A 1,153,433-nucleotide genomic window follows, 5' to 3' on the forward strand; every position below is an offset into this window, starting at 1 on the left:
GACATATGAAACATCTGTCCCAAGTATAATCTGTGGGACCGCCAAGTACCTGGGTTGGGCCTGGAGGTTAAGACGTAGGTTGCTCAAGGTGCATTATTTATAAGTACACCATCCACCTACTTGAATTCGCAACCTAATCTGTCTACATTACTAATGTTAGAGGACATGTGAACATAATATGAGCATATATGAACTCTTTTATCTTTTTTAACTTTGTATGAATTGAAGTCGTTTGTTGTAGTATGGTTTGTTTTAAACTGTCTTTTATATATATTGTGCTGAACTTTTATGACATTCTTGTCAATGTCGAATAAAGTACTACAACAACAACAACAACATATCTTTCATATTTTCGGGGCACATTCTAGGTACCAGATAAACTGGTCTAAATCCCAGATGTACTCCCTCTGGGGAGATCCCCCGCAAAGTCCTCGAGGATATGATATCCCGGTGGCGTCCCAGGGCTTTCGTTATTTAGGGATTTTTATAACTACCGATGTTGCACTATTTTTTTAACAGAACCTGTTGGGGCCGCTGGGGAGGTTTCGATCGGATGTCGCACACTGGAAGACGTTCCCCTTTACGTTGTTGGGACGTGCATCCTTATTCAAAATGCTTGCTCTACCACGCTTTCTTTATGCCCTGAAGAACTCTCCTAATCCCGTTCCGAACTCTTATTTTTTGCAGATTGAAGTGGCAGTGAGAGATTTATTGTGGGACAATAAGCCTCCTCGGATAGCCATAAACAAGCGAACTATGGGATGGTATGATGGGGGTATTGGGTTGCCAGATCAGCACCTCTATTATTAGGCCTTGCAACTCACGGCCATTAATCAATGGGTGTTCGGGCGACATGATAATCCCAGCTTCCGCCCCGACCATTGGCAAATGGGGAAAGGGGGCTATAACATAGCGTTATACACAAATCATAGGAAACTATGCCTGACCGGTCCCACGGCATGTACAGTGGAGGTATGGCATGGGGTGCAGTGGTGGATGGGCTGGCAGAGGCGCCTAACGAAGGCTACCCTTCTATGGGAACCAGACATTTTGGGACGACTCAGTGCCTATGCGGGGTTTGATAAATGAGATACGATTGGGATCTCCACGGTGGGATATATGTGGGTTAAGGGTAAGAGGGCAACGTTTACTGATCTCCAAGCTAAATATCAGCTAGCACCATCGGAAAGCTTCCGGTATCTCCAGATCAGTCATGCCATTGACTCCGCCCTCCCGCAGGATACCCCCCTTCCAGACTCCTCTCCTCTTGAGGACCGGCTTTTGCTGGATCCTATGGATCGCAAGGCCATTTCCCTCACATATAAAAAATGTGTCAATAATCGGACCGACCCAATGCTGAAATTGCGGGCGAGTTGGGAGGTTGACCTGGGAGAAATGGCCGATGAGGACTGGTTAGAGGCATTGGCCTCACCTCGAGAAGTTGCCATCCCGATGCGACTTAGATTGGTCCAACTTAAAATTCTCGATCAGGTGTATTTTGAAGCCACACTGCTGTGCCAGTTGGGTAGGAGACCTGATGCGCTTTGCCTCCGACACTGTAATCAGACTGGTACTTTCCTGTATATCTTGTGGGATTGCCCCCACATACAACAGTACTGGACGGACGTCACCAGACAATTAACTAGGACTTGTGAAAAACCTACACATCCAACTCCCACACTATGTCTCCTAAATATCTAGGAGGCAACGGACCTCACACAAGCCGAACAATCGTGGCTGCCATGGGGTGGACTATAGCGAAACAGAACATTGCTCAGAAGTGGGGCGTAGACAGCTTACCACAATTGAGAGACTGGGCGAAAGATATGGATCATGCTATGATTGCGGAGAAAGCAGTCTATAAAGGGAGGGGATGTCCACGTAAATGGGACCAGAAGTGGGGGCGATGGAATAAATATAGGGGGGATATATGTGTTTCTCCTACGGTGGAACTGAGAAGGGAGAGGCTTTTGGTGTTCCAGGGGGAAGATGATGAGATGATGGCGAATAACAAGGGCAATCAATGATTAGGGTAGACCGATGATGTTTCCTGACCTGGCGACATGGAAGCAACCATCATAAAGAATGTTAAGATGTTTCCTGGCTCCTGCTGGTTTGGTGTCTGGTAATGTAATGCTGCAATCTTATGTACACTGCCAAAGATGTCTATGTAATGTCGTTATTGCTGCAGTTTGTTTCTAATAAAAACTGTTTTAAAAAAAAAAGAAAACATTTACATCCTTGCATCATCAATCATTCTTGGGGATTCCTGTACCTTTTCTTTTTTAGGGGTGTGCTTTTTACATTCAAACATGTTATTTTTAGTGGGGTACTGGAAGGTGACCGCCAATTAAGGTGAGTACCTTTTTGAAGACAATGGATGTTTATTCATGGGTCGCCATAATTCTGGCTTTATGGGTCATCAGTTCTCCCCCCCTCACCATGACAGAAATTTATGTATTTTGTAAAGAAGTGGTTTTTGTGAGCCTGTGGATGGTTTTGGTTCTTTAACTAACTTCTTAAGCGTGTTGCTAAGCTTCTAATATCCTTCCTTCCCTAGTGAGGGAGTGCGGGTGTGCCTTTAAACCTACACATGCGGGAGTGACGTGTAAAGAGGAGCATGCTGAAATTAGGTGCTGAGGGTGATCGCAGAGTGCTCTGGGGTCACGTGTATACCGCTCTAGTCCCAGCACATGACTTGCAGTGGGCCCCACCCTGATGGCCCCAGGTGTCTTGACTACGCCTATGTCTAGCGGGTTTTTTTTAGGCTAGCTCTGGGCCTCTTTTTGGTGGGCTCTTGGATGTTTCCCTAGGCCCTCATGTGATTTGGTTATTTCTATTTTTGTGCACTGGAGGGGGTCAGAACGCTGTCCTGCGGCCCCCATGCGCTTCTGATGTGGCGGTGTCCAGGATTCGGCTGATTTGATTCCCTAGAAGGTGCATGTAAGGCCTTGTGTGTGTCAGTTTGATCGCCAGGTCGGATACAGTGTTGAGCCTTTTTCTGAATACCTTGCACAGAGATGTGATGGATTTTTGTGGGCTCTTTCCTTCGTGGCACCCCCTCTGCCAACCCAGGATTTTTAGGCCTGCTGTCCCCGGCTGTGGCCAAGGATGTCCAACCCGCAACACGTTACCTTCGTTGTTTTGGAGTGACATGGCCCGATGAGCAGGCTTTAGGTGTTTGGAGAACTTGGGAGGGAAATGAAGAGACAGAGTATTTGCCAAATGGAGAGTCCGGTGCGAGGCCAGACATCGCCAAATTTCAGCAAATAAGGATAATGGACTGGGACGATCCAATGTTCTGGTGAACATACCTGCTGACTCTGCACCATGCGGAAATTTTGTGACTGGTTTTGTGTGTGTGCTATTGACTTTATGGGGTCTTTTTCATCCCAAGTGTGCGGGACACCTGGCTCCTGACTCTGGAACATTGCTTCATTTTGCAACTGAGATGGGGCCTTCATTGGCCTGGAGGCTGTTGGTTGCAGTTGGGACCACATGGCATGAAGGAATTTTGGCCCTGGGCCAGAAGCCCGAGACTGGGATCCTTTTGATCTAGTAATTCGGGACCCTTCCCAACTGGACTTGGGTGGGGGGGCCAGGGTGCTTGCTTTTATGCACTGATTGGGGAGCCACCCTGAAACCTCTTTAGACTGCCCTCTCCTGGGGCATGGCCAGTCAACCCCACCCTGGGGGATCAGCAGCAGAGTGGGGTCTAGGCCACTGCAGGCACGTGAACGGCGGACTTTAGTGCGGATTCCTGATCAACACGATATACAGTAGAACTGAGTTTCCCAAACGTAAACAAAGATTAGAATTCCTAATGTTGTCTTAGTAGTCTTCATTTTGAAATGTGTTTTGAGGTGTGTGAGAAGTGCATAGGGGGTTTTGAACGTACTGCCTAGGTGGGTTACGCGATTGCGTAAAGGCTTTGCTTTCCCAGAGAGTTACCCCTCCCTGATGCAGTCCTTGCTGAGCTGGGGGTCCCTGTCTGTTGCTACTGTTGCCACGTATTCGACCAATCACCTGCTCTTTGCTGCGGTGGTGCAGTGGTGGTTTGACCTCCCTGCAGCTGAGCGTAAGGTGTATTCGGGTTACCTTGGACTTGGTATTGAGAATGAAGATTTTGCAAGGATTGGCCCACATTTTTAGATCTCTGCTTGTGAAGTGTTTTAAGCGGCATCAGTTGGCCATATGGCCTATTCAGTGGCAATCAAACATTCTCTGAGGTGCGGCTGTTGCCAACCTACCTGTCCTGTGACATTATAACTGGGCTGAAACCCTCTGGGGTTTTGCGGTGGTGCCCCCTTCAAGACTGATGCAATTTGTCCATTGGCGGCCAATGCAGCCTCCTCAAGGGTGTTTTTTTTCAATTTGTGTTGAACCAAATTGGCGGTGTCTCTCTGGGCTTGCTTTTGCCCCTTCCCAGTGGGCTGCTGTGTGGAGCATCCACGTGGCTGCCTACCCATCACAGACTCAAGGTCCCTCCACATGTGGTTGGTGGGGACACTTCCTTGGTGAGGTTTCCTATTTGCTCTATGTGCCGAATTTCCTACGGTGGTTATGCACCTGGGTGCTGCATTTAGCAGCAGGAAGAGAGCTTCAGGTGTGAGGAATGCACCACATAGTACCAGGCAACTTCGTCTGTGGCCCCTCTTTATGCGTGGAGGTGCCATGGTGGCGACAGGGGCTAAGTTAAGGGATCTCAGAGGTAAGTGTGCTGTGGCAGCCACTGTCATTGCCCCTATGCACCTTGGCCCTACGTCACACCCAAGTCTCGGGGGACCCAGCAGACATGTGCATGTGTGGTCCCAACTCTCTTTCTCCCTCCATACCCAGTTGGTCAGCAAGGTCCTCGTTCATTTGGCTGCTTCAACTAGGAGGTGAAGTGTGTATACCCCAGGACTGCCTCAGTGGAGGGGGTCTGATTGGCTGGGACTGTCGCTATCTGTGTACAAGCAGTGCGGGACTGCTTTGCTGGTCCAGGTTCTAGAGAAGAAGCTCCAAGGGAGGAGCAGGTTATAGTGCCAATGTCAGCAAACTGAACTGACATTTTTAGCTTAGTCATTAGGTCTCCCCCCTAACATATTAGTCAGGGATGAAGAAAGTATAATAGCTGTTCCCTCATTCTGTTCCCCCTATCTCCAGCTCAAGGGGTTCTGTGATGGATCCCAGCCACTGTAAACGAGCCTCCTTGAATAGTTGCAGTGTGTCCTGATATGAGGACTGTCCCTTCCAGTAGGCATGACCTAATTTCCCCCGTGTCCACCAGGAAATTGTATGATGTCTTGTTCATACGCACCGTGACCACGGGTCTTCCTCCGATCGGCCTGGGGTGTACAGTAGGATGTGATTGTGCTTTTGGGTATTTTGTTGGTTTCTGGCATAGGCTCCCTATTTTCTCCCTTGGTCTGCTGGGATGATCCTGTAGCTTCACTCTTGTGGTTGGATCACAGGGAACTGGGGCCATCCTCCTCTCTCTCACTAGTCGTATCACTGTTCAGACCCACTATAAATCTCCTTGTCATCCAAGTGTGTTCACCCGGACGAGTGGGAGTGCACGTTCTCCATGCTGATGGGGTTTGATGGGTTGAACGTGACAGACGGGGGTTGAGTTTCGGGGAGCTCCAGCACTTGGCTAGGGTGATGCTGGGATTGTCTGGGCCTGGTGTCCTGTTGGCCACCCTTGTCTGTATCTAGTAGTTTGTTCAGTGGGGGCCCTCCGGCTCCCTCGACTGGTGGATTGGTATAACCTAATGCAGGGATGGCAGGCATTGGAGAGAGCACCTCCATTCCCAACATATGGAGGGGGCGATATGGAAGCCTTACTTGCAGATTCTAGGACAGGATTGTTGGTCTGCGTCTCCTCAAAGATGGCCCATAGTTTTAACAGTGGTCTTCTTTTGCCCTACATATTTGGTTAGAAAGTTTGTTCTCGTGTGTATGATTATGTTAGTGTCGAAGGTTCCCTCCTCTGGCCAGGGGAATGCGTTTGACTTAGTGTGTGCGTGCCATTCATGGCAATATTTGCTACGTTTTTTAACCTGTGCGGGAACCTAGTTTGCATGTCCTTTAGTGGCAACTCCATGATAGCTGGGGACTTTTTAAGGGACTGATACTCTCTAGCTTCTCTGGATCAAATAAAATTAGATTCTACGCTGATTGTAGGGGAAATAAATACACAGGGATTACTGGTTAAAACTACTTCAATTAGCTCAACACTATATAGATGCATCAGAATAGACATTTCACAACACAAACAAAACATGCTTATGAAGGGTCACAACCTGAAAGAAAGCGCAGTTGTTAGTTCAAAACGTGAGACTTCAGCAGAAAAATAGCAGATATGGAAAAACAAATAAAAGAATTTGCAAAACACAACATTCAAGACAAAAATGCAGTTGGAACAATTTACCAACACAACAACGTCAAGAATGCACGTAAATGTCCAGTATTTGTAAAGCGCGCACAATTACCCAAGGGTGTCAAGCTGCTGGGGGCTGTCAGGAAGATTAAGCAAGCTATTGCCCAGAGTCACATGGTGCTTGGCTGATCTGCCTCCCGCACCGGGGTTCGAAACCATGAGCCCCCGGGTTCCGGAGTGAGTCGCCCTGGCCCCTGCGCCACACCTATTCCCTTTCCCATCAATTGATAACCACAGAGAAGAGACAAAAGAGAGAAAAAACTGACAGATAATAAATGATGACTTTGTCAAAAAATACCTTAGCCCGGACTGTAGCACGTGGTATCCGATGACGAGGAGAGGCTTTGCTAGGTTCACAGGACTAAGTGAGCCTGATAGTCAGTCAATATCAGCTTTGGGACAAAGATAACAACAATTTACACAGAAACGAGGAACAACTTGACAACCACAGGCCCACCTTGGCCAAGTATCACCTAATCTCTAAGGTCCATATGATCGCTAATGTTCAAATTACACCCTATATCACACCCTGGGCCTATGCGTGCCATTGGTATCACGCCCAGCAGTCCAAGTGTTAAGGCCTTGCTCCTGTATAACACCCAGGGGACAAGCGTACCATCTATTTCATGCCCAGTGGTCCAAGCGACTAACAACCTTCACCTTTCCAAGCAACCTGGCTATCGAAGAAAGGTGACCTCCGCTGGATCGCTTCCGAGTTCGCCTTTGCGACTACTCAGTTCAGACACATAAAATAGGTAATATGTCAGATTTCTGTCAGTGGCAGGATATTCAGGTTAAATATTTGTGCTTCTTCATAGTTTGTCATACACCAAATGCTGGGACTAAGGATCCAATGTAGTATCTTACCCACTGACAGCGAATTCAGGACGAACCTCCACCCTGGGGATTCAACAGAACTTTCAGTCAATTGTGGGGTCTGCTTACCTTCATAACTATACAGATGTGAATCCATCAGAAAGGAAAGGAGTCCTTTCCGTCAGCTTCAGTCGGGTTTGAAGCACCAATCTCTCCTATCTGGCTTGCCAAAATGTTGCTTGAATATGAATTTACCTTTTAAAAAACAAAGGCAAGAGGTGTGTGACAAAACAGGAACAGTTAGTTTAATTAAACACTGCGGCCAGCAATACTGCAAACAGGAACGTGTCTGAGGACTGACTCAAAGTATGTCTTCATATACATTTGTTTGAGCATCATAAAACAATTCATAGATACGGTTTAGGGAGAGGAATGTGGGCCTAGTCATATAACCATAAAAACTTCCACCAGATAGCAAATGCAGGTGGCTCTTGACCTTGCATGGACACAATGCGGCCCAGTAGGTAACATGTCCAGATGTCCAGCATGGGGAGTGCATGATCACTGCACGTGCTGTGTGTGCTATGTCCTGATTGCGAGAAGAGAGAGTACCCACTAGACTTGTATTTCTTCAACTGCGCTACTATATGCCATTTATACTGAGATATTTACATATAGGAGGTATTTCATAAGATCAGATTTATTGTGTTTTTGCAAAAAAAAATCCCAGATGTCTTATGTTTCATATAAGTTAATTAGAAAACAGCATGTTTATTTAGACAGTCTACAAATACATTTCAAAATGTTCTACTGTGGATTGTGACCTAGCTGTTATATCAACAACAACAAAAAAATTCATTTCTATAGAAACAGAATATCATCATTACAAAAAAGAAGAATCCAACTCCCCTTGTATCCAACCCTCTCACTCTAACATGCACTCAAAACTCAGACACTTACATACAAAACACTCATACTAACGTCCCAACATATCACACATACATCCTCAGCAAAGATAAGAAATGAATTGTTGTCCATTGTGGTGTTGTGGGCTGGGATCTATATTCCAACAATAGGTTGACATATGTTTCGGTGTGGGAATAGGATGCCACCTATCACCTTCTTCAGGACCACACAACAGTATTATAATTACATCCAGAGGTGGGTATGGAAGGAAGTTTATATTGGAGACAGTTAATGCATGTTCATGCTATGTCCTGATTGGCTGAATGTTCCTAACTTCATGTGGCATCTAACGCTATGGTGTTTTGGGAATGAGTACCCATCCGGCCTTGCGTGTTTCATTGGGGCCAATCTCCCCGGACCATTTTGGTGGTGCTGCCTATCTGTGTAATTAATCTGTGTTTTTCCTGTTCACGAGTTTGTTTAACTGGTTATGTGCCACACTACCTGTAATCTGTCAATCAATTGCCTCAGGCCTAGGTCGCAGGGCCTGCCTGATCACGTATTTCTGACTCGGGTTGATGAGGAGGTCATATCGGGTGATTTCGACAACAATGATTCGATTTCATTTTCTTGCACACATGTATCATTGCGTACATCAACATCAATATTAACAGTTTTAAGGACTTACATAAAGAATTATTAAGGTAAAATATATTGAATATATCAGTAAAGATAGCATCAAAACATACAAATCATAAGTCCGAATAACTCTGTAAAGTTCGATAGTAAATCTGGCATAGATTCGCTGTCTACGAGTAGGACTATGGGGTTTCGTTTAATTGAGGAAAAGCAGGTCCTTTTACAGGACTTTAAACAAAGTATTTCATACATTACTACACAAGTACATGGTTCTCAGGATGTGCACCAATGAAGAACAGGCAACAAGAAACATTTTGCTACAGAGTACATTTGAGGATTCTGTCATAATACTGATTCATTGAATTTAGAGCCTCTCAGTGTCTATTCAGGTGACAAGAATAGTAACAATATATATATAAAGCGATCTGGGACAACAAGGTTGTCCTTGGTTAGGTACATCTTAGTCTCAAAGAATTGGAAAACTCCAGTCTTTCCATTTAAGGCCCACAATTATTTATTAGAGCAAAGGCAACGACACAAACAGCAATGATCATGTGATGTTTTGTGATATAATTTTAAGGTAACCAGACAACCTGGATTTCCCTGGACCATCCAGTTTTTCAGAGTACTGTCCCAGTATCCCGACACTTTTCCTAATTTTCAATACATGTCCAGTTTTTGGGACAAATGTCAAGTCATTCTGCAAAGCAGAAATTAAACGTTGCTCTCCTTTCAAGATACACCTCTACAGTGATTTAATGTATTATCTCTTTCTTTCAGGCAGCAGCGGAGGAGGTTAGCTGCTTGCTCACAACAGAGAAAAAGAGAGGGGGGAGGAGGGCAAGGGGACACAGGGTTGAGGTCCTGCCATAATGAATGTGTTCATAACATAGCCTTGTAAATGCATAAATAAGCAAAGGCTGGGACAGGCGAGACATAAAAGTAACACTAAAGATGCAAGTCCTACTTTTATGTCTGACCTGTCCCGGTTTTTGCTTCTCAAAATCTAGTCACCCTACGTCATTTCATAATGGAAGACAGCACAGTTTTTATCTATGTTAGTGCATGCGCAACCTCAAACACATTAGAAGCTTAAAAAATAAAACAACATTCACAATAGTGCTTAAAATAGGCCAGGTACGGAATACCGTCCCTTTTTTTTAGGGCTTGCGCCTGCGTTGCAGTTCGAGGCACTGCTCGCGCAGAGCGAGTGCCCTTTTGTCTGGGGTTTTGAAAGCTGACCACACGTGTGATCATACTTTCGCCATCAGGCTTTGGCTTTTGCGTCTTTTTTTTTTTTTTAAACAGCATGCGATTGGGCAACAAAGGCGGGACAATGTCCCGCCTTTCAAACGCCTATTCCCGATGGTGGCCAGCACGCGCAGCAGCGTGCGTTCGCCTCGCTAACGCGCTCCCTACCCCCCTCTGTGGTGCGCGCAACGCGATCGCTTTCAGGGCCGCTTTTGATATAATCGCGGCACCCGCGCTTTACTTTTGATGTTATAAGTAAAGCGCGGGTGCCGCGATTATACCAAAAGTAGAGGAATAGAAAAAAACATTATTTCTTTACTTTTGCTATAATCGCGCCACCCGCGCTTTACTTTTAACATTAAAAGTAAAGCGCGGGTGCCGCAATTATACCAAAAGTAAAGAAATAGATTTTTTTTTCTATTTCTTTACTTTTGGTATAATTGTGGCACCCGCGCTTTACTTTTAATGTTATAAGTAAAGCGTGGGTAACGTGATTATACCAAAAGTAAAGAAGTAGAAAAAAACATGTATTTCTTTACTTTTGGTATAATCGCGGCACCTGCGCTTTACTTTTAACATTTAAAAGTAAAGCGTTGGTGCCGCGATGCTTGATGTGTCTGCGATGTCTCAAACTCTGTACATGCCGCCGCACCCCAAAAAAAATCATATTGCATGTTTATTAATCCCAGTCATCATTCAGTGGCTGTTCATTGTCATTTTGCTTATTGTGTTCAGTAAGTCGCAGCCCGGACCAGAGGCACCTAAAAAAACACGTCAGTAGCTCTTGTGAAATAGGTGCTGATTAATAAACTTTTCCCTCAGGTTAATTCAGCAGCTTAAACCGCCCAGTCTGTATTAATGTCACGTTTGAGGTTCTGCCTGTAGACGAGCCTCCCAGAGTCTACCACGCTATCGGGTCCCGCCCTGTATAGCTGGTCATTTGCTTGTGCAGGAGTTGGGCACATCTCAACGACTTCTGTCTGACTGGTGCTATCATCCTTTCCTACACCCTACCTCTGGTTGGGGTAGCTGCGTGGTGCGCTGAGAGGGCGGTGAGTGACCCTGGCTTGAAGGCTTGGGACTGTAACCCATACAAAATTCAAGGCAGAAGTGCTTGTATAGACAATAACTGATGTCATTCGGTAACCTCTGTTGTTCTGCTTTAGATCTGAAAGGACAGGTATGCTTTCGTTTTCCACCCACGTGTTTTTGGTGTTTAAGTACTGCTGTTTTCCCAGTCTTAAGCAAAGTAATTTCGGTCCTAGTTTTTCAAATTAATTTATTAAATCTATATGGTGTTTGTGCTGCACCCTCAGACGAAGCCTTCACGCCAGAGTCAAATTATCTGCCAGTCTCTTGGTACATGAGGTAAGGTTAGCTTTTTGACTGTAAATTGTTTTAAACTCCTAGCAAGATCAGAGTATCTACTGCAAGCTTCTCCAATGAGTAGCTCGTGAGCTAATAGTAGATCTCCAACTACTTGTAAGTAGCTCTCCTGTGTGCCCTCCCACCCTTCTAAATAAGAACATTTCTCTTGGTTGAATTAATGTATGTATATCAAAATTGTGTATTCTAGACAAAAATGTGTGCATTTTCAGAACTTATGAACTTATGTTTGGCGAAAAATGGTTGAATTTCAAAATATATTTAAAGCTGATTATTTCTGAGTGATAAATTACTTTCATGCCTGGGCTCTTTCATGACAATGGCTCTTTTGAAAATCAGACTGAATGACCCAGTGTGTAGTAATTGTATAGCTCTTCAGTCCCTGGCGGCACAGCACCCAGAACACTTATAAGGTCCTAAAAGCGAGACCTATTGGCTATGCCAATGCTTGTTTTATTTTGGAAGGGACAGTACCTATACTTCTCAAGAGAGATGTAATGCTTTTAATTGGACAGTAACAGCACTTCTCAGTAGCAAGCAGGTACTCTGGTACTGGGCAACTGCACTTCTATTTTTCCATTTTAAGGACTGCTTAGCACCTGGGAGAAGCACTAGCAGTCACATACATTCCAACATATTAGAAGAGGAAAGTGAGAGATAGATTTTAAGCAAATAATCATGCAAATGTATTTTTCCCACTGACCTCTATTGAGGCCTGAAGCAGCTATGTTATCATCTATGGGATTAGCAAGTGTGCTTACGTGTTTTCCCCTTACCTGTCAAAAGCACAGAGAAAGTGCTGGAAGAGATTGGAAAACATTGTGTGCACTGGCAAGATGGAGCATGTTATTGGCAGCTAGTGCATACTCCGAGTCACACAAGACTAGTTCCTATCAGCTGTAGCCCGTCGAGGAATCAGGTTTTTGAATGCAGGATTTGGGAAGAGGGAGACTAGCCTTGAAATCTGTAGTCTCCAGCCTGAATCGGGAGACTTAGCAACTATGCAGTCAATGGGTTACATGTGGCATTTATGTACTCTTTGCTGTGTAAGAGTAGGTAACATTTGCATATTTCAATAATATAAATATCATATTCCCTTTAAAATTGTCAGGAGAGCTGTCGTTGTATGTTCAAGAAGACTAGAAACTCTGCAAGATGTGCACAGGCTGTGTCGTCTTTAAGATTTTTGGGCCCCGGGCAAGACATATTTTGGGACTCCCTGTTCGGAGCAACTTTGAATTTTATTACCCATTTTCTTCTACTTGAAGCCCTCATGATGTCAAACAAACTGTCAGAAAGAGGGTTCACACAAAAGCAGTTGCAATAGGTCTTTACAGGCCCCCCAGAAATCCTTAAGATGCCACTAGGCAAAGAGAAATAGACTCAGAGGCAGACCTACTAGCTCACATGGTGCCATCAAGTGACACACGATATCGGCTCAGATCACACGGTCACCGAGGAGCTGATATCACACAGTGCCGGGGAAAACAAGCTGAAAACCACTGTATATGGTGGATTCCCAGCTCGTTTTCAGAGGCTTCGAACGGCCAACGTCCATTAAGGTGTGTGAAAACACTCCAGGACATCAGCACCAGCCTTAGCACCCTTTTCCAGGGGGTTTTAGAGTAGGGGGCTTGGGGCAGGCTGGGGGCAAAAGTGCCTCTTAGGTACTTCTCGGAATGAGGACCCACCACCTACAAGGCCCTGCCCCCTCCTCACACTGTGAGATTTTTAGGTCTAGCCTAGGCAGCGCATGCGCTGTCTCTTCGAGACATGCTGTATCTACAATGTGGGTTTCAAGCAACTCCCATATTTTTCACTATTTCCCTTCGTAAATGCCTGCTTTTGTTTGGTGAATATGCTTAGTAGTCCCTCTTTTTGGACTTTTGTAACCTCCCATGAGGACTGCCCCTGTTACATGTGTTCTTACTCTTTCTGTTATTTATGATACTCTATGAGAACTCTTTTTTCTATTTGCCTGCCTATGTAGTGAGAAGTGTTTGTGTTTTGTTTACTTCGTGCTCAGGCTTGTTATTATTTACATCAAGCATTTCTTAGAAGTGCCTGTGCCTTTAAATACTGGCTTCAGCGCTCTGCCCACTTTCCACAGCTCTTTAATTTACAGCCAAGTAATCCGACTGGAGCTGCGTGGTGAGGGGATGATTTTTCTGTGAGTGCCCTTGTTGCTCGTGTGGACTTTAACTTTGCTTATTTCAACTTGTGGTTTTTTTGCACTTTAGAAAATAACCAAAAGATGTGTGGATACTTTGACAGTGCTTCTTTACTTTAGAAACAGATGGTATGTTTCATACATTTTCCATCCCCAGCTCGTGGTATAGGACTATATTTAATTTGGCTTTTTTACATCAACAAGCTGCTGCATTACCCTCTCCTGATTCCAAGCTTGACCCGCCCTCCCCCACCCTCGTGCTGGTTGTTTCAGTGACTACATGCATTTATCTTGTTGTCTTTATTTCCTCCCTCAGGCTCTGGTGCCTGCTCATGGGAGGGGGAAGGGGTAGTGCGGGGACGCAGAGCAGGCTTGTTTTTCCCCTACCACTGCCTGGCTGTTAGAAAACAGCAAAACATAAACAAATGGCCATATTTATTTCTGGCTCTCCAACCCCACCCCCCGGGCCGCCATGTAATATAATGCAGCTTTTCATTTACTTTCAATCTGCATAAATGCCATACCTAAAACAATAAGAGCGCTCATTTTTCTCAATAAAGGTAGCTATAATGTCTTCTAATTTTAATATTTGTGTTTTTCTGGGCTTATTTTAATGAGCGTGGTGAACGTTGTGTACAGCGCCTGTGGGGCGCTTGCTTGCTTTATAAATCCCCCATGCGGCATTCATTCTCAAAGACAACCGCAGCTTCTCCTCCCCTGCAGAGATACAGCGGCGTGAGGCCATCCTAAGAGGCCCAGTGCCCCTCCCTGTTACCTGCACCTTGGGAAAGGTTTCCCCAAAATTAATGGCAGAGCACTAAGGTATTTACTTGAATGTATGATTGAAGAAAACTTTAGAATATTTCTAAAATTTAAATCGCAGTTGAAGCTCAAATGACTATTCAAATGTGTATGTCCTCACAGCCCTAAAATTTGCATTTCTCATTTTAAAGGAAGGGACGACGCACACAATTCTTGAAAGGCTAGCTGTTATGGCTGTGGAAAAAGCATTGATTGTAGGGCTTCGATAACTGTGGAGCTTACAGTCTGTAAGTTATAGGGCAGAGGTCGGAATCTTACCATTGATGACTCCACTGTTTTATCCTTCCGAGGTGAATAAAATAAATACTTTTGAGTTGGGTAATGTGGATATCAGAGCCATGACCCACGCCGGACGACACTCTGGTTCCCAGTACACTAACTAGGGTGGTTATTTGCCATCATAATGTGCCTGTTTCAATAGAATTTGCACGCTTTTTAATCCAGTTTTGGCTAGCATACCATTGGCTCTTCATTCTTGCTCGTAACTGGGCATAGGATTTTACCTACTTACCCTCATATCGCGTCTTGGATTAATACTCTACGGCAAGGACCAGATGCTTAGTCAAGAGAAATCTTAATATTAAGCTACAACCCATCGGATTGGTTGTCGCCTTTGATTGATAGTGCCCTGAAGAAGTCCTATATTTTAAAAGGACGAAACGCGTTGGCTGATGGTTTGTCTCAAGAACTTAATAAAGAAGAAAACTATACATATCCTATTGTTACAACTAGTTGCTTCATTGAATCCAGATTCCACAATTTACATGGACTATCATTTATGAACTCTTTTGACCAGTAGTGGTGCAGGTTGATAAGTAAGGGAAAAGCCGGGGACAGTGTAGGGCCTCCAATGTGGTTTTTATGTGGCAAATTGTACCAAGGGGATGACCCTGGCAGGTCCCCACTCAGTTGATTCACAATGCTTTTTAAGGGAATGAGTATGTCGTACTTCTGACTTAGGCCACTTAGTCCTGAATTTCTTGCTCTAAGATACTCACTTCCAGGAAAAGAAAGTCTTGTGTTTCGGTCTCAAATTTGTTCCTAAAATCATCTCCCCTCTCAGTTAGTCTGTTTTCAGTCTTGGTAATCTGATATATCTCCTGTTTCCATGCCTGTCAACTCACACGATGCCAGCTCACTTCACACGGTATCGGGATGAAGAGCTGATATCACACAATAAAACTGAGTCCAAGGCCAGCTGGAAAACCTTTCATGGAGTAGGTTTTCAGTTTGTTATAAAATTGCTCAAAATATGAATTCCATGCCTGGGTTTTCAAATTTCACCCAGCTGAGGCATAAAAAGCTGTCCTTTCTTTCATTAAATAACACGAAGGCTGTGTGTGTGTGGCTGTTCACCAGTGGCGCATAAAGTATCAGCATATGTTGTAGCACTCAGGATAACGTGCTACATGGCTAAATACTTATAAGGTCCCAAAGGTGAGATGTATTGGCTATGCCAATGCTTGTTGTTCAAGTTGACAGTCATGCTCAGAGGTAGGGGCAGGCTGAGAGAGGTTGAGACATTGGAATAGCCAGAGGTGAGCTAGAGAGAGTTAACATTTACTTTCCCCATGGAGCCTCTTGGAAGGTGGGGGTCCTCGGCAATTGCCCACTTTGTCCATGCCTTAAAACGTAGCACAGCCTACTCTACTGCTTCTTCGATTTCAAGGGAAGAAGAGCGTATAGCTTCATTACTTTCCTTCCCTTTCACTGGCACAACATTCCTTCCTATAGTCCTTTCTCTATTTCAACTGAGGTCGGGTTGGAAGGAATTACCTGTTGGACTTGCGTCACCAAGGGATCCGCCCTCTTCCCCGCCCCTGCCTTTTCACGTTGGAGTTGCTGCTGCCCAGCTTCGCTCTGACGGATAGGTAGTGCTTACGGCGCCATGTTGTAAGCGGAAGTTCCAAAACAGAAAAAAACGCAGCCAGCGAGAGGGAGGGAACACGTGCATTGCCCGGGCACGCGCGCTCTGTCCTGATTTGCCTATGTTTTTTCTCAGTTCCTTCTTCCTTCGCAAGAGCGTCTCGCACAGGAGGGGCTTGGCCGGTCTCTTGAAGAGTCGGGGGGAAGAAACCCTGCGCGTAGCTCCATTACCGGAGATTGTGTTCATCCTGTTTGGTTTAGAAGATGCCGCTGGCACAGCTTGCTGATCCCTGGCAGAAGATGGCCGTAGAGAACCTGGAGGGCAGTGAGGTGAGCCTCGACGTCACGCTCGAAGATAGACGTCACGCTCTGCAGTTGGCCTTTATAGGCGGCGGTACCCTTGCTGCGTGATGTTCTACTTGCGAGGCAGAACTTTCTCAATGTGCCTGCTTTTTATATTTAAATTGTTACATTGTGTTACTGCCGCACCCCGTCCGGTCTCCAGCAGTATTGGGGCGGTGGCATGGGAACTGTCCGCTTTTGGCTTGCTTCAATCGTCACTGAAAGGGAAACAAGTGCCCAACCCCGAAGTCGCTAATGACAGAAGTTCCCCGTAAACGATTCGTGTCACGTAAACTTGCTACTTGGACAATTTAGTTGTTCAGGGATGCCTCTGCTACAGGACCAAGTTGAAGCGTTCAGGTTGCATACCTGTCAGAAGTCCCCATAAAGTCAAGATCAATCCAATGAGCTATTTTTGTGTGTCAGCGTTTTAAAGTTAATATCAGTCAAGCGTGTTTAAGTGGCATACTTTTTCTCTTATGTTACATAACTTAAACTGCCCTCTTGAGCAATATATCCTGCATTCACTCACTTTTCAATGAAACTGTCAGCGTTTTTTCTGTAGCACGAACCAGTATGAAAGTGTTAGTTGGATCTGCTTTTCAGTGTCTGGGCTACTACTACCCATTATATGATTAAGTGCTGTTTATAACACTGGCAGCAGTTTCAGTTTACATAACGAGTGTACAGTTTAAGGAAGCATTTATAGAGGGGTACTTGCTTGTTCTCTGCCCCCCCAAAGCATAGAGAGCAATTTTCAATTTGAATAAATCCAGCTCGTAGTAAAACGAGTTGCGAAGACTGCTTGCTGACAAGGACATTGTGATGAACACGATCACACTATCGGAATGAAACCGTGCTTTCGCGACCTATTGCAAGCCCTCCGGGCAGGTAAGGCTGAAGCAAGCACTTGCAAACGTCCCGGCAGCCCCACATAAGGACCCTTCCTTATCGTTCTAAGCTGGTTGTTTACGCGAGGTATTTTCATCTGGTATGCTGACCAGGCTCTGCGTTCACTGACATGGCTTCTGGTGTTAGTCTTCATCAAGACCATGCCAGTGTCTCATCAGAAATTCGTGAGTGACAAATTGACAGTACTGTTTGAATGAACTGCCTGTTAATAGGTATTTCATCCATCTATACACATCAAAAGAAGAATGACTTAATGTGTATTTGAAAGAACATAAGTGTGGAGTGTGTGTACACTTTATATAATGCTTTAATTGTTAGATGTACTGAATACGCCTATAAATGTTCTGGTCTTAAGGTAGGCTTATATAGTGTACGTAAATTTCCATCTACAATTGAAAGAATAAATGCTGAGCCAGTGTTATAGGTGTGTCGCAGTATGCCGGTTGTGTACAGATTTCCGCTGCAGTACTTAAACCCTCGGCATTTTTTTCCTCATGCGTCTGATGCAGTTTGACAGCAGAGTGACACAGAACTTTAGATGCTTTGTGCTCGGGGATTTGATTGGGGTAGCAGTTATTGTGGGATTGGGGTTGGCGCATGGGTGTCAGTCACATGGGGTGTGGCGTATCATACAGTAGACGAGTAACATTTTTTTCAGTAAAGTGTCAGTTTTCCTGGAGGAACTTGTTTCCAGTGCTATGTTTGGGCGTCTGTTTCGTTGTACTGAGAAGTAATAACTTTCTTGTTCTGCTGGTCGTATAACATATCTGATGTGTGCATTCAGCAGAAACGTTGTGCTAACTGGAATTTCCACCAGGTTTTGCCCTCAATGCAAGCTCCCGGGCAACCTGCGTTTGCAGGCACACCCCCCTCAAATTTGTAGTCATGAAATAAAGCCCAGCATTAAGCTTTACTCCTAATCCCTCTGCCTTTTGATCTCTCAGGATAATGTGTGCAGTTAACAGCACAACTATCAAACTGCAGTGCTGTTTCTGTTGGAGGAAATCATTATAGAGTGATAAGATAGTTCTAAGAAAGACTGGTGGAGTACTTGGAGTATGCCGCTCCGAGTGGTGGGGCCTGATAATTTCAAAAACCTCTTTGGCAAGAGATGTTTCTAGCTGCTTTATTTAAGAAACCTTTTGCTTGGATTAGTGTTATATTTGTGATTTATGGTATTTGTTTTGAAGCACATTCGACACATCTGACAAATGTATCTATAAGTTGTAGTTTTTTCCCGCTTTTTTATTTGTGAGAGGCCCCATCCTTGTTTCATACATGTAGATCAGCACATACGTAGCTTCATCGGCATTTGTAAAGAGATTATTATCACAGCTTTGCCAATTTAGCTGCAGAGAGTGTGTTTCAAAGCTCAAGGTTTTTACTTTTAACATGTAATTACCATATCCTGGCTGTGCGAATATGGGCGCTTAAATGTATACTGTTATTTTAGATGCATGAGAATACAGCCTGCGTACACGTCTTTGCAAAGAGACAACAAGCTGGACGACTTTTGCACACCTCCACGATTTCTTGTTTAAGAAGAAATTATCTTTGCTTATACTCTGTTTCTACACGAGTAACGCAGCGTCTCAATTTTAAAGGGCGCGTGCTATGCACACTCATTCTTTCCAATATCTGTTTTATCAGTAAGCTGACAGATTGCGCCGATGCCGCATGACAGTCGGTATCTATGGCGTGCGAGTTTGGCGGCAAGCCCAGCGCATTTCCTTCCACACGGAGTCAGGGCGCGACCAGGTTTTGACAGCGGGGCGGGGACTCTTTTGTTCCGTCGGCAGATCTGTGAGCAAATCTGGATACTGTCTGGGAAGTCTCCCTGCATCCAGTTCTGCCTCCCGATGCTGGGATGTGACCTCATTCGGAAACCTTTTCGCTGAATGGAGGAATTAATCGATGGGCGAAAAATAGCACGGTACAAAAATAAAATGCCAAAAAGCGACATTGCAGTTTTCTATTTCTGTGTGGAATTGAACTGCGGTGTGTTAGATGTGCTTTGAGTGTGTATATATATATATTTTAATAGTCAGTTTCGCCCTTGGAAATCTATTCGTGTGACTCCTTTACTGACTACACTTCATAGATGAGATTGCATCAGTTTTCTTCATGACTTGGTCTCTGGCAGAACATTGATCCAGTTGGAACTTTCGTTTCTCCCTCCATGAGTGTTTTACAGTTGTAAGTGGTGGCAGTTTTTACAGTGTTTGGATTGGTGTAACCTGCAGATTGAGTGAGGAGCGTAGTCATTTAGCAACTAACTTTGGAATGTGAGCTTTATTGTGTGCAAAGCTTTCCTTTTCACACGCTTTCTGTTCGTGACTTCTGGAAGCCTTGAAGGATCACCTCCTCTTGTTCTACCTACAATAGAAGGCAACCCCACTGAAATGGCTTTCAAACAACCTTTCAGTTTTCTTGTAAATCTACATGTCTTTGAAGTGTGTTTCAAATCTTTGGACCCAGATGGCTGAATTTCCTGACGGCATGTAGCAGTTAAAACCTTTTTATCGACCTGATGGGTGAATTGGAGTTGTTTGACACCCATTCAGCCATGTCAGAAATTCCATGAGATCGTTTTTGCTAGTGTGCCATACCATACACTCATCAGTGCTTCCAACCTCGGAATTGTTTGGTGTATGAGCTGATTGTGGGAATCATGAAGGTTGGTTCGAAACGGATATAAATAGTCTTAGTGCATTGAAAATGAAGGTTGCACACCTTTAAGTCTTATTCGCTGGAAGGTGTACATCGTCCTCAATTTGAAATGTTTTTTTCATCTGAGCCACTGTAATGCGTTTCTTTTCTAAAGTAATGGTACATTGTGGTACCATTAAGACATTCGTAGTATTTTCTTTCACTGGTGTAATATTGGCTTGATGCGGTATGTCCAGATCCAAGAGGCTAAGTTATGTCTTATGTTTGTGGGCATGTTGGGCACTGCCTTGTGCAGGAAGAAACTGGTACATGTAGACAAAGTTGCAAGACTAGGATGTAGAATAGGGGGGGTACAAGTACTCTTCTGTTAAGAAGTCTGCCTTCTGAACAAAGATCATAAACTGAATTAGTTGGGTCACTTGGGAAGGGAGCATAACTCTGTGTATTGCTCAACAGGTGTATGTATCCCTTGGTTCTGCTTGAAGAATTGTCTACATACTGCCTTTCCTCACTCAGGCCAGGGGAATAAGGAGCTCCCTCCCTGCCACCCCACTTTCTGTGGATCAGCCCCTTGTCAGCGCTTTTAACAAATACATTAAAATGGTTGAGATGCAGGATCATGGCAATGTGAGTCTCCATACACAGCAGCACTCTTTCATTTAAAAACAAACCCTTTACCGGATAAAATTCAAAGTCGATATATGGGTTTATTCAGATTTCAGAGTCATTACAGACAATAAAAAGTAGTTTGTCAAATTCAAATCCGCTTCAATAATGCATTAAATAACACCCAATTGTGAGAGGTAACAGCACAATGTTGATCTTCAAAGCAAGTAAATAGCCAGAGCCAAAGTATAGTTCAGTAAATGACTAACATATATCTGCTCTGTTCAAAAGTCAAGGAAATCAAGCGCAAGTCTGACAGACAGACTTGCGCACATTATTCTTCCTTGGATGTAAGCAAATATGCCTGGCACATCTCACGCTACCGGCCTGTTTCAGACTGTAAAAGGCACACTCCCGATATGGTGAGAACTTGCATCATAGTGCTGTGCTGATAATTTTTCGTTCACATAAACCAATAGTAAACCAAGAAAATTATATACATCAAAAATACATTTAGGAACACCTACTTTCATGCTGAAGTCATAATGAGTACATAGCAAATGAGAAAATTAGTGTGACAACCAGTCACAGTGCACCTGCTTGGAGCTGGCCCGAGCAATGAGCCTAGACCGTTGTCAATATAGGAAAATACAGCACGTGTCTTCCTAGTCGAGGAACACAAGTTAATACATTTCAGCTCGGCAAAATGACCACCACAAAGTGAATCTTAATTTGCTTATTTTCTTGAAAAGCAAAAATAAACAAGAGAAACATGCACGTAGGAAAATCATTCAATTAATTTTAAAAGCCAGGTTTTCTCTGTTACAGCAAAACTAAATGTCCATGCAGGCTGACTTTGGCCTAGTCATGTCAATTGAAACCTGGTTATGCTAACGAAACATGTAAATTAAGCATAATTCTCAATTAATTAAAAATGCACTAACGCCATGATGTCATACAGCTTCAGCAGGCACTACAGTATGATAGAAAAGGTTACCTTGTATATTTTCAAATTCTGGTGTGCAGAGGCGCGGTAGCCCAATAAGAAATTCTCACATTTGACAAACTGTAGGTACTTTAGACTTCACCAATATGTGCCAATTCCTTTCCGAATCTTGCCAACTAGAGCCTTGATGCGGAAGTTGGGGGAGGTGCAAGCAGGAGGGAGGAGCAAGTGGCGGAGCACTGAGCGGCAGAGCGCTGAGTGCAAAGCCCCTCTGAGACATCAAATTAACACTGCCAACGGCGTCAATGCGGCAACTTGGCATCAACGTACAGGTAAGCCGCTACCGACCACCTAAGCTGGGGGACAGGAGGTGGGAGGTGAGGGGTTAGCGGTCCCTGCCCGATTTCGCATAGGCGGCCGACATTAGGACGGTGCGGCGTGAGAATCAGTGCTTTTTGAGGAGCATCAGTCACCTCACAATCACCTCGTAAACCCACCTGGTTCCAGAACAGGACAGTGGATACAGGATCCTGGCCTGATCTCGTCAAGCAGGAGAAGCAAGCCACTTGACAAACCCAGCAAAGCATAGCTGAGGCGTGCGGCAATTCCTGCTCCCACCTCAGCGCAAGCCCCAGACTCAGACCCGGTTGACCAGAACAGATTCTCATTTGCTGTAAGTGGAAGTGACGAACGGTCCGAGACGACCAAACAAAGTCTGATGTAAAGGCATTGTGCCTAACCGCAGCTGGGAAGTCAGCAGGAGGTGTGCATCTAGGAGTCGTTGCAGCGGAACGGCACTCAAATCACACCACTGAACCCCCGCCCCCCATCGAACCGCACCGCATTATAATTTCTGCTGCCAGTGGAGGTGAGGTCTGAGCTTACCAAGGAGAGGGGGAGTTGTAATCAGTTTCTTGTCAGCCGTCCTTTGTCAACGTTCTGCTCACGCTCCAGGCCCATCTTAGTTCTTGAAATATATAACATATATTGCCAGTAAACTGGAGAGACCCTGTGAAATTGTAATATTGTGAAATTCTGTTATTGAAAAGAGCATCTGTCAGACGTGCAGAGGAGAATTGGCCTCCTGAGAGCAGAGGAGTCCTCCATTTGTTGAGAGCTTGAGAGTGGGTGAGTGCGGGTGACATCAGGGGTGACAGGCTAGCGCTGTGCTTCCTTCAGCTAGCGCGGAGGTGGTCAGCGTTAGGCTGGTGCGGCTTGAGCAGAGGTTCGCTTCGCCCCCCGCTCTCCTATGTGCTTCTGCTCCACCATCACATGCCACATTGGGTTTGAACCTGGCTTTATCAACAGTATGAGGATTACATTTGACTGTGACTATAAAGCTCATTTATTGGAGGGGATAAAACTCGATTTGTGACTCTGCTTAATGGTTATCTTGTAGACTTTCAAGACTGTCTGTTTGTTCAGAGAAAACCAACAGACCAGCACAGTTAGTACCATCGTACCGCGCCACATTGGGATTGAGCCTGGCAGGCGGAGACCAGATAAGCCCGAAAAATCAGTGGTGCTCTGCCAGATAGTCATAGCTCTGGTCCGGCGCCATTTTCTGTTTGCAAATCCACAAACCAAATCATTCGCTGGTGATGCCCTCTAGTTGACTGCGATTAGGGCGCTCATTCGCTCCCTCAGGATCGCCAGTGTCCACATTAGGGCCAGCTAGTCACACCTCTGATCACACTAGCCCCTTCAAGTTACTCAAGACCATCAGGCGAAGGAGACCCTGAGGTCCCCTTTCATACCTGAAATCATATCCCGCTGTGATGTCGATGTTCGTGAGGGGCACAGTGGTAAAGGATAAGGTTTAGGGAGTGGCCTCCAGTGTAGCTTGTGAGGACGAGGTGGGTGCCTGCCCTGCTCCTTCTTAGTTGACCGTTCCACATTTCCCTAAGTTTTTCAATCAGGATATTGATGTAGTAACCTCAATATCTCCATTAACACAGGCCACTGATCAGTGTGCTTTACAAGTAGTGGCATAAGATATGGAAATGGACATGCCCGTGGAAAATGTTGAAGTTCTATCTGAAATAAATTCCACTGAAAAGGGGCTGTCTGTACCGGCAGGACCAGTAGCCTTAGTTGGTAAATCTAGCCCCTTGAGCAATGCTGAACAATAGCCCGGTTATCTCTCCCCTAAAATGACCTAACACGTCACAGACTCTAGACTGCAGCCTTGAACCTGGGGATTTGGGGTATTATACCATGCCGGACATTGCTATACTGTTAGAAAAAACACAAAGTTTTGGAAACCCACTTGAAGAACCCAATCTCCACAGAGCTGGTACAGAGACTATCATCGGATACTCGCGCTAGTTGCTCCCGTATGCCAACCCTGTACAGTAGCAACCCCTCTAGTGTGTACTGTGTGCACTCATTAGATTTGTCAAATCTGCAGGCGTCTGAGGCGGACAGTAGATTGGGGGTAGGGGCGATCTTGAGATATTTTATGTTTAAGAGAGGACTCTCTCATCAATTTTATCTTTGTTGGAGAAAACCACTATGAATTCTGATCATATACTGGACGTCCTTTCACCAATTTTAATTGGGGTTCAGAAGCTCAGTTCTGTGAATCCATGTCCAAGTAAGCATGCAAAGGGCACTGAAGTAAAATTCCCAGGCATGCCAGACATGCATAAGGGTGGCAGGTTTGGAAATCCAGGCTGAGGTTCCAGTAGTTAAGGGGGTTTCCTCCGCTTCACTGTTTAGAGTTAGTCCCACAGTAAGCTTTGCCTCACAAAAACATTGTACAGGGGATAGTTCGTACATCGGTTCTGGGGGTAGCATAAATGCAACTGTACCCACAAATCGTTACGGGTGTCCCCCTCTTCAAAAAAGGGAACACCAATACGTCTTGCACTACCTTATCACTAACCACCCCGCTCCCTGTTAAAGGGCCCATGGATAATTTAGCTGCTGTTCCCCCTGGGGAGGGTGCCCCTCCGAAAGAAAGTAAGGGATTAAAAGGTCTGAGGGAGAAGAACAGGATTCGGCACATTCCAAATTATAAGCCCAAAAAATTGAGGTTTCCTATGGTTCTTGAGGAGCCAGATATCTCAAACCTGCCCCATATTAGTAATGATTCCAGGCCTTCAGTGTCTGAGAACGGCCAAAACTTTGGGTGCTCGGAGATAAATCCACTTGCACATCCTACAATGGTAGTTGACCCTTCATGGAAGGCATTGAGGGAGTTGGAAGGGCAGGAAGATAGAGGGATTCCCATACTTAATGAGGGGGGAGCCGAAAATATATGGGGTAACTTTAAAGTACATATAGACGCGGATGCAGTGCACCGAGGAATCGGGAGTGACCATAATTCAGTGAACTTAACAGCACAAACCTAAACTGTTGTGCCGTATTTTAGACTAGCCATGGTTAACGTCCCCTCCAGCCTCCCTGGCCGGGGTACTCGTCTAGCACGGATTGATCTTGGCCAAGGGAGGTTCCTGGAAGGGGGTACTGACCTTAATTCTTGTACAAGGCAGATGTCTGTGTTGGGGTCTGTTCCAAAGTCGAGCGGTAAGTTATGTGCTGGACATAGCTCTGGGCAAATGACAAACATTTTGATCTTTGCTTCCTTGTTTGATACTGAATCAGTTCTATTCAATAGAAGCTCTTTCCTGCAGCTGATATCTGAAATAGAAGACCCAAGATTAATAATAAGCAAATATATTGAGCTGGTCTTTCTAGATTTTAGTAGTGGTTCCCCAAATACTAGCGTCCCATTTAGTTCAGGGATAATAGCAATGCTTGTGTTGGCGAATACTGATTATTTTAGGAAAAAAGGTATAGATGAGTTCCCATGGATGGCCCTGCTCGAATCCCACAGGAAAGACCGCCTGGAGGTAGGTAGTACATTTCCCAATACAAGGGGTGTCCTAAATCCGAAAGATATTAACATTTCGGTGGGTAGCTCGTCAGGAAAAAGAGAGGTTAGCATTAAAGGACCTGAGGTTCAAAGAGCCATCAAAGCCATAGGGGATGACAAGACAGCCCAGTGGAGTTGGGTAGATGGCTCGCTGAATGGCTTAAAAGAAAATGCAAAACTGCCCATGTTGCGGAGGAAGCCCATTGGAAAAAATCTTGTCTTGGAACCTAGCGGGTGTTTGAAATTCTAATCTTAATTTAAACACTTGATTAGAACATGATCCTAAAAGAATTTGTCTCCAGGAAACGTGGAGCTTCGTGGATTTCAGTTTTGAGAACTTTTAGTTTTTTATTGTGCAGCAAAACCGTCAACTAAATGTCATGCAAGTGGTGGCCTAGCTATTTTAATCAGCTGCACTATAAATTGGAATCCTGTGGTTGTTCCTCCATCCGTTTAAGCTTTGTATAGGGTTGAAACTTAAGTTGGGGAATGGTACACAAGGTCAGCCTGTATTCCTATTTTTTTGGTAAATGTATACATTCCACCAGGGAGAGCAACTGATTCACTGGTTGAATCTATGTTTTCCCTTTGTGCACAAGACCAGTATCTCCGAAGAGTGCACCTTGATATGGATGGTAGGTGATTTTAATGCTAAAATCCCTAATTGTTCCTCTATGGCTTACTCTAACCTTGATTTGGAGGATGTATGGTACATTCCGAATCCTTATTGCTTGGCCTTATTAGATCAGATATGCGTGGCTTGTCTCTATTGCATAATTCGTGCTATTGAATGGCAGATTCCCTGATGATTCTCCTGCCTCTTTTTTACCTTTCATGATCCACATGCATGGGCACTCAATGATTGACTATATGGTAGTATCCTATGAACCTTTTGTTGCATGCACGCAGTTCAAGGTACTGCCTACAAACATGAGCAATCATGGCGTTCTATCAGTGGATGTCCACTTGGAACTTGAGTTGCCGGAACCTGCGAGTCAAAGGAATGATGACATTTTATATAACGGGCTGTACACAACAAGGGAGCCTAAGTAAGGTCAGCCAGGGACCTTGGAAGATTAGCTTTTCTAAAGACTCAAGAGTGGACGTTTTATGCCCCTAGAGGAACCGGACATAGATTCACAATCTGTAGACGTCTCGCCTGGACTTCGGAGACTGGCAAAGCGGCTCCTTGACAAATCCCCACTGCCACTGCGGTGTCGCAACTGAACGTGAATTAGCCCTGTTGATCACCCATATCGCATGGATCTTCCATAAAGTTTCCGGGCATTCCAACACTCCCCCGCATACATCCAAAGCGGTTCGGTTCCCCCTTGGCTCCCTCTCCGTTCCAAACTTGGTCCTTCATCTTGCCATCGTGCACAGAGGTGGTTGCACCATTGCTGCTCCCCCTCATACCAGGTTTTGTGCATATGTATACAGGCATGCAATTTCTAATGTCCTGATGATGAACCTAGTATGTTCTTTATGGATTGAAACGCTGTCGACTTGTTATACACCTTATACACTCCCTTAACTTGCTATTTATGTGTAAAGATGTTTCCTTTATAATTTGTTTGTTATATCAAAAACGTGTCTCTTACAAACAATTAGTTCTGCCTGAGCCTTTCTCTGCCCCTCAGTGTGTCTTCCTCGTCAAAGTTGGATGCAGGCTTGTGTCCCACTTAAATAGTTTATGAATAAAATATTGAACATTAAACACCTGTCTGGCTGGACAGCGTTCTAAATATAGCACTGACCGGGTCTATATTCATTCCCTGCCTTCATTGACTTTTGCCTAGGGACCACTGTCTTTCGAAATCAGAACAAATGGGCGCACATTTGGTCTAATAAAAACCTCCCCATGTTTTAGTAGGATTGTTAAGAATGCGTATCCTGGCCCTAGTCAGGAAAATCCCATCTCCAGATTCAAGAGGATAGTGGCCATAATTGTATCGTGCGGCAGCAAAAAGCAAGTTGGCAACACTAATCCTTTAGTGGCTAAATCATGGGGAAAAAACAAATCTTGAGATTAATTCCTTATAAGGGAACAATTTAAGCAGTCGTCAGTGTCCAGACCAAGGGAAATCCATAGACTAAAACAGGCAAGAAAAAGAAAACTGGCATTGGAGTGTAGAGGGGTGGAAAATATGACTTGGATAAAATTAGGATCGGTTGCACAGTCCGGTGATGCATGTAAATATTGGGATTTAATAGCCACATTTTGTGATGGCAGAACCAAGACAAAACCCATTTTAATATCTGATGTAGATTGGACTATATACATCTCTAAGCTATATGCACTAAATTCCTTGGCTGGGTTGAATTCAGACTTTGTCTTTGATTCCTTGGTGGGGAGCGAATATAACCCCCGCCCCCCGCCCCCCCTCCCTCATGTAATGAAATAGAGGGTTTCATTAAAGGGGCAAGGTATTCAAGTGCGATGGGCCCTGATGACGAACCGATAGCTATAGTTCAACAGGATGACACAGCATGGGCACAATTTTTGTGTCCGGTATTTCTTATTGCTATGCACATGGGACTATTCCGTCATCCAGGAAGGGAAGTGTTGTGCTCCCTTATATATACAAGCATTGGCATAGCCAATAGGTCTCGCTTTTGGGACCTTTATAAGTATTTAGTTATGCAGCATAATATCCTTGGTGCAACAACATTAACTGTTGCATAGTTAAACACTTGTAAGGTCCCAAAGGCGAGACCTATTGGCTATGCCAATGCTAGTTTAAGTTCTTCCTATAAGTGAATACAGGGTTACTCTCTTTCAAAGTGTATTAGTATTTGAGACACATTTTAAATATGGGTTTTAAATGCAACGTATGGAATTACTGAATTTCTCAGACCATAGTAGTATTTGCACTGTATACTTCAATATACTTGAAAGGAAACCAAGATTTGCTTAGCTCCTCAATGTGCATTTGTATGGTCGACCCAGGTGTCAAACACAAGGGACACAGAATAACTTATTTCCTAAGAATGTAGTTGTGGTGACTGTTGTCATCAGAGCCACAAGGAGTGTTCGGTATTTACTAAATATGCACTTGTGAAGTCAACCCACATGTGATCCAGAAGTCACACAGATAGAGGGTATGTATTTGTTAGAACAGCTTGATTGTGTTTATTATGAATTCAATAACGTCTGAAAAGCAGCAGTTTAGAGTGAAGAGTGGAAGGTCCACTTTTTAAGAACTAAAGGAAGAAAAAGACTAAGATGGTAACGTAAGGGACTGGTTGTGCCATTGAAGTAAACCCAGGTGCAATTTAAAACTCCTTCACGGACTTCTTTGTTTCAGTGATGCTACCGTATATGTGTAACCCAACCTGACCCGCACTTAACTTAGGCATCTACTCCATTCTAGTGGAGGAGTGCTTCAGAGAGATCCATGAGGGTTCTTGGAAAAAAGTCATACGGTAAAGACGATTATTAGATTAGTTACAGCAATGGAGATGGACCTCATTGTAATTCTCCACTAGCTTCTGTCTGTTTAGAAGGAGTTTCTCCGCAAGAACTCCAATTAAACGTTTCTTTTATTATAATTTTTCCTCCCTTCGGCCGTGAAAGTGATGGCAGGAACGCGCTCAATGGTGGGGGAGGGGCAGAGCGAGGCGCTTGGGAGAGCAAGGCTTAATGAGCCATTTAAGCCACATGGCGGCTGCGCGCGTGCACGCGCTCGTGAACGCAAGCTTGAGGCCAGGAAAAGATTGTTGTAGCACTTTGAAAAGCCACTAACTAAATGTCTGGCAGTGCAGCGCATGCGCTGGCTCAGCGTGACCTAAAAAAGGGACCAAAAAACTTGCCGGGTTCCACAAACATACTGGCACCCTAGATAATTTAATTGCCGTGCAAACTTTAATTGAAATATTCCCAGTGAGCAAGGGTATGCCGTTGTATGCAGCCTTTATAGATTTCTCTACGGCTTTTGTACAGGTTGACTGGGGGACACTGGAGAAACGCTATGGGGCCTCCCATGCACCTGCTTAGATTATCGCATTGCACTCCTCCACTGGACTCTGGTCCTGATGGGAGGAACCCAGGGCCTGTCAAGTAAAATAGATACCCACAACGGGCTGAAGCAAGGGTGCCTACTGGCTGCTTTTCACTTTTCTCTTTATATTAATGACTTGCCAAGTAGGATATGGCTTTGCAAAGGGGACCCCTCCCCCCCCCCAAAACTATGAAGTTGAGCTGCCTGCTATATGCGGATGATGCTATTTTGTTAGACCCAACTCCATTGGGACTTCAAAAGCGACTTAGCAAGTTACTCAGATGATTACTTCTTAAAAATATTACAAAAAGTAAAGAATTGTGTTTTTTAGGTATCGTGGATGCAGAGTCAGGACAAATATGCACTGGTTCTTGGGGAATAATAAACTTGCTGCGGTGAGTTATGCCCATACCGTGGGAGAATTGTCACAAGTAAGTGCCCCAGTAGCAATCATATTGACCAATGTAAGGAAAGGCCATCTCCCAGGTTTGTGCAATTAGTAGACTTTATAAGCATTGTGGGAAAAGACACTTTGCACATTCTTTATCAGTTTCTAAAAGTAAAATTCCCCCAGCGCTGAGTTATGCCCACGAAACAGTAGATGAGCAGCAGTGGGATACTCTTGAGAAAGTAATGGGGCGTATTTGGCGACAAATGTGTAATCTGAATCGTGCAGCACCAATAGCGGCGATTCAGCTCTGATTCGGGCTACTCTCCACTTACGTGTTCTCTATGGTTGTCTGCTTAAGATGGAGCAATGTACTTCTAAACATTGTTGAGAACCCTTTATGAGTAGCAATGCGTGAGAAAATATGTTATATCCTGAAGGGAATAAGTGTTCTTTTTAGGAACTACCAGAAAACCGTAGATTTGCTTGATTTTTGAGAATAACTGTATGGGCGTTCTCCCTAAACAAGTTTTGAAAACTCGAATTAAACCCATTTACGTTGTATCTCATAAAAGAAATACGGCACTGTGCGCTGCGCGTTCCAATGATGACTATAGTGGGGAGTAGTATTTACAAAAAGCTACAACCTTATGTTATATGGAATCTCCGTACAGAGTGTGCAGAACACTCTTGTTGCTTCCGCTGAATTAACTTCCCTTAAGAATTTTAACGGGAGCTTGGGAGGGTCTACCTAGGCAGGAAAGACTCTGTCACCTATTTGGTACCTGTGTGCAGGACTTAAATCATGTCCTGTTCGTCTATCCTCTACTACAACCTTCACAACGTCGATATCTAAAATCTTTTTTTCCCTAAAGTATAATTTTGCCACAGCTGAGAAGGCCTGAAATTGTTTTCTGACGCCCCCCCCCCCCCCCTTCCGAGCCAGTCTGTTTCAAAATTCTTTTTTAAAACCATTTTTAAATATATTTTAGAGAATGCATAGGTTGTCCTTAGCCATAGTAGGTCGCATAGGTTCTCTTAAGCGCAACATTTAATTAATTTTTATAAGTAGTATTTTTGGGTTGTTTTTAGGTCTCGCTGAACCCAGCGCATGCGCTGGCTCAGAGAGCCATTTTGTAGGTGAGTTTTCAAAGAGCTGCTGGCTGGCCTAGCGCTTGTGTTCACGCGCGAACCGCCAGCCTTCGCACCACTTTGAAAACTTGTGCTTTAGCGTGTCATCGCGATCACTTTGATCGCGATCACTTTCGCTTTTACGGCCACGCGTTGTTACTTTTACTGCCGCGCGGCCAAAAAGTGATATATAGAAGTGTGGCTATTGTCCATAAGGGACACTGGTTTATAATGAATCACTTGTGATTTCCTCCTTTATATGAATTTACACTCCCCATCCCCATGTTTGTACGGTTGTGCAACTTATATTGAGCGCATTTCCGGTGCAGTCCCTGCCCTATTTTGAAGCACTTGGAAACCAGACAGACTGCAAATAAGCCCCTAACTGCGAGAAAGTACTATAACTCGAGCGAATATAGTTTACTAAAATATTTCTACATATACCTCGGAAATATTTGCTCTAAAATAATTAAATACTGTTGTGGACTCGTGCAGCATGTCTATGGTATCTGTTAACTTTCAAACAAAAATGGTGAATGACTTCTAGATCGAAACGTATAATATTAACTGGATAAACGGAAACTTCACAGCGCAGTCAACTTTTTCATGATCCGTGCATTCCCCCGGATTCCTTTCGGAAAGGGGCTTTCTTTAAACAAAGCACATGCCCTGTTGGACTTCCGCCATCATATCTATGAATAAGAAGCAGGGGCATGGCGTAGCATTGCAACACAGAAAGTGACGTAGCCTCCCGTTACAAACAGTGAGACCGCAATATATCACAGAAAGTGATGCAGCATTCCATTGAATATACTTTATACCAAAACACGTATCAGAAACCCGATCATGCCCAAACACACAGATATAGTAATGGTGAACCTCGTCTATGCTGCACATTTCTAGTACTGAGAGTTATTGCATGGTAGCAGGAGATACTTTCGCTACCTGAGAAAACAGAGGTTGGCAGAATTTCTTCACAAATAGTTGTGTACCACGTTAAACTCATGGGGGACTGCGAAAAATCCAGAGGCTGCTTGAAGGAGGCACACCCATTCTGAAGAGGGATTGGAAGGAACCATCTGGGAAGGGGCTTAATTTGTATATTTTTACAACATAACACTAACGGTGGTGTCCCAGGGTATTTGTTATACCCTACTTAATTGTTTAACATGTACTTCAGCCCTGTTGCCTCTAGCTGCTCAGCTAGAGTGTGAGATGGTCATGGAATGTTGGTGTGCCTGTGATGCGTGGAATGCCTGGGTGTCTGAGTGGATGAGTGTTGGCAGTTAGAGATGGGCTGAGCAGCTAGGCAGGGTGCTCCTGGTGGGGCTGGTACCACACTAGGCTGGCTGGGGTCAAGACAGATGTGACCTGTACTGGAGACTGAATAAAGAAGACCTAATAATACCCCCTGGCTCCAGGTGTCTATCTTCATAGATCACAACAGTATTGCCACCTATATGGAGCTAAATCACCACATAAATCAACTATTTGCTCAAACAAAAAAACACAACCACAGTTTTATTTGAGGAAACCAAGGCCTTAATTGATTTCCACAACGTGGAATGGTCTGATTTAAAGGTCATCGTGAAACTCTGGTTTCTCAAAAAGGATTGTAACGGTGTGAGCCAGCCTACTATAATATCCCCTCCTATAATTGAAATCATATTTGTCGAAATGTTCAGGAAGGAACTGATAACTCTTCTATCCAAAGGCCAAATGCCTCCTGACCCCCCCCCCTACATTGTGTTGCTCCTGCATAAAACGTAGACTTTCATATACATACGCCCTCTCTCCATCATATGTGAAATGTTCCTTTCCTCTGACTGCAAAGCATACCAAAAGTAGCAGAAATGAGAGGAGGGGGGGCACTTGGTATTGTTCCAATGATTGTGTAGAAACATTTGCACAGTCCTTCGAGGGAGGTGGAATAGTTCCAAGTTCTGAAATGAGAACACTTCCAGTATTGCCCCCAAGAAATCAGTTAATGCTGCACATTTTCCAACAGCAACTAAGGTAATTCTACGTTCTCTGCAGCTCCGAACCTTTTGAATGCTAATTAAAAACGTTTTGTATCCACTTTGTATAATTTCAGAAGTTGTTTTGTTCTGAAAGAATCAGAAAGAGCAGAAATAATGTTTACCACAACTATGATGCTAAGAAAGGCAGTAGCCATGAAGAAGTGTCCCTGTAAAATAAAACGTACAAGGCCTGTTTACCACATACATGCTAGCATCATACATGCTATGGATCTGAATGCAAGTACACACAGGGATGCTCTGAAATGAAAGCATATCAGTCAATAATGTACCTTCAAGCTGTGCTTCTCAGAATACTGGTCCAAGTAAGAACATCAAACTATTATACCAGATGCCAGTTTCAAGGAAGCAGAGTTTAATGATCTAATGTCATGCTTACTCTCTAGTGCGAGGGCTTTAACACTTCATGGTGACATGGCGGGAGGGGGAATGCCAAACATAATGTCATCTTGTGAAAAGGATATTGAGTGGAGGCAAGCAGCAGCCCCTGGGTTTGCCGCCTGCTTCATGTCCGACAGTGCGATTTAAGATTTCAATTTCACAGTGAAAACATTACAACTGTAGATCACATTGATACACATGGGTGCAAGTTTTCAGTTCTTTCATTTTGCAAAGAATTTGTACAATTGTTTTTTATTAGTGAGGAAAACAGAATTCAGTTATTTTTAGATGAAAGCCAACGACTCAACCTATAGTTGTCTGTCTATATAAGCAACCCCTAACATTTCCAAATACGTGCAAAGCAGTAGCTGCCCAGAGGCTCTGAAGTACAACTGCCTAATTGCCCCGACTGCCATTTAATCATAGTTGGTACCTGAAAATGTGCGGGGTGAGTATACTGTCAGGGCCGGCTTTAGCGCTGGTGGCGCCCTGTGCGACAATGTTTGTTGGTGCTCCCCATGGGCGCTCCCCACAGACTTCCTCACTACTATCCTTTAACAGCTCCCCCTCAAGTCTCCATAACCACTCTCTCTCAGATCTATTTAATAGCGCCACCTATAACAGTGAATGCTGTCAGAGCACTGTACATCACAAACACTACACAGAGACAATCCATCATAGGTGTGTAAATCAGTGTATAGGAAATGTTACATAATACAGAGGACTACAAGGTGTAGGAGTTGCTTGCTATCCATACCGGTAGACCGTAGAGTGCTTGGTCTGGATAAACACAGACTCGGAATTTAAAACAACACCCCATGGTTGGGGGTTAAATTTAATAATAAGGATTATTTCTTTTTTTACCAAAATGAACCCTTTTTGAAACATTTGAATAATAAGACAGAGGAAAACATCATAATGCTCTAATCTCTACCTTGCAGGTTGCATGCAGCTCTTTGACAGTTATGAGCTCACTGTTCCATGTTAGGATTTTACACTGCTAGTAACAAAAGGATCTCTCTGACAAAAGCATTGACCTATTTAAACTATATGCAGTTTGTGATCTTCATGGTACACATTCTTTGCAGGAGGCACATTAACCCTCTGTGTTACCATAAAATGAGTTAAAACTTCCACTTGACAAAACTCCTTCTCTCTCCAGGAAGAATATTAATCGCCTAGTTATCTTGACATTTTTATTTTTGTATGAAAATTGCCAGAGCCTAGCATGCAGCAGCAGGTGCTTTTAAAACAATAAAATACTTCCAAACACAGCGCCCCTCGAAGAGTCAGCACCCGGTGGGGTGGCACAGGTCGCACCGCCCTACAGCCGGCCCTATTGTCTGTGCATGCCACTTAAGTGTAATCTAAGTGTAATAGCAAATAGGTTTTGGACATCAGATTGGTTGGCAATTGTCTACTTATGTGGACTACCTGTAAAACGAACCCAGCGCATACAAAACGAGCATTGGCATAGCCAATGGGTCTCGCCTTTGGGACCTTATGAGTGTTTAGTTATCCAGCACAATATCCTTGGTGCAACAACATCAAGTGTTGCATGGCTAAACACTTATAAGGTCCCAAAGACAAGACCTATTGGCTATGTCAATGTTTGTTATTAAAAGGTTGTAAATGTGAGTTATTGGTGTGATATGTTATATATTATGTTATGGTCACGTTTTAAAGGGTTTTCTGAAATTGGTGCTATAGTCGTGCACTTGCACTTTTTTCCCCATGTATGCTGCTATGAATACTTTCATGTACAATTGAATATCTATCAACCAAGACTTTGGTATCTGTTATTATGTTCGAGCACTTGCACATTTTTGGACCCTTAATGCTGCTAGTCACTGCGTACTGTACACTGAATCTTAGAATTTTTTAATCCCTTTGTATCTTAATCCCTAATGGTTTAGTCAATTGTATTATTACAAATATATTTTAAGAATCCTCGCAAAAATATAGTCTCTAAGTCGTCGGAGGATCTAACGCTATAATTAGCCTTGTCCCGCCCTTGCTTGCTTTGCATTTGAAAGGACTCTGAAATTCTTTTTTTGTGCTTATATCACACCTCTCTAACTCACAATTATGAATTTTTTATAAACTGAATTTTTGATGCTTTGTAATTTTATTACCTTGTTTTTTAAGTGTTGGTTGATTTGATAAATTGGATATATGTTTTTATGTGGAACTCTTCGGAGCTCCGAATCATAATAAATAAATTGAAATGTGCCCATTCCCTTTTTTCAAATACTCCAAACTTCAGAGCTAATGCCTGTGCTTGGACATTGAAGCCCTCCACCATAGAAATCATAGTTTTGCTTGATTTCTCCCAACTGACTTACCTTGTCCACCTAGTTGTCTCCAGTACTTGGTGTGTTGCCACCATATTCTGTTTCTACAGACTTGTTTAGGCCGAAATGTTTTTTTTTTTCTTGGTTACAAACTATTGAATTACTATTTTGTTTCTTAGTAGCTTCCGTGGAGCCTCAGCACTTCTTTGCCATGCTACCAAAGGAAAATCTAGGGTATCTTTGGGTTGTCAAGGAGCCTGGATAGTTCACAGCAGAAATTCCCTCGCTTTTCTTTAAGTTAGTCCAGCCAAGTTCTAGCATTTTTAAATCGTTTTTAGATTGATATTCGTAAGACGACACAAAGCGCTTAAATCGCACGTTCATCGGTGGGCATCTTGGCGCTGAATAATAGATGTTTATAGTTAACCAACCCAGTGGTACTCATTTTATCAACCTCTCAAGGATTAAAGGCTGAGTGGACCCACCAAGATCAGAACCTGTGACCATGAGGTCAAACGTAGGCCCCCATCAGTGGATGCATTAGTCCACTAAGCCACCAGACCCGACATCAGCCAAATTACGTATAGTGCATGTATAGACATTACAATCTGTGAATGTCAACATGTTAATTTCCTTTGGTGTAATTCATGCTGCTGTTCTGGGAGTTTGATTTCCTCCACTCCCTCCTGTACCCATAAGGTGGTAGATCTTTTACAAAGCTAGAGTGGACTTGCAAGCTCTAGGAGCTATGCATGGTTTGGACAATCAGCCAATCAGAAATGTCAACGGACTGTTTTCCCAACTTGCCTCTGGACTTCACGTGAGGAACATGGGTACTGAATCTGCACTGTCCCACACTGAGCTGTTGTTGAGAAGGGGGGTTGAGCTGCTAACATGAATGAAAATCAGTTGAGTGAGATTTTGTTAACAGAGGCACCACATCCAACTATTTTCTAAACATTCTTCACTTAATTTAGTGGCTATTGCTGAATGTGACATTTCAGTTTCTGATAATGAATTTATTAAATGTGTCCAGGCCTGTTTCTTTCAGTGTTTTGTCTCCTTATTTTTGCCTTTTTTGGCAGAGCCTCCTTTTTGGGGGAGGTGGCTTTTTTCTTAATCAGGAGCTTAATAAAAGACGGGTGACCTCCTCCAACAAACTAGCTAAATGTTTCCTTTGGTCTTGATGAAGGCTCCCTAATTTATTGTTAAAGTGGAAATCATCCTCGACGACATCACTTAGCCTTGAATTGTATTCCTGCTACAGTAGACAGCCTTGCCATTCCTTTCTTTGTTATTTACTTTAACCTATGTTTCCCCTTTAACTGAATTTCGTCCTTCCCCTTTCTTTGCTCGTTATCAATCTCCTTGACGTTGAAAGCGTGTGTTGGACTGTTGAGAAGTACTTAATAGACTTCGCTCATCACATGTTGCAAAGTGACCTCATTCTATCGGGGCTTGCCTAACCATTAAGCAAAATAAGCATGTGCTTAGAGGATCAATGGAGTGTGTGGGGGGGGGGGGGGAATCGGGGGTTGGGGGGCGCACCACAAACCTTCCATTGCCGGATTTATCATGGACCATAGGGTGCAAAACTGCCATAATAAAGCGTAAGTTAAAAGGACATTAGGGCCTCTAAAGTTCTTAAACCGGCTCTGCTGTCTATACGTTTTTCGACTAGGTCTATGATTTTTTTTTTCTTTTAAGCAGATGCAAAATCTTCAACTGTTTTGTTATTTAAATACAGCAGGTGCTCCAATGTTAGCATACCCTCGGAATCTAAATGGTGTATCTGAGCCGTCTTCTGTAAAGTGCTTAAATGCGAACGGCGAACAAACAGCAGATAGCAGAAACAAGGGTGGGGTTGTAGGTTATTCCACACTTGCTTCTCTGTGTGTGTGATGCATTCAGGGCTGAGACAGAGCGAAGGTATAATCAACCTGTTAGATGCTGACTCTGCCCAAAACCCCAGTGCTGATTATCCCTTTCCTGTTTTATGGGGGCGGGAGGAATTTTGGTAATATTGCTATCCAATACAGCATGCATTTTTTATCTTTCTGAAAATGACATAAACAAAAGGCTTGTTGTGCTAAGATAACCATGTTCCCAGCGTTCAGGAACAAGCTGAGTTTAAAAAAATGTTTTGGGAGTTTTTCTGATTGGTAATTTATTTTACTCCCTATTTGTTTTGGATTTTAGCTACTTGTGGTTTGTAGTGAAATCCATGGGTGAACCTGTGAAACGATGCCTTTTTTTTTTTTAAGTAGACAGAATTAAGAATTTAAGGTTTATTTGCGTTTATGGTGCATGGTTTTCCCAAAGAGAATCCTCTTTGGAATAGAATATAAGTGGGGGGAAAAAAATCGAAATTGGTGATAGTGTCTTCGTCAGTAATTTGTTTGCCCTAGTGACTGGTTTGCAAAAGTAACGTACCATTGCGTCCTTTAGACAGATCTCATTGCATGGTATTTGGTGTGTTTGGTTAAAAAACATTCTTTACCTAGAGCCATCAAGTGATTTGCAATTTATAATCTTATTTCCCTGTGTACTGAGCATGCAGTAGTTAATTTGGTAAAATCTATGATGGAAAAATGTGTTTAAAGGAAATCTGTACATGTTTAAAAATGTGCCCAACATATTGCGATTATGAATAGAGGTTATACAACTCTGAATTTGGGGTTACTTGTACTGTCATGTTATACAAAGGACATTTTGCAATATGTGTTCTTTCTTACACACTTGCCTATGTTTAGAAGCCAAAAATGGAGCGAAATTTTATTGATAGTCGTAACAAATGTTTTACTTTTCTGTATTTCTATAATCCTCCCAATTTAAAAAAAAAAAAAAAAAAAAAGTAAACCTACAAAGTAGCAGCTACTTTTCAGTTGACCTGCTTTTCATCAGGTTGGACATATTTTATTTTCATTTCACGTTTCTGGGTCTCTTAATTAATTTTGGCATACATCCAAATCGTTTCTCTCATATCCTGCCTTCTCTTTTTCCAGAACCGTTCCATCTGGTATTCCTCATGGCTCCACTTTTGGCCACCTACTGCTTTATTTCTAAGTGCTGTCCTTTCTTGCCCCATCCAATTGGCTTTACCTTCTAAGACAATGCAGGCAAAACCCAGATTATCCTTCGACTTAAACAGCTTCCAGCAGCAACCCCTGACCTAGGACCAAGCTACTTCCCAGTCAATAATCTGGTCAGATGATCAGGAGCCACTGAAAACTCAAGTGTCAGCCAGATGGAAAGTCTGACCTGGGGCACTGGTTCTCATTTACTAATCTGTAAAGAGCCTCCCTGTGAGCTAACATGCAAACTTTCCTTAAACACCACAAATGAAATCAGGAAAATTCTTCTGTGTGACGTCTTGGCCAAATATTCCTTTTCCTAGGTTTCTCATGGGTGGTCAAGCTCCCCAGGGTTCTCCCTACGTGATTATGCCAGTGGATTCCACTTCATTGTCTTAACTACACATCTTGCACAGCTTTGAGGTGATAAAAAAATGTGGCTGCAAGACTAACAGAAACTATACCCTATGAACCACATAATGCAAGTTTTATATTGGCCCCACTGGCCATCTGCACTCTGCATATCCTTCAAGATGTTCTGCATTCCATGCCGTGATCAAAAGAGATTCCACAAAAAGCCTACAGGTGAAACTGTATTCCCACTAACCCAGCGGAGTTTCTATTCCATGTCTCCTGAAATACTTTATTCCCTATTTTCATAATGCTCATATTGGAGATTCATCTTGGTACAAATTTCCAATCTTTCTAACGCCCTGCCAGCAGACCTCTGAAGATATTATACCCTTTCATTCCAGAGGGACATTAAAATGTTGCTTTGCTCTTAACTCTTCAGACACCATTGAACTATTAGTTGACTTACTGTGCTCATCTACAATATACCACATAGACCATAATCTGGAGTCCCCTCTCTAAACGGAATCACAATTAATCTTGTGGCATTGATGGACAAGAGCTTCTCCTTACCTATTTACATCGTTCTTTTTGTGACCTGCATATCTGCAACACTATCCCAGTGTCTCTGTCTCAGGTCCTCTTTCAAGACACCCAACTTTTTTCATCTAAGAAATGGGAATATATAAGAACCATACCTGTCCCAGGCTATCCAACAATGTAATCTCTGTACTCTGTGTACCAGGATACTTTCGTGCTTGGCTCCAATGCCTAGATAAGTGCCACTTGACTGAAGCACTTTCCTGTCCCTCTTGCAGAACAGCCAATACTCCCATTATGAGATGCTCGATCCAAGAACCATTTTCACTTACGTCAACTCGGGCTTGAAATGCACTCAGAAAGAAAGGATAATAGACCTTTCAAACAACTATGGATCGTCTCCTCTCTCTTCCTGGATTAAGTGGAGAACAAACGTTGCAGTGTGCAGATCTCTGTCCCAGTAATTTCTTTATTTTCGTCTGTTTATTGAATTATTGATTTGTCTACAGCACGCCATCATTGACTACTTTGATTCTCATAGTCCATCGCTGTACTTCGGTGCAATTGATGCGCGAGATCTTCATAGATTTAAAAGATTCTGTTGTAGCAGTAACATTACACTGTCATCAGGCCACCTTCTACCTCTCTTAACACAACTGCATTTTTCTCTGCAGGGCACTTGCAGCAATCCTTCTTTAATCATCCCCCATCTGATTTTTAAAATCATGCTGCCTGATCTCTAAATTCATTTAAGCCAACATTGTTGCCCTCCTTTACTCTCCGGTAGCAGTAGTCTTCGTTGACCTCAATACTGTAATAATTTGCTGCCACGCTTCATTCATCATGCTGGGGAAGAGGGTTAATTTAAATCCCAGTCAAGTACTGAGCATCCTCTAGTCTCAGTTCCTCCTTGACCACACTTCATCTCTCATGTAATGCAGTGTAGTTCCTAAATCCCTGATAGGCTTTGCGCATTGGAATAACATACACTATAGATTTGACATAGGACCACGGTCAGTAAGTCTCTATCGAGTACATTAAACTTAATTGCTTGTGTGTGCCAGCTAACTCAGAGGTGACTAGAAACTTCTCGAATATACAAGAAGGGATTAGTCTCTGACAACCGTATAAACATGACAACTTTGTTTCTCTTTAGACTCTGAACAGTCTCAGAATCGTGGAAACAATAGATAAGTTTCACTCAGTCAATCATGCATGCTTCGTTTCTACAGAATTGCACAGAAATAGAGAGACTGGCGTTTTGAATAAAAAGGGTTTATTGAACAGTCTTATTTCTCGTGTAAGAGAGATGAATTGCTACAATCGTAAGACAGACTCCGATGTACAATATGTACGAGGTTAGCAGTAAGATAAAATAATACTGCAATAGCATGGTTTGTAGCTATGACATATATTAATCAAAATACATACAAAAATAACATAATGCTAAAATGTGATACTCATCTGATGCTTCTAAATTGTTCTACCCCAGTGTACCTAACCTAAGTGCAATACGAGGTTTGAAGTAGGTGCTATTTCTAAAGTATAGCTAGCTATATTTTAGTTTAGCCAAGAGTTGCCAAAAGTTTCTCTAAGTTCTAGTCTCCTCCATACCTTAGAACGAGAGGGGTTGGAATCTCTTTTCTGGACTCGATAGTCTAACCCCCTGCAAGGGAAGTCGGAGAGCACTGGAGCTGGATTCTCTGCAAGGAGGATGACCGCGTCAGGTCAGTGCATCAGGCTGGAACTCGCTCTCCTTCTGAACTTGCCGTGGCAAACCGCGTGGTCTAGGTTGGATCGAATCCTCCTGAAACTGCGATTTGCCAAGGCAAGTGCTGGTATATTTATACCTTGAAGGTGTCTAGGAATGCCAGTATTGATGTAAAAGTCGGGCAGAGGAACGTCATGAATGAACTCCTAAGGAATGGATGTTCATGCATACTTAATGAATTCTTGAAGAAATCAATATTCAAGCTGGGGGAAATGCCTTGAGGCTTAAGGGTCTGGTTTTCCAAGAAATCGCTGTGACGTGGATGGACGGATGTAGGTGGCCATGCCTGTATTTGGTTTGTACGGACAATGTCTAAATAAGGGCCGGATTTCTATGTCCAAATAAGGGCAATGTGAATTGTACCAATATAAGGGCATAAATCAGGATACCTATAAACAGAATCTAAATCTACACACACCTTCTCCAGTTTCATATGAACAATGTTACTAAATCCTAAACGTTCTAAAACCTATCTTAAAACAGAATATCGCATGGGTTTGCTAAAATAAGCTTAAAACATATGTTCTAAAAATACATTACAAAACCATTGCTATGCATAAAGGTTTGTACTTATAAACGGAAAATGTTTCATTCTAAGCATAGGATCACATTGGAGTGCTAAATGAATGAACCAAAATATATACATGTGCTGAAATGGCTTGTAAACACAGAAGAAACTAGCATTTGCAATGCAATAGGTCTCGCATTTGTGAGAGTTTAAGCTATTGGCATTGCAAATGACTGCGTTTTATTTATCTGTTTTGATAATTAACACCTAAATAAAAGGCATTGTCATTTAAAATTCCAATAGCTCAAACTCTTGAAAATACGTATGATTATTGTACTTAATTTCTTCATTATAGCGCCTCAAACGCTTCTGGCCACTTTGATGCTAGTGACAGGCAGTCACGCGCATCATTTGCGTTTATGGTTTAATAACGGTGCATATACCTTTGGTGGAACTGGGGTCCATAAGTGGCCAAGGAGCAGGAAACGTAAGCTGAGCCACAGACACTTTAAAATCATCAAACTAGTCCCCACTGAAATACACCTGGCCCTATGTGAATAACTGCATGTTTTGTTTATAATGTGTACTAGAGTTCAATTAGCATATTACAAACACAAGGAACGCGTTATATATTCAAGGAGTGACTGAGGCCAGAGCTGCCGACTTTGGAGTTGGGAACTAGGTTCAAGTCTCAGCGTCGGCTTAACATCCTGTGATTCTGGTCAAATCACTTCATCTCCCCGTGTCTACCATGAATCAATGTGTTTAACGTAACTGGTGCTCATGTCAAGCGCTCTGACACCTTCCGGTCGAGTTCGCACTAAAAAAACTGTAAAAAGGAAAAAAAGCACGTAATTGGCACACCATATTTGTGCACATACTCCAGTATACGTATGTAGGGATGGTGATGTGCCCGATATTTCGAGTGACAAAGTTTGGCAAAGATTAAGCTGCGGCGTGCCTTATGCAATCTCCGAGTTAACTTGTAAACCCAGATCAGAGTACACATTTTTCTAGGGAACTCAATTCAATTCAATAGTTCTTTATTCGGTGGTTAAAAACCATCATAAAAGAGTACATTATACAATTTTTTTTAAAAAGGCATTAAATCAATATACAAGAACATTGAATGAAACTATAAACATAAAATTTATTATCACTGTACAAACATCATAAAACCTAATCACAGTTGATGAGTGAGGAATCCTGTGAGAATCTTTAATAGAGCTATCCTCTAGTTGTCCTAAGTCTTAGTGCAAATTTCAAGAAACTAATAACAGAGCATAAAGTTAGCGGGTCACTGGCCCTTTGTAGAAAGATCAGTGCATCTTTAGCATGGGTGAACCTAGACTTTTTTAAAATCTCCTTTAAAAATCTGCGTCTAGGGGTTGCGTACCAGGGACATAAAAGTACAAAATGAAGGGTGTCCTGCGGAGACATATTGTCGCAGCCGCAGGCACCCTTCTGCTCAATTGAATGACTAAAACCAGCTGGTTCAGCTAGTAGAAATGGTAAAAAATTGAGCCTAAAACGTGACATTAAAAACCTGTCTTGGGCATTGTGCACAACACAAAGGTAAGGTTCAATCCCATCATTGGTTTCAAGTCTGCTGTAAATAATCACTGAGGGTTTAGCCCCTTCCACAATGGATCTGGCGCGAGCTCTTTGGTCCCAGAAATTTCTCTTTAGGGTCGTCTTGTCCTGTGGAGTAATCCTTAACGGGTTTAGGTCCATATCGTTTAGACCCATACTATCCAGACTAGATTTCACATAATTCAGCCATGGGATGTTTAGGCTTTTGTCCCTCCCTAGGCAATCTGTTAAGATCTGTCTGCTTAGTGCAGCTTCTGGATTACACCATATTTTTAACCACGCCAGGATTGGTCTGAGTTTAATCAGATCCTCTAGATAGGGTCTTCCCAATTCTCTGTGTGCTACATAGGCAGGTGTACAGTTGGGCACTTTTAAAATAGAGCGAAAAATTTTGTTTTCTTCCCTCTGCAGCGGGGTCAAGATTTATGAAACCCCATACTTCTGAGCCATACGTGACTCTGGAACAACACATCGAGCCATACAGGTTCATTGATTGTTCCGGGGACCATCGGCCAACTCTCCTCCCATATCCTGCTATTGCCCCGCTTGATGCCACCAATTTGCCGCATCTTTCCTGTATCAGTGGGGCAAATTTCAGGGACTCATCAAACAGCACACCTAGATATGAAAAAGATTGCGCCCTATCTAGCGTGTGATTCCCAATTTTGTAGGCAAAGCTGGTCCGTGGTTTATGACCTGCTGTCATCACATAGGATTTTTTTAGATTGACGGACCGGTCTAGCGCACTCATGAATTCAACAAACCCGTCAATTAAATTCTGTAGACTTTTGGGGGTGCGTGCCAAAAGGACCGCATCGTCTGCATACAATAGCACCGGGATGTTGCGTGTTCCTACCCTTGGACAGTCTGTTTTTAAATTAATTAAGAACTGTTCCAGACTATATATATAGAAAATAAAAAATGGGCCAGTATGCAACCCTGCCTGACGCCACTAGTACATTTAAAGGGATCGGTCAACCCCCTATCCATATTATAGCGCACTCTGGCAGAGGTCTCTCTATGCAATTCCCTCAGGGTGCAAATGATACCCGGGTCAACCCCTAGAGGACTCAGCATTAACCAGAGCTTGTTCCTATTTACGTGGTCAAATGCCACAGCCAAATCCATAAATCCCAAGTAAATGGGTTCTTTACTGGCCTTTGTGTATTTGGCGACCAACATATAAAGGTTCAAGCATTGATTAGTAGTGGACCTACCTGACCGAAAGCCATACTGGACATCCGAGATAACATTATTATCCTCAGCCCAATCGATCAGTCGGTTCAGTATGACTCTTCCTAGAATTTTAGCCGGGATGTCTATCAGGGAGATTGGCCGATAGCATTGGGGGTTATCTCTGTTGCCCTTCTTAAAAATGGGTACTATAATGGCTGACGACCAGGGTGAGTTCTAGGGAACTCATTTTGCACGAACTACGATTTCACAGAACTGAAATACTTATAAAAGATTTCCGCGATATGGAACAAAACTGTTGTTAAATCTTGTTAGTTTTCAAACCCGCGACGTCCAAATGCGAGAATTAGTGGCAGTGATTTAAAAAGTTCAAGCTAGATCTGAGCTTCGCCGAGTATGACAGGCTTACCACAAGAAACAAAAGCCTTTAATTCAGTCTCTCTGCCAAGTGATGACGTGTACACGGGCAAGTGGGGCAACCTTAGATGTAGAGAGGAACAGCTGCTCCGGCAATAGCTTTAATTTTCCTGGGTTAAAGTGCGTAGGGCTTTCATTTTCGTTTCATGTTGGAATCGCGTGCAGGGCTGCCCCCTAGAGGATCCGACTAGAACGCACCGCCGAAATGCAAGATAATAACACTACCCAGGACAGAAGGGAGGGAGCTTCTCCATGCCCCTTTTGAATGGAAAAATGGGGGAGGGGGAAGTAGAGGCACTTTATACCTAGGCTAAACAAGTTGAATACGACGAGTCGCCATTTTTAAAGTAAGAGCGCGCATGGAGCGCTGCAATTAACAAGGAAGACAAAAGTAGCGTGTGTCTTCCCGTGGGCGGTAACGCGGTCTTTGAAGCGGCAAGGGACGGGGGAGCGCATTCCAGGTGGGGGAGCGGACCCTTTGAAGCAGGTGCACGCGCCAGCGGGCTGAAGCGCTTCCCAAAAGTGGATTGCATGGCGGCACGATGCACGTGATTGTGCGCGCGTGATCGCCATGCAATCCACTTTTGGGAGCCCCTTACTAGAGTCTCGCATAGCGATTGCTACGCAATAGCTAGGCGAGACCTTAAATGGGCCGAAACCATTTCATATCCGGTTACATAAATCAAATTGTTATTCATGACAAGGTGGCATACTGTCCCTGGAAGTGTTATCAAATAATTCTGTTCTCTATGAATAGTTCTCCTATAAGCAGATTACTGTGACAAAAAATGCAAACAAATATACAAATTTGGAAAAAAAGTTAATCCTAGGAAAAAAGGTTCCAAAGTCAGTAGCATGTCTGAAAAAGAATGAAGGCCAAATTCAGAGTCTCTCCGGAACACTGTGTGCTTGATTCAAAAGTCAGTGTGTGGGGATGGAGAAAACATAACATTTTCTAAACTTGTAGACCAGTCATCTACCGTTGTGGGTGAGAGTTGGAATACCTTGTGTACAAGATCAACAGCACAGATATGTGAACCATCGCCTTCAGCATGGGAAGCATCAGCAATGTTCGGATTGGATATTACCTGCGCGCCTGGTGTTTCCTCTCGTACCTCTGCAGTAGCGTTTTGCGTCTGTGAGATCTCAATGAATGCCGCCATCAGGATTGGTTGCCGCTGGGGACAACACATAGCATGGGCCGTTATCAGGTGCAGCAGAGTATTGAAATCCGTAGGCATGACTGATGGGAGTGTCAGACAAATGTCCAGCACGCATTCTTCACCGCATAGTAGGCAGCGTAGAACAGGTAAGATGCAATCTTGCCAGATTGGTCGGAATGACAGGAACCAAGTGGTGTTTAATTCTCGTAGACGAGGTAAACCCAGAATTTGGGCGATGCGCTCACGACACCTCATCTCTAATAGAGTTCTTTTCATGGTGAACTGGGTATCGCTGGTGATTTGACTTGCCATATCGTAGCAGTAGGAGCAAAAATAGTATCCCTGCAATGAGTGCTAAAAGGAGCGGCAGTCTGCCAAACACAGAGTGCATGAAGTTTGGAAAAATTCCGAGGACTGCTTGACAAGGTGCTCACAGTCCTGCACACACGGTCTTAAATACATGTACAATACCGCTCGTATCCGACATGTTTATGATGCGACCTAACTTTTCTGAAAAATGCACAGGGCAGTTTGTATACAAAAGGGTATGTAACTCTGCTGAAGTCCTTGCGACTTGGAGGTCATAGGTTTCTTTAGCAGAGGTCAATGGCACCGTTTTTTGTAAAAGAATGACTTTCATTCGGCTTAGAGTATCAATTTGTACAGAAGAGATATTCAGTGAAGGCCATAAAGGGGATTCCCTGACTAGGTCTATTTGGGGAAACAAGACTTGCTTACAGCAAGTGACCCTGGAAGTAACCTTTACTAGATATGGGATACATGGCAGTATGCCACAGCAGCTGTTATCATTCAACATAATTTAACTCCCGTTTGAAAGTTGACCAAAGATTGGATTAATCACTGCTGCCGGTGAACCGTGCAGGTGGCAGGATAAGTTTGTAGTGGAACAGTCACAGGCCCCGTGTAACCTAATACCCTGACAAAGGAGAGAACCGCTTAGTGCGTGTTCAGTTTTCACCGCTAAGAAACACTTCACGTCCCCCACTCCAACATCTGTGTGTGTAAGGTAAATCCCAGGATGTCTTGATGTATTCTTTACCCAACCTTTCATATTTGCCTGCTGGTATATTTTTCAGGCAATACTGAAAATGGAAAGTCGTAACAGGCAGAGTAATCTTACCATGTATGATCCACTCAGTAGCAGGTTTTTCTGCCACTGTGAATGGTAATTTCTCCAGTTTTTCAAAGCTCAGCATCGTATAGTCTGTTCCCCCTTTGCGCCAGTTTGATCTGTCTGTCAGTGAGATTTAATTCCGCAAACAGTGACGTAGTATTGATTAAACGCCAAGGCACATAGCCAGAACTCAGGTTTTGGAGCGTCCAGCCTAATAGCATGATAAAACGTAACTGAGACTGGCCATGTTGCAACTTGACCAAGTCTTGTTCCATGATGTCTATGACAGAGCATACAATGCTGTACAAAGAATATATCCTGGACGACAGTCGTTAACCCTTTGTCTACTACAGAGAGATCTCTCTAAATTAATACGATCAATTTCTCGTATTTGTTCTGCAGTCTCTGCTTGGGTGACCTTCCATGCTTCATTATAAGCAGCGCAGATATCGGCATATATGAAACTTTTTTTAGACGCGGTTTTCTTGGTCCTAACAAGAATTCCCTAAGGTCTGCGCCTTCTTGAAGTAAAGTTAAGTGTTGTTTTACATCCTCTAGTGTAGCTTTCTGTGGCCAATCAAGGCAAAGTTTCCCTACACTGTAAGTTGTTACTACCCCCGGATGCTGTCTTTGGATATAACGTGGGTCTGGCCTATGAAAGGTAAAACCTTGTGTTTTATTCAGGAATCTATCTTGACAGTTGTTTGTGTCTAAGGGCCGGAGCAACCATTTTCTCCAATCAGGATCTGATCTGTTGTGATGCAAAATATTATGTACGTCGACCTCCCCCTTTGTAGTGCTTTCACTTGTAGGTGCCGGTATAGACGGTGTGTTCATGTCTTTTATCTTGGCTAATCCAAGGCATGATGTTTGTTGGACAGTGTCGTTCAAAAACATAATTAGCTCAGGGATGATACAGGCTCTAAACAAAGCTTTTATTCCCTGTACTTGCCAGTCTTTAGTACCCCAGACGGTTTTTGTCTCAATATTGTCTTTCCAAAAGTCGTAACCCTGTCTAGACAGTTGGGCAATAAAGGCTGCAAAATAAATCTGTTTGGTATTCGTTAATATACTTTTCATTCCTGTTTTATTGACCTTTTTAAAGTAAAATGATTCTGCATTTGACACGTTGAATCCTGAAAAATATGGAAATTTAATTGCAAATGTTTTCGAGCTACCATTTGGTGGCGTCGGACAATGTTCTCATTGGTTATACATAAATACATTTCTGGGCATTGCAGATTTATGCAGGAAGTGATAAGCATAGTGGTTATAGCAATACAGTTGTTGATAGTCTGATGAACCTTGTAAATATTCATTATTAGTAAATGCAGCTGACATTTCTAGATCAGACATCATATTATTAACAGTCTCGAAGTCCCAATCATTAGAAAAGGTACTGGAGGTAACAAAGTCACTTAATGAAGTTTTAAATAATTGTGGAATCTTCAAAAGCTCCGACAGACCAAAAATGTCATATTCGGTTTTGTCCCAAACTATACCATCAGGGAATAGGAATCGCTGTGATGTTCACTGCTGACAAGTCTCTTGCTTCACGATGGGATGATTTGTGTGGCTGGAGAAGTAAGTTCACTCTTGTACTTGCTGTGTCCATTTGAATATATCTTCCATTAATCGGCATACCCAGAGTTATTACCAGAGCTAACGAAAGTAGACAGAAGAATATTCCCAAAAAATCCATGGTGAAACCAAATATGTCTTTTTCAGGAGTTGAAAAAAGTCTGTCGCGTGTTCTTAGAAAGGTCTTTGTGCTGGCGTTGTTTCAGGCTAGCTGGGATCCTTAGAAAATGTATCAAAGTTCATGAAATAGCCAGAAGCAGTTCTGTCAATGGTTGGAATTGCATCAGGATTTTTTTTTTTTTTTTTTTTTTTTTGAAACCGTTTATTGCAATCTCAAATATATACAAGTATGGGCCTACAACCTTCCGGCCGGCCGCTAAAGTGACAGAAGCAAATGACATACATACAATAAGGCACCTGACTTTGCAGAGACGATAAAGCAGGAGGTATCAACAACGTGGGCCACATGACTCTGAGCCCACAATACGGTTTCGTTTTATACAACACAACAACATAAAACCACACCCGCAAGGCAACCCGCGATCGAAAATGACGACACGTGCTCCTCCAGTGGGGGACCCCAACCATCCAAAGAAATCCAGAGAGGGGAAGGGAAACAGATCCGGGACTGGGAGAACAATGTGCCCGGGGCTGAGGGAGGGGGTCAACTAGGGGGATGGAGCTGGTGAAGTGGGAGGCAACAACGGCGGCTCGCAAATACCCCCGCGGTAGGCGTTCCAGGGGCCCCATATCTTCACCCATGCCCCAGGCTTACCCCGCGCCACATACACCACCTTTTCTCGGAACATGCACCAATCCATGTGTTCTTTCCAGGCTGACACCGCCGGGGGCCTCTGGGATCCCCACAGTTGAGCAATGTCACGTTTAGCTATCATATATCCCAGAGTCACCCATCGCGTCTGCGGAACAGAGTAATCGGTCGGTTCCCACACATTCAGCAAGCATCTCCTCGCTTCAGGCAACAGCGCGACATGCGTAACCGCTCGCAGGACCTCATGCACACCACGCCAGAATCGCTCCACCCTCGGACATTCCCACAGAATGTGCAAAAAAGTCGCCAAAGCACCACACCCACGCTTACACAATCCATCCTCGGCATAGCCCATACGCAGAAGCCTTGGCCCAGTCATATACACCCGGTGGAGTATCTTAAGCTGGACGAAGCGAAGGCGAGCCGGGATAGCCACCTCCTTCGGAGAGGCCACCGCGGAAATCCAGTCCTCGTCGTCCAACTCCAGCCCATCGGCAACCCAAGCCTCGCGGAGGCCAGTCAGTAAGCCCGAGCGGTCATTTATCAATTTCTTGTAAATGAGGGAGATCGTGCTGTCCGGAACGTGGCCATCTAGCACTCTATCCTCCAGGGGGGAGGACTCCGGGATGGAGGCCACGTCTGGGAAGACGGAACCCAGTGCGTGACGGATCTGCAGGTAGCGAAAGTATTCACTGCCCTGCAGCTGAAACTCCGCCTGCAGCATCTCGAATGTTTTGAATCCTCCCCTCGTCCAGAGATCTCCCACTGTACTGATGCCTATCATGTCCCACCTCTCGAAGCCCTTCGAGGTCCACAAAGAGCCCAGCCTCTCCGACGCATACAACGGTGACGCTCGGGTCAAACGGTCCTTCCATCCCATAGCTGCATTAGCCGCGTGCCATACTCGCACCATGACACGCGCGGGTCCCGTCAAGCGGGAATCGGGCACGCTAGTGTAGAGCGCTCGATTGTAGTCGCCACCGGGCAGGAGCATTTTGTCCATTTCAAATGCCGGGTTTAGGGCGGGCCCATAGAAACCGTGATTAATTGCAGCTAACTGGGAGGCCCAGTAATACCGCTTAATATCCGGGAGGGCAATCCCTCCGTCGTACCACGGGAGCGTCAATTTTGCCAGAGCTATACGCGGCCTCCCGTCCCAAAACAGACGGCGCTGCAAGCTTTCCACCTCACGGAAGTAGCGCGCCGGGACCAAGTCCATAGTGTTCTGGAGAGCGTACAGAAAGCGCGGCAATGACATCATCTTGAACAATGCCGCCCGGCGAGAGCGGCAAGCGCCGCCAGCGCGCGACGTCCTCCTTCAAGCGCTGGAGGGGGGGAAGCAAATTTCGCTCGTAGCGGGCCACTGGGTCCAGCGTAATATAGACCCCCAGGTATCGAAATCCCTGCGAGGCAATCTGGATCGGACAACCCCGAAGGAGGACAGGAGCCTCCCCGGAAAGCACATAGACACAGGATTTAGCCCAGTTGATGACAAGGCCTGAATTACGGCCAAAGGAGCGCAAAACATCGACCAGGACAATCAGTGACTTGCGCGGGGAGGCTAAGTACAAAAGGATATCGTCAGCGTAGAGGGGCACGCGGTCCTCATACTCGGGGGTCCAACGGAGACCACGGATAGAAGGGTGCCACCGCAGCCACTCCGCCAGGGGTTCCAAGGCCAGTGCAAAAAGGAGCGGCGACAGGGGACAACCCTGTCGCGTGCCCCGTCCCAGCACGAATGGGGCCGAGACTCGACCATTCACCACCACCTGTGCCAATGGGTCCGAGTACAACAATTTGACCCAACTGATGAATCCCGGGCCAAATCCAAATTTCGCCAGCATCGCCCAGATGTAGGGCCATTCGAGCGTGTCGAACGCCATGGTGGCGTCTAAGGACGCCAAGATGGCCGGCTCCCGCACGAACGGAACACGCGCGAGCACCCCGTGCAAGCGCCGCAGATTAAGGGCCGTATTGCGATGGGGAATAAAGCCGGACTGGTCTTGGTGGACCAAATCGCCCACCACGCCGACCAGCCGGTTGGCGAGCACCTTGGCGAGGATTTTAGGCTCCGCGTTCAAGAGCGAGATAGGCCGGTAGGACGTGACCCGGTCTCGCGGTCTCCCCTCCTTGTGGATAACCACGATGGTAGCCAGACGCTGGTCCGGCGGGAGGGAGCCCCGCGAGTGGGCCGCAAGGAACATTGCGCGGAGATGGGGTGCCAGTACATCCGGTCGCAGTTTATACAACTCGATAGGAATGCCGTTCGGGCCCATGGCCTTGCCAGAAGCGACTGAGCGGATAGCGAGGGCAATTTCGTCCGAGGTGGGGGCGGCATCCATCAACTCCCTGTCCTCCATTGAGAGGGAGGGCAGCGCGATGTCACGCAGCAGGGCATGGGAATCCTCCTCCGGGCAGGGAGAAACTGGGGAATATACCTCGCGGAAATAATCTGCGAAGCAAGAGACAATGCCTTCCGGCTCAGTAACACGTACACCATCCATTCTCTCAATCAGCGGGACCACACGACTAGCTCTCTCCTTCTTATCCAACCACGCAATCAACTTGCCAGCCTTCTCACCCACATCATACAATCGCCCCTGTTGCTCTCTGCTGAGGCCCCTGGCCGCCTCCGTGACGAGGGACCTATAGGCCGCCTGCTTAAGGTGTAGAACGTGCAGCGCAGCGTCAGTCACCCCACTCCCCAGATCCCCCTCCAGTTCAGTAATTTCGGCCTCCACCCGGGTCACCTCCTCCTGTGCGCGCCTCCGGGCATGGGAAATAAAGGAGAGGGCCTCCCCTCTAAGCACTGTCTTGAAAGCCTCCCACAGGGAGATGGCCGACGAGACAGACCCCACATTCTCCTCAAAATACCGTTGCAAGGATTTAATCAAGTCCGCACGAATAGTGGGGTCGCGCAGGTACCAGGCATTGATTGGAGCTACCCTGCCCTCCCCCCTCGGGAAGACATCAAAGTGCAACAGGAGTGGGGAATGATCTGAAATACCCCGCGCCAAGTGGCGCACCTCCCCCACTCTCCCGGCATAGGCCGCAGGGACAAGGACATGATCAAGCCGCGAAAGGCTACCATGGGCCCCCGAATGGAAGGTGTATTGCAGCTGAGTGGGATGCTTTAGACGCCAACAGTCCACCAATCCCAGTGTGTCCAAAAGGCCAGACAGCCACGCTTGTGCCCGGGGGAGGTCCCTAGGGGGATAGCGATCCATAGTCCCAGAGGCCACCGCATTGAAGTCCCCCCCCCCCCCAACCACCAGAAGCCCCCCCGGAAGGTCAAGCAGGAGGCGTCCCAGGTCCGCAAAGGTGGTGGACTGTAACCCCGGTGGGACGTACACTGAGACAAAGACGACTACTTTGCCCTCCATTCTCCCCACCAAGACAGTGTAGCGTCCCCTCTCATCATGGCGCACCTCGTCTATTTCTAGCGGGAGCGAGGTCTTGACCATAATGCCCACCCCTCGTGAGCCTGATGTGAAGCCCGAGTGGGCCACCAAACGATAGCCACGCCGATTCATGGCACAAAAGGTGTTACCAATGAGGTGCGTCTCCTGCAAAAAGACCACATCAGGCGAAATCCGTTTCAGATATTGCAGGACCACACCCCGCTTAATCCCATCACCCAGTCCGTTAACGTTCCAGGACAACAAAGTCGGGTCCCTACCCCCCATCACATACAGAAGCCATCATTTGTCCCCCGGAGAGCATCTCAAAAACACCAATACAATGAAGGGTTTGCCTTGCGGTAGAAACGAACCACACCCCACCCCAACCCACCCATCCCAACAGAACTCCCCCCACCCTGCACCCCTGCATGAGCCCAAACAGCCCCCCCAAAGTGCAGTGTGCCTGTCGCCCCATAGAAAGAAAACTAACTAGTCCCCCAGAGGAGGAGGGAGATCCCCCAAGAGACCCCACACGACCCCCACAGGAGGGGAACTTACCCTAACAGTCAATGGTGACAATAACACAGTCCCGAGCAAGGCCTACCATTAGTCCCTCAGTCCTGATCCGGCGGGCCCTCCCCACCAACCGCTCCCCCCCCACCCCCCGGCCCCGATCTCCGGGCAAAGTGTCCAGCCAGTCCCCGGCCGCTTCGGGACGATCAAAAAAGTGCGTGCGGCCATCCACCTCCACCCTCAGCTTAGCCGGAAAAAGCATCGCATATTTGAGATTCAGGTCCCGTAGGCGACGTTTGACACCGAGAAAGCTCAGTCTCTGCTTTTGGACCGCCGGAGTAAAGTCAGGATAGAAATTTATATCCATATTATCAAGTCTGACCGGCCCTTGTAGCCTGGAAGTCTGCAGGATAGCGTCCCTGTCCCGAAAATTGAAAATCCGGGCGATGAGAGGCCTCGGAGGGGCTCCGGCCTTAGGCCTACCCCCGGGGACCCTGTGGGCACGTTCCACTGCAAAGAATTTACTCAGCCCCCGAGGCTGGAGATGGGTGAGGACCAAGTCCTCCACAAACAGATCCGCTGCCTCTGCCTCGCGTCCTTCCGGCACCCCGATAATGCGGACGCTGTTTCTCCGGGCCCGACCCTCGGAATCCTCCAGTCGACGATGCATCAGGGCGCTCGCCTGGCCAAGCCTGCGCACCTCCTGTTGGAGGGCCGCCACGTCAGATGTGAGGCCCGAGGTAGAGTGGGCCAAAGAATCGACCCGGTCATTTGTTTTTGACAGATCGGCTCTCACGAGGCCCACGTCCACGAGGACCGAGTCGATCTTCTGCGCCAGAGTGTCAAAGCGCTGGTCCACCGAGGCCTTCATCTCGGCGATGGCGTCCATGACGTCTCGGAGGGTCAGGTCCGTGGGCAGAGCAGGAGCATCAGTCGGGCCCGTAGGGGACCTACGCAGCGCCTCCGGAGACCCCTTCTGGAGGGTGTAGCGATCCATGTTGTTGGATTGATGGGCCGCGCCACGACGGGTCGACTTCACCTTAGCCCGGTCGCCATCTTGTTTTGTGGCCATGGTCGCGGTCCCCAAATCGAGCCAATCTCCTCAAAAAAGGGGGTAGACAATCCCGTTCAAGGGCTCTGGGGGGGGGGGCGACCACCGCTCCGCAGGACGGACCGCAGCCGGCGGGCCGGCAGGGCACCCCAACGAGGCCACACCACCGCACACCGCTTCGCGACCCTACCTCGCCTGGCAGCAAGGAGGGCGCAAAAGCGAAAGTGAAAGTGCGGGGTGCGCGAGTCGCCCGGCCTTGCCCGCCGCTGTTATTCACTTTGTCGCCGGATCGCCCCACAACTCCAGTACGGGGGGCCGGTGTGGAGAAGGCCGCAAACCTTAATCGGTGCTCCCGCCGGTGTCCGAAGTCCGAATTGAAAACGGAAAACGAGCGTCACCTCAGTTCGGGTTCACAAACACAGTCCCCTCATCTAGGACAGGATTCGGTCAGGATTTATGCAGGAGGTCGCGGAGGTCCTCGGGAGCCTCGCACCTACGCGGCCATCTTGGGTGCGCGCTAGGCTCCTCCGCATCAGGATTTGTTGAATTCACTGGAACCAGTTGATCACTTGTTACTTCGTTGTAGACTTGTGTATCCGGACGAACTGTTATTTGGGTCTCAAGAGGTACAAGGTCCATAGCATTTTTGCTTAGTCCTCTATTTCTTACTGTTGAGTCTTCGAAGGTGATGAATCTCTCAGTTTGAACCTCTTAGATTGTAGCTAGAGGAGTACGTCCGCTACATTGGCGGAGTCCACTTGGCCTACTATTCAGTATCGGCCACATAGTGTGGTTTGATCAGGTTGATGGACGCAAATCTTTTCTCCTTTTTACCAGCAAGGGGTGGCAAAAGTACTATTCTTGATCCGTGGATTGCTAGGACAGGTACTGGTTGTCTGTAAGAAGGCCCAAATTCCTTCTTGTCCGCGATCTTTTCTCTGACTAGATCCCCAAGCTTTGGGATCCAGACAGGCCTTGCTGGGACGGCCGGATTTTTCTGAGTCGTGGTTGGCTTCAGGACCACGTTGATTTGTTGCGCTCTTAAATGATTTAAGTCATGGAAAACAGCCAAACTATCTTTGATATCAAATTGTTTGTTTTCCACCACTGTGCCTTTCATATATAAGTCCGGAACCAACATTCTAGTCCCACAGGACCTCCTATGGAGTGAAACCCCCTAGAGAACGTCTTTGCAAGTTTAGTGATCGCTGGACCCCATATAGATGTTTGACCCACCCGTCACCTGAACCTAATACCCTAGCTGTTATAGACTGCTTTATGTCCCGGTTTTTTCTTTCCACAACATAATTTCCCTCCGGATGGAATGGAGAAGAATACCGCAATGCTACGCCCCGACTGGTCATGGCTTCTTTGTAAGCCCTAGAGCTAAACGCAGGACCCTGGGCTGAATGTAGTGTGCCTATTGCGTATGTGCCGATAAAGACTGGCAAATCTTTTATAACAGTTCAAGCGTTAGCCGAGCGCTGAGGCCATATCCATAGGAACCTAGACTTAGTGTTTCTGGGATTGCATTTGTCCAAGAGGACGCCTGCACGTAGATAGTCTAATGCTGTCTAACAATGGTGTCTGAACTGGGCTGTCTGTTATAGTCTGGTATCTGATGGCGTTCTGTACTGCGATCTCTATTACATGCTATACAGTTATTAATGAATACGTGCATGTGAGTATTTATCCCTGGCCACCAGTACATCTCTCTTAATTCTAATATCGTTTCAGAGATCCCTTGATCATTTGTAAATCAAAGCTGCACTACGTTCCCTGTTTGGAATTGCTCTCTCCCCCACTCCAGGGATTCGAGCAAACGGAACGCCATTTGCATCAATTATATATGAGTATTTGAGTGAAAACTTTATAGGTAATGCCGCACCGCTGCCTTTGCTTGTTGCATTGACAGCCAGCATTATTTCGCTGTCTATTTTCGTTTTTGAACAAGTGATTGTAGCTACGGAAACCTTTTGCACAGCCCCTTTCGCGGCTTCATCAGCCAATGAATTTCCTTCAACGTGAACGCCATCACGTTGGTGATTCAGCGTGTGTATCACGTGAGTGTTTTGTAGTCCATTTCGCAACTGAACTACTTGTTCCCAAAGCATTTTATGCTTGATTGTGCCACCTTTTGCATCTTTGAAACCGTTTTGAAGCCAATTCTGTAAATAGTCATTGTAAGATTGAACACAGTAAAAAGAATCGCACACTATTAGTGTGGGGAATTCGCGATCTTTATTTTCAAGTGCCATCTTAAATGCTTGTAGTTCAGCTCGTTTAACTGTACAATCTCCAGAGATTGGGTTTTTGTGACCATTGGTCTGAATTTGCCATCTCGCATGCGACCTTTAACGATAGCACACTCTGCACTGTAAACTTGTTTACTCTCCGTAGCGGGTTGTGCAGATCCGTCAGTATAAATTTGTTCTGGTCAAGAGGGAGAATTTCAGTGGGCAGAAGACATTCGTGTTCATATTGCAGGAATGCTTGTGTTTTCAAATATGGATCAAAAACGTATTCAACATCAGTAGCAGCAAGAGAATTAACCCATTGTATCCATCTTGGATGTAAAGCTTTTGCATTTTGAATGCTAGCCTTTGTCACTGCCTCTAAGGCTGGTACAGGAGTCACGACCATAATGTGTTTCTCCTGTGCTAGGGCTCTTTCTGTTGCTACAGCGTTTTGAACTGCTGTCAGAATGTTTTCTGTAGAAGCGAATTTCATTTCTGCTTGTGTATACAAATGTGATTTGTATGCAATGTGTACTTTTTCACCTTCGTTAAAAGTTAAGTAGGTGAATCCGCAGTGACCCGGAATTATTCGGATCACTAAGTTGCGTACGCTTACGTGTGTTTGCAAGTGTTTCGTTGCTAACGTGTCTGTTTGGAGTAAACGCAAAATTTCTGTGTGTTTTTGTGTCCAATGTGTGATTTTAAAGTCAGGTTTGATTAATTCGCAGAGAGGTTTTACCCTTTCTGCGTAATTTAAAATGTAAGTTCTTCCAAAATTTAGGAAACCTAGAATCTTCTGTAAATTCTTCATTTTTTTTGGAGGTTGGAGAAGCGCACATTTTTCTAATAAGTTGGCTGCCAGGCTTTTGCCTTCACTTGATAGTTCATATCCTAGGAATAGGACATTGAGGTGGGCAATTCTTGACTTTTTAAAGTTTAATTTGTAACCCTCTGAGGCGAAGCCCAATATTACGGTGCTCGCCCTGTTCAAGTGCCTATCAAGGTCATCGTCTGTCGCATATATATCATCGACATATGTTCTTGAATCCCTGGGGCAGTCGACAAAATTGACGCTGGGTTCCTATCGCGCAAGCGGTCAAATATCTGTTTTCTGGTGCAATATTTTGACAAAAGAAACCATTTGAAATGTTTTATATTTTTTACGCACAATGTTATTCATTAATGCTGTAATGTTTTGCAACAAGAATTGTCTGTAATCCAAAACTAGACGATATGTATTGTCTGGTTTGGAGACGGGAAACTAAGGATTGTTCATTGATGAGGTGCATATTTCAATCATCCCCTGATATTCAAGTTGATCTAAGATCTCCCTGACTTGTTGTTTAGCTTCTTGCTTAACTGAGTACTGCCTTTGTGCAGTTTGACTTTTTAACTTGATTTTATGGTGAGGTGAGTCCTCATTCCATCCTACATGATTTTTATACAGTGCTGGGGCTTGGGCTACTGCCCATTTCCTGGCTAATGTATATTTTAAATGATCTGGAATATGGTTGGAGAAGGCAGGCATAATAATGGCCTCGTCATGTGGGCACTCCCTGACAAATTCTGGTGGCCGGTCCTTTTCTGCTAGAAGTATATCATAACCCCTTGACAGATGCTCCGAAAATAGTGCTTTCACTTTTGTTGGTATGTCTCCCTCCATCCGGAGTGTTATTTCATATAACCTATGTGGAGAACTAACCCTGGTGTCTACAGTCTCAACTTGTATGTCTTCGTTCAAGTCCACCGTCTCCAGAAGTCCCTTCAGGTTCTGGCGAGCTATTGTAACTTCTGCTGCACTGTCCAACATGGTCTGGGCCCACTCTCCGTTCTGTAGTTGAGTTCTCAGTATTCTCGGCATGTCTGATTTTCAGACCTGCTACCTTTTTCTTGGAGAATTGAGGTTTTGCTTTATTTTTCTGAACGTGTCGATCGTCTTTGGACTTCACGCGGTCTTCCTTGTTTTTTGACCGTCCTCTTCTTTCGGATGTCTTTGACGATATCTGAAAGGTACGAGAGGAACGTGTATCATGATCTTGATATCTGTCAGGTTTTCTCAAATTATCCCTATTCCTGAGGTTGTACATCCTTGCAGAGGGCTCCTTCTGTGACGTAGACCTGCCTCGGGTATGAGAACGCTTCTCTTTGGAATTCTGTTTGCTATTTTCCCATTTCTTTTTAGAAGTGGTAGGAGTGTTTTTAGGAAAGACCTTATCCGGTCTTTCAGACAGTTGTGGTTTTACTGGTTTCCCTCCCAGACTGTCTCTGCCTAATTCCTCATAGGATTTTTAAATTATTCTGGCTAGTTCTTGAGGTTGTTCTGTTACATCAAATTCCCTTAGTTTCTGGTGGATCGCCACCGATGCTGCTTCTCCTTTAATATTATTGCTGATACCTGGTCGAAATTTTTAACTAACTTCATACCTAAATTCAGAGCAGGCTCTGCCCCGTATTGGTTTTGAATCTGTTTCAGGACATCAGGTGTTAACACATGGTGTTCCGTCAATGGTGGTTTTGTGTAGATTGCAGCAAAGACTGTGCCCCAAGAGGTGCAGTCTTCCAGATGTGGTGAGATCCCCATTGGTAAACAAATTGTTAAAATTATATGTTTTTCAAAAGGGGTAGTATTAGAAAATACTGCTTCGATTTGAGTAATTTTCTGAACTAACCAGAATGGAATTTGTTCGCGTTTTGCAGGTAATTTACCCATGACTGAATGATTAGTCTGTGGAGTAATTTTTAGTGTATTCCCCTGATAAGGGGCTGTATTTGGAATTGTTAATGATTGTTGGACTGTGAAAGTCCGCATGACATATTGAACCAATTGTCTATATATCTTGATCAACTCCTTGAGTTGAGCAAGTAAATCTATGTCTGACATAGTTTCAATGTCAGGATGAGCTGTTCAGTTGGCTAAAATCGGCCATGTTGCTCCTGGGCTACCTAGTGGACCGAGCCTGGTAATGTGATTGTAATGTTTTAGGGCACCTTTAAACCGAGTTCATGCTCCTGGTATGTGAGTGGAATTTCAATATCCTCGAAAGGAATATATTCCTCAGGTGGATCATCTTCTTTGTAGAAGTGAAACAAGTGTGTTACTGAATTTGATTCTTGGAATACTATCCATGAATAGAATACCTCGGTCTGGTGAGATTAATGTGCCTCTATCACGAAAACTGCTCTACCACCTCTTGGTGTTGGACCATGTTTTATAAGTTTTAAAGTGAAGGCTCTCCTTAAATTTGGTGGGATGTGTATAACACCCGCTTCGTTTTCATTTAAACCTGTAAGGGCAGCTGCACCATTGTCGACGACAGCATCTCCGGAGTCAGACATTGTTTAATGAAAAATTGCAGAGCAAGTTTCAAGGAAACAAAGATAAGGTGCACAATATTTTGGAACACTGTATCCTTCAACGTTGAACAAAACCAAATAGCTAATACATAGGACTTTCGTGCTACTCAGCTATGGCGGAAATTATCCCTACCCACTCCAGACGTCTTATGGAGTTTTATGAGTAGAGGGTCTCTGAGAAAAGCACGACTGAGTTACTTCAGTATCTAGCGTTAAGTTAGTGCCTTACCAAACCGTTGGGCGCCATGTTGTGTAGTTCCTATATCCCTGATAGGCCCTGCACATTGGAATAACATACACTATAGATTTGGCATAGGACTAAGGTCAGTATGTCTCTATCGAGTATATTAAACTTAATTACTTGTGTGTGCCAGCTAACTCAGAGGTCACTAGAAACGTCTCAAATATGCAAGAAGGTATTAGTCTCTGACAACCGCATAAACATGTCAACTTTGTTTCCCTTTAGAATCGGAACAGTCTCAGAATCGTGGAAACAATAGATACATTTCACTCAGTCAATCGTGCATGCTTCGTTTCTACAGAGTTGCACAGAAATAGAGACTGCCGTTTTCAATAAAAAAGGTTTATTTCTCGTGCAAGAGATCTGAATTGCTACCATCGTAAGACAGACTGCGATGTACAATATGTACGAGGTTAGCAGTAAGATAAAATACTGCAATAGCATGGCTTGTAGCTATGACATATATTAATCAAAATACATACATAAATAACATAATGCTAAAATGTGATACTCATCTGATGCTTCTAAATTGTTCTATCCCAGTGTACCTAACCTAAGTGCAGTACGAGGTTTGAAGTGGGTGCTATTTCTAAAGTATAGCTAGCTATGTTTTAGTTTAGCCAAGAGTTGCCAAAAGTTTCTCTAAGTTCTTGTCTGCTCCATACCTGAGAATGAGAGAAGTTGGAATCTCTTTTCTGGCCTCGATAGTCTAACCACCCGCAAGGGAAGTCAGAGCGCACTGGAGCTGGATTCTCTGCGAGGAGGATGACCGCGTCAGGTCAGTGCATCAGGCTGGAACTCGATCTCCTTCCGAACTTGCCGTGGCAAACCGCGTAGTCTAGGTTGGATCGAATCCTCCGAGAACCGCGATTTGTCAAAGTGCTGGTATATTTATACCATGAAGGTGTCTAGGAATGCCAGTATTGACGTAAAAGTCGGGCAGAAGAACATCATGAATGAACCCCTAAGGAATAGATGTTCATGCATACTTAATGAGTTCTTGGAGAAATCAATATTCAAGCTGGGGGAAATTTCTTAAGGCTCTGGTTTTCCAAAAAATCTTTGTGGCGTGGGTGGACGGATTAAGGTGGCCATGCCTGTATTTGGTTTGTAGGGACAATGTCTAAATAAGGGCCGGATTTCTATTTCCAAATAAGGGCAATGTGAATTGTACCTATATAAGGGCATAAATCGGGATACCTATAAACAGAATCTAAATCTACACCCAACAGCAGGGAAAACCCTGGGTTTACTAAAGATATCCAACACGGAGATCCATTCTACTTATTAACCTTTCTACCCTCAGCCATGTCATAAGATAAACTGTATTTATTGTTCCGTTTGACGCCCCCCATCACTTCATCACTATTTCTGAAAGAAAGCATTGTCCAGATTCTGTTTTCTAACCCACTTCTATATCCTTGGATATCCAGTAATAATGAAAACCAACGTGTGGGTTCCTATACAAATTGCGTAATAATAAGATTAGTAAGAATATTTCGAAGTACCCCAAAAATCCTGGCTTCATTATCCTTGATCACATGTGATCAAGACCTGTACAGGCCGAAATGTGTCATGGCAGAGCATTTGTCAATAAACCAGCATCAGTCCATTGGAGTCAGTGTTCTTTCATCCGCAGAAGGGATAGGAGCGAGCAAAGTTTTATGGAACATATATATTCGCCACAATGTGATCCCAATTGTTGATCCGCACAGCAGCGGGTGTGGAAGGAAGGGCCGGATCCAAGCCCTGACTTAATTTTGAAACAAAGCGCTGCACTCGGGAGTTTGAATTATTCAAGCTTTAATTCAGCAGCAATCCACCAAAAGCGTTTCAGCCTACACAAGGCTTTGCTCACGGTTAATGAGTCCCTTTTCTATTGCACTATTTGTACCCCACATGGCCTTAATGTGGCATTGTGGGTAATGTAGTGCCATTTACAACAAACTTTAATTACAAAAAAGAGAATTACTGTTGCTATTTGTGGCATAATTGTGTTAATAACACATTCCTATAGATTAGTGCTACAGTGTCTTATCATTTTCGTGCATTTTGATATTACTTGGATACAGTCTCCAATATTACCTTTTTGGCATCATTGTTTTGCAGCATTTGAAAAACAGTATATTCATTGGATATATTATCTTTGTTTGCGTGATGACCCTCATAGAATGTTAATATAGTAGTCTTATTTTTTGTGATGTCACTGCTGTTGTTGGTATAGTACCAATTTAGATTAATTTTTCAGCGTCTTCCAGGGCAATGGCTAAACATTCTGTAAGTATCTTTAATTTTAATTTAATCCAGATGTACAAACAGTTCTTCATCCTTGTTGATTACTTGTGGCGTCTTAGTTATCATTCTTATGTATCGTGTTTCCAGTCAGCGTAGTTTTTTCATTCTGTCTCCTCCGCGGTCCTTCGGTGTTATTGTATGGATACCAGAATAACTCATTGCTCTCCAGTTCCCATTTTGGCACTGTGCCATGTGTTTCGCAGTGGCATATGACATGTCTTTATTTATTACCGCTCTTATATGCTCATTCTTTTCTTTAACATGCAGATTGTACTCCCTATATAGCGTAATGCACAGTTACATTCAATGATGTATGTGACATATTGAGTAGTACAGGTAATGTTTTGGCCAATGTTCATGATTTTCCCTTAACGATCAGTAATGTTTCTCATATTTTTTCCGATTGTAATCTATTCCTTTACCTAGAGCTGTGGCAAATATTTCTTAGACTCTGGGAAAATTAAAGAAAGACGTCATTGTAGCTGCTTTTTACATTGTTGCTTGGGCATCTTGCAGTGCTCTTTTGGGTCAAAGCCATCTCAATGAATCTACATTGTAAGCTTGATGCACGTTGATTGATAGTCTTCTATTCCGATTTGCTGTTTTGGATCCTCCCATAGCTAAACAAAGCGTTAGTGGACAAAGCAACATAGTTATTGAAATGCCTTTTGCTTGCAAGTTCATCTTTGTTTTCAATGATGAACGAGACATCCTTAGTAATTTTACAGATGAATGGACGTAGAAGGAAAGCCTTGCTCTTGAAAGTTTCCAGATCCTGTAGTGCTATCCTCTGTGCAGCACTTCATAAACATGGTACGAAGTTATAAATGCTAATAGTATTGAGTGTTCACTGTGACCTAAAGTGTTTAAAAAAAAAAAAAAAAGAAAAAAAAAATTATTGTGAAGAGTCCACAAATAAGATTAGTCAGTTCATAGAATCCTTAATAATCACTTGGTAGTCATAATGTGTATAACACTCAGTACTGTGCTTTTCCAAATACACTGTGGCACAAATTGGCAAAAGCATGATTCAGTTGTTGTAGGCTTGAAAAAGCCCCCTGAAGTGTGCAGATCATGAATTCAACCAGTGAATCGGGGAATTGTAAAGTGTGCTACTCACCCGTGAGGGTCTCAATGAGCTGGAGGGGGTTGCAGCTCAGAGTCAGCCGAAGAGTTGGGTTTTAAAGCTATTCCTGAAGGTGTGCAGAGTGGGAGAGTCTGATGTTGATTGGGTTCTGCGGATTCGCGGGTTTTCTGCGAGGTTGACTGAGTGGAGGTTCCTCTGGTGTACGTGGAAGAAGACACTTTCATTCAGTTATTTGGGTCTGGTGTTGTGGCGGGATTTGTAGGCGTGGGTGATTAGCTTGAAGGTTACTCTTCTCGACGGGAAGCCAGTGGAGGTCTCGCAGGTGTTGGGTGATGTGTTCATGTCGTGGGATGCCGAGGACTAGTCTGGCCGCGTTGATCTGGAGTTTGAGCAGGAGGGATTTGTTGATTCCGGCTTAGAGGGCGTTTCTGTAGTCCAATCTGCTGTTCCATTGATCCATTTGAAGCTTTTGCGAAGGATGCATAGGGTGTTGTGTGGAAATATGGATTTTTCTGATCAGTTATGTCCCCTATCTTGGACCCCAACGGTTCTATGTGCATGTCACAAGTACATGTATGTTCCCTCCAGTTCCAGTTATGAAGACGCAAATACATGTGCGTCCACCGTCAACATGTCCTCTGTCAGATCCGCCATGAATAGGCCGGATATTCCATTCCTAAGTATGAAAGGCCACCGGCTTTGTATGGTTCACTTATGCCATTTTACAGTCCAGGCAAGTAGGCCCTGATTCTGTCATCAAACTCCTCTTGCCTTCTGCCTCTGAAAACTCGAGTCTGAGCCTGCATCTGTGACCATGAACTTTGTCTCATTCTCTGCGCGGCTCACGAAGCCTGACATCAGCCTATTCTCTGCCAAGAACTGTATTTCACCTTCGAATTATCTGCCTCACTCCTTAGCCGATGCATTCCTGTCTAGCAATTTAAGTAAACATTCTTCCAGCTACCGAGCAAAGGCTCGGCTTCTCTGTCCTCATGCAAGTAATTCATAGCCCCGTTACCATGGAATATTCCTACCCCCTCGCATTCAGTGTAGACACTTAGACGCTTGTACACGCACGCACAGTCAGTATAGAATAGATTCTGTCCGAGAGTCCTTCTTTTGTGGATAACATAGTTCTTTAAACATAGGATGTTAGATATGATTTGGGATTAGGTTGACTTGACCCCCCAGACTTTTTGTCTCCACATGTAGAGCTAAATGTCAAGTCCCCTTCACCCCCTAGTTTCACGTCAATTACACGTCATGCTGCTGCGCGCGCATCTATGCCAAGTATTATCTTATAGATCCACCTATATGTGACATCATAACCAATTATGTTCCTTTTTACTCCTTATTACACCCATTTTCGGTTACGCATATGAATCGTCATTTTCCTTATCAATTGTTATGCCTACTGCATTTGCTTCATTGTAATGTATGTTCTATAAAAATCATTTCTTGTCAATAAAGTATGTACTTCACTTCCTGAACCCCCGTGGTGATGGAACTTGGAGCAACCGATTATAATCGATCATTGGAATAAAGCCCATTCCGAACCTCTGATACCACGGATTCTGCCTCTTATTTTACTGAGCTATTTTATTATGTTTCTGTATCAAATTAAGTCCCGGTAAAGAATTTTATTTACCACATGAATGGCGCCCGAACAGGGACACTTTCTCATCTCACGCGCCGGCGGTGAGTTGCAGGCCCGGTCTCCTGCCACAGCTGGACGGACAATAACGCGTACCAGCAGGATTTCCTGTATCTCCCTCCGGTCAAGCGGGGGCGACTGAGGCTGCGATCAACACCCAGACGAGGCGGTGAGAAGTGCGAAGTATCCCGACCAGAGCCTAGCTGAGAGAGCAAGATCCGAGGTATACAGAGGCCCACCAGTTCGAAGTCGAGTCCAGTTTCCGACGAGTCGAGTCGAGTCCGGTTCAAGTTCAGTTGCCGAGGCCTTCCGTTTCCGAAGCTACCCGGTGAGTACCATTACTGGGGAGGCATTTCCGACGTGCACATAGGTTGTGCCGGTCAAGACGGGTTTGGGTACACAAATCCGGTCTGCACTGTTTTAGCAGTGTATATGTACTGTTTAGCAGTATATCAAGTATTCCGAAGTATCTAGTTATTGTCAAGAATTATGCTTGGTGATTAGTTATGCAGACGATCATCATTGTTGGTTATTTTAAAGGTTAAAAAAAAATGTTTAATGTTTAAATGTTTAATGTGTTAAACGTCCTGCATATTGTGGTATGAATGGTTGTTCATTATTGTGCTTTTGTATTAAGTGTGTTCAAGATTAAGTATCGGATCAGTTGTCAATATGCCGCTCTTTTCGAAATTAAGACAGATCACTACTAGAAAAGGGGTACTCGAAGAAGCCGTCCCTATTCCTCCTAGGGACACTCCAGGGCACTTCATGTATCACAAACATGGCTTAGACGCTATATTATTCCTTGATTTATGGGTAGACTACACCAAGGAATTACCAGAAAGTCAGAGGTGGCCCGCAGCGGGGACCTGGGATGCAGAGTGCATCATGAAAGTCGAGGAAGAGTTATGGAAAAGGAAAGTCAGACAGTCACAGAAAGACGCCGTTGAGTTATGGCGTAAAGAATCTCATAGACGCACAGAAAAAGCACTCCGACAGGAAGAAAAGAATAAAGAGAGTTCAAATAAAGTTCGAGAAAATCTATTAATTGAGGAAGGTATCCGAGTGAAATCAGAACAAGTAGATAGACAAAGAAATGCCCTTATGAATGGTATGTATCCCCTTCTAGCCGAAGGATTACCTAAGGCTACTCCAGAGATACCGAAAGACTTGCCACCCCCATTATTCCCAATAAAGGTACATCCTAAGGGGCATCCTAGAACCGCAGAAGATGTTTTTCTTTCCTCATATTTAGATGACGCAGCTCCCGAGTATGCTAATTCCGCCCCACATAGACCGCATACCAGGGAGGTCCAACGCCAAGATCCAGTACCCGTATCCCTACAGCAACAGATCGAGTCACAAGTTCCGGCAAGCACATCTGTTTCTGCATCTGTTCCTACAGCTACTTCTATAGCTGTGTCCACACCTATAGTTGCTGTGTCACGTTCAACGAATCCTTTCACACCCGACACCCCAGATGGGGCTACGGGAGGTGCTACCAATATTTTTTCTACGCCACCCAGAATAAATAAACTTACTTTTCAAGAGTCAGCACATTCACGTACACCCAAACTCATAAATGCCTGTACGCTTAAGGAACTTCTTGTAGATTGTAGATATGACCCTGTGCCCGGTAAAGAGGACGAAATGACCCTGGCATCATTGCGTATCAGACGAGCCGCAGTGTATTTAGGGAAGTTACCAGGAATGACTGCGCATCTAGATAAAATATATCATTTTGTCCAAACAGGGCGAGATCCAGAATGTATTACCAGAGCTATGGAATACCAGAAAGTGGAGATACAGGGGGAACTGTTATGTTTCCTCATAAATTGTGTGATCAGAAATCAAGACCGACCGGGGGTAGACCCGGAAGCAATGCAAATTCTTACCAGATGGAGCCAGAATATATCAGAAGGTAGACATGATAAGAAAAATTGTATAATAGCCATGTGCCGAAAGATCCGTAAAGAAATAGAACGCCTACACGAAGAAAGATTAGAGGTAGACGAGTTCGAACAAAGCGAGGAGGAAGGGTCAGGACTGCCCGCGGGACAGTCAGACACCATAGCCTATGTAGGTAGAGGAAGATCTTGTAATAGTAATAGATGTCTTACTGACCCGATACGTCCGATATGTCCAGATAATAACAGGAATTTCCAAATACCTATAATTAATATAAGGTCTAACGAGCATTCGTTCCAAGCCGCCGACAAACTACTCCGAGAACGAAGGGGTTATCATTTTCTCGATTCTATGGATGAACAAGATTTAGCCAGGGCAGCTGTCCATTGGGTGGACAGTCCCGGAAAATATAGTGATGATACAGTAGCACGCACATTTTTGAATCTCACCCCAGATGAACAGAGGTTAGCTGGGATTTATATGATTCAACAACTCATTATACTATATCGGAGTCAGCATTCGGACCCTGGTCCCTTACCTGACATATTGACTGAATTGCTTATGAATAAATGGAGAGGTTCAGGTACTAAATTAATTAAAGAAATTCTAGAATCAAGAAAGCAGTATATTCTTTTTGTATGCTCAGAGCATGTCTCATTGCCCGTCAAGGAAAGAACCACGTATTACATGGATAGACAGAATCCCTTACGAGAAGTGCACCCAATAAAAGGAGAGGACAACGAGTTTAAGCGCGTATTTGTATATACGCCCATATCGAAAATAGAATTGTTACAAATGAAGAAAGTGGTACCCAGTCATGACAAAGATCCAGCGGGTTTTCACCGAGAAATTAAAGACATGTTACTCATGGGAGAGTATACCTATCCCGACATTATGACAATATTAAAGGTATTGATGCCTGCTGGCATTTATGAGAAACTCAAGGAAAAAGAGTGGGAGGTAGGAGACCAAAAGATAGAATGGTCAGTGTTAGAAGCGGAAGAAAAGGCCCGAACTGCAGGAGCAGGACTTGGGGATAAAACTAAAGCGCTACCAGGTTTACTAGTACAGGTACTGCCACGTTTATTAACTACGAAAAAGGAAGATTGGGGTACAATTTCAGCCTGTAAGCAGAAGCAAGATGAAGACACTAGTGATTACTATGCCCGATTTGAAAAATGTTTTGGTATAAATAGTGGCCTAAAAGCAAGTAGCGAATCATACCCGCATCTGTTTGTAACAAAATTAGTAGAAAATGCCCTGCCCCAAGTAAAGAATAGAGTATTAAAATTCGAGAGTACCTGGCAAGGTAACACTCCATCACAAATGTTACAAATGTTACAGTACCATCACAATAGAATTAGAGAGGAACAAGAACATGAACACAGACGCATGAGACATGAAAATGCTAGTTTCCCAGACAGTTCCAGCTGAAGGACATAAAAAGGGTATGACACATTCCGATTCAGCAGGACCTGTAAAAGGGACATGCAATTATTGTAAAAAGCCAGGTCATTACGTACACGATTGTCCAGTTTTAAAACATAATATCGCCATAGGTAAAACACAAGAAAGACCACGGCCACTCAGACAAGATCAGAATGAACAAGGAGCTCCGCAGCATGCACAGGCCATGCCAGCCGCACAACAGCCAATACAGTTTGTGCCAGCTGCACCACCGTTGCCTGTTGCTGCCACACAGACAACAACACGACAAATGTATCAGACCGCACAGTATGAATATCCTGAGTATCAGCGTTACGCATGAAAAAGCCTAGAGAGGGAAGTTGACTTACCCCTTATTGAAATCCCAGTAGATCAAGAAGGACCTTATGTACATAGTGAATTATTAGGCCAAGATAGAAAATTTTTACTTGATACAGGGGCAAGTCGAACAACTATAAAACGTAGTGAAGTTCCAGGGGCACCCCTCTCAGGCTCTCAGAATATTTCCCTTGGTTTTTCAGGAAAACCTATTGTTAATGAAGTATCACAGCCTCTTCCACTTACGATAGGACCTTTGACCCGAACTACAGATTTATTGCTTACTAAATCATGTCCAGAAAACTTGTTAGGAATAAAAACACTGAAAGCTCTAGGAGCCATAATATGTTGTTCTCCGGAAGGAGTAAGGTTGTTTTTACGTGATTTTAAAGGGCACTATGTGTCTAGAGACATGGATCCCCGACTGCAGACTTTACCTACACATCTATGGGCACAAGGCCCTACTGATGTTGGTTGCATGAATATTACACCATATCGAGTCACATTAAAGGCAGGAGTGGTGCTACCACGAATGCGACAATACAAGTTACCACCAGATGCTGTAGTGGCTTTACTACAAATCATTGACGAGCTCATTGCCCAAGGAGTAGTTGTGGAAACAGACTCCAATGTATGTAATTCACCGATAATTCCGATTCTTAAACGAACAGATCCTAAGGCCCCGCCAGTATATCGATTGGTTATTGATCTGCGCGAATTAAACAAATGCATTGTGCCACAATTTCCTGTGGTCCCAGATATCTCGTCATTACTGACAGCTATTGATTCCGAAGCGACATTCTTTACTGTAATCGATCTCAAGAATGCCTTTTTCAGCGTCCCAATAGATCCGGAAAGCCAATATTTGTTCGGATTTAGTTTAAATGGACGTAGCTTTAAATTCTCACGCGCACCTCAAGGATTTACAGAAAGCCCCAGCATCTATAGCCAAGCACTGAAACGAGAACTAGATAGTATCCACATGCCAGTTAACACTGCTCTGCTCCAATACGTCGATGATCTGCTGATCACCGCGAGAAGCGAACCGGAATGTGAAAAAGCATCACTGACAGTTTTACAATTTCTAGCCGAAAAGGGGCACAAGGTGTCCCCTTCTAAGCTGCAATTCTGTGTCCAGCGAGTTATTTATCTTGGACACTCGCTGTCCAAGGAGGGAAGGCAGCTTACACCCGACCGCCTTCAGTTAATAGCTAACATGCCAATACCCAAGACACAAAAGGAGGTGCGGGCTTTCATAGGCCTCACGTCATATTGCAGGCAGTGGATCCCTCAGTATGCATTTCTAGCAAAACCACTCATTCAGTTGACAACACAGGAGGCAGCCACATCGACTGTTCTCCCTTGGACTCAGGAACATACACAAGCTTTTGAAAGCCTAAAGAAAGCTTTATGTCAAGCACCTGTTTTAGCAACGCCATGTTACAGAAAACAGTTTACACTTTTTGTTACAGAACGCGAAGGTACTGCCTTGTCAGTACTCACACAGGAACAAGCAGGAGCACACAAACCATGTGCTTATTTTTCTAGTACATTAGATCCCGTAGCTCAGGCTTTGCCTGCATGCCTAAAATCAGTGGCAGCGACAGCTTTAGCAATCAGACAAAGCAATGCCATAGTGTTAGGACATCCATTGACAGTTCAAGTACCACACGCAGTAGAGGTTCTTGTAAATAGAACGCAAACACAACACTTGACTATAGCGCGACTTACAGGGTACGAACTTACATTGTTTCAGCCACATATAGAAATCAGACGCTGTAACACATTGAATCCTGCCACACTGTTGCCAGTAACCGGAACAGACCCACTAGCTCATGACTGTATTGAAGTTATTACTATAACGACAAAACCCAGACAAGACTTAACCGATGTCCCATTGTCAGATCCAGACCTGACATTGTATGTAGATGGTTCATGCATGAGAACAAATACAGGAGAGTTAGTGGCTGCTTACGCAGTCACAACAGATACTGAAGTCATGGAAACTAATCGTATAAATACCTTGTCCGCTCAAGCAGCAGAGCTCATCGCTCTGACACAAGCCTGTATTCAAGCCACGAATAAAAAAGTCAACATATACACTGATTCACGTTATGCATTCGGAGTTGTACATGACTTCGGCGTGCTGTGGCGAGAGAGAGGTTATTTAACTTCCCACGGTGCCCACATTCAGCACGGACCCCTCATTCATGCCTTATTAGATGCAATACATCTACCCACTGCAATATCAATTATGAAATGTAAGGCTCATACGAAGGTTACTGATATCATTTCCCAAGGCAATGATCTAGCCGACAGAACAGCTAAACAGACTGCTCAAACTCAAACCCCCGACATGACAAAGACAATAGTCCCGATACCGACACATTGTATGACAGTTAAAGATCCTACTCTTGACGTAATTGACATACAGACACATGCTACACCAGACGAAATAAAGAAATGGACTGAATTAGGAGGGATCCAAACGGACCAAGGATGGATGATGAAGGAAAAGTCTGTATGGTTCCTTCCTGATTCAATGGTCCAAGTTATAATTAACACTATACATAGTCCAGCACATCTCGGAGAAAAAGCTATGCTAGACAGCATTCAACACATTTGGTTCAATAAACATTTACGAGCAGCAGCCAAACAAAAGGTCCGTACCTGTATGATTTGTTGTCAGTTTAACCCAGGAAAAAGCGTTCCCGTAGAACAGGGTGGATTTCATCCTCCTAATCACCCTTTTGAAGTACTCCAGATGGACTATATCCAGATGGAACGATGTCGAGGATTCAAATATGTTCTCGTAGTTGTCTGCGCTCTGTCCCGTTGGACAGAGGCATACCCGGTTTCAGATTACACTGCCCCGACTACTGCCAAACAGTTGGTTCGAGAATTCTTCCCACGATACGGTTTACCACGTGTTGTTCACTCAGATAACGGCCAGCCGTTCTCATCCGAATTAATGAAACATGTTTCACTTCTGTTAGGATATCAGTGGAAATTCCACTGTGTCCGACACCCCGAGGCAGCAGGTCTCGTAGAAAGACATAACCAGATACTGAAAATCAGATTGTCCAAAATATGCAGAGAGAAAGGTGTCGACTGGGTAGTAGCGTTACCAGTTACACTCTTTTACATGAGAATGGTAGCACACTCTCGAACAGGGCTATCCCCGTATGAGGTGATCTTCGGCAGACCACCAAATATGTGGGGGACGCCTATACCACGCAAAATAACTGATATTGACTGTAATATGCTGACAGATTACTTGGCTTCCTTGATGTCTGCACTACAATCTTGTCGTTCACAGGTAGCTGCAGCCTTTCCCGACAACACTGAGGTGAAACCCCATGACGTAGTTCCGGGGGACCTCGTCCTTGTGAGGAATTTCGACCGAAAGACTCAGCTGGAGCCCAGGTGGAAGTCACCCAAGTTGGTCCTGCTGACCACAAGAACAGCCGTGAAGATCGAAGGCAGAAAAGGCTGGATTCATTCAAGTCATATCAAGAAATTTCATGGACTACCAGCCGATGTGAATACCCCACCTCGTGTGACTTCACCCATTGACTCAAAACTTCCTTTTGTTGAACAGAGTAACTCTGAACACTATAAACTAAAGCTTAGGCCCAACCAGTCGAGCAATTTGATTGTTTAAGTCCTCTCCAAGGTGAAGCGGTTGAATTGTCTCTGACATGTATCCCTTGGACCTGAGTAGAGAAAACACCCGGAAAATGTTGAAACGACAGGCGTATTGTAAATCACTGCGTAGCCACTGCATAGTGACATTATTAATCTTGTTTTTCTTGAGTCTTTTGATAATTACTGCAAGTATATTGTTGCACATATATTACCCTATTTCTAGACACGTTTACAATGTTACTGCTGAACATTCTTTTAGTGACTTACCCCCGCATGAATTGTCTTATAGACTTGCGCTGCGCAATAACACTTTCATTAGTATGTTACATCATTCCCATCAGACTAGTAATGCTACTAATTGTTGGGTGTGTGGCCGGCTCCCTCCCTATCAGAATTATGAAGGAGTCCTGCCTTTCTTTCCACACCCATTTACACATAATGGCTCCTGTGGAGCATGGTTTAGTTTAATCAATTCCATAGACTCAGACACAGCAGTTTACCAAGATCATTGGGTATGGGGAAACCTGAACCTAGTTTTACTCAAGGTCTGCTACCCTGACAAGGAGGGTCGCCCCAAAAGAACAGGAACTGATCTAGAAAATGAAGTATATGGATTAGGTAATTTTACACCTAATCTCATGATTCTGAATGTCGAATCCGAAGTTGAACTAATTTTGCCCACCATGTCAGTATTCCCAGTAAAGGGTGAATTGTGTGTAAGAAAGGTTGGTTCCATACATATGGGCCATAGTAAATGCACTACTATAGTAGAATTCAGTGATCAAGGCAAATCTTCATTTAGAGCTTATCGCCACTCCTACTTTATATGTGGTCAGACTGCATATATGCGTCTACCTCTAGATTGGGATGGTACCTGCTACATTGCATTCCTTTTGCCACCTGTTTTCCTAGCTCCTCCTGATTATTATAGAAATATTCATTTAGTACACAATAGAGAGCGGAGAGATCTCCCAATTGTCGATTACACTGAGACGGCATGGGACAAGTATGTAGATTTTAATAAAGGCATCTTTCCCTATATAGGTACTGTTACTAATAGTAAGCTGATACGTAGATTAACTAGAACCCTTGAAGCAGTAGTGAATGAGACTATTTCCGCCTTAGGCAATTTAACAGAAGAGCAGTCTGCTATGCGGATTGTTGTGCTTCAAAATCGTCTTGTCCTTGACGTCATCCTAGCTGATAGGGGCGGAGCTTGTAGGGTCATCGGATCAAGCTGCTGCGTATTCATACCAGAAAATTCGCCATCTGTATATAAAGCCATCACTCGCCTTCATAAGATTGTAAACCAGATACACCAGAACCCAGGCACTTGGACTTGGTCCAGTTGGTTTTGGAGTGTGATATCAGCCTGGGGATGGAGAGTTTTATCCTTCCTAGGTATTGGCCTTCTCATACTATTCAGTTGCTGTCTATGTCTACAATGTGGACCAGCGATTTGTGGTCTGTGTGCCACATCGTGTATTCCACCACCAAGATTTCATTCGTCACGGAAGAAGAAAGAAGAACAAATGATGTTATATGAACAGATCAATGGATTGATGAAGATTGATATCTCTTAACGGGCAAGTAGGGGACAAGGAGGGAATGTGGAAATATGGATTTTTCTGATCAGTTATGTCCCCTATCTTGGACCCCAACGGTTCTATGTGCATGTCACAAGTACATGTATGTTCCCTCCAGTTCCAGTTATGAAGACGCAAATACATGTGCGTCCACCGTCAACATGTCCTCTGTCAGATCCGCCATGAATAGGCCGGATATTCCATTCCTAAGTATGAAAGGCCACCGGCTTTGTATGGTTCACTTATGCCATTTTACAGTCCAGGCAAGTAGGCCCTGATTCTGTCATCAAACTCCTCTTGCCTTCTGCCTCTGAAAACTCGAGTCTGAGCCTGCATCTGTGACCATGAACTTTGTCTCATTCTCTGCGCGGCTCACGAAGCCTGACATCAGCCTATTCTCTGCCAAGAACTGTATTTCACCTTCGAATTATCTGCCTCACTCCTTAGCCGATGCATTCCTGTCTAGCAATTTAAGTAAACATTCTTCAAGCTACCGAGCAAAGGCTCGGCTTCTCTGTCCTCATGCAAGTAATTCATAGCCCCGTTACCATGGAATATTCCTACCCCCTCGCATTCAGTGTAGACACTTAGACGCTTGTACACGCACGCACAGTCAGTATAGAATAGATTCTGTCCGAGAGTCCTTCTTTTGTGGATAACATAGTTCTTTAAACATAGGATGTTAGATATGATTTGGGATTAGGTTGACTTGACCCCCCAGACTTTTTGTCTCCATATGTAGAGCTAAATGTCAAGTCCCCTTCACCCCCTAGTTGCACGTCAATTACACGTCATGCTGCTGCGCGCGCATCTATGCCAAGTATTATCTTATAGATCCACCTATATGTGACATCATAACCAATTATGTTCCTTTTTACTCCTTATTACACCCATTTTCGGTTACGCATATGAATCGTCATTTTCCTTATCAATTGTTACGCCTACTGCATTTGCTTCATTGTAATGTATGTTCTATAAAAATCATTTCTTGTCAATAAAGTATGTACTTCACTTCCTGAACCCCCGTGGTGATGGAACTTGGAGCAACCGATTATAATCGATCATTGGAATAAAGCCCATTCCGAACCTCTGATACCACGGATTCTGCCTCTTATTTTACTGAGCTATTTTATTATGTTTCTGTATCAAATTAAGTCCCGGTAAAGAATTTTATTTACCACAGTTGAAGCAGGTGGATGCGACGGCGTTGATCTGGCGGGTCATGGTGAGGGAAGAGTAGAGTATGATGCCGAGCTGGTGGGTGTGGTCTGTGGGCCTGGGGGCGGTTGCTGAGGACAGCGGGCCACCAGGTGGGTCCGAGGATGAGGACTTCTGTCTTCTCAGAGTTGAGCTTGAGACAGCTGCTGCTCATCCAGGATGCAGCGTTTTTTATTCCTTCCAGGAAGCCAAGTCTGGTGGCGTCAGGTTTCTTTGTGAGGGAGAGGATGAGCTGGGTGTTGTCGGCATAGGATACTATGTTGAGACCATGCTGTCTGACGATGGTGGCAATGTATATGTTGAAGCTCGTGGGACTGAGCGACGATCCTTTGGGTACTCCGCAGTTGATCTCTGTGGGTTCGTAGAGGAAGGGCAGGATTTTGATCCTTGGGGTTCTGCCGGCAAGGAAGGAGTGGAGCCAGTCGAGGGTAGTTCCCTGTATGCCGGCGTCGTGGAGTCTGACGGTGAGAGTACGGTGGGAGACTGTGTCGAAGGCTGTGGAGAGGTCTAGTAGGATGAGGGCTGCGGTGTGGCCTTGGCCGAGGAGCGTGCGGATGTAGTCTGTGGTGGCAATGAGGGCGGTCTCTGTGCTGTGGTTGCTGCGGTATCCGCAATGGGAAGGGTCGAGGATGGTGTGCTCCTTGGTGAGGTTTGTTAGCTGGGCGTTGACCATCTTCTCAGTGACTTTGGCAGCAAAGGGGAGGAGAGAGATGGGTTGGTAGTTTTTCAGGTCCGTCGGGTCTGCAGAGGGTTTCCTGAGGAGGGGGTTGATTTCGGCACGTTTCCAGTCATCTGGTGGTGGTGGCTCTGTGGAAGATGTGCGGTGGGCAGGGGCCCATGGGGTCTCTTGAGTTGGTGCTCCTCATGGTTGTGGCGGTATCTTCAGTGGTGACCCGCGTCCAGGCTCTGATGGTAGGCTGGCTGTCGTCGCTGGGGGAGGGCGTGGTTTATCGAGTCTGCTCCCTGAACTTGTCGTCGAGGGCTTTGATTTTCAAATGGAAGTAGGAGCCGAGCTTGTTGCAGAGGTCCTGAGAGGGTGTGACGTCCGTGGCTTCGCTGGGGGGTTTGGTGAATTCCTGGATGATGCTGAAGAGTTCTTTTGCGTTGCTGGAGTTCGTGAGGATTTTGTCCTGGATGAAGGTCCTTTTGTTGGATCTGATGAGTTGGTGGTATTCTGTCATGGCGTTCTTGTAGGTGTTCTGGTCTTCAGAGGTTTTGCTGTTCCTCCATCGCTTCTCGAGACGTCTGCAGGGGTGTCTGGATTCTTGAGGGTCGGTGCTGAACCAGGTGGCCTTCATGGGGCGCTGTCTGTCGGGGTTGGGGAGGGAGGCGAGCTTGTCTGCGCAGTTAGTGATCCATCAGTGTAGTTCTTTGGCTGCAGAGTTGGCGTCGGTCGCGCAGGGAGCGGGATCGTGGTTGAGGGTGGAGTTGAGGTGCTGCTCTGTGACCTTGCTCCAGTTCCTTCACTGTGGCGAGGTGTTGGTTTGTGAGCGGTGGCTTTGTTGAAAGAGAAGTATACGCAGTGGTGGTCCGTCCAGTGGAGGTTGGGTGGTGTGGCTGAAGTGGATGTTGTGCCTTCCTGCGAAGATGGGGTCGAGGGTGTGTCCTGCCTTGTGGCTGGGGGTGGCGACTGGCTGTTTCAGTCCGAGGTTGGCAAGGTTGTCCAGAAGGGTGGCAGAGTTGGGGTTGCTGAGGTTGTCGTGGTAGAAGGTGAGGTCTCCGATGAGTATGTAGTCCATGGAGAAGATGGCGTGGGGCTCGATTAGGTTGGCGATGGTAGTTGTGAATGAAGCTAGATTTCCGGGGGGGATCTGTAGGCGAGTGTGCCGTGTAGGGTCGTTCTGGGGCTGGTCTGGATCTGGAAATCGAGGTGTTCGGTGGTGAATGGGAAGTCCCTCATGTTGGAGGTGGAGAGTCAGAGGGAGCTCTTGTGTGCGATGGCGAGTCTTCCACTTGGGTGGTTGGGGCGGTTCTTCTTCTGGATCTTGTATCCGTCGGTTATGGCGGTGGTGATATCTGGTGCGGAGGATGCATTGGTCCAGGTTCCGTGAAGAAGGCGACATCTGGCAAGAGGGTTTCGAGGAGGCCGCAGATCTCTATAGCATGTCTTTGCAGGGAGTGCACATTGAGGATGCACCTCAGGGTTTCGGGGTGCTCGCGTCCGACGTGAGTGCGGCGGCCGTAGGATTGCGGAGCATGGTGAAGCGTTGTCAGCAGGAGAACTGTCCGTGGGTGGTGTTTGGCTTAGACAGCTGGCAGTTCCTTCCTTGGTAGAGTGCGAGGAGGGCAGCTGAGTCGTAGTGGTGGGTGACCGGAGAACCAGGGTCCCTGGAGCTGGGTGCAGTCGGGTCGCGGGATGGTGCAGACTGGCTTGCTTATAGCGCGCCCACTGCACGGCTGCATAGCAGCCACCATTAAATAGGGGAGGGAAGCGCACCTGGGAGGCAGGAACCGGCAGGGGAGGGGCCGCGGGGGCAGCAGCGGCTGGAAGAGGATGGCGGAAAATGGTCTCGGAGGATAGAAATAAAGGGCACAGGCACAGAGACAAATACAATTAAAGGCGGAAAAATAAAAGCACAATATCAAGGAAATAAAACAGACATGCAAAAAAAACTGAGAAACTGGCACAAACACGAAGACTGACACCAGCGACTTAGTAGTAGAGCAAGGCTCTCCCACTGGTCCACCAGGGATGAGGCGCAGGCAGGAGCCTATGGGTGGAGGAGGGCCTCATACACCTACCTTCACAGAGAGGTGTAGGGGCAGTGGCACAACAACGGAGTTCCTGGGGCAGAGAGCAGAGTGTCTGACCAGGATCAAATAGGTTAGGAATGTTCTCACCCCTATAAACTGATATTGGTTAGCATATGTAAATATTGAAAATGTTTTTGGTGGCATAATTTCTGCTACTGTTAGCATGTGATATACATTCATAAAACATGTGTGAATTGTGTTTTGAGTACCCTCCTGTCACACATTAAACTAAAGTTAGTTTAGAAAGGCACTGTTTTTGTAGATTTCAGTTTCATGAGACTTGCCATTAACTGGGTAGCAGCAGGCCAGAGATGAGTTAGTGTAAGGCGGTGCCCCACTGTTTCTCTGCTAAGGGCCACATCACCCCCTTATGATTTTATGGTGGATGCACTCCTAATCAGAAGCCTGGGAGATATCAGAAGAATATTTTTTACTTCCGTTTTGGTGATCTTGGGAGGTACTTCCTCCTCTTGACATGCCTGGCATGTGTGGCTGATTTTATTCTGTGATTGACATCGATTTTGCAACTGCAATAGCTCAGTGGGTACATCTGAAGTTTCCTCTGGTGAACTTACTTTTTTCTACAGATCAAGAAAGGTTTTTTTCATTGTAATTTATGTTGATAGCAGGGTAGTAGTGATAACGGTGTATCCTGGTACTATTATCTAAGGATCCTTCATTTTGAAAGCTTTAATACTTTCTTTTGTAAAGTCAGTGCTTTTTATGAGGTGCCCAATTTTGGCAGACTCTTAGAGGATTTTGCTGCTGTGGATGAATACCCTAAATTATAATGCAAGTACGCGTACACTAGCAAACATGCTGCATCCTTTTTGTCACCTATCCGGTCCTTCTCTTCCCAAGACATTTAGAGCTAGTATATGAGACAAGCCTATTACAGTACCAACCCACATGTTAGTATGCTTCTCATAGCAGCTGCTTATGACGTTCTAATAGTAAACTGGATTTTTCACCTATCAACATAAGGTGGCTCCACTGAGAGACATGCTGCTGGAGACGATCGCTTTAGAATCATTCACTTTCCTCTACAGAAGGTTCAATATGTATGACACTTTTTCTTATTCCTGCTGCCTCAAGTTCCAGAATTAAATGAGCCCTTGTAAATTTCCTTAGCATGTGTTGGTGTTCTATTTAAAGTGTTTCCAGTCTGCGAAAATTGTGTCTGGCAGTTTTCACTGGGTTTTAAAATAGTATCTTCCTTTTTAGGTCTTATTAACAATGTTAATTATTTTATAATCTGCTTTAATGAACTCTTTGAATGTTGCAGTTCATTAGGTACACAGAAGTTCTTTTCATGAACAAATATATTTTTAAATATGATTTGTTATGTGCTTATTAATCTCTGGATAAAGTATTTTGAAGCCAATGCATATTCGTGCAGTGAGATGGCAACAACTGATGAGGTATTTGGGAGTAGAAGATGTTAAAAGGAAAGAAAACAATGTTGAAGCAGCAACTGCTTTGGAAGCTCTCACCTCATCATCCGAGCCTTAATCTATCAATTTTATATGTGAGATATGTCCATGAATATCTTCCTACACCCCATAAAAAAATCTACTTGTATACTTTTAAATGGAAGGAAAAAAAACATTTTGTCTACCAAAATGTTTTGTTAACATTAGGGAGATATCACGTAATCAAGAAGATTGGTAGCCTGAGTAAACTGCTGTGGAAAAGGGATTCTGCACTTGGGTGAGGACCGTTTTTGACTATTTTAGCCCCTTGAAAAGTATATCTGATAGACATCTAGCTGCAGATTCCTTAACTTAGAATATCTCCCCAGGCGTCAGACTGGATCCGGAAAATCTTTTTCCCCAGCAATACCTCTGCACGCCGGGAGGCGGCGTCGCCCGGCTCTGTCCTGACGTCGTCCACGGAAGTGACATCAATGGAGCCACATAAGCCCCTCCAGGCGTGCTGACTTCAGTTTTCTTCTTTTCCGCTTCCTAACGCGGATCCGGGAAAGTGATACCTCTGGCCTGTTTTTGTTACCTTGCGGCCTTTTCGATGCCTTTTTGCGTCAAGGAACAGTGTGTTGGATGCCCTTTTCGGGCTTCAAGCCGCGCTGGTCCTGCTCGCGACAGATGTCAGCGACGGACCCTCATGAAATCTGTATGTGGTGCTTGGGCGAGCACCATGACTCCATGGAGTGCGACGGTTGCCGCCAGCTGCGGCCGAAATCCCTGCGGTAACGCCGCATGAAGTTGCTGTCTGGCTGGATGTCCCGAATGGACCCCTCTCGACACAGGTCTCCTTCTCCAGCGGAGACGTCCATGCAGCGCCAGTCCTCACAGGAGGACGTTCCTGTTCCGGGCAGGTACCGGGACCATCGCTGTCATTCGCCTACCTCGGGTAAGCACAAACGGAAGTCTGCTTTGCGTCGACATCACGCCGGGGCCTGCTGCTCCTGGTCTCAGGAGTCGGGCCCGGCATATACCCAGTTTCCTGGTGCTGGGGTGTCTCGACCTCAGATGGAGGACTACTGCAAGGCCCTGCAGTCCTTTCTTGCTTTGTACCCCCCCCTCCCTGGCACACCTTTGGGCCCCACAGGGGGCGTAGGAACTCAAGTCGGGACACCGCCGGTGGGTTTACACTCGGCTCCGATAGAGTGCCCTTACTCCAACTCCGGAGTTGCCGCAACGTCTGGACGCGGCCCGGAGGGGCATCCCACGACATCCAGCCTTTCCACAGCGGCGTCGCACAGCCTTCCGAGGCTCCCTGCAGCGTCGCTGGAAGTGGCTGCGGCGCGATGCACGACACGGCTTTGGCGCACTCTCTCCCTGCAGATTTCCACCTTGGGGGATGTTGAGTCGATGGCGGCTCGACTCCGGCCGGTCGAGGCCTTTTTCGGAGGTCGCCGACGTCTCCTCGACGCTGGTACCATCTCTGGCTTTATTGGTGGAGGATGAGGTCCCAGTAGATTCTCCACCCCCTGGGTTCTTTCAACGCTCTCCGGAGCGGGCGCCAGTGGGGGCATTGGCCTATTCATCCTTTTGCTGAGCCTCAGTTGGGTGGCCGGATTAGCTTGCATCCGTCACCTACTGATGACTTGCTGTCACCGCCTCGCGGGGCCACGGAGGCTAGTTGGATGTTTGTCAGGGCTGTTTGCAGGGCTGCAGACGTTTTGAGGATGCAGCCACCCTCCGTCTCTAGACCTTTGGAGCCTTTGCTGGATCTTCTCCACCAGGGCACGGGGGATATGGAGCCATTTTGCCATTTGCGAAGTCATTATTTGACATCCTTCTCGGGATGTGGGCGAGGCCCTCTTCAGGGGACCCCGTGGATCGTCCTGTGGCACATCGCCATCGCCCGGCTCCCGATGACCCCGCCTGTTTGACCCTCCATCCTGGGGCTGGAGGGCTTGTGATTCAAGCAGCTCTCTACCACTCCTGTTCCGTTGCATCCTCCCACTCGGGAGTCTCGGTGGTTGGAGTCCTGTGGGTGCGATGTGTTTGCATCCAGCAGCTCGGGACTCCGTCCCTAAACACATTGTGTGTGTGTTTTTGCTCGGGCTACATTTGCCCTTTGCGACTCTGTTGAGCAGCTCCTTCCCTCCTTGCCGGAGAGCTCTCATGGCGATCTGGACCCCCCCCCCCCTCCCCCCCTCCCCCGATCCGTGATGGCCATGATATGGCGCATTTTTCGATTCGGTCTGCCATGGACACCACTGACTCCGTGGGTCGGGCTATGGCCAGGTCGGTTGTCATGCTCCGCCATGCGTGGTTGCGCGATGGCATTTTCCCAGAGCATGTTCAGGAGCGGCTTAGAGATCTACCATTTGATGGGGTCACTCTTTTTGACGCCCATGTTGATTCGGCGGTCAGGTGCCTCCTGACTTTGATTGTCTTCCCAGGTTTTAATCCTCGTGGAGGATTTTTGGTTTGACACGGTGCCGTCACTTTCTTTACTGTTACCTGTTATGGGTTACAAATGTGCTAGGTTGTGTGGCTGTTCAGCCATGTTATTTCCTTATTCTGGTGCAGCTGGTTAAGCTGTGTTTACCTTTCTTTTGAGCCTCTGCCTACGAGCTTATCTCAAGAGGGACCCTTTTGTAGGGTTGTGCCTCACCCTATGTGGGGTATTTGTTGGCTATTATATTGCTACCCTTCTTTACCAAGGAAGTTTTGCCACACGTTAACTTTTCCTATCGTTGTAGGATGTCTCCTCTGGTGAGATCCATGGGGTTGGTTCTCTCCGTGGGTTACAATTGGTTGTTTACCGTTGATCCGTAGTACATCCCGCCTCAGTAGAGGCGTCCTTCCCTGCTGTTTCGTTGGGGGTCTTGTCACGTCTATTTTTATCTGGCATGTTCTTGCAGCCTTGCTGTGCCCGATTTTGCCTGTCTACAGGTGGCCATGCGCCCCTGGGGGTCAAGTCCCTCTGTTCCGTTCCGGAACAGTCTCTTCTAAATTCTGTGAATACTTGCCGTATTGGTGCACACAGATTGTGCTCTACGTCTTTTCGTGTGGCTCAAGCACTGTCTGGGTTCTTGCCTAGGGCAAGGGGTGTTTCCACCGGCTCGGCTGTGTGTTGCCTCCTACCCCACTTCCCTAGCAGGGTCTCTGGTCCCTTGCTTCTTGCAGGACAGGGGGTCTGGTTTGTCCGCTCCTGCCCTGTGCATATTTCTTGGTTCTTAAAGGAGTGGCTCTTGAATATGACTTTTTGCCACCGATTCTGTGCTCCACCCTGGCTGTTTCTCGGGGTATGGGTTTCTACTAACATTTGTAGCACTGGTGATGGGCTCCCCACCAGCTGATTTTCTGGCTGTGAGTTCCTACTCCCATTCTGGCACAGTTGCTTCTTTAGGTAGCATTACTGTGCTTGTATTCTTCTCGACATTCTCCCTGTTGGTAGATGGTGTTGGTCTAGGGCGGTGTATGCTTTTTAGCGACCGGCTTCTGTCTGTGCCTCTCTTAATCCTTTACTGGCAGTATCGTAGTCTGTTTCCGCCTGCCTAACGGGAGACCAGGTTTCTTCCCCCTCGGGGTACTGTTGTTTTTTTATGCGTTCTGTGACTGTTATGCCGCACACCGGTACAGTGGTACTGTTTGAGCGACTCCCCTGTTTAGGGTTTTGTCACTACCTGTATGTGTGACAACATTCCTCTGTCTTTGTGTATATGTCGTAGGTGCTACATGCCACGGGGGTGCTCGCATACTAGGTTCTTTTTTGCCCTAGTATCAGGCCTTCTTGCTCACTCTCTCCCTCAGGATAGAGTTCTCGGTGTTCCTCGCTTTGCAGGTTATACCCTCACAGTGGTTCCTTTGGTACGTTTGGCTGCATGCCTACCCGCTTTTGCTCCATGGTGACTCTTTCTCTGTTAGCACTAGACTCTGGGCTCAGCCCTGCCACTGTTGTCACATGTTCCGGCTCCTGTTCTTAACCGGACAGTCTTCAGACTGTCCCCTGTTTTCATTTTGGCAGCCACTGTGGTGTATGTTTAGAGCATACCGCCTGTTGTTCTCATGTTGTTTTGCCCCTTTGGGGCTTCGTTCCTCATAGATCATAGGGACCAGTGCTGGAATCTTTCTTTGACAGAGTAACTGCATTGTTTCTTACGTTGGCAATCAATCATTTGTAGAGCGCACTATATACCCGCGAGGGTCTCAAGGCGCTGGGAGGTGGGGGGGGGGGGGGTGCTACTGGTCAAACAGCCAGGTCTTGGGTCTGTCTTGGGCTCAGTGGGAAGGTGTTGGGAGAAGGATCTCCCGCCGGTGGTTCTTCGGATGCGAGGGACGGTGGCGATTGCGAGGTTGGCTGAGTGCGAGGTCGGCGGAGCGGAGTTGGCGGTTGGGGATGTAGAAGGAAAGTCATCTGAGGTAGGCTGGGCCGGTCTTGTGGAGTGCCTTGTGTACGTGGATGAGGAGCTTGAAGGATATCCTCTTGTTGACGGGGAGCCAGTGCAGGTTTCTCAGGTGGGGGGTGATGTGGCTGTGGTGTGGTACGTCGAGGATCAGTCGTGCAGAGGCGTTTTGGATGCGTTGCAGTCGTTTGAGCTTGGTCGGGGCTCCTGCGTAGAGGGCGTTTCCGTAGTAGTCTGCTCCTGATGAGGGCCTGGGTGACTGTTCTTGTGTCTGTCGGGATCCACCTGTAGATCTTGCACAGCATGCGGAGGGTGTTTAAGCAGGAGGAGGAGACTGCGTTGATTTGCTTGGTCATGGAGAGCGTTGAGTCTAGGATGATTCCCAGGTTGCGTGCGTGGTCGGTGGGTGTCGGGGCTGCCCCCAGTGCCGCCGGCCACCAGGAGTAGTCGCAGGCTGAAGGGTTGGAGCCGAGGATGAGGACCTCCGTCTTGTCCGTGTTCAGCTTCAGTCGGCTGATCTTCATCCAGTCGGCGACGGCCTTCATTCCTTCGTGGAGGTTGGATTTGGCTGTGATGGGGTCCTTGGTGAGGGAGAGGATCAGTTGAGTGTCGTCGGCATAGGAGATTATGTTGAGGCCGTGCTGTCAGGCGACGTGTACGAGCGGGGCCATGTAGATGTTGAACAATGAGGGAAGATCCCTGGGGTACGCCGCAGATGAACTTTCTAGTTCTGAATTTCCTTTCGTCTGTGTCTGGACGAGAGAGGTCTCACACCATTCCTCGACGGATTTGGTGTCTTTGCCGTCCCTTGTTCAGGTTCCTTATGGAGTTTCCTGGGACTCATGTCAGTTGCCCTGGCATTGCGGTGCCCACTGTGTTTCGTCAGCCTCTTGACGTATATGTTCTCATGGAACTTGGTGGTTCCTTCGCAGACCCTCCTCCTATAGGGTATGGCTTTGGTATCTATTCTAAGTTAAGGAATCTGCGGCTAGATGTCTCTATCAGATGGAAGAGTTACTTACCTTCGGTAACGATATATCTGGTAGAGACCCGCGACAGGCAAAGGCCCAAAACAATTTGTGATAGGCAATTTTGATGTTGCCTCAATACGTTTTGGGCCCTTGCCTGTCGCGAGTACTTGGGCCTCCCACACGAGTGAGGCACCATTTTTATCAGGAGACCTGGGGGAACGCTGGGTGGTAGGAAATTTGTGTCAGCCCGGTGATGCCACAACTTTCCCACACACGTGTGAAAAAAAGTGATTTTCTTTTTTTTCCAGCTAAATTTCAGGTTTGCAGGGGATTCTGGGTAAGAAAAGGTTGGGGGATCCACGCAAGCCATACCTCCCTGGAAGCCCCAGGGTGTCTAGTTTTCAGAAATGTGTGGGTTTGGTAGGTTTCCCTAGGTGGCCGCCGAGCTCCAGGCCAAAAAGTCATGGGACCCCCCTTGCAAAACCAGGTTGGTTTGTGATAGGTCATTTTGATGTCTCCTCAATAGGTTTTGGGCCCTTGCCTGTCGCGGGTACTTGACCCACCCATGCCAGTAAGGTACCATTTGGGAACTCTGGGTGGATGGAAATTTGTGAATCCACACAGATTCCAGAATTTTCCTCCACAGACCTGTGAGGAAAATGTGTTTGACAATTGTTTTGGTTTGCAAGGCATTCTGGGTAACAGAACCTGGTGAGAGCCAGTCAAGTCACCCCATCCTTGATTCCCCTGGGTGTCTAGTTTAAAAAAATGTATAGGTTTGCTAGGCTTCCCTAGGTGCCGGAAGAGCTAGGGTTCAAAAACTACAGCTAGGCACTTTGCCAAAAAAGGGTCATTTTTCACTGTGAAATTCTAGTGTGTCCATGTTGCGTTTTGCGCCATTTTCTATCGTGGGCACTAGGCCTACCCACACAAGTGAGGTACCATTTTTATTGGGAGACTTCAGGTAATTCAGATTTGTAAAGCAAATTGACTTTCGATCCATTTCTGCCTTTCAATGAGAAAATTTTGAAAAATGACCGATAATTCTCATGCTAGTATGAGTATTCATAATTTCGGAAATGTGCAAATATCTACTGTTTCTAAACTCTATATTTTGTTCCCATTTCAGAAATAAATAGCTGTCTTTCATACCGATTTTTCAATGTATACATTTTCCCAGAATAATTGCTATATACCCGGTACATAATAAGAAACCATTGCAAGTCGCTGCTCAGTTTTTGGCTCTGGGTTCGTCGGGTTCTTGGTGAACCTACAAGTCCTATATATCCCCACAACCAGTAAGGTACAGCGGATGTAACGGTATATTGCTTTCAAAGAGCTGTCATAATTAGATGCAGTCACAGGTGAAAACGTTGACACAAAAGGTATTTCTTTTTCAAATAAATTTCAATTTTTCCTATATTTAACTGTAAGTTTCTATAAAGAAACCATGAAGGATCTACACAAATGACCCCTTGCTGAATTCGGAATTTTGTCTACTTTTCTAAAATTCCAGGATCCATTATTGCTTTCATACCCATTTCTACCATTAACTGGAAGGGTGTTGAAAGCACAAAAAATAGCAAAAATAGGCTATGTCCCAGAAAAATTCCCAAACTGTGTAAAATTTTGTTTTCTGACAAAAGTCTGTCATTCCCTAAAATATGGGAAAAGGGTGATTTCATCATCACAAATCTCTTTTTGATACCATTTGCAGGGAAACACCCAGACGCTTTCATTTGCAGCACTTTATTCCCATTCCCCCCCCCCCCCCCCCCCCCCCCCCCAAAAACAAAATTTAGCTGTATTTTGGCTAATTCCTGGGTCTCCTCTAGGGGAATCCACAAACCCTGTGCACCTTTAGAATCTCTATGATGTTGGAAAAAAAAGGACGCAAATTTGGCGTGAATACCTTATGTGGTCAAAAAGTTACAGGGGCCTAAGCGCGAACTACCCCAAATAGCCAAAAAAATTCTTAGCACAGGGGGGAGAAGGCCTAGCAGCGAAGGGGTTCAGTGAGTTAATTGTTTTTCTTCTCCGAATGCTCAAATGATCCTTCATCTCAGAGCCTGTGATACAGACTGTTATACAGCATAAGTAGATTTCTAATCTTTGGTGCTGGTGGCACAGGCAGGTGAGCCCCAGTGCAAAGTGATGGAGAAGCTCATGGAATCTTTCTTTTTCTTTTTTTAAATAAATGTAAATATTTCTGGCTGCAATGCTGGAGCTCATCAGGCAGTAGGGATTCATGAGATGCATCCCCAGTTGTTCCCTTGGAAAAGGGCTACAGTCCGTTTTCCGTCTAATTATTTTTCTCTGTGTGCGGCAACAGAATATTTGTGAGTGCCCTTTTCTCAGTTGTATGCAGAAGTAGGACTGTAGGTAGGATTGCAGAAAACAGTCCTCTTCATTGCTAGGGACTTGGCACATGCCCACAAGTAGGTGGCCATCCCTCAATGGTTTTTATAAGGCTTTAGTAATAAACATTTTAAATGCCTTTGTGTACACTTGCTTGTGCACACATGGGCAGCCATTTACTAATGGCTTTTGTAATGTTTTTACAAAACAAATTCTAAACAAGCATTGACAAAGCCACAGGGTATAAAGGCAACACCAAACCTACTGACTTTGGCATTGCTTGTTATTATCAGTATCACTCCACTACAATGAGTATTTTGGGAGATTGGTGGCTAATAGTGCATTTCAAAGAATAGTATGCATGAATATTGGTTGACACTAGGTAGAATGCTGCAGAGTTTTTTCCCCCCTTCAATTTTTTAGGAAATTTGAGACAAAGCATACAATGTGAATAAAGCACACTGCAGTAGTAATCTCTGGTGAAACACAATGACACTTAAAGACCACTTTACATGGAGTTTCTGGGCGCCTGCACTGGGAGTGTTGGGAATGAATTCTTTTTACTGTTTATACTGTTTTAAGGTGGGGCTTGGGCATTGTCTCCTAAAAATAAAAAATAAAATCTACTGGCGGTTGCCAGTAAATAGTTATAGTTAGGACCGAGTTCCCATAGGAAATCTGAAAATTCTATTTTGAATAACTTTGGCGCCGGTTGACGAATCCTCGCAAAATTTTCAAAACTAATGGGGCGCTCTGTTCAGCTCCTACCCTGAAAGTCTCGGGGTGATTCGTCAAGCAGGGGCCGAGAAAAAAGGGGGGGGTCCCAAAACGCGTTTTCCCCATGCATTTTTCCATAGGACCTTTAGTCGAAGGTACAGCCCGAACGGCTGAACAGAATTACTTGAAATTTGGCAGAGGTAGTCCTCAGGTCAGGGAAGTGCCTTTTGCAGGTCTGGTGTCAATCTGTTCAGTAGTTCCTGAGAAAATAGCATTTAAAAGCATATAAATATCTATAAGCGCGCACGGTGCGAGCACCCTAACGTGCGCGAGCGTAATTCTGATTGGTGGTATGTTAGTCAACGTTCGAATCGGTCGAAATCAGGAAGTGTCGGCCGCCATTTTGTTTGTTTTCAGTGCGAGAGTGAAAAAGGAAGGTGGCGAACGTGAAAAGGGGGCAGGGTAGAGAGTTCCCGACCCCCTAGCTTTTGTCAGGGGGTCCCTGAAGGACCCCGAAGGCAGAAAGAAAGATTTTAATTTTTATTTTTAAAAAACGCGGGGTTGCGCGCACGGTGAAACCCCCCCCCCCCAAAAAAAATTTAATACGTAGTTTATTGTAGAATAAATATATAAAAAAAAATAATACATAAATAAATTAGCATTTTAAAAAACGTAGAAATTCACTGGAAAAACCATAGGTTTCACACACATTATAGTTGGGAATTAGCATTTAAAATACCTTGCAAATTCACTTTAAAAAACCATAGGTTTCACACATGTTATAGTTAGGTGGATATTTCACTCGTAAAAAACCAATGAAATTCCCCCGTTATAGTTAGTTCAGATAACTATAACTCGCGCGACCGCCACTCTATCACAAGGATGTCATCAGTGATGTCATCAGTGATGTCATGAGTGATGTAATATGTGACGTCATGAGCAGTGGATTGCGGGCGCGCGAGTTATAGTTATCGTTATCTGAACTAACTATAACGGGGGAATTTCATTGGTTTTTTACGAGTGAAATATCCACCTAACTATAACATGTGTGAAACCTATGGTTTTTTAAGTGAATGAATATATATATATATATATATATATATATATATATATATATATATATATATATATATATATATATATATATATAATTTTTTTTTTTTTTTTTTTTTAACTCGTAGCATATTTAGTGGTTAATATTGGTCATAAGTGATTAGTTTTCAAGTTTAGCTCAACAGTGTGTAGGTAATAGCAGGATAGCAGGTTAAAAATCTTGTGATTTGGCAAGTAGTCCTCCCTGCCATTATTAATGTGTACTGGCAGAGCTGTGTATGATTTGTGTGCTGTGAAAGTGATTGAACTGCAGATGAGGGCTGAAGTACTATCGCAGAGGAGTGTGCTGTTTTAGGATGAAAATGCTGCATTTGGTGTGTCACGAGCAGGGAGCTGTGCCGATGTTGGCAGAGGTGGTACCAACCTTATAAAACCCATGTTGGACCTGGACATGTTGTTATAATGCAAACTAAGCACTGGTGCAAAACAATATACGCTTTTGTCCCCTCCACCTCCCAAATCGCTTGATGTGACTAGTTTGGAAGCATCTCCTTTCCCTCGAACACCTCTTTGTCTTCATTATATTTTAGGAAGGTGTAATGAAATTTTACTTAACACAATGTACAGAAGAGGAAAACTGTTTGAAAGACCCAAACTGATGATAATAAAACAACTGAAACATGATCATGCATTTTTGTGTAATGAGGAAACTGCTTTCCGGTCAAACCTCTTTACAAACCATCCAGCAACAGGAAGTGTTAATTTCAGAAATGAAAACACGTAAAGCTGATTTTAACTTGCGAGGGTCTTGAAGCTGCCTTTGTCTTCTTCAGTTCATGCACTTTGTTACTCTTTCAGTTAAAATAAAAGGAAAGCGAAGGGTTGGTCAGATTGTACAAACAAAAGCCTTTATAATTTTCTCAACGAGGAGTGTGCGCTCTGCATATGAGTCTGTGCGCAGCTTCAGATGAAAGATGAACAGCCGTGCAGGCTAGAGGTTCCAGTGGGAAGTTATGTGGTAGTAGGGACCCGAAGAAGGCAGTGCACCCACTTTCTACATACCAGGGCATTCTTTTGCTTTAAAGAAGTCGCTGTGCCTTCCCTTTGGGAAATTCTGCAATGATGTGTAACGAAGTGCATTTCTGTGAACACTAATTTTGTTTTAGCAGGGTAGAAGGGGATAACTTGGCCTTCCTGTACAACCAGCTGTCATTCGGTTAGAATTCCTTTCTATGAAGTGGCCTTAAAGCATTAAGGCCCAAATGCGAAAGTCGGGGGTGGTAGATGGGACCACATATGCAAAGTCCACATATGGCCCTTGAATGAGAAGTGTACCACAATTTTCGTCACATGCACATGACAAGAACTTGAGCTGCGATTTAGCTAGAGTGGAGACAAACTGCATGTTATGAGGTTGAAGGTGCAGCAAGTGTTGGGTAAGGACCGTTTTGGAAATTTTTAAATACACTGCCACAATCTTCTTCTTTTCTTTTTTTTTTTTTTTCTTTTTTTTTTTTTCTTTCTGAACCTCCACTCCAAGAACCGTTATGTTAGATGGTGGCAGTATTTAATGCATAGCTGAATGCTTGCTATTCAGAACCCTCCTTGTGACTCCCAGCACTTTTGAGACTCCTATAATGTTTAGGATTATCACTGCAAGTTTAGCCTCCTTCTGCGCCATTTTGGGGTCTGGCTCCACACAAGTAGATTTTTTTTGCAAACTGGACCAGAGCATTTGCAGATTTACCCTTAAATCTGATTCACATAGATAATCTCTAGTCCTGTTAGAAGTCTGACAGGAGGCCTGTCGTCTTCTGCTCCGTTATGTATGCTTTTGAGATACAAAAAAAAAAGTTGAGTAGCTCCTGCATCAGGTGTCTTTCAACAGTTAACAAGCATTGAAAATGTAGTAGGTCTCACCTTTGATTAAGTTAAAGCCATTCGCTTTGCTATACAATACCATTAGCAAAGCAAATGGCTTTAACTTAATCAAAGGCGAGGCCTATTGCATTTTCAATGCTTGTTCTTATTACAACTGTTGTGTAATATTACATAGATCCCAAACAATTGATAAGTCACCAACCACAACATATATTTTAACCTAGAATTGCAACATAATCACAGTCTAATGTAAAGAAGGAATACCACTTCATGTTGTCTACTAATTTGTTCTTTAAAGAAGGAAAATAAAAACTCCTCTCTGGGGTGGCAGAGTGGGCTAAAGAACGGTGATGGATTAAACCCAGATCAGTTGACTGAGGGTGAGTGCTTGCAATATTCAACACTCCGTCCATCATTTCCTTTGGTTTTTGTTTTGTTCGCCATAAGTTGGCAGGGTATGCTCAGACGCGAGTCCCTTGCTCACTTTGCCACTGGATTCAAGCAAGCCTGGCAGAAGACGGCTGAAACGCCAGATACCGGTCCTAGTAAGCTTGTTTCCGGTCCAGGGAAGACATGGCTTGGCAGTTCGGGCTGGACTGTTCCCATGAGGCACAGGGTCAGACTGATTTGCATATGGCCATGTCTGAACTGGGGTGGCAGAGTGGGCTAAAGAACGGTGATGGATTAAACCCAGATCAGTTGACTGGGGGTGAGTGCTTGCAATGTTCAACACTCCGTCCATCATTTCCTTTGGTTTTTGCTCTGTCTTAAATATGTTCACATATCTAACATTACTCCTTTTTAACTGATATATGGGCTGCTATTACAAACAGGCAAATGGAGACTACAGTATGTGAAAGCTTAAAAGGCAGCGTTTCATTGGCTTTGGCTAGAAAGATATTAAAAATCAAAACCTAAGTAGGCATAATAGATAAAAAGATGTACTGTTAGAGGTCATCAATACCTATGACTACAGAAAACAAATGTAAATGGCAATAAGCCCCCATTCACATACATTTCCATCAAATTGACGCCAGTGATCTAAACACAGCAAATGTGCAGTATTTTTAAATCTATTGGCCAGCATTCTTTTTAACATGTGTATTTACCAAATGTGTTTTTGGGGGCATTCAGCCAGGAACACTATACACCTCTATCAGCCATCCACTGATAATAGAACTTACAAGCCTCAAAATCAATGCGACGTCTTGGAACCGAGACACCGATATGGTCACTGAATTTACATACATAAATTACTCTTGAATGTTCAGCTCTTCTGTACAGTCTCACATTCAGAAAAGAGTTCCTCTGTATTACAGTGTATCCTCAGCATCTTCATAATGTGAACAACAATAAGTGAGAAACCAAAAGGTTGAGATGTAAATCTAGTATATATGCAACACATCTATTAAAATGTTATCGGTTTTTAAATGTGAATGCAACTCCCCCACCCATAAATTCATACGAAGGAAGGATAAATGTTTGATTTTCCTGTCTAAGTCGTCAGTCTTAATATCAATGTAAAACACACAAGATGATAGATGGAATGTTGCACTTTGGCAAGACATTCATTTCAGTCACAGATCTGGGTGTAATCCATTGTTGTTTTGCTCACCACGCCACCCCACGGAATCAAGCTATCCTGGCTGAAGAGGGATGAAACCCCGAAACCGGTCCTAGGATGCTTGTTTCAAGTCCAGGGAGGACCTGGCTTGGCAGTTCGGGCTGGACTGTTCCCATGAGGCACAGGGTCAAGACTGATTTGCATATGGCTGGGTTCAAACTGGAACTGCATGGTGAGCAAAAAAAACGATGGATTTAGGCTCAGATCTCTGTACTGGGGTAAATGTATGACATTGTTCTGCATTCTGTCCATCAACTGTTTCTGCATTTGTCACCCAGAGTGGGAAGGGTATGCCCAGATGTGGGTCCCGTGCTCTCCATGCCACTGGAATCAAGCTAGCCTGTCTGAAGAGGGGTGAACTGCAAAACCGGTCCTAGGATGCTTGTTTCCAGTCCAGGGAGGACCTGGCTTGGTAGTTCGGGGCTGGACTGTTTCCATGAGGCACAGGGTCAAGACTGATTTGCATATGACTGGGTTCAAACTGGAACAGCATGGTGAGCAAAATAAACGATGGATTTAGGCCCAGATCTTTGTACTGGGGTGAATTTATGACATTGTTCTGCATTCTGTCCATCAACTGTTTTTGCATTAATATCAATAACATTCTATACGAGTAAGCGCATCCACCATAATGGAAATGACTTCTTTAAACAAAGTGGATTTTAAGACGTTTGTAATGTATGCGAACCAATATTACATACTTTTGTGCTACTACCATATTCTGGACTATAGAAATGTCATTCCATATGTGTATCTCTCTACAGATCACAAAAAGTAATTTAGCAAGAGTATTAACACATTCAGGCCACTATCTTGTCAAGCTCCTATTGCCAGGAATTAAAGTGAGACTGAGGAATATTAAATATGGGGCATTTCTATTTTCACTAGAAGAGTTGAAGAGCCACAACTCGACGGAGACAGGTCGAAAAAGGCGTTGCAGAATTTTTTCTACTTCAGTGCCAAAAAGATCCTTCTCTTTTAGAGGCCAGGTATAAGATTGGGGAGTTAGCAAGCCTTTGCCAAACCAAGCTACACAGTCTATCAGGGCTATAAGATAATGATTTCGACTTGAGACATAAAGCAGCCAGACAGGCCCGTTTAAAGGGAACATTATATTCTGCAAGGCACTTTGGGCCTAAGAAGTATTTTTGTTTTTATTTAGGTGTTTTGTAGAGCGCCATTATGTCTCTTTAAGCTAGTCATCCGAAAGTGAACCGGTTTATCATGGGAATCTTGCAGAGTTATTCTTATGTTATAGTGCACTCAAATAGGCGCTTACTGTAATGGTAGTGTTGGTCCTAGATAGAAATGTTAACTAAAAAATGCTGGCCTTTATAATGGACACAGTCATAGGTCGTAGGGGAGGAAGTTCGGCACCCAGAATATAACTCTGGTTTTTGGCTCTAAACAACAAATTGAGGAATTTAACTTGACAGACAGGTGGCGAAACGTCCTGGATCAAAGAATATAGAAACTTTAAATCCCTAAATCCCTTGTTTAGTTCAAGATGGAGGAACAGCTTTCAACTCAAATATTGGAGTGTCTGGGCCACAGTGGAGTGTCTGGGCCACAGTGGGAGAGTCTGGGCCACAGTGGGAGAATGTTGTGGTGGACATAAGCATTACAGTGCAAGCACTACCATGGGATGCCTATTTTCTTACTGATAAAACTGCAGGGCTGTCAGGTGTCACAGAAAACTGGCGGTCACCCACAATACCTGGAAATTCCCAAGGTTTCCACCATAAAGCCGAACATGCACAGATTTGCAGCAGAGGAATTCTAGGTTTATAAGAGTAGGTCCCAGGTTTTCACCTTTTGCAGGGGACTGCGTGGGAACCCCAGGGAAGATAATTCCAGGAATTACTGGGGTGCACTAGACTACAGGGTGTGTGGACCTTTGTCTCCACCCATTGTCTGCACTCTGCTAGGGGTCTAGGGAATCCCCAGTGTTTTCTATAAAGAATACTATGTGTGTGCAGAAGACAGTAGAAATTCAATGACCCCTCTAAGCATTCGGGACAGGATCACTGGAACTAACACCAACGCAGATCTAGCTGGCCCCTACCTTCTCCGCAGCTATCCTGCCTGGCTAGATGGAATTAAACGGCGAGTACAGCCACAACAGACGTTTCAACATTGAAGACACTTTGTGGCAAACTGGCAAACATGAGAATGTCTCCATCCTCAACGCTAACCTGTTTATGTAACTGGTGGCCATGGACACAGGTAGCTAAACAGATGCCAAGTTCTAAATGAGAGACGGGGGTTCCAGATATGATGGTGGAAACACCTAATGGTGTCGGAAATCCTGCAAGTCCATATTGTTGAACTAGAGTGGAGAACACTAATTTCGCAACTTTAAATTCTATTTGACTGGAATGTGCTATACACATTAATGAATGCTGGATTGTCACGAGAAACATCTGCCACTGAACAATAAGGTGATATATTTCGTAACAAAAGTTGTAAATAAGTACAAAGGAGCAGCAAAGTAGAGTGCCACTCACTAGCGACTTGCCAGAGAATATCCCTTACCACGAGACCCTTCTCAGTTCAATGCTCTGTATCAAAACTTATACTCAATTGGACAACACTGGCAGTGGTACTAATATAATTGCCATTACTAACTCACGCAGGTATGATCAAGCCACGCTTTGTAGTTTAGGGATAGCCAAATGTAACCGCTTTGAGCTTCTATATTCTAAATAAATACTTTGGGACATATTGTGGGTGAACGCCTTGAAAATGAAAGGCTATTGATAATGGGTATAAGAAATGTATATTTCCTCGTAATACATTCGCTGTTAGACAATATAAAGCCATACGCCCAGAGGTTAGCTGTGTGACGTAAGACACTGTAGAGAAGACTAAATATTGTACAGCTGGATTGCTTTCACTATGAATATTTCCACTTTTTTTTTTGTCTGGTTTTAGAATTTGCTACATCCTTTACCAATGTAAGACTGCATGCAATGCGCACAAAATTCAAGCCATACCAGAGTAAAATACCTATTTTTTTTTTTCTTTTATGCGCAACATCGGTTAAATGTTTTGATAGCATTGCATTCATACCTGATGTGCTATTTCCACGTGCTTTAATATCTTCCAAAAACACGAACTACGTGGACAAAATAAAATGCATGATTTCAATGACCCATAAGGCGCCGATTACGTCACTGAGCTCTACAGTTTAATCGATTAGTTAGAAGTACCAATAAACTTCCCCTGTAGCCATGATGCAAGAGAACCCATGTGTCTGTTCCAATAACCATTTGATATACAGCTTTCCATTCAAGCTAAAACCTCCTGTGTGTCACTTTGAACACCCCACGGCTCTCTCCTTTTCCCTGTCTTGTCGGCCAATCCCCCACTCTGTCAGATAAATTGGTAGTGTTGAAAGTACCCGGGATTCAATACGTCCGCTTCCGGTACAAGACACTTCGAGTCTATCCGCACGCAAGAACAAATTCTGAATGATATAAAAGGGGCACAGTGACACCCCTAACAATAAAAACTCCTCCTCTGTACTCTTGAATCTGACATCTGTATGTTGTTCGAGTAGATGGGTGTGGGGAAGGGGACAGTGTCGCCAGGCTCATGCAAGGGCCCTCAAGGCCGGCGGAGGGGCATTACATCCTCCTACCCCAAAACAGGCGCCAGCTCCCTGGGGGCGCTCACCTCAGGACAGATAAATAGGAGTCTGCAGTGTCATTCACAGACAGGCCTGCGTCACTCACAGCGCGCAATTTGTCTCCATCCCAGACGCTCGCAACTTTCTTGTAAATAAGGGGTTATTTGTCTTTTTTTTTAAATATTTTATTTTAATATCTTTGTTTTAATACTTTGGTATACAACGGTATTTGTATTTCCATAGCACACATCTGTTATGGACATGTGGATCCAGGTATCGGCGGGAGGGGGGCTGTAGAATCTACTGATATGAGCCGTCTTTAACCATCCCCCCCACCCCCGGCCACCTCAGAACCTTATTCTGCACTTGTTGCTACGCATTACTCATTTATTTTACTAGAACATTTAAACAAACAGTTCAGTTGGGATTGATATTTGTTTGTGTCTCAGTTTAGTGTAAAATAATTTTTCACACCTGTGAAATTACGTTTTCAATTGGCGAGGTGGACCCAAACTGACTGCAAACACAACACCAGAGGTCTAAAAGGATTGTGCTACATATAAGCTCTTCATCACTGCGTTAGACACTATGGTGACCCTGAGAGTCTAAACAAACAAGCGGCTGCCCTTTGCGACCTGTCATTGGGACATTAACGGCTTTACAGGTCGGACAGAAGATGTGCACGCGGGGACTGCCTTTACTGGCGGCGAAAAAAAAAAGTCCCCAGTGTATCATGCCGCCAGTAAAGCAGCCAATCCCCGCGTGCACATCTTTTTCCTTGTTTGTCTCCCTGTGTGCACGCTGGAATCGTATCGATTCTAAAAGGTCCTCTGCATGTCAGAGCAGCACATGCGCTGCTTTTCGCCAGGTCGAGACCTAAAAACTTGTCCGAAACGCACGTTATACGATGATGGGGTGATGTATTGTGAGGGGACACATCCCAAAATAAATGAGACTCAAAACGTACTGTATGTTATGCTTTTGTTCTGTAGTGGCGCATGTACTAAAACGAATAAAGTTACTGTGCGTTTTGCAAGGACGGTTTTGAACATGTTAAAGAAGTGGGATTGCTTACAGCTTACCTGTAACATTTCACTCTCCTCTATAGTGGTGGTATAGTAATAGTTGTTCTCTTGTGCCTCTGCACTGTGGCTTATAATGCACGCTGTACTTTTCGGTTGTATTTGTCAGCTGTGCATAGTTTAGTGAGGTATCTGTAATAATCTCGTTTTATTTTAGTGATCTAATATATTTGATAGACGTTTCACTGGCTCAAAAGTTGGTTGCATTCTGAAAAACTTTAGATCCTTTAAGCTCACCAGCTTGTTGGATTTTAGTCCAGGGGAGTCGCCAGAGAGATAGCAAAGCTGGTACAGGATGTTCAGTAATAACCTAGTGGCTATTTCAAGGAAGAAGCCGCACTGCCAATCACAAGCTTGCAATTGTATTCCAGTTGTTGACTGGAAGGGTGAAATATTTCACCAAGACTTTACCTAGGGCCGTTTCCTTCGGGCCCTTTAGAAGGACGACCTACTGCAGGCTCTCAGTGAAGACTAAAGAATACACTAGCCTCGCTGTCTGTCCGGGGTAGGAGTACCTTGTTTTGTTTAGTTGCACTCTTTGAGAGCCTGTACTCTGCTCTCTTTAACCCCAGGACTCTCCCTCTCATGGCGTTATAAAATATTTGACCACTCGCACCAACATAAGTTGGATGACACCACACGCTGGGTACATCTGAGGAAGCTTTGGTACATATGGATTTTTGGCGAAAGCGTTGCCTGGTTGTTACTTGTACTAGAAGGTTCACAAATTAGTTTATGTATTTGATACTGATTTTAGTTGATGTATTTGATACTGATTTGATATTCTTAGCAAGACAGAAGTGTTTCCTTCAATTATAGTTAACGAACAGTCATGCGAGAAAACAATTAATGTCATATGTCATTCCTGTCAAGCAATTTTGTGTCCACACAATAAAATAGACAGCATTTTATTAAAGCGGAATGAGCCATCCAAAAAGGACTGTAGTTTAGAAAGCAAGTGACAAAAAGTAAGATGGCAAAATCATGTGCTCGGCACACAGGTGATTCACACTGCAAATTATAAAGTGAAAAAAGTCCCTATGACAAAAACATAATAATTCTTCAGTTGTACTGAAAATATTGAACCCCTTCAACGCAAAAAAATAATGAATCGGAAATAGTTCCTATCGGCATAGCCAATGATGCTTTGGACCTCTAGAAAGATGTGGGTCATAATCAGGACTGGAATATCGAAAGAAAACCAGAGTTGAGACTTTGAGGGAGTACCTAACTTCTCAAGGCTAGTAGTGTCCAGATAGTCTGCTACTGGTAAATAATAGAGCCAGAAGTCTACTTGAAACAGACTTTTCAAGCAGCCCCCCACCCCTGGACAGATGGTGTACCAAAATGTAAACCGGCACATCGCTGGGCACCGAAGAAACGAGTTGCCTGTTGTGCTGATTGGATTGGTGTACAAGAGTGAAGTCGTGGAGACACTAACATTAAATGTTGATAGGGATAGCTTGCATGACGCCAACAAGGGTTGAGTGGGCATCTGGCAAGGAAGGCAACGTAGAGAAGTACCTGGGGACCAGATTCTGTTAACGTTGAGTGTTCACGCTTCTAGGACAAATGAATATTGGGATTTGACCATTGGCAGTGCAAGGTTTCTATGTCCAGAATCTGGAAGGAAACCAGGATGCGCGCTGAACACGACAGAATAAGTAGTGCACCTCTGATCACAACAATCTTCCATAAGAGAACAGTGTGCTGGCCAAGCAAAGTGTGACTCCTGATCTCAGGCAAGATTTCTCAAGAGATTTTACATCACAGGGTGTTACCATAAAACTGGATCTGGCATGAGAAAAATAATCGGATCTGCGGAGTATGGAATCGGAGGGCTATTCGTCTTTAATTTCATGTTAAGTGCTTATGGGACTTGAGGTTCCTAATGCGTTAGTTGTGGCATTTAGCTGCGGCAGGCATAGCAGTAGGTGGACCGTGACTCACTATCACCAATCAGAATTTACTGCTTGTTTGGTAAACTAAATCTTTGAGAAAATGTACCTTCAAGCATTTTGTTTTGGAAGATGCATTCCAGGCAATCTGACCACAATGTTTTAAACATTTCAATGATGGAAATGGTTCGGGTCAAATGACTCAGTCTTTCAAAGATAATGATGCATAGGGAAGACCTCAAAGCGTCATATGATTGCATGGCCGACGTCATCTCAAGGTCAATGCAGTCCGGTATGTTGCGGTGCTACGTCTGTGCAAGAATGGAACAGATGGCCGGCCTTTAAACGGGTGAATAGAAAAAACGGAGGACTCTTATTACCTGGGGAACCGACCATGCTTGTTTGAAGGGGAATGGTTATTAATAAATCAGTCGACCGAGCCTCTCGAAACGTATGCATGCAAACCTCATTTTCAGTGGGATAAATAACTTTAAACAATTATGACCTAAAGCTAGAAAACATTAACTCTTCTGGGCAGTGACTGTGCTATTTATTTTTTTGCAAGTTTTATTGAAGGGCGTTTAGAGACAGACACCTGTTTGTTCTGACATTATTAAAAAGGTTTATCCTTCAGTGAAAAATATGATTTGTTGTCATAATATCGGTGTTTCAAAACGTTGTCTAACAAGCATTGGCTGTGCCGATAGGTCTGGCTTTCGAGTGAAAGTGCTTCCTCAGTTAGTGATGGTTTTAGGCATTCAACAAGTCGTCGTACAAGCACTGTCCATCCTCTGATCATCGTGCATCCTTTCGCCCATTGATTCATTCTTGCATCTATTCACTTTCACGACCACAATAAACTTGCACACAAACTCAACATATTTAGGGTAAATGAAAAGAATAAAAGTCGAACAGAAAACGTGCTGCCTGCTGCATACTGTATATATTTCAATGCAATTAAACATAGCCACAGGTAACTTGCAGTAGTATTGTACGTGGTGTTTCATTGTGTTGATGATCCTGCATGATTGACTCGTTTAGAACCGATGTGTTTGACCGTGGCCTGGTCACAGGATGCAGTGCACTGTGGGTGAAATGAACGGTAAGTAAGCATGTTGGCACCAGGCGCGCAACACCCATTGGACTCAAAGGGCTTCAGCCCCCCCCCGTCGTGTGTGGCAGCCCGGGATGAGACACCTTCCCGGGCAAAAAAGCAGCCGCACCCGAGCAGTTCACAGGTCTTTAAACGACCATTTGCATGTTAATGAGACCTCGCTGTTGTTTTACCCCTTGTAAGAGCCCCCTGCAGCTCCACTTTGCCTATTGATTAAAGTTCAGCCCCCCCCCGAAATTTTTGCTCAGCCCCCCCGAAATTTGGCTCTAGTTGCGCCTCTGGTTGGCACTGTCTGGGAAGCTGTACTAATCTGTAAAAATAATGAAAATAGACGAGAAGAAATGAGAGGGAAAAAATGGCAAAATAAATAACTGGGCCAAGAGTCTTAGCAAATGAAGCATACTAATTTTCCGGTGGATAGACACATAAGAAAAATGCAATCACTCATAAGGCAGTGGGGCCGAAGTCTGTGTCTGACCAATTTCCCTATGCTGAATGTTATCATGGATGCAAATGGAAACCATTGACTATTGCATTAGATTTTTTTGTGTTCAAATATTTTATTGTATTTGAGAAAAAGGGTATACAGTCAGATGATGTGATACAGCCAGGAATAATGCGGTACAAGGTAATGAGTACCATATAACAGTCACATTTGAATGTCGGACAAAAGAATAGGCGTAACCATGCCAAAGAGGTGAATTAAACCTTCCATATGATTGCTATGGAATACAACGTAGAGGCCCAAATAGTATCATGACATTTGTAGCCTGAAGTCAACCATGAGGTACCATACTACGAAGTGCGACAAAGTTTGTATCACCTGTTTGCTAAGATATACCGATCAGGAAAAAAGGGGTGGGGAATGAGGAAAGAAGAGGGGGGGTAGTGGTGGGATATCTGCTTCATGCACATTGTACTAAGTCCTCAGGAAGAGAAGCAAAAGAATGTTGAACTGCAATGCCTGAGAGCTTAGTTCCATGTATCGATCCAAGTAGCGCCATACAGTGCTGGAAATTGGAGGTGCATATTGCCTTCCCAAATGGAGTGTATGCACTCCTCGAAGATATGACAACCAAGCCCACCAGGTGTGTTAGGATAAACGTTGAAAAGATTTCCATTCTGTAAGTATGACTTTAACTGCGATGGTGAGGTCCAGTAGCGCCAGGTCAGTAGCTTTGAGGGGCAGAGTTGATGTTGCGGCCCAGGTGCCCTGCATAACCTCAGATTGAAAGGGTGATGGGTATATTAAAGATTGATAGATGCTTCTGTACAGGGACACAGTACGAGTCTAACAATTCGCACTTAAAGAACATGTGTTGGTATGTTCCAGGCTCTAAATTGCAGTTCCAACAAATGTCATTATTTTGTAGTTTTAGTTTGTGTAGGAGAGGGGGAGTCCAGTGTAAGATTCATCGGCAGTTTTATTACACAAAGGATTTCCTGATTAAATACCAAGCATCATGTGTAATGTGCTGAAAGACCACCTCATCGAAATGTTTTGACCATTTATAATTGGCACAGATAATTGAGGCCTGTGAGGAATGAGGATCAGGCAGTAGTTTGTAGGATTTTGGATGCTATATGTCCCGAGCGTTGCCAGAGGGCAAGATGCGTGATTAAGACAGTGTATGGAAGGAGAGAGTTTAGATAATCTAACTTAAATATTTAAGAATGTATTCGAAGTCAATGTTATTGAGATTGTATTTCCTAGATAGTCAGGGTTGAAAAAGGAAGTGGATCATGATTAGTATCATAAAGGTCTCTAATTAGTCTAATACCCTTGGAGGCCCACTCTGATGCGATGCAAGGATCGAGATCAGTAATGAGCTTAGGATTGAACCATATTGACGCCCGTCTGGATTTATGGATGGGTCTGGCAAGTTGTCTGTCAACGGTTTTCAACGCATGGGCCATATCAGAAAGAATACGGTGAGAGTGTGAAATAGTAAATTTCGACATTGTGATAAATGAGGATGTGCTACACGGAGAGCACATTTCACGTTTAATATATACCCATGGGGGAGTGTTTGGAGAATCTGGGAGAAACTAGGCAGCCCCTTGGACCGCTATTTTATGTGGTTATAACTTTGTATTGTACCTTGTATACTATTTATTACAGGATTCTTCCGAGATTTTCCTACCTATCTGGCCCTATTGCTTGCTTTCAGTTGCTGACTCCATCGCAAGGTGTTTGATACCCATCCCGCATGGCTGTTTTCTTACATGGCCGTTTGTCATGTATACTTACATGCTGTGATTCGATCGACTTCCATTTGCCCTCTAATATGTGGTGTATGGATGCGTAATCTCTTACTTTGATTATTGCATTGGATGTATTGCCTTGTGAGTGATTGCATTTTTTAAATCTATTTCCTTCACCTCTTTGTAGTTCATACTTTATTATTTGTAATCTTACAGAGTCTCTTTTTAGGCAAAGAGTTTGGCATGACAAACCTTAGGTGGTAGGCTTGCACGACATTCCGGTTTTCTCGCTAAAATCTTATTGGACGGTCTGACAGACTTGGCTGACAGGATCTTGTAATAATATTAAAATTATAAATGGATTACCCGGTGGCTTTTGCTACTGAGTAGGTAAAGTTAGGATTGTGTATCCATCGGAAGTGACTTTTTATTGTCGCTAATAACTTTGACGCCGCTTGACCAAGCTCCACAAAACTTTACAAAAATTTGCTATTTTTTAACTAGTTTGTGCCTGGAAAGTTTTGGGGTGATCCATCAAGTGGGGGCAGAGATAAAGGAAGGTTCCCGAAACGTGTTGTGTCTCCATTTTTTTTCATAGGCATTTTAGACACTACAGCGCAAACCGCTGAAGGAGTTTACACCAGATTTGTCAGAAACCTGGATCTTGCTCCAGAAAGAAGGCTTTTTGTGAGTTGGTGTAAATCAGTTTAGTAGCTTTGAGCAATTAATGCTCAAAAACATTGTATATCTAGGGAGGTGGAACCTCCTCAGATCCGACCGATCTCCTGCTGAGATATAATAGGCTGCCACCCACATCAATCAGGAAGTGGTGGCAGCCATCTTAAGACTAGGGACTCTGTCCTGAGTCCTAAAAAACACAAAAGACATAGGGTGAAGGCTAGGGATACCCTGACCCCCCCGACCCCCCCCCCCCCCCCCCCCCCCCCCTCCTAGGGCCAAAAGGCATCGTTAAAAATATATATATTTGGCAGGGAATTCAGAGATTTTGAGAATCTGTACACACGCACAGTGCATGCTCCACCCTTGTTTACATAACTGTAACCCACCACCTCCAGGGTGGACCAGAAAACTACCGTTTTATTTTGGGGAGGGGTGCCCTCCCTCCCAGACTCTCTGAGAAGCCCCGGGAACCCCATCCTGTGGGGGCAGAGGTGAAAATAGAGGGGGGCACGTGGCCTCCTCCATGAGCCTAAAAGACCCCTGGGACCTAATCTTTTGGGGCTGAGTAATTAAAGGAAGAGTGCACATGGCCTGCTCTTGGAGCGTAATTAGGCCCCGTGGACCCTATTCCCCCAGAGCCGAAATGTATATAAAAGAGACTGGTCCACAGTCGCCAGGGTTGTAACCGTACTTAATTTGAAGGGTGGCTGCTCTGCTCCTCTCCCTAAACCTTTATAGCCTCTGGGAAGGTCAACCCCCAGGGCCGGCTCAGTGACTGCATCCAGAGGAGCCCACCCAGGGACACCGTTTTCCTGCCCGCACCAGTGTGGGTAGGGAAACATATGTTTGCTCATAGCTGGCTGGACCTTTTATTTTTCTTTTTCTTTTTTTTTTTTTTGGTGCTCTCCTGCCATTAGCGAGCAAAAGTCTGTTCCCAGCTGGCATGAGAATTAAACATTTTCCCTCCGTCCTGGAGCTGACGTCTATTCTGGTTATCTGCCCACACTGCTGTGCAGCGTGGAGGGCTCAGTCTCCCCCCCCCCCCCCCCCCCCCCCCCGCTACTCCCACTTGGTACTGGTTGGGTACCGGGGTACCTAGCTATATTTTGCCAGGCCCAAGGGGATTGTCCCCAGGGCCATTATAGGCTTGTACCTTGTGTCGGCTCAACATTCTGTGATTCTGGGTTTTCAGTAACTTTCAATCGTGCTGAACAGCATATGTGCTCCTAGACAACATGGCTAAAGCACATTCACATTGACTTGGCCAATTAATAGCTCTGGCATTGCTGAGACCTATTGGCTTAGCCAATCCTTCGGTCCTGGGAGAAGGGGGGCCCAGAGCCTAATAAAGCTTGGAGGTGGCGGGGTATGCAGCCCCTCCCCTTTTCTATTGTATTTGGCCCAGTGGATGGGGTCACCTTGGCCCAAGAGGGCTTGGGGGTGGGGGGTCATGACCCCATCCCCTTTCTTGATTGACGCTGGGGGATGGGTCCCCAGGTCCTACTGATGCTTAGGGAGGGTGCTGCATGCCCTGCCCCTTAATATATGTTTTGGCCCCAGGGGCAGTGGTGGTGTCCATTTGGGGCACTGGGGCGTTGCCCCACAAGCCGCCCGCGCCGCAGCTCCCTCAGCGTCTTTGAACTTAAGTAAACTGACTCAGTTTATTTAAGTTCAGAGACGCCGAGGGAGAACTGACAATCATGTCAGTCAGCATAACGTCAGACCGCCCACCCCTTCAGAGTCTGAAGGGGGTGGGCGGTCTGGCGTCATGTTGACTGACATGCATGATGCATTGTTGGACCAGGGGCAGGCACCACCACAAGTGCGCATGACTGGTGAAGGTCGGTGAATTTTTCCGCCATGCCCAGTCATGCGCACTAGTGTATGCTCTGGCTGATGCCCATTAGGAGAGTGAGGGTTGATCAAAGGCTCAACCCTCGGTCTCCTAATGGGCAGGCGGGCGGCGAGTAACCCTGCTCTAAGCCAATCCTGAGCAGCGCCAGTATTGGCTGTGGGGTTGCCACTCCAGTGAAGGCACCAAGGGCTCAGCAGAGACTGCGCGGACCGGCGGTCAGGTAAGTTTTCTTTCGTTTTTTAAATTTTAATTCCCCGATTGCCAGGCCATCCATGCAGCCGCCTCTTCACCCAGAAAAACAGCCCACAGAAGGCCCAAGGGCACGGTCTGCAGCCCGCGAGTCATCCTCTTTAGAATGCAGACCTGGGCACGTTACTCAAAGGAAAGATGTCATTTGTGAAATGAGTTTGAATTAATTTGATTTCATTAAAAATATTTGCGTTTTAACCATTTCCTCCAGTGCTGGTTATCCTGTGCTGCTCCCATCTTCTCCCCCGCCCTAGAATGTAATGCTTCCCATCCCATTAGACTGTTATTACACAATCACTGGTGAAGTTATACTATCTGTAGGGTGACATGAGACTAACTTGGGGGAAAGAGAGCCCCCCTCTTACATATCTCCATGGAAAGTACATGCAAGTGGCACTTTCAAAGTAATAACACAAAGTGCACCCTCCCGGTCTCTTGAAATGCACCGAGCGTTCCTCCAGCACTGTAATGGACGCACGGGGGCCTGATCTGTATACATGTTAACCGCTAACGGGTTGGACAGGTGTGTGTTTAGTTAAGCTTCTGTAAAGGAAGACGCCAACCAGAAGTAGTAAGCTGAAGTATTTATTTCGTAGTTACCAACAACGGGTCCAGGGGGAAACCCTGGACGCAGAACAACGTGCAGGTGGCAGGGTGATCAGCTGTCAACTGTTAACGGCAGCTGACAGCTGGTGACCTCACTCACAGTACGGGTGCCCAGAGGTGACACCCTAGAGCGCACAATGATATTGTGTCCGCGCAGGGACGCAATAGTAAAACACAACACATCTTCCTCCTGTGGAAAAGGTGGGGGAGATGATGGGAGAAAATTGAAAGAACTGGTTACGTGCAAACAAAATCTCTAAACCTGGTAGGTGGCCCTAACAGTCTTCCAGACCTACTGGTTGTAACGGGGTCAACATTACATCGTTCTGGTAATGCAGGCAACATCCGTCTGACTCCTTCCTTGGTGGTGAGCAGTGTTTGTCTGTCAACATTTCCGGTACTCACTCTCTCTCCATGTCTACTAGCTGGTCTGTCCTCTGTTTTATCTTCACAATCCGTTTCCTCATCAGAAAAGCAAAGAGGTTTCTGTTCCTTTTCTCTTTTACTGTCATTTTTTCCATCCTGGAATGTGCTGGTAGTTGAGTCACTACTTTGGTGCTTGAATGGTGCAAGATTTGAGAAATGCTACACTCTACCATCACTGAGTAGAGCAGAGTTGCAGTAGACTTCTTGTACTGTTAACGGAGGTGTGAACTTGTCCTGTCCTTTGGCAACGTGCCCACTTCTCTTTAACCACATCTCCTTCCTTTAGACTTACAGGCTTACTCCCGTGTTTTTTTGTCATAATAGTCTTTAGCGGAAGCCTGCGACTGCCTGAGTTTTTGCAAAACCTGCGGAGCTGACCAGTCTATTCTCTTGCTTGTTCTTCTCCAACCTACATTGTCTCTTGACAATGGGGTCCTACCACGCATCATTACAAAAGGACTGAGGCCGGTGGATTCACACGGGGTTATTCTGTACGCCCAAACAGTCTTTAGGGTTTCCTGCTTCCAATCCAGATTGTTGCTGTTGGCTATCTGAATTACACCTTTTATGACTCTGTTAAATCGCTCCACTGCCCCGTTCCCGGCAGGATGATACACCGACGTGGTCTTATGGACATGCCATTTTTCTTGATGTAACTTTGAAACAGCTCAGAGGTAAATTGAGTGCCGTTATCGCTCACAATCTGCTTTGGTAAACCCTCCCGGGTGAAGGCCTCATCCAGGAACTTCACGATGTTCTTAGATATCGGATCCTTAGTGAATCTCACTTCAGGCCATTTTGTTAAATGATCAATCATGACCAACACATACCATTTTTCATGGTTGTCTTGAATGGGACCCATCACGTATATTCCCACTCTTTCCCATGGCATTCCTGGTATGGTTAATGGCCGCAAAGGTGGTCGGTAAGTCACTTGTGACTTGTCAGAGTTAACACACAAGGTACATTCCCTTACCGTTCTTTCTATGTCCAAATTTATGCCAGGCCACCAGTACATTTCTTTTACTCTTCCTTTAGTTTTTACAATTCCTAAATGTCCTTCATGACACAACTTCAGTATTTTACCCCTTATTGTGCAAGGTGGGACATATTTTCCACTTCTTAAAATGAACTTGTCTTCATATGATAATTCATTCTTTACTTCCCAGAACGCTTTGTACTCTTCAGAAAGTTTTGTTTTTTGCACCCAACCAGTCTTGATAATCTGTACAACGTTGCTCAGTATCTCGTCTTTCTCCTGCTCCTTTAACCATTCCTCCCTGGTTATTCCGCCTGCTTGATCCAATACGCCAGCAATGGCACTCTCCTCCATTTTTGTTTCTTCATCTTCACTTGCTTTACCTACAGGCATCCTACTCAAAAAATCGGCTACAACATTCTTAACTCCAGGGACGTATTCAACTTCGTACATGAAATCGAATAAACGCACCGATAGTCTTGCCAGTCTAGGGGACGCAGTATATAAACCCTTTGTTGTTAGCACTTTTGTCAAAGGTTTATGATCAGTGCATAATGTCACCTTCCTGCCCCACACGAAATGTCTGAAACGTTCCAAAGCCCACACACAAGCCAAGGCCTCTCGTTCGATGACTGAAAAGTTTTCCTCGGCAGGGGTGAGTGAACGTGAGGCAAATGCAACAGTATATTCCTTACCGCTGGTGTCTTTTTGGGTCAACACTGCCCCTAGACCCTTGCTGCTGGCATCTGTGGTTACGAAGTTTTTCAAGGTAGAGTCAAATCCCTGAAGGGGAAGTGCGGTACACAAGTCAACCTTCACACTCTTGAACTTTTCCTCACATTCTGCTGTCCACACAAACTTGTTTCTCATTTTAATGAGCTGTCTTAGTTCATGAGTTTTCTTTGAAAATTTTTTTATGAACTTGGAGTAAAACTCCACCATCCCCAAGAATGACCTCAGTTCATCCTTGTTGGTGGGGGTGGGTGACTCTTTTATCGCCATTAGCAGTTCTCTCTTTGGACTGATATCGTCCCCTGTAATGCAATGACCAAGGTAATTTACAGACGTACACGCAAATTTGCATTTTCGGTACTCCGCAGTTAAACCTTTGTCCTCCAAAATGCGGAGTACTTGATGCACTCTTCTGTCGTGTTCCACCTTAGTCCTTACCCATGACTAAGATGTTGTCCTGGAATATTAGGATGTCTGGCACACCTTCAAATATGTTGTTCATGAGCCTCTGGAACATCGCGGCTGCAGATGCGAGGCCAAAAGGAACACGCGTGAACCTATAACATCCAAATTGTGTAACAAATGTCGTTAGTTTCTTACTTTCACGGTGGAGTGGCACTTGGTGATAAGCCGACTTTAAGTCTATTGTCGAAAACCACTTTATACCTTTTGTCGTTGCTAACATTTCATTTATCTTTGGGAGTGGGTATTGTTCAACTACTATGCTTTTATTCAGGTCACGAAGGTCCACACATAGTCTCATTTTGCCATTGGCTCGTTTCGCAATCACCAAGGGTGCAACCCACTCTGACGCTTCCACTTTCTCAATTATACCTTCCCCAAGAAGTTTATCTAGTTGGTCTTTCACCTCTTTTCTTACGGTGAAGGGTATGTTTCTCACTTTATGCACCACCGGTATATTTATTGGCTTAAGTCTTATTCTGTGTTGGTATCCAACCAATGCACCTACTTTACCGCTGAGAATTTTTGGGTATTCTTTCTTTAGGGAACTTGCTGGGTCATTGAATTCCGTCACACTCAGTACTGGGTCACTCTTTGTTGGATCTAACATTATACCCAAATTTCCCTGGTCTTTCCACCCCAAGACTGGTGGACCAACCTTTGCAACATACAATTTTCCTGCGGTTTCTCTGCCTTTGAATTCAAATTTTAAGTCTCTGTATCCACAAACATCTATTCGCTCACCTGTGAAAGATTTTATGATTATATCTGGCCTCTTCAAGTGACCTCCAATTACATCTCTGAACTTTTCCAACCATACTTTCTCATTTATTATCGTGTAGGGCGACCCTGAGTCTGCAACGATGCTCATCTTTATTCCACCAATAGTCCTATTACAAATCGGTTTCTTCGTTTTCGTTGCATTTCCGTCATTTGTTCCTACGTCTTGTTCCTCATCAATATTTAAGATGAACATGTTCATGTTTTCTTCATTTGTTTCTTCATGTTCATACTCATCGGTACCGTCTACTATCCTTATTTGCTTAGACTTCCGCCTATTGCATGCTTTTGAAAAATGACCTCTGATGCCACAATTTGTGCATTTTGCATCTCGCGCCGGGCATTTCAAGTCATTCGCCAGGTGTGAACTACTGCCGCATCTGTAACATTGTCCCCACTTTTGTTTTTCATCTCTCCTGAACGGTGGCTTGGATTCTTTCTGTCTCCAATTCTGATTAGACTTCGTTTTTTGGTCGTAAACTCTGTTAATATTTTCACCATCCTTTTTGTCCTTATTTTCTGTTAGAACTGCCTTTGCGCAACGACCTGTTAGCTCTGCCTTGCGCGCTATATCGATTATATTCTGTAGTGGATACTCTCCCTTCGCCCATAAGTTGTCTTGAATATTCTCATTCGACCCTTGCATCACAATCTGGTCCCTTATAAACTCATCATGGAGCGCTCCGAATCTACAGTTTATCGCTAGATTTTTCAATACGGAGACATAGTCATCAATAGATTCTTCTTTACCCTGTTTGCGATGGAAGAACTTGTAACGATCCACTCCTACACATACCGTTGGTTTGTAGTATGTGTTCAGATCGTCAATAGCATTCAAGAATACATCTCCTTCATTTTCTGCTCTCACTTTTTTGTTTATTGAATTATAAACTTTTATGCCTCCTGCCCCAAATTATACCAAGACAATGCATTAACATCTTGTATTTCCTTTCAGGTTTCACTTAATCATCCTCCTCCAAGGTTGAGATATAATTTAAAAAATATTCTCTCCATTCCTCCCATTTTAGTGTTGGTTCTCCGCCACCACGTAGAAATGTTTCTGGAGGAGATAAATACCATATGCATCCTGTAGCCATTTTACTTCCTGAAAAGGTTTAAGTTTTTGCTTTTTATCGCTGTGCTGCCGGAACAACTTGAATGGAATTAGTAATAGTGGAATTGTGCTTTATAATAGTATTTTCTATTTGTAAAGGAAGTTCAGTATTATATATATTTTATTTTTTTACTTCACTAAGGTTCTCAAAGTTCTCATGCTGTTCAAACACATTGGTTTATTATTTATTATTATTATTTTTTTTAACAGCAGTAATGTGGCATTGTTATTAGCACCAGGTTACTTGTGTTTATCTCCGTGTAGGATCTCGTTCAGAATCAACGTGCACACTCCGGAATAACCACAATAGGAGATACACGCGCTACTCATGTACGCCTCGTTGCCATGGCTGTGCGCAATGTTTTCCTTCCTTAAAATGGCACTTACGTTCAGTGCGCGTACACTGGAACGCAGACTTCCCTTTTAAAATGGCCGCCACGTTGTAGATTGTACGTGATTTCGTCACAGGAACGACAGAGATGACGCGCTGTACAGCTGTTCAATGCGGCAGTTGACAGTTTGTTGACAGTTCGTTATTTATTTTTTATTTTTTTTATTTACCGTTGGCAGCATGAAGATTACTTTTTTCTCCTTTTCAGATGAATTCAGTAGTGTACGCACTCCGTTTCTTCACAAAAGTAACTTGCATAGACTACAGTCTTTTTAAAGAAATTCAACACATTCAGGCTTGAAACTCCGTATGACCTCAATTATTACGAAGATTTTCCTTAGAATAAATTACTCGAACCTGCCACGAAGAAGTGCACCGTTGTTTTCCGAATTTTTGCTGTCTATTGAAGACTCCGCTGGTTTGTTCAGAAATGTCTCATTTTCTAACCAAAATACACTCCGATAAACTTATCTCGTAAATTTAATACCGTTGCATGGGTGTTCCGTTGTTGGTCTTCGTCGCCACTTTGTAAAGGAAGACGCCAACCAGAAGTAGTAAGCTGAAGTATTTATTTCGTAGTTACCAACAACGGGTCCAGGGGAAACCCTGGACGCAGAACAACGTGCAGGTGGCAGGGTGATCAGCTGTCAACTGTCAACTGCAGCTGACAGCTGGTGACCTCACTCACGGTACGGGTGCCCAGAGGTGACACCCGAGAGCGCACAATGATACAGTGTCCGCGCAGGGACACAATAGTAAAACACAACAGCTTCCAATGTGCGTCTGCTTTGGTGTTAACATTTTTGAAGTCCCGGGCGAACACACTGCACCCACATCAACTTCCACCCGAAAGCGTTTCCTGCTTTGGGTAAACCTTCTTCACGCTTTACGGAGTTTGATGCGTCAGCCTGCTGAGTCTTTCTTCACGTAAACGTCTGCAGCTGGGCTGTGCTGCGAGAATTCTGTTAATGACAAACGCGTCATTTACGGTATTTCGGTTACTGGTGTCTTTATTTGTGTATTTATTTGATTTTTTTGCATAATTGTGCATCTTCTGCAAGCGCGATAAAAATACGCTAGGCTAGGGTGACCAGATCTTGAAAACCAAAAACCGGGACATTTGGGGGAAATAGAAAATGGACTACCATTTTTCATCCAGGGAATGGCGCAGAATGACAGCTGTCATCAACATAGGATCACAGAAGATGCATTAAGAAAGTAAATACAATGTAATTTCTACAATCAAAATCATACCTATTAATTAAATTGATTTCTTATCAATTTCTAACTAGCAAAGCTTTAGAACACCCAAAAAAGTGCCTCTCACTGTTTGTCAGCCCCTTCTAAAAACCGGGACATGAGACAAAATTGCCGAAATCTGCCCGGACAGCTGGTGAAAAACAGGGACTGTCCGGGCAAATCCGGGACGTCTGGTCACCCTATGCTAGGCGCTCAAAGCGAATGCAGCTGCTAGACACCCCATCAGCCATCTTCCGGCGACTCCTCCAATTTCGACTTTGAAACTCATCTAACCCACAACGCGTTTTCTAAATGCAGTTAATTGCTGTATATTACTTCTCATAAGGCTATTTCTCCTGCTCAAAAAAAAGGTTTACTTGGAAATAATTTTTACGAAATGACATTTTTTTTAAATTATAGTATTGTTTTGGATTGTAGTTGTTTATAGGGCACTTGAAACCTCTGAAGAGGGCATAGGTACATTTACAGACGGGAAGCAAGCTGCTGCATGGGAGTGCTATGGACGGAAGAGTGTGGGTCATGTTGGTTCTCTGATTAGGGTTTTGATGTTGAGTGGAAGGACCAGAGTTTTGCTCTTGTGTTTTTCTCTGTACCTATGCATAAATGTGAAGCAAAAGGAGTATGAAATGGGACATCTTTGGATTCAATTTAATGTAGGGATTGAGTACAATTTAGGCTATTTTAGAACTGCTTTAGTATAATGGATGTATGGCAGAGGCTGCTTAAACCGTGATGTAGCACAGGTGTAGCTGTGCCAATGCACTCTTGGCCCATCTAGAGATCTACTGTAATGGCAGAAATGTGCAGGGACTGAACTGCTGCACACTTAGGGCATTACCACTGATTTTAGTAATACTCTAATACTGCACTTTATTGCTGAAAGTCTGTGACATGGACCCTCTAGCAAAAAATGTGGAAATGTGTGTACAAAATTATCCCAATCCAGGGTTAATGCCACAGAGTATCATTGTTTCATAAGGAGAGTAACCCATACCACCTAAGAAGACAGGAGAGTGTATTTTAGATGTTATATAATTTTCTACATGGTTCCTAAAATACTTTTTTCCAGTGCTTTAAAAAGAAATAAAGAGTTGCAGGTACTCACTGTTTAGTAACTGTTTGCTCCTGAGAAGTACCGGTACTCTCCCATTAAATGTATTGCAGCACTGATGAGATGTGCAGGCAGTCTCCCTTCCAAATTAAAGAAGTGCAGGTACTGAGTACCGGACAGTACCTGTTATCTGAAAGCACTGTATTTTTTTAGAGCAAGGGATAGTGATTACAGCCGTGTCCAGGCGATAATCTCCTAGGATAAGAAGAAAACAATAAATTAAAACTATAGGGGAAAGGTCTGCTTTGAGCTCCAGATCAATAACACATAAAGGTTAAAGATTTCTGGTGCTAATTTCTAATGAAATAAAAGGCACGGTCTAGCTTTATTGGGATATTATTGTAAAAGGACACGTGATAGGCTGCCCCAACATGCTCATCTGCACATATTTCTATATGACTGGTTACAGCCAACAGCTGTGGGTGCTTCCCGAAGTCTGGTTAGAGCATATTTTTCAAATGTTATTGCTGCATGCAGTGCAAGACACTGGGCAAGCATACATTTTCAAGGGCAAAAGTTGTCATGCAGAACAATTTACATATTACAGTAACTATTGAACAAATTAATGCAAGAAGATACGGGGCAGTTTTTAATGTGTTTAATATTTCAAGACTATACGTTCCCACTGCTTAATAAGCCTTGCCTTATCGCTGCATTCATTTGCTTTAAAATGCACCATTTGCTAATCCTTTTTTAAATTTCTTTCTCAGGAGAGGGACTCTCCCTAGACCCCAGGTTTGTCCATTGAACTTGTTCACATCGCAAACTAGTGTTTTCTATTGGAAAGGGTAGAACCAAAGTAGTCTTGCATAGTACCCCTGCCCTCTTCAGAAGTCAGACTTGCTTGGCAACCCAGAAATTCTCTGAAATAATGTGAGTTTTCTTTTATGAATGCCTAGAAGAACTGAATTTTTAGTTAATTTATCACCGAAATAATGCTGAAAATCGCACCAAAAAGATGCCAATTTTTAAAACATTTCTTCACGGAGGGAGAACCCCCACCCCCCCCCGGACCCTCCTTATTGCCGTCTGGCTCGCTCGCATACATTGATTCGTTCTGCATACACCCACCAGTTTCAAATTCCACCAGCCGCCACTGCCCAGGGGATGGGGTTCCCGAGACCCGAAGGCCAACCATATGCCACATCTCCCAAAGGCTAAGTGTGGCAGGAGTTAGCTGGCTTTTGGTGGGCTGGCTGCCTTTGTGTGGGCTGGCCACAGGCGAAGCCCTGTGGCACATTCCTCACTGCATACGGATTGCAAGCCAGGCCCGGTGACCAACTCCCCTGATGCTCATGGCCATAGGGCGTGAACAGCATGGGGTTGGCTACCTGACGAGGGGGTTGGAAACAGATTTGGAGGCCTTCGTGTTTGGTAATAAAATATTACTTAACGTTAAAAAAACAAAACTAGAAATTCTCTGAAAAAACAAAGGTTAAAGTAATGTTCTAGTTAACTTAAATGTTCAGTAACCACATACCATTTTAAAAGAAAAAGAAAAAACACAAAATCACCAGTTATAGTTATCTCAAGTAACTATTACTCATGCCCGCCCTCACAATGCACTGCTAATTATGACCACATATTACATCACTCAACACATTTTCTATGATATTATTGAAAATTTCACTGCAAGATTTTCAATGAAATTATTGATGAGAAAACTGTGCATGAACATTTCACTTACCAACGTTAATTTAACCGTTGTTTTTATGATATATATATATAGATCTACTAGAAATTACAAAGATGTACATAATTAAAGTTGGCAAAACAGTATACAGCCTAACAAGGATTATCATAATTTACATTTTCTACCACCATGGTTTGTCACAGGGTATGACTAACTTGAACACCCTTGTCTACACCGGTAATCTAAGATTTCATGTAATAAAACACCTGTCTACAGCCTGCTAAACAGAATAACAATCCACTGTTGAGGACCTATTTGCTTTAACAGATACTGTCTAAGTAAGCTAAGCCCACTTTATCATAACATTTTATAATAGAGATCAGACCTATGGCATCGGTGTAACTATTACCAGTGAACCAACCAAGCCTGTAGCCTTTAACAATGGCTTGTCATATTCAACCCAGGCCTACTGTATGGCGTGTAAGCTTTCCAACAAGACCGCCATTTGGTAAGCAGTCACAAACTTAGAATTGTCCTAACTGAGTCTAAAAAGAATTTTCTCAGTGCAAATCTATTATTGCCATAGTTTGTCAGAGCGTAACCAGCACTAAAACAGTTGCCTATGGTAAATTTATTAGATTCCATATAACTAAATATCTCTCTGCACATTTTAATAGAAAAATAACAATCCACCCTCAAATGTCTAAGGATAACATCCTTTTCACAAATCAATAGCTGTACTCCGATGATCCTACATCTGGGTAAAGCCGGAGTTCCTTTGTATATTACTCCTGAAAGATTTTTTTGACCACATAAAGTCAGGTGACCGCTGCATTGTCAAGCCAGGCCTAAAAACGAGCAATTACTACTTGCTGATACTATCGTCGAAAGCCACCCTTTGAATGAATATAGTTTTTGAACTCTCATAAGTCAATTCATAATCCCTACAAATTTTCTGTGATTAATTCTTTGTAGATGGCTTCCATTTGACGGGAGATAGGACGCCTTTAGCCTGTCTTGGTACAAACTACATTTGGCATACTAAGAATGCAGTCGAGGATAACATGCCAGCATGGGCTGTTTTACTTCTATTTGATTACAGCACAAATAAAATATTGCTTTATTTATTAAGGCCTCTCTTTTTTAAATTCTCTCTCCTCTCTTTTTCAGAATGGGCAGCCGATAATGGATGAAGCCATGGTAGAAGAGGAGAACAACGATCAAAATGCAAGTTGTCTGCTATATTTGTTTTTCCCTATTTGTATGGAATCTCTGCTACTGTTAATTGGAAGTATTTAACGGTAGTGAAAGGAGATTTTGCCATAATGCATCGAACAGATGGCGTTCTCACCACTGAGCCGAATGTGGCTTCGGCATTTCATTAGTGCAGGGATAATGACTCTTCGTCCACACGGATACTACCACTGCAATCTTTTGAATCTACAAGAGTAGCTGAAGTGTTACTCTGTTCAACATTGCATTCTCACACCAGAGCTTCCAAGTTTCCCATTTCCATGGGTGAGCAGCTTGTCCACTCCAGAAATGTTTCCATGTATTCTGTTATGTGTAGTCCCTTTGATTTAATTCTAAAATGAGAATTACAAATCTAAGAATGCAGAAGAAAATTTGAACTGGATGCACTGTTAGAAATTGGGTCTCTAGTTGGCAGAGGTTTGCACCCTGTCCAAGTAGGGACCACAGTCCTAGTCAGGGTAAATTAGATACGAACTTTAAACTAACCTGTGCAAGCCCTCTAGGTGCTTGGCACAGAGCAGGCAGGCTTAACTTAAGAGACCATGTGCTGTAAAGTATTTGTGCAACACACACACAGTAACACAATGAAAACACCACAAAAAGACTCCACACAGGTTTAGAAACCTAGCGAATATTTATTTGAGTAAAACTCGACCAACACAACAAAAATCCAATAAGTAGATATCGAGATATGAATGTTTAAAGAAAATAAACCAAAATAGTGCTTAGAGATCACTAGCTGTCAAAAGGTTACTTGAGGTGGCGAGGGACCAGTACATATCCAAAGTTCAGGCCATACGTGATGGAGGTCAGGCCGGTTGCATGACCGGGACTGTTGTTGTCTAGCTCTATTGAATTAAATGCAATGTTCTGTCACCGAGCCACGCAGGCTGTGGTTTCTAGGTCGTTGAGCAGCCTCAGCGTCAAAGGGCGATGCTGCCAAATTTCTCACGCAGTCTGGGCAATGCATGGATGTTTGCAGAAACCAGCTGCAGAACCCACTTCTGAGGCCCAGGGCTGAAGGGGCACCTCAGGCAATGGTAGGACTCACTGATGGCAGAGGTCAGCATCACCAACAAGATTGCAGGAGGTCTTTTGTATCCAGAGACTTCAGGAGGCAAGCCAGCTATCCCTTGAAGTCACTATGGGTTCAAGTGAGATGGGTCCAGTTCTTGTCCTCAGCAGGCAACAGGGCAGCTCAGCAAAGCAGAGAAACAGTTCCTCAGAACAGTCAGTCAAGGCAGTGGGACGGTCCTTAAAGCACAGCAGTCCTTATTCCAGCAGAGTTCTTCCCAGGTGCAATAGTGTACTGATTTGGGAGGGTTGGAGCCCTACTACTTATACCAAAAAGTGCCTTTGCTGTAGAGGGGGTGACTTCAAAGGAGCCCTCTGAAGTTGACAGATGCTTTTCAACCCAGTCTTCTCTGCCAAGCTAACTGGGGGGTGAATCAATGCTTTGTGTGTGGACTGGACACTACCTATTGAAGTAGAAGTGGCAGCCTCTCCACTTCCTCCCTGCCCAGGAAGACCCTTCAGAGTGCCGATGGGGGCTCAGAATGCCGATGAGGGCTCAGAATGCCGATGAGGGCTCAGAATGCCGATGAGGGCTCAGAATGCAGATGAGGGCTCAGAATGCAGATGAGGGCTCAGAATGCAGATGAGCCTCACCTTCCTGTTTGTAGCTGTCTAGAGGAAATTCTGAAAGTGTAGCTTTCACCTGTCACCCAGCCCAGATGTGCATTGAAGACAGGCTGCAGGCACACAGCGGAGTTTAGAGCAGAGGAATGTCCACTTTCTAAAAGTGGCATTTATAAATTAATATCCAATCCAGCTGTACAACTAGAGGATTTGTCATTACCATTCCAAAGATAGAGACCTAGCTTAGCTACTCCTTTCTATTCCAGAATTACAGCTTAAAAAGTGTTATAAGGAATTCCCAATGCTAGCTTTTGAGAGGAGTAGGTCTCGCAGTAGTGAAAAGGTGAATTTAACCATTTGTTACTACCAGTACGTGCAAAACTTAAAAGTACATGTCCTACATTTTTTGTTACACAGCACCCTGCCCTTAGGGCTACCTAGGGCCTACCTTAGGGGTGACCTATCTGTAACAAGAGGGGAGCTTAAGGCTTGGAAAGTGGGTTTTAATTCCAAGTCAAAATGGCAGTAAACTGCACACATAGGCCTTGCTCTAGCAGGCCTGAGACTGGTTTGAAAGTTTACTTGTGTAGGTGGCACAAGCAGTGCTGCAGGCCCACTAGCAGCAGTTGGATTACAGGGCCTCAGTATATGGTATACCATTTCCCATGGGACTTATTGGTAAACTAAATATGTCAATCCGTTGTATACCTATGTCGCCATGTTTTAGGGGAGAAGCACATGCATTTTAGCTCTGGTCAGCAGTGGTAGAATGCTCAGAGTCCTAAGGCAAAAAAAAGATACAGGAAAAAGTGGCGGTATGATCACCCTTAGGATGACTGGTCTAACAACTTCACACATTGACACGATCAACTTGAGATCTGTGGGTAAACTGAGCAAGAGAATATTAGCTACCCTCTTAACACACAGTAAGAGTTACCAATCTGTCCTGCTCAAGGGACTGGCATGCCCACATGAGCAGGAGTTGCATAGCAAAGTAGTGCTTGACTTGTGCATCTTTTTGAGAACAATCTCCTTTTTGGGGGTGGGGGGGGGGGGGCTTTTGAGGGACAATGTTATGGGCATAGCTTTTCATTCTGTGTGGGATGCAACAGAATGGTCCTATTTACATTTCATTATTTGTGAGGGTTTTCTGTTTATTTTGTTGGAGTAAAGTGACAGTGGATGCCATCATATCCCAATAGACTAACACAGAAATAATATTTTTAAGAACCTCAATTTCACTAGAACACCCTTTATTCTAGGATCTACTATAATAATCTGTGCACTTTGCTCTCCATACAGCAATGAGCAGTGTCTTCCCCCCTACTCTGTCTTCAGCTCGTGTTGGGGCCTTCAAGTTTGGGAAGCCGGGATCAGTGCCTTTTTTTCCAGTACACCTGGTGTGCTTCCTGGTTTTTGTACTGTTTTAATCTGATTTAGATCAATTTGGTGGTCCAAAGGTGAAAGTGATAACCAAAGCTGAGAAGTTGGGGCGAGAAGAAAGAATGTGAACTATGGCCTTGTATGAATCTTGTGTAATTGATAGCGCTGCAGGTTTTGAATGTGTGATCGAATGATGTTTTATAGGTGCAGGATCAATTGTGGGCCAATCTGTTATCCATTGCTAACTTGAGTAGAATGAAAGATTCCAGGTCTCGGTGGAAAGGTTCAGACACTGTTTTCTCTTTGCAGCTCGCCACGGTTTTGGTTTTGAAACTCTAATTTATTTGAGCTCCATCCTCATCTGGGTTCTGACATCTTATCACCAAGAATGAAGATATAAGCCAAGGTTGAAAACTATGTCAAGTCTTATACCTTCTCTAGGATGTATCTTTGTGCCTCACCTACAGTGCTCAGATGGGCCTGCTATTGCCTGCACACTGACATTGATTTAGGTGTTTTCTCAGTCTTGTGCTCTTCTCGCTCCTGTGGCCTTACTTGTGGCGAAGAAGTGGGCTGTGCTTCCTGTTTTATGATGTATCCAATTTTCAAGCTACCCTCTAAATCCAAACCCTCGAATATTTGTCTTAAATTATCACTGTTGGTTCTCCTCTTTTTATATTCCTGTCCAGGTTTAGGCATTTTTAATTTGTAACACGCAGAAGCCAATTGTTAGCAGTATGTTCAGGGTGTCTATAATCAAGCCCTCAACAAATGCTATTCGATCACCTCTCTCCCACATCTCTATTCCCTACGCCCCCATGAAGAAACGGTCGCTGGCTCAAGATCGATTATGTAACCAACAAATTAATGTGGTTTTTGTTGCATGTAACCAGCAGCTTCCTGTGGTTAGAAATGTTCTCCCTTTTCATCCATCAGAGTCCCTTGCCACTTGATTTACATCTTACATCACTAGATTTTTACATCTGCTTTTGCCAAGGCCTCTGTGGTATCAGAGCTGTTGTACATGTTGTGCATGTGTCATGTTGTGCACATGCCTGCCAGATAGGTTTTATTTAAGCCTGCTGGTTTACGTTTGATAATGCGTTCTGTTGTTCAGAAGAACAAAACATTCTACAAATGAGGCTAGGGAGAAGCACACTATATGGTCTGGTAATGATTTAAAAAAGAATAGCGCAGCCCTACAGTGGACAAAATTATGGCTCTTTAAAATCGGTATAATGTACTTTTTCCTTTCTTTACGATAGTGACCACAAAAGAACAGTATATGAAGATCTGTTTGGGCAGAGGACTTGTCACAACAAGGACAGTTGATCAAGTCCGAATGGTTATAAGTTTTCAATGGGAACCCCAGCATTAGTGGGATCAAACTTAACCGAAATTGGAGTAATATAAATTTGTGGTGTGATATTATAACTTCCTCTAGGTAGGAGAATCCACCTGTCCGAGTAGAGAAAATTGGTTGGTAAACCAGAGAAGACTGCTTCCTGTGGTTGTTCTCCCTACGAATGTACTGGGCGTTCAGAATAAAAGTGTCAACCAGTCTCTGCTTGGGCATTAACCTGCAAGACAGCGGGTCTGTAAACAATACTTTCATCCCCAACTCCCTCAATTCTGGCTCGACATAGTTAATCCAACTGATTCTCTTATAATTGTCGAGGCTCAGGCAATCTTTTATTATACTCTGAGTTAAAGGGAGAGTTTTCCTTCGCCAAATTGAAAACCACAGAAGCAAATGAGCCAATCGAATTGAATCCGTAATATGGGGTAGGCTCAACTCAGTCTGAAGTATAAAATTGATGTTGTTTGGGGAAGGGAGACCAAGGATTTAAAAAACTTACCTTCAATGATTTGGAGTTGTTCGTGGTGTGCCAGACCCCTGCTCCATATGTGGCCGCAGATTTCGTTTTAGCTTGATAAATCTGCTTAACAGTGGCCAGAGGTTTCCTGCCCATCCTGGAGGTAAATGCTTTTAATGCTCCAAGACTCCTTTTCATTCCCATGGCCCTTGCGTCAATTATTGTATACCACGTTTGTTTCTTATCAAAATGCACCCTAGGATAGGGGAACAACTCCACCACCTCCACTTTCCCTGATTCTGTGTGAAGGTGTGATAGTTTTCCTCAAACAGGGCCCCCCCCCGCAATGATTTTGACTGGTTAACCTTCATGTCCAGGGAATCTATGAAGGCGGGATGAGTGGTGATTAGGCGACACAGCCCTATCCCTATCCCTGTTCTGGCGATAAGGACTGCGTCGTCTGCATACGCCAGAATTGGGAGCTGGATAGACTCAGACATGGGGAGATCAGGTGTTACACCCAGAAGGGCGTTCCCCACGCCGTTCGTATAGATGGAAAACCAGAACGGCGCCAGGACACAGCCCTGTCTTTACCCCCCTTAAGATCTTAAAGGGGCGGGTACATCCCCTCTTTTTCCCATATCTAACCGATGCTGATGCCTCCAAGTACAATTACCGGATAAAGTCAATTATTGGAGGGCCAATCCCCATCTCTTCCATGATATACCAGAGCTTTGGGTGGGAAAAGCAGTCAAATGCTGCTGAAAGGTCCATAAAGGCAAGATAGATTTTCCCACCCTTAGCCCTTGTATATTTATCAATAATCAGTGAAAGATTGAGGCACTGATCTACAGTGCCCCTACCCTGATCAAACCCATACTGGGCTTGCGATGATATATTATCAACTGCCCAATCCTCTAGTTTGGCTAAAAGCAGACGGCCCATGAGTTTCGCTGTAGTGTCTAAAAGGAAAATAGACCAGTCGCTTTTATTTTTTAAACAGATGTTATTTGTCAGAGAGATGCATACAATGCAGATCTGAGGCCCAGAGACAACTGCTGCATATAAGATACAAAAGTTGACTGACAATTTTACACCTGTGAGGTGCGGCTGGACTATATTGGAACAGACTGTGGCCACTGGGGGGGGGGGCCTCTACTGTTATTTCAGCGCTGCCTGGGACGTTGCTGTGGACACTGTGGTTCTGCACCTGGAGGTGCTGGCGGCGGGGACAAGGTTCTGGGCGGCAACTGCAATATTGCGGCGAGGATTCCATCTTGTCCCAATCGCATATGTGCAGTGGCGACCTCTAGTGCCCCCAACAAGAGCAGATGGAGTGTGATGCCAGAGACTGCTGAGGCATAGGTGCCGATTGTCCTGCGGTGTGTTGCGACTCCTGCCGCAGAGATCCCCCAGATGCCCTAGCGGCTGGATTGCGGACCTTGGTGGACAACGGTGTCGGAGTGGCTACTGCAGAGGCGGCGAGTCCCCTGCGACATGGGAAAGCGGTACTTTGTGCTGGGCCCAGTGGAGTTACCCCAGGACTCTCCCGCGCTGCGCTGAGGCCACCGTGCGTGGTGTTCTCACGGGAAAGTGCGCCAGAGCCCTGGAACTGGCAAGATGGGCAGGGTAGACAAGGCTCAACCTAAACTCTCTCATTTAGCCAAGCTAGATCCAAATCCAGTGATGCGGCCATGGAGGAGGGGCCCAGGGATCGTGAGCAGCCCGAAGCGGCGGCCGGACACGACCTGAGGGATCTGTTGCTTAATACGGAAAAGAATTTGCAGGGGAGCATCACGTCCCTTGGAAATAAGATTGATGCAATGTCCTACAGGATGGACCGCATGGCGGAACGCATAGACAAGCATGCGGAGAGGCTAGACATGTCAGAGCGACGGCTGACGGAGACTGAGGAGGCGCAGTCTACCCTAGACACTGATCATAAGCAGCTGGGCAAGGTTCTGAAAATCCTACAAGACAAAACACAGGATTTGGAGGTGCGCTCTCGGCGATGTAATTTGCGCATCACAGGACCTTCCGGAGAACACCCAAACGGGCAACATGGAGCTCTACGTTGAGCGGTTACTCAAATCTTTGCTGGGGGAGGCTTCCTTTTCGGATATGTTTGTGGTGGAGAGAGCGCACCGTTCACTGGGCCCGAGGCCCGCTCCTGGGGCTGTCCCAAGACCGATAATTGCTAAACTCCTCAACTATCTTGACAGGGACGTCGCGTTGAGACTGGCCCGCGAGTAACAACCGCTGAGGCATGAGAGGTCCACCATATCACTGTTTCCGGACTTCAAGGCCAGGGTCCAGGAGGCTAGGAAACTGTTCGCTCTACTTAAGAGACAACTCCGAGACCAAGGAGTGGACTACGCTATGCTTTACCTGGCACGACTCCGGGTTAATAGACTAGGTCGATCCCACTTCTTCTCTGATCTCAAGGCCCTGCAGTCGGCTATGAAGGGGTGGGCTAGACAGCAGCGACCTAGCCCGGCGAACCAACCAGCAGATGAGGAGCCGAGCGGCTTGATGGATGACCAGTTCTGACACCTTATAGTTACCCCTGATGTGTTAAGTACTGTATGATGGGTGGATGTGAGAGGGGTGGGGAGGGTGCTGGAGATTTTCATGAAGCATCAGATGTTTATGGGCAGGTGGGTAGGGACCGGCCGTGGTATTGGCTTGTACTGCGATGCTGATCTCTTGGTAGTGTGCTGGATGGAGTGCGGTTCTAAGATTGAGCGATTGGGTAAACACTCTGGGGCTGCATGCTTGTTCTCCGCTTGTCAAGAAAGAGGGCATGTGGCGATACCGCATTGGTAGAAAGACCTCTGGGTTCTAGATATTTGTTGGTTTGACACATGTTATGTTGCACTGCTCATTGGGGAATGCTTTTCCTGCAGCAATACGTCCCTATTAGGTGCTTGAGTGGATCTTCATTTCAGCTGCATTTTAGTGCTTTTCGTTTGAGCAACCTCCTCCCACGCGTGAATCACACTGGGGAATGTGTCTTTTGGTAGGAGGGTGGGGGCGGGAGGTTTTTGTGGGTCTGAGAAGTTCTGCCGCGACCAAGTTGGGGTTGGTCTGACGTGGGTGGGGGGTGTGGAGGGGTTGATTTCTGGATAGTCATTTTTTAAGGGTGTAAGCTACATTCCGAATGCTCTCCACTGGGTTTTGTTGTTTTTAGGCCAAGTTAGGTCTGATATGATTGGGGTTGGGGGGGGGGAACAGTTATGAGACTGACAAATGCAATGGTTTGTGTGATCATTTCTTGTGGTATGCAGCTCGGCAGGGTTGGAGATGTACTATGATGAGCGCCCAATTGACAACACATTTAGCGCACACATGACAGATAGTACTGAACACTGCGGGGTGACTGACCCAGATACACTGACGGTGCTCACGTGGAATGTCCGGGGTCTGAACGATTACCGGAAAACCCGGAAGGTGCTAAGCTACCTACATCGGCACAATGTTGACACAGCTCTTCTGCAGGAGACACATCTCCCAGTTGACAGCCCGGTTTTACGTACCAAGTGGCTACTCTGTCACATACACGCATCTGGTTTCACCACACATGCGAGGGGGGGTCCTGAAGTGGGCTAACCCTAAGAAGGCCATCCAACTGACTCCTCTGGCGACAGATAGCGAGGGGCGGTATGTGCTCAATAAATGCAGCGGCAAAGGATTTGACAAGTTCATCCTAAACGTTTATGTCCCTAATTACGACAATCCAGACTTCTACCGCAACCTTACTGACCTCGACGTCTCTCACCGACAACGCAGTTTCTGTGGGGAGGTGATTTTAATTTTGTTAGAAACCCGCTTGTTGATGGGTCGGATGCCCCGGACAGGCGTGTGTCTGCCTCGGCCGATGTGGTTGATTCTTCCCTGATTCGGTTGGATATGTGTGACGTGCGGCGCACTCGACATGCAGAGCAAGGGAGCTTCACGCATTATTCGGCGTACCATAACGTGCATACCAGAATAGATTACTGGTTTGCCTGTAGACAGTTGTTGCCGCGTATACAGTCCTGCTTGATCATGCCACGTACATTTTCCGACCATTCCCCCCTTCTGATGGCTTTATCTGCTCCTAAGGCGAGAATGCCCCCGTGACGTGCGGCGCACTCGACATGCAGAGCAAGGGGGTTTCACACATTATTCGGCGTACCATAACGTGCATACCAGAATAGATTACTGGTTTGCCTGGAGACAGTTGTTGCCGCGTATACAGCCCTGCTTGATCATGCCACGTACATTTTCCGACCATTCCCCCCCTTCTGAAGGCTTTATCTGCTCCCGTTCATGTGGCGCTCCCCCCCCCCCCCCCCCCCCCCCCAATACGCCCTACTATACACGGTTTTTAAAGACAAAATGGCCACAGCAATCAAGATATTCTTTGAGAAGAATGTCTGGTCGGTTGACAAATTTCAATCAGTATGGGAAGCTTTTAAAGTGTATATACCCGAGGGGTTGCTATATCTAAACATGCGGGGGTCCTTAAATCAATACGTAATAGGCTTTCAGAGTTGGCACGCACGAGTAAAAGGCTCGAGTCCTCTCTGCTTGACGATCCTGACGGCGACAGTCAAGCTGCGCTGGCGAAATCCTTACAAGACTATAATTAGGAGGCGGACGCGGAAGTTAAACATCTTGGGAAGTACGCCACTGCCCGTACCTACGGCGAGGGTGAAAGGCTGGGAGCGGTATTAGCACGGCTACAGCGGCAGAGCAGAAACGCCTCTACGATCCCGGAAATCAAGGAGCCCGATGGGGACACTTCTTACTGACGCCCAGGTAGAAGAGAAATTCATGGGTCATTACTCGGACTTATATTCTTCGAGAGGTTGCAGCCCAGATGAACAGATATTAGACTACCTGGAGCATATCAAGCTACCGTGGCTGTCTAATTGGCACCGGGAGTTTTTGATGAGACCGATTGAGCGCAATTAAATTCTGCTAGCGCTATCTGGTATGAGAGCAGGCAGCGCACCGGGCGGGGATGGCCTCACTGTTTCATTTTTATAAAGCGTTCATTGACTGGCTATTGCCGCACTTACTCTGTTCGAAGATATGTGCACTTCAGGTGTGATGCCCCCTTCGATGAATGAGGCTATCATAGTTGCTATCCTTAAGCCGGGTAAGACACCGGATGACTGCGCCTCATATAGGTCTCTATCTCTGCTCAACGTAGATACTGATCTCTTCGCGAAATTGCTTGCTAACCGACTGCTGCCCTTAGCTGCGACTTTGATGGCTCCGGAGCAGGCCGGCTTCGTGCCTAGTCAAAATTTGACATATAACCTACTTACTGTCTTTGCGGCCTTCCAACACACCAGATCGGAGGTGCCGGCGATAGCTGTGTTTTTAGATATGGAGAAGGTGTTTGACTCCGTTGAATGGCCCTTCTTACGGCACGTCCTTACTCGTATGGGGGTGGGTGAGGTCTTTTTACAATTTATCGCTGTTCTCTACCACTCTCCCACAGCGCGTATTAAAATAGGATCTGTAGTCACGGCTCCGATAAAGATATGCAGAGGCAGGAGACAGGGCTGCCCCTTATCTCCCATACTGTATGCGCTGGTGGCCGAGCCCCTGGTGTGCGCCCTCTGGGAATACCATAGTCACAGAGGGATACGCTTCCCGAATTATCATCTGATAGTATCTACCTACGCGGATGATACTTTGCTTTACGTCCGCAAGTCGGACACTAATCTCTCACCAATCTTGAGGGAGATAGTGCTCTATTGCTTCTTATCTGGGCTTCGGGTCAACGGGCATAAATCGGTCATGTTTCCCCTGACGCCAGCCACGACTCCTATTGAGCCCGAATATCCACTGCTGTGGACTACTGATGCGCTGCGCTATTTGGGATTTATGCTGCACACGGAGTCTGAGGTGGTGCTTAGGGAAAACTATGGGGTTGCAGTTTCTAAGTTGGAGGATGAGGTTGCGCGTTTGGTTAAACTCCCCCTGTCATTGATGGGTAGAGTGGCCTTAATGAAAATGGTTGTACTGCAGCGATTTCTTTTCCTGTTTGCAAACATACCCATGGTGCTGCCTTTCAGCGTCTACAAACCCTTTTGGTACACTTGGCATGGGCTGGTAAGCAACTGCGGGTAGCCTGGCACACGATGACACTGCCTTACTCGCTGGGAGGCTTGGGAGCGCCTGACTTGGAATTATACTACCGAGCTGCCCAAAGCTCCCAAGCCTATTACTGGATGCATGGCCCGGCAGACTTCTCCCATGTGCGCATAGAGACAATTGTTGCGGACCCTACACCGCTGCCGGCTTTGCTCTTCTCTATGTCAGATAGGCGTATGTGCATTTTACAATCTCTTAACTCAGTTGCACACGCCTGGCAGTATTTACTGTCTATGCAGGTGGGGAACATATTGTACTTGCCTGCGGCCCGACTGGAATGGTGCCACTGGCTGATGCCGTGTAGAGAGTTGACGCTGACATCTGACCCTCTGCTGGCACTTCTTAGGTACTCTAAACCCCTCCCCAAGGCTGCCCGACGTTTGCTGGACATGGCACTGCTACTGGCTAAGAGATGTGTGGCGATGTGCTGGCTTCGGGGCCCCACACCCACTATCACACAGTGGGCCAAAGACATGACCTTTTGCTGCACACAGACTGAAAACTATAGCGAGATGCTCCCACCTCGCAACCGCCCAAAGAACTTTTGGGCCCAATACAAGAGCGGGATAACACGCCTGGCTGCCTCTGACTCAGGTGCTGATGCTGTGGATCAGCGGTCGGTCCCATAAGGCCAGTCGATTACTGTAGTGACTGACCGAGGCCCTCAGTCCCCCCCCCCCCAACCTACTTACCTCTACCCCCCCCCCCCCCCCCCCCCCCCGCCCCCATCATCCGAGTTGGGTGAGACACGATGTGTATGGTCACGAATTCTTGTGTGCGTCACCTGTCCTGTTCTCTTCTTGCACGGACACTGCTGTAAGCTGTTGCATGTATTTGATCTACACTGTAATGCCACTGATCAGAATGATTTGTCACTGTCTCCGTTTGGTTATAATAAACTTTAATAAAGACATTTAAAAAATAAAAAAAACTGTGGAAAGCGGCCATTGTGCCACAATGGGTTCTCCCAAGTCAATTTATCCACCAGCCCATCCTCCAACGCCTGCCTCCAAAGCTGAAAAACAATCCGAGTGATAGATGGAAGGGGGCGCCTCAGCTAAGCCGAATAAAGAAGAACATGGAGGGGCTGATCGCCCATGGAGCGTCGCTCCACAGCATATGCCGGGTCCGCCCTATGCCCATACCACCACTCGTTTAAGACCAGTAGATGCGATGCTACGTAATAAGACCAAATATCGGAGGTGGCCAGCCCCCGCAATATGTGGATAGAAAACACGCCCGGATTGCCACCCTCACCGTGCCACCATCCCAAAGAAACTGTCCCAGGACAGAATTCACCTGCCGGAACCACCGTGGGGGAATTGGGGAGATAGGATTCTGTAATTGATACCAAAGGCGCAGGAGTGCTACCATCTTGAAAATGGCTGACGGGCCGTAGATGTTCAGGGGCATGTAGGACCAGGTCATAATATCCACACGCTCCCATACCGGCGCAAGATTCCGCTCCCATGCCATGGTGGGGGAGTCTGACAAGTACACCCCCAAATATTTCATGCCCCCATACACCACCTGTACGACTACCCAAGATCCGAGCTCGCCCCGAATTCCCAATACCCATAGGGTGGATTTCCAAGGGTTCATATAAAGACCCGATGTTTCTCCAAAAATCTACATGATTCATAACAAGTGGGGCCCCGTTCGGTCTAGGTTGGTAAGGAAAAACAAAACATCTGCATACAGGGCAATGCGATCCGAGAATCCGCATGCCCATTTAAAACCGCAAACCTGAGCGTCCATCCGCACCCATGCTGACAAGGGTTCCATTGCTAGAGCAAAAAGATACGGGGACAGTGGACACCCCTTTTTGAGTTCCCCGTCCAATGGAGAATGCAGAGGAGATGAAGCCCTCAACTCGCACCGAAGCCATCAAATCAGTGTATAACAGGGTCAAGTAGGACAAACACATTCCAAAGGCCTGTAGTTTTTAGGGCTACTCTTGTTCCCCTTTTTATGGATAGGAACAATTATATTTGTCTTGAGAGGGGGGGGGGGGTGTACTATTGCTATGTTGTAAAAAACATTGGTCAGTAAGGAACCCAAGGGTCATAGTTGTCCTGGAAGAAGTCTATTGGGACCCCATCCGTACCTGGGGCTCTTTCTGTACTGCATGACGATAGGGCACTCCTAACTTCAGTAAGCGAGAATTATAAGAATACCTTCCTATTATTCAGAGGGACAGATGGGCAATGGGCAGGGGGTCAGTGGGCGAGAAGACATTAGTAAAGTGTTCTATTGACGCCTCCTCTCCAACATGTGTATCTAGCGAAGGGTCCCTATGAGTCTTAAAATACAGTGAGTTGATTATGGCCCAAAACTCCCTACTGTCTCCTGCTATAGTAGCTTGAGTAAGCCTTTCCCAAATTTACTCCCTTAGTAGGCTCTCCCTTTTTAGGTCTCGCCTAGCTATTGCGAGTACGCAATCGCTATGCGAGACTCTAGTAAGAGGGGCATTTCAAAGTGCTCCCAAAAGTGGATTGCATGGCGAGCACGCGCACAATCACGTGCATCGTGCCGCCATGCAATCCGTTTGGGGAAGCGCTTCAGCCCACTGGCGCCCTCGGCATCATACTTCAAATGGTCCGCTCCCCCGCCTGGAATGCGCTCCCCCGCCAAGCGCGCGCGCCACGCTCCGCCACGACAAATTTGCTTTCACTTTCACGCGGCGGGCGCTCGCTCGCGTCCGGAGCACTTTAGAAGCCGGGCTTGTCTTGTTTTCTTCGTAATACGCATTTGTTCTCTACCTGGCTCCCCTCCTTTTCCTAGGCCTCTGTCTCTCTTTCGACCCCATTCCCTTTCGCTTATGCCTGTATTTACTGCTCTCTCTCTCTCTCTTCGCTTATGTCTGAATTTACTGCTCTTTGTCTCTCCCGCTCTCCCCATTCTATCCTGCTCTCTCTCACGAGCCTTCCATAATTTCCTATCTCTGACCTGTGGTCCCAGTCTACCTCGCTCCCTCTCCCCTCTTTGTGCCCGCTCCCTTTCTCGCGTCGCCACCTCTTCCATCATTGTACCTCACTGTCCCTGTCTAACCTGCAGTCCCTGTCTACCTCGCGCCCTCTCCCCTCTTTGTGCCCGCTCCGTCGCCACCTCTTCCATCATTGTACCTCGCTGTCCCTGTCTCTCGCGCCCCCCTCCCTTCCAGATCTGTGTCGCTGTGTCTCCTTCCCTGTCAGGCCTCTTCTTTCCTCCCGGTGTCTGACATTTGAGGGTCGCTAATGAGCGCCTCCGCAGTCCGGCTCTCACTGATCCCTCGGAGGCTGCCGGGGGTATGGGATCCGTAAGAGCCTAAAAGGCTTTCTGCTGCTACCGTGCTGCTTGGCGGCCATTAATATTATATCAGGGCCGGTGCTGTTGCTGTAGTGCAGTTTCATTAAAAATTTGATCTGTAGCTTTAAACATGCAGCTTTCCATGCAAAATTATGCCAAGTAATTCTTGGTCTGCAAACTCGTAATTGCGTACAGAGATTCCCGTCGGTACCGGAAATTCAGAACGTCTGGAACGGCTGCATATAGTTCCGCAATACTTTGTCCATTTCTACTAGTTGTGTTACATCAGCTTTTAAGAGTAGCGTTCGGGCCACTCCTCCCCTTCCCCCTGCCCCCCCCCCCCTCCCCTTCTTATCTAGTCTCCTTCTAGGCCTCTTTTTCCATTTTGCTTGGGCATTTGATCCTCGTCTTTTGGCTGCCTTTTTCTCTTCTTAATAAATATACTATAATATAATACTTGGATTTGTATAGTGCCGCTAATAACACATGAGGGTCTTTAGGCGCTGTCCGTAGGCAGGGGGGAAGTGATTTGCCCAGAATCACAGGAAGTTGAGCACGCGACGAGACTTAAACCTGGATCTCTCAGCGCCCCAGTCGGCTGCACTGGCCGTTAAGCCACACCCTCCCCCATCTGAACGTAGCATTTGGACCACTTCTTTGTCATTGACTCGACTCTGGAACACGTCCAGGACCGGACTAGTAATTTAAAACAGCCCTGTCAAAAAATATATAAACTTAAACCCCATGTGCACCAAGTGAGTAACCCCCAGCACATTGCTCAGTAGGATTTTATGTAGGATAATTTTGGAAAAGTTAAACCAAAAGGTGCATGTTAACTGCTCAATTTTTCAATTATATTTGCCACTTTTACTGACTGCTCCGAAAGGGATTCAAATAAAGATTCCAGTACATTAGTGTTTACCACAGTACCGCGAAGCGCTATTTCTACACAGCTTCTAATCATGCATGCCATGTGCCTGGTGAGAAAAAGGACCTATTTGTTGGTACAGTTATGAGAGGTTTTCTTAATGCTTCCATTCAAAAGTCTTTGAAGCTCATCTAACGAGCATTGAAAATGCAACAGGTCTCGCATTTACGCGAGGAAGCTATTGGCATTGTAAATGACAATGCCTTTTATTTTATGTTTTAAAAACCAAAACATAAATAAAAGGCATTGTCATTTACAATGCCAATAGCTCAAACTCCCGTAAATGCGAGACCTCTATTGCGTTGCAAATGCTAGTTCTTCTAGCCAATTTAAACTGGGTACGCAGTAGGGCGATCTGGGTTTGATTGCGTGGCCGAGTTTTAAGAGCATTAGTAAGGGCTTTCTTGGCTTTTGTACAGGTGGTGTCGAACCATCCCTTTTGGGTAGGACTCTTTCCATTGCTTTTACAGGTAAGGGCCGCCTTTATATGCATCAAGAGATCAGTGAATGAGTGGACCAGTGTTGAGGGTGCTATGGATAGGTCCAGACACCTTTCAATACTAGTTTGGGTGGTTTTTATTGTTTCAGAGAGAAATTTAAACCGATCAATTTGAGCCCATTTCAATTGATAAGTTTTTTGGGCCAATACAGGGCAATCAACTACCATATGCGTGTCCTTCTCATTGGAATTCAAAATTATTATACCAGTTAAAATAGCGTGATCGTTGAAGCTGTTAAATTTAGTGTCTATACTACTAATGATGCCCTCGACCATAGCAGAAACTAGTATAAAATCAATTGTTTACTCGTAGGCCTCCCGGGAAAAAGTTTTCATAGGGGAGCCCACTAAATTCCCCCCAATTAGCATAATAGACAAATTTCTACTAAACAAGGTCCTGTTAAGGCAATTACCGTGAATGCTATGGGCAAAATAGGGGGGCAGGATTACCCATCAAATCAACCAAACCGCATAGTATGTTTTGATTGTTTGCATGGATGGATGTTGGTCTCCCATCCAGATTATGGTAAATACCTCATCTTGGTTTTTGCAATTGGACATCTCCTTGATTGAGGTATTAACCTCATTTACAACCATGTACATTTTTGGGCCAAAGTTATTATTGTAAAAGTTTATCAGAATCCAAGTTCCCATTTTCGGAAATTCAAAAACAAGGAGATGGAAGAACGAGCTCCTGTCATCAAATTTCCTTATTTTTAATGATGTTGTATTAGGTATTCGAGTTAGGAGGCCCCCTTTCGATCTCCCGGCGGTTGATGGCAAAGCCATAGTTTGGAAAGAGCGGTACCCGTTAATGAAAATATGTTCGTAGCCCAGGTTTCCTGGAAGCAGATGATACCATTAGCCTGCCAAAGCTTTTGCCCGTGTGCGTTATCCAACTTTTTGCAGATTCCTGCCACATTCCAAGAGCTTATTTTAAATAGGTAACTGTTCTTTCCCTCAGGGTCATTCTGTCTGGGGGAAAGTGAGGAGGTAAAAGATAAGTGGTGCTCAGAGAGTCGAGACACTGTTGAGATTACTCTCACTCACTGACTCTCCAGAATTGGGTTAATCACACACATTTATGTTGCAATTACTGGCACTCACTGACTCTCCCATTTCACTATTCTCTGCCAGATCACTCCTCGTGTGAAACTGACTGTTCAGTGAATGTGCAGTAACGCACACAGGAGTATGGACCTCAGAATGACATCTGAAGTTAGTGGACACACATCCAGAAGTAGTTTAAAAAAAAAATCAAAACCAACCTTCCATGTATCACAACTATTCTGCTTATGATGAACTTTTCTCAGTCGGCTCCTTCTGGAGCAGTTATATATACAGCTGCTCCCTTGTTCCACCACCTGTGATCTTTAAGTAAAACAGCTGACTGTGTGACTCGTACAATTTGTGTTGGATCAGTGAAATTAGGCTCTCCGTTAACCACTTTCTTGGGTTTTTGTACCTACACCCAGTCCCCTATTTCAAACTTTTTTGAACTTCGAGGTGGCACAATTCCGAAATCACTCCGATAAAATTGTAATCGCTGATACAAAATGGCTTCAAACACAACCATCCACACTAGAGTGCATTTCAAAGCCTTTTCAATTAAATGTTGACCCGAAAAATCAACCCAACTGCGGGCAAGACTAGTTCTTGCATCTCTTCCTCCCAAGTAAGAAGAACGGTGAAAATTCTGTGATGGAATGAGTGGTATTAAGACGGCTCCAAACTTTCTTTTGTAAATACGTGCCTACATCTTATCTGGATGCTAATGCGATTTGTATTCCTAACATGAAAAATGTATCTCTCCGCTAATCCATTAGCTGCTGGAAAGTAAAGATGTGTTTTCTCATATTTGATACCCTACTTCTCCAAAACCGACACAATAGTCTTTGGGCACAAAATTAGTGCCATTGTCAGAAGCAAGTATTTCAGGAATTCCTTCACTAGTAAACACTTTTTCTAAAAACTCAAACAATTTTGGTAGAGAGCATGTAAACAAATTCATAAGATTCATGTAGAATAATTAGTCCACACCAGCAAAAATGTCATGTCCCATGGCAGCACTGAAAATTGTCCTGAAAAATCAATTGGCACTTTTAACCAAGGTTGTTCAGGTAAAAGATTAGTTCTAGTTTTCTGCTTTTTGAGTTTCCAGTGCTTATCAGATGCCAAGCATTCTGATCATTTATTCACAAACCGTTCAGCCCAAACATCGATGCCTGGCCACCAACAATACTTTCTAAGTAACTTCTTAGCGGCAGACATTCCAGGATGCCCTTCATGTGCTGCACACATTAACCTGTTCCTCATACTTCAGTTGGTATAAACAAAATCTATAATTGTCCATGAGGCAGGTTGCTTCATAAATCTACTTGTCCTGTAACAAAATCCACTTGTCCCTTTTGTGCTATGTAATGCAGCAACAAATTATGGCAGCTCTCATTATATAAGAGCTCTGAAATAGCCTCTCTGTTTTATGCCAGGGCTACTTCCATAGTAGGGTTTGAATACTAGCAATTCCTATATGTTGCCACGTTTCCGCTAATCTACATACTGGGGCTGAAGATAATATTAAGCAATTGTTCCAGGGTTGGAATGCCCTTTTGAGTCTGCAAACCTACTAACTTACATGATTTAAGGGTTTTCACCAACTCCTCTTTAATCTTTCCCCGTACTGAAAAAGGTTGGAAATTTACTCCTGACAATGGCAGACATAAAACTTCTTCCAGGGCTGGAAAAAAACGTTGTTTGAGGGTAAGTGAACTTGCAAACACTCAGATTTTCACATGAGCAAATCTACACATGCATGTTTGCTCATGCTAAAATTCAGTTCACAGATATTTTCTAGGTATGCTATTTCTTGGCTTACTTCTGTAAAGTCTTTTGTATTCATAAAATCTGTATATCTGCGCTTAATGCAAGGACATGGGTGCACTTTTGAGACTTAATTTAATAATTGGGCCCCTAATTAGGTCTGGCGTTAACCATGACTTTTTGTGTTTATTAAAATTCTGTCTGTCTTTGTCTATTTGCTGGCTTCACTGTGAGTGACAGCATTTGCTTCTTTTACAAGAAGCATATTGGCACAGAGTAGTTTTGTTCAGTGCCAGGGACTACTGTGGCAATGTGCTTTTTGAGACCCATTTTTTTTTTGCTTTTGCCAATGTTTGTTATAATGGTGACAGCCTGGGTCCTCCCACACCAATAAGGTTTTACAAAAACCATTCCAAAACAAGTCACGCTGACAAAAACAACAGGCTGAGCAACAATTTCAGACCTACTAGCTTTATCAATGCTTGTTTATTTTTGTGTCCCATATTCTTATTAAAACTGGTTACACTGATTTTTTTTTTTTTTATTATGAATCTTTTTGGAAAATACTATCATACAAACGCATTTTACAAAATGATGCTGCAAAAAAATGGTAGCTAAAACTTTACTGTAGTTTAGCAAAATATTTTTTCATCTTTTTAACATTTTAGTTTGACAGCAAAGAATTCTCAATTTTGCTTGCATCTAATCTGAGCATTCTGGGAGCATTATATATAGCCTCCTATTGCTAAACATTGAAAACGTGTGTACACATTTTTATACTGGAACCACTGTCAGTAGTGCAGTCTGAGCTTAGAACAGTTACAGCGCTCACCCTAATAATAAAGGCTTTGCATTAATGAACCACAAATACAAGTTTGAACAGTATTAACACATGGCCACAAATATTACCTTAGCTGCAGGCAATGCCTTTCTCTGATCCATAGTGTTGTCCTGTAAACTAGCAGGCAAAGGCTTTGTGATGGCGGGGGTTGGGGCCTACTTGTCCCAAGGACAAAATACACATGAAAACTTGTTGCCCTTGACCCAAAACAATATATCTCGGGCTATAGTAATTCCACATCCCTGCTGGTGACTTCTGAACCAAATAATAACCAGAGATTGCACACATGATTTACTGGCATGTGATCTAGTCGTATAGCTTTGGTTCAGCACAGAGATGGACCCAAGTTAGGATTTTGGTTGATCAGTTTTTGTCTTCTGTTCTCTTTTTTAAATTTTCTTTTTAGGGGGCCAGCCATTGTAAGGAAAAAACAGTTCTCTTCACCCAATCATGCATCACTAGCAATCATAACAGGCATTCTAGAACGTCGCTAAGGAACTCCTCATCTCACTACTTCAACACAAATTCAACACCATTTATAACTTCTTCATAACCCCTAACCTCTACACATTGCTAAGAACTATCTTCTCATCTCAGTCAAAGAGACAGGCAAGCTGGTATGCAGAACAACTCTGTCTTGCCATGTCCCATTACAAACGGCTGGAACACCAATAGCACCACCCCCATGACGACAAGACACCCCTACAGCCGTCTAGATCTACCACTAGTGACTCCGAGCCACTCAGAGGTCCGCAATCGGTAAACAGATTCAAAACCGCTCCAATTCCTTAAAATCTTTGCCATAGTGTAGATATTCAGGAGCACGACAGCCACCCTCTCAGGAAGACTGCATCGAACGCCCCTCTACTTCACCAACACAAATTCAACACCATCTACAACAGATTTAAAACCCCAACTGGACCTCTCCACCCTCGTTATCTTCCAGTCTGATCGCAAGACCATTTCAGAAACCACCCTGACCTGCTGGCCACCCAACACTTCTCTGGAAACCACTGCAACACCATGCTCTAAACCTAATCTGGAGCCCCTTCGGAACCCTACCCTCACTTTATTTTCAACAAAGGACTTGATCCCTTATGCACATCCCGAACAGCAATCCTCAATTACCACTGCCATGTTCCTGGACTCTTGGAAACACACCAACATGTTACTGCTCCTGAAGAAACACTCAGTGGACCCGAAGACACTGGCTAACAGACAATTTCCCTCATCCCCTACCTAGCGAAAGTACTCTAACATTTTAGCAACAGACTTGACAACCACTACCTGGACACCTTCCATTCTAAATTCAGACCTAACCACAGAACCGAGACTGCCTTCATCGCTGCCACAGACTAGATCTGCCTTATGGACAAGGGGGAGACAGCGGAGCTCATCCTACTCGACTATTGGCTGCCTTTCACAAGGTCTCCCACCTCATCCAACGCCTCCACAAGACCAGAATCCGCAGACAAGCACTCTGATGGATTAGTCCCTTCTTTTCATGAATCACTTGGTCACTTCAGCCCCATAATAACCCACTTCCTCCAACCTGATCTGCAGTTTCTCTCAAGGCTCCTCACTCAACCCTTTGCTATTCAACATCTACATGAACCCTCTCGCCAACTTCATCTGTGTTCACAGGCTTAGCATCATTTACTCCAATGACACCCAGCTCCTCATCTCCCTCTCTGAAGACACCTCTAACACTTGGGCAAATTTCATCAGCTGAATGTCCAAGGTTGGAAACCTTCTGAAAACCAGTTGCCTGAAAATGTTGTCATCATTCACCAGATGACCCCGTTCACAATCTGATGTATTCATCTTTTAATTGTGGTCATGCAACCTTTAAAATTGAGCAGTAGTATCCAGAGGGTAGCCACCAGAAGACTACGTTTCTTATGTCATCTAGTCAATTGATATAGATGTTAAAATATTTCTAAAGCGTTTATAGTTTCCTAGGCATTTTTGTTTTTCAGAACACAAGCTACTGGACTGAAACATATCTATTCAAACAGCTGTTTCCCCACACCCCACCTCAACCAAAGGTCATACGGTCACTGTCTGAAAAAGAGAAGAAGGTGGTTAGGTTGACACCCAACAAGTAACCAGCCACTCCTGTGAAACCAGTTAATATCCAGGATGATTAAAAAACTTTTTTTGCAGAAAGTGCTGTGCTAGCATATAGTTGAATTTCGGTTTTTTGAAATACCTACATCATAGTATTGCTTTGTGGACAGTGCACAAAGTATTCAAGTTCATTCTCTACTGTACTGGAAGCTAGCAGAGATCTTGAATTTTACGAGAGATGCTGTTTAGCTTCAAATCATCATTAGTTGCCATATTTAGAAAGAACTTAAGTTTCTTCAGCTCCTTCTCTAACTGGCCCACGTCCAGATCTGCAGAAGTCTACCTGAATTAAATCCATTAACTGCTGCAACCTGATGTGGAAAAGTGAGAAGATGGCGAAACTAAACAAGTATGGCTTACTGCTTGCGTGTGTGCTCAAAATCAAATATGAATCCAAGATCATCCTGAAGTTATGCATGTGCCCCAACTGGGTGAGGAAGCAAAATACACACAATTGATGGACGGAATGCAGAACAAATCAAAACATTCACCCCCAGTCAAGACATCTGGGTTAAATCCATCATTCTTTTGCTCACCTTGCCACCGCAGTTTAGACCGGTCCATATGCAGATCCGTCTTGACCCTGTGCCTCATGGGAACAGTGCAGTCCGTACTTCCAAGCCAAGCATCTTAGGACATGTTTCAGGGTTTCATCCCTCATCAGCCAGGATAGCTTGAATCCAATGACACAGATGCTTGTTTCCGGCGCAGGGAGGACCTGCCTTGATAGTTCAGTCTGGACTGTTCTCATGAGGCACAGGGTCAAGACTGATTTGCATATTGCTGGGTCTGAACTGGGGTGGCATGGTGAGCAAAAGAACCCAGATCTATTGACTGGGGGACCATGTTTGATTTGGCTCTGCATTCCGTCCATCATCTGTGTGTCTTTTGCTTTCCCACCAGGGTGATGCACAAGTCCATTGAATCGAACTAAAATCTATTTGCCACAGTACTGAGGCCTGACTCGCCAGAAGTATGTCTCTTTAAATTGTGCTACTTTCAATCCTTCTTTCTTGAGTAAATTTGGTTTCGTGAGGTGTCATTAATTGATTAAATATTATACTCGTACCCAGCTGCCAGGGTCAAGAAGGGCCACAGTATCTCAACCTTGTTCTTGATCCTTAGGGGCACTTTACTGGGATGCCCCTTTCTCCTCTGCTCTTGGCGCTCGCAATTGAACCCCTTGCAGAGTTGCTTTAGGGAGCACAGCGGACTGGGGAATCCGAGTGTTGGGCGTGAAGCAGGCAGTCTTGCTTTATGTGATGTGACTTGTTGATCTATATCGGGATGTTTTGGCTGACCTAGGCAGGATTGACTTTCTTGAAGCAATTTTACCATGCTTCAGGGCTTGAAATTAATTGAGACAGGTGGTGTGTATTTCCCTTTATCCCCAGAACCGTTCTGAGAATGCTTCATGAGGGACTGAATGTCTTGCGATGGACTCTGGACTGATTTAAATACATGGGAGTTAAGATTGATCACTAATGTGGACATCATAGCGTGCAATCTAGGCTCTGTGACGCTCTCACTGAAAGTGCAGACAAAAGTTTGAAGCACGTTGACTTTTTCAATAGCAGGACATGCAGCAAACTCCAAGATGGTTATACTGCCCAACAACTATATATTTTGTCAACCTATCTGTACTTTTGCCAAGATTGTTCTCTGCAGTGTTGGACCATCTTTTGGAAGATCTACTCAACAACCTACCCTCTAAGCCCCTGTCTGTCCGATAAATAGAAAGTAGTCGCTTCTTGAGATTGTAAGTCAAAATCGTTCTCCCTTCAGTGTGGAGTACCACAAAGAATCTTAGTCCCACACTTTTTAATGTATATGTTGCCCCCTTGGCCAATCTCATCTATTCCTGCGGTTTCTTTGTAGTTTAATATGCTGACGACGACACTGATAGTATATATCTTGTGTAACTTTAAGAAGGTGGCCAAACCGTTTAATAACTGTATGGTGACAATTGTTTGGATGAATGATGACTGTCTTAAGTTAAAAAGACTGAGGTACTTCTATTTTGTAATGACACCACCTTTTGGAATACCTCCTGGTGGCCTCAGAATCTCCACCCTCTTCCCTCTCCAGTGAAGAAAGTTAAAAATGCAGGAGTCCGTTTTGATGGCAAGCTGTTTCTCTGACCATATTAATCGGGTTACATCTGCCTGCCTCTCTTTGCTAAGAAGTTTGAAAAATATTTTCCCTTTCATCCCCTTAGAACTCCAGAAAACTGTCATGGTTGCACTGGTCTTTTCAAGGTTCGACTACTGCAATACTCTTTATGTTGGCATTCACGAACATCTTTTGAAGAAGCTTCAGACCCTTCAAATGCGGCAGCGCACCTACTAAATCTTGAAATCAGCCCAGTTTTGCATATCATTTCTAACCATCGTTGGCTTCCTGTCTTCGAGCTGGTTAAGTTTAAGGCTTTTTGCCTAGTCCATAAAGTACTTTACAAATTCTTCCCTGTTTATTTTCAAAAGATCCTTTGCTGGCACATTCCCAATCGTAACCTCCAGTCTAGGTCAGTTAAAGCAGTGACCATTCCCAGAATCAACATAGCTCGATGGGACAATTGGAGTTTTTCTTACTCTACTCTACTTGCAAACTGTGGAACTGGCTAAAACCCTGGCTTTTGTCTTGCCCTTCTGCTAAATAGGTTCTTATTGATGGATGGTCACCCTCTCGGATGCTAGCGTCAGGAGGCCTTTTACTTATTCTGGGGCTCAGGGAGAAGTTTGGCACTATCCAAGTTCAGGTTGCCTATTGACGGAAGGGCATTGGGAGTCCCAGATTTTGATAGTAATTATGTTGCAGCTGAATTACAATTTCCCCCTAGATGGTTAGTGAATTGCCCACTGATGGCAACTGCGCTCTCTCCGTCACATCTTACCTTTGTGGCACTACATGCTCTATTCCCTCACTGCCATCACGTACCTAGTTACCAAATCTGATGCCCTTGGCAGTTTCAGTACTGAAACGTTGACTTATGACCATGCAACTTCAGGAATATGATCCAGCCATACCGTTTGGTGCCGCCCCACTCCCCTCTAAGGTTCTAACCCATTGGTTCAACGTAAGCATTAAACAGGTTGGGTAACTGTTCAAGAATGACAACCTGAAGACTTTACAAGACCTGTTGAAACACAACATTTGAAAAGGGCAGTTCATAACAGACATATCGCTGCATTGTACCATACTCCATGGCATGCAGTACCGGTTATCGGACATATCAACCTGCAAAGCATTCATATTCCCAGGTTCTGCAGGCTTTCCTTGCGGGCAAAATTGTGAGAGGCTGACCAGACTGGGAAATACCCAAGTAGCGTTATATTGGTATACTTGCTGCAAAGGGCATCTGCACTAGTCTGAACTGAAAAATGAATGATTCTACCTACTTTAATGCCTTACCTCTGATTCTTGCAATATATTGTCTGTTAAGCAGGCTGTTGCGTAACACAATGTTGAAGGTCATAAACAAGAAAAATGGTTCCAGTGCATCACGATGTACCTCCACCTACCAACACACGCAGGTCCTCAAGAATAGTTAATTAAAGGAAGCATGATCTGTCAGGACCTATCCTTCCCTGAATTTCATCCAGTGTGCTGTTGTCCCATAGATGCAGGGGCTGACCAAAGACTGCTTTCTCCAGCAGTTGAGCTATGTGAAAATCAGTTGTGGTTTTTAAATGGCCAGGTCATTCTTTATTAATGTAGTCACATTGAACTTTAGACTTTATTCCTACTCACTCTGCTTCAGCTGTTCAGGTGCTATTCAAGCTGAAAAAAACTAGCTATTTCCTAGTAAGTTGTATAATTCAAGCTCTATTGGCTAATATTGTCTCCTTACAAAGTTCTTGTTTGGTTGGGATTTGAGAATGGGGTGATACGATTTTTTTCAGGAGGTCAAGGACTACCGAAACTGAGGATATACTTAATTTCCCGGCCTGTAAATTGTGGTTTATAATATCTTTTCTTAACTTAAAGGATCTAATTTTTGTAGCTGTTCAGTACTCTGCTCTGTTTTTTTGCCTTTAGGATAATGGCTTGCTTACAGTTCTACTGTTAAGTATCCCACTTTTGGGGTTGTCATGTAGCGTTCACTCTCTTCTTGTTAAATATCCAGGTAAGCAGCTACTTAAATCGGGCTGTATATATTGTTTCTGTGCTGTCCAGAGACCGGATCAAAACAATCCCTCTTTATTATCTTGCTGGATAAAAAATACTGTAAACTGTTAACCTGTCTCAAATTTCTCAAGTATATGTGAATTATATTGCCTTCTGAACTGTAATTTATCCTCCTTGAATACCATAAGGATCAGACCTTCCTTCCTCTTCTGGGCCCTCTTTTATTGTATTCTACATTTTTTCAAGTCGAGTACTTTTCATGGTGCAACTGTTTCTTAGCACAGTCCATTTCAGATTGGACAACATCCTAGTTAACAAAAGGCTATGTATTCTCTTTGTCCAATTGATAATTAATGTTTCAAGAACTTCTAGGTATTTATTGTGAATGCTTTCATCTCGTGAATGGTGCTGGTAAATTCTGTCATGCCTTGGAGGTTGGCGAGTCAAGCAAAGTATGAAAGCAGGAGCTATGTTTTTTTTTTCTTCTCCTGAACACCTGGCATTACCTATTACATCAAATTGAGAACCCTCCCATACAAGGTGTATCTATTTATAATGATCAACCCCACCATCTTGTTTCTCACCATTGGACTACGTTTAGGTGATAGTTGCTTGGAACCAAGTCAAAATGTCTAATCATTGCTAAGTAATTTCATTCTTCCCTATAGTCATATCATACAGAAATGTTTTATTAATCACCTGGTCTTTATTGATGTAGTTCCAATAACACACAATAAAAGAAAACAGTACAAACCTAAAGCTACAAGTATTACTTTAGTTGTACACTGCAACAGTTGCTTTTCGTGTGCTAACTGAACCTCCATAAAGGGTTTTCTGCAGTCAACAAAGCTGATCCATCTAGCATGTATTGAACCTTTTGCTGTGGACAGCGATACTTTGTCTTGGCTTTGTAAGAGGCGCTTCCTGGTTGTTACTGGTGCCTGATTGATTTGAAATAGTCTTTATAGAATACAAATACAAGCAATGTGATGGGTGCCTACTCCTCCTACATCAGACTTCCAAGGATTTTGGTATTTCTGTGTTTGTGTTGACACATAGGCTTCTTGCTTCAACCGTAAGTGATAACATGGTGGTAACATTGCTCATTTAGGGAGCATCAGCTAGAAATATGTGAGAGCTGCAGTCCCTCTTCTGGGACAAACTTAAAATAGTTCTTATGATCCGTCTTCGATAAGCATTAGGACCATCTTGGTGTAAGTAGTTTATAGCAAGTTTCTGCTCTGGTTACTGCTCCGTTCTGCTTGTTTTCAGAATTTTCTGATCGGAAGCATGGAGTGTGTTGCAAGAGAGAAATTGCCTAGGACGTGTAAGCAATTCATGTATGGCTTGTAACCTTTAGACTTTGAGAGCAGCACATTTTTTAGCTGCTATTGAAGCCTTTAAGCTCTTTGCAGATAATGGGATGCCACCTTGCTAGGTCTTGCGTACTTGTCAGTGCATGCTTTGACTTTTGCAAGACCTCTTATTGTTTCCAAGTGGACTAAGGGCACGGCCATTACTGACCATTGGTTAGCTTCGTCACTCTCAATTGCTTCCTCCTTATTCATCAGTTTGTGGCGATTTCCTTCCTCTTGTTTCTCCCTCCCTTGGAGCATGAATGCATTGCTTGTATCCTTTCACTGCTTGCTTACCAAGCACTACTTTTTTTGTTTATTTTTGTTCATGTATTCCATTAGAATGCATGTGTTTCACCTGTCTCCCTCATGGACGTCTTTCCCATGTCTTGCTCCATGTTCATCTTGCCTGCATGCCTTACTCCTTGTTGATTTTTCTTGCCCTTGTGATTCTCCTCGCCAGCTCCACGTCACACACTCACCAGTTTGCTTTTCTCCCAGCCATGCCCTCCATGTTGCTGTCTCCCCCTCACACTCCTTAATGCTTCTGCCCTGTGCCCTATGTAGTTTTATCCAACCCATGCCCTCCGTGTTGTTTCTGCCCTCTCACCTGTTTTTCGTCGCCCCCCCCCCCCGACCATCTCCATCTGGTAGCTTTCTGCCCATCCTCCCCCCAACCGCACGCCCAGATATGGGACTGCAGTAACCGCCCAGCTAACGGGAAGGCAGGTCTGTAAGCTCGCACGAGTAGGGCTCGATAGCGATACATCCAAAGCCACGGACTTCTCTGCATTCACCTTAAACCCGGCTGCTCGAGCAAACCCCTCCAGCTCCTTCCAGGCTGCCGGGAGAGAGGACAGAGGATCAGACAACGACAACAGGACATCATCCGCGTATAAGCTTATCGTGTGAACAAAACCCCCGAACCGAATCCCCGTGACCCCTGGGTTCTGTCGCAGCCTCTGTGCCAAGGGTTCCATATAGAGGGCAAAAAGGAGGGGGGACAGAGGACACCCCTGCCTCGTGCCTCTCTCAATGCGGAATCTAGAGGACGTGAAGCCATTCACTCGGACGACTGCGGTGGGAGACTGGTAGCAATTCAGAATGTGCGTGCGAAACCGTGCACCCAAACCCGCCCTCTCCAACACCTGTTCCAGGAATGGCCAGTGGACGCGGTCAAGCGCTTTTTCAGCGTCAATGGCCAACATCATAAATTCCCCCGGGACCCGAGTAGCCTTTTCAAGGAGATGCAGAATCCGTTTCGTGTTGTCTGCCGTTTGGCGTTCGGGTATAAAGCCAGAATCCCGGTGTATAATTTAAGATCCACATTAAGGAGGGATATTGGGCAATAAGATCCGCAGCGCGAGCAGTCTTTTCCAGGTTTTGGGATGACCGCAATCGAGGCCTCTAGGAGGTCGCCGGGAATAGCTCCCTGAGCGGCAAAAGAGTTAAACAGCCGAGTAAGGATCGGGGCCAACTGGGGGCAAAACTTCTTGTAAAAGATGGCCGAGTAGCCGTCGGGCCCCGGGGCTTTACCAACCTTGAGACGGGAAGTGGAGGAGATGACCTCCTCCAGCTGGATATTTCTATCTAAATGATCTGCTTGCGCTTTAGTGAGAGGCGGCAGTGTAACAGAGTCCAAAAAAGCTGTTCCGTCCCGACGGGCTAGGAGGGCCTCCGCATATAGTCTCATAGAACTCCCGAAACGCTTCTGCAATATCCCCGTCCTCTGTCGCCTCCACCCCGTCCGCCCGAGCGATCCTCTTGACTCCATGTCGTTGACGGGTCTCGCGGAGCTTGTGGGCCAACAGGCGGCCGCATTTGTCCCCCCCCCCCCGCATAATAAGCATGTCGTAACCGTAGCACTGCGAACTCCACCCTATCTTGATCAAGTGCCGTGAGCTGTTGGCGGGCGGCCTTAAGCTGCCTCCAAACTCTCGGGGCTCCCGTCCGCTGATGTATCCGCTCCAATTCCCGAACTTGCCCCATAAGCGCGCTCCGTTTACTCTCCCGCTCCTTATTGTCCGCCGCCGAGATGGAGATGAACTCCCCCCCGCAGTACCGCCTTCAGCGCCGACCACTGCGTGGCAGGCGTGGTGTCTGAGTTATCATTGTGCTTGAGGAAATCCCGAATCTGATGCTGTATTTTTGGGATCACTGCTTAGCTGACCTTTAAAGGCAAATTGAAAGAAGAGATAATGAACGTCAAGGGCATTTGTGAGCCAGGTTTGTAGTCTATTTGTATGTTTTAGGTCTTCAATGTGGAATGTGTATTAGGAGTGCTGGAAAACTCTCCCTAAAAACATAAAAGTTTACTCATGCATGTTAGATTAGTACTTGTGTTAGTATGACATAGGTAGTTTATGCGTTCCTGGCGAGGGTGGTTGTACTCTCCAACAAATAGGTGGTGCACGCATCCTATTCTTATAGTTTGTCGGATACTAATTTCTTCCATAGTATTTTAGGGATGTTTCATATTTGTTTTCTGTTTGTGTACAAACATGCATGTCTATTTATTCTGAAAACAGTTGCAGTAGATGTTCCGTGGAAGTGTGAATATAACATGCCAATCATGCGATAGCTATCGGTGTTTAGACTTTTTTTTATGTTTCAGCCTCAACTCAATTGGTTTTATTTTTTTCTTACCGTATATTGAGTTGATTTAATCATCCGATTTTTGGAGCACATTTTGTAAGGAGAAATTAAGTTATGTTGAGTAAACAAAGAATAGAAAATCAATATGTAACCTTTCAGTTTATGGTACTACCATTTTCTGGGCAGAGGTAAATCTCGGCAGTCTGAGATTTTGTGTCTTTTCATTAAGATGCCTGTATGTACCGTGTAAATGCTGAGACGGCAGTGGCTTGATGATAAAATAAAGTTTAACGATAATTGCCTGCCCATGGGGGAAATCCAGGTGAGTGCAGTAAGATCGAACACTTAGTGTGCACAATCAGGCACAGGGTCAATGCCACGCAAACAGTGCAAATATGTGAATGTGCCATGGGACAGTTTCAAAGTGGATTATGGTAATATCAAATTGGGTTCATCAAGATGTTTCCAGGGCAGATACTACAATAGTCAGGCTGCCGCTACCGTATTGTCTGAAATCTGTGTTGCCATGTGGATGTTGGCCTACACAGCCCGTAGTTTAATTACTGCTCTAATCAGAAAATCTCTTCAAAGCATATTTACCTGTAGATTCGTCACTCAGTGCCTTTCACCCTTTAGGTTTTTAATATGTATTGTGCCCTCTTACCAAGCATAATTCTTGATTAATCACATATCACTCTATGAACACGCTACTTTAGGTGTGTTGCATCTTTGTTTTATTCTCCAAAAAGAAAATATAAAGGATGTACAATTTTTAGGTCTGGCTTTAGTCAAAACCTTTTGATTTTACCAACAGTATGTAAAAAAAAAAATATATATATTTTTTTATAGGCTTTCATTCAACACTCTTCATCCATTGGTCAGTTAGTGTAATTCACCCTTTTTTTTTCCACCCGTTACAGCATGGGGTATTTGATCAGACCACTTGAGCCATTGGTCAACTTCACTCTGACCGCATTCTGCTCTTTCACAAGCAGCACAGCCACACAAGTTTAAGTGCCAGGGACGACTATGACAATGTGCGTTTTCGAGACAAAAAAAAAAAAATCTATCTGCTTTTAGCAATTTTTTTTAATGTATTTTGATGAGACCCTGGCAGTTCCTCCAACAATAACATTTTGCAGAACCTCACAACAAAAACAAGCATGGACCAATCTAAAAGGTTGCTAGCCAACACTAACATGATTTCCTGTAGACAGTCATGGCTCTTTAAATGCAAGTCTGGTTGTTTTTCTGCAGGTTATTTGGTTTTCTAGTCACAAATTGGAAGCATTGATGTGGGTTTCAGATTTAGAGATGTGTGTAGACTACATATGCACTATAACGATAGCAGTGCACTGTAATTTCTCTCATGTTCCCAAACTTGTAACCGTGTTGGTCATTCCTAATTTGTAGGTAAATAAAACCTATCCTCTGGTTGCCATTGCAACTGAAGGGAACTGGGCAAGTGGTAAGATAGGGTGGCATGGTGGAGGAGGGTGTGTGGGGAGGAAGAATCGAACTCTAGCATCTTTTATGGTAGATATGATGTTAGTGCTGTTATCTAGTCATTGAAGTAAGAAGTGCTAATGTAAATGGCACCTGAATCGAATTTGATAATATGCTCTTGGCTCCTTCATGAGGCTTTTTAAGTGAAGACTTGCAATAGCTGTAAACCAATGCGGTCATTAATAATTAGTGCTCCCGGTTGTATTGTATTTGTTTTTTTTTTTAACATGTCCATCTGTATGTCTCAATATTTATTTTTGGGCCATTCTATTGGTATTTATCCATATTTATTTTGTTTTGAGAATAAATGGAGTCGTAAAATGGTATATTTTCTCATTTATTTAACTGATAAACATGCACTCAGAATTTGGTGCCAGTCGCGTTTTAGCAAATTAAGCAGGCAAATAGAACTAAACACTACTACGACAGGTAAATATTACCATTATATACAAATATATATTAACGTGCCTGTATTTAAGCGAATCACATCCTGTTTTTAAATCCCCATGGTGTCTGTCTGCTTAGCAGTTGGGTTGGAGTTCATGAAGTACAACAAGGAAAGTCGCTCACAAGAAGCATCATTTTTGGTAGTTTTGCGTTTTTAAGAATAAATACAGGCAGGAAATTGTTTTCTGTCTATCTGTAAAAATCTGTTAAAACGGAAAATAGGAAGCATTATTAATACTGCAGGAGGCAATGTGATTCCAATATCGTTTACAATTACTGTACCTTCTGTAGGCGAGATGCTTTGGCTCGGTTTGCTGAATTTCCAATAATATCTAGTTTAAGGACTTTGCATAGGAGTTTCCTAGCTGGAAAATGCAAGGCTGATTGTACTTGGAGACCTGTTAAGTGAACATTGAAGTGCTCGGAGTCTTGTACTCTTTCAAGTTTGCAGTTCTAACCACTCTGGCACACAATTAAGAAAACTATATGCATAGAAGGGACATTTCCATGACTTATGGGAACCTTTAAACCTTTGATTCAACCTATGTCTGAAATTGTATCGTGTCCTTGCATTAAACCGGATGTCCCGTTTCCTATATTTCAGAACTAGAATGCTTTCCTTTCTTGGTTAATAATAAAACCACAACAACTTTGGTGGCTTTTTTTTTTTTTACAGAGGAATCTGGATCTAACGCCATCTGTGATGCAGTGTTTGGCATCTGCACATGTACTTTAGCTTCCTGTTTGACTTAATGCCATTGCTCCTAGGCATCATCCTCTTCTGTGTGTTTTTCCGGATCCGGAAAAGTAGATCCTGCTTCCTTTTTGTTTTTTTTATTACTTTAGTTTACTTCACTCGCAGGAAATGTTCTAATCGCCGGAACAGGTTTCAGGAGCGAGTACGGTATGGCTTCTGGTGCGGTGTGCGTCCTTTAACAAGAAAATCCTTTAGCAGCATGGTGCGGTGGTGGCAATGTTAAGGTTTTGGACTCAACGGATTCGATCTAGTCGTGTGAGTTAAAATTGTGATGTATTTTATTGACCTTTTCTTACCCATAATAGCTTTGCTTTTCCCATTAACGTGTTTTAAGGCAAAACTTTTGATTCTTTGCTTTGAAATGTTTTGTGATATGTTGGTTAGCGAGGAAAATCTTTGTATTTTGACGTTGGCTAGTAAATATATAGTGTAGTATAAATTATGGTGAGAGGAAAATAATTTGCTAACTCAAACGACTTCTTCCTACCAGCTTGCACTGATGATTCAGTCTTGTTAAATTCCTAGACATTTTTTTCGGTTCCCAAAAGGTTACCCGACTTCGTTCTTTTACGTGCAAGTTAACGCCACGTTAATTTAAAGGCTAATGTCTTGCGTCCCTGGTTAATTTTACTTGCCGTTTGAACGTGGGTCCCAAAATGCTATTAAGAGCACGGCCTTTATTTGGAAGAAAGTAAATAAGACCTGCGTTAATGTTTTGACATTTTTTGTAAACAGTTTGCATGCATCTACAAACGTGGGAACTACATTAGAGTCTGAAACTATCCAACAGGTCAATCGACTGTGTGCCTTTCAACTTTGACATACTGTTTTAGGTTATTACTGTATTAAGTTTATTTCGGTAAATTGATTCCATAAAACTTAGTTTAAACAAAATATATTTTGACTAGGTAAAGTTTAGGGTATTATAAAACCTCTTAAACGCCACCCGAGTTACACACACGTCTGTTATGCATCCACCAGTTTAACACAGAAGCACAAAATCATGTCATATGCACAGACTCCTTCCTTTGGCCAACACCGCCTCATTCACGCATGGAGCCAGACACCCATGCCCTGTATGTGTCAGGGAGCAGATAGAACTAGGTCAAACAAATATTCTTCCTTCCGGATACAATGTAGTTGTGCCATCCAGGATCCTGCCCCGATCATCTTTCAGAAGCCATATCAACATTTTTCTCCAGCCTGGAGTCCAGATTCCACTGTATTTCTGTGTTCAGCATGATGTCGTGGTGGGGCTCACACTAGTCGCGGATCTCGATTTTGGCTGTTGACAGTGGCACAGTTGTGTTATTGCCACGTACTCCACAATCTTGCACCGGTATTTCAAGAAAAGGGATTCCCTCGCAGCCAAGAGACTCGCCCCATCTTGTATTCGTCCCTTGCCGCTTTCAGTTTTCTTGTTTAAGGGGACTTCTATTCCTTGCGCCACTTCTTTGGCCTTCAGAGTAGCTATGGCAAACTCATTCTTTTGTGCATATAACAGCTGGGCTCAGCTGAGGAAAGGACCTACTAGTTCTGTGCTGTCTGAGAAGGTTGTGCCTCCTCCCAGCTGCCTGGCCAGATCTGCTCGTTCCTGTTCTCATATATTTGCCTGGAGCGCATAATCACTCGCAGCTCTACCAACTCTTGCTGTTCACCACCAGCAAGACTGTGTCTGTGTCCTGCGGCAGTAGAAGCAACGGGGTGCAGCGAGAACGCCTTTCAAGATATTCAGCCTACGGAGACCCTAGGTCGGTCCAGAACTCGCAACCACCAAGGAGTTTGGTTTCGTGCTTTGTGCACTAAAGAGGATGGAGAGCTGGCAGCCTTTATATTGTAGCAGTAATGTGAATGTAGGCACTCTTTGTGGATATGCAGTACAGTCTCTTACATGAGTCAGTGGGGTGCCAGTTTACTAAAAAGACATAAAATCATCAATGCGTGTGGAAAAGAGCTCCAGCTTACAACTTTGCCATCAAATGCTTAAAATACTTGCGCCTTTATGGTGTATGTTAGTATTGGAACATCGTAGACTCTCATGTAAAGGTGCAAGTTGCCTTGTATGGAGCACTATCTTGTGATGTCAGATCATGATTAAGACAGTAACTTGTATGAGAGTATGCATGGTGCAATTTAATTAATATAAAAGAAATGCCCGGAATATATTAAGGAAGGTACACGGTCACCGATATTCTAAGGAGATTACCTATCTCTTCAAGTATTTAAAGTTTCAGATCACCTTTTGAAAAAACGGGAAATTTAAAAAAACGGATATGGCTATCAGCCTACTTTTAAATATTTATACTTGATGGTAGAATAGATGGCTCTTTCATCCACTGCTGTTTTCCGTTCTCAGGCGGTGTGGTAAGCACCTAGGCCTGTTTAACCCCTACGCCGCGGCAGGAATTCCGCCGCGGCGCTGGGGGGGGGGGGGGGGGGGGGTTTGGGGGCACAGCGGCGGCGCCGTGCTCATGACGGAACCACTCCGTCATGAGTCACGGGCGAGCTGTGCTCATGACGGAGTGGTTCCGTCATGACTCCGCCCACGGCGCTAATCGCTCGCACAGGCGGGGAATTAGCGCCGCGTGGGCGGAGCGGCCGCCAACGGCCGCAGCATGACGGAACCACTCAGTCATGAGCACACTGCGCCCGTGGCTCATGACGGAGTGGTTCCGTCATGAGCACGGAGCGGGTTAATTAAGGCTGAGAGAAGTCATATGTGTTTCCGTCAACATTCTGTTAAATTAATAACATTTTCCTGAAATTATGCTTTTATAATTTGCTGGTATGTCTCGAATCAGTCTACACTAGTATTGTGCAAATCGTTTTAATGTCAACTGAGTACTCGGGCAAAACAATGTGTAAAATGCCTTAATAAATAGTTGAGAGATTTGATGGATTTCACATAACATGAAATCAAGGAATTTTGCTAGCGTAATTAAAATTTCAGAGGCCTAGTTACATTAATTAACCTCTGGCATACTGTGTGCTGTGTTGCTTGGTTGTTACTGCAGTTTGGCTGTTGTGTCCCAAATGTCTTAGTTATCCTGTGGCCGGTGTCCCTTTAACTCCGGAATTACGGTGTCCCTTTAACTCTGGAATTACGTGGCTGTGTGTTGATTGCCTTCATTCTGTGGAAAGCCTTCCCAATTTTTTCACTGTGGTCCGAGCTTTGATAAAATAGCTTCGGATCGCTAGAAAATATAATTGCTACACAACTGTAACTAATCGTGTTTTCTTTGGCGGCAATCACTATATCACATCTCTTTACTCATTTGCACTTGCTCACTACATTGTTGCAATGTTTATTATATAGTGCCACCATATTTTGTACATAAGAAATGAATATTTATATGCATATTTTCTGTGGCCCTTTCTTCCTTTTTTTTGTACAGAAAAATCTTTGGTGTAGAGTGTAATGCAACCCACTTGTCATTCGACATTTTATTCTCTTTTCTGTTTTGATGACTCCTGATATTCAGGTTTCGATTGCTGGAAACTGGTAACACTTGGGTCATAGATTGAACCAACACTAGACAACAAGCAGTTGTACCAGATATGTTGGTAATCTTTACCATTTTCAGAATAGCATGCTGAAATTCTTAGGGAAACTGTCTTGATCTCAACTCCTACCAGATACTTCGTAAACCATTATAGCAAGAAAGGTACGCAGCACAGACCACTACAAACTATGATCCTTAACCTTGAACTTAATGCCTACCCTCCCTTTCACGTGATTCACCAATGGCAATGCCAATCAAAGTCTGTAAACTAATGCAAAAATGTCCAGGCCCTGCCCAGCACCTATCTGAAATGACCCCTATAACAACGAGCCCCTGTTGCATAACTGTCCCAACAATGCAGCCCAAATAATGTATAAAAAGAATTCTGCTAAAACCCCTTGATCCCTCCCCAAAAGCCAACCCCTTGTGTTTTATAGTCCAAAATGGCAGTTCCTGGACTGCTCCACTCCCAAAAACTCAGTGGTCTGCTACCCCGTAGCCCCGATTGGAGAGGCGGGAGCAGCATAGAACACTGACCACTTCTGTTGTGTCAAAAAGACTGCATTATAGAAATAGGTGCACAGAACTTTACCTGGGCAATCCGACTAAAACAACTAAAACCTCACTATACATCAATTGAACTGTCCCACTCACATACCACACCCCTATCTAATTTGTATTGTAGTGCATTTCAATAGTTCGCAGTCTTAACTTTCCCCTACAGCCTATGACAGCATGTATTAACCTCTAAACAAGCAAACACCTATCCTTAACCTTGAACTACTTACTTACCCTCCCTTTCATGTCATTCACCAATTGCAGTGGCAAACCAACTTCTGTAAACTTATCCAAAACATTTATTTTCCCTGCCACCCAGAAAAAAAGCTGCTTCATCTAACTCTGTATACCATTCTTTATCTATGGAAGTTAAGAGTACTCCTCTCTGAGTTCCAACAAGTACAGCCCTATACTTTACTCTGGAAAGGTGAACACAGTCGCTCCTAAAAAGAAAATCCAAAAAATCATATTTGATGCCCCCATGCTTAATAAAATCCATTCCTCTCCCTATTGACCTTCCTGCGGGCCCGATCAGTCTTAGAGGGCTTGCTGCCCCCCCCCCAATTTCTCCTTGCCATAAACTCAGTCCAGAACACAAAGCAACCAGACCCCATTGCCTTCATTTGTACCAAGTAGTGTTTTATCGCCCTCAAAAGCACTACCCCTTTTTCCAACTCAAGGTAATTCTCCACCAAATGTAAAATCAAAACATCTGGTCATCTGCCGCCCAACAGCGTACTGATCAAACACCTCATCAACTAGCAACACCTCATACTCTCCTTTTGCTCGCCACATGATTGGAAACAACTGCCGCTCGAATCCCATATTCGCCACTTAACCCCTTTCCGTCGCTTGGCACTCCGCCCACTTGATAAATGAGTGGCCCGTGACCCAAATGAACACTAATTCTGAAATAGGAAAAGGTAGTAAATATTCACCCAAATCCCTGAAGTACTCCCTCTCTCTTACCCCCCCCCCCCCAAATCAGTGCACATGTATCTCCTAGAGCAGTCGGATGACCAACCCCCAAATTGCATGTTATTCTCCCGCACCCGGCTTCTATTGCCAGCCACCGTGTTAATGCAGAAAGAATGAGTCCCATACTTGGAAGAGCTTTGTGCAGCACTGAAAGGAGTTGAAATGCTGTTACCTGAACCCCGGGCCAGTGCCTAAAAAGCACCCTGCTGGCCTCATTGCAGCACGCTTCCCACCTATCTCCCCAGGTCACCGGGCAAGGACTGTGCTCTGGCAGAGCTTGTCATGCCACCCTCCTACCCTGCGCTCTCTGCTCAGTCTTGGAGCTACGTAACCAAACTTCCAAGCTGTACTCCCTTCTTGTGCCGTCCACCCATTGTATTCCTCCACAACCCCTGCAACCTAACAACTTAGAAACGTAAAGTGCTCCGAATAATATCCATGACCTAATGGTGGAAAATAGGCAAACCTCTTCACCACCCCACCTGACAAACCCCTGGCAGGTGCCCCAGAACCCTAAAAAAACAGCCATGTCAACTGGCTTCCTAAGTCTCTTGATTTCCTTCCCCCCCAGCTCTTTTAAAAAAAAATATTTTTATTAGAAACATTGGGCAACACCATTTTGCATGATCTATACAAAATTATCCTCTGGCAGCACCAGTACTTTTTTAAACTTGTGAAATCAATACTTGTACATGACTCCAAGAAACATCTCAGCAGCATTACAACATACCAACCCCGCCACTTTCCATCCAACACCCCTAATCTGACATTTGAACAGCTTCTGATCTTTGTGGTTCACAAATATACCCCCTGAATTTATTCCAATCTCCCCAGACTCTTGCCCATTTTTGGGGACATCCCAGATGCACATATACTGCCCTTTCTGCTTCCATGTCCCTACACCATTCCTGCAGCGTAGGTGACTCGTTCGACCCCCACCTCCTTGCAATATTTTTTTTAGCAACCATGATTCCCAGTGTTACCCAATCCTGCGCTGGGTGGGTTAGGTCAGTCGGCTCCCATATGTTTAATAAGCATCGTTTCGGTTCGGTTCTGGAAGCACTGATTCCTCCACAGTTTGAGACATCGTCCTCATTATCTTGACCCAATATGCCCTAATCTTCGGACACTCCCATATCGTATGATAGAAGGTACCCTCCTCCCCACAATCCCGCAGACAAAATTGGTGTGTAGCCATCCCTATTTTAAAGAGGGTCACTCTGGTGTAGTACGGTACGATGTATGTGTGTTCTTATATAGCGCTCGACTTACCCTTGGGCATCTCGGCGCTTGCATTGGGAACCCGTCCTGGCTTTTCCCTGTGAGATAACCCGTACTGGGCATCCCCAAGGTGAAAGCCAGGCATCCCGCCGCGGGGGGGCCGTAGTGGAGATTAAGCAAGCTATTGCCCAGAGTTGCAGTGTGTGAACCCATGATTTGAGTAGGCACCGAAGTGAGAATTATCGAGTCCGTGGACACTTGGGCTCAGACCCTGCCGCGTCGGGAATTGAACCCTGGTCCCGGGTCTGACCTCTGCTTCAGGGTATGCCTCCCCTAACTAGTGAGCCACACTTCTCCAATGAAGTACTTTCAGTTGTATCAACCGCAGGCGTGCCTGTATTGCCAGCTCCCGAGGGGACGACCGCGCCTCCTGCCACTCTTCATCATCCAACTCTCCTAAATCTACGGTCCATTTCCGTTTAAGTGCCAACATAGCGTCCGGCAGATTGTTTATCAACTTATGATAGGTGAAAGTGGCCATTTTATGCATATATTCAGTCAGCAATCTTTCCTCTAAGGGAGTGGCCTCAGCCAAGATGGTACCTGCAGGTATAGCTGCCCGTAGCGCGTGCTTCACCTGCATATATCTGTAGAATTCCGACGCGGCAAGTTCATACTTGGCCTGTAGGTGTTCAAAAGAGACTACCGCACCCTTTCTCCAGAGATCACCCACCGTCGATATGCGTATCACATCCCATTTATCAAAGCCTTTACTGTTCTTTAATCGCCCAAGGCGCTGAGATGTCCAGAGTGGTGTCATTTGTGTAATAGCCCCCCTCCAACCCAGCCTGGCATGCGCCTCGTACCATATATGAACCGTGTGCGCTGTTGGCCCAATCAGTTGTCTGGATTTAGCTCTATTATACAGCACCGATAGGACTACAGCTTCTCCTAGGCCCTGCCTATCCGCCTGAAACGCTGGGTCGGTATGAGGAGTGTGCATCCAGCTATTAATCACTTTTAATTGGGCTGCCCAGTAGTATATCTGTATATTAGCTTCTGACCAACTTATCCTGCCCGATGCGCGCCGGTTTACTCCCCCAGATCAGACCGGAAACCTCCGAAGCGATTGTTTTAAAATAGCTCAGTGGTACTCGAAACGGGGTATTCTTCAAAACATACAAAAAACGTGGGAGCGCCATCATTTTAAAAAGCGCCGCTCTTCCCAGCATTGATAACGGCAGACCGCGCCACACTAACGCATCGCGCTGAAACCGTCCCAGGGGAGGTCTAAGATTTCTCTGCAGGAATTCATCAGGTGTAGGTGTAATATGAATGCCTAAATATTTGAAGGTCGTCTCCGTGACCTGCAACGGGCAACCCCTGGGAAGCAACGGCGTCGGACCATGCAATACAAATAGGACCGATTTGGACCAGTTGATGGTGTATCCGGATACCCGACCGAATATTTCACAAATATTTAAGAGCGCCAGGATGGAGCGTTCGGGGGATGTCAGGTACAGTAGCACATCATCCGCATAAAGGGAAATGCGGTCTTCCCAGTGTGGTGTCCACAAATCATCGGCTCCCATCTGATCCACGCCGCCAGCGGCTCCAACACTAATGCGAAGAGCAGCGGGGATAGCGGACACCCCTGGCGCGTTCCCCTGCGCCAGCGGGAAGTCTCCGGATATATGTCCATTGGCCGCTACATGTGCTATTGGTTTAGCGTAGAGCAGCTGTATCCACGCACAAAACTTTGGGCCAAAGCCGAAATGCCTAAGGACTGCAAAAAGATACGGCCACTCTACCATATCAAACGCCATTCACGCATCAAGGGAAAGGATAACCGCCGGCTCCTGAATGTGGGACATGCGCGCTATTACTCCCTGAAACCGCCGCAAGTTAAGAGCAGTGCTCCTATTTGGCATAAACCCAGACTGATCTGGGTGAATTAAGGTTGCCAGATGGGGGGGGGTCAACCGTGCCGCCAATAGCTTGGCTAATATTTTGGCTTCAGCGTTAGTGATATCGGGCGGTAAGAGGCGCACTCTTCAGGGGGCTTTCCGGGTTTCGGCATCGTCACAATGGTGGCCATTCGTTGATCTCGCGGGCGCTACCCCGCCGCTAGGCTCCCGAGATACATATTTAAAAGATAAGGGGCAGTCATAGTGGCCGTCTTTTTATACAGTTCGATGGGCAAACCATTAGGACCCACCGCCTTCCCCGATTGTAGGGAACCGATAGCCAATTGCAATTCATCAACCGTTAGGTCAGCTTCCAGGATGAGGGCTTCTTCTGGGGATAGTTTAGGCAATTGAATATCTTTGATGTACGCCTGCGCCTCTATCGTTTCTGTAGTCGTCTGTGATTCATATACCTGCTTGAAATGCCGGGCTAATGTGTTCACTATTTACTCCGGCGCAGCCACCAACGAGCCATCTGGCGTCCGCAGCTGCGCTATCGTTCTCTGTGCTAGTTCCTTTTTATCAAGCCAGACTAAAAGTTTACTAGCCTTATCACCTATTTCGTATACTGTGTGCCGCGTGGCTTGGATCCGGGCCTTAGTCGTCTCCAGCTGGTATTCCCTAAATTCACATTGTTTGGTGCGCAGTGCTTGGGATGTCTCTTATGACGGATTCTGTGCGTGTTGATCTGTAGCAGTGCGCAGGTCAGACTCAATGGTATCTAAGTCGGCTTGCTTAGCCCTCTTGTGGCCTGCAACCGAGGAAATGACCTGCCCACGAATCACCGTTTTATATGCTTCCCAAAGAGTACCCGGGGACTGGACTGAGTAGGCGGTCTCTTGGAAGTAATGCCGTGTTGTTGTGATTATGTCTTCTGAGATCTTAGGGATTTGTAGATATCCCGGAAACACAGGATAGACACGCTTCCGCGCTTTGTGATGGTGCGTATATTTTAGCATTATGGGTGAGTGATCTGAGATACCCCTAGGGCGGATCTCAACATCCACCACATTCGTGAGATGTTCTGCGGCTGTAAAGAAATATTCAATACGTGACAGGCTATTATGCACCCCCGACTGAAATGTGAATTGCCTCGCCTCTGGGTGTCTGTATCTCCACGCATCTGTAAGCCCGAGATCCTCCACAAACCCCTCCAGACGCGCAGTGCCTGTCCTGTTCTGCCTGGGGGGTGCCTATCTCTAGTTCCATCAATAGCAGCATTGAAGTCCCCACCAATCATTATCATACCCTCTGGAAGACCCAGTAGAAATGTGCTAAGCGCCGGGAGAGCCACTGAGTGAAGGGCTGGGCGGATGTATACGGACACGATATTGAACAGTTTCCCTTCCCACTGACAGGAAATTGCTGCAAAGCGACCCTGGTCATCCGTTTGTGCATGTTGTATGATCAGCGGGAATTGTTTACGCACTAAAATCCCCACACCTCTTGAGCCTGAAGAGAACGCAGAGTGCACCACCATTTTGTATCCCCATCGATCCATAGCCCTGCAAGCCGAGCCCATCAAGTGCGTTTCCTGCAACAGGGCCACCGCCGGTGCACATCTCTTTAGATATTGTAGAACAAGACCTCTCTTTATTTTATCCCCCAGTCCATGCACGTTCCACGTAAGCAGCGTTAAGGGGATAACCGGGGACATCAAAGGTAACTGTGAATTTGACTCAGTTCGTGTCTGCGTCATCCCTTTCCCTCACGCACAATCTGCCCTCTCTCAGAATCATGTACATCGTGCATCCAGAAACTTTTCCTAATCACATACTGGAAGTGCGCCTTGCCGGCCCTTATACAAAACTGACCCAGGAACAGAAAATACCAACGTCTTGTTCTCCCCCCCCCCCCCCCCCATCCATCATCCTACCTCCCAGCTCACCCAAACCAAACTTCTCCTGATGAACGCATGGTTGTTATGGCATCGAGGTGGGTGTGCATGTATGCAGACGTTCAATGGTCCCTCTTGTAGGGTACATAACATATCCAGCAGTCGTTTTAACAAAGACCAGAACCAATGCATCTGCAATTGCATGTTCATCACAATTCGGTTAGCCCAAAAACAATAAAAAAAAAAACGTACCAAACCCAAAATGAAAAAGAACCCCCCTCCCTGCGTCCCTGCCAGACGGACCCCCAACTATCCGCCACCCCAACTTAGCAGAGTGCTTTACTCCCATTAACAGTACTTGCGTGCGGGGGAGGAGAAGTCCGTGGAACACCGCCGCTCATCCCCTCCTCAAAAATAGATTATCAGCAAGAGCGTGCCACAGCCCGTCGTTCAGTCTTGTCATTTTGGTTCTTTACCTACCACATTCGAGGGGGAGAATCATTTTGTGCATACTTGGGCCCATGTAGCAACTGCCTCCTTCATCTTGGTGAAGCCGTATAACATCTTATTATGAAGATGTGACTCAAGTAGGCCATGGTTCCCTACTTCATTCCTCGGTCGCAGTCTGTAGTGCACGGCCTTCCTCCTGCTCCCTTCTGTGGTCCCTGGAATAGTCATCTCTGCATTGCTGCTGCCACCTCTCCGTTCGTCCGGGTTTTTCCACACGCCGCCACCCCTCGAGCCACTCATGGGCCTCCTCCGGGCTCTCAAAAAAACAGGTTTTGCCATCCGCCACGACACGCAGCTTCGCCGGGAATAGCATGGAGTATGATAGTTCCCTGCGTCTAAGTTCTTTCTTTATTTCAAAAAAGCTCCTGCGACGTTTGGTTACTGCTGCCGTGTAGTCTGGGAAGAAGGACACCACAGAGTTTTGGATACGTAGCGGCGGAGCCACCCTCGCCGTTTGTAGTATAGCATCCCTATCCCAAAAATTGAAAATGCGAGCTAGGACTGGTCTAGGGGGAGCCCCTGGTTTGGGTCTACCCCCTGGCACTCTGTGCGCCCTTTCCACAGAGAAGAAATCCGAAAGTCCTCTGGGTTGGAGTCTGTTTTATGAGATCCTCAATGTACAGATCCATAGCTGGACTCCCTTCACTTTGGGGAATACCCACGATACGGACGTTGTTGCTCCGAGAGTGCCCCTCCTGGTCGTCCAGTTTCTCCACCATAAGTCTATTTTCTGCTTCCAACTGACCAACCCTTTGAAGCAGTGCAGTGGTGTCCTTCGACAGGGATTTTGTCACATGTTCAACCTCCGTTACCCTGGCCGTCATCTTCTGAAAGTCTTCCCTCAGGAAGGAGACATCAGTGGAGATGGACCCCACCGTTGATTGCACTTTATCGAGAGCCGCCATAATATCTTCCAGCGTCACTTTCGTTGCTCCCTCCAGATCGGAGCTTTTGGCAGGTACATCTTTGCGCTCAGGCGGAGCGGGAAGGTCTTTATTGTAGGCGTATGTATCCAGTTTGCCCTGTGAGTTCGTACGAGGGCCTCTGCCCCCCATTTTCGCCCAATCACGCACTGCGCCAGCCGGTAGTCGCCTGCCGCGGGAGCACACTCGCCACGCGGCCTGTCGGGTTTCCCACCGCGCTGGTAGCTGAAATTAGGCGGGGCCCTGGACCGTCGAAGCGTCTTCAGTAAATGCGCACGGATGCCTCGGAGCCAGCGCCACGGCCAATCTTACAGTCAATAGTGCTGCAGGCGCCGTTATTGGTATTAGCTGGGGTCCAGGGGCAAAGTTTGTGGGCTAGTTAAACACCTCTCCCCTGCAAGGGCAGTTTAGAGTGTTACTTTGCGCTCCAGATCAGTCAACACAGCAGGGATATTGCCCACCGCCACTTTTACCAGGCCTGCACCCGCAAGTCCCTTTTGATTCTTGTGGACCAGCCCACAGGCGTACTTCATAGGCGAGATGTGCAATTGTCTTTCGGTGCCCTGGCCCCTCTCCGCACCTGTGTCCATCCACCCGTGCTCTCCTGCACGGGTCGCGCTGTTCACCGTGGGCGCGCCCCAATCACCCTGCCACCGGCAAATGTGCTGCATACGCAGTCAACGTTATCAGCAGGGGTCCCGGGTCAGAGTTTGGGGGCTAGCGAAGCACCTCCCCTCAGCAAGGGCCTTATATAGTGGTACAGTGCGCCCCTGATCACTCAGCACAGCCGGGGTAGCACCTGCCGCCACTGCCGCCGGTCGCGCTTTTCTCCGTGAGCGCACTTCCTTTGTGCTTCACTTCTTGCCCCGTGGGCCGAGGCAGGCCCGTACGCGCCAGAGAGCGGGGAGGGGGGACGGGTGGGAGAGAAAGAATCTTCCGATGCGTCCGCTAGTTGTGTGCATGCACCATTTCCTGCAGCTGCCGTCCGCCAGCACGCCACTCGTTTTCCGCGCGGCCCCACCACTCTTGTTTGCCTCCGACGGTTCAAAGCTTACGCCAGTCCCCGGCTGCCTTCACGCGTCCAGGCCTCAATCTTTGGCGCGCACCCGCCAGCGTTTTTGCAGTCTGTTTTGACCGGGAAGCAGCGCCCCTCACTTCCGGCTTTCAAGAAATGGCTGTTGAGATAGGATTAATGTCCGGATTCTATGTCGGATTGCTTGGGGAACCGGTGTTTCCTTCGGAGCTCCTCTAGGTCGCGGCCATCTTGATCGGCTGCATCCTGTGCTGCCTACCGACCACAACTCCTGCAGCATGGGCATTTTGCAGCTGTCCGCTTCCTTGGCCAACCCATGGAATCCTTTCCACTGTGAACGAAACAAAGCATCTGCAATGCCCTTGTCCACTTCCGGAACATGCTGTGCCCTAAACGATATATCATGCTGCAAGCAGCCCAACACAAAAACACACTTCCGCTTCAATACCTGTGGATCCCTGGCAGATTTTCTATTCACAACCTGCACTACGGACATATTGGCCTCCCTGAGCAGCACCCTTCTGTTTGCCTACTCCGGCTGCCATAACGTGAAGGTAACCACCAAAGGGAAGAGTTCTAATAACTCCGTGCTCCATCCCGCTGCCTTCCAATGCTCAAGCTATTCCTCCGTGCACCAACTTTCTTTGCTAATAAAAACCAGAACCCAGACCCCCCAGCCGCATCCAAGAATATCTGCACATCGCAATCCAAATCTTCCCGCCTCACCAACAGAATCCCGTTAAAGGAATTCAAGAAAAAACTCCATCTTGTGATCCTCCTTGATCCCCGCTTACAAGCGCCCCTGATGTGTCAACATGACAACCAACCGAGCCAGACTGAGCTTCCTGCAAAATGCCCTTCCTGCTCAGACTGCCCTGCAAGCAAAGGTCAGGGGTCCCAGAAACACTTGAATCTACCTCACCTTCACATTCTCCCTGGTCTACGTGCCAACCAACAAAGCCTGCAATGCTACCTCCTTGTCCAGCGGTAATCTTGCTTCCATTTTATGCGAACCAATTTCAGTCCCCAAGAATCACAAAACCGCACTTGGGCCCATTGTCTTTTTGGGCGCCAAAGGAATCCCCAAGTTACCCATGAGCTCCTGGAAACTTACCAGCATCTGCTGGTAGTCCATCGAGCAGAGTGCTCCCACAAAAAACAAATTTTCTAGGTAATGTTGCACCAGGCTGTGACCAGTGTGCCATGAAAAAAGCAAATTTAGAAACTAGCTGAAGCCTTCAAACGGTGTGCACGATATTGAACAGCCCATCGCGTCCAATAGCTGAAAATCGTCTGGATGTACCGAAATCAGCAGAAAAGGTGACTTCACATCGCATTTTGCTATTATTGCCCCTGAGGCCCCGTCACTGAGGAATATGACACCGATGTAATGTCTTCTGAAATGAAATTAACTAAATCCTCCTCTGACCAGGAAAGGTGCTGGATCAACCGAAACTGCTGCTGTTCCTTCTTTAAAGCCACACCAATTGGCGATATAATCAAATGTTCCATTGGCCTTTCTTCAAAGGGACCTGCCATCCTCCCCTCCAAGACCTTGTCCAATTTGTCCGGTACTGCCTTCCTATGTTCCCTTGTGGATCGCTAATTGTCTGCCCATCTCTGAACCCTGGTGCTCTCATACCCCAATTGTAAACCCCATTTGAACCAGTCTTGCATACCCTTGTCTTTTGTGGTCAATCCTAAAAGACCAACTAGTACTCCAACCTGTCCACTTTAACCGGAGTATGAGCCTTTTGCACAAGATCCCTCCCTCTGCTCCATCTGTTGCCGTATGACTGCTGGTGCTCATGTGTCCCTTGACTGTTATTGTAGAGCTGACACTTTCCTGCACTCTGTTTTGGTACCCGCCCGCAGCCCCAAAACCATGTTTGAGGGTGTGCCTAGCCAAGCACTTGGAGCGCTCATTTCGAAACTTGAAGTCTTGCATACACAACTCCTTGTTATAGTCTCAACAAGAAACCCCTGCCCCACTCTGCCCTCCTTGTATGCAAGTCCCGCCCTTCTCTGGGTGGGGCGCTCCAGAGAGGACCGGTAAAGTGTCTGCAAACCACTGGATGTAAAAATAGTCTTCCTGGACTTTGCAGCTCCCATGGTATGTTGCCAAAGTTCTGTGTCCAGCTCCTCGGGATCCTAAACCAATCATGCCCTGACTTCCTCATCCTATTGGGCCCAGGTATAACCTCCCCCAGTAATATGAGCCTTACAGACCACGCCCATATACTTGAACATGACTACACAGCACGCCGGATACGCAGAATACTCTATCGTAAATTAAGAACTCCATGGTCCACTTTTCTATAGTGAAGGCACCCTCATTCTCTTTACCAGCTCATACTCTTCTTCCTTAGACCCCTCATTTGCGTGCACCTCCCTATGTAATAGCTTGAGCATTTTAACATCTTTCCCATTCCATATTTTTTCTTTTAGTCAACATCCAGTGCGCCCCCAAGGGCTTTGTTACGCCCATATAGAGCAACTGCTTAATCTTGAGCTCCTACCTCTCCAGTTGCTCATTTTCCTCTTTCCCTTCTGCACTCTCTCCACTGCCCTCAACTACATCTAACCCCACTACCTATTGATTCCGCTTCTTGCGCACTTCGCACGTTATCTGTAATGACTTCTGTACCTACCCATATGCCTGCTATATACCTGCCCTTACGTAGTCGCTCCCCAGGCCCCTGTGCTCAACCCCTGCGTACACACCCATGGACACCATGACTGGACCCATGCCAGCATTCTGGCCCTTACTTGCCTCCCAGGTCAGTGCCCATACAGGTACAGATGCATGCCGCCTCGCCAGTGGTGGCCTCTGATTCCCCAGCACTGAAATCTGCTGAGCCAACCTCGTCTGCAGCACAGACGATGACACATTATCGGTACCCCCTCCTGTGCATCAGCCCTGTGCCTCCACAGGCTCTTCACCGTCTGCACCTCGCCATCATCAAGGCTTGCCCCCTCATAATCCACAAGCAACACACCCATGGTGTCCTCTGCTTAGGCCCAGCTCAGACCTGCACTCCCACTCCACCGAGTTACCAATGACTTGGCCTTAGGTGTGGGCCGAGATGCAGCATCCAGGGAGCCTTAATAACCCCACCCCACTATACATTTCTGCTGACGCCACTCTTCTATCGATTGCGCCATAGCTGTTAGTTTGTCAGTGACCTTGCTGTGGGCGGAGGTGATGCAATTGTACCAAACCTACATCTGCCAGCTGCAATGAGGTCTCCTGAAGTCATCTGGTGAACCGCCCAGGGCCCTGCCATTTCTTCACCTCTGTACATGTGAGCCACACCAACCTCTATAGCGTCTGGAACCCAAAGATGCTCCTCTCTTTTGCCGAGCGTAGACAGAACTGGTGTACTGGCTCCCTCTGCCTTCCTGACCCAGACCTCCTCCACCCCTGGGACCCAGGGCCACTTATCTTGCTCTGCGCTGAGCCCCTCCCTCCTCCCCTTACCTGCCTCCTGAGACCTAGTTCCATCTCACCCCTGGACACCCCAGCCACCTGCTCTACAGCCTCTCCATCGTCCTCCCTACTCCACTCAAACATGAATACGACTAACGCAGGAGTGGGCCCTTGGCTGGCGAGGGACCCCTGCTACATCTGAATTTACCTGGCTTACCGCTGTCTCTGAATGGTGCTGCCCAGAACCCTGCTGTCCACACCCACCAAGGTCCCCCGCTACCCTGAATGATAGCTGCCCCAGTGAGGCCCTTTAGAGGCCGTCCCAGTGCCCCAACCAAGATTCCCTCTCCTCACTTGTGTGGGCATTAGCCATGTCCCCTATTATTATCTGATGCCATGGGCCTGAAACATTATGCCCTGAAACAATATTCGCTGTGGCCCCTCCCCTGCAACCTGTTCCCTTCCCTGCTGCCAATAAACTCGCAGAAGGCACTGCACCAGCCTTCCACATCAGCTGTCTCCCCTCCCTGTGGTAGTCTTCCCACCCCCCCATGCCCTATTGTTAGTCGCACAAACATCTAAAGCATTTTTCAATGCTCTGAATGTTCATGTTTAGATAGCTGAAACCTATCACCCAACTTATTGTTACTCATAAGTGAGCCTGAAAAGTCATGTCTTTAGGACCAAAAATCGTAAACCGTGAAGACTTCTTTTAAAAAAATAAAAAAATAAAAAATAAAAAAAAAAGTTTTTATTTAAGGTGGGAGTGCCAAGAAAATTTGAGTGCATAGATCTCAGGTTGCGAGTGGTGGTGTATTTTTGTATACGAGCAGAGATAAAGGTGGGACTGCCAGTCTGTAATGATGTAAAATAAGGCAATCAGCCTTGAAGATGGCGCGCTGTTCTACAGGCAGCCAGTGCAGTTTCCTAAGAAGGTGGGGGGTAATGTGACAATTCCGAGGTTGTTGGTACAGTAGCCTGGCTGCCTGATTTTTGACCAGTTGGAGGCTGCGATTCAGGCCCTTGGGGATGCCCAAGTAGAGAGAGTTGGCATAATCTAGGGTTTTGATGACCAAAGCAAGCATAACCTGAGTGATAGCCTCAAAGGAGAGTAGTTTGATGATCTTTCTGATTTTCCACAGTTGTAGAAAAGAGGAAGAAATTACAGTCTCTAATTGAGTTTCGATCAATATTCAGAGGCTCGTGACTGAATTATTTGGCAAAGAAGGAAAGCCCATAGTGGAAGGCCAGAATGTGGACCTCCACAGGTCATGTTTATTTCTGTGAATGACCATTTCAGTTTTGTCTGAGTTCAGTTTGTTGATTGTCCTTTATTCAGTCTCAGATAAACAGAATTGTGTTCTTTAAAGAAGTTTTGCATTCTGGGGAGTTGTCCATAGTGTAGATCAGTTGAGATCATCTGCATAATTGTAGACTTTGACATTTATTGGATTCAAGGCATGCACCAGTGGACGAATTTATAGATTAAAGAGGTAGGGTGGTGAGGAGGAACACCACAAGTCAGCATGACCTTGGGGGAGCAGAAGACCGAGCCTGACCACCTGGGACCAGTCCTTCAAAAATGAGGTAATCTACTTTCGAGCAGTGTCCTGGAAGCCTGCGGTCTCGACACGATCCGCGAGAATGTCATTGTCGACCATGTCAAAAGCCAACAAGACATTGAGAAGCCCCAGCATAGGGCTGGATCAGGGAAGCGAGAGAAGACTGTTTTGATGGCCTTAGGGGGCAGAGATCAGTTGGGGATCCTGATTTCACTTTACTCAGTAGTTCCATGAGTCTCTCCTTGCTAATAGTGGGCAGGTCAGACATGACAGAGTTGCAGTCTGTTGTAGATCTAGCTAGATGAGGACTGGAGAGGATACTGGCTTTAATGTTTGAAATGTTGTCAATAATGAAATCGTTAAGGTCCTCGCATAGATTTTGAGTGGGAGTAATAGTAGGAGTCACTCTATCCAGATTGGAAAATTCGGCCACAATTTTTAAGATCATCTTGGATTTATTATTTGAATTGTCTGAGGAAAAAAGTATAATTGACTTGTATGATGAGTCTTTTTTTTGCTTAAGAAGCGACTGGTAAGTTTCTTTTTTAACGGAGGAATAGTCTTTCTGCCTTTTGGCGCAGTTTAAGTTTTGCAAACTTTAAGTCATTGTAGAACCATTTAACTCTAACTCTCCGAAGAGGAGCATGTATGTCACTTTCTACTGCCAACCATTTCAAAATCCCTACCGCAGTATGGTCAGAGGTACCATTGCTGTCGGGCATAGAATTGACCAGGGAGCTACAAAAGTAATCTATTACACGAAATGTGGGCAGTGGACCAAAACTACATGCAGCACCCAATTGTTAGTCACCTATGTCATTTATGACCAAGAGAATGTCCCTGTGTGCAAATCTCCACATGTACCTCCTGCCCAGCAGTGCCTTCCTTCAACAGGGAGTATAGAACAGCACTACACAGTTATAGCTGCACCACATGCAGACACATATATAAACTAAGACAGTGTCAAAAAACAACAATGTGATATGACTCCTCCTTATACATAAGTGTCTGTACAGTCCATAGATTATCGTTAATTCCTTTATTTAATTGTTCAATTCATAAAAAACCATCAGCCAATGCGTTTCCTCCATTTAAACATTGGACTTCTTCAGCGCAGCTACAAAATCAAATGCCTATATTGATCAAAAAGGTATGAACCAAAGTTCCTAGCGAAATTCCAAATTTAGTTCGGAAATTAAGAATGTTTCAAATGGCAGTCCTAATCCTGAAGAATATTTATAGACTGGTTCCCAAACGGCGATGAATAGCAATAAAATGTATAGGCGTTGTCAGATTGAAGCGAATGGCATCAGTATGCAAAACACAATAAGAGGTGCACCATGTAGTGGAGAATTTATCCACCTATCCGTATGCACTGCAATGTTAGCGCGTCCCGTCGCATTAGCAACTCTCCGGTCACTTAATTTGAAATTGCGACCTGAACTTTGGTGCATACCTTTGTGATCAATATAGGCGTTTGACTTTTTAGCTGCCCTGAAGTAGTCCAATGTTTAAATGGACGAAACACGTTGGCTGATGGTTTTTTATGAAAACGCGTCATAGTTTTCTATGTGACTGGGGCCTATTTGTTTTTTTCTTTTACCAAGACTGTGACAGTCTATAAATTCAAATCTCCAGAATATTATAACACTGCATTGTAGATTATAACACTGCAGTGTAGCTTGTCAATTACAAATTGACACCATTCTAATGCTATACAGTTTCCCATAGAAACAACTCCATGGAAATTAAATGCGCCAAGTAACGTACCTCCTCTTTACAAAGGTAACTATGGAGGAAAAGGAAATAAGTGCTCTTCCCAGCTCCTGTACACTGGTTTAACTATCCATTACTTTTTTCCTAAACAGTGTTATTCGTAACAGAGTAGTGTTGTAGGGGTACTTGCTCTAAACCTGAACATGCGGCTATTTAGGCCCCTATAATGTTGACTCTCACTTTGTTTAGTTTTATTGTGTGGCTCGCTTATGTAACTCTTCCCAATGATCCTCCTACCATAGAGATAGTCTCCTTTCTCACACATCAATGAATGTACAGAGGAGGGTAGGTTTGAGGAGGGGGTCCAAGTTGCACAGATACAAACTTCTAGGTTTGCCTACATTTTTATTGTTATTGTGGACTTTACCTGTTTGGCGAGGGGTCTCACTGTGCTGGGGGCGTACTGCTAGTCTGTCCATGTAGCACAGGGACAATAGCACAGTGGGAGCCATTGAATACAAGTATGATGTGTTCCCTATGGTTTGGGTTTAAAATATGGTTGTTTCTGCAGAAATTCCAAACTGCTGCAACATCCCTAATACTGAGTCAATGGGCTCTCCAAATGGTGGTCCTTATTTTTTTTTTATTTTTTTACTTAACAGAAAAAACAATCCTTCATTGTTTCAAATGAAACCTGAATTTGTGTTAGTAAATAAAATCAATATGTTCGAGTGTCTAGCATTTTATTGACCTTGTTTGTGTTTGTTTGCTTGCAGGAAGAAGGCAGTATCAAGGAAATTGCCATCACTCACCATGTGAAGGAAGGACATGAAAAAGCAGATTCCTCGAATTTTGAGCTCCTCAAAGTACTAGGGCAGGGCTCTTTTGGAAAGGTGAGTGTATTTTATGCAGAATGTGTTTACTATTAGGTTAAGATATATATTCTCTTCCATTTTGAAGGAACGTGTCTGGAAAAACTTCAGTGGCACTGTGAAACGGTAATCTACCATTACTAAGCGGCCACTACTACGACTTTCCATTACTACACATTTTTTACTTAGCAGAATATTTTACTTTGCATTCTTTAAGTTTGCATGCTTTTACTTCGCATATACCGTTACTTAGCAAAGTCAATTACTTTGCTGACTATTCACATCGTTGTTTGGCAAAGGAAGCGCTTCCGTTTCCAAACAACGACGTGCAGCTCTGACGACACCTGAAGCAGGATTAGAGAGGAAGCACAGTGAAGCGGGAAACCACGAGGAGAGCGAGGTATGTGGGGCAGTGTAGTTTGTGTTTGTTGTGTAGAGTAGTGTATTTTGGGTTTAGGGTAGTGTTGTGGTTTTTGTGTAGTGTAGAGTAATGTTTTAGGGTAGTGTAGTGGTGTTTGGGTAGTGTAGGGTAATGTAGTGTAAAAGGGTAAGGGTAAAAGTCAAAAATGCGTAGAAGTTGTATAGTTAGTAATATACTGTGAAGTAAATGCATATGTAGTACTTTTAAATGTATTTGTGAACTAAAAGCATGGGCAGTTAAATTTTGCGTAGTAATGGTATTTGCGATGTAAAAACATCGTAGTAAAAACTTGCACAGTAATGGTCTGCTAAGTAACATCTTATATTCCTGTGAAACCGCTGTTGGCTCAACAACGTGTTTCTGCAGACTGATATTGTCTTGAAGGCGCAGAGAGCAGAGTAGGTTGGCAGGACTTAATAAGTGCAAGGGTTATAATGTGCAGAGTTGCCCAAGATAGTAGGATGTAGTAGAATGGGATGTGCTACCATACACAGGAGAGGTACTGCTGGAGATGGAAAAACACACCTAACTTGGGGCAACAGATGTAGACAACTTGCAACGAGAAGCCTGTTCTGATTTACGAAAAAAAAAAGTAAATATGTGGCAAGCATTCACTTATAAACTAGGAACTGCTGAACCTGCAGCAATTTATAAGAATTCTAGATTAAGATCCTTTACACTATTAAAACCATTGAGCCTTCAAATATATTTTGTATATATAGTTCTTATAAAGGGCTCTTAGCATTAATAATGGATTCTTAATCTGGATAGTCTCTGCTGTGATGTAGCAATAGTGCAAAACAAGTTTTTTCTCACTATTGCTGAATCATAAGGGAAAGTAATTGCTTCCCCTTGTGTTCTCCTTCCTCGTTTAGGTCTCCAGAGATTCGAGCAAAGTAGCTGAATGGAGGATCGCAGTTTCCTCTCGCTCTTCGTCCTCTCTTGTGTGTACGCAGATCTGTTAGAGGCTTGTGTATGTGGGCAGTGTACCTGGAGGGGGGGGGGGACTGACAAATTTCCTGGCACCATTGGGTGTGCTTTAACTCCCACTGACAGGGCTGTTGGACAGCCTGTTAGTGCACCACCCACTCCCTTCTTGCAGAGCAGAAAGCAAGGCTTCACTAAGGAGGGAGAGGGAAATGGTGGTGGTGGTGGGTGGCAGCAGGCCAAGTATTTTTATTTTAGCTTGAGGAGCGCTCCTCTGAGTATGGGAGTGATATGGTGGAACACCAGTTTTAAAAAAAATGTGTTTACATTTTTATTTTGGTAGAGTGATGAGTGTAAATGCGGATGGGGAAGCAGGAAACCCGTTTTGAGTATTTGGGATGTGCGGGAGGTGGATAATGGACTAGCGATCCACGATTGTAGGGTGCTTATACTTTTTCTTTCATTTAGGTAGTGAAGGAAAGACAGTAAGAGGGTAGGGGTTGTGGGTTAAATCACACCAGGTGTAAGACATGGCAGCGGACTGAAGCAGATGAAGGTGATGTTTGTATGGCTCCTATATGACTGTTCACAGTTGGTAACAGCATGGGGAGATAAAATTGGGTGCGGGGGTTTTGGGCATGTAGAACACAAATTTGTTTGAGTATCTTAATAACAGGATTGTTCACCTTGGAATTCCAAGTGGCACCTTAGAAAACACAAGCTTTCATTTTGTTTGTCACTCTAAACCCCTCAGTGAAGAACCCATTTATAATGCCGTGAACTTTAAAAAAATTTTTTTTTAGCAATTGTATTGCAGTATACATTAACAAAAAGAAAAAAGGCTACAGCCACAATTTACAGGGCAAGAAATACAAAGGGAGGTAAATCTTTGAGGCAGCACTTTCCTCCGAGATTGGTAATATATATTTTTTTATTTATTTATACATGGTCTTAATGTAATTTTTTTTTTAATGTCTTTTTATTAACATTCATAGACATAAGATATACAGTACACAGGAATCAGTACATTCTTACTTGGAGAAGACCATGAGTAGCAGCTCTTTGTGACATTACATGGGGAGGGGGGGGGTTTACGGGGTAGGGGAATCATCCTGATCAATGCTACGTGGCGGTCTGCATATATCCCCTTGGTAGGAGTTACACGGGTTCCAGATTCGGGACCATTTTTTAGATCAGCCCGGACTGTGTAAACAGTCTTTTCTCTATACATGCACCAGTCGAGGTCTTTTTCCCAGGCCTCTACAGAGTGATTGCGCCGCTCCCCACAGTTGTGCAATATTCCTCTTTGCCAACAATAATCCCAGTGTAGCCCACTGTGTATGGTAACTATTCACATCAGTAGGTTCCCATATATTCAGGAGGCACCTACATGCTTCTGGGTGGAGGACTAAGGCGAGTACGTCACTTAGTATGTCATGTATTTTTCGGCCAATAGGATTGTATGTGTTCGCATTCCCATATTATGTGCAAGAATGTGCCTACTTGGCCGCACTTTCGCCTACATTCTCCTCCCTCAGCCCTTCCCATTTGTACCAGTCGAGGCCCGGTAATATATACTCTGGAGAAATTTGAGCTGCACTAGCCTGAGTAGAGCTGAGATTGCCACCACTCTTGGTGAAGATACCGCCTCTTGCCATTCTTCATCGTCCAATTCGATGCCCTTACCCATTTCTCCCGCAGTGGCTGGAGTGGATCTGCCATATTATTGATCAATTATTTATATGTTAATTATATAGTTTTCTCGGGCAGGTGACCATCCAGCAATCAATCTTCCAACGGGGAGGATTTGGGGGGGGGGAGGAGCCTCTCGGGAGGTGTGATTGCAGTGCGTGGCGGACTTGTGTGTATCGAAATCGCTCTGTGTCAGCTAACTCTTGTTGTAGAGAGTGCTACGCAAACAAATGATAGACGGAATGCTGAATACATCATACGTTCACCCCAGTCAACAGATCTGGGTTAAATCCATTATTCTATTGCTCACCATGCCACCCCAGTTTAGACCTGGCCATATGCAAATCAGTCTTGACCCTGTGCCTCAACCGGTCCTAGGATGCTTGTTTCCAGTCCAGGGAGGACCTGGCTTGGCAGTTCGGGCTGGACTGTTTCCATGAGGCACAGGGTCAAGACTGATTTGCGTATGGCTGGGTTCCAACTGGAATGGCATAGTGAGCAAACAAACGATGGATTTAGGCCCAGATCTCTGTACTGGGGGGGAATGTATGATATTATTCTGCATTCTGTCCATCAACTGTTTTTGCAGTTGTTGTAGAGAGGCAAATGTCTTCACTTCACCCTTCTCCCACATATCTTTAATTTGCAAGATCCCAATGAGTTCCCACCTATCGAATCCCTTCGACTTCCATAGATTACCCAGCTTTTTCGGAGTCCCATAAGGGAGTTGCTAACGTAAGTTTCTACCCCCCGTCCTAGGGTTGTAGTGGCGGTATGCCAGATATGAACTGAGTGTTTAGTTTGGCCCGTCAGTGGGTATCAGTTAGGTTTTGACTAGAGTGCCCTGTTATAATTCCCCCTTGGAAGAGCCACCTGTCCATGATATACCCGGGATCATCGAGGCGACCATAGGTATCGTGATTGATGGCCGCAATATGCGCTGCCCAGTAGTATTTTTTGATATCTGAGGCCAATTCCCCCATCATACCAATTCAGTGTGAGCGTGTTCAGTGCAAAGCGAGGCTTCCCGTCCCATAACAAATCACTCTTGAGGTCCTCGATTTCTTTAAAATATGTAATCGGGACAGGGTCTAGAGAATTCTGCATGGCATACAAAAGACGGGGTAACAACATCATTTTGAAGAGCCGCTTTGCCCAGTAGTGAGAGAGAAAGCGTTTTCCAACTGGCTATATCTAATTTAAGCCTCTGTAGCGGAGGGAGAAGATTGTGATTGAAATGGAGTGTTTGGTCCAAGGAAATAAAGATTCCCAGATATTTGAAGCACACTGGGCTAGTTTGTATTGGGCAGTCTTGTGGTGGAGATGGAGGGTCTCCCTTGAGGACGTACAGGAGTGACTTATTCCAGTTGATGGAGAGCCCAGAGTATCTGCCAAAGATTGCCAGGATGTCCAGGACCGCCACCAGGGACTTCCTGGGGGAGGCCAGGTACAATAGTATGTCATCTGCGTAAAGTGAAATGCGGTCCTCCCAATCAGGGGACAAACGCAAACCTTGTACTACTGGGCCCCTCCTAATCCATGGTGCCAATGGTTCCAAAGCTAGGGCAAACATAAGAGGGGAAGCGGACACCCCTGACTGGTCCCGCGACTCAGTGTTAATGTATCTGATTTTTTTATCGTTGACCATGACCTGTACCATGGGTTCAGAATACAAGAGGCGCATCCACTGAGTGAAGCCCGGACCAAACCCCATTTTTGCGAGCACTGCCAAGAGATATGGCCATTTGATGGTATCAGATGCCATGGTCGCATCCAAAGATACAATTATAGCTGGTACTTGGATTATGGCTGCTCTTCCCAGACCCCATGGACTCTGCGCAAGTTCAGCGCTGTTTTTCGGTGTGGCATGATTGATCAGGGTGTACAAGACCCCCAATTACTTTGACTAGGCGATTGGCAAGGAGCTTGGCTAGAATATTGGGCTCTGTGTTTAGGAGTGAGATCAGTCTGTATGAGGCACAATCCGTTTTGGGTTTACCCTCTTTATGGATGTCTAATGTAGCCACCCCTTTGGTCCATTGGCAATGTCCTCAGCTCCTTGCTTTCATCAAACCTGGCTTTTAAACATGGGGCTAATTTGTCAGGCCTGAGTTTGTACAACTCGATGGGTATGCCATTGGGACCAAGGGCCTTCCCTGAGTGTAACGATCTAATGGCCTGCGCTATTTCGTCCGTAGTCCAATCACTTTCCAAAAAGTTACGGTCTTCTTCAGATTGTGTGTGTGTAGCGCTATGTCCCGTAGTTTCTCGTGAGAGTCCTCCTCAGTATAGGGTGCGACGGTTGTGTATACAGCACTTAAGTGGTTGGCAAACCAGTTTGCGATATCCTGTTGGTCAGTTATGGAAATACTACCCGTGCTCTTGAGTTCCGGTACCAGTCTACTTGCCCACTCCTTTTTATAGAGCCAAGCTTTTAGTTTCCCCGCCTTGTATCCCAGGTCATATATTCTGCCCATTTTTTCCCTCTCCAGACTTTTGGCCCTGTCAGTTACTAGTGCCTTGTATTGGTCTTGTTTGAGGCGTAGTGAGTGTAGTATCTCTGGTGTAATCTCAGTTTCCAATTCCCCTTCCAGCCGGTAGATCTCTGCCTCAGCTTCTGAGATCTCCTTCTGTCTATCTTTCTTCATCCCGGTTATTAGGAACAGGACTGGGCTCCGGATTACTGACTTAAAGGCTTCCCATAGAGTCTGGGAGGAGAGCACCGGCCCCTCGTTTTATTGAAATTAGTTATCTATGGCTTTGACTAGGTCTTTACGGATTACAGGGTCCCGGAGATACCACGGGCTAATGGTGGCAATTTTCCCCACCCTTGCTTGTCTAAGGACTATGTGCACCCACAGCGGGGAATGATCGGAGATGCCCCTGGCTAAGTGCCTGATTTCGCAGATGTGAGCGACTTGTGAGGGGAGGATTAGGATATAGTCTATGCGGGAAAGGCTGTGGTGGGCCCCGGAGCGGAAAGTGTGTTGAATTTTTTCTAGGTTGCTTGTCCTCCGCCCGTCAGCTAGCCCCAGAACCTCAAGGAAGTCTGGCAGCCAATGAGACGATGGTCCTATCTCACGTGGAGTGTGGCGGTCCAACGTGCCTGAGGCCACTGAGTTGAGGTCGCCTCCAAGCACTAGAAGGCATTCTGGTAGCGATAGTAAGATAGTGCCCAGGTCTTTAAATGTGGTATTCTGCAGGCCAGGTGGTATGTACACTGACATGAGTCAGTGTCCTTCCCATAGATCCGTGACTCTTATATATCTGCCACGATCGTCCGTCCATGTGGAACTCACAGTGAGGGTGAATGATTTTTTCATCATAATGCCAACGCCTTGTGAGCTAGTTGTGAACCCCGCGTGTGCCACCATTTTGTATCCCCATCTATGCATCCCCTTACAGGAGTTTCCCACCAGGTGTGTTTTCTGAAGCATGACAATGTCAGGGTCTTGCCGTTTTATATACTGCAGGACGACACTGCGTTTGATCTCATCCCGAGCCCTTTGACATTCCAGCATTTTAGCACTTTTGTCCCACTGTGCACTCATTGAGTCTAGAATAAGTCTGTGTCCTCTGTATCGATGCCAATGTGTCTTGTTGATGCTAAAACCATAACCTTAAACAACTGCGAACCCCCAACCCCACAACCCCCCTCCTTGCTTCCCTGCACTCTGGGCGTGAAACTGCCTATTTTGAACTAGAACCCCCCGATCACGGCTATGTGCTTTCCAAGAAGAGTCGTATCCCACTGGTCTAAATTTAAGTTACTGGGAGAAGACCCTCATCAGAGTTCAGCAATTATAGGTCCCAGGTACCTGTCCCAACACAGTCTAAGACTCAGTTCGGTCAGAAGAGGACCCATCTTCTTAGGCCCCCTCATCCCTTTGGCTGGGAGTCTGACTTGTCGCCAAGGTCACGATCGTTATAGTCTTGATCTGTCCGGCTCTCAAGCCAGTCGGAAGCCGCTTCCGGTTGTTCGAAGAACCAGGCCCGTCCTTCAGCCTCCACACGACGTCGCGCCGGGAACAGCATTGCATATTTAAACCCTCTCTCTGAGTCTTTTTAACCATCTGAAAGGTTCTCCTCTGCACCATCTGCGTGAAGTTTCGGCGTTGTCGTAGCGGAGTGGGGGAGCTGTTCTGGCGTTCTTTAGGATCACATCTCTGTCTCTGAAATTCAACACTCGCTAGAATCGGGCGTGGGGGAGCCCCTGGCTTTGGACGCCTTCCCAGGACCCGGTGCGCCCTTTCTATGACACAAAAAATGTTCTGAGTCCTTTGGCCTGCAGATGGTTCAGGATTAGATCCTCCACAAAGAGGTCCGATGCTTGCCCCTCTGCCCTCTCCTGCACCCCCAGTATGTTGTTCCGCCGAAGGCGCCCCTCATAATCGTCCAGCTTGTATTCCGCAAACTTGCGGAAGGTTTGTAGGTCATGAATATCCCCTTGGATTTGTGTGACATCATCCACTAAGCTCGCTGTAGGGTTTAACCTTTTCATTGATTTTGGTGAGGTCCGCTCGAATGAGGTTCACTTCGATCGAGATTGAGTCCATCTTATGCTCCAACGAGGTCTTGACCCCCGTTATTGCCTCCATGGTGTCTTTAAATGTCAGTTCCTGGCTCTCCCCTCCTGGTTCGCCTCCGGATTTGCCTTTGGCATGCAATTCTTGTAATGTGTCTTTAGGGAGGGTGTAGTGGTCTAGTTTGTTAGTTTGGACAGTTTTGGGGCCCTTCGTCCCTGTTTTGGTCTTCTCCATATTCTCTTCCCAGTATGGCCCAGGGCGCTGCGGCTTGCCTTTTTCTCTCCGACCCCCGATGGTTCTGAGTCTGAGCCACTCAACGGAGCCCAATTCTCCCTCGATCGACCTTCAGGGCCTCTCAGCAGTTATGGGCTCTGTCATACTCCGTTGGGCACCTTCTCCGTGGGAGGGAGTCCGTCACTAATTCTCCGCTGCTTTGATGTGGGTGAAGGCAGGGGTTGTCTTGTTCCCCCAACACCAACACTTTGCCCCTCCTCACACCCTCTCCAAGTCCGCACTGAAGGCCTGAGCACCGTGCCCCTCTCCCTCCGCATTTGTCGGCCTGGTACTGGCCAGGCTCCACTCGTGGCACTGTCTCTGCCACTCCGTCAGCCTTCGTGTCGTGTCACGGGTCTGCCGGGTGTCACTGGCCCTGATGATGTCACTGCTGAGCGCATTGGTCAAGACCCTGGGCCCGCAGTAGATTTTGGCTGCGCCTCCTAGCCCCCTCCGTGGCCTCAGCCGGCATGCCAGGCCCCGGCTTTGGTGAGGGTACAGGCCTCAGGTGAACGGGACCTGCAACTCTGGCTATGTGCGGCCACTGGACCTGGGAGTTCCTGGTTAGGGTTCCGCCCGCCTTCAGGTAAGCTTTTTTGCGTCTTGGGTGGCGGATTTGTGGGACGGATAGACGTGGGGGAGACAGTGCCGACGGAGCTACTGAATTAAGCGGCCATCTCGCTGCGCCACGTGGCTACGCCCCCCCCCCCTTAATGTAATTTTTATGTTTAGTATGTAGTTAAATGATGCGAAGAAAAAGAAGCACATGCCCCACTATGATCTGCTGTAAGGGATCCTCCATCTCATAAAATTCCCTATTCATCAATTCACTTTTTTTGCAAGTTCATCCATTTAAATTCTGAGCATTTGTATACTCTCAGCAATCACCTATTCTTGAACTTTTTTATACCGGGCTTCAAGTAGTCGATCCTTTAAGTAAACAATGTATTTTTTAGGTCTTGCCTAGGCAGCTCATGAGCTCTGTCTCTTCGAGGCATGCTGTATCTACAATATGGTCTTTGAGCACCACCCCTGTTTTTGATTGGTTACTCTTACTGTCCTTTGTAAATTCCGGCTTTTGTTTGGTGAATACGCTTACTAGTCTCCCTCCTTGTTGACTTTTGTAACATTCCATGAGGACTGCCCTTGTTACGTGTGCTCTTACTCTTACTGTAATTTATGACACCCCTTGAGCACTTATTTTTATAGTGGCTTGCCAGCTGCTCATTTTCGTTCCCTGACAAAAATTACCTTCACACTTATCTTGTTTAATATTTAGAGTTCTTTTTGTTCACCAGAAGGGAGTTCAACCATTATCGGCTTCTGTCCTTATTTTGAGTCTGTCTTTGTTTAATTTTATTATGATTGCATGTGCTTTGCGAATATCTTGCTTAGTTTTTAAAGGGAGTTCAACCATTGCCGGCTTCCGTCTGTACTGAAAGTCCGCCATTATTATTTTTTTGTTACAATCTGCATTTTTTTTGTAGGCACCGGGAGAGCCGAGACTTGAACATGGTTCCTTAGTCCCAAAGTCAGCAGCTCTGTTGCGCCAAATCCTTTCAGGCCGATAACTTGAAAAGTAAACATGTTTTATTTTATTGAAACATTGCCTTTAGTGACAGAATAACATTGTTTTGGGGATGGGCTTGTTTCTGGTTTCTTTTCCTGGGCTGGGCTTATTTTCAGCTTGTTTTTACAAACTCCTTGTCCTCAGCGTCTGTGTTTGCTGTATTAATTGCTGTGCCTACTAGCCAATTTTTTGCCTTAATTTAAAATCAAAATCAAATGATAAAGGTGTTGCAGTCCCTTACCTCTGTTAAGGCTGACAGCCAGTGTTGCAAAAATACTGAGATCAGAATCTGGGTGAATGCCTTGGAGGTGTCTCCGCCTGTCTCAGCTTTTAAGAGCTTTTTGAACTGAACCACCTGGACAGCTGCTCGTGACCCTGAAATACTGTCTAAGCTTACTCCGACTGACTGGCGCAGATTCCTAGTGGTGAACAGGGTGGATGATTACAGTGGTAGCCACTCACACTTGCTTGTCTCAGTTGGTGGAAGTAGTAAGGGTTGCGGTGCCACACCGGGCGCGAGTGTGTGGGGGGAGAGGAGGTAAAATGGCTACCTTTTCCGATTGTTTTTTTTCAGTTGCCGGCGCCGCCCTGTGGAGCTGATTACACATAGATGGTTTCTCTTGTGCCCAGGTATCTCTTGGGTCCAGGCTGTGATAGCTCATCGATAGTGACAGTTTGGCACCAAAGTCACCGGTGTTCACTCTAGTAAGTTCTGACCCCTGATCTCCAATCCTATCTCCCTGATTTTTTATCTTTGAGAGGCGGTCAATGTGCACCAAGACACACTGGTTCTGTTCCCTTTAGCCTGGTGCTGTACCCTGTGCTCTTGCTGCAGTCTTTTCCCTGCGGCCTGTTGGCTTATTCTCCAGTGCCCTCTGCTTCCTCCTCTCAGAGGCAGTATTGCTGAGCCTGTTCTCTTGTAGTGATTGGCGGGGCTGCGGGAGACCCTGGCCCGGTGCTCCAGCTTTTCCTGACTGGTAAACCCTGTGGCTTTAGGGCACCGACTGTTCTGTAGGCCGCATACTTCCTTGAGTTTGGCAAACTGCTGCTCTTATGGGAAGTGGGTAATGTTACTGGAGGCCAGACTCTCCACTCAGTGGTGGGAGTTTCATTTTCCCTCAACCAGTTTGGAAGTCTAATTGGGCCTTCACAGCAACTTGCTTCCCATTCGCCTTTCTGCACAAGGATAAAAAAACAGGCTCATTTTGAATTCTACTTACTAGGCCTAGTGGTGTGGGTGGGTCTACTGTGAGCCTTACACGCTATGAGCACACCACATGCTAATTGTGCTTTGAAATCATGGAAGAACTAAGTGTTTCAAATCATTGCTTACTGTCAGTGGTCTGGTTTTTATTTTGTAGATTAACCATTTTGCTCCATCAGTGATTGGTCTTGCGGTATAACCCACGCTAAAGTTAATGATAGAGGCTGCCACTTCTGTGTCTGCAAGCTTCCCTCGGCTGCACCTACACCACTTTAAGATACCTGTCACTACTCTCAATGCTGCGAGATTTCAAACATTCCCCACTTCTGCAAACTTTCCATAGCTTCACCAACACCACTTCAAGGTACCCTACACTTCTCCCAATGCTGCTAGCTTCTGCACATTCCCCACTTCGGCAAGCTTCCCTGGGCTTCTCCTACACCATTGCAAGTTGCTCTCTGGTCTCTGTTTGCCCTCCCATTTGTGAGATGAAGGAAAGACTGCTGCGGACATGAACTGTAATTGGGTTACCACCATATCTGATAGACATCTAGCCGCATATTCCTTACCTTAGAATTCTCCCCAGGCGCCAGACTGGATCGGAATTTTTCAGCACTGCGTACTGACTTCGTCCACGTATGCGACGTCACTGGAGTTCATATAAGCCCCTCCATGACACACTGACGTTTCTTATTTTCCATGATTACAACGTGGATCTATAGAAGCTGTTACCTCTGGCTGTTTTTGGCCTTCTTCGATGCCCTTTGTTGAAACTGTGTGCTTTTTCTGGTTTTGAATGTGATGTTTGGGAGAGCACCCTGACTGTGAGGAGTGCGACTCCTGTTGTCTACTGTGACCGAAGGCACTCCGGGACGTCTGATAACGCTCCTGTCTGTAAGGCTCTCGCAGTCACTGCATGGTCCATTTGCGGGCCCGGTTCTGGAGACGTTCCCGTGGACGTCACTCTCAATTGTCCCACGGTGAGTCTCGACACTGATGGTCGAAGTTGCGGCATTCCCCCAACTCACCATGCAGAGATTCCAACTTTCACGCTTCCTCCCACTTGCTGGTTGAGGACTCCATGCACTAGTTCACCTCGTGGCTCCTTGTCTACCCTGGAGCCAGGGTGTCTTTGATCCAGATGCGAGCATATTATTGCTCTCTACAAATGCCATTCTTGGGTCTTCACCTTCCCCTGAAGCTCCTTGGGCCCCAAGGAGGTGAGCGGTGCCTCAACTGTATCCACACTGGCAGATTCGCCTTTGGCATCAGTTAGGCCCTAGGGTTCAATTCTTGCCTCTGTCTCAGCGCTGGTGCACAGACCTTTAGGGTTCACACCTTCGGTGCTTGTATCAGATCAGACGATGCTGATCAACACCATGCCACTTCCCCTTTATATAGTAGAGTGTAGAGCAAATGGTGCCGCCTATCTCAAAAACCCTTCTTCCACTTTCTGTGGAGCCGTCCAATGTATTTCCTTCAGAGGAAAACTGTTTAGGAGATAATGAGGATTATTCGGAGCTTCTGGACCCCATACCTGATGCTGCTCAGCCTCTCCAGGAGCATAGCTGGCTAACTGAACTGGGAGAAGCTTGGGATTCGAGTCTCCCCCATCCCCGGGTCTTATTTCCCCTCCTGGTATTTCTATAGAGGCCATCTCCTCTTTAGCTAATATGTTAAGGCGTGTTGCTCAGATTTTGGATCTAACTCTTCCTTCTGTAGACATTTTCTTGGGAGCTGGGCTAAATCCAATACAGGGGCCCCTGAATCCGAGAACTGGGGAAAGGCATACATCCTCCCTGAATCCCATTCCTGCAAGAATGCATCTATCCCCTTCGCCTCCAGATCTGGCCTCCAACTGAAAAACTCTTTCAACTGTGTATTCAACCTGTCCGCAAACAATTCCACTTGAAGCGGACCCCATTTCTCATGTAACCTCAAACACATCCCTGTTCAATCTCCAGTTGCTCACATCCACCAGATACCTTGAACTCCAGTCTGCTTCCACATTGCTCTTCTCCGGAATATACTGTGCTTGCACCATGATCTGTCTGTCCATGCAGAACCTTCAGAACTCCTTTGCCAACTCTGCTAGACCCCTCGAACGAGGACCCCCCAATTTGTTGACATAAAAGACTGCAATTATGTTGTCCATTTTCAATAAAACACATTTCGCATGATCTTTCACGAAACTCCTGATCGCAAAAGAACCTACCAAAAGCTCTAGACAATGTATATGCATTCTCTTCTCCTCCAAAGACCCCCTGTTGCCACAGCGCCACATCTCGCTCCCCAACCTAATAGGTTTGCATCCGACTCGTATCACCATTTCTGGGCTCTCCCCAAAAATGGCTTTCCCATTCCAAGCCTCCAAATTCATCAACCACCACTGCAACTCCTCCTGAGTCTCTTTGTTCATTCTCACCCTTTAAGAGTACCTTGCTCCCATTCTCAAATGATACGCTTTAAATCTCTGCAACGCTCTGTAATGGAGAGGAGCCGGAAAGATTGCCTGTATTGAAGCTGACAACAGACCCAACAATCTTGCAAGCTGCCTCAAAGTTATCCAATCCGCCTCTTTCACTCTCTTCACTTCCTTGCGAATCTCCCTCACCTTGTCCATAGGCAACCTCAACACACATTCCAAGATCAAAATCTGAAAACCTAAAACTTGAATCTCCTGAGCAGGAATGACACTTGATTTCTCCCTGTTCACCACAAAGCCCAGTTCCCCTAATACTTTTATAGCAAATTCTGTCTGTTCCTGTGCCAAGGATTTCTCCTCTGCCATAATCAGAATGTCGTCCAGATATACTATTAACCGAATACCCCTTGATCTCAACCATGCTACAATTGGTCTCATCACCTTTGTAAAACACCGTGGAGCTGAAGTCAGGCCGAAAGGCAGACTCCTGAATCTCTATTGCCTGCCCCTCCACCTGAATTAGAGTAAATCCCTTTGCTCTACGCATACTGATATTGAAAGATGAGCATCTTTCAGATCCAACCTGGTCATCCAATCTCCTTTATTCAACACGTCCCTTAACAGATGAATTCCCTCCATCTGGAATTGGTTGTAACATACCCAATCGTTGAGCTCTCTCAAATTTATAACTGGCCTCATCTTCTTGTCTTTTTTCTTCACCAGAAAATTATTGCTCACGAAACAACCTTCGACATTCCCTGCAACCTCTATTGCACACTTCTCTTCCAGGGCCTTTACCTCTTGAGTCACCAACTCCTCTTAATCCCTTGCAAACCTTAAATTGCTCGGACACCTTTCTTGAATTGGTAACTCCTTGAAATCTATGTGATAACCTGTTACTGTTTGCAAGACCCATGGATCCTGAGTAATCTCTTTCCACCTCAAAACAAAATGGGCTAGTCTGCCGCCCAATTTTACATGGGTAGAAAAAAGGTCTTGGGTTTGTCTTAACTGAAGAACCTCTTCCTCTTCTATCAGATCGCATTCCTCGTGATATCGACCTCAGTCTCTGAGGGGAAAAAACTTCCCTGGTCTGAGCTTGAATTGAATCCGTATCCATAATTGTAGGGCCTGAAACCTCTGGTAAAAGAACCTCAGGTAATTCCCTGACCTCGGCCGGGGAAACGACCCCGTATTCTCCCGGCCGAGCCAAAAACCTTCCTTATATCCTTTTGCGCCTTTTGTAGGGAATTAAGTTCCAACCTATTTCCCCAAATCTCTCATGAACTCATCACCAAAGAGCATTCCCTCGCTCTTTTCACCAAATTCTTTTGAAGCTATATCCGCTAATTTGGGCCCTATTTTCATCAGTATAATTTTCCTCCTCTCCATGCACAAAGCCGCATTAGTATTGCCTAAAAGACAGATTGCTGTTTGCACCCATTGGTGCATTTCCAAAACGGCCACATTCGTGTTGCTCGAATGTGCTTCCTCGCACATATCAAACACTTTAGTGAGAGGCCCAAGAATGTCCAACAGTCTGTCCTGACATCCTTTGAGGCCCTTATCGAGACCTCTCCTTGGGTCGTGACCAGATTTATTCAGAAATTTCGTCATTTTCTGTTCTAGTTTGGGAGTATAAGTGACTTTGTTATCCAAACTATGCCTAGGACACTCAGACCTAAGGCGCGTTCTTGCATCTTTTGGGATTTCTCTGCAAATCCAGTAAGAGATGTATTTAGCTACATGATCAGCTGGCATCCACTGGGGCGATAACGGATGCTGAATCAAAGTAGGGTCAAACATTTCTTCCCCCTGGGGATCTAAAAATTCTTGTTTCCATTTTCACTTTACTTGCCTCAAATTTCTTTCTCTTTCTCACAATTTCTTCCTCATCCGTGTCATCAAAACTCACTGAACACATGATTTCCACATCCCCACTAGTGGATGATGAGTCACATACCACCACATTGTGGCTCCTTTTCCTCGCCTTTATAGCGACCCCTTTGGCCTTAATAGCCTTATTTTCCACATGAACCTTGCGTTCATTTCCTTTTTCATCAAGTCTTGGTTCAATATTTTTCCTCTTTTGAGCCTTTTTAACGCATCCTTTATTTGAACCACCCGCCACTATCTCCACTTCCTCAGTGGACCAGAAAACATGCTCCTCACGAGGATGATCCCTTTTACTTTTCTCAAATGTTTTTTCCACTGTACTCTCTATCTTTTTATCTATTATCATTGCCAATTCCCCAAACATTTTGTCCATGTACTGTCTGAATTTTTCATCCAAGCCTGATCCATCCTTCTGATCCATTTTTATGATTTACTCTCTTTTTCGATCGAAATTCCAACAAAAAAATTCCTCACTAAAAACTCACTTTTCCTTAGTTAATTTGATTTTAAAACAATCACACACCTTATATCTACCAAGCGGTCAATCCGATCTACTCTGACGAGCTCTGTACTTCATCAAACCGGTCAGATCTTCATCCCCAAAACATGGAAGACCCTATCTCCTTGTTAACCTAACTAACGATCCCAACCTATCAAGATGGCCGCCTCATGCAACGTCATGCATACGGCTGTCGACACCAGTCTGAAACAGAACTCTCAGCTGTTCCTAATGAAAAAACGCATTCCTCACGTGCCGGGCACGTCCCTCCGAACACTCCCTGCTCGCGTACAACAATTCCTCCTCACGAGTCCTACGCGCGCCCATGCACGCGCACAGCTCGTGAATTCAACAATGTATAAAAAACAACGCACCCTCACGAGGCTCCAAGTTCAAACGGCTTGCGCCAAACGGTAAGATCCCGTAATTAAAAACAAATACCACCTTTTAGCTAAAAATACACATGGAACCACTTCCTAGCGTTTACCCTGAAAGCGATCGTCCTACATTCATCAAAATGACCTGTAAAGTCCAATTCAAATGTTAACATATTTAACATAATCTTTAAAATTACTTGTTTTTTTTATGAAGTGGTGATATGACTACAACATTAGTCTTAATCAACCAAGCTAATTAAATTTAAACATCCATTAAGTTGATCTATCTCAATCAAACTGTTATACGCAGAAGTTCATACTGCACGTATCTCTTGTGTGAGCAGCAACAAAAGGAAGATGGCTGCCTGAGTTTGTATATTAGTTATGCATGTTCAGTGTTCTAGACTGTTGCTATTGTTCTAATTCTAAGCTGCTTGTTGTTGCTGTGTGAGAAAGCAATAAAGGAATATTGCATAATATTAGCCTTCGGGCCTTTGCCATAAAATCCACTAGTTTCAGTTTGTATGTGGGTCCTTGATTTCTCTCTCAATTGAGCATTCTATGGTGGTGTCCATGGTAGTCTATCCCACCTACTGATGACACCCAGTATGGTATTCCTTTTTCCTGCAGGTATTATTCTTATCCTTCTTACACTGTTGTTGATAGATTATGGATTGGTTATGACTACATGGGTTTAACGCCTGTTGCATAGGTTTTCTGTTTCTAAGGCTATGGACTCCCTGCCCAAGAGATTGTTTTCCGGTATCATTCTTTTCTAACATGGGGATAACTAATTCTGTTACAAGCTCTTTGGAGCACTTCTGTATGCTTACGCACTACTTATGTGAGCCACTTGCATCCTCACTGCTGAAACGTATTACAACCACACTTCACATTGATATATGATGTTTAGTATCCCTTATAGGGACCTTTCATTTTTCTTCCCCTGGGGGATTTTCCATATAGCTTGTTCCATGAGATTCATTTCTTGTGAATCTCTCATTTCTCCTTCATCTATACAGGGAGTACCCTTTATGCACCCCTTCTAGTTTAATTCTGTTTCACCAAAGGCTCTAACTTTCCACAGGAGCATTGGGGCACGTACGTACCCCCCCCCCCCCCCCCCTATTGTGTGTTTCACTTCTTTAACCCAGTTCTGGGTTTTCTTCACCCATATACCTTGGTATAATCAGGGCTGTAGGTGTGTTGCCCTTATACAGTGGTAGTTTGGTTGTCCCCAGTGCCCCCACACACTCTCCTGTGGGATTTGTTTTTCTTCCTCCAATCAACAATTGTTCTTTAGCTTGCATCTATTCTGTTGCTTAACTTTCATCGCTTGGTTCAATTTTGAGTTGTTGCCCTTGTGGGAATATAGTCCCTATGAGGCTGTGTTTTACTTTCGTTTGGTCTTCAGTCTGCTTCTGCTCTGTCAGATATGCCATATTGTTGGATGATGAGGTTCCGTACCTTTTTCTCGGCCTCCATGTGTTAGCCTCGTTCATTATGGCCTGCTTCCGGGCCTAGTTATAGTCTTGTTTTTCTCTCTCACCATTTTATGGTTGGTACTGTGTTGCGGATTACTCAGCCCATACCACTTCTGTTTCTCAGCGCGGTGATAGCTTCTACTATCATTGACATATATTTATATGCTTTGTGTGTGTTTATGTACCCTTCAGTCTTATCTTTTGTTCTCATCTTAGTCGATATGTATGCACTAGCTCTTCTTTCTGCCCCTATGGGTTCTTTGCATTGAATGATTTCATCGGTGTCTGACTGTCTCTGGGACTTTTTTCTTAACACAAGTGTTGCGCTTGTCGATACTTGTTCTTGTCTTTTCGTTTTTTTTCAGTGGTTGCGTTAATCCAAACTCTGCCAATGTGGATCTATTCTAAGGCTCTTTTCTCAGTGCCTCTAAGGACACGTTTGCCTCTAAAGCATTTGCTATTGCCTTTGGCCCTCCGAGACCCAGCTGGCCTTGCGTTTGGTTCTTGGGCCCATTTTCTCTGTATTTTGCGGTGTACGTTTGACTGACATAATGATTTTCTAAGTCAAGGCCCTGTAGCTTACTGACATTTGCTGTTGCCTTTGGGTTCCCAAGTCACAGCCAACACGTGTCTGGTCCCACCTTGGGAGCTACATAGTATTGTATTTATTTTGAATATTGTCTTCAGACACATTTCTGTTCCTCTTCCATGGGTCACTCTATTCCCATGTTTTTCTCCCTTTTTATGTGTTTACTTGCCTGTGGTTTTTGCCACAGTTCTTAGGGTGAAGTGTATGCTCTTATTCATCTACCTTCCTAAGAGTGACCAGTCTAGTCTGTCTTATTATAGACTGGTTCGCTCTATTCAAGGTTTTTACAACGATCAATTCACTAACCCTCCTCTGGGTATGGTATTGCTTGAGTATCTGTTCTAAGGTAGGGAATCTGCGGCTAGACGTCTCTATCAGATGAACAAGTTATTTACCTTTGGTTATGCCTTGTCTGATAGAGATAGTCTAGTTGCAGATTCCTTACCCGCCCACCCGTCCTCCCTGTTCTGTGAACTGTTTCCATTTTGTCTAAAAGATCCCTTGTTGATATTTGCATACCATGCATTTCGACTTTGTAATTGTGTGAGAAGTTGGCCTGGTATATGATGTTCACTAGTTAAAGTGACCACCTTGTACCATGCCAAGCAACCCTTATGGTGTGGTTGTAAGTCAACCTTTTCGGACTAGCTGCCCTAGTGGTAGCGTAGGCTAAGCAGTCTTTGAGGCTAAACTCGTGAAGCGTGTTAAGCCAGCTGTTTTACCAAATGCAACCCCCTTTTATACCAATGAAAGGAGACCACACAGATATATATTCAAAATATATATGTATTTATTTCTCAAAGTAACCCCTAGTCTCTTTATGAGCACAGGAGCACAAATCGTCAAACAAGATTACAGTAGAATACACAGAAGTTGCACTTTATATGGATAGGCCCTGGTGGCCGCTCAAACCATATACTAAAATAGTGGTATAAGTACCACGAACAAAAAAGGGAAAAGGCCTAGGGCCTCTAGAATCGCTGGGTCTACAAGGAGCTAACTTCAGTTAGTGACCAGGAGGTCCAAGGGTGGCGTGTGCAGAGCAAATAGTCACACGCGTGCTCCCATAGGTTTTCAATGGATGCGTACAAAGTTACTGCAAAAAGGATCTTCCGGATGGACTCTGAACTCAAGATTGGAAACACAGACACTAGAGATGATACTCTACACTTGGGCACCGGAGTGCCAGCTTTACCTCACCCACAGGAAGCGGGTGCATAGGCCTCGAAGTGCGTCGGGTTTCTTCTATCTGTTCAGTGGAGCCTGTGGACAAAGATGCTGCAGGCGGTCGGTCCGGAAGAGATGCGGTGGATCCAAGGGTGGATCGGAGTTGTAGAAGACCTGTAAGCAGAGGGGACAGTGTTCAGTCACTAGCCAGTGACCAGCGTGGCACCAGGTGGGTACCAGGCGATGTCGGGTGCAAACAGGAAGAAAGGTGTAGCTTGTCTCTGCAGCCACGTGGTCCCTGAAGGTCGACGACGTCCAGGAGTCGGTTCACGAGCTGTCCCACGCAGGCTCTCGCTGTTGGCGGTGTCGGCGACTTGATCGAAGCAAACAAGCCTTGGCAAAAGCAATTGTTGTGGAAAACGAAATAAGCTGATGGTTCTGACCAGCAAGGTCAGAGGGATTGCTCCTTTGGAGGGGAGCAAGGGCCAGTCTGGAGCAACCAGACCAGCGGTGTAGTTCTTGAAGTTCGTCGCCAAGATGGCCACTAGCCAGCGGGCCAGTAACCGGTTAGGCGCGTCGAGTGGCAAAATGCAGAAGGGCCCCACGCAGATCGTGGAGATGCTGGAGGGCTCACCTTTGGTGCAGATGCTGCTCGAGGGTTGGGCTTCTCAGATCCCAAAGCACAACTTGGAGGGAGCCTCGGTTGTTGCGCTTGCAGCTTGTCGTGGTCGTTTCAAGATGGCTGGCTCCACGTGTCTCGTTACCTCCACGGGTCTCCTCTTTTCAGGGACTGTGGATTGGGCGGTGAGAAGTCTGGAGGTCCAGGTCTTGTCAGTCTCTGGGCTCGGGCAGTCTCTGGGCTCGGGCTCCGGCGGGAGGCGGCGGCAAAGCAGACGTTGATTCACTGGATGGTGCTTGCGTTAGCAAGGTGGTCACTCCCTGACCACAGGGGAGATTTCCTTCAGTCTTCTGTGCAGCAGAATGTCGAAGTTCCCGTCTTCTTCTTAGTTTCAAGTTGATTCCAGGATGTCTGAAGTCTTGGGACACAGCTCCTACCTTTAAGCGGATTCTAGGGGCCGGACTACCTGCTAGGTCCCTCCCTAAGGGTGGGACCAGGAAGGGGGGTGGTTACACCCCCAATCCTTTGTCCAGCTCGCCCCAGGTCCAGGGCTGGTGTGCCCCAGGACCGGTTTGAACTGGCATATGCACAGAGGCTCCTTGTGAGCCTCAGGCATGTCTGGTTTCTTTCAAGCCCTACCTGACCATTACACAAAATCCTGTCTGGGGTGGTGCATGCACCTCCCCTGGCAGGAAACCCTTTGTCCACACCTCCCAAGCTGGAAGGACTCCCAGCAGCAGGAGGGCAGACTTGTGTCTGTGGTGGCAGCATCCATTTTGTGGAGCTGAGGCTATGTCTGATTTTACCCGGGTTTCAGGTACTGTACATGTCGTGTCCCTCTAGAAGGGTGGAATGCTAACCCCGTCGCCAGAATTGGCGAGGGGTTAGTATTCCAATTCGTATGACACCTTACTCGACATGTTTTGATAAAGCCAAACCAAAGATAGCATTTAACAGCGAGGTTCATAATGCACTTAAGAGTATATGGTATGACGATATCTGGAAACAGTAGAAGGAAGTTGTTCCGACCGCTGCAGACAGGCTCAGCTCATGCCAGAGCACCATCTCACATGGAACCAAGCACTCTGCCTTCAGGATTGTTGAGGCCTGCCATAGGAGTGACTTATAGGTTACCATGTGTCCCATTTAAGGTTAGGTATAGGTATACTACACCTAAGTAAGAGGTGGTTACACCAACTTACCCCAGCTGAGTGATCAGCCAGTTGTGTCAAATTTGTTAGGCCAAGCCTGGGGTGGCATAATACATGCTTCAGCCCCTGGCAGGCCTTAGATACACCAATGCCCTGGGTACCTAGTGTACACTGGTACAGGGGCTCACAGGGTGATCCACTTCCAATTGGTTATGCACCTAGGGTGCATAGTGTAAATTTAGTAGAGAGAACAGCAGGCTGGGGGTCTGATTGACAGGCCCACAGCCTCAATATGTCAAAAACCAGTGAAGCAAAAATTTGGGGTGACCATAGGATAGCAGACCCTACTCTCCTACAAATTGTCAATTCAAAGTGATATTTATCTTTTATGGAACACTGTTTCCCCGGACAGTTTCTATTTTGGCTCTGCATTCTTGGTGTGGTAAATAGTCCCAGAAGAAACTGACATCAGCGAGTCGGATAGAGGCTTATATGGACTCCAGTTACGTCGCATACTTGGACGACATAGGTAAGGAGTCGCACAACGCCCTCTATCGACCAACAGGGTTACTGCTGAAAAACTTTCCGGATCTAATCTGGCGCCTGGGGAAAATTCTGAGGTAAGGATTCTGCGGCTAGTCTGTCTCTACCAGATAAGGCATTACAGAAGGCAAGTAACTTGCTCATCACAAGCCCTCCGTAGGAGTAAACAAACGTAAATGTTTGGCTACATGTTTTGTTAATTGGATAGGCTGCGAGAGAGGGGTGGGGAGATAGGGGGCGGTTGGGGGCAGTATGCTACCACTTTCCTGACACTGCACCTAGGACGTGTCTGACAATGCTGGCGTTCTCCAAGTTGATTTGCCTTGGGTGATGACTAACCTTGTAAACTCCTGTTTTATGAGAGGTGAGTTGGGCTCGCAAGGCAGTTTTATCAGTGTTGGAAAATGCGGTGGATTACACTCAGAAAACACTGGTGTGTTTATTTCCCACGATCTCCAAAAGCGCATCGAGGCGCTGCAGTTTCTTCAATTCTACAGGGTTGTAGGTGTGCTGTATAACGTGTTTTAATTGTTTGCTTCCCCGCCTTAGCCAGGAAGTAACTTATACCAGGCTCTCTAATAAATAATCTGAGCCTCTCCATTTCGTGACTTGTTCTTCACTACTTTAACTGTTTTGGATGCCTTTCATGAATATCGACAGCCCTTTTTTTTACTCCAGTTTCCTACGTGCTGATGGGGGCACTTTGGGCACTGCCTACTTAGGATCGAAAGTTTGACATCTAGTATAGAAATGTATATTGGAAACTAATGTTCCATTAAAACAAGGAGTATTCCCTCTGACTTTATTAGTACTTTACATGAATCTCATTTTCTTTGGTTACAGTAAATATATGTGCATTCACTTATCAGTCACTATGCAGTAGTATGCTTCTATGTTACACCCTCTTTGAAATTATGATTTATTTTTTAATATACTATGGGTTTCAGTAGGTAACTTAAACTAAACTTGGAGATACTCCCAAGTTATTTTATTACCCGTTTTTTATTCCAAAACTTGTGATAAAACCGGTATAAAGGATCATTTTCTGTGGCTTGTTAAAGGAGGTCCGTGCTTGTTTCTATATGTGCGTTGTGATCCCTAGCGTAATTGGAAAGTGCTCTGTGACCGACACAAGACATTCATTCGCCATTTTACAAAAGCTGACTTGTGCCAGACTGACGGCATGTCTGCCTGGACATAGTAAGCAAAAATAATTCCCCAGGCTGATGTAATCTGTCAATACACATGTGGCTAGGAAACATGCTTACATACACTAAGGACATTAAAAACACTAGAGCTGCCTTCTTTGGACCTGGGAAAGCAGGTTTGACTCAGCATCACGGAGCATTTTATGATTCTGGGCAAATTGCTTTATCTCCCCGTGCCTATAAAAACAAATAAATATATATATATATATATCCTTGTGATAACACTTGTGTTTATGTGCTCCAATACCTTTTGGTGGAGTTCCCGCTATATAAAAAAGAAAAGTTACATCAAAAACATTATGTTCGAGGCATATGAGCTGCAGATTGTACACTTAGCATAGATCGCCATCTGGTGTTGGGCCCGGATGTTTGCAGTTTGTTTTTCTTCTTGGACAGTCTTTGGAAGTCACGAGTTCGGTGACTCCTCCCTCGGTCCGTACTGCGCATGGGCTTCGGCTCCATCCTCAGATTGTTTTTTTCCGCCATCGGGCTCGGATGTGATACTTCGTGCTCCGGCTTCGAACTTCTACGGTTCCAGCCTCGACGGAAAATCCTCGTTTCTTCATCATCTTCATCTCTCGAAGCGGCACTTTCTCCATCCCGTACATCGGCACCGGCCTTCGGGCCCTCCTCGACTCCGGTCCCGGCCGATGGAAAGGACTCCGTTCAAAAAGTGCCCAAAATGTGGGTCTAAATTTCCCCACACCGACCTCCATCAGGTGGGTAATCTTTGCCTCTCTCCAGAACACGAGGCCAGAGACTGCCCCGCCTGTAAGTCTTTTCGATCGAAGAAGACCATCCGGGATCGAAGAGCTCGACGCACCATGGCGCACTCATCGTCTGCAGCTCCACCGGACATCTTCGGAGACGGCGCCGAAGCTTCGGGGCAAACACACACCGAGCAGGAGGAAGACGTCGTCCGCGCTTCCGAGGCCGACGACTCCGACGTGGAGGACATCACACCGGCGCAGCGGGTCGTGAGTACTGTGCCCCCTCCCACCCCCGTGCCCAAAACCAAAGAGACTCAGGTTACACCCTCGCCTGCTGGCCCGGGCAAAACCAAGACCAAAGCTTCTATCACCCCACCTTCGGGCCCGGTGTCGAAGCCTCCAAAGTCTCACGGCAGCTCGGGATCGAGCCAGCCGACGCCCGGTGCCGAAAAACAGCATCCGTCACCGAAGAAAGTAATATCCAGCTCGACTCCGAAGCCACCGGTGCTGAAGCCTGGACTCTCGGCGCCGACCAAACACAAACACAAATCAGTCGGCACCGACGCTCCGGCGCCGAAAACTCCCTCGACGCCGAAAAAACCGGAGGCCCCAAAAAAGCATGGCGCACAGAAACCATCGAAGCCCTCGGTTCCGAAATCATCGGTGCCGACGGACGATTCGGCACCATTGGCTCTGTTTACACCAGACCCTTTACAAAAGACTCTGTCCAAAGATCCAAAGACTGGGCTATTGACTTTAATCATCAAGAAAAGACGCCTTGATACTCCGGCTCCTCCTCCACCGCCCAAACGGAAGGACTCTGCTACTTCTCCCCTCAGAGTGCCCTCCCCACTACCTCCTCCCCTGCCTCCTCCACCTCTTCCACCCCCTCCCCCTCCCAGGTCTCCACCACCTTTACCTCATTACTCTCCGACCCCGTCCCCAGATCCGGATGACGGGGACCCGGACAATTACCCGGCGGACGCCCCAATGGATCCCACTCCACCGGGGACCCCAGACCCATGGGAGGATTACAATAACCCTGATATACCCGATATACCTCAGGACGACCTATACCCATCCAGGCCGTCTCCTCCAGAGGACTCCTTAGGGTTTCATCATTTAGTGCAGAGAGCAGCACACTACCATGGGGTGGACATGCACAGTGAACCAGTGGAAGACGACTTCTTACTGGACACATTTGACTTACAGGACAAATCCACATCTATTTTACCCATGCTTAAGGGTGTCACCAAGCATGCCGCAGAGGTGTTCAAAGACCCTGTCAGGGCCAGGGTACTAAACCCTAGAATAGAGAAAGTACAAGGCGGCACCCACAGACCCTGCATACATTAAGGGCCCTGCTCCCTTAGATTCCCTAGTTGTCTCTACAGCTAGAAAGCGGGCTAACTCCCAGTCCTCAGGAGAAGCCCCACCGCCAGACAAGGAATCGAAACTCCTAGACGCGTCTGGCAAACGCACCGCCTCTCAAGCTGCAAACATGTGGCGCATTGCAAACACACAAGCGCTACTTGCGCGCTATGACAGAGCACACTACGACGAACTTGAGGCTCTTATGCAGCACCTTCCCGAGAAACACAAGCGTAGGGCTCATGAACTAATACAGGAGGGTAAACTAATTACAAACACCTCCATTAAGTGTTCCCTCAATGCAGCCGACACTGCTTCTAGAGCCATAAATACCAGTGTCCTGCTTCGTCGCCATACCTGGCTCAGGATCTCAGGGTTCAAGCCTGAAGTCCAGGCGTCCATACTCAATCACCCCTTTGACCAACAAACTCTCTTTGGGCCAAAGGTAGACGAAGCGTTGGAAAAGATGAAAAAGGACACAGACACAGCAAAGTCTATGGGGGCACTCCAAACACAAGCCTCTAAACGTTCCTTTCGACGCTCCTCCTTTCGTGGCACAGGCAGAGGCTTCTCCACCGATAGCGCCTCTACCTCCTACAAGTCCCCTCCTCAAAATACCTTTTCAAAGGGGTGGTTACAGAGGCAACAACAATAAGGGCAGGGGCAAAACTAACACCACCCGTTCTGCCACCCCGCCCACACAATGACTTCCCTCCGCTCCCCCCAGACCATCCCACTCCGGTCGGGGGCAGACTACAAAACTTTATCCACACATGGGAGTCCATAACATCGGACAAATGGGTGACCCAAATCATTCGGTCAGGGTACTGTCTCGAGCTAACATCTACCCCACCCAATATCCCACCAAGGCACCGTCCAATGTCTCAAGAACATTCCACACTGCTCAAACAGGAGGTACTCTCCCTCCTCCAAAAACACGCTATAGAGCAGGTCCTCGTCGATCAGCAAAATCTAGGGGTCTACTCCCTATATTTCCTAATACCAAAGAAAGACGGGACCCTCAGGCCCATTCTGGACCTCCGGCCTCTAAATGCCTACATACATTCAGACCATTTCCACATGGTCACCCTACAACAAGTCCTCCCGCTCCTCTGTCAGGGAGACTTTCTCACAACCTTGGATCTGAATGACGCATACTTTCACATTCCAATACACCCCTCTCACAGGAAATACCTCAGGTTCGTGGTGGACGGGCAACATTACCAATTCACGGTTCTCCCCTTCGGGGTCACCACTGCACCACGGGTGTTTACCAAATGCCTAGCGGTAGTAGCAGCACACCTCAGACTTCAACATATTCACGTCTTCCCTTAGACGACTGGCTGATAAAAGCCGCGTCCTACCATCAATGTGTGCAACATACAAACAGCACCATCCAACTGCTCCACCAGCTAGGCTTCACGGTGAACTACCAAAAGTCCCACCTCATACCGTCTCACACAAAGCAATATCTCGGGGCCACTATAGACACCTCCAAAGGTATTGTCTATCCAAACTCAGCCAGAATCACAAGCATTCAAGCCTTACGCAAAACATTCCTTCCCCAACACTCTCTTCCAGCAAGAGTGTTTATGAAGCTCATAGGAATGATGGCGTCTTGCATCTTCATAGTGCCCCATGCAAGACTCCACATGCGTCCACTTCAAGAGAGCCTAGCACAACAGTGGAACCAGGCCCAGGGTCAGCTGACGGATCTGGTGTTGGTGGACGGCCGCACACATTACTCTCTGCAGTGGTGGAACACCACAAACCTTTCCAAAGGGCGGCCGTTCCTGGACCCGGTTCCTCAGGTGATTCTAACAGCAGACGCATCGCTCTCCGGCTGGGGAGCGCACCTCCTACACCTCACAATGCAAGGTCTATGGACGCCACAGCAAAAATCGCTCCACATCAACCATCTGGAGCTCTTGGCGATCTTTCTAGCCCTAAAATCTTTCCAAAAACAGATTTCGGGCAAAGCAGTCCTCATTCGCACAGACAACATGACTGCAATGTATTATATCCAAAAACAGGGGGGGACACACTCTCCCCAGCTCTCTCGCTTAGCCCAGAGCATATGGAGATGGGCAATTCCCCAAAACATCTTTCTCCTGGCACAGCACGTTCCAGGCGTACAAAACACCATGGCAGATCTGCTCAGCAGACAAACGCAACAACTACACGAATGGGAACTGCATCCACAAGTTCTTCACCCATTCTTCCAACAGTGGGGGCATCCTCAGATAGACCTCTTCGCCACCCACGAAAACAAAAAATGCCCAAGCTTCGCCGCCAGATACCCACACCCATTGTCCAAGGGCAATGCGATATGGATGAACTGGTCAGGCAGATTTGCATACGCCTTTCCACCTCTCCCACTAATTCCATTAGTGGTAAGGAAGCTACAACAACACTCCCTCACACTCATTCTAGTAGCTCCGACGTGGGCCAGGCAGCCGTGGTACACCACGCTACTACAACTGTCAGTGGTACCACATCAAAAACTGCACCTATCCCCATGCCTCCTAACCCAGAACCATGGAGAAATCAGGCACCCGGACCCAGCTCAGCTCAACCTGGCGATCTGGCTCCTGAAATCTTAGAATTCGAATACCTTAACCTTCCCCCTGATTGCATGAACATCATCATGGAAGCCAGACGTCCTACCACTAGAGCATGCTATGCCGCAAAGTGGAAAAGATTTGTAATTTACTGCCGTAACAATACAATCAACCCTTTAGATGCATCCATACAGCACATTATATGCTATCTGCTCCATCTTCACAGGTGTAACCTGGCATATTCATCCATACACCTACACCTAGCAGCGATCGCTGCTTATCTACAAAACAGACAGCATTTATCACTCTTCAGAGTGCCCGCTATTAAAGCCTTCATGGAAGTCCTTAAACGAGTAATTCCTCCCAGGGCACCACCTTCCCCTGTATGGAATCTAAATTTAGTTCTTACACGACTAATGGGTCCGCCCTTCGAACCAATGCATAAATGCGAGCTACAGTTTCTCACCTGGAAAACAGCTTTTCTCGTAGCTATCACTTCCCTTAGAAGGGTTGGTGAAATACAAGCGTTCACTATACAGGAACCCTTCATACAAATACATCACAGCAAGGTCATACTTCGCACAAATCCGAAGTTTCTGCCCAAGGTCATTTCCCCCTTCCATCTCAATCAATCGGTGGAATTACCTGTCTTCTTCTCGCAACCTCAATCTGTTGCAGAAAGGGCCTTACACACACTCGATGTGAAAAGGGCTTTGCTATACTACATACAAAGAACGCAACCCTTCAGGAAGACTAAACAATTGTTCGTTTCCTTCTCTCCACCACATAAAGGCAACCCCATTTCTAAATCCGGGATAGCTAGGTGGATTGTAAAGTGCATACAAATTTGCTATCAAAAGGCAAAAAGAACATTATCTGTTCCGCCTAAAGCCCACTCTACAAGAAAGTTAGGGGCTTCTATGGCTTTTCTAGGGAATATACCCTTAGATGACATCTGCAAAGCAGCCACATGGTCTACACCGCACACCTTCACAAAACATTACTGTGTAGATGTGCATTCCAAGCAGCAAGCTAGGGTGGGCCAGGCTGTACTAAAGACACTTTTTCAAACCACTGCAACGGATACCGGTGGTCGCCGCTAAGGTTGGGTACTGCTATATAATCTATGCTAAGTGTACAATCTGCAGCTCATATGCCTCGAACGGAATATGCTACTTACCAGTATGCATCTGTTCTTGGCATGTAGAGCTGCAGAGTTGTACACGCCCACCCGCCTCCCCGGCTACCTGTATCCGTTCCAGTACATCTTATTTAGATACAACACACATGGGTTTCTCACTGTTATTACTACGCTCCATCATTTCCCTGTTGGCGAAAAACAATCTGAGGATGGAGCCGAAGCCCATGCGCAGTACGGACCGAGGGAGGAGTCACCGAACTCGTGACTTCCAAAGACTGTCCAAGAAGAAAAACAAACTGCAAACATCCGGGCCCAACACCAGATGGCGATCTATGCTAAGTGTACAACTCTGCAGCTCTACATGCCAAGAACAGATGCATACTGGTAAGTAGCATATTCCTTTCTCTTTAGTGTGCAGTAGCTTCCTCATACAGCCCTAATTATCTCTGTACTTGATTTTACATGAACACAGTGCTGGCTTTGGATGTAACATGGGCCTGCTAGTTCAGAACAACTTTTTATTATGGTTATTAAATCTTTTTAGCAAAGTTTGTGCCTGCCTGAAACTGGCTCCAGTAGAAAAATATCTTGCTGAAACCATAAAACAGTTTGTGAGGGATGAGACATTTTTGGCTCCAGTCTGGTATATCCTGTGGCGTCAGTAAAAGTAATATTTAGGCGATGGGTACAGATAAAAATGGCTAGGTCTCTTACAAAGGAATATTGTAAACTGTTTGCACGTATATGTGTAAACGCTTGCTTACGTTTGCTTAAAATGATTAAATCTGTCTTTCAATGCATCTGTGTGCACACATCTTCATATAAACATACACTGGCACATACAGAGGCCTAATTAAAAATTTTAACCAAATATGGGTACATATATTACATCAAACTATCAGTTGCTGCGTAGCCGTTAAAGGTAGTTTGACTAATTGTGTGTGGCAAGCAGCAGTATTTTTTTGTAAGTCTCCTCCAAGCAAATCCGACAACTGTGGTGGTGAGGCCCATGGGGAATGGTAGTCTCTCTCACTTCATCTCTCGCTCTCACGCACTGTTCCTGCCTCTCTCATATGGTTGACTTCACGTCTTGGGCACAGTTTTCCTCGTGCCTTTTCAAGGTTTACGTCGCTTAATTCCACCATACTCTCCTCTTCTTGGGGTGTCTTCTGTGTACACAGGCGCTCCATCTTTATGCGTCTGTCGCCAGTTCTCCCCTTTATCTTTCTCACACACTTTCTGCTCCTCGGTGTGGAGTTCATTCAGCACTTTGTGCAGAAACCACCTGTCCCTTTCTATCTTCTTGTCTATCTATTCTGTGGAGGAGAGCTCTATCTATCCACCCTGCCGCATAATTCTACTACATAAATTCACTCCACACCACACAGTTCCACAACTAACAATTCCAATTTAACTCTCATAATTTCACCCCACACCACATACATCCACTCCACTCCAAACCAAAACACATGGGTAAAAGACAGTCATTTACAATGCCAATAGCTCCAATATAGCAAATTCGAGACCTATTGGCATTGCTAATGCTTGTTCTAACCAGAAGTTTGCTACAAATCTATATCATTGGTTAGTTTTTCAGCTTTCTGCGTAAACCTAAAATACTGTTTCAAGGTCAAAGGAATTACTTTTCCGCTTCTCCTTACAACTAGTGTACCGCCTCTTCCCGGATTAACACTACAAGACCATAATCGTAGGGATAAAATCAGTGTGGGCACTATAAATCTACACACTTTTGCAATGTATGCTTTACATAGAGTACACTGTAGACTCTTGGCCTTAAGCACACAGAGCTAATTTTTTTTCTTTATGAAATGATTTTTCTCAATGAAGAGCTTTCCTCCCGTTTCAGAAAATGTAAACGTTTTGTTAGCTTTCACTTTAAATGAAGGCACCATTTTTTTTTCTACAGTAGACTGCTTTTGCCTTCCTTTTTCTTCAAGTTCACTCTGATCCCATAGTGCTTTTGTTGGAGGCATCTAAAGATGTGTGGTGATTGCAGCATGCAGAAAGGGCTTTTATTATAAAGCAAGTCAGTACAGGGAACAAGCAGCTGACAACGAACACACCTTTCCCCCAACAGTCTTCTCCTGTTCTTGTCGTTCTCCTTGTTCGTTCTTTCCGAACATTCCATTGGAAGGCATTAGCTGGAGAACACCCTTCCTAGACATAACATATCTACTTTTTTTCCACAACATAAGAAAAGCAAAAAAGAAGTAACAAAATTGAAAACAAAAGCACTTGTGATGTTGGAAAAAGATGGATAAACCAGTGCAGAACCTACTAATCCACCTAGACCGCCCCCCACCCCCTTACAGGACCTACTTGAAAAAATAAATTTAATCAGATACATCAAATAAGGTACACAGGCAACACAACTTAAAGTAGTAAATCCGTCAAGAACAAAATCTCTAAATTTTCTCCTGGTTATTTACAATTGGGTTTCCTGCGCGAATAGATGTTATCAGCTTTTATTAGTAAAAACAGAACCATCACTTTTCCATTACTCTGCATAACACCATCAGCACAATTGCACCATTTCGCCATTGCCCATTCACCTACTTCACAGCACAGCAGTCCTTACTAACCTCTACCACCTGACTAGGTGCACCAAATTTCACTCTATAGTCTATAGCTTTCTCCAGTAGTGGATTTTTACAGGAAAGCAACCTTATTTATTGATAAGTCGTGCTCCGACTGCCGGGCTACGAACCCGAAGTCTTTGTGGGAGCAGTCCCGAAAGCTTCTCGAGGCCCGGCAGGCTGCTCCATGCCGATCGAGGTCCCAGTCAAAAGGGAGGTTGCGGGACCGGTCCCGGAGCCATCACCACCACTCGTCGATGTCTTCGTCTTAGGGTAAGTCAAAGCACAAAAAGAAGGTGGTGAAGCATTGTCGCTCTTCGCGTTCTCCCCGTCCGTTGGCCGAAGTGACGCGGGTTGCGGAAGGTAGTTCCGAGCCACCCTTGTTTTCCGGGGCGACCCCTGCCCCACTTCATAGTTTTTATTAAGCCCTCCACTGGATCTTTGGGCAGCCCGAATCCGCTGGTGTGCCTTCGGGCCCCGCGGACTCGGCTGGGGGCTCTAGGCCTTCGATGCCGGTGGCTTCGGCTCCGCAGGGCCCCCAGGGATCCATGCCTTGATCCGGATTGGCGCCGGTTGACCTCGTGACTCCTCCAGCGCCGAATCCAGTGGTGACACCTCCGCCCCTCCTGCATTCGCTGGGCTTCACCATCAACTTGCCGAAGTCGCACCTGATTCCCTCTCAGAATCTCATTTTCATCTAAGCAGTTCTGGACACAGCGCAGTTTCCGGCTTATCCTCCTGAGCAGCGAGTCTGGGATATTTGGGCTATGATTCCGATCTTTCAGCCTCTATCCCGGGTTTCGGTCAGAATGACCCTGAGGCCACTGGGCCTCATTGCCTCCTGCATCCTGCTGGTGGACTATGCCAGGTGGCATATGCGGGCTCTGCAGTGTTGCCTGAAGTTCCAGTGGGCACAGCATCAGGGAGTCTTTCCGATTGTGTTCAGATCTCAGAGGGCACTGCACATCAATTTCAGTGGTGGCTAACAAACCAGGATTGGGTCAACGGCAGGTCCCTGTTCCTCTCCCGCTCCCTTCCCCAGCCAGAGTTCACAGTGGTGACAGATGCATCACTTCTGGGGTGGGGCTACCACATGGGAGAGGCGGCGATCAGAGGCCTCTGGTTTCCGGCGGAGTCCGGGCTCCACATCAACCTTCTGGAGCTGCGGGTGAGCTGTCTTGCACTAAAGGCATTCATTCCTTCTGTCAAAGGGAGAGTAGTGCAGGTGTTCACGGACAACACCACCGCCATGTGGTACCGCAACAAACGGGGCGGGGTGGGGTCGTGGACCCTATGTCTGGAGGCACTTTGTCACTGGAAGTGGCTGAAACATCAGGGCATGTCTCTGGTGGTTCAACACCTGGCAGGTTTTCTGAAGGCCAGAGCGGACGAGCTCAACCGCTGGTGCATGATGGATCATGAATGTCATCTTCACTCGGAGGTGGTGCAAGGTCTCTTTTAGCAGTGGGGAGAGCCTTGGTTAGATCTATTCGTCACCGACGAGAACACGCAATGTCAGCAGTTCTGCGCGCTATTTCCAAGGCGGCACTCGTTTGGCGATGCTTTTCGTCACAAGTGGAGTTGCGGTCTTCTGTGCATCTTTCTGCCTATACCACTTCTACCGAGAGTGCTGAAGATCAAGCGCGACCGGGCCCAAGTCATTCTTGTGGCCCCGGACTGGGCTCGAAGAGTATGGTATACCGAGCTCTTACACGTGGCCATCGATCCTCCGATCAGACTAGCCCTTCGGGAGGATCTTCTGTCGCAGCAGCAGGGGACGGTCCTCCACCCGAACCTGTCCAGTCTACACCTTCTTGCGTTAAGATTGAGCAGTGACAGTTGACAGCTTTCCACCTTCCTTCCGAAGTTTGTAACGCTATCTCGGCAGCCAGGCGTCCCTCCACCAAAACGGTATACGCCTGTTGAGGGAACAAGTTTGTGGCATGGTGCACAGCAAAGGCTGTGGATACCCTTTCTGACCCCCTTTCAGAGGTTCTCCTATTCCTCCTTTCTTTGGCCCTGCAGGGCTCTACTCTGGGCACTCTTAAAGGCTATCTTTCGGCCCTGTCGGTCTGCCTTTGGCTTCCTGACCAGCTTTCTCTTTTCAAGTCCCCTATTGTAAATTGCTTCCTTAAGGGCATTACCCACTTGTTTACTCCAATTCCTTTCGTAATGCCCCAGTGGGACTTGAACCTAGTTCTGACCTATCTTATGTGCGCACCTTTCTAGACGCTACATAACTGTCCTCTCAGACTTCTGACACTTAAAACTGCTTTTTTGACTGCCATCACCTCTGCTCGCAGGGTGAGTGAGCTTCAGCCTGTATCTACCAAACCTCCTTTTCTGGCTGTTCATACTGACAAAGTTGTTCTTCACACTAGGTCTTCTTTCCTCCCCAAAGTGGTTACCCCTTTCCACATAGGACAGACCATCACATTTTTCCCCCCTTCTTCCTGTCCCCGCATACTTTTAAAGAGGAAGAGAGTCTCCACCGCTGGATCTAAAACGTGCGCTTTCATTCTATCTGGATCGCACAAAACCATTCCGGGTGGATGACCAGCTCTTTGTTGGATATGTGGGCGCCAAGAAAGGTCGGGCCTTGCAAAAACGAACCATCTCCCGATGGGTCATTCTTTGCATCAAAATCTGTTATTTCTTAGAGAAAAAGGAACCTCCAGTGGGGTTGCGCACTCTGCTTTGGGACGTGGAGTCCCCCTTCATGATATCTGCCAGGCAGCTACGTTGGCTTCTTTGCACACGTTTACTAAACACTACTGCCTGGTCAGCAAAGTCCAGAGAGACCGCTTCTTTGGCCGTTCAGTTCTTCAGGACTTTCTGGTGTGAGCTTAGTAAGCAGACCCACCTCTGGGGTTGGCATTGCTGGGTTATCTATTCTAAAGTGAGGAATCCATAATTAATAGTATGTTTCAGATGAACAAGTTACTTTATTTTGTTAACGATATGTCTGTAAGAGACCTATATTAGTTATGGATTCCTCACCGCCCCACCCATCCTCCCCATCCTCCCCGTTCTGCGAACTGATTTCTAGGTTAAGGGGGGCCCTAGTTTTGAGCACCAGTTGTCAGTGTCTTGCATGGCTCTGCGCTTTTGGCGTGGAATGTCGTGTAAATAACGGACATCAGCACGCAGGGGCGACTTCTAAGTAGATACCACGACGTCATTCTGGCGACCACGATGCCAATGACTAACGCGGAGTTGACCAATGCCACCTACCGACATGCAGGGGTACTGCTGAAGAAAAATTCTCTGGATCCAGTCTGATGCCTGGGGGTAATTCTAAGGTGAGGAATCTATAACTCATATGTGTCTCTTACAGAAATATCTTTACAGAAGGTAAGTAACGTGTTCTTTTATACTAGAATGACACTGGTTCAATAAATACTCATTGAAAACGTCCCCATCGTTTATTCTGTATACCTCTCTCAGAACAAGTGAGCACAAGTGACTGAACGAAAAGTACTGTACTGTTTCCACGATCCCCGAGGAGTCAGGGTTGTGTTGTTCGATAGTTGCCAAAAACTATTCGCTCCTTGCTAAGGTTGTGGGGCTCGTAGTGGCACTGTAAGCTAGCTGGTCTACAGACTAGCATATCCCTTGGGGGTGTCTGGAATCCGTCTGGACACCAATCCCTTGTTTTATGTTGTCTAAACACACAGATCCTATATAGATTTGTAGGAACTACTCAACAGTATGTTGCAGTCCTGTCAGTCAATGTCAGCCAAATACTTGCAGCATGGAGCAGCTGCCTGAGAGACCACAGATGGGTAGAAACTTCGGTGAAATGATCAGATGCACAGCAGCAACCAAACAGTGAACCACTGGGGAAAGTGCACTACCTAATTATACCGGGCGAGTCTCCACCAACTGGTCGTCAGTGTTGAAAGCAAGCAAAGATGTGTTGTGATAGCAGCTTGCATAAAGGGCTTTTATTAAAAAGCAAGTCAGTACAGGAAACAGGCAGTTGACCACAAACCACCTTGCCCCCATCCGTTTTCTACTGCTTCGGTCGTACTTGCTCTCCACTGAATACTCTGAACATTCCATTGGAGGATAGGCGGCATGAGATGGAGAAGACCCTACCAAGACATAACCGGTTTCTCAGCCTAGATTGGCATATTGAACTTCAAATAGCAAGTAAACCTACCACTACTGTAATTTTTGTGGTAAAAAGTTAGAGATGGTGAATAGATATTGAGAGAGTGTTGTTGAATCCTCAAAGCGGGAAGACGTAGACCACAATGCTTTTGTTCCCTGATGGATATAAGGGAGTCCAGGATACAAAAAAATGGGAGGGAATATAAAGACTCCTGTTGTGTGATCTTCATCTGTTCCTTTTGGAGATTATGTAGAAGACGTCAAATTCCCTACCCTTGCCAGTAGTGGATGGATCCAGCGACACTATGCAGGACTAGTTGATACGCCAACTTTAATTTGAGAGTGTTAAGAGATAGTTTAATCACCTGTTGCTAAAAGGAAGCCATTCATATATTCAGCACCCTATTTATACGTGTTTTAATAGCCAAAAATAAATCCCGTCTGTTTTGAGATTCATGTTTCTTGATGAAGGTAATGAATAAGTGGTCAGATTTTACAGGTTTACTTTGTTAATGGAGCTTGAGCTGCAGTGTTCAAACATTTTAATCACATAGGTCTTCTGTGGTTCAAAAATGGCGATAACCTATTTCGCTATTTTTGTTTCTGGAAACAGGTATTTCTTGTAAGAAAAATCTCAGGACCTGATGGTGGACAATTATATGCTATGAAGGTGCTGAAAAAAGCTACACTTAAAGGTATGACGATTGCAACAATTGTAATGTGTAATGTTCAGAGTGGCAAACGTTTTGTTCTTTAATAGTTTAAAACTTAAATATAAGACAAACTAAAATATGGAACTTTAAACAAATCTGACTTTAAAATGGAGACTGCATAAGACGATCGGTGGCCAACCTAATCATTATAGCTTTAATATGCTAATGTATGCAAAGACAGACATGCACACAGCCTAGTGGGATGGTATTACTGCGCAAAATGCTGCTTCTGTGCCTCATGTCCAGAGACATCGTAAGGATTTTGGTGGTCCTGGGCCAAAATTTTGGGGACCCATATTCAGAACCGCTTTGAATTCATGATCCAATATCCGCTCTCATGTGCGCTCTTTGGCCAGGTCACTGACAGTGCACAGGCACACGCGACCCAATTCTAAATGTGTTTACATCTAATATTCAGAGATAGTGGTGTGTTTTGTTCCCTATTTTAACTCTGCAGCAGCTCTCTAATATTACTTCTAATAATCTCTGCGACACCCTCTCATTTCTCATAGCCGAGATCCTGTTTTGATCTAAAAAAAACTTTTTATTGATGTTGCATGAAACACCAACACACTTTCTCTGAAAAATGTCTGTAATAGACTTTCACACATCACCCTTATAAAAAAAAAAAATAAAGGAAAAGGAGATCTAAAATCTATTTAAGAATTATTAAAGTTTATCAGGGCAAGAATATCTGCAGAACAGATCTGCCTCTATCAGGAGTCCCCTGAAAGGCTGGGACCCTGGGCCTGAGCCCACTTTGTCCATGCCTTAAAATGTTTCTGCTTATGTCTGCACCTTTATTCCCCAAGCTTGTGGTTCTGCATGGCATCAGCACCGCAGTGTTAGAGTGAAGAAAAACAGGGCACAACCTTGGGAGGCACAAAAAGGCAGGTTGCACAGCTACACAAAACAATTAGTCTGTGCGCAATTGTGGTTTTGAATTTACACATTCAGGCCATTGTTATTTGCTTTGCCAATGCTTGTTAATGTTTGAGACCTTGTGTGTGTGTGACTTTTATAAAAGGCGTTTGTTTATGAAAATCTGAAATAAAAAACAAAATATGAAAATCAGGCCCATAGTAAACCCCTTATGTGTTGGGATAGTACATTATTGTGGTAGATTGGTGTCCTATTGGAAGCTTTTGAGGAGGGACACATTTTTTCTGGTCTGTCTTTCTGGTGAAGTTTGACATATTCCAGGAAAATCTGATCTGAGGCAGCCTTGATGTGATATTTGAAAGTATTATTGGGTTAAGGGAAATGTCTCAGGTTGCTTGCTCTGGTTTATGTTTGCTCTTAAGATTGTAGTACTAGGATTTGTTGTGTGATCACAGATCAGAGCGTTTGTGTGGTTGGGGTGCAAATGTTTGTGCAGGAACACTCTGCAGCATTGGAGTTGTTGTGTTAGTTAGGCTCTTCAGGAGTAGTTGTGGTGAGTGAGGTGTAACATGCGGGCAGTTACCTTAGAAGAACAGTTGCTGGAGTGATTGTGTCTGAAATGGAAAGTGTGGTTTGCAGATTTGATTTTGATTTCAAGCAGTTAATTTTGTAGAAGTGGATAGGTTTTCCCTCTATTCAGCAGAAAACCTGTAATGAAGTAATAAGCCTTTTCAAATGAATCCTGCTTATTGATGGTAATTCCTCCTGTGGAGAGTAAGTTTGTGTGATGTTGTGCGGGAGCCGGATTAGACCAGTGGATTGGTTATTAGAGGGAGGCGGATTCTTGAGGTGTGGTGCTGGCTACCAGGTGGTTTTTGGGTTTGGTCCTTGATAGGCATGTAATCATTAACCTCCCTAGTCATGATACAAGCTTTGAAGGCTGTAAGAGCATCAAATGTTGTGTAGGTTGTATGCAGACGGTTGGATAGTGACCATCCAATTTTCGTACAGCATGCTACGTATAGCAGACATTCTTAGATATGGTAACCTGAGATAGTTTGGTTTTTCCAGAATGAATATTCTACAGGTGCCTGGATGAATCTCTAGACTACCCCGCCCCCCAAGCAATGCCTCTCCAGTGTCTGGCGGTGCCCTGGACTCTATTTCCTGCTTCCCTTACTGAGGGTTTGCTTACATTATCTGTGGCGCCTTTTGGCACATTGGCGTTGGGTCCAGGTTTTGTACATCTTACAGACACTGGTCTGGAACTCTTCTTTGAACTTTACCATTCAAAATCCTCTGCAGACTTCACAGTGATTATGTAAAATGTGACCTCCTATGGTCTTGGGGTGTGAACTGCGCCAATGGCGTTGTATATAGATGTTATCAGATCCGCAATACACCAGCATATGGTGTCTGGGCTCTAATCACAACCCCTCGTTTTAACTCCTGTTATTTCATGCAACTAACGTTCATCTGGAAGTGGGATATCAAGTTATTTTTGGTAAGGTTCTGTAAACATATTGTGCTTTTGCACTTTCCCACTTTTCTAAGTAAATCTTCTCCCCAAGGTAAAGCTCCCCAGGCGATCCCTTCAGACGAGTGGGTTCTCCAAATTGTACATTGAGGCTATGCCCTTCCATGTCTTACTACCCACCGTGCATTCCACATCTGTTCAGGTGGCTGACATAGGACCATCTCTCCGTTTTGCATCCAGAAGTACAGGCCCTTTGGCTACAGAAAGGGTTCTGACCTTGGAACTAGGAACTGGTTGTTCCAGCTAACTTCTTGTGCAGAAGGCAAACAAAGAATTTGGTTCTATTTTGTATCGTCTCAACGCCTCTCTGCGAAAGGACATATTCAAGAAGCGCATTCCTGTCCAGGTCCTGTCTTTCCAAGACCCTGGAGACTGGATAGTAGCATTGGATCTGCATGACACTCATTTCTATATTCCTGTTCTTTAGGCCCGTAGGCGTTGCCTGCATTTCATAGTGGACCAGGAGCATTTTTAGTTTGTGCGGCTTCCTTTTGACCTCACCAGTCCTCTCTGGTGTTCACAAAAGTGATGGCTGTGGTCAACCTTCGAAGGTCAGTGGTACCAATCATCTCCTACCTCAATGACTGGCTGCTGAAGACTGGTGTGCACCAGGCAGTCGCCAGCCACCTCCAGATGAGGCCGAACCTCCTCCCATCATTGGGGTTCACGATCACTTTGTGGAAGTCCCACTTTACTCCTTTGCAGATGCTCTCCTTCACCAGAGGTATACATGATATGGTACATGAGCCTTTCCTACGGAGTCTAGAGTCCCGGACACTCCGGCTTTGATCCCTATGTTTCAGCCTCTGTCCTGGATCTCTGTGGTCTCTTTCATCCTGCTTGTCAAACAGAACCAGATGGCATATGTGGGCTGTGCAGTGGGACCTCGAGTCTAAGTGGGCACCGCATCAAGAGAATCTGTTGGATTGTATATAGATTTTAGAGGAGACTGCTAAATACCCGCAGTGGTGGCTGCTGAACCATGATTAGGTTGGTGGCAGAACCCTCTCCATACCCCACCCAAAGTTAACATTGGTGACTTACACATTGCTTGTGGGTTGAAGAGGCAGTCTGGGTGAGTTTGAGATTATAGGCCTCCGGTCTTCAGCTTAAACCCCACTCAACATCAATTTGTTGGAGTTTAGGGCCATTTGCTTATTTCTAAGCGCCATACTAAAAGGAGGCTGGTGTAGGTGCTCACGGACAACACTACCATTATCTGGTACTGCAACAAGTGGGGTGGGGGTCTTTTGCTCTATGAGAAGGATCTGCGCCTCTGAAAGTGGCTGGACCACCAAGGAATTTCTCTGGTGGTTGACCACCTTATGGGATATCTAAACGCCCGGGCATACTAACTCAGTTGCTGATGCTTAATGGATCACGAATGACAATTGCACATGTAGGCGGCACAGAGTGTCTTGTTTCAATGTGGAGAACACTGGCTTGATATTTTCGCCACTGCCGACAATGTGCAGTGTCTGCACTTTTGCGCTTTGAGTTTCCAAGACGGCTCTCTTGGAGACACCTTCCATCTAGAGTGGGTCTCATGATTCCTGTATGCCTTCCCACTGCTGCCTCACCTGTTGTAAGGTCTGAAGAAGATCAAAAACTACCAGGCCATATTCATCCAAGTGGCACTTGATTTGGCCAGGAGAGTGTGGTACCCAGAACTTCTGGGCATGCGCATCTGTCCTCTGATTAAGGTGCCACTTCAGCAAGATCTTCCGTTGCAGCAGGCCTGCACAATTTGCATCTCCATGCTTGTATATTGAATGGCAGCAGTTGACTCTATTCAACCTTCCTCCTGAGGTTATCTTAGCGGCAAGACATCACTCCACAAAATCAATGTACACCAGTCGTTGGGATACATTTGTGGCTTGGTGCAGCAACCACCATTTTGACCCACTGCAAGCATTTTGCAGGTTTTTTTTTTTTTTGGTCCCAGCCCCAGCGAGGTCTTTATTTGGGCACCGTTTAAGGCTTTGTATTGGCTGTTACAGGGTTTGTGCCGTTGACTCATCAGCCTTCTTTGTTCAGATCACCTGTCGTGATTACATTTCTTACGTTTGCACCATTTATTTCCACCAGCACCCTTTGTGATGCCACAGTCTGACTTTTACATTTAATGCTTGCTTTTTTTTATGTGCACCCCTTTTGAGCCATTGCACAGATGACCATTGACACTTAAGATATTGAAAATAGGTTTTCTCATCGTCCTAATATTGGCTAGGAATGTGAGTAAGCTGCAGGCTCGCTCTTTCTTAAAATCCATCTTGTAGAGCATTCTTCCCAGATAAGTTGGTGTTAAGGGCCTGAGCTGCTTTTCTGCAAAAAGTGAGCATTTGATGTCAGAAAGGCTATTGCTCTTCTAGCATTCTTTGCCTCAACTCCTCCACTAAGGAGGTGGAAACATATTTTGGACCCCAAGAGGGCACTAAGCTGTTATATTGATTGCACCAAAACACATTGGCTCGACTACCAACATTGTGGGCTTCTCTAGGGCAAAGAAGGGCAAGGCGGTGCAGAAGCAGACCATCTCCCAGTGGTCTATTGATCTGCTACTCTAACAAAGAAGCAGCCTCCAGAAGCTTTCGGGCCCCATCCACCTAGGACTGCTAACACTGCACTAGCACATGGAGTACCTGTCCTGGGCATTTGCTACTTGGCTATATTGGCATCTTTGCACATATTAGTTGAGCACTGCTGCTTTAACACTCCGGTTTGTCGAGGGGCATTTTGCCTGCTTGATACTGCAAAACCTTTTGGTTTGAGCCAGTACAGACTTACATCCTGGTGGAGGTACTCCCGTTGTATCTATTCAAAAGTTAAGGAATCTGCATGCAACAGTATCCATCAGAAGAAGAAGTTTCTTACCTTCAGTAATAATTTTACTGGTAGATGCTCTATCTAACTGCAGATTCCGCACGGACCTTCTTGCCTCCCCATTCTGTTAACTGGGATCTTTTTCATCTAAAAATGTCCAACTCTAGATATCTGTACATTGGTCATGTAAGTTTGCTAATGGCGCTGCGGCTGAAGGGGCGTACAGCTTTAGAAAGCAACTGATGTCACCATGCATGGGTGGTACTTATGTGGCCCGCTCCTCACAGTAGGAAAAATGCCAGTGCAGAGCCACATAATGCCACTTGTCAGCACGCCGGAGTACTGCTTTATAAGTTTCCAGATTTAGTCTTAAGCCTGAGGAATATGCAAATCTTATGTAGTCTGCAGTTAGAGATTCCGCCAGAAAGATCATTACTGAAGGTAAGTAACTGATGTATACTATATATCCCTGCAGATTCCTCTGTCCACATTCCGGTCTTGTTGAGTTAGTGCTGGTTTATATTATGTTCCCAAGGTGTGCAATTATAATGCTGGTTATAGTCCTTGTTGCAAAGCTTTTGGTTCCTCTCCCCAGGCCTTGATTAGGTGCATTGGTTGGGCAAGGAAGAATGCAAGAAATTGATATCTGCACCAGACTGCGCTATATATGGAGAAAAGTTGATCCATTGTGGTCGTGCAAAGCCACAATTAGTCACATGACACCAACTGACGGGATTAACCTGCTATTGGTGGATTAAACAAAAAAAGTCCAGATAGGCTGGCACCTGGAGTATAGTCTTTAAAGTGTGACCTGTGTAGGAAGGTGTAGTATCCACTAGAAATATAGTCATCTAAGGCAAGTAACGTTTTGTTTTGATTAAATATTAGTCAAGGAGTTTTGTAAACTTACTGAACAAGAGTCAGTCAATTTTAATGGAGCATTATTATGAGTTTGTAACGTGCTGCTTTAGATTGCATGTTGTCGTCTAGTGATCAGGCTGCACCTCCTGAGGTTTGAGCCGGGAGACTGCAGGCTGTTGCTCGCGTTATCATATTTGCACTTTTCTTGCTGCTTACTGGAGGTTTTGTTGCCGCTGTTTTTGAACAAGTGTTTTTTATAAATGTTTTGTTTTTAATTCCGGGCAGGAACCCTTTAAGACCTCCTTAATTCTTACCTGACATTCCACCTTCCCCAGAACAAAGACTCCACCTTAGATTGTTTTTTCCCGCTGATGGGTTTGAATGCTTATTTCAAGCTCCTGACCCGTTATGCTACAACTCATTGCTGTACAACTCCTGACAGTGGAAAGCTAACAGAGGGCAATGAACTACATATGTAGTATTACAGTTAATAAAATGATTGATAGTGTGTGTTTTAGCACTATTGTATTGAAATTTGATTGTCTTATTCATGGCAAAACAACATACACTGCACATGCCACATTTATAGAATCCCTTGGGGGTAGTGGGTAACCATGTACTAGTTCTCTTGGGTGGAATGTAACTCGGGCATAGCTCTTGCCTTAATGTTTTCCCCTTCTTAAATGTAATTGAGGGCTTGGTACCTATCTTCTCATGTAGGCTCCCATCTTATAGTAACAGATGCCAATGTTTATTTCAAATTCTATACAAGTCCGTGTTTATAGATGTATAGGGTGTAATGAATCTGATTTTTCTAACATTAGACACCTTTTTATTGCATCTGTGTTTAAGAAGTAAGTTCCTATCCCTTTTATTGACCTTTGCTCGAGCCTTCTCAATTACATCTTTGCCATCACTGCAGTTTCTCTTCGTTCTCACCATTTCCCCAAATGGGATTGAATTAATCTCTGAAATTGGATGTGAGCTTTCTGCATGTAAGAATTTTCTGTAGGGAACTTAAAGTAGTCTACCATTATCAACCATAATGGTGTTGTCTAGAAAGTTTATGCTAGAAGTACTTTGTTCCTTTGTAAAGCTCAGATTGAAAGAATGATCATTCATGTATTCAAAAAACTGGTCTAGTTCATCAAAAGTCCCTGCCTAGAACATTAGAATGTCATCAATGTATCTACCTAGATACAGAATGTTGTTCAATAGGTTCACAGGTCCCTTACGCCATGTATTTATTGGCTTAAAATACCCCATATAGAGGTTGGCCAGAGACGGGGAAAATTTTGCCCCCATGGCCACCCCTCTAATCTGGCGGAACCAGCTTCCATTATGCAAAAAGATGTTATTATTTGAAACCAGTTCAATCATTGGCAATAACAATGTGGAATGCTCATAAGTTTCTATCGGTCTTGTGTCCAAAAAATGTTGTTCTTCATCCAAGCCAAGTTTGCCTCGAATACTTGTATACAATGCACACACGTCCATTGTTACCAAGTAATGCCCAAGAACCCAATCAACACCTCAAATTTTATTCAGAACATCTCCAGTGTCCAAGATAAACGAAGGCAAGTTTGTAACTAGCGGCTGCAAAAAAAATCTATATATTCAGAGATTTTCTCAGTGGGAGATCCAACACCAGATATGATGGGTCTCCCCGGAGGAAACTCTCCACCCTTATACACTTTGGGTAGGCAATAGATACACGGATAAGTAGGCACATCATTAAACAAATTTCCAAATCAGAGATCAAACACTGTTCATTCCAAAGTTTCAGAAAACTATATATTCTCTCTTTAGTTTCTTTTATGGGATTGCCACTCAGTTTTATATATGTCATAGTATCACTGAGTTGTCTGTCTATTTCCGAGACATAGTCCAGATGATTCATCAGGACTATATTTCCACCCTTGTCAGCCTCTCGGATGACAAGGGAGTCCTTTTTCTTGAGGTTTGCCACAGCATTTCTTTCTTCCACAGTAATGTTCTGTCTGTAAAATTTGCGTTTAGTGTAAAATTTATCCTCCATTTTGTAGAGGTCAGACATAACATTCTGCTGGAATTTATCAATGTTATTGCCTCCCTGTAACTGGGGAGTGAATCTAGATTTAACTTTAAATCCACTATCAATTTTTGTATCTAAGCCTAAATCTGCAGCCACTGTTTGTAATGTTGGATCGTCTCCCTGGTCATCGAGACAGAGTACAAGATGTACATCCTTAATGTCTTTAATGGATGGATTGGAGTCACTCAAATGTGATGGTAAACATATATTGGTAATGTTAGGTCTATCTTGGAAATATTTGAAATTTCTAACAAATTTAAAACAACTGATATGGAACAATGAAAAATCCGGTATTGAGCTCGGACAAAAACCAAGTCCCTTGCTTAATATTTTTATTTCTGAGTTTGACAGTACATGTTCAGAAAGATTGACAATGTTGATATAATCACATAGTTCAATGTCATGGGGGTACTCTACATCTTTTGATTGCGAGCCACCGATCTTGTTGTTACCCCTACTTTCTCTTTTGGATCTAGTTCTTGATTGACCCCTCCGCGCTCTTTTGTAGTCATATCTTTTTTGAAGGCTTGTTTGTTGCCTTTCCTGAATCTTTGCAGTTCTAAAAAAAAAAAAAGGAGTCGGGACCCGTAGCCACTGCACCGCTATGTTAATTAATAGGGCTTCTGAATATCATGGAGTTCAGCTTCATAAAGAGTCACTTGAGGAGGATTTTATCTTTGAAACACTAAGCTCTTCCCAGAGATCCACTCATACACTGCCTCTGGTTAAGGGCATGCTAAAACATGCGGACAACATTTTTAAAGATCCCATTCGTGCGAGAATTCTTACACCAAGGGTAGATGAGAAATCTAAATCTGCACCAACAGATCCAGTTGATATCAAGGGTCAAATACCATTAATTGCCTAGTGGTTTCTAATGCCCGTAAACGGGCAAACTCACGAACCTCGGGGGATGCCCCTCCTCCAGACAAGGAATCTAAATTAATAGATGCCCTGGAAAAAGAGTAGCTGCACAGGCAGTCAATCACTGGCGTATTGCCAATACCCAGGCCCTCTTAGATAGATACGACAGAGCTCACTATGATGAATTGGAACAATTGCTCCAATTTCTACTTGATGAACATACGGCTAAGGCAAATAACCTAATTCAGAAAGGGACACTAATTTCAAACACTTCTATTAGGTGCGCTTTAGATGCCACTGAGACTGCTGCTCGTGCAATCAACACCAGTGTCTTGCTAAGGAGGCACACCTGGCTTGGAATTTCAGGGTTTAAACATGAAGTCCAGGCTTTTATCTTAAATCTACCTTTTGATAAAGAGCATCTATTTGGTCCTGTGGTACACACTTCCTTAGAGTAGATGAAGGACACAAGTTGCAAAATCTATGGGAGCCCTACAGTCCCCATCCATTCGGGGGTCTTTTCATTGCTCCTTCTACAGAGGGAGCTCCAAAGGCTTACCTACAGACAACACCTCAACATCATTTAGAGGCAACAGTCAGTCACCCTCTTCGAGTGGTTACTTTTGAGGCGGATTTAGAGGCAATAATGGCAAGGGAAGAGTTAAAGGTTACACATCCCGCAACTCCCTCTCAACAAACAGTGACTTATCTCCTCTTCCTACGATCATTCCACACCTGTCGGAGGACCTGTCTCTCAATTCCTTCCCGTCTGGCATACAATAACTTCAGACAGATGGGTCCTAGGAATTATCCAATCTGGTTATTGCCTGGAGCTTACCAACCATCCCCCAAACATTCCTCCACGTTCACACAAAATGTCACCAGAGCATCTACACCTCAAACAGGAGGTTCACTCACTTCTGCAAAAGGGAGCTATAGAGCCCGTACCATTACAATATCAAGGATCTGGCGTGTACTCCCTATACTTTCTAATACCCAAAATGGACGGCTCACTCAGGCCTATACTAGACCTCGGAGAGTTGAATCAATATATTCACTCTGATTACTTTCATAGTGACACTTCTACAAGTGTTCCTACTCCTACAGCAAGACTACTTTGTCTACTCTAGAATTAAAGGACGCATATTTCCATATTCCTATACATCCCGCTCATCACAAATATCTCAGTTTTGTGGTAGCGGGACAACACTACCAGTTCAGATTGCTTCCGTTCGGAGTTACCACTTCTCCCAGAGTATTCACCAAATGCCTGGCAGTATTCGCTGCTCACCTGCAAAGACAACATATTCATGTCTCCCCATACCTAGACGATTGGCTCATCAAAGCCAGTTCTTGCCCAAAGTGTCTCCAGCACACTCAAATAACAGTACACTTACTGCACGATCTCTGGTTCACAGTTAATGTGTTGAAGTCCCATCTTTAACCTTCCAACACGCAAACATACTTAGGAGCCACTCTCAATACGCAAAAAGCTCTAGCCTGTCCCAATGCAGCCAGAATCTGCAATATTCAGGCTCTAATTTCACAGTTTCAGCCCAACCAGTGTTTACCATCTAGAGTATATTTGCAACTACTGGGAATGAAGGCGTCTTGCATCATGATAGCTCCCCCATGCAAGACTTCAAATGCGTTCCCTTCAGGAATGCTTAGCACGTCAGTGGAATCCGTCTCAAGGTCTATTGTCAGATCTAATGTTGGTAGACGGCCACACCCATTGCTCTCTGCAGTGGTGGAATTCACAAAACCCATCTAAAGGGCGGCCCTTCATCCACCGATTTCCACAGACCATGCTAAAAGCAGACACATCGCTCACTGGTTGGGGAGCTCATCTCCAGACTCACAATTCAAGCTTTGTGGAGGCAAAAGCAACTTCATATAAATCTTTTAGAGCTCCTTGCAGTATTTCTAGCGCTCAAAGCCTTCCAGACTCACCTTGCAGGCAAAACTGTCCTGATTCGCACCGACAACATGACAGCCATGTATTACATACAGGAACAGGGGGGGACACACTCTCCAGCTGTCGTGCACGCACAAGCCATTTGGAGGTGGGCCATACATCACAAAATGTATCTCCTGGCAGGACGCCTCACAGGAGTAAACAATCAGATCGCAGATCTTCACAGCAGGCAGAGACAACAGATTCATGAGTGGGAACTTCACCCTCAAGTTCTCCTCCCATTCTTTCAAATGTGGGGTTTTCCACAGATAATCTGTTCACAACTCACCAAATCACAAAATGCCCAAACTTTGCCTCCACACCCGTTGTCCAAAGGCAATGCAGTATGGATGAACTGGTCAGGGATATTTGCCTGACCTTTTCTGCCTCTCCTACTCATTCCACTAGTAGTTCGGAAGCTCAGACAAACATCCCTCACACTGATCCTAGTAGCTCCCACATGGGCCCATCAACCTTGGTTCACTACCCTGTTGGAGTTCTCAGTAGTTCCTCATTAAAAACGACATCTCGCACCCAGTCTCCTCACACAGAGCCATGGAGAGATGAGACCTCCACATCCCAAAGATCTCAACCTAGCGATCTCGCACCTGAAATCATAGTTCGGTTAACTGAACCTTCCACCAGCCTGTATGAATAGCATTAAAGAGGCCAGAAGGCCTACTACAAGGGCTTGCTACGCAGCTAAATGGAAGTGGTTTGTTTTATATTGTAATAACCATATCAACCCGCTAGATGCTTCCATTCAAAATATCATTAGTTATTTACTACACTTACAGCACCCAGGTTTAGTTTACACATCCATATGCTTACATCTCACTGCAATAGCTGCATACCTTCAAAATAGACAGCATCTGTCGCTTTTCAGAGTACCCATTATCAAGGCTTTTATGGAAGGACTCCAGAGTTATTCCAACAAAACTTCCACCTGCTCCAGTGTGGATTCTTAACATTGTCCTTACCAGACTAATTGGTCCACCCTTCGAGCCATTGCACAAATGTGAACTTCAATTACTCACTTAGAAAGTTGCCTTCCTCGTTGCTATTACATCACTGAGGAGAGTGGGTGAGCTTCAGGCACTAACCATAGAGGAACCATTTTGTCAAGTCCATCAAAACAGAGGTCCTTCGCACTAACCCCAGATTTCTACTCAAAGTGGTATCTGTCTTTCACATCTATCAATCTGTTGAGTTGCCGGTGTTCTTTCCTCAACGAGATTTAGTGGCAGAACGAGCTCTACACACATCAGATGTTAAACGAGCATTATTGTATTACTTTGAAAGAACAAAACCATTTTGTAAAACTAAACAGCTCTTTGTGGCTTTTGCTCCACCACACAAAGGCAATCCTATTTCTAAATCAGGTATTGCTCCGTGGATAGTTAAATGTATTCGAACATGCTATGAAAAAGCAAAGAGGACTTTACCAATACCCCCTAGAGCGCATTCCACCTGCACACTAGGGGCTACTATGGCTTTCTTAGGAAACCTCCCCATAGCTGACATCTGTAAAGCTGCTAAATGGTCTCCACCGCACACATTCACCAAGCACCATTGTGTAGATGTGTTAGCGAGACAACAGGCTAATGTAGGCCAGGCAGTACTTAGAACACTTTCAGGCAAACGCTACAGGTTAGCCACCGCTTTGGGAGAATACTGCTGTATATTCTATGCAAAGCATCTGATCTACAGCTCACATGCCTCAAACGGATAATGTTACTTACCCAGTAAACATGTGTTCTTGGCATGTAGAGCTGTAAATTTACATGCGCCCACCTGCCTCCTCTCGTTCCTATACCTGTTGCAGTTCTCTCTTATTTTATATACATACGCATGGACATCTCTATTCTTAATAACTTCATTCTCACCCTCTACGGGAAACTATCTAAATGGAGTCAATGTCCTTGGGCACCATCACCGAAAGGAGAAGTCACCTACCTTGTGACTGGAAACACTTCTTCGAAGAAAAACAAAGTGCAAACATTTGAACCCAACACTAGATGGCAGGAGTGTGCAAAGCATGTGAATCTACAGCTCTACATGCGAAGAACAGAAGCTTACTGGGTAACTAACATTATCCTATCGGAATAAAACAAGACCAAAAATGACAAAAATCCAACATACACCAGTCAAGATATCATTTTTTAAAGTTTCACATAGTTCAGTTCACAGAAAACTATGGATGCGTCACTTTTATCACAAAATACCTGGGAAGCGTCGAAGACTAAAACTGGCACGGGGGAAATGAAGCGCCAGAAAAGCAAAGTGATGAGTCGATTCCTTACTGCCAGGGAAGGTGATGCGTCGATTCCTTACTGCAGCTCAAGGAAGGAGATGCGTCGGTTTCCGGACACGCGGCCTCGGTTCCTTACTGCTGGGCTACGTCAAAGAAGAATTTGGCGCACAGGTGGGATGCATCGAAAATCCAGACGCGCTAGGTCAATGTGGCAGCGGAACAGGCGATGTGTCGATTTCACAGCTGTGAAGCAGGATTTGTCTGTGTTTCCTCAGCTGCACAACAGGGCCTGTGTTTGAGCAGGAATGGGTGCCTCAGGACTATGGCAACGGTGGTCTTTCATCTGCACAGAAGGCGCTATGTTGATTCTTTGGCCGAGCAACGACGATGCATTGGTTTTTCAGTTGCACGGCTATGCTGCGTCGGAAAAAACAGGCGCTGAAGGTCAGTACATGGATTTTCTGGCTTCTGTGCAGCAACGGCTGCCTCCAAGGGTCCAGAAGTGAAATTGGCATCACTTGGCAGGTCAGAACTCCCAGCAGAGGAGTTCACGGGCTGTAGATGGAGTCTTTGGCCCTGAGACTTCTTAACAGAAGGCAAGCACACACAAGCCCTTGGAGAATATTGATTCCAAAGTAATTCACTCCTGTGCAGCTCATACCAATATTACTACTAACATACCCCCCCCCCCCCCTGAAAAAAATCACAGTTGACAATTTTTATCACCTGCATAAAATTCTCAAATTATGAATACATCGAGCTTTAATTCAGGGGAACTCTGGTATCCGAGCTTCTGCACATGGCCATCGATCCTCCGATCAGCCTGCCCCTTCCGGTGGGTCTTCTATCGCAGCAGAGGGCGGTCCTCCACCCGAACCTGTCTAGCCTCCACCTCCTTGCATGGAGATTCAGTGGCGACAGTTGACAATTTATAACCTTCCTCCCGAAGTCTGTAACGTTATCTTGGCAACCAGGAGTCCCTCCACCAAAACGGTATATGCCTGTAGATGGAACAAATCTGTGGCATGGTGCGCAGCAAAGGCTGTGTATTTCTCCGTTTCATTCTTTCTTTGGCCCAGCAAGGCTCTCTTCTGCGCCACTTCGGCTTCCTGATCAGCCTTCTTTTTTCAAGTCCCCTATTGTAAATCGCTTCCTTAAGTTCATTACTCACTTGTTTCCTCCAATTCCTTACGTAATGCCCCAGCGGGACTAGAACCTGGTTCTGACCGACCTCATGTGCGCTCCTTTCGAGCCAATGCATAACTGTCCTCTCACACTTTTGACTCTTAAAACTGCCATTTTGGTGGCCATCACCTCTGCTCGCAGGGTGAGTGAGCCTCAGGCTCTTTCTTCCAAACCTCCTTTCCTGGCTGTTCCTCCGGAGAAAGTTGTCCTTCGCACTAGGCCTTCTTTCCTACCCAAAGTGGTTTACTTTTTCCATATGGGACAGACCAATACTTTGCCCACCTTCTTCCCGCCCCTGCATCCTTTTAAAGGGGAGGAGAGGCTCCACTGTCTGGATGCAAAATGTGCACTTTCCTTCTATCTGGATCGCACAAAACTATTTTGGGTGGATTACCAGCTCTTTGTTGGCTATGTGGGTGCCAAGAAAGGTCGGGCCACGCAAAAGCCTGCCATCTCTCGATGGGTCGTTCTTTGCATCAAAATCTGTTATTCCTTGGCAAAGAACGAACTTCAAGTGGAGCTGCGCGCCCATTCCACCAGGGTGACGGCAGCCACTACTGCTTTGGGTCGTGGAGTCCCTCTTCATGACGTGCCAGGCAGCCACGTGGGCTTCATTGCACACCTTTACCAAACATAACTGCCTGGACAGCCAAGTCCGGAGAGAGTGCTTCTTTGGCCGTTCAGTTCTCTAGGACTTTCTGGTGTGAACTTAGTTCACAGACCTACCTCCTGGGTTGGTATTGCTGGGGTATCTATTTTAAGGTGAGGAATCCATAACTAATAGGCTCTTTCAGATAAACAAGCTACTTCCTTCGGTAACTATATTTCTTTAAGAGACGTATATTAGTTATGGATTCCTCCGCGCCCCAACCATCCTCCCTGTTCTGCGAACTGACTTCTAGGGTAAGGGACTCCCTTTCAGGGCCCTAGTTTTTGTGCACCAGTTGTCAGTGTCTTGCATGGCTCTGTGCTTTTGGCGTGGAATATCATGTGAAGAACTGACGTCCGCGCGCAGGAGAGGCTTCTAAGTAGATACCGCGATATCATTCCGGCGATTATGATGCCAACGACTAACGCGGAGTCGACTGACGCCACCTAACGACGAACAGGGGGAATGCTGATATCAAATTCTCCGGATCCAGTCTGACGCCTTGGGGTAATTCGAAGGTGAAGAATCCATAACTAATGTCTCTTACAGATATCGTTACCGAAGGTAAGTAACTTGTTCGTTAAAATGTCTTTGTGTACGTGTAGAGTAATTTATTTGTGTTACTTCACTAATGGTTCAAACTAATATCCTACACACACAGAGCAACCAGTATCTACAGCTGGTATTTTATAGGTGAGGCATGCTAATGCACATTTGGATGAGTCTCCTCTATAGCATGCTGAACTGCATTTCCTTTTCTTGCAGGATTTGCACCTGCTATAATATACTTCCTGTGTCTCAGTTGCCATCAAATAGTCCCTGCAGTCAGTTCATTGGAGGTTTGCTACATATTGAATGCAGTGGTTGCTTTGTTTACTCATAATGGCGCTTTCTGCAGTACCGACTACCCACTTATTCACTTAAATTTAGTAGGAAAGCTAAATATTCAATTTATCATTTTTTTGCTAGTGTGGTTTTAATTTATTTATTTTTCACAGTTCGTGATCGAGTTAGAACAAAAATGGAGCGTGATATTTTGGTGGAAGTCAATCATCCCTTTATTGTCAAATTGCATTATGGTGAGTGTGTTCTTTGAAACTAAATTAACAGAATAGTTGTACAGTAAATATTGTTTCAGAATGATGTAACAAAAATTATATATTTATGTGTAGCATTTCCGCCTTCCTGAAAGTGTTTTTTATTGAATTTTATAACTTTTTCCAGTTATACAGCTGCTGATGGTCCGTTTTCTTCAGACCAACATAAAGATTACACATTTGTTATTGGTTCTTATAAATTAGGCAGGTGGGCTCAGCCTGTTCATTATACAGTCATGTACAGGTCATTTTATGCATATTCTGGTAATCCAGCGTGAACCCAATAAATTGGTCCAGGATAAATATTCAAAAACATCTCATACTTTGGCCCATACACATTCACCCAAATCCCTGATGTGCAGGGGTCTAGTTTGTTAACTTTACTTCTATTTACTCTTATTACTCAGGCACAACATTTAAACATCCTGTACTTTTGCGTATTGTAAAAATTAATAATCGACTTCATCTAATTAGTTTAAGAGTTGATGGCAATGGTACTTCTCAGAAAAACATGAATCAATAACTGGTTAAAATAACCACAGAGACTCGGTGAGATTTAGTAATTTTATCTAGTAATAATGCTCATAGCACTCGCAGAATTTCGGCTATGATGTTTGCCGACGACACCCTTTTGGTTGCTAAATCAGCCATGGGGATACAAAAGGTTTTGGATAAATTCGAAGAGTTTTGTAGGGATCGTGGCTTAGAAATAAATCTTCAGAAAACAAAATTTATGGCATTTAATTGCCCAAAAAGCACACGTCCCAATCCATGCCTAAATGGGAAACCGCTCGAAAGGGTGTCATCTTTTGTGTATCTGGGACTTACAATTACTGAGACTATGGATTGGGGGGCACATCTTACAAAATCTACATTAAAACTAGCACAAACCTCAGGAGGGATTATGAAGGTTTTTAACAATTCCAGCAAAAGAAATGTTAGCTCAGCTGTGGAAATCTATAGGGCCCAGGCAAGGGGTGGAGCATTGTATGGTGCAGAATTATGGGGCCACCTAAACACGCTAAAATTATTACAGGTGGAGAACCAATATCCAAGACCATTATTTAGCTTGCCCCGTAGTACCCCTTTGGTCCCGTTACGCCTAGACACAGGCATAATGCCAATAGATGAAGTTGTAGGACTTAAACCTATTATGGCACAACATTTAAACATCCTGTACTTTTGCGTATTGTAAAAATTAATAATCGACTTCATCTAATTAGTTTAAGAGTTGATGGCAATGGTACTTCTCAGAAAAACATGAATCAATAACTGGTTAAAATAACCACAGAGACTCAGTGAGATTTAGTAATTTTATCTAGTAATAATAAATGCTCATAGCAATCACTTTCATAAATTCAAATACTGGTAACCTCATGAGAGAGAGAGCAACAATCTAATCATAGCAACAACGGATCTATCTTTTCAAATATACGCTGCAGAGAGACGGATAGATGAAGAGACATTAGAAGCAAGTAAAATATATCGATTTTAAAACCAACAATTCGGAGGGGATAGGTGAAGAGACAAAAGGTTCAAAGACTAGAATTCGACTGCAAAATAATTTCTGCAATGCGAAGTTAGATCAAATACAAACCCAAAATATCTGTAAGGGAAAAACCACCACCCAGGCATAGGTGGCAGTGGGGGACCCCTGAACCTAGAGTCCAGGATCAAAGAGTGAGGAACCAGACAAGGACAGGACAGGAACAGCTAGGCCTCTCCGCAAACCGACTAACAGCGACGCATCCCTCACTCCGACACCTTCAGCATAAGTGACCTCTCTCCTAAACCACACCCCTAAAGCACCTATTCTTATACCCTAAAAGTCATGTCTGTCCCACAATAGTTGCTAAATTCACAATACCTACCTAAAGGATTGGTTGAGTTCTAGGGGTGTGATGTCACACCACTATCAAATGATATTCTTTTGACTACACCATTGTTCTAAACATTTTGTTCACATAGTCATCAATACCCCTTCTCTCTCATGAGTACACATGCAACAATTCATTGTACATTTTAATAAATTCAACAACTACAGGTTCCGTTCCCACGATGACACTGGCGTTGGCTGCTTTTCAATGTTCTGTACCTCACCAGGTCAAGCCTTTTTAGCTTTGCACAGCAGTTCAGTCACGTGGTCACATGGTTCCTGCTCGCTCCTAATTCCACCCGCCCTTGGTTAGGCTAACTTTTAAAGGTAGAGTACTCGTCCAATACTAAAAGAAATGAAAACAGACATTTATTAATGATGTGATGATGCATTTTCACTGTTTACCACCCACCTTAACTCTACTTCATATTAACGGTTAGCCTAGCATAGCATAAGCAGGAAAGCTGCATTATTTGTTAGGATAAAGCAACACACGCCATGCTTTTTACAACATACATTTGCGGCCTTGCCATGCGAACCTTAATTCTTTCTAAACACAATATTATTACATTTCCGGTTATTTATGCATTAATTCTGATTAATTCATGCATTTTGCAAATCAAACTTCCCACGTGTAGTGTAATTGTGCACATTAGTCAATTTAAGACTACTTACTGTTAGTACGTATTACAGGGGTGTTCAATTGAGCAGGTTTCTTTCACGAAATCCTCCTCCATCAATGGTATCCAGTAGTTTTGATAACCATTTAAAAACAAACCTATTACACTGAGCAATGCTATCCAGCATTCATTTAGTGTTTGTACTATGTGCATACTCTCCCCTTCCACTGCTATGTAGGTTTTCTTCATATTTGTTGTGTATCATTACCCACATGCGTATTCGGTGTCTGTTAGTATCCCAGTGCACCATTCATATCAGAGGAACAGGGTCTCTGCATCCCCTTCCCTCTCACTGAGCGTGTCTAGTAGGTGCGCCCAATCATCATCTAATGTGTACCTTACAATCTTCTGCTCTCCTAGTGTTGCAGAGAGGATTGTTTAGCAATTGTCCATTTTATAAATCCCAACCCCCACCTGCTATGTGGGATCCTCTGCCATTTTCCAGTGCATCGCAATTGTCATCTTGGCCACTATGAGCTCCAGGTCTTCGAATCTAGTGTCTGCTTTTTGGGTCGTGGGATTAGTACTGACATACACCTTGGTAATTCTCCTATGTGTGTGCATCCTGTTATGTGCTCTAATTCTAGGGTGATCTTGGCCCTCAAAATCAACTCTTGTCGGGCAGCTCCACACCATATGCAACAAATTGGCATCTTCTCTCCTCATCTTGGACACGCTTTATCTTTATACTTGCTATGACATTCAGTTTGTGTGGGGTCAGGTATATGTAGTGTGGAGATCGTTAAGTTGTGTTTGAGTCATGTGTTCCTAGATACCCGACTGGTGTACTGTAACAAGGTGCTCCATTCTTTGTCAGGCATTTGTCTAGGGCTTCCTCCCAGGTTGTTCTAGCTTGATCCATGGGTGTCATGAGCATAGAGAGCAAAACTTTGTATAGCCATGAGGTTAGTTTGTGTTCCACCCTGAAAGTTAGTATCTGTAGGGTGTTGTGTTTCGGGGGGTTCTGCTAGTCCAGTCTTCCTTGTTGCGCATATTGCACCAGTTAGCGCCCAATAGGTTACAAATTGGATTGTGGCGGATGGTCCTTGTCCATTAGGTAAGTGTAGGTCCAGAATTTGTCTATCTATCTCTATCTCTCTCCTTCTCTCCTTCTCTCCTTCTCTCCCTCTCTCCCTCTCTCCTCTCTCCTCTCTCCTCTCCCCTCTCCCCTCTCCCCTCTCCCCTCTCCCCTCTCCCCTCTCCCCTCTCCCCTCTCCCCTCTCCCCTCTCCCCTCTCCCCTCTCCCCTCTCCCCTCTCCCCTCTCCCCTCTCCCCTCTCCCCTCTCCCCTCTCCCCTCTCCCCTCTCCCCTCTCTCCTCTCTCCTCCACACAGCGAGTATCCCCACCCAAGTCTCCATTGTCCAGGACATGAAGTACCCACCTCTCAGCATTGGTAATCCTACTAATGGCAGAGCTGGGACACATACAGACCTATTGTTTTCTTAACTATCCTATTCCAGATTCGAAATGCTACTGCCAGCAATTTTGGGCTTTGCACCACAGCCATCTTCCCACCCAGTGAAAGTTCCAAGAGAGGTCCATCATTCCCTCCCAACATGGGTCTCTGCAGGAGACTAAACAAGATATTCTGGCATTCCTCATCCCAGATCAGTTCACTCTGCATGCCTCTAAACCAGGACTTGGGTACCCACATTGGTAGTGTCGCAAAGAAATGAACTCTGGGCAGCAACACATTATTATCGCTGCAACTCTTGCCATTAGGGGGCGGTGCAGTGTGCGCAAGAATTTTAATGTGATCCTCAGTGACTGGAGTGCTGCCCGTAGGTTACAGTCACAAACTTCCTTGACCGTATGATACACTTTCACGTCTTAATATTTAAACATCTTCTGCTCCCATGAAATACCTTGTTTGGCCACCATTCATGGGGCAGTTTGCAGACTTCCACAACTTTACCTGTTCAACTGACTAGGTCTTAAATCAAGACTAATGCTCTAACTCCGACCACTCTATTACTATTCTCTGGCATGCTATTCAACACACATTACCTGTGCCTTCCCATTCAAGAATCATATGTCAAGGAAGAGCCACAGTGGAAGACTTCCAAAGGAGAACAAACTGCATGGTCTCTTTGTACCAGTCTCTAATAATACTCTTTTCCTCTTTTATCCTGCTTAGACTTTTGCCGACCATGCATGTGCCCTGTCCAGAAAGTATTTGACGCTCAATGGCATCGGGATTCTGGGAAGATGCTGTGTTTTGAAGCATGTGCAACATTGATAGCAACAGATATCCAACATCAAAGTGGGTCTGCCGTTCCATGGACCAGCACCACAGTTAATTATGGCATTCAAAACTTCCATGGAAGCATTCTTTCAGGAGTTAACTAGAGCTCTGTAGGTGGCTAACGGCAATCCTTTGCACCACAGTTTACTGGAACTTGGAGTGACCTGCCTGGGACTCCATAGTTTTCTCCCTCCGATTTAAAACTTTTTAGCAGAGGGGAGGATATCCAACACTACTACCTTCATGTTCCTCATAGACAGACATGTTCCCTCGGCTGAGCACTTGCCGGATCACAAGATGGCCTGACACTGTCACCCATAGGAGCACACTCCCAATTCAGAAAGTCTCCAGTGCTGGGGAGAACAGACACTGGCTCTTTATAAAGCACGTTCATTGCAAGCAGAAACCTTCAACCTGGGACATTTTTCAGCGAGTTGGTATGGATCAAGTGCCTACAAGGCGCCCCCCCCCCTCCAATATGCAGCATTTTCAGCAAGACCAAGAGAACAAAGAAGAATCATCCTATTAGCCCTGGCTTCACTAAGGCAATACTGTTAGATGTATCTATCACACCTGTCTTCCAAATCACAACTCTCTGCAGCCACTCAGACCTTCTTTCCACAGGAGAAGGGCAATTTCTGCACCATGACCAAGCCTCACTTCACTTGAAAGTCTGCACTTCATCATTTCACTTGTATGTGTGTGTGGGCTATCCAAAGCGTACTCAACAACCAGGAGATCCATTCTAAATAGAATTGTTTCTAAGTGTGGTGCTCTCAGCAGGAACTTCACAAGTTTTTGTCTATACTTTACAAATGCCTGCCTTATCCACAACACTTAGCTAATTCCAGCTTGTGATACAGCTCCATTAAAATGCATCATTAAATCATTTTAATACTTTGACCTACTTCTGATGCATAGTCACTTTTTCTCAACTTATAGCTAAAGATTTTCGGGTGGATTTTGTCTGAGCCTTTCCCATTGTGCAGTCGCAGCTCGAGGCGCCCTTTCAAACTTATTCTAAAAGCGTACTTAATCATGTTGTGGAATGGATACTCTGTCACTAAGTTACTCTGAGTGAAAGCATCCATAGAGCTAGGAAAAGGAAACCTCCTCACCTTTTCATTAATTCACAACTTTACACCGTGCTACTCATGCTGTCAGTCAAATAGTGTGAGATTAAGGTTCACCGCAAGACTCAACATAGCATTGAAGAGACCGTTCCTGGAATTTGATGCAGCACATCTGGAGGAGCAGTGACGTTTCTCCTTTTCTTGCCCAATATGTACATGTGTTTTATTGGCAGTGTCCAACAAGTTGTGAGTCTGAACATGAGAAACAGAATTGTATATTTTGTCTGCATTTGAAATGAACTCTTTCATCAATGTGGCCAGAGCATGTAGTACCTTGATTCTCTAACTTGGTGTTCGAGGCATATGAGCTGCAGATCACACACTATGCATAGATCGCCATCTGGTGTTGGCCCAGATGTTTGCACTTGTTTTTGTCTTGGAACAGTCTCTGGAAGTCACGAGATGAGTGACGACTCCTTTGGATCATAGTGCGCATGGACATCGGCTCCATCTTCAGATTGTTTTTTTCCACCATCGGGCTCGGATGTGTTTATCGCGCTCCAGTTCGGTGCCGTTACCTATCCAACTTTCGACTTGCAATCCTCACCCTTTGTCTGGTATTGTCTTGATCGCGATCCCTAGTCGTCGCGCATCTCCAATTTCGAAGTCTTCACATTCTCAACCTTCGGAACCTAAAAAACCATCAGAACCAAAAAATCATTGGAACCGAAAAAACAATTGGTTCCGCAAACTCCTGCAGAGACTAAAAAAGCTTGCGCTTCAAAGACTAAGGAGCACAAGTCTACTCCAGAATAGGTGCCACGTAAGCCTTCAGAACCGAAAAAAACGGTGCTGAAGCATCAGCCTCCCAACAGAAGAGCTTTCTAAACCAGATCCCACCCAAAAAACTCTTCTCAAAGACCGGCCAACTGACTCTCAGTTCTAAAAAGAGACCACTGGACACACCTCTCCACCAGCTCCAGCACCTAAGAAAAGAGACATTGCGACATCACCTCTGAGTCCCTTCTCCACCTCCTCTTCCACCTCCCCCACCACACCACTCTCCTACACCATCTCCTCCACCAGTGGACCATGATACCGCTGACACAGGGGAGGGGGCGGACGACGAACCACTAGGGGACACTAGTCCACCTTATACCCCAGACCCCTGGTCGATTACAACACGCCAGATGTCCCTAACTTACCACAGGACGACATCTACCTCTCTAGACCTTCCCCTCAGGAGGATACCATAGGTTTCACCCAGCTCGTTCACAGAGCTGCACAATACCACGGAGTTGCCTTACATACAGACCCTGTGGAAGAGGATTTCTTAATGGACACTTTTGATTCTTCACAAAAGTCCACCTCCGTCCTCCCTATGTTAAAATGGGTCATCAAACATGCACCTGAGGTCTTCAAAGATCCTGTTAGGACCAGGGTTATAAACCCCTGGATAGAGAAAAAATATAAAGCTGCCCCAGCAGACCCTATTTACATTAAAGGCCAGATACCCTTGGACTCCTTAGTGGTATCCAATGCCAGAAAAAGGGCTAACTCGCAAACCTCAGGTGACGCTCCACCTCCCAACAAGGAGTCAAAACTCTTAGACGCCTTTGGTAAACTTACGTCATCGCAAGTGGCTAATATATGGCGCATCGACAATACTCAAACTTTGTTAGCCAGATACAATAGAGCACACTATGGTGAGTTAGAGTCCCTATTGCAACACCTCCCTGATGAATACAAAACTAAGGCCAACGACTTCATACAGGAGGGTAAGATCATCACAAACACCGCCATTCATTGCGCACTAGACCTGGCAGACACCGCCTCCAGAGCCTTCAACACAAGTGTCCTCCTGCGTAGGCATGCACGACTACGCATTTCAGGTTTTAAACCTGAGGTACAGACTGCCATTCTTAACCAGCCATTTGACCAGGAGCATCTATTTGGGCCTGCCGTGGATTCATCTCTCAAAGATGAAAAAAGATAGACGGCTAAATCAATGGGAGCTTTGCAATTGCGAGCTCCCAGACGTTCCTTTTCTCACTCCTCTTACAGGGGCTCCTCAAGAGGCTACTCCTCTGACAATCCCTCCACGTCCTATAAAACTTCCACCCAGACCACATTCACCAGAGGTTATCTAAGAGGAGGGTACAGAGGCAATAACAACAAGGGTAGAGGCAAGACAAGTAATACCCGCTCTGCCACCACCCCTACCCGATGACTTCCCTCCACTACCCCCAGACCATTCCACTCCGGTCAGGGGAAGATTACTGCATTTCCTACCTGTCTGGAACAACATCACCACAGACAAGTGGGTGAGACAAATCGTTCAATCGGGTTACTGTCTAGAACTCACTTCTACCCCCAAACTTACCACCCAGACAGCGCCCAATGTCATCGGAACATTTATCAATCCTAAAGCAGGAGATAACCTCCCTCCTACACAAGTATGCAATAGAACCAAGTCCCCCTGCAACAGCAAAAAATAGGGGTTTACTCCCTGTACTTCCTCATTCTGAAGAAGGATGGCTCTCTAAGACCTATCCTAGAACTCAGACCCTTAAACCTGTACATACACTCAGACCATTTTCACATGGTCATGCTTCAACAGGTCCTTCCTCTTCTCTCACAAGGCGATTTCCTTGCCACTCTAGATCTCAAGGACACCTACTTTCATATTCCCATTCACACCTCTCACAGAAAATAGCTCCGGTATGTAGTGGACGGTCAGCATTACCAATTCAAGGTCCTCCCATTCAGAGTCACCACAGCACCCATGGTATTCACAAAGTGTCTGGCGGTAGTTGCAGCTTACCTAAGAAGACAGCACATCCACGTCTTCCAATACTTAAAAGCCAAGTCATACCATCAGTGTGTACATCACACTCGCACCACAATCCAACTACTCCCTGACTTAGGGTTTACTGTAAACCATACAAAGTCTCACCTACTGAGGAAATATGAATTTTGTGATCAGTTATGTCCCCTATCGTAGACCCCAACGGCTCCATGTACATGCTATAAGTACATGTATGTTCCCTCCTGCTCCAGTTTTGAAGACGCAAATATATGTGCGTCCACCGTCAACATGTCCTCTTTTAGATCCACCATGAATGGGTCAGATATTCCATTCCTAAGTATGAAAGGCCAACGACTTTATGTGGTTCACTTTCCACATTTTACAGATTCAGGCGAGTAGGCCCGAATTCTGTCATCAAGCCTTTTCCTGCCTTCTGCCTCTGAAAGCTCCAGTCTGAGCCTGCATCTGTGTCCATGAACTTTGTCCTACTCCCTGCGCGGCTAACGGTGCCTGATCCAGCCTGTCGCCTGCCAAAAACTGTATTTCACCTTCGAGATTATCTCCTCCGCTCCTCATCCGATGCATTCCTGTCTAGTAGTTTAGGTAAACATTCCTCCAGCTACCGCGCAAAGGGCCAGGCCTGGCTGTCCTCATGCAAGTAATTCATAGCCCTGTTACCATGGAATATTCCTACCCCCTCGCATCTAGTGTAGACACTTAGACGCTTGTACACGCACTAACAGTCAGTATAGTCAGTATAGAATGAGATTCTATCCTAAGAGACCTCTCTTTTTGGATAACAGTTATTTAAACATAGGATATTAGATATGATTTGGGATTAGGTTGACATAACCCCAGACTTCTGTCTCCACATGTAGAGCTAAATGTCAAGTCCCCTTCACCCTCTAGTTGCACGTCAATCACACGTCATGCGGCTGCGCGCGCATCTCTGCCAAATATTTCTGCTGACATTGCAGGATTCTCTTACGGATCCACCCACTTGTGACATCATGTATGATGACGTTTATTAAATTACGCCCATGTATACGCCTCTATTAGCTACGTATGCACAGTTTATCTGTATTATCAGCTGTTACGCCTCTTGCATCTGTTTCACTGTAATGTATTTTCTATAAAACTGCTTATCTGTCAATAAAGTATGCCCTTCCTTCCTGAACTTTCGTGGTGATGGAATAGAATGCCTACAATTCGAATTGTATTCCTTTGTATAGGAATAAAGCCTTTTAAAACCTCTAATACCACGGATTCTGCCTCTTATATTTACTGAGTTATTCTTAATAGACTTTACCGCATAAAAAATAGTACCGGTAACGAAATATTTACCACAGAAATTGGCGCCCGAACAGGGACACTTTCTCATCTCACGCGCCGGCGGTGCGTTGCAGGCCCGGTCTCCTGCCACAGCTGAACGGACAAAAACGCGTACCTGCAGGATTTCCTGTATCTCCCTCCGGCCAAGCGGGGACGACTGAGGCTGCGATCAACACCCAGACGAGGCGGTGAGAAGTGCGAAGTATCCCGACCAGAGCCTAGCTGAGAGAGCAAGATCCGAGGTATACAGAGACCCGCCAGGTTCCGAAGTTCCGAGTCCAGTCGAGTCGAGTCCAGTCCGGTCCAGTTTCAGTTCCGTTCCGAGGCCTTCCGTTCCGAGCTACCCGGTGAGTACCATTACCGGGGAGGCATTTAACGTGCACATAGTCTGTGCCGGTCAAGACGGGTTTGGGTACACAAATCCGGTCTGCACTGTTTTAGCAGTGTATCTGTACTGTTTAGCAGTATATATAGTATGTTTTGCATATAAATAAGTATAAATAAGTATTATCTAGTGTCAGTATTATGTCAATAACTAGTTTTCTATTAGTTATCATTGTTCGTAAAACTGTTAAGTGTTAAATGTTTTAAATACGTTCTATATATTGTGGTGTGAATGACTGTTCATTATTGTGTTTTCTTGTATAAAGTGTGTTCTAGTAATAAGGTCTAAAGATGCCGCTCTTTTCGAAACTAAGACAGATCAAAACTAGAAAAGGTGTACTCGAAGAAGCTGTTCCCATCCCACCTAGGGACACTCCAGGGTACTTTATGTATCATAAGCATGGCCTAGATGCCGTATTATTTCTTGATTTATGGGTGGACTACACCAAAGAATTACCAGAGAGTCAGAGATGGCCCGCAGCGGGGACCTGGGATGCAGATTGCATCATGAGAGTAGAAGAAGAATTATGGAAAAAGAAAGCCAGACAGTCACAGAAAGATGCCATTGAATTATGGCGTAAAGAATCATATAGACGTACAGAAAAAGCACTCAGACAGGAAGAGAAAGCTAGAGAGAATTCAAATAAAACCCGAGAAAATCTATTACTTGAGGAAGGTACCCGAGTAAAATCAGAACAAGTAGATAGACAAAGAAACGCTCTTATGAATGGTATGTATCCTCTTCTGGCCGAAGGGTTACCTAAGGCCACTCCGGAAATACCAAAAGACTTAACTCCTCCATTGCTCCCGATAAAAGCACATCCCAAAACACATCCCAAAACAGCAAAGGACGTTTTCCTTTCCTCCTATTTAGATGACGCAGCTCCAGAGTATGCTAATGCCATACCACCCACACCGCTTGCCGATGGTGTTCAACACCAAGAGCATCCTTCTGTGCCCCCGCAGCAACAAACTCCTATGCAAATCCCGTCCGTTTCTACAGTTTTTCCCGCGTCTACAATCTCTATCCTACGCCCAACGAATCCTTTTGTGCCTAGCACTTCAGAAGGTGCTACAGGAGGTACGACAGACATGTTTGCCACACCGCCGCGAAATAAACAGACCCTTAGAGATTTAGCACTCCAACGTACACCCCAACTAGCGACATCCGACATGTTTAAAGAACAGCTTGTGGATTGTAGATACGACCCAGTACCAGGTAGACAGGATAAATTGCTCATATCATCACTACGTATAAGACGAGCTACATTATATTTAATGACGATACCAGGAATGGGTGAACACCTAGACAATATATATCGCTTTGTCCAAACAGGGCAAGGTCCAGAAAGTATTAACGAAGCTATGGAATACCAGAAAGTGGATGTCCAAAGACAACTACTACGTTTTTTCATAAATTGTGTAATTAGGAATCAAGACAGACCTGGGGCAGATCACGATACCATGCAAAGACTTGCCAAATGGGGTCAGAACATATCAGAAGAGAAACATGATAGACAGGCGTGTATTATCGCCATGTGTCGAAAGATCCGCAAGGAAGTAGAACGAATACATAAAGAAAGACGAGAAACCGACAGAGTAGAATCAGAAGAAGAGGAGGAGCAAGAATCAGAGCAATTAGATACGATAGCTTATGTAGGTAGAGGAAGACCCCATAATAATACCAGAGGTTTTAATGACCCGATACGTCCAATACGTCCAGAATATAATAGACATTTTCCAAACCCTATGCAAAATACGAAATCCCCTGAACACCTATTCCAAGCCGCTGATAAATTACTCCGAGATCGAAGGGGGTACCACATGCTCGATTCCATGGACGAACAAGAATTAGCCAGGTCAGCAGTACAATGGGCTGACAGTCCCGGCGAATACAATGATGATGTACTTGCACACACGTTTCTGAATCTAGACCCATATGAACAGCGTTTAGCTAGTATATACATGATTCAACACCTCCTTATATTATATAAAAGCCAACACTCCGATCCAGGACCCTTACCTGACATATTGACAGAACTACTCACGAATATATGGAGAGGGTCAGGTACTGATTTGATTAAGGAAATTCTAGAATCCCGAAACCATTATTTAAATTTCGTATGCCCAGAACACGTTCCAGTTCCCATCATGGGAAGAAAAATGTATCACATAGATAGACAGAACCCGTTACGCGAAGTGCACCCAATTAGAGGTGCCGGTGATAATTTTACACGCGTGTTTGTGTACACGCCTATAACTAAATTGGAATTATTAGAAATGAAGAAAGTAGTACCCAGCCATGACAAGGACCCAGCAGGTTTCCACCGTGAGATAAAAGACATGTTACTCATGGGAGAGTATACCTACCCCGATATTATGAAAATATTAAAAGTCCTATTACCCGCCGGTGTTTACGAAAAACTCAAAGAAAAGGAATGGGAGGTGGGAGACCAAAAGATAGATTGGACAGCATTAGAAAACGAAGAAAAGGCCAAACGAAGAAAAGGCAGGAGCAGGGCTTGGGGAAAAGACTACAGCACTAGCAGGATTACTAATACAGGTACTGCCACGTTTATTAACCACGAAAAAGGAAGACTGGGGTGCAATCTCAGCCTGTAAACAAAAACCAGATGAAGACACTAGTGATTTCTATTCCCGATTTGAAAAATGTTTTAGTATAAATAGTGGCATAAAAGCCAGTAGTGAGTCATATCCACATCTGTTTGTGACAAAATTAGTTGAAAATTCTCTGCTGCAAGTCAAAAATAGAGTATTGAAATTTGAAAGTACCTGGCAGGGTAATACCCCATCACAGATGTTACAGATGTTACAATAGCACCACAATAGAATTGGAGAAGAACAAGAACACGAACAAAGACGTATGAAAGATACAAAAATGAAAATGCTTGTTGCACAGTCAGTTCCAGCCGATAGTCATCAAAAAGGTGATTCCGCAGGTCCTGCGAAAGGGACATTCAACTATTGTAAACAACCAGGTCATTATATACACGATTGTCCAGTCCTGAAACATAATATTGCCACAGGTAGAACGCATGAGAGACCACGTCCACCTAGACAGGATCAGAATCAACAACAAATCCCTCAGAATGCACAACCTAGGTTAGCTCCGCAACAACTAGCTCCGCAACAGGCAGCTCCACAACAGATCGTAGCACCACCACAAGCGCAGCCTATTGCTGCAACCCAAGCAACGACACAACAGATGTATCAGTATGCACAGACAGATTATCCCGATTATCAGCGATACTCATGAGATAGCCTAGAGAGGGAAGTTGGCTTACCCCTTATTGAGGTTCCTGTAGACCAAGAGGGACCTTATGTACATAGTGAACTATTAGGGGAAGACAGAAAGTTTTTACTTGATACAGGGGCAAGCAGAACAACTATAAGACGCAGTGAAGTTCCAGGGGCACCCCTCTCAGGCTCACAGAATATTTCCCTTGGATTCTCAGGAAAACCTATAATTAATGACGTAACACAACCTCTTCCACTTACAGTCGGTCCATTGACACGTACTACAGATTTATTGCTTACTAAATCATGTCCAGAAAACTTGTTAGGCATAAAAACATTGAAAGCTCTGGGAGCCATAATATGTTGTTCTCCGGAAGGAGTACGACTATTTTTACGTGACTTTAAAGGTCACTACGTGTCCAGAGACATGGATCACCGACTGCAGAATTTACCTACACATTTATGGGCACAAGGCCCCAATGATGTTGGTTGCATGAACATTACACCATATCGAGTTACACTGAAAACAGGAATAGTACTACCACGAATGCGACAATACAAGTTACCACCAGATGCTGTAGTGGCTTTACTGCAAATCATTGACGAGCTCATTGCACAAGGAGTGGTTGTTGAAACTGACTCCAATGTATGCAATTCCCCGATAATTCCGATTCTTAAAAGAACGGATCCAAAAGCACCACCAGTATATCGATTAGTTATTGATCTGCGCGAATTAAATAAATGTATTGTACCACAATACCCTGTGGTCCCAGATATCTCTTCATTACTCACAGCTATTGACTCAGAAGCAACGTTTTTCACTGTAATTGATCTCAAGAATGCTTTCTTTAGTGTCCCAATCGATCCGGAAAGTCAATATTTGTTCGGTTTTAGTTTAAATGGTCGAAGCTTTAAATTCACACGCGCACCTCAAGGATTTACAGAAAGCCCCAGCATCTATAGCCAAGCACTGAAACGAGAACTTGACAGTATCCACATGCCAGTTAACACTGCCTTGCTTCAATATGTCGATGATCTGCTGATCACCGCCCGAAGCGAACCTGAATGTGAGACACCGTCACTGACGGTTTTGAAATTTCTGGCTGACAAGGGGCACAAGGTGTCCCCTTCTAAGCTGCAATTCTGTGTCCAGCGAGTTGTTTACCTTGGGCACTCGCTGTCCAAGGAGGGAAGGCAGCTTACACCCGACCGCATCCAGTTAATTGCTAACATGCCACCACCCAAGACACAAAAGGAGGTGCGGGCTTTTATAGGCCTCACTTCATACTGTAGGCAGTGGATCCCTCAATATGCATTTCTAGCAAAACCACTCATCCAGTTGACAACACAGGAGGCAGCGACATCGACTGTCCTCCCTTGGACTCCAGAACATACACAAGCTTTTGAAGGCTTAAAGAAAGCCTTATGCCAAGCACCTGTCCTAGCAACACCATGTTACAGTAAACAGTTTACACTCTTTGTTACAGAACGCGAAGGTACTGCCTTGTCAGTACTCACTCAGGAACAAGCAGGATCACACAAACCATGTGCTTATTTCTCTAGTACATTAGATCCAGTAGCTCAGGCACTTCCAGCGTGCCTGAAATCGGTGGCAGCAACAGCTTTAGCAATCAGACAAAGCGATGCCATAGTGCTAGGACATCAATTGACAGTACAAGTACCACACGCAGTAGAGGTTCTCTTGAACCGCACACAAACACAACACTTGACTATAGCGAGACTCACCGGTTACGAATTAACATTGTTTCAGCCACATATAGAAATCAGACGTTGTAATACGTTAAATCCTGCCACACTGTTACCAGTAGGTGGAACAGATCCATTGGCACATGATTGTGTCGAAGTCATTACTATCACGACGAAACCCAGACAAGACTTGACAGATATCCCTTTGTCAGATCCAGACTTGACATTGTATGTAGATGGGTCATGTATGAGAACAAGTACAGGAGAGTTAGTGGCCGCTTACGCAGTCACAACAGACACTGAAGTCATTGAAACAAATTGTATTAACACTTTGTCAGCTCAAGCAGCAGAGCTCACCGCTCTGGCACAAGCCTGTATTCAAGCCACAAATAAGAAAGTCAACATATACACAGATTCACGTTATGCATTCGGAGTCGTCCATGACTTCGGCGTACTGTGGCGAGAGAGAGGTTATTTAACTTCTCACGGCGCCCACATCCAACACGGACCCCTCATTCAAGCCCTATTAGACGCGATTCATCTACCTACTGCAATATCGATTATGAAATGCAAAGCCCACACAAAAGTTACCGATATCATTTCTCAGGGTAATGACCTAGCTGACAGAACAGCTAAACAGACTGCTCAGAATCAGACTCACACAACTGATATGACAAAGACAATAGTTCCGACACCAACACATTGCATGACAGTTAAGGATCCCGCCCTTGATGTAATTGACATACAGACACATGCTACACCAGAAGAAATAAAGAAATGGACTGAATTAGGAGGGATCCAAACAGATCAAGGATGGATGACGAAGGAAAAATCTATATGGTTTCTTCCCGACTCAATGGTCCAAGTCATCATTAACACTATACATAGTCCAGCGCACCTAGGAGAAAAAGCTATGCTAGACAGCATTCAACACATTTGGTTCAACAAACATTTACGAGCCGCAGCTAAACAAAAAGTTCGTACCTGTATGATATGTTGTCAGTTTAATCCAGGTAAAAGCATCCCCGTAGAACAGGGTGGATTTCAAACTCCCGATCATGCTTTTGAAGTCCTCCAGATGGATTATATCCAGATGGAACGATGTCGAGGATTCAAATATGTTCTCGTAGTTGTCTGTGCTCTTTCCCGTTGGACAGAAGCATACCCGGTTTCAGATTACACTGCCCCGACTACTGCCAAACAGTTAGTTCGAGAATTCTTCCCACGGTACGGTTTACCACGTGTTGTCTACTCAGATAACGGCCAGCCGTTCTCATCCGAACTAATGAAACACGTTTCCCTTTTATTAGGCTACCAATGGAAATTCCACTGTGTCCGACATCCCGAGGCGGCAGGTCTCGTGGAACGTCATAATCAAACTCTGAAAATTAGATTGTCCAAAATATGTAGAGAAAAAGGAGTCGATTGGATAGTAGCTTTACCAGTTGCGCTCTTTTACATGAGAATGGTAGCACATTCTCGAACAGGGCTATCCCCGTATGAAGTGATCTTCGGTAGACCACCAAATATGTGGGGGACGCCTATACCTCGCAAAATCACTGATGTTGACTGTAATATGCTGACAGATTACCTGGCTTCCTTGATGTCTGCACTACAATCTTGTCGTTCACAGGTATCCGCAGCTTTTCCCGACAATACTGAGGTGAAGCCCCATGACGTGGTTCCTGGGGACCTGGTGCTGGTCAGGAATTTTGACCGGAAGACCCAACTGGATCCTAGGTGGAAGTCACCGAAGTTGGTTCTACTCACCACAAGGACAGCCGTGAAAATCGAGGGAAGGAAAGGGTGGTTGCACTCGAGTCATATCAAGAAATTTTATGGACTACCATCCAGTGTAGATACTCAACCCTGTATTCCCTCACAGACAGACTCAAAGCTCCCCTTGGCTGAATTAACAAAACCAGAACTTTACAAACTAAAATTGAGGTCTAGTAAGTCAGACAATTTGATTGTTTAAGTCCTCTCCAAGGTGAATCGGTTGAATTTATCTCTGACATGTATCCTCTAGACCGGAATAGAGAAAGAAATCATCAGATGCAGCTCAAGAAGCATGCGTATTGTAAATCATTTCGTAGTCACTGCACAGTAACGTTATTAATTTTGTTTTTCCTAAGTCTTCTGATCATCATTGTCAGCATACTATTGCACATGTATTGCCCTATTCCTAAGCGTGTTTACAATATAACTGCAGAACATTCTTTTAGTGAATTACCTCCGCATGAGTTGTCCTATAGATTTGCGCTGCGCAACAACACATTCATTAGTATGTTACATCATTCCCATCAAACCAGCAATGCCACAAATTGTTGGATATGTGGCCGACTCCCTCCCTATCAGAACTATAAGGGAGTTTTGCCCCTCTTTCCCTATCCGTTCACACACAATGGCTCCTGTGGAGCATGGTTTAGTTTGATTAATTCCCTGGATTCAAATTCCGCAGTTTATCAAGACAACTGGGTATGGGGAAACCTGAACTTAGTTTTGCTTAAAGTCTGCTACCCTAACAAGGAGGGACTTCCCAAAAGAACAGGAACTGATCTAGAAAATGAAGTATATGGATTAGGTAATTTTACACTTAACCTCATGATCCTGAACGTTGAATCTGAAGCTACACCAATCTTGCCCGCCATGTCAGTATTCCCAGTAAAAGGGGAATTATGTATAAGAAAGAATGGTTCCATACACATGGGCCATAGTAAATGCACCACTGTAATAAAATTCAGTGATCAAGGCAAGTCTACATTTAGAGCTTCTCGCCATTCCTACTTTATATGTGGCCAGACCGCATATATACGTCTACCTCTAGATTGGGATGGTACCTGTTACATAGCATTCCTTCTGACACCTGTTTTCCTAGCTCCTCCTGATTATCATAGAAATACCCATTTAGTACACAATAGACAGCAGAGAGATCTCCCAATTGTCGATTACACTGAAACAGCATGGGAAAAATACACAGATTTCAATAAAGGTTTCTTTCCCTATATAGGTACAGTCACTAATAGTAAGCTGATACGTAGATTAACCAGAACCCTTGAAGCAGTAGTGAACGAAACTATTTCCGCCTTACGCAATTTAACAGAAGAGCAGTCTGCTATGCGGATTGTTGTGCTTCAAAATCGTCTTGTCCTTGACGTCATCCTGGCCGATGGGGGCGGAGCTTGTAGGGTCATCGGATCAAGTTGCTGCATTTTCATACCAGAAAATTCGCCGTCAGTATATAAAGCCATAACTCGCCTTCATAAGATTGTAAGCCAGATACACCAGAGTCCAGGCACCTGGACTTGGTCCGGTTGGTTCTGGGGCGTGTTGTCAGCCTGGGGATGGAGAATCCTATCCTTCCTAGGTATTGGCTTTCTCATACTATTCAGTTGCTGCTTATGTCTACAATGTGGGCCAGCGATTTGTGGTCTGTGTGCCACCTCGTGTATCCCACATCCAAGTTTTCGCTCAAGATCCCGGAAGAAGAAAGAAGAACAAATGATGCTATATGAACAGATCGATGGATTGATGAAGATCGATATCTCCTGAGGGTCCGTAGGGAACAAGGAGGGAATGAGGAAATATGAATTTTGTGATCAGTTATGTCCCCTATCGTAGACCCCAACGGCTCCATGTACATGCTATAAGTACATGTATGTTCCCTCCTGCTCCAGTTTTGAAGACGCAAATATATGTGCGTCCACCGTCAACATGTCCTCTTTTAGATCCACCATGAATGGGTCAGATATTCCATTCCTAAGTATGAAAGGCCAACGACTTTATGTGGTTCACTTTCCACATTTTACAGATTCAGGCGAGTAGGCCCGAATTCTGTCATCAAGCCTTTTCCTGCCTTCTGCCTCTGAAAGCTCCAGTCTGAGCCTGCATCTGTGTCCATGAACTTTGTCCTACTCCCTGCGCGGCTAACGGTGCCTGATCCAGCCTGTCGCCTGCCAAAAACTGTATTTCACCTTCGAGATTATCTCCTCCGCTCCTCATCCGATGCATTCCTGTCTAGTAGTTTAGGTAAACATTCCTCCAGCTACCGCGCAAAGGGCCAGGCCTCGCTGTCCTCATGCAAGTAATTCATAGCCCTGTTACCATGGAATATTCCTACCCCCTCGCATCTAGTGTAGACACTTAGACGCTTGTACACGCACTAACAGTCAGTATAGTCAGTATAGAATGAGATTCTATCCTAAGAGACCTCTCTTTTTGGATAACACAGTTCTTTAAACATAGGATATTAGATATGATTTGGGATTAGGTTGACATAACCCCAGACTTCTGTCTCCACATGTAGAGCTAAATGTCAAGTCCCCTTCACCCTCTAGTTGCACGTCAATCACACGTCATGCGGCTGCGCGCGCATCTCTGCCAAATATTTCTGCTGACATTGCAGGATTCTCTTACGGATCCACCCACTTGTGACATCATGTATGATGACGTTTATTAAATTACGCCCATGTATACGCCTCTATTAGCTACGTATGCACAGTTTATCTGTATTATCAGCTGTTACGCCTCTTGCATCTGTTTCACTGTAATGTATTTTCTATAAAACTGCTTATCTGTCAATAAAGTATGCCCTTCCTTCCTGAACTTTCGTGGTGATGGAATAGAATGCCTACAATTCGAATTGTATTCCTTTGTATAGGAATAAAGCCTTTTAAAACCTCTAATACCACGGATTCTGCCTCTTATATTTACTGAGTTATTCTTAATAGACTTTACCGCATAAAAAATAGTACCGGTAACGAAATATTTACCACACTACAACCGTCCCACATACAACAGTACCTCGGTGCCACAATAAACACCTCAAAAGCACTTGCATATCCCAGCCCAGCCAGGATAGCAAGCATACAAAGCCCCAAAGCAACATTTCACCCACAACACTCTTTTCCAGCTCTAGTGTTTATGCAATTGATAGGGATGATGGCCTCTTGCATATTCATAGTACCTCACGCAAGATTCCAGATGCGTCCCCTGCAAGAATGTCTGGCACGTCAGTGGAACCAGGCGCTGGGTCAGCTGACAGATCTGGTGTTGGTGGACGGTCGCACTCACCGCTCTCTGCAGTGATGGAACACCAAAAACCATTCCAAAGGGCGACCGTTCATCGAACCGGTTCCACAGATTCTGTTAACAGCGGACGCATCGCTCTTCGGCTGGGGAGCTCATCTATTGCATCACACCATGCAGGGCAGGTGGATGCCTCAACAGAAGTTACTCCACATCAATCATCTAGCGTTACTAGCCATCTTCCTAGCCCTAAAAGCATTCCAGAAACAGATATCCGGCAAAGCTGTCCTAGTCCGCACCGACAACATGACAGCCATGTACTACATACAGAAACCAGGTGGGACACACACCCTACAGCTTTCTCATCTGCTCCATTCCAGGCGAGAAGGATTATGGTGCAAGCCCTTATACTGTCCCGCCTGGGTTACGGAATGCGCTGTATCTGGCCGCCCCTCAGTCCACAATCCAGAAACTACAAGTGATCTAGAATTGTGCGGCTCGCCAACTTCTCCAGATTCCTCGGAGACAATCAGCGAAACCTGCACTGAGGAATCTTCACTGGCTCCCAATTCGGGCTAGTATACATTTTAAGGGCATGTGCCTGGCCCATAGATCTATTTGGAAATCTGGCCCAGCCATAATTCAGTCCCTGGTCACCCCATACCAACCTTCCAGGAGTCTTCGTTCTAGCTCCGCTTTTCTCGCCACCCCAAGGAAAGTACGAAGATCTAGATGGGGTTGACACTTTCTCCCTGAATGCTTCCACTTTCTGGAATTCTCTCCCCCCTACTCTCCGAGGGGAACCAAACATACTGGCCTTCCGTAAACTTCTCAAAACCCATCTTTTCAGTACTTCGCACTAACATGACATGCCTATCTGTCTGCCCGCTCCGTAAGCGCTAGGAGGCCTCAGGGTAGCTACGCGCTATAGAAATTTAATTTCATTCATTCATTCAACTAGCACAAAGCATATGGAGATGGGCTATTCCTCAGAACATTTTTCTCCTAGCAAAATATGTCCCAGGAGTCCAGAACAACATAGCCGATCTATTAAGTCGTCTGAGGCAACAAATTCACGAGTGGGAACTTCATCCGCAAGTTCTTCAACCATTTTTCCACATGTGGGGGCAACCAGAGATAGACCTCTTCGACACACACCAAAACGCCAAATTCCCAAGCTTTGCCGCCAGATATCCACACCCGTTGTCCAAAGCAAATGTGATATGGATGAATTGGTCAGGCAAATTTGCGTACACTTTTCCGCCTCTCCCACTAATTCCACTGGTGGTGCGCAAACTACAACAACACTCAACTCTCATCCTAGTTGCTCCAACATGGGCCAGACAACCGTGGTACACCACATTGCTGGAACTAGCCGTAGTCCTGCACCAAAAACTACACCTCTCCCCACACCTTTTAACCCAGAGCCGTGGAGAGATCAGACACCCAGACCCAGCACAGCTTAACCTAGTGATCTGGCTCCTGAGGTCTTAGAGTTCGGATACCTTAACCTTCCCCTGACTGTATGAACATTATCAAAGAAGCTAGACGCCCCACCACTAGAGCCTGCTATGCAGCCAAGTGGAACCGATTTGTGACATATTGTCACAATAACACCATCAATCCTCTAGATGTGTTGAATAGACACATCATAGGTTATCTACTGCATCTCCAAAGGTGTAGCTTAGCATACACATCTATTGGGTTATATACCTTGCTGCCATTGCGGCCTACTTAAAAAATAGGCAACACTTGTCGCTGTTCAGGGTACCTGCCATCAAAGCATTTATGGAAGGCCTCAAAAGAATTCCCCCCAGAGTACCACCCTCACCTGTGTGGAATTTAAACATAGTTCTCACAAGACTAATGGGCCCTCCTTTTGAACCTCTGCACAAACGCGAACTGCAATTTCTAACATGGAAAGTCGCTTTCCTAGTGGCCATTACTTCCCTTAGTCAGTGAGCTACAGGCACTGACTATTCAAGAACCTTTTTTACAAGTCCATCATAACAAAGTGGTTCTAAGAACCAATCCAAAATTCCTCCCTGAGGTTATTTCTCCCTTCCACCTCAATCAGTCTGTGGAATTGCCAGTATTCTTCTCGCAACCACAAACCGTCGCAGAAAGAGCTCTTCACACACTAGATGTAAAAAGAGCACTGCTTTATTACATTGAAAGAACAAAAACTTTTTGTAACAGAAAACAACTTTTCGTGTCCTTCTCACCACCACATAAAGGCAACCCCATTTCAAAATCCAGGATAGCAAGGTGGATTGTCAAATGCATACAAATTTGCTCTCACAAAGCAAAACGTACATTGTCAGTTCCCCCTAAAGCCCACTCTACCCAAAAGATGGGGGCTTCAATGGCATTTTTAGGAAACTTTCCCTTAGATGACATCTGCAAAGCAGCTACATGGTCTACACCACACACATTCACAAAGCACTATTGTGTAGATGTGCAAACAAGACAACAAGCTAGTGTGGGCCAGGCTGTACTCAAAACATTATTTCAAACTACTGCAACAGATACTGGTGGTCACCGCTAAGGAGGGGTTCTGCTATACAATCTATGCATAGTGTGTGATCTGCAGCTCATATGCCTCAAACGGAAAATGCTACTTAACAGTATGCATCTGTTCTTGGCATGTAGAGCTGCAGATCCACACACGCCCACCCACCTCCCTGACTACCTTTATCTGTTCCGGTACTATCTTATTTAGATACAGCATACATGGGCATCTTATCTGTTTCTCACAAAACTCCCTTCATTTCCCTGCTGGCGAAAAACAATCTGAAGATGGAGCCGATGCCCATGTGCACTATCATCCAAAGGTGGAGTCGCCCATCTAGTGATGTCCAGAGACTTTTCCAAGACAAAAACAAGTGCAAACATCCGGGCCCAACACCAGATGGCGATCTATGCATAGTGTGTGGATCTGCAGCTCTACATGCCAAGAACAGATGCATACTGGTAAGTAGCATTTTCCTTTTCTAGCTTGTTTAGTAGAAACTAAGACTAAGGCAATCTATTGTGCCCGAGTTTGAGCAGTCTAGAATCACTTCAGAGCACTCTTCTTTTTAGCAATACGTTCTAGTAGCAATATTTGCTTATTGCAGTGACTTGAAGCATATGTACACCATCGTGCCTTGCTAACCATGCTATGGGGCCTTGTCTGTTCATTGTTCGACAGTTATTTTCAATGGAGCAAGACTGTAAAGTGCTTTTTGTTTTGTGAGGTCCATTTACATAATCTGTGGCTTGTTTATCACCTTGCTTCTAGATGCTCTTGTTTGTAAATTCAGAGCCTGCCTAAATGCAATATTCATTAAAACCACTTCTTCATATGCGATGCGTTGGAGGACAGACAGAGTGCCCTGTGAATATTTACCACTTTACTAAATGGTGTAGCTAATTTAAAGCTGAGTTACTGAGCGTTAGGGTGGTTTGTTCAATTCGAATAACTTTATTGTATGATTCTTTCAGCTTTTCAGACTGAGGGTAAGCTGTACCTTATATTGGACTTTCTCAGAGGAGGAGATTTGTTTACACGCTTATCCAAAGAGGTAAATGTTGTTAATTGAAATATGCTTTAAGAATTGCTTTGCGGTCAATGTTGATTCTAGTACATATTGAAAAGGAAAGTTTTCATTACTGCTCTGCTTTAAATTTTTTTTTGTAAAAGTATAAAAATTACTGCAAGCTCGGTAGGCGAGGGTCCTGCCCCTCAGTCTGTCTATACTCTCTACACCCCGGAGATCTGACTCTCAAGCGTCCAAGTTTCGCTTAAAAAATTGGTTCTCTCGTCGACTAGCTCATCGTCGCTTCCTCTGTCGACGAGGACTGCTGTCATCGCATCTAAGACGATGACTTCGACTTCTTCCTGTATGATGCCGGCTATGATCCTGTTGTCGTTGGTGTCAGTGAAGGTGAGGCCTCTGTTTTCTACGGTGCCTTTGACTTCATCGACTGCGACTCATAAGCAGATGAATCCTTTGTCAACACGCACTTCCTCGTCGACGAAAGGGTCAGCTTCGTCGACGGTGGCTTCGTCGTCGACGGTGGCTTCGTCGTCGACGGTGGCTTCGTTGACGGTGGCCCAACAATGACGGCAATATCTCTAGTCGACTGCGACAGCGTCGACGGCTGCGTCCATGGATCTGGTTCCTTTGAAATCTTCAGGTTCACTGCTTCAACGGCGACGGTCTTCTTTGGATACTTTGACAAAAATCCAAACTGCTTCGTATCCTCCAGAAGAGAACTGTTCTCTTCTGATGATGGTGACGATGATTCGGAGGAGGATGACTCATTTAGGGCTGCTCGCAGTCCCTCTCAGCTTCTGATCAAATGTCAGGATTTTGATGACGACCAGGAGTATGAGGACTTTTCAGACCGTGCCAACCAGCCTGCACCGGATCTTCCTATGGCGCAGATGCCTATGTCCCTTATTTCCAACCTTCAATTCATGCTGGATGACTATTACCGACGTTTTCCTAACTCAGTCCATGCTTCTCCAGCACCATAAGCGCCTCTACCACCTCCTACTTCGGCGTACAGGTTGCCACGCCAAGACGCTCCTCATGTCATTCAGGAAGATGATGAGGCTGATGTTGATGACAGAGAGGAGGGTGAGCTCAATGATAGATCCCTGTTCACGGAATGGGACTATTATCAGGTCCGAACACCTTCCCCCACCACTCCAGCCCCTCTTGATGCTCCGCCTGTTGACATAGGTGGTTTTCATGTCCTCATGGAAATGGCGGCAAAGTGATTTCTCCTCCCGATGGTCACTAGAGAGGAGGATTGTTTTTTATATGACTCCAAGGATCAGCCACAGAAACAAGTGCGTGCTATCCCCATCATAGATTTTATTTGGCAAGAGGGTCTCAAGCTCCTGCAACATCCTAATTCCATTCCTGCTGTCCTGCCACGGCTCGATTAAAAAGTACAAGGCCCCGGAAACTTCACCTGCTTGTCTTATTGCACAGCCGAAACCTGATTCCATTATTACTCAGGCAGCACAACGTCGTACCAGGAATCCCTCGTCTCCAGTATTGGCTCCTCCGGATCGTGAGGGGAGACGCCTTGACGCCATTGGTAAATCATTCTCCACTGTGGTGGAAACTACGGTCAGAGCGACCAATTCTCTAGCTATTCTCGGCCGCTATGACTGACAAATGTGGTCAGACATTGTGAGAAGTTGGCCTGATATATGCTGTCTACTAGTTATAGTGGGCATCTTGTATCAGTCCAAACAAACCCCTTATGGTGATAGGTTGAAGACCACCTTTATTGTAAGCTATCCTATTGGTAGCTATGGAGAGCAGCCTTCGGGCTAAGTCTTGAAGGAATGTAAAGCAGCTCATTTTACCAGCCTATAATCTCTTGAATGACCAAATGAAAGAACAACCACACCTGGTATATATTTAAAATATATGTAATTAAGATAAAACACACCCCTCTAGTCCCTGAGGCTGGAGTTCGAAGTACTTAAGTTACAAGTCAGTATTCAACAGTAAAAGCACAAATACACGTTTTGGCCCTAGGGGTGTACCAAACCACATACCAATAAAGTGGTATAAGAACCATGACTGAACTAGACACAAGGCCTAGTGCCCATAGAAGTGCTTGGACCACAAGGAACCACCCAAGGTAGTGACACAGGGGACCCACAGGGGACTTGTACAGTGTGAGAACACAGCCGCGAATCGCCGTTAACTTCTATGGGGAAAGTCTTGGTTGGAAATTTAAGAGTTTCAGGACACTTAGAGGATGACCACGAGCGAACCCTTTTGAACTTAGAGGTGTCTAGGGCCAACACTCACAGGATCACCGGAGTACTCTAGTTACCTCACCCAGGGAAGCCGGGTGCATAGGTGTCAAATGGTGTCGGGTCGCGTCGCTGTTTTCAACGGAAGCTGCTCAGGAAGTGCTGCTTCCGTGAAGAGAAGTGTCCGGAGAGATCCAAGCCTGGATCGAGGATGGAAGGAACCTGAAAGCATAGGGGACAGAGTCTGGGTCACTTACCAGGGACCAGGGGCCCGAAAGTCCAATGCCCACAGATGTCTGGTGCTTCAGGTGAGTTAACGGGTGTCTTGATTCTTCAGCCACAAGGTCCAGAAGGTGTCGACGACGACCAGGAGCTGGATTCGAGCTGTCCCACGAAGTCTGTCGAGTGCTGCGTAAAAGTAAAGGGTAGCCAAGTCAAGGTGGTTAACCTCTTGAGTGCCCATGACGAGATGGTCTCGTCATGGGCCGCGGTTGCGCTGTGCCCATGACGAGACTATTTCGTCATGAACCCCGCCCGCTAATGAAAGGGCCGGCACAGGGCGGGGAAAGGGCGGGGCACTCAAGGGGTTAAATTATATGACTCTCAGTGCACTGAAGGAACTTAGTACAGTATTGGCTTCACCTCTCTCAAACTTGTATAATAGCTTACTGTGAGCAAAGTGTAGTGCTTGAGCGCTCAATAAGGCAATGTCACTTCTAGAAAGCTATTGTTCTGGCAAGTATCTGTTTCCATTCAGTAAGGCACCAGTTGCACAATAGTCAAACATTTTTCTCCTTTTGTAGGTGATGTTCACCGAAGAAGATGTCAAATACTACCTGGCTGAACTTGCTCTTGCGTTAGATCATTTGCACAGTCTTGGAATAATCTACAGGGATCTAAAACCTGAGAAGTAAGAAATTAATGTACCTTTTTGATATATCCTTAAAACAGATCAGACAAATAGGTTACTGGCATTCTCAACTTTACCACTCCACAGCTCTCATATCTTATGTCAAAATGTGTTTTGTGTACATTTCCTGATATGTCTGCATAGCTTCCCAAATTATTTTGACCATATGTATTGTATGTGGCTCGTGCAGGTCTGGTATGGTTTGCAGCATATACTGCTGTGCATTACATGCTTTGCACATCCCTACTGTAAGGAAATGCCTCTTCCTGGTGTAGTCACTCCTAGGTTTTTGGACTGTGCAGCACTGGTTGTGCCGCCCTAGAGGTCCCCATGTAAAGACGATTCTCCCAGCCCGCCACTGTGGACTGGTAGAACAGTTGTGCACTGCTAGTCCGTCTTGGCCATTAAAGGCAGTGGCAAAGCCTCCACTTCCCTTGTGTATCTGTGTAAGTCGCCACTCTGGCAGGCCTACTGAATCTTATGGCAGGGTGCAACAAATGACACAGGCACGACATGTTTACATGTTCTGACAGTAAAAATGTGAAACTGCCATTTTTTACAGTGGAAAGGATTGTTTGCGCTATTGGCAAGTTCAGAATTACATGCTGACCCCTCCGCCATGCTATCTCCTGAACTGTGCGAATAAATATCAAACAACTCGTTACATTAAGCTCAACTTGAATCTCAAATCGAAGATCAATGTAACTTGTGGCAGTGTGCAGCGAGTACAAAGCTGCCACTTTGTAGTCTTTACAATTCTTGATCCGTCCTGAGCACACATGGAGCCATGTTTCACGAGACAAACAATAAGGGATTGCGGCCCAAGGAGGTGTTAACTCCCTCCTGCAGGAAGCCACATGGGTGTTGACCCCAAAAGGCAGGCTTCAAATATGAAACTGCCTTAGAAGGGCAAATGGTAAACACTAGGGTGGAGGGCTTCCCCATTTTTTTACACAGAAAAGCAGGCACCAGAAGGAGAGAGAGGAAACCAGTCGCCAAACCTGTTTCCCCAGGGGCGTGTAGTCCTGAAGTTGCCACACCCCAGGGGTGGGCTAGTGAGGTCCCCACAACTAGATAGGGGTATTCACCGTCTTGGAAGTGGGCAGAATAGTGCGCCCTGGGATATTTAGGTGCCACACACCACAGGAAGTTGTCGCCAGGCAGGAGGAAAACTGGTAGCCCATTGTCTATAACGGCATCCTGCCTTGGGGGCAGTTTCCGAGAATAAAGAATGCATCCGTGGCAAGCAGACCTCAGATCTCAACTGACCTGGAAGGAGGACTGCTCTGCTGCACCGAGGGACCAGCAAAGAGAAGCTGCACCATCAAGGACTTCACCTGCCGGCTAGCGAAGAGAGGGCCTGTGCCTGCTTTGTCCTGCTAAAGGATAAGTTATCACCAGAGCCCAGCTAAACCTAGAGACTCCAAGGGCTAGCCGACTGCCCTCCTATTAGCACAGAACACCACAGCTGAAGAAGCCTGCTGGAACAAAGTCTTCATGTCACTACCACCGCACCTTGCAGCACCTAGAACCAAAATCCGATGCACGGAGTCGCACCAGAGTTTGCTTAGTCAGGGAGTGCTGTTGGAGAGCTGCTAGGATCCTCAGAGGATGCGCTATTGAATTGGGAAGGATTGGCCGGTGACCAACACCAGGTGACTGGTAGTCCAGTGGCGTCTGGACTTGCCATCCTAGAGAGTACTTTGTGGAATGTCGACCCTGTGACCAGGATTGCCTTACCCAGCTCAGGGACAGAGGAGTAGTTGCAACAAGATCACCCTCAACTGCATCACATCCACAGCATCCTTAACACATCTTGAGCATCCTTCATCCCGTGCATCAGGATCACACGATAGGAATCAATTACAACACAAATAAAGTGCCTGGATCTGGCTTCTTCTGTGGAGGTTACCATTTCTGAGGACCTTGCTGGTCCCCCTGACTAGCTCCCTGTCGGAGTTGGTCGCCCAAGTAACTCTACCTGACCGCATTGGCACTTGGCACTTGACCAAGTTTTCCTTGAAAATGATTCCCTGGGTCAAATTTGTCGATCTTGCCAGTGCTTGTTCGTGGTTGAGTGAAATGCTTGGATCTTATTTCATGTAAAATCCGTATCTCTAGAAGCATCTGGTGAATCTTTTTCATTGTGCTGTCTAAATATTTATAAAAATAGTCAATTTTTATAAATTGGTGTTGGATATCTTGAGTGTCAGGTTGATTTCTTAAATTGTTTTGGTACTATTTACACTTGTTCCTCTTTGCATGCCTTGCTGCTCAGTGCCACAGCTACCCAGGATTGAGCTGAGGGTTTGACGAAACCTACTGGACCTAAAGGGGTTGGTAAGTGTATTACACGGTGTAGTCGCACAACTTCACTATATAATATACCCCATTTCCTCACACCTGCCAATCTGGTATTGGACATAGATGTGTCTAGTTTTTCGTTGAAGTAAGGGTTTCGGGGTGACTCACGGGTTCTGATGAATACTGCTAACCGCAGACTCCTCACCTTAGACTACTCCCCAGGGGCCAGGCTGGATCTGTAAGACTTTCCTTAGAGCGTTGCTCCCACGTGCTGCTAGAGGCTTACGCCTTGCTGCCTCAGAAGTGACTGAGCAGAGATGCATACCTCTGCCTCCCCTGCATGCTGATGTCCATTCCCTTCATTGCATGCCTTCTGACATGGAGCCGGAGTTTCATCCTTATCTTTGTCAGCGTATTCGATGACTTTGAAAATAATGGCACCAATGTGCCAGGTAATGGTGTCCCTTCCCAAAAGATCATGTTTCAGGTCCTGCTACAACTGCAGAAAGCAGTTTATGGTCACTGACCCAAATGATCTGTGCCTTTTAGTGTCTCTGATCTGGCCACAACTTTTAAATAGTGCGATAAGTGTGCCCTCATGCATCCCAGTGATATCAGAGACAGGCGAAGCTGCATGTCGCCTAACAAAAGATGTTGTGGTCTTAGCGTAGGTCCCAATTGAACTTGGTGTTGTCACCATTACTGATTCAAGTTGAAGTCACAGACTCTGCCCTTCAACTGCTCAAATTCACACTTGAAGTCCTCTGGTAAGTCAAAGCACAAACTTAAGAAAGTTAAGCAGGACTAAGCCCCATCCCAACACTTCATCGAAAGAGATGGTGTGAGGACATCCCAGTGTCACTCAGACCCCTTCGAGGTCTCTAGAAACGTATCCGATTCCTCAGCTGGTTCTAACGCATCCTGAATTTCCTCGGTTGTTGTCAACCCAGCAGCAGATTGAGGACTAGAAGAAGGCCAGTCTTCAAATTTTCTGATCATTTGCGGGTCCCTCTGGCATGCCTTGGCCCTCAAGAAACCGCAGGGCTCAGTTTGTTTACTGCTGGCGGGGGATCCATCCTTGACACCATTTATTCCCCTGGACCCGTTACTGGGCCTGTACCAACGGAATGCAAACTTATACCCTGGTCTCTGCTACGCCAGAGCAGATATTGACGTTTCCTGTCAACAGAAGGTCTTGGTGCCGAAGCCAATGTCGGACCCCGAATTGACTTTGGCATGAGTCGATAAATGCCGTGCTATGTAATAGCAAAAGTGCAACTGATCGTCTTGCAGTGTGACTCTAACCCAGTGCCACTGCCACGTGGCACTATGAGCAGAGTCTCCATTATCTTTGTGTTTCAGATTCTATGCCAGAGCAAGGGGTACCCAAAGATGATGGGAATGGCTATCTCCTCCTCACTTTACTGATGATGCTTTAAACATTGAATTACAGCATGCTAGTAGGCTTGTTACCTTACCTTGCCTGAGCCAGAGCTTCACTCTCCACATGGGCCACAAACAGAAAAGATGCCTTTTTTGTGGTGGTGGTCTGAAGGGCAGCTGAGGCACTAGAATTACAACTGCCCTCCTTTTGAGCTAAAAACAAATGTCCTCAAGGTGATCTTACAGCCTGTGCCAGCTGCTTATGGGCACTTGTATCCCTTTAATGATGTCTTCACTGATACTTTTACTGCTTCTTGGTCGAAGCCTTGTTCTTGCTCGCTTGTGAATCAGCAGGTGGCCTGTCAAACCAGTACCTAATGATTTTTTTACAAAGCACCCGATCTAGAGACCCTTCTCATGTAGGCCTTGACCAGTAAGGTGAATCCTAACTCCTTTCCAGCCACTAATCTGGAAAGAGAATCCAAGAGGATTGCGTCTTTTCATAAACCAGTTTTTTCTTCTGCTAGTCTAGCCTTCCAGTCTGTGAATTCGGTTTGTTTACTGGGTTGTTACACAAGCCCAGTTGGACAACACCAGCGAGATCTTACCAGCCCCAGGCAAGCTTGGGGTCTCTTTGGCTCATACAAGTCATGATGGACGAGATGTGCACTTTTCACGTGGGTCGCACTCCGCTGGTCTTACTAGCAAGTAGCCCCATAGGATTCTGGATGATAGAGTAACACCGGACGAGATGTGAGCAGATTCATTATCCGCACAGCTCTAGATGCTATGGATTGCCTGGAAAGGGCGGTATACACCAGTGCTCTAGTTTATTGACCTGTGTGGCTGCGTTCTTGAGGATTCTCTTACACTTTACAGGCCTCCTTTATGGATTTAATCTATGAAGGGTCCTGCCTTTTCAATGAGAAGGCAAGTTCTGTTTTAGAGTGCTTTAAGGACGCAAAAGTGATGGCGTTGGTTGCTGCACATCTTCTGAGGTTGAGTATATCAATATACCTATATCTTGACAACTGGATGTTGAAGGCAGACATACTAGTCATTCAGGGACCACTTCCAGAGAAAGGTAAACCTATTGACATTGTTGGGGTTCACCATCAAGGATCCAAAGTCACACCTGACTACTTTCTTTTCAGTGGCTTCCATTCATTGGAGTAATCCTAGACTCAGTGGATTTCAGTTCTTTTCCTTAAATGCCCAGGACATTCAGGGTTGTGATCCTGATGTTTAGGAGCCATCCTTGAATCACAGTGAGAATTGCTCTCTGGTGTCTTGGCTGTTAATCCTCCTGCATTCTCCTGTTGCCTTTGGATGATCGCACGTTCTCTAGCGGAATTTAAATTTTCTGTGGGCCCAACTTCAAGGCATTCTGACTGATGTGATCCAGATCTCGGAGGAGACTGTTTAAAGCTGCAGTGGTAGCTGCTCAAACGCAATATGGTCCAGTGGCAGGCCCCTCATCCTTTCACATACAGAGCTGACAATGGTGATGGATGCATCCATGGCAGGCTGAGGAGCTCACCTAGGGGAGGTGACATATCTTTATGCCATAGTCGAATGTGCAGTGTCGAAAGTTTTGCAGGGTTGAGTTTCCTCTAGAAAAGATGATGCATTCTGGCTGAAAAGGGATGGTAGACAACTGGACGCCTTCCCACCCCTGCCTCTCCAGCTCGCAAGTCTGAAAATGATCAGGAACAAGTGGGCCCAGGTCGTCTTCGTGGCTCCGGATTGCACCATGAGTGGTAACCCAGACCTTCAGTTCATGAAACTCTGTCCTTCAATCAGGCTGCCACTTTGCAAGGACCTCGTGACTGAGCAACAGGGCAAGGCTTTCCACCTGAATTTGCTCTTTCTAAATCTTCATGCATTGAAATTCAGCAGTGGCGAATTACTGTATTTTATCTGTTTCCTGAAGTGGTGAATGTCCTATTTACAGCCAGGCATCCTTCCACAAAATCAATTTTTGCCGGACGCCTGGGACAAATTTGTGGACTGGTACAGCATTCTCATTACTCTTTACAAGCAAAGCTATCGGGCACCCTTTTGTTTTGATTTTTTGCCATGGAAGGTCTTGCGGTGAGCAGTATTAAAGGTTATTTGTCTGCCCTTCTTGCCTTTCTACATTTTCTGAACCAACCGTCCTTGTTTAAATCACTTATTGTGATGATTTATTACAGGTCTGACACTCATACTTCCTCCCAAACCATTTGTAATGCCACAGTGTGACCTTAATTGCATTTTAACATTTCTCATGAGTGAGCCCTTCGAGCCAATGCTTAGCTTCTTGCTTTGCCTCTGGACTTTAAAAGCCATCTTCCTTTTTGCGATTGCATGGGTTCTTTGCAGCATTAATGGCTAAAGTCACGATTCACTTCCACATTGGACAATACATCACTCTGTCAGCATTCTTTGCGCCTCCTTATCCCTTCAAAGAGGCGAGGTTCCTGTGGACCAAAAAGGTATTAAACTTTTATATTGGTCGTACCAATACCAAGAACATTTGAGTAGACAACCAACTGTTTGGCGGGTCTCTGGAGCAAAGCAATGGAAGGCTGTGCAGAAAGACACCTGTCCAGGTGATAGTCCTCTGTATTAAGATTCTGAAAGAGACTTCTACCTCCAGATTCCTCACCTTAGAATATTCACCAGGCTGGATCCAGGAAACCTTGAAAAGTACCTCTGCGTGACAGTTCGTGGCGTTGACTGTCAGTGTCAGAAGTGACATTGCTGTGCCCTTAGAAGTGCCACCCTGGCGTCCTGATGTCCGTTCCTTTCATGGCTGCCTGCTGCGAGTGCAAGTAGATGCACCATAAGGCAATTTTCGAGCGGACAATAAAACTCCTGGAGGCACGACCGAAAAAGGCTCCACGCAGTTCTCTGTCCTGTTCCCATTTGCTGTGTGGGAGCCGTTTTCAGATCTATTCCCACAGATGGCAGTTATCTCGCTCAATGATCCCTTTCCCCAAAGCTTGTTAAGTCAAAAAAGCACAAGAAAAGATGGCCACCAAATCCCTCTGGCGCTCCTTTGGGCCGACTGAGGTGCCCCAGTAGGGTCACTTCCGGTGGGTCTGACGTCAACTGAGCCCTCGATCTGCTCCTGGATCCGAGCTGACAAGAGTGCCTTTTTCCACACAACTCCCTCAATTCTGGTGTTGCACAACGATAACTAGCCCATCCTTATCCCTGAATCTTAGCCAGCGTTGCTCCGATGCTGCTCAGCATTGTTGCCAGTGCCATCCAGGACCAACCAAATCCTGAGCTTTATGCCACTTGATAGTTCCTACCTTCCTGCTGGGGGCAATGAGGAGGAAAGTTTTTTTTGGTCCTATGAAGGAGGAGGACCCTGGTCCAGCTGAGAACTGGTACTGGGTGACGCAAGTGGGTTGGACACCTCCGCAGACTCTGGCATGATTTTCCCCACCAGATCCAGTTTTGTAGGAAGGCACATCCTTTGTCACTGTGATGTGCAGGGCAGCAGATGTCCTTGGCCTACAGCTGCTAGCAGTCAGTCGAGACCAGTGTTTCGACCAAAGTGCTTCACTCTGGAGCAGGCTCGGCTGAGCCCTTGCTTCTTTTGAATAAAGCCCTCACTGACATTCTCCTCTGGGCCTGGGCTAAACCTTGTGAAGGAAGGCCCCTGTGCACTGCATGATTGCCCTACATCATCTTCCCGACCCAGCCTTTCTCTCCCAGCGCCCCTCTCCTGAGTGCCTCATGGTGCAGCCCTCAGCCTCTAAGGTCAACCCAAATGCATTCCTGTCTACACAAATGGACCGGGAACCCAAGAGGCTGGACACCTTTGGGGAGTGCTTTTCTTCCAATAGCTTAGCATTGGGGATGTCCAGGCTTCACTTTTCAGCATGCCCTCCGACAGCCCTTGCCTATTTAGCGAGTATGGTGATTTGGCACTCGGGCGCTTTGAAGAGAGCCGGGTCCTTGCTAGAGCTCTTTATCTGCCTGATCTCATTAGTACTTTTGCCCCTACTGCTGATGTGGTTGGGAAACCTATGGACGTCAACTATCCCATCTGTACCTGCCAGTACAGCAACCTGCCCAGTGGATGGGGCTGAGGATCCCATAAAGGACCAGGGAGCCAGGCCCAGCAAGCTGTCCAGGACCCCACCCCTGCCATAGCATCTAATCCTCTTTTAATATACACTCCATCCCACACAGCCATCCCGTTGGTGACGTGATCATGCACCCCCTGCCCCAATCGCCTGCAGTCCCTTCAGCCAACTGGATGCTTCAGATTGTGCTGAAGGGTGTGCCTCCCATTCGCGGAAACCCTTATGCCTGTGTCACCATCTCAGAAATGACTGATGGAGGAGCCAACTCTAATTGCTTTGTCAGGAAGGCTGTTTTGGCCAAAGGAACCATCGAGAGGGTGCCTGCTCCAAAAGGTGATTATGGTTTCTATTCTCGCTACTTTCTGGTGCCAAAAAAGGACAAAGAAGTTCATCTCATCTTAGATCTGAGACCTCTCAACTACTTCCTGAGGGAAGAGATTCAAGATACTCATGTTAGCTCAGGTTCTGTCTGCACTGAACCCTGGAGATGGGATAAAGGTGCTGAAACTGCAGGCCGCATATTTACAGATTCCTTTTCTGCTGGCCCACAGGCGTTACATGTGGTTCACAGTGGGCCATGAACATTTTCAATTTGCTGTTCTCCCTTTTGGCCTTACCAGTGCTCCTCGGGTTTTCACAAAAGCGATGGATGTGGTTGCAGCCCCACAGCAGAAGTTGGGGGGGGTCCCAGTTTTCCCTTACATTGATTGGCTGCTGAAAGCAGACTGGCCCCAGTTGTCACACACCTTTGCTGGGGTTCACTATCCGCATGCTGTAGTCGCACCCGACTCTTCTGTAACCCTCCTTTTCATTGAAGCCATTCTGGAAACAGTGCGGTTCCTTGATCCAGATGTTTCAGCCTCAAATCTGGATTTCAGTGAGACAAGCTCTAAGTCTGCTGTGTCTGATTCTCCTGCAACCTGCTGGTAACGCATGCCAGGTGGCTTATGTGGCCTCTGTAGTGTTATTTGAAGTCCCAGTGGGCGCAACACCACGGTAATCTCTCCGACCTAGTCCAGATTTTAAAGGAGACTGCAAAATACCTGCAGTGGTGGCTGACTAATCTTAATTGGCCCAGCGGCAGATCTCTCTCTCGGTCTGTGTCTCTCGGTCTGTGTCTCTCGGTCTGTGTCTCTCGGTCTGTGTCTCTCGGTCTGTGTCTCTCGGTCTGTGTCTCTCGGTCTGTGTCTCTCGGTCTGTGTCTCTCGGTCTGTGTCTCTCGGTCTGTGTCTCTCGGTCTGTGTCTCTCGGTCTGTGTCTCTCGGTCTGTGTCTCTCGGTCTGTGTCTCTCGGTCTGTGTCTCTCGGTCTGTGTCTCTCGGTCTGTGTCTCTCGGTCTGTGTCTCTCGGTCTGTGTCTCTCGGTCTGTGTCTCTCGGTCTGTGTCTCTCGGTCTGTGTCTCTCGGTCTGTGTCTCTCGGTCTGTGTCTCTCGGTCTGTGTCTCTCGGTCTGGGTCTCTCTCGGTCTGGGTCTCTCTCGGTCTGGGTCTCTCTCGGTCTGGGTCTCTCTCGGTCTGGGTCTCTCTCGGTCTGGGTCTCTCTCGGTCTGGGTCTCTCTCGGTCTGGGTCTCTCTCGGTCTGGGTCTCTGTCTGTCTGGGTCTGTCTCGGTCTCTGTCTGTCTGGGTCTGTCTCGGTCTCTGTCTGTCTGGGTCTGTCTCGGTCTCTGTCTGTCTGGGTCTGTCTCGGTCTCTGTCTGTCTGGGTCTGTCTCGGTCTCTGTCTGTCTGGGTCTGTCTCGGTCTCTCTGGGTCTGTCTCGGTCTGTCTCGGTCTCTCTCTCCCCCTCTTCTCCCCCCCCTCTCCTTTCTCTCTCTGACAGTGGTGACCAATGCATCACTCTGGGATGGGGCGATCGGACGATTCTGGTCTCTGGCACAATCTCTGCTCCATATCAATCTTTTGCTGCTGAGAGCAGTCCACTTGCCATTTAAATACTTCCTTCCATCCATCAAAGAGAGGCTGGTTCAGGTGTTCACGGACAACACCACCTACTGAGATGCTTTCAATTTAGAATGGAACTTGGGACTTCTGCATGTTTTTCTTCCTAATCCACTCCTGCCCAGAGTTCTTAAGAAGCTAAGGACCGACTGGGCCCATGTCATCCTAGTGTCTTCGGATTGGACACAGAATATGGTCTCACGATCTCCTGAGCATGAGCTTTGGTCCTCTGATTAGGCTGCCCCTCCAGGAGGATCTTCTGTTGCAGCAGCATGGCAGGGTCTTGCACCCAAACCTGCCCACAGTCCACATTCATGCTTGGATATTGAGCGGTGCTAGTTTAGAGTATTTGATCTCCCTCCAGAGGTCTGTGATCTCATCTTGGCAGCCAGGCGTCCCTCCACCAAACTGTATTCTCCTGCTGTTGTGATAAGTCTGTGGCCTGGTGATCCTTACATCATGTGGACTTCCTTTCTGCATCTTTTCGGAGGTGCTGCTATTTGTTTTATCTTTAGCCTGGCAAGTCCTTGCCCTGGGCACTGTTCAGGATGACTTGTTAGCCATTTTGGCTTTCCTGAGGTGCCAGACCAACCTTCTCTGCTCAAATCACCTGTTGTGGCTCATTTCTTGAAAGGTTTACAGCACACTTTTTCTCCTTCCCCGTTGTGATACCCTAATGGGACCTCAATCTACTTCTCACATTTCTGATGTATTCTCACTTCAAACTGCACCCAGCTGTCCTCTGCTCTAGACCCAGAAAACTGTCTTCTTGGTGGCCATAAAATCGGACCGGAGGGGGTCCGTGAGATTCAAGCTCTGTCCATCGTCGTACACCAGCTTTTCACCTGACTAACTGGTTCTTCGTGCGCATGCTTCTTTCCTGCCGGACATCACTCACCTTTCATGTCAGCCCTAGTATCACTCGGCCTACCTTTTTTGTGCAGCCTCATCCTACCAAGAAAGAGGGGAGAGACTACATCGCCTGGACCTGAAGAGTGCTCTTTAGTTCTACATTGATCCCACCGAAGACCATTGGGTACAGGGTCAGCTCTTCATTGGGTTCACCGGAGTAAAGAAGGTCAAGGCTGTGCAGAAGCGGACCATCTTCCGATGGATTGTAGTCTGCATTGAAATCTGCTACGAGCTATCTAAAAAGCAGCCTACTTAATGCTGCAGGCTCCCTCCACCAGATCAAGGCCGCTACTGCTGTGTTAGCATGCGGTTACTTGTCCTGTCCAAGTGGTTATCAATTCACATATTTGTAAAGCACTACTGCTTGGATAGTCTTGTCCCGTGAGATGGGCATTTTGCCCTTTCTGTCCTCCAGGACTTTCTGGCTTAGACAGTTCACAGACCCACCTCTGAAGAGGTAGTGCATGGTTATCTATTCTAAGGTGAGGAATCTGCAGTTAGAAGTCTCTATCAGAAAAACACGTTACTTACCTTCATTAACGCTTTTCTTGCAGAGACTCTACCTGCAGATTCTGCACCGATACTGGATTCCCCCCGCATTCTGTGAACTGGGCTCTTCACCCAAAAGATCACATTAGAAACGTCACACTGGCCATAATGTTTGGTACATGGATCCACGTTTTTGTCATGGAAATAGTAATGAAAGAAACTGATGGCAATGCACCTGGGTGGCGTGTGCATGAGCACCGCATCATCGCTTTTGGCCTGGAGCCATTCAATGCCTCCCACTGGCGCTCAGAGGTATAGTGCTAATTATTTTTAGGATTAAGTCTGACGGCTTAGTAATGTTCTGCGGTTAGTCTCTACTTGAAAAGGGTTACAGAAGGTAAGTAACTTGTTCTTTGCTCTGCAATAGTCAAGAGGCAGCCTCCTGAAGGTCTGGGAGCCCATTCCACAAGGGCTAAGGCTGCTACCACTGCTTTGTCACATGAAGTGCCTGTCCTTACTGCCAGACTGCAACATGGAAATTCACGAAGCCCTAAGGGTATTTTTCCTGCTAGTTTCGGTAGAGCATTTTGATCTGAGTCCACACCACAGACCCTTCTCCTTGTAAGGTACTGCTTTCTTATCTGTTTTAATCTTTATCTGGTTTATATTTCTCACTGCACTCCCAACTACCTCTACTGTACCTTTCTCATATCCCAAAAAGTCCAAAGTTTGTATTCAGCACACTGGTGCAAACAAATTGTTCATGCTCTGCGTCTCAGGGTATGAAAAGGAGGTCGGAATGCACAGATGGTTCTTGTATGTGGCACATGGGAGTACCGCTACAGGAAAAAAATTCCAGGTCCAGTCTGGTGCCTTTGGAGTATTCTAAGGTGAGACATCTGTGGTTCGAGTATCCACCAAAAAGAGCATTACCAAAGATAAGTAGCAGGTTCATTTTCCCTAACCTCGCAATAAAACAAAAAATACTCTACATTAGATTTTTTTTATCATGTGTTTCATATGTAAAGACATCCTGCGACCTCCAATTGCTTTAGAAACTATTCAAACTGAAGATATTGTGTTCAAGTCATATAAGAATAGCTCAAGGGGAGGTTGGTTATGGAGAATACATCATTGCAATTTTGTCCTAATTTCAAAAACAAATTCCTGTGGTCAGATCAGCATGTGGTCTGAAACTTGTGTCTGCGGAGTCATTGATGTGTCTTGCCTACCGGGCCTTCAGTTGTAAAAAGACTGTTTAGTACGTAAAGGAAAGGTGGTAGGGGCTTAATGAGATTGTGCTGAGGCCCTCCTCAGCCATCCACTGCATCAGGAATCAAATACTTTGAGGTTGCTTATTTGGATGGCGAAAGGGAGGGCTGTCTGGTATGCTGCCCAAAAGGCCTCAGCGATCAACACCAATTCCTGCTCCGGAGATAATCCAACAGAGTCAAGCCATCTCCCCCCACTGATACCACATTTTACCACATAGTCGTCCTGTTTGTAATGGCCCATTGCAAGATGAAATGTCATGTAGTGGAAACCGAGGAGGACTTCATTGAAACCCTTTCCAAACCTGGTGATTTGTACAGTATCTGACCATGCAAAAAAGTATGCTTACATGCTCGGCTGAAAACTTTAAAGACCCTGTGCAAATCAGGGTTGCCATCGAGTATTGCAAGATTATAAAGGACCCAATATGTACTTCAGCCAGGCATCACCATATTCACTTAAGGTCCATACTGCTCAGAAGCACAGCTGGCTTATCTGAGGGTTCGGACGTTCAGTGTTGTATAGCCAATTCAGTTGGACTTCTGTTAAACTATGACTGAGACCACTGGGAGCAGATGGAGCAGTTAGAATATTTTCTGGAGGTTCTTAGAAATGCAGAAAGTAGCTCGTTCAGGAGGGAGGAGATCCTCTCCAATGAAACTTTAGGTGTATCTTGGACGGATCCAACACTGTCTACAGAAAAACCAGCATTCGTATTCTCCAATAGCACACCTGGTTGGGCATCGCAGGATTCTGACCTGAAGTCCATCAGCACCCCATCAGTGTACCTTTTGACGAAGAACACCCTTTGGACCTCGGACTCAGTGCTGGAGAAAATATAGAATGTGTACAGCCCCAGCTGAAGAGCACTCCAATCTTAATCTGTAAGGTCAGGGTTTCAAAGATAGCAAGTGCGAGCCTGTGCCAAGTGAGCAGCCACCTCAAAGTGCTTCTGTACCAACCACACAGTAGTTTTGCCCTTTGGTAGAGCCAGTCACTTAAGTACTACTCCCGGAGAGGCTTCAGAGGCATTAGCTGTTGCAAGGCCAAGGGTATTCCATATTCCAATACAGTGCCACAGCTGCAGGAAGAAGTGAAGGCATTGCTTCAAAAAGGATCTAACAAGAGGCTTGGCAAAGATGGGAGAGTAGTGAGTCGCATCCCGCCGTCACTGCTGTAAGCCAAACCGTTTCTTCTTGCTTCCAAGCTCTTCTGTGGGCAACACCATCACTGGCAATGGCCTGGAAGATATTGTGCGACCTCTGACGCAAGAACCGTGCTGCAGACTAGGGCGGTGAGCCAGGGCGGTGAGCCAGTGCGGCCGATGAGAACTGACACCCAGCTGCATGGACTTAGCCTCTATATGATCTAGGGTGGTCATGTGGTTAGTCCTGGAGAGCAGGAGGCTGGCACTGGTCCTGCAGCCCCCTTCCCGGAGTCATGCCCTGAGGGAATTCAGGCATGGCGTCTGTGGCACCAGGGGCTCAGAAGACCCTTGATTGTCAGTGTGAGTGCTGTGGCTAAGCATAGCCTCTAATCCAACTCCACAGTGGAGCAGCATATTAACATGGACCCTCGGACTCAGCGGGAGTGCAAACTGGGACAACCTGGGACTATCATTAGCAGCACCCACTGGTTGCTTCAACATAATGAGGGCCGAACCCAGAGAAGGGCTCCTCAAATCAAGTTGAAAGCCAAATTATTATCACAGACTGGTTTGAGGGATACTTGGGGGCTCCGCCTGTGCGCCTGCACTGTCCTGGATGAATCCAAGCAGCTGTGGTGGAACAGACTAGAGTATTTCCCCTGGTGCGGGCGGTCACTGTGCCTGGGTGGGACCACGCGACCCCCCCTAAGGGTGATGGCTGCGTCGAGGGCTCTTCTCTAATGCCCAGGTAGACTGACCCTGACTTGTTGTAATGGTTAGGCTATAACCGGCGACACTTCACAAGCACGTTCAAACTCCCCTTATTTTTTTGTCATTTTCCCGCAGTGTAAGAAGAGGCTGTCCATGCTCCCTTAAAAAAAATGTCCTGTTAAGGCAGCCTCCTTTCACATTTAGATAAACCCCAAGCACAACCTACCACTGTGCAGTCCACCATGTCACTCACCAAATCTGATGTGGTAGATAGCCTTCACATCGTTAAATTGGAGTTCAGAAATTAGCTGGGAAAGGACTTCACCACTGGTCTGACTGAGCTCCACTCAGACTTGAATACAAAAATAGTGAATTGTGCATGGATTTGGATGCAGTAGGACAATTGAGCCTTTGATGTGGAGGGGCGGCTAGAGGCTGTATTGACACCCCAAACTGACACAATGCCTAAATGCAACATGCTGGAAGAAAAATTAAGGAATCACTCAGTCTATGGCTCAGACCTTAGTTTAGAGATCCTGAGTGTAAATCGAGAACCCTTTGTGGTCCGGATGCTCCTAACTGTGTTAGATGAGGACCACCCTGAGATCTGTATTCACACAATCCACAAAGCTGGCATCTAGGAGGGTTATGAACCCGAAACCGGTCCCAGGATGCTTGTTTCCGGTCCAGGGAAGGCATGGCTTGGCAGTTCGGGCTGGACTGTTCCCATGAGGCACAGGGTCAGACTGATTTGCATATGGCCATGTCTGAACTGGGGTGGTGGAGTGAGCTAAAGAATGATGATGGATTAAACCCAGATCAGTTGACTGGGGGTGAGTGTTTGATTTGCTCAAACGCTCCGTCCATCATCCCCTTTGGTATCTGCATCTAGGAGACCATCCCAACAACGGAGAGCCAAAGATTTGCTAATCAAGTTCCACTATTTCTTCGAAAAGGAGGCAGTCCTAAAACACACTAGAAAGGTGGGAGAAGTGAGCTTTCTAGATTACTCTTGCACAGTCTACCAGGATGTCTCTCAGCCACGTTGCGACAGGCCGAGTTATGCCCAATCATGTGGAAGATCAGAGTAGATGCCGTCCACTACAGGTGAACAGACCCCTTCATTTTATCATTTGAAATTGGTGACCAGGGCCGCAAGTTCACGGAAGTGTGGAGGGTGGTGACCTGGGGGGTGGGGCCTCACCTTTGGTAATCTCCCTTAAGGTTTGCAATCAGGGTACCCCCTGGAAAAAGGACAGCTCTTGGCAGCACCCTTGCCTGTGCAGTCCGGTTCGAGGCTCTAAATCAGGGAGTGGTCAAGACCAACCATCTGAATTACTGCTTACTTTCAATCGAGAATCTAGTGCTACCCGAGAGGTCATGCTGTGGTGTGAAGATACTGGCCTAGGGGGATCAAGAAGGGCTTAGACTTCATCGCTGGCCAGCGTCCTCGGGGGACCATGGTGGAAATGATCTCTCTCGTGAAGGGCAAAGTTGTTTTGTCCAGAATTGATGTTCACGTGGTATGAACATGGAAGCTGCTTGATTGGGGGAGGGGGGGGGGGCCTTCCTGCCCTTGATGGAGGATTTACGAGGGCAGAGGTTGCCTTCGCCCACTGATCTCTGGAGGTGGTCCTCCTCCCCATTCTACTTTTGACATTGTTTTGGTTAAATCTTTTCTTCACTTTTATATTTTCTAGTTTGGGGATATGGGGAGGGAGGGAGTAGCAGAGTTCACCACAGCACACACATTGCGGCGACTGCTTTCTGCACACCTCGGCTCTCCTCTCTGATACTGCAACAATTCAGGTAGTCTCACTTAATGTGCAAGTGCTGAACTCGCCTAACAAACAAGGCGGTGGACTATTCGAAACTTCAACCTAGACATTATCTGACTCCAGGAGCCTCGTCTCCTTCGAAAAGGCCAGGGGAAGCTCAAGCACACCACATACCCCGTAACCTACCAATCCTCCGCTCCTGCTAAGCAGCGTGGAGTAGCGAGCCTCCTACTGCACAACCTCCCCCTGGCAGTTTCACATACTAACACTGATGGACAGCAGATCTATTATGCTGGTGGGAGCGCTGGAAGGATGGCCTATTATAATTGCTATTTTGTATGCACCAAATGCAGCGCAGCACTCCTTTCTCAGACCGGTCAGGGGTAGCTAGTGGGGAAAATGCCCTCACTAGAGACTTTAATATAGTCTGGTATCCCCACAGGGACAGAGAGGGAGTTGGTTTGGGCACAAACTAGAGCCTTCTCCAAGTGACTAAAGACTTTGGGTGACTTGGGCCTCCAGGATATTTGGCAAGAAAAGCATACAACAGCGCCTGGCTTCCCTTTTTACTCCCATCAGATACACTCCTGTATTGACTATATACTATTGAGCAACCGCCTTGTGGGACTGCATGCTGGTGATTAGACAGATTGCTGTTTCTGATCACGCTCCTATCCTGTTCTAGTTGGATATGGGGCAGCGTAAACACCCCAGAAACTGGCGGTTCCATCCCTCCTTACTGAGGGGCAAACATTTGTTTGGAAATTGGTAGTCTTATTGATGAATACTTTGAGCTTAATGAAGGGGAGAAAGTTACTGTCCCCGGGGTCTGAGACTTCTTTAAGGCTGTTATTGGGGGTCATTTTATAGCAGCAGCTGAACACATTGGACTCCGTAAGCCATAGGTCCAGCAGCTGGACACTGAGATCAAGAGACTACAACACCCTTCCCATAGTGCCATCCATGCCCTTATTACAGCTTAGGCCATCTACGCATGCACTACATGATTAAAGCCGATCTCACTGCCCAATTTTAGAAAGAGCTTGTATGTGTTTTGGAACAGGGTGGGAACCTAATTAGCACGTACCCTGTGGGGCAAAAAGGAATATATAATCAGGAAATCATCAAACACTGGGACCCCTATTATTAGAAGAGGTTCGAAAAGTCAATTAATTCTAACGCTTCTATAAGACTATTTAGAGGCTCCCTCCTCCAAACACAGGAAGCAGGTCCAGCTCCCAAAGCTTACTGAGATCCAGGGATTCCCTAGAGAACACCATTGTACTAGAAGAGGTCCGGCTAGTCCTACAATTCCCTAAATTTTATTAAACCCTGTGGCTACACAGCTCAGTGTTATAACATAAACTTGCCTTTAACGATGCTGTTGAACCATTGTGTGGTGTCTGGTGAAGTCGCTTAAACTATGGGGGAAGCGGTAGTGGCGGTCATACCAAAATTCGGCAAAGACCCATCTCGATGCGCATCTTTCTGCCCAATCGCCCTCCTTAATCTAGGCGCAAAACTTTTCACAGAAGACTTGACCATGCACCTGCCTCAGTGTGGTTCTCCCCATTCTGGTAAATCGAGACCAGAGTAGATTTATCAGGGTCAGCTCAAAAGCCACAACTTTAGGGAGAAGGGCTTTGCTTTTATTCTATGCAAAGCATGTAATCTACAGCAACCCATGTTTTAATGAGAAAAAGTCACTTTTATGTAATGAATACGACATTTTTAGTTGTAATTACGAAATATTTACATTACTCTAGTGCACATAAAAGGTCCTGCTTCACAAGGATCCATCTATTGACCCTCACCCGTGTGGTCAAATACACTTTAGGGTGGAGCGGGTCCTGGTGCATCGTGGGTTTGGGGCTGGTACCTACCACGAGCCACCTTGAGACAAACCTCTACTTTGAAGAAAAACTTAATGTCTGCGCCCAACACTAGATGGCAGGAGTTTGCAAAACATACCTACAGCACAATGAACTTCAAACTGATTATTACAGTTAAGTAATATTTTCCTTTTCCTACTTGGTTTGGCCATTTTATCCTTCACTAAGCTTGCATGGAACAGGCAGCTTAAGGATTTTCTTTTCGCTTATCTTGCAGAGTATCAAATTGTTTAATTGATGTAAAGATGAGTCATGGCCTCCGCACCTAAAATGCTCTGTTGCCATTGGTGTTTTTGTGCACCTCAGACAGTAAGGATATTGGAATATAGCGAGCCCTGCAGGCTAAAGCTGAGGTAGTTCCTTGTTAGTAGATGTTCTATGGACGGAGCAGGGTAGGGTCATTTGGACAAAACCATTGGGCACTCGTTTTGTGATCAATTGCCTCCCTTCCCAATGACCTAGCAGTCGCATTTTTTATTACTAACTCACAGCTTTAGTAAGGTGATGTTTTATTAGTTTAGTTTGATGGTTAGTGATTTATTGGCTTTCCTTTTAACCATTAAAAAAAGAAAAAGCTGAGAAACTTTCACAGTACCCTAAATTGGCAAAGCAGTTCGGAGACATATTGTTCCTTAATGTGTGATGACTCCTTGCAGTCTAACCTGCTTAGCTGTTGGACTACAAAAATCTAGATGGCCTCCTATTAGGTAATTCGACAAGGATTAGGCATGTCTCGTCATCAGAACTTGTATTTGGGGTTCCTTTTGAGGTAATTGATACCTGGATGATATTTTCTTTCATAATTGTGTTAAATGTTTTATCTTTGAATAACAATTCCTATTCTAGCTATTCGATTTTTTTGGAATGCAAAGCATGTAGATCTGTGATAGAAACAAAAGAACAATTGGACGAGCACTATGCAAACTTTCATTCTGGGTCTAGCAAAGGTTCCACCATCATTCACCCACCAGAATCTTGCTGTCACCTTTCAGCATTTGTAGGTCTGTTATATCTTAGTAAACTCGCTCTGCAAAAGCTCTTTCAGGTTAACTTATTACTGCAAATCTACTTTGTTTTTCCTGTTTTCATCCACATTGTATAAAGTCCGCCTTGTTTTTCCTATTTTCATACAAATAGTACAGTCTGGCCATGCCTCTTTGTTCGCAAAATTGCAGACCAGCTTGCCAATGATTTATTACTGTGTATGTATTTAATGGCATTCACATATTCCCAGACTGTCCGAGCCCAACCTGTAGTCTGTTAGGAGCCACCCCACTACTGTGTTACTTGAGTCTTTTAGGACAGGAAATTCACTTCCAAGCCCCCCAGCACATAGGGTATCCCAGATCGCAGAAACCTACTGATGTTTGACATGGGGTTATTCTACAGTATGCCACCCAGGAGTACTGGCAAACTCATCTGGACTCCCATAGTTCATTGCTTGTAATCACTCTGCGGTTTTAGGGCCAAGGGTCCTGCAGCATATGTGCCAGTTTCCAGGCCTCTGCCTAGTTGAAAGTCTTACTGATCCTGAAGGCTTCCACAGCTACTAGTATGGTAAAAGGTAGCCAAAATAGACAGTCAGTGAATTCGCATAGAGTTCTCCATACACCCTTTTTGCTTCTGCTGCAGGCGCTTCCATTGGCTGCCAGCCCACTGCTGCTCACGCGTACACCGGACATTCCTGATGGATATTTCAGTAAGCAGATTCCTCACCTTGTTTCTCCACAGGTGCCAGACTGATCCAGAAACTCTTGCAGTAAGCTACTTTGTGCTGGCAGGTGTTAATCTGCCCTCTGTCACCACTCCATCCCATATCCAGACATGATGGTACGTAGGACGTACCCGCACCGCCCCATGCACTGTCATCAGTACCTCTATTTCCATGCTGTTTAACATGGATCTGGAGCTCTATTTCCCATTTCAGTGATTACCAATGCCCTTATGGTTCAAATTATTTTGACTATATGCGAGGATGTCGCCCCAGAAGATGTTGGGCTTCAAACCATGTTTGAGTGCTGGAAGCAGATGTCTGTTGATGATCTGTATGGCTTCTGCTTGTGGGTCCTCGCACCAAACATGAGAAATTCCTTTGAAAAATGCTCCCTTTTGCATTTCAAAGCCGGTAGGGAGTGAGCAGCCAAGCTAATATGCCAAGCACAAGAAGTGATTTCAGTTCTCTTTCCTGGACTGGTCTGTTTCTAGATCATCTTTGTCAGGTAAATTGAAGGTGAAGTAGGACAAGTCAAAGAAACAAAGTTAACAAGGTCGGATTTGAAACTTTCTCTTTAACATCCAGATATCCACCTTCGCGGTAGAGGCCCCGTAGTCTGTGTTCCAGAAACCACATGCCAACTTTGCTGAATCAGAAGTAGATATACCTTGAGTTCCTGTCGGCCATACTCCGCTCCACAGCAGGTTGAGGCCTTCAATGAGTCCTTACTGCTGATCTTGAAATTAATTCCAGCTCCTTCTGGCACACCTTGTCTCACAAACCCGGCTGGGCCTCCAGTGGAAATTCCACCGGCTGACACTTCCCTCATGTTCACTCACCTCAAAGTCAGACCACTCAGTTTTGCTGCCGGGCTGTGCACTTTGAACTGGAGAGCATTGTTGTTTTCCGGGTTTGGATTCAGCCGCAGAATTGGATCCCTCTCCAGCTAGAGTTTTCTCTGTGTTGCTCTGTACCTTAACCAAGGCATAACCATTTGTGTAGAAAGACTTCCCTATCTTTCCTCTACAACAGTACTTACCTAATTGCCATACAAGGTCTTCAACATGCCTTTTGTGACCAAGATGATGAGGCGGCAAATAACTTGCTATCCACTAATTATAGTGATGATGGCTTATATCTTAAATTACAGAATGACAGTGATCTAGATATCACTCTAGAAAACTTTTGGGGGCTCCAACCGAAAAAAAGTTACTGTTTGTTGTACTCTGGACCGTCCACTCCAATCTGAGAGAACTTTAGGGTAACCTTCTTATAAGGAGTTTGCAACCTGGACATGATACTTCAGAGCCTCTATTGTCATTTAATGAAGCTCTGGTTGAATCAGTAATGGCAGCTTGGTAAGAACCAATTTATATGCTTGTGGTAAAGCAGCCCATGAGTACGCGTTTTAGACCAGCGCCTGGTAACTTTAAGTAACTACCTAGAGTTATGGTATAGGTTTTCCTTTGCAAGGAGAACCCTCATTCTTTTCCTTTAGCTCATCTGAGTTGGGTAGCTAAGCAAAAGGATGCAGTGAGCAGAATAATCTTTTCCTGTGGGCAGTCTGGGATTGTTCTCATTGAATATTGTCTGCCTATTGGGCACAGCATGCTTTCTGTCTTGGATGTGGCACATACGATTCATCCTGTGCTGTTTAAAGACATATGCCTTTGTGCAAATGGTTACCGATGGGCAAGACCAGTGATAAGCCGGTTCTACTTTCTGGTCTAGATATCACCTACTTAGTTTCTTGAGCAATGGACACCAGTGTCCTTATCAGTTGACCCATGTGGGTGCACTTTGAGACGCTCAAGAGTCATTGTCCATTCACCATGCCAGATGTCTTGGAGGAAAGGCTGCTGTGGCTCTGAAGCACTTTAGAAACAGCCGAGCTATTGCTTGCTCCTTTGGGTTCCCATCCCTGTGCTGCTAATTACACCAGCAGTACAGGAAGCTCGGAGGTTATTCTAGGGGCGTCACCTTTTGCCAGTCAAGCCATCACAACCCATTGGGAAGCCAGTTCTGACTTTGTGGCACTTGAGACGGTGCCAAAGTTTGAGAACAGCAGCCGTCAATCCCCTTACTAGTCTTTTGGCTGCATTGCTGGTATCTTGCACTCGGTAGTATGTGCGGGCCCAAGAGTGAAACCTGCATTTGTAGTGAGCCCTACATTGGGGGATACCTGTCCTACTAGATGCTTGTCAGACGATGCGGCTCAGGACCTTCAGTGGCGCATGACAAGCATCAGTTTGGCCTGAGGCAGACTATCCTCTCCCAGTTGGGGAAGTCACCTGGGCAATGTGGAGATTAGAGGCCTTGTGTCTCCAGTGGAACTTTCCCATGTCAGAAATCCTCTGCACCTACATGCCATCCGACTGGCTCTTACTTGCTTTTTGCCTTCCATAAAGGACAGGTGAATGCAAGTGCTGATGTACCACATGGCAGTCATGTCAGTCCTCATTTCACAATATAGGGAGAGCAGGAAGAAAGCTAGGACAGACACCTTCGATTATATATAAAATCAACACAAAAGAATGCTCATTGCTAAAAGTGTAAATACTCTGTAAAACGTATCAAGTTGTGGATTTTTTTTTAAAAATCTTTGCACTAAAAATTCATTTAAAATTTTGATTATTCTCCAGTTTTTAATGTCTTTTGTAATGATTTTAAGTAATCGCACAAATAAAATCTATGCATTTATTCATACTCTGTAGAACGTAGAAAAAGTCAACGTATTTAAGCTTTCTCGGTTTGTTTGAAGAACACAGGCAATGTCCTGTCTCCATCTGTGAGATGAGATGATATGAACATATACATTGTATTTGTACACCCCTGAAGGCTGGGGCTTCAACCGGGAGGATTTGCAAACAATAACTTGTAGCTCTGCTTGTAAATATTTCAATATTATTTTGGTATATATTCACTTAGCAGAGAGGGCTTCAGTGTCGTTAAGAATGCCCCCATACCTCCATTGCGGGCAACTTGGGTAGAAACATGTAGTCCTTTGTCAGTGAGTTGAATTAATCCCCTTCCCTTTTACTCCTACCATTGGGGACCCAATAAAAGACTCATTATCAACCAATAGATATTTTTAACATCTCATTCATACCTGTTCTCTTCTGCAAATTGGCTCTTTATCCCTTATATCCTAGATTCTCATCAAAAAGTATTCATCCTGTTAACAGCTCTTAAAACTCCTCCCGAAATCCCAAACACCATTGTAGTGCTTGGAGCTGGATCTTTCAGGCCAGTGCTATAAGGGGTCCAGTGATGAAGAATGCCGCCCATTGGATAGATAAGGGCTTCGATTCTCTAAAACATAACTACTTTCTGACCTTTTCTACAGTCTGTGGACTATTTACACTTTTTCAGATGGGAGTACTTCTTTGTGTGAATGTCGCCATGTTTTACAGCAACAAGCAGGGCTGCATGTGGCTCACAGGCTACCTGGAGGCATTGAGGTTTTGGAGCAGGCTGACATTTAGCTGATTGATAGTCATTCATTAGGGCAGACTAACTCAGGAGGCATCCTGCTTATGATCAGCGCCTACGCCAAGAGGTGGCACCTTTACCCATTGCTCTGACCAGTGGGGCGGGCCATTTGTAGACCTCTGCCTCCGAAAACAGTGTTTTGCCTTCAGAGGAAACTCTGAGACTGTCTGCCTTCAGTGGTACCTCTGCCTCATGTACACCTTCTCACCTCTGTCTCTGAACCTGCAGGTAATGAAGATAGTTAGGGGAGATCAAGCATGGTTCATATTGATAGCTGTGGACTGTACTCCCGACATTTCGGACTATGAAAACCGTCCACTTTGTCTGGTGACAGGATGGACAGTTATTGTACTGTTGGTTGAGTCTGTTGGTGTGAAGAATGTAAATGCAGTCCAGAAACAAACCCAATCATGATGGGTTGCTCTCTACATCGAACAAAATTATTCTTTTGACAAAAATAATTCTCCTGAGGGTTCTGGAGCTCATTCGACTTTCAAAAATTCCACCAGCCCTGGCTCTAGGTTTTCCTGTATTGGACATCTGCAGGCAGCAACATGGGCATTTATCCATACTGTCACCAGACACAACTGCATTGATTCTCAAGTCGCCAACTAGAGTAATTTTATGTGCTTGGTGCTGCAGAACTTGATGGTGCAGGTGCTCTCCTCATATCCCCTCCTTGGAGGGGGCATTGCTTTGGTACTGTTTCACAAAGTGAGAGATATACGGTTAGAAGTATACTTCAGGGGAATAACGTAATTCCCTTCTGTGATACTCTTTCTGGTGGACAATCTACTGCAGGTTCTTCACTGCCCGCCTTTTAGCTCAGTTTAATGGAAATTTTAGAGTAATAGGATCACCATATAGTTTTTTTGCATTCTTCTGTTAAAAACTCAATCTTGTCTGCAACACACTGAGGGCATGGGAAAAAAATGAGACCACTTAACATTGCTAGGTCGAGGTAATGCTGCTCAGTGACATGTCTGGAACTAAGTCATGACTAGCGCAGATGTTGCCTCCTGCAGATGCTCAGGAGCCAAGAGTGTCTGCATCCAGTCTGGCATCTGGGGACAGATACAAGTTGAGGAAACTGTGGTTGGAATATCCACAAAAAAGGCATTACTGAAGGTCTGTAACTTAGTTGTTTAGTTTTATCCTGTTTTATAGAATGGCTATCTGCTGCGCTTGGATTGCTGCAGTACTACTATAATCCACCCCAGTAGCCTTTACCCCAGGCCATGCCACCGGTGGAAGTGGTGCATAGGAAACGCTTTCACACTACCATTATGCTCTGGTTTGTAGTAACCAGGGTTGGTTTTCCTACACTATTGCAGGGAATGTGTTGTATTTTGGTGTTGATGAGTGCAAATTTGAACCAAAAAAAGCATTCTTTTGTTTTCAAATTTCTAATCGAATATATGAATTTAAATGGCAAGATTAAAAAAAAAAAAGAAATCGGAAAACTATAAAACAGCCTTTTTTTCCAATACTCTGCCTAATATTCTCTTATAGTGAAAAGAAAGCAAATGGAAACAATTATTAAATGTCCAAACACTTTACATAATACATTTGCAGAAGTATATCTAATATGACATCATACAGCGGAGTCATTGTCAACCTTGAAATCTTAACATAATGACCAGTGTATTCTACATATGGACTTGTATTGAAGCGAGAGAAAAGTTTCAGTATTCTTTGAACTCCAAAAGAATAACATATTAGATAGGTAAATAATATAGGATCTTTAATGGATGTTGAGGCATTGGGAAAGGAAGCTCTACTTATTCATGTGTTACAGCTAGCGCATAGATACACCTTCCATGCTAAGATATTCATAAGAGTGGGAAGTTCATCTGAAGCCGATATTCATTCTTATGGAGTATAACAACGAGCTTGAGATGCTACACAAGATAGTCTTACATTCGGTGGTAAAAGGCTTCTTGTCCTGTGTGAGCATACTCTAATAAAGGATTGTAATAACATTCACATTGGTTCCGAAGTACAACTAGAGCTCTCCGCATTTAGTAATGCATGTTATTGTCTAATCTTAGTCATTTGACAGATCTAATGGAATCCAAGATTCCATAATAGGACTGGATATCCTCTTAGATGTGGATTCCCTTTCTTATAGTACCCAATCCTGCTCCAAAACAAACAGAATGGATAGGTAGCAGTTAATGTAAATGTGCAGCTCCTTCTCTTGCCTCTTTCTTCCTACCCTTTCTGTCATTAATAGTCATGCCTTACTGAGTCTCCTCCCGTCCATCTCAGTCTCCCCCCCCCCCCCCCCCCCCCAACTTTTGTGACATAGAGCACTGCTGATAATCAGGGTCTCTCACTCTTCCACCGCATCTTTCACCTGATGATCCCAACACTCCCTGATGATGCTACACTTGCCGTAGTTATTTGCTTGGCCAAACCTTGTAGAATTGTGATACAAGCATTGCAAGAACATTTTGAAGACTTTCAATATGGCTTCCAAATTCCATGTTCCTAGACACAATAGGACAGCCATCTTGGAAAGTTATAGCATTATTTGGTATATTTGCTGTTCTACCGTTCCAAAAAATTGCTAGTGCTCATTGTCTGCAAGAATGAGGGAGAGCCAGCACATTGCAGTGTGGTGACATTGAATCTCCTAATTGTAAATGCTCTTCAGAAGTATAATGACAACAAATGCTTTCTAATGAGCCTAAAATATTTTCTTTCTTTTTTAAAGCATATTACTTGATGAAGAAGGCCATATCAAATTGACAGGTGCGTAAAATGCTAAAGCTGGAACATTTTTGTGAACATTTTATCTCCACTTTATGTAAATATTTTTGATGTCAGGCTTTTATTTAGTTTGCTGTGATTTTGCAATAAAAGAAGTTGTTTGTTTACCCTTTGGTTACAGTTATTCAGACCTTTTTTTAATAATCGTTTTATTTGATCATCATATGATTATATTTACTACTTAAGACTGTTTAATTCATACCTTTATTCTGCAGATACAATCAGCCATTAAGTACATTTCAACAACAGCATAATGATTAGTTAAAGATGCAGACATCCTAAATAATTGGTAAATGGCTTAATTAAAACAACATTAAAAGGTTCCATGATGATAGAATTTGCCTCCACTCCCCTCCCTTTAAAATGGCATCGCCTTCAATGGTTGCATGCCTTAAAAAGGCACCAATGGAAAAACAAAGAAACTGGTTGGACAATGACTGTAACAAAGTACAGATTGGCATTTAAAAAAGCCATATCATTTAAAAATTGGAACCAAATATTGATGAACAAGATGTCTAGATAATGTACAGCAAAAAGTAAAGTGCAGCAGTGATTGGGGTAAAGTTTCATCGCATGGGCATAGACTGAGAGATACAATATCATATTGGCCCAAGGGGAAAGACCGAGAGCAACTTATATTACCTACCCGAAACTGCACCAATAACCGTCTTTACCACTCCTTAACGAAAGTTAGGTGGGTCCTAGACAAGGGGAGGTCTGAAAGATTAAATACTCTTACACACTGGGTTTAACCATTTCCGTCCTAGCCTGATAACTCCCACCTACTCCCAGTAGTACTGCTTGACCCAATTAATATCTGCTTCTGTAATTTTGGACAGTTTAGAGTACAAATCTGGTCGCCCCAGTTTGTTAGATAACTGCCACATGTGCTTGATCCACTTGAGACATCAGACTGCATCTATGATGTTTCTTGAGACTGCAAATAACATATTACTATTATCCAATTCGGTTCTAATCTGCTTACGAACCTCCAAAAGTTTCAGGGCTCAGTCTGCCCTCATTTGATTTAAACTCATGACCTTGAAAACCATTGCAAATGTCAGCGACTAGCTTTTACTCAGTTTGCGTATCTGGGCCATCTGGATAAGCCCCAACACACACACACACACACACACACACACTCACACACACACACACACACTCACTCACTCACCACTCACACACACACACTCACACACTCACACACTCACACACTCTCACACACACTCACACACTCTCACACACTCTCACACACTCACACACACTCTCACACACTCTCACACACTCACACTCACACACTCTCACACACACTCACACACTCTCACACACTCTCACACACTCTCACACTCTCTCACACTCTCTCACACACACTCTCACACTCTCTCACACTCTCTCACACACACTCACACACACACTCTCACACACACCACACACACACTCTCACACACACTCACACACACTCTCACACACACTCTCACACACACTCTCACACACACTCTCACACACACTCTCACACACACTCTCACACATACTCACTCACTCACTCACTCACTCACTCACTCACTCACTCACTCACTCACTCACTCTCACACACTCTCACACACTCTCACACACTCTCACACACTCTCACACACTCTCACACACTCTCACACACTCTCACACACTCTCACACACACTCTCACACACTCTCACACTCTCACACACTCTCACACACTCTCACACTCTCTCACACTCTCTCACACTCTCTCACACTCTCTCACACTCTCTCACACTCTCTCACACTCTCTCACACTCTCTCACACTCTCTCACACTCTCACACTCTCCTCACACTCTCTCACACTCCCACTCTCCTCACACTCTCACACACTCTCACACACTCACACACACTCACACACTCTCACACACTATCACACACTATCACACACTCACACACACACTCACACACACACTCTCACACACACTCTCACACACACTCTCACACACACTCTCACACACACACTCTCACACACACACTTCCACACACACTCTCACACACACACTCTCACACACACACTCTCACACACACACTCTCACACACACTCTCACACACACACTCTCACACACACTCTCACACACTCTCACACACACACTCTCACACACTCTCACACACACTCTCACACACACTCTCACACACACACTCTCACACACACACTCTCACACACACACTCTCACACACACACTCTCACACACACTCTCACACACTCTCACACACACTTACACTTACACACACACTTTTGTGCTTTAGTTATGACTGAAATTAGTGCCCTTGTTATGACCATAAAAGATCTTATCCCGCTCCAACGGAAGCTCTTGTTTTCCATTTTCTGCCATCGCACTTTGATATTTGACTTTTAGGCCTATAACATTACTTTTAGTTCTACATCCTACTCCGCAGGTTTCTAAAACCTCAGTTTGCTGCCATACTTGGGTTAGTGTGAAGCTTTCTCTACAAGGTGGAAGTAGTATTCCTATTTCGGTCACCCCTTCATTATGATAGACCCAGATTCCTTTTAACTTCACCTGTGAGCTATGGCTGTCCTCCTCCTCAAAGCGGCATGGTGAAACAAATCTCTTTTTAGAGTGCACCTGAAAGGCAATCAGTATAAACTGCCTATTCACAGAATTGTAGCTTAATTTTCCCTGCATATACATTTTTTGTCTGCTTTCATTTTGTTGTTTACTTTTTTTACCATCAATACTTCTCGGGTGAGTTCACCTTTTATTTAACTCTGCGTTTCTTATCTAGTTCAAATAAACTTTATTCGGTCAAAAGGAGCATAAAAGCACATGATAAAAACAAATTGCTGAATTGCACATCAACATTGCCTTTCTGTGATGTCATAACTGAGTCACACTGCTTACTTATTTCTTAAACTCCTTCCTGAGTAATAAAATTCATTACTGCATAACAGATTGTTGGAGACTCAGTGTTGTCAAAACAGTAAAACTTCTTGGTGTGTTTTAAAACCTTTCCCTGCTAAAATTGGGCGTAAAAAACAGATTCTAAAGGCTGAAAATAAAGTTCAGAATAACAGTGCTTAATGGACTGTATGGACACTATCACATGGGCCGCGGGGAGATGAAGCGAACCAAGTCCCAGTAAAGCGGAAAGCCATCAAGAAGTGAATCCTATTTATTCGGAGGTGGGTTAACCCCTTCAGTGCCACGCCCTTTCCCCCTCCTGTGCCGGGCGTTGCACTAGTGGGTGGGGTTCATGACGAGATAGTCTCGTCATGGGCACAGCGCAACCGTGCTCCATGACGAGACTATCTCGTCATGGGCACTGAAGAGGTTAAATAAAATCTGTGTTTTGGTGCCTCTATCCATAATAGATAAGGCTCCACGCCTTCACAGGTTGACAAAGTGATATAGGCATGGACAATTACCATGTCTAGAACTTCTGAAGTCTCATCTTATCTCTATGGGCATGGTATGTGTCCTTTACCAATGCCTTCGTGCTGGAGCTAATCTCACTAGTAATCTCAAAAACACCAGTTAATGCTGAGTCTTAGAGTATTTTTTATGTACTTGATCCATTGGATGTCTAGCACATTAACCTGTTTCAGACAATCCTCTACTATTCCTTGAGTGAAGCTTCACTCTGGAGAGGACCAGATTTTAACCTGCAACAAGATAGGTGCGAAGCCCACTTTATCTTCTATAAAGATCAAAGCCCATTTCTTTGAGTAATGAAACTTGATGTGGATCTGGTAATTCCTAAAAGCCTTGCTAAAAACTTATTTTCTGGTACCTGGAGGGTTTTTACAGGTGTATGCCCCCAGACTCCTGCACCATATGTACCCACCGACCAACATTTACTTCTGTAGAGCATTCTCAATTCTTTGGGGGGATGGTACACTAAATTCTTTGCAAATCTAAACAGATTCAAAGGCCGCCTCTGTGGGTTGGGATTTTTTGAGAATCTTATCAAGATTTCCGTCCTTCCTTTCTGCTGCTGTTCACAGCAACAACCCCATTCAGGCTACTTTGACCTTTGTGTATACTAATATGAAAAGCAAAGATAGTATAAAGTTACCGCTGTCTCGCTTTCTTTTATAATATATTTCTGATGCCACTGTTTTCAGATAAGATGGATGGGAAACATTGGATAAAAACTTTTAGCTTATCAAACGGATGCTTGATGAGAAATGTAGATAGCTAGGTAAATGTGCTTTGAATTTGGCATACAAAGCTTCTTTTATCCTTCAGATATTGTCTCGCCTACTTCATTGTGGGGGTACTTTCAAAGATTCAGGGCAATGCGCTTTATCATGGTCTCTATATGCACTACCAAGTACTGAATAGCCTTTCTGAAATCTAGTGCCTATCGCTTTAGAAATGGACACATCCATGTCTTTAAGTCTGCAGTAAGACTGAACGCCACTTGGTTTTCCTGAAAAGCTTTGTTGCTGTAATGTGAATTTACCTTGAAAAAACAAAACTGGAAGAGTTGGTTTAATTAAAAGCTGCAGTGGGAAACAGTCAAACAGGTCTGAGGACTGTCTCAACATACATTCCTTCTGAGTGCCATTATATACAGTCTTTGGAGCACCATAAAACAATTTGGTTATTAACTTAGAAAAAGAAACGTGGGCTTAGTCAAGGGACTGTAAATCAGGCCACCCGATAGCGAATGCAAGTGGATTTCGACCTTGCAAGGACACAATGAGTGCCAGTGGGTGAAGTGTCCAGATGTCCAGCATGAGGAGCGCGTGATCACTGAGTGTACTGTGTGTGCGGTGTTCTGATTGGCGGAGTGTGCCTAATTTCATGTGGCATCTAACTTTATGGTATTTTGAGAACGTGCGCACCGCTCCGGCCATATGTGCTTTATTGGGGCCAGTCTCTGGGGACCATTGTGATGTTGCTGCCTATTTGTGGGACTAATCTGGGTTTTTCCTGTTCATTCATCTGTTCAGCTGGTTACGGGCTACCCCACCTATGATCTGTCAATTAGTAGCCTCCAGCTTAGGTCGTAGGGCCTGCCTAACCATGCATTTCTAACTCTGGGTTGATGGGGAAGTCGTCCTGGGAGACTTAGACAACATTGAACATACACGTATTGTTGCATATATCTACATCAACATTAACAGCTTGCATGTACTTTAAACGTCAAAATACATAATTTCCTTTGAGAGAGGTCAGCAATCACACAAACCGTAGGGAGGAAATAACAAGACTTGCACCCTTCTTACTAGACAAAAGTGTTTTGAAGAACCTATCCAGTTGTAAGTCACCCAGGCTTATGCTACATTCATACCAGCATCACCCTGGTATGAATGTAGGAGGGGTGGGGGTGGGGGGTGAGAGACACTTATCAGGAGGCGGAAAGAAGGTTAATATATTTTGAGTAATTTTAAAGAGTGCTTGTGATTGTAAAGCCCACTGTGCGTAATAGAAATTTAATGGTGCTAGCCACGTGAAGTAGCTGGTCCTACGATGCACAAAAGGATGAGAAATATAACTACAAATATTGTGTACACAGCAATAATGTTAGACATGGGCATTTTTTAGTAAATGGTTAACTGTGTGGTAACAAGGTATATTTCATACCTTGCGGTGGTGTTGGGTGGGCAGATATTGTCTAGGCCCTTTTTAAGGACCTAAAGAGTGGAGAATCAAACTATAAATATCTTGGGAGATGTCATGAAATGTATATTCACTGTATTATTAATGAAGGCTTGCGTCCTCTGTATGTGCCTTGTCTACAGTGACCTAAATTGAAGTCTGCTTCTGTTAGTACTTCTCTAGTGGTTTCACTGTTTCTTGGTGGTCACGGTCCTCTGGTTGCTTCTATGGATAGTGTGTATGCCCGGGGCCCGCCTGGAAGTTGCAAAATATTCCCAGGGCCTCTGTCCGGATTTATTTCTGGTTTCTCTTGGTGGGGTTACATATTACTTATCCTTTGTTTAGTTCACTAACTGACATCTGGATCAACTGGTGAGTAGGGTGTCGCCAGTAGTGTTTAACCTCTTAGCTGATGAGGCTTTTACTCATTAATGAGCCCTTTTTAGGTCACGCCTACCATACAGCCCAAGAGACATATGGTGGACTTGAAAAGAACATACAGGGGCTTGGAACCAGCCCATTGCTTACTATTGGTTGGCTTTCCTGTCACTCATTTGCCTGCTTCTTGTTTGTGTCCCAACTTGTCAATGTTTGTCCTTACCATGGAGCATAACCTCTTTACTAACTCTTTTTATTGACTGGTTTTTGTTTCACTGCTTGCTTTTCAAGCACCACTTTTTCCTTTTTGTTAAGCACCCTATTAAGGGTGCAGGCTTTCCAGTGGTCTCCCTTGAGTACTTCTCTCCCCCGCCACTCTGTTACTCTGTCACCCCTTGTGCTTTCCCCAGCCCCCCTGCATGTTGCGCTCGCTCTTTTGTACTTCCCGTCCATTGCTTTGTAGCCCATGTAGTTCTCCCCAGCACGCTGTTCCACCCGTTGCTTATTCTCAACACCCTCACCCTCCCTGTTGCTGCCATCTTCCCATCAACAAGCAATGTTGCAGTTTTTGAATTTTTCTAGGTGATAGTCAGTTCTCTTGTTTTTCTCAGTTTCTAACTGCTTGCAGTTTGTGGTGAAAACAAGTGAGAAACTAAAATGAAGTACAACTTGTAAAGGTACCCAAGTTGTTTGATATTCAACCAGTGACAGCAGGCTCCAGGCCTCTAGTTGGCAGGGATATGCTCCCTGTCCAAGAAGGGACCCTTTCTTTTAATCATGGTATGAAGGGACTTCAGGGAGAAGCAATGCATCGATTTTAAGGGATGACTTCTTTCTGGAGGCTATGTGTTGGAAACCTGGGTGCACAGGTCCAATGTGTGGAAATCCGACTGGGCTGGAGGTCGATGCAGCAGCAAAACAGACAGTGCGTCAGTTCTTTCTGCCGCGGACCAGCGATCCGTTGTGTTATTTATTTATTTTTTCTTTCAGCCGCATAGCAGGGACTGTGTCTGAGTCAGCGTGGGGCTCTCAGATGTCGGAAACATTGTGCGCCGGACTCGGGTTGCGGCAGTTCTTTCAGCCTCCGATAGGTGCTGCGCCGATTTGTTCATCCGCATGCAAGTGGTGTGTGGGAATTTCTTAGTCACTGCAGTGCTGTCGTAAAAAAACAGGTGCTGGAAGGGTGATGGATTGATTTGGGCCTTTTGTTGCAGGGACCACCTCCAAGGGCCCAGAACTGGAATCGGCACCACCACCTCCCAGCAGTGGAGTCCAGGGATGCTCCAGGTGAAGTCTTTGATGTCCCTGAGACTTCTAAACAGGAGGCAAGCACACAAACCCTTGGAGAATCTTCTTAAGCAGGATACCAAAGCAAAGTACAGTCTTTGTTCTCCCCAACTCAGAAGCAGTCACTGCAGACCAACACAGCAAAAGGGCAGTACTCTTCCTTATAGCACTCCAGCTCTTCCTCTTGGCTTGATCTCTTCTTGATCCAGAAGTGTTCTAAATTTCTAGGGTTATAGGTCCAATACTTGTACCCATTTTGGCCTTTGAAGTAGGCATACTTCAAAAGAAGATCTTTGTTTTCCACAAGATCCGGCCTTGGCTCCAGACACTCTATGGGGGGCGGAGACAGCATTGCTTTAGAGGCCAGGCACAGCCCTATTCGGGTGTCCAGTATTTTTTTAAATTTAGCATAGTTAATTAAAACCGTTGCTACAGAGTATATCATTTCATTCATAAGTTAACATTTTTAAAAAATATAAAACAATTTACTAAAAATCTGTGCAAATTATTTGTTTAGCAGCATCCGACTCTGTTCTTTATGGCTGAGGTTGTTCTGTCCAGTCGGATAAATGTGGCCCCTTTCTGGTTGGTGATTAGGCTGAATAATAGGGAAGGCGATCTTGTGCTGTTTGTCGGCTTCGGCGGTGAATCCAGCTTTAACCAGCAGTGTCTGCGTTGAGGGGCCTATGGTGCTGGGTTGTTGATTAGAGTCAGAGGCCAGCCCTTTTTTCTGCAAGCGATGCCATTGTATGAGTTATGCTCATTTCAGCTGGAGATAGTCGATTTGGAAGATCAGGCATTTCAGGCAATGTCAATCTAGAGAGGCGGGCAAAATCCTCCTTTTTAGAGATACATTTTTGATTTCGTCCCTTTCTTCTTTGGGCTTGCCTTTGTTTGGCGTTTGATGTTGTTCCTGGGACACCCGACTCTTCCATTAACTTCCGAGCAGATTCAGATACTGAGGCTTGTTGCCTCAGTAATACAGTGTAAGCACTATAAAAGGACACCACTCCAGTTTAGAAAAATATCCAATATTTTTATATACTTAAGACATGACCAAAAAAACGATAAAAATCCACAATACAGTACTTCAAAATCTTCACTTATCCAAAAATGCTTTAAAAATAGTTCCTTGATGTCATTGGCTCTGTCCGGGGCTGCCACGGCGTCATGACCCAACAAATCCAAACAGTTCTGGCTGACCGAGGCGTCGTGGGCCAGCTACGATGTCGGGAAGACCCGCAAACAGTACCTTTTAGAAATGCAGGGCGTCGATGACCTCTTTGACCTTCCGAAAACACGGTGTCTGCAGGCGTCTGTTCAGGGGATCGGTGCAGGAGTCACCGGGGCCCTCAGTCACACGCACTGCAGGTCGCTCTCCTCTCTGACGGAGTCGGGAGCGCTGGCGTCGGCATGCGTCATGTGCTGCGGTGCAAAGTGCGGCATGCGGAGCACTCTGGTCGCGGTGCGAGCAGCGGCTCGGTGGCGGCGTCAGATGGTGTCGTCGGTGAGACCAGGGTCGCGGTGCTGGATGAAAGCTGTGCTTGTCACGGTGCTGGCAGGTCACGGTGCAAGCAGCGGCGTCATCGTTGCTGAAGCGTTGTCATCGGCTGCCGAACTGGAGTAGATGGCGCCGTCGTCAGTAGGCCAAGGCGTCGTCGTGAAGGGAAGTCTGTGCAGAGTGCGGTGCCCACAGGTTGCCGTGCGTGCAGCGGCTCGGTGGCGTCAGCAGGCGGCGTCTGTGAGACCAGGGTCGCTGTGCGGCATTGCAGCGGTGCCCTATGCGGTGCCTTCGGGACACAGTCTGCAGCGGCGTCGTAGACGTCGAGTTGTTTTTCTTCTGTTGCAGCATAAAACACACAGGCTCCAGTGCTGAGGGCAGAAGAGCTTGAAGTCTTTGTTGTTCCTGAGACTTCTTGAAAGGGGGCAAGCTCTACCTCATGCCCTTGGAGAGACTCACAAAGTAGATTGCAGAAAGTCCAGTCCTTTCACTGTCCGAGACAGAAACAGCCACTGCAGGCCAACACAGCAAAGTAGTAGTTCCTCCTCACAGCTTCTCCAGCTCTTCTTCTTGGCAGTCTTCTTGATCCATAAGAGTTTTAAAGTTCAGGGGTCTGGGCCCCAATATTTATATTCCAAAATCCTTTGATCTCTTAGGCAGAGTGTGTCTGTGCCCAGCCAGAACCATTTATGCCTTCTCTGGTGTGAATTCCTGGCAGGAGGTGGAGATGGCATTGTCCGAGGCAGACAAGGCCCTTTGAGGTATAAACTGGTAGTTACAGGTAAGTAACATTTTCTAGACTGTCCCTTTATATTGCCTACAAATCCCCATTGCAGTATTATTTTTACTTGACACACTAATGCTCCAAAAGATGCATATTTTATTTTGTACTGCATTTGACTTGAATTAAGAGAACATTTAGTATTAGAAAAGCAGTTATTTTCATTTCCTGATTCAGTAGTTACTTTGATATAAAAGATATGTATATTTAAAAGAAAAAGCACAACGTGGAGCTGGAGTACGTAAGTGAAGAGAACCTTTTTTGTAGGTGACGACATTTTGCTTTGGCAGAATGTTGTCACTCATCAGAAAATGTTTACAGCTAATTATTTGAATGCACACAGTGCAAACTGTCGCCTCCCCAAAGTACAGTTACTTAATTTAAAACCATTTTCATTTTTTCCACTCCAGATTTTGGCTTGAGCAAAGAATCAATAGATCATGAAAAGAAAGCCTATTCTTTCTGCGGGACAGTGGAGTATATGGCACCAGAAGTGGTAAACAGGCGAGGTCACACACAGAGTGCTGACTGGTGGTCTTTTGGTGTTCTTATGGTAGGTGTTTTGTTACTGAAATAACTTTAATGTTTGTGAGGTGTGTATTGGAATTAAATTGATAGCATGTTTTTGTTAGACATTTTTTAGGTAGTGACTCATCTTTGTCTAATGACACCTGGGAGTTTATCATGTCCCTTTAATATCTTGTCATTTATTTTCTTACAAGCTCATTCTAGTGTCTCAGAGGGGCAGTAATAAGAAATACATTTGCTAGTCTCATGTAACCATTTATTACAAACGTGAACGAACCCAATGATATCCTTTTACGCCGTCACCACACAGCAGATCACAACTTCCATGAGTTTGTGTGATCGAAGATGGTACACAGACCCAGTTATCAGTTCACGGCTCACAGGTTAAAAGCAAACCAATAATGCGTGTGGGGCTCAGCTGCCTGCACACCACTTTGCCTCACATGTTAGGAAAGTCAAACACCAACACGGATAAGAGCTCCCATGGTATGCCAGTAAAGGTGGAACCCCTAAACTGAGGAAAAATAACATTCTGTTGTACCATATCTCTTTTCTTGGAATGTGTAGAGCTCTTGCAGTTAGTCTGTCTCTGAAAAGTAAACCTCTTCGGTGTCTTGCCCCTGCTTGAAGGAAGACAACAGCAGTTGAGCAGTTTTCCTCCCATCTCCGAGACAGCCCACTTTCAAATTTGAGCTTCTGCCGAAAATGTTAATGTCATTTGTGATGAGAAGGGGAGCGTGGAAGGAGTACTGGATTGTGTCCATTCTATAATGTAGAATTTCCTTGCTGACGTGAGGGAAAGCTTAAATTCTATTAAGGACATGGAGGCAAGGCTATGCTTTTCTTTCTCAATTGTTATTGCTCCACAGCCCACCTTTAGCTTTAACACCATAACTACTAATTGGACTGCCTTTCTCCTGAGTCCCGAAAACAAACAATAGTTTGCCAATAACTATTCCTTCCAATGTAAATCAGATAATCCACAAGCAAAAGCACTTTAACTTTCTTCCTGTAAATGCTGTCATTCCTGATCATTCACTAGTCTTGTTATTGTCCCATCGAAAGAAAAATGTGAAGAAAGCGATTTCCCTTCCAAATGCACATAATCCATTATTTAACATCCCGTTATACACCATCTCGAAACAGTAGTACTTGTAGCGAATGGTGTATGACTCCAGTTGTGCCCAGTGTGGGTGACGGGGTTAGCATACAGTCTCGGGTCGGATGATCTTGCCTCCATGTGCTTAACAGAATTGAAAATTTCCTTCACGTCAGCTATGAAATTTTACGTTCTAAGTCGGTAACAGAGGCTTCAGATTATACTAGTTCAAATGTTATTGATTACCAACAGTGCACCTCCATCACTGGTTTAAAATAATACGTTTTAAGAGTTGAGTGAGACGATCAGTCTGCTGCATTCAGGATATCCTCCAAGCGGCCACCCACAGAGAAAGCTTTGGATGCAGTGGCTGTCCCTTAAAGAACGTGCCCCAAATGTGGATGTCTGAATGCCTTCTTCATTCATGACCCATCTTGCTGGAATGGGAGATGAAACCAGTTTGAAGGGCTTGGTAATTGCAATCAATAATTGCCTTTTGCCTCCTGTCCTTAACTCTTTGGTCATTTCCTCATAGGCCCCAATGAATCTTACAACACCCAGCTTTGGGTTATCTGGAACACCTGGGCAGTACACCAGTGGTGTGAGACTTGTTGTGGCCTGTAAGTGAACCCTTCAGAGCTAAATCTTCTAGATGAAGCATTCAGTGCTCCTAAATCCTGAGATGAGGCATAGAAGCATTGCAATTTACCTGATAATTCCTTCCTAGACCAGAACTGGTTGTGCTGCCGCAGGTAATGCCCCAAGGTGCTCTGCCTAATCCTGCGCATTCCTTGTTGCGGTAGCATTGAGGTCAGCCAAACGCTGCATTATTGGAAATGTTCCTGGGGCAAAGCGAAGGATGAATGGCTAATCTGCGAAGTCGACTGCTTACTGGAATTTAATAGTGTATTATGATTGCCTTAGACTGTGTGAACACTGCCGGCTCCCACCCACAGTCGGGGATTCATGGTACTCTTCTCATGTTTATTGGTGGCAACTGCTGGTTGTGTTTGCTGGGCTGTTCCCACTACCTTGGTCTCTCGATCTAAGAGTATAATTTGTTTCATTATAAATAACGAAAATATACCAGTACAGAGGGATCAAGCAAGTTGTTCCTAAACGACAGTCTTTAATTCCCACGGTTTTCTTTACCAGTAAACCAGCTGAGATATAATGTATTTACTCTTTTTTTCATGTGTGCTTTTTACGCCATTTTTTGGGGGGGGGGGGCTACACGAAGGAAACCAGTTTGAAGGAATTGCCATTGTAACATTATAACACAGCTGTACATGGTTTTGCTAAAACTTCAATATTTTTGAGAAAGTGAAAGGTCTCCGTGTTGGCAGTCTGGCAGTGACTTTCATAACAGTTACAGTACTGCAGCATTGTAACAGGTTAGTGTTTAGTTCTCATGCCAACCTGGTAGCTGCCTGCTTTCCGCTAGCATCTGTGGAAAAAATCTCTGTGCTATCTTCATAAATAACTGCCACAACATAGCATCTCACAGAAAGCTCTGAGATATAAAGAGGTGTGAGTCGTCATTTGCTATCTGAACGAAGAGCTGGACAGCAGGAGGTATAGGCGTTTGAGGTACCAGGGGGGAAGGTGGGCTACTTTCATTTGAAAACGTTGACACTTGTTATATGAGGAAACTGTAAGGTGAATAACTCCTACTCTCTTGGTGTCTGACCGCACTACTGAATTAAGCTTTCCTCAGGCCCTGAATTGTAGTGGACTGTTGGGCTTTAGAGCTTGGAGATGGACTAGTTATAATTTTTACACCGAATTTCCTCACCTACTTTAAAATAGCATGCATGTCTTGGCAAACATTTCATTATATTTTGAACTTTAGTGCACTTGTATTTCAAACACTTCAATGCTATTGGCCCTTTCAAATATCAACATTGAGAGCGTGGAAGAATTCACAGTCAAACAGTGGGGAAAAGAAGGTGGTTGATCCACCTCAGGGAGTGGGTATGAAGTTGAAGACCGCGACACCAGCCGTGACTGGGGCAGTACGTCAAAGATGTTCTTGCTCCCACGCTGTTTTCGTTTTATGTTAATGATATTTTCAATTTCCTTCGTGATCATATTTACAGTTCCCTGAAGCTTGATGGTATATTGATACCACCAGCCCTTTTTTTCACTGATGATACTGCGCTTATTTCAAGAACGACAATGGGGCTGCAAAACCTGTTAAATTAGTTAAAGCTTTTTGTACGTTGAGGGTCTTGGAAGTAAATATCTGAAAAACAAAGTATGTGTTTTCAGATCTCAAAAATCCCTTGGAAGTAGCCTAAGGATAGAGGACATTGCTCTTGGAAAAAGTTGATAATTTTGATTACCTTGATATTAGGGTTGACAAATTATTAATACTGATCATCCAGGTTGAGAAGCGCAGGGTACTACTGCTGCACAGAGAATCTGCAGTTTTGAACCCGTGCTGACCAACACTACCTAGATCTGTGACTCCTACTCTAGAGGTTTACAAAGCAAAGGGCATTATTGACGGCTCTCTATGGAGAAGTTTGGGGCATGGTTCGTATTAATGCACATGCTATCAGGGAAACTCATTTGGTTAGGTTTTAATAAATCTACCACGAAGGACTACCATTCTTCTACTCTATTTAGATGCTTGTCTAAAAAAAATATGAAGGCCCCGCAATATTAAGAAGTTTGTCCTGGCATGCGCTACAGAAGCAAGATATCCTGTTTTTTTTTTTTTTTTTTTTGGGGGGGTCCTTCATGTATTTAGTCACAAACGTGACCATTTTTTCATCAATTTCCAGTGTCGGTGCCAGCTACTGTCTAGAGAAGGCCTTGGACATTCCACCTTTAAACTGCCCTTGACCTGTTCAGATAGGGATTTCTTAATCTGCTCCCCATGAATTGGGCTGCTTTGTAAGCCAGGACCCATTGCCTTGACCTCGGATGGTAAATATCCTCTAGGTCTTTCATTTCTTGTATTTCCTTGGGCCCCAACTCCCATGGTGGAGTTGTCCTCTATAGCCTGGAACGTTTGGGACACACTTCCAGTTTCCAAGGTCTGTTGGGACTCTGTTTGTCAGCTGAGTCTTCATCTGGTTCAGGATCTCCTGATTTTCCAGTCTTCGAGGTCTTCCAGGTATGGGCATCCTTAATCTTTTCTAAGGGTATTACCAGCCTGTCCATCCTCCTAAATCTCCTCTAGGGAATTCTTCCGCCTCTTTAAGAACATTTGCCTAAGTCTCTCACAGACGTCTGAGGGAGAGGTGGTGTCTGGGTGCTACACCTGTGGCTCACCACTCTGTCCACCCAGGCTCCACCATGGGCTGTTATCAGGGTAGAGCAGAATGCAGATGTTTCAACTCTGTAGGGTCTCCCACCCATGTGCTCGGGATTTAATTTTCCTGTGCAGTAGCAAGGTTATGGTTTGGCTCCTGTTGCACCAGTGAAATGTGCTGGTGCAACAACAATACCCTAAAACTAGCAATGCATTCTCTTACATACAATTGATAGGAATTTTTACAATTTTTCTCTGTCATAATCCCAACATTTAGTTGCAACAAAGATATGCGGACAAACTAAAACTACCCCCACACAATCCACAAGGAAAAGAACGTACCTGGCTGCTGAGCAGTGAAGAAAGAGGAAGGGCTTTTCCTTACTGATTTTCTTACGTACATTGGTAGCACTGCGATTAGTGGACTTTGTCTGTTAGTTGGATTCAGGGGAAATGTAGACCCATTAGTTGTTATGGTATTTTTGTTAAAGGTGAGCTGCTGATCAATAAATATAGAGAATGAAGATCATAATCCGAAGCCCCCGGTCCTGACATAGAATCGAAAGACCATATTGGCAAGAATGCTGGACCTGCAGGAGTTTGGCTTCTCTACCGTGGAGAACTGCGAGAATGTGTAGTCTAGGGCAGGTTCACAGCGAACTACTGATAACCGTTTCAATGTTAATTTTTTTTTAAATAAAGTGCAGGTGCATCAGCAGAAGGGTCAAATCAATCTACCACGGAAGTGGGTCTAAAGTTGGTTTAATCGGTCACACACCAACCAAGTACCATTTTGTAAAGTGCATAGGTACCCATTACAACCTTACCTTACAATGGCACGATTCTAGATTTTCTCGGTAAAAAGCTTGAGCTATTGCTGGGTAACCATCCGAAAATGATAATCATACCACATAGTGTCTAAAAGCCTAAACAAAACGGGTTGTTTTAAAAGAAATCCAGGCTGTCTTGTCTATTTTCAGAGTACTTCCTACTTCGGGTTCAGTCTCCATCACTGTGTATTCTCTATTAAACGTCTGCCTGAAATTAAAACGAATGCTTAGTTGGCACGTAAGGCACTTTCAAACTATTCATGTTCACTCCCCCCTGCAGGTTGGCACTGTACACTTTTTTGTTTAGAAAGAGATTTTTTTGTACAGAACGTAGTTAGTCACTACATGATCTTTCACAACTCTATCACGGATATGTCTTTTGTTTCTTGTTATGCCTTCTGTTTGGAAGCTAGTTATTGGGATAGAGTGATAGTAAAAAAATGTTTCACTATTTTTCCTGAACTGGGACATTAACATTCTTGCATGTCTGCTAATCAGAATACACTTCGGGTGCTCATTTTATCAAAATTCAGTTGCAAATGTAGACAGTTTTACTTCGCGTTCAGTGAAAATTGGTTGCTAATGTAGGAAGTCTATGCTAATAATGAGATAATGGACCAACAAACCGCGTTTATACTTCAACCATAATGCAACTAGCAGGGAGTTATTTTCAGATTAAATAGTTTGCAGTGGCATTGATGGTGAACAAAGCAGATCACACAAATGAAAATGGCAGCTCTTTTACTTTATGGAAGAATAAGTACAAATACAATTGTAATACGTCATATAAGCACCTCAAAGTAAAGGTTAGCCTCTTAAGCGGAATTGAAAGTGAATTGGCCTCTCAAAATTATTTTAAGGTCGTAGCTAAATTAAACACTTAAAAGAAAGTGTGAGGCTAATACCACATCAGAAACTGTGACACTACCGCACATTTGTTGTGGGAGAAGATTGATAATTCTGGACTATATCCAAGTTCTTTTTAATAACCGTTATAGATTTAAAACTAGTCTCTGACAAAGGCAACAATTTTCGGGAACTAGAACAGATGCGCATAGATATGTAACTACTGCTTTCTGCATACTCCTCAGTAATGAAGTCGAATTTGCTGTACCACTGAATTTGCCATCTTTCCTTTGCAGAAAGAGGAACAGTACTGCTTCCTTGTTCTTCTATTCAAACTGCTGGCGGTGCCACTCCTCCCTGCTGTATCTAGACAGAGCATTTCATTTTTATCAACTTCCCTCTGTGAGCCAGGTTTCCTACCAGATGAGCATGAGGCAGCCTCATGTTTCTCTACAAATAAAAAAAATAGACCATGCAAGCAGGAGAACCTTTTCTGTATAACATCTCCTACACAACGAAGTTATTTGAGCATGTAGTTCTTAACCAGCTGCAACACATTTCGAATAATCTCGATCGTGCGCAGACAGCCTTCTGAGTTTCCCCATGGTCTAGTCTGTTGCAGTGGCCACCTTGGATTTGCAAAATGCTACTGTGTTGGTGACTTAAATGAAAAGTTCTAGTGGGTGTACCAATGCTTTTTGCTCTAATAAGTGTCCACCTCCAGATGCCTGTAGATGACTGATTAGCTATTGAGTAGGAGTGCAGCATACAAATCTGCATTACATTTATCCCACAAACTGATGGCTTAACTTATCTGCAGCTATTGATTTAATGGTTGTTCCGGTGAAAATTCATATGAACCTTCCACATCCTCGGGCATTGCAACTAGAGGACATCACAGGGTACTTGTAAACGTGTTCACACAATGATGTGGTGTGGTAGGGATAAATCCTCTAACGTGGAGTCTTTGTCTCAATGCATTGTGGGCTTCAGGTTGACAAACTAGGAGAAAAAATAACTTCGCTATTCTGAACCAACCCTTTGATGGCAGGAGTATGTATGTGCTGCATATGAATCTGACGGAATACAATTTAGTGACGTTTTCTTCCTGCCAAGTAGATTGGTATTGAAGTGAATACGACGGAGTTCCTCCTTTTTTTCTTTGAAAGTTCAGAGTTGGAGCATTTAACCATGATTATGCATTTTCTTGAATTATTTTCCGAATTAAAAAAGTTGGTTTAGGACACTGCCTTTGTTGACGTAAGTATTCCACTCGCACATTTCTTCTTGCAGCCAATCTCAGAAACAGGAGTGAAAACATTTAATGAAAACATAAATTGCTGGAAGTGCAAACGCAAGTCGCATGTAAAGTTATCAATGATTTGAAGGACGTATATAGTTCTCTGCAGGATTGCTTTTTGACTAAAGCATTATGTAATAGCGCAGCAAATACATTTTACGATTATTATTGTATGCAGTATATCAAAACATTTTAATTGTTTTGATTTTGATTATTCTATATGCACTTTTATGGCTGTTTTTGATAGCCGAATAAAGTTATACTAAACGACTAACGTATTCTTACATCAAAACTTAGCCTACCAGACTGAAGTAGACCAGTTTACTTCTGGCTTTTTTTGAATGAATATTTTTTTTCTTTTCAGTTTGAAATGCTAACTGGTACTTTACCTTTCCAAGGGAAGGACAGGAAAGAAACCATGACGATGATTCTAAAGTGAGTATCTGCATTCCTGTGTAGATGCATACCATTTCTTTTTCTCCCCCTTCCTCATGGTTCATTTAACCTTAGTTTCATTTTCGCACACTGTCATTTCCTCATGTATACCATTTCTATATTGATGTATCCGCTCCTTTGCTTTTGAGTTTCTGTGCTTAGTTTTTGGTCACGTATTTTACCAGTTGAAGATGGCCGTATGTCATTTTCCAGTTCCAGAACCTACTCATGCAGAAGCGTCCCTCTTGAAATGATGTTCCCTTGAAAAATACACATTTCTTAGTGCCTACAAACACATTCTGAAGGCACGTTGCATTCACAGGCCATCTTGCAATGACGTTTCCTTAAAGAAACTCATTCCAAGATGACCACTGTAGCTTGACATTGCGGTCTAATGTCACACTGTATACACACACAACGACAACCATTTTCATAGCAAGGAAGCAAAGGTAAAACCAATAGCTTGTCAGTCGTCCCTGCTTGTTCCAAGAAGTAACACAGGCCACATCTTGCAGATGGAGAGTGAAGGGGGTGTTCATGTTCAAGCATCTGGGTTGTGTACCTGTGTGAAAGCCCTGAACTATCAATTCTGGAATTCGTTTGCAGAATAGCCACGAGTAGAGGGTTTCATGCGAGGGGATAATGACAACCTGCAGACTAAGAATAAGAATCAACTTAAAGGCATCTTTGAATTTTTTTTTTTAATCCGATTTCCCCTTTTGGTATAGTAAGCTATCGTTGTTGGATTACTGTGATATAGTGTGCCTGGAGTAACACAACTGATTGCGAAGATATAACGTTATTTTTTTTCTTTTCTTAGTCATATGTAACTTTCTTAAACCTTAATTCACTTTCGGATTGCCCTTTGCATGAAACCCGATAGTAATTATTTGTTAAAGTGCAAAAGGTTTTTTTTTTGGCTTCAAAACATTAATATTTTTTTTCTAAACAAAAGATAAAGAAAAAACAGTATAAAAGAGTAATCATATGTCACTGTAGGCGCTAATAAACCGAGCCAACAAAAGCATTTAATGCCACTAGCTATAATTGTACATACCATACTGTTCACATTTTTCTGTCCACATGGTGTATGGTCTTCATCTTCTCGTCACACGTTTGCCTCATATTTGCTCCTCCCGCCCCATTCCCCCTTCTGCTAACCCCAGCTGTTGAAGGATGAAACAACCGCCTTTGTCCACCTGCTAAATCCCAAAAGTTACTAGCAAGTATCCCTTTCATTCGTTATTCTAGGGCTCCCTCCCAGCAAATACAATGTACCTGGAGGAGTTGCGATCTCCCCTCTGTCAGTGAAATAGGTCTGGCACACTTCACCACAGGGGGGGAAGGCCATGCTGGGCATTCCCTCACTTAGACACCCAACCAGGGACTTCCACTTAAGTTCAAATGCCAAATGAGACCTCTGAATGTTGCTAGTTAGGCGCTTCATAGCGAGTATCGCCCAGAGGCATTGGTGCCACTGTAAAATAGGTGGCGTTTCTGCCCTTTTCCAGTAGTGCCCTTATTGTAAGTTTTTCCACTCCCAGACACTGCAGGCACACGTGCCATTCGTCATTAGTCAAGCGAGCCGGTTCAGCGTGTTTCATGCCCAGGAGCATCACCTCTGGAGTAGCTGGAATGGGAAAGTTCAAAATTATCTGAAGTAGTGCAGAAATCTCGCCCCCCAAAAAGGTCTAATAATTTTCCTCACCAGTACCCTCTCCCACTCAATGTTTCTCAATGTCTTTGGAGTCTCATGTGACAGAAGAAGCTGGTACAGCGCCAAGATCGTACCCCGTGTACCCACCAATTTGGGAAAACAGACTTCGAAAGGGATTTTGGCTTTAGTGGTTCCCGCGTATAGTACGCAAAAACCAATGTCAAACCTGTAAATACCACAGTCTCTCTGAATCTGGAAAGTCATGTGCTGTTGTGGAAATTTTGGGGCATAGCAGTCCTACATCTCAGCAATCAGTTTACAGCCCTCTCACACCAGTAGCGGAAGTAGCGATAATCAAGAGCAGGCAGAAAGGCCAGGTTAAAATGTTAAGGTGTGTAGGGCGATTGATAGGTCACCAGGCATTTATCCCACGTCCTTAACTTTGTTGCGACATGAGTACTAAAGTAAGTATGCAGAGGCATGCGACCACTCTCCAACCACACCAGATTCCACAGGGGCATGTGAGCTATGGCGTGGCACATCTGCCGCTAGTTTTTGTCAGATAGCTGCATAATCATGGGAAATACTAAGTTGTCAGTACCACCTGCTTGCCTGGGTTGAGTAGTATGTTTTTTGGGAGAGCCTTGTAACCCTACTTTCCAAAACGAGGTCATCAATTTGCTCTGGATGCGTTTTAGGGATAAAGGATATAGCCATATTGGAAGGGCTTGAAGTAAATAAATGAGGGGCCGGAGTATATTAGTTTTGACGGCATTAATTCTGCAAGACCAGGACAGCCTGAGGCTCCACCAGGATTGTAGAGCTTTGGTTATAGACAAAAGAGGGGGGGGGGGGCGATTTACCTCAAAAAGCTCAGAGACCTGGTGTATAAGTCGAACTTCGAGATATTGAATGGCAGGCCGCGTCCACTGAAAGATAAAGCAAGGAGACAGGGTGGCCACCTCCTCCTTTTCAAGAATTGAATTTAGAATTTCCTATTTGTCAAGAAAAACCTATCCTGCAGCCTTTTGAAAATCTTCGAAAATAGTCAATACGGCTGGGAGGGAAGTGCGAGATAAACCCAGTGTTAGAAGAATGTCATCAGCATAAGGGAAGTCTTAAATTCCCGGCAGCCAAATTTAATTCCTGTAACCACTGGTGTTTGACGTATGCAGCATAGAAAGTGTTCTATAAAGATGAGCAAAAAAGAGGGGTGATGAGGGGGCAACCCTCTCTGGTTCCCCTAAAATAATGAAAAGGCCCAGATAGATGTCCATTAAGGGTCACCCTAGCGCAGGGTTATCATAGTTAGAGAAGACCATCTGCAAGAATGCGGGACCTATGCCCATCTTACAGAGAACCATTCTCAGAAAATTCCAATCCACCCGGGCGAAGGCCTTCTCAGCATCAAGCGAGAGCAGTGTAGCCAGTATCTTTTTGAGGGTGACTTTCTCAACCATGTGGATAGCCCTCCATACATTATCATGGCCTGTCTGTCCTGAATAAAACTGCTTTGGTATAGGTATATCAAAGTGGGGAGCATGTCATTAAGACGAGTTGCCAGGATTTTTGTTTAGAGCTTCGCAGCAAATTTCTACAGGACGATCGGACGAAACGTAAGCATATTGTCTTTATTAGGTTTTGCTTTAACCATGACCAGAGCATCACTCATCGGAGTGACTGCTCTTGCGGTGGCCCAATGGCTAAACAAAGTTGTAAGGTTAAGAAACTGCCTAAGAACACAGTTTGTAAAATTGGGCAGTCAGGCTTTCCAGCCCTGGGGTCTTATTTGGCTTTAGAGTTTTAATGGCTTACTTGACCTCCTGGGAGGATCGAGCTTTCCAACAAGACTCATTGTTAGTAAGTTTGGAGAGGCGAATGCCCAGCAAAAGTCTACTGCTCACTCATTGGGTGGGTGGGGGGGGGGGAGACAGACAATCTCCGTAAAGGCTCATAATAGGAGCGGATCCTATTAGGGAGTTGCTCACCAATATGTAGTGATCTGAATGTGCGCGGTGTACATGAGAGTAAAAGGTGAAAGCTGCAAAGGCAGGATGTTGTTCCCGCCACACATTCTGGAAGCCCAGCTTGGTCAACACCCTTTTCAGTCTTTTGGAGAAAGCCCCTGAGTGGACAGTCGTGCTCCCCCCACCCTGGCCTAATGAGGGTCCCACACCAGATTGAAGTCTCCAGTCAGTATAATATTCCCCGTGCTACACATGCAAATTTCTTAAGGAAGTCAATAAGGTAAGAGTCTTAGGTAGAATAAGAAGCATACACTGTGTCTATTGTGAGAGGATGTCCCCACTAGGACCCCACCAAGATGAGGTAATGGCTTCCTTGCTGCATGGGAGTGATCCACAGAATAAGGGAGGTTGTCTCAAATACATTGCCACCCCAATATATTTGGCGTCAGTCGATTCACTATGCTGAGCATTATTCTGCCATCTAGTGGTTGGGTCGGGAATTGTAGTATTTCTTCTTCTTTTGTTTTCTTGTTGTTGTTTGGTGCCCTTCTGTGACGTTGACGGGCTTCCTCCAGAAGCTCCCACCTCTGGTAGCCATCTTCGTATTCTTTTTTTCCGCCGAAGAGAAGAATTGTGGAAAAACATAAGTAACATCAGTAGGACGATGTCTTTGACTTTCAATTTTCAAACAAAGACCGCAGTTTAACGAAGGGAGAAAAACAAGATCTTTGACGATCGGAGAATGCGTATTCAGGGGGGCTCCCTGTGCCCGGTAATGGACAAGACGCCGTTCAAGTTTTGTAAGAACTGTCACCAGAAGTATGCTCAGAAGGATCAGCACCTGGTCTGCAGCCTGTGCCTGCCGCTGGATCATCAGAGCGACAACTGTAACGCCTGTTCCGTCTTCACCCCGAAGACGTTGAGGGTGAGAGAGGCAGCGACGAGCCAACTACAGCATGCAAGGCCAAAGACCACTGCCATCGCTGCGAGACCTCGGCCACTCAAGTGAGGAGGAAGATAACATCCCCAAAGGGCCAGAAGGTGACGAGGACAGATGTTTTGATCGTGGAGGTCGAGAAGAGGACTACGAAGGAGGTAAGAGTCGTCGACCTTGAAAAAAACTAGAAGAGTCTCGAAAAACAGACTCTAGACATCCAAAGGGTCCTCAACGTTGAAGCATTCGGCGACTGCAGCTGCATCCAAACAAACACATACCGTAGGATCCTTAGATAAGGACTCCGGAACGGCAAAGGTCCACGAAAAGACAAAGATGTCGAAAGATAGTCTGGAAAAGGATGCCTTAGCCTCAAAAAGAGAAACCCAAACAAACATCGACGACCTGATCGGCGTTGACAGCCAAAAAACGGAAAGCCGATAATCTCGACGCCGAAACACACGTGGCTGAGATAGAGAAAAAGAGTCTCGAAGCCAAAATCGCTAATATCTTGCAACGGAAAAAAGACTAACGAAAGCTTGAAACTATTCAAGAGTCCGCCGAAAACAAAAAATACGGAAGGTGAAAAGGTAGTAACCAATTCCGCCAACAGCCCCCGAACTGGGCAAAGAACCATCATTCTTCTTCGGGGAAGACTTCGATGAAGTCGAACAAACATATGCGGAATTGGCGATCTCGGAGAATCAAGACCTCCAATGGCAAGATCTCTACGCCGAATCACCGGAGAAGGCTGTGGAATCATATCCTTCGAGGCAATCGCCTCCAGATGACATTGACATGTACAATCAAGTGATTATAAAAGCTTTAGAAACCTATGGGGTTTATCTAGCGGAAGAAAAACCACAGTCATGCTTTTTATTACAGACACTGATGCCTACCAAATCAATTCCTCCCAATGCTGCCAAGTTTATTAGACCGGGGAAAGAGGCATACAAAGAGCCTGCTACATGCAAGGCTGTGACACGAAGGGCAGAAAAGAAGTATAAACACTCCTCTAAAGACCCTATATACATCAGGGGATCAGTGCCAGCTGACTCTATCATTGCCTCAACAACAAGAAAAAGAACAAATGTACTAACTACAGTGGGACCACCTCCAGACAAGGAAAACAAAGAGGATGGACTTCGTAGGGAGGAAGGTGGTAGGAAGCGCAGCTAATCAATGGCGCATTGCCAATTAAAATGCATTGTTGAACAGACATGCTTACTAACATTTGGAGGAGGTAGGAGAATTGTTACAAAATCTACCAGAACAATTCCAAAAAAGAGCTAGCCAACTTGTAGAAGAGGGTAAAAGCATTGCAAATACATGTTTAAAATCAGCCCTCGATGCTGCTAAAACATCTATCAGGCAAATGATGATTGGCATCACGGAAAGGAGTAACGCATGGCTTAGAATCCCCGGCTTCAAGCCAGAAGTGCAACAGCAACATTAATTCACCATTCAATGGGGAGCAATTGTTTGGAAGTGTGGTTGATGAAAAGCTCAACTAAAAAAGGACAACGAAACTGCATGATCCATGGGGGGCTCTACAGTTCAGGGGCATGCGTAGAGGCACACCATCAAGGAGACCTGCGGGGAGAGGTACACACCAACCGGCTACCTCGCATCAGGGTTACCAGCAATCATACCAAGCAGGGAAACCAGGGCGTACAACAGGGACGGCAACAAAGTTAGCAATACCAAGGAAGAGGATCCTTTCGAGGGCGTCCCCGTGACAGGCCAGCCACAGTCGGACAAAAAACCTCTACAAAGAGAAGCAAACCAGTTTACAGTTCCTCCAACATACCACACCAGTAGGAGGCAGACTAAGATTTTCCCAGCAAAAATGGAAGGAAATCACCACAGACAAATCGATCTTAAACATAATACAGTACAGTTACTGCATAGAGTTAACAAAACAGCCTCCAAACAGGAGGCCAAAGCAAAGGACACATTCAAAAGAATTCTCACCTAGTCAGAGGTGCACGAGCTTCAGGGAAAACATGCAATAGAGCACTTCTCTTCCAGGGGATCCTCATCAATAGTCATAAGCACAGAATATTCCCGCCCATGTGCGGGGACCTCGGAAATAATAAAATCATATATGTAAAAAACATACATATATACAGCTCTGTATATGTATAAACATATATTATTTTTTCCACGCAAATGCAGACCCTAAAAAAGGCTAGGCAATGTATAAATACACATCCAATAATACATATAGGTATAATAAAACACCTAAATCTCTTTTTTTTTTTTTTAATGAGGTAAACACTCATGAGAAAGCAAAAAAGAGAAAACTGTGGGAAACACAGATCTACAACACATTGCTAGCCTGCATTGCAATACAATACCATAGAGACTGAAAAGCCCTGTATAGGTAAAAACTGGCACCGTGCCTTTAAGGCAGCCCTGGCTTCCATATCCCATCATGCCTCAGGGGTGACAGTTAGGTCAGTTGTTCTTTCCGGCTCCTTCAGTCAGGACCCTGGAATTCAGCTCTCTTCTTTTTGGCTTTTTAGTCAAGAATTATTTGCAGTTATAGTGATTTTTTGGACTTCCTCTTATTAATATCTGGGAAGAAGTCAGTATCCTGTATTTTTCTGACAGATTTTCTGCTATTTTTGTCAGAAAAATGCCTTCTTTATTTATCCCATGTCCATCTTGTGAGAAAAAGAAGGCTTCTTCAGACACACATGACGTGTGTATTGTCTGCCTGCCGGATTCTCACTCTCCAGCAACATGTCATCATTGTAAAGACCTTTCTAAAAGGACTTTAAAGGAGAGAGAGAGGATTAGACTCTACGGCTTGTCAGAACGGTCGACGTCGAGGCAGCTGGTCCCTGTTTGCTCCCCATCGGCGTCGGGCTCGGCGTCGAAGACTCCAGCGGCGGGATCGTCGCTGAGAGGTGAGGAGTCCAGGGGTAGTCATGCTGCAAAAAGAAAATCGTCGTCGACTTTAGATACAGCGGCGAAGCGGATGCGTTCGTCGTCGACGGCTTCGACGTCAAAGAGATCGGCGTTGAAGGATCGGCGTCACAGGTCGACGTCTAAGAGGCATCTTTCGACGTGAAGGGAAGATCGATCGACGTCGAAACAGACATCGTTCGACGTCGAAGGAAGGACATCATTCGACGTCGAGGAATGTGAGAGATCAGTCGACGTCGCAAGAGGTTCGTAGGCGTTTGACTCCGAAGTCGACGTCGAGACCAAGATCAGCGTCAAGACCAAGTTCGCCGTCGAGGAAAGATCGATCGTCGGCGAACAGAATGGCGACGTCGAGGCATTCGTCGTCGGAGCATTCGACGTCGAGGCAGGAGCCTCCGTCGGAGTCTACGTCGAGGCAGGAGCCTCCGTCGGAGTCTACGTCGAGGCAGGAGCCTCCGTCGGAGTCGACGTCGAGGCAGGTGCCTCCGTCCTTGCAGGTCTCCAAGGCTTTGGAGAAGTCCATAACATCGAGGCGAGATTCCCCGTCGGGGTCTAGACCTCTGTTCAGACCAAGTCCTCCGTCGACGACAAGATTCTCGATGTCGAGGCAAGAAAAATCTCCTCTGATCCTCGAGGAGTCAAATCCCACGTCTCCGGTGATAGGCCTATCGCCGTCGAGGCGCTCCTCTGCAGAGGGTACTCAGGAGGTGTCGCATGTTTGCCTTACGATCCGGCCAGTTTCAAGTCGCAAATCTCCTCATAGACTGGTATATACAACTTCGGAACATGAAATTAGTCCGCTGGAAGAGGGACATGCGGTACCTCAAAGTCCCGCAAGAGAGACACCTCAGGACTCGGCTATGTCTCATGCAGTCAAGGCCTCACTAACAAGGTTAAGAGACATGGACTTCCCAGCGAGACCGGTCAGATCACGTTCTCGGGTAAGAGATTCTCGACGTCGCTCTCGAACACCAAGGAGGCGATCCAGATCCTCCTCCCACAGGACAGAGCCGACCAGATCGGAGAGAAGGCGCCGTAGGACCCCTTCTTCCTCCCCATCATCTAGATCATCCAGAAGGGATTATTCACCGACACTCTCGGAGACACCACCCTCCAGTGTATCTCCGGTGGATGATATCTCTACTTTTCAGGAAGTGTTGTGTAGAGGAGCTACAAAATTAAATATCCCTATGCCGGTTCAGGAGATCACCTCCTCCATAATCTTTGAAACTCCATGAAAGAGCAGTGTCACGTCCACTGTTGCCGTTTTCCCTGGTTTGCTGCAACCAGTAATGGATATTTTTCTCACGCCAGCGTCCACCAAATCTGCACCGGCGGATTCTACAGAAGTACCGTCCTGCCCTGGAAGATCCTCTGTTCCTAAAATCAGATCCTCCACCGGACTCATCACCGCTGCTGCTAGAAAGACGCATGCAGTAGCGGGGTCTTCAACGGTGCCCCCAGATAAAGACAGTAAGACGCAAGACTCTTGGGGGAGGAGCGTTTGCGGTTCGGCATCTTCTAGCCTAAAGGTGGCCAGCGCTTCTGGGGCGCTATGATAGATCTTTGTGGGACTCTCTCCAGAGGTTCATTGAAAAAGTTCCATCAGAGGATAGACGGGACTTTGAAGAAATTTTGCACGAGGGGAGTCTGGTTTCTAACCAGGTCATAAGTGCAGCGGCAGATGGGGCAACACTAGCAGCACATTCATATGCCCATGGAATCACAGCCAGAGGATCCGCTTGGCTCAGATTGACGGCCTTGAAGCCGGAAGCGCAGGCGAGAATTCTAAATCTGCCTTTCTCGGGCAATTCACTTTTTGGGTCTCATGCGGATGAAGAAATGGCCCGTATGAAAGCAGAACTGGAGACCATGAAAGCCGTGGGGCTTGAAAAGAGGAAAGAGTTTCGACGCCGCAGGGTAAATGACAGGCGTAACTACCAACAGAGGGTTCAAACCCCTCAGTGGCAGAAGAACCAGGACCAGCAAGGTCAAAAGAAGCAGCAGTACCAGTCCCGCAGACCATCCAGGGGACGCGTTCACAACAGGCAGTCAAACGCTGGAAACAAGGCTCCAGGGAAGCAATGAGGAACCGCTTCCTCCGATGCTGTCCACCGCTCCGGTGGGAGGAAGTGTTGTGCATCATCTTCCAGAGTGGCAATCCATCACAAAGGACAAGTGGGTTCTCAATATACTGCGGCATGGGTACTCGCTTCGTTTCCGAAGCCACCCTCCATCGATTCCTCCTGTTCATTCGGCCCAGCATCTAACGCAGCTCAGAGAAGAGGTGGCGTCTCTTCTGCTCAAATCTGCAATAGAAAAAGTACCCAAAAACCAAAGAGGAAAGGGAGTTTACTCCAGATACTTTCTGATTCAAAAAAGGAGTGCGAAGGTAGAGTTCAGACCCATTTTGGATCTACGGATACTGAACAAACATATAAGAAAGGAAAAATTTTGCATGCTGGCGCTCCACCAAATATATCCTCATCTCCGGTTGGGCGATTGGATGTGTTCGCTGGACCTTCAGGACGCATATTTCCATATTCCCATCCAACGGAATCATCGGAAATTTCTCAGGTTTGCATTGGGGAACTCTCACTATCAGTTCAAGGTTCTTCCATTTGGCCTGAAGTCAGCTCCTCGAGTATTCACAAAATGCGTGGCAGTAGTAGCGGCTGCTCTGAGGCGGGCAGGAGTCTTCGTCTACCCCTACCTAGACGACTGGCTAATAAAGGGTCCATCGCCTCAGAGTGTTCGATCGCAGCTGTCGCTCTGCCTGAACTTATGTCGCAAGTTGGGTCTCAGAGTGAATGTCAAAAAGTCAAATTTTTCACCAACACAGAGGATCCACTACCTGGGTGCAACTATAGACTCCGTAGTAGGAAAAGTGTTTCCTTCGGAGGAAAGACAGTCATCCATTATCCTCAAAGGCAGGCAGATTCTATCCAACAATCTCTCGTCGGCAAGACAAATCTCATCTCTGCTAGGAGCCATGGCATCCTGCATTTTCCTAGTGCCCAATGCCAGGCTAAGGATGCGTCCTCTACAGCAAGATCTCGAGGACAAATGGGATCAAAGGAATTCCCTGTGGGAAGAAAAAGTTTGCTTTTCCTCAGCGGCCAGGCAGTCAGTCAAGTGGTGGCTGAAGCCACTTAATCTACAAGTGGGGATCCCCTTCCATCAAGAACCCCCAACTCAGACCTTAATCACCGACGCATCCCTTCAAGGCTGGGGTGCGCATTTCGGGTCTCTGCAAACTCAGGGATGGTGGTCCAGCAGCGAGCAGTTGTACCACATTAACATGCTGGAGCTCAGGGCAGTCCACCTAGCCCTCAAAGCGTTCCTGCGTGCGATCACGACGAGTACCATTCTAGCACAGACGGACAATACCACCACAATGTACTACCTGAACAAGCAGGGGGGTACTCGATCCAGGACGCTCTCGCTGGAAGCTCAGTCCCTGTGGCACTGGATCCTAGCAAGGAACATCTCATTGAAAGCGGTGCACCTACCAGGTGAACTCAATGTGCAAGCGGACTTGCTCAGTCGTCATTTTCAAGAACCAGAGGACTGGGTAATAAACGACGAGGTGTTGGACATCTTCGGGGAATGGGGGCGTCCGCAAGTGGACCTCTTCGCGGACAAGCACAACACAAAATGCCGAGGCTTCGCCTCAAGATTCCATCGACCAGGATCCCTAGGGAATGCCCTTTTGATAAATTGGTCAATGACATTTGTGTACGCTTTTCCGCCTCTCCCACTAATCCCCAAGGTGGTGACCAAGCTGCAGAATTCATCTGCCAAGATGATCCTCATAGCACCGGACTGGCCGAGGCAGTGGTGGTACACGGATCTCCTGCACATGTCGATCCGCCCCCACAAACGGCTGCCGTGCAGACCGGACTTGTTATCCAAGATGCAGGGGAAGATTTACCATCCCAGCCTTCCCTCGCTGAGCTTAACAGCATGGCTCCTGAAGTCCTCCAGTATGGACATCTGAACCTCCCTCAAGAGTGTATGTCCATACTTAAGGAAGCCAGGAGGCCTTCGACAAGACATTCCTACTTTTGTAAGTGGAAAAGATTTTACATTTGGTGTGCTCAGCATCATTATGATCCAACAAAATGCCAGGAGGATGTAATTTTGCCCTATCTTCTTCATTTAGCAAGGGCAGGGTTGAAATTTTCATCCATAAAGGTTCACCTAGCAGCCATAACAGCATACAGGCGTTCTCCATCGCAGCAGTCATTTTTTAAGTTACAGGTGGTGAAGGATTTCTTGCAAGGTCTCAAAGTCTATCCCCCTGTTAGACCTCCCTCTCCCTCTTGGGAGCTAAACTTGGTTCTTTCAAGGCTCATGGGTTCTCCCTTTGAGCCTATTCATAAGGCTAGCCTACAGCACCTCACATGGAAGACAGCCTTTTTAATAGCCATCACTTCAGCACGGAGGGTCAGTGAGATACAGGCCCTCTGTTCTAAAGAACCCTACACTACGTTTCATCTCAATAGGGTAGTGATGAGGACTCATCCTTCATTCCTGCCTAAGGTGGTATCGGACTTTCATGTAAATCAAGCCATCTCCTTGCCAACCTTTTTCCCCAACCCCTCCTCTCCGGCAGAGAGGGCGTTGCATTCTTTAGATGTCAAAAGGGTCCTAAAATTCTATCTAGATAGGACTAAGAATGTTAGGAAATCTGATCAACTGTTTGTGAACTACGGGGTTGTCCGTATGGGCTTTGCTGCTTCCAAACGTTCCATTGCTAGGTGGATTGTTTCAAGTATTACATTGGCCTACCAACTGGCTCAGAAACCATTGGGGGCGCGCCCTAGAGCACACTCTACAAGAGGAAAAGCGGCTACCGCTGCTTTTCTCAATAATGTCCCACTCTCCGAGATCTGTCCACACCTTTACCAGACACTATTGTCTGGATTCGGACACCAGAACAGACACTCAAGTAGGACAAGCCTCCTTGAGGAATCTGTTCCATACATAATCAGTTTCATGATCTTCTTATTCCATGTGTGGTACAATCTTTTTTTTCATTTGCCTGCAGGTGGAAGGTGAGCGTGCTACTCTATTCAGTGCTTATGACTATTGATGAGGATCCCCTGGAAGAGAAGGGTAAGTTACTTACCTGTAATCCTAGTTCTCTTCCAGGGGTATCCTCATCAGTCATAAGCAACCCACCCACCTCCCCAGGCAAATGAGAAGAAGTGTATTATTCATTATGGAAAGGATATATCTTTATGTTTAGGACTACGGTCCCGCAAAGAACAACTGACCTAACTGTCACCCCTGAGGCATGATGGGATATGGAAGCCAGGGCTGCCTTAAAGGCACGGTGCCAGTTTTTACCTATACAGGGCTTTTCAGTCTCTATGGTATTGTATTGCAATGCAGCCTGCAGGCTAGCAATGTGTTGTAGATCTGTGTTTCCCACAGTTTTCTCTTTTTTGCTTTCTCATGAGTGTTTACCTCATTAAAAAAAAAAGAGAGATTTAGGTGTTTTATTATACCTATATGTATTATTGGATGTGTATTTATACATTGCCTAGCCTTCTTTTTTAGGGGCTGCATTTGCGTGGAAAAAATAATATATGTTTATACATATACAGAGCTGTATATATGTATGTTTTTTACATATATGATTTTATTATTTCCGGGGTCCCCGCACATGGGCGGGAATATTCAGTGCTTATGACATTGATGAGGATACCCCTGGAAGAGAACTAGGATTACAGGTAAGTAACTTACCCTTACCACACAGAGAAAGAAACAACTGAGTATATTCAACATACTTCCTAATTCCAAAAGTGGACGGAACATTACGGCCAATATTGGACCCAAGGTTTCGAACCAATTTATAAAAAACACAAACATTTTAAATGACTATACTACAAGAGGTGCTACCTCAATTGCAAAAGGGAAATTACATGGCAACAATAGACTTAAAGGATGCGTATTTAAACATCCCAGTGAACAAAAAACACAAAATGTTAAGATTTGTCGTGGATAAACAACACTACCAATTCAAAGTACTCTCTTTCGGTCTAAAATCGGCACCAAGAGTGTTTACAAAGTGTCTTGCAGCAGTAGTAGCACATCTCAACAGGCTAGGAATTCATGTGTACCCCTACTTAGACGATTGGTTAGTAAGAGCAAACTCCTACAGCCTATGGAAAAAGCATATACACCAAGTGATAGACACTAGTTCAGCTGGGTTTCTCAATGCATTGGGAAAAGTCATCAATAGAACTCAAAGGTGTTCTTAGGTGCAGAGATAAACACTGTGTTGGGAAAAGCATTCCCGAGCGAGAAAAGGAGATCAGCCCTAATGAAGACTCATCCAGAGCAGAGGGGGCGTCACCTGACCGTGAGGACAGTTGGGAAATTACTAGGCATGATGACCTCATGCATTCATTTAGTTCCCAACATTCGTTTACACATGAGACCATTTCAAGAACGGCTCCAGACCCGATGGTCACAGGCTTCAGGGAGTTGGGAGGATCTAGTGGTTGTCAAAGAATTCATCAGGAGATGGCATGGTGGAAGAAAACAAACATAGCACAGGGGAGACTTTAGGGAAAGACAATATAGAAGCAGACAGACCGAGCAGGCAAACGTCATCCCACGAGTGGGAACTGAATCAAACAGAAGTGCAAAGAATTGTCAAGAAATTGGGGAGACCGCAAATAGACCTATTTGCAACACTCCACAATGCAAAATGCCAAATCTTTGCATCGAGGCGACCTTGCAACCAGTCCCTAGGGAATGGGCTATGGATAGACTGATCAGGGATATTTGCGTACGCTTTTCCCCCCCAATACCATTACTGAACAAAGTGATCAGCAAATGCAGAATCAGCAAGATGACAATGATTCTCATCGCACCACAGTGTGCCAGACAAACTTGGTTCTCGGAACTAATGGCAATTTTTCAAGGAAGAATGCATAAACTTCCAAAAAGAAAAGATTTGCTAACAATGCAAGACAGGAAAGTGTTTCATCCAGAATCAGAAAGCTTGGGCCTAGCGGCATGGCTCCTGAAGACTTAGATTTTGGACATCTCAAACTACCAGAAAGTACAATGGATGACCTAAGAGAAGCTAGGAAACAAACAACAAGAACATGTTACACAGCTAAATGGAAAAGATACACACAATGGTGCCTTAAAAAGCGTCTTTCAGGGAAGATTACAAAAGAACAGTGCTAAAGTACCTGACACATTTACTACAAAGTAAATTGTTTTACATCACTAAAAGTACACTTAGCAGCAATTGTAGCGTATACAAGAGGGGAAACAGGGAAGAGTTTCTTCACCTCACATGTGGTCAAACGGTTTCTAGAAGGAGCAAAAAGAATTGCATTCCCAAAAATGGTGCCAACACCAACATGGAATCTAAACATAGTGCTAGCACAAATGATGAAAGCACCTTTCGAACCACTACACCATACAACGCCACAAATGCTCACAATAACAAGTGTATACAATGCAATAGGTCTCGCAATGACATTGTTTTGAGCTATTGACATTGTAAAAGTTATTGTTTTTTGTCCCCTTCGTGAAGCATTAATCAAATGGTGTAATGCAAAATGAGTTTAGAAGAAAGAAAACAAGAAGCTACGACCTTGGAGGCTTGTTGTGGGCAGGAATTCACTGTTAGAGGGGTGAAGTGGTGTGGGGAAGGGCACTGGGACATTAACATCGACACTGCGAGCGCGGAAAAATGACACCGCTTTTTCAGATGCTGGTATCAGCACAGACCCTCCACCATTAACAGCTGCATTTGAGCCGTAAACTTGCAGCCTCACTGCACCTCCCCACAGTCACTTACCTCGCCGATCTCCCGGGCTAGCCTAAAGCTTCACAAATTAAATCCCCTTCTGCCAGTATTCACAACTAAAACTCAATGCGTAAAGTTAACCACAGCTGTGGTGCTGAAAAAAAGTATGGCCACATGGGAGGGGTGGTGTGGGGAACGACACAGGGAGATTAGAAGCGGCACACACAGCAGGCGCCAAAGCTAGCAAGCACAGGAGACCCCACCTGCAGCCCAACACCTTAAGTTAAACTGAGCAGAGTGGGACACTCATGGCTGGCACATACACGAGGGCTGTAACCCAACAGCCAACGGGCGACTTTAGAGCATGGATTCCACCTCCATTGAAAGCGCTGAGCACACTGGAGAAGCGCCGCTTGCCCTTGCCGGTTAAAACGTCCCGGGTCGGCATCCATGCCTAATGCGAAATACCACACAGGGATCATCTGCCAGCAAAGCTTGCCACAGCTCGGTATGTGAAGGATTGATGCTCACGGGTAAGCTGTTGTGTGTACTTGACACCCGAGTTATGCCTGGTGTGTTTTGGAAGGGCTCTTTTCAAACTCATATCTATAAGTTCGAGGCATGTGGGCTGCTGAATTCATATCTGTGCATAGATCGCCGCCTAGTGTTGGGTCCGGATGTTTGCACGTTGTTGTCCTGGAAGAGTCTTCGAAGTATCCTGAGATAGGTGACTCCTCCCCTGGACCACAGTGCGCATGGGCATCCTCTCCATCCTCAGATTGTTTTTTTCCGCCATTGGATTCGGATGTGCTTATCTTGACTCAAGTTAGGAAAATTTATTTTTTAGGCCAAAAGGCCTTTAGTTTTCGTCGGTACTGTTCCCGATCGGTATCGACAGTTTACTTGCTAGTTTAGCGACCTTAACAACTTTTTCGGATCCATTTCATCCGACCATCGACCCTACATCGACGATGGACTCGAGGACCCCATTCAAGCGGTGTCCTGTTTGCCACGCGAAATATCCACATATCGACCTCCACCTGGTGTGCAACAAATGCCTCTCGCCGGATCACGACGAATCGAAATGTATGGCCTGTGCCCGATTCAGATCCAAGAAGACTCTCCGGAATCGACGAGCCGCGAGACTTGAAGCGCAGCAAGTGGCACCGGCCCCGACCAACATCTTCAGCACCGAGGACGAAGATGTTGAAAGCGTGGAAAACATACCCTCCAGCCCCGCTTCCGAACACTGTTCCAGATCGGAAGACGTAGATGAAGAGCTTTTTCACAGGGAAGAAGCCGACGATGAGGTAGGAGACTACGAGGAGGCCTTAGGGGCCGAAGAAGGTAGCTCTGGTGACGAGCAGGGCCTACCCGTCCAAACGGAGGCTATCACAGTGCGTCAGTCTACGGCTCCGGTCGAGGGATCGCCTTCGGGCCTTACCCAAGATCAATCCCGCAGTTCTTCGGCCCCGCCCTCTGGCCCGGCCTCGGACATCCAGCGAGAGCCATTATTACCCAAAAAGACTGGTTTCCCTTCCACGAAACCGAAACCAATCGTCGCACCGGTTCAACAGAAACCGAAAGTGAAACTAACACTGGTCGGCTCGAGGACCACCACACCTTCGACGCCAAACCCGTCGGCTCCGACCGCACCAAAAGGGACTTCGGTGCCGAACTCGCTGCAGCCGATGTCGGCGCCGACCCAAAGAGAAAGGCCATCGGTACCGCCAAAGCGCCTCGACCCCTGGCACCGAAACAATCTGCACCGACCACCAAGGTTAAAATGGCCGCTGCATCGCAATCCACCTCGAAAGCAGCGACTACGGTCCAATCATCGACGCAGTCGACAGCTACTGCCTCTCCTCGACTCGATGACCCTGTGGCTCCAAAGAAGTCCACTCCTACCTCTACAGAACCCCTCGGCGCCAAACAACCGTCGGAGTTCTCGGTGCGACAAGTTGCAGCGTCCTTGCAACGTATCGGAGAAAAGGCAGCCCTCCAGGCCACGTCGGGCTCCGAGCCGAAAAAGGCACCTTCGGCACCAACCAACATCACCTTTGGTTTGCCGCCATCCACGGCGCCAAAACTATTCGAGATCAGGACTCGTGTCACCCAGACAAGGTCCCCATCTACTGAACACTCTCCTACTGGGATATCACCGTCCCACTTCATCGACGCCGACACCGGCAGGCTCATGCTCCGAAAGCGGAAGATCACTTCCGAGCAGGCTTTGGACTCTTACAGGATCCCGCTAAAGCAAAAACTGCCGGCGGAATCGGAACCAGTTCTTTATGAACGCCTCCACACCTCTTATCCAGATCCACAGTCCTTCTCTCCGACGCACTCCGACACGGACGCAATAGAGGACTATATGGGTGACGACACCACCTACCCCAGGGATATGGACCCTGAAGGCCAGCAGGACCCTGATCAAGCTTGGGATGACCCCGTAGACCCGGGTGCCGCTATGGATACACAGGACACGCAGCTTTATGGCGCAAAAACGTCTCCCACAGAGGACACTGCTGCATTCAACGCCCTCATTGAACGTGCCGCAGCCAATCATGGAGTGCAACTCCACTCAGACACAATCGAGGACGATTTCTTGGTGGACACTTTCGCATCCTCAGAGAGGACTGTAAAGACTCTGCCCATGTTGAAAGGTGTCCTCAAGCCAGCAAAAAACATTTTCAAGGAAACCACCAGGGCACGGGTAATAAACCCCAGGATCGAGAAAAAATACAAGCCCGCACCTGGGGACCCTGCGTACATTAGAGGCCAGTTACCTCTGGACTCCATCGTAGTTGCTAATGCTCGCAAACGGGCACACTCGCAGACAACTGGTGATGCTCCTCCCCCGGACAAAGAGTCCAAGGTGCTTGAGACCTCCGGCAAAAGGATTGCAGCCCAGGCGGCAAACATATGGCGCATTGCCAATACACAGGCGCTCCTAGCTCGTTACGATCGCTCACACTATGACACGTTGGAGTCCCTACTCCAACATCTACCAGACGAGTACAAAGAGGCAGCGGAGCTCCTCATCGGGGAGGGACAACTTCTCACAAACGCATCCATTAAGTGTGCACTGGATGCCGCCGAGACAGCTGCGAGAGCAATAAACACCAGCGTCATGCTACGACGACACGCCTGGTTACGAATCTCCGGATTCAAACCTGAGGTTCAAAATAACATCCTCAATCAGCCTGTCAACCCTGACTACTTATTCGGACCAGAGGTTGACACCACCCTAGAAAAGATAAAAAAAGACACAGACACTGCAAAGTCAATGGGGGCTCTGCAAGCGCAGACATTTCGTAGTGGCTCCTTTCGTTGCCCCGGAAATAGAGGAGCGGGTAGAGGACAGGGGTCACAGCAAACCTACAATAAAGGGGGCAGACAGAGTACCTACGATAAAAACACCCGAGGTGGATATCGTGGCTCCAGCACGAAGGGCAGAGGACGCGGTTATGGCAATACCAGGTCCTCCCCCAAAAACAAACAGTGACGCCCTCTCCCTTCCCCCCGACCACATAACACCTGTCGGGGGAAGACTCCAGCGGTTCCTGTCCACTTGGAATACCATCACCACGGACAGGTGGGTCAAAGATGTTATCCAACACGGTTACTGCCTCGAATTAACCTCCACTCCACCCACAATACCGCCAAAGCACCGTCCTATGTCCTCAGAGCACTTAGCATTATTACAGCAGGAAGTGCTAAGTATGCTGCAAAAAGGCGCAATAGAGGTCGTGCCCGTCCACCAGCAGGGGACAGGGGTGTACTCTCTGTACTTCTTAATACCAAAAAAGGACGGGTCACTCAGACATATACTAGACCTGAGACCCCTCAACCACTACATTCTCTCAGAGCATTTCCACATGCTCACCCTACAGCAGGTTCTCCCGCTGCTCAGACAGGGAGACTTCCTAGCTACGCTAGACCTCAAAGATGCGTATTTCCACATACCCATACACCCGTCACACAGAAAATATCTCAGGTTCACTATTATGGGGCAGCACTACCAATTCAAAGTCCTTCCCTTCGGCGTGACAACAGCACCCAGAGTTTTCACAAAGTGCCTAGCTACAGTGGCTGCACATCTACGGAGGCAACACATTCACGTCTACCCTTACCTGGACGACTGGCTTGTTCAAGCAAAGTCAGCCCAGCAATGTGCCAGCCACATGTCCCGCACCATTCACCTTCTTCACAGTCTGGGATTCTCACTAAATTACCCGAAATCACATCTCCAACCCGCACACGTACAACAGTACCTAGGTGCGACCATAGACACTCTGGCAGCCACAGCTCAGCCAAATTTAGTGAGGATCAACGGCATGCAAATGCTGATCTCAAAGTCCAAACCCCAACACTCCCTTCCTGCGCGAGTGTTCATGCAGTTGATAGGCATGATGGCCTCCTGCATTTTCATAGTCCCGCACGCGAGACTACATATGCGCCCGCTTCAGGAGTGCTTGGCACGTCAATGGAATCAGGCTCACGGGCAATTAAAAGACCTTGTGTTGGTGAGCGGTCGGGCATACAACTCTCTGCATTGGTGGAATCCACAAAACCTTTGCAAGGGCTGACCGTTCCACGAGCCTGTTCCACAAATAATACTGACAGCGGACGCGTCTCTCCAGGGATGGGGAGCTCATGTACTCAATTACACAGTGCAGGGACTATGGACAATACAACAAAAGAAGATGCACATCAACCTTCTCGAACTGATGGCAATCTTCCTGGCAATGAAAGCCTTCAAGGTACACTTGTGCAACAAAGTCGTGTTGATCCGGACGGACAACATGACTGCCATGTACTACATACAAAAGCAGGGAGGAACGCACTCTTCACAGTTGTCTCATCTGGCTCAGAGCATGTGGAAGTGGGCCAGTCGGAGGAACATATTCCTCATGGCGGAACACCTCCCCGGCAAGGACAACCAGATGGCGGATCTGCTCAGCAGACACAGCCACCAGATGCACGAGTGGGAGCTACACCCGTCAGTACTCCAACCGTACTTCCAACACTGGGGTCATCCAGAGATAGACCTATTCGCCACAAGCGAAAACGCAAAATGCCAAAGCTTTGCCGCCAGGTTCCCACATCCACAGTCGCAGGGCAATGCGATATGGATAAACTGGTCCGGCAGATTTGCGTACGCTTTTCCCCCAGCGCCGCTGATACCACTGGTGGCACGCAAACTGCGACAGCACTCACTGACACTCATCCTGGTTGCTCCAACATGGGCACGCCAGCCATGGTACACCACCTTTCTGGAACTTTCCGTGGTGCCGCATCAAAGGCTGCGGATCAAACCCGCGCATTTGACGCAGAACCATAGAGAAATTCAGCACCCAGATCCGCAACAGCTGAACCTGGCAATCTGGCTCCTGAAGTCTTCGAGTTTGGCTACCTAAACCTGCCACCTGACTGTATGGAGATCATTAAGGAAGCTAGGAGACCCACTACCAGAGCTTGCTATGCAGCCAAATCGAAGAGGTTTGTCATTTATTGCAATAACAATGACATTAACCCGCTAGACGCATCCATTCAAAACATAATCTGTTACCTCTTACACCTATACCGATGCAATCTGGCATACACCTCAATACGTATCCATTTAACCGCAATAGCAGCCGATCTCCAAAACAGGCAGCACCTCTCTTTATTCAGAGTGCCTGCCATCAAAGCCTTCTTAGAGGGACTTAAACGAGTAATTCCCCCCAAGACACCCACCAGCACAAGTGTGAAACCTCAACTTGGTCCTCACCTGACTGATGGGTCCACCCTTCGAACCTCTCCACTCATGTGAGATTCAGTTCCTCACCTGGAAAGTAGCTTTCCTAGTGGCGATCACTTCGTTGAGAAGAGTTAGTGAACTCCAGGCACTAACCATTCAAGAGCCATTCATACAGGTTCACGCAAACAGGGTCGTACTACGTACCAGCCCCAAATTCATGCCTAAAGTAATATCGCAGTTCCACATGAATCAAACGATTGAACTGCCTGTTTTCTTTCAGAATCCACAAAATGTCGCTGAAAGAATGCTCCATACACTAGATGTCAAAAGAGCCCTCGTGTACTATATAGACAGAACTCAAGGATTTAGGAAGACAAAACAACTTTTCGTTGCCTTTTCTCCACAACACAAAGGCAACGCCATCTCCAAAGCAGGTATAGCCAGATGGATCGTTAAATGTATTCAAATTTGCTATCAAAAGGCTAAACGCACATTAACGATTCCCCCACGAGCCCACTCAACACGTAAGTTAGGGGCCTCCATGGCTTTCCTGGGAAACATTCCTTTACATGATATATGTAGAGCAGCCACATGGTCCACTATACATACATTTACCAAACACTATTGTGTAGATGTACACTCAAAACAGCAGGCAGCTGTAGGACAGGCTGTTCTCAAAACCCTTTTTCAGACCGCTGCAGCTGGCACTGGTAGCCGCCGCTAATGGGAGGTACTGCTATGTATTCTATGCACAGATATGAATTCAGCAGCCCACATGCCTCGAACTGAATATGCTACTTACCAGTATGCATCTGTTCTTGGCATGTAGGGCTGCTGACATTCATATCGCCCACCCTCCTCCCCGGCGCCTGTAGCAGCTGCAGCTCTCAGAATTACTGTATAGCATGGTCATCACTTTCTGTATCTACTCCATCACTGCCACAATGGCGAAAAACAATCTGAGGATGGAGAGGATGCCCATGCGCACTGTGGTCCAGGGGAGGAGTCACCTATCTCAGGATACTTCGAAGACTCTTCCAGGACAACAACGTGCAAACATCCGGACCCAACACTAGGCGGCGATCTATGCACAGATATGAATGTCAGCAGCCCTACATGCCAAGAACAGATGCATACTGGTAAGTAGCATATTCAATACACGGGTCTGCAGCCGCGGCTCTCCGGCAGGCTGCTCGGCGTTGGGGTCGGTCGTCTTAGCATAGCGAGGTGTGTATGTATGTATATGTGTATATATATATATTCACTGAAAAAACCATAGGTTTCACACATGTTATAGTTAGCGGAAATTTTACTGATAAAAAACCAATGAAATTCCCCCGTTATAGTTACTGCAGGCAACTATAACTCACGCGACCGCAATCTTCTACTGATGCTAATACTGTATTTAGACACTTATTTGCCCATGTCTTCTTCCATACATTTTTAGCTATACATATATTACAAATATTTTTTTTTCATAAAGACACATATGTCATCAGCAGAAGATTGCGGTCGCGTGAGTTATAGTTGCCTGCAGTAACTATAACGGGGGAATTTCATTGGTTTTTTATCAGTAAAATTTCCGCTAACTACACCATGTGTGAAACCTATGGTTTTTTCAGTGAATTTGCAAGGTTTTTTAAATGCTAATTCCTAACTATAACGTGTGTGAAACCTATGGTTTTTTCAGTGAATTTGTACGGTTTTTTAAATGCTAAGTTACTTTACGCCATTCGTGGCGTGCGCGCCCACTTAACGCAGTTCGTTCTGTGCGCGCACGGTGCGCTTCGCGCACCGTGCGCGCACAGTGAGCACGCGGTGCGCTTCGCGCACCGCGCGCCCACTTTACGCAGTTAGTGCCATGCACGCACGGTGGGCACGCGGTGCGCTACGCGCACCGCGTGCCCACGTTACGCTAGATGGGCCATGTACGCACGATGCGCTTCGCGCACCGTGCGCACATGGAGGACATATGATGCACTTCGTTTTGAAAGGTAATATTTTAATTTTTCGCATATTTTATAAGCCATGCACAAATGGTGCCCTTCGGGCACCATTTGCACACGGGGTGGAGAGAGTGTGGATAATTTTTTTTTTTTTTTTTTTTTTTTTTTTTAATATTTTAGTTTCTCTCACGTGTAATAAGCCATGCGCAATTGGTGGCCTTCGGCCACCAATTGCACACGGGGTGGAGAGAGTGTGGATGATTTTTTTTTTTTAATAATTTTTTACCGTACGCGTACGGTAAGCGTAATCGGCGAAATTACCGAAAACATACAAATTCCGTTTTTGGCCTTGGGGGATCTTTGGGGACTCCCTCAACATGCCTATGTGTGTGGGAGCTGTCTAAACAGCCCCTTTACATGTTTTTGGGCTTTAAATTTTAAAAATCACTCTCAGTGCGAGAGAGAAAATGGCGGCCGCCGCTTCCTGGTTTCGGCCGATTCGAATGTTTACTAAGATCTAAGAGCCAATCAGAATCGCGCTCGCGCACGCCACCGTACGCGTACGGTAAGCGTACCGTAAGCGCACCGTAAGCTGGCTCAGATATATATATTGATTTAAAGGCTATTTTCTCAATCTACTGAACAGATTTACACCAAACCTACAAAAGGCACTTCCTTGACCTGAGGACTACCTCTCTGCAGTAATTCTGTTCAGCCGTTCGGGCTGTAGCCCTGTCTAAAGGTCCTATGGAAAAATGCATGGGAAAAACGCGTTTTGGGACCCCCCTTTTATCTCAGCCCCCGCTTGACGAATCCCCCCGAGACTTTCAGGGTAGGAGCGGAGCGTAGCGCCCCACCTATTTTGAAAAATTCGCGAGGATTCGTCAACCGGCGCCAAAGTTATTCAAAATAGAATGTTGCGGATTTATATGTGTGTGTGTATATATATATATATATATATGTCCTACTGGCGGTCGCCAGTAGGTAGTTATAGTTAGGACCACGTTTCCATAGGAAATCCGCAACATTCTATCCTCGCGAATTTTTCAAAATAGGTGGGGCGCTACGCTCCGCTCCTACCCTGAAAGTCTCGGGGGGGATTCGTCAAGCGGGGGCTGAGATAAAAGGGGGGTCCCAAAACGCGTTTTTTCCATGCATTTTTCCATAGGACCTTTAGACAGGGCTACAGCCCGAACGGCTGAACAGAATTACTAGAAATTTGGCAGAGAGGTAGTCCTCAGGTCAAGGAAGTGCCTTTTGTAGGTTTGGTGTAAATCTGTTCAGTAGATTCTGAGAAAATAGCCTTTAAATCAATATATATATCTGTGGCAGCTTACCGTGCGCTTACCGTACGCGTACGGTGGCGTGCGCGAGCGCGATTCTGATTGGCTCTTAGTTCTTAGTAAACATTCGAATCGGTCGAAACCAGGAAGCAGCGGCCGCCATTTTCTCTCTCGCTTCCTGAGTAGGGCAGCAAAAACCAACCCCAAAAATGTGTAAAGAGGCAGTTTAATGAGATCCTAACCACCCAGCACTGATACAGGGGTCCCCAAACCACCCCCAAGCCCAAAAAAAAAAAAAATTTTTTTTTTCGGAAAATCGCCGATTACGCTTACCGTACGCGCACGGTAAAAAATAGTAAAAAAAAAAAAATTATCCACATTCTCCCCACCCCGGGGGCAAATGGTGCCCGAAGGGCACCATTTGTGCATGGCTTATCATAGGTAGGAAGTTAACAAAGAATACATTTCACAAAGATGCGCAAAATATGTCCCCCATGTGCGCACGGTGCGCGAAGCGCATCGTGCGTACATGGCCCATCCCGCTTAACGCGAAGCGCACCGTGCGCGCACGGAACGAACTGCGTTAACTGGGCGCGCACGCCACGAATGGCGTAAAGTAACTTAGCATTTAAAAAACCTTGCAAATTCACTGAAAAAACCATAGGTTTCACACGTTATAGTTAGCTGGACATTTTACTGATAAAAAACCAATGAAATTCCCCCGGTATAGTTACTGCAGGCAACTATAACTCACGCGATCGCAATCTTCTGCTGATGACATATGTGTCTTTATGAAAAAAAAATATTTGTAATATATGTAAAGCTAAAATTTAATGGAAGAAGACATGGGCAAATAAGTGTCTAAATACAGTATTGGCATCAGCAGAGGATTGCGGTCGCGTGAGTTATAGTTGCCTGCAGTAACTATAACGGGGGAATTTCATTGGTTTTTTATCAGTAAAATGTCCAGTTAACTATAACATGTGTGAAACCTATGGTTTTTTCATTGAATATATATATATATATATGTGTATGTATATGTGTGTGTGTATGTATATGTGTGTGTGTGTGTGTATGTATATGTGTGTGTGTGTGTGTATGTATATGTGTGTGTGTGTGTGTATGTATATGTGTGTGTGTGTATGTATATGTGTGTGTGTGTGTGTATGTATATGTGTGTGTGTGTGTGTATGTATATATGTGTGTGTGTGTGTGTGTGTGTATGTATATATGTGTGTGTGTGTGTATGTATATATGTGTGTATTACCTACTGGCGGTCGCCAGTAGGTAGTTATAGTTAGGACCCTGTTTCCATAGGAAATCCGCAACATTCTATATTTGGAATAACTTTGGCGCCGGTCGACGAATCCTCGCGAAATTTTCAAAATAGGTGGGGCGCTACGCTCCGCTCCTACCCTGAAAGTCTCGGGGGGATTCGTCAAGCAGGGGCCGAGAAAAAAGGGGGGTCCCAAAACGCATTTTTCCCATGCATTTTTCCATAGGACCTTTAGACACAGCTACAGCCCGAACGGCTGAACAGAATTACTTGAAATTTGGCAGAGAGGTAGCCATAAGGTCAAGGAAGTGCCTTTTGCAGGTCTGGTGTAAATCTGTTCAGTATTTCCTGAGAAAATAGCATTTAAAAGCATATATATATGTGGGCGGAGCCTAACCACACATCTCATCCTGAGATCTGATTGGCTGTCAGCACTTCATCCAAGAAGTGTTGGCAGCCATCTTGGGACCAATATACATGATAGCACCTCATTAAAAAGCATTGCAGTTAATAGAAGGTTTTAAGACTTTGGTTACATTATAAATCATTTGTTGATGGTACCATACTCATTTTAGGAATTGTGGTATGTTCTAAGGTGATTTCACCATGTGAAAAAGCCTTCTGCTGGGATATCATGATTGAGAGAAAAATATTTTCTCATGCTTTTACCACAGAGGTTTGGAAGGTGATCTATAGGCTAAACTGAGAGCTTATTTTCTGTAAATTCACATTATCTTACTCAGTCATGTGAGAATGAAGTCTGACATTCTCAGTAAAACATGTACATCCAACAAGGGCAGAGACTGTCAGTTGATTTCTTTGTGTTCTACTGCAGCTTCCCAGAGTGTTCCAAAGAACTACTAGAGCGCTAACAGTCCTACTTATGATAAACGTATGGCACACCTGAAGCCATCTTGCTTGGATTAAAGTGGTAACTCTTAAAACATTTAATTTAAAAAGGAACAAAATGAGGGGGTTCATTTTTCCATAAAAAGTATGATTAGTGCTGCAGAAAGAAAAATTAGGGCACATTTTGAGTGACTTCTCAAATCCTCTTCTATTTCATTAAAAAATTCTGACATGCAGACTGAAACATGCACTTTCAATACCAGCAGCAGTTTTCCCTGGTGAGCAGTAGCTTTACTACAGTGATCTAATGAGCAAAAAGAGTGCTAACATTCTGAATTTATGGCAAATGTGTGACACATCTGAATGCCTTCTTGATGGAATCAAAGTAAAAAACTGAAAGTATTTCCTACTGAGGAGACTGCAGTAAATGAGGAAATTAGGAAACTTCATAACAAATAAGTCTCCCAAGATGGCCACCAGAGACAAAAGAGCCCAAATGTAGCCCAAAATCACCCAGATGTAGCCCAAATATAGCCCAATGACAGAAGTGTGCAAAACACTTATTATTTTGTGTTTTTGCAGTGTTATATAGTGCAGACTTGTCAGGTATTGGAGTGCTTTACATGAGCATTGGTTACATCACACAAGAACAAATTCATTTTGGTTGTAGACATGGGGAGACTAAGTGATTTGACCAGAATCACAGAATGTCGAGCTGAAGCAGAAACTTCAACCTGGTTCCCCAGTTGCAAAGTCTGCAGTTCTGGAAGTAACACCACATCCTCTCCCCTAAGTGCAACATTTAATCAAGTGGTCAACTGGATAAAAAAACATAAAGATAACAAATAATTTAAAAGTGCTTTGTCTCTATTTGAAAACTCAGAAAATATGTCCTTATTTTAGTCTTTTAGAGCACTAACCATAATTTTGATGCCAATAAGACCCTCTCATATATGTAATTTCTAAAGGAAATGCTCTAGGTATTACAGTTTTGATTACATCAAGATGATGTCAGGCGTTCCACACTTTTGTAATAAATATAGAATGTTAGCAATCTAGTTGTTCATTAGGATACTGTTGAGAGGCAGAGGCCAGGGGCACGGACTCTGAAAATTGAAGGCAGGTAGGAGGGTGCAAAGGCAACAATTTAACCACACTGAGCAGGCAGGAAGGGCCGTGGAAGCACAACCGACTATGGAGGGCAGTGGAAAGGGGGGCAGGGGCAACAAACCAACAATACAGGACTTGCAAGAGAGGCTGTTGGAGGGAAGATCTATTACGGGTCAAGGAAGCTAGGGGCGGTCCCCAGATCCCCGGGAGCCACCACAGAACTGAGCAGGAGAGTGAGTCAGGGACAAAAGGGGCACCTTAATTTGAGCCGGGGTGCCTAGGAACGCTTGCTCCAAAAATGAAGAAAACAGACATATGAGACATGGAATTGGAGGCAGAATACAATGGCAGTTTAATGAGAAGATGCAACTTCAAAGAAACCGCAGAATAGAGACATAAAGTACAAAATACAGAATCCAGATAATCATACAGCTGTCATAATATTCTCTGTATCTCAATTAATGTACTGACAGAGAGAGAGAGAAAACACATCTATAAATGCATCATGAGAAACAAGTTACACCAAGGAAAATGTTACCTAGGAACACTCACGTTTACTCTTAGAGCAAGCATTCCTGCAATTACAATGCAAAATCTTTTAAATGCAAAAGTAAAGAGAACAATGGTTAAACATAACATGACATTTCATATAGGTAAAATAGAATAAGATACTTCAAGCAGAGCAAGACATTTTAAGCAAAGGAAGACAAGAGCTCCCAGCTCTTGGGGAAAACCTGCACTGCCTGTTAACCTACATACAGACGGCGAGGTAGTCCGTCGATATCTGTGGGTGCTCCCTTTTTATATCATTTTGTGGGCTCCTTTGCAAGCTACATCTACCTACGTATGCTACCCAAAAGCTTCGTCTGCAGATTTTACCAGACATTTCGTCATTTACCCACTTAATGCTGACAATGGACTGGGTGAAAAGGTCAGTCTCTCAGGCCAATCGCTTATCGTAAGTTCCATAGAGCAAGCAGAAAATAATGGGTATTGTACGGGAATTCAATATGTTCATGTATAAAATCTCCTCAGTTCTCCTAACTTGACGCTCTGCGGTTGCCACTTCCTTAAAAGCGGGAAACCTGCCCAGGAAGCAAGTACCAGTCCAGGATGCAGCCTACTGTATGTCGACAGCTTCAGGGGGATGTTGAACTTTGATACCGAGCACGGAGCACTCGGGTAGGGTGGGGGCTACTAGTTTGGATCAGAAGGCCTCGCAGACCTGCCTTCAGACTGCTATACACTAAAATTGCAGAGCTATGGTCAATTTAACAAAGAGGCCTACATATTGAACAGAAGGGCCTACACAGGGGTTTTATGCTGGCTGAGTGGTAAGGATGTCTCAGGATAATTATATAGCAACACAGGACCCGCTGGTCAATTTAATACGGCCTACAAATGCAGCTGGCAGGGCAAGGACAAGGGTCTCATACTTCAGGTGTGGACAGAACGGGCCAGGGGCCCCCTGTGATACAAAATCTACCCTCCTTCAAGGCTGTGGCAATGTAATAGACAATTGTGGGCAGAAGGAAGAGGCAATGGTAGTACAACCATACATGCCAACAGACCCGATTCAGCCAGGAAACGTCCAATGTTTTTAAGCTCAAATGGGCTTTATTTGATCTGTCTCCTGTCTACAATATCCTCTTTTTCAATGTAACTCAAAGGGGAAAATCAATACCCCAGTTTTTTTTCAAAATCTCCCTCTTACCAAGTTCAAAATGTTCGCAAGTATGGTACATTGGATCATGGAAGGAAATGGGATAGGGACATGGACTTGGATAACAGAGGACAGGAGGGACATGGAGAGGTGCACCAAACTGACCCTGCAGGGCAGGCATCAGGGTTTGCAGCAGCACAATACACCACACAGGGCATGCAGGACGGGAGTGCAGCACAACAATCCATAGAAAGCAAGAGGGAGGGGACAGGACCATGCACATGGACAACAGAGAACAGAGGGGCAAGAGGCAATGGTAGCTAGCTGACCATAATGGACAGACAGGAGAGAAAGCTGCAGCATAACAGACCATAAAGGGCAGGAGGGACGGATCAGGGGCATTACAATGGAACAGACAAGCCAGGAGGGAGGGAGTAGGGCTGGGGGCAAGGGGGCAGGGCAGGAGCAGCAAGATAGCCATGGAGGTCAGGCAGGATGGGCACTAGAAGCAAGACACACCATGAAGAGCAACAGTGAGACTGTGATGGCATACACACAGACCATGGAGGGAAGGTGGGAGGGGGTCAGGGGCAGCTAACTGACCACACAGGGAAGGTGGGAGGGGCCATGGCAGCACAGAAGACCATGCATGGCAAGTGGGAGGGTTAGTGGCAGCACAATGGCTATGATGGGCAAGAAGGAGGGTGGAGGGGCATGCACAAAGGACGATGGAGGATAGAAGGGAGGGTCAGGACCTGTGCACAGACAAGAAAGTTCAGGGGAAGGGACCTCACAACAGACCACACGGGGCAGGCAGGAGGAGCAGTTGCAGCACAACAGACCAGGGAGGGCAGAAGGGTGTTGCAGTACAATGGACCATGTAGGACAGGAGGAAGAGGATAGGGGCATGGCATGTGGACAGGCAGGGTGGAGGTGACAGGGACAGGTTACAGTCATCTGACAATGCTAGGCAGGTGGGAGGGGAGTGGCAGCTCAACAGAACACTCAGGGTAGATAGGAGTGGCAGGTCCATGGGACATGGTGGGCAAAAAGGATGGAGCAGGGGCATGCACAAAGACATCGGAGGGCAGGGGGAAGGAGAATAGGTGCAGCAAGCTAAGCACAGACTTTAAGCAGGAGGTCAATGATGGGCCATAGAATTGGGCAATGGAGGGCAGGAGGAGTGGACTGGTACATCATACTAAATTGAGGGCAGTGGCAGCACATCAGACCATGCATGGCAGGAGGGAGGAGGCTAGTCCATGGATTCACACAACAGAGGATAGGGAGGAAGGGGATGGAGCAGCAAGCTAACTGTTCAGAGAAGGCGGGTATTAGGAACTTTATTGTTTTTAAAACATTGTGTCTGTGCGAACTACTTAAAATATGAACAAGTATGCAGCATAATCTCACTTTTATTCAGGAAGAAGAGGACGTTTGTGACTGTGACTCCGGGCTCACTTGGCAGGAACACCCCCTGACCCTCCACCCCCTATCGCAAAATGTAATGCCCGTGAAAAGGGTAGGTGAACACAGTGTTATATAGAACATAGTCCTGAGAGCACGATTGAAAATGAAAACTAGATATAGTGTATGGTATAAACTATGCACCAAAAAGTGTGATATAAGATGAACCGGGCGTGAAATATAATATGCAATACATTGTGCGCAATGACAGATTCATTGGAGAGCGCGAGATAGCACAGGCATTAGCGCGTGCTATGCGATATGCGCCTTGGAGTGTAATATGCACAGGGCAGTGTTGTGTAACCTAACTAGTCTCTAAAGTTGTAATATAAAATATGTGCTGCGGAGTGTAACGTTGCATATGCACTGTGACAAAGATATGGATCCCAGATTGTAATATGTATGGCATAGCACTGTGCGTTATAACATAGGCATCGAGAAAGGCACGTTAGATGGGGCAATATAACCCGTGCGAAGACAAGTGTGGCATGACATATTCACGGGGTGGTGTTACAGTGCACATGGGCTAGAGAGTGTCATAGCATATGCACTAGCTAGTGGAATACAACACAGAGGTGTGTGGCACTCGGCAGGCAATGGTGGGTGTAACACAGCATTGGGCTCTGTCAGGAGCACGCTGTGACTCTCAAGTGATGTTCGTCCCCTTTCCAGAGAGTAAAATAAAAAGTATTACACATCCGGCAGTGGATGTGTGTTTTATTAACCGTGAGGGGGGTTTCTTGCATAGTTTTGGTCGAATTTTTGTCGAATCCCCTTTGAATGGCTTGGTGTGCATGTGTATTAAATGTGCCCGTCAATAGCTACCCATGTTTGTATAAATAAACGACAAGGGTGTCTACCAGGATTAGGCACGGTAGGGCATCAGACATGTCAGAGCTTCACTAGTGGTGTAAATACATTCCACGTGGATTCATTGCATGCATAGTCGCCTTTTAATGAATATCACGCAAATCGTCATGGTGATAGGTACGTACGGTTTGTCCAGCATGTCCTAGGTGTGTCTATAAATATATATTTTTTAAAAATAATAAAAAACAGTGGCCGGCCCTGGGGATTGGGGTAAAAAAAATATAATTAGGAGACTGGCCCTGGGGGATGGGGTCATCAGGGCCAATAAATTAGAATAAGAAGGGGAACCAAACAGCCCCCCTTCTTAAAAAACTAAAATAAATAAAAGACTGGCATCGTGCCGGAGGCCATGCCCCCTCCGTGCAGCACTCTGCAAACGCGCCCCCAACAGGCATCTCCAGTATGCGCAAGGGAGCTGCGCTGCAGCCAGGTGTTCTGAGGCCAAGCCCCTTTTTACACCTCTCTGCAACGCAGCTCTGTGGCGCTTACTGGAGGTACCTAGTGGTCTAGTTTGACCCTAGGGACCCTTAGGATTCAGGGGGACTTAATCTCTCAACTTAGAACAGCCACAGGGCGCGTTTACACAGTGGTGAAGGGAGTTGACGGGGCCTGAGGTGATGTTTGCAAACACGCACTATGGCACGTTTTAAATTGGGGATATAATTTCCCTTCAATACTGAGGGCCCCTGGGGGCTAACTAGCCCACCAAGTGCTTCCAGTAAGCGCCACTGAGCTGCATTGCAGAGAGGTGGTCCAGGCCGTGCCACTTTTTACACCTCTCTGCAACGCAGCTCTGTGGCACTTACTGGAGGTACCTAGTGGGCTAGTTGGACCCTAGGCACCCTCAGGATTCAAATGAACTTAATCTCCCAACTAAAAATGGACACAGGGCGTGTTTACACAGTGGTGAAGGGAGGGGACGGGGCCTGAGTTAACGTGTGCAAAAACGCCCTGTGGCCTGTTTTAAGAGGTAGTTTTAATCCCCATGCCCTATTATACACAAGGGGCTTACAGAGGAGGTCATGCTAATCACAGGGGGACCCCAACGCATAATGTTCCCTAGTGTATGTAGGTGTTTTCACTGTATTCTAAGTGTCTTTTAACATAGCACTGGCTCTAGGACTGGTTAGTCAGACTCAGTTACCACCAGTATCCGTCTGAAAAAGTTGAGGGTACAGGATGATTTTGCAACAAGGCTTCTTTCTGCTCTTCTTTTTGTTCTTTCTGCACGTTATCCTTCTTCCTGCACTTATCTTCGTATTTGAGGACTTCTGTTGCTTCTTTCTGCACTTCTTTTGTTTCTTTCTGTGCATTTTTTCTTCTTTCTTCACATGTCCTATCTCTGTAGGCATAGTTAGAAATTAGCATTTAAAAAACCTTTGAAATTCACAGAAAAAACCATAGGTTTCAGGCACGTTATAGTTAGGAATTAGCATTTAAAAAACCTCAGAAATTCACTGAAAAAACCATAGGTTTCAGGGGTGTTATAGTTAGCTGGACTTTTCACTTGTACAAAACCATTGAAATTCCCCCGTTATAGTTAGTTCAGCTAACTATAACTCGCGCGCCCGCAATGCACTGCTGATGACGTCATATTACATCACTCATGACATGGTCAGTGACATCACTCATGACATCACTGATGACATATCAAATGACATCACTGATGACATCACTGATGACATCATCCTTGTGATAGAGTGGCAGACCTCCTCTCACCCTAATATAACCTTTGATACACACATTCAAAAATAGAGACTAAAATTTTCAAAACAATGGACATACCAATACCAGTTACAACAACCTCTTCAGTAATTCTAAGATCCACATACACATCCACTCATTCACCAACAGTCCTATACAGTCACTCATACATGTACTCACTCATCATATGTACTCATACACCTATACATCCTGTTACACAATGCCACTCAGCCATAGAGTTACTCACACACATAGTCACTCATGCTAATAAAGAATCAAACATACATTTACTTGCATATACAGTTATACGCACACCACCATACTTACTTCTACGGAAACTTACACATACTTAGTCTTTTAAACAATCACTTATAGAAACACATACTTATTCATAGAGGAACTCTTTCAATCTCTCACTCTCACATATACTCACATATATACACCAATAGTCACATATACTAGTTTAAAACATATGTAGTTTCTCATAAAGACACTATTGAGACAGTCATTCACTCACTAACACACCCATACACACACTCATCCACCCATACAGTCCTGCACACATGCTTTCTTCAACACATACAAACAGTGAGTCACTCATTCATGCACCTATGCACTACGTAATACCCCCCACCGAACCATGCAGACACTCAGACTGATACTCAAAAAACCAACTAATAACCTATATAGACACCCATGTAGCTACTCACCAACCCATGCAGCCACTTATACACAAAGTGAGAGACTGATACAGATATTTACATATTTAAACATTACTCACTAAGCCATGTATTCACTATGATACACTTAATCAGTCAGTTACACAATCAATTTTTCAAAAACAAATCATCCATTTAGACACTTATATACCCATTTATTCTTCCATCGACCTTGAGATATACATAAATAAAACATATTTAATTTTCAGAAAAACACACATTCACTGGATGATGTAATCAGTGATGTCATTTGAGATGTCATCAGTGATGTCATGAGTGATGTCACTGACCATGTCATGAGTGATGTAATATGTGACGTCATCAGCAGTGCATTGCGGGCGCGCGAGTTATAGTTAGCTGAACTAACTATAACGGGGGAATTTCAATGGTTTTGTACAAGTGAAAAGTCCAGCTAACTATAACACCCCTGAAACCTATGGTTTTTTCAGTGAATATATATATGTGTGTGTGTGTATATATATATATACATGTGTGTGTGTGTGTGTATATATATATATATATGTGTGTGTGTGTGTGTGTATATATATATGTGTGTATATATATATATATATATATATTCAATGAAAAAACCAAAGGTTTCACACATGTTATAGTTAGCTGGACATTTCACTCGTAAAAAACCATTGAAATTCCCCCGTTATAGTTAGTTCAGCTAACTATAACTCGCGCGCCCGCAATGCACTACTGATGACGTCACATATTACATCACTCATGACATGGTCACTGACATCACTCATGACATCACTGATGACATCTCAAATGACATCACTGATGACATCACTGATGACATCATCCTTGTGATAGAGTGGCAGACCTCCTCTCCCCCTAATATAACCATTGAAACACACATTCAAGAATAGAAACTAAAATGTTCAAAATAATGAACATATCAATATCAGTTACAACAACCTATTCAGTAATTCTAAGAACCACATACACATACAGTAATTCACCAACAGTCCTCTACAGTCACTCATACATGTACTCACTCATCATATGTACTCATACACCTGTACATCCCGTTACACAATGCCACTCATCCATAGAGTAACTCACACACATAGTCACTCATGCTAATAAAGAATCAATCATCCATTTACTTGCATATACAGTTATACACACACCACCACACTTACTTCTACAGAAACTTACATATACTTACTCTTTTAAACAATCACTTATAGAAACACATACTTATTCATACAGGAACTCTTCCAATCTCTCACTCTCACATATACTCACTTATATACACCAATAGTCACATATACTAGTTTAAAACATATGTAGTTACTCATAAAGACACTATTGAGACAGTCATTCACTCACTAACACACCCATGCACACACTCATCCACCCATACAGTCCTGCACACATGCTGTATTCAACACATACAAACAGTGAGTCACTCATTCATGCACCTATGCACTAAGTAATACCCCCCACCGAACCATACAGAAACTCAGACACTCATAGTGATAAAAAACCAACTAATAACCTATATAGACACTCATGTAGCTACTCACCAACCCATGCAGCCACTTATACACAAAGTAAGAAACTGATACAGATATTTAAATATTTAAAGATTACTCAGTAAGCCATGTATTCACTATGATACACTTAAACAGTCAGTTACACAAAAAAAATTCCCAAAAAAAGTATCCATTTAGACACTTATATACCCATTTATTCTTCCTTTGACCTTGAGATATACATAAATATAAAAAATATATAATTTTCATAAAAACACACAATCACTGGATGATGTCATCAGTGATGTCACCAGTGATGTCATTTGAGATGTCATCAGTGATGTCATGAGTGATGTCAGTGACCATGTCATGAGTGATGTAATATGTGACGTCATCAGTAGTGCATTGCGGGCGCGCGAGTTATAGTTAGCTGAACTAACTATAACGGGGGAATTTCAATGGTTTTTTACGAGTGAAATGTCCAGCTAACTATAACATGTGTGAAACCTTTGGTTTTTTCATTGAATTTCTAAGGTTTTTTAAATGCTAATTCCTAACTATAACGTGTGTGAAACCCATGGTTTTTTCAGTGAATTTCAAAGGTTTTTTAAATGCTAATTTCTAACTATGCCTACAGAGATAGGACATGTGAAGAAAGAAGAAAAAATGCACAGAAAGAAACAAAAGAAGTGCAGAAAGAAGCAACAGAAGTCCTCAAATACGAAGATAAGTGCAGGAAGAAGGATAACGTGCAGAAAGAACAAAAAGAAGAGCAGAAAGAAGCCTTGTTGCAAAATCATCCTGTACCCTCAACTTTTTCAGACGGATACTGGTGGTAACTGAGTCTGACTAACCAGTCCTAGAGCCAGTGATATGTTAAAAGACACTTATAATACAGTGAAAACACCTACATACACTAGGGAACATTATGCGTTGGGGTCCCCCTGTGATTAGCATGACCTCCTCTGTAAGCCCCTAGTATATAATAGGGCAGGGGGATTAAAACTACCTCTTAAAACAGGCCACAGGGCGTTTTTGCACACATTAACTCAGGCCCCGTCCCCTCCCTTCACCACTGTGTAAACACGCCCTGTGTCCATTTTTAGTTGGGAGATTAAGTTCATTTGAATCCTGAGGGTCCCTAGGGTCCAACTAGCCCACTAGGTACCTCCAGTAAGTGCCACAGAGCTGCGTTGCAGAGAGGTGTAAAAAGTGGCACGGCCTGGACCACCTCTCTGCAATGCAGCTCAGTGGCGCTTACTGGAAGCACTTGGTGGGCTAGTTAGCCCCCAGGGGCCCTCAGTATTGAAGGGAAATTATATCCCCAATTTAAAACATGCCATAGTGCGTGTTTGCACACGTCACCTCAGGCCCCGTCCCCTCCCTTCACCACTGTGTAAACGCGCCCTGTGGCTGTTCTAAGTTGAGAGTCCCCCTGAATCCTAAGGGTCCCTAGGGTCAAACTAGACCACTAGGTACCTCCAGTAAGCGCCACAGAGCTGCGTTGCAGAGAGGTGTAAAAAGGGGCTTGGCCTCAGAACACCTGGCTGCAGCGCAGCTCCCTGGCGCATACTGGAGATGCCTGTTGGGGGCGCGTTTGCAGAGTGCTGCACGGAGGGGGCATGGCCTCCGGCACGATGCCAGTCTTTTATTTATTTTAGTTTTTTAAGAAGGGGGGCTGTTTGGTTCCCCTTCTTATTCTAATTTATTGGCCCTGATGACCCCATCCCCCAGGGCCAGTCTCCTAATTATATTTTTTTGACCCCAATCCCCAGGGCCGGCCACTGTTTTTTATTATTTTTAAAAAATATATATTTATAGACACACCTAGGACATGCTGGACAAACCGTACGTACCTATCACCATGACGATTTGCGTGATATTCATTAAAAGGCGACCATGCATGCAATGAATCCACGTGGAATGTATTTACACCACTAGTGAAGCTCTGACATGTCTGATGCCCTACCGTGCCTAATCCTGGTAGACACCCTTGTCGTTTATTTATACAAACATGGGTAGCTATTGACGGGCACATTTAATACACATGCACACCAAGCCATTCAAAGGGGATTCGACAAAAATTCGACCAAAACTATGCAAGAAACCCCCCTCACGGTTAATAAAACACACATCCACTGCCGGATGTGTAATACTTTTTATTTTACTCTCTGGAAAGGGGACGAACATCACTTGAGAGTCACAGCGTGCTCCTGACAGAGCCCAATGCTGTGTTACACCCACCATTGCCTGCCGAGTGCCACACACCTCTGTGTTGTATTCCACTAGCTAGTGCATATGCTATGACACTCTCTAGCCCATGTGCACTGTAACACCACCCCGTGAATATGTCATGCCACACTTGTCTTCGCACGGGTTATATTGCCCCATCTAACGTGCCTTTCTCGATGCCTATGTTATAACGCACAGTGCTATGCCATACATATTACAATCTGGGATCCATATATTTGTCACAGTGCATATGCAACGTTACACTCCCCAGCACATATTTTATATTACAACTTTAGAGACTAGTTAGGTTACACAACACTGCCCTGTGCATATTACACTCCAAGGCGCATATCGCATAGCACGCGCTAGTGCCTGTGCTATCTCGCGCTCTCCAATGAATCTGTCATTGCGCACAATGTATTGCAAATTATATTTCACGCCCGGTTCATCTTATATCACACTTTTTGGTGCATAGTTTATACCATACACTATATCTAGTTTTCATTTTCAATCGTGCTCTCAGGACTATGTTCTATATAACACTGTGTTCACCTACCCTTTTCACGGGCATTACATTTTGCGATAGGGGGTGGAGGGTCAGGGGGTGTTTCTGCCAAGTGAGCCCGGAGTCACAGTCACAAACGTCCTCTTCTTCCTGAATAAAAGTGAGATTATGCTGCATACTTGTTCATATTTTAAGTAGTTCGCACAGACACAATGTTTCAAAAACAATAAAGTTCCTAATACCCGCCTTCTCTGAACAGTTAGCTTGCTGCCCCATCCCCTTCCTCCCTATCCTCTGTTGTGTGAATCCATGGACTAGCCTCCTCCCTCCTGCCATGCATGGTCTGATGTGCTGCCACTGCCCTCAATTTAGTATGATGTACCAGTCCAGTCCTCCTGCCCTCCATTGCCCAATTCTATGCCCCATCATTGACCTCCTGCTTAAACTCTGTGCTTAGCTTGCTGCCCCTATTCTCCTTCCCCCTGCCCTCCGATGTCTTTGTGCATGCCCCTGCTCCATCCTTTTTGCCCACCATGTCCCATGGACCTGCCACTCCTATCTACTCTGAGTGTTCTGTTGAGCTGGCACTCCCCTCCCACCTGCCTAGCATTGTCAGATGACTGTAACCTGTCCCTGCCACCTCCACCCTGCCTGTCCACATGCCATGCCCCTATCCTCTTCCTCCTGTCCTACACGGTCCATTGTACTGCCACACCCTTCTGCCCTCCCTGGTCTGTTGTGCTGCAACTGCTCCTCCTGCCTGCCCCGTGTGGTCTGTTGTGAGGTCCCTTCCCCTGAACTTTCTTGTCTGTGCACAGGTCCTGACCCTCCCTTCTATCCTCCATTGTCCTTTGTGCATGCCCCTCCACCCTCCTTCTTGCCCATCATAGCCATTGTGCTGCCACTAACCCTCCCACTTGCCATGCATGGTCTTCTGTGCTGCCATGGCCCCTCCCACCTTCCCTGTGTGGTCAGTTAGCTGCCCCTGACCCCCTCCCACCTTCCCTCCATGGTCTGTGTGTATGCCATCACAGTCTCACTGTTGCTCTTCATGGTGTGTCTTGCTTCTAGTGCCCATCCTGCCTGACCTCCATGGCTATCTTGCTGCTCCTGCCCTGCCCCCTTGCCCCCAGCCCTACTCCCTCCCTCCTGGCTTGTCTGTTCCATTGTAATGCCCCTGATCCGTCCCTCCTGCCCTTTATGGTCTGTTATGCTGCAGCTTTCTCTCCTGTCTGTCCATTATGGTCAGCTAGCTACCATTGCCTCTTGCCCCTCTGTTCTCTGTTGTCCATGTGCATGGTCCTGTCCCCTCCCTCTTGCTTTCTATGGATTGTTGTGCTGCACTCCCGTCCTGCATGCCCTGTGTGGTGTATTGTGCTGCTGCAAACCCTGATGCCTGCCCTGCAGGGTCAGTTTGGTGCACCTCTCCATGTCCCTCCTGTCCTCTGTTATCCAAGTCCATGTCCCTATCCCATTTCCTTCCATGATCCAATGTACCATACTTGCGAACATTTTGAACTTGGTAAGAGGGAGATTTTGAAAAAAAACTGGGGTATTGATTTTCCCCTTTGAGTTACATTGAAAAAGAGGATATTGTAGACAGGAGACAGATCAAATAAAGCCCATTTGAGCTTAAAAACATTGGACGTTTCCTGGCTGAATCGGGTCTGTTGGCATGTATGGTTGTACTACCATTGCCTCTTCCTTCTGCCCACAATGGTCTATTACATTGCCACAGCCTTGAAGGAGGGTAGATTTTGTATCACAGGGGGCCCCTGGCCCGTTCTGTCCACACCTGAAGTATGAGACCCTTGTCCTTGCCCTGCCAGCTGCATTTGTAGGCCGTATTAAATTGACCAGCGGGTCCTGTATTGCTATATAATTATCCTGAGACATCCTTACCACTCAGCCAGCATAAAACCCCTGTGTAGGCCCTTCTGTTCAATATGTAGGCCTCTTTGTTAAATTGACCATAGCTCTGCAATTTTAGTGTATAGCAGTCTGAAGGCAGGTCTGCGAGGCCTTCTGATCCAAACTAGTAGCCCCCACCCTACCCGAGTGCTCCGTGCTCGGTATCAAAGTTCAACATCCCCCTGAAGCTGTCGACATACAGTAGGCTGCATCCTGGACTGGTACTTGCTTCCTGGGCAGGTTTCCCGCTTTTAAGGAAGTGGCAACCGCAGAGCGTCAAGTTAGGAGAACTGAGGAGATTTTATACATGAATATATTGAATTCCCGTACAATACCCATTATTTTCTGCTTGCTCTATGGAACTTACGATAAGCGATTGGCCTGAGAGACTGACCTTTTCACCCAGTCCATTGTCAGCATTAAGTGGGTAAATGACGAAATGTCTGGTAAAATCTGCAGTCGAAGCTTTTGGGTAGCATACGTAGGTAGATGTAGCGTGCAAAGGAGCCCACAAAATGATATAAAAAGGGAGCACCCACAGATATCGACGGACTACCTCGCCGTCTGTATGTAGGTTAACAGGCAGTGCAGGTTTTCCCCAAGAGCTGGGAGCTCTTGTCTTCCTTTGCTTAAAATGTCTTGCTCTGCTTTGCTTGAAGTATCTTATTCTATTTTACCTATATGAAATGTCATGTTATGTTTAACCATTGTTCTCTTTACTTTTGCATTTAAAAGATTTTGTATTGTAATTGCAGGAATGCTTGCTCTAAGAGTAAACGTGAGTGTTCCTAGGTAACATTTTCCTTGGTGTAACTTGTTTCTCATGATGCATTTATAGATGTGTTTTCTCTCTCTCTCTGTCAGTACATTAATTGAGATACAGAGAATATTATGACAGCTGTATGATTATCTGGATTCTGTATTTTGTACTTTATGTCTCTATTCTGCGGTTTCTTTGAAGTTGCATCTTCTCATTAAACTGCCATTGTATTCTGCCTCCAATTCCATGTCTCATATGTCTGTTTTCTTCATTTTTGGAGCAAGCGTTCCTAGGCACCCCGGCTCAAATTAAGGTGCCCCTTTTGTCCCTGACTCACTCTCCTGCTCAGTTCTGTGGTGGCTCCCGGGGATCTGGGGACCGCCCCTAGCTTCCTTGACCCGTAATAGATCTTCCCTCCAACAGCCTCTCTTGCAAGTCCTGTATTGTTGGTTTGTTGCCCCTGCCCCCCTTTCCACTGCCCTCCATAGTCTGTTGTGCTTCCACGGCCCTTCCTGCCTGCTCAGTGTGGTTAAATTGTTGCCTTTGCACCCTCCTACCTGCCTTCAATTTTCAGAGTCCGTGCCCCTGGCCTCTGCCTCTCAACAGTATCCTAATGAACAACTAGATTGCTAACATTCTATATTTATTACAAAAGTGTGGAACGCCTGACATCATCTTGATGTAATCAAAACTGTAATACCTAGAGCATTTCCTTTAGAAATTACATATATGAGAGGGTCTTATTGGCATCAAAATTATGGTTAGTGCTCTAAAAGACTAAAATAAGGACATATTTTCTGAGTTTTCAAATAGCGACAAAGCACTTTTAAATTATTTGTTATCTTTATGTTTTTTTATCCAGTTGACCACTTGATTAAATGTTGCACTTAGGGGAGAGGATGTGGTGTTACTTCCAGAACTGCAGACTTTGCAACTGGGGAACCAGGTTGAAGTTTCTGCTTCAGCTCGACATTCTGTGATTCTGGTCAAATCACTTAGTCTCCCCATGTCTACAACCAAAATGAATTTGTTCTTGTGTGATGTAACCAATGCTCATGTAAAGCACTCCAATACCTGACAAGTCTGCACTATATAACACTGCAAAAACACAAAATAATACGTGTTTTGCACACTTCTGTCATTGGGCTATATTTGGGCTACATCTGGTTGATTTTGGGCTACATTTGGGCTCTTTTGTCTCCGGTGGCCATCTTGGGAGATTTATTTGTTATGAAGTTTCCTAATTTCCTCATGTACTGCAGTCTCCTCAGTAGGAAATGCTTTCAGTTTTTTACTTTGATTCCATCATGAAGGTATTCAGATATGTCACACATTTGCCATAAATTCTGAATGTTAGCACTCTAGTTGCTCATTAGATCACTGTAGTAAAACTACTCCACCATGGAAGTCTGCTCCTGGTATTAAAAGTGCATGTTTCAGTCTGCATGTCAGAATTTTTTAATGAAATAGAAGAGGATTTGAGAAGTCACTCAAAATGTGCCCTCATTTTCTTTCTTCAGTATTAATCATAATTTCTATGGCAAAATGAACCTCCTCATTGTGTTCCTTTTTAAATTAAATGTTTTAAGTGTTACCAGTTTATTCCAATCAAGATGGCTTCAGGTGTGCCATACTTTTGTCATAATGAAGACAGTAAGCGCTCTAGTTGTTTTTAAGAACATTCTGGGACATTCTGTCATTGGGCTATACTTGGGCTACATCTGGGTGATATTTGGGCTACATTTGGGCTCTTTTGTCTCTGGTGGCCATCTTGGGAGACTTATTTGTTATGAAGTTTCCTAATTTCCTCATTTACTGCAGTCTCCTCAGTAGGAAATACTTTCAGTTTTTTACTTTGATTCCATCAAGAAGGCATTCAGATGTGTCACACATTTGCCATAAATTCAGAATGATAGCACTCTTTTTGCTCATTAGATCACTGTAGTAAAGCTACTGCTCACCAGGGAAAACTGCTGCTGGTATTGAAAGGGCATGTTTCAGTCTGCATGTCAGAATTTTTTAATGAAATAGAAGAGGATTTGAGAAGTCACTCAAAATGTGCCCTAATTTTTCTTTCTGCAGCACTAATCATACTTTTTATGGAAAAATGAACCCCCTCATTTTGTTCCTTTTTAAATTAAATGTTTTAAGAGTTACCACTTTAATCCAAGCAAGATGGCTTCAGGTGTGCCATACGTTTATCATAAGTAGGACTGTTAGCGCTCTAGTAGTTCTTTGGAACACTCTGGGAAGCTGCAGTAGAACACAAAGGAATCAACTGACAGTCTCTGCCCTTGTTGGATGTACATGTTTTACTGAGAATATCAGACTTCATTCTCACATGACTGAGAAAGATAATGTGAATTTACAGAAAATAAGCTCTCAGTTTAGCCTATAGATCACCTTCCAAACCTCTGTGGTAAAAGCATGAGAAAATATTTTTCTCTCAATCATGATATCCCAGCAGAAGGCTTTTTCACATGGTGAAATCACCTTAGAACATACCACAATTCCTAAAATGAGTATGGTACCATCAACAAATGATTTATAATGTAACTAAAGTCTTAAAACCTTCTATTAACTGCAATGCTTTTTAATGAGGTGCTATCATGTATATTTGTCCCAAGATGGCTGCCAACACTTCTTGGATGAAGTGCTGACAGCCAATCAGATCTCAGGATGAGATGTGTGGTTAGGCTCCGCCCACATATATATATGCTTTTAAATGCTATTTACTCAGGAAATACTGAACAGATTTACACCAGACCTGCAAAAGGCACTTCCTTGACCTTATGGCTACCTCTCTGCCAAATTTCTAGTAATTCTGTTCAGCCGTTCGGGCTGTAGCTCGTTCTAAAGGTCCTATGGAAAAATGCATGGGAAAAACGCGTTTTGGGACCCCCCTTTTATCTCCGCCCCCGCTTGACGAATCCCCCCGAGACTTTCAGGGTAGGAGCGTAGCGTAGCGCCCCACCTATTTTGAGAAATTCGCGAGGATTCATCGACCGGCGCCAAAGTTATTCAAAATAGAATGTTGCGGATTTCCTATGGAAAAGGGGTCCTAACTATAACTACCTACTGGCGACCGCCAGTAGGTAATATGTGTGTATATATATATATATATATATGTGTGTATATATATATATATATATATGTGTATATATATATGTGTGTGTGTGTGTATATATATATATATATTCAGTGAAAAAACCATAGGTTTCACACATGTTATAGTTAGCTGGACATTTTACTCGTAAAAAACCAATGAAATTGCCCCGTTATAGTTAGTTCAGCTAACTATAACTCGCGCGCCCGCAATGCACTGCTGATGACGTCACATATTACATCACTCATGACATGGTCAGTGACATCACTCATGACATCACTGATGACATCTCAAATGACATCACTGATGACATCATCCAGTGAATGTGTGTTTTTCAGAAAAATAAATATGTTTTATATATGTGTATCTCAAGGTCGATGGAAGAATAAATGGGTATATAAGTGTCTAAATGGATGATTTGTTTTTGAAAAATTGATTGTGTTACTGACTGATTAAGTGTATCTCTCACTTTGTGTATAAGTGGCTGCATGGGTTGGTGAGTAGCTACATGGGTGTCTATATAGGTTATTAGTTGTTTTTTTGAGTATCAGTCTGAGTGTCTGTATGGTACGGTGGGGGGTATTACGTAGTGCATAGATGCATGAATGAGTGACTCACTGTTTGTATGTGTTGAAGACAGCATGTGTGCAGGACTGTATGGGTGGATGAGTGTGTGTATGGGTGTGTTAGTGAGTGAATGACTGTCTCAATAGTGTCTTCAGGAGTAACTACATATGTTTTTAACTAGTATATGTGACTATTGGTGTATATATGTGAGTATATGTGAGAGGGAGAGATTGAAAGAGTTCCTGTATGAATAAGTATGTGTTTCTATAAGTGATTGTTTAAAAGACTAAGTATGTGTAAGTTTCCGTAGAAGTAAGTATGGTGGTGTGTGTATTACTGTATATGCAAGTAAATGTATGTTTTATTCTTTATTAGCATGAGTGACTATGTGTGTGAGTAACTCTATGGATGAGTGGCATTGTGTAACAGGATGTATAGATGTATGAGTACATATGATGAGTGAGTACATGTATGAGTGACTGTATAGGACTGTTGGTGAATGAGTGGATGTGTATGTGGATCTTAGAATTACTGAAGAGGTTGTTGTAACTGGTATTGGTATGTCCATTGTTTTGAAATTTTTAGTCTCTATTTTTGAATGTGTGTATCAAAGCTTATATTAAGGTGAGAGGAGGTCTGCCACTCTATCACAAGGATGATGTCATCAGTGATGTCATCAGTGATGTCATTTGAGATGTCATCAGTGATGTCATGAGTGATGTCACTGACCATGTCATGAGTGATGTAATATGTGACGTCATCAGCAGTGCATTGCGGGCGCGCGAGTTATAGTTAGCTGAACTAACTATAACGGGGCAATTTCATTGATTTTTTACGAGTAAAATGTCCAGCTAACTATAACATGTGTGAAACCTATGGTTTTTTCACTGAATTTCTAAGGTTTTTTAAATGCTAATTCCTAACTATAACGTGTGTGAAACCTATGGTTTTTTCAGTGAATTTCTAAGGTTTTTTAAATGCTAATTCCTAACTATAACGTGTGTGAAACCCATGGTTTTTTCAGTGAATTTGCAAGGTTTTTTAAATGCTAATTCCTAAATATAACGTGTGTGAAACCCATGGTTTTTTCAGTGAATTTGCAAGGTTTTTTATATGCTATTTTTTTTTTTATTCTTCATTTTTTTCAAACATATTTTTAATTTAATTTTCTTATCTTTTATAAAGACTATGCTTAAATTTTTAAAATCCTTAAATATTTTTTTTATATATATTTTTTAAAATAAACATGTAAAATTTATTTCCAGTTTTTTTTTTTTTTTTATTGTTTTTTTTTATAGTACGCGTACCGTAAGCTCACGGTAAGCGTACGGTTTACGCAACGCCCGTAATCTATCTACGCTGCTTGCGTATAGTTACGTACTTTGCGTAGCCGCGCGTACTGCGCGTGGGACGCGTGCGCGCTTACGCAACACGCGCACGTTACGCGGAAGTGCCGGGAAATGACTGTTATGCGCATGCGCGCAAGCGCGTGTCTTTTTTACGCGCACGCGTACTTTTTGCCGTAAGCGTACCGTAAGCGTACCGTAAGCGTACGGTAGGTCATGTGATCTTGAAACACAACTTTTGATTGGTTGAAACTACTTTCAGTTCTAGAACTCTCCTACACCACACCCATTCCCCTCATTTCTGCTTGTGATCCCTTGGGAGAAGGAGCTGGTTTGTCTTTGGGATACGATGGCAGAACAGCAGAGCTCTTCTGAGAGTGAGGCTAGCACCAGCAGCACTGTCTTGAGGCAGAGAGCGAGGAAAGTAAAGCCTTCTTACGTTTGGGAGTATTTTACTTTTCCAGAAGGCCAGCAAAAGGTGAATGCACCCTTAGTTACTTGCAAGCTGTGTAAGCGTGTACTTTCTAGAGGTAATCCTAACAGGAAGTATTCCTTTGGGAATCACACCATGAAGAGACACCTCCAGGAAGTACACAGAAGGACACATGGTCATCTTTTTGGAGGTAACTCTTCAGAAAGACGAGCCAGTACATCCACAGCAGCTCAGCCTGGACCATCATCTGCAGGGCAGACTCCTTCTTCTGCAGGTCAGGTGAGCCCTTCATCTGTGGGGGGAGAATCTCCTTTTGCTGGCCCTCTGGAAATTAACCCTCGGTTTGCGAGGGTTGAAGTACGGTGCGCCACTTGTCACGATCTAATTACTTATAGGGAGACCAGTGTTTCCCTGGTGAACAGTAAAATAGATCAGCACACTTGTCGTACCGTCTAATATTCCCAATCTTTCTTTCCTCTGTCCCTGCATGAACACAACGGTTCTTTTAAGAGCCAACCTTATCTTTCATCTTTTTTTTTCTTTTTTTTTAAAAACTTTTTTTTTTTTTTTTTACCGTACGCGTACGGTAAGCGTACCTTTTTTTTATTTTTTAAAAAAAAACACTAAAAATCATTTATCTCATTACAAAGTCCTTGAGAGACTACAATTTTTATTTTTAACTTACCATACTCACTCAAAAAAATATTTATTCATTTGTTTTTTTTAAAAATAGTTTTTAAAATGGTTGTAGTTTCCGAAAATTTTCTATATCGATCTGAAAATAAAGAAAAAAGTATTAATATTTTTTATCCATTTTATAATACAATACACATATTTACATTTTTTAAAAAATATTTTTGCCTTATTTTTGCTGTTTTCAGAATATATTGCATTTCACTATTAATTGTGAAAGCAATTGCATTCATCATTTTACAGCGGGCAAAAAAAATTAACAATCACAAAGATTGTCATAAAAAAGCCCAGAATCTCTTTTTACTTAAACTTAACATTAAAAATATCATCTAATACCAATAGTTATTTCTTTAAAATACCGTCTGATATGTTTGTTTCAGAAGTATAATCACAATATTATATCTCAAATAACTCCACAATACATCTGATTCCATTTCCTTTAGGGCAAATAGTATTTTTTTTTTTTTCCTGGAATAAATTTCCAAGGGAAAACCATTAAAATTCTAAAGTTTAATCTGTCCAGATCTCACCAATTCTCTGTAACATTTTAGTTCACGAAAATTTTTTGAATAATTTATTTAGTCCACAATAGAATTGCTTACTTTTCCACATGGCCAAATAGTAATTTTTTAAATCATTTTTGAAAAAATTTCCAATGGCAGTCCAATAGCATTCCATAAATTAAAATGTGCAGAAGTTACCGATTATCTCTAAATTATTGGTTTTTGAAAATTGCATTAAAATTTAAAAAAGTCCACATTACAATTGGTTATCTTTCCTTTAGGCCAAATGATAATTTTAAAAATCTTTTTTCTACAAAATTGCAATGGTAATCCAGTAAAATGGTAAAATTATTTTGTCCAGATCTTGCCAAATCTCTCTAAAATTTAGGTTTCAGGAAGATTAGATAGGAATTTGCTAAATCAAAAGGCAAACGTTGTTTGAAAATCAATTTGGAATCATTACACAGTGTCCAGCCTTTTTCACATTTTAGATAAACTGTGTAATGTCCAGAAGTAACAGTAGGTCCATCATGGAAAATTATTGCAACAGTTACAAAAGTTTTTCCTGAAATTGATAATTGCTGTCCTGTAAACTTCTTTATTAAAGTATCCAATTTTGATCCATCAGCTCTACATCGTTGCATCATTAAAATTACATACTGTCCGTATTCCCTTAAAATTAATGTTGAAAACATGTCAGAATTACACTCACCACATTTCATGCTATGATTAGCATCTTTAACTAATTTTGCAAAAGTGACTGTTTTACTCTCTGGCAATGTCAAATAAATAAACCTTTCATTATCAACAATAGAGCCACATATATTATAACAATTATCACAACTATGTTCCCATTTATAAGAGAGACCAAAAAAAATGTCAATGGGAACTCCTTCTTCTTCCACTACCTGAAGAAAATACATCAAAAATTCGTGTGCATCTTGCTGTTCATTTTGAGAAAACTGTGTTCGTCCTGAACATACATCTAAAAGTTTTCTAATTTCAGTAGCACTTTCTATTTGAGTTTTATCTTTACTCAGCTTTTGAAAAAGGAGACTGAGCTCTGAACAGAATCTTTTTCCCTGATTTACTATTATCTGCTCTTGCAAACTTTCCAGATAAAATGCAACATTCAGCACTACATTAGCGTAGCAGTTGACACCAGAGCTATTTTCAAAATGACATCCTACAACCTGTTCTTCATTTTCCTTATTCTTTTTGCTTGCAATTACATCACTCCTCTTTTTTTTCCTCTTCTCTACATCTTCATTACAGATATTCTCATTTCTCCTTTTACGAGAAACTACACGTTTCTCCAACACAGGATACTGACCTAAATGAGGAGCATAGCTTCTTCTTAATCTATTATACTCCTTTACACAGTTTGTATCAGCACTAACTTTTGAGTCATCAAAGTCTATCATGAATAAACCTGATAATGTTTTGACTCGTGACAAAGCTACATATGCCATACCTTCTTTGAACACAGTTGAACCAATGTTCACAAATGCACAATCTACAGTCAATCCTTGAGACTTGTGGATAGTTACAGCATATGCTAGTGAAAACGGAAACTGCTTCCTACGTACATATAAGTCTTTCACAAGCATGAAACGAACTGAACAACGACAAATGTCTTTAACTTCCTCTATCTGATCAAATTTTATCTGTAAACATTCAATTCCTTCTTTTTTCTGATAATTAATAAAACCCACAACTCTTCCCATCGCTCCATTCACTAAGCCTTTCTCAACATCCAAATTTCTCCTTAAAAACACTCTACAGTTCATGCAAACATAAAGATTTTTTTCTAATCCTGCTGTTTTGGAGATGTTCTTCTCTAGTGAGTCCAATTTATTTTTCAGTTTGCCTGTTACTGTGACTGTAATTCTTCCATCCTCAATTTTGTCCACTGCTTCCAATTTCCTGATGTCTTCCTTTTCCAATTTCAAAAGCTCCTCATTAAATATTGAGCATTCACGTAGAGTTGGCATTAAGCAGATGACACTTTTGTTTTCTGCAATATTCTTGTATATTTTCTCTGCAACTATTTCTTCCTTTGGAAATAAATTATGTAGCAGCCGACTCTGTAATGCTTTTTTCCCAACATCTGTGAGTAGTCCAATCCTGATATCTTTCAGAATACTTCCATATTCTTCATCGTTTGCTTGCCTCATATTAGTTGTAAGTTCCTTGTACTCAAAGAAGGACCAAATATTTGTATTTCCAATGCTTCCCAATGACTTCTTCGTGTCTTCATGTGTCACAGTATTAAACACTGGTTGTCCTTTAACTGGAGTAAGTTGCAAAAGATCCCCAAAAACTATGACGTGTTTTCCACCAAATAACACGTCATAGTCTGTCTTCAAAATTTGCTGCATTCTTAAATGCACAAAGGCAAGCATTAAGTTTGATACCATGCTCACCTCATCAATAATGAGAACTTGCATCTTCTTCAATACTCGTGAAACTTCCAAGGATGCTTCTCCAGTTAGCTTGTTGAATTGTATTTTGTTCTCATGCTCCACTGGTAACATTAGCAAACGATGTAAGGTGATTCCTTTTATGTTATATGCTGCTAACCCAGTTGGAGCAGTAACCACACAAGACAAAGTAGAATCCGTTTTTTGCTTTAGGTAGCTTCTGATGACTTTAATTAGGAAACTTTTTCCAGTGCCAGCTTGTCCGCTTACATACATCCTGATTGGATGAAATGATGTGCATGAGCACTCTTTTTTGATATGTAGAAATCCGTGATCAATTTTGTTTCTGATCTCTTCATAAATTTGTTGCTGCTCTTGATTCAGTTGTCTTTCCAAATTTTCTAAGTCTATAAATTCTTCTTGAGCTAGATTCATAGCCGTTTCCACTTCATTCATGGCTATTGATGCTTCATTTTCAACGATTGGTTGTCCTAGGGGATCTTGACTGTGTGTTCCTGAACTTTGGCTGTCCTGAGAACTGTCTCTAGCTATTTCTGCTGCAATTGTAGTTTCCTGTTCAATTTCTTCATTTAACATTTGCAGATAAGTTGAGAATGTACTGCATTGTATGCTGTCTTTGCAAGCATTAAAAGAATCTTCATAGCTCTGGAATTCTCCCAGTAGTTCATCCTCTGTACGCCATGGTTTAAACAACTGTAAAAGAGCCAAGTAGTAAAATTCTTTCTTGTCGGTAGTGTCGCAACTCAGCTTCCGGTGATTTATCAAACTTCCTTTGGTTTGCTTCACCAAACATCCTTCTTCACCAACAACTTTATATTTTCCACTGTTGATGTCTTCTGCAGCTTTCCGTGAATAAATGTAGTTCTGCAGCACTTCATAGAGACACATGTTCTCCAGATGATGACTTCTCTTGGGATAATATGTGTCCAACATGTTTGTTTTCAATATGTCTGTACTTTCTGGGTCATTCTCGGCCAAATATTCAATTTCTCCAACAGATTTCAGTACCCGATTTCTCATTGCTGCAAGGCCTAAACTTGCCCAAATTATTCTTCTTGACTTCGAGTAGAGACTTGCAGAAGATAACCTATCTGAACATTCGTAGGATCCAATTTCTCGATGCGATAACATCTTCAAACTAAAACTGTACAGCTTCTTACTGACAGTCTTCTCGTGAGAAATCTCTTCCCACATTTCCTTCAATTCTGTTTTTTCTGATTTCGTAATGTAAGACGTTACATATCGAGCAACAGCAATGGAATTGTCAGCAACATACTGTATATCCATGTTAGCGTTCCACATGGATAAAATGACTGGGTTGTAGTCATTTATATTTTTTGATTCTTCTTTTCTTTTAAGGTTGTAGGTATTCTTAGGTGATTTTCTTGTGATAGTATGTCTCACAGCTGACATAAAACTGTTGACTCTTCCATTTGTAAGAACAGGTCTAGGAAATCCAAATCGACATTTAGTGTAGTATTTTTCTTTGCTCTTGTATTTCCGTCGACAGTATTTTCCACACCGATGACTTTGGAAACGTAGAACTTGCTCCTTTAACTTGTTCTCTTCTGTGTTTTTAGGTATAGCACATGTTGCATATTCTTCAATGTAAGATAACACTGCTTCATCAGTATCTGTTCCAAACTTTGGGGCATCCTTGATCCACAGCAGCATATGAATATGAGGAGCACCTCTTGCCTGGTACTCTTTTCTCCAAAAGAAATCCACTACTTCTCCAAGGGGTGGATTTTTTTTATTGCAGATGAAGGACATCATAGCCTCAAATCTATGATTGAAATATCTGCAAACATTAACCGGATCCAATGAGCACAGTTCTCCTGCTGTCTTGTATTCGATGTTTTCAATGTTTGAATTGGCCTCTCGTAGAAAATCCAGTAAATCATCCCAAGCGTACTCGGCGCAGCTTAGGGTAAGGAACCATGTTGGTGTTCCTAAGTTGCGTAACATGCATTTTAGTTCACCATGGCGTCGGTACCAATATTCATTTGTCCCACGCTGACAAGCCATCAGATTGATCAGTTGTGTTTCCAAATGATCATCTCGGTGCTGCACTTTCTCCATAAAATCCTTAGCAGACACATTTTGTAAATGTACTCCACTTTTTAAAATGTGATTTACTGCATAAGACAGTGCAGACAAGTCGCTTTCAAATAAAAGATGGAACAAATAAGGGATACTTTGTCGAAATCTGGGATCTTCAGCATATAGTCTTGTAGTCCGATACTCAGAAGCTGGAATCTGTTCCGGACGTTCATCGTATCGTCCTCCTTTTCCTTTAGGAAACAGCTGGGGAAAACATCGAGCTTCCAAGCTCTCCTCCCATACACTCACAGGATTTCCTTTTGCTTTCTTCATCTGAAAGAGATCAATATTGTCTCCCATAACTTCTTTCGAATGGAGAGGATGTATGCTAAAATGTTCATAAATTTCTTCTTCCTTTGACTTGTCCACTTTTTCAATTTGTCCAGTTGGTGTTTCTGTGTCTCCTTGTAAATCTTCTTCTTCTTCTTCTTCTTCTATATAAATTGATTCATACCATTTGTTATTTTTTTTCAAATACAAATTTGCTCTTTGTACTTTCCGCACATCTACCAGCTCCTGCCAAATCTTCTTATTCTTTGTAGGGACACCATTAACCAGAATAATTAATGGTTCAGTTTCCAAAGTATCTGCATCAATAGTTTCCATATTTTTTTTCAAATCCAAGGGCAAATACACCACTCTACCTTTTAAACCTCTCAGTAAATCTGAAGGAGGTAATTTACCAGTTTTGGGCTCCATACGTACTATGGTCTGGAACGGATGAACACATTGAATGAGTATAGACTCATATGTATTTAATTCAGAAAGTTCAGCAGGAATAGCATCCAATTCTAAATTATTATGTACAGCTCTGGTCGGCATTCTATTTTCCTCTAACTTGTTGTAGCAGTATTTGCAAATACGCTGATCTTCACCCAATTCAAAACAATTTTCAAGAAATATATATGTGGCAAAATCCATCCACTTATAATTATCTTCATTTTCACTCTTTCTGTAGAGATCAACATTCCTAGTTTGTTTTCTATAATGAGTTCTGCGGCAACAAATACAAGTAACATTTGGTCTTTCATTAGAGACTATTGCAAATTTTGTTATGTGATCATTAAATGTGTTACTTACAGAGGGTTCTACATTCTCTTCCACTTCTGCCTCATTTATTGTGTCCTTCTCTGCACTGTTTTGTTCAGGACCAAAGTAACAAAACTGAATTTCATCAACAACCTTCTCTACATCTGATACCGTTCCTCGGAACAGAGCCCTATTCAATTCATTTAACTTTATTGCTGGACTTTTGGCAAAATACAACCGTCTCACAAACTTTCTTATTTCAGTATGATGAACAGCCAGCATCCTAAAATGATGGAAAACACTATTGCACACTTTTCTAGATAGACAAGCAAGAGAATGACCCTGCAAACCAGTATTCTCTCTCACTCTGCATGGATCCAGACTTTGAAGCACCTTAATCTTTTGTTTTACACTTTTTTTACTATATTCTCTTAGAAACTCTCGAAATCTGTCAATAGATTCCTGACGCACAGTGCAAATACTACTACAATTCCAAGTGTACACTGGGGCTTTAGGACGTCTCCCCATTGCCTCATCTGCCATCACTTGTACCTCATCTCTTGGAACCATTATCTCCTTCTCCATTATGCAACCGTTTTTTACTTCGTATGAACGACCTCTGGTGTCAACTGCATGCAGCAAACTATTGCTTTGAAAATAGCTTTCTTCATTAAAAAAAGGTTCACTACTTGAACTATGCATCCACTTTCCTAAAAACACTTTACAAAAGTTTGTTCTGTTCACTACTCTTTTGCTTTTGCTTTGTGATTTCAGTACATTAACCATTTTATCTAATGTACGCATCCTATTCAAAATTAATATGAATAGTTTCCTTTTTAATTCTAATGCTTTTGCTGCAATGGCTTCAATTTCTTTTTTTCTCTTATAATATTTAGCCTTCTGCTTATATTTCTTTATATCCTTTATCAAATTGGACATAACTCTTCTCTGAAACATTTTTCTACGTATCTCTTTAAATGCTGTTTTTCTGTTTATGTTAAACTTTTCAATTGCAGAAGGTATATTTGCATTAACTAAATCCTCAATTTTTTGCTGTTCTGTAGGTTTTGTTACATTTTTCCGAGAACAGACATTTTGTACATTTTTGTTTGTTTTCAATATTTTGTTTAGGAATTGTCTTTTTTGCTTACCAGAAGATTTTTTCTTTTTCCCAACATCAGCATCTTCTACTAACTTTGGTCCTCCAGTTGTCCTCAAATATAGTTTTTTTTTTTAGAGTTTTTTGAACTCGAGATTTTGTAGGCATCTTAAATTTTGTTCACTGTTCTTCAGCAATACCTGAAAAAAACTAAAAAAAAAATCCTTTATTGTATTTAAATATATTACTACATTTCTTTTCACAATAGTCACAAAACGAAATTTCTTTGCCATTTTCAATGCACACAAACTGCTCTTTTTTTAAAATTTATTTAAATGCACATGTCCAAGCTTTTTTTTTTTTTCAGATCACCACCGTGTGTATTCTCTGTGACTGCCTACACTCCAGCAGGGGCCACCAGCCTTAGTGATGCTGAATGTATTTGCATTACAGACTTAAACCTGAAAACCCCACTCGCTTCTAATTACTGTGCATGACTATACATGGCAAGCACATGGGTGTGTGCTAAGCCTCTGCTTCTTCCCCCAAAAATTCGCTCCTCTTTTCCATCTACTGCAACTGTGAAATCACCAGAGCAAGACGCAATAAATTTCTGCCTATAATTCTTCTATGCACACAGAGTCATGTTTTCACATTAGTGCCAAAACGAAATTTCTTTGCCAATTTGAAAGCACACTTACTGCTCTTTTTTTTTCGGGCCAAGTGAAAATCTCTTTTTACACTTTGAAATCACTTTTACAGACTGACACATTCTGAAACCTTTTTTTTAAATTTATTTAAATGCACATGTCCAAGCTGTTTTTTTTTCAGACCACCACCGTGTGTATTCTCTGTGACTGCCTACACTCCAGCAGGAGCAACCAGCCTTAGTGATGCTGAATGTATTTGCATTACAGACTTAAACCTGAAAACCCCACTCGCTTCTAATTACTGTGCATGACTATACATGGCAAGCACATGGGTGTGTGCTAAGCCTCTGCTTCTTCCCCCAAAAATTCGCTCCTCTTTTCCATCTACTGCAACTGTGAAATCACCAGAGCAAGACGCAATACATTTCTGCCTATAATTCTTCTATGCACACAGAGTCATGTTTTCACATAAGTGCCAAAACGAAATTTCTATGCCAATTTGAAAGCACACTTACTGCTCTTTTTTTTTTGGGCCAAGTGAAAATCTCTTTTTACACTTTGAAATCACTTTTACAGACTGACACATTCTGAAACCTTTTTTTTTAAATTTATTTAAATGCACATGTCCAAGCTGTTTTTTTTTCAGACCACCACCGTGTGTATTCTCTGTGACTGCCTACACTCCAGCAGGGGCAACCAGCCTTAGTGATGCTGAATGTATTTGCATTACAGACTTAAACCTGAAAACCCCACTCGCTTCTAATTACTGTGCATGACTATACATGGCAAGCACATGGGTGTGTGCTAAGCCTCTGCTTCTTCCCCCAAAAATTCGCTCCTCTTTTCCATCTACTGCAACTGTGAAATCACCAGAGCAAGACGCAATACATTTCTGCCTATAATTCTTCTATGCACACAGAGTCATGTTTTCACATAAGTGCCAAAACGAAATTTCTTTGCCAATTTGAAAGCACACTTACTGCTCCTTTTTTTTTCGGGCCAAGTGAAAATCTCTTTTTACACTTTGAAATCACTTTTACAGACTGACACATTCTGAAACCTTTTTTTTAAATTTATTTAAATGCACATGTCCAAGCTGTTTTTTTTTCAGACCACCACCGTGTGTATTCTCTGTGACTGCCTACACTCCAGCAGGGGCAACCAGCCTTAGTGATGCTGAATGTATTTGCATTACAGACTTAAACCTGAAAACCCCACCCGCTTCTAATTACTGTGCATGACTATACATGGCAAGCACATGGGTGTGTGCTAAGCCTCTGCTTCTTCCCCCAAAAATTCGCTCCTCTTTTCCATCTACTGCAACTGTGAAATCACCAGAGCAAGACGCAATACATTTCTGCCTATAATTCTTCTATGCACACAGAGTCATGTTTTCACATAAGTGCCAAAACGAAATTTCTTTGCCAATTTGAAAGCACACTTACTGCTCTTTTTTTTTCGGGCCAAGTGAAAATCTCTTTTACAGACTGACACATTATGAATCCACCATGTGTAACTACAACAAAAACAATTCCCATTTCTATTATTCATTTCTTAAGTTACCACATACATCCCCTCTCAAACTGTAAACTCACCTTTAAATTTAGTTAGTTGTGAAAGAAATGTGTCACTCAAACAGCAGATTATCAGAGCCAGGATCTCTGTTCTGTACACCTCTCTCCTCTCAGCAGAACCAGATAATGGCAAACTTTCCCTCTATTTTTCCACACATATACATGTAAGTTTCAAATCTCAGTGCTTCCCCCTTTTTTTCAAATGTAATGACACATTTCTATTGGTTGAAAACCAACCCTTTTCCAAAAGTACCCTGCCCCCAACTTGACTTCTGCCTAGTACCCTTCCCCCAACTTGACTTCTGCCTGCTACCATAGCAACAGCTCATGGAACACTGCTGTGTGCAGTTAGGTCAGAAGTTCGACACACAATGTTTCAATTCCACAGAGCAAGAGTGCTTGACTTTTCAAACCTAACTGCAAATCCATAGTACTGTTCTTTGGTTACACATTTTTTTGTACCAATACAAAACATGCTTCTATTAATTTTCACATACAGCCTATTTTTTATTCTAGAATGGTATGAAACAGCCAATCAGTTCTTTTTGTTTTGTAAAAAATATGTATGCCTCCATTTCCAAACTGTCTTTATTTTCATATTGCCATTCTACTGAAAGACACCTCCTGAGTGCATCCAGTTCTCCTTTGAAGATGTTCACAGTGTGGATTGTAGGGCACAGCTATGTCTTCTGGAGTGAAAAGTTTGCAGAGAAAACAGATATGGTGAGAGACCTTGCTTTGCCAAATGTAGACATTAAATGGATTGGTCAGAGAGGGTTAAAGTGGCACCAATTGATGCCATTGGTGAAATCCTTCATGCAAATCCAACACCCTGACCTCATAATAGTGCACTGTGGTGGCAATGACCTAGGCACTTTGACTGGGGTAGGTCTGGAAATGCTTATGAAGGACACCTTTGCACAACTGTTTACACTTTTCCCTAAAACTGCCTTTGTGTTTTCCAACATATGCCAAAGGCAAAAATGGAACTGGTCCAATCATTTCTGTCCACAGATTGACAAAGCAAGAAAGCACGTCAACAAATCTGTTTCTGCTTTCCTCCGTGACTATGGTATGGGTGCCATTTACCACAACAACTTGCGTTACGACATGCAAGACATTTATAGAGGAGATGGTGTGCACTTCAATGATGAAGGGAACAGAGTCTTCCTCTTGAACCTTAGACTCTGCATCGGTACTTACTTGTAAGTACCACTAAAAAAATGACTCCATAAACACAACAGCTCTTTTTAGAGCTCCCTAATTTCTAAACTCTTAAATCTGATTTTCATTTATTTATTTTTATTTTTTTTACCGTACGCTTACCGTGAGCTTACCGTACGCGTACCCCGTGATTTTTTTTAAAATCAATAAATGTTTTTTTTGTACTTTTCTGTCCTTCTTTGACCCCCTTACAATTGTTAGGGGGTCTGTAACTCTCCTCATTGCCCCCTTACTTTGTTTTCACTCTTTTTTTTCAGAGTGAAATACACAAAATGGCGGCCGCCGCTTCCTGGTTTCGGCCGATTCGAATGTTTACTAAGATCTAAGAGCCAATCAGAATCGCGCTCGCGCACGCCACCGTACGCTTACCGTAAGCGTACGGTAAGCGTACCGTAAGCGGGCTCAGATATATATATTGATTTAAAGGCTATTTTCTCAGAATCTACTGAACAGATTTACACCAAACCTACAAAAGGCACTTCCTTGACCTGAGGACTACCTCTCTGCCAAATTTTGAGTAATTCTGTTCAGCCGTTCGGGCTGTAGGTCGTTCTAAAGGTCCTATGGAAAAATGCATGGGAAAAACGCGTTTTGGGACCCCCCTTTTATCTCAGCCCCCGCTTGACGGATCCCCCCGAGACTTTCAGGGTAGGAGCGGAGCGTAGCGCCCCACCTATTTTGAGAAATTCGCGAGGATTCGTCGACCGGCGCCAAAGTTATTCAAAATAGAATGTTGAGGTTTTCCTATGGAAACGTGGTCCTAACTATAACTACCTACTGGCGACCGCCAGTAGGTAATGTGTGTGTATATGTGTATATGTGTATATATATATGTTCACCAGGCGGTGGTGGTGAGAGTAGGCGTGCTAGGGAAAGTGGATCTAGGGGTCGTCCTCCAGCGCTTTGAGCTTTGGGAGGGGGGGAATCAGCCGTTTCCGGACAGTTATCACACTGTATGGGAACTGCCGGGCCAGGCGCCCTGCACAGGCTGGGTTCTCCCGAGCTTAGGGTCTTCTTATGTCAAGAATCCAAACTTAAATGTTTAACCTACACTACGTTTCTGGTAGTTTACATCACCAAGAGTGAGCACCCGGGGCAGCCTAGGGAAATGATCAAATATATCCACTGTTTATCTTCTGTGTGCTCTTGGCGACAGTGTCACGTGGATTTCACTGTTCAGTGAGGTATCTAAAACTACAGGAAATGTGAAAAGCGTTATATATCTGAATAGTGAGTTGACCGTTCCCAGCGACTGCAACACATTATATTTATAGCACTGGTGAAAATAAGCCTGTGTAATACGTTGGTAGGTATATACGTGCATGGATTGGTGCATTTAGACGTTCATTCTATAATTATACCATGGCATCCCTTCCACACACAATTTCTGCGATGTGTTTGTAAAAATTGTAGATGTTTGCAGGCTCTGTTTCCTTCCAAGTGCTGTAAAAGAATTCGGCTGTAAAGCAACGCTCGTTTTATTTTACACATGGTCGGCATGTTTATATATCGAGCACGGGTGATAAATATTTAAGTACGCATATGTTTAGTCCGGGCGGCAGCAGTCTGCAGCCAGCACAATGAGCCCTGGCAGCAAGCACAGGGACTGTTGCTAAAATTACAAGTGAGAACTCTAATTAAAGCCACACGTCGTGTCACTGCCGTGCTACGGGGTTGGTGGGAAGGCTTCCATTGTCCCGGAAGGCCCTCTGTCGGTCTGTGGGTTCATATGACCATGGGGCCCCTGCAAGAGTCTGTCACAATGAGTTCTGCCCTGGCCTTGAATAATTAACAAGTGAGGAATAATTACAGAATAAGTTGGTAATTAATCCTGAGAGGACAGGTGTCGCCTGACTAGCTGCTGGATCGTGTTCGCCGCTGTTCAGCTTTTTCCAGACCCCCATCAATGGTGCATCGGCCGGGTCCTGTGGGCATGTGCTCTGCAGTATTGGGCGGGCCTGTGGTAGCCCCAGGGACCCTGTGTCTGCTCACACCATGCTGGGGACACTGCGATGGGCACGCAGCAGGGACGAGGAACCTTGCATGCCCCGGTACAAACACAGCTTTACCTGGGTAACTGGTTGCTTTTCTTAGCCTGACATTATTGGTAATAACAATCCAATCGGCGTCAACATAAGAACAGCTAAAATGCGAGCAAACCGGAGCTTCACACAATCAGGTACTTGACGGGCACGTGTACACCGCAGTGATGTCACGAGTGACAATATGAGAGTAAAAGAGAGGTAGTAAAATTACAAACATACCTAGTCGTATTACACATTCAAAAAGTACAAACATAAAATAGCAGACACGAAACGTAAAAATTGTATAATTCAGAATGAAAAAAAAATCTGCGATTTTTCAGAAACATTACGGACACGCTTTCTTTACAAGTGTGCTTAGAGAACCCAGAGTCCAAAAGTGCGACTTTATATTTAAGGTGCATATTATTGGGATATTCTACTAGGAGATCCGTGTGTATTTAGATGCGAGTGCGCACATGGACATTTTAAATATTTCTAAAAATGCATGGCTGATTTGTGATTCTTAATGTAGGGAGCTGTTATGAGTACCGACTACCACAGAAATGTTTATGAAAATGTGTAGATTACCAATGTTTGCAGAAGGTGCTGCCCCAGAAAGCCGAATAGCCGCAGAAATTCGCTTTCATTTCAACCCATCCATTTGAGAAGGAAAACGTTTGCATATTCTCTGGCCTGCGTCCTGGCATCGCACTACAGGAAAATAACCACTGCACCAATGTTTACTCGCCCACAATTTCGACAATTTAGCACCCCCAAAACCAATCCCATAAATGTTGGAAGACTGTCTCCATTTGCAGAGCTAATAAAGTCGTGCATCACAACCGAGCTTAGCTTCCTGTCTTTATAAAGGGGCGGGAGGTGCTTGAAACATTCCAGGTCACATAACACAAATCAGCAGAAAATCCCAAGACATACGAAAGGCAACTAGAGCTCGTTGCTCCATACTGAGGGCAAGACAAGCACCGTTACTTTGAGCGAAATAAATGAACGCGATAATGAAGACAACACAGAATAACGCAAGCATCCTCATTCACCCTTCTGCAATTGGCGCACAGGGGCCTGGTGCTCAAAGTACACATTTTCAAACTCAGACATGAAGCGCTCCTTTCTGGGCACAGGTGAGCGTGTCCTATGAAAAGCTCATCGGCGAGCGACTGTAACATTGTGTACACGCTTTCTCTGAAGGCGAGTGTCTAAGGGACTGCCGGCATACCCTCAAACACGTCACAGGCCGCGTCACCATCCGCAGGCCCCACCCACCGACAGGCGTCACTCTCAGGGCCTGTGTGCAGTGCAGGGAATGCCTGAAGAGGTGTCTTCCACCTGGCAGCTTTTTGAGCTGGTGTTGGGGGGGCAAGGAAGGAGTGCACAACAGTTCCATGGTGCCCAGCTATAGAAGGGATTGAGGGGATGGGGCTCCCGGTTCCAGGGGGGGGAGGGGGGGGGGTCTTATCAAAATGGCTGGATGCGAAATCCAGCAGATGGCCTCAGTGCAGCAACCCTGGGAAACACCTCAGCAGCAGCCACGGCAATCACACGACCCCCAAAGACAAAATTGTTAACATTGAGTAAAGGAAAGAATGTGGGCCCCCTCAGCCCGTTCAAAGTATACATTCATTTTAAGGGCGGGTGGCCTTTACAACTCAAATTTGTACTGACATTAAAAGAAGGATCTGGCCGGTATGGCCACCACCATTACACAAACAATATGGCACCATTGTAACATTTCAACCAGTAAGCACTCGCTATAGGTGTTTCTTCTATTTAACCCCCAGACTTTTCTTTACAATTCTCACCAGGATGGCATGTAATCACTTTTATAAAATGCTCCCCCTTCTGATAACGTCTTGAGGGCTCTACATTTTAACTCACAGGCATCCCAGGAGTAGGACGTCTGCATGGGGGTAAGAGGGGAGAAAGGGGGCATGTAGGGACCCGGCGATATGCTGCCCCGACCATACGCTACTCTCGGCATCATCCTCTACCCATGCTGTAATCCGGAGCCCACAATACTCTCCTCACATAAGAGCAGAAATTAATGAATAGTGCTGCAGTCTGAGGAGAGCGGTTCCTCTCATAAGAGAACCACCGCCCCCGCACCATGCCTCGGGTCTGAGACCTCTGTCCTTGGTACCTGTGATTGGCCCGGCCAGTCTGGATCAACGGTTCTCCCACCCACCTCACACACCATCTTTACCCCAGGTTCGGTTCCACTGCACTCACCCCGGTTCCACTGCACTCACCCCCATCCGTGTCCAATCTCCCCACTAAGAGTTTGATGCTAATGGGATCGGTCCGGTCTGCCGGGTTCACGCTGCTTCCTCCAGTGACTTCTGGGCTCGCTCGCACGCACCCCCAGTGCGGTACCGGTGTCCGGTCCGCTCCCTCAGACCACACGAGCTCCTCACTCACCACACTGGGCCCGCCTATTTGTGCTCTGTTTAGCCCGGTTCGTTTGGTTCGGTGTCCTCCTCTCCCGCTCCCAATAAAACGCCCCGGTCCACACCCGACCCGGCAGCAGTGTCCGGTCCGGGTCCACGGCCCAGGCGCCCCCTGCCCTCCATACCGGTTTCCGACCCGGTTCGGTTTGTTCCGATTAAGCAGACCTCACTCCTAAACTTCTGTTTGATTAGGGTAATTGTTCAAGTTTGGTCTGGACAGTATGATTAACTACAGTTTAATTAACGTGTCCATACAGAGCATTTGAAGCCATACAGCCTTTATAGGAAAGAGCCTCGGGTTCGGGTGCTAGGCTGTCTGAAAGGAAAAGTTTGCCCGCGCAGATGCGCTCACAATCCATCAAAACCCCCACAAGGACCCGCTGCGCTCGCAGCCCAGAGCCATTCTCGGCAGCTGCTGCACCTCCCAAAAGTGCTTTAACCGGCAACTTCACTCCAGTTTGAGATTGTACTTTGGAGAAGGTCTGCACGCTTGCATTTGGCCCCCTGGCACCCTTCATCTATGCTGCTATGACCACCTGTCTGCTTGAGTTCTGCAAGAAGCAGAGAGCTGGCGTTTGGCCCCCCGCCGCCCGGCTCGTCTAGGCACGCACCCCAGCGCAGACAGGATACCCTTTACAAATATGTGGGCCCAGTCATCGGGGAAGTAAAGAATACAATGTTCTAATCTCTGACCAGGAAAATGGCAGACGCGACGATTGAGTAACTGAGCAGCAGGTACGCAGAGCGTTGCTACAAGTAAAGCGGGCGACATTGTAAAAAAAAAAATGCCACAGCGAACATGTGTTTTAAATTATCGCGCCCGTGTCTGGGCACGATAACTGAAACCACATGGCCTTTGGTGCGCGTAACAGACACCAATATACCATGGGCGGAGCAATACACCCGCCTTTGGCCTATTGCGTACCGCCTTTAATAAAAACACGCACGCAAAGGCCAATCACGGAAGCCAAAAGGAAAAGCACAGGCACAAAAGAGCTCTCGCTGCGCGAGCCCTAAAAACTGCATTTTTGGTGGCAATAACATCCCTGCGTATAGAGTTAGCGAACTACAGGCACTAACACTACAGGAACCCTACTTCCAAATGCATAGTAACAGGATTGTCAAGATCCCCAATTCTTACCAAATGTGGTATCAATTCAAAACACTTTATTCGGTTACAAAGAATAACCATAAAAGTACATAAAAAAAAGTTAAGAATATTAAAAACATAGTTATATTATCGATAAAATAAATGGGCCGAATTAAAAAGACACTATTTCATTTCTTATTACATCCTAATCTATTTCATACGTTTACAAATATTTTTAAAAAAGGCTGTTACAGAGGCTATCACAAATTTTGTCTCTAGCTGTTGTAGGGCCATAAAAGCTGGGCGGCATTGCCTCATACCGGTAATCCATAGTTTCCTCTGCACTGAATAAAATTTACAAAAGAATACCACATGTATGGTAGATTGTCCTGAGGTATCGTCACATGGGCACTTACACAATTCTTTCGACCAGTCATTTTCATCAGGGAAGCTTATTGATCTATGCAAAATACCCAGACGAAATCGCATCAATAAAAATGTATCATATTCACATGTTATCAGGTCTAGGTACGGTTGCAATGTAAAAGTTGTTAATACGAGGTTATGTGCCTGCACCGTTGTTTTATTCATTACCACACATAACCTCTGCTCGCTCAAAAAACTTAGACATTCTTTTTTAAGATCTTTCATTGTTATCCTATGCATGGAGAAGGGTTCATCATAAATATCTTGGTGGCCCAGGTTATATAAAAACGATTTGACATAAAGCAACCATCTGACTTGTTTCACTCCATCCAGACCCATACTATCTGTGAGAATCAGACGATTGAACTTAATTTCCTCTATTACCATACCCTATGCCACAACAGGACCGGTTGGATCTTTATAATATCTTCCAGATATAGCAACCCTAGTTCTGCGTAGCATATGAAAGAGGAAGTACTGTTTGGGACCATTAATAAAAACCTCAGAAAAATATTTTCAGCTACCTGGATGGAGTTAACATCCACGTGCCCCCATATACCAGCTCCATACGAAGCTACGGTGACACATTTCGCTTTATATATATTTAGTAGTTCCACCGTCGGGCGTCTCCCCAATTTCCTACTAAAATTAGGTAGGGCAGTCAAAGTCCTTATGAACAATAATCTTCTTATTTTAACTGCCTCCACCCATGATCCCTTGCGTTCAAATAAAATTCCAATGTAGGAAAAAGTCTTGGTGCTTTCAATCCGCTTTTTATCAATAAAAATTGTCCTATGCTTTATACATCCTGACCTGCAATTCATTATAAATGTTTTAGATGAATTAATAGTTAAGCCCCTCTCTGTCACAAAATTTACAAAGCTATTTACAACCCTTTGAAGTCCCTGTGATGTACGAGCCATAAGAACCGCATCGTCTGCAAATAGTAATGCAGGGATAGGTCGTTTATCAGCTTCTGGTAAATCCCTGCATTCCTGTACTAAAACCCTATCTAAACTATATATGTACAATGTAAAAAGAAATGGTGCAAGAACACAGCCTTGTCTCACACCACGCCTCACTTTAAAGTGTCTAGTGCATTCCCCCCCTGCCCCAAAACGAACCCGCGCCTTTGCCCCTTGGTATAGCTGCCTTCAATAAGAAATCAGAACTACTTCCACGCCCATCTCCTCTAAAATAAGCCATAATTTGTTATGGATTACACAGTCAAACGCCGATGATAAATCGACGAATGCCATGTATAAGGGTCCTTTTTTGGCTTTAATGTACTTATTCATTAAAATATTAAGATTAAGGACCTGCTCAATTGTGCCTAGCTTCTTAGGAAAACCATATTGCAGATCACTTATCACTGCCTGTTCCTCCGCCCAGTCTTGTAATCTATTCAGTATTACTCGGCCCACAATTTTCACGGTAGAATCCAGCAAGGATATTGGCCGGAAACCAGCCGGGTCAGCCCTGTCACCTTTTTTAAAAATAGGTACCAAAATGGATTCATACCATGTAGATAAAAAAACCTGCGGAGCCACAGGCATTAAAAACTTGTGTCGGCAGTGGGGCCCATAATTCCATATTAAATTTGAAGATATCAACCGGGACACCGTCCGGGCCAGCGGCCTATCCTCCCAGGCTTTTAGCAATGGCCAGATTTACCTCGCTGAGGTCAAAATGCAATTGTGCCCCATAGACCTCTGGGGGTTTTACTTGGCCTCCCTCATTTTCGACAATAATTTGGGGCCCTAAGTGAGGATCATTATATAAAACAGAGAAATGCTCTATCCACGCCTGCTCCGTTATTGCCACCTCTATAGTGGCTATATCTCGTACAATCAAAAAAGGGGCATTAACGGCCTTCCAAAAGGCGCTAGAGTCTCTGCTGACAGAGGCTTCGCGTAGAGCCAGCCATGCCTCGGCTTTTAATACATTTCTTCTTTCTTTTAAGGCACGATTATACTCTTTGCGAGCTTCTCTGATCCTATCCTTATTTTTATCTTCCATATGCAGGGCGTTTTTAAGATTCCTATAGGCCCTTGTACAATTAGAGTCAAACAACCTTTCTTTCTTCCGGTTACCATTCCTATTATTGATTTTGCCAGTGAGAACCTCCTTAATATGGTCTGTAATAGCAATAAAACCATTGATTTCATTGCTTGTGGAAATCTCATCCAAACAGACCATAATCTTGTAATTGCATTTCGTTATTACCCTATTCGTTACTTCATTTGGATCTATTTTATCCCATCTTAACGTATATCCTTTTTGCCTGGAAAGAAAGATATCGCCCAATATCGGACTAGGGCTTTTAGCTCTCATTTCCTCTTTTCTAAATAATAGAATACCCACACTCTAAGGAAAATGATCGCTTATAGCGATCTTATGGGTATGGAAACTAGTAATTCTTGAGCAGTGCCTGTTAGAGACCAAAATAAAATCTATTGTGGAAAAAATTCCAGGGCCGTTAAAGGTTGGACCAAAAATAACAGGAGGAGAACATAGAATATTAGCAAAACCTAAATCAAGTTGGGACGCTATGTCATTTAAGCTTTCACCATACCTTGAGTGGGGGAAATGGGGGAGGGTCGATTCCATATCGTATGCCATACCGCAATTCCCGGTTTCTGAATGGTGACATAACCCAGAATTAAAATCCCCTCCCCAGACTACCAATAAATCCCTACTTACAGATTCCTGTATCTTTTGGAGATGACAATATATGGCTTTAATAATCCTCTCTATTTGATCATGAGTAGCGTTATTATAATAATTCACTAGTATTACTGTACAAGTTTTATCCACAGGTAAACTAATGATATGATAGAAAGAATCCTCCGCTACCATGTAGATGTTACCGAAATGTATCAGATTTGAAACATGGGTACATAGACCCCCTTTAGCTCTTCCATGCGATGAAGGTATTGCTGGCGTATGTAAGGTTTTATAGCCATTTATATGTATAGACTCCACTGCCCATGTTTCCTGTAAGCTGATGAGTTCAAACTTCTGCACAAAATTAGTCCATACCATATTCCTCGCCTTTGATTTTAAACCGGCTACATTCCAAAATATGAAGTTACAGTTACCAGTGCCAATATTATTTTCATTATTATCTAAGCTATCCCCACTATTAGATCTCAAATGTCTATCCCCCTGCGTAGGGCATTGTAATGAGGCAGCCTCACCTATGGGAAGAGATGGGATTGATATTTTAACATAGGCAACTGGGGAGACCATTTCATCAGAAGTATGTGTCGGAATTGAATTCGGTAAATCCCATTGCCCCATGTAATCATATAAGCCAAGTATCTCCCTTCCCCAGTAATATTCTCCTCCGTATGGATCCTAAATTTATTATTCCTACTACATATATCAGGAGCTGCTATATCTATGCTTTTTTCATACTTGCTGTTTCCAAGATTAAGTCTATTTATACTAATACTAGGTCCCTTCAGTCAGTCCACTTCTTCCAAATTTGCTAGTGCATTAAAGCGATTATATGTAGATACGCCAGCCCTTAAATTCTGTGTTACCAATTGGTCTTCCCTGTTTTGACTGTTATGACCATAGTAGCTGGGTCTATAAAAAATCCTAACGAAACAATATTGATATATTGTGCTGAAATCAAACTGCTTCCAGCCCTGTTTAGGATCACATCAATTAGTTGTGGTGTTTTAAAATGTAATATGACACAATCACCAGCCAAATCCTTAATCCCTCTACCCACCCACCTCACCCTTCTGGCCATTTTAAACTCTCGAAAGAGTCTATCGGTTAGCCCTGTCCTGTTCCCCAACCAGGATAACTATTTGTTTCTCAGGCTCTCACAGGTTTCAGTCATTCCCTGTTGCAATCTGGGGACGTTAGCTAGTACTACTGTGTACAGGGTTGACGCTGGGGGTAGGTCTATATGTGTGATCAGGTTCTCACATAACGTGTCGGCCAGAGTTCTCCTTTTTTCCATCTCCATAGGCCCCTCCTCTTGGTTAATTATGGTCCTACTCTGGGCAGTTGACTTCTGATGAGTCCTAGTAGCATTTTCACAGACTAGCGGATGTTCGCTCAAGATAGCAGTATTTAACTGAGTGAGAGGGTTAGTGTTTGTTCTACTGGTGTTCTGGGCATCCTTAGATTCAGGTAAAAACTCACATTTGTTATAGCATTTTGACAATACTTTTTCCATTGCCCCCACCCTTCCAATTAAGTTATTTAGAGATTCCCTTAGAAAGCTGTCTAGGGCATCGAATTTATTTTTCAGCTCTAATACTTCATTCTGCATTTGGTCACCATAACTATCACCTTCTCCCCCCCCCCCCCCCATTTTGTTTATTCACTGCAGAAACCTTGCCTTTTTTTGGTGCCCTTTTTTGTTTTAAACACACATTTGTCATACTCTTTATACCAGTTTCCTTTCTCTGTTTAGGTGCAAAATCGGGATTTCTGGGGCACTTTGAGGGTGGTTGAGGATCATTGTCGGGGTCACTATCAATGGTATGATCAGAAATGTTCACTACACAACCATTGTTTTTATCTATCCCGTTGTGCATATCCACCAATGGTTCCACCGATGGGTCAGTTGACCCTTTGTCATTAACCGGTAGAGCAAGACCCTCATCGATACCATTTTTATCTGGTTTCATTGCCTCCTCTACCGTTAAGATTTGCTTTTCTATTGCGCCCATGGCACCTGTCAAATAATTCAGTAATGACAAGCAGGGCAACCCCCCCCCCCTGCTCTGTTTTTCTTATGTGCAGTAGTGGATGTTTTCCTCTTCCCCATGATGACTCAGATTTGTGTTCCCTTTAACGTATCTGTAGACCAATATAATTCAGTATAAGCCCCTTACTTACAGATTACTGAGGTCAATCACAAAATTTCACGGACAGCACTGAGCGATATCTCTATAATGACGTGAATCTGGTAATTAAATCCTGAGTCAAAGATATAGACCTTCTGGAACGTCAGTGTAATAATGTCCTTACACTTTCACGAGTCAAAATAGGGACATAGTACCTTAGAGCAGGCAAATCGTAGTGCACAGCCAAGAGTCATGGCCCTGCCCGGCCTCCTTCGGGCAAGGACGGGCCCGCCCTTGGCCCGGGCTACGCCTGCGGTGTTGGATGGCGCTTTTCAGTGCTAGGGCAGTGGTGGCTCCTCCCTCCTGGGAGCAAAGGACTCTGGTTCTGGGAGTCCCCCTGTAATTAGATTTTGCAAACCACAAAATATGTATTGTTTTATTTATTTACAGTATACATCCATAACCATACCAACAATTCAAACACATATACCATAAAACCTGTTGGCAGAGTAAAAATTTAACATTTTAAAGAAGTGAGAATAAACATTAGCAAATAAAGAACTACATCTAACCAGCGGTAATACCCTGGTTAAATTGCTTCTGTTCTGCAACAAATACGAGCTAGTAGTTTTATAGGTGTAACCTGAATTTACACTCTGCTTGTATTTTTTTTTTCACAGAGCCAAACTTGGAATGCCTCAATTTCTCAGCACTGATGCTCAGAGCCTTTTACGGATGCTCTTCAAACGAAACCCTGCAAACCGATTGGGTAACTTTGTATTTTAAGCTTGCAAGAAGAGGCTGCTTTTTAATGGGCAGACATTTTCTGTTCCACATGTAGAGCTCATCTTTTCAATGTCGAACGTACACTTTGTTGGTAAATTGCGAAGCAGATTTCTGGATTGAGGCTGTTGTCTGCGTAGTACTCTTCTAAAACACTCATGCTATATGTTTCCTAAATCAAGTATTCATTCTATTCTAAGACATGGGTGGGCCTGTTGAGAAAATCCTCTTCAGAAAATAGGAGGAGAAAATGAGTTAGAGCAGGGATTCTTAACTTGTGGTCTGGGGACCCATGGGTGTCCTTTAAACCTTAGAGGGGTTCCACGCCTGCTTGGAAAATTAAATATATTATAAAGGTGTATATAAATAAAGAAGAAGCATTTTTAATAGAAAAGTTTACAACTTTCAGTAAAAGTAAAAATCATTGAAAATGGAGGATAAAAATTAAGTTAGTAACCTCAGATTGATGCACGGGAGCAGTGCAAGTGCATCAAACAAGATGTAGTGTGGATGATGAATGGCCTTAGTTGAATTTAGAAAGGCTCCAGCCTTCCTATTAAAATTTTGTATTTTTATATTTGTGAATTAAATAAAATATTTAATCTTTTGTGTATTTGTTTGACAAATCCTTGTTTATGCATTTTTGCACATTGTTTTGGAGTTCAGGTCATCGAAATGCATAGACTGGGGTCTCCAGCTTCCAGTTATGACTCACTGGAGGCCCCTGCATGCCATTAGTGATTCAGCGTGGGTCCCCAGGTTCCAGTAATGATTGGGGGGGGGGGGGGTCTAAAGAAATCAAAAGGTTAGGAACCACTGAGCTAGAGAAAGACTTATTGACCACATTATTGCCAACATTCATAACAGAATGCTCTGTATAAGCAAATGTTTGCGAGTCCCTCTTTGTTAACCTGAAAAATGTAAGCAACAAAGTTGTTCTATATTAAGTGCCATTATGGAGTTAAACCAGCCCAGGCAATCAGATTTTGTGTTGTAGAGGAGATAACAGTGCTGTGAATAGCAGCAAACCATGAAGAAGGATGGCACACATTTGGAGTTAATTGAAGTTAAAGAATTCACAAACAACCACATCTCCAGCTGTAACCACAAAAATAGCTCATGAATGGGGCGAAAAACTGCTACAAAGTATAGCTCAAACCTACGTCTTTTAGTAGAATGAATACATTAGTCATAATTAAAATTATAAAAGACTGAATATCGTAAATTCACCCGTCCGCAGTGGCCAGTCTTAAAGCATGCTCAATCAGAATAGCGTGGTGTTTAAGGCGCTTGATACAAACTAACAGACTTTAAAATACTGCTTTACCTTTGTGGTGAAAGCTTTTAGTGCCACTGCACCTTTGATACAAAGCACTCTTAAAAAACATGATGTTAGGCTGTTGATCACAGGATCTAAAATTTAAAAAGTGAAATGCAGTTTCATTTTTAGCTTTAGTCAAAACTGAATTCTGCACAGTGAAGCCTTGAGAGACATGGATGCAACTTTAGGGCACCTAGAGTATGTATTCCTTCATTTCCCATATTCTTGACTGTCCAGGTAAGTAAGGAAAACCATCCAAAAGGGCAGACTGATCTTTAAGTAGTCTCCACATATTTCATACTCTGCCTGATGTACACCCATGCATTGTCCCCTGCAGCTCTAATTCATGAGCTTTCATTTCCGTTGCCTACTGTCTTTTGTGAGGGGCCTTAAATACAATCTTATCCTGGCATTACAACTCCAGGAAAGCAGTGATCTATTACTATTCTCGTTTTTTCCTCTCCAGTTTCTATTTATCATCTAAGACCGTATCTCTGGTGACGGATTTTTAGAGCCTAGAAAGCTGTTTTTTTTTTTTTTTTTTTTTTTTTGTTTTTTTATTTTCTCCAGTATTTACCAGATCTTGCCTCTGCAGCATGAATGGAAGTGCAAAGTCCTACCAGAAGACCCTATTTTCCTATTGTGTTAAGTCTTCACCGACTCTCTGGGCATATATGATGCTTACAGGAACTATTCTTAACGCTTCCTCTGTTCACTTGGTGCAACTGAAAAATGAAAGTTAGAGAAGGGAGACGATGGGCAAAAAGTGTCTCTGACTAGGGCTTTGGAATTATGTCTTGTTGTTTCAGTGCTGTTAGAAAAGCTTGCCAGGTCCCCTTGTAAGAGGATGAGGAAAAGACAATTGGGATCAGTCATACCATCCCAACACCAGATTGATCTGCCAGCTAAACGGTTGAATAGTTTGTTCATCCATATAATTTCTTCTGCTATTTTGGGTCTCAACACTACTACCTATTACTTTTTTCACGCAATCATGTTTGGAGCATGAAAGGATATTTTGACATACTAAAGTCTTTAGTGCTGGAATGGAATAAGGCTCATTCCAGATGCTTCTTCAAACAAATTCTTAGGAGACAGCATTTTCAAAGGGCCTAGGATCTGTTTTTCTGCCGCACTATAGACCTGGAGAGTAAAGGCACCCTTCAGGAGAGAAGGGAGCTATTGTTTTGCCTCCTTGCCCCTGTAAAGCCTCATTGTCTACTGCCTCAAATTCCATGTCTCCGTTATTTCTCTTCCCACCATTCATGAGCCTGCAGGAGGAAGGTTATTCACCATCATCAAGGCTTGAAGAGAAATCCCCACATTGTCGATCAATATGATTTCAATACTACAATATATATCTGAAAGAAACACGTTAGTTAGATTCCTCACCTTAAAATATCCCCAGGCGTCAGGCTGGATCCGGAAAGATTTTTGTAGCCATACCCCTTGCGCGTCGCTAGGCGTCGTCTGCGGCTCCGCGTCCGTCGTCTGCGTCGTGCGCCGGAATGACGTCGTCGGAGTACTTAGACGCCGCCCTCGCGCTCTGACGTCAGTTCTTCTTTTTTCTGCGCCGGTAAGCGCCGATCCGGGAAGAGCTTACCCCTAGTCATTTTTTGACTAACTTTTTTGACTCTTTTTGGTCTATCAACTCGACTCTGGTGCCAGTAGGATGCCTGGTTTTAAAGCCTGTGACGCCTGTCTTTGCCTGATGTCGGTGACGGATCACCATCGCCGGTGCCTTTATTGCCTGGGGGCCGACCATGACGCGGAGTCGTGCCTCGATTGCCAGGCCTTGACATCGAAAGCTAGGCGGGAGAGGTCCCGTAAGCTTCTCGAGCTTCGGCACTCGGCTCCGTGCCGCGCTCGGTCCCGGTCCAGGAGGAGGTCCAAGGACCGATAATGGAGCCGCAGCCATCGTCCTTGCTCGTCGGGGTCTTCGGGTAAGTCGAAGCACTCCAAGAAGTCCAAGAGACGACATCGCTCTTCGGACTCCCCTCGCCGGTCGCGCGACTCGGCCGAGGGTCAGGGTGGTCCCACCCCCGCAGCTCCATCTGAGCCGCAGGAGCCGCGTCCGTCCCCATACCCGCCGGTCCCTGGGACTGACGCGACTCCGGCGGACGTCAGAGCCTTCCTCTCGGCCATGAGGGGCCTGGCTCCGTCGTCGACGCCTGTAGGCGCGCCTTCGGGCCCTGCAGGTTCGACTGGGCGACCTCGCGTGCCGGCGGCTCCGGCGCCGTCGACGGCGCCGGCCCCGACGCCGCAGGTCCCCGAGGGATCCAGGCCTGGATCTCGGTCCGACACCGGTTCCACCTCCGACATCGTCCCCGGACGACAACGTTCCCCAGTTTAGCCCCGGTCCGGTGCCGCTTCCGGCGCCGTTTGGTGAACGCTTAATCTACTGCCCGGCTCCGATTGTTCCTCCTGTTTATCGGGAATCGGATAACGAGGGCGACTGGGAGGGGTCTGATGACCCTATGGCCGCTCAGGCCCAACTTTCTCAGGACTGGGCAGAGGAATTGGGGGATGCCAGCGGTCTGGATACCTCCCCGACTGTGGCGTCGGAGGAGGGTGCAGCCTTCTCAGTGGTGCTGCGCAAGGCGGCCGAAGCCCTAGTGCTTAAGTTGCCTGCTGTGGCCGTGAGGACTAACGACCTCACTGAAGTCCTTCAACCGACAGCAAGCTCCACTGAGCCTCTGCTGCAGTTTAATGAGGCCCTCATTGACGTTCTGCTGGACACTTGGTCGAAGCCCTCCACAGTCCCTCCTGTGGACCGGAACGTTGCCCGGCGCCACCGCCCTGCTCCGGGCGACCCCAGTTTCCTCTCCCAACACCCCACCCCCGAGAGTCTGGTTATCCAGTCCTCAACCTCCCAATCCTCCTTCCCATCCGCTCCTCCGGATCGGGAATCCAAGAGGTTGGAACAGTTTGGCAAGAAACTGTTCTCGTCCCTGAGTTTGGGACTGCGGTCTTTAAATACCACTTGCCTTTTGGACCGTTATTCTCACTCTGTGGGATACGGTGGAGGACGTGCTGCCCTTGTGCCCGGTGGAGGCCCAGGACACGACTCACTCAAGCACTTGCTGACGGTCGAGATGCAGCACGGCATGCCATACGGTGTGGACTTGACACCACGGACTCGCTGGGTTGGGCGATTTCCACCACGGTGGCGCTTCGGCGTCACGCCTGGCTGAGGTCCACGTCATTTTCGGGGGATGTCCAGAGTTCCCTCATGGACATGCCCTTTGATGGCACTCGCCTTTTTGGTGAGAAGGCGGCCAGTGCGCTGGCTCGGTTCAAGGACTCCCGGGCCACGGCCAAGTCCTTGGGTCTTTCGGCCCCGCGGCCGCAAACTTCCGCCTTTCGTCCCTTTCGTGGCCAAGGAAGGGGCGCCTCCTCACGTCCGCCCAGCCACCGGCCACAGAACCAACCTGCACGCGGTCGCGGACGTAGATTCTGCTGAGGCGGTACTGGAGGTCAACGTGCCGGTCAGTCCACATCCACCCCGGCAGCATCCGCCTCAAAGCCCTCCTAGTCCGAGCTTTCAGGCCCATTCAACGCCAGTGGGCGGCAGAGTTCGCCATCACCTGCTCCACTGGCGCTCTATCACATCGGACAGGTGGGTGCTGCAAATCGTCCGAGACGACACCTCCAGCCATCCCACCTCTGAACCACCGTATGTCGGGGGATCATTTGCATCTTCTATGAGAGGAAGTTTCGGCCCTCTTGCCCAAAGAGGCCGTCGAACGCGTTCCTGGTCCAGAAGTAGGTCGTGGTTGCAATTCCCACTACTTTCTGGTTCCCAAGAAGGGCAAAGGGGGCCTACGCCCGATCTTGGAACTCAGGAGCGTCAACGCCTTCCTCCGGAAGGACCGGTTCAAGATGCTCACTTTAGCTCAGGTTCTGGCTGCCCTAGACCCTGGAGACTGGATGGTAGCGTTGGACTTGCAGGACGCTTATTTCCACATCCCCGTCCTGCCGGCCCACCGGCGTTACCTGCGGTTCACGGTGGGTCAGGAGCACTTTCAGTTAACCGTGCTCCCCTTCGGCCTCACCAGTGCCCCTCGGGTGTTCACGAAAGTGATGGCGGTGGTCGCAGCTCATCTGCGCAGATCAGGGGTTCCAGTCTTCCCGTATCTCGACGACTGGCTGTTGAAGGCGGGCTCGCCCCAGCAGGTCGTCTCCCACCTCCAGACTACGGCCGACCTCCTGCACTCGCTGGGGTTTTCCATCAATGTGCCGAAGTCGCACCCGAGTCCCTCCCAGAAGCTCCTTTTCATTGGAGCGGTTCTCGATTCGGCGCAGTTCCGGGTCTGTCCGCCGGAACAGCGGGTCTGGGACATTCAGGCCCTGATTTCCATCCTCCGGCCTCTGTCCTGGGTTTCAGTCAGGTTGGTGCTGCGGCTTCTGGGGCGGATGGCCTCCTGCATCCTGTTGGTACCTCACACCAGGTGGCGGATGCGGGCTCTGCAGTGGGACCTGAAGTTTCAGTGGGCCCAGCATCGAGGCAACCTGTCTGACCATGTCCTGATCTCGGAGGGCACTGCGAACCAGCTGCAGTGGTGGCTCACGTATCGCGATTGGGTCAGCGGCAGATCCCTCTCCCTACCCCAACCGGAGCACGTAGTAGTGACGGATGCGTCCCTCCTGGGATGGGGGGGCCACATGGGGGAGGCGGAGATCAGAGGACTCTGGTCTCTGGCGGAGACTCGGCTCCATATAAACCTATTGGAGCTGAGGGCGATCCGACTTGCACTGAAAGCCTTCCTAACCTCTGTCCGGGGAAGTGTCGTGCAGGTGTTCACGGACAACACCACCGCCATGTGGTATTGCAACAAACAGGGCGGGGTGGGTTCGTGGACCCTTTGTCAGGAGGCTCTGCACCTCTGGTCATGGCTGGAACATCAGGGCATCACCCTGGTGGTTCAACATCTGGCGGGCTCTCTGAACGCCAGAGCAGACTAACTCAGCCGCCGGTGCATGATGGATCACGAATGGCGTCTGAACTCGGACGTGGCGCAAGGTCTCTTTCTGCATTGGGGAGAGCCTTGGTTAGATCTATTCGCCACCGAAGAGAAGGCGTCCCTCGCTCGGAGACGCTTTTCGTCACGAGTGGAGTTGCGGTCTGTTGTACGCTTTTCCGCCTATACCACTTCTGCCCAGAGTGCTGAAGATCAGGCGCGACCGGGCCCAAGTCATCTTGGTGGCTCCGGATTGGGCACGAAGGTACTGGTATCTCGAGCTACTCAGTATGTCCATCGATCCCCCGATACGTCTGCCTCTTCAGGAGGACCTTCTGTCGCAGCAGCAGGGGACAGTCCTCCACCCGAACCTGTCCAGCCTCCGCCTCCATGCGTGGAGATTGAGCGGCGGCAGTGGATGCCATTTGACTTGCCTCCTGAAGTCTGTGATGTCATTCTGGCAGCCAGGCGTCCCTCCACAAAGATGGTATACGCCTGCCGGTGGAACAAATTTGTGGCATGGTGCACAGCACAGGCAGTGGATCCCCTTTCTGCCCCTCTTTCTGAGGTTCTCCTCTTTCTTCTTTCTTTGGCCCAGCAGGGCTCTGCTCTGGGCACCTTGAAGGGTTATCTTGCTGCAATCTCTGCTTTCTTAAGGGTTCCTGATCAGCTTTCTCTTTTCAAGTCCCCTGTTGTCTCCCGTTTTCTCAAGGGCATTACTCATATGTTCCCTCCTGTTAATTCGTAATGCCTCAGTGGGACTTGAACCTTGTTCTTACTTTTCTGATGTGTGCTCCCTTTGAGCCCCTTCACAACTGTCCAGTTTGTCTACTGACTCTGAAAACTGCCTTCCTGGTGGCTATCACCTCCGCTCGGCGGGTGAGTGAGCTCCAGGCTCTGTCAGCTAAGCCTCCCTTCCTTTCGGTTCATCCGGATAAGGTTGGCTTCCGGACCCGTCCTTCTTTCCTTCCTAAAGTCGTGACTCCCTTTCACATCGGGCTACTGTCACGCTGCCCACCTTCTTTCTGCATCCTTCAAAAGATGAAGAGAGGCTACACCGTCTGGACCCAAAACGTGCGCTCTCATTTTATTTGGCCCGCACAAACCAGTTCCGGGTGGACGACCAACTTTTTGTTGGATATGTAGGTGCGAAGAAGGGTAAAGCTGTGCACAAGCTGACCATCTCGCGATGGGTCGTGTCGTATATTAAACTCTGCTATTCTTTGGCGACAAAGGTCCCTCCTGTTGGGCTGCGAGCCCATTCCACCCGGGCCACAGCGGCGACAACTGCCCTGGGACGTGGAGTCCCCTTGCAGGACATCTGTCAGGCGGCGACGTGGGCTTCACTGCACACGTTCGCCAAGCACTATTGCCTGGACAGCCAAGTCCGGAGAGATGGCCACTTTGGCCGTTCTGTTCTCCAGGACTTTCTGGTGTGATCTCGGTTCGCAGGCCCACCTCCGGGGTTGGTATTGCTGGGGTATCTATTCTAAGGTGAGGAATCTAACTAACGTGTTTCTTTCAGATAAACAAGTTACTTACCTTCGGTAACGATGTATCTGTAAGAAACATTAGATTCCTCACCGACCCACCCAGCCTCCCCGTTCTGCGAACCGACATCTAGGGTTAAGGTTCTCCCTTTCAGGGCCCTTGATTTTTTGGCACCAGTGTCGGTCTCTTGCATGGCTCAGCGTCCCTGGCACGAAAAGCTATGTATAAGAACTGACGTCAGCGCGCGAGGGCGGCGTCTAAGTACTCAGACGTCATTCCGGCGCACGACGACGGACGCGGAGCCGCAGACGACGCCTAGCGACGTGCAAGGGGTATTGCTACAAAAATCTTTCCGGATCCAGCCTGACGCCTGGGGATATTCTAAGGTGAGGAATCTAACTAACTAATGTTTCTTACAGATACATCGTTACCGAAGGTAAGTAACTTGTTCGTTAGGCCCAATGTTATCCTATGAGGGATAGGGGGGCCTTTGGTTGGTGGCTGCTGACTAGCAAGCCACGCGGCTGTGGGAGCTGGGCTCCTGGTCACTTACTCGGGGCAAGTGGGGAAGTAGGTAGATATAGAGGTTGCACTGCCAGGGCCACTCTGGCGGCTGGGTGCAGGGTGCTTTTGAGCCTTCGGGCGCTCAATTGATTTCAATGGGAAATCTCCGGTTTAGAAAAAGATTGCAAGCTCGGGGACGAGGATTCTTCAGGTGCTACCACCACTTCGAGAGATAAGTTGGGTAGTTGGAGGATAGGTAGGTACCCCGGGATTGGGCACAGGGGGCCGCTGGGCGCCGCGTGCAGGGGTGCCTTTTGGTGTCGGGAAATCTTACCCTCTGTTGATCGCGGTAGGGGGGGGGCAACTTGTTCTGAGGCTGCAGGCTTCTTCAGGAGTGTCAAGGGAGGTCCTTGGGTGCCGGACTCGGTGTCACAGTCGCCGTGGGGTCGTTCTCGTGGTCTTTGTTCACTCCGGCACTGGCCTGGCTTGGCTGGTGCAGAGTGTGCTGGGTTCGCGGTTCCGGGCTGCTGCCAGGGATTAGAAGTAGGTTTTGAGTAGAGCCTCTACTCATGGGAGTCCCAGGGGCTTAGAGCCAAAAGGTAGCCAGGTCCTTCGGGGTTTGTGAGGTTGCTGGCCACAAGAAATGCTGGGTTGAAGCAAGAGCAGGTTCGAGGGTCGACAGGCCTGTAGGGCTGGGGCCAAAGCAGTTGGTGTCTTCCTCTTCTTAGCAGCTGCAGGGAAGGTCTTCTTTCTTCTTGCTCTTCTTTGTATTTCGGAATCTGGAATCTGGGGAAGAAAGGTTCAGGGTGCCCCTAAATACTAGATTTAGGGGCGTTACAGGTAGGTGACGGGCAGGGACCAATGGGTCCCTGTCTTGGGGTGGGTACACCCCCTATCCTGCCTCTCTCCTGTGGGAGGGGGGCAGTAGCCTAGTCCGGATAGGGTAGGGCTTCCCATCTTCAAGATGGCGAGAACCCGGAGATGTGCTTCACCTCGCCTCCCCTACTTGAGGGGTGGGGTTGGCAGGCTGGCACATCCCCTGTCCTTATTTGGGGTTTCCGGCCAAGCTTCCCGCCAGAGTGGGGGGTTGCAGTGGCCTGGGGAAGCTCACAGAGGCGGCATGCCTTTGAAGCTTCCCCCTGCCCATCCTGGGGGAGGAGATTTAGCACCTCGCCCAGGATGTGCATTGTAGCAGGCCCAGGAGAGCAGGGGCTCTCCCACCCAGGGGTCCAGCAACAGGTCTGCTGTGTGGCAGCCTAGGCAGCCTCAGAGCAGACGTGGATTGTAAGTTAGGTTTAAGGGGGCATCTCTAAGATGCCCTCTGGGGTGCTTGGTACATTAAATCCCACACTGACATCAGTGTGGGTTTAATGTGCTGAGAAGTTTGATACCAAACTTCTCAGTCTTCAGTCTTGCCATGATGGTGCTGTGGAGTTCGTGTTTGACGAGCTCTCAGCACCATGTACTCTTAAATTGCAGCACTGCACTTAGTGCCCAGGAATGGACCTGGGTACTGTAGGGGCACAGGGCTCCTGCTCCCACACCATTGGCATAAGACACCCAGCTAGAGGGGTGGCTGATATATGCCATGGCAGTGTAGGTGATGGGCATGGCACACAGGGATGTGTGCCATGTCGACTCTTGGTTTTGTCTTGCACCTAGACACCCAGCCTGCAAAGGCAGGGTGTGTGTGTAAGAGTACAGGGCCTCTAAGGGTGGCACAATGAGTGCTGCAGCCCTTAGAGGCCTTCCCTGGTCACAAGGCCCTGGGCACCTAGGGTACCATTTACCAGGGGCTGTCATGTGGCCAGGGTTTGCCAATTTGGGTTTTGTGTGTTTTAGGGAAGGAACATAGGCCCTGGGCACCTGATTGGCAGGAGTTCAGGGCACACTCAGTCATAGTACATTCAGCAAAAAGTGGGGGCATACCATGCAAGAAAGATGGCACTTTCTCACAATGTATGTGTCGTTTAGGAGTACCTGGGGGTGATGAAGGGATGTGTGCAATGAAATGGGATGGACAGGTGTACCATGTGTGTACACTCTGAGATACAAAGGTACATCCGTGATTATGTATATGAACATGGGCCGGTGAGGTATGCATTTGGGTTGCATGTGTCCTGTGTGTGTGTCTACACTTTAATTATGTCAACGCGGGCCATTGTACACTTGCATGTGTCTACGAGAGATGGAGACACGTATGTGTCTTATGGTGTGCTCGAAAAGTACAAGTGTACCCTGGGGTGGTGGAGATATGTGTCAGCAGTTGAGGGGCACCTATGTGTGTGTGCGCAGGGTGTATGCGAGAGAGAGAGGGGGGGGCCTGTGGTGAAGGATACGTGTGCATGTGTTGGTGGTGGAAACATGTGCCTAGGGGTCAGGAGCCAATGGTTTCCAATCCAACAAATACAGGCGCCAAATCTGTTGATGCCTTCACATTCAGAAGAGTGGACTTTAAATAAAATCTGTGGGAATTCAAACACAATCTCTTTAGGGGAAGCCACAAATGTGTCCTCATTTTTAAAGGTTGGGACTTGTCACTCCCCACACGTAAACCCTTCTCCCCCTCCTCCTCCCCCCCCCCCCCCCCCCCCCCAAACCCGGCTCTTTCTGCGTCTCTCTATCTGTAAAGTCACAAGAGATGCCAGGTTGCTCCTTTGGACAAACCACACAAAAGTCTCGTACTGTAGAAATCAATCTACCGAGGAGCTACCTTTGCGTGCACTCAGCGTGTTTGTACTCTAGCAACCCTCACTCTGCTGATATCACTCCTTGAAGAGTTACGTCCTGTCCCTCCCTGTGGTCCAGATGCTTTTTCATTTCTCCTTCTTGGGTGGCTTAGTTTCATCGCATGCACTTACCTCTCCACGCTACCAGTTCACTGACTCAGAGCACACATACCTACATGTGTAAGCCACAGACCGTTCCACACTCACCAAACCTTAGGCTGGAAATGCAAGATTGCAGAGGCTCGATCGGCCTGTTGGGGAAATCTACAGAATTCAAGCCAGGCTGCTGCCACTGAATGACAGCTGGGGGTGGCCACAGTCAGTCGCATCTCCAGCTCTCCTGACATACGTCACTGACACTGCCCCAGCCCAACCTGACTTTCATTCAGTCCGCCTCTTCGATGTTACGCGTTTTACGTTTGGTACTATATATTATGTTATTATCATCAATACACTGCGTGCAGTGATGGGTGGGATTAGCTTTGCTGAGACTGTTAACATTATACTTCATTAGGGATCATCAATAAACGCCCACACTAGCCACACAGTAGAAGTAATCGTCTCCCAGAGGTCACCTTGCGTAAGAAGAGGCTGCTTAGATAAATACTTGTATTAAGTCATTACACAAGCACGCGCTGTTCTGCTTTCTCTTCCTATTACGGTGTAGGGTACAGCAAAAATGCTCACAAAATGAGTTTTACAACAATTGTTACGTGTTTTTGAGTATGTTAAATATGTTTGTCAGTAAGCAAACAAGATCAGATATCAGTCGCTAATGGAGCCTGGCTGAAGTGTTGGCTCACATCAGTGGCGGGCTGGGCGCATGGAATGCTGGAGACGTGTGTGTTTTTGTGTGTGTTTGAAGGTGGGGACATGGGGGTGCCTGGGATTGGTGGAGATCCGTGTGAATTTGGCGCGCAGACATGTGTGTCGGCAGGCGCTGCATTATGGTAGGGGCGGGGGCAAAAATGCAATACAATAGGTATTGGTGTTGCATTATTATTAGCAATGACAATATCTCAAACTTTAATAATGTGAGACCTATTGCATTGCAAATGCTTGTTTAACAGGTAAGCAGTGTAAGTTATTCAAATGGGTCATCATCGACACTTATCTATGTAGATGGAGTCCCAGGCAAGCTGCTGCATTCTAGACAGTTTGCAATTTCTGCAGCAGGCATTGTGGAAGTCCTGCATATAGAGCATTGGCCTAATCTAAGCTGAACACTATCGGGCAAGGAGAATGGTACTCCTAGCGGGTAGAGAAAGGAATTTTAAGAATCTTTTACCCATGGGCATGAAACCGAAACCAGTGGCAACAACCTTGTTAATTGGGTTTGAAGGGTCAGCTGTTTGTCAGTCTTAACGCCCAATTTTCATTTTATTACTCGGACATTAGTTGGTGAAGTCTCATCCAGCCAGTGAGCTTGTAAGTTCAGAGTAAAATTATAACCAAAGCTGAGAACCTCTGTCTTATCGGGGTTACATTTGAATTGGTTAAAACCTATTCACTAAAAGACCGCAGATACACATGATTTGATGGCCTCTTAAGCCAATGTCTCATCTTTCTTAAATGGGAAGAGTAGCTGAGTGTCATTTGCATAGCACACTATTTTGCCCCAAGTATGTCAGATGTTCTTCAGAACTCTAGGCACTGGCAGCAACTGGTATCAGAAACCTGCATCCCATAGCAGACCCCACAGAATTAAGATGCAGTTCTCTCTGGTGACATAACATTTCTAGTGTGGCTAATCTTCTAAGTTGCATGATGCATATTTGTGGCATGTGTAGCTGTAGATACACATGCCCTAAATACTCCTGCCCTCTAGTGTTGTTCTCAGACATGTGCAACTTGTTTTTCTTCTAAGAGGTCTTTCGGATCACGAGGTACAGTGACTTGACTGGTAATGGGCATTGGCTCCATTGTTAAGATGGTTTTGTTTTGCTGTCTGGTTTGGACATGTATCCACTGATCTCCAGGTCAATGCCTCGTGGTGTTTGTTGAATGTTTCTTTGGTTCCACCATTCCAGTTGGTGAAAACAGTCCGCAATTTCAGTTCCTTTCCTTGTCCTCACAATCTTTGTCTGGGTTGTTGACCGGGTTCCTTACAACACGTTTCTGGCCCGTGCCTCTCCCGGGACCTTCAACTTAGTCTTCCTCCTCGAGAATGCAGACTACTTAATGGAAAGAACTCCCTTCCAGTTCTGTCAGTAGTGTTGTGCAAAGTACGCTTTGCTTGATGCAGCATGAAGCAGGGGCAGGAAGAAGACACCACAACCTTTTCGGGGATTGCGACGTCAAGAGGGTAACTTGAGACGAGCCTTGAGGTGAGTAGGCCCTCAATTTAGCACCCAGCACTCTGAATTGGAGACAGAGGAGCTGCAGATCCAGGAGGTGCAATCACAACTGTGAGTAGGACATCACTTCTCTACTACCTACCCGACACCAGCGACCGGTCAAGCACCATCCCTGAGGGGGTTGGGACTTGAACTCCAAAGCCCAGCATCAGATTTCCGGTCCGCCACTGGTCGGCACCATTGTATGGTCTCAGATCTAACTCCGAGCCATCCACGGGTGCTGAAACAGCTGTACAAGTCCTGCTGTCCGGCACCTCCAACACCTTCAACTCCGAAGGAGCCATCAAAGCCTTCTTTGGCTTCAAAACCCCATTGGCAGCAAAAACTCCTTCAGCGCCAGTAGCCCAAATGACGTTTTGCACTGAAGCGTCCGGCACACAAAGAACCCTCCCTTCTATGGATACAAGGAACTGGTGCTGCCCATCTTGCAACATCTTCAAGAGGAGCTCCATGCACAGCAAAAGCGGATCTTCATTCACCCTCACACTGGCAGGATTGTCACCAAACCTCCTTCAAAGGTTCAGGACACTGTCCCTCACAAGAGGAAACTCACATTCAAGGAAGACCTTGCCAGGGAGCCTCACCCCCCAGCCAAGGTCAGAAAGCACCAGGACAAGGGCTCTAGTCCTCTACCACTTCTGTCTAGTTGACCATCTCGTCCATCTTCCTCTCCCCTCTTCCTTTCCGCACTTTCACTACCAAAGGGGTTTCGATTTAGATACCCGTATATAGGCTTCCCTGAATCATGTCCTTATATAGGCACAATTTGCATTGCCCTTATTTAGGCATCGAATCCCAGTCCTTATTTAGGCATTAGCCATGCAATCCAAATACAGGCATGGTCACCTACATCCGTCCATCCCACATCACAACGAGTTCTTAGAAACCAGACCATTAAGCCGAACGGGACTTTCCCTAGCTAGGATTGACTTTTCCAAGATCTCATCTTTTCTGCATGAACTACTATTCCGTAAGGGTTCATCCATGACGTCTTCCTCTGCCCGACTTTACGTCAATGCTCGCATTCCTAAGCACCTTCCCGGTATAAAAATACCTTCCCTTACCATGGCAAACCACGGCACGACTTGACTGCACGGTTCGCCACGGCAAGTTCGGAAGAGACCATATCTCGGCCTGATGCACTGACCAGACGCTGTCATCCCTGCTTGCAGAGAATCCAGCTTCCAGTGTTCGGACTCCCTTCGCGGGGTGTTAGAGTTTGAGACCTGGAAAGAGATTACCACCTCTCTCATTCTAAAGGTATGGAGCTGACTAGAACCTAGAGGGACTCTTGACATACTAAATCTAGTATATAACATACTATTGAAAACAGCACCTACTTCTTACCTCGTACTACACTTAGGTTAGGTACACTGGGTTAGAACTATTTAGACGCATCAGACGAGTATTCACTTTTTAGCGTGTTATTTATGTATGTATATATGATTATGTCATAGCTAAAAGACAATGCTATTGCAGTATTTTCTTCTTACTGCTTATGCTGTGCGTATTATATCTTGCTTACTGTCTAATGATTGTAACAGCTCATATCTCTTACACAAGAAACAAGACTATCCAATAAACCCTTTTATTGAAACACCCGTCTATCTATTTCTGTGTAACTCTGAAGAAACTAAGCATGCACGATTGACTGAGTGACACTGATCTATTGTTTCCACGATTCTGAGACGCGTTCCGATTCTAAGGGAAACAAAGTTGTCATGTTTATGCGGTTGTCCGAAACTAATCCCTTCTTGTTCATTCGAGAAGTTTCTAGTGACCTCTGAGTTAGCTGGCACACTCAAGTAATTAAGTTTAATATACTCGATGGAGCATACTGATCTTAGTCCTATGCAAAACTATAGTGTATATTATTCCAATGCACAGAGCCTATAAGGGAAATAGGAACTACACTACAAAGGGACCTCCTCCGCCTCATCCACCAGAGGGTTCCCAGCATTTTTCATATGGGAGAGAAACCCCTTGTTCCCGTTAGATCCCAATGAGGTGTCATTCGAGCCCAAGCCTAGGAACTATCCGTGGGGCGACAAGGACATCTACCCAACTGTGGATACAGACCCAGACCTCTGTCATGCCAAATCATCCCATTCCTCCACACGGTTTTCTCTTCCCATAAAGTAAAGCTGCATAAGGTCCAGGAGGATTAGGACTTCCTTATTGAAACACTGTCCTCAACTCCACATTTGGTACAGTTCCACCCCATGTTAAAAGGCATGCTTCTAACCGCTCTTGAGACCTTCAACGAGCCTGTGAAGGCAAGGATAGTCCCAACGAGAGACCATTTATTTTAAATATATTTTTTAAAGTGTGTGTATATAAATACAACCACCCCCCCCTCCATCCTGGACCAATCCCACTGGACTCGTTAGTGGTCCATTCAGTGTGTAAATGCCCAGGCACTGGCGACTCATCACCAGATGAGAGCTGAAAGATTGGCGCGGCTGGCATGCAAGCCGCTTCCCAATCGCTGACTGATTGGAGAATCACCAACTCTGTTGTACTGTTGTCCAGATATGACCAAGCCCACTGTGACAAGATGGAGGAGCTTCTCCTGCACCTCCCAGACCGATTATAAGAAGCTGGAGCCATGAACTTGTTCGTGAAGGTAAGATAGTCTCCTACATCACTATTCGGTGTGCGCTAGAGGCAGTTGATACTGGAGCATGGGACATAAATTCAGGGTCAGCTTCAGTGCTGGTGCCGGTCAGTGTGACAATCTTTTTCGCCCTTCCCCCAATGACCTCCTTCTCACAGATTCCCTCACTACTACAATCCAACAATGCCCCTGATCTCTCCGTTGCCCCTCTTGCAAATGCAGTTAGTTTGTGTTATAGCGCTAATCATACCGGTATATGGTGACTGGGCACTTTACATTACACACAAACTAGACAGACAATGAAATGTGTGTAGATCAGTCTATAGGAAATGTAACATAAGACCATGAGGACTAGAAGGTGTAGGAATAGCGTAATCCATACTAGTAGGCATTATATTTGAAGTGTTTAGTCTGAAGAAGCACAAACTTAGGATTTAAACCATACCGCAGTGGTTGTAATTGGCTTTACTAATGAGAATGTATTTCTATCCAAACCAACCACTTTTTATTTATTTTCTTAGCAGCATTAGGATATTGAAAGACTGGAGGGGGCATAACTTCCTAACCTTTACAATGCAGTTTGCGTGCTGCTCTTTGACAATTCATAGGCCAATGCTAATATTGTATCTCTGACAAAAACAGTAACCCACTGAACTATCCACATAAATACCGTTCTGTGATCTGCATGGTAAACCTTCTGTGCAGCAGGCATACTGACCCTCCGTGCTACCTTATGATGAGTCAAAGCTGCCACTAGACACAACTTCAAGCTCTCTTCAGCTGGAACAATAATAACTCGCATTCTCTTTACATTTTTATTGTTGCCTGAAACCTGCTGGACACATAAGGAATGTATCAATTTAAAAGCACCTTCTGCAGAGTTATTTCCTATCAACTGCACCGGTTGCACTGTCCTAAAGCTGGCCCTGCATAAATTCAAGTGTCCTCATTAGACGCCATGCTCGACTTCACGTCTTTGGCTTCACGAATTCATGACTTCACGAATTCATGGATTCACATGCTGTGTATTGTTGTATCATCTAGTGGTTGTGCCTGGAATTGTCTGTGTTCTTCCTTTTTGAGTGGGCGTCGTCGTCAAATATTTGGTGGTATGCCCCTTTTTGATGACATCATGCTTATGCCCTGGGATTTCCATTGTGTGAGCACCATCTTCAGATTCTTTTTTTCTGCCAATGGATCTTGATGCAGTGAGGGTAGCTTCTGAGCAGACAGGAGACTATCTTTTTGAGGAAAACTGAAGAACCATCGAAGGGAGCTCCAAAGAGCGTCACCAGTCTACACCAAAGATCTGAGATTTCAACCCTAGTGGACCACAAGGTCCTCGACCATGTGAACTGAAGAATGCAGTTAGGGCATGGAGCACAATAATTTCAGTGTTACTCTAAATGCCACCTCAAGATTGGACAGAATAGTCAAATCTGCAACCTGTCAGTCCAGGTCCCACATGTCAGAGGATAGGGACGCCTGCGCTGAATTCCTGCCAAAGACTTCAGGTCAGAGAAAAATGGAGTAGGGGCACTATGCCATGGCAAAGGTGCAGAAATAGACCCCAGAGGAAAGGAGGCATATAGCGATAAGGATGCAGAAATGGCACAACAGCAGGATTCAGACACCAGAGCAATGGACACTGAGAAGGGAAGGCACCGAAGAAACAGTTGTAGAAGGATGGAAACTTGTAGTACAGTAGGGGCAATAGGGGACTGAGCCGAAAGGGTCTGAATGCAAACTCAAAGTCTTTTCAATCTTTAAAGACTGCAGCAGCCCAACATAAGACCAAAGTGCCCCTCTGATCTAAACACAGATACAGCAGGAGACTCCTGCCGAACTGGCCTTCACTCCAAGAGAGCACAGGATAAGTCTGCCCACAAGGGGGACACTTCCATCCCAAAAAGAAGGCACCAGTGGTTAAGGCCTGCGGGCTTGTACCACCTGGGCCAAGGTCATTAAGGCAGCATTAGCAAGTGGGAGTACAGGTTCTCAATATCTGACAGGCTGCTGTGCAGTAGTCTGTGCATATGTTAACAAAACGGTACTGCTTGGGCAGGATGTCTGATGGGAGGGATTTTTCCCCCCACTCAGTTCTGCAAGACTTCCTAATCGGAGTCCGCTCCTCAGATGCTCCACTTTAGGGAGGGTAGTGTTGTGGTGTCTAAAAGTGAAGAATTTGTGGTTAGAAGACTTCATCAGAAGCAGTCCTTTTTCTTCTTGGAAAGTCTTTGGAAGTCATGAGGTCTGTGACTCCTCCTTTGGATCGTAGTGCGCATGGGCTTCGGCTCCATCCTCAGATTGTTTTTTTTCCGCCATCGGGCTCAGATGTGATCTTCGCGCTCCGGTTCGAACAGTTTCCAGTTCTCCGATCGACGCGCAATCCTCCCCCCTTTTTCGAGGTATTGTTTTCGATCGTGATCTCCACACTCGACGTGGCTCTCATCGATCAAGACCTTTGATTCCAGTCGTCGACGACGGCCTTCAGGCCTACCCAAGCTCTGGTCCTGGCTATTGGAAAGGACTCCCTTCAAGAAGTGCCCTCGATGTGGGTCCAAATTCCCCCACACCGATCTCCACGAAGTATGCAATCTCTGCTTCCCCCCCTGAACACGAGGCTCGAGACTGTCCGGCGTGCAAATCCTTCAGGTCCAAGAAAACCATTCGAGACCGAAGGGCACGAAGAACTATGGCACACTCGTCGACGGCGATCCCAGATGACACCTTCGGAGAAGGCGTTGACGCTCCAGAAAAACACACCGATGAGGGCCTCGTCAGCGCCTCCGACCCGACGATTCAGATGTGGAGGACATCACTCCGGCACAGAGCGTCGTGAGTACCGAAATCCACGCTCACCCCACACCCTCCGTGGCATCCAAAAAGGCTTCAGTCACGCCTTCGCCTCCGAGCCTAGGCACGACCAAGAACACTGCTTCCCACACTGCACCTTCGGTCCGGTAAAGAAGCCTATTAAGCCTTCTGGTGGCTCGGGCTTGAGCCAGCCCAACGTTGGTGCCGAGAAACGCTCCTCCGCACCGACGCCGAAAAAGAAAATTGCCTCATCCTCGGCACCGAACTCCATACCGAAGCACTCTGCGCCGAAAACCAGCACCAGCTCCTTGGTACCGACACCGTCCCCAGAACCGAGCAAAAAACACAAGGCCACCGACACCCATATCTCGAAGCCGAAAACCATCTCGGAGCCGAGTAACCAACCAGCCCTTTCAAAGCCGCATAGTTCAAAACAGCGGACTAATGCAGACTCTAAAACAAAAAAACCTACGGCCCCTATGCCTTCGGCGCCGACAGACAGGCCACTCTCTGAAGAACTTTTTACGCCTGATCCATTGCAAAAAAGACTGGTCAAGGACCCTAAGACTGGACATTTGATGCTCAGCATCAAAAAGACAGCTGGACAAGCCTGCCCCAGCTCCACCTCCACCTCCAAAGAGGAAAGACTTTGCTCCCTCCCCTTTGAGAATATCTTCGCCCCTCCACCTCCCCCTCCTCCACCTCCTCCACCTCCTCCTTCTCCCCCTCCTCCTTCTCCCCCTCCTCCTTTCCCCCCCCCCCCACCTCATCATTCCCCCACACCCTCTCCGAATGATGACAATGATGATGTCTATGATGACATAGGGGACCAGCCCCATGACCAACCTACAGGGGACCCCACTCCTACAGGCTCCCCAGACCCATGGGACGACAATAACATTCCTGACATTCCTAACGTCCCGCTGGATGATCTCTACCCTTCGAGTTCATCCCCACCAGAAGACTCATTGGGGTTCAACCACCTACTCCAGAGGGCTGCACACTACCATGGTGTGGATCTCCATACCGACCCCGTGGAGGAGGACTTCCTCCTTGATACGTTCGACACGACACACAGGGCCACCTCCATCCTGCCCATGCTCAAAGGAGTTATCAAGCACGCGCCGGAGGTCTTTAAAGATCCAGTCAGATCCAGGGTCATCAACCCTCGCATAGACCAATAATATAAAGCCGCCCCTACAGATCCGCCCTACATCAGAGGGCCAGCACCACTAGATTCTCTAGTAGTGTCTACAGCACAAAAGTGAGCAAACTCCCAAGCATCCGGCGAGGCACCACCACCTGATAGAGTCAAACTCTTGGACGCATCGGGCAAGCACACTGCATCCCAGGCTGCCAACATATGGCGCATCGCAAATACACAAGCACTTCTGGCAAGATATGACAGGGCACATTATGACGAACTAGAAGCCATAAAGCAACACCTACCTGACAAATATAAAAATAGAGCCAATGAGTTAATTCAGGAGGGCAAAACCATTACCAATACCTCCATCCGCAGTGCCCTAGATGCAGCTGACACCGCCTCTAGGGCAGTTAACACCAGCGTCCTCCTCCGTCGCCATGCCTGGCTAAGGATTTCAGGTTTCAAACCAGAGGTGCAAGCTTCCATCCTGAACCACCCTTTTGACCAGGAACATCTGTTTGGCCCAAAAGTAGATGAGGCCCTGGAAAAAATGAAGAAAGACACCGATACGGCAAAGTCTATGGGAGCCTTACAATCACACCCTCCCAGGCGCTCTTTTCGCCGCTCTTCCTTTCGAAGCACATCCAGAGGCTACTCCTCTGAGACCGCTTCCACTTCCTAAAGCCCCTACCCAATCCACCTTTACAAGGGGTTACCAAAGAGGCGGCTACAGAGGCAACAATAATAAAGGCAAGACAAACCCCTCCCGCTCTGCCTCCACCCCTTCCCAATGACTTCCCTCCACTCCCCCTAGACCATCCCACTCCTGTCGGGGGCAGACTCCACAATTTCCTTCCTGTCTGGACTACCATCACCTCAGACAAATGGGTAACACAAATAATTTGGTCAGGCTACTGCCTTGAACTAACATCTACCCCCCCCCCCCCCCCCAAACATTCCACCCAAACAACGCCCGATGTCACTAGAACATTTAACATTACTAAAGCAGGAGGTAATCTCCCTCCTACAAAAGGGTGCAATAGAACCAGTGCCTACCAATCAACAAAATATCGGAGTTTACTCCTTATATTTTCTCATACCAAAAAGGGACGACACTCTAAGGCCCATCCTAGACCTCAGACCCCTTAATATATACACTCAGACCATTTCCACATGGTCACACTCCAGCAGGTACTTCCACTGCTCTCCCAAAACGACTTCCTGGCCACTTTAGACCTCAAAGACGCCTACTTTCACATTCCTGTTCATAACGCTCACAGTATTTTTCTCAGATTTGTGGTAGGTGGCCAACACTATCAATTCAAAGTGCTCCCCTTCAGAGTCACCACAGCACCACGGGTGTTTACCAAGTTCCTAGCTGTAGTGGCAGCACACCTGCGACGGCAACACATTCATGTCTTCCCATACCTAGACGACTGGCTCATAAAAGCCAGCTCATACAACAAATATGTACAACACACCCAAGCCACTATCCAATTACTTCACGACCTGGGCTTCACAATAAATCACATGCAGTCCCATCTGCAACCATCCCACGTAAAGATATACCTCGGTGCCACCATAGACACTGCAAAAGCGCAAGCCTACCCCTGTCCGGCCAGGATAGCAATCATTCAGGCTCTCCGTGCCAAATTTCAGCCAGAACACACTTCCAGCTCGAGTGTTCATGCAACTAATGGGAATGATGGACTCTTGCATATTCATAGTACCCCACGCAAGACTCCAGATGCGTCCTCCAAGAGTGCTTAGCGCGCCAACGGAACCAGGCCCAGTGTCAATTGACAGATCTGGTGTTGGTAGACGGTCGGGCCCATCGCTCTCTGCAGTGGTGGACCACCACAAACCCTTCCAAAGGGCGACCGTTCCTGGACCCGGTTCCTCAGATAGTACTGACAGCAGACGCATCGCTCTCCGGCTGGGGAGCTCACCTATTACATCGCACCATGCAGGGCAGATGGACACCTCAACAAAAGTTAATCCACATCAACTATCTGGAGTTACTAGCCATATTCTTAGCGCTAAAAGCCTTTCAAACTCACGTCTCAGGCAAGGCCGTCTTAGTCCGCACCGACAACATGACAGCCATGTACTATATACAGAAACAAGGCGGCACACACACTTCGCAGCTCTCTCAGCTTGCACAGAGCATATGGAGATGGGCCATACCCCAAAAAAATCTTTCTCCTAGCCCAACATGTCCCAGGAGTCAAACACTATGGCAGATCTGCAGAGCAGACAAAGACGACAAATTCACGAGTGGGAACTCCATCCACAAGTTCTTCACCCGTACTTTCAAATATGGGGGCATCCACAGATAGACCTCTTCGCCACCCACGAAAACTCCAAATGCCCAAGCTTCGCCGCCAGATATCCACACCCATTATCCAAAGGCAATGCGATATGGATGAATTGGTCAGGCAAATGTGCGTATGCATTTCCGCCTCTCCCACTCATTCCATTAGTGGTGCGCAAACTACAACAGCACTCCCTCACTCATACTAGTAGCTCCAACTTGGGCCAGACAACCGTGGTACACCACACTGCTGGAACTATCTGTAGTATCGTACCAAAAGCTACACCTCTCTCCACGCCTCTTAACCCAGAACCATGGAGAGATCAGGCACCCGGACCCAGCTCAGCTCAACCTTGCGATCTGGCTCCTGAAATCCTAGAATTTGGTTATCTAAATCTTCCCCCTGACTGCATGAACCTCATTAGAGAAGCTAGGCAACCCACCACTAGAGCTTTCTACGCAGCCAAGTGGAAACGTTTTGTGGTCTATTGTCACAACAATAACTTCAATCCCCTAGATGTGTCCATTCAACACCTCATAGGCTATTTACTACACCTACAAAGATGCAATCTAGCCTACACGTCTATTAGACTGCACCTTGCAGCCATAGCAGCTTATCTACCAAACAGGCAACGTCTATCACTCTTTAGAGTACCTGCCATAAAAGCCTTTATGGAAGGCCTCAAAAGAACCAGGCCCAGTGTCAATTGACAGATCTGGTGTTGGTAGACGGTCGGGCCCATCGCTCTCTGCAGTGGTGGACCACCACAAACCCTTCCAAAGGGCGACCGTTCCTGGACCCGGTTCCTCAGATAGTACTGACAGCAGACGCATCGCTCTCCGGCTGGGGAGCTCACCTATTACATCGCACCATGCAGGGCAGATGGACACCTCAACAAAAGTTAATCCACATCAACTATCTGGAGTTACTAGCCATATTCTTAGCGCTAAAAGCCTTTCAAACTCACGTCTCAGGCAAGGCCGTCTTAGTCCGCACCGACAACATGACAGCCATGTACTATATACAGAAACAAGGCGGCACACACACTTCGCAGCTCTCTCAGCTTGCACAGAGCATATGGAGATGGGCCATACCCCAAAAAAATCTTTCTCCTAGCCCAACATGTCCCAGGAGTCAAACACTATGGCAGATCTGCAGAGCAGACAAAGACGACAAATTCACGAGTGGGAACTCCATCCACAAGTTCTTCACCCGTACTTTCAAATATGGGGGCATCCACAGATAGACCTCTTCGCCACCCACGAAAACTCCAAATGCCCAAGCTTCGCCGCCAGATATCCACACCCATTATCCAAAGGCAATGCGATATGGATGAATTGGTCAGGCAAATGTGCGTATGCATTTCCGCCTCTCCCACTCATTCCATTAGTGGTGCGCAAACTACAACAGCACTCCCTCACTCATACTAGTAGCTCCAACTTGGGCCAGACAACCGTGGTACACCACACTGCTGGAACTATCTGTAGTATCGTACCAAAAGCTACACCTCTCTCCACGCCTCTTAACCCAGAACCATGGAGAGATCAGGCACCCGGACCCAGCTCAGCTCAACCTTGCGATCTGGCTCCTGAAATCCTAGAATTTGGTTATCTAAATCTTCCCCCTGACTGCATGAACCTCATTAGAGAAGCTAGGCAACCCACCACTAGAGCTTTCTACGCAGCCAAGTGGAAACGTTTTGTGGTCTATTGTCACAACAATAACTTCAATCCCCTAGATGTGTCCATTCAACACCTCATAGGCTATTTACTACACCTACAAAGATGCAATCTAGCCTACACGTCTATTAGACTGCACCTTGCAGCCATAGCAGCTTATCTACCAAACAGGCAACGTCTATCACTCTTTAGAGTACCTGCCATAAAAGCCTTTATGGAAGGCCTCAAAAGAATAATTCCCCCCCAGAGTGCCACCCTCACCTGTGTGGAACCTAAACATCGTTCTCACCAGACTAATGGGGCCTCCCTTTGAACCTCTACATAGATGTGAACTTCAATTCCTAACATGGAAAACTGCCTTTCTTGTAGCCATCACTTACCTCAGAAGGGTCAGTGAGATACAAGCACTTACCATTCAAGAACCTTTTCTCCAAATGCACCATAACAAGGTTGTTCTCCGTACTAATCCAAAATTCCTCCCTAAAGTCATTTCTCCTTTTCACCTAAACCAATCTGTGGAACTACCAGTTTTCTTCTCGCAACCACAGACCGTTGCAGAAAGAGCTCTCCACACATTAGATGTCAAACGAGCCTTGCTCTACTACAGCGAGAGAACACAACCATTTCGTAAGATCAAACAACTGTTTGTGTCTTTCTCACCACCACACAAATGCAACCCCATCTCCAAATCAGGGATAGCTAGGTGGATTGTCAAATGCATTCAGATTTGCTACCACAAAGTAAAACAAACGCTATCTGTTCCCCCTAAAGCCCACTCTACACATAAGATAGGGGCTTCCAGGGCATTTTTAGGGAACATTCCCTTAGATATCTGCAGAGCAGCTACATGGTCATCACCGCACACTCTAACCTCTCCCAAAGACACCCCCCCCCCCCCCCCCCCCCCCCCCCGGTCGAACAAAATCATCAGATTGAAACATGTCGTTCTAGTTCAGAAGCAGCGCTGGCATCTCACTGAAATGTAAAAGATTATAATGTTATCGAAAACGCCACTGTCTCCAAACTTATATCACATTTTATGCATGTGGCAAATGTAGAGACAAAATGGTGTAACACTTTTTTTCCACTATCCCCAGAGTCTCTTTCTTACGATCTTGAGGTTGTCATTGCTTACTGGTTAGTAGTCATGATGGATATGGTCATTCGCCAATTGAGGTCTTAGGATATCAGGACTAGTGCACTTTCATTAGATAAGTAAATCTCCTCCATTTGGGTATTTGTCTCTTCATGTATAGCAAAGTTTTAAAGTTTGCGTCTACATTGGAGAGTGGTAGTGAGATAAAAATTCTGATACTGAATGACATGGAAAATGAAATACTGAGTAATAATTACTTTATAGAGCAGCGTTTCAAACCAAAGTTTAGCCTTCTCCAAGTGCTGTAACTAACAGGTCTTCTAATAACCTATTTAATAGTACTAAATGAACTGATCTAGGAAAAATGAAAGCCTTAGTTTGCCTAGCTCAGATTCAAACCAGTGATCTTCAGTCACTGCATATGTCAGGAGCAAGAATTTAACTTAATGGGATGGGTCGTTTTGTCAGTCTTGTTATCAGTTTTTGGGTAAATTGGATTTAAGTCACTGGCAGATTTGAGGCCTGCTGGTGATCTAATTGGTACACATGTCTTGCAGGAGAACTGAATAGATTTAAAGTGCCTCATAAAACAATGTACTTAAAATGTACCAAAGTTTAGAGACCTGTGCCTTAGTACTGTCTGCATGCCATGAGGATTTTCATTTGTTATGCGAGAAGTACCTATACCCTCAGGCTGCACCAGACCTTACTGGTGACTGGGATTTATGCTCGTTGGCCAACAGTAGCCAAGAACACTGCTATTCAGGATGGGTTGCCATCAAAAGACTGTTATTTATTTTTGTAATTCATCTGGATTTGTTAAAATACATTTCATGCCAGAGAAACACTGCCCATAAAATTCACTGAAGTAAATCAAGTTGATAATAGGCTATCAAAGATCAACATGGAATGCAGAATAAATAGTCACCTAGTATTAAGAATATCATTGTAACTTATGTAGGGCTATAATTTATAGTGCAAAAGAGCAATATGGACTAGGACAATATCCATGATAAAGCACCATGCAGTTGCAAAGTGATTATGTGAATATATATGAATAAATAATTGGGAGAAAGAAAAGGGGAATAACAAGTTATGAAATTGCATTAAAAGGATACAAGGAAATTAAAAAAAATATACATTTGATAACACCTGGTATGGAGCATTTAGGAAAGCCGCAAGTGCAACATTTTTATGGGCATGAATGCGGTTCTGATTTCAATGGCGATTATATAGAGATCTAAATTACCTGTTCTAGGGTTTTCACACAAGTGTTCTTAGATCCAATTAGTGAATCTGTCTCCGTGCTTTGTACAAAGTCAAGACAAGCCCAACAAGTGTGAATGGAAAGGCATACAGCTGATTTTCATTCTGAAAGGATTATCTTTGTGTCTAGCATTAGCATAGGGCTTGCAGAAGTAGGCTTAGTACCTTGATTATCATAACTTAATTTTTCACCTGTAAAAGTCTACATTTCACAGGCTGAGTTCATTTTGTAGTTCTGTGTTTAGATTGGGCCATCATCTGATTTAATACTTTTATTATATCAAAGTGACACATACTTTAATATATTCAAGAGTGTATTGAGTTGATCTGGTAAGGAAAGAGCAAAAGAAGTATTCATTTTGTATTTTCAACTTCATTGTCGATTAATTGTAAGAGTGGCTACAATGTTTTAAGGATACATCAAATATTTTCAATTGTTACGATGAAAGAGAATTGATGTCTACCATGGCAAATTGGGAACACTGGTCAATATATGACCACTAGAGACCTCCGGTAAAGGCCTGAGGAAGGAACCAGAGGCAGTAGGGCACTAGAAGACGGCCAGCCTCCAAACTAACATGTATAACACAGTGAAGACCGCTTCTAGAATATGACCGAGTATATGTGAAGTGAAAAGTGCTAAAGTGGGCACATTACAAAAAGTGACGGACTGGCATCACACACCACCTGGTGTCATGCTTCATCATCTTCCAGTCCTCGCCCTCCAAAAACCACGTTTGGTGGATGGCGGGCATACACCTAAAGATAGGGATGCACTTCTAAACTAAGTGGGGGCCCGGAGGGTAATGTGAGTTTAAAAAGCCATAATAGTGCACCTGACAACTTTTTATTCTAATGTGGTGACTAGATGGAAATAAAAACGTAAGTGCGGTGAATACGGACCTTAATTATCCCATCGCCGCTGTGTTAGTGGTCGACATGTTTCTGCTAGTTGTCCAAAAAGGTACGTGACATTCATCAGGACCAAATAGAACAAGCATTTACAATGCAATGGTCTCGGCATTGTTAAAGTTAGAGCTATTGGCATTGCTCATAACATTATTTTTGTTTATGTTTTTGTTTTTAAAACATTTAAAGAAACGGCATTGTCATGAGCAATGCCAATAGCTCTAACTTTAACAATGCCGAGACCGTTGCATTGTAAATGCTTGTTACTTAATGAGCTCTGCAATTCACCTTTCCCCCAGACCCCCCTGCTCTGTAAAGTATATATATTTAATCTCTCCTCTGGTCTTAAAGGACTACTCTGCTTCCACTTTTCCCCTCTAGTTACACAGAATGCTCATTTAGATTTTTCGTCGCACGCCTCCTGCAATTCTCCCCCTTTCCTCCTTACCGCACTCATATGTGGAGGGTGACACAAATGGCTTTGTGGTCACGGTCGTAGTTTAGATTTCTCCGAAAATGACGGGGTGATTACACGAACAAAAGGTTCCCCGTTGCCTCCCCGCGGGAAGCCGACTCTCGCTGCGGCGCGGCGGCTCCAGCTGAGCCGCGCTGCCGCCTCCACCCAGTCTCCTCCCAGTTCTCCTCAGCCGTCGACAGGAACCGCGATAAACAAAGCGGATTAAAAACGACCGAAACAAAAAAAGATTAGACGTTTTCCCAAAACCGAACAAGTCCCGAAGATGATTTTCCCGGTTTAGTGAGCATAGAACCGCACTCACACTCCGCGTACTTCCATCAGGGATGAGAGCTCCTGACCGCGACTACCTCACGGCTGCCAAAATAAGGAATCGGAGTGGGTCTCTGTGCGACGTCCTAATTGTGAATCATCAGGTGGGTTGCAACTGCTGCTCACAGGGAGACTGGTCTGCAGGGGACAGCAGTCTACCATCCATTTGATTTCATTAAAAAAAAACACAAAACCTATTTTTTTAAAGCAGCTAGATTTCCATAAAATAAACAGGGGTTTTTTTGTTAAGAAAAAAATGTCTTCTTTAAAAAGACTCAATGAGAGTAGACAGTGGTGTTCTGGATTCCTGCCTACTACTCCTGAAAGTTGCACCACAGATAACAAGCCGAGGGCACCGGAAGACACCACCGCCTTTCTCCGAGGCAGAGCAGAAATGCCTCGGAGAAAGGCAGCGGCATTTTCGGATTCGGGGGCGTGTTTGTCTTTTCTCTCCTCCAGCCATTGGCTGGAGGAGAGAATGAGACTTCTTGCAAAAAACACGCCCCCCATCCGAAAAGGACGGGGCCTAATCGGAATGACTGACCTCTTCTCCAATGGCTGGCCAGCATTCAAGAGGCCAGCCAATGGAGAACAGGGGAGAAGAGGGGCGGGTTCAAGCCCCTCTTCTCCAAGTCATTAAATCTCGCGAGCGAGACTGCAGAAGCGCAGCCTTCACTAGCCCAGACCTAAAAACGGAGGGCTCCTAGTCTTATCAAGGACTATCCACTGGGTGTGGTGACCTATGGTCACTCAACACTAAGAGGGTACATTAACCCTGCTCTTTCAACCTACTTGCCCCATGGGAGTTGGAATGAGGAGAGCCCCTGTAGTCAAACTTTTGTCAAGGTGCGCTCTCCGATTCCGTGGGGCACAATTGTCTGGGACAGCAGGCAGGTTGGCAGGATTTGCGCCAAGTCAGTCGCTGGTCCTCTGTTCCTGCAGCTTTTCAGTGTCCTCCTTTTAGGTGGTCTGGATCTGATTTCCTTGTGCCAGGGGTCACCCAATGGGCTACTTGCCCCTGGGATCACTACTACGCCCCCTATATGACCACTTCCTGTGGGAAGTAGGCATAACCAAGTCCCAGAGTTCCTAATTCTGCCATCATCAAGATGACAGACTTTTAATGTTCGTGTCCACATCAGGTAACCCACCTTGGGAATGGAACTAGCCTGAGGGTGAACACTCCTCTCTGACTACTTTGAGTACTAATTTTTCCCGCCTGTCCAGGTGCCAAGCGGGCCCTGATCAAGGAGGGGGTTGGCAACCCTTCACCTCTGAGGGAAGCCAGATTTGCATACCAAAGGTGGTAGCCTCTTTGAAGCTCCCTTCCTTGGAATGCTTATTTACTGGCTATTCTGCTGGAAGGGGTGTAAAACACCCTCTGTCGGCGGAGGCTTTGTTCCTGACCTTCCGAGAGCGTGGTATCTCACCCCTGCGGATCAAACTCGTCCATGTTGGCAGGCTAGTCAGAACCATTCAGTCAGCACACTAGTAGTTTTCAGGGGGTACCTCTAAAGTTCCTTCTGGGTGCATGTATTAATAAATCCATCACTGGAATAATTGTTGGTTCATTAATACAAGATGTTTGATACCGATTATCTTTGATTTCAGTGAAGCCATCATCTAGCTGGGGAGCTCGTTTTTACCAATGTCCAGCACATGTACTTAAAATGACTTCCCTGGTCACTTGCACTGGCAGTAATTGAACTGGCCAACATAGGGGCGTATCTGTTCATGCAGATACGTCCGCACATATAGTATAGGGCACCCTGCCTGAGTTAGGCGAGTTGCGTGAGGGGTCCCTTAGAGTGGCATGATGCATGCTGCAGCCCTTAGGGACTATCTTTAGTACTCCTAATCTAGGTACCTGGGGTACCTTTTACTAGGGAATTACAGAGGTACCGAAGGTACTGCCAATTGGGGGGGCACAATTGTACAGTTTTAAGGAAGGAGATCTGGCACTGGGGGCCTGGATAGCAGGAACCCAGTGCACTTTCTGTTAAAAATACATTGAATACCAGGCAAAATGTAGAGGTGACCATGTCAAAAAGGGGTACTTTTCTACACCCATAATGTGCAGGACCATTGGGGAAGAGGTGCAGTTATGTGGCACTCTAAAGTTGGCCAGGGGTGCCTGGCTTCTAGAACTTTCACCCCTACTTAGAAATTCCTGCACATTGGAGAGACAGTCACTTGATCTGGGAGCAACAACAGTGAAATTATGCCGAGATGAAAGGAGAAGCCACCTGATATCACTGCAAGGATGGCCTGGGGGACTTGAGTCCAACTGACCCGCTGGACTATGATGAGTCTTTCAAGGGCTAGTGGTGCTGTCCCACATATCCCTCCTGAGTAATAGGCAAATATCCTTGCTGGGGTACCCCCTATGGTGCCATGAGACGTCTGTGAACTGGTCCTGCAGCTGTGTGACCCCATCAGGAAGGTTACCATTGACTTCAGTGATACAGGTGCCTTCCAAAACTGCCAAAGCCATGGGACCTCGGAAGCAAGGAGGGTGTTCTACTTGTTGGCTGGGGAGGTGCTGCTCAAGACACCCCCACAATCGAGAGAGCGCACAAGATGCCCTGAAAGAGAATAGATCTGGGGCATGGAGCCAAAAAAACCAAGCTCACACACAAGAGACCCTTTGAGAGGCCATGAACCCTAATGAAAATGCCCGTGGTGGCAAAATGTGCCAAGAACAGGTACATCCTGGTCCCTTGGGAGGACTCTACGGAGAACAAAGCGCATTCCCACTTAGCTGCATCTATGAAGTAATTCAGTGAGAAGGGCCTAGCCCTTGGGGGTTTGCATAACCTTGATAATTACATTTTGATCTGGGAGAGGGGTGTTTGTGGGGCACTCTCTCTGACCTGCTCCTGGCCCTGGGGGACCTGATCCCCTTGGGCATGCCTGTTCAGCACTGAAGCTTTCCTATATTTAAAAAGGGTGTGCTTTTTACAAACACACCCACTTCAAGCGCTGCACTACACTTCACCCTTCATATTGTACTTCACGCAAGCACATATGTACACAGCACATGCTGGCCCTGCGCACGCACTGCACTACATCTCGTGTAATGCATTCCTATCCGGCATACACACCCAGTACATGTGCTAGCGACACATCAACTGCTCTATCCTTGTACTGTACCCTTCCCAGGCCAACATACAACCAATGCAGAGTCACTGCTCCTCCACTATTCAGCACTCCACATCTACCTTATGTAAGCCAAGGGTGAGGAAAGCACACCGCAGCAGAACATTTGCAAAGAGTGAACCTGTAGGCCTCAATGTAGTGACAGGGTAAAAAGGTACTGTTCACTACTACTGATCACTACATTGTATTCTGCCACCACCGCACTTGTGCTGCTTAACTCCTGGTCATGGCGGTAGCCTTCCACCACTGAGAGTAGAGCTTTGGGTACAATTCCCTGTCTAACAAGACCAGTCCGTGAGAAAGGCCTATGTCATTGCTCACTTGTTTTGTTTATCTATGACAAAAGAAATATCATTAGGGATCCAGACGACAGGACAGTTGGGTTCTTAGGGCAGAGGTACGCATCTTTACCATGCAGAGAACTTTTCTGTCCCAACAGTCTTTTTAAAGATTAACATGTAAACCATTTTATTAGATTGGAGTGGTATTTTTTACTGTTTCTTAAATTAAAAGTTTTGGTGTTGGTTGATGCGGTACACATGTTTTCTTCTAAGTTAAGCCTGACTGCTTGGTGCCAAGTTTCCAAGGGTTGAGCGAAGTATTCATTTATTGACTCCTAACTGGGCCTTATAGTAAATTGTGGCATCATTACTTAGAGGGATCCCAATTCCATCAACTAATTACCCAGTTTCCTACACTTTTCCTTTTCAAAAGAAAAGGCACTGATTGGACAAAGATTTGAGAGTTGTTGTCACGAACCAACGAGCTGGGGTTACTAGCCCACACTATCTCTCCTGAGTAGAACTCGGACTGCTCTTCTTCGTTACCCTGAGTGTATCAAGTGCTACAATGGGTTACTTTGTTCCCAGCAAAAAGACAATTGCAGACTTATTACTTGTGAAGAACTCCTCTTGATTAAATCAAAAAGATTTATCAACCTGTAGATTTGAGACGGAGCTATGTCCCATCTCCCATGTTATTAAAAAGATGTTTGAACATCGAAGTAGTGATTTGTCATTGATCTCTGGAAGCTATGTTGTATGTCACAAATCCGATACTCCCACCTACAGATGGCAAGGTAGGCACTTAACTAACCTCTATGCAAGTGTGAGTGTGGGGGAAAGTAACATCTAGGACAGTTTGTGTACTAAGTATCTTGACCTCAGTTTTGGGAGTGTGTGGGGGTGATCACAGCTTTTCTGCTTACACGACCTGAGAGCCTTCTTAAATTAAATCTAATCAGCTAAGGAGGTAGGGTGTGGAGTGCTAATTATGTTGGCATGGCATTTAGTTCATCAGATTCCATCTGATTATTTCATAGTATAATTAAACATGTTTTGAGTAATTTGTGAAGACCTTCTAAAATAATTGTGAAATCTACTAGATTCCTAAATATTTGCTGTTCAGCTGCAGAAGCTTGCGCAGTCCCGTGAACTTTGAAGTTGCCTTGTGGAGAGAGGAAGAAATCAAAGCGCTGTACAAGTGAATGCATATTTATTCGGTTTTTTTTTTCCTTTTAACAGGTGCTGGGCCAGATGGAGTAGAAGAAATTAAGCGACATTCGTTTTTCTCCACGATAGATTGGAATGTAAGAAGATCCAATTGCTTTTTTTTTTAGATTGTGATTAACACATAATTTGTTAAAACATAATTAAATAATGTTATTTAAATGCTTTTAATGTGCATTTTTCTAGAAATTATACAGAAGAGAAATTCAACCACCTTTTAAGCCCGCAACTGGTGGACCCGAGGACACTTTTTATTTTGATCCAGAGTTCACTGCAAAAACCCCAAAAGGTATGAAAGCACAATTCACATATACAATTTACCTTTTTAGTTTTAGTTAGAGCTGCACTATGTGGAGAACTGTTGCTGCCCTTTGTGGTACAGCAACCTTTTACTGGGTTAAAACACGAAGTATAGGTGCAGAAATAGTGCTTTTGATTTGCTAGTTTGCATGAAAATGCTTTTCTTATGGGAACTCTAACATAACTATACCTACAGTGGTGATATCACCGCCAGTGCAACATATCCCATATTCCTGTCTCCCAGTGCATTCAGTCCTTTATATAGTGCTTTCTTATTGGACAACATATGTGGAGATGCATTAGCTCTTACAGAAAGCCTAGCTGTCAAGTTCAGATGCCTTTTCAGCAGCTCTGGCTCTGCTTTTTCCAGTCCTTCCGGCTTCTGTCATCTTAGTCCTACTTTATTTGCTGAATGTAACCAATGCCATTGTGAAGAAGAGCACCAGGCAGATAGGTGGTTAAATAAGTGACAGCCTTGGGTAGCACAGCTAACAGTATATGTTCCGGCTCAACTAACTCAAATGTAATAAGTTGACATTTGAAATACTGTACATAGAAATTCTAAATTGAAGTGGAACAGAATGTACATAACCAAATACACATGTTCTGTCATAAAGTACAGAAAACAAAACAGTAACACAGGACCTACATAAATCCATTTACAAAGTAAAAGTACTTAAACCTATTTACAGAATATACTGATGTTTCAGAACAAGAATTAACCTGGTATAAAGATTCAGATTAGTGTAATCTTGTCACATGTATTGTGTACTTAGTAAAATTCATTACAAAGACCATGTAAATGCACAATAAAATCAATTTTAAAAGACCGGCACATGCCTTCTAACAAATGATGTGGATGGACTCTGGGTGTGCCCTTCCTCAGTAACTAAAATAAAAAATTAGTCCTCGCTCTAAGTGTAGGAAATGTGCATGGGAGCACAAACAGAGCTGAGCCTGTCGAGCGCACAGTGAAACCTAGATGAAGCATGGATAATTGTGTAGAGCTAAACATTGCTTCATTGCTGTACCTATTGCTGTATCTTTTGATTTGCAGTCACCATTAACCTGTTGCTTTTAAATGTATTTAGGTTGTGTGGCGTTCATGCATTTTTACGAGGACTACCAAGAACTGTTCGCTTTTACAATTAATACATTTTAAGAGGCCTCTTCTCATGTTCTTGGGCAATGTCTGTGAAAAGGTGATCTTGAATAGGTTACTCTTCATGAATCAATGCTGGGAAGAGGCTTAAGACATGGAGCAATTTGTTGGATTTAATACATTTGTCTTAAATCCAAGAACTTCCGGCCCATCTCCCTGCTTCCGTTCCCAGCAAAGGTCATTGAGAAGATAGTTAACATCCAACTCACCCGTGACCTCTAAGACCACAACATCCTGGGCCCCTCCCAATCAGGATTCCGCAGCAACCACAGCACCGAGTCCGCCCTCATCGCCGCCATAGACGACATCAGGATCCTGCTAGACAACGGCGAGACGGCGGCCCTCATCCTCCTGGATCTCTTCGACACCGTCTGCCACCGCACACTACTCACGCGCCCCATGACGCAGGGATCCGAGAGAAGGCCTTGGACTGGACCACCTCCTTCCTCACCGGCAGAACTCGGAGAGTCCGCCTCCCCCCATTCCGATCCGAAGCCTTCGAGATCTGCGGCGTCCCGCAGGGATCCCCACTCAGCCCGACGCTGTTCAACGTCTACATGGAACCACTAGCACGCATCGTCCGACAGCACGACCTCAACATAAACTCCTACGCCAAGGACACGCAGCTGATCTCTCCCTCACCAAGGACCCTCTCACCGCCAAATCCTACCTCCACCAGGGAATGAAGGCCGTCGCCGACTGGATGGAGGAAAGCCGACTTAAGCTGAACTCAGACGAGATGGAGATCCTCATCCTCTGGCCCAACCCCTCAACATGGGACGACTCCTGGTGGCCCGCATCACTGGGGACACCGCCGGCCCCTACTAACCACGCATGCAACCTGGGAGTCATCCTCGACTCAAAACTCACCATGACCAAACAAGTCAACGCAGTCTCCTCCACCTGCTTCAACACCCTCCGCATGCTCCGCAAGATTTACAGATGGATCCAGACAAACACGAGGAAAACAGTCATCCAGTCCCTAGTCAGCAGCAGACTCTACTACGGAAACGCCCTCCACGCCGGAGCCTCGTCCAAGTTAATCGACAGACTGCAAAGAATCCAGAACACCTCTGCACACCTAATCCTCGATGTCCCGCGCCGCGACCACATCACCCCCCACCTGAGGAACCTGCACTGGCTCCCCGTCGACAGAAGAATCTCCTTCAAGCTCCTGGTCCACGCACACAAGGCACTCCACAAAACCGGCCCAGCCTATCTCAACAGTCGACTCTCCTTCTACGTACCCAACAGGAAACTCCGCTCAGCTGACCACGCCCTGGCCATGGTCCCGCGCATCCGTAGAACCACTTCCGGAGGCAGGTCCTTCTCCCACCACGCCGCCAAGACCTAGAACACCCTCCCCCTCAACCTACGACAAACCGAAGACCTGCTGGTCTTCAGGAGACGGCTCTAGACCTGGCTCTTCGACCAGGAGCAGCAGCACCCCCACCCGCCCCCCTTCAGCGCCTTGAAACCCTCACGGGTATGTAGTGCGCTTTACAAATGATTTGATTGATCTGTATGCTTTTAGCTCTTCTCATAAAATTACATGTTCATGCCTTCATAGCTGTAGAACCACTTGCTGTGCATACTCCTGGCATAAAATGTTGGGCTTAGGTGTGTACAGCTTGTATTTGTTTAAAGACGTATTTTTAAGTCATGTGGTATAGTAACTTCACCTACCTCCCATAATGTGCATGGGTATCAGTACCACTGTTAGATTGTTTTTCTCTACCGTCTGAGCATATCTCTGTGAGCCCCTTTTCGATGCTGTGTGGCGTTCTTGCCAGGATCTCTGGTTCCGCTTCTCATCCGTTTAATCTACAATCCTGCATACTAGTCAGTCCCTACTGTAACGTACTCCTTTCACTCCGTCTCACAGTCTACGAATTCCACCAAAGAGGGCTCGGGCCCCCCAGACCACCATCACTTCGACACCAGAGAATGTCCACATGATGGAAAGGACTCTTTTTTTGTTTCTGTCCCAATTGCCACCCCAAGTATCCCAGGAAAGACCTGCACAAGGTTTGTAACCTCTGTTTGTCCCCCCAATCATCGAGAGGACTTGTGCAGTGTCCTTTGCATTTCAAAATAAGACTACTTCGGAATCGATGGACGCATCGCTTTGACTTACATGGTGCATCAAGAGGAGGAGGATACGCCCAACCCCTTCGGAGACGGAGATGAAGATCTACATCTGCTGGAACATTGCCGACATAGAGATCGTGTAGATGTTCTCGCCCCAAAGTGCTAATTTCGAATCAGAGGAACTGCTGAAGGTTAAAACAGTGAATACCACTGTCCTGCATACCACTCGCCCCATGGAGGCACCAGTTTCAAGCTCTCATGCCTTATCAAAGGTCTCCTGTCTGCCACTGCCTCATAGTCCTGGTCAGCACCGAACGCATTGCGCCGAAGCCTTGCCAGTCAACATCAACCGCCCCCACTGCACCTGTCTCAAATTTCCTCTCGACCTCAGTCGAAGCCAAGACACTTGGAACTTTCACCCTCTGTGGTGAGATCAACCAAGACTCCACACTCTGAGCAGACATCTGCCAAAGCACTCCTCAGCACCTGCCAGTTTAACATCTGCCGTGGCACCCTTCGCTGTTCCCGAGGATCTCTACAGGCCAAACCTCAAACAGCTCCTAGAACACCTCAACGCCAGGCAACAACGCATCCACATCTAGCTTGGCACCTATTGTACCCTGGCCAGGCCTCCCCTGGCGTCCAAAGACTTTGTTCCTCACAAGAGGAATTTAACTTTTGAAGTGGCCCTCAACCTTCCTGTGCAACCAACACCAAAGAAGCCTTGGCGTCATGATAGAGGCAACTCTCTAATGCGCCTTGCCCCTTCCCATCCTCCTCTTCCTCTTCCTCCAACTTCCCCTGTGCCTACCTCTCTTCTGCTGCTTGTGAACCCTCTGGTTTTTCCACTGGGTTCCTCACATTCCGGAGGAGGGGACACCCCGGGATCACCTTATGATCTCCCATATCCCCAGGCCACCGATCCCTATGATGATTGACACAGATCTCCAGCTGACTCTGAACTTGACCCTTATTTATACCCTGCAAAGCTCTCATCCCAGATGATACCACCTCATACCACGAGGTCTTGCATAGGACGGCCATCTTCCAAAACGTTGAAATTCATGTCCAGCCCGAGGAAGATGACTTCCTCATGGAAACCCTCTCCTGCACACAGCGGTCCATCCAGTACCTCCCAGTGCTCAAGGGCATGCTTAAGCCTTCTGGGAACATCTTTAAGCCCGTGAATGTGCGATTTGTCATGCCCTTCTCTCGGATCCACCCTACACTAGGGGCTGGCTACACACGATTTTCTAGTTGTGCGCACAGCTAGAAAGTGTGCAAACTCCCACTGTACAGGAGATGGCCCCCTCCGGACTGGGAGAGTAAGAAGATTGATGCTGATGGCGAATGTGTTGCAGCAGTCTGCTGCCCATTGGCATATTGCCATTTCCATAGGCGTACTCTCCTGGTATGACTGGGCCCACTGGGAGTAGATGTAGGACTTAATCCAACATCTCCTAGAACAATGCAGCAAACGGGGGCAGGAGTTAATTGCGGAAGGGGAGATCATTTCCAATACCAACATCCGCTGCACTTAAAATGCTGTAGAGACAGCTGCTTGAGGCCTAAACAGTAATGTCCATCGCCAGGCATGGCTGCACATTTCAGTGTTTAAGCCAGAGGTCCAACAGCACCTCATTAACGTGCTCTTTGATGGGTAGCATCTCTTTGCCCCCAAAGTCAATGAGATGCTAGAAAAAAATCAAGGACCCATATAGAGGCAGGGCTTGGGAGTCCAAGATAATGGGAGCAAGGCTCTGAGCAGTGTCATGCACATTGATGTGTTTGGCGGGGGCGATATTTGGTGCCCCCCATATGGCCAGGCTTTCCCCACGATCTGGGTGTTTGAGCTTGCCCAAATTTGGTGACCGTGGCACCCTCCGCTTGATGCTCAGATGCGTTTGGACTAACCTGTCAGCTGGAGACTGCAAGACTGCCACAGGGAAGATGCAAGGTGAAAAACCTGCACTGTGGGGCACTGAGCAGCTCGGCATACTAAGGAGACCTGCTGGAGTCCAAAGTGAGGGGAAAAATAACCCGCTGGTGGCCATGAGGGGAGGGGCCTGTTGTGTTTCCCCCAGTATGGCAGTGCAGCTGAGAGAACCGTGGAGAGGGGTGGGGGCACCTCCCCGAATGATCGGAGCCTGTCCAAGCAGAGGAAAAAGGCGTGACCAGGAACGCGGGAGACACTGCAGGGAAAGTCTACCGCACCTCGTGAAGGTGAGGAACTGTGGCGAGTGGGGGGGACCAACCGAAGAGACCATGGGTGAGAGAGTGCCACTCTGGGGCACGATACAGTGTGGCTCCTGGTGGCCCTAGAGAGACTGGCAACCCCCTACATTCCAACCCCCCCCCCCCTCCCCCCCAAATACTGTCCTGTCCTGGAGAGGCAACAGCAAAGAACTATGCGCTCGCGACAATATGAAGGGGGATGATGCGGAAGGAAAAGTCCCAGGCGACCATGGCTCAGGGAAAGATTGAGAAATACACCAAACCCACTAAGACATTGAACACAGGAGAGGCTTCTGACCGTATGACCCCCTGGGGAATTCAGAGGAGGTTGAAAGTCTTCCCTAATATTGAAGGCCATCCTATACTCCGTGTTTGAGGATAAGGTCAGCGGGGTGGTAATCAAGGTGTTGCTCCTTCGCCAGAACTTATGAAAACCATTCGAGTGCACCACGGAGGTAGAGGCCCGCATCACAACTCCTGAAAAATAAGTGGCCACCCTCCAGAAAGAAATTAGACCACTACACCATGTGGTGGCAGGTCTGGAAAGGTAGGCCGAGGATACAGAGGCCTGCAGAAATAACCTGCATCTGGTTGTGGTCCCGTATCGTGCTTAGGGTACGAAACTGAACAATTCTTTAGCGCTTGTCTGAAAGACTGGGTCCCAGTAGAGGCATTGTCACCCTAATCTTGCTGGAGAGTGCCAGCTGCTTCCTGGTACCCTGGTCTCAGTCGGGGGCACCGCAGCACCCTATCCTTATGAGGGCCCTTAACTGTGTCGACAGATGCCCCATCCCCCGGGTAGGCACAGTTATTCTTGAGTCATTAATTCTGGATATAGCAGGGACTCCAGTGAGAGAGAGATTCTTCTCCACCTCTCCTTCCTCTTTGAACTGACCAATATCTTCCATGACCCCAGGGCCTCTGGGTACTAATCAAAGGCAGGCTGGAGGGAGGGTAGCGCATGGTCCATTGCGGGTGTTTCCACACATTTATAAACTGAACACTGCAGTACCTATTTGGCTTCCAAATTAATTACTGGCAGGTATGGTTATCATAGGAAACCACTTTAATTGAGTTGTTGACAGTGAACTAGACTCCACCACCCCCTTGCATGCCTCCAGGGGGGGCAACCCTGGAAGCTGGCGGCTGGGCTTTGCACATGCTGGTGTTAATGCATTCATCCTTCGTTTTCATATATTACTTTGTTTTCCCACATATTGGCTATGTACATGTGACTCGACAGGTATCATTTAGTATAGTTCCTTAAGTTCCCATCAGTGCCCCAGTAAGAGTAACAAAAATGCAGAAGAAACTTGGAAGGTTTAGCAGTGGTATGTATTTGGGCTATGCCTGCGCCTTTGTCACTAAATGTAGCTTCACTATTGAAGTTTCAGTGAGCATAGAAATGGCAAATTTCACACGCCATGTATCCAGGAAGGACATTGAATAACATGGAAGGTGATGTAATTGAGTTACCAAAGTTGCAAATTGTATTGCAGAATTGATGTATGTGCTTTACATAATACTGATGGATAATAGGCATAAGGGGTGGGAGCACTTTTTTAGCTGTATACCGTAATTGGTGATCTCTTAACTTTTTCCAGACTCTCCTGGCATACCTGCTAGTGCAAACGCGCATCAGCTATTTCGAGGATTTAGTTTTGTAGCTATTACTTCAGATGACGACAATCAGACGTTGCAATCAGCTGGGGTGCACTCAATTGTTCAGGTGAGGTTTTGTAATGTGGTATTATTTGTCTTGCAGAAGTTTGCCTCATGACAGATTGTGTTTATGGTGATAAGATTATGTGTAGTTTTGATTCTGTCAGTGACTTGCTTTTCTTGGTAGACTTCATTGAATATTCTGTATCAAGTGATAAACATCTTCCAGCCGGTCTCCTCCTTTCTTTTGGAGATATTCTTTGGCAACTCTTGCTTTGTGTGATTAAGTAGATGTAGTTTGCAGAACCGTATAATGTGGATGCCTAAGACTGATTCCAGATCCCTATGAAAGTAGTGCACTGATCAGTGGGAAGGCCTAGCCTGTTCAACATTGAATCATGCTAGAGTAACATGCATTTAAAAAGTAGTCCTTCCTGGATTACTCAGTACATTTACCGTTAGCACTATTATAAATATACATTTAAATATTAGTCAAGACAACTTGTGTGCCAAAATAAGGTGGAAAGGCATATTTGTTTCTTAGGGTGTTTTGAGATGTAATGTTCTCCCATTATGCCCTTCAAGAGTTTTCAGATGGAGCTCTGCAATGTAGAGATACGGTTGTTCTTTTTCAGATCCAAAAGCTTCGGCCCCGAAAACACCGCCGCCAAAAATCTTTGCACCCAGACACAGAAATGCTCCTTTACCTTAACAGGAGCCAAATTTCAACATCCCGACTTCCAAACCGGACCTGAAACAAAAAGATTATTAACCCTAAAACTGGACATATTTCCACCAATTTGCCACTCAATCACAAACCAGAGCCAGAGGACACTTATCACATTCCTCTTAAAAAGAAACTTGTTGGTACTAACCCTTCTCCTCCTATCACCTCCTTCCCCACAAAACAGAAATTTACTGATGACACCTACTAATTCACCACAACCACCTGATGATCAGGATGATGATGATGATGATGGTGGTGGTGGGAGAGATGCTACTATGCCCACAGACCCCCTGGACGGATTAGAATACTGATTCACCCACAGATAATGATCCTGTTCTTTATCCTACAAAGCCTTCTCCACCAGATGATAATGTAGGCTATATAGAGCTATTGAATAGGGCTTCGAAATATCATGGGGTTCATTTACATAAGGAATACCTCGAGGAGGAATTTCTCTTTGAGACACTTAGTACTTCACAAAGATCAAGCTACACCCTTCCCATGCTCAAAGGTATGTTGAGACATGTGGACAACGTATTTAAAGACCCGGTTCATGCACACATTCTCACCCCTAGAATAGATAAGAAATATAAACCTGCACCATCAGATCCAGCTTTCATTAAAGGCCAATTACCATTAGATTCTTAAGTGGTTTCTAATGCCCGTAAATGGGCAAACTCACAAACGGCATGGGATGCCCCACCTCCAGACAAAGAATTTAAGAAAAGGGAAAAGAGTAGCCACCAAAGCAGCAAGTCACTGGTGTTTTGCTAACACCCAGGCCCTTCTAGCCAGGTACGACAGAGCACACTGGGACGTAATAGAGCAATTGCTCCAATTCCTACCAGATGAACATAATCCAAAGCTCAAGACATAATACAAGAAGGGAAGCTCATCTCTGATTCGTCAATTAGGTTTGCTTTAGATGCCGCTGACACTGCAGCTAGGGACATCAATACCAGTGTTTTATTAAGAAAACACATCTGGTTAATAATTTCCGGGTTTAAACCCGAAGTCCAAGCTTCCATTCTGAACACACCGTTCGACATACAACATCTTTGGTCCTGTTGTAGACACCTTCTTATAGAAAATGAAAGGACACCAATGTTGCAAAATCTATGGGAGTACAGTCTCGTCCAATAGGGATTCCTTTTGTCGCCGGGGACGTCTTTCTCAATTCCTCTGTTTGCCAATCAATAACTACAGACAAATGGGTGCTAGGAAAAATCCTGTCTAGTTATTACCTGAAGCTTACCAACAATCCCCCAAACATTCCTCCACGTTCACCCAAAATGTCACCACAGCATTTACACCTCCACAAAAAAGAGATTCAGTCTCTTACTAAAGGAAGCCATAGAGCCCATACAGCTACAATATCCAGGGTCGGGCGTGTACTCCCTACATTTTCTAATACCCAAAAAGGATGGCTCTCTGACCCATACTTGACCTCCGAGAACTGAATCATAAAATTCAATCGGATCATTTACACATGGTGACACTTCAACAACTGCTCCCGCGTCTACAGCAAGGCGACTTTGTCTACTCTAGACTTGAGACGCATATTTCCATAATCCAATACGTCCCGCTCATCGCAAATATCTCAGATTTGTGATGGTGGGCAACATTACCAGTTCAAAGTGCTTCCATTTGGAGTCACCACTGCTCCCAGAGTATACACCAACTGCCTAGCAGTAGCCGCTGCTCGCCTACAAAGACAACACATTTATTTCCTCCTGTACTTGGACGACTGGCTCATCAAAGCCAGCACTTACCCAAAGTGTCTCCAGCACACTCAAATAAGACTCGAGTTACTGCATCAATTGGGGATTACAGTAAATGTGTTAGTCTCCTCTCCAACCTTCCTACACACAAACCTATCTGGTAGCCACTTTAGATACTCAAAAAGCCCTAGCTTGTCCCAGTGCAGCCAGAATTCGCAATATTCAGGCTCTAACCACTCCGTTTCAGCCCAACCACTCATTGCCAGCTCAAGTGTACATGCAACTGCTGGGAATGGTGGCTTCTTGCATCAGGATTGTTCCTCATGCAAGGCTTCACATGTGTCCCCTTCAATAATGCTTAGCGAGTTAGTGGAACCAGTCGCAGGGTCAATTAGTCGATCTAGTGTTGGTAAACGGCCGCACCCATAGCTCTCTGGAGGGATGGAACCTGCAAAATCTGTCCAAAGGGCGGCCCTTCATCGACCCTGTCCCACACACAGTGCTAACAGCAGCTGCGTCGATCACTGGGTGGGGAGCTCATCCACAGGATCACACAGTTCTAGGCTTGTGAATTCAAAAGCAAATACATCTCCACATAAATCACCTAGAGCTGTTAGCAGTGTTTCTAGCACTCAAAGCCTTTCAAATTCATCTTGTAGGCAAAGCTGTCCTAGTCCGCACCGACATGACTGCCATGTACTATATACAAAAACAGGGGGGGGGCGGCTGCGGGGACACTCCAACCGTCACTACTAGCAAAAGCCATTTGGAGGTGAGCCATACACCACAGAATGCATCTCCTAGCAGAACACCTTCCAGGAGGAAACAATCAAATTGCTGACCTTCTCAGCAGACAGACCAACAAATCCACGAGTGGGAATTTCACCCTCAAGTTCTCTCATACTTTCAACGTTTGGGTTTCCCCCAAATAGATCGTCACCACACACAAACGCAAAATGCCCGAGCTTCGCATCCAGGCATCCACACCCATTCTCAAAAGGCAATGCACTATGGATGAACTGGTCAGGGATATTTGCCTATGCTTTTCTGCCTCTCCCACTCATTCAACTAGTGGTTCGGAAGCTCAGGCAAAAATCCCTCACCGTAATCGTAGTAACTCGCACAAGGGCCCCCCCAACCTTGGTTCACAACCTTGTTGGAGCTATCACTAGTTCCACATCAAAAGCTGCATTTCACATCTAGTCTCCTCACTCAGAGCCATGGAGAAATAAGACATCCAGATCTCAAAGAACTCAACTTTTCGATCTGGCTCCAGAAGTCATAGAGTTTGGTTATCTGAATCTTCCACCGGACTGTGTGAACATCATAAAAAGAGGCCAGAAGGCCTAAAAAAGAGCTTGTTATACAGCTAAATGGAAACTATTTGTTATATATTCTAATAACCATCCGTTGGATGCTTCCATACGAAATATCTCTTATTTACTACACTTGCAGCAGTCAGGATTAGCGTTCACATCCATCCGCAGTAGCTGCATACCTACAAAATAGACAGCATTTGTCTCGGTTTAGACTACCATTTATCAAAGCATTTATGGAAGGATTAAAAAGGGCAATACCACCAAGACTTTCACCTGCCCCAGTGTGGAATCTTAACATAGTCCTTACACGATGAATGGGTCCACTTTTTGAACCAATGCATAAATGTGACTGCAATTTCTTTCATGGAAAGTCCCTTTCCTCATTGCAATCACCTCATGGAGGAGAGTGGGAGATCTACAAGCACTAACCATAGAAGAACCTTTTTTTCAGCTCCACAATGAGTGGTTCTTCGTACTAACCCTAAATTTCTACCTAAAGTAGTATCTGCCTTTCACATCAATCGGGTGAATTAACTGTGTTTTTTCCTCAACCAGATTCAGTGGCAGAACAAGCTCTACACACCTTAGATGTTAGAAGAGCTTTGCTATATTACATAGAGAACAAAACCGTTTCACAAAACAACTTAGTTGCTTTTTCTCCACCACACAAAGGCAATTCTATATCTAAATCCGGTATTGCTAGATGGATTGTCAAATGTATTCGGACATCTTATGCGAAAGCAAAAACAACTTTACCAATACCCCATAAAATGCATTCAACTCGCAAATTAGGGGCTACTATAGCTTTCTTAGGAAACATTCCCATAGCGGACATCTGTAAAGCTGCAACATGGTCTACACCATACACATTCACCAACCACTATTGTGTAGATGTGTTAGCGAGGCAGCAAGCTAATGTAGGCCAGGCAGTAATTAGAACAGTCCTTCAGACAACGGCAACAGCTACAGCTTACACTGCTGTATAGTCTATGCAAAGCAGGTCATCTACAGCTTACATGTCCCGAACGGAAAATTATACTTACCCAGTAAACAGAAGTTCATGGCATGTAGAGCTGTAGATTCACATGCGCCCACCTGCCTCCCTAGGTTCCTATACTTGTTGCAGTTTCTTACTCGTATACATACGCATGGACATCTTTATTCTACACTTACTAACTCCATTCTCACCCTGTGCGGGAAAACAAGAGGCAATGCCCATGCGCACTATCACCGAAAGAAGGCGTCACCTTACCTTGTGACTGGAAGGACTTCTTCAAAGAAACGTAACTTTCAAACATCCGGACCAAACACTAGATGGCAGGAGTATGCCAAGCATGTGAATCTACAGCTCTACATGCCAAGAACAGATGCTTACTGGGTAAGTAACGCTTTCTTTTTCCACCCTCCCCATAGCCGTGTGGCTTTGTTTTCTGGAGATTGAAGAATTGGAAGAGCACTAGACATTTATTTTAACGCTGAGAAAATCAAATTGTGAAAGAGGATTTATTTTCCAACTTTAATTTTGGATGCTGTTTTGTTAGGAATGCTATTTATCATTAGATTGGCATTAGAGACTTTAAAACCGAAATATCTTTGTTGTATGTGGGATAAAATGCTCTGAATCGGTGTTACTCTTAAAACGAACCATGAATAGATGCAACGGTTCCGCAGATACAATTAGAATGGTTAGGCTGCTAACCTGGGGACTTGGTATGATCAAGAACCAGCAGCTCCAAGGAACTTTGTGTAAAGAATTGGAATGGAAGAGGACCCATGTCTGAGATGAGTCTTTCAGTTAAGGCAGGGCTGGATATTACTTTGAGCATTATCTGCAATGGAAACATTCCTTTCTCAACTCTGACTTTGTATAACTGAAGCACTTGTTTTTCTGATGCCTGCTAAATATCAAAGACTGCGTAGTGTTCAGACTTCCGTAGTCCGTGATTGAATTACATTTTTTAAATGTAATTTTTTTTAATGTAATTGCTCCATTTTTTTGATGGGTAAGAATGTTTGGTAGTCAGTCAGCAAAACAGTTAAGGAGTGTGTCCACCTATCAATTTAAGTATTTTCTTGTTTTGTTCATTGAATAATGATTATTTGCAAATGTTTTGAATTTTCAATTGGTGTTTGCAAATGGATGTTAATATTAATGTAGACCACTTCAAACAAAGCCATTTATTTCACTCATTTTATGCTTAATTTTATTCATCAATTGAACTTGACTGATAGCAGTTACATAGAAACAGCATCCAGTTCGCTGATGGATATGATGTAAAGGAAGACATTGGTGTTGGCTCTTACTCCATTTGCAAAAGGTGTATCCACAAGGCTTCAAATATGGAATATGCAGTTAAGGTATGACTTCTATTCCTATCTTAAAGCGTTTAAACATTACTCCTAACTTGTGTCTGCATAATTTGACTTGGCTTGCAATAGATGTTGAACCTCAAGTTAGTAGTGTAATTCAGTTTAAATGATTCATAAAGTTTAACTAGCTTTCCACATAAACATGGTTTTGAATTACCTTAACCCTCATTCCAAATATCTTACAGCAAGAATGTTATACCTTTTATTCTTAGCTCTGTTATCCTGTGTAAAAGTATTGCCAAGAATCCTAGTGATATGCTTATATATTTATTAAAAAAAAGTCTGTTTAATCATGGTGTTTCTGTAATCCGTAACCAGGAAGTGGGGGAGGGGGAAGAAGGAAGAAGGATCCCAGAGTCTCTTCCCTTACCTGAAGATATACTACGGTCAAAGGCTAATTAGCAATAGGGTGATATTTGGACACTATTACAATGGGCACATTCTGTCTCACTTTTTGCTACATAATGTAACCCCCTCACACACACACATGGTGGCATGCTTCATCTTGGGGTGCTCCTTTGCAAGCAACTTCTTTTGAGCTGTTTTTATGGATATATGAACGATCTAAAATTGTATTCAGTGTGGAAAAAGTTGTTTGTGGCATGTGTAGCTGTAGGTACACATGCTCTGCATACTCCTGCCATGTAGTGTTGGACGTTAGTATTGGGCACAGACTTATGCAACTTGTTTTTCTTCGAAGAAGTCTGAGTCACTAGGTATAGTAACGCCACTTACCACTGGTAATGAACATGTGTATATGCTCCATTGTTAGATTGTTTATTTTTGCCATCTGGTTTGGACGTCCATCCTGTGAGTGCAGGGGCCGCACATTGTACTGTTTGTCGCCGATACCTCTCGGTTCTTCCACCCTGGTTCGTGTAAACAGTCATCCTTCTACTTCCTATTTTCAACCTCTGTAATCTCCATCAACCTCAATGACGGTTTCTTCCATCACCCCCCTTTGGAGCAGTTGCCCTCTTACGGGGATTTCTCTTCCTAGTCTTTCATCAATAATGCAGACTCTATGAAGGAAAGAACCCCTTTCCAGTGCTGTCCACAATACCATACAAAATACCCCTGGACAGATCACCTTCAGGTCTGTAACTGTTGTCTTTCGCCAGAGCAAGGCGAGGCTTCCTGCTCCGCCTACCTTACATCCCATCCAAAAAGACAAGATGTCGAGGAGGAGCTGCAGCCAGTGACCTTGGGCCACTAGGCCCTTTACTTCAGCCAGGAACCAGGCTCTCACTCAAGAGGACCGCCAACTCATCCAGCAGAAGACATTGAGCGCAAGTTCACCACCGCCACCCCGTCCACCACCACCTTGCCTTCGAGCTCCAAAGCCGAGCCTCAGGTTTGCATCAGCCACTGCCTGAAGGCATGGTTTGCACTAAATGAAGACCTCCGAACTGAGTGTGAGCCAATCATCAGCCACGCAGCAGCAGCTTCGCACCCAGCCAATGGTATCTGAAACACCTTCGAAGGTCACATCAAACCCTGTCTCAGCTCCCAAGATTCCTTTACTGCCGAAAGACCATTCATTTCACAGTGTGCAAAACCACGTGTCTGGCACCCAAAGCTGAGTCATAAGTAAGATCAGAGGACCACGAAAACAAGGGTGTGCCCCTCCCAGTCGAACAAAACCTTATTACCATGAAACAGTCCTAGGTTATAGTGTACATCCATGATCTATGTTGGGTTATGACCAAAAATCTGTTCCAGCAATCAAGATATCCATGCAGCCTAGGCACTCAGGGCAAGGGTGCCTGCCCGTCACCATGTAGTGGACTTTTCCATTCCAACACAACATTTTGTGCACTGGTTCATTTGAAATATTCAGAATGTAATAAGGAGTGTTTTTATTTGGCAAAGAATCTATGCTGCGCATTGCTCTAAAAACTGGGACAAACTGAATAGGAATATTTGTAAACTCCTAGATGAATGTCTGAGGCAAATATCTCCTTCCCCTACAAATGCCCAAGTAATGATGGCTCCGTGAAATTGTATCTAAATTCTGCTTCTGTGCCTCCAGCTTTGAAACCTCTATTTGCTCTTTAGTGGATGAGGTAGAAGCGCCATGTGTGCAGCCTCTTACAGGATGACAATCTACTTTAGTTGTCGTTTGTCACAAACTTGGCTATGTAGCCCAAAGTGTGCATGGGCATGAGGAACCTATGTCTAAGCTGACTCCTTTGAAATTATTTTGTTTTCAATTACCAAGAAAAAGATAATAGTAGCCAACAGGGTCCGTCTGCAAATCTTCCTCTCAGCTATTCGAATTGCGCCAGCCAAGGTTCCCCTCCAAAAAATCTCCTCCCAGCCTTTATCTTAGCCAGCTCCTATGGCAGGTTTGTTTTCTGATTTTCAGAAGGAGATTCCTATGCTGGAAGAAATATTTTTACAGGTGCTAATCCGCATATTTCCTGTAGCATGTGTGGCTGTAGATGCACGTCCTTTGCATACTCCTGTTATCTAGTGTTGAGCAGGGATGTTTGCAAGTTGTATTTCTTCAAAAAACTCTTGCATGTCATCAGATGTAGTGGGACATATCATCAGATGTAGTGGGACTACTTCTCCTCTTGGTGTACATTGAGCATGTGTAAGGACTCGATGTTTGGATGCATACCAAGTGGCCTCTGAGTTAATCCTGTTTTGAACGTATTTTCATCAGTCCTCTTTGGTTCCTTTTCGATCCTGTCACATCTGATTCAACAAAGCGCTGGTCTCTTAATTTTCCCAATTACATGAGACCCCTTGGCAGCATCGGAGACCGTCATTGACTACCCGGTCATCAAGGGCCTTGTTCCCCTTGATTACTGATTGTCGTCTCTAGTCCTCCTGCTCCAAAGTACTTGGTGTTGGTGATAGAATGGACACTCACTTCAAAATTGCTCTTGCTTCAAATGAAAATTCACATTGGCAGACCACCAAGAAGTGTGAAAATTATGCCTGTCCTCCGACCACGACGACTCCTGTGTATGATGCCTCACCTTCAGATCCAAAGAGACTGGTTTAGGAGAGAACGGTATGGGGCACACTTGAGAATGTACTAACGGAGCACCTCCGAGACCTCAGACATTTTCAGGGAAGAAGATCATTTTGATGCCAAAGAACAGGACAACTGTCCCATTGGACCTTCTGGCTGTGCAACCAACATGCAGACGAGACAGAGTTGGACCAAGAAGAAATGGAGGCTGTTGAACAGATGCCAAAGACTAGTGGCCCCTTACTCCCAGACCATGCCAGGGGACAAGACTGCTATTGACCCTCCAATGCCCAACCCATCAGAGCACCAAAAGAAGTACCATGCAGAGGTAGAGCACCACTTTTGTGGGAGTCGGACATCGTGCTCTAAGTATTAACACTAAGGAAAGCCAAGCCAGAGGGTTGCCTTCTGACTCCTGTAAGCACAGGCAAAAAGGTTCAGATTCAGGCAAGTGTCCACCAAAGGACATTGGCCTTAATCAAGTCTGAGCTCCTTCAGGTACACCAGGCGCCTTCAGTCCGACCAGAAGCAAGCACCAAAAGCACAATCTGTGCCTGTGTACAAGACTGTCCACGTCAAAACCTGTTTCCATGCCAAATGCCTCCTCAAAGCCAAAATTAAAACTGTCCTTGAGGCCTCCATCGACACTCTGAGGACATCCCAGCTCCAAACTTTTAAAAAAACTACAGTAAGAACTTGATGCCAGGCAGAAGGCCCTGTCCAGCTGCCCTGTTACAGGCAAGATCTTGACAACTGCCTCCACCGGCGTCTCCAGAACATCTTTTCGAAAGAGGAGATTGGCCATGGAGAGGGAGCCTTTTTCCAAGCTTGCCTGTCTCTTTGGACCCAGCACCGAAGAAGCTGAAGAACAGAACCACCAGTCTTCTCCCTCTGCCACAAAGCCCACCACAAATGGAATCTAATAAGGTATATATTTGATGAACACCACACATCTTTTCTGACAAGCACTACTATATGGACATCTTAGCCAGTCAACAATCTGTTAGGGCAAACTTTAAGTACTTTGTTTCAGACTTCTGCATCATGCACATGGAAGCCATCATTTCTGGGTGTCAATGCTTTACATTTTTGCTAAGCATGTCTATCTACAGCCACACATGATATGAGCTACAAATATTACCCTATAAGCAGCTGCACATAGCATGTAATGATATAAATTCACATGTGCGATGACCCCGGATCTGAGGAACTTTCTCCATATGGTCAGTAAAGGTGATTTCTCCAGTATTGGGGTATCTTTCATAGATTCACATGCCTGAATCATTCCCCGTCGTCGAAGTGGGAGTCCCATGGTACAAGCATAGGTAACAAAGAACCAGGAAGTAAAGTAGCTAGAAACTACAAGGAAAAAAACTCCCACATTTATGACTTGTCCAAGTCATTATATACAGTTCAAACTGCAGCCAATCAGGCGACATCACCCTCCAGAATGTTCTCCTCAGAGGCTCAGGCTCTCAGATTTTCTACCGCACGTCGTGTGAAGGGAATCTCCCTGAGCTCTGCTTAGTACTCTATTTCTTCAGGAATTTTCTTCATTTGAGGATGTCTTAATCTAAGAAATCTCTTTCGACCTTGAGTCTTGTGGGAAGCTCCAGCTGTTTTCTGAGGACCCCCACAAGAAGTGCATTTATTGCCTGTATCCTGATCACGAGGTGAGAGACAGCAATATCTGTAGGACCTTCCCTCAAAAAACTCTGAGACCGAGAAGGACGTCTACTTCTGTGGCTACAGAAGATTAAGGATCATATCTGATATGGGGAGTGTTGCCTCGGGCTCAACTATGTCCTCTAGGAAGAGGATTGCTGAGGAGGATTTGTCTTCTCCTGGGGCTAAGGTGTTGAGAAAACTGCAAACCTCTAAAAGTGCTGAATTGCCTTCCACCTCAAAAAAGGCTCCACCACCTTCTAAAAGTAAGCCTATGCCTACTACGCCCCTGAGAGAAACTATGTAGTCTCTGCCTTCAAAACGTCTTTCTGGGAAGGATTTACCTCAGAAAAAAGTTCCAGTGTCGACAACTTCGTCGACGAAACTCACTGTCGACGCTACAACGACGTCGTCTGCCACCTTCTCGTCGCCGAGACCACAGATGATCATGTCGTCGGCATCTTCGCCGTCGACGCAGGTTTCCGTCTCCGTGAGGCCAATCTCGTCGACGAAAGAAATTAGATCTACCGTCAACGTCCCTTCGAAGATTAGAAAGATCTTGTCGACGTCCCTTCGAAGATTAGAAAGATCTCGTCGACGGCCGCCTCGTCGTCGAAGACTGCCTCGTCGTCGCTACAATTATCATCTTGCACAGAGTTGCAGGTTTGGTCAGCATCTATGGCCACGGCGCCCTCTGCACCGTCAACGACGTCTGTGCAATTACTACCATTGACAACAGCATCTTACTTGCTGCATAGACGTGGTTCTTCATTGGAGGCCCTCTCGCCCCTGCATATCTACCCTACTAAGGTACCTCTAGTGTTACCTGAACAGTTACTGGATTATGGGGAGGATGATGAGGATGACAGATTTCGCACTGCCAGGAGCCCTTCAGAATTAATTAAATATCACAAGGAGGATCAAGATGACAATCCTTCCCCAGAGACTGTGGGTCCAGCTCCAGATGCGATCCCGACGGCACAAATGACTTTGGCTCTATTAAACAATCTGCAAATCATGTTAGATGATTATTATTGCCGTTTCCCTCCATCTGAATCGGCTTTGTCCCTTCCATTGACACCTGTGCCTCAAACTTCTTTTTCTGCGTTGAGGTCACCCAGGCCACCTTCACATCATTCCCATGATGCTCGCACCTCGGACGACGATAGGGATGAAGGAGAATTTGATGACAAATCGCTTCTTACGGAGTGGGACGATTACCAGATACAAACTCAGTCTCCTTCAACTCCAGCTACCATCGATTCTCCTCCAGTTGACATCGGAGGTTTTCATCTTCTTATGGAAAGGGCAACACAAAGGTTCCTCCTGCCTATGGAAACAAAAAAGGATGAGGGTTTCCTATACGACTTTAAAGATCAGCCGAGGAATCAGGTACGGACTATCCCAATCATTGACTTCATTTGGAAAGAGGGATTGAAGGTCATGAAATCTCCTGCTTCTGTGCCTGCGCTCTTGCCTCGCCTTGACAAAAAATATAAGGCACCAGATAACTCGCCTGCATGCCTCGTAGGTGAACCAAAAGCTGACTGTTATTGCCCAAGTGGCACAACGCCGAGCTAGAAACTTTTCCTTTCCAGTCACAGCTCCTCCGGATCGGGATGGCAGACGATTGGACGCTATTGGAAGAAAGGTTTCCACCATGGCAGCGACGACCGTCCGTGCTGCTAATTCACTGGCCATTTTAGGCCGGTACGACAGATAGATGCGGTCTGAAATCTCTCCCTACATCGACATGTTGCCGGAACCATCTAAATTGGAAGCTTTAAAAATCCTGCAAGAATGAGAGAGTATCTCTGCTGAAATTATAGATTCGGCTGTGGATGTCGCATCTACAGGATTTAGACAACTAGCAGGTGCCGCAGTACTACGGCGGCAAGGCTGGCTAAAATCGACATCTTTTCGCCAGGAGGTTCAGGCAAAGAGAATTGATATGCGGTTTGATGGTGAATCACTGTTTGGCCAACATGTGGATGAGGCTCTTCAGGCCATTAAGAAAGATACCGAGACAGCAAGATCTCTCGGTAATCTCCAGTTTTGGAATCCGCCCTTTCGTGGCGCTAAGGGCCGTGGATCCTTTTCTAGTCTAGGATCACATGGCCACCCTCTACCTCCAGGACGCGTATTTCCATGTACTGATTCTACCCAGACACAGAAAATTCTTGCGGTTCAGAGTGGCTGGCAGGGACTTCCTGTTCCTAGTCCTTCCTTTCGGACTACGTTCCGCACCCCGTGTGTTTACCAAGGTTATTGCACCGGTGGCCGCACACCTTCGTCTGGAGAGGATCCAAATCTCTTCGTATCTCGACGACTGCCTTATCAAGACTAATTATTTCGCAGTCGCAAGCGCCCACATTCAGAGATGTTTGTCCATCTTCCAATCTCTGGGCCTCTCCATCAATCTCAACAAGTCTCATCTCGTCCCATCGCAAAGAAAGTTGTTCTTGGGAGCCACGTTAGACACTGAACAAAAAAATTGCAGACGTGCCCACCTGTTGCGATCAAAAAGGTGCGTTTCAGTCCGGCAGTTAGTCATTTTTGGGGATGATTTCTTCCTGCATTCCTTTTGTCCCCAACTGCCGTCTCAGAATGAGGCCCCTACAAGAAGAGCTCAACAACCAATGGTTGCCGGTTTCAGGGTCCTTCGACGGTCTCATTCGCATCACTCCCCGGATGCCAGAAGCCTTACTCTGGTGGACTCGCAAAAGGAACGTGGAAAAAGGGTGCGCATTCCTAGTGGAAGCTCCAAGTTTCACCATCACCACAGATGCATCCCTCAAGGGGTGGGGAGTACACCTTAAAGGGCTGACGGTCAGCGACAAGTGAAACGTCCAGCAGCGGACGTGGCACATCAACCTTCCAGAATTGCTAGCCATCTTCCTTGCCCTAAAATCTTTTCGCTCCATCATTCTGGGGGCATCAGTATTCATCCGGACGGACAACACATCAAGTATGCACTACTTGAACAAACCAGGAGGAACAAGGTCTACCCTGCTCGCTCAACAAGCCCAACAAATTTGGGACTGGGCGATACGACACAGGATCAGCTTGTCAGCGATGCATGTTCCGGGAGTTTCCAATGTCCTGGCGGATTCCCTGAGCAGATTAAAAGTATCCAATCACGAGTGGGAGCTACATCAACCAACGTTGGATAGAATTTTTCAGGAGTGGGGTCGTCCCGATCTAGACCTGTTTGCGACCAATCAGAACCGCAAATGCCCATTCTTCGCAAGTTGGCTTCCCCACAAGGGGTCACGCAGGAATGCGTTTTCGATGAATTGGTCGCTGATCTATGCTTACGCCTTTCCTGGCTCCCAGGGTTCTCCGGAAAAAGAAGAGAACCTTGTCGCCTAATTCTCATTGCTCCCAGGTGGCCTCACGAGTTCTGGTTTCCCGAACTCCTCCTTCTCTCAGAAAGCGATCCCATTCAGTTTCAACCAATACCGAACCTTCTGTCCATCCAGAACGGACAGATCTGCCATCTGGACCCTGCATCTCTGAGATTAGCGGCCTGGCGCCTGAGCACCTTGAATTAGCTCATTTAAACATTCCTGCGAACTGTAAGGAAGTCTTAGCTAATGCTCGAGTGCCTTCCACTATTAAGACGTACAGGCTTAAATGGAAGAGATTTTGCCTGTGGTGTCAAGCTGCCAATATTCATCCAGTCCATGCAAAACTGGAGCAGATTCTACCATTCTTTATGCACTTGGCAAGATCAGGCCTTTCCTATTCTACTCTGAAGGTATTTTTAGCGGCCATTTCAAGCTATCGACAAGATGGTTCCAACCGTCTTTATTCAGCTAGCATCATTCAACAGTTCTTCAAAGGGTTGTTTCGGATGTTTTCTCCTATCCGCCGTCCACCTCCATCCTGGCATCTTAACGTGGTGCTTGCACAACTTATGCGACACCCCTTTGTGAACCTATTCATAGAGTGGATTTGAAGTTTCTGTTGTGAAAAGTGTCTCTGCTGTTAGCTTTAACATCAGCTAGGAGGGTCAGTGACATTCAAGCCTTCACTATTAATCTGCCTTTCCTTCAATTCACTTCAAACTCGGTAGTGCTACGCACTAACCCCAGTTTTATGCCTAAAGTACCTTCGGACTTCCATCTAAACGAACCAATAATTTTAAAGACTTTCTTTCCTAATCCTCAATCACCCCCGGAAAGGACTTTGCATACCCTTGACATCAAGAGATGTCCCAAATTCTATTTACAACGGACTTCTTCAATCCGTAAATCTGACCAGCTATTTGCGGCCTATGGAAGGATATGCCAGGGACACTCAATATCCAAACCGACCATAGCTTGTTGGATTTCTGCTGCAATGTGTTTGTCAGCAAGCAGGAAGACCATTACAAACAACTCCAAGAGCACATTCTACTAGAGCAATCTCCTCCTCTACTGCTTTTTTTGCTGGTGTGCCTCTTCATCAAATCTGCAGAGCTGCAACATGGGCAAGCAGGCACACTTTTACCAAGCACTACTGTTTGGAAGCTGCCAGTAATGCAGATAAGTCTGTGGGACAAGCGGTTCTCCGTAATCTTTTTTTTATATAAGGTGAGCCTCTGTTCTTCCCTCCTCCTCTTTACTGTTTCTCAGACACATATCAGCTATGCTTATTATTTATATGAACATTTCCCTATATTTCTATATATATGTATTACCTACTGGCGGTCGCCAGTAGGTAGTTATAGTTAGGACCACGTTTCCATAGGAAATCCGCAACATTCTATTTTGAATAACTTTGGTGCCGGTCGACGAATCCTCGCGAATTTCTCAAAATAGGTGGGGCGCTACGCTCCGCTCCTACCCTGAAAGTCTCGGGGGGATTCGTCAAGCGGGGGCTGAGATAAAAGGGGGGTCCCAAAACGCGTTTTTCCCATGCATTTTTCCATAGGACCTTTAGACAGGGCTACAGCCCGAACGGCTGAACAGAATTACTAGACATTTGGCAGAGAGGTAGTCCTCAGGTCAAGGAAGTGCCTTTTGTAGGTTTGGTGTAAATCTGTTCAGTAGATTCTGAGAAAATAGGCTTTAAATCAATATATATATCTGAGCCAGCTTACGGTACGCTTACGGTACGCTTACCGTACGCGTACGGTGGCGTGCGTGAGCGCGATTCTGATTGGCTCTTAGATCTTAGTAAACATTCGAATCGGCCGAAACCAGGAAGCGGCGGCCGCCATTTTCTCTCTCGCACTGAGAGTGATTTTTAAAATATAAAGCCCAAAAACATGTAAAGGGGCTGTTTAGACAGCTCCCACACACATAGCCATGTTGAGGGAGTCCCCAAAGATCCCCCAAGGCCAAAAACTGAATTTTTTTTTTTTCGGTAATTTCGCCGATTACGCTTACCGTACGCGTACGGTAAAAATTTTTAAAAAAATAAAAATTATCCACACTCTCTCCACCCCGTGTGCAATTGGTGCCCGACGGGCACCAATTGTGAATGGCTTATTACACCCGAGATAAACTAAAATATTTAAAAAAAAAAAAATTAAAAAAAAAATTATCCACACTCTCTCCACCCCGTGTGCAAATGGTGCCCGAAGGGCACCATTTGTGCATGGCTTATAAAATATACAAAAAATTAAAATATTACCTTTCAAAACGAAGTGCATCATATGTCCTCCATGTGCGCACGGTGCGTGAAGCGCATCGTGCGTACATGGCCCATCCAGCGTAACGTGGGCATGCGGTGCGCATAGCGCACCGCGTGCCCACCGTGCGTGCACGGCACTAACTGCGTAAAGTGGGTGCGCGAAGCGCACCGCGTGCTCGCTGTGCGCGCACGAACTGCGTTAAGTGGGCGCGCACGCCACGAATGGCGTAAAGTAACTTAGCATTTAAAAAACCGTACAAATTCATTGAAAAAACCATAGGTTTCACACACGTTATAGTTAGGAATTAGCATTTAAAAAACCTTGCAAATTCACTGAAAAAACCATAGGTTTCACACATGTTATAGTTAGCGGAAATTTTACTGATAAAAAACCAATGAAATTCCCCCGTTATAGTTAGTGCAGGCAACTATAACTCACGCGACCGCAATCCTCTGCTGATGACATATGTGTCTTTATGAAAAAAAAATATTTGTAATATATGTATAGCTAAAAATGTATGGAAGAAGACATGGGCAAATAAGTGTCTAAATACAGTATTAGCATCAGCAGAAGATTGCGGTCGCGTGAGTTATAGTTGCCTGCAGTAACTATAACGGGGGAATTTCATTGGTTTTTTATCAGTAAAATTTCCGCTAACTATAACATGTGTGAAACCTATGGTTTTTTCAGTGAATATATATATATATATGGAACTTCTATGTCTGTTATTGCATAATGTCTCTTGTACATATGATTGTTACAAGTAGAATCTTACGAACATTATTATGGATGTACTGCTTTCTACTCTGATTCAGGCATGTGAATCTATGAAAGATACCCGAATACTGGAGAAGAACAATAGTTACTTAACTGTAATCTGTGGTTCTCCAGTATTGGTATCTTTCATAGATTCACATGCAACCCACCCACCTCCCCTCAGAGGCTCGCTTATGCTCTTTTCACTTTGGTACGCCAGACCTTTGTATGGAAGAGGAGTCTCCACGCTGAATAGATTGGGCGATTGAGCGCATTCACTTATTGGTGTGGTAGTAGGACCCGCTGAATTGGAAAGAGGAACGTGGACCAGAATATGTACCTACAGTAACTCTGATACTACCCTGAAGAAGCCTGAAATAGTGAAACGCGTTGGCTGTTTTGCTGGTATACATACAAAACTGAAATAAAAAAGACTAAGAACGTTTCCGGCTACAGAATATCATTTATTCTGTCATCGTCTGTGATGAATGAAAGAGATTAACTGGTCATTATAGCATTGCCTCTCCCTTCTTTCTGTATATCTGTTTTATATTTGAAACCAAATTGGTGGCTGGTTTCGGGAGGTGGGCATTTGTTGGACCACTACTGGTTGCAATAACGAATATGTATTCTATATTGTACAAGAACACAAGTAATTGGTGCAGCATCTTATACCCTGCCACTGTTCTCACTGTCTATGTAGCAAGTCATAAATGTGGAAGTTTTTTCCTTGTAGTTTCTAGCTACTTTGCTTCCTTGTTCTATGTTACCTATGTTATAGTTATTATGTGCATAGTTATTGCTTTTTTATGTACCGTGGGACTCCCACTCCGACGGGGAATGATTCAGGCATGTGAATCTATGAAAGATACCAATACTGGAGAACCACAGAATACAGGTAAGTACCTATTGTTCTTGTTGAATGTTTAATCTTTTGACTGTAAATGACTGTTTGATTTGAATCATCGCTATTGGAACTAAAATAAGTCTGTTTAGAGTCATTTTCATGCACCGCACATAATGATTCCTACATTTTTACCTATGGTCACTTTCCATACATACTCACCCACTATGCAAAAACAATCTATCATGGAGTATGTGGCCAAGAGCAATGTACACCAAGAGAAGAAATTACACTAAATTGTGTGACTTGAGACTTCTTCGAATAAAGCCTGTAAACCTCCATACCCAACAATAGATTGCAGAACTAAGCTTAACAAGTGAGTCTACAGAGCTACACACTATAAACAGATGCTTACAGGAAAAGTAACATTTACCTTCCCTTTCTTAAGCCTATTGTGTTCTAGGTAAGGTTTAAAAATGGGATATTAGGTCGCCAGCCAGGAATGTTAGTGACATCTTGCTAAACATGCAGGTGAGCTGAAGCCGGGTTAGATATAATAATTCTAGATTTGGATGTTGTGCAAGTGATCAAGATCTAATCTTTCCTTAGAATGTGTCACTCTATGCTACATATATTCAGTAAATTTGCAGTTTCTTGCATTTTCCCAACACAAGTTAGAAAATAAAATATTTTTGTGATGGTTCTGTAAAGACAGGTTTTGCATCCTGTTAACTCCCAAAATTGTTGATTATTTCAATATTAGGGTAAAAATATTTTCTTTTCCATCAGAGCACTCGTAGCTGGGGCCATGATCAAAATGCATTCGATACTCCCCATGTTTAACTTTGCAATTGTCCGCAGCAAAGTAAAATGATGGAACACAGCAAAAAATTTATTTCCTATTAGGTCTGACCTGAGATCTTTTGGAATGGCCGGAGAGGACCGGCCTTAACTAGAAAAGGCATTGAAGAGCTCCCATTACATGAATGAGGTCATACAGTGTCCTCTGGTTTTGTGGTTCGAAAGAAGTTAGGGTGGGAATTGTACTAGACCATAATAAACCTGAGGCACTGGCACAAATGTAGCAGGAAGAGTATTAACCTATATGAAATAATTATCCATATGTTGTATGCATCAGATGTGCAGGATGCTTACGAGATTTCCCTATACATGGCTTCTTTTAATCTCAGTAGACCTACACCATTTACAATGGGTCATTTCAGTCTCGGTGTCCTCCAAATTGTTTCCTATATATGACACTATTTGCTGCACACCCAAGGAGGGAAGATGGTACACATTATCCATGCTTGGTTCATTGGTTGATGGGTGCGGTTTCTTCCAATAAGCAAAAGGCACACAATTGATGGACGAATGCAGAACAAATCTAAACATTCACCCCAATCAAGAGATCTGGGTTAAATCCATTGTTCTTTTGCTCACCATGCCACCCCAGTTTAGACCTGGCCATATGCAAATCAGTCTTGACCCTGTGCCTCATGGGAACAGTCCAGCCCGAACTGCCAAGCCAGGTCCTCCCTGGACCAGAAACGGGCATCGTAGGACCGGTTTCGGGGTTTCACCCCTCTTCAGCCAGGATAGCTTGATTCCAGTGGCACAGTGAGCTCAGGACCCACGTCTGGGCATACCTGGCGCACTTAGGGCGAGAAAGCAAAAGACACACAATTGATGGACAGAATGCAGAACAAATCAAAACATTCACCCCCAGTCAAGAGATCTGTATTAAATCCATCATTCTTTTGCTCCCCATACCACACCAGTTTAGACCTGGCCATATGCAAATCAGTCTTGACTCTGTGCCTCATGGGAACAGTCCAGCCCGAACTGTTAAGCCAGCTACTCCCTAGCCCGGAAACTAGCATCCTAGGACCGGTTTCATCCAATAAGTCAGTTTCTAAGCAACATGAGAAATCTCATCTGCAACCTGAGAGTTTCGTGTGGGTATGTCATTGCTCACATTTTATTTTTTCGGCATTGGCATGTTACAGCCTGCAAAGAATGTGACTAACACAGATTGCATAACTTCTGGATGTAGCAACGGTATTTCTCTTTTGTCTATAGAGAAGAAAGATGTTTTCAGACTCTACAAATGGATGCAGTAGTTTGGGCCATTAACAGAACATGTTGTGTCTCAGAAGTACAGCTTACTTACATCCTTGATGCTCGTTGACATTCATAGACTTTTTTGATGTGAAAACATACTCTTTATTTTATTTTTTTAAGCTACTATATCTTGCAGATGTGGTATATGAAGTTGTACCACCAGTTTTTCCAGGGCTATTGTGGCAGCTTAACAGATCTAACGTTCAGACCAACCTCATTCAAGGATCTACAATTAAAAGGCCATTCAGAACATCATGGAAGCAAAACTGAAAAGTCATTTGCACTATGATTTCATAACTGTGAGAAATTGACTCTTTTGACATGGTTAGCCTCCGCACCTTTTGTCTGGAACATGTGGTTTTGATTGAAAGTGCACAGGGTCCCTGCCCAGCAGGTCCCCTGTGCCAGAACTCCTTCCCTAATACTGTAGTGCGATAGGCACAACTTCAGATCCCCATCTAAGTCCCTAGTAAATGGTACCCTGGTACCAAGGGCATTGGGGCTGAAGAGTGTCCCCTCACCAAGGCCATGCTAACTGCCACCTCAGCCTGCATGCCTTGGTGCTGACCAAAATGACAGTCGACATGGCATACTGCCTGTGTGCAGTGTCGAAGCTGCACTATCCAAGGTCTAGGTAAGTCCCCCCTCTAGCAGGCCTTGCAAGCCTTAAGGCAGAGTACACTATATCTCAGGTGTGTGGGCATGTCTGAATGAGCAGATGTGCCTCTACAGTATTTGTCTATTCTTAATATTGTAAGTGTCGGGGAATGCCACAGAGACTACATTGGCTGGAAACTCGACAAGTCGAGTTCCCCAGCACCATGATGGCTTCACTGAACCCAAGAGTGTTTGTTTGGTACCAAACAACTCTTCTTAAAAAACCTGCACTGATGCCAGTTTAATTTATTAAAACATGCACTCCGAGGTGCCCCCTGAAAACCTACCAACCATCGTGTGGTCTCCGATTGGCTTTAGGCAGCCTGCCACGACACAACAAGTTTCTGGGCCCCTCAATCGAAAGAGGACCTGCTCCATAAGGCCAGAAACCAAGCCCATCCTGGGTAAAGGTCTCGCACTTCCTCCCCAGGATGAGCACAGTGCTCAAGCGGGAAGCTTCAAAGGCCTTGCCGCCTTTGTAATGCAACCCCAGCCTCTGGCAAGCAGCAGATGGCAGCCCCCGTTCAAACCGTACTTCTGGAATGAGAACCTGCTGGAACTCTAGATAAGAATAGGGGGTGTGTCCCCTTTCGCCAACTCCTTAGGTGCTGGAGGCGAAGTGAAGAACATTTTTCAGTGCCCACAATCTAGAAGATGGTGGAACTTATACAATTAGTGCTAGGTCTATGTAAATGTATAATGTATAGGTATTTATATAGCGCCGATCACCACTATGGGTATCTCAGCGCTGTACTCATACCGCTGAAGGAACCCTTCCTGGCTTTCCATGTGAGGTGTCCACTCCTGGGCACCCCCATGGTGAGGCCAGGCATCCCAGCGCTGTTGGGGCCGTTGTGGAGATTAAGAAAGCTATTGCCCAGAGTTGCAGCGTGGGACCCATGATTAGAATAGGCACTGAGGCGAGAATATCCGGTCCGCGGAATTTATAGCCCGAGACCCTGCCGCGACGGGAATCGAACCCTGGTCCCGGACCAGTGCTCTGCATCGAGGTCTGCCACTCTAACCATTGAGCCACACTTCTCCTATGCCCCCCTCCCACAGGAGGATGGCATAATAAGAGGGTGCAGACCCATTGGTCACTACCGGTCACTACCTTGTAATACCCATAATCTTGTAATCAGGTGGCACCCCTGACCCTGAAATTAGATTCCTGGTGACGTACAAAGCTTGGATGCTGAAGAGCCGCCCCAGCAAGAAAGGTGGAGGTGACAGACTTGGTGCCAGCCCTGCCGGCCTGTCTGTTGCCTTTCACCCTTGCTACAAAAGTGGACTCGTCCTTTTGGCCCAGCGACCTCCAAAACCCTGGGAGAACTGCCTGCCTTCTATAAAGATCAAATAGCTCCTGTGGACAGCGGACCTGTCCAAGAAGAAACCAACTTTAAAACCAAAGAGCTCTGCCCTGAGGAACTGTGAAACTGCCTCCGGACCCACCTGTGCACGGATGCCCACAGCCCGAGTCCATGTGGGCCACCAGTCCTGCAAAGTTTAACCAGCGATTGAGCCAGAGTCCACTGTGGGCTGACCCCTGCTGGACTCTACCTAGATGCCTGCAGCCTCAATCAGAAGACTCGCCCTGACCACTACCTGATCAGTAAGCTGTTCCTGACACCAAAGGACACCCCTTTAAAACTGCGTTCTTGTTTTCCTCCTATAGATTAACATTGCTGAACTGAAAAATTACACTGTCTACTTTTTTAAATGAAGTCTTTTTTTTTATATAAACTTGCTTACCTTTTAACCTACATCCTGGTCTTAATATTTATCTAGAAAAGGATTATTTTTAAAAATTGGTGTGGATCTCCTTCTTGAGTCGTGTCATTTATTAGGCACTGTGTGTGCAACAAATGTCTTGCACTCCTCTGTGTTGGGTCTAAGGCTGCTCGACCACACTACCACAAATGGAACACTTGGGGTTTACATTGAGCCCTGTACACTTCTGGGGGTATCACTGGACTCTTTACACGCTATAAGCACTTAGTGGTATATCACATAAAGTGCCAGCTTCCTACAATAACGTGTAGTTGTGGAGCACATGTTCACCCCTTAGTTTTCTAGTGGTTAATAACTGATGCTTATTGCTACCCATCTTAACTAAGTTCAGAGTTTGTTCATTAACTTAGATGTTTATTAAAGGTTCGTTTCGGAAGGACTGCACAACGAAGCGGACACGCTGATACAGAAATGAAATACTATATTTGACTCCTCTTAATAAAATAAAAATAAAAGCCCATTGTGGCCACAGAGGAAACTTTAAGTAGACAAATCACTACTGGTCTACTCTTAAGAGTATTGGGCATTTACCAGAACTTTTAACTGTGGTATTGAATGTGACTTTTTAGTCACACTTTTAAAAAAATAAGTTGAGAAAGAACTTGCATGCATAAAATAACAATCATTGGTATAGCCAATAGGTCTAGCCTTCGGGACCTTATGTGTCTAGCCAGAACTTTTGGCTATGTTGTAGAGCATTGTGGCTGCGGTGCATTATGTTGAAAAGTTATATTAAAAAGTGTGAAGCATTTTTGTTACTATTATACAAACGAAGACGACATTATATACAACTAAAAAAACCTGATTAAAAAAAGATTTTAACATAAAAGATGTCTTCTACTTTTTTGTGCTTGCACTGCTGGCAACTTTTTCCTGCACGGAGTGGTATTGTGTGGAGTGCATGTTGCATTCAGTAAAGTGTATTTATGTGGCATGTAATTATGTGGCACTGAGTGGTATTTGGAGTGTATGTTGCATTGAGTGCAATGTAATTATGTAGCATATAATTGCATTGAGTGCAATGTAATTATGTAGCATATAATTATGTGGCACTGTGTGCTATTATGTGGAGTGTATTTATGTTGCATTGAGTAGAGTGTAATTATGTAGCAAATAATTATGTGACACTTAGTGGTATTGTGTGGAGTGTATTTAGACCTATTGCATTGCAGATGCTTGTTCCTTCTTCCATTACTGGTGCGCAGACCTACGCACCTATGCATCAGTAGAGTCCCAAAGTGACTGCGAAGGAGCGACCCTTGTGTCCGGCTCCTGTCAGGCTGTCGTCACCTTAAGGCGATGACACGTTCTCCAGTGCTTACTTGTCTGTGTCTATGGGGGTCTTACTCTGCACGTCTGAGATTGTAGCTCCTGCAACTCTGAGAATTTGGAGTGAGAGCCAGAGAGAAAGAGCTACAGCCTGCTTTGCTGCTGAGTAATGCTCACCCCGAGTGAACCACCTTTCATTCACTGGATCTTAATTGCATTTATATAGCGCCTTGTAGCTCTGCGGGATTTTCCGAACGCTTACCACAGAGAACGAATGTGGGAATTGGGGTAGGGGGAGAGGACTTGTAGGTGAGCGCAAACTCTACCCAGCAGGTTTCAAAGTGCTAGTTGGAAAATTCTGGATGAGTTTGAAAGTGAGACAATGCGGAAAGGAGGAGGAAAAATTGAGAAGGGGGGAGGGGGCAAAGAGCGAGGTTTAGAGAGGGAGATATTTAGAGAGGGAGATATTTAGAGAGGGGGAGGTTAGGGAGAGGGGGAGGTTAGGGAGAGGGGGAGATTTAGAGAGAGGGGAAGATTTAGAGAGGGAGAGAGGATTGGCTTTTAAGGAATCAGCAATGAACAGGACAGTAGGCGCTTGCTCGGGACTGTGCATAGGGGCCGGGCGGAGGAGGGGAAGGGGCTTCACTGGTTAGGACGGTGCATTGAACATAGGTGGAACCCTTGGATTGCCCACAAGAGCGAACTGCTCAAAATTCTGCACGGAACACTAGGGGGCGAACTGCTCAGGAGTGTGCACGAAACAGCAAACTGACGTATCAGGATTGTGCACCTAACATAGTGGGCTCACTGCTCAGGATTATGCACCTAACATAGCGGGCCGACTACTCAGGATTGTACACAGGTAGGGAGAACATTGCTTTGGATTGTGCACCATTAGATAGTTGAAATCTATTCAGAATTTCGCACAATTTGTTAGGGAGAAAGAAGCCTGCTCAGGATTGTGCACAACAAGGTAGGGAGAACACTGCTCGGGACTGTACATACTTTGGTATAGAGAAGTAGCTCTAACAGTTATGCCACTAAGAGGGGGGCATAAATGGGCACACAGCAACCCTGCCTACCAAGAGCGGGATGGGCTCCTTAAAGACGGGACGGGATAAATACTCATTGTGAATTCACAAATTCCAAAACAAAACATAATGGACAGAGTAAAAACACAAAACACCAAAGTAAAATAACTAAATCCAGGACGCCTGGTGTAGTATCCATTCTCATAGACTAAAACTTAGCCTGAGGCAGTGTTTATAGCAAACTGCGGTGTTATAGCTACAATGAGGTTCATTTTTACGGGAAACAAAAAAAATCCGATAATTGGAGACGGATCAGGTTGAAGCTCGTGCCCAAGGACCCTAGGCCATCCAACAAACAAGGCGGGATAATCACCCACCTTGCACCAATTGCGTGCTGTGTTTTTAAAAAACACACATGCACAAGCCAATTGCGGGCTCAAAAAAAAAGTACATGCACAAGCATGTGTTCAGAGCTCAAAAGCCCTTACTTAATGCCTCGCAGAGCAGCGCATGTGCACTGGCTCAGGCGAGACCTAAAAACCATATATTCAAGGTAATGTATTTTTGAGTTATTGTTTAAGATATGTGCCACTCATGGCATACACCACCAGCTAGCATTCCAGTCCTTTCTAGAAAGTGGCCACTTCAAATAATGGCGAGGCTACGATTAAGTTTATTAAAAAAAAGTGATAAGAATACTGCATCAAATACATTAGTGTTAAAAAAACAATCAAAGTGATATGGTGGTTTCGACAAGATACATCAAACAACCAACTGACAAAGCTGCAACATATATTGTTCCAAGGCAGAAGGTTTGTTGACTAGTAGACATTTGGGAAACACTGAAGTAGAAAAAGCATAACTCCATTTGTATTATCACAACCCATAACTGAGCCCAAATCTTCAAATTGCAAATTTGCAAAACATCAAACCATTGCCGGTAGGGAACTTCATAACAGCCATAGATCTGAAGGATTCTTGCTGTCACATACTGGTGCATACTGGTGCATCAACAACACAAGAAGAATGTATTCTATGCAACAGTGTGTGGAAGACTTGATCATATCAGTTTTCTTACTTTAATAAATGAACTTCAGTGTTCTTCATGCCCAAATTTGCCTTGTAGCACTATATTAATTTTGAGGCTTGCTCTGATTGTATAGGGAGGTGTATTTCCACTCTGCTTTTTAATGAGCTATGCAACAGGGACTGACCCTTGTGCATCACTCGCTTTTGTCCTCAATGACCGATGTACAGAACATGCACAGCTATCCTGTTCTCTCTGTTTTTTGGTGTGTTACCCATCAGATCCTATTATGTTCTTGATTAACCCTTACCTCAAAGACACCCTCAGAATCCATTTGTTGCATGAACCTGCCCCTAATAATAAAGGTCCTCCCATCCACCGCAATTCCTCCGAAAATGTTTGTTCAGTAGCCTGCAATATTTGTTATACTTACTCTTCCATAGACCTGAATTGCTCATGAATGTGCTGGCTACTGATATGATTTATGAAGCCCATAGACCTTAACCCCTTCAGCGCGGCGTGGATTTCCGCGCCACGCTGAAGGTTCCGTGCGCGGGCGGGGCCATGACGGAACGGTTCCGTCATAAGTACAGCCCAACCGACGTCCATGACGGAACCGTTCCGTCATGCGCGTAGAACGGGTTAACACAACAGCTGGTGATGGTGTTGCTGCTCATACATGCCCTTGAGCACCCCATAAAATGCTTTGGGAGCCAGGTAGGTCTGTAAGGGTAACTTTTCACCTGCCAAATAATGACCTGCACAAACATGAATTTGCTGACGGAAGAGCATATACCAGGAACTAAAAACATATTTTTAAGGCATGCTATGTTCTGAGCTTCATTAACTAAATAAATTGGCAACAAAGCGAAGTTAAAGAAATAATTTTGAGGTGGAATTTGATTTGCTTTCTAAATAAGTCAACTGAACACACCAGTACTAATCCTTGATTCATGTACAAGTTGTGAGAGGACACCCTGTTGAACTGATGGTACTCTGATAAGGGCTTATGCTTTCCAACCAACGCCACTGATGCTCACAAATATGTTGATCTCATTGTTGGCGTTGGTACTTTGTACTTCTGATCTAGTTTAGGCAGGGCAGGCCCAGATATTATCTCATGGAAACAACCATGACTTGCATCTAATAGAATCTGTTAGAAATGCTTCTGTTCACCCAGTTTAGCTGCAAGTCTAATGAGTTTGATCACTTACAGCTTCGACTGGATGTTTGTGCATGTTTGAAGACTTGTGTGAACCAATTAATGAGTAGAAATTGCTAGTTTGCCAAGTGGAAAGGATTTGCAACGATTTTCACAGGGACCAATTTCACAAATATACAGTCACATCAAAAAGCAAGTAAAAAAAACTTGTACACAATGCAAATTGGTCATTAGCCTACATATTTGTCAAGAATAATTTAGAAGCTGTGACAGCTTGTGGAAAGATTGAATAAACAAGTCTCCTTTTGACTAAAACTATCATAGAAAGTTGCCTATTTTGCTGACACAAAGCTTAGAGTGGGAGTAAATAACAAACATGGTCAATAGAAAAAGAACACTCCATACTCTTCTGTAACTAACCAGCTGTGCTTAGAACATGGCCAAGATTGGTAACTTAGATGATTTCTACTTTTCAGGTCAATCGGACCAATAAATTACCTGGGTTGAAGAATCTACCGTCTGTCACAAGTTCATCCATACAGTATACAAATGTATGCAGCAGATTTGCGATTTTTATGTCAGATTTTGAGTTCTTCTGCTTAAGACAGCCACAATTTCAGTAAAAGTTAATGGAGAAATTCATTCTCCCAAATTGTCTTTATTTCCTTTGGTAAACCTCCATAGCACCTGTTGTCAAATATTGGCATGTAAGGGACTTATTGACATCAGACGTTAGAGGTCCGCTCCAAATCAATAACGTACGGTGTGCTAAAGAAAAGATTTAATGTGCAAAACAATTATTTGAAATCCGGTATCTGACAATTGAAAACCAGTCACAAGGGATACAGTAGCACAGTGGCTCATACACTGTGTGAAAATCAAAATGGAATAAAACTTTAAAGCAAAAACGTGGGCAACATTTTTTTAAGGGAGCATTCAGTTGCAGGAAATTCATGGAGTACCAACATTGGACCTGTACATTACCACAGCATTACTATATATATATATTCATATTCCAGACTGGACATAGATGTTGATTTAAATGTAGGTTTTGTATAGTGCGTAAATACCCTTTGGTGTCCTGGCGCTGAAGACTGAGTTGAGCATGCATGGAGATTATTGAAAAAGATGGGTTTTCAGGGCTTTGGGAAACCAAAGTAGAATCAATTCCGAGTGGGTAGCAAAGGGGATGTAATTCCAAGCCTGAGAAGTAATCAGAGAACACTTATCCTCCAAGACGGGCTCTGAAAAACCTCTGAACTGAAAGGAGGTAGGAGTTTGAGGAACCCAGTAGATTGGGGGATTATACCTGGAGAAAATCAGGGACACAAAGTTCTTACAAGAAGTCGAGTGGACCAGCGGTACTTAAATATTTGCATATCATCGTCAACCTTAAACTCGCCTGTTCGAGGCATATGAGCTGCAGATTACACACTATGCATAGATCGGCATCTGGTGTTGGGCCCGGATGTTTGCACTTGTTTTTGTCTTGGAAAGTCACGAGGTAGGTGACTCCTCGCTTGGATCATAGTGCGCATGGGCATCGGCTCCATCCTCAGATTGTTTTTTTCCGCCATCGGGCGCGGATGTTTTTCTCGCGCTCCAGTTCGGAACCGTTAACGGTTTTCTCTTTCGACGCGCAATCCTTCCCTTCTCGACGGTATTGTCACAAATGCAATTTCCCAATCCACGTGACTCTTAACAACTTTGAAGTCTTCCATTCTGGTCGTCGACGAAGGCCTTCAGGCCTACCTGGGACTAATCTTCTGGCTCATGAAAAGGATGCCATTCAAAAAGTGTCCTCGATGTGGGTCCAAGTTTCCCCACACCGACCTGCATGAGATGGCAACCTCTGCCTCTCACCGGAGCACGAGGCCAGAGACTGTCCAGCTTGCGCCTCCTTCCGCTCCAAGTCGACGATCCGGGACTGACGAGCTAGAATAACAATGGCTCGCTCGTCGTCTTCGATCCCCGACGACATCTTCCAAGAAGGCGTTGATGTGCCAGAGCAAGGGCAGGTCAAAGAAGGCCTCATCAGCGCCTCCGAAGCAGATGACTCCAACGTCGAAGACATCACTCCAGCTCAGAGGGCCGTGAGTACAGACGTCGACCCCCCCCCAACCCCTGACACTATCAAAAAAGGCTTTGGTCCCACCTTTACCTTCGGGCCCAGGTGTGCACCGATAGACTGCTTCCCATGCCCCGCCTTCGGGCCCGGTAAAGAAGCCTACTAAGCCTTCAGGTGATGCTGGCTCGAGTCAGCCTACCCTCGGTGCTGAAAAACATACACAGGCGCCGAAAAATAAGTCGTCCTCTTCCTCATCCACGCCGACCGCTGCTTCGACATCTAAGCACTCTGCGTCGAAGACTAGCACCAGTTCCTAGACACCGACAACACGCTCAGAGCCGACCAAAAAACGGCCACTAAAGGGCCCCGGCTCCCATTCTTCGAAGCCGAAGACCTCGGAACCGAAAAAACAACAGGTTCCATCGGACAAAGACACTGCAAAACTGCACGGTTCCAAACCCAGAACCGCTACCGAGTCTGCGCCGAAAAAGCCTACGGCACCAAAGCCGTCGGCTCCGAAGGATCTGCCTCCCACAGAAGAACTGTTTTGCCCAGATCCTACCCAAAAAACTCTTGTGAATGATCCTAAGACTGGTCACTTACTGCTTAGCATCAAGAAGAGACACCCATTACACCGCTCTCCTACACCATCACCTACTCCAGTAGGTGATGATGATGCTAACACCTCAGATGATGCAGATGATGCAGGGGGCGGTGTGGACGATCAACCCCTAGGGGACCCTACCCGCTCCCCAGACCCCTGGGATGATTACAGTGTCCCAGACGTCGCTAACACCCCACAAGACATCTGTCCCTCCAGAAGACAATATCTGCTTCAACCAGCTCCTCCACAGAGCTTCCCAGTACCATGGGGTGGCCCTTCATACACACCCCGTGGAGGAAGATTTTCTCATGGACACTTGACACCACTCAAAGGTCCACCTCAATTTTACCCATGCTTAAAGGGGTCATTATATAAAGTACAATGGTTCTGTCGGGTATAACCACACAATTACTGTGCTTTGCAATAGAATTTGAAGAAAGCTGAATATATCAATCGACAAAAAAATCAAACGAATTACATTTAAGAAGAACACATGAAAACAATAAGAATACACAAACCAGGGTAGAGTCAGATTTGCTGGGTGGTAAGGTATTCTTTATATATAAATTGCATCATTTATATTATCACCCATATAATTCTTTTTAGCAAAAAAAGGCTGCCAAAGTTGTGAACATTGGAGTGAATTTGTGAATAAGTGACATAGTGACATAAGTGACACAATTGGTGCGTAATATATACAGAGTGAATAGAAAAAATATATACACAATAAAACAGGCCAGTATAAAGAAGAGCAATGACACTGTTTCCAGAGATGACTTAAGTTCTTTGTAAAACAAGGTCTTGAACTGGGCCTAGGTGCTGTCGACGTTTCAACCCTTTATATGAGATCTTAAATCGTCATGCGGGTCTTCATCAGGACTAAAAATACACAATGGCAACCTAACAAACAGTCTAGGCGGGCCTTGTATTGGCACGATGTAGATTCGAATCACTCATCCAATGGGATTCTTAAAGGTAGATATCAAGTGCTGGCTATGAAGCTCAGCCGAATGTGGAGTCACCGTCAAACTCAATTTAGAAGGAATGTTGTTTGAGGTCCTTTTACCAGCGTCTTAGTAGATGAAAACCGGAATACATCACAGTAACCGCGTGAGAGCAGTATTAAATCCTGCCGTTCAGTGGCTGAACGGCAGGATTGAATCCCATTGGATGAGTGATTCGAATCTACATCGTGCCAATACAAGGCCCGCCTAGACTGTTTGTTAGGTTGCCATTGTGTATTTTTAGTCCTGATGAAGACCCGCATGACTATTTAAGATCTCATATATAGGGTTGAAACGTCGACCGCACCTAGGCCCAGTTCAAGACCTTGTTTTACAAAGAACTTAAGTCATCTCTGGAAACAGTGTCATTGCTCTTCTTTATACTGGCCTGTTTTATTGTGTATATATTTTTTCTATTCACTCTGTATATATTACGCACCAATTGTGTCACTTATGTCACTATGTCACTTATTCACAAATTCACTCTAATGTTCACAACTTTGGCAGCCTTTTTTTGCTAAAAAGAATTATATGGGTGATAATATAAATGATGCAATTTATATATAAAGAATACCTTACCACCCAGCAAATCTGACTTTACCCTGGTTTGTGTATTCTTATGATTGTTTTCATGTGTTCTTCTTAAATGTAATTATCGTTTGATTTTTTTGTCGATTGATATATTCAGCTTTCTTCAAATTCTATTGCAAAGCAAAGTAATTGTGTGGTTATACCCGACAGAAGCATTGTACTTTATATAATCTATACCCAGGTTCTGAGGGACACAGGGTCACCCCATTGTTTATGAAATAAAGGGGTCCTTAAGCATACACCAGAGGTCTTTAAAGACCCGGTTAGGGCTCTAGTCATCAACCCGAGAATAGAGAAAAAATATAAGGCTGCCCCTACTGATCCAGCCTACATTAAAGGCCCTGCACCTCTAGACTCCTTCGTACTCTCCAATGCGAGGAAGAGAGCCAATTCACAAACATCAGGTGACGCACCACCACCAGATAAGGAATCTAAACTCCTGGATGCCTCTGGCAAACGGACAGCGTCACAGGCAGCAAACATATGGCACATTGCCAATACCCAAGCGCTGTTAGCTAGGTATGACAGGGCACATTATGATGAGCTTGAGTCCATAATGCAACACCTCCCAGACCGGTATAAAAAAAGGGCCAATGCACTCATACAGGAAGGTAAAACCATCATTAATACCTCCATCCGTTGTGCCTTAGATGTCGCAGATACCGCCTCAAGAGCAATAAACACCAGTGTCCTTCTGCCTAGGCATGCCTGGTTACGCATCTTGGTGTTTAAACCTGAAGTCCAGAGTTCCATACTCAATCAGCCATTCGATGAGCAACACCTATTTGGCTCTAATGTGAACGTATCACTTAAAAAAATTAAAGATACCGACACAGCCAAATCTATGGGAGCCTTGCAGTCGCAAGCTCCCAGACGTTTCTTTCGTCGCTCATCCTTCAGAAGCACCCACAGAGGCTACTCCTCTGATAGCCCCTCCACTTCTTACAAAGCTCCCACCCAATCCACCTTTACTAGAGGTTACCTGAGAGGCGGTTATAGGGGGAACAACAAAGGCAGAGGCAATAACTCCTCCCACTCTGCCTCCACTCCCACCCCATGACTTCCCTCCACTTCCCCCAGACCATTCCACTCCAGTCAGGGGAAGACTCCACCAATTCCTTCCTGCCTGGGCAAACATCACTTCAGACAGGTGGGTGCAACAGATAATTCAATCAGGCTACTGTCTCGAACTAACATCTACCTCCCCCAACATACCACCCAAACAGTGTCCAAGGTCACAAGAACATCTGTTACTGCTAAAGCAGGAGGTAATCTCCCTCCTACAAAAAAAGTGCAATAGAACCAGTTCCCCTGCACCAACAAAACAAAGGAGTTTACGCCCTCTATTTTCTCCTACCCAAAAAGGACGGCTCTCTAAGGCCTATTCTAGACCTCAGACCCTAAACCTATACATACACTCAGACCATTTCCACATGGTCACACTTCAGCAGGTCCTTCCTCTGCTTTCTCAGGGCGACTTCCTTGCTACCCTAGACCTCAAGGATGCCTATTTCCACATTCCCATTCACAACGCTCACAGGAAATATCTCTGATTAGTAGTGGACGGTCAGCACTATCAATTCAAAGTACTCCCATTCGGAGTCACCACAGCACCAAGAGTGCCTACCAAGTGCCTAGCGGTGGTGGCAGCACACCTAAGAAGACAGCACATCCACGTCTTCCCATATCTAGACGACTGGCTCATAAAAGCCAGCTCATACAATCAGTGTGTACAACTCACTCACGCCACTATTCCACAACTTCCCGACCTGGGGTTCAGAGTAAACCATGCCAAGTCTCAGCTGCAACCGTCCCACACGCATCAATAACTCGGTGCCACAATGGACACCTCAAAGGCGCTAGCCTATCCCAGTCCCGCCAGGATAGCAAGCATACAGGCTCTTCTCACCAAATTCCAACCGCAACACTCTTTTCCAGCTCGAGTGTTCATGCAACTCATAGGGATGATGGCCTCTTGCATATTCATTGTGCCTCATGCAAGACTCAAGATGCATCCTCTCCAAGAGTGCTTAGCATGCCAATGGAACCAGGCTCAAGGTCCGCTAACAGATATGGTGTTGGTAGATGGTTGTACCCATCGCTCTCTGCAGTGGTGGAACCACAAGAACCTTTCGAAAGGGCGACCGTTCCTAGAGCCGATTCCTCAAATAGTTATGACAGCGGACGCATCGCTCGCTGGCTGGGGAGCTCACCTACTACATCACACCATGCAGGGCAGGTGGACACCTCAACAAAAGTTACTCCACACCAACCACCTGGAGTTACTAGCCATATTCCTAGACTTAAAAGCATTTCAAAAACACATATCAGGCAAGGCTGTCTTAGTCCGCACAGACAACATGACAGCTATGTATTATATACAAAAACAAGGCAGAACACACTCTCTGCAGCTCTCTCAGCTGGCACAGAACATATGGAGGTGGGCTATACCTCAGAACATTTTTCTCCTAGCCCAACATGTCCCAGGAGTCCAAAACACCATAGTCGATCTGTTGAGCCGTCAAACACAACAGATCCACGAGTGGGAACTTCATCCGCAAGTTCTTCAACCATTTTTTCAAATATGGGGGCAACCACAGATAGACCTCTTCGCCACCCAAGAAAACACCAAATGCCCAAGCTTCGATGCCAGATAACCTCACCCATTGTCCAAAGGCAATGCGATCTGGATGAACTGGTCAGGTAGATTTGCATACGTTTTTCCGCCTCTCCCACTCATTCCACTAGTGGTGCGCAAACTACAGCAACACTCCTTAACGCTCATCCTAGTTGCTCCAACTTGGGCCAGACGACAACCATGGTACACCACATTGCTGGAACTCTTTGTAGTTCCGCACCAAAAATGACCTCTCTCTCCACGCCTCTTAACCCAGAACCATGGAGAGATCCAACACCCAGACCCAGCTCAGCTCAACCTAGCGATCTAGCTCCTGAAGTCCTAGAATTCGGTTACCTTAACCTTCCTCCTGACTGTATGAACGTCATTAAAGATGCTAGACGGCCTACCACTAGAGCATGCTATGCAGCCAAGTGGAAACGATTTGTAATATACTGTCATAACACCACCGATTCCCCCTAGAAGCGTCTATCCAACACATCATAGGCTACTTACTACACCTCCAAAGATGCAACTTAGCCTACATGCCTATTAGCCATAGCAGCATATCTACAAAATAGACTGATCACTTATCAGAGTACCTGCCAAAAAGGCCTTATGGAGGGACTCAAAAGAATAATTCCCCCCCAGAGTACCACCTTCACCTGTGTGGAATTTAAACCTCGTTCTCACAAGACTAATGGGGCCTCCATTTGAACCTCTACATAAATGTGAGCTACAATTCTTAACATGGAAAACTGCTTTCCTAGTAGCCATTACTTCTCTATGAAGAGTTAGCGAACTACAAGCACTAACCATTCAGGAACCCTTTCTGCAGATGCATCACAATAAGGTTGTTCTCCGAACTAATCCTAAATTCCTCCCTAAAGTTATTTCTCCCTTCCACCTCAATCAATCTGTAGAGCTGCCTGTATTCTTCTCGCAGCCACAAGCAGTCGCAGAAAGAGCTCTTCACACCTTAGATTTCAAAAGAGTACTGCTGTACCACATAGAGAGAACACAACCTTTTCGTAAGACCAAACAACTATTTGTTTCTTTCTCACCGCCACACAAAGGCAACCCCTATTTGTTTCTTTCTCACCGCCACACAAAGGCAACCCCATATCAAAATCTGGGATAGCTAGGTGGATTGTCAAATGCATTCACATTTGCTACCACAAAGCAAAACGTACATTATCTGTTCCTCCTAAAGCCCGCTCTACACGAAAGATAGGGGCTTCAATGGGATTTTTAGGGAACATTCCCTTAGACGATATCTGCAGAGCAGCTACATGGTCTACACCGCACACATTCACAAAACACTATTGTGTAGCTGTGCAAACTAAACAGGCTAGTGTGGGCCAAGCTGTACTCATAACACTATTCCAAACTACTGCAACAGATACTGGTGGTCGCCGCTAGGAGGGGCTACTGCTATACAGTCTATGCATAGTGTCTAATCTGCAGCTCATATGCCTCGAACGGAATATGCTACTTACCAGTATGCATCCGTTCTTGGCATGTAGAGCTGCAGCTCTACACACGCCCACCCGCCTCCTCGGCTAGCTTTTATCTGTTCCAGTATTATCTTTAGATACAGCATACATGGGCATCTTTTCTGTTTCTCACAAAACTCCATCATTTCCCTGCTGGCGAAAAACAATCTGAGGATGGAGCCGATGCCCATGTGCACTATGATCCAAGGGAGGAGTCACCTACCTCGTGACTTCCAAAGACTTTCCAAGACCAAAACAAGTGCAAACATCCGGGCCCAACACCAGATGGCGATCTATGCATAGTGTATAGATCTGCAGCTCTACATGCCAAGAACAGATGCATACTGGTAAGTAGCAGATTCCTTACTGTAGGGGTTGGATTTGTACTATTTTAAAAATTCTGCACGCCATATAAATCTAGAATAGGTTCACATTGTAAAAATAATATTTTACCTGTAAGAACAGTTTGGAGCGTGCTGTGTAATATTCTAGCCTGATGACACTCCCCTCCCCCAGTGAAGGGTAATGCCTGGGCCCGGTTACTCACCGATAGTCTTCATTACTCAGTCCTTGCCTTCTCGTTAAATTCCTTATCCATGAGCAGCTCACCTATTCCACAGAACGTTTTACCTTGCTAATGTCAAAATACCTCACTCAAAAAATAAGATGTGAATGGGTGACTCGCTCCCTCTGCCCTTTATGGGAAGAGGAGCCCTTTTCAAGATGGTCATGCTTCAGCACTTTCTCTACATCATCCAAAACTATCCCTACCCACTTAAAACCAAATTTCTTCCATCCGACTGATCAAAACGCAACAAATTCCTATGGGCCTTGACTCTGCTTCGAGAATTATATACAATTCACTTTCAACAGGGGATTGGGAGTACCTGATCTGCAACAATACTACTGGGCCTCGCAATTGGTCAAACTTAATGACTGGCTCTTCTGCATTAGACTAGACTCTGCCATGAGACTTGAACTTGAATTGAGCCACATGATTTACACACACTGCTGTATAGAATCCCTATCCTGCGCTCTCTTCCGCCAGTTACAAAGAGCCCTGTGATATGCTGGAACACATCTTTTAGGAAAACTCAATGGTGTGGGAAATTAAATGTTGAGACACCCATTATGGTGTGGAGCACTGCTCCCACAGTTAATAGCCTTGAGGAACTGCTGCACGTCTGACCTCATTGGCATCTCTACATTGGGGAATGTATTGGTGCAGAGTCAGATTAAATCATTTGGACAACTAGTAGATGAATACTAACTTGGTAACACACAATTCTTTTAATTTTTACAACTGTGCCATACCCTGAAAGCATATAAAGACAAATTAGGGGTAGTGCTGTTATTCAATTCCCTGGAGATCAAAAGAACATTGGAGCAACTTGGTATAAACGTTAGATCCCGGAGTAACGTATCCCTTGTTCTTGATGCACCAGACCCCTTCCTGCATCTGAGGGAAGTGGGAGAAGGATTGAGAATGCTTGTAGATGAGTGGGTGGAGGCTAAGATGACCCCATACACTCTGGCCATTGCCTCCTGCCTGCAGTTAATACCATTTCAATATCTTATGGTGTATTATCACCCTCTCAGATTATGGCAGATGGGTAGAGCGCCCTCACCACACGGCCCACGTTACACGGATGCCCTGTTTACTTTCCTACATGTAATATGGACTTGCCCCAAAATCATGACCTATTGGCAACATATCCAAAGAGAGCTGGTGGGGTGGTGGGCCACCAGTTGCGCGAACCTGAAAGTAGGTATCCTGGGGCTTGTGGATGGATGGGAGGAGGTGGCCAGTATTAAGACCATCGTGGCGAGTGGGTTACTGGTTGCTAAACGAGACATTGCCTTGTAATTGTCCAACAGTGTTTGATTGGCAACAAGGTATGGGCAGATATTCGTCTGTGAAAAAAGCCTACAAAATCTCTGGATGTATGAGGGAAAGCTTTAGAATATGGGGTGCAAATGGGAGCCCAATGTGACAGTGACAACTGTTTACCAAAGGAAATATACGCATCTGAATTTATTATAAGATCCTTTTGCTGGAGCGTTGGATGGAAATGATTCAAGTTTATTGCATATGTCTTTTTTATGTAATGCACAGTGTTGTAATCTACTTAATAACTTGCATAACAGCTGTTAGTAAAGAAAAACAAATACCAAGTGCTTTTTTTTTTTTTATATATACTGAATATTAAATGAAAGTTCAGTGTTTACTAGAGTATTTTACACCACATACCAAACCTTTCATTGTTTCCTGCAGCTAAATCCTCTTTGGGCATCTAATCAACCACAGATTTGCTGTGTTCCTAATTATCAGCATTAAATACTTTGTTAATGTTTCTGCTTACATCAGTATTAAAAAACATAACTGCTATTTCTTTGTTTAATTTTTTCTTTTTTTTCTTCTTCAGATAATTGATAAGAGCAAACGTGACCCTACTGAGGAAATTGAAATCTTACTACGCTATGGGCAACATCCCAATATCATCACGTTAAGAGATGTGAGTAAAATTACTGGTTGAATACTCCTTTAAGGTAGCTAGCTTAGAGCCTTAATGCATTTTAGCAGACAATACACTTCTTAATAATTCCTTAAAAATGATTTTGTAATACTAGAGTAATTAATTTCAAAGTATAGCCATAACACTAGGTTAAGGTTAGAAATACATCCTTTATTGAGTGTTTCACCTTTAGTAGAGTGCATCATTTGCAGTGTTCACTCTCTTTAATTCCAGATTCAAGCCTTTTACTGCATAGCCATGTGTGAACCTCCAGCTTCTTCTCTTCTCCATAAATATTCTTCTCTGTAGATCTTGTCTTCTCTCTTCATGCTAGTGCTGGGAAAGCCTTTGGCAGTTATTTTTCCTGGCTGCCTCCTCATGACACCTAGCCACCAGGTTTCGGGGACTAGTACAACGTGGCTTTCAAAGTTGTACTGAAGTCTGTTTCGGATAGGAGATTCACCATTTTCAGGTGAAACAGCTGGTACCATATGGTCTTTGTGTTTTTGGTGATGTGCTTCTCGAAGTAGAGGTCTGTTTCCAGGGTTGTAAGTGATTTTGTATCAACTCCTGTTCTGGTAAGTGAAGCAGTCTTAAGTTTTTCTCGGGTAGGCATGCTTAAATGTCTACTTGCCGAACTGTGCCAGATAAGCCCAGAGGGTGAATCAATGTTTGGTGGTTGATATTGTTAGAGGCTGAATAGAGGTAGAGTAGAATCGGAAGGTAGTGGTCTTGCCATTGAGAAGGGTATTGTCTGTTTAGGAGTAGACCACTCTGTGCTGCAATGTGCTCAAGAGCCAGATTGATTGTACTGCAGAAGATTATTCCTATTCTGATCTTGTAGTAGGGTGGAGACTGCTTTCTTTCTCTCTTTCTCCCCAAAAACCTTAGCTGAGTGATGGGGCCCTAATTGACAAGCTTTTTCTAGTTGCAGAGGAGTTTCTGGAGCAGGGGACAATCCGACCTGCTTCAGGGTCATCCCGGGTGGTGCTTTGACTCAGGGAGGCATCGATGTGAGACCGAGTGTTACTATGGAAAGATTTTCTTGTTGGTAGAAGATATTCATCGACGGTTGTGGCCTTGAGTGAATTTAGGACACAAGAGTTTGTCTGGCGAGTGGATTGAAGATTATCCGCTTAGGTGTGGTTTTATAGGTGGACTTGTGTTAGCATGGCTCTTTTTCATTTTGTGTGCGATTATGTGTTGGTGAGGATTGATTGATTAGCATTTCTCTTGTCAAATGGTTATGGAAATGGGGGTTCTGGAACTTTTCTGTACAATGTTTTACAGCTTTGAAGAGTTATTTGCCTGTTAGATGACTTTGTTACTTTCGGTAACTTGACGTACTCTGGATACTTTAAGTAGCCACTGTACGATTTCAATAAACAGTTTAGCATGTCTAAAACTGAGAATTAGAAACTAGTCTTGCAGCATTGTTTAGGATCACTTGACTGTTTGAAAGCAATGTTGGTTACAGTTAAGCAGGGCATGGTCTCCATCTTGGCGGAAGAGGACCAGGACTTCACTTTTGTTCTGAAGTTAGTTTTAGGTAGAAGGGTTTCACTGGTTTCAAGAGAGTAAGGCAATGCCATGTGCTCTTCGTTTTCTTTGTAATTCTTGAAGGAGAGGTCTGTTTTTGATGGACCTGAACCCTATAGATAAGGTGCAGGGGAAAAAGAACTGATGCCAGCATGCTGGATTTTGCCTGATATACTCTGTCTCATCATGCCAAGAGTCATAGTATCTAAAGCCACTTGGAGCAATCTGGCAACGCTGGATCCAGACCAACCTGACACCTGGTAGGTTAATTCAAAATGAGATGAGAAATCGGCACAAAGATGATTTACTCACCATCTATATAGTTATCAACATTTGTAACTCTTTTTTTCTAGGTTGAATCCAGGTGATTTTGTGTTAACTGCAGTTGGAGGTGAAACAGTGTTAAGTTCTCTAGTTGTTTGTGGTGTTGAACGGGAGAAATTCTTTCTTGATCTTGTTGAGCTGTAGGCATAGGCTCCCCATTCAGCTCAAGAAGGTTTTTATCATGTTATATACGTGCTTTACGAGCCATTTTGGATTAGGCTGTCTAATACAAGTCTGTGGTCATCAGTGGCAAACACAACTGAAGAGCCTAAAATTATCAGGGCACGGACAGTGAGTTCTTCGTTCCATAGATCTTCAATGGCTGAAACCAGTATTGTTACTGTGCACTTGGCTGGAAGCCAGCCTCAGTGTCATCTAAAACATGACTTTCATCCAAATAATGAATAGATGTTAAGCAACATGAACTCTGTTTTGCAGGAGCTGATTGTAACAAGTAAGGCCTATTGCCAAATTGACACAGGGTTTCTTCAACCCATGAGGAAGAGTAGTCTCTTTAAACTCAGTAGGTATATTTCCTGGCATAGGAGAGGGGTTATGTTACCACAGAATGACAATCTAATTATAACAGTATTTTATAATCAATGTAGTAGTCATTTTATCTAAATGAGTGAATGGGGTTCGGGACTTTAAAATCATTCTTTGTAAAGACTGTGAACTCTGCAAAGTATTTTGTGCTTATCTTTCTTTTTTGCTCGAAATAGTACAGTCTAAAAAGTGTCCATTTGAAATTAAGAACATGGATGTTCACTCTCAATGTATATCTATAAGTGGGTCTGTCGCTCTTATTAACTTTAATTGTTGCCATTACGTAATATTGTCACCTCTAGTGTTATGCATGTCATCGTATCATTTCATACTAAGTGATATAGTTTCTATCCTGCTATTATTCCATCTGATCGTAATTATATTCAGTGTTGGTCTATTAACTGTATTGGAAATTTTTGCGTATTACTCTTACTGATGTATTCTCATTGCAGAGTTTTATCTCGTTTATACCAAAACTCAATAAATAGTCTTGAATTAAGGAAAAAAACAATTTGGATGTTCACACTCGCTACTTGTACCTTGTTTCTTGCTTGTAAAAACAAAATGGTTTCCAAAGATGTTTTGTGTTAAGTAAACAAGAGGAGTATTTTGTTTTCTAAGTTGCGAGTGAATTGTAGTTCGCATCTTATTTCACTGATGGTTCTACAGTGAGGTTTGGGATGAGTCAAAATAGAGATAGAGGATATATTGAAAGAGGTTTATGGGGAGACATAGAGTAGTGAATAGGATAGAGTTGAATGGTTTCCTCCCCCTCCCCCACAGTGGGAGTAAAGTAATGCATATATAGATATGGAACTACATAGAAAGGTATAAATGTATATGGAAAATAATTACAAGATCTAATGTATTATATAAAGTCTCATATGTTCATGTATGGATAAATAGAGAATCCAACTTTCAAGTGTTGCAGTACATAAGGCTAATTCATGTATGTATTTTTATGAAACTTTTTTGGGCAAATTCTTTGTTTGATACGTTTTATTTATTTAAATTTTATATTTTTCTCTAATATTTCAGTAGTAGGTAGAATTTTTAGGATCATATTTACACATTGTGATAGATAAAATAAGACATAGACCCATAACCATATAATTCAATGACTTGTATAACTTATCACACATTGTGATGTATAAAAATAAGAGAACTTCTATGTAAACTATACTGTGTGTCTTGATGCGGGTGATTCTGCGGCCTTAGTTCTTTTGGACCTAAGTACCGCTTTTGACTCGGTCTCCCATGAGATACTGTTAAAGCGCTTACAGGATATTGGACTTAGGGGCTTGGCTTTGGCCTGGTGTCGGTCCTTCTTGGAGGGTAGATCTTTCTAGGTCCTGGTGCCACCTTTTCAGTCGCAGGAGTTTGCCTTGAAACAGGGGGTGCCTCAGGGCTCAATACTGAGCCCCCTTCTGTTCAATATTTGCGCAGGTGGCTAAGGGAAGAAGGCTGTCATTGGTGTCGTATGCTGACGATACCCAATTGGAGATCGCATTCTCTAATAGAAGTAGTGTCCACCTGGGAAAGTTTAAGGAGGACCTGCTAGAGGTTGCAGTCTGGATGAGGAATGCTAGTAAGTCCGAGATTCTGCTATTCGGGAAAGACCGGGATATGTGGTCCGTGCAGTGTTGGCCGGATAGTCTTAAACCGGCTCCCTTGCCCAAAGAGGCAGTAAAGAATTTAGGTGTGTGGATCTATAGTGGGCTTACCTTCGATACACAATCGAAAGCTGTGACAGGGACCTGTTTTGGGCTTTTGCGAGGCCTGAAACCTCTCCTAGGTTTCTTTTCCCCAAAAGTGCGTCAAACCATTATCCAGGCGACAATTTTATTGAGGCTGGATTATGGTAATTCTCTTTATCTTGGGGCCAATAAGTCCAGCATTAGGCGCCTGCAGAGAATTCAGAGCGCTGAAGCACGTATTTTGGTGGCACTTCCGAAATCTTGCTCGGTTTCCCATGTTTTGCCCAAACTACATTGGTTGCCTGTTGAAAAGCGAATCCAGTTTAAGACCCTTTGTGTGTCGCATAGGATCCTGACTCAACAGGCTCCTCTGGGGCTGTCCAACGTGTTACAGTTCTATGTGCCGCGGCGTACCTTTAGGTCTGCTGACCAAGCCTTGGTTAGCATCCCCCGTGTCTTGAGAGCTAGAGCCGGTGGACGCTCCTTCCGCAGTCTTGTGGCAAAAATCTGGAATTTGCTTCCGGTATTGATCAGAGGGATCCAGAACCACCTTGTTTTTCACAAAGCCATAAAGACCTGTCTTTTCTCAGGCAATCTCCAAGTTTCTTTACTCCCCGGTCACTCTCACTGTCTTTGGTGGCGCTGGGACACCCCATTGCTGGGGCAGCCCTGCGCAATACAAATCAAACAAATAAATACTGTGACACATGTTAAGCATGAATTAATATATGTCTTTTAACCATCAGTAATATATACATCTGTTAAGCAGACTTATAAGAATATCTATATATTTGTAATAGCATAAGTAGTATGTATATTTGTACAAAACTGCACATATCTAAATATATACAAATCAAATCATAGACTTTTACATGCACAGGCATATGCTGTACATTTGTGATTTGAGTATGGTGGTCATGTGGGAAAGAGTCAACTCTTGCGTTGTCTTATGAAGATTACATTGTTATCCGTGGATCTTATGTTTTGAGGTTAATGAGTTTCTTAGTTTAGATGTTTGAACAGGACATGTTTTTTCTTGAATCGTGGAGTTTTGAGATGAGGTGCCAGTCTGGAGCTGAGGTTTCTTTGTACTTTTTATGCGATTTTATTCCTGATAAAGTGGTCCTATTCCATGTATTGCTGTGTGGGTGATGCAAAGCAGCTTGAAGGTGAATCTTCTGGCAACCGGTAACCAATGTAGGGCCCCCAAGGCAGGGGAGATGTGGGCTTGTGGCTGTACATGTAGGAGTAGCCTCGCAGCAGAGTTCTGAATTCGTTAGTCTTTTCATAGTTGATAAAGATGATCTGTGGTAGTGGCCATTGGCATCATCAAGTTTATACAGTACAAGAGAAGATGGTAGCTTGGATCATGTGTGGAAATCGTAGGTGGGGGAATATACACCACAGAGTTTTCTTAGTAATGAAGCTTGATCTTGCTAACCTACCCATTTGGGAATTAATTGATTGCTTGGAGTCCATGGTTTCTTACTTTCTTGGATAATTTAGGAGGTGGGGCCAGATAGTCCAGCGAGGAGCAGACTGGGGTCATCATTTTTCCAAATGGGAATATTTCACTTTTGGGCAAATTGAGTTTGGGATGACTACTTGTCATTCACTAATCAACAGCTCAGAGGCAAGTGAAGATGTTTGAGTTTCCATTGACTTTGGGACTTTCCAGTTTAAGATGTATTTGTGTCATCTGCACAGTTTTAGCATGCAAGCTGAAATTCATTGATTGGCGGTAATGACTTCATGTAGATGTTGAAAAACATGGTTGAGATCATTGAGCCTTGAGGGACCCCTACTTTTGTGAGATATGGTTTGGAGACTAAACAGTGAGTATGGATTATATGTGTCCTGTTTTAAAGGTAGGATGTGACCCAATCGAGACCACTTCCCTCTATGCTGGCTTTGTAGAGTCTCTGGATCAGTGTCATGATGAACTGTGTGGAAAGCAGCTGAAAGATCTAAGAGAAGTAGTGCAGCCACCCCGTTCTATTATGTTTTTCAGTCATCCCAAATGGTAATGAGGGCTTATTCCGTGCCTCTTCCTGGACTAAATCCTGTTTGGAAATCAAAGTATGGAGGTATCTATGGTGAATTGACATCTGGGTGAATGCTGTAGTATCTAACCGTTTTCCCCAGGAAAGGTCCATTTGTAAATGGTCTGTAGTTTGGGTCTTGTGGGTCCAGGCTTGTTTTCTTTAATAATGAGCTTATGTATGTTTTTTTAAGCCGCGAGAGTCCTGTAGTTAAATAATTACTGAGGAGTGTTCTGACTAGTGTGGCAGAGTTAGTTAAAAGAATGTTCTTGAAGATTTGTGGTGGGCACCGGTCGGAAGGGCAACCGACTGGCTTGCTTGTTTCGACACAATCCATAAATTCACTTTATTTGAAGGAATGCAGAGCCTGGGTTAGCCTATCTTTAGAGTGGATTGTTGGAAATTGGTTGGTGCAGGTGGTTTTCCATTGTTTTAAATAGGAGTCCAACAAATCTACTTTGGTTGTGTAATGATTTGACTGATTATCAACAGATTCTTGAGAAATGGGATGAGTCCCTTCTGTGCATTTAGGTTTACGAAAGTCAGTGAGAATTTTATCAAATTCTTTATTTGCGCATTTAGCTTTTTGAACCGTTTGAATATACCTTATAATTCTGTTTGTGTTTTTTTTTTTTAGCTTTTTGATTGCTGACTTGTTCATATTAAGTTTGTGTAGGTAAAGTTTGTCTTGATTTTCATTTGTTTTGAGCCAGGTGCATTACAGCTTTGCAATTTCTTGTTTTATCTTTTTTAGTTATGCATTCAACCAAGGTGCTTGTTTTCTTTTGCTATGATCCCGATATTTCAACCTTTGACCTGGGTCTTAGTAAGAGCAGCTCTCCTGCTTCTTGGCATCCTGCTAGGGGACACACCAGGTGGCACATGCAGGCTATGCAGTGGGGCCTAATGTCCCAATGGGCTCAGCACCAAGAGAACCTGTCTAATCCCATCCGGCTGTCAGAGGAGCCTGCAAAAAATCTCGAGTGGTAGTTGGTGGACTGAAATTGGACTAGTGGCATATCCTCGAACAGAACAGATGGTTGTGATGAAGGCATCATTTCTGGGTTGGGGAGGCCATGTGGGAGAGGTGGGGGCTTTGGTTTGCAATGGAAACTAGTCTCTACATCAACCTGATGGAGCTACGGGTGATTCGTTTGGCACTAGGCTTTTCTCCCTTCCATCAAGGAAAAACCGGTGCAGAATTTTACAGACCTAATCACCACCATGAGGGAATGCAACAGGTGGGGTAGGGTTGTGGGTCCTCTGGCAGGAGGCTTTGCGCCTCTTGAACTGACTGAGTCATTGGGGCATTTCCCTGGTTGTTCAGCATCTGGCAGGATTTTTAAACTCCAGGGTGAACAAACTCCGATGGTATTGCCTAGCAAATCACGAATAGCAACTGCATTCCGAAGTGCCATATGGTGTCTTTCAGCAATGGGGAAAACTGTCTCGATTTTTTTTTTTTTTTTTTTTTTTTTCGCCACTGCCAAGAATGCCTATTGTCCAAACTTTTGAGCAATAGAGTTCCCAAAGCAATTCTCCCTCATAGATGCCTTTCTGTTGGACTGGAGCTCGGGGCACCTGTATTTCTTCCTGCCTGGCCAAAGTTTTGAAGATCAGAAAGGACCAGGTCCAAGTTACCCTAGTGGCTCTAGATTGAGCCTTGTAATTCTGGCAACCAGAATTTCTGGTCATGAGCATTTCTCGCCCGGTCCGGCTACCTCTTGAGGAGTATTTCCTGTTGCTGGGGAGGGTCCTGCCCCAAACCTGCCCAACTGATACCTTTATTTTTAGTGATTGAACGCAGACAGCGTTCTGCTTTTTACCTCCCTCCGTAGGAAGTAAATGTTGTTCTGGCAACCAATTCAACCCTTTCAAGCCCAGTTGTTTGATCTTGTTTTCCTCCCCTCCCCCCTGTGCACTTGCACACATTTTGTGCTGCTCCTGCATTGATAGTGAATGCTCTACAGCATGTAATTCCTTTGCCTCATACTTCTCTGAGTGGGGTTCTCTTAGGAGACCCATAGGCAGAAGCTCTGGAAGAGGTTTGCAAAATATTGCAGAAAAATGAACACACAAAATAAGCTTGTACCTTTTAAAACTGTCCATAGTGCCCTCCAGCTCAGCACTTGGCTCTTTGAGAGGCCATTAACCGGAGCAAGAGCTCAGCGTTCACTGTTCGCTAAGAATCTTGACTGGATTGGCAATGGGAACTCCTCTCCGCACTTTTGCCCGGATTTTCCAAAGCTACCCCAGCAGGATGCAACAAAATGTAAAGTAACAAATGAATAATCTGTTTGCCCTGTCTGAAGAAAGCAAGGTGAAATTCCTGGAACTATTAAACGGAGGCAAACCATTCTTCTCTATTAGGAGATCTCCATTGATGGTCGTAAGGACTGAATAGTCCTACCCACACTCTGGAATTCTGAGGCACTTTTCCATAGTATATCTAAATCTGCCATTTTGCATACTCTCAGGTTAATTAACATGGTTTCACACTTTCCTGTATCCATCCCGTATCTGATAGACATCTAGCCGCAGATTCCTTAACTTGTATTATCCCCAGGCGTCGGACTGGATCCGTAAAACTTTCCGCAGCAACACCTCTGCATGCCGGGGGGCGGCTCCACCCTGATGTCGTCCACGGACAAGTTTTCTTCTTTTCCACGTCCCAAAGCGGATCCCGAAAAAACAGCGTTTCCTTGCCCTCTTTTTCAGGCATTCTCGACGTCTTCGGTGTCACAGAACTGTGTGCGATGCCTTCAGGCTTTAAGGTGTGTGAGAACTGTACACGGCAAATGTCTGTCATGGATCCGCACGCAATATGTATGTGGTGCCTGGTAGTTAACCACGACTCCGAAGAGTGCGACACCTGTCTTCAGATGAAACCAAACTCCCTAAGCTGCTGGGCTCTCGGATGTCCGGTCCTGCGCCTTCACGCTGCCGTTATCCCTCTGGGGATCGGGCCCGCTCATGGGGTCGTTCCCGCGGACGTCGTTCGGTGACAGGTAAGCACAAGCATATGTCATGGAGGTTGTCCTCCCGTAAACGTGATGCTGGGGCCCGCTGCTCTCGGTCTTTGCCAGGCACAGGCGCCCAGGAGTTTACTCCTACATACCCGCTCTTCCCGGTTGTCGGAGCGACAAGGACCCAGATGGAGACCTACTCAAAGGCTCTCCAGTCTCTTTGGGTCACCCCCTCTCCCTGGTGCGCCTTTGGGTCCCACAGAGGAGGAAGGCACTCATGTCGGGTCTTAGCCGGCGGATTAGTCCTCGCCGCCTGCTGCATGCATCGACTCCTGTTCCGGGGTCGATACAATGTTGGGACACAGCCCGGAGGGGCATCCCAGTTGTCCTTCCAGCCCACACATCCAGTCGCCGCATAGCCCTGTGCGGCTTCCTGCGCCGGCTGCAGCACAGAGTTCGACGTCCTGTCGACCTCTTTCCTCCGCAGCAGGTGGAGGTCGGGCCGCCGTCGGTCTGTGCCCAGATAGTCCCCTCTGGAGGTTCTCGACAACGATGCGACTCCATTTCGGCGTCTGTCGACGCCGGCGCCTACGGCTCCTCTGTTACAGGAGGATGAGATCCCTCTGGGCTCACCGTGCCCAGGGACGTTTCGGTGCCCCTTGGTACAGGTGCCTAGCGTTCCTTGGCCTTTGGATCAAACTCTGGCTCCTCCACCTTTACTGTCTAGTGGATGAGTTAGCCTCCAACCGTCCCCGACCGATGGGTTGTTGTCGCCCCCCAAAATAGCGACAGAGGCTAGTGTGGCTTTCACGAGGGTTGTTCGCAGGGCTGTGGATATTATTCGCTTGCAGCCCCCTACGCTTTCCATGCCCTCTGATCGTATACTGGATCTCCATCACATGGAGCCTGTGGACGTGGATCTTTGGTGGGTCTTTGTTTGACATCCTGCTTGGTACCTGGGCATGGCCCTCCTCTGGTGACCCTCCTCTGGTGACCCTGTTGATCGGGCCATTGCTCGCCGACATCACCCGGCCCCAGACAATCCTGTCTGCTTGTCCCTTCACCCTAGAGCTCAGGGTCTGGTTGTCCAGGTGGCTTTTGCCTTGCAGCCTTCTTCCGCTCTGCCGTTGCTACCCCCCACTAGGGAGACTCGGTCGCTGGAGAAATGTGGTCGCCACATTTTTGCCTCCGCCAGTGCGGCCATCCGTACCTTGAACACGTCTTGCGTGTTCGCACGTGCTTCCTTTGCCCTTTGGGACTTGGTTGAGCTCCTTCTTCGTTCTCTCCCAGAAGGGCCCTGGGCTGACTTGCATCGCCGCCTTCTTGATGGCCAGAGAATGGCACAATTTTCCCTTCGGTCGGCCCTGGATGCTACTGACTCTGTGGGAAGGGCAATTGCCCAGTCGGTTGCTTGTTGCTTTGTGCCGCCCTGCTTGGCTGCGCGTTAGTCGTTTTCCCGGCAATGTTCGGGACGCTCTTCGGGATCTGCCATTCAGTGGCGTGGACATTTTTGACTGTCATGCTGATTCAGCGGTCTCCTGCCTCATGTCTGGTCTCCCTTGATTTTCTGGCCCTTGCGGCCGGACTTTCTCGTCCTTGTGGCCTATCTTTTTCATACGTTGTATGACTGTGTTGCTTTTTCTTCATAGGCAGCGTTGCCTTGTTTGTTTTGGACCCTGGATTAATGACGTAATACCCAGATGGTCTAGGCGGCTACTCCGCCATGTTTTCCTTTGTTCATTATAGCTGGTCAGCTGGTTCTGCCTTCATTTCAGTCCTCTTTCTGTGAGCTTGTCTTAAGAGGAAGCCCCCTTACCGGGGTTAATAATTACCCTATGTGGGGTATTTGCTGGCTATTGTGTAGCTGCCTTGCTTCAAGGAAGGCTTGGTACGCTCCTGTGGAGTATTCCTCACAGAGGTTCTTCTGTGGATCACTCGGTCCTCTCTTTCTGCTGTTATGCGACCCACAGGTTGGTGTCGCTCTCTTGCACTTTGTTAGGGTTGGGGTCTACAGTGGTCTGTAGTATCGGTAGAGGTTCCCTACCGTGAGGCGTTTTTCACCTTCGCTGTGCTCCTTTGTCCATGTTGGCTGCTCTTCTTTTCGCCAGCCACTGTCCTTTGTGGCCCCTTGTTCTGTTCCGTTCCGGCACAGTTCTTCTGCGGCTGACACCCTGCCATCGTATAGCGCCGGGGCAGAGCCGCTGCTTGGCACACTTCTGCAGCGTTGCGCGTAGGGTGGGGGCACCCTGGCATGTTCGCTATCATGGGGTGCCTGCTTTCTTTCGCTTCTGCGGTTACTGGTTATATCCTCCACTCTCCGGGATGGGTAATACTTTCTCGTACTTCAGCCCTGTCTGGACTTGTCTATAGGCGGTGGCGTCTTCACCATGCACTTCTATGCTGTACACTGCCTTGTGCCCCCATTTTCTGGGCACTTCCCTAAACAGGAGTGTTCGAGGCATATGAGCTGCAGATCTCACACTTAGCATTAGATCATCTGGTGTTGGGCTCAGATGCTTTCACCTTGTTGTTGTCTTGGAAGAAGTCTTTGTAGTCACGAGATAGGTGACTCCTCCCTTGGACAATAGTGCGCATGGGCATCGACTCCATCCTCAGATTGTTTTTTGCCGCCATTCATTGGGTCCGGATGCAATTTTTGCGCACTGGTTCGAAACTTAAGTTTTCAAACTTTTCGACGCGCAAAACTTTTCCAATTGACTAGACAACATCGAAATCTCGACGCGCTTTTCATCGGTTCGATTCCAGTCGACGATGCGAGCCACTGGGCCTATCGACGCCGTAAGGCCTACGGCTCATGGAAAGGACGCTGTGAGAAAGTGCCATCTTTCTTGCATGGTATGCCTCCACTTTTTTGCTGAATTGCTGAATGGCAGGAGTCCAGGGCACACTCAAAGTACAATCGGGTGCCCAGGGCCTATGTTCCTTCCCTTGACAAAAACCTCCAAACCAAATTGGCAAACCCTGGCCACATGTCAGCCCCTGGTAAGTGGTACCCTAGGTACCCAGGGTCTTATGACATGGAAGGCCTCTAAGGGCTGCAGCACTCATTGTGCCACCCTTAGAGGCCCTGTACCCTAACACACACACACTGCCCTTGCAGGCTGAGTGTCTGGGTACAAGACAAAACAAAGACTACATGGCACACATCCCTATGTGCCTTGCCCACAACCTACACTGCCCTGGCATACATCAGCCACCCCTCTAGCTGGGTGCCCTATGCCAGTGGTGTGGGCACAGAGGCAGGAGCCCTGTGCCCTTTCAGTACCCAGGGCCTTGTAAGTGCAGTGCTGCCATTTAAGAGTACATGGTGCTGGGAGCTTGTCAAACACGAACTCCACAGCACCATAATGGCAGCGCTGAAGACTGAGATGTTTGGTATCAACTGCTCAGCACATTAAATCCACACTGATGCCAGTGTGGGATTTCATGTACCAAGCACCACAGAGGGCATCTTAGAGAGGCCCCCTGAAACATAACCTACAATCCACGTCAGTTCTGAGACTACCTAGGCTGCCACACAGCAGACATGTTGCTGGACCCCTGTGTAGGAGAGCCCCTGCTCTCCTGGGTCTGCTACAATGCACATCCTGGGCGAGGTGCTAAATCTCCTCCCCCAGGATGGGCAGGGGGAAGCTTCAAAGACATGCTGCCTCTGTGAGCTTCCCCAGGCCACTGCAACCCCCCACTCTGGCGGGAAGCTTAGCCGGAAACCCCAAATAAGGACAGGGGATGTGCCAGCCTGCCAACCCCATCCATCAGGTGGGGGAGGCGAGGTGAAGCACATCCCCGGGCTCTCGCCATCTTGAAGATGGGGAATCCTACCCAATCAGGATTAGGCTACTGCCCCCCTCCCACAGGAGAGAGGCAGGATAGGGGGTGTACCCACCCCAGGACAGGGACCCATTGGTCCCTGCCCTTCACCTACCTGTAACACCCCTAAATCTAGTATTTAGGGGCACCCTGAACCTTCCTTCCCCAGATTCCAGATTTCAAAACCCGATGAAGAGCTAGAATAAAGAAGACCTGCCCTGCAGCTGCTAAGAAGAGAGACACCAACTGCTTTGGCCCCAGCCCTACCGGCCTGTCGACCCTCGAACCTGCTCCTGCTCCGACACTCCTGAAGAAGCCTGCAGCCTCAGAACAAGGTGCCCCACCCCCCCCAACCACGATCAACAGAGGGTAAGATTTCCCAACACCAAAAGGCACCCCTGCACCAGGTGCCCCGCGGCCCCCTGTGCCAAATCCCAGGGTACCTACCTATCCTCCAACTACCCAACTTACCTCTCGAAGTGGTGGTGGCACCTGAAGAATCTTCGTCCCCGAGCTTGCAGTCTTTTTCTAAACCCGAGATTTCCAATTGAAATCAATTGAGCGCCCGAAGGCTCAAAAGCACCCTGCACTTAGTCGCCCGAGTGGCCCTGGCAGTGCAACCTCTACACCTATCTATTTCCCCACTTGCCCTGAGTAAGTGACCAGGAGCCCAGCTCCCACAGCCGTGTGGCCTGCTAGTCAGCAGCCACCAACCAAGGCCCCCCTACCTCTCATAGGATAACATTGGACCTAACTCTCTCTGCACCCGGCTGCCCTTGTGCCGCTGAGGGTGAACCAACTGTACCTACCTGACCCTGGGAGACCCCTGAGCCTATGCCCAGAACCTTAACTCTGCCAGTCGAGTACTTACCTTTAAACCGATAACTCAATTTTCTCCATAACATTGACTGGCTTTTCCTGAAATTTCTTCTAAGTGTGGACTTTTCAAAACTTAAAATATTCTCCAAAAATCAGCCGAGAAACGAAAATACTCACCTGCTCTTAGGTGAGCTCCCAGTGCTGGATCTTGGTGCCCAGCACTGACTCTAAAAACTACTTACAACTGTACTTACCAGTAACCCAATTTTCTTCCGTAGGAATTCATTGACTGTTTTTCTATGAAATTTCTTCTAAGTATCAATTTCTGCAATCTTTAAATATTCTTTAAAAATCGTATTGTATCTGAAAACCTAATTACTTACCTGTTTTGGATATAGGTCCCAGTACTGAGTCTAGGCACCCAGTACTGGATTACAAAAGTAACGAGAACCTACTATACCTGCAACTTGAATTTTCTGCCATAGGGAATCATTGACTGTTTTCTATGAAATATTTTCTAAGTGTCAACTTTTAGCACTTGATTCCAAGTCCTGACCCAGGACTGAATCTAGGTTCCAGTCCTGGAATTCCAAAAGTAATCCTAAAAGTAATCTGTGGCAAATAACTTGAAACTTCCCTTGAACTCAATGCATTATTGTGTTTAGAATTGGGTTGCCTATTGCAACCACTTGTAACGGTCTACAAAAGTCAATTGCATATTACAAAAGTATTTATATAAAGCATCTCATTCTGAGAAAGCATATTTTAATGCCAAGTGTTGGTTCTAAAATAAAACAAGCATATATTTTTTTTATATATAAACCATTGGCATAGAGTTCAGTTATTGAGTGTGTGAGACCATTTGCTGACTGTGTGCAACAAATGCTTTACACTGTCCTCTGATACTGCCTTACTGCTCGACCAAGCTACCACTTTAGAGAGTAAGGTTATATCCAACTTTAGCCTCTGCCAAACCTCTGGGCACTGTGGACTCAGTACACCCTGTACCTATATGGGAACAGTATATACAGAGCCACTTTCTCACAGACGCCTTTCAAAAAGTACCCCCAGTGTGGAGCAAAATTTCCACACAGTGACCATCACAAAGTCTGTAACCTGTGCCTCTCGCCAGATCACAACGAGTCCAGCTGCCCAGCCTGCGCTTCCTTTCTGTCAAAGACCATTCGAGATCGTCGAGTTCGAAGACACGTCCTGGCGCAGAGACCAGCTCTGGAACCAGTTGACATCTTCGACGAAGGCCCAGATGTCCAGAAGATGATTCCGAAGATCTCCAAATCGTGTCAGAAGCAGAAAATTCAGACAACCCGATCACTCCTGGGCAACGAGTGAGTACTACTACCCCAACCCCCACACCAAAGCAGAAGGCACCGGTCAAAAGTTCGCCTGATGGCTCCAGTCGCGACCGAAAACACACTTCAGAAGCCCTGCCTCCGAGCCCGGCTCTGAAGAAAAAAGACAAGCCTTCCGGTAACTCGGGACCGAGGAAACCACACGTACTAGTCCCACCGGCACCTTCGGCACTGAAGCCAAAAGAACACTCTGCTCCGAAATCGGCTCCGTTTCCTTCCACTTCCAAAGACAAACCGGCCTCGAACACATCGAAGCCCATGGATAAGCCGGCGTCTAACACCTCTAAATATAAAAATCACGCCACGGCTCCTAAACCAAAGCCTTCGGAACCGAAAACCAAGCCTAAGGATTCCTCCTCACCTCAAAAAGGCCAAAGAGCAAAAGACTCCGCATCAGCCCCACTCGGAACTGAAAAAATCAGCACCGAAACCAGTTATTGAGGAGGAGGAACTTTTTCATCCGGATCCTGTTGATCCTAAACAGAAAAAGATCTATATCAACCCTAAAACAGGACATGTCACAGCTGTGCCATGCAAGAAAATGAAATTGGACACAGCACAAACCCCTCCAGTGCCTGTGAAGGACTGTGCCACATCACCTATGCCACCTTCTCCTGTCCTTCCATCTAACACCCCTCCTCTCCCCAAACCTGTTACACCGCCTCAGCCTGTAACTTCTCCAGCACATAACCACCTCCAGACGATTATGATGATGACCTAGGGGTGAGTGGTGACCCTATTGACCCGTTCACAGATCCAGATGACGCGCCACAAGACGATTGGGATCACAATGATCCAATAGATCCCCCAGACCTCCCAAGCCCCCAACCATACCCAACAAAACCATCTCCAGATGATAATATTGGGTTTGGACAACTCGTCAATAGGGCTGCTGTATTTCATGGGGTGCACATGCACTCTGACACACCAGAGGAGTATTTTCTTCTAGACACATTTGAACAGTCCCAGAAGACTGTACAAATATTGACAATGATTAAAGGGGTGATTAAGCATGCTCCTGACATATTTAAAGATCCTGAACGGGCCAGGATTCTTAATCCCAGGATCGATGAGAAATATAGACCTGCCCCTGACCATCCTGCATACATCAAAGGTCAGCTGCCTCTAGATTCATTAGTAGTGTCCAATACTAGAAATCGAGCTAATTCACAAACCTCAGGGGACGCACCGCCCCCTGATAAAGAATTTAAATTGTTAGACGCATCTGGCAAGAGGGTAGCTGCACAGGCAATCACTGGCGCATAGCCAACACTCAAGCACTACTGGCTAGATATGATGGGGCCCATTATGACCAGCTGGAAACCCTATTACAGCATTTGCCTGACCAGTATAAGACTCAAGCAAATGACCTAATCCAAGAGGGCAAACTAATCACCAACGCATCAATTAAATGTGCCCTTGATGCAGCGGACACTGCCGCTAGGTCTGTCAATACTAGTATACTGCTCAGAAGACATGCCTGGCTGCGCATTTCAGGCTTCAAGCAGGAGGTCCAAACAACCATTCTAAATCAGCCGTTCAATCAAAACCAACTTTTTGGGCCGGCTTTGGACACTGCTCTTGAAAAAATGAAAAAAAGATACTGAGACTGCCAAGTCCATGGGAGCATTGCAGTCTCTGCAAACGCGTGGCTCCTTTTGTTGCTCCTTTTATAGAGGAGCCTCAAAGAACGTGAGCAGATAGCTCATCTTCCTTTAAAAATACCACCAAAACATCCCCCAATAGAGTATATTTCCGAGGAGGTTAGAGTTATCAACAGTAACGGGAGAGGCCGAGGTAACAACAACACTCGTACCTCCCCTGCTGCTAAACAGTGACTTCCCTCCACTCCCCCAGACCATTCCACTCCGGCCGGCGGAAGATTAACACAGTTCCTACCTGTCTGGAACTCCATCACAACAGACAGGTGGGTAAGACAAATTATCCAATATGGTTACTGCCTGGAACTTACAGCTACCCCCCCCCCCCCCCCCAACATACCACCCAGACAGCGTCCAATGTCCACAGACCATCTTACACTGTTGAAACAAGAGGTTCTCTCACTGCTTCAAAAACACGCCGTAGAGCCAGTCCCCTTACTACACCAGGGAACAGGGGTTTACTCCCTGTATTTCCTAATCCCCAAAAAGGACGGGACCCTACGGCCAATTCTCGACCTCAGACCCCTCAATCAGTATATACACTCAGATCATTTTCACATGATCACTCTCCAACAGGTGCTTCCACTACTACAGCAAGGAGACTTCCTTGCCACACTAGATCTCAAGGACACCGACTTCCACATTCCCATACATCCTGCGCACAGGAAGTATCTAAGGTTCGTACTGGACGGACAACACTATCCGTTCAAGGTCCTTCCATTCGGGGTCACCGCTGCTCCAAGAGTGTTTACCAAGTGCCTTGCAGTAGTAGCAGCATACCTACGAAGACAACAGATCCCTGTCTTCCTGTATCTGGACGACTGGCTAATAAAAGCCAGATCATTCAACCAGTGTATCCAGCACACTCATCAAACCATCCAAACACTACACAACTTGGGGTTCACAATCATCTATACCAAGTCTCACCTTCAGCCCTCTCATATACATCAATACCTGGGGGCCACAATAAATACTACCACAGCTCTAGTGTATCCCAGCCCAGCCAGGATAGCCAGTGTACAAGCTCTCATCACCAAACTTCAAATCCAACACTCTCTCCCAGCCAGTGTTCACGCAACTCATAGGCATGATGGCATCTTGCATTTTCATTGTACCTCACACAAGGCTTCAAGTGTGTTCCTTACAGGAATGTCTGGCACATCAATGGAGAAACAATTTGTAACATAACAAGGGTACCCCTAATCTAGTTTCCTATCTCAGGGATTTAAAGTAAGTACTACTGAAAAAATATATATAGGAAACAATTATTAAAATAAATGTGGTGATGTACAGATTATTCAATATCCAGAAACAAGTATAACTATCACACTGGGAGATTAGATTGAAAATTCATTCTTTAATATTTTTGTGAAGTTATATACTTTTTTTGGCTTTTCTTTTCCCTTATTTATCCAACACAATATTCATGTAGGTATCATTGTAGCTTCCTAACAAAATATAACACAATTATTCTGAATTCATTTATGGTTTACAATTTGTCAGACATTTTATGTTTTCAATCGTATTGCAAAGTACCACATAAAATTACTGCACAATAAACATGGCTATTTTCATCTATTCCAGTCTACGCGCGTTTCGGCGATCAGCCTTCCTCAGGCAGCCATGGTATTCAAGAAATCCTAAAGCATAATAAAGAAAAAGAATAATCTATAACCAATTGTACGTCCCCACGTGTTCAAGTGCACAATATTTTAAAAAAGGCCCCATATCGACCCTATCCATATATACATACATACATTTATACATTTATATACATTTGATTTCTACATCCCTAATTACAAATTGATTTTTAAACAGTAATCATCTCTAATCAAAAAACATGTGTATTTCAGTATCAGAAATTGCGGTTTTAATCCATTCTAATGACTTATGTTTATCATCATTATTGCACCTATAGCGCCTAGTAATCCAGCGAAATTAATGATCCATCTCATATCAATCGCTTCATATATTGATCATACAATATCTGGGTACTCCCTAGGTGTTTCGGAGGCTGGGACACTTCATATAACTAGAGACTTCAACACAGAATTAAATTAGATTAAACTAACTTCTAGTTTAATGTGCTGAAATCTTAGTGAGCTGCAAGTGTTACCTGATTCATAGTGAACATGTGTCTGCTATCGAAGTTCCCTCTGTAAAGCGGATGTTCTATTCAACGCTATACATTTGATCTCTACTGGTTGCGTTTTGTGTATCAGCGTAATCTATATCCAAGCGTTGCTCTGGTAGTTGTTACGACCCCAATCATAGATATACTAAAAAGCAACCAATTAGACAAATTGGCATAATGTTTGTCACGGGAATAAAACTAAAAGCTTAAGCTACCTATCCGGGTAATTCAAAAACACTTACTCGAGCCACGAAGTTTTTGTGTGCGTTTGTTCGTACTTTTCTAATTTCGGCGGGGAAGCACGCTTAGAGTGACCCTCTCGGGAACCTGCAGCGTGTTTACACAGATTCTAATTGGGAATACAAAAAGCAGTTGGTTCTAATGCGTCGCAATCGAGCCTCGTTTTATTATATTACTTTGACCTCTGCCTCAACGTTCGTTATGTCTTACCCGGTCGAGTTGGTTGTTTTTGTTTCCGCCGCTTATCTCATCTTTGTGATAGTGTTTCAGCGACGTAGTTTAAGGTGTGTAGTCGGACTCATCCAAACCTGGGGACATATAGTTAACGTAAATGGGTATGCTCCATTACCGAGGATTCTAAATTATCACGTTACATTTAAAACGCAGAGCTAATTCACCGAGGTTGTCGTGGAACACTCACCTCGCCATCTGAGTCCTTTCTCTCCTTTGCCAACAAATCATTGAGGTAGAAAGGGGACTAGGCATCGAAACGCTTCATATATAGTCTGACTTGCTCTATCATTGGTCAGTTCCCTATGACATTGACCTTCTGGTAACATGGTAATGGATCTTGCATTTAGCCGACGATAAAGCTTGACAATAATATGTGGGGGTGACAATAGATTTTTAATAAGCCCATAACGGTATTTTATTTATAAAACGCTTTTAATAGATCCTTCAATTATGTAAATGTATGAACCAACTGTTCACAGCTGTTATTTTGAACGATTCTTAACATCAATGTCAGAGGATTGTTCACAGTCGGGTGTAGCACTAGTTGTTATATCGTATTGCTTGGCTCCATGGTATCTCACTGTTCAATCCTCTCTTATAGGCGTCCAGAGAGAATATCCAAAACACTTCTCTCCTTTTTCGGATCTCAGTGCCTTGTGTCCCACTAGTGTTGATTTTTTCGAGAATCAGCCATCTTATGTCTTTTGCAGTGTGGCTATGCTCAACAAAATGTTGGACTAATGGCGCTTGTACCTTCTTGTTTTTAATCGCTGACCTGTGTTCCGTCAAACGAGTTGCCATTGACCTTGATGTCTCCCCTACGTATGGTCTCTCGCAGGGGCATAAAATGGCATAGATTATGTTAGTGGATTTGCAATTGGTTAGACATTGTAAGTTTATTTTAACTCCATTTATGGAGTATTGTCTAACTTCTAAAGCAGACTCACATGCTAAGCAAGACATGCATTTGTAATTTCCTTTCACAGCAGGTAGGCCACCAATTGTAGTCTGAATTGGTGTGGATACGTTCTTTGGCATCCGTGATCTTGTCACTAGATCTTTAAGGTTTTTATTCTTGCGATAAGCAAACATTGGCCTAGGTAAATGTTCTGATTCTGCTCTTGTCGCATTTAAAATATGCCAGTTAGCATTGATGACCTGGCATATACTACCATTCATTGTGCTGTGCCGTGTTACCATCACAAGTCGGTTCTGCTGTTTAGGAGGTTTTTTGCTCAATAAACTTTGGCGGTCGTAGTATCGAGCTCTCTTGTACGAGTCTCGTACTAATCTTTTGGGATATCCTCTAGATATGAATGTGGTCTCCCTTATATATGATCTTATTTTGGGGACATGTGGGCGCAGCAGAGCATCAACGTATTTAGATAGTGCTTCTGTTGTAGATCCTATGGTGGTTACAATGGGCCTATAATTGGGGTCTGTTGTGCTTTTATGTATTTTCGGGATTCCATATATTGAGGCCATTTTAGGTTTGGCCACATTCAAAAAAATACATTCTTTCTCGCATATGACCCCCTCTTCCAAGGCACGGGCAGTCAGATCTTTGATCATTTTAGATACCCTTCTAGTGGGATCCATTCGTATAGGTGTGTAATGTTCCTCATTTGATAGCATGGTTGTCATATTTGCTACATATTGGTCAGTGTTCATGAGCACTATGCCTCCACCTTTGTCACAACCCTTGATAGTGATATCCTTATTATTCTTAAGGGTGGACAAGGCTTGATATTCATCCCTGGAAAGATTGTATTTGGGTGTCGGGATAAATTTTGTGACTGCCATCATTCTGTTGAATACCACATGCTCAAAAATGGCGATCTCGGGTCCTACCTGTTCAAGTGTCGGGACAAAAGTAGAAGGAAGCGTCAAACCCGATTTGTTGGGCATAAGGGGTTCTTGCTGTTCCCGTCCCTCAAAAAATGCACGCAATCGTATCTTACGAAAGAATGAGATTAGATCTTGAAACAGTTCAAATCTGTTGGCTTTTGTATGTGGGACGAAAGAGACCTTTCGTCAGCAAAGATTCTGTCTGATGGTTAATCTCGTAAGTACTGAGGTTAAAGATTGGTATCTGGTTTACTCGCGCCAATAATGGGCATGTCTCGTTACTAGGACCTGAGGATCGTCCTGGTATATATTCTGCCCCTGTGTGTAATTGTACGCTTGCTGATAGTTGCCCCGTTGACGTCGTTGGTATCTGGGCCGCCATCTGGATCTTTGTTCCCCACGCCTGGCTAAAAAACTGGGACGTTCACCCCTACTATTGCTTGCGACTCGTCGGCCCGAATTGCCAGTTTGGTATTGGTCATAATTTTCCCCTTCCGAATCCGTCGTGTCAGAAAAGGTGACTACTTTTTTAGTAAATCTATCAGTTGAAGATTGAAATTGGTCTTCATCTATTGGTTGTTGCTGATAGAAATTATCTGCCAGGTATGGGTACATTCTCTCCTGACTGGTGTATCTTACATCTTTTTTAAGCTTTTCAGTCTTGCGTTTCATCAGGTAGTCATGATAAGATAACATCTCTGTTTCCACTTCCTCTAACTTCTTTTTCGCTTCCTCTATAGCTTGATTGCTCTTAATTTTGTTCTCCAATTCTTGGATTTCCTCCATTAGTGCCTGAATCATCTCCTTAGATGTTTCAACTATGAGGATCATAAGATCCCGGGAACACCTATTGGCTATGTGGGACCAACGTTCAAGGAATTTCCTGATTTTAACAGCCTACCTGCTGTGAAAGGAAATTACAAATGCATGTCTTGCTTAGCATGTGAGTCTGCTTTAGAAGTTAGACAATACTCCATAAATGGAGTTAAAATAAACTTACAATGTCTAACCAATTGCAAATCCACTAACATAATCTATGCCATTTTATGCCCCTGCGAGAGACCATACGTAGGGGAGACATCAAGGTCAATGGCAACTCGTTTGACGGAACACAGGTCAGCGATTAAAAACAAGAAGGTACAAGCGCCATTAGTCCAACATTTTGTTGAGCATAGCCACACTGCAAAAGACATAAGATGGCTGATTCTCGAAAAAATCAACACTAGTGGGACACAAGGCACTGAGATCCGAAAAAGGAGAGAAGTGTTTTGGATATTCTCTCTGGACGCCTATAAGAGAGGATTGAACAGTGAGATACCATGGAGCCAAGCAATACGATATAACAACTAGTGCTACACCCGACAGTGAACAATCCTCTGACATTGATGTTAAGAATCGTTCAAAATAACAGCTGTGAACAGTTGGTTCATACATTTACATAATTGAAGGATCTATTAAAAGCGTTTTATAAATAAAATACCGTTATGGGCTTATTAAAAATCTATTGTCACCCCCACATATTATTGTCAAGCTTTATCGTCGGCTAAATGCAAGATCCATTACCATGTTACCAGAAGGTCAATGTCATAGGGAACTGACCAATGATAGAGCAAGTCAGACTATATATGAAGCGTTTCGATGCCTAGTCCCCTTTCTACCTCAATGATTTGTTGGCAAAGGAGAGAAAGGACTCAGATGGCGAGGTGAGTGTTCCACGACAACCTCGGTGAATTAGCTCTGCGTTTTAAATGTAACGTGATAATTTAGAATCCTCGGTAATGGAGCATACCCATTTACGTTAACTATATGTCCCCAGGTTTGGATGAGTCCGACTACACACCTTAAACTACGTCGCTGAAACACTATCACAAAGATGAGATAAGCGGCGGAAACAAAAACAACCAACTCGACCGGGTAAGACATAACGAACGTTGAGGCAGAGGTCAAAGTAATATAATAAAACGAGGCTCGATTGTGACGCATTAGAACCAACTGCTTTTTGTATTCCCAATTAGAATCTGTGTAAACACGCTGCAGGTTCCCGAGAGGGTCACTCTAAGCGTGCTTCCCCGCCGAAATTAGAAAAGTACGAACAAACGCACACAAAAACTTCGTGGCTTGAGTAAGTGTTTTTGAATTACCCGGATAGGTAGCTTAAGCTTTTAGTTTTATTCCCGTGACAAACATTATGCCAATTTGTCTAATTGGTTGCTTTTTAGTATATCTATGATTGGGGTCGTAACAACTACCAGAGCAACGCTTGGATATAGATTACGCTGATACACAAAACGCGACCAGTAGAGATCAAATGTATAGCGTTGAATAGAACATCCGCTTTACAGAGGGAACTTCGATAGCAGACATGTTCACTATGAATCAGGTAACACTTGCAGCTCACTAAGATTTCAGCACATTAAACTAGAAGTTAGTTTAATCTAATTTAATTCTGTGTTGAAGTCTCTAGTTATATGAAGTGTCCCAGCCTCCGAAACACCTAGGGAGTACCCAGATATTGTATGATCAATATATGAAGCGATTGATATGAGATGGATCATTAATTTCGCTGGATTACTAGGCGCTATAGGTGCAATAATGATGATAAACATATAAGTCATTAGAATGGATTAAAACCGCAATTTCTGATACTGAAATACACATGTTTTTTGATTAGAGATGATTACTGTTTAAAAATCAATTTGTAATTAGGGATGTAGAAATCAAATGTATATAAATGTATAAATGCATGTATGTATATATGGATAGGGTCGATATGGGGCCTTTTTTAAAATATTGTGCACTTGAACACGTGGGGACGTACAATTGGTTATAGATTATTCTTTTTCTTTATTATGCTTTAGGATTTCTTGAATACCATGGCTGCCTGAGGAAGGCTGATCGCCGAAACGCGCGTAGACTGGAATAGATGAAAATAGCCATGTTTATTGTGCAGTAATTTTATGTGGTACTTTGCAATACGATTGAAAACATAAAATGTCTGACAAATTGTAAACCATAAATGAATTCAGAATAATTGTGTTATATTTTGTTAGGAAGCTACAATGATACCTACATGAATATTGTGTTGGATAAATAAGGGAAAAGAAAAGCCAAAAAAAGTATATAACTTCACAAAAATATTAAAGAATGAATTTTCAATCTAATCTCCCAGTGTGATAGTTATACTTGATTCTGGATATTGAATAATCTGTACATCACCACATTTATTTTAATAATTGTTTCCTATATATATTTTTTCAGTGGCACATCAATGGAATCAGGCTCACGGACAACTTACAGATCTGGTGTTGGTAGACAGCTGCACACATCGCTCTTTGCAGTGGTGGAACACAAAAAACGTGTCCAAAGGGCGGGCGTTCCTCGATACTGTTCCACAAATAGTACTACCAGACGCATCACTCACAGGGTGGGGAGCCCATCTTTTAGCCCACACAACGCAGGGCAAATGGACCACAACAAAAGGTGCTCCACATCAGTCATCTGGAACTACTAGCGATATTCCTAGCTCTGAAATCATTCCAACTCCATGTACAAAACAAAGTTGTCCTGATCCGAACGGACAACATGACGGCCATGTATTACATACAATAACAGGGAGGAACACATTCTCTACAACTGTCCCAGCTTGCACAGAACATTCGGAGGTGGGCCATCCCACAAAACATATACCTCCTCGCAGAACACCTTCCAGGAGTTCACAATCCCATTGCGGATCTATTAAGTCGACAGTCACAACAGATTCACAAATGGGAACTACATCCACAAGTTCTTCTACCTTTTTTCCAGATGTGGGGCCAACCAGACATAGATCTATTTGCCACACCCCAAAACGCAAAATGCCCAAACTTCGCTGCCAGGTTTCCACACCCACTGTCCAAGGGCAATGCAATATGGATGAACTGGTCAGGCAGATTTGCGTACGCTTTTCCGCCACTCCCACTGATTCCACTAGTGGTACGCAAGCTCCGACAAGTCTCTAAAAATGATCCTAGTGGCTCCCACATGGGCGCTCCAACCGTGGTACACAACACTACTGGAACTCTCATTAGTCCCACACCAAAAACTACCTCTCTCCCCATCACTACTAACGCCGAACCATGGAGAGATAAGGCACCCCGATCCAACTCAACTGAATCTCACGATCTGGCTCCTGAAGTCCTAGAGTTCAGTTACCTTAACCTTCCACTGGACTTTATGAACATCATTAAAGAAGCCAGGTGCCCTACCACCAGAGCTTTCTACGCAGCAAGGTGGAAAAGATTCACCATTTACTGCACTAACAATCATATCGATCCACTGGATGCGTCCATCCAGAACATCATTTGCTACTTACTACATTTGCAAAGATGTAATTTGGCACACTCATCCATACGTCTACATCTAGCAGCACATGCCGCTTACTTACAAAACAGACAACACTTGTCACTTTTTAGGGTCCCAGCAATTAAAACCTTTATGGAAGGCCTTAAACGCATCATACCTCCCAGATTACCACCCTCTCTAGTGTGGAATCTCGACATTGTGCTTACTAGGCTCATGGAAACCCCATTTGAACCTCTACATAAATGTGAACTTCAGTTCCTCACATGGAAAGTAACTTTCCTTATTGCAATCACCTGTCTCAGGAGGGTAAGTGAGATCCAGGCTTTAATCATACAAGAGCCATTTTTACAAATACATCGTAACAAAGTGGTTTTCAGAACAAACCCAAAATTCCTACCTAAAGTCATTTCTGCATTTCATCTTAGTCAATCTGTAGACCTACCAGTGTTTTTTCAAAACCCGGACTCTGTAGCAGAGAGCTTCACACCCTAGACGTCAAAAGAGCTCTACTCTATTACATTGACAGGACTAAATCCTTTCGCAAAACAAAACCATTTTTTGTAGCTTCCTCTCCACCGCATAAGGGTAATCCCATCTCAAAAGCTGGGATTGCAAGATGGATCGTTAAATGTATCTGAATATTCTACCAAAAAGCCAAGCGCACATTAACAATTCCCCCTAGAGAGCACTCAATATGCAAACTAGGCTCTTCCATGGCATTCTTAGGGAATATTCCCCTAGAAGACATTTGTAAGGCAGCGACATGGTCTACAACACATACTTTCACTAAACACTATTGTGTTGACGTGCAAGCCAAGCAGCAAGCTTCTGTAGGCCAAGCTGTTCTTAAAACACTTTTTCAAACTACTGCAACAGATACAGGTGACCACCGCTAGGGGAGATACTGCTGTACAGTCTATGCTAAGTGTGAGATCTGCAGTTCATATTTCTCGAACGGAAAATGCTACTTACCAGTATGCATCTGTTCTTGGCATGTAGAACTGCAGATCCTCACACGCCCACCCACCTCCCCGGGACCTGTATATGTTCCAGTACTATCTTACTTAGATATACACACATGGGCATCTTTCTTTTCTACTAACTCCATCATTTCCCATCATGGCGAAAAACAATCTGAGGATGGAGTCGATGCCCATGCGCACTATCGTCTAAGGGAGGAGTCGCCTATCTCGTGACTACAAAGACTTCTTCCAAGACAACAAGATGCAAGCATCCGAGCCCAACACCAGATGGCGATCTAATGCGGAGTGTGAGGATCTGCAGCTCTACATGCCAAGAACAGATGCATACTGGTAAGTAGCATTTTCCTTTTCCTATTTCCCTGCTGCTTTCCACGCAGGTGTTTCCCAGGCATCTGCTCTGAGTTCCTGCTGTAACACCCTCAGGGGAAGTGTTCTCTTCAGGATACTCGCTTTCTTGGGTGGTCTTTTATACATCCCACGTGCTTCTTAATATACATCTGCTCTGTGCTCTTCGCACAGCAGGGTCGTGCAGGCAACGTTCCTTGCTGCGATGTCCGTGGTCTTCACCCCGGTCTTCTCACGGTGTGAGCTCATGTATGTGTGTCCGGTTTACCGGAGGCCCCTTTTTACCGGTTGCCTATCTTGTGATGCGTCCTTCACATCTGGGCTGCTCACGCTACCCTTCAGGGGAATTTCCCTATACTTAGTGTGGTTCTGGCGTCCACACTGTATGCCTATGTGTGTTCCTGTCTTCCACATGAATACCAGTCTTACTGTGGTCCTGTTCTGGGTGCTTCAGCTTGTTGCCGTCCGCCCTCTCACATGTTTTTGTGATGGAGCGACTGCGTACTGGAGTATCTTGTGTTTCTAGTGATGCTGGCACTTTCTGACCATGGGTAGGCATCCTGCCAGTGCTGCCCCACGTATTTTAGCTGGTGCAGGTTCAACGGTGCCTTTTTCCACTGTTGTGCATACTCAACCGGTATGCGCTGCCTCTGTCATACTGTTTTGTCCTCTCTTCTGGGTCTTGCTTCCTGTCGACACATCGGACCCTAGGCTCAGTTCATCCTCTTTTACGAAGCCATGAACTCACTTCCGCACCGGCATTTCTGGCTCTGTGCTTTCTTTCTCTCAACCCGATATACACTGAGGTTTTCGTGCTGTTCTTGACAGCTTGTGGTGCCTTTGCCTCCCATTGGTTTCTGCTCTTTTCAGAGCTTCGTGGTCTGGTGTTGGCTGCGCTGGCATTGGGGTCCCTACTGTGTTTCGTCACCTTGTTGACGGCCAAGTTCTCTCTGGAACTTGGTGGGGTTCAGTCGCAGATGCGCCACCTCTATGGGTATGGCTTTGGTATCTATTCTAAGTTAAGGAATCTGTGGCTAGATGTCTCTATCAGATGGACGAGTTACTTACCTTAGGTAACGATGTATCTGGTAGAGAGTGTGTAGCCACGTTTCCTTAGCGCCCACCCATCCTACCTGTTCTGCGAGGACCTTTCAGGTTGAGTTTTCTGCGTTCCACTACCTCCGGGTGGCTTTGTCTTTCTGCAGAGTGACATCTTTCACTTCACTCCACTCCTCGACGGGATGCTTCATTCTGTTTTGCTTGCTCAACTCCACCCATTCTCATGATTGGGTGGTATCCTCATGTGTCTGTTTACATCCATACGCCCTGGGTCATCCAGTGTGGGATCTCCTCATGCCCCCCCCCCCCCCCCTTCTCAATCGCCTTGGGGTCTCTTACCTCCCCTGCAGTCCATTGGTTTGGAGTCTATTGGCTCTGCCTCACTCTATAGATTCCTTACAGGGGATACGACGTCCCTTTCTGGTGCCGACTTGTGGTGGATTGTCATTGCTCATGTGTTCTGGACTTGCTGCCCTTCAGTTATATATTGTGGTTGCAGACTTCTGTCGTCTGCCATGATACTTTTTCACATCTTCTGCCTCCGGGGAGGGTTTAGCCTTCGCTTTTGCGGGATTGCTTCTCAGAGCGATGCTCCGCTCTTTCCCTTCAATATCTTTCAGTATACAGTGCCTGGCACTGTCCTTTATGGTGCAGTTTTTCACCATTCAATTTCTTTTTCATCTTTTTCACACACTGTTCCCATACTCTCACAGTTTTGGGTGTTGGCTCCTGTGAGAAAGTGCCATCTTTCTTGCATGGTATGCCCCCACTTTTTGCTGAATTGCTGAATGCACTTTGACTGAGTGTGCCCTGGACCCCTGCCAATCAGGTGCCCAGGGCCTATGTTCCTTCCCTAAACTCCTAAAACCCAAATTGGCAAACCCTGGCTACATGTCAGCCCCTGGTAAATGGTACCCTAGGTACCCAGGGCCTTGTGACCAGGGAAGGCCTCTAAGGGCTGCAGCACTCATTGTGCCACCCTTAGAGGCCCTGTATGTACACGTACACACAGGTACACACACGTACACACACACACACCCCTCGCAGGCAGAGTGTCTGGGTACAAGACAAAACAAAGTCGACATGGCACACATCCCTGTGTGCCATGCCCACCACCTACACTGCCCTGGCATACATCAGCCACCCCTCTAGCTGGTTGCCCTATGCCAGTGGTGTGGGCACAGAGGCAGGAGCCCTGTGCCCCTCAGTACCCAGGTCCATTCCTGGGCCCTGTAAGTGCAGTGCGGCCATTTAAGAGTACATGGTGCTGGGAGCTTTTCACACGAACTCCACAGCACCATAATGGCAGCACTGAAGACTGAGATGTTTGGTATCAAACTGCTCAGCACATTAAATCCACACTGATGCCAGTGTGGGATTTCATGTACCAAGCACCACAGAGGGCATCTTAGAGAGGCCCCCTGAAACATAACCTACAATCCACGTCTGTTCTGAGACTGCCTAGGCTGCCACACAGCAGACATGTTGCTGGACCCCTGGGTAGGAGAGCCCCTGCTCTCCTGGGCCGGCAACAATGCACATCCTGGGTGAGGTGCTAGATCTCCTCCCCCAGGATGGGCAGGGGGAAGCTTCAAAGGCATGCCGCCTCTGTGAGCTTCCCCAGGCCACTGCAACCCCCCACTCTGGCGGGAGCTTGGCCCGAAATTTCAAATAAGGACAGGGGATGTGCCAGCCTGCCAACCCCATCCCACAGGAGAGAGGCAGGATAGGGGGTGTACCCACCTCAGGACAGGGACCCATTGGTCCCTGCCCTTCACCTACCTGTAACGCCCCTAAATCTAGTATTTAGGGGCACCCTGAACCTTCCTTCCCCAGATTCCGAAATACAAAGAAGAGCAAGAAGAAAGAAGACCTGCCCTGCAGCTGCTAAGAAGAGGAAGACACCAACTGCTTTGGCCCCAGCCCTACCGGCCTGTCAACCCTCGAACCTGCTCCTGCTCCAACCCGGCATCTCTTGTGGCCAGCAACCTCACACACCCCGGAGGACCTAGCTACCTTTTGGCTCTAAGCCCCTGGGACTCCCAGGAGTAGAGGCTCTACTCAAAACCTACTTGTAATCCCTGGCAGCAGCCCGGAACCGCTTTGTTCGCCATAAGTTGGCAGGGTATGCTTAGACGTGAGTCCCTTGCTCACTTTGCCACTGGATTCAAGCAAGCCTGGCTGAAGACGGCTGAAATGCCAGAAACCGGTCCCAGGAAGCTTGTTTCCGGTCCAGGGAAGGCATGGCATGGCAGTTCGGTCTGGACTGTTCTCATGAGGCACAGGGTCAGACTGATTTGCATATGGCCATGTCTGAACTGGGGTGGCAGAGTGGGCTAAAGAACGGTGATGGATCAAACCCAGATCTGTTGACTGGGTGTGAGTGTTTGATTGGTTCGGATGCTCCGTCCATCACCACCCCCTTTTTTACCGCGGAACCGCGAACCCAGCACACTCTGCACCCGCAAGCCTGGCTTGTGCCGGAGTGAAAAAAGACCCCGAGGACGACCCCACGGCGACTGTGACCCCGAGTCCGGCACCCAAGGACTTCCCTCGACGCTCCTGACGACGCCTGCAGCCTCAGAACCAGGTGCCCCTCCAACCGCGATCAACAGAGGGTAAGATTTCCCGACACCAAAAGGCACCCTGCGGCCCCCTGTGCCCAACTCCGGGGTACCTACCTATCCTCCAACTACCCAACTTACCTCTTGAAGTGGTGGTGGCACCTGAAGAATCTTCGTCCCAGAGCTTGCAGTCTTTTTCTAAACCGGAGCTTTCCCATTGAAATCAATTGAGCGCCCGAAGTTTCAAAAGCACCTTGCTGCCCAAGTGGCCCTGGCAGTGTAACCTCTACACCTATCTACTTCCCCATTTGCTCTGAGCAAGTGACCAGGAGCCCAGCTCCCACAGCTGCGAGGCCTGCTAGTCAGCAGCCACCAACCAAGGCCCCCCCTGCCTCCCATAGGATAACATTGGGCCTAACTCTCTCTCTGCACCCGGCTGCCCCTGTGCCGCTGAGGGTGTAACAACTGGACCTACCTGACACAGGGAGAACCCTGAGTCTATGGCCAGAACCTTAATTCTGCCAGTCCAGTACTTACCTTAAAGCCGATAACTCCATGTTCGAGGCATATGAGCTGCAGATCACACACTAAGGATAAGATCGCCATCTGGTGTTGGGCTCGGATGATTGCAGGTTGTTGTTGTCTTCGGAAGAAGTCTTTGGTCACGAGATTGGTGACTCCTCCCCTGGACAACAGTGCGCATGGGCATCCACTCCATCCTCAGATTGTTTTTTTCCGCCATTGGGTTCGGATGAACTTTTTTCCGCTCCAGCAGAAAACTTATAGCAATCACTACAACTCTCAAAATTTGAAAACTCAACGTCGAAATCCATATCGGACCGACTCCGGACGCGGCTGATGGAAAGCACACCTTTTAAAAAATGCCCCCAATGTTGAGCAAAGTTTCCTCATAGCGATCACCACGAGGTATGTAATTTGTGCCTTTCACCAGACCACAACGAATCCAGCTGTCCAGCCTGCGCCGCATTCCGTTCGAAGAAAACCATCCGCGACCGAAGAGCTCGACGCCATGTCATGGCCAAGCCGGTTCCGGAACCAGAGGACATCTCTGCACAGGATGTCCCTGACGACGACTCTGAAGATCTCCAGATCGTGTCCGAGGCCGACGATTCTGATCCGGGGGCAACCTGTGAGTACGAGCCCCCCTACCCCAACACCGCCCAAAAAGACATTGGTCAAGACTCTGCCAGCTGGGCCCAGTCGCGACCCAAAAACATCTTCAGAAGCCCCGCCCTCAGGCCCGGCTCCGAAGAAAAGTAAGCCTGCAGGTGGCTCGGGCTCGAGCAAACCTCATGTCATTGTGCCTATAATACCTTCGGCACCGAAGCAGGCTCCGAGACCGAAATCTCCATCGGCCCCGAAACGTCACTCGGCACCGACACCTCCACCGGCACCGAAACGTTCTTCGGCGCCGAGGTCTCCACCGACACCAAAAGGCTCGTCGGCCCCGAAAGGTCCTTCGGCACCGAAAAATCCACCGGAACCGAAAAGTTCTTCGGCACCAAAAACATCCTCGGTGCCAAAACAAGTCCATAAAGAACATAAATCGAAATCAGGAAAAAAAAAGTCGGCACCTAAGCCGCCTTCGGACAGTGAGGAACTCTTTCGGCCTGATCCAAAGCAAAAACGGATTTACATAAATCCGAAAACTGGGCATGTCACAACGGTGCCCTACAAGAAAAGGAAGCTGGACACAACACCTCCTCCAGCACCTCCAAAGAAGGACTGTGCCACTTCACCCATACGTCCTTCCTCTCCTACATTACCTCCTATTCCAGCCCCCCCCACCCCCACCGCCTTCACCTCTACCATCTCCTTCTCACACACCACCTCCACAGGATGATGATGATTTAGGGGGAGGGGGAGACCCAGATTTCTTTACTTATTCCACTGATCCTACTGATCCCTTTACACTCCCAGGCACAGCACCAGTAGATGACTGGACTTACCCTATGCCTGATATGCCTGACCCCACTCAATACCCCTCAAAATCCTCCCCTCCTGATGACCATTTAGGGTTCGGTCAGCTTATAAACAGAGCAGCATCGTTTCATGGCGTCACCATGCACACCGACACTCCTGAGGAGGATTTTCTACTCGACACTTTTGAGCAGTCGCAGAAAACAGTTCACATTCTACCCATGATTAAGGGAGTGATAAAGCATGCCAATGAGGTTTTTAAAGACCCTGTCAGGGCCAGGGTTCTCAACCCCAGAATAGAAAAAAAATATAGACCGGTGCCACAAGATCCTGCGTACATCAAGGCGCAACTCCCCCTAGACTCACTAGTCGTATCAAATGCCAGAAAGCGGGCGAACTCCCAAACAACCGGAGACACGCCGCCCCCAGACAAAGAGTCTAAACTCCTGGAGGCTTCCGGCAAAAGGGTTGCCGCACAAGCTGCTAACCACTGGCGTATTGCAAATACACAAGCCCTATTGGCTCGTTATGATAGAGCCCATTATGATCAACTAGAGGATCTCTTGCAACACCTGCCTGAACCATTCAAAACACAGGCCACTGACCTCATCCAAGAGGGCAAACTAATATCCAATACCTCCATTAAATGTGCATAAGACGCAGCGTACACCGCCTCTAGTGCAGTCAACACAAGCGTATTGCTTAGACGCCACGCATGGCTGCGCATTTCCGGCTTCAAGCCGGAAGTCCAAACCACCATTCTTGCTCAACCCTTTAATCAGGAGCAATTATTCGGCCCTGCAGTAGACACTGCCCTAGAAAAAATGAAGAAAGCTAATGAGACTGCCAAATCTATGGGAGCATTGCAGTCTACTCAACCCAGAGGCTCCTTTCGTCGCTCCTTTTATAGAGGAGCTTCCAAAAATGTGGGAACAGACAACTCTTCCACCTTCAAAGCATCAGGTCAAACATCCCCTAACGGAGAATATTTTAGAGGAGGTTATCGGGGAAACAATACTAAAGGCCGAGGATGGGGCAACAACAACACCCGTACCTCTACAGCCACCAAACAGTGACTTGCCACCACTCCCCCCAGACCATTCCACTCCGGTCGGGGGAAGACTTCAACAGTTCCTACCTGTCTGGAATACCATCACTACAGACAGGTGGGTAAGACAAATTATCCAATCTGGCTACTGCCTCGAACTCATAAACCCACCCCCAAACATACCACCCAGGCACCGTCCCATGACGTCTCACCACCTCATGCTCCTCAAACAAGAAATACAGTCTTTGCTTCAAAAACACGCAATAGAACCTGTTCCACTACAACATCAGGGCACAGGAGTATATTCCCTATACTTCTTATTCCCAAAAAGGACAAAACCTTAAGACCCATACTGGACCTCAGACTACTAAACCAGTACATACAATCGGATCATTTCCACATGATCACTCTCCAACAGGTCCTTCCATTACTTCAACAAGGAGACTTCCTTGCCACATTAGACCTCAAGGACGCATATTTTCACATCCCTATGCATCCCGCTCACAGGAAGTATCTACGATTCGTGGTAGACGGTCAGGACGATCAGTTTACAGTTCTCCCATTCGGAGTAACAACGGCACCCAGGGTATTCATCAAATGCTTGGCAGTTGTGGCAGCATGTCTCAGGAGACAAGAAATCCATGTCTTCCCCTATCTGGACGATTGGCTCATAAAAGCCAATACTCTAGACAAATGCGTTCTCCATCTCACCGCACTATTCACACCCTACACAACTTGGGATTTACCATCAACTATCCCAAATCTCAACTACAACCCTCCCAAGTACAACAATACCTGGGAGCCACCATAGACACATCCAAAGCCGTAGCTTATCCCAGCACAGCCAGGATAGCCAACATACAAAGTCTCATCAAAAAATTTCAAACACAACACTCTCTCCCCGCAAGAGTGTTCATGCAACTCTTAGGCATGATGGCGTCATGCATCTCCATAGTACCCTACACACGCCTTCAAATGCGTCCCTTACAGGAATGTCTAGCACAACAGTGGAACTAGGCCCACGGACAACTTACCGATCTGGTGATGGTGGACAGCCGCTCACTTCGCTCGCTGAAGTGGTGGAACACAAACCTGTCCAAAGGGCGGCCGTTCTTGGAGCCTCTTCCACAAGTTGTGCTGACCACCGACCTCTCTCACGGGGTGGGGAGCCCACCTCCTTCAACACACCACTCAGGGAAGGTGGACCACTCAACAAAAACAGCTCCACATCAATCACCTAGAACTTCTAGCGGTGTTCCTAGCACTGAAATCCTTCCAAGTGCATCTACAAAACAAGACTGTCCTCATCCGCACGGACACAATGACCACAATGTATTACATACAGAAACAAGAAGGGACACATTCTCTACAACTGTCCTTACTGGCGCAACAAATTTGGAGATGGGCAATTCCCCAAAAAATCTACCTGCTAGCAGAACACCTCCCAGGGGTTCAGAACCAGGTGGCCGACCTCTTAAGTCGCCACACACAGCAGATACACGAATGGGAACTACACCCCAAAGTCTTACTCCCATTCTTCCAAAAGTGGGGACAACCAGACATAGACCTGTTCGCCACACAAGAAAACACAAAATGCCCAACCTTCGCCGCCAGGTTCCCACACCCACGGTCAAAGGGCAATGCAATATGGATGAACTTGTCAGGCAGATTTGCGTACGCTTTTCCGCCTCTCCCACTCATTCCATTTGTGGTACGCAAACTGAAACAACAGTCGCTGACACTCATCCTAGTGGTTCCCGCTTGGGCACGTCAACCCTGGTTCACCACACTTTTGGAACTATCGCTAGTTCCACATCAAAAACTGCATCTCTCCCCGGATCTTTTAACCCAGAACCATGGAGAAATCAGACACCCAGATCCTCAAACACTGAACTTGGCAATCTGGCTCCTGAAGTCTTAGAGTTCGGGTACCTCAACCTTCCTCCAGACTGTATGAATATCATTAAAGAAGCCAGGAGACCTACTACTAGGGCATGCTATGCTGCAAAATGGAAACTATTTGCCATCTACTGCGCTAACAATGACATACAACCACTGGATGCTTACATCCAAAACATCATTTGCTATTTATTACACTTGCAAAGATGCAATTTAGCGTATTCCTCTATACGTCTACATCTAGCGGCATTAGCAGCCTATTTGCAAAATAGACAACACCTGTCCCTCTTTAAGGTACCAGCCATTAAAGCATTTATGGAGGGTCTTAAAAGAATTATTCCTCCAAGGTTACCACCTTCCCCGGTGTGGAACCTTAATATTGTTCTAACAAGGCTCATGGGTCCCCCATTTGAACCAATGCACAAATGCGAACTGCAGTTCCTAACATGGAAAGTGGCTTTCCTCATCGCAATCACATCACTGCGAAGAGTAAGTGAAATACAAGCCTCAACTCTCGAAGAACCCTTCCTACAACTACATCGGAACAAAGTGGTTCTTAGGACGAATCCAAAATTCCTCCCTAAAGTCATTTCCCCTTTCCATCTAAACCAGTCAGTCGAACTGCCAGTCTTCTTCCCTAATCCAGACTCAGTAGCTGAGAGGGCACTTCATACCTTAGATGTTAAGAGAGCCTTCCTGTATTACATCGATAGAACCAAACCTTTTCGGAAAACCAAGCAACTGTTTGTTGCTTTCGCTCCACCACATAAAGGCAACCCTATTTCCAAATCTGGTATCGCCAGATGGATAGTCCAATGTATCCAAATATGTTACCAAAAAGCTAAACGTACTCTTACCGTTCCCCCAAGGGCGCACTCCACGCGTAAAATAGGGGCTTCTGTGGAATTCTTGGGCAACATCCCCTTAGAAGACATTTGCAAAGCAGCCACATCGTCTACTACACACACCTTCACTAAGCATTACTGTGTTGATGTGCAATCCAAACAACAAGCTTCAGTAGGCCAAGCTGTCCTAAAAACTCTATTCCAAACTGCTGCAACTGATACAGGTGACCACCGCTAGGGGAGACACTGCTATATAGTCTATCCTTGGTGTGTGATCTGCAGCTCATATGCCTCGAACGGAATATGCTACTTACCAGTATGCATCTGTTCTTGGCATGTAGAGCTGCAGAGCCACACACGCCCACCCGCCTCCCCGGGACCTGTATCCGTTCCAGCATTGTCTTAATTAGACACTACACATGGACATCCTTTCTCTTTACTTCTTATACACTCCATCATTTCCCATCATGGCGAAAAACAATCTGATGATGGAGTGGATGCCCATGCGCACTGTTGTCCAGGGGAGGAGTCACCAATCTTGTGACCAAAGACTTCTTCCGAAGACAACAACCTGCAATCATCCGAGCCCAACACCAGATGGCGATCTTATCCTTAGTGTGTGGCTCTGCAGCTCTACATGCCAAGAACAGATGCATACTGGTAAGTAGCATATTCCTTTCTCCATAGGGTAACATTGACTGGTTTTTCCTGAAATTTCTTCTAAGTGTGGACTTTTCAAAACTTAAATATTCACCAAAAATCAGCCAAGTAACAAACGAAAATACTCCCCTGCTATTAGGTGAGCTCCCAGTGCTGGATCTTGGTACCCAGCACTGACTCTGAAAAATATTCACAACCGTACTTACCAGTAACCCAATTTTCTTCCATAGAAAACAATTGACTGTTTTTCTGTGAAATTTCTTGTGTCGATTTCTGAAAACTTTAAATATTCTTTAAAAATCGTACAAATTGTAAAAACGTAATTACTTACCTGTTTTGGATAAAGGTCCCAGTACTGAGTCTAGGCACCCAGTACTGGATTACAAAAGTAACGAGAACATACTATACCTGCAACTTGAATTTTCTTCCATAGGGAATCATTGACTGTTTTCTATGAAATATTTTCTAAGTGTCAACTTTTAAAATGGCAAAATATTGTCTAAAAATCATACCAGTAAGTAAGTCGACGTTTATCACTCGTTTCGAAGTACTGTCCCAGGACTGAATCTAGGATCCAGTCCTGGAATCCCAAAAGTAATCCTAAAAGTAATCTATTGCAAATAACTTCAAACTTCCATTGAACTCAATGCATTATTGTTTTTAAAATTGTGTTGCCTATTGCAACCACTTGTAACTTTCTACAAAAGCCAAATGCATATTGAAAAAGTATTTATATAAAGCATCTCATTCTGAGACAGTATATTTTAATACCTATTGTTGGTTCTAAAATAAAACAAGCATATGTTTTTTATATATAAACCATTGGCCTAGAGTTCAGTTATTGAGTGTGTGAGACCATTTGCTGACTGAGTGTGTACAACAAATGCTTTACACTGTCCTCTGACACTGCCTTACTGCTCGACCAAGCTACCACTTTAGAGAGTAAGGTTATATCTATCTTTAGCCTCTGCCAAACCTCTGGGGACTGTGGGCTCTGTACACCCTGTACCTGCTTGCGAACAGTATATACAGTGCCACTTTCTCACAGCTCCGCGTTGTGGTGCCGAAAAGTTTCTCGGACGAAAACTGACGTCAACGTGCCGGAAGGGGCTTATATGGCTCCGCTGAAGTCACGTCCGTGGACGACATCAGGGCGGAGCTGCCCCCCTGTGCGCAGAGGTGCTGCTGCGGAACGTTTTCCGGATCCAGTCTGACGCCTGGGGATATTCTAAGTTAAGGAATCTGCGGCTAGACTGTATCTCTACCAGATACATCGTTACCGAAGGTAAGTAACTTGTCCGTTAATTTTATAGAGGGAGGCTTGTCTTGACCCTTTCCCTCCTTGGCGACATTTTTGCTAGTTCCAAAACAGGTAAAATTGGCTCAGTGAAATGTTCTATGGAGCTCACTCAGCCCGGTAGTTTACTGTAATCTGTTGCGATACAGGTGCTGTAAAAAGTTGTAAAAAAAAATCACATTTGCTAAACTCATGCCATCTGTTCTTCATCAAGTGCAGTTTGGAGTTTTGTTAATAGTTTTCTGCTTGCGCATCCCAAAGGGAAATATGGAGATTGCCTTACCCGATTGTTAAATTAGAATCCTCAGTGGTAAAGATTTCAAGAAATGCAATGCATAAGTGGTGATTAAAGAATGTTTTCATGGTGTACCTTTCTATAATGAACATTTCTTACTCCTGTCCTTTGCTACCGTGTCCCCCTCCAGAGTTGGTGCTTGATTCTTCTGCACAGTTTCATGCAAATCTTGGGGCATTAGGATTCCTTTGTGGCTTTTTTAAAGCTGGACTGTCCTGCCCATGTGTACTTCTTGGCAGCCCTGTGTTTTTTTTCCTCTTTGCTTGACAATCTTGCAAACCTACTGGAGATCAACCCTTTAATGTATATTTTTCAACATCTGAGCTGTGCACCAAATCCAGGGGAGAACAGATTGAACCCTCTTTTTGAGTGAGTGTGCTTACTGCTCTCCCAGGACAGGCTATGATGTGACTGGTGGTGGTGACTGTGTGTTTTATTTGTAGCCCTCTCAGGATGGAAATGGCCTTTACCACGTATGCCTTTACCACACAGGTCAGTATATATTTTTAAATGGCATGATTTTTATGATATTTAAAAAACAAAATGGGGTTTAGGTGTGGGTAGTGGTAAAGGGAGATAAGGGTTTATGGGTGGGTAGAGGTAAAAGGTGGTGTGATTTTAGGGTTTATCGGGTGGGTAGTGGTAAAGGGAGGTGTGTGTGTACATTTAGGGTTTGAGGTGAGCAGTGTAAAGGGAGGTAGGGTTAATTTTAGGATTATTGGATAGGTTGGAGATAAAGGGAGGTAAAAAGTAATTTTAGAGTTTACCGGAGTATTGGTTAAGGTAATGTTAGGGTTGTGATGTGGTTAGTGGAAAAGGGTGGTTAGACGTAAATTACAAACATGGGAAGTTGTTACCTACAAAAAATAAAAAGGTATATACTTACCGTACATATACTTGCCATGCTTGGTAAAGGTTATGTGAAAATGGCATTCATTGTAAAGTCATACAGTCCTCTCAAGAGATGGCCTGTTGGCTCTCTCAGGAAAAGTTTCATACAGTCTCCTGTAACTGGGGTTGTTGACCTCCTTATCTGACACATGTACGAAGAATGGTTTGTGTGGGCTTGTATGCTGTGAATGGACTGATGGGTGAGGGAATCCATTGGACTCTGTGTATATGCACTTGACTGACAGTCTTTTCCATACACTCCAATCACCATGTACCCACCGTTAAACCCCTTCCAGCACTGTTGTACCTGGTAGGGTAGATGAGGTAGTCTGCCCATTCCCCTTTCTTAGCCCAGGTTTACCCAGCTTTAGTGGAATCCTCCCTTCTCCCTGGGCTGTGGCCATCATCATAGGAATGGCCTGCAGACAGACGAGAGGCCAGTACACTGTACACAAATTAGCCCATGCTGCTATCAATATGGAATCAGGAAGTTTGTAAATTTGACTAGCAACAAGAACCATCCTCTCAAGTGGTTGAGGGAGCTTTTGAACTTATGAAAATGGCAGCCTTTCTAGTTACACCCGACGGTCTTCATTAGCCAACAGGTGATTATAAATTATACACACATCTCCCCTAGCCAGTACTTGGCTCGCGTTGTCCACAAACTGATGAGGCTTGTTCATCTACATTGCTAAAAAATGCTAGTATTAAATCGGCGCATGCATGAAAGAATAATTTGATTGCATGGCTGTTGTTTCACCTAGTATTTTTCAACAGCTAAAGCAACAGTTTGGGGTATTTTGATTGGAAAGGGCGCCTGTTGATTAGTAATACAAGCACTGCTGGATAAAATTCACTTCCTTCAATAGTAAGCATGGTCCTCAAGCACAATTTCGCCTATACAAAACAGTTAGCACCAGGGATTTGATCAGAGGTCATCTTTCTAGTTCTCCATGGATTAACCTTCATAGTATTCCCCATACTAGTAAAAGTACTGACTTACCTGTAAAACAAATTGGCTGTTGGTTGAACTATCCACAAATCCTATTGCACCAGACGTTGCTGCTCACTGCGGCAGGCCAGGCGACACAAACTTAAGTTGCTTGGCCCCTGCTCTGCATCTGTTTTTTCAGTTAGGTGAAGGCTCACATGAACAGCAAATGGGTGGTTGTACTTTACTTTGTTAACTCTGCTCAAATTGGCTTGCTGATTGGATGGTGGCAATCCTTTCATGCATCGGATTAAGGACTTATGCCAGGAGTACGAGGCCCTGGTCTTAAGCTGCTTCCAATTTTTTCATAGCACACCATAAATTATCACACAATCTGATTTCTATTTTTTTATGCGTAGCTGATAACATAGCTGATCTGTCATTTGAATAACCCCAGTGTGATTGGAGTTTCTGTAAACTGTTCCTGAAATTGAGGTCTAGAGTACTTCCTATTTTAGATTTGCCTGTTTGCAAGTTCTGTTACTTCTAAGAGTTCTTCAATGTATTCATCTTCTAACAGCATGTACTGTTTATCAGCAGAAATGTCATTTGAAGGGAAGGAATGTCCTTCTACAGTTAGTTGTTTCTTGAACATGAAATGCATTTACATGAAATACTCCAGCATTAAGCATTTGTTTCAGCCAATAATTTGGTTACTTTTTCAGGTTTATGATGATGGGAAGTATGTGTATGTTGTAACAGAACTCATGAAAGGAGGAGAGCTTCTAGACAAAATTTTAAGGCAGAAATTTTTCTCTGAACGGGAAGCCAGTGCTGTCCTTCACACAATAACAAAAACTGTACAGTATCTGCACGCACAAGGAGTAAGTATACATTGATGGGGATGTCTTCTACAAATGTACTTGATAGTGCTTTTTGTGTTGTCAAAAAACATTCTGAAAATGCGATATTTCCCAATAGAACATCTTACTGTGATCATGTCACTTACTGATTGTTGCATTAAACTCTTGTAAATTTAGAGGAAGCAAACCATGCTTATTACACCATCAAATGCATATTTAACTCCTGCAAATTGATAATTCATTGAAGCAAAATAATATTAAGAGGTTGCACTTCAATGTAAGTTAACCTTTCAGTATTAGTGATATTAAGTGGTGTTGAAGTGCAGTAGATGGTGATGTGCTAGTCAACCTTTTTATTTGTAAAAGTAATTATCATTTATGCCTAAACGTTTTTTTAGTTTATTTATGAAGGGCAAGAATTTAGATATGTTGATGCAGGTTTGCACTATATTTCCCAGAATTTGTTTTGAGGCTTTTCACTCTTTAAGTATGCCTACATAACATAATTTGTATCAAAATATGCACTGTTTTTTTTTCTGTGAAAATATCTGCTTGAATGAAATTTGTTAAAATGGCACGCTCTCCTGGGTAGTTGATTACAAATAGGACATTTTGAGGAGGTGGATATGACAGTCCACTTATGTTGTTAAACATTGTACAAAAATGTCTGTTTTCCTGTTTCAAGGGTCCTAATATATATATTGTGTTAGGCTTTAAACCCTGCCTTTCTCCAGCCCACTGAGAAATATAGGTAGTGAAGATTGCTAAATCCTTTTCCATTTGGTTATGGTTTGAGCCATGGGGAGAATATTGCTAAGTAATCCAGCCACGGTTTTGCCAGTGGTCAAACCCAAATTGGTATTGAGATTGAATCACATATAGTTAATCTTTACATTTTGTTTTAGGTTTATGTTTATTTGAAGATAGCTTTGCTGCTGTCGAACATATACTATCTAGTGGGTGGCTGGCAAGGGCAAAAAGGTCGGCCCCGTTAGCCAGGGGTTATTGTACTTGTCTTTTGATTATGGATCAGCCCACATTTATCAGCTCTTGGTTATTACAATGAGCTGCCTTTTAGTTAGCTTTTCATTTTCAGTTGCTTTTTATTTAGAGAGAAGTTATGAATTTCATATAAGGAAAGGCTAATTTTTAGGTTTTGCCTATGAAGCCGCACATGTGCTGTCTGTTGCTACACATATTGTTAGCTTGCAGTAGGCTTAGAGTCCACCAATTGCTTACCATTGTTTGGCTTCAATGTCATGCTCATTTGCTTTCTTATTCGTTAGCTGGTCTGCTTTCATTTATCTTGTGCTTGTGCCTCACCTGGAGCATAGACTCATTACTTGTGTCCTTCCTTCCACTGATACATTGTTCAGGTGCTACGTTTTTTTGGGGGTTTAAGAACTCCACCAGAGTGCAGGTCTTGTAACTTCAGGTTGTGCTCACTTGCTAGTGTGCTTCTCACTACCCATTGCTCTCTCGTTAATTTACTTTGTCGTGCTCCAAGTTGCTCTCTCTCCCCGTTAATTTGATTACCTTCCATTCCCCAGTAGCTGCTTCCTTCCCCCACCCAATCCCCCTATGTTACCCCCCCTCCATTTTGCTTCCACCCAACCCCACACTGGCTCCTCGTGCTTTTTCCAACCTGCCCTCCTGTTGCCTGTTTTTGTTTACCACTTGTAAGTACATTGCTGGCAAGACAAAACTATAAAAACTACAGTTCCTAGCAGCCTTAGAGGAATGGGCAACCAGTGATCAACATTAAAGAAAAAACAATCACAGCACATAGACCCTTAGAAAACTCTTGATAGGGAGCAGCAGGTCCTCTTTTCTTGCTTGAGTCATGGGTGATAAGAGGGGAATGATGAACAAGATAATCAACAATGCTGGAAGAAAGATGAAAACCTCTTAAGTAGTATCCAAAAAGCTTCTCTTTAACATTTTTAACGGCAGCGGGATAAGTGGCTGATATATGCTGAAATACAGAAATCATTGCAGAGGGATAATACTATCCTCTGTGTCTTTAATAAAATTAGGATTTCCCAACACTACAGGTTAGAAAAACCTATACTTGATGGAAATATCAGAGGCTCCTATTCTGTTTGTTCAAAGGCTGTAGACAGCTGTCAAAGAAGCACTGGAAACCAGCTTCCAATAAATGATTCAGAAAATAGTGTCATTAGTCCAGTCTGCTTATCTGAGAATTTCAGTAAGGCTGGCACTTGCTCAATAGTCTTTGAAAGCCAGAGCTAAACTTGCTGTATGAACCACAAAAGACTTTGTATCACTATCAGAATGACTCCTAATCGGCAAACATGAGTCAAAGTTAGGGAGCACTCTGGGACATGTTTCCTGAAGAAAATCAATAATTGAGAAGATGAGCATATTCGGGCTAAAATTTGGAAGATTTTTAAATGTTTTCCTACTCTGAAATTTGTTTGATCTGGAAAGTAAAGTTATTTCACTATCTCTAGAGTTGCTTTCCTTATACAGGAGATGTTTAAATACACTCCTCAAGGAGAAAAATGTCTTGTTGAAATATCTAAAGCTGTTCTTCGCAAACTTTTTAGAACGAGGACCCCATTTTTAGAATGACAAACTTTTGTGACCAACTTAGCTTAAATGGACATAAGGTGGGAAATTTTTATTGTATTTTTTTATGTAACTAAAGCATCTTATAGTAGCGCACTGTCATTTACAGACAGCACATTTTCCATTGACATGACCACTAAATCTATACAGACGGCTTTACTCCCAAAACTATATAGCACAGAAATGTGTGGAAATCAGGTTCCAGTAAATAGTTATCATTTGTGCATCACCTAGTAAAGTCTTTTGATATATTTTCATCCTATTAAATAATTTGTTAAATGTGCTCAATCTTTCCTAACAGCTGAATGTGTACAGGTCATTTACAGGTATTTGCATTTTGTTTTACCAAAAGTTACATCCCACAGCCTTTCCTGTCACACTCTGTACCCCAGCAAGATTTTAAGTTCTTCACTGTTCGAGGCATATGAGCTGCAGATTATACACTGTGCATAGATCGCCATCTGGTGTTGGGCCCGGATGTTTGCAGTTTGTTTTTCTTCTTGGACAGTCTTTGGAAGTCACAAGTTTGGTGACTCCTCCTTCGGTCCGTACTGCGCATGGGCTTCGGCTCCATCCTCAGATTGTTTTTTTCCGCCATCGGGCTCGGATGTAATACTTCGTGCTCCGGCTTCGAACCTTTCCAGTTCGACCTTCGACGAAAAATCCTCGTCCATCAAGATTCTTTAGACGAAATCGACTTCTTCATCTCTCTCTTTGGCACTTCTTCGATTCCAGGCATCGGCAGCGGCCTTCGGGCCTATCTCGACTCCGGTCTCGGCTGATGGAAAGGACTCCCTTCAAGAAGTGCCCAAAATGTGGGTCTAAATTTCCCCACACCGACCTCCATCAGGTGTGCAACCTCTGCCTCTCTCCCGAACACGAGGCCCGAGACTGCCCCGCCTGCAAGTCTTTTCGTTCGAAAAAGACTATTCGGGATCGACGAGCTCGACCCACCATGGCACACTCATCGACCTCTGCTCCACCTGACATCTTCGGAGAAGACACCGAAGCTTCGGGACAGCAGCACACCGAGCTGGAGGACGATGTCGTCAGCGCTTCCGAGGCCGACGACTCCGACGTGGAGGAGATCACACCGGTGCAGAGGGTCGTGAGTACTCTACCCCCTCCCACTCCCGCGCCCATACCGAAAGAGACTCCGGTTACCCCTTCGCCTCCGGGCCTAGGGAAAGCCAAGCATACTGCTTCCATCGCCCCACCTTCGGGCCCGGTGAAAAAGCATCACAAGTCTCCTGGCGGCTCGGGCTCGAGCCAGCCTCCTAGCGGCGCCGAAAAACATTCTTCGGCACTGAAGAAAACAAGCTCCGCTCCGAAGCCATCGGTGTCGAAACCTGGCCTCTCAGTGCCGACCAAACATAAATCCCTCGGCACCGACGCTTCCGTGTCAAAGCCTGCCTCGGCGCCGACCAAAAAAATCGGACACCCCGAGAAAGCATGGCGCGGATAAACCAACAAAGCCTTCGGTTCCGAAAGCATCGGCATCGATGGAGGAATCGGTGCCGGAGGAGCTTTTCACCCCGGATCCTCTTCAAACGACTTTAACAAAGGATCCAAGGACTGGACATTTAATTTTGTCTTCTAAGAAAAGACTTTTGGACAAGCCAACTCCTCCTCCACCACCACAACGGAAGGGGACTGCCACATCCCCGTTCAGAGTACCCTCCCCACCACCTTTCTCCTCCTCCTCCTCCTCCTCCTCCACCTCCTCCACCTCCTCCATCTCCGCCTCCACCCTTGCCTCATCGGTCTCCAACCCCGTCTCCAGACCCTGATGACCACGGAGATCCATTCTATGATCCCACAGATGCCCCGCAGGACCCCACTCCTCCGGGAACACCTGACCCATGGGAGGATTATCACAATCCCGATGTCCCAGATGTGCCTCAGGATGATCTCTATCCATCCAGGCCATCTCCACCGGAGGACTCCCTGGGGTTCCACCACCTCTTACAACGGGCGGCACATTATCACGGGGTGGAGTTACACAGTGATCCAGTTGAGGAAGACTTCCTACTTGGCACATTTGACATAGCAGATAAATCCACCGCTATATTACTCATGCTTAAAGGGGTGACCAAGCATGCCACAGAGGTTTTCAAAGACCCCGTCAGAGCTAGGGTCTTAAACCCCAGAATAGAAAAGAAGTACAAGGCAGCCCCCACGGATCCTGTCTATATTAAAGGACCTGCGCCCCTAGACTCATTAGTGGTTTCCACAGCTAGGAAGCGCTCCAACTCTCAGTCATCTGGTGAGGCTCCACCACCTGATAAGGAGTCCAAGCTCTTAGATGCGTCAGGCAAACGCACTGCCTCGCAAACTGCCAATATGTGGCGCATCGCCAACACGCAGGCGCTGCTGGTGAGGTACGATAGAGCGCACTATGATGAGCTGGAGGCTCTCATGCAACATCTCCCAGAGAAATATAAGAATAAGGCTCATGAACTGACACAAGAGGGAAAGATTATTACCAACACCTCTATTAAATGTGCACGTGACGCAGCAGACACGGCGTCCAGGGCTATAAACACCAGTGTTCTGCTTCGCCGCCACGCCTGGCTCAGGATCTCAGGCTTTAAACCAGAGGTCCAAGCATCTATATTAAACCACCCTTTTGACCAACAATACTTATTTGGCCCAAAAGTAGACGAAGCCCTGGAAAAAATGAAGAAGGATACAGATACAGCGAAGTCTATGGGAGCCCTACAATCACAAACCCCTAGACGCTCCTTTCGCCGTTCCTCCTTTCGAGGCTCTGGCAGAGGTTACTCTTCCGATAACGCCTCCACGTCCTATAAGTCCCCCCCCCCCCCTCAAAATACCTTCACAAAGGGCTACCAAAGAGGTGGATATCGAGGAAACAATAATAAAGGCAGGGGCAAAACCAACACCGCCCGTTCTGCCACACCGCCCACACAATGACTTCCCCCGCTCCCCCCAGACCATTCCACTCCGGTCGGGGGCAGACTACAAGACTTCCTTCAAACCTGGGAGACAATAACATCAGACAAATGGGTGACCCAAATTATTCGGTCAGGGTACTGTCTCGAACTAACTTCTACCCCCCCAAATATTCCACCCAGACACCGTGCGATGTCACAAGAACATACCACACTTCTGAAACAAGAGGTACTCTCCCTCCTGCAAAAACAAGCGATAGAGCAGGTACCCGTCAATCAGTAAAATCTAGGGGTCTACTCTCTGTACTTTCTCATACCGAAGAAAGACGAGACCCTACGACCCATTCTAGACCTCCGGCCTCTAAATGCATACATCCATTCAGACCATTTTCATATGGTAACTCTTCAGCAAGTTCTCCCACTCCTCTGTCAGGGCGACTTTCTCATTACACTGGACCTGAAAGACGCATACTTTCATATTCCAATACACCCTGCTCACAGAAAGTACCTCCGATTTGTGGTGGACGGCCAACATTATCAGTTCAAGGTTCTCCCCTTCGGGGTCACAACTGCACCACAGGTGTTTACCAAATGCCTGGCAGTAGTGGCAGCACACCTCAGAAGACAAAACATTCACGTCTTCCCCCTACCTGGACGACTGGCTCATAAAAGCCGCGTCCTACCACCAGTGTGTGCAGCATACAAACACTACCATCCAACTACTCCACCAGCTAGGCTTTACGGTGAATCACCAAAAGTCCCACTTGATACCGTCTCACACAAAGCAATACCTCGGTGCCACTATAGACACCGCAAAAGCTATAGCCTATCCCAACTCAGCCAGAATCGTAAAGCATGCAAGCCCTGCGCCAAAAGTTCCTTCTTCAGCACTCTCTCCCAGCAAGAGTGTTCATGAAACTAATAGGGATGATGGCGTCTTGCATTTTCATAGTGCCCCATGCAGGACTTCATATGCGTCCACTCCAAGAGTGCCTAGCACGCCAGTGGAACCAGGCCCAGGGACAGCTGACGGATCTGGTGTTGGTGGACGGCCGCACCCATCGATCTCTGCAGTGGCGGAACACCACAAACCTTTCCAAAGGGCGACCGTTCCTGGACCCGGTTCCTCAGGTGATTCTAACAGACGCATCGCTCTCCGGCTGGGGAGCGCATCTTTTACACCTCACGGTGCAAGGTCTAGGGACGCCACAACAGAGGTTACTCCACATCAACCATCTGGAGTTACTGGCGATCTTTCTAGCCCTGAAATAGTTTCTGAAACAAATTTCAGCCAAGGCAGTCCTCATTCGCACAGACAATATGACTGCAATGTATTATATTCAAAAACAGGGGGGGGGGGACACTCTCCCCAGCTCTCCCACTTAGCACAGAGCATATGGAGATGGGCAATTCCACAAAAAATCTTTCTCCTGGCACAACACGTCCCAGGCATACAAAACACCATGGCAGATCTGCTCAGCAGACAAATGCAGCAAATGCACGAATGAGAACTGCATCCACAAGTTCTTCACCCATTCTTCCACAAGTGGGGGCATCCTCAGATAGACCTCTTCGCCACCCACAGAAACAAAAAATGCCCAAGCTTCGCCGCCAGATACCCACACCCATTGTCCAAAGGCAATGCGATATGAATGAACTGGTCAGGCAGATTTGCATACGCCTTTCCACCTCTCCCACTAAGCCCCGACATGGGCCAGGCAGCCGTGGTACACCACACTACTACAGCTATCGGTGGTACCACATCAAAAACTGCACCTGTCCCCATGCCTCCTGACCCAGAACCATGTAGAAATCAGGCACCCGGACCCAGCTCAGCTCAATCTTGCGATCTGGCTCCTGAAATCTTAGAATTTGGATACCTTAACCTTCCCCCTGATTGCATGAACATTATCAAGGAAGCCAGACGTCCTACCACTCGAGCATGCTATGCCGCAAAGTGGAAGAGATTTGTTGTTTACTGCCGTAACAATACAATCAACCCTTTAGATGTATCCATACAGCACATCATATGCTATCTGCTCCATCTTCAAAGGTGTAACCTGGCGTACTCATCCATCCGTCTACACCTAGCAGCAATTGCTGCTTACCTACAAAACAGACAGCATTTATCACTGTTCAGAGTGCCTGCTATTAAAGCCTTTATGGAAGGCCTGAAAAGAGTAATTCCACCCAGGGCACCACCCTCACCTGTATGGAATCTAAACGTAGTTCTTACAAGGCTAATGGGTCCGCCTTTCGAACCAATGCATAAATGTGAGCTACAGTTCCTCACTTGGAAAACAGCTTTCCTCGTAGCTATCACTTCCCTTAGAAGGGTTAGCAAAATACAAGCATTCACTATACAAGAACCCTTTTTGCAAGTACATCACAGCAAGGTGATACTTCGCACAAATCCAAAATTTCTGCCCAAGGTCATTTCCCCCTTCCATCTTAATCAATCGGTGGAGTTACCGGTTTTTTTCTCGCAACCTCAATCTGTTGCGGAAAGGGCTCTACATACACTTGACGTTAAAAGGGCCTTACTGTACTACATACAAAGAACGCAACCTTTCAGAAAGACTAAACAGTTGTTCGTCTCCTTCTCTCCACCGCATAAAGGCAACCCCATTTCAAAATCAGGGATAGCTAGATAGATTGTAAAGTGTATACAAATTTGCTATCACAAAGCAAAAAGAACATTATCTGTTCCACCTAAAGCCCACTCTACAAGAAAGATAGGGGCTTCTATGGCCTTTCTAGGGAACATACCCTTAGATGACATCTGCAAGGCAGCCACATGGTCAACACCGCACAACTTCACAAAACATTACTGTGTAGATGTGCACTCCAAACAACAAGCTAGTGTGGGCCAGGCTGTACTAAAGACACTGTTTCAAACTACTGCAACGGATACCGGTGGTCGCCGCTAGGGTTGGGTACTGCTATATAATCTATGCACAGTGTATAATCTGCAGCTCATATGCCTCGAACGGAATATGCTACTTACCAGTATGCATCTGTTCTTGGCATGTAGTGCTGCAGATCTATACACGCCCACCCGCCTCCCCGGCTACCTGTATCCGTTCCAGGCTATCTTATTTAGATACAACACACATGGGTTTCTTCACTATTATCACTACGCTCCATCTTTTCCCTGCTGGCGAAAAACAATCGGAGGATGGAGCCGAAGCCCATGCGCAGTACGGACCGAAGGAGGAGTCACCGAACTCGTGACTTCCAAAGACTGTCCAAGAAGAAAAACAAACTGCAAACATCCGGGCCCAACACCAGATGGCGATCTATGCACAGTGTATAGATCTGCAGCTCTACATGCCAAGAACAGATGCATACTGGTAAGTAGCATATTCCTTCCTTTCCCTGACTGCAAAGTGAGGGGAGTTTGTAAACACCAATCCCCATATTAGGGGAAAAAACAGCAAAGATATTGAATGACATTTGACCTTAAGCGCAGCAATTGTTAGAAACAAGTACAGAATTTAAAGGCATTTTTATTTATTGCTTGGACTAGCACAACCCACCAAAAATCTGTTTGCGACCCACAGTTTGAGAAACACTGACCCAGAGAGATTACATAGCCGCCTTGAAAATGTCCAACATTGCTTGCCAGAAGGCTTCAAACTGGGTGGGGTTTAGCCAAACAGCTGGGAATCTCTGGTCTTGAATTCTTACGCTCCAGGAGTCTGTTGGCCGCCCCTTCCTCTGACCCACCCCGCACCAGAAACATCAACAATCTGGCATCAGGGAATGACTTTCTGACTTTGAATAGTCGTGGTAATGGGGCCAATTCTTTAAGGAAGACCGCTCCTTCCGATTGCACGTCTTGTGGTGGGAATACTTCTAATGAGACCATTTCCTGGAGGGTGATTTATCCTGGTCAGAGGGAGTCCACTTGAGAGACTCCCTTGTGGGCCTTAACTAAAAATAATTTGGCCTCCTGCTTCGTGATGGGCTTCAGGTTCATGGAGAACAATCGCAGGCCCATGGTATCATGGCCTGCCCCAGACACCTCATACAGTTGTCGTGGAGGTCTGAAAAGGACATCCTCTTGCGGTACGTTGTTCCCTGCTTAAATTCTCTGAGGCCCTTTATGGAGACATCTGACTTAGTAGCTGTCAGCTGAGCCAGTGAGACGCACACGAGCTCCTAACCTAATTGATGAGACATGGAAAAATAGTGCCCACAGCAAATCCTTGCCTGGTCAAGTAGAGCACAAAGTGCAACATTTCAGATGAGCACACCTTGAGGTGGCTAACTTCATCTTTGGCGCACCAAGAATTACACCAGAACCAACAACCAGACTAAGCAAATTTGGTAGAGGGGCAACAGCTGACATCCGCCCAAATTGCCCAGTTAACTTTCCAAGTATGAAGGTGGAGGCTCTGGAGGTTCGAATGCCGAACCCGTGCCACACATTGAGAGGAGGTCCACCCTGACTAGAAGAGAAGAAGAGCACAGTGAAAGGGCAGTGCAGAGCAGATCAGAGAACACCTTCCTTAGCCAGCCCGGTGCTGATAAGATCTAATGTGCACTATACAGATGCATTTACCTTAGGATCAGGGGGATGGGATGAAAGGTTTAGAGGAGATTAAAATCCCACCTCAGGCAGAATGCAGCACCAAGGGGTTTCTTGCAACAGGATGCTGTAGGAAAACGGTGTACTGAAACCTTTGGAAATAATAGCCTGAATGTCCTGAATTTACTGAGGAGATGAGAAGGCTTTGAGGGAGACCGCGCCCTACTCCACCTCGATGAAGAGAAGACGCTGGGAGGGCTGAAATTGGGACTTCAGAACAGTTGATTGACAATCCTAAGCTGTAGAGCTGTGAGATTGATACCCAATGTAGGTGTGATGATCCGGCCTTCAGCAAACAGTTAAGGTGCGCAATACAGACATCCTCAACCTGAAAAGATGTGCCACAACTAGACATAACTTTTGTGAAGAGTTGGGGCAGAAGTTATCCCAAAATGTAGAACCACAAATGGGTAATGGGAGGTGCCCAACCACATACCTCCTACTGAACTGCTGCATCATCATATGAAACTACACATCCTGTAAATCAAGCGAAAACATTGTCTCTGAGCTCCTGAGCCAAAAGGTCATGCAACAGCATATTAAACCTCTTTGCAGAGAGAGGCATTCAGAATATGGAGGTACTGAATGCATTGCGCCACTACCTTTTTGGGAACAAGAAAATAGAAGTAGCATTCCTACACAATCTCATTCTTTGGACCCAAATACATGGGCCCCTTTTCTCAGCACTGCGAGAACCTTCTACACATTGGGTGGATGGTCATCTGACATGACAGAGAGAACAGGAGGAATCAGAGAAGGCAGGTTCTATAAGGGGGGATGTAACCTTGTTCAAGTGTTCTCACGAAAGAGACTAGCTCTGTCAAAGAGCATGTTCATGAGGCTGGCTTGGCCTTCACCTGAAAAACTAGTGGAATGCTTCAAGGCATTTCGGTGGATGGCTACAGATGAGCCCACGGACAGCACTACCGAATACATAATTTTGTTTTCCCATCTGTCACCAAAGTCTGGTTGGCCACATGCCTTCTAATTAGAAACCAAATGCCTTTCCTTCAGCTCACCTAGATAGGGATTCCAAGAAACTGGATGCATTGAGTTGCAAGAGTTTTTGATTCCAGCAATTTGGCTCTGCATGCAGCACATGCAGCTTGCCTTCTGATGCATATTTCTGCCTACAGGTTCCCTGCGTTTTCAATCACCACCATGTCTCTGGCTGTATCCAAAATCCTGAAATAGCTCCTCGCTTCCAGTAAGTGATGCATATGGATAGTGCCTTAGTTAAGTCTCTGCTTTGGGTTCCCTCTGGTTGTGGCATATAATGAAGACATATAAGGCACCACCCCAGTCTATTGATGTTAGTTGTTTTGTTTTTCAGATTTTGTTTTTCTGTGCCTTTCCATGCGTATCTGGAGCCTGACACCCAAGCACTACTCCCAAATTGAGCTTGAAAACTTACCACATGCATGCACATGCTGCGATGGAGGCCAAGCTCTTCATTGTGCAGGCACGAGATGAACTTTGATAGAAGCAGCGTCACTCAAGGTCAAGGTCCAGGTCCCATGCATGCTGCGGCTCACACACAGCTAATAATTCCTTGAAATGTCTCCTCCAAAGGAAAGAAGTGCTTGAAGAAATGTCACAGGAGGGAATGTTAAGCTTTTTGATGTTACTGGAGTTCATGGGGTACGCCTTTCAGTTGACTGCCTTTGTTCCTTGACCTTGGCCTTTACTTCAGAGGTTTATCAGGTAGACGCAGGGCTCGAGTTCCAAGCCACTGGTGCTAATCCAGTGCAAATCACAGCCTTCAACCAGGCAGTAATTTCCCTTTTCCATTCCACTCCGGCTCTCTACGGTGTATTTGCAGGCCCACAGAAGACTACTGGGCCCCCAACAGGACTTCCCCCTGCCAGCTGCATCCGGTGCACAGGTCGACCGTGCTTAATCGCTGGCCAGTCAATGCCCTTCTTCCTCTGAAGGCCTTAGAGGTGGCTTCCAACTTAAGGCACCGGACCGATCTCGTAGCCGCTACGATGCTTGATGAATGTTCTGAACAAGGCTAACTTAGGAGCTCTTTGATTCCGATTTGGACCCCTTTCAGATGCCCAGTATTGTTTAACACAAAAATATGTTAGCAGAGTGGGGGATTGTCTTTCCCATCCCTTCGCTAATACGAATGCTGGGGACTATCTGGCCCTGCAGAATGCCAGTGACCTGGACTCCTCCAAGGTGGATCTGGAGTGCCCAGAGGTCTGTCTGTGAAGACGTTTCTTTATTCATCGCTCTCTTGTTGCACAACGCTGTGTAATGCATTGAGCAGCCATTGCCTGTGGAAGAAAACAAGGTTAACGTCACTGAAATATTGCAGCCTGTCGTTCAGTGGTCAAGCCCTTGCTCCCCTTAAATGAGGAACTGATGGACCTCCTCTTAGTCGCATGGGACAAGCCGACATTTACTCCAGCTATAAACTACTAGATTGCTCGCCACCATTTCCTGGTCCCAAAGTTCCTGATGGCTCACTCTTCCCTGCAGAGTTTTGTGTTTTAGACATTGCCTTCCTCTAACCAGAGTACATATTCTTTGCCTATTTCTCCTCCAGATAGGACTCCGAAAAAAATACCCTGTAGAGGAAAGTATTTTCCTTGAGGAACCTTGCTGGTCAATACACATAAGCAGCTTGCCTTCTAGCCCGTTACTCTCTCTCTCCTTGTGAGGAATTATGCTAATTCCAAACCTCCCCATTCTCCTTTATGACCATTTTGCAGCAGTTATGTGTGCTGGGCATAATGCCATTAAACAAGTCTTGCCCCTCTGCCTTGGACATGGTAGATTGAGTGGTGCAGTCCAAAATCTGACATGGCCATCCCTTGCCACACTTGGAGGCACTCCATCAGTTTCTTGGAAAATGTCTATGTGAACCATATCTATGAACAAATACTTACCTTCAGTAAGGCTTTTTCCGGTAAAGACTTTTGACTGCAGATTTCTCACCTTAGAATTTTTCCTAGGTGTCAGCCTTAATGTGGTAAATCTTGAGCAGTACCTCTGCGCACAGGTAGGTGGCATTGATCAGCTCAGCATCATCCACGTTGAAAGTGACTTCGCAGTGCCCATATTTCTTTTGCGACTTTTTCTGCTTCAAAAACTGTCACGTAAAAACCAGTGGGTGACCATTGTGCATAGTCTAATGGAATTTATTGGGTAAAGAGCCCATTTTGCAGAGGACATGAGGGTCTGTAAGGAATCTGCAGTTAGAATCTCAGCCAGAAATTGTGTTACAGTAAGTAAATAACTTATTTGTTTGATAGAGATTTCTAAGTACAGATACCGCACCCTAGAATAGATACCCAGGCAATACCCCTCTGGCAGTTGATCTGTGAACTGAATCACACCAAAAAGTTCCGGTGGACTGAACAGGCAAAATGCCTGTATTAACAGACCTGACTATCCAAGCAGTAGTGCTTCATGAACGTGTGAAGTGACTTCGTCTTAGCAGCTTGGCAGATGTCCAGGACTAGTCTAGTACCCCACACGCCAAGAGCATCCTTGGCAAAATGGGCCCCCAAGCCTTCAGCAGGCTGATTTTTAGCTAGCGCATAGCAGATCTTAATGCAGAGTACAATCCATCAAGAGATGTCCCCCCCCCCCCCCCCTCCCCTCTGTCCAGCCTCCCCTTTTTTCGCTCCAGTTAACCTGATAAAAAGCTGATTGAAAACCCGATGGTTTTTGGAGTGCTCAATGTAAAACGAAGGGATCCCGGTGATGGAGTCTCTCCTCTTCCTTGGAATGATGAGGTGGGACGAAAAAGGTAGCCCAGGGTGATACACCGGCCAATATGGAAGTGAGTTACAACCTTGGCAGGAAGGAGGCACGAGGTCCGAAATATCAGTTTGTCAGGAAAAAAAAAGCTGGTGTAAGGCAGGTGGACTGGCAAAATTTGAAGTGTGCTGACCTTCCTGGCAGATAAAATGGTCACTAAAAAGACTGTTTTAAGAGTGTGGAGACACGGAGGATAGCTGTGTAGGGACTTGATGGGAGAACACATCAAGAACGTGAGGCCCAAATTGAGATCCTATTGGGCAATCACAAAGGGGGTTGGAAGGAACAACTGCTGTGAACGTTTCCATTAGAGTCAACAGATGACATGGAAGATTGGTCCGGCAACATCAGCTGACCAGACTCTTTAACCGTGCCCAGAGCAAGAACTTGCCAGGCTAAAGATAAAACAAACAGCAACACCTCAGACAGTGGCGCGGAAAGGGTGTCAGGAGCACCAGGCCGCAAACATACCCCAACGGCAGGTGTGTACAGTTTTGGTGGCATGACTCCTGGCTTCTAGGATGGCATTGCAGACCCAGGAGGAAGATCAAAAACCCTCAACTCCTGCCATTCATTCTCCATGCATGAAGTTGGAGTGTGCGCAGGTTTGGGTGTAGGTCTCTACCTTGCTGCTGCAGAAGGAGATACTCCTGGAGAGGCAGCCTGATTGGAGGACCGGTGCTCAAGAGTTTGGGATACACTTTCCTTACCTAATCCAGAGCGCTTAGTATGTCTTGCTCCTGGTTGGTCCTGATCTTCTTGAGAACTCTGGGTAAGAGTGGTATAGACTGAAATGCATACAGGAATCCCAAGTTCCACTCTAGACAGGCACGCCACCTCTAGGTGTAGTTGCCATTTGTGATCCACAAGGCATGAACGGCTGCGTTCCAGCCTACCAGGTGCTGTACCACCAGGAAAATGTCCTGGTGCTCCAGCCCAGTCCAGAGGTGCAGATCCTTCTGGCACAGCGTCCACAACCCCACCCCAGCCTTGTAATTGCAATACCATATGGGAGTGGTGTTGTCCCTGACTACCTGAACAAGCCTCCCTTTGATGGATAGAAGGGTGGCTTTCAATGCCAAGCTGATTGCTGTCAGTTCTAGAAGATTGCTATGAAACTCAGATTCTGCCTGAGACCAGAGTCCTTTGATCTCCACCTCTTGCAGATGGTCACCCCAACCCAGAAGTGATGCATCAGTCACCACTGTCTGCTCTGATTGGCCAAGAAAGGGGTCTGCCGCTGACCCAATCTCGAGTCGTTAGCCATCGCTGAAGTTCTTTTGAAGTCTTCTTCGAAATATGTACTAGGTTGTAGAGATTCCCCTGGGATTTCAGATCCCACTGCAGAGCCAGCATATGTCATCTTTCCTGCTATTCCAGTAGGATGCCATTAGACCTAGCAGCCTTTGAGTCCGTCTCACCAAAATCCGGGACTGAGACCGGAGAGTATGCAAAATGGTTCTGATGAATGGGAGCTTCTGAAAAGTAGTCTGGTGTGACTTCAGTTTGTAGATAGTGAACCCCAGTGAGTGCAAAAGGTATGCTGTAGTCTGGAGGTGGGTGACGATTGTCTAGGGCGAGCCCACCTTCAGCAGCCAGTCTAGGTAGGGTAGACTGGAACCCCCAACCTCCGAAGATGAACTGCACCTACCGCCAACACTTTCATGAAGACCTAAAGAGCACTGGTGATGCTGAAAGGGAGCACAGCAAACTGAAAATGCTTGTGTCCCGCCATGAACTACAAGTAACACCTGTGGGCTTGCAGGACGGTTATGTAAAATAAGCATCCTGCAAAGCCAACGGTACCATCCAGAGGCCAGGACACCTGAGCCAGGGTGAGCTTTTTAAATTTCTATTTCTACAAAAAGGCGCTAAGAGGGTGCAGATCTAGGATAGCACTCATCTATTATTTTCAGCACCAGCACCCTCTTAGTGGCTCCTTTGACCAAAATAGACTGCACTTTCTGACAAAGCAAGGAGAGGTGATCCTCCATCAGCCATTCTTGGGATGGGGGCAAAGGCAGAGAGGTTTCTATGAATGGGAGGGCTTCCACACAATCTGGAGCACCCATGTGTCGGAAGTAATTGCAGACTACTGGGACAAGTGAGGCCTGATCCTGTCACCAATGAGATAGCTGTGCTGGATGGAGCATGTACTAAAGAGGCTTAGAGGTTGCAGCTGATGCAGGGATGGAGGATGGACAGTTCGCTGTGCCTGGCTCCTGAATCGTTTATGGGATCTGCAACCCTGTTCACAAAAGGACTGGGCTGGTTGTTTTACCGGCAGGCATGACTGGTATAGTGGGTGCTCATAAGTGCCCGACCCCAGTAAGGGCGAACGGACTGCTGCTGAGATTGGGCAGATAGAGAAAGCCTGAGAGATCTGTTGGTGACACAGCTCCCTTAAAAACACTCATGCCCATGTCTGCTTTCTCGCTAAATAGACTGGAGCAATCACAGTGCATGTAAATCAGTGTACACATGGATGTCCCTTGAGAACCCAGTGATCTGCATCCAGGCATGTTGACAAGGCTCCACCATAGAAGCCATGGCCCTGCCTAGGGAGCCTGTCTTAAGGAAACAAGGAAGCATGTGTGCAACCGAGCCGCAATGCTAGGCTGGTGGGAAAGAAAATACACTTCCCAAAGCCGTCCAGCCTCTCCGATTCCCGGTCCAGTGGGGTGGAAAGGAACTCATTTGGGCTGACCTTAGAAGTGAAGGCCTGCATATCTATACTCTCAAGGGAGGGGTGCTGGGAGAGGATGGATCGGTCTCCTGGGGGTTGGGGGGACAATGTTGTCCGGCCATCATGCAGTATACAGGGGCCCCTGTGCAAGGTTTAGCCCAGGCCCCCAATAGAACGTTGGTGAGGGCTTCATTGAAGGGAAGTAAGGGCTCAGCCCAACCCGCTCCTGGTGAAGCACCTCAGTGAGGATGTTGGTCTTGATCTCGGCTACTGGCAGCTGCAGGTCAGGGAGCCCTGTGCATCATGGTGGCAAAGGATGCACCTTCCTCCGAGACCAGGCATGGAGGGGAAAGCATGCCAAAGTCTGGGGAAGTGTCCAAACCTTTGGTGTCACCCAGCTCCTCGTACCAGTTTTCAGCTGGATCAGGTCCTTCTCAATAGGACCAAACCCTTCCTCCTCTTCTCCCCCCTTCATAGAGGACGGAACTATCAAGTGGATCAAAGTCCAGGGGTTGATAAGGTCTAGATGGCAGGGCAGTGGCGTTGAACGGCGCTCACTCAGTCACAGAAGATAAGATCATGGTCAAGCGGTACCAGGGACTATGCCAGAAGGGAGCGACCTGTGGTGATATTGGTCCAGATCCTGGGGTGGATCCAGAGGGCCCAGCTGGCATTTGGGAAGAACTACCAGTGGTAACCCAGCCTGGGCACCTTGCGGCTCTGTTCTGCCCAAAGGCGCTCCAGTGGGAGTCAGTGGATAACGTACACAGCCACCACGTGGGAGACAGGAAGTCATTTTCTCTGCGGATGGCAAGCCATAACATTTGACTGGTGGGTCCTGCTAATAGTCCATCAGAGCTACATCCTGCCATTCCTTTCTATTGTCCAGTTTCTTTTACCCATATCGGAGTGTTCACCAGTTTTCCATCTGCTGCAGGACATTCAGACACTCTTTGAGAAAATAACAATTGTGGGTCCAGCCTCACAGAAGAGCCCTGTTAATTCTTCGTTCCAAAAAAGGGAGGAGGCATTCATACTATTTCAGATCTTCTACCGCTCAATCTCTTCCTCATAAAGGACAAATTCAAGATGCTAATACTGGCCGAGGTTCTATATTGGCCCGGATCCTGGAGACCTAATGGTAGCGTTGGACCTGCAGGATGCTGTTCCCTGTCCTGTGGCCCATAGTGCCACTTGGGTGTTCATGAAGGTGATGGTGTCGGTTGCAGCGTACCTTCTATGATGTTGATATTTCAGCCTTAATCCTGGGTATCATTGAGGTTGTCTCTGAGGATTCTAGGCATATTAGCCCCACTTCACCCTTCAAAAGAGTCTCTATTACCTGGACACCAAAAAAAGAAGTGCTCTACTTTTATATTGACCGTACTAAAGACCTTCGGGTGGATGCTCAGTTGTTTGCAGGGTTGTCTGGGGCAAGAAAGACAAGACGGTGCAGGAGATGACCTTTTCCAAGTGTAGTCTTCTACATTAAGATCTGCTTCTTTTTGACCAAGGAGCAGCCTGCAGACATGAGGGGCCACTCCACCAGAACCAACCCTGCTAGCACTGCTCTGGCATGCGGAATGCCTGTCTTCGATATTTGTCAGGCTGCATTGTGGGCATCAGTGCACACATTCACGAAGAATTATTGTGTTGACCGCCTTGTCCAAAATGAAGGCAATTTTGGCTCTTCGGCCCTGCAGGTCTGTTTGGTTCGAGTAATTCCACAGACTTACCACTATAGAGGTACTGCTTTGGTATCTATTCTAAAGGTGAGGAATTTTGGTAAGAAATATCCATCAAATAAGGTTCGAGACAAGAGTGGCTGTAGATATGCATGCTTTGCATACTTCTGCCATCTAGTGTTTGATCCGGATGTGTGCAAGTTGTGTTCTTCAAAGAAGTCTTTCTATTCAAGAGGTAGTGACTCCTCCTCTTGGCGATGATGCGCATGGACAGCAACTCCATCGTTGGATTGTTTTCTTTCTGCTTTCTGGTTCAGACGTATGTGTCTGCTCTCCAGATTGACTCCGTCACAGTGCTATTCTCGATTTGTACAACATTATTCCCCTCGTCGGTATGGTTTCAATCGCGTTTTCCATTCTTCCTATCTAGTTTTATGTAAATCGATTAGCTTTGACAGCGGTCCCTACAGGGCCTCTCTTGAGTTTCCAAGTTCTTCAAAGAATGCCTTGCTAGTGATGTAACATACCATTCTGTTATTGCCCTCGCTGCCATGCGATGCATCTCTGGACAGATCTACACCAGGTCCGTAATCTTTTTGTGTCCAGAACACAGAAAAGCAGATTGCGAGGCCTGCCACTCCTTCTCTAAAAAAACACCCTCCAAGACAGTCGAGCACATCGGCTCGAAATGTTGCAGAGGAAAATAGAGGATACTCCAGACTTCTTTCGTCATGAAGACAACTAAGAAAAGGAAGAACACAGTCAGTTGTAGAGGAAGAGGCGTTATCCATTCAGGGTGGTTTCGGCCCTGCCCTTTAGATCGACCTGGAGATGAAGGACATTATACCTGCTCTGCAGTCCGTGAGTATCCCTCAACACCTTGTTGTTTGCTCTAAAAGACACTTGGCCCCTCTGGAACAATTTATTTAGAGGCTGTCTGTCCACCTCCACCTCCACCTCTTCCTTCTGGCAATGGTTGGCATGGAGTGAATAGTTCGGATGCCCTGCTATCTGGCTCCGCAACAAAACCAAGCCAAAGCCTTCGGCATCAAGCACTTTGAGCGTCTACCCAACCCTCGGTGCTAAGCCGACCATCACTGGTGACATCCACTGCTGCGACGCTTAGCAGCACTTTGGTACCAAACCTGGGTTGGACATAAACCCTTAGGAATCAGACTTCCAAACCGGATTCCAGCAAGCTAGTAGAGCCCTTTATGCATAGACTCCATGAGCAACTGGATACCAAACAAAAGCAAATCTACATCTGTCTTTCACACCAGCTGGATTCTTGCCACATATTCGACTCCTATATCTCCAACACCAAGAAGATGTCTGTCTTTCCAGGAGGTTCTGGATTTACCGATACCATCAAAACATTGAAAGTCAAACAAAGCCACGAGTCCTTTGCCTTGGTCACCCTCACCAGCTGCACCAATCAACCAACCTCCCATTCACCACCACAACCTATAGAAGACCCACTAGATATTTCACCTCATGGGTCTCCACAATATGATACAGCTGGCAATAGTGAGGGCAAGACACTTCTGGGACACCGCCACCACATATCGACCCTTGGGATATTTATGATATCGACCCTCCAGGGGGCACAGGCCCCGATCTATATCCTGCCCGTCTCTCCCCTTCTGATGACTCAACATCATATCTGGAGCTTATAGGCAGGGCTGCTGTGTTCCATGACGCACAACTCCATAAAGAGCTGTTAGAAGAAGACTTTCTCTTTGAAACCCTTTTTACCACTCATAGGGCTACACAGTATCTCCTTATGCTAAAGGACATTGAAAGACTCACAGAGGACATCTTTAAAGACCCTATTAGAGCCAGGGTTATAACGCCCAGGGTAAATAAGAAGTATAAAGCTTCCCCATCTGATCCCATCTACATCAGGGGCCAATTACCACCAGACTCTTGTCATCACCACGCTTGCCAGTGTGCCAACTCAGAAGCTAGCAGAGATGCCTTGCCACGAGGCATAGAAAACAGGCATATTAATGCGCAGGAAAGACTGTTGTGGCACAATCCGCCAGTCATTGGTGCATTACCAATTAAAAAAGCCTACTTCCTTGTTATGATTGTGTCACTGGGGTGAAATGGAGGAACTGCTGTAATTCTCCCAGAGGAACACAAAAAACGAGGACAAGTACTTGTCTCTGAAGGCAAGCTTATATCAAATCCCTCGATACGCTGTGCCTAAGACTCTGCTGACTCTGAAGCTAGGGGTATCGACACTAGCATCTTGCTCAGACTCCATGCATGGCTCCGTATTTCTGGTTTCAAACCAGAGTTGAAGCAGACTGTCCTTAATATGCAATTTGATACGGCACATCTCTTTGGTCCAGAGGTAGACCCAACACTAGAAAAACATTTTTTTTTTAAAAGGTACAGAGAAGGCTAAAGCAACGGGTGCCCTCCAAACAACTACTCCCCATGGCTCTTTTCACCTCCTCAACTATTGTAGAGGTTCCAAGGTAGTCTCTTTCGACACTTTCCTCCTACAACCGTAATCAAGGGCAACATATCTCCTTGAAAGGTTATTTCCGAGGCTCCTACAGGGGTAACAATGTCAAAGACAGAAGTAAGGGTGCCTACCCGCACAGAGAAATACCCACTGCCAAGTAGTGACTTCCCTCTCCTACCTCTTACCATATAAGACATGTCTGAAGTTGTTTACAAGATTTCCTACCCTCGTAGCGGAGAGGTACATCAGACCGGTAGATGTTGGACATTATCCAACATGGCTATTGTCTGAAGCTCATTACCACACCTCCCAACATTCCATCTCGCACTCACAGGCTATCACTGGAACACCAAACATTGCTTAAACAGGAAGTCCAGGCTCTTCTCAAAGGAGCTATAGAACCCGTCCCTATAGATTATCAGGGTTCAGGGGGTATAGTCTCTATACATCGTAATACCCAAAAAGAACAGACCTTTACGGCCAATTCTAGACTTGAGGCCCCTAAACGAGTACATTCATCCTGTCCGAGTACTTTCATATGGTCACCTTACAAGACATAATCCCACTTCTCCAACAAGGTGACTTTATGGCTACACTAGAGCTAAAGGACGCCTATTTTCACATACCAATGCTCCCAGCACATCGCAAATATCTCCGGTTTGTGGTGGGCGGCAAATGTTATCGGTTCAAGGTCCTACCTTTCTGGGTGACTACTGCACTTCGGTATTCACCAAGTGTCTAGCGGTAGTAGCAGCCCATCTATGGAGCCAAAGTCCATGTATTTCCATGTCTAGACAATTGGCTTATCAAAGCCAACACTCATCAGCCGTGTCAACAGCATACTCGGTTTACAGTGAGTCTGCTCCATCGCTCAGGGTTCACCATCAATATCGCCAAATCACACCTCCACCCTCTGCAAGTTCAACCATGTCTACGGTCTATTCTAATCACACAAGTAAGATTAGCCTATCCCAATCCTGCAAGAATCAGAATTTCCAAGTGTTAATACCTCACTTCCAAACAAATCAACAACTCTCAGTGAGAACACTTCTGAATCTCTTGGGTATGATGGCCTCTTGCATTGTCATAGTACTTCATATAGGACTGCACATGCGTCTGTTCTAGGAATGCCAAGCTCAACATTGCAATGTCACAGGGTCAGTTAGAAGATGTAGTGTTGATAGACCGCCCCACTCATCACTAAAGTGGTAGAACTCCCACAACCTATTACAACGGCGGCCTTGCCTCAACCCTGTTCCCAACATCACTGTTGCAACGGACACAATACTCACAGGATGGGGTGTACATTTGCAAGTTCTTACCGTACAGAGTCTCTGGGACACCAAACACCTGGTTCTCCACATCAGCTACATAGAACTCCACCCCCAAGTTGTCGTCCTCATTCTTCCACAAATGGAGGTTCCCTCAAATAGATCGGTTTGCAGCCGCAGACCACGCCAAATGCCCAAACTTTGCGTCCAGATTCCCGCACCCACTATCAAAGGACAACGCAATATGGATGAGTTGGTCAGGGATATTTGCCTATGCTTTTCCTACTCTCCCTCTTCTACCATTTGTGGTTCAGAAGCTCAGACAAACATCTCACCCTAATACTAGTGGCTCCCACTTGGGCCCATCGGCCCTGGTTCACAAAATTACTGGACCTCTCTTGAAGGTCACCACAAGAAGCTTCCCAATAAGATGGACCTTCTCACTCAGAACCATGGAAACATCAGGCACCCAGATCCCAAGGGTCTCAACCTGGTGATATGGCTCCTGAGGTCATAGAATTTGGTTACCTGAATCTACCACCTGAATGTATGACCATTCTTAAGGAAGCCCGTAGGCCTACCACATGAGTGTGCTACGCGGCTAAATGGAAGAGGTTTGTTGTCATTCAAATCAAATTGATCCCTTCAATGCTACTATACTGAGCATTGTCTTTTACCTGCTTCATTTACAACTCTCTGGGCTAGCATTGACCTCCATAAGGTTGCATCTTGCTGTAGAAGCTGCCTTTCTACACAATAGGCAACACATCTCTATTCAAAATACCAGTCATTAAAGCTTCATGGAGGGGCTTAAGAGACTAATTTCATCACTGGTTCCACCTGCACCCTCATGGAATCTTAACATTGTCCTTAAACGAGTCATGGGCCCTCCATTTGACCTCCTGCATACCTGCCTCCACCAATTTCTCTCTTGGCAGGTGGCATTTTTTAATTATGACTTCAGTTAGATGTGTTAGTGAGCTCCAGGCATTAACCCTGGAAGAACCTTTCTTCCAGCTGCACAGACAGGGCGGTCCTCCGACCAACCCTAAATTTGTCCCAAAAGTTGTCTCTCGTTTTAACCTCAATCAATATAGTTGCCTTTTTTTCCCCTCAACCAAACTCTGCTGCTGAGGGCTCTCCACACATTAGATGTCAAAATGTTCTACATTGATGGAGCTGAAACCTCTAGAAACACTAAGTAACTATTTTTTTCTTCACATTCTCATAAAGAAAGACCTATGTACAAATCGGGTATTGCCAGATCAATGGTCAAGTGCATTCAGACAGATTATGCTAAAGCCAAAAGAATTCTAACTGCACCTTCTAGAGCACACTCGGCTCGGATGAAAGGAGAATCCATGACTTTCCTAGGAAATATTCCAGTAGCTGAAATATACAAAGCTGCTACCTTGTCTACACCACACACTTTCACTAAACATTATTGTGTAGATGTTCTTGCACACTAGCAAGCTAATGTACGTACACTTTTCCAAACAACTGCAACACCCACAGGTTATCCAACTCTTCAGAGTACTGCTTTAATTTTTTTTTTTTTTTTTTTTTTTAAGTTTGCTTTATTCGGTTAAAATTTAAAACCATCAAAGCACATACAGAAAACGAAATAGAGGTCAATGCATTACAGAAAAATTATTAACACAAATAATAAATACAAAATAGATTGGCGCAATGTGCAATAAAATAACACTTAGTATTAATTCATTCATAAAGCTAAAAACATAATAACATTTCATAACAACCTTAAAAAACATTTCATATACGACAACGTGATGGGTACGTTAATCATTATCACATAGGTATGTCAACTGGGCCCTATTTCTGACTCTCAGGGCACCCACTATAAAGCAGGCAACCCCAAAACAAATCAATGGAGATTCCAACATTTGTAAATAAGCCAAGGCGGGCCTAACTTGCTTAAATTGGCAGTTTTTTAAAATCGGCAGGATGTATTTTTTTCGCTGCACAGAGTAAAATTTACAGAAAAATATCATGTGCAACAAATTTTGTTCAGAAATATTATCACAGGGACAGGGCCCCAGAGTTCCCTCTTTAAAAAACCCTTTCGGGTATGCCAAGAGCCAGGGAAGAAAACCATGCTTAAATCTTATTAACAAAAACATATGGAAAGGTTTGTTGATGTAGGTTAGGTAGGGCTGAATCTCGTTCCCTGAACTCAACATCACAAACCTCCTCACTGTCGGTTTCCCCAGCTCATCACTTTCTCTTGACAACATAACTCTTAACAAAAATTGGGTCTTAATAGCTTTAATTTGCTCTTTACTAATCACACAAGGACTAGAAAACAGTTCCGAACACCCTAATGAAGTCAAATTATTTTTAATGTAGCTTAACCAAGGGATAGACAGGGCTTTTTCCAAGGACAGACAGTCCTGAATAATTTGTTGGTTTAGGTTTGGTGGCTGTTGTGCCCAAACCCTCAACCAACCAAGTAACGGGGCCACTGCTATCTGGTCACTAATATAACCCATCCCTAAGTCCTCATGAATATTAAAAGTGGGGGCAGAGGGGGGTAAAGACAGCAGTTTCCGAAAGAAATTATTTTCGACTACTTGGATGTTAGGAGAAGCCTTGTAACCCCAGACCTCGCTACCATAGAGTGCCATAGGCAAACACTTCGCACTGTATATTTTTAATAAAGCAGGGAGTGGTTTACAGCCTAGGCGCTTCGCGAAGCCCAACAAAGCACCTGTGGCACTAGCTAAGATGTTCTTTTTTTGAGCACGTTGTGTAACCCAGGATGATCTGTCGTCAAATGTTACCCCTAGATATGGGAACGTCTGGACTTTCGTTAGTTCCTGCCCATTGCAGAAAAATTTCACCCTTTTTGCTTTCCCTGATCCAATCGACATAGAATGTGATTTTTTAAAATTAACTAATAAGTCTAAAGAGACCATAAAATCATAAAATCCGTTTAAAAGAGCTTGCAATCCTCTCGCGGTTCTGGCCATCAAAACTGTGTCGTCCGCGTACAGTAGAGCAGGAATCATTTTGAAGCCGACTTTCGGGGTGTCCTTACAGATCGTGTTCAGGACCGGACCCAAATTATTGATGTAAAGCGAGAAGAGCAGGGGAGCAAGAATGCACCCCTGTCTAACTCCCCGCTTTACCTGCCAGGCATCAGTCTGGCTTCCATCGTCCCTATAACGGACGACTGCGGTTGTGTCGTCGTGGATTACAGCCAGGAAAGAGACCAAAATCGGGTCAAGCCCCAAACCGGCTAATAATGCCCAGAGTTTTTGCCGATTTACTAGGTCGAAAGCGGTGGACAAGTCCATAAAAGCTAAATGGAGGTCCCCCTGCTTAACGACAGTATATTTTCCTATAATAAGGTGTAGATTAAGGCATTGACCCACTGTGCCCCTTCCCTGTCTAAACCCATATTGTAGTTCGGAAATAATGGAATGCTCCTCCAGCCACATAGTTAAACGCGCAAGAACTACTTTACCCATGATTTTCATGGCAGAATCGAGGAGAGAGATAGGCCGGTAGCAAGCCGGATCATCTCTGGAACCTTTTTTAAAAAGTGGGACAATAACGGCTTTTGCCCAAGATCTAGGGGCCCCGACCTCAGAAACTGCGTTAAAAACACAGGTTAAAAGTTTCGCCCAAAACTGTGGGTCTGCCCTATAAAGGTCCGCTGGGACACCGTCCGGACCAGGGGCTTTACCAGACGCCGTGGCCTCAATGGCCTCCCGGACTTCCTCCTCCTTGAAAAGGATTCTTGAGGCTAAAGTATAATCCACATAATTTGTGGGGTTAGCTTCTTGTATCTCCGAATAGAGACCACTAAAGTGAGCCACCCATTTGTCTGGCGGAATGAGACATTCTTTGATGGAATTTTCTGTCTCATTAAAGAGGGGACTATTTATCGCTTTCCAAAACTGGCTACTATTTTTCTGAAGGCTAGCATCCGTCAAGTCATCCCATGCCTTGGATTTTAGCTCGCGTTTCCTTTCCTTTATTGCTTTTTTATAACATTTTCTTGCCTCAGTTATCTTACTGGGGATGCACCCAGGTTCTTTAAGTGCCAGTAAGAGAGCCGAGTGAGCACTAGAACAGGCATGGTCAAACCAGTTTTTAAACTTCCTAGGTTTTGGTTTCCCATGGGAGGTTAAGCTCCCCTCTACATGTTTGGTGATTCTGTCGAAAGCATCCAGAATCACTATCGGTTCCGCCCCTGAAGAAAGACACAAGCTGAAATCCTCTGTTTTATTTTCATATAAATTGATGAGGAAATCGGCCGGGGTGATGACATCCCATCTAAGTCTTCTACCCTGACTTGTGGGCTCAAGATTTAAATTAGAGATCAAGGGCTGAGTAACATCTTTCCTCAAAGCCTTAACTTTGATTTCCAGAACTAGTGGGTTATGGTCACTTAGGCCGTTTTGTGTAACATGGAACGTGCCCAATAAATTCAACATGTTACGTGGTACAAAAATATAATCAATTGTACTGCCGTGGCCGTGGCCAGTAAATGTATGAACCGGGTCCGACAAGTCTTGAACCGGCATATAAAGATAATGAGACGATACAATATTCTCTAAAAAGATCCCGCCTTTAGAATGCTCAAAATGAGTCCCCTCATTAGGGCAGTAATCTGAATAGTTATTGAAATAACAATTAAGATAACATAAGTGTATATTAAAATCGCCAAAAAGTAAAAGAAGATAAGGTTTTTCATTCAATGCATCAAACTCATCCAAGAAACTGAGTAGTGCATTGAGGTGTTCCAGTTCTTCCGTCCTAGTAAATGAATTGTAAAAATTCACCACCAAAAATGATGGCAGGTTAACACAATCCATTTTCACTGCTAAAATATGAGGAGAGTGGGTTGGTAATAACTCAATATTATACCGAAGCTTTAGGCTGAATAATAACAGGAGACCCCCTCGAGGTCTGCCCGTATCCGAGGGTGTAGCGTATTTAATAAAAGATTGATAACCATCAATAAAAAATGGATCTTTAGCCTCCCATGTTTCTTGTAAAGCAATGATATGATGGGAGGAGAGAAAAGCCAACCAATTTTGATTACCTCGTTTAGACCGAAGACCGGCTATATTCCAAGATAATGCAGAAATTAAATCTGCGACTGGGAGGCCAGTTACATGCCCTTGATCCATAGTTGGAGTATTAACCAGGTCAGATAAACAAGGTAATGAAGCAACCGCTACACCATTCAAAGGTAAGTCCACGCCCATGGTTTCCCCATTAAAAATGGGTTTAGTTCCTTTCTCGACTGCAACCTCAATTTGTAATGGCACGTTATTAACTGAGACAGTAGAAGGGGCATTATTCGCCATAACAGGAAACCCAGCAGATAAAGGCTCAGAAGAATTAGGGACTTCTAAACTAAAAACATCATTATTTAAATAAGCTCCATTATCACTAAGTCAATCATTAGTGTCTAGAGTGCTAAGGGCTTCAAATCTATTTGATAACAACAAAGGGTTGCTAGTTGGGGCGTACTGAAGGGGACGCTCTCTCTGTCTGCCCTGGCCTGCAGGAAATGGTGGGTAAAAGAAGCCCAGTGGAAGAATGTTAATGTGGTCTTGGTGTATTCTAATAGACCCTGCTTGTCTAAAAATGTGATCAACTATATCAGGGGTACTGAAGTTCACCACAACACAATCACCCCTCAGAGACTTATTGGATTTCCCTACCCACGGGACCCTTCTCACCATTTTAAAACAATCATAAAGGTGACTCCCCAGGACTGTCTTTCCTGCCAAGAAATGAAGGGCTTTGTTTTTCAAAGTGGACCAGTGCTCTTCTTTGCCATCACTGGTCTTTGGAACGTTAGCCAAAATAACGGTGTAAGGGCAAGCATCTGGGGGCAAATTTAACGGGCGAACCTCATGTGCCAAAGGACCTCGAACTCTTCGGGTTTCATTAATGTCCCTCGGGCCTGAACTAGTACCGTTAATGCTCGAAGCAGGAGGTAAGGGGATTACTGGACTTACAGCAGTAGTTGCCAAGGTGTCAATCATATCCGCTACTCTAGTAGTAATTTCACCGAGGGGTAGTAATTCAGAGGGATTAGACCTTGGCACAGGGGCGCTTTGAACAGCAATGTGGCGCTCAATAAGAGTGAGTCTGTTATCAATCTCGCTGAGTCTATCCAAGACTGGGGATATACACCTACTCAATCGTTCGTCAAGCTGCTTAATTACATCAGCTAACATTTCTCTAAAGATGACAGCCCCCCCCTGGGCAACAGGCTCCCTATCACTACTACCTGGATGAGGGGTGGCCTCAACCGCCGGACTCTCTACCGGGTGAGCCACCCCCTTAATAGGATCATTATTTCTAGAGTGTTTAGCATGTTGGCGAGGACCATTAGGGGCGTGAATGGCTTTCCTCTTACCTTTAGAAGCTTTAACATGGGCCACAGAGGAGGTTTTTGGTTGCCTAGTGCGTAAAACTGGGGGGGAGAGAGAAGGGGAAGGACTAGACATGTTCAGCGATGATTGAACGCTGGGATGATGGAACTCAGGTACAGGCCCAGGGGAATTAGAGTAAGAAGTCCCAGAGGGGGCAGCCAACAGGGGTTGAGAGAAGGGCTCTAGTGACAACCTTTTTTCCACAGTCTCAATTTCCTTGGAGACGGCATGTTCGACTTTTTTCAAAAAAGCGTCTAAAGTTCCGGACCCTCCCGCTAACTGCGCCTTGTTGAAGTTCTTAGCCATTGCTTGTGGAGATCAAACAAATCGCACAAGGATCTTATGACCACATTTCAAACAACCCGTCAAATCAACACAAACTAAGTCTTACTGTACACTGTGTATGACAGCCCCAAGTCACTGAATAACGTTCGTGCAAGATAAGGGGGGTGGCCCAGCTCAGCCCTGTCCAGCCCCGGACGGCCACAGACGGCCCGCCCTTTGCCCGGGCTTAGCCCGGCGACGCCCGCGCGCGTCCCGCGTCGCGGGGGGAGAGCCTGGTTCTTATATGCCTCCTGGCGCGGGAAAGGCTGTCATCGGGCTCCGGGCGCACAGGCAGCTGGGAGATGCAGTCCCCACTCGGCGGCCGCGGTAGAATGGCGGCGGCGGAGGACTGATACGGAGAGGACCGGAGCACACGGAACACCAGGTGAGGCACAGGAGTCCACAACACGCCCTAACAACTCTGGACGAGCAACCCGCTCTGCCGAGGGAGAGCCTGGTTCTTATACGCCTCCTGGCGCGGGAAAGGCTGTCATCGGGCTCCGGGCGCACAGGCAGCTGGGAGATGCAGTCCCCACTCGGCGGCCGCGGTAGAATGGCGGCGGCGGAGGACTGATACGGAGAGGACCGGAGCACACGGAACACCAGGTGAGGCACAGGAGTCCACAACACGCCCTAACAACTCTGGACGAGCAACCAATTTCTCTCTTGGCAGGTGGCATTTTTTAATTATGACTTCAGTTAGATGTGTTAGTGAGCTCCAGGCATTAACCCTGGAAGAACCTTTCTTCCAGCTGCACAGACAGGGCGGTCCTCTGACCAACCCTAAATTTGTCCCAAAAGTTGTCTCTCGTTTTAACCTCAATCAATATAGTTGCCTTTTTTTCCCCTCAACCAAACTCTGCTGCTGAGGGCTCTCCACACATTAGATGTCAAAATGTTCTACATTGATGGAGCTGAAACCTCTAGAAACACTAAGTAACTATTTTTTTCTTCACATTCTCATAAAGAAAGACCTATGTACAAATCGGGTATTGCCAGATCAATGGTCAAGTGCATTCAGACAGATTATGCTAAAGCCAAAAGAATTCTAACTGCACCTTCTAGAGCACACTCGGCTCGGATGAAAGGAGAATCCATGACTTTCCTAGGAAATATTCCAGTAGCTGAAATATACAAAGCTGCTACCTTGTCTACACCACACACTTTCACTAAACATTATTGTGTAGATGTTCTTGCACACTAGCAAGCTAATGTACGTACACTTTTCCAAACAACTGCAACACCCACAGGTTATCCAACTCTTCAGAGTACTGCTTTAATGTAAAGTATGTGTATCTACAGCTACACATTCCTCGAACGGAGTATGTTACTCACCCAGTAAGCATCTGTTTGTGGCATGTAGTGCTGTAGATTCACATGCGTCCACCCTCCTCCCCAGACACTTGTGGCCATTACAGTTTACTTTGTATACACACGAGAATATCTTTACTTGCACTTTACACTCCATTCTCACCCGCCCGCGGGAAAATAATCTTACAATGGAGTCGATGCCCATACACCTTATCACCAAGAAAAGGAGTCACTATCTCGTGACTTGATAGACTTCATCGAAGAAAAACAACTTGAACACATCCGGACCCAACACTAGATGGCAGGAGTATGTAAAGCATGTGAAACTACAGCACTACATGCCACAAACAGATGCTTACAGGGTAGGTAACCTATTCCTGCTCAGGGAGGGTGACCTTCTAGTCTCCACTTCGATTGGTTAAGCTCCAAATTGTATAGCATACATTTCCATGGATCCATTTAGTTTTGAAGCAGTTTAATTTACGTACCACTTGTTCGAGTTGCAAGTTGAGTACATTTCAATACATATGTGTCCTACCATACGTGATTTTAGGTTGATGGGATTGTGTTGAGTGAGCCGAGAGGAAACCCCTACCTTTTGATGGGTACTGACTTAAAAATTGAGTTAGGCCCACCCTTAAGCCTACTAGGAATGTGGGTAGGCATTAATTGTAAGAAAATTATGGGGGTTATGGGTCTCGTGCTAGCAGGGAGGGCTACTAATAAACATTGTGGTACTGCACAAATGGAAAGGTTGGATGAGTTGCAGCATGGGATGGATTGGTTTTTGGGCATTTAAAGAGTCAGTATACGAGAGTCTGAGATACTCAAGCAAATCGAAGATGATCTGGGTCACTACGAAGGATAGGTGGATGAAGCTACCAGAAAAAATGACACATTAAATCTAGATTTATTTCCATCTGTGATCACGCTGTTGTTTTGTTGTATGTAGAGGTGAATGTTGACAATTACGTTGTAAACAAATAGGCTACAGGGTTTGGGATTATTTCATTTTTCAGATATGACTTTGCATATTCATGAGGCATCTAGTAGACATATTAATGTTGGTGAAATTAAATTGTGTTTTCTAGAGTTTTGTATTTGGCTAAAATGAAAAGCAATTTGAAGAAAATGAGATGGTCAATTAAAAAAAAAAAGAAGAAATTTGGGACATGATGGATATTTCTTGCTGCAGATTCCTCACCTTGTGAATTTCTCCCCAGGCCTCAGACCGGATCTGGAAATTTCAAAGGAGTACTCCTCTGCTCCAGTAGCTACCGTTCAGCTTTGCACCATCGTCATTTCAGTCCATAAGTTAGTCTCTCATATAAGTGACCCCCATACGCACTAACGTCAGTTCCTTTCTTTCTGCGCCTTCAGACACGAATCAGGAGCTACTACTTGTTTTTTGTTGTTTTTCAAAACTCTTACAAATCGGGTACAGGGTACATGTCACCCCATTAACTGGGTTCAGGCTGTGCAGGGACTATCAAAAACAGATGTCTATCATAGACCCTCACTAAGTACGCTTTACAGTGCCTAGGGTTGGGGCACAACTGGAAAGCCTGTGACGATTGTGCTCGGATGAATCTGAAGCCGGACCAGACTGTGTATTGGAGTTCCCTAGACTGCTTTTTTCTCAGAAATGCATTCCGCCTAGAGTGGAGCTTGGGACTCCTGTATGCCTTCTATCCACTGGCTCTCCTGCCAGGGGCAGGAGAGCCAGTGGATAGAAGGCACTACTGGGCCCAAGTCATCTTAGTGGCACTGGATGGGGCCAGGAGAGTGTGGTTCACAGAACCTCTGGGCATAAGCATCTGCCCTCACTTCAAGTTGCTGCTTAGGCAGAATCTTCCTTTTCACCACCTGGACAGGGTGCTGCACCCAACCCAGTACAATTTATAGCTCAAGCCTTTGATATTGAGCAGTGACAGTTGACCTCCTTTGACCTTCCTCCCGAAGTCGTTGATTTCATTTTGGCAGTGAGGCATCCCTCTATGAAATAGGTGTACACCTGTCATTGTGAGTAATTTGTGGCTTGGTGCTGTACTCTCCAAATAGACCCACTGCAAGACAAGGTGTCTGAAATTTTGTTAGATTTTGCCCCTGGCCCAGCAACGACTTGATTTGGGCACTCTTAAAGGCTATTTGTTGTCCTTTTTAGCTTTTTTGCAGTAGCCGGACCAAATGCCTTTGTTGAAATCACCTGTTGTGGTAAGATTTTTAATGGGTTTGTAACCTCTATTTCCACCGACATCCTTTGATGCCACAGAGGGACTTTAATTTAGTACTCGGTGTTCTGATGTGCATGCCTTTTGAGCTGCTGCACAGTGTCCCTTGAGACTTCTTACATTGACGACTATCTTTCTCATTCCCATAAAGATGATTAGGGCTGTGAACAAGCTGGAGGCTCTTTCTGTCAACCCACCTTGTACAACATTCTTCCCTGATCAGTTCGTGTTGAGGACTCATGCTTTCTTTCTCCCTGAAGTGGTAACTCCCTTGCATGTGTGGCAGGCTTTCACCCTTCCTGCATTTTTTACCCTACCTAGAAGGAAGAGAGACTTCATAGATTAGACCGTAAGAGGGCACTCAACTTTTATATAAATCACACCAAAAAACATCAAGTGGATTATCAGCTCTTAGTGGAGGTCCCTGGTTCAAGGCTGTACAAAAAATAGACTTATCACCCTCCTTATGGATTGTTCTCTGCATAAAGATCTGCTATGTGGCTTTAGATGGCTTGCAGGCTCATTACCCAGAGGCAAAGCTTCTACTAATGCATTGGCATGTGGAATGCCCATCCGAGATATTTGTCAGGCGGCTATGTGGCAATCAGTACACACATTCACAAAGCATTACTGCTTCAACAATCTGGTCAGTCGAGAGGGGCATTTGGCTTGCTCGGTTTTGTAGGGCTTTTCGGTCTGAGTAGCTCACGGACCCATCGGGTCTTATAGTGTCTACGCATAAGGCGAGGAATCTGGTTAGAATTATCCATCAAAGGAACAGGTTACTTACCTTCAGTACCTATCTATCTAGTGAAAACTCTAACCGCAAATTCCTCACTGACCCTCCTGTCTCTCGATTCTGTGAATCAGACTCTTTTCCATCTAAAAAGGACCAAATTGAGAGATTTGTACTCTGGTTATGCCAGTATGCCGATAGGCTCTACGTCTGAATGTGCGGACAGCCTGTGAAACCAACTGACGTCAGGGCATATGGATAGAGCCTATATGCAGCTCAGCTAGTCACTTCTGGAGCATGATATTGGCGCGGAGCAGCACAATGCCACCTACCAGTACGCAGGAGTCCTGCTTTAAATTTTCCGAATTCAGTCTTACACCTGGGGAATATTCAAAGCATGAGGAATCTGCGGTTAGAAAATAGTGGCCGCCAGAAAGCTGAAAACAAGTACCTGGAATAAGCATAATGACTTACAGCCATTGGGTGGACCCAACAGTTGGAGATTCATGTAGATGTAGCTCTTTCTATGTCCTCAGACTAGATATGGCATGTCAAAAAGCAGGGTAGATTCTGCCAAAATGGAAGTTGCCAATGTGGCCAGTCTTAATGTCTTTATCACAAAAGACTGAATTAGTAATTACAGAAAGAGCCTGTAAATAGTGAAGCAGCTTTACAGAAAGGATAACTTGTTACACTGCAGAGGCTTACAATAGTGTGGACTTTATGTACGTATGTGAGGAAGTAGCCCTGTTGATCTCTCTGCAGGGGTACCTTTGTCTGTTGGTCTCTAACTAGGCAGCTTCATGTGTAGTGGTCTGCATGTGCAAGGATACTTGTTTGTGTGCTGGTTTGTTAGCCTGGATGTCTAAAGGTGTTTGTGTGTGTGTGCATGACTGTCTGTTGGTATGTTGCAATATCTGCATCTGTGGTTTCTTTGTTCCTTGATGTTGTATCAGTGTACGTTCAGTATGGTAATATGGCAAGTGGCTCTTTATCAAAGTAATCTAAATAAATACACTAGGCAAACTAATTAACTTTGTAAACGCCTGTTTTACTTTACAAGCCAAATGGTACCACGCAATGCCGTAGAATATCAGAACTTTCCAACAGTTGTGAGACATGCTGAAAACAGGTTTTCAACATTTTGTGAACATCCTCAGTGTTTAGTCTGTGGTGCCCGATTTAGGGGTTCAGCAGTATATAACTGCAAAGAATAGAAAATAGCGACTTCGGGTAGAAAATTATTTACCAGGATTACTGAGGTGGAGCAGCTACTAAGTATTGTATTTAGCCTGTCATAAAATCCGATTGACAATACATATTGCCTTCTAACATCAAACTAAATGTGCAGTTTGTAATCACGTTCCTTTTTTTTCCTTTTATATTAGGTTGTGCACAGGGATTTGAAGCCCAGCAACATTCTATACGTGGATGAGTCTGGAAATCCAGAGTCCATTAGAATATGTGATTTTGGGTTTGCAAAGCAACTCCGAGCAGAGAATGGTCTTCTAATGACTCCATGTTATACAGCGAACTTTGTTGCACCTGAGGTTATTTTAACACTTTCCTATTCGTATTTTTGTTTCAATGTATATTACATTATGAACAGTATACCTTGTGGGTTGAATGTTTTATCTTTCGCCAAATAATCCTAAATCCCTTAGACCCCCATGCTAGTTCGCCACTTGGGTTTAGATTTCTTTTGAAAGCACAAAATCTGACACATTCATAATATTCTTCTATCCCATCCACACCTGGAGGAAGGATTGGGAAATTTGAGATTGAGTAGAAAGGGTATTCAGATTATGCTTCCATCCTACACGTTTCCATGTAAACCCTATCCTTCAGCAAATCCTTGAAGTGCTGCATTAGAGAAATATTTCAAAGTCCCTTCATATCGATAGCATTAGCAAAGCAATGTCATTCTTTTTCCAGACTAATTTTTGCTACCCTGGGTTTGTATCCTCATTTATTTTAACATTTTAGTCTATTGTTGGTTTCATTTTTCGTACAGTTTTTATAGTCATTCAAAAATCTAGTTTTGCCCGTATGGTAACACTTCGTTAGCACTACTCTGAATCCACTTCTGTTTCTAAAACTGAATTCTCCAGATCTCTCTTGAAACTACGGAAAGATAGCTCAGTGGAATATTGCATCTATAAAGAGGTCTTTAGTGTAACCTGAAGGTCAAAACTTTGAATCCTCGAAGGTCCACTGTGCTTCTCATTATTTTAAGGTCAATAAAATGTGCACCATTCAGTATAGTAATAAATAACACCAGTTATCAGAAAATGCAATTTGTAACGTAAAATTTGTGTGTGCTAATCTTTTTTTGGGGGGTATTCTCTGCCCGAATAATTGTCAGGTGAGTCATGAAGTTTGACACTGGCCCAAAACCTCAAAGAAATACAGCTGTCTTGCTCCAGCGACCGTTATAATGGCTCTAGATAGAAATTGTATCCTTTCCTCACTTAAGACGAGCAAATGCATTTATAAGAACCTCTGAACTCTACAGCCCAGTGACGCCAGTTGGGCTTTTCATTTAGCCTTCTACGTATTGCCTTTCTTATTGGTGGCTATAGATGTTGGGCCTTATATACCTCTGCAAACATATGTTTGTTGCAGAGATTGACTGACCACAATGCAGTGGATATTGAAAGTGGAGTGGATCCTGCTTTTTTGAAAAATAAGCCCCCTAAAGAGAGACACGTATTTGTTTAATGGAATAAATAGGTCAACATTTCCAGGAGCACAGTGAAACAGCAGCAAGCAATAGAAAACAAGCTTTGGAATATCCAGTTATTCTCATTTGCTGCTGCTGGCATTGCCAAAACAATTGTGCCCACATTAACAAAGCCATTAGCAGTGTCTGGCTTTCTCGAAATAATTTTTATACTTCAAGGTTTTCGATTATGTTGCTTATAGACCCAATTTGGCGGCCGTCTTGGCAGTCTAGGGAATATTAGGCCATCTCGGAATGTTATTTTCTACACTTTCTAGGTGGTTGCCATGTTGCGTTTGATTGCAACATGACAGCCATCTTGGAAGTATATAAATAAACGTCACACTGCTGATTTTGACTTGCTGACTATGTGCAATTTAAAAAGAAATCAACATGGGCTAAGCCAGTAGTAGTTAAGTCCAGGATAGAAAGGAGAGGCAGGGAAGAGAGAGTTGAGGGATGGGAGAGGAGTGAATTAGACAATGAGCTGCTACAGTGGTTATTATCGGAGGTACTACAGAAGGATGATTGGAAGGTTGGAAGTGGTGGGGAGAGTCGGGAGTGGAGACAAAATCGTGCTCCAATGAAAGACCGAAAAAGGAACAGGCCTTGTACTTTTATGAAGTGCTAAATCACAAATGACAGGATACAACAAATAGTTTCTGCATGACGCGAGGGCGGCGTCTAAGTACTCCTACGTCAATCCAGCGCACAACGCCGACGACGGACGCGGAGCCGCAGACGACGCGCAAGGGGTATTGCTACAAAAATCTTTCCGGATCCAGCCTGACGCCTGAGATATTCTAAGGTGAGGAATCTAACTAACTGTTTCTTACAGATACATCGTTACCGAAGGTAAGTAACTTGTTCTTTAAGGCCACTCTTAGAGGAGAAACTATTAGTTACACTGTGAGTAAAAAAAACAGGAATTTAAAAATCAGCAACTGCTACGTTATTTGGCTAGAGCTGAGGAAGAGCACGTTTCAACAATAATGTAGGGTGATGATGGGAGTCCATATTCTTCATCGTATATTGGTTTTAAAAACCGAATTAAACAGTTGGCTAACCCAGAGATTCGCCGAAATTTTTCATTCGCATCTGAATAGCTCCTATGAAAATGGTGAAAGGGTAGGCAAGCTATTGGCTTTACACACCCGTCAGAAGGTTTCCCACAATGTAATATCCTCTATCAAACTGGATGGGCATGAATATACCAATCCGGACGATATCATTGAGTGATTTCAACGCTACTATCAAAAGTTATATCAAGATGATATCTCGAAAAACACTGCGGAAGTCAGGGATGCAATAAAAAAATTGTCTACAACCCTTGAATTAGGAAGAGGTCTGGACGATCCAAGTAGAGAAGAGCTAGAAAGAGAATTTAATATTACAGAAGTCCAATTAGCCCTTTCTGACCTGGCCGCAGGTAAAGCTGCAGGTCCAGATAAAATTCCCATAGAGATTTATAAAATTTTAGGAAATCTGATATTACCTCTTCTTCTTTTGGATCTGTTTAACGGAGTACAATCTAGTGGAATTCCCCCTGAATCTTGGAAGGAGACGGATATAATTATATTTGCTAAAAAAGGCAAGCCTATCGAGAATCCATCTTCATACCGACCAATCTCCCTGATCAATTCAGATTCTAAATGATATGCTAAAATTTTGGCTAATCGGCTCGGGAGGGTCATAGAACATCTGATCTCCCCTTGGCAACATGGTTTTATCCCTGGTAAAGGCACCACAGACCATATTCGCAGAGTCATTTCGCTTTTTGATATCATGTCAGAGACTGGTGACCAGATGTCTATGATCCTCCTGGACGCCGAGAAAGCTTTTGATCGGGTGTCCTGGGAGTTTTTATGGGGGATACTCGAGATAAATAATTTTGGGCCCCAGCTTATTAAATCAATTAAAGCTATGTATTTACAACCGAAAGCTTGATTGCAATTAATGGGTAAAGCGTCACATATTATTAATATATCCAGGGGAACAAGACAGGGATGTCCCTGCTCTCCGATTTTATTTGCCCTATACTTTAATCTCTTGATTATTAGTTTGCTACAGAATCCGAATAATTAAACCAATTATTACTGGGGCTTATGAGACCAAAATCCTAGATTATGCTGATGATGTGGCAATTTTAACACCAATCCCAGCTGAGGCAATTTTAGAAATAGATATAATTGCCGAACATTTTGGCCGGTATTCAGGTTATTCACTTAATAAAGAAAAAAACTGTTATATTATGCACTGATAACACTGACTATAATGACCCCAGAAAAATAGACAAAGCCACTTATCTCGGGGTTCATTTGTCTTCTAAAATAGAGGATATTAATAAAATATAATTATGAACCCCTGATTAAAAATATTGGGAAAGACCTAAGGAGGGTTAATAGTTTACACTGAACTATTATCGGAAGGGGCAATTTTTTAAAAATGAATGTGCTCCCGAAAGTACTGTACTTATTTCGGGCTATACCATTGGTGGTAGAAGACAATATCTTGAAAAAACTAGAATCATTATTTTCAAACTTTGTCTGGCAATATGGAAAAATTAGAAGATCGTTGAAATATCTAGCTCTACCACATAGTAGGGGCGGCCTAACAATTCCTAATATTACGCTGTACTATTGGGCGGCCCTTCTTTATCAAATAGCCCCTTTGTTTAACTTGGAGACTGCAAATCAAACTAGATCAGATATAGAAATACCCACCATTTTTGAACTTTCTGTTGGAAAGAAAGCCCAAGGATTTCTTCTGAATCATGTAGAACCAAGCTATTATAAAAAGGTTAAATTTAAGGTGATTACCACCGCATGGAAAATATGGAGGAAGTTTTCGAGGCTTATGATAATCCCGAAGTTTAATAGATACACTCCCTTGTGGCATTTGTCACTACTCCCCATACAGGTTAAGGATGATATGGCCAACAAGTGGGAAAGTATGGGGATAAGAACAGTTGGTGATTTTTCTGGGGGAAAATCAGATTTCCAGTTTTCGGTGTTACAGAATGCTTTTGAAGTTCCTAACAGCCACTACTTTAAATTTATTCAGATCCAAAATATTCTGAGATTAAAGACCCCCAAGATCACATTGGCATAGATCCCGTTTCTAGATGCTATAGCGAAGAAATCGATAAAAATTGGCAATTTATATAACTTGCTTCTTGATAGAACTCCCGATGATCTGGATCAAATTGAATCATCTTGGGCGCTGAAGCTCATTATCCCCAACGTCGATATTGATAAGAGTCTTTTTTTAACATCAAATACTTCTATCCCCACGGTTGAAAGCCCAAGTGTATGACAATTTTTAACTTGTACTTTAACCCCGCTAAGCTGTTTTTGTAGGGGAAAAGGATAGATGACTCTTGTCCCAGATGTGGACTGGGGCCGGCTACCTTGATCCATATGTTCTATGATTGTGATAAATTAACCTCACTTAAAAACAAGCTTTTAAAGTTCTGGGAAGAAGTATTTGGGCATAGAATAGCTGAATCACCTACATTGTTAATTCTTGGCTACGATGGGGCGTTTGGGCTGAATTCGGATGAGGAATCATGTCTTTTTATAGGGACTGCGGTATATAGAATTTTACTGGCAGCTAGATGGAAGGACATGGATGCCCCAGCCTTTCAGATGTGGCTCTCCAGATTTCTGGGTGTGTACAATCAAGAAAAAGCTATATATTCTGTGTGTATGTAAGTTTCTGTAGAAGTAAGTGTGGTAGTGTGTGTATAACTGTATATGCAAGTAAATGAATGTTTGATACTTTGCATGTGTGACTGCGTGTGAGTAACTCTATGGGTGAGTGGCGGTGTGTAACAGGATGTATAGGTGTATGAGTACATATGATGAGTGAGTACATGTATCAGTGACTGTATAGGGACTGTTGGTGAATGAGTGGATGTGTGCGTAGCTCTTGGAATTACTGAATAGGTGTGTTGTAACTGGTATTGGTATGTCCATTGTTTTGAAAATTTTATTTTTGAGTGTGTATCAAAGGTTATATTAGGGTGAGCGGAGGTCTGCCACTCTATCACAATATCACAAGGATGATGTCATCAGTGATGTCATGAGTGATGTCACTGACCATGTCATGAGTGATGTAATATATGACGTCATCAGCAGTGCATTGCGGGCGCGCGAGTTATAGTTAGCTGAACTAACTATAACGGGGGAATTTCAATGGTTTTGTACGAGTGAAATGTCCAACTTACTATAACGCCCCTGAAACCTATGTTTTTTTCAGTGAATACGTATGTGTATATATATATTCCCCATAGCTTCTCAAGAAATCATTAATAGCTGTTGAATTCTAGTACCACTAGAGGGGGATCTGGTCTATTTCATAAAACTACTAAAAAGGGACATGAGTAGCATCAAATAAGAAGAAGCATTGTGATAGGAAAGGGTTGGAAATATTTTCACATATGGAGCGACATGCATAAGGGTGGTCCCTTCCAAAGTCGCATAAAGTTTAATTGTATAATAAATGTGTGACCGAAAATTACAGCCTATGTGCATTGGAGGGCCAATTTTGGTCTTTAGCTCTCAAGATCTCTGCTCCTAGAGTGTGTTATGGATGGTTAACATTTCAGTCCGATTCCTTGGAATAACTAAATTTATTAAACCACAGACTTCTTCCAATACTCTTACGTTACCAAGGAATCTCATCATTCATCCTGAACAGGCGTGAGCTTAGTGTATATATACACACCCTCCTCCATTTTCTTTCTAATTAAAACTCTGCAATGTGATTTGGATAGGTTGCCGAAATATCTCTGTGACCTCCCATTCCAAGTCCTTGCACCTGGCAGTGTCAAGAAAATAGTCATACTTGTTTTATTAGTTTTATATCTGCCGACATCCACAACAGCTTCGGCGCACCACCCCCGCACCCATCGGTCGAACCAACGCACCTCGCCGCCGCCCTCCTGACATGGACCGAAGTGACCACCGAAGACACGGCCCGCATGATGAGCACCATCCACTCCGGATCTCCGACCGACCCATGCCCCCACCATGTCTTCAACAAGGCAGACTCCACCATCGCACCCCACCTCCGAGACATCATCAACACCTCCTTTCGACACAGCCACCTTCCCAGAGAGCTGGAAGTATGCCGAGCTCAGCGCCCTGCTGAAGAAACCAACAGCGGACCCGACCGACCTAAAGAACTTCCGCCCCATCTCGCTCCTTCCTTTCCCAGCCAAAGTCATCGAGAAGGTCGTCAACAAGCAGCTGGCTGCCTTCCTCGAGACTAACGGATCCCTCGACCCATCGCAGTCCGGATTCAGAGCCAACCACAGCACCGAGACCGCCCTCATCGCAGCCACTGACGACATCCGAGCCCTGCTCGACAACGGAGAAACAGCGGCACTCATCCTCCTAGACCTCTCCGCAGCATTTGACACTGTCTGCCACCGCACCCTAGTCCAACGCCTCAACGACACCGGCATCCAAGGGAAGGCTCTGGAATTGATCACCTCATACCTCACCGGCAGAACACAGAGAGTACGCCTCCCCCCCTTCTGTTCGGAGGCCACCGAAGTCATCTGCGGCGTTCCGCATGGATCGTCACTCAGCCCCACCCTCTTCAACGTCTACATGAAGCCCCTCGCTGCCATCGCACGCCAACACAACCTCAACATCATCTCCTACGCCGACGACACCCAGCTTATCCTCTCCCTCACCAGAGACCCCGACACCGCCAGAGCCAGCCTACACGAAGGGATGAATGACGTCGCTGAATGGATGAACATCAGCCGCCTGAAACTGAACACAGACAAGACAGAAGTCCTCATCCTTGGACCATCACCCTCCGCATGGGACGACTCCTGGTGGCCCCCAGCCCTAGGCACCGCACCCAAGCCAACAGACCACGCACGCAACCTGGGCTTCATCCTGGACTCCTCCCTATCGATGACCAGACAAGTCAACGCCGTCTCCTCGTCATGCTTCCACACCCTCCGCATGCTCTGCAAAATCTTCTGGTGGATCCCGACCGAAACCAGGAAGACGGTCACCCAGGCCCTCGTCACCAGCCGACTAGTCTACGGAAACACCCTCTACGCCAGAACCACAGCCAAGCTTCAGAAAAGACTCCAATGTATCCAGAACGCCTCCGCCCGACTCATCCTGGACGTCCCCCGACGCAGCCACAGCTCGAGCCACCTGAGACCTGCACTGGCTCCCCGTCAACAAGAGGATCACGTTCAGACTCCTCACCCACGCACAAAAATCCCTCCACGACCTGGGCCCCAAGTACCTCAACGACCGCCTGACCTTCTACACGCCCACCCGCCAGCTACGATCCGCGCACCTCGCCCTCGCCGCCGTACCTCGCATCCAGAGAGCCACCACCGGAGGAAGATCCTTCTCCTACCTGGCGGCCAAGACATGGAACTCCCTGCCCATCCACCTGCGGCTGACCCAGGACCACCTCGCCTTCAGGAAACAGATCAAGACCTGGCTGTTCGAGCAGTAGCAGACCCCCTCCCCCAGCGCCTTGAGACCCTTCCGGGTGAGTAGCGCGCGATATAAATTCCATGATTGATTGATTGATATCTAATATTACTCCTATATTTTCATATCCCAATTTAAGCAACCTGCGTTGTCATGCCTGTGTTTTTAGGTGACATGGTTATGTAATATGGATTACTTTTTTGGGAATTTCAGTTTATTTTCCAGGCCGTAATTGGTTGATTTTGTGGTACTAGTAAAATGGTATGGACTACACATGCCACACGGGAAGAGGCATATGCCTGATGGCAGTCAGAAATGTAGCTGCTGCTCAATGAGATTTTATTTTGGTGGTGTGGTTTGGACTATAATGGGTCTTAAACTCATGCGTCAGTTTAGTATGCACCTATTTTATTAGAAATGGTGCAGTAAGTAGTTTCATAGATCAGTCTAATCTCTGTCCGTGGATAGGTTTCTAACAATGCTTCACAACTATTACTGACTGGCTTTTTTTTTTTTATTATTGTTTTTAATTTAAGCAGTTTGAACTGTCTTTGGAGGTTAATACTGATTGACAAAATTTTGAGATAGTACATCAGACAGATTATTGAAATCGACTCTGGTTGAACATTGTTGTTGTAATCTTAAAAGTGGCCAAAATGGGTTCTCCTATCAGGGAAGGAAACTGCTGTTCCTATCTGTGGACTTACAATAAACGTCCTTGCTCAGTCTTGCATTCTTAGGTAATATTTTTATCTCAAAGTAGGCCAGTTCTGTGTGACTTGTAGTGTGTGGGTTTGAAAACCTTCTATGGGTGTTAACCCTTTCATTGAAATCCATGGCTGAATCGGTTCCACCACTCCAAATAATGAACATACCATAAATGTATTGATTCCACAATCCCATCTTTTATGGAGATTGTTGCGAAAATGTATTCCACCTCAAATGGATGTACATAAAGGCTTGCTACCCTGGTAGCAGTGGTGCAACCCACAGATTTACCAGGAGTTTGTGGGCAAATAATCCCTTCAAATACAAAATAACAAAACAAGCACATTGGACCAAAAGGTGTGGAGGTGTGGCATGTAATCCCAGTGGTAATTATTGATGTGTTTCTCAATGGCACTTAATGTCTCCTCCTGTGGTATGCTAGTATACAAGATCTTAGTGTAAAGGCTCATCAGAAGTTCTTCTTCCAGATCAAAGGATGTGTAAAGCAAAGTCACCAATCTGTGTCATTCAAGTAAGGAGGCGGTTTTAGTAACAAGGGATAAAGGAACAAGTCTCAGAACCTTGACAGGGGCTCTCAGGCAAACCCAATACCTGAAGCAATGGGGCATCTGGGTGGTGGCCTCATTGTTAGAACAATTTTGGGCTGTGCATGAAAGTATTGCATTTTTGGATTTTGAGTTATTAAAAAGAACTGCCTTGTGTTGTGTGATACAGTTAGCCTGTTTGACTTCGTCAACTAGCAGTTTTATTTTAGTGGTTCCATTAATGTAGGATCTTTCTGCAAAATGGGATAGTTCCTCGGGAGACATAGAAGTTTGAGGCACAAATCTTATTTGCAGGTTTTATAACAAATTTTGTATTGTTGCATAACTCATCTCGGGATTTTCATCTAATTATAAGATTATTACGGGATGGGATGAGGAAAACAAGTTTTTTTGCGGAGTCCATTATTGGTGTCCTCATCACGATTGGTTTCAGATCCTGCACACCCTGCATTTAAAAAAAGATATAATAATTCAGATAGCTCACCACAAAGATCACAATGGTCTACCTGTGGGGATGGGATGAAGCCATGTCCTTTATTCTGCACTTTTAGTTGGTTTTCTGTCAGAGCTGTGTCTGTTAGATTTACAACCAAATTTTCTAGATAAATGGGCATGGGAGGTCCTATTTTACCTTACGAAAGCCTGCAAGAAATGACGCAAGTCTGCTGCAGGTCATCTTCCTTCGTAAAGTTGAGGGACTAGTCTTTGAGGTAAAAGCACAGTAAGCATCACAAACTGGGCTCCTCAGCCAACAGGCATTCCCAGTCACAGTCCAGGCCACATAGTTTTTGATTGTGGTCGGTCACCAGCTTCCTCTTCCTTCTTTGAACCCTTTCAAATCCCGAAAAAGCTGTACCAGCGTTCAGTGGCTTCCTCAGATGCTCAGCAGGTTGCTGTCTTCAGAGATTCAATGTTGAAGTTTTTCAGTATGGATCCGAGTATCTCTGCAGCACCGGCAGGCCCCAACTGCACGTACACCTGCAACCTTGGCCGTGGTACTGGCTCACTGTCCCTCAGTCAACCTCACCCGCTTTAGGCACCAGGTCTTAATTCTTCCTTGCCTAGGTGCATACGAGTTGTCATCACATCAGCTTTGTCCTTGGCACTAATCTTTCCTGTAACAAGGTGTGCCTAACTCTAATGGTGCCTGTGCTTTTTGACCCTTCCTCGGGTACTGTCAGCCTTGTGTCATGGCACTCCATAACAAAAATGCAACTTTGCCTTGACAATGATTTTTTTTTTTTTAGGTCCCCTTCTGCAGAGTCCGTGATTTGTCAGGTTGGAAGACATTTTTGAATTTGAGATCCTATTCAGATGCCTCTGACTACTCCAAACAGTGAGGAAGCGAATGACCAGGAGAAGGCAGATAATCCTCTCTTCCCTGGTTCTGTCCTTTTCTTAGATATGCAGAAAGTTAGTCCTGTGCTGTCAAGTAAGACAGTGCTGGACTGAGGAACAAAAGCAGCCCTGGCAAAAATGGTCAAACAATCCCTGCTCTTTTCCCTCGTCTAGTCTAGTGATGTCACTGACTGTGTCATGAGTGATGTAATATGTGAGGTCATAAGCAGTGGATTGCAGGGTGTATAAGTTATGGTTAGCTCTGGTAGCAATAACTGCTGCATTATACTGGTTTTGGAGTGAAATCTGAGCCCAACTATAACGTCCCTGTAACCTCTGTATTTTTTTGAGTGAATTTCTAAGGTTTTTAAAATTTAATTTCCTAACTGTAACCTTTGAGAGTGTGTGTGTGAGTGCATGAGTGTCTCATTTGGTCTGTTGGTGGGTATCTGACTGGATCTTGGAGTGGCTGCATAAGTGTCTCACTGGATGTGTGAGTGTCTCAGTGGGTGTCTGGTCTGAGTAGGTTTGCAAGTGCCCCATGAGTGTGTGTCAGTCTGAGTGGCTGCATGAGTGGTTCTGTGAGTAGGTGCATAATTGTCAAAGTAGGTCTATGAGTGCATGTGAGTATGAGTAGGTCTGAGTGCATGCGAGTTTGAGTAGGTCTGTGAGTATGGGTGTGTGTGTATGAGTGGGGTCTATGAGTGAGTACATTAATGTCTGAATTGGTCTGTCGGTGGGTGTGTATGTGCCGGAGTGTGTGACTGGATGTGTCAGTAGCAGTTTGAGTGACTGAGGCACAAATGAAACATACGTGCCACTCAATCCAACAAGACTGTACAGTTTTACACAAAATATCTACCCATGTAGAGAACTTTCTAGTGCTCTATTAAGTGCTATCTCCTTGGGTAAATGTCTAGTACGTATTCTACAATACAGCTGCATAATGGAGCACGAGTAATTGTCAGCAGTGACCTTGTGTATGTTTTTGCAATTTGATTGTTCCAGGTGCATCTTTATCCACAAATATGTGATAACCTGAATCCTCCTATAGAGAAAATAAAGAGGTAAATCTCCATCAAACAAGGATCTTTCTTAAGTACGTGATGCAAGTGCTTCTTTGTTTGGTCCTCCTATTCCTCTGCATCAACAAGACCTCACCAGAATAGTAGGGAAGCGTGAATAAGTTGTCCGTCCTCCTGGCTAAAAGAGAGGAAGTCATTTGCATATTACTAAGCTGGACAGGGCCAAACAGCAACGCTTTCAAGTGATGTGTACATTTGAGTACTTTTTGCAATTTAAAAGGAGAGCCATGGACTCTGCCCTCACCATGTAAGGTCAAGAAAGAATCCACTCATTAGTCAGTACAGATTGCCTCCAGTAGCTCAACAATGCATTCACCTCCATGAAGCATTTCTGATTGCCTTTAATAAGGAATTGCAGCAAAAACACACATGCTTTGCCTTCGCCAACCCAGTAGTGAAATTAATTTGTCCTTTACAGAAGTGGAGCTTCAGCTGGGGCTCCTGCTGTGGGTTTCCTATTGAGGTTTAATTTCTGTGAAATGAGCATCAGGGCCAGAATGGCCCCGGGGACCACATCTCCCAGGGCCTGTCCATGACTTATTGGGACAGGGGGCTGCGCGATACCCATCCCTGTGTTGATTTCGACCCCGGGGACCCAATCCCCTGGGGTCCAGATTATTTTTAATGGTGGAGGGGGCGGCGTGGCCCTGCTCCCTAAACTACTTCTGGCACCGCGGGCCCCAGCCATATATCAATGGGGGATGAATGGTCATGCGCCACCACATCCACGGGTCCATTTCACCCCGGGGCTTGTCCACTTCTCCCTGGAGCCCACCACTCAGGGCATCTAGTGTGCTATGGAAGCACTGAGAGAGCCTAAAGGCCCCCGCCGTCCCAGCCAGCATTGCTCTTGCGTGCAAGGAGCTGCTGGAAATGCAGCAACCTGCGTGTCTGAGCAATATTTTCATCTATTTCCCTGCCCACATGTCTGCGGGCAGGGAAAGAGTTAAAACCTCTGCTTCCAGCAAGTGGAAGCGGTTTGACAGCTCTCGATTGCTGGAAGCAGACTCTTTGCTTTTCCTTGGCGGGAGCTTTCACAGCTCCCAAGCAAAAGCAGACAGCTGTGTCCCTGGGAAGGTGGAAGTCCCTGGGGCCAGGGATCCACACGGACACCCTCTTTAAAGTTCCATGCGGCCCCCCTTTATAACTTTTTTTTTTATAGCCTATGTAGGTGTTGATCCCCAGGGGGCTGTGGTGGGGGTCCGTGTGACCCCGCTTAATGGGTGAGTGTGTGGCTATGTGACTGGCTGTATGGGTGAGTGACTGGTTGTATGAGTGGGTGTTTGAGTGGCTCTATGGAGGAGTGAGAGGATGTGTGAGTACTGGTATGGGTCTGTGAACTGGTATGTGAGTGGTTGGGCTTGTGTGTGAGTGGGCATATGAGCGGTTTTATGGGGGTGTTAGTGGTTGTGTGAGTGGTTGTGTGGATGATGTCATCAGTGATGTCGCTAACCATATCATCAGTGATTTAATATGTGAGGTCATAAGCAGTGCATTGCAGGGTAATGTTAGGTAGCTCAAGTAACTATAACTGCGGAAATGATATGGTTTTGTACAAGTGAAGTCTGAGCCGAACTAGAACGTCCCTGTAACCTTTTTTTTTTTTTTTTTTTTTCTTTTTTTTTTTTACTGAAGTTCTTTGTTTTTTTGACCAGTAGTCAGGTTTGCAGCGTGGTGGAGAAAGGGGCGTGGCTTCTGAGGACCTCTCAGAAGCCCCGCTGTTTGGGACTTACTGGAGGTAACAGGAGTGTTGGTGAAAGGGAGCGTGGCCTCCGGCAACTTGCCTGGAGCTTTTTAATTAAAAAAAATAAAATAATAATCTTGGGTTAGGGAGAAAGGCCTGTTGCCCCACACCCCTCTCGAGTTTTTACTATGGCTTGACTGGAGTGATAAAGCTCCCCTCAAGCCACAGCAAACAGCTATGTTCCTAGATCAGGAGGGGAGCTGTGCAGCCCCCTTCCTTTCTTCTGTGTAGGGCCTGCCCTGGGGAGGTGGTGGTCCCAGGGGCTGAAAACAGCACGAAAGGTGGGGCCATGCATGCCCCTCGCAATTATTTTAAAAGGAAGATGGCCCTGGGGAGGTAATGGTCCCCAGGGCTGGGGGGTGAATGAGAAGCCCCCCCCCCCATAATAATAATACATTAGCCTCGGAGAGTTGGTGGTCCAAGAGGCCCCCCAGTTCCTTGTTTGCCATATGGCCCCAGGGAGGTGGTAGACCCCGGGGCCTGTAGGAGTCCAAGAGACCCTCCCCCCTCCCCCCCCCCCCCCTTACAATGAATAAGCCCAAGGAGGTGTTGGTGGTCCCAGTGGCAATAATATGCCCAGGGTGGGCCTTGCGCCTCCCACCCCCTTCATCAACAACGTGCCCCAGGGACCTGGTGGATTCAACGCGACTCCCGCTGAACTTTTTCTTTAATGCTTTTTTGGCCATGCAGGGTCTTTATAGGGACCTCCCTTCTAAGAGGCCTAGAGGGGGGTCAGGGTATTTCAAACCATTCGCCCTTGCGCCTTTTCTTTTTTTTAATGTTTTTTTTTCTGGGACTCAGCGCAAGCGAGTCCCAAAATGGGTGCCAACAGTTCCTGGTTTTAAGTGTTGGCAGCCAGTCAGATCTCAGCACGCGATTGGGAGGGGGTCACGGAGCCTTTGCTTCCCTATATATACTAATTTGGATGTTGGTTAGTATTTCTAAAACTTCTGAACAGATTTTCATCAAATCACAAAAAGGCACTTTGCCGAACCAACATCTACCTTTCTTGCCAAATTTGGTATATTCCGTTCAGCAGTTCGAGCTGTAGCCATGTCTTAAGGTCATATGGGAATTAACATGGGGAAACTATGTTTTTAGACGTACCCCTTTTTCTCGACCCCATTTGACGGATCACCCCGAAACTTTCCATGCTCCACTAGAATCACCAGTTACATTTTTGGGAACATTTTGCGGCGATTTGTCAAAAGCCGCTAAAGATACAGGCAAGTAAAAAAATGCTTTTCCTTTGGAAAATAGATCCTAACTAGAACTACCTAGCCAGTAGGTAATATGTATAGATATATGGATAGAGATTGGGAGAGAGCTAGAGATGTATAGATATAGATGTAGATCGATATATACATACACACATTTACCTTGTATATACTTACCTTGTGATGGAAAGGCATATTTGTGGTAATGGCAGTGCATAAAAATGGATGTGTGGTAAAGGCATTACGTTGTAAAGGGTGTTGCCTGCTTATGACTATAGCCACACTCGTACTGGTGTGCGATTCTGCTACTTCTGCAGACATTTAAAAAGGATTGATGTGAAGATTTGTAAGAACCATACCTGATCTGGGAGTCCCTTACCAAAAGTTAACCTGAATAAATATTTAGTTGAAAGTGAGGTATACTCTTTTCATCTGAGCCACTTTAGTCTGACATTCAAGCTTTGTTTGGTCTTTTTCTTTGAGCTGTTAAATTGGGAATACCAAAAATAAGCTTGACAAGTGTGGGAAGGGTTGAAACAGTTTTCCATTGCATGTTGGGTGTAATGCCGTGATGTCAGCCTTCCAGCCTCTCTCGAGTGTACACACAGATTTGAGCCCTCTGACCTGAAACAGGGAAATTAAACCTAGTGATTTGCTGTGTGCAGAGTGTAGCTAAATTTTCAAATGAATCAAATTTTGTTTAAATCTGGGTCATTGCTTTCTGTCTCTAAATCACCAATTTTTATCCTCATTTTTGCAGGTATTAAAAAGACAAGGGTATGATGCTGCATGTGATATATGGAGCCTAGGGGTTCTTTTGTATACCATGCTTACGGGGTGAGTCTACATTTTTTTTGTTCAGTGACTAGTTCTATACACTGTAAATGCATTACTGAAGCAAGCCATGTATTGCCTGATAATATTTAGAGTTATAGAGGTTCTGCTTTGTTTCTTGAAAATAGTTGTGTGTTGTACTTCTGTCTGCTATAAATCACTGTTAGATTTATTAGAGAACATTTTAAAACTCTAGTACTTTCTCAAGTGTTGGGCTTCCGTTTAACCAGGCATATGTTTTTTTTCCTGGATCCATATTTGTTCTTTTTTTTGTAATGTGGACAAAAATGCCTTTTATCTGTTAAACATGGACTTCTGTATTCCTTATGTGCAACCTTTGCAGTTTTAGTTTGCAGATCAGTTTTGGTCCTAAGCAACCTGTGGCCAGATTTGAATCAGATTCTGTCCTTTGGGATTACATTAGAGCATACTGTAATCCACCTCAGCTTGAGCCTTCCCTCCCTGAAGCAAGCTCTGTGAACAAAATATTGTAGAAATATTAGTGATAGGTTTTCAAAGTTGATTAAGCCCTGGTCTCCTGGTACCACTCGTGTAGGTACATTCAGTGTGGAGCCACGTATGCAAGTGTATGTAGCATGCTGTTATACCCCATTTTTGAGGCCGCGCATTTCACTCCACTCACCAGTATTACTTTCAGACTTGGTCTCTCAGGTGGTAGTAGAAATCCCCCTGCAGGCCAATGCAGAATACTGGTTGATTTGAGCTCCACAACTCCAGGTAAAATCAATATGTGGCTCTGCTAATTCCTTCAGTTTTGGCACCAAAAACTCTAAGCAGGTTTAACCTGAAATCTATAGTTGTCGCCACCAGGATCATTTGCTGATCTCTTCCCCTGATATGCTATAAGTTCGCTTTTATGGAGTCCAAAATTCTCCAGTGGCGCAATCCAGGCACAATGGCCAGTGAGGCCTCCTCAAGGCTTTGTATGTATGTCTCAAAATTCCGCCTAAATCTTGAATGTTGGCACCAAAATCTCTGTTTGGGAGTGAACATACAAAAGCTGGTAAAGTCTTCTTGTTGTCAGGGTCACCTTGCTACCTTCACCCCCTCTCTCACTTTACATTGAGACCTGTTCCTCCAGGGAGCCGAGAGTGTTAATTGCTGATCGGTAGGGCTTCACCAGGTTAGATGCCCGCGGTGAAAGATCCAACAGCCCGTTTGTTCCTCTCGACAGAAAGCTCCAAGCCAGACAAACCATGGAATCTTCTCTGCCAACATTCTCTTTCTTTCATAGCCTTGTCACCTCCCCCCGTTTCTCTGCCAGTCAAGTGTTCAAGTTCAAACTTTGTCTAAGCCAGGTTTCACATGTTCATTTCGATGCACAGAACCTCCCACACTGCCAGGAATACTTCTGCAGGAGGTTGAGGGAGGGGAGATTGAAACACACCTCAAAGGTTAGAGTTTCCTGTACCACTTCTTCATCAGGGTCAAAGCCCAGTCCTACCTAGCCTCCTTATTCCATCTTTGGATGCCCATTGAGAACTGTAGACAATCCACAATTTCTGCATAACCCCCCTCCACAGAATTTTCATATTTTTCTTTACCATATTTTTTTCCTGGCTTTAGAACTCTGTGCACTTTACCCTATGCTAACCAGGAGTAAATGTACTCTATCCTCTTCCTTTAAACATGGCTGAATTGGCTAATCCCCAATTGGCGTATTTCACATCTAAAAGCCCATAGTATATGGTGTGTAAATACACCCATGGCCTGAAATGTTAACTGTCAACAGTGGACTGCAGCAACTATTGTGCCATCCACTAGTGTGACAAAATAAGATTTGTAGCCTGACTGCTGCACTGCACAAACTCTGCAGAATTCCCTTTGTGAGAAGAGAAAACCTTTTACATATGTCAACCTTATATAGGCCTTCCAGCTCACAACGTAGGATGCATGGTATTTAAAAGTGGGACATGTAAAACATTTGTTACCATATCCCTACAATGAAAAGGCCCACAAAGTTATTATCACTGTGTCAGGCCTAGCTTTCCGGTCTTGAAATTACAATACTAATCCTGTATCTCAGGAAAGATACCCGCTAGAAAAATCACTAAACCACTATTTGTAATCTTTATTGTGAATTTAATAAATATTAAGGGAAAGCAACTTTTAGAAAGTTAGCCTTTGCCTGTCTGAACTGTCTGAAGGCTAATTAGCATAAGCTTCTGTCAGCTCTCAGCCTGTGCTCAGTCTTGAATAGGTGTGAACTGCCACCCAGGAGCAAACAATAAGTGAACCTTAATAGGCAGAGATTACTTCTGTATGCCCCAGAAAATTCAGAATGAGAGCTGTGGTATCCTGTAACACCTCATTGTCAAATCCTACCTTTCAGGTCTGTTGAGCCACATTTACCACTTGGGGCACACTTAAAAGTGAGAGAACAGGATGCATAGACCATTCCATGAATCTCCTATCTGGTTGCTGATTAACCCTGCATTTGTTTCTTCCAGACGCCTGTCTCTTGCTTGTGTTAAACTTGCAGTTACATTTTTGAGTTAGATGTGGGAAGACACTAGGATTACCATTGTTCGCTCCCCACACACATGTACCCAGTCAAGGTTTAATGTGGCCGAACGGCTTTGGCCATCTTTGAAATGCTCTGACGCAAGGTATTTTGGGCATATTCACTTGTAAGGCACATAGGAACTATTGGAAAAGTTAGTAGGGCTGGTCCCGGGAACTTATACCCCATCGGTTAGGGAGTGCCTAGGAGTCGTTCCCACCAACAAGCTGGTGACCAGCCTAAATGTGGCACCTCAGGCATCCTCATAAGAATGCTTTCTGGACCTCCGGATGATCAGAATAGGACTTGACCTCTTGTCTGTGACCTGGCCTGAAGTACTGAACCGGCTCCTTCTTGTACCCACTACAAAGAAGTATAACCCAGAGGTCAGTTGACTGACCTCCTCTGTGCCTACAGGGAGACAACAAGCTGCAAGAAACCCTTTCTGTCAGTACCCAGCTGACCAGTGGCAAATTATTCTGGACTGGACCCTCCTGTTGGCTTCTTTGACACCCTGTGAGTGTCTTAAGTTCCTCCCTGAGGGGCTTTAGAGAAGTTCTCCTGTAGTTCTTTGGAACTTTAACCCCTTCAGTGCCCATGACGAGCTGGACTCGTCATGGGCTGCGGTGGCGCTGTGCCCATGACGAGTCCAGCTCGTCATGAACTCCGCCCGCAGCTCGTCATGAACTCCGCCCGCTAATGGAAGGCGCGGCACTGGGCGGGGAAAGGGGCGGGCATGCAAGGGGTTAAAAACTAAGTCAGAAGGTAAATATTTGACTCCGACAACTGTGGTTGATGTATCCAAAATGTGCTCTAAAATCTTCAGCTTGACATTGTTCCTAGGTCCTGGTCTACCAAGATCGTAGACTATTAGCGCATAGTGCTTTTTGGCGCTATTCCTACTTCACATTCCCGTCTCCAGTTCATCCCTTTGCATTTTTGTTGTTTTGGTGTAATTTTGTTAGTTAAAATGTATTCTGTTTGTCAACTTTGGGATTTTCACTGCCTGGCATTTTCATGTGATTACTGTTTTTAGTACTGCATAAATACTGTACACATTGCCTAAGTTAAGCCTATCTGCCCTGTGCCATAGCTACCAGGGTGTTGAGCTCCGGTTATTTTATTGACTTTTAGGATTCGCCCTGATGAGTTGTGGATATTCCTTGAGGTGGGCAGTCGCTAAACCCAAGTAATCTTATTTCTTGCAAGTATAACTTCCACAATCTTGTGAACAAGGGAGGGCAGGTTCAAGGCCTTGATCTTCTCCCAGGCACATAGGCAGTAAGAGGCTAATTTTCTTTCTTCTTTGTCTTGTCCTTTTCCAGTGGTGTTCCTACTTGGAAGTGATGGAAGACTGAAGTAGTAGTATTAACTCAACGTTGGTGCGTGGCTCTAGACCTACTCTCCTAAACTCACATTAGACCCTTCCCAATTCTGCAGTTTTTTTTCCTAACATCTGGTAAAAAACAATCCCTGAAAATGCAATTTCCATTTTTCGGTGTGGCAGCCAACTTTTCAAGTTTCCAGAGCTCTACTTGCTCGTTCATGAATGGTCCTATTCAAATGGGGTTACCCCTTCTACATGAGAAAGCATAAAATGATTCTGTTCCTTGCCATCCTCATGAAGAAAGTAGACACCCTGGCCAGGAAATGGCCACTTCAGAAGCAGGCTTACACTATATATCTGTATTTTCATAATTAAGGTAAATTCCAGCATTCCAGCCTTCTTTTGCAAGTCAAAACAAACCTGGGATATGGATGGAATTAATTTCAGCCATTGGTGATCACTCAGGCCGCATTTCAACCCATTATTTTTCGCCCACTGTGCCACTCTAGAAAGAGGCTTGCCTCATGCAAATCAGTACTAACACTGCTCCTCGTGAGAAGTCCATCCTGAACTACCAGACAAGGATCCCCTCTAAAAGGTAGTACAGGCAACCCCACACCAATTTTGGCTTGGTCAATAGAGTGCAGCTTGAGACCTATGTCGCAGCAAGCGCAGTACCGATGGCTGGGCAAACCTATCACACCTAGGGTGTCAAATACGAAAAACGAGATGATGGATGGAATGCTTGAATTAATCATTGGCAGCTGCTTGGGCCACTCTAAGTTCATCATCTTTTAACCACCATGCCACCCTAGACGAAGGCCTGCCTTATGCAAAAAAGAACTGATCCTGCTCCTCGGTCCATGTCGAACTGCCATGCAAGGCCACCCTAAAAAAAAAACACAAGCTACTCACACACCAGCTTTGCCTATTTATAGTAGGTTGCCGCTTGAGTCCTATGCCATAGTGAGCACAGGACCCACATTTGGGCCTATTCTTTGCACTTAGGGAGGCAACTGTAACCAACAATAAAGTGATGGACTGAATGCTTGAATTAATCTGTCACTTGCGGTCACTCTGGGCTGCATTCCAGTCTGTGATTTTGAGAGGGCCTTACTGTTACAATTATATCCCTTTTTCCTACACTGTCCTTTCCTCTTTTACCTCTATCCTCCTTTGGAATCTTCCTCCCTTCCTTCCCCCCCTGCTCTCTGTCCTCCGTTGGTACTTCCCTTCTGTTGGCCGAGAGGCTGCTTTAGAATGTTGGGAACGTTCCTAGTGTAGCTCACTTGAGACAAACTGTGGAACGCTGTGGAGGTGGAATAAAGAAGATCTTACTTATACCATTGTGCTGTCATCTTTTCAACACTGGCGACTAGAAGACTGCGTGAGGGAGCAGTTTCCACCTCCATCCCTTTGATATTCATACACCTTGTGGCCCACGAGGTCAGGTACTTTTAACATAGTCTAAGGAAATGTTAAACCATTCCTGGTAGTTAACCAGCGTAGCGGTGTGTGGTGGAACTTAACCACTGGGAGGTGACTTTACGGCACTTCGAGTATTTTGCTGGTTTTGGACGTTTAGTACATTGGGAGGTACGTCAAACTCTCACCTCAAAATCTTTGGGTGTTCCGTTTCCTTCTGGTTCCTGATGTGCTTTCAGGGACGATCGGATTTCAACGCTGAGTAATTTTCGTTGAGGGAGCCTTTCCTTTGACGTTTCCCTGCTCATTCGTGCGTCTGGTGTGCGTGGGGGCCCAGTGCCGAGCTTGGGAGCAGAAGACAGCTGTTGTTTGGGGGCACGAAGCGGATGGCCTTTCTCTTCTTCCTCGGAGTGATCGTGTCAGCTTCCTTGTTCCGTGTTCGTCTTTGCCGGCGCAGCCGTCCTTAGTTCAGCCACGCCTGCAGTGTCATCAGAGTCGGGGCTGGTTCCTCACGAACTGTTAACCCCTGATAACCCATTTTCTACAATTTACGCTTTCAAAGGAGCTTTGTGTGAAGTTTCTACTTCATTTCTTCATCACGTTGTTTTTTGTATCTTTACCTCGTTTGTGGTGACAGGCACACCACTCCAATCCGTAGCAGCCTGTCATCTCTATTGTACTGCGGATGCCATCCATTATTAAGCATTCTAAGGAAATCTATGTTGATTAGAAATTAACGGTGACAGGCGCACCTCAAACCTTTAGTAGCCTGTCATCTATATCTTTACCTCGTTTGCGGTGACAGGCACACCACTCCTATTTGCAGCAGCCTGTCATCTCCATTGTACAGCGGATGCCATCCATTATTAAGCATTCTGAGGAAATCGATGTTGATTAGAAATTAACGGTGACAGGCACACCTCAAACCTTTAGCAGCCTGTCATCTCTAATTCAGCGGAGGACAACCATTAAGAAGCGTTCTGTGGTGGATTTGACACTGTTTAAGACATACTATCAACTGAAATCTTCGTAGCATTTCCTCACTCAAGCCAGTTGTTAGTGACAGACTCTGTTCAGACTGTAGAATTGTTGTTGATTATTCCTGTGTAGATTACCAGTGCATATATTTTGTTAAAATGGCGGCTAATATGTCTCAACCTCCTCCATACTTAAATGAGTTTTCAGAACCTAATTGTCCTTCTAATGAATGGGAAAAAGTGTTGGAGTCATATTTAATAGCCATTGAGGGGGAAAGATTTGGTCCGATAAGAAAACAGCACATTTTGTTGCATAATCTTGGGTCCCATGGCAGAAAAGTTTTTGATACGCTTCCTGACATTCCGCAAGATTCCAACTTAGCAGATGATCAGTTGGATCTTTACCACTTGGCATTGATAAAATTGAGGTTACATTTTGGTGATAAAGTGAATATTCTTGAACGACACAAATTTTTTAGCAGGGTTCAGGGAAAGCAGGAAAGTGTCTCAAGTTATGTGGCTGTACTTAGGGGTCTGAGTGAGTTATGTGAGTTCGAGAATCTTAGAGATTCACTTATAAGGGCTCAGGTGGTTAGATGTACTAACAATCCTAGGATCCAAGAAAAACTATTACAGAAGCAACCTGATCTTAAAAATACTATAGAAATAGCGAAGTCCATAGAACACACAGCGCTATGCATCAAAGAGATGAAAACACCTATCAATAGTGAACCGGTGTCAGAGGTAGCCAAGTTAAACCTTGAGGATACGGTATGTAAGGTAAAAGAGAAAAGTAATAAACTCACGTAATGATGATAATACTAAACTAAAATGTTATCGCTGTGGCAGCAGCAATCACTTAGCTAATAGTCCGAATTGCCAAGCAAGATCGTATATTTGTAGGAAGTGTAATAAAAAAGGTCACCTGGCTAGGTTGTGCCACAGCAATCAAAAGAAACCGTATGTTGTAAGTGATGCTAATGATAGTAAACAAGAGAGTGTGAAGAAAATTGTATTTCAGATTCATGATGGCGGGGAGATCAATCAGATAAAATATCCCCAATGTGATGTCAGATTGAATGGTAAAGTGATTAAGATGTACGCAGATTCGTGTTCACCGTTTACTCTAATGTGTCTGATTTCAAGGAAATGAACATTGGGAAAGAGAAAGAATTACAGGTTGCTGATATTTCACCAAGCAGTTACACGAAAGACTCGATTCCTATAAAAGGGATGATGCAAACCCTAATTTCTTTTAAGGACCGTTCCACTTCCGGGAAAATTTATGTTGTGGAGGAAGGGTCCAATCTGCTGGGTTGGCAGCATCAAAAGGAATTAGGGATAAGATTAGACCCCAACAACCCAGAGCAAGTGCTGGTTGTTGACCAGGAGGTGTCAGGTAGAGAAATTTGTAAGGAATTCCCTGAGGTATTTACTGAAGAGTTAGGACTTCTCAAACATTATCAGCATCGCATAAAACTCAAACTTAATGCTAAGCCTAGGGTACATAAAACCAGACCTATACCACACCTCATGTGGGAACCATTAAAGAAGGAGTTAACTAAGTTACAGAACTTAGGGATAATATGTCCCATAGATTGCTCTGAATGGGTTGCCCCCATTGTAATTGCCCGTAAGGCCCATGGAGAGGACATCAGATTATGTATTGATCTTTTTTTTTTGATAAACAAGTTTTATTGTTTTAAACAGCACAATAACAAAAACAGTCTGGTATTCCGAATCAGTATCACACAGCAAAACATTAGGAAGCACCCCCCGCCCCCCCCCCCCCGCCCCCAGAATCCTCCCCCCAGCCCCCACACCGCCCCATTAAGGTATGTTGCCTAGCCATTTCCCCCAAACCTTTCGGTATTTCTTGGGGCATCCTCGTGCCTGATAGAGAGTACGTTCCTGCGCCGCGCACCAGTCCACCCCAGCGCCCCATTTGGCCACACTTGGCGGCAGCGGCTGCTTCCATGCCGCAGCAATGTCGCGCTTGGCCACCATCAAGGCCGTCATGAGAAACAGTTGCTCTGAGCGCGTGCCATCCAAGCCATCCGTGATGCCCAGCAGCGAGTGTCTTGGATCATGGGGCACCTCCCACCCCAGGACCTCCGTAAGTTCGGTCTCGATGCCCCTCCAGAACCCCTCCAGGGCCGGGCAGGACCACACCATATGCAGGAAGTCTGCCGGGTCGGAACCACATCGGGGGCAGGCCGCATCCCCGGAGAGGCCCGCACGGTGAAGGCGAGCTGGTGTGAGGTACGCCGCGTGGAGATAATAGATTTGGATGAGTCGCAGCTTAGCGGAAGCCGTCACCAACCGGGGGGCCATAAGGGCGTCCCGCCAGTCGGCCTCGTCCAGGGGACCCACCCATCCCTCCCAGCGCTCCTTAAGACCCGCAAGGGATGTAGGGGTGCAGTTAATGAGGGAGCGGTAGATCCTGGAGATGCCCCCCCTCCCCAGGTTGCCCAGCAGAACCTGAGCCTCCGGAGGGCTGTGATCCGGCAGCCGGACGTCCAGTGGCGTGTAGGTGCGTATGGCGTGGCGCAGCTGGAGGTACCGGTAAAATTGGGAGGAGTGAAGGGAGAAACGCGCTTGCAGCTCCGAAAAGGAACACATCCGCCCGCCCCGCCAGACGTCCCCCAGCTGGGATATGCCGATAAGATCCCATGATTTGAAGCCTTCCAGCGTTGTGACCTCCCGCAACCACGTCCCGTGCCACAGGGGAGTGACCCGGGTCAACCGTCCCGTCCATCGGGTGAGGCGGAGCGCCGCTCTCCAGGACAGGAACACAGCCCTGGTGATGTCCGGGCAAGAAGCAGGGATGGGGGCGCCGTACAGGCGGTCTTGGATGTCGGAGAAGCCCAAGCCGTGAAGTTCCACCCTGTAGGCCGGGTCGGACCAACCCCCTCCATACCAGTCGTGAATGACCAGTAGGCGGGTGGCCATGTAGTAGAGGTAGAGATCAGACATGCCCAGGCCCCCGTCAAAGGTGGGAATACGGCACGTCGACAGAGCCAGCCGCCGCCTCCCCTCGCCCCAGAGAAATCTCGTCGCCATCCCGTCGAGCTCGCGGAACCACGGGCGCGGAAAGGAGAGGGGAGTGTTTTGCAAGACATACAGAAACCGGGGAAGGATCATCATTTTGTAGAGGGCGACCCTTCCCAGCGGGTTGAGGGGCAGCTGCTACCACCGCGCCAAATCGACCTTGGCTCTCTTGACCAGGGGGGAGACGTTGAGCGCCCAGCTTAGCTCCGGGAGGAGGGAGACCCAAATGCCCAGGTACTGAAATGTTAAGCGACGCAGAGGGATGGTCTCCTGCCAGTCAAAGCATTCCCTGGAGGGGTGCAACGGTACCAGGACCGACTTCCGTGGGTTGAGGGAGAGACCCGACGCCCGGCCGAAGCGGCTCAGGATGGATAGTGCGCGCGGTCCGGAGCTCGCTGGGTCCCCCAGGTAGAGGAGGACATCGTCCGCATAGAGGGCGATTTTGTCGGCTTCCAAGCCGGGCCACTCCCACCCCCGAAGGAGGGGATCGGATCTAATCAAGGCGGCCAGAGGCTCCATCGCCAGGGCGAAGAGAAGGGGCGACAATGGGCAACCCTGCCTCGTCCCCCGGCCAATCCGGAAGGGCCTTGACAACGCACCATTGACCAGCACTCTGGCACGGGGCCGGGCATAGAGGACTCGCACCATCCCCAGGAACCGGGGGCCAAAGCCCATACGGGACAGGACATCGAAGAGGTAGGCCCACCCCACCGAATCGAAAGCCTTCTCGAAGTCAACGAGGAGGAGGGCGAGGTACGGGGTCAGTCGATGGCGATGGGCCAAGGCCACATGGAGACGGCGCAGACAGTGGCGCGTGCCCCGAGCGGGCATGAAGCCACATTGATCCGGGTGGACCAAGGTCGACAACATGGGCTTAAGTCGTTGGGCCAGAACCGCCGCATAGAGTTTCACATCAGTATTGATGAGCGAAATTGGGCGATAGGCCGCTCTATCAGCGGGCGGCGGCGTGGATTTGGGCAAAACCACAATCGTGGCCAGGTCGGATTCCAGGGGGAAGAAACCCCTCTCAAGCGCCTCCGCATAGTGGGCTCTCAGCCGCGGGACCAGGGTGTCCTTATAGGCCGCAAAGAATTCCTGAGGAAAACCGTCCGGTCCCGGTGTCTTCCCCGTTGACGTACGCCCGATTGCCTCCCCGATCTCCTCGGCGGAGATGGGCGCCTCCAGGCTCTCCATTTCGTCCGGCCGAAGCCGGGCCAGGCAGGCGCTCCCGGACGCGAGCAGGGCGTCCAGAGAAAGGTCCGGCGCACGCGCTCGGTAGAGCTGGGAGTAGAACTGGGCAAATGCCTCCGCCATAGCCACGGAGGAGGACTGGAGCACCCCCGAAGAGTCGGCAATCGCCGGAATGATGCGCGACGCCCTGGGGTAAGTGGCCAGGCGGTGCAATAGTGCGCCGTTCTTGTCACCCCAGCCGTAGACCCTCGCTACCGAGGACTGCCAAAGAAGCCTGGCCGCCTCGAGGGACCGCTGACAAATCTCCTGACGAAGGAGCCGCAACTGTCGGTCCACCGCCGGGTCGTCATGCTCGGAGAGCGACTGCTCCAGCCGCAACGCCCGGGCCTCGCAGGCAGTGAGCTGCTGCAGCTGTGTCTGGCGGTGCCGCACCACCTGTGCCTTGGCCGCCCCCCTGATGGTTGCCTTGCAAGCCTCCCAGAGGGTGCCTGCAGACGAGACAGAGCCCTCATTGGCACCATAGTAATGAGCGAGCTCAGTGCCGACCGTCTCGCGCACTGTCTTGTCCTGGAGGAACCAGGCGTTGAACCTCCACACCGGCCTGGCCGCGTGAGGCGGGGGGCCCAGACCCAGGAGGACTGGCGAGTGGTCCGAGATGCCCCTGGGAAGGATGCGGACATCCTGGACACTTCCGCACTCGGTGGGGGGGACAAAAACCATATCAATACGAGCGTGAGAGTGGTGAGCGGCTGAAGTGTGGGTGTATTGACGGTCGTGAGGATGCCAAAGCCTCCAGGCGTCGCAGAGGCCCTGGGCCTCCGCCCAGCCCGCCAGCTGTCTCGCTCGCGCGGCGCGGGATTCCGAAATCGGTCCCGACGAATCCAGCTGAGGGGCCAAGACCGCATTAAAATCGCCCCCAAGCACGACAGTGCCCACGGGGAGAACTTCTAACAACGAGGCGACGTGGGATAAAGCCTGCGACAGTCCCGAGGGGGGCACATAGAGTGAAAGGAAGCTGACCGGGCGACCCTCCAGCGTACCACAAATGGCAATCCCGATTCCCAGGGGCGCACGGGCCACCCTCTGAAGGACGAAGGGGAAGGAACGACGCAGCAGGACCGCCACCCCGCGGGAACCACGGGAGAACCCCGAGTGCCACACCCGGTCGTAGCCATAGCGCGCCAAGAAAGGGCATTTTTCCCCAAGGAGATGGGTCTCCTGAAGGAGGAGGACGTCGGCCCCAACGCGCTGAGCATATTTAAGGACCGCCGTGCGCTTATGCCTATCCAGCAGGCCGTTCACATTCCAGGACAGGACGTGCAGCTGTGCCTTGGGGGTCACGTCAGCCATGGATGCAACGGGTACATCGGGACATAGCAGGGTCGGAGCCACCCCAGGGGTGTCGGGAGGACATCATGTCGTACTGGTGCGCCGGGAGGAGGGGAGGATCGCCCAGGACCCGCGGGGAAAGCAGGGGGCAGGCAACAGGGGACCAGGAGCGCCCGGCCAGGAGCGGGCGGCAGCAGACTGTGGGCAGGAGCCAGCGCGGAGCGCTGCAATGACGCCCGCGGGAGGAAGCCAAGGGGCGCCAGGACGGGAGCGAGCAGCAACAGGCCGCGTGCGTGGGCAAGCGCTGGGCTTTGCAGTAACGCTTGCAGGAAGCTGCGATACGGCGCGCCCATGGAAGACCAGACATGAACGAAAAGGACCACCCCCCCGAGGAGGAGTATCCAACAAAACATCCAACAAAACCCACCCCTTAACCCCCAACCCCCCACCCTACACTTCGGGAACTGAAGCATCTGTCGCCCTAACATCAACAACTATCGAATCCGGGTGTAACTCTACCTGGTGGTATGCCATTGATAGATCTAGCACACTAAAGCAAGTAGCTTTGCCCATCGTACTGAGTATTTCGTGTATGCGGGGCAATGGGTGCCTCTCAACTATTATGCTGTCATTTAGGTCTCTAAGATCAATACATAATCTGATGTCCTCTCCATGGGCCTTACGGGCAATTACAATGGGGGCAACCCATTCAGAGCAATCTATGGGACATATTATCCCTAAGTTCTGTAACTTAGTTAACTCCTTCTTTAATGGTTCCCACATGAGGTGTGGTATAGGTCTGGTTTTATGTACCCTAGGCTTAGCATTAAGTTTGAGTTTTATGCGATGCTGATAATGTTTGAGAAGTCCTAACTCTTCAGTAAATACCTCAGGGAATTCCTTACAAATTTCTCTACCTGACACCTCCTGGTCAACAACCAGCACTTGCTCTGGGTTGTTGGGGTCTAATCTTATCCCTAATTCCTTTTGATGCTGCCAACCCAGCAGATTGGACCCTTCCTCCACAACATAAATTTTCCCGGAAGTGGAACGGTCCTCAAAAGAAATTAGGGTTTGCATCATCCCTTTTATAGGAATCGAGTCTTTCGTGTAACTGCTTGGTGAAATATCAGCAACCTGTAATTCTTTCTCTTTCCCAATGTTCATTTCCTTGAAATCAGACACATTAGAGTAAACGGTGAACACGAATCTGCGTACATCTTAATCACTTTACCATTCAATCTGACATCACATTGGGGATATTTTATCTGATTGATCTCCCCGCCATCATGAATCTGAAATACAATTTTCTTCACACTCTCTTGTTTACTATCATTAGCATCACTTACAACATACGGTTTCTTTTGATTGCTGTGGCACAACCTAGCCAGGTGACCTTTTATTACACTTCCTACAAATATACGATCTTGCTTGGCAATTCGGACTATTAGCTAAGTGATTGCTGCTGCCACAGCGATAACATTTTAGTTTAGTATTATCATCATTACGTGAGTTTTCATTACTTTTCTCTTTTACCTTACATACCGTATCCTCAAGGTTTAACTTGGCTACCTCTGACACCGGTTCACTATTGATAGGTGTTTTCATCTCTTTGATGCATAGCGCTGTGTGTTCTATGGACTTCGCTATTTCTATAGTATTTTTAAGATCAGGTTGCTTCTGTAATAGTTTTTCTTGGATCCTAGGATTGTTAGTACATCTAACCACCTGAGCCCTTATAAGTGAATCTCTAAGATTCTCGAACTCACATAACTCACTCAGACCCCTAAGTACAGCCACATAACTTGAGACACTTTCCTGCTTTCCCTGAACCCTGCTAAAAAATTTGTGTCGTTCAAGAATATTCACTTTATCACCAAAATGTAACCTCAATTTTATCAATGCCAAGTGGTAAAGATCCAACTGATCATCTGCTAAGTTGGAATCTTGCGGAATGTCAGGAAGCGTATCAAAAACTTTTCTGCCATGGGATCCAAGATTATGCAACAAAATGTGCTGTTTTCTTATCGGACCAAATCTTTCCCCCTCAATGGCTATTAAATATGACTCCAACACTTTTTCCCATTCATTAGAAGGACAATTTGGTTCTGAAAACTCATTTAAGTATGGAGGAGGTTGAGACATATTAGCCGCCATTTTAACAAAATATATGCACTGGTAATCTACACAGGAATAATCAACAACAATTCTACAGTCTGAACAGAGTCTGTCACTAGCAACTGGCTTGAGTGAGGAAATGCTACGAAGATTTCAGTTGATAGTATGTCTTAAACAGTGTCCAATCCACCACAGAACGCTTCTTAATGGTTGTCCTCCGCTGAATTAGAGATGACAGGCTGCTAAAGGTTTGAGGTGTGCCTGTCACCGTTAATTTCTAATCAACATCGATTTCCTCAGAATGCTTAATAATGGATGGCATCCGCTGTACAATGGAGATGACAGGCTGCTGCAAATAGGAGTGGTGTGCCTGTCACCGCAAACGAGGTAAAGATATAGATGACAGGCTGCTAAAGGTTTGAGGTGCGCCTGTCACCGTTAATTTCTAATCCACATAGATTTCCTCAGAATGCTTAATAATGGATGGCATCCGCAGTACAATAGAGATGACAGGCTGCTACGGATTGGAGTGGTGTGCCTGTCACCGCAAACGAGGTAAAGATACAAAAAAAAACGTGATGAAGAAATGAAGTAGAAACTTCACACAAAGCTCCTTTGAAAGCGTAAATTGTAGAAAATGGGTTATCAGGGGTTAACAGTTTGTGAGGAACCAGCCCCGCCTCTGATGACACTGCAGGTGTGGCTGAACTAAGGACGGCTGCGCCGGCAAAGGCGAACACGGAACAAGGAAGCTGACACGATCACTCCGAGGAAGAAGAGAAAGGCCATCCGCTTCGTGCCCCCAAACAACAGCTGTCTTCTGCTCCCAAGCTCGGCACTGGGCCCCCACGCACACCAGACGCACGAATGAGCAGGGAAACGTCAAAGGAAAGGCTCCCTCAACGAAAATTACTCAGCGTTGAAATCCGATCGTCCCTGAAAGCACATCAGGAACCAGAAGGAAACGGAACACCCAAAGATTTTGAGGTGAGAGTTTGACGTACCTCCCAATGTACTAAACGTCCAAAACCAGCAAAATACTCGAAGTGCCGTAAAGTCACCTCCCAGTGGTTAAGTTCCACCACACACCGCTACGCTGGTTAACTACCAGGAATGGTTTAACATTTCCTTAGACTATGTTAAAAGTACCTGACCTCGTGGGCCACAAGGTGTATGAATATCAAAGGGATGGAGGTGGAAACTGCTCCCTCACGCAGTCTTCTAGTCGCCAGTGTTGAAAAGATGACAGCACAATGGTGTAAGTAAGATCTTCTTTATTCCACCTCCACAGCGTTCCACAGTTCGTCTCAAGTGAGCTACACTAGGAACGTTCCCAACATACCACCATCAGGGATGAGAGAGAACTTACGGCTTTCACCACCCCTTTGGGCACATTCATGTTCTGCAGAATGCCATTTGGATTAGCGTCTGCGGCTGCAGTATTTCAGAAAATCATGCAGCACGCACTGGAAGGCATACCCAATACTTTGTGCTTCCAGGACGATGTCCTAATTTATGGTGCTACCACAGTAGAGCATGATAAGAACTTATTTCAAGTGCTTAACAAGTTTAAGGAGGCTGGTCTTACGCTCAAGGAAGAAAAGTGTAAGATAGGGGTGAGCACAGTTGACTTCCTGGGACATACTATCAGCAAAGAGGGCTTTAAACCTAAAATGTGCTTAGTGGAAGCAGTGAAGGATGCCCCTGCCCCTACTAACAAACAAGAACTCCTGTCTTTCTTGGGGTTAGCAGAGTATATGGCAAAATATGTGAAAAATTTTGCAGATCTCACCAGCAATATTAGAGATCTAACTAAGAGTAACTCACAGTTTAAGTGGCAGGAAGAACACCAGAATGCTTTTGAGAAATTAAAGGCAGCCATTCTCTCCACTCCATACCTGTGCAACTTTGACCCCAATAGGAGGACTATAATCACTACAGATGCTAGTAAGAAAGGCCTTGGTGCTACACTATCACAAGTAATTGATGGTAAGGAGCGCATAGTTGCGTTTGCTTCACGGGTGCTTACCAAGCCTGAAAAGAACTACTCCGTAATAGAAAAAGGGGCCCTATCATGCTTCTGGGCCATTAAACACTTTAAATTCTACTTATGGGGTATAAAATTTACTGTGCGCACTGACCACAAACCTCTTATCCTTATCTAAATAAAGATTTTTACATCAATAACGAATCGAGAAATTATCTCCAGAATTACCGAGGCCGATCAAGAAAGAAATTTATCACCTTTTCTGAAACAACATCCTAGTCTTCAGGTGGAGAATCGTATGATAACACAGGGACAAACATAAATCCAAGATTAAAACAACAAAATCAGGATCAACAAATAACAAACCAAGGGGCGCATTTTTTAGCGCGAGGCCAACGGCAGGGCAGAGGACGCCTACGTTATTCCCAACCATGGGAAATGCGAACTCGCCGTCAGTACTACAGGAGCTAGTTCCCTCACCGGTGTTTAATTTGTCTGAAAGAATCCTAACAGAAGCTGAATTGTCTATATTATCTAAAGGACTCAGTTTCGTACCATCCAGGCCAACGGATTTTGTCAAACTAAAATTGGAAACAATTGAATTCTGTCGGAAAATTCGGCTCAAAACGTTTTTTCAGGACACCCCGGAAACATCCACAACAGAGATAACAGGATTAAGGAGAAAATCTTCGTTTTGTCCATCAGGCCCAAAAATCCCCAAGGAGGTCAGCACCTTCGAAAAAACTATTCTATCTGGGATACAAGCAATGGAAAAGAAAAAAGGCTATATTAAGTATAATCTAGCCAAACAAGAGAAAGACGCTTTGATGGCCCTTAAAAATGACAGATCCGTTGTGGTCAAACAAGCGGATAAAGGGGGTGCAGTGGTTATTTGGGACTTGAATAAATATAAGAGAGAGGCGTTGCGCCAGTTGGAAGATGCTGACTGTTACCGAAAAATTTCCAAGGATCCAACCAAGGAACTTCAAAATCAACTGTTTCAAATCATCGAGGAAGGGTTCACACAAGGCTTTGTTGGTCCAAAAGAACGGATTTTTCTAGAAAATAAGAATCCTAGAACGCCTGTCTTTTATGTTTTGCCTAAATTACATAAAAGTGAAGTTGACCCCCCTGGCAGACCCATCGTTTCGGGGTGTGTGTCACTTATTGAACCAGTCGCTCAATACATTGACTTCTTTTTAAAACCTTTCATTAGTGACATTCCGGCCCATCTGAAAGACACCACAGCCTTTTTGAATAGAATAGCGTCGGTAAAGTTTGACAACAAAAGCCAGCTGATGGTGACACTCGATGTGGTGTCGCTTTACACCCAAATACCCCAAGATCAAGCGTTAGACACATTAACGTGGTTCTTAGACAAAAGAGAACGACCAGTTCAGGTTCCAACGGAATTTATTCTGGCCCTTGCCAAATTCGCATTGTCAAAAAACTATTTTTCTTTTGAGTCAGTTTTTCTTCCAAATAAGAGGCGTGGCGATGGGGTGTCCATTCGCCCCAGAGCTAGCGGTGCTATTCATGGGACTTTATGAAAACAATTTCATTTATAACAACAACCCGTACTCGGCAAGCATTTCCAACTACATGCGGTACATAGATGATATCTTTTTAATATGGTCTGGGACACAACAACGACTAGACGAGTTTGTAGGATGGCTTAACGAACGATCAAGAGACATCAAGTTCAGCTGTTAGGCATCCAACCAATCAATTACATTTTTGGACGTCAAAGTAGAGGATTCTGAGGGTCAACTAGAAACCACACTCTTCAGGAAATCAACTGATAGAAACAAGGCACTCCATTACACCAGTAATCATCCTCTAAGTCTGAGACAGAATTTACCATATGGACAGTTCCTGCGGATCCGTAGGAATTGTTCAAAAAAAGAGTATTTTGCCCATGCTAACAAACTTAAAGATCGTTTGATGGAAAGGGGGTACCCGAAAAAATTGCTCAAACACTCCCTTAAAAGAGCTTGGTGGACCCCAAGGGAAACTGTTGGAGAGCAAAGCAAAGAAGACGGTTAATAGGCCAGTTTGCGTCACAACGTTTTGCCCTAACACACACCAACTTCGCAAACTGATCCTTTCAAATTGGCACCTGATCAAAGACCTCCATGAGGACTTTTTTACACCACCTCTCTTTGCGTTCAAAAAAGAAAAAAGTATAGCAAATTTCATTGTAAGAGCAGCTTTACCAAAACAGCAGCCCCCTACTTTGAGAGGTCTGCTAGCCTTACCTCCAATCGTTGGGCATCACAGGTGCGGATCTTGCATGTGTTGTGAGCAAACCTTAGAGGGAGACGTTTTTATCTTTGACAGCATCAATTGGAAACATAATACATTCACAAACTGCAGAACCAAGAATGTCGTTTACGCAGTAACATGCCCATGTCCAAAATTTTATATAGGAAAGACTACTCAGGAAGTACGGCAACGCATCACTCAGCACAAGTCGAGGATTCGACGGAGAGTTGAAAACGCTCCGCTAGTAAGCCATTGGATCTTAAAGACACATCGTGAGGAAGACTTCAAATGGACAGTATTGTCCAAAATTGAGAAAGACCCACGTGGCGGTGACTTGGAGAGGCTCTTGAGCCAACGAGAGGCTTTCCTCATCATGAAATTCAATACGACAACTAACGGTCTTAATGAAACAGCAGAGATCTACAGACCGATCACAACTTGAAAATGCCCTTTATGGCTGTCCTTACATGTAATAGTGCTACAACAATGGCGCAGCTTTTCAGAATTCGTTTCACTAAGCTTATCGTGTTTTACAGCATTGTCGTTAACCTTAAAAAATGCCAGGTCGGCATCACTCCTGTAGAGAACTACATCCCCCACATCTCCGTTGGAAGTAACTACAATTCCCATTAGTCAATGGCAGCTTTTTGACCCGGCGAAATCCATCGTTTTCACTTCCGGATCGGGCTTGGTGTACCTGACGCGGATTCACGGGCTCGCGGCACGCCGTTAATAGAGAGAAAATTAGGTAAGCGAAGTATTGACCCCCTTTTTTACATCTCTTAATCACCAGCGTCGTCAGAAATAGCTGAATTCACCTAATGGCGACGTCCTTTATTTTTAATTTCAGTTGACGTTAAGAATAAAAGAAAAGGTTCACGACTAATTTCCCATCAAAGTCGAAACAACGTTGGTACGGAAACATTTCATCAGCCCATACGATGAGTCAGACTACAAATAGCAGGGTGAGCGAAAAGGAAATGCTGCGGTTGTGATGTCCGTTTTTGTTTGTCATGTTAGAGAAAGAATGACAATATGAGTGGGGTTTGTTTTGTTTGGTTTCCACAGCTCCGGCTCTAGCTGTTAGAATCGTCTGAAAGCCAAAGCAGGTCAAGGTTCCATTCTGACACTTGTCCATAAGGTGGGTGTGCCAGGCCGCTGGCGGGGGCTGACTTGAGTTCTTAAACTGTTCACCTATCTAAATAGGTTTTTATTTTTTATTTATTTTTTCGTTTTGTTTTGCAGAAATTCGAGGTTCGAAACGCGTCGACCAGTCGGTCCTTCGCACATCCTTTTTGAAAGCTCTGCCCTATATGCTTTTGTGATTCTTTAACTGTATATGAAGAAAGAAAATGTTACAATACGCATAAAGTGCGGATAACAATTTTTGTTAAAAGGGAGAGGTGTCATAAGGACCGTTTTTGTTTAGTGTATGTTAGTTTCTGGGATGAATGGATTGGCCAAGAATGCTTGATGATTGAATGTAAAAAATCTCTAGGGTATTTTCTAGTTTGTTGTCATTGTTTTTGAATATATTTGTATGTGTAATGTATGGTTTTTTGTAAATTATAATTGCTGTTCACACAAAAAAGAAAAATATGAAATAAACAAAAGTGTTTTTGAGTAACAGGCAATTCGTAAAGCCTTCCTTTCCTGTTTCACTTCATGATAGGTTTTTCTGTAAAGAGATTGTTGTCTAATAGGTCTCAGTTTGGACAAGATGTTTTGTTGGTTTACTATCATGCTTCTGGGCCATTAAACACTTTAAATTCTACTTATGGGGTATAAAATTTACTGTGCGCACTGACCACAAACCTCTTATTTTTATGTTCAACCCGAAAGGGACTCACAACAGCACCCCAAGAGTAGCAAGGTGGGTGTTAGGGTTAGAAAACTTCTGTTTCAAGGTAGAATATGTTGCAGGAGAACACAATTTGGCTGCTGACTTCCTTTCAAGAGCACCTTTAAATGTGGAAGAACAATTTGGGATCACGGAATACCCCATCCTGGAAATACACTCATGCACTATTAACTCTGATGAATGGTGCACCTTGCAAGAACAAGACATGACCCTTACACAATTGAAGAATTACGCATTACAGGGGTGGCCAGACACGTGTGATCAACTCAACCAAGAAATTAAGAAATATTGGGAGGTGAGGTATGAAATTAATTTACAGCAAGATCGAGTTTGGAGATATGACAAAATTATACCACCATCAGGGATGAGAGAGAAAATCATTGATCTCGTCCATGAAGGACATCTAGGACGTAGCTTGACTAAGTCTAGACTTAGGGAACGTTATTGGTTCCCAGGAATGGATTCATTGGTCGAGAACAAAGTTAAGAATTGCAGTGTGTGCGCGAACAGCGACAAGTCAAAGGCTACTTCCAAAGCGCCGTTATCCCCAGTATCCATACCTTGCAAACCATGGGACAAGCTAGCCTTGGATATGATGGGTCCTATCAACAGGAAAGGGGTGAGCAAAAGATTTGCATTTGTGTTAACTGATTATCACTCCCATTGGGTGGTTATTAAGATGGTTACTCAAACTAATACTGAATCACTCATAAATTTCTTGAGGGACACTTTTGCATCTGAAGGAATCCCCTCAACCATTGTAACTGACAATGGAGTGCAATTCACTTCTTTAGCTATGTCGTCCTTTCTGTCTAAGTTAGGGATCACACAGCATAAGACAGCTCTTTATTGTCCCAGGGCTAACGGCATGGTTGAAAGAGTCAACAGAATGATCAAGGAGCATATTCAACTTACTTGTCATAATCATAATCATAGTAGTTATCTCTAGCATATCACCCACTTTTTTAATTAATTAGCTAGGAGCAACATTAAAATTTAGATTGGCCCACTAGTTGATTATTTTAACTCACTTTAAACCACTCCACACCACAACACTTGCACAACACATAGTCTTGTTCAGTGCTCCTACGTAAATCCGCAAGTCGCAGCACGCCTCAGCCCGTAGAGGACTGAGAGGACCCCAATGATGAAGCATGTCACCGTGGGGAAACCCTGGTGAGTGAGGGGACTAAAGAAAGGAATTGCCCTTTCTTTCTTTTGCTTGGGTGTTCTTTCGGGAAACAAGTGCTTTCCACACACCCTTTGGTTAGGTTCTCATAATCTGACGACTCAGATTATTTATTTAATTATATATACAATGGGAGGGTGAACCTAACCGTTAAAAAACCTCTCTTTCCCCCTTCTTTTTTGACATACCATACCACTCCCAATCAAATTACGGGCATATCCCCATTTTCTTCTCTTAGAGGGAGGAAACCTGGAACCAAGTTCTTTCCTAATTGGATTGGTGGGGGAGAATCTGTTGAATATGATGAGGAAGAGAGGTGTAGGAAGGTTGTTTCCAACCAGACCAAATACAAACAGTACTATGATACCAAGAAGGGTACTAAGGAACAGAAGTGGGATGTTGGTGACTGGGTGGTTGTTAAAAGGCCCACTCGCAGTGGGGAGAGTGAATCGAAATTTTCTGAACCTATGAAGATTGCAGAAGTTAGGCAAAATACTGTCATTCTTGAAAATGGCCAATGCTGGAGTATGGACAGACTATCCCGCTCTACTGTTCCTAGCTCATAACATCGCATAGGTCTCTTTACCTTTCTTTAGCCTATGTTGTATACATATTAATGATGTTGTTTTAACTGCCTTTACCTTGCTTACGTTTCAAGCTTAAGGTGTTCTTCCCGTTCCTCTTCTTTAAGGGGAAAGATGTGTTACAATTATATCCCTTTTTCCTACACTGTCCTTTCCTCTTTTACCTCTATCCTCCTTTGGAATCTTCCTCCCTTCCTTCCCCCCCCCTGCTCTCTGTCCTCCGTTGGTACTTCCCTTCTGTTGGCCGAGAGGCTGCTTTAGAATGTTGGGAACGTTCCTAGTGTAGCTCACTTGAGACGAACTGTGGAACGCTGTGGAGGTGGAATAAAGAAGATCTTACTTACACCATTGTGCTGTCATCTTTTCAACACTTACGCTTACATTTTCCTTCACATTCTTATTTATATGCTGGTTGATGGTCATTTAAGTCCCTCTCTCTTCCTATCCAAGATGTTTAAGCTGTGGTTCTCCAGACCAGGCCTGTTGAGATTTTTTTTTTTTTAAGAAACCTTTATTTGACTTCAAAGAGTTACAGACTTGGGCCTACAACCACTTGGGCCGGCCGCTAAGTAGTACAAGCAGATTTAGTTCATCGTTATACAGACATGTCAATCAAAAAACCCCGTTAGTCCGTCCGCACTCTAAGTAAAGGCAGCAGTTGTATCCGACACCAGTTTAAAGACCGTTTCAACTTTTAATTTAAAACGTGTAAACATTTCACACAAACAAGGCAATAAGAATTATAAGTGTCAGTACGTGCTCCCCGGGGTAGGAAAGTCCCCTCCATAGAGTAATCATGAGTGGTCTGCGACAGAGGAGGGGGGGGTGCCCCGGGAGTGGAGAAAAAGTCAAACTGTAGCATACTCCTCACATAGCACATTAGGAATGTTCAGCTAGGGGGACAAAGGGACATCCAATACTATCTCCAGAGGAGGGGCGCAGATGTCTCCGCGATATGAATTCCACGGACCCCACACCTTGGACCATTTCCTGGGCTTGCCTCTTGCCACATACACCGTCTTTTCTCTAAACATGCACCAGTCCATATTCTCCTTCCATACCGAGATCGTGGGCGACCTCTGAGAACCCCATAACTGTGCGATGTCGCGTTTAGCCACCATGTTCCCCAAAGTCGCCCACTGCGTCTGTGCCACATCATAGTCATTCGGCTCCCACACGTTCAGCAGACACCTTCTAGCTTCTGGTGACAGAGCAACGTGTGTGACCTCTTCCATTACCGCATGCACCCGACTCCAAAAGCGAGCCACCTCAGGACATTCCCATATAACGTGAAGGAAAGTACCCAGCAGACCACAGCCACGCTTACACAGACCAACCACGGAAAGACCCATGCGCATCAGGCGGGGTCCAGTGACATACACTCTATGGAGTATCTTCAATTGTGCGAGCCGGAATTGCCACCTCCCTCGGGGAGGCCACCGCCGATACCCAGTCCTCATCGTCTAATACCAAACCGTCAGCCACCCAGACCTCCCTCAGGTGGGTCAACAGGTCCGCCCGGTCGTTTATAAGCTTTTTATAAATCAAGGAGATTGTGCTGTCAGGCACGTAGCCATCTAGCACCCTGTCCTCCAATGGGGAATATTCCGGGATAACAGTAGCATCGGGAAAAACTGAACACAACGCATGGCGGACCTGAGCATACCGGAAATACTCCCTATCGGTCAGCTTATATTCCACTTTCAGCATGTCAAACGTTTTAAACTTCCCTTTCACCCAAAAATCACTCACCTTACATATGCCAATCAGATCCCATTTCTCAAATCCTTTTGTTTTCCACAAACAGCCCAGCGTTTCTGAAGCATACAGCGGGGTCGCTCGAGTCAGGCGGTCCTTCCATCCCATCGCAGCATTCGCAGCATGCCACACACGTACTGCTATCTTTGTTGGGCCTGTCAACTGCACCCCGGGAGACTTCGAATAAAGTGCCCTATTGTAATCCCCACCAGGCAATAACATTTTATCCATTGCAAACGCCGGGTTCAGGGCCAGTCCTTACATCCCGTGATACACCGCCGCCAGTTGGGACGCCCAATAATATCGCTTAATATCGGGGAGTGCAATACCCCCATCATACCAAGGGAGTGTCAATTTTGTGAGAGCGATACGCGATCGCCCGTCCCAGAACAATTGCATCTGCAAACTCTCCACCTCACGGAAATAGCGGGCCGGTATAACGTCAAGCGTGTTTTGTAGTGCATACAGGAATCGTGGTAGTGACCTCATCTTGAACAACGCCGAGCGGCGAAAGCGGAAGCCGTCGCCAACCCAAAACGTCGGCCTTTAGTCGCTGAAGTGGGGGGAGCAAGTTCCGCTCATAACGGGCCACTGGGTCTAATGTTATGAAGATTCCCAAGTATTTTAACCCTGATGGCGAAATCTGGATAGGGCAGCCACGCGGGAGGAGAGGAGCATCACCCGAGAGAACGTAGGCGCATGACTTAGCCCAGTTAATGACCAAGCCGGAGTTACGACCAAATGAGTTTAGAACATCGACTAATACAAGTAAAGACTACCGGGGAGATGTGAGGTACAGGAGAATGTCATCCGCATAAAGAGAGATGCGGTCCTCAAATTCAGGCGTCCATCGAATGACCCGCAAGGAAGGCTCCCATCGGAGCCAGGCAGCCAGAGGCTCCAAGGCAAAGGGCGAAGAGAAGAGGCGACAACGGACAACCCTGCCGCGTGCCTCTTCCCAACACAAAGGGTGTCGACACTCTGCCATTCACTACCACCTGAGCCAATGGTTCATCATACAACAACTTCACCCAACCGATAAACCCGGGGCCAAAACCAAATTTCGCGAGTGCCGCCCAAAGATACGGCCACTCGAGAGTGTTAAACGCCATTGTCGCATCCAGAGACGCCAAAATGGCCGGCTCACGAATGTGCGCCGCTCTGGCGAGCACTCCATGGAGACGCCTCAGGTTCAGAGCCGTGTTACGGTGAGGTATGAAGCCAGACTGATCCGGGTGGATCAAGTCGCCAACGACCCTAATCAGACGATTAGCTAAAACCTTAGCTAGAATTTTGGGCTCTGCATTCAACAGTGAGATAGGTCTATAAGAGATACATCGATCCCGCGACTTCCCCGCCTTGTGAATCACGACTATTGTGGCAAGACGCTGATCATAGGGGAGGGAGCCCACTTCTCGTACTTCAAGGAACATTGCACGTAGATGAGGCGCCATCTTGTCCGGACGCAGTTTATACAGTTCGATGGGAAGGCCATTAGGACCCATGGCCTTGCCGGAAGCGACCGAGCGAATGGCCAAAGCAATCTCATCAGACGACAGCGTCGCGTCCATCAGTGTCCTATCCTCCTCTGACAAAGACAGCAATGCAATATCTCTCCGCAGTAGATGAGTCATCCTCGGAGCGCTCCGAGACTGGAGAATATACGTCGCGGAAATAATCCGCGAAACATTCAACAATTTCCACAGGGTCAGTCACACGCGCGCCATCCGCTCTCTCAATAACCGGTACCACTCGACTCTCTCTTTCTTGTCCAACCATGCAATCAACTTTCCGGCCTTATCCCCCACATCGTATAAACGCCCTTGTTGCTCTCTACTCATCAAATTGGCGGCATCGGTGACCAACGCTCTATAATCAAGCTGCTTGAGACTGAGAACGTGCAACTTATCATTCGTAACACCCAGCTCCAGGTCCCCTTCCAACTCAGCTATTTCATTCTCAAGGCGAACCACCTCCTCAATCTTGCTTTTCTTGGTGTGGGAAATTAGGGAAAGGGCTTGCCCACGGATCACCGTTTTGAAGGCTTCCCACAACGAGACAGTAGATAATGACCCCACATTTTCATTAAAATAGTGTTCGAGAGACTTAACCAGTTCCGCCCGGATTTTAGGATTACGCAGGTACCAAGTGTTAATCGGTGCTACCCTCCCCTCAGCCCCGGGGGTGACCTCCATGTGCAACAGTAGTGGGGAGTGGTCAGAAATACCCCGGGCCAGATGTCTTACTTCCCTAACCATCACAGCTTGGGCCGCCGGCATAAGGACATAATCAAGTCTCGACAGACTTCCATGAGCCCCTGAGTGGAAAGTGTATTGCGCCTGTCCTGGGTGCAGTAATCTCCAGCAGTCTAAGTCCGAGGGTATCTATAAACCCACTCATCCAGGTCTGCGCCCAGGGAGATCCCTGGGAGGGTGACGATCCGCTCTACCGGATACGACAGAATTAAAATCGCCCCCCCCCCGGGAGTCCCAGGACCATGCGCCCTAAGTCAGCAAATGTTAGTCTGCAATCCCAGCGGGACATACACAGAAACCAGCGAGACAGTTCTGCCCTCCCACCGTCCCACGAGTGCAGCATACCGCCCTCTGTCATCATGGATTATATCTTCCACCTCCAGTGGGAGAGAGGCTCTAACCAAGATGCCCACCCCCCTCGAGCCAGAAGTGAAACTGGAGTGAGCAGCGAGACGATATCCCCGCCTATTCATAGCATGGCAAGAATTCCCAATTAGATGCGTTTCCTGCAGAAAGACAATGTCTGGCGAGAGCCGTTTCAAAAACTGCAGCACTACCCCACGTTTAATCCTGTCCCCCAAGCCATTCACATTCCATGAGAGTACTCTCAATCCCCTACCCCCCATCCCAGCCTCGTGCACAACCCCTTCCCCCCAGAGAACACGACCCCAACCACCAGTCATATAGCGTTACGTTGCCTTTTAAAACATTCAAACATTCCCCAACCCCCCCCCCCCCCACCAACATTCCCGTTACAACTCCCCCCTCCCTGCACCCCTGCGTGAGCCCATGTAGCCCCCCCAACTTGCAGTGTGCCTGTCGCCCTACCATTGACTAATCTACGAAAAGAACCCCCAGAGGAGGAAAGAGCCTCACTAAGCACCCCACAACCTCCGGGCATATAAGAATAAGGCACTGAATAGAAACATCGAACCAAGGTATTGAAGTGTCATCGCAATGTTCAGTCACCGGGAACCTCCTGCCCCGTCAAGCCCCCTCCGTTCTCCTCAGTCTGGTCCTCTCGACTGCGTCGCTGGGGCAAAGTATCAAGCCAATCTCCAACCACCTCCGGCCGGTCGAAGAAATGTGAACGATCCTCAAACTCAACACGCAACCTGGCCGGAAAGAGCATCGCATATTTCAGCTCCATGTCCCTCAGGCGCCGTTTAACACCCATGAATCCCTGTCTCTGCTTTTGGACCGATTGTGTGAAGTCCGGGTAGAAACTTATAATTAGTGTTCTCGAACTTCCTCGGTCCACTCACCCTCGAGTCCTGCAGGATAGCTTCCCAGTCCCTGAAATTGAAAATTCTGGCAATAGGCCGTGGGGGAGCGCCCGCTTTCGGCCTACCACCTGGAACTCTGTGCCCGCTCAACCGCAAAAAATTTACTCAACCCTTTGGGTGCAAGATAGTTGAGCACGAGATCTTCCACGAAGAGGTCGGCCGCAGGAACCTCCGATTTCTCCGGCACCCCTATTATGCGCACATTATTCCGCCGAGCTCTACTTTCAAAGTCCTCCAGCCGACGGACAAACAAATCATTGGATGTCCGCTCCTGTTGAGATTTTTACACCTAATGAAACTGTCTGGCAGGAATCATTGCCTGAATAACTCTTGTGGCATGTCTAGGGCCTCTTTTAATATCGAGGGTCGGTTTTTCTGCAGATTCTGTCACTATCTGAGTTTTGAGTTTAAGCAGAAGGCCTATACCTGACCGGGCGGTTAGGAATTACACTCTTGCTACATCTCCTCTCCTCTCTGACACCTCTCCTGTTAAGCCTTCTCTACTCTATGCTTCTTGGGCAATGTTAGATCTTTGCCCAAGCACGCTGTAGAAATATGGGACTTGCTTACCTCCGAAACACCCAATCTTGGGTTTCTTTCCGAGACGTGGCTTAAACCTACCTCCATTCCTTTCATTACCTTGGCACTCCCCAAGAATTATCGCATTCAAAGGATTGATAGGGAGGACCGAGTGGGTGGAGGCATTGCCATTATTCATAAGGACTGTTAAGGCATCTATAATTGAACATAGCTCAGAAGAGAAGATAGAGATTTGTATTTTCAGAATTGATCTCTCGTCCCAAGACTGTTGGAAAGGTGCCATTGTGTATCGCCCCCCTGGACCCTCTGTGATTTTACCCTTAAATTGATGTAACTGATTACTACCCATACTTTCTCCTCTAAACGTTTTGTTTTATTAAGGGGATTTTAATATGCACTGCAAAATTACCTCTAACACAGAAGCTTCTCAGCTCCTTTCCGACTTGGCTACTCTAGGTCTGAAAAAGATTGAGGGTCCTACGCATTTGGCAGGACACGCGGATCTCATTTTGACCAACTTTCCTCACATTCATATCGAGCCCCCCCCCCCCCCCCTTTTTTTTTTGTTTTAGTATGGTCAGATCATTTCCTGATGGATTAGCAAATTAGCGAAGTTGGTTATTCCCCCCCCCCCACCAGTGCCTCTTATAGTTTCAGGAGACAATGACACAAAATTACTCTGGACGCTTTTTATGAAAGAATTTACAGTGTCTACGAATCGGGAACTGAGGAGCATGAATAATTGTTTAGATGACTATCATAACACGTTAAAATTGGCTATAGACAATATTGCCCCTTTGAAACGACAAATCTGAAAGAATTGCCCCAGGTGTCAGACTGGATCCGGAAAGTTTTTGTCAGCAGTCGTGGTCGCCAAGATGACCTCACAGCAGCTACTTAGACGCCGCCCTCGCGCGCTGACGACAATATTTTCTTTATCTGCACCAGCAATCGCAGATCCGGAGAGAACGGTACCCCCAGTCAATTTTTGACTGAGTTTTTCGAGGCCTTTTTATCTCTATTTTTCGAGTTGATCGACTCCTGGTGCAGTAGGGATGCCCGGCTTAAAGTCCTGCGGGGACTGTCATCGCATGATGTCGGTGACGGACCCGCACAGCGTGTGTCTTTACTGACTAGGGCGCGACCACGACCCCAAGTCGTGCCCCAACTGCTGGGCCATGGCGCCGAAGACTTTGCGGGAGCGGTCCCGAAAGTTGCTTGAAGTCCGGCAGTCGGCTCCGCGGCGCTCAAGGTCCTGGTCCCGTGGGAGGTCAAGGGACCGGTTGCGGAGCCACCACCACCATCGTTCGTTGGGACCGAAGTCTTCGCACTCTGGGTTAGGTAAGACCAAGTGTTCCAAGAAGTCGAAGAAACGCCATCGCTCTCCAACTTCCCCTCGCGAGTCGCAGCTGAGGGTGGTGCCTGCCCCATGGCTCCAGCGGAGCCTACGCAGTCGCCGTCTGCCTACCCGCCCTTCCCGGGTCCGTCGGCGACTCCAGCCCAGCTGCAGAAATTTCTGTCAGCCATGTCTCGCCTCTTTGGGCCATCGGGCCCTGCCAGTGCGCCTTCAGGCCCTACTAGGGGTCCTCACCCTTTACTGTCGGTGGCTCCAGCATCGCTGTCCGCTCCTGCCGCAGAGCCCCCCTGGATCCAGGCCTAGATCCTGGTCGACGCCGGTTGACCTTGTGACACCTCCACTGACGTCGACCCCACTGGCACCACCTCCGACGTCGCCCGGACGACGTCTTCCCCGGTTTCAGCCCCGATGTGGATACGGCGCCGGAACGGCATTGCTCAATGCCGATTATGACGCCGATGGGGGATTTCTATCCTATAGCCAGCCTCCTTATTTTCGGCCTGTTAATCAGCCTTCGGAGGAAGGGGAGGACTGGGAGGGGTCTGAGGACCCTCTCACAGCACAATGTGAGCTTGACCCGGACTGGGTAGAGGAGCTGGGGGAGGCCAGTGGTCTTGATACCTCTCTTGACCTTGGTATGCTCACTCCTCCTACCGTGGCTACGGAGCAGGGTGCAAGTTACGCAGTGATGTTGCGTAGGGTGGCCGAGGCCCTCCACCTTGAACTCCCTACAGTGGCCGTCAGGACAAACCTCCTGACAGAAGTGCTTCAGCTGGCGGCTACCTCTGCGGAGCCGCTGCTGACTTTTAATGATGCACTTTCAGATGTTCTTTTGGGCACCTGGTCCAGGCCCAACACAGGGACTCCTATGGATAGGAACGTGGCCCCACGCGATCGCCCGACCCCGGGCGACCCCCTTTTCTTTTCCCAACACCCCACCCCTGAGAGCTTGGTTGTCTAAGCCTCTGCATCCCCGAGCGCATTCCCTACCGCACCACCGGACAGGGAATCAAAGAAACTGGAGCATTTTGGTAAGATTTTTTTTCTTCCGCCATTTCAGGGATGCAGTCTGTGAACACGGCATGTCTCTTGGGCCGTTATTCCCACTCTGTGGGATACGGTGGCGCACGTGCTACCTCAATGTCCGGAGGAGGCCCGGACAGTGCTCTCTCAAGCTATTGCTGAAGGGAGGGATGCAGTCAACTTCACAATTCGTTGTGGCCTTGACACAACCGACTCACTGGGCAGGGCGATTTCCATGACAGTGGCGCTCCGTCGCCACGCCTGGCTGAGGACCAATGGTTTTTCTGGGGATGTCCATAACACTCTGAAGGACATGCCCTTTGATGGCATTAGCCTTTTCGGCAACAAAGCAGATAGTGCGTTGGAGCGCTTGAAGGACTCGCAGGCTACAGCCAAGTCCCTGGGCCTATCCGCCACGTCCCCTCCTCCGCCTTCTGCTTTTCGCTTCTTTCGTGGCCACGGAAGAGGCGCCCCGACAAGTTCGCTTCAGAGCCACAGGCCTGCGCAGCAACAGTGAGCGGCTGCAACGGGCGGATCAGTCCACCTCCACCCCGGCCACCACTGCCTCCAAACCTTCCTAGTCCGGTTTTTCAGGCCCATCAAATGCCATATGACGGCAGGACTCGCCATCACCACCCCCACTGGCGCACCATCACTTCGGAAAGGTGGGTTTTACAAATATTCCGAAGGGGCCACTCCCTCCCCTTCGAGACTACCCCTCCAGCTATGCCACCCCAGTACCACCGCATGTCGGGGGATCACTTGGCACTTCTTCAACAGGAAGTCGCGGCCCTCTTGGCCAAGGGGGCCATCGAGCACGTTCCTGCGCCATAAGTAGGACGTGGTTGTTACCCCCACTACTTTCTCGTACCCACAAAGGAGAAGGGCCTGCATCCTATCTTGGACCTCATGGACGTCAATCGCTTCCTCCGGAAGAAGAAGTTCAAGATGTTGACTGGCTCAAGTCTTGTCTGCCCTCGACCGTGGAGACTGGATGGTAGCGTTAGACCTGCAGGACGCATATTTCCACATTCCCGTCCTACCGGCCCACCAGCGTTACCTACGGTTTACAGTATGCCACGGGCACTTTCAGTTTACCGTGCTCCCCTTTGGCCTTACCAGCGCCCCTTGGGTGTTCACGAAAGTGGTGGTGGTCGCAGCTCATCTGCGCAGATCGGGGGTTCTAGTCGTCCGTCCCCCCCAACCGGGTGATTCGACTTGCATTGAGGGCATTCCCTCCCTCTGTCAAGGGGAGAGTAGTGCAAGTGTTCAGACAACACCACCGCCATGTGGTACTGTAAGAAACAGGTCCGGGTGGGGTCATGGACCCTATGTCAGGAGGCCCTCCGCCTCTGGACATGGCTGGAACATCAGGGCATTTCCCTGATGGTTTAACACCTGGCAGGTTCACTGAACGCCAGGGAGTAACAACTCAGCCGCAGGTGCATGATGGATCAAGAATGGCGTCTTCACTCGAATGTGGCGCAAGGTCTCGTTCAACAGTGGAGAGAGCCTTGGTTAGATCTATTCGCCACCGAAGAGAATGCACAATGTCAGCAGCTCTGAGCGTTGGAATTTCCAAAGCGGCACTCACTCAGCAACTCTCTTCGTCGCAAGTGGAGTTGTGGTCTGTTGTACGCTTTTCCGCCTATACCACTTCTGGCCAGAGCGCTGAAGATCAGGCATGACTGGGCTCAATTCATTCTTGTGGCTCTGGACTGGGCTCGAAGAGTTTGGTATCCCAAGCTACTCAGTATTACTATTGATCCTCCGATCCGACTGCCTCTTCGGGAGTATCTTCTGTCGCAGCAGCAGGGGACGGTCCTCCACACGAACCTGTCCAGTCTCCACCTCTTAGCGTGGAGATTGAGTGGCGGCAGTTGATTCCTTTTGACTTGCCTCCTGAAGTCTGTTCTGTAATTCTGGCAGCCAGGCGTCCCTCCACTAAGTTAGTATATGCCTGCAGGTGGAACAAGTTTGTGTCATGGTGCACAGCAAAGGCTGTGGATCTCCTTTCTGCCCCTCTTTCTGAAGTCCTACTGTCCCTTCTTTCTTTGGCCCAGCAGAGCTCTGCTCTGGGCACTATCAAGTGCTATCTTTCTGCTATTTCGGCCTTTTTCAGGCTCCCTGATCAGACCTCTTTTCGAGTCCCCTGTTAACAGATTCCTTAAAGGCATTACTCACCTTTTTCCTCCTATTCCCTTCGTGATGCCACAGTGGGACTTGAACCAGGTTCTCACATTCTTAATGTGTGCTCCCTTTGAGCCTCTTCACAACTGTCCTCTTAGTCTGTTAACTCTGAAGACTGCTTTCCTGGTTGCCATCACCTCTGCTAGGAGAGTGAGTGAGCTCCAGGCTCTTTCTTGCAAGCCTCCTTTTCTATCCGGACAAGGTTGTGCTCAGGACAAGTCTATCCTTTCTACCAATGGTTGTCACTGCCTTTCACATCGGGCAGACCATCACTTTGCCCACCTTCTTTCCGCCTCCGCATCCTTCCAGAGAGGCTCCACCGTCTGGACCCAAAACATGCACTCTCATTTTACCTGAGTCGCACACAACAGTTCCCGGTGGATGACCAGCTCTTTGTTGGCTTCGTTGGCGCTAAGAAAGGTCGGGCCGTACACAAGCAGACTATCTCCAGATGGGTCGTCTTGTGTATTAAAGCCTCTTATTCTCTGGCTAAGAAGGAGCCACCGTTGGGGCTGCGCGCCCATTCCACCAGGGTGACTGCTCCCACTACAGCATTGGGACGTGGTGTCCCCTTACAAGACATCTGTCAGGCAACTACGTGGGCCTCGTTGCACACTTTTACTAAGCACTGTTCCCTGGACAGCCAAGTCCGGAGAGACAGCTTCTTTGGCCGTTCTGTTCTCTGGGACTTCCTGGAGTGATCTTGGTTCGCAGACCCACCACCGAGGTTGGTATTGCTGGGGTATCTATTCTAAGGTAAGGAATCTATCACTAACATGTTTTTCACATGAACAAGTTACTTACCTTCGGTAACGATATATCTGTAAGAAACATTAGTTAGTGATGGATTCCTTACCGCCCCACGCATCCTCTCCATTCTGCGAACTGATTTCTAGGGTTAAGGTTATCCCTTTCAGGGCCCTAGTTTCAGTGCACCAGTGGTCAGTATCTTGCATGGTTCTGTGTACCTAGCGCGGAAAGTCGTGTACAGAACTGACAGCGCGTGACGGCGGCGTCTAAGTAGCTGCCGTGATGCCATCTTGGAGACAACGACGCCAACGACTGACACGGAGCCGCACAACGCCACATTCCGACGCGCAGGGGTACTGCTAACGAAAACTTTCCTGATCCAGTCTGATGCCTGGGGGTAATTCTAAGGCAAGAAATCTATAACTAACTAATGTTTCTTACAGATATATCGTTACCGAAGGTAAGTAACTTGTGCTTCAACGACCCACAGAGACCACATGCAGTCTGGTACTCTCCTGAACTGCTTAAGGAGAAGGCCCATTGCCAAAAACTGGAGCGACATTGGGGGGGGTCACTCACACTGAATGATAGAGACCTAGAAGTCTTCAGTAGCATGCTACCACAAGAATATTAAAAAATGCTCGAAGAGCCCACATCACCTCACAACTTAACCAGGCAATAAACTCTCCTAAAGAACTATATAAAGCTCTGAAATCTTTCCCTAACCAGAGTGCTTGCATCAATGACACATCCTCCCACCTCAAGTACTTCGCAAAAAGATGGCTAATTACTTTAAACAAAAAATCAATTTGATTTATGCTAAATTTCCTAGAGTTAGTGATTCTCTGTTGGAAACAAAAAGTCACACTCTGATAGTTTCTCACCTCTCAAGGTGGATACAGCCAAGAGAATGCTCCTAGACTGATTCTGCAGAACCACACTACTCCTTTTGGAGGGAGAACTCGTCATCGCCCCTACTGGAGATCCATAACATTGGACAAGTGGATCTTGCAGATCGTCCAGTAAGGGATATTCTCTACCTTTCCTTTCCTCCTTCTATTCTGCCAAGTCCGGAATGGCTGATGGAGGATCATTTAAAGTTACTCCAAGAGGAAGTTATGGCTCTTTTGGCCATGGGAGCTATAGAAAGGGTCCCCGTTTCAGAAGTAGGCAGTGGCTGCCATTCCCGCTGCTTTCTGATTCCAAAGAAGGGGCTGCAGCCCATTTTAGATCTTCAGACTGTCAGTCTCTTCCTCAAAAACGAGAAATTCAAAATGCTCACTCTGGCTCAGGTCTTGTCTGCCATAGACCAAGAAGACTGGATGGTAGCGTTGGACCTGCAGGATGCGTATTTTCACATTCCCATCCTGCCGGGCCGCAGGCATTACCTGCGGATCAAGGTAGTCCGTGAGCACTTTCAGTTTACCGTGCTCCCCTTTGGCCTAACCTGTGCCCCTAGGGTGTTCACCAAGGTGATGGTGCTGGTCGCAGCACATCTGCGTAGGTTAGGGGTTTTGGTCTTCCCTTACCTCGACGACTGGCTGTTGAAGGCTCCCTCATCCCAGGCAGTCGTCTCCCACCTTCAGACTATGACTAACCGCCTGCATACTCTGGGGTTCTCTATAAACGTGCCGAAGTCATACCTGACGCCATCTCAGATGCTTCTTTTCATTGGAGCTGTTCTGGACACAGTGCAGTTTGGGGCTTATCCTCCCGAGCAGCAAGACCAAGATATTCAGGCTATGATTCAGATATGTCAGCCTCTATCCTGGATGTCAGTGAGACTGACTCTGAGGCTGTTGGGACTCATGGCCTCCTGCATCCTGTTGGTAAGACACGCAAGACGGTGTATGCAGGCTCTGCAGTGGGACTTGAAGTTCCAATGGGCACAGCATCGGGGAAATCTCACCCACATGGTTCAGATCTCTGAAGGAACTGCAAAAGATCTGCAGTGGTCGTTAACCAACTTCGATTGGGTCCACGGCAGACCTCTCTCCCTTCTCCATCCAGATCTCACTGTTGACAGATGCGTCACTTCTGGGATGGGCCAGCCATCTGGGAGAAGTGGAGATCAGGGGACACCGGTCTCCGGCAGAGTCGGAGCTCCACATAAATTTATTGGCGCTCTGAGAGATTTGGTTTGCATTGAAAGCATTTATTCCCTCTGTCAAGGGGAAGCTAGTGCAGGTGTTAAGGGACAACACTCCCGCTATGTGGTATTGCAAAAAGCAGTTGAGGAAAGCACAGTTTGGCTCTGGAGGATTATCACACAGTGACTGTGCCCCTGGTCCTAAGCACATGGAGGAAAGTATTGTTATGCAGCTTTGAATCTATCTTAGATTTACATGATTAAATCATTCCCCATCTTTGAAGTGGAGTCATTCTGTAACTTTAAAACAGTAGTACTAAGCACTGACAACTCTAAAACATCTAGGTATGGCCCACTTAGCTTATCCACCTCATTCTAAAGTGCCAAATCTTAGGCAGGTGAGAGTGCGCTTTGTCGGGTTAGCGAAACATCTGGACATCAGTAAGCTCATTCTCATAACCATGGAAGTCTTTGCGCCTATTGCGTACATCCATGCATTTCCATTAAAGCCAGTGCCTGTTGACTCTGAAGCTTATTATCACCAGGGTCACACTGCATGTCGCAGTAGGGACCTTGGAGGCTGAAGGTAAACACCACCGACATGGCGCATAGCTTACCTGACAGCTGCCCTGCTACTACTGGGGGACGAAGTGTGATCCTGTCTGCTGATACGCTTCCATAAAGTGCAGTCATGAGCAAAACAGATGGGAAACAGACTAAATTGCAATTTGAGACTCTGCGGCCCACTCGTTTCCCCAGTGGCAGCACTGACCATCCTAGTGAGGATAGTCGTCCGCAAAGGGCATTTCTGATGCAACAGACATGAAAATACTCCTAATAGCCATGCAACAGAGCCTACCCTCAATCGAAACAAAAATGGACACCTTGTGCACTTGAATGGAGTACATCAAACAAATTAAAGAAGCAGGATTGCCACCTCCTAGAAGCAGAACAGAGCCTGTCTATTGTAGAAGACTCCCGTTTCTACTCGCGGTGAACTACTCAATATGAAAAGTGCTCAGGCTCATCTCAGCCAAAAACAAAGACTTGGAAGCAAGATCCTACCGGAACAACTTACAGATTCTGGGAATCCCGGAATTCGCCATCTCTGGGGGAAAATGAAGGACTTTGTTGAACGGCTCAGTCCTTCTCAAAAATGCTCATTGTTGAACAAGCGCATCAGGCGCTGCTGACTCAACCTCCTCCTGGCGCTCCTGCAAGACCGATAATCGCCCATTTACTCAACTATTGCCATAGGGACACTGCCCTGAGCCTAGCCAGAGAAAACAGGACCCTTCAGTTCGAGGGAAAAGCAGTAACTATATCCGGGCATCGCCATGGTGGCACAAGAAGCACAAAGGAAATTTGCTCCCATCGGAACAAAGGCTGCGACTTGCTGAAATCCCTTACGCCATGATGTACCCAGCTCGACTTTGCAATTCTTTCACAGAGAAGGACCACTTCATGACACCGCAACAGCCTGCAGACATCATGCACTGTAACTCCCATATGCCACTCTCCAAAGAAACCTCTTTCTGACTCTCCCCAGGTCCACCTACAAGCCGCTGCTGCCTATTCTAATGGCTGTGTATGGGTGCCGTCGACTGCCACTCCCTCCTGATCTGACATCTTTAGCCCCAGTGTTGACTGTCTGCTACCCCCTGTATAACGGTTGCAAGAAATGAAATTAAATATGGTATTTGTTAGAGCGCACAGCTACTCAAAACTAGAGTGTCCTGGCGCCTTGGAAGTAGTAGGATAAAGAGTGAGGAAGACCCAATTAGTGATTAAAAAGCCAAGTTTTTACGTTCTTCCTGAAAGACAAAAGGTTGGTGTTTTACCTCAAGGCCTCCAGGAGGCTATTCCACAGCTTCGCACCTAGGAAGTCAAAGGGTCTGCCTCCCGTGCGTGCCAGACGTATCCTGGGGACACTGGCCAAATTGGCATTGGAAGAGAGCAGAGGTCTAGGGGTAGTGTAGTGAATTAACCAGTTTAATTAAGTAACCGGCTCCAACTTCATCAAACGCTTTAAAAAAGATGGTCATGGCTTTAAAATCTATCCGTTCTTTTATGCGGAGCCAATGTAGGGATGCAAGAATCGGAGTCATATTAGATCTGGGTTTGGGTTTAATGATGGCTCTATCTGCCGCGTTCTGAACCACTTGTAAGCGCTGGATCAGAGATTTAGGAAGGCCAAGGTACAGGCAGTTGACACAGTCCAGCTTTGAGGTTGCCATCGCCTGCACCACTAACTTTCTGCTCTCCAGGGGCAGTAGTGGCAGGAATGTTTTAGCATACAAAGTATGCCAAAACAAGTGCCAGTGAGATTCTGAATCTGAGAATGCATGGAGAGTGATTTATCAATCATAATTCCTGCATTTTGTGCTTTCTCCTTTTCTATCGGTGGAGGTGGAAGATCTTCAGGCCACCAAGAGCTCCATTCCAGAATTTCAGGGTTTCCAAAGAAGACCACTTCCGTTTTATCTGGATTACACTTAAGGTGATTAATCGTCAGCCAGTTGAACACCTTCGTGAGACAGGCTCTGATCCTTGCCCCATCAAAGTCTAAGCCTTTATCACAGGTGAAAATCAGCTGGGTGTCATCAGCATAGGAAACAATCTTGGCGCCCTCTTCCTCTACCATGGATGCAAGGGGAGGATAGATGGATATTAAAGAGGGTAGGGCTAAGAATGGATCCCTGAGGGACACCCACATTAGAGGCCGGCACCGGAGATGAAAACCAAGTGAGCCAGATATCGTGAGATCTATTACCCAAAAAGGACATCTAAGTCAAGACGGTACCACACAGGCCGATGTCTCTAAGCCTGATTAAGAGCCTATCGTGTGGGACCGTATCGAAGGCCGCCGACAGGTCTAGCAGTATCAGAACAGCCTTGCGACCTCGGTCCAGACTGCCCCTAATGAACTCTGTCACCTCCAGCAAAGCTGACTCAGTACTGAAGTTAGCTCTAAAGCCAGACTGGGATTCATGGAGAAGCTTACCGTCTTCTTTGCCTATAGTTGGCCGGATCCGTCCGGTTGGCGTTAGCTTTTTTTTTATCAATGGAAGAATCTTAGCGTGTTTCAATTATTTTGGCCTAGTATCTGAGGAAAGGGAGGCATTAAAGAGCTGATGTACTATATGGTTAATATTGGGGGCTAATAAGGTCATGATATTAGCTGGGCATGAGTCGGACGGGAGCCCAACTTAATGTTTTGAATGAGGGACAGTGACTCTTCCAGCTGGAGCTCCGGGAAAGCGTGTAAAAGTGAAGGATTCAGGTTTTGAAATGTATTATTAGCACTATGATAGAAAGACCTCATCTTCTGAGATTTTAGCGAAGGCTTGTTGGATCAGCAAGATCTTTTTATGAAAAACTTGGGCACTCTGCATTGACCTTTCTTCTGTGCATGGCCCTTCCGTTGAGCCGGCTTTCGGTGAGGTGAAGGATTTCACTTTCCTGAAGATATCTTTACTTTTGTTTTGAGAAGTTGCAGTCTTTGTTTCGAAAAAGTTCTTTTTGGCTGTTTTTACCAGAGAATAGTGGGTTTTTAGAATTTCTTTGTAAGACTTTCTGTCTTCCGTCAAGTAAGGTTACGCCATTTTCCTACAGTTTTTTACTGGTTATGAGAAGATCACTAAACCAGGGAGCCGGCGCAGCCGACCTCTTAGAGGAACGAGTGATAACCGGAGCTGCTGCCTCGGTTTGTACGAAGCCAGGAATCTATTTGAAGGGCACCCAAATCAGGGATATTAGATAACTCTAGTAGAGAATGTCCTAAAGCATCGGCTAACTTTGGAATGGATATTTTAGGAAAGGCTCTATAGCTGGAGGTCTTTTTTCCAACGAACGCCAGGGAGTGGTCAGACCAAGTAATAGGAAAAGGAGGATGGGCAGATAGGTTAAAATTCTGAAAAATTTGGTCGAGGGCATGACCTTTCTCATGGGTAGCCGAGAAGATGGAGGTGAACCTCTTAAAGGTCTGCAGTGTCTCCAACAAGATTGTAGCTTGGCGATCTTTCACATTATCCATATGGATATTAAAATCCCCCAGGATCAAACAATCTTTGTATTTTAGGGCCAGGGAGGAGGTGGCTGAGTTGAGTGAGGTAATAAACATTTTTGATAGCACCAGGGTGTCTATAAATCTGAAAGCCCGCAATGCTTTGATGGGGGGATTAAAAACAGCGGAAACCTAAGAACTCTGTGTTCTCTATGGTTTCCATCGGAATAAGTGAACAATCTAGGCTATGCTTATAAATTATAGCGACCCCTCCACCCTTACCCCCAGAACGATCCTTCCTGAGAATTTTATAGCACGTGGGAATGGCCATAGCGATCGTGTGGTTGGAAGCGCCTGTCTCCGTAAGTAATAGGAGATCAAGCTGCTCATCTTAAGACTTGAAATGAATACAAATCCCCCCCCCCGGACATCCTTGTTCCAACAAGATAGACCCCTGCCTGGCTCACTGGAGGTCCACTATGGGATACCCCTGTTTCATTATATTAGGATTGCTTTGAAGTGTGCTGATGTTTTTGTTTGTGTGGGTTATGCATTCCTTGTGGGATTGAGCTGCCATTGTGGGAGGAGGAGGAAAAAGGGACTGTTGAAGTTGCAATGTTTACATAGTCATTATCTCAGGACTAAACTGTTTCCATCACATACTGTCTTACCTTCTACTTCAGTACTGCAGCTTCATGCAGAACTATCTGCTTCACTATGGCCAGCGTTTCTTCTACGCAAAATGATACCCAACGCCTGCTACATTTGCGTGATCTGGAATGTTAGAGGGCTGGGCACTCAACGTAAATGCAGATACATGCTGGCCTATCTTGATAGACAAAATGTCCATATAGCCTTACTACAAGAGACTCGCCTCATAGAGTCCACCAGCACCGCATTTACCTGTCGCTGGGAGTCCCACAGGCAATACTCCACGTATGGCAGGGGCATGCTTATCCCTAGTCGCAAAGGAGTGCCATGCAATGAGCATCGCATGATACCCAAGGGCGCTTCTCCCTGATGTGGGGCAGATTGGCCTTGACAGCTGTTAGCTTGGTCAGTTGTTATGGTCTTAACATTGATGGTCCAATTTTCTGCGACCATTTAAAAGGACAAATTGCAGACAAAACTCATCTTGCATTATATGAGGGCGAAATTTAAGTGTTTTTCTGAGCACATAGGGTGACCGTTCACACTCACTTGCTGGTCAACACAGTAATGCCGCTCGCAACAAACAAGAGATTATGGAAGAACAAGACCTGGCCCTAGGTGAGGTATGCCACACTCCTAGCACGAACATACTCTGATCACTCTCTTGTCCTGATGGTGCTGCACTGCCAGCATATGCGTCATGGCGACTCTCTCCCAGGCTTCTCCTAGACACTCCGTTTCAGGAAGAATTGAGGCAAGAAATTGCCCTCAACTTCGTTGAAAATATTGCTGCTGTATCCAATCTGGGCACTGTGTGGGAGGCTTTTAAAGTCATAATTCAAGGCATATGCCTGTCCAAGGGTGGGTGAGTGAGTTCTTTATGGGAGCAGCTGGGTAGGCTAGAATGTGTCTTGAAGGATTATGACTCTCAGATGAGTGACTCTAACTATCCTGACCTGTCAATACTCACACATAGATGATTACCTCAACGAGGCTGCACTTGGCTGGGTAAGTGATAGTCACAGAAACTTCCTTGCTGCCGACTGTGAGGAAGATTAAATCCGAGACGCCATCCTTCAGCTACAATCCGGTAAGGCCCCCGGGCTGGATAGCCTACCTGCAGACTTATATATGATGTATATTGGCACCTAACTTCTGATTCTAAAATCAGTTTACTAAGAGGCTAGGATGAATGACCTCCCACCATTCATGAGGGAGGCCATGCTAATTGCCCTACTCAAACCGGGGAAACCCCCTGACAGCTGAGAGTCTTATAAGCTTCGATCGCTTATCAACTGTGACGCAGACATTTTAGCAAAAGTTCTGGCCAATCGGGTCTCCCTCCTAATTACATTTCTGGTTTGGCCTGGACTAATCAGGTTTTTTCCTGGGAAGATCTACATTCCACAATTTGCGTTCATTGTTTTCTTTTTTGCATGACAGCAATCCAGATTTAGCTCCAGAGACAGTATTCCTGGATGCCACCAAAGCATTTGATTAACTGGTATAAGACTTTGAATGACTGTCCTTCACCGCATTGGGGATCCCACATTCTTTTCTGACATGGATTGCACTCTTTTATTCGCATCCTATGGCAAGAATTAGGATTAATGGCTCAGTTTCAGCTCCATTCAGCATCACTAGAGGCATTCGGCAGGGGTGTCTATTGCCACCTTTACTTTTTGCCTCTGCAATGGAGCCAGTCTACAAAACTCCACTAAAACTGCTGAGTATACGCTATCTGGTACCCTTCGAGACCTACTTGTCTTGCTATATGCAGATGACATTACTCTATTTAAGAGACCCTCAGCTCATTCTCAGTATGGAGCCTCATGAGTTTGTCAAATTTGGGGGATTGTCTGGTATTTAAATCTACTGGGGAAAATCTAACCTATTTCCCCTTACACCAGCCACACAGCAATTCAACCTTGACTTTACATTGAGGTGGTGCACTACTGAGGTCCACTACCATGGAGTGATAATGTCAAGAAACAAAGAGGAAACTATTGGGGTGATTTATGGCACAGCGCTGTCCACTGTCATTGAAAGTATCACAAGCTGGATTTCACTACCTCTTTGTTTAATGGGACACATTGCGATTATGAAAATGGTCATTTTGCTTGAATCCCTAAATTTGTTCCTCCATATTCCTCTACCGCTGGGACGTTCCTTCTTCAAAGCACTTAACACTGCTGATAAGTCTAGCATGGGCTGGTAAACAGACCTGTATCCAATGGGACACACTCACTTTGCCTTTCTCTAGAGGCGGATTTGAAGCGCCTGATACGGAGCTTTATTATCTGTGTCCAACTTAACCACTCCCTTCCTCCTGCATTAGGCGTTACATGGCCCATGTCTATGGTGCTCTGGGGTGTCTTTCCATACTTCATGTTTACAGTATGATGATGCTTAATGTCGTACTCCCATCTATCTACTGCCCACTACGTGATAATGCCTTACACTCCGATACACAATTCCCTAACATGGAACTATGCTTGATTATAAAGGTTATGTATGGTCTCATATAATGAGGGTAAATGTTTGAAATTGTGGAAAATGACATTTTAAATGTATATGTTAGAAATGGGGGTCTCTAGTTGGCAATGATTTGTACCTTGTCCACATAGGGACCCTTTTTTCTAGTCAGGATAAGGGAGTTACACTCCTAAAATAACCCATGCTCACCCCTCCCCTCCCCCCGTCCTTGGTAGCTTTGCGCAAGCAGTCAGGCTCATCTTGGAGGCAGTGTGTAAAGCATTTGCACATAACCAACAGTAATACAGTGTAAGCAGGGCCGGCTCTAGGGTGGTGCGATCAGTGCCACCGCACCGGGCGTTGACTTGGGGTCGGCGCACCCTGTTTGCAAATATTTTATGGCTTGAAAACCACCTGCTGCCTCGTTCCTTACCTCCACCAATTTTCAGACATCAATAAAAATGTCAAGATTACTCTGGTGATTAATGTTCTTCCTGGAGAGGGAGGAGTTTTTGTCTAGTGGCAGCTTGACTTCTCCTAAGGTAGCTCAGAGAATTAATATCCCTGCTGCTAAAAAAGTGGGTCATGCAGATCACAAAGTGCATATAATGTTAATAGGTCAATAGGTTTCTGCTATTGTTGGAGAGATCTTTTTGTTACTTGCAGTTTATAAGTTAAAATCCTCATATAGAACAATGAGCTATTAACTGTCATCAAAGGTCTGCATGCAAACTGCAAGGTTTATATTAGACCTATATGTTTTTTCGCCTGGTCTTTCCTTAACCTAATCTTGCAAACAGGGTTCATTTGGATAGAAATTAATTATTACTACTAAAGAGAACCCCTAACAATTAGTGTTGTGTTTTAAATTCTGAATTTGTGGTTTTCCAGACCAAGGACTCTTAAACTCTGCTGCCTACCAGTATGGATGACATGTGACTTCTACATATTGTAATTCTGTCTTGTGTAACGTTTCCTATACACTGATTTACACGTGTGATTGTCTCTGTTAAATGTGTGTATGATGTAAAGTGCTCTGACACCTCAAACTGGTATGAGTGGTGCTATAAAACTAAATGAATCTGAAATACTGGTTCTGGAGATTTGAGGGGCACTGTTAACTGGTGATTGTGAGGGAATCTGTGGCGGAGATGGTCACTGGGGGGTGCCAACTTACATTGTCACACAGGGAGCCACCAGTGCTAAAGCAGGCCCTGAGTGTAAGTACTACAAAAGGACACCACACCAGTTTAGAAAAATATCCAATATTTTTATATACTTATGACAAGACCATAAACAATAAAAATCCACAGTAGAGTACTTGGAAATCTTAAATTATCAAAATAAACTTGAAAAACAGTTCCTCGAAGTCAATAGCTCCGTCTGGGGCTATCACAGCATCGTGAACAACAAATCCGAACAGTTCTGGCTGACCGCGGCATTGGGGACCTGCTACGCTTTCAGGAAGACCCGCAAAACAGTACCTTTAGAAATGCAGGGCGTCGGCGACCTCTTGTTGAGCTCCGAAAGCACGGCTTCTGCAGGCGGCAGTTCTGGAAGTCGGTGCAGGAGTCATCGGGCCCTTGAAGTCGCACGTGTTGCAGATCGAACTCCTCACAGTTGAAGTCGGGAGCATTGGCAGGCGTCGGAGCTGCGATGCGAAGTGCGGCGCGAAGTGCGGCGTGCAGTGCCCTCAGGTCGTGGTGCAGGCAGCGGCTCGGTGACAGTCGTCGCTGAGCCGGGGCTGCGGTGCGAAGTGATACAGTGCTCGTTGTCTTTGCTGAAGCGCTGTCATTGGCTGACAAACTGGAGTCTGGTGCCGGTAGGCCAAGGCTGCGGTGCGGGCTGTGCATATTGTGGTGCCCACAGGTCACGGTGCAAGCAGCGGTTCGTGGTTGCGTTAGGAGGCGTCTGAGACCAGGGTTGCGGTGCCTTCAGGACACACAGTCTGCAGCGGTGACGTAGATGGCGTCTGGTTGCCTTTTCTTCTGTTGCAGCACAAAACACGCAGTCCCCAGTGCAGAAGAACTTGAACTCTGTGCTGTTCCTGAGACTTCTTGAACAGGGGGCAAGCTCTACCTCAAGCCTTTGGAGAAACTCTCAGAAAGAGATTGCAGAAAGTTTAAGTCCTGTCCTTTCACTGCCGAGACAGAAGCAGGCACTGCAGGCCAACACAGCAAAGTGGCAGTTCCTCCTCACAGCTTCTCCAGCTCTTCTTCTTGGCAGTCTTCTTGGTCCAGAAGAGTTCTAAAGTTCTGGGCCCCAATATTTATGCACCAAAATCCTGTGTTCTCTGAAGGCAGTGTGTTTGTTCCCAGCACAAAGCAGTTCCGTCCTCACTGGTGCAGCTTCCTGGTAGGGGGTGGAGACAGCATTGTGCAAGGCAGACCAGGCCCATTCAGGTGCAAGGAAATCTCCTCCCACTACTCTAAATGCAGCCCAGGTCTAGTCAGCCCAGCCCTGACCCCTCAGGCTCTCCGGAACCACTACTCCTCCACAGCCCCTGTCACTCCAAAGCCAGACAGTCAGTCCACAACCCCAGCAAAGGCACACCGGTTGGCTAAGTAAGAAAATACCTACTTTATAAGAGGGGTATTTTCAAACACAGAATGTAAAAAGCATCTTCACTAAAAGATGCATTTCAACATTCTGAGTCCAGACATATTAAACTTCATTTTCCTGCCTTGTTCTTTGGGGTAGTTAGGCGTATAACATGTTATAAGCAAACTCCCCATACGGTCCTATGGGAACCGGCAGACTTGCCATGGTGAAAAACGAAGTACACTGTAATTCACCACCAGGACATGTCACACACATCAGGACATACACAGCACCCTGCCCATAGGGGTACCTTGGGCCTACCTTAAGGGTGCCTGACCTGTAGAAAAAGGGAAGGTTGTGGCCTGGCAAGTGGGTGCACTTGCCAGGTCGGCATGGCAATTACAAACTGCGCACAGACTCTGCGGTGGCAGGTAGGAGTTAACTTTTCAGGGCTACTTCTGTGGGTGGCACAACCAGTGCTGACAGCCCACTAGTAGCATTTGATATACCAACCCTCGCACTCTCAGTGCACTTTACTAGGGACTCCACCAGTAAATCAAACATGGCAATCCGGTAAACACAAATCCATAACATAATTTACAACAGGAGCACTTGCACGTTAACACTGAACAGCACAAACAGAGTCAAAACTGGACGTCAGAAAGCAAAAAGACAGGGGAAACACTCCAAAAGATGCGAAGTCTAACAATATACGTGTTATTGATCTCTATGTTGCACATTGTATACTTACTGTTTGGAATTCTGATTCTAATTCTCACATAAAACGCACAAAACATAGTTAAAAAAATAATAATCTATAGCACATGATGGCAAGCTACTACACGCTATTTCGAACGGGCCTACAGCAGGTGCCTAAATCTGTTCTCACTCAAGACCGCAGTTCTCTAGCATCAGCACCAATAGCATCACAAGAAGGTGAAAATCATCCATCTCCACGTCAACCGGTACATCCGTATTTAGATGTACATGAAAGTACGTGGAAGAGTGAATACGCCCAACAGTCCCACGAGGGGATATGAATGGGATTAAAGCATCCTATCAGTGGCAAACAACCAGCTGCAGATTCACCTCCTGATGATATTGGCAGATTTCACTCTTTGGTAGATTGAAAAGCCCTGAGATTATATTTATCAGTGGCAGTAAAAACTGAATGTTTCCTGTATGACTTCAAAGAACCAGCAGACAGGTCAAGCCAATACCACTAATAGATCATATCAAGCCAAGATCCTATCTGACAAGAAGGCATAAAATGTATGCTAGCTTCAGCTAGAATGGCAGCGATAGTGCTGTGAATTGATGATGAAAGAAAATACCTGGGGAATTCACCATTATGCCTCCCGGGTTTATTTGGTGATCACGAGGCAGCACAACGAAGACCCAGGCACCACGTTTAGCACCACCGGATCGTGAAGGCCACAGAATATAAATGGCGTTGCCATCACCGCGGCACGGCATGAGTCAACTTCAATGTTGGTGTCAATCCACCATACCCTACCTTCTTTTCAGGCAAGCTGGTCCTGAAGAGCTAAGCATCATTTTTACCCAAATTTGTGGTGATGTGCCACGTCGGTCAAAATATCATCCTACCAGCTGAGGAAACTGCAGCTAGATAGTCTCTACTAGAAAGCGCGTTACAGAAAGTAAGTAACTTGTTCTCCCATACGTCAACAGCTGACTTTTGAAGGCAAGCTTCCCCCAACCATCATAACCCGCCTCCAGACGACTCGCCTTTTGACATGTTTGGGTTTTTCCATCAATGTGCTAGTCACACCTGACTCCTTCATAATGGCTCCTTTATATCAAAGCCATCCTGGATGGTTGTATGATACAACGCATGCCTAAACCACACGGTCTCAACCGCGGCGTGTCTTTACCATGCATGCCTTACAACAAATTTCATTGTAAAGGCATGATTGGTAAAGGGATACGTGGTAAATATCACACCCCAGCCCCCCTGCCCTGAGCCCCAAAACGACCAACAGCCCATGGGCCAAAAAAATACCCTGACCCCCAGCTCCCTACCTGAGCCCTAAAACTATGCTACCCCCTTCTCCTTGAAAAACTGAAAACTACAAAAGCCCTACTTATCAAGCCGCATCCTGGTACTTCCTCCCGCAATTCTTTCTGTTCCTCTCCCCACCCATCTAGTCTCAGTAACTAGACCGCCGACTGCCATAACCAGGCATATGCGTGGCTCAGGCATATGCGTGGTTAAGGCAAGCGGTTGACACCACTTGTAGTTAATGCGGTTTGCCTTTTCTTTTCAGAGCCATTCCTCCTCCTCGAGTCCAAACCATTCAGTATAAGATTCCGATGTTTCAACCTTTGACCGGGGTCATAGTGAGGGTGGTTCTGGGGCTTCTTGGCCTCCTGCATCCTGCTTGTGGACCACGCCAGGTGCCACATACTGACTGGTCTGTGAAATCTGTAGCCTCAGTGAGCTCGACATCAAGGCAACCTCTTAGATTCTATCCAGGTGTCAAAGGAAACTGCAAAATAACTGAAGTGGTGGCTGCTTGATCGCAATTAGATCAGTGGCAGACCCCTCTCCCTTCCCCATCCTAAGTTGACAGTAGTGACGGATGAATTGTTGCTGGGTTGGGGAGGTCATCTGGTGAACTCAACACTGGTTTTCTGAAATGGGTGCCTTACCCTTGCCAGTACATCAGGTTAGCAATTTGGGCTTCATCAACGAACGTTTTTCAATGAAACAAGTCATCAAGGTGGCCTCCACCTGTTTTACTATTCTAAAGTGTCTGAAGATCATTTTATGGATGATACCCCTCTCTGCTTGGAGAACGATAGTTCATGCCCTAGTTGCATCTAGGCTGGACTACGGAAATGTTCTGTACTTGGGCTCCAACAAAGCTACGATCCAAAGACTTCAGGTGGTGCAAAATGCGGCTGCCAGACCGCTGGGTCATATGCCTAAGACTGCCTCAGTCTCTGGCTTCCTTCGCGACCTTCATTAACTGAAGGTGGGTAATAGAGTCAAATTCAAAGCCTTGTGCTACATGTTCAAAATGAAACTGGAGTGGCCCCGAAATAGTTGCAAAATCTAGTTCAACTCTACCAACCCTCACACCCTTTGCGCTCTGTCCTGCAGACTAGGTTTACCATCCCTAAAATCAAACTTTCCTGCATGCGTGGTCAGTCTTTTTCCTACTTAGAACCTACCCTATGGAATTCTCTACCTATCTTTCTACGGGTGGAAACAGTTTATGGTAGATTCCGCTGAAGTTTGAAGACTTGGTTGTTCAATCATAATTTTTTTTCGTCCTTTCTCTTTCGGACTGGGTTGGCGCCGGGAAACCTCTTTGGGTAGCTGTGCGCCCTACAAATTCAATGTAATAATCTGGGAGAGGCAGACATCAAAGGACTTTGGCCTCCAGCAGAGGCTCAACTCTTGCGGGGTATTTGCTTGGTACTGAAAGCATTCCACCTATCAAAGGAGAACAGGTGCAGTTACGGACAACATGACCGCCATGTTGTATTGTAATAAGCAGTGTGGCGAGGGGTCACCGGTTTCTGTGACAGGAGGCTCTGCGCTCCTGTAAATGGGTAAACTCTTGTATCATCTCCCTGAACACCCAGCACCCCGCAGGATGCTTAAATACCAAGGCAGACAAACAGACCTAACGTTGCCTAGAGGATTACAAATGTCAGTTACACTCTGAGGTGGCACAGGGCATCGTCCAAAAAATAGGGAAAACCCTGGCTTGATCTGTTTGCCACTGCAGAGAAAGTGCAGTGTCACAACGGTTGCACGTTTGAGTTTTCAAAGCAGTCTACCCTCTAAGACACCTTCTGCCAACACTGGGGGTCGTGACTCTGTAGGCGGTACCACCTCTTCCTCTCCTGCCCAGAGTACTCAAGAAGATCAAGAGAGTCTCCGCCCAAGTCGCTCTTTTTGCCCCAAATTAGGTGGAGAGTGTGGTAACCGGAACTTTTGCCAAGGAACATATGCCCTCAAATCCAGCTACCCCTTTGGAATGACCTGTTGAACCAGCAGGGTCAAATCATGCACCCAAACCTGGAGTGCCTAAATCTTTGTATGTCGAGAGTTGCTAGCTTTCAAACTTCCTCCCGAAGTGGTTGGTGTCATCTTGGCAGCAAGGCATCCATCATCGAAATTGCTTTATGCAAGATGATGGAAGAAGTCTGACACTTTTCCCAAAACATACATCTACTGAATGCGCAGTTGCTGGATGTTCTACTGTTCTGATTGTTAAAGGCCCAGCAAGACCTTGCTGTAGCATCAGCTAAAGGTTTCATCTCAACCCTTTCAACCTTACGTTTACCTGACCAGCCATTCCTCTTAAAGTAACCTAATGCAATACATTTTTTGAAGGGGCTGGTCAATTTATTCCCCCATCCCTCCCCCAACTCAATTTGTCATGCCACAGTGAGACCTTAATTTGGTACTTGCGTACTTGATGTACACACCCTTCAAACCCATGACCAGTTCTGTTTGTCGTCTTACTATAAAGAGCACATTCCTCATCATAACATCGGGCAAACTGGTAAGGGAACTCCAGGCATTGTCTGTGCTTACCCATATTCATCTTTATTCCTGGATAGATTCGTCCTCTGGACAATAGCAGAATTTCTCCCCAAGGTAGTCCCACCCATCCATATAGGGCAATCCATCATCTTACTGGGTTTCTATGCAATGCTTCATCCCTCCAAGAAAAAGAATAGTGTTGTTACCTTGACCATAAATGAGCACTAAGCTTCTATGTGGACTGAACCAGAGACTGATAGGATGACCAGCTTTTCATCAGTCTCTCTTTGGCTGAGGAAGGAAAAGTAGTGCAAAAGAGCATCATCACAAGATGGATTGTGCTACAGATCAAGATCTGCTATGGACTAGCCAAGAAGCAGCCCCAGAAGCCTTATGTGCTCCTTTCACCAGAACGACAGATGCTGCAAATGTGCTTGCATGCTGTGTGCCAGTCGCGAAAATTTGCCAGGCCATTAAATGGGCATCCCTTCACATGATTTCAAAGCATTACTGCCTGAATAGTCCGGTCCTATGGGAAGGCAAATTCCCCTGTCTTTGCCAATCTCTCCTGCAGAATTTCCTGGTCTGAGCAATTCCAAAGAACCACCACCACAGATGTGTACTCCTTTGGATATCTATTCACAAGGTGAGGAATCTGCGGATGGGAGTCTCTATCAGACAATAAGTTACTTACCTTCAGTAATATCTTTTCTGACAGAGACTCCGCAGATTCCTCACCTCCCTGCTTTGTGGAAGTGACTCATAGTCCTTAAAAAGGTACCAAATCTTAAAAATCAGCGAATCGGAATTCTGTGGCTCTGCTTCTGACAGCACGGGCAGAGATCAGAAAGAAACTGACGGTGTGTGGAGGTGGTGCATTTATAGGGGCCCCAATGTCACATCCGAAGCATTGTGGAGCCACACGCTATCTACAGACATGCAAGTAAATTGCTTAAAAGTGTCTGGATTCAGCCTGGCACCTGCAGAAATGCTCAAGGCGGGCAATCTGCGGTTAGATAGTCTCTACCAGAAAAGGCATTACTGAAGAGATTGAACTTGTTCATTGTGCAATTCACAGCAGAATTTGCCTTAGTAGAGCATCTCTATATGCCCACACAATGATCAGGTGGATTGTCACAGCAGAACATTACAGTATTTTCTTGAGTGGGAGTTGAAGGACAGTGTGCTGAACCCAAAATTCCAGACCTTGGATAAAACTTAGAGCTATTTTGAACAAGAAACAACCCGAAATGCTGCTTTTACGTAAGCAGAAACCAACAACTGCACTCCTGAGGGAATGTTAGTTTGATTAAGCTGGTACATACTGTTTTTATCTATGCTTATCCACAGAGTTCCCTCCTACACAAACTGGCAGCACAAATGAAAACCAAATCTGGCAGGCTAATACTCATAGCCCCCTACTGGTCAAGACGTATTCTTTTTTTGACCTGCTGCAATTAGTACAACACCCACCCATTCTATTAAAATTGATAGCGTATCTATTCTTCAGATATAAGGGTCAAATTCTTCACCCCAACCCAAGAAAGCTCAAATTAGCAGCCTTGCTCTTGTAAGCCATGATTTGCACTACTAGATAGCCTGCACTACTGCAAGTACATTTTAGCACAGGCTGTGTCAACAAATAAAACATACTATCATATTTCCTCCTTTTCAAATTCAGCCTCATCAGATACTTCCTCAAGACCTAGAGAAGTCTGCCCTGAAGCATACTTCAATCAGAGTTCACCTGGCTGCAATCCCACATTTTAAATGAACACAGAATTATCCATCTATATGGTCGCAGAGAGTGGTCATGGAGTTTTAAAAGGTCTATTTAGAGTGTTCCCACCAGCTAGAACACAGTGACCTGGAAATTGAATACCATGCTATCGTAGTTAATGTCGGCACTATACAAACCTGTACATAAGGCAACCTTCTGATCCCGGACCTGGAAAACTGCATTCCTACTAGCCATTATGTCAGCAAGACGAGGTAGTGAGTTCCAGGACTTTACAATTGCAGAGCTTTTCCCGCAATTTTCAAAAGACAGTCATATTAATGTCTAATCCCAGATTTATACCTAATCCAGTAATTGAATTTCACCTTAATGAACCAGTTATCTATAGGACCTTCTTTCCAAATCCAACAAGTCCAACAAAAATAACTCTGCTCATTGGACATTAACAGATGTCTAAAATTCTGTTTGGAGCGAACTAAACAAATAAGGTCTAACCAGTTTCTAGTATCTTTCTTGGCACTACTTTAAGATCTCCTTGTGAAAAACAGGGCATTTTGAGTTGAGTAGCTGCGACAGCAGCCTTCTGTCGCACAAAACGATAGTCATTAACATAAGCAGTCAAAGCCCATTCTGCAAGAAGCATGGCAAAATCATCAGCACTGTATTTTGGGAGTGCCACTGATAGATATTTGCCAAGCAGCAGCATGGAGGAGCCGACACACATTCACAAGACACTACTGCCGAGAAGCAGTTGCACATAGATATGCAACATTGGGGCAGGCAGTTTTGTCATCTTTTCAAATGAGGTTAGCCTGTTTTTTCTGTCGCACCATCCTCACATAATGTACATAATACATTAAAATGAGTATACTACCTACTACTGATTCAAGCATGTGAATCTATGAAGGATCAATCCTGGAGAAAAAATGAGGGGCTTACCTGTAACTGTGGTTCTCAAACGTTGGTATCTTTCATAGATTCACTTGTGACCTGCCCTCCTAATTAAATAGAGGTTCACCACAGACATTATCTAATGGATTTGTATTTTCACTCTTGTGCTAATAAATCTGACGTGTGAAGCCATCTAGGAGGGGTGAGCCAAACAGCAACTTCCTCTCCTTGATCAAAATCTGGTCCCTTTAGAAAGATGTGCATAGGTTTAAAAAGTGGGCACTTGTAATGGCCTGTACGGCTGTCAGTGCCTAGTACTGCTGTTTTAAAGTTAAAGAGGGACTCCCACTTTGACAATGGGTAATGATTCAAGCTTGTGAATCTTTAAAAGATATCAATGCAGGAGAGCCATAGTTAAGGCAAGTTACTTGTGTTTTTACTCAATTGCAGTATCACTTGAAAGTTTATTGAATGTTAGGCAGCAGCAAGTCTGGTTTCTGTGCATGATATGGTTTAGAAGAGGCCTTTGTAGAGGTAATTGACGGCTTGCTAGAAGTTATTGACCCACAAGATTTGCACTTATACATTTGGGCCTTTCAGCAGCATTTGACACTGGTCCACAAGATATTGTCCCAGATGTTGATGGGAAGTTGTGGGAGTAGGCATCTCAACCGGTGAAATGTTTGTTTCCCTCCTAAACAATAGAGGTCAGATAGCGCAACTCTGTCCTTTCACTGCCTCAATCTATGTTGCTGCATGCAGCAACTCACAAGTATTTGGAGGAAATATCATTTGGAATTTCTTTGATGGGTAGATAGAAGGTTTTGGCATGTCTTAGGAAAAAACAATCCACAGTTAGACTTTAGCCTTCAGTGTTTGAAGGAAATAAGTTTGCGGGTAAAGCAGAGATTCCCTGCAACCAAATTGGATTTAAATCAAAACGTTACTAGTTGGAATATTGGCTTATAACCTCATGCTCCCCAGCAGTCTAAGTAGTCCATCCAAAGAAAAAAGTCAGAGAGGTCAAGTTAGTTGGACATTACACTTCCCATGCAGTTCCAGATAGAAATCGTTATAATGTATCTTTTTTTCACCTAAGATGTCTGAAAAAAGTTAAAACCACCCATTTCATTCAAGCTGCAAAGGATTCTAATAAGCCTAGTTTTCAAAGCCCCATTGGACTAAGAATAAACAGTTTACTGGGGGACTAACAAATATAAGCTGGTACTTCTCTAAAAAGTGCAGAATGTGGGGTCCACCTAGCAGCTAGCTTAAAAAGTAGAGACCCTGGTTCATCAGCAAGAAGAGATCTCTATTGGCTCAGAGTAAAGAAAAAGGGTGAATTTCAGTCTGCATTTTACTTAAATGAATTCTTAGCCCCAAAATATCTAATGTTGGTGGAATAATCTTCCATACTCCATAAGACTGGAAACACTTTTTAAAAAAAGGAAAAAGCTGAAGAACCACTTGTTTTAGCCCTGCCTCCTCAAAAGTAACGGATTACCAGTAGGGCATGGCATTTGGCAGAAGCTGAATAAGATGCATTCTACTTAACCTTCCACATTTAATATCCATATGCTGCTCTCCTCAGTGACCTGTACAACCATTGTAACAAGATCTCCAAAAAAGTACACGTTGCTCTTGAAGAGTTGAAACACTTATCCGTATGCAGAGCAATGGTGACCCTATCCTGCTGTAGAATCTGGGTTTAATTCTGAAGAGGAAATTCAAAAGTTAAGTGTGTACACTATGAAACTAGGAGCTGTATGTACAAACTTAAAGTATATAAGCGATAACAAGGCATCCTATTCAGTGACCTTCCTTGGTGTAGATCCATCCAGGCTTAAGGTTGCTTGTGACTCTTGGAAGTAATGGAACTTTCTTACAAAGCCATTATTCCCCAGTATCTGAAGCATTGTTCCAGATGGACCCAGTCTCATGAATCCTGAGTGCATTCATTTTGTTTCATGTTCAGCAACAAAACTTTCTCCACCCCTTCTGATTTCTTGATGTGCTGACACCAGCTGGTTGCATCATGATACTCAATCCAGACTCAAATTGTTGTAATGTATTACTCACCTCTTCTTCATCGACTGAGTAATTGCACATAGTTACAACAGCGGTAAATCATTTGGGGTTATCAGGGGTGTCATTTAAAAAGGTGGACAGGGAGAAAAGAAGGCAGAAAACCATGTAGGAAAATTCTAGCTATTAAGCTGACTGGAAGCTTGCCCAGCTCAAACAGGCATTGAAGGAGAAATGTGGTTAAAGAGTACAAGCAGACTACTTGGTGGACTGTTTTCAGTCAGAGCACCAGTGCTGGTAAAGAACCAAACTTGTAACCTTTTGGTTTTGGAGGGTGGGCCCACCGGAGTATTTTAGAGTTGACTTTGTATGAGAAGAGGCAAACTAAGTTGGAACTGATTAACTATTTGGTATGACATTCAGTGGTATTGGTGGTGAGGTGGATGGTATGCTAAGGGGTATACAAGAGAACGGAAAGGGCACTGCTTCTGGAGATGGTAGAGCGGAGGAAAGGTGTGAATAATTGTGATAAGTACTGAGCTATGCAAGTGTCAAGATATTTATAAGGGTGTGTTCATAATTGTGGTGGGAGACCCAGGGTCTCAGAACTAGGTTGTCACTTGGTATGTTCGCTCTTTCTTTGAAATGTTTGGGCATTTGAGTTATTTGTGTGATTTCTTTGAGTTTGTGTGTCTCTTACTAGGGAGGAAGTGGTGAAGTATTTTATAGCAGTAATATGTGGAATGCTTCCCGACTCCCCTATGTCTGAATTCCTTGTCAATAGACTTTGCCAGTGCCAGATAAAGTTGAACACAGTAGAGTATGCTTACTTTTCGTATGTTGGCACAAGAATACAGCATTTGAACAGCTTAATGACTTCAAACGCCTGCTACAATTATGAACTATATTTTGGAGCAAGTTCATCCTCAATTTCTTCAAACTCTTAAGAAAATGCAGTCTCAAACAGTTGAGTGAGGTTGTGACTAGTGTGGGTACACAATGCTTACATAATGTGGAACCAGACAATTTGACATGATCATATATGTGGTATTAGATTTCAAAGAAATTGACGTCTCCAATGCATTGTTTCATTGATGCGTATAGACTGTTCACATCTTGTTTGAACAGGCCAGCATCTTGAGGTTTTAGGTAAATAAATGTAGCTATTCTCATATTGACTTATAACCGTAAATTCCTTACTTTAGAGTATTCCCCAGGTGTCAGACTGGTTCCTGAAAATCTTGAGCAGTACCTCTAAATGACGGTAGGTGGAGTTGATTGCCTCTGTATCTGAAGTGACATTGCGAGGCCTATCTGACCCTCAGATATTTTTTACACTCGTTTAGACCATTTGGTCAACTATTTTTGAGCTGTTGCTCCCTGTGTACTAGAGACATGTCCCCTACAAAATCTACGGGGTTTAAACTTTGCGGGAATGTCACAGGCAGATGTCTGATCGCCACTTGGTTCGTTTCTGGGAATGAGTAACAGCTCCAAGGCCTGCGCTGAGTGCCAGTTCATGCCCCGCAAGGCGATTCACGAGTGGGCAATGAAACTTCTGGTGCCATGGAAGAAGGCGGCTCTGTGCTATTCCCGGTCTTGAGGCAGATCTCAGGCTGTATCTGAAAGAAACACGTTGGTGTTAGATTCCTTACCTTAGAATATCCCCAGGCATCAGACTGCATCCGGAAACTTTTTGCTAGCAGTACCTCTGTGCGTCAGTAGGTGGCGTCGTGCGGGTCCGCATCCATCGCTGGAGTCTTATGCGCCGAGATGACGTCACGGAGACTACTTGGGCGCCACCCATGCGTGCTGACGTCTGTTCTTTCTTTTTCCACGGCAGTAAGCGCAGATCCAGTTAGAGTATGTACCTTAGTCACTTTTTGACTATCTTTTTGAGTCTCTTTGTCTCCTGTAAGTTTGAGTCTACTCTAGTGCACGTAGGGATGCCTGGTTTGAAGTCTTGTGGGGCCTGCCGTCGCAATATGCCGGTGGCGGACCCGCCCCCCCCCCCCGCATCTGTCTCTACTACCTGGAGAGCAACCACGACTCCCGGTCCTTTATGGACTGTCTGGCCATGGCCCCGAAGGCCTTGCGGGAGCGGCGCCGGAAGCTGCTTGAGGTCCGGCAGTCATCCCCGCGCCATTCACGGTCCAGGGGCCGCTCCAGAGAAAGCTCACGGGCCGCCATCATCACTCCTCGGGCTCCAAGTCTTCACCCTCGGATTCGGGTAAGAGACGACACAAAGAAGTCGAAGAAGCGTTGTCACTCTCCGATGTTTGCCCCCCCCCCCCCCCCTGATCCCCGGATGCGGACGAGGGGGGACAGGGGCCGGGGAGTCCTGCTGCTTACCCAACTTACCCGGGTCGGCGACTCCCGCACAGGTGCAAGAATTTCTTGCTACCATATCCGCCTGTTTAGGCCTCGGGCTCCCGCCGGCGCGCTCTTGGGCCCTGCGGTCCCGTGTCAGGATCCTGTCGGCGGCTCCAGCCCCGCAGGATCCTGCGCCGCAGGCTCCGGCCACAGCACGACAAGGTCCCACGCTGCCAGCTCCGGCCCCAGCGCCACCCTCGGCTCCGCCTCCGGTGCTGCAGTGGGGATGCCATTTGTTCCGCCCCAGCCCAGGTTCCAGGACACTTATGTCCATACCTGGGATCCGCATTGGGACACAGCGCCGGTTCAGCCCCGTCTGGCGCCGTTCCCGGTGCTGTTAGTTCCTTCCCCGGTCCCTGCCGCCGCAGTCTGTATTTCATATGGCGGAGGTGGAGGATAACTGGTAGGGGTCAGCGGACCCTCTTGCTCGTCAGTGTGACTCTGAGCAGGACTGGGCGGACGAGTTAGAGGAGGCCAGCGGACTTGATGTCTCTCCTCCGCCTACCATGGAGGAGGGCGCTTCTTTCACGGTGGTGCTCCGTCGGGCTGCTGAGGTCCTCAACCTTGATCTCCCTACGGTGGCCTTAAAAATCTCCTCACTGAGGTGCTCCAGATGGCGTCCACTTCGTCGGAGCCCCTGCTGCCATTTAATGACGCCCTCACTGACTTCTTACTGGGCACTTGGTCGCGGCCAGCCACAGGGGCCCCTGTGGATAAGAACGTCGCCCGGCGTCCTCGCCCGGCGCCGGGTGACCCTGCGTTTCTGACAACTCATCCTACGCCCGAGAGCCTGGTCATCCAAGCTTCGACGTCCCAGAGTGCCTTTCCCACGGCTCCGCTGGATAAGTACTCTAAGAAGCTGGAGCAGTTCGGCAAGCGGTTGTTCTCTTCAGCCAGCTTAGGTGCACAGGTGTTGCCTCAGTGTCCTGAAGAGACCCAAGCTGTGCTGACCCAAGCTGTTGCCGATGGTAAAGATGTGGCTAAGTTCGCCGTGTGGTGTGGTGTGGTTTGGACACAGCGGACTCACTAGGTAGAGCAATTGCTACAACTGTGGCGCTTTGTCGCCATGCCCGGTTGAGATCTACCGGGTTCTCACCAGATGTCCAAAGCTCACTCATGGACATGCTCTTTGATAGCACTCGCCTGTTTGGCGATAAAGCAGACACTGCGCTGGAGCGTTTTAAGGACTCGCAGGCCACGGCCAAGTCCTCCCGTCTTTCCACGAAAAGCCCAGCCACTCCTAGTTTTCGTTCCCTTCGTGGCCACGGATGGGGCACCCAGGTACGTTCCTTCAGCAAGCCAGTGCAGACCCAACCGCCGCGCGACCGCGGTTTCTGCGGGGCTAGTCTGGGAATCAGCGTGGGGGTCAGTCCACCTTCGCGGCTTCTACGGCCAAACCTTCCTAATCCGAACTTTGGGGGGCACCCCATGCCAGTGGGTGGCAGGATCCGCCATCACCTCCCCCACTAGCACACTATCACGTCGGACAAGTGGGTGTTGCAGATCATCCGCAAGGGTTACTCTCTTCCCTTTTAGTCCACCCCTCCGGCCATACCACCTCAGTACCACCGCATGTCGGGGGAACACTTGGCACTTCTCCAGCAGGAAGTCACGGCCCTCTTGGCCTAGGGGGCCGTCAAGTGCGTTCCTGGGCCGGGAGTGGTTGTTATTCCCACTACTTTCTGGTCCCCAAGAAGGACAAAGGGGGTCTGCGTCCCATCTTGGACCTCCGGAACGTCAACCGCTTCCTCCGGAAGGAGAAGTTCAAGATGTTGACTTTGACTCAGGTCTTGTCTGCTCTCGATCCAGGGGACTGGATGGTAGCGTTGGACCTGCAGGAAGCCTATTTTCATGTTCCTGTCCTGCAGGCCCATCGACGTTACCTGCGGTTCATGGTAGGCCAGGAGCACTTTAAGTTTACCGTGTTCTCCTTTGGCCTTACACGCGCCCCTCAGGTGTTCATGTTGTGGGGATTCTGCTCATGCACAGAACTATGCACAGGAAACCAGGACCTCTATGGTGTACCAAAAAACTCACCTCCGTACCCAGGACACCTATCCGACTAGCATCAGTGTCTCATTCGTTCTCCGTATTATCTCGAAGCTACCAATGATTAGACAACCCAGAAAAAGCAACTTAGGTTACTCCCTGGAATGGTGAAAATCAGAAACACCTTTTCGTTATTATTCTCATATCAGTCCACAAAAAGAGTAATCAGAGACACAGTAAAGTTTAAAATGTTTATTTTTAACTAAGTGCTCTAAGGTGCAGTACTTTGGCCAATATAAGCAGACAAATGATTAAAAAACAAAATCATCAGCACTGTTACAATACCATAGAAAATGAAGGGAGAAATCATATTACAAATGATAGTGGAAAACAAGTCCTATAATACTTTGTGAACCACCCTCTCTTCGCTAGTAAACTAGTTTTATAAAACTAATAGAAGGTCTCTAGGCTTGATTGGGGAACCCCATACCTCAAAGATCAGCTTAGGTAAATCACAGGATCAGCACTGCTCTCTGTGTCTGGAAAGGTTTTCTCCAAGTGTCTGGATCATGCATGCAAATGCAATATTAAAGGCACCTGAGTTTCAGATATTTGCAGCTGTGTGCGTGTTGTGTCTAGAGCGTGGGCCGATCAACCTGAATTCAACAGCATACATTATTTGACCTTGACGGCTTCTGTACACAGTGTTCAGACTAAGGTTGCGGTGCACGTCTAGGGATGTGAACAGGCCGTTGTCATGTGAAGAAAAAGCAAGCAGTTTTACTTGTAATAACCTGCAGTGTCGTGTGCAAAAGCAGCAAAGTGGCAAGATAGCGTTTTACATCTAAAGCGCTTATGCTAACATAGCAATGTGTGTACATAAAACCCCGTCCTCACTACGTTCACGAAAGTGGCAGTGGTCGCAGCTCATCTGCGCAGATCGGGGTCTCAGTCTTCCCCTATCTAGACGATAGATCTGGTTGTTGAAGGCGGGCTCGTCCCACACGGTCGTCTCCCACTTCTAAACTACGGCCAACCTCCTGCATTTGCTGGGGTTTTCCATCAATGTGCCGAAGTGGCACCTGAATCCCTCTCAGAAGCTCCAATTCATCGGAGCGGTTCTGGATTCGGCACAGTTTCGGGTCTCTCCTCCCGAATAGCGGATCCGGGATATTCAGGCTATGATTCAGATCTTTCAGCCTCTATCCCGGGTTTCAGTCAGAATGACCCTCCGAATCCTGGGCCTGCTGGCCTCCTGCATCCTGCTAGTGCAACATGCCAGATGGCATATGCGGGCTCTGCAGTGGGACCTGAAGTTTCAGTGGGCACAGCATCAGGGCAACCTGCCCGATCACGTCCAGATCACGGAGGGCACTGCACGTCACTTGCAGTGGTGGCTCACGAATAGCGATTGGGTAAATGGCAGATACCTCTCCCTTCGCCAACCGGAGTTCACAGTGGTGACGGATGCGTCCCTCCTGGGATGGTGTGGCCACATGGGAGAGGCGGAGATCAGGGGCCTCTGGTCTCCAGTGGAATCCCGGCTCCATTACAACCTTCTGGAGCTGCGGGCGATCCGACTTGCTCTGAAAGCTTTTCTTCCCTCTGTCCGGGTACAGGTAGTGCAGGTGTTCACAGACAACACCACCGCCATGTGGTATTGCAACAAACAGGGCGGGTGGGGTCGTGGACCCTATGTCAGGAGGCTCTGCGCCTCTGGACATGGCTGGAACATCGGGCATGTCTCTAGTTGTTCAACACCTGGCAGGCTCCCTGAACGCCAGGGTGGACGTACTCAGCCGCAGATGCATGTTGGATCACGAATGGCGTCTGGCCTCGGTCGTGGTGCAAGGTCTCTTTCTGCAGTGGGGAGAGCCTTGGTTAGATCTATTCGCCACCAAAGAGAATGCGGAATGTCATCAATTCTGCGCTTTGGAATTTCCAAGGTGGCGCTCGCTCGGAGACGCTTTTCGTTGCGAGTGGAGTTGCGGTCTCTTGTACGCCTTTCTGCCTATACCATTTCTGCCCAGAGTGCTGAAGATCAGATTCGACCGTGCCCAAGTCATTCCTGTGACTCCGGTTTGGGCAAGAAGAGTATGGTATCCTGAGCTACTCAGTCTGTCAATCTGTCCTCCAATCCGACTTCCTCTTCAGGTGGATCTTCTGTTGCAGCAGCAGGGGACGGTACTTCACCCAAATTTGTCCAGCCTCCACCTCCATGCGTGGAGATTGAGCGGCGACAGTTGACAGCTTTTGACCTTCCTGCCGAAGTCTGTGATGTTATTTTGGCAATAGCAGTAAGATGGTAACAGTTCCTTAAGAATAGAGTAAGAGAGATACAGACAGCCAATTAGGCCTTAGAAGAATGTGCAGTGTCTCCAAGAGGGTTAGAGTGTGCCGAGAAAGAGTGAAGGTACTCCTATGTGGATCTAGAAGTGCCCTCACACACCCTGACAGGTGTATAGCATCATCATCGGGCTGGTGCTCCTCGTGGGGGTGGCGCTGCAGTCCCTCACGGGCCCGTTTGACGGGGCTCTTTATCGGAGATCTTCAAGGAGTTTGCCGCATTTGTGCATGGGGGTGTGTGGGGCTGGATGGAGGTGGTGTAGTGAGTGAGGTCTAAAAAGAGCCCAAGGACATCAAAAATTTATTAAGGGTGTCCTAGGGGTCTGGATTAAAATATATCACGGGGATGGAGAAGCAATCTCAGTTGCCTGTGTGAGAGGGGAAAATGAAAAAAATACAATCCCTCTTCTCTCACCCGTGTAGTGGATAGAGTGAGTGTGTCAAGGGGTCGACATGTTTCGCGCCATAAATAGTCCCTAGTGGATCTGGGGGCGCTTCATCAGGACCAAAAGAGTAAAGAATGTCAAATGGGAGTCGGGAAAGAGACACCCTATAAACCCATGAATCCTAAATGTAGGAGATATAGTTACAAAGATAGATAAGAGACACGTCGTCTTTGCGTATCCCTAGTTGCGGCCCTCCCTAGTTCCAGGACAGGCCTCGTCAGCCTCGCCGAATCTCAGTGAAGGCAGTGCGTGCTCTTCATCTGTGCTCCGGAACACCTACCCGGTAGTTGCCGAAGCTACCGGGTAGGTGTTCCGGAGCACAGATGAAGAGCACGCACTGCCTTCACTGAGATTCGGCGAGGCTGACGAGGCCTGTCCTGGAACTAGGGAGGGCCGCAACTAGGGATACGCAAAGACGACGTGTCTCTTATCTATCTTTGTAACTATATCTCCTACATTTAGGATTCATGGGTTTATAGGGTGTCTCTTTCCCGACTCCCATTTGACATTCTTTACTCTTTTGGTCCTGATGAAGCGCCCCCAGATCCACTAGGGACTATTTATGGCGCGAAACATGTCGACCCCTTGACACACTCACTCTATCCACTACACGGGTGAGAGAAGAGGGATTGTATTTTTTTCATTTTCCCCTCTCACACAGGCAACTGAGATTGCTTCTCCATCCCCGTGATATATTTTAATCCAGACCCCTAGGACACCCTTAATAAATTTTTGATGTCCTTGGGCTCTTTTTAGACCTCACTCACTACACCACCTCCATCTAGCCCCACACACCCCCATGCACAAATGCGGCAAACTCCTTGAAGATCTTCGATAAAGAGCCCCGTCAAACGGGCCCGTGAGGGACTGCAGCGCCACCCCCACGAGGAGCACCAGCCCGATGATGATGCTATACACCTGTCAGGGTGTGTGAGGGCACTTCTAGATCCACATAGGAGTACCTTCACTCTTTCTCGGCACACTCTAACCCTCTTGGAGACACTGCACATTCTTCTAAGGCCTAATTGGCTGTCTGTATCTCTCTTACTCTATTCTTAAGGAACTGTTACCATCTTACTGCTATTGCAATTTATTTGGGAGCCCTGGTACAGGACCTTATTCTAACAGCTCCTCGTCCCCCCTCCTTTGTTGATATAATATGTTATTTTGGCAGCCAGGCGTCCCTCCACTAAAACGGTATACGCCTGCAGGTGGAATACATTTGTAGCATGGTGCACTGCGAAAGCTGTGGATCCCCTTTCTGCCCCTCTTTCAGAAGTTCTTCTGTTCCTTCTTTCTCTGGCCCAGCAGGTCTCTGCCCTGGGCACTATCAAGGGCTATCTCTCGGCCATTTCCGCCTTTTTAAGGCTTCCAGATCAGCCTTCTCTTTTCAAGTCCCCTGTTAGTCGTTTCTTGAAAGGCATTACACACACGTTCCCTCCAGTCCCCTTTATAATGCCTCAGTGGGACCTGAATCTTGTGTTGATTTATTTGATGTGCGCTCCCTCTGAGCCACTTAACAACTGTCCTTTGCGTCTTCTCACCTTCAAGACTGCTTTCCTGGTTGCTATCACCTCTGCCAGAAGACTGAGTGAGCGCCAGGCTCTTTCTTCTAAACCTCCTTTCCTTTCTGTTCATCCGGACAAGGTGGTGTTAAGGACCCGTCCTTGTTTTCGGCCCAAGGTTTTCACGCCATTCCACATCGGGCAGACCATCACTTTGCCCACCTTCTTTCCGCCTCCACATCCTTCGAAAGAGGAAGAGCGGCTCCACCATCTGGACCCAAAACGTGCGCTTTCGTTCTATCTGAAGTGCACACAACAGTTCCGGGTGGATGATCAACTCTTTGTTGGCTACGTGGGCGCCAAGAAAGGTCTGGCTGTGAATAAACGAACCATCTCTCGGTGGCTCGTTCTGTGTATTAAAGCCTGTTACTCCCTTGCTAAAAAGGAGCCTCCTGTGGGGCTGCGTGCCCATTCTATTCTGGCGACGGCAGCCACTACCGTTCTGGGACGGGGAGTCCCTTTGCAGGATATCTGTCAGGCAGCTACGTGATCCTCGCTCCATGCCTTTACCAAGCATTATTGTCTTGACAGCAAAGTCCAGAGAGACGGCTTCTTTGGCCGTTCTGTTCTCCGGGACTTCCTGGTGTAATCTTGGTTCGCAGACCCACCACCTGGGTTGGTATTGCTGGGGTATTTATTCTAAGGTAAGGAATCTAACACTAACTTGTTTCATTCAGATGAACAAGTTACTTACCTTCGGTAACGATATATCTGTAAGAAACATTAGTTGGTGTTAGATTCCTTACCGCCCCACCCATCCTCCCCGTTCTGCAAACTGATTTCTAGGGTTAAGGTTATCCCTTTTAGGGCCATAGTTTTATGCACCAGTGGTCAGTGTCTTGCATGGCTCTGTGTTTCTGGCGCGGAAAGTCGTGTACAGAACTGACGTCAGCGCGCATGGGTGGCACCTAAGTAGTCTCCGTGACGTCATCTCGGCGCATACGACTCCAGCGACGGACGCGGAGCTGCATGATGGCGTGTACTGACGCGCAGAGGTACTGCTAGCGAAAACTTTCCGGATCCAGTCTGACACCTGGGGACATTCTAAGGTAAGGAATCTAACACTAACTAATATTTCTTACAGATATATCGTTACCGAAGGTAAGTAACTTGTTCTTTTGGAGCAGTTCATGCAGACTGCCATCTTAACACTCTTAAGTCCTCTTTCTCCAAGTCTGGTAAGTCGAAGCAGCACAAAAAAGATGTTTGTGTTTTTCAGCTTCTGCATCTAAACGCTATACTTCTAGGCCTTGCTCCCGCACTCCACCTGTGGATCCGGCATCAGTTCTGTGACGCCATGCATGCCATCTTTGGGCCACTGACTTCCTCTGGTGCACCTTTGGGGCCCCAAAGAGCCGCAAGGAGGCCCAGCTGGATTACTGCTGGCTGGTTCGTCCCAAACGCCAGCTGAGCACTCCGGATCTGCCCCTGACTCGAAACCGATACCACCACAGGTGTCTTCTTTCACCCCACCTCCCTCCCGACGCTGCTTGTCTATCATCCTCTGCTCTGAGCAAGCGCTATTCTCCACCATTGCAGTGCCACCCGGCCCCTACCAACACCTGAACTTCCTGCCACTTGATAGTCCCTTCCTTCCTGAAGGGGGCTATGAGGAAAGATTTGGTTCTATGGAGGAGGACCCTGATCCATCTGAAAACTGGTACAAGGAGTTGTGTGACGCCAGTGGTTTGGACACTTCCCCCTGCTCTGACATGTTTTTCCCTTCAGGCCCGGTTGGAGTAAGGCGCATTCTTCACTGCCATGATGCACGGGTGGGTGTCCTTGGCCTGCAAATGGCAGCAGGTGAGATCAAGATAGTCTTGACTGAGGTGCTTCACCGAAGAGTGGGTATGGCTGATCACTTGCTCCTCTTCAATGAAGCCCTCATCGACATTCTCTTTGGGCCTAGGCTAAACCTTGCAGAGGGGCTCCTGTATCCTGCCTGATAGCCCAATGCCATCTTCCCATCCCAGAGCACATGGCCTTCCTCTCCCAGCACCACTCCCCTGATAGCATGGTTATGAAGGCCTCCTCCTCTAAGGCCAACACAAGTGTGTTCCCTTTCACCACACCAGCCAGAATGCTAGAGGGTAAGCACCTTTGGGAAGCATATTGTTTTCTCCTCCACCAGCCTAGCTTTGTGATCTGTGAATGCCACATGTCTCTTAGGCCATTACTCCCATGCATTGTGGGACTCTGTTGCACAGCTGCTTCCTAAGATGAAATGTCATCCTCAACCAAGCCCTCGGGGATTGCTGGGTCACAGCAAAGTTCGCCATCAGCACTTTTTTCCTTCTACCCCCTTTGGTTTTATGCCCTAACGAGACCTCAATTTGGTAATCGCATTTCTGATGTGTTTTCCATTTGAGCCAATACACAGCTGTCCTCTGCAACACAACTCTTGCCTCTCATAATTGTATTTTTATTGCCGTTCACAACAGCCAGGAGGGTTGGTGATCTTCAAGCTCAGTCAGTCCACCCTCCTGACGGCCAGGTTTTTTCCCATCAAATTTGACCTTTGGACACCTGCCTCATTTCTGCCGAAGCTAGTCACTTACTTCTATTTCACCCAGAGTACCACTCTGCCTACCTTTTTTGCCCACCTCATCCCTCCAAGGAAGAGAAGAGACTTCATCTTCTGGACCCCAAGAGAGCTCTTTGATTTACTATGATCACACCAAAGATCATTGGGTTCACTGGAAAAAGTGCGAGGCGGTACAGAAGCGAACCATCTCTCGATAGATTGTTCTCTGCATTAAGATCTGCTACACACTAGCTAAAAAGTAGCCTTCTGAGGGCTTGCAGGCCCATACCACCTAGGCCAAGGCAGCTACATCTCCATTAGCACATGGGGTACCTGTTCTGGACATCTTTCAAACCGCTACGCGGGCATCATTCCACATGTTCACAAAGCACTACTGCTTGGACAGTCAGGCTCATTAAGATGGGCATTTTACCCGTTTGGTCCTCCAGGACTTTTTTGTTTAAGCCAGTTCACAGGCCCACCTCTGGGCATTTGATGACCTCTTGTACGCAGATAGTGTGACCCACAGGTCAACCCTCAATTTGTCCTGATTCACATCTCTGCAACCTTGAAGCCAACCATCTGTGGTGGTTCTAAATGTTATGTTTAAGTTTTCTTGTCAGAGCTGCCTTTTTTTCTCTGGTTGCATATACGCGTACCACAGAGGTTCGCATTAGGCACTCAAGTCTACAGACCAGTCTTTTTTTCCTTTTTTTTTTTTTCCTCCTGTAAAAGATTTTTTGAAGGAAAAATCTCTGGGAAGAGAATGCATCTGCAGACCGTTTTCCCCTAATAGCAAGGTTGTATGGAATTGAAAAATCTCACAGCTTCCCAAAGTTGTGTAGTCCAGTTTTCATAGAAATTAACCCCTTTCACCTCTGTGATAGACTATCGCACAAAAATATGGCGATGGCCTTTTTTCTTCTGACCACATAGAGCAGTCAAATTACCACAGCATAGGGGGAGGTGTTAATTCTGTTGAAGGTCTCATGGGGACACCTCTGTATTCGTGGAATTATCAAGTTCTTTGGCCTCTTGTAGGTCTGTATGTAAACTGTCATATTTCTGGGGCAAATCCTCCCCATCATCACCATTGTCCTCGCTAGGAGGTAAACTTAGTTTCGAATCAGAACCAAATATATTCTAGAGCCGCTTAGGATAGCTCCACTGTAGTGGCAATATGTTGTCAGATTTAGGGTGTACAGGAACTAGGTGCACTAGAATAGATTTGCAGTGCAACCTCAGTTGGGGTTGAGACAGATTTGAGTCTGGTCGGTTAGGGCCTCAGCACTGGATCCCCCTCTGGCACGGGTGAGGTCCGTATCGATGTAGACGAAAGGGAGTCTGGGACAGGTCTTGGAGGCAGAATGGAAGTCTGCACCAGATTTGGGGTGAACTAGGGGGGAGGTTGTATGGGCATAGATGGCGCCAAAGATGTATCTGCTGATTGTAACCCAACTGTAGGACCCTGTAGATTCGTGGGGCCCAAAGGCACACAATAGAGAGGCAGAGGAGTGTCAAAAATATGCAGCATGGTCACTTAAAAGGTTTTGTCTTGCTGCAGCATCACAGATGACCCGGGGAACTCCTCGAGGTGCATCTTAACCAATTGCGTGATCTGTTCTGTAAGCAAGGAGCAGGAGTGAGCCCAATATGCACCTTGAGATCCTCGCTACTTCTATTTAGATTGAAAGTGACAGGATGGGTAGAGTCCTTTTACCTTCTTGTGTTTCCACTCCAACTTAACAAATTTAGATGGTGAAGAGAATCGGTCTTGAAATGGGCCTCAAGAGCAGGAGTGAGTCAGTGTTTCGACTTGAAGCTGGACTTACACGAAGTCTGTGATTTATTTTTTGGAGGTTTGGTGACATACAGATTTAGGTCACGATCTCTGGTTGCCTTCGGGTTCATGAGGGCACAGTCCACATGACTTTGTCGTGTCCCGGGGCCAAACACCGAAGCCACAACTCCTGTTGTTCCGCTACCGACATCTGTTTCCAACATTCTCTGCAAGGCTTGAACCCTTTAGCTTTTGGTGGGGACATTGTTCCCTTGCACACTGGATTCGAATAGGAAAAATCACAGAGACTGACAAAAGAAGGGAGCAGAGATCTGGATCCTCATTCATAGGCTGGGAAAGAAAATAACTGATAGTGGAGGTGGTGGTGCTTTTATGCAGCTCCACTCTGTCACTTCCGTTTGGAAAGAAATCCAACATAGACCTACATAGCCCCACCTTGCTGCGCACTGGTACACTGCTGAGAAAACTGATCGATCCCGTCAGGCACCTGGGGATATTCTACAGGTGAGGAATCTGTTGTTAGAGTATCAACCACAGTGTTTACCAAAGGTAAGTAACTTGTTTTTTTGGGTAAATGTTCATGAATCTGCACTTCCATTTTCCTTTCCATTACATATTTGCCTTTCAAAGAATTCAGAACGCAGTTAGACGAGACTCCGCACTTATCATGGTGGCAGACAAGGGGCTTGGGAATACCCACATATTCTGATAAACAGTGCTGGACTTTTGGTCACTACTGAGGATTATTTATTTGATTTGATTTTAAATTAAATCCCTGACGAGGTTCCTGAAGTGGTTTGGAACGAAACCCTTTTGGCTGGATTGCATTTGTTATAAAAATAATTTTGAAGTTTGATAAAATAAAGGGTGTCTTTACAAAACTTATGAGAGTGGATGTGTTTCCCTGGCGAACCTCCTTGCTTGCAATATGTTTGACTTTGTCTTTATTTAATTTTAACAAGTAACATCTTAAAAAGATCAACTTTTTAATGTTATTCTGTGGAAATTCAGTAATCATTCTTTGTGCTAAACATCAGGGAGGCATTCAGTTAGCCGAATGGCACTGAACCTCCCATCTCTACAATTTACAATGTGGGTGGGGAGGCGGGAGGGGGGCGGGCATCTTCACAGAGGATGAGTCTCAAGCCTCCACTGAATGTCATGACTTTAAAGTATTTCACTCTTAATTTGAAATTTCAAATACCTTCTCTGGCACACAGGATATTGAAAAATGATTGGTTGTAATTCATTGCTGTAGGTTACTTCGCTCTGAAGGATTGTATTCTGTTAACTTTTGAAACTTTTGTGAAAGCAGGACACTGAAAGTTGTGCGCCGTCAGAGTTTGAAAAAATATGTATTTTGCTCTTAAGATAGTCTGCTGTTACAATAGGTCATGAAGCACACTTCTCTTAAGAGACTTTGTGTACCATAAAGTTATTCTAAATTTAGTTCTCTTATTTTAGTTACACTCCATTTGCAAATGGTCCAGATGATACGCCTGAAGAGATATTGGCTCGAATAGGCAGTGGGAAGTTTTCTCTGACTGGTGGATACTGGAATTCAGTTTCTGACACAGCAAAGGTAAGGACACACCTTGCAACTTGTCTGAAAACTGAACTATTGAACGTTAATATAAGGTATCTCAGCCTACTCACAAAGCTAGTGTTGGAATACTGCATTTGAAAAGCACTTGCGTTTCTGCAATATTTTGTATAAATAATATATTTGAAGCTTCCGATTAATACTTCTAACCACTGATTCCTCACCTTACTCCTCGGGTGCCAGGATAGATCTAGAAGCGTGGTCAGCGCTGCTCCGCACTGGCTCTGTAGCGTACCGTAACTGTTGAGCTCCATATAAGTACCACCCCTGTGTGCTGAACTCAGTTGGCTTCTTTCCACACTTTCTGACATGGATCCTGAGCCCTTTTCTCACATTAATTGGCCTTTTGACTACTTCAAAACAAGAACCAGTGTGTCCCCTCCAAAAACGAAACAACTTCATGCCATGCAGTGACTGAATGAAGCAGAGGTCTGTTGTGGACCCGCACAAGGTGTCTCTGGTGTCTCAGCTCTAGGCACGACTCGTAGTCATTGAAAAAGGGCACCCTAAGGCATTCCGGGACAAGGAGGTAAGGCATTCCGGTACAAGGAGGTAAGGCATTCCGGTACCAGGAGGTGAAACTGTACATCACTGAACATTAGAAGTTGAAACCTCTGCATAAGTCCTGCTGCAGGTTGTGTACGTGGCTCCGTCTCACTCCTGGGGCCATTTTCGCAAGTGGTCCAACTTGCATTCAAAATGCTCTGTTAATACCTATTATAGTCTTACAGAAAAACTAAAAAAGTGGAGCTGAACTTATCGCCATCCCTTCACTCTGTGTCCAAGGATGATGATTGTCAATCTCCTTCGGAGTCCCCAAACATGGAGCCGATTTCCCCAACTGATCATGATGCATCCGGAGTTTCCAGGGCCATCAGCAGCACCACAGCAAATCAAGGCCTTAAAATAGTCCATCCTGCAGATTTTGGGGATTTTTCCTAATTCTGACAATGTACCTTAGGGCTCCCTGGATCCAGAGGAACCTTCAGTCTTGGTTACCTTTGATGGGTCCATTACCAACTCTTTACAGGTGCCTACGCCGGTGCCTTGACCTGATCCGAGCCGCCACTCGTCTATGCCAGCAGATCAGATTTTGATCCTGGTGTCTGACCCCAAATTTTTCTTTAGATATGCCTTTTGATGAAAAAACAGGGTTTTCCCCTAAACCGCTTTAAGGACTGTGGAGCTATGGCGCGCTCTCGAGAGCGGTTCTTCACCAAGCAGTTTCCACATCATTTAAAAAAAATAATAGGGGCTAATCCAGGGGGGTTGGCGTACAGACTGGGACAGTCGCCTAATCACTATATTAGATTCCTCAGTTCTTTTAAAAGCCTGGGATGGGGGTTTGGCAGGCCAGCAGGGAAACCAGTCTTCAGTCCCCCTCACCTTGACAACTTTAGTTTGCCCCAAGAAGTGCACACTTATCCTGGCAGAATTCATTTTTTCCACCTAGGATGTTCCATCCTGCCTGGCAGATGGAGATGGATCATACCGATGGTTCAGCATGGTTACACCCTACCCTTTCCATTTTCTCTACTACATGTTTCCACACATCTGACTGACTTTCAGAAGACCACCTTTCTATATTGCTTTGGAAGGTGCAAGTGCTGCTCTTCAATTGTGCTACTGAGCGGGTTCCAGGCACGGAAAGTAGGTAAGGTTTTTATTTTTGTTATTTCATTGTGCTGAAAAAGGCGGAAGGTTTCCGGACGTTATAGGATCCTCTATTTCGAAATACCTTCTTACAGAAGGATAAATTTCAAAGTGCTCATGTTGGCCCAGATATTGGCCAGTCTGATCCTAGGAAATTAGATGGATGCCTTTGGACTGCAGTAGACACACAATTGATGGACGGAATGCAGAAAAAATCGAAACATTCACTCCCAATCAAGAGATCTGGGTTAAATCCATCATTCCTTTGCTCACCATGCCACCCCAGTTTAGACCTGGCCATATGCAAATCAGTCTTGACCTTGTGCCTCATGGGAACAGTCCAGCCCGAACTGCCAAGCCAGGTCCTCCCTGGACTGGAAACAAGCATCCTAGGACTGGTTTTGGGTTTCACCCCTCTTCAGCCAGGATAGCTTGATTCCAGTGGCACAGTGGGCCCAGAACCCACGTCTGGGCATACCTGGCACACTTGGGGCGATAAAGCAAAAGACACACAATTGATGAACGGAATGCAGAACAAATCAAAGCATTAACCCCCAGTCAAGAGATCTGGGTGAAATCCATCTTTCCTTTGCTCACCATACCACTAGAAAAAAGCATCCAGGCAAAACAAAAAACACTTTTACTATGGAAACAAGGTGTTTACTATAGCTGCCTACTGACAACAGCCAGTAGGATATAGATGATGATATATATATATATATATTACCTACTGGCGGTCGCCAGTAGGTAGTTATAGTTAGGACCACGTTTCCATAGGAAAACCTCAACATTCTATTTTGAATAACTTTGGCGCCGGTCGACGAATCCTCGCGAATTTCTCAAAATAGGTGGGGCGCTACGCTCCGCTCCTACCCTGAAAGTCTCGGGGGGATCCGTCAAGCGGGGGCTGAGATAAAAGGGGGGTCCCAAAACGCGTTTTTCCCATGCATTTTTCCTTAGGACCTTTAGAACGACCTACAGCCCGAACGGCTGAACAGAATTACTCAAAATTTGGCAGAGAGGTAGTCCTCAGGTCAAGGAAGTGCCTTTTGTAGGTTTGGTGTAAATCTGTTCAGTAGATTCTGAGAAAATAGCCTTTAAATCAATATATATATCTGAGCCCGCTTACGGTACGCTTACCGTACGCTTACGGTAAGCGTACGGTGGCGTGCGCGAGCGCGATTCTGATTGGCTCTTAGATCTTAGTAAACATTCGAATCGGCCGAAACCAGGAAGCGGCGGCCGCCATTTTGTGTATTTCACTCTGAAAAAAAAGAGTGAAAACAAAGTAAGGGGGCAATGAGGAGAGTTACAGACCCCCTAACAATTGTAAGGGGGTCAAAGAAGGACAGAAAAGTACAAAAAAAACATTTATTGATTTTAAAAAAAATCACGGGGTACGCGTACGGTAAGCTCACGGTAAGCGTACGGTAAAAAAAATAAAAATAAATAAATGAAAATCAGATTTAAGAGTTTAGAAATTAGGGAGCTCTAAAAAGAGCTGTTGTGTTTATGGAGTCATTTTTTTAGTGGTACTTACAAGTAAGTACCGATGCAGAGTCTAAGGTTCAAGAGGAAGACTCTGTTCCCTTCATCATTGAAGTGCACACCATCTCCTCTATAAATGTCTTGCATGTCGTAACGCAAGTTGTTGTGGTAAATGGCACCCATACCATAGTCACGGAGGAAAGCAGAAACAGATTTGTTGACGTGCTTTCTTGCTTTGTCAATCTGTGGACAGAAATGATTGGACCAGTTCCATTTTTGCCTTTGGCATATGTTGGAAAACACAAAGGCAGTTTTAGGGAAAAGTGTAAACAGTTGTGCAAAGGTGTCCTTCATAAGCATTTCCAGACCTACCCCAGTCAAAGTGCCTAGGTCATTGCCACCACAGTGCACTATTATGAGGTCAGGGTGTTGGATTTGCATGAAGGATTTCACCAATGGCATCAATTGGTGCCACTTTAACCCTCTCTGACCAATCCATTTAATGTCTACATTTGGCAAAGCAAGGTCTCTCACCATATCTGTTTTCTCTGCAAACTTTTCACTCCAGAAGACATAGCTGTGCCCTACAATCCACACTGTGAACATCTTCAAAGGAGAACTGGATGCACTCAGGAGGTGTCTTTCAGTAGAATGGCAATATGAAAATAAAGACAGTTTGGAAATGGAGGCATACATATTTTTTACAAAACAAAAAGAACTGATTGGCTGTTTCATACCATTCTAGAATAAAAAATAGGCTGTATGTGAAAATTAATAGAAGCATGTTTTGTATTGGTACAAAAAAATGTGTAACCAAAGAACAGTACTATGGATTTGCAGTTAGGTTTGAAAAGTCAAGCACTCTTGCTCTGTGGAATTGAAACATTGTGTGTCGAACTTCTGACCTAACTGCACACAGCAGTGTTCCATGAGCTGTTGCTATGGTAGCAGGCAGAAGTCAAGTTGGGGGAAGGGTACTAGGCAGAAGTCAAGTTGGGGGCAGGGTACTTTTGGAAAAGGGTTGGTTTTCAACCAATAGAAATGTGTCATTACATTTGAAAAAAAGGGGGAAGCACTGAGATTTGAAACTTACATGTATATGTGTGGAAAAATAGAGGGAAAGTTTGCCATTATCTGGTTCTGCTGAGAGGAGAGAGGTGTACAGAACAGAGATCCTGGCTCTGATAATCTGCTGTTTGAGTGACACATTTCTTTCACAACTAACTAAATTTAAAGGTGAGTTTACAGTTTGAGAGGGGATGTATGTGGTAACTTAAGAAATGAATAATAGAAATGGGAATTGTTTTTGTTGTAGTTACACATGGTGGATTCATAATGTGTCAGTCTGTAAAAGAGATTTTCACTTGGCCCGAAAAAAAAAGAGCAGTAAGTGTGCTTTCAAATTGGCAAAGAAATTTCGTTTTGGCACTTATGTGAAAACATGACTCTGTGTGCATAGAAGAATTATAGGCAGAAATGTATTGCGTCTTGCTCTGGTGATTTCACAGTTGCAGTAGATGGAAAAGAGGAGCGAATTTTTGGGGGAAGAAGCAGAGGCTTAGCACACACCCATGTGCTTGCCATGTATAGTCATGCACAGTAATTAGAAGCGGGTGGGGTTTTCAGGTTTAAGTCTGTAATGCAAATACATTCAGCATCACTAAGGCTGGTTGCCCCTGCTGGAGTGTAGGCAGTCACAGAGAATACACACGGTGGTGGTCTGAAAAAAAAACAGCTTGGACATGTGCATTTAAATAAATTTAAAAAAAAGGTTTCAGAATGTGTCAGTCTGTAAAAGTGATTTCAAAGTGTAAAAAGAGATTTTCACTTGGCCCGAAAAAAAAAGGAGCAGTAAGTGTGCTTTCAATTTGGCAAAGAAATTTCGTTTTGGCACTAATGTGAAAACATGACTCTGTGTCCATAGAAGAATTATAGGCAGAAATGTATTGCGTCTTGCTCTGGTGATTTCACAGTTGCAGTAAATGGAAAAGAGGAGCGAATTTTTGGGGGAAGAAGCAGAGGCTTAGCACACACCCATGTGCTTGCCATGTATAGTCATGCACAGTAATTAGAAGCGAGTGGGGTTTTCAGGTTTAAGTCTGTAATGCAAATACATTCAGCATCACTAAGGCTGGTTGCTCCTGCTGGAGTGTAGGCAGTCACAGAGAATACACACGGTGGTGGTCTGAAAAAAAAACAGCTTGGACATGTGCATTTAAATAAATTTAAAAAAAAAGGTTTCAGAATGTGTCAGTCTGTAAAAGTGATTTCAAAGTGTAAAAAGAGATTTTTACTTGGCCCAAAAAAAAAAGAGCAGTAAGTGTGCTTTCAATTTGGCAAAGAAATTTCGTTTTGGCACTAATGTGAAAACATGACTCTGTGTGCATAGAAGAATTATAGGCAGAAATGTATTGCGTCTTGCTCTGGTGATTTCACAGTTGCAGTAGATGGAAAAGAGGAGCGAATTTTTGGGGGAAGAAGCAGAGGCTTAGCACACACCCATGTGCTTGCCATGTATAGTCATGCACAGTAATTAGAAGCGAGTGGGGTTTTCAGGTTTAAGTCTGTAATGCAAATACATTCAGCATCACTAAGGCTGGTTGCCCCTGCTGGAGTGTAGGCAGTCACAGAGAATACACACGGTGGTGGTCTGAAAAAAAAACAGCTTGGACATGTGCATTTAAATAAATTTAAAAAAAAGGTTTCAGAATGTGTCAGTCTGTAAAAGTGATTTCAAAGTGTAAAAAGAGATTTTCACTTGGCCCGAAAAAAAAAGGAGCAGTAAGTGTGCTTTCAATTTGGCAAAGAAATTTCGTTTTGGCACTAATGTGAAAACATGACTCTGTGTCCATAGAAGAATTATAGGCAGAAATGTATTGCGTCTTGCTCTGGTGATTTCACAGTTGCAGTAGATGGAAAAGAGGAGCGAATTTTTGGGGGAAGAAGCAGAGGCTTAGCACACACCCATGTGCTTGCCATGTATAGTCATGCACAGTAATTAGAAGCGAGTGGGGTTTTCAGGTTTAAGTCTGTAATGCAAATACATTCAGCATCACTAAGGCTGGTTGCTCCTGCTGGAGTGTAGGCAGTCACAGAGAATACACACGGTGGTGGTCTGAAAAAAAAACAGCTTGGACATGTGCATTTAAATAAATTTAAAAAAAAAGGTTTCAGAATGTGTCAGTCTGTAAAAGTGATTTCAAAGTGTAAAAAGAGATTTTTACTTGGCCCAAAAAAAAAAGAGCAGTAAGTGTGCTTTCAATTTGGCAAAGAAATTTCGTTTTGGCACTAATGTGAAAACATGACTCTGTGTGCATAGAAGAATTATAGGCAGAAATGTATTGCGTCTTGCTCTGGTGATTTCACAGTTGCAGTAGATGGAAAAGAGGAGCGAAGTTTTGGGGGAAGAAGCAGAGGCTTAGCACACACCCATGTGCTTGCCATGTATAGTCATGCACAGTAATTAGAAGCGAGTGGGGTTTTCAGGTTTAAGTCTGTAATGCAAATACATTCAGCATCACTAAGGCTGGTTGCCCCTGCTGGAGTGTAGGCAGTCACAGAGAATACACACGGTGGTGGTCTGAAAAAAAAACAGCTTCGACATGTGCATTTAAATAAATTTAAAAAAAAAGGTTTCAGAATGTGTCAGTCTGTAAAAGTGATTTCAAAGTGTAAAAAGATTTTCACTTGGCCCGAAAAAAAAAGGAGCAGTAAGTGTGCTTTCAAATTGGCAAAGAAATTTCGTTTTGGCACTTATGTGAAAACATGACTCTGTGTGCATAGAAGAATTATAGGCAGAAATGTATTGCGTCTTGCTCTGGTGATTTCACAGTTGCAGTAGATGGAAAAGAGGAGCGAATTTTTGGGGGAAGAAGCAGAGGCTTAGCACACACCCATGTGCTTGCCATGTATAGTCATGCACAGTAATTAGAAGCGAGTGGGGTTTTCAAGTTTAAGTCTGTAATGCAAATACATTCAGCATCACTAAGGCTGGTTGCCCCTGCTGGAGTGTAGGCAGTCACAGAGAATACACACGGTGGTGGTCTGAAAAAAAAACAGCTTGGACATGTGCATTTAAATAAATTTAAAAAAAAAGGTTTCAGAATGTGTCAGTCTGTAAAAGTGATTTCAAAGTGTAAAAAGAGATTTTCACTTGGCCCAAAAAAAAAAGAGCAGTAAGTGTGCTTTCAAATTGGCATAGAAATTTCGTTTTGGCACTTATGTGAAAACATGACTCTGTGTGCATAGAAGAATTATAGGCAGAAATGTATTGCGTCTTGCTCTGGTGATTTCACAGTTGCAGTAGATGGAAAAGAGGAGCGAATTTTTGGGGGAAGAAGCAGAGGCTTAGCACACACCCATGTGCTTGCCATGTATAGTCATGCACAGTAATTAGAAGCGAGTGGGGTTTTCAGGTTTAAGTCTGTAATGCAAATACATTCAGCATCACTAAGGCTGGTTGCTCCTGCTGGAGTGTAGGCAGTCACAGAGAATACACACGGTGGTGGTCTGAAAAAAAAACAGCTTGGACATGTGCATTTAAATAAATTTAAAAAAAAGGTTTCAGAATGTGTCAGTCTGTAAAAGTGATTTCAAAGTGTAAAAAGAGATTTTCACTTGGCCCGAAAAAAAAAGAGCAGTAAGTGTGCTTTCAAATTGGCAAAGAAATTTCGTTTTGGCACTAATGTGAAAACATGACTCTGTGTGCATAGAAGAATTATAGGCAGAAATTTATTGCGTCTTGCTCTGGTGATTTCACAGTTGCAGTAGATGGAAAAGAGGAGCGAATTTTTGGGGGAAGAAGCAGAGGCTTAGCACACACCCATGTGCTTGCCATGTATAGTCATGCACAGTAATTAGAAGCGAGTGGGGTTTTCAGGTTTAAGTCTGTAATGCAAATACATTCAGCATCACTAAGGCTGGTGGCCCCTGCTGGAGTGTAGGCAGTCACAGAGAATACACACGGTGGTGATCTGAAAAAAAAAAAAAGCTTGGACATGTGCATTTAAATAAATTTTAAAAAAGAGCAGTTTGTGTGCATTGAAAATGGCAAAGAAATTTCGTTTTGTGACTATTGTGAAAAGAAATGTAGTAATATATTTAAATACAATAAAGGATTTTTTTTTTAGTTTTTTTCAGGTATTGCTGAAGAACAGTGAACAAAATTTAAGATGCCTACAAAATCTCGAGTTCAAAAAACTCTAAAAAAAAAACTATATTTGAGGACAACTGGAGGACCAAAGTTAGTAGAAGATGCTGATGTTGGGAAAAAGAAAAAATCTTCTGGTAAGCAAAAAAGACAATTCCTAAACAAAATATTGAAAACAAACAAAAATGTACAAAATGTCTGTTCTCGGAAAAATGTAACAAAACCTACAGAACAGCAAAAAATTGAGGATTTAGTTAATGCAAATATACCTTCTGCAATTGAAAAGTTTAACATAAACAGAAAAACAGCATTTAAAGAGATACGTAGAAAAATGTTTCAGAGAAGAGTTATGTCCAATTTGATAAAGGATATAAAGAAATATAAGCAGAAGGCTAAATATTATAAGAGAAAAAAAGAAATTGAAGCCATTGCAGCAAAAGCATTAGAATTAAAAAGGAAACTATTCATATTAATTTTGAATAGGATGCGTACATTAGATAAAATGGTTAATGTACTGAAATCACAAAGCAAAAGCAAAAGAGTAGTGAACAGAACAAACTTTTGTAAAGTGTTTTTAGGAAAGTGGATGCATAGTTCAAGTAGTGAACCTTTTTTTAATGAAGAAAGCTATTTTCAAAGCAATAGTTTGCTGCATGCAGTTGACACCAGAGGTCGTTCATACGAAGTAAAAAACGGTTGCATAATGGAGAAGGAGATAATGGTTCCAAGAGATGAGGTACAAGTGATGGCAGATGAGGCAATGGGGAGACGTCCTAAAGCCCCAGTGTACACTTGGAATTGTAGTAGTATTTGCACTGTGCGTCAGGAATCTATTGACAGATTTCGAGAGTTTCTAAGAGAATATAGTAAAAAAAGTGTAAAACAAAAGATTAAGGTGCTTCAAAGTCTGGATCCATGCAGAGTGAGAGAGAATACTGGTTTGCAGGGTCATTCTCTTGCTTGTCTATCTAGAAAAGTGTGCAATAGTGTTTTCCATCATTTTAGGATGCTGGCTGTTCATCATACTGAAATAAGAAAGTTTGTGAGACGGTTGTATTTTGCCAAAAGTCCAGCAATAAAGTTAAATGAATTGAATAGGGCTCTGTTCCGAGGAACGGTATCAGATGTAGAGAAGGTTGTTGATGAAATTCAGTTTTGTTACTTTGGTCCTGAACAAAACAGTGCAGAGAAGGACACAATAAATGAGGCAGAAGTGGAAGAGAATGTAGAACCCTCTGTAAGTAACACATTTAATGATCACATAACAAAATTTGCAATAGTCTCTAATGAAAGACCAAATGTTACTTGTATTTGTTGCCGCAGAACTCATTATAGAAAACAAACTAGGAATGTTGATCTCTACAGAAAGAGTGAAAATGAAGATAATTATAAGTGGATGGATTTTGCCACATATATATTTCTTGAAAATTGTTTTGAATTGGGTGAAGATCAGCGTATTTGCAAATACTGCTACAACAAGTTAGAGGAAAATAGAATGCCGACCAGAGCTGTACATAATAATTTAGAATTGGATGCTATTCCTGCTGAACTTTCTGAATTAAATACATATGAGTCTATACTCATTCAATGTGTTCATCCGTTCCAGACCATAGTACGTATGGAGCCCAAAACTGGTAAATTACCTCCTTCAGATTTACTGAGAGGTTTAAAAGGTAGAGTGGTGTATTTGCCCTTGGATTTGAAAAAAAATATGGAAACTATTGATGCAGATACTTTGGAAACTGAACCATTAATTATTCTGGTTAATGGTGTCCCTACAAAGAATAAGAAGATTTGGCAGGAGCTGGTAGATGTGCGGAAAGTACAAAGAGCAAATTTGTATTTGAAAAAAAATAACAAATGGTATGAATCAATTTATATAGAAGAAGAAGAAGAAGAAGAAGATTTACAAGGAGACACAGAAACACCAACTGGACAAATTGAAAAAGTGGACAAGTCAAAGGAAGAAGAAATTTATGAACATTTTAGCATACATCCTCTCCATTCGAAAGAAGTTATGGGAGACAATATTGATCTCTTTCAGATGAAGAAAGCAAAAGGAAATCCTGTGAGTGTATGGGAGGAGAGCTTGGAAGCTCGATGTTTTCCCCAGCTGTTTCCTAAAGGAAAAGGAGGACGATACGATGAACGTCCGGAACAGATTCCAGCTTCTGAGTATCGGACTACAAGACTATATGCTGAAGATCCCAGATTTCGACAAAGTATCCCTTATTTGTTCCATCTTTTATTTGAAAGCGACTTGTCTGCACTGTCTTATGCAGTAAATCACATTTTAAAAAGTGGAGTACATTTACAAAATGTGTCTGCTAAGGATTTTATGGAGAAAGTGCAGCACCGAGATGATCATTTGGAAACACAACTGATCAATCTGATGGCTTGTCAGCGTGGGACAAATGAATATTGGTACCGACGCCATGGTGAACTAAAATGCATGTTACGCAACTTAGGAACACCAACATGGTTCCTTACCCTAAGCTGCGCCGAGTACGCTTGGGATGATTTACTGGATTTTCTACGAGAGGCCAATTCAAACATTGAAAACATCGAATACAAGACAGCAGGAGAACTGTGCTCATTGGATCCGGTTAATGTTTGCAGATATTTCAATCATAGATTTGAGGCTATGATGTCCTTCATCTGCAATAAAAAAAATCCACCCCTTGGAGAAGTAGTGGATTTCTTTTGGAGAAAAGAGTACCAGGCAAGAGGTGCTCCTCATATTCATATGCTGCTGTGGATCAAGGATGCCCCAAAGTTTGGAACAGATACTGATGAAGCAGTGTTATCTTACATTGAAGAATATGCAACATGTGCTATACCTAAAAACACAGAAGAGAACAAGTTAAAGGAGCAAGTTCTACGTTTCCAAAGTCATCGGTGTGGAAAATACTGTCGACGGAAATACAAGAGCAAAGAAAAATACTACACTAAATGTCGATTTGGATTTCCTAGACCTGTTCTTACAAATGGAAGAGTCAACAGTTTTATGTCAGCTGTGAGACATACTATCACAAGAAAATCACCTAAGAATACCTACAACCTTAAAAGAAAAGAAGAATCAAAAAATATAAATGACTACAACCCAGTCATTTTATCCATGTGGAACGCTAACATGGATATACAGTATGTTGCTGACAATTCCATTGCTGTTGCTCGATATGTAACGTCTTACATTACGAAATCAGAAAAAACAGAATTGAAGGAAATGTGGGAAGAGATTTCTCACGAGAAGACTGTCAGTAAGAAGCTGTACAGTTTTAGTTTGAAGATGTTATCGCATCGAGAAATTGGATCCTACGAATGTTCAGATAGGTTATCTTCTGCAAGTCTCTACTCGAAGTCAAGAAGAATAATTTGGGCAAGTTTAGGCCTTGCAGCAATGAGAAATCGGGTACTGAAATCTGTTGGAGAAATTGAATATTTGGCCGAGAATGACCCAGAAAGTACAGACATATTGAAAACAAACATGTTGGGACACATATTATCCCAAGAGAAGTCATCATCTGGAGAACATGTGTCTCTATGAAGTGCTGCAGAACTACATTTATTCACGGAAAGCTGCAGAAGACATCAACAGTGGAAAATATAAAGTTGTTGGTGAAGAAGGATGTTTGGTGAAGCAAACCAAAGGAAGTTTGATAAATCACCGGAAGCTGAGTTGCGACACTACCGACAAGAAAGAATTTTACTACTTGGCTCTTTTACAGTTGTTTAAACCATGGCGTACAGAGGATGAACTACTGGGAGAATTCCAGAGCTATGAAGATTCTTTTAATGCTTGCAAAGACAGCATACAATGCAGTACATTCTCAACTTATCTGCAAATGTTAAATGAAGAAATTGAACAGGAAACTACAATTGCAGCAGAAATAGCTAGAGACAGTTCTCAGGACAGCCAAAGTTCAGGAACACACAGTCAAGATCCCCTAGGACAACCAATCGTTGAAAATGAAGCATCAATAGCCATGAATGAAGTGGAAACGGCTATGAATCTAGCTCAAGAAGAATTTATAGACTTAGAAAATTTGGAAAGACAACTGAATCAAGAGCAGCAACAAATTTATGAAGAGATCAGAAACAAAATTGATCACGGATTTCTACATATCAAAAAAGAGTGCTCATGCACATCATTTCATCCAATCAGGATGTATGTAAGCGGACAAGCTGGCACTGGAAAAAGTTTCCTAATTAAAGTCATCAGAAGCTACCTAAAGCAAAAAACGGATTCTACTTTGTCTTGTGTGGTTACTGCTCCAACTGGGTTAGCAGCATATAACATAAAAGGAATCACCTTACATCGTTTGCTAATGTTACCAGTGGAGCATGAGAACAAAATACAATTCAACAAGCTAACTGGAGAAGCATCCTTGGAAGTTTCACGAGTATTGAAGAAGATGCAAGTTCTCATTATTGATGAGGTGAGCATGGTATCAAACTTAATGCTTGCCTTTGTGCATTTAAGAATGCAGCAAATTTTGAAGACAGACTATGACGTGTTATTTGGTGGAAAACACGTCATAGTTTTTGGGGATCTTTTGCAACTTACTCCAGTTAAAGGACAACCAGTGTTTAATACTGTGACACATGAAGACACGAAGAAGTCATTGGGAAGCATTGGAAATACAAATATTTGGTCCTTCTTTGAGTACAAGGAACTTACAACTAATATGAGGCAAGCAAACGATGAAGAATATGGAAGTATTCTGAAAGATATCAGGATTGGACTACTCACAGATGTTGGGAAAAAAGCATTACAGAGTCGGCTGCTACATAATTTATTTCCAAAGGAAGAAATAGTTGCAGAGAAAATATACAAGAATATTGCAGAAAACAAAAGTGTCATCTGCTTAATGCCAACTCTACGTGAATGCTCAATATTTAATGAGGAGCTTTTGAAATTGGAAAAGGAAGACATCAGGAAATTGGAAGCAGTGGACAAAATTGAGGATGGAAGAATTACAGTCACAGTAACAGGCAAACTGAAAAATAAATTGGACTCACTAGAGAAGAACATCTCCAAAACAGCAGGATTAGAAAAAAATCTTTATGTTTGCATGAACTGTAGAGTGTTTTTAAGGAGAAATTTGGATGTTGAGAAAGGCTTAGTGAATGGAGCGATGGGAAGAGTTGTGGGTTTTATTAATTATCAGAAAAAAGAAGGAATTGAATGTTTACAGATAAAATTTGATCAGATAGAGGAAGTTAAAGACATTTGTCGTTGTTCGTTTCATGCTTGTGAAAGACTTATATGTACGTAGGAAGCAGTTTCCGTTTTCACTAGCATATGCTGTAACTATCCACAAGTCTCAAGGATTGACTGTAGATTGTGCATTTGTGAACATTGGTTCAACTGTGTTCAAAGAAGGTATGGCATATGTAGCTTTGTCACGAGTCAAAACATTATCAGGTTTATTCATGATAGACTTTGATGACTCAAAAGTTAGTGCTGATACAAACTGTGTAAAGGAGTATAATAGATTAAGAAGAAGCTATGCTCCTCATTTAGGTCAGTATCCTGTGTTGGAGAAACGTGTAGTTTCTCGTAAAAGGAGAAATGAGAATATCTGTAATGAAGATGTAGAGAAGAGGAAAAAAAAGAGGAGTGATGTAATTGCAAGCAAAAAGAATAAGGAAAATGAAGAACAGGTTGTAGGATGTCATTTTGAAAATAGCTCTGGTGTCAACTGCTACGCTAATGTAGTGCTGAATGTTGCATTTTATCTGGAAAGTTTGCAAGAGCAGATAATAGTAAATCAGGGAAAAAGATTCTGTTCAGAGCTCAGTCTCCTTTTTCAAAAGCTGAGTAAAGATAAAACTCAAATAGAAAGTGCTACTGAAATTAGAAAACTTTTAGATGTATGTTCAGGACGAACACAGTTTTCTCAAAATGAACAGCAAGATGCACACGAATTTTTGATGTATTTTCTTCAGGTAGTGGAAGAAGAAGGAGTTCCCATTGACATTTTTTTTGGTCTCTCTTATAAATGGGAACATAGTTGTGATAATTGTTATAATATATGTGGCTCTATTGTTGATAATGAAAGGTTTATTTATTTGACATTGCCAGAGAGTAAAACAGTCACTTTTGCAAAATTAGTTAAAGATGCTAATCATAGCATGAAATGTGGTGAGTGTAATTCTGACATGTTTTCAACATTAATTTTAAGGGAATACGGACAGTATGTAATTTTAATGATGCAACGATGTAGAGCTGATGGATCAAAATTGGATACTTTAATAAAGAAGTTTACAGGACAGCAATTATCAATTTCAGGAAAAACTTTTGTAACTGTTGCAATAATTTTCCATGATGGACCTACTGTTACTTCTGGACATTACACAGTTTATCTAAAATGTGAAAAAGGCTGGACACTGTGTAATGATTCCAAATTGATTTTCAAACAACGTTTGCCTTTTGATTTAGCAAATTCCTATCTAATCTTCCTGAAACCTAAATTTTAGAGAGATTTGGCAAGATCTGGACAAAATAATTTTACCATTTTACTGGATTACCATTGCAATTTTGTAGAAAAAAGATTTTTAAAATTATCATTTGGCCTAAAGGAAAGATAACCAATTGTAATGTGGACTTTTTTAAATTTTAATGCAATTTTCAAAAACCAATAATTTAGAGATAATCGGTAACTTCTGCACATTTTAATTTATGGAATGCTATTGGACTGCCATTGGAAATTTTTTCAAAAATGATTTAAAAAATTACTATTTGGCCATGTGGAAAAGTAAGCAATTCTATTGTGGACTAAATAAATTATTCAAAAAATTTTCGTGAACCAAAATGTTACAGAGAATTGGTGAGATCTGGACAGATTAAACTTTAGAATTTTAATGGTTTTCCCTTGGAAATTTATTCCAGGAAAAAAAAAAAAATACTATTTGCCCTAAAGGAAATGGAATCAGATGTATTGTGGAGTTATTTGAGATATAATATTGTGATTATACTTCTGAAACAAACATATCAGACGGTATTTTAAAGAAATAACTATTGGTATTAGATGATATTTTTAATGTTAAGTTTAAGTAAAAAGAGATTCTGGGCTTTTTTATTACAATCTTTGTGATTGTTAATTTTTTTTGCCCGCTGTAAAATGATGAATGCAATTGCTTTCACAATTAATAGTGAAATGCAATATATTCTGAAAACAGCAAAAATAAGGCAAAAATATTTTTTAAAAAATGTAAATATGTGTATTGTATTATAAAATGGATAAAAAATATTAATACTTTTTTCTTTATTTTCAGATCGATATAGAAAATTTTCGGAAACTACAACCATTTTAAAAACTATTTTTAAAAAAAACAAATGAATAAATATTTTTTTGAGTGAGTATGGTAAGTTAAAAATAAAAATTGTAGTCTCTCAAGGACTTTGTAATGAGATAAATGATTTTTAGTGTTTTTTTTTAAAAAATAAAAAAAAGGTACGCTTACCGTACGCGTACGGTAAAAAAAAAAAAAAAAAGTTTTTAAAAAAAAAGAAAAAAAAAGATGAAAGATAAGGTTGGCTCTTAAAAGAACCGTTGTGTTCATGCAGGGACAGAGGAAAGAAAGATTGGGAATATTAGACGGTACGACAAGTGTGCTGATCTATTTTACTGTTCACCAGGGAAACACTGGTCTCCCTATAAGTAATTAGATCGTGACAAGTGGCGCACCGTACTTCAACCCTCGCAAACCGAGGGTTAATTTCCAGAGGGCCAGCAAAAGGAGATTCTCCCCCCACAGATGAAGGGCTCACCTGACCTGCAGAAGAAGGAGTCTGCCCTGCAGATGATGGTCCAGGCTGAGCTGCTGTGGATGTACTGGCTCGTCTTTCTGAAGAGTTACCTCCAAAAAGATGACCATGTGTCCTTCTGTGTACTTCCTGGAGGTGTCTCTTCATGGTGTGATTCCCAAAGGAATACTTCCTGTTAGGATTACCTCTAGAAAGTACACGCTTACACAGCTTGCAAGTAACTAAGGGTGCATTCACCTTTTGCTGGCCTTCTGGAAAAGTAAAATACTCCCAAACGTAAGAAGGCTTTACTTTCCTCGCTCTCTGCCTCAAGACAGTGCTGCTGGTGCTAGCCTCACTCTCAGAAGAGCTCTGCTGTTCTGCCATCGTATCCCAAAGACAAACCAGCTCCTTCTCCCAAGGGATCACAAGCAGAAATGAGGGGAATGGGTGTGGTGTAGGAGAGTTCTAGAACTGAAAGTAGTTTCAACCAATCAAAAGTTGTGTTTCAAGATCACATGACCTACCGTACGCTTACGGTACGCTTACGGTACGCTTACGGCAAAAAGTACGCGTGCGCGTAAAAAAGACACGCGCTTGCGCGCATGCGCATAACAGTCATTTCCCGGCACTTCCGCGTAACGTGCGCGTGTTGCGTAAGCGCGCACGCGTCCCACGCGCAGTACGCGCGGCTACGCAAAGTACGTAACTATACGCAAGCAGCGTAGATAGATTACGGGCGTTGCGTAAACCGTACGCTTACCGTGAGCTTACGGTACGCGTACTATAAAAAAAAATAATAAAAAAAAAAAAAAACTGGAAATAAATTTTACATGTTTATTTTAAAAAATATATATAAAAAAAATATTTAAGGATTTTAAAAATTTAAGCATAGTCTTTATAAAAGATAAGAAAATTAAATTAAAAATATGTTTGAAAAAAATGAAGAATAAAAAAAAAAATAGCATATAAAAAACCTTGCAAATTCACTGAAAAAACCATGGGTTTCACACACGTTATATTTAGGAATTAGCATTTAAAAAACCTTGCAAATTCACTGAAAAAACCATGGGTTTCACACACGTTATAGTTAGGAATTAGCATTTAAAAAACCTTAGAAATTCACTGAAAAAACCATAGGTTTCACACACGTTATAGTTAGGAATTAGCATTTAAAAAACCTTAGAAATTCAGTGAAAAAACCATAGGTTTCACACATGTTATAGTTAGCTGGACATTTTACTCGTAAAAAACCAATGAAATTGCCCCGTTATAGTTAGTTCAGCTAACTATAACTCGCGCGCCCGCAATGCACTGCTGATGACGTCACATATTACATCACTCATGACATGGTCAGTGACATCACTCATGACATCACTGATGACATCTCAAATGACATCACTGATGACATCACTGATGACATCATCCTTGTGATAGAGTGGCAGACCTCCTCTCACCTTAATATAAGCTTTGATACACACATTCAAAAATAGAGACTAAAAATTTCAAAACAATGGACATACCAATACCAGTTACAACAACCTCTTCAGTAATTCTAAGATCCACATACACATCCACTCATTCACCAACAGTCCTATACAGTCACTCATACATGTACTCACTCATCATATGTACTCATACATCTATACATCCTGTTACACAATGCCACTCATCCATAGAGTTACTCACACACATAGTCACTCATGCTAATAAAGAATAAAACATACATTTACTTGCATATACAGTAATACACACACCACCATACTTACTTCTACGGAAACTTACACATACTTAGTCTTTTAAACAATCACTTATAGAAACACATACTTATTCATACAGGAACTCTTTCAATCTCTCCCTCTCACATATACTCACATATATACACCAATAGTCACATATACTAGTTAAAAACATATGTAGTTACTCCTGAAGACACTATTGAGACAGTCATTCACTCACTAACACACCCATACACACACTCATCCACCCATACAGTCCTGCACACATGCTGTCTTCAACACATACAAACAGTGAGTCACTCATTCATGCATCTATGCACTACGTAATACCCCCCACCGTACCATACAGACACTCAGACTGATACTCAAAAAAACAACTAATAACCTATATAGACACCCATGTAGCTACTCACCAACCCATGCAGCCACTTATACACAAAGTGAGAGATACACTTAATCAGTCAGTAACACAATCAATTTTTCAAAAACAAATCATCCATTTAGACACTTATATACCCATTTATTCTTCCATCGACCTTGAGATACACATATATAAAACATATTTATTTTTCTGAAAAACACACATTCACTGGATGATGTCATCAGTGATGTCATTTGAGATGTCATCAGTGATGTCATGAGTGATGTCACTGACCATGTCATGAGTGATGTAATATGTGACGTCATCAGCAGTGCATTGCGGGCGCGCGAGTTATAGTTAGCTGAACTAACTATAACGGGGCAATTTCATTGGTTTTTTACGAGTAAAATGTCCAGCTAACTATAACATGTGTGAAACCTATGGTTTTTTCACTGAATATATATATATATATATCTATATATATCTATCATGTGCTACCAGGCCAGCCTAGAGCTACAGTGCATGTGCGCGCGCCGCGCTTTACCGCGATTACCTTTACTTTCGGCCGCTTTGATGTTTGATCGTGATCGCGATCACTGTAACTTTCGCGGCCGCTTGGCATAGCCAATAGGTCTCGCTTTTGGGACCTTATAAGTATTTAGTTATGCAACTGTTGCATGGCTTAACACTTATAAGGTCCCAAAGGCGAGACCTATTGGCTATGCCAATGCTTGTTTTGCATTTGTCACCCGAGTGGGACGGGTATGCCCAGACGTTGGTCCCATCCCGTGCTCTCCAGGCCACTGGAATGAAGCTATCTTGGCTGAAGAGGGGTGAAACCCCGAAACCGGTCCTAGGATGCTTGTTTCCAGTCCAGGAAGGACCTGGCTTGGCAGTTCGGGCTGGACTGTTCCCATGAGGCACAGGGCCAAGACTGATTTGCACATGGCTGAGTTCAAACTGGAATGGCATGGCGAGCAAAAAAACGATGGATTTAGGCCCAGATCAATGTACTGGGGTGAATGTATGACATTCTGCATTCTGTCCATAAACTGTTGTTTTTGCATTTGGACTGCAGTATGCATATTTTCCTATTTTAATTTTGAGAGGCTCAAGAAGTCAAAAAGGTGCTTTGACTTCTCCCCATCTGCTGGCCGGCGTGATGGAAGAGCCTCGGAGTTCAAGGCCTCCTTATCCAGAGCCTGCTCCTGGGTCGGCTCAGCGCCTCCCCCCTGTAGGATAGTGCTTGTTTTTACATGGTTACCCCATAACATTTTGCCAGATACCCAATGTCAACTTGAGTGTCTGCTGGGAGCTTGCTAACCAGGCCCCAGCACCTATGTTCTTTCCTAAAACTGTACCTTTGTACCCGCAATTGGCACACCTCTGGGCCACCTGAAAGTCTCTAGTAAAAGGCACCTCTAGTACCAATGGCCTTGTGACCAGAGAGGTCCTCTGAGGGCTGCAGCATGTATTATACCACCCTCAGCCCCCCTCACCTTAAAACCCCAACCCTGCCAATGCAGACTACTGGGTGTTTTGGTGCAGACCCAACTAAGGAGTCGACATGTCACACATCCCTGTGTGTCATGCCCACAACACTACCTGTGATATGGTTAAGTCACCCTTCTAGCAGGCCTCAGAGCCCTAAAGGCAGGGTCACCATACACAAGTTAGGGCATAGCTGCAAGAGCAATATACCCTACAGTGTCTGTGCCGTTCACAGACCTTGTAAGTGCAGTGAAGTAATTTTGAATGCATGGGCTGGGAGTTTTCAACACTAACTCCACAGCTGCATGGCTTTACTGAAGTCTGAGTAGTATTATATAAAACTACCCAGCACATTAAACCCACACTGATGACCGTGTGGGATTTAATGGAAAATGCACTCAGAGGGCTTCTTAGAGATGGCCCCTGAAAAACGACCAACCCTGGTGTGGTTTCTGACTGGCTCCCAGCCACCTGCCACAACCAGACACATTTCTGGACCCCTGGGTAGAGAGCCTTCAGTCTCTGAGCCTGTAAACAAAGCCCTTCCTGGGCAGAGGTGTCATGCCTCACCCCCCCGCCCTCACCTCCCCCCCCAGGATGGGCAAGGTCCTCGAAGGGGGATCTTCAAAGGCATGCCACCTTTGTTAGCTGCCCCCCAGCCTTGTCCTGCTATCAGCAACTGTCTCCCACTGGTTCTGACCCCCCATTTTGGGTGTGAGAACCAGCAGGAAACCTAAAAACCTAACCAGGAGGGAGGTGTACTCACCTTTGCCAACCCCACCACTCAGGTGGGGGAGGCGAAGTTAAGGCCACCTCTCAGTCCCTGCCATCTTGGAGATGGAGGTCCCTTCCAATCAGGAAGAGGCCTAGTCCCCCTCCTACTGAAGGGTGGCATACTAGGGGCTGTAAACACCCCAGGTAATGGGTCCATTGGTCCCAACCTACACAGCACTGTAACACACCGAAATCCAATATCTAGGGGCATGCCTGAACCTACCTCTTCAGATTCAACCTCAAAAGATGAACCACCGAAAACCCGTGCTGTAGAAGAGGAGGATGACGCCAACTGCTTTGGACCCAGCCCTACCATCCTGTTCTGCTCTGAACCCCTGCGAGCTGAACCCAGCGTGTCCTACAGCCAGCGGCCTCCAAGAAAGCTGGGGACATGCCCTGCCTTCCTAAAGAACTCTTATCTCCCATGCACACCAGATTTGTTCAACAGCAACCCAAGCCAGGACTCCAGATCCAGCCGGATCCGCAAGTCCTCACCATTCTGCACCTGACAGTCAGTGGCCCAGCGTCCCATCTACGTCTCTCACCCCCCCCCCCCCCGACAATCCTGACCTGTGCCAGCATTGGGCAACCTCCATCGACCTTCGCCTCTATGCCTGCAGCCTCATTCTAAAGTGTCCCCTCAACCGCAACTAGTGAGAAGAATCCAACACAAAAGGACACCCCAGCACCCGCCACTCCCGAGTCCTAAGGTGCCCGACCAATGGTGTCCTGGTTTCTATAAACTCTTCATTGCCCAGTTGTTGGTTTCCTTCATCCAGTCCTCTGGCTCCAGCCTTCAGTCCTTTACTGCGACCAACATACTCCATTGAAAAATATTGGGCTCCCAACACCTTCTGAGCACCCTGCACCCAGCTGCCCATGCCCTGCTGGTGGTGTGAACTTGGTGCCAACCTTGGACCCCCTTTGCCCTTACTTTAACCCTAAGAGCTTGGCTCCAGAGACCGAGTGACCAGCGAGTGACCAGCCAGTGACCAGCCCCCAACCGATATGCCCCCTAGCCCCATTGGCTAACATTAGCACCCTGCACCCGGTCACTGAAGTGCAGCTGGTGGTGCCCCTTGAGTGAATATCACAAAAAGAAGAGGGTTAAAGACGAAATTGCGTGAAGAGCCATGGGTGTGGGGGGAGGGAGTAAAATCCACCAATTTAGTGAAACTGCCCTCACACACAGCAAGCTGTGTCATGCTTCCTCATAGGGCTGCTACTACACCTCCGCGCCAACCAAATGCTGGAGGTGGAGCAATAAGGGAGGGGAAGACAATACAACACAGAATATAAGTGGAACCAAAGGTGAGTTAAAGGTGCAGAACCAGTGATAGTCAGTGATATAAAACCGATCCCGGGAAGTCCTTATTTCAAATATAATATTAGGTACCCAGAACGGATTTAAAAACCAAAAAACGTGAGTGGTAGGTTGGAGAGCTAATGAGGTTCCAACCCCCCCACTCTGCATGGATGTCGACATGTTTCAGCCAGCTCTAAATAATAACCCGGCTTTCCTCACGACTTCTCACCACATAAGTTCCTAGGTGTAGAACCTTCTTCCTCCCAATTTGGAAAAGAAGAAAAACACCTCAAGTGAGGTCTCTCGCCTTTGGAGAGGAACCTAAAGTGATTAAAAAAAAAAAACACATTAAATAAACATGAAACTGGTGCATACTCCCCGACACACACACGAAAAAAACGCACAATCTTCAGAAAAGCATACTCATACCTCCCCTCATGTGGGGATCAAGGTGGTTGCTTTCAGTCACAATATCAATATAGCTATTTGCTATAGCCTCCTGATTGTTTATAACTACACCTCCTGATTTATATATTAACTATCAACTACAGAAGAAAATAATTGCTCAGAAGACACCACCGGACCACCCGGCACCATACACTATGCCCAACTTACCGAGTTTATTGAATTAGTAAACTCGAAATGGCGGGGGAGTGAGGACAGCCGTCCATACGCACTCTGTAAAAAGGTAATGCTGAGGTAAGGATTTAGATTTGTAAATAAATAAATAAATAAATTGCACACTGAAAGAGCTGCTGTTAAACAAGCGCAAACAAAGGTGTCTAGTAAATAACTGAAGTACGATTTATACATGGTCGTCTAAATCAAAAGCTAACTATCTCTCGTACTAGGAAGTTTTATGTTGTTACCCTGGTTTTTATAGCCAAGCAGGTATATGTATACGCATGGTGCAGCTATAGTATAGATATAGTCCCAGCGTCACCGCATATACTTTGGAAGATTTTGGTTCAAAAGAGATTTCAAAGAAGTGCCTTTGTTGCGTAAAGAGAAGTGCCCCGTATAAATTAAACAATAAACAAATAGATATTCAAGGCCCCCATTCCTCATTCCTCGTCTAGCGTAGCATGTTGTGCTTTTCTTTTGAATGTCCCCAAAGTCCCACTTACTGCTTTCTAGGACAGCTATCCGCCACAAATTCTGTTACTCCTTCACCGCCGCGTAGGATACTGAACCGGCGTTTCTTCGATCCTATTGAGGACGAATAGCCCACGCCCATTACGGGAGGTCGTCTCACGTGACCCGCCCGAAGCGTCGGTGTCACGAGAAAAACTAGAACGCGTAAGGCGAGTGGATTTACTCATTCCTTCGCGTTTCATTAGAAATTCCCCGTTCGAGACCCCAGGCCTGATGGTCACAATCCGAATCATGCAATATGGACTTATACAAAAAAAAATTGTTGCTCATCACAAATGGAAATATAAAAATGTATTTTATCGAGTGACTTGGGGGTAAGGTGTACTAACCTCCAGTAGAGGCGGACAGCAATCTTAATAAAATCCTGCCAAACTGTAAGGATCTTTCCATAAATGCCCATTCCAAAAATAGATGCGTCAAATCCTGGCGGTGTGGACTCTATGGAGTAAAACAATGACTAGGTGATAAGTCTATAATGCTAAACATTCATACGACTGCTAAAGCTAAGTAAGGGCATAGGCAGACCCACTGTAGGACAAGGCATAGAGAGGACCCTAATGTAATCAAAAGTAATCATACTACCTTCCTACTTGCTCATTAAAAGGCCACATATCTATTATTTATTAGTACTAGAGCAAAGATACAGATAGGGGGATCAGAACCAACTCAGGCAAACCAAATCAGGCAGTATAATATTAATTATGAGCGCTATTAAACACTTTTGTTATCTCTTATTTTTGTTTTTATTCAGGGTTAAAGATTAAGTAGCAATGTAATCCAGATTAATCTAAGGATTCAGAAGACCATTCCAGGGGATATCATCATTTAATCCCCTGGTGGAACTTCCAACTCTATAGATCCATTTCTGTTCACATAGGAAAAGGGCTCTTTCTGGATTAATACTACTCAGATTGATTTTAGGTTTGTCAAGCACTGTCCAAAAAAAGTCCTCAGCCGAGTGCTTCTTTTCTTTGAAATGGTTGTTCAATCTAATTGTTCGTTGACATCTAAAGGTCGACCTATGCTCCATGATCCTTATCTTGACCCGTCTTGTCGTCATACCAAGGTATAACAGATCACAGGGACACTTCAGCAAATAAATTACATAGGCGGAGTTACAGTTTGTATGATTCCGCTGTTCCCAAGGGTGAAGTAACCCTACATCAATGCTCTTTGTATTTGCTGTGAGATGACAAACATCACACATACCGCATCTTGTGTGACCTGAAATTGGGGGAAGAAAACCTATCCGATTCTCCCCAGCTGTATCATCTTGCCTATTCCTGTTCATTCTAGGTCTAGTATGGACCAACATGTCTTTGATATTCTGACTCCTCTTGAATGAGAACAGGGGTTTCTCAAAAGCGAGTCCCTTAGAGTTTAAAATTCTCCAATTACGTAAGATGATTCTCTGAATGTCATTAGAGGCTGTGTTGAAAGTAGTCACACAGACCGTTCTTTCAGTTGGTGTTTGCTCATTAGGTTCAAGGAGCGCCTCACGATGGCAATTGGACGCTCTTTTCTTCGCCCTTCGTACCACTCTCACAGGGTAATCTCTTTGCAGGAGTTTCTTCTCCAAGGTCTCCGCTTCCAATTTAAAATCTGTGCGATTGGAACAATTTAGCCGAAGTCGCAAAAATTGACCTACAGGAAGATTTTCCCTAAGAGATTTAGGGTGGAAACTTTTAAAAGACCAACTGTTTGCCTGTGGGCTTATGAAACATTCTGGTATGTAGGCGGCAGCCGCCTTCACAAAAAATAGTCAAATCCAGAAAACTTAAACAATCCTTTGATATAGTGGACGTGAAAAGAAGCAAGGGATTCCTACTATTCAGCCACATTAAAAAGTCCTCAAGAGACTCCCTATTGCCCTTCCATATCAAAAGGACATCATCGATAAAACGTCTCCAGACCTTTATATGATTAGACCAAGGACCTCCATGGGAGTAGATGTACTGGTCCTCAAAGGCCGACATATACAACCCTGCCAAGCTGGGAGCAAAAACACTTCCCATGGAGGTCCCGTGGGTCTGGAGGTAGCAGTTTCCTTGAAATTAAAAAATAAAATTTGTCAGGGCTATCTCAGCCAAATGTAGTATAAAAGGTCTAGGCGTAGTATACTCCCAGTCCAAAGTGTACAGAATGTCTTCAACCACCCTTAGTGTTTCCATCTGAGGTATGTTAGTATATAAGGACTCCACGTCCAGTCCTACCAAGAAGTCCTCTGTGGGATCGTATTCCACAGGGTTTAATAGTTTTAAGACTTCTGTTGTATCTTTAAGGTATGCCGGTCTGGATTGTACAATAGGTTTAAAGAAGAAGTTACAAACTTGTGATAACGGCTCCAAAAGGGACCCCATGGCCAAAACAATAGGTCTCCCTGGTGGGGGCCTGGTTGGTTTATGCGCTTTCGGGAGAATATAAAAATATGGGGTCACTGGTTTTAATTGACAGGGAAATCTACCTTCTTTCTCTGTAATCCAATCACTTTGAGTGGCTTCTTCTACCATTAATGCAATTTCCTTTTTAATATCCTCAGTAGGATCCTGTCTTAGTATCTTCTAGTTTCTACTGTCCGCAAGGAGTCTCAGACATTCTGTTTCATAGGCTATTCTACTCAATACTACAGTGGCACCACCCTTGTCTGCCTGCTTTATTACAATTTCTTTGTTGTTCTTGACAAGACTGGTCAAGATAAGGATCATGGAGCATAGGTCGACCTTCAGATGTCAACGAACAATTAGCAAATTGACGAACCATTTCAAAGAAAAGAAGCACTCGGCTGAGGACTTCTTTTGGACTGTGCTGGACAAACCTAAAATCAATCTGAGTAGAGGTAATCCAGAAAGAGCCCTTTTCCTATGTGAACAGAAATGGATCTATAGAGTTGGAAGTTCCACCAGGGGATTAAATGATGATATCCCCTGGAATAGTCTTCTGAATCCTTAGATTAATCTGGATTACATTGCTACTTAATCTTTAACCCTGAATAAAAACAAAAATAAGAATATCAAAAGTGTTTAATAGCGCTCATAATGAATATTATACTGCTTATTTGGTTTGCCTGAGTTGGTTCTGATCCCCCTATCTGTATCTTTGCTCTAGTACTAATAAATAATAGATATGTGGCCTTTTAATGGGCAAGTAGGAAGGTAATATGATTGCTTTTGATTACATTAGGGTCCTCTCTGTACCTTGTCCTACAGTGGGTCTGCCTATGCCCTTACTTAGCTTTAGCAGTCGTATGAATGTTTAGCATTATAGACTTATCACCTAGTCATTGTTTTACTCCATAGAGTCCACACCGCCAGGATTTGACAAATCTATTTTTGGAATGGGAATTTATGGAAAAATCCTTAGTTTGGCAGGATTTTAAGATCGCTATCCGCCTCTACTGGAGGTTGTTACACCTTACCCCCAAGTCACTCGATAAAATACATTTTTATTTTCCATTTGTGACGAACAACAAAATTTTTTTTTTGTATAAGTGTATATTGCATGATTCGGATTGTGACCATCAGGCCTGGGGTCTCGAACAGGGAATTTCTAATGAAACTCAAAGGAATGAGTAAATCCACTCTCCTTACGCGTTCTAGTTTTTCTCGTGACACCGATGCTTCGGGCGGGTCACGTGAGACGGCGTCCCGTAATGGGCGTGGGCTATTCGTCCTCAATAGGATCGAGGAAACGCCGGTAGTATCCTACGCGGCGGTGAAGGAGTAACAGAATTTATGGCGGATAGCTGTCCTAGAAAGCAGTAAGTGGGACTTTGGGGGCATTCAAAAGAAAAGCATAACATGCTACGCTAGACGAGGAATGGGGGCCTTGAATATCTATTTGTTTAATTTATAGGGGGCACTTCTCTTTACGCAACAAAGGTATTTCTTTGAAATTTCTTCGGAACCTTTAATCTACCAAAGTATATGCGGTGACGCTGGGACTATATCTATACTATAGCTGCACCATGTGTATACATATACCTGCTTGGTTATAAAAACCAGGGTAACAACATAAAACTTCCTAGTACGAGAGGTAGTTACTTTTGATTTAGTCGACCATGTATAAATTATACTTCAGTTACTTACTAGACACCTTTTGTTTGCGCTTGTTTAACAGAAGCTCTTTCAGTGTGCAATTTATTTATTTATTTATTTATTTACAAATCTAAATCCTTACCTCAGCATTACCTTTTTACAGAGAGTGCGTGTGGACGGCTGTCCTCACTCCCCCGCCATTTCGAGTTTACTAATTCAATAAACTCGGTAAGCTGGGCGTAGTGTATGGTGCCGGGTGGTCCGGTGGTGTCTTCTGAGCAATTATTTTCTTCTGTAGTTTGTTTATAACTACACCTCCTGATTTATATATTAACTATCGGGGGGCTATAGCAAGTAGCTATATTGATATCGTGACTGAAAGCAACCACCTTGATCCCCACATGAGGGGAGGTATGAGTATGCTTTTGTGAAGATTGTGTGTTTTTTTTCGTGTGTGTTTCGGGGAGTATCCACCAGTTTTATGTTTATTTAATGTTTTTTTTTTTTTTATCACTTTAGGTTCCTCTCCAAAGGCGAGAGACCTCACTTGAGGTGTTTTTCTTCTTTTACAAATTGGGAGGAAGAAGGTTCTACACCTAGGAACTTATGTGGTGAAGTCCCGGGTTATTATTTAGAGCTGGCTGAAACATGTCGGCATCCATGCAGAATGGGGGAGTTGGAACCTCATTATAAGCTCTCCAACCTACCACCCACGTTTTTTGGTTTTTAAATCCGTTCTGGGTACCTAATATTAAATTTGAAATAAGGACTTCCCGGGATCGGTTTTATATCACTGATTATCACTGGTTCTGCACCTTTAACTCACCTTTGGTTCCACTTATATTGTGTGTTGTATTGTCTTCCCCTCCATTATTGCTCCACCTCCAGCGTTTGGTTGGCGCGGAGGTGTAGTAGCAGCCCTATGATGAAGCATGACACAGCTTGCTGTGTGTGAGGGCAGTTTTACTAAATTGGTGGATTTCCCTCCCTCCCCCCACACCCATGGCTCTTCACTCAATTTTATCTTTAACCCTCTTCTTTTTGTGATATTCAGTTAACAAGCGGGAGGTCGAAGAGGGTCCTTCCTCTCACCCCTGTGTACTTCGTGTGATTTGGTGCCCCTTGAGTGTCAACCTGAACCTTAGTTCTCCTCTCCAAAACTGCTTACTTACCTGCAAACTTAATGTAGTTTTTCTCCATAGGACCGAATGGTAGGTTTTCACTGAAACCTCTAAGTGTTGATATATCTTGAACTGCAACAAAAGCAACCTAGCGCCTTCACCTCAGTTTTTTTTTTTTTAAACTTATTTTTATTGCCATTTTCACATTTCTTATATTGTACATCATACATATTCGTCAAGTGGTCATATCCGATCATGCATCCTGTAGGATTACTCAACAATTATATTTCTTGATAATTCGTTATCATGAGGCCTAAACTGGGTATGCAATCATCGTGACGTTCACAGCCTACAATCTCGGGTTCCATACATGGCAAAGGAACTGGGGGTCAACAGTGGTGCAAACTAGGGGATGAATATGGAAGAATATATCCACTTGCACTAAGGGGGGAAATGCAGCGTCGTGATGGTGAGGTATCTCTGATACTATGTGTGTCTATCTTGGTCGTTGCGACCCAAAATCGCAATAGTGCGCCTGAAGTTAGGGTCTGTCAAGGCTTTGCACAGCTGGGGGCCTACGGGTTCAGGTGGGCAGAGCCTATGATTGTGTATTCCGGATTAGTTGTGTAGATGCGTCGTCTGGCGGGTCCGCCCCCGGGGAGAGCTGCCTAAATTGATACAGTAACATGGCCCATTCCATTGATATAGGGTGCTTGCGGGTCCCTTTCACCTCCTCCTCCCGTAATGTTTCCTCCGCCGCCGCCCATTTGAGTGTAGCTCCCACCCACGCCGCCACCGGAGGGCCGATGGGGGAACGCCAATACATGGCTATGCTGCGTTTGGCCAAGAGCACCGCTAAGGAGAGGAAGCGAGTCTGCACCTTGTGTTGCTTACTGATGCGAAAGATGCCTATGGCGCTGGCCTCCCAAGTGTTCATGCAGGTTAGCCCAGTGAGGGTGCCCAATGCGGTGTGAATGTGATGCCAGAAGATTTGAATGACGGAGCAGCCCCAGAACATATGTCGAAAGTCCGCGTTTTGTTCTTGACATCTGGGGCATAGGAACTGAGTGTCAGGGTAGAATCGCTGGAGGCGTGCAGGTGTGAGATAGGCCCTGTGTAGGATATAATATTGGATGTTTTTAAATCGTGCGTTTCTGGAGACTTTCTTCGGGTATCTCAAAGCCTTCTGCCACTCCCCGTCATGGAGCACTCGCCCGATTTCCGCCTCCCAGGTGGCCCGGAGGGTCGCCAATGGTTTATTAGTCAATTCCCGTATGGCTTTGTACAGCCATGTAGTGAGATGGCGTCCTGCTCCCAAATGTAGGATCGTGTGTAGCACTGGGTGTGGGTGTGGTTCCCCGCTACTTAGGTCCTGGTGTGGTCGGTAGCTATCTAGGAGTTGGCGGTGGAGCAGAAACTGCCCTGGGGGAAGCCCGTGTTCCTCCACCAAACTAAGGAATGGTCTTAGTTGCCCGTCTTCGAAAAGGGACGCTGCCTCTGTCAGGTCACATCCCGTCCATGTGCGAAGCGCGCTATTCGTGTAGTAGTGTTCCCGATTGGGCCAACCCACTAGAGTGAGTAAAGGGGAGTACAAAGGGGTCCCCGGGGACATGCGGTGTATCCGCATCATACACTTACGTGCGACCAGCACCTGCAAGGGGTACGTGGGCTTTGGGCGTGTGCCAGGGAGGAGCAAGCGACGGATCTCCGGAACTGATACTCGTCCCGCGATGGTATGCGTTTCCACAGTGTACCTGTCTGCTGTCCAATGCGACAGCCATTGCAGTTGTGCTGCCAAGAAGTAGGCTTCGAAGGATGGGGCTCCCAAGCCACCCTGCGTGGTGGGCAATTGTAGTTTTGTCAGGGCTATTCTGTGTCTGTTAGACCCCCAGATGAGCGCACTAAGAAGGGAGTCTAGGTCCCGGAAAAAGGTCCTGGGCGGGATCACGGGGAGGTTGGTAAAAAAGTACAGCAATCTCGGAACCATGATCATTTTGGCCAATGCCACTCTCCCAATGGGAGCCAATGGGAGGCTCTTCCAAAAGCCGATCGAAGCCCTAATGCTCGCTAAAGCCCTGCAATGATTACCCTCGAACATATCTGCGGTGGAGTGGTAGAGACGAATACCCAGGTACCGGGGGGCCTCCGCGCTCCAGGGTACTCGCTGGGTTCCCATGTGAACCACCTGCGGAGGTAGTCCCGGATGCAGCGGATAAATTGCGGATTTATCCCAATTTACTCGTAGTCCTGAGGCCACGGTAAATTCCTGCAAGGTTTCCCAGAGGGGTGTCAGATCATCCGCAATGTCCCGTACATAGATCAGTAGGTCATCTGCGTATAAGGAAATACTATGCACCGTGTCCGCTATCGGGATGCCCCAGCTCTCACCTTCCCTCCGGAGCCGCACCGCCAGGGGCTCCACCGCCAGGGCAAAGAGCAGAGGGGACAGCGGGCAGCCCTGTCGCGTGCCTCTCTGAACCGCGAACTCCGTCGATATGTATCGGCCTAGGCGCACCCGCGAAGTCAGTCCGGTGTACAATAAGCGCGTGTAGGCGAGGAGGGTGGGCCCTATGCCTACTCGTTGTAGCACCGAGAACAGAAACTGCCATGTGAGGGAATCGAAGGCCTTCTCAAGGTCTAAGATGAGACAGGCCGCTCGAGGGTAGATCCCCTGCACCTGATCCTGAATGTGGAAGACTCGACGTATGTTCTGGGACGTACATCTGCCAGGTATAAATCCGCACTGGTCCGGGTGAACCAGAGAGCGTATAATTTGGACATACCTATCCGCTAAGGTCTTCCCGAAGAGTTTACAATCGGCAGACAATAGCGATATCGGACGGTAGGAGGCCATTAGTTGTGGGTCCCTATGTGGTTTCAGGAATGTCACGATGACGGATTCTCGCATAGATTTCGGCATTTCTCCTTTCTTCAGCGCCGCCGTAAACACCTCCACTAACCGAGGGATCAGGTGCACTGAAAAGGTTGTGTAATATTCTAGGGGGAACCCATCCAGTCCCGGAGCTTTATTGCGGGCCAGGGCACGTAGGGCCCGCGTCACATCCGCCGAAACTAGTATGGTATCTAGGGCCTCTTGTTCTGTTCTCGTGATTGTTGGGAGCGGCAAAGGATCGAGAAAGCGATCCACTACTTCCTGCGGGGTAGAGGTGGGGTCACTATATGTCTCGGCATAGTAGTCGCGGAAGGCCCCCAGAATCTCCGCCTGGGAGTGCACTAACACCCCCCTAGGGTCCAGTAGCTCGGTAATGGGCTTGACTTCCGTGTCTTGCCTGGCTAACCACGCCAGTAGAGTGCCCGTCTTGTCCCTCTCCTTATGCATCCGGGTAGCATAGGATCGGAAGTTGCACCTTCGCAGATCCGTAGAGGCTGAGTGATAGGCTGTTTTGGCGTCTGCTATACGCCGCGTTTCCTCTTCGGACGTAGCATCCCGCTTGGTGAGGGTCGCCAGGCGGTGCTCCGCGGTGGTGAGGGCTTGTTCCAACACGTGTCGAACACCCGTTATTTGCCGCAGGCATTCTCCCCGGGCCACCACCTTAAACGCATCCCATTCCACCAACCTAGAGGACGCCGTTCCCGAGTTGCGCGTGAAATAGTCTTGGATGCTACCCTCCTGATCGTGACGAAAGATCTGGTCCGATAGGCAGTCCCGTGGCAAACGCCACATGGGGACCGGTGGGTGTGGGGGCTGCCAGCGTATCCGGAGAATGTGGGCATCATGATCGGAGATAATTCTGCCCAGGTAGTCTGTGTGGGTGATCCGGGGTAGGATAGTCGCCGTACATAAGAAGCGGTCAAGGCGGACGCGCAAGTTGTGTGGGATGGAATGAAAGGAATACAGGCGGACCTGGGGGTGGCGCAGCCGCCAAGCATCAGTTAGCGACCAGTGTGAAATCCATGCCCGGAATCTAGTGGTTTGCTTATGTGCCGGTGAGTGCAGTGGAGGTGGGTGCGATCGGTCAAGGTGCAGGTCTAGTGAGCAATTATAGTCTCCTCCCAGAACCCAGGGTATGGAAGCAAATGGGGCAAGGACCCCTGTGAGATGGTCCCAGAACTTGTCTTGGTCAACGTTAGGGGCATAAATGCTACCGAGAAGTACTACCTGTCCGTCTAAAAGACCCTCCAGTAGTGCATATCTACCTTCTTTGTCGATGACCCTCCGAAGCTCCCGGAAGGGGGTCCCCGGTCGCACCCAGATCAACGCCCCGCGCGCATACGCAGAGTAGGTTGTGGCGCACAGGAGACCCCGCCATTTCAACTGCAGTTTCCCGACCTCTTTTGCAATGAGGTGTGTCTCTTGCAAAAAGACTATCGGGGTATTGTGACGTTTTGCATAGGAGTACACCGCATATCGTTTGCGCGGAGTGTGCAGCCCCCTAACATTCAGGGTAAGGAGGGTGACATCAGTGTGTGGTGTGTGATGCGTCATGGGCTGTGTCTGTTCGCCTAGCGCAGGGACTACGCCTATTGAGGTGTGTAGACCTCGGTCGCTCCGGGTGGTAAAGAGTGTCTGCGCCCCCCGACGCCGCATAAGCATATGTGGGAGATGGTTGGATCTGTTTCATTCCATATGAGGGGTGGGAAAGGTGTGTAACTGGGGTATACAACTGAACCAAAGGGGTCGAGGAACATCCCCAATACCTGGGACCCATCGTCAAGGACGGTGCGTCCAAACCTGGTTACCCACTTAAGGGGAAATACGACTATATATGAAGGGGGGCGGCGGTGCATGCGTGCTGGGCCAGAGACGAATCGGGCCAGTAGTAGGAGAAAAGGACGTTGCACCTGTTGCAGCAGGTTACGATAGAAGGGTCAATGCAACAGGTGGGGAAGAAAGTGCATTTGGCGTAATGGTAAATACAAGAGTCCCCTTTTCATATCGTATGGGAGCCAGATTGTCCATCTAGAATGAGGTCCGCCGTCTGCGGAGTGACCATGGGGGGTGTCACGGAGTTCTCCCCCGTCCCATCGCTGTCATTCTCCTCCTCCGAGGTAAAAATATGCGGCGGCCGATCAATGTCATCCGGTAGAGGAGACGCCTGCAGGTCGATCACTGCTTGCAAGGCCTCCCTTCGCTCTTTCACGATTTGCTCAAGGTCCGGAGAGTCTTGGGTGCGGGCAGGTGCCCTGCCACTCGCGCCTGCGCGCGGGCGTCGTTGCGACCGCCTTCCTGATCGTGGAGGCTTAGGATGCGGGTCTCTTGTGATCTCCGCCCTGGATTGTCGTGCACAGTGCTGATCTGCCCAATCTTGAGCTTCCGTGACGTTCGTGAAGAACACAGTAGAGTCAGCGTAGACCACCCTGAGACGGGCTGGGAAAAGCAAGGAGTAGTGGATATTGTTCTCGCGCAAACGTCTCTTTACATTCAGGAAGGAGGCGCGTTGTTGTTGAACTGCTCGTGCATAGTCGGGGAACACCATAACACGTTGGTTGTCGACTCGCAGGGCGCCCGCCACTCGTGCCGCGCGCAGCACCGCATCCCTGTCACGGAAGTGGAGGAATTTCGCTAGCAGCGGCCTCGGGGGCGCCCCTGGGGGCGGTCGGCGAGCCGGGACCCTGTGGGCTCGTTCCAGGGAAAAGAATGCGGAGCGGTCCTTATCCGGGGTGAAGGATTTCACCCAGGTCTCTACGTATTGTAGGGGGTCCGTGCCTTCGATTCCTTCGGGTAGCCCGATTACGCGTATGTTGCAGCGTCGAGAGCGCCCTTCTAAATCGTCCGCCCGCTCCTCCATGATGGTTAGGCGATGCAGCACCTCCTGGAGCGTCTGCTGGTGTTTATCGAGCGTTGGCTGTACTTCTTCGATCTTCTTCTCTCCGTCCTTCACTCTATCCACCAGTTTCCGATGGTCGTCCCGGATAAGGCTAATGTCCGTCGCTAGTGTCCCGAGTCGCTCCTCCATGGAGACCCTGGAGTGTTCTATGGCGGCCAGAACCTGGTCCAACTTGACAGATACCGAGGAGTCGGGCAGCGACTCCGTCGCGCCCACCCATGTCCGAGCTCTAGGCATCTTTTCCGGGGCCGTCTCGGGGACCGCCGTCTGTTGGGTCCCCCGGGGCTTCCCCATGGTTGCGGGCGAGGTGCGTCCGCTGGGGGGCACCGATTCCCTCTCCCCCCACGGGGGCAGGGGGGTCGTCTCCTCTCCTGTTTCACTCAGTCCTGTAGTGTATGTCCCCACCAGGGCCCTCCGTTATTTCGTTCCTGTTTGTGTGCTTTGAGGAGGCCGCCGTCCGGCGCTCTCAGGGATCGTTTATGCACGGCACGTGAGAGGCTCCGTCCCAACTCGTGACTTCCATCAACGCGGGCCCTCGCGAGGCACTTCACCGCTCGGTGCTCTTCGGTAGGGTCCCAGGCCGGCCACCCCCATCGGCGATGTGCAAGGGCTGGGTGCCGTCCGGGTTCGTGCCGCCCCGCAGGGCGGGGTATCCCGGGTAGGGTCCGGGAGGGATGTAGGTCGCTCCTTCACAACACTGGCGCCCTCCGCTCCAGGCCTCAATGAGGCGCCGTCTCGCCGGGCGCCATCTTAGGGTCAGGCACCCCGATCCGGTTTCCAGACCCGCCAGGCCTCCCCTCCGCAGCACCGCACTCACCGCGGGCGTCGCAGTCTCCAGGCGCCTCCAGGGAAAGCGCCGAGTCTCGTCTGATGCGCCTCGTCCCTCTAGCTGCGGGGCCGTTCGTTGCGTGAGACTCGGGCCGCTGGTGTCATGGCCGCTCTCCTTCTTCGCGTCCGGGCAGGGAAGGGGACGCCCACACCCGCAGCCCGTCTCCGGGGTTTCACCAGCCCACCGTGGAATGCAGGCATCAGTTATGGCTCCACGGGGGTCACAGGGCAGGCGTGTCGGCTGTGCCTGCCGTCCATAGTTCCGCCGGTCCCTCGATCGCGGGCTTCAGGGTCCGCTCGCCGCCATTTTGCGCTCTCGGGTCCCGATCCGGAGCTGTTCGTCGCCGCTACTCCGTTTCCCCCCGTTCAGCGGCGCACCACAACGGAGCAGCGGGTGCCCGAGACCCTCCACCGCCCAGCGGGAAGTTTTCTGCTGAGGTGCAACGTCAGGAAGTGGCCACTTGTTCGGCCCGATCGCGGAGCCCTAGCAGGATGCGGCCGCCATGATAGCCGGCTTGGCCACGCCCCTAGCGCCTTCACCTCAGTTAACAAGTTTGCCAATGTACTGTGTTGCTTAAACTGTGTTTGGAGTGTGTTTCATGCCAAACTAGAAAAGTAAATCTCAAATTAATCTAAAAGTACTCAAAATATAAGTTTCAAGTGTTTTTAAACAGCTTACCAATTGTTTTCTTAACTTCAAAACTTCTCTAAATGTTTCTGACAAACCAGTATTCACTGTCTTTTGAAAAGTAACATTGTATGAAGAGTTTAACTTACTGCTACTGAGTCAATCTTGGGTCTAAAAATAAAACAACAAAATAACTATTTATACAAACAATTGGTCTGGATTCAGTCTTGGAGTGTGTGACATCATGTCTTGCCTGTGTGTGTACATAAATGTTTAACACTACCCTCTGATAAGCCTTACTGCTCAACCACACTGCCACAAAACAGAGTACGGTACTATTTACTTTAGCCTCTGCTATACCTCTGGGGATCCATGCACTCAATGGACACTATACCTTATTTTGGCATAGTATACACAGCCAGCTTCCTACACCCCCGCTCAAATTAAAGAGTTTTACAAGGCCATGCGCCTCAGTTTTGAGCAGCCTGACCCCTCCGGCGTGGCTGCACATCAGCCGCACCAGCCATATTCTGATCCCTGACAACACAGAACCAGTACTGTGTTGACCGACACTGATTCCAGCACTGACAGGGTCCATTTGTCCTACGTTGTTCCCTGAGCCTTATTTGGACAGTTAGTGTTGGGGAGAAGAATGGGAGTAGTCACTGAACCCTTTAGAATACCAGCAGTATGACCAAGACATGAAATGGTATGAGGAATTGTGTGCACTCACTGGACACCTCCCCATATACTGCCATGCTTTCTCCTCCTACCATGGCTATGGAGGAGGGTGCATCTTATGCCATGGTGGTGCGCAGGGCGGCTGAGGTCCTTGATTTAACTACCCTTAGTGGCAGTCAAGACCAGCATCTTGACAGAGGTGCTACAGCCAGGAGCGTCCTCTTCAGAATCCTTGCTCCCATTCAACTAAGTCCTCATGGACGTTCTTCTGGAAACCTGGTCCAAGCCCAGCACAGGAGCTCCTGTGAACAGGATCATCTACCTCTGCCCTGCCCTAGGTGGCCCAAACCTCCCCACTACCGACCCCACCCCAGAGAGCTTGGTGGTCCAAGATTTACTTCCCAAGGCACATTCCCTGCCGCTCCCCCAGACAGGGAAACCAATAGGCTGGACAGTTGGGGCAAGAAAAATGTTTCTTCCGCCAGCCTTGCATTGCGGTGGGTGAACACTGCATTCTTATTGGCCTATTATTCCCTCTGTGCGAAACGGTTGTACAAGTGCTGCCACAGGTCCCAGAGGAGGCCCGAGCCATCTTCTCCCAAGCAGCATCAGATAGGAGAGATGCAGCAAACTTTTCCATTCGATGTGGTTTGGACTAGACTGACTCGCTGGGCAGAGTGATATCCACAACGGTGGCTGTTAGACACCATGCCTATCTGTGGACATTTGGCTTTTCATGGAATGACCAGGCCTCACTCATTGGCCTATCTTCTCGAGCAGCGAGTCCAGGATATTTAGGCTATGAGCCTCTATACTGGATTTTGGTGAGAATGAGACTGAGGCTGCTGTGCCTCATGCCCTCCTTTATCCTGCTAGTGACACATGTCAGATGGCATATACAGGCTCTGCAGTGGGGCCTGAAGTTCAGTGGGCGCAGTTTCAGGGAAATCTCTCCAACATGGTCCAGATCTTGGAGGGAACTGCGAAAGACCTGCAGTGGTGGATGATTAGCTGCAATTGGGTCAGAGGCAGACCCTCTCTCTTCCCCAACCATATCTCACAGTAGTGACAGATTTGTCACTCCTGGGATGGGGCTGCTATCTGGGAGAGGTGGAGATCAGAGGATTCTGGTCAGCGGCGGAATCCGGACTCCACATCAACATGCTGGAGCTCCGAGCGATCCGGCATGGCATTGAAAGCCTTTCTACCCTCAATCAAGGGAAGGCTAGTTCAACTATTCAGACAACACTACCACCATGTAGTATTATAGCTAACAGGGCTCTGGACATGGCTGGAACAGCAGGGAATCTACCTGGTGATTCAACACCTGGCAGGTTCTGTGAACGCATGGACGGATAAACTCTGCCGCCTATGCCTAGTAGATCACAAGTGGTGTCTCCATTGGGAGATGGCAAGGTCTCTTTCAGTAGTGGGTAGAGCCTTCTTTAGATCTGTTCACCTTCACCAAACACAAAAACTGTCAGCAATTTTGCATTCTGGAGTTTCCAAGGCGGTTCTCACTCAGACACTGTCTAGAGTGGAGCTCAGTCCTCCTGTATGCATATCCTTCCATATCACTCCTGCCCCGAGTTCTCAAGAAGCTCAGGAATGACCGGGCCCAAGTCATCCTCGTGGCCCTGGATTGGGCACAGAGTTTGGTATGCCCGAGCTTCTGCAAATGAGCATTGTTCCTCTGATCAGGCTGCCCCTTCAGAAAGATCTTCTGTCGCAGCAGCAGGGGAGGGTCTTCCATCGAACGTGTCAACTTTACGCCTTCTTGCGTGGAAGATTGAGGTGCAACAGTTGACAGCTTTCGACCTTCCTCTTGAAGTCTGCAGTGCTATTTTGGCAGCCAGGCAGCCCTGTGCCAAGACGGTATACGCCTTCCGGTGGAAAAGATTTGTATAATCTTGTACAGAAAAGTTTATTGACCCTCTTTCTGTTTCCTTTTCTGATGTGTTGCTTTTTTTGTTTTTGTTGGACCCTTGCCCAGCTGGGCTCTGCTCTGGGCACCCTAAAGGGTATCTTTTGACTTTGTCTGCCTTCCTGAGGCTGCCAGACCAGCCCTTCTTAGTTAAATCACCCATTGTACATAGATTCCTGTAAGGTCTAGTACATATGTTCCCGCCTGCTCCTTACATTATGCCTTAGTGGGACTTAATTTGGTTCTCACCTTCCTCATGTGTGCTCCTTTTGAGCCCTTGCATAATTGTCCCCTCTGGCTGCTCACCATTAAAGCAGCGTGTTCAGTGGCAATTACCTCTGCCAGAAGGGTAACTGAGCCGCAGGCATTCTCATCCAAGCCTCCCTTCTTGAAAATATTTCCTGGCAAGTTGGTACTTCGCACTTGGGCCTCTTTCCTTCTGAAAGTGGTTAAATCTTTCTATGTGGGACAATCTGTCACGGTGCCCACCTTCTACACTCATCCACATCCCTCTAAAGAAGAGGAGCAACTCCACTGTCTGGACCCAAAAAGTGCGTTGTTCGAGCTTGTCTGCACAAAAGAGTTCAGGGTGGACTACCAACTCTTCGTGGGGTATGTTGGAGTGAAGAAGGGCCGGTGGTGCAAAAAAGGACAATCTTGTGATGGGTAGTCATCTGTATCAAGATTTGTTATGCTCTGGCAAAGAAGCAGCCTTCTGAAGGCTTAAGTGCTCATTCCACCAGAGCTAAGGCTGCTACCACTGTTAGCATGTGGCGATCCAGTCCTGAAGAAACCAAAAGGAATCAACCTTGGATAAAGCAAAATGAAAAAATCCTTCCATAGTAATTTTTCACTATTTGTGAAATGTGTGTTCCTACTGATGTATAGGGAGCATAATGCTTTGTTAAAATAACCTCACCCCCCCAAAAGGACCCTTGGTGGCATGCTTCATCACCAGGTTCTTCCCGCCCTGCTGCGGGACGGGGCGTGCTACGATCAGCGAAGACACAGGAGCACTTAGTAGTGAAAGAATACTGTGTGTGATGCAAAAATGAGTGGAAGGGTCAAAAATGTAAATTGTGAAGTACGTTAATACCTGGTTATGTGAAAAAATATACTTTAATGTTCCTTCTAGCTGGTATTATTAAAAGTGGGGAGTTGAGGTACTGTGCTACAATGAGCTATCACCTCCGTAGTCTACATGTTTCGAAGCCATCCCCTTGGCTTCTCATCAGAACCTTAGAAGAAAACAACAATATGATCTGCTACTGAATCAAGCAGGAATAATGCATATAAACAATGACATGCACTTAATACTATACCCAGATGGGTATGGTTCCTTAAATAAGTCTGAAAGGATTAAAAAAAAAAAATCATTACATTATAATAATTGAGAGCAGGCTTTGGGTCACATCACCCCTTTGGTGGGGATCTGTAGGAGAAGTTATATATTTTCATCTATATGCACCGCAATAATTATATCAAGTGTTGGGCTCGGAAGTGTGCAAGTTATTTCCTCCAAATACGTTTTTCGAGTCACGAGTTACAATTAATCCTTCTCTTGTAGCACGCATGGTCATCCGCTCCATTTATTGTTAGATTGTTATTTTCTGCCGTTTGGTTCGGTCGTGTCCTCCTCTGCTCCGGTCGACAGTCATTAGGATCCTTTTCTAATACTGTCTATATTGTTTTCCATCGAGATTGAATCCTTATTTAGGCGCTAACTTTTTGGACACCACTTTCATCTGGGGGACTCGATTCCATTGTGCCCTTCTGGGTGGAAATTCGCTTATACGTTTTTTTAATATTAAAATGACCAAAAGGTGATGGAACGGACACCTTTAAATGTTGTCATTACTGCCATTCTAAATTTCCACATACTGATTTACACAAGGTGTGTAACTTATGCATATCTCCTGATCATCAGGAACAAACCTATGAAGTCTGTAAATCATTCAGATGTAAGAAAAAACTACGAGATCGGAAAGTCAGAAGAATGCAAATGTATCGACGCATCACGCTGAGACACCACCCATTTCCGGATGGGAAGAGCTGCAAACAGAAATGGAGGCACATTCATTGGCTGCAGATGAGGGTAATTTCTCTCCTGAACTGAGCTCTGATTCAGAAGAACAAGAAGATACCCTCACATCAGGGCAACACACCATGGGTAAATTGCCCCATCAAAAACCACAGACATTACAAAAGTCTGCTGTTGGGCCTCTACTGCCTTTGGGTCATGGTCGGCACCGACCGGCTGATTCCTAGAAAGTTTGGCCTCCGCTCTAAAAAAACAGCCTCAACTCTTCGGTCCGAAACAGTCTACCTCTGAAGTGTCATTCTCTGCATTAAAAAACATTCAAAAGCAGACTCTCCTATATCTTCGGAACCAAAACGCTTGGATTCAAAGAAATACTCCAACTCCGCAGCCAAAGCAATGAACTGAAACACTCTGCTTTCAAATACATTTTTCTACTATATTTTTCTGAGTCGAAAAAGCAACCAGTTGCGCATTGTCCACAGACTGTATAACCAGTACTTGAGAAATTATATTCTGATGGATACAGTATCTAACTGTGGATTCCTCACCTTGTGAATATCCCATGCGCCAACATTCGTAAACATTTGTAGCTTTCCACGCTGACGAGGATGACGTCACAGAAGCACGGCTCCGCTGTCGTCACTGGATCCATAAGAGGACCTCGTCGGCGTGATGACATCAGTTCCCTTTTTTCCGCGCCGTCGACGCTAACGGTTTTCTGGGACTCTCCATAGCTTTTGCTGGTTACTTGGTGTTTCTGCTTTCTTCTTGCTTCTTTTTCAAGATGTCTACGAAGAGGTCAGGGTTCAAGCCCTGCAGAGAGTGTGTTAAGTTTGAGAAAGTGGCTCTGTATATAATGTTCCCAAATAGGTACAGTGTGTACAGAGTCCACAGTCCCCAGACGTTTGGCAGAGGCTAAAGTTAGATATAACCTTACTCTCTAAAGTGGTAGCTTGGTCGAGCAGTAAGGCAGTATCCGAGGACAGTGTAAAGCATTTGTTGTACACACTCAGTCAGCAAACGGTCTCACACACTCAATATCTGAACTCTAGGCCAATGGTTTATATAAAAAAAATAAGCTTGTTTTATTTTAGAACCAACAATAGGTATTAAAGTATACTTTCTCAGAATAAGATGCTTTAGATAAATACTTTTGCAATATGCAATTTACTTGTGTAAATACTGATTACAGGTTGTTGCAATAGGCAACACAATTTCAAACACAATAATGCATTGAGCTCAATGGAAGTTTTAAGTTATTTGCAATAGATTACTTTCAGGATTACTTTTGTAACTCCAGGACTGGATCCTAGATTTAGTCCTGTGACAGTTCTTAGAAACAAGTGATAAAAGTCGACTTGGTTACTTTTGTGATTTTTAGGCAATATTTTGCTATTTTAAAAGCTAACACTTAAGAGAAATTTCATAGAAAAACAGTCAATGATTTCCTATGGGAGAAAATTCAAGTTGCAGGTAAAGTAGGTTCTCGTTACTTTTGTAATCCAGTACTGGGCTCCTAGACTCAGTACTGGGACCTCTATCTAAAACAGGGAAGTAATTACGTTTTCACAGTTGATACGATTTTTAAAGAATATTTGAAGTGTGCAAAAATCGACACAGAAGAAATTTCACAGAAAAACAGTCAATGATTTCCTATGGAAGAAAATTGGGTTACTGGTAAGTATGGGTGTGAATATTTTTCAGGGTCAGTGCTGGGCACCAAGATCCAGCACTGGGATCTCTCCTAATAGCAGGTGAGTATTTTTGTTTTTGTTACTCGGTTGATTTTTGGTGAAACTCCACACTTAAAAGAAATTTCAGAAGAAACCAGTCAATTTTACCCTATGTAGGAAAATTGGGTTATCGGCTTTTGGGTAAGTACTCGACTGGCAGAGTTAAGGTTCTGGGCACAGACTCTGGTCTCCCAGGGTCAGCTAGATACAGTTGTTACACCTCAGCGGCACAGGGGCAGCCGGGTGCAGAGTGAGTTAGGCCCAATGTTTTCCTATGGGAGGCAAGGGGGCGTTGGTTGGTGGCTGCTGACTAGCAGGCCACGCGGCTGTGGGGGCTGGGCTCCTGGTCACTAGCTCAGGGCAAATGGGGAAGTAGATAGGTGTAGGAGGTTACACTGCCAGGGCCACTCTGGCAGCTGGGTGCAGGGTGCTTTTGAGCCTTCGGGTGCTCAATGGTTTTCAATGGGAAAGCTCCTGGTTGAACAAAGGCTGCAAGCTCGGGGACTAAGATTCTTCAGGTGCCACCGCCACTTCGAGAGGTAAGTTGGGTAGTTGGAGGATAGGTAGGTACCCAGGAGTTGGGCACAGGGGGCCGCAGGGCGCCGAGTGCAGGGGTGCCTTTGGGTGTTGGGAAATCTTACCCTCTGTTGATTGCGGTTGGGGAGGGTACCTGGTTCTGAGGCTGCAGGCGTCGTCAGGAGCGTCTAGGTGAGTCCTTGGGTGCCGGATTCGGGGTCACAGTCGCCGGGGGGACGTCCTCGGGGTCTTTGTTCACTCCGGCACAGGCCAGGCTTGGCGGGTGCAGAGTGTGCAGGGTTCGTGGTTCCGGGCTGATGCCAGGGGTTAGAAGCTGGTTTTGAGCAGAGCCTCTGCTCATGGGAGTCGCAGGTGCTTGGGGCCAAAAGGTAGCCAGGTCCTCCGGGGTTTGTGAGGTTGCTGGCCACTAGAGGTGCCGGGATGTAGCAGGAGCAGGTTCGAGGGTCGACAGGCCGGTAGGGCTGGGGCCAAAGCAGTTGGTGTCTTTCTCTTCTTAGCAGCTGCACGGCAGGTCTTCTTTCTTCTTGTTCTTCTTTGTATTTCGCAATCTGGAATCTAAGGAAGGAAGGTTCAGGGTGCCCCTAAATACTAAATGTAGGGGTGTTACAGGTAGGTAAAGGGCAGCGACCAATGGGTCCCTGCCCTGGGGTGGGTACACCCCCTATCCTGCCACTCTCCTGTGGGAGGGGGGCAATAGCCTAGTCCTGATTGGGCAGAGCCTCCCATCTTCAAGATGGCGAGCGCCCGGAGATGTGCTTCACCTCGCCTCCCCACCTGAGGGGTGGGGTTGGCAGGCTGGCACATCCCCTGTCCTTATTTGGGGTTTACGGCCAGGCTTCCCGCCAGAGTGGGGGCAGCAGGTGGCCTGGGGAAGCTCGCCCCCTGTCCATCCTGTGGGAGGAGACCTAGCACCTCGCCCAGGAGGTGCATTGTTGCAGGCCCAGGAGAGCGGGGGCTCTCCTACCCAGGGGTCCAGCAACATGTATGCTGTGTGGCAGCCTAGGCAGCCTCCCAGACCAGACGTGGATTGTAGGTTAGGTTTCAGGGGGCATCTCTGAGATGCCCTCTTGGGTGCTTGGTACATTAAATCCCACACTGGCATCAGTGCGGGTTTAATGTGCTGCAAAGTTTGGTACCAAACTTCTCAGTCTTCAGTGTTGCCATTATGGTGCTGTGGAGTTCGTGTTTGACGAGCTCAAAGCACCATGTACTCTTAAAGGGCAGCACTGCACTTACAGTGCTCAGGAATGGACCTGGGTACTGTAGGGGCACATGGCTCATGCTCCAGTGCCCACACCACTGGCATAGGGCATCCAGCTAGAGGGGTGGCTGATGTATGCCAGGGCAGTGTAGGTGGTGGGCATGGCACACAGGGATGTGTGCCATGTCTACTCTGTTTAGTCTTGTACCCAGACACTCAGCCTGCAAGGGCAGTGTGTGTGTGTGTGTTAGGGTACAGGGCCTCTAAGGGTGGCACAATGAGTGCTGCAGCCCTAGAGGCCTTCCCTGGTCACAAGGCCCTGGGTACCTAGGGTACCATTTACCAGGGGCTGACATGTGGCCAGGGTTTGCCAATTTGGGTTTGAGGTTTTTAGAGAAGGAACATAGGCCCTGGGCACCTGATTGGCAGGAGTCCAGGGCACACTCGGTCAAAGTACATTCAGCAAAAAGTGGGGGCATACCATGCAAGAAAGATGGCACTTTCTCACAGTAAGCACATGTCAATTACGGATCCACACGAGGATTGTGTCTGGTGCCTGTCGTCGGAACATGACGTGGAGGGATGCTCTTGCTGCCGCAAGATGAATCCAAAGGCAAAGAGAAGCTAAGCTATTTATAGCGAAAAAATGAGAAAGGAGAAGAGAGGTCGAAGACGTTCGAGGTCGGACACGAAGTCTACGTCTGATCCTGCTTCGAAGTCGAAGAAATATAAAAAGAGGCACAGCTCTCGACGCCTTTCAGATAAGGAGATGGCTGAGAGGTCGACTTCATCTGCTCCTCGACGTCGTAAGGACTGTTTCTCCCTCTTCTTCTGTGTCAAACCCAGCTTCTCCTGTTTGCCCGACTTCGCCTGCAGCTTCTCCGGAGCGTTCTCTGGCTCCGGCACCATCACCGACGGCAACGCGTTCTCCGGCTCCGGTGGAAGAGGCTCCGGCTCCTGATGAGTCTTCGGCTCCATTGGCTCCACCGTCTGCGCCGATTGGCCCGAGTCCGGTAATGCCTCAATCTGAGCCTTACCCCCCCTTTCCAGGCCCAGGACAAGACCCATCACATTATTTAAATGCTATGTATGGCGTCTTTTCGAGAGCGATGTACCCCTCTGGAGCCTTTAATCTGGGGGTCCCTCAGGCCTACGCTCAGGCTCCATTTATGCCATTCTTTCCAGCGACGCCGTCCTGGCATTTCCCGGCGCCGAGGACGTCGATGCCACTTCCTTCTTCTCCGGCTCCATCTCGACCTTGTTCGAATCCGGCTGCTCCTCCGGATCCGTGTTCGACGCTGGTCCTGAGGATTAGGTCCAGGCGAGAAGCAGAGAATTTTGGAGGAGCAGAGGTACCAGGTGGAAGAAATGGAAGAGGGTGAGCTTATGGAGTCAGATGACTTGTTTGAGGAACTGAAAGAGGCAAGTGTCCTTGATTTGTCACCGGATTGGGAGCTTACTCCTCCTACTGATGCTCCCTCTAAGGATGTGGCTCCTTGCCGCACGGTAATAAGGAAAGCAGCGGAGCTTTTGGACTTACAGTTCCAACTGCTGAATTTAAACCTAACATCCTTACTGAGGTTCTTCATTCTCCCTCTACCGTGGTAGAGCCTTTACTTCCATTTAATGATGCCATCACTGAGCCAGTCATGGAGGTTTGGCGTAAGCCCTTTTCGGCTCCGGCAGTATCTAAGTCTGTTGCTAGGAGGTACAGGGCGGCTCCAGGAGATCCGGACTTTCTTACATCCCATCCTTCTCCTGAAAGTCTGGTGGTTCAGGCTGCCTGTTCAAAGAAGCTTTCTGGGGCTTTTCCACAGGTTCCTAGTGACAGGGAGTCGAAAAAGCTCGACCAATTGGCCAAGAAGGTGTTCTCCTCGGCGAGTATGGCCTTAAAGTCCACAAACGCCACCGGTCTCTTGGGCCGTTACATCCACGCTCTCATGGATTCTGCTAAACAGCTGGCTCCTAAGTTGTCTGAGGAGGACAAGCAGAATTTTAATGAAGTTCTGTCGGACACTCAAACTGCAGAGTGGTTTGGACACTGCTGACTCTGTTGCCAGGATCATGGGCTCCTCGATCGCCACAAGTAGGAGGAGTGCTTGGCTTAATCTTCACAGTTCTCTCCTGATGTGCAGGCAACACTTCTGGACTTGCCTTTTGATGGTTCTGGGCTATTCGGGAAGAAAGCGCATGCAGCCTTGGAAAGGTTCAAGGACAGCAAAGCCATGGCCAAGTCTCTGGGCCTGCAGGCACAGCCTGGAGGTTCCTCTTATAGGAGGTACAGAGGGTTTGGGAGGTCATCCTTTCGGACCTTCAGGCAGCCTCAACAGCAGCAGCAAAATACCCTGTATAAGAACTACAGGGGCAGGAACAGAGGTCGTGCTCGAGGTAGTCATCTCTGCTCCTCCTCTTCTTCCCTCCCCCCCCCCCCCCCCCCCCCCCCCCCCCACCACCACCACCACTGCAAAGCAGTCCTAGATCCAACATTCTGGATCATGTTGGTCCTGTGGGGGTCGGCTTACTCATTTTCTACAAGATTGGTAATCGGTCACTACAGAACTTTGCGTTCTAGATCTTGTAGAAAATGGGTATGCTCTTCCCTTTTGGGAATTCCCTCCAAATTACCCTCCTTGCCAAGGTGCTTGCTCGAAGGACCACCGTCTTCTCCTGTAGGAGGAAGTCCTTACTATACTAAAAAAAAAAAAGGTGCGATAGAGGTGGTTCCAGTGCAGGAGAGGGGTCAGGGATGCTACTCCCGGTATTTCCTGATTCCGAAGAAGGATGGCAGGCTACATCCAATTCTGGACCTCAGGATCTTGAACCTTTTTCTGAAGCAGGAGAGGTTCAAGATGCTCACCCTTGCGCAGGTTCTTCAAGCGCTGCAACAGAAGGACTGGATGGTGTCGATCGACTTACAGGATGCGTATTTTCACATCCCCATCCTGGGGTCGCACTGGAAGTATCTCCGTTTTACAGTAGGGTCGCAACATTATCAGTTTGCGGTCCTCCCGTTTGGTCTTACTACTGCATCTCGAGTCTTCACCAAGGTGATGGCAGTGGTGGCAGCCCATCTCAGAAGGACAGTGATTCCAGTTTTCCCCTATCTGGACGACTGGCTGATCAAAGCAGAGTCGCCAGAGAAGGTGCTTCATCATCTGCAGGTTACAACTCAGCTGTTGTACAAATTGGGTTTCTCGTTAAACGTGCCCAAATCTCACCTGGTGCCCTCTCAGCGCAACCTGTTCATAGGGGCGGTACCGGACACTACTGTGTGTCGAGCATTCCCACCTCCTCAAAGGATTCTCGACATACAGGAAATGATTCCTTTGTTTTACAATGGAGCGGTCGTTCCAGTCCTGAAGGTCCTTCGTCTGCTCGGTCTGTTTGCTTCCTGCTTTCTGTTGGTCAACCATGCACGCTGGCACATGAGGGCGCTCCAGTGGTGCCTCCGCAGGCAGTGGTATCAGCACAACGGAGATCTCAGGGAGTCTGTGAGGATCTCCAGAGAAGCTGCAGCGGATCTGTCTTGGTGGAGCCTGGAGGGAAATCTGACTCAAGGAAAGCCGTTTCATCTGGCCACAGTGATAACGGATGCATCCACTTTAGGGTGAGGTGCGCATCTGGGGGAGATGGAGATCAAAGGTCTTTGGTCTCCAGAGGAAAGGTTGCTTCATATCAACCTTTTGGAGTTGCGGGCTATACGTTTGGCACTCAAGGCCTTCCTCCCTTCCCTTCACGTTCAGTCTGGTCAGGTCCTGACGGACAACACTACCGCGATGTGGTATGTCAACAAGCAGGGAGGAGTGGGATCGCATTGTCTCTGCAGAGAGGCTGTGTCTCTGGTCCTGGGTTCAGGATCATCAGATTTGTCTGATGGTAAATCATCTGGCCGGAGTTCTGAACGTGCATGCAGTCTGCCGGCAGTTCTTTGCCGACCACGAGTGGAGGCTCCATCCGGAGGTGGTTCGGGTTGTCTTTCGGACGTGGGGAACTCCTCGTGTGGACCTGTTTGCCACTCACAAGAACGCTCACTGCCCGTCATTCTGCAGTCTCCAGTATCCGATGCAGGGAGCTTTGGGGGACGCGTTTCAGTTGAGATGGGACTCACATCTCCTTTACGTGTTTCCTCCCATACCCTTGATTCCTCGGGTTCTGTGGAAGATTCGCCAAGACCGGGCCCAAGTCATATTGATCGACCTGGACTGGCCAAGAAGGGTGTGGTACACTGATCTTCTCCACCTCTCCTCGTGCCCTCCGCTCCGTCTCCCTCTCAGCGCAGACCTCCTCTCACAGTCGGAGGGGCAGGTTCTACACCCCCACCTCCAGAGCTTACACCTTCATGCCTGGAGATTGAACGGGGCAACCTGAAATCTTTTTCTCTCCCGCCTGACGTGGTAGTCGTAATTTTGTCTGCCAGGCGTCATTCCACCAAGTCCATCTATTCCTATAGGTGGTCTAAATTTGTCCTTTGGTGCAGAGAGAAGTCTGTTGACCCTTTGAGGGCTCGTTTATCCAACATCCTTCAATTTGCTCTCTCTTGCTCAGCAAGGTTTTGCTGTAGCTACTGTTAAGGGTTATTTATCGGCTTTGTCTGCTTTCCTTTGTTTGCCGGATCAGCTGTCCTTGTTTAAATCACCCATTGTATTACGGTTCATTAAGGGCCTGACCAACAAATTTCCGCCCACTCCATTTATTGTGCCTCAATGGGACTTAAATCTTGTCTTAACTTACTTGATGGGTTCTCCCTTTGAGCCCTTGCACAAGTGTCCCTTAAGGCTGTTGTCTTTCAAAGCAGTTTTTCTCATTGACATTATCTCGGCAAGGAGGGTAAGTGAGCTTCAAGCTCGGAGTCCGAAACCCCCGTTCTTGACCATTGATGCTGAAAGAATGGTACTCGGGACTAGGGCTGCTTTTCTGCCTATGGTGGTAACTCCTTTCCATCTGGGGCAGTCCATTACCCTTCCTACCTTCTATCCTCCCCCTCACCCTTCCAAGGAGGAGGAGCGGCTTCACGGCTTGGACCCCAAGAGGGCGGTGAGTTTTTACCTTGATAGGACTAAAGACTTTAGAGTGGATGACCAGCTCTTCGTGGGTTTTGTTGGCTGTAGGAAAGGCAGAGCGGTGCACAAGCGCACCCTTTCCAGATGGATTATCTTGTGCATCAAGATATGTTAATCTTTGGCCGGTAAGGAACCTCCAGAGGGTATAAGGGCTCATTCTACCAGGGCAAAGTCTTCTACATCTGCCTTATCTAGTGGTGTTCCTGTGGAGGACATTTGTAGGGCGGCAACTTGGGCCTCCCTCCACACTTTCGCGAAGCATCACTGCTTGGATTCCGAGGTGAGGAGGGACGGACACTTTGCTCGTTCCGTCCTTCAGGACTTTTTGGTATAGAAGGGTGGACAACCTTCGGGAGTGGGGGACTGCTGTGAGAATCTATTCACAAGGTGAGGAAACCACTTGCAGATGTATCCATAAGAACTGTGGATTCCTCACTGACCCACCCTCCTCCCCTTGTATACCTACAATAGTGATAATATGACAAAATGTATCTGTTGCATTGTCTTCACACTGTGTTGGTATGAATATTATGTACTGTGTATACTGTATATATATATTGTTGTCGGTCGGTCCGTGTGCCTCGAAGGCACGGAAAAAAGGGCAGAACTGACGTCATCACTCCGACTAGGTCCTCTTATGGATCCAGTGACGTCAGTGGAGCCGCGTGCGGAGCCGTGCTTCTGTGATGTCGTCCTCGTCGGCGTGGAGAGCTACAAAAGTTTCCGAATGTTGCTGGCGCAGGGGGATATTCACAAGGTGAGGAATCCACAGGCAGATACTGTATCCACCAGAAAAGCATTACCGAAGGTAAGTAACTTGTTCATCTGAAAGAAACACGTTAGTTAGATTCCTCACCTTAGAATATCCCCAGGCGTCAGGCTGGATCCGGAAAGATTTTTGTAGCAATACCCCTTGCGCGTTGCTAAGCGTCGTCTGCGGCTCCATGTCCGTCGTTGGCGTCGTGCTCCGGAATGATGTCGTCGGAGTACTTAGACGCCGCCCTCGCACGCTGACGTCAGTTCTTTTTTCCGCGCCAGTAAGCGCCGATCCAGGGGAGAGCTTACCCCTAGTCACTTTTTGACTAACTTTTTGACCTCTTTTAGTTACTCGGCATCTGGTGCCGGTAGGATGCCTGGATTCAAGCGCTGTGACGCCTGTCACCGACTGATGTCAGCAACGGATCACCACCGCCGGTGCCTGTACTGCCTGGGGGCCGACCATGACGCAGAGTCATGCCCCGACTGTCAGGCCTTGACGTCGAAGGCTAGACGGGAGTGGTCTCATAAGCTACTCGAGCTTTGACACTCTGCTCCGTGTTGACACTCTGCTCCGTGTCGCTCTCGGTCCCGGTCCAGGAGGAGGTCCAAGGACCGTTCGCGGAGCTGCAGCCATCGACATCGCTCGTCGGGATCTTCGGGTAAGTCCCGGCACTCCAAACATTCTAAGAAGTCCAAGCGGCGTCCTCGCTCTTCGGACTCCCCTCACCGGTCGCGCGACCCGGCCGAGGGTCCGGGTGGTTCCACCCCCGCGGCTCCATCGGAGCCGCACTCGTCCCCATACCCTCCGGTCCCTGGGACTGACGCGACTCCGGCGGAGGTCAGTGCCTTCCTCTCGGCCATGAGGAATCTGGCTCTGCCGGCGCGCCTTCGGGCCCCGCAGGGTTGACTGGGCGACCTCGCGTGCCGGCGGCTCCGGCGCCGTCGAGGGTTCCGGCCACGGCCCCGACGCCGCAGGTCCCCGAGGGATCCAGGCCTGGATCTCTGCCGGCGCCGGTCGATCACACGACGCCTCTGCCGACACCGATTCCGCCCCCGACGCCGTCCTTGCACGGCGTTGATCCTCGGTTTAGCCCTATTCCGGACCCGGCGCCGTCCGACGCCGTTAACGGTGCCGATGGGTGACTACTTCATCCACCGTCCGGCTCCGATCATTCCTCCTGTCTACCAGGAATTGGATGATGAGGGCGACTGGGAGGGGTCTCAGGACCATCTGGCCGAACAGGCCCACTTGTCTCAGGACTGGGCAGAGGAATTGGGAGACGCCAGCGGTTTGGATACCTCTCCAGACGCTGAATTCATCTCTCCTCCGACTGTGGCCTCAGAGGAAGGTGCAGCCTTTTCTGTGGTGCTGCGCAAGGCGGCCGAAGCCCTAGGGCTCGAGTTGCCTGCTGTGGCTGTGAGGACTAACGTCCTCACCGAGGTCCTTCAACCGACAGCAAGCTCCACTGAGTCTCTGCTGCAGTTTAACGAGGCCCTCGTTGACGTTCTCCAGGGCACTTGGTCCAAGCCCTCCCCAGTCCCTCCTGTGGACAGGAACGTTGCTCGGCGCCACCGCCCTGCTCCGTGCGACCCCCACAGTCCTCTCCCACCACCCCACCCCCGAGAGCCTGGTTATCCAGGCCTCAACCTCCCAATCCTCCTTCCCGTCCGCTCCTCCGGATAGGGAATCCAAGAGGTTGGAGCAGTTCGGCAAGAAACTGTTCTCGTCCCTGAGTTCGGGACTGCGGTCTTTAAATACCGCTTGCCTTTTGGACCGTTACTCCCACTCGTTGTGGGATGTGGTGGAGGACGTGCTGCCCTTGTGCCCGGAGGAGGCCCGGCAGCGACTCACCCAAGCACTTGCTAACGGGCGAGATGCAGCGCGGCACGCCATTAGATGTGGACTAGACACCACGGACTCGCTGGGTCGGGCAATTTCCACCACGGTGGCGCTTCGGAGTCACGCCTGGCTGAGGTCCACGTCGTTTTCAGGGGATGTCCAAAGCTCCCTCATGGACATGCCCTTCGATGGCACTCGCCTTTTTGGCGAGAAGGCGGACAGTGCGCTGGCCCGGTTCAAGGACTCCCGGGCCACGGCCAAGTCCTTGGGTCTTTCGGCCCGCGGCCGCAAACTTCGGCTTTTCGCCCCTTTCGTGGCCAAGGAAGGGGCACCTCGCGTCCGCCCAGCCACCGGCCGCAGAAACAACCTGCACGCGGACGTGGTTTCCGCCAAGGCGGTTCTGGAGGATAACGTGCCGGTCAGTCCACATCCACCCCGGCAGCATCCGCCTCAAAGCCCTCCTAGTCCGAGCTTTCAGGCCCATTCAACGCCAGTGGGGGGCAGAGTTCGCCATCACCTGCTCCACTGGCGTACATCACTTCGGACAGGTGGGTGCTGCAAATCGTCCGAAGGGGCTACTCCCTCCCCTTCGAGACGACCCATCCAGCCATGCCACCGCAGAACCACCGTATGTCGGGGGATCATTTGCATCTTCTCCGGGAGGAGGTTTCGGCCCTCTTGGCCAAAGAGGCCGTTGAGCGCGTTCCTGGTCCAGAAGTAGGTCGTGGTTGCTAGTCCCACTACTTTCTGGTTCCCAAGAAGGGCAAAGGGGGCCTACGCCCGATCTTGGATCTCAGAAGCGTGAACGCCTTCCTCCAGAAGGAACGGTTCAAGATGCTCACTTTAGCTTAGGTTCTTGCTGCCCTAGACCCTGGAGACTGGATGGTAGCGTTGGACTTGCAGGACACTTATTTCCACATCCCCGTCCTGCCAGCCCACCGGCGTTACCTGCGGTTCACGGTGGGTCAGGAGCACTTTCAGTTCACCGTGCTCCCCTTCGGCCTCACCAGTGCCCCTCGGGTGTTCACGAAAGTGATGGCGGTGGTCGCAGCTCATCTGCGCAGATCAGGGGTCCCAGTCTTCCCCTATCTCGACGACTGGCTGTTGAAGGCGGGCTCGCCCCAGCAAGTCGGCTCCCACCTCCAGACTACGGCAGACCTCCTGTTTTCGCTGGGGTTCTCCATCAATGTGCCGAACTCGCACCTGAGTCCCTCCCAAAAGATCCTTTTCATAGGGGCGGTTCTCGATTCGGCGCAGTTCCAGATCTATCCGCCGGAACAGCGGGTCCTGGACATTCGAGCCCTGATTCCCATCTTCCGGCCTCTGTCCTGGATTTCGGTCAGGTTGGTGCTGCGGCTTCTGGGGCTGATGGCCTCCTGCATCCTGTTAGTACCTCACGCCAGTTGGCGGATGCGGTCTCTGCAGTGGGACCTGAAGTTTCAGTGGGCCCAGCATCGAGGCAACCTGTCCGACCACGTCTTGATCTCGGAGGGCACTGCGAAACAGCTGCAGTGGTGGCTCACGAATCGCGATTGGGTCCGCGGCAGATCCCTCTCCCTTCCCCAACCGGAGCACGTGGTAGTGACGGATGCGTCCCTCCTGGGATGGGGGGGGGCCATATGGGAGAGGCGGAGATCAGAGGACTCTGGTCTCCGGAGGAGACTCGGCTCCATATCAATCTTTTGGAGCTGAGGGCGATCCGACTTGCACTGAAAGCCTTCCTTCCCTCTGTCCGGGGAAGTGTCGTGCAGGTGTTCACAGACAACACCACCGCCATGTGGTATTGCAACAAACAGGGCGGGGTGGGGTCGTGGACCCTTTGTCAGGAGGCCCTGCGCCTCTGGACATGGCTGGAACAACAGGGCATCACCCTAGTGGTTCAACATCTGGCGGGCTCTCTGAACGCCAGAGCGGACGAACTCAGCCGCCGGAGCATGATGGATCACGAATGGCATCTGAACTCGGACGTGGCGCAAGGTCTCTTTCTGCAGTGGGGAGAGCCTTGGTTAGATCTATTCACCACCGAAGAGAAGGCGCAATGTCAGCAGTTCTGCGCGTTGGAGTTTCCAAGGCGGCACTCGCTCGGAGACGCTTTTCGTCGCGAGTGGAGTTGCGTTCTGTTGAACGCCTTTCCGCCTATACCACTTCTGGCGCGACCGGGCCCAAGTCATCTTGGTGGCTCCGGATTGGGCACGAAGGTACTGGTATCCCGAGCTACTCAGTATGTCCATCGATCCCCCGATACGACTGCCTCTTCAGGAGGATCTTCTGTCGCAGTAGCAGGGGGCGGTCCTCCACCCGAACCTGTCCAGCCTCCACCTACATGCGTGGAGATTGAGCGGCGGCAGTTGATGCCATTTGACTTGCCTCCTGAAGTCTGTGATGTCATACTACGGAGCTCCTCAGCCCCGGGCCTTGATGGCTTGACTGGCGATTTCTATAAGGCATTTTCGGATCTGTTGGCACCTAAACTTATCGAGGTCTATGCCGAGGCCTTGGAGCGAGAGACTCTACCGCCCACTCTAAGCGAAGCAGTCATTGTTCTACTTCCAAAACCGAACAAAGACCCGGCGTTATGTGGGTCATATAGGCCCCTTTCGCTATTGAATATTGAGTATAAGATTCTCGCCAAAATTGTGGCTAACAGACTTTCACAATTGATGGAGTTTATTATTGCGCCGGCTCAATCTGGCTTCATACCCCATCGCTCGACATCACTGAATTTGCGGACTTATTCACTGTCCTGCATAGAATAAAACCCTGACACACCCGCGGCGGCGATTCTACTTGACACCGAAAAAGCCTTCGATTCTCTAGAATGGCCCTTTTTTTATCCATAATGCAGCGCATGGGCATGCCGGCTGGCTTTGTTGCCACCACGCGGCTCTTGTATAGTCGACCCACGGCGAGGCTCCGCATTAATGGTACGTTATCGCGCTCGTTTGGTCTTACTCGCGGCACACGTCAGGGCTGTCCGCTTTTCCACGCTGCTGTTCATTCTCGCCATGGACCCGCTGATTCGACATTTTCAGGAACGACACCTTCATAGAGGGCTCCAGTTCCGGACAGGTCCCCTATTCTTTTCACTCTATGCCGACGACACCATTCTGTATGTTGGAGAGCCTCAGCTGAACCTGGCTCCTTTGATACGTGAAATACTTCGCTTTGGTCGTCATTCCGGGCTGGGTATCAACTGGCATAAGTCCATAATTTTCCCATTAACCAGCGGCACTTCCCCTTGGCAATGTGAGTATCCGCTGGAATGGTGCTCAGACTCTAAGATATTTAGGCATACACATACACCTGAACACAGACGAGATTATTCGTCTTAACTATGGCTGCGCGATTACAACGCTTGAATCGCAGGTGGACAGATGTCTACGGCTTCCGCTGTCCATGGCGGCTAGAATCATCATTCTAAAAATGATAGTGCTCCCTAAATTTTTATATCTTTTTAAGAAAGAACATCCCCATACCCCTCACCCAAAAAATTTTCGCCTCGCTGCGGGCCCACTTGATTAGATTGGTCTGGGGTGGGAAACAGCCCCGGATCCGCTGGAAGATTCTCACGCTCCTGCACGATAGAGGCAGCCTTGGAGTACCGGATTTGTATCTATATTATCTGATTGCACACTGTGCCCATGCTTGGTACCACCCTGATGCTAGGATTCCATTTCTTCGCCCAGAGGCTGATTTTGTGCTCCCGGGTCGCTTGGCCGCGGTATTGCCCAGGGGCGTACCTAGAAGTCCAGTTGACATTCAAACGGTGTCTACCACAAGCTGGGCTTGGAATAGGTTACTGCGCTATATGGACCAGCCCATTTTATACTGCGCTTCTCTCCCATTACCTAATGAGGGATGGCTCCCGGTCACTGGCGAGAAACTTGTGCAACGCACTTTGACGAAGTTTGACCTCACCAAGGTTGGGGGTTTATACCCGGGCGGGCACATATTCTCGATCGGAGGAGGCACGATTCAGTGATGCCACTTTCATGGACAAATTCATCCTCAACCGGCTTTATTTTACCGTTAGGGCAGAGATTAGGGGATTCCCCCTCGAGCCGGCTTCCTTCGAGCCACATACTCTCCTCATCGACAAAGATACAGGGGCTCATCTTATTTCTAAGTTGTACAAGCTATGTATAGCACAGGTTCCCTGCTTAGACGACAAACTACGTATGGCATGGGAGGCTGACTTGGGTAGGCCCATTACGGATGAACAGTGGTCCGTTTGCTGTAAGGTCACTAACAAGATATCACTCAATAGCCGCCACAAACTTCTACACTATAAGTTTTTCCGCAGAAGCTACACGACACCGGATAAACTTCACTCCATTGATCCCAAGAGGCCCTACACTTGCTGGCAATGTGCCTCCCCTCATGCTGATTTTGCCCATATGACCTGGACCTGTCCGAGACTGCAATCCTACTGGGCACAGATACACAAAATCATGGGGGAGATGCTGGGGCTTACCCTAGTTCCTACCCCGGAGGTGGCGCTGCTGGGATACACTGTTAATTTTCCCAAGTCGGTGAGGAGGCTGGCATCTCTGGGCTTTCTGTTAGCAAAGCGAGAAATTGCTAAGCGGTGGGGCGGTTCCCGCAACTAAAGCATGGCTTACGGATATGGCTTATTGTAGCTTAAACAGCGAGATTTACTCCAGTCTCCTTCCTAGTGTGGCCCGTCCCAAAGACATCTGGGGCCCATACAGAACATATATCGCGAATATGCCGGGCTCCTCCCCATCACACTCCAGCTCAGGAATTGTGCCCACGGGGGTTGGTTAGGTTTGGTGGTGGTGACTGTGCGATCGGGTGGGCATTGGGGTGGTCGAGGTGCGGCGGATTCCCTCGCTTTGGGTATAGTTTAAGGGTAGCGCAAGGGGGTGGTACTGTAGGACTTGAATGGCAGAGCTCTTATGCAAATGATGGGCATGTCGAGGGTCAGTACTGCATTGTTTAGTCACATGGATTCTGACGGATTAGATTGCTGTAATAAAGGATATGATAGTTCTGCTTGGAGCCAGGCTTCCAAATTGTTAAGACACGGGTGTATTGCCATCGAAATGTAATTTTCACACATAAGACAAATGTAACCATTGAAGAGATCTCTTTATTGATTTGTTTACAAAAAATAAATAGTTATAAAAAAAAAAGTCTGTGATGTCATTCTGGCAGCCAGGCGTCCCTCCACAAAGACGGTATACGCCTGCCGGTGGAACAAATTTGTGGCATGGTGCACAGCAAAGGCTGTGGATCCCCTTTCTGCCCCTCTTTCTTAGGTTCTCCTCTTTCTTCTTTCTTTGGCCCAGCAGGGCTCTGCTCTGGGCACCTTGAAAGGTTAACTTGCTGCTATCTCTGCCTTCCTTCGGCTTCCTGATCAGCCTTCTCTTTTCAAGTCCCCTGTTGTTTCACGCTTTCTCAAGGGCGTTACTCATATGTACCCTCCTGTTCCTTTCGTAATGCCTCAGTGGGACTTGAACCTTGTTCTCACTTTTCTGATGTGCGCTCCCTTTGAGCTCCTCCATAACTGTCCCATCCGTCTTTTGACTTTGAAAACTGTTTTCTTGGTAGCAATCACCTCCGCTAGGCGGGTGGGTGAGCTCCAGGCTTTGTCATCCAAGCCTCCCTTCCTTTCAGTTCATCCGGACAAAGTTGTCCTCCGGACACGTCCTTCTTTCCTGCCTAAAGGCGTGACTCCCTTTCACATCGGGCAATCTGTCACGCTGCCCACCTTCTTTCCGCATCCTTCAAAAAATGAAGAGGCTCCACCGTCTGGACCCAAAACGTGCGCTATCCTTTTATTTGGACCGCACAAGACCGTTCCGGGTGGACGACCAACTTTTTGTTGGGTACGTAGGGGCTAAGAAGGGTAAAGCTGTACACAAGCGGACCATCTCTCGGTGGGTCGTGTTGTGTATTAAGACCTGCTATTCTTTGGCGAAAAAGGTTCCTCCTGTTGGGTTACGGGCCCATTCTACTCGGGCCACGACTGCACTGGGATGGGGAGTCCCCTTGCAAGACATCTGTCAGGCGGCGACGTGGGCTTCGCTGCACACGTTTGCGAGACATTACTGCCTGGACAGCCAAGTCCGGAGGGATGGCCACTTTGGCCGTTCTGTTCTCCAGGACTTTCTGGTGTGATCTTGGTTCGCAGACCCACCACCGGGGTTGGTATTGCTGGGGTATCTATTCTAAGGTGAGGAATCTAACTAATGTGTTTCTTTCAGATGAACAAGTTACTTACCTTCAGTAACGATGTATCTGTAAGAAACATTAGTTAGATTCCTCACCGACCCACCCAACCTCCCCGTTCTGCGAACCGACATCTAGGGTTAAGGTTCTCCCCTTCAGGGCCCTAGATTTTTTGGCACCAGTGTCTGTCTCTTGCATGGCTCAGCGTCCCTGGCGCGGAAAGCTATGTACAAGAACTGACGTCAGCGCGCGAGGGCGGCGTCTAAGTACTCCGTCATTCCGGCGCACGCCGCCAACGACGGACGCGGAGCTGCAGACGACGCCTAGCGACGCGCAATGGGTATTGCTACAAAAATCTTTCCCGATCCAGCCTGGGGATATTCTAAGGTGAGGAATCTAACTAACGTTTCTTACAGATACATCGTTACCGAAGGTAAGTACCTTGTTCTTCTTGACAAAACCTTTAGTAATCCATCCTGATACAGGAAAGATACTCACCAAGCTCCCGCAAGAGCATGCACAACCTTCTAAAAGACAACTATCTTTTTAAGGAGGAATGTCTAATTCCTACAAAAGCAAGTAAAATGCAGGATAAAGTCATCCTCCACTACAGCATGAACACACCATCACCACAACACTCTCCAGTTCATTAGCACATACATTCACCAGAAGAATAATTACATTCTTTTACAGGGGATGGAAATGGGAGGGACGATGATCAACAGTGAATACCACCACAGGATGACTGGGATACAATTGATACAGATCCACAAGATAATACAGATCCCCATCTTTATCCATCTAAACCATCCCCACCAGATGATACCACTACATATCTTGACTTTATCAGTATGGCAGCTAATTTCCATAAGGTACCATTACATACTGAGGAAATAGAGGATGATTTTTTATTTAAGACTTTCTTCAACACATCTACACAGTATTTCCCCATGTTAAAAGGAATGCTCAGGCATACTACTGATGTATTCAGTAACCCGGTCACATGTAGAATGATCTAGTTGATAAAAAATATAAGCCTTCTCCAGCAAACCATATTTACATCGGGAGTCAACTTATGCCAGACTCTCTGGTTGTGGCTACTGCCCGCAAAAGAGCAAACTCCCATGCAACTGTTGAAGCTCCACCACCAGAAAGAGCAAACGTATAGATGAGACAGGAAGGAGGGTGAGAGCTCAATGATCCAAACTTTGGAGGATTGCTAATTCAATAGACCGATTATCAAGGTATGATACGGCACACTGGGATGAAGTGGAACAAAGTTTACATCATCTCCCAGAGGAATATAAAAAAGGCGTACTAACTTGTATCCAAGGGTAATCTATTTCTAATACAATTAGAAGATGTGCTGTTGATGCTGCAGATACACCGGCTAGTGGAATAATCACTAGCTTTATACTAAGTAAGACATGCTTGGTTTAGAGTATCTGGTTTTAAACCAGAAGTACAACAAAATGTACTAGCTCTTCCCTTCAATGGAGAGCATCATTTTGGACTGCAAGTGGATTCTCTCTTAGAAAAGAATTTAAAAAGACAATGAGACCGCTAAGTCAATGGGAGCCCTACAAACACAATCTCAAATGAGCACTTTTCATTTCTCCTCATATTATGGTGGATCAAACAAAAAAACCTCCATTGACGCATCCTCCTCCTATAATAAAGCACAAACTCAAACAGCCTCACCTAGAGGATATTATAGGGGGTCCCACAGAGGAAACAATAATAGAGGCAGAGGTAAAGGAGGTTTTAACAAAAGCAATACCTCCACTAACACCTAAGCTATTGTTCCCCTGATCACACAACCTGTTGGCAGAAGACTAGAATACTTCATTCCCACATGATTAATTATCACATCCGATCAATGAGTGTTGGATATTATCCAACATTATCATCTGAAGCTCACTTAAACACCTCCATACATTATCAGCAGACCATCAAAAGCTACTCATAAAGGAAATTAAAGCTTTACTGAACAAAGGGGCAATCGAACCAGTGCTATTACAACACGGCATAGGAGTTTATTGCCTTTATTTCCTTATACCCAAAAAGGATGGAGCTCTAACACCCATATAAGAACTCAGACCTCTAAACAAATACTTCCTTTCAGAACATTTTCAGATGGTCACTCTTCAAAACATCTTACCACTTCTCCAACAGGAAGACTTCATGACTGTATTAGACCTAAAGCATGCATATTTTCACATTCTAGTTCACCCAGCACACAGGCAGTACCTCAGGTTTCCTTCAAGTGACAACACTTTCAATTCAAAGTGCTTCCCCATCAATGCAAAGTGCTTCTGCTCGAAGTCGCCACAGCACCCAGGGTGTTTGCCAAATGTCTAGAAGTGCTAGCAGCCCACTTGCGAAGACGAAACAAACTACTTTTTCCATATTTAGACGACTGGTTTATCAAAAGCAACACATCACAAATGTTTGCAACACACACAAACAACAATAAATGTAGTACATCAACTAGGTTTTACGATAAATGCAGTAAAGTTGTCACACCTGTTTCCTCTTTAAATACAGCCTTGCTTGGGAGCCATACTGAATTGTCAAATAGGAGTAGCCTACCGAAATACAGCCAGGATACAAACATTCAAAAACCTAGTGCCACAGTTTCACCCTCAAAATCGATTGTAAGTGAGAACAGTTATGCGTTTCCAGGGAACCATGACATCATGTATAGCCATGATACCTCATGCCAGACTCTGTGTGCTCTCTATAACAATGCTTAATTTAATAATGATCTCAAGCTGAGGGTCAATTAGAGGGTCTACTGTTGATCAGCCATCAATTTTGCAAATCTCTGCAATGGTGGAACTCCAAAAATCAGCTGTTTGTAGTCCCAATTCTGCAAATAACCTTAACTCCTTCCCTGCTCATGACGGAACCACTCCGTCATGAGCCACGGGCGCCGTATGCTCATGACGGAGTGGTTCCGTCATGCTGCGGCCGTTGGCGGCCGCTCTGCCCACGCGGCACTGATTCCCCGCCTGTGCGGGCGATCAATGCAAGTGGGCGGAGTCATGACGGAACCACTCCGTCGTGAGCACAGCGCGCCCGTGGCTCATGAAGGAGTGGTTCCGTCACGAGCATGGCGGCGCCGCAAACACCTCCAGCGCCGCGGCGAAGGGGTTAACAGTGGATGCGTCAATGACTGCTTGTGGGAGCACACTTAAAACACAACACATAACTGTACATGGGCATTGGACACAGTCAATCCCTTCTACATATCAGTCACCTACAGCTGCTAGCTGTTCATCAAGCGATGAAAGCATTCATTCCTCACCTGATAGGAAAAGTAGTCCTAATCAAAACCGACACCATGACTACAATGTATTTTCTGCAAGAACAGGAGGGACAGCTATGTCTGCTAGCATAGAAAATGTGGAAGTTTGCTCTACAACACAACTTCAGTTGTGTGCATTATACATTCCAGGACTAGAAAACCAATTGGCAGATCTCCTCAGCAGGTCACGCCAACAAGTTTGTAAATGAGAACTCAATATGCAAGTCCTACACATATTCTTCTAACAATGGGGACAACCAGACATAGACCTATTTGCAACAGCAGAGAATGCAAAATGCCCAAAACCTTGCCTCCAGATTCCAACACCCACAGTCCAAAAGCAATCGGCAATGGATCGATTGGGCAGGGATATTTGCTTACGCTTTTCCACCCCTCCACCCTGCTTCCATTTGTAATTCACAAATTAAGACAGACATTCCTAACACTCATCCTGGTTTCTCCCACATATGCCAGGCAACCTTGGTACACAAAATTACTGGAATTATCAGTAGTCCCACATCACCTCCTACCCAACAGACAAACCCTCCTTGCTCAGAACCAGGGAGCAGTAAGACACCCAAATCAACCAATTGTGCAGTTTGGCTCCTGAGGTCTTAGAATTTTAATATCTAAATCTACCACAAGAATGTATGAATATCTTAAAAATAGCAAGAAGACCCTCAACACGGGCATGCTATGCAGCAAAGTGGAAAAGATTTGTTAATTACTCTCACTTTAAAGATATTGACCCACTAAATGTATCACCTCAAACCGTGTTGCTACCTGCTTCAAAACGTAGGGTTAACTTTTACTTCTATAAAAATACATCTTGCAGCTTTAGCTGCATACCTTCAAAAATGAGAACACACCTCTATATTCAGAATTCCTGTAATTAAAAGCTATTTTACAAGGCCTTAAGAGTTATTCCACCGAGGGCTCCACCTACCTCAGTATGAAACCCTAATATTTCACATGAGCCAATCAATTGAATTGCCTGTATTTTTTCCTCAACCAGACTCAGTGGCAGAAAGAGTGTTACACACATTAGATGTTAAAAGAGCACTAATGTAATAAATAGATAGAACACAATTTAGAAAGACTCCACTATTAGTGGCATTCTCTAAACCACATAAGGGTAAAGCAATTTCCAAATCTGGTATTGCATGCTGGATAATAAAATGTATCCAAACCTGCTATGCTGAAGCTAAAAGACCTCTTCCTATAGCACCAAAAGCCTACATGCAAAAAAGGGCTTCTATAGCATTTCTAGGGACTATTCCATTAGCTGACCTATGTACAGCAGCTACATGGACTACACCACATACATTTACTAAACATTAGTGTAGATGTTATGGCACGGCAACAAGCTAATGTTGGTCAAGCAGGACTATGTACATTATTTCAAACAAATGCACCTGCCAAAAGTTAGTCACCGCTTACAAGAGAAACTGTTTTGTGTTCTATAAGCATGTGTATCCACGGCCACACATGCCACCAAATGGTCAATGATACCTACCCTGTAAGCATCTGTTTGTGGCATGTAGTGCTGTAGATTCACATGCGCCCACCCTCTTCCCCGGTGACTTATTTCTTGCATTTGTATACATCATTTATCACATTACATGGTGATCTACATTGGATACACTATCCTTTCACTCCATCCTCAACCACCAAACAGAAAACAATATAACAATGGATTTGATGACCATGCGCACTGCAAGCAAGAGAAGTCTCTTGTTAACTCATTACCCGAAAGACTTCTTCAAAGAATAACATCTTCCACCCTTCCGAGCCCAACACTAACTGGCTGACTTATGCTAAGCATGCAAATCTACAGCACTACATGCCACAAACGTATGCTTACAGGGTAAGTAACATTCATCATTCCTCATTGAGACCTGTTTTTACTACTTGGCACCTTTTCACTAAGAATTGTGAGAGCTCATCTGTTCTCACCATAGTGGCTAATAATTTACTTTACAGAAATGTTTATTTTAAGTTCATCATACTCAATGGTGTCACTATATTATGAGTTATTTAGTGTTATTCAATGTTTTCGATCTGTAAAATTTTGTAGTTCTCTCTTAAAGTGGGTGAGTAGAGGGGAAGGATTGTTCCAAAGGTAGATGCGGCTTGATCGTTCTAAGATTTGTTGACTATCATTTGCAGGATTTGGTGTCCAAAATGCTTCACGTTGACCCCCATCAAAGATTGACAGCTGCCCAGGTCCTCCGACACCCTTGGATAGTTCTCTGTGACCAGTTACCTCAATACCAGCTAAACAGGCAAGATGCACCACATCTAGTGAAGGTAAACCATTCACCTATTCTTACCCTGGATAAATCACATTTTCTGCAGGTGTACCAAATGATACATTACTGTAATTAATAGTTCGAGGCATATGAGCTGCAGATTACACACTTTAGCATAGATCGCCATCTGGTGTTGGGCCCGGATGTTTGCAGTTTGTTTTTCCTCTTGGAAAGTCTTTGGAAGTCACGAGGTCGGTGACTCCTCCCTTGGATACTATTGCGCATGGGCTTCGGCTCCATCCTCAGATTGTTTTTTCCGCCATCGGGCTCGGATGTAATACTTCGCGCTCCGGTTCCGAACATTTCCAGTTCGACGATCGAAGCGGAATCCTTGCTCATTGCGGTATTGTTCAGATCCTGATCTCCTCAATCACCTTCTCTTCGACACACCTTCGATTCCAGTCGTCGACGGCGGCCTTCGGGCCTATCCAAGCTCCGGTCCCGGCTGATGGAAAGAACTCCATTCAAGAAGTGCCCTCGATGTGGGTCCAAATTCCCCCACACCGATCTTCATGAGGTATGCAACCTCTGCCTCTCCCCTGAACACGATGCTCGAGACTGTCCCGCCTGCAAGTCTTTCAGATCGAAAAAGACTATTCGAGATCGAAGGGCCAGACGAAACATGGCGCACTCCTCGACCTCCGTTCCAGTCGACATCTTCGGGGGCGACGTCGAAGCTCCGGGACAGCAGCACATCGAAGAGGACCTAGTCAGTGCTTCCGAAGCCGATGACTCGGATGTGGAGGACATCACCCCGGCGCAAAGGGTCGTGAGTAATATACCCCCTCCCACACCGACACCCAAAAAGGCTTCGGTCACGCCTTCGCCTCCAGGCCTAGGCAAGACCAAAGACACTGCTTCGAACACCCCACCTTCGGGCCCGGTGAAGAAGCCTAATAAGCCTTCCGGCGGCTCGGGCTCGAGCCAGCCTGCTAGCGGTGCCGATAAACACACTTCGGCACCGAAAAAGAGACCGGCCTCTACCTCGACACCGAGCTCCGCACCAAAGCCCTTGGTGTCGAAACACAGCATTTCGGTACCGACCAAACATCATAAGGCCCTCGGCACCGACACTCCCGCGCCGAAGCCTGCCTCTGCGCCGACCAAAAAATCGGATGTTCCAAAAAAGCACGGCACGGACAAGCCTAAAAAGCCATCGGCGCCGACCGAACAACCATTGTCTCAAGAACTGTTTACACCGGATCCTTTGCAAAAGACACTTACCAAGGATCCAAAAACTGGACATTTGGCACTTTCTACCAAAAAGAGACATTTGGACAAGCCGGCTCCGCCTCCACCTCCAAAGAGGAAAGACTGTGCTACCTCCCCTTTCGGAGTGCCTTCCCCACCTCCTCCACCCTCTCCACCTCCGCCTTCTCCACCCCTACCTCATCGCTCTCCGACCCCATCTCCAGACCATGATGATCAGGGGGACCCATACTACGATCCAGGGGATTTGCCACAAGACCCCACCCCTACAGGATCCCCAGACCCATGGGACAATTATAATAATCCAGACATTCCAGATGTCCCACAAGATGACCTTTATCCATCCAGGCCATCTCCACCAGAAGACTCATTAGGTTTTCACCACCTACTGCGGAATCGATAGACCCTTATGGTTTCCAGGTTTTTACTGAACAAATTTCTCTTTTGGATCACCTGTCCCCTCCGAAGTTTAAGTCCTGCAACAAATGTTGCAAGTACATTTCAGGTGCAGACACTCTTGATGGGTGAGGACATGTGCTTCTAAGAGAGGAGGATTACAAGCATCCGAATGCCATTGCCCAAATCCATGCAAATTCTGGTCTTTTTAGGGACTTCCAAAATGAAAGTGAGCTGGACACCTCGTCAAGTTTCCTCCCTCTTAAGACATGACAGCCAATCAATCTTACTTAATGGCAGTCATTCGTAAATCTGCATAGGCTGTAAGGAAACCTTTAAGCACAGAGTAGCACCAAGTTTAACCTTTCAGATACACTATTGGGAAAGCAGTTCTCAGAACTGCTTGGGTGATGTCAATGAGGCTCCAGCGACAGTCCTTCCCTGCGATCTCTCCCCAGGGAGGGTTAAACTCAATAGTTGTCAGTCAGTCCTCCCTGAGAAGGGAGTCAAAGATGCTCGGTGCCTGAGGTTGCAACGTGTTTTGCCTTCATCAGCATGTCAGTAATAACCAATAATGCAAACTGCCTCCTAGCGACTTATTTCCATACGCTATGTAAAATCCCCTCATTCATAGTGCCTAGCATGCGTGAGCCCTTGAGGGATTGTTTGTTCCTTAGTGCAGCACAGAATTGATGTAGCCAAGCGGCCAATGCAGATGGGCTTCTGTCGTACGTAGTCACTGTAGAGGTGGTCCACTGGATTTTCATAACATCAGGACTCAGTTATTCAACATTACCTTTAACGTTGACTGCTTTGTCAGCAAACTCAAGGAGAGTTTGTTGAAAGCTTTAAACAAAGTTTGTAGCGCAAAGAAATTCCTTCAGCAGTACAGGAAATTAGGGGAGTTTAGCCATGACGCCCAGAGACCTCACCAGAACCCTTGGACACTGCCCCAGCAGCAATAATCCTTTCAGTCCAACTGGATTTGAGGGATTGGCAGAAGGCAGGTTCGTTCTCCTCTTAATCTGGTCCAAGCATCACAGACCTCTCTGACTTCTATATTCAGGATTTCAGTGCACTGGTGTAGGGGACAGTTGGCATTTTTTTCTTGGTGAAGAGATAGCATTGAACTCATGTAGTATCACATTATCTTCCCTGAAGAGACAGTCACTTGCCCCTAAATCCTCCTCCACCTTCCTACACAAACATTTTGGTAGAGGTGGTCTCCTCTTACATCCAAGGAGAGATTCCAAACCCCTCTCTGCTTGAGGTGGATGCTGTTACTACTCCTAATATTCCACCATGCCCATTAAATTGAAGGGGTAGCCTTAGACCTGTCCTGTATCTGTGGTTCTTGCTCTTTTAGTTGGTTCCTTGGGGAAAGAAGAGTTCAGAATGTGAGCCCTGCATCTTGTTTTGTCTGTTAAGAGTATACACTGTATTGTGTCCCTTGTCCTCTAGGATATCGGTTTTCAATTCATATCCCGATTGCAGAAGATCACAAGCAATTTCTAAAGGTTGTGGTAGTTAAGGATCACTATTTTTGTTTTGGCCTTTCTTTTTTGCCTTTTGCTAACTCCTATGCCTCGACTGTTGAATATCATGGCAGCACCAGGAAATATATTATTTTCTGATGGATACTTCTAGCCGCAGATTACTCACTGGTAGAATATTCCAATGCTTAACACTGGATATGGAGATTTTTCTAAGCAGTGCGTCTGTGGGCTGGTAGTTGGTGTTGTGTGGCTCTGCTGTAGGTCCATACCACACCGCAAGTGGTGTAGAGCTGCATATAAGTGCCATCCCTGCAGGCTGATTTTAGATACTTTTTTTTTTTTTGCACCTTGCAACGTGGCTCTGGAGTACCAGTCCCAACTTTGTTCCAGAATTTCAAGATTGTCTGAGGACCAACAATATGCTAGGGAACGTTGTTACGATCATAAATGTGTATATATATATATGTATGTAATAGATGTAAGCTGTGGCGAGACTGCTAGAAGCAGATGTCTGTCAGACTCGCACAAAGCATATCTCTTGTGTTTCGGCTCAAGGTGCGACTCCAGAATATGCAACAAGTGTACCGTCTTTCACCTAAAAGCGGTATTAGAGAGAGAAAACTCTGTTTCAGGACACAAGATATCTCTTCAAAGCATGCTTCCTGCACCAGCTCCAAAGCGCAGGCCTAGTCTGTCACAAGGCCATTCTCACTAGAGGTTTACTTCATTCCTACCAGTAAGTTGATATGAATGTGTTGTAACCAGTGATATTCCCCATGCCTGTACCTCTCTACCTCTTTTGGTTCTCTCCTTCCATCTCTCTCCCCCCTCCTCCTCTTCCCCTAGTAGTACGTTCCATCCCAGTAGAATCTTGGTGTAAAGCTCACCTTGGAATGTTGGTGTTCTTCACTTGCTTAGCTGGTGCTGGAGGATCTGTAGCTGAATAAACACCTGTCTTCTGATCAACTTGTGTAGAGGCGATTATTTAACAGAAAGTTCAAGCACAATCATAAGACAACAAAGGGGGCTCGTCCAGCCACTCACAATCCTACAAGAAGGTATGAGGGTGTTGAGATGAAAACTACACCCCATTGCAGTCCTCAGAATCCAAACTAATTTTGAAGTTGGACTTGGATGCCCAAGTTTTTGGGGGACTATCATCAACTCCACAGCAGATAGTGGCCTTCAAGGAGGCCATGCTGCAGATTTTTGATACAATTCGGTCTCCCTCTAGCACTCCTTTGGGCCCCATGGAGCCACATCAGGTCTCCAGTGAAAATACCACTGGGTGGTCTACCCTTGATGAAGTCTGGCGCCATGGAACTCACTACCAAGCCTGTGACGACTCGGGTGCAAACTTTCACGCAAGTTCCCGCTGCATCGACAAAGGCTCTGCTGGCACCTGTAGCAGATCTGCTACTGATGCGGATCTCAGACCTGCCATCAGGCGGCTCTAGACCAATGTTGCACTACAAAGTTACTAAGTGCAACCAGTTGTCATACAGCCTAGCTTTAGTCCTAAATCTCGGCTTTATCCCCACTGCCATCAGACACTCCTTTCTATGTTTGGCTCGGATTCTAACCTAGTACAGCAGGACGATATAGCACCTCAGGACACTGATGTTCAAGATGATGGATAACTTTCTCCCCTTTCATTACACTAGTGCTGTACAGAATCTAGACCTACAGGATGTTAAAAGGGAAATACAATTCATGAAACCGATCTAAACTCCCCATATGGACCACCAACTGAGGAAAGTGCCTTGTTTGCAGTGGTAGTTCAGAGGGCAGCTGAGACGCAAAAAATTCAGTTGCCCACCATTGATGCAAAAACAAACATTCTGACTGATATGTTCCAAACCGTGTCCTCTTCATACGAGCCATTACAACCCATTTTCCTTTCTGCCCAGTCCACTGGATAGAGAAACCAAAGAATTGATGCTTTTGAGAAAATATTTCCATCAGCTAGCCTGGCCTTCAGATTAATCAGTGGGTTTTGCTTATTAGACCGGTACACACATTCATTATGCCACATAGCCGGCAAAGTTTTGCTGTCTGTCCCAGAGGATTTTATGGCTTCACTGGCTCGGATACAAGACTGCCAGGATGCAGCAAAATGCATCCTGTGGGCCAGCCTCCATTGACATTTCTATTGGCAAGATGTTCCTGGATGAGGTCAGCCTAGCTTTCTGGTGATGTGAAAGTATCCTTAATGGATATGCCCTTTGATGGTTCCAGGCTCTTCAGAGAAAAGGCTGATTCAGCCATAGAATCATTCAAACACAGTCACACTACTTCTTGATCCTTTGGATTATTGGCACCTTCAGATTGACTTCTCCACTAGCTAAGGAAATTCAGGGGTTACTGCAGGGCTAGCTACCCAGCTCCTTTTGCTTGCCCTTACCAACTCATGCCAAGCGGGTAGGAGGCAGGATTTGACCTTTACTCCCTGGCTGGAGATCTCTCTCACCAGACAAATGTTTCTCCCAGATTGCTTAAAAAGGCTTCTCCCATTGTTTAATTTCGGCTCCAACCCAACCCATCTTCCTCCCACACCAGAGTGCATTTTAGATGAGCACTCTGCAATCCTGCAGCAGTAAGTCAATCTTTTATTCTCCAAGGGTACCATTGAACAGGTACAGGACTTTGAAGACTATCTTCATTTGAAAGGGTAAAGGGAGCTTCAGGCCTTTTTCAGACTCTTCTATTAAATGCCTTTCAGCAAAAGGCCAGTTTTAAGTGTATTCATAGCATTTGACTGTAGCTACACATGCTCTGCATACTCCTGCAATCTAGTGTTGGGCTCGGACATTTACAACTTGTTTTTGTTTATTGAAGTTGTTTGAATCACGAGATGCTGTGGCTTCTCTTCAAGGTAATGCGCATGGTCATCGGCTCCATCTTCAGATTGTTTTTCTCCTCTATTGAACTTGGGCGTGGTAGTCTAAACTCTCGACCCCCTTTCTCAAGGCCTTATAAACCCTGCAAAGCTAATGCTGTCGTTGAGGATTCATCCCGTGATGCGGTCATGACCTCAGTAACGAGCCTGAGGAATCGGCTCCTCGACTACGCAGCACCTTCCATCTGGTCGAAGAAGCTCTCGGAGGAGTAATTAAATGGGCCCCATTTCGTAGGTGCTTTCATTGTAATGCCAAATTACCGCACAGTGGTCTACACCTGATCTGTAACTTGTCTTTCTATGGAACAGAATGAACAGAACCGTGCAGACAGCAGATTAAAATAAGACTTTAAATTACTGTCTGGCACAACGTCTTGCCCACAGTATTGAGACCGCTGCATAGCACAGAGCAGGAGAAAGATGAGATAATTGGTGCCTGTGAGTACGAAGGCGGCAAGTAGGTCGGTAGCCTGCACTAAGTCACATCCGAACTCTGACATCGACACAGGAAGCAGCAATGACTAGAGCCAGCCATTGAGCTCCGTCCCTAAGGGTCCCGAAGAGGAGCCGTAGACCACCACAGGCCAGCAGACCATGCCACGGGTCGCGAGTACTGTTGCCCCTCAAGTCCCTACATACAAAGTGAGGCTGCAAGACCTATCGGAGCCATGCCCTAGAGTAGATCATCCCGGTGCTCAATGACCAATTTGTTACGCTCGACAAGGAAACAAGGCTTTGGAGCCAGGATAGGACGAGAGGCCTCTCAATCCTGATCAGGCATCTAGCCACAAAAAAAGCATGGCGCTGAGCCATCACTGACAGTAAAAACATAAAATTTTCACTTTTTACTGTGGAAAGACGTGGTCGCCCCCTTGGCGAGTATAGGGTTACACGCTGACCCCTCATCTCTGCTAGCTCCTGAACAGTGAGACCAAAGCTGATACTCCAAGATATCAAATAACTTGTTACATTAAGCTACGCTTGATATTCAGGTCAAACTGTGCATGCTGTCCCCTGCAAGTGGAGTAGTAGTCTCCAGAACCCAGCCAAAGTAATAGACTGCAAGGGTCAGTTGGCTTACTTCCTGATGGGGCCAATACCGAAGACCAGAATACAACACTCAAATTTGCACTTGAGTCCACTGGGCCCAGGTAAGCCATCAGAGTGCAGCTTAGTCACTCAGAAGAGTTATCATCTAGGGAAGGACAATGACCATGATACCGGGCAACTGGAAGCCCATTGGCGACTCGACATCTACCAGGACCAATATGATTTTGAGGAATGTTGACTCCATGGCCAGGAGCGCTTCACCCCCTTTGTGGACCAAGGGGTAGCTGTCCCCACCGCATCGCATCTACAGAACCCTTGAGCATTTTGACCATTCTGTATCCCTTACAGCAGGAGCACTTCCATAGGAACCTATAGAAAAGGGATAAAAGTGCCTTGAACTGACTGAAGACTGCTTCCATGACCTAGGTAAACTTTTCTGAGGACCTCCCTGGTCCCCCCTCACTGGCTCTTAACCAACTACAGTACAACTAGCCAAAGTCGAATTTGCCAATGCTTGTTTGTGGTTGAGCAAAAAAAAGTGCATATTTACTGTACCTTGTAAAATCTAGATCTCTGGTGGATCTTTCATTGTGATGTCTACAAAAACATGAAAATAGTGTATTTTTATCTAATCTAGTCGATTTGTATATCTCATGGCTACCTGGAGGCTTCTCAGCACTGATTCAAACCAGCAGGTAACAAGGTCAGCTGAGCAAGCGAGGAAATATTAGAAAAAAGCCATGTTTTAAGAGCTTTTCTGAAGGCAGGGTTAAGATCCAACTGACACAGTTCGATAGGCAAAGAGTTAGTCTGGGTGCCAAATGCTTAAAGGAGCGACCACCTCATCTGGATCTACGAATACTGGGTGTTGTTGAGAAAGAGGAAGCTGCGGACCTTAGAGATCTGCCAGAGTAATATGGGTCAACAAGGTATGAAGAATTTGAGACCCCTTCCTGTAGAAGGTCCTGTAGGTAATACACAGATTTAAATTGGACTTGTGGATCTATGGGTTACAAATGAAGGTCAACCAAGGCCCACCTTGTGGACAGGTGCATTGGGATTTTGAGGCAGAAACAGGCAGCATAATTTTAAATGGTTTATCTTTTTCTTAAAATAGCATGGGGGATCCTAAATATAGGGGATTCCGGGGGATTCCCGCAATCCGGCCAAGAGATGAGGGCCTGAATGATGACTTTATGCCAGGGGTGCATCAGATCTAACACTTTCCTTAAAAGTCTTAGCATACCGAAGTATTCAGCAGCTAGCGCATTTACCTGTACTTCCATTGTAAGCCTGTTGTCTAACCAGATACCCAGACTTTTTATTTTGTTTTTCACAGTTGTAGTAGCTCTTTAGCAATATGACCAGGGGAAAGGCTTCCTCTAGGCTTCATTGTTTCCTAGCCATATAAGCTCTGTCTTGTCCCCGTTAAGTTTGAGGTAGCAGTTAACATCCAGTCGACCACCTCTGTGACAAGTTGATTACATTAAGAGCCTTGTTCTGGAGTGATAGATACAACTAATTGTGAATCGTCCGCATACAATACTGTAGTCAGGCCATAAGACTGAACTTTGCTAGAGGGTGCAGGTAAAGATTAAACAGAGTGGGGCTTTATGTAGTGCCCTGAGGTACTCCACATTTCATGGACAAGATATCAGAGAAACATGGTTGGTTCCACACCTGGAAGGATATGTCTTCGAGGAAGGACTTGAGCCAAATTCAGAGTAACATTCACCTATCCCTACCTCCACGAGCCTTTTGATAAGTGTTGTGTGTTCCACTATCTTGAAGGCTTTGCTGAGGTCCAAGCGAATAATCGCAGCTGAGCCACCCTGATCAAGAAGTACTCTGAGATCTTCAGTTGTGGCACGCAGTCTCTGTACTATGTAGTGGTCTGAATCCCGTTAGGGTGTAGTGGAGAAGGTTGCTTGATTTTAAAAACAGAGCGGTGATGACTGACCTCTTTCTCCAGAAGTTTGGATATGCCTGGCAGCAGATAAATGGGCCTGGAGTTATCCAGCCAAGAGGGGTCGAGATTTGTTTTTTTCAGCAGGGGTTTTACCACTACGTATTTCAATTGTTGGGGAACTATACCAGAGGAAAGTGACCGATTTAGTCATTCTGATAGAACTTGAAAGATAATCTCTGGGCCTTGTGTTAAGATACGGAGGGGGGCTGGGTCAATTGGAGATTCTAACTTCACTTGGCTACCTACGCAAGGTCAAAAGTTGACTGTGGGAGATAGGGGGAAAAGGCCAGGAGTCCGGTGTTTTGACAGATTACCGGAGAAGAGTCTGTAGGGAGCATAGCTACTTTTGCGTTGCCTGTAAAAGACAAAAAGATGTCTAAAACATTTTGGGGAAGAAGGAGGCTAACTCATTGCAATGGGCAGTTGAGGGTTCTTGGTTTGGGCGGCCAGATCTTACTTCCAGTAATGATTTAAGAATTAAGAATATTTCCTTAGGCGAGTTCGATGCATTCTCAATTTCGGTGGCATAATAGGTTGATTGGGCAGATCTAATCTCGAAGTTGTAGAGCCTGAATGCTTTCTAGTATTCTAGACTACTTGCTTCCTCATAGTGCCTCCTCTGTTTCCTTTCTAATTGCTTACAATGCTTCTTCAGTGTTTGCTAGTTGGAGCAGAACCCTGGTGCCTGTTTCGATTTCTGTGCTCCCTTATTAGCCTTAACTGAAAGAACAGTCTTTCAAGTTATTGATCCAGGTGAGAAACCTGGAATTAGCCTTGGGAATTCATTCCAGGGATGAAGGCTGGGTGTATTACTTGAAGCCAAATCAATGGTATGTCCTTTCTCGTTTGTGGGGCCCTTGACCTTTTGTTCAAGTTGCAGGCGTAAATGGTCTTGGAGGAGACGATTGACAGCCCCAGCTGTGCTCTCCTTGGCGTAAATGTTGAAATCTCCTAGCAGAGTGAAGTTTGTTTTGTTTAAGGCCAGGTCCACAACTGCATGTTAAGAAAGCGAGCAGGTCATTGAAGTAGAACTCCAGAGAAGGTAAAAGTAGTGTTAAGGCAAATGGCAAAAGATGCTTTCACAGTCCATGAGGGTGAAGGGAGTGAAAACGCCATTCAAACAGTCTTTGAGAATGATGACAATACCTATACGTCCTTTTTTATTTTTTTACTCGCTCTTGCTGGATAATGTGATATCCTGGAGGTAGGGCCTGGACTACATCAGGTTCAGAGCTCTGTTGTGGCCAGGTTTCTGTCCGAAAAAGATATCGGGGCTATTGTCCTGAATTGGAGAGAAAATGTCTATTTTTTGGCAAGACAGTGCCCTACAGTTTGAGGACTAGGCACAAGCTTTTTTTCCTCTTTCTTTCTTTTAAACTGAGGGAAGGTAGGCAGAAAGCAGAAGGAACATTGTGTACAATATAAGCTGGGGATTGTAGGGTCAAGAACAGGTGTTCAACTTTAGTCCATACTAATGTGAAGATTCTGCAACTTTTTGGCTGAGTAAGTGATGTTTTGTTTTGTGTTGTGGAATGGGGGAGGGCAGGGGTCCTGGCCCCTGGTTCCAGCTGGGTGCAGAAGGGCTCGCTTTTGGCACATCAGTTCTATGGTCATGCTTTTATGGGCACAGAAAAAGAGCTACAGCACCTACCTCAATGGCGTCTCTAGCGAGGCTTAAAGTGCAAGAGTGCTACACCTTGTTCCCCCGGGGCCTGCTGATAACACACAGAATGTAAACACTTCACACAATTCAATTCACAATAGTAACCTTAAAATTGATTCATAGCTAGATGCTACTTTTCAAATTCCCTCCAGTTTGATTAGCGTGACTGTGGTCTGAGCCTAAGGACCATACTGTGTTAACTGCATGTCCGCGCCATGGTCATGCTTTTATGGGTGTAGAAAATAATAAGCGAGAACGCCTACCTCAGTGGCATCTCTAGCAAGGCTTAAAGTGCAAGTGTGCTTCCTCTTGTTCCCCTAGGGCCTGCCGATAACACACAGAATGTAAACACTTCCCACTGTTCAATTCACAATAGTATCCTTAAAATTGATTTAAAGCTAGATAAAACTTTTTAAAATTTCCACAAGTTTTATCAGCATGCCAGCGGTCTGAACCAGAGGACCATACTGGCTCTACTGCGCGTCCACGCCACAGTCATGCTTTTACGGGCTTTCTATAAATTGGTGTCTGATTTCTTGAGTGTCATGTATTTCTTCAATTATTTTGGTGCGGTTTAAAAACTTCACAATTGTTCCTTCGTGTAACCCTTGCTGCTCAGAGCTACAGCTACCCACGATTGAGCTAGAGGTTTAGCAAATGAAACCTACTGGCCCTCGCTTTTAATTGTATTATATGGTGAGCTAGGACAACCACACCACATAATACACCCCAATTTCTCACCGACTCAATCCGTAAAATCTTGAGCAGTACCTCTGTGCACTAGTAGGTGGCGCGATCGGCCTGCACCACATGTGATGTGCACAGGGCCTATATAGGTATCACCCTAAAATGCTAACATCAGTTATTTTGTTTGCACGCCATCACACCAAAACCAGAAGAGCTACCTGTCCTTTTTTGGCTGCTTTTTAAAAAAAAGTAGCCCCTAAAAAACCTGTGGGTTTTTAACCCTATAGAGCCTGTGACAGACCCACACCTGGTTTGCTTACGATGCCTGGAGCCAGGCAACAACTCCAAAGCCTTTTAAGACTAGTGTGCGAGGAACCCCAAGGTGTTCAAGGAGCGTGCCTTGAACCTCCTGGTTGCTCGGCACAGGATAACTGCACCGCTCCAGGTCCCAGTTACATTGATGGCCCCAGGCTTATTCTCGGATACTCTCCTGTCAGTCATTGTCGAGGTCTAAATCTTCATCTGATAAATCGAAGGAGGAGGCGGCCAAGAAGTTGAAATGCTCTGACTTCATTGAGCTGGTCCTATTCATCGGACGAGTTGTGGGAAAGAAATTAGTTTTTGCCCTAGCTCCCACATTTCCCATGCAGAGGCTGAATCTGTGTCTGCTCATTCCTTCCTGAATTTCCCAAATCTAGAATGACCCCCTTCCCACCGAAGGAGTTTTGATTTTGAAAGGTGCCCAACTGGATTTCTGCCAATGGCCCTCAGCACCATTTTGGCCCTTTGGATCCTTTCTTGGACCCGGACCAGCTCTGGTCACAAATACATGAGCTTCACATGAGTTTGTTGGCAGCATCGACCCAATCATCATTCCTGACTCCAATGAGGAGCTTGATTCATCTGTCATCACCTCCGGTGTATCCAGACCCTCAAGGTTTGAGACAGTGCCCTTTTCTTGACAGACCCTGTGGAGAGTACGATTGGGTTGGATCTAAAGACCTTATTGTCTTCCTGACCCCATTAAGGCACCCTTGGGCCAAGGATAATTTGTATGAGGAAGTGGCTGATGTCAGTGGTCTTGACACGTCACCAGACACTTACCTGATCTTACCACCTTGTGTGCCTATGGGTGGCCTCATTTGCCATGATGCTACTGATGACAGCTGGGATCCTCAGTGGCAGTCGAGCTGCATCTGCACAAAGGGGCTCCATCCCATGGTAGCCCCCGCATAACCGTTACTCCCCTTTAACGAAGCCCTCGCTGATGTTCTGTTAAGGGCCTGGGCCAAGCACGTGCACAGGCGCACTTGTGCACAGGACGATAGCCCGCCGCCATCACCCTACTCCTTGGGGACCCCACCCCATAAAGCCTGGTCATCCAGTCCTCCATGTCCAAAGTTAACCCTGGCACGTTCCCTTCCACATCACCATATTAGGAATCCAAGAGGCTTGACACCTTTGACCAGATGTTTTTTCTCTTCCACTAGCCTTGTACTGCGGTCAGTGAACACAGCATGCCTCTTAGGTCAGTATTCTCACACAGTTTTTGACTCAGTAGCACAAGTGCTGCCAATGGTCTCCGGGGAAGCCCAAGCCATCCTGACCTAGGCTATTGGCGATGGCAGGGATGCAGTACAGTTCACGATATGCTGCGAACTGAATACAAACTCGCTAGATAAAGTGAATGCTTCATCTGTGGCGCTTCACTACCACACCTGGCTGAGGTCAACTAGTTAATCGAGGGTTGTCCAGGTATCCCTTATGGACATGCCATTCGATAGCACTCGCCTGTGTGGTGACCAGGCAGATTTAACGCTCAAGCCGTTTAAGGATAGCAGAATCATCGCCTGGAGGTTGGGATGCCCCATTCTTCCTGCTGCTCCTTCTGTAGCTAAGGTAGGGCTACCAAGACCAACTTTGCCTCCCCAACAACAGACCTTTGAGACCTCCTGGGGACCGAGCCAACAGCATCTAGGCCCTCACGAGTAATGAACTACCCAGTCTGCTGCCACTGCAAAACCCCTTAAGTTTACCTTTAACAGCACAAGGTCACAACATGTTTGAAGGTTGGATAATTATGTTCTAGTCATATGAGCTGTAGAGCTGTAGATTGTACACTTTGCATAGATCGCCATCTAGTGTTGGGCTCAGATGCTTGCACCTTGTTGTTGTCTTGGAAGAAGTCTTTTGTAGTCACGAGATAGGTGACTCCTACCTTGTACAATAGTGCACATGGGCATCGACTCCATCTTCAGATTGTTTTTTTCCGCCATCTGGTTCAAATGCAGTTTGCTGCGCTCCAGGGTCGACATTGTTCGATTCCCTTTGACTCGTAAAAAAACTCCCTCCCCTCGCCAGTATTGTCACAAACAGCCAAATCCATGGGGTCTCTACAGACCACAGCTACTAGAGGTTCCTTTCGTCGCTCCTTTTATAGGGGCTCCTCAAAATCCATTGGCACGGACACCGCCTCTTCCAATTACAAAAATCCCACCCACACCTCTCCTAACAGAGGTTATTGTAGAGGAAATTACAGAGGCAATAACGGCAGAGGGAGACGTCGCGGGTCTAACACTTGCAACTCCCCCACCACAAAACAGTGACTTCCCTCCACTTCCCCCCAGACCATTCCACTCCAGTCGGGGGAAGACTATCACAGTTCCTAACTATGTGGAACTCCATCACCACAGACAGGTGGGTAAGACAAATTATCCAGTATGGTTACTGCCTGGAACTTGATGCTACTCCCCCCCAACATACCACCCAAACAGCGTCCCATGTCCACGGAACATCTATCGCTTCTCAAACAAGAGGTTATCTCCAGGCTTCAAAAACACGCAATTGAACCAGTTCCCCTAGAGCATCAAGGAACAGGGGTGTATTCACTGTACTTTCTAATCCCCAAGAAGGATGGCTCCCTCAGACCAATATTGGACCTCATACCCCTAAATTTCTACATTGTCAGATCATTTTCACATGATCACTCTTCAACAAGTCCTTCCACTGCTTCAACAAGGCGACTTCCTTGCCGCATTAGATCTCAAGGACGCCTACTTCCATATTCCCACACACCCTGCTCACAGAAAATATCTAAGGTTCACAGTGGACTGCCACCATTATCGGTTCAAGGTCCTGCCATTTGGAGTAACAACAGCACCCAGGGTCTTCACAAAGTGTCTGGCGGTAGTAGCCGCGCACTTGCGAAGACCACACATTCATGTGTTCCCGTACCTGGACGACTGGCAAATAAAAGCCAAGTCACCCAAGCAGTGTGTACAGCACACCTACCAAACAATTCAGCTACTACACTATTTGGGGTTCACAATAAACTACACCAAATCCCACCTGCAGCCCTCCTACTTACATCAGTATCTAGGGGCCACAAACCCTTTCAAAGCTCTGGCATACCCCAGTCCTGCCAGAATAGCCAGTATACAAACCCTCATCAAAAGGTTTCAACCTCAACACTCCCTTCCAGCTTGAGTGTTTATGCAGCTAGCAGGAATGATGGCCTCTTGTGTTTTCATTGTACCTCACGCAAGACTCCAGATGCACCCTGTACAAGAGTGCTTAGCACGTCTGTGGAACCAGGCTCAAGGTCAACTTACAGATCTAGTGTTAGTGGACAGCCGCACACATCACTTTCTGCAGTGGTGGAACACACAAAACCTATCCAAAGGGCGGGCGTTCCTAGAGCCAGTTCCACAGATAGTACTAACATCAGACGCATCCCTCACCGGCTGGGGAGCCCACCTCCTAAACCGAACAGTCCAGGGCAGATGGACCACTCAACAAAAAGTGCTCCACATCAATCACCTAGAATTACTAGCAATATTCCTGTCGCTAAAATCATTCCAACCACATCTCCTCAACAAAACCGTCCTAGTTCGGACGGACAACATGACAGCAATGTATTACATATAAAAACAAGGGGGAACACACTCATTGCAGCTTTCTCAACTAGCGCAACACATGGCGATGGTCCATCCTGCAAAACATACATCTCCTAGCAGAACATCTTCCAGGAATACACAATCAGATTGCAGATCTGCTCAGTCGTCAGACACAACAACTTCACAAATTGGAACTTCATCCACAGGTTCTTCAACCATTTTTCCAAATGTGGGGCCACCCAGACATAGATCTGTTCACCACACATAAACGCAACATGCCCAACCTTCGCCGCCAGGTTTCCACACCCGTCGTCCAAGGGCAATGCAATATGGATGAACTGGTCTGGCAGATTTGCGTACGCTTTTCCGCCACTCCCACTCATTCCGCTAGTAATATGCAAGCTCAGGCAACAGTCTCTCAAAATGATCCTCGTTGCTCCTACATGGGCACGGCAACCGTGGTTCACCACACTTCTAGAACTCTCAATGGTTCCACACCAAAAACTGCGTCTCTCCCCGAAACTACTAACGTAGAACCATGGAGACCTAAGACACCCCGATCCAGGGCAACTGAATCTCGCAATCTGGCTCCTGAAGTCCTAGAGTTCAGTTGCCTTAACCTTCCACCGGACTGTATGAACATTATTAAAGAAGCTAGACGCCCTACTACTAGAGCCTGTTAAGCAGAAAAATTAAAAGGATTTGTTATTTACTGTAATAACAATAAAATTGACCCACTGGATTCTTCAATCCAGGACATCACTTTCCACTTGCTGCATTTACAGACATGTAATCTAGCATATTTATCCATAAGATTACATCTAGCCGCTCTTGCCGCTTACTTACAGTACAGCCAACCCTTGTCACTGTTTAGAGTACCTGAAATTGAAGCTTTTATGGAAGGCCTTAAAAGAGTAATTCCTCCCAGAGTACCACCATCTCCGGTATGGTACTTAAATATTGTCCTTACTAGGCTCATGGGTCCACCATTTAAACCTCTGCACAAATGTGAATTGCAATTCCTTACTTGGAAAGTAGCTTTCCTATTGGCAATCACCTCTCTCAGGGGAGTAAGTGAGATCCAGGATTTAACCATACAAGAACCATTCTTACAAATCCATCGTAACAAGGTGCTTCTTGGAACAAGCCCAAAATTCCTTCCCAAAGTAATCTCTGCTTTTCATCTTAACCAATCAGTAGAGTTACCAGTATTTTTCCAAAACTCAGATTCAGTAGCAGAAAGCTCTTCACACACTTTACGTCAAAAGAGCCATTCTTTATTATATTGACAGGACTAAAACCTTTAGAAAGACAAAACAGCTGTTTGTAGCTTTCCCACCACCTCATAAAGGAAACCCCTTCTCCAAAGCTGAGATTGCTAGGTGTATAGTCAAATGCATTTAAATATGCTACCAAAAGGCTAAACGCACATTAACCATTCCCCCTAGAGCGCATTCCACACGCAAACTAGGGGCCTCCATGGCATTCTTGGGGAACGTTCCCTTAGATGACATCTGTAAGGCAGCAACATGGTCTACACCACACACCTTCACCAAACACTATTGTGTTGATGTGCAGGCAAAGCAACAGGCTTCTTTAGGCCAGGCTGTTCTTAATACACTTTTTCAAACCACTGCAACAGATTCAGGTGACCACCGCTAGGGGAGACACTGCTATACAGCCTATGCAAAGTGTACAATCTGCAGCTCATATGCCTCGAACGGAAAATGCTACTTACCAGTGTGCATCTGTTCTTGGCATGTAGAGCTGCAGAGTTGTACACGCCCACCCGCCTCCCCGGGACCTGTATCTGTTCCAGTATTATCTTAATAAGATACACTTACATGGACATCTCTTATATTTGTTACTAACGCCATAATTTCTCTTTATGGCAAAAAACAATCTGAAGATGGAGTCGATGCCCATGCGCACTATCGTACAAGGGAGGAGTCACCTATTTCATGACTACAAAAGACTTCTTCCAAGACAACAAGGTGCAAGCATCTGAGCCCAATACTATATGGCGATCTATGCAAAGTGTACAACTCTGCAGATCTACATGCCAAGAACAGATGCAAACCGGTAAGTAGCATTTTCCTTACCTCCATGGATGATATTGCATCACATGAGACAAATGGGTGCTTTAGATTGTCCAACACTGTTATGCCCTACCCTTTCTTTCCACCCCTCCAAACATACTACCTACACCACAGCAGCTTCTTGAACTACTTGCCCATTCTGCAAAGGGAATTTTAAGTATTCTTTGAGAAGGGAGCCATGGAGAGGTAACTGGCATCAGAGGATGGGACTAGCTGCTACTTCCACTACTGCGTGTGACAAAGAAAAGACTGAGGCCTTCACCCTATTCTAGGCACTAGCCCTCTGAACGTCTTCAAGAAGGACAAGTTCAGGATGCCCACCTTGCCTCAAGTTCTGCCTGCCCTGGATTCAGGCAACTGGATGGTGGAGTTGAATTTGCAGGCCACTTATTTCCACATTCCTGTCCTGCAGTCGTGCAGAGGTTACTTGTGATTTCAGGTGGGCCAGAAGCATTTTCCTCTTGTAGTGTTCCCTTTCCTCCTTACCAGCAACCCATGTGTGTTAACAAAAGTAATGGTGGTAGTTACTTGCCATTTTCAACGGTTGTGAATACCAGTCTTTTCATATCTTGACGGCTGGTTGGTCAAGGTGGGCTCACCTCAAATAGTTGTCAACTACTTCCAGATACTTGTCAACATGTGTACATCTCTGGGATTTTCAATCAACATGCTGAAGTCACACCTAAATCCTTCGCCTCAATGAGTCTAGGTCATTTGTGCTAAAATCCCGATGAGTCAACCTTTGACCTGGGTCTCCGTGAGAGCAGCTCTGAGGCTTCTTGGTCTCTTGCTAGTGGACCATCCCTGGTGGCACATGTGGGTTCTACAGCAGTATCTGAAGTCTAAGTGAGCTTGGCACAAAGGAAACCTCTCCTATTCCATCCAGGTGACGAAGGAGACTGCAGCACATCTGCATTAGTGGCTGCTGGACTGCAATTGGACCTTTGACAGACCCCACTCCCTAGCCCACTCAGAGCAGATGGTCATGACTGATGCATCTCTTCTGAGTAGCAGAGGTCATCTAGGAGAGGTGGAGATCAGATTGCTCTGCCAGAAACCCACCTTCACATCAACTTGGCGTTGTGAGCGATTAGTTTGGCATTGAAAGTCTTCCTTCTATCCATCCAGGTAGAGCTGGTGCAGGTTCTTATGGACAACACCAACACCATGTGGTACTGCAACAATCAGGACGAAGTGGGGTTGGGGATCTTGTGCTACAATGCTCTGTGCCTCTGGAACTGGTTGCGTCATCAGGTCATCTCCCTGGTCAGAAAAGATCAGACGACGATCTCTATCGAATCACGAATGACAGCTGCACTCAGAGGTGTCAAAGGGCATCTTTCTGTCTCAATCTTCTTGCCATGTGGAACGTGCAGTGTCCAAAGCTTTGTGTTGGAGTTCCCAAGGCAGTTCTCGCTTGGAGAAGTCTTCTGTCTGAATTTGGGCTTGAGACTCCTGTACTCCTTTCCACCCCTACCTCTCCTGACCAGGGATCTAAAGAAGATCAGTAACAACTGGGCCCAAGTCATATTAGTGGCTCTGAATTGGTTCAGGAGAGTTTGGTACCCAGAACTGCTAGCCATGATCATTTGGCCTCTGATCAAGCTGCCTCTTCAGGAGGATTGCGTGTCGCAACAGGGCAAAGTTCTGCATCTGAGTCTCCACAGTTAGTACCTTTGTGCTTGGAGATTCAACTGCACCAGTTGACAGCCTTCGATCTTCTCCCTGATGTATTATGTCACTTTGGCAGCAGCGCATCCCTTGACTAAAGCCATCTATGCGGTATGCTGGGGGAAGTTTGTATTTCACGATATATCCAGCCCTTACATGCCAAGTTGTCTGATGTTCTAATTTTCTCTTTTCCACTGGCCAAGCAGGGCCTTACTGTCACAACATTTATAGGTTGTTGTTAGAAATGGGGGTCACTAGTTGACAGTGGCTGGCGCCTATGTCAAATAGTGGCCCTTCTTCCTAAGTCAGACTAAGGGGGCTACATCCTTTTCTAACCCCTGCTCAACCCTGTGGTAACGTAGCACGAGAAGACAAGCCTATCTCAGAGGCAGTGTGTGAAGCATTTAGGACCATACACAACAACGCAGGAAAGACGCTACAAAATAGACACCACAAGCAATTATAATAGTTATCTTTATATAGATTAAACACGAAATTGGGAAATGCTCAAAGAGCCACAATGCACGTAATTACAGATTCGTCTCCGGAGCGATGAAAGCACTTGTGCGTGCGGGTGGAACGAACTTGGTTCAGGGCCACGGTCTATGCAACCCGGTGATGCACAATGTACAAAGTACCTAGGATATAAAGGGGCACTGTACACAGCTTCTCAGAGAGGCTGCGGGATGGCAGGTGGACCCACAGCGGCCACAGTCCCTGGGCGGTGGCGATCCGCAGCGTGCACTCACGGTAATCCTGGGATGGGCGTGAAAGCGGCACCCAGCGGCGCATGAGGAAGTTGGCAAGGCTCTCGATGTGGAGCTAGCGTGGGCACTCAGCGGCGCAGCTCTTCAGCTGCAGAGGCCCATGATAGCGATGATTCTTTGCGGCAAGGTAGGGTTCGGCATTCAGCGGCACCGCTTTTCGATGGCGGCGGCCCAAAACAGTGATAGTAAGGACTCTTAAAGCCAATGCGGGCCTGCAGTGACCCAACTCCTCGGGCTGCAGCGGCCCACAGTGGTGGTTGTACGTATTCTCGTAGTAGGGCAGATGCGGCCACCCAGCGGCACTGCTTCGCAGCGGCCCACAATAGCGACAACAAGGTTTTTCGTAGCAAGGCCAAGGTAGGCACTCAGCGGCACAGCCCCTTGGCTGCAGCGGCCCACAATGGCGTCAACAATGGATCTCGTAGCAAGGCCTATGCGGGCACTCAGCGGCACAGCTCCTCAGCTGCAGCGGCCCGCAATGGCGATAGCAATAGTTTCCGTAGGCAAGGCAAATGCGGCGTTCCCCACAGTAGATCCAGAGGCCCTGGATTTCTGGACACAGGCCTCACCTGTGAGTAGGATTCCTCTCAAGAATCCAGGCTGCTGATGAATGAAGTCTAATGTCCCTGAGACTTCAGCAGGAGGCAAGCTCAATTGAGGCCCTTGGGTAGTTGCTTCAGTGGATGGATCAAAGTTTCAAAGTCCTCTCCCTCTCGTTTACACGGCCAGAGGTTCGTCTTGGCATCCCGAAGTTACACACCACGAAGGGGTTTCAGCTCAGATCTTTATACCCCAAAAGTCTTTGTTCTTGAGTCACAAATCACTCGACCCGGCCAGAGCCAGTTTGGTGTCGACTTGTGTCACTTTATTTACGAGGCTGCATCCTCCCTTTCAGGGAGAGGGGCCCACCATCAGACACCCAGCGGGAGGTGGAGCCATCAATCACCTTGCCAGGCACAGCCCTGCTCAGATCAAAGGGGTCACCCCTCCCCATACTTCAACGGCAGATTGCTCCATTCGACCGAGGTCGGCCCGGCCTGCCCTGCCCCTCTAAACCAGACAACCAATACACATACCAGTGAAACACACAAGAAGACTCAGACAAAAAGATACCTACTTTCCAAAAGCGGCAGTCGCACATGCAGAACATAAAGACAATCACTACTACCAGATGCACGTTAATATTTGGAGCGGAAGCATACCAAATTCGACCTCCCTAGCATGTTCCTTGGTACTACTAGGACTACACCGGTACATCTGTTATTTTATAATAAGGAGCATTTGCGCCCAGAACATCTAACGCCAGCAACCATGAAGGAAACATAAATGACAAAAATGAAAGGGAGACCTACGCCAATGGTGCCAGGTCTAACGCGCGTCCCCTCCAGCTGAAATGTGGGGAGAACTACCCACCCCCTGGGAGTTCTCATCACTGAGGTGGAAAAATCTGGACTGACCGTCAGCGTTGGCGTGTTCTGTACCAGGGCGGTGTTCCACCGTAAACTCCATACCCTGTAGAGAAATGGACCACCTCAACAACTTTGGATTCTCCCCCCTCATCTGCATCAACCATCTGAGGGGCCTGTGGTCTGTCTGAACCTGGAAGTGAGTCCCAAACAGGTATGGTCTCAGCTTCTTCAGTGCCCAGACAACAGCAAATGCCTTGCGTTCAATTGCACTCCATCTCTGTTCCCGGGGAAGCAACCTTCTACTAATGAAAGCCACAGGTTGGTCTAGGCCCTCCTCATTTATCTGTGACAGAACGGCCCCCACACCATGCTCTGAATCATCTGTCCGGACAACAAATTCCTTTGAAAAGTTGGGCGTCTGGAGTACTGGTGCGGAGCACATGGCAGTCTTCAGGGCATCGAAAGCTTTCTGACAGGTCAGTCCAGTTCACAATCTTTGGCTGCTTTTTAGAAGTCAGCTCAGTCAAGGGTGCAACAATGTTGCCATACCCTTTGACAAACCTCCTGTAATAACCTGAGAGTCCTAAAAAGGCTCAACTATGTCTGGGTCCTTGGGTGCTCCCAAGCCAGGATGGTTTCAATCTTGGTTTGCAGGGGTGCCACCTGGCTGCTCTCCACCTGATGTCCTAAGTACACCACAGAACCCTGCCCAATCTGGTACTTGCTTGCCTGATTGTGAGGCCTGCCTTTCACAGTGCCATCAACACTTCCCAGAGGTGGCCCTCCCATGAGGAACTAAACACTGCAATGTCATCCAGTTAGGCGGCGCTGAAATCTTCCAGCCCAACCAACACTCTGTTGACCAACCTCTGGAAGGTGGCAGGGGCATTCTGCATCCCAAAGGGCATCACCCGGAACTGGTAGTGCCCGTCAGGCGTGGAGAACGCCGGCAGCTCCTTTGCCCGATCTGCCAGAACCCGGACGTCAAATCAAACGTGCTGAGATACCGTGCAGCCCCTAGCTGATCTGAGCTCATCAGCTCTGGGGATGGGGTGCGGGTCAGTCTTGGTGACTGAATTGATACCTCGGTAGTCCACGCAGAACCGAAGTTCTGGGGTGGCACCAGGCACCGCAGCCTTGGGTACCAGGACCACTGGGCTGGACCAAGGGCTGCTAGAGGACTCAATCACCCCTAAAGCAAACATTTTGGAGACCTCCTCCTTAATGTACGCTCTGACCCGGTCAGTCACTCGGTAAGCCTTATGCTTCACGGGAGGACTATCCCCAGTGTCCACCTCATTTACACACCAATCGGTGACACTAGGCACCAGGGAGAACCGATCACTGAATTGCCCAAACAGTTTGCGACAATCACTCTGCTGTTCAGGGGTCAGTGTGGTGGAGAGGACCACGCCCTCCACTGACCCATCTTTCTCCTCTGCCCACAGGAGGTCAGTAAGAGGCTCACTCTCCTCTTCCGTTCCAGCATCTGTAGCTAGTAGCATGCCCACTTCAGACCTCTCAAAGCGGGGCTTCAGGCGGTTGACATGCAGGACCCGCAGAGGGTTCCTGGAAGACTGCAAGTCCACCAAGTATCTAAGAGGACTCTTGCGCTCCACCACCTGAAAGGGGCTGGTCCACTTATCCTGGACACAGGGCTCCACTGGGGCCATGACCCACACCTTTTGACCAGGCTGAAACTCGATCAGAGTGGCATTCTGATCGTGCCAGCGTTTCATCTCTTCCTGGCTGATTTCCAGATTTGCCTCAGCAAGTTTTCGGAAACGTCGAGTTTGGTTCCAGAAGGCCAGCATGTAGCTAAACACATCCCGGGAGGCTTCCTGGGAGATTGCTCCCAGCCTTCCTTGACCAAAGTCAGAGGCCCTCTTACTGGGTGACCATAGAGCAGTTCAAAGGGACTGAACCCTAGAGACTTCTGTGGCACCTCACGGTAAGCAAATAGGCATGGCAAGAGAACGTCCCACTTACACCTCATGGGCTCCTCTAGGCCCATAATCATGCCCTTAAGGGTCCGGTTGAATCTCTCAACCAGCCCGTTACCTTGGGGGTGGTAAGGAGTCGTGAACTTGTACGTTACTCCGCACTCCCCCCACAGAGACTTCATATATTTGAAAATGAAGTTAGTACCCCTATCGGACCCCACCTCTCTGGGGAATCCCACACGGGAGAAAATCCCCATCAGTGCACGTCCCACCACGGGGGCTGTCACTGTCCTGAGGGGGATGGCTTCAGGGTACCGGGTGGCATGGTCCACCAAGACCAGGATGAACCTGCTGCCTATGGCTGTCTTGGGGTCCAGAGGCCCCACAATGTCAATGCCCACTCGCTCGAATGGAGTACTGACAACCGGGAAGGGCTGGAGCGGGGCCTTGCTCTTCCCCCCGCTCTTTACACTTGCCTGGCAAGTCTCACATGTCCTGCAGTGAGCATCTGAGCTCTTGCGCATCTAAGGGCCAATAAAAGTGGATGACCAGCCTCTCAAAGGTCTTGCTCTGCCCCAGATGCCCGGCCAATGGCACATCGTGAGCCAACCCCAGTAGGAAGGCTCTGAAGCGCCGGGGTACCACCATCACACAGGCTGACCCAGGCTCAGCAGCCTTAGGCTCGCTGTAAAGGTCATTCTCCCAATAGATCAGATGTGATCCTGACTGATCACCTGCTGCCTGGGCCGCCGCAGTCCCTCAAGAGAAGGGCACGTTCTCTGCTGTTCACAAAATTCCTCCCTGGTGGGCCCTCCTTCCTACTGCCAATGGGTCAGCTCTGGTAAGTCCCCCAGTTTGTCTACTTGTTCCCCTGTAGGTTCCAGGGCATCCCCCTCAAGGTCTGTTCCTTCCTGGACCGTGGGAACCATGGGGGCAGGTTTCCAGCGCCCCCTACCCCTTCTCTTTAAGGCAGGGGCCTGAGCCATACTTTCAGGCTCCAGGTCCTTCTGAACATCCTTACTGGCTGCCATGGACCGAGTGGTCGCACACGCCCACTCAGGCAGACCCAACATTTCCAAATGGGACTTCCTCTCCACCGTAGCCCACGGGAGTTCTCTAAATCGTTGCCCAACAGACAGTCTACCGGCATGGCTGGCCTCACAGCTACTTGGAGAGTTCTTGAGACCCCCCCCCCTCACTCAAAGGGAGCTTGAGCCACTTCACACTGGCTCTCAGAGTTGTCTGCTGACACTTCTGGGCAGAATGCATGGGGGACAATCTGCTCTTTGGACACCAACCGGGAGCTGCCAGAAGTCACACTAGCTCCTGTGTCCCTCAGAGCCTCCACCCTATGGCCATTGATTGTTACCCACTGCCTGTACTTCTTAGTGATAGCAGGCAGTGCGGGGTTAGGGACCTTCTCAAAGTCTCATAGCGAGACAAGGGTCAATTCTACGGGATCCCACCCACTTCGGACACCCATCTCTTCCCCTTCCAGGGCTACACTGGCAATCTGGTGGGGGGGTGCACGGGGTGGTGCATTGGTGTCCTTCAGAGGACACTGAGGATCTTAATACCTGTGGCCCACTTGACCACACTTAAAGCAAGTAAGGGGCCCCCTCTGAAAAGGCCTACCTGTCAGGGGCACTGGTTTCTTTTCAGGGGGAGGCTGGGACACCACTCCTTGGTTCCCTGGGGAATTATTTTGGGGCCCTTTCTGGAACACTCTCTGTTTACCCCTGTCCCCCCCCCACTTCTCCTCTGGGGACCCTGCCCACCTTTGGCGAAGTCTCCCACAAGACCCTTGCGAACCCGGGTGCTCACCCAGCAGTCTGCCTCCTCAGCAAGCTTCCTAGGGTTAGTGAGCTTGCTATCAACAAGGTGCTGGTGTTGCTCTGGAAAACAGTTACTAGATAAATACTCCCATGCGAACAAATCATACAATTGCTCAAAGGTTTCCACTTTGCTACCTTTTACCCAGCGATCCATTGCTCTGCAAAAGAGACACATATTCAACCCAAGTGGTACCCTCCAGCTTCTTGCAGGTCCTAAATCTCTGCCTGTACATTTCTGGGGTCAAGTCATAACGCGTCATCAAGGCCTCTTTCATATGGGCATACACCATCCTGCGCTGCCCAGGCAGGTCTAACAAGGTATCCCTCCCCTCACTCACAAAGCGTCCCCACCACCCCGCTCCCTAATCCTTCTCAGGGACCCGGTGGGACACCATGGCTATCTCGTATGCGGCAAACCATTGCCCAATATCCTCACTCTTATGGAAATCCTTGATGACATCCTTGGGTATGTACACTCTACTCTCGGTAGGTACTAAAGGTATGCTGCCACCAGAGGGGGAGATCTCCAAACTCTTAGCTTTGATCTCCAATTCCCTCAATACTCTCTAATGCTCAAGTTTCATTATCTCCAGTTCAAATGCCAACCTATTATTCTCAATATCCAATTTTTTGCTCTCTAGGTCCTTCTGACTTTCCAGTTTGGCCATCTCCAAACTATGCCTCCTATCTCTCGCTCTGTCCTCCATCTCTTCTGGAGACACTCTTTGAGGACACACTAGTACCTGGGTTGGAAAGTGCCTTACCTCCCACTAAACCCACTTCCTCATCCTGCTGCCCTCCAGCGTTCTCTTCCTCATTCCTGGCGGACTCTCTTGCCTCCATCCAGGCCTTAAGGGTCTTCTGATATTCCTCCTTCCTAGAGAGGCCCGCAACATGGACGGTGAATCGCTTGCAAAAAGACTTCAGCTGTTTGGCAGTATATGTTTCTAACCGATCTTCCTCAAAGAGGAGGTCCTTCGAAGTATTGAAGGTTGGCCTACCCATTGTAGACATGACTGGTAACTACAGTCAACAATAGAACAGAACCCAAAAACAATTACCTGGCTGACAATCACAGTTCGCACAGAACAACAAAAATTACTTGGCTGGGAGGAGCCTAGCGCGCAACCAAGATGGACGCGTAGGCACAGGGCTCCCCGGACCCTTGCCGCTCCTCGCAACTTATCCTGACATTATCCTGGATTTGTGAACGGATTCTGGAAGATGAACCTTGGCTAAATCCATAACTCTTTTCAGAACGAAAATCGGACCTGGGAGACCTGAAATATAGCGTCTTGCATTTTGGAGGCCCACCTGGAAGCTGTGCCCGGTGCTTTGGTGAACTGTGGGGCCGGGGAGTAGTTGAACAACAACGGCATCGGAGCCTTGCCAATGACCGCGCACCCACTTTCGGTTTCGCTTTTGCACTTCTGCAGGGCCTGATTGAGGAGCTGCTTCGCGCGACTGGGGCGTCCTCCGGCCTTTGTACTGGACTGATTTGTGCCTTTTTCTCCACTTTTCTGAGCGGGCTCTCGGACAGTCGGTGTCTGATCTGCTGGCACCCCTTTGCTATCGGTCCTGGCGGACCCCTCCGGTGAGCATCGCTTAACATGGCGGGCAAGGGGGATCCCGAGAAACGGAGGACCAAGACATCCCACCGTGGGGGACCAGTCCAGAGTAACATCATGGATCGTTATACCCAGGGTAAAGGATCCCCTGGGCCAGCGAGTGCCGCCGTGGAGGACTCTGGTGGTGGCCCGTCCGTGCCCACGGAATTGTCGCTGCAAGACGTTATGGGTGCCATCAACGGCATAAGGGAGACCATGGCCCTGCAGTACGAGGCTCTGGCCCGTAAAATTGACACGGTTGCCATTGATGTCACGCTAATTCGGGCGGATCTCTCTAAGACTAACGAGAGGGTTCAATCGCTGGACTTGAGGACGTCCACGCTTGTCACGGATGTATCAGACCTCCAGGCAACTCTTGGCGATCTAAAGTTAGAGAACGACACGATGTCCCGCCGGCTGGAGGATTTCGAGGGTCGGGCACGACGCAATAATATCCGCGTCATAGGTGTGCCGGAGACTCTCGACAATCGTCCGGTGGACCTCATGGTCGAAGATCTAGTCCTCAATCATCTTGCTTCTTCAGGCCTGAGCAAGTTCTTTGCCGTGGAGCGTGCTCATGGTGTCCCGGGCGGTAGGCCTCGACCAGGAGCTCCCCCGAGGCCTATTATTGCCAAACTTTTTCACTACAGAGACCGGGATGCGATCCTGCAGGCCTCGAGGGTACACGGCCCAGTTAACTATGAGAATGCCTCCGTTAACTTCTTTCCGGACTTCACCCAACTCGTTCAGAAACAGAGAATGGGCTTTCAGGGGGTGAAGCGCTGTCTTCGAGATTTGGAACTTAAATACTCTATGCTTTTCCCTGCCAGGCTTCGTGTGGAATATGAAGATCGGACTATCTTTTTTGAACGCCCTGATATTGTGAGTGACTGGTTAGACTCCCTGCCGGACCGGGGCGAACGATCTGGGCGTACTGGCGGTGCTGAGGGCGGAGGGCCTCCGCAGGAATGATTCTTGGTCCTACTTTGACATTTCCTTCTGCGCCCAGCCAGGTTCTACTTCAATTGTATATTTTGTCTACTAATGTGCTGTTTGGATGCGGGCGGGGACGGGTCCCTTCCCTCCTCTAGGGTCTTTTTGTAGCATGGGATTGTTAGGGCGACAGGCACACTGCAAGTTGGGGGGGCTGTATAGTCCGCAGGGGTGCAGGGTGGGGGGAGTTGTAATGGCGTGGGGGTGGGAGGGGGACAGTGGTTGTTGGGTTGTGTGTTTTTTCTTTTCAAGGCGGTGTGTTTGTTTCCTTTCAGTTTTAGGTGTCTGGCTGCGTGCCCGGGGACTCCAGCTTCTTGTGTTGGGATGGGGGGTGGGGACGGGTTGAAACTCATGTCTTGGAACGTCAACGGATTGGGGGACCGTATCAAACGTGGGGTGGTGTTGCAATTTTTGCGCCGATTGGCCCCTGATGTGGTATTCCTTCAAGAGACGCACTTGGTGGGTAATGTATGTCATGCCATGAACAGGGGGGGCTACCGATTGGTTGCGCATTCTGGCTTCACCACTGGATCCAGAGGGGTGGGCATCTTACTGCGATCTTCCCTCCCGCTTGAGATTGACAAAGTTACTCTTGATGATAGAGGGCGCTATGCGTCCTTGACTGGACGGTGGGAGGGTCAGACTCTTTCATTGGTCTCGGTCTATGTTCCCCCGGGCCTCCAGACCTCCACTTTCTCTGATGTGGGTCGTATGTTACTTGAACTTCCTGATAGTCTCTTGCTTGTGGGTGGGGATTTTAATTCCGTGATTTCTGGCGAGTTGGATCGTTACCCTCCCAGAGCCCTCTCTGCCGCCCAGGCGTGGCTCGGCGGGTTCTTGGACACTTTTGGCCTAGTGGATCCGACACAGAGTCAGTACACATTTCACTCCGGGGCTCACGGGAGTCTCTCCAGACTAGATTACTTTCTTATGCCAGCGGCCCAGACCACCCGGGTCCGGGAGGTTAAGCACCTGGCCCGGGGCATTTCCGATCATTCCCCATTGTGGCTCCTCTTCGATACTGGGATGCGATCCGCCGGGCGGGTCGCCCCCATTAACCCCTGGTACCTGCGTGACCCCAAGATCCGCAAGGGTCTCATTAAGTCGCTTGACCAGTATTTTCTTGAGAATGAGGGGTCCGTCTTGTCCTCTGTGTCCTTGTGGGAGGCTTTCAAAACGGTTCTCCGAGGACACGCCCTATCCCTGATCGTGGAGGCCAAGAAAGCTAAGAACGGGGAGGTGGTTGCGTTGGAGGCCGAAATATCTGGGTTGGAGGCTGCCTTGGAGACGGCTGTCACTCAGGACGGGCTCCACGCTCTCAGCCTGAAGCAATTCGAATATAAATCCCTTGTTACGGAGGCTGCTCGAACCATGTATAGGGAACAGCAGGGTAGACTGTATGATGCTGGGGATAAGGCGGGTAAATTGATTGCTTGGCTTGATAAGAAGGAGAGAGTGAATCGAGTGGTCCCCGTGCTTCAGACGTCGGAGGGAGTGAGTGTGACTGACCCTGGTGAGATTGTGGAGTGTTTCGCTGATTACTTCCGTGCTGTGTACTCCCCGGTGTCTGATAGGGATGAGGCTGACTCCCGTCACTTGTTGAAGGATATTGCTTTGCCCTGCCTGTCGGTGGATGAGCGTGAACAGTTAGATGCCCCGTTGTCGGTCGACGAGATTGCTACCGCGATTCGTTCCCTTCGCTCAGGCAAGGCTATGGGCCCCAACGGACTCCCTATTGAACTTTACAAACTGCAACCGGATAAAATTGCGCCATTTCTCCGTCGTATGTTTTCGGAGTCACTTGAACTTGGTTCTCTCCCTGCTGACCAGCGCTTGGCCACTATAGTCGTGATTCCCAAGGACGGTAAGCCTCGGGACCGTTGCACCTCGTACAGGCCTATTTCCCTGTTGAACGCTGAGCCGAAAATCCTTGCCAAGGTTCTTGCTAATCGCCTGCTTACTGTTATCTGTGACCTGGTTCATCCGGACCAATCCGGTTTTATCCCGCACCGGAATACGGCCCTTAACTTGCGGCGCCTACATGGCGTACTTGCAAGGGCGGAATATCTCTCAGAGCCGGCCATCTTGGTTTCCTTGGACGCCACGATGGCCTTTGATACGATAGAATGGCCGTATCTTTGGGCCGCCCTGGCAAAGTTTGGACTCGGGGCGGGATTTATTAGTTGGGTTAAACTCTTATACACTGCTCCGTTGGCTCAGGTTGTCGTTAATGGAAGGGTTTCCCAACCCTTCGTTCTTGGGAGAGGCACTAGGCAGGGGTGTCCGTTGTCTCCCCTGCTCTTCGCTCTGGCTTTGGAGCCGCTCGCTGCTTGGCTTCGTTGGGAGCCGTCGATAAGAGGGATCCGGTGGGCCCCTGGCTTCGAGGATCGAGTTTCGTTGTACGCGGATGACATTCTTTTGTACCACACCTCACCACGTCAGTCACTCAATGTGCTCTTTGACATCCTTACTTCCTTCGGCAAGAACTCTGGTTTGATTATTAACTGGTCCAAATCTTGTGTCTATGCTATATCCGGTGACTTTCCTCTCTTACCTTCTCGTTTTCCTATTAAGGCGTCCCACTCCGGCTTTACGTACCTGGGGGTGTACGTCTCATTGGACCCGGCGATTCGCTACGAGCATAATCTCCTCTCTCCACTTCGGAGATTGAGGGTAGACGTGGCCCGTTGGTGTAAGCTTCCCTTGTCTCCCCTCGGTCGTGCGGCGCTTTTTAAAATGTCTCTTCCCCGATTCCTTTACGCACTTCAGAACTCCTTTGATATTATTCCAGCGGCCTACTTCCGGGAGGTGGAGAGCTTACAGAGGAGGCTTGTTTGGGATGGTCGTGCACGTATTGCTCTTGCAAAACTGACTCTTCCCTGGTATGACGGGGGCATTGCGCTCCCGGACATCAGGAGGTACTACTGGGCCTCCCAGCTATCTGCTATTAACCATGCAACGTACGCACCTGGTCCGAATCCGGCTTTCGAAATGGATAGATTTTTGTTGCCTGGCGGCAACTTTAACAGAGCGCTTTATTCTCGATCGGCTGGGAGGAACTTAACCGGTCCCACTAAGATTGCTGTGCGCGTGTGGAGGGCTGCGAATGTGGCCATGGGCTGGAATGAGCGTTTGACGGGTGCGACCCCTCTGTTTGCGTCTGAAAGATTGGGAAGCCTCTGCACGACGAAGGGCTTCGAGCGTTGGGACACGATTGGCATCAGTAGAGTAGGTGACCTTTGGGTGAAGGGTGCGGTTAAATCCTTTGCTGCGTTGCAGAGTGAGTACGAATTGAGTGAGCGGGAGTTCTTTCGGTACGTCCAGGTTCGGCACGCCTTGCTCTCGGCCTTCGGGGCTGGGACTGCAGTCCCTGTGTCTTCGCCACTCGAGGACCGCATACTTGACGGTCACTTGCCCGACAGTACTATTTCCCTTATCTATAAAAAACTAATAAACGTGCGGGCGGATCTCCTCGTGCGCCTTCAGGAGGCGTGGACCGGGGATGGTGTGGAACTGGACGATGAGGACTGGCAGTCTGCGCTGTCCTCCCCTAAGGAAGTGGCCATACCCGCGCGTCTCCGTCTTGTCCAGCTTAAAATTCTCCACCGTGTCTACGTGACTGGCCCTCGTTTAGTTTTGATGGGTTTTTCTGAAGACGGGCTCTGTAGGCGCGGCTGTGGGCTCAGCGCCACTTTTCTCCATGTTCTCTGGGAGTGCTGTGAGGTAGCGGAGTATTGGCGCCGGGTGCATGCTGTCATGGAATGCGTCACTGGGGTCGCTTTGTTGCCCGAGGCTCGCCGATGTTTGTTGAACGTGTGGGAGCCTAATGACTATAATGCGGCTCAGACTCGGTGGGCGGCCCTTGGGAACATGATTGCTAAGAGGGACATCGCACAGCGTTGGGGTTCCCAACGGCCTCCCACCGTGTCAGTATGGAAGGAGAGCATGGATTGGTGCATGTGCAGAGAGAAGACTGTGTATGTGTCTCGGGGTAAGCCGGGGGCGTGGGGTAGAATCTGGGGCCAGTGGAACGCGTACCGAGGGAACATCTGCACGCCCCCCTCGTGGACACATCTGATACTGCCTTGACCCCCTGATCCTGAGGTTCCCGGACTATTACATTTTACCTGTAGACGGTTGTGGTTCTCCCGTCGCCCCCACCTCCCTCTTGCTCATCCTCATTGTCCACCTGAGGGTGGAGTATGTATTGTGCAGTTCCCCGGATGTGGTTAGACGCCCCCTTTTTCGATGGTTTCCGCCTTGCTTTTTGTTGTTATTTTCTTTTTCTTTGTTTGTATTTCTAAAAATCTATGTATCCTGATAATCTCTGAGGTGTACTCAGTAACTCGTTAATTCGGCTGGGCCCCAGGGGGCCTGTTGCTGCCCTGATGTTGTTGATCATGTACATATTAGCGGCCGGCCCTGGTGGTTGTAGGCCCATGTTTGTATTGATTTTTATGTACAATAAAGGTTTTCACACAAAAAAAAAAAAAATTACGTGGCTGGCAATCAGTCAGCACAGAACAAAAAATACTTGGCTGGCAACCAGAGTCGGCAATAGAACCAAAATCAAACCGTACGTGGTTTACCCTCACTAGTAGCATACACTGGTTATTGTATGTGGATCATAAATGCAAGTCCTGATCCCCACCAATGTTAGAAATGGGGGTCTCTAGTTGACAGTGGCTGGCGCCGATGTCAAATAGTGGCCATTCTTCCTAAGTCAGAGTAAGGGGGCTACACCCTTTGATAACCCCTGCTCAACCCTGTGGTAACGTAGCACGAGCAGACAGGCTTATCTCAGAGGCAGTGTCTGAATTATTTAGGACCATATACAACAACGCAGGAAAGATGCTACAAAATAGACACCACAAGCAATTATAAAAAATAGCTATCTTTATATAGATTAAACACGAAATTGGGAAATGCTCAAAGAGCCACAATGCACGTAATTACAGATTCGTCTCAGGAGTGATGAAAGCACTTGTGCGCACGGGTGGAACAAACTTGGTTTGGGGCCGTGGTCTATGCGACCCGGTGATGCACAATGTACAAAGTACCTAGGATATAAAGGGGCACAGTACACAGCTCCTCTGAGAGGGTGCGGGATGTCAGGCGGACCCACAGCGGCCACAGTCCCTGGGCGGTGGCGATCCGCAGCGTGCATGCACGGTAATCCTGGGATTGGCGTGAAAGCGGCACCCAGCGACGCACACGGAAGTTGGCAAGGCTCTCGATGTGGAGCTAGTGTGGGCACTCAGCGGCGCAGCTCTTCAGCTGCAGCGGCCCGCGATAGATGATTCTTGTGGCAAGGTAGGGTTGGGCATTCAGCGGCACAGCTTTTCGATGGCGGCAGCCCAAAACAGTGATAGTAAGGACTCTCAAAGCTAATGTGGGCCTGCAGCGACACAACTCCTCGGCAGCCCACAGTGGCGATTGTACTGATTCTCGTAGTAGGGCAGATGCGGGCACCCAGCGGCACGGCTTCGCAGCGGCCTACAATAGCGACAATAAGGTTTTTTGTAGCAAGGCCAAGGTATGCACTCAGCGGCACAGCCCCTCGGCTGCAGCAGCCTACAATGGCGATAGCAATAGTTTCCATAGACAAGGCAAATGCGGGCACTCAGCGGCACAGCTCCTCAGCTGCAGCAGCCCACAATGGCGATAGTAATAGTTTCCGTAGGCAAGTCAAATGCGGACACTCAGCGGCACAGCTCCTCAGCTGCAGCGGCCCGCAATGGCGATAGCAATAATGTCCGTAGGCAAGGCAAATGCGGCGTTCCCCACAGTAGATCCAGAGGCCCTGGATTTCTCGACAGAGGCCTCACCTGTGAGTAGGATTCCTCTCAATAAGAATCCGGGCTGCTGATGAATCAAGTCTAATGTCCCTGAGACTTCAGCAGGAGGCAAGCTCAATTCAGGCCCTTGGGTAGTTGCTTCAGTGGATGGATCAAAGTTTCAAAGTCCTCTCCCTCTCGGCCAGAGGTTTGTCTTGGCATCCCGAAGTTACACACCACAAAGGGGTTTCAGCTCAGATCTTTATACCCCAAAAGTCTTTGTTCTTGAGAAAGTCACAAATCACTCGACCCGGCCAGAACCAGTTTGGTGTCGACTTGGGTCACTTTATTTACGAGGCTGCATCCTCCTTTTCATGGAGAGGGGCCCACCATCAGACACCCAGCGGAAGATGGAGCCATCATTCACCTTGCCAGGCACAGCCCTGCTCAGATCAAAGGGGTCACCCCTCCCCATAATTTAACGGCAGATTGCTCCATTTGACCCAGGTCGGCCCCAGCCTGCCCTGGCCCTCTAAACCAGACAAACAATACACATACCAGTGAAACACACAGGAAGACTCAGACAAAAAGATACCTACTTTCCAAAAGCGGCAGTCGCAAATGCAGAACATAAAGACAATCACTACTATCAGATGCACGTTAATATTTGGAGCGGAAGCATACCAAATTCGACCTCCTTAGCATGTTACTTGGTACTACTAGGACTTCACCGGTTCATCAGTTATTTATAATAAGGAGCATTCGCGCTGTGTCAATGAATGGTATTGGCACAGCGCCCAGAACATCTAAAGCCAGCAACCATGAAGGGGACATAAAAGACAAAAATGGAAGGGAGACCTACGCCAATGGTGCCAGGCTAACTGTTACTTTATTGGCCTGTTTTTTTTTTTTCTTTTTAACGTCACTGGATCTGTCATTCCTGTTTAAATCACTATTTGTGATGCATTTAAGTTTGACCCATTAGTTCCTGCCAAAACCATATGTAATGCCTCAGGGTGACCTCATTCTTTTGTTTTTTTAGCACATATTATTGCTTTTATGATGCTCATTAAAACAATACAAAATTGAGATTAAGCCATGAGGTCATCATAGAAACCGCAGGCAATACAAATCATCTACACAGGACACAATTCGTATCAATAAAGGTGGCTACTAATGCACTTGCCGAAAATGGCCAGAGCCAACCCCAGTGGAAATTATTAAAAGGCAGATTTGTCGACACGCTCCCTAGATTCTGTTGCACGTCTTTGGGACACCCCTCACTTTGTGTACCAGTATTTCTAGAGCTGCACGAGTCCAGGGTAACCTCATTCTGGTTCTCATATTCCTGATGAGCCCCCAGTCGAGCAAATGCCCAGTGGCCTTCTGAGGTTTCTCACATTAAAGATTGTGTTCCTCATTGCAGTCAAATCAGGTCATCACATGAGTGAGCTTCAACCACAAGTGGTGTTAAGGACTAAGGCACCTTTACTCCCGAAGGCTGTAATGCCTTTGTTCATTGGGCAGTCTATAACCTGGTCATTGTTTTTGTCCCACTTCATCCAACCTAGCCGGAAGAGAAATGTCACTTAGATCCAAAGAGCTGTTACATTGCTCGCATCAAAGACCACCGGGTGGACAGTCAGCTCTGTGTGGGATTCTTTGGGACAAAAGAGAGAAGAGCTGTGCAAAACAGACCATCTCCAGATAGATTGTTCTTTGTATAAAGACCAGCAACAGGCTAACTAAGAAAAAGCTTCTGGAACTCCTGCAGGCTCATTCCACCAGAGCCGAAGCTGGTATTATCACGCTGGGGTTCGGAGTGCCTGTTCTAGACATCTGCAAGACTACAATATGGGTGTCAGTTCACAAAGTACTACTGCCTGGATAGCCAGGTCTGATGGGAGGGGGGCACTCTACCAGTTCGGTCCTGCAGGATTTATTGGTGTGAGCCATTCCACAGGTACTGCTCTGATATCTATTCATAAGGTGAAGAATCTGTGGTTAGAAGTATGCATCAAATGAACAATTTACTTACCTTTGGTAACACAATACTTACTTTCGGTAATGCACTATTTGGTGGATGCTCTGATTTGTCACCGACCTGTCTCCCTCCCAGTTCTGTTGAATGGATTATCTTGGTCCATACTAAAAAGATAACCGAATTAGAGATCTGCACACTGGCACAGTCTGATTTATAAGGGCTCCATGTCCAGTAGCATGGACAGATATCAGAAAAAAACTTGTGTAAACACTAGGAAGTGATGGTTATATTGTGACCCTGATTTGCCTTCTTGAGCGGAGTGGATTCAACGCAGAGCTGCATGACTGCCCCGGCAATTGCTGAGATAAATCTCTGGATCCAGTCTGGCGCCTGGGGCAAGTTCACAAGTCGAGGATTCTAGTTAGACACTGTATCCACCTGAAGAACAAGTTACTTACCTTCGGTAATACTTTTTCTGGTGAACAGTATCTGCCTGTGGATTCCTCACCTTTTGAATTTCCCCCTTGCGCAGCATTCCACAGAAACCTTTTTTCATAGCTCTCCCACGTCGACTAGGACGTCTCAATGGAACAACTCCGCACGTGACTCCATCGGAGCCATAAGAAGGCCTCGTCTCCACCAGCGCGCATGCGTTGCTCGGAGAGACTTTAGTAGGTGAGTTTTCAAAGGGCTGTTGGCTGGAGACAAGCTTGTATTCACGCGAGCGTGCATGCGCGAACCGCCAGCCTTCAACAGCACTTTGAAAACTCACCTACTAAAGCATGTCTTGTAGCATGTTTTCTTTACTTTTGGTATAATCGCGGCACCCACGGTTTACATTTAACATTAAAAGTAAAGCGCGGGTGCCGCGATTATAGCTAAAGAAATAGATGTTTTTTTCTATGTCTTTACTTTTGGTATAATCGCGGCACCCGCGCTTTACTTTTAATGTTAAATGTAAAGCGCTGGTGCTGTGCCACGATTATCCCAAAAGTTAAGAAATAGAAAAAAACATCTATTTCTTTACTTTTGGTATAATTGCGGCACAAAACTTACAAATAGAATAGAGAGAAAACTGGAAATTTCTTTAGGATGGACATTCCCTAGCAAGAAACATCACAACATCATGAATGACAATGAAATATAAGAACTTTATGAATCCTGATCTTTTTGGTCCCAATAGACTGGCAACAGGGAGGCGGGTGGGTGAGTGTAGAATCCACAGACAGATACTGTATCCACCAGAAAAAGCGTTACCTAAGGTAAGTACCTTGCTCTTCTGATGGATACATCTGCCTCTGGATTCCTCACCTTTTGAACTGAATACCCAAGCGCTCCAGGAGGAGGGTGCCCGCCTACCTACATAAAAAAAAAAAAACCTGCAGCACAGAACATGCCAAGTAGCACTCCCTCCTCACCTCTGAGTCCAAGCAGTAATGCTTCGCAAAAGTGTGGAGGGAGGCCTAAGTTGCCGCCTGGCAGATGTCTACAACAGGTACACCCCTAGCCAAAGAAGACTTGGCACTAGTGGAATGAGCTCTAATACCTACAGGAAGCTTTCTTGGCCAAGGCGTAGCAGATCTTGATTCACAGGATGATCCACCTGGGCAGTGTTTGCTTGTGGACAGCCTTGCCCTTCATTTTCCCCACGGAATTAATGAAGAGCTAGTCGTCTAGCCTGTAGTCCTTGGTTCTGTCCAGGTAGAAGCTGACTGCCCTCTTTAAAGGGTGAGGGGAAGGATAGAAAGTGGGTAAAGTGATGGACTGCCCTGATATAAAGTAGTAACCACTTAGGCAGGAAAGCTGCTCTGGTCCTGAGAACCATCTTATCTGCATGGATATTGGTGAAAGGAGGCTTAGAACTAAGCCTGTAGCTCACTAACCCTCCTGGCTGGGGTAATCACAATCAGAAAAATTGTTTTGAATGAGAGAAGCCTCAATGGACAACTATGTAGAGGCTGGAAAGGAGACCCCATGAGGAAAGTAAGAACTACATTTAAATCCCACTGAGGCAAACAAAGAAAGGCTGACAAGTAGCCCTCAACAGTTGCTACAGCACAACCCTGATAAGCCAAAGAAAGAGCAAAACTAAAAATATCAGACAAACGAGCCTTTAAAGAATCAATGGAGCTCTCTACACACCATTTAACAAATCTGGCCCACTTACTAGAATACATAGATTTGGTGGAGTCTTCTGGCTGATAATAAAATATCCGCCACATCCGGTAGGGGAGACAGAACTCTGGTTGCCCCGTTCAAGCTCCAGGCATGAAGGTGCAGGCTTTGGAGGTGGGGTGTAGAACCTGCCCCTGCGATTGCGAGAGGAGGTCTGCCTTGAGAGGGAGATGGAGCAGAGGGTGCAATGAGAGGTGAAGGTCTGTGTACCAAACCCTTCTTGGCCAATCCGGGGCAGTCAATAGGACTTGGGCCTGGCCTTTTCGAATCTTCCTCAGAACCTGAGGAATCAAGGGTATGGGAGGAAACGCGTAAAGAAGCCGAAAGCTCCAGTCTAGTTGAAACGCGTCCCTCAACACTTCCCGCATCGGATACTGGAGACTGCAGAACGACTGGCAGTGCGCGTCCTTGTGAGTGGCAAACCGGTCCAACCAAGGAAACACCCACATCCTGAAAATGTGGTGGACCACCTCCAGATGAAGACGCCACTCTGGATCGGCCAAGTATTGCCGACTGAGACTGTCCGCACGCACATTCAGCACCACGGCCAGATGTTTGCAAATCTGGTGGTCCTGAGCACAAGACCAGAGCTGCAGAGCCTCTATGCAGAGACTCTACAACCCTACTCCTTCCTGTTTGTTGATGTAGCACATTGCGGTAGTGTTGTACATCAGGACCTGAACTGACTGACCACAAAGGTATGGAAGAGAGGCCTTGAGAGCCAAACGTATAGCCCGCAGTTCCAGAAGATTGATGTGAAGCAATCTTTCCTCTGGAGACCAAAGGCCCTTTATCTCCAGATCCCCCAGCTGAGCACCCCACCCTAGAGAGGAGGCATCTGTTATCACTGTGGTCACCAGAGAAGGAGGTTGAAAAGGCTTCTCTTGATACCGGTTGCCTGTAACACTCCACCAAGACAGCTCAGATGCAGTGTCTCTGGAGATTATGACCACCCAACTCCTTGAGATCTCCGTTGTGTTGATACCACTATCTGCGGAGGCCCCACTGGAGTGCCCTCATGTGCCAGCGTGCATGGTTGGCCAACAGTATGCAGGAAGCGAACAGACAGAGCAGACGCAGCACCTTCAGGACTGGAATAATCGCTCCATTTTGAAACGGGGGAATCGTAGCCTGTATGGCCAGAATCCTCGGAGGCGGCGAGAAGGCAACGTCTCACAGTAGTATCCAGTACTGCCTCTATGAACAGGTTGTGCTGAGAGGGCACCAGGTGAGATTTGCGTACATTTAACAAAAAACCCAAGTCGAACAACTGTAGAGTTGTTACTTGCAAAAGATGAAGCACCATCTCTGGCGACCTTGCTTTGAGCAGCCAGTCCTCCAGGTAGGGGAAAACAGGAATCCGGGACCTTCTGAGATGTGCTGCTACCACCGCCATCACGTTCGTGAAGACCCCTGTCACGGATGTAAGCCCAAATGGAAGGACCGCAAACTGATAATGCTGAGACCCCACCGTAAAACAGAGATGAGTCCAATGCGACTTCAGGATGGGAATGTGAAAATACGCATCTTGTAAATCGATCAACACCGTCCAGTCTTCCTGCTGCAGTGCCAGAAGAATCTGAGCTAGGGTCAACATCTTGAACTTCTCCTGTTTGAGATACAAATTCAAGACCCTGAGGTCTAGGATCCGTCTCAATCGCCCGTCCGTTTTGGGGATCAGGAAATACTGAGAGTAGCATCCCTAACCCCTTTGTTGCTCCGGAACAACCTCTATTGCCCCTTTCTGTAACAAGAACAATACCTCTTGTTGCTGAAGCAACAGGTGGTCCTCCGAACACCAACCCTGGCAAGGAGGATAAGTAGGGGTAACTCATAAAGAAGGGCGTACCCATTTTCTATAAGATTCAAAACCCAAAGATCTGACTCTGCAGATTTCTAATTTTGTAGAAAATGGGACACCCAACCTCCCACGGGTCCAACATGCTCAAAGATGGGGTATCTAGATCTGCTTCTCTGCGGAGTCAGTGGTGGGGGCAGAGAAGTTGGGGGAGGAAAAGGAGGAGGAGGGGGCAGAGGGGAGGAGCAGCAAGAGGAGGGGGTAAGAGGAGGAGGATGATGAGACCTGTTGGTGAGCAGCCCCTCGCAGACGACCTCTTCCCTTCCCTCTGTATGACCTATACAGTGGGTTCTGTTGTTGCTGACGACCTCGAAATGGAGCAGCCTTCCCAAAGCCCCGAAATCTCCGGTAACCAAAACCCCTAGGCTGGCATTGCAAGCCTAAGTATCTAGCAGTAGCTCTTGTATCCTTAAATCGCTGTAGAGCGGAGTCAGCCTTGGTCCCAAAGAGTCTTGAGCCATCAAAGGGAAGATCCAACAGCATGGCCTGGACGTCCGTAGAGAATCCTGACCCTGTTAACAAGGCATGCCTCCCAGTTGCCACCAAAGAACCCATCACCCTGGCAACGGAGTCAGCGTATAGAGCCCGGACTAGATCACTTAAAGGGCCTCAGCCTGCGTATCCGACGGTACCTCAACAAAGTGACCCCAGACATCATTTGGCAGCTTAGGTATCACCTCCTTAGCTGACTTCATCAATGCATGGATGTGATGTAATGCCCCAACAAGCACGTGGCATTAGTTGACTACAAAGCCATGCTGGCCAATGAAAAGACCTTTTTTCGGATTGTTCTAACTTCTTAGTCTCTCCATCCCCCATAAGGGAGTGGAGGGAAAGGAACCAGCGGATTGCTTAGAGGAACAAGTAGCTTGAACCACCAAGATTTCAGGCGAAGGGTGCGACGATAAAAATGCTGAATTCCTAGGCGCAACCTTATAACTCCTTGCCACCGTTCTCAACACAGCAGGGGCAGACATTGGCTTCTGCCAAACTTACAAGATTAGATCTGTCAAGGCTTCATTGAACGGAAGCAAAGGTTCCACCGCTGACAGAGGGAAGTGCAGTACCTCAGTTAAAATATTAGACTTTACCTCCGCCGTTGGCAACTGCAAATCCAGAAGTTGAGCAGCCTTTCTTATGACTGAATGGTATGAGGCCACATCCTGAGAAGGAAGAGCTTTGGGAGAAGTGAGCTCCCACTCTGGTGATGTGTCCAGCCCACTGACTTCTTGAATACCTTCAAAATCATCAATAGGATACTGCATCTCCCCCTCCTCAGCCTTCTCCTGCTGCTTCTGGAATTCCTCCTCTTTCAGAAGCTTCTGAGCCTCCCTCCTTGATTGCATCTTTTAAATCGGCGGTGACCTCGGAGCGGACGTCGATTGAGGTCCTTCAGTAGCGGCCAGCAGCGGCACCTGAAGTCGAGACGGCTCCAGACCAGAGCCCGACGGCACTGGAGAAAAGTCCATCCTCCCCTCTTGGGATGGGATCGGCGTAAAGTACCTTGGCGTCAGGAGAGGATAAGACGTAGTCATCTGCATGAATGGTGCCTGGGAATAATGTTGGAACACCTAAATTATAGGAAAGCGGTCCCACGGGGCCAGCCGGTGCGCCGGATGGGTAAACCGCCTTGGCAAAAATACCATACATCGCTATAAGAAAATGCAACAGATCCACATCTGTAGCCGGAAAAGAAGGGTAGGAATTCGGAACCGCCCGATCTGGAATAGATAGAGGTCAAAAGGAGGGTTCTGGCTGCGGCGACTAAGACACTGGATCTGGGATCAGAGGGGCAGGAGATGTTTCTCTGGGTGCCGGAGAGTCCCTCGGTGTCTGAGAATGCACTGGCGTCACATGCGGTGAAGGAGAAGGCGAGATGTCATCCTTCCAATGACGCCGCTGGACCAGGGATGCCGACTTTGATGACTTGTCGAAGAGCGACGTTTGGACCCATGACGCCACTTCTAATGCTTTTTGGATGACCTTGAGGTGTGCGGAGTCAGCGACCTCGACTTAGGCCTCTTCTGACCTCTTCTCACTCTTCACCCTGACCATAAACAACTTTGCTTCCCTCTCTTTAAAGGCCTTTGGATTCATCCAACGACACAACGAGCATCCCTCGACATCATGGTCAGACGACAAACACCAAAGGCATTGGTCCTTGTCAGACATATGGCCCCCTCATTCCCTACAGGGTTTAAAACCAGGCTGCTTCTGACTAGCCATAAAACAGAAACAGTTTAAAGACAACTGCAACAAAGTAGACTACAAAGAAATGGAAATTCCTAGAAAAAACGTTGCGCTTCGACAGTGCGGAAAAAAAGGAACGGACGTCAGCACGCCGACTAGGCCTTCTTATGGCTCTGATGTCACATGGAGTCGCGTACAGAGCTGTTCCATTATGACATCCTCGTCGGTGTGGGCGAGCTCTGAATAAATGTTTCTGTGGAATGCTGTGCAAGAGGGAAATTCAAAACATGAGGAATCCACAGGCAGATGTATAAATCAGAAAGAGCATTACTGAAGGTACGTAATATTTTCATTGTGGAACAAGATTGACCATAATTCTCAAAGAAATTTATTAGGACACGATGATGAAAAGTGAAATTCTTTGTGCCAGTTATACATTCTGGGCAATGAGGGGAACCAATAAAATGTATTGGTATACGTTATATACAAGGAAAGATATGCAAGGGAAAGTCTCTTTATAAAATGGGCGGAAGGTTTGTTTCATAAGTCAGGTTCACAATTGTGATTCAGGATTGATGATGAATCCTAATGCAGCTCTCCACATAGTTCTGAGAGGGGGCTAAAGTGAAGTGCAGCAGCCAGAATGATCCTCAACCTGCCTAAAAGGACACACATCACCCAGCACCTGAAAGACCTTCACTGGCTCCCCGTCCAGAAGAGATTTCAGTTCAAGCTCCTGCCCTAAGCATGCAAAGACCTCCATAGGCAAGGACCAAACTGCATGAACCACTGCCTGATATTTCACCAAACCTCCGCTCCGCACACCTATCACTCGCTCAGACGCAACGTATCCTCCACAGCTGCTCCAGTGATGCTCATTTACCCAACTTGCTGCCAAAGCCTGGACCACCTTCCCCCTCCACTTCTGCACATCTTCTTCACTGAGCCACTTCAGGAACGAGTTCAAGGCCTGGCTCTTCAACTGATACCTCCAGCACATCACTTGGATACTCCTAGGGGTTATTAGCCATGCAATACAATTGATTGATTGAAACAAGTTACAAATGAAGAAAAATAAATTGGTGTTGGAGAAAAATTGATGCGACCCGATTTTATTGTACAAAAAAGGATCTTTTATTCCTTAAAGCACATGGTCGCACACCTTTACCAATCCCCAAAAAGCTTAAATATTTGCTCATTTTTTCCTTCATATGAATGAATAAATTTACAAATAAGTATAATAAATGCATAATGTGTTTCAAAATTGAGCACACAAATAGAAAACTATATGCAATTTATTGTTAGTCACTTAAAAAAAAAATAGCTGTAATTTTTACTGTGTGGTAACGTGCAGAGATCTTTGCTCTCCAATGTTGAACTATAGCTGTGCAAAAGAACGCTTCATTATAGTTATCTTCACGCTTCATTTCCAGAAAATATTTCAAAGTGCTGGAAGGCTGCTAGTCAGCTTTGTTTAACAGCTGTTGTACTTCTGCTCCGTGACTTGCTTTCACACTGACTGATGACTTTGGCATCAGGTATCTTGACATCACAGCTATGCTGTAATTCCTTACTATAGTTGATCAGCTATACCATTTTCTTAGTACACATCACTAGTGATGTCACAGGCTATAATATGAAAATTCAGCTATTTTTCAAGGCGGATGGCAGGCTGTGGTTTTTATGAAGACGTTTATCCAGTTGACACTGTCCATAATTTATGGTGACAGAGTAAGTAGAGTAAATAGGCCTATTTTGAGCATGTTTTTTAATACATTTTGAGCGAATGTCCCAAGTTAACAAGTTGAACCACACTGCATTCCGATCAGAAAAACAAAGGAAAGTCACTTTCTTTATACTCTCCTACAACTAAACATGCAAGAATAGGTTGTGATGAAGTTTGGACTAGCTGCCACCTTCTGATTGGATTGTAACAGACATGATCCCAAGGAATCACTTGTAATAAGACCCTAACCATTCTGTAGTAACTGCAGGTAGACATGTAAGGCAATCCAAAACTTTAAAATGAAAAACAATGGTATCCATGTCTGCACTACAGTATTCTTCCCTCCCTCTCTCCCCTCCCCCTCCCCAAAAGTGCTTAAAGGTTCGTTTTTAATGGTTTCGGGAGATGCAAACAAGAAAAGCATTCACACTGATATTCTCATTCTATGACGTAATCTATAGTCTAATTCTATTGTCTTGATGTTTTTTCAGAGGCTGGTTTGTTGGCCTGAGTGCAATTGGATTATATTGTCCTATTGAGTGTACAGCTTTATCTAGTACCAGTTATCATTTCACCTTTTGTTTATCAATAGGGTGCTATGGCAGCCACATATTCTGCACTGAGCCGCAATCCCTTGTCACCAGTTTTGGAGCCAGTAGGTCGGTCTACGCTTGCTCAGCGAAGGGGTGTAAAGAAAATTACCTCAACTGCCCTATGAAGTGGCCTCTTCCAGACTTTTGGTACCACAGCAGAGGATGAGCGCACAATCCAATACAAGAGACGTCACAATAGGAGAGATGCCTGCAACTGCTCTGCTCAGCTGGTACCCAAAATGCTGCTGCTTTGCTATTTTCTGGTTTCAAACTGTTGATGGCAAGGCGTTGACCATGCTGATGATTGAGCTGGAACATCGAATGGAAGCAGAACTAAAATGAATGTTCATCAATTGGGAAAAAATAAGAATTATGGACTTCACCTTGACGTGAACATACACTGAATACAGCACTCTGCACCGTGAAGCATTATTTTTATACAGATTTTTTTCTTGTCCCCAAAAATGTTTTTGTTACGTGTCAAGGATGGACTCTTATGTTGAACATTTAGCTTAAAAAAAAATAGTTTGTTAGTATACTTTGTGCTATCCAATATTTGTATGTTTTTTTAATTAACTCCCCTATCTTTTTTTTAGTACACTTGTATAATTTTGAATTTATACAGGAAAGAAGACGGTTTAACATGTCTGGTTAGAGAATTTGTTTGGAATATTTCAGTATTCATGGGAGGCTCTGAAATAACCTGGCTGTTGCGCAGCCTTTGAATGTAATGCCATAACATGCACTTACAGAGCAAAAAGGAGCACTGTTTTTGTGTGACAGTGTATGAGAGTAAAATGAATGGTGACCGTAGTCTTATAAGTAAAATAAATCTAAGTAAATGTATACATATATATTTAAATATACATACAGTAAAGGTGGAGGTATTTACCTTATAATCACTATAGTTATGGAAACCCTGTACTGAAGTTTTCATTGGCAGTATTTAAAATAGCTAAGTTTAAATATTAAATGACAGCATAAAGAAATAGGTATAATAGATTGATATTTTTTTGTAGAACTACAGTTTACTCTTTGGGGGAGGGTCTCCCACATTGCAAACGAGTGGTATGGTATTCGTTGGTAAACTTGAGTGATCAATTGACGGGTTCCCACTTGTGAAAATGTACTTTTATTAGCTTTATCTTGCTATTCTTATTCTTCTCAAAGGGAAACTATACACGCAAAGGATGTAATTATTTTGAATTTCTTGATGAGGGAGAGTATTTCAAATGGATTTTTTTACTACACAATTGCAGAGAAAATATTTTTCTACTGTACCATAAAATCATACTTTATATTAGTCTGAGCATGGCATGTTTAGTGAGTTGAAGGTATCCCTGGTAGCTATAACAGTACAGTCTTGTCAGGCATTCTGAAAAAAGTGCTTTGGCAATGCTTTAAATTGAGTAATAAGAAATGATTATTGTATACTTAAATGATTGTTTTACCCAAGATCCTGATAAACTTGCAGTTAATGTTACTGTGCATCTATACAGTCCACAGTTAACTAAGATCATGAAGGCGCTAGAAAGTTAATCATTGCTTGTACATCTCTCGAAAGGTTTTATAATCGTAAAAAAGTGAATTTATACAATGAATAAACTTTCAGGACATACAGACCACTTTATATTCTCATCTGTTCTTTATAATGTATTTATTTGTTAAGCAGGAGCTGTAGCCCAGTCATTGTGGTGCTAAGACCACATAAAGATGCAGACGGTAAGATGGAAGACAACATTATAAACAAAAAGCAAACATCAGACGACGAAGAAGACCAAATGAAGATTAATAAAAAGACGCACCAGGGATCTCAACAAAATAAAGTTGTCTTGTAGGCAAAAGATCAAATGGGGGGGGGGGGGGCCTGACATGGGTTGAGGGGAAGAAACTGAGTGTTTTGGTCGCAAGATCCTAACCTAGTGCCCTGCCTCCACATCTAGCCTTGTGGAAATGTGCTGTTGATGCATACAGAGGCATCTTAATCTAAAAACTCTCCCTGAGAGGTAGAGTGACATTGGAGATTTGGTCTCTTGCATTAGTAATCCTGGTGGACCAAACAAATTACCTTGAACGTGATGCGCTGTTTGGCCATGAGCCAATGCTGCTCATGGCAGGCCTAGGATAGATGGTCGAATCTTCTAAGACTAGCCTCAAGCAATTTAGCTATGTTTTGCAGCCTCTGTAGCTTAGCTATTTAAAATTTGGGGAGGCGGAGAAGGAAATCGGTGGCTTAGCGAAGCTGTGACTAGCTTGTCAGATTGAAGACCCCTGCACAACGTTTTCCAAGGGAGATGAGACATGATTTTAAAGAGCTGGAAGTGGCAGAAAAACTGTTGTCTTTGTTTTATTCATCAGTTTTTTATGACGTAGTCCTGGGTTGCCTTTGGCTGACAATGAGCAATTATTGAGCCTGAAATAAAAGTGAGCAAAAATATAAAAAAAAAAAAAAAAAATTAAAAAAAACATTCAAAGTATTGATGCAAATCTGCTGGAAAGAAACATGAAATAAAACTGAAAGGAGCATATATATATATATATCTACTGGCGGTGGCCAGTAGATAGTTATAGTTAGGACCGAGTTCCCATAGGAAATCTGAAAATTCTATTTTGAATAACTTTGGCGCCGGTTGACTTACCTTCGTGAAATTTTCAAAACTAATGGGGCGCTCCGCTCAGCTCCTACCCTGAAAGTCTCGAGGTGATTCGTCAAGCGGGGGCTGAGAAAAAAGGGGGGTCCCAAAACGCGTTTCCCCCATGCATTTTCCCATAGGACCTTTAGTCGAAGGTACAGCCCGAACGGCTGAACAGAATTACTTGAAATTTGGCAAAGAGGTAGTCCTCAGGTCAGGCATGTGCCTTTTGCATATATGGTGTCAATCTGTTCAGTAGTTCCTGAGAAAATTGCAGTTAAAAGTATATAAATATCTATATGCGCGCACCGTGCCGTGCGCGAGCGTAATTCTGATTGGTGGTTAGATGTCAGTCAACATTCGAATCGGTCGAAATCAGGAAGTGTCGGAAGCCATTTTGTGTGTGGCAGTGAAAAAGAAAGGTGGAGAACGTGAAAAGGGGGCAGGGTAGAGAGTCCCTGACCCACTAGGTCTTCTCAGGGGGACCATGAAAGACTCCTAAGGTCCCCAAAAAAAAAGAATGTCTAAATATTGCGCGGTGCGCGCACGGCGGCAAAAAATTCATTAAAAAAATAGAATCAAAAATCAAGTTTAAGTGTTTAGATGTTGGTTGGCTCTAAAAAGAGCCGTTGTGTTCATTGAGTGTTGTTTTTGTACCTACAAGTAAGTACCGATGCAGAGTCTAAAGTTCAAGAGGAAGACTCTGTTCCCTTCATCTGTGAAATGAACACCGTCTCCTCTATAAATGCCTTGCATGTTGTAACGCAAGTTGTTGTGGCATATAGAACCCATACCATAGTCCTTGAGGAAAGCAGAAACAGACTTATTGACGTGCGTTTTTGCTTTCTCAAACTGCGGACAATATTGGTTGGACCAGTTCCACTTTTGCCTTTGGCATATATTAGAATATACCAAGGTAGTTTGTGGAAAAAGTGACATCAATGGTACAAAGGTGTCCTTAACAAGCATTTCCAGACCTACCCCAGTTAAAGTGCCTAGGTCATTTCCACCACAGTGCACAATTATAAGGTCAGGCTGTGGGAGATGTAGAAAGGATTTCACCAAAGGCATTAATTTGTGCCACTTTAACCTTCTCTGACCAATCCATTTAATGTCTACATTTGGCAAAGCAAGGTCTGTCACAATACCTCTTTTTTCTGCATACTTTTCACTCCAGTAGACATAGCTATGACCTACAATCCACACTGTGAACATCTTTCAAGGAGATCTGGATGCACTCAGAAGGTGTCTTTCAGTAGAATGGCAATATGAAAAGAAAGATAGTTGTAAAATGGAGGCTTACATACTTTTTTTTTTTTTAATAAAAAGAGCTCATTGTCTGTTTCAGACCATTCAACACTAAAAACTAGGCTGTATGTTTGAATTTTTAAAAGTATGTTTTGTATTGGTTCAGAAAAATGTGTTCCCACAGAAGATTACTTTGGATATGCTGTTAGGTTTGAAAAGTCAAGCACTCTTGCTCTTTGGATTAGAAACATTGTGTGCTGAACTTCTGACCTCTCTGCTCACACCAGTGTTCCATGATCTGTTGCTATGGTAGCGGGCAGAAGTCATGTTGGGGGTAGGAATCATTTGGAAAGGGTTGACATTTGCAACCAATAGAAATGTGTGTTTCCATTTACAAAAATGTGGGAAGCAATGTGATTTGAAGTTAACATGTATATGTGTGAAAAAGAGGGACATTTTGCCATTTAGTGGTTTTGGTGAGAGGAGTACAGCTCAGAGATTCTGGCTCTGATAATCTGTGTGAGTGGTACATTTCTTTCTCAACTAACTACTTTTAAAGGTTAGTTATGAATTTGAGAGGGGATGTATGTGGTGTATTTTGATATAAATAATAGAAATGTGTTTCTTCTTTTAAAGTTGTGTTTTACATTTTATGTTTTGGAAGATATTTAACTGCCTTGAACTTGTAAGATATTATGGAGTATGTCTTCACCATAAGTTAAGGTGTACTGGTATCACCCAGGAATACTGTTTTGTGCCTAGAATCACACCATGAGTCTGTGTGCACACAGGAATTGTTGTCAGAGATTTAATTTGTGTTGCTCTTGTTCTGTAAGACTTGCACTCGTAGGAAAGGGGCAGCTTGTTTTCTTGAACTGTGATGGTTAGCATTCAGCACAAATCACTATCTCACAGATGAGAGACAAATGCTAACACATTTGAAAACAACAGGGTAGATTTTCCTTCCACTCCTGCAATGGGTGAGGTAGTTCCTACATGTTCAAAACTCCAATTAACCCTTACCACAGGTGATCTTACATACATCTCTGCAGTCTTCATGCAGTTGTGCAAGCGTCCATGCAGATCTCTCTTGCACCTGACAATACACAGTCTCCAGAAACACACTCTTAGCACACAGCCAGCTGCTTCTCCTGCACTCCCATGCTTACTATTCAGCACTGTGTGGTATTTCAGATAGCAGTGTGTAACGCTAACACATTCACCATCACCAAGGCTCATTTCCTTTGCTCTAGTCTAATCACTCACCCAGGTTCCACATGCTCATGGTCTCAAGTAGCTGTTAGGACGTGTGCTCTTTTCTGCCTCTCTAGACTGCAAGTCTGTACTCCAAATCCAGAAGAATAATTTGGGTAAGTTTAGGCCTTGCAGGAATGTGAAATCGGGTACTGAAATCTATTTGAGAAATTGAATATTTAGCAGAGAACGAACCAGAAAGTACAGACATTTTGAAAACAAATATGTTGGACACATATTACCCAAACAAAAGTCGTCATCTTGAGAACATGTGTGTCTATGAAGTGCTGCAGAACTACATTTTTACACGGAATGCCACAGAAGACATCAACAATGGAAAATATAAAGTCATTGGTGAGGAAGGAGGTTTGGTAAAACAAACAAAAGGAAGTTTGATTAATCACAGAAAGCTGAGTTGCGACACTACTGACAAGAAGGAATTTTACCACTTAGCACTTTTACAGTTATTTAAACCATGGCGCTCAGAGGATGAATTACTTGGACATTTTCAAAGCTATGAAGATTCCTTTAATGCATGCAAAGATACCATAGAATGCAGTACTTTCACAACTTATGTACAAATGTTGAATGAAGAAATTGAACAAGAAGCAACAATTGCAGCTGAAGTAGCTAGAGACAGTTCTCAAGACAGTCCAAGTTCTGGGACACTCAGTAAAGATCCCCTAGGACAACCAATCGTAGAAAATGAAGCTGCAATAGCCATGACTGAAGTGGAAACAGCTATGAATCAAGCTCAGGAAGATTTAATAAACTTACCAAATTTGGAACAGCAACTGAATGATGAACAACAACAAATTTATGAGGAAGTCACAAAACAAATTGATCATGGATTACTACATGAAAATAAAGAGTGCTCATGCACATCATTTGAACCAATCAGAATGTATGTGAGTGGACAAGCTGGAACTGGAAAAAGTTTCTTGATTAAAGTAATTAGAAGCTACCTACAGAAAAAACTGATTCAACTTTGTCTTGTGTTGTTACTGCTCCAACTGGGTTAGCAGCATATAACATAAAAGGAATTACCCTCCATCGTTTGCTAATGTTACCAGTAGAGCATGAGAACAAAATACAATACCACAAGCTAACAGGAGAAGCATGTTTTGGAGTTTCAAGAGTGTTGAAGAAAATGAAAGTTCTCATTATTGATGAGGTAAGTATGGTATCAAACTTAATGCTTGCCTTTGTGCATTTAAGAATGCAGCCAATTCTAAAGACAGACTATGACGTGTTATTTGGAGGAAAACATGTAATAGTTTTTGGGGATCTACTGCAGCTGACTCCAGTTAAAGGACAACCAGTATTTAATACTCTTGCACATGAAGACACGAAAAAATCATTAGGAAGTATAGGTAATGTGAATATTTGGACATACTTTGAGTACAAAGAACTCATTACCAATATGCGGCAAGCAAATGATGATGATTATGCAAGTATTCTCAAAGATATCAGAATTGGACTACTCACAGAAAATGGCAGAAAAGCTTTACAGAGTCGATTGCTATGTAATTTGTTTCCAACAGAACAAATAGTTCCAGAGAAAATATACAAGAAAATTGCAGAACAAAATACTGTAATCTGCTTAATGTCAACACTACATGAATGCTCTATATTCAATGAAGAACTTTTGAAATTGGAAAATGAAGAGATTATGAAAATGGAAGCTGTGGATAAAATACAGCATGAAGAAATAACTATTATATTGACAAGCAAATTGACAACTAAATTGGATTCTCTAGAGAAAAACATATCAAACAGCTGTTTTAGAAAAGAACCTTTATGTATGTATGAACTGTCGAGTAATTTTAAGACGCAATTTGAATGTAGAAAAAGGTTTAGTGAATGGAGCTATGGGTAAAGTTGTGGGTTTTGTTAACTACCAGAAAAAAGCTGGAATTGAATTTTTAAAAATAAAATTAGATCAGATTGAAGAGGTTAAAGACATTAGTCGTTCAGTTCGTTTTTTGCTTGTGAAAGACTTGTATGTACGTAGGAAGCAGTTTCCGTTTTCTCTAGCATATGCTGTAACTATTCACAAATCTCAAGGATTAACTGTAGATAGTGCTTTTGTAAACATTGGATCTAGTGTGTTTAAAGAAGGTATGGCATATGTTGCTTTGTCACGAGTGAAAAAATTATCTGGTTTATTCATGATAGACTTTGATGAGTCAAAAGTTAGTGCTGATGCAAACTGTGTAAAGGAATATAATAGATTAAGAAGAAGCTATGCTCCTCATTTAGGTCAGTATCCTGTGTTTGAAAAACGTGTTTGTCGGAAAAGGAGAATTGAGAATATCTGTAATGAGGATGTACAGAAGAGAAAACAAAAGGAGAGTGATGGGATTGCAAGCAAAAAGAAAAAGGACAATGTTGAAGAGGTTGTTGGTTGTCATTTTGAAAATAGCTCTGGTGTCAACTGCTACGCTAATGTAGTGCTGAATGTTGTATTTTATCTTGAAAGTTTGCAAGAGCAGATAATACTAAATCATGAAAAAAGATTTTGTTCTCTGCTGAGTTTTCTTTATGAGAAGTTGAGTAATGATAAAACTAAAATAGAAAGTGCTTCTGATGTTAGAAATCTTTTAGATGTATGTTCTGGATGTACACAGTTTACTGAATGTCCAGCAAGATGCACAGGAATTCTTAATGTATATGCTTATGGTACTGGAAGATGAAGGGGTAGAAATAGAAAATATGTTTGGTCTCTCTTATAAATGGGAACATTGTTGTGAAAACTGTATGAATACATGCAGCACTAATGTTGATTCTGAAAGGTTCATACATTTAACATTACCAGAGAGTAAATCAGTGACTTTTAGTAAATTAGTTAAAGATGCAAATCACAACATGGAATGTTCTCAATGTAAATCAGAAATGTTATCAACGTTATTTTTAAAGAAATGTGGACCGTATATCATTTTAATGATGCAACGTTGTAGAGCTGATGGAACAAAATTGGACACTTTTATAAAGAAGTTTGTAGGAAATCAATTATCAATATCAGGAAAGACTTTTGTTGCAGTTGCAATAGTTTTCCATGATGGACCTTCTTTAACTTCTGGTCATTACACAGTTTATCTAAAATGTGAAAAAGGCTGGACACTGTGTAATGATTCTCAATTGATTTTCAAGCAACGTTTGCCTGCAGAATTACCAAATTCCTACTTAATTTTTCTAAAACCAAAATTTTAGATACAAATTGCAGCATCTGAAGAAACCATTATTTCGATTTTATAGGATTATCATTGGATATTTCACCAAAAAAGGGTTTAAAAATCACCATTTGGCCTCATGGAAAGGTAAATGTTTCTATTGTGGACTTCTTTGACAGATATTATTTTGGTGTATGTGCTTAAGCAACAAGATTTACAGACGTTATTTATTGCAAATAGTTATTGTTCTTAGAAGATATTTTTAATATATATGTTACATTTCTATCAAGGTATGTTTTACTGAGGATAGATTCAGGGCTTTTTTAAACAGTCTTTCAGATTGTTTATTTTTTTGCCCGCTGTTAAGTGATGAATGCAATTGATATCACTATTTTCAGTGAAATTCAATATATTCTGAAAACAGCAACAAAAGGGCAAAAAATTACTTTGTTAAATATGAAAATGTGTACTGTATTCTAAAATGTATTGTTAAATATTACTACTTTTTTTCTTTTTTTTCAGATCGAGAGAAAATTTAGGAAATTGAATATATTTTTCTTGTAATTAAAAAAAAAAAAACATTTATTTCTAATTAAGTTATTTTGTTGGTCAGGTAAGTTTAAAATATCTATTTCTCACCCCTTCACTTTCATGCTCCCTTTTCTTCACTTCTCCTCACTCTGCTTTTCTCATTCCCCTTCCCTCTCTCTTCTTACTTTACTGCTCTTTCGTAACTCCCTCACTCCTTCTCTACTACTCCCCTAGGTTTACTGCCTCCATCACTATTTTTTCAACCATGTTTCTCTCCCTGTCTCCATATGTCTGTCATTTAAACTGCCTTACTCCTTCTCAGTTCCTTGCTCTCTCTCTGTTTCTGTGTCTCTCTTACCCTTAATTTCCTTAACATCTCTGGGGCAGATTTATGTTTCCTGGCGCATCCCTGCAGATGCGTCACACAAGTTTACCCTTGCGCCACCGCAGATGCGGCGCATTTACAATGCAGCGCATCGTGGCGCAAGGATAAACAGATGCGTGACGCATCTGATGGCGTAAGGGCGGCGCATTGCTGGAGTCGTGTCACAAGCACAATGCAACTCCAGCAATGTTTAAGGGCTGCCCATACCTAACATGTTGCGTCATACCTTATGCCTGCTTCAAGCAGGCGTAAGGTTTTGACGCAGCAGCGTCAGAAAAGTGACTGAGTGAAATCTTGTAGATTTCACTACGTCACTTTTCTGAGGCTTTTTCTGCTGTAACGCCTACCCTGCATACATTAAACCTGGCGCAGGTTTAATGTGGCGCAGGGCATTACACCGTGACGCATAGATGCGTCACGATGTAAATAGGGATCAACGTGGCGCAGGGTTTACGCCGCCGCTGCGTCACAAAAGTGACGCAACGGCGGCGGAAAAGTGGCGCAAGTCTAACATAAATCTGCCCCTTTGTTTCTACCACTCCTCCTCTCTCCATCACTCATTTTCTATCTATGTTAAGCTTTTTAACCTTCTCCGTCATTCTCCTTCCCTCACCTTCCCTAACTGTCACTATCCTTTACTCATAGTCACTCCTATTCTCCTACTTCACTTCCTCCTGTCTGTATCTCACACCCCTTCATCTTTTCGCATTCTTTCCTTCACTCTCCCTCACTCTCCTTTGCTCATTGAAATCCTGACTCCCTTTCTCTCACTCCAGTTTCCTAAATCTCTCCATCCCCTCACTCCCCATCTCTCACTTACCCTTACCCCCTTTTCTAATCCTCATACCCCTTATCTCACCATCACTCCACTTCTCTTATTTTCAATCCCTTTACCCTGCTGTACTTCATCCGCTTCATCTGTTACTCCCTTTTCCTACCTCCGTCCCTTACTCCCCTTTCTCGCTCCCCTTCCATCACTCTCCATTACTCACTGCCATTCCCTTACTCATTCACTCTTCTTACCTGTATCCTCTACCCTTAGTCCTTTTGTTGCAGTCAGTCTTTCACTTCCCTTTCATGACTGATCATACTTTCCTTTTCTCACTCATTCGGTCTGTTTTTTCCTCCTCTTCACTCAGTCATTTGAATCATTTCAATCATTCATGTATACACTACACATTCATTCAATAAAATTACAACACACTATATTAGGAATATAGCTCTTCTTGGAGAAGTGAAGTGAGTTCTGAAAAGAACTGGGTTTTTTTTGTCTTTTTTTGTTTTGTATTTTTTCTTAGTTTTTTAACAATATTGTATTTTTTTTTTTGAAGCACCCAAAAAAAACTGGGAATGAAAAACTGTTCAACAGGAACAAAAACAATAAATGAAAAAAATTATGGGGTGGAGCATGTGTGCTGCTGGATTTTGTTCTCAATCAAATTAATGCTGCTCTCTCCATAACAAAGAACAGCATTGCACACATTGCAATGTATGTGCACCTTCTTGAAAAGGGGGCGGATGTCCAGTTGCCTGGTGCACGGTGAATCTGCGGCCGCAGATGATGTGCTCGGCTGAGCAGGTGGAGGGTTGTCCCTTAGGGCTCTAGTTGTTTCTCGAGCATAGCGGATAGGATGCACTGTTTTGAAGTGCCTCAGCATGGAATAAATACGAAAGGAGTATTTTTTGCTCGGATCTCCTCTAGATAGGACACTTCTGCAAATAGTGCATGTCACCTTCGGCGCATTCACCTTCTTTTGGCCCTCTGGAAATGTGAAATAATTCCAGATGTAAAAGTGTTTTTGCTTGCTCTTCCTTGGTGGTTCCACAAAGGTCTCCTCCTCACTCCCTGAAGTTGACTGCTGTTCTGCCATTTTCAAGTAAGATTTCACTCGAGTAGCTGTTCAGCAACCTTCTCCCAGGAAATAAGAAGAAATAGTGAGGGGAGTGGGTGTGGTGTTTGAAGATTCTGGAACAGAAACTACTATGAACCAATGAAAGTGTTTCGTAATCACATGACTTGCCGTGTGCGCACGGTGCCCGCACGCAGGCGCGCACGGAGCACGCACCCCCGTGGCAGAAAATAGCCAAAGAGAAAAGTTAAGAACGTGAAAACAAATAACGGAAGACACTTCCTAACGTCCTATGCCTTTATTTTTTTTTTTTTAAATTGCGGGGTGGGCGCATGGTGCGCGCATGGTGAAAAACAGTTTTAAAAAAAAACATTTTAAACTGTTTATAAGTTTATAGAAGATATTAACTATGGTGTTCAACTTTATCCAAATTCAAAAAAAAGAGCTGAGCCATTCCATATTACAGGATACAGTCAATCTATAACTATATACATAGGTAGTTTATTGTAAAATAAATGTATAAAAAATATAATACATAGATAAATTGGCATTTAAAAAAGCTTACAAATTCACTTAGAAAACCATAGGTTTCACACATGTTATAGTTAGCTGGACATTTCTCTCTTAAAAAACCATTCAAATTCCCCCGTTATAGTTAGTTCAGCTAACTATAACTTGCGCGCCCGCAATCCACTGCTGATGTCACATATTACATCACTCATGACATGGTCCGTGACCTCACTCATGACATCACTGATGACATCTCAAATGACATCACTGATGACATCATCCAGTGACTGTGTCTTTGTGGAAAAATTATTATTTTTTATATGTTATCTAAAGGTTAATGGAAGAATAAATTGGTAAATAAGTGTCTAAATGGATGTTTTTTTGGAAAAATTAATTGTATAACTGACTTATTAACAGTATCTTAGTGAATACAAGTATTAGTGAGTAATGTTTAAATATTTAAATATCTGTATTAGTGTCTCGCTTTGTGTATAAGTGGCTGCATGGGTTGGTGAGTAGCTACATGAGTGTGTATATGGGTTATTAGTTCATTTTTAGAGTATCAGTATGAGTGTCTGTATGGTTCAGTGGGGGATCTTACTTAGTGTATAGATGCATGAATGAGCGACTCACTGTATGTGTTTTGAAGACAGTATGTGAGCAGGACAGTATGGGTGGATGAGTGTGTATATGGGTGAGTAAGAGAGTAAATGACTGTCTCAATAGTGTCTTTATGAGTAAGTCCATATGTTTTGAAGTAGTATATGTGAGTATTGATGTATATAAGTGAGGATATATGAGAGAGAGATTAGAAGAGTTCCTGTATAAATATGTGTACGTTTCTGTAGAAGTAAGTGTAGTGGTGTGTGTATAGCTGTATATGCAAGTAAATGGATGTTTATTTGCATGTGAGTATGTGTGTGAGTAACTCTATGTATGAGTGTAGGTGTGTAACAGGATGCATAGGTGTATGAGTAGATATGATTGAGTACATGTATGAGTGACTATATAGAAGTGTTGATGAATAAGTGGATGTGTATGTAGATTTTGGAATTACTGAATAGGTTGTTCTAACTGGTATTGGTATCTCTATAGTTTTCAAAACTTTAGGTTGTATTTTTCAATGTGTGTATCAAAGTTTATATTAGGATAAGAGGAGGTCTGCCACTCTTACACAAGGATGATGTCATCAGTGATGTCACTGACCATGTCATGAGTGATGTAATATGTGACGTCATCAGCAGTGCATTGCGGGCGCGCGAGTTATAGTTAGCTGAACTAACTATAACGGGGGAATTTCAATGTTTTTTTATGAGGGAAATGTCCAGCTAACTATAACATTTGTGAAACCTATGGTTTTTTTAACTGAATATATATATATATATATATATATATATATATATATATATATATATATATCCATCTCCAGCCAGCTCAGCTTCTCTATTGGCGGCGCTCTTTGATGGTGCGATATTGAACACGGCTGAGCCAAGCCGTCATTACATTTGCAGCGTTTTTCCTATGCGGAAATATTTCACACGCACTCACGTGTGTCTTCAAAACAAGGTTTTTGTTTTATTGATTTAAACAGCAATTGTAGCCGAAAAATAACCCTACGCGTTTCGGTCTCTCTTAGACCTTTGTCACGGGTAACCAGAGTTGAATTCAAAACCATTATTTAACAGACAAAATCAATTACGTCATTTCCTGTAAGGTTGACCCTTAGCATTCTGGTCATTGTAGTGTGCTCATTACTGTGTATTTACAAGACAGTGATGTACAAACTCAATCTTTCAGTGAAAGTGCTTCAATTAAATTAAATAATTGTGACACAAAAAAACAATTATTTTTTCCTCTTTTTTTCTCCTTATTTGCTAAGCACCAACCGGTGCCTATTTGTAGGGGAAGTGACCACCCTCTAGTGGGTCATTATTTATGCTCCACCCATGTTTGGATTGTATTTGATGTCTCGCCCTCCAGTGGGCCTTGTCATACTCCATGAGGCTTTTTGATCTTAATCATTCAATATATTTTCGGCTACAATTGCTGTTTAAATCAATAAAACAAAAACCTTGTTTTGAAGACACCCGTGAGTGCGTGTGAAATATTTCCGCATAGGAAAAACGCTGCAAATATATATATATATATATATATATATATATATATATATATATATATATATATATATATTCACTTTAAAAACCATAGATTTCACACATGTTCTAGTTAGGTGGATATTTCACTCGTAAAACACCAATGAAATTCCCCCGTTATAGTTAGTTCAGCTAACTATAACTCGCGCGCCCTCCACTCCATCACAAGGATGATGTCATCAGTGATGTCCTGAGTGATGCCACTGACCATGTCATTGGTGATGTAATATGTGACGTCATGAGCAGTGCATTGCGGGCGTGCGAGTTATAGTTATCTGAACTAACTATAACGGGGGAATTTCATTGTTTTTTTACGAGTGAAATGTCCAGCTAACTATAACATGTGTGAAACCTATGGTTTTTTAAGTGAATATATATATATATATACCAATATTTATTTTTCAAGTATTGGGGCAAAGTACATTTTAAAGTTTAGGGTGGATCGTTGTATCAACCACAAAGGTACTGTTCCCATCAATGAAGGAGTCGAAAGAAAGGGAGGACGATTCTCTAGAATGGAAGAGCGGAGAGGGGAATCCTACCGATTATTTCTTGTTGCCCTCACACACCCCTAAGGATGTTATGCTTCATCATTGGGCATTGCTTCTCTTCGGGCCAGTGCTGCAGTGCCCTGCGGGCCCCACAAAGGGTCACTTTAACAGATTTTTCTTTGTTTTATATGGTATGATAGAAGGCATGAGTGTAAGGGTATAGTTAACGTGTGGGATGGTGTTATGCAAGGGAGTGTTACAAATGGGGGTCTCTAGTTGGCAAGGGCTTGCACCTATGATCAAATGGGGACCCTTCTCCCAAGTCAGGGTAAGTGAGTTACACTCCTAAAATAACCCCTGCTCATCCCCTTGGTATCTTGGCACGAGCAGTCAGGCTTATCTTAGAGGCAGTGTGTAAAGCATTTGCACATAACCAACAGTAATACAATGTAAGCACTACAAACGGACACCACACCAGAAAAATATCCAATATTTTTATATACTTAAGACTAGACCAAAACGATAAAAATCCACAATACAGTACTTAAAAATCTTCAGTAATCAAAATAACCTGGTAAAATAGTTCCTTGATGTCGATAGCTCGGTCCGGGGCTATCACGGCGTCGTGAACAACTCCAAACAGTTCTGGCTGACCGTGGCGTCACGGGCCAGCTACGGCATCTGGAAGACGCGCAACAGTACATTTCAGAAATGCAGAGCGTCGATAACCTCTCGTTGAGCTTCCGATCACATAGCGTCCGCAGGCGTTGGTTCCGGAGGTCGATAGAGGAGTTGTCGGACCCTCAAAGTCACAAGCGTTGCAGATCGAACTTCTCTTTGTTGAAGTCAGGAGCGCTGGCGTTGGGTGCTGCGGTGCGAGAAGTGGCTCAGTGGCGGCATAGATGGCGTCGGTGAGACCAGGGTCGCGGTGTGAAATGAAGGTGGTGTTCGTCGTGGTGCTGGTATGTCACGGTGCAAGCGGCGGCGTCGTTGCTAAAGCGCTGTCGTCGGCTGACGAACGGGAGTCAATGGCACTGGCGTGGGTAGGCCACGGCTGTGGTGCGGGATGAGGGCGGTGCGTCGTGTAACTTTATGAGCGGTGCCCTCAAACCAAGTTGCAAGCAGCGGTGTCGATTCTGGCGTGGAATGGCGTCGGGGGGGGGGGGAATCCAGTCACTGTTGTTAAGTGGTGCAGAGTGCGATGCCCACAGGTCGTGGTGCGAGCAGTGGCTCGGCGGCATCAGCAAGTGTCGTCGGTGAGACCAGGGTTGCGGTGCGTCGTTGCGGCAGTGCGCTCTGCGATGCCTTCAGGACACAGAGTCAGCAGCGGCGTCGTAGTCTGCATCAAGCTTGAAGTTTGTGCTGTTCCTGAGACTTCTTAAACATGGGGCAATCTCTACCTCAAGCCCTTGGAGAAACTCACAAATGTAGATTACAGAAAGTTCGGTCCAGTCCTTTCACTGCCAAAGACAGAAACAGCCACTGCAGACCAACACAGCAAAGCACACAACAAAGTGGTAGTTCCTTCCACAGCTTCTCCAGTTCTTTTTCTAGGCAGTCTTCTTGATCCAAAACAGTTCTAAAATCTTGGGGTCTGGGTCCCAATATTTATACTGGCAAATCCTTTGTCCTCTGAAGACAGAGGGTCCTGTACCTAGTTCACACCAGTTCTGGGTGCATTCTGCCAGTGTGCACCTTCTTCCTTTTCAGTGTGGGCCAGGGTCCTCCGACGCACCAAAGGAGGTGGAGCCAGCATTGTGGAAGGCAGGCATAGCCCTATTCAGACCCAGGTGCTACTCCTCCCAACCCATCTACATGCAGATCGGTCTATTCAGCCCTGTGCTGACCCACTGTGTCTCCTGGAGTCTCCCCCTGTCACTCACAAACCAGACAGACAATACACAAGCTAGCAGAGGCAGGCTGGATGGTTAGGTAAGAAAATACCTACTTTCTAAAAGTGGTGTTTTAAAACACAGAATGTTAAAACCTGTATTGTATTATTCTGAGTTCAGGCATACTGAACTCGAATTTCTACCATGTTCCCTGGGTCAGTTAGGATTATAGGATGTAATAATCAAACTGCCCATTCTGGCCTATCGGTAACAGGTAGCCTTGCAATAGTGAAAAATAAAGTAGGCTGTAATTCACTATCAAGACATGCCACACACACCAGGGCATGTCCTACCTTTCACATACAATGCACCCTGCCCACAGGGCTAACTTGGGCCTACCTTAGGGGGGACTAACATGTAGAAAAGGGAAGGTTAAGGGACTGGTAAGTGTGTGCACTTGCCAAGTCGACATGGCAGCCCCGGGCTGCACACAGGCTCTGCAATGGCAGGCCAGAGTTGCCCTTTATGGGCTGTTTGTGTGGGTGGCACAATCCAGTGCTGCAGCCCACCAACAGCATTTGATTTATAGGCCCTGGCACTCGCAGTGCACTTTACTAGGGACTGACACATAAATCAAATAGGCCAATCATGGAAACACCAATCCATAACACATTTTACCACAGAAGCACTTGCACTTTACCACTGATCAGCAGTGAGAAAAGTGCGCAGAATCATTACACCAGCAAAAACAGAGTCAAAACCGGGAGGTCAGAAAGCAAAAACTCAGGGGAAACACGCCAAAAGATGCCAAGTCTAACAGGGAGTGAGAAATATAACTGTCTGGGATATACAAAGTAAATATTTTAATGTGTAGGTTCTCCTTGCAGGATTAGAAAGACCAAATAATTGGTAGAAGCTATTGGTGGGGTGTAATGTGGCCTAGTAGCTGTGACTAAATCAAAAATAGTGTAATCAGGCCAACATGTTTTGTGCCTGCTGGTCCAGAACGGATCTGCGGCACTTTGTCAGGACCAATAAAAGATGAGTGGTGGACATACCCCACACTTATGTTGTGATCTATTATGTAGGTATTCCACAGTGGTATAATACCTGGTGTAGATGTGGAGAAATTCCGCTCATCCACCCTGTGTAACAATCACAATTGTCCCAACTGGTAGATAGAGATCAGCACACTGCTACTGAATGGCTCCCATGCATGGAGGACTTGGGACCTACACGCTTCTGCTCGCCTGGATCGAGGATGGATCTTTCACATTAATCAAGATGTGATTTAAAGATCAGTGTAAAAGGGACTGAAGGCTATGCCCAAGGAGGTTTTGGATTAAAAAAAAAAAAAATGTAACATTTTAAAGCCGGCACAGCCAGCAAAATGTGTGCATAATTTAAGTTAGCAAGATTCAGGGCTCTCCTACAAAATAATTGAAAGAAAGTCATGTGTAAAACGGTGTGTTTTACAGCGCATTTGTTCAGGAACTTAGGTAAAATTTGGAAGGCTCCGAAGACCACTTAACAAAGGGGCAAGGAAGTCTCACCCCGCCTATCCCCAACTAGTTTGTAAAATACCCACACATTTTTTTTTCTCCATTTTTTTCAATACTATTGGTAAAACATGTTTAAATAGTCGTGTACAGGGAATATTTGGGTTCTCCTTCAATCAATATTTCAATAAGTTGGGCAAATGGTACTTCTTTATAGAGTGCATTTGTGAAAACTTAGTAGGATTTACATATTATTATGCCCTAGTATTACCTATTTAGCTGATTAGAGTGTTGTACATTACCCAGGGTTTCTGTACATCAGTTCTATATTATACACATTTGAGTAGCACAATGTCATTGCATTCAGCAGACACTTGAATTACAGTTCAGATACAGTTTAAATTTTAGGCACATCAAGACAAAGCAATTCCACCACCAGCATACAATTTCCTATTAAGCACTAGGGCCAGGATTAGAACCCAGGTTCTCAGCTTTCAAATTCAAAAATGACCCACAAGATTACAAAGCCCTTCTGTGGCTAGAAGTGGCACCAGAAGCCTATGTGTGCTACAATGTGCATGGTACAAGTTTTGATAATGTACAAGTTGTCAGTCTTTGCAAGCTTTTATAATTCGCCAAGTATGTACACTTAACAAACTAGCGTATGCCCCAAGTATTTCTCAGCTAAACAACTTTGCAGTATCCATTTAAAGTGCATCTATCACTTAGTATTTTTTCATAATCCTCAAGTCAACAATTTTTCTTAAGGGAAGATTAGAAAATTCTGTAAGGCCTAATTACCACATTTTTAAAGTTCATAATGTTCATGCTATCTCATGTGTTAAGTTGACATGAAGCTGCTATAATGCGCATTTTTATTATTAGAAAACGTTATTTTTTATTTGTTCTGGCTAGCTGGGCCATTGGCTTATGTGATGCTCTAATGGAACTTGCCCTAAATGTTAAAACAATGGGTAATAGGGAGTGACACATGGTCACACATTCCCACACATGCCTAGTACTTGAGGAAGCAGTTATCAGACAACATCCACTCTCGACCTGCATCATACATTTGGCGTTTCTGCTCAACGTCAACAGTCACTTGAGTAATACGATTAGAAGAAGGCATTGCACTGAGGTACCCCCATCACAGTGACATAGGAGAGTGCACCAGGAGAGGGTATAGATATCCAATTAACTGTAGTTCTTGCCGACCATTGTTTACTCAGGAGGATAGAAAGATTGTTTTTTAACTAATCTATGGAATTTCACTCTTATTACATGACAGTGCTGAATCAAATCAGAAGGCATTACAATCTGTCCGGCCAGCCATAGATTGGCCATTTAAAAGAACTTTGCGAGAATAAATTAAGAAACTTGAAACTACAGGAGCATATGCCTGAGTCGCATCACATTTGCATTTAGACTTCATTCAATGCACAAAGGTAGATCAGTATGTGTCTGTTTGGAGTTGACAGTGGGAAAGGCATATTAAAAAGAAAACTCTCCTACACCAGTGTGTATTGAAATTACATTAGAAGATATGTGCTTGCTGGATCGCTTGGATCAACAAATTGTTCTCATTGGCCATTCTAGGCGCAGAACCGATACTGGTTAAACTCTGGCATACAGATTTTACCACTTTATCCTTTATCACCTTATAGCACCACATCCAAAGCTTGGGGATAGCAATAGGCAGACTACTAAAGGTCCCTTGGGTCATGAAGAATGTCCGGAAGCGTTGAACTAGGAAGACCTGGGCTGGAACATGTTGACCAGTTAGTGGTAAGGGAAGTTTCATAATTGACCACGTGCACCATGTTGGAAATGTCCATTTTTAATGACGTGTGCCCCTAGATTTTTGCCTTGACTGTTTGCGGACTATAGAGTTCTGTGCACTTTACCCCTGCCAACCACTGATAAAATGTCTGTGCTTCACCTTACTACTTGATGAAATTGACATACCCCCTGATTGGCATATTTAACCTACCTATAAGTCCCTAGTATATGGTACAAAAGTGTTCCCATGGCCTGCTAGTTAAATGTCACAAGTGGACTGCAGCACCCATTGTGCCATCCTCCATAGTGACTGTGTAAATAGGAATGTAGCCTGGCTGTGCAGTTTTAAACTGAAGATTTTACCTGTCAGAATAATCCCTTTTGAGAGGCCTGAACCTTCCTTTCAAATATAAATAAGTCCTCCCTTAGTAGGCCGTAAGGAAGGGCGCAAGGAAGGGCACATTGATAATTAAAAGTAGTTTGTTTAAAACTTAACAAGTCCTATTTTTACTGTTATTTCTGGCTAGGAAGAAGCTGCAAATGTCATTTTTTGACTTTGTGAAATATTTATAGTGATAGACTGTTGTAGATTCCTTCCCTTAGAATATCCCTCGGGCGTCAGTCTGGATCTGGGGAGTTTTTTCTTTCACAGTACCCTTACGTGTCGTTTGGTGGCGTCGTTCGGCTCCACGTCAGTCGTCTGTGTCATGGGTGCCGGGATGATCTTGCGGGACCTATAGCGCTGCCGCCGATGCGGACTGACGTCCGTTCTTTTTATCTGTGCCTGCCTAGCTCAGATCCTGAGACCGCTTCACATGGGCACCTTTGGGCTAAGTTTTTTCGACTTTTTGTCAACGTCATTTTTGAGTTGTAGACTCCTGGTGCGTCGAGGATTTCCCATCGAAGTACCAGCTTCAATCCCTGTGGTTCCTGCCACCGGATGATGTCCATGACCATGATCCGGACCTCGTGTGCCTTTGGTGTCTGGAGTGCAACAGTGCTGGGCCATGAACCTGAAAGCTTTGCGGGAGTGGTCCTGAAAGATGATACAGGCCGGCGCTCAGCTCCGCGCCGCTCCTGTTCTCGTTCGAGGATAAGGTCTCGAACAGTCACAGAGCCCACACTCCTCGCACTCGAAGTTGTCGGGGAGATCTTCGGGTAAGTCAGGGAAATACAAGACGAAGTAGCAGAAGCACAGATGTTCTTCGACCTCTCCCCTTTGGTTGAGTCGTCACTCAATAGCTCCGTCTCCAGAGCCTACTACTGAGACTGCGCCACACCTCCCTCCCTCTCCAGGAGCCGTAGCATCTCCTGCCCAAATTCAGATGTTCTATGAGGCCTTCTACCTCGTAATTGAGCAGCTCAACTCTGCTGGCGCTCCTTCGATCTCCACTGAGTCATGGGCCCTGTGACTTCACCGGCAGCCCCAGTTCTGGAGGGTCCCCCTGGATCCAGGCTTGAATCCGGCTACATGCCGGTCGATCTCACTCTACCTTCCCTGATGTCGACCCCGATGATGACGCTCCCAGCATCGAACATGCAACCGGTCCGGCCGACCCCATCCTCGTCCCTGAAGTTGACACAGAGCTGAACAAATGTCCATTCAGACGCCGGAAGGGACTTTTGTCCCTGTGTTAATTCCTGGTGTTCCTTTTGGGCCAGATTGTGAGGAAGAGGCCTGGGAAGGGGCCACTGGACCCTTTGACCAGCTTGAGGAACCGGACTGGTGAATGGACCTGGGTGATGCTAGTGGGCTGGACACTTAACCTGACCCTGGTCTGCTTTCACCCCCTACTGTGGCTAGGAAGGAGAGCGTTTCCTATGCTGTGGTGGTGAAGAGGGCAGTCTAGGTCCTCGGCCTCAAGCTCCCTACGGTGGCAGTCAGGACTAACCGCCCGACAGGTTCTTCAGCTTGTGGCTTCCTCTTCTGAACCCCTTTTGCTGTTCAATAAAGCCCTCACGGACGTCATTCTGAGCACTTGGTCTGAGCCCAGCACATAGGCTCCTGTGGATAGGACGATTGCCCACCGCCTCGCTCCGGGAGAACAACGTTCCTGAACAAACACCCTTCCCCTGAGATCTTTGTAGTCCAAGCCTCTTCATTAAAAGGCACGTTCCCTTCTGCTCCCCCTGATAGGGAATCCAAGAAGCTGGACCATCTTGGGAAGATGTTCTCTTCCTCCAGCTTGGCATTGCGGTTGGTGAATATTGCATGCCTCTTGGGACGCTACTTCCATACTATCTGGGATATGGTTGCGCAGGTGCACAATTGGTGCCCGGAGGAGGCCCGGGCCGTTTGCTTAAGCAGTGACCGGTGGGAGGGACACAGTAAAATTAACCATATGATTTGGATGATGTGGACTGGATACCACTGACTCACTGGGCAGAACAATTGCCACGTCGGTAGCTGTTAGGCACTATGCCTGGATGAGGCCTTCTGGCTTCTCAGGGGATGGTCCTGCCTTCTTTGATGGACGTGCCCTTTGATGGCACTCACCTTTTCAGCGACAAGGCAGACTCAGCACTTAAGCGCTCCAAGGATTCTCGAGCTAATGCCAGATCTTTGGGCATCACGGCTACCTCACGTCCATTTCAGTCTGCCTTTCGTGGCTACGGAAGGAGCACACAGCCACATACTTTCCTGCCCAGCCACAGTCACGCAAACTGTCCAGCGTCTGTGTGGCTGCGGACATGGGACCCAGTGTCCTCGAGGGTCAGGGAGCCAGCAGGCATGCCAGTCCACCCTTTTCCCCCACCACAGCCTCCACACCTTTCTAGGCCAACGTTTCAGGTTCATCAATGAGGCAGGACCCACCATCACCTCCTCCGCTCGCAATCCTTCACGTCAGACAGGTGGGTTCTGCAAATAGTCCGAAGGGGCTACTCCCTCTCTCCATGCCACCTTATTCCGATTGAATGGCGTAGTATCATTTGGGCTTTCTCCACAGGAAGTATCGGCTCTCTTGGTCAAGGGCGCTTTAGAGAGGTTCCATGTCTCTGAAGTAGATTGTGGTTGTTATTCTCGCTACTTTCTGGTACCCAAGAAGGAAAAAGGCCTGCATCCTATCTTAGACCTCCGGGCCCTCAACTTCTTCCTCTGGAAAGAAGTTCAAAATGCTCACCTCATCCCAAGTTCTCTCTGCACTTGACCCAGGAGACTGCCTGGTGGCGTTGGACTTGCAGGACGCTTAATTTCATATCCCCGTCCTGAAGGCCCACAGACATTACCTTCACGACCTTTAAGTTCACCATGCTCCCCTTTGGCCTTACCAGTGCCCCTCGGGTGTTCACAAAGGTGATGGCGGTGGTCGCAGCTCATCTGTGCAGATCAGGGGTTCCAGTCTTCCCCTATCTCGACGAGTGGCTGTTGACAGCAGACGCGACCCAGACTGTTGTCTCCCACCTCCAGACTACGGTGGATCGCCTGCGTTTGCTAAGGTTCTATAACTTGCCGAAGTCACACCTGTCCTACTCTCAGACGCTCCCTGTCATCAGGCGGTTCTGGATACAGTGCAGTTTCAGGCCTTTCCGCCCGAGCAGCGAGTCTGGAGTATTCGGGCTATGATAATGTTTCAGCCCCTATCCCGGATTTGTTGAGTGACTGAGGCTGCTGGGCCTCATGTCCTCCTGCATCCTGCTGGTACATCATGCCAGATGGCATATGTGGGCTGTGCAGTGGGACCTGAAGTTCCAGTGGGCACAACATCAAGGGAATCTGTCTGATTACGTCCAGATGTCGGAGGGCACTGCCCACCAATTGCAGCATTGGGTCAACGGCGTATCCCTCTCCCTTCCTCAACCAGAGTTCACAGTGGTGACAAATGCATCACTGCTGGGATGGGGCGGCCACATGGGAGAGATGGAGATCAGAGGCCCTTGGTCTCTGGCAGAGTCCAGGCTCCACTTCAACCTTCTAGAGCTACGGGCGATCCGTCTTGCACTAAAAGCATTCCTTCCCTCTTATCGGGGAAGAGTAGTGCAGGTGTTCACGGATAACACTACCGCCATGTGGTACTGCAACAAGCAAGGAGGAGTGGGGTCGTGGACCCTATGTCAAGAGGCCCTCCGCCTCTGGACATGGCTGGAACATCAGGGCATATCCCTGGTGGTTCAACACCTGGCAGGTTCTCTGAACACCACGGCAGACTAGCTCTGCCGCAGGTGCATGATGGATCATGAATGGTGTCTTCACTCGGAGGTGGCGCAAGGTCTCTTTCGTCAATGGGGAGAGCCTTGGTTAGATCTATTCGCCACCAAAGAGAACACGCAATATCAGTAATTCTGCACGTTGGAATTTCCAAGGCGGCACTCACTAGGCAACGCTTTTTGTCGCGAGTGGAGTTGTGGTCTGTTGTACACCTTTCCGCTTATACCACTTCTGCCCAGAGTGCTGAAGAAGATCAAGCGCGACCGGGCCCAAGTTATTCTTGTGGCTCCGGATTGGGTACGAAGAGTCTGGTATCCAGAGCTAATGCATCTGGCCATCGATCCTCCGATCTGTCTGCCTCTTCGGGAGGATCTTGTGTTGCAGCAGCAGGGGACGGTCCTCCACCTGAACCTGTCCATCCTTCACCTCCTTGCGTGGAGATTGAGCAGCAGCAGTTGACTTCATTCGACTTGCCTCCCGAAGTCTGTGATGTAATCTTGGCAGCCAGGCATCCCTCTACTAAGACGGTATACGCCTGCCGATGGAACAAATTTGTGGCATGTTGCACAACAAAGGCTGTGGATCCCCTTTCTGCCCCTCTTTCTGATGTTCTCTTGTTCCTCCTTTCTTTGGCCCCGCAGAGCTTTGCTCTGGGCACTCTTAAGGGCTGTTTCTTGGCCATTTCTGCCTTTCTTAGGCTTCCTGATCAGCCTTCTCTCCAAGTCCCCGGTTGTAAATCGTTTCTTAAAAAGCATTACTCGTCTCTTTCCTCCCATCCCCTTCGTAATGCCACAGTGGGACTTGAATTTGGTCTTGACCTATTTGATGTGCACTCCCTTTGAGCCGCTTCATAACTGTCCTCTCAGACTCTTAACTCTTAAGACTGCATTCCTGGTGGCCATCACATCTGAAGAGTGAGTAAGCTCCAGGATCTTTCATCCATGCCTCCTTTTCTGGCTGCGTATCCGGACAAAGTAGTCTTAAGAACTCGTCCATCCTTCCTTCCCAAGGTATTCACCTAAATTCATATTGGGCAAACTATCACTTTGCCCACCTTCTTTCCACCTCCGCATTCCTTCTAAAGAGGATCAGAGGCTCCACCGTCTGGACCTAAAATGTGCGCTTTCCTTCTAATTGGATCGCACCAAACAGTTCCGGGTGGATGACCATCCCTTTGTTGGCAACGTGGGTGCCAAGAAAGGTCAGGCTGTACACAAGCGGATCATCTCCAGATGGGTCGTTTTGTGTATTAAAGCCTGCTATTCTCTAGCAAAAAAGGACCCTCCAGTAGGGCTACGCACCCATTCCACCAGGGCGACGGCAGCCACTACTGCTTAGGGACGGGAGTCCCTCTGCATGACATTAGCCAGGCAGCTACGTGGGCATCTTTGCACATGTTCACTAAACACTACTGCCTGGACAGACGGGTTCTTTGGCCGTTCTGTTCTCCAGGACTTTCTGGTGTGAACTGGGTTCGCAGACCCACCTCTGGGGTATCTATCTAAGGTAAGGAATCTATAACTGTTTCTTTCAGATGAACAAGTTACTTATCTTTAGTAATGATAAATCTGTAAGAAACATAGGTTAGTTATAGGTTCCTTACCGCCCCAACCATCCTCCCCGTTCTGCGTACTTCTGTCTAGGGTTAAGGACATCCTTTCAGGGCCCTAGTTTTGTGCACCTGTGGTCAGTGTCTTGCATGGCTCTGTGCTTCTGGCTTGGAAAGTCGTGTACATAACTGACATCAGCACGTGGGGGCGGTGTCAAAGTAGCTACCAGGACGTCATCCCAGCGACCACGACTCCAACCACGCATGTGGAGCCGACCGACGCCACCTTTTGTCGCGCAGAGGAACTGCTGACAAAACTTTCCGGATACAGTCTGACGCCTGGGGGTAATTCAAAGGTAAGGAATCTGTAACTAACCTATGTTTCTTAGAGATATATCGTTACCAGAGGTAAGTAACTTGTTCATTTGGACCTCATATACAGTGAACGTACACTGTCTATATACCATGCACTATCAGTGCAGAAAGCGAGCAATAATGAAAGCAAAACGTTCCATAAACACCAGAAAAACTGTTTCTGTTTTTAATGGTGCAAAAATGGGTTACCACTGATAACCACTGTTTTTTTCTTTAGACATTGAAATCACTGGAAAACAGGAAAGCCTATGTATGTCTTTTTCTCTCATTGGAAAGCATTATGCGTAAAGACTTGTTTAAGTAAACATTTTACGTACCTGTGAAAGGCCATATTTTTATACTTAAATGCTCATAAAGTTCGTGTTATCAACATTTATATAAACGTACGAGTTATTTTTCTAAATTGATTTCTGATATATTACATTGCGAGTCCAACAAATGCTTAGCACTAGCCTCTGATGAGCCTAAACTGCTTGCCCACACTAACACAAAAGCGAGCATTTAGTGTCATCATGTTTGTCTCTGTAAACCATTAAGGGTTGCCTAGACTCTCTATACAGCGTACCTCGTTTTAATACACTGTATAGAGAGCCAGCTCCCTACATTACCCTGTTGGTGAAGGAGTGGCAAAGTCACCCCAGGCGTACATACTGGTGCCAGGCATTTGTGGCATCCACAGTGCCCCTGGACCTGAGGAAGAACAGAAAGACTGGACCTGCTGCCGATAACCTGAGAAGAGCCTACTGACTGGATCTGCTCTCCATCTTGTACCAAGGACAAAGACGTGAACTCCAGACCTCTTAAGGCTGACCTCCTGTTCAAGCTACAGGGGCACAGAAAATTGCAAGATGCCCTTTTCTGTAACTGCTCAGCTGACTAGTTATGTTATGTTAAAAGGCTTTATACAGCGCATGGCTGCCCCTGCGATGGGGTATCCCAGCGCTACCGAGGTACAAGTTGCCGAAAGACGAGCAGAGAGAGGTTAGACCGAGAATAACCAGGTTTTTAAGGCCTTTTGGAAGGTTAGAAGGTTCTGAATACCTCTAATGGATACAGGGAGCGAGTTCCAGAGTCCAGCGCCAAAGCCTTAAAGGAGCGTCCCCCTGGCTCTAGCTCGTAGGACTTGTGGGGGGTGTGAGGGGAAGTTGTACAGGCTAAAAACTGATCTGCTGAACGCAGGTTACGTCTTGGAGAGTACGGTGCTAGCATATTCGCTAGGACAGGAGGCACCTGCTGGGTCAGAATTTTGTGGGCAAAGCATAACGTCTTGAATTGAATTCTTTTATCCACAGGCAACCAGTGTAGCTTAGGTAAAAACTTTGACACTGAGCAAAATTTATTGAGAGCAAAAAGAGTGCATGCTGCTGCGTTTTGTATCCTTTGAAGGTGCTGAATATCAGATGTATTAGCGCCTGGGTATAGGGAATTACCATAGTCCAGCCTGGATAAGATCGTGGCCTGGACAACAGTCTGACGAGTTTGTGGATCAAAGAAACCAAGAAGGGGCTTTAATCCTTGCAAAAGCCCAAAACAAATCCCCGCGACCGCCTTTGTTTGGGTTTCAAAGGATAGCCCTCTGTCAATCCAAATTCCCAGATTTTTCACTGCCTCCTTAGGCAGGGGTTCAGGTTTCAGCTCATCTGGCCACCGTTGCTCCGACCACAAATTACCGTCCCTCCCAAATAGTAGTATTTCAGATTTGCTGGCATTTAACTGCAAGCAGTTTGCTGTCCTCAGTCCGCAATGGCCAACAAGTCCTCCTTGAATTTCACACGGTTGTTTTTGCATTTCTTGAAAAAGAGATAACCAATTGGGTGTTCTCATCTTAAGACACTGATGCCAGCCCTCTGCTTTTTGCTAGACCCAGCAAGGGATTGCAGGTAAATATTAAAGAGCGTCCGGCTTAATATTGATCCCTGTGGTACTCCGTAATGGATAGCATACTCCTGCGAGCAGTGGGGTGGTACAGTGACCTGGGATGTTCTACCATTCATAAAAGACCTGAACCAGGCCAAGGCCTCACTCCCGATTCCGATCTCCTGCAAGCGTCGCAATAGGATCTCATGGGATACCGTATCAAAAGCGGCGCTTAGGTCAAGAAGAATTAGGGACATGGAGTTTCCTTCATCCAAACTGCTTTGGAATTGCTCTGTCACTGCCAACAAAGCGGATTCGGTACTGTGGTGTGGTCTGAAACAGTTTTGTGAGGGGTCCAATATCTCATAGCACTCTACAAATTCTTTGTGGACAGCGTTCCAGCAGGACCTGCCCTGGACACTGCTGCTGACCTCCTCACTTTCTGCACCTTCAGATGCACATCCTGAACTCCGCTCCCTTCTTCACTCTATGTAGATAATTTTCTTAAAATATAATTTCCATTGTGCAAGAGATGTCGTCCCCTGAAACTACAGGATTGAACCTTGTAGGGACAGTGGCAAACAGATTTCTGTGACCAAGTCACACAAGGTGTACTTCTGATGTTAGGTTCTTTAGACAATTCCAAGGCCTGCGATGACTGCACCCAGATAAACCGTAAGGCCATCTGATGGAGCTGAGTTACTGCTAGGTCCCTGGGCCTTTCTCTGACTGGCTGCCCCCAACAGAGGTCCTTTCACCCATGCCACAAATGTGACCGGAGCACTTTTGGGTGTCTGCAGTCCCATCCTTACCCTGCAAGTCCTTTTGAGGTCACGGGTACCCCAAAGAACATGGGAGCCAATCACAACGTGTTGTTCAGCCCACCCCCCCCCCCCCCCACACTCTGGCTGCCACACCCTAAAAAGTGAGCCCTCCATGCCGCACCGTCATCACGCTGGTTGCAGGATCAGTCACTACCTGTCCCAATGTTCGGAGATCCTCACCTACAAATGGGGGCTTCAGATTGTGCTGAAGGGCCCTACCATTTGTGGAAACATCTCTGCCATTACCACAATCCAACGAATGGCTGATGGAAGACCATCTCTTCTTACTCTATCAAGAAGTGCAGCCTCTTTTGGCCAAAGGAGCCATCAAGAGGGTCCCACACCAGAAGAAGGGTGTGGTTGTTATTCCTGCTACTTTTTGGTGGCAAAAAAAGAATGGAGTTCTCCCTGCTATCTTATATCTACATCCTTTCAATGCCTTTCTGTGGAAAGAGAAGTGCAATAAGCTAATGTTTGCTCAGGTCTTGTCTGCCCTGGAGCCTGGATAGTAGTGTGGGACTTGCTGGACGCTTATTTCCACATCCCTGCGGGCCCAAAGGTGTTACTTGCAGATCACGGTGGGCCGTCTGCATTTTTAGTTCACTGTGGTCCCCTTCTGCCTTACCAGTGCCCTTTGGTGTTCATGAATGTGATGCCGGTGCTTGCAGCACACCTACAGAGGTCAGGGGTCCCAGTCTTCCCCTACTTCAACGACTGGTTGCTTAAGTAACGCTTGCCCCAGACAGTCGTCACTCTCCTCCAGACTATGGTAAACCTCCTGTATTCACAGGGTGCCGAAGTCATCCCTGCCTCCCTCTCAAACGCTCTTTCATCTGAGCCATTCTTCACACAATGCCGTTCTGTGCCTATCCTCCAGAGCTGCGAGTCCAGGATTTACAGGCTATGATTCTGATGTTTCAGCCTCTTCCCTGGATTGGGGTGAGACTGGCTGTGAGGAAGCTGGGCCTCATGGCCTCCTGTATTCTGCTAGCAAAGCAAGTACAATGGCATATGTGGTCTCTCCAGTGGGATCCCATAGGGCACAGTATCAGGGAAATCTTTCTGACCTGGTCCACATGTCGGCGGGAACTGCAAAAGACTAGCAGAGGTGGCTGACAAACCGAGACTGGGTCGGCGGCTGATCCCTCTCCCTTCTCCACCCAGAGCTTGCAGTAGTGGCAGATGCATTACTCCTATGTTGGGGCGACCATCTTGGAGAGGGGAAGATCTGAGGACCCTGGTCTCTGGCAAAGTTTCAGCTCCACATCAGTTAGTAGGAGCTGAGAGTGACCCGCTTGGCACTAATAGCCATCCATCAAGGTGTGGCTGGTGGCAGGTGTTCACAGACCGCATGACCACCATGTGGTACTGCAACAAATAGGGTCAGGTCTTGGACATGTGCCGGGGGCCCTCCGTCTCTGGTCTTGGCTTGAATACCAGCCCATCTTACTGGTCATGCAGCATCTGGTGGGCTCTTTGAACACCAAGTGAACAAGTTCAGCCGACGCTGCCTAGCCGGTCACAAATGGTGTCTGCAACTGGAGGTGGTACGAGATCTTTCAAGAGTGGCAAGAGCCTTGGCGTGATCTGTTCACCACCGCTCCGAACGTGCAATGACCACTTGTTTCCAAGGCGACTCTCACACAGAAAAGCATTCTGCCTAGAGTGGACTTTGGGACTCCTATATGCCTTTTCGCCGATACCATTACTGCCCTGAGTTCTCAAGAAGATCAAAACCAACCAGGCACAAGTCAACTTAGTGGCTCAGAGTGTGGTATCCAGAACTCCTGAGCATTGCTCCTCTGATCAGGCTGCCTGTTCGGGAGAATATACTGTGGCAGCAGAAAGGTAGGGCTCTGCACCCAAACCTCCACACTCTCCACCTTCATGCATGGAGATTGAGCGGCGACAGTTGAGGGTTTTTGATATTCATCCCCAAGTTTGTTGTCATCTTGGCAGCCAGGCTTCCCTCTTCCAAGATCATCCATGCCTGTGTTGGGATACGTTTGTGGCGTGGTGTTTGTCACGCCAGGTGGATCTCTTTTCTTCCCCCTCTATTAGCGGTTTTGTTCGTTCTTTCATTGGCCCGGCAAGGCCTTCCCTTGTGCACTATTAAGGGTCATATTTGTCATTCATATCAGCTTTCTTGCAGTTGCCAAACCAACCCTCCCTGTTCATGTCACCAGTTGTGACTTGTTTTTTTTTTTTTAAAGGTCTGCAACATTTGTTTTTGTCTACCCTATTTGGTATGCCTCGGAGGGACTTTATTTTGGTGCGAACGTATCTCCTTCGAGCCATTACATAGTTGTCCTCCGCGGCTCCTGAGTATAACTGCCTTCTTGGTGGCAATTACATCAACCAGAAGGGTCAGAGAGTTTCAGGCTCTGTCGATCCACCCTCTATACATTGCTCCCTTCCTGGACAAGCTGGTCCTCTGGAAAGCAATCAATCAGGCGTTTGTAAAGCACGGCTACTCAGCCATGAGGGTCTCAAGGCGCTGTGGGGGAGGTGGGCTGCTGATCCATCTGGGCATGCCTCTTTCCTGCCTAAGGTAGTCACTCCCTTCCATGTTGGCCAGAGCATATCTCTGCCTGCTTTTTGTGCTCCGCTTCATCCTTCTGAGGATGAGGAGAGACTTCCATCACCCAACCCTAAGAGGGCTCTCTCCTTGTACATTAATTGCACCAAAGAACACAAGATGGACAATCAACTCTTTATTGTGTGTGCCATCAATAAGAACACTGCTGTGCAGAAACAAACCATCTCCAGATGGATAGTACTCTGCATAAAAATATGCTATGCACTGGCGAAGTAGCAACATTCGTAGGGCTTGTGTGCTCACTTTACTAGGGCCAAGGTGGCCACTACTGTGTTAACGCTCGGGGTACCTGTTCTGGACGTCCGTTAGGCAGCCACATGGTCATCCCTGCACACATTCACCAGACACTACTCTACTACCTTGACAGCCAGGTCTGTTGTAACATGCGTTTTCCCCGTTTGGTCCTCTATAACTTTTTGGTCTACCCGTTTTACAATCCCACCTCTGAGAAGGTATTGCAGGGATATGTATTCTAACTTGATGAATCTGCAGTTAGAAGTCTATCAGATGAACAAGTGCCTTACCTTTGGGAACACCTTATCTGATAGAAACTCTTATCTAACCACTCCTCCTACCCACTCTGCGAACTGGGTTCCTTTCTCAAAAGATCACGTTAGAAACCACACACTGATCACCCAGTACATAGGTTTTTACAGAGCTCCGTGGTTTTTGCGTGCAGATCTTTGTGAAAAAAACAATGCAAGGGTGATGCTTAAATAGGCATTGTAACAACACTTCCAGCACGGCTGACGCAAAGCCGATCAACGCCAGTTACTGGCACGCAGAGTTACTGCTCAAGATTTTCTGGATCCAGTCTGATGCCTGGGAATGTTCTATGGTTCACAATCTGCAGTTAATCTCTACCAGATAAAGCTTTGCTAAATAACTTCATGTGGGCTGCTATCTGTTTCAGCCTCTGGCCTGGGTTTCATTGAGAATGGCTCTAATGCTTTTGGATCTACTAGACTCTTGCATCCTGCTCACTGACCATCCCAAGTGGTGCATGCAAGCTTTGCAGTGGGATCAGAAGTCTCTGTGGGCCCAATTTCAAAGTAACCTGTCTGCTTCCATCCAACTGTTGAAGACTGCAAGAGATCTGCGAGGATTGGTAGTGCATTTCCTTATTGAATGATTTCAAGCACCCATCTGTCAGATGGGATGTGAAGTAATACTCTATCTTGCCTCCAACAGGATGACCATGTGCCATGGAGGGCAAGGTAAAGTGATTTGGTGGCGGTAGGGGCAGGAAACTGAGCAGTTCATTGCACCGGACTGTCTAGCTTTTGGTGGCCGGATCCCAGACAGGTTTGTGGGGTTGGTGTTGCAGAGGTGGACCTTCTCATTGCTCCAAACCCCTTGCAAATCCTCGAAAGGGACAAAACTCTGCTGGATATGCTTCCTTACAAGCGCAGAAAAGCAGAAGGAGTGTGCTGTGGCTGTGCACTTTGAAGCACTCCAAGTCGGAGTCTTGTCACAGTTGAGTCGGGTGCCATCAATTGGCATGTCTATCAGTGAGACCTGCGAGTTACCAGAGAAACCTGTGGATCTATTCCATGCATTTTGAAGCAGCACCACACTGATATCACCTGCCCTGCCAAAGCAGTTGGTTCCCAGGCCAGAATAGATTAGTTATTTTGCTGTGTGCTGGGCATTGTCTAAACTGCTCAAGGCTGACATGACTGTCTTTCTAGACTTGGGGCAAGGACTCACATAATTAAGAAAGAGGAGGGTGGCGTGTGACCTCCGCCCCTGAGCAGATTATATGTTCAAGAGCTACCCATCCCCTGGGGCCCAGCAACATTATTGAAGGGGTGGGGGCATGCAGCCTCCTTTCCCTAGCAGATTACAGGCCCAGGGAACCCATCCTCCAGGGCCTGGCATAATTAGCGATGGTAGTGTGGTGCACACACCCCCACGTGCCGAATACGACTCCGGAGGCCCCTTTTCCCGGGGCCTGGCATATCTGTGGAAGGTGAGGGGGCATGCAGCTCCTCTCCCAAGCAGATAGCCCGGGGACCCCATCTCTGTGGCCACCCGTCTCTGTGCGGCATAGGGCTGCTTGCAAGGGGTTGGACGCAGATGCGCCGCTCCTTGGGACCCCATACATTTGGACCTGGCATAATCATTGAAGGGAAGAGGGCATGTGGCCCCTCTTAAAGTAATTACGCGCCAGGGAGCCCCCATCCCCTGGGGTCTTGCATATGTGTGAAAGGGGGGGGGGGGCATGTGGACCCCTCCCTGAGCTTCTTCAGGCCTGGGGACCCCATCCCTGCGGCCAACTAGCGGTGTGCTGTGTGAGGTTGCTTGCCTGCAAGGGGTTCAATGCAGTGCCTTGTGGCAGGCCAAGCCCTGCAGCCAACCCTGCCAGAGGCTGGCTTTACATATGGTAATGAAATATTACTTTACGTAAAAAGAAAGGGAAAAAAACCTAGGAATTAAATGAAAAACAACTCTCTGACAACGTAACATTTTAAACTAAAAAAAAAAAATGAAATTCACTAGTTATATTTCTCTAGTAGCTATAACTCGTGCCCTGAAGTAACAATAATTCCTTCCCCATGCAGTGTTAATTACTCCCCATATTACATCACTCATTACATGATCTATAAAATCATTGATGGCATTACTAATGACAACTGAGCTGACATTGATGAAGACACTGCATGGCAGAGGTGCAAGTTAGTTACTTTTGGGCACAAGTTCTAATTACTAGAGATAACTTGCTGGTCAAGTTCTGTGTTTTTTTTACTCTAAAGCATTACGTTATCACTGGAAGTTTCACCTAACTAACGTTACTTTAACCTTTAGTTTTAACCTTTAGTTTTATCAAGTGTTTGTGTATATACGTGTATACATATGTGTGTGTATGTATATATATATATATATATATATATATATATATATATATATATATGCATGCCAGAAGTCTGAATAAACGATATCCTGAATCCCCGCCGTGTCCCCTTGTCTACTTCTAAAGAAGGAGATGGTGTTTTGATATTTAGCTTGTAGCCAGTGACACGCAGGGGGACCCTTCCAACAAGAGTTCTGGATTTCAGTGGCATAAACCTGGAACCGCTGCTCGACCCAAGGAAGCAGAGGCACTGCTGTCATCCGACAGTCCACGACCACATGGAGAGACGTTGTCACTGAACCGGCGTCTCCAGGTATGCTACCAGCGGGAAAGTGTGGCTAGAAGTGAGGGCTAAGACTGTTTGTTTCCCAGTACAGTGCTACGGTTTCAACCTAACCACGTTCAAAATCAGCCTCTCACTTTGAGTAATATAAAAATCTGGGTGAAAGTCATTCATCCGTGCCACAAACAAACTGCATGATGGGATTTGCAGTCTTTAAACATCAAACTGCTTGAGTGTTCTCTAATGAAATGTGGCTCAGGTGTGCACCTCGCCACTTTGGAAGGAGGAGCAGAATATAAAAGACTGACAAAAGGAAACCCCAAGCACCTGAGGCATTTGAGAAAGGCTATCGCCGAAACGCGTCGTGCCAGAAGTCTGAATGAACGGTTTCATGAAGCCCGCTGTGTCCCCTTGTCTACTTCTAAAACAGTAGATGGTGTTTTGATATATATATACAAAAACAACAGTTGATGGACAGGATGCAGAACAATGTCATACATTTACCCCAGTACAGAGATCTGGGCCTAAATCCATCGTTTTTTTGCTCACCATGCCGTTCCAGTTTGAACCCAGCCATATGCAAATCAGTCTTGACCCTGTGCCTCATGGGAACAGTCCAGCCCAAACTGCCAAGCCAGGTCCTCCCTGGACTGTAAACAAGCATCCTAGGACCGGTTTCGGGGTTTCACCCCTCTTCAGCCAGGATAGCTTGATTCCAGTGGCATGGAGAGCACAGAACCCACGTCTGGGCATACCCTTTCCACTCGGGATGATAAATGCAAAAACAACAGTTGTTGGACAGAATGCAGAACAATGTCATACATTCACCCCAGTACAGATATCTTGGTCTAAATCCATCGTTTTTTTGCTCACCGTGCCGTTCCAGTTTGAACCCAGCCATATGCAAATCAGTCTTGACCCTGTGCCTCATGAGAACAGTCCAGCCCAAACTGCCAAGCCAGGTCCTCCCTGGACTGGAAACAAGCATCCTAGGACCGGTTTTGGTGTTTCATATATATATATATATATATATATATATATATATATATATATATATATATATATATATATATATATCATCATCTATATCCTACTGGTTGTCGCCAGTAGGTAGCTATAGTTAAGACCTTGTTTCCATAGGAAAAGTGTTTTTTGTTTTGGCAATAACTTTGGCACCGGTCGACGATTCTTCATGAAATATTCAAAATGAGCATGGCGCTCATTTCAGCTGCTGTGTTGAATTTTTTGGGGTGATCTGCCTTTCAGGGGCCAAGAAAAAGAGAGGAGGGTTTCCCAAAGCGTGGTTTCTCCATGTTAATTCCCATAGGGATTTTCAGCACAACTGCAGTCCAAACTGTTGAACTGAATTACAGTAAATTTGGCACAAAGCTGGCTTTTGGTCCAGAAAGCATGTTTTTGGGTGTAAATCCGTTGAGTAGTCATAGAAAAGTTGCAACCACCATTTTATTTATCAGGAAACTGTTCCTGGGGCTCAAAATGTGCTTGTATAGTGAACAAAGGGGTAGGGTGAGAGCTTTCCTGACCCCTTGTCTATGTGTAGAATTAGGGGTAAGCCTGTGTACTGGGCAGTAAAATGCCAAATAAATATTTTTTTCTAAATATATTTAGGCTTCGCGCAAGAACCCTCATTGGGATCATCACAGCCCCCTGTGTAAATCTACGAACCTTGTGACTAAGTTACATTGGGGGGCTGGGGCGGGGGCCTCTCTGAGCATCGCAGTGGATTAGCAGATTCATGAAAAACACAATTAAATTAGCTTCTTTGAAGGAAACATTTATAAGGGTTAAAGAAATACTGACCATTTAGAAGTGTTAAAACAGAAAAGAAAGATGAAAGGAAACCTGTGATTTGTTAACTAGAGCAGCATACGTATGAGCGCATGGTGAGGGGGGAGCTATTTTACCTGCTTTTCGTCTGAGAGAGAAGTTGGTTTGCAGGAGTTCTGACTAGAGATTTCAAATAAAAATAGATGTTACCAGACATAGAAATAATACTGAGAGAACAGCAAAGAGCTTTTACAGGCATTGTAATTGGGTTGTAGTACATAAAAGTATTAGAAAACAAAATTGTGAGTGTATGTAAGCTGAAAGAAATGTGTAGCTTCTAGATAGTATACTAGAAGGGAAAATAGAAGGTTGCTTAGATTAGAATATTAACTAAAAAATACAGTGAGAAGTGAAAGTGGAATTGTTATACTGAATGTATATTAACTGTATTATGCTATGGTGAATGAATACATTTGAAATTAGAGGTGGGTGTTTGCTTATAGTATGTAATTCAGTAGTATGTAATTTGCACATGCTCTCGCAGTAAGGAAGGCAATTACAGATCCAGCTACACTCTCACAAAAGCAGTTATGCACCTATCACTCAGATAGCCAGGAAGGGACTGCCACACTCACTCACACACCCTTAAGACCATTCACACACCCATTTACTCTTGTGTACATCCACGTTTGAGTACTATTCACCCTTAGAGCTTGTGGGTACATCCACATAATGCAACCTGCACCACAAGAAGAGGACTACTTTAGCACTCTTTTAAAGGGAGAATCCTGATAGTGGTTGACCTCAGAATCAGGGTGCCAAAGTGTAGTTGGTTTCGTAAGAAGGGAGAGGAGTGGAAAAATTAGTGAGTAAAGTCTCCTTAGAAGAGAGGGGATTCCCCCAGAGAGAGACTTCTTTATTGGAAATGGTTCAGAAAGTACTGTCTCCTCCCAAACAGAGTCTCCTGAGGAATTCAAGGACAGACAGGCTGAGTGGGACCTGAGGTCCCAGCTGACCCTGCTAGATGCAGAGGACAGAAAAAGTGAGGCTAAGAGAGTCTTGGAAGAGAAAAGGGTTGTGCTGCCTGGAGTGCCAAGGAGGTGCACTTGAGGGCTAAGTAGCTGTTCGAGTCTAGCAAAAAAGGGGTGAGAACCACTACTGTGTCCAGTGCTCAAGAAAGAGTTCATATATTCAGAGACTTGGTGTCTGATTTTAAGGAGTTATTTGCTATAGGCAGGTTATTTCTGGCATAAGAAGTAGCTGTAGAGGTACGGGTGATCTCTTAGGAAGATTGTAGAGGTGCCTTTGGAGTCATATTTGTGGTGAGGGGAGGGACAATATACTGGCTTTTAGTAAGGGGAAGAGGTTGAGGTATCCCACTGTAAAGGAAGTCCTTGTTAGTAAGTATGAATTAACCCCGAAGCCGTGCAGGCTGCAATTCAAGGTTAGTCAGAAACTGCATTGTCACTACTGTAGAGAGAATTTTGTGGGGTAGTTTTGAAATGCTTGTGAAGTTTTTTTATTTTAGAAGGTTTTTCTGACAGTTTTATACTTTCTTTTCAAAGGGAACTGAGAAGAAGCAACTTTAAAAAACCTTTCTCCAGAGACTCACTGGAGTTCTTTTGGCTTGTTTCATCTGATACAGTTTAATGTCTTCCCCCATAGCATATCTTGAATGTAGTGGATGGATACTTTAATGCTCATATATTTCTTCAGAACTACTTCCATTCGCTTTTTGAAACTGTACACTTGAAGGCAACATGTCATCCTTCATGCAACTTCCATGTTAGACAACAGCTACATCTATATAGCACACATTATTGTCTTTAAGATATAATGTAGCTTTCTTCACCTTATTTACAATCACTAGTTTCTGCCAGATTTTTTTTATTTTTCATGGGAACACCATTCACTAGAATAACAAGCGGTTCCTCCAAGTCTCTCTCTACACCCACAGTTTCAATATTGTGTTTGACATCTAAAGGAAAATACACAACAGTGCCTTTAAGCACTTTCTGAAGCTTGGTGAATGGTACCTTTAATGTTAGAGTTTGCATTCTTCAGAAAGTAATGCAAGTGATCCCATGGATATTCTGCACAACTCAGGTTTAGAAACCAAGTTAGTGTTCGCTAAATTTCACAACATGTACTTAAGCTCAACGTGACAATATCAGTACTCTTTTGTCCTAATATTTGCAGAGATAAAGTAAATAGACAGCAGCACTGCAAGTATATTGGTGGGGTCCTACTGTATCAATTTATTCCTGGCAAATACTAATGCACTTCCATTTATACACAGGATCATGTCTACTTCTCTGTACCTCTTCACCTATCTTTTCCCCTACATATGAATCATCACTTCATTTCCAAGGATACTGCTTTTTGTTGTAAAGGTTCAAGTTTCCGTATTTGTAAATAGTTAAATAAGTTATGTTATGTTAAAAGTTAGGTTTAAATTGTATTCTACTATGTTAAAGTATACTTGTAAAGTTATATATATATTTATTGTTAAGGGTCATAAACACACCAATACAGGTACACATACATGTACTCACATACCTATTTAGGCATTCACACAGGGAGAATGGAAAATGGACCCATATAGCATGTTTTCAGTGGCAAATGTGGAATTTGGCACAGTGAGTAACCATCTCACTCAAATATTCATAGGCTGCTGGTATTGTGATAACTGCAGCTGATGAATGTTCTCCTGCACCGAGTTTCTCGTGCATCATTCAGTACACAGTTTCATTAATTGTTTTTAAGTGCTTCCAATTGGAACTTGCCCTAAGTGGATGATTCTTGCAACTGCTGCTGGGTAACCTTATGCTGCAAATGTTACATATTACTTATTTAGCTGTAATCTTTCCCCTGAAGGTATTCTAAAATGTTTCTGGGGGAGGCATGGCTCACCACCATGGCCTCTTGTACATGATCTGTACGAGCTCAGCTGCATTTGCTCACATCAAGGTTTTTCATATCATTCTGCATACAAACTGACCCATAGCGAGTTCCTGCTTATGTGAATCGTGGGGGGGCGCAACGGTTGAAAAAAGAATTGACCCCCCGAGGAGGATCGGTACCGGCAATAGCGGCAGTGGAACGGAGTAGTGCCGCGGGAGGCCAAGAGCTGTGCTCCGCGAGCCTGGAGCATACCGGGAGCACACCGGGAGTGGCATTTGGGGCCACGAGCGGAGCAGAGCCACGGAAGGTCAAGAGCTGTGCTCCACGAGCAGGGAGCAAACCGGGAACATATCAGAAGCATACCGGCAGATTGGGCTCCTCAAGCGCGGAGGGTGAGGCGTGTGGCAGAAAGCCTCAGTGAGCTGCAGAGGCCAGGCTGCCGGGCCCTGGAGAGCAGCAGGAAGCGTGGGGCATTTGGTGAAGTGCAGCTGGGAGGCTGCTGCGAGGAGGAGGAACAGAGGGAGCTTTAGGAAAAAAAGCCCCGTTTCAGCCCTGAATGAGCTGTGGTGTGAGCAAGCCAAGGAAGGGCTCCCTGTGAAGCCCTGTGACGCCTTGGAGCTAATGAAGCTGCAGAACTGGAGGAGGGAAGAAAGTGACTGGTTGAAAGTGACCGGTAAGAGTGTGGCTAAGTAGGAGCAACGATTTCGGGCACGCCAAGCCAGTTATAGCAGGCGCTCTCGGCTGGGGCCGATTTGGTGGTGCGGAGGCCTCCGTGAGCTACGAGTGAACTTTGCAATCCTCCGGACCGGAGGGGAAGGCGCCGATGTACTACGCTGCCCTGGCTGTAAGGTAGACATCCGAACCCCGGGAGGCTCACCGGAGAGAACCACTCGGAGACGCCCTGCCAACACTGGAGGCTTTTCGCGCTTGTTGAGCTGAGCCCCCTAAGGTAGGGTGCACGTTGTGGCTGCGGCCTGGGTGTCAGTGACCCCGACAGAGCAGGCTGCTCCCGGCTTGGAATCTCCGGCGAGCCTGGTGCATGTACTGCAGCAGCAGGGCCCTGACCGGCGGTAATTGGGATGTCCCTGCAGGTCTGAGTGCCGCGGTCAGGCCTGGGGGCTGCTGATGGTCCTGCTGTGACTGAATGCCGCGGTGGCTCCTGGAGTGTGGCGGCGGTGGCGCGCTGGCCATCTAGCAGATGTCACAATAAAATTGAGGTCTTTACCTCTACTCCTGGTCCCTGATCTGTCCACCTGGGCCCCTGCATGCTGTAGCGCTGGTTGACAACAATTGGGAAGACTTCCCTTTTGTGGTTAGTGCCGGAGCTCCCTAATTATTGTGCAGGCTCCCCTGGCATCTTGTGAGTGCCAGCAGTGCATTCCATCAGGGACTCTAAGTCCCAGAGGTCCTTACTCCCTGGAGGTAGGAGGTGACTCCTGACTCGCGCTCAAAAACACGCTCCGGATACCCGCGGCGGACGCTGGGCTCAGCCCGGGCCAAGGGCGGGCCGTTTGTGGCCGTTAGTGGGCCGGTAGAGGCAGGGCAGGGCCACACCCTTAAGGACTTCTCACAAAAGCTGGTAATTACCTCTTGGAGACCATCAGCGTGACCGGAGAACTATGAGTAAACATAGAACCTCGGGACGGGGGGGGAGGATGCAGCATTGTAGGGACTTTGAACGCTTTCATCATAAGAGCAGAATCCCTGGTATCACATCAAATCCAGCTGATGGAAAGAAGGGTGTCGACTGAACTGGCGCAGGCAAAGACACGCTCATCGCTCGGGCATATTGCCCTGTCAAAATCACCAATTATGAGTAGGCTGAGCCAGTCTGTGATTCCAGAGGGGGATCCGTGTTGTATTACAGAATCACAGTCACTCCCTTTAAGTCCGCCACAGTGTCCAGGGGGGGCCAAGGATGGTAGTAATATTAGCCATAATCAAGGGTCAAAGGGGGAGGAGGGTAAAGAGGCCCAGAATTCAGTTAAGGTGGGCAAGAGTGTGATTGTTGAGATCCATGAGGAAATGGGGGAGAGTATGAATGAGGGTGTTAATGAAAATGCCACGGACCCGATTTTAGCCAGGGGAAGTAGGTCAGTTACGACACGGTCCCAGAAAAAAGCAAGTCCAGCAGTTTGTGAGCCGGTGGCGAAAGGGGGTGGGGGGGAATAAAATCGAAATTAACCAAACAGTCCAGGCAAAAAAAACAAAGGGGGCCCCCCAAGAAATATAAGTAAGCACTCGACTGGCGCAGCTGGGGCGAGGGAGGAGGGGGCAGATGATTCAAACAAAGTAGCTTCATGTCCCAATGTGGTGCACGAGGAGATTGATTTAGAATTGTTTAGGAATAGCGCACTTTGGGACAAAATTGAGCATCTCCTTATCCTTGCCTTAAAACCCTTATTATCTAAATTAGACCGGATTGAGTTTCACTTGATGGAGATGGGAGATTGGAAAAAGGGTCCCTAGTTTCACCAGGAGAGTTTGATAAGTGGGAAAGGTGTGGATATTATAGGGAGGACTGTTAGTGATCATGTGGCGGTAGAGACCAGGCCTTCTGATGGGAAGAATGGACTAGGAGCACAGAGGGTCAAACAAGTGCCCGGTACTAGAAAAAACCAGGACCAAGGACAAGCGATTAATGAGGGCGAGACAGAGAGGCGGGGACCTACTCCAGATCAGGCTACTAGGGGGATCTTGAGTAAGGAATATAACAGGGACTCGGAGGGCGAAGGCTATGTGCAGGGATCAAAGGGGTTGATACATCTAGATCTCCCTCCTACATGCAGCCCATACACATTGGTTCTCGTGGTCGTGCCGGCACCCAAAGGGAACACCCAGCAAACAACAGAAATATTAATAAACAAGACGGCACACTGGCTAAGTCAGAATGCGAGGTTTAATGGTACAGACCTTAGGCATATTTTAATGGCGAGGTGAGTAGCATGGGTAGGGAAGTCTAAAAAAGTATACCCAGGGGACTGTTTTGTAGTAACCCTCAGGCACCCTAACCTGGTGGACAAAGCACTTCACTGCTTCAGAGACCGAGCGTGGGAGGAACGATTGGCGATAGGCTTGTTGCCCCTGGAATTCTTTTATAGGAAGCCGGCAAGATTAGCATTGGAGGTTAGCAATTATGGAGAGGGATCATTAGAATGTGCATATGGAGCAGGGGGAGTGAGAGATATCCCTTTACGCAACAGGTTTGACCCACTGCTTAGAGGGAGAGTTTTAAGTGAGGTGGATTGACGGTGGGCAAAAAATGGAAGGGCACAGCAGCTAGACCAAACAAAGGAACCAGGTAGGGTCTCACAGGGTGTTGATGCGGGGTTTGGGGATAACATGGACCTGTTAATGGAAAATGTAGGGATGGCAGGGAGGATTGCCACTATGGTAGCACTTGAAGAGGGCATCACACCAGAAAGAGTAGCACAGGACCCCGTAAACTCGTCACAGTTGGAAGTACACAAGGTTAAAAATTCCAATACAATAAAAATAACATCTTGGAATATTGCAGGGCTTGCGTCCAAAATAGAGGACCCTGATTGGCTGCAATATATTCAGGGTTTCCAGATTATATGCTTACAGGAAACCTGGATAATAGATTGTAGTAATATTCACTTAGTAGGTTACAAGCGCTTCGCTGTCCCGGCCCGAAAGTCCTGCTCAGGGAGAGCCATGGGGGGATTGTGTATTTTTGTGGACCTACAATTGGGAGGCACTTGGACCGATCTAAAATGGTCCTCTGCTTGTATGCAGGCCCTTAGGTTTTCTAATTATGGGGACTGTATTCTCTTGATCAATTTTTATAACCCAAAGTCACACAAAAGGACAGGGTCTGGTGTGGAAGAGTTAGATGCTAGGCTCACTGCAGGGAATTGGGTCTACAAGGGGGCGGTGGCCCCGTTGGTAGCCGTTGTGGGTGATTTTAATTGTCATCTTTGCCCTGATCTGAGACCGGCCCAAGGAAATTGGTCTTCGTGCCCGGTTAGGATCGGACCACACTTTGAGCACTCAATTGAGGGCAATGAGCTGGGAAGGGTGTTAAGTAAACACGCCCTTGAGCATACTGTGGATTTGATAACCAAAGAGAGGGAGAGAGAGATTAATCCCACTTTTAAGGGGAGGAGGTGCTCCTCTTTCATTGACTTTATAGTAGTCTCTAAATTTTTAAAAGACCGGGTAAGTGGGGCTGGTATTGACCCAAGTGCTTTTAGTGACCACAACCCTCTAACATGGGTGGCTGAGGGTGTGGTCACTAAAAAGTCTAAGAAGAAGGGAAGGGGTGGTAGCATAGAGAAAATAACAGACCAGGGGAGAAGATTAAAATGGGCCAAAGTGGACGGATGTACTTTTTATAAAAAAAACTCCTAAGAGAAGGCAAGAGAGAACTAGAAAGGTGCCTGGACCCAGTGGTTGAGGATCCAGAAGTAGTTAAATGCTTTGAGGCAGTTGCCCATTTAGTGGACAAGTTGTTGTGCTCCACCCACCTGCCTTAAGGAGGGACACATCCGCATTCTGGAAAATAATTAATAATCCATGTTTCCAGGATGCCAGTGTTCCCGTACTCGGCACCAATATCTTGCCGGAAGATTGGGTAGCTCATTTCAAAGGCCTTTATAATTATGTAGCAGATAGTACAATTCCCTCTGAGGTGGAGGCAGGGGAGGTACCTGCAATTATGTTTACGTTGGAGGAGATCATTGGGGGAATACAGGGTCTATCCCCTAATAAAGCACCAGGACCGGATGGCATTCCCCCGGATCTTTTTCTAAGTAATATTGAGTTGTGGGCGCCCATACTGACAAGAGTGATCAATGCTGCAGTAACGTTTGGTTGTCCCAGTTTGTGGTCCACAGCGATAATTGTCCCTATATTCAAATAAGGGAATAGGGACAATCCTCAATGTTATCGTCCGATCTCTTTGATCGACGTCACAGCGAAAGTTATGGGACGTGTGATTTTAGCACGATTGATGGATTGGTCAGAGGAAAATCGGGTCATTACTGATGTTCAATATGGTTTTAGACCGGGGAAATCTACATCCGACCAGTGTATAAATTTATATTTACTAGTGGCTAAATATACACTAGCAAGTGAGGGGTCGGTTTATTTAGGCTGTAAACAGGGAGAAATTATGGGCCCTTTTAAGTAGGCTTGGGGTGGATGGGGGACTTATAAATATACTTAGGGACCTACACTGTAACACATCTGCTAGAGTCCGATATAACTGTGAGGGGAACCTATCAGCATCGCTGTCGTGCACCAGTGGGGTTAGACAAGAGTGCATTTTGGCTCCCTTTTTGTTCTCCCTATATATTAATGGATTGGAGCAAGCATTACTTGATCTAAAGGTGGATTCCCCCAGGATAGGATCTAGGCCAATCCCGGTTCTGCTTTACGCAGATGACGCGGTACTTCTAGCACGCACACACGCAGCGTCTAATAGACGGTTTTGTTAATTTCATGGACACGCTGGATCTGTCGGGCAATCTCTCTAAATCCTTTGTCATGGAGGTTGGACGCAAACCCATTAAGAAATGTACTTATAAAATGGGTGACAATAGTATAGGGAAAGTACAACATTTCTCATATGTAGGCATTTTATTTGATGGGCGTTTAAATTTTAAAATTTTACTGGAGGAACGATGCACAAAGTTATTCTCGGCCACAGGTTCCATTATGAATTATGGACGTAGGCTGGGACGGTGGTCCCCGGAGCAGATAGCAAGATTGTACACCTCAATTTGCTGTGCAAAGGTGTTATATGGATCTGAAATTTGGGGCTGTAGAGAAGTATCCGCTTCAGACAGAGGAGAATAAATACCTGAGATCCCTACTTAACATTCCCCAAAGTACCTCGTCTTATGTCACCCATGAGGAACTAGGATTGGCTAATATAGAGGATGTGGTTCATTTGAAGCCGATTATGGCCTGGATTAGGATATGGGCGAACCCAGAGGCTGAACTAAACAGGCAAATAATTATGGACAGCATCAGTAGGGATAAAGGGTTGTCCATTCCTTGGCTGAGATATTGAAAGTCCTCTTTTGAGTCTATTGGATGTAAAAACCTTTTTAGTACCCCCATGGTAATTACCCGTTTGGACAGGAAATTGGTGATGAAAAGATATTTTAACTATGTCCAATTGCAGAGAGAAACAAAAGAAGGGGGCAAGAACTCTGTGATAGGTTACAATATGTTGAAAACGGTGGTAGGGATGGAACTGTATTTGACTCTTATGTTTAATGCTCAGGATAGGTTTTTAATCATCCGTTTTAGGCTCAATCTTTTACATCACTTGTTATCTGTGCCTCATGGTTTTACTGTTTCGGTTGAGCAGAAGGGTCCCTGTGGCTGCGATCTACGATCTCCTCAGGATACCCTTCATTTTGTACTGTTATGCCTATTTTATTCAGTGCCGAGACGTCGATTTTTAGTTGGTATTTTAAAACAGGCTAAATTTAAGCAGGCCAGGGTCGCCTTGCTACACCTACAAATGGTAAATGACTCTCGGACTCTGTTTTGTCTGGTGAATTTCTTGAAGATGGCCTTAAAAATAAGCAGGCGGGACGATAGCTTTTGGGTTGCGCCCGTCGGCCGGACTTTGATGGTTCCGCTGGCCCGGCCGGACTTCTGGCTGTTCGTTCTGCCTGTCGGCCGGGCCACCCCCGCTCTGTAGTTCCGCTCATCTGTCCTCCTAAGCCCCCACTCCAGCCTGCTTCCCTTTACTGCTGGTTGAGACCCTAATTACCGAGACTGCAAAGAAGTGGAAACTGAAGTTTACGGTAACAGCGTTTCGGTGCTGCCTTTTATTTGTTTTCTATGTACTCAAGAACCTCTTACATGAAGACAGAGGATAGTATTCTCTAAATATTTAGAAGTTCTACAAGTCACGTGTATTTTATGAAAAGAGTAAGGAATCATGAAGTTCCAATCACCTCAACTCATTAATTACCGACCAGTAGTTTAGCAAGACTGGTGAGCAGTAGTGTTACGTCTATGAATCTAGTTGTGTGTTTCTTACTGGTTTGTGTGTTTATGTACTCTACTCCTTTCACACAGCACAGTATCCTGGACTATACTTCATCTTCCCCAGCCCTAATCAGAAGAAGGGAGTATTAAGGTACTCATAAAAGGGTTTATAGTTGTTGCATACAGAAAATACACATTGCTATCTAACACGCCCCTTCTTTTCTTTAAGTTTTGTTTAAGACGAAAGCCCCGTGGAAGGTGAACCACGTCGAGGGATTTCTTCCCCTTGTTTTGTCTCCCTTCTTCCCCCTAATCACCATTGTTGCTTAGGGTTTGATAGGCACGATAGGTGGTTGGGCGAGGTAGCGGACCTTGTCTTCAGTTCCTGGGCGCTTCTGCAGAAAAACAGGTGAGCTCCTGACAGGGGGCACGAGATATCTTGAGAGGTGGTGGCGACGAAATCCAAAGAGACGGGAGGCCTAAGTGCTTCAAATAAGCAAACTGGGACCTTAGTGAAACATCCTTTGTCTGAACTCAAAATTGCAGCCGCACCACACAGTAATTAACCTCCCCGCAAGCTGCCCACAGAAGATAGAAGCAGAGAGGTAATGGCCTTGGCCCCTAAGGATTGAATTATGATGCACCCCTGACCAGGAGTGGGGTAAGCTGTCTAACACTGGAAAATCACTCCCAATTACCAAAAGCGTTTAAGCCCTGGGGAAACTCGGCTATCCAAAATAAATCTATCCCTGCCTGCTCTTCTTTTGCGGGTACACCCCCTCAGCTGTGCGGTGATCTGCATGCCACTCGAAAGAGGTGGAGGGCAGGAGTTAACAAGAAGAGGCTGGCGGTGGGAGCACTAGTTGAGAAGATACATCAAAAGTTGGCACCCTTTCTCCCTGCCCTCAGAAGACGCTCCTTAGCAATGGGATGCCATGCCGAAGCAGTGTTCACTATTCATGAAGTTAAATTAGGCCACAACATTTGCTCGAAGAACCTCCAGGGTAGCATAGTGAACCCGTATTGCAGTCATCATAGTGAGTCGAAAGCAGACTTTTGGAGGTCAGATCACCACATATTGGGCAGAAGCAGATCTTCTCTTGTATAGAGTGGGGAATCCATCAACACAAGCCTAATAAAGAGAAAATGAGTTTACCTTCCTCCTGGAGAGTAGATTGCAATAGGGAACCCTCTCTAATGGTCCTGAAAATCACCCAGAAACACTTGAAGCACATAAAAGAACTTTACAAGATACATCTAGTGATATTACAGGTGAAATTGTATCAGCCCCTATTCAATGGGCCTAGTCCACTTCTGCATGCTTCCAAGTAAGTTGCGGACAAATAGGGTGTTGAACTACTTCCAAACTGCTGAAGCGAGAGATCAGCGTCCCTCCAGTCCCCCGACTGAGGCAATGGAGCTTACTAAGGAAGATCTACTATCCTTCCTCCAGAGCTTTAAAAAAGAGGTGTGAGAAGAGCTCAAGGCTGATCTTAACACTTCCTTAGAGACTCTTAGATCAGACCTCACCTTGATGCTCGCCGCTCTTCAGCAAGATGTGGACTCTGCTTGGGTAAGGACTCTTGAATTGGATAATACTTGGCAAACCTTGGATCAAAGAATGAGTCAACTTGAGCGCAACTCTCTGCATCTCCAAACATATCTTAAGGCCACTCTATTAAAGTGCAAAGATCTGGGAAATCGTTCTTGGCGCGACAATGTCAGAAGAGCCAGGTTTTGAGGCCTTTGTATTGGGCCTCTTCTCAGAACTCCTGGAGAATAATGGTCCCAAGATCAAGCTGGAGTGAGTTTTTTATAGAGTGGGATGAAGGGCAGCGACCACGAGATATCTTGGCGAAACTTCACTCCTTCAAAACTAAAGACACTTCTTCAAGCAGCACGAAAGATGGAGGAAATTTCCTTTCAGGAAGCATCTTCCATATTTCAAGATATTGCCCCAGCAATTCTTGCTCTCTGACTACAGCTCAAGCCTCTAACTGACAAACTGGGCAAAGATAATATCAGATATAGATGGACATATCCCTTTGGAATAGCCTTCACTTTCCAGGATAAACAGGTTTACTTCACAGAACTTCAAGAAGCATGGCTCTGTTGGGTCTGACAAATCCGGAGCCAGACTACCCAGATTTTTCCACTGAAGGCCAATCGACTGGTAAATACTGGCACACAGCAATGGCTCTCACAGAGACTCATTTGACAACGGGGGACATCAAATTCTCCAAGCAACAGTGCACAAGTGAAGTCCCATATGTACGATGAGGTAGATCCAGATAGGAGACGAGCCATCGAGTGACCGAAGACGTTTTCTCTAAAGACCATTATGGAATGTTCGATAAAAATATGGTAAGCCCTAACTTGGCAAAATAAAAGGGGATGATGGACGGAGTGTTGAACATTGCAAGCACTCACCCCCAGTCAACTGATCTGGGTTTAATCCATCACCGTTCTTTAGCCCACTCTGCCACCCCAGTTCAGACATGGCCATATGCAAATCAGTCTGACCCTGTGCCTCATGGGAATAGTCCAGCCCAAACTGCCAAGCCATGTCTTCCCGGGACAAAACAAGCATCCTGGGACCGGTTTCTGGCTAATCAGCCGTCATCAGCCAGGCTAGCTTGAATCCAGTGGCAAAGTGAGCAAGGGACCTACGTCTGGGCATACCCTGCCAACTTATGGCGAACAAAGCAAAACCAAAGGGGACGATGGACGGAGTGTTGAACATTGCAAGCACTCACCCCCAGTCAACTGATCTGGGTTTAATCCACCATCATTCTTTAGCTCACTCCGCCACCTCAGTTCAGACATGGTCACATGCAAATCAGTCTGACCCTGTGCCTCATGGGAACTGTTGTTTTTTCAAGCAATTGTCACCCCGAGTGGGACGGGTATGCTCAGACGTGAGTCCCGTGCTCTCCATGCCACTGGAATCAAGCTATCCTGGCTGAAGAGGGGGTGAAACCCCGAAACCGGTCCTAGGATGCTTGTTTCCAGTCCAGGGAGGACCTGGCTTGGCAGTTCGGGCTGGAATGTTCCCATGAGGCACAGGGTCAAGACTGATTTCCATATGGTTGGGTTCAAACTGGAAGGGCATGGAGAGCAAAAAAACGATGGATTTAGGCCCAGATCTCTGTACTGGGGTGAATGTATGACATTGTTCTGCATTCTGTCCATCAACTGTTGTTTTTGCAATCCCTAACTTGGGAACTTTTTTTTTTGTTGTTATCCCTCCGCAGCTCTTTACACTTCTTAGAAAAGACTAAACGTGACTCTATACATGGAGGAATGGTGAGACATATAATTACTGCCTATGTTGCAGAAGTGAATACCTTGAACAATTGCTACCTTAACGCAAATGCGTAATGTGGTTTATGACAAAGTGTATACATTTAGGCGTGTTTATGTCATTGTTACTTGACTGTTGGGGAATGTTTTACCCAAACGTTCTTTTTATGTTTTTGAAATTTCATACCACGACTAAGATTGCATTCAAAAGTGGGTGGCAGATTGGCTGGGGAGGAGAGAGAGAGATGAGATCTTGAAGGAGGATGGAGAACGTTACCACACCAGAGCCAAGCCTAGAGGGGTAATCACATCTGTTTTTTATTATCATACACTGCAATGGTGGTAACCACATTAACATAGAACATTAAAGGGCTCAACTACCCCGCCAAATCACACAAATTATGGAAATACCTGTTGGATAAAAGGTATGATATAGTTGCACTTCAAGAAACTCATCTCAAACGCACTGAGGACCACAGATTACGCCACAGAGCCTATCTCACAATCTACAGATTCTCAGCTTCTACTAAACATAACAGAGTGGCCCTCCTATTCCACTCTTCTCTACACTTTCAACCAACAGGCAGCAAAACAGGTCAAGAGGGGAGAGTGATGATGGGTATTGGAACAATCTCAGGCAAGATTTGTATAATTGTCATGATATATGCTACGAAGAGCACCCAAGCCACCTTTCTCCATTCTCTCCTCACTCTCCTGGGAGAGTTTGCTGAGGGTGAAATTTTCTTTATGGGGGGGCTTAAATCTCATGTGAGACTCAGAAATAGATGGCAATCACCCATATAGGCAGGCACCAGCAATTTTACCAAAGCTCTCAAAACATCTATACAATCTACAGGCCTGCTTGATGCATGGAGAAAGAGACATCCATTCACCCGGGATTATACTTTTTTTCTCCCACTCCCATCAATCCTACTTGTATATTAACTATATTTTTCTAAGCCAATCCTTAGAACAGGCCAATATGTGGATCGATATTTACCCTATTGCTCGGTCTAATCATGCCCCTGTAGAACTTACATTGGATTGGGCTCCTCCTCCACCTAAGCTCTCTTGCTGTTTTCTTCTGAGATCTCTGACAAGGTATCATCTCTTATGCGATGGTTTATGGAAAGCAATTCGAGAATTTTACCAAATGATCTAAAAAATACCAATCCTTCAATTACATGGGACGCCTTCAAACAGCAGTTCGGGGCACGTGCACCTCACTGATGTCTGCATTAAATAAACAGAAAACTAAGGATGGACTCACTCTTGAGAAGGAGCTTCAGACAGTGGAGAAAGAGCCCAAAGAAACTCCCACACTACAAAGGAAAGTTACTGCCCTTAGGGGAAAATTGAATGCAATATACAACAACAGAGCAGAATAGAAAATATTACGCCTTCAACATAAAAAATACTGTAAAGGGAACAAAGTGGGCACCCATTTGGCATGACAGCCTAGAATACAATGTGAGAAAGACTATATTCCCCATATTAATACAGAAACAGGACAGATAGCCCAGTCTGAAATAGACAAAGCCAAGGTGTTCAGGGACTATTGTACTACTCTATACACATCCTAACCACCAATGGAGGAGACACAATTGGAATACCTACAGGAGGTGGAACTACCTCAAGTAACTGCAGACCAGAATTAAACATTGAGTAGCCCAATTGTGGAAGATGAGGTTTGTACAACGATGAATGCACTCAAATTACACAAATACCCAGGGTCCAGTGGGTTTATGGCTTAATTTTTAAAACATTTGGTTCAGACCTACTCGCTTCTCAACTCGCATGGTAACATCAACATTGAGCGAGGCATTAATTTTGGTCATCCCCAAGCCAGGAAAGGACTCTCATTATTGCGCATCATACGGACCCATAGCTCCACTTAATCTCGACCTTAAGAGCTATACAAAAATCCTGGCTACTAGATTAGAGAAATACTACCGGAGCTGATCCATCTGGATCAATCAGGATTTAACCAGGGGCGACAAACACACGATAATCTAAGGAGGGGGATCCACCAAGTCGAGTAGGTCACCGATAAACAAATTTGAGCTGTTCTGGTGGCACTAGATGCTGAGAAAGCCTCCGGCTGGGTGGAATTTTCCTTTCTTTTCCACACTCTTCACAGGTTTGGGTTCAGCAACTGCTTCATCGACATGATACTGGCGTACTATGGACATCCAATCTCATGAGTAGTGGTTAATAGGGGGGTCTAGCTTTTTCATACACCAATGCAGGCACTGACACAGCCATTTAAACACCAATGCATCCAATAACACACCCGGGCACAAACTGATGCACACACTGACATACCCAGAGACTTGCCAATGCAGACACTGAAACAACCAGACATGCAGCAATGCAGATACTGACACAGCCACCAAACACTAATGCGTCCAATAACCCGCCTAGGCACACACTGACACACCCAGGGTCTTACGAATGCAGACACTGATACACCCAAGTACACACCGATACAGGCACTGACATATCCAGACAAACACTAATGCATCCAATCACACACACTGACACACCCAGGGACTTTCCAGTGCAGACGCTCGCATACCCTGGTATACTGACACAGCCAGCCAAAAACTAATACATCAAATAACACACCCAGCCAAAACCTGATGCATACACTGACCTACCCATGGTCACGCTAATGCATTGCTAACACCCCAGCACATACTGATGCATACACTAACACACCCAGGTATACACTCACGTATACTCTAACACACTTAGATGCACATTCTTGCATACACTAAACACCCAGGATCACCCTGAAGTATACACTAACACACCCAAGCACACACTAATGCATACAGTAGCACACCCAGACACTCTGATATATAGATTGACACACACAAGGACATGCCAATATAGATACTGACACACACTGATACACACACTGGCATACCCAGGCTCACTCTGATGCATATGCTAACCCACCCAGGCACATATTAATGCATACACTTGCACACCCAGGCGCACACTGATGCAAACACCGAGACACCCAGGTACACACTGCTGCATATACTGACTCACCCAGAGACATACAATGCAGACACTGACACACCCAGGCACATAGGAATGCAGACACTGGCACACCCAGCCAAACACCAATGCATCCAATATCACATTCAGGCACACACTGATGCACACACTGACACACCCAGAGGCTTACCAATGCAGACACTGACACACCCAGGCATACACCAATGCAGACACTGACACACCCAGAGACTTGCCAATGCAGACACTGACACACCCGGGCATACACCAATGCAGGCACTGACACAGCCATTTAAACACCAATGCATCCAATAACACACCCAGGCTCACACTGATGCATACATTAGCACTCAGACACACACTGATGTATAGAATGACACACCCAGGCACACACTGATGCACCCACTGACACACCCAGGGACATACCAGTATAGACACTGACACACCCAGGTATACAGCAATGCAGACCCTGACACACCTAGTCAAACACTAATGCAACCAACAACACACCCAGGCACACACTGATGTACACAGTGAGACACCCAGAGACTTACCAATGTAGACACTGACACACCCAGACATACAGCAATGCAGACACCGACACATCCATCCAAACACTAATGCATCCAATAGGATACCCAGGCACATACTGACACATGCACATTGACACACTGAGAGACTTACCAATACAGCCACTGACGCACCCAGCCAAACTGTAATGCATCCAATAACACACTCGGGCACTCACTGATGCGTACACTGGCATATCCATGCTCACACTGATGAATATGCTAACACACCCAGGCACATACTGATGCATACACTAACACACCCAGGCATACACTCATGTATATACTAACACACTGGTGCATATTTTTGCATACACTAGAACACCCAGGCACACACTGATGTATAGACTGACACACCCAGCCACACACTGATGCATACACTGACTCACACAGGGACATACCAGTACAAACACTGACATACCCAGGCATACAGCAATGAAGACACAGACACACTCAACCAAACAGTAATCCATACAATAACACACCCAGGCACACTTGGATACATACACTGGCATACCCAGGCTAACACTGATATATATGCTAACATACCCAGGCACACACTGATGCATATACTGACACACCCAGAGACATACCAGTGCAGACGCTGGCACACCCAGGCATATAGGGGTGCAGACACTGATACACCCAGCCAAACACTAATTCTTCCATTAACATGCCCACACTCAGAGACTTACCAATGCAGACACTGGCCCACCCACGCATACAGCAATGCAGACACTGAGACACCCAGCCAAACATTAATGCATCCAATAACACACCCACTGACCTATGAAGATACTTTGTATGTGGGTGGACCTGCACCCCTATATAGTTAATGTTTATGTGAAGCTGGAACAGTTTCATTGTGCTGTGTGTCGTGTCTGCGTGCTATCTCGCTGCGGGGTATAGCCCTAACCCCTCACCAACAACAACTAATATCAAGGCCGGGGGGGGGGGGAAATCTAGTACAGTTAAAATACAGAAGACCAAAACATACTAATCTAACTAAAAAAGAATTACGCATCCTCAATGCCCTAAGACAAGACAAGGACATAATCTTTCAACCAGCAGATAAAGGCATCCTCAATGCCCTAAGACAAGACAAGGACATAATCTTTCAACCAGCAGATAAAGGGGGAGCCCTCGTCGCCCTGGATACTGAATTCTATGAACAAAGTGTGAGCTCTCATGTTAACAATGAGACGTATATCCAGTTGGACACAGACCCGATGAGAGAATTCATGGACTTACTGGGGCCCATTTTGAAAAAAGCGGAAGACACTGACTTCATTAGTGAAAGCACTAGAAAGTTTTTACAAATCACGACCCCCAAAACACCGCATATATACATGCTTCCTAAAATACACAAACATGCGACCAATCCCCCATTTCGACCTATAGTAGCCGGCTGTGGGTCTATTCATGAACCTATTGGACAATATCTAGACCATCACTTACAACCGCTGGTGCAATCTTGGGGAACATACGTTAAGGATACCACAGATTGTCTCCTGAAACAGGAAGCATTAAGACATCATTTTAACGACGAGATATTACTCTGCACTATTGACGTAGTCGCTCTGTATACTTCCTTCCCTCACAATGAAGGTTTGGATGCAGTGGAATGGAGACTGTTACAAACTTACACCGAAGATGACACAGGCATATTTTTATTGGAGTTACTGCATTTTTCATTATACCGCAGTTATTTTGTTTGGAAAGACAAATATTATTTACAAAAAACAGGTACATCAATGGGATTTCCCGGGGCCCCGTCCTACGCCAACACTTTCATGGCTCATTTTGAGGACATGCATATTTTACACAACCAAAGATGGCAAGAAAACACAATCACATATCTACGTTACATAGATGATATATTAGTCATCTGGAGAGGAACTCAAGAAACACTGGAAGACTGTATTCATGAATTGAACCAATGTAATCCCAGAATACAGTTCATACACAACATCCAGTCTAAAAAAATAATTTTTTTAGACATTGAAATCCAAAAGACCGAGACAGGATTGGCTACAGCAGTTTATAGAAAACCCACTGATGTAAACAACGCGTTGCATTATTCTAGCGCGCATCCGATTTCTCTTAAGAGACATTTCCCAGTCTCGCAATTCATCAGAATTAAAAGAATAACATCAGAACAGGCACAGAGTGATCTCCTCATACGGGAACAACTTAACAGATACAAGGAGAGGGGATATCCAGAGGACGTGCTGTCAGAAGCCATGAATACTGTAGCACAGAAAAAACATGAGGATCTGTTAAGGAAGACGAGTAAACCTACAAGAAAAAGCGAGGTCTTTGTTTTAAAACACCCAGTGCGATCCCCTAAAATTAAAACTATCATCAGAAAACGTTGGGAAATTATCGAGCAGGAGGTTGACTTTGCCATGCTGTTCCAAGAAAAACCCATGTTCGCGCACAACCGACCCAAGAACTTGAGGGAATTATTAAAACCTAGATCCCTTCCTGCAACACTGAATTATAAAGGAATGAGGAAATGTTGGAATTGCGGCCAGTGCGGCAATATAATCCCGGGAAACACCTTGTCTCACCCTCACACCGGAAGAAAGATTCTACTAAGACATACATCAGACTGCAATACTGAAGGCATCATTTATGCCATCCAATGCCCATGTGGGCTTGTTTACGTGGGCAGAACATCAAGGAGAATTAAAACACGCATAATAGAACACAAAAGCATGATTCGCAATAGAAACCTCAAGTCCTGCTGAGCCGCACACTGGGTGAACACATCACACACTAATCCCCAGATCAGATTCACCATTCTTGAAAAAATAGATCCGGATTCAGGTATAGATTACAATACATCCTTAGCACGTAGAGAGACCTTTTGGATTAAATATTTGGGCACGACCACCCCGGGAGGTCTCAATGATCACTACGAATTATTATGTTTCTTATGAATATTCATGTCAGTTTTTATGTAACAATGTACATATGTTTGTGTCCTTTACATCTGGGACACTATGTACCTTTGTCTATTACGCATATACTTCTCTGTACAGGATTTGCACATGAACACGTTTTCATTCATCCCTCCCACGTTATGACGAAGTTTTGATTTTTGCCAAAACCTCTTCGTTTTCGTTCGTTTTCATAACACTAATGCACCAGCTCACTCTATGGCTTCACCAGCCAACAAACCCCCTTTTCTACAGCCACGTGATTTTACGCTAGTATACCCTATATTCAGCTTCTCACTGACTTTTACTAAGTATCCAGTCTGACGGTTCGTATTTGTATAATAAGTCTGACAATACGCCATGATGGCTTCACTAACCGGCAAACCCATTTCACGACGCTAGTATTTGAATCGCGTTGTTATTCTCCGCATGAGAGTACACTTGTGGTTATCACCACACTGCGTACTAGTGTTTTTATCACCTTTTCCACTTCTTTATAGCATCTCATAACTTGTAACCACACAGCGATTGACACCACGATCTAACACAGGTGCATACGTTAGGTATAGCAATAAAGTTGCACCGTTGTATTGTCACTTTTTTCAGGTTACTATGTTACCGTTTTCCTTTAAATGCATCGGATACGCGCACTCGTCATCACGCACGTTCCGGGCGGCGAGTGTTTGCAGTAGAGGAAGATAGTTGCAGACACTTAGAGGTGAGCGTTCCTTATTCGCCAGTTTTACTGGCGTTCCGTTTTATTTTTCTCGTAACACTTTGTACAGAGGCCAGACAGAGGACGTCTCGCTCTGCCTTTTTTTGCAGCGACGGAACTTCACGTTATGAATCCTGGTAAGCCATGGCCCTACACACTTGAGCGTTTTGTTTACTCATACCAGACCTGCACGAGTTGGGATTTATACGTTTGTTGTACTTCTGGTTTTTTTAGAGACACATTGTTGCAAAGGCTTATCTTTGCCAGGGTAAGATTCTTTATGTAGCTTCGGCTTTCACACACTGGGTGATGAACCCGCCCCTTCCTGGTATTATTTCTGATTACCTCTTATAGCCTTGCAACTGTTGAGTTATCGTGAGGTTATCTGTCACGCATAAACACAATTACATTACGCTTGGTGTACTCGCTATTTTGGGAGCAATTTTTTTTCATAGTGATGTGCAAATCCTATTGAATGACCATATGTACCTATAACTCCTGAAATTTTCTTACATTCTTATGTTTTGTTGTAGTTCCACATGGAGGATATCTGTACACTGCCTCCACTACTCTGTTGCCATGAAGCACCCTTGAAGAAGGGTTCATTTAACCCGAAATGCATTGGGATTTATTTTGTAATTCTTTGTTATATTTGTATCACGTGTTTGGAAAACACTGCATTATATAACAGAAATTGGTACATGTTCATTTTCAGTCCATATGGACTGACTTAAGTTGCTGTTATTCACACTGTACTATTATAATTACGAGCAATACAAGTTTTCGCTCCTCATTTGTGTCTTATTTTCTTTAAACTTATTAACCAAAATGTATAAAATGTGCAGATACTTGAAACCTTGAGGAGTTAGGCTGTGCATCGCGCAGGTTTGGGTTATCCCAGGCCTTGATATTAGTTATATGAAGATACTTGCCAATACAGACACTGACACACTCAGGCACACACCAATGCAGACATGATACACCCATCAAAAGGCTAATGCGTCGAATAAGACACCCAGGCACGCACTGATTCATATACTGGCACACCCATGTTCACACTGATGCATATGCTAACACAGCCAGGCACGTACTAATGTATACACTAACAGACATCGCGGAACCCTTTGGCCCTCAGTAGCGGGCGGTGAAATTACTCACTTGGACACTTGGCAACCTGTGGGGGGACCTCGAGGCGGACGCCCTCGCCTGCTTGCGACGCTGTTGGAGTTTGCTGGCTGCCACACGAGGGGAGCGCCGGACTACGGCTCCCAGCATCCTAGCAGGTACCGCCCCCTCACGTCAGCACTTCCGCCCGGAGGCGCTAAAATCAAACGGCTCCCTCGGTGGAGCGGGAGACATCGCGGAACCCTTTGGCCCGCGGTAGCGGGCAGTGAAATTACTCACTTGGACACTTGGCAACCTGTGGGGGGACCTGCGAGGCGGACGCCCTCGCCTGCTTGCGACGCTGTTGGAGTTTGCTGGCTGCCACACGAGGGGAGCGCCGGACTACGGCTCCCAGCATCCTAGCAGGTACCGCCCCCTCACGTCAGCACTTCCGCCCGGTGGCGCTAAAATCAGACGGCTCCCTCCGCGTCGCGGGACGCGCGCGGGCGGCGCCGGGCTAAGCCCGGGCAAAGGGCGGGCCCTCTGTGGCCCTCAGAGGACCGAGTGAGGCCGGGACGGGCCACGTCATTAAGCTGTAAGACTACTACACGCGAGCACCTGGTTTGGGTGACCCGCTTATCCTTTGGACTATAGATTTTGTTGTACTGGTTTTAATTAATTCATTTTGGCTAATTGGTATCACTGTATGTGTTGGTGATATCATATTGTACTACTGTTTAATTTAAATTTTAGGAACTCCCAGGGGTGTGCCTACCATGGCTAAATCTACATCGAGTAGTAAATCCTCCACTGCCTCAACATTAGATAACTACTTAGTTAAAGTAGTTACAAAAATCAATAGCGATAGGCGCAAATCTTTAGGTCAGGGGTCCAACTTAACGACCATCTGCCCTTTATTAGATGATATATCCATCATATCTTCCCCTCCATCTCATGGTGCGAACAGTTCCAATGATAACTACGATTTGGTAACCCTTGTTGAACAAGAATTGCCAGAAGCAAATAGGGACCCAGTAACTGATGTAAATGAGGTCCCACCAGAAGAATCCCCGGACCGGACCACTCAGAGAGTGCTGAGATCCCGTAAACGCACCCAACTGAAACAGGGAGGTGCACGAAGCATCCACAAAAAAACAGGTTCTGCATCTTTAAACGGGGTTACCTCGGAGGTAGCCTCTCCTAATAACCTAACAACTAAGATAGATCCTGACCAATTAGATTCTTTGGTAGGCTTTTTGGAGGCAAAAATTTTAAAAATAGTTGAACCCCTAGTAACCAAGATTGGCGAACTATCGGCAGAGATTGAAGGTCTACGTAATCTCATGGCCCTTAGTAACAACTCTTCCGGGAAATCTTGTAGTGTAGCTGGGAGTTCATGTGGAACTGTTGATCCTCATAAGTCCTCAAAGGTAATTCCAAACTGTGCTAAACCCCTGGCTGTTGTACCCACGATCAACGTGAATAATACTTTACCTCTAGATAGCTGTTCAAGGAGCAACCGGGTACTCGGAAGTATGCATACAGGAGGAGCGAAACCAGACTTACCCCCTGATTGCGCCCCATTTGTTGTAGTGTTAACAAACGTACCCCCCCTGAAGGATGGTGCCCAAAAAATCAATTCAGAATCCCATGAATCTCTTAAAAATAAAACAGTTTTGTGGTTAAATAAACATTGTGGATTTCCAGTGCATTTAGCCCATCAGATATTAACAACTAGAAGAGTTTCATGGATAGGGCATTCTCGTAAGAATACAAAGGGGGATTGTGTTATAATAAATTTTAGTAATCCTTCCCTAGTTAATAATACCCTATTAAAAGCTACCTTGCTCCCTCATACCGATCAGGGTATTACCCTCCGATCACTGGGTTATTTTTATAGGCAACAGACAAATCTACCCATTAGGGATCCATTGGAGGGCAGAGTACGTTACCCTGAAGGACAGTTTTTTCATGGTGTCGTCACTTCTAATCGTTTTCAAGTTCTGAGTGATTTAGACTCTAATGATTGACTCCACCATGATCGGGTTACTCCTAGATCTACTAGGGAAGGTTCAATTTCAATACTGGAGGAGGCCCAGGGATTAAGTGGAACTGAGCTAAGCACGAGGGTAGAGGGCACCCCAAATGCTATGATTGTAGTGAGGAATGTTAATGTTGAAAATGTGGATAGTATAGCTGCTGTTCCATTGCAGCCTTTAGGCACAAGTGTCCTTAGTTGGAATATAGCCGGCCTTAATAGCAAAGCACATGATCCCATATGGAGGGACTGTTTATCAGGCCACGAAATTATTGGGCTACAAGAAACTTGGGACACTGAAAGTACCTTCTTGTTGGATGGGTTTTCTGCTTTTTGGTCACCTGCGGTGGTCTCTTGCAGGGGGAGGGCAAAAGGCGGACTTCTCACTCTCATTTCACTGACACTTGAGGGTAAATATAGCAAAGTGGAGTCGGGCTCGCCTTATTGCCTAGCAGTGGAAATTCAATCCAACTCTAATGGGAACTGGCTTATTGTAAATTTTTATAATTCATTTACTAAGAGCACGCCAAATGAACATTTAGTCAGTCTATATGATTTTTTGCAAATGTATAATGAAACTAACAAGAATCCCTATTCGGTTATAGTGCTTGGTGATTTTAATGTTCATTGTTGTTTTAACAATTGTTTTGTATGGGACAGCTTAGGTCCATTAAATCAAGGAAATACGCATTTCGAACATACACCACAAGGCATGTATCTAGATGAGCTTCTTGCTGGCAATGCCTTGGTTCACCCCGTTAATCATCTAAATGATATCCCAACCTATAAAGGAAATGGCTTGGGCTCCACCATTGATTACATTTTTGTCAGCACCAACCTAGCAGATAATGTAAGTCGATACATGGTAAATTGGTCTATTTACAGTGACCACAATTCTGTCCAGATAGTTCTGACTGATGATCTTAGGAAAAGAGAATCTGACAATCCCACTGTCAGAACTCTGGACATAAGGCCAACTGACCAAACACGTCGCCTGAAATGGTGTCAAGTGGTACCAAAGGATTTTAATGAGAATTTGTGGGGAACGGTTGGGGATGAAATACATATGTGCTTGCAAGATGGGATTTTTGGTGAAGCGGTCCTGAAAGCTTATGGCAAAATTTGTTCTCAGGTAAATAGTGATCTTAAAAAAGCATGTAAGGCCAAACCTACGAACGGGGAGAAATGGTTTGATCACAGCTGCTCATCAGCCCAACGGAAGCTAATGAGAGCTCTGAAAGCTGTTCCACCAGACAGAGCAGAAATCGCTGTATTTAGGAAAGCCTATAAAATGGCCCAGAATAAGCGTAAAAATGAAATTAGGGAAGAGGCATGGAATGAACTTTTATCCATCGATGTTATCAAAAATAGTGCCAAATTTTGGTCTATCGTAAACAAGCCTTTTTTTAATGGCAAAAGTAATAACGAGCTTGACTGCGGTATCCAAGAAGATAAGTGGTTTAGCCATTTCAAACAGGTGTATGATGGAGATGGCCCGAGGGTGACGTCTTCACTTAGCTTGGAGAATTATGCCCTGTCCTTCACAGAACTAGAGGTCACAAATGCCATCATGCAAATGACAAGTAACAAGGGGCCGGGACCTGATGGAGTCCCGGCAGATCTTTTTAAATCAGATATAAAAACCTGGTCCAAAATTCTATTTAATGTCTTCGTAAACGCATGTCAACTGGGCCTACCGTCGACTTGGGCGAAATCTGTCATCATCCCCATTTTTAAAAAGGGTGATAGAGGTGATCCGAGCTGTTACCGTCCAATCTCCCTAATAGATTCTTCCGTGAAAGTTCTGGGGAGGGTTGTCCTTGCCCAACTGACTGGTTGGCTAGAGGAAACAGGAACACTCTCTAAGGTCCAGTACGGATTTAGAAAAGGGATGGGTACCATAGATCAATGTCTAAACTTACAACTATTAATTGGCAAATACACGGTGGCCAAGAAGGGAACCTTATTGGTAGCCTTTATGGATCTGTCATCGGCCTTTAACCGTGTAAATAGGTCAAAACTATGGTCCCTGCTCCTATCCTATGGAGTAGACAAAGACATCGTCTACTTCTTAGCGGACCTACATAGAGAGTTATCGGCAACAGTTCGCTATGATCAAAGGGGCAATTGTACAAAAGATATACCCATATCAAATGGGGTTAGACAAGGGTGCATTTTGGCACCTCTTCTTTTTACACTTTACATAAATGAACTAGACAATACCCTAATCGCCTCATGTAATGATATCCCTCGTGCAGGGAAATGTTTAATCCCTGCACTTTTATATGCTGATGACGCCGCCCTAGTCGCAAGAACGGGAGTGGGCCTTCAGTCACTGCTTGATTCATTTGCTGGTTTCATGAAGGCCTTGGATTTATCTGTCAATTTTGCTAAATCACATGTCATGGTCATCGGTCCTAAATCCGCTAAGTCTAAAACCTTTAAATGTGGGGGTCACCAATTATCCAGGGTATCTTCATTTCCTTATTTGGGCGTTCTTTTTGACGACCAAGGTTCCTGGGTAACCCAAATAATAGCAAAAAAGATTGTTTTTTCCAGAGCAACTGTGGGTGTTCTGGGTTTTGCCAGAAAGCTAGGTGCCAGACCAATGAGGGCCCTTATTCAAGTTTATAAAGCTAAGTGTCTCTCCTTGGCATTGTATGGAGCTGAGATATGGGGCATTAAAAATGTCAAAAACATTCAGATTGTTGAGGATAGGTTCTTAAAAAACCTCCTTTCAGTCCCGATCTCAACTGCTAACTATAATGTCCATCAGGAACTCGGAATTGGTTTTCTAGAAGACAGTATTGCCCTGGCCCCATTATTGAAATGGATTAGCATTTGGCTTAACCCGGATCTACAGCTGAATCGTACAATTATGAAAGATTGTACATTGCTAGATTATGGGTCGCGTATACCCTGGCTGAAATATATTCAGAACCTGGCTATTAAGCTAGGTAGACCCGAATTATATCAGTCTCCAGAGGCCCTGGTAAAAGGTGACATTAAATGGTGTAAAGAAACATTTATGCACATATCTACCATGGATAGGGAAGGGAACGAGCTGGTCAAGGGCACCGTTAGGGCCCACCAGCTTTGTAAAACAACACCATCCATGGAACCATATTTAGGATTTGTCACAAATGTAAATCACCGTTTCCTTCTGACAAGATTCAGATTGAATCAATTATATCTCCTGTTTGGAGATAAGAAAGGTTGGAAAAGGGCTGTGGACCTTGGCCCTTGCTCCTGTGACAATTTCTCCCCACAGGATATGACACATTGTTTCTTCTTTTGTGAGCACTTTATTGATATAAGGAAACGCTTTTTACTCCCTATATTAAGAAACAAAGGCTTTGTTCAGGTGAGACCCGCTCTTCTTTACCTTCAGATGTTAAACGATGTTTGGGAAACTTTTAATATTGCGAATTTTTTATCTGCTGTAATTCGCTCCTTGAGGAAATGAACTGTACCCTTTTTAATGTTTTAAACTGGACACGTTGCTCTGTTTAATTAACTTGTGTCAATGTGTTTTTTAGCTGTAGTGATCACTTAAAATGAAATTTGTATTTTTAAGTCTATTTATTGTAGTATGCTTTTATGGTTTGCACTTAAACCGAATAAAGACTTTTTGACTGACTGACTGTATACACTAACACACCCAGGCACTCTCTAATGCATACACTAACCCACCAAAGCATACACTCATACACACACTGACACACCCACTCTTACATCGATACAGCCACTGACACATTAAAAACAGAGAGTTAGCTCTGTGTTTGAGTAGATGGTGTTTCTAACGGGAACAGTTTTTTTTTATAGAAGTTTTTTTTTTTTTTTTTTTTTTTTTTAAAAACCTTTATTTGACACAGCAGTTATGTACAGTCACGGGCCTACAACCTCCGAGGCCGGCCGCTAGTGTGCAAAAAGGAAAATCAATACAGCGAGCAAATGAGCAACCTGCACGGGGGGGGCGGCTAATCGGCCCACAACTAGACTCCATACAACAAGAAGGTTTTGAATTAACATTTTATGAAAAAAAGCAACCAAACAAAACTAAAACCAGGCATGAAAACTTTATAAGCAGGGACTTGCTCTCCCATCAGGGGGGGGGGGGGGGGGGGGGTTTAGCCGCCTCTCAGCGGCACTATAAGAAAAAGCTAGTATTAGGCGAGGCGGGAGGGGGGGCAGGGAAGTACACATGCACCGATTCCAGGAAGGAACAGGAATATCCGAGCTAAGGGGACAGGGCTCCATCGGAGGCGATCACCAGGGGGGGCCTGCATATATCACAGCGGTAAGAATTCCACGGAGATAGAAGGTTTTTTAACAGATTTTTTTTCCCTTTCTTTTTTTAACAAAAAGTGAACAGGGTAGTAATAAGGGTAACGATGGGGAAATGCAAAGAAGCAACTGGCTTCACTCTTCAAACATTATGAAGTCACTGGAAACAACAACAAAAAACTAACAGTGATGCTTCTTTACTGTATCAAAGAATACACCCACAGAAGACATTTTTACAGCGACAAAGGTGGCATTTCATCCAGTGAATAACCATGTCACTCAATTCCTCACAGGCAGCTGGTATTGTAATGACTGCAGGTGAAGATGATTCTTCAAAGGCTGCTGTAGAGGCCAACTTCCCTGTTGCATCTGCTTTCTCTCGCATCATCTGGTTGTAGACCCTCTCAATAATTGTTTTTAGGTGCTTCCACATAGAACTTGTGCCATTACGAATACTTCTCTGCAGTGCCTCTGGATAACTGCTTGTTGCAAACTGTGCACTTGGCATATTTTGCTGTTACCCTCTTTTCTCCAGAAGTTATAGTAAAATGCATCCACACATCGCTTTCTTTTATGCGCAGTGGTGTGTCTTCTTTCTCATCATGTTGTGGGTGCTCATCTTGGACAGACAATGTAGCTTCAGCTATTGTGTAGAAGCACAGCATTGCCGGTTCTCAATTCGCCTCCTAGAGAATTCCCTGGAGGAGTATCTGCTTTTAGGTGTGGTTTTCCATGTGCAAGAGTAAGATCTTAAAGTATCCAATCAGTAAGCAAGGTTTGGGTGTGTTTTCGAGTAAATTCGCAAATCTGGCTCATAAGTTTGCTGTTCTGCGAAACTGGTAACATGGATACATTTTTTGAAAAACACATAATGTAGTTTATATATACTTGTATATATTTTCACACTGATGATATTAATAACAATGGAGGGGTGAACATATGCGCAATAATTTCTAACATTTTTGCAAATTCATGGATTTGGATTCGCAGATTCGCCCCAATCATGTGGTCCAGAGTAAAAATCACGGAGTAGTGGCCTGTCTACATTTTCAGACACACGAAGGTACCACGGTATACCAAAAATATATCTTTTTTTTAAAAATAAACTGTGTTTAAATACAAAAAAAAGTAATCGGATTTTTATATTTTAAAACTTATAAAAAGTTTACTTGTAAAAAAAAAGAATATCTACAGGATAAAAAAAATTGAATAATAAAATGTGATTGTAATACACTTAGCATTAAAAATAAACCCTATAAATGAACTGAAAAAAAAAGAAACAGCAGAGGGACATCATATTTTAGAAAACTAATTTGAAAACCTTTGAAATACACTGAAAAAATGAAAGGTTACAAAGACGTTTTAGTTAGGACATAGACTTTTTTAAAAACCTTAGCAAATCACAGAAAAATCCAAAGGTTAAAGGGACGCTATAGTTAGGCTCATATTTCACTCATAGAAAACCATTGAAATGCAGCAGTTATAGTTACCTGAGCTAACTATAACTTACAATGCACTGCTTATGACCTCACATATTACATCACTCATTACAGGGTCACTGACATAACTGATGACATCATCCACAAAACCACTCACAACCTGAAGCACACCCCATACAACCGCTCACACACCCAGTCACTGACACATACAACCACTCACATACCCATTGGCACACCCATTCAACCACTCACACAACCATAGAGTTGCTCTCACACACACACCTACTCACTCACCTATAGAGGCACTGGCACAGCCACTCACTCACCTTTACCACTACTAACAAAACCAGTCTCTGACCCATACAACAACTCACATAGCCACACACTCACTCATACACCCACTTCTACTATACAACCACTCACACAGCCATACACTCACCCTTACAACCTCTGAACACAGCCATACAGCTACTCATACACCCACTCACGCAGCTACTTACATACCCATTCACACATACATACAACCACTTATAAACCCACACATTCCCCTATACAAACACTAACATAGACACTGACTCTCCAATACAGTGCTTCAAAGACCATTTTACTCAACCAAACACACTCAAACAGCCAAACACTCACCTATAAAGCCACTCATAATGCCACTTACCCACTCACCCATAGAGCCACTTACACAGCCACTCACACACCTGTTACAGCCTTGCACACCCACTCACTCACCCATACAGCTAATTACACACCCACACATCCACCCATAGTCACCTACACTGCCACTCACTTACCCATACATCTACTCACACACCTACTCACTCACCAATACCAAAGGGGATGATGGACGGAGCGCTTGAGCAAATCAAACACATACCCCCAGTCAACTGATCTGGGTTTAATCCATCATCATTCTTTTGCTCACTCCACCACCCCAGTTCAGACATGGCCATATGCAAATCAGTCTGACCTGTGCCTCATGGGAACAGTCCAGCCCGAACTGCCAAGCCATGTTTTCCCTGACCGGAAACAAGCATCCTGGGACCGGTTTCGGGTTCATAACCCGCATCAGCCAGGCTATCTTAAATCCAGTGGCAAAGTGAGCAAGGGACCCATGTCTGGGCATACCCTGCCAACTTAGGGCGAACAAAGCGATACCAAAGGGGATGATGGACGGAGCGCTTGAGCAAATCAAACACTCACCCCCAGTCAACTGATCTGGGTTTAATCCATCATCATTCTTTAGCTCACTCCACCACCCCAGTTCAGACATGGCCATATGCAAATCAGTCTGACCTGTGCCTCATGGGAACAGTCCAGCCCGAACTGCCAAGCCATGTTTTCCCTGGACTGGAAACATGCATCCTGAAACCGGTTTCGTGTTCATAACCCTCATCAGCCAGGCTATCTTAAATCCAGTGGCAAAGTGAGCAAGGGACCCACGTCTGGGCATACCCTGCGAACAAAGCGATACCAAAGGGGATGATGGACAGAACTGAAATGGCATGGTGAGCAAAAAAACTATGGATGTAGGCCCAGATCTCTGTACTGGGGTGAATGCATGACATTGTTCTGCATTCTGTCCATCAATAGTTCTTTTTGCATTTGTCACCCTGAGTGGGACGGGTATGCTCAGACGTGAGTCCCGTGCTCTCCATGCCACTGGAATCAAGCTATCCTTGCTGAAGAGGAGTGAAACCCTGAAACCGGTCCCTGGATGCTTGTTTCCAGTCCAGGGAGGACCTGGGCTGCAGTTTGGGGCTAGATTGTTCCCATTGGGCACAGGGTCAAGACTGATTTGCATATGACTGGGTCCAAACTGGAATGGCATGGTGAGCAAAAAAACGATGGATTTAGGCCCACATCTCTGTACTGGGATGAATGTATGACATTGTTCTGCATTCTGTCTATCAATAGTTCTTTTTCCATTTGTCACCCCGAGTGGGACGAGTATGCTCAGACGTGAGTCCCGTGCTCTCCATGCCACTGGAATCAAGCTATCCTGGCTGAAGAGGGGTGAAACCCCGAAACCGGTCCTAGGATGCTTGTTTCCAGTCCAGGGAGCACCTGGCCTGGCAGTTCGGGCTTGACTGTTCCCATTGGGCACAGGGTCAAGACTGATTTGCATATGGCTGGGTCCAAACTGGAATGGCATGGTGAGCAAAAAAACGATGGATTTAGGCACAGATCCCTGTACTGGTGTGAATGTATGACATTGCTCTGCATTCTGTCCATCAATAGTTCTTTTTGCACTCACCAATACAGCCACACACACACCCATTCACTCACCCATACAGCAACTCACACAACCACTTATTCACCCATACACACACACCTAGTCACACACTGAGTCACACACCCATTCAGCCACTCACACGAGATTCAGTGTCACAGCTGCTCAGATGTCTTATGTTAAAAATAGTTTCACTCAGTAGTACAGAAGAATAGTAATTTAACTTATACAGTAGGTTAGTATATATCTTTTAAGTGTCAGAAACGTTTACGAAAAACACCTACTGGATGATGTCATCAGTGATGTCATTTGAGATGTCATCCGTGGTGGCACTGGCCCTGTCATGAGTGCTGTAATATGTGAGGTCATAAGCAGTGCACTGTATGAGCAGTTTTGTTCTTCCTTTTCCACGGAAAACACATGGAGTCCACAGTCCATTATCAGATGTGTAACAGACATCATTAAATATTTATATAACTGGGAACATCTAACCTTGGTTCCCAGGAAAGTATATTGCAGTGTCTATTCTATCATTTATTCAATGTTTCACTGAGTAACAATGAACTACACATAACACAGAAATATTTGCTTGCCCATTTCTAGTTAGGCAACACTTTTCGTATTTCATATACTATTGTTTCAAGTGTGTGATTCTCTATTCAGCATTATATGAACATGAGATAGATAGGAAGTTCAAGCTTGGAACATGAAGAAAATGTAGCTTAAAAAAGGAATACATTTATTAAACTTGGAACATTCTACAGCTATGACAAATCCTAAGCAAGTCACCTTAAGGTATAGCTATCAAATACATTTGTGCATGGCTCAGCAATTTCTAAAGGGCTCTATTTATTAAAGAGAACTCTAACAGGGGTGTACCAGTGAAAATAGCAGCCTGGTGCATTTTGCACAATTTGAATATGTGACATTGTAAAGTGTGTTTTCATGTTAACATCCAAGATAAATTAAACATTATGGTAATTAATTTTTATGCAAATGTTTTAACTTTGTCAGTATCATCAGCATAAGACATCACAATGCAGCCAAAATACCATATAAGCTCCAAAGGGGCCTCATATAAATATTAAATAACTTAGGTAGGAGAGAAGAGCCCTGAATCACACCTCAAACAACTTCTTGAACACCAGAGCAGAATGATGGCAATATTACTGAATGAGTGTGATTGGTTAAAAAGATGAAAACTGAGCTTGTACAGACCCTTGCGTTCGTGGGGGCATATCAGCAAGGGCCGGCGATAATTATCGCTAAGCGCACTTAGCGCGAGGATAATTATCGCCGGCCAACTCTGAATTTTATCACGGAGATAGCGTGCTATCAGCAACGCTTATCTCCAAAGCAATAAAATTCAGAGCGCAAGCTGCCAACTGTGCGATTATCGCTGGAAATCCAGTGATAATCGCACAACTTTTGGCGAAAGCTTGCTGATAGGGTTACACATACTTAGCCATGATAACCACCTTCCATAGGATATCATGGCTAAGTCAGTTTCAAAGCAGGCGTAAGAAAAGTAGCGATAACAGAGGTTATCGCTACTTTTCTTGTTGCTATACTTCTTTGCGTGAGGCTTGATAATAAAAGAAATGTCGCTTAGCAACATTTCTCCCGTTATTCTGGGGAGGAACGCCCACTTCGCATCTCATTAGAGATGCAAAGCTGGGCGTTAAGGGAAAGGGCGAAGAAGCATGGATTCACGCGTTAGCGTGTCCTTGCTAATAGGGCGATAAAATTATCGCCGCTATTCGTCCGAAAATGGACGCTAAAGCAGCGATAATTTTAACTCCGGCCCTTGCTGATATGCTCCCAATTTCTTTAAATCAGCCCAGCAAGATGCCAGGATTCCCAGTATGCGCGCTTTGGATAGGTCGAACAGCAACAATGTGGCTGCGTTTCATTGGCCCACTATTTGTCTTAGTTTGTGCAGAGTTGTTTCTGTACCTCTTCCGGGTGAAAATTAAGTTGATAGGAGTCAAGATGGCAGGATATTTCTAAATATGAACCAGTTGTTTAGCTACAATTCTGTTAGTCATCTTGCTGAAATCCAGGAGAAGCATAATAAGGTGATAATGCTCAACAGATTAAGGGTTGAGATCCTCTTTTTTTTTTTTTTTTTTTTGGTTCTGCTCTGAATGTGCAAATGCTCCCAGCCATGAAACCTTTGGAAACTTTAGATCCCCTCACTGACTGTGTGAGCACCGAGCACCAAATCAGGGACATCTTAAGAATTTTGGAAGCCTGAGCTTAAGGTATTTTGGAAGGCTCCTGCTCATAACAACTTTGCATTTATCATCCATTTTCAGCTTACTCATGCTCTCTTAGGACAGTTCACAGGCAGTGCCTTCTTAAGTCCTATATATTACACATATCCAATATGCAATTCCCCATATTGATTTCTAGTTAAGCAAGGAGGACTAATATTTGCAAAAATCATCAACTTACTTGAAATACAATTATAGTTCGTCAGACATAGGAAAGAGGCTTAAAAATCATAGCACTCAAAAACAAAAAAGATGATAAGGTTTAAAAAAAAAAATGCAAATATTAAAGATAAATGTGGGGGTTATTGCAGTATTTCAGGAACATTCGATGCTAACTGTATACGTTTCCAAATATTCTACACCTTTGGAGATAGAGCTTGGTGAGGCAGATGTGAGAGATTCTGAGTTTAGGAAACTGAGCTTTGTTTATATAACACAATTATACACATTCTACCTTTTATCAGAAAAACAATGTCTCCAGTTACACAGATCTCAATACAGGTGTCACATGCAATAAATTGTGTCAGAGTGTTTACATATGTTTTGCAGGTCTTGGTAGCAGAGGAAGATTCACCAAGCGGTCGGCATTCACCACTCAGAAAAGGTAGACAGACCGACACACCACCACCACCACATTCTCATCCTCATCCTCCTCCTTCATCATATGCGCCATACAGCGCTCCATGTTTCAAATGTGTTTATATGTAAGGGTAAATTTACTACAGTTTGACGCAATGCAGAACAACAACCAAAGGTGCTGTACTGCGTAGCGTCAAATAGAAAGTGAAAGACAGCACCATATCTACTAAGGAAGTTATACTCAAAGAACGGCCCAGGGGCTGCATGCGGCCATTCTGACCTTTACACCCCCCCTCAACAGCAAAGCTGGGCTACAATTAAAAAGATGTTAAATAAACATGCAAGCATTTATTTAAAGGCTGATTAAAGTTAAAGAAAGGAAGTAAATAGGGTGTTCTGCACCTCTTAACTATAGGAACGCCTTCATTTTTAAAGAAATCTTGCAACATATGTGTAAAAAATATGTCAAACATCTCTTCAAAATTCAAAAAGTGTATTTCATTGGCATGCAGAAGTGTTTCACCTTAGGACATCAGATTATATCAGTGATTTGAGAAGTATGTTTTTAACAGTGATAGCTTTACACATGAATTTAGAAACATTTATGTTCTCACAGTCATGACAACAAAGCCAATAGTGAATGAAGAGGCAAGTCTTTGGGTGACCTGGATTGTTGTTATAGATTAATAAAATTATAGTTTATTAAATCAAAAATGGAAGGTTTTGTACAGTGCACATCCTGAAGTCATGTATTTTGAAGGCCTCATATAAGTGATGAAGGAAAAGTGAAAAAAGGCAATTGCCAAGGATCACACTATTTGGTCAAGTGAGAAAGCTGAAATTGATCCCGGGTTTTCTGTTTTTACATAGTGCAATGTTTGACTCCCCTACACCTCCCTCCCTGACTACCACCCTGCATGAATCAATGTGGTCCTCGGTCACACCACAGACTACATTTTTGGCCACTGGGAAAATGTTTGTGAGTACACATGTATTAAGGTATGGTGCTATTTTACTTTCCACCAGCACTGACGCACTTTAGGTTGTCATGTGCCAAATCACACACCCTTAGAGCAAGGATGTATGCGTTCTGTCAAGCATTGGTTTTGTTATTGAAAAGGACCATTCCAGTGCAAAAACTATGCTTTAATACTTTTCCCACTTTGTATGTATGCTGTACAATGCAGCACTAAGGCAAAGTTTGAAGAAATTAAAACATTTCTCCTCTGTTACACCTGCCTCTAGAAGGTGTAAGGTTTTTGTGCAAATCAGTGTTTGAAAGTGTTAGTCACTAGGGATTTGTTTCAAAACCTATGGGAGGCTGCATGGGAACCACCATATGCCACCCAATGTACACCCCATTGAAGCAAAGGAGGGTATAGCAATAATTTAAATTACTTTGTTTCCAACTTTGGAATGCAAATGCTGATTTGGGTTGAAAGTAAATGCCACCTTGGCACTTTCAACTGAATTTTCATTAAAAATATAATACAAATCCCGCACAAAGTGTTAATAAAGCTGGGCAGGCAAATAGTACCATTTGACTTTTCAATATTGTGTTACCATGAGTGAGACGTGGTTTATCTCTAAATAACTTTTCTGGGGAAAATTACGTGAGGCTAAAACTATTTCTCTGCAAGATTTCTGTAATGGCCACCCACATCACCAAGTCCCCCCTTTCTAAAAACACATATTAAAAGAAATGGTATTTAAAGACCTTTACGTTTAAGCAGCAGTCCATGCTATGGGGACTAGACTGTCAGAATAAGACATATAGCTCAGGTTAAGAGTTGAGAAAACACTGTTAGGGTCCCCCAGAAAGACTGGGGCCCTGGGCCAGAGCCCCCTTTACCTGTGTTCTAAAATGTCTGTAAACAGCCAGCAGAGTCAAAATATCAAGAAGAACACGAGTGCCTAGTTGAAGGTACTCAGCTTCTGAATGGAGATACTTTGCTGAGAGTGAGGGTGACTCGAGAGTACATGAGATTGAGAATGAACAAACAGTTTTTTTTTAAAACCCTCCATGATTAAAGCTGCCACAATTAAATTTTAATTTTTTTGATTTCTGACTGATATAAGTGAACTGACATTTTCATACGATTGAACATTCATATTGAACTTTGTGGCGACCCGTAGGACCGGACTCCTGTGGAAAAGAAGATGCGTCATTTTAGAAGAAGATTGATGTAGGGTAAGGGATTGACTTCGAAGAAGCTGGACTTGATATTTATTGGGAATTTACCAAATAAAGTTGCTCATTTTACGTTAATTTTTAATCAATCAATCAATCATTGGCATTTATAAAGTACGCTACTCACCCGTAAGGGTCTCAAGGCGCTGGGGGGAGGGGGGTTATTGCTTGTACAGCCAAGTCTTGAGCTGCCTTCTGAAGGAGAGGTGGTCCTGTGTTAAGCAGAGATGGCTGGGGAGAGAGTACCAGGTCTTCGCTGCGAGGTAGGAAAAAGATTTGCCTCCGGCGGTGGCTTTGCGGATGCGGGGGACGGCTGCCAGGGCTTGTCTGGTCGATCGCAGGGTGCGGGTGGGTATGTAGAAGGAGACGCGGTGGTTGATGAGTTTGGGTCCTTGCTTGTGAAGGGCTTTGTGTGTGTGGGTGAGGAGTCTGAACGTGATCCTCTTGCTGACTGGGAGCCAGTGAAGCTTTTCCAGGTGTCTGGAGATGTGGTGGTGGCTCGGGACGTCCAGGATGAGGCGTGCGGCGGCGTTCTGGATTCGTTGGAGTTTCTTCTGTAGTTTGATCGTGGTGCCGGCGTAGAGGGTGTTGCCGTAGTCCAGGCAGCTGGTGACGAGGGCGTGGGTGACGGTCTTCCTTGTGTCGGTGGGGATCCAGTGGAAGATCTTGCGGAGCATGCGAAGGGTGTTGAAGCATGCCGATGTGACTGCGTTGACTTGTCTGGTCATGGAGAGGGAGGAGTCCAGGATGAAGCCCAGGTTGCGGGCTTGGTCGGTGGGTTGGGGAGTGCTGCCTAGGGCGGGGGGCCACCAGGAGTCGTCCCATGCGGTGTGAGTAGGGCCTAGGATGAGGACTTCCGTCTTGTCGGTGTTGAGTTTAAGCCGGCTGTCCGTCATCCAGTCCGCTACTTCCTTCATTCCTTCGTGTAGTCTGGTTCTAGCAGAGGAAGGGTCGTTGGTGAGGGAGAGGATGAGTTGAGTGTCGTCTGCGTAGGAGATGAGGTTGAGTCCGTGTTTGCGTGCGATGTTTGCCAGGGGCGTCATGTAGATGTTGAAGAGGGTAGGGCTGAGGGAGGATCCTTGTGGGACGCCGCAGATGACCTTGGTCGCTGTTGATCTGAAGGGGGGGAGGCGGACTCTGAGTTCTTCCGGCGAGGAACGAGATGATCCAGTCCAAGGCCTTGCCTCGGATGCCGGCGTTGTTGAGGCGCTGTATCAGGGTGTGGTGGCATACCGTGTCGAAGGCTGCGGAGAGGTCAAGGAGTATGAGGGCCACGGTCTCTCCCTTGTCGGTCAGGGATCTGATGTCGTCCGTGGCTGCGATGAGGGCGGTCTCGGTGCTGTGGTTGGCCCTGAAACCGAACTGCGAGGGGTCGAGTGATTCGTTGGTTTCGAGGAAGGTAGTCAGTTGAGTGTTGACGGTTTTCTCAATGACCTTTGCTGGGAACGGGAGGAGAGAGATGGGTTGGAAGTTCTTGAGGTCTGTGGGGTCTGCTGTCGGCTTCTTGAGGAGGGCGTTGAGTTCGGCGTGTTTCCAGCTCTCGGGGAAGGTGGCGGTGGTGAAGGATGTGTTGACGACGTCTCGGAGATGGGGGGCGATGATGTTGTCGGCTTTGTTGAAGATGTGGTGGGGGCATGGGTCGGCAGGTGATCCTGAGTGGATGGAGTTCATCGTGCGGGTGGTTTCCTCGGTGGTGATCGGGTTCCAGGCGTGGATGGTGGTGCTGTGGGGGGTGGGTTCTGATGGTGGGTTCGCGTTTGTTGTGGTGAAGCTGTTGTAGATGTCGGTGATTTTGTGGTGGAAGAAGGCTGCAAGGGAGTCGCAGAGGTCTTGTGAGGGGGTGATGGCGTTGTTTTCGGCGTCGGGGTTGGAGAGTTCTCTGACGATGCCGAAAAGTTCTTTGCTGTTGTGGGAGTTGTTGTCAAGTCTGTCTTTGAAGGAAGATTTTCTTGCGGCGCAGAGGAGTTGGTGGTGTTTCCGGGTGGCGTTTTTGAGGGCTGATATGTTCTTGTCGGTCTGGTCGAGGCGCCAGGTTTTTTCGAAGGTGCGGCATCGTTTTTTGGAGTCCTTGAGGGTGGAGTTAAACCAGGAGCTTCTTTTGTGGTTGGCTCTGTTCGCTCGGGTCTTTAGGGGAGCCAGGATGTTAGTGCAGTCGGAGATCCAGCTCGTGAGGTTGTTGGCTGCTTCGTTGGGGTCTGAGGTGCTGGTGGGCGGGTTCTGGGAGAGAGCTGATGTGAGTTGGTCGGTGGTGATTCGGTTCCATTGTCTTCTCGGTGGTTGTTGAGCGTGGTGGTGGGTTGTGGTTTTCCTGTAGCTGAAGTGGACGCAGCTGTGGTCCGTTCAGGAGAGTTTGGTGGTGTGGTTGAAGGAGATGTGTTTGCTGGAGGAGAAGATGGGGTCGAGCGTGTGTCCGGCGTAGTGGGTGGGGGTGTTGACCAGTTGCTTGAGTCCGAGGTTGGAGAGGTTGTCCAGTAGGGTGGTGGTGTTGTTGTCATTGTAGTTCTCCAGGTGGAAGTTGAGGTCTCCCAAGAGGATGTAGTCGGCGGAGGGGAGGGCGTGTGGGCTGACGAAGTCTGCGATGTCTTCGCTGAAATTGGTGCGTGGTCCCGGGGGTCTGTAGATGAGGGTTCCTCTGAGGGTGGTTTTGGGGTCGCTGTGGATTTGGAAGTGGAGGTGTTCAGCGTCGGAGAGTAGGTGTTGGTTGTGATGCGGATGGAGCTCTTGTGGACGATGGCGATGCCGCCTCCGGTGCGGTTGGTGCGGTCTTTCCTGATGATTTTGTATCCGTCAGGGATGGCTATGGCGATGTCGGGTGCCGAGGAGGGGTTCATCCAGGTCTCAGTGAGGAAGGCGATGTCCGGGGCTGTTGAGTCGATGAGGTTCCACAGTTCGATGGCGTGTCTGTGGACAGATCGCGTGTTGATCAGGATGCACTCGAGGTTGTGTCCGGGGGTATTGTTCTTGTGGGGTGCGTTGGGGGTCCGTAGGCAGGTGAATCGGCAGTTGTGGCAGGTAAAAAGACCGTGGGTGCGTCTCGGGGTGGTGCAGCAGCAGCCCGGTGCTCTGCCGGGGTTGAGTTTGGTCAGGGCGGCGGTGAGCTTTGCATTTTTGTTTTCTGATCTAAGAGAAACCATGGTGATCCTTTCACTAAGTCAGCGTAGAGCAATAGTAGTCATAGTATCAATCAGTTCTATTATCTTCATGATCTGCTTATTAATATGTCTGACTTCTCAGGAGGCGTTTTACCCCCAAATCCAAGCCTAACCTTATTCATGTAAATTCTCATGTAGAGTAACCGTGCAGATTTGACTTTAAGATTATAGATATATAGTATTTGCCACTAATGTCTTTTTCAGTCTGTTACATGAGCACTCTTGCTTACCCATCTCCCTCATCTGTGACTGAGGGCATGACCTACTATCATGATCCGCGTTACATATGGCCAATGCTCTCTCAAATTTTTTCCACTGTGTGCGGCAGTGTAAGACCTTGTGCACTAAGAGCAGGGATGTGTGCCAAGAAACCGACCATGCGTAGCCACAAAAATCAGTGACAAATACCGCTCCAAACTTTTGTTTATAAAAAAGTGGAAAAGGTGCATTTCTACCTGCACAGTTGCATCCATTAACATCTTGGGACAAGTTTGCTTTGTAGATACACATGCCATGACATGAATTGGTTACACAGGCATGTACACTCTGGGTTCAGAAAAGCACAGGATTCCAAAGGTTATATCTTTAAACAATGTTTCTGAATATTCTCAATTGGAGCACTGTTCAAAGGATGGGGAAATGCAGGGAGCCTATAAAAGATGATATACATACTGTAAGTTGCACAATTACATAACACATTTACAGTTTGGTGCACAATCTATGCACAGATGATCTCATTGCTGAGGTAGCTTGTTAAATGTGTGACATTCAGACAAACATGGAATGTGGGTGAGGGGGGGAACTAGACAAGTTAAGTGCCATCATTAGATGTGTGACATGTTTGCTTCTCTTGTTGGTCCCTCCCATTTTTCCAGTGCTGATAGACTTTATCAAGGTCAACTTTCCCATTCAAGAGGTAGGCCTTTGCCTTCATCAGCATATCCAAATATTTCTCCTTTAGTCTATTTCTTAATGTACTCTTGATAGTGTTCATGAGGCTGACTATTCATTCACAATCTGCACATGGTGCTTGAAATGTTGCACAGACATCAACAATCTGAGACACCACATTTACTGAGCAGCATTGTGCATAGTGAAATTCACAATGTCTTGAAAGGTGGTAAACAACCCATTCTTTGCATGTTCTGCCAGCACATACTTATACTCTCTGTATTGCTGAACAAGATCATTTGGTGTTTCACAATTACCCAGGACTGAGACCTTCTTCTACTTTTCATCAAGGTTTTGTACATTCTCAGCCCCAAAGTCAAAGTGTGATTGTGGTGCTATTACCTGGAATTCAAAACTTGTCCATGCCTTCAGTTTATCTTCAGGGAACCTATCTTGCATGTGCTCACAAAGAACGGAAATAAAAGACAAAATAAGCCCACTGTCTAACTCTTCCCTGTACAAAGCCACCAGATCTCTTAGTGTGCTGCACCAAAAGACAACGTCTCCCAGGTACTGTACCTTAATTTGGCCAATCTTTGCTCTAGGATACTGTACAGCTTCAACAGTATAATTGCACTTGAACATTATGATAATAACCGGTTTTAGCTTGCTATACTACAAAGTCAGCAAAAAAATAAAATGATTAAAGTTGATGCCTATGCTCATGAATGCAATCTGTAACACAATACTGAGAAAGCTTTGGCAAAACATAGCAATGAATCGAATTTCCTGGAGTTTTCAGCTTGCTCTCACATCTGCCCATCCAAACTTATATGTAGTACTGTCTGTAAAGCCTGCAATAGAAGAAAAGATTGTTAAAGCACATTGCTATATTGCACCATGCCACTTGCCCCTTAAAGGGGCACAAAAACTCTGTCAAACTAGTACCTGTTTTTATGGTCTGGCTTGACAGGACAGCTGTCACCAGACAATTATGTGAGCATCTCTAGAAAAGGGTGTTGGCTTCACCCACAGGTTAGGAGCCAAGAATATGTTTTGATTGGGCAGAAGTTGTGTGCATCCACAAAAAGTGCTTGCCCTCCACCAGTTGCGATCTTTTTGTTTATTATCCTGCTGCCTACGGTTGAACTTTTAGGGGCACACACATGAGATTGGAATGCTATTAAAGTGCTTTAAATAAATTGATATTTCATGTTGGTTTTCTCTGGCAGCATCACACAGATGGGAGGAGGGCAGTCATTAGCCTACATGGATTTTAAGTTCTGGCTTGACAGTGAAACTGTCACCTGACCTTTTAACCTACACCAATATTATTCTGCAGGTCTTTGCTCCACACAAATACATATCTATTCCCAAGCTATTTACTTGTAAATCTTCACATTACCGTACAACATTAATTTAAAGCCGGACTATTGCCATTGCCAAATCTTGTTTCTGTTTGTACTCACTTCTGCCCTTTCAAATCTGTGTGTGGTGCTGTCTGTAAAGACTCCATTAGAGGGGAACTCTGCCAAGCAATTACCTGTTTTTTCTGCTTGTACCCACATCCGCCCTTTCAAATGTCTGTGTAGTACTGTCAGTAAAGCCTGCAATAGAAAAAATATTGTTATATTACAATGTACCAGGTGCACCACAACTGAGCTCTATCAATTACCTGTTGTGCTTGTAATGACGTATGCCCGTTCAAATGTTTGTGTGTGTATGTGTTATTGTCCACGGAACCTGCAATAGAAGAAAAGATAGGTGAAGCACTTTGCTTTATCACAATATAAAAGGTGCATCACAATGGAACTCTACCAAACAATTACCTGTTATGCTTAATCTCATGTGTGGGCGTTCAAATGGGTGAGTGTTGTATTGTCTATAAAACCTGCATTATAAGAAAGGTTGTTTAAAGACCATTATATTAGTGTACCAGGTGCACCATAGTTGAACCCTTCCAAACAATGATGTGCCTTTTCTGCATATACTCATGTCAGCCTGTTCAAATGTATGTATAGTAGTGTCTCAAAAACCTGCAAAAGAAGAAAAGTAGTGGATTTGGAATCTGTTTACTGTGCAACTCCGAAAGGCCACAAGGAATGTCTACAGAATTCTCTTGTCTTTGAGGGTACACACACCTTCCTACTCAAATCCATATACCTTGCAGTCTACAGACCAGTAATCATGATAAAGTGTGAATAAAATATAGAAGAAAATGACCTACATGGCAGTTCAAAAGTGATAAATACATTTGGATAGAATGCGAGAAATCCCTCTATCAGCAACAATTAAGTGGTCAAATCCACTGCGAGTCCACAATAAACATGGATATACCATAACATATAATTAATAGAAAAGACAAGCATGATGCCTTAAGCTGTAACAAATAATTAGTTAAAATGTCGAAGAAAAATACAGATAACCAATTATCCTCCCTTAGATTTATGTGCTCTTACCGCAGCTTTGAGGAAAGATCTGACTCTAAAACCCATCTCTGTATTATCTAAAAGATGCCTGTAGAGGAGTAATGTTATGCACTGCCTGAATGCTAACTGCTTTAAAAAAGGTTTTAAATACAAATTAAAATATGTACAAAAATATTTATAGAAAAATGTAATAGGCACTGGGAGGAAGCATCGTCAACCAGACACACTGGCAGCATGCTGCTATATGCACCAGGCCATAAAGAGAAACCCCTTAATCGATAACTGTCCCTGCCCAAAGAGTGCTAGTAGGGACCTTTCCCACCGAGTTAAAAGGAGATCTAAATAAAGAACTGTAGCATTAATTTCCCTGAGATGAATGTAATCCTTAACTGAACTCTTGTCCAATTCATCCCTTAACCTCTCTGACAGGCTAAGCTCCAGAACACTAAGTGTAACCAGGCGTTTATCTTTTGCAGAAAGAGACTCCAGCATTTAAAAACATTTTGAATTCCCTAGCCTGCTTAGAGAACACTTCACGTAAGCAAGCCTCAGCCCATTCTCATATAATAAACTGTCCTTTATATTATCCCTGTTCCAGCCTGCCTTCTGAGACGTCCAAATAGATACCCAAAGCGTCAAAGGTGCAAGATGCACTAAATCCAAAACAAACTGCAGTGACAACTCTGTGTGCAAAATAAAGTGTGAGCTGGTGGTGCAACGGAAAGGCGTCACCTGCAGACCCGATTGATTTATTGACAGCTAGTGACAATTTTGACAATTTTAATAATAAACTGCATGATTACTTAAAATCTTTACAGTATAAGATAAAATAAAAAAAAAAAAAAGAAGCTTTATGAACGTCCCGACTCACCCCCTCACAAGTCCCATCCACACATAAAAGTGAAAGTCACTTTGGGTTAAATATTAACATATTAGTCCTGATTAGCTGTCCAAAGCAGAGTTCTTTTAAAAGGAGTGATGTATAGGTTGTACCAGTATTTCCCAACTGATAAGGGGGAGGCACATGAAAGTTCGGTAGAGTCAATTCATGTACCAAGGGCTGTTGACGAAAGATGGATTCTTCGTGGGTCTTTAAACCAGCCCAGGTTAGATAACTGGGGCGGAAGGCTTCCAGTTACTTTACAGACAATGCCGTTAAGTGGGAGTCGAGTGCCATTTTTACCTGGTGTATAAATTTCGCAACTCTGGCTATCAAACAGGTCGTGGAGACTGAGAGGCACCAGTCCGAAGCCTCTCTGCAAGTTCTATAGTCCGTATTCCGTAAAATCGGAAGCAGCAAGCGATGGCGATCATTGGCCAGCTTTGTGCAGCAGCACAGCAAGTGTAGCCAGGATTCTCTGCGGTAATTGCATAGACGACAGGCCAGGGTGCCATCCGTACGGGCCCATTTGGGGTTGAAGTCCATGATCCTGAGGGCCAAAAGTCGAAAATACAAAATTTTCTTTCTCGCGCAAGTGGATACTGGATCTTGCAGGTAAGGTTGGGGTTTACCTGGAATATATGATTTGTCCAGGGCCTGAGTTAGTGGATTTTGCCGAAGAGATGCAAGGTCAAGTCCAAAGGAGATGATCCGGACTTGGCGCTTAACTACTTGGGCCCAGGCTGAGAAAGGAATTTCGTGCAGGGGCAAACTCCTTCTTTCGATTTTCAATGCTGCAATAGCTTGTCCTACCTTTGAGTACCAGGGGGAGCCCACCTCATCAAAGATTGATTTTAGGGAGTGCTTTAGCGAATGTTCTGGTGCTTTCAATACTCTAATATAGAGTTTTAAAAGGTCCCCCAGTAATACCAGCTCCGGTCGCTTAAGGCCTATTTCTAGCCTTAATCTAGTGTTCCTTGCGTATCTAGGGGCCTGTAGCACCATCTTATAGGCTTTCGCTTGGGCCGCGTTTACCACTTTGTCAAAGGCACCAGGGTAGGCTATATGCCCATATGCAATGGCAGGGATCAGTTTTGCCCGGAGCACTGTCAACATTGGTTCTGCTGAGGGACTGTCCAAGCGGTGGCATAAGCGTCTTAACGACAGAATGGTTTTGTTAATTTTAGGTTTAAGCTCCTTCAGATGTTTGACTGCAGAGGCACTCTCAGAGACCCAGGTGCCCAGATAGTTGTAGGATGGGGCAGTGACGATACGGTGCTCCCCCAGAGACCATGAAGCTTCTTTTTTGAGGGGGTATTTGCCAAAAATGACGATTTTGGTCTTGCTCACGTTGATCCGTAAGTCATTTGACTTATTGTATAGGGACAAACTGCTTAAGGCTCTTTGGAGCCCCACCCTAGTGTGGTCCATGATCACCGTGTCGTCTGCATACTGGAGTGTTCCCAAGACGAGCCTCCCCAGTTTTGGAGGTGCTAAGTTGGCATCTTTCAGAGCTGTCCCCATGTCCGCAGTATACAAGTTGAAAAGCATGGGGGCCAAGACGCACCCCTGCTTGAGGCCCGAGTTGGTTTCAATTCTTTCAGTTGTTATTGTGGGGCTTAGCTTCACCTTGACCCAGGTGCCCTCATAGAGCGCTTTTATAGCTTTTAGCAGAGCCTGTGGTAGCCCCCACGAGTCAAGTTTTGCCCAGAGCCGGCCCCTGTTCACTCGGTCAAAGGCTGTGGAGTAGTCTATGAAACAGCAGAACAGGGGCGGTTTGTTCCTCGTATTGGCCTTCTTCGCGAGGTAGGAAAGGGCTAAGATGTTGTCAAGAGTGGAGCTATGGGCCCTAAAGCCGGTCTGTGTGGGCGGAAGAATGCCGTTCTTGTCCACCCAATCCTCCAGATCCCTGAGAAGAAGGCGGGCGTATATCTTTGCTTCTATGTCGAGGAGAGCTATAAGCCTATAATTGGCCGGGTTCGTGTGGTCCCCCTTTTTATGGATGGGGAATAGAATAGAACCTTTCCAAGAGGATGGCAACATTGCCGTGGCAAAAGAATGGTTAAATAAAGGGGTGAGTCTGGATGCAAAAAAGGCTGAGGCGGTTTTCAGAACCTGGGCCGGAATCCCATTTGGGCCTGGAGCGCCATCAGTTCTTATGGCCTTGATGCACTTTAGTACCTCCATTTCTGTGAATGATCCGGTGCAGGTCGAGTTTACGCCTTCTGACGTAGCTCTTTCGGGTTCGATAATTTCCGCCGCCACCTTGGACCACGCACGGCTTCCTGCAGTGGCCTGATTTGACTCACAGGTATACAGCCCCTTGGCATACTGTTCCCACACTTTCCCTGCAACACTATTTTCCTTTTGCTCTCCTCTGGGGGTCAGACTGTTAATGAAACGCCAAAGCTTGCTATTGTCATTACCTTTAATTAAGGAGAACACAGTCAACCAATTCTGTTCAGTCTGCAGTTTTTTGTGGGCCCAGACTTTCTTTTTATAGTCTGTTCGCAGAGCAGCAATGGAGTATCTCCCTGACAAATGAGTGCCTTTCTTTTGTGCCCTGATTGCCTTATTTAGAGCACGCTTACACTGTGACAGGCACCACGATGTTGCACGGCGAGGATCAGAGTGGAATTGGCGACTTCTTGGATGATGGTTATTGCCCAGACGTTCCAATAAGTCGGAGGTCAGAGTTTCCCAGAGGTGGATGATGTTCTTAGTTTGAACTGGGTTAGGTTCTTCCTCCCTTCTAGCTACATAGTCTAGCAGGCTATGACTGAGATTGGTTGACCATTTTATTCTTTTAAGCACATTGTGATGTTCCTCCCCCATGGTAGTTCCAATAACTGCTTGTAATTCTGCTTGTACCCGCGCCAGATTGAATGTGGCGCGGAGGGGCCTATGATCGCTTTCCTCTCTGTCGTCCACTGTGAAGTTGCAAAGATTGTGGGCAAGCCCTTCATTGATAAAGATGTAGTCTATAGTAGAGACATTTCTAAAGGTCGGAATGGTGGTCCATTCAGGTTGGGTCTTTTTTTGTATTCTATGGGTGGAGTGCAGCTTAAAATTTGCGAGAAATTCAGTCAGTGGGACTGACTTCTTGCTTGATGGAGTCTCCGAAATTAAACCCAAGCCTCTGTGATTGAAGTCGCCTGCGATTATTACGTCTTGGTCCTTCCAATTTATTAAAAGATCTTCCAAAATTGAAATAAGTGATTCCATGGCCTGGGAGGATTGATACTTAATTGGGTTGAAATAACAATTAATTAGTAGAAAGGGGCGAGATTTTCGACCCGATGACAACCCACTGATTAGGATGGCTTGAAGATCAGGAGACCCCAACTTTAATTCAGTTGTGTTAATTTTGCATGCATGACTTACGTAGATAGAGAGGCCCCCTGACGGGCGTCCAAAGATTGTCCTTTTGGTCGCTGGTTTAAAATGTTCGTAAAAGCCACCGATGGCGGTCGTTGCCCTTGCCCAGGTTTCCTGAATACACAGTATGTCCCCCTGTGCGAGGTATTCAGGTGTAGTTATGTCCCTAAAGATGTTGCTCATCCCCGCAATATTCCATGAGATAATGGATAACTCACGGACTAGGCCCCTAAGTGGATTTGAACAGGCGTTATTTACATGGCTATTTATTAGGTTAGGGACACTGTCTCCATGTGGCCTCCAGGTGATCCGATGTCTGGAAATGCCGCTGCACGCTCCTTTGCCCGTCATTTTGCTGGATTTTGATTTTTAGCGGGGTTTTTGCCCGCCCTGATTTCGCCCCTATTTCTGGGCGGATGTGCCTTATGCCTTTAAGAATGGATGACGGTTCTGGGGTGTCCTGTTGCGGCAACAGGACGTGTGGATATTTCAGTGTACTTGGTGCAACAACTTCAATGCCCCATTCAGCGAACAGTGTTGCTTCCTTAAGGACAGCCTGTTGGACTTGCTGACTCGCAAGTCCGATTATGGTGGAATCGTCATGAGTGTCTGTCTCCAGTCTCTTGAATATCACCCACTCAATATTTTCTGAGGTGATTTGGGCCAGGGAGGCAATATGGCCAAACAGGCGGACAATGTTGGACCTGTTCAAGATGTCAAATGAGCCTTTTGCTGTGTACCTTGGGGTTAACTGCAGCTCATAGGTGGATTGTTTGTTTTTTTGTGTGATGGACCACAAACTCACCCCTTCTCCCTGGAGCTTTAGCCTCTGGTAACTGAAATTTAAAGGGTTTTTGTGAGTGGGTTCTGGCTGCTGCCCATTGGGCCCCATGCTTGATTGGCCTTCCACACTCGGACATCCTTGCCACTCCCCCTGGTCTGATGCTAAATTTAGGTAATTTTTGAGTGCGACTCCTGGTTGCTGATTGGGATTTGTTACAGACTCATGTTTCAGAACCCAACCAGAAGGGCTGGGGGCACTTAATGGAGCGGCGACGGCCACCTGTGAAGGCCTTTGTTGGAGAGGCTCATTGGTTTGACCCTCCATGAGAGGGATTTGTTGACTTTGGGCCTCACCGCGAACAAGAGGTGCATCACATGACTTGTCCATTTTAGACACCTGCTTGGGTATGAAAATGGGGAAGAGTGGTTTAGGGATACGTTTAGTTTCAGTGTCGCCCAGGGTTGATACCACCGAGGGTGTGTTTCTGCTTCTAGCTTTGGACTTCTTAAGTTGTTTTTTGAGTCTTTTTTTGGCTCTCCTTGATAACGGGGCTTTGGCACTTGCTAATGCTCCTTCGACCCTCTCCACCTGAGAGGTAGTAACAGACAGGTCATCACTAACGGTCTCGAGATCCGAGACCTCGGGGTCACCATTCCCTTTATTAGCCAAAGTAAAGTTAATGCGGGGCCCTTCTAGGGGAACCTTTGAGGCGCTATTGCCCGTTGTGCTAAGGGTTGCTGTTTCGGCATGCTCTGTCGTCTGTGGTGGTGGCTTTTGTGCGGCTTGTTCTTGCGTGGTTGTCTCGCCCTGACCCTTGGCTAATGCAAGCATCTCTTTTAAGACTTCAGGTAGACTTGCCCATTTATCAATTAAGACGTCACAGGAATTGGTGCTGGCGGCATGAGCTTGTTGGACGTTAAGTTGGACTTCCAGCTTTGCCAGCTTATCATCTTGGCACACCAAATGCTGGGCTATCGACTGCAAAAGATCGATTTGGAGTTCCATCTTTGCGGACTGCCATAGCAGTGCCCTGGCCATTGTGTCCTGGACTTCTCTTATTGCTGACAAGTTAAGGTCTTTAGAGGTGGGTTCATCAATTGGGTCGGTTAAGTCTTGGTGATGAGTTAAACTCAGCGGACTCCAACCCTCCGTTTGTGCAGTTCTCGGGGCCTTAGCTCTTCCTAAATTAATAGGGGTAGTTTCAAGTGTTCGTTCAATGGTCTGTTCCAATTTTAGTAAGAACGAAGTTGTTGGAACCTCCGTACCTTGGGGGATTGGCCTCTGTATTTCCCTAGGTGTCACAATTGCATTCAGACCCTTGCCTGTGCCTGTGCTCTTTGGGGAGGAGGATGCGACAGCCTCGCTTGTCCTCCCAGTATCTGAATCCACGTTTGCCCCCAGATTTGGCCTATCGTGAATGTCGGCAGTGACCCTAATCGGGCTCTTTGTCCTGGCCTCAGGCTGAAAACAAGCATCAAGGCTCCCAGGTGATTCGAAGTTAGCAGACTCGCAGGCGTAAGAGTCCCTTAGGTCCAGGTGGATCTTTGGGATCCCCGGTATGGCATTGGTCGCGGGATCTTGTGACGTTTCATCCAAAGGTGAGGGGCAGTTTGAGGCCTAAAAGAATTGAGTGATAAGGCCTTGGGGGAGGGAATTGCCAGAGACCAGATCCTGGGATTTTTGGGTGCTTATGCTTCTGGTTACCCTTCTTTGTGCTAGACTCTCAGGGTTCACTTCCCCCTCATCCTCCGTGCAGGATTTAGTCTTCCTCAGCGTCATCTCTTTTTGCGCCGTTTGCTAGGGCTAGGCTTGTTTGTGCCTGATTGTGCTGGGGGGGAGGGAATACCAGTACTAGTGCTGATGTGGGCCCCTGGGTTGAGCTGTGTTTTTTGTTTTGAGGGCATGGAGGGGTGGAGGGGGATGGAGGGGGTTAGCAAGCGGTGCACACGAGGGGGGCTGCAAGCTGGAGACCTAGTCTACCAACCCCTCAGACCGCACCCTCTGGCTCTTACTTAGCGGCGACCTCTAACGGCTGCCACGCTTGCCTCCACCTCTTACCTCTTGTCTCCCGCGTCGGCAGATACACAGATGTACAGGCTGGTCTCAGTGGCTCCTGCGACTCCCACCGCCTCAGGGGAAGCCCTCGCTGCTACTGTTCCTGCTGCTGAGTGTTCCCGCGGCTTCTGGAATGCTCCTGCCGCTGTAGGGGACCTTGCTGCAATCCTCTCCGCTTTCCAGACTGGCCCTGAGCTGACCAAGAGCTCTCGTGGCCCCGGCCGGCTGCCTGCCGAGGGCTCCCGCCGCGACCGGGCCGTTCCCGAATTTTGCCCGCGGCCGCTGCTGCAAAAGCTGCGAGTTCTGGCGGCCACCTGCGGTCGCGCTCCCGCGCTCTGGTCTGCACTGCACACCACAGGGGAGGGGGGGGGCAGGGAGCAACCAGCCTGTAAGCCGTTTGAATCGTTTGAAACCTGCAGACCCAATTTTCCTCATACTGGAGTAAAGAAGAACTAAAATAACCCCAAGCACCTGCCCCATATAGGACAGCTAGAATACATTGAGCTTTACAGAGTGTAAGAAGAGGCTGCAGAAATGTACATTGAGCTTTACAGAGTGTAAGAAGAGGCTGCAGAAATGTGCAGCCTTGAGTGTGAGCCAAGTTAAATAGGGCACCTGTCGATTTTAGCATTTTCAAACAGGAATTCCTAATCTGAGTATGCCAAGTACCTGAAGAATCAAAGAAAACTCCTAGGTCGGAAAACGATTGACCGCCAATGGGTAAATTAAAAAAAATAAATTCTTCCCGGGTAGCAGGCCATGATATGAGACTTGCTAAAATGTGTAACCAAGTTCAGTTCACCCGTAAATGATACAAAGGAACCTACCAACTTGCCTTAGGGCATTAGATGTACAGACCATAAGTACCATGTTGTCCGCATACAACAAAGCAGGGGAGCGGGTCATACCCATCACAAGAATATCATTAGTGGCAGTGGCTAAACGGCTGATAAGATTATTAATATAAAGAGTAAACAATACTGATGCCAGGATACAGCCTTGACAGACACCCGGAGCGAGTTCAAAGGGACCAGTCAGCACCCCCGAAGTCCTGTAACGGACTCTGGCAAACAAATTAGCAAGAAGGGTATGGAAAAAACTAACCAGTGAAACCTCTACCCACTGACCTAACAAAAGTAACCACAACTTGGTTTGATTAACACAATCAAAGGCTATGGACAGGTCCATAAAAGCCAGGTAAGTGGGCAGCGCCTGGCAATGTTATACTTTCCCAAAATGAGGTGCAAATTTGAACATGGCTCTACTGTGTCCAGCCCCAACCTGAAGCCAAACTGACAGGAGTTAAGGATGTTATTTTTTTTAGACCAAAGTTTAAGTCGCGTAAACACAACCCTGCCTAAGATCTTCACGGCGGTATCTATAAGAGAAAGTGGTCTACAACATCTAGGAGCATTAGGGTCACCCTTCTTAAAAAATGGACAATCACGAGAGTGCCCATGAACTGGGTAACCTATTGCTCGCCATCCGTTCCTGGTGCCTTACCTCCAGGGCTTTACTTGATAGCCAAGATAAATTCAGTTAAAGTAAGTGACAAACTTACAGCATCCTCCAGCCTACTCATTAATAGCTGGGTTAAACTCCTGTCCACCTCCGTCTGAGAGTTAGACTACATGTAATGCTACAGTGCAGAGTGTTTAAAGGTGCATCTCTCTATCAATATCTGTTAACTGTATTCCAGAAGATTTTGCTATTCTTATTAACTGCTGCATCCTCCAGCATTAACCAATCTGCCCTGATCAAGTCATCCTTTCTTTTTTTTAGCGTGCTTTTATTATATTTATGTGCAATAATAGCCCCAGCCTGGATCCTGGGTGTAGCCGTTAGCATCCTCCTAAGATTTTGGTTTGCCACAGATCATTCTGTATTAAGCCATCTGGGCTGCTCAGACACAATCTTCATGGGTTTCATTAAGCTTTCTTTAATACAATGAATGAGGTGTTACAGAGCATTTGGTATTAAATCATCTGGGCCGCTCAGATGCAATCTTCGTGGGTTTCATTAAGCTTTCTTTAATACAATCACTGAGGTGTTACAGAGCATTTGGTATTAAATCATCTGGGCCGCTCAGATGCAATCTTCGTGGGTTTCATTAAGCTTTCTTTAATACAATAGCTGAGGTTCTCAAAGTGGGCTAGCTTCTCCTTCTATATCTTCTGACAAAGGAGAAAAGTCTCCAGATATTTAGGTATGAGGGAAGCATGAAAGGGCTCTGGTGCAGATAAGAGCCATCATAGCCTATGACCCCCATAGGAAGAAAAATGGAAGGGGGAGCTGTCTTTTAGGTGGAGCCTTTTGTAGTACTGGCAAATACTCAACTACCACCTAAAGATTATGGTCACCCAGTTTGTTTCACCCGTGTACCCCTCAGTCAAAATAGAAGACAGATTTTGCATTGCGAATATATAATCTATTGTAGATGGTCCGCCTCTTCCTCTAAAAGTAGGTTCAAGGGACCCCCATTATCAAACAGTTGGATAACATTTGCCAGGTCACCTGCCGCTATACAGGAACCTAGTACGATACCCCTACGATCCGAATCCTCATCATAGATGGTGGTCACATTCCTAAACTTCAAAATCTAACCTTAACTTGGATTAAAATCCCCACCGATAATACAATTTGATTGAGCCTTCCCGACATGGCGTGGTGCCTTTAGTACCTTTAAAAAGAAAAATAATTAGACAAAATTACTACAAACTGTATTAGAAAAATGGAAGGGGGAGCTGTCTTTCAGGTGGAGCCTTTTGTAGTACTGGCAAAAACTCAACTACCACCTAAGGATTGTGGTCACCCAGTTTGTTTCACACGTGTACCCCTCAGTAAAAATAGAAGAGAGATTTTGCATTGAGAATATATAATCTATTGTAGATGGTCGGCCTCTTCCTTTAAAAGTAGGTTCAAGGGACCCCCATTATCAAACAGTTGGATAACATTTGCCAGGTCACCTGTCGCTATACAGGAACCTAGTACGATACCCCTACAATCTGAATCCTCATCATAGATGGCGGTCACATTCCTAAACTTCAAAATCTAACCTTAACTCGGATTTAAAATCCCCACCGATAATACAATTTGATTGAGCCTTCCCGACATGGTGTGGTGCCTTTAGTGCCTTTAAAAAGGAAAATAATTAGACAAAATTACTACAAACTGTATTAGAAAATTCATTATAAAATCCTTGATTAACACAGCCTGAAAGGGAGAACAACGAGTATCCAATTCAACCACCGAGATATTAAGTGATAAATGTATCCATATTGACAAACCACCCTTGGCACGGCCATGGGGAGAAGGGGTGGCAGCTACTGAAAAACATGCGAATCCCTCACATGATAAGGGGCGAATAGTTCAGGTCTCCAGAAAAAGAATAAGATCATAACAGCTAATGATCGCCATCCAGTTAGGGTAGTTAATCTTAGAACTAATACCCACAGTGTTTCAGCAAATCAGTGAGAAGGAAGACAAGAAGGCACAAGAGCTCCTTGCCTGGCCGGGATGGTTTATTGCTGAGTATGGAGAAAAAATGACGTGCTTATCAGGGACCGACAAACTAGGAGTAAGGAGTCAGTCCACTTGACTGCAACTAGATAGACCTTCATTACGGTGGCTTAATGAAACAACCTTAAATAAACTCACTGTGCCATGAACATCATCAGTAACAGCCGGGGAAGCGGGCTTCAGATTGTAACAACTGCCCTGCTGGACTAGGGACACCCTCGGTACTGGGGTGAAATGAGTACTAGCATGACAAAGAGGAGGCGGTGGTTTATATAAAAAATAATCTAGTGAGACCATTGAAATCTTACTCTCTGTATGGTCTCAACCAGGAAAATAGGTCAACAGTCTGTAAACCAACTGCCTGTGCCTAAAATTTGTAATCACACAAACCCCTTCACTGTTCTTGGGGGACATTCCCATCCAATGTGATAAAAGTATCCCCAGGGTGGCAGAAAAAGAAAACCTTTATTTCTAACCAGTCAGTTTGAAACCTTAATGGCAAGTTGTTCACTAGACTCAATTTGTCCATGCAAGAGTTTTGGAATATATTTAAGAATTGCCACATCAGGACAGGCTGCTGGGAGAAGGTTGATAGTATCTGTTTTATGGGAAGGAACGGAAACCCTGGTACCCCTCGATGCTCTTCCTAGCCCTGACAGCTGGGTTTTATCGTCTGTCCATTGCTAGCGGGGGATAGGTATGTCATGGGCAGTTGGATACTATTGTCTGGTCGCAACAAGATCCATCGGAGGACCAAGGAGGTGTCACAGGTCACACTGGGTAAAATGAAATAGAAAGAGGATAGTAAAATGGGGTTGACTCAATTAAAAGGGTTTCAGCATGCTAATGCTACAACAGTTTTTCTGGTAGCGTGTCGGAAGGATTAGCTGTCTGACAAAAACTGGGATATAAGGGGGAGCCATACTAGGATCTCTATAGATGTATTCAAATCCCAGATTCAATGACCTTTGACCAAATGGCTGTTCTGAGGAAAAGTGAAAAAATAACGAGACGAGTGGTGTGAGTATAAGTAGGATTGTGTATTACTGTTGTTTGAATGTGTATTTTGCAATACATAGTAAAGTGATGTTTTTTTAGTGTTTAATGTCTGAATACGTTTGTTGAATTGAAGTTATCAGGTCCGAAATGACCTAAGATGCCGAGATATATACCTACGGGTGGTCTCAGTGTGATATACGCTGAGTAAGTTTGTCTGCTGTTTTGAAGGTGCTGTGCATGAGATGTCATCGACAGTACCACCAGAGAAGGGAATTTTGTGAGTGTGAGGTTTTAAAATCATTGGGATTTTTCTCAAAGTGCACGGAGATTAATCGTAAGGATATTAGGTGAGATCGCGTGTGTCAAGGTTTTGCTCGGGTTGTGTGAATAAAATTCTGATTGTATGGAGATCTATAATTTCTTTTAGTGGAGCAGACAAGAGTTCATTTGTGATAAGTTGTTTGAGATCAGACTTTAAAATAAGTTGGATTGCAAAGGAAAGGTTAACTGCTGCGAGAAGTTGTCTGACGTCATAGAGTGTTGCACTGTTACCACTCAGTCATATCACCTTCCTTACTTGTATGAACGCAGATCCTTTTTTTAGTCCTGTCCCTTTTACATCATGTTCTCCTTCCTCATTGGGCTTAGAGTCACCATGTGATCGGAGGTGTGCCTATATCTACAGCACCTGAAGCCACATCGAGTTGCTTGGCTTTAAGGTATCCCGTTTCTGGTTACGTTGTTGGGTTAACCCAGTTTCCTGCTTCCTCTGGATTCTCACCTCAAACTTTCTGGGTGCATGGCCGCTGCCGTAAGCACCGCCACGCCCTCAACTGCAGGAACAGTTTTCTTCTATTTATTTCTTGTCCTCACGGTGCACGGCCGCTGCCGTTAGCACCGCCATGCCCTCAACTGCAAGAGCAGTGTTCTTCGCTTTATTTCTTGTCTTCGTGGTGCACGGCCGCTGCCGTTCGCACCGCCACGCCCTCACCTGCAGGAGCAGTTTCTTGGATTACTTCCTGTCTTCATGGTGCATGGCCGCTGCCGTTAGCACCACCACGCCTTCAACTGCAGGAGTAGTTTCTTGGATTACTTCATTGTCTTCATGGCCGTGAACACCGCACCACGTATCTCAATACCGCAGGAGCGGTTTCTCTAGGGTTCTCTTTCCCGGGGTGCAGCCCTTGCAGCAAACACCGCAACGTGCTTTTCAAGACAGCAGGAGCGGTTTCTATTGTTGTCTCCATCCTGGTGACCTGCCCAAGCTGCGAACACTGTAATGCTTGCCGCATTACCGCAGAAGCGGTTTTCTTTACAACCTAAAGTTTATTTTCATCACCCAGTCACTTTTTGGTTTTGGTTTTGGTTTTGCTGCCTTCTGTAATGAAGCATGTATTACTGGTATGCTACAAGTGTTACTGCCCCTCGCCGGAATACCCACGCGCACACGAGGTTATGGTGTACAGCGTTTATTTCTCTCGCAGGAGCGCCGGAGCGGAGCTCTGTCTCCGTTTAATTCGGCGCTAATACTCGCCGGGAAAATGGCCGCCGCCGGACGTCCTGTGACGTCAAGACGGCGAGCGTACAACCGCTAGACCGCTACACCACATCTCCCCCTTTTTCAACACAACACAAACTTACAACCCCCCATGGAAAATATACAGTCTTACTTGTTGTCCATGCTGAACTCCCCGAACCTTCGGGGCAGTATGATTCTTCTTCCCCGCCCTCTCAGTACTCTGAACGGACTATACCCCGTTGAGGTGGGGGTTATCCGATAGGCCCACATCAGCCGCTTCAACTCCTTCTCCCAGTTGTTGCCTTGACTGATCGCGGCTTGTACCGACCCCATGATCACCCTATCGAACCTTTCCGCCGCGCCATTCCCGGCAGGGTGGTATATGGGGGTGTGTCGAGCTGTGATGCCATTCCCTACCATAAAGGTGTCCCATTTGCTGGATGTAAATTGCGGGCCGTTGTCGCTCAGGATCCCTTTGGGGATCCCTTCCCTTATGAAGACCTCTGTCAAGAACTCCAGGATTGTCTCTGTTTCCGCGTTGTCCGCTACATGGACTTCCGGCCACTTTGAGTAGCGATCCACCACTACTTCTGGATGTCGTTGGTATCCGTGATGGGTCCCAGGACATCAATGGAGATCTCTTCCCATGGATTCTCCGGGCAAGCATATCTGCCCAGGGGTGGCCTCAACATTTTCTGAGTCTTGTCCGCGTTGCTGCATTGCTCACATCCTCTTACGTGGCGTTCTACTGCCATGTCCATCCCCGGCCACCAGTAGTCCTCCTTGGCTCTCCCCTTGGTCTTTACAATACCTAGATGACCCTCATGGGTGATGGCCACTATGCGTTGTCTCAATGAGGTCGGAGGAACCACTTTGTTGCCGCGCAACAGGAACCATGGCTGGTCTCCTACGGACAGTTCTTCCCTTACTTCCCAATACTGTTTTAGCTCTTCTCCTAGCAATCTCTTCTCCGGCCATCCGTTTGTTACGTATGCTTTTATGGCACTCAGCCTTTCATCCTTTCCGTATTCCTCTTCCCATTCCTGGGCACTGATTGCTCTTTCATGGTCTCCCGTGAACGCTACGGCATAGTCCTCCCATCCGCCTTCGTCTTGAACTTCCGAGGCCTCCTTGGACGCTGCTCTACTCAGGAAGTCCGCCACTTTGTTTTTGTGTCCTGGGAGGTATTCTACCTCATAGACGTAGTCTAGCAATCTGAGCGTCATCTTCGCGATTCGTGGTGTGGCATGCTCATGCCCGCAGGACGTGAGGACCTTCACCAACGGCTTGTGGTCCGTGCGAAGTAGGAACCTTCCGCCCCACAGGAATTGCCGGAATCTCTCCATCGCCCACACCGCCGCCAACATTTCCTTTTCGATGACGCTGAATTTGCTCTCGTTCGGGGCTAGCGCTCGTGACGCAAAACTAATTGTGGTTATCGCCCCATCTGCTGTCCTCTGCGTCAGCACCGCCCCCAGCCCGCGGTCACTGGCGTCCGTGGTCAACATGGTGGGAGCTTCAGGGTCATATCCGTGGATGGGCACCGCCTCGCTGATGTTCCTTTTCACTCCCTCGAATTCTCGTTGGTGCTCTCCCGTCCATAGGAACGTGGATTTGTTTTTGAGGAGCGACCTCAAATGATGGGTCCTGGATGCCGAAATGGGGAACAAATTTGCTATAAAACTCCGCCATCCCCAGGAAGGTCCGAACATCCTCTTTGTTCGACGGGGTGGGGGCTTCCTTGATCGCTGCTACGTTGGACGCCTTGGGTTCGATGCCGTGCCGGCTTATCTCGTGCCCTAGGTACGTGACTGTGTTCAAGCCGAACTTGCACTTGTCCCATTGGGCAGTGAGCCCGTTCTGCCTCAGTACTGTCAGGACTTCCGCCAACCTCTTGTTGTGCTCCTCTCGGGAGGCTCCCATCACCAAGATGTCGTCCTGAAAGTATTGGATGCCCGCCTTCTTGTGGAACAGCTTGTGCATCAACTTTTGGAAGACTGCCGCCGCCGATGCGAGACCGAACGGCATCCTTAGGAACTTGTAGCACCCGAACGGCATTATGAACGACGTCAGGTGGTTGCACGATCGGTGCAGAGCGATCTGGTGGTAGGCAGACGTCAAATCTATCGTGGAGAACCACTGTGCACCCTGGGTTTTTGCCAGCATCTCGTTGATCCTGGGAAGCGGGAACTTGTCCACCACAATGTTCTTGTTTAGTTCCCTCAGGTCGACACACAGCCTCACCTTCCCGTTGGGTTTCTGTGCCACTACTAAGGGGGCCAACCATTCTGCATTGTCGATCGCCTCTATCACGCCATTGTCCTCCAACCTTTGTAGTTCTTCTTGCACCGCCACCCTCGTGCGGAATGGGATGTTGCGCACCTTGTGCGACACTGGCTGTGCTCCCGCTCTGAGTTGAATCTTGTGCGTGAACTTCGCCATGCGGCCGATGGAGTCCTTAAACACTTCCGGGAAATTTTCCTTCCATCGCTGGGCCTCCGGGTCGTGTCCATCGTCGGTCATAAGGACTTGCATGTGCCCTCCCGGGTTCAGCTTTATGCCTAAGGCTCCTTGGTCTCTCCAGCCCAACACGGACGGTCCTTTCTCCGCTACGTACAGCTTCCCCTCACACGTGCGTCCTCAGAATTCGAAGGTTAGCGGGCAATACCCCACCATGGGTATTGGTTCTCCCGTGAACGTCACTGGGTGTATGTCAGTGGGCATCAAGTAGTACGTTGTGCTTGGTGCGAAGTCTTCCTCCCAGATTCTCCTTTGTACGATCGTGTATGGCGAACCTGAGTCCGCTACCATGGTGACTCCTATCATCATTTCACATTTGGGCTTCTTGTCTGCCACGCTCTCTATTCCTAATACTTGTTCCTCTACTATCAGGATTTCATCGTCCTCTTCTCTTTCTACGTCCTCTTCTTCTTCGCGCGTCCCTTGGGCGACGTACTTCACCTCTTGTCTCTGAGACTTCCGCCTGCACACTTTCTCGTAGTGACCTATGAGTCCACAATACGAGCATTTGGCGCCAAATGCCGGGCAACCCTTGTCGCTGGCTGCGTGGGTGCCGCTGCCGCACCTGTAACAGGCCGTCTTGCTCCATTGTCTTTGCCCTTGTGTTCTCGTCGCTCGGGCATTGACCCTTCTGTGGATCCGTGTGCCCTGTTGCCACGCCGGTTGTTTGCTGTCTGGTGGTTTCCGGTCTTCTACCTTGCATACCGCCTGCTCCGGGTGGTGTTCGCGCTTGGCCGCTTCTGCGCACCTCCTGGTTAGTTCTGCTTTCTTCACGAGGGCTACGACGGTTTTCAGTGGTGCGTCTCAATTCGTCCACAGTTTTTCTTGGATGGCAGTGTTCACGGTGTGCATGATGATTTGGTCCCTTATGAGGTCCTCCTGCAGGGTACCGAACTTGCACGTTAGGGCCAACTTCTGTAGGGCCGCCACGTATTCATCGACGGATTCTCCCTTATTCTGTTTCCGATGGTAGAAGTTATACCTGTCTATTGCCGTGCACACTACCGGGCGATAATGGGTGTCCAGGTCATCTAGCGCGTGTTGAAACACGTCGTCTCCTGCCGCCGTCCTGTCCTCCTTCACCAGGTCTTGGTACACTCGCTGCCCTGCTGGGCCTAAATGATGGAGGAGAATCTTCTTCCGCCGCGAGCTCGTGTACGGAGTGTCACCCTCCTCTTCCAGGGCTGCGAGGTAGTTGAGGAAATACCTTTTCCAATCCTCCCACGGCATCTCGGGCTCCCCTGGTCTGGCCAAGAAAGGCACCGGGTTAGTTAAGGCGCACGTCTGGGAGGACATCTTCTTTCCTCTGCGTGTGGGCGTGCCCCACGTCTCCTCCTCTCCGACGTCGCTGCTCCTCTCTTCTTCCCCCTGGCTGGAGTCTCCACTCGCCGCAGGACTGCCTCTGATTTCCTCCAGGGTGCTGGTCAATGCCCGCCTGGCTATGTCCTGTGCCTCCTTACCCCTGTACTGGGTTTCTTCGATTGGCCCCGCAGGCCCTTCCTGCCTGTATCAGTGTCTCGGCGCGCTTATCCCACTACTTTGTCGCCTTTGACGGCCGGCCACCTTCCGCCTCTCTGCCGCACTCCTGCGTCGTGTCCGTGGTGCTGCTGCCTGGTACTCACGGTTCCGATGGGCTCGGGTCTGAGGTGTGTGTGCACCACCCTTCACCACCTCGTCGCCATTGTAATGAAGCATGTATTACTGGTATGCTACAAGTGTTACTGCCCCTCGCCGGAATAACCACGCGCACACGAGGTTATGGTGTACAGCGTTTATTTCTCTCGCAGGAGCGCCGGAGCGGAGCTCTGTCTCCGTTGAATTCGGCGCTAATACTCGCCGGGAAAATGGCCTCCGCCGGACGTCCTGTGACGTCAGACGGCGAGCGTACAACCGCTAGACCGATACACCACACCTTCATTCCTTGAGAAACCCTGGAGTGTTTTCTTTGCAACAGTCACCAAGGCTTCTGGCAGTCTGCAGATACCCCTTTCCAGGTCTAAAGTGGTCTCCTAGTGAAATGAGGTATTTCCTTCCTTTACGTTATATATTGGGTTCAGTGCACTGTCCTAATGGACTTTTAGGACTGGTTTCTTTTCTACGGTAGAGTCATCCCTTCCAAACCTATTTTCCTTGTGAGTCTTCTAAAGATTAATCTTTGGTGAGTGAATGCTCTTTACGACTTCTGAAAACATAGTATAGGTTCTCTCTCTACCTGTTGTACACCCCCCTTTCCGTTTTTTGCCTTCTTTGTTTCTAATGCACATTTAATTTATTTTTTATGTTTTTTTCTAATAGGGTTCCCCCCTTACAACACCATGATTCCTCCTTGGCAGATTGTGTCTCCCATCCTCCTTCATCCTCAACAGGAAACTCTGTTACCCTTTGGCATTGTCCTCTTCTTCCAGGGCCTGTTGGGTGTATCCGCTTCCCTTTCTCCTTAGGATCAATCGCCCATCCTGCTATTGCCAGTGCGGAGGATTGGTCTAGAGGAGAGCGGGGGGATTTTCTCAGTTTCCCCGGTTCCTGGTTTTCAGGTGAGTGGAGTTGTGACAAAAAGCCAAGCTCAAACATTTTACCGCCCAAGCAGAGATGGATCTAGCGAAGAATGGTGTGTCCCTGTTCCCTGCTGAAGACTAATCTGTTACCTCAGTGCAGGAATTGGTGGCCACCTTGCTGGCCATGTAAACCGAAGTCCAAAGCCTTAGACAGCTAAACCAGTCATTAAAAAATGAATTTTACAGTAGGCAGGTAGGCACGTCATGGGGTCCACAGCCCGGTGCTATTCTAAAAACATCCCGTCATGTAGTACAACCCGCAACTTTCCTATTTGATAAATAACAAACAGGTAGCGGGGTTCAACCTTCTAGCATCATGGTGGTTACTTCTGTTCCTGTCCCTTTAGCCGCACCATAGAGGTTTAGTGGGGAAAGTGGTAAATACCGTACTTTCATGAACCAATGCCAACTACAATTCATGTGTAAACCTGCAGCTTTTCCAGATGATTCGGCTACGGTGGCATTTATAATATCGTATCTTATGGGTACCGCTGCCAATTGGTCTATACCGTTAGTGGAAACTGACGAACCTCTCTTGCACGATTTTCCTGCTTTCAAGAAACTGATGAGATTGTTTGACAAACATACATTCAAGCAGGCCAGCGACACAGTACTGCTAAACCTTTGACAGGGTAGGAACCCTTTACTCTTTTATGTGACGAATTTTAATAGGTTAATGGCAGAGACCTGTTGGTACTCTCCGTGCAGATGAAGCTACTCTCAGTGCGGATGAAGTGCCTGTTTTAGAGGAGGATACTGCTGTGCCGATGGTGCAAGAGGCATCTGGATTGCAGCCTGAGGCTGCTAGGCTTCCTACTGGAAGTGCTGGAGTCTGGGTTGATCCAAACATGGTGCAGCCGGTGTTGCCTACCTTTAGTGGTGATGCAGGGTGTAGTGTGGATTGTGAATATTTTTTGCCTGTACAGTTTTTTCAGTTGTTTATGGATGATGTATTTTTGGGTGAGATTGTTGAGCAGACTAATTTGTATGCTGAACAGTTTTTGAGGGACAACAGTGACAAACTTAGGCCCCACTCTAGAGCTACCCAGTGGACTCCCACAAATTTGGAAGAGATGAAGAAGTTTTTGGGTTTGACTTTATTGATGGGTTTGATAAGGAAGCCGTTCATGGCTTCATATTGGTCTACCAGTCCCTTGATGGCAACGGCCATATTTCCTGCAGTTATGACTCGTGATCGGTATTTGCTTTTGCTACGGAGGCTGCATTTTGTTGATAATTCTTTGGCGTTGTCACAAGATCACCCTGACTGTGACCGTCTTTTTAAGATTCGACCTGTTCCTGATCACTTTGTAGATCGATTTTCAGAGATCTATACTCCAGGGAAAGAAATATCTATTGATGAGTCTTTGGTCTTGTTCAAGGGCTGTTTGGTTTTTAGGCAGTACATCCCTAGCAAGAGGGCACACTATGGAATTAAGCTGTATATGTTGTCAGAGAGTAGGACAGGATATGTTTTTTAATTTCCTTGTGTACACTGGTAGGGATTCCACTATTGACCCCCCCTGGTTGTCCGTCCACTTTTGGAGTTTCTGAGAAAATTGTGTGGGATCTTGCTAGAGGACTGTTTAACTGGGGCCACCATTTGTACCTTGATAACTTCTACACTGCTGTGCAATTGTTTAAGGAATTGTTCAAAGTGGACATTTTTGCTTGTGGCACAATCCGCTCTACTCGTAAAGGTTATCCAAAAGAGCTTGTTTGCAGAAAACTTCAGAGGGGACAGTGCAGTTCCTTGCGTAGTGATGAACTACTAGCTGTGAAATTTGTGGACAGGAGGGATGTGTACATGCTGACTACCATCCATGATGAGAGTACTTCACCTGTGGCTGTTTGGAGTCAGATTTCTGAAGTGCGCAAACCTGTGTGCATTTTAGACTACAATAAGCACATGGGTGGTGTTGATAGAGTAGATCAGAGGTTGGAACCTTACACTGCTATTCGTAAGGCTTACGTTTCGTATAAGAAGTTGGCCATCCATCTCTTTAATTTAGCAACTTTCAATGCTTTTGTTGTGTTCAAGGAGTGTTCTCCTGCATCAAAGTTGACTTTTGTTCAGTTTCAGCAATCTGTGATAGGCAGCCTTGTTGTTGTGGAACAGGCAAGTGTTCCTAGAGTTGGAGTGGTGGAGGATGTGGCTCGATTGAAAGATCGCCACTTTCCTGATTTCATTCCTCCCGCATCCTCAAAAGACTTTCCCACTAGGAGATGTAGAGTCTGTTGGCGAAGAAGTACGCGGAAGGAGACTCGTATGTACTGCCCCGAGTGTCCTTCTAACCCTGGGCTGTGTGTCCCTGCTTGTTTTAGAGCGTACCACACGCAAAATAATTTTTGGGAGCATACAGGAGTGGTAAAGTGAACTGCCTGGTTTGTATTCTTTAAAAAAATTGGTTCTGTTTCAAGGTTGGCATTAGTGCAATGTATTTAATTTCAGATTTTGTGTTAGTAGATTTGTATCTATTTTCAATTTGTTTGTGTTTTTATTTTTGTCTAAAAAAAATCCTAAATGTGATGGTGGTGTGTGTAGGCTGGCGCTTGGCTGGTGGAGTGCGTGGACTGGCGGTGTGCATGGACTGGCGCTTGGCTGGCGGTGTTCGTGGACTGGCGCTTGGCTGGCGGTGTGCGTGGACTGGTGCTTGGCTGGTGGTGAGCGTGGACTGGTGCTTGGCTGGTGGTGTGCCTGGACTGGCACTTGACCGGTGGTGTGTGTGGACTGGCGCTTGGCTGGTGGTGTGCATGGACTGGCGCTTGGCTGGCGGTGTGCGTGGATTGGCGATTGGCTGGCGGTATGCGTGGATTGGCGATTGGCTGGTGGTGTGTGTGACTGGTGTTGGGCCAGCGGTGTGCGTGGACTGGCGCTCGGCTAGCAGTGTGCGTGGACTGGCGCTCGGGCTGGCGGTGTGTGAGTAGTGACTTGCTGCTGGTCACTACACACACTGCTAGCTGAGTGCCACTCCACGCAATCCATCAGCTTGTGTGGTTGCTGTGTCAGGAATGTGGGCATGTGAAAGTGATGGGCAATTGAATGGCGCTGTCTGCTGGTGTGAGTGTTGTGATGGGCCCGCGGCTTGCGGAGTGAATGGTTTTGTATGTGTCACACGTATGAAAGGTGTATGAATGGCCTGTAAAGAGGTTGGTGCCTTGTCGTGGCTTTACAGCTCACGAGCTGTGAGTCAATGGTTCAGTTTCTCGCCCTTTCAATTATTAACAGTGCATTTCATTTTTGGGAAATCACTTGCTTATACAATTGTATATACTGAACCATCACTCACCCTCGTGCCAAATCCAACCAGTATGTGTGTGTGCTTGAGGATTAGATGGCTCTGCAGTAATATTTGTCTTTCTGAAGCAGGGTGTACCTTGTCCCTTGTTGTGAATGTTGTAATGTGTTGTTTTTGTGCCTGGTGGTGTGAATGGTCTTGTGTGTCTCATGTATGAAAGGTGTGTGAATGGCCTGTAAAGCGGTTGGTGCCTTGCCGTGGCTTTACAGCTCACGAGCTGCGAGTTATTGGTTCAGTTTTTTGTCCATTTAATTATTGACAGTGCATTTCATTTTTGTGAAATCTCTTGTTAATAAAATTTAATATACTGAACCATCACTCGCCCTCTTGCCAAATTCAACCAGTATGTGTGTTTGTTTGAGGAATAGATGGCTGTGCAGGAATCTTTGTCTTTTTAGTTTCTCTGCCAAGGTGTACATTCCATGTAAGAATAACCCACCAACTGTAGATATTGTCGTAAACCCATGGGAGTTCATGGTGATAACTCTCTTGTGAATTCCTAAAAGTTATTTTATCCACAATGTCCTGCAAACCTCAAAATGTCTGTCACATTTTCCTTGCAATATTGTGCAAAAATTCTCACGCTGTAGAAACAAACAACTAATTATGTCAAAACAATCTGGTTTTGCAAGGGGGGTCAACTGTGTTTTTGGCCCCGTGCACGGCGGCCATCTAGGGAAACCTACCAAACCCACACATTTTTTAAAAGTAGACACCGGGGGCTTCCAGGGAGGTAAGGTTCGCGTGGATCCCCCAACGTTTCCGTACCCAGAATCCCCTGCAAACCTCAATTTTAGCTGAAAAAAATCACATCTTTCACACATTTTTGTGTGGAAAAGTTGTGGCATCACTGGGCTCACACAAATTTCCCACCACCCAGCGGTTCCCCAGGTCTCCCGGTAAAAATGGTGCCTCACTTGTGTGGGAGGCCCAAGTACCCGCGACAGGCAAGGGCCCAAAACATTTTTTGATAGGCAATGTTGATGTCGCATCACTACGTTTTGGGACCTTGCCTGTTGCAGGTACTTGGGCCTCCCACACAAGTGAGGCACCATTTTTACCGGGAGACCCGGGGGAACGCTGGGTGGTGGGAAATTTGAGTGAGCCCGGTGATGCCACAACTTTCCCACACAAAAATGTGTGAAAAAAAAGTGCTTTTTTCAGCTAAAATTGAGGTTTGCAGGGGATTCTGGGTAAGGAAACGTTGGGGCATCCACACAAGCCATACCTCCCTGGAAGCCCCCGGGTGTCTAGTTTTCAGAAATGTATGGGTTTGGTAGGTTTCTCTAGATGGCTGCCGAGCACCGGGCCAAAAACCAAAGTGGCCCCCCTTGCAAAACCAGGTGGTTTTGAGATAGGCAATTTTAATGTCGCCTCGCTACGTTTTGGGCCCTTGCCTCTCGCGGGTACTTGGGCCTCCCACAGAAGTGAGGCCCCATTTTTACCGGGAGACCCGGGGGAACGCTGGGTGGTGGGAAATTTGAGTGAGCCCAGTGATGCCACAACTTTCCCACACAAAAATGCCAAAAAAGGGTTATTTTTCACTGCGAAATTGAGGTGTGACCATGTTGCGTTTTGCGCTGTTTACTGTTGCGGGCACTAGGTCGACCCACACAAGTGAGGTACCGTTTTTCTTGTAAGACCTTGGGGAACGCGGGGTGGGTGGAAATTTGTGGATCCACGCAGATTCCGGAACTTTCCACCACAGAAATGTGGGGAAAATGTGTTTCTTTGACAATTTTTTAGGTTTGCAAGGGATTCTGGGTAACAGACCCTGGTGGGAGGCAGTCAAGTCACCCCATCCTGGATTCCCCTGGGTGTCTAGTTTTCAAAAATGTATAGGTTTGCTAGGTTTCCCAAGGTGCCCGCAGAGCTAGGGTTCAAAAACTAGAGCTAGACAATTTGCCAAAAAAGGGTCATTTTTCACTGCGATATTGAGGTGTGACCACGTTGCGCATTGTGCCGTTTCCTGTCGCGGGCACTAGGCCGACCCGCACAAGTGAGGTACCGTTTTTCTCATAAAACTTTGGGGAACGCGGGGTGGGTGGAAATATGTGGATCTATGCATATTCCGGAACTTTCCACCACAGAAATGTGGGGAAAATTAGGTTTTTTGGACAATTTTTTAGGTTTGCAAGGGATTCTGGGTAACAGACCCTGGTGGGAGGCAGTTAAGTCACCCCATCCTGGATTCCCCTGGGTGTCTAGTTTTCCAAAATGTATAGATTTGCTAGGTTTCCCAAGTTCCCCGCAGAGCTAGGGTTCAAAAACTACAGCTAGGCACTTTGCCAAAAAAGAGTCATTTTTCACTGCGAAATTGAGGTGTGACCACGTTGCATTTTGTGCTGTTTCCTGTCGCGGGCACTAGGCCAACCCGCACAAGTGAGGTACCATTTTTCTCGTAAGACTTTGGGGAACGCGGGGTGGGTGGAAATTTATGGATCCATGCAGATTTCGGAACTTTCCACCACAGAAATGTGGGGGAAATTAGTTTTTTTGACAATTTTTTAGGTTTGCAACGGATTCTGGGTAACAAACCCTGGTGGGAGGCAGTCAAGTCACCCCATCCTGGATTCCCCTGGGTGTCTAGTTTTAAAAAATGTATAGGTTTGCTAGGTTTCCCCAGGTGCCCGCAGAGCTAGGGTTCAAAAACTAGAGCTAGGCACTTTGCCAAAAAAGGGTCATTTTTCACTGCGAAATTGATGTGTGACCACGTTGCGTTTTGCACTGTTTCCTGTCGCGGGCACTAGGCCAACCCGCACAAGTGAGGTACCATTTTTCTCGTAAGACATTGGGGAACGTGGGGTGGGTGGAAATATGTGGATCCACGCAGATTCCGGAACTTTCCACCACAGAAATGTGGGGAAAATGTGTTTTTTTGACAATTTTTTAGGTTTGCAAGGGATTCTGGGTAACAGACCCTGGTGGGAGGCATTCCAGTCACCCCATCCTGGATTCCCCTGGTTGTCTAGTTTTCAAAAAGGTATAGGTTTTCTCGGTTTTCCAAGGTGCCCGCAGAGCTAGGGTTCAAAAACTAGAGCTAGGCACTTTGCCAAAAAAGGGTAATTTTTCACTGTGATATTGAGGTGTGACCACGTTGCGTTTTGCGCCGTTTCCTGTCGCGGGCACTAGGCCGACCCGCACAAGTGAGGTACCGTTTTTCTCGTAAGACTTTGGGGAGCGCGGGGTGGGTGGAAATTTGTGGATCCACGCAGATTCCGGAACTTTCCACCACAGAAATGTGGGGAAAATTAGTTTTTTTGGACAATTTTTTAGGTTTGCAAGGGATTCTGGGTAACAGACCCTGGTGGGAGGCAGTCAAGTCACCCCATCCTGGATTCCCCTGGGTGTCTAGTTTTCAAAAATGTATAGGTTTGCTAGGTTTCCCAAGTTGCCCGCAGAGCTAGGGTTCAAAAACTACAGCTAGGCACTTTGCCAAAAAAGAGTCATTTTTCACTGCGAAATTGAGGTGTGACCACGTTGCACTTTGCGCTGTTTCCTGTCGCGGGCACTAGGCCGACCCGCACAAGTGAGGTACCATTTTTCTCGAAGACTTTGGGGAACGCGGGGTGGGTGGAAATTTGTGGATCCATGCAGATTCCGGAGCTTTCCACCACAGAAATGTGGGGGAAATTAGTTTTTTTGACAATTTTTTAGGTTTGCAAGGGATTCTGGGTAACAGACCCTGGTGGGAGGCAGTCAAGTCACCCCATCCTGGATTCCCCTGGGTGTCTAGTTTTAAAAAATGTATAGGTTTGCTAGGTTTCCCCAGGTGCCCGCAGAGCTAGGGTTCAAAAACTAGAGCTAGGCACTTTGCCAAAAAAGGGTCATTTTTCACTGCGAAATTGATGTGTGACCACGTTGCGTTTTGCACCGTTTCCTGTCGCGGGCACTAGGCCAACCCGCACAAGTGAGGTACCATTTTTCTCGTAAGACTTTGGGGAACGTGGGGTGGGTGGAAATATGTGGATCCACGCAGATTCCGGAACTTTCCACCACATTAATGTGGGGAAAATGTGTTTTTTTGACAATTTTTTAGGTTTGCAAGGGATTCTGGGTAACAGACCCTGGTGGGAGGCATTCCAGTCACCCCATCCTGGATTCCCCTGGTTGTCTAGTTTTCAAAAAGGTATAGGTTTTCTCGGTTTCCCAAGGTGCCCGCAGAGCTAGGGTTCAAAAACTAGAGCTAGGCACTTTGCCAAAAAAGGGTAATTTTTCACTGCGATATTGAGGTGTGACCACGTTGCGTTTTGCGCCGTTTCCTGTCGCGGGCACTAGGCCGACCCGCACAAGTGAGGTACCGTTTTTCTCGTAAGACTTTGGGGGGCGCGGGGTGGGTGGAAATTTGTGGATCCACGCAGATTCCGGAACTTTCCACCACAGAAATGTGGGGAAAATGGGTTTTTTTGGACAATTGTTTAGGTTTGCAAGGGATTCTGGGTAACAGACTCTGGTGGGAGGCAGTCAAGTCATGCCATCCTGGATTACCCTGGGTGTCCAGTTTTCAAAAATGTATAGGTTTGCAACATTTCACTAGGTGTCGGCAGAGCTAGTGTTCAAAAACTACAGCTAGACACTTCGCAAAAAAAGGGTAATTTTTCATTGTGAAAATGTGGTGTGTTCACGTTGGGTTTTGAGCCATTTCCTGTTGTGGGCACTATGCCTACCCACACAAGTGAGGTACCTTTTTTATTGGGAGACTTGGGGTAATTCAGATTTGTAAAGCAACTGTTATTACCTATTGATTTTTGATGCATTTCTGCCTTCCAAATGAAAGACTTTGTGTAGAAGTCATTTTGAAAAATGACCGATAATTCTCATGATAGTATGAGTATTCCCAATTTCGAAAATGTGCAAATATGTACTGTTTCTAAACTCCATAATTTGTTCCCATTTCAGAAATACATAGGTGTCTTTCATACCGATTTTTCCATGTATACATTTTCCCACAATAATTGCTATATACCCGGAACATAATAAAAAACCATTGCAAATTGCTGCTCAGTTTTTGACTCTGGGTTCGTCGGGTTCTTGGTGAACCTACAAGTCCTATATATCCCCCAACCAGGAAGGTCCAGCGGATGTAACGGTATATTGCTTTGAAAGAGCTGTCATAATTAGAAGAAGTTACAGGTAAAAACGTTGACACAAAAGGCTGTTTTTTTCAACTAATTTTCATTTGTTCCTATATTTAACTGCTAGTTTCTATAAAGAAACCTTGATGGATCTACACAAATGACCCCTTGCTGAATTCAGAATTTTGTCTACTTTTCAAAACTGTATAGCTTTCCAGGATCCATTGTTGCTTTCAGACCCATTTCTACCATTAACTGGAAGGAGGTTGAAAGCACAAAAAATAGCAAAAATAGGCTATGTCACAGAACACTACCAAAACTGTGTAAAAAATGTTGGTTTTCTGACAAAAGTCTGTCATTCCCTAAAAGCTGTGAAAATAGTGATTTCAGCCCCACAAACCCTTTTTTGATACCATTTGCAGAGAAAAACCCAGACACTTTCATTTGCAGGCCGTTTTTCCCATTTTCCCCCCCCCAAAAAAATGTTGCTGTCTTTTGGCTAATTTCTGGGACCACTTAAGGGGAATCCACAAACCCTGGGTACCTTTAGAATCCCCATGATGTTGGAAGAAAAGGACGCAAATTTGGCGTGGATACCTTCTGTGGTCAAAAAGTTACAGGGGCCTAAGCAAGCACTACCCCAAGTAGCCCAAAAAAGGTTCAGCACAGGGGGGGAGAAGGCCTAGCAGCGAAGGGGTTAATGAAATATTCAGTGATTTTCTGGATCTCTTCTTAATTATCTACATTGACGATATTCTAGTCTTTTCCAAAAATCTCACTGAACATGAGGGTCATGTGAAGATAGTGTTACAAAGACTCTGTGAACATAACCTGTTTGCCAAACTTGATAAATGTATCTTCCACGCTCCCATAGTGGAGTTCTTGGGTTGCATGATTTCAGCTGCAGGTATCCAGATGGACAAAAAAAAAGGTGGAGGCCATCCTTGCTTGGCCAGTACCCACTTAAGGACATACAGTCTCTGTTGGGTTTCATAATTTTTTACCATCGTTTTATCACACATTTATCAGATGTGGTAACACCCATAGCGAGATTTGTAAAGAGAGGGGTACCTTTTGTTTAGTCTTCAGAAGGACAACATGCTTTTGAATTGCTGAAAACTAAGTTCACCACAGCCCCTGTCCTCATATATCCTGATCCTGCTCTTCCTTTTTATGTGGAGGTGGATGCATCCCAATATGCAGTGGGGGGAGTATTGTCCCAGGGAGATACAACTGGACAGATGCACCCTATAGCATACTTTTCAAAACAACTTTCATCAGCTGAACAAAACTATACAATTGGTGAAAGAGAGCTACTGGCCATCATGAATGCCTTTCAAGAGTGGAGGCATTATCTCTGGGGAGCTAAGCACACCATAACCATATATTGAGATCATAGAAATCTGGAGTTCTTTCGCACAGCAAGAGCCTTGACACCTAGGCAGATGCGATGGGTATCTTTCTTTAGTGCGTTCGATTTCGTGATCAACTATAGACCCACCTCGTAACAGGTCAAAGCTGATGCTCTGTCCCGATTATGTGTCCCTCCCACATAAAAGACCCAATCCAGACCTTGTATCGCTGATACCCTATGAAAAGATAATTGGATACATTTCATTTGATCAGTTCTGCACCGACTTAGAAAAGACAGTATCAGAAATGGAAACGTCCCCTTGGTTTGCACAACCTGATTATTATTTAAAACACGGGTTACTCTATCATAAGGAACAATTGTACATCCCGAGTAAACACAGAGACTAGATATTGCAATGGATCCATTCCTCTTACCTGGTTAGCCACCTTGGGGTTAAAAAAAACAAAGTATTCTGTAATGGATGGTTTTGGTGGGAAACCATGGCAGCGGATGTCTCAAAATATATCATGTCCAATATGTGCAACACAGAAAGTACCCTATACAATGCCAGCTGGGCTGTTGCAACCTCTTCCTGTACCCCCTTAACCCTGGCACACTGTGAATATGGACTTCATCACAGATCTCCCTAAGGAGGAGGGACTAACCACTATTTTTGTAGTAGTAGACTCCTTTTGCAAGGTAGCACATTTTGTGCCTCTTCCCAAAACTTCCTACAGCCAGTGAACTGGTATCAGTCTTCATGCAACACGTCATACGTTTGCATGGGGTTCCCTCTGTGCTGGTGTCAGATAGGGATCCTCAATTTGTCTCGAAGTTCTGGCATGAAGTATGTTCCACTCTGAAAATGTATCTACGACAGTCATCTGCTTATCATCACCAGACGGACGGTCAGACAGAGTGAGTAAATGAAACCATGGAATAATACCTTTGTTGTCTATTGGCCTCTCTAACAAGTAGTTGGGTTAAAGCCTTACCTGTGGCAGAGTTTGCATACAACAACAGCTTGCACTACGCTTTGGGCATGTCACCTTTCTTTTGTGCAATGGGTTTTGGTTTTCACCCTAGAACGGTCCCCCTGCAACCTGCTTTTAGGGTGCCAGCAGTGGATTCCCTTTGCAAAAATTTGAAAGAAACATGGAAAAGGTCCAAACACACTTACTTCAAACTAAAGAAACAATGAAGTCCCAAGCTGACAAACATCGCCATACTGCTCCTTGTATTGCCCCTCGAGATGAAGTTTGGTTAGCCTCAAAGAATCTCTGTTTGGAGGGTGCCAAGAAATTTCGACCCCGTTTTGTTAGGCTATTTAAGATCCTTCAAGTTATCAATCCAGTGGCCATGAAACTAGACCTGCCCGATGAATACCAAATACATTGTGTGTTTCACAGGTCCATTCTCAAATCTTTTGTTCCTTCTACTCACCCTTTAACTCCTCCACCACCTCTGCTAGTGAACGATCAGAAAGAGTACGAAGTGAATCGCATCATGGATTCACGTAAACAGAATGGAAGGCTATACTATTTGGTGGATTGGAAGGGTTACCCACCAGATGAGCGAACCTGGGAACCAGCCACTCATGTTCATGCACCTCTATAAGTGAGAAGGTTTCATGCTCGCAACCCTGCCAAACTTCGCCCTGTTAGACAGTCTTTGAGAAGGAGGTAATGTTACCACTCAAAGTTTTATCACCTTCCTTACTTGTACGAATGCAGATCCTTTCTTTAGTCCTGTCCCTTTTAAATCATGTTCTCCTTCCTCATTGTGCTTAGAGTTACCATGTGATCGGAGGTGTGCCTATATATACAGCACCTCAAGCCACATCGAGTTGCTTGGCTTTAAGGTATCCTATTTCTGGTTATGTTGTTGGGTTATCCTAGTTTCCCACTTCCTCAGCAAACACCGCAATGCATTTTCCAAGACCGCAGGAGCGGTTTCTATTGTTTTCTCCGTCCCAGTAACCGGCCCAAGCCGTGAACACTGTAACGCTTGCCGCATTACCGCAGGAGCGGTTTTCTTTACAACCTAAAGTTTATTTTCATCACCCAGTCATTTTTTGGTTTTGTTTCTGCTACCTTCATTCCTTGAGAAACCCTGGAGTGTTTTCTTTGCCAGTCACCAAGGCTTCTAACAGTCGGTGGATACCCCTTTCCTGGTCTAAAGAGCTCTACTATTTAAATTAGGTATTTCCTTCCTTTACATTATATATTGGGTTCAGTGCACTGTCCTAATGGACTTTTCGGACTGGTTTCTTTTCTACGGTAGAGTCATCCCTTCCAAACCTATTTTCCTTGTGAGACTTCTAAAGATTAATCTTTGGTGAGTGAATGCTTTCTACGACTTCTGAAAACATAGTATATGTTCTCTCTCTACCTGTTGTATACCCACCTTTTCTTTTTTTAGCTTTCTTTGTTTCTAATGCACATTTAATTTCTTTTTAATATTTTTTTCTAATAGGGTTCCCCTCTTGCGACACCGTGATTCCTCCTTGGCAGATTGTGTCTCCCATCCTCCTTCATCCTCACAGGAAACTCTGTTACCCTCTGACATTGTCCTCTTCTTCCAAGGCCTGTTGGGTGTATCTGCTTCATTTTCTCCTTAGGATCAATCACCCATCCTGCTATTGTCAGTGTGGAGGATTGGTCTGGAGGAGAGAGGGTGAATTTTCCGCGGTTCCTGGTTTTCAGGTGAGTGGGGTTGTGACATGCACTGCGATATACGGTTCGTGTGAAACCATGCTGGGATTGGTTGAAAGGGTCATAGAGACCTTCATAGCAATTGGTAACTTGAAAAGCAACAAGTGAAATAATTTGTGAAGGATGTTAGAGGGATTTAATCAGAATCATGAAATGTTTTCAGAGTATAATAACATTTATACATGGAGATGTGCCTGTACCTACTAGACATGGGGTACCGATACCACCCGAAGGCACGCCTGCTTTATATATGACCCTAGAGAAAGGTTGCCATACCTGCACATGGTTAGAAAATTGGATGAAGTATACTGAGAAAGATGAACCTTTAGCTTTTCCTCAATATGGTACATTCAATGTATGAATCCTTGAAAATTTGAGGAGACAGATGAATGATATTAAACCACCTCTGTTAATGTTGCCTTCCGTGACTTCACATACCCTCACCACTTCTTCCTCATCCTGTTCCTCTTTCTTGTTTGCCTCCAACTCATCAGCATTCACCATTCGGGATGAGCAATCTGTTGAGAAATTACTTACTCCCAGGACATTGTATATTGAACAATACTCATGTAAGTTTACCACCCATCTCCTTATGCGTGAAGAAATAGCATTGAGACCTTTTTTGATAACACTTCTACTAGTGGCTTATGATCCGTCTTAACCATGAATTTGATTCCCCACAGGAATTGTCTAAATCTGTTAATGGTCCAGTGGACAGCAAGGGATTCCCTTTCAATGACCAAATAGTTGTATTCAGCATCTCTAAGACAGTGTGACACACATGCCATTAATTCTTTCTTCCCAACTCTGTCTTGAATCAATAGGGCTCGAAAACCTTTTGCACTTGCGTCACACACCACGTTGGTGTAATTTAGAGGATCAAATGCCTGTAGTAAAGGTGCATTGTTCAGTTCCAGTTTTATATTTTCGAACTCCACTTTGCATGAACTATCCCATATAAAATCTGTTTTCTTTTTCAAGAGTTTCCTCATATTGTATGTTTTAGAAGCAAAATCCTGTATAAACCTGCTGTAGTATTCCACCATGCCTAGAAAAGAAGAGAGCTCTTCCTTAGTTTGAGGTTCTTGTAGGGACTTGATAGAATCAACCAGTTCTTTTTTGGGTTTGACTCCGGCATCTGAGATTAGATAACCAAGGTAGCTTACTTCACTCTCACCAAACCTGCATTTCTCAGCCTTACGTGTGAGTCCAGCATCTTGTAATCTGCTGAGCACCTCTTTTACACGCCGATCATGTTCCGAATTTTCAGCACCAAAAATCAGAATGTCATCCTGGTAGCACTTCACTCCATGCACTCCCTTCAGGAGCTTGGCCATTGTTCTTTGAAAAACAGCCACTGCAGAAATGAGACCAAATGGCATTTTTTTGAAACGATAGATACCAAACGTAGTAAATGCCGTAAGTTCCTGAGAACTTTCATCCAGTTCCATCTGGTGATAGGCCGAGACTAAATCAAAAGTACTGAACATTGTCACCCCTGAAAACGTTGTTATCATTTCCTCAATGTTAGAAAGGGGAAATTTGTCAACTATCACCTTCTTGTTCAATAAGGTTTACACAAGGATGTATGTCTCCATTCCCTTTGCGTTCAACAAGAATTGGGGCTAGCCATTCTGTTGCTTCCATCGCCTCAATGACTCCGCACTTACACAATCTTTCTAGTTAGTCAGCTACAGCAGACTGCATCTACAAGGAAATTTTCCTGACCTTGGCAACATAAGGTTGTGTACCCTCCCTTATTCTGATTTTGTGTTTGTACCCAACGAGCCTTCCCAAGTTACCCTGAAACAGGCTACTGAACTCCTTTACGAACTGTTTGTCCCACTGTTGACTGTGTCTAACCTTACTTGTGGAATTTTGTTGGGATGTAGACTCACACCTAAATCCTTCTGATGAGCCCATACCAACTAATCATCACCACGACAGGACACATATACTTTGCCTGACATGGATATTTCGCTAATGCTGAACACTGCATCAAAATACCCTAGCATCTCAATTTTTGAACCTCCAAAACCACTAGGCTCTATGTCCATGACCGCAAGCTGTTTCTCACCACCAAAATGTTTCTTAAAGTACTCTTTAGAAAGGATGGTAATGCGTGAGCACAAATCAAATTTCAAAGATATTCCGCGCCCATTCACATCCACTACTTCAGTCGGAAACAAGTTGTTTGCCTCCCCAACTTGTAGAACTATATCCTGACAAGCCTCCGAGTTCTTTTTTTTTTCCCTATTTTCTTGTTCCTATTTCTACAAAATCTGCTGAAGTGCCCCCTGATTCCACAGAATTGCACACTTGTGATAGCGCAGGACTGGATTTGACATTAGCTCTGTGTCTCTCATAGCCACACCTGAAACACACACCTTTGGAATTATCTCCCAACTTCTTCTGTAATCTAACTTCTGGCACAGTTTTTAATGACAGATTTTTGAACTTGTACCTCACTTACTTGTGCAATACCTCCATTCTCCATTGTCTTAGAATTTTTAGCAACTCTAAGTTCACTAACACACTTCAATATGTGCTCTACCCATTTTGCAACTATGAGCACCTCCTTCAAAGGTGGTTCGTCCTTCATCCAAAGATCCTCACGCACTTTGTTATTATTGCAACGCAACACAAATTGATCTCTAATCCTTTCTTCTGTTGAGCCACCAAACTTACAATTTGAGCCTAACTTCCTTAAACTAGTAACACACTTCTCCACCGATTCATCCTTACCTTGCACTCGCATGCCAAAATGGTACCTCTCTAAAATCGTACTAATATGGGGTAGATAATGACAATCCAGTTTGGCTAATGATATGTCAAATTCATTTAAGCCCCATGCTTCCACATGAGGAAGTTCTGGCAAATCATCTAGCACTTCCTGTCCTTCTGCACCTAAGCAATGCAGTAATAAAGCATGCTTCCTTTCAGCACTCAGGTTAGTACCACACACCCTTGCATAATTTTAAAAAGTCTTCTTCATCTTGGACCATTTGGTGATCGGCTCCCCAGGTGTTGGAAAGAAGAAAGGAACTGTTGTAACGTTCTGTATATTACCTGCAGTACTATCAATATTTCCTAGCACCCCAAGGTTGATGTGAATGATGAATGTAAAACCTAAAAGTGTTTCAGTGAACCTTAAAAACAGTGTTTTATCCCTTCTCTTCTCCCCTTATAACAAATGGTTACAAACACAATACCCCCAAAACACCTCTTCAACAAAAACACCATTCATACAATAAATGGTTTTAAAATTCTGTAAAATTTCTCCAAGAGAAGAAAAAAAAACATAAAACTGGAATGACAGTTTAAATGTACTAGTCCAAATGACCGTTAAATGTAGTAGTCAAAATGACCAACACGAGCAAGTTAGCACAAAACTAGTTCCTCTGGAATGCTCGAAGAAGCACAGTACCGATGCTGAGTACTAAAACAGGCAACTACAACTGAAACTAGACAAAAATTGCCAAGTAGAGAGCAAAAGTATGTTCCACTGATTGTTGGTAATTTTACCTAATCAAGGGGGCGAAGAGACGTTCCCCTTGACTCACCAACTGCTTGTTCTTGTAGAAATTGGCTCCTGAACACCAAACGAAGAAAGGGTGACCAGATGTTCCTTAGCTTTATCACAACCCTCCAGCACCACCATGGGGGAAAGAGACATTCCCCTGTACTGGTCAACAGCTTGTAACCAAGGAAGTGGAAGCTCAGCAAGTTACTTGCCTGGCTTGACAGAAGAGAACTAGCTAACTGCCTTTTTCCAGAAATTGTAGACGAGCAGGGCGGAATCTTAACAGAGCCGCAGGCGATTGCAAAAGTGTTCGCCGACCACTACCACCGAGTGTACCGCTCAAGCACTGACTTGCCGGAAACAGACTCGGAGGCACTACTTGCAGACATACAGCTTCCTGTCCTTTCAGTCGAAGAATGGGAATCTTTAGATGGTGCTTTTACGAACGACGAGATTGCGCAAGTGATATGCAACCTTCAATCTGGTAAGGCACTCGGCCCAAACGGTTTGCCGATCGAACTCTATAAACGAAAACCTGACTCAATCGCTCCACACTTGCGAGCGATGTTCGAGGAGAGCAGAGAGAGAGGGAGCCTCCCTTATGATCAGCAGATAGCCACCCTAGTGACCATCTACAAAGACGGGAAACCAAGGGACAGGTGTATATCGTAAAGACCTATCTACCTACTAAATGCAGAACCCACAATTTTGGCCAAATTGTTGGCAACCCGGCTGACCCCGGTTGTTAGCAAATTAGTCCACTCTGATCAGTCGGGCTGTATGCCTCACCGAAATACAGCCCTAAATCTACGGCGCCTTCATGGTGTGATGGGCAGGATCGACACGCTCCGGGAAGCGGCGGTGGTGCCACAATGGCATTTGACACCATCGAATGGGCTTATCTTTTTGCGGTCCTGAAAAAGCTGGGCTTCAGGTCTGAATTTATTGGGTGGGTAAGGCTACTGTATAATGAGTCGTTGGCTCAAGTAGTGGTTAACAACAAAAAGTCAGAGGTGTTCGGTCTGGGCCCTGGGACACGTCAGGGCTTTCCATTATCCCCACTGCTGTTTGCTCTTTCCCTCGAGCCGCTTTCGGGATGGATCTGACAATTCGAGGCCTCAAATGGGCAGACACATGGGAGGACGGTATCTCTCTCTATGTGGACGACATCCTCCTTTATCTCGCCTCCCCGAGAGCATCACTTCTTAATGCCATCAACATTTCTACAAATTTTGGGAAGAACTCAGGATACAGAATCAACTGGGTCAAGTTGGTTGTCTATGTGCTCAGCAGCGAATCCCCAAACCCCCTAAGGGATTATCCAATTCAAGTGAACCGGGACGGCTTCCGATACCTAGGTGTTTTTATCTCGGCTGACCCAAAGACAAGGCATGCCCAGAATCTCCTCCCGCCTCTCCAGCGCCTGAAAAGGGACGTCGCTCACTGGAAGGCACTCCCGCTCTCCCTGCTGGGATGGGCAGCGCTTTATAAAATGATGGCATTGCCCCGATTTCTGTATGCCCTGCAGAACCACCCGGACCAAGTCCCAGCTTGTTATTTTAGAGAAATCGAGGGCCTCCAGAGGGAGCTGCTATGGGAAAGTAAGCTCCGCCTAGCTTTACAAAAACTAGTACTATCATGGTATGATGGGGGCATCGCTCTCCCTGACATCAGGAAATATTAATGGGCTGCTCGTCTAGAAGCGATTAACCATTGCACATATAGACACGATGATGACCCCGGGTACAGGATGGACAAGTGGCTACTCCCTGGGGTAACTTTAATAGAGCTCTCTACTCCCTAGCTGTAAAGACTCCACTCACAGGACCTACCCAGCACGCAGTACACGTCTGGGCGGCGGCGAACAAAGGTTTGGGGTGGGATCGGCGACTCACACAAGCCACGCCACTGTGGGATGCCGAGCAATTGGGTACTCTACGCACCTCAAAAGGGTTTGGAAACTGGGATTTGATCGGGATCTCACGGATTGGGGACCTTTGGCGGAAAGGGACGGTGCTGTCCTTTTCCACCCTACAGAAAGAGTATGAGTTAGCTAACTCAAATATTTCTGTTATTTGCAGGTGTGACATGCACTAATGTCCAACCTGTGCAGCGGGGAATCTCTTCCGGAGGCGTCGCTGCTGGAGGACAGACTGTTGGATGGCTATATGCCCACAAGAGCGATATCCCTCACGTACAAAAAACTTGTCAACAACGCCTCAGATCCCCTTGTTCAGATCAGGGAACGGTAGGAAAGGGACGGGATGATGAAGAATGGCAGGAGGCGCTGTCTTCCCCCAAAGAGGTAGCAATCTCTTCCAGACTCCACCTGGTTCAATTAAAGATCCTCCACAGAACCCACGTATCAGGGGCCAGGCTCATTAGCATGGGGAGAACGTCTGATGGGATGTGCAGAAGGCAATGTGGCCAAGAGGGTACCTTTCTACACATAATATGGGACTGTGTTACTATCCAGAACTACTGGAAGGGGGATACACAAATGTATAACTGAGGTGCTTGGGGTGGGGCTCCAACCGGAAGCGAAACGGTGTCTGCTAAATGTATGGGAACATACTGATGTGAACAACAGGGGGAAAACGTGGGTTATGCTGGGCCTGATGGTGGCCAAGAGGAACATTGCCCGACTGTGGGGTTCTGGTGTGTCGCCTACCTTAGCCTCATGGAAGGCAGATATGCTGAGGGAAAAAACAGTGTACGGAGCACGGGGATGCCATAAACAATTTTCTGCTATTTGGGACAAATGGAATGTATATAGAGGAAATATTTGTGTCCCGCCCATTGTACCGACTCTGGAAGAACCTCTTACACCCTGAGGCCCTACCTCCCTGACCTGTCGCTTGGATTTGTCATAATAATACTGTCTACTTGAGATAATTTCTGTCATGTAATGAGAACTGCTGTGATCTTTGTTTAATAACAAGCATTAATTTAAAAAAAAAGGAAGTGGAAGCTCCTATCCACTCCCTACCGTGACCCTTGAACACCTCTGAGTGCCAACAAATTATGGTAGCAGACTGTGTGGATTAACGAAAATCGTCTCAAAGCACCTGTGCAACAATTAGAAGCTCAGAAGTGACCGCTGAAAGTGTTGCACAGCCAAAGCTGTCTGGACACCATGAGGAAAACTTCACCACTGATCGCACAGCACCGACACAAGATGGTTCTCTTTCTGTTTGGCGGATACCGATGTATCTCTCCTCAAGCGCGTTAGACCTGCCGTTGACAGAACCACTCGAAACCACAGTGTGCTTCGAAGCTCGTCGGTCGACCTCCGGTGACCTCCGTCTTGTTGGGAAGTTATCTCTATTCCTGATCCCATCCTGCGACACCAAAATGAGGTGTTGCGTATATGAGGAACACCAGTAAGCAGGTAAGGATAATCTTTATTAACACCCCATCCAAGAATCACACGAATCTTCATACTGCTTCACCGTAACTCCCAGTAACTGTCATAACTCCCCGCATGCTGGTCTCTCTCTGTGACCTAGGAACATTCCATATGGTCACAGAGAAATGGACAGCTAGGCAAGAGTGGTGCTAAACCACAATGCCGCACAAGTCCAGGAAGAATCATTAGTTATTGGGATGATGAATTGTTATTTATATGTAAAGACATTACCAGGAGAGCTAGATATACTCATGAAAAATTGGCTGATGTTGCGCAAAAATCAAAAACATTACAAAAGACTTATCAATTGGATTTCAGTGATAAGGATCGGGAGAGTTTAAAACCCTCAGGTAAAAGATTACAGATTAAAGAGTTATTGACAACCCTTAGGAAATGGAGAGAGTTTGAGGGATGGGAAGGCAGATGGGCTAAAAAGAAGGAAGCAAAGAAAATGGCTATGCCAATGTGCCCAATGTTGGAAGGAGAGACGGAAAATGCATAAATGAAAATATTTACAATGATGGAAGTGCCAGGAGGAGGTTATGTTCATGTTCCATGGACTAGACCTGATATACTATCCTTTACAAATGATTTCCCAAATTATGAGAAAAACCTGTTGAATGGTATAGACAAGTCGAGAGGTTTGTGAAAGTTTCGAAGGTTTTATTAGAAGATTTGGATACTTTGTTTGACATTGTGGTTCCAAGTGATTTATGGACTGAATGTAAAATTTCTGTAGATTGGCCAGAAATAGAACCTGCGAGAGATCTGAAAATTGGTGCACCGTCACCCAAGGTAATAAAACAATATATTGAGGTCATCATTTATTTGAAAGGGAAAATTTCTCCAAAGGAAACTGATTGGGTAAAGATTGAGAGAATAACTCAATAGTTGATAGAGACAGTGCATGAGTATTATGAACTACTTTTGCAGGCATTTAAGCAGTACAGTGTAAGGGAAAACGTGTCCGGAAAGGATATGAGACATTTAGTATATCGAGTTGTGTATGAATTGAGGCCTGAGATAAGTGCCATGATACAACAGCATTTGATTTGTTGGCAGAGAAAACCCATAGAAGAGATTCTTCAATATGCAATATATTGTGGAGACAAAGTGGATTCCAAGCACAAGAGATTAAAAGAAAAGTTAATGTTGGTTCCGATAAAGGCAGTAAAGAAAGGTTATATGGGACTTAGTGCTGATTGTACTGTTGTTGTACAGGGAAATGGTCAGGCGAATACAGGTATGCGAGGAGTGGCAGGTGGACCACAACAGAATACAACAACTCAAGTCAGAGGTAGAGGGACTTCAATAGAAATGTTGAAAAAGACCAATCCGTGCCGTACTTGCGGCAAGTTCGGGCATTGGAAGCATGAGTGTATGTTTAACCTACAAAATCAGGTTAATGGACAGATATCTCAGGGTATACATATACAGTTACAAGCAGATGATATGATGCAGAATCAGCAGACTCAAAGACAGATTTTTTTTAAAATATGCAACAAGCTACTATGCCACACAGGAATGGTCAAGTTCAAAAACATAATGTGAATATGGGATTCCATACGAATGACCAAGTGGACACAAATCCAAATGTTACTCAGCAATACTTGTTAGAGGTTGTTGACAGTGACCCTGATTTGTACCAATGACTGTGCCTGAGAGGAGAAAGGAATGAGTGCTTGGTGCATCCTTAGAGGTAGACCAGAGTGGTTCGTATGTGGATGGCAAGGTATATGGAACATGTATTTGGTTTCTTGTTGACACTGGTGCTATCTGTTCCACTGTGAGTACAGCGGAAATTCCCAAACTACTCTTCTCAGGAGAAAGAATCCAAGTTGTAGGAGTTTCTAATCGATTAATGTTAACCCTGTAACTGAACCTGTTAAGGAACAATGTGGGTAATGTGAGGATTTGCACACATGTATGATATGTGATTCTAGTCCAGTAAACCTTTTGTGATGAGATCTGTTGTGCAAACTAAACTGTTCCGTTTATTTTACTCTGAAGGGAATAGAGTTTCAAACTAATGATGAAGAGATTGCATTCAAATGTCAAAATAAAAGACTGAAGCTAAGGGGTTATTTATTCCATTAACGAGTGATGATTGACCCTTGAAATTGAACTGTGTTACCTGATGTTTGGGATTTCACATAGATAGATATTCGTTTGATCAAAGGAGTGGCCCCAATGCAAATTACTTTGAAGCCAAATGCAGAATTTCTTCAAATCTCAACATATAATCTGAACCAAGGAACAATAGCAGGTATAACACCTTTAATTGAGCCATTGATCAAACAAGGAATTTTGAGAAACATAATGGGAAGTCCATGTAATTCACCTATTATGGAAATTCATTAACCAAACGGAAAGTATGGAATTGTGCAGGATTTGCGCAAAGTTAATGTTTTCCAATCGTACAAAATCCAGACGTGATAATGTATCAGATCACCTGTGAAGTTGAATAGTTTTCTGCCATTGATTTATGTCAAGCTTTCTTCTCCATTCCCTTGTATTTCCGGATCAGAAACCATGTCTTGGCATTGTGCCGAGTTCCACAAGGGTATACAGAGAGTCCATCAATCTTCAATCAGATATTGAAGAAGAACTTTAAGTAATTGGTAATGCCGAATCACTCTGTGCTGGTTCAGTACATTGACACCTTGTTGATAGCGTCAGGTACTAAATGTGACACCATTGCATTACTGAATCATCTAGCAGTGAGTGGACATAAGGTGTCACCAGCGAAGTTACAATTCTGCAGGAGAGAAGTTCTTTATCTAGGACATCATATTGAAAGGGAGCCTGAAACGTGTCACAGGACTGGATTACTGGCATTCTGAAGATGAATCCACCTAGCACACAAAAAGAAGTTCGCATGTTCCTGGGAATGGTTGGCTATTGCTGACAATGGATTCCAGATTTCTCTTTGACAGCCAAACCACTTCAAAGATTTATACACAAAGATATGTCAGATCCAGTTCCATTAAATGATGAATGCATGCACTCTTTTAACGAACTGCGAGAGAGTTTGTCGAGCTCCAGCACTGGGAATTCCCCAATTCAACAAATGTTTCACTCTATTCTGCAGTGAGCGCAAAGGCTGGGCATTGTCAGTTTTAATGCAGATGCATATAACTGCATGCAGACCTGTTGCATATTTCACAGCTACATTCGATCCCATAGCTGCAGTGTTGCCTGGATGTCTAAAAGCTGTTGCTGCTATATGCATGAGTTTGAAACAGTGTGAGAGCATTGTGATGGGTCAGACATTGAAAGTGCATGTGCCCCTTTCTATTGAGATTTTGCGTACTCTTACTCGAACGTAACATCTCACAAGTAGCCGATTGGCCAAGTATGAGCAAGTGATTTTGGGTGCTGAGAACGTGTCATTGATGCGATGTAAAGAGTTTGAATCCGGCTACACTGATCTGATGCCTTTACCAGGAAATGAAGTTGTGATTGATGAGGCAGATCGTGACTGTTTGGATGTAACTGAATTGTCTCGACCGGACATTCTGGATGTTCCATTGCCTGAGTCAGATCATGTGTTGTTTGTAGATGGATCATGCTTGAGAAATGCAGGAGGAAATTTGAGAGCTGCAAATTCCATTTGTACTGTTATGGGAGTGGTAGAAGCCTCATGGTTGCAAGGAGTGTATTCAGCTCAGGTTGCTGAGCTGGTTGCTTTAACTAGGGCTTGCAGCATTACTGGACAATTACGATTCACTGTTTTCACTGACCGCCAATATGGCTGTGGGCTTTTTGACCTCCCCGGCCTACAACCGGTCCCCGCCCTTTCTTCCTTCTCAAGATAGTCAGTACAACTTTGAATGTTTCTTAGGACCAAAAGAGGTAGGAACACTCCGGCCCGTTTATTAGGGTTTAAAGAAATGATCAAGGAAAGGGTAACTCGGAGACACAGTCTGGGATACAAGAGTGTCAAAAAAAATTAAAAAATATTCAACGAGGTACAAGGGAGTCCGGTGTGCGCTTCCTCAGGTCCCTCTTCTTATAACCGCTTCCCTTCAGCTTCTTTGTAGGGTCTTTGCTTGGCTTGGTGTCCCCGGAAAAACAAAGAAAAAGACAACCACCAGTCAGTAGTCTGGTTTATAATTCTCTATTGAGTGATGTTGGTCCTCCACCTGTTTGAACTAGCACCACGGTTTGTGAGGGCAGAGGGTGTGAGGGACAGAGCAGTCCTATCTAGTGCCTGGTTTAGGTCGTCCTCCCTGTTCTCCCCTCCCCGCCAATCGTTTTAAAAAATGCAGGAAAGGCACTGACCTGAAGCTACGATCCTCCAGGACCGTAGCGTGGGGTGTCTCGGCATCCTGTTTCTCCAGGGGACGTCTGGACACGGAAGCGATACAGAGTGGAGGCCCCTGGCCCTCCGATTCTTCCTCTCTGTTCCTCCGCTGATTCTTTTCACCGCACGGCTCTCCCACAGGATCCGGGGCTCGCTTTCTCGCCGCATCCTTGTCCTTCGCGCTAGCCGATTCTCCTTGACTCTCCTCTCTCGCCGCCGTCTCCTCCCCCTTCCGTGTTCCTGCCTCCCCTCTTGTTCCGGCGTGTGACGTCAGTCTCGCGTCGGCCGCCATAACTAGTCCGCTAACCTCATCTTCTGAGGATCGGGACACCGCCATTTTGTAGGGCACGGACGGTTCTTCCCCCCGTAACGCCCGTATTACAATGGCTTTGGAGTTGTTCATGATTTTGGGCAATTGTGGCCTCAGCATGGATTCATGACCTCTTCAGGTTCACCCATCCGAAACTAAGAGTGTGTGAAAAATTCACTGCTATCATTACAACTGCCCTCCCAAATTACAGTGGTTAAATGCCAAGCTCATCGACGGGCAAATGATTACGCAGGGGTCGGTAACTGCTATGTGGACGAGACAGTGCACTATTACGCCCTAAATTCTTATATCTTCAATGTGGACCCATTAAAAGATCAAACCCATGTCAAAATGTAGGCTGATGTTGTCAACTGTGGAAACATGGGAAGAAATAAAAGCTTTGTGGGATGAAGTGCCAGATACAGAAAGACAGGGGTGGATCAAAGCGGGTTGTACACAAAGGCAGGAAGATGAAGTGTGGGTATACATGGATGGAAGACCAGTTCTACCTGAAGGTTTGTTGTCACTTATGGCAAGGAACAATCATGGTCTTGCTCATGTTGGGAGAGATGCCATAATGCATCTCTTTCAACAATCTTGGTTCAATCCCAGATTCAGAGCTGTTGCAGAGGTACTATGTCTAAGGTGTGTAATCTGTCAGAAACAAAATGTGGGAAAGAAAACACTAGTTAAAATTTGTCATGTAGGGAGATCTGGAGGACCCTTTAACTCCCTCCCTGCGGGGGGAATTCCTCTACGGTGCGGGGGGGGCTGCGGCACCGCTGTGCTCGTGACTAGCTCAGCTCGTCATGACTCACAGCGGAGCTGTGCTCATGACGAGCTGAGCTTGTCATGAGCATGGAACGGGCTGATAGGATGCAACTCGACTTCATCGAGATGCCCCCTTGCAATGCTCTGAAATACATTATAGTGATTTTGTGTCTGTTCTCTCATTGCGTGGAAACCTACCCAACCAGGCGTAATGATAGCTTAACTGTAGCTAAACTACTCCTTAGAGTGCTCACAACGCATTTTGGATTTCCATCTTCTTTAGAATCAGATAGAGAAACTCATTTTAATAATGAGGATACTCGGTGCAGCATTACAAATTGAGCAGAAGTTACATTGCGCATATCGACTAGAGGCATCTGGAGTGGTCAAACAGGTTAACAGACTGTTGAAATCCAGATTGGCAAAGGTGTTTGTGTCTACATCGCTGAAATGGCCTGATGCATTGCCCTTGGTGTTAATGAGTTTGAGCAGTACCTCAGGCAGAAGAACTGGACTCTGCCCACATTAAATCATTATGGGGAGGGCTATGAGACAGCCTACAGTCCCAGCGAATCAGCTAGTTAATATTACTGATGATTTGGTGCTTGATTACTGTAAAGGATTGGCTGCTGTGGTCCGTTCTGTGTCTCAGCAGGTTGGGGAACCTGCCACATCTCCTCAACAGGAGCAATGCCATGACCTTAGTCCTGGTGACTGGGTTTTGGTGAAGATGCACATGCGCAAATCGTGTTTGGAGCCTAATTGACATGGGTCATACCAAGTGATTCTTGTTACCACACTGCTATCAAATGTGGTGGTCTGCCTAACTGGGTACACACTGCCCACACTCGCCGAGTCCCATTCCCTTTTGAAAATGCAGTACGGGTAGTGGATGTACCGGTGGTCACAGTGAGACATCTAACTCAGGTCAGTCACACAGTAGAGGGGGTGTCTGCTACTGGGTCTCGAGGCACTGCTTCAAATGAGGGTCCGAGAGAGTCATTCTCTGTTGGTATCGAGGGTCATGGACAGAGGGACCTGACTAGGTGAAACATTGATCCAGCTGTTTTTAACAGTGCAAGCGAAAAGTGAGTGATAAGTGGAGACCGTTGGCCCAGAAGAACTGACAGATTGAGGCAAATTCTGACAGAAGGCAAAGTACCCCCAACTGTTATTGAAATTTCGAGTCAATCTAAGCAAAGTGATACTGATAATGATGATGGACAACAGTGAGAAAGTCGAAAAAAGCTAAAGTACCAAATGGAAGATACGCTACACCTGAATGGACTTATTTAGCAGCAACCAATGACTGGGAGAAGGTATGTTAGGCTTTTTGCTTCCAAGATTCAAGCTCACAAAAACCACTATGAGAGACTGTCATAATAAAGGGGCATTATGAAAGCAGAAAACGAAAAAAAAGGTCTGTAAGAATTTGAAGAGATGAACATACATTGAAATAAGCCAGAAAGCTGTAACCTGTGAACTGTAACAGTGAGAATAAGCAAAAGAGAAACTCACCTATGAGCTCAATAATAAACATTTGCTGCAAATTTACAATATATTAACCATTTGCTACAAATTTAATAGAAACATGAGTTCCGTTTCTAGAGAAGTGAGAGATCCAAATTTAGTATCTCTAGAACCTCTGCTAAAGTTAAGAGAAGGAAGGGTTCTTGCTTGTTGTTGGGGGCATAAATCGATCCTACAGTGAGGTGTGTTCCCCCCCATTGCACCCTAAGGACCAAGAGTCGCCCCTTTATTTCTGCCACAGTCGATATTACCTTTCACGGGCAGCGGGCCCCTACCAAGATAGCTACTCCATTCTTCTTAGATGGTCCGGTGGACCAGACCTGCTGCGGGAATCGCCTGTCTTATGAAAGCAGATACGTCTCCTGGAGGAGGCAATTATCACTCTCTGCATTTTCAAGGACGGAAAGCACTGCAGCTCTTTTTACAGGATTATTTAGCCCTCAAACGTTTAGGCTCACTACCTTAAGATCCCTATCCATGTACTATGTGTGGTGTATATCGGCGTAGAGCGTCTGTCCCTTGACTAACAGACCCCCAGTGACCCAGGTAGTCCCTGACTCCCCTACAAATGGTGGCTCTGATGCGCGGACGGGTGCGGAGATCCCCAACTGTAACCCCAAATAAACCCATCCCCACATAAAACGCAAAAACAACTATAGGAAAAAGGTACAAGAAATGGAACGTGACTAGAATCTGTTAGACCTGGTACCATTGGCGTGAGTCTACCGTCCATTATTTCTGATTGCCTCCTCTGTTTTTGATATGTTTTGCTGGTTTAGATGCTTTGGGCACTGTGCCACTACTATTCAGTGCACAGTGCAAGTGCTCCCTATGTTAAATTGATGTATTGATTAGTGACTCCATGATTGGGTCATTTGATTTACTTGTCAGACCCTGCTACAGTGCACTTGGTGTGCCCAGGGCTTGTAAACCAAATGCTGCTGGTGGGCTTGCAGCACTGGTTGTGCCACCCACAGAAGCAGCTTGTAAAGTGTGTCTCAGGTCTGCCGTTGCAGAGCGTATGTGCAGTCTGGTACTGCCATGCTGACTGACCAAGTGCATCCACTTGCCAGACCCTAAACCTTCCCTTTTCTTCATATCAGACACCCCTATGGTAGGCCCAAGGTCAGGGTGCATTGTAAGTATGAGTTAGGACATGCCCTGGTGTGTGTTGAATGACCTAATAGTGAATTACAGCCATTTTAGTTTTTCACTATTGCAAGGCTACCTGTTCCCCATAGGCCAGAATGGGCAGTTTGATTATTAGATGTTATAATCCTAACTGACTCAGGGAACTAGGTAGAAATTCGAGTTTGGTATGCCTGAACTCAGAATGATAAAATACATCTTTTAGTGAAGTTGGTTTTAACATTCTGTGTTTGAAAATACCACTTCTTAGAAAGTAGTTTTTTTTTGCTTAACTGCTAGGTTGTGTATTGTGTGTCTGGAGTTTGAGTGACAGGGGCTGGGGGATTCCAGGAGAGAGGGTGAGTCAGCACAAGGCTGAATAGGAAGATCTGCATGTAGATGGGTGGGAGGAGTTGCACCTGGGACCTGAATAGGGCTGTGCCTTCCCTCTACAATGCTGGCTCCACCTCCTGTGGTGCGTCTGATGTCTCTGGCCTGCACTCTGAAAGGAAAGAAGGAGTCTTGTCAACAAAGTGCTCCAGGACTGACCAGAACTGGTTTGGACTAGGCAAAGGCCTCTCTGCCTTCAGAGAACAAAGAGAAAAGTAGTATAAATATGGGGACCCAAACCCCAAGACTTTAGATCACTTCTGGAACAACAAGAAGAAACCTTTGCCAAGGAGAAGAACCACAGGAAGCTGTAGGAGTGGCCTGCCCCCCCTGCCAGTGTGCTGTATTGCTGGGTTTGTGGAAATATGGATTTTTCTGGTCAGTTATGTCCCCTATCTTGGACCCCAACGGTTTCATGTATAAATCACAAGTACATGTATGTTCCCTCCAGTTCCAGTTATGAAGACGCAAATACATGTGCGTCCACCGCCAACATGTCCTCTTTCAGATCCGCCATAAATGGGCCGGATATTCCATTCCTAAGTACGAAAGGCCACCGCCTTTATATGGTTCACTTATGCCATTTTACAGTCCAGGCAAGTAGGCCCTGATTCTGCCATCAAGCTTTTCTTGCCTTCTGCCTCTGAAAGCTTCAGTCTGAGCTCGCATCTGTATCCATGAACTTTGTCCTCATTCTCTGCGCGGCTAACGGTGCCTGACATCAGCCTGTTGCCTGCCAAAAACTGTATTTCACCTTCGAAATTATCTGCTCCGCTCCCTACCCAATGCATTCCTGTCTAGTAGTTTAAGTAAACATTCTTCCAGCTACCGAGCAAAGGGCCCGGCTTCTCTGTCTTTATGCCAGTAATTCATAGCCCTGTTACTATGGAAGATTCCTGCCCTCGCATCTAGTGTAGACACTTAGACGCTTGTACACGCACTAACAGTCAGTATAGTCAGTATAGAATAAGATTCTACTCCAAGAAGGCCTCTCTTTTGGATAACACAGTTCTTTAAACATAGGATGTTAGATATGATTTGGGATTAGGTTGACTTGACTCTCCAGACTTCTGTCGCCACATGTAGAGCTAAATGTCAAGTCCCCTTCACCCCCTAGTTGCACGTCAATCACACGTCATGCTGCTGCGCGCGCATTTCTGCCAAGTATTTCTGCTGACATTGCGAAATTCTTTCATGGAACCACCCTATTATGACATCATACCTGATGACGTTCTTTAGTTACGCCCAGTTACACCCACTTTTGCTACGCATGTATGTTTTATCTTTACTATCAATTCTTACGCCTCCTCCATTTGTTTCACTGTAATGCCTATTGTATAAAAATGATTGCCTATCAATAAAGTACGGTCTTCACTTCCTGAACCTTCGTGGTGATGGAATCTGGAGCTCATCGATTTAAATTGATTATGGAATAAAGCCCGTTCCGAACCTCTAATACCACGGATTCTGCCTCTTATTTTACTGAGCTATTGTTATAGATTTTCCGCATCAAATTAAGTCCCGGTAATTAAATTATTTACCACATGAATGGCGCCCGAATAGGGACACTTTCTCATCTCGCGCGCCGGCGGTGCGTTGCAGGCCCGGTCTCCTGTCACAGCTGGACGGACAACAACGCGTACCCACAGGATTTCCTGTATCTCCCTCCTGCCGAGCGGGGGTAACTGAGGCTGCGATCAACACCCAGACGAGGCGGTGAGAAGTGCGAAGTATCCCGACCAGAGCCTAGCTGAGAGAGCAAGATCCGAGGTATACAGAGGCCCACCAGTTTCCGAAGTTTCCGAAGTTTCGAGTCGAGTCCAGTCCGGTTCAAGTTCAGTTCAGTTCCGAGGCCTTCCGTTCCGAGCTACCCGGTGAGTACCATTATCGGGGAGGCGTTCTGACGTGCACATAGGTTGTGCCGGTCAAGACGGGTTTGGGTACACAAATCCGGTCTGCACTGTTTCAGCAGTGTATCTGTACTGTTTAGCAGTATATCAAATATGTTTAGTATATAATTCAGATTTACCTAGTTAGTATCGAGTATTATGCTTAGTGACTAGTTCCCTAAATGACCATCATTGTCTATTTTGTTTAAATGTTAAATGTTAAAATGTTTTAAATACGTTCTGTATATTGTGGTGTGAATGACTGTTCATTATTGTGTTTTATGGTATTAAACGTGTTCAAAATTAGGTATCAGATCAGATCAGTTCTCAATATGCCGCTCTTTTCGAAATTAAGACAAATCACAACTAGAAAAGGGGTACTCGAAGAAGCTGTTCCCATTCCTCCTAGGGACACTCCAGGGTACTTCATGTATCATAAACATGGCCTAGACGCCATATTATTTCTTGATCTATGGGTAGACTACACCAAGGAATTACCAGAAAGTCAGAGGTGGCCCGCAGCTGGGACCTGGGATGCAGATTGCATCGTGAAAGTAGAGGAAGAATTATGGAAAAGGAAAGCTAGACAATCACAGAAAGACGCCATTGAATTATGGCGTAAAGAATCGTATAGACGTACAGAAAAAGCACGTAGACAGGAAGAGAAGAGTAAGGAGAATTCAAATAAAGTTCGAGAAGGTGTATTAATTGAAGAAGGTACTCGAGTAAAGTCAGAACAAACAGACAGACAAAGAAATGCCCTTGTGAATGGTATGTATCCTCTGCTGGCCGAAGGATTACCTAAGGCTACTCCGGAAATACCAAAAGACTTGCCACCCCCATTGTTTCCGATAAAAGTACATCCCAAAGGGCATCCCAGAACAGCAGAAGATGTTTTTCTTTCCTCTTATTTAGACGACGCAGCTCCCGAGTATGCTAATGCTGCGCCACATAGACCGTCTGCCGAGGGGGTTCAACGCCAAGACCCTCCTTCGTCTGTGCCTCTACAACAGCACACCCCGACACAAGTTCTGGCAAGCACATCTGTTTCTACATCCGCATCCACACCTATGGTTGCTATATCTCGTTCAACGAATCCTTTCACATCCAGCACCCCAGGTGGTGCTACCGGAGGTACATCAAGCATTTTTTCTACGCCACCCAGAACAAATAAACTTTCCTTTCAAGAAATAGCCCACCAACGTACGCCCAAACTAGTAACTCCCAGCACGCTCAAGGAACTTCTAATAGACTGTAGATATGACCCTGTGCCCGGAAAAGGGGACGAAATGATGCTGGCATCATTACGTATCCGACGAGCTGCAATATATTTAGGGAAGCTACCAGGAATGACTGCACATTTAGAAAATATATATCATTTTGTTCAATCAGGGCGAGATCCTGAGAGTATTAACAGAGCCATGGAGTACCAAAAGGTGGAAATACAGGGGGAACTGTTACGTTTCCTCATAAACTGTGCGATCAGAAATCAAGATCAACCAGGGGTAAATCCGGAAGAAATGCAGATTCTTACCACATGGGGTAAGAATATATCAGAGGGGAGACATGATAAACGATCATGTATAGTAGCTATGAGCCGAAAGATCCGCAAAGAAATAGAACGAATACACGAGGAAAGATTAGCAGTAGACGAACCAGAACAAACAGAGGACGAGGAAGAATTGGAACTACCCACAGGACGGTTAGAAACTATGGCCTATGTAGGTAGAGGAAGATCTTGTAATGATACTAGATGCTTTACTGATCCGATATGTCCGATACGTCCAGATAATAACAGAAAATTCCAAACTCCTATAATAAATATAAGGTCCCCCGAACATTCGTTCCAAGCCGCTGACAAATTACTCCGAGAACGAAGGGGTTATCATATACTCGATTCTATGGACGAACAAGAATTAGCCAGGTCAGCCGTTCACTGGGTTGATAGTCCTGGAAAATATGGTGATGATACACTAGCACATACGTTTTTAAACCTCGCCCCAGATGAACAGCGTTTAGCTGGTATCTATATGATTCAGCAACTCCTTATACTATATAAAAGCCAACACTCCGATCCTGGCCCCTTACCTGATATATTGACTGAATTACTCACGAATAAATGGAGAGGGTCCGGTACTAAGTTAATTAGAGAAATACTAGAATCTAGAAGGCAGTACATTCTTTTTGTATGTCCTGAACATGTCTCACTGCCCATCAAGGAAAGAACGACGTATTACATGGATAGACAGAATCCCTTACGCGAAGTACACCCGATAAAGGGTGATGACAATGAGTTTAAACGTGTGTTTGTATACACACCCATATCTAAAATAGAACTATTAGAAATGAAGAAGGTGGTACCCAGTCATGACAAAGACCCAGCGGGTTTCCACCGTGAAATTAAAGATATGTTACTCATGGGAGAATATACCTACCCCGACATTATGACAATATTGAAGGTATTAATGCCTGCGGGCATTTACGAAAAACTCAAGGAAAAGGATTGGGAGGTGGGAGACCAGAAGATAGATTGGACAGCATTAGAAAACGAAGAAAAAGCTCGAGGTCCAGGTTCAGGGCTCGGGGACAAGATCAAAGCGCTACCAGGTTTACTAGTACAGGTACTGCCACGTTTATTAACTACGAAAAAGGAAGACTGGGGTGCAATATCAGCCTGTAAACAGAAATCAGATGAAGACACTAGTGATTTCTACTCCCGATTTGAGAAATGTTTTGGTATAAATAGTGGAATAAAAGCAAGTAGCGAGTCGTATCCACATCTGTTTGTGACAAAGTTAGTTGAAAATGCCTTGCCCCAAGTTAAGAATAGAGTCTTGAAGTTCGAGAGTACCTGGCAAGGTAACACTCCGTCACAAATGTTACAAATGCTACAGTACCATCACAATAGAATTAGAGAAGAACAAGAACATGAACATAGACGCATGAAAGACACGAAAATGAAAATGCTAGTTTCCCAGACAGTGCCAGTTGACGGTCATAAGAAGGGTATAACACAGTCCAGTGTTTCAATAGGTCCTGTTAAAGGGACGTGCAACTATTGTAAACAGCCAGGTCATTATGTACACGATTGTCCAGTTTTAAAACATAATATTGCCATAGGTAACGCAAAAGAAAGACCACGACCAATTAGACAGGATCAGAACCAACAAGGAGCCCCGCAGCATGCACAGTCCATGCCAGCTCCGCAACAGTCTCTGCCAGCTCCACCACCGCAGCCTATTGCTGCTACACAAACAACGACCCGACAGATGTATCAGACCGCACAGTATGACTATCCTGATTATCAACGATACTCATGAAACAGCCTAGAGAGGGAAGTTGGCTTACCCCTTATTGAGGTCCCTGTAGACCAAGAAGGACCTTATGTACACAGTGAACTGTTAGGTCAAGATAGAAAATTCTTACTTGATACAGGGGCAAGTCGAACAACAATAAAACGTAGTGAAGTTCCAGGGGCACCCCTCTCAGGCACACAGAATATTTCCCTTGGTTTTTCAGGAAAACCTATCATTAATGAAGTATCACAGCCTCTTCCACTTACGATCGGTCCCTTGACACGAACTACAGATTTATTACTTACTAAATCATGTCCAGAAAACTTGTTAGGCATAAAAACTTTGAAAGCTCTAGGAGCTATTATATGTTGTTCTCCGGAAGGAGTAAGATTATTTTTACGTGATTTCAAAGGGCACTACGTGTCCCGAGACATGGATCACCGACTACAGACTTTACCGACACATTTATGGGCACAAGGCCCTACAGATGTTGGTTGCATGAACATTACACCATATCGAGTCACACTAAAGGCAGGAGTGGTACTTCCACGAATGCGACAATACAAGTTACCGCCAGATGCTGTAGTGGCTTTACTACAAATCATTGACGAGCTTATTACCCAAGGAGTGGTTGTGGAAACTGACTCCAATGTATGTAATTCACCGATAATTCCGATTCTTAAACGAACCGATCCAACAGCCCCGCCAGTATATCGATTGGTTATTGATCTGCGCGAATTAAATAAATGCATAGTACCACAATACCCCGTAGTCCCAGACATTTCTTCATTACTGACAGCCATTGATTCCGAAGCAACATTCTTTACTGTAATTGATCTCAAGAATGCCTTTTTCAGCGTCCCAATAGATCCGGAAAGCCAATACTTGTTCGGATTTAGTTTAAATGGACGAAGCTTTAAATTCACACGCGCACCTCAAGGATTTACAGAAAGCCCCAGCATTTATAGCCAAGCACTGAAACGAGAACTCGACAGTATCCACATGCCAGTCAACACTGCCCTGCTTCAATATGTCGATGATCTGCTGATCACCGCTAGAAGCGAACCTGAATGTGAGAAAGCCTCACTGACGGTATTACAATTTTTGGCCGAAAAGGGGCACAAGGTGTCCCCTTCTAAGCTGCAATTCTGTGTCCAGCGAGTTGTTTACCTTGGTCACTCGCTGTCCAAGGAGGGAAGGCAGCTTACACCAGACCGCATCCAGCTAATTGCTAATATGCCAATACCCAAGACACAAAAGGAGGTGCGGGCTTTCATAGGCCTCACTTCATATTGTAGGCAGTGGATCCCTCAGTATGCATTTCTAGCAAAACCACTCATTCAATTGACAACACAGGAGGCAGCCACATCGACTGTTCTCCCTTGGACTCAGGAACATACACAAGCTTTTGAAAGCCTAAAGAAAGCCTTATGCCAAGCACCTGTTTTAACAACACCATGTTACAATAAACAGTTTACACTCTTCGTTACAGAACGCGAAGGTACTGCCTTGTCAGTACTCACACAGGAACAAGCAGGATCACACAAACCATGTGCTTATTTTTCTAGTACATTAGATCCCGTAGCTCAGGCTTTGCCTGCGTGCCTAAAATCAGTGGCAGCAACAGCTTTAGCAATCAGACAAAGCGATGCCATAGTATTAGGACATCCATTGACAGTACAAGTACCACATGCAGTGGAGGTTCTCTTGAACCGCACACAAACACAACACTTGACTATAGCACGACTTACTGGTTACGAATTAACATTGTTTCAGCCACATATAGAAATCAGACGTTGTAGTACATTGAATCCTGCCACACTGTTACCTATGAATGGAACAGACCCACTTGCACATGATTGTATTGAAGTTATCACTATCACGACGAAACCCAGACAAGATTTGACAGACGTCCCATTGTCAGACCCAGACCTGACGTTGTATGTAGATGGTTCATGTATGAGAACAAGTACAGGAGAGCTAGTGGCCGCTTACGCAGTCACAACAGACACTGAAATCATTGAAACAAATTGCATAAATACCTTGTCCGCTCAAGCAGCAGAGCTCATCGCTCTGACACAAGCCTGTATTCAAGCCACAAATAAAAAAGTCAACATATACACTGATTCACGTTATGCATTCGGAGTTGTACATGACTTCGGGGTGCTGTGGCGAGAGAGAGGTTATTTAACTTCTCACGGTGCCCACATTCAGCACGGACCCCTTATTCATGCCTTATTAGATGCAATACATCTACCCACTGCAATATCAATTATGAAATGTAAAGCTCATACGAAAGTTACTGATATCATTTCTCAAGGCAATGATCTAGCTGACAGAACAGCTAAACAGACTGCTCAAACTCAAACATCCGACATGACAAAGACAATAGTCCCGATACCAACACATTGCATGATGGTTAAGGATCCCGCTCTTGACGTAATCGACATACAGACACATGCTACACCAGACGAAATAAAGAAATGGACTGAATTAGGAGGGATCCAAACGGACCAAGGATGGATGACGAAGGAAAAATCTGTGTGGTTCCTTACTGATTCAATGGTCCAAGTCGTAATTAACACTGTACATAGTCCAGCACATCTAGGAGAAAAAGCTATGCTAGACAGCATCCAACACATTTGGTTCAACAAACATTTACGAGCAGCAGCTAAACAAAAAGTCCGTACCTGTATGATCTGTTGTCAGTTTAACCCAGGTAAAAGCATTCCCGTAGAACAGGGTGGATTTCAGCCTCCTGATCACCCTTTTGAAGTCCTCCAGATGGATTATATCCAGATGGAACGATGTCGAGGATTCAAATATGTTCTCGTAGTTGTCTGTGCTCTTTCCCGTTGGACAGAGGCATACCCGGTTTCAGATTACACTGCCCCGACTACTGCCAAACAGTTAGTTCGAGAATTCTTCCCACGGTACGGTTTACCACGTGTTGTCTACTCAGATAACGGCCAGCCGTTCTCATCCGAACTAATGAAACACGTTTCACTTTTGTTAGGTTATCAGTGGAAATTTCACTGTGTCCGACACCCCGAGGCAGCAGGTCTCGTGGAACGACATAATCAGACCCTGAAAATTAGATTGTCCAAAATTTGTAGAGAGAAAGGTGTCGACTGGGTAGTAGCCTTACCCGTTGCACTCTTTTACATGAGAATGGTAGCACACTCTCGAACAGGGCTATCCCCGTATGAGGTGATCTTCGGTAGACCACCAAATATGTGGGGGACGCCTATACCACGCAAAATAACTGATATTGACTGTAATATGCTGACAGATTACTTGGCTTCCTTGATGTCTGCACTACAATCTTGTCGTTCACAGGTAGCTGCAGCCTTTCCCGACAACACCGAGGTGAAACCCCATGACGTAAGTCCAGGGGATTTGGTTTTAGTGAGGAACTTTGATCGGAAGTCTCAACTGGATCCTAGGTGGAAGTCGCCTCAGCTCGTACTGCTAACGACGAGGACAGCCGTAAAGATCGAAGGACGAAAAGGCTGGATACATTCAAGTCATATCAAGAAATTTCATGGACTACCGTCAGATGTAAACGACACACCTTGCGTGTCTTCCCCGATTGACTCAAAACTTCCTTTGGTTGAACTGAATAGCCATGAACTATATAAACTAAAACTCAGGTCTAACCAGTCAGGCAATTTGATTGTTTAAGTCCTCTCCAAGGTGAAGCGGTCGAATTTGTCTCTGACATGCATCCCTTAAACCTGTACAGAGAAAGAAACAAAAGGATAAAGCTGAAACGACATGCGTACTGTAAATCACTGAGTAGTCATTGCACAGTGACGTTATTAATTTTGTTTTTCTTAAGTCTTTTAGTAATTACTGCAAGTATATTGTTGCACACATATTATCCTATTTCTAGACATGTTTACAATGTTACTGCTGAACATTCTTTTAGTGAATTACCTCCGCATGAGTTGTCTTATAGATTTGCGCTGCGCAATAACACTTTTATTAGTATGTTACATCATTCCCATCAGGTTAGCAATGCTACAAATTGTTGGATATGTGGCCGACTCCCTCCCTATCAGAACTATAAAGGAATTCTACCTCTCTTTCCATACCCGTTCACACACAACGGCTCCTGTGGAGCATGGTTTAGTTTAATTAATTACCTAGATTCGAATTCCGCAGTTTATCAAGAAAACTGGGTATGGGGAAATCTGAACTTAGTTTTACTCAAAGTCTGCTACCCTAACAAGGAGGGACTTCCCAAAAGAACAGGAACTGATCTAGAAAATGAAGTGTATGGATTAGGTAATTTTACGCTTAATCTCATGATCCTGAATGTCGAATCCGAAGCTACTCCAATTTTGCCCGCCATGTCAGTATTTCCAGTAAAAGGTGAATTATGTGTAAGAAAGAATGGTTCCATACATATGGGCCATAGTAGATGCACCACTGTAATAGAATTTAGTGATCAAGGCAAGTCTACATTTAGAGCTTCCCGCCATTCCTACTTCATATGTGGTCAGACGGCATACATACGTTTGCCACTAGATTGGGATGGTACCTGCTACATCGGATTCCTTTTGCCACCTGTTTTCCTAGCTCCTCCTGATTATCACAGAAATACTCATTTAGTACATAATAGAGAAAGGAGAGATCTCCCAATAGTCGATTACACTGAGACAGCATGGGAAAAATACACAGATTTCAATAAAGGTCTCTTTCCCTATATAGGTACAGTTACCAATAGTAAGCTGATACGTAGATTAACCAGAACCCTTGAAGCAGTAGTGAACGAAACTATTTCCGCCTTAGGCAATTTAACAGAAGAGCAGTCTGCTATGCGGATTGTTGTGCTTCAAAATCGTCTTGTCCTTGACGTCATCCTGGCCGATAGGGGCGGAGCTTGTAGGGTCATCGGATCAAGTTGTTGCATTTTCATACCAGAAAATTCGCCATCTGTATATAAAGCCATAACTCGCCTTCATAAGATTGTAAGCCAGATACACCAGAACCCAGGCACCTGGACTTGGTCCGGTTGGTTTTGGAGTGTATTATCTACCTTTGGATGGAAGGTCCTATCCTTCCTAGGTATTGGCTTCCTCATATTATTCAGTTGCTGTCTATGTCTACAATGTGGACCAGCGATCTGTGGTCTGTGTGCCACATCGTGTATTCCACCACCAAGATTTCATTCATCACGGAAGAAGAAAGAAGAACAAATGATGCTATATGAACAGATCAATGGATTGATGAAGATTGATATCTCTTGACGGGCAAGTAGGGGACAAGGAGGGAATGTGGAAATATGGATTTTTCTGGTCAGTTATGTCCCCTATCTTGGACCCCAACGGTTTCATGTATAAATCACAAGTACATGTATGTTCCCTCCAGTTCCAGTTATGAAGACGCAAACACATGTGCGTCCACCGCCAACATGTCCTCTTTCAGATCCGCCATAAATGGGCCGGATATTCCATTCCTAAGTACGAAAGGCCACCGCCTTTATATGGTTCACTTATGCCATTTTACAGTCCAGGCAAGTAGGCCCTGATTCTGCCATCAAGCTTTTCTTGCCTTCTGCCTCTGAAAGCTTCAGTCTGAGCTCGCATCTGTATCCATGAACTTTGTCCTCATTCTCTGCGCGGCTAACGGTGCCTGACATCAGCCTGTTGCCTGCCAAAAACTGTATTTCACCTTCGAAATTATCTGCTCCGCTCCCTACCCAATGCATTCCTGTCTAGTAGTTTAAGTAAACATTCTTCCAGCTACCGAGCAAAGGGCCCGGCTTCTCTGTCTTTATGCCAGTAATTCATAGCCCTGTTACTATGGAAGATTCCTGCCCTCGCATCTAGTGTAGACACTTAGACGCTTGTACACGCACTAACAGTCAGTATAGTCAGTATAGAATAAGATTCTACTCCAAGAAGGCCTCTCTTTTGGATAACACAGTTCTTTAAACATAGGATGTTAGATATGATTTGGGATTAGGTTGACTTGACTCTCCAGACTTCTGTCGCCACATGTAGAGCTAAATGTCAAGTCCCCTTCACCCCCTAGTTGCACGTCAATCACACGTCATGCTGCTGCGCGCGCATTTCTGCCAAGTATTTCTGCTGACATTGCGAAATTCTTTCATGGAACCACCCTATTATGACATCATACCTGATGACGTTCTTTAGTTACGCCCAGTTACACCCACTTTTGCTACGCATGTATGTTTTATCTTTACTATCAATTGTTACGCCTCCTCCATTTGTTTCACTGTAATGCCTATTGTATAAAAGTGATTGCCTATCAATAAAGTACGGTCTTCACTTCCTGAACCTTCGTGGTGATGGAATCTGGAGCTCATCGATTTAAATTGATTATGGAATAAAGCCCGTTCCGAACCTCTAATACCACGGATTCTGCCTCTTATTTTACTGAGCTATTGTTATAGATTTTCCGCATCAAATTAAGTCCCGGTAATTAAATTATTTACCACAGGTTGGCCTACAGTGGTGTCTTCAGTGCCAAGGAGAGGAGAAGGAACTTTGTGTGTACTTCATCATCTTGCAGAATATTTCTCCAAGGGCTTGAACTTGTGCTTGCCTCCTGCTGAAGTCTCAGGGACAACAGACTTCACCACCAGCTCCCCCCTGAATTTCCTTGCTGGGAATTCTATCTGCAGAAGCCTGCGTGTCGCTCGGATCTGGAAGCGCGACGCAACAAGAAGAAGCATGTCGCCGCCGCAGCTGTAGTCATCGCATCGCCGGAGAAGCGTGCCGCATCTCCCAGAAGCGTGCCTTCGTCGCAGCAGTCTGCTGTCGCATCACCGGAGAAGCGCGTCGCAACCGTGAGGGTCGCCATCGCATCACCGGAGAAGCGTGTCGCTGGGCCTGTCGCGGCTCCAAAGTAAAGAGTTGCAGTAAGGCTTCCAGGGCATGCTCGCATCGTGTCAACATCGTCGCATCAAGGGCACAATCTTATTGCATCGCACCGGATTGTCGCATCGTATCGAGATGCCATCTTGCCGCATCACAACCGGGCTGCAGCACGAGAATCTACGCATCACCTCCTCTCCGGTAAGGATCAAGACGCATCCCCTAGTCTGCGCAAGCATTGTGGCGTGACGCATCATCTCCCCGAAGCAAGGAACCTTCGCATCTCTAACGCTGTGAGCCTTTTGTTTATTTTGCGTTACGCACCCAGGTACTTTTGTGAGAACTGTGTCGCATTTACCATCAACTTGAACTAAGTTAATCCTACCATCTTTAAGTCAATTTTGAGTACAGTATTGTAGATTTTTGTCATTTGTGGGCTTGTGTTAAGTCTAAATAAAGAATACTTATTTTTAGAAAACCTGTGTGGGGTCCATCTGTAGCGTTTTCACTGTATTACTCTGTGTTCACAAATGCTTAACACACTGCCTTTGAGATAAGCCTGTCTGCTCGTGCCAAGCTACCAAGGGGGTGAGCAGGGATTATCCAGAAGTGTAATCCCCTTTCCCTGTCTTAGAAGCAAGGGTCCCTATTTGGTCAAAGGTACCTACCTCTGCCAACTAGAGACCCCCAGTTCTAACAGAGTCTGTCACAGAAGTTAAGGGCCAGGGGGTCGTGGCTGATACAACTGCTCAGCCTGAGGCGGGTCTGACACGTATCCACCTTCTCGCAGAAGAACTGCCAGGGAGTTCAACAGGACGGTCCCTCCCGCCCCCCCGGCACCCCTCTGTGCACCCATTCCGGGGCCATCAGCTGTATACCTCACGGGCTGGCCGGACGGTCTGATGCTTGCGATAGGGTGGAAAGTACCGCCTCTCGTTCCCTGTCCCTCGTGGCCTAGTCGGGCTTCTTGACGGGCGTCGTCTTACCCACTCGCTGCCATCCCATGGAGCGGCGTGCGCGCAGTGATTTGGATCGCTCAACCTCCTCCGTTGGGTTTATACATTCACGACCAAGGATCTCCATTGCTTCGTCAAGAGAGCGAATCTGCAGCAGCTTGCCACCGTGCTTAAAGATAAGGCGGAAGGGGTGGCCCCACAAATAAGGAACATTGTTCTCACGCATTGAGTGTTCACCACCTTGAATTCATGTCGTTTGATGAGTGTGGAAGCCGCCAAATCCTGGAATATGGCTGGTTGGTGTCCTCGGAATTGTATGGGTTGGGCCTCTCCTGCTTTCCGAATAATGCGTTCCTTCAATTGGAAGTCGTGTACACACACAAGAATATCGGGCAGGGGCACTTTGCTACCTCGCGGGAGGCCCACTCTATGGACTCGATCCATTTGCATGTCCACCGCCACCTCCTCCCCAAGGATTTGCTGAAACAGTGCTCCCACATAGGCCCTGAGGTCGTCCCCTTCCTCCTTCCACAGAACGCCTCTAATCCTCACATTGTTCCGCCTGGAATGGTTCTCAAAGTCTTCAACATGAGCCTGAAGATCAATGTTCTGCTCCCTTAGGCGTAGCATGTCTTGTTGCAAGTGGTGGAGCTCTTCATCCCTGCTGACATCATGCTCTTCAAGGTTCGCCACTCTCTCCCCAATTTCATTCACATCACGACGCACCTCCTTCAGGTCTGCTGCTAGCTGAGACCTGAGTTCCTGAATGTCATCTTTTATGGCCGCAAAGAGTTCCACCATGAACGCCTTAGTTGCTGGTGACATGGCACCCTCCATCGTACCTGCCGCCCTCTCACCCGGGGTCGTGGACTGCCCCGGCTGCTTTAGGAGGAGCTCTTTCAGTGACTTCTCCTTCCTAGTGCGCGCAGCTGTCATGTCGTGCACCTCTCGCAGCTGACGTGATGGGTCCCACCTTCTGCACTAGTCTCGATCGTAGATGCTGGCAACCCACATTAGGCAAAAGATCTCAATGGAACCAGTTACGGTGCCTCTTGCGCCTCCTTGTGTTACCCGGACGAGGAGAAGTAGTACTATCAGTCAGGGTCTCCGGGCCCTCAGTTCCACGGCCCTCCGACCACGTCATGCTCCATCATCTGTCACGCACCTCCACTGGTGCGCTGGGACACCCGGAAGCCGCCGGTGTCGCGTGCACCCCACTGGACATTGCTCTTTTAACACACACGTCCACCGATCTGCGGACCGCCAAGGCCCTATACTAGGCCAACTCGCTCTCCCACTGACCGCAATGCACTTCACAGGTCACCGCCCCTAGGGGAAGCAGCTCCGCGCACTCACCAGTCGCGATCACCCGAAGGAGTCCAGTTCGGCAGCCCACTGCCCAGACTGCAAGCTGCCCAGGTGTCCTCCGGGGCTCCCTCACTGCTCACAGGTCTGTAGGCGCCGTCTGATCAAGCCCGCCAAGAGCTGGCGGGCAGTGTGGATAACATAACATAACAGGTGTATTTTGTAAAGCGCACGATTACCCGTAGGTGTCCTGGCGCTGAATAACAGTTGTTACCCAACTCAATGGTACTCATTTTATCGACCTCAGATGGATGAAAGGCTGAGTGGACCCGCCGGAAATTGAACCTGTGACCATGAGGTCGAACACAGGCCCCTGCAGTGGCTGCTTTAGTCCACTGAGCCACCAGCCCCGTCTGGATGTTGCTGTGCACCCTAACCATCGGCGCTCAATATCGCTGGGAGCTCGCCGACGTGAATTGACGGATCGTCAGATTCCCACTGAAATTTAGGGTCGCACTCGGGATGCTCACCGTCCGCCGATCTGCGGATCGCTGAGGCCTGATCTAGGCCTGACCACCATGGTGTCCACCTTGTTCACTTTACCACTCACCCGGAACCATCAGCTGAGGAAGGCCATATCAGCGGGCCGATGCCCGGACCATGCGTCCTCCGGAATACCGCCTAGCAGCCGTCTAATGCCAAATGTCTGGGCCTCCGCATCGGCCCGTCAGCCGATCCCGCCTCCTGCAACCCCGCCAGGTGATGGCGCAGCTCAGAGGTGCGTTCACACGCCCTGCTCGTCGCCGGGCACTCCGTCTCCTCAGGCTTGCCTTCCTTCGCTGGGAGCACACACTGAACCGTTGTCGATCCGCGAGCAGTATACCGCCACTCCAGTTCAGGGTAGCGCTTGCATCCGCCAGGCTCAACCACTCCGTAAAGGCCCAGGCCGGAGGCGGGTCTGTGTAGGCCTCACTCGCGCGGGGGCTCAGGGACGCCTTCCCACTGCTTTTTCAGCAGCGCTTCTCACAGCAAGGGAGCCCTGCAACGCCCCGTTGTCTCGCCCCACAGCAGCATGGACCGATGGCCCCGGGAACAGGCGATATAACAAAGCTAGAGATCGGCAGCGCCGGAGGGACACAAATCTGCATCCTACCACGCCCCCATCTAGGCCATGCCCCCTCTAAAACATATTTTTAAACTTGCAGCAGTGAAACAACAACAAAAATTGCTTTCTGTATTGAATACATCTAAGAAAAAGAAAGTAATTTGTGATGATACAGCATACAGGCCAACAGACCCGATCAAACAGGGGACTCATGATTTTAAAGCCAAAAATTGCTTTATTTTAGCTGTTTCACACTTACAATTGTCTTGGTTTCAATGCTAGTTAATAAATGAGGAAAATAAATTTCCCTGATATTTTTTTTTCATTCTCTCCCTTTTTCCTGGTTCGAAATGTTGGCATCTATGGAAACGGTCAACTTTTGAGATGGAGGGTAGTCCTTCTTGGGTTGCAGTGCAATGCGAGGTGGAATGATATACCAGTCAGTGGCATGTGGTGAGAGAGTGATAATTTGCTGGGTAATGCCAAAGCCTACTCCACATATATTTTAAAGAATTGATAAGAACAGAGCAGGCTTTAGCACTGGTGGCGCTCTGTGCGGCTTTTTTGGCACACCCCCATTATCTCATTCACCACGGTTTCCTTCACTATGCCTTCCCATATTTGCCTTTCTCTCTCCATAGTCCCTCTCTCACATGCATTTCATGTGTTTTATAGTGCGACTCATACCAGTGTAGGGTGTCAGAACACTTTACATCACACATATACAGAGACAATGAATCATAAGCGTGTAAATCAGTCTATAGGAAATGTTACATAAAACAATTAGGATTATAAGGTGTAGGAATCACATGTCATCCATGCTAGTAGACAGTACATTTGGTCTATGTGGTGTTTGGTCTGGAGAAGTGCAAACTCTGGTTTTAAAACGTAACACAGTGGTTGGCATTGCTAATAAGATTGTGTTTCTAAATAAACTAATCCTTTTTAGCAACATTATGAAATAATGATAATGAAAGAATAGGGAAAAACGTAAGGTTCCAACCCTTTGCCTTGCATTTGCATTTACCTCTTTAGAGACAGCTCAAAGATCACTGTGGTTTATTAGGACAAGTAACAAAAGGATCTCTTTGACAAACCCACAGAGATATCCACATACGATATCCATGGAGAAATCCACATAAAATACAGTTCTAAGACCTGCATGGTAGACATTCTTTGCTGCACACATATTAACCCTCTGTGCTACTTTATGAGTCAAACCTGCCATTAGACAAAACCTGATCTCTCCCCAGCAAGAACATTAATTGCCAAAGTTATCTTGACATTTTTCATACATGCCAACCCTCCCAATTCAGACGGGAGACTATCAATTTAAAGACTAATCTCCCACTTCCTGCATGCAGAAACCCGATTATCGAATGATGATCTGCTGTTGACAAGCCAGCATGATATAAGAAATGGTCTCATCTGACCTGGAGTATGCACTGCCAGTGACATGCTGCTTCAGCCCAGTGCACAATCATTTTGCCACGATCTCTGCCTGCTTTAGCACTGACTTTGGGCTTCTGACAGGAAGGGAAGAAAGAACAAAGTGTAGTGTAGTTCCTATATTCCTGATAGGCCCTGCGCATTGGAATAACATACACTATAGATTTGACATAGGACTAAGGTCAGTATGTCTCTATTGAGTATATTAAACTTAATTACTTGTGTGTGCCGGCTAACTCAGACGTCACTAGAAACTTCTCGAATAAACAAGAAGGAATTAGTGTCTGACAACCGCATAAACATGACAACTTTGTTTCCCTTTAGAATCGGAACAGTCTCAGAATCGTGGAAACAAGATAACAGTTTCACTCAGTCAATTGTGCATGCTTCGTTTCTACAGAGTTGCACAGAAATGGAGAGACTGGCGTTTCAATAAAAGGGTTTATTGAACAGTCTTATTTCTCATGCAAGAGATATGAATTGCTACAATCGTAAGACAGACTGCGAAGTACAATATGTACGAGGTTAGCAGTAAGATAAAATAATACTGCAATAGCATGGTTTGTAGCTATGACATATATTAATCAAAATACATACATAAATAACAAAAGGCAAAAATGTGATAATCATCTGATGCTTCTAAATTGTTCTACCTCAGTGTACCTAACCTAAGTGTAGTACGAGGTTTGAAGTAGGTGCCATGTCTAAAGTATAGCTAGCTATATTTTAGTTTAGCCAAGAGTTTGCCAAAAGTTTCTCTAAGTTCTAGTCAGCTCCATGCCTTAGAATGAGAGAGGTTGTAATCTCTTTTCGGGACTCGATAGTCTAACCCCCCGCAAGGGAAGTCAGAGAGCACTGGAGCTTGATTCTCTGCGAGAAGGATAGCAGCATTAGGTCAGTGCATCAGGCTGGAACTCGATCTCCTTCTGAACTTGCCGTGGCGAACCGTGTAGTCTGGGTCGGATCGAATCCTCCGGGAACCGCAATTTGCCAGGGCAATAGCTGGTATATTTATACCTTGAAGGTGTCTAGGAATGCCAGTATTGACGTAAAAGTCGGGCAGAGGAACGTCATGAATGAACCCCTAAGGAATAGATGTTCATGCATACTTAATGAGTTCTTGGAGAAATCAATATTCAAGCTGAGGGAAATTCCTGAAAGGCTTAAGGGTCTAGTTTTCCAAGAATTAGTTGTGACTTGGATGGACGGATATAGGTGGCCATGCCTGTATTTGGTTTGTATGGACAATGTCGAAATAAGGGCCGGATTTCTATGTCCAAATAATGGCAATGTGAATTGTACCTGTATAAGGGCATAAATCTGGAAACCTATATACGGAATCTAAACCTGCACACAAAACCCACTCCAGTTTCGTATGAACGACGTTACTAAATCCTAAACGTTCTAAACATATCTTAAAACAGAGTATCGCATGGGTTTGCTAAAATAAGCTAAAAACATATCTAAAACATATGTTCTAAAAATGCATTACAAAACCATTGCTATGCATAAAGTGTTGTACATATTAAAGGCGATGTTCCATTCTAAGCATAGGATTACATTGAAATGCTAAATGAATGAACCAAAATATATACATGTGATGAAATGGTTCGTAAAGACAGAAGAAAAAAGTGGCCGAAACCATTTCATATCAGGTTACATAAGTCAAATTGTTATTCATGACAAGGTGGCATACTGTCCCAGGGAGTGTTATCATAGAATTCTGTTCTCTATGAATAGTTCTACTATAAGCAGATTACTGTGCCAAAAAAATGAAAAATACAATTTTGGGACGGGGAGAGAAAAAAATATATAAAAAGTTTCCAAAGTCAGTAGCACGTTTGAAAAAGAATGAAGGCCAAATTCAGAGTCTCTCCGGAACACTGTGTGCTAGAATCAAAAGTCAGTGTGTGGGGATGGAGAAAACATAACGTTTTCTAATCCTGTAGACAACAAGTCGTCCGTCTACCATTGTGGGTGAGAGTTGGAATACCTCGTGCAGAAGATCAACAGCACATAGATGCGAACTATCGCCTTCAGCATGGGAAGCATCAGCAATGTCCGGATTGGATGTTACCTGCGTGCCTGGTGTTTCCTCTCGTACCTCAGCAGTAGCATGTTGCGTCTGTGAGATCTCAATGAATGCCGCCATCAGGATTGGTAGCCGCTGGGGACAACACATAGCATGGGCCGTTATCGGGTCCAGCAGAGTATCGATATCCGTAGGCATGACTGATGGGAGTGTCAGACAAATGTCCAGCACGCATTCTTCACCGCATAGCAGGCAGCGTAGAACAGGTAAGATGCAATCTTGACAGATTGGTCTGAATGACAGAAAACAAGTGGTGTTTAATTCTCGTAGATGAGGTAAACCCAGAATTTGGACGATGCGCTCATGACACTTCATCTCCAATAGAGTTCTTTCCATGGTGAACTGGGTGCCGATGGTGATTTGGCTTGCCATATCGTAGCAATAGGAGCAAATATAGTGTCCCTGCAACGAGTGCTAAAAGGAGCGGCAGTCTGCCAAACACAGAGTGCATGAAGTTTGGAAAAATTCCGAGGACTGCTTGAAAAGGTGCTCCCAGTCCTGCACACACGGTCTTAAATACATGTACAATACCGCTCGTATCAGACATGTTTAAGATACGACCTAACATTTCTGAGAAATGCACAGGGCAGTTTGTATACAAAAGGGTATGTATCTCTGCAGAAGTCCTTGCGACTTGGAGGTCATAGGTTTCTTTGGCAGAGGTCAAAGACACAGTTTTTTGTAAAAGAATGGCTTTAATTCTGCTTAGAGTATCAGCTTGTATAGAATAGATATTCAGTGAAGGCCATAAAGGCGACTCCCTGACTGTCTATTTGTGGAAACAAGACTTGCATACAGCAAGTGACCCTGGATGTAACTGTTACTAGATATGGGCTACCTGGCAACATGCCACAGCAGCTGTGATCATTCAACATAATGTAACTCCCATTTGAAAGTTGAACAAAAATTGGATTAATCACTGCTGCCGGTGAACCGTGCAGGTGGCAGGATAAGTTTGTAGTGGAACTGTCACAGACCCCGTGTAAGTTAATACCCTGACAAAGGAGGGAACCGCTTAGTGCGTATTCACTGTTTTCACCGCTAAGAAACAGGATGTCTTGATATATTCTTTACCCAACCTTTCATATTTGCCTGCTGGTATATTTTTCAGGCAATACTGAAAATGCAAAGTCGTAACAGGCAGAGTAATCTTACCATGTATGATCCACTCAGTAGCTGGTTTTTCTGCCACTGTGAATGGTAATTTTTCCAGTTTTTCAGTGCTCAGCACCGTATAGTCTGCTCCTCTTTGTGCCAATTTGATCTGTCTATCAGTGAGATTGAATTCTGCAAACACTGACGTAGTATTGATTAAACGCCAAGGCACATAGCCAGAACGCAGGTTTTGAAGCGTCTAGCCTAATAGCATGATAGAACATAGCTGTGACTGACCATGTTGCAACATGACCAAGTCTTGCTCCATGATGTCTATGACAGAGGATACAATGCTGTCCAAAAAAATATATCCTGGACGACAGAGTCGTTAACCCATTGTCTACTACAGAGAGAGATTTCTCTAAATTAATACAATCAATTTCTCGTATTCGTTCTGCAGTCTCTGCTTGGGTGACCTTCCTTGCTTCATTATAAGCAGCGTAGATACGGGCATATATGAAGCGTTTTTGATGCGGTTTTCATGGTCCTAGCAAGTATTCCCTAAGGTCTGCGCCTTCTTGAAGTAAAGTTAAGTGTTGTTTTACATCCTCTAGTGTAACTTTCTGTAGCCAATCAAGGCAAAGTTTCCCTACACTGTAAATTGTTACTACCCCCGGATGCTGTCTTTGGACATAACGTGGGTCTGGCCTATGAAAGGTAAAACCTTGTGTTTTGTTCAGGAATCTATCTTGACAGTTGTTTGTGTCTAAGGGCCAGAGAAACCATTTTTCAAAATAGTATGTACGTTGACCTCCCCTTGTGTAGTGCTTTCACTTGTAGGTGCAGGTATAGACGGAGTGTTCATGTCTTTTATCTTGGCTATTCCAAGGCTTAATGTTTGTTGGACAGTGTCGGGCTCTAAACAAAGCTTCTATTCCCTGTACTTGCCAATCTTTAGTACCCCAGACAGTTTTCGTCTCAATGTTGTCTTTCCAAAAGTCGTAACCCTGTCTAGACAGTTGGGCAATAAAGGCTGCAGAATAGATCTGCTTGGTATTCGTTAACATAGTTTTCATTCCTGTCTTATTGACATTATTAAAGTAAAATGTCTTTGCATTCGAGATATTAAACCCTGAAAAATATGGAAATTTCATTGCAAATGTTTTCGAGCTACCCTTTGGTGGCGTAGGACAATGTTCCCATTGGTTATACATAAATACATTTCTAGGAGTTGCAGATTTATGCAAGAAATGATGACCATAGTGGTTATAACAATACAGTTGTCCATAGTCTGATGAACCTTGTAAATATTCATTATTAGTGAATGCAGTTGACATCTCTAGATCAGACATCATATTATTAACAGTCTTGAAGTCCCAATCATCAGAAAAAGTACTGGAGGTAACAAAGTCCCTTAATGAAATTTTAAATAAATGTGGAATCTTCAAAAGCTCCGAGGGGCCAAAAATGTCATATTCGGTTTTGTCCCAAACTATACCATCAGGTAAAGGAATTGCTGTGATGTTCACTGCTGACAAGTCTCTTGCTTCACGATGGGATGATTTGTGTGGACGGAGAAGTAAGTTTACTTTTTTACTTGCTGTGTCCATTTGAACATATCTTCCATTAATCAGCATACCCAGAGTTATTACCAGAGCTAACCAAAGTAGAAAGAAGAATATTCCCAAAACAATCCATAGTTCAGTCCATGGTGAAACCAGATAAGTCTTTTTCAAGAATTGGAAAAAGTCTGTTGCTTGTTCTTTGAAAGTTCTTTGTACGAGCGTCGTTTGCTCGCTGGGATCCTCAGAAAACGTATCAAAGTTCATGAAATAGCTAGAAGCAGTTCTGTCAATGGTTGGAATTGCATCCGTATTTTATGAAATTGCTGGAACCAGTTGATCACTTGTTACTTCGTTTTAAACAGGTGTATCTGGACGAACTGTTATTTGGGTCTCAAGAGGTACATGGTCCATAGCATTGTTGCTTAGTCCTCTATTTCTTACTGTCCAATCTTCAAAGGTGATGAGTCTCACAGTTTGAACCTCTTGGATTGTAGCTAGAGGAGTGCGTCTGCTATATTGGCGGAGTCCACTTGGCCTACTGTTCAGTATCTGCCACATGGTGTGGTTTTATCAGGTCGATGGACACAAATCTTTTCTCCTTTTTACCAGCAAGGGGTGGCAAAAGTACTGTTCTTGATCCGTGGATTGCTAGTACAGGTACTGGGTGTCTGTATGAAGGCCCAAATTCCTTCTTATCCGTGATCTTTTCTCTGACTAGATCACCAAGCTTTGGGATCCAGACAGGCCTTGCTGGGACGGCCAGATTTTTCTCAGTGGTGGTTGGCTTCAGGACCACGTTGCTTTGTTGCATTCTTAAATGATTTAAGTCCTGTAAAACAGCCAAACTATCTTTGATATCAAATTGTTGGTTTTTCCACCACTGTGCCTTTCATATATAAGTCCGGAACCAACATTCTAGTTCCAAACAGGACCTCATATGGAGTCACACCCCCTAGAGAACTTCTTGGCAAGTTATTTATTGCGCGCTGAACACCATATAAATGTTTGACCCACCCATCACCCGAACCGAATACCCTAGCTGTTATAGACTGCTTTATGTCCCGGTTTTTTCTTTCCACAACAAAATTTCCCTCAGGATGCAATGGAGAAGAATACCGCAATGCTACTCCCAGACTGGCCATGGCTTCTTTGTAAGCCCTAGAGCTAAATGCAGGACCCTGGTCAGAATGTAGTGTGCCTATTGCGTATGTGCCGATAGAGACTCGCAAATCTTTTATAACAGTTCGAGCGTCAGCCGAACGCTGAGGCCACATCCATAGGAACCTAGACTTAGTGTTTCTGGGATTGCATTCGTCCATGAGGACACATGTTTATCGTTAGTCTGATGCTATCTAACAATGGTGTCTGAACTGGGCTGGCTACATTGTAGTCAGGTGTCTGGTGGCGTTCTGTACTGCGATCTCTATTGCATGCTATACAGTTATTAATGAATATGTGAATGTGAGTATTCATCCCTGGCCACCAGTACATGTATCAGACCCGACCCCAGATGCGCTTTGTAAATCAAAGCTGCTCTACATTCCCTGTTTGGAATTACTCTACCCCCTAATCCAGGGATTCAAGCTAACGGAACATCATTCGCATCAATTATATATGAGTATTTGAGTGGAAACCTTTTAGGTAATGCCGCACCGCTTCCTTTGCTTGATGCATTGACAGCCAGCATTATTTTGCCGTCTATTTTTGTTTTTGAACGAGTGATTGCAGCTATGGAAGCCGTTTGCACAGCCCCTTTTGTGGCTTCATCAGCCAATGAATTCCCTTCAACGTGAACGCCATCACGTTGGTGACTCAGCGTGTGTATCACGTGAATGTTTTGTAGTCCGTTTCGCAACTGAACTACTTGTTCCCAAAGCAATTTGTGCTTGATTGTGCCACCTTTTGCATCTTTGAAACCATTTTGAATCCAATTCTGTAAATATTCTTTGTAAGATTGAACACAGTAAAAAGAATTGCACACTATCAGTGTGGGGAATTCGCGATCTGTATTTTCAAGTGCCATCTTAAATGCTTGTAGCTCAGCTGAGCTGTACAATCTCCTAGAGACTGGGTTTTTGTGACCATTGGTCTGAATTTTCCATCTCGCATGCGACCTTTAACGATAGCACACGCTGCACTATAAGATTGTTTACTCCCCGTAGCGGGCTGTGCAGATCCGTCAGTATTAATTATAAATTTGTACTGGTCAAGAGGGAGAATTTCAGAAGGCAGAAGACATTCGTATTCATATTGCAGGAATGCTTGTGTTTTTAAATATGGATCAAAAACGTATTCAACATCAGTTGCAGCAAGAGAATTAACCCATTGTATCCATCTTGGATGTAAAGCTTTTGCATTTGGAATGCTAGCTTTTGTAACTGCCTCTAGGGCTGGTACAGGAGTCACGACCATGATGCGTTTCCCCTGTGCTAGGGCTCTTTCTTTTGCTACAGCGGTTTGAACTGCTGTCAGACTTTTTTCTGTAGAAGTGAATTTCATTTCTGTTTGTGTATACAAGTGGGATTTGTATGCAATTGGTACTTTTTCACCTTCGTTAAAAGTTAAGTAGGTGAATCCGCATTGACCCGAAATTATTCGGATCACTAAGTTGCGTATGTTTATGCGTGTTTGCAAGTGTTTCGTTGCTAACATGTTTGTTGTAGGGAACGCAAACTTTCTGTGTGTTTTTGTGTCCAATGTGTGATTTTAAAATCAGGTTTGATTAATTCGTAGAGAGGTTTAACCCTTTCTGCGTAATTTAAAATGTAAGTTCTTCCAAAATTCAGGAAACCTAGATTCGACTGTAAATTTTTCAGCATTTTTGGAGGTTGGAGCAGCGCACACTTTTCTAAAAAGTTGGCAGCCAGGCTTTTGCCTTCACTTGATTGTTCATATCCTAGAAACAGGACGTAGAGGTGGGCAATTCTTGACTTTTTAAAGTTGAATTTTTAACCCTCTGAGGCGAAGCCGAATATTATGGTGCTCCCCCTGTTCAAGTGCCTATCCAGGTCATCGTCTGTCAGATATATATCATCAACATTTGACAATGCCTCGTCATCATAATTTTTTAGTAACTCTGTTACCCTTGCTGAGAATAACCCCGGGCTGTTTTTGAATCCCTGGGGCAGTCGACAAAATTGACTCTGGGTCCCCATTATTGAAAAAGCGGTCAAATATCTGCTTTCTGGTGCAATATTTTGACAAAAGAAACCATTTGAAATGTCTAATGTGGTTTTATATTTTTTACGCACAATGTTATTCATTAATGCTGTACTATGTGCATTTTGCACTGCAAATGTTTTGCAACACGAATTTAAATGTCTGTAATCCAAAACTAGACGATATGTATTGTCTGGTTTGGAGACAGGAAACAAAGGATTGTTCATTGATGAGGTGCATGTTTCAATCACCCCCTGATATTCAAGTTGATCTAAGATCTCCCTGACCTGTTTTTTAGCTTCTTGCTAAACTAGGTACTGCCTTTGTGCAGTCGGTTGATTTTATAACTGGATTTTATGGTGAGGTGAGTCCTCATCCCATCCTACATGATGTTTATACAGTGCTGGGGCTTAGGCTACTGCCCATTTCGTGGCTAATGTATATTTTAAATGAACTGGAACATGGTTGGAGAAGGCAGGCATAATGATGGCCTCACCATGTGGGCACTCCCTGACAAACTCTGGTGGCCAGTCCTGTTTTGCTAGAAGTATATCATAACCCTTTGAAAGATGCTCCCAAAAGAGTGCTTTCACTTTTCTTGGTATGTCTCCCTCCATCCGGAGTGTTATTTCATATAACCTATGTGGAGAACTAACCCTGGTGTCTACAGTCTCAACTCGTATGTCTTCATTCAAGTCCACTGTCTCCAGAAGTCCCTTCAGGTTCTGGCGAGCTATTGTAACTTCTGCTGCACTGTCCAACATGGTCTGGGCCCACTCTCCGTTCTGTAGTTGAGTTCTCAGTATTCTCGGCATGTCTGATCCTCAGACCTGCTACCTTTTTCTAGGAGAATTGAGGTTTTGCTTTATTTTTCTGAACGTGTTGATCGTCTTTGGACTTCATGCATTCTTCCTTATTTTCTGACCGTCCTCTTCTTTCGGATTTCTGTGACAATATCTGAAAGGTACGAGAGGAACGTGTATCATTATCTTGATATCTGTCAGGTTTTCTCAAATTATCCCTATTCCTGAGGTTGTACCTCCTTTCAGAGGGCTCCTTCTGTGGAGGAGTCCTGCCTCGGGAATGAGAACACTTCTCTTTGGAATTCTGTTTGCTATTTTCCCACTTCTTTTTAGAAGACATAGGAGTGTTTTTAGTAAAGACCTTATCAGGACTTTCAGACAGTTGTGGTTTAACTGTATAGTTCTATTAGTTTTTGATTAAGTAATTCCTCGTCTGACATAGATTCAATGTCAGGGTCAGGTGTATAGCCGGCTAAAATCGGCCATGTTGCTCCTGGTCTACCTAGTGGACCGAGCCTGGTAATGTGATTGTAATGTTTTAGGGCGCCTTTAAACCAGAGCTCATGCTCCTGGTATGTGAGTGGAATTTCAATTTCCTCAAAAGGAATATATTCCTCAGGTGTTTCATCTTCATTGTGGAAGTGAAACAAGTGTGTTACTGGATTTGATTCTGGGAATACTATGCATAAATAGAATACCTCTGTCTGGTGAGATTCATGTGCCTCTATCACAAAAACTTCTCTACCACCTCTTGGTGTCAAACCATGTTTTATAAGTTTTAGAGTGATGGCTCTCCTTAAATTTGGTGGGGTGTGTATAACACCCGCTTCATTTTCATTAAGACCTGTAAGGTCAGCCGCAGCTTGACCGTTGTCGATGATAGGATCGTCATCCGACATTGTTTAATGAAAGTTGCAGAGCAAGTTTCAAGGAAACAAAGATAGGTGCACAATATTTTGGAACACTGTATCCTTCAACGTTGAACAAAACCAAACAGGTAATACTAAGGACTTTCGGCCTACTCAGCTATGGCGGATATTATCCCTACCCACACCAGACGTCTTATGGAGTTTTATGAGTAGAGGGTCTCTGAGAAAAGCACGACTGAGTTATTTCAGTATCTAGTGTTAAATTAGTGCCTTACCAAACCGTTGGGCGCCATGTAGTGTAGTTCCTATATTCCTGATAGGCCCTGCACATTGGAATAACATACACTATAGATTTGACATAGGACTACGGTCAGTATGTCTCTATCGAGTACATTAAACTTAATTACTTGTGTGTGCCAGCTAACTCAGAGGTCACTAGAAACTTTTTGAATAAACAAGAAGGAATTAGTTTCTGACAACCGCATAAACATGACAACTTTTTTTCCCTTTAGAATCGGAACAGTCTCAGAATCGTGGAAACAATAGATAGCAGTTTCACTCAGTCAATCGTGCATGCTTCGTTTCTACAGAGTTGCACAGAAATTGAGAGACAAGCGTTTCAATAAAAGGGTTTATTGAACAGTCTTATTTCTCATGCAAGAGATAGGAATTGCTACAATCATAAGACAGACTGTGAAGTACAATATGTACGAGGTTAGCAGAAAGATAAAATAATACTGCAATAGCATGGTTTGTAGCTATGACATATATTAATCAAAATACATACATAAATAACATCAGCTAAAATGTGATACTCATCTGATGCTTCTAAATTGTTCTACCCCAGTATACCTAACCTAAGTATAGTACGAGGTTTGAAGTAGGTGCCATGTCTAAAGTATAGCTAGCTATATTTTAGTTTAGCCAAGAGTTTTCTAAAAGTTTTTCTAAGTTCTAGAAAGCTCCATACCTTAGAATGAGAGAGGTTGGAATCTCTTTTCTGGACTCGATAGTCTAACCCCCTGCAAGGGAAGTCAGAGAGCGCTGGAGCTGGATTCTCTGCGAGGAGGATGGCAGTGTCAGGTCAGTGCATCAAGCTGGAACTTGATCTCCTTCCGAACTTGCCGTGGTGAACCACGTAGTCTGGGTCGGATCGAATCCTCTGGGAACCGCAATTTGCCAGGGCAAGTGCTGGTATATTTATACCTTGAAGGTGTCTAGGAATGCCAGTATTGACGTAAAAGTCGGGCAGAGGAACGTCATGTATGAACCCCCAAGGAAAAGATGTTCATGCATACTTAATGAGTTCTTGGAGAAATCAATATTCAAGCTGAGAGAAATTCCTAAAGGCTTAAGGGTCTGGTTTTCCAAGAATTCCAAGTGGCCATGCCTGTACTTGGTTTGTACGGACAAAGTCTAAATAAGGGCCGGATTTCTATGTACAAATAAGGGCAATGTGAATTGTACCTATATAAGGGCATAAATCGGGAAACCTATATAAGGAATCTAAATCTGCACACAACAAAAGTATATTTTTCCATTGGAATGATGGAGCAGGTAGTGCAAAATTTTGTATACCTCCTCTATTTTTGCATGAAAATACTAATTATATAATCTATTAATTATAATATTATTAAACGAGTGTTGCATGTATATTGATCAACATTATTAATACTTAAACTACACATGGGATTTGCTTTTTTGCATGGCTAAATAACTCTTATAACTAAAATCTGTACGCATATTAACAATAGTATATGTGGTAATAGAATACTGCATGATATATGTTGCTTTGTGATGTTGCACCCTCGTGGAGGATCGAAAGGGGTGAATATAATTGCTTTAAATGTCGCTATATGCTAGATAAATACAAGCACATAGAGGGATTAGCAAGGGGTTAACATTAGAATCACCATTTCTATGAATTCATTATTCTTTTGTGTTTGTTTCGCTTAAGTTGGCATCTGGGCCTAAATCCAATATGGCCGCTGTCACCACACGCAGAAGTGGCCACTGTCTCATGAGGCGCGGAGTGAGCTGCGCATGTGCAAGAAATCTCCTTAACCTCGTAGCGACCTTTGCACAACATGTCCCCGGTCAAGGATACGAAACGGGACATTCGCCAAGACAGGGGAACAATCAACCTTACAGTAAACCGGAACAAGCCGACACTTCACTGACCAATGACCTCACCCCTCGAACTGTACTGAAAATCTGGGAATATAAATCGTACGATGTCAACCAGCCAATCACGACTGTCCTAAAGTTTAAAATTGTATCTTCTTTGACTTGATTTATTATAAAAAAGGGTAGTAGAATAGGGAGGGTTCAGATCTCTCTTTTTTTTCATTCATAATTTTTCCACGTTCGTTCGTTGTGACGCCTTTCCTGAAGATCCAGATGCTGCCCGACTGCTTGATGACTGCAAACATTTTCTAAATCCATGGGCTGTGATAGATGCTTGCAAGATTTCTGGTCCTTTGATAAATTCGGACTGTAACGTGTTGAGCAGAGGACTTTGAGCTTTGGCCTGCTTTTTCGGACAATTTACGACAACATTTGGTTATGCAGAGCCAATGAATTAGAGGACTTCAGATAGCCAGATTAGGTAAATATGATGTTCTGCGATTTATTTGAATTAATCTAAAAATTCTAAACTTTGACGAGACAAATGCAAATATTAATCATTATGAAAATTTAGATAAACAAATATTGATTAACAAGAAATATGAGTTTGTGATTTCATTAAGGGAAATAAGGATTCTGAGTCTTAAAATGTGTTTTAGCTGGTTCTAAATCACCATCAACCAATCCAACTAAATTGGTCCGTTGACCAAGTGGGTGGAGTGCCTTAATGGTTGGGACTAGGGATCTATAGGCGAAAGATGTTAATGTATATTTTGTAAAATAACTTTTCTCTCCCTATAGGTTATATGGTATTTCCCCCCACATGTCCAGCGCTTGAATTACTCATCCCTCCTGTGTGCAGACTCGTGAGAGAGACGTATGAGTGTTGGTGTTATGGGCCCCAACAATGAATGTGTTTGTGAATGAGCTAGTGTGACGTCGGATCTGCGACGCAGGGAGGTTATCGGTAAATGTTATTCCACATTTCCAGATTTGCGCTGGATCAGTTTTTCTGGTAGCAGTATGAGGTTTTTTATTGTTTTGGTTTGGTGATTATTGCTTGTAAATTGCTTATTGATTATTGATTGTGGGAAAGTATTGGTTTATGTATTAACACTATGTTGAGTCGCGTCGAGTTCTGTGGTGTTTAACGGCTTCTGGGATGTAGGAAGTCGGAAGTTTGTAACGGTTCCGTAGTAGAGCAGAGGTAAGCGCTGCTCTCGGGAAAGACAGAATTGTTGTTGTTGCCCTGTAGGTACACGGGGAAAACGTGTGACGATTGGAGTTGCACAACACACTGTCTGGGTTCGATTAGGTAACATCGTCGTGTTACTGCTAGGGACATTTTCTGTATGAGAGAAATGTATGATAGCGAAGATCACCTGTGAAATTTTGGTCTTAGGTACCAGGAGTCCAAAAGGCACTCTGATTACGCTTATCACTGGAAAGGTAATAGGTGTTCTCTAAGCTTGCTAGAAGGATAAAGTAGAGGGAAGTGCTACTTTATTAACGAGTGTAATAATTCTGTAGTAGGGCAGACTGTTCGCTGTTCTCGGGAAAGACAGAATTCTGTGTGAATGAACTACATTTTCCGTATGAAAGTGCGTGAATGAAATAGCATTCAAGTTAATTGGTTTTATTTCTCAGGAGCAGAGTGTCTCCAACTCGGTGTCTTAATTCTGGAGAAACGGTTAGCTAATGCTTGTTAGAAGGGTAAGGTAGAGGGAAGTGCTACTTTATCAACGGAAGTAACGATTCCGTAGTAGGGCAGATTGTTCGCTGCTCTCGGGAAAGACGGGATTCCTGTAAGAAAGGTCATGTCGTACGCTGCCTTCCCAGGACCTACGCCTACTCCCTTCTTCAGGTAGTCAGTACAGACTCGGAGGTTGGTTATGATCACAGAGGTGGTACAAATTTGTCCATTTATTGAAATAATAGGAAAAGATTACTAGGGATGTAGAGATACAGTCTGGGGGGGGGGGGGGGGGGGGGGAAAGGGAGGATGTCCGGAAGGAAAGTTCAACAAAATATATCAGGTCCGATGGGCGTTTCCACAGGTTCCCCTCGTCTTCACACAGCTTCCCTTCGGCTCTATGTTGACTCCCTGCTTTTCTTGGCGTCCCCAGGGAAACAAGAAAACACAACACAACCACCTGTCAGTAATACAGCTTACTTTTCGGGAGCTATGGTGCTGACCCTTCACCTAGACGGACTACCACCGCGGTTTGTGAGGGACTGAGGACGTGGGGGAAGAGCGGTTCTAACTGGTGCCCTTCTTAGCTTGTCCTCCCTGTTCTCCCCTCCCAATTAACCGTCCTCCCTGTTCTCCCCTCCCAGTTAGTCGTTTTAAATAGTGCAGGAAAGGCACTGACCTGAAGCTACGGTCCTCCAGGACCGTAGCGTGGGGTGTCTCGGCGTCCTGGTTCTCCTGGGGACGTCTGGACACAGAGGCGATGCAAGCTGGGGGCCCCTGGCCCTTCATCTCTTCCTCTCTCCTGCTCCGTTGACTCCTTTTTCCACCTGACTCTCCCGATGATCTCCGGTATCGGTCTCCCGTTGTTTCGCTGTCCTCCGCTATCTCCCTCACTCCTCGAACGCCCTCTCTCCTCTCGTGCTCCTCTCTTGTTCCGGCGTGTGACGTCATCCCTGCATCGGCCGGCGGCGTGACTAGCCTGCTAACCTCCTCCTCGGATCCGGGCGCCGCCATCTTGGAGTGCACGGAAGTCGCGTCTTCCGTGATGCCCGGATTACAGGTCATTAACTATTCTTTTGTTTGCGAAACAGATAATGGTGGCGTTTTTATGTTGTTACAACAGATTTGTGAGTCAGAAAGAACGTAAAAAGGTTTGCCGATAAATTTTGTAAAGGAGGGGTCAGCAGAAGCAGGAGTAGCGAGGAAAGCTGACATCAGAAATACCGCGCTGGGATTGGCCAGTCAGTAAGGAACGTAGACGCTCCTGATTGGTGCACTAGTGTATACCGTGCTGAGAGTGGAGAATTACAGGGTGACGTAGACGCTCCGTATTGGTGCGTTAGTGTATGCCGCGCTGGGATTGGAGAATTACTGAAGTGACATAGACGCTCCGGATTGGTGCGTTAGTGTAAGTCGCGCTACGATTGGTTAAAATAACAGAATAGTCGTAGGGAAAATCTAGCGATACATGGAAAACAAAATGATGTATATCCACCAGAAAAGGAGAAAAAGTCCTGGTTTGGAAAGATCAAGAGTTTATTTAAAAAGGACAAACCGATTGTGACAAGAGAGGGACAGTTGCTTCCCCCGCGAAAATCGTCCGCATCCTTTATGGTTGCGAAATCGGATATCATACATGTATTTGGTTGGACAATTGGGCAAAGTATACAAAAGAGGATGGAGTTTTAGCATTTCCAGAACATGGTTCATTTAATTTAGCGGTTTTGAGAAATTTGAGAGAAAGAATGATGAATCTAGAACCGAGACCTAGACCAACACAGTTTGAGGCATTGACAGAATGGGAAGATGAGCTGCATGACAGAGAACGACAGAGGAGTGGCGGAAGATACAAATAAATGTTTGGTAGATCATATGGACAGGAGAATCATGATAGAATGAGGAGATGGCGAAGCGCAAATATGACTGAGGGTTTGTTTCCTGTAAGAAACGCTGAAGAAATTAGCAATAGAAAATGTATGGAAAAGAGAAATAATATCGAGTCAAGAGGGTATGGTGTGCATGAATCGGAGGATGATGTTCTTGACGACATGTTTTATAAAAATCCACCCCCTTATCAATCAGATTCCACATTATTGACACCAAGTACCCCAATGAGAGAGACTCCACGAAATATACAATTTGAATCAGTATCACAAGAAACAGGAAGAAATTATCCTTTTAGAGAAATAGAGAAAACACAACAAGGTAAAATAGATAATGAAAATTCAGCTGAACTAGCGAAAACCACTTTAGAATTAACTGAGAAAATTAGGGAATTGACAAAAAATTTGGAAGCCGTAACTGTTCCAGTAACTATAGGACCTGTAATGCCTATTTTTGATAAACAGAAGGATAGTGAGCATTGTCTGATGATTCCTTATAACAGTAATAAACAAAATGAGAGACCAGAGAAAATTGTGGATGAGAACCCATGGAGACAAGCAGCAGGTATTCCAGAACAAAGTACGCCTACAAATTTGACAGTAAATCAAAGTTTAGTGGATAGAATAGTAATGACGACAGAATCAGTCCCAGGATCACCAAAGAGATTAGCACAACAAACTACTGAGAAAGATAGTGTAGGGCCTACTTCAGATGAATTAAGTGAGTGGCTAAGGAGTTTGCAGCAGAAAGATAAAGAATCCCAATCTATAGATGTGGCCAAGCGGAAGATTGTTTTGGAAGAATTAATAGTAGGGACTATCCCCATGGAGAAGTTAAAAGCCTATCAGGATGAAGAATTACTATTTGTATGTAAAAGTATAACCTGGAGAGCAAGAAATCTACATGAGAGACAAGAAGAAGTGGCAAATGAAATGGGTATAGACTTCGAAAAAGTAAAAGCTTTACCAAAAAACCATACAGAGTAGATTTTTTTGAAAAAGATATTGAAAATCTGAATACCGCAGGAAGAACAACTCAGATTAAAGACATAATCATTTTGTTAAGAAAATGGGGAGATGTAGATAAATGGAATAGTGGGTGGTTCCGAAAACGAGATGATGCCTCGGACAAAACGTTTGCAGCTTTCCCCGTAAGAGAAAAAGAAAAGGTGGTAACAGAATGTCCCATGAGAAAAATTCCAGGAGGAGGATATGTACATGTCCCTTGGACTAGACAAGACATTTTGTCATTTACCAATGATTTCCATAAACTACGCGAAAAGCCAGTCGAGTGGTATAGGCAAGTGGATAGGTTCGTAAAGTTATCAAAAGTTTTATGGATTGATTTAAATAGTCTTTTAGACATAATAGTACCAGCAGATTTATGGACAGAATGCAAGATAATGATTAGCTGGCCTACACAAGAATACCGTAGAGACCCAAAAACGGGAGCCCATGACCCCGAAGTTATGAAAAAATATGAACAGGTAATTACCTCTCTGAAAAACAAAGTACCTCCCAAGGAGTCTGATTGGGTAAAAATTGACAGGACTCATCAGGAAGCTAAGGAATCAGTACACACTTATTATGAGAGGTTAATCCTCGCCTTTGAGCAGTTCAGTGGTGATTAAATTTTGAGTGAAAAGGATTTAAGTCATTTTGTATACCGATTTGTATATGGGCTGCGTCCAGAAATACGTGAAATGATTAAACAGCCTACAGTGGACTGGCAAAATAAGAAAAAAGATGAAGTACTGCGACATGCAAAATATGTTAGTGATGAAATTGAAGCCAAACAACGTAAGTTAAAAGAAAAGGCTATGTGGGCACAGGTAAAGGTGGCAGAAAGACAGGAAGCTCAATTTATTGAACAGGCAAATGGTGCAGGTATGAAACCTAAATTTAATGTTGGAAAAGGGAAGGGACAATTTAATATAGAAGAAGCCAAAAAGAAGTGGCCATGTCATAATTGCGGAAGAATAGGGCACTGGAAATCCGAGTGTAAATTTCCCCTGAGTACTAATGGTGATAATGCATCATTGAATTTGCAGGTGTAGAAAGAGGTGAGTTGTCAACCACAGCGACAGCAGCAGGTTGTTGCCCAACAGAATCAGGTGCCAAATTCGCCTTTTGCACAGAGCGTAAATCCTCAGAAATACAGTAATGAGACAGGTTTCTACAACGAAGAACAGGTAACTAAGCTGCCGCGCACTAGTGCTGTTTCGCAGTATTGGCTACAACGCGATGAGAGTGAGTCAGAAGAAACCTATTGACGGTGCCGAGGGGAGGAAGATGAGTGCATACTTGGCGCAACTCTAGAAGTAGACCAGACAGGCCCTTTTGTCGATGGAAAGGTAAATGATGAAAATATTACTTTCCTAGTAGATACTGGTGCTACTCGTTCAACTGTCAGGTCAGCTGATGTTAAAAACCTTCCTCTCTCGGATGAAACAATCCAAGTAGTTGGCGTATCCAACAGACATATTAAAATATATCTCACTGAACCAGTAAAAGTTAACATAGGGAAATTTTCTGAAATGCACCGCTTTGTCGTGTGTGACTCAAGCCCTGTAAATTTGTTAGGAAGAGATTTGTTGTGCAAAATGAATTGCACCATATTTTGCACTCCCGATGGTATAGCTTTTGAGACCCCTGATGAAGATGTACTATATAAAATGACTATGGCTAATATGGAACCTGAAATTACTGAGGCATTTGCTGTATTTAACCCTGAAGAACTACCAAAGGAACTGAAAAAGACAGTAAAGGCAGAGGTCTGCGATTTCACAGGAGAAGATGTAGGATTAATGAAAAATATAGATCTTGTAAAAGTGACTATAAAGGAAGGAATAAGTTACCCAAATATTCCTCCGTATAAATTGACACCCGAAATAATTGAAGGAGTTACTCCTATAATAGAGAAAATGATTAAACAAGGTATTTTGAGAGAAATAATGAGTAGTCCATGTAATTCACCAATTATGGGCCTGAAAAAGCCTAATGGAACGTTCAGAATAGTGCAAGATTTGAGAAAAATAAACAAAATAGTTGTGTCATGTTGCCCTATTGTACCAAATCCATCAGTGATTTTGTATCAGATTCCACATGATGCAGAATGGTACACAGTGATTGACCTGTGTCATGCTTTCTTTTCCATCCCATTGCATCAAGACAGTCAGCAGATTTTTGTGTTCTGGTTTGGCGAACGCATTTTGGCATGGTGCCAAATCCCACAGGGGTATATAGAGAGCCCCTCAATATTTAACCAGATATTGAAAAAGTCCTTAGAAGATCTAGAGATGTCCGAGAGATCAGTACTTGTCCAATACATTGACGACCTGCTTGTGGCGTCAAAAACACGAGAAGCTTGTGTAGTGTATACCATAGCATTGCTAAATCATCTAGCAGATGAAGGACTTAAAGTATCCCCATCGAAATTGCAATTCTGCCAGAAAGAAGTACAATATTTAGGCCATAAAATTGAAAAAGGACTGAGGAAAATAACAGCAGATAGAATCAAGATAATAAAAGGAATGAGAGCCCCAATGACGCAAAGAGAAGTAAGAATGTTTCTTGGAATGGTAGGATATTATCGTCAGTGGATAAGTAACTTTTCCCTGATTGCAAAACCTTTGGTACGCCTGACAAGAAGTGATGTAAAAGACCCCATTGAATTAAATAAAGAAGAGCTAACAGCCTTTAAACAATTTAGAGACAGTTTGTGTGAGGCACCAGCACTTGGTATGCCTGATTATGAAAAAGAGTTTGAACTATACTGCAGCGAAGGAATGGATGTGCACTCTCTGTATTAATACAGAAACATGGAAAACTGAGAAGACCAATTGCATATTTTTCAGCTATACTCGACCCAGTAGCTGTAGCGTTGCCTGGTTGTCTGAACGCAGTGGCTGCCACTTGTAAGAGTCTGGAACAGAGTGAAGGAATTGTGATGGGATATCCTGTGCGATAATTTGTCCCTCATGATGTGGCAATCCTTTTAACAAGGAGCCGCACTCAGTTCATGACACATAGTCGGCTGACTAAATATGAAAAAGTCATATTAGGTGCAACGAATGTGAGCCTTGTAAGATGTCTGAATGTGAACCCTTCAACATTATTGCCAGATGCTGAGAATGTGGAAGTCAAACATGATGTGGATCATGATTGCTTGGATGTGCTTGATTTCTGTACAAAATCACGACCTGATATAAAAGATGCACCTTTGACAGAAAGTGACTATGTGATGTTTGTGGACGGATCATGCTTGAGAACAGACGAAGGAATTCTGAGTGCAGCATATGCAGTGTGCACAGTAGCAGCAGTAATGGAAGCATCTTACCTAAAGGGAGTAAAGTCAGCCCAGGTTGCTGAACTTTTCGCCTTAACCAGAGCATGTAAGTTGGGAAAGAATGTGACAGTGACTGTGATAACTGATAGTCAGTATGGCTTTGGTGTCGTGCATGTTTTTGGCCACATTTGGTCACAGAGAGGATTTTTGACTTCAAGTGGAACCCCTATAAAGAATGCTGAAGTGGTTGGGAAATTGCTTGAGGCGATACAGCTGCCTAAGCAATTGGCTGTTGTGAAATGTGCTGCACACTCCAAGACCGGAGATTACATTGCAGCTGGGAATCAGTATGCAAACGATATGGCTCAATATTGTGCGCGAAACCAGAATTCGGTGAACAGGGCAAAAGAGAAGGAAATGAATTCATGTCCCTTGTTGTTTACTAACATTGTGAATACATGGGAAGAAGTGAGGCAGTTACAGGAAGAAGCAGGAGATGAGGAAATGAGACAATGGGTCAAGGCAGGATGTGCACCAAGGGAAACAGATCATGTGTGGGTCTATCGGGATGGAAGACCTGTTATGCCTGATAGCATGGTGTCAGCCATGGCCGGATGTATCATGGACAAGCCCATGTAGGGAGAGATGCAATACTTAGATTATTTAAGCAGACATGGTACAATGCAAAATTCAGACTTGTAGCTGAGAGTCTTTGTCAAAGATGCCTTATATGTCAGCAGTTCAATCCTGGAAGAACAATAGTGGTAAGTCTAGGAACGATAGGTCGAGAAGGAGGGCCTTTCACCAGAATGCAAATTGACTTCATTGAGATGCCTCCCTGTAACAGGTTGAGGTATGTTTTAGTGATTGTCTGCCTGTTTTCTAGATGGGTAGAAGCATATCCCACAGGAAGAAGTGATGGAATAACAGTAGCAAAACTGCTTTTGGGGAGTTCATCCCTAGATTTGGGTTTCCAGTCACAATTGAGTCAGATAGAGGAAAACATTTCCATAATGAAATCATGAAGCTAATTTGTGAAGCATTGAATGTACAACAAAAACTGCATTGTGCCTATTGGCCAGAGGCTTCTGGTGTGGTAGAACAGGTAAATGGCACTATTAAAAACAGATTAGGAAAGATGTGTTTAGCCACAGGACTGAAATGGCCTGATGTCTTGCCTCTGGTACTCATGACTATTAGATCAATTCCAGAGAGGAACACACGTTTGAGTCCCCACGAGATTGTGATGGGGAGAGCAATGAGGCATGTATTCATACCAGTCAACAAGTTATTGCCTATCTCTGATGACTTGGTGTTGGATTACTGTAAGGGGCTGGCTGACGCCGTACATTCTGTGTTTCATCAGGTTGGATCGGATGCCACCACCCTTGAAAAGAAGCCAGCTCATGATCTGAGCCCAGGTTCCTGGGTGAGAATTAAAGTGCACAGAAGAAGGAACTGTTTGGTCCCACGTTGGGGAAAACCACAACAAGTGATTTTAACTACAACAACAGCTGTAAAGTGTGCAGGAATAAAGAACTGGATCCATGCTAGTCATACCTTGCGAATTCCAAACCCAGTGGATAACAAGGAAGGAGAGTATTTTGAAGAATCAGAAACTAGCTCTGAATCTGATACTGAAGACACTAGAACAGGACAAAATTCTGAAAGGGAGGAGTCAGAACCAAATTTGACCATTGCCCCAGAGAACATTCCCTTGAGAAGAAAATTGCAGATCTCAGACACCAGCTCAGACTCAGAAACTGAACAAGCCCAAGTACATACTGGACAAGAGAAAAGCAGTGAAGAGACAATTAAAGAAGTTCTCGATAAAGAAATTCCTGATGGAAAGTTGAGAGAAATTCCACCTGAAGTAACAAGAGCAGATGGTCAGGTGACAGATACAGAAAGTGAGGGAAAGATTTTTGCCGAAGACCCCCGAGGAGTTGTAGGGAATTCAAACATCCAGTTAGAGGAAGGGACATTTAGTCAGCAGGAAGAGTGTGTGCAAGAAACACGAGGAGGGACAGAAGTAGGGAAAATAAAAGAAGTGGTGGAAAGAAAAACAGTTGAAAGTAAAAGTCAAGTTGAAACAGAATCAGAAGACAGTGATGAAGAAGCACCACAAGGTCGAGTCCTGAGAAAAAGAGCATGGAGAGCTGAGAAAAACGAAAAGGGAAACAAATTGAAAAGATCAGCAAGAGATGAAATCTGGCCAAACAAAATAAAGAGATTAAGATACCGACTGACACAAGTGAATTCGTCTAGAGCTGAACAAGTGAATGAAGTATCGAGTCAAGAAAAATTGAAAGACAAGGATAAAACGACAACAGAAGAAAATAAGAGAACAAGAAAACCTAACCAGAAGTATAAGTCGCCGGAATGGTCATATGTGGCGCTGCCTGAAATAAAAGAAGAGGCAGATAGCCAAGAAAATCCAGAGGTGACTGTACCAGAAGTGGTTGAGGAAGATGAAGAATCGGAAATCCTGAGAGTTATCTTGTCCGACATTGGAGAAGAAGCAGATGTTCAGGAAGTTCTGTATCAAGATTGTGAAAGAAAAGTGAAAGACGATCAAGTGCCAAACTGAAAAGACCAAAAGTGATACCAATGGAAAGACAATAAATTACTGGAAAAGACATAACTGATAGAACCAAGTAGGTGCTTAGAGCCTTGGGTTAGACAAAACTATTTGTGAAGTAGAAGAGGCTAAGTCAAAAGACACTGATCATTTTTCGAAATGGCAAACACAGAGAATAGAAAAACTAAATGTGTATTACTTAGAAGGTGGTTAAAAATGTGTTGTTGTTGTACAGGATTACTAATGCTTCTATGGAGTGCTTTGGCTTTGATGATCTCATTTAAAGTTACACTACAAACAATAGAAGGATATAGTGAGAATAAAACTAATGTAGAAAACTTTCAGAAAGTATATCCGACTACTATAGATAAAAATTATTTACATAAAGACAGGTCTATAAATGATTTCTCTAACAATGTATTTTCGAAGTTACTATATGAATATATAAAGACAATGGACGTGAGGGACTGCTACGTCTGCATGCAGTTACCTGCATCTGTATCTGAGGGAGTGACCTATCATCACCTTCCAGTAACGTATGGAATAACATGTAGTGTAATAGCAAGTTTGTTTTACAAAATAGGGAAATTAGAATATTACTTTTCAGATGTAGATAACATATTTTCACAAGCACGTGTAATTAACAAATTGAATAAAGTAAAACCTGCAAAGGTATTAGGTGAATTTTTCTTAGAAACTAAAGAATTAACATTAGAGTCTATATTTAGAAATAATCTAACTTGTAGTTTAAAGAAGGAGGAGAAAGTGTTCTTGGATATGGTTGAAGAAAGGAGATTGAAAATGCAAAAGAAAGTATCTGAGGGAAGAAAGGAAAGGACAGTCTGGGATGTTGAAAAGGAAAAACATTTGAAAGGAGAAGCTAGTCCAACAATGGCTTTAGATTGGCCTCAGAAAGGAAAGTTGTGTATTAGAAGGAATCAAACTGTATATGATAATTATTTTGTAGGTAACAGTGATTGCCATGATACATAACAAATCATGGGTGGATGGGGATTTAAAGGAGGAAATGATCCAGTTTTTTCTGGATTATATTTTATCTGCGGGAACAAAGCATATTATCGATTACCAGATCACTGGTTTGGCACATGTTATGTGGGCCTGGTTTTCCCAAAGATATTCCATGTGGGAAGAGGAAGAGATGGTGTACATGAGTTAGGTAGACAACTAACACGTAGAAAAAGAGAATCTTGGTCAGAAATTGTGGGAGACATTTTTGGAGCATTGATACCGGCAGTGGGAATATCTCTGAATGCACATAAAATTAGAAAATTATCAACAGTAGTGGATCGCTTGTCAACAAGCACCGCTGGAGGATTTTTATTGGTAAATACAGAAATGGTTGCCATGCGCGCCATGATAATGCAAAATCGACTTGCCCTTGATATCATTTTGGCAAAAGAGGGTGGAGTCTGTGGAATGCTGAAAGTTCAACATTGTTGTACTTATATTCCGGATGAAAGTCAAGATCTAAAGTCATACATTAAAAATATAACTGATTTGCATGAGGAAATTTCACCACTGGAGGTTGAAGGTGTTTGGGAAAAGATTGGAAAGAAATGATCTTCTATTAAAGATTTCCTATTAAAATTAGGTAGTACATTTATAAGTAAAATCTTATTTCCACTAACCTGTGTAATTTTTCTAGTATTAGTTATAAGACTAGGATGTTTATGTTGCAAAAGTAAGAAAATACAGAAAAATTTAAAGAGAGAAACTTTGAGAAAGAAAGAAAATAAAAGACAAGAAAGAGAATTTGAAGAAGTAGAATTAGAAGAAATGAAAGATAGTATGTATAAAAAGGCAAGAGGAGAAGAAATTGAGGAAACAGAAATGTGAACTAAAATTCTATGAATTCATTTTCTTTTTGTAATAAATTTACAAACTTTTAGGTATTGTGGTGATAAAATCACCAAAGGGGGGATTGATGGAGCAGGTAGTGCAAAATTTTGTATACCTCCTCTATTTTTGCAAGAAAATACTAATTATATAATCTATTAATTATAATATTATTAAACGAGTGTTGCATGTATACTAATCAACATTATTAATACTTAAACTACACATGGGATTTGCTTTTTTGCATGGCTAAATAACTCTTATAACTAAAATCTGTACGCATATTAACAATACTATATGTGGTAATAGAATACTGCATGATATATGTTGCTTTGTGATGTTGCACCCTTGAGGAGGATCGAAAGAGGTGAATATAATTGCTTTAAATGTCGCTATATGCTAGATAAATACAAGCACATAGAGCGATTAGCAAGGGGTTAACATTAGAATCACCATTTCTATGAATTCATTATTCTTTTGTGTTTGTTTCGCTTAAGTTGGCATCTGGGCCTAAATCCAATATGGCCACTGTCACCACACGCAGAAGTGGCCACTGTCTCATGAGGCGCGGAGTGAGCTGCGCATGTGCAAGAAATCTCCTAAACCTCGTAGCGACCTTTGCACAACATGTCCCCGGTCAAGGATACGAAACGGGACATTCGCCAAGACAGGGGAACAATCAACCTTACAGTAAACCGGAACAAGCCGACACTTCGCTGACCAATGACCTCACCCCTCGAACTGTACTGAAAATCTGGGAATATAAATCGTACGATCTCAATCAGCCAATCACGACTGTCCTAAAGTTTAAAATTGTATCTTCTTTGACTTGATTTATTATGAAATAGGGTAGTAGAATAGGGAGGGTTCAGATCTCTCTTTTTTTCATTCATCATTTTTCCACGTTCGTTCGTTGTGACGCCTTTCCTGAAGATCCAGATGCTGCCCGACCGCTTGATGACTGCAAACTTTTTCTAAATCCACGGGCTATGATAGATGCTTGCACAATTTATGGTCCTTTGATAAATTGGGACTGTAATGTGTTGAGCAGAGGACTTTGATCTTTGGCCTGCTTTTTCGGACAATTTACGACAAAATTTGGTTATGCAGAGCCAATGAATTAGAGGTCTTCAGATAGCCAGATTAGGTAAATATGATGTTCTGCGATTTATTTGAATTAATCTAAAAATTCTAAACTTTGACGAGACAAATGCAAATATTAATCATTATGAAAATTTAGATAAACAAATATTGATTAACAAGAAATATGAGTTTGTGATTTGATTAAGGGAAATAAGGATTCTGAGTCTTAAAATGTGTTTTAGCTGGTTCTAAATCACCATCAACCAATCCAACTAAATTGGTCCGTTGACCAAGTGGGTGGAGTGCCTTGATGTTTGGGACTAGGGATCTAAAGGCGAAAGATGTTAATGTATATTTTGTAAAAAAACTTTTCTCTCCCTATAGGTTATAAGGTATTTCCCCCCACATGTCCAGCGCTTGAATTACTCATCCCTCCTGTGTGCAGACTTGTGAGAGAGACGTATGAGTGTTGGTGTTATGGGCCCCACCAATGAATGTGTGTGTGAATGAGCTAGTGTGACGTCGGGTCTGCGACGCAGGGAGGATATCGGTAAATGTTATTCCACATTTCCAGATTTGCGCTGGATCAGGAACACGCAGCAGAACACTTGTGAGTACGATTCTTTTGCTGTGCCAGCGGGGCAGTTTCTATACATGCCAACATACCCGATTCAGTCAGGAGACTCGATTTTTAAAGCCCCACACAACTTTATTTTAGGTGTCTACCGCTTGGAAATTGCCTCTGTTATCACGCACGTCAATAGAGAAAATAAATCACTCTGCTTTTGTTGCAAGAACCTCCCTCTTTGCTGTTTCAAAATGCTGACATGTATAATTTTTATTGTTGCCTGCAAACTGTCCCACACACAAGGAACTCTGCAGAAGGTGCTTTTAAACCCATAAATTATTTCTAAACACAGCACCACCCAGGACTGCGGCAGGTTCGGCTGCGATTACACTGCCCTAAAGCTGGCCCTGGGTATCAACATGTCTGAGGACAACTGTGTGGTTAGTCAGACATAGAAAGGGCAGAATACTCAAGTAATACTGCCCTAAAATGAGCTGCATTATGTCGTACAATTGGATGCTACTCTGACTCATAATGCATATTAGTTGACTCCAACAGATGTATGGTGCTAGACTGGCTTTTATTAGTTAATTAAATAACAGAAGTTATTTTTTGTGGCCGAAATGTATGATCCCTATATATATATATATATATATATATATATATATATATATATATATATATATATATATATATATATACAGCAGTCACGCGTGAAAAGTTAGCAGATGGGCTTACAACATAAAGAATAGAAAAGGTGCGTTTTAAGCGATATACAAGGTAACTCATAAAAGCATTTTGGAAATTAAAGATCCACTCTTTAAGGAAGAACCGTTGTAGTACAAGAAATAAACCTAGTGGGAAAACAAAATGGTAAAATAAAGGCGTTTGCACAATACAGACTATATTTCAAATTTCACGTTTGAAAATATTCATAACTCACGGTCTTTAAAATAATTGTAAATTTGTCTTCCTGACACAGTATCTAATTAAAAAGAGAACTGTAACTCCCGTTGTTGTAAAAAGAAACCAACATTGTCTCATAATGGTTGCAGCATGCGTGTTACGTGATCTAGTTGAAGGTTTGATGAAGTCTTTCTTCTATTTCTAAAGCGTTGCTCTGTCATTACGTGCAAAAGTTGCGATGGCAGACAAACCGGCTGCGCGCGCGCTCAGACAAGTTGCGTGACGTCAAAAAGCCGTGCGACAGCAGCGTCCTCCCTTTTGCTCGTGCGTGCCTGAAAGCGCCCTCTCACTGCCGTAGGATTACAACACCCGGCAAGAACAGCACGACTACCAGCCGCTTCTTCACCACCGATAACTATACCTTCTGATCGTGTGACTGTAGTTGGAGAGCTTGAGAAAAACATCCCACTCTTGCCGACGCAATGCCCAAGAATAAAGGTGAGACGGGGTAGAGGAAACGAGGCGGGGGTGTCTAGATGTCCGTACTAGGCCTTTCACGGTTGCCAGAATGGCAGGCACACGGGCCTTGGTTTGACTCCACTCCTAATTTATTTTCTCAGTTCTATTTGAGCTGGTTTGTTAGGCACGGGTAATTGTAATGCAGCTCCAGTGCCTGTCAGAGTTCCGGTAGCGGTATTCTTCAGTGGTTTAATGTATCTCAGCTGACGCCTCATGATTCGTCGCTGCCAAGTGACACCCATGTCTTCAAATACCCCTAAGAGCACCTGACTTTCAGTCAACAGGCCATTACATTTTGGAACTTGTAATTTTGCATTTCCAGTACGGTCCTACAGGCCCCAAGTGCTGTTGACTTCAGCATCCAGGACTAGCTGAAGGTCTCCCTTGATATGGGGGTTTATATTTCTTTTTATAGGCTCTGTGTTCTTAGTCATTAATTGTCAGTTTATTTTCGTTATTTTAAATTGTGAAAGGTTTGTGACTTGCCTGCTTCCTGTTAACCAGATTCAGATTGAATCTTATCCATTGGCTATAAGCCTTTCCAAAAGGCTTTTTAAAGCCCTGGAGCTCAAAGCCATGTGACAATTTTTCCAATCGGGACAACTTGCTCTTTTCTCTTTTTTTGTGTGAATTGTATGTCCCTCTGCGTCAAAAATACTTTCTTCCGCTTCTGAACTCAAGCCATTTTGTCAAAGCAAGGATAGCATTACTATACCTGCAGATGCTCTCCTCTGCCATGATTTGTTTCGGAGTTGCTAGCTATTTCACTGGCGCTATAAGAATTAGGAGAAAGATGCCTCCCATATAGATGAATTTGTACCTTCCCTGATGAAATGCACAAGAACTGTTCTGATGAATTTTACACGTTGAATTTTTATAGTCTGTTTTTAATTGAGCTATGCATCTATTTTATCCTTTATTTTAATATGGTTTTTCGGAAATGGCATATGCATAAACTGTATTCGCTTTGCATGGTCTTGCTCTAATAATTGCTCCTGGTGTATTTATTTATCTTGTGCTTTTATGGCTTTTATTAGTTGAATAAAGACTTGTGACTGACTTGCTCGTTAAGGTTGACTTCGTTTTTAGGCGTTCCTCTAAATGGCTTTACGGTGGCACTCTAGTCATGGTGCTGTATAGCACCACCGGCTCCTGAAACTGTTCGCCTAATACTACCTCTATAGTTGATTTTGTCAGGCGTACACAATTTCTGGTGCCTTGCTTGCAAATGCGATGGTAAACACCTGCAAAAAAAAGTCAGTTAGAAACTTCAAGTTTGGCGTTGCCCATAAAAGAACAGAATAACATTAATGTTCAGAATCGAACTTCAAAATTGCTAAAATATAAATGGCGAATCAAACCTCCCCTATCTGTGCTTCAAGGCTGTTGAGTAACTTCGCCCTCACATCCCGCTTAAATGTTTTTTCAGTTTAACAGTCTTATTGTTGACTGTTTCTGTTGTGCCTAATAATCTTGCCTAGATCCTGCTCACAGGCTTTGTGTACTCTCCCTTGCAGAGAATTCTAAAATGGCTCAAGAGGTTGTCTGATGTGGGGACCTTTTGGAGCTATTGTTAGTTGACCCATGCATAACCGTACCTTAATATCCACTCTGAATGCTAATTTCAGGACCACTAGAACTGTGGCATTGGAGGAGCAAACTTTGTGGTGTGCTTGAATGTGTTCTACTGCAAATATGTGGAATTATGGGTGGCAGAGTTCTCTATTTGGTCACGTTAACTCATTGCTGTGCACGCGAACCAAACGCTGTGCCAAACAGAAAGGCTTCTTAAATAAGAGTCTAGCCATACACAACACGCTATTAAAAACAATATATATTTTTTGAGAGTTCAGCTCATGATACAGTGTACAGATGCAGAGTAAAGTGCGTAAGTGGTCATTATAGATTACATTTGACAAATAACGCAAAAAAAGATCCGGTATCAGAGAACCTAGCTAGATGGGAAGGGAGGGGTCTACTTAGTGAGTAAGACGCACCTCAAATAGAGAAAAGAAAATACTTTTCTTGAGTCCCCTCACTCACCAAAGGTTTCCCCTAGGTGACATGCTTCATAATTGGGACCATTCCAAGCATCTACTGCTTGGGGCATGCTGCGACTTGCGACAGTTACGTAGGAGCACTATTTAGTGAAGACTGTGTAGTGCAGTGAGAGGGGAGTGGTGTGGGTTTAAATTGAAAAATTACCTAGCTAGTGAGCGTAAATTAGTTTTTGTGCTCCTATTTGGTAAAGTATAAAAAGGGGGGTTCATAAAAGGGAGGAATTGGGTAATAATGTGCTAATAGTCCCTAATATTGAAAGCCAACAGGTTATCCCCTAAACCTCTTTTTCAGCCCCATGTGTACCACTCCGTGCAAATACCTATTATAAGGTGATAAAGTAAAAAGGAAAAATAAACGTGCACATCAGTGTCAGCGTAAATCAATTGTATACGGTTAGATTGAACGCGTAGTATTTAGTAGTTAGTCAAAATTTGCCTCATGGTCTGCCGGGGTGGAGGAGCCTAAATAACCTTGACTCTGCTTGCCTCTGCCAAATTGACCTATTGGATCCCATCGGCGGACTACGCGTTCAATCTAACCGTATGTAATTGATTTACGCTGACACTAATGTGCACGTTTATTTTTCCTTTTTACTTTATCACTTTATTATAGGTCTTTGCACGGAGTGGTACACATGGGGCTGGTCCCCATGCGGTCCTGAAGAAGAGGTTTAGGGGATAACCTCGAAACATGTTGGCTTTCAATATTAGGGACTATTAGCACATTATTACCTAATTCCTCCCTTTTATTAACCCCCCCTTTTTATCCTTTACCAACTAGGAGCACGAATAAACTCATTTACGCTCACTAGCTAGGTAACTTTTAATTTAAACCCACACCACTCCCCTCTCACTGCACTTCACATAGTCTTCACTAAATAGTGCTCCTACGTAACTGTCGCAAGTCGCAGCACGCCCCAAGCAGTAGATGCTTGGGATGGCCCCAATGATGAAGCATGTCACCTAGGGGAAACCTTTGGTGAGTGAGGGGACTCAAGAAAAGTATTTTCTTTTCTCTATTTGAGGTGCGTCTTACTCACTAAGTAGACCCCTCTCTTCCCATCTAGCTAGGTTCTCTGATCCCTGATGTCGGATCTTTTTTTGCGTTATTAGTACCTAGAAGGACGAACCTAGCCATATCCTCCTCTCCCCTCTCCTTATTTAGATAGATTACATTTGACAACATGACATATATATAAATCAATCTTAGAAGATCGAGTTAAGAGTACATAGAATCGTAAAATGCACAATTTCTAAAACATTCTTTTTACCCAGATCCCAGACTAATTTCCTATGGAGTTCCAACGTTTCTCGAATTTCCTAAAAATCTGTATTTATCTTTAAAAAATCATTAAACGGAAAACCGGAAGCACTATGTGTAATGTAGTTTCTGAAGTCTTTCTTTCCTTTTTTTTTCTTACTTTTTTCTCTTTCTTTTCATTGAATAAAGGGCTACTGCACATAATGTAGGCATGCATTGCATTCCAGAAGCATTTTGACATGTTAATTTCAAAATATGCCTTATGATCCCTTTCTCGTACCACCAGTACCTGAAATGGTCTCGTCACTGAATAGCTTCTAAAAACTCACTAGCAAAACTGCGATTAACTTGTATCAGCTGTGCCCCAACTTACGTATTTGGTCCTACGGCAACACTTGTCTAAAGCTGTGATGGCAAACTTCGGCACCAAGGGATTTTGTGTGTTCGCTTTGTGTACTATTGCATGCTAAAAGAATTTTGGTCTACCTGGTTGATTTCTCTTGGCACGCAGCAGTGCACAGCAAATTAACTTTGTCTCCCTCGGTTCCATGGGCTGTCTGTATTGGGGAAACACTTACTGGTCTCGAGATCCCCAGTGGGCATCCAAAATTTGTTAGGCCGGTTCGGCGTCTTATGCAAGCAGAGCGGGCTGGAGATCAACCTTAAAACAATGTATATGGTATTGAATCCCTGCCAGATTGCTAGATCGCACCCAGTCCTTAATGGTTCTTCACTGGAGAGGGTTTGTACCTTTTGAATATCTGAAGGCTCACTCTCAAAGAACATGGTTTGACACCCCAGATCCAAAAGGGTAAACTCAGACTAGAACATTATACTGGTGGTATCCGGAGAGCCTTGAAGGGGTCCAGCTTTTGCCTGATAACACCTGCATTGCAAATTTACAACTTAGAGGCTCTGGGGCGAGGGGAGGAGTCTCTATATGGTGGGAAACTCTGGGGGCACAACAATATCAATGGTATGGAACTGATAGTTCCTCACCAATCTTCCTGCCAGCACTCCACTAGTGCCACTCCGATTAGACCTTGGCATTCGCCCTCTTGCCCTCTGAGTAAAACTCAGACATCTGCTGTATTGGAAGAGGGTCTGGTCCTCAGCAGACTTATTGTCCTTTTGGCCGGACCTGGAAAAAATATTAACTTATTGGGTCTTGACGCTACACACAAGGACTTGTCTGACCCAAAAGGAATGGGCCTTTTTTAACGTCTTCCTATTCTTACTGTGCGGTTGGTCCAGGTGCTTTATGGCCATCCTGAAATCTCCCCAAACACGGGCCACGGGATCAGGGTACCCATCACCTGCCGCCTTGTTCCCTTTTAAAATATTTTCTGCAATAATTTGACCGAGTCATAAAATGGTAGCTGCAACTTTCTCTTCATGTTGCAGTCAACCAATTGGATAGCTTCTTTTGAGCTTGCGCTAGTTCCATGGTGGTGTGTGTAGTCGGAAATCTCAAACTACTGTGACTTTACACCAAATAATAAAAGCACACTTTCTTGGTAAAGATGTAGCTTTCTGACAGATATTTCAGCTATTTTGGCTGTAGCACTGACTATGAATAATTCTTTATTGTTAAAGTAAGTTAAAACCATAAAAATATACAAATTAAAAACTATGTGAAAACAAATGTGGTATACATCTTACAATTTTAATTTACCATTAATACAGTAAAAGCAGAGGGGATAGTACATAATCAAATTATGCTGCATTTGTTGTAAAGTGCTATTGTGCTTTCCCTATAAATTTGTTTCTGCTTATTTTCTCATAAATAAGTATACATTTTACCAGTTTACAGTTTAGCTGTGGGTCATTCGAATTGAGACATTGTCGTATGTGCGGATGCCCCCTGATGTTATAAAGTTTTTTTTAATGGTAAAAGCTGATATAATTTTAAAATTTGGCATATGCATATTAGATGGCTTAAGTCTTGTTTTGACGCTCCACAGAGGCTGCATGACATTGGTCCGATATATTTGCAACTTGGTTGGTCAGCATTGGACGGTAATGAACCAAGACGTATTGCTAATAGCTTTCTTTTTAAGTATGGGAGTATGTAATGCCCAAGTATGTTGCAGGTTGTAATTCCAAATACGCTTTCAAGACCAGGCATGTTTGCTAAATAAGATTTTGTCTTCGATTAGCGAGTGCATTTTCTTCGCTGTTTTCATTGTTTGTTGGAATGACAAACAGTAAATACTGCTGCCAGAGGCCTGTCGCGTTTGTGAGCTTTATAGATGGCTGCAGGTACTTGGTATAACCTGACTGGGGGTCATCTTCTTGTTCCTTCCAGAGAGCATTGTGAAATGGATTTTGAAGTTTCGTCCAGATTTTGTGCCATGTTTTTGTTGGTACATATCTTCTCTCTTGATGTGGCTGCTGCAGTCCGAATTCCAACCGGACCTGCACTGGAGAGGTATTCCGTGGTAGACCAAATACTGTTTTATATATCCTTATTTGAAGGGTTTCCAGAATTGCTGCGTCTTTTCTGTGCCGGACTTCACTTGCATATGCCACGCTGGACAAAAGTTTTGCTTTAATGGCTCTTTGCTATTGAGCAGAAGGCAAATATTAGGTCTTTTCCTTTTTAGGTCTCGCCTGGCGAACGCAGCGCAAAGCGCTGCTGTCGCCAGCGAGATCTATTGTTGCTGACTTGCCTCGGAAGTGGGACAGGAGATGGGCACGCGCAGGCTCTTGGCGGATTTGAGTTGGTGTGCACGCCGCGTGGCTGTAAGCGCGTACATCTCCTGTCCCCCTTCCCTCGCAAGTCAGCATGCAGTTTCACTTTCATGAACATTCACTCGTTAAAACCGCAGCATTTGTTAAAAACATATTTTATACTCTACCGATCTATAAACTGTCGTTTATAGGAGATGGGCATGCGCAGGGCTTTTGGCGCTTGCATGTAACGTGTACAGCTGGTGCTTGGTGCCGTGTTAATTAGGCTCGAGGCAGTAGTTTCTTTGTGAACGCGCTCATAAAGACTCGGCCCCCTCTCAATTCCTGAACTATGGCTATGGCGCAGAGGTAAAAATACGAGAACCAAACCAGAGAGGTACGATGGACCTGCGCCACCTGTACCTTGGTACCCACATGCTGCGGTAATTACCTAGCCCTCGAACTCCAGTGCTCGCGCCCCTTGCGCCATTTCAATGTGTACATATTAACAGGTTCGAGCCTTATGCGCGCTCCGTCATACTACATGCCGCACTACATCCGCTAATAGCGAACGGGAGGGTTGGTGCTCAGGACGCCCTATACTGCCTTCTTCATTCAAGCGGATCCATTCCTTTTTAGCGCTGGGAGCTAGGCGATTTGCCCAGAATCACCGGATGTTTGAGGGTCGGTGCCGAGACTCGAACTTGTTTCCCCAGCTTCAAAGTCCCACGCTCTAGCCATTATGTTGTGTTGCTCTACACAACGCGTGCACCCCTAGGCCGACGCGCTATCACCCCCCCTAGGGACAGGATAAAGGATCTGTGATCCCGGCTGTCGGGAAACCCGGTCTGGCTGAAGGGGGAAGCGAGGAGAGAACTCACGGGCAGTCTTGCCCGAGTGTAATCCAAAGTGGGCCAGCCACCCCCATCGCTGGCTACCCTGGGGCAGTCCCCGGGCAGCTAAACATATCGGCATGAGCCCCCGGTCCTAGTGCCTGGTAGGCAAACCACTAATGCAAGCGCAATTCAAAGCAACAAATATTTTGCAGTCGCTGGGCCGGCATGTACTCCCGGGAAGACCCGCTGGTCATCTTGTACTCCGACTCGGCCTGCTCTCACCTGCTGAACTCCAGCAGCGCCTGCTTCGCCGAGTTCTACGCCCCCTGCGCCAACAAACACACACGCACGAGCCGCCCCCAGCCAGTGCATGCGTATCCCTCAACGCGCGCATGGCGTGCTTTCGCTTTCCCTCCCTCCGGCGTTTCAGCCCACGCTCAGGTTCTCCCGCCCGTTGAGGCCCCTCTCTTCCTCCCTCGCAGCTCTCTCCCCTCCTCTCCCTGCCTCCTCTTCGACCCCCTTTTGTCTTACTCCCTGCCCTTTGAGTCACCTTCCTCCCCCCTTTGACTACCTAGTGCCTCTTCCCAGCGTAGCCACGCACTGCTCGGTGACCCTCGGCAGAGAGCAGCCCTCGCACGGCCACAAGATTCTCCTGCTGGCGATCCTTACCGGCCAGCTGAGGCTGCGCAGGAAGGTTGGTGCCCCCGGCAGACACCCTCCCCAGCCCCTTCTGGCATGTGCACGTGATCGGCCTGACACCCCGTGCTGGCATGTATGCGTGAGTGTGAAGGAGCCTGACCCTACCCTGCTGGCGATCCTTACCGGCCAGCTGCGGCTGCGCAGGAAGGTGGGTGCCCCCGGCCTGACAGCCTCTCCTCCCCCTGCTGGCATGTGTTTTGTGATGGTATTGTGTATCTTTATTTTCAGCGTGGTCCGCTTTCAGTGCGGTCCGCCTTGGCCACGCTTGTCTTTTAATATTGTCAGAGCTGGTTATAAATTGCATTAACTGTCCTCTTGACTCTTCGTAAATGAGGTGCCATGGCGGCGGTACCTGCCCATTGATCGCCCGCCTTGCACCCTGGCATGGCAATTAGCAGCATGACCGGACTGAGAAATCATAAGGGGGTGTCCCGCCCAAACAGCCCATCTGAAGCTATGTACCTGCATTTACATTTAGTAAAAACCTACTTTTCGGTCGATTTTACCATTGCCAGCACCTCTAAATGGGCCAAGTCCCTAATGTGATCTTTTTGGCCGCCTTTGTGTGTGAATTCCCTTCTAGCTGAGTGTGCGGGTTTGTGTATTTCTTTAAAAGTGCATGGGCATGGATGTCTGTGCCACTCTATCTAAGTCAATCTGGGTGTGCGTGCATAACGCTTTTATGATTAAGATCTAAGAATCCGCCTCGGGCACCACACAACCCCTTCGTTAACGCCTTTCACAGCGCAGCAGTAAATGGAACAAAAATTCCTTGGAAACCTACACGCGTCCCCGGGCGATTCAGGCTGGGTCAGTACTGCCAGCATTCAGCTTTTTGTTTCGTTTCTTTAATTGAATTTAATTACATTAATCAGCAGTTGAATTAAAAAGACATCCTGTGCATTTGAAGGCCGCAATCACTGGAGGAACGCCTGGCCCACCTTTCAATGCAACCACGGCACAAGTTTTCACGTTTTACAAATTATGCTTAATTATTTTGTTATTATGCAACAATACTGTATCCTGCCGTCGAGATGGAGAGAGTAACTGAAACATTTTGCGAATGTTCGACCTGGCACCCCGTCACCCTGAGGTTAAGCAATTGTTTGGCATTGGAGTCTCGAGCTTGTTGCTTTTGTATTGAGAGTGATTTTTGTGTTGATCGTTATTTTTGTGTAGCTGTCTGTTGGCAATAGGCCTCGCATTACTAAAAATTAGAGCTATTGGTGTTGCATTGTTATTTGCAACGCCAAAAGCTCAAACTTTTACTAATGTGAGACCTATTGCATTGCAAATGCTTGTTTTATGTCTTGCGACCTGCGTTGCACTGCGCAGCAGTGCTCGCGCAGGTCGCGAGACCTTTAGTAGGTGAAAAACTGGGAAATCAAGCTGACCTAGGAATCGCGCGCACACTTGTGCGTTTCCTTTTCAGCTGCCCCATTGGCCTTTGCATGTGTCTTATTGTAAAAGACTGCACGCAATTGGCTTGAGGTGTGCGCATAGCTCCTCTCATGGCCTATTGGTGTCTATTACACGCACAAAGCGTGTAATAGACACCAATAGGCCGTGGGAGGAGTTATGATCGTGCCCAGACACAGGCGTGACGCGCGCGCCACTTGTTGTTCTTTACCTTTGGTATAAGCGTGGCACCCACGCTTTACTTTTGATGTTATAAGTAAAGCGCGGGTGCCGCGAATATACCAAAGGTAAAGCATTTGCAATGCAATAAGTCTTGCATTACTGAAAGTTTGAGCTGTTGGCTTTGCAAATAATTATGCATCACTAATAACTCAAACTTTTAGTAATGCGAGACCTATTGCATTGCAAATGCTTATTAGATTCTCATTGTGTTTGAAAATTAAATCGAGTATCTATGTATAATCCTAGATACTTGTGATTGCTGACTGCTTCCAGGTTTGTGTTGCCAAGCTTAAATGAGGATTGGTTCTGGGCATGATGACTTATGGTCAGGACTTTTGTTTTTGTTGTGTTTATTTCTAGCATATTTTCCATGGCGGAGTGTCTCTGTTCTTTGATCACTCTTTTGGAGGCCCACTCTTTTGTAGCTTAACAGAACTATATTGTCGGCCTATGATAGATGTGTAGCCGGTAGTGTACCCAAGCATGGGGGATGCAAGCTTTGGCAAGAGATCAGCCGTATAAAGGCTAAACAAGTGAGGCGCTAATACAGCCTTGTTTTAGTCTTGCTTCTGTACGAATTTTCCTCGTGGAACTCCTGCTGTCGGCTATTTTGACTTGCATCCGCGTATTTGTTTACAGTTGCATTATAGCTCTAAGAGTTGGTTCTGGGAGGCCCGCTGCCCTAGTTTGTTCCATAGAAGGCCTCTATTAACTTGGTCAAAAGCCACCTTCAAGTCTATAAAACATATATGCAGGTTTTCCTGCTACCGCAAGCTCTTGTCTGCTATTAGGCCCAAGGAGAGTATGTTTGTTGTGGTACCAGAGCCCCTACCGAATCCTGACTGGTTAATGGGTATTATTTTATTATTTTCAGACAAGTCTACCCGATCTCTATGGAACAGTGAAGGGTAGCATTTTGCTTCCAAATCTACTAAGGCGATCACTGTATAATTTTCTGGATCTGTTTGATCACCTCCTTTGTACCCTGGGTTGATTTTTGAGCATCTCCAATTCTCGGGAAGTGTGCTTGTAGTGCCCACCTCGTGGAACAAACTGGACATCTGGTCTGCCCAAAAGTCAGGGTCCCATTTGTAAATCCCTTGCCGAATACCATTTGGGCCTGTCAAGTTTGCCCGATCCGTTTACTTTAGATATTTTCTTTGTTTTTTATTGATGGTGGTTCTATTGCAAAGTTCTTAATCGTCTGGGCGCATCTTGATTCTGTAAGTATCTTGACTATTGTTTGTGCGGATTTGGCCTGTTCTGTTAAACTATCCTGTTCTGAAGGTGTAGTTTGAGCACTTCGCCTTGTTAGGGTTGAGTGTGTTATGCTGTGATCCATGGCTAAGGAGTGATTAAGGGATCTGAAAACATCGTCCCTTTCGTGCGCCGCTTTAACGAAAGTGGTGGATAAGTAGATTATCCAGGCTGGTTCTGTGAGCCAAGCGGTGTTAATCATCTTTGGAGGTCTTGTAAGGCCATTTATTAGCTCCCAAAAAGCTCTGGTGTTTGATTGCTTTGCATTAAATAGGAGTTTTCACCAAAAGTCAACTGTTTGTGTTCTTTTGTCTTCCCAAATTTGCTTTTTGTACTCCTTCTCGAGGCTTTTATTTTTCCCCATGTATTTTTGAACACGACAGTGCCCCTTATAGATCTAATGGCACCTCTTAATTCTTTTCTTAGGTCCCTGGCTTTTTTGCCCAGATGTTTGAACTGCATCTACCTTGATCTACCAGGTTGATTTACTGTGGGGGCATCTTTTAGTAGATTTGTTAAAAAGGGAGCCAAAGCTTCTACTTGCGAGCCCTCCTTTGAATCATAGTTTATCAATTCCTTTGCCCTATTGGCTATTTCAGGGAGCGAGATACTGGACCATGTTTGGTGCTTCAATTTGATCGTTGTTGTTTCTTACCTCTGGTGGCGCTGTTGTGTCTTGGTAGGATAGTTATTAGTTCAAGATATTGATACGAATGGTCACTTTTGGTGGTGTATTTGATGGAAAATTCCTTTGTTTCGGCAAGCAATGGTAGAGTTGTGTAGTCTATTCTAGACCGGGAGTACAGGCCGTGATGTGTGCAGGCCGTAGGTGTATGCTGCTGGGTTCTTCCATTTAATACACTCCTACCAAGATGTTTTAGGTCTGTCACTATTTTCTGTCCTCTTAGATTGTCGTTTGAGAGTTAAACGTACTTGGGTTTGTACTGCCCATATTGCATTTGCCGCTGACAAGTGATCATCTTCCTCTGGGGTGTGTATTACATTTGAATTAAAATCTCCAGTTCCGATTACCCATGTTGGGTTTTCAAACCTTATTTCCATTATTACAGTTGTCAATTTGTTGAATAAGGCATTTTTGTTCTCGCGTTATGGATGTGCATAGAGATTAATGATGATGATTGTATTTATTGCTTTGTTGTGTCCAAGGTCCATTTTTATAATTTGCATGTCTGTTGTTGAAGTAGGCATTTGGGTAGTTGTGGTGATCAGCAGAGAGGTAGACTGCAAGGCCGCCTTTTCGTCTGCTGTATCGTTGAGATCTTTTTGCTTTCACATAATGGAGAATGTAGCCTGCTACTTGGACTAGGGTATTCGGCCATGTTTCTTGAAGGGCTATTCATAGTTTTTCCAGTTATCTGGTGGTGAATTATCCTGCAGTTCGTGCTTTGTCCCTGCAATGTTCTATAATAAAAGATTTAATGACGGCTGCTGAACTGTGCTTCTGTTAACGAGTCATTCCCTTTGTGGTGCCATCAGGAGCCTGCCGTGTTCGAACTGAGTCTTGCCTTGTATTTTTGATTCTGACTAATTGTCTCCCAATTTACCTCTTGCACTTTGTAGTACGGAGTATACTTGAGTTGTTCCATAATTATCGGATCGATTATATGTGCAAACGTAACGGGGGTTGAGGGTAGCATTTCTTTACGGGCTTTGAAAGTGTTATGCCCCAGGCCTCAAATTGGGGGGGCTGTGTTTAATGAAGCGGTCTTCCAGGTTGAGAGTCTTTGTTCATTTCGATTTGGGTTCCCCTGGCTAACAAACTGCAATCTGTGAGGTTCATTGTCTCGGTTTGTGTACTTTGTGGGGAGGCTTCTGTTCAAGCACTTCTCTCTTGGTTTGTATACACTATATTTCCCAATTGATTCTATGGATAGAGAATCTGACTCAATCAGCGAGGGAACCTCAATGTCCTTTGGGTCTTTCTTGGGTTCTTGATTTATTGTAGATGTGATTATTACTGAATTTTTTTTCTTGGATTTTGAATCAAAGATTGGGTGAAATCTGTTCTCCTTTTGATCAACCTTTCTTTTAAACTGTAGATGCGTTCTAGCCTTCCCGGCTCGTTTCCTCTGTCTTTTTTATTTGATAATGATCATGTGGATTTTCTTGATACTTTTTGGTGGTTTACCAATTGCTCAGTTGAGACTGTATTGCTGTCACTCGCTAGGTGGCGATCGTGGATTTCCTATGTTAGGTGTTTGATCATTGTTCCTAGTTCTTGCACTAGGTTGCCGATCTCTTGCATATTTTCATTTGGTGATGTTTCTAGAGATTTTTTTCCCCGTTTGGTAGTTCATTCTTCAGTGAACCATATGGCATAAGTGACTGGTTGCTCTGTTTGCCCTCATTCAGTATGCTCATTAAGATAGTTGGTACTTCGCATAATTTGTCAACTATTGGTCCACATGCGCAATGGTTTGCTGGTGTTATGGCGGCTGTGTTCTGCGTTATGAGTGCCGTCAATGTTTTAAGTTTCGAATTTGACGGTAATATGCGCTGCTATGATCATTAAGTTAATCTGGATATCCATTTTATCCGACTGCATGTTAAAAACACTAATTGAAGATTGCAAGGTATTTATAAATAAAGTGTGCTGGTTTAAAAGATCTTCCACTTTTACATCGGTTTATCCTTATTTTTCCTTAATCAGTGAAGTGGTTGGTTGCTTTGTCACTTATCACCCTTAGTAATGCAGCTATGTCATGCATACCATCGTAACTGTAAGTTTGGACCTGTTTTTCTCTGATGAAGCACTTTAATTTTCCTATGGGAAATTGCATAAGGAAATATGATTGCGTGAAATTCCACTCCACCCCCAAACTTCCACTAAACCATCCCACAATGTTTCACAGAGAAGCTGGGTTTGCTAAATGTTTATGTGGAAACTTTTCTGAACATTCGTCAAACAACGCCTAAGTTATTAGCACACCAAAAAATCAGTTTCCTATGGAAACCGGTTTCTAAATATTACTGCACAGTGGCGATATACACATTTATTTGTAACTGTCTTTCAGTAAAAGTTCCTTACACTTGACTGTCTTAATAAATGCATTGCAGATCACTACTTTAAAATATCCCCAGTGTGGTGTACAATCCTCCACCACACCTACATGTTCCCTAAAGTTATGATCCATTTTATCCCCGACCATGGTTTTGGGAGCCAGATTGTCTTTAGCGAGAACTTATAGTTTCCAGAAGGGGGTTATCGTATTGTCTACACCATGTCTTTGCCACTAGTTGGTGGTTGTGAGTGGGTATAATCTTACATAAATATTTCACACTTGTACAGCGTGCTACCATCACTACTTCTGCCAGGAATTGTCATGTGGAGTAAATGAATCCATAGAGGAGTCTCACACCCAGTTTCACGCAGCCAGAGACGCGATGGCCATTCTTTCATATTTAATTTGGCTTTTTCCCTAGATGTCAATGGTGTGGTGACCTATTGAGGAATTAGTCTAACATGTAATCCAATTAAAATCGACCCACAGTAATGCAGAGTGGTTTCAATATTCAGCCACTGTTCTCGTCCTTATATGCAGGAACTCGTACGGATGGAAATTGGGTGCTTAAATACATATCAACTTGATAGGATACCCATAATCACTTATTACCACATTTGGCATTTGTCATATCTGGTTTTCAGAATTTCAAATGGGAATTCTGGTTTCATGCAAATGAACACCACCTTGGGTATAGCAAGAGGCGGAAGAGTGTAATTGACTCCTTCGTCGCTGACTCAGCTTGTCACTCAATCTCAATGAGGTGAGATTCTTGAAGGGCAAAGTGGAATTCACCCCCCGGCCCTACCCCCCCCCCAAGCATTTCATGGGATTTGCTATACCTCTCACTTACCAAGTTGGGAACATACATTGGTTAAGATGGAGCATTAGCACAGTCCATAATATACATTGGTGGCACCATCACAGCATTCATACAATTTAAAACTTGCACAACGAATGTAGTTCTCATGCGTGATAGTTCCTAAAAGTGCAATGTCATTAAGTACCACGCAATAAAACAAATGAAAAATGTCATGCTCGGTTTTTCCATGGGTAATATGATCAGAAAGATATTTTTGACATTTGCAATAACATCTACGGTGAGCATGTGCATTGCGTTTGATGTGAAAGTTATAATTCACATAGCGGCTTTTAGTGCTAACCATAACTTGTGAGCTTCGTTTTTTGGAACAAACTGTAACCAAATCTGTACTTTAAAATATATATATATATTTTTTTTTTTATGTATATTGATAATGCAACAGAATAATTTGTCGAACCCCTTGATCAGTAATTGAGAGTGGACCAGACAGACTTCATTTAACAAATATTGTCAGTTACATGGAGGATAATTGGCTGAACTGAAGGTCGGACTGAAAGGCAAACATTCTATCTGGAATGGCTTCTCTTTGTACATTGAGAGACTGGAACCTCCAGAAGTGAGTGTTCTCTCATTCCAATGATAGCTTGTCAACCATTATGCTAGGTCATCAATTGCACACTGACAGAGCATCTCTCTGGTCAGCCTGATTGAGTTTGATTTAGGTGATAGTCTTTCTCTGCCAAATCAAAGGATGGGTGGGGGGGGGGGGGGGGTAATGAGACTGAATGTTTGCACCTGTAGATATTTGGCAAAATGGACCATACAGAGACTGCAGTTTGATGTTAGTCACGGAACCGCATGAGCCGATGGCTCTGGGCATGACTATAGATAGTGTGACAAGTGTGAACACATGTACCCCACTGCAATTTGGGAACAGTAGGCAAAACTCACTATTGCCGAGTACAAGAAGAGATTGCGATTGAAGCATGGGTCAGTTTTGATTATGATTCATTGCAGGAAGCCCCCTATGCTCAGTCACTGATGAGGAAGAGGTTCCTTCCTCCCCTTCACTATACCGGCGATTCATTGTATGCAGACTTCAAAAGGTGCCGTGTCTCCTGAAACTTAACTACACTCTCCACATTGGACGCAATGCAGTAAAGCAGTTTGTGTGCTCTGGTGATTCAGTGGTCAGCTTAGGCACTTGAATTACAGTTGCCCGGCATAGAGCCGAAGACAAATGTAATGGCTGAGGCTTTTCAGTCCCGGCCTTCTCAGCTGTTGCCACTTTAATGAAGTCCTTGTGGATACCCTTCTGGTTACATGGTCTAAGCTATGCCCATGAGCTAGAGCGGTCGTTTGGCAGCATAGGCCAGTGACCAAGGCATCATACCTAAGCACCTTTCACTGGTGTTTCTGATTGCTCAAGCCTCAACAAGCAAGGTTGATCTAAATTCCTTTCCAACTAAACGTATGGATAGTGATCAAGATGAATTAATAATCTAAAAAAAGAACGCTGTCCTCAGCTAGTGTAGCACTTTGGTCTATTAATGCAGTTTACCTTCTGGGGAGGCACACCACGCCTTGTGGAACAAGGCCAGAAACCTCTTGCTGGCCTTTCTGGTGGACCTCTGGGTGTCACTAGCTCACACTATACATGATAGTCTGGATTCATCCATGTTTGTACTCTGGTCTGGACACTATAGACTGCATCGGTGTAGCTTTTGGCACCATTTTTGTGCTCAAGAGGCATGCAAGGATGTGATGGCCTGAATTTTCGGTTGATTTGCAAGCATTGTTGAAGGATACACCTTCAATGACTGGATGTTTGGGGGGGAAAAGGCTGAGTCAGCGCTATGATTCAAGGATAGTCACACCACAACTCTATTTCTTGGCCAATTTGACTCCGGGTAAGCAATTTCTTTATTTATTACTGAAAATTCAGGAGTTATTCCAGGAGACTATGTAGGCTGCACCAGTTTTCCCTTCCTCTTTGGGACAACAAGTCCAGGCCTTTCGATGTTGCAGGAGGGGCACCGGCAAAGGCCATTCAAACTAGGAAGGATACAATCCTCTAATCCTTCCTCACCTGCAGCAGCAGATTTCAAGCCACTTTCACGCTAAGGCTCGTGCATAGCCATTTGGATTCAGAATTCGGCATTTCTTCCCTGGTTCGATATAAATCATGGTGAACAGGTGGGTCTTGCCTATTGTTCAAAAAGGCCAGATATGCTTGTTGTTCATTTCTTCCCAAACCAGTCTTCCTCCCTCACCAGAATGTCTTTTGAAAGATCAATTTGTGGTCCTGACTCGACCATCTACTGTTCAAGGGGTCCTTAATGCTGCTACTGGCTGAGATAGTCCGGTTACTAACTCGTTCTGTAAGGCCTGTTCTGGACCTGCTCAGTCGTTGCCTTTCTAATGAAGAACAGGTATAGAAAATGCTCACTCTGACTTGGATCCATTTGGCTTTGTACTTGTCCGAATGGTGTATTTGGAATTTTCTGGATGCATATTTGCATATACCTTTCCACAGGCATCTGCAATTCCAGATGGGTCAGCAACACTTCGAAAATACCTTCCATCTTTGTTTTTCACCATCAACAAGCTAAAGTCCTGCATAAGCCACAGAATTCCGTCCTGGAAATACTAGCGTTTAAAGACTTTCCTCCTGCCGCAGCGTGTCTGGGACATTTGAGAATTGATCTGATGTTGAATCAGTTATTTTCCTATTAAGGATGGCTCTAAGGCTTCATGGTCTCCTGGCCTTGTACACATCCCTTGTCCTGAATGTCAGGAGGCACATGCAGGGCCTGCAGTGGACCATAAGCTCACAATGGGGCCTGCATCAGGGCTGTCTCTCTAACTCCAGTCATATCTCAAAAGAGATAGTGCGGGCCTGCAGTAATGGCTGGCAGATGCCAATCTAATGTGCAGCAGGCCACTCTCTCGCTCCCACCCAGAGTTCACAGAAGTGACAGCTGCATCACTGCTGGGTGGGGGGCATCTGGGATTGCTAGAAGTCAGATATTTATAGTCTCTGGTAGCGAGCCAGCTCTGTGTTCCTCTTCTTGAGCTTCAGGCAATCTGTCTCGCCCGATTAGCCGTTTGCCATTTATTAAAAGGAGGCTAGTGAATGTCCTCGGCGGCAACATTGTTACTGCAACAAGCAGGGTTGAATGTGATCCTGTTCCTGTGCTAAGAGATGCTGAGACTCTGGAGAGGACAGGACCAGCAGAGTATCTGCCTGGTCACCAAGCACCTTGCTAGGGTCCCTGAATGCTGGAGAGGGCAAGCCGAGCAGTTGTCTTTTGGCAGACCACAAGTGGATCTCCATTTCATGGGGGTGTTTCAATCGGTGGGGTTTGCCCTGGCTAAATCAGTTTCCCACTGTCAAATGTGCAGTGATAACATTTGTGTGTTGGAGTTTCCTCCGTCATGCTTTTTAAATGACTCATTCCAGCTGGAATGCAAGGACCGACTCCTCTACACCTTTCCACTGCTACTGCCCCCTGGAGAGTGTGGTACCCAATGCTCCTGGGCCTTCAAAATTGTCCTCCTATCAGGCTTCCACTTTGTCAAGACCTTGTGTTTCAGCAGCAGGGCGGGGCCCTGCATCAGTCTCCGCACTTTAAACATCTGTGTTGATATTGAACAGCACCAGCTCAATGTGTTTGACTTGCTGAGCAAGGTGGTCAATGTCCTTGTGGCCAGATGCCCTTCTATGAAGTTACTCTAGTTGGGTAGTTACAGGAACAAATTTGTCACTTGGTGTGGTGCCCAAAACGCCAACCCCTTATAAGCTAAACTTTGTCCTTTTGCTTGTTTTTTCCTTCGCTAAGCAAGACCTTGCAGTGGACACCCCGAAAAGTTATTTGTCGGTCCTTTCAGCCAAATTTTACTGCCAGTCTTTAGGTCAGTGGTTATGATGCCTAAAAAGTTTGACTTGCATGTTTCTTCCCAAACCGTTATGCTACAATTGGCCCTGAACGTGGTCTTGACATTTCTCGTATGCACACCCTTTAAGTCAATACACAACTGCTCCTTGAGGCTTTTGACACTTAAACCCGTCTCAGCATTACCGTATTATGTTGTGTGAGTGAACTGCAGACACCTTTAGTGTTCACAAACTAAACCACCACCTTTGTGGACAAATTGGTACTAAGGACCAGTGTGGGTTACCTGTCTAAATCTTAATAATTTCTAGGGGTGGGCGGTAAACTCTGCTCCTCCTGTAGAGTTTTGCCCACTGGAGTTGTAGAAAAACTCCACTAACTAAGTCGCAGAGATCTCTCTCACGTGCGGTTTGCTGATTGTAAGTTCACGAGCAACAAAATCGAGCGAATGGCCGCCTCTTGGTGAGATTTCTAAATGTGGTTGGTCGCAGCAGGTAGCTTCTGCTCGCGTTGAGAAAGCAGCCGCTTGCGCAAGAAAGCTGCAGACAGAGTACAAAATCTACTGGACTGGCAGAAAGGAGCAGCGCGAGTCGCATGGTGTCGCTTACGCTTGACATAAATAAGAAATGGGCACAGCGTGCCAGAACTTGGCCACATGTGTAACTTTGTGGAGTCATGCAGAGTTTTTGGTTAACTCTGCTGACTCTTCAAGTTTCACCCACCCCATCTCATTTCCACCTTGGGTAGTCAATCATATTGTCAGCATTTTCTGCTGCTCCTCTCCCCACCAGAGAGGAAGAGACTCCTCGCTTATACCATAAGAGTCCGTTGAGTTAGTGTGAAGCTCATAAAATGACCACTGTGTGGATGATCCACCCGTTGGGCATTCTGGCGCTGAGGACCCTGTTTAGCTGGCTAGTTCTCTGCCTCAAAAGTTTGCTATACACTGGCCAACAAGCAAACCCACTGATGGCCTATGGCTAATTTTATTAGAGCCCAGGTCACTACAATGGCACTGGCAAGGGGTGTACCTATTCTGAACATCTGCCAGGCTGTGATGTGGGCATCTGTTCATAAAACAGTACTAGATTGACTGGCAAGAAGATCACTTCACCTGTTCTTTTCTGCAGGAATTGTTGGTGGGAGCCCACCCCACAGGTCCTCTCAATCATTTGTTTGGTACTGCAGTGGGTTCTGTTAAAGGTGACAAATCTCTTCAAGTATTGTCTGAAAAACAAGTTACTTAACCATCAGTAACTATATTTAGATGAAGTGTTCACCCGAAAGGGATTCCTCACTGCCCACCCTCCTCCCTGTTCTGGCTCTTAGCAAACAAAATAGGTCCCAAGTTAGGAAACCGCAAATAAGTTTATTCTGTGCTCTGGGTCTGAAGGCGCCAAAAGAGAAGAACGCTAGAAACTGACAACTTTGCACAGGGGTCGTGCTTGTATGCTGCTCTACTCAGTTACTTCCAGGGCTGTAAGGAGTCCTCGTGGAGCTGCACAGTACCACCTACTGGCCCATGGTAGCATTGCCGGAAGATTTCTCCGGATACAGTCTAGCAGCTGGAGATGTTCTAAAGGTGAGGAATCCGTGGTTCAATTATTCATCAGAAAAAACGGTGCAGAAGGTAAGTAACTTGTTCATTTTAACAATATAGTTTGGGCTAGATTTTTCCTATTTGAAATGCTTCATTTCATTTGTCGAGAGAAGCATCTTGATAAATATGAAATAATGCTATCTTTTTGTGGAAACAAAACGATGCCAGTATGTATTCTGCAATGGGCCATCAGTACTTAACCTCTTTTGCCACGTATGCCCTGAATTGTGTAGGCATGGGAATTCCAAATCGCCCTCAAAGTCCCTAGCCCCATTTCTGATACATGATCACGCTGGATACTTTTAGACTTTATGGAGAGCTATTGCCCATAGCATGTTGGCAGTAATGTATTTGGTAGCAGTTTTAACATCAATAGCGGAACAGAACTGCGTTGTCTGAATCATGACATTTGTTTAGAACTGCCAATTTTATAGTGTAATTGTGAAAAAAATACTTTTGCCATTCCATAGCCCCCCTAATTGAATGTTTGTGTTTGATGTAGGCCCCCCACACCCCCAGATGTAAAAACAAAGTTTGAAAACCACTACTCTAGGTAGGTCTTGTCTTGCATGTGAGTAACTTATGTGAAACATTTATTTACCTTTTGGCTTTCATCTCTCTAGGTAAGGGAGGTAAAAACAGGCGACGAGGTAAGAATGAAAATGAATCTGAGAAGAGAGAACTGGTGTTTAAAGAAGATGGACAAGGTAAGGGTCTCTTGACTGGAATTTTCCTTTACTGTTATAGATCTCCACTTATGTTGCGAAGGTACCAACACGCTTGGAAGGCATGTGTTGTACGAAAATCGGTCACATGTTGTCAGAGTAACAGTCTTGTATCCCCTGCCCATATATGAACATCTCAAATTGTAATTGGGAGGGGTGTTACTGTTTTAGTCAATTGTGCCATCACACAACGTTCCTGGAGCTGGTTGTAAGTATAGATGAGTGTTCATTTGTCTCATTTACATTTTATCTGGCTTTATTCCCATAGCTGGATATCTTTTTTCAGGATTTGTTAAAAATGTTTACAGTTGTTCCAATGACTTGCCTTACTGTGAACAACCCTTTTCATGTACCATGTACAGACGTTGTAATTTCAGGTTGGACTTGACGATTCATAGTCTGTTCCCATCTGCAAACGAGTTTCTGTCCAAAAAACCATGGCAGAGTAATTATTCTTTTTGGTGAATGAGTGCTTTGTCACCTGTATACCATTCCTTTGAGCTATTGTCTTTCCTGGTGCTTTTGATACACCATGCAGTCAGCAGTTGATGTGTGATAGAAATCTGTAATTTTTCTGATCACTTTTGCTCTTTCCTCTGTTCATTTAGAGTATGCCCAGGTGATCAAGATGTTGGGAAATGGCCGGTTGGAAGCAATGTGCTTTGATGGTGTCAAGAGGTTATGTCACATTAGAGGGAAATTACGAAAAAAGGTAAGATTGCGCGACTTGATAAAATGTCTTCTGGTAAAGGGGGGTTGTCTGCTTATTGGTCGCTGCTGAGTGCATCCATTTATAAAGTCTGGAGCAACTTTTTAAATATCTACAGCACCACATTGTGTTAAAATGTTAAATCTTTAAAAGCGTACATTTTTAGTTTTCTACTTTGTGGCACTTAACAGGTGCATATAGAGTAAGTCACATAGGACATAGGTGGAGGAAAATTCCAGGGCGACTCTAAGCTTTTTGTGCCTCTCCCCAAACATGTTCCTTGCCTCCATTTTTGTACCTCTATCTTCCCATGGTTTTACACCTCATCTTTCATGTCTGCCATTTTCTCAAACCAGAGCGTTTGATTGAAATACTAGTATTCAAGTAGGTCAGGACAAATTGAGAACCTACAACTAGTTTTGCTCTTTGTGACATTTTCAATTTCAAGCATTCTTGAAGTGTGTGGATTGATAATGTTCCAATATGACCATGATATACACAAGTCTGATTTTGTCTAGTCTCTCTCAAATAGCTTAAATGTAAATTAGTTTCAAAAGCGACATACTTGCTGCAAAGAATGTTCCAGTGTATCCATGAATTAGACAGTGAATTTAGTATGCTGTGCTTTAACCTGATGCTTAACATTAATAGAAAGGTTCAATATTCTTTCTTTTCCTGGTAGGTTTGGATAAACACATCTGATATCATATTGGTTGGTTTGAGAGACTACCAGGTAAATATTTGTTTTGCTTTTTTGAGAGACTGTTATGTGCAAATAGATTTGCTAACCTTCACATCTAACCCATTGTCTGTAAATTTCCATCATTAAAGGATTCCAACCATGTTTTTACGTTGAGGGGATGAACCATATCTATACATTGAATGTTTCATTAATATTGCAACCATGTATTTATTCATGATGACCGTCTTGTGGCATTAACTGAAGTGCTTAAAAATCAAATGGAAGACATTCCATTGTAGTCCTTACCAGACTCCACTTTAAATTCACCAACTTTACTCAGTCGTAAACCTCCGTGGAAAATGCAGGACACTTCTGTGCACTCTGCCATTATCTCCAACCTATGTGAGCCTCTTCATAAACGACCTAGAGGTCGTTTTATACTTGTAACATCCAGTGTCAAAACCCTTGTGAGGCAAAAATGAACTGACCTATTTCTAAAAGTAGAATGCAGGAAAAAGAATTGAAGAAATTCACCACTTGCATTAAACTGTATCAATCTTGCCAGTAAATTCACCAGAAGCAATTCTAAGTTGAAGTATAGGCTCCCTTTTAAGTAAGCTCAACTCTACAATATTGAGGGGAAAAAATGATTTGTGTAACAAGCCAGTGAATATTTGTTGGAATTTAAGCTGGACTTGCTGTCCACTTTGCACTAAACTCACCATTGTCTATGTCCAAGTGATCAAGCGAGACTCTTCTACAACAATGAGGGCCCAGGTAAAAAAAATATTTATAGACCTTTTGTAAGATCACTTCTGGTGCATTGCTAGTCTTTGCATATAATACAGCAACAACGTAATTAATCAGAGTTGCCTAGAGAAGTTGGTTTTTTAAACAAAACTGACAGATTCCCATTTGGCGTGGGCTCTTCTCTATCCACATTGAACTACATAAACAAATACAAGAAGTTTTCTCATATTAGCCACTTTTTAAAAAGAAAAAGTTCTTGTTCCCACATTGCAACCGGGCTGATGGTAGCTAAAAGGATATTGTCTGAATCTCTTGTGTTGTCTCCACCACTCAGCAAGTGGGTGAAAGGCATGGATTGTGCTGTTGCTTACAAATCAATCTATAGGTATTAGAAAGTGTCCTCTTTTTGCATGTTTGCCCCCTCTTTTTGCTAAACTGCTGATGTACTTTGAGTGTTTCATGTGTTTCTGCCTAACAGGTACCCAGGGCCACACTCACTCACAGATTTATATAGCGCGCGATTACCCAAGGGTGTCCTCGCGCTACCCATTCCTAAAGGAGGGGACAAAAGCTTTCACACTAATTAAACAACCAGGTCTTCAAGCTCTTCCTGAAGGCCAGAAGATCAGGGCACATTCTAAGATCGGGCGGAAGGGCGTTCCATCCCTTGGTGGCTCGCAGAATGAAGCTTCTTCCGCCCCAGGAAGCCTTCCTTATCCGTGGTACTATCGCCAACCTGGCTTCCATTGACCGTAACGTCCTTTTAGGATGATACCATTGGATGTTTTGTTTCAGGAACTCCGGGCCCATCCCCTGAAGTGCCTTAAACACAATACAAAGGGCTTTAAAACAAACCTGCTTCCTCACAGGAAGCCAGTGCAGTTTGCTAATTTCTTTGGAAATAGGCGCACACTTAGCTGTACCGGACAGTAACCTAGCTGCCGCATTTTGAATTCATTTCCTTCTCCAGCATTTTAGCTGGAAAAGGAAGGCGAGAAATCGGTCGAAAGTTGTTAGGGTCCTTACAATCCAGATTCGCCTTTTTTAGTAATGGTAACACTGAAGCCATTTTCCGCATTTTTGGGAAGAGCCCCGAGTCAAAAATGCTATTAAAAAGAGGGGTAAGGACTTGAGCTACCTGGTTTGGGGCAGACTTAACTACTCCGACCGGACATGGGTCAAAAGGCGAGCCAGATCTCACTGTCAAAAGGAGTTTAATAGTGTCAGTTGAAGAAATATCATAACATTTATTAAAAACCTAGGGGGAATCCCAGTTCTACTCCCTCCTGACGGGGAATATGATCTATATTACTACAATTGAACGCGGAGAAAATGACCACCTTGTTCAGGAAAAAACTCGCAATGTCCTCGCAGAGTTCCTGACTAGATTCAATTTTGCCAGTGCGAGGGCAGATCAGCTCAGATACTGTATGAAAAATTTCTTTGGCCGAGTTTTGTGCTTGAACAATTATATTTGTGAAAAAACATTTCTTGGCATTAAAAATTAAACCCTTGTATAATGCCAAACTCTGCATCTTCTGTCTGCCTCCTCATATTTTGTTCTCCAACTGCGTTCTAGAGATTTACAAATACGTTTCTGGGTTTTCAGTTCTTCAGTGTACCAGGGGGCTGTAGGATGCAATCTTTTAGGAGTACACAGTTTTTTGGGGGCTAATTTCTCACAGGCTGCTGCTAACCAATTCGTATAAAAGGATGTTGCCGCCTCTGCCCCCGTGGAAAGCGGACGCAACGTTGCTTCCAATTCTACTTCTAGATCTTTCCCCTTAATTTTATTCCAAGATCTACTCTCGTATTGTCTCTTGGACTCCCCCTTGTTAAACCCATAATTTGGACAGGTGAGTTCGAAACACACAGCGTAGTGATCAGTCCATGTAAGAGGAAGCACGCCTGAAAATATCAACTCAGGGTCATTAGAGAAAATGCAATCCAACGTGTGGCCTGCTAAGTGAGTAGGCTTGATCACTCTTTGGGTCAGATCACCGCTCTTCATTGTTTCCACGAGAGTCCTAGTATCGGGATCCTCCAAGGCCTCAAGATGGAAGTTATAATCACCTAGGATCGTAAAGGAATTGAGGCATAAGCCCACTTCAAGCATATTCCCAATCGATCCAAGAAAAAAATTTCTTGGCCCAGGGGGTCTGTAAAGTAAAATACCCTTGAAAGTGTAATGGTCCGACAGGGAGAGGCTAAATGAAAGCGCCTCACAAGAAGAATTCGCCACCGCACAGAAACCCGTCCTCAAAGAATTATGAAAGATTATTGCTAAACCCCCACCTTTTCTAGCTGATCTACTCGTAGTGTGACAGGGATATCCCAGAGGGGTTGCTTTAACAATATCCCTGTGTGCTATGCCTACAACCCACTGCCTGGGCATAGGTCAGCCACCCCTCTAGCTCGGTGCCCTATACCAGTGGTGAGGGTACAGGTGCATGAACTTTGTACCCCTACAATGTCTAAGCCAATTCTTAGACATTGTAAGTGCAGTAATGCAGTTAAGAGTATACAGTGCTGGGAGTTTGTCATTACGAACTCCACAGCATTATAATGGCTTTACTGAAAACTGGGAAGTTTGGTATCAAACTTCTCAGCACAATAAACCCCCACTGATGCCAGTGTGGGATTTAATGAAAAATGCATTTGGGAGGCATCTTAGAGATGCCACCTGAAAAACGACCTAACATTAGTGTCAAGGCTGAGTGGCTGCTCACCAGCTGCCACCACCAGACATGTTTCTGGACGCCTTGGTCGAGAGCCTGCTGCTCCCAGGGATCTGAAACAATGCACATTCTAAGCCTCCTCCCCCAGGATGGGCAGAGTCCACGAAGGGGAAGTTCCAAAGGCTTACTTTACTGCCTTTGTGAGCTACCCCAGGCCTTAGCTGCTTCCGGCAACTGGCCCCAACTGGTTATGACCCCCACTTTGGGTGGGAAAACCAAGTGAGGAACGGAGGTGTGCCCACCTTTGCCAACCCCAGATAAGGAGGTATGGTAAGGCACAACTCTCTTTGCCATCTTGCAGATGGTGGGGACCCAGCCAAACAGAGTGAGGCCTATGCCTCCCTCCCACTGGAGGGTGGAGTAATAGGGGGTGTACCCACCCCAAGGAAGGGACCCATTGGTCCCAACCTTTACCTGCATATAACGCCCCTAAATCTAGTATTTAGGGGCAACCCTGAACTTTACCTCGGACAAGAAGAAAAGGACCGAAGAACCAGTGCTGAAACGAAGAGGACGCCCACAGACTTTGCCCTAGCTCTACTGGCCTGTCCCAACCTCAAACCTGCTCCAGCGAAATCCTGGTGTGTCCTGCAGCCAGCAACCTCAAGAACCCTGAGGACTGGCCCTGCATTCCAAGTAAAAACTTTGTTTCCTGTGAGCACCGGAGAGTCTGCACCACTCTGCACCTGATGCCTAAGATCTGAGTTAGTGGCCCAACACCATGAGGTCTCCCTGGCGATCCTGGCCTGATATCTGGTGATCTCTGACCTGCCTCGACCCTCCAAACAGCACCTGCAGTCTTTCCGGAGGACTCCCATGACCGCGACCGGCGCTGGTAAGAAAACCAGACGCCTAAAGATACCCCTGCCCCCGAAGACCCACGGCTTTGGGTGGCCTAACCGACAGTGTCCCAGCATCCCAACTTATTTCTCCAACCGGTGGTAACCTTCAGAAGAACTTAATCCCCGAGCCTGCAGTCTTTGTTACAACTGGAGAATCCCAATTGAAAACAAGGCACCCGACGCCAAAACACCACCCTGCACCATGCTCCCACAATTTGTGGCCTGCTCGTGAGCAGCCACCAACCCGGAAATCAGTAGCTATTGTAGGAAAGTGCCTCTCTTGCCATGGTTAGCCCCCACTTTTTGCTTGATGTCTGTTTCGCCCTGTAAGTGCGCTGGCTACCTGTTAACCAGGTTCTCCGTGCAAGATCTCTTTCCCAGATGTTTCCCAAAACTGAACCACGATTGGAACAACTTAAGCCACCCCTGTAAGTCCCTAGTAAATGGCACCCCTGGTACCTAGGGCTGGGGAATTAAAGAAGGTCCACTGGGGCTGCAGCACAATTTGTGCCACCCCAAGGACCACTCACCAAGACTATGCAAACTGCCATTCCGGGCTGCATGTCTTGGTGCAGAGACAACCAACTTTTGAGGAAAGGTAGCTCACCCCTCATGCAGGCTCTACAGCCATAAGGCAGGGTGCACTATATTCCACGTGTGGACATATCTGCATGAACAGATATGACCCTGCAATATCAAGTTAATTTAAGTGCACAGGGAAGCCATAGAGTGCATGGGCTGGATACTTGTCATGATGGCTTCACTGTACCTTAAGATGCTTGGTACCAAACATCTCCTCTTAGTAAATCCTCACTGGTGCCAGTGTTGGATTTATTAATAAATGCACGCAGACTAATTTAGAGGGTCCAAAGAAAACTAGCATGCCACCCCCAGACCTGTTTCTGATCTCATGGGGTGAGGCCTGAAACAGCGTGTTCTGAGCTAAGGTGCTTCACTCCTCCTTCAGCCTGGCATTGCCTTCCAGAGCGGAAAGCTTCAATGGCGGTACTGCCTTCAAAGTGCAACCCAGGCTTCCCCAGATAGTGGGGGATGCCAATCCCGCCCCCCCCCCCCCTCCACATTTGCCAGGAGTGAAAATTAGCTAGATGAGGAGTGCCGACATTCAGCCAGCACCTCCCCTGTGGTGCGGCAGGCGATGTAGACACTGTGACCTATCAGGGCAATGGTAGTTCTCGCTTCCCATTGGAAGTAGTCACTTAGAGGATGTAGACACCCTAAAGGTAAGTAGCCAATTTCCTGCAACCTGTCTCCTCCTTTAAAGCCCCTAAATTTAGTTTTCAGGTGGCATCCCTGGACCCTGAACTTTAGATTCGACAGATACAAAGAAGAAACGGACTAGGAAGAGCTGCTGCCCTAGAACTGAAGTCGTCCTGCTGCAGAGAAATTGGCGCCAAACCCAGCCTGCTGACTTAAGGACTTGACAATCGTGGTGTGCTGCCTTGCCTTGCCACTGTGAGTGCTCGAAGAACCCTGATGCACCTCAAGGCTTCAAAAAATTTCAAAAGAACCTCCCTTGGAGCAAATGCACTGCTCCCCTGCGACAGCAGGCACTGAACTGCATACTTCGGTCTCACCGACTTACTGCTCCCCGGTGACTCCACCACACCCGGGCCAAAAGTGGTACTGCAGCTGTGAATGGTTAAATGTGTTGATCCACCAAGTTTGAGGACACCAGGACCTACTGGAACCATGTTTCAGCAATACCTGCGTTACCGGACCCCCTGTAACCTGCACTGAGACAGTCCACTACAGATGTCAACTGTCCAGGAAGCAGGGGCATCAAGACCCCAGAGACACACTTCGCGAGTGGCCCAGCTGCTGTGAAATTGCCTCTCCAACTGCCTGCTCCTGATCATGAGGGCTTCTTTTTTTTTGGAAAAACCTTTATTAGCATTTCAACCAATAACAAGTATGGGCCTACAACCCCACGGGGCCGGCCGCTAAGCAATCAAAGCAACAGAGATCCAATGTTGACACAGGCAGAACCTCGGGGAGCAGAATCTCCATGCTAATATATTCTCGGCGAGTGAATGGCGCAAGTAGGACCCCAGGATTAAGAAGGCTTTCGTTTTATAATAGGGAAAGACGAAAGGATCAGGTGCCAAACAATTTCCCAGCAGCGATAAATGGCAGGCAGAATAACAGACGCAAACAATAAACGGCAATCTATCGAGTCAATGGCGCTAAAACAGGAAGTGCAGGATGTAGAGAAGTATCATGACCAGTTGCGCCTGCAGTCCCATGCCCTAAAGCCCAGAAAACACCCCGGAAATTGTGGCACACATGAAAAAGCAGTGATTCACAACAAAGGAGTTGTACCACACTGTTCCCAGAAAAGAAAAACAAAGAAGAATCAGAGAAGAAAAAGGAGGCCATGGAAAAAAAAGGTAAAGACTAAAGAATCCCCTTCCCCAACCCCCCACCCTGCACCTCTGCAGATGAGTACGGCCCCCCCCCCCCAGCAGTGTGCCTGTCGCCCTGGAACCAGACCCGAAATATAGAAGAACAGAGAAAAGGGAGTAAGAAAAGAACGCCACCAGACGGGGGGGTAGAGAGAGTATTAATAAACTGGAGGAGGGCCTTCAAAACATGCCCCCGGCTTCTCCCTCCCGCACGGTAAGTTTTCCCCAAGGCAAACAGTAAGCAGCACAAAATCGACCATGCCAAAGAAAAATGGGGAGCATTATGCACCAATTATACCAATAGCTATGCCATGAGAGCACCCAACCCCTGAGACCGCCCGTCTACTAGATGACCACCCCTGAAGGATCAGCCTTATCCTTGACCGCTCTTTGCAAATCTGCCCATGCATACCCCTCGACCCAGCGCCATGTCCAATGTTACAAGGTAAAGGAGTGTCCAAAAACGACCGGGAAGCGACGCACACAGGTGGGGTCGAAGTCTCTGAGTACCAACACAGTCCGCATCATGGAGGGACGTCTTTCCCAGTGTTGCCCCAGGATCTGCACTGCACACAAGGTCCGGGAAGTCGGAATCAGCCAAAGTAGACAACTGTTGCTTGAATTTTCCCTGGGTCGCCAGAGGCCGTGCACGGGACGAGGCCACCACCTCCCACTCAGGTCCAATACCTCCGGAACAGATCAGACCCACAGCCAGCCGATCACACGGAAGCATACTGTCCGGAGTTTCCAGCTGTTCACTAATCTCAGGGATGGCCGCGGCATTGTCCTCCTGTGTGCAGTGTGGGAAGTCCCTGTGTACCTGAGGACAGGCAGGCCGCAACTGTCCCGACGCTGATGCCACACCATCGAGCTTACTCCCCAAGACCCCGATGCCATGAACCAAGGTGGAATGAAGGGCACCGAGAGCCTCGAGGAGGTCGCCGTACCCCAGCACAGCTCTCTGCGATCGCTCCGCCACACTCCCAAAAGTCACACACTCCCAATCCTGCTGTGACCCGGTGGACAGGATAGTAGGCTTCATCATAACAAGATGGCCGCCGGGTAGGCCCGACCCGTATTGGGACCGGGACCCAGGGACAAGCGCCTCAAGGTCCACGTCGCTGGAAACAGGGTTCCGGGGGCAGGCAAAAATTATCCGTTGTGTGGTCACGGGCAACAGTCGTCCCCACCACGGACCAGCGCCCGCGAAAATCCGGGAGCAGCCCGCAAGAATCAGGGCGAGTTACGGGCGGCGTCCGGGCAGCTCACCGTCAAAGGCAGGGGCAATCACCGGAGAATCTCAGAATTGCCACCCCGGGCATGCTCTCGGTCCGCTACGCTTAGCGGTAGGAACGACCACGGCGAAATGTAGGCCGAGGTGTGCACCGCTCCGGTGGTCCGACTCCACCCAGTCACCACAGGCCGTTGTTGTTGAACTGCCACCCGGCCAAGGCGTCCACTCGAGGTCCTGGCTCCAGGGCCGCACGGGCCGCAAATTTCAAAGGCACATTTCTCCGGCGGTACAGCCGCCAGAAACTTCGGAGTCACACGGTCGGTTGCCACTCTCATTCACGAATACGAGCGCGTAGCGCAGGCTGAGGATCTCATGCAGGATATCCGTGCGGGATGCGGAGGTTCACGGAGCCGGCAGTCTTCGCTGCCGTCCCGGTCGCCATCTTGGCTCCTCCCATGAGGGCTTCTTGATGCATGCTGCCTGACTGACCTATTTGCTCGGCGCCTGACTCACCCAGATAACTATCCAGCTGCGTTCCCGTGGTCCTGAAGCCCTTGTGACCTGCTCCCTCAAGTTGGCCCCCTTACTTGCAAGTCCCCTTGTGCAGTGCATTTCCCTTTTTTTTTTTTATTTTTTTTTATTTTTTTTTATTTTTTTTATTTTTTTTTTTTGCAACCGTTTATTGCAATCTCAAGAATATACAAGTATGGGCCTACAACCTTCCGGCCGGCCGGCCGCTAGAATGACAGGAGCATATGACATACATACAAGAACACTGGGCGGTGCAGAGAAGCAAAATCAGGAGGTATCAGCGTCGTGGGCCACATCACTCTGACCCCACAATACGGTTTCATTTTATACACACAACACAAAAACCACACCCGCAAGGCAACCCGCAGTCGAAAGTAACAGCACGTGCTCCCCGAATGGGGGACCCCAGCCATCAACAGGAGTCTAAAGAGGGGAAAGGGAACAGATCGAGGACTGGGGGAACTCCGTGTTCGGGGCTATGGAAAGGAGTCAACTAAGGGGACGGGGCTGGTGAGGCCGCAGGCAGCAATGGTGGCGCGCAGATACCCCCGCGGTAGGCGTTCCAGGGGCCCCATACTTTCACCCATGCCCCAGGCTTACCCCTCGCCACATACACCACCTTTTCTCGGAACATGCACCAATCCATGTGTTCTTTCCAGGCCGACACCGCCGGGGGCCTCTGGGATCCCCCACAGTTGAGCAATGTCACGCTTAGCTATCATATATCCCAGAGTCACCCATCGCGTCTGCGGAACCGAGTAGTCAGTTGGTTCCCACACATTCAGCAGGCATCTCCTCGCTTCAGGCAGCAGCGCGACATGCGTAACCACTCGCAGGACCTCATGCACACCACGCCAGAATCGCTCCACCTTCGGGCATTCCCACAAAATATGCAAAAAAGTCGCCAAAGCACCACACCCACGCTTACACAACCCATCCTCAGCATAGCCCATACGCAGAAGCCTTGGCCCCGTCATGTAAACCCGATGGAGTATCTTAAGCTGGACGAAGCGAAGGCGAGCCGGTATGGCCACCTCCTTCGGAGAGGCCACCGCGGAAATCCAGTCTTCGTCGTCCAACTCCAGCCCGTCGGCAACCCAAGCCTCGCGGAGGCCAGTCAGCAAGCCCGAGCGATCATTAATCAATTTTTTGTAAATGAGGGAGATCGTGCTGTCCGGAACATGGCCATCCAGCACTCTATCCTCCAGGGGGGAAGACTCCGGGATGGAGGCGACGTCTGGGAAGACTGAGCCCAGCGCGTGACGGACCTGCAAGTACCGAAAGTATTCACTGCCCTGCAGCTGAAACTCCGTCTGCAGCGTCTCAAATGTTTTAAATCCCCCCCCCCCTCGTCCAGAGGTCCCCCACTTTACTGATGCCGATCGTGTCCCACTTCTCGAAGCCCTTCGAGGTCCACAGGGAGCCCAATCTCTCAGACGCGTACAACGGTGATGCCCGGGTCAAACGGTCCTTCCACCCCATAGCTGCGTTAGCCGCGTGCCATACTCGTACCATGACACGCGTAGGTCCCGTCAGGCGGGGTCCGGGCGCGCCAGAGTAGAGCGCTCGATTATAGTCGCCACCAGGCAGGAGCATCTTGTCCATTTCAAATGCCGGGTTTAAGGCGGGCCCGTAAAGGCCATGATTAATTGCAGCTAGCTGGGAGGCCCAGTAATACCGTTTAATATCCGGGAGGGCAATCCCCCCGTCGTACCATGGGAGCGTCAACTTCGCCAGGGCAATACGCGGCCTCCCGTCCCAGAACAAGCGGCGCTGTAGACTCTCCACCTCACGGAAGTAGCGCGCCGGGACTAAATCCATAGTATTCTGGAGAGCGTACAGGAAGCGTGGTAACGACATCATCTTAAACAATGCCGCCCGGCCGAGCGGCGAAAGCGGCAGGCGCCGCCAGCGCGCGACGTCCTCCTTCAAGCGCTGGAAGGGGGGAAGCAGATTCCGCTCGTAGCGGGCCTCCGGGTCCAGAGTAATGTAAACCCCCAGGTACCGAAACCCCTGCGAGGCAATCTGGATCGGACAGACCCGCGGGAGGACGGGAGCCTCCCCGGAAAGCACATACACACATGATTTAGCCCAGTTGATGACAAGGCCTGAGTTGCGGCCGAATGAGCGCAAAACATCAACCAGGACAATCAGTGATTTACGCGGGGAGGCTAGGTACAATAGGATATCGTCAGCGTATAGGGACACGCGGTCCTCATACTCGGGGGTCCAACGGAGACCACGGATGGAAGGGTGCCACCGCAGCCACTCCGCCAGGGGTTCCAAGGCCAGCGCGAACAGGAGCGGCGACAAGGGACAGCCCTGTCGCGTACCCCGTCCCAGCTCGAATGGGACCGATACTCTTCCATTCACCACCACCTGCGCCAATGGGCCCGAATACAACAATTTGACCCAGCTGATGAACCCCGGGCCAAATCCAAACTTCGCCAGCATAGCCCAGATGTATGGCCACTCGAGCGTGTCAAACGCCATGGTGGCGTCTAAGGACGCCAATATGGCCGGCTCCCGCACAAACGGGACACGCGCGAGCACCCCGTGCAAGCGCCGCAGATTAAGGGCCGTGTTGCGATGGGGAATAAAGCCGGACTGGTCTTGGTGGACCAAATCGCCCACCACGCCGACCAGCCGGTTGGCTAGCACCTTGGCGAGGATTTTTGGTTCCGCATTCAAGAGCGAGATAGGCCGGTAGGATGTAACCTGGTCTAGAGGTCTCCCTTCCTTGTGGATCACCACGATTGTAGCCAGACGTTGGTCCGGCGGGAGGGAGCCCAGCGAGTGGGCCGCCAGGAACATCGCACGGAGGTGGGGTGCCAGTACATCCGGTCGCAGCTTATACAACTCAATAGGGATGCCGTTCGGGCCCATGGCCTTGCCGGATGCGACCGAGCGGATGGCGAGGGCAAATTCGTCGGAGGTAGGAGCGGCATCTAACGACACCCTGTCCTCCACCGAAAGGGAAGGCAGCGCGATATCCCTAAGCAGGGCATGGGAGTCCTCCTCCGAGCAGGGAGAAACCGGGGAATACACCTCGCGGAAATAATCCGCGAAACAAGAGACAATGTCTTCTGGCTCGGTGACACGCACACCATCCATCCTCTCAATCAGCGGGACCACACGACTCGCTCTCTCCTTTTTATCCAACCATGCAAGCAGTTTACCAGCCTTATCACCCACATCATACAGTCGCCCCTGTTGCTCTCTATAGAGGCCCCTGGCCGCCTCCGTGACGAGGGCCCTGTAGGCCGCCTGCTTAAGTTGTAGGACATGTAGTGCAGCGTCCGTCACCCCACCCTCTAGATCACCCTCCAATTCAGCGATTTCGGCCTCCACCCGGGTCACCTCCTCCTGCTCGCGCCTCCGGGCATGGGAAATAAAGGAGAGGGCCTCCCCTCTAAGAACCGTTTTGAAGGCTTCCCACAGGGAGATAGCCGAAGGGACAGACCCCACATTCTCATCGAAATACCGCTGCAAGGATTTAATCAAATCAGCGCGAATAGTGGGGTCGCGCAGATACCAGGCATTGATTGGAGCTACCCTGCCCTCCCCCCTCGGGAAGACATCAACGTGCAACAGGAGCGGGGAGTGATCTGAAATACCCCGCGCCAAATGGCGCACCTCTCCTACCCTCCCAACATAGGCCGCAGGGACAAGGACATAATCAAGCCGTGAGAGGCTACCATGGGCACCCGAGTGGAAAGTGTACTGCAGCTGCGTTGGATGTTTTAAGCGCCAGCAGTCCACCAATCCCAGTGTATCTAAGAAGCCGGACAGCCACGCCTGCGCCCGGGGGAGGTCCCTAGGGGGGTGACGATCCACGGTCCCAGAAACCACCGCATTAAAGTCCCCCCCCCCCCCCCCAACCACCAGAAGCCCCCCCGGAAGGTCAAGGAGGAGGCGCCCTAAGTCTGCAAAAGTCGTAGACTGTAACCCCGGTGGGACATACACTGATACAAAGACAACTACTTTACCCTCCATTCTCCCCACTAAGACAGTGTAGCGTCCCCTCTCATCATGGCGCACCTCGTCTATTTCCAACGGGAGCGAGTTCTTCACCATGATGCCCACCCCCCGTGAGCCCGACGTGAAGCCCGAGTGGGCCACCAAGCGATAGCCACGTCGATTCATGGCACAAAAGGAATTACCAATGAGGTGTCTCCTGCAGAAAGACCACATCTGGTGAAAGTAGTTTCAAATACTGCAGGACCACACCTCGCTTAATCCTATCCCCCAGTCCGTTAACGTTCCAGGACAATAAAATCAGGTCCCTACCCCCCATCACATACAGAAGCCATCATTCGTCCCCCGGAGAGCACCTTAAAAACACCAATCCAATAAAGGGTTTGCCTTGCGGTAAAAACGAACAACACCCCACCCCAACCCACCCATCCCAACAGAACTCCCCCCTCCCTGCACCCCTGCATGAGCCCAAACAGCCCCCCCAAAGTGCAGTGTGCCTGTTGCCCCATGAATGATTAAACTAACTAGTCCCCCAGAGGAGGAGGGAGAGCCCCCAAGAGACCCCGCACCACCTCCACAGGAGGGAGACTTAACGAACAGTCAAAAATGACGACAATGTTGTCCAGAGCGAGGCCTACTATTAATCCCTCAGTCCTGATCCGGCGAGCCTTCCCCTCCAACCGCGCCCACCCCACCCCCCCGGCCCCGATCCCCGGGCAAGGAGTCCAACCAGTCCCCGGCCGCCTCGGGACGATCAAAAAAGTGCGTGCGGCCATCCACCTCCACCCGCAACTTAGCTGGAAAAAGCATCGCATACTTAAGGTTCAAGTCCCGTAGACGACGTTTGACTCCGAGAAAGCTCAGTCTCTGCTTCTGGACCGCTGGGGTGAAATCAGGATAGAAGTTTACGTCCATATTGTCAAGTCTGACCGGTCCTTGTTGCCTAGAAGTCTGAAGGATAGCGTCTCTGTCCCGAAAGTTGAAAATCCGGGCAATGATAGGCCTCGGAGGGGCTCCGGCCTTAGGTCGTCCTCCGGGAACCCTGTGGGCACGTTCCACCGCAAAGAATTTACTCAGCCCCCGGGGCTGGAGATGGGTGAGAATCAGGTCCTCCACAAACAGGTCCGCCGCCGCCTCCTCACGTCCCTCCGGTACCCCGACAATGCGGACATTGTTCCTTCGGGCCCGACCCTCGGAATCCTCCAGTCGACGATCCATCAGGGCGCTCGCCTGGCCAAGCCGGCGCACCTCCTTTTGGAGGGCCGCCACGTCCGCTGTAAGGCCCGAGGTGGTGTGGGCCAAAGAATCGACCCGGTCATTGGTCTTGGATAAATCAGCCCTCACCAGGCCAACATCCACGTGGACCGAGTCCATCTTTTGCGCCAGTGTGTCAAAGCGCTGGTCCACCGAGGCCTTCATCTCGGCGATAGCGCCCATGACATCTCGCAGGGTCAGATCCGTGGGCAGCGCAGGAGCATCAGTCGGGTCCTCAGGAGACCTACGCGGCACCTCGGGAGATCCCTTCTGGAGGGTGTAACGGTCCATGCTGTTGGACTGATGGGCTGCGCCACGGCGGGTCGATTTCACCTTTGCCCGGTCGCCATCTTGTTTTGAGGACATGGTTTCAGTCCCCAAATCGTGCCAATCACCTCGGAAAGGGCCGACAAACCAGTTCACGGGCTCCGGGGGGGGGGGCAGCCACAGGTCCGCAGGACAGATCACAGCCGGCGGGCCAGCAGGGCACCCCAACGAGGCCACACCACCACACACCGCCCCGCAACCCAACCTCTCCTACACAGCAAGGAGGGTGCAAAAGCGAAAGTGAAAGCGCGGGGTACGCGAGTCGCCCAGCCCTGCCCGCCGCTGTTGATCACTTTGTCTCCGGATCGCCCCGTAACTCCAATCCGGGGGGCCGGCGTGGAGAAGGCCGCAAACCTCAATCGGTGCTCCCGCCGGTGTCCGAGGTCCAATTTGGAAGCGGAAAACGGGTGACACCTCAGCTCGGGCTCACCAACACAGTCCCCTCATCTAGGACAGGATACTTTCAGGATTTATGTAGGAGGTCACGGAGGTCCTCGGGAGCCTCGCACCTACGCGGCCATCTTGGTTGCGCGCTAGGCTCCTCCTCCGTGCAGTGCATTTTCAAGTGGCCCTCTCTCCCTTAGCGTACCAGCTGCTAACAACCTTGAAACCCTGCTGGGACGCTCCGGAGAATTCGCTAGTGGAACATTGGACCTGGCTGTGCTAACTATCCAAGAGTTGAACCTTGAAAGAACGATTTCATATGCATTTTTCTCTTTTCCCCTTTGACTTCAATGGTGCTTAATTCCACACAAGTGATCTATTTTGCAAACTATAAATTCATAACTTTAAAATTACCTACTGTAGAATGAAGTTCTTGGTCTGAAATGACGTAAAAATTGATATTATTCAAATTGGTCTCTAAATGTATTCTTGTCTCATTGCTTCTGTGAGTACAACAAATGCTTAGCACTACCCTCTGATAAGCCTAACTGCTCGCCCACACTGCCACAGATGGAGTTAGTATTCTCTACTTTTACCTCTGTAAACCAATAAGGAATCCACTGGACTCTGCAGTGTATTTTGTTTTAGTACACTATATAGAGCCAGCGTCCTACAGTTATTTTACAGTAACTTAAACAGACTTATCTTAAGTGACCATACCACCTGAATCACTACGCATCTGAACATATCTCTGCCCTGCTTTTGATTCCGAGTTCTGTTTGGAACCTTCAAAGACAGTATTTTCTTCTAGCACTTTAATTAAAGCACTGAAGTATTTTTTAAATTTATTTAGTTTTTAAATCCAGCACTGTCAACTGACCAGTCACTGAGAAAGCAATCCTTTGCCATCTGAAGAAGGCAGTAGCAGAAACGTGGTGGAAATTAATACTTTGATTTGAAGTAATTTATTTCTTGGATACACTAATAAAACAAATGCAACATCAAACTTTAAAAAATAAGCAATGCAATGTCTGACAAGTACACAACTTTGTCCTTGTTACATCATGGAGAGATTAGTTACTTTCGTGACAGGACACACTAATGCACAGGATCACATGCTCACATAGTGCAGGCCAGGCTCTTGCCTCCCTGTTGGTGTCTGAGGCAGCGAAATGATGGATTTCTGAGCACTTCACCATTGTCGGTCAGTGGTGGTTTGATACCACCTACTGACTTGGCAGAAAGGGACTCCTCCTATCACTGCATGTTGCATGGCCCATTGCAATGGTGTCTGGAGTTGCCCCAGTGTCAGGTGATAGTGGTGTTTCTGGCTCTTGTCTCTGCCCAAAAAATTTCTCATGGCCTGCATCAGGTTTGTTGGACTCTGCATTCATTCACCAGTACATTTGCGGTGCCAGTCTGAAAGGTGGTAGTGGGCAGTGGACTGTAGGAACTTGGTTGTATTTAAGTCTATTAGACTTTGACAGCTCATTGTCTGGCAAGACTTTTACGTAAGGGGAGGGGGGGCTGTGGTGCCAGTTAGGAAAAGGAGTATGTTTATGAATGAATACAATGGAAGTAAATAGGGGGCCTGTGCCCCCCCCCCACCCCCCCCTCACACAGTTGCTCTGTGCTCCCAGTTCACTCTGACTGTATACCTGTGTGATCATGTCTGAATGTGTCCTGTCATGCTATCTGCTAGCCTCTTCAATGCACCTCTGAGCAGGTCTTGACCTGTAAAAGTAAGTGCACCTTAATTTGTTTACTTTTTTGAAGATCTATTTCATATTTGTTGTATTTGTTTAAAAATAAAGGTGTTAAATAACTTCAGTATGACAAAATGCTCTATTCAGAAGACTTCAACTGTTCAGTCATGATTTCTGTTTAAGACTGCCTGAGATGCACTCGCTTGAGTGCGAGGCAAGCAGAGTATGGTTACCAAACCTTTTAGGGAAAATGGACAGTGATACCTGTATGATGGGCACAGTCCTGGGTCAAACAAAGTCTGGTGAAGCCCTTTTCTCCTTAATTCGTCTGTCATGGCTAGACCTGCAGCTGTGCTGTAGCTGCAATAATTCTGGGCACTGTTGAAATGGTGGTTGTTGGTTGTCCTTACGAAAGGGCTGTGTTCTTTTGAAAATATCTTTATAAAGTAATACCTTAGTTTGAATTTTCCGCTATACTGGTAAGAATGAGCTTATGGAGGTCAAAGAAACAGTTTAATTTTAGTTAAGACTGGATAACTGGGGCTGTAAATTGTGGGAAACATTCTCCAATTCATCAAGCAGTTTTACTTGGGGTGTAGAGAAGGCCACTTTTTAGGTCTTGTTTACTAGACAGCGCATGCATTTGTCCCTTCCCTGAACTACGGAGCCCATTGCTGTCCTTACTATGCTACTTTTTAGGCGCTATTTTTTTTCTTTTTGTTTAGCAGTCTATGAAAGTTTGTTTTCCAGCTGTCTCACTAGTGTGCTTCTTTTTTTTTCTCTCCACACTGCTCTCTAACCTGTGTGGTTCTTACTGCCTCCCACTGATGCGCTCACCCTCGTGTGCTCCCCCACCTGCTTTGCTTTCTTATCCATGTGCGTCTCCCAGGTCCACATAGCTCTTGCCCATTTGCTTTTCTCCCCGCTCTCCATGTTGCTCCCCAGGCTCTGTTTTGCCTCCTGTCACCACACACCTGATGATGCCTCCAGCACACTGTTGCTTCTGTCCAGTGTTGCTTTCATGCCACCTCTGCCCATGTTGCTTCCCCTCCACCTTCTTTGCCCTGTGTAGCTTCCACATGCCCTACACTTGTTGCTTCTCCTCCCACCAGCTTTAAGAACAAGCATTGGCATAGCCAATAGGTCTTGCCTTTGGGGGCCTTATAAGTATTTAGTTATGCAGCACAATAGCCTTCATGCAACAACATCAACTGTTGCATGGCTAAACACTTATAGGGTCCCAAAGGTGAGACCTATTGGCTATGCCAATGCTTGTTACATATGGAGCTCAAGGCTAGAGCTCATGTAAGTGATTTTAAAAAGATGTTGTTCTTCTTTGGGAAAGACACTTTCATTCCCTTCTTGAAATCTATCGAACAAAGATACTCTCCACTCTGTCATATGCATTCGAGTAGATTTCTATAAATAAGTGGTCAATATAAAATTTAAATGAAGCGAAGCTTCTCCATAATAGAACCACTATGAGCCAAGCCATATCAGTACAAACACTACATTTAGAGCTCATGATAGCGCTTATCTAGATCTTTGGCAAATGTAATAAGATAGGCATATAACTTACTACATGCAGTAGAAAGCTCTCAGTGTTCTCTTAAGGAGCGAAACTTTTAAGGCTGGAACGAGCCTGTACATTTTTAGGTCTCGCGAGCCAAAGGCTCGAAGAGACATTTTATATGTGGGCTTCTCAAAGTGCTGCCGTGGCCTAAAGCTACAGTGCACGTGAACGTGCACGCGCGCAGCGCCATGTGTCTTTCCTCCGTAGCGATCATAATCACGAGCACTTTCACTTTCGCGGGCTCCTCTGTTGCTGACATTCCCCCCTCCCTTCTCGCCCAGCCCTTCAGCAGTGTCGACACTAGCGGCACGGAAGCCTGCGCCTCAGTCAAGGAGCTGCACTGTATATTATACTCTATTATATTACAGTATATATTACATTAAATTATATAACATTACATATATTACATTAAGTTATATTACATTACAATATGTTATATTACATATTATATTATACTATATTAGATTTCATTATATTACATTACATTAAGTTATATTACTTTACATTAGTTTATATTACATTATGTTATACTATATTATATATTTCCTTATATTAAGTTCACTGGACACTGCAGAGTTATGGAACAAGTTATTTTATTCGGTCAGGAGAAAATCCCTTTGCACCATCCCAAGCCTGAAGCAGGCAACAAAGGCCGTGGCATGATTCAAACCATGAGAACCCCAGGATGGCATAAGGACTGCACACGGCAAACATCCGGCCAGCCCAGAGGCAGAGCTGCGCAGGGCTCAGAAGATTATACGAGCTACACACTAGAACAAGTATATCACATTACATTGCTTAAAATCTGCGTATATTACAGACTGTGAATGAAGCATTTCTACGGCCTGTGAAAGGGACATGCAGTGTCTCAATCACTCCCGTTCTTCCTTCATCCCTTCTGCAGTCTCGCGACACTTGCGCCCTTCTCCTTACATCTTTCTGAAGCCCTCCATCTGCGCATCTCATCTACTTTCTCTTCAGCGTCCTGTTTTCACTCTCTCCTGCATGTCCGTCCTTGCATCTCCTTGACTTTACGGATCTCCCCCACACACACCGCACCCACTCACATGTAAACACTGCATTTTCTTTCAATTTCGCCCTGTCAATATTTGGACAGCTGTGTGCCTCCTTCACACACAATTGGCACACCCCACCACTGCTCTGTGTGCTCTGCAGAGAGGTCAAAGATTGGATGAGCACCCACTCTGAACCCCTCTATCACCTGCTTTGGGGATCTGAAAAATCCTCACTGCCTTGGGCCTGAACTCCACGGCTCACAATCACGCCTGCTATAAACACCCACCCACAACCTGAAATCACACACATCTACTGGCGACCCTTTTCACAATACACCATACACAGGAGTAATTTGCCACATGAAAAACCAGAAACACAACATCCGTGAAAAAGCAAATACTCTTAGGAAAGGCAAGATTAAGAAACATTTGAAATCTTAACACAAACAACATCACAGCTCCCACCTGAGAGGCCAGGGTCTGTTTTTCCCATGATGGACTGATAATTGGATGGGCATTAAGGAACATCTATCATCTACCCATAGGGTTTCTTTGCTCATTTTGTTTGCAGTCACACTGCTTTATTTGTCATGTATCTCTGTGTGAACGTGCACAAGCACCGAGCCCCCTTTGTACAGCAGCACACATTTGGGAAACTTATTTGTGTGTCTGTCTGCATCATTCATTGTGTCTTGAATTTTTCAAACTTCTCCTCTGATTTTTGTGGAAATCCATAAAAGAACAAATGTATTACACAGAATCCTCCATATGTCGCATCCAGAGAACTTTATTTGGCCTTTTCTGTAGAGTGCACTTTTTCTAGTTCTCTCCTGTGTTCTGCTTCCCACTCACCCTGTTTCTCATCCCATAACACAGTGCTTCCCTTCACCCTGCTTCTCACCCCTAAACACCGTGCTTCCCTTCACCCTGCTTCTCATTCCTAAACACCGTGCTTCCCTTCACCCTGTTTCTCATCCCATAACACCGTGCTTCCCTTCACCCTGCTTCTCATCACCGTGCTTCCCTTCACCCTGCTTCACGCTGCTTCTCATCCCTGCCCCAAGTTGGTTCAGTGCTGTCCTCAGCCCTCCCTGCTTTTATTATGTTTTGTAAAGACCTCTAGGTCCAGCCTCGTAGGGAATGGCGCAGCCGCTAAGAACAACAATACCAGTGTACATTCTATTTTACTTTTTTCCATGCTATATATATTACATCAATAAGCATTTTTAGGTCTCGAGAGCCAAAGGCTCGAAGAGACATTTTATATGTGGGCTTCTCAAAGTGCTGCCGTGGCCTAAAGCTACAGTGCACGTGAAAGTGCACGCGCGCAGCGCCATGTGTCTTTCCTCCGTAGCGATCGTAATCACGATCACTTTCACTTTCGCGGGCTCCTCTGTTGCTGACATTCCCCCCTCCCTTCTCGCCCAGCCCTTCTTGTCACCTCGAATCTAGCCGCCCCCTCCCCCCACACGCAGTTCCAAAGCAGGCAGTTCTGGCCATTCATTACGCCATCTCTTCGTCTGTCCCCGGCGATTTAACCCAATTTCTGTCCCTTAATCATCGCTTCTTTCCTCTTATGTATATCACAACCTATTTTTTTTTTTTGTGGCTCAATCTGTTCTCGTCTGTCCCTACCTGGTCCTATGCACACTGTTTTTTTCCCATCCGTGCCTGAGACTGTTTCCCTCACGTGCTAACCACTTCTACACATCACCGCCGCTCTCCTTTTCAAAAACGTCTCGCTCCCCGGAACTTTTTCACTGACTGTCAAAAGGGAAAGAAATTGAAAGTGTCTGGTAGAATAAGGCAATGGACTAGATTACGTATGAGGAGAGCATGCCCCTCGTCACCCTGTCTCTCCGGCATGATATCCCATCGAGACTGTCAGCTGTCACTCCCCCACAACACCCCTCAGCTTATCTGTTTATAAAAGCGTCTGCGAGAAGGGACAGCAGGTGCGTGCGTCTGTGTATTCGCGCGCACTTTACCCATGATCACCCGCGGAGGGCGCGCGCGACTCGCTCAAACAAAACGGCTTGATGTATTAACTTTTCCATTGTGTGTGACTACTGACCGCGGCGCGGGTTCAAATCCCAGGATAGTTTTAGGCAATGAGCCCTGTCTGCTAGGGGTGGCTGCTTGGTGGGTCTGAAGGAAAATGTTAGGCACTCGTAAAAATTTAGGTCACAGGGTCGAAATGAGAGCACAAGTTAATATTTACCGATCTGCTGCACACTGCTGCATCACTCACTGCTGCATGCTGCACAACACTGCTGCACGCCGCACACTGCTGCACGCCGCTGCACGCCACACAGTGCTGCATGCCTCACACTGCTACACGAAACGCTGCTGCACGCCGCACGCTGCTGCACGCCGCACGCTGCTGCACGCCGCACACTGCTGCACGCCGCACACTGCTGCACGCCGCACACTGCTGCACGCCGCACACTGCTGCACGCCGCACACTGCTGCACGCCGCACACTGCTGCACGCCGCACACTGCTGCACGCCGCACACTGCTGCACGCCGCACACTGCTGCACTCCACACACTGCTTTTATGCGAGTTTATGCTACTGACATTGTAAATGACAATGCCTTTTATTTGTTTTAAAACCAAAACATAAATAAAAGGCATTGTAATTTTACAATGCCAATAGCTCAAACTCTTATAAATGCGAGACCTATTGCATTGCAAATGCTTGTTAATGAAAGTCTTGCGACTGCCTTAGAGCATTGTGCTCTATCACCCTACTGCAGTTGTCGCACTGAAGAGCATCCCTTTGCCAATTGTTAGGGCCTTGGTACATGTTCAACAATCACAGACCAACATCTCTCAAAGATGTCCAACAATCACAGCAAAGATGTTTTACAGTGATTTATAAAGTACGTTATGCCACCCACATTTTGCCATACAATTGTGGGGATTGAACAGGGGGGATGGAAAGGCTCAAGAGAGGAAAAGAAAGGGACAAGAGGAAGGAATGATGGCAGAGTCTTCCTCAAAATGTTAGCATCTCACAGGAATGGGAGGTTGTGGATTGTGAATAGCCAATCCCAGGCTTCTGGTTGGCAAAGGGGAAGGAGAGGAAGGCATGGTGCGAGGGTAGCTCTCTGAAGAGTGTACATGCAAAGGAAGGAGTTAAAAGTCAAAGACTGGTGTTGGCTGGAAGAGGATTCATTGTGTAGAAATCAAGATAACTGTGTCCAAGGATATGAGGGCAGGCGGTAAGGGATTGTTGGAAGCAGGAGACCACCCCATCACGATAACAGAGACCCCTCATGCATGTGTCACTCGAATAAATAAATTCACTTTGGGCCCAGAAGAGGTAGTAAAAGAAGAAAGTTGGTGGCTCGGGGCTTGTTATTGTGCTGGGTGCTTAGGGGTTTGTTAAACTTTAACGAGATACTGAAGATCTGCCCACAACACTCTCCGAGGGCTTGTAATACTTGATGCTGCCTGCTCCACTGATACCAACGTGATCTTATCCTTGCCGTAAAATACTGCTGCACATATGTGAGATGCGACATGGAGAGGAGGGTGCAGAACCCTGCACATCGTATCCAGGATTACTGGGGCAGGTGCAGAAAGTGACATGCAGAAATGTGCCTCTTCTCTCGTGGTTTGTTGGCATAATATTGGGAGAGATTAGTTTATAAAACACCATACCGCGAATAAAACTTAATTTTCATGTCCTTTTTATTTAAACATACATGCTCCCTATAGTGATATTTAAATGACGCGCATGTACCAATGTGAACAAATTCTAAACACACGGCATTAATGTCACACGGAGCTGTTCTTCTACACAATGCTGGTGCATTAAAGGTGAAAAAGGAACCGCACAACTTATCAGTTTATCAACCATCCACCGCACTGAGGATAAACTCTGTCCTTTGCTGAAATGTGCTTCTAAAAGCACTTTATTTCATGGTTTACAAGAGTTGGGAAGTCTATGCCTTCCTTAGCGGTTGGCACATTTTCGATCCATTTCTACTGTCCATCAATCTTTTGTCAATTACTCTCCCCACCGTTAACAGTTTTGAAAGTTGGAACGCCTGGGTGCTCTGACATACTGCTTGTTAGGCCTGGCCTGCATTAAACTCATAAAGGGTTTCGCTTTTCCAAGTACACCAGATTGCCAAAAAGCATCAGTACCGTTTTATTAAAACCATACACAATGGTCCTTTTTTAAACTGAATATTGCAATTACATATACATGCTGCCACAGTTTAGGTGGCAAAATTGTTATCTTTATAGCATGTGCTCACGACAAGAGTTTAAAAAATAACCGTTGCACCAGCTTGCCAAGGCCGGACCTATTACTTTGCCAATTGTTTATAACCTTCATCTCTTCTCGTGACAATGAAACCGAAAATGATTTAATAGAGAGCTACTCACCTTACACTCTAAAGTGGTAGCTTGGTCGAGCAGTAAGGCAGTATCCGAGGACAGTGTAAAGCATTTGTTGTACACACTCAGCCAGCAAATGCTCTCACACACTCAATAACTGAACTCTAGACCAATGGTTTATAAAAAAAATGTTTGTTTTATTTTAGAACCAACAATAGGTGTTAAAATATACTTTCTCAGAATGAGATGCTTTAGGTAAATACTTTTGCAATATGCAATTGGCTTTTGTAGATAGTTACAGGTTGTTGCAATAGGCAACACAATTTCAAACAATGCATTGAGTTCAATGGAAGTTTAAAGTTATTTGCAATAGATTACTTTCAGGATTACTTTTGTAATTCCAGGACTGGATCCTAGATTCAGTCCTGGGACAATTCTTAGGAACAAGTGATAAAAGTAGACTTAGTTGCTGTTATGATTTTTAGGCAATATTTTGCTATTTTAAAAGTTGACATTTAGAAGAAATTTCATAGAAAACAGTCAGATTCCCTATGGAAGAAAATTCAAGTTGCAAGTATAGTATGTTCTTGTTACTTTTGTAATCTAGTACTGGGTGCCTAGACTCAGTACTGGGACCTCTATCTAAAACAGGTAAGTAATTACGTTTTCACAGGTTGTACGATTTTTAAAGAATATTTGAAGTGTGCAAAAATCGAAACTTAGAAGAAATTTCACAGAAAAACAGTCAATGATTTCCTATGGAAGAAAATTCAGTTACTGGTAAGTAAGGTTGCGAATATTTTTCAGGGTCAGTCCTGGGCACCAAGATCCAGCACTGTGATCTCCTAATAGCAGGTGAGTATTTTTGTTTTTGTTACTCTGCTGATTTTTGGGGAATATTTTAAGTTTTAGAAACTCCACACTTAGAAGAAATTTCAGAAGAAACCAGTCAATGTTAGCCTATGGAGAAAATTGAGTTATCGGCTTTTGGGCAAGTACTCGACTGGCAGAGTTAAGGTTCTGGGCACAGACTCGGGGGTCTCCCAGGGTCAGGTAGGTACAGGGGCGGCCGGGTGCAGAGTGAGTTATGCCCAAGGTTATCCTATGGGAGACAGGGGGGCCTTGGTTGGTGGCTGCTGACTAGCAGGCTACGCGGCTGTGGGAGCTGGGCTCCTGGTCACTTGCTCAGGCAAGGGGGGGGGGGGGTACCTGGCTCCGAGGCTGCAGGTGTCGTCTGGAGCGTCGAGGGAAGTCCTTGGGTGCCGGACTCTGGGTCAGTCGCCGGGGGGTCGTCCTCGTGGTCTTTGTTCACTCTGGCACAGGCCAGGCTTGGCGGGTGCAGGGTTCGCAGTTCCGGGCTGATGCCAGGGATTAGAAGCTGATTTTGAGTAGAGCCTCTACTCACGGGAGTCCCAGGTGCTTGGAGCCAAAAGGTAGCAAGGTCCTCCGGGGTTTGTGAGGTTGCTGGCCACAAGAGGTCCTGGGATGTAGCAGGAGCAGATTCGAGGGTCGACAGGCCGGTAGGGCTGGGGCCAAAGCTTTTGGTGTCTTCCTCTTCTTAGCAGCTGCACGGCGGGTCGTCTTTCTTCTTGCTCTTCTTTGTATTTTGAAATCTGGAATCTGGGAAAGGAAGGTTCAGGGTGCTCTTAAATACTAGATTTAGGGGCGTTATAGGTAGGTAAAGGGCAGGAACCAATGGGTCCCTGTCCTGGGGTGGGTACACCCCCTATTCTGCCACTCTCCTATGGGAGGGGGGCTGTAGCATAGTCCTGATTGGGCAGGGCCTCCCATCTTCAAGATGGCGAGCGCCCAGAGATGTGCCTCACCTCTTCTCCCTCACTTGAGGGGTGGGGTTGGCAGGCTGGCACATCCCCTGTCCTTATTTGGGGTTTCTGGCCAGGCTTCCCGCCAGAGTGGGGGCTGCAAGTGGCCTGGGGAAACTCACAGAGGTGGCATGCCTTTGAAGCTTCCCCCTGTCCATCCTGGGGGAGGAGACCTAGCACCTCGTCCAGGATGTGCATTGTTGCAGGCCCAGGAGAGCAGGGGCTCTCCTACCCAGGGGTCCAGCAACATGTCTGCTGTGTGGCAGCCTCCCCGACCAGACGTGGATTGTAGGTTAGGTTTCAGGGGGCATCTCTAAGATGCCCTCTGTGGTGCTTGATACATTAAACCTGCACTGATGCCAGTGTGGGATTTAATGTGCTGAGAAGTTTGATACCTAACTTCTCAGTCTTCAGTTTTGCCATTATGGTGCTGTGGAGTTTGTGTTTGACAAGCTCTCAGCACCATGTACTCTTAAATGGCAGCACTGCACTTGCAGTGCCCAGGAATTGACCTGGGTACTGTAGGGGCACAGGGCTCCTGCTCCTGGAGTTTGCCAGTTTGGGAATTGAGGTTTTTAGGGAAGGAACATAGGCCCTGGGCACCTGAGTGGCAGGAGTCCAGGGCACACTCAGTCAAAGTACATTCAGCAATTCAGCAAAAAGTGGGGGCATACCATGCAAGAAAGATGGCACTTTCTCACACATGCTTACCTATAGTACTTTAAATGAGCTGGTACTCTCGGGTACTGAGTGCCTGCACTTTTATCATGTAAAAGAGTCTTCTCACAAGAGGGTTAATGGGAGAGTGTCTGTAATACTCACTGGCAAACGGGTGCTCCAAGATAGTGGGTACCTGCACTTGCACATTTCTATTTCAAGCACGGTTTATAGCCTTTAGACATCGTAGGGCACTGACGCGAGACCGACCCCCGTCCCCCTGGTCACCCTCAGTGAGCACAGCGACAATCTTCTGTTATCTCCATGTACTAATACAGCGCCCCGATACTGAGACCTCCCCTCAGTTATCAGACATTCAAAGAGCACAGTGCTCAGACACCCTCACTGATCACAGGGTACTTCGCTAAGCACCAACCACCTGCCACTGACCCCTGCCTGCCACATCCCACTCTAGTATCTTAGGGCACTGCCCTTACTTACCCTAGGCTCTTGCCGTACTCCTCTGCGTCTGAATCAGCGGGGTTACTACCCCCAGAGTGTCCCGGGTAGACCTCTTATCTCCTCTCCTAATTACACCTATAAACTGTACTGTAGATGACACCGGGCAGCGGTCACAGACTTCTCTCTGGGAACTAGGTACTTTCTTACCTGATTCGGGATGTCTTTCAATCCAGTCGTTTCGTCTCATTCATCCTACCATCCCGGATACCTCTGCCCCTGCAACCTCTCACTTTCTTGTGTGCGCTCTGGCCCCTGCTCTCGCGGTCTCTCCCTCCTGCATCCCGCCCTGCCCGATATTTTTATCAGTCTCTGCAGCAGTGTCCCTGCTCCCAGTTCTTGGTCTGTCACCTGACTCCCAGTACAGCCCCGCGCTCCCGTCACGTAGTAGGCGTACCCCGACGGAGTTGCACAATGTACTGAGACAGCGGTAAACCTCTAGAGTCTCCGTCTCAGTCTACAGAGCCTGCACGTGGAGGTGTGGTCATTGCCTCACCACAAAAAGTGGAACTTAGCACGTGACCCTCTCCACAGGGCCCCTCCCCGCTTCCTAAGCTTCTTGCAACAACCACACAAATGACACCCACTCAGGATACAGCTGAGCTGGCAAGAGGACCCACTTAAAGCCAGTCCTAGCTTTGTAATCGGAGCAACTGCCTTCAGTGTCATAGGCTCCAGAACGCTCATGTTTCCTAAGTACATGCGTGAGTAGCGGACTTTTTTGTGCAGTTTTATATAGCGCGAACTCTACCCGCTTTAAAGGAGTACCAGTTACACTACACGCGGACACATTAAATTTAAAAAATTTTTTTTTTTAGACACTGGGTGATCAAGTTATTTGCGCAGAATCACAGGATGCTTGAGCCTCCCGCCATACTCTATCTTGGTTCCTCAGCTTCAAGGTCGGCCGTTCTAGCTGTTAAGTACATTGCTTAGATTCTTGCAGTGTTCTATGTATTCAGGTACTTGTAGTTCCGCATGCGTAAAGCGTTAACCAGAATTGCGTGTCCCAGAATGCAAAGCAAATAAACAAGCGCTCGCCATGACTTTTTTTTTTATTTTGGCTTTTTCTGCCGTCCCACTTGGATGGCCTCGCGTGCTAAAAGGTTTCTTATCTGTATGGGGCCATGTGTTTGGCCCCATAAAGATCAGAAGCCTTTTACTTCAGAAGGAAAGCAGGCAAGGCCGTCCGAGTGGGATGTCAGAAAAAGCAGAGCGAAAACGTCACCAACAGCTCTTTCCCCAATGGCTGGCCGCCATTTAGCATAAACTGTGACGCCGGCCAATGGGAAAGAGGGGTGGGGCTTAAAGCCCTTTACTGAAAAATCCCCAAAACATTAAATCTTGCCAGCGAGACTGCGCATGTGCGCAGCCTACGCTAGCGAGACCTAAAAAGAAATAGCCTCACGTTTTTTTAAATTCCTTTTATTTGCCAATCTAAGATGGATTGGCAAATATCTTGAGAAAACGCCTGCATGATTTTGTAGGTGCACCTCTACAAAGTGACTCAATAGGCTTACTTTTCTTATCTAGCCTTACTTTTCAGCATCATAAAAGTTGTACAGTATGGCTAAAACATATTTGCATAGCCAGTAGGTCCCAAAGGTGTCCCAGTGCCTATTCTGTACAAGGGTTCTTGTTGTAATTATTGGCTAATATCAAAATCGACTGTTAACCTTCAGGATCGTCTTGGGTCCTGTGCTGAAAGACCATTTTTGTGGGTATTTGCCAATGCATTTTCAGCCAAATACTAATAAGTGTTCTTCTTTGGCAGGATAATAAGGCTGATGTCATCCTAAAATATAATGCAGATGAAGCCAGAAGCTTGAAAGCATATGGGGAACTTCCAGAACACGGTAACGCACCTACCTTCTTCAGCACCGAGAAGTCACTTGTTATGCTTTTACAAGGCATCTTGTAATGTGTGTATTTTTTTTTTATTTTTAAATAGCTAAAATCAATGAGACAGACACGTTTGGTCCAGGTGATGATGATGAAATCCAATTTGATGATATTGGAGATGATGATGAGGACATTGATGATGTAAGTGGTGGAGGACTGTTTGTCTGTTTATGCACCAGCTGTGCATACAGAAGCTTCAATTTTAAACTGCTTTATCTCTTAATCTGTCTCTTGCCATCCATATTCCTTTCCAGTTTTTCGATCTTGCTTTTGTTGCGCCTCTTGTTTACTGTCTCTCATTCTCCATGTCTCAAGCATGTTTATTTCAGGATAAGAAAAGTTAAACTATTTTGGGCTTATTTTAAATACACATGAAGCTAATTTCTCATCTGCCCCCCCCCCCCCCCCCCCCCGCAAGGGGCAGAAAAATCCAGTGAAAAACCTGATTTGCCTAAGTTCTGCTTGGAGTCCAAATACTGAAATGAAATGGCTGCCTAAGGTACTCTCTATTCTCCTGATTTCTTGTGGAAAACACAGGTCATTTTTAAGCTTCACTTCACCCTCCCTTGACAGTATCCAATTTAGGACTGTAGACCTGTCTGTTGGAGTGAAGTTGCCCATCTATTTTTCATTTAGCAATAGGTTGTAGGGCCCTTAATCCGTGGGGACCCTCAAATTACAGAGAAGTGCATGAATCCTGTAAAGGGAGGTTCCCCCTTAGTTGCAAGAGTGTAAGCTGCCTCAAGTCCATCCGCTTGAACCTTGGGTGGTATCAGCATAGTGAATGCTATTTGGGGTCTCTAGTGGCTTCAAGGGAAGATGCCTGCTGGCCTTCCTGGGTAAACTGAAGTCTTGCACTTAGTATTGCCAGGATCCCCTTTTTAGGTTGAAGCCTGATTTTCTAAAGTTATCTTGGGGACATTAGGAAAGCTTCCCTGGGAATGCATTCTACCCATTGCTTACCATTGGCTTTGTGGTTTGTATTACTGATTTGCTTGGTTACTATTTGCTAGCTTTATTTATTATAGGCTGTCCAGCTTGAGTTTGTCTCTCCCCTTTCTTGGCAAAGGGGCTAATATGTGTGAATGATTTTAGCGCATAAGAAATTATGAATCCCGCTGGCAGTTGGCTCCATGTTACCTGTGACACAACAGCAGGCCGTGCTTTTTAGCTGAAGCATTTGTTTTGCTAAGATTTTTGAGCCCATACTAACCATGTTGAATTTCAGCTACAAATCCCCAAATGCAATGCACTGTTGGCTAAAATGCAGGGCTGATTGAAGGTGTTGCGCTACACATGGGACAACTATGGACATAAGGAACATTTTGAACTTTGAGTGCCCAATTAAAAGGGATAACTTACCAAGTGCATATACAGGATTGCCAACTCTCTGCTGGAATACATTTCACCATATTCTGTCCACTGTGATCCTTTATTAAAATTGGGATGAGGTGTTTGGCTCATATAGAGGCTCTCCTTTGACACCTATCCGCTGGAACATGAATGTAAGAAGATGTATTGGTTGCCTATTAAAATGCATCCTACAGCAGCATTGGTTCTTTCATCACATAACAGTACTACTTTTTAGCTTCTCTGCATTGTTAGAACATGTGTAGTGCTGCTACCTGCTGTTCCTTGTGCCTTTCTGTCCCTGATATCATTTTAAGCCACTCCCATCTCCCCACTAAAACTTTATCCCTCCCTAAGGGCCTACCCCACAAACTGAAGCCCACTGCTATGCGTTGGCACTCTGGTTTCAGAGACTACTTCAGCAATCCGTCTCGTTCCCTGTGCGCTGTGGTATTCTACTTTCCATTGACACTAAGTTGCCCCTGGCTGCCTCTTCTGTTTTCCCCGTGTGGCAAAGACAGCCAGCCACCAACTTAGAAAGCTGACTGGATAGCAAGAGGCTGGAGCATTTCTCTGTAGACTGGCCCCACCCCTTCAACTGCCTGAGTGATGTGGAAAGTGATTAGCGGCAGAAAGTGTTGGGTGAAAGGCCATTTTTGTGATTGGTAGAGGGATGCAGAGCAGCCCACATCTGGTAGAATGACATCCTCTCCACTTCCCTAATACATTAGTTTAAAATGAGCACACCCTTTTGGCTAACTCTTAGAGGGAGTTGACTCGTGATGACTTGTGCGTCCCAGTACATTACTTTTGTAGATCGATGGATATAGGTAAATTTTATGGAAATTTGTGTACATGCCATGTCATTGTGCTTTGTTCAAAATAGATTTTTATTTAAACATTTCTATCTGCATAGTTTCAGAATGTACAGTTAATGTAGTTTAAGGCTTTTGTTCATGTTTTCCCCTTCTCCTTCCACAGATCTAAATCGAGCAAATATTCCATTCCAGTGATTCTGCAGTGTTGATTTTTGGCAAAGTCCTCCCCTTGAGAAGACGGCTTTATTGCTACATAAAAGTCAACTTTTCAATATTTCTTTTAATGTATTTAAATTTTTTCGAAGAGGCCGGCTCAAACTGGATAACATGAAAGCCAGAACATCTATGAACTGTATGCTTTTTTTTTTTTTACCGATTAAAAACACTTGCATCGGGATTGGAATTGTTTTCTGCAGTGTGGATCATTGAATTTCATGCTCGCATCAATATATTTCCTGTATGCCAGTGGTTTCGGGTAACATTTTTTTTCTGCCTAATTATGGAAATTCTTATAAGATGGTGTCTAGCTATAGCCACAGTGTTGCTCCCCCTGCTCAGTTAATTTATATAGTTTTTTTTATGGTTGACATCTGCATTGGCCAATGTATGGCGCTGCTATTTTAGTCTTTTGTGGCTAATTTTATACACTTTTGAAAATAAAGTTTCTTTTAAAATGATTACATCTTTTGCTGTAATCTGAAGGACCTTGGTCCCAATTTTGCCTTTATTTAAAACAAGTATATTTGCTGCTGAGCAAGTGCAGTAGATAAAGTTTAAATCGAGTGATGCCCAATTTACTGGCTATAACCGGTTGTAGATAGTTTTTTTGTACTACAATCTTCGCAGGTTTTGTTTTCAACTGGTGGCTGAATTCTTTTCATATTTTTTTGATGATGAACTGAACATAGAAGGATATTTTTACAGTATACAGAAGTTTAAAATAAATATTACTTTTATAGTGCATATAGACCTTTGAACCTGGGCAAAACTGAAATACGGTTTTTACTTTGCACCGGTTGCTCACTAGCATGAATTAGCACGTAATCTAGATCTTGCGAGTAAGGTAAATCTGCATCTTCATTATTAGTCTCTGGGGGTCTCAGCCTCTCGGGGTGACCTCATGTATTTTAACAAATAAGGCCAAATGTGGACAGCAAAATAACCCTCAGATCTTCTCTGCTCCCTCTCCCAACACGCCCAGCCGCACACACCCTTCCACATGGCTCCTATACTGGTAAATTGTGCTTGCATCTTCTCATGAATAGAGTTTGAAAACAAACTTAGGGGACTGTTCGAAAAATTCTCAAAGACTCTATTAAAATGATGATTGAAGTTTTGGTGTATGCCTGGTGGCTGTGATTACTTTGTCAGCATGAGCTTGCCACCAACCTTCTTGGTGTAAGGGTTCTTACAACATAATTGATTCACTTGTTGCACGCTAGTGAAGCCAGAATAGCCCCCGAATACTTTCACTAGGCTGGCATCCTTCTCCACCTTTTTAATGTCTTGATCTACATTGGTACACCCGTTTTGTCATCCGCTGCAGACCACTTTTATATTGATAGATATTAGCTGTGGATCGTAATCAGCAGTCCATATTCAGAAATGAATAATGGACAAAATGCACTTATTCCTACTGTTAGTAATTCTTTACACCATCAGTTAATTGGCTTGATGGATAACCTGAAGTGTAATGCTACTACTTCTATGAAATGCAGGCAGTCAGTCTCCGCAATCTTCATTTAGCCTATTTTAACAAGTTCCAAAAATAATTTGTTGTAAAATAATGTTCCATGCTTTTAAGCTTTGAGGGTCGTAGGTAAAAAGGTGCTAATCAAGATGTACGTATTATGGGCTCAAGGCTTTCACTTTTCCTTCCTGTTAACCTGATGGACCCCAATGCTGATGTTGCTGTGCCATGCACCAACCAGAATTTAACTGCTTCTGAAATTCTGCAGTGGGCCTAGACTTAGAACAAAGTTTTCATGAATACATCGAAATGTAAACTGTGGCTAAGACATCAACCTAAGATGCATGGTATGGTTATTCTGTCCTTTATCCCATGAAACCCTTGCAGGAATTTTGTAGCTACTGTGGGTCTTAACATTGAATGTTACTATAAATTGCCAATATTCGCACACTGTTGAAGCGAGAATGGTCTTGACTTAGCCCAATAAGTTAATATCCTGGATAATAGGGAAAAACAAATCTTTGAATGATTGACTGTGACGGCAAAACCTCAAATAAAGACTATTGTCATGTTTATCTACACAATACAGGCTCTATTTTGTTCAAGCTTTGTTGCATGATTGGTTTGTTTTACTTTAGTTATTCTGCTACAGGGTACGAGGTTTCTAGAATCCTGGTATTGATTGCAAGTACCAAGTGTGGTCTCCCTACTCTACACATTTGTTGCCTGTTCTGACAACAGATCTCTAGTGTGGAGCAGATTCCCAAGTGAAGTGTATGTATACCTAAAATTCGTATGGTTATACGGTTTCTTAATTCCTTCATTGAGACCTGTGCGGTCGAAAAGCTACTGCTTTCAGCCTCCTGGCTTATGCCGCAGTCCTACGCCTACTACTACTACGTACTGTCAGGTTAAAATAAGGCCTGCTCTACATTTCATTGACAAATGGGTTTGTTTGAAGCGCATTCGGTCCCTCGTTGCATTGCTGTACTAGCTAATCAAAAGGCATATGGCATTGCTAAAAAGAGGCGTATGCAATCAGCAAAAGCCTTCTGGCAGACCTCTACGGCCCCAGAACACACACCCACGAGTTGTTGACCATAATTCTGTCACATCTGACAGACTGTTACTGCAGAACGACTTGGAACCAGTCTTAATTGCTGGGGACACTTCTAGACAACCGAAGGGATTGCTATGCCATGCTAATTAATGAACTCTGCAAATACCGGAACGCTGACTGATTAAAAAAATTGTTAGGTGAGAAGTGTGGTTAGCGTATGGAGAAAAAGAACGTTGCATGCCTTACTAAATAACGAAAGTCCTTACTTTTATTAGTATTGTCACTGCCACTTCTCTAGCACCTGCTTGCCTACTACAAACACCTTTTTTCAGAAAATCGCCCCCACAATCTCCTGAAATTTACTAGCTGTGATGTGGGTGTATGTGTAGATGTGTGTGTATATATGTGTGTGTATATATATATTATCATCTACTGGCGGTCGCCGGTAGATAGTTATAGTTTGGACCGTGTTTCCATAGGAAATCCGCAACATTCTATTTGGAATAACTTTGGCGCCGGTCGACGAATCCTCGCGAAATTTTCAAAACTAATGGGGCGCTACGCTCCGACCCTGAAAGTCTCGGGGGGGGGGGGGGGGATTCGTCAAGCGGGGGCTGAGAAAAAAGGGGGGTCCCAAAACGTGTTTTCCCCATGCATTTTCCCATAGGACCTTTAGTCCGAGCTACAGCCCGAACGGCTGAACAGAATTACTTGAAATTTGGCAGAGAGGTAGTCCTCAGGTCAAGGATGTGCCTTTTGTAGGTCTGGTGTAAATCTGTTCAGTAGGTCCTGAGAAAATAGCATTTAAATCAATATATATATCTGTAAGCGCGCTCCGTGCGCTTACCGTACGCGTACGGTGCCGTGCGCGAGCTCAATTCTGATTGGTGGTTACATGACTGTAAACATTCGAATCGGTCGAAATCAGGAAGTGTCGGCCGCCATTTTCTGTCTCTCGCACTGACAAAGGTGGGGAACGTGAAAAGGGGGCAACGAAGAGAGTTGCAGACCCCCTAGTGTTTGTCAGGGGGTCCAAGAAGGACCCAAAAGTACGAAAAATACATTTAATAATTAAAAAAAGAAAATCGCGGCGTGCGCGTACGGTAAGCTTACCGTACGCGCACGGGAAAAAAAATAAAAAATAAAGTAACAATCACATTTATTAAATTAAAGGACCCACAAGGGCGAAAAAAACAAATGTTACAGTCTAAAAAAAAGGGGAGGCGCGCACGGCATGGACTGCGCAACGTGGGCGCTCGGTGCGCGAAGCGCAACGTGCGCGCAGGGTGTGCGCACAGTGAAAAACCAGAAAAATAAATAAAAAATAAATACATAACTTAGCATTTAAAAAACCGTACAAATTCACTGGAAAAACCATAGGTTTCACACACGTTATAGTTAGCTGTACATTTCACTCGTAAAAAACCAATGAAATTCCACGTTATAGTTAGATCAGGTAACTATAACTTGCGCGACCGCAATCCACAATGTGTAATTTCAGATGTCATCATTGATGTCATGAGTGATGTCACTGACCATGTCATGAGTGATGTAATATGTGACGTCATCAGCAGTTTATTGTGGGCGCGCAAGTTATAGTTACCTGATCTAACTATAACGTGGAATTTCATTGTTTTTTTACGAGTGAAATGTACAGCTAACTATAACATGTGTGAAACCTATGGTTTTTTAAGTGAATTTGCAAGGTTTTGTAAATGATAATTCCTAACTATAACGTGTGTGAAACCTATGGTTTTTTCAGTGAATATATATATATATATATATATATATATATATATATCTCCACATGAGGATGAGCTACTTGCTCATATTTTAACTCTTAAGTTTTTTTTTTTCCTTTACAATTCCAGCAAGTTGTGCAGCCTTTTCATCCTTTCCAATGATATTTGTTTTTAACTCCGTTGATTTAATACAGTAAACAAGCACGCAGTACATTGCTTAATTCTGAGAGGGGTGAGAGAGTGCATTCATATGTCATAATTCATTTAGAGATAGCAATATACACGGCTGAACTGAATTGCCAGTCACACAGAACGACTAGGGGATAAGAGCACATCTAACTGAGTGTACAGTGAACATGCTTGGCTGCCATAGTCGCATCACCATGGTGCAAAGAGCATGAACATCACATCTCCTCCTCCGAGCCCTCCTAGCCAGTCTCATCCTAATCTGCAAATTTATTAAGATGAGACCCCCACATGATCGCACCCGAGACACCCTTATCCAGATGGGCAATGCGCATATGCATCTCTTCAGCCGCCCCTCTATTCAACGAGATACCGCTGCCATGAAGGCAATAAATGTGCTTTGGTGCCCATCCAACTAGTGGCCACCCTCCTTTTGGCCAATAACAATGCAAGTTGAGCCATCCTATAGTGGATCTTCCGCCCCCTGTGCTTCACTACCACTCCCAAGAGCCAGGCCAGCGGAGTCCAAGGAATCACGTCTGTCACCTGTTATTTTAAGCACCACATCCCTCCAGAAACCCTGAACCACAGCCCAGACCTAGTGCAGAAAAGTGGCTTCTATTTCCCCACAAACAAGCACATTGCGCCTCCCTCAATGTCGATCCTGTTGAGGTGCCTACGAGTCACATAGGTACGATGTAGAAAATTTAAATGAAGTATCTTGAACCTATGGTTACAGGACACCTTTCTCTCTAATGCACGTACATTTGCCCAATCAGCATCTTCAACAGGCTTCCCCAGCTCATGCTCCCAGGCCCCTTGTGAGGCGTATTGAGCAGGTACCGTGTTGCCCCGGATTACCTGGAAAATAAGAAAATGAGATGCCTTTCCTCTCTCCATTGAAGCAGACCACTCAACATCAGGGAGGGCTGAATGGCTGTAGGGAAACCATCCCAGACCTCTCGTGTGGTGCTCTACAGCTTGGCAAAATGGAGGAAGTGGCACAGTCCCAATTCGAAGGTGTCGCGTGCCTCCTGGAACTTGAGGAAGACCTCCCCGGGGTATATTTCCAGCGCCACCTGGCTGCCCCCGCCCTCCAGAGTTTCATGGACCTATCCATCAATTTCCCTAAACGAGGCGAGGTCCTAAAGACTAAGCGCCATATCTGTAAGACTTTTGTTAACACTTCCCAATCGCCACAGTGTGCCTCACCACGTTCCGGACCGCACCCTCCGATCGCCCCCCCCTCTCTTGCATACGCAAGAGCACCAATGTGTTGTCCCCCCAGCTTGTCGAGGATTAATTTCTTCTCCCAGTTATCTGGGTCTGCTAGCCACCTCGCCACATGCTGTAGGTTGGCTGCATAAAAATAGTGCTGTATTCCCGGAACCTGTGCTATGACTTTTGCCTACACGCATAGTGAAATTTGCATTGTTCTGTTTTAATGTATAGATGTAAAATATTTAAATCTCCTTTCTGTAAAATATTTAAATCTCCTTTCTCTACACTGCATTACGTCTAGGTTATGATTATGGTAGGCATTGTCTAGGCCTGTTTGACTTTCTTGCCACCTGAAAACGCGTCCAGTCCAACACTCGTATGCAAGTACATAATCTTAGTGTAATAATTAAACAAAACAGTTAACGGATAGCTATGGCTGCTTCATTGCCAGCAGTAACGTTTTAAAACGGTCTCTAATGCAGATTTCCAGTGTGATATTACCAAGATCTGACTGGACTATAGGGCATTCAGGCAGTGCCGAATGGGCTGGGCTGACGGGTTAGTGTGTGGGCCATTTTTCTGTAAGTCTGTAGGCCTGTTGTATAATCTTCTGGCCTGTTTTTTTGCTCTTGATTTCGCTGGTATTAAAACAAACAGTTCCTGGAGTAAGCTCAAATCAATGCAGCCTCCCATACCATGCAAAGCGTTGTCTTTTACAAGTTCAAAACTGCCCCAATTTACCAACTTGAAACACTTTTTTTTTATTATTAAAATCTATGCGCAATTGGGGCCCCATTAATTTTGGTGCGCAAACCTATTTTCTATCCCAATCTGACCCTGAACCTCGCAGCAATTAAGGTGGAAACCAGAGTTTCCCTATCTTGGGAATTAGATCTTTGACTAGCATGTTCTACAGAGATCTCAGTAGCACATGCTCCCCGAGCTTTTGCCCCGCTTATGTTATGGCAGGAAGCTGGCTATTTATGTAGTGTATCAAAATGAGGTACGCTATGTAGAAAGTCCAGACGACCCTTATTGGTTTACAGGGTTTAAATTAATCTCAAATGCTCTTTGTTTTAGTGTGGATGAGCAGTTTGGGCTTTCCAGAGGGTATTGTTAAGCGTTTGTTTTACACACAGTCAATAAATGAGACATACACTCATGAAGAAACTCGACTAAGTTAAAAACTAGATTTGTATATTACTTTAGACACTAAGAACCTCCGGCTCAGGTTAGTACTTTTTGAGTTAGCGATTTTCAGAATCACAAGCTGAGCTTTCAGATTTGAGGCATTTTCCTCGAACGCAGTAATGCTATCCAGATGGAGAAACATACGCTGCATAGATATACTGCAGTCGAGTTACAGGTTTGTACTTCTAGACTTGCGGTAAGTAGGGGCCAAGGTCCTTACAACCACCAGCAGTTTCGGTTTACCTGCTCTGTCCGGGTGCAGAGATGCTGGTGGCAAGGGTAGGCTTGAATGCTACAGCTGAAGTCAGTGGCAAAACCTGTAACAAGAGAATTGTTGCAAGTGGGGACTGGGGAACCAGTCAGGCAAAACCGAAAGGGGGGGCTCAGCTCTTAGCGGTCTCTGGAGCAAGGGTGCACGTCGGCAGGTTCGTTCATGGGCTGCAGGGCGCGGTGCAGAAATGTTTTTGTCTGGTGGGTCACTTGCGTTGGAGGCTTTCACTTTTAAGCTCGACCTGGAGATTGGGACAAAACCAGGCCACTCAACAATTCCCTCTGCTGATGCCCCACGTTGGAAGGTCTGTCTTGGCGGTGTTGGTGCCTTGCCTGGACACTGAACAATGGCCCCAGTACCCCTGGTATTGATGCTGTGGAACTCCTAGAAGGTCTAGCATCTCAAAATTCACTGGAGAGACAGGGCTGACCTCTGGGAGCTCTAGGAACTTTCTTCTGGGCTGCGTCTGTGGACCCGGTGGTTTGTAGATCGGTGAACCAGTCTTTGCGGTCTGTGCCTGCAGGCTGGTTCCTCCACTTCAAGGAAGATGCTGGCTGGTTGGCGAAGCGCTGGGAGGATGCACAGCTCCAGGACGAGTCAGGTCTTTGCAATTGTTGGGACAGGAGCAGGCAGGGTTTGGTGCCAAAGTCCACAGGTAGTCCACACATAGTTCTCGTGTCTTCGGCTCTTCTTTGTCCTCCTTTCAGGCAGACCAATCAGAGTTGCTGTTTTCAGAGGGTCACCTTAATTCTAAATTTAGGGGCTTTAAGGGGAGTGAAGGGTAGTAGCCAATGAGCTCCTTACCCCACGTGTACCTACACCCCCTTCATGACCACTATTGGCAGAATGGGCTTAATCCCTGTCTCAGAGTTCCGAATTCCACACAAAAACAAGATGGTGGAACACTTCTTTCGTGGAGCACATCAGGAAGCCCACCTTAGGGGTGTGACTTGCCTGGAGGTGCAACACGCCTACTTACATAGCGAATTTCCTGCTTCTCCTGGTGTCAAATGGGCCTCAGGGCAGGGAGTGGCATCTCCCAGGTCTGGTTGACGCTGGGGGGCGCATATCAAAGGCAGCAAAAGCTTTGAAGCCTCTGCCCTTAGTATGCAGATTGAGAGGCCATTCGGTTGGAGGAGGTGATAAAACCTTCTCCGTCGCAGGTATTATTTCTTGACCTCGGAGTGGTTGCTCTCACCTGCAGAGGGTCAGAAACCAGTCTGTGGTGGTGGCACGCTGGACGAGACCAGTGAGCTAGCATACTAGAAGACGAGTAGGGTGCATGCCTTAACTCCAGTACTGACTTTTTAAGACAAGGTGTTTGATACCAAACATCATACGTTTCAGTAAAGCCATCATGCAGCTGGGTAACTCGTAGTGACCAGTGTCCAGTACAAATGCCTACGATTGAGTCCCTGTTCACTTGTACCATCTATTACTTGTATAAGCAGCTATGCCTGTGCTGTACATATATTAGATGTAGTGACTTTAGCATGGCACTCAGCGTGTGGCCCATGTCATGTTTTCACTTGTGGTTTGCAACATGTCACGGAGCATACAATGTCAACCTGCATGCAATTTGTTTGGGGGTCTCTTAGGGTAGCATAATACATACTGCTGCCCTTGGGGACCCTCTTTAGTACCCATGCCCTAGGTACCAAGGGTACCATTTACTAGGGACTTGTTGGGGTGCTTAAGGGTTTGCCAATTGGGGTACAATTGAGCAGTTAATTGATTTTATGGAAAGAGCAATTGCACTGGAGCCGAGTTAGCAGGCTACAGTGCACTGAGTTAATCAACAGTACCTAGTAGTTTTAATGGGGGCAAAAAGTGGGGGTACAACTGCAACACAATTTCAGTTTCCTACAGTTCCTTCATATACTCGTATGAATGTCCTATTCTACTTGTGAGTTTTGTATAACTATAATTTAATATTTTCAAAGAAGCAAGATCTATTTATAAAGGTGTATTCCTAGGGCTTGTTCTATTTACGCTGAAATGGCTGTTAATTTAAGTCACGCTGGACAGTGTTCAGTTTAGAAATGTCAAAATAATGAAGTGATACTTTCCCAAAATGTGCTGCATAATTTGCCTTTGCTTGCCACATAATTTATCCAACCCTGCTGCATAATTTGGGCCTCCCCTGCGGCATAATATCAGTGGCCCTGACTAAGGCAACTGAAAATAGCTGCCTTACGGCCGGCATAAACAAATAACTATAAAAGGGGGCCATATAACAATAGTGTCCTCAAAAGCCCTTGTTAGTGAAAAATGAGCTCTCAAACGGGAAAATGTAATTTTGCGTAGGGCTCCGCAGATCTGTGCAATGAGGCTGTTAGTGCTGCTCTCGGTAAGGCAGCATTTATAGTCTGTATAAGTCATAAATACGAGGCCTGCTGCCTAAAATATGAGGCAGATTAAGGGCCCATGTGCTACTGCTACAACACTGAATCAGTGAACACTTTTTACAAAACAAGCAAACTTTCAAAATACTGGTTTGTAAATACCTGCAACCCCAGTGAGGGATGCACAGTGCACGGGCACATATGAACATCGTATGCCCACTGTAAACTTGGGTCTCTCCGAGCTGCGTACAAATGTACAACCTCCTGCATGTTAAAAACCAAAGCCCAAGTGACTAAAACCACAAAACTGCACTGCTGATTGTGTTAATGGGACGTCTGAAACCACAAGGGTGTCCTGCTGGCAACCTGCCGGGAGGGAAGCAGAGGTTCAAATACCCCAAGTAACTATTCTCCACTGCACCAACCAAGATTTAAATTTGTGGCTTTCTAGTTACATATAGACCGTTTATTAAGGTGGATTAACTACTAGAGGTTTAATAATGTACTATATTTCGATTCTGGCAGGGAATCACAGATGTCATGTCTAGGATGGTGGGAGATCGTGTCCCTTTGGACCTTAAGTGGCTTTTACCGATGATCAAAGGGGAATCTGAATGGTCCAGATACGTGGGAATATGGTTGGCCCTGGCAGTGGGAATTGCGAAGCGTAATATTGCCAGGGGGTGAGGGGTGCCTGTACCTCTGCAGGTGGAGGAGTGGAAACGTGATCTTGATTGGTGCCAGTGGGCCGAGGAGACTGTATAAAAGTAGGGGATGTGCCAAAAAATGGGAAAGCGTGTGGGCGCCCTGGAGAAGATACAGAGGGCTGGGTGTGGGTGAATAGACGTTTGTTGGATGTGTAAATTTCTTCTCGACTCATGAACATACTGCTACGGATCTTCTGTGGACACTCCATGATGCACTAATGGAAATGCTCATTGTAAAGTATGCTCTCTTGAGCTTTGTTCATGAAAAGAGTTTAAAAAATAAACAAATAATAATGTACTATATTGCATTGCCCACTGAGTAGCACTTTTTTATTTATTTTTAATTTAAGCAGACCCTTAATTTATATGTAGCTACCTGATGGTGATGGACCTGAAAAACTTACAGAATATTTTGATTTTAGCCAAACCTTTGACACACCCAAGTGCTCACTCTTAACGCCCTCCAGCCGCCCCCCAAACATGACTGAAATCAACAACAGCAGCAAACTAATATAACCAGGAGTCAGTTTTTGCTAAAATAGAAGTGTTTGTTTTCATAATGTTAAAAATAAAACCTTTTTAGAAAAACAGTATGAAAGAAGCTTAAGGTACCACTTCCTCCCCCTGGTATTAAAGAAAGCATCCTACTTGGACCTTACAGTTCATCATTAATGACTGTAAATGGGATGTTTCAATGATAATAAATGGTGTTCAGCAATCTCCAGTTCAATGCAGCTGTAAAAGCCAAGCCACCAGCATCCCACGAAATATATTATTGTTCTCCTCAGATGCCTTGCACTAAAGTTGCAGCCCATACATTACAGCCATTAAACCCAGGGGCACTGGGATTATGCAATTGTGCAACTGCAGTGATTTTCACATAATTATAGATTTGCCACATAGTCAATCATCTGCCACATAAGCTGCTGATTTTAACAAAAAAAATGTTTATAGCTCAACCAGTTCACTAGTTACTAAAAATCAGTGACACGTGTTGCTGCGCACTAAGGGCCCTTGGCAAAGCGGGACTGGTCACCGTTTTGTTGCTTATTGCTATATTTGGGTGTTAAACTGGTATTTATAAGGTGCAATCATAGATTGACCGTCTCTCAGGAGAAAAATAGGCACACTCATCACTTTAGTTCAGAAAGGTGTTATCCACATAAGTTTTGCCAAAATATGTTTTCTTTGTAAAAAACGTACCATTGTGAATTTTTGGGTAATTCTTTTTGAACTGTGTAATAAGCCTCTGATACCAATCCACAGTCACCCACAAACTTTTGGTTTGCTAAACAATGTTTAATATGGTTTCCCACCATAAACATTATTTGCTGTGGGAATTGGGAACGTTTATGGTTTTCGAGGGTGAGGAGTACCAGGTTCCAGAAATATGTCAGGAGGGGGTCCTTACGCCTACAAAAGTTTGACAGGGGGTGTCTCGGCATCAAAAAGTTTGAAGACCTCTGCCTTATTAGATTTCATAAGTGTAATTTTCAAATGGGAAGATCTAATTGGATCAAGTTTGGTGTCGTTGGAATCCTAATTTAAAATCCAAACTATGATGAAGCTGGATTTTACATTATCATTCTGAAAAAAATGTCACTTTTAGAAATCTGGTATTTTCTTCAGCCATTTGGTGCCTTCTGCCGGTCTCTAATCACGTGTGGAGGTGGGTGACAGTTGGGCTTTCTGTATTCATCCTAGACAGCCACGCACAATGGGAGCTTAGGTTTGACTCGATGAGCCATCCTTGCAGGGTGGGAGGGAGTAGCTGTATCCAGCCTCACCTCTGAATAGGTTGTGTCCTGGCCACACAAAGGGTTGCATACCCCCTGTAGTGAGTCTGGGGCTGTGGCAGGAAGGGCGGGGTCCCTTTGCACTTCTAAGACCTGTCTTTGAAATCTCCCCAACGTCAAAGGCCCAACTGAGTAGAAGTACTGGACCTTTGACACGACCATTAAGTACACTTCTGGACCTATAAAGACTGCCAGGAAGGACTGCTGTGCTGCTGAAAGGACGGTCACTCGGCTGTACTGCTGTTTTGCTGAACACCTGCCTTGCTGTGCTGACCTGCTGCCCTCTTGCCTGGCTGTGGGGACGGGACCTACATCACTTGAACCTAGAGGGACTCCAAGGGCTAGTTGACTGACCTCCTTATCTGCAGTCTCAGGGACATAAGACTTCAAACCCACCCGTTTCTGCACCTAGACTCTGGCATTTGTGTGTCTACCCTGCCAAATGGTGCCAACCCAGTCCTGGACCCTTGGAAGTGGGCCTAAGGTTTCTCTCAAGTGGAACAGACACATTCTCTGCTGAATGACGCATCCCCAAGCAGAATTGGCGCATCTTCGAGCAGAAGAGACTTATTGGTTCTCTTGTGTGTATTGGACCATCTCAAAAGAATCATCGCCCCTGCTTACCGCATCTTGGGACCGATGCATCGCCTACAGCACTGGCACTGCAAAATGCTTTTCCCGGTGAAAGCTCCTCTCATCCCGTGTTGACGGCAGCCACACAGACAACGCCGAACCTCTGCATCACAACTTCTCTACTTCAATGGAACTGATGTATCATCTCCTCTGTGCCTCACATACTCGACATCGACCTTTGCATTGCAAGCCCAGTTGACAGGATCCTTGATGCAGACGCTTAAGAACCTCACCCCACAGCCTTCACAGATGCATCTCCGGACCGATGCATTTCTTCTGCTGCGTGATGTATCTTCAACGCTGATCCATGCAAACGCTCTGCAACCAGGATTTAAGGTACTTTGGTTCAGCTGGACCAACTGGGTCCTTGTAGCCGGCCCACACACCATCACAGTTGGCCTGAATTCTTGACTTTGCCCCGGTTCTGCAAGACCAGATGTCCGAAATTGTGCCTTTTGATGCTATTTTACTTCACTTTGAAATTCAATATCTCAAGTTATGCTTATTGTACATTTGTCGTTTTGGTCTTGTTTTATTTATTAAATTAAGCTCTATTTTTCTAACATGGTGTGGAATCAGTTTGTGTTGTGTTTCACAGTTTTACTGTTGGAAGTGTTGCTAAATACTTTACACACTGCCTCTAAAGTTGAGCCTGACTGCTCTGTGCCAAGCTACCAGAGGGGGAGTGAGCAGTGTTTATAGGAGTGCAAGAGTTGGTTTTTATCAGCCTCATGGAAGCCACAAAGCAAGCTTTATTCGTTTCTGTACAAGCCATAAAAGCAGCACAAAAAAAACAGCACCACAATCAAAGTAGATACATTCCATACATTTAAAAGATGCCATCCAGCAATATAAAAACAACTATAATCCAGGGCGCACTATCTACAGATACTCACACATCTCAGCTTTTTCTCAGTCTCATTGTGACTTAAAAAAACAAAGACAAACTTCATAAAAATGTCTGCAGGTAACCGTTGTAAGAACAAGAGAGCTGGTTGCACTTGGATGCATTTACTTACGCTTTCACAAAGATAATGTACGCTTTCCTCTGTAAAGCACACAATGTACAAAACATTATAAAATGCATAGTGTTGGGGGGCGTGGTTTGGATGCCGGAGAAGATGGCGGCTTAGCGCAGCGCTCCTCCCGTGGACGGCGATCCCGGATCAATTTGGGAGTGACTAGCATTGCTGTGCCCGGTGAAAAGTACAAATATGTGGATCGGTGGGTCGTATCCCCGTCTAGGCTGAATCTGGGACACCTGGGTGCCCCTGAGGAAGAGATCTGACCCGGAGCACTGGAGCCTGTTCCCATGCGGTAACTGTGTACGGCGCCTGCGGCCACAGGACCCTGCCGAACCCGGCGGATCGCGCCGGTTCTAACACGACCCTGGGACAACGGACGGGACCCTGATGACCCTGATGGCACACGGCAAGCGTGAGCGATTTGTATGTTGCGTTGGGGGCTGAATAGGACGGAGTTTGATATCCCAGCCATGTGGAACGCCGAGAGGTAAAATGGCGGCGGTCCCTGGGTGATTGACAGAGCGTGTGCGAACTGGTCTGAGAGGAGGTCGGCGTGGGAAGCAACATCCTTGGACTGCGGGAGGGGTAGTATGTTCTCTAACACGCTGGCATGTCAATCTGAACTCCCTCGTCGCATGGAGCGATTCCGAGAGCCACAGGCACACGAAGCATCAAGATGGCGGCGATAGGGGCTTTTGCCGGTTTGCGAGGCTCATGTAGGTTCGGCGGAGCCCGGAGTTGCTGTATTGAGGTGGGTGACCAGCATCAGCCTGCCAATAGAGAGAAGGGGAGTGAGGTCTCATGGGATCAGAGCGATACAGATGCTACTAAGGCCACGAATGCTGCAGATGATGTCCGGTTTCAAATGTAAAGAGCCGGAATATTGCATGGACCACCTATGTCTTTGTTGAATGGCGGCGGCGGCAGCAAAAGCGGTGATTAGCAGATCCCTATAGTGTCAACACAAACAGCATCGGCTCATCTAAGGCTCAATACTGCATTTGTGCATTCACGCTGCGCATGTAGGACACTGGTCTGTAAAATGTGCACTGTGGACGGCAAGTGTGGAAGGCAAATGTTTTAGCCGTTGGAACGCTGACAAAAATGTTAACATAATGTGCATCTGTACTGTCTGCGAAGATGTTTGAATATAACAAGGTGGAGTTGCAGGTTGGGTTGGGCGTTCGTGGTGTGTTCTGTGCCTGACTCTGCATCTGGGCCCATCGACATCACTCTCTCTACGTGGTACAAGCCTCATGTGGGGCACTCTACGCGCTCAGCTTTCTGATCTACCGATAGCGCTGTTGACAGGTGGTGGAGAGGTACCGACAGCAGTATCATTACAGCAGTGTATATCTAGTCGGCGCACGACTGTAGGTCCGAGTGGGAGGCTTTTTGCTGCGAGCTGACTGGGCTTCGATCCGTTTGGGCCTTCGTAGAGGTCGTGAGCTGGGATTTCAAGTCAGGCAAGCAGTTTCTACGAAGCGTATAAGATGGGGGACAAAGACACAAAGCATCTCAAAAGGCTCAAGGCTGAACCTCCTAATCCGATCTCCCCTGTCAAAGGCAAAAAGGATGTGACAGATACGATGGACATGATACTAAATAGATTGGAAGAGGTTAGGGAGATTGCGAAAGCCACGAAAGAAGAAATTGTGGCTATCCGAAAGGACATCAGAGATACAAATGCCAGACTCGCAGAATCGGAGTCAAGAATTAGTCGGCTGGAAGACACGGAGGTTGCAACATGTAGCTCACTTAAGCGCCTACACATCTCCACGGAACAGATGTCAAGGAAGTTGTCGGAATTGGAGGACAGAAATCGGAGAGGGAACCTAAGGATCTTTGGAATTCCGGAGGGATCCGAAGAGTCGTACGAGTCCTGTGTCCCATTCCTAGAAGCATGTTTCTCGTAGGCAACCAATCTTAACTTTTGTCATCCATTGGAGTTTGATAGAGCTCATAGAGTTCCTGGAAGAATCACACCGGGTCAAAAAGGCCCACGGCCTATTGTTTGTAAGCCCTTACGTTACCAACACGTGGATCAAATACTGTCATTTGTGCGCAAAAACAATCATGTACTTTGGAAATCTAATAAAGTCTACATATCACAAGACTACAGCAAAGAAACTGTTGACACAAGGAAAGCCTTTCTTGCCCTACGTCCTAAGTTGAAATCGCTGGGCCACCAGTTCGGCTTTGTGGGTCCTGCAAAATTCCGTGTAGTCATCAGAGGGTCTCCACGGGTTTTCACAGATCCAGTAAAATTGGGGTGAATTCTGGAAGGCGATGTAGAACAACGTATGGAGACCTCGTCGGTGGCCTCTGCTTCCTCCTCAAAATAGGTTTCTTAAGGACTATGGCAGTCTGTTGTCCCACTGTTAAGTTGATGGTAATATAACGATGGGTCCTGACGTATTGTTGATATATTGAGGTATTGCAGCGCTGTTATTGGTCTGTTATGCCCAAGTAGAAGGACGCTCCAGATCTATTCCCGTGCTATCATATAGAATGTGTGCAATTTGAATGCTAATCACCTGTCTTTAGTTGATATACGATTGGATCCCTCAGCCATTTGTAGCTATGGAGGTATATCTAATGTCTCCTCAAAAAGGGATTTGCGGGTAGGGGGAGCGGGTAGGCGTCATTGGGAATGGTCCAAGTGCACTATGCCTCTGTTCGCTGGTTGTCACTTTGACAAATGCTTCTGCTTGAAGGAAACATGAGTTACGCATAGGTTACGCGTCATTGGGGATGGTCCAAGTGTAATATGTCCATGCTCACTGGTTGTTACTTTAAGAAATGCTACTGCTTGAAAGAAGCATAAGGAAACATGGGTTATGCATAAGTTATGCAATGTTTTACACATTTGGTTAACTCCTTAATTGTTGACATGTACGAGGATTAAGTCCATGGGAGGGAAGCCATTTTTTCCGAGTCACCATGTCTACTAGTTCATCTCGGGGTGGGGCGGAGGGTGAGGGTGGGTTGAGAAGGAAGGGGAAGGGGAAGGGTGGAGGGAAGAGGGGGGCAAGGGGGGGTTAAATGTCTGTTTTTTGTATTTATTTCCTTTTATATGGGTCCTGTCTATGTCATGGTACGATGCACACCTGGTCCCACGTCATTTTATTGCCAATGCCTGTGCTGATTGTCCCGCCAGGGCCCAGATAGATTGCGTTGCCGAATCCCCTCGGTTGTCACTTTTCGACCGACGTCAGTCTCATTTAGTCGGACTCAGAATAATGACCCTGGTAAGCCTAGTATTGATGCTGTGTTTATGGGGGGTTCGTTGAAGAGAATGAAGGGGGTTTACGTTTGTACACTCAGGAGCAGGCTGTTAACGCTTTATCATGTTAGCTACTGAGTAGGGATGGTACTGTCTACGATTAATACTCCTGTAGGAATAACAGGCTTGAATCATCTGAAAATACTTTCTCTTAACGTCAAAGGTCTTAACCAGCCCGTTAAACGCCAGAAAGTGCTGGATTATGCACGGAGGCAAAGAGGTGATATTGTCCTGCTGCAAGAATCTAAACTTGATGCTCAGCAGTTTCATAATCTCAAGAATAAATATTTTGTTGAGGTATCGGGTTCAGGTGCGATAGGGAAGAAAAATGGGGTCCTGACATTGATTGCAAAAAAAGCTAATGTAGATTTGCTTTCCTCCACTACTGACACCTAGGGACGGTGGGTGACGACCAAGTTGTTTAAAGACGATACTGAATTCTACGTCACGAATGTATATGTTCCTAATACATGTGATCTGACGTTCTGGTCCGATCTGACCAAGCAATTAGAAACTATCCCCGACTCAGCCATACACATCCTTGCAGGGGACTTCAATTTACCATTTGATCCCATCTTGGATAGAGACTCCAGATGTTCCTTCCGGTGTAATAGATCTCATAAGCCCTTCATTAACCTGTGTACCCGTTTTCAGTTTGTAGATACATGGAGGTTGCAGAACCCCGATGGGAGGGATTATACCTTTTATTCTCCTCCACATGATTCATTCTCCAGGATTGATTATTTATTACTAAAAATGGAATACCCAGAATAGAATAATCTTCCATAGAACCCAGGGTTTTATCCGACCACTCATGCATCTCCCTGTCCATATCCAACGTCAAATTGTCCACCCGACAATCAATATGGAGATTTAATGAGGAGGTCCTTCAAAAGGAGCAACATAGAGTAATGTTAGAGACCGCAATTAAAGAATATTTAAGGCATAATATTAGGGGGGACACTACAGACCTGACCCGATGGGAGGCACTGAAGAGTACGATACGAGGAGTCGTAATTAAAATTAAATCGGCTATAAACAAAAACCACAAGACACTGGAAGTTGAAATTGCGGGGTTAGAGAAGAAGCACTTGTTAGATAGGAAGGAAGAAACTCTGAATAAGCTGGCCAATAAAAAATACGAGTATAAAAAAATAGTGAGTGAGAGAGCAGGGATCTGGCTAAATAGGAGGAAACAATTCAAATTATGTGAATCTAATAAGGCAGGGAAGAGCCTAGCCGCATACCTTAAATTCAAAATACAGAAAAATATGATAAATTCCATCAAAGACCAGGGAGGGACTACGCATTCGGATCCGGTCAAGGTGGCGGAGGTTTTTAAAAATTTCTATGAACAGCTTTACGCCAAAAATACAGAAGTTGTTGAGTCAAAAATTGCTGGCTATCTGGGGGAGTGTGATCTTCCATTCCTTTCTAATATGGAGCGCGACGAGCTTAACGCCCCCATCACGCTCCAAGAAGTTGAGTCAGGCATTAAATCATTAAAATGCGGTAAGGCGACCGGATGGGTTCACAGCCAGATTTTATAAGAGTTTCTCCTCACTCATTTCACAACCGCTACTGCACCTATTTCAAGAAATCAGCACTGTGGGTGAAGTGAAGGGCACGCTGTCTGAGGCCATCATTGCAGTACTTCCAAAGGAAGGGAAGGATCCAACTCTCCCAAAGAATTACAGGCCTATATCGCTTATAAATCTAGACTGCAAACTCCTAGCCACGATTTTAGCTAATCGACTTCAAATGGTCCTGCCCAAACTGATACACGCTTCTCAAGCGGGCTTCTTGAAACATAGATTGTCAAGTGATAATACAAGAATACTAGCTCATGTGCTCGAAAAAGCAAAACTGTTATCTACTCCAACTGTCTCAATTACACTTGACGCCGAAAAGGCCTTCGATAGAGTCGATTGGAACTATCTGAATGTGGTCTTAGCTAAATTCGACTTGGGTCAATCCTTCACGAAGATGGTGATGTCGCTATATTCCTGTCCCACTGCTAGAGTTAGGGCTGGAGGTTCACTCTCCTCTGCGTTTCAGTTGCACCAAGGCACTAGACAGGGATGTCCGCTCTCACCTTCACTGTTCCTATTGGCCATTGAGCCATTTCTACACCACTTAAGAGCTAATGAGAATATTGCTGGAATTCCATTTGGTGATTGTGTTATAAAACTGACCGCTTATGTGGATGATGTCCTAATCGTATCAGAAAGGGCGGAGGAGGCTATATCGGCCCTCATGACTACCATCGACGACTTCTCCAGGGTGTCAGGATACAAGTTGAATAAAGATAAAACGGAGGTTAAAATGTTGAACAACTTGGGTAACAGGGAAGTTATGGGAAACTCTGGTCTGACGTGGCAGCCAGGCTGCTTTAAATACTTAGGACTGGAATTTGATAAAGATCTAATCACAACACTGGGGGTTAATGAGGACCTAGTCTTGAAAAAAATATCTAAATTGCTGGAGGGATGGTCACCGAAATTCCTTTCGTGGTGGGGCAGGGCGGAAACTCTGAAGATGATGGTGACTCCACTGGTGAACTATCTGGCTAGTATGCTTCCGATGATATTTTCGGAGGCCTTCTTAACAAAGATAGGGAGGCTGTTTGGTGAGTTCCTGTGGCAGGGGAAGAAGCCTAGGATATCAATGAAGAAACTTCAGTTATCAAAGGGCAAAGGAGGCCTGGGTCTCCCTAGCTTCAGGGGCTATCAGACGGCATTTCTCTGCAAACAAGGGGCACAGTGGTTGACTGAGGGTGCGGATTATACTCCGCTGTGGATCGGTATCGAAAAACCCTAATTGGTGATGCCCCTCTAATGGCACTGCTCTCAATGGACCTTTCCCACCTGCCTCATTCCAGATACATTTTACTCAACACCAGAAGAGCACTGTTGAGGCTTGATCAGACTCATAAAGTGGGGTTGCTATGGAGGAAGTCTACCTTGATTTCCTTATGGTTTAACCCATCACTTAAGATGGGAGGGAAACCCATACAGTGGGAGAGCTGGTCCAGGAAAGGAAATAACCTAGTGCGGGATTTATTTGAGGGGGGACACCCGTTGCCGTTTTCTTCGCTTCAGACCACTCTCAATCTGTCACCAATGGACTTCTATGACTTATTGAAACTCAAGGTTGTTTTGTCTCCTCGCTCCCTCAGCACGGCAGACCCTTGGCTTAAGACCCAGGTTCCGCGTTTTCTGAAATCAGGTCATTTTGTGTCCACAATTTACTCCTTCCTGAACCGAGCAGGGCACATAAGAAAAATGAAGCTAAGTGGGAATCTGAACCAAACTCTACTGGTTTAGTATTTGACTGGGGCCTGATACATGCCACTGCCTTAATGAATGAGATCTCACCGATTTTAGCCCAAACCAAGTACATGCTCATTAATAGGACATACTGGACGCCAGAAAAACTCCATAAACTTCACTTGAGGGACAGTCCGATATGCTGGAATTGTGATATGGAGGTGGGAGATCTAACGCATATGTTATTTGGTTGCTCCGCGCTGGGTCCGTTCTGGAGGAAAGTGTTTGACTGTGTAGATCATATTCTTAATCTCAAATCTAAAAGAGAGTTCGTCTACGTGCTACTGGGAGTGTTGGATCAGGACTTACATAATGACAATGATCGTCAGTTGTTAGATGTTCTGCTCACTTTAGCTTGCAAGGTGGTGTTGTGTAAGTGGAAGAGCGCATCTGAGGTATCATTCAGGGTCTGGCAGGAATGGCTCTCGTTTTTAAGAGGTGCGGATAATCCAGCTTTGCACTCCTCCCCATGGCGTGCTCCTCACAAGAGGCTATGGAAGGCCCTAGACAGATCTGCATTTTCATTTGACCCACCCTGAATGGAAGATAAGGATAGAGAAGAAAGGGCTGCTCACATAGGGAATAAGGCACTGGCTACCAGGGCGCCCTACCACACTAGCGCAAATGGACAATGATGTGCTGTCAGTGGTACCATGACATATTTCAGTCTTGCAGTCTTTTAGTCCTTTTACTTTTATTTAACTTCACATGGTATAGCTAGTCCATGAGTTAGTCAATGCTCTCTGATGTGAGGTCCTGACGTACTGTTCAGTTCTAATGATTTCATTGTACCGATTGTGAAGAATTTGTATTCATATGTGTCTGGAATGGATGTGTACCATCTACAGACTCACCAAGCTCCGGACTAGCTGCTTGTTATGTAACGAGATTTCATGTGTCATTTATTGTATGTCTTGTCTTTTTCTATGCTTTTTTCAATAAAAAAGATTTGAAATAAAAAAAAAAAAATGCATAGTGTTCTGTGGAGACTCCACATCAGCTTCAGGATACAAGTGTACAAACGTCTTGTCCGCCACGTGGAAAGAATAACAGGTAGAGCAGTAGATCCATGTTTAATCTGCTAAATAGAAAACGGTCACAGTTGTTCCCTACAACTTTAAGATAAAGCTCCATTGTGTGAACAGATTTCAACAAGATATATCTGCTGCGTACTATGGACATCTGAAAGGATACTTTTTCTCTATCCAGAGTCCTTTGCCTCATAAAGTGTTCTGTAATCCATGCATGGTCTGCGTTAACTATTCTCTCCGGGGTGTTGAAAAGTTTGACCCTGTCTATACTCTGCATAGACTCCTTAATGTATTTGGTCCAAGGAATGTGGTCTTGTTCAGCTTGGTTTCATTCCTTGTCCAAATATCAACCCATCCGTTACATAGCCAACTCTCAATTCTTCGTTTCCGGCATAAGCTGAGACACCTAAAAGCTTTCTTAAAAAAATATTTTCAACAGTCTGTAATTGCTTCTGTTTGATATGCCCTCAAATATCTTTCTCATAAGTCCCTTTTAAAACATTTAACTAGATAGACCTGCACTAATTTCCTAATAGGTCTTCTACCTAACCTTGAGGCAAAATTAAATAACTTTGTTAGCCCGGTGAGTCCAGTTTCTCTCTCCCCCCGCCCCCTTCTTCACCAAAGAGCTCCAACTCCGAGTTGAATCAAACAGAATACACAGGTATGAGAATGCCCTAGTCTTGGGTAGGGTATGTTTTCCCAATTCAAAAGGTTTCATCTTGGTTGATTGAGGGTCTACTAGTATCACAAAAGATTTACTAATGTTAATTGATAATTCCCAGTGGCCCACGAAGGCCCCAAAAGCCTGCAGACCCCTTCAGTCTTTGCCATTACAACTGTTTTGTCTGAATACAATAGCACTGGCAAATATCATGCACCACCTTTGGGGCCTCATGTAGGTAGCTAAATACCGGTCGGTAACGGCCGAAATCGGTAAATATGCTGTTACTGACCGGTATTTAGACAAGTGAGATGTAGGAGGCCAAAAACCAGTTTTCGGTAAATATGAAGCGGTAAATACCGATTCATAATTACCGAATTCTAAAATACCGATTCATATTTACCGAATACATATTTACAGATTCGGTAAATATGAATCGGTAAATATGAAGTGGTAAAACTGAAAAAGACATGTAGGAAAATTCGGTAATTAAGAAATCCATGAAATTCGGTAATTAAGAGTCGGTAATTAACACTGAGTGAAAGCAGGTGGTAACCATCAACAGAGCATATAAGCAATCCCAAAATGCAACAGCGTGGACAACATGGCCGCTCTGTATGTCATTGCAAGGCGCCTACGTCTACAGGCAGCAGGTCTGAGGATATGGAGACGGGAGGAACGCATCTACAGACAGCGCATCACGCTCTTCCAACTGACTGACGCAGAGATACATGAAAGGTACAGGCTACACCCCCAAACCATCATGGACCTGATAAGGGACCTGCACCCACTCCTGGACCAGCCAACAAGAAGGGCGCATGCCATACCACCACATGTTCAGGTGCTCTGCAGCCTACATCTACTGGCATCTGGCAGTTACCAGGGGGTGATAGCTGCGGTGGGCGGTGTATCCCAGAGTTGCCTGTCCCGTTTCTTCAGGAAGTTCCTGGATGCCATGATGCAGAGAATGCACCACTACATCAGCTTCCCAAACACACAGGCTGAACTGCAGAAAACTAAAACTGACTTTTATCACATGGCACAGTTCCCCCATGTCATTGGCTGTATTGATGGCACACACATCCCAATCTGCCCACCAGCTGACACTGAGCACATCTGCAGGAACAGAAAGTCCACCCACTCCATCAATGTGCAGGTAATCTGTGATGCAGGGAACATCATCACTGATATTGTAGCAAAGTTTCCTGGGAGCACCCACGACTCGTACATCTTCCAGAACAGTGGGATCTACACACGACTGCTTGCTGGAGAATTTGGAGAGGGATACCTGCTAGGTAAGTAACAGTGACGCCCCATGAAACCTGCAAATCATAGTGTATAGAGGCATGTGACTGATGGGTCCCTTTTACTCACCTAGGCGACAGTGCATATGCCTGCCGGTCATTCATCCTCACTCCCTACCTACACCCATCAACCCAGAGTGAGAGACGATATAACGTGGCACATAAATCTACACGCAATGTGGTGGAGCGCACGTTTGGACTACTGAAAAGCAGGTTCCGCTGCCTCCACAAGAGCGGAGGCGCACGCCAGTACACACCGATCAACTGCTGCAAGATCATTGCCACTTGTGCAATGCTGCACAACCTTGCCACGAAGAGAGGTACAGAGGTGGAACTAACAGATTTTGAGGACAACGAGGATGAGTCAGGCCAGCCAGAGGGCAACGCAGCTGGAGTGCCAACTGCAATAGATGGGAGAGAGAGACGGGCAGAGATCACATGCAACTATTTCTGAGTAAGTAAGGGGACACAGCCAGTTGTGGTATGTCATCACGTAGTTTTAATGCGGCACTACGCCATTACAACAAGATCAAGCCAATCTGGCAACTTAGCATATTTACAAGGGGTAAGTCCAGGGTTACGTCACCCATTGGGAATTGGCTACGCAGGGCTGCATCAATGTTTGCGCACACGCGCTGCAGTGTGGGATGGCACGGATTGAGCATCCTCACTACTGCCAACCCCAAGCCGCCTGCTGCTCCTGCGTGTTTCTGGGACGGGGGGTGTGATGCTGCTCCTGCTGCTGGAGTCGATGCTCTCCGCAGCATCCCCTGCAGCAGTTGTGGCCGCCTGACTTGTTAATAGCACCTCAAGTGCACTTGTGACCTGCACCATCCCCCGAGACACGTCGCTGCAGCAGTGTGTCAGGCCCTCCTGCATCGACACAGAGCGCCGGCAGAGTAGAGAAGTGGCAGTTGCCAGCCGGTTGAGTGCCCTGGTGTTCGTGTCCCTCCTCTGCCGTTCCCGGCGCCGTGCATCTATGTCAGCATCTAATTTGCTGCACAAAAGCTGGATTGACTGGGACATGTCCCGAATGCCCGCTGCCATTTCACCCATCCCCACTGCCATTGTGCTGATGTTCTTGTCCATGTTGACAAATGTTGATTTCATGCACCGTATATGCCTCTGGACTGACATGACTGCCTTTGTTTGCAGGCGCTGTTGTTTTAACATGTTGCCCTCAAGCCCCGAGAAGACCCCATGGCTGTCAATGTTTGCTGGTGGACTCTGCACACGCGACCTGCGGCGCCCTCTTGCACCCGTCTGTTCTGCCTGTGAGGTGTAGGGCACAGTGGCATGGCTCCCATCCTGGGGCATAGTAATTTGCTCAGGGCCCCTGCTGTCGTCAGACGAGGTGTCTAAGGCTCGCAGCCTGGCGGCAGCACGCCTCCTCAATCTCACACATGCAGGCGGTGATGTGGCCGGTGACTCAAACATGAGTGGCGATGCTGGCTCTGGGTGAGGTGATGCTGGCTCTGGTTGAGGTGAGGCTGGCTCTGGTTGAGGTGAGGCTGCCTGTGTTAGTGGTGCGGCTGTCTGTGGCACTGCTCCCTGGGCTGAACTTGTGCTGGCCAGAGCTGATCTGTGTGGCCGGTGTGCCCTCTCTCCTGCAGCATGTCCTGTCCTGCGCGATGTCACATCTGTGGACAGAAATGCAACATCGGCTCAGTGTACCTGAAGGGCTGCATTGCAAGCATCACAATAAAATCATGTTACACTCTCACATTGTCCTCTGCCTGCTTGTGGCTAATGTGTGTAACATGCCTTGTTGTCCTGTGCTATTTACTTCATGGTTGGGGTTTCCCTGACTACATCTCCCAGAATGCATTGCCTGTCTGCACTAACACATGGACTGGAGTGGGATACTCATTTCACAATGGGGGATGTGGGATAGGGGTAGGGGGGGCTACATTGCTGTGCATTCGTCTTACCTTGTTGGGTGGCGGCTCTGGCAGAGCTGTCGGCATCCCCAAGGCCCACGACGCTCTCTTGCTCGATTGTGGCCTCCACCAGCTCCTCCAGTTCGGTGAGGGCAGGTGCCCTGTTGGTTCCACCTCCAGTCTGGCTGGCCTCCTTCTGGATTTCCCCCATCTTCCTCTTGGTTACAATCCTCAGGTCATACCAGCGCTTTTTGAGTACCTCTATGTCCCTGTGGGTCACTCCCACAGCATTGACCTGCGCCTGGATACCCAGCCAAATATTGCGCTTTTCTGCCTCAGGCACTTGCAGGGACTGCCTCCCAAACAGCTTCTGGTGCTGCTTCACCACCTCCTCCACCAGCACCTGGAGTTCCTTGGGGCTGAATTTCATCTTCCTCCTCCTTTCCCCTCCATCTCTCACTGTCCTCTGTGTCGACATGATGTTTTTGTGCTGCACAAACAGGCACTGGCTCCCTGCCTCTCCTCTGCACTCCAAGCCTCTCCAGAGTCTGTTAATTGTGTGCGCCTGCCTGGGTGTGGCCACTTCCTGGTTGGGTGGGGTGTGGTTGCACAGGATTGGCTGTTTCATCCAGTCATGTGATTTTTTTTTTTCCCGATTCTGTAAATACCGATTCGGTATTTACCGATTCGGTAAATTACACTTCGGTATTTACCGATTCGGTAAATTCCGATTCTTGATTACCGAATGTTACCGATTCGGTAAATATTACCGAATTATTACCTACATATAAATCGGTACGGTTCGGTATTTAAGAATCGGTAATTTTTATTTACCTACATGAGGCCCTTGGTGTCCACCAAGACCTGCTCAAACTGAACATACCAAGCGAATAAAAAACAGGGCCAAAGATGCATTCCTGTCTCACCCCTCTACCAGTTTTGAAACGACAAGCATTCCAAATCTTTTGTGCATCGCACTGAAGCCACTGTATTAGCATTGCGGTCTCTCAAAAATAGAAAATATTTGGGTCCACCCCTAGAGATCTGATTATTCTGCAAAGTTTGTCTCTATTTAGCTGGTCAAGGTGATATCCATAAAAGCTTAATCTACAAAACCTGTACGAGCAACAGTGTATTTCCTTAAATACCATGTACAGATTCAGGCATTGGTCCACAGTCGACCTACCAGGCCGAAATCCATACTACACTCCTGACAAAATGTGTTCATCAGTACACAACACTAATCTGCCCAAAAGGACCTACCCCGCAACCTTAAGCACTGAGTCGATCAGTAAGATCGGTCTATAACATTGAGGGTTATTCTTGTCGCCCCTTTAAAAGACTGGGTCAATAATAGAAGTGGCCCAAGACGGTGGGGATCCCTCTCTAACTGCAGCATTCAACTGTTGAGCCAAAACTAGGGCCCAGAGCTCTTTATTACTAATGTAAAGGTCTGATGGGATCCTGTCTGGACCTGGTGCCTTCATCTTGGTGAAACCTGATTTGATTATCTTAACTTTGTCAACTGTGAATATCAGGTTTGAAGTTATTTCCACCAAGTGCTCTACGTTAGTCATTGGTAGTGGTGACACTTTTGTAAATTACTTCAAAATGGGAAACCCATCAGCCGGCAGTAATATGTGAATAGAGTGAGCTTACATCATCTGGCTCAAAGTGGGAGGTTGATGATACTCCAGAATGTGGCCCTGCTAGCCTCTAACACACTGTCCCAAGCTATGTCCCTTAAGACAGTCTTAGGTCGAACAGTTTTCAGCTTAGACTTCCTGCGACATAACTTGATAAGAGCAGGGTACCTTGGCTTAGTATTCAAGGCATGCTTTAAATTCCTTAAACCCTGGGAATATCCTCTATCAAACCCTTAAGGTGCCACAGTACGCTTTTGGGACGTAGGAACGTCAAGAAGGGCTGACCCAGTACGAGAGATGGTTGTACAGACCCCCCTACCTACTGTGGATTAGAACTGCTAGTCCGACATGTTATGAACTCTGTTTCAAAGTTGGGGACCACCTAAGCCTTCTTAGTTTAAAGGTTCCTATATCCCTTGATCAACTCTCTTGGATGAACTGCGTTTAACAAAATGATAAACAGACTGGGTTATGGTTGCTAAATGGGCTCTGTGTGAATTTTGAATCTAAAATGTTAAGAAAAATAGGTGATGAAACAAATATGAAATTAATAATTGTCACACCCCATCCCTGTAATGGTGGGATTGATTTCTCGCACATTAGAAGACATGAGCCTTCCAGGAGAGAAAACAAGGTCGAGTTGATTCAAGATCGCATTTAATAATGCGCCCCAATGAGTGGGTTCCAAATGAAAACCTTCCAGGGGAGTGCAGCGTTGAACCCTCATGGATGCTTTCAAGGGGCTCTCGCAGAGGTAGAGATTAAAGTCACCTACCACAATAAGGTTAGCTGCTGCCCTTTCGGACCCCTGCAGTTTACTCAAGAAGCAACCCAGAATATGAAGGTTACCTATGCTAATAAGCAAAGGAAGTCACCTGTTTGTCTTGCTATATTTATCAAATGAAAAAGTGAATATCTGTTTGTGGGTATTATTTGTATTCATCCACAATAAATGAGTTTTCTGCGTTTTTAAATATGTATATGTGAGCGAACATACATTTGGTAATTGCCTGCCTTATGGCATAAGGGAGGAGATTAGACGCGGCGGTGGGAAAGAATGGAGACAAGGTTCCTTTGGAAATTCAATGAGATTTTGGTGGGGGGGAGGGGGGGGCTGCTAATTGCTTGTTCCACCTGAGCACTGCCGGTTTGGCAAATGGGAAGGGTAGAGTGACACTACAGTTTCTGTTGAGAAGGTTTCTAGGCAGGGCCTTTCCCTTGAGTCTGATTACTGCCACCGGAAGGAAGGCTGACTGACAGCCAGATGCAGGATCTCACACTTCATTGCGCCAATGTTGTGGGTTCTCCAGATTAGACACGGTCCCAGTGCTACCTGCCATGAGAAGCATTGCTTTAGAAACAGTCTCTCTCCCTCATAGCACACTGATCATCGGAAGGAAAGGGAGGTGAGGTGCATCTCAAGCACAAACATTTGGAGTACATTCTTATTTTGTGTTTTTAAAACAAATATGTTTTAACGGTAAATTGAAACCATATTTATTTGAATACTATTTAAAAACCGGTAACTGGTGACACCCTGCGCAGAGAAGTGTCTCATGGCCAACAATGATGATATAAGACATTTGAGGAAAAAAAAATCTTTCTAAGAGGTTTGCATGCTGTCTCAAAAAGCCACCACATAATTCCTAAAACCCCTGCACGAACTCTCGATTCTACTTTTTTTTCTTTCAAATGACTCTCGTCCCTTTCCATCCTCTGCATGGCTCTGCCCTAAGTACAGCCTACTCTAAATAACATGCATGTTTGCCTTAATTCTCGCTATTGTGTCTCTGCAAATTGCCCTCCTCTTGTTTCAAAGATCCCCGCCTCTCCTTTAAAAGTTCTACCCCTCACCCTAACAATACCTACTCTTCTGTTGCTCACCTAATAATACTCCAAACCAATGCATGACTTCACGTTTCCCCCTCTCCCGGTACATAGCACACCTAATTCCTACTAATGTAATCTACCACATAAAAATTGGAGTGAAGGCATGGAATGCCTGTGATCTGGAGCAGTGTACTGCCCGGCATAAAACGACAATCCATCAGCAGGAGTAGTAACTGCTATATAATGTAATTACAAAAATTACAAAACAATTTATATCCCACACTAAAAATAATTCCATAATACTCGGCTCTCAGACACTCAATTGTAGTTCATGCAGACTGCTTAATAATTCCCTTCTACTGTTTACCACTCTTACACTCACATAAGACAAAACTGATGAGGGTCAATTCAAGCATCTAGTACTATACCAGCCCCCAACAGTAAACCACCCATTATGAGTTGCCATTTCATAATGACCATCACATTTGGGATGGCTTTAACAGAGTCCATCCCAGCAGATGTCTCCGCCATGTCCTTCTTTTAAACTGTGCCTGCTCAGGACCATAACCAGCTAAGTGAACTATGAGCATACGAAATACCAAAATGTGGCCTGCAGAGCTGCTCAAAGCTGCCAGCTTCTGAAAGCCATGACCTGTACACCTATCTCTCACACTGCTAAGTGCTGTGTCCCATACCACAATAACCGCAAGTCGGTGATCCTCACGCACCACATGGAAACACTTCCTCACAAAGACAACACACTTCCAACCAAACACCCCACATGGTGCAGTATGCTACCCATGTCTGCAGCAGCTTCAGCGCCCCACGTAGAAGGTATTAAGCGATATATAAATGTTGCAGTATAAGAAAAATAAGCTTGAAAGCTGGTTATCTTAGAAGAGCTGCGGCATGCTAAGATGTGCGGCGCCATGGAACAGGAGTGACTCGTACCAGGGAAAATAGGCGGGGAGGGGGGAGTGATGGGGTAGCTTCTATCGAGACAAACAGAAAAACAATAAATGAATAAAAGAAAAATTACCTGCTGCCCTCCAGTATCGCATTGCACACTTGTTCTCTTCACTGAAGGCAGGCACAGGCTCCCAGCCTGCCCTGCAGCCAATCCTGAAGCTGCTCTCATGCAAGAACAGCTTCAGCATTAACTTGAGCGCCGAGGATTTGCACTCCAGTACAGACTGAGAGTCTGTGCCTGCTCTCTTTCAAATCCAGCAATGCAGCTGGGTTGGAGAGAGCCTCACTGCGCACAGGGTCGGATTGGGAAGGCGAGCAGTCGGCTTTGGGCAAAGGACCGGTGCCTCAGGTCACCTGGGGACCATTTTTTGGGCCTCTGTAAACCAGTTTTATAACAAAACAGACCCAATCTAATAAGTACAGAAATATTTTTAATTATTGTGTAACACCAGGATTTGAGAGGTATCAAAACTAACCTCTTCACAACCACCCCCAATTGTCTAGAGTCATGGGGTGGATTCCCGATTTACCAATATCTGTACTGTTGTTTTTATAAAAAAAAAAAAAAAAATTGGCAAGAACCCTCAGCTGAACTAGTAATCACTATTTTCAATTTGTGAAAAAATATAATTTTGAATCACAAAAATATAACATCCCACACCGTGGTGGTTAGTGAAAAAATATGTGCAGAACAAGGTAGCACCTCACGTGCGCAACACCTTAGCGGGCTGAAACTGGTTAGATCATCACCAGTACTGCCACGTTTCTCATCATAGGTTGCCACCTTGTTCAAAGAAAAAATGGATAACTGTACCAACAAAATTCATGAGAAAACCAACGGTGAAAAAATTTGAAAGTTACACACCAAAGTCCTGATTTAAAATTGATAGAGAGCCATGACTACCACAATTTTATTCTCTGCTCATGGGTCAATTCAAAAGTAAAAAGTGCTGTATTTCAACAGACACGAAGCCAAAAAGCCAACATGTTTCATTGCCTTACTTGTACGGCAATTTCTTCAGGGCAGCAGGACTTCATTCACCATGTCAGCATATTTCGTGCTGAACTATTTGTGACTACAAAACATAAAAACAACAAAGGGTTCTTGCAGTTACTCACTGAGTGCCAGGACACAATCACACTTGATCTATAGTCTTCTGGTTGTAAATACAAGAAGCATGAGTTATCATTACCCGTTGTCAGCCAATGTGTCTCATACCGGCTCAACAGCGTATCGACAGGTACTGTAAACGTTGCAGTGATCCTGTGTTTCACACGCCCTATTATACTTTTGGGCGTTCTGTAAAGCGATTACACAAATGTCCTATATCAGAAACCAGTGTTTTACCCAATTCATTCCAACACATGTTCTTGCTCGTTATATATAGGTTCAAGGAATTTTATGATGTTATCGTTTTTATCCCATATCTTCCTTCAGGCCTGCACTTAGGCTATTTTCGCTAACTGGCACACAACATTTGCACACACACAGTAGCGTATAACGGAGTTTTACATCAGGCCAAAGTCGAAAACTCCCACCTACATATCCCTTATGCTAGAACTCACAGGATATCAGAGGAATATACCTAAGTCCATTCCCCTCCCTCACTCATACATCTCACCGCGTTACAATGGCATCCCGAGCTCCGTCTCAGCCGCTCAGGACACTTCAAACCGGCCCACTGATAAATCCGTCACCTGCCACGTGACTTCCATCAGTTACATTCAAGGTCACCTGCCAAGTCACGTAAAAGAATGCGCCATATTAGAATGTGCAAATCTTCAACTTCATCATCTATAAAGATGTTTATAAAGTGTTCCCCGATATGAGCCTCTCTTTTAAACGCATCAAATCCTCGGTAAATACCATGATAATTGTTAGTCTATACCACATAGTGTTTAAATCATAATGCGAGTAGCACGATCTCAAGCAACTTTTTGGCTTAAATACATCCCTTCATGTGTATACTCAAGGGGCATAACAACGATGGAAACTTTTCAATTCTCAGCTATCCACCAACCAGTGCTTCTAAGATTTCTCATAATATACCCCCACGTCACTGAAGACATGGTTACTCCATGTCTATTATTTTAAACATTTCCGATTTCAGAAATGTTAAATATCGACAGGGTTTTTCTTATCAAATGCTCCCCCATATCTCAATATGTACATCAAGGGTATTCAAAACACACTAACTCACACAGTGTAGACACAGTTCTCTAATACTGTTTTGTCGTGGTGTTTTTTCATGGCTCCTATATTTCCAATTAGTAAGGGGATTTTTAAAGCAAGAGCTCAAAGGAGAAGGACCCATATTCCTCGCCTTACAATCACCGTCAGTAGGCGCGAACAGACTAATTTTACAGCACATCCAGAGGGCATGTTGACACAAAGAACACAGTGACCAACCTAGTCGTCACAGGGAGATTTTATTCCATTCTAACCCATCGTTTAACCCAATTTTATCAGCCTTTTCAGAGAAAATCCAACAAGCCTCCTTGCTGATTAACAGTCTCTCAATATTTGACACATCACCCTTAAGAGAATCGAAGTTAGACCTCGGGGTGGCTCTGTCAGGGGAGGGAGACAACCCTTTAAAAGATCGCCCTACAATTGGACCTTTGATAATATCTCCTCGGAGGAAGATGAGGTTAGTGGACCAGGTGGGCAGACTGATAAGAATAACAGGGTTAGGTTTAATCAACCCGAACAAACTAATGAAGATCTAGGTTTACTATTGAGGTATTTTTTAGGACAAAACCAGAGGGGCTACAGAGGTCGAGGTGGTCAGAGGGGCAGAGGGCAGACTCGACTCAACCAAGATCAAACGTGGCAAGGGTTTTCTCCTCGAATAACTCGGAGTCGAGGACGCAATCAGCAGTAAAAGACATAGTAGTGAACCTATCTGATTACAATCTATCAGACGATGAAAGACTGGTTTTGAATAAGGGTTTGAGATTTGTGCCTACCCCAGCACATGATAAGTTTAAGTGCCGCATAGAGTTCCATGAAACTATGAGAAAGATCAAAATTTTAAAAAAAATTGCCAATAAAACCCAGGATCCTCCCTCGTTGTTTTCTTCCGATCTACAATGTCCCTCTAGGTTTTGTCCAACTTCAGCAAGCTTGGGCCCAGAGGTGTCGGTTTTTGAAAATAAAATCCTTCATGAAATTGATGTCCTTGAGAAAAAGAATGAGAAAAATACTTTTAACAACATGAGTAAAAGGGATTAGGTAGCGGTTAAAAGCCTCCAGGACAACCCCCTTATTACCATAAAATCTGCGGATAAGGGTGGTGCGATAGTCCTAATGAACACCAGGGATTACGAGGATGAGGTCCTTAGACTTTTGAATAATCGTGAGAATTATCATCCCCTAACATGCGACCCGCGCAGTGAACTTTTGGGGCTCATTGGGTCGTTGGTGTCTACAGCAAAAGAAAAAAGTGGATCACGGCTGAGTTCCTTGTGAATACTAAATCGAGGACACCGGCATTCTATATACTTCCGAAGATTCACAAGGCCGCCAGGCCACCCCCTGGCCGCCCGATAGTATCGGGAATACAATCTGTCCTTGAACCCCTTTCGCAATTTGCGGACTTTTTCTTAAGAGAATCAGTCATCAAACAAGCATCCTTTGTGCAGGATACTAGAGACATTTTAAATGTATTGGAAAATGTGAATTTTGATACACAGTCTCAATTTCTAGTGACGATCGACATTGAGTCATTATACACCTGTATCCCCCAGGACGCGATGCTGGTGGCAGCGGCTCGCGCCCTGGAGGAACAGGAGTGGTTTTACGATACACCACAGTCTTTCGTCCTGCAATGTATTGAAATCGCATTAACCAGGAACTATTTCTGCTACAAAAATGATTTGTTCCTGCAGGTCTCTGGCACTTCAATGGGCGCAACTTTTGCGCTGAGTCTGGCCTGCATTTATGTAGGCCAGTTTGAAGAACATCATATTTACCACCCTGAAAATCCCTTCCAGAGGAATATTTTCCTCTGGAAGCGATATATTGACTACGTGTTGTGTATTTGGGAAGGCACTGAGGATGACCTGTTGCTCTTTTTGAATAGATTAAATACATTAGATCAAAGCCTCAGATTCACTTGGACTTACAATCGTCATTTTGCTACTTACCTGGATCTTGATATTCGGGCTGAACAGGGGCAATTGTTAACGAAGGTACACCAAAAAACAACCAATAGGAATTCGTTACTATTGTTCAATTCTTTTCATCCTCGGGCCCTCAAAGATAATCTGCCTGTGGGACAGTTCCTTCGTTATAGGAGGAACTGTTCCTCCACAGCGGACTTCATGCAACAGTCAGAGGACCTCTGTGATAGACTGATTCAAAGACAGTATCCCAGAAAGGGGATGATTAAAAATGCAAAGAAAAGAGCACTAAATACACCACGTAGTGTTCTTTTGGAGACGACTCAAAAATCAAAAAGTGATTGCCTTCCCGTTGTCATGACTTTTGATCCAGTAGCAAATAAACTCAGACAGCTTATGCGAAAGAATTGGGGTCTGTTGTCCACAGCAGAGTTTAAGATGCCTTCCCCCAGGTTTGCGTTTAAAAGAGCAGGCAACCTAAAGGATAGACTGGTGCATTCTCGAGTGGCAGTAGAGAAAAGTGTATCCAGCCTCCCGGTGGGTCATTATCCATGTGGGTCATGCTCTGTCTGTGGCCTAACTTCCAAGTGTGACAGAGTGGTCTTGTTGGACGGTAGAACATGGTACTTAACACAGTTTACCAATTGCAACACAATGAATGTGATTTATCGCATCACTTGTGGGTGTGGTCTGCATTATATAGGTCTGACCTCTAGGAAGGTCAAGATAAGAATTCAGGAGCACCTCAGTACCATCAGAATGGGGAAACTAACCACTAAATTTGTGCAGCATTGTGTCACTGAGAAACATGATTCTAGATTGTTAACTTGGACTGTCCTAGAAAAAGTTAAGGGTGATGTGTCAAATATTGAGACACTGTTAATCAGCAAGGAGGCTCATTGGATTTTCTCTGAAAAGGCTGATAAAATTGGGTTAAACGATGGGATAGAATGGAATAAAATCTCCCTGTGACGACTAGGTTGGTCACTGTGTTCTTTGTGTCAACATGCCCTCTGGATGTGCTGTAAAATTAGTCTGATCGCGCCTACTGATGTTGATTTGTAAGGCGAGGAATATGGGACCTTCTCCTTTGAGCTCTTGCTTTAAAAATCCCCTTACTAATTGGAAATATAGGAACCATGAAAAAACACCACGACAAAACAGTATTAGAGAACTGTGTCTACACTGTGTGAGTTAGTGTGTTTTGAATACCCTTGATGTACATATTGAGATATGGGGGAGCATTTGATAAGAAAAACCCTGTCGATATTTAACATTTCTGAAATCGGAAATGTTTAAAATAATAGACATGGAGTAACCATGTCTTCAGTGACGTGGGGGTATATTATGAGAAATCTTAGAAGCACTGGTTGGTGGGTAGCTGAGAATTGAAAAGTTTCCATCATTGTTATGCCCCTTGAGTATACACATGAAGGGATGTATTTAAGCCAAAAAGTTGCTTGAGATCGTGCTACTCGCATTATGATTTAAACACTATGTGGTATAGACTAACAACTATCATGGTATTTCCCGAGGATTTGATGCGTTTAAAAGAGAGGCTCATATCGGGGAACACTTTATAAACATCTTTATAGATGACGAAGTTGAAGATTTGCACATTCTAATATGGCGCATTCTTTTACGTGACTTGGCTCGTGACCTTGAATGTAACTGATGGAAGTCACGTGGCAGGTGACGGATTTATCAGTGGGCCGGTTTGAAGTGTCCTGAGCGGCTGAGACGGAGCTCGGGATGCCATTGTAACGCGGTGAGATGTATGAGTGAGGGAGGGGAATGGATTTAGGTATATTCCTCTGATATCCTGTGACTTCTAGCATAAGGAATATGTAGGTGGGAGTTTTCGACTTTGGCCTGATGTAAAACTCCGTTATACGCTACTGTGTGTGTGCAAATGTTGTGTGCCAGTTAGCGAAAATAGCCTAAGTGCAGGCCTGAACGAAGATATGGGATAAAAACGATAACATCATAAAATTCCTTGAACCTATATATAACGAGCAAGAACATGTGTTGGATTGAATTGGGTAAAACACTGGTTTCTGATATAGGACATTTGTGTAATTGCTTTACAGAACGCCCAAAAGTATAATAGGGCGTGTGAAACACAGGATCACTGCAACGTTTACAGTACCTGTCGATACGCTGTCGAGCCGGTATGAGACACATTGGCTGACAACGGGTAATGATAACTCATGCTTCTTATATTTACAACCAGAAGACTATAGATCAAGTGTGATTGTGTCCTGGCACTCAGTGAGTAACTGCAAGAACCCTTTGTTTTTATGTTTTGTAGTCACAAATAGTTCAGCACGAAATATGCTGACATGGTGAATGAAGTCCTGCTGCCCTGAAGAAATTGCCGTACAAGTAAGGCAATGAAACATGTCGGCTTTTTGGCTTCGTGTCTGTTGAAATACAGCACTTTTTACTTTTGAATTGACCCATGAGCAGAGAATAAAATTGTGGTAGTCATGACTCTCCATCAATTTTAAATCAGGACTTTGGTGTGTAACTTTCACATTTCTTCACCGTTGGTTTTCTCATGAATTTTGTTGGTACAGTTATCCATTTTTTCTTTGAACAAGGTGGCAACCTATGATGAGAAACGTGGCAGTACTGGTGATGATCTAACCAGTTTCAGCCCGCTAAGGTGTTGCGCACGTGAGGTGCTACCTTGTTCTGCACATATTTTTTCACTAACCACCACGGTGTGGGATGTTATATTTTTGTGATTAAAAATTATATTTTTTCACAAATTGAAAATAGTGATTACTAGTTCAGCTGAGGGTTCTTGCAATTTTTTTTTTTTTTTTTTTTAAAACAACAGTACAGATATTGGGAAATCGAGAATCCACCCCATGAATCTAGACAATTGGGGGTGGTTGTGAAGAGGTTAGTTTTGATACCTCTCAAATCCTGGTGTTACACAATAATTAAAAATATTTCTGTACTTATTAGATTGGGTCTGTTTTGTTATAAAACTGTTTTGAGTGGGGGATGACCCAATCTTTCCTTCCCCTGGAGCTCCCTGTTGTTATGAAACCTCTGTAAACCAGCCCAGAGATTTAGGGGCATATCATCAAGTGCAATATTGCCGCATTAGCGGCACTTTTTGCTGCTGAAGCGGCGATATTTTTATCACCCTTTCAGGAAGCTGTCGCTAACAGCTGTTAGCGACAGTTTACTGGCAATAGCGCCCCTTGTCAGCACGCCTCCCATCGCATTGCTAATGAGATGCAAAGGAGGCATGCCTGACAAGACTTCCTTGGGAAAATATCGCTAACCCAGCTTCGTCATATTGACAGCGAGGGTTAGCGATATTTAAAATCACGTTAAGTATGCCTTAATGCAGGAATTTAACGTCTGTAAAATTCCTGACTAAGGCATACCTAACATGGGGGATGGATTGTGTGGCTAAGACCACAGGCCCTATCATCTAGGATATCGCCGTTTTCCACCATGGAAAACTGCGATATCCCCACTATCTCTGGAATTTTAATCTCCTCAGCGATGCACGTTGTTGATAACGCGCTAACTGGGCGATAAATTCCAGAGATAGCCGGCGATAAATATTTAAGTGCTAAGCGCGCTTTGCGATATTTATCGCCGGACCTTGATAATGTGCCCCTTAATTTTTTCCCCAGTCTCTGCCAGGCCACTGTAATGTGGCGCCAGTATCACAGGGCACTCCCCTGCGATGTTGTAAACTAAGGCTGGGGTTCAAGTGTTGCTTTGGCCCTCGGGCATTCTCATCTCGCCCTCCCCCCCCCCGCCTTGTGTGGCCTGCCTGTCCCAGAAGAAATGTTATCCTCCGCTGGGCCATAGCGTTTAGACCATGATGGGTGTAGGGAGGGTGGTATTATGCAGGGGCTCATTGGGTGAGGCAGGTGATTTTGCACCATTAGGCCATTCTCACCTAAGTCCCCCTCGAGCAGCACGGGCAGCGTGCTTTGCTTGACCCCCTCCCCTGCCAGGTCATCACCCTGGGGCTAAATCAGCTGGGGAGGGGGCGAGTAAGAGAAGTGGCCTCTCTCGTCGCCAGGTGTTGTCACCTCGGCCACAGCGTCTTTTAGGCGTTGATGGGGAGGAGAGTGGAGGGTTGCAAAAAATTGGATGTGGCATTGTGATTAGAGCTGCTGATGTTGGATCCAGGTTCGAGTACCAGCGTTGGCTCAACAACCTGTGATTGAGCAAATCATTTAATCTCCACACCTAAAATAGGAATGAATTGTGTGAGGTAAGTTGTGCTCATGTACATTGCTCTAATGCCTTAGTGCCGAGTTCATACTATATGAAACTACAAAAAATGAATTTACGAAAAATAACTAGCCAGATTCCAAGAGACTAACAGATGGTGATCCATGAAAGGGACGGTCTGTGAAAGTGGGCCACTATTTTGGGAGTGCCCGGGCTTAATTGTGATCCCAATCCGACCCTGAGCGCATGTGGGTGTGGCTGGCCAAACCAACATGCCCAGTGAAGGCAGTGCCCAGCAGTCCCCACCCAAACTGGTTTCAAACCCGTTTTATTATCATTTTATTTCAAATTTTTTAAATTGCAGGCGGGGGGGTGCTGCCTTGGAATGTCCAGAATACTCACCACAGCATGAACAGGCGCGCTCTGGCCTCGCTTGCTCTAAGGAGGGGATGACGTGCTCCGCTCAGGGAGATGTCATTGCCCCAGAGTCCTCGCGGCTGCTCCGTTGCTTTTCCTTTTTACTCTCGACTCATCCCCAACACCTCATCTCTTCCTTGAAAGAGCAACGTGGTAGAAGGCTCTCACACCAACCACGGCCTTACAGCTGAAGTAATTCTTTTCTCACTTTAGTTTTCTCCCTTTGTCCATCTCGCAGCTTTTAAGACACATAAATGCACGACGAGAGGAGACGAAATGGCTAACCAAGGGTTCCATAATGAACGTCACATGGAAAAGAAATTGTGTTCCCAGTTTATTAAATATAACCCCCTCCCTGGAAGCGCAGCACAAGCTAAGACCTGCGAATGCTTCAACTAACCAACTCAAATCACACGGTTACGCTACTATGTGACACTGGCCATTTGAAAAGCAACATTTTATGTTCAACTAAATGTTCTGCCATTTTTTTAGCCACTGCTATGAAAGCTTGTGGTATAGAAATTGCAATACATCTCCATTCAGATTAACTTTGAAGGTAAGCTACACGGAAAGAATGTAATAAAAGACTGATAATTAAAGAAAATGATCAGTGCTGGTGAATGATTATGGGCTTGTAGAACGAAGAGTGCCATCTTCAAAATATTCACACTCAACAGTGCACATCTTTTAAACAATAGCAAAGCCTACCACTGTAGCAGAATGTTACTGCCATAACAAAACATAACTAATTATAGGATTGCCTTAAAATGAATCCCAGGAATTACCCAACTCCCTTAATATGCATGACCTCTATCCAAATCAGAGCATTTTATGTCCCTGGGTCAGCCGTACACAGACGATGACAGGTAGAAGGAAATAACAGCATTCCCCAAACAGACTGCCTCATCAAATAAATTACATTTAACTCTAGTCTTATTTGTGGTTATGTAGTATGGGTTAACCACTCCCTATGTACAACGCTAAGTTAGCATAACCTCGTCGGCTGTTAGAAAGCCAGCTTGCCGCTTTTGCTGCTTTTGCACGCGACACTGTTGTTACATGTTATTCATTCGAGAACTGCTGACTCGACTTTGCTTCACATGAGAACCGTCAGTTGTTTAACATCCTTAACAGTGAGCAGTGACCTTGGTCTGTACACCGTGTAAAGAACGAGTCTGGGTCACTAGACGGTGCAGGTTGTTGTGTTCAGGTTGATCGTACCACTTCTGAGCCATACCATACATACAGCTGCCAATACCTGAAAGACGAGTCCTTTAATATTGCAGAGCAGCATGTTTTCTGTTACATTCGAAACGAAGAGCTGTTGCAGGAGAGAGCCTAGCTGATCCTGTGATGTGATTCCACTAAGCTGATCTATAAGGTATGGGGTCCCCCATGCAAGCCTAAGAGACCTTCTATTAGTCTAATAATAACCTATTAGTTGCTAGAGAAAGGAGGGTGGTCGCTTTCCACTGTCATTATTATTATGATTGCTCCTTTCATTTTCTGTGGTATTGTAACCATGCTGATGGTTCTGATCTTAACCATTTGTCTGCTTGTGTTAGCCAAAGTACTGCATCTTAGGACGCGAGGTTTATAAAATAAACTCTTTAAACTTTACCGTGTCTTTGTTATTCTGTTGTGGACTGATATATAGCTACCAACGGGTATTTCGGATTCCCACCACTCCTGAGAGTATCTAAGTCGCTTGTTCTGGGTTGTCTATACATTGGGACCGCCGAGCTAAATCTCGGATAACGAATGGGACACTAAGCTAGTCGGATAGGGGTTCTTGGTTCTGAGGGGAGTTTCTGGTACACCACAATTCTCTGAGGTCCTGGTTTCCTGCGCATAGTTCTGTGCATAAGCAGAATCCCTGCAACATGGCGCACCTAACGTTTGGTCTTTTGATCTGAAACGCCTTAGTAGGGCTTTTATTAGTCCACAATGCCCTCACTCTGGTTTCCGGACAACGGGAGTGACGGCTTAACCTACCTAGGTTTCGACTAAAGGTTCTTTCAAGCTTGATAATTAAAAAGGTTTTCTTTTTCTGAGCCCCAGTGCTACTGTAGAGATTGTTGTTGTTCTTCTGTGTCCCGATGGCGGTCAACGTTGCCGCGCATAGTCGGGTTCCCCTGACCGCACATTTACGGGTCTATGGGGTTCCTGATGATGGGTTGGCTGTTATTTTTGTGGTAGGGGCTGATGTGGCGTTATCATATGTGTTGTTTTACTCTTGGGTGACGTTCGATGCAGTGGATGCGAACGATAATTTGTTCCACGAATATACTGCCACAGCTATGCCTGCAGCCTATGCCCCTTATGGGACACTTGAAATTCCTCTCACTGCCTGGCAGCATACCATTTGGTTTAATGGCGCCCTTCCCCATGCGGTAGTACCGGCGAGAATCTGCCCGTTGTCTATTGCAGGGGCCACATGGCCGGTTATACGCCCCATCCCTGCTACATGACTGTGGGGGTGGCGGAGTTGCGTGTGCTACACACTGCCCTGATTATGGTTCATAGGGCGTTAGTGCAGTACGTGTCTCGCAATGTACAGGTGGGGGCACCTGCAGTTGCGGGCCACACGACTGACCATCACGCGGTGATCATCAGTCCAGTTATGGTTAATGCGGTTGTCGGCAAGCGCCCCCAAAATAAGGATGAATTTCCTTACTGGCTTGCTGAAAAGTTTGATCAATTAGAAGCCGTGTTTCCGCATACTTCCACAGGATACTCACTATTACTTTGCCAAAGGACCTGGTCCCGGATATTGTCGACTGTGACAATTGGGGCAAGGTCTTTGCTGCGACCTATGCGAAGTGCTATGGCACTCCGTCTATGTCTGTTCTACCCTCGGTCATCAAGAAGGTCCAAGAGAATCATGGTGCAGAGGCAGCAATTGAGTTGGGAATGAGGCTTGTCGACAGCTTCGATGTGGTTTGTTCCATGGTAATGGGCAACCTCAAAGGAAATGCCATGCAATTCCAAGTGGGCAATATGTTGGCACTTGTGGATCCGGCCGACAGGCCAAAGGAATTCGCTAAAATTATAGCGAAAGCCTACAGAATGGTGGGTCCCACCATGATCATTCCTACTGTAGTACAGCAACCTAAAGTGAGTTCGTCTACCAAAGACGAAAAGCCCAACTTTCCAAAACAAAGTTGGCGAGCCAAAAAACAGGGGAAGCAGCAAGAGAAACGGAGGTCTCGTTCTGCGTCGCCGGTGCAGATACAAAGTGAACGCACTTATGATTTGCGCGATCGTTCTAATATTAAGTCACCTGATAGATTTCAGGTTCCTGAACAACGCTCTCCTCGTTCTTCACAGGAAAAATCGGCTTTTCAATCCGGTGGCGGAGATCGTGGGAAAGGAAGGGGTGCTCAAGGTCGTGAGCAGCCCCGTCAGACTGACGGTAAAGGCAAGCAGGACGAATCTGCACGACAAAGACCCCCGTTTCAGAAGAAAAAAGTTGCTGCTCTAACTGCGACATATGCCTCAGATGGTACGGACACAGCTTCTGAACCAGACATGGGCGCTAACGCTGCTAGACAGCGCGGCGGAAGTTACAGTAGTGCGACAAGCGCTGCGTCCATATCTGGCGGCGACAGCAACTGATACATTTGTAAGTGTTGAAACTGCTGATACTCGCGTATCTCCCCCGGAACGGATGTTTGAAATTGTCCTTATAATTGAGGGTGACATACAACGTAAAATTAAAGTGGTATTTTGGGATAATCTAACCTCCACCTATGATATCCTTTTGGCGGAGGCGGATTGGCCCCCGGCTTTCGTTTTAGATGCTCCTAGAGGGGAGGTAGTGATCCTCCCGTCCTTTGGGCACACAGTGCCACTGGAACATTCTAACAGGTTAGCCGGGGAGTGGGCGCAGGTGCTCGCGCCTGCGTTGTACCGTACTCAGGTGGGCTGGGACAAATTTTCTCCCAACCATACGATTCCGTTGCGGTCAGAACCCCAGCCACAGCCCCAATATCCCATGCGTCGCGAGGCTAGGTCTCACGTCGCGTCTATCCTTGAACAATTGGAATATCAGGGAGTAATTGAAACATGTGTGTCACCCATGAATAATCCTTTATTCACTGTGACGAAGCCTGACGGATCGTACCGCCAAGTTTTGGATTACCGGCCCTTAAATTCACACTGCCGGACATGTGCGGTACAAAATACTCACAGTTTGGCTCTCGTCGATAGTCTTGTGAGAAAACGGTTTAAAACCACACTTGACATCTCCAATGGCTTTTATAGCCATAATCTGTCCCCTCATAGCTATGAGTGGACGGCGTTTACCTCGGGTGGCAAACAAAAGAAGTTCAAGAGGCTCCCGATGGGCTATAAAAATAGCCCCGGGGTCTTTGCTGCTCGTGTGGTATCTTTCTTGGAGATGGTTGACCCGGAAGCATACTCGTATGTAGATGACATATACCTAACGGACGACGAGTTGCTTCCACACCTTGCTCGCGTGGATAACATAATTACTATGTTTGCTGACTTCGGTTACAAGTTCAACTTTGCGAAGTCCCACATTGCCGAGTTCACAGTGTTGTTCATGGGGTACGAACTCAATAATGAGGGTCGAGGCTTGGCTCCGCAGTTCCTTGAGAAATGCGCACGCCTTAGTGCTCCTACGACACTGAAGAAATTACAATCTTTGCTGGGTTTTCTGAATTTCGGTCGTACCTACATTCCTGATTATGCCCAGCGTATCAAGACGCTTTATGCCTTGGTACAACCTACTTTTACCAAATCTTGCTGGCTGCCCGAGCATTCTGCTGCACTGCAATCTTTGCAGTCTGATCTTCTTGCTTCGAAATTATTACAAACTCGTGATAACCACACTAACCTGGTCATTAGAATCGTACCGGGTGTGGTGGGTTTCACCTACTTGACGTTCAATGAGGGCGACACCGTCCCCATTGCCTACAAATCTCATTTGTACACTTCGGCTGAGCTGCACTTTTCCGCTGTCGAAAAAGTACTGACAGCAGTTCAGATGGCGATCCTGAAAGATCGAGCGCTATCACAGGGGAATCACATGCTGGTGGTAACACCGTACTCTGCCCTTGAGGCGGTCACTAAAGCCAGTGTACCAAATTCTAAGGCTTTGCATCCAAGGTGGATACAATGGGCAACCTCCTTGACCTCGCCTGACGTCACATATATCTTTGACGCGGCATTACAGACACAGGAGTTCTTGGAGTATGAATTTGTTCATCCGGCTCCTCTGACTTTGCGCCCGCTCGAGGAGTACCATTGTGTCATTTACACTGATGGGTCTGCGCAACCCGCGACTGGATCAAAGCACGCCTATTCAGCGGCCTGCGCAATTGTGGTGGGTACTTTCGTGAACGGTGAGTTCCAATCTGATGTCGTGCATACGCAGTCATTGGGTGATTGTACCGCGCAGTTAGCAGAACTGAGGGCTCTAGTGCTTGCACTGGAGTTTGCTGATCTTCGAGTCACTACTCTTATAGTGAGTGACTCATACTATTGTGTTCAATCATACAACGAGAATCTACACTTTTGGAGTCACAATGACTTTCGTGATTCGAAAGGTAGCACAGTAAAGCACAAAACTCTTTGGGTTCGAGTGGCAGAACTTAAAGAAGGTTTGCCCCTCGTGAATGTAATTCACACTCTTGGTCACCAACGGGTTGGTGTCCATGCTGTCGGTAACAGTTTGCCTGACGAGGCAGCAAAAACCGCAGTGGCGACATATTTAGTGGCAGCAGTTACAAGATCCAAAACTAAGATTGATGATGACATCTTGGCAGCTATTGCTGCGTCCGAGACAGGGACAGGCTTTCCGAAAGGATTCCCTTCTCGCTACCATTATCGCTTAAGTCCTGATAACGTCCCGTTAGTGAGGATTAACGACGTTGGTGACAGATTGATTCCCAACGCGGACTGCAGACCATCTCTGATTTCAGCAACGTTACTGGTGGTACGGTTTGTACAAACAGGCGCGGGCTTATGTGCTTTTATGTGACATCTGCCAGCAGATTAAACCTTCTTCTGCCGCGCGTCCACCACAAACACAGCTGTTTATATCTAATCAACCACTTGCGTGTGTTTATTTAGATCACTGCGGTCTTTTTTCCTCTGATACTGCGTACAAGTTCATCTTAGTTGCAGTGGATTCGTGCACACGTTTTCTGTGGGTGTGGCCGCAAAGGAGTGCTGATGCCCGGACTGTCATCAAGGATTTTGCTGTCTTTATTGGGAGTTCTGCATGTGGTACCCTTCATTCTGACCAGGGCCCTGCGTTTGCCTCTAGGGCTTACAAAGAAGCCATGAGAAGTTTGGGGGTCCAAGTCAAATTTTCGTCTCCATACCGGCCTGAGGGCAATAGTGTTGTGGAGCGAATGAACCGTGACCTAAAGCAAACTTTGACAGCAAGGGTTTTAGGTACAGGCCGAAGCTGGCTAACCCACTTGTATGACATGCAACGCGCACTTAATAATCTCCCTAGAAGGTCTCTGGGTGGGCGGACCCTATACATGATGCTCTTTGGAGTACGAATGTTTGTCCCGGACCTTGAGGGTCTAGACATGGCGGCGGCTGCCGCGCCTTTTGACCTAGATGATCACTGTGCTGTATTGCAGAATCTTCAAGAAGCCAGAGACACTCCAGCAAAGGAACACGTACCCTCTGCATCCGAAGCTGAGCTCCAGATTCCGGTAGTGGGCTGGCTACCTCGAGTTGGTGACCTGGTCCGTGAGAAGGTGGAGAACAAGAAGGAGTTTGGCCCCTCTTATCGTGCACCGGTCCCGGTGCTTGGAGTCCAGGGTACACGTACAGTTATTTTACCTCCACTTCCTGGTCGCAAGGATAACAGGTACATCTCGATTGACAATGTCAAGCTACAGCAGGTGGCCGATTCTCCATAGTATGACACCTTCAGTTTCTTGCCCTTCCATTCTGCGAAATTCTGTTGTGATGCCGCCCTCGAACATCATGCCTGAGGTTGCCGTTGAGATGCATGCAGTTACTGCTCCTTCTTGCCGCCTACTGCTGGTGGTTTGCCTGATGATCCTGAGTATGCTTATCCTGCAGGTGTCCCATTGCCTCTGTTACATTCGACAGCGATTAACCAGTCACGTTCTTCCTTTGACACTGAATCAATGACTTCCACTGCCCCTTCCAAAATTTCTGTATTTTTTGCCTGGTTCAAGAGACATTTTTTGGTGGCACCATAGACTTACATCTGGCTGGTGCTAATATGTATTTTTTTGTTCATGACAATTGGCTTTGTGGTAGTGTTTTTTAAACTTATCAATGGACACTACCTGACTGAAAGATCTGCGATTAGATTAATTGATGGAACTTTGGCCCCCCATTCCTCATCACACATTATGAAAAGGGACCAGACTTTTGTGAACATTACTGCCTGGCCTGTGCATGATGGGATCGCTTGGAATGCTGTTAAATTTCAAATTCATGGACCTACCGAAGTGATTAATGTGCCTAATGTCTTTCCTGTTTCTATGGGTGATGTAGTTAAACAGAATATCCGATCTGATGATTGGGATGTACAAGCAATAGAAGCACTATTTTCTGATCTAAAATATTATGCTGCATTTGATGCTGAAGATTTGTATTTAAATTCTGCTAATTATGGTGAACAATTTTGTTATCAACATTATGGCACACATTTCCTACACAGAGCAAATACCTTTCGTAATTTTGTTAATTACACACAATGGGAACACTGTCCGGCCCCTTATTATGGCAGTTCTGCCACATTTGTGAACAAGTTCACATATTTTTCGGATTTTAGTATGTCTAGTCCGACCTCCTTTTATTTTAAAGTGGCGGCTGAGACCGCCTCTAAGGTTAGGTTGACACATACCAAATTGTTATATTCCAAGTCCTTTATGGACGAATTGGCTATCAGAGGCTATGAGCTATGGAAAGCTACTATCGATATTAAATCGGTTTGGGGTACTAAACCATGGCAGGTTCAGGGAACAGAAGCTTTGCATCGCGCTTGTCTTATCCCAAACCACATTTTGTTTTTGAATTCATCTATTTTTCAGACAACCTGTTTTGGATTGGCCACATCTAAAAAATTGAATTCCCCCTCGATCCCGGATTTGGGTGCTTATCCCGGCTGGGGTAATCACACAGATCTTTCCCTTACTAGGTTGCAGTCCCTCATTTCCAACACCACCTTTAATGTTTCAGCATTTAATCCTGATGGGTGGTTGGTATGGCAAACTGGTTCAGATTCCTGTCAACGTTGATTTTTAGCCTTGGCACCTGGGTACACTCAAGTCAGGGTAGATCCTCGTTTTGAATCATCACACACTGTAACTACCTACTCTGTGGGTAAGTTATGCCAGTCATGGCTGCAACATTCCACATTAGCATCTGTTAAACTTCATTTGTCACGTTTAAACGACAAAATTGATCTGAATGATTTTATTAAGGGTCCTGCAGCAGGCAGGTCTTAAAGATGGGTATATGCTATTTACAACGAAGTTTGGAAAATGTCGCAAATTGAAGCTGCGTCCAGATTACGTGCTATTGACCAGGCCAATATGGAAAAAGTGTTGGCTGTGATTGATAATAGTATAAACACCTTGTCTTCTAGAATTTACACTTTAGATAATATTGTTTCATCTGTCGTAGACATTGTGCAGGATGATTTGTCTGTATTGTATCATGGCCAGAATCAGTTGCGTTCTGTTATGCAGTCTGCTTGGACTTTACAAACGTTAAAGGCATGGAAGGTCCCATGGGATTACATGAATGTTTCCTCTTTGTTCCTCCCTTTTAATTTAACTGCAAAACAACAGTTTATGTCCATGAAGGATGCTACTTATTCATTACTGCACAGTGAGAAATTAGAACCGTTACCTTTCTCTATTGCTGAGTTAAATTCGGCCGTGTGGCTTATCCACGGAGTGATCACTTTACCTTTTCCGCTTTTTAAGTTTAGTTCGTGCATGAAACATTATGCTCTTGGCAGATATGAACGCCTTGGTACTGCATTCCTGCATGAAGTTTGGTCGCTCCCGTTCACATATAGATGCATGCGGGAGGGAATAGAGGTTTATTTGAAGGGTGAGGAATGCACTTCTGCCCCTGATCATTCTGTAGTGTGTAGACACATACAATTACATGGTGCTTGCAATGTACACGGTCCTAATTTGGCTTGCGTCCTGAAAGGTATACCGGTGCCGGTTATAACCCCTTAATTCACGCTGCTTGCTAACGGTAGTTATTTGCTTTTAAATAATGAGGATTGCTGCGGGATGCTAAAGGGCATACTATACATAATGACTGTTTCACAGCGTGTTGTTTGCTGTAAAAATGTCCTTTTCCCACCCACGCATGGCCGGCTCGATGTTTCTATCTGGCCTTCGATTCCAACCTTGAACGCAGAGTTCAACCAGATGAGCAGAATAATGGCTCTTTTGTCTCAAAGGGAGGTCGCTTTGACTTCGTCCCGTGAAACCTTTCTTCTTCACGTGGCAAACACCCGCACGGAGGTGCAGGCGCTTTTGAATACTGACCTCCCCTTCCATTTTGGAACATTGATACAGACTATCTTTAATGCCTCGTCTACGACTGGCATAGTTCATTTCTTTAAACTTGTGGGCTCCGGCCTCGTGACCTCCTTTCAAACTATTTTTGGTGTGATTCCCGCATTTTTTCATTCTATTTTTTCCAGCGTCTTCGGAGGTCTCCCTTTGCTTCTCGCCCTTATAGCTGGAATACTTCTATTGGTTTGCGTACTACGCAATGGCTGCGCAACTTGCGTACCGAGACAACATGCCCCGGCTGTTACATCTGCGTAACCGGATGCTTGAATACTATGGCACCTTACCCCTGGCGACCTTAAGTGTCGCATATGGATTGTCCTTCCGGTTTCCATTCTTTACTTGTGTGCAACCAGTCTTTCACTGCCTGGATTGTCCATTCCAGTGGGCTCTGGATTTATGCCTGTCAAACTCGGTGTCAACTGTCCCGGATTTTGGTCAACTAATGGGCTCCTTAGTGGCTCATGAGCTTGAATGTTCTGGTGTCGGGTTTATGGCCTTGGGTGCGGCACATTGAGTCCTTGGAAATTGGGCCATTGAAGAGGCTGCGATTGACTTGCTGTAACGAAGTTATGTCGAGGAACCTTCCTGTTGTCCTCATGTGGTGCTGGAGGCACCAATTGTGAGTGAACACGTGTGTTCCTTTCCCTTGCTGAATTGGATGGCGGATAATTTTGCGGAACGCTCCAATGATTTCCTCTTGGAGACTGTTGCAACTTATTGTGCCTATACCTTGATGGATTGACTCTTTGTCTTGGTCAACTCATGGTGCATCCATCGATGTCATTTTTCCCCATTTTTTCATGGTTTTTTCCCTGACGACATCATTTTTCTATTTTTGACACTTTTTCTTTTCGAACTTTACACTTACCTTATATGGACTTATAGTTCATGTCCTTGGTTCCGTTCTTTCTGACTTGAACTCTGCGTTCTTGATAAGTGCGCCCCTAGTGGTTAGTAGTCCGATCAAGGGGGGGTGTAGTATGGGTTAACCTCTCCCTATGTACAACGCTAAGTTAGCATAACCTCGTCGGCTGTTAGAAAGCCAGCTTGCCGCTTTTGCTACTTTTGCACGCGACACTGTTGTTACATGTTATTCATTCGAGAACTGCTGACTCGACTTTGCTTCACATGAGAACCGTCTGTTGTTTAACATCCTTAACAGTGAGCAGTGACCTTGGTCTGTACACCGTGTAAAGAACGAGTCTGGGTCACTAGGCGGTGCAGGTTGTTGTGTTCAGGTTGATCGTACCACTTCTTAGCCATAACATACATACAGCTGCCAATACCTGAAAGACGAGTCCTTTAATATTGCAGAGCAGCATGTTTTCTGTTACATTCGAAACGAAGAGCTGTTGCAGGAGAGAGCCTAGCTGATCCTGTGATGTGATTCCACTAAGCTGATCTATAAGGTATGGGGTCCCCCATGCAAGCCTAAGAGACCTTCTATTAGTCTAATAATAACCTATTAGTTGCTAGAGAAAGGAGGGTGGTCGCTTTCCACTGTCATTATTATTGTAACAATGCTGATGGTTCTGATCTTAACCATTTGTCTGCTTGTGTTAGACAAAGTACTGCATCTTAGGACGCGAGGTTTATAAAATAAACTCTTTAAACTTTACCGTGTCTTTGTTATTCTGTTGTGGACTGATATATAGCTACCAACGGGTATTTCGGATTCCCACCACTCCTGAGAGTATCTAAGTCGCTTGTTCTGGGTTGTCTATACATTGGGACCGCCGAGCTAAATCTCGGATAACGAATGGGACACTAAGCTAGTCGGATAGGGGTTCTTGGTTCTGAGGGGAGTTTCTGGTACACCACAATTCTCTGAGGTCCTGGTTTCCTGCGCATAGTTCTGTGCATAAGCAGAATCCCTGCAACAGTTATGATGCTTAAAAAATTACTTCAGAGCAACAAAGTGATAATGCCGGATTCTACTATAAGAGCTTTCTAAGAATCCTCGGTCGACTGGACCTTTCTTACCTGCTGAAAAGTGTAAATGGGAGAAAACCAATACATTCACGACTAACTAGCATGGACCAATCAAGTAAGACTCGGAAAAGACCACTGACTCTGAATTTCAATTTACGGGTTTTATTACAAAGCCAAAATCAACCGGACATACAAGCACCTCATGACGAGGATGAAAAAATACATAGGCACTAATACAAAGTTCATCCTACAAATTAGTATAATCCGATGCAATATAAAAAGAATGAGCAACTCCAAAAATACTAAACAGGCAATAACTGCTCCAATATCTATATTAGTCTTCATTAGCAGCTGTAAAAGAATTCCATTAATTTGTACCTACACTATCACTAAAGTGGCATCCCTACTTAGCATTTCCAAGGCAAGACCAAGAAAAGGTCTCGGCTTGTGAAGACTTCCTAAGAAGTACACTCACTCTGTAAGGGTCAGTAGCCAAAGCTACAAAATTCGTTCCAAGTCTTCCTCCTAAGAATCAATCCCTTCCTTCTATCCTCTAATGACTCTCTACCAGCTCATCCCTCGGGGCACTGTCCCTAATACAAAATGCACAATTGATAGAACACACCCCTGAAACGCCTCCTCTGGCCAGGCACCTCTCATAGGTAATTTTCCACCAAAACTTGTACTCGGTCCAGCGACAGTTGATGTGTCCTTGAGTCTCAGGCTTCTTCAGCGAGAAAGAATATCTGCTCCCAATTATCGGCATTCCTAAATACTTTGTAGCAGGTCTCCTCCATACCTAACTCCTAAAACAAAAGGCGTTAGTCTAACTCACGAGAACGGTGTCCTTGCACCTGCAACAGAAGCATGAGAACAGAACAACCTTGCACGCACATGAATTTCGCTGACGGCCTCCAAATGAGAGCTTTAGCAGCGGAAAATGCATTTCAGGCCTACACAAACCAGCTAACATAAGGAAACAAATAGGCCTTTCATAGCACAAAAGAGCAAATACTCCATCTAGTCCTTTGACATCAAATTAAACACACATTTATAAATGACATCTGCAAGCTCTACATTTCATCACATTTAAGGCACAATTAATCATCTATCCTTGTACAGGATTTAATATCATGCACGTTTAAATCTAATGCATTACATTACACAGGAGCTACTTCATTAAGCATTTGCAATGAACATCGAGGATAATATGATTCCATCTAAATGCCATTTTACTTTTCGTGAATGGCAAGCTTCATTCTAACACTTCACTTTCCATTGATTATTACGACACAATTTACTAACTAATATTAACACACATAGGATTATATGCGGGTAGGGACTATTCATGAATATAATGTACCCCTACAATTTTCAGAATATCACAACGCTCTATCACAAGTAATCAGGAAAGTACAACTGGTAAAAATGAAGAAGCTGTTAGTCACAGTAGCCATAGATGCAGGAGGAACTGTTTAAGTTATTGGTTAAGTCAGAGGGGTTGGTTATGTCAAAGTGGGCAGGTGTTATGCTGGAAAAGTATATTTTTGACTGGCGCAGTTCTTTAGAACCGATTATGGCCACAGGAGGTGGTTACGCTGGGGGTTGACTCCTCGTCCGATGACAGATACATCCATGTTGGGTGCATGCATGACGCATATATAAGATTTCACATACTTGAGGCAAATCAATCTAACGTACAGCATCAAAGTGACTGAAAGTTGTTTTTTCAAACTTCGTCTTTTTTCTTTTAAACATCTACAGACTTTATTTCCCTATAGGGTGCTTTCTCTTCTAGTACTCATCCGGTACCACCAGCTGCCACAGGAGTCAGAGCAAGTGCAAGCATGTTGTCAGAAAGGTGACAAGTGCTTTCCTGGAGAAGAGAGAGTATTTATTTCATACTGATAGCCGAAGACACTTCTTTTGATGCGCGATGATTCAGGCAAGTGTGCCAAAAAGATACTTTCCACATCAAATGCAAATCTGCCGCTCCTCGTCAAGAGCCGCTTCCACCTCTCATCCCACCCGCCCTAGTATGTAGAGAACATCTGAGGTGGCAGGGTGTGCTGTCTCGTCTACTCCGCCTTCCAGCTGGAGGTGCTGAACTCTCCTCTTTGAGGCTTAAGAACAGCCATTTTAATATTAACGCTGGGGGTTTACAGCTCGGTGGGTGTGCTAATGCTTACTGATGAGCGATAAAGTGTGACTTTTCCTCTTTCTTTCAATGTGCACTCTCCTCTGCACATCTGCTCACACACAACATGGATTAGAGCATTTCATTGAAGTACACGTATTTTAATAGCTTTAACAATTTTTTTGCCAGGCCGCCCAAAATGACTCTGAATCACTTTCCTGGAAATACAAATGAAAATGGAGGGTACCAGTTACATCAACGCCACCACAGAGCAAAACTCAAAAGAATGAGTTAGAGAATCTTTAGGACTACATCCCATTGAGGATCAGGATCCTGTGGTGGCGGAGGGGGGCTCTCCGGTGCTGCTCCGTGTTATCCAGGCAGTGCTGTAGCCCACACTGTGAAAAGGGGGACAGTGTGAAACTTGAATCAGACACAGAAGCAGCCACCCCTGGAGCATAGCTAGATTATGGCTAAGAGGCATTTTTTGCAAGGATGAACAACGTCTGCGTTCAGGTCCTGTGAACCCCCTGCTACGGAATGGTATAGCCCATTCAAAACTGTTTTGGCAAAGCAACATTTTTATTTTTTACAAGCAAACAACTTTACTAAGGAATGTATCGCAGTAGTGAAGAAACGTAAGGGGTCAGAGGGGTTAAAGCGAAAAGCACTGCCACGAATAAGGTAGATGGCCTGAAAGACAATGCATTTAAGCTGCCACAAGGAATCCCAAAAATGAGCAACACGCATTCGGAGAGAGGTTCTGATTAAAGGCTCAGCTAAACTAAACAAACCTTCTGCCTCTGTCCGTGATGTGTGCAGGGGCTTCAGGGATGTCGGCACTACCTAAGTCAAGGCAAAACAGCAGCCGCTGTCACGTAGGAAAAGCGGGCAACTGCAAGCTGCTGCCAATAGACGCACGGGCGCCAATGTTAAATAAAGTTAAAGCGTACTTAAACAAACAAATGCAGCCGGGATCACATAGGAAAAGCGGCAACGGTAAACTGCTGCCAATAGGAGGACGGGCGCCAATGTTAAATAAAGTTAAAGCGTACATAAATAAAACAAGCATTGGTCAATGCAGGAAATTATGCTACAACCAATAGAACTAGAGGAAAAGTAATTGGCCCTCACAGGAACCAATGAAAAGCCAGGCAAGAGAGGGGGAGGGATGGCAACACTTTGCATGTCATACCTTAAAAACAAGCCCAATCACCCTTAAGAGAAAGCCCAAAACAAGCAAATATCCTACTAGGAAACGCACAACTTCCTGATAAAAAAATACAAGCAGCGGAGTGGGAGCCACGGTGAGGAAGGCAGCAGTAAATAAGGCAGCTGTAACACAAATGTGGCATTAAAAGGAGGTGGGAGGAAAGAATGCTGTATTTCAATGTAAGCAGCTAGGGCTCTGAAGCTGAACACAGACAGACAGTATCAGAGCAGGAAACCAAGAAAAAAAATTGTCCCCCAGAGAACAAATGAAGAACCATAGCGGAATGAGACAGTACTAAGTCCCTGCTTTGTGGGAGGAACAGAAGAGAGAAAGGAGGGATAAAGAGTCTAAACTGACCACTAGAAAGCAAGGATTTTTAAAGGACACTTACATAGACAATTTGAAAGCAATTGCAAAAAAGGAGATGGACTTGATGCCCACAGATCGATTACAGCAGGTCTCGAAGAGACAGCTGCGCTGTCTAACTCGACCTAAAAATTTATTATCACGCATAGTGAGGCTGGGAACCCCCAATAACTTGATGAACAACATATCCCCATGACTACTCTGCTGATACATGTCAGACTGTACCCAGTGGGCCTTTTAATAGGTGTGTATACACGCCACTATCAAAAGAAAGCTGTCACAGGAAGTGGCCTACATTGGTTGTAAAACCTGAATGCAAACAAGTGAGAGAGTCCTTTCAGTTCCTGATAAAACATGTTTATTCAGTCACATCTGATACAACCATGTATATAATACCAAACTTATCAAATTAAACTTCTGCCTGATGGCAAAACAATAATGGTTGACAAACTACCGCAATCTCAGTAAAAACAAAACCCGGTTTGTCAGTGTGTATCTCTTCCCTCTTATCCTCGCCTCGCCTTGGGAGGGATGACCTAATTTGTAAATAAAAAATTGCTGTTGCCAAGGTATTGCTTGTGAGGCCATTGTAGGTTTAATTACCGAGGCCATCAATGCCACATGCCAGTAAAGCTCCCTACTAAATACCAATCCTATAAATAAAACACCTTGCATAGTTCCAGGCCAACCAAAGCAGTAATAATGGGTTGGACTCGTAGAATGATTTCTAAAATATGTATTTCATTTTGAATCTGATGGGCTCCGTACAAAAATAGATATACTGCGCCACCTTGTGGTAGTTTGTCATAAGTAAGTACCGGTACAGAGCACCGTCCGACAATGGCGTAATTTCAGCATTGGAGGGCCTGCCTTGCAAGCGAGGGCAGAGACGTTTTAAGGCATGGGTAAAGTGGGCTCTGGCCCAGTCCGCAAGCCTGTCAGCCAGCTTTTTTTCTGCATAGATTCTTGCCCGGGTGACCTTGAATAATTCTTGAACAGATTGTTCTAAATACAGGTTTCCTTCTATTTATTATTAATATGGGTGATGTGTGAGAGTCTATTATGGACATTTTCAGAGAAATGTTTTGTTTGTTTCACGCAAAATCTATACAAAAAGTTTATTTTGCATCAAAACAGGAATTTGCATATGAGAAATGTGAGGGTGTCACTGAGATCATTTGCTGTAATATTAGTGAGCTGCTGCTGTGTTACAGTATTGAAAACACAGGTCACTGTTCCTGAATATTAGATGTAAACACATTTAGAATTTGGATGAGCATGTCTGTGCAACGCCCGTGACCAGCCAAAGAGAGCATAAAAGAGCTTAAACTGGATAATAAATTAAAATCTATTCCGAACAGGGGCCCCCAAAATCCTTAAGATGTTCCTGGGCGAGGGCCAATTAGTGAAAATCACAGGCATAATCATGGGCGGCAGTATGACCCTAGTTGCCCAAGTGAACAACGCACTAACCAAAAAATCATCAAAATACAGGTTTACTTTCATCTCGTTCGTCCAGAGAACTCTGGTATTTTAGTTGCATTTGTATCAGGATAAGACCATGCGAATAGCTTTTACCTGAATCTTTAAGCATACCTAGTTAAAAGCTCCAAGGAGTATAGTGCAAGATTACTTTTCCACTTGAACCTAAAGACCCTTGTAGGCCCAGCACTATATGCTCTCCTAGGAACCATGGAATAATCTAGAACTATTCAAAGTACACAAGGCGTAAGCAAAATTAGGCTGTAGTTTTTGCATACCAAAATCTTGAACTACTAGCCAACACGTCCTTTATATCCTTCTTTATAGCCAAAACTTTCCCTCCCTCATTTCATTAAAATATGTGTTTGAGCAATGTTTTTTTTAAAATAGCGAAAAGATTTAAACTATTGAAGGACCCTCCCAAAGATCTCCGCACAAGCCAGGATCACACAATTCACAAAGTTTCTTAAAACCTGACTCTTCCCAACCATCAACTCCAAACCAATATAATAAAGAAAGACATGATAAACCGCAGCAGTTCAAATAAGAAGTAACCCTCCCCCTGTACAACCTACACAGTGAAATAACCGCAAATATTTACACCATCAACTGGGGCATGCAAGGCAGCAGGAATCCATTCCGGTTTAAGAAAAATGTCCACAAGAAGACACCCAACACTGAACAATCCACATCCTGCACAATATTCAGAGTCTAGTCCCAAAAGAGTGAGGACTAACAAATGGCCACTGTTAGAAATGGTGGTCTCTATTTGGCAATGGTTTGCACCTTTGTCCAAGTAGGGACCCTTCTTCCTAGTCAGGGTAGGGGGGAAACAATTCTAAAATACCCCTGCTCACCCCCTTGGTAGCTTGGCACGCGCAGGCAGGCTTACCTCAGAGGCAGAGCGTAAAGCATTTGTGCATGTATACAGTAACGCAGTGAAAACACTACAAATGGACACCACACCAGTTTAGAAAAATAGGCAAAACTTTATCTAAATCCAACAAGACCAAATACAACACAAATCCAACATACAATACTGTAAAAATAGTTACTTTGTAAGATAATTTTTAAATTGCAGAAATAGTTGAAAAGCGTAGTTCTTCCGAGTCAGTGTCTCCGACCTGGGCTACCGCAATGCTGAAAACTAAAGAGTCTAATATTTCCAGCCGACATGCAGGTACGGGCCAGTTAAAGTGTCGATAGACTCGTAGACAGTACCTTTCTTGCTGCGGCTGATCCCGATGGTACGAGTCGATTGTGGCAACCGTCGCAGTTGCGGTGAAGTAGAGCGGTGCAGGGTTCAGTGCCCTCACGGCACGGTGTAGGGATCAGCTCGGTGATGGTTGTCCAACGGCGTCGGTGAGGCCAAGTCTTGCGATGCGGAGTGAGGTGGTGCTCGATGCGGTGCTGGCAGGGCACGAAGCAGGCGACAGAGCCGGTCAGTGTTCGGGTCGGGCAGTGACTGTGTCGGTGACGTCTGGGCGGTGTGCAGCGAGGCGATGTCGCGTGCAGTGCCCACAGGATGCGGTGCAAGTGATGGCTCGGTGACAGTCACCCGGCGGTGGTGGGACCAAAGATGTGGTGCAAATGTGGCAGTGCTTTCTGTGGTACCTTCAGGACACGGAACCAGCGACGGACTCGGTAACAGAGTCAGCTGCTCTTTTCTTCTGCAGTAACTGAACCCAGGGGTCCAGAGACGGTGCCCAGCAGGATGGCGAAGTCTTTGCTGTTCCTGAGACCTCTTGAACAGGGGGCAAACCCTTGGACATACTTTATCAAGCAGGATACACACACTGTTCCTCTCCTTGGCAGAAGCAGCTACAGCAGGCAAACCCCTGACAGCACACAGCAAAGGGGCAGCACTCCTCCTCTAGTTTCTTCCAGCTCTTATCCTTGGCAGAGGTTCCTCTTGAGTTCCCAAAGTGATCTAAAGTTTAGGGGTCTGGGTCCCTCTTTTTATAGTACAAAATCCTTTGCGCAGCCAGAACCAGTTTGTGTCCTCTCTGGTGCAGCTTCCTGGCAAGAGGTGGAGACATTGTCCAAGGCAGACCTGGCCCATTCAGGTATGAAAGAAATCTCCTCTTCCTACACTGAATGCAGTCCAGGTCTATTCAGCCCAGCCCTGACTCACCCTGGAAAGGCAGAACACACCTCACCTCTCCCAAGTGGCTGTCTGAACAGAATGCACATCCCCATTCCCTGTCACTCCAAAGCCAGAGAGTCAATATACAAACCTAGCAGAGGCACACAGGATGGCTAGGCAAGAAAATACCTACTTTCTAAAAGTGGTATTTTTTTCCAACCCCGGAATATAAAAATCATCCTTACTAAAAGGAGCATTTTTATATTCTGAGTTCAGGCATACTAAAGTCCATTTTCCCATCTTGTTCCCAGGGGCAGTAATACTTATAAGATGTTATACGTAGACTCCCCATTCGATCCTATGGAACCAATAGCCTTTCAATAGTGAAAACTAATTTGGCACCATTTCAGTATAAGGACATGCTACACACATAAGGGCATGTCTTACTTTTCACATACACTGCACCCTGCCCACAGGGGTACCTTGGGCCTACCTTAGGGGTGACTCACATGAAGGAAAAAAGACTGTTAGTGGCAAGTGAGTGCACTTACGAGGTACATATGGCAGTATAAACTGCACACAAGCACTGCAATGGCAGGCCTGAGTCCCTTTTGTAAGGCAGCTTGCGTGGGTGGCACAATCTGTGCTGCAAGCCCACTAGCAGCATTTGGTTTACAGGCCCTAGGCACACACAGTGCACTATACTAGGGACTTAACAGGAAACCAAATAAGCCAATTAGGGAAACACTAATCCATGACAACAATTTACAGACGGAGCACTTGCACTTTGGCACCGAACAGGAGTGGCAAAATGCCCAAAGCATCCAGTCCAGCAAAAACGAAGTCCAACACATAGTAAAACACGGAGGCAAAGGCAAAAATACAGGGGAAATCCACGCCAAGGATACCAGGTCTTACAGCCACACAGAAAATAGCAGAGTGAATGAGCAACCAACCACATGCAAGACCTTTTATCCTCATTGGTGCCTACCTTGACTGGGTTCTGAGTCTTTTCCCCCGGAGCACGTCTAGAACATCAACTAGATGTTACGCCCAAGAGCAAGACGGTTTTAAAGCCATAAGTTACATGTAAAACTGCAGGCTATCTCAAGCAATGCCAATATCCACCCATCTGATGATTAGAATGGGCAATTTCTCAAGGGTTTTATTAAACATCAAAGGCAGTAAGGTTTATGCCCTGGTCTCACTAATTGCAATTGCTTGTGCATATATATTACACATTGGCAGTTGCCACCGTGCAGTTATAGTTAGGTCAGAGTTACCATATAAAAAGCGATTTTGGATTTGCTAATAATTTTACCACCATTTGATGAATCTGCACAAAACGTTCCAAAAATAAAGTTAATCAACCTCAGCTCCTTCCGAAGCGAGTCTGCCAAGGGGGACCTAGAAAGGGGTGTGGTCTCAAAATGTTGATTTCACATGTTAATTCCAATAGGAAACTTTGCTCTCAGATATAGAAAAAAATGTCTCAACAGAATGTTATTAATCTGACAAAATGTTAGGTCTTTATTCAGGAAGAATGCTTTTTTGTGATTTGGTCTAAATCTGTACAGCTGTTTTTGAGATGTCATTAATGATGTCACTTAACATGTCTTGAGTGATGCAATATGTTACTTGCTAAGCATACATGACAGGAGTTATTTTTTAAAGTTTCCACAGTAAAATGTAACTGGTAAATGTCAGCGTTTTTATTGTGTTTTTGAATATTAGTTTTTAGCTTATTTCAACCCTTAACTATAATGTAACTTTAACCTTTTTTAATTCTGTTAATTCCTTATTATTTTTTTATAAACTTAAACTAGATCTTATTACCTTACCCAATTATAATGTCACTTTAAGTTTTTTTTCCAGAGAATTTGTTATCATACTCAACCAGCCCCCCACTGTGCACAACCATTGGATTCCCATTCCCCCTGCAGACACCAAACCCACATTTAGTTCATTTAAACAAATCTTTTTATAGTACTGCAACACCCACTAATCAAGCTTCACCCCGTGTTACTGTGCAAGCTCCCTGGAGGAAGCTTGCATGGTACACTGGTGCTATGTGTGTGAAGCTTGAGCAGCATCTCCCCGTGGAGTACTGCAGTGCCTCACTGGAGTGCTGTGCTGAGTGCCCTCTGGAGTACCACTGTATTTGACAGGAGGGCTGCAGGATTATGACATTACCTGCTGCTTATTTTTTTATTTTGGTCCCGGTGTGGGTGAGTCTCCTATGTGTCCCCTGCACAAGTGCCTGGAGACTGAGACATTTAATGACTGCAGGGAGAAAAACCCCTCCAGGTGGCGAGTTGCCCCCCCTTTCCTGCCAGCTTCCAAACAAACTGCTTTCCTGTTAAACTTTAAATCACCAACTTGTTTTTGGTGCCTTAAAAGGTCACAGTTTATTCAACATCACATACATTTGACAACGTTCATGGTCATATCAGCTGTTCATTTAATGTCCATGCTACACATTTACATTTACTGGGTCTTTCCCCTTGTTCTGCTTGCAGTATGGACCCAGCCTCCTCAATTTTCCCAGGAGGGGAGGGACCCCCTGTCCGGGCCTCTGATTCGCGGGTCTAGGCTTCAACTTGCTACCGACTTGGAGGGTGTCCGTCTGGACCTGCCCGGGCTGCAAGTGCCGTCCCGCTCGCCCTGTACCCTTCAGTGGGCCCTCCCTGCTCCCAGGTGTCCCTGCCGTGTGGCATCCTAAGGACCTTACTTGAGCATCGGCTCTATCTTTCCTGAGGCTGAGTCCCTGCATCTTTTTCCCTCGGTACCCCTGCTGTGAGGCATCCCAAGGGTCCCGCGGGAGCATCACATCTACTCTTTCTATGGTGGCATGCTGCCCCTTGGCTCCATCAGTGCCCCTGCCGTGAGGCATCCCAAGGACACTGTGAGAGCCTTCCATCTACCTTTTAGTTAGTTCTCTCTTTTTACTACTTTTCTTGTGTTTGTTCCGCTTCACCTTTAACCTTGCGGCTGCGACACCCGCTTTCCTTTGGTGTGGGGTGGTTGTGATTCTTTGTGGCCCGCTGGCCCTCTTTCTCCCCCCCTCGCCTTAGCTTGCTCACCCCCTGATTGGGGGGTCCGCGCTAGCCCTTGGGGGACCAATCCTGGTCGCCCCATCACTGGCCGTGATGCACATGGGGACGGGGGAGGACTTCCCACCTCCGGGCGGCGTGTGACCCGGGACCCCATTGGGTCCAGCTTCGCCTTCCTGGCCTGGGTTACCTCTGCAAGGAGCTCTGAGTAGCTCCGATGAGTTTCACCTCCCAACCCTAGTTGCATGATTTTACCCTCCCTTCCTTCCTGAAGCACCTTTTTTCTAAACGAGAGGCTGTATGAAAAGAGCTGAAATCGGAGGAAATTGCAGCGGGGAAAGTCGGTTGAGCACGAAGGGGACTAGCTGTTGCATTATTTTAATCGCACCCGTGACCTCCGCATACCTGCTTCCCCTGCCACAGCTATGTCCATTTTGGGATGTGTACACTGCCCAGACTGTGGTGCTGTCTGACATCAAGTGTGACAGTGGAAGCACTCTGGGATACGGATCTGAGACGGCGAAAAATCAGAAGTTTGGCTGAGTACATTGGATTGCACCGAGACACGGGAGAGGTGCCTGAGGATGTCGGGAGGTGATAATGGATGCCAGGAGCAGAGCTGTGGCAAAGCCAAGGGCTTGAAGACCCCGCTGACTCCTGCCTTCTTCATTTTCTCCACACTGCAGAGGAGGAGGGGAAGGCTGACCCATTCAGTGTTTGGCCAGGAGCCTTCATTGACTTTGGGGGGTCTTTACTGGTGACGTCTTACTATGAGGTAAAGTGGTGTTAAACGTGAAAAACTGATACAGAGTTTCAAAGTCATCTGGCATTGCTTTGCTGGCACCTGGTGATATTGGCTATATATTACTAACGAAGGCGGCCTAAGGGATTATGGTATTATTAATAGCTATCTGACTTTATTGGACTGTGCCACATATGCTGCTTGCTGTTTTCCCGCTGCTTGTGGGAGATTTGGTTTGGATGATCTCGGGCACCCCTATGAAATATAGACACAACTGAAGGCTTTGCTTCTACGATCACACTGATGTTCTGATACCTTTGCACTTGACAAGAACCATACAGGGGCTTAACAAAGCAAACACTATAAGCTATATGGCTCCCATTTACTGCTCACCTTTTGCCCTGTTGTTGACCCCTGGACTTCGACTACAGTTGCTGGGGTGGGAACTTCATCCTCCAGCTTCCCTGGCTACTACGTGGCTGATCAAATAAGCAGAGGCGCCCCACAGCACGGAAGCCCTGTTTACTGCTCACCTTTTGCCCTGTTGCTGTTGCATGGACTCTTACTACAGTCGCTGGGGTGGGACCTTTATCCCCCAGCTTCTCCTGCTACTATGTGGCTAAAAGGCACCAGAGCGCCATAAAATCAGTTGAGGCATCCCGCAGCTTGGGACGAGCGTGTGTCGCGTCCGGGTGTATGCCCGGGCAAATATCAGGCCAAGAGCAGGCCCACATGCGCCTGTCTGCGGCTGGACGAGGCTGGGCTGGGCTGGGCCCTGTCTCTTGGCTCTGGACCCCATCGTTTGTGTGATTTTTGGCCTTTTCAACTCTTATACCTGGGACCTGTGATAACCAGTCAAGTCTTAAGTTCTATATTGTGTTCTTGTATGACTGTATCTTCTAATCATGGGGAAAAAGGTTATTGCAACCCGTAGGTCCCGTGGAGATAAAGGTGCCCTCCATACAGCCCCCATAACAACTTATTTAACTTCTGCGATGGGTGACCTAGGGGTCATCCCTCAGCCCTATGCTCTTCAATGTCTACATGGCTCTGCTCGCCCCCATCGTCAGAACCTACGGACTCAACATTGTGTCATACGCAGACGACACCCAACTCATCTGCTCCCTATCCAACGAACCCAACACCGCCAGACACAATTTTCGAGAAGGCACGGAAGCCGTCGTAAAATGGATGAAAAACAGCTGCCTTCAACTAAACACCAACAAAGCAACCCACAACCCAATGCCTGGAACAACACCTGGTGGCCCCCCACCCTCGGAAGTCCACCCATCCCCACAGACCACGCACGCAACCTGGGAATCATCCTGGACTCCAAACTCAAAATGGACCGCCAGATCAACGCCATCTCACCCTCCTGCTTCCACACCCTCCGCCTCCTACGCAAGACCTTCAAATGGATCCCTCTCGAACACAGAAAGGCCGTCACTCAAGCTCTGGTCACCAGCAGACTCGACTACGGCAATGCACTCTACGGCGGAATAAACAAAAACATCACACGCATGCTACAGAACATCCAGAACGCTGCCGCAAGACTGGTCCTCAACCTGCCAAGACACTGCCACATCTCCCAACACCTGCGCACACTCCACTGGCTCCCCATCGAAGCTAGAGTCACCTTCAAGATGCTCACCCACGCTCACAAGGCCCTCCACGACACCGGACCAGCATACCTGAACAGCCGACTCAAGTTCCACACACCCCAAAGGACCCTACAATCAGCCCAGCTTTCCTACACCGTGGTCCCCCGCACCAGAAAGACCAGATCAGGTGCCGCTCCTTCTCCTTCCTCGCAGCCAGAGCCTGGAACGCCCTCCCTCTCCACCTCAGACAGAAAACATCTCTCCTCATCTTCACAAGAAACCTCAAAACCTGGCTCTTCGACAGACCCCCTCCTTGATGGACTGGAGCCTGCAAAACCCTCCTCCCCCAGCGCCTTGAGACCCTCACGGACGAGTAGCTTAACAAACGCGTGATTGATTGATTGCCATCTCTTCTGAATTGGAGATTGTAGAAAGCTAAACAATGCAGTACAAAACTTAGTCGTCTCAAAGGACTTGCTAGATTCTCATACAGTGGTGGATGCACATTCCTCGAGTCAGGGGTCTGTACCCCCCCTCCCGGGACTACTCTTGGAACCAGTTTTTGGTATTCAAAACCCACACACTCCTCTAGATGCCGCTCTCAAGTATAACTTAGTTGATGCTCAGGTTACCAAAGTGCCTCAAGTGAAAAGGCAAAATTATACTACAATAATTACCATTGGAACCAAAAAACATGTACAAAATCTAGTGCTCCTTCAGTTGGTTCTGACTTAAATATTCCTTTGGACATTAAAGCTGCCCCATGGAGGTTTGTAAACAGTTTATAGAACACGGTTGCTCAGTGGTGTAATAGCAATTCGGGTTAGCCAACAAATCTTGAAAATGACATCATCATGGTTAGAAGGGATGGGTAGGGTTCTCTAAGAAGTCTGTAAGAGGGGACTGTGTGGTTATTAATTTTCAAAATCTTAAATTTGCTGGGCATCTTTTAAATAGGATTAATAACTCCCCAAATGACCGCAGGGGCTTACATTCAAGAATTGGAAGCCCAACACCTACCCCATCTTTCCTGCACCCAAATCGTTTTGCTGTTTTATACGGGATGTCGAAATTTGATTGACTGGGCAGGATACCTGTACCTAAACCATCCTTTCCTGCTGAAGATCCCTCTGGCTTTGTACCATCTCTACAGGTCCGAACCATCTCAAATCCACTCGTTTTATATCATGGACCTTTGCCGGCATAAAAAATAAATAGAGTAATCCTGACTGGCTAGAAATTACCAAGAACATTGATGTGGTTTGTTGTCAAGAGATTTGGGTGCTGATGAGGATGTAGGTTATAAAACCTCCGACCATAGGTCGGAGGCTTTCCGACCCTCATCCTTGATTTGAATTCCGGCCAATGTATTAGGATTATGGCGGTCGGAATGCAAACCAGCTCTCTCATTCAGGTTGGCTTCCGACGGGCTCAAAGTCGGAAACCAAACATAATCCTGTGCAGACGGCGTTTCTACTGTCGGGATTATGATGTCGGTTTCCAAAAGGCTTTCCATGTCGAGTGACTTTGTTGGTCCCTAGCAGGGCCAGCTTTCTTGTACGTCCTCTGGTTGGGGGCCGAGGGGGCACTTCTGGTGCCTCCCTGTAAATCCCTGCACCATGTAGCAGGTCCCATGAGTTGCCTGCCACACTGTGCAGGGATTTACAGAGACTCCCATTTCTCTATGGGAGCTTGTGGTGCGGCTTGTTTCCGACAGCCGCACAAGCTCCTGATCAGGAAATGGGAGTCTGCACCAGCACCATGTGCAGTCGCATCCTAATCGCGGTTTCGGACCGCCGACCCATGGTCGGTCAGTCTCGGAACCGCAGGAATTTCAGTCAGAAGAAACTCTGACTGACATCCCAATCAGCCCCTTGTTCCCAGGAGGACCTTTTTATTTGTGGTTTTCAATCCATCTGTTTACTGGCCTTACCATCTATGTCAGGTCAAAGGTCAAGCTAAGGGGGGGGGTTTCTTTGTTTCCCTAAAGAATGGACTTTTTAAAGTGGAAGAGTTATGGGGTTCATTTTGCTCCCACATTTGGCTCCTCAAAATTCCAGATTTATTGGATATACATTTAAATACTTAAAAAATTTTTTTTTTAAATCACCCTATCAATTTAGTTAAGGAGTTAGATACTTTTGTGTCTGGATATCTTCCGAGTTACCCAGACAGGAAGGCAATCTTTTAAGTTGGGAGATTTTAATTCCAGAGTTAACCCCCACAAGCGGGTGTGTGGTGTCTTAGATGGATGCAATGAAAGTTTGACCCATTTTTTACACACCCAATACCGGTACACTTTAAACCAAAGCATCATGAAATTTATTCTTTGTTAAAGCTCTGAATTTTCAAAGGGAAAGCGGCCCTCTGTCCCACATTCACAGGCAAAGGTAGAGGTTCTTTAATCAATTTTATGTTCTTTCTCTCCATATAGTCCCATATGTTCTTGATTCCCACACAATCCCTTCAGTTTTGAGCGATCACAACCCTATTGTTTTAGTTCTTTCAGGCCCTACTACCATATCAACAGGAACTAACTGTCCCATTGAACTAAAATATTCGGTGAAGAAGAACGTCCATCTTAAATGTGCCAAAATTAACCAAAAGAAATTTCGGAACACCTTCAACTCCCAGAGCTATCAGGATTTTATGGTCTGTCTGACAGAAGGTGCCACTCCTGTTGTTGAGGTCCAGAGCTTTGAGGCTATTTGCAATCAGGCCGCTACTCAATTTGTAATTGAAGTTAAACCCAAACAGCCTTGTCCTTTTAAATGGTTTTCCTCAAAGTGCACAGCAGCCTTAAAATCACTTAAGGAGGCCCTTAAGAAATCCCCTCATTATGTTGTCCAAATTAAATTGCTTATGACTTTGTACAAATCAGTTGTCGCTGCTAGGAAACAGGAAGTGAGCCACCAGGCCTGGGCCGACTTACTCATGGCATCATCCTTATGTAACTCTAAGTCTTTTTGGGAAGTGATCAACAGATCTTGATTAGTGACAACAATTCCCCTCAGATGAATGTCATATTCTAACCATAGAATGGTTACATAATTTTTCGGAAATCTTTGGCATTGCCTGTTTAATTCAAGACAAGCAACTGGCTTCCCCTTCCTCGAGTCCTAGCCTTGAGCAATGATGTTACTGTTGATATCACAATGATAGCCATTTCTAAGTCCTCTTCAGGTAAAGCCCCAAGGCCTGATTTGGTACCAATTGATGTTTTTTTTTTTTTAAATGTGTTTATTGGTTTTAATGATAGCTATATAGAAACAGTTAGACGACATTTTGCAAGTTATTCAGTACATTACATGTGCGTATATTAAATCAAGATACATGTCACACACTTCCATCTCAGTCTACATTTCTGCGCATCTCCAGTTATACCGTAGGGGACACACAGATATCTCCACGATACACATTCCACTTTAACCACTTCCGATCCCATTTTTTGGGGCAACCCCTAGCTACAAAGACCTCCGTCTCCGCCAACATGCACCTGTCCAGCTCTTTCACCCACATGGTAGTGGATGGCGGGTTTGGTCCCCCCCCACCCTCCCGCCAGCTCCCGTTTGATCAACGTGTACCCCAATGTTGTAAATTGCTGTTCGACTTCAGTGAGATCCGTTGCATCCCAGATGTTCAGCAGTCCCAGTTGTGGTGTCAGAACTACCTCCTTTCTCAAAGCCGTCTGCATATGATTCGAAGCTTCCTCCCAAAGGTTACGTATGGCTGGGCAACTCCAAAGAGTATGATAAAAGGTGGCCTGTTGTCTGCACCCCCTCAAACAAAGGTCATCAGGTCTGGACCACAGTTTTGCCAAAGTCTTCCCTGTCATGTATGATCGATGAAGTATCCTAAGCTGTATAAGCCTAAATCTGAGTGTGATGGCTGCTTCTCTGGGGGACATAAGAGCCAGTTGCCAATCCTCGTTGCTTATCGGGCCCAGGTCATCCTGCCACCGCTCTCTAAGCTTTGAAAAGGTGTCTGGCAAGTTATTACTCAATTTTTTATATGTGCGAGATATAGCTTTGGAGAGTAAAGGTCCGTCCATCAGGCGGTCCTCCAATGGGGACAACACCGGTATGTCCTTAAGGGTCGGAAATGCAGCCTGAATTGCGTGTCTTATTTGCAAGTATCTGTAGAGTTCTCCCTGGGCCAGGTGATATTGGCTCTGAAGGTCTCCAAATGTAAGTACAGAACCCTTTTTCACCAGGTCTTTCACTGCTGAGATACCTAGGAGGTTCAAAAACAATGGGGAAACCCTGTGTTCCTCAGAACCTCGGTATTGGACAACAAAACTACAGTGGTTCTGTCGGGGAAAAGAACAAATTTCTTCACAACATTATGTCATTTTCAACAGGAACACATGTGCAAACCTACTTCATACATATTGCATACAATCAAATTATTTATTGACTCAATTTCTCAGGCTGTCAACAATAAAACACACAAGTGAAATAAGTGCTCAGTGACTGCAATATATACAAGTGCAAATAAAATATATACAATTATTCACAGTAGAAATTTGATTGCAAAGACAGGGGTCAGTACAACTGTAATCAATGTCTCAGGTAATGCCCAAAAGTTGCATTATATTCAGAACCAGGAGACTCGATGTTACTGAGCCAACAAATTAACACTGACGTTTCGCCCCTGAAGACAGCTTATTTCATGAGTGTCATGGCGGGTCTTCCTCAAGGCTATAGAATGGATGTGGACAGCCTAAGAGTAAAATAATTTAGTGTCAGAGCATGTGTTCCAATATATTGGTGCCAAAAATTGATGTCACCATCAAGGTAAGACACTCACCAAAATCTGAAATCTGATTTTCAAATACACTCTTCTTCTTGAATTTGAAGAAAATCTAAAATGAACGGTGAAGGATTAATCTCCCCATTCATCAACATGGATATATCACGCGTGTGATTTACAGGATCAGGTGCTTGGTCTTACCTGATGCGGATCAGAGACCAGAATAATCCTTATATGCTTTAAGATTAAACACTGGATTCTAAATTATCCGTTTCCTTTGTTTCAAGGCGTACAATTTCTGAAAATAAAAGTAGATGAGACTTAGACTAACTCATCTGCACAAGTGTATATCATAATCATCTGGAAGTGCAATTATGTAAAAGGCCCCTACCAATCTATGTGGGCCAGACATCTATTTTACTGACATATACCAGTGACAGGAATGACGTTCATAAGATTCGCACTTGGGCACCAACGTATGCTAGTCAAAAATTGTTTTCAAAAACTTCATGGGTATTTAGAACGATATGGTCTAAATTACAGAGACTTCCCTGAGTTAAAATAACGTTCAATATAAGTGAAGGAGCCTCAAACGTTCACCGTAAGTAAACGAGCAACAAACACAACCGCGCACTGAAAATCAGACGGTCGGCCAAAATATTGTGTATACAGAATATCTATTTGTCAACATGACTCTATCTACAGGAACAAATTGTACGTGCTGCTACGGCTCCCCTAGTGGCACTCAATATGAAGCCTCGGAAGTAAATTCGGAAACAATTAATGGTCGAAACTCAATAATTTAGCGTTCAATGTGAGAGAGCCATAGGAGCAAGGCGCGTTAACAAAAATGTTTAGCATCTGACTTTAAATATGATATGGCAATGGAACGCTTAGTCAGGAGCAAAATTCTATCTCTACGGACGATTAGTAAACGCAGTGCCTGCTCACCAAAGGGTACGTCCTCTGCGAAGGCAGTCTTGAAGGAGACTGTCTTTCGCGGGTTATTTGAGGTGGTTGACCGAGTGACGTCAAACAACGCATGACGTACTCGCGTATATTATGTAGCCGCTGCTTGCTCTAAATCAAGCATTACGAGGTTTGTGCGTAATTAATATAGATGATCGGTGCATAGAATGACTTAAGAGAATATCTGCCAGCACTTCTTGTGCAAATAATTTGTAATGAACGACGTTCTCACATTCGCAATGGGGCCGCTGCTGGTTCTAAGTCACGTATTATGGAGCTCATGAGAATAATTAGCGGTGTACAGAATAACTTAAAATTAGTGTGGTAGCATTTCTTGTGGCAACATCATTTACATATGTATTGCAAACATAGTGAAATTCACATATATGATTTGGCAGCTGCTTGCTCTAAATCAAGCATTACGAAGCTTATGGGAAAATGATATAAATGATCAGTGCATAAAACGACTTAAAGGAATATGTGGTAGCACTTCTTGTACAAACAATTCGTAATTAATATAACATCATCGCGTTTGCGATGGAGCCACTGCTGCTCTAAATCACATATTGCGGAGCTCATGGAGAGGTGGCATTAATTGGCGGTGTACAGAATAACTTAAAAAACCTGTCTCTTTAACCTAAATGTCCGGGACGTGTAGCTGTTGACCTGCACTTGTCCCAACACATCAATGTGTAGCAATTTCACCCAGGCTATACATTTAGGGCCCAACCCTACCTTTTCCAGGACTGCGAACAGATATGGCCATTCTATTGAGTCAAATGCCAATGAAGCATCGAGAGACAACACCGCCGCGTCTTCTTCAATGTACTCCCTACGCGCCATCACATTGTGTAGGCGTCTTATATTAAGGGGCATATTTCTCACAGGCATAAAACCGGATTGATCCGGATGGACCAGTGAAGAAATAACCGTCACCAGCCAATTGGCCAGGACTTTCCCCAATATCATGGCTTCCACATTAATCAGCGATATTGGCCTATAAGAGCCACAGCTATCCACTGGTTTTCCCGGCTTGTGAATAACTACAATGGTAGCCAACCGTTGATCCACAGGTAGCCGACCCGCCTCAAAGCTTTCCTCGTACATGGCCCGTAAGTGTGGCACAGTCCGAGAGACAGTTGCTTTTAAAAACCTCAAACGGAATCCCGTTGGGCCCCATCGCTTTCCCGGATTTAATCTGTCCTATGGCCTTACTAATCTCCTTGTTCGATAGATCTCCATCTAAAGTTTCCCTTTCAACGTCTGAGAGGACCGGCACGTCACTGTCCTGGAGGAGCTGACGTGAATCGTCAGCTGTGTATCGAGTAGAGGGGGAGTACACCTCTTCCAAGTGATCTGCAAATACCTCTGCTATTTCCCGTGGATGGGTCACTATTACACCCCCTGGCTTTGTCAGTCTATGTATCCATCTCGTTCCCTGTTCCCACCTCTCCAGCCACGCTAGAGTCCTACCTGCCGTATCTACCATTTCGTACAGTCTGTGCTGGGTGTTGCGATACTTAGCCATCATGTGTTCCCTAGTTTTGATCCGGTATTCATCTTGCTTCATTAAGAGTCTATGACTAGTGTCGGCTGAGGGATCATGCGCATGTTCCCGTTCCAGTTCAAGGAGGTCCGTATCCACCTGAACCAGGAGCTTGCGTTTCCTGGTGATGTACCCGGTCTTTAAGGAGAAGGCTTGCCCTTTGAAAACCACCTTGTAGGCTTCCCAGATTGTTTGCGCGGAGTCAACGGAGCCCACGTTCTCTGTGAAATAGTTCTCTGTTTGCGTACAGAGTTCCTCCCTTATGTCAGAAATGTTTTGAAGCCATGGGTTAAGGGCGATGGTGGTGCATGCCTGCCGTTCCCAGTGTGTGTATTCTACCCAAACAGGGAAGTGGTCTGATATACCTCTGGGCAGAACCCGAATCTGTCGGAAATTCCCTATCAAGGCCGACTGTGTGAGGAAATAATCAATACGAGATAAACTTTGATGCACGTTAGAAAAATACGTGAATGATTTGTCAGTGGGTTGGAGCGCCCGACCAAATCAGTCAAATCTAGTGCCTTCGTAAATTCAGCCATCAGCCCATTTGATTTAGCTCTCGACCTTGGCGGGTGCCGATCAGTCGTGTCGTCTAATGTCATATTATAATCCCTACCAATGATTAATGAGCCCGCCTGGAGTCCCGTTAGCATACGTCCAAGGTCTGCCAGGGCTGCCTAACCCAGAGCCGGCGGCAAATAAACTGAAATTATGTTAATGTCCCTTCCTTCTCACTGAGCCTCCGCCCCTGCAAACCTTCCCCCCGGGTCGGTCCATGTCTTGTGAACAATAAGGGGTGTGCTTTTCTTTACCAGGATTGCCGTTCCCCTCGAACCAGTAGTATAGTCCGCATGCACTAAGAGTTTGTACCCCCACCATGGTGAGGGCCTTAGTTTTCTGACCCACTAGGTGAGTTTCCTGCAGCAGAACTATATCAGGGGAATGTCGCTTTAGGTGTTGTTGCACTATCCCCCTCTTAATCTTATCGCCCATGCCATTGACATTCCAAGTTAGGACAGAAACTACTCGATCTCTATCCCCCCCATAGCCTTCCTTAAGACAACTCCCAAACATACGGATCAATTCAAACAGAGAAGTAGCTCATAATAGCCAACTCATCTGTGCAAGTCTACTCTTCAGCATGGCCCCTTTGTGTGTCAAGGTCAAACAATCACATTGCAAACCAATAAAACAATAAACAACTGAACACCCACCTCTTCCCACCTCTTCCCACCCCCATTACCCCCCTCCCTGCTCCCCTGCCCGTGGATTTAGAACTACCCACTCCCAAACAGTCAGTTCCCATCCCCGCATGTACATATCACAATTATATAAGTTCAGCCATCCACTATTTATGGTTACTCTAGTCTCAGTTGCATCCACAGGAATTAGGCCCGCATGTCGTGACCAAATCACCAGTTCCCAACGGCAGTGTCTTGCACAAATTATTATCAGGAACCTTATCCCTCCCCCACCATACTTGCACTTTCAGCAAGGTTCCATCTCTCTGCAATGTCCTCAAGGGGTTGTTATTCCAGCTCCCTCATCTGGCCATCTCTCTCCTGGGTGCATCTGTACGGCCACCTCTTTGCTGGCCTGATCTGCCAGCACAATCTCTTCTCTGGCTTCCCGCTCTGCTCCACCCCTCCATCCAGTCCCACACTTCCTCAGGTGACTCAAAGAACCACGTTTTACCGTCCGACTCCACTCGCGATTCGCTGGAAATAGAATTGCATATTTTATGTCACGGTCCCGAAGTTCCTTCTTCACTGCCTGAAAGCTGCGACTTTGGGCCTGAACCTTGGCCGTGAAGTCAGGAAAGAAGGCCACCTCGTTATTGTCTATTTTCAGTGGGGGACTGTATCTCGCAGTCTGCAGGATAATGTCTCTATCCCTGTAGTTGAATACTCAGGCTATAAGGGGCCTCGGGGGGTGCCCCAGGTTTTGGCCTACCTCCTGGCACTCTGTGAGCCTTTTCAATTGAGAAGTAACTGGACAAGGTCTTGGGTTTGAGGTGTTTGGTAATGAGTTCCTCCACATATAGGTCCGCAGCCGGCCCCTCGGCCCTTTCCGGAACCCCCAAAATGCGAAAATTGTTACGAGGTGCGCGGCCTTCGTAGTCATCAAGCTGCTGTGCCATCCACTCTTGTTTCTTTTGCAAGTCGACCATCTGCGTTTGAAGCTCCGACGTATCCATTTGCAAAGCGTTAGTAACTATCTTGAGCTCTTTGACTTTCTCATCCATCTTCCGAAAGTCCGCCCTGATGAGGGAAACTTCCACCGTGACCGAATCCAGCGAGGTACGCACACCATTAATCGCTGCCATGACATCATCCAGGGTTGGCTCTGTCCCCTGTTTAGGGGCAGTATGTACCACGTCCTTCTCCATTTGTGGCGGCTCACTTTTGTCCCCCGCCTTGGACCAGGCAAATTTGGCCAGTTGCTTCTGAGCGTTAGCCATGGGACCCTTTCCTCCTGTCGCCATGTATGCAGGGCGAAGACACGTGTGTCGAGTAAAAGTCAGGGACAGTACCGGAGGTTACCCTCAGCCTTTTTAGCGAGTATGACGATGTCACCGTCTGCTTGCAAACGTCCCCCCGGGATTGCCGGCACTCCGCTGCCTACGTGAGTCCAAATACCCCAGGTGAGATCTCTCTACCAACAGTGTCCCTCTGTTGTCGTGAGACCCGAGGACAACTTGGTTGTGGCCCACCTCCGGCACTACCTAGGCACGACAGGCGTCTCCTGTCACCGCACCCGCCGCTCCAATGCTGAACCCCTTCAATTTGCGCCCAGCACGCTGTCCTTATCCGCGGAGGTAATCTGCTTCCTAGCGGGGCTGGCGATCACTGCACTCCCCCCGTATGAGCCAAGCCAGGTCCAGTGTTCTCTGCGGTCCCCAAGCTATAGTGCAAGTCATGCGATCCAGTATGTAGCCTATTGCAGACCTTCTGGGCACTTACATCCGTAGCTCTCCCACAGGAATTTAATTTAGGGGCGCCAGTGCTTAGGTGTGCAGGCCACACTTACTGTCTCCCAGAGCAGTCCTGAGACAGGTCCGGTAGACCAATGGGGTGTTTTATCCTAGATCCAGGTCTCTGAGCTGCACCGGTTCCCAGCTCCCGCAGGCTCCACTGTATGAAAGCGCAGGGTCACGAGGCACGCATCAGGGCTGTTATTTCTAGCACCATAGACTTTACAGCAAAGTCGGGCTCTCTCTTCCACCTCAGGCACCACCAGTATCTCCTGGCCGCGGTCCGGCCGCACGGGGCCTAGCTGACCGTGCAAGCCTGGGGATCGGGTATTAAAGCTCGCCACCGCTTCCTCCCCAAGCCACAGGACGGCAGCCGCGGCTGTACGTATTCCGTCTTCCACACTGGGGCGCCAAGCCCTGCTCCGCAGCTCCTTCCCCTATAGTGCCAAGCCGTCCATTAGCACCCTCCTCCAGCTTCTAAGGCCTCTGCCCCCCGTCAACACCAGGTCTCCGGCGCCTGTCGTAGCACGCCGTGCCCAATCAATGAAGAAAAGGCAACCCCCTATACGGTTAGCTTAAAGGTCAGGGAACAGGGGGACAGGACAAAAAACTACAATACACAGTATCCCTCTTGACCTATATTTCTTTGTATCGAAAATGTTGTGGGCTCACATATACCAAGCAAAAAACACCCTTATATACACCTATTCATTGTGTCTATTTATACATTTATTTGTTTTTCTTCCATCATTTTAGCATATAAATGCAATTAATTTCATTTTTTTATATATAAAAGGGAGAACATCCCAAAGATACTCTATTTATACAAAACAATCTAAATCTAAATTTTGCACCAATATGACAATTTATGCATACATATACAGATTTAGAAAGGCAAGACTTTTGTCAAGATAATTCTAGAAAAATAAACATACAGATATTAACATTAATCAGGAAGACAAAGATCAAAAATTCAAAAGAATTTTCAAAAAAGTTTCAAGAAAATCCCCATACCATTTATACCTCTGCACACTTCTCATTCGTTTCACTCACATCCATCACATACATCCTACACACCCCAGAACTGGGCAGCATGCACTAAGACAGGCTAACAGGGGTGAGAGACTCAACCCTCTGATGTTGTGCTGAGCGCTGAGGCGTGTCATTCAAGCTGGTCTAGCGCGCCGTGCCCCCCAGGCTGCTGAGCCGGGGCCTCAATTAGCTGCAACAGTCACCGGGCTCTCACCTCTCAGGCACCGACGCGGGGCGCGGTCCTACCCGATCGCCTTGGCTTCAGTCGTCGAGTCTTCCTCTGTGTGTGAGTCACCTCCAGACCCCAACTGGGCACCACGGGATCAGAGTGCCACTACCTCCTGAAGGCCACGAACTCCGCCTCAGGGCACCGGAAAGCCGCCATTACCGCTCTGTCGACGATGCCTAAAGGTCACTTAGACTTAATTCCCAGCCACAGATCCAGCTGATTTTCCCACCGGGGGTAATGAGCAAGACACAGCACAATTATAATTGCTTTAAAGCCGTGGATGGCGCAGGATAGGGCAGGATATCGAGCGGGGAACGGGAGCCCACTCAGGCAGCGGCCATTCTCGGTGGCTGCCAGCCACGCCCCCACCCATTGATGTTTTACAACAAAATTTTGTTTTTCGGCACCACTTTTAATAAATCCCAGTTTTCAAAAAGGTTAATACAATTTTACCCACCTGTAATAGGACTATATCCCTCTTGGATTCCTCTGCCAAAATTATGGGGAGGGTAATCCTTCACCTCCTTGAGGAATGGGCTAGTAATACAAAGTTTTTTTTCGGGGGCTCAATTTAGTTTCTACCTTGGAATTGGAACTGTAGAACAATATCTGAACCTCCTTATGATTTCAGGTACATATGTTCAAGCCACAGGTGGGGAAATCCATATGGCTTTTATGGACATGTCAAGTGCTTTCGACTTGGTTGACAGGGAGAAGCTCTGGACAATGATGGGGAAAGCAGGAGTAAACCCAGCATTAATCAACCTTTTGACCAGACTACATGAGGGAACAAAGACACAGGTCAGTTTTGATGCCAGCAGAGATTGTACCTCTTTCTTTTTCCAGTATAGGTGTCAGACAGGGCTGTATTCTGATGCCTTTTCCTTTTCTTTTTTAAATAAATGCCCCAGAGAAAGAATTGACATTAAAAGACACAGATCTCCCATGGATCGGGAACCGTGTTGTCCCCGTGCTTCTTTACGCAAATGGCGCGGTCCTCTTGGCTAGTACGGCGAACGGGCTCCAGCTGTTATTCAATATGTTTACGATTTCATGAACGAATTAAATCTGAAAACAAATCATGCAAAGTCCTATACTATAATTTGCAGGCCCAAAAAAAATTCCCCTTCTCGCCTTCATAATGTTGCAGGGACTCCTATTACTAGAGTTCAGAATATTAACTATCTTGGCATTTTGTTCTTTTTTTTATTTAAAATGGGAAAAACTCTCGTTTCTGAGATCAGGCACGATGGAGGGGGCAATAGGGGCTATATTTCACTTTTCAAAGTAATTAGGTCATAAGCCAATTCAGGAGTTGAACGCCCTGTACCAGGCTAAATTTGTCCCACTGGGAACATATGGGACAGGAGTATGGGGTTATATCTCAACTGGTTCATTACAAACAATTGAGAACAAGTTTCTCTGTAGGTTTTTAGCTACACCACGGAGAACAGCCTGTTTAATTACCCATTTGGAATCTTACCTTTCTTTTCTTGGAGATGCAGTTTTAGCCACTCCTTTACTCCTGTGAATTAAAATTTGGACCTCTCCGTTTTGTTCATTTTCTAAAGAGTTGGCGGACTGCCTAAAACTAGAACAAGCTAACACCATTCCTTGGTTGTCCTACGTTAAAAAATATTTCTGGGACCTAGAACTACTTCAATATTTTTTTCTCCAAATGAACTTACTGGCAGTGCAAAAGCCAAGGTGAAATCTGTATTTTACCAATATAGAACCCAGATGAGATTTCGCAATCACCACTCTTCAGTTACAGTATTGCGTTACCTAGGGCTCAAACAAGAGGTGGGGATTGAACACTATCTTTTCTGGGTTACCAATATAGAACATAGGTTCTATCTTACCTGTTTTAGAGTAGGTATGGTTCATTTTCTGATAGCGCACCCCTAACAGGGTTCATGGTTTCATAGTTTACCTCCTTGTCCTAGTGATGGCATCGATTACCAAACACTTGCCCACTTTTTGTGGTCTCTATATTTTACCTAGGAGGTTTTTATTGCGACCCATGCAAGTTTTTTTAACCTTCAATCTGAATGGCTTTTGTATTGTTTGTAGATAAAAACAAGAAAAAAAGTGAGCTAAAGAACGATGGTGGATTCTACCCGGATCTGTGAATGTGACTGGGGTGAGTATCTTAAAATTTTCAGCACTCCATTAATCATCTCCTTCTGTTTGCTTTGCTTGCCCTAAGTTGACAGGGTATGCCCAGATAAGGGTCCCTTGCTCACTTTGCCAGTGGATTCAAGAAAGCCTGGTTGACGAGGGGTGTTATCCCGAAACCGGTCCCAGGATGCTTGTTTCCGGTCCGGGGAAGACCTGGCTTGGCAGTTTGGGCTAGACTGTTCCCATGAGGCACAGAGTCAAGACTGATTTGCATATAGCTGGGTCTGAACTGGGGTGGTGAAGTGAGCTTAACAACGATGATTGATTCAACCCAGATCTGTCCTTGGGGGAGTATCTGAAAAGTTTCAGCACTCTATCATCTCCTTGTGGTTGCCGAGAAGGCCAATAACTACAGGCATCAGCAGGTTCTGGAGCTGCGGTGCATGCGGGCGGTGAAAGGTGCACTTCACAAGAGGTGCCCCTGGCCACAGTGCAGGTCGACACATCACTTCCGGCGTTGTTGACGGCATCTGAGTTGTTTTTCTTGCTTTGCAGCACCAACCACACAATTCTCAGGGCCCAAGAACTGGAATTGCCGCACTTTTGAATGCACGAGTCCACAGAAAAGTCCAGGTGCTGGTCAGTAGGTTGCAGGAGAAGTCTTTGTGTCCCGAGACTTCAGAACAGGAGACCATTACCGAAGTCCTCTGAGATTCTACTTCAAGAAGGTTAACAATTCAATTCAAATTTTCTTTATTTCGGCCGATTATGCCATAAAAGATACAATCATGCAATCTCATATAAAACAGTCACTTAAAATAAAAACAATTAAAAGAATCAATAAAACCAGTGTACAGAGAATTATGGACATAATAAACCAATGAAATTCATTAAGCAGAGCAGTCATTAATTAATTTAGACCTTATCTGCCACATCGCCATTAAAAATTTTGCAACTGCAAAGACTATGTGCGGGGCAGTGCTCGTTTTCAATATTCTGAACACATGCAGATGGCTCCTTATGCCCAGGTTTCTGCATAGGGGAACTAGCCAATATTTTCTTGGTCTATTATAAGCTGGGCAAAAAAACACAATGTGAGTTTCTTCCTCATCATGAATACAACAGCCTGGACATATTTTATCATTCTTTTTTGACCAGTTATGGGTAAAAATTTTAATAGGGAGAGTCCCTAGCCTCCATTGTATGAACAGTTTTCTAGATAAAACAGGGGAAATAATGTCCATAAAACCTTCAAACTGATAACAATCCTTGAAATTCAAGAATCGATCAGTCAGGGTCCCTTTGTTAGGCGCAGAGACCAGGGAAGCAAATCGTTTCTCCCTATATATACCCACGAGGCGTTTGTGAGGAACCCCATGACAGCCTTGCTCAGGAGACTCCCATAATTCAGGGAGTCCCAGCCGATAAAGTTCTTTCTTTATAGAGACTAGCCATGGGATTTTATCGCAAAGGTTCATATTCATAACATGTAAAAGCTCTTGTCTATAATGTGAAAGCTCAGCAGTAGACCAGAGCCTATGCCAGAACCTTAGTGGCATAAGTTCCAGGTCATCTTTTATGGAGGGTAAGCCCATGTCTAGTCTTAGGGGGAGGAGGGGTGTACCTCGAGGGAGGGCCAGGAGACGCCTTAAAAAATTATTTTCTACATTAATAATTCCTGTGCCCGCCTTGTATCCCCAGAGTTCTCCACCGTAGGATGCAGCTGCTTTGGCTTGAGACTTGTACATTTCAACTGCCGGGCTAATTGGTTTGTAAGTAGAGGAATTAGCCACCTTCAAAATTCCCCCCGACAGTTGAGAGAGCTTTAAGCGACTGGTTGCTACATGAGGTTCCCAAGATAGGTTCTCATGCAGCATTACCCCTAAGTACTGAAAGGTTTTTACCCTCTCCAGTGTTATTGAACTCAGGGATGGGTTGGGTCTAGTTTTGGCTGAGGGATTAAATATCATAAACTTGGTCTTCCCTGTGTTTATTTCCAGGCCATGTTGGCTACAGAAAAGGCCAAAACCATCTAAAATCCGTTGGATCCCCATCGGAGATTTAGACAGCAGGAGGGTATCGTCCGAAACATGATAGCCGGTACCCTCCTGCCGGCCAAGGATGGGGCATCATTATCGTGAACAGTGTCCAGATGTGCAATGACATTATTAACATAGAGGCAGAACAGGGTTGGGGCTAGGACACAGCCCTGTCTGACCCCTCTAAGAACTGGAAATTTAGATGTCAACGCTCCCATCCTCCCATACCTGACCTGTGCAAAGTTGTTTTCGTGGAGCCTAATAATGGCATTTAATAGTTGGAGCGGGACACCCAGCCCCATTAGCGTCTCCCATAGTTTCTTCCGGGGGACCAGGTCAAAAGCTGACCTCAGGTCCACGAACACCATGTACAGCCTTCCCCTCTCGATAATTACAGTTTTCCAATATAGGAGAACGAGGCGGAAGATCTGGTTCATGGTGGACGTTTTTTTCCTGAAGCCAGCTTGTAGGGGGCTAAGAATTTTATTTTCCTCCATCCACTCCGTAAGATGGTTTAAGAGTAGGCGAGAGTAAATTTTTTGGGGGACATCTATGAGACTTATTGGCCTGTAGTTGGCTGGGAGAAGAGGAGAGCCCTTTTTAAAAATAGGCACTATCTCAGCCCCCAGCCAAGTACAAGGGATCTCCATCCCACCCAGAATGGCATTAAAAAGGGTGAGAAGATAAAGGCCCCATATTTCTGGGTGTAATCGAAAAAGATCGCCAGGCAACCTATCGAGCCCAGGGGCCTTCCCCCTCGCCAAGGCTACAATGGCACTATCCACCTCAGGAAGAGTGAATTCCAAGACTGTTGCTGGGGCAGGGGCAGCAGTAAAAACCATGTCCCCCCCACCGACATTTTGGGGTGGTTCCTGATAAAGTTGGCCAAAATGGGCCTCCCATACAGATGCTGCAATGTTTGGCTCTATTGCAACTTTGGGATCTGCCAGGCCAGTATTTACCAGGGACCAGAATTTTCTCAGGTCTTTTGCTTCTAATGCTGATGTTAGGTCCTGCCATTTGTTCCAGTCCCAGTCTGCTCGCGCCACTGCCATAGCTTTCTTATAGTTCCGTCTAAGCTCAGCAAGTTTACACTTGTCCGAACCTTTTTTAACACAATTTAGTAGTTCGGACTTAATCTTTTTGCAAGATGAATTATACCAGGTTGGGGTTCGAGTTCTTTTTTTCCTTAAAGGTAACACTGGATAAAAGACCTCGCCTAGAAGGGCCACCAGTTCTTCATGGATTAGGGCTAGTTTCTCATTAAATTCCAAATTTCTTGGCTGCATGATTAAGGTGTCCATTTCCATCAGCTTCGGGAGTGCTAGCCGATAAATTTTACTTAGGGACTCTTCTGAGCTCGCCAATTTCCCCCATTTCATCCTACGCCTATTAGAACTAATTAGCAGGTTCCCAGGATCTTGACTGGGCGCGGCGGTGAGTGATCGGGCAGCACCTTTAGGGTGCACCATGTACATTACAAGTGCATTATGATCACTGTCCGTTCTTGCTATTATTCTAAAATCCTGAATCTTAGGCCAGAGACTAATATCTACAAAAATATAGTCTAACCTAGATTCATGATTCATCCTATTAAAAGTGCATGCAGAGGGAGTATCAGAAGTACTGCGACCATTGCATGCCCTTAAGGAGAAATTTAACGTTAAGGACAAAATTTGTACTACTAAGGGGGACCAGATTTTAACATATGGAGATTGACAGGGAGGAACACCCCAAAAGTCATCTTCAGCTGCGAGGGCTCCTTCCTTTAGGCCTTCCAGGGGCTCAAAGTGGCAATTCAGGTCGCCTCCCAAGACTATCTTAAAATCATTAGGGAGACTAGCCAGAAAACAAATAAGATCATCTAGTGTGGGGGATTCCATAGCCAACTTAGTAGGGCGGGAATACACATTGATTATTGCTAGGTTTAAACCATTAGGCCACTTGAGTAGAACACACTGAATGTCCTGCGAGAGGGTCGGTAGACTCTCCGCGTTACACCCAATGTGACTAGCTACCCAAATCGCCAATCCTCCTGAAGGCCTCCCTCTACCGGACCAAATCGCATTTATTTCAAACACTGCGTAGCCCACTCTACTTAGTGGTTCCCTTGCCCATGTCTCTTGAAAAAGGCAAATATCACTGTTGCCTATTAGGGAGTCCCAGTCGCTCGTATCAAGTTTATTGGCGATACCAGCGACATTCCAGGAAAGAACCTTTAAAGAGTCAGATGGTTCTAGATCATATCCACCAATTTTCAGCGGCACAGGTTCCGTCAATGGAGCCAAAGACATAGGCGAGGGTGATTCCGGAGTTAATGGATCTATAGGGTCTATTTTAGGAAGTGTAGAGACTATCGGTTTTAACTTCTTATTAGTACAGCGTAATATAGTCTTGGATGGATCAGTATCTTGACCATGGGGGTTAATAGGTGTCAGATTCTCCCCTCGAGGGGCTCCATGTTCTTGAGTGGCGATATCTATTTCGCGTCTACCGTACCCCTGTCCCTTATAAAGTCAATCTACCTGTTCAAGACAGCTGTATCTATTAAGATGTAAAAAATTACCAAAGTTAGTGGTGGGAACACTACAAGTGGGCCTGACTCTACGGCCGACGGCAGCAGAACCGACCCGGGTCCAACCATTGTCATTATTCAAAATTGAATTATAGATGTTAGGATAAAAGTATGACAAGGGTACCACTTCGATAGATGTAGTTCCTAAGTTTCCAATCCAATTGCAAAGATAGGACACAATTTTGGGGTTCCTAAAATTTACAATTATGCAATCGCCTACACATTTCTTATCAGTAGAACCGATCCATGGGACTCTTCTTACCATAAGAATTTCTCCATTGAGATTAGGAGGTAATGGCCTGTGGATATTTAGCCAGCTGATAACCTTGTTGTGTAGGGAATCGTGAGGTTTCACCACACTTCCCTGAAGCGTGGGTACTCCCTTCAGAACAACAGAATAAGCTGCAGCCTCGGGGGGCAGATTTATTACTTTGCGCCAGTTTTGGTGGCTGTCTTGCCTAATTGGAAGGTTCCTTGCATCATTTAATAGTTTTTCCTGGCCAAAGCCAGAGGCCGAGCCAAGTAAATTCGGCCTACTGGTAGGTCCTATGAGGGGTTGTTGGCTACAGGGTATTGCGGGAACAGATTTTGACAAGGGTACTGGGAAAGCATTTTTCAATGGGGTGGCTATGGAAGGAGCAGGAAGCAAGGTAGTAGGGTTTATAGGTAAATTAAAGGTCCCTATAGAATCCCCAGCTACTACATGCGTACCTGCTCTTTGGTCTGCAACTAGACCTAACAGTCCCTTGCGCAGATCTATTAAACAAATTTCTATATTGGCCAAGCGGTCTTCCAGGGGAGTAAGCAATTCCCTCAATAGGGTGCGTAAACCAGTAATCATAGGGTCATGCATTCCAGCAGCATTTTCTTGGCTAGGCAAATTTTTTGCCGGAATTTGTTGATGCAGGACTTCGGGTTTACGTGATGGAACTAGCCCTTTGCTAGCTGTATCCTGTTGTGTTCCCCTGGGCCTAGAGTTGGGTTTAGGGGCTTTAAGTTTGTCCCCCCTTGCCGTGTAAGCCCTTTTTTTCATTTTCGAGATAGCTCCCTCCTTCTCTCCCTGTGTTGGCTGCATCAATTCCTTGTTAATGCTTATATTCAAATCAGTGGCAACTACCTCAGCAATGGTTTGTGGTATGGGGGCCTTGCAGGTTGGAAGAGGTAGTATACTAAGCTCTACATGCTCAGAGTTGTCACAATCAATAGAAGAGGTAATGGAGCAGTTGGTATCCGATGAAATAGGTACAACAGACAAACCATCTACCCCCCCTGCAGGAAATGATGTGCAATTCGGTGACTTAGCGGGAGTGGTAACGTGTGCAATGGGTCCCAAAGAAGATCTCCTCACCCAGTCAATTTCTTGGGAGATGCGTCTTTCAAGGATGGAGATCTTATCAACAAGAAGAGACCCAGCTTTAGCAAAGTACGTATCCAGTGTTCCTGTTGGCCTCCCTGTCACCATAGCAGTCTTACTCCTTGTTTCTCTCGTAGTCATAGTGTCACGAACAGCTCCTGATGTGTAGAGGATTGCAGACAGCCTGAGGTGCCCCACGCCCTACCTCGCCCGTACTCGAACGGCCTCAAACGGCCCGCTCTTTGCCCGGTCTTCGCCCCGGGCTGCGTCGCGGGTGCGTTCCGCTGGCGCGTATGGGCGATAAGCTTAAGCTAAGGGCGGAGTCCGAAAGGGGGGCGGGGCCGGGAAGAGTCACCAGGTGTGCCGAGTAAGTTGATCAGAAGGCACCCTGGTCCTCGCAGTCCCGGATTCACAGCCTCCACAACGGCCCTTCCACAGACAGCGCAGCTTCCCCTCAGGTTGGTGAGCAAAGCAGGGCAGAGACCGGCTCCAAGGTAACCCGATGTCAATTTCAGCGAGCGAAGGTTAACAGCAAAGTTCTATTCTCTATCCTCTTCTTGTCAGAAGCAGGAACTGCAGGCCCAACCCAGCAAAGCAACACATCAAAGGGCTAGTACTTCTTCTTACATCGCTCCAGCTCTTCTCCTTGGCACCGGTTCCTCTTGGGTTCAGAAGTGAACTGATTCTCTGAGGTTTAAGGTCCAATACTTATACCCCATTTTCTCTTTGTTCTCTTTGTGGCAAGAGTCTCTGAGCCCAGTCCAAACCAGTTCTGTCCCTTCTGATGCATCATGACCACAGGAGGTGGAGACAGCATTGTTGCAAAGGAGACACAGCCTATTCAGGTGCAAGTGAAACTCCTCCCACCACTCTAAATGCCGCCCCAATCTATTCAGCCCAGCTATGAGTCACCCAGGAAGGCAGGACACATCTCAACTCCCCTTGTGGCTGTCTACAGTGAATGCACATCCCCGGCTTCTGTCACTCCAAAACCAGCAGCCAATACACAAACAGCAGAAGAACATAGAATGGTTAAACAAGAAAATGCCTACCTTCCACAAGTGGCAGTTTCAAACACGCAATTTAAAAATCACCTCCCTAAAAAGATGTGTTATTAAATTCTGAATTCAGAGAGCCTAAACTCCATTTCTGCATCTTGCCCCAATGGAAAGTTATACTTGTTGCATGTTACAAAGTAACTCCCATGTTATCCTATGCGATAGACAGCCTTTCAATAGTGAAAAACGAAATTGGCAGTATTTCACTATCAGGACATGTAAAACACACCAGCACATATCCTACTTTTTACATTCACTGAACCCTGCCCATGGGGGTACCTTGGACCTACCTGAGGGGTGTCTTACATAGAAGAAAAGCGAAGGTCAGGGTCTGACAAGTGGGTGCACTTGCCAGGTTGACATGGCAGTTTAAAACTGCACGCGCAGACACAGCAATGGCAGATTTCAGAAACATTTTTGAAAAAAGGGGACCCCTACATAACCAATAAGCTCGCTATACGTAGGGACATAACAACAATAGTTAAGAAAATTAAGCAAGCTACAATCAAAATATGCCAACAAATTCCAGGTATACAGATGAGAGTAACCCCATAACTATGCTCCACACATAGACCAAAAAAGCAAAATTGATTTGAAAAATATATATATAATTTTATTTGTGTTCCTCAATCATTTTTCTATGTAAATATATCTCTTTTTTTATTTATCTATTAAGATCATCTCTTTGTTTTCCTTTCAAAAAGTGAGAAAAATATATACAGTGCCAATAAATATTTACAAAAATAAATCACACATATCAGAAAAGTATATTAAAAGAAATTCATAAACCAATATGGCAATCTGATCTAGTAGAGTTGGTAATGCAGTCGATGTATAGTCGATGAGAGCAATGCGGAAGATGGAGACTACGCGCGTTTCGACAAAACTGCCTTCATCAGGGGACCATCTATTGCAATACAGCTATGTGGGACATGAAATAACATAAATAAGTGGTTACGCCTATATAATATATACATATATACCTAGAATATTGGTCAACAGTTGAATTATCAGCGATTTTACATAATTATAAATAATAACGGCTAATTTCAATATCAAGAAGAAAACATGATTATATCGAATGTAATACATTTCATAAATTATATTATATACACATTTAGAGAGAAGAAGACAATATGGTCACTCTTTACAAGGAAATATATACAATATATAAAATAGAAAAAAGAGAGAAAAGACCCATACTCACTCAAATCTATATACATTCCACTAATAGAGAAACATAAACTTATAATGATGTCATAATAATCAATGTCATAAACACCTATAAAATGAAATCAATTAATAAGGAGAAAAAGAAGAAAAACGGAAGATTACTATAATAGGATAAATAAAAAAACATAATAAATAGAATGAGTAGATAATGATAGTGATCAAAAACGGCCCAGTATTGAATGTGATCATATACAAGATTTTGTTCTAACAATATGTGTACAAGTTCTTATTCTTCATCACAAATTCCATGTCAATAATGGTCCCTCTTATTTATAAAGGAATTTAGAATTTAGGCATTCTGCCACAGGTTGTGCAATCTAACTTACATTGACGTGCAGAGCTTCACTCGGCTTGACTAGGACTCTCAAAATTAGTTGACGACTTATAGGACAACTGCAAAAATAACCCAAAATTCATTTTTAGAGAAGATTCTTTTCGCTGTACATTATTAGATCAAAAACATTTTAGGGTTACTAATATGTATTGCTATCCTTACTATAAGAATATAGGGCATAAAGGTTCCTCTGATGTGCATAATACCAAAAGATTTGCAGTATAGCCACAATTTACATATGATGGGGTGCCACATAGATAATGGATTCTTTTCTGTGGACAAACAATATGAGTAACTATACCAGAAAAGTGCCTCAGAGTGTTCTTCTTGACGCGTACTGCCTTAGCATATGGTAGCACATGTTTGAAAGAAAAAACGTGCTCAAAATATAGATGTGGTCACCGACTACCAATATCTTTAGATAAATCTTGATGTGAAAATGCTGCGTAAAAAGTAGATTCTTTCCTGTGGACAAACCATATATATGACTGTAAAAGGGAGGTGTAACTCTAAATATCATATATGACAAGTCCTACCCTAACATTAGCATTGCAGATTGAAAAGCAACACTTATTTGAAAATACTAAAGTCGTCATATGTCAGACGAGCATATGTTGTTAATCAATGCAGCAACTCTATAAATAAATGGAATCAATCACTTGTTATATATGTGCGAAGCGTCTAAATTCTCAACATAAACATTCCATATAATTAAAAAGAGTCAATAACATATAGATCACTTACTTAAAAAGTTTATAAAGGTTGCTCGACAGTGTGCTGTTTAAATTAACAAATAGTGGCTTCTTGTTTTGAAAGGTACCGCAATTAATTCATTGGGCTCTATGAGGGAAGAGTTTAAGGATTATATAGTTAACCATTATACACTCAAAATCTTCATGCCTCTTGTTATGTAACAGACTCAATACTAACGATGTCTACCCTATGTGGATGACCGTACCTTAATTGTGGATGATGGAGACCTCAAAAGGAGCTTCTGTGTCATCTAACAGCGAACCGCCATATTGTGAATGCTCCGTTCCCAAAGGCTTTCTATTTATATTAAGTTGTATCACGCACGAACACTAATTAATTAAACCATAAGTGGCAGCCGATAGTTTTTTCATATGCGCCATCTTAGGTCAGGCAACCGCACCAATAAGTGCAAAGAGGGCGGACTACCTCCCGATCCTCAACACCTGTACCCTTGTCGCTAGTAAAATCAGAGGCTCCTAATAGTTGTTTCCATAGGAGCCATCTTGGATAGAGCAGACATGACATATTTGAAATACGAGGGCGAACCACCTCCCGATCCTAGATATCTACAACCTTTTTGTTTGTTAAATTAAAGGACACCTAATCATTTTTAAAGCTAGGCGCCATCTTAAACAAGAAGAAGGTTTCTATAAAAGACTACAATCACTTAGATTTCCTATAATGATAAATATATTGTTAGCCTTACATATAGGAGCAAAGAGCAGAGAGGACGGACTATCTCCTGATCCGCAATACCTGTACCATCATCGCTAGTAAGATCAGAGGCTCCTACTAGTTGTTTCCATAGGCGCCATCTTAGATAGAGCAGACACGACTTATTTGAACTACGAGGACAGACTACCTCCCGATCCCAGATATCTACAGCCTTTTAGTTTGTTAAGTTAGAGGGCACCTAATAATTTTTAAAGGTGGGCGCCATCTTAGAGAGGAAGAAAGTTTCTATAAAAGACTACAATCATTTAAATATCCTATAGGGCTAAATATATTGTTAGCCTGCCATATAGTGTTTAATGGTTTCCATATATCACACAAGCGGACTAGTATATAAAACTACAGAAGCAATCAGTAAACAAGGATTTATAATGAAGATAGTGTGTCCACATCGATGTACTATTTTGGACACAATATCCATCCATATTGTTATGGGGGCATAAAGAGATAAATTATTAGACCACTACCACACCCAAAGAGAAAAAACAGAATTACTGTATATGCACATATAGAATTATATTTTATATGATAGCCTGTTCCCACGGTATCTCCAAATTTAGACCCTTATTTACCATATCCAAAGAAAAGATCCAAAAAAACTTCACGTTTTTTCCTAATCTTTTCTGGACACTGACCATCTCTGGTTAGAACTATTTCTAGGATAAACCAGTGAATATCTTCAGGAGTGTGGTTATTCTCTAGAAAGTGAGAGACCATAGGTGCAGCCAATTTTTTTGTTCTGATGGCAGATTTGTGGTCCTTCAGTGTAACGTTAAGTGTACGAGATGTTTCGCCCACATACCCTTTATTGCAAGGACAGATGAGCAAATAAATAATATTCTTGGTCTTACATTTACTCATACTCCTTGGTATAATAGTTTGTCCATTGAACTGCAGTTCTTTAGTCTCTATCGCTAGGGGGCAAACTTTACACGTACCACATTTAAAGATGCCTTCAATCGGGTTCATGCCATCAATACTTCACTGTATTGGCTCTTTTTGCTGAGGCATACGTGATCTGACCACCAAATCCTTTAGATTTTTGTTCTTACGATACGCGAAAAGCGGTTTCAATATGTGGTCATGTTTTGATTTGTTCACATTGAGCAAATGCCAATTTGGGCAAATTATTTGCTGAATTTGTACATTCATAAGAGAATGTCGTGTCCCAAAAACTAGTTTGGCTTCTTACTTTTGCTGTATACCTTGTAAAAGATGTTGTCGATCAAAAAACCTAGCGCGTTTGTATGACTCTCTAAGTAGTCTATGAGGATAACCTCGATCTTCAAATTTTTTCTTCATTCCTACTGCCCTGTTGTCATAATCCTCCAGCTTTGTACAATTCCGCCTCAGGCGAAAAATTGGCTGAAGGGAATGCTATTTTTTTGGGTAGTAGGATGAAAACTATTGTAGTGCAAGAGAGTATTGCGGGCAGTGGGTTTGATGAAAAGGTCTACAAATAATTGACCACATTCATGCTTTATTGAAATGTCCAGAAACTCCATCTTAGTGTTGCTAATATGAGATGTGAATTTTAAATTGATGTCACATAAATTGAGCCATGCGATGAACTCAATCAAAATGTCTTCATTATCGTCCCATATAAACACAATGTCATCTATATATCGTGACCGGTGGAATATGGACTCGAAAAATGGGGCCACCTCAATAAGATGAATTGTTGCTCAAAATGGGCCACATAGATGTTAGCTAACTAGTTTTTGTGACACGACATTCTCTTATGAATGAACAAATTCGGCAAATTATTTGCTCAAATTGGCATTTTCTCAATGTGAACAAATCAAAACATGACCAAATATTGAAGCCGCTTTTCGCGTATCGTAAAAATAAAAATCTAAAGGATTTGGTGGTCAGATCACGTATGCCTCAGCAAAAAGAGCCAATACAGCGAAGTATTGCTGGCATGAACCCGATAGAAGGCAACTTTAAATGTGGTACATGTAAAGATTGCCCCCTAGCGATAGAGACTAAAGAACTGCAGTTCAATGGACATACTATTATACCAAGGAGTATGAGTAAATGTAAGACCAAGAATATTCTTTATTTGCTCATCTGTCTTTGTAATAAAGGGTATATGGGCGAAACATCTCGTACACTTAACGTTACACTGAAGGACCACAAATCAGCCATCAGAACGAAAAAATTGGCTGCACCTATGGTCTCTCACTTTCCAGAGAATAACCACACTCCTGAAGATATTCACTGCTTTATCCTAGAAAGAGTTCTAACCAGAGATTGTCAGTGTCCAGAAAAGATTAGGAAAAAACGTGAAGTTTTTTTTGATCTTTTCTTTGGATACGGTAAATAAGGGTCTAAATTTGGAGATACCGTGGGAACAGGCTATCATATAAAATATAATTCTATATGTGCATATACAGTAATTCTGTTTTTTCTCATTGGGTGTGATAGTGATCTAATAATGTATCTCTTTATGCCCCCATAACAATATGGATGGATATTGTGTCCAAAATAGTACATCGATGTGGACACACTATCTTCATTATAAATCCTTGTTTACTGATTGCTTCTGTAGTTTTATATACTAGTCTGCTTGTGTGATATATGGAAACTATTAAACACTATATGGCAGGCTAACAATATATTTAGCCCTATAGGATATTTAAATGATTGTAGTCTTTTATAGAAACTTTCTTCCTCTCTAAGATGGCGCCCACCTCTAAAAATTATTAGGTGCCCTCTAACTTAACAAACAAAAAGGCTGTAGATATCTGGGATCGGTAGGTAGTCTGTCCTCGTAATCAAATAAGTCGTGTCTGCTCTATCTAAGATGGCGCCTATGGAAACAACTAGTAGGAGCCTCTGATCTTACTAGCGACGAGGGTAGAGGTATTGAGGATCGGGAGGTAGTCCGTCCTCTCTGCTCTTTGCTCCTATATGTAAGGCTAACAATATATTTATCATTATAGGATATCTAAATGATTGTAGTCTTTTATAGAAACCTTCTTCTTCTTTAAGATGGCGCCTATCTTTAGAAATTATTAGGTGTCCTTTAATTTAACAAACAAAAAGGATGTATATACCTAGGATCGGGAGGTGGTTCGCCCTCGTATTTCAAATAAGTCATGTCTGCTCTATCCAAGATGGCTCCTATGGAAACAACTATTAGGAGCCTCTGATTTTACTAGCGACGAGGGTACAGGTGTTGAGGATCGGGAGGTAGTCCATCCTCTTTGCACTTATTGGCGCGGTTGCCTGACCTAAGATGGCGCCTATGAAAAAACTATCGGCTGCCACTTATGGTTTAATTAATTAGTGTTCGCGCGCGAAAAAACTTAATATAAATAAAAGGCATTTGGGAACGGAGCATTCCCAATATGGCGGTTCGTTGTTAGACGACACGGAAGCTCCGTTTGAGGTCTCCATCATCCACAATTAAGGTACGGTCATCCACATAGGATAGACATCGTTAGTATTGAGTCTGTTAGATAACAAGAAGCATGAAGATTTCGAGTGTATAATAGTTAACTATATAATCATTAAACACTTCCCTCATAGAGCCCAATGAATGCATCGCAGCACCTTTCAAAACAAGAAGCCACTATTCGTTAATTTAAGCAGCATACTGTCGAGCCACGTTTATAAACTTTTTAAGTAAGTGATCTATATGTTATTGACTCTTTTTAATTATATGGAATGTTTATGTTGAAAATTTAAACGCTTCTCACATATATAACAAGTGATTGATTCACTTTATTTATAGAGTTGCTGCATTGATTAACAACATATGCTCGTCTGACATATGACGACTTTAGTATTTTCAAATAAGTGTTGCTTTTCAATCTGCAATGCTAATGTTAGGGTAGGACTTGTCATATATGACATTTAGAGTTACGCTTCCCTTTTACAGTCATATATATGGTTTGTCCACAGAAAAGAATCTACTTTTTACGTGGCATTTTCACATCAAGGTTTATCTAAAGATATTGGTAGTCGGCGACCACATCCGTATTTTGAGTCCGTTTTTTCTTTTGAGCATGTGCTACCATATGCTAAGGCAGTACGCGTCAAGAAGAACACTCTGAGGCACTTTTCTGGTATTGTTACTCATATTGTTTGTCCACAGAAAAGAATCCATTATCTACGTGGCACCCCATCATATGAAAATTGTGGCAATACTGCAAATCTTTTGGTATTACGCACATCATAGGAATCTTTATGCCCTATATTCTTATAGTAAGTATAGCAATACATATTAGTAACCCAAAAAGTTTTTGATCTAATAATATATAGCGAAAATAATCTTCTCTAAAAAGGAGTTTTGGGTTATTTTTGCAGTTGTCCTATAAGTCGTCAAATAATTTTGAGAGTCCTAGTCAAGCCGAGTGAAGCTCTGCACGTCAATGTAAGTTAGATTGCACAACCTGTGGCAGAAAGCCTAAATTCTAAATTGCTTTATAAATAAGAGGGACCATTATTGACATGGAATTTGTGATGAAGAATGAGAACTTGTACACATATTGTTAGAACAAAATCTTGTATATGATTACATTCAATACTCGGCCGTTTTTGATCACTATCATTATCTACTCATTCTATTTCTTCTTTTTTGTATTTTTCCTATTATAATAATCTTCCTTTTTTCTTCTTTTTCTCCTTATTAATTGATTTCACTTTATAGGTGTTTATGACATTGATTATTATGATATCATTATAAGTTTATGTTTCTCTATTAGTGGAATGTATATAGATTTGAGTGAGTATGGGTCTTTTCTCTCTTTTTTGTATTGTATATATTGTATATATTTCCTTGTAAAGAGTGACCATATTGTCTTCTTCTCTCTAAATGTGTATATAATATAATTTATGGAATGTATTACATTCGATATAATCAAGTTTTCTTCTTGATATTGAAATTAGCCGTTATTATTTATAATTATGTACATTATTCTATATTATATAGGCGTAACCACTGTTATTTCATGTCCCACATAGCTGTATTGCAATAGACGGTCCCCTGATGAAGGCAGTTTTGCCGAAACGCGCGTAGTCTCCATCTTCCGCATTGCTCTCATCGACTATACATTGACCGCATTACCAATTCTACTTGATCATATTGGTTTATGAATTTCTTTTAATATACTTTTCTGATATGTGTGATTTATTTTTATAAATATTTATTAGCACTGTATATATTTTTCTCACTTTTTGAAAGGAAAACAAAGAGATGATCTTAATAGATAAATAAAAAAAAGATATATATTTACATAGAAAAATTATTGACGAACACAAATAAAATTATATATATTTTTTTCAAATCAATTTTGCATTTTTGGTCTATGTGTGGAGCATAGTTAGTGGTTACTCTCATCTGTATACCTGGAATTTGTTGGTATATGTGATTGTAGCTTGCTATAATTTTCTTACTTAAGGTTTCAGAAACATTTACAGGGCTACTCATGTGGGTGGCACAATCAGTGCGGCAGGCCCACTAGTAGCATTTGATTTACAGGCCCTAGGCGCACACAGTGCACTGTACTAGGGACTTACCAGTAAATCAAATATGCCAATCATGGATAACCAATCATACTAACAATTTACACAAAGAGCATATGCACTTTAGCACTGATTAGTAGTGGTAATGTGCCCAGAGTCCTAAATCCAACAAAAACAGGTGAGGGAAAATAGGAGGATGAAGCAAAAAACCTTTGGAATAACCCTGCAAAAAGGCCATTTTCAACACGTATGCACCACACAGGCAATGGTATTAGAGGCAGTGATCTCATCCCACCCCACGCAACAACTGTGCTGCCAAGGTGTAACAAGTAAGTAGTGGCAGAGCCAGGAGAAGGCTGTGATGGAGTTGCAGTGCTCATGGCATGTTAGATCTTGCAGCTTGAGCTCTTCCTTGAGCCCAAACTCAAAAGTCACCATCCAAACTAGTTAGGTGCCCACCACTGGTTGTAGTGGTGAGCACTTGGGTCTCAGTGCAAGCCTCTTGTCGATGAGGTTCTCCTCCAGCACTCTTTGCATGTCTTTTCAGGTATCTACAGTCCTCTAAGTAGCACATGCCTTCCTGGTGCTCAATCTTGCAACGGGACTCAACTGGAAATAGGTTCCTCTGTGCACTGCATCCAGTGGGGTTACCCGGTTTTGTTCCTAACCCAGGGTCATTTTGGGCTTCACTCTCCTAAAGCGGTGTAAGTCCTTCTCTGGTACTGCAGGGAATGTCTTTGCTTCATTCCACCTTGAACCCTTAACTGCCCCTCTCCTGGGAGGCATCTTCCTCATGCAAGGACACTTTTTAGGAGACGGTCAGCTGCGCCCTCCCTTGAGAGCTGACAATTCTGGCAGTCTTTCTTGAAGTTCTGAAGTAAATAGTCCAGAATCTGGCAAGGAGATTTGGCAGTAGAAAATCCATCACTGCGAATGTAGAGACTTTCTTGGTCGCCACTGGTGTGGGGACTCCGGATTCTGGATAGAGAAATTTGGGAACACTGGCTGGATGTTTATACACCATCTTTGTAATAAAATTGGAGACAGTAACTGTGCATTCCAACAGTCAGTTCTGAAACCGTTTCTGGCCACTTCTATCACTATCACTTATTGGACTCAGACTGGTCCAGCTAAGGTCTTTTTTGCAGGATGCTAGCAGCAAGAAGTGGGTGGAGCTCAGAGTTTCCAGTCAAGAGAGGCCCAAAACAAGAGTATAAATGAAAAGAAAGGTGTCTCACTTAACTACTTGTTAGCCTGTAGGGAGTAGCCCTTCTAGTGATCAGCGAACTAGGAAAGGGCATAAGAAATTTTCTAAGCTTCAAATGGGCCCTTTGTCTCTTCTCTGCATTCAAAGGTCTGACTCACTATAGAGGGTCCCTTGACTGTCTTGTACTGGAGGAGCCCTTCTGCTGCTTTCATTGTCTTGGTTCTATCCAGCCCTTCATCTTGGATAAAACTTGGGCGTAGCGCACACAAAATGGATTCCATTGGCTATGGTCATGTGTATCACCTATGCTCTATACACACTTCCTGTATATACGGACAAAGGTATACACATGCAACATCCACGTCCAGCATATGTGGTTGAAGGGCTTGGAGGCAGTGAACTGGCAGAGTAATTTAGTTAGGCTGACGAGATCAGTAGTTGATTTTTCCTGGCATGCGATGATAAAAAGGGATGCCTTGGAACTATACATTTTATTGGTGCCATCACGGTCAGCCTTCGACAGCCTGGCTAGCTGACTATTCTCACACTAAGTAGGGAAATGTGTACATGGTGTGCCCCTCCAGATGACACATCTCTACTTTGGGTCTCAGTCTGTCGCAAAAATCCCTCAAACACAAAAACATGATTGTAGTGTGTGTTGGGGTGGGGAGGTTAATTCCTTCAGTTTGCTATAATAAACTCGAAGCAGGGGCGCACATTATCCCAACCTAAACTGAGGACAATTCTCCATCCCAACAGATGCCCCCAAATATCCACATGCCCCAGGACTTACCTTACGGTTGGGAAATGCGGCCATCTGATTGGGAGAAATAGTGGGAAACCCATACGGTATTCCTGTGCTGCACCCCTTGTTTCTGCTCCACAGTGAAGTTCATTCCCTGTAAAAAGATTGACCACCAGAGTGACTTGGGGGTTCTCTCCCTTAATAGCCATCACCCTCTTGAGTGGCTTGTTATCTATCTGGACTACAAACTTGGCACCAAACAAGTGATGCCTGAACCCATGGAGATGCCTCTCTATGGCAAAGCACTGTTTTTCAATGGCAACCCAGTTCTGTTCTCCGGGCAGCTATCTGTGGGCAAAGAAGGCAACAGTAATCACTGCTTTTCTCTGTGAGTTAAGTGGGAACTATCCCAGTTCTATTGACAGGAATCATCAGTCTGCACAACAATGGGTTTACTGTAGTGAGGAAGCCTTCAAGACTAGTATATTACAGAATGCTTCCTACGGGCCATAAAAGGCCTTCGGACACTTCAGTCCAAATCACTTTCCTAAACTGTTGCATGGAAGTCAGGGCTGTTAAAGGGGCTACTATAATTCCATAGTTAGCCACAAAGTTCCTGTAATATCCGGTAGGATTTAGAAAAACACCCATGTGGGTGGGACTTGTTGGGACCTCCCCATCTAGTGCCACTTCTGCTTTTGCCTCCAAAGGGCAATTCTTTCAATTTTCCACCTGATGCCCAAGATAGACCATAGAGGGCTGACTTACTTAGCACTTCTTAGCCTTTATGGTTAATGTGCACACCTCCATCCTCAACAACACCTGCTCCAGTTTATTCAGGTGGTCCTCCCATTACTTCCTAAATACAGCAATATCATCCAAGTAGGTCACAAACAGCTCTTAGAGGCAGACAATGAACAGTTGACCAGCCATCGGAAAGTAGCAGGAGCATTTTTTAACCCAAAACACATTGCCTTAAACTGATAGTGGACCTTGGGTGTGGAAAATGAAATCTTCTACTTGGCACCAGGATCCAATGCAGTCTGCCAGAAGCCACTGGTCAGATCAAGCATCCCACGGTACTTGCCTGCCCTCAATTGATCCCATAGCTCAATAGTATTGGATTGGCATTTAATTGGCATCCATCTTCATAATGGTATTAAGTCCCGATAATCCAGACAAGAAGATCCATCAACTCTTGCTTAGGAACTAGTCCTACTTGACAAGCCCATGGATTCAACGTGCTCAATATCCCCCAGGTCCAACAACTTGGTCACCTCTGCCTTGATGCCTTTCTGGACTTAGTCTACATCCTGCATTGTTGCTTTTCACTGGCAAACTATCCTAAGTGCCTATGTCACAGATTTTGTCTGGAGTTAAACCTTGGGTATGTGAAAAGAGTTGGGTGAACCATCCCAGTACCCCTACACTCCAGATGTATTTGGGAGTCAGATTACTGAACCACCTATCTCATCACTGTGCCACTGACCTGGGAGAGGCTCACTCTCCTATTCAACCTCATCTGCCATTACCAGGATTCTAACAGTGTAGTCTATACTGACATAAAGCTTCAGCCAGTTCACATGCAATACACTTTGGGGCATCTAATTGGCACCTGTGTCATCTAGGTAGTTGACATCGAAATCTCCCATTTGTCCTTCGAAGCCTGAGTGCAAATTTTCTAAAGAACTAATACTTCATGATCCCAGTGGTACCCAGTCTGTGACACCTTCTGGTCCAACCACTATTTTAAATCTTGGCTAGCCTGAAGGTTTGTTTTTGCCATGTTTGTCAGGTGAGCTATCAGCTTCCTGTGGCCTAAAATCTAGTTCTCCACATCATGGCTTGGAGACTCAGGACAACGTCCCAGTCTTCCCGCATTAAAATCACTGGCCTCCATTCAGGATGCCAAAACTGAAGCTCAAATACATCCTTCCCCCTTTTTTTGGTATTTTCCTGTACATGAAAAATAAATGGCAGAACGAGATCCCACTTGTTCCTGAGTTTCTTGGGAACAGTTCCCATCTTTCTCTTTGAGGCCTTGTTGAGGTGTTCCATTAGTCCACAGACGCAGAAATGATAGGTGACAGCAGCTTGCTGTCACCCCATCCCCATCCACCCACCCCCATTTATAAGGAGATTAAATTATTTCCTCTCTCAGATACCACAGTGTTAGGGAATCTGACCCAGATGGGAGATTGCAAGTTCACAAGGAGGGTTGCTGCAACTACCTTGACAACTGTGCTCCTGACGGCCAGAATGCTTGAATTAATCTCAGCCGCATGCTAATCTGTTGTTTTCTTGCCCACAGTGCCACCTCAGATTAGACTCAATCATATGCCTTAGTCCTTTTCCAACAGGAACAGTCCAGTCCAAATTACCCAGCCAGGTCCTCCCTAACCGGAACACAAGCATCCCAAGAACAGTTTGGGTCTATTTGGGCCTCTTCAGCTGGGTGCAGCTTGGTTCTAGTGGGGCAGTGAGCACAGGGCACATGTCTGGGAAGACCCTTTATACTGGTGATTGCTTGGGGCCACATCCCAGTCCAGTGGCCTAGAATCAGCTGTAATGCTCTTGGAGTGCTTTGAAATGTGTGGAATTATATTCTTCTTCCCCTAATCTGGGTTCAGAAAGGTCAAGAGCCAGTTCAACGCCACAACACAGCTGCTTGAAGGATAAAAAGGGAGAGGAGATTCAAAACATGGCACCCTTGCAAAAACACCTGCCTTCTAATCCGTGTCCACACACAGCCCCAGTATTAACCAACAAACATCTGTATCTTCATTTTACCCATATAGCTGCAGCCAGGTACTAAGGGCTTTAGTAAGGGTTTGGCGGATCTACACTTAGCCATGTTACAAGTGCCCATGGCAATAATACACTTGTAAGGCGGCAGGCAGGACATTCAACATGTTTGTGTTAGATGGATTACTCTGTTGGACAAACTCCAAATAGGGCCCTATATCAACCATCACTAGATTCACCCTTTGTCCTGCCCTTAGACATTCAACTGTCTCCTATTAGCTGTTAAAGGCACAGAAGATAGTAAAGAGTGCAAACAGTAGAGCATAAACTGGTCTCTGAGGCCCCAGTTTACTTTCTATCTCTGCCTTCATGTTTCTACTGGCCAGTGTTAGTAAGAATAGTCCTAGATGGAGCAAAGTTCAAGCAAGAGATAGCAGCTTCTGCATATGGCTTCACATTTTGATGCCCGTGCAGTAGAGCATCAAACAGTTGCGGCCCAGACACTAAATACTAAGTAAACATCTAGAATAGGTAGTTGTTTTCACCTTTGTATAGTGAAAACGTTTACCCCTTCTTCTGTAGGACAGGTACCTAATTTGCATCTGCAGTGCAAGCGTCCCATAACACACCTCAAACACAGAACAGGTATAATATATGCGCCGGGAAAGCAAGCTTTCCCCACACAGAACGAATATACTCTAGCGTGAAACCAATATCTGATCAGGGATCAATACTCAATAACATCACAATACAATGGCCCATACACATGCACCCAAATCCCTGATGTGCTTGGGATCAATTTGTTACTAATATTAATTCAATTTCTTCACTAGTTCATGTTTGTAATTTCTTCATATATAACTAAACTCTTACAATCAACTTTCCTTCTTCTTGGTTGATGGACCAATTAGTTGAATAGTTGAAGGCAATGATGGCACTATCTAACTAACAATTAAGTCAGCTAAATAATCACAGAATCTCGATAAGGTTAATAAAGTTGTATCTTAATATGGTCAATAAAATGCTCAATGCATACAGTCACAATGCAAACAATGACATTCACAAGAGAAATAACATTAGCAATTCCAGTTGATATCAACCTCATCATACAATACACAAAATGCTCATGAAGGAGTTGATAGATTAAGAAACATCAGTTCAGAAAAACACAAACATTATTTATGTGATGGAGTGAATAGGTGGAGAGACAAAAGTTTCAGAGACAAAGCATATTTGCAAGTAATTTTGCAAGAATGAGTCAGAATAATACAAACCCAAAGGATCTGTAGAAAACCACCCCCCTGGCCATGGAAGGGGTGGGGGTTCCCTGAATTAGAGTCAGGGAACAAAGATGTCAGGGACAGGAACAGCAAGGACTCTGCAAACCGATGAACAGCGACGCATCACCCCTCTTGAACAGCCATCTGGAAAGAAAAACGCGCTCTAACCACACCCATAAAGGCACCCCAGTTATACCCTAAAACCTACATGTCTATCCCACATCAGTTGAAACATTTGACTAAACTCGACAGCTGGTTGGTGGATTTAGGAGGTTGTGGGTCACACCATCAGGTTCCCATTCATGACTACTGTAGACTATTATTTTACTGCACTTCTCATGACATCAGTTCTGACTCGTTCATACATTAAATTCATGTAGCAATTCAAATAACAATTTCATAAGTCTCTTGGTTATGTCCGCGGAAAAGGTTTTGGGTCCCACGGTCAGTCACATGCCTTTGGCAGCCACTCATTATTCTCCTTCAGCATAACAACCCTGAACCTCTGTGGTTCATCTGCTGTGCTCAGCGCTTCTGTCTGTTCAGTCAGTTCAGTTTCACTCCTTCCTCCAACTCCTCCCTTGTTCGGCCAATTTAAGGGAAATGGAAGAGCATTCGGCTCACTATGGCAAATAGAACATAAAAATGCATTAATTATATGGTAAAGCACTTTTCACTGTTTACCACCCACCTTTACACTATTCCCTGTTAGCGTTTTTCCTAGCTGAGCTCTAAGCAAAAAACGACATTATTTATTATTTCAAAGGAAAATGCAACATGCAGGCTACAAAATGCTCATGCGGCCTAGTCATGCATTATTTCTCGTTTCTTTCTAAGCAAAATGTAAAATAAGTTTAGTTCTTCCATGCATTATCTCATGTTAGTGCAGACATGCGCAAAGCATTTTCCCTTGTGTGCATGTAGGGTGCACATTAGTTTTCTACTACTACTTACTGTTAGTACGTATTATGGGGGTACTCATCCGAGCAGGCTTCTTTTTGCGAAATCCTGCTCCATAACCAGTGTAAGCTTCCCTTACACAGAACTAGTAATACAAAGTTGGCAGTAGTGCACACACCCACACAAAATCAAACCACAAGAACTTAAATTATTCCAGTTACATGAAGCAATGTATTTAGCTAATTTCTAGCAGCTGAGTAAGTAAAGCTTAACTTGGCGTACAAATTTACAGATATCCTGCAAAATTACTGACATATGGGTTAGTTACTTGTTGAGAACACTTCAAAGCAAGAAATAAAATGTAAAAGTAGATATATATTCTTTTTGTCACCTCATTAATTGTGAAAATAAATGTTCACTGATAGACTTTTTTAGAAATGTCCCCAATTTGATCCTCTACTAAAGTATGTTAAGGGTTGCTTGATCACTTCATGTTTGACTTTCCATTGTGACCATTGTCATCAAATGCATTAGTCCAATTGATTAAGTGTAAGTTAATCTTTACTACCCTGTGATAACAAAAGTCAATGTTCGTTCAAAGCTGTATCTTTTGAAAAGATGAGGAGCCAATATTCAGGTTTTTCTTGGTGAAGTTTCATCTGCCAGGGGGCTAGGTATATAGAGGTCATATTTAAACATGTCGACCAGGGAAGCCTGTGTTTTCCTTCACATTGTGACTGCCTCAGCTAAAAGAAAAAGCAACTGGGGGGAAGAGTTTGATGATGATTATTCCACCTTGAACATGGGGCATGGTCGGATTTCCATCACTCTGTGTTTCCATTGACAATGTTCTCCTTAAAGTACGTATACACTGTCATTGTGGACAGTGACCGTGTGCAAATAATGACACTGCTGATTTAGGACAGAGGAAACAGGGGATAACAGTGGCATGATATGAATTATGTATTATGTAGCTTCAGAGATACTGCCGCAGAAAATGGGGTATGCGCTTCCAATTATTTAAATATTTCAAGAGTATCCTATCAAAACTGCCGTATAAACTGGGGGGTGGACGTCGAACGAATTTCTTTATCAAAATATGCTTTAATATGCAACATTTTACCCTCTATTTTGCATTTTGCTTAATCGGACCAGCCCACTATAGGAACCGTCTGCCTTGCTCACTCCTAATAATAGGAGACGCGATTTTACACTAACTTTTCAAAAACCGATAGGAGGCTTTTAGTGAGGTGCTGTGAATAGTTTATATGGAGTAACTATTCTGAGAAGCCTCCACTACTCGGATAAAGCCGAGTAAATACAGTAGCTTTACTCTAAAGAGCCACAAGGTGGCAGCATTGTGTCACAAATGTATGGCATTCGTGCCAGCTAGTTTAGACATGTATTCCGATGGCGCTATTGGGAAAGTTTGCCCCCAACAAAGCGATACATAGAGGAAATGTTTTAAAATAACCTGTGCACAGATTAAGGCCCCAGTTACGAGTGTGTTTCCGATAGGGGGGCGGCGAATCCCTGTCGCCCCCGCACATTTTTCCTCACATACATTTCGACTGGTCGAACTTGTCGAAATTTACCAGGGTCATTAACCGGCCGTAACTATGTTGCATCTGATCATTTCCGCATCTCTTCCCTTTGGCACATGGCAACATTTGTGAAGTTGACTGAGAGGTTAGTTGTATTAATGGCCATCGGCTGTTCTCAGAGACTCCAAAGAGTAGCTGGAAACCCACTCGGTACAAGGGTTCCAGCTCGTCTCCCAGGCCGGGGTATGGTAAGGGCTGTTCACCAGGTGACATTGGGAGTCCATTTCGTGTGACACACACACTCACACAGTGTGGGTTGGCAGGTGTGCACAGATTTTCCGAATGTTGAGCTACCTGCCTCTACTGCGCTTTTTGATGCATTGCACGCATGCGCACTACTGCTGGCTGAACAACGACAAGCACAATGCCGTTACCTTTGATACAAGCATCTGTGATGCAGACCCACGCGGGCATTCTAAGAGCTGCTGCTCCAGGGAAGATCAAGTGGCGCCTAAAGATGTCTCCCGATATTGGTAACTACTGAAATAAAGCATGTTAGTGTAAAGTTGACACAACGTCCATAATTAATAGAATGGTACTGGCAATGACAACCAAAAACAAGCATTTACAATGCAATGGTCTCGACATTGTTAAAGTTAGAGTTATTGGCATTGCTCATGACATTATTTTTGTTTATGTTTTTGTTTTTAAAACATTTAAAGAAACGGCATTGTTATTTACAATGTCAATAGCTTAATCACTCTCAAATGCGAGACCATTAATGCTGAGAAGGCCATTAACCGATGCCTGATGGGGTATCTGGATAAGAACGCCCTGCTGGATAGGTCCCAGCACGGCTTCCGTCCTAGGCACTCCACAGAATCTGCCCTCATAACGGCAGCCGAGGGTATTCGGCCGACAGTGGACGAAGGGGGGCGAGCGATTCTCGTCCTCCTGGATTTGTCCGCTGTGTTCGATACCGTTAATCACGGGGTGCTGACTCAGCGCCTGAGGGAAGCTGGGATCGCGGACAGAGCCCTGGCCCTTCTCTCTTCCTTTCTGGACAATAGAAGTCAAAGCTTAAAGTGGGCAGGCCTACACTCGGCAAATTTTGCACTTCCTTGCGGCGTCCCACAAGGTTCGGCTCTCTCCCCAACCCTCTTCAACATTTATGTTAGACCTTTAGCTAGCCTGGTCAGGAAACACGGTTTTACGTTGGTATCCTATGCGGATGATTTGCAACTTGTGATATCAGCGACCAAGCACCCTGATCAGATAGCGGCCAAATTCCACGCCTGTCTCTCCGATGTGATGACATGGATGCACTTGAGCTTTTTAAATATCAATACCGAAAAGACGGAAGTGATGGAGTTTGGGAAAGGTCCCTCAGTTTGGAACACCCTTTGGTGGCCAACGGCGGCTGCGCAATGTCCCCTCCCGGTCACTAAGGTGAGGAATTTGGGGGTGATCTTTGACGAAAAGCTGAACAGGGCAGCTCAGGTTAATAGCCTAACGTCATCCTGTTTCTTTCTGCTAAAGACCCTGCGCAAAATCCTCCCATATATCCCCTCGTCGCTACAAAAAACGGTGATGGCTGCCTTATTCATGTCCAGACTGGACTATTGCAACGCCTTGTTTCTGGGCATTGACAAGTTCCAGGTCAGAAAACTTCAATCCCTGCAGAATGCCGCGGTTCGTGTAATTCTGAACTTACCCAGGGGCTGTCCCACCTCAGCGGGCAGAAACTCTCTCCACTGGCTCCCAGTTCAACAAAGAATTGAGTTCAAAGCACTCTGCGTGGTTCATCGGGCTCGTTTTGGTGGAGGCGCCAATGACGGAACGGACAGGTTCATATCGTACATCCCGCATCGTGCTCTGCGGTCGGCCAACCTTGGCCTTGTCTGCATTTCCAGATTCAGACTTTCCAGATGGGGCGGTCGCTCTTTCGCCATTTGTGCAGCTAGATTATGGAACCATCTGCCTTTGGAGATGCGACTTCAACCTAGTTACGCCCTTTTCAGAAAAATGCTTAAACATCGCCTATTTCAGGTCCAACTCTGATTTGCGTGCCTGCTGACCACACACACCATAGTGCCAAGACACCGTCTGGTATTCGAGCGCTCTATAAGCCTCTTTTATACTTATACTTTGCACCCACACACAGAGCCACACACACAAAGCCACCCACACACACAGAGCCACTCACACAGAGCCACTCACATAGAGCAACCCACACACAAATAGAGCCACCCACAGAGCCACCTACACACACACACACACGCAGTAGCCCCACTGACCTATTATGTGCACTTAATACAATACAATTAGTAGTTGATGTTAGGGCCTTTCCGGTTCGCAGTCACGGAGGTGAGAGAGAGGGAGTACAGCCACCGCTCTGTACCTTTGCAGACTCCTGTCTGCCGAGGATAAAAAAAGTCTACTTATTCCCGAGGCCTCCTGAGCAAGTCACACCTGCCTGCAAGTGCCTACGATCTTGGGAGGAATCTTACCCTGAATGCAAATATGTTGTAATGCACACTTCGCCGAGGTATTTCACTGCGGGTGTTAAACAGAAGGGTAAACAAAACACTCATGCAGGAGCGCAGAACGTCTTCACACAATTGCTGTGTCCTTCACATGTTACAGAACGGGCATGCGCTAAATGATTTTGAGCCCCTAAGCAGGTCAGCATGATCGGTGCATTCTAGACTAATAACACCACTCGAAAACACGCCTAGAAGATAAGCTTCACGGCGCGATGTTAGTAAGTAGCTCCAGACACTGCACAATGGGAATGATGGAAGTGCCCATCGGCGGTGAGTGCTCTGCAGTTCTCCAGCGGCACTTTAAAACTTTGCTCACTCCACGCCTGTGTGACACAGTCATAACAGCGCGACCACCCTCTTACCTCCCACAACATTGGCATCTCACGCTTACCTCTCTACACGTGTCCGGACGGCGTCCACTTCCATTCCTTTAAACCCATACTGAAAAGTGAAGTTAAATAAAAGCAGCGTGTGCCCCGTGCACTTCCGGCGCTTCGTGCCTCCTCGGACTGGTTCAGCAGACCCCTAGGTGCAGCCGCGGCCTCTCTGCTCGGCCCTCCCCCTGCTGACACCATCTGACATCACGGGCTGCGCCCCTGCCCCTCCCCGCCCTCTTCAGGAGATAAGGCTCCTGGCACAGCAGGGCTCTTGCTCGGGATGTGTCACGAATCAAAGGGTGAGCTCGCGAGTGCGCCGAGCTCGCCTGAAGTGAAGCCACTTTCACGTCACTGAAGTGAGCTCTCGGCTGCTGGCAGCTCAGTCTCTGCTCCACCCTGCTGAGACATCTCAACAAATGAGGAGGAACCGGTTACACAGGAAGTGTAACAGTACACCGTCCGTGCCCTCACCTTCAGCACACTGCACTGCGAGGGCGAGCAAGGCCTCTGTGCAGCGCCGATCCATAATTTACAAGTCACAGAGGAGTTAGCCTACAATGTGGGCATTGACACGTGCGCTGACAGGCAGTCTGTCACTTGACACGGTCACTTCAGAGATCCCCGTATTGGGGCAGGCAACGCCGGCAGTCAAGCGCGCCCACTAGTAGGCGCTAGCATGGGGACACGTAAGGACGAAAAGGCGTGCCGGGGTGCCGCGACACCTCGACAAGGGAAGCCCCACTTTACAGCCATAACAATTAGTATTTGATGTTAGGGCCATTCCAGTGCGCAGTCACGGAGGTGAGAAAGAGGGAGTACAGCCACCGCTCTGTACCTTTGCAGACTCCTGTCTGTCGAGGATAAAAAAAATTCTCCGTTCCCAGTCCCGCCGCGCACGAAATGGCCAAACCTTCGGATGTAAAAAAAAAACAAACAAACACGCCCACCACGTGTGAAAGGGGCAGGGAGACAAAAAAGAGAAATAATTGAAAAAACACGCCCCCGAATCCGAAAAGGACGGGGCTTGTTTGGAGAGACAAACCTCTTCTCCAATGGCTGACCAGTATTTCAGAGGCCAGCCAATGGAGAAGAGGAGAGAAGAGAGGTGGGTTCAAGCCCCTCTTCTCCAAGTCATTAAATCTCGCGAGCGAGACTGCGCAAGTGCAGCCTTCGCTAGCCGAGACCTAAAAACAAGCATTTGCAATGCATCGGTCTCGCCTTTGGGACCATATATGTATTTAGCAATGCAGCATATTAGCCTGTGTGCTGAAACATTTACTATTGTTTAATATGGACGGAAAGTAAGCACCAAACTGCATGAAGCGCCTGGTATGGGAACATATGGAGAGAAATAAGCTCTGCGAATGTGTGTAAGTGAAAACCGAGAGAATGGAGAGAGGGCAGCTGGAGTGAAAGTATCGCAGTGCAGATGGAGAGGAGGGAAACTAGGTGGGCAAAGAGAGAGAAGAACAGTGGAGGGAGGAGAGCTAAGGTGAGGGTAACTGGTGCTGGAGGGGTAGAGCGGGAGTGGGAGCTGCAGGTGGGAGAGAGGAGGGGCTTCAGGTGGAGGAGAGGATGTGCCTGTTTAGAGGCAGAAGGGAACAGGTGGAGGGGTGGAGTGTGGAGGAGAAGAGGGGCTTCAGACGGAGCAGGGTTACAGGTGGAGTAGAAGGGATTCACCTGTTGGGAGGCAGAAGGAAGCAGGTGGAGAGATGGAGGGGTGCAGTGAGCAGGTGGAGGGGTGGAGGGATGGAGTGTGCAGGAGTAGAGGAGAGTGCCGGTGGGCGGGAACAGGTGAATCAGGGGGAGAGTCGGAGTAGAGGCTAGGGCACAGGTTGAGGAGAGGGAAGGTACGGGTGCAGCAGGAATACGGGTGTAGAGACGAGAGATGGTACAGGGTGAGGAACGTAGGCACATAGGTGGAGGGCAGATATGAAGCAGACACACAGGTGGGTACGGGTGGAGGAGTGAACGGATCAAGGTAAAGTAAAGGTAGTGGTAAAGTGAAGGAAACGGAGCAGGAGAAAAGTGACGGTGGCAGACAACACCCTCCGTGCCGGGGTGGTGTGGCGAGGTGTCCCGGGTGCCTTGTTCTGCGCCCCTGCCTTACTGCTAAGCTCTCCGCAGGGCTCTGATCTTATCAGCTGGAGCTGCAGGGAGCTGGCACCGCCGCCAGGGGGTGAGGAGTAGAGCGAGATGTCACTACCAGACTTGGCGCTTCTGCCCTCCTGCCGGGGGTAGAGCCGTCCCAAGTGTGAGACAGAGGCAAGCTCACACCGCACTCTTCACCGGGAGCGCAGCAAGCAGAGACGGGCTGTTGCACCGATCACAGCGTGCAGAGACACCTCGAAGCGGCGGTCTATGGGCAAGCAAGCAGATAATCTACTCGAGGAGGCTTGCCGATGGGGGGAAAATGCCTGCATCGCACCAAACATTCCACCCAGGGGAGGTAGTCGAGAAGCAGTGGGGGGGGGGCAACATGGAAGTGGCAGCAGTCGATCCCCGGGAACAGAGCAGGACGCCGATGAGTCCACTGTTTCCTGGAGCTCCAGGGAGGATCTCCAGATGTCGTTTCTCTGCTAGGGCCGCACCTCCGAGACACCTCCTCTCTGTGATACGGCAGCGTTGCGGGCCCGGTTAGATTCATCCAGGCAGGCAGTCAGAGTAAGCATTAGGCCCGTATTGCTCTCAGGGCAGATACGCCATCCAGTCGCATTACCTGTTGTGTCCGTTTAGCTTCAGGGAAACCTCCGGTTCAATTCACTGCTGCCGCTATCGAGGCCTAAGCACCTGAGCAAGGGGCTCATGTTACGCTACCATCTCGGGAGTGGAGAGGCGAGACCTCCCAGACTGCATGATGTGAAACCGAAGGATGAAGATCGACACGCCCTTGGGACAGCGAGTCTACAGCGTGTCTTGCTCATGCTGCCTGCACGCGCCAGTAGGCTCTCTGATTGGTTGACAAGGTCCACCAATCACAGTGCTTATTTGGTAGTTGCCAACCAATCAGAGAGCCAACTGGCGCGTGTAGGCAGCGTGAGCAAGACATGCCATAGACTCGCTGTCTTATGGGCGTGTTAAAAAAAGCCACAGGGCGGTAACAAAAAATGCTGCAGACCAATGAAAACATATAGTTTTAAATAAATATTGACGTTGCCCAATCCAAAGCAAGGGCGTGACCCTAAGAAACAAGAAATGTAAAAAACCAGTGTAAAAGGGGAGGGGCTTAAAAAAGAGAAAGAATCGAAAAAACACGCCCACGATTCCGAAAGAGACGGGGCTTGTTTGGAGAGACAAAGCTCTTCTCCAATGGCTGCCCAGCATTTAAGAGGACAGCCAATGGAGAAGAGGAGAGAAGAGGGGCGGGTCAAGCCCCACTACTCCAAGTCATTAAATCTCATGAGCGAGACTGCGCAAGCGCAGCCTTCGCTAGCCAAGACCTAAAAACACTTTCACCAAATATTCAAATACTGGAGCTAGAATGGTAATTTTTTGTGTTATATATGCTGGACACAGCGATACCTCCCCATCTCTTTTCAGGGGGAGCATGCAAACACAGGTCCTTCCAACCCGAATGCTCATGAAGAGAAGCTCAGAATGTTAAGGAGCACGAGAAATTACGAACAGACCTTGTCTGGCCCATAAAGATGGTAAAAGTCATATGACATGTAAAAATCACTCTACAATGTATTAAATCATTAGTCAAATTCAGTAGTTACACCACATATTGTGCCCTAGGTCACTGGCTCTCATCTGAAAAGAGCACATATTATGAATACTAGTAACGGCATTCAGAAGTAAAAATATGCAGTGGCAGAACGAAGATAGGGTAAAACATAGTACAGCACAGAGTGTTGTAAGTTGCGTTACAGACAGCTCGTGAGTAGTCTCGAAAAATACTAGTTGTCTTGAAACACGCTTTACATCACTCTGCTTAGGCCGAATGTCATACGACATGGATAGGTACAGTCAGGGCCACTGGAATTATGCGATTCTGCAGCGTTTTTTCATATAATTTTGGATTTGCTGCATTTGCAATGAATCCATCATATGCTGCATAATTTGAAGATTTTAACAAAAACATTTTTTTTTGTTCAAATGGAACAAATGTTATTAAAAAGAGGTAACATTGGTTTGCGTGCAGTGTGTAGGAAAGCGGCTCTATATATACTGTTCCCAAATAGGTACAGTGTGTATAGAGCCCACAGCCACAGAGGTTTGGCAGAGGCTAAAGTTAGATATAACCTTACTCTCTAAAGTGGTAGCTTGGTCGAGCAGTAAGGCAGTATGGGAGGACAGTGTAAAGCATTTGTTGTACACACTCAGTCAGCAAATGGTCTCACACACTCAAGAAATGAACTCTAGGCCAATGGTTTGTATATAAAAATATATGGTTGTTTTATTTTAAAACCAACAAGAGGTATCAAAATATACTTTCTCAGAAGGAGATGCTTTAGTTAAATACTTTGCAAAAGACAATTGACTTGGAATGCAATAGTTACAGTTTGTTGCAATAGGCAACACAATTGCAAACACAATAATACATTGAGCTCAATGGGAATTTTAAGTTATATGCAATCGATTACTTTCAGGATTACTTTTCTAAATCCAGGACTGGATCCTAGATTCAGTCCTGGGACAGTTCTTGGAAACAAGTGAGTAAATACTTTTTAGTTACTGTTGTGATTTTTAAGCAATCTTTTGCTATTTTAAAAGTTGACACTTAGAAACTTTTTCTGATCAAATTACCTATGTTATCCTATGGAAGGAAATTCACTTAGCAGGTAAGTGGGGTTATGGTTACTTTTTCTAGGTCAGTGTTGGATCCTGGATCCAGCACTAGTGTACCACCTGTAAGCAGTTGAGAAACTGCGTTTAAGTTATACAGACGATTTTTAAGGAATATTTCGAAGTTGGCAAAATCGACACTTAAAAGAAATTTCACAGAAACACAGTCAATGGTTTCCTATGGAAGAAAATTCAAGTTACGGGTAAAGTACGTTCTCATTACTTTTGTAATCCAGTGCTGGGCTCCTAGGCTCAGTACTGGGACATCTATCTAAAACAGATAAGTAATTACGTTTTCACAGTTGGTACGATTTTTAAAGAATATTTGTAGTTTGCAAAAATCGACAGAAGACATTTCACAGAAAAACAGTCAATGGTTTCCTATGGAAGAAAATTGAGTTAGTGGTAAGTATGGTTGGGAGTACTTTTCAGGGTCAGTGCTGGGCACCAAGATCCAGCACTGGGATCTCTCCTAATAGCAGGTGAGTATTTCCGTTTTCGTTACTTGGTTGATTTTAGGTGAATATTTTAAAGTTTAGAAACTCCACACTTAGAAGAAATTTCTGAAGAAATCAGTCAATGTTACCTTATGGAAGAAAAGTGAGTTATCGGCTTTTGGGTAAGTACATGACTGGCAGAGTTAAGGTTCTGGGCACAGACTCAGGGGTCTCCCAGGGTCAGGTAAGTACAGTTGTTACACCCTCAGTGGCACAGGGCCAGCCGGGTGCAGAGTGAGTTAGGCCCAATGTTATCCTATGGGAGGCAGGGGGGCCTTGGTTGGTGGCTGCAGACTAGCAGGCAACGCGGCTGTGGAAGCTGGTCTCCTGGTCAATTGCTCAGGGCAAATGGGGAAGTAGGTAGGAGTAGAAGTTGCACTGCCAGGGCCACTCGGGCGGCTGGGTGCAGGGTGCTTTTGAGCCTTCGGGCGCTCAATGGATTGCAATGGGAAAGCTCAAGGACGAACAAAGGCTGCAAGCTCGGGGACGAAGAGTCTTCAGGTGTACCCACCACATCGAGAGGTAAGTTGGGTAGTTGGAGGATAGGTAGGTACCCAGGAGTCGGGCACAGGGGGCCGCCGGGTGCAGGGGTGCCTTTTGGTGTCGGGAAATCTTACCCTCTGTTGATCGCGGTTGGGGGCGTCCCTGGTTCTGACGCTGCAGGCGACATCCGGAGCATCGAGGTGGGTCCTTGGGTGCCGGATTCGGGGTCACAGTTGCCGGTGAGACGTCCTCAGGGTCTTTGTCCACTCCAGCACAGGCCAGGATTGGTGGGTGCAGAGTGTATGGGGTTTGCGGTTCCTGGCTGATGCCAGGGGTTAGGTACTTGCTTTGAGCAGAGCCACTGCTCGTGGGAGTCCCAGATGCTCAGAGTCACAAGGTAGCCAGGTCCTCCGGGGTTTGTGAGGTTGCTGGCCACAGGAGGTGCCGGGAGTAAGCAGGAGCAGGTTTGAGGGTGGACAGGCCGGTAGGGCTGGGGCCAAAGCAGTTGGTGTCCTCCTCTTCTTAGCAGCTGCACGGCAGGTCTTCTTTCTTCTTGATCTTCTTTGCTGTTTTGGAATTTGGAATCCAAGGAAGGAAGGTTCAGAGTGCCCCAAATACTAAATTTAGGGGCGTTACAGGTATGTAAAAGGCAGGGACCACTGGGTCCCTGTCCTGGAGTGGGTGCACCCCCTATCCTGCCACTCTCCTGTGGGAGGAGGCAGTGGCCTAGTCTTGATTGGGTAGGGCTTCCCATCTTTAAGATGGCAAGGGCCCAGAGATGTGCTTCATCTTGCCTCGCCCACCTGAGGGGTGGGGTTGGCAGGGCTGGCACATCCCCGGCCAGTCTTCCCGCCAGAGTGGGGGTTTGGAACCGGTAGTACAGCAAGTAGCCTGGTGAAGCTCACAAAGGCGGCATGCCTTTGAAGCTTCCCCTGCCCATCCTGGGGGAGGAGACCTAGCACCTCTCCCAGGATGTGCATTGTTGCAGGCCCAGGAGAGCGGATGGCTCTCTACCCAGGGGTCCAGCAACATGTCTGCTGTGTGGCAGCCTAGGCAGCCCCTCAGACAAGACGTGGATTGTAGGTTAGGTTCAGGGGCATCTCTAAGATGCCCTCTGTCGTGCATTGTACATTAAATCCCACACTGGCATCAGTGCGGGTTTAATATGCTGAGAAGTTTGATACCAAACTTCTCAGTCTTCAGTGTTGCCATCATGGTGCTGTGGAGTTCGTGTTTGACAAGCTCCCAGCACTATATACTCTTAAATGGCATCACTGCACTTACAGTGCCCAGGAATGGACCAGGGTACTGTAGGGGCACAGTGCTCATGCTCCTGTGCCCACACCACTGGCATAGGGCACCCAGCTAGAGGGGTGGCTGAGGTATGTCAGGGCAGTGTAGGTTGTGGGCATGGCACACAGGGATGTGTGCCATGCCGACTCTCTGTTTTGTCTTGTACCCAGACACTCAGTCTGCAAGGGCAGTGTGTTTGTGTTAGGGTACAGGGCCTCTAAGGGTGGCACAATAAGTGCTGCAGCCCTTAGAGGCCTTCCCTGGTCACAGGGCCCTGGTTACCTAGGGTACCATTTACCAGGGCCTGACATGTGGCCAGGGTTAATCAATTTGGGTTTTAGGTTTTAGGGAAGGAACATAGGCCCTGCGCACCTGATTGACAGGAGTCCAGGGCACACTCAGTCAATGTAGCAAAAAGTGGGAGCATACCATGCAAGAAAGATGGCACTTTCTCACACAGTGGAAGACCATTCGCAAAGATTAATTTGTCGTCTTCAGTTGCTTATTCTTTATTTGGTTGTTAAACTGGTACTAATGAGGTGAAAAATTTGCCGAGTCAGTATTACCAAGTGCAAAAATGGCAAAATAATGAAGTATTACTGTTTAAAAAGTGCTGCAGTATACCACATCATTTGCCTTTTCTTGCTGCATAATTTAGGCTAAACAGGAACCCCCTATATGGTGACTAGTTACTCAGAATCAAAAACTGGAACAGCTGCAGACATAATCTTAGGACTAAATATTGGTGTATATATTATCTATTATTATTATTATTATTATTAAAAGGCTCTTATATAGCGCATGGCTACTCGGGAGCAGCCCAGCGCTTAAGACTAACCAAGCAGAGATGGATTAAAAATGAAGAGTTATTTTAACTAGTTTTTTGGAAACAGAAGAGTTTTTAACTTTTTTCGAAAGACAAGGAGGTTAGGCTCTTGGCGGAGAGGTGGGGGAAGAGCATTCCACAGCCCAGCCGCGTTGTGCGAGAACAGGCGACCTCCTGTGCGGGATCTGCTGATCCTAGGAACTGTCAGCAGATTTTGTTGGTTCGAGCGAAGATTCCTGGTAGGATTGTAAGGTCTGATCATATCATCTAGAATGGGGGGGCCACTCCCATAGAGTGTTTTATGGACCGTGCAGAGGGTCTTAAAATAGATTCGCTCCTTTATGGGGAGCCAATGCAAGGTGCCAAGTGCGGGCCTGGCTGATGTACGATGGCTAGTGCCCGTGAGTAGCCGTGCTGCGGAATTCTGGACAACCTGAAGTTGCCGGATAACCGACACGGGGGCTCCAAGATAGAGCGCATTTCCATAATCCAACCTGGATAGAACAAGGGACTGGACAATGGTTTTCTTTGCTGCCTCGGGTAACTGAGGAAGGATTTTCCGGATTGTTTTCAGCAGTCCGAAACAAGTGGCTACTGTTTTCCTTGCCTGGATCTTAAATGACAACTCTGCATCCAACCAGAAGCCGAGACTCTTTATCTCGGTCTTTGGAGTGGGTCCTGGACCCATACAGGAGGGCCAATGTATCGAGTTGTCAAATGTGGCTCGTTTTCCTTGAAGCATCAGCTCCGTTTTACCTCCATTCAATTTCAGGTGGGACAGGTCCATCCAGTTTGCTACTGCCTCCAGGCAGTGACAGAGCCTGGAGGGGGAGGATTCCAACTGATTAAGAGAAACAACTAGCTGGGTGTCGTCAGCATAGCTTACCAGTTGGATCCCAAAGGAGGCAACTACTTCTGCCAGGGGCGCCATATAAACATTAAACAGTGTGGGGCTGAGGGAGGAGCCCTGTGGCACCCCACACTGTAATGGCATTGGTGGAGAGCAGCTATTTTCTGTAAAGACCTTAAAGGATCTGTCACCAAGAAAGGACTCCAACCACATGAGTGCCCTGTCTTTGACGCCCAGTTTTTTAAGACGAGACAGGAGGACACGGTGGTTCACCGTGTCGAAGGCGGCACTGAGGTCCAGGAGGATAATGGCCGCGCTGCCACCTGCGTCCAGAATCCTCCTGGAATCCTCAACCACCCTCAGCAGTGCCGTCTCCGTGCCCTGTCCTTTCCGAAACCCAGTTTGAGTTGGGTGGAGCAGGTTATGGGTCTCCAGAAAGGATGCTAGTTGTTTATTTACCCATTTCTCTGCGAGTTTACTGATGCCGGGGAGCAGGGAAATGGGACGATAATTGGAAAAGTCCTGGGGGTCGAGATGAGGCTTTTTTAACAGGGCCTTAACCATTGCCAGTTTCCAGTCTTGGGGTACCCTTCCTAATTCAAGTGAGGTGTTAACTAGATGGATAATGTATGTACTGATGTTGGATAAGGCTAACTTTAGAATATTCATAGGGACAGGATCTAGCGGGGAGCCGCTTTTTACAGAGTTGAAAAGCGTGGGCAACAATTCAGTACTGAGGGGGGAAAAGGAAGGGAGGCAAGGCAGAATAATATCTGTATCATCTGGCAAAGGGAGGATGGATTCTTCAAGAGGTAGAGGGGGGAGGGACAGGAGGATCTTTTGAATTTTTTCAGCAAAGAAATTTGCCAGATTAATGCAGTGAGCATCAGCCTCCTCCGTGCAGAGTGGTAAAGATGGCGGGTCAGGGGCTTTTAACAGGGATTTAGCTATCTTGAACATCTCTCTTGGGGCATTAGCTGAGATCTCTATTTTTTCTGCATAAAAGATGGATTTGGCCACGTTAAGAGCAGATTTATATTTTTTTAGAGAGAGTTTATATTTAGTTTTTTTCTCTTCCACAAAGTGTTTTCTCCACTGTCTCTCCAACCGTTTACATTCTTGTTTTAGGGACCTTAGCTCAGAAGTGAACCAAGGTTGTTTAGTGGAGGCTTTCTTTTTGGAGATGTTTGTTTTAGGAAGCACCCTATCCAATGATGATTCAATCCATTGGTTAAAGTCCATATTAGCCCTGTCAATGTCCTGGTCGACCTGAGGTTCACTTGTATTCAGTGCCTCTGCCCATTCGTTCATTTTAATTTCGTCCACCGCCTACTCAGAGTTTTACTGGGCGGTTCTGTTGGACCGGGTGTGGGCGTATTCCATATGAAGGGGATGACCATATGATCTGTCCAGGGGGTGGGGTATGGCTCTGCTGATGTTAAGTCCACAATATTGGAAAATATGGGGTCTAAAAGGTTCCCTTTAGAGTGGGTAGGGTGAGAGACTATCAAATTCAGTTCACATGCCGCAAGATCTTTAGTTAATTCTGTGGCGGTGGTGTCTGAGGGATTATTGAAATGAAGATTCAGGTCTCCTAGTACTATAAAATTTGAGACCCTGCTAGCTAACTCTATGGTTGATTCAATGATTCCTTTCGGAAATTGTCCAATAGCGCCAGGGGGACGGTAGATCAGAAGTCCAGAAAATGACACTTCTGGGGATAAAGTGATGGCAAATTGTGCGCTTTCACAGTCAGGGATGGAGCTGTCGATCATACGACAAATTAAGTGCTCCCTGTATACTATGGCTATCCCTCCTCCAACTTTGAGTTGTCTGTCCCTACATTGGATCAGATATCCAGGAGGAAGGGCCTGAACAATATCTGGACCGGACGTGGATCCCAACCACGTTTCAGTTAAAAAAAGAATGTCAAGTCCGAGATCTTGAATTAACAAGAAGATTTCAGTGGCATGTTTGGGTAATGAGCGGCAATTGACCAAAGCCATTTTCAGGATGCCTTCTGGATTAGTAGTATTAATATCCGCTTCCGTGGTTCTAAACGGGCAGTGTTGACTGAAGGGACGATCCGTCGCAGGATTTATAGAATGAGTGCAAGGGGGCAGCGAGACACTCCTCAATGCAAGGAGAGCCAGGCGGGAGTATGTCTGTAAGCAGCTGGGAGATAAGTCAGAGGTTCTGGTCCCTGAGCCCGACCGAGCGCGAACGGGCGCAAACGGGCTTACCTCTGGCGAACCTCCGGCGCAGGTCCGGCGCGTCCGCTGCCCGCGTCCGCTGCGCGGAGGCATAGCTAACCGTTTATGTAGAGCGACTAGAGCGCTCGTCCAATAGCGCCCAACCTAAGATGGCCGCCAACTACAGCAACCCGGGACCCGGTGAACTAAGCCTCGAGGACGGCCAAGCCCCACCTGGGAAGCGGGGAAGAGTGATGAGGTGCTAGCGTGTCCTGGGCATTAATATCAGCCCCTAAAATGTGCAAAATGTAGCTCAAAGGGGGGGGAACGGACACAAAGGGAAATTCAATAAAACAATTGCAATGAGCAGTTTAAAAGTTTTTTAAGAAGCGTTATTTAGCAAGCGACCGCTCAGGAGCAGCCTTAGGGGTCTGTGCAAGGTAATCTAGGTATAACTATCTACTGGCGGTCGCCAGTAGATAGTTATAGTTACAACCTAGTTTCCATAGGAAATCTCAAAATTCTATTTTGAATAACTTTGGCGCCGGTTGACGAATCCTCGCGAAATTTTCAAAACTAATGGGGCGCTCCGTTCAGCACCTACCCTGAAAGTCTCGGGGTGATTCGTCAAGCGGGGGCCAAGAAAAAAGGGGGGTCCCAAAACCCGTTTTCCCCATGCATTTTTCCATAGGACCTTTAGTCGAAGGTACAGCCCGAACGGCTGAACAGAATGACTTGAAATTTGGCAGAGAAGTAGTCCTCAGGTCAGGGAAGTGCCTTTTGCAGGTTTGGTGTCAATCTGTTCAGTAGTTCCTGAGAAAATAGCATTTAAAAGCATATAAATATCTATAAGCGCGTACCGTGCGCGCACCGTAAGCGCACGGTGCGCGCACCCTAACGTGCGCGAGCGAAATTCTGATTGGTTGTTATATGTCTGTAAACATTCGAATCGGTCGAAATCAGGAAGTGTCGGCCATTTTGTCTGTCACACTGAAAAGGAAAGGGGGAGAACGTGAAAAGGGGGCAGGGTAGGGAGTTCCTGACCCCCTAGCGTTTATCAGGGGGTCACAGTGGGACCCCGAAGGGCCAAAAAAAAGATTTAAATATTTTTTAAAAATTCACGAGGTGTGCGCACGGCAAAAATTAGAAAAAAAAAAAGATTTAAAAAAGAAGATTAAGTGTTTAGATATTAGGTGGCTCTAAAAAGAGCCATTGTGTTTATTGAGTGTTTTTTGGTACCTACAAGTAAGTACCGATGCAGAGTCTAAAGTTCAAGAGGAAGGCTCTGTTCCCTTCATCATTGAAATGTACACCGTCTCCTCTATAAATGCCTTGCATGTTGTAACGCAAGTTGTTGTGGTATATAGAACCCATACCATAGTCTCTGAGGAAAGCAGAAACAGACTTATTGACGTGCTTTCTTGCTTTGTCAATCTGCGGACAATGTTGGTTGGACCAGTTCCACTTTTGCCTTTGGCATATATTAGAATATACAAAGGCAGTTTGTGGAAAAAGTGACATCAATTGCAGAAAGGTGTCCTTAATAAGCATTTCCAGAGCTACCCCAGTTAAAGTGCCTAGGTCATTTCCACCACAGTGCACAATAATAAGGTTAGGCTGTGGGAGATATAGAAAGGTTTTCACCAAAGGCATTAATTGGTGCCACTTTAACCCTCTCTGACCAATCCATTTAATGTCTACATTTGGCAAAGCAAGATCTTTCACAATACCTCTTTTTTCTGCAAACTTTTCACTCCAGAAGACATAGCTGTGACCTATAATCCACACTGTGAACATCTTCCAAGGAGATCTGGATGCACTCAGAAGATGTCTTTCAGTAGAATGGCAATATGAAAAGAAAGATAGTTGTAAAATGGAGGCTTACATACTTTTTTTAAAAATAAAAAGAAATCATTGGCTGTTTCAGACCATTCAACACTAAAAACTATGTATGTTTAAATTTTTAAAAACATGTTCTGTATTGGTTCAGAAAAATGTGTTCCCACAGAACATTAGTTTGGATTTGCTGTTAGGTTTGAAAAGTCAAGCACTCTTGCTCTTTGGATTTGAAACATTGTGTGCTGAACTTCTGACCTCTCTGCTCACACCAGTGTTCCATGACCTGTTGCTATGGTAGCAGGCAGAAGTGATGTTGGGGGAAGGGATCATTTGGAAAAGGGTTGAAATTTGCAACCAATAGAAATGTGTGATTCCATTTGAAAAAATATGGGAAACACTGTGATTTGAAGTTAACATGTATATGTGTGAAAAAAGAGAGGGAAAGATTGCCATTTACTGGTTCTGCTGAGAGGTGTACAGTTCAGAGATTCTGGCTCTGATAATCTGCTGTGTGAGTGGCACATTTCTTTCTCAACTAACTACTTTTAAAGGTGAGTTATGAATTTGAGAGGGGATGTATGTGGTGTAGTTGGATATAAATAATAGAAATGTGATATTATGGAGTATGTCTAAACCATAAGTTAAGGTGTACTGGTATCACCCAGAAATACTGTTTTACCATGAGTCTGTCTGCACACAGGAATTCTTCTCAGAGATGTAATTTGTGTTGCTCTTGCTCTGTTAGCCTTGCACTCGCAGGAAAGGGGTAGCTTGTTTTCAAGAACTGTGATGTTTAGCATTCAGCAGAAATAACTTTCTCACAAATGAGAGGCAAATGCAAACACATTTGAAATTAGCATGGTACATTTTCCTACCACTTTAAAAGTTGTGTTTTACATTTTATGTTAAGGAAGATATTTAAGTGCCTTGAACTTGAAAGATATTATGGAGTATGTCTAAACCATAAGTTAAGGTGTACTGGTATCACCCAGAAATAATGCTTTGTGTCTAGAATCACACCATGAGTCTGTCTGCACACAGGAATTCTTCTCAGAGATTTAATTTGTGTTGCTCTTGCTCTGTTAGCCTTGCACTCACAGGAAAGGGGCAGCTTGTTTTTAAGAACTGTGATGGTTAGCATTCAGCAGAAATCACTTTCTCACAAATGAGAGGCAAATGCAAACACATTTGAAAATAGCATGGTACATTTTCCTTCCACTTTTAAAGTTGTGTTTTACATTTTATGTTAAGGAAGATATTTAAGTGCCTTGAACTTGAAAGATATTATGGAGTATGTCTTCACCATAAGTTAAGGTGTACTGGTATCACCCAGAAATATTGTTTTGTGCCTAGATTCACACCATGAGTCTGTCTGTACACAGGAATTTTTCACAGAGATTTAATTTGTGTTGCTCTTGCTCTGTTAGACTTGCACTCGCAGGAAAGGAGCAGCTTGTTTTCAAGAACTGTGATGGTTAGCATTCAGCAGAAATTACTTTCTCACAAATGAGAGGCAAATGCTAACACATTTGAAATTAGCATGGTACATTTTCCTACCACTTTAAAAGTTGTGTTTTACATTTTATGTTAAGGAAGATATTTAACTGCCTTGAACATGTCAGATATTTTGGAGTATGTCTTCACCATAAGTTAAGGTGTACTGGTATCACCCAGGGATACTGTTTTGTGCCTAGAATCACACCATGAGTCTGTGTGCACACAGGAATTCTTCTCAGAGATTTAATCTGTGTTGCTCTTGCTCTGTTAGACTTGCACTCGCAGGAAAGGGGCAGCTTGTTTTCAAGAACTGCGATGGTTAGCATTTACCAGAAATTACTTTCTCACAAATGAGAGGCAAATGCTAACACATTTGAAATTAGCATGGTACATTTTACTTCCGCTCCCGCAATGGGTGAGGTAGTTTTTACATGTTCAAAAGTCCAATTAACCTTTACCACACATGTAGTCTTACATACATGTCTGCAGTCTTCATGCAGTTGTGCAAGCGGACATGCAGATCTGTGTTGCACCTGACAATACACGGTCTCCAGAAGCACACTCTTAGCACACAGACAGGTGCTTCTCCTGCACTCTCATGCTTACTATTCAGCTCTTTGTGGTATTTCAGATAGCAGTGTGTAATGCTAACACATTCAACGTCACCAAGGCTCATTTCCTTTGCTCTACTCTAATCACTCACCCTGTAACACATGCTGATGGTCTCAAGTAGCTGTTAGGACATGTACTCTTTTCTGCCTCTCTAAAATATAAGGAAAATGTGTCAGGCTGCCATAGTAATTATCACTTACTCTTCCACAGTAGTAAATGTGCTTTGAAATTGCCAAACCAAAATCGTTTTTTGCCTAGAATCACACCATGAGTCTGTGTGCACACAGGAATTGATGTTAGCGATTTAATACGTGTTGCTCTTGTTCTGTCAGACTTGCAGTTGTAGGAAAGGGACAGGTCATATGATAGGATTTGAAAAGCTCCAAAAAAAAATCGTAATGTATTAAAATTACATAAAGGTATTTTTTTTTTAGTTTCTTTTAGGTATTGCTTAACAACAGTGAAATTAATTAAAGATGCCTATAAAGTCAAGAAAGAGAAAAAAACAGCAACAACATCTATATTTGAAGAAAACTGGACCCAAAAAAATAGTTGAAGAACCTCATGTTGGAAAAAAGAAAAAGTCTTCTGGTAAGCAGACTAAGGATTTTAAAAAAAATATCTTCAAACAAAGAAAAAATGTTAAGAATATATCCACTGCAAATAGTGCTTCAAGTACAAAACAACAACAGAGTCAACAGAAAATACGAAAAGCCAATGTTGAATCAGAAGTAAGAAAGAGTGACTTAACACGAAAAATAGATTTTAAAAACATTCGTAGAAAAATGTTTCAGAGAAGAGTGATGTTAAATTTGCTAAAGGATGTGAAAAAATATAAGAAGAAAAACAAATTTTATAAAAAAAAGAAATATATTGAAACAATTGTTGCTAAGGCTTTGGAAATAAAACGAAAACTATTCATTTTAATTTTGAACAGGATGCGTAGATTAGAAAAATTAGTCAAAGCAATGAAGTCACAAAGCAAAAGGAAAAGAGTAGTGAAAAAAATTACTTTTGTAAAGTGTTCTTAGGAGAATGGAAGCATAGTTCAAGTACTGAGCCATTTTTTAATGAAGAGAGTTATCTTCAAAGTAATAGTTTGTTGCATGCAGTTGACACCAATGGTCGAGCTTATGAAGTTAAAGATGGTTGTGTAATGGAAAAGGAGAAAATGGTTCCAAGAAATGAGGAAGAAGTGTTAGCTGATGAGGTTATGGGGAGACGTCCTAAAGCCCCAGTGTACACTTGGAATTGTAGTAGTATTTGCACTGTGCTACAGGAATCTATTGATAAATTACGTGACTTCCTAAGAGAATATAGTAAAAAGAGTGTTAAACAGAAGATTAAGGTGCTTCAAAGACTAGACCCATGTAGAGTGAGAGAGAATACTGGTTTGCAAGGACATTCTCTTGCTTGTCTATCTAGGAAAGTTTGCCAAAGTGTTTTTCACCATTTTAGGATGCTGGCTGTTCATCATACTGAAATGAGAAAGTTTGTGAGAACATTGTATTTTGCTAAAAGTCCAGCACTAACGTTAAATGAGTTGAATAGTGCTCTGTTCCGTGGATCTGTATCAGATGTAGTGAAGGTTACTGATGATATTCAGTTTTGTTACTTTGGTCCAGAGCAAGAAAGTGCAGGAAATGACACAGTTATTGAGGAAAATGTGGAAGAGAATGTAGAACTCACTGTTAGTAAAATTTTTGAAGATGAAATGACAAAATTTGCTATAATCTCTAATGAAAGACCAAATATTACTTGTATTTGTTGCCGGAGAAGCCATTATAAAATTCAAACAAGAAATGTTGATCTGTATAAAAAAAGTGAAAATGAAGATAATTATAAGTGGAAGGATTTTGCAACATATATATTTCTGGAAAATAGTTTTGATTTGGGTGAAGATCAGCGTATTTGTAAATACTGTTATAACAAGTTAGAAGAAAATAGAATGCCAGCCAGAGCTGTACATAATAATTTAGAATTGGTTGATATTCCTGCAGAACTTTCTGATTTAAATATGTATGAGTCTATACTCATTCAATGTGTCCATCCGTTTCAGACCATAGTGCGTATGGAGCCAAAAACAGGTAAATTACCTCCTTCGGATTTACAAAGAGGTTTAAAAGGAAGAGTTGTCTATTTGCCATTGGATTTGAAAAAAAATATGGAAACAATTGATGCAGATAGATTGGAAACTGAACCATTAGGTATTCTGGTTAATGGAGTACCAACAAAGAATAAGAAAATTTGTCAGGAGCTGGTAGATGTACGAAAAGTACAAAGAGCAAATTTGAAAAGAAATAATAAATGGTATGAAACAATTTATATGGATGAAGATGAAGAAGTTTTACTAGCAGACTCAGGAATACCAGCTGGGCAAATTGAAAAAGTGGATAAGTCAAAAGAAGAAGAAATTTATGAACATTTCAGCATACATCCTCTTCATTCTAAAGAAGTTATGGGAAACACTATTGATCTGTTTCAGATGAAAAAAGCACAAGGAACTCCCGTGAGTGTATGGGAGGAGAGCTTGGAAGCTCGTTGTTTTCCCCAGCTGTTTCCTACAGGAAAAGGTGGACGATATGATGAACGTCCAGTACAGATTCCTGCTTCTGAGTATCGGACTACAAGGTTATATGCAGAAGATCCAAGATTTCGTCAAAGTATTCCATATATGTTCCATCTTTTATTTGAAAGTGACTTGTCTGCACTATCTTATGCAGTAAATCGCATTTTAAAAACTGGAGTACATCTACATAATGTGTCTGCAAAGGATTTTATGAACAAAGTGCAACAGCGAGATGATCATTTGGAATCTCAATTGATACATTTGATGGCTTGTCAGCGAGGAACTAATGAATATTGGTACCGACGCCATGGAGAATTGAAATGTATGTTACGGAATTTAGCAACTCCTACATGGTTCCTTACCCCAAGCTGTGCTGAGTACGCTTGGGATGATTTACTGGATTTTCTTCGAGAGGCAAATTCAAATATTGAAAACATCCAATACAAGACAGCAGGAGAATTGTGCTCATTGGATCCGGTTAATGTTTGCAGATATTTCAATCATAGATTTGAGGCTATGATGTCCTTCATCTGCAATAAAAAAAATCCACCTCTTGGAGAAGTTGTGGATTTCTTTTGGAGAAAAGAGTACCAAGCAAGAGGTGCTCCTCATATTCATATGCTGTTGTGGATCAAGGATGCCCCAAAATTTGGAACAGATTCTGATGATGCAGTTTTATCTTTCATTGAAGAATATGCAACATGTGCTATACCTAAAAGCACAGAAGAAAAAAACTTAAAAGAGCAAGTTTTACGTTTCCAAAGACATTGGTGTGGAAAATACTGTCGACGAAAGTACAAGAGTAAAGATAAATTCTACACAAAATGTCGATTTGGATTTCCACGACCTGTTCTTTCAAAAGGAAGAGTAAACAGTTTTATGTCAGCTGTGCAACATACTATTACAAGAAAATCGCCTAAGAATACCTACAACCTAAGAAGAAAAGAAGAGTCAAAATATATAAATGACTACAACCCAGTCATTTTATCCATGTGGAATGCTAACATGGATATACAGTATGTAGCTGACAATTCTATTGCTGTTGCTCGGTATGTCACATCTTACATCACTAAATCAGAGAAAACAGAATTGAAAGAAATGTGGGAAGAGATTTCTCACGAGAAGACTGTCAGTAAAAAGCTATACAGTTTCAGTTTAAAGATGTTATCGCATCGAGAAATTGGATCCTACGAATGCTCAGATAGGTTATCATCTGCAAGTCTGTACTCCAAATCCAGAAGAATAATTTGGGTAAGTTTAGGCCTTGCAGGAATGAGAAATCGGGTACTGAAATCTGTTCGAGAAATTGAATATTTAGCAGAGTACGAACCTGAAAGTACAGAAATCGGGTACTGAAATCTGTTCGAGAAATTGAATATTTAGCAGAGTACGAACCTGAAAGTACAGAAATTTTAAGAACAAACATGTTGGACACATATTACCCACAAAGAAGTCATCATCTTGAGAACATGTGTCTATATGAAGTGCTGCAGAACTACATTTATAAACGGAATGCCACAGAAGACATCAACAATGGAAAATATAAAGTCACTGGTGAGGAAGGATGTTTGGTAAAACAAACAAAAGGAAGTTTGATTAATCACCGGAAGCTGAGTTGTGACACTACTGACAAAAAGGAATTTTACTACTTGGCACTTTTACAGCTGTTTAAACCATGGCGTTCAGAGGACGAACTACTTGGAGATTTTCAGAGCTATGAAGATTCCTTTAATGCTTGCAAAGATAGCATAGAATGCAGTACTTTCTCAACTTATGTTCAAATGTTAAATGAAGAAATTGAACAAGAAGCAACAATTGCAGCTGAAGTAGCTAGAGACAGTTCTCAAGACAGTCAAAGTACTGGGACGTTCAGTCAAGATCCTCTAGGACAACCAATCGTAGAAAATGAAGCTGCAATAGCCATGTCTGAAGTCGAAACAGCTATGAATCAAGCTCAGGAAGATTTAATAAACTTACCAAACATGGAACAACAACTGAATGATGAACAACAACAAATTTATGAGGAAGTCAGAAAAAAAGTTGATCACGGATTACTACATGAAAATAAAGAGTGCTCATGCACATCGTTTCAACCAATCAGAATGTATGTGAGTGGACAAGCCGGAACTGGAAAAAGTTTCTTGATTAAAGTAATTAGAAGCTACCTACAGCAAAAAACAGATTCAACTTTGTCTTGTGTTGTTACTGCTCCAACTGGGTTAGCAGCATATAACATAAAAGGAATTACCCTCCATCGTTTGCTAATGTTACCAGTAGAGCACGAGAACAAAATACAATACCACAAGCTAACAGGAGAAGCATGTTTTGAAGTTGCAAGAGTATTGAAAAAAATGAAAGTTCTCATCATTGATGAGGTAAGCATGGTATCAAACTTAATGCTTGCCTTTGTGCATTTAAGAATGCAGCAAATTCTAAAGACAAACTATGACGTGCTATTTGGAGGAAATCATGTTATAGTTTTGGGGGATCTTCTGCAGCTTACTCCAGTTAAAGGACAACCAGTATTTCAAACCCTTACACATGAAGACACGAAAAAGTCATTAGGAAGTATAGGTAATGTGAATATTTGGACATACTTTGAGTATAAAAAACTCATTACCAATATGCGGCAAGCCAATGATGAGGATTATGCAAGTATTCTCAAAGATATCAGAATTGGACTACTCACAGAACATGGCAGAAAAGCTTTACAGAGTCGATTGCTATGTAATGTGTTCCCAACAGAACAAATAGTTCCAGAGAAAATATACAAGAACATTGCTGGAAAAAATACTGTAATCTGCTTAATGCCAACACTACATGAATGCTCTATATTCAATCAAGAACTTTTGAAATTGGAAAATGAAGAGATTGTCAAACTGGAAGCTGTGGATAAAATACAACATGAAGGAATAACTATTATATTGACAAACAAATTGACAAGTAAATTGGATTCTCTAGAGAAAAACATCTCGAAAATAGACGGTTTAGAAAAGAATCTTTATGTATGTATGAACTGTCGAGTAATTTTAAGACGTAATTTGGATGTAGAGAAAGGTTTAGTGAATGGAGCTATGGGTAAAGTTGTGGGTTTTGTTAATTACCAGAAAAAAGTTGGAATTGAATTTTTAAAAATAAAATTTGATCAGATTGAAGAGGTTAAAGACATTTGTCGTTGTTCAGTTAGTTTCTTGCTTGTGAAAGACTTATGTGTACGTAGGAAGCAGTTTCCGTTTTCTCTAGCATATGCAGTAACTATTCACAAATCTCAAGGATTAACGGTAGATAGTGCTTTTGTAAACATTGGATCTACTGTGTTTAAAGAAGGTATGGCATATGTTGCTTTGTCACGCGTGAAAAAAATATCTGGTTTATTCATGATAGACTTTGATGACTCAAAAGTTAGTGCTGATGCAAATTGTGTAAAGGAGTATAATAGATTAAGAAGAAGCTATGCTCCTCATTTAGGTCAGTATCCTGTGTTTGAAAAACGTGTTGTTTGTCGGAAAAGGAGATTTGAGAATATCTGTAATGAGGATGTACAGAAGAGAAAACAAAAAGAGAGTGATGTGACTGCAAGCAAAAAGAAAAAGGACAGTGTTGAAGAGGTTGTTGGTTGTCATTTTGAAAATAGCTCTGGTGTCAACTGCTACGCAAATGTAGTGCTCAATGTTGTATTTTATCTTCAAATTTTGCAAGAGCAGATAATACTAAATCATGAAAAAAGATTCTGTTCTCTGCTGAGTCTCCTTTATGAGAAGCTGAGTAATGATACAACTAAAATAGAAAGTGCTTCTGATGTTATAAATCTTTTAGATGAATGTTCTGGATGTACACAGTTTACACAAGATGTCCAGCAAGATGCACAGGAATTCTTGATGTATATGCTTATGGTACTGGAAGATGAAGGGGTAGAAATAGAAAATATATTGGGTGTCTGATATAAATGGGAACATTGTTGTGAAAACTGTATGAACACATGCAGTAATGTTGATTCTGAAAGGTTCATATATTTAACATTACCAGAGAGTAAAACAGTGACTTTTAGTAAATTAGTTAAAGATGCAAATCACAACATGGAATGTTCTCAATGTAAATCAGACATGTTATCAACGTTATTTTTACATAAATATGGACAGTATGTAATTTTAATGATGCAACGTTGTAGAGCAGATGGAACTAAAATGGAAATTTTACTAAAGAAGTTTGTAGGAAATCAATTATCAATATCAGGTAAAACTTTTGTTGCAGTTGCAATTATTTTTCATGATGGACCTTCTATAACTTCTGGTCATTACACAGTTTATCTTAAATGTGAAAAAGGATGGACACTGTGTAATGATTCTTAATTGATTTTCAAGCAACGTTTGCCTTATGATTTACCAAATTGTTACTTAATTTTTCTAAAACCAAAATTTTAGATACAAATTCCAGCATCTGAAGAAACCATTATTTCAATTTTATAGGATTAACATTGGATATTTCACTTACAAAGGATTTTAAAATTACCATTTGGCCTCAAGGAAAGGTAAAGGTAACCATTGTGGACTTGTTTGACAGATATTATTTTGGTGTACGTGCTTAAGCAGCAAGATTTACAGACGTTATTTATTGCAAATAGTTATTGTTCTTAGAAGGTATTTTTAATATATTTGTGACATTTCTATCAAGGTCTGTTTTAGTGAGAAGAGATTCAGGGCTTTTTTTAAACAATCTTTCAGATTGTTTTTTTTTTCCCGCTGTTAAATGATGAAAACAATTGATATCACTATTTTCAGTGAAATTCAATACATTCTGAAAACAGCAAAAAAAAGGGCAAAAAATTGCTATGTTAAATATGAAAAAACATGTACTGCTTAAGAAAATGTATTGTTGAATATTAATACTTTTTTTCTTTTTTTCAGATCTTGAAAGAAAATTTAGGAAATGTAATCCATTTTACTTGCAATTAAAAAAAACAATTAAAAAATGTGTTTAAATTTAAAACAAAGGTGGAGAACATGGAAAGGGGGCATGGTAGAGACTTCCTGACCCCCTAGCCTTTGTCAGGGAGTCCCTGAAGGATCACAAAGGGTGAAAAAAACGATTATTATTTTTTTTTAAATCCTAGGGTGCGCGCACTGTGCGCGCACCCTTAAAAAAATCGACAAATAGATTTAAAAAACAAGTTTTTGTGTTTAGATTTTAGGTGGCTCTAAAAAGAGCCCTTGTGTTAATGTAGGGACAGAGAAAGAGAAAAACGAAAAAATGAAAAAAACTATGGACTGGTGCATAAGTGCTGCTCTAATTTCCTCTCAATGAGATCAATACTGGTCTCACCCAGAGAAATGAGAGTATGACAGTCTATGCACCGTGTATACAGCCTCCGAAAAAAAGGGCGCATATCCAGAGGTGTAGAAGTAGGAGAAGGCACCACTGCAAAAGAAGTGCTCGGCTGAGCTGCCAATGGTGTGCTCGGCTGAGCTGTTGCGGATGTGCTCGGCTGAGCTGCTGGTGGGTTTTCACTAACAGCTCGAGCAAAAGTCGCAGGATGCACTTTTTCAACGTGCCTTAACATTGTGTGAATACTAAAAGAGTATTTCTTATTAGCATTTCCACGTGATAAGGTCCGGTGACAAAGAGTGCAGGTGACTTTTGGTGCATTCACCTGCTTTTGGCCTTCTGGAAAAGTGAAATACTGCCATATGAAGGAGTCTTTCTGCTTCCTCTGTCTCTGTCTCATAAGAGTATCCTGTTCACTCTCAGAAGATGGCTGCTGCTCTGCCATTGTATCTCAAAAACAGATTAGCTCCTTCTCCTAGGGAATCAGAAGTAATAATAAGGGGAGTGGGTGTGGTGTTGGAAGAATCTGGAACTGAAACTACTTTGAACCAATGAAAAGTGTTGTTTCTTGATCACATGACTTGCCATGAGGGGAGTGGGTGTGGTGTTGGAAGAATCTGAAACTGAAACTAGTATGAACCAATGAAAAGTGTTGTTTTTTAATCACATGACTTGAGGTGCGCGCTCCGTGCGCGCACGGCGGACCAAGCACGCATGCGCGAACGAGTAAGCACGCATGCGCGTACGGAGCGCGCATACGAATCACCCGTGCATGCGTGAGCGTAGTACGCGCGCATGCGCGAACGTAGCGTGCAGAGCAGGCACGACGTACGTATGCGTACGTGGAGAACGTACGCATGCGCACACGGAGTACGTACTTATGCGTACTTAGTGCGCGCACCGAGCGCGCACTATGACGTAAGCATGCATACGTAGATAACGTATGCATAAGAACACGAAAAACATACGCATGCGTACGGGGTGCGTGCACCGAGCGCGCACGGTAAAAAAACCCTTTAAAAAAAAAATGAATGAATTAAAATGTATATAAGTTAATAGAAGATATTAACTATGCTGTTCAACTTTATCCAAATAAAAAAAAAAAAAGCTGAGCCATTCCAAATTAAAGGATACAGATAATATATAAATATATACATAGGTAACTTGTTGTAAAAGAAATATATAAAAAAAAAAAAAGAAAAAATTCATAAATTAGCATTTAAAAAACCTTTGCAATTCACTGAAAAAAACATAGGTTTCACACACGTTATAGTTAGGAATTAGCATTTAAAAAACCTTGCAAATTCACTGAAAAAACCATAGGTTTCACACATGTTATAGTTAGCTGGATATTTCACTCGTAAAAAACCAATAAAATTCCACCGTTATAGTTATTTCAGCTAACTATAACTCGCGCGCCCGCAATCCACGGCTGATGACGTCACATATTACATCACTCATGACATGGTCAGTGACATCACTCATGACATCTCAAATGACTTCACTGATGACATCACTGATGACGTCATCCATGTGATAAATTACCGCATCTTCTCACACCCTAATATAACCTTTGATACACCGAATCAAAATTTAAGAGTTCCATTCTCAAAACCATACATACTGCAATACCAATAACTACATACCCACTTATTAACTCTTAGGTCTACATACACCTCCACTCATTCACCTGTACAGTCACTCATACTTACAGTCACAACATACAAAACTATCATCTGCATTTATATACCTATATAGACACTCACACACTACAAATCATCCATAGAGGTACTCTCACACCTAGTCAGTCATGCAAATAATCACACTCCCATTTACTCACCTATGGGGTTATACACACTCAAGTTCACTTACTCATAAAAATAGTACCACATTCTTACACTCTTATAGAATCATTGATACAAGCACACACCCATCCATACAGTCACTCTCACAATCACACACTCTCACATCTACCCACTTATATACTCTTACACGCATATATACTGCATTTCACATATGTAGTTAGTCACAAATGTACCACTGAGATATACATTCAATCCCTGACACACCCATACATACACTCACTCAACCATACAGTCCATCACAGATGCACTCTTAAAACCATGCACCCATAGAATCACCCACTCACACATCTATGCATAGAGTCACACACACCCTACCCGCATAAACACTCAGGAACCCATACAATCAATAACTCATATAGACACTTATATAGGTATTCACAAAACCATGCCGCCACTTATACACCAACATACAGACACATACAAGCATTTAGACAGTTTAGTCACTAGTCTGCAGTAAGATGCATTTAATGACTCACTTATAGAGTCAGTTACGCACCACAGAAAATCATCCATTTACACACTTGTACACCCACTCATTCTTCAACAGGCCTTTCCCTATATATATTAAACATATTAAAATTGTTCAGAAAAACATACTCAATGGATGATGTCATCAGTGATGTCATCAGTGATGTCATTTGAGATGTCATCAGTGATGTCATGAGTGATGTCACTGACCATGTCATGAGTGATGTAATTTGTGACGTCATCAGCAGTGGATTGCGGGCGCGCGAGGTATAGTTAGCTGAACTAACTATAACGGGGGAATTTCATTGGTTTTTTACGAGTGAAATGTCCAGCTAACTAGAACATGTTTGAAACCTATGGTTTTTTCAGTGAATATATATATACCTATATATATTCACTGAAAAAACCATAGGTTTCACACACGTTATAGTTAGGAATTAGCATTTAAAAAACCTTGCAAATTCACTTAAAAAACCATAGGTTTCACACATGTTATAGTTAGCTGGACATTTCACTCGTGAAAAACCATTGAAATTCCCCCGTTATAGTTAGTGCAGGCAACTATAACTCCCCCGACCGCAATCCTCTGCTGATGACGTCAGATATTACATCACTGTATTTAGACACTTATTTACCCATGTCTTCTTCCATTAATTTTTAGCTATACATATATTACAAATATTTTTTTTTCAGAAAGACACATATGTCATCAGTGATGTAATATCTGACGTCATCAGCAGAGGATTGCGGTCGCATGAGTTAAAGTTGCCTGCACTAACTATAACGGGGGAATTTCAATGGTTTTTCACGAGTGAAATGTCCAGCTAACTATAACATGTGTGAAACCTATGGTTTTTTAAGTGAATTTGCAAGGTTTTTTAAATGCTAATTCCTAACTATAACGTGTGTGAAACCTATGGTTTTTTCAGTGAATTTGTAAGGTTTTTTAAATGCTAAGTTATGTATTTTTTTTAAGGTTTTTCACCGTGCGCGTACCGTACATGCACGGTGCGCTTTGCGCACCGTGCGCGCGCTGTGGGCGCGTGGTGCGCTTCACGCACCGCGCGCCCACGTCACGCAGTTTGCGGAATTTTTCCGTTTCCACCGTACGCGCACGCTACGCGTACTCCCCGATTTTTCGCAAAAAAATTAAAGGAAATTTTGGCCCTTGGGGTTCCTTCTGGGACCCCCTGACAAAGGCTAGGGGGTCAGGACCTGTCCACCCTGCCCCCTTTTCACGTTCTCCACCTGTGTTTTTCACCCCCTCAGACTGCGAGAGACAAAATGGCGGCCGACACTTCCTGGTTTCGACCGATTCGAATGTTTACTAAGATCTAACAGCCAATCAGAATCGTGCTCGCGCACGGCAGCGTGCGCGTACGGTAAGTTTTACCGTACGCGCACGGTGCACGCTTATTTATTTATTTATTTATTTATTTATTTATATGCTTGTAGAGTGCAGGAAGTCAACCCCCGAAAGGGTATCTCCGCGCTTACGTTTTACCAAGGAGCCTCACATTAAACAGGATAAAAAAAAACGAAAAAAAAAAAACCCTAGCAGACGACAAATAAAAACGTTTTCAGGGACTTCCTAAAGGATTGAAGATTAGTCATGCTTTTGAGAGCTAAGGGCAGAGAATTCCAAAGGACAGGGCCTTTATAGGACAGGGCTCGTCCTCCCTGCCTGGCTCTTTTTATCCTTGGGATCTGGAGTTGTTGCTGACTGCTGGAGCGTAGAACACGACTGGGTATGTGGAATTTGAATAATCTTTTTAAGTATTTAGGTCCATTGCCAAACAAACAGTTGTGTATGGTGCAGCAGATTTTGAACTTTACACGCTGTCTTATTGGCAACCAGTGAAGTTTTGTCAGGAGAGGAAGTAATGGAGACCTTGGCTGAGGGTTGAGAACTAGTCTTGCAGCTGTGTTTTGGACTACCTGTAGTCTCTGTAGTTGTTCTTCATTTGCCGAGACCAGCAGGCCATTACAGTAGTCCAATCTACTAGTAACCAACGCCTGGACAAGGGTCTTCCTATAGCAGTCTGACAAAAATGGGAAGACTCGTCGTAGCAGCCCAATGATCTGAAAGCAGGAGCCTGCTACTTGGTTAGTGTGCTCTTTAAACAGAAGAGGTTTATCCAGGCGCACACCGAGGTTTTTGACAGTATGTTTGGGGATAGGGGTTGGTCCTAAATCCGATGGCCACCATTCCGGGGACCACAGAAGTGTGGCCCCTCCAAACAACATTACCTCAGTCTTGCCTACATTACACTGGAGGCGATTGTTGGCCATCCAGTGGGATACTGCTCTCATTCCGTCCGCAAAGGATTTTTGTATTGCGGGCGTCAAGGTTTTAAAAGGGAATAGAAGCTGGGTGTCGTCAGTGTACGACACTGGGGTGAAACCATAAGATCTTACAATGTCCGCCAGGGGGGCTACATATATGTTAAATAGAGTGGGACTTAGGCATGAGCCTTGTGGCACTCCCTTAGTGAGCTCCCTGGAGATTGAACGGTGGGGGCCCAGTCTCACTTCTTGTTGGCGGTCCGAAAGAAAGCTTTCCAACCAAGCAAGAGCCACCCCATCTATTCCCCTCTCCCTTAGACGACCAAGAAGTATCTCATGAGACACAGTGTCGAAGGCAGCGGATAGATCTAACAGCACTAGAATCATTGAGTTTCCTCCATCCAGTGACATCTTGATGTTATCAGTCACTGAAAGGAGGGCAGATTCTGTGCTGTGATTGGGCCTGAATCCAGATTGAGAAAAATCTAGGCCCTCCGTTGCCTCGATGTATTTTGACAGATGAATGTTTACGTGTCTCTCGGTCATCTTACTGAGAAAGGGTAGGAGGAAGATGGGTCGGAGATTAGAGAGGTCAGTCCATGGAATTGCTGCGTTCTTTCGTATAGGGTTCACCACTGCTTTTTTCCAAGCAATGGGTACAGACCCTTCTCTAAGAGAATGGTTAATCAGTGTTAGAATGAAGGGCAGTTATTTTAGCTGATAAGAAGTCTTCTGGGGATCCAGTTTTTATATGGCTCATAAGAGAGGTTAGATCAGAGTCATTAACTGCCGGGAATTTCGTAAGTGTGGTGTTATTAGGTGTGGGCAAAGTAAAGGGGGGAGAGGAGCTGTCGCTATTTTGATTTTGATTAGCGACCAATAGAATTTTATCATAGATTAAATTGATTTTACTTTCAAAAAACGAGGAAATATCGTCACACAATTGTTGAGAAAAGTCATCAGGGCTTTTGCATGCAGTGGGTTTTACAAACTCCTGAAGAATTTTGAATAATTCTTTGGATCGGTTTCCCGCTTCTGCAAGTTGTTGAGAGATGTTATTTCTACGGGCAAGTTTGATGTTTTTATAGTACTTGGTCTGAGCCTCATGATGAGCTTTCTTATTTTCCTCGGTTCGTGTTTTCCTCCATTTTTTTTTCCAGCCTTCTACATTTTTGTTTTTCTGCCCTGATCTCTTCGGTATACCATATTTCCTGTTTGGTAGTAGGGAATTGTTTGTGTAATTTTAAAGGTGCAATTTTATCAATCGCTTCTTTAAGCGAAGTATTGAATTTAGTTAAAATGGTCTCAATGTTGTCTGTCTCAGTCAATGTTGGCTGCTTCCATTCCTTTTGCAGATCCTCAATGGTGACTTTATGCCATTGTCGGCGCCAGATTGGTGGAAGAGAATTTTTATTGGAGGGCTTCTCCATCTTGGATAGTGAAAATTCCACAATGAAGTGATCGGACCACATTATTTGAACCGGAGGAGAACATTGTATTTTGGGAAAATTGGTAAATACCAAATCGAGAAGGTGTCCACCTATATGTGTAGGCTCATGATTTTGCAAAGTCAAACCAAGAGAGGATAGATCTGAAATCAGGGATATTGTGTCAGGAAGTGTAGAATTGTCAACATGGACATTGAAGTCGCCAAGAAGGAGGAAATCTTCTTTTGCTTTAAGATGAGGGGCCAAAAATTCTAATAAAGCAAGGGAGAAGCCTGTAGAGGACCCTGGAGGACGATAAACTAAGGCTCCTTTCCAAAATCTATTTGTGGCATATTGCATTTTGAAAATTATTATCTCAAAGAGTGGGTTAATCTTCTGTTCCAGTATGATGATCTTTAGGTGTTCTTTATGTATGATGGCTAAGCCACCACCCATTTTCTCTGGCCGATCCAAATGGACCAACTTATAGCTAACGGGAACCGCAACAGCAATGGCTGGGACAGTGTGAGGTTTCAACCACGTTTCTGTAAGAAAGCAAAGATCTGGTAAAGTGGTGTGTATTAGATCCCATACCTCAAGTTGGTGGCAAGGCAGGGAGCGTGTATTTAGAAGAATGCACTTTGTCCCCTTAGTCCCTGTAGATAGAGTGTGGTCACTTTTGTTTAACTTTTTGATGCACGAATTTAAGAAATAGGTTTGATATTTGCAATGTGAGCACAAGAAGGGGCCCTCAAGATACGGCCAGGAATGTATGGAGCATTCTGAGAAAGGGAGTGGTCTGAGGTGGAGTAGCATTTGTGCCGTATACCTGATGTGGGAGGCCTTGCCGAGAGCAATGGGCGTGGGTATCTGGTCCGAAGCCCCTGGTCCCGTCCTGTCGCGGACGGGCGCAGACGGGCAGGACTCTGGCACGACTCCGGCGCAGGTCCGGCGCGTCCGCTGTACGTGTCCGCTGCGCGGAGCCATAGCCGTTCTTTTTAAAGCGCTGCTAGAGCGCGTCACCCGCCTGCCCCACACCCAATATGGCTGCCAAAACCGGCACCCCAGCCCTCGGCGTCGATACTCGGCCGAGGGCGGACCGGAGGCCGGGAAAGGGGGAAGGAGCTCACAGCGCCGAGAAGCGCAAAGGAAGCGTCCAGTCCACACCGCTCCAGCCCAAGCAAAGCGGACCACCCAGGTAGGAGTACACACAATCAAAATGCTAAAATGCAGTAAATGCACAGAGCGCTCAAAATAAAATAGAGACAGAGAGAGACACCTCCCGGCTGCGCCTCAGGAGGGGAAAGTTTCTGTTTGTAGTAAACACCGATGAAGGTTCGCTCTTTCCCTTATAAAGCGCTGCTAGAGCGCGTCACCCGCCTGCCCCACACCCAATATGGCCGCCAAAACCGGCACCCCGGCCCTTGGCGTCGATACTCGGCCGAGAGCGGACCGGAGGCCGGGAAAGGGGGAAGGAGCCCACAGCGCCGAGAAACGCAAAGGAAGCGTCCAGTCCACACTGCTCCAGCCCAAGCGAAGCGGACCACCCAGGTAGGAGTACACACAATCAAAATGCTAAAATGCAGTAAATGCACAGAGCGCTCAAAATAAAATAGAGACAGAGAGAGACACCTCCCGGCTGCGCCTCAGGAGGGGAAAGTTTCTGTTGGTAGTAAACACCGATGAAGGTTCGCTCTTTCCCTTATAAAGCGCTGCGAGAGTGCGTCACCCGCCTGCCCCACACCCAATATGGCCGCCAAAACCGGCACCCCAGCCCTCGGCGTCGATATTCGGCCGAGGGCGGACCGGAGGCCGGGAAAGGGGGAAGGAGCTCACAGCGCCGAGAAGCGCAAAGGAAGCGTCCAGTCCACACCGCTCCAGCCCAAGCGAAGTGGACCACCCAGGTAGGAGTACACACAATCAAAATGCTAAAATGCAGTAAATGCACAGAGCGCTCAAAATAAAATAGAGACAGAGAGAGACACCTCCCGGCTGCGCCTCAGGAGGGGAAAGTTTCTGTTGGTAGATATATATATGCTTTTAAATGCTATTTTCTCAGGAAATACTGAACAGATTTACACCAGACCTGCAAAAGGCACATCCCTGACCTGAGGGCTACCCCTCTGCCAAATTTCAAGTAATTCTGTTCAGCCGTTCGGGCTGTAGCTTGGACTAAAGGTCCTATGGAAAAATGCATGGGGAAAATGCGTTTTGGGTCCCCCCTTTTTCTCAGCCCCCGCTTGACGAATCCCCCGAGACTTTCAGGGAAGGAGCGGAGCGGAGCGCCCCACCTATTTTGAAAATTTCGTGAGGATTCGTCAATCGGCGCCAAAGTTATTCCAAATAGAATGTTGCGGATTTCCTATGGAAACACGATCCTAACTATAACTATCTACTGGCGACCGCCAGTAGATAATATACATACATACATACATACATGCATGTATATAAATATTCACACAAAAAAACATAGGTTTCAGGGGCGTTATAGTTAGTTGGACATTTCACTCGTACAAAACCATAGAAATTCCCCCGTTATAGTTAGTTCAGCTAACTATAACTTGCGCGCCCGCAATGCACTGCTGATGACGTCACATATTACATCACTCATGACATGGTCAGTGACATCACTCATGACATCACTGATGACATCTCAAATGACATCACTGATGACATCATCCTTGTGATAGAGTGGCAGACCTCCTCTCACCCTAATATAACCTTTGATACACACACTCAAAAATACAAACTAACATTTTCAAAACAATGGACATACCAATACCAGTTACAACACACCTATTCAATAATTCCAAGATCTACACACACATCCACTCATTCACCAACAGTCCCTATACAGTCACTCATACATGTACTCACTCATCATATGTACTCATACACCTATACATCCTGTTACACACCGCCACTCATCCATAGAGTTACTCACACACATAGTCACACGTGCAAACAAAGTATCAAACATCCATTTACTTGCATATACAGTTATACACACACTACCACACTTACTTCTACAGAAACTTACACATCCTTACTCTCTTAAACAATCACTTATAGAAACACCTACTTATTTATACAGGAACACTTCCAATCTCTCACTTTCACATATACTCACTTGTATACACCAATACTCACATATCCTAGTTTAAAACATATGTAGTTACTCATAAAGACACTATTGAGACAGTCATTCCCTCACTAACCCACCCATATACACACTCATCCACCTATACAGTCCTGCACACATGCTGTCTTCAACACATAGAAACAGTAAGTCACTCATTCATGCATCTATGCACTAAGTAATACCCCTACCGAACCTTACAGACACTCAGACACTCATACTGATACTAAAAAAAACAACTAATAACCCAAATAGACACGCATGTAGATACTCACCAACCCATGCAGCCACTTATACACAAAGTGAGAGACTGATACAGATATTTACATATTTAAACATTACTCACTATCCCATGTATGCACTAAGATACACTTAATCAGTCAGTTATACAATCAATTTTACAAAAAAAATCCTCCATTTAGACACTTATATACCCATTTATTCTTCCATCTACCTTGAGATATACACATACAAAACATATTTAATTTACAGAAAAACACACATTCACTGGATGATGTCATCAGTGATGTCATTTGAGATGTCATCAGTGATGTCATGAGTGATGTCACTGACCAAGTCATGAGTGATGTAATATGTGACGTCATCAGCAGTGCATTGCGGGCGCGCGAGTTATAGTTAGCTGAACTAACTATAACGGGGAAATTTCTATGGTTTTGTACGAGTGAAATGTCCAACTAACTATAACGCACCTGAAATCTATTGTTTTTTCAGTGAATTTCTAAGGTTTTTAAATGCTAATTTCTAACTATATGGTGCCTGAAACCTATGTTTTTTTCCAGTGAATATATATATATTTATTATACTATGTATACATGTGAAAATGTCTCAGTCTACCTGTTTGCCTCTGTGGCACAGAAAAAATGGGTGGAACTGACGTCAGCACGCCGACGAGGTCCTCTTATGGCTCCGATGACGTCATACGGTGTCGCAAGCGGAGCTGTGCTATTATGACGTCCTCGTCGACGTGGGAGAGCTAGGAAATAATTTCCGTGGAATGCTGGTGCAGGGGATATTCACCTAAGTGTTCAGGCTAGTCCTTTGGGAGCAACTGTTTATGTTGCCACTCCAGAAACCAAAACCAGTGATCCGAGGGAAGAGGCCCTGCAGATGGCACACGAGGTGGGGTGCCCAGTCATGTGCACCGGTGGGGCAGCGAAGTGACAAGCACCACAACCCACAAAAAAGGTAACGAGGGCACTGAATAACACAGGATCTTCTCTTTGTATCTGGCAGGAACAACAAAGTTAAAATGCCCTAGTACCAAAATGTAGAATTAGTGCTACAACGGTCTTCAAGAGGACCTGTGATGCCGCTTCTGCCTCCCGTACCCTAGGGGTGGCCATGGGTCACGCGGTACAGTCATACTGCGGTGGGACGCACACTCGTTGACCTGTCATTGCACTGCTCCACACTTCAGGGAGGACACTTTCCATTAGCTATGTTTTCTGATGACGTGTCGTGCTGGGCCCGTCCAACAACAGAACTCCTTTAGATCCAAACAGACTCTTCCACTTTCTCACCAGAAGTGAAACCAGGCCATGCGGACACTTTCACAATACAACAGCTGGGAATGCACTTTTCGGTAAAAAAAACACATTCCTTCCTCCTAATTAATCAAATAAACGTCTCACTGAAGAACAGGGGCCAGCTTTGATCGGTAAACAGCAGTTAAAATGACTTTTTTACTTCGTGATACCATTGTAATGCATGCATTACCACGCATGCGTTGTACATAGCGAAGTCATTACCACTCATTTACCAGACATGCCTTTACAACAAATTTTGTTGTAAAGGTATGTATGGTAAATGACCATACGTTCTAAAAAACCTGTAGACGATCCACGTTATTGTAAGGAAACAGAGGCTGTTCAGTTTCCTCACAATGACGTGCACCGCCCCTCAGAGACAGCGTGAAGCAGAAACCACGAGGAGAGAGGAACCATGAGGAGTGAGAGGTAAGGGGGATTGGGCATGGGGTGGTTATTTTTTCCCTAGGGTTTAGGGTAGTGCAGTGGTGTTTGGGTAGTGTTTTAGGGTTTAGGGTAGTGCAGTGGTGTTTGTGTAGTGTAGGGGGTCATGCTGGGATAGGGTTTTAGGATTTAGGGTAGTGCAGTAGTGTAGGGGGTCGTGCTGGGGGTAGTGTTTTAGGGTTTAGGGTAGTGCAGTTGTGTATGGGTAGTGTAGGCGGTCGTACTGGGGTAGTCTTATAGGGTTTAGGGTAGTGAAGTGGTGTTTGTGTAGTGTAGGGGGTCATGGTTTATGGTAGTGCAGTGGTGTTTGGGTAGTGTAGAGGGTAATGCTGAGGTAGTGTTTTAGGGTTTAGGGTAGTCCAGTGGTGTTTGTGTAGTATAGGGGATAGTGCTGGGGGTAGTGTTTTCTGGTTTAGGGTTGTGCAGTGGTGTTTGTGTAGTGTAGGGGGTAGTGTTTTAGGGTTTATTGTAGTGCAGTGGTGATTGTGTACTGTAGGGGGTCGTGCTGGGTTCTAGTGTTTTAGGGTTTAGGGTAGTGCAGTGGTGTTTGTGTAGTGTAGGGGGTCGTGTTTTAGGGTTTACGGTCGTGCAGTGGTGCTTGGGTAGTGAAGGGGGTCGTGCTGGGGGTAGTGTTTTAGGGTTTAGGGTAGTGCAGTTGTGTTTAGGTAGTGCAGGGGGTCATGCTGGGGGTAGTGTTTTAGGATTTAGGGTAGTGCAGTGGTGTTTGTGTCGTGAAGGGGGTTGTGCTGGGGGTAGTGGTTTAGGGTAGTGCAGGGGTGTTTGTGTAGTGTAGGGGGTCATGCTGGGGTAGTGTTTTAGGGTTTAAGGCAGTGCAGTGGTGATTGTGTAGTGAAGGGGGTCGTGCTGGGGGTAGTGGTTTAGGGTAGTGCAGTGGTGTTTGTGTAGTGTAGGGGGTTGTGCTGGGGGTAGATTTAGGGTTTAGGATAGTGCAGTGGGGTTTGGGTAGTGTAGGGAGTCGTGCTGATGGTAGTGTTTTAGGGTTTAGGGTAGTGCAGTTATGTTTGGGTAGTGTAGGGTGTCGTGCTGGGGTAGTGTTTTAGGGTTTAGGGTAGTGCAGTGATGTTTGGGTAGTGGAGGGGGTAGTGTTTTAGGGTTTAGGGTAGTGCGCCCAACCAGCCACAATATCCATGGACAAAGGGAATCCTGACTCTTTTGAACGCTCCACCAATTGAATAATTTGGGTGAAGGCCTTACCACGTCCAAGACCTATCAATTCCTTTCTTGGGATCCCTCATATAACTTGGAGAAAAAGGTACATAGTTTCTCATCAATTTCAGGCATGTGTGCCACCTTCCCCTTCAGTGAGGGCCTGGGACATTCTCCCCTCATCCTATTCCTGATCTCCCTTTCAAGGGGCTGATGGATTTTCCCCACCACATACTCTGCCACTTTGGTGTCAGGGGCCCACTCCGCCGACCTAGGATGGTAAATTTGGGTAGGCTCAAAAATGTCCGAGTGGACCCCATCCCCAACCCGGGACTGAGAGGAGTGGGACTCTGGATGCAAGGGACGCCCGAGTCCTTATCCTCATCGGAGGAGAAATCGTCCTTCGATACACCCTCTCCCTCTAAGGGAAACCCGCCGTCGGGGTCTACAATAGTGGTGACAGCGTCGCAGTTTTCTCCGGACTCCTCCTCCTCCCTGCAGGGTGCATGTTTTAACGTTCGCGCACTCTTGAGGAAGGTCTCCGTAAGTTTATCAAATCCTTCCAAGTGCCTCGCGTTATGCTTAACGGCCCTTTTATTCCCCATCTGGGAGCTACTGGGACCCGCCACCACCAGATCTGGGTCACTGAACATCCCACGGATGCTTTTCGCTAGCTTATCAACCTAATCCCTAAGAGGAGCCAGCGCCCTAGAAATAGCCAGAGAGAGGGGTTGGTCTACTGCTGGAGGGAGAAGTTGGGGGGCCATTCCTCCTCCACTTCCTGGTAGGAGGAGTAAAAATGGTCTTCTGGAGAAGACATGATAGCAGAGAGTGTGAGCACAGAACAAATGCCCTTAAAGTCCTTAAGGCAGCCCCCTCGCCGGTGCTCCAACAGCTGGGCTTTCCCCGAAGCTGTTATAAGAATAGACTGAGGCGCAATACCAATTACCACCACCAGGTGGTGCCGGTCACTAACGTGGCCGTGTGGGAAAATCACCGCGTAGAGGTGTCAAAATTAGGCGAGGGTTGGTCGGGAATCAAGCGGACACTAAAGGAGTGACCGGATTCCCAAACGCGCGTGAAGAACAGCGGGAGCGCTCGACAGAGCTGCCTCGCTCGGACCAGACGCGCCTGACAGGATCTCACCGTGTGCAGAGTGCACAACGGAAGAAACTGCGAGGGGGAGAATGCTCTCGGGCAAGAGCCTGCTGTGCAAGGAATATGAAACAATACTAAGGCAATAATGCTAATAACGTGCACAAGAAACCGCTATACAAACATCAACAACGTCAAATTAAGCCAAGAATGTAAGAAATGTACTTAACTGACGAGCAGTGAAGAAAGAGGAAGTGGAAGGAATGTCACAATATTATATACGATGGACTGTGATATGATTGGACTATAGTTGCCTTGGAGACTATGTTGCAGCGCAAAAACCCAGGTAACGGGGAAAACAAACCCGTACTGATATCCTCCCTGCGTCACAGACCCAACATCACACTAACTCATTCACACATGCAGTCATTGGTGGGGCCCATAACACCAACACTCACTCTATTCTTGCACTGGTCTGCACGCACAGGAGAGATGAGTGGTTCAAGCGCTGGACATGTAGGGGGAATACCTTATAACCTATAGGGAGAAAAGTTATTTTACAAATTATACATTATTACCCTTTGCCTACAGATCTCAATCCTAAACATCAAGGCACTCCTCCCACTTGGTCAATGGAACATTTAGTTGGATTGGTTGATGGTGATTTAGAACCAGCTAAAAAACATTTTAAGATTTAGATCTTACCTCTCTTAATAAACCGCAAACTTGTTTCTTGTTAATCAATATCTGTTTATCTAAATTTTCATAATGGATTTGCTTCGCATTTGTCTCGTCAAGTTTAGAAAGTTTATATCAAATTTCATGTGAATCGCAGAATGTCATATTTACCTAATCTGGCTATTTGGTGTCCTCTAATTCATTGGCTCTGCATAATCAAATTTGCAGTCAGTCGTCCGAAAGCAGACCAAAGTTCTTTGCTCAGCACGCACCAGTCCCAAAAGATCGGCAAAGGACCAGAGACGTGCAAGCATCTATCATTGCCCGTAGATCTAAGGAAAATTTGCAGTCATCAAATAATCGTGCAGCATCCGGACCCTCTAGGATTCAGGAAACACCGCAGTCACCCTAAGTAGCATCCATATCTCTCTATTCTACCATGCATTTTTATAATAAAATTGAAGCAAGGATGATACATTTTAATATTATTAGCACAGTCGTGATTGGCTGGTTGAGATCGTCCGATGCAGGTTTTTGGGATCTTAGTACAGTTCGAGGGGTGAGGTCATGAGTTCGTTCAAAAGTCAGTCTGTTCCGGTTTATTGTAAGGTCCATTGTTTGCTGTCTTGGCCGTCTTCCCACTATGTCCTTGTTCGGGTACATGGTGAACAAAGGTCGTGACGAGGTTTAGGAGATTTCTTGCGCCTGCGCAGCTCACTCCGCGCCTCGTGGGACAGTGGCCACTTTGTCGTGTAGCATCAGCGGCCATCTTTGATTTAGGCCCAAATGCCAACTTAAGCGAAAGAAACACAAAAGAGTAATTAATGCATGGAAATAGTGAATCTAATGTTAACCCCTTACTAATCCCTCTATGTGTTTGTATTTAGCATATAGTGACATTTAAAGCAATTATATTCACCTTTTCGATCCTCCTCATGGGCAATATCACAGAAACATTACAAGAGCAACATATATCATGCAATTTTCTATTACCACATAAACTACCGTTAATATGCGTACAGATATTAGTTCTAAAGGTTTATTTAGCCATGCAAATGCAATTCCCATGTGTAATTCGGATATTAGTAATGTTGGTTTAATACACATGCCAACTCGTTTAATAATATTATAATTAATAGATTATTCCATTAGTATTTTCATGCAGGATAGGGGAGGTATACAGAATTTTGTACTGCCCTATCCATCAATCCCCCCTTTGGTGATTTTATCACCACACCATTAAAATTTTGTAACGATTTGTCATAAAAGCAAAATGAATTCTTTTAATTAGTTCACATTTCTGTTTCCCCAACTTCTTCTCTTGCTGTTTTATACATACTTTCTTTCATCTCTTCTAATTCTACTTCTTCAAATTCCCTCTCTTGTCTCTTATTCTGTCTTCTTTTAAAATTTTCTCTTTTTAACTTTTTCTGTATTTTCTTTCTTTTATGACATAAACATCCTAGTCTTAAAATTAATACTATAAAAATCACACATGTTAATGGAAATAGGATCCTACCTATAAAGGTACCACCTAAGTTTAATAAGAAATCTTTAATAGAAGAAAATTTCTTTCCAATCTTTTCCCACACACTTTCAACCTCCAGTGGTGCAATTTTGTCATGCAAATCAGTTATATTTTTAATGTAGACCTTTAGATCTTTGCTTTCGTCAGGAATGTAAGTACAACAATGTTGAACTTTCAGCATTCCACAGACTCCACCCTCTTTTGCCAATAATATATCAAGGGCGAGTCGATTTTGCATTACCATAGCATGCATGGCAACCATTTCAGTATTTACCAATAAAAATCCTCCAGCGGTGCTTGTTGACAAGCGGTCCACGACTGTTGATAGTTTTCTAATTTTGTGTGCATTCAGAGATATTCCCACTGCTGGTATCAATGCTCCAAAGATGTCTCCTACAATTTTTGACCAAGATTCTATCTTTCTACGTGCTAGATAACTAACTAACTTATGTACACCATCTTCTCCTCTTCCCATGTGGAATATCTTTGGAAAAACCAGACCTACATAACATGTGCCGTACCAATGGTCCGGCAATCGATAATATGCCTTGTTCCTGCAGATAAAATATAACCCAGGAAAAACTGGATCATTTCCTCCTATAAATCCCCATCCACCCATGATTCGGTATGTATCATGGCATTCACTGTTCTCTTCAAAGTAATTATCATATGCAGTTTGATTCCTTCTAATACACAACTTTCCTTTCTGAGGCCAATCTAAAGCCATAGTTGGACTAGCCTCTCCTTTCAAATGTTTTTCCATTTCAACATCCCAAACGGTCTTATATTCTGTTCCTTCATGTACTTTTCTTTGCATTTTTAATCTCCTTTCTTCAACCATATCTAAACACGTCTTTTCCTCTTTCTTTAAACTGCAAGTCAAATTGTTTCTAAATATAGATTATAATGTTAATTCTTTAGTTTCTAAGAAAATTTCACCTAACACCTTTGCAGGCTTTACTTTATTCAATTTGTTAATTGCAGGTACTTGTGAAAATATGTTATCTACATCGGAAAAATAATATTCTAACTTCCCTATTTTGTAAAACAGACTAGCTATTACACTACATGTTATTCCATAGGTTACTGGGAGGTGATGGTAGGTCACTTCCTCCGATACAGATGCAGGTAGCTGCATACAAACGTAGCAATCCCTCACATCCATTGTCTTTACATATTCGTACAGAAGTTTTGAAAATACTTTGTTAGAAAAATCATTTATAGACCTGTCTTTATGTAGATAATTTCTATCTATTTTAGTCGGATATCCTTTCTGAATCTTTTCTATATTAGTTTTATTCTCACTATGTCCTTCTATTGTCTCTAAGGTAATTTTAAATGAGTTCATCAAAGCTAACACACTCCATAGAAGCATTAGTAATCCTGTACAACAACAACACATTTTAAACTATCGTTTTAGAAATACACATTTAGCTTTTCTACCTTCTGTGTTTGCCATTTTTGTAAAATGTTCAGTGTCTTTTGACTTAGCCTCTTCTACTTCACAACTAGTTTTGTCTAACCCAAGGCTCTAAGCACCTACTTGGTTCTATCAGTTATGTCTTTTCCTGTATTTTATTGTTTTTTCCATTAGCAGCACTTTTGTCGTGTTCAGTTTGGCATTTGATCGTCTTTCACTCTTTTCTCAGAATCTTGATACAGAAGTTCCTGAACATCCATTTCTTCTCCAATATCGGACAAGATAACTCTCAGGATTTCCGATTCTTCGTCTTCCTCAACCACTTCTGGTACAGTCACCTCTGGGTTTTCTTGGCTATCCGCCTCTTCTTTTATTTCAGGCAGGGCCACATACGACCATTCCGGCAATTATACTTCTGGTTAGGTTTCCTCGTTCTTTTGCTTTCCCCTGCTGTAGTTATTTTCTTGACTAGATACTTCATTTACTTGTTCTGCTCTGGGTGAATCCACTCGTGTCAGCCGATATCTCAGTCTCTTTATTTTGTTTGGTCAAATTTCATCTCTTGCTGACCTTTTCAGTTTACTTCCTTTATCATTCTTTTCAGCTCTCCATGCTCTCTTTCTCAGGACTCGACCTTCTGGTACATCTCCTTCACTATCCTCTGATTCTGTTTCAACTTGCTTTTTGCTTCCAACTGTTCTTCTTTCCACCACTTCTTTTGTTTTCTCTATTTCTGTCCCTCATCGTGTTTCTTGCACAATATCTTCCTGCTGACTAACTGGCCCTTTTTCTAACTGGATGTTCGAATTCCCTACAACTCCTCGGGGGTCTTCCGCAGAAATCTTTCCCTCACTTTCTGTATCTGGCACCTGTTCATCTACTTTTGTTATTTCAGGTGGAATTTCTCTCAGGTTTCTATCAGGAATTTCCTTATCAATAATTTCTTTGATTGTCTCTTCCCTGCTTTTCTCTTTTCCCGAGCGTACCGGTATCTGTTCAGTCTCTGAGTCTGAGCTGGTATCAGAAGTCTGCAACCTCCTTCTCAAGGGAATATTCTCCGGGGCAAATATCAAGTTTGGCTCTGTCTCCCCCCTTTCAGGATTTTCTCTTGTTCTTATTTCTTCAGCATCCGATTCAGAACTACTTTCTGACTCTTCATAATATTCTAGTTCTTTGTTATCCACTGGATTTGGGATTCTCAATGTGTGACTAGCATGGATCCAGTTCTTAATTCCAGCACACTTCACAGCTGTTGTTGTAGTCAAAATCACTTGTCATGGCTTTCCCCAACGTGGGACCAAACAGTTCCTCCTTCTGTGTACTTTAATTCTCACCCAGTCTCCTGGACTCAGATCATGAGCTTGCTTCTTTTCAAGGGTGGTGGCATCCGATCCAACCTGATGAAACACAGAATGAACTGCGTCAGCCAGCCCCTTACAGTAATCCAACACCAAGGCATCAGTTGTAGGCAACAGCTTGTTGAGTGGTATGAATACATGGCGCATTGCTCTTCCCATGATAATTTCATGGGGACTCAAACCTGTGTTCCTATCTGGAATTGACCTAATAGTCATGAGTACCAGAGGCAAGACATCAGGCCATTTCAAACCTGTGGCTAAACACATTTTTCCTAATCTGTTTTTGATGGTACCATTTACTTGTTCCACCACACCAGAAGCTTCTGGGCGATAGGCTCAATGTAGTTTCTGTTGTACATTCAATGCTTCACAAATCAGTTTCACGATCTCATTATGGAAATGCTTTCCACTATCTGACTCAATTGTGACTGGGAACCCGAATCTGGGAATGAACTCCCTCAACAGTAATTTAGCTACCGTTATTCCATCACTCCTTCTTGTGGGGTATGCTTCTACCCATCTAGAAAACAAGCAGACCATTACTAGAACATACCTCAACCTGTTACAGTGCGGCATCTCAATGAAATCAATCTGCATTCTGGTGAAAGTCCCTCCTTCCCGACCTATTGTTCCTAGACTTACTACTGTTTTCCTTCCAGGATTGAACTGCTGACATATAAGGCATCTTTGACAAAGGCTCTCAGCTACAAGTCTAAATTTTGCATTGCACCATGTCTGCTTAAAGGACCTAATCATCATGTCTCTCCCTATGTGTGCTTGTCCATGATAAATCTGTGCCATGGCAGACACCATGATATCAGGCATGATTGGTCTTCCATCCCGATGGACCCACACATGATCTGTTTCCCTTGGTGCACATCCTGCTTTTACCCACTGTCTTATTTCCTCATCTCCTGCTTCTTCCTGCAATTGCCTCACTTCCTCCCATGTACTCACAATGTTAGTAAACAATAGAGGACAAGAATGAATTTCCCTCTCTTTTGCCCTGTTGATCGAATTCTGATTATGTGCACAATATTGAGCCAAATCGTTGGCGTATCTGTTTCCAACCGCGAAATAATCGGCGGCTTGTGCATGGGCAGCACACTTTACAACAGCCAATCGCTTAGGCAGCTGTATCGCCTCAAGCAATTTCCCAACCACTTCAGCATTCTTTATGGGAGTTCCACTTGAAGTCAAAAATCCTCTCTGCAGCTATATCTGACCAAAATCATGCACAACACCGAAGCCATATTGACTATCGGTAATCACAGTCACTCTCACATTCTTTCCCAACTTGCATGCTCTAGTCAAAGCTACAAATTCAGCAACCTGGGCTGATTTTACTCCCTTCAGGTAAGATGCTTCCATTAGAGCTGCAACTGTGCATACTGCATATGCTGCACTCAGATTTCCTTTGTCTGTTCTCAAGCATGACCCATCTACAAACATCACAAAGTCACTCTCAAACAAAGTTATATCTTTTATATCAGGATGTGGTTTGGTACAGAAATCCAGTACATCCAAACAATCATGATCCACTTCATCCCTGACTTCAACATTCTCAGCATCAGGCAATAGCTCTGAAGGATTCACATTCAGACATCTCACAAGGCTCACATTCGTTGCACCTAATATGACCTTCTCATACTTAGTCAGTCGACTATGTGTCATGAACTGAGTGCGGATCCTTGTTAAAAGGATTGCCACATCATGAGGTACAAACACTCGCACAGGATATCCCATCACAATTCCCTCACTCTGTTCCATACTCTTACAAGTAGTAGCTACTGCTTTTAAACAACCTGGCAATGCTACAGCTACAGGGTCTAGTATAGCTGAAAAATATGCAATTGGTCTTCTCAACTTGCCATGTTTCTGTATTAATACAGAGAGTGCACATCCATTCCTCTTACTGCAGTACAACTCAAATTCTTTCTCATGATCAGGCATTCCTAACGCTGGCGCTTCACACAAACCGTCTCTCAATTGTTTAAAAGCTGTCAATTCTTCCTTACTTAATTCAATGGGGTCTCTCACATCACTTCTCGTCAGGCATACCAGAGGTTTTGCGATCAGGGAAAAGTTACTTATCCATTGACGACAATATGCAACCATTCCAAGAAACATTCTCACTTCTCTTTGCGTCATTGGGGCTCTCATTCCTTTTATTATCCTGATTCTGTCTGTTGTTATCTTTCTCAGTCCCTTTTCAATTTTATGGCCTAAATAATGTGCGTTCCTTTTGACAAAATTGCAATTTCGATGGTGACACTTTAAGTCCTCCATCTGCCAAATGATTTAGCAATGCTATGGTGTCCATCACACAAGCTTCTTGAGTTTTCGACGCCACAAGCAGGTCGTCGATGTACTGAACTAACACTGAGTTCTTGGGCATTTCTAGATCTTCTAAGGACTTCTTCAATATCTGATTAAATATCGAGGGGCTTTTTGTATACCCCTGTGGGATTCGGCACCATGCCAAAATACGTTCACCAAAACGGAACGCAAAGATTTGGTGGTTGTCATGGTACAATGGAATAGAAAAGAAAGAGTGACATAGGTCAATTACTGTGTACCATTCTGCATCATGAGGAATCTAATACAAAATCACAGATGCATTTGGTACAATGGGACAGCATGACACAACAATTTTGTTTATTTTTTTCAGATCCTGCACTATTCTGAACCTGCCATTAGGCTTCTTCAGGGCCATTATTGGTGAATTATATGACTACTCATTATTTCTCTCAAAATTCCTTGTTTAATCATCTTCTCGATTATAGGGGTAACTCCTTCAATTATCTCTGGTGTCAATTTATATTGAGGAACATTTGGGTAGCTTATTCCTTCCTTCACTGTTATTTTTACGGGATCCACATTTTTCATCAATCCTACATCCTCTCCTGTAAAATCCCAAACCTCTACTTTTACTGTCTGTTTCAATTCTTTTGGTAGTTCATCAGGGTTGGATACAGCATAGGCTTCAGTAATCTCAGTTTCCATATTAGCTATAGTCATTTTATATAGTACATCTTCATCAGGGGTCTCAAATGCTATACCATCAGGGGTACAGAATATAGTGCAATTCATTTTGCACAATAAGTCTCTTCCTAACAAATTTACAGGACTTGAACTGCACACGACAAAGCGGTGCATTTCAGAAAATTTCCCTATACTGACTTTTAAGGGTTCTGTGAGATATGTTTTAATCTGTCTGTTGGATACTCCAACCACTTGGATTGTTTTGTCAGAGAGAGGAAGATTCTTAACATCAGCTGACCTAACAGTTGATCGAGTAGCACCAGTATCTACTAGGAAAGTAATATTTTCATCAATTACCTTTCCGTCCACAAAAGGTCCTGTCTGGTCTACTTCTAGAGTTGCGCCAAGTACGCACTCTTCTTCCTCCCCTCGGCACCGTCAATAATTTTCTTCTGACTCACTCTCATCGCGTTGTAGCCAATACTGCGATAAAGCGCTAGCGCGCAGCAGCTTAGTTACCTGTTTTTCGTTGTTGAATCCTGTCTCATTACTGTATTTCTGTGAATTTACGCTCTGTGGAAAAGACAGTTTTGGCGCCTGATTCTGTTGGGTAACAACCTGCTGCTGTCACTGCGGTTGACCACTCACCTCATTCTGCACCTGCAGATTCAATGATGCATTATCACCATTAGTATTCAAGGGAAATTTACACTCGGATTTCCAGTGCCCTATTCTGCCGCAATTATGACATGGCCATTTCTTTTTGGCTTCTTCTATATTAAATTGTCCCTTTCCTTTTCCAGCATTAAATTTAGGTTTTGGTCCTGCACTATTTGCTTATTCAAGCAACTGTGCTTCCTGTCTTTCTGCCACTTTTACCTGTGCCCACATAGCCTTTTCTTTTAATTTACGCTGCTTGGCTTCAATTTCATCACTAAAGTATTTTGCTTGTCTTAGTACTTCATCTATGTTCTTGTTTTGCCAATCCACAGTATGCTGCTTAATCATTTCACTAATTTCTGGACGTAGGCCATATACAAATCTGTATACAAAATGACTCAAATCCTTCTCACTTAAATTTTCATCACCACTAAACTGCTTAAAGGCAAGTATTCACCTTTCATAATACGTGTGCACTGACTCCTTAGTTTCCTGATGAGTTCGGTCAATTTTTACCCAATCAGTTTCTTTGGGAGGTACTTTGTTTTTCAGAAAAGTGATTACTTGTTCATATTTTTTCATCACCTCGGGATCAGGGACACCTGTCTTTGGATCTCTAGGGTATTCTTTTGTAGGCCAATCTATCACAATTTTGCACTCCGTTGATACATCTGCTGGTACTATTATGTCAAATAGAATATTTAAATCAATCCACAAAACTTTTGATAGTTTCAAAAACCTATCCACTTGCCTATACCACTCGAATGGCTTTTCGCGTAGTCGAGGGAAATCATTTGTAAATGACAAAATATCCTGCCTAGCCCAAGGGACATGTACATATCCTCCACCTGGAATTTCTCTCATAAGGCATTCTGTTACTACCTTTTCCTTCTCTCTCATTGGGAAGGCTGCAAATGTTTTTTCTGAAGCATCATCTCGTTTTCAGTACCACCTGCTCCTCCATTTATCCACATCTCCCCATTTTCTTAACAAAATGATTATGTCTTTAATCTGAATTATTCGTCCTGTGGTGTTCAAACTTTCAATATCTTTCTCAGTAAAGTCTACTAGATATGGTTTTTGCAAAGCTTTTACCTTCTCGAAATCTATACCCATTTCATTTGCCACTTCCTCTAGTCTTTCGTGCAGATTCTTTGCTTTCCAAGTTATACTTTTGCACAGAAATAGTAATTCTTCATCCTGATAAGTTTTGACTTCTCCGTGGGGATAGTCCCTACTATTAATTCTTCCAGAACCATCCTTAGCTTGACCACATCTATAGATTGGGATTCTCTGTCTTTTCTCTGTAAACTCCTCAACCATTCACTTAATTCTTCTGATGTTGGACCTACTGGTTTTTCCTCATTACCTCGTTCTGAGTCTTTTGGAGTCTCTGATACAGATTCTGTCATTATCAGTCTTTCCACTACACTTGGGTTTACTGTCAAGTTTTTGGCGTACTTTGTTCTGATTTACTTACTGTTTGTCTCCATGGGTTCTCCTCTGAACTTTTCCTTGGCCTCTCAATCTGTTTATTACTGTTATAAGGGACCGTCAAATAATGCTCACTATCCTTTTGTTTGTCAAAAATAGGCATCACAGGGCCTATAGTTATGGGAACAGTTATGGCTTCTAAGTTTTTAGTCAATTCCCTAATCTTTTCAGTTAACTCTAAAGTGGTTTTTGCTAATTCTGCCGAATTTTCACTATTCACTTTACCATCCTGTTTTCTCTCTATTTCTCTGAAAGAATTATTTCTCCCTATCTCTTGGGGTACTGGTTCAATTTTAATGTTTCGCAAAGTCTCTCTCATTGGGGCACTTGGTGTTAACATGTCAGATTCTGGTTGATACTGGGGTGGATTTTTATAAAACATGTCGTCAAGAACATCATCCTCCGATTCATTTACTCCATACCCTCCTGATTCTATATTATGTCTCTTTTTCGTACATTTTCTACCACTAACTTCTTCAACATGTCTCACAGGAAACAAACCATCAGTCATATTTGCATTTCGCCATCTCCTCATTCTGTCATCATGATTCTCCTGTCCGTATGATCTACCAAACATGTACCTATACCTTCCGCCACTCCTCTGTCTTTCTCTGTCATGCATCTCATCTTCCCATTCCGTCAATGCTTCAAACTGTGTTGGTCTAGGTCTCGGTTCTAGATTCATCATTCTCTCTCTCAAATTTCTCAAAACCGCTAAATTGAGCAAACCATGCTCTGGAAATGCAAAAACTCCATCATCCTTTGTATACTTTGCCCAATTGTCCAACCAAATGCATGTATGATATCCGTATTTCGCAGCCATGAAGGATGCGGGCGATTTTGGTGGGGCAAGCAATTGTCCCTCCCTAGTCACAATCGGTTTATCCTTTTTAAATAAACTCTTAATCTTTCCAAACCAGGACTTTTTCTCTTTTTCTGGTGGATCGTAATACATCATTTTGTCTTCCGTGTATCGCTAGTTTTCTCCTACGACTATTCTGTTATTTTAACCAATCGTAGCGCGACTCACACTAACGCACCAATCTGAAGCGTCTATGTCACTTCTATAATTCTCTAATACCAGCGCGACTCACACTAACGCACCAATCCGGAGCGTCTACATCACTCTGCAAATCTCCACTCCTAGCGCGACTCACACTAACGCACCAATCAGGATCGTCTATGTCTTTCACTGACTAGCCAATCCCAGTGCGGTCTTTCTGGCATTAGCTTTTTCTCGCTACTCCTGCTTCTGATGACCCCTCCTTTACAAAACATTTTTCGGTAAGCTCTTTACGCTCTTTTAACTTACAAATCTGTTAGTAACAACATAAAAATGCCACCATTATCTGTTTCGCTAACCAAGAATAGTTAATGACCTTTCTTACCAGAATTCCGTCTTTCCCGAGAGCAGCGCTTACCTCTGCCCTACTACAGAATTGTTACTTCCGTTGATAAAGTAGCACATCCCTTTACCTTACCCTTCTTGCAAGCATTAGCTAACTGTTTCTCCAGAATTAAAACACCTAGTTGGAGACCCAATGCTCCTGAGAAATAAAACCGGAGTTTCGCAATTAACCTGAATGCTATTTCATTCACGCACTTTCACACAGAAAATGTAGTACAATTACACAGAATTCTGTCTTTCCCGTGAGCAGCGAACAGTCTGCCCTACTACAGAATTGTGACATTCGTTAACAAAGTAGCACTTCCCTCTACTTTATCCTTCTAGTAAGCTTAGAGAACACCTTTTACCTTTCCAGTGATAAGCGTAATCAGAGTACCTTTTGGACTCCTGGTACCTAAGACCAAAATTTCACAGATGACCTTTGCTACCATACATTTCTCTCATACAGAAAATGTCCCTAATGGTAACACATGACGATGTTACCGAATGGAACCCAGACAATGTGTCGTGCAACTCCAATGGTCACACGTTTTCCCCGTGTGCCTGCAGGGCAACAACAATTCCGTCTTTCCCGAGAGCAGCGCTTGCCTCTGCTCTACTACGGAACCGTTACAACCTTCTGACTTCCTACATCCCAGAAGCCGTCAAACAACATAGAACTCGACATGACTCAACATAGAGTGTTAATACATAAACCAATACTTTTCCACAATCAATAAACAATAAGCTATTTACAGGCAATAATCACCAAACCAAAACAATAAAAACCATAACTCTGCTACCTGAAAAACTGTTGCAGAGCAAAAACCCAGGTAACGGGGAAAACAAACCCGTACTGATATCCTCACTGCGTCACAGACCCGACATCACACTAACTCATTCACACATGCAGTCATTGGTGGGGCCCATAACACCAACACTCACTCTATTCTTTCACTGGTCTGCACGCACAGGAGGGATGAGTGGTTCAAGCGCTGGACATGCAGGGGGAATACCTTATAACCTATAGGGAGAAAAGTTATTTTACAAATTATACATTAATACCCTTTCGCCTACAGATCTCAATCCTAAACATCAAGGCACTCCTCCCACTTGGTCAACGGACCATTTAGTTGGATTGGTTAATGGTGATTTAGAACCAGCTAAAACACATTTTAAGATTTAGATCTTACTTCTCTTAATAAACCACAAACTCGTTTCTTGTTAATCAATATCTGTTTATCTAAATTTTCATAATGGATTTACTTCGCATTTGTCTCGTCAAGTTTAGAAAGTTTATATCAAATTTCATATGAATCGCAGAATATCATATTTACCTAATCTGGCTATTTGGAGTCCTCTAATTCATTGGCTCTGCATAATCAAATTTGCAGTCAGTCGTCCGAAAGCACACCAAAGTTCAAAGTTCTTTGCTCAGCACACTACAGTCCCAAAAGATCGGCAAAGGACCAGAGACGTGCAAGCATCTATCATTGCCCGTAGATCTAAGGAAAATTTGCAGTCCTCAAATAATCGGGCAGCATCCGGACCCTCTAGGATTCAGGAAACACAGCAGCCGCCCTAAGTAGCATCCAAATCTCTCTATTCTACCATGCATTTTTATAATAAAATTGAAGCAAAGATGAAACATCTTAGCACAGTCGTGAATGGCTGGTTGAGATCGTCCGATGCAGGTTTTTGGGATCTTAGTACAGTTCGAGGGGTGAGGTCATGAGTTCGTTCAAAAGTCAGTCTGTTCCGGTTTATTGTAAGGTCCATTGTTTGCTGTCTTGGCCGTCTTCCCACTATGTCCTTGTTCGGGTACATGGTGAACAAAGGTCGTGACGAGGTTTAGGAGATTTCTTGCGCCTGCGCAGCTCACTCCGCACCTCATGGGACAGTGGCTACTTTGTCGTGTAGCATCAGCGGCCATCTTTGATTTAGGCCCAAATGCTAACTTAAGCGAAACAAAAACAAAAGAGTAATTAATGCATAGAAATAATGAATCTAATGTTAACCCCTTACTAATCCCTCTATGTGTTTGTATTTAGCATATAGCGACATATAAAGCAATTATATTCACCTTTTCGATCCTCCTCATGGGCAACATCACAGAAACATTACAAGAGCAACATATATCATGCAATATTCTAGTACCACATAAACTACCGTTAATATGCGTACAGATATTAGTTTTAAAGGTTTATTAAGTCATGCAAATGCAATTCCCACGTGTAATTTGGATATTAGTAATGTTGGTTTAATATACATGCAAACTCGTTTAATAATATTATAATTAATAGATTATTCAATTAGTATTTTCATGCAGGATAGGGGAGGTATACAAAATGTTGTACTACCCGCTCCATCAATTACCCCCCTAATGTGTAGTCTTTTGTTTAATGATTGTTGTGTTACGTTTTCTTTGAACTGCTATGCAAATAAAGTGAGGAAAGATATGCATAATCCTCGCCTCCGTCCTGCCATAGAATTCATTAAACTTTATTCGATCTGATTTAGAAACATAGATCATAAAAGTGTACATAAAAACAGTAAATCCTCTTTCCTAATACAATACAGTGAGACTTAATTAAAACCAGTAGGTAAAAACGGGTGTTACAAAGCCCGGTTCAGAGCAACTTCAGGTTAAGAGAATCGTAAAGTTCAATGTTTCGCAAGATCAATCTCATGTACTTCGTGCAAAATACGCAATAAGGAGTCCAAGTAAGATGTAACGCTCCAATACCTGACCAGTCTGCACTATATAAAACTGCAGAAAACTAAAAATAAAAATTGTTTTGCACACTTCTGTCATTGGGCTATATGTGGGCTACATCTGGGTGATATTTGTGCTACATTTGGGCTCTTTTTTCTCTGGTGTCCATCTTGGGAGACTTATTTGTTATGAAGTTTCCTAATTTCCTCATTTACTGCAGTCTCCTCAGTAGGAAATGCTTTCAATTTTTTACTTTGATTCCATCAAGAAGGCATTCAGATGTGTCACACATTTGCCATAAATTCAGAATGTTCGCACTCTAGTTGTTCATTAGATCACTGTAGTAAAGCTACTGCTCACCAGGGAGTTAACTGGAAGTCTACTGCTGGTATTGAAAGTGATTGTTTCAGTCTGCATGTCAGATCTTTCTAATGAAATAGAAGAGGATTTGAGATCTCACTTAAAACATGCCCTAAATTTTCTTTTTGCAGCATTAACCATAGTTTCTATGGCAAAATGAACCCCCTCATTTTGTTCCTTTTTAAATTAAATGTTTTAAGTGTTACCAGTCTATTCCAATCAAGATGGCTTCAGGTGGGCCATATTTCTTTCATAAGTAAGACTGTTAGCTCTTTAGTTGTTCTTTAAAACACTCTGGGAAGCTGCAGTAGAACACAAAGGCATCAACTGACAGGCTGCTCCTGTTGAAATATAACAAGAAGATATTTGAGATCTCACTTAAAACATGTCCTAATTTTTCTTTCTACAGCACTAACCATAATCTCCATGGCAAAATTAACCCCCTCATTTTGTTCCTTTTTAAATTAAATGTTTTAAGTGTTACCAGTCTATTCCAATCAAGATGGCTTCAGGTGTGCCATAATTTTGTCATAAGTAAGACTGTTAGCTGCTTGTTCTTTAGATGTCACGGACCATGTCATGAATGATGTAGTATGTGACATCATCAGCAGTGCATTGCGGGCACGTGAGTTATAGTTATAGTTAGCAGAACTAACTATAACGGAGGACATTCTATGGTTTATACGAGTGAAATGTCCAGCTAACTATAACACCTCTGAAACCTATGGTTTTTTCAGTGAATTTCTAAGGTTTATTAAATGCTGATTTCTATCTATAACGTCTCTGAAACCTATGTTTGTGAAGGATCTGCGTACGGTGTGCGACGGCTGCGTGTTTTTCAGTTACATCATATGCATTTAATATTACGTGATGTGCGCGATTGGTATGCGACCAGTCCGCGACTCCTGCTCCCGTGCATTCGCGACACATGCGCATTAGGCAATGCTTGCGAAGTGGCGGGTCCCGCGTGACGTCATATATGCGCTGGGGCGCTTTGGGTGCGCGACTCCCGCAACTTTGTTTTATGTTCTAAAATGATATGTATGTGTGTTTGATATACATATTAGGGCAAGAGACTATCAAAGATATTCATAAAATAATATCTTTGTACTTATAATAAACTTATATTGTTTTTAAATATATTTTCGTGAAGTCGCCTCGGGTGCGTACTTCGTGAGCGCAGAGTGATGCGGATCCCATGTGACCTAAAAAAAAAAGATTTCATTGGTTCATAACATTTTCCACTGTAACTATTGAAGGACCCCACACATTTTAATCATTCTTGTTGGAGCATCTTTAGAGAGACATCTCTTTTCCTACAAGAACCCTTTTTGCTTGTTTTTTTTGGTGTTTTTCAAAAAATATCAAACAAAATGGCATCTGGACAGCAGCAGCAGCAGGAGAAAGTATCTTCTGAAGAAGAATTCTTGCAGGAGGCACCACGTCCACAGAGGCCAGAATCTGTCGTGTGGAAATTCTTCACTTTTCCACCTGGAGAGAAGAAAGTAAATGCGAGAAAGGTGACGTGTAAAATTTGTGACCGAGTCCTGTCAAGAGGCAGTGAACAAAAATACTCTTGTGGCACTGCTTCTATGTACAAGCATCTCCGGACCACACATACTCTCAATCTTGCTTGGGAGGAAATGAGGCAAGCTGTTTTGAACCCCTCACCTGCTGTGGCAAGTACATCTGGAGCGTCCTCAGGAACACCTGCAATGGACATTAGGCCAGAATTCGCCTTTCTGGAGCAACACTGCTTGAAGTGTAAGAAACTTATATGCTTCGGTGAGCAGTCGGTGGATGCAGTTTGTGCTGCACAACGCAACCATCATTGTTAATTTTTTTGTTTTTGGAATGATAAGTAATTCCAAATGTTTCCTGTTTTATTCGTTCTTTTTTTTGTTCATTTTTTGAAAAACCCCCAAAAAATACAAAATTGATCAAAAAAATAAAAAACAAATACAAAAGAAAAAACAAGAAAAAAAAAGTTCTTATCAGAACTACCTTATCTGGTTAAAGAAAGAACTATAATTGCAAGGTAATGTGTGAAAGTTTGGTTGAATATATGTAGACAGCATGATTGACTTAAGAATGCATTAGTAGTGTATGGTGAATTTATAGGTGAAGATTTATGAGGAAGTACTGCAGCGTGACACTGCAAGCTCTTTAGCTGCACTGCGGCACTTCCGAAGCACAGGGATGTGACATATGTACATGAATATGTTGCAACTCTGTGCTTCCCTCTGCACTGCTGCACAAACTGCAGCCATGCGGTGACACAGGCACCCTGCACCATGGTGCAAGGATGTCTGTGTCGTGTGGAGATTGTTTTTGTGCAGGAAGGGACACCTTCCTGCACAAAAACAATCAGTAAAGGCATTTTCCTCTTTCAATGTATGCTGTGGAATGCAGAATGCATTGAAAGAGGAAAAAATGAGGAGAAATTAAAGCAATTCTCCTCGTTGCGCCTTGCTACACCAACTCTAGGATGGCGCAGCATTCACACACATCTCCAGATTTACGATTTCTCATAAATCTGGAGATTTGTCTTGTTCTATGGGTGTTGCATGGGAACACCCACAGCAACACCTATGGGATGTCCCTTCAATGCAAAGATCTGTGTATGAAGGGGTCGTATTTACAAGGAGAGGAAAAACCATGCAGGGTGGCTTTTCCTTCACTTGTAAATATGAAGGAGTGCCTGGCGCCATCACTACATTGCAAAAAGTGACGTACTAGTGGCGCAGGGTGCTTGTAAATCTGCCCCATAAGTGCTTAGGTATTGGCAGACTGATACAATAAGAACATAGTGCTGGATGGGTGATTGAAGAATTGCATGAGACTGACAGGTGGAATCCTACGCTGCATGGGTACTACTTCAGCATTTAATGGAGTGGACCAATAGTATGTATCTGCTTAGAGATTTGTAGGGATTATGCACAGAATATTTTATGTGTACTTGTGTTGGTGCCTAGGTCATTTTATAAGAATACCACTAGTATCTGGAATGATGACAGTGGTGCAAACAGAGTGAACACTTAATTTATAAGTGCTTACGTATTGGTGGAGTGATAGGATAAGCAGATAGTAGTAGATAAGTGATTGAAGAAGTGCATGGGACAGACTGTACGATTCCTACACTGCATGAGTATTAACTGGGTATTTAGAAGAGTGTATAAATAGTATGTAGCTTTTTAGAGGTCTGCTTGGATAGTGCACAAAATATTATAGATGTACCTGTGTTAGTAGCTAGGCCATTCCATAAGTTCATGACTAGTAACTAGAATAATTACAGTATTACAAACAGAGTGTATAGTGAATTTATAAGTGCTTAGGTATTGGTGGAGTAATAGGATAAAAAGATAGTGCTGGATGGGTGATTGGATAAATGCATGGGACAGACAGGAGGATTTCTACACTGCATAGGTACTAACTGGGTATTTAGAAGAGTGTATCAATAGTTTGTAGCAGGTTAGAGGTGTGCATGCATAGTGTACAAAATATTGTACCTGCACTTGTGTTTTTGACTACGCCATTCCTTAAGTATACGATTAATAACTGGAGTAATTTCAGTGTTGCAAAGAAAGTGCGTGCTGAATTTCTAAGTGCTTAGGTATTGGTGGAATGATAGGATATGTAGATAGTGCTGCATGGGTGAATGGAGAAGTACATGGGACAGATAGATGGATTCCTAGACTGCATAGGTACTAACTGAGTATTTAAAAGACTGCATCAAAGCTATGTAGCTGGTTAGAGGTCTGCATGCATAGTGCACAGAACATTGTAGCTGTACTAGTATTGGTGTGTCTATGGTTTCGTGAATGGTAGTCTGTATTTTAGGGTGTGAGGAGCTGCATCAGATGATCACGTAGATTATGTCATGAGTGATGTCATTTGAGATGTCATCAGTGATTTCACTGACCATGTCATGAGTGATGTAATATGTGACGTCATCAGCAGTGCATTACTTTAATCCAAAAAGCTGGCGGCCATATTGGCCTGGTCACGATGTGAAAATTCAGGAATTGATACAATAAAGAAAAGAAAACAAGTGTTAATATGCACACAATGTCATTTCAGCATATCTTGCCCCGTGACCGCCATACCTGTATGTTCGTCAACGTGACTTATTCATAATAAACATACTTAGAATTGCAAACATCAACATAAACAATGGACTACACATTACTTTAAAGTGAAAGGCTATTGGCCATATTAATCTGGGCACGTTGCGTATTATAATGGTTCTTACACGAAAGAAAAGGAAAAAAAGGGGTGTTAATATACACACACTATCCCTAAATAAAGTTCTAACGATTATAGTTCCATTCCATTCACAGCTCATTAGAGATGTCATGAATGATGTCATGAGTGATGTAACTGACCATGTCATGAATGATGTAATGTCTGAGGTCATTAGCAGTATATTGCAGGGACGTAAGTTATAGTTAGCTTAGGTAACTATAACTGCTGAATTTCACTGGTTGTGTATGAGTGAAATCTGAGTCTAACTATACCGTCCCTGTAATCTTTGTTTTTTTCAGCAAATTTCTAGTTTTGTTTTTAACGTTAGGTAAGATGCATATCACAATGGATGGTGGGGGGTTGGAAGCAGGGCCTGGCAATGTGCTGCCCCCACCCAAGCTTGCTGCTCCTGCCTTCCCTCCTCCTAGTCATCCATTGTCCAAGTCCATGTCCCTGTTCCCTTATTACAGCCCTGTGTGACCGTTGTTCTGCCACTGGCCTTCCCGCCTTCTCTGAACAGTTAGCTTGCTGCCCCATCCACCTCCTCCCTATCCTCTGTTGTCTGAATCCATGGACTAGCCTCCTCCCTCCTGCCATGCATGGTCTGATGTGCTGCCACTGCCCTCCATTTAGCATGATGTACCAGTCCACTCCTCCTGCCCTCCATTGCCCAATTCTATGCCCCATCATTGACCTCCTGCTTAGCCTCTGTGCTTAGCTTGCTGCCCTATTCTCCTTCCCCCTGCCCTCCGATGTCTTTGTGCATGCCCCTGCTCCATCCTTTTTGCCCACCATGTTCCATGGACCTGCCACTCCTATCTACTCTGAGTGTTCTGTTGAGCTGCCACTCCCCTCCCACCTGCCTAGCATTGTCAGATGACTGTAACATGTCCCTGCCACCTCCACCTTGCCTGTCCTCATTCCATGCCCCTATCCCCTTCCTCCTGTCCTCCATGATCCATTTTACTGCCACACCCTTCTGCCCTCCCTGGTATGTTGTGCTGCAACTGCTCCTCCTGCCTGCCCCGCGCGGTTTGTTGTGAGACCCCTTCCCCTGAACTCTCTTGTCTGTGACCAGGTCCTGACCCTCGCTTCTATCCTTTATGGTCCTTTGTGCATGCCCCTGCACCCTCCTTCTTTCCCATCATAGCCATTGTGCTGCCACTAACCCTCCTTTTTGCCATGCATGGTCTTCTGTCCTGCCACAGCCCCTACCACCTTCCCTGTGTGGTCAGCTAGCTGCCCCTGACCCCCTCCCAACTTCCCTCCATGGTATGTGTGTATGCCATCATAGTCTCACTGTTGCTCTCCATGGTGTATCTTGCTTCTAGTGCCCATCCTGCCTGACCTCCATGGTCATCTTGCTGCTCCTGCCCTGCCCCCTTGCCCCCTTGCCCCCAGCCCTCTGTTTCTATGTGCAGACCCCTATTCCCTCCCTCCTGGCTTGTCTGTTCCATTGTAATGCCCCTGATCCGTCCCTCCTGCCCTTTATGGTCTGTTATGCTGCAGCTTTCTCTCCTGTCTGTCCATTATGGTCAGCTAGCTACCATTGCCTCTTTCCCCTCTGTTCTTTGTTGTCCATGTGCATGGTCCTGTCCCCTCCCTATTGCTTTCTATGGATTGTTGTGCTGCACTCCCGTCCCGCATGCCCTGTGTGGTGTATTGTGCTCCTGCAAACCCTGATGCCTGCCCTGTAGGGGCAGTTTGGTGCACCTCTCCATGTCCCTCCTGTCCTCTGTTATCCGAGTCCATGTCCCTACCCCAATTCCTCCTGCCTTCCATGATCCAATGTACCATACTTGCGAACATTTTGAACTTGGTAAGAGGGAGATTTTGAAAAAAAGCTGGGGTATTGATTTTCCCCTTTGAGTTACATTGAAAAAGAGGAGACTGTAGACAGGAGACAGATCAAATAAAGCCCATTTGAGCTTAAAAACATTGGATGTTTCCTGGCTGAATCGGGTCTGTTAGCATGTATGGTTGTACTACCACTGCTTCTTCCTTCTGCCCACAATGGTCTATTATATTGCCACAGCCTCTCTTGCCAGTCCTGTATTGTTGGTTTGTTGCCCCTGCCCCCCTTTCCACTGCTCTCCATAGTCTGTTGTGCTGCCACTGTCCTTCCTGCCTGCCCAGTGTGGTCAAATTGTTGCCTCTACACCCTCCTACCTGCCTTCAATTTTCAGAGTCTGTGCCCCTGGCCTCTGCCTCTAATGAACAACTAGATTGCTAACATTCTATATTTATTACAAAAGTGTGCAACTCCTGACGTCATCTTGATGTAATCAAAACTGTAATACCTAGAGCATTTCCTTTAGAAATTACAAATATGAGAGGGTCTTATTTGCATCAAAATTATGGTTAGTGCTCTAAAAAACTAAAATGAGGACATATTTTCTGAGTTTTCAAATAGCGACAAAGCACTTTTAAATTATTTGTTATCTGTATGTGTTTTTTATCCAGTTGACCACTTGATTAAATGTTGCACTTAGGGGAGAGGATGTGGTGTTACTTCCAGAGCTGCAGACTTTGCAACTGGGGAACCAGATTGGAGTTTCTGCTTCAGCTCGACATTCTGTTATTCTGGTCAAATCACTTAATCTCCCCATGTCTACAACCAAAATGAATTTGTTCTTGTGTGATGTAATCAATGCTCATGTAAAGCACTCCAATGCTTGTCAAGTCTGCACTATGTAAAACTGCAAAAACACAAAAAATAAAAAGTGTTTGGCACACTTCTGTCATTGGTCTACATGTGGGCTACATCTGGGTGATATTTGTGCTGCATGTGGGCTCTTTTGTCTCTGGTGGCCATCTTGGGAGATTTATTTGTTAAGAAGTTTCCTAATTTTCTCACTTACTGCAGTCTCCTCTGTAGGAAATGCTTTCTGTTTTTTACTTTGATTCCATCAAGAAGGTATTCAGATATGTCACACATTTACCATAAATTCTGAATGTTAGCACTCTAGTTGCTCATTAGATCACTGTAGTAAAGAAACTGCTCACCACGGAAGTCTGCTGCTGGTATTAAAATTGCATGTTTCAGTCTGCATGCCAGAATTTGTTTATGAAATAGAAGAGGATTTGAGAAGTCACTCAAAATGTGCCCTAATTTTTCTTTCTTCAGCACTAATCATAATTGTTATGGCACGATGAACCCCCTCATTCTGTTCCTTTTTAAATTAAATGTTTTAAGTGTTAACAGTTTATGCCAATCAAGATGGCTTCAGGTGTGCCATACTTTTGTCATAAGTAAGACAGTAAGCGCTCTAGTTGTTCTTAAGAACACTCTGGGACATTCTGTCATTGGGCTATAATTGGGCTACAACTGGGTGATATTTGTGCTACATTTGGGCTCTTTTGTCTCTGGTGGCCATCTTGGGAGACTTATTTGTTATGAAGTTTCCTAATTTCCTCATTTATTGCAGTCTCCTCAGTAGGAAATACTTGCAGTTTTTTACTTTGGTTCCATCAAGAAGGCATTCAGATGTGTCACACATTTGCCATAAATTCTGAATGTTAGCACTGTAGTTGCTCATTAGATCACTGTGGTATAGCTACTGCTCACCAGGGAAGTCTGCTGCTGGTATTCAAAGTGCATGTTTCAGTCTGCATGTCAGAATTCTTTAATGAAATAGAAGAGGATTTGAGAAGTCAAAATGTGCCCTAATTTTTCTTTCTGCAGCACTAATCATAATTTCTATGGCAAAATGAACCCCCTCATTTTGTTCCTTTGCAAATTAAATGTTTTAAGTGTTACCACTTTATTCCAATCAACATGGCCTCAGGTGTGCCATACTTTTGTCATAAGTAAGACTGTTAGCGCTCTAGTTGTTCTTTAGAACACTCTGGGACATTCTGTCATTGGGCTATACTTGGGCTAAATCTGGGTGATATTTGTGCTACATTTGGGCTCTTTTGTCTCTGGTGGCCATCCTGGGAGACTTATTTGTTATGAAGTTTCCAAAATTCCTCATTTACTACAGTCTCCTCAGAAGGCAATACTTTCAGTTTTTTACTTTGATTCCAACAAGAATGCATTCAGATGTGTCACACATTTGCCATAAATTCGGAATGTTAGCACTCTAGTTGCTCATTTTATCACTGTAGTAAAGCTACTGCAAAGCTACTGCTTACCAGGGAAGTCTGCTGCTGGTATTGAAAGTGCATGTTTCAGTCTGCATGTCAGAATATTTTAATGAAATAGAAGAGGATTTGAGAAGTCACTGAAAATGTGCCCTAATTTTTCTTTCCGCAGCACTAATCGTACTTTCTATGGCAAAGTGAACCCCCTTATTTTGTTCCTTTTTAAATTAAATGTTTTAAGAGTTACCACTTTATTCCATTCAAGATAGCTTCAGGTGTGCAATACGTTTGTCATAAGTAGGACTATTAGCGCTCTAGTAGTTCTTGAGAACACTCTGGGAAGCTGCAGTAGAACACAAAGGAATCAACTGACAGTCTATGCCCTTGTTGGATGTACATGTTTTACTGAGAATGTCAGACTTCATTCTCATATGACTGAGAAAGATAATGTGAACTTACAGAAAATATGCTCTCAGTTTAGCTTATAGATCACCTTCCAAACCTCTGTGGGAAAAGCATGAGAAAATAGTTTTCTCTCAAACATGATTCATGATATCCCAGCAGAAGGCTTTTTCACATGGTAAAATCACTTTAGAACACACCACAATTCCTAAAATGAGTATGGTACCATCAACAAATGATTTATAATGTAACTAAAGTCTTAAAACCTTCTATTAACTGCATTGCTTTTTAATGAGGCGCTATCATGTATATTGGTCCCACGATGGCTGCCAACACTTCTTGGATGAAGTGCTGACAGCCAATCAGATCTCACGATGAGATGTGTGGTTAGGCTCCGACCATATATATATGTGATTTTACTTTTGATTTTCTCAGGAACTACTGAACAGATTTACACAATTTAACCAAAAGGCATGACTCTGAACCACGGCATACCTTTTTGCCAAATTTGGTGTAATTCCGTTCAGCAGTTCGGGCTGTAGCTGCAACTAAAGGTTCCTATGGAAAATTGCATTGGGAAAACACGTTTTGGGACCCCCCCTTTTTTCTCGTCCCCCGCTTGACGAATCACCCCGAGACTTTTAGGATAGGAGCGGACCGGAGCTGTCCAAAAGTTTTGAAAATTTCGCGAAGATTCGTCAACCGGCGCCAAAGTTATTGGGAATAGAATGTTGCGGATTTCCTATGGAAAATAGGTTCTAACTATAACTACCTACTGGCGACTGCCAGTAGGTAATGTATTGTATATATATATATATATGTTTCCATTGGCAATAAGTTTTTGGTTTGTTTATAAATTTAGCGCTCTTTGATGAATTTTCCGGAAACTTTCCCCAAAAATGTTCTTCCACCCCAGTTCCTTCCTAGAAAGTTTCCGGGTGATCTGTCAAGCAGGGGCCGATAAAATGGCGGGTGTCCCAAAACATGTTTTTCCCATTTATTTTTCCCTAGGAGAATTAGACACAGTTGTAGCCCAAATTGCTGAACCAAATTTGTAGAAAGCAAGATCTTGGACCATAAAGTGTGCTTTTTATGATTTGGTATACTGTTCAGTAATTTCAGAGAAATTAAAGTGCAAAAACTTTTTATATTTTTCGCCATGGAGGATCTGCGAGGCTGAGAGATCTCACTGTGAGATCTGATTGACTGTCACCGCATAAATCAACATGTGGCGGCAGCCATTTTAGGGCTTGGGGACTCAGGCGCTTGTCTTAAAAAACAGCATTTTTTGATCAGTGAAGTGGTCTCCCACCTATTTTTTTAAACAAAAAAAATAGGCTGGGCCATGGCCCTAGGGGGAGCGGCACATTGTTTAAATAAGAGAGCAGTGCATGCGGCCCCACTCCCTGGGGCCTCGAATAGGCCCTGGGCTCCCAATCCCCTGGGGCCGGTATGTATGTATGGAGGGTAGAGGGACATGCAGCCCCCATACCTGAGCCTTCCACAATATCACAATTCTACCACCCACTTCCCACCCCATAGAGCGTCTAGCTGAACAGGTTTAGGGTATGTCCTATCTTTTCTGAAGTTCAGGCTCCATCTCAGATCTGTGGCATCTCTGTTGCTTCTCATGTTACCCCAGGCATTGAAGTAAGAATAATATTACATAGGTTGATTTATCTATAAGGAGTCCCAGGAAGGAAATCTGTTGCATTAGTTTGCTAGTACTTTTCATTACAGGGAACTCAACAGCGCGCACAACCCGCTGCAAAGTTCCACACTGTGAAATTCGTATTTATGGAGTTCCACCCCCTCTTCTCTCTTGCTTACCTTTTTCCTTGTTTTGCCAACAGGCTGCCATTTTTGGAACGCCACTGTTCTCCCTAACATGCAGGCAGTGTGTATGAATGTGGGCTTCATCCTTTTTTGTGCCTTGTTTTTTACTTGTTTTTTTTTATGAGGTTGCCCCTTTTCTCTGACTCAGCCATTGTATTTTTTTATGAGGGAGGTCCCTCCTACTCCACTGTTACATTTCTCTCAAAAAAGAGGTAGTAGTCTCTCGGCAGCGTAGAATGTATAATGCTGGGGAATAGCGGTGGAGGCCATTCTGGCAAAATGATGAATAAGGCGAAAATCCTGCACACCGTTCATTAGGTGCAGAATGCAGATCTATTCCAAGACTGCGCTACTTTCTGCTGCTATTGATGTATTTATTGGGTTTTCGAGGTGCCTGTTTGTGCATTCATGTTTTTAAAATTATAGAAATATTGTTTAATTGAGTGCCTCAGAAATGGGAAACACTCGAAGCAGAAAATCGAGCTAAATTAAAAAGTAATTCAGTGTAGGGCGGTGAATGCTAAATTTATAGGTTTCTGCAAAGGTAGCTCAGCTCACAACATTTTCATGAACCACGGTACACTGAAATGCACAAATACCATAATTTACAACTTTAAATTCATGTTGGTAATTTAGAAAATGTGAATTCGAACAGGCAAATAGATGTATGCAGCATTGAAATGTTCCCATTATGTTGGAATTTTCAAGGTGAAATTTACTATGTGTTTGGTCTAAATTACTCAAAGTAATGCGGTTTAGCAAAGGGGTATTTACTTTCCGGCACAAAGGTGTTTTGCACTGGAAAGGTGTTCTTTTCTCAGTGAAAATTGTACTCAGTACTGCGTCATGTAGGCATTACTTGGGTGCCACCTGTGTGAATTAGTTGCAAGCACCCTTAGGGGCTTATTTTGTAAATTTGTGCCTGTTGCGCCACCAGTACATTACTTTTTCCCATATTAAAAATTATGCACCAGCGGAGCAAGGGGCTTGTAAATAAGCCCCTTAGGGGCATATCAGCAAGGCGAGGCGATAAAATTATTGCCGCTTTTGCGGCCGTTTTCGGCCGAAAAGCAGCGATAATTTTATTGCCTAATTAGCAAGCTCACTCTAACGCGTAAAAACTTGCGTTAGCGTACAAATTCCTAACGCCCAGCTTTGCATCTCTAATGAGATGCAAAGTGGGCGTTCCTGACCTGACATGACAGGAGAAATGTCGCTAAGCGACATTTCCCCTATCATCAAGCCCCACGCTATGAAGCATAGCGGCAAGAAAAGTAGCGATAATCCCGGTTATCGCTACTTTCCTTACGCCTGCTTCAGGACTGACTTGATATCCTATGGAAGGTGGATATCATGGCTAAGTTTGTGAGTCCCTATCATCAAGCTAACAACACTAAAGGAAAATCACTGTGTTGCAAAGTGTTTGGATTTGTAATACATTTTGTCTGTATAGACATATGTGGATTTATGCAATTATCATTTATTGCATTGTTTATGTCATTTTATATGTTGGTATTGTAAATATTGTATATGTTGCTGCTCTGTTATAAACTAAACTATAAGGGTTCGCTCAAAAAGTATGTCTACAATAGGAACCTTAATTACAAAATAACTTTAAAAAAAATCTACCAAATAAGGTAACCCAGAGTTAAATAATAAAAACTTCTGTGATACTAAGTAAAAATCGAATCTGTGGTTTCCGAGGCATTATTCTGTTGAAAATTCACTTTGTAAATATGACACAACATAGCGCATTTTTTACACCGCTGATGCGTCACAAAATGTGACGCACAGGCAGCGTAAAAGTGACGCAAGTGCCCATAAATAAGCCCCATTTTTAAATTTATTTTTTGGGCAGATTTACAAGCCCCCTGCGCCACAAGTACGTCACTTTTCGTGACGTACTGGTGGCGCAGTAGGCTCCTCCATATTTACAAGGACAGGAAAAGCCACCTTGCGTGACTTCACATGCAGCACTTTGCGTTGAAGGGGCGTTCCATGGGTGTTGCTGTGGGTGCTCCCACACAACACCCATGGAACAAGACACATCTCCAGATTTACGAGAAATCGTGAATCTGGAGCTGCGTCTGAATGCTACGCCACCCTAGAGGTGGTGTAGCGAGGCGCAACGAGGAGAAATGTTTTCATTTCTCCTCGTTTTTTCCTCTTTCAATGCGTGCTGCATTCTACAGCACGCGTTGAAAGAGGAAAATGCCTGTAGTGATTGTTTTTGTGCAAGAAGGTGCCCCAAAAACAATCTCCCCACGACGCAGGCATCCTTGCACCATGGTGCAAGGTGCCTGCACCAGCGCATAGATGCAGTTTGTGCGCCAGCGCAGGGGGAAGCACAGAGATGTGACATATTCTTGTAAATATGTCGCATCCCATTGCTTCGGAAGTGCCGCATCGTGCCGCAGCCAAAGGGCTTGCGGTGCCACGCTGCAGCACTTCCTTGTAGATCTGCCCACATGTTTTGTGCTAACAAGGCTATTATTACACGTTTTAATGTGGCAGGTGCCACGTCATAAAGCAACGAGGGGCCGAGAAACTTCGACATGAAATTCACGGTCTGTTTAATCACAGCAGATGTGACACATCAACATTAAACTGTAACAGGACTGGAACGCACCGCAGTGCAATCATGTAATGACAGGTCAGGTGTGCGGTCCGTTAATAATAATCTCCACAAGCCATTGCTTTGCAATTCGAGTGAAAGCAACCACGAGAGAGCCGGCATAACTCATTCGCCCTGACATCATGGCGTTTTTACTAACATCACGCTCCTTCACTGTTGCTATAGGAGCCCAGGGAGATGACGTTATGCAGCCTGGCAGGAAATTGGAAGAGCAGGGGGGACACTGTACGTTAACTTCACTTAAAGTGTGAACCCGGGACCCTCAGCTGGAGATTAGAAGGAACGTCTTTCATGCCCCTTGTGTGTCTAGAATCAGCGAGTTGCCATGGCAGCAAATACAAAAAAAAACAATATGGGAGATTACAACGAGGGCTGGTCGTGGCAGTTCAGAACTCTCCAGGCTAGAGGATTAGCCTGGCTTCCCCAAACGAAGAAAAAAAAGTGTAGCTTTAAAATATGCATGGCTTTACTGTAGTTTTATTTTATTAGATTGGGGAAAATGACGTGAGTAATGTCAGTGCTTTAAATGGGCCAGTACTGTCCCGTACTGAGTACCAGGCCTTTTTTATTTTGAGAGGGAGAGTACCTGCACTTCTCAAGAAAAACGTAATACTTTTAATTGAAGAGTATGGACATTTCTCAGAAACAGGGTCCCAGAGTACCTGCACTTGTATTTTTCCATTTCAAGCACTTAGTAATGTGAAGTGTGCACTACTGGGTCAGGTGCTGTGGGACTGGCAGAGCCCAGGACTCATGCGCACGGGTGGTAGTTTGTCTCGACTGCCACGAAAAAGACCGTGGCCCCCTTAACAGGGTTGAAAGACATGTTGCTGGCTTACAACCTCCTACAGAACATGGTATTAAAGTTTAAATCATGGCGCTGACTCCATCTTTACTTTATAACTCTCTTTCAAACTGGTTGCGCTCTGTCACTATTTTATGTTTTACATAACATTTACACTAATCTAGACATCCTATACATGTATTTAAAGTGTGATTTTCATGTTAAGTTAGCCATAGTTAATGTAGGCCTCAGGTTAAACAGTTCACACTGACATGAAAATCTATTTTTGGCTGCTGTGTTCTTTCTCTCTTGCTCTTATTTCCGGAGCTAAGCTGCAGTAGGTCACACTAATTAGAAAGTTACAAAATATTAGGGTTTCCGTGAGATTTGTCTAGTCTGCATGGGTTTCATACAGAGTGAATAGTGCATTTCCACATTTGTGCCTGGGCCAAGCTGACTGCGATGTCTCATCCTGCTATGAGATATCTCTTTACCATGTGCAATTGCCCATCTACCTGCTATGAGATATCTCTTTACCATGTGCAATTGCCCATCTACCTGCTATGAGATATCTCGTTAAAGCTGTGCAGCAGGAAACTTCCATTGTGTGATGCCTGGAAAGAGGGTTCGGCCCCTATATTGTGAAATGGTCAACATTGATCTGTCCGCTCTGCCTCAGAACCATGGAGAGCGTTGCAAATTGTCCAGAATTGTATGATTTAATTGTGCACTGCTGCCCAGATGCCCCTTTCCATTCCCTTGAGATGGTATGCCTTACTTTGATCCTGCTCAAAGAGTTATACTCCTGGGCAAATCCATTCTCATTTACCTCACTGAGGGGCATATTTACAAGCAGGCGATAAAAAATTATCGCCGCTTTTGCGGCCGTTTTCAGCCGAAAAGCGGCGATAATTTTACCGCCTAATTAGCAAGGCCACGCTAACGCATGAAACCTTGCTTTAGCATCAGGATTCCTAACGCCCAACTTTGCATCTCTAATGAGATGCAAAGTGGGCGTTCCTGACCTAACATGACAGGAGAAATGTCGCTAAGCGACATTTCTCCTATCCTCAAGCCCCACGCTATGAAGCATCGCGTCAGGAAAAGTAGCGATAACCCCAGTTATCGCTACTTTCCTTACGCCTGCTTCAGGACTGACTTAGCCCTGATATCCTACGGAAGGTGGATATCATGGCTAAGTTTGTGAGTCCCTATCAGCAAGCTAACGCCACATTGCGTGAGATAATCTCACGTTAGGCAGTTAGCGTGAGGATTTTAATCGCTGAGGAGATAAGCGTTGCTAATAGCACGCTATCTCAGCGATAAAAATCCACGTTACCCGGCGATAATTATCCTCACGCTAAGAGCGCTGAGCGATAATTATCGCCGGGTGCTGCTGATATGCCCCCGAGTTTTCATTTGAATCTGCTTTTAAATGCTTTGGTTTATTACACCTCCTGCTTGAATTCTCTCATGTTTTTCCCGATTTCTTCTTAGGCTAGCATATTGGCGAATATTCCCATTAGGGGAAACTGAATCTGCTTGATTTGCTTATGATAACATTCAACAGTTTGTCTTTGGTATTTTGAATCACTCTGAAATATACTGACCAGCACATTTATATGATGATCATTGATTTATGACTAATTAGAATGATATGAGTTTATAACTTGTCAAATCTATTAATAAACCTTAATGGTTTGCAAATTTACTCACTGCCATCATTGTGGTGTTTACTGTGCTTCACTGTAATCCATTGTAATTTAATTTTTGTGTCAAGCCTCAGCCTGGGACTAAAGGTCCATCCTGTCGAGTGCAACTTGTACTTGTGTTTGCACCAAAAATCTGGACAGTGCAAATCCTCTGCAACAAAAACACCTTTCAACACCCACCCATCCCAGTAGGTTTGGTTGAGTGTCAAGTTGTTGAAATATGGTTGCAGAAGTAGGGTTGTGCTAGTCGTTCAGGTGATGCAACAGCACTCAAAAAGGATACAAAGGATAAGCCTGGGTAATGATGTAATAAGAGCTACTATTTTCCAAAATCATTGTTAGTCTAACCCAAAGGGTCTGGCGACCCACTGATGAAACAGCTTTTTGGTGGGTGTAGTAGGTAAAACATATTGTCTCGCTCTAGAGGTGTTGTATATTTCTACTCCCTGCTTGTGCTGTCAGCAGACCATCCAAATATCCCCTTGGTGGTTGAGAAAAATTCTAAGCGGATCCTATCTGAATCACAGATGGATCTAATGGGAATCCTTTGTCAGGAAAGTTGTTATTTGACATTACGAGGATTTAAAGATTGAGGGGGCTGTTCTTTTCTTCCAATTTTATTATGTTATGTACTGGTCCCCTTCTTCAGGACACTGTATGCACCGATGACGGCTGCGCCACAAGAATATGTTGTGTTCCTGCATGGCAAGATATAAGTAAATTAGTCGCTTTATATTCAGAGGCGGTTCAGGTCCAAATTAGTGATGTTACCCAGAATAGAATCCACAGGGAGAGGGACTTGAAAGTAATGAGGACAAACAAATGTTGAGAATCAAGCCAGGGACATTTCTTAGTGAATACAAATTTTTTCATTTCTTATTTTTGCGAAGTTTCAATAACACACTTATAAGACTGTGCAAATTCCTACAGAAGGTGAAGCATAGGTTATATATTTTTTTTTACATCTGACTTGGTCCTGCCCCCATATACATGATTCTTGGCATTGTGTTTTTTATTTCTTGATCAAGATGATTGATCTGAATATTCCTATCATGACGATGACTGCGTTGATGGGATTTGTTGTTGACCTGCCTGGTAGCCGGCTGCAAGAAATTTCTTGCCGTAGCACTGTTGTTTATGAAACGGAGGGTAGCAATGCATTGGCTGGGTGGTCCCCACATAAGCTACAGGATTGGCTATGAGATCTTACTTTTTGTAATAATATGGCAGATACATATTCTGGCATCTTATATCCTTTACCTAAGCCTAGAGACATCTGGATCCCTCCATGAAACTACTGATTAAGGAAAGCTGACAAAACTATATTAAATGATTAAAATTGGGAAAATGCACATACTAAGAAATAATGTCCGGCACTGGTATTTCGAAGACTGTTTTTTGTTGTTTCCATTACGAATATGTCCCCCATGGTATTGGTATATTGTTTCATTGTCATGGAGATTTGCCTTCCTTTAGATGTAGGTGAATACTGTACTCACCCGCTATTTTAATATCTGAGTGGTAGTATATGACCGTGTAGGAAATTTGGTCTGATGCCTTTGTTTGTTCTTCCCTTTGATGACTGCAACTTTGCATAAATAAAGTTTTTTAAATTTTAATAAAACATAAGTGCAAAGTTTTTTTAGGAGTCCATCACTAGTGCTGCTGAATGTGGGGGTTGCTGAATCCCAAGGAACTAAGGGGCATATTATCAATGATGTGGCAAAGAGAGGCGATAGCCGTCTTGTTTATCGCTTCTCTTTGCCACTTCGGAAACGCTAGGCTGCACCATATTACCAAGGATACGGTGCAGCCTGGCGTTTCCCCCTGCGATGGCGATAAGTTACACAACTTATCGCCAGCGCAGGCACCCTTGCACCAGAGTGTAAGGGTGTCTGCGAGCAGGGAGGTTTGTTTATGTGTAGGAAGGAGTTCCTTCCTGCACATAAACAAACCTAAAATGACATTTTGTAAATTTCATGTGTGCTGCTTCATGCAGCACTTATGAAAGTTACGAAATGGCATTTTGAAAACGTTTTTTTCATGTACAGGAAGGGTTCACCTCCCTGTACATTAACAGACCAATGCATTTTGCTTTTTCCATGTGTGCTGCACAAGGCAGCACACATGGAAAAAGCAAAAACGAGGAGACATAAAGCATTTCTCCTCGTTTTGCCACCTTAAGACCAGGTGGCATATCAACAACAACATGCGATAAACATCGCAGCGCGCAGTCAGCACGATTTTTCATATCGCCGGCTATCGCTGGATTGCATCGCCTTGTCAGCGCACTATCAACAAAGATTAGCGCCTTGGCGATATGAAATCCAGTGATAGCGGCGAAAACCCCCAACAGCGCTACAAATCCAGCGATTTTGTGAGATAAAGCATAAACTCGCTAATACGGCCCTGTGGCCTTAACCATGCAATCCACCTCTCATTAAACATATGGCTAATTCAGAAAAACAGCAGACGTTAAATACCTGCGATAAAGGGTGCATAGCGCGATTCTTCTTGACTCTTCGCGGGTCTGCTGCAGGCTTGTTGATATGGCGAAGCCGTGTTAGCGACTATTTCCATGTTGTTTTGCTCTGGAACGCCTACTTTGCATGTCATTAGCGATGGCATGCAGGGCGATAAAAAACCGGCAGCTAACTCGCAGAAATTAGCGCTAATACAGGTCAGAGCGATCTTGTTGATAAGGCGATGTAAAATCACCTTCCTGCACAAAAAGAATTATCCCCGCAAAGCATGCACCCTTTGCACCATGGTGCAAAGGTGCCTGCGTTGGCGCATTGCAGCCCATTGTGCGCCCGGCCGGTGCAGGGGAAAAGGACCGGAATGCGCCCTATCCCATTGATACGGTGCATTCCTCACCTTTTCTTTTGCTGTAGGGCAGGGCAGCAGGAATGCCTGCGGTGCTGCCCTAAGGCAAAATCTCATGAATAAGGCCCTCTTTCTTTACCTCATTGCTGTGTGGAAAGACTAGGAGACAGCCTTACAAGTCGACATTTGGGCACAGTGGTCCACACATTAGGCAGATTAGCATTCATCCATTTAGAGGACAAAACATCATGCAATTTCGCCAAGTGGCCTGCCGCTAGGCACCTCTACTGTTTGCCAGTATTTTTTCCTGTTGTTAGCCACAACATTTCAGCTGAGAGTGGTGTGGACACGGATAGCCATTTTTCATCTTGATAGACAATATCAGTATTGTTTCCTAGTTACCATTTTGCTCACAGACCTTGTTCTACCATTGACCCATATGAGTCTAGATAACCCAGTAGCTCCTCTGCTGCCTCACCATCTTGACCCTCATTTCACAGAGCATTCCAACTATGTGCCCCAATGAGAACCAAAGTCTTGGGACTAGGAGAGCACTCCTGAGAGCTAAACTCAGCAGCATTCAGGGTACTTGTGGGAGGGATAAACCTAGTTTATCAACGTATGCACATCTTCAAAGTAGTGTACAGCTGATTCATTCTCACCTGGTTATAATTCAGATTGATTGTATCGACATGATAATTGGGTATCTCTTTTCTGTCTTCATTGTATAATTTATTCTCTCTCTTGTAGAAAGGAAATGTAGTTGGTATGTATCATTCAAATGAACATATTTAATGGTTAATAAATGCTTTCGAACCTTCCTAAGAGCTGAATACAGCAATCAAGCGATATGCCCAAGCTGGGTGGGAAAATGGTTGGGCCACAGTCTTAGTACAGATGTTCTCGGGAGAAATTTCTAACCTTAAAAGGAGATGGAGGGCCATTAGGTAGAAAGGCACCCCAGCACAAAATTCCAGGCCAGGAGGGAGACAGGCCTCTGGGGTGGGTGACTGGGTTGATGTTTAAAACCTCACCCACTCTCCCCAGTAACCCTCTGTTCTTGCGAAGACGGTGAACACTACCGGGCTACTGGCAGTATACAGCCAACCAAAGGGGAATGAATAATGGAGGCGACCTACGGACATGGTCACTTGATTCAAGCAAATGGCAAAAGTTACCAGAAGTGGCACTAGGCAAAAGAGGGCTGTGGAGGCACTGGAGATGAATGGTCACAGGGATAAAGGTTTTGAGGTATCACTTTAAACGCAGAGCACTAAGTGAAGTAATGTAGGATTGCTTGTAAGTAAAGGCACCCAATACAACTGTAGCCTTCACTCTTCTAAACAAACAAGCATGGTCTTGGTTATTAGGATCTGGGTCGACAGCTATTATCACTAAGTAGTGGGTGATTGTAGGAGAGTAGGATCTGCTTCACGTGGGTACCCCCACTTTTTGCTGGTGTTTCATTGTTTTTCGACCTTAGGCTGGCAGTGGCCCTCCTAATCAGGACCACAGCCTAGCTGCTTCCTCTCTAAAATGGTTTCCATGTACATTAGGTACAAACCTAATTGGATTCTGGAGTGCCTTATAAGCCCCTAGTATATGGTATACTATGTACCTAGGGCATAGGTACCTCAGAGGCCTACCAGGGGCTGAAGCATGTATTATGGGTGGCGGCCATCTTGAAGCGGTGGTTGTGGGTCGATGCGCTCGGTGCTCGTTCCTATCGGAGACGGAAGTCACCTCCTTCTTTTCGTGTTGTTAGGGATTCCGTCCAGTGTACCCTTACAGGGCACGAGATGCTCTGACTGTCACCCTAAGTGCAGGGACCTCGCCCTTCAGCCATGAATCTGCTGCCGGCCAACCCGCATGGAAACGGACTGCTTTATGCGGGCTTCAATCAGGACCACGAATCCTCAACTTGTGAATATCCCCGCTTCGTCTGACACCTACCTGGTTCGTTGTTGTTGCCTGCTGTGCTGTCGCCCTAGGAGGGGCTCTGCTTGCCGTTTGTTGCCGCGAGTGGCTGAAACTAAGTCGGGGAGAAGGCACTACACGGGACTCCGATTCCCAGGAGCCCGTGCGTTGCTGCACCTGTGCATATCCCCTCCCACTCGCCACAGAAGGTTGAAAAAGCCTCGCGGAACCCGCTGGCGCGGGTCCCGCTTCGTCTGACACCTACCTGGTTCGTTGTTGTTGCCTGCTGTGCTGTCGCCCTAGGAGGGGCTCTGCTTGCCGTTTGTTGCCGCGAGTGGCTGAAACTAAGTCGGGGAGAAGGCACTACACGGGACTCCGATTCCCAGGAGCCCGTGCGTTGCTGCACCTGTGCATATCCCCTCCCACTCGCCACAGAAGGTTGAAAAAGCCTCGCGGAACCCGCTGGCGCGGGTCCCGCTTCGTCTGACACCTACCTGGTTCGTTGTTGTTGCCTGCTGTGCTGTCGCCCTAGGAGGGGCTCTGCTTGCCGTTTGTTGCCGCGAGTGGCTGAAACTAAGTCGGGGAGAAGGCACTACACGGGACTCCGATTCCCAGGAGCCCGTGCGTTGCTGCACCTGTGCATATCCCCTCCCACTTGCCACAATATCGTGACGCCCTATTTAAGTCCTGACGGCATCCGCTTCGCGGTACGCGAGCGGGACGCGCCGGACTAGGCCCGGACAAAGGGCGGGCCCACTGTGGCCCTCAGAGGCCAGAGGAGACAGGGCTGGGCTACGGATCGCGTCAAAATCACCAGCCTATATTCTTAAACATAACGCCGCAGGTTTTTGTTGTGTTCATCACCACGCGTAAGTAGAAGTCAGAAATACAACAGGGTCACCCGGACAAAAGTGCATTTGTTGCCTGTGCTTCCTAGATCACACGTGGATTCCTTGTATTGTGTTTGACGCTCGGCTGAACACGTTGCACAGGTCCCGCCTCACAGAGGGGTGCTCTTTGTTGTGGGCTGCTAGCTGTAGCAGGGGAAGGATAGGGGCTGAGGGCTGCGAGCAAGAGGGCTGGGACTATAGTTTCTAGGAGCCCCAGTAACCCCGCCTGTTTCACCTGGCCTGCTCTCCCTCCCTGCCCCCGACCCCCAACAACCGGGTAGCCTCTGCTGGTGTCATAAATTAACACATGAATACGTTGAGCGGGAGTGCGACGGAGCTTGCCGGGGGCTATAGTTATAGTTCCCTTTATAGTAAGTGAATCTCTTTGTACCCTGTATTGGCGTGAAGTAGGGCAATGTCTGCCACAACAAGTATAGCCAGCGTCCGACCAACTACCTTACCGTCTGAGATTGGTCTATTGGCTATAGGCCCTTTAGACAAATATTTTTTAAATCGTTCATCTTTAATCGATAAAGAGTTAACCTTGGCCGAGAGGCGCGCAGAGCGCAGACAATCAATCGAATTGCTCAAAAATTCAACGGACAAGTATTTAACTCAAACATATCCCACTCTGGTGACTCCATTATCTTCAGTAACCTTTCCAGTTGCCAACGAACAATCTGAAGGACAGACACAAAATGAGGAAACTGCTACAGATGCGAACAGATCCAGTGGGAGTCACAACAGTCTCACATTGCTTCCTGAATTAGATGCTCAGGTTATTCCAACCCGACCTAAGCTCGGGTCTAAGAGGAAAAGATTAGCCCCACAAAGAAAATGTAAAAATGTGGTTAAACCCCCTTCCAAGCAAAGGAAGCTACACAAAATTGTGGGTACAAGAGAGGCTGCTATTGAAGAAAATCACAGTAGAGGAAGTGTTCAGAACTTAAACCATGTTCCCTTGGGTATTTTAGACTCACAAGAGAAAACTTGTCTTGAGGCTACTGTATCAAGTAACGACAAATTGTTATTACCTGCTAACCTGCTCCTTGAGCTAGAAAGGTTACTTAGACTAATACTTATCCCGATAGAGAATAGAATTGCCAAGCTCTCTGATAGGTTAAACCACTTTGAGCAGGCAACACTAGATAATTTTTATTCTACAAAATCACTGATTAAATCTAATGTCAGGGTGGATTCAAGTATAAAGCCCCAAGATAATACTAACCTTGTCACTCAAGATAAGGGTAGAAGATTGCAAAACAGCTCTCCTTCACTCCCGAAGACAAGCAACACCATTGCGAAAACAACACCCAAATCTACTGATTTGGTATATTTAGGCCCTGTCCAACTCCAGCCTAATACTACTACAACTAATACCACAAATCCACCCCAGGTGGGGGCATTTCAGTCACAAAATCCATCACCTATGGCTGGTCTAGGGGTTTCCGTGCGTTCTACAGTGGGTAAAGCTTCAGTTCCCACAAAAATAACCAATAAGCAGTTAGTTCCTAACAATCCTGCGGTTGGGACAGGGGACAATGCATGTCTTTCAGCAGGTAAAGTTCTAGCTCCAACTCAACCAACTAATATTCAGTTGGTGTCGAAACCTGCACCCTGTCCTGATCCTATAGTTTCCAAATTAATCCCACCTCCCGTGACAAAGCCACACCACAGAAAACCCCCAGTAAACCTTACTCCGGACTCCTTCCCCTATGTAGCAGTCCTTACAAACGTCCCATCACTCCCCACAGGGCAGAGAGAAACCTTCCAGATGCTTAAAAATAAAACCATGCACTGGTTAAGGGAGAATAGACCTCTCCCAGGAGATCTTGATGGGTTAATCATAGGCGTAAGGAGAATAGACTGGATAGGATACACATCAAAAAGCTTGGGCGGGGACTGTGTTGTGGTCAACTTTCAAGATCCTAGGGTGGCGGGATGGATAACTAGGCAGGGATGGGGGGAAAACAAGGGCGATATTAGAATTGTAGATCTCACCTTCTTTTACCCCCGTCCATCCAGCGCACTGACTAGCCTGCGTAAGGAACCCCTGAATCCTCCTGCTATACCCTGGCCAATTACTACCACACCAGCTTTATTAGTAGGCCAGAATCATACCACATGTACTAGTCATAATCTCCAAGTTGGACGGTTGGACTCAGGGTGGGGATATTGACAAACTACCAGAGAGTGGAGTAGTAGTATTGAAGGGACTAACAATGAGTCCAAGGGGGCCAGTGAAGATCATGTTAGTTTTAGTGACACAATCTTAACTGTTGATTATACAGCGAAGGGGAATTTTGTTGTAGAGGGAGGTACCGGGATGGAAAATATAAATGTTAGTACTATGAACCCTCCTGATCCCATCGATAATCTGGGGAAGGTAGCTACTAACACCAAAGGCCCAATGACTTCCGGAGTGTCTTCCTACACTAATAATCATGACGGGTCTGAGTTCTGCTTTGGTACGCTTTTATCCTGGAATGTGGCAGGGCTGAGTAGCAAGCTAGACTCCCAACTCTGGGTAGAATATATCTGTGGGTTCGATGTATGTTGCTTCCAAGAAACCTGGGCCTGCGACCCCCTGTTCTGTTGTGGCTATTTAAACTTTTCAATACCAGCATCGAAAGGTGGTAGGGGTCGGCCCAAGGGAGGTCTTACTGTATGGGTAAAACAAGATTTGGGCATTACCATTAAAATATTGGACCTGGGAAGTAGCGACTTACAACTAATAAGAATCTTAGCAGATAAGGGTCCACCTTTGGACCTGTATAATGTTTATATAAGAGGCAGTAACACAACCAATTCCTCGACCTTAGAACTGTTGTCTGCCTGCTTAGAGACAAAGTCCCAAGATAGCAGGGTAATAATAGCCGGGGATCTTAATAGGACTTTTGAACCTTTAGATTCTACAAACGATCCCCTAGGGATGGACGAGGATAACCTATGGGGAGTACCATCCTTGTGTCTAAACCCCGTCCCAAGGTGGACAAAAGACATCCTATTACTAAATGCTATCTGTATGGAACATGGCCTAAGAGCATTGAATGGGAGAACTACAGGGGACAAGGAGGGTAGCTGCACCTTTGATAATGGTAATAGCAGGAGCAGAATTGATTTCATAATATGTAGTCTTCAGTTGTGGCAGGGGGTTATTGATATGGCCATTAGACCCAGAATAGAAAGCGATCATAATCCCCTTTGTGTGACTCATAGGTGGTGGAACCCAGGAGTGGGAAATTTGTTTTTAAAGAACGATCAGATCTCAGTCATGAGTAACGACGAACGCAGGTTGAAATGGCCAAGGGTATTGGCTAACGAAGAAAGAATAACCTACATCAACAATGTGGTTGATAGCGCAATTACTGCTATGGAGGCGGTTGACCCAACAGTTCCCGGGGTTAGAGACATCACCGATATCCATAATAAGTTATTTTCCCTTCTTAAACCATGTTTTTTGACAAAGAGTAAGAAAGGGAATAAAACCCAGGAAGTGGGTAGGTGGTTCAATCACCAATGTAGATCAGCACGTCTAGTACTGGGACAAGCTATTAGGAACAGGGACCGCGTCGCAATAAAAGACGCAAGGAAACAGTACAAATTGGCCATTTTCCAAGCAAAAAAGAAATGGGACGAAGACCACTGGGCCGAGTTGAAAGAGGCCTCTAACAAGAAGGACTCTTGGTCCTTTTGGAAAATTATTAAGTGGGGTAGAGGAGGTGGTCCAGTAAAGCCAGATAATAATGTAGCTGAAGAAGCCTGGGTTGACTACTTCAGACCACAATATGCCGAAGTCATGCATCCAGGGGTAGGTGAAGGCATAGCGCCAGTCTATGCTATTGACAACATTTTCTCCCCCAAAGAAGTAGAAATCGCGATTAGATCTGTGAAAAGTGGGAGAGCCCCAGGGTTAGATGGGATACCTCCGGATATTTTTAAATATGACATGACGAGATGGGTGAGGTATATTTTCCTAGTAGCAAATGCCCTAGCCAAGGGCGCGGTGGTCCCCGACCTTTGGAAAGGTGCAATTATTATTCCCATCCATAAGAAGGGAGATCGTTCATCGCCGGCCAACTATAGGCCCATAAGCTTAATAGCAACCATACAAAAAGTAGTGGGAAGAATGGTTGCAAACCAGCTTATGGACTGGGTTGATGCCAATAATGCCCTTTCCATATATCAAGCTGGATTTAGACGTGCTACCAGTACCATCGATCAGGTCTTCCGCTTCACTATATTGCGGTGGAAGACGGTTCTATTGGGAAGAGGATGCCTATATGTCGCGTTTGTCGACCTACGGGCGGCATTCGATTTAGTCCCCAGGTTTAAGCTATGGTTGGTCTTGCAAAAAATGGGAATTCCTATTGATTTGCTTACTTTAATTATGCGTCTCCACGAATCCAATTTCGCAAGAATACAGTGGGGTGGGAATGGTGAGTTCACTTCGGACTTTCCCGTGGAAAGGGGTGTCCGACAAGGCTGCTCCATGGCTCCCTTACTCTTCTCATTATTTATTAATGGGATTGTTGGGAGAATGTTGGAAGCAAGTGTAGACGCACCTTCGTTAGCGGACGCCAGGGTTCCGATACTGATGTTCGCTGATGATACTCTCATCTTGTCAAAAACCCCAGCAGGGTTGCAACGTGCATTAAATATTTTCGATGCATTTTGCACGGAGCACGGGCTTGAGGTAAATGTGGGGAAAACAAAATTAATGGCCTTTACCCCAAACCATAGAATCTATCCCAAGGTAACCCTAAATAATTGTAAGTTAGACATTGTCAAGGAGTTTACATATTTGGGGGTACAGATAGCAGAGAGCCCTGGCTGGTCGCATCATTTAGAAAAAGTGGTCATAAAGCATCAACAAGTTTCAGGTGCTCTGAGGGGAGAACACCGCAAATCAAAAACAAAGCCGATTAAACCCGCACTTATAGTGTATGATGCCAAGGTCTTAGGTGCCACTTTATATGGCGCAGAGTTATGGGCCTGGGACAATCTTGCGGCCTTACAGATATCCGAGAATAAGTTCCTCAGAGGGATTACAGGACTTCCTCAGAGCACCCCCCTAATACCATTGTTTCTGGAGTTGGGTAAACGCCCAATTACTGATAGAGCGCGATTGCGCCCTGTTCTCTACTGGAGGCGTCTTTGGACAACTCCAGAGATTAGGCAATATGCAGAGGGTTTTCTCTGGATAATTAAGGAAGACATTTTTCACAAGATAACTTGGCTTAAAAATCTAAGGGCAATGTTAATTGATTTGGGGCTTTCTAATCTTTGGAATAACCCAGGGGGTGAGGAGTTTCCAAGCAAAGAAGACCTCAAATCCCGTTATTGGGATTGGGTGGGTGGCAATTTGCTGAACGGCGTCAGGTCCGATTCTATGGCTGGTCGTTTCTTAGAGACAAAAATTTTTCCCATCCTAGAAAATTATTGGGATACTATTACGGTACCAATGGATAGGAAGCTAGTCTTCCAGCTAAGATCCGGATCTATTCCTTTAAAAAAACTAACGTCACGCTGGCAAAAGTCGAGTAATAGGTTATGCCCAGCATGTGGTAAAGCTGAGGAGAGTGTAGGTCACTTTCTATTTGTATGCAAAGCTTACGCATCACCCAGGAGACTATGGCTCTCCCCTGTATGTAAAAACCTGGGGACACGTGATAGCACTGTGGCTTTAAGAATTATGTGTACATCAACCCATGAATCAATAGTTATTGGGGTAGCCAAATACTTGGGTTGGGCCTGGGCCATTAGGCAACGTTTAATGAGCGGGACCAGTTAATCAGGTTTTCTTTTATCTTTCTTTGGCGAAAAATGTTAAACTACTTGTTAAATGTATACATTTTTATGCCAATATTGTATGAGCTGCACAGAATGCCAATATGGATTTTTATCTGTACATATTTTGTTTTTTTAACCTTTAATGTGTCCTATGCTGTGTTATATGAATTTGCATTTGTAAATATCTTGTTTTTTAATCTATAAATGTTTTTATGCTGTGCTTTTATGAGAAACATCTCGAATAAAGCTTGTACAACCGTATTATGTCACCCCTGGGAAATACTCCAAAATGGCACCACAGGTCTGCTACTGCAGCCTGGGTAAGGGTGTGCTTGCACCCCTTACAGTGGTATAGGCTACCTATATCCACATAAATATATACAGACACATATAAACCTATAAGTCACTCCTATGGCAGGCCTTGACAATCCTGAAGGCAGAGTGCTTGGTTTTGTGTGAGAGGGTGCCCAAGCATGAGCTGAGCCCCTCTGCAGCTTTTGGAAATACTTCCTTATGGCTGTTCTGTGATACATGTTCAATAGAAGTGGTAGGGTGCACACCTTTTTTACTTATTCCTTCAATCTTGTCCATAATTATCTGAGAGTGCGTGCACATCGGTCGGGTGCCATGCCCAAATGGTACCTGGATAAATGACAACATAAGTGAATGGGGCATCATCTTGCCCCAGACCGACTGCACAGCTACGTAGTGCCACTTTGGCAACAATTCATATTTTCTTCCATTATTAATCCTTTTTTGACCATATATTCCGTTCCGAAAAGAAAGGAATAAAAAGAACGGAATATATGGTCAAAAAAGGATTAATAATGGAAGAAAATATGAATTGTTGCCAAAGTGGCACTACGTAGCTGTGCAGTCGGTCTGGGGCAAGATGATGCCCCATTCACTTATGTTGTTCTGTGATACAGCCATACCATATACTCTTAAGTGCATTATAACATCGCGGTAAATGCTAACTTTGAGAATGGCTGCATCAAAACATGTCGTGTTTGGTGTCAAATGCTTTGGAATACTACCCCCCCACCAGTTCTGGCGGCAGGGCTAGTATTCCACCCTTTTAGAGGGAGAAACATGTTCACACTGGTCAAACCCGGTAGGACTTTCCTGAGCCCTGGCATCACAAAATGGATGCCTCTGCCACAGACACGGGTCTGGCCTCCTGCAGCTGACCAAAAATCTGGCAGGGGAGGCCTGGACAATAGGTTTCCTGTCGAAGGGAGGTGTAACCACCTCCCCAGACTGGCAGATGTGTATTGGGGCTGGGCGGGAGCACTCTCTGGTGCTTGGAAGTCCTGCACTGGGGGCACATTTGGTGTCCCTGTGCATAGTCCAGTTCAAACCTGTTACAGGGGCTACCCGCCCCTGCTCTGGCGTGAAACTGTACAAAGGAAATGGGTGTAACCTCCCCTCTTTCCAAGCCCACCCATAGGTGGAGCCTTAGAGTTAGTCCATCCCCTAAACTTAGTATAAGTATAGGAATCCAGTCCCTAGGACTTTAGATTACCCTGGACGAAACTCTGCATCATATATCCTGGATCTTCGACGTTCTATCCTGACTAAAAGACTGAAGAAATCTCCCTTGGAGTCAAGGAGTGACTCCCCTGCTTGGCAGGCACCAAAGAAGCAACTGACTGGTCTGCATCGCTGAAGCTCCCGCCGGATCCCGAAGTCTTTGCATCATCAGAGGTGGATTTCCAGACTTCTCTGAGGTTACCCTGAGTCCACAGCAAAGCTGAGGCCCGTGGCTATTGTGGGTGATGTGGAACCATGACCCCTGGACATCGTGAACTTTTGCAGCAAAACTATCTTTCTGGTCATCCTTGAAGTTGTACTTTGGGCTTCAAGTAGCCCCAGCCTTGAGCACCACCTGCACCAAAGATTGCTGGCCTCCATTCCACGATTGACCCACGGGCCAGTTTAAGTGTGACCGCTTGAGGCTCCTTCGCGATCACTAGCCCATTGGCTAGCAGGTCCCCACAAAGGCAACTCCTCTTATACTTAGGCTTCCTGGTTGCTCCAGATGTGCCCTGACTTACCCTTGCTGGGTGAGTCCCTCAGACCTTGCTGGTCTGCACCGCAGTCCTTTCTCTGAATTCCAGTGACTTGCCGTTGCCAAGGCTTGTTGGGTCCATTCTGGTCACCGACATTGCAGCACTTGACAGACTTCGTGGGACAGCTCGAATCTGGCTCGTGGACTTCGTCAACACCTCCTGAACCTCGTGGCTGAAGAGTCAAGACACCCCTCAACTTACCTGAAGCACCCGACATCTGTGGGCATTGGTCCATCCTGCCCTCGGTCACTGGCTAGTAACCCAGACTCTGTCCCCTCTGCTTTCAGGTTCCTTACATCCTAGATCCAGACTTGGATCTCCTCGGACACTTCTCCTCTTCACGGCAGCAGCAGTTCTTTGCAGGCTTCCATTGCAATCGACGACGTGACCCGACACCAAAAGGCACCTATGCACCCGGCTTCCCTGGGTGAGGTAACTTGAGTACTCTGGTGCTCCCGTGGGTGCTAGCCCTAGAACTTCTTAAGTCCAAAAGGGTTTGGTCCTGACTCGATTCTAAGTGTCCCTAATCTTTAAAACCGCGACATTGCCCATAGAAGATAACGGGAACCCGCGGTTGTGTTTACACACTGCATACAGTCCCCGTGTGTCCCCTCTGTCACTACCTTGGGTGGTTCCTTGGGGTCCCAGCGATTCTACAGGCTCCAGGCCTTGTGTCTAGTTCAGTCGTGGTTCTTATACCATTGTTTTGGTATATGGCAAGATGTGTTCAAGTCCAGAAATGAACTGAGTTGGTGGTGTCAGGGGTCCAGTACTTATACCCAGTTGTGCCTTTGAAGTAGGGGAGACTTCAAAGAGAGGCCTTTGAAGTGCACAAGGTCCCTGCCATTCCTGCCCTCGCTCAAGACTCACTACAAGGGGGTATGCAGCTCTTTGTGTGGGGACAGACACAGCCTGTCCAGGTGTGAGTGTCAGCTCCTCCCTTCCATCCTGCCCAGGATGACCCATCATGATGCTAAAGGCCCATCAAGCACACCTAAGCTCCATTTGTGTGCTGCTGTCTAGAGGGAATGCACAAGGCCCAGCTGTCACCCACCCCATACATGTCTTGGCATAGCTTGGTGATTAGGAAATTGGTAACACCGCCCTACTATTGTGAACTTTCTATTTGTATTTAGGCCTGTCCTTGAATTCCTGGCTGCTATTTTGGCATGTGTTAGTTTACTCTTGGTACTTATTTTTGGTTAACTGTGCAAACATATTTATTTTAGATCACATCTCCTTTGGAAATTCTTTGACGGGGGTTATTGGAATAATTTATGTCCCCTGTGACATGGTTAGTTGATGCCCTAACATAGAATTGGTTTCTGATGTCACTTACTATAGCGGATAGGTGCATCACTACCTGGTCTGGTTTCAACTGTTATTGGACTCAATAGATTTTTTTGGTGCACATTAGGCAATTTCCCTCATGTCCTGATTGGATCACTGTAGACTTGGTTCTTTCACGCATGATTTAAGTCGAAACGCATTGGTTTATTAGAACTTAAACTCTGCTACGGGTGTAACTCCTTTCTCTTTTTTCTTCCTTGTCTTTCTTTTTGCTTCTCATTTTCTCAGGCATAACCAATGTATCCTGATGATTATCCTTCTAGTCTGTTAAGGGATCGAAACGTCGTCAACTTGAGTACCTTGACTCCACCTGTTTACTTAACTAATTTTGATATGAGCAAAGGCACTATGCATTTGTGGCTTACTTATTGTTTGTACTTATCCACATAATGTGCGATACCTGTGATCAGAAGTTCTATTGGCTTCCTTTCTTGCTGTATTTAGTCCCACTTCTATGGCCTTTTTTAACTTAATTTTTTATTTAATAAACTCATATATCCATTTGGAATTCAAAAACATAGATATCATTGTATCTCTGTGTATTATTGCTTTCTATGACCTTGTTTGAAAGGGACCATTGTCCCTTTATCAATTGTTTGTGCCCTAGGTCCCTTCTGACTTCCTGGGTTCCCTTGTTTATTTAAAAAAAACTTTCTAAAAGTGTCATTTTCAGACTTGCAACTTAAAATCCAACTTTACTATAAGTTGTGATTTTAAATTGTGAGTCAAGAAACACCAAGCTCAAAATATTTCTTTTTTCCCAATTGGAAATTACACTTATAGAATGTAATAAGGTAATCTCAATGCTAGCCTATGGAAGAGATAGGCATTGCAGTAGTGAAAAACACATTTAAGAGATTTTCACTACCTGGGCATGTCCAACTTTTTAAATACACTGCACCCTGCCCATTGTGGCTACACTGGGCCTACCTTAGGAATGACCTATATGTATTAAAAAGGAATGATTGGGCCTGGCAAGAGGGTTAACTTGCCAGGTTTACATGGCAGTTTACAACTACACCCACAGGCTCAGCAGTGGCAGACCTAAGACATGTTTAAAGGGCTACTAAAATGTGTGGCCCAATCAGTGCTGCAGGCCCACTAGTAACATTTAATTTACAGGAACTGGGCACAGGTAATGCACTTTACTAAGGACTTATAAGTAAATTAAATATGACAGTTGTTGCTAAGCCATTGGTACCATGTTAAATGAACACATGTACTTAGCATTAGTCAGCAGTGGAAAAGTTCACAAAATCCTAAAGCTAACAAAAATGAAGTCAGCAAACCAGGAGGTCAGAAGGCAAAAAAGGCAGATGAACCACACCAAGCATTCCAGGGCTAACAATACCATTCTTGATTTGGCATACAGAGGTACAAGGCCTTCCTTCAAAATGAGAAAGATGCCTACTAAATATAACAGTCTCATTGACTCTCAGGAATGCACCATAATGGCAGATTAAAGCACAATGGCATTTGTGAAGGGAGAGGTGTAGAGATTCAACCTGGCTGCCAGTCACATAAAGGCGGGAAAACATTAATTTGATGGCTTAGTCTAACTATGAAACAAACATACCACATTGTTTCCTGCGGTCTGCACTACAGCCAGAAATGCTGCGGGTTACCACAGGTAGGAGCCAGGCAAGTGTCCAAGAAATATGAGCCTGTTCAGCTGGATTTCAAAGGGAAACTCCTGTGAAACACTTTGTGTATGAACAACTGTAACTGAATTTTTTTTTTAAACTTTGAATAAAATCCAAACAGAAAAAAAGAAATTAGACTAACATAGCGAGTCCTAATCACCATGTTAAGCAAATCCGTTTTATGCAATGGCCTTATCAAATCATTCATCTGAAACCTTTAGTACAGAGGTACCATACAGTGTAGTCTGAAGTAAGATTCCTATCTGACTTAATCAGTACAAGGATATTGTTTGCTTTGCTTAAGGGCACTAGAACTATCCTTCAGTTTTACAATATTTGCATTTTCACACACACACACACACACACAACCACACACACACACACACACACACACACACACACACACACACACACACACACACACACACACACACACACACACACACACACACACACACACACACACACACACACACACACACACACACACACACACACACACACACACACACACACACACACACACACACACACACACACACACACACACACACACACACACACACACACACACACACACACACACACACACACACACACACACACACACACACACACCCCCCCCCCCCTCTCCCCCTCTCTCTTCCTTGCTTAACCAGGTTCGCTGCCTGGACCAATAAAGGAGAACTTGGCCCCTTGTCCTTCAGCTCAATTTTACCCACTGTTTCAGGACACACAGGAGTTTGGTGGACCAAGTACTCCTTCAAAAACATGTTGCATATCCCCTCTGCCAAACTCATGGTTCCACCACTCTCTTTAGAGTCAGGAGAAGTACCATGGTTCCAGTGGCAGAGCCTACTCTTGTTCCACTGGCAGAAACCCTTAAACGAAGGCTCATTACACATTGTACATTAAACGGTCACTCAACGTACTGAAAATACACACTTGCATTAGGAAAAAACTCACAATGTGTCATGGGCATTTTTTTATTTTTCAATAACAAACTCTGAAAAGGAAAAACTTTGCTGAGTATCTGCATTAAGAATGGTGCCTGCACAGCAAAGTGTCAGTGCCTTCAGTGTGTCATGTGGCTTGTACTTTTCCAAGTATAACTATGCATTTGTTTAACAAGATAAACATTGGACTGGTGCGATATCACAACAGATTAACGGTTATGGTATAATTTTCACCTGCACACCATCTGTCCCAAGTGTCTTAATTGTGCTCACTCTTTTGGTACAAATACACAAATCTTGAGGAGCACAGAAATTGCGAAAATGTAAGGAAATCTTTTCAGAACTCACAAAGCATATACATTATTTGTAATAGAATATATGACAGCAAAAACTTGTATCAATCGTGTTATAAACAGATTTTTTCACATTCAGATTGTTTTTCTAGCTCCTTTTTATTCATAAAGTGCTCAAGTGTTATGATAAGCAAAAGGAGATGTCTAGCGTACGAAGAGGGCCGAAAGGAGGATCATGACTATTAGTAATGCTGAGCGTATGGGATCATTTCATCTACACTTGTGTACTGTGGCAATGGGTATAAGGAAATTGTGAGCTCCCGTGCATTTAGAATCTATATGCATATGTAGCTTGCATTTTTTAAAGGTTAATTGTGCAATGTGAATAAGTCTTGTATTTATTGAAAATTAATAAGTATGTTGTATATAGAGAATTTAGGTTATGGTTTTGTTGATGTATTATCTGAAAGAGTGACCATTATTAAACTAAAGGAATACAAATCATGGAATGGAATAACAACTCCTTTCAGGTTGAAACTGTGTTTATGTTAATTGCTTTTTGTTTGATTGTTTTTCTAAAGTATTGTCTGTATGTATGTTTTTATGTTCAACAGCCCTGAAGAAGTCCCATGTGAATAGGGACAAAACACGTAGGCTGTTTTCATTTAGGACATGTCATCTTGTTGGACTGGTGCGAGACTGATTCTGAGCATCCCTCAGGATATGTTGGCCTATAGTTCTGCTTGCTCGCTGAGCACCATCTGTACCCCTAACCTTAGAGGTCAACATATGAATGTGCATCCTCAGAACTTGAAAATACTGATCATCCAAGGAAAACTTGGTACCAGATCTTAAACCCTTTCGCTCACTTTTATGCATACCCAAAGAAATACACAAGAAATACACACTGAAATACACAGTAAAGCTTTTTAATATTTATTGAAGCATTGTAATTCTCGACTTATGTTGCAGTGATTAATAGAAGGAAATAGGACAATCTTATTAGCATTACAAGAATGGTGAAAAGATGAACGATGCAACCCATTTGCTGAATACAGATAACTATATGCTTCCATACAAGTATTGTAATATAGTGTACTCCTACCTAGTGCAATCTAACCTATCGTGTTGAAGGTCAGTGGATCTGCCAAATCCCTGTCAGGTGGTCTAACTCCCCATTGCCTGTGAGTAAATGCCAGGAAGCTGCCATCTTGGTGTAGAGTTGGACAGCATCCCTCGCATGAGGTGGCAGGAATGAGCTGAGCTGGAATTCCATCGTGGACTGACCTCTCAGTGCCAGCAAAATGTTCGTTGCTCGTCTGAATAAACAAAGGATTGATGTTAAATATATATATATGACGGCCGAAACCCATCAGGGCAGGCATTTGCCTGGTTGAGATTTGTTGGTATTTGCACTATTAAAAGCTTTTTTTTGGGAAAACCTTTTCTCTGCGTCAAGTGGTCCGTACCTGGAAGGTCTCATCTGCAGAGTGGTGTGCCAGGACTGGGACTTATATATATAAACGCTCGGTAGATGAGGAATTACGTTTTTTATGCGAGGACAGGAGACAAACTCTCTGTCCTCGCACACAAAAAACCAACAACGGCCAAGCAAGAACAGCAAACGAAGACAACAATGGAAGGCAAACCGAATTAGAAACAAGCCGGAAAAAACGAGGAGGGTGGAGGAGAGGCAAATGAGTGATATCACATCTATCAATAAAACGATTATCAATTTATCTGACATGGAATTAAGTGACAACGATATAAGAATACTCAGTTTGGGATTAATGTACTGTCCTGCGAGCAGTTTTACTATGTAAGAACCAGACTGGATGTCTTTAAAAGTACACACAAGTTAAAACTGAAGAAATACCATCTGCTGAATAAAAGCAATAAAAAACAAGATTTGCCAGCCAAGGGGGGAACTTGCACAACAAATCTTCTAGTACCTACCAAGTCAGAATCTTCTTTCATTAATGAAATGCAGGAATTATGGGACCCAGAGTTAGAAACAAACCGCCATGATAATGAATTGCCTGTCTTTGTCCAAATACAATCTGATGACTCACCCATACAGTGCAACATCATGCAAATACAATGTCCCCTGACACATTTCAAACCAAAGTCAACTTTTAATCCGGTTATGTTACGGGACTCGATTGATTTATTTCATGATTAGGTAACTGAGCAATTGAAGGATTTAGACATCAAGACACACAGAGGCAAATTTAAATACAACAAAGAAAAACACGACTATAATACCCTGATGTCGAAACTCAAAGGAAGTAATACAATTGTTATTCGTGCATCTGATAAAGGTGGAAATATTGTGCTTATGTCCAAAGATAAATATTCTAACGAAGCCTATAAACAACTGAACGATAGAACCTGCTACACCAGATGCAGTGGATCAGAACTAAAAGCAATGTATGCAATCTTTTATGATAAACTGTCGACATAGAAATCTAACATCCTGATTACAGGACAAGAATACAAATTCCTGAAGAATAATCATCCAGTGGTACCTACGATCTACTTTTTGCCCAAGCTTCACAAAGACTCTGAAAATCCGCCTGGTAGACCTATTATATCTGCAAGAAATGGATGTCTTGAGCATACATCTCAATATGTATACTTCTTTTTACAGAATTTAGTCAAGGTCCTACCATCGTATGTGAGCGATACAAGTGACTTTTTGCAGAAAATCAAGGACTTTGTATGCAAGCAAGGTTATCTGCTCATCGCTCTTGATGTTAGTTCGCTCTATACGAGCATCCAGCACACTCACGGATTAAGAGCACTTGATTATTTCTTGGATAAATCAATGGGCAACATGAGGGACCACAAGAAAATGATCAAAGAAATGGTTGATTTTTGCCTCACAAACAATATTTTTATTTTCAATAATCTATTTTCCACACAAATCAGGGGTGTGGCAATGGGGGCCAGCTTCTCTCCCGGCTACGCATGTTTACACATGGGCTGGTGGGAGGAGCTGGTCCTCATGACTGAACACCAGGTGACAATGACAACCAATGTCAAGTTATGGCTAAGCTTTATTGATGACTTGTTCATTATATGGGATGGAAGTACAGATGAGGCTCAAGAGTTTGTACGGTCTATTAATGTCAATGATTTAAATTTACATTTTACTGCCAATATTAATGCATCCACAGTTAGTTTTCTTGACACAGATGTATATATAGATAATGATAAAATTGAAGCAAAGCTCTTTCGCAAGAAAACTGCTGGTAATTCCACACTTTACGCCAGTAGTTCCCATGTTTAACACCTAGTAACTAGTATCCCCTATGGCGAAATGCTTCGGCTGAGGCATATCCACAGTAAGGAAAGTGATCTACTTCAAGCCCAGGTTGAACGTAAACTGAGGTTTAGAGAACGGGGATACTCAGAGCAGGTTATAAATAATGCCATCAATAAATCCGTGCACAAGAGTAGATATGAGCTATTAATAGAGACAGAATCAAAAACCGATACCTTTTCTACTAGAGCAGTAGCTCAGACTGATGAGACTAAAATGGAATTTAAGAATCATAATCCAATACAGTCAACAATGTAAAAAGATTGAATCTATAATATCTCGCAACTGGCCTATGGTTCTCAGTGATCCAATAATTGGTCCTAAACTACCTAAAAGACCATCCATAACATACAGTAGAAGTCGCTCGATGAGGGACGATTTAGTCAAAACAAGTCCTGAAGTCATTGAGTCGAATAATTGGCTACAAACCCATACTGGCTTTTTTAAATGCAAAACACGTAAGGCATGCCAAGAGGGAGAAAATAGAACAACTTATACTACTCCGTTTGATGAGAGAAAACATAACATCAGCAAATTACTTACATGTAAGACTGAATTTGCAATATATGTATTGTCATGGCATTTTAAAGCCAAGCATGAGTCCAGAAGTAAAGACCTCAGATATTTTGTTATAGATTCGATTCCAGCAAGTAGGAGAGGCGGTAACAGAGAATATAGTTTACGCCAGTTGGAAACCAAATACATTTTGGAAGTTAAAACAAAACATCCTTTGGGTCTAAATGTAACAGAGGATCTGTTCACATGTCTCTAGAAACTCCTAATTGTTGACTTATTTATACTGTGAATTTTAGATATATCTTGAGAGTAATACTTATGAGATTTTAATGAGTGTGGATTTTTTAGGTGTATTTATTGATTATTTATTGATATTCCAGTGGTCGTTTATATGCATATTTATTTGTTGCATATATGAATATTTAAGCAGATTTTATCTATTTTGGATTGCATTGTTTTGCTTTTATGATATTTTCTTTGTATGTATTCAGCTATATATGTGTGTGATGATTAGGGAATGTCGGTAAAATCCAAATTGAGACCTTATTTCCCACTTACCAAGTCTACTCACAAACAGTATTAGGATTAGTAATGCTTGAAAGGTTATGAATTCTGGTATTTAAACCGACATCTCGACCTAGCTCTGATCAATATTGATCCATAACAGATGAACTAATGGGATCACCACAACTTTTACTTCTATGCTCGGTATGGTGTTACTGGGGCTCCAGTAAACCATGTTTCAAATTGTTTCCATCATCAATGGTACCATTTATTTTTGTATTTACACAGTAACTTTGACGTTTTAATATGCTAAAGGTTAACAAATGGTCTATTGTTTTACTTTTGAATTTACCACAGCACATTTTGCAAATTTTTGAACATATTCAACACTTTGCACATTTAAAAAATTCGTTCAGCGTAATTGCATTTATTTTATCATGGGTTTGGCCTTTTAACTGATTCAACTGTAGGATACCATTGTCTGTTTAAAATCGGTTTTATTGGTTTCATGATTTTATGATCTATTTATCATTGTTTATTAAGAAAGACTTGTAGTGCTCTATCAGAGAGTCTTTCTTCAATGTCGATCATGTTTGTACTCCTTTGCACCAATGATTATGCATGCACTGTTCACTTTAAACGCCAATGGTAAATGCCTGACTGTGTCATGTGATCAAGGCCCATGGGAAGGGCTGAATTGCGTCATGGCGACATCTTGCACCAACAATAAATAATCTTGCACTGATTTTGTGGTTCGTATCCGTTTTCTGCAGAGGAAAAGGCAAAGAAGCGGAGTTCCTTGGATATATATCAATATATATATATATATTACCTACTGGCGGTCGCCAGTAGGTAGTTATAGTTATAGTTAGGACCTATTATCCATAGGAAATCTGCAACATTCTAATTGGAATAACTTTGGCGCCGGTTGACGAATCTTCGTGACTTGTTCAAAAATGGTGGGGCTTTCTGGTCCACTCCTATCCTGAAATTCTTGGTGTGATTCGTCAAGCGGGGGCTGAGAAAAAAGGGGGGTCCTAAAACGTGTGTTCCCCATGCAATTTTCCATAGGAACTGTTAATCGCAGCTGCAACCCGAACTGCCAAACGGAATTACACAAAATTTGGCAAGGAGGTAGCCCTTGGTTCACACTCGTGCCTTTTGGTTAAATGGTTTAAATCCGTTCAGTAGTTGCTGAGAAAATCAAAAGTAAAATCATAAATATATCTATGGCCTCGGAGGATCTGCGCACCCTATGCGCACCCAGCGCGCACCCTCCCGATCATGAGCTGCATGCTAATTGGCTATCAACTGGCTGTAAACACTCCAAACCAGGAAGTGTTGGCAGCCATTTTATGCCTCGGTAGAAGCGAGGCTCAAGAAATCAGTGGATGAAGTGTGCAAAACGTATAAAGGGGGCAGAGTAGAAATACTCTGACCCTCTAGACCTGCTTAGGTTGAAAAAACAGCAAAATGCGCGCGGATCCGGCCGTGAAAAAAAAAAAAATGAAGCGCCGGCTCCTGCGCTTCTTTATTAATTAGCCCCCGGGGGCAAAAAACATACAATTTGATGGAGGGCCCATAGGGGCCCTCCAGCCCCAGGGACCACCACCCCCTGGGGCTAAAAAATAAATGGGTGGGGGGCTCAAAGGCCCTTCCAAGCCCCGGGTACCACCACCCCCGGGGCGTTTAATATTGTGGGAGGGGGGCCGCGTGGCCCCACTCCTGGAGCCGTAGATGGCCCTGGGGACTGCCACCCCCCAGGGCCGGCTCCTGCAGTGTCCCCAACATTATATATAGGCCCCGGGGGATGGGGTCCCCGGGGAGAATAGAAATTAGTGATAGGTGCTAATTTTTTTTTTACGGGCAAATTAGGAGTCGGGCACCCAGCGCGGCGCTCAGCGCGTCCCCCTGGTGTGCAAGCGTTGGGTGCACGACTCCTCCCATGTTGGGTGCATGACTCCTCTCACAGCCCCCCTGGTGTGCACGCATTGGGTGCACAACTCCTCTCGCGTTGGGTGTGCGATTCGTAATGCGTCGGGTGCACGACTCCAAGCAAAAAAAAAGTAATATTTTTCAGATAAACATCAAGCTTATGTGTTTAGCTCTTGAGTGGCTCTAAAAAGCGCCGTTGTGTTTATTGAGTGAATTTGGTACCTACAAGTAAGTACCTATACTAAGTCTAAAGTTGTTGAGGAAGACTCTGTTACCCTTATCTGAAAAATGTACACCACATGTGAAATGGCAGTTTGAAAAGTAAGACTTTTCTAAAATGGTGGATAAGATGCAGTTTTGAAAAAAGAAAAGAAATGATTGGCTGTTTGAGAACATTATAGACTGAAAAGTAGGGTGCATGTTTGTATTTGTTAAAAGCATGTTTCTTATTGGTTAACAAAAAATATTTGAGAGGAACATTACAAAGGATAAGCTGATATTTTGAAAAGTCAAGCACACTTGCTGTTTGGAGTAGCAACATTGTGTGCTGAACTTGTGCAGTACTGAAATATGTAGAATGTGTGCAGTTACCTTATCCCTTCCAGACTAGTGAATGTGTTTTGATAAAGTACAAGGGATAGTGTTGGTAGTCTAGAATCACACTGTGAGTCTGTGTGCATTCGGGCAACCATTGTGAGAGAAGCATTTGGTAACATCATGTATTTGCTGACAGATAACTGCTTTTAAAGCTGTCATGTTGTCAAGTTTTACTAGCATTAGAAGCCAGTCATTGCTTATGCAATCACAAAATGAGTCATATTTTAACAGTAGTGTGCAGTATTGAAATATGTAGAATGTGTGCAGTCACCATACCCCTTCCAGACTAGTGAATGTGTCTTGGTAAAGTACAAGGGATAGTGTTGCTTGTCTAGAATCACACTGTGACTCTGTCCGCATTTGGGCAAACATTGTGAGAGAAGCATTTGGGTACTTCATGTCTTTGCATACACATAACTGCTTAAAAAACTTTCCAGTTCTCAAGTTTTAGTAGTATTAGAAGCCGGTCATTGCTTATGCATTCGCAGAATGAGTAAGGCATTCACACTAGAGTGCAGTAGTGAAATATGTAGAATGTGTGCAGTTACCTTACCCCTTCCACTCTAGTGAGTTTCTCCTGCTAAAGTCCAGGGAATAGTCTTGCTTGTCTAGAATCACACTGTGGGTCTGTGTGCACTTGTGCAACCATTGTGACAGAAGCATGTGGTTACTTAATGTCTTTAGTGAGACATAACTGCTTAAAAACCTATCCTGTTGTCAAGTTTCAGTAGTATTAGTACCCATACATTGCTTATGCATTCACAGAATGAGTCAGGCATTCACACTAGAGTGGAGTAGTGAAATGTGTAGAATGTATGCAATTACCTTACCCCTTCCTGACTAGTGAGTTTCTCCTGCTAAAGTCCAGGGAATAGTCTTGCTTGTCTAGAATCACACTGTGAGTCTCTGTGCACTTGTGCAAGAATTCTAACAGAGCCATGTGGTTATTTCATCTCTTTCCTGACACATAACTGCTTAAAAACCTACTCTCATTGCACTCTTCTAGTGACCCATTCAGCACCATGTACTAATCCATTCACTGTGCCAAAACCCAATCACTTATAAATTTACCCAGGCACTCTCCTTGCAGTACTCTAATCATTCAGTCAGTACCCAAGTACTCATGCAGTGACCCAGGCCTTAACTCATGGACTGCTACAAACCCCTATCCACTTTGCATGGAGTCCTTTAACTACCTACACACTTGTCTTTCACACCTTAATTTTCCCAGTCCAGTTCCAGTTTACAAAGCTTTATTCAGATAAACATAGTATCCATAAAAGTACGACAATGGTTAAAAATGACAGGGAAAAAAGTAACAATACATAATAGTTAGAATTACAGTTGTATAAACAGAATATCATAACATTCGGATGACAGAACAAAACAAGAGTCCTCAATAATAAATAAATCACTAATATATAACATTTCCCCAGTCAGTATTCCTAAACTTCCAGCAAACACCCTGTCACTCCCCTTGCACTACTCCAGTGACCAATTCAGCACCATGAACTAATCCATTCACTGCGCCAAAACCCAACCACTTATAAATTCACCCAGGCACTTTCCTTGCAGTACTCTAATCTTTCAGTCAGTACCCAAGTACTCATGCACTGACCCAGGCCTTAGCACATGGACTGCTTCAAACACCTATCCACTATGCATGAAGTCCTCTAACCACCTACACACTTCTCTTTCACACCTTCAATTCCCCAATCAATATCCATACATTCCAGCAAACACCCTGTCACTCCACTTGCATTCCTCTAGTGACCCGTTCAGCACCATGTACTAATCCATTCACTGCGCAAAAAACCCAAACATTAATAAATTCACCAAGGCACTCACCTTGAGGTACTCTAATCATACAGTCAGTGCGTAAGTACTCATATAATGTCTCAGGGCTTAACACAAACACTGGTAGGAACATCTGTCCATTACACAAGCAGATCTGTAATCACCTATACAGTTATGTATACACCTTGAATTACAATTTCAATTAGTGATGAGAAAAGAAAGTGGTTAAATGGTTTTTATATAGAATGTGTTTGAATAATAATTGAAAAGTATAATTTATACCAGGTGTGAGTGTCAGCTCCTCCATTCCATCCTTCCCATGATGACCCATCATGATGCTAATGGCCCATCAGGCACACCTAAGCTCCATTTGTGTGCTGCTGTCTAGAGGGAAAACACAAGGCCCAGCTGTCACCCACCCCATACATGTCTTGGCATAGCTTGGTAATCAGGAAATTGGTGACACCGCCCTACTATTGTGGACTTTCTATTTGTATGTAGGCCTGTCCTTGAATTCCTGGCTGCTATTTTGGCATGCGTTAGTTTACTCTTGGTACCTATTTTTGGTTAACTGTGCAAAAATATTTATTTTAGATCACATCTCCTTTGGAAATTCTTTGACGGGGGTTCTTGGAATAATTTATGCCCCCTGTGAAATGGTTAGTTGATGCCCTTACATAGACTTGGTTTCTGATCTCATTTACTATAGAGGAAAGGTGCATCACTACCTGGTCTGGTTTCAACTGTTATTGGACTCAATAGATTTTTTTTAGTGCACATTAGGCACATTCCCGCATGTCCTGATTGTATCACTATACACTTGGTTCTTTCACGCATGATTTAAGTCGCAACGCATTGGTTTATTAGAACTTAAACTCTGTTACGGGTGTAACTCCTTTCTCTTTTTTCGTCCTTGTCATTCTTTTTCCTTCTCATTTTCTCAGGCATAACTAGTTGTATCCTGATGATTATCCCTCTATTCTGTTAAGGGATTGAAACGTCGTCGACTTGAGTACCTTGACTCCACCTGTTTACTCAACTAATTTTGATATGAGCAAAGGCACTATGCATTTGTGGCTTACTTATTGTTTGTACTTATCCACATAATGTGCGATACCTGTGATCAGAAGTTCTATTGGCTTCCTTTCTTGCTGTATTTAGTCCCACTTCGACGGCCTTTTTTCCTTAATTTTTGATTTAATAAACTCATATATTCCATTTGGAATTGAAAAACATAGATATCATTGTATCTCTGTGTATTATGGCTTTCTATGACCTTGTTTGAAAGGGACCATTGTTCCTTTATCAATTGTTTGTGCCCTAGGTCCCTTCTGACTTCCTGGGTCCCCTTGCTTATTTAAAATGAACTTTCTAAAAGTGTCATTCTCAGACTTGCAACTTAAAATCCAAATTTGTGTTTTAAATTGTGAGTCAAGAGACACCAAGCTCAAAATATTTATTTTTTCCCAATTGGAAATTACACTTATAGAATATAATAAGGTAATCTCAATGTTAGCCTATGGAAGAGATAGGCATTGCAGTAGTGAAATACAAACTTAAGAGATTTTCACTACCTGGGCATGTCCAACGTTTTAAATACACTGCTCCCTTCCCGTTGTAGCTACACTGGGCCTACCTTGGGAATGACCCATATGTATTAAAAAGGAAGGATTGGGCCTGGCAAGAGGGTTAACTTGCCAGGTTTACATGGCAGTTTACAACTACACCCACAGGCTAAGCAGTGGCAGACCTAAGACATGTTTAAAGGGCTACTAAAATGGGTGGCCCAATTAGTGCTGCAGGCCCACTAGTAACATTTAATTTACAGGACCTGGGCACAGGTAATGCACTTTACTAAGGACTTATAAGTAAATTAAATATGACAGTTTTGCTAAGCCATTGGTACCATGTTAAATGAACACATGCACTTAGCATTGGTCAGCAGTGGAAAAGTTCACAAAATCCTAAAGTTAACAAAAATGAAGTCAGCAAACCAGGAGGTCAGAAGGCAAAAAAGGCAGATGAACCACGCCAAGCATTCCAGGGCTAACAATACCATTCTTGATTTGGCATACAGAGGTACAAGGCCTTCCTTCAAAATGAGAAAGATGCCTACTAAATATAACAGTCTCATTGACTCTCAGGAATGCAACATAATGACAGATTAAAGCACAATGGCATTTGTGAAGGGAGAGGTGTAGAGATTCAACCTGGCTGCCAGTCACATAAAGGCGGGAAAACATTAATTTGATGGCTTAGTCTAACTATGAGACAAACATACCACATTGTCTCCTGCGGTTTTCACTACAGCCAGAAATGCTGCGGGTTACCACAGGTAGGAGCCAGGCAAGTGTCCAAGAAATATGAGCCTGTTCAGCTGGATTTCAAAGGGAAACTCCTGTGAAACACTTTGTGTATGAACAACTGTAACTGATTTTTTTTAAAAACTTTGAATAAAATCCAAACAGAAAAAAAGAAATTAGACTAACATAGCGAGTCCTAATCACCATGTTAAGCAAATCCGTTTTATGCAACGGCCTTATCAAATCGTTCATCTGAAACCTTTAGGACTGAGGTACCATATACTGTAGTCTGAAGTGAGATTCCTATCTGATTTAATCAGTACAAGTATATTGTTTGCTTTGCTTAAGGGCACTAGAACTATCCTTCAGTTTTACTATATTTGCATTTTCTGTATTTAAAAAAATATATAATTGAAGCCCAGTGCAGGCCAATACTATACAGACATTTATAAAGGGACAACATGTTCCATAGCTTACAAAACACACACACACACACACGTACACACACAAACCTCTCTCTCTTCCTCTCTTCCTCTCTCCCCCTCTCTCTTCCTTGCTTAACCAGGTTCGCTGCTTAGGTCAATAAAGGAGAACTTGGCCCCTTGTCCTTCAGCTCAATTTTACCAACTGTTTCAGGACACACAGGAGTTTGGTGGACCGAGTACTCCATCAAAAACATTTTGCATATCCCCTCTGCCAGTCAGTCAGTCAGAAAACTTTATTTCGGCAAAGTTGCCATAAAAGTGCAGACATCACATTTAAAAAGAAACAACATATATAACCAATAATCTTAAAACCTCTCATAAAACAATAATTTAAATCGTTGTGTGTACATAAAAAGTAGATGATGTTTAGCACAAAGATACAGTAAAAAGATACATGGCTTGGGGAAGATATGGAAAAGGCGTTACAGTACTAGGTGTTTTCTTGTTACCCACATTGAGAAAAGGTATTTTGCAGTTACTGTGACGAATAGGGGTGAGGTATCAGATTTCATTATCCTATATAGGTCTCTATAATTTCTTACACCAAGGTTTTTGGCTAGTTGAATGATCCATTTTTTGCGTGGGTTAGTAGAAGCCTTGCAAAAAAATAATACATGGGCCTCTGTTTCTTCATTCAAACTACACCCTGGGCATAAACGAATTATAGAACCTTCCCATTTATTCGTCCTGGAAAACAAAGGGAGGGATCCATGCCTAAATTGGATGTAAAGTTTCTTGGCAAGCAATGGTTGGATCAAATCCAATGCAGGCTCAAAGCTATAGCTTAATTTCATTTTGAGGAATACAGAGGTCATGTTAGTGCTAGGCTCTAGGCGTAGCATTTGCAACATTTTGTATTCCTCTATCGCTTTTGCCAACTGTTTTTTTTGTAGGACAACACAGGTCTCCTCTGGATTAAGCCAAAGATCCTCCCTACCAATTGCGCCTAAAAACTTTTTAATATATGCAAGCCATGAAATGGTACCAGCCCCTGGTAGTGTCATGATAGATTTTAATTCCTCCCTAAAGTTGGTGAGTTCTGGTGTGCTCCACAAACGGCGCCAATACATGACCGGGAGGGAAGCAACCAGGTCCGCTTTTGGGTGGATTCCAAGATCCATTCTGAGCGGTTGGAGGGGGGTACTCTTGGGTAGTGCTAAAAGTTGTCTCATAAAATGATTATCTGACCTTACTAAGGACTGGACTGTGCTATGGCCCCAAAGTTCAGCGCCATAAGTCGCCACTCCTCTTGCCTGGACCTTATAAACCTCTACAAGCGGGCCAATTAACTTTATCGGGCTGTCCCGGTACATCTTCAGGATTCCCCCAGAGACTTGGACCAGTTTCAGATTAGCCTTTAGGATCTGAGCTCCCCAATCCATTTTATTACTTAATGTAAGCCCCAAATAATCAAAGACCGATACTTGTTCCAGCGGTAGATCGTCGAGCTTTGGGATCGGGCAGTTTGTGGTATCCGCATGCAGAACCATGTATTTGGTCTTGTTGACGTTAATGACCAGATTCCTGTTTCTGCAAAATGTTGCAAAGCCCTCCAATACTCTTTCCATTCCCATTGCAGTCTTGGACAAGAGCAGAGTATCGTCTGCAAACATTAATGCGGGTATATTTCTACCTGCTAGCCTAGGTGCATCAATATCTGTTAAGGCTAGAAGTTCTTCCACGAGGCCGTTTAAAAAAAGAGAGAAGAGGGTCGGAGCAAGGACACAGCCCTGCCTCACTCCTCTTTCGATGGGGAAGGGGGATGTAAGTTCACCATTTTGGCCATACCTAACCCTGGCAAAATTGTCTTTGTGGAGGGTTTCCATAAGATGGCATAGGTAAGGAGGGACACCCATTCCCTTTAGAAGGTCCCAAAGCTGTTGTCGGTCGACCATGTCAAAGGCGGACTTTAGGTCAACAAAAGATAGGTAGAGACTACCTCCTTCCAATTTAATGGATTTCCAATAGATCATCTGGAATCTAAAAAGTTGATCTATTGTTGACATTTTAGCTCTGAAGCCCGCCTGGAGTGGAGTCAGAATGTTAGTCTCTTCCATCCATGCTTGGAGCCTCCCCAATAAGACGCGTGCAAAAATCTTCTGTGCCACGTCTATTAGGCTGATCGGCCTATAGTTAGCCGGATCCAGGGGCGAACCCTTTTTATGTATCGGAATGATCTCAGCCCCAGCCCATGTATGGGGCGGTGGCATTCCTAAAAAAATAGCATTAAAAAGATTCTGTAAGTAGGGAACCCATACAACCTGTTCACTCTTGTACAGGTCACCCGGGATCCTGTCGAGGCCGGGGGCCTTATTGGGGAGGACTTTTTTCAGGGCCAGTTCTACCTCTCCTAGAGAGCATAAAACGTTATCACCCATGATCGTAAAAGGGGCTTGCCTGGGTCGGGAATCATAATGATCGGAGCCAATTAAGTTACTGGCAAAGAGGGCTTGGAAATGTCGGCGCCATACATCCTCCCCTAAATTAGGTTGGACTGCAGCTTGGGGGGCGGAGGACCCGGTTTTAACCAGGTTCCAAAAGCCCTGGAGTCCCTTTTTCTTAATGTAGATGAGATTTCCTCCCATCTATTGAGCTCCCATTCCTATTTTGCATCAGTAGTCACTTTCTTATAATGGCCCCTCGCCTCCTTAATCAAATCCTTGTTCCCCCCTTTTAGGATTGCTAGGAGTGATGACTTTGCTTCGCTACAAGATTTAGTGAACCATAGAGATCTCTCTCGGGGTTTTCGTAATTGCCTCCTTGTTCCCCGGTGGAAATGTCGCTCTAAGGTTACACATAGCTCTACGTGAGTTGAGCCAATGATACCCAAATCTGGAGGGGTGATTTCCACAGCAGCGGGAACTAGAGATCGCTCTAAAAGTGGGCGAATCTCCCTGTACATATCACCAAGCTCAGTTTGGGATTGAACTAGCTTATCCCATCTTACTCTCCAACCACCGCCTGATGTAACCAAAGCGGGAGGAGAATTAATACTCCTGGATTGTCTTAGGGAGTTGAAGTAACCTTTCAAGGTGAGGGCAAGGGGATTATGGTCGCTTTCGGCGCAATTTATCACCTGGAAATCCAGAACCCCGGACCACATATGCAGTTTAATCAATATATAATCGATGACAGAGTTATAGCCATTCCGATGGAACGTAGGTTTGCCAGGATTGCCCACTGGGAACCTCCCATTGCATGCCCTCAAAGAGTGAGTAAGGGTTATTGTGGTGAGTTGCAAAACCAAAGGTGTCCATCCCTTCGTGGGATATGTGTTACTAGGGGGAATTGCCCCTACTTCATCCTCATCTTGGGTGACTAAACTAGGCACACCATTCAGTGGTTCAAAATGACAATTGAAGTCACCACCTATAAGCAAATGTTCATAACTAGGTAGAATGCACAGCAAATCGTCTAATTTTGACAGGGTGCTAGATTTTTGGCCATTCTTCACGGGGCGAGAATAGATGTTAATTACATTAAGCTCGGGATAATCCCGAAATGTTAGGGCTATACACATAATGTCCAGTGAACCAGTATCAATTACTCTGATTCCACAGTCCAGGTGTGTTTTCACCCACAAGCACAATCCACCTGAGGGTCTCCCTCTTGTGGCCCTTACTGCCGATACCCAGTACGTGGCAAAGCCGAGGCGATGGCATGCTTGCATTGCCCAAGTTTCCTGGAAAAGGCATATATCGTGTCCGTCTATGAACTCCGCCCAATCCGGACAGTTCAACCGTTTAGCAATGCCAGCCAAGTTCCAGGATAGAATTTTTAAGCCAGCTCCATACTCTGTGTTTCGAGGGGTGTTAACACTTATATGTGTGCCCGTGTGTGGCTGTAAAAGTTGGCCAAGAAAGTCCCCCCGTTCACTGTAGACTCTCCAGGTGGGGAAGAGGTGTCAGTCATTAATTGGGTAGGAGCAATATTTGTACTGATCGTAATTTTATTAGAGTCATGTGTGCATGCCTGGGGCAGTTCTGTGTGCTGGGAAGGCCACTGTACTGTGGTAAAGGCTGCCTTTAGGCAATCAAAATTGGGGTAAGCCTTGATCTGTCCCAGGAGATTTTCCTGACTTCCTACCTGATAGTGGGCCTGCCCATAAGATCGGGTGTTTTTAGTAACCTCTTCCGGGGGTTGCCGTCAATCGACAAGATCAAGGATGCTGAACCTATTGTGACATTGAATAGAGGGGCATGGATCATAATAGGGGGCTACTCCTGTCCCAGGGGGGCCCCTGCTCTTTTCCCTCAAAGCCCCGATTTGGTCCACAAAACCTATATCAAGGTTGTAAGCTTTAATAGGGTAAAAAAAGGAGAGGGGAAGAGATTGAATTCCAGCCACGGGACTAGCCCATCCTCCATCCCCCAGGAACGAGGTCACCCCTTTGTCCCTAAAGGTTATAATAATGCAGTCACCCCTTATACTTTTCACACTCCTGCCCACCCACTCCACTCTGCGGACCATTATAATTTCCCCATCAAGATGGGGTAGGAGAGGTCTATTAACACGGAGCCAATACATGACTTTGTTCTTCAAAGCCATGTATGTTTCAGTTTTATCGGCGTGTAGTACGGGGACACCAGTTAGAACCACTACATAAGGACTACACTCAGGAGGGAGATCGGGACTTGGAAGTTTTGTTTTAGGGCATACATGTTGATTAAGTGTACTAACAGGGATGGGCGCTGGTATGTATAATCGGGGAGAGTTCCTGTCCACCCTGGCTTCAATAGGGACGTAGGGGGTTTGGGAGGGAAGAGTTGGGGCAGCAATTCTCTTACTGATTTGAGGTTGGTCTCCAGCGGGAGCTGTTAAGATACAAGGTGGGATTAGCTCTTTTTCTCGTGCAACCAGGAAGGAAACCTGTTGTGAGGGTGAGGGTTGGCAGAGACCCTTCTTGGGATGGGGAGCCGTCTCGCTGCGGTTCAAATCCGCTGTGGTAAGAAGAACCCTTAGTTTTTCTTCGACAGAGGCTAATCGATTGGCTAGGGGTGATAAACTCCTTGACATTAGTAGCTCCATCTTTTCCCAAAATGCTTCATCAATTAAGCATTTAGAGCATTGATGAGTCTCTTTCAAAGTAAGCTCAGGTAGGCTAGGTGGTGAAATGTCCAATCCCGATGTTGAGGGAGACCTTCCCTGCACGGAGAAGTCACTATGGCCAGTGTTCAGATTAGGAAGATTTTTAGGTTTCTTGTTATTGTTATGGCTCGTCGGGCCTCCCTCGCGCTTCTTGTCCTTTGAGGGGTTAGTTCTTGAGCCCTTACTCCTCACAGACTGCTCCGATTTTGACCTAGTGGTAACAGTGTTCATGAAAATTGGGGCTGGTGGCAGTAGGTCACTCCTATGTGCAGATGGCTCATTTGGCCCTGTGTCGTTTGATCTTAATGCCACAGAAGGCCGGTGCGATACTACTGCAACGGAAGGTGCCACTGTGTGAGGAGCCCCCTGTGATTCTGTTGGCCTCTTGGCCGGAGAGCAAACTGTCATAATGCTACCTAAAGAAGAACGTTTCTCTAGTAGTGGCTCTAGCGATAAGCGGCGTTCAGTAGCGACTATTTCATAAGCCAGGACATTACTGGCACGGGTTATAAAATTCCCCAATGTCTCTGCCATACTGCCGCCTTTGCTCATCGCCATATATTCGTCAATGCCTAGTGTATAGCTCCTACCACCAATCGGGCAGCAACAATGGTTGTGAAGGCTGCAATGAAATTAGAACTCTTACCGCAATAGCAGTGATGCTTCCTTAATTTCGAGATGACAACCCAGGCACAATACAGATGAAAAGGGGGGGGGCCTGGCCCGGTCTCCGCCGGTCTCGAACGGGCTCAAACGGGCCCGCCCTTGGCCCGGGCTTTGCCCGGGCGCTGCCCGCGCTGCGGGGCGCGAGGGATGGCTTTATCAGGTGCTGTCTCTGCCGAGCAGCGTCACCGGCGTGCGTTCTTAACCCCTTCCATGCGGGGCGGATTCCCCCGCTGTGCTGACTGCTGCTTGCGCGGGCGTGGTCATGACGGAACGGTTCCGTCATGAGCACAGCTCAACCGACGCTCATGACGGAACCGTTCCGTCATGAGCGTCGAAGGGGTTAATAGGGACGCCGGGAGATGTAGTGCAGGATGCCGTTTCCCTCACGGCAGCGAAATGGCCCGGGCACAGTGGGCCTCTGGCAAGGGCGAGTTCCCCCAGTGGCAGGTAGGCAAACACAGAAGCGCTGGAACGCTGAAATGCCCCGCTCACAGCAAGCGCGTCCTGCGCTGTGGGGCGCGAGGGATGGCTTTATCAGGTGCTGTCTCTGCCGAGCAGCGTCACCGGCGTGCGTTGTTAATAGGGACGCCGGGAGATGTAGTGCAGGATGCCGTTTCCCTCACGGCGGCGAAATGGCCCGGGCACAGTGGGCCTCTGGCAAGGGCGAGTTCCCCCAGTGGCAGGTAGGCAAACACAGAAGCGCTGAAACGCTGGAACGCTGAAATGCCCCGCTCACAGCAAGCGCGTCCCGCGCTGCGGGGCATGAGGGATGGCTTTATCAGGTGCTGTCTCTGCCGAGCAGCGTCACCGGCGTGCGTTGTTAATAGGGACGCCGGGAGATGTAGTGCAGGATGCCGTTTCCCTCACGGCGGCGAAATGGCCCGGGCACAGTGGGCCTCTGGCAAGGGCGAGTTCCCCCAGTGGCAGGTAGGCAAACACAGAAGCGCTGAAACGCTGCAACGCTGAAATGCCCCGCTCACAGCAAGCGCGTCCCCTCTGCCAAACTCATGGTTCCACCACTGTCTTTAGAGTCAGGAGAAACACCATGGTTCCAGTGGCAGAGCCTACTCTTGTTCCACTGGCAGAAACCCTTAAACTAAGGCTCATTACACATTGTTCATTAAACGGTCACTCAACGTACTGAAAATACACAAATGCATTAGGAAAAAACTCCCAATGTGTCATGGGCATTTTTTTAAAAATTTTCAATAACAATCTCTGCATTAAGAATGGTGCCTGCACAGCAAAGTGTCAGTGCCTTCAGTGTGTCATGTGGCTTGTACTTTTTCAAGTAAAACTATGCATTTGTTTGACAAGATAACCTTTGGACTGGTGCGATATCACAACAGACTAACGGTTATGGTATAAATGTCACCGGCACACCATCTGTCCCAAGCGTCTTATTTGTGCTCACTCTTTTGGGCCAACCAAAAAAAAAACAAATCAATACATACAAATACACAAATTTTGAGGAGCACAAAAATTGGGAAAATGTAAGGAGATCTTTTCAGAACTCACAAAGCGTATACATTATTTGTAATAGACAGCAAAAACTTGTATCAATCGTGTTATAAACAGATTTTTTCACATTCAGATTATTTTTCTATCATCTTTATTCATAAAGTGCTCAAGTGTTACGATAAACAAAAGGAGATGTCTAGCGTAAGAAGAGGGCTGAAAGGAGGATCATGACTATTAGTAATGCTGAGCGTATAGGATCATTTCATCTACACTTGTGTACTGTGGCAATGGGTATACGGAAATTGTGAGCTCCAGTGCATTCAGAATCTATATGCATATGTAGCTTGCATTTTTTAAAGGTTAATTGTGCAATGTGAATAAGTCTTGTATTTATTGAAAACAAATAAGTTTGTTGTATATAGAGAATTTAGGTAATAGTTTTGTTGATGTATTATCTGAAAGAGTGACCATTATTAAACTAAAGGAATTCAAATCATGGAATGGAATAACAACTCCTTTCAGGTTGAAACTATGTTTATGTTAATTGTTTTTTGTTTGATTGTTTTTCTAAAGTATTGTCTGTATGTATGTTTTTATGTTCAACAGCCCTGAAGAAGTCCCATGTGAATAGGGACAAAACACATTGGCTGTTTTCATTTAGGACATGTCATCTTGTTGGACTGGTGCGAGACTCATTCTGAGCACCCCTCAGGATATGTTGGCCTATAGTTCTGCTTACTCACTGAGCACTATCTGTGCCCCTAACCTTACAGGTCAACAAATGGGTGTGCAACCTGAGAACATGACAATACTGATCATCCAGGGAAAACTTGGTAAGAGATCTTGAACCCTTTCGCTCACTTTTATGCATTCCCAAAGAAATACACAGTGAAATACACAGTAAAGCTTTTCAATATTTATTGAAGCATTGTAATTCTTGACTTATGTTGCAGTGATTAATAGAAGGAAATAGGACAATCTGATTAGCATTACAAGAATGGTGAAAAAGATGAACGATGCAACCCATTTGCTGAATACAGATAACTATATGCTTCCATACAAGTATTGTAATATAGTGTACTCCTACCTAGTGCAATCTAATCTATCGTGTTGAAGGTCATTGGATCTGCCAAATCCCTGTCAGGTGGTCTAACTCCCCATTGCCTGTGGGTAAGTGCCAGGAAGCTGCCATCTTGGTGTAGAGTTGGACAGCATCCCTCGCATGAGGTGGCAGGAATGAGCTGAGCTGGAATTCCATTGTGGACTGACCTCTCAGTGCCAGCAAAATGCTCGTTGCTCTTCTGAATTAACACAGAATTCATGTTAAATATATATATGACGACTGAAACCCTTCAGGGCAGGCATTTGCCTGGTTGAGATTTGTTGGTATTTGCACTATTAAGGCACTTTATTGAGAAAACCATTTCTCTGCGTCAAGTGGTCCGTACCTCGAAAGTCTCATCTGCAGAGTGGTGTGCCAGGACTGGGACTTTATCTATATATATATAAACGCACGCTAGATGAGGAATTACGTTTTTTATGCGAGGACAGGAGACAAACTCTCTGTCCTCGCACACAAAAAACCAACTACGACCAAGCAAGAACAGCAAACGAAAACAACAACGGAAGGCAAACTGAATTAGAAACAAGCCGGAAAATACGAGGAGGGTGGAGGAGAGGCAAATGAATGATGTAACAACTATCAATAAAATGATTTTCAATTTATCTGATATGGAATTAAGGGACAACGATAAAAGAATACTCAGTTTGGGATTAACGTACTGTCCTGCGAGCAGTTTTGACTAGGTAAGAACCAGACTGGATGTCTTTAAAAGTGCACGCAAGTTAAAACTGAAGAAATTCCATCTGCTGAATAAAAGCAATAAAAAACAAGATTTGCCAGCCGAGGGGGGAACTTGCACAAAACATCTTCTAGTACCTACCCAGTCAGAATCATCTTTCATTAATGAAATGCAGGAATTATGGGACCCAGAGTTAGAAACAAACCGCCATGATAATGAATTGCCTGTCTTTGTCCAAATGCAATCTGATGACTCTCCAAAACAGTGCAACAGTATGCAAATACAATGTCCCCTGACACATTTCAAACCAAAGTCAACTTTTAATCCGGTTATGTTACGGGACTCGATTGATTTATTCCATGATCAGGTAACTGAGCAATTGAAGGATTTAAACATCAAGACACACTGAGGCAAATTTAAATACAACAAATAAAAACACGATTATAATAACCTGATGTCGAAACTCAAAGGAAATAACAAAATTGTTATTCATGCATCTGATAAAGGTGGAAATGTAGTGCTTATGTCCAAAGATAAGTATTCTAACGAAGGCTATACACAACTGAACGATAGAGCCTGCTACACCAGATGCAGTGGATCAGAACTAAAAGCAATATATGCAATCTTTTATAATAAACTGTTGGCATGGAAATCTAACAGCCTGATTACAGGACAAGAATACAAATTTCTGAAGAATAATAATCCAGTGGTACCTACGATCTACTTTTTGCCCAAGATTCACAAAGACTCTGAAAATCCGCCTTGTAGACCTATTATATCTGCAAGAAAAGGATGTCTTGAGCATACATCTCAATATGTACTTCTTTTTACAGAATTTAGTCAAGGCCCTACCATCATATGTGAGTGATACAAGTGACTTTTTGCGGAAAATCAAGGACTTTGTATGGAAACAAGGTTATCTGCTCATCGCTCTTGATGTTAGTTCGCACTATACGAGCGTCCAGCATACTGACGGATTAAGAGCACTTGATTGTTTCTTGGATAAATCAATGGGCAACATGAGGGACCACAAGAAAATGATCATAGAAGTTGTTGATTTTTGCCTCACGAACAATATTTTAATGTTCAATAATCTACTTTACAGACAAATCAGGGGTGTGGCAATGGGGGCCAGCTTCTCTCCCAGCTACGCATGTTTACACATGGGCTGGTGAAAGGAGCTGGTCCTCACGACTGAACACCAGGTGACAATGACAACCAATGTCAAGTTATGGCTAAGCTTTATTGATGACTTGTTCATTATATGGGATGGCAGTACAGATGAGGCTCAAGAGTTTGTACGGGCTATTAATGTCAATGATTTAAATTTACATTTTACTGCCAATATTAGTGCATCCACAGGGAGTTGTCTTGACACAGATGTATACATAGATAATGATAAAATTGAAACAAAGCTCTTTCGCAAGAAAACCGCTGGTAATTCCACACTTTACGCCAGTAGTGCCCATGTTAAACACCTAGTAACTAGTATCCCCTATGGGGAAATGCTTCGGCTGAGGCATATCCACAGTAAGGAAAGTGATCTACTTCAAGCCCAGGTTGAAGGTAAACTGAGGTTTAGAGAATGGGGATTCTCAGAGCAGGTTATAAATAATGCCATCAATAAATCTATGCGCAAGAGTAGATATGAGCTATTAATGGAGACAGAATAAAAAAACGATACCTTTTCTACTAGAGCAGTAGCACAGACTAATGAGACTGAAATGGAATTTAAGAATCATAATCCAATACAGTCAACAATGTAAAAAGATTGAATCTATAATCTCTCGCAACTGGCCTATGGTACTCAGTGATCCAATAATTGGTCCTGAACTACCTAAAAGACCGTCCATAACCTACAGCAGAAGTCGCTCGATGAGGGACGATTTAGTCAAAACAAGTCCTGAAGTCATTGAGTCGAATAATTGGCTACAAACCCATACTGGCTTTTTTAAATGCAAAACATGTAAGGCATGCCAACAGGGAGAAAATAGAACAGCTTATACTACTCCGTTTGATGAGGGAAAACATAAAATCGGCAAATTACTTACATGTAAGACTGAATTTGCAATATATGTATTGTCATCCCTGTGCAACCTACTTTAGGTAGGAAGCACTAAACTTCAAGTGCACAAAAGAATATTACAACATTTGAGGGCAATCAATAATCAGGACAAAACATATCCTGTTGCGTGGCATTTTAAAGCCAAGCATGAGTCCAGAAGTAAAGACCTCAGATATTTTGTTATAGATTCGATTCCAGCAAGTAGGAGAGGCGGTAACAGAGAATATAGTTTACGCCAGTTGGAAACCAAATACATTTTGGAAGTTAAAACAAAACATCCTTTGGGTCTAAATGTAACAGATGATCTGTTCACATGTCTCTAGAACCTCCTAATTGTTGACTTATTTATACTGTGAATTTTAGATATATCTTGAGAGTAATACTTATGAGATTTTAATGAGTGTGGATTTTATAGGTTTATTTATTGATTATTTATTGATATTCCAGTGGTCGTTTATATGCATATTTATTTGTTGCATATATGAATATTTAAGCAGATTTTATCTATTTTGGATTGCATTGTTTTGCTTATATGATATTTTCTTCGTATGTATTCAGCTATATATGTGTGTGATGATTAGGGAATGTCGGTAGAATCCAAATTGAGACCTTATTTCCCACTTACCAAGTCTACTCACAAACAGTATTAGGATTAGTAATGCTTGAAAGGTTATGAATTCTGGTATTTAAACCGACATCTCGACCTAGCTCTGATCAATATTGATCCATAACAGATGAACTAATGGGATCACCACAACTTTTACTTCTATGCTCGGTATGGTGTTACTGGGGCTCCAGTAAACCATTTTGTTTCCATCATCAATGGTACCATTTATTTTTGTATTTACACAGTAACTTTGACGTTTTAATATGCTAAAGGTTAACAAATGGTCTATTGTTTTAATTTTGAATTTACCACAGCACATTTTGCAAATTTTTGCACATATTCAACACTTTGCACATTTAAAAAATTCGTTCAGCGTAATTGCATTTATTTTATCATGGGTTTGGCCTTTTAACTGATTCAACTGTAGGATGCCATTGTCTGTTTAAAATCGGTTTTATTGATTTCATGATTTTATGATCTATTTATCATTGTTTATTAAGAAAGACTTGTAGTGCCCTATCAGAGAGTCTTTCTTCAATGTCGATCATGTTTGTACTCCTTTGCGCCAATCATTACGCTTGCACTGCTCACTTTAAAAGCCAATGGTAAATGCCTGACTGTGTCGTGATCAAGGTCCGTGGGAAGGGCTGAAACGGCCTCTGGTTGCAGCCTTGAATAGCCTGGGTACCGACGGACAGAGCGGTGCCTCACGTTCTGAGCTGTTGCCAGGTGAGGTGTTGTCCCTTACTCAAAAGTGATGGGTAGACTTTTACACATGGACCATCTTTTCGAGATCTAGTGTGGTATAGGTTGTATCGTTTCATTTATTTTGTCACGTTTTGACTTTATTGAGCACACGCAGTAGCAATTTACATCTAGGTACTGAAGAAAGCTAGACACCTGTAGGGTCATGATAGCTGACACATGTAGACCACACTTGCAGTTATATTGTTAAAAGTTCCATTTTGCACTGTTATTAGTCCTGTCATCATGATACAATTAATAAATGTCTTTGTGTCTCTTGATAGTCAGTTTTAATTCACATTAGCACATTTACTGCTCTAGTTTCCACCGTGCGCATCACTCATTTTTCACCATAACAGCTTCTCACTTCTGGGTTTTAGGAACCCATAGGTTAGTGAAACACATCTTAAAACAAACCCTGAGCTCCTGCCTCTTAGTGAGGGGGTTGTAGCCCTCAGCTGTACTAGTTTTTACAGCTGAGAGGAGGACCCAGATGATGAAGCATGTCACTTCGGTGAGTGATGGGATTCCATCCTTTTAGATAGGACTTCCTGTGTAGTTTTAGTTTCTTTAGTGTACGTACTGACACTTAGGTCACCATAAGTTTAGGTGCCCTCTTGAGACTGTTAGACATGTATGTGTTGTATCAGTTGATTGGGGATTTAGTCTATATTGGTCTTTAAAATGTTCCCTCTGGCCCTTCCTTCCCTTGTGTATACCAAAGGATGAAATGCGTCATGGCGACATCTTGCAGCAACAATAAATAATCTTGCACTGATTTTGTTGTCCGTATCCGTTTTCTGCAGAGGAAAAGGCAAAGAAGCGGAGTTCCTTGGATATATATATACCAAGCACTCAGAATAAGACGCATCTGCAGCAATGTGGAAACCTGTAAAGACCATCTACAGGAGCTTGCTATATTATTTGAAAGGCGAGGCTATCCTCTGCATATCATACAGCAACAAATGGACAAGTCTTTGCAGTTACCCAGAGAAGCACTTATTAGGAATACCAACGGCAGAAACAAAAGTGACAGAACTCCATTTGTAGTTGACTATCATCCATCAGCTCCTAACTACAGAAAAATAATGTAAAAAACATTTCCCTTACTGTCCACTTGTGAAAAATTTCAAAAGGTTTTTCCAAAACCACCAGTCATTGCTTACCGCAGAGCTCCAAATTTACGATCTCTTATCGTGAGAGCTGAACTCAAGCAAGTTGTAACAAATGCAGGAGTTCATTGCTGTGACTCTAAAAGGTGTATCACGTGTGAATATCTTTTACAAACATCATCTGTAACTAGTTCTGTTACGAGAAGGATCTATGCAATAAGGCAGCATCTTACATGTCGCTCAACATGCATTATATATGTGATTCAGTGCCAACGGCAAAGCTGTAAAAAACAATATGTAGGCCAAACAGTGAATGACCTCCGTACACGATTCAGGAACAACAAATCTGCAATAATTAATAAGAAAATTGACCAGCTTGTAGCCAATCATTTCAACCTTGTGGATCATTAACTGTCAGATTTGCAGATTTTCCCAGTGTAACATGTTTCAAAGGAAGAACTACTGGACTCTAGGGAAAACTTCTGGATGTACCGTTTAAAATCACTGCATCCAGATGGACTGAACATTACTCACAACACAACCTGATTACTGCATATCTCGAGAGCTCTCAGGACTGCATTGATTCCACATTCCAATGGAATCTTCACTCATGATGCTTTTTGAAAATTCAGCTGTGTCATCTGTGCAGCCACAGAGCAAACCATCTTGTACTATCTGAGGAAGGCGGAAGCTGAAACATTGTAGTGGAAATATATATTTGTTCTTTGGTGAATCTATCTGTTTGAGTCACTTCTTTCTTGGATATTTTATTTCTTTGTGACTCATTGTATCCTTTGGGATCCAGATTTTTGCCCTGGCTGGCTGTTGTTTTCTTGTGAGCCGAGGCTCCCGCCCTGTCATCACAAATTTAGTTTGGATTTTGAAAGAGAGAGCAGGAAACCTGCTCTCTCTTTCAAAATGCAAACCATATTGCTTTTCCACATGGGGAGCTGCATGTTAGCAGCTCCCCGTGTGGAAAAGCAATGTCTGCTCCCGAAGGACGTGGGGATCCGGCTGGGACCGTGGGGGCATTGGGACTCCCCCCACAGTCCCCAACATTGTATATAGACCCCGGGGGATGGGGTCCCCGGGGAGAATAGAAATTAGTGATAGGTGCTAATTTTTTCCTACGGGCAAATTAGGAGTCGCGCACCCAGCGCGGCGCTCAGCGTGGCCCCCTGGTGTGCACGTGGTGGGTGCACGACTCCTCCCACGTTGGGTGAATGACTCCTCTCGCAGCCCCCTGGTGTGCAAGCGTTGGGTGCACGACTCCTCTCTCGTTGGGTGCGCGATTCCTAACGGGTCAGGTGCGCGACTCCAAGCAAAAAAAAGTAATATTTTTCAGATAAACATCAAGCTTATGTGTTTAGATCTTGAGTGGCTCTAAAAAGAGCCGTTGTGTTTATTGAGAGATTTTGGTACCTACAAGTAAGTACCTATACAGAGTCTAAAGTTGTTGAGGAAGACTCTGTTACCCTCATCTGTAAAATGTACACCATCTCTCCTATAGATGTCTTGCATATTAAAATGCAGATTGTTGTTGTAAATGGACCCCATCCTATAATCTCTGAGATAAGCAGAAACAGCTTTATTGACATGTTTCCTAGCTTTCCCAATCTGTGGACAAAAATGATTGGACTAGTTCCATTTCTGTCTTTGGCATATGTTAGAATACACAAAGGCAGTTTGGGAGAAAAGTGACATCAATTCGCCAAAGGTGTCCTTCATAAGCATTTCCAGACCTACCCCAGTCAAAGTGACTAGGTCATTGCCACCACAGTGCACAATTATGAGGTCAGGGTGTTGGAGATGCAAAAAGGATTTATCCAATGGCATCAATTGGTGCCACTTTAATCCTCTCTGACCAATCCATTTAATGTCTACATTTGGCAAACTAGGTTTTTGTCAATACCTCTGCTTTCAGCATACATTTGGCTCCAGAAAATATAGCTGTGTCCCACAATCCACACTCTAAGCATCTTCAAAGGAGGTCTGGATGCACTCAGGAGGTATCTGTATGTGAAATGTCAGTTTGAAGAGTAAGATGCTTCTAAAATGGTGGATAAAATGCCGTTTTGAAAAAAGAAAAGAAATGATTGGCTGTTTAAGAACATTCTATACTGAAAAGTAGGGTGCATGTTTGTATTTGTTAACATCATGTTTCTTATTGGTTAACAAAAACTATTTGAAAGGAACATTACATAGGATAAGCTGATATTTTGAAAAGTCAAGCACACTTGCTGTTTGAAGTAGCAACATTGTGTGCTGAACTTGTGCAGTACTGAAATATGTAGAATGTGTGCAGTTATCTTACCCCTTCCAGAGTAGTGAATGTGTTTTGGTAAAGTACAGGGGATAGTGTTGCTTGTCTAGAATCACAGTGTGAGTCTGTCTGCATTTTGGCAACCACTGTGAGAGAAGCATTTGGTTACATCATGTATTTGCTGACAGATAACTGTTTTAAAACCTGTCATGTTGTAAAGTTTTAGTACCATCAGAAGCCAGTCATTGCTTATGCATTCACAACATGAGTCAGGTTTTGACACTAAAGTGCAATACTGAAATATGTAGATTGTGTACAGTCCCCTTACCCCTTCCTGAGTAGTGAATGTGTTTTGGTAAAGTCAAAGGGATAGTGTTGCTTGTCTAGAATCACACTGTGATTCTGTGTGCATTTGGGCAACCATTGTGAGAGAAGCATTTGGTAACATCATGTATTTGCTGACAGATAACTGCTTTAAAACCTGTCATGTTGTCAAGTTTTTGTAGCATTAGAAGACCGTCATTGCTTATGCATTCACAAAATGAGTCAGGCTTTCACAGTACTGTGCAGTATTGCAATAGGTAGAATGTGTGTGGTTACCTTACCCCTTCCAGACTACTGAATGTGCCTTTGTAAAGTACAAGGGATAGTGTTGCTTGTCTAGAATCACACTGTGAGTCTGTGTGCATTTGAGAACCACTGTGAGAGAAGCATTTGGGTACTTCACATCTTTTCATAGATATAACTACTTAAAAACCTTTCCTGTTCTCAAGTTTTGGTAGAATTAGAAGGCAGTAATTGCTTATGCATTTAGAAAAGGAGTCAGGCTTTGACACTAAAGTGCAGTACTGAAATATGTAGAATATGTGCAGTTACCTTATCCCTTCCAGACTAGTGAATGTGTTTTGGTAAAGTACAAGGGGTAGTGTTGGTTTTCTAGAATCACACTGTGAGTCTGTGCATTTGGGCAACCATTGTGAGAGAAGCATTTGGTAACATCATGTATTTGCTTTCAGATAACTGTTTTTAAACCTGTCATGTTTTCAAGTTTTAGTAGCATTAGAAGACAGTCATTGCTTATGCAAACGCAAAATGAGTCAGGCTTTCACAGCAGTGTGCAGGATTGAAATATGTAGAATGTGTGCAGTCACCATACCCCTTCCAGACTAGTGAATATGTCTTTGTAAAGTCCAAGGGAAAGTGTTGCTTGTCTAGAATCACACTGTGAGTCTGTCTGCATTTGGGAAAACATTGTGAGAGAAGCATTTGGTAACATCATGTATTTGCTGGCAGATAACTGCTTTCAAACCTGTCATGTTGTCAAGTTTTAGTAGCATTAGAAGCCAGTCATTGCTTATGCAATCGCAAAATGAGTCAGGCTTTCACAGTAGTGTGCAGTATTGAAATATGTAGAATGTGTGCAGTCACCATACCCCTTCCAGACTAGTGAATGTGTCTTGGTAAAGTACAAGTGATAGTGTTGCTTGTCTAGAATCACACTATGAGTCTGTCTGCATTTGGGCAAACATTGTGAGAGAAGCATTTGGGTACTTCATGTCTTTGCATACACATAACTGCTTAAAAAACTTTCCGGTTCTCAAGTTTTAGTAGTTTTAGAAGCTGGTCATTGCTTATGCATTCGCAGATTGAGTGAGGCGTTCACACTAGAGTGCAGTAGTGAAATATGTAGAATGTGTGCAATGACCTTACCACTTCCACTCTAGTGAGTTTCTCCTGCGAAAGTCCAGGGAATAGTCTAGCTTGTTTCGAATCACACTGTGAGTCTGTGTGCACTTGTGCAACCATTGTGACAGAAGCATGTGGTTACTTCATGTCTTTAGTGAGACATAACTGCTTAAAAACCTATCCTGTTGTCAAGTTTCAGTAGTATTAGAACCCAGTTGTTGCTCATGCATTCACAGAATGAGTCAGACATTCACACTAGAGTGCAGTACTGAAATGTGTAGAATGTATGCAGTTACCTTACCCCTTCCTGACTAGTGAGTTTCTCCTGCTAAAGTCCAGGAAATAGTCTTGCTTGTCTAGAATCACATTGTGAGTCTCTGTGCACTTGTGCAAGAATTCTAACAAAGCCACTTCATCTCTTTCCTGACACATAACTGCTTAAAAACCTATTCCTCTTGCACTCCTCTAGTGACCCATTCAGCACCATGTACTAATCCATTCACTGCACCAAAACTCAAACACTTATAAATTCACCAAGGCACTCTCCTTGTAGTACTCTAATCATTCAGTCAGTACCCAAGTACTCATGCAGTGAGCCAGGCCTTAGCACATGGACTGCTTCAAACCCTTATCCACTCTGCATGCAGTCCTCTAACCACATACACACTTGTCTTTCACACCTTCAATTCCCCAGTCAGTATACATACACTCCAGCAAACACCCTGTCACTCCCCTTGCACTCCTCCAGTGACCCATTCAGCACCATGAACTAATCCATTCACTGCGCCAAAACCCAACCACTTATAAATTCAACCAGGCACTCTCCTTGCAGTACTCAAATCATTCAGTCAGTACCCAAGTACTCATGCACTGAGCCAGGCCTTAGCACATGGACAGCTTAAATCCCCTATCCACTATGCATGCAGTCCTCTAAGCACCTACAGACTTGTATTTCACACATTCAATTCCCCAGTCAGTATTCCTAAACTTCCAGCAAACACCCTGCCACTCCCCTTGCACCCCTCCAGTGACCCATTCAGCACCATGAACTAATCCATTCACTGCACCAAAACCCAAACACTTATAAATTCACCCAGGCACTCTCCTTGCAGTACTCTATTCATTCAGTCAGTACCCAAGTACTCATGCACTGACCCAGGCCTCAGCACATGGACTGCTTCAAACACCTATCCGCTATGCATGAAGTCCTCTAACCTCCTACACACTTGTCTTTCACAATTTCAATTCCCCAGTCAATATCCATACACTTCCAGCAAACACCCTGTCACTCCACTTGCACTCCTCTAGTGACCCATTCAGCAGCATGTACTAATCCATTCACTGCGCCAAAACCCAAACACTTGTAAATTCACCAAGGCACTCTCCTTGCAGTACTCTAATCATTCTGTCAGTACCAAAGTACTCATGCAGTGAGCCAGGCCTTAACACATGGACTGCTACAAACCCCTATCTACTATGCATGCAGACGTCTAACCACCTACACACCTGTATTTCACACCTTCAATTCCCCAGTCAGTATTCATACAGTTGCAGCAAACACCCTGTCACTCCCCTTGCACTCCTCCGGTGACCCATTCAGCACCATGAACTAATTCATTCACTGCGCCAAAACCCAACCACTTATAAATTCACTCAGGCACTCTCCTTGCAGTACTCTAATCATTCAGTCAGTACCCAAGTACTCATGCACTGACCCAGGCCTTAGCACATGGACTGCTTCAAACGCCTATCCACTATGCATAAAGTCCTCTAACCACCTACACACTTCTCTTTCATACCTTCAATTCCCGAGTCAATATCCATACACTTCCAGCAAACACCCTGTCACTCCACTTGCATTTCTCTAGTGACCCATTCAGCACCATGTACTAATCCATTCACTGTGCAAAAACCCAAACATTTATAAATTCACCAAGGCACTCACCTTGCAGTACTCTAATCATACAGTCAGTGCGTAAGTACTCATATAATGTCTCAGGACTTAACACAAACACTGGTAGGAACCTTTGTCCATTACACATGCAGATCTGTAATCACCTATACAGTTATGTATACACCTTGAATTACAATGTCAATTAATGATGAGAAAAGAAAGAGATTAAATGGTTTTTATATAGAATGTGTTTGTATAATAATTGAAAAGTATAATTTATAAATGCATTACAATACATTTATTTATGTTTATTTTTTACAGATATTCTTTATCATCATTACAATAAAGTTATCATGCCTGAAAAATCAAGAAAGAGAAAAGAACAGTTAAAGGACACTTATGCGAAGAAAATTCAACAACAAGTATTGGATGACCAACATCATGTGGCTAAAAAGAAAAAGTCTTCCGGTAAGACAACAAAAACATTCATTAAAAAACTTACAAAGCCTAGAAGCAGTGTGCATAATGTGCAAACTACTGAGAATGGTTTAACCACAAAAAAGAGTATGAATTACAGGAAAGGAAAAATAGAAAATGTAAATTGAAAAGATTCGATGTATGGTAAAAGAAGGCAAAATCAGTATAAAGAAATCCGTAACAAATTCTTTTTATAATAGAGTGGTTTTTAACTTGTTATAAAGATGTGAAAAAATATAGAAAAAGAGCACTGTTTTATAAAAAGAAGAAGCATATTGAATCCATTGTTCATAAGGCTTTTGAACTAAAAAGGAAACTATTCATTTTAGTTTTAAACAGAATTCAATCATTGGATAAACCAATCCATTTAATGAAGGCCAAAAGCAAGAGGAAAAGAGTAATTAACAGAACTAATTTTTGTGATTTTTTTTTGGGTGAATGGAAACACAGTTCAAGTTCAGAGCCTTTCTTTAATGAAGAGAGTTATTTTCAGACCAATAATTTATTGCATGCAGTTGATACCAGTGGTCGAGCTTATGAGGTTAGAAATGGTTGTCCAATTGAGAAAGAGAAGATGGTTCCCAGAAATGTAGAAGAAGTGTTAGCTGAGGAAGTTCTAGGGAGACGTCCTAAAGCCCCAGTGTACACTTGGGATTGCAGTAGTATTTGTAGTGTACGTCAAGAATCTATTGATATTTTACTCAGTTTCTTACGAGAATATAGTAAAAAAAATGTGTTAAACAAAAGATTGAGATGTTGCAAGGACTAGACCCTTGTGAGTGAGAAAAAATACTGGTTTGCAAGGTCATTCTCTGGCTTGTCTTTCTAGGAAAGTATGTCAAAGTGTTTTTCACCATTTCAGGATGTTAGCAGTACATCATTCTAAGATGCGGAAGTTAGTCAGAAGATTGTATTATGCAAAAAGTCCAGCACTAATGTTAAATAAGTTGAACATTGCTCTTTTGCGTGTATCAGTGTCAGATGTGAAGAAGGTTTGTGATGAAATTGAGTCTTGTTACTTTGGACCTGAACAAGAGAGTGCAGAAACTGACACATTAATAGAAGAAAATGTTGAAGAGAATGTGCAACATAGTACTACAAAAAAGTTTGAAGAACAAATTACAAAGTTTAAGGTGATATCAGGTGAAAGGCTAAATTATTCTTGTATTTGTTGTCGGCGAACTCACTATAAAAATCAGACTAGGACTGCTGATCTATATTTAAAAAGTGAAACAGAGTATTGGTTACAAATGAAAATGTTAATAAAAAGAGTTTTAAAAGAAAAAAAAAAAAAAAAAAAAGTGAAACAGAAAATAATGATAAGTGGAAGGAATTTGGAACTTATTTGTTGGTAGAGAATTGTTTTGATTTGGGTTCTGATCAGCGTATTTGTAAATATTGTTATAATAAATTAGATGAGAATAAAATGCCTGCTAGAGCTGTGCATAATAATCTAGAGTTGGTAACTATTCCTCCAGAACTGATAGATTTAAATACCTATGAGTCTATTCTCATTCAATGTATGCACCCATTTCAGGCTATTGTTCGTATGGAGCCTAAAACAGGTAAATTGCCTCCTTCCGATTTAGAGAGAGGTTTTAAAGGAAGAGTTGTATATTTACCTCTAGATTTAAAGAAAAATATTGAAACAATAAGTGTAGGGAATGTAGAAAATGAACCACTAGTTATTCTAGTTAATGGCGTTCCTACTAAGAGCAAGAAAATCTGGCAAGAATTAGTGAATGTTAGGAAAGTGCAGAAGGCGACATTGTATCTAATTAAAAACAATGAGTACTATGAAAATGTGTATGTGGGAGAAGAAAAAATACTTTCAGCAGAAGATACTGAAACGTCAAGTGGACAAATTGAAAAAGTGGACATGTCCTGAAGTGAAGAAATCCATGAACATTACAGTGTACATCCACTTCATTCCAAAGAAGTGATAGTGAATACTATTGAGTTATTCCAAATGAAAAATGCAAAGGGAACTCCCATGAGTGTATGGGAAAAAAGCTTGGAAGCTCGTTGTTTTCCGCAGTTGTTCCCAACAGGAAAAGGTGGACGATATCATGAACGACCTGTGCAGATTCCTGCATCTGAATATCGCACAACAAGATTGTATGAAGAAGATCCAAGATTTTGACAATGTATCCCATATATATTTCATCTTTTGATTGAGAGTGACTTGTCTGGACTTTCATATGCAGTGAATCACATATTGAAAACAGGAGTACATCTTCAAAATGTTTCTGCAAAGGAATTTATTGATAAAGTACATCAGAGAGATGATCATTTAGAATCTTAGCTGATTAATCTGATGGCATGTCAGCACGGCACTAATGAGTATTGGTACCGTCATCATGGAGAACTTAAATGTATGCTAAGGAACTTAGGAACTCCTACGTGGTTCCTTACCCTAAGCTGTGCTGAATGATTTACTTGAATTTCTTCGAGAGGCAAATTCGAATATAAAAAATATTGAATACAAGACACCTGGAGAATTGTGCTCTTTGGATCCTGTTAATGTATGCAGGTATTTCAATCATAGATTTGAAGCTGTGATGTCTTTTATCGGCAATAAAAAGAATCCTCCTCTTGGAGAAGTTGTGGATTTCTTTTGGAGAAAGTAGTTTCAAGCTCAAGGTGCTCATCACATACATATGCTCATATGGATCAAGGATGCCCCCAAATTCGGAACTGATCCAATGATACTGTTTTGTCTTTCATTGAAGAATATGGCACATGTGCCATACCCAAAAGCACAGAAGAAAATAACTTAAGACAACAAGTCTTACGATTCCAAAGCCATCGATGTTGAAAAACATTACAAAATCAGAAAAGACAGAATTAAAAGAAATGTGGGAAGAGATTTCTCACGAGAAGAGTCTAAGCAAGAAATAATACAGTTTCAGTTTGAAGATGTTATCCCATCGAGAAATTGGAGCGTATGAATGCTCAGATCGGTAATCATCTACAAGTTTATACTCCAAATCTAGAAGAATCATTTGGGTGAGTCTAGGTCTTGCTGCAACATAAAATTGAGTACTTAAATCTGTACAAGAAATTGAATATTTAGCATTAAGTGAACCAGAAAGTACAGATATTCTGAAAACAAATATGTTGGACACATATTATCCAAATAGAAATCATCATCTTGAGAACATATGTCTCTATGAATTTCTGCAAAACTACACTTTTAAACAGAATACTACAGAAAACATCAATGATGGAAAATATGCAGTGATTGGTTTCCGAAGGATGTTTGGTGAAACAAAGGAAAGGAAATGTAATTAATCACAGGAAACTGAGTTACGACACTCCTGATAAAAGGGAATTTTACTATTTAGCACTTTTGCAACTGTTCAAACCATGGCGTTCAGAATTGGAATTACTTGGAGATTTTCACAGCTATGAAGATTCCTTCAATGCTTGTAAAGATACCATAGAATGTACTGTTTTTGCAAATTATGTGAAAATGTTGAACGATGAAATTGATCAAGAAGCTACTATTGCAGCTGAGATTGCTAGAGACAGTTCTCAAGACAGTCAATGCTCTGCTCCACTGAGTCAAGATCCACTAGGACAACCAATTGTTGAACATGAAGCAGCAATCGCCATGGATGAGGTGGAAACAGCAATGCATCAAGCTCAAGAAGATATTATGGACTTAGCCAACGTGGAAGAACAACTAAATGTTGAACAGAAAGAAATATATCAGCAAGTGAGACAACAGATTGACCATGGATTTCTTCATGAAAAGAAAGAATGCACATGCACCTCATTACAATCTATATGAATGTATGTGAGTGGACAAGCTGGAACAGGAAAAAGATTCTTAATTAAAGTAATCACCAGTTATCTACAGAAAACAACAGACTCACATTTGTCTTGTTTTGTAACTGCACCAACTGGGTTGACAGCACACAACATTAAAGGAATTACATTGCATCAATAACGTATGCTACCTGTGGAGCATGAAAACAAATTGGAATATCACAATCTATCTGGAGAAGCTTGTTATGAAGTTTCAAGAGTGCTAAAGAAAATGAAACTTCTGATTATTGATGAGGTAAGCATGGTCTCAAACTTAATGCTAGCTTTCATGCATTTAAGAATGCAGCACATTCTTAAAACAGAGTACGATGTGTTATTTGGAGGAAAACATGTCATAGTTTTTGGAGATCTACTGCAACTTACTCCCGTAAAAGGACAACCACTATTTAACACACTTGCGCATGAAGACACCAGAAAGTCCTTGGGAACTGTTGGAAACGTTAACATTTGGTCATATTTTGAGTACAAAGAACTCACTAAAAATATGCCACAGGCAAATGATGCTGAATATGGAAGTATTCTTCAAGATATAATAATTGGAGTACTGACAGAACATGGCAAACAAGCTTTGCAAAGTCGACTACTTACAAACTTGTTTCCAAATGAAAACATAGTTCCTGAAAAAATATATAAAAATGTGCAGAAAATAATTCTATAATCTACTTAATGCCAACAGTGCGCGAGTGATCTATTTTCAATGAAGAACTTTTGAAGCTAGAAAATGAACAAATAATAAAAATGGAAGCCATTGATATAATAGAGCATGAAGGAATCACTATTATTTTGACGGAAAAATTGAAAACAAAATTGGATTTCTAAAACTGCACTTTTAGAAAAAAAAATGTATGTATGTGTAAACTGTCGGGTTATTTTGCGGCGTAATTTGGATGTGGAAAAGATTTAGTGAATGGAGCAATGGGAAAAGTTGTTGATTTTGTGAATTATCAAAAAAAGATGGAATTGAATGTTTAAAAATCAAATTTGATCAGATTGAAGAAGTGAAACCAATTGCACGTTGTTCTGCTCGTTTTTTGCTTGTTAAAGATTTGTATGTACGTAGAAAACAGTTTCCTCTTTCTTTGGCATATGCAGTGACTATTCATAAATCTCAAGGATTAAGTGTAGACAGTGCTTTGGTGAACATTGGAAGTACCGTGTTTAAAGAGGGTATGGCATTTGTTGCGTGGTCCCGAGTCAGAACTTTATCTGGTTTGTTTTTGATTGATTTTGATGAGTTAAAAATTACTGCAGATGCAAACTGTGTAAAAGAGTATAATAGGTTAAGAAGAGCGTATGCTCCCCATTTAGGGCAATATCCTGTATTTGAAAAGCACGTGGTATGTTGAAAAAGAAGATATGAGAATATCTGTAGTGAAGTTATAGAGAAGGAAAAAAATCAAGATAATGTTGAGATGGCAAGCAAAAAGAAAAAGGACTCTGTTGAAGAGATTGTTGGTTATCAGTTTGAAAATAGTTCTGGTATCAACTGCTATGCTAATGTAGTGGTCAAAGTTGTTTTTTTTCTTGAAAGTTTGCAACAGCAAATTGTGGAGAATCGGGAAAAAAGATGTTGTTCCTTGTTGCATTCTGTTTATGAAAAATTGAGGAATGATAAAACTAAAATGCAAAGCGTTTCTGATACTTGTAATCTTTTGAATATATGTTCTGGTTCTACCCAATTTATGCAGAATATCCAACAAGATGCTCAGGAATTTCTAATGTATATGCTTACTGTATTGGAAAATGAAGGCATAGAAATTGAAATTCTTTTTGGCCTTCGTTATAAATGGGAACATCAATGTGAAAATTGTATGTTTACATGTAACACTGACATAGACACTGAAAGATTTATATATTTGACATTACCAGACTGTAAATCAGTGTCTTTCAACAAACTAGTTAAAGCAGCAAATCAGAACATGGAGTGTAGCCAATGCAACTCAGAAATGTTATCAAGATTATTTATACAAAGATATGGACACTATATAATTTTAATGATGCAACGTTGTACAGCTGATGGAAGAAAATTGGAAACTTTAATAAAAACATTTGTAGCAAGTCAACTATAAATATCAGGAAGAACTTTTGTAGCAGTAGCAATCATTTTCCATGATGGTCCTTCTACAGCATCTGGACATTGCACTGCCTATTTAAAATGTGATAATGGATGGACATATTGTAATGATGCTCAATTGGATTTTAAACAACGTTTCCCTCGCAAATTACCAAATTCCTACCTAATATTTTTAAAGCCAAAGTTTTAGGAACATAATTCATCGTATTAGGAATATGTTAAAATGTCTTAATATGATTACTATTTGACAATTTCAGTTTAAAGGATTTCAGCAATACCATTTGGCCCAGAGGAAAGGTATACATTTGAATTATGGACTTTTTGTTGCACATTCTCACAGCATATATTTTTGAGAAACATACTTTACAGTGTACAGAAATTATAAAAAGAATTCATTATTGAATCATTATTTGAGTACTTTCAGTTTCAAGTAAAAAAAAATCGCTTAGAAGGAACCATTTTAAATATATGTGGGATTTGTATGATGTGGTTTGTTATTGATGATGTATGAATAATTGTTCATCGTATTATTTGATTTCTTTCATATTCAAGTAAGAAATTTCTCTTAGAAGAAAGCTTTTTACATATGGTTGATTTGTATTATATGGTTTGTTATTGAGGATGTAGTTTTTGTGAAATATTCAAAAACAGTTGGATATATGATAAATATGTTAGATATAGTTGTTCTTTTTAAACAATCTGATTGTTTTTTTTTCGCCCGCTGTTATGTGATGAGTACGATTGAAATCACTGTTTTAAGTGAAATTCAATATATTCTGAGAACAGCAAAAAAGGCTAAGAAAATAATTTAACAAAATGTTAAAATTGTGTTGTGTTGTAAAAAAAAATATTATTATATATCATAACTGTATTTTTTCTTCTCTTTCACAGATACTAATTCTAACATTTGAAATGTTCAGAAATTTAAATTATAAAAAACAACTGAAAAAAATGTGTAGCATTTTTTCTTTCTATTAATGTGAAGGTAGGTTTAACTAAGTATTAATATGCACAATGGGCTGTGTTTCCACACTGTTGAACAAAGGGGGAATGGATGGAGTAGATATGTGTGGAAAGATGCTCAGTGGGCGTTTTAAGTTACAGGATAAAGTTAACATGAATACTGAGGGTGCGCAAGTTATAGTTAGTAGAACTAACTATAATGGAGGAATTTCAATGGTTTTGTGCGAGTGAAATGTCCAGCTAACTATAACACCCCTGAACTTATGGTTTCTTCAGTGAATTTCTAAGGTTTTTTAAATGCTAATTCCTAACTATAACATACCTGGAACCTATGTTTTTTTAGTGAATTTCAAAGGTTTTTTAAATGCTAATTCCTAACTATAACGCCCCTGAAACCTATGGTTTTTTTCAGTGAATATATATATATATATTACATGCTGGCGGTCGCCAGTAGGTAGTTATAGTTAGGACCTATTTTCCATAGGAAATCAGCAACATTCTATTTGGAATGACTTTGGCGCCCGTTGATGAATCTTCGCGAAATTTTCAAAACTTTTGGCCAGCTCCGGTCTGCTCCTATCCTGAAAGTCTCGGGATGATTTGTGTAGCGGGGGCTGAGAGAAAAGGGAGGTCCCAAAACGTGTTTTCCCCATGCAATTTCCCATAGGACCTTTAGCTGCAGCTGCAGCCCTAACTGCGTTACGGAATTAAACCAAATTCGTCAGAAAGGTAGACCTTGGTTCAGAGTCGTGCCTTTTGCTTAAATGGTGTAAATTTGTTCAGTAGTTCCTGAGACAATCAAAATCACATATATATCTGGGCAGAGCCTAACCACACATCTCAGCGTGAGATCTAATTGGCTGTCAGTACTTCATCCAAGAAGTGTTTGCAGCCATCTTTGGACCAATATACATGATAGCACCTCATTAAAAAGCATTGCAGTTAATAGAAGGTTTTAAGACTTTAGTTACATTATAAATCATTTATTGATGATACCATACTCATTTTAGGAATTGTGGTGTGTTCTAAGGTGATTTTACTATGTGAAAAAGCCTTCTGATGTGATATCATGAATCATGTTTGAGAGAAAACTATTTTCTCATGCTTTTCCCACAGAGGTTTGGAAGGTGATCTATAAGCTAAACTGAGAGCGTATTTTCTGTAAATTCACATTATCTTTCTCAGTCATGCGAGAATGAAGTCTGACATTCTCAGTAAAACATGTACATCCAACAAGGGCAGAGACTGTCAGATGATTCCTTTGTGTTCTACTGCAGCTTCCCAGAGTGTTCTAAAGAACAACTAGAGCGCTAACAGTCCTACTTATGACAAACGTATTGCACACCTGAAGCTATCTTGATTGGAATAAAGTGGTAACTCTTAAAACATTTAATTTAAAAAGGAACAAAATGAGGGGGTTCATTTTGCCAAAGAAAGTATGATTAGTGCTGCAGAAAGAAAAATTAGGGCACATTTTGAGTGACTTCTCAAATCCTCTTCTATTTCATTAAAAAATTCTGACATGCAGACTGGAACATGCACTTTGAATACCAGCAGCAGACTTCCCTGGTGAGCAGCAGCTTTACTACAGTGTTCTAATGAGCAACTATATGTGCATATGTGTGCGTGTAGAGAGAGGTAGAGAGAGGTGAAGAGGTAGAGGTGTAGAGCTAGAGAGGTAGAGCGTAGTAGAGAGAGAGGTAGAGAGTAGAGTATGAGTAGTAGAGAGAGTAGCAGAGAGTGAGTACTAGAGAGTAGTAGAGTGAGTAGTAGAGAGTGAGTCGTAGAAAGTAGT

The 1,153,433-nt window shown here is 45.1% G+C and overlaps 3 protein-coding genes across 4 annotated transcripts; all 3 read left to right on the top strand.

Moving 5' to 3' along the window:
- The first annotated feature begins 16,236 nt into the window (after positions 1-16,236).
- On the top strand, positions 16,237-706,873 carry RPS6KA3 (ribosomal protein S6 kinase A3). Of its 2 annotated transcripts, none has more exons than XM_085622203.1 (22): positions 16,237-16,610; positions 116,485-116,541; positions 168,868-168,984; positions 204,644-204,725; positions 220,828-220,908; positions 244,805-244,884; positions 247,892-247,998; positions 273,832-273,869; positions 283,853-283,995; positions 291,672-291,742; positions 360,819-360,907; positions 393,600-393,664; positions 393,771-393,873; positions 400,977-401,101; positions 407,034-407,159; positions 438,910-438,999; positions 480,075-480,233; positions 514,618-514,779; positions 529,846-529,922; positions 598,356-598,473; positions 661,214-661,354; positions 705,248-706,873. In XM_085622203.1, exons 1-22 carry the CDS (start codon positions 16,545-16,547, stop codon positions 705,371-705,373), a joined length of 2,223 nt encoding a protein of 740 aa, XP_085478329.1. In that variant the 5' UTR covers positions 16,237-16,544; the 3' UTR covers positions 705,374-706,873. The 2 variants fall into 2 exon arrangements, with proteins under 2 accessions (XP_085478329.1, XP_085478330.1); XM_085622204.1 differs by having other exon boundaries at positions 407,037-407,159.
- Positions 601,544-622,131, top strand: LOC146805065 (uncharacterized). The gene is made up of 3 exons (XM_085620661.1): positions 601,544-602,871; positions 606,765-610,044; positions 622,115-622,131. Exons 2-3 carry the CDS (start codon positions 606,807-606,809, stop codon positions 622,129-622,131), a joined length of 3,255 nt encoding a protein of 1,084 aa, XP_085476787.1. The 5' UTR covers positions 601,544-602,871; positions 606,765-606,806.
- Positions 706,874-873,576: 166,703 nt separating the features above from the next.
- On the top strand, positions 873,577-928,218 carry LOC146805066 (eukaryotic translation initiation factor 1A, X-chromosomal). The gene is made up of 7 exons (XM_085622205.1): positions 873,577-873,861; positions 894,275-894,358; positions 894,985-895,088; positions 895,768-895,818; positions 923,649-923,730; positions 923,826-923,917; positions 926,108-928,218. Exons 1-7 carry the CDS (start codon positions 873,846-873,848, stop codon positions 926,111-926,113), a joined length of 435 nt encoding a protein of 144 aa, XP_085478331.1. The 5' UTR covers positions 873,577-873,845; the 3' UTR covers positions 926,114-928,218.
- The last annotated feature ends 225,215 nt before the right edge of the window (positions 928,219-1,153,433 follow it).

The sequence above is a fragment of the Triturus cristatus genome, chromosome 8 (assembly GCF_964204655.1).
Source record: "Triturus cristatus chromosome 8, aTriCri1.1, whole genome shotgun sequence".
Taxonomy (NCBI): domain Eukaryota; kingdom Metazoa; phylum Chordata; class Amphibia; order Caudata; family Salamandridae; genus Triturus; species Triturus cristatus.

Excerpts from the sequence above, each read along its gene's own strand:
- LOC146805066 (XM_085622205.1), top strand. Across the intron at positions 895,089-895,767 it reads GAGGGAAATTACGAAAAAAG|GTTTGGATAAACACATCTGA; the intron begins GTAAGATTGCGC and ends TTTTCCTGGTAG. Across the intron at positions 895,819-923,648 it reads TTGGTTTGAGAGACTACCAG|GATAATAAGGCTGATGTCAT; the intron begins GTAAATATTTGT and ends CTTCTTTGGCAG.
- RPS6KA3 (XM_085622203.1), top strand. The coding sequence starts at position 16,545 with ATGCCGCTGGCACAGCTTGCTGATCCCTGGCAGAAGATGGCCGTAGAG. Across the intron at positions 273,870-283,852 it reads AGGCCATATCAAATTGACAG|ATTTTGGCTTGAGCAAAGAA; the intron begins GTGCGTAAAATG and ends TTTCCACTCCAG. Across the intron at positions 291,743-360,818 it reads ACCATGACGATGATTCTAAA|AGCCAAACTTGGAATGCCTC; the intron begins GTGAGTATCTGC and ends TTTTTTTCACAG.
- LOC146805065 (XM_085620661.1), top strand. The coding sequence starts at position 606,807 with ATGCCTACAAAATCTCGAGTTCAAAAAACTCTAAAAAAAAAACTATAT.